At 42.3% G+C, this 1,057,612-nt stretch overlaps 3 protein-coding genes, 5 long non-coding RNA genes and 1 pseudogene across 17 annotated transcripts; 4 read left to right on the top strand and 5 right to left on the bottom strand.

The window, feature by feature from the left end:
• Positions 1 to 30,245: 30,245 nt before the first annotated feature.
• On the bottom strand, positions 30,246 to 35,987 carry LOC309377456. 2 transcript variants are annotated; one of them, XR_014171590.1, is made up of 2 exons: positions 35,908 to 35,987; positions 30,246 to 30,383 (listed from the first exon to the last, which is right to left on the bottom strand). It is a non-coding gene; the product is annotated as an uncharacterized lncRNA (long non-coding RNA). The 2 variants fall into 2 exon arrangements; XR_014171591.1 differs by lacking the exon at positions 35,908 to 35,987 and adding an exon at positions 31,464 to 32,932.
• Positions 35,988 to 37,599: 1,612 nt separating this feature from the next.
• Positions 37,600 to 39,454, bottom strand: LOC309377457. The gene is made up of 3 exons (XR_014171592.1): positions 39,393 to 39,454; positions 38,536 to 38,653; positions 37,600 to 37,977 (listed from the first exon to the last, which is right to left on the bottom strand). It is a non-coding gene; the product is annotated as an uncharacterized lncRNA (long non-coding RNA).
• A 153-nt stretch (positions 39,455 to 39,607) lies between these two features.
• LOC309377413 (uncharacterized protein) lies at positions 39,608 to 52,366 on the top strand. 7 transcript variants are annotated; one of them, XR_014171531.1, is made up of 7 exons: positions 39,608 to 39,665; positions 42,181 to 42,237; positions 43,955 to 44,140; positions 45,924 to 46,425; positions 47,378 to 47,642; positions 47,968 to 48,152; positions 48,400 to 48,707. XR_014171531.1 is itself a non-coding variant. In XM_081924659.1 (6 exons), the coding sequence occupies exons 4-6, from the start codon at positions 46,253 to 46,255 to the stop codon at positions 48,626 to 48,628; spliced, it is 462 nt and encodes a 153-aa protein (XP_081780785.1). In that variant the 5' UTR covers positions 39,608 to 39,665; positions 42,181 to 42,237; positions 43,955 to 44,140; positions 45,924 to 46,252; the 3' UTR covers positions 48,629 to 48,707. The 7 variants fall into 7 exon arrangements, 2 of the variants coding, with proteins under 2 accessions (XP_081780785.1, XP_081780786.1); XM_081924659.1 differs by lacking the exon at positions 47,968 to 48,152 and having other exon boundaries at positions 47,378 to 47,437; XR_014171532.1 differs by having other exon boundaries at positions 39,609 to 39,665; positions 47,968 to 48,707.
• A 377-nt stretch (positions 52,367 to 52,743) lies between these two features.
• LOC309377433 lies at positions 52,744 to 58,756 on the top strand. Its single transcript, XR_014171566.1, has 3 exons — positions 52,744 to 53,457; positions 53,721 to 53,850; positions 55,599 to 58,756. It is a non-coding gene; the product is annotated as an uncharacterized lncRNA (long non-coding RNA).
• An 82,775-nt stretch (positions 58,757 to 141,531) lies between these two features.
• Positions 141,532 to 265,449, bottom strand: TUSC3 (tumor suppressor candidate 3). Its single transcript, XM_081924600.1, has 10 exons — positions 265,261 to 265,449; positions 227,350 to 227,519; positions 211,164 to 211,281; positions 208,344 to 208,484; positions 206,698 to 206,838; positions 200,623 to 200,712; positions 172,188 to 172,251; positions 156,274 to 156,348; positions 154,221 to 154,311; positions 141,532 to 142,009 (listed from the first exon to the last, which is right to left on the bottom strand). The coding sequence occupies exons 1-10, from the start codon at positions 265,375 to 265,377 to the stop codon at positions 141,994 to 141,996; spliced, it is 1,023 nt and encodes a 340-aa protein (XP_081780726.1). The 5' UTR covers positions 265,378 to 265,449; the 3' UTR covers positions 141,532 to 141,993.
• Positions 265,450 to 265,524: 75 nt separating this feature from the next.
• On the top strand, positions 265,525 to 302,992 carry LOC309377421. The gene is made up of 3 exons (XR_014171552.1): positions 265,525 to 265,596; positions 267,783 to 267,852; positions 302,665 to 302,992. It is a non-coding gene; the product is annotated as an uncharacterized lncRNA (long non-coding RNA).
• On the bottom strand, positions 302,756 to 310,881 carry LOC309377430. The gene is made up of 3 exons (XR_014171563.1): positions 309,845 to 310,881; positions 308,534 to 308,609; positions 302,756 to 302,874 (listed from the first exon to the last, which is right to left on the bottom strand). It is a non-coding gene; the product is annotated as an uncharacterized lncRNA (long non-coding RNA).
• Positions 310,882 to 426,536: 115,655 nt separating this feature from the next.
• On the top strand, positions 426,537 to 986,335 carry SGCZ (sarcoglycan zeta). 2 transcript variants are annotated; one of them, XM_081924602.1, is made up of 8 exons: positions 426,537 to 427,726; positions 770,969 to 771,163; positions 856,831 to 856,932; positions 912,298 to 912,385; positions 936,910 to 937,032; positions 970,653 to 970,725; positions 981,824 to 981,947; positions 984,580 to 986,335. In XM_081924602.1, exons 1-8 carry the CDS (start codon positions 427,688 to 427,690, stop codon positions 984,778 to 984,780), a joined length of 945 nt encoding a protein of 314 aa, XP_081780728.1. In that variant the 5' UTR covers positions 426,537 to 427,687; the 3' UTR covers positions 984,781 to 986,335. The 2 variants fall into 2 exon arrangements, with proteins under 2 accessions (XP_081780728.1, XP_081780729.1); XM_081924603.1 differs by lacking the exon at positions 856,831 to 856,932.
• LOC309377277 (small ribosomal subunit protein eS25 pseudogene) lies at positions 543,612 to 544,076 on the bottom strand (annotated as a pseudogene). The gene has a single exon. The product of its transcript is annotated as a small ribosomal subunit protein eS25 pseudogene (transcript).
• Positions 986,336 to 1,057,612: the final 71,277 nt, after the last annotated feature.

Below are 1,057,612 nucleotides of genomic sequence, written 5' to 3'. Positions count from 1 at the left end.
TCTCCAGCTTATTAGGAAGAGCAGAGTCTAAAGCCCATTTTGATGGATTATACAAATGGATGGTAATGGTAAATCATTCTTTTAGTATCCTTTTAGCATCTGCTGAATAGTGGGATAAAAGTGAACGTAGGTCTCCCTTTTTTTTTTTACTGTCTCGGGCAGAAGTGGAATAGCAATAAAATAAAGAGGGGAAATGGCACATGGGGCCAGTAAAATGGTAATAAAGATGCTTCTGATCTTGTTAGTCATACTGCAATGCTGGCAGGTTGCTCAAACCAGGCAAAGTGTGCATTCAAACTTAAAACAGTAGCAAAAAGAGGAAAAAATGCAGTACATCTACAACTCAATGTGTCTCGTGCATTTGCTTCTCCAATTTCCTTAGTCCCTATGACATAAGTGAAAATAGAATTTCTCTCTGTGAACTCCCTGGACCATACATAGAACAACCTTTGGACAGAGATACGAAATCAGGACCAGGAGGACTCCACTCCTGCAATAGTCATAATGATACAAACGCTTTGGAACTGATCTTTTTCATGTGTACCCTACAAAATCTATATTCAATCTTGATATAATTTGATCACAAGATACTATAATCACAGTACCAAATTTAGTATAACCATAGTTTTCAGGACCCATGCTATTCTGGTATCTTGGGACCTGTAGATCAATAACTTCGGTAGGGCACAACATTGCCTACACTTGATGTAGTACATAATATGGTACATAATATATACATATTATTATTAAAAGGTAAAGGGACCCCTGACCATTAGGTCCAGTCGTGACTGACTCTGGGGTTGCGGCACTCATCTTGCTTTATTGGCCAAGGGAGCCGGCATACAGCTTCCGGGTCATGTGGCCAGCATGACTAAGCTGCTTCGGGCAAACCAGAGCAGCACACGGAAACGCCATTTACCTTCCCGCCGGAGCGGTACCTATTTATCTACTTGCACTTTGACGTGCTTTCGAACTGCTAGGTTGGCAGGAGCAGGGACCGAGCAACGGGAGCTCACCCCGTCACGGGGATTCGAACCGCCGACCTTCTGATCAGCAAGTCCAAGGCTCTGTGGTTTAACCCCCAGCGCCACCTGCGTCCCACATATTATTTACATTTAATTCCCACCTTTGCTCGAAGGAGCTCAAGGTGCCATACATGGTTCTCCCCATCTCCAACTTTACCCTCACAACATTCCTGTGAGGTAGGGCTACAATGAGAGGCAGTGATTGGCTCAAGGTCCCCTGGTGGGTTTCATGGCTGAGTGGCGTTCCTAATCTTCCTGGTCACAGTCCAACATACCGACCACTAGTCCAACACACTAATCTCTATAGCACAATAAGATGTCATCATGAGCTCAGTCGTCTTCTTTTTTACCCAGCCAACTTAAATACCAAATGGGAGCATCAAAAATGTTTTCAGTAGACTTGATTCCCACCCCCACCAGTGTATCTAAGTGAGCAACCATTGCACTCTGTTATATCGCACTCTTTAAGATTGATGAAATTGCCCTCTGAACAAGTCACATAGAGCACACAGGACAATGCTTTCCTGGGAGGGAGTTTTCTCACTCATCAAATTTTAGTTGTTTTAATTAGATTTTACCTTTTAGTTTTCTATTTAATGTTAACCACCCACGGCCCTTGGATGAAATTATGTATCTCTATGTTTTTTGGCAAAAGCATAAAAAAACCTGACTAGCCTAAAATGAGAGATGCTTGATGTGTCATAAGAAATTATAGAAATACTAGGTGTGAAAAATCTGTCCCCACTCCTGCTGCTATTTTCACCTTTCAACACTGGCATTGCTTCATCAGGACACTTATCTACAAAGCGTATAAACATTTGTTCCACTGGAGCTCCAAATCACTCTTGAACATACCTTGCGTATTATTAATTAACTGCCCATCAGGTTCTATATTCAGAAGCAGAAAGAGCAGTTATGTAATGCAGACCTGAATCATTGTTTGTGCATTACACACAAAATTAATTTTGTTATGCCACAGTGAGCTCATCCTACGCACAACTACTTTTATAGATCAGATGATGGTATCCACAAGCCTGCGGTCAATTTGGGATGCTAAAGGGCAAAGTACACATGATGCCACAGTGTGGCATCAGCAATAGCAAATATGGGTTTGTTTTTTTTGAAAAGATAAGTAGCAGGTGCATGGGGCCCAATCCAGACTGGGATCCTGATGTATATGCGTGTGTAATTAGCTCTTTGTGGACAGACACCTTTCCCTTTGGATTACCAAAATGTGTTAAATTCTTCATACCCACATTGCAGTGGGGAAGAGTGCCGTCGTTCATTTGGCTTCCCAACACTGAGGTCGCTACTGGTAACCAAGATGGGGAAGGAGCAAGATAGCAGAGAGGTCGTTGCGGTGCAGGTGCAGAATTAGGCGTGTCAGATTGGCTCTGCCACTGTGTCCACACCATGCAAACCTCCTTGCTTCCTTGCTTCTCCTCCTCTCTCTCTCGGTTACTTGCAGCCACCTCCATGTTGGGAAGCCAGTTGAGCAACACAACCTTGCTCTGCCCCACTGACCATTACTGCCATTTTGAGTCAACCCTGATATTATCTTAAGCCTTATGTTTTGCCCAGTTCTTCTTCTTACATTCCCAAGCTATTAGAACACCAAAATATGTTCTCCGCGTTGCAACTGTTAACAGTCTCAAGGAAGCCATGCAACAAAAAATTACATTGCGTAAGTCATGATCCACAGCAGTTTCTTTAGTAAAACTACTGCAGCAGGTATAAATCAATGTCCAACTTCCCTTACATTTTGTGATCACTTCTTCTTACAACAGGGGAATGTGGCATCTAGATTTCATTAACGTCATCTCTCTTTCCTTCCATAAACAATGGGGCTCCTTTAAAAGCTTTTCAGGGTTCCTTGATGAGGAAACCAACAATGGTAGACAAACATCCCATAAAATCAGCTCATCCTGTGAGATAACCAGTCAGTCCACCCCAGCAACGAAAAGGAAGGGTGCTGACTCAAGAAGATGGGAACGATTATGTATGGGGGAATGGAGACACTCATAGAGAATAGCTGATAGGTGCTCAGGAGGAATGGTGAGGAGCTACAGCTACTACCCCAACTGCTACATTAGGGGGGCACCTCTCTCAACCCAGTGGTTGACCTGCCCATCTAGTGGGTGAGTAGGTAGCACACCTCTCATTTGAGTTATATGCATGCAAGTATGTTGTCAATGAGTGTGTGTTGTGTATACATTGTGAAGGTCTGTGCTTTTTATGATCTGTGTCTGAATACTACCCACTCTCCATGTTTTTCACTAGCCAGAGATGCAATAAAACACTCTTATTGTGACTTGGAAACTAATTTGGGGCATTGTCAAGCACTTGTCAGGAGATAATATTTGGTTGGTGGGATGACCATTGGACCATGAGTTGTGCAGGTCTGGTATAGTTAAGGATGGCCACAGGATTTCCTGGATCTGGTACCCTGTATGTGGACTGCCCCATTTATCCTCCCTCCCAAAGCAATCTATTGGCAAGAACTGCTGCTTATGTGCATATATTAGCTTAGCTGAGCCTATCTTACAAGGCTGTTGCAAGACTGAAAACAGGGAGATAATGTACACACCTTTGAGCTTCTGCAGGGAAAAGCAAGATCAAATATGTGGCGTCATCCACAGATGAAAAATAGACATGTGCAAAGCCAGAAAAAAACAAAACCCTGCCCTGGCTTGATAGTCCTGATATTTACAGCAAAACACCCACACCAGCCCTGATAAATAACAAGCAAAACATACTCTTCATTGTGCACAGTTTCACAACTTTAGTGTCCAAAGTTAGTACGACTTTAGGGTCACCAACAGCCAGATATATAGACACACATGTCACCTTTTTCAGGTTCATCAGCTGTTCTTGATACACAAAGGATAAGCAATGAGGATAAAATTAGAGTCATCAAGTGGTAAATGAATCAGGAACACTTTGTGATTGATGGGTAGCCTGACTTGTTTTGCTTACATTTTTCTTCCTAACATTCCTGCATGAGAGTCCATCCCCTCCTGTAAGAGATTGCACTCCTGCATAAAAAACAGTACAAGAAGAAAAGCCCCTAGGGCAATCTGACAGAGGCTGTTAACTTGGGAAAAAGCAAAGCTGTCCTCCCTGCTTCTCATTTTGTTTCAGCCCATGTCACTTTATCTGTTCCTACCGTTATCTAGGCTTTTTAATGCAATTGCTTTCCTATCTTGTTGAATTATGAAAATTCACTTACCGGCAGGATCTCATATTGGAGCCTTTTATCAAAGTTGTATTAGCCACGTTTAATGTATTGACATCAGATTACAACAGAGTAAATTATTTGTTGATTAAAGACTAACAATGAGACTCCTCCAGAATGATAAAACATTTCGGCGTCTTTGATCAAAGAACTGTCCCGGTTTTGGATGCAGAGATCTTGAAGTGTTTTTGTGTGTGACAATAGCATATACAAGAAGTGCTCCTGCCACTGCTGTGAAAAGTTTTTTGGAGGGGGCAAGAGGCAGTCTTAAGATGTATGGAATTCCTCAGAGAAATGTCCACTTATCAAAATTCACTCTTCTCAGAATTTCTTGTATGTTCCTCCCAAAGCTTTCAACTCACCTTGAAATGTTGCTTCAGGCAAAATTTGGCGGCACGTCTTCCTCTTGGTATGGCAAATATTGAACACCGTGGGGAGACTTTCTTTACCAGCTCCAGGCTCCCAGTTGGACACGCAATGCTGACATGAAAGAAGAGATAGCAAGAAAAGGACAACAATTGCAGATTGGTCTATTGGAAAAAGAAAAATTCAAAACCAGCTGCAACATAATACTTTTATTAGGGCCAAATTTAAAAATAAAATAAATGAATGGTTCACAAAGCCATGAGCCGGTTCATCTCTTGCTTGTGGGCATCCCATAGGCATTGGTTTGGCTATTGTGAGAACATGTTCCTGGACTAGAGAGTCCTTTGGTCTGATCTACAGCAGGGCTCTTCTTGTGTTCATTTTCAAATTCACCAACTTTCCTTAAGACTGGAGGTTAAGATCTCAGGTTCCATCAAAGCCTATGGAGGCAAAGAAGCAGCAGGTACCCAGCTGTTGAAAATATAAAAGCCAGAAGTGTTTCAGATCTGTAGATCTCCTTTTCTATATTACAGGTAGGGATGGATGTACATAATCTCCCTGAGAAATGGTACCAATCTAACCAAAATTCTTTCCCGCCTCCTCATACGTCAGAAACTCTGCAGCTGCTACCAAAATCTGGCCACTGTAGGAAGCACCTCATGGATGGGGTAAGAGCAGAGTATTTGAGGGGGCCAAGAGAAGACTCAAATTAATGCATTGTATAACTCCTCTAAAATGAATTGTGCAAACTGGCCAAAGATATCATTTTCTTATTCAAGTTGTTTCTGTTTACCTTCTGTGTGGCTGTCTTGTTGCTTGATGCCTGATTCTACCTTGTGCTTATTTTCTTTTTGGATCTGTACAAGGTACAGTGTAACCTGCTTCTCAGTCTTGGTCCTACAAACACCACCTAAACTAGGCCAACCCTAAACATTGCTTAATCTAGGAGTTAGTAGCCAATATGACACGCTTTGGGTGTTGTTGAACTACAACACCCGTAGTCTAGGGAAGCTCTGCAGGTATAAATCGATGGCCAGTGCCTCCTCACGTCCCAGCTGCAGTTTCCAGACCAACATCAAGGACAGCCCCAAGTAGAATGCATTATGGTAGTCCAACCTCAAGGTTACTAATGCATGAGCTGCAGTGGCCATAGTATCTATCTCTGTCCAGGAATAGCTGCCGCCAAGGCACCAGCAAAAGATGGTAAAAGCTGTTGGAAATTCAAGCCCTTCTCGGGAGAAGCTGGCAGCAGTCCCAGGCACCCGGCTTGATTCCCTGTTGACCTCCCTGGCTGCATTCCCCAGCAGACGCAGGCAAGGTCTTGATCGGCGATTCTTCTCAAACGTGAGAAGAACACACCCCTCTTTCCTGCCTCCCCCAGGCAGGGGAAAGAGATAGACAGAAACGTATTTACATGCTTTTATTTCTGTCTTTGCAGCGTTACAAAAAACATGACTGCTCTCTCCATACTCCAGCAGTGTTGAGACGAAAACTTCCTGTACATCCTGTACAGCTCATATTACATTCTGAGGTAATTCCGGTGCTGCGCACTGTGAAATGACTGCCCCTCTGTTCCCACAGCAGTCCCAACATTCCCATCATGTTTACACTTCAAGCTAGGACTTTGCAGCTGCATTGCTTCATTATCGTAACTCCTAGTCACTGCTGGCCCCTGAGTTTCCAGTGATACAGGTGAAGCCAGAAGTATCACCAAGTTGTGTACCTGCTCCTTTGGGAGGTGTGCAATCCCATCCAGATCAGGCATATTGCTCATTTCCTGGACCTTAGAACCACATCCCCACAGGGCTTCTGTCTTCTCAAGGTTCAGCTTCAGTTTATTAGCCCTTTAGTTTAGTAGCCCAGGCAGTCATTCTAAAGATGCACAAGCACACCTGACTAAGATATAACAGCATATCGGTGGCACAACACTCCAGTTCCCCTAAAAACCAATCCCAGAAGCTTCATATCATAGAAACAGACAACCTAATAATAATAGAAATCTATGGGAGCAATAGCAATAGAACAAAGCCTGGTAATATACTTTTCCGTTTTTAAAAACCCAAAGGCTGTGACCAGTGATGTTGGCTAATTCACAAGTGGATTGGGACTACATTGGTGGGTGTTTGTTTCGTTAATTGTTTCATCGTGAAAGTTAATGGAAGATGATTGCATTTCTCGATTTTATCAAGGTTTCCTACCTTGACAAGCAGGGAAAGATGCACACAGCACTGAATAACAATTAGCTTTGTATTTAAACTCTGTGCTGTGGCTCTGCTAGTTTTAGGATTTCCATGACAGCTGCGAAACATAAAAATGCAGCTGCACAAAGTGAGGAATTAGTCAAATGTACATGGACGAATATGTTTGATATAAGGACTTATAGAAAGGGTGCTTAGTTTAGTTTTACTGGAAAGTGTTTCAGTGCATGTAAGCAGGCTTTAATAGCAGGGGTGTTTTGACACACAGGCACACACCCTCTCTCCACTTGTGCAGCGATAGCAGGTTCTATGTTTCAAAAATAGGATAAGAACTAATGATTTGTTGCACATATTTGTAAGTGGCAATAAATGTATAAAATTATATGAATTATTATACTTGGAAATTGATTCCACTCTCCACTCTTTATTACCTTCCTATTTTTACATATCAAAGATGAATGGAAAGGGTGCCTTTTCATCTGAAAAGCAAGAATGAACAAGAAATTGGGTGGAAAAAAAGAATCTGAGTTAAATATTCAGGCTGCATATACACTAACCCAGGGGTCAGCAAACTATTTCAGCAGGGGGCTGATCCATTGTCCCTCAGGCATTGTGGGGGGCAGGACTATTTTGGAAGGGGGAAAAATGAATGAATTCCTATGCCCCACAAATAACCCAAAGGTACATTTTAAATAAAAGGACACATTCTACTCATGTAAACACGTTGATTCCCGGACCGTCCGGAGGCTGGATTTAGAAGGCGATTGGGCCAGATCCAGCCCCCGGGCCTTAGTTTGCCTACCCATGCACTAACCTATTAGTTCCACAAAAATACAGTTTTTATCAGTCCAGAATTGTTCATGCTCACCTTCAGTTAATGCCCTATTAATTGTTGGACACACTGTTGGGATACTGAAATCTGCCAGATTTGTGGCATATCTGTGCACTTTTACTCTTTATCACAAACATTCAGTTATATTTATTTATTTTTTTTGCTATTGCTGCATTGTTGTGGAGTTATTTAAACTTACATTACTCTGATATTTTGTGATAAACAATTTCCTGTTAAACTCGATCTCACAAGAAGATATGTATGCCTAAAAACAGCACTAGCACTAGCTGAAAGCTATACCTGCAAGTTCCAGTGCACTGCTACCTAGAGTAAAATATAGATGTTCAAGATAAAATTCTGATTCATTTGAGAGCCACTTCCTCATAGTGAATCCTACACACTTCAGCAATGGATGCAAATCGGAACCATTTGGGTTCCTTCCTTTGGTAAAGTTTGGCACACCAAGGAGGCATGGCAAAAGTGTTTGACAAAACCATCAAGCCCTGTGGTATCTCTTCACAGATACTTATCAGTAGTAGGGGACGATCAGGTGGTGCTCACCTGACCTGACCTCCCAGCAGTTCAGTTGCTCCTGCTACCTGAGAAGGAAGGGAGGCAGAGCAAAGTGATGGGGAGGTCAGCCCGATGCAAATGAGCCAGTCCGAGGTTGCTGCTGGTACATTTGCACTGTACTGATCTTGCACTGCCTCACTTTCTCCTTCCTGGTAAGCATCACTGACTCAGCCGTTGAGAGGTCAGGCAATTCCCACTGTTGCACACCACGACATCCACTACAGAGTAGCATGGGATCAGATGTCAGGAAAGCAGTTGCCATGTGATTCTGGTGCTGTAGCCATCAGGGCTGTGTTCCTGCCACCAAAGACTACAAACCCCATGATGTGCTGTGTCCACAAATAAACACACATGTACTTAAGTGTCAAGAGTCTACTTTTTTCTTACTAAGCAGTGCATTGGGGCAATGTCAAGGCAAACACACTGAGCCGAATTTCAAATAAACATTGAGATTTTCTGTAGCAATCTACTACTTGGGGCTCAAAAGATTTAGATGGAAATTGAATTCTACCTGCTGGTTTTGTACATCTGAAACACAGGTGCAGAATGAGAAGCCACGTTCATGAACGTAACTTTCACGCCACTGCAAGAAGCAGGTAATGATGGTTGCATTTTTAAATTTCAATTTAAGATCATTTGCATGCTGCTTAATTGTAAAAACCTCTAAGTGGTTGTATAAAATATACATTTTATAGAACATTATTTGCTTTCAATTGACCTCATATAATGCAAAATGTTTTCTTCTTTGAATACAAGCTTTTTCTATCATGATTTTCCAGATTTCTAACATTGATTTCAACTATCTTATGTGCCAAAACATGTGATACTTCCTATATAGATTACATTCAGATAATTTAATTAAATCCAGTACCACACATCTCTTTCCATTACACAAACAAAAGAAATATCATTTTTTGAAAAAACAAAACAAAAGCAAAAGGAAGTAATATAAAGAGGCAAACTCCTGTGTTTTTCTTTTATTACTGGAAGTAATACTACAATATAAGGCATGGGCTACATGTCAAGGCTGGCTCGCTGTTGTGAAGCAACATATTTATTTTCTAATGCTTATGTTTCTCATTAGAAAGACTGATGTACCAAAATTGAGACCCTGCAGCACACTGTCATTTGTATAAACCTGAAATGCAATTACACAAAATAATCCCTTCCCCCCCAAACCCCCATTTTCTTTGGATAAGTCTAAGAAGAAAGCATTAACAGGAAAATCAATCATAAAGAAAATTAGCAATAAGAAATGTTAAAATAGACTTTTCTATTGTTCTTCCAAAGAAGAGGGAGAGCAATTTCAATAAGCACCAGGGAGAGTAATACCTATTCACTGCAAATGACCACCTTGGTTCAAAGATACAAATCCAAGAGATTTTAGAAGACAAACTAAGAAGATAGATGCAGTGGAGGAAACATATGAAAGTTAGGAGGAAAGCATGTTTGAACACCTCTTGGTGTGTGTATGGTACATTTCAAGCGCCCAGTGCTTTATGTACATTACAGAACTGATGCTGTGATGCTTGTGGTATCAATCCCTGTATGCAGTGTATTTTGCAATCATTTAATCAGGATAGCTCAGCTGGTAGAGCATCTGTTGTGGGTTTGAGCCCCATGTTGGGTGAAAGATTCCTGCATTGAGGACCAAGACTAGATGGTTACTTCCAGCCCTACAGTTCTAGGATTCTTTGATTCTAAGTTCTAACTGAATTGCCAGACTATACTTGCACATTCCATTAACATTAAATACCATCCTTTCCACTTTTCCTCTTATATCTTTGTGTGTGTGTGCTCACACACATGTGTTTATGGCACAACTGACAACTGACCTTGTGCTATAATAACATGTGCTGGTCTTTAAGATTCCAGAGGACTCTTTTATTATATAACAGATTATATTGTACAACTTATAATATATAACATAAGCAAAATTTAAGGGGGCACCTTATTGCACCTGCATTGCAATAAGTAAATATTAAGGTAAGGTTGACATTTTCCAGGAATAGTCTCCCTGCCTTGTGGAAGCCTCTATTGCAGGGGTATGGAATTTGTGGCCCATCATCTCTGACCAGTGACCATTCTGGCTGGAGCTCATGTAATTCAGGAACTTCTGAATGCTCTCCTACATGGGGTGAAGAGGCTGTCCAGCTAGATCCTTTCATTACTATGGAAAGATACAGAATACAGAAACAAAAGTACAGAATACTTTTGAATTTTCTCCATCTAATCAAAGCACCATTAAAAAACAAAACAAAACAAAACAAAACAAACAAACCCCCACATAGTAACAGATTCAAGGGCACATTCTGGCAATGTTTTTCACTAGAAAAGGCTTTATGTTTCTCCGTAACACACAATGGCTTTAATTTACTTTGAGCACATTGTATGCAGCGTTAAAATCTTAATTCGTTTTCCAAGTAAATGAAGTTGAAAATGCAGGTGTACAATCCTGTTCAGTTTAATTAATTGTTATCCTAAACCAAGGCAAATTGAGGTCAGAGGAAATCTTTCTGGTCGTATCTGTACAAACCCAGTTAAATGTTTCTTCTGGAAAATAGGTTTTCTGAGACACACGAGGAATAGAAAATGTGTGTGCGTTTGGATTGGGTTAGGTTGGGGGGAGAAAATGAAGGCAACATGTATCCCAGGTTGGTCATCTTAATTCTTCTATCTGCTCTGTCCTTGCTTGCACCCCTACACAGGCCGTGTTCCGACGATGCACTGAGCCAAGTCATATGAATTAGCAATATGAATTAGTAAAGTGATATTTCTGCAAGGGATTCTGAAAAACTCTAGAAAAGGGAGGCATTTGTTATTTGTGATTTTTTTTAAGCAAAAATGTAATTGTTTTGCACATCTGTTTATAATATCATGAGAGAAAATAAGTTCACACGATACACATAGATGAATACAGGTCCTTGTATGTGTGCGTTTATGTGAAAATGAGAGTGGGCTGCTGGCATGGTACCTAACATAAGTGAATTTCTCCATTTTTATCCTGTTGAAACCAGTGGAACGAAAATGTCCAACATCTCAGCAATAATTCATCCTGGTTCAGCTGTGGATTGGAGCCCAATCCTACAACAGAGTTGCTATTAGGCTGCTTGGATGGATAGCATATGGTTCATGTAAGGACCCCAAGCCTCCTTTGAACTGGCCATTGATCATACCCTTCTTCTCAACCTTGATGAGGACCAAGAGCTTGTGTGGACAATCCATTAGCTACAGGGATCTCTATTTAAGATCAGAGCATCCCATGATAAATGGGCTCTCCCAGAGAAAAATGACCTGTCGCCAGTGGTCTGCATATCAGATGTTCTCTTTATAAGGAGAAACAACAAAAGAAAGAAATAGCAAAGGGTGCAGACTTTTTCTGTTGGAAAATGTTGCCTTGCGCAATAAAAACAAAAACATTTCCATCAAAAGGTTTCCCATATATGTATAAAGTTTCCTTCGAAAATTTATAGTACTTCAAAACAGCACAGCCGACTGCAGGAAAATGCATGTTTATTTCCCAGAGGCTGCATTTAGCCCCTCAATTCCAACTAAAGAGAAATTTGAATGGAATTTGGAAATCCTCCTCAGGGGGAATGTCTAAGAAATCTTGAGGAAGCCAACAGTTTGTTAATGGTATTGAAAACGCATGTGTTTGTGTGTACCACACATTTCTAGGTCACCCTTGGACTTTGCCCAAAGCTGAATTCAAAGCAAATGTTGATATGCCTTCTCAAGCAAAACATTCAAAGAACATCATGGGGCAGTTAAAGAGTTTTGATACGACAACCAAGATTTCTCTGGGCTCATTTATACACTGCAACATAGAGCCAAAATCTAGATATAGTGCTGGATAGGCAAAGTTTGGGCTGCTGGTTCAACATTCATGGTAATCATATGTGCAAGAGTTTCAAAGGCATTGAAATATGAAAACACACTAAACTTATCTGTGGGCTATTTCAAGTTGGAAGATATTGTGGCCTCTCTGTTTCTCTAGTAATGTTTAAGCACTTTTACTTGCTCCATGACATCATCATACAATGTCATTGATTACCACATTCAATGCCATCTTTCCATTTTATTCCCCCCCCATTTATATCCCACTTTTTTTTCAGTCATGGGAGCCTACGTGGCATAGATGTGGTTCCCATATGGTCACCATCCAGTCACTTGGCTTCAGCAACATGGTGGCTTTAGACCTTATTCTGGGGCCTCTTTCTTTCCTGATCTCTTTAACTGTTGAATCACCAAGATTTATGTGGTAATGGCAATGGTGATTTTCGGTGGTGTGTAAGTCATAATGTGTATAAAGCATTACTCAAATAAAGCGTAATACAGTATGTACTTCTGCCTTCAGGGTCAAATGTAGCATTCTAATGAATGATTAAGACTGCTGCAGGCACTTTTGGGCTATGTTTATACAAGCCTCAAGCTTCACTCCCCGCTTCCTTCTCCTATTCCAGGACAGCCACCAGGAGAAGACGAGGAGTGTTAAGCTCAAACCCATATTGTAGTTATTTTAAACTTCAAACCACAGTTAACCATTGTGGCTGGTTTCATCAACCGTAGTTAGCACTAACCACAGTTCCCACTTTGGACATAAGGAGAAACCATGATTAATTGAAAATGAAAGTGAAAGCTCTCAATTCCCCCTCACAGTCACACTGATGAAGGAAGGGAAGGGGGAATACAGTCATACCTTGGTTTTCAAACAGCTTAGTTCTTGAACGTTTTGGCTCCTGAATGCTGCAAACCTGGAAGTGACTGTTCAAGGTTTGTAAACTATTTTTGGAAGCCAAATGTCCAACACGGCTTCTGCGGCCTTCGATTGGCTTCAGGAGCTTCTTTCAGCCATTCAGAAGCCGCGCTTTGGTTTTGGAAGTCGAATGGACTTCCCGAACAGATTCTGTTCGACTTCCAAAGTACGACTGTATATGATTTCAAAGCTTATGAATACCATGCTCTATCATAATTTAGCATAACATTTAATACAGCCTTGTATTTAAATCCCAATAGATTCAGTAATTATTTACATTTTCTCAGTGAACTACAAAACTCATTAGGAAGGTGTCAAATATTTTGCATCCGTTGCTGGGCTGGATTCTCCTACACAGGATCTTGATATAGCTTTCCGATTAATAATTATTGTTTCACAGTTCATGGTGTTGATAATTTCAATATAAATAATGTAATTGCATTTCTGTTCCTAGACAGGTGTAATTAACGGCCTCTGTATGCTGCCTCCATACTTCTGGTGATTTAGGATGTTTGTACAGTCATGCTACAACATGGAAAGGGTGGGGAGGAGTAAGGGACTAGCCATCTGTCATTTAATTTATTTCTCACCATTATGCATATGAGGCGAGCATTGATTTTGCATTAATGTTACCCAGATAAAATATTTCTTTGCATAATTTGTCTTTTCTCTCCTGGTTTCTTACTTCTCATCATTTTTACAGCCTTATGTTTAGAAGATAAAATGAATGCCTTCTGTGGCGTAATATTCAGACATGAAGGCTGGTTCTGTGGAATGATTTGAAACAAGCTAATGTAGCAACTATTCAGTGTTGCCCCCTGAAGATAAAGAGAGACCTGTTTATTTTGAAATGCAACAAAAAAAAAAGTCGAGATTTACCTGCCTTGGATCAGTAATGCCATATGTGATGATGTCCATAAAATGCTATCTGGGTCCTTAAGTGCTCTTGGAAGGCTACATCATTATATTGAGACCATATGCTTATGAAGACTTACAGGCAGGTAGAGGAAAGCTGGTTGGAGGAGGGGAGTGACCAATGATGGGTGAGTTTTTGGCTCCCTAAAAGAGGCAGCAGCAAGACTATTTCTGAAGAAATGTACTCTAGACCTTGAAGACTTAATAATTTTAAACAGGTAGCAAATGTCCCCTTCCTTGGCAAGGTTCTCAAGTGGATGGTTTCTGATCAAATCCAGGCACACATGGGCGAAACATTTTCTGGAATAATTTCTATCAGGTTTCAGGCCTGGCTTTGGCACAGAAATTGTCTTGGTCGCCCTATATGATGACCTGGGTCCGGGAAAGGATGGGGGGGAGTGTAACCTTGCTGATTCTCCTTGAACTCTTAGCAGTTTTTCCCCTTGGCAGCTGTTGATGCATCAGCCATGATATGTTTCTTATGTGACCATCTGAGCTGCACGCGGAGGAAACCACTTTGCAGTGGTTTTCACTCCTTGTTGTAAGGCTGGATCCATAAGGTGGTGCTTAGGGGATACTTTTCACACCATTGAATTCTCCATTGTGGAGTTTTACAGGGGTCAGTCTTGCCCCCCATACTATTCAATACCTACATGAAACCACTGAGTTTTGGGGTGCTTTGTCATCAGTCTACTGATAACACCCAACTCTATTTCCATCTTCTGCAGGTAAGGCAGTGGATGGGCTGAATGAATGCCTGGTCACAGTATGGGATGAAAGCCAATAAACTGGCTGAGGACCAATAAACTGAAGCTCAATTCAAACAAAGCTGAGCTGTTGCTTGTTGGTAATCCCTCTGACCAAAGGAATTATCGTCAGCCTGTTCTAGATCAGGTCATACTCCCCTCTGAAGGAACAGGTCTGAAGCTTGGGTCTTCTCCTGGATCAATTACTGTCACTTGAGCCACAGATGGCTTCTGTGGTCTGCAGTGTATTCTACCAGCTTTGACTGGTGCCCAAGAGATGCCCCCTGTATAGGCAGGGATAATTTGTCTTCAGTGATTTATTCTCAGTAGTGCTGCCTTTGAAGATGATTCAAAAACTTCAGATGGTCCACTGCGTGATCCACTGGCCAGACAACTGATGGGATTTGGTAGTTTGATTGCAGAGCACCAGTCCTGGTATCAGCTGCCTATATGCTTCTGAGCCCATTCAAAGTGCTGGTTTTAACCTATAAATCTTTATACAGTATGGTCAAGACCCGAATACCTGACGTGAACTTACAAAAACCTTAAGGTCCTTATTTGAGACTCTTCTTCAGGTGCCTCCTCCTCATGACCATCTTCCTTTTCCTCAAGGCATTTGATGGACTAAGGTGAGCAGGGCGTTACATGCTTGGAGGTTTTACTATAATCTAGCATTATATGAATTTTGATAAATAAATTCACATGCTGTTGATGGTTTCAAGCTGCTGGTGATGCTTTTGAGTTATGTTTTGAAAATGGTGCTGTTTTTATGTTATGATGTTTTAATTATTGATGGTCGCTATGCTGCTGCTGCAATTATTATTATTATTATTATTAATAATAATAAGAAGAAGAAGTTGAGCTGCTGCTTAAGGACAATCTTATGTACTTCTGCACTTTCAGCACTGCAGAATTTCCTCATTACATGTTGTATGGTTTTAGTTTGCATTATACTAAGCACTTTTGCTTTTTATCTGCAGTTCTTTCTGTCCTATTTCTGATGCATCTCCTTGCTCCCTAACTTCTGCCAGATGGAAAGGGAATCTCACTTTGCATTTAACAATAATTCTATCATAGGATACGTGCATTTGCATGCAAAAAATCCTGACAGATTACTGTGTAAACTGCCTTAAACTGAGTCAAACTGTTGGTCCATCTAGCTAGGGCTGCTGTTCTACAACATCACCTATCGTGGAGGGGAGGGGAGTGCTGGCAGCAGCAGCTGTGTCTCCTGAGTTCATCTTTCTCTGTTACCAGGATTCAGTGGCTGAATGTGCTTTCCAGTGATAGCATACCCTCCAACATTTCTCCGATGAAAATAGGGACGTCCCATTCCATAATGATATTACTATTTATACCCCACATATCTTACTGGGTTGCTCCAGCCACTCTGGACAGCTTCCAACATATATAATAACATAAACATTAAAACAAATTCCCTTTCCACGATTGCTTTCAGATGGGTTGGATAACTCCATACCCTCCAACATTTCTCCACTGAAAAGAGGGACATTCTAAGGAAAAGAGGGAAATTCTGGGATCAAATCAGGAACCAGGATGGCTTCTCTAAATCCGGGATGTCCCTGGAAAATAGGAAAACCTGGAGGGTCTGTGATAGGCTGCAGGTAGAGAAGTTAGAGAATTCAGATGAAAGCAGAAATGGGAAAGGAAACTGCTAATGTTTGCTTTTCCCCCTATGTCCAGAATGGAAATCAGTCCAGCAAATATGACCGGCATTTGCTGTAGTTGCTTTCAGTCTGCAGACAATACACAACTGGTTGTTCCTATTCTCCCCATTTACACTGTGTTCCCTTTGCACTGAAATGAACAAGGTGGAATAACTTAATGATGACATAATTAAGTGCATTACATAATTTCACCACAGCTTACAGTGAGATGAATGCTGAAAATTTCGGTGGAAGGCGAACTGCAGTGGAAAGGAAAGAATGTTGTATGGGACAAAACCGGGTAGAATGGAAAGCGATGCTGTCATTATACTTCCCAGGAAACTTATACAACTGATTTTTCATCTACCACTCTGAAAACATGCCCGGTCTTTCCAAACAAACAAAACGAGGCAACTTTATTTTCACAACTGGTTAATAAATTACATTCACTTTGTTATCCATTTTGCTAATTATGCATGCTAATTATACTGCTGCTCCAGGATATGCATGTCTGTAGCATTTCAGTGCTTCAAAACCTTTATTCACTGGGAAAAATTACGGAAAGTTGATTTAAAATTCACCACATGTACAACTTTGAAAGAGAATTATATGAAAATGATGTACCGATGGTATTTAACTCCTGTCAAATTGGCAAAAAGGTATAGAACAAGTGCAAATAAGTGCTGGAAGCGTAAAGAGAAAGAAGGTACGTTTTACCACATGTGGTGGAATTGTAATTAAAAGTTATTGGGAAATAATATATAATGAAGTGATGAAGATGTTTAAAATAACCTTTCTTAAAAAACCAGAAGCTTTTCTGTGGGGTATAATAGGACAGGAACTACCAAGAGAGCGGAAGAATTTGTTTATGTATGCTACAACGGCAGCTCGGATTCTACTAACCCAAAAATGGAAGGACAACAAGATACCAACGAAAGAAGAATGGCCTCAAGCTTATGGAATATGCAGAAATGGCAAAACTGAAAGAATCAGAGACAATGATAATGAAGAATTTAAAAAAGACTGGGACCCTTTTATGCTGTATTTGCAGAAATACTGTAAAGATATGGACTCATTAGCAGGGTTTGATTAAACACAAGTAAGAAAATAAGATCAAAGGTTAAGTAAGGACAACATGGAATGAAATTGACTGTAAGATGTAATCATGAAGGAAAATTTGGTATAAATCTGATAAGAAAATAAGAGTATTAAGGTGTAAGATTATAAAATTAAGATAACAATTAAGCAGAAGTAGTAAATATTTAAAGAACCAGAAGGGAAGTTGAGGGAAGTCACAGGGAGGGTTTCTTTTTCTTTTTCTTTTATATGACAAATGTTATATTGTGTTGTTTGATTGAATATAAAACTGTAAAAATCCAATAAAATCTTTTTGTGAAACAACAACAACAACAAACCTTTATGCACTTATCTGGCAAACCAATCGTATGTTCCATGGTGTGCTGTGATAATGTTCTCCTTTTTAAAATAAAATGAAATGAAATGAAGCTATAAGGTGTTGCTCAGCCCTAGATCACCAAATTTCAGTGCAGCTCAGGTAAATAAGTTTGCCCTTGGCTTCTCCTTAAAGCAAAGGCAATCCACTGAAGTACCTTGTTTTTATTCCTTGCACCTTCCAAAATGTCTCTTCTCAGTTGCTCTCAAAGAAGATAAGCTGCAAGCTGCAAGATACGATGGAGGCGCTGAGCGCATTGGCTCCCAGCCTTGGTTTCTTTTATCTAGCCACGTTTCTTATGATGATGCGGTTTGTATCATAGCTAAGGCTAAATGCCCCAGCGTGCTAGGAACTGAGAGGGAGATGGAAACACACAAGGGAGCCATGTGTGGTTAACATTATAATGGGAGCAGAGATGAGGGAGAATAACAAGCTCTGGAATCTAAAGTGGTTAAGGAGCAGCTGTTTAGAACAGAGGCAGGAAGTCATTTTTGGTCCATCTTCCAGGGTCTGTGTGCCAGCAATGGGTGGGACTTGATGTGAAAGTCAGCTTTGTGTGGTAGGTTACGTTCTCTAACCCTGCAAAAGTCAAAGGTTTTTATATACCCACACCACACATCTCTGTTAGGATATTTCCTTTTTCTCCACCCCCTCTTCAGCCAAGCGCCAGGCATGATCATAGTCCCAGGACACATTCTAGACAGGCAAAGGCCCTCAGACTAGTAATATATAATAACAGTGAACTCGGGGTGAGTGGCAATAGTATAGGACCCAAAATGGGGCTACAGGAAGCAAGAAAGAGCTATCAGTATAAACAGGGGAGCTAGTAGGCTTTAGAAGCCACTTACACCTTTGAATAAAACATCTTTAGTTCCTGTAACACAGTTTTGATTTTTTTAAAAACACACACAAACGAAATAAAACACCAGAACTTTTTTAAAAAAAATCCCTTGCAGTTCAGGATTAAAAATAGGGTTGGATGGAACAGCACATTGCAATTTTTCTATTTTTAACAAAGCTGCTTCAACCACTATGTTTTCTTTCAAGGACTATTTAACGCTGCACTTTTCAAATAAATGAGCTACTGGAAGAATGATCCACCCACTCTTTATAAAATATGTGTTTCTTTATAGATACTCAACGGCAGTTCATTATAATGGTGCCCCCCCCCCCCGTGAGTGGCAAAGGAAGCACTGATCTTTTTCCTGGCAACACTCGTTTTGCATTTCCCCAGAAAGGAACTCAGAGAAGAGTTTTCTGGGGGAAACAAAATGGCAGCTGCTCTGATTCTCTTCCCTCTAAAAGAATTCCATCCTCTAAAAAAAAACCCCAAAATGGTAGTAGCACCATCTGTCTCCTGACTTCTAGTTGGTTGTGTTGCTGTAGCTTACTGAGAAGGAGAGAGGAAGAGGCGTGATGGTGGTGAGGGCAGAGTGGTGTAGATGCGCTGGTAGAGTCAAGTCAGCATGCTTGCCAACATGTTTGCATTGCACTGACCTCTTTGTCTCCTTGCCCCCTTCTGCGCTCTCATAAGCAGCAGTGCTGTGAGTGACCGGATGTCCACTGAGTGGTGGTGCCCCACCACATTAATAATAATAATAATAATTTTATTATTTATACCCACCCATCTGGCTGGGTTTCCCCAACCACTCTGGGCAGCTCACAGCAAATATAAAAATTGTAAAACATCAGACATTAAAAAATTCTCAATACAGAGCTGCCTTCAGATGTCTTCTAAAAATCAGAGAGTCATTTATTTCCTTGACATCTGATGGGAGGGCGTTCCACAGTGAACCCCTTCTATTACTAAGAAGACCCTCTGCCTGGTTCCCTGTAACCTCACTTCTCGCAGGGAGGAAACCATCAGAAGGCCCTCGGTACTGGACCTCAGTGTCTTGGCTGAACGACATTGAACGACTGAACGACAGCTACCCCATTCAGGACCAGGGAGTCCTCCACACCCGCCTGCCTCCTGTCCCCGCAAAACAGTACTTCTGTCTTGTCAGGATTCAACCTCTATCCATTAGCCATTGTTCAATTCTGCCATTTGGTTTCAGAAATATTTGAGGGAGGCAGTGAAATTCTTTGAAGGGGGAAGAGGACCAGAGTGGCTGCCATTTTATTTTTCTAGAAAACCCTGTTCTGAGATCTGATACTGCAAAAGGGCCAATTTCAGCACTGCTGATGGTTTTGAGATCCTCTGAAATTATCCCTCAGATTACATGGGGAACTGCGACTCAATTACTGCATGGATTCACTTACAGCTAATAGAAAATATGATGCAAGGGCCAAGGGATAGTTAACTATCCAGTGAAATAACCACAGAAGAGGAAACTTCCCCCCACTTCTAATAAATCCTGCAAGTCTCCATTAGTTATATTGAAATATATTCATCCTGAACAGCATGTAACTTTGTGTCAGAAGCAATATTTTAAGAAGATGAAATGGAAGCATTTGGGGTAAGAAGCCAGCATTTGAATTGCACTGCGTATTACAAAGCTGTCCTGCAGAAGAGCTATGAATGGGTTATGCTATGGAAATTGCCACTTTTTTAGCCTCTGAAGGAAATTTCTGTGGTTCCTAGGATGAAGTTGGACTCTGAAGTATGAACATTTCACATGCAATTTTTGAGAGCTTGGTGCTAGCTTTTTCGTTTTGTTTTGTTTTAATGTATGGAAGTAGGAACCTTCTACCCCAATCCAGGCTTTAGGCCTACAAATTGGGGCTTCCATGGCAAATCACATCTCATGCCCAGCTTCTGCTTTTAAGAGACACACTGCTTCTGAACATGGAAATACCATTTAGCTATCATGATTAAACTCTTATCAATAGGGTTCCCTGTATTTAAGGGATGCGATACTCAGCCACAGAGGCTGACTATTTGTGCTGACTTAGCCTTTTAGGGCTAATCAAAAGCATCTGATTTCCCAGAATCAGTCTCTGGCACCTCCAGGTATGGTTGGCTAAGATTCCCAGTCTGAAACCCTGGAGAGCTGCTCTTAGTCAGTGCAGACACTACTGACTGAGATGGATCCATGGTCTAACTTTATAGAAGACAGCTTCCTCTGTTCCTAAGCAATTTTCATAGCCAAGTCATAAGCATTTAATAAGATAACAGTACAATATTCTCTCTAGCCCAGTACCTCCGAAAAGCACACATGTGAGCTTGCAAAAGGAGAGGCTGTCCTCCCCATTCTTTTCCTTATCACAGTAGCTCTGTGCACGTACAATGTTCAAACTGAGCAAATGCATCTCAAAATGAGTATTTTCAGAAGAAAATGGAAACATATTTCCGATGATTGAGTTACTTTCACACAAGTCAAGGTGTGGTCCCTGCAGCTTTTTCATCTCATTTACCGCCAAAGTCCAATTCATAAACCAATTGTGATTACAATAAGCTTAACGTTGCTGAGAGTGGGTTTTTTTATAGATTGTGCAGGCTCAGCAGACATCAGATTTCATGAAATCCCCCACCTAGTATGCTGCCGTGGAAATTGTGATAGTCATCTGAGTTGAAAGCATCCCCTTTTCAAAAAGTTGATCTGTCTCGTAGCCATTTGTACTATTCAATTACATCATTTAAGGATTACACTTTGAATTCAATTGAATAACTGCTGGAGCTAAGAAGGTAAATTTCAGATGCTGCTCCTTTTTAATACACCTAGGCTTGTTTCAGTCCAAGCAGTGACCATCTTCATAATAGTCCACTGCAGTTTCGAGATTCCTCAATAAAGGTCCAACAGAAACCAAGATATTCAATGAACAGCGTGGTTTTTCCCAGTCTTGAAATAATTGCTTATAGCTGCTCAGAAAACGTCCTTCATAGACAGTATGTCCACTACAGTCGGGAACTGGGCAGTGGAGGAATGGTGGAGATCGCCTCCCCAGCTTGACCCTTCCAGGGAGGAGGAAGAGTAAGACAATTTAGATTTACCACAGGGATTTGAGGAAGGTCACAGCTCAGAGACAGATGAGGGGAAAAGTTGGGAAATAATGGGAGAGGAGGAGAAGGAAGCACCAGGGAGGGTGACAGCTGATGAACACAGTGTCTTTAGAAAGCATTCCAGACCCCTCCTCTCCCAGAACCCAGCGAGCCTTGAAAGTAGGAGAGCAAAGAACTCAAAGACAGAGGGCACGTAGCAGCACCCATAGGAGAGAGACTGAGAATGACGAACGAGGAAGTGGGAGAGACAAGGTGTGTGGAGATTCACTTGGGACAACGCCATTATCCAAGAAGTTGGGTTCTATAGCCTCTCTCTGTAAATACTGAATTAAAAAATGATGGTAAGAAACATTCCCTTGTCTTTGTACGTTCTTGGGCAACCAGCCGGGAGTTGCTGCCAGCAGCCTGACAACTACCTTATTTGATGTATGGCTGAAAAGAAGTTGCTTCATCAGAACCAGCACACTATTAGGCAACGTCTGGCAACAAAATCTAATAGGACATAAAAAGAGCCCTGCTGGGTAAGATGAAGGGCCTGTCTATGCCAGCCTCCTGTGTCCCACAATGGCCAACCAGATACCTCTGAGAAGCCCACAAAAAGAACATGAGGACAATAATCATCCCCTGGCTTGTTACCTCTGATCCTAGAGGTGGTAGCCATTGATAACTTTATCCTCTGTGGCTTTGTCTAATCCCCTTTGAAGCTGTCCAAGATGGTGGTTATCACCACATCCTGTAGTGAACTGTCATAGGCCCATTACCAAGTTCAGATTGTGCACAACCCACTGCTTCTTGCTAGGGGTACTTCTGAAATTCTGCTCAGCTGAACTTCTTCCTAGATGAATTGTCTGTTTTGTTTCCAAAATGGAACTGATGTATTAGCAATTCTCCATCACTCTGTTTGGTTCCCCCCCCCCCATTCCTGAATTTGTGTGTGTGTGTGTGTGTGTGTATCTCCCCACCTCCTGATGCACATGCACTCTGATAACACACACACACACACACACACACACACAACTTGATGGGACTGGCTGTACAACTGCATCGAGATTTTTGTCCACAATGTTTTATCAATGAGCACATCCATATTGAGAGGAAATAAATATGCAAATGAACTGAAAGTTACAGCAAACTATGTGGGCTCCAGTTCCAGAATTGTGTTGAGAAAGCCTCCCAATTAAATTTGAATTCAGAAGGTGTGGGACGTAAAACATCTCCCTGGATCAATAAAGCAGTGTTGGGGAACTTGAGGCCCAGAGGCCACATGCAACCCATGGCTTAATTTTATGTGGTCCTCAGGCAATGGCACAAAGAAAGAAGAGTCAAGTGAACTATACAATTTTGTAAACTATGCCAATTTTGGGTTCTGGCCTTGCCCACGACTGGCATGCAGTCCCTGACAGATTACCCTTGAGGGCAGTTGGCTGTCTACAGACAAAAGTTTCCCCATTCCTGTGAAACAGAAAAGGGTAGCAGAACACTGGTCTAGAATGACCTAAGGTGGAATTTAGGGGAGCGAAGTAGGCAAAGGGCTCTTGTGTGTGGCTAGCCACTGTCAGAACAGGATGCTGGACTACTGGGCTTTTGGCCTGATTCAGCAATAACCTTCTTAGGTTCTGATGTATTCCTCCTAAACCAGAGGTTTAGGGTTATCTATGAAAAGGAAGTGCCACACTGTCAGAGATTTTTCTTCGTAATGGTCATCTTTGTAGAATGTGTCATGACACCTTGAGGAAAAATGGAACATCAAACTGTGGTCAAAGTGAGTGTGGGAACTGGGTTTAAGTTGTTTACTGGTCACAACTGAAAAAAAGAAAGAAATGAAAGCTAAGTAGCTGAAGACACAAAGAACCCCCAAACAGCTGGCGAGGATGCTGCGGCAAGCAATTTGGAACACAGGCAGATGGGAGTGGAATTATTTTACATAAAGGATTAATGCAGTGTTACGACTTTCCTCATCAACCACATTCTGTTTAGCGTTTTGTAAAGATCAAAGGATTAGAATATTCCACTGCAGAAATACAATATGGTTGCATCACATGTCACTATTTACATATTTATCTATTTCAAAGGACAAGCCAAGCCTACAACCTTTTGCTACTACAATTTGAGAAATTAAATTACTTCCTTGACCACATAGACAGTTCACTAGTATGAATATGAATTGGATGACATTACATTAGTATGCTGATGACCTTGATCCTGTAAAAATGCCAGGCCACAATATCCTATTCACAGTTGGTCAAGGCACCGTGTAAGAGCTGATGTTCTTTTCAGCATATAGCAAAATTAAAGACCTCGTCCTGGAGAGATAATCGTGCACTTGGCAACTTTCTTCACAGGGGAGATAGGTGAAATGTTTATTCAAGGAGTACGCATGGTATTTGGACAAATCCCAAATCTGAAGATGAAATGAGGTTGCCGGTGGTAGTGGGGCCCTTGCCAAAGGTGAAGAAGGATCTGCAGAAGTCAAGGCAGAGACTCCTGAATACTTCATGATGCCTCAGTGTTGATGAAATTGAAACATAGATCTGTAGCATAAGGAAAACACCAGGATCATTAGGGGGGATGACTGACAGGTCCAGCTAGTAAGCAGAGAATATGATTTTACATGGGCTTCTGAATGCCAGTGCTTTGAGGGAGAGAGCAGCGACAGCGAATCATTTCCTCCTTTCCCCCCAGAATTCAACACACTGCTGCCCCTTGCCCAGGAGGCTTTTGAGGGGTGGGTTATTGAGCTGTGGACCACTTCTCTCTCCTAAATCATCTTGAAAGGTACGTAGCACAAAAGCCATGCAATTTAGCAGGTTTCCAACCTAGGGGTGCTCCTCCCATGTCTGCACCCATGTCAGTTGCCCACAAAACACATGGGGAGAATAAGTTATTCCTGTTTCACTCACTCAAAAACTGCAACAACAACTACCCTGCAAGAAAACTAATGCAGACATCCTTCTGAAATCTGGCAGGAATCAGAGGCATTGCTGCTTACAAATTTCATCCATTCTGCTTTCACTAAAGTTATGTATGATTCCTTTAAAATATCATTCAGATGGAATCCACTGGCTCCAGAGGATAGAACGCAAACCGTTGGGTTCAAATTACAAGAAAGGAGATTCTGACTAAACAGTAGAAAGAACTTTCTGATGCTGGTGGAACAGGCTAATTTGGAAGATGGTGGACTCTCCTTCATTTGAGGTTTTTAAACAGAAGTTGGTTGGCCATCTGTCAGGGATTCTTCAGCTGTAATTCCTGCATGGCAAGAGGTTGACCCTTGGAGTTCCTGTTGACCATCTGTGCCAACCGAGTTTGCACAGTGACTGGGGCAATGGAATAAAAGGTTGCCCGCAATATCATTGCTTATCTTTATTTTTAAATAGTAATCAAATAGCTGCAAAACACCCCTTCTCACCACCATTCCTCACCAATACTCAACAGCATTGCTTAATAGTATTCCTATAATAGTACACACTACACCACTTGATCAACTTAAATACATTTTTCAAAATAATCAATTACCCTATCACATTGCTGCATTCGGTGCAGCAGGTAAACTCCCCCTGCTAATTAGTTAAATTGTTAAGATACCACAGGTGTGCTGACTTGTCAAGAGCTCACAGATGTGCTGCCATGCAAGTTAGTACCATTGGCCACATTAATATCAAGAAAACCCAACAGTTCCATCCAATTCTACAATTCTATGATTCCATGAACTAGAACATACCGTTCTTGTTTTGAATTCTGGTACCAGCTCCAGTTTTTTAGGCTTGGGAACAATGGTGTTCCTTATATGATGCATGTGGGGGGAAAGCTGCGCATGTAAGTTGCATCCATTTTCCCTCTGTGCTTAGATATTAAGTAACGTATAATGGTATAAATTTTAATTAAATGTCAAAGATGGTGGGGACTCTGCAATGCTATTTTCCTGCTTTTCAAAATGTCCTCTTTTATGATCCCCATTTTATTTTTACTACGTAGTTTTTATCAGCGTAATAAAAATAACTGCCGTCTCAAACATTCAGAGCAGAACTGTGCATGAACTCGAAGGAAGAAGACCCACCAATCCAATAACCCTTCTGGGAGTTTATCTGAAACAAATACTAAGTCAGGGTTGAGCACACGACAGGCTTCTCTTAGATCTGAGTTCCTTGCTTTTTTACGAGGACCCTAAGCTCTACCAGCCAGAGCCAGGAATGCAAGACATACAGTTAAAATTGAAGAACAGTGTGCTTTTGAGCACCATATGAGCTTAGGAACTTGTTTTCAGTCTCGGAACCGAGCTAAACTCACAGTCCTTTCACCCAGAAGTCCACTCCAGGTTACTTTTCTTCATTTCAGCAGCTTATTTCAGATGGGGAAATTAGTTCCAAATTTCGAGAGCAATCTTCTAATACCTACTTGGGATAATAGAGCCATGCCTTTAAGAACAAGACAAGGAATATGCAGCCTTCAGAAACAGCCCCCTTCAGAAACCTTCTCTTACTCAGCTCTACTGAACTACCTGAGCCTTTATCACTTGAGACAAGAAATTAGCTTGCTTGAAAATAAAAATACAAACCAGCATTTTTAGTATACTTTTCTCCAAATGTACCCATTTCTATATTCAATTCTGATATACACATTTGTGCAAGGATTTAATTTTTTTTGTCTATTGCCTATTTGTTTGTTTGTAAGTCACTTTGGTTTGCCCTGGGCAAGATAAAGCACCTGACATAATTCATAAATAAAATAATAATATAATAATAATGTCTTTTTCATAGATGCATTTATATTTACTTTCTTCAGCTGAAGATTTGCACCACAAGCTTCAGGGAAGTGAGAATGTTGAAGAACAGCTAAGGTTCCCCCCTTCTCATGTTTCCAATTTTCAGTTCACTCCATTTCGGCAAACATTTTTAAAAGTCTGCATGAAAAGTCTGCATGAAAAGTTGTATGCATTTCCTGCACATTTCTTCAAATGTACACATTTTTTTTAAACATATTTCTGCCTAGTACACTTTTGCAAATAATTTCCCCCAATAGAGTATATTGTCACTAATATGCACAATTTATATTCACTTTTTACTAAAATAAGCATTTTTGTACACATTATATGGTTGGAGAGTTGTGCCACAAAATGTGAATTTTGAAACTGCTTCTAACTTTCCCCCCCCCCAATAAAAGTTTATGGTATGGAGTGTTAGCTCTTGGGCAGCTGATATAGGAGATCAGTCTCATTTGTCCAGATCTGATAGATGACTTGCCACAGAATTTAGTGAATTCACTTTATCCATCTAACCAATCTAGAGAGTTGAATCCAGAGGTCCAATTTTAATACAAAAAGCTTAATGTTTAATTTTGAAGTCAAAACTGACACCAAAACCTGGAACTTGAAAGTTTCATGAGTCCCAAAATAATGAAAACTTGTGCTTCAGCTCTGGAGTTGACCCAGGTGATAATTAAAGTGTCGCATGCTAGATCCAAACCTACCTTTTAAAAAATTCATTCCATTGTTCCACCTTGTGAATGAAAGCTACACTTTCACTGTTGCAAAAAAAAAGAACAAATAAGGATTTTGAAAGCAATCTAAGGACAAAAGTCTCTGTGTCACTAACAAACAGTGCCAAATGGGTTAGACTTAATGCTGACATTGATTGATCCAACAATGTCTCGTTTCATATAAGCTTCAATAGCTAACTATTAATGCTTTCAGATCTTCTTTTTTCCAAAAGTTAAAAAAAAAATCTTCACACATTAGCACCCATTTGATCAACAATACAAAAGCCTACAGTATCTGCAGAGTCTGATTAATAGGTATGTGTCATCCTTCTAGCTGCATCTTCAATTACTTTGTAGAGCTGGTATACAAAGAAATAGATGCTGGAAATCAGGTGAATGCTTTTACCATTTTATTGAGTCGTGAAAAGAATGAAAAAGCGAGCAATTGGAAATTCATAGGTGTTTTTGTTATGTTAAATAATGGCTCACAGAAGGTATATACACTGTCTCCTCCTCATCATAATCATATTCCCTAGTAAATAGGGCAGCAGAACAACCCAGAACTCTACTGCAGCTAACAGCTGTCAATATTGCACAAACTGTCACAACAGTTACTAATTGGCTCCCTTGTTAGCAATGTCGGCCCACAAGTAAACGGGCACCAAGGCTACACAGTTCTCTCTCTGCTAGAGGTCGTCCCTCAGGAATGTGACTGAACCTACAAAGAGGAACAACTCTCCTCCCTATACCAAAGTTGCAAGCTGTCCCCTGAATAAACAAAAGATGGGTATTTTTGTAGCCATCCAACTCCTTTTAGAACTAATTGCATTCACTAAGAAGACTAAGTGTCAGTGTATAATTTGACAATGTATGTGAAGTACTTGAAATGTGGAAGCCAGGGTTCAGTGGGAGAGAGTCAACCAGATCCCACACTTTTGAGAGCCTTTAGTGCTACAGTGCTCTGGGCTATTTAAACATGTTCAGCACCCAAGGGCAAAAAAAGCCAAATTCTGAAAGGGCACACAGTCTTTGGTGCCCAGTACTGAATGACAGGCACTAACAGGTTCAATTCACAAATTATTTCTACTCGCTATAGTTGTTGCTAAGTATTTCCATGACATTTTTCAGTGTACAAAACACCTGACATATTTAATAAAACTCTTCCAACTTCTTCAAAACACCACACAACTTCCTATCCTTGCCTCCTAACACGATCCCACTATTGTGGCATGTGAGGTATCATCCAACATTGTTATTATGGTAGGCTTGGAACTCCCTCAGCTGCTGTTTTGAGCCTACATTTGTCTGTGAATATTTTCTGGCCTTGATCCAAGAACCTTTGTTGCCTTTTCAAAATTGGCCCCTAGCCCCAAAGGCAGCAACAGAGGACCTCTTCTCCTGATATCAAATATCCCCCCTAGCACCAACTCCTCTTCCTAGTATGGGAGTAGTAAAGGTAAAAGGACCCCTGACCATTAGGTCCACTCACGGCCGACTCTTGGGCTGTGGCGCTCATCTTGCTTTATTGGCCGAGGAAGCCGGTGTACAGCTTCCGGGTCATGTGGCCAGCATGAGTAAGCCACTTCTGGTGAACCAGAGCAGTGTACGGAAACACCGTTTACCTTCCCGCCAGAGTGGTAACTATTTATCTACTTGCATTTTGATGTGCTTTCAAACTGCTAGGTTGGCAGGAGCAGGGACCGAGCAACAGGAGCTCACCCCGTCGCGGGGATTCGAACCACCAACCTTCTGATCGGCAAGTCCTAGGCTCTGTGGTTTAACCCACAGTGCCACCCATGTAGTAGTAGTAGTAGTAGTAGTAGGCAAATAGCAATATTAAGAATTCAGTTTCCAAATTCTTGAGGCCAAATTTGCAATGAGTATAGATGGACATCTGAAGAATGACACTGCCAATCACATTGGTAAAGATTCAATGCTATTTCAGAGGGAGGATCTCCAGGAAAGGAAGACAAAGAATTTCAAATCAACTGCCCCTTTCTCCGACACTATACTGCCAGCCATTTATGATGTTTGAGAAATAAAACTAGCCTGTGCCATAAAAGGAGGTAATTATTATAATCAAAGTATAATGTTTAAATCCAACCCATGGGAGGATCTTCCTCGCAATGATGCTTTTGCTTTGTCAGCTCACAAATCACTGAAAGGCTGATAGAAATTATGCAGAACTCTTTGAGGTTCCAGAATGTTGTTTTAATGAGCTGTGATACATATCTCAAAACGTATGCGGTAGATTGTCAAGTGGGACCTTCTAGGGCTGTTACTTTGTGATAAAACAGATCTGCATCCTCCACATGTTGCCAAGCTATCGCTCCCATTGTCCCTTGCTGTTGGCCATGCTGGCTGGGACTAGTTGGAGTTTAGAGTCCATGGATTCCCCATACCTATGATAAGAGATTTCTAGCCGCTGCCAACCTGGTGCCCTCTGGATGTTTCAGGCTACAACTCCTGGCAGCTCCAGCCAGTATAATGATGAAGTCCCTGGACCCCACATTCTAGCCACAACAGTTCTCTATGCATTTCAATGGCCTTTGCTCTCCATCTTTTGCAGCCTTTGTGGTGGAAGGCAAGAGATGAAGTCCACAGAAGTCCCACCTTCTTCAGATCAAATCAGACAAGTAAGACTGCAAAGCAGAGAAGGTAAAGCCTAGGCATGTAGCTCAGGAGTGCCAACCTGCGACCATGGGTGCCTGGGGCCATGGGTGCCATACAGCCTGCATGGCCCTGGCACCAAAATTTGTGGGTGCTCAGACATCCAGATTCCCAGGGAGTTGGCACCTATGATGTAGCTTGTGAGGCTTCTGGAATCTTCCTCAGCTCCACCCACCCTACAAGTTACAAACCTTTGTAGCTCATCATTCTAAGATTTCTCTAAGTTGGTGGTCTCCGCAATTTCTACCTGGTTGAGGCAGCACAAACTCCCCATTCCCGGCCTGACTTTTTATAACAATTCTGAATTTGCTAAATTGCAAATGGATGTGGCCTAGGGTAGCCATATTACAGAGGATAGTTATCTATATGAAGAGCTGTCAGACGTCAATGCTCTGTTTGAAGGAAGTCTTTATTTGAAGGGTTGTCCAGTCCAAGTCAGGTTGAAGGATGAAGAACCATAAGAAGGGAGATCAGGAACCTTGAAGTTGCCCATTAACAGCTCCTGCCTGGATAGTATACTAAGAAGGCACTGGGAAAGGGGGAGGAATTCAGTTCAGTTCACATTTAAAGACAAACCTATCAAACTCAGACTTTTTGAATCAATATGTGAACTAAAACACAGTCATTGTTGGAAATCCACACTTCTATGAATTTTGCAATGTAATTATTCAGCCCAATAATGTGTACATAAATGCATATACTAGGGTAGTACGTGCATAAAAATGCATATATTTGTGAAAATAACATACAAAAATGCATTGCATTAGGAAAAAATGCATTTAAGTAAAAATGCATTTATCAGGAGAATTTTGCAATGAAATGCTGCTGAAATTTCATTATTAGGAAAATGATTTACAAACTGTTGCAGATATGTGGGGAGCTGAATTTAAGATTGGAAAAATGAGGTATTTGGAGAACTGAAATTGATAGATATGTCCATTCCCCTCAGAAACAGAGGTCACCTGGGCAAAGTCTTTCCCACAATGGTGAGATGTATTTGTACCTAAACTATGGTAAATATTTCTATATGTCCATCTACTCATATATATTAGTGCATGATGCAAAAGTTATCAAAATCTGCATCCTCTGTTGTTCACTTTTTGGAGTGATGCATTTCTGCATTGCAGGGGGGTGGACTGCATGACCCTCAAAATTCTTCCCGCTCTACAATCACATGATTCTACTATTTCCTCTTTTCTGATTATGTGCAAGTCCCCAGTGTAATTTTGCCTGCTTTGACATATTTAACAGATCTTGTAAGGGATGAAGGACAAGGGTTTTTCTTCTTCTCCACATTGCAAAAAAATAAATACAAAAATAAAAGACCCACTATGGTGGAGTAGGTTGGAATGTATGTAGGTGGAGAGACAAGTTGAGATTGTACGAAAGACGCAAGATCTATAAACAAAAGTTCTTACTCCAGCCTCCTGTTGTGCAAGGTTCCTTAGTGAATAGAAGAGCTTGAGTCTCATGACAGATATTTTCCCTCCATACAGGAAATCATTCAGTGTGAAATTGTTATGGAGTTCTTGTTACCAACGGTACAGGTATTTATTTTTTTTAAACAAAGATGATCAATCTGAGTAAACAAAGGACTGCTTAAAATTACCTTTGTGCTCAAGCAAGAATAAAGATATTGCAGGAACAATTGGGTGGGTAGGGAAAGGTTAGCTATTTGTTGTACTCGTAAGAAGAATGATGGAAGCATTTGCATTGTCTCTCACTCTCCTATTGAACTAGGGACACAAATGAAGGTTGCTGGTAGATAATCACTTTAAGTGCAGTACATTTGAGTACAGTACATGATATAAATTGCCTAGCCACATTTTATACCCCTTCTGCTTTATGTCTTTCCATTATTCAAAGGAGCTCATAGAAGTGTAAAGTAGGTATCTCTGACAAAAGCATCCTTTGAATTTGAGTTGCCCACGAAATGTCGTTTGAAGGCTGATATGGAAAGCAGATTTTATTTGGGCAAAGTAATCAGGCAAAACATCTGTAGGATTTGAAAGGAAGCCAAAATAATTATATCATGCACGGGAATTCTGCTCATCCCAAAGTTGTTGTCAGATTTCGCCAAAAGCAAAATGGAAAGTCTGGAGGCCTCTCCTCAGCTCAAACATCTGAGGAATTTGGAGGGAAAGTAAATGAGTTTTGATGAGACTAGCCAAAGGCAGTGGTCACCATCAGTCAGGACCAGTAGCTGGAGGCCACCATATTGTTTAACATCATACACATGTGTTAAAATGTGAAAGAGGTTTCAGACAGCACAACTGTCTCAATTGGAAGAGGAGAAGTAACATAAGTCTCCACAGGACATAAAGCTTCCTTCCTCGGGGCCTATGAGACAGAAGCAGCAATATAGGGAGAAGATGAAGAGCTGCCAAGAGGAGATATCACACCACAGGGGCAGAGAGAGGCCCTGGCCCCTCTGACAATGAGGAGGGGAACAAAAAAGTTGTTGTTGTAGTATGCCCTTCCCTCATGGTCTGAGCTGACTGTGGTGATTGAGGACCCACAAGGACCTGGAGCTGGCATTGAGACTAGCAAAATTTCTTAAGGGTGTGTGTGTCACATAACCCTACTTAAACCTAAAAACAGTAAGAATGAATTGTATTTTTCTAAAGGCAGGAGTAGGTAGTGTTAGAATTCCTACTCCGTGATTGCAGTCATGGGATTGTTGTCTTTCACATGGCGGTGTATGTTTTGACTCCACAAAGTGGGAAGTGACAGAGACAGGATGTTTGTGTTACTGTGTTCCGTGAAGTGGGACTATTGTCCTTTTTTCTTTCTCTTTGCTGTCTGATGCTAGAGAGAGAGGGAGCCATGTTGCAGTGCTCCATGTGTGTTTATATGTAAATAAAGTAGATTAGCCAAAATGCTGAGTTGCTGAGGTCTATTACGCAAGCTGTGCAAGCTGCGGATCCCTAAGTGTGCCGATGTCTGTTGGCATCGGTTGCTGTGATATTTGGGCTGAAGAAAGCTTTTGAAGCTCCCAAACGATCAACCAGGAGGTAGGGAACATGCCAGTCGGGCATGTGTCTCTGCCAGGGTCCTACTCGAGTGTAGGACAAGCTCCTGACAGGTATGGTTTGAGAAACCAACCTCCTTGCAGTGGCAACATAACATGACCCAAGCTGGGCATGGCATCTACAAAGGTTTGCTGATTTTACTGTATAAAACCTAAATCTTGGTGTAATTCTTGGGTCCTTCTAGGGTCCCTAGCAGACTTGAGATGGCTCCTGTATGCTTCTGGTGTGGCCCTATGAATAATGCTCCCCCCAAATACTGTGTCACTGCAGTGGGAGAAACTCCCCCTGTAGAGTTTTTCTGAAGCTCATAAGAGGCAGAGTTTTCTTGCCCCTTCGGGAATGTGGTTACTACTTAAGGGGGTCCAGCCACTGCATGTTCCAAAGCCAGCCTGCTTTTTTATTATCCTCGCAGACGTTCTCATTTCTCACATTCAAGGGACAGAAATTCTCCTGAAAAGTAACCGCACATTTAGAAGCATAGCTTTTGATTGGTTAGTAAATCTTTCAGTTTGCTCAAAGGTACTGGCAACCTTCCTCATAGCCCCTTCTCCTCCCGGATCTGTGTTCTGCGCTAACAAAGCTCTGGCAAAGCCCAAGGCTTTGCTAATTGCCAGTAACACATATTTGACAAGAGCTATTTAGACTCCATATAAGTGGGATATTGGTCTGGGACTGCAGCCAAAGTAATCTTAGTAATAAAATACTATATTTCCTAGCAAAAAAGAGAGAGTGTAAGAAAGGGGAACAGGTGTAGTTCAGTTTCACAGACATCCACAGGATAAAACTGCACCTATCCTGAGGTAAGATTTTTTCAGAAGCAGACCAACAGACCAGTTTTTTTTAAAATATATATATATACAGTCCTTCAGGCCTCCTCCTTTCTTTAGAATGGCTGGCAAACAAAACCATTAGCTGAATAAAACAAAACCTTAATATATTATTCTTCCTCTGACTATACCCCTTCAGAAATGATCTCTCAAGATTCTCTATCCTATTTTTTGGAGAAAGAAACTGAGGGGACCACTCCACTGAATTTATTCAGGGGCCAGAGAATCCAACAGTTTGGTGTTTTTTTGCAGGTGAGGCTCACCATTAGCAGTGATAAAACAACTTCTTTGCTTTATTTGTCCCTCCAGAATGCTACAGATGTATCATAATTCCAGGGCATTATGAGGTAACAAATGATGGAGAATATAAGAAGTTTTTAAAAGAATACTCTCCAGCATCAAACATTCCCTGCCTACCAAAACCTAGCACGTTAGGTGGAAGGCCGAATTAACCTCATCTCACAAATATGCTAACTTTTCATGGGCAAGGATTTTTTCAACATGGAGAAGCCTATAAACATTCAACCCCCCACTTCCATTCAGTCAGTGGAAGGATGTACCTATCATGACATATCCAAACATAATATTGGGCTCTGAGATATCTAAAATAAGTCACTTGATGGTCAACTTAATTTCCACTGGCCTGATTCTTATTATACTTAGATTCCTTTAGGGAACTATGGGTGGAATTCAAAGTAACTCTAAGGAGATAGCTGCTTGCCTGATAGCCTGACCTCCCCCCTTCTGCCATACATGGTTCTGGGGTTCTCCTGGCCCCCTAGAGCTGATTTTGGGGTGAGGTGGGAAGTGAGAAAGCCTCTTTGTGCCAGTGGGATTCATTAGGCAGGCTCCCATTAGCACAGCTTCATTGAATCTGGCCACTGGTGATTATATTCAGTTATGTTCCTTTTTTTGCACTGTGTTGGAATAGCACTTGAGGGACATTGTTTATATAAAAAATAAATATTCATAACCTTGGCATTTGCTATTCCTTCTATAAAGAGATCAATCTAGAGTTAACACAACAGTGCTGATTTTCTAAAATAGGATTGTTCTTAACAAATGGTTCATTTGTTCATATTCATGATTGGGAATAATTGAAATTCATGCTTTTACATGAAATTTTTTCACTGCTTTTAACAGCTGGAAAGCTTAGAGAAATTAATCAGGAAAGTTTTAAAATAAACTCTTTCCCCAATGTTTCATGAATCATCTATTCCTTTAAAAACTTACAAATTTAATTACATTCATTTTAACTCCAGTAGTTATCTGACATTATATGTGCTGAATAAGATAATCCTTGCCTTTAAAATAACTCAATATGATCCTTATTACAAACTAGCTTTCCCTCCACAATTATGGCTAAATCTATCAAAATGAATTGTATTGACAGGACTGCTAAAATGTGCTTAATTTGCTTTGTTCCCTCATCCAACATTAGTACAAAAATTATGTTCCGTTCTTGTCTTTCCCTGTTTTGGACCATCTTTACTGGAAGCTTTCCTCACAATTCTGAAGTCATCAGGTTGCCAGATTTCATATTTTTATAGTGCAGCTTTTGGCCAAAAGTAAACTTTTTAGTGGCATAAAAATAGGTCCAGATTTTGTGATGGCATCATATCTCTATTTTGGGTTATGTTTGCTTAGATACTAAAATTCATTTATATACCCCTATTTCAAGAAGACCAGAGTGGCATACAATGAAACGGCAACAATAAAATTTAACAGACAATATAAACCACAACACAACAGCAATATTATCTAGGATAGTGGTCCTCAAACTTCTTTTCCCCATGGACCACTTGGAAATTGCTGAAGGGCCTGGTGGACCTGGACCAATTCACATTGTTTTCTGCCTATTGTAGCAACTATAATGTGCTGTACTAGATGTTAGATATTTTTAATTGTAATTTTATTGCTTCTTTTATTTCTTAGATCATATTTTATTGCCATTGCCATTTGAATTCCATGGAATTCAAATTGTAAGTGTTCTTCACAGTCATGCCACAGACCACCTAAATGGTTTGTATATCACAGTTTGGGAACCTCTGACCTAGGAGGACTCAAAAGCTAAAAAGAAAATGTTTAACTGCCCTTCTGAATATGGGCAGCAAAAGAGCCATACAAATCTCCAGGCAGGAGGGGTTCCAGAGCTGAGGGGTGCTGCAGAAAAGTCTCTACTGAACATTGTTACCTTATGTGTAGCTGAAGTTACTACAAGGAGGGCCTTTGTGGAATATCTTGATTTTCAGGCAGGGTTATCATGAAAGGAAGCCAAATGGTTCTTCAGCTAATCTGGTCCCAAGTCATTTAGGGATTTTTTGGTCAACCCCAGCACTTTAAATTTCACTTGGAAATGAATAGGCAGCCAATATACTTGATACAAAAGGGGAGGGGTAACATGAGTCCTAACTCACCATAGCAAGATCAAAAGGTTCCAGAAAGGGAAACAATTGGTACATCCTTAATTGTGCAAAGGTGCTTCTAACTTCAGCTGAGGCCTAAAGCTCCAGGTTTAAGGATGGGTCCAAGATAGACCCGAAGCTATGTTTTCAGAAGAAATGTACCCACTTCCAACACAGGTTGAACATCCAAACTGAAACCCTTCCTACTGACCAGAAGAACTAGCCTTGCTTCAGTTTGTTAGCCTTCATCTAGCCTATTACTGATATCAAGGCCTGGTTTAGAACATCTACAGCCTTCTGTGATTGTTAGAAAGAGAAAGATAGAGCTGAGTTTAGTACCCCAAGAATATTGACTTCTCCCAGCAGTTTATGTAGATGTAAAACAATCATAGGGGACAGAAGAGAATCTTGAGGAACCCCACAAACCAAAGGACAAAAGTCCTCCAGCTTAACCTTCTAGAAATGTCTCTAAGGAAGGGTTTGAAAGAATGACCAGAGCAGTGGTCCAGAGTGATATCATGGCCAAACCTCTGGAACTTCTCTACTTCTGGAAACTCCAGAGTTCCCTAGCAAACTGATACATCCCTCTCATGTATGGAGGATGGTGTTTTGGCAATAAAATAAACAGTACTTAGATTCCGTTAGCATATGCAAAGGGAACCCATAACAAACTGTTGCAGTGTGGAGTGCTACTGTTCAAGAAATGGAGGAAATATTGTTGGTAATTTAAGTCATAAGAACATAAGACCCCCTTTGATTAGACCAAATGTATTTCTAGTCAATATCCTGTTTCCCCACTGCAACCAGCCAGTTTGTTACCAATGGGAAGCCCACAAGCCATAGCTTTCAACTTTCCCCTTTTCTTGCAAGGAATCCTATTTGGAATAAGGGAATTTCCCTTAAAAGGGGGAAAACGTTGACAGCTATGTCACAAGCATTGAATCTGGAATTAGACATGCAGAAAGTCAATGTGGTCATTTATTTATTTTTAAAAAGGCGGTTCAGTAGGTCAGCTTTCAAATGACTAAAACAACAATATCACCTTAAAAAAAACTTTACTGGAAATCTTGCTTGAAAGACAGAAATATTCTGTAGCCCTCTAGGAATTAATGCTCGTGATACATAAGTACACATAAAGTGAAATGGAATCGCTGAGATTTATTTATTTTTAATCAATATTATTCATATTACTCTTTGGGCAAAAAACTAAACTAAACTAAAACTGATTTATTATTATTATTATTATTATTATTATTATTATTATTATTATTAAAAACTGTTTCAAAAGCAGATACTTTTCCTATTAACCCCATGCCCCCCACAAATGCTCTACAGGATGGGGGGGGAGTCTCTCCGGAATTGAAAGCTTTTGCCCATTACAGCCCTGAATGAACTTCTATGGTTGAAGGCAGAAGCTCTGACAATAGTATTTTTAGAGTGGAAACTTTGACAGGCCCTTTCTATTAAAAGTGCCAGCACACTTTCATAGAATGCTTGTGCTTTCCCCAGCTTATGACATTAATGCACTATTGTCAAGCTCTTCAGATGTGAAGTCAAGTAGACAGGCTCTTGTCAGATGAGACTCTTCACTTGAGAGATCATCCAAGGACAAGGCATCCCGGTCCCTACCTGCCCAGATAAGATTTTTAATTTGAAAACCATACAGTGATTCCTTACACAGAGTGATCTAAAGGTCATTCAGAAGCCAAGCACTTGATTCTTTCTCTCTCTCTTATTCCTGATGCAACTTTGGAATGGTCAATAGACTGATCATGTTGAAAACAGGGTTATGCAAGCAGACAAGGAAATACGATGTCCATGTGTCAAGGGTCTTTCTTCACAAGTGCCAGCTGCAAAATCTGCAATGTAGCTAACAAATCATAGTAATTCTATCTATCATCTATCTATCTATCTATCTATCTATCTATCTATCTATCTATCTATCTATCATCTATCTATCTATCTATCATCATCATCATCTATCTATCATCTATCATCTATCCTGTTTTAAACACTGCTTTGGGATTTATGGGCCATGGAGATCTATAAAGAGCCTTCTTTATATTGAGTTGTTTATATTAATAACAGAACAAAAATATGAAACTAGCTTTCCACATTTTGCCTCGATTTCAACATTGAATCTGTTATTGTATTCAGAAGCACTGCTACAATGTGGTATATAGCAAGACAGCTGTCCCAGGAGACAGATTATGAGAGCCGTTAAGGATGATGGAATGGGAGGCAGACAGGCAAGATTTAGGCAGCCATGCTGAGCAGGTTTACTGGGAGCCAGTCACATTGAACCAAATGGAATGTATTTCCGAGTAAACCCTGCTTAGTAAACTACTGGGAAATTCTCCAGCATGAACCTCGGAGCTGTGCAGCTCATTTGAACAAGGTTTATATATTCAAATTACCTGGTAGATTATGTCTCATGTTTGCAAGTGGAAGAAGGGTACTCCATTTTGCTTTCATGCCTCAGACACTGAGAAGTCTCTGGGCAACCTTGAATCGTGATTATAACATTTCTGGAGACTAGAGCATGGAGAAAACAAGATTTGCTTCAGGTGAGATCTATACTGTGCCTGGCTGACAGGGTAGCAGGAAGGGGAAGCTTGTATTTCCCCCCGCATTTCAATTCCCATTACTAATCAAGTCCAGTATATCAGAAAGTAAGAGTCAAAACTTGTCTGCTTTGAAACAGGCTGTGAATCAGTCACAGATACATTTTTAAAGGCATTTAAACTAAGCTAAATCCGGAGTACTGGTGATTAATTTGTTCTTTGAAAGTTCTTGCCCTGAAACCTTTAACAGCTGCCATTTAAAACATCATTGTGTCCAAAACATGCTTCATTATGCCTACAACTTATAATCAAGCTGACCTGGTGTACAAGCAATTAGTCAGTCAAAACCCTGGTTCATTTTCTGAATGCACACAGCTCTTCCTTTGCGGAGAAGTGTTCAGTTTGGATGAACAAATGTTTTGCCAAGGGCTGCCTAGAATTCAGAAATGACCTTAATTGAATATGCTGTAGGTGTGCCCAAATTCACAGTATTATTAATGGAATGATCCCATCTGGTTCTCTTAGTCCTGTGACCTCAGCTTTAATCCATATTTCACTGAAGTTGCATATGCCAAAAAATTTGGCACATTTTCTCTGTGACCTGGCACTGATAAATCACAGGTCTTATATTGTCTCTGTTTCAGTTCTTGGGGAGATTTGGGAGAATCCATTATGAAAATGTTTTTCATATGCACACTTCTTTGTCTTACACCGCAATCCCCTAAATGATAACTGGGAGAGTAAATCAGCTGCCAGCAAGGGAAGATTTGCCTTCATCACAGTCTGAGCCAATTTCAATTGCTTCTGTAAAGTCTCTCTGAACTACAATGAATCCAGCCAATCAGCTTTCCCTCTGCCTTCCTTCTCTGTGAGGTCACAATGAAACTCGACCAACAATGCTGCCAGGCAGCTAATATAACCACACTTGTTGGCTAAATATTCTCATTCCTCACTGAGCACTTGAAGTATCTGGATAGCATAAGGTAATTGTTTCAGGTTTTACATATACATGTGTTTGGATTTTAGTGGGGTTAAGAAGACATTTTTGTCCAGATATTGCAGGTGCCTTTACACTGCCTTTTATATAGTATTATTTCAGACTTGATAATGCTAATAATTTAAGCTGCAATTTTATAGCCACTTATCTGGGAAAAGATCCCATTGAAAGTTTAACTGTTAATCAGTTATTTGGACAAAGCCAGAAAAGATATAATTCAATTCAACATCATGTAAATATAAAGGCATATCAGTATCTTGGGGGGGAAAGTAGCATGTTTCAGCCAAAAGAAAAACCCTGAAAAGTAGGTGGTTGGTTTGCCATGTGAATGTAAAATCTGAATTTTTCAAAATCATCACCACATTAGAATTGTCTGCCTTCTACATGATCAACGATAAGATGTTCTCCTTGTTAGTGTGAGAGAAGCTGAAAAATGAAACATTGCAGCCATTAAAAATACTCACAGCTGTAAAGACATAAGAAGAGCCAGCTGGATCAGACCAATGACCCATCTAGGCCAACAAACATCCTGTTTTCCCAGTGGACAACTGTGGGAAGCCTGGAAGCAGGACCTGAACTCAACAGCACTCCACCCATCTGTGATTCCCAATAGCTGCCATTCAGGGGCATTCCGCCTCTGACAGTGGCAGCTTGGCTCCCAAGTGCTGTGAATCTAGTTGGAAACATGGTGCTTTGTGACACGCTTATTTATTCCAAAATATTTATTTGCTGCCTTTGAAAGTAAACTCTTCCAAGGTGGTTAACAATAAGACACAGAAACACAATAAAGAACACGCATAAAAATAAAATACTAGTAAAACAGGGAGGCCACTCGAAATCACTAAAATAGAATCAACGCCAACAAAAATGGAGGCCAACATTTGCTATAAAAAAAAGCTTCAGGACAAAGTCCAACACTAAACACACCAAGCAAAGTCCACAAAACAAAGTGAGTCTTTACACCCAGACACATTCTCTCTCTCTCTCTCTCTCTCTCTCTCTCTCTGGTCTGAGCCTCCCTGCAAAACAAATTTCATTCAGAAGGCATTTGATTTCACGGCAATGTCACGCTGTCTGAAGAGCAAATTTTGAGTCATAGATTCGAAGCAAGAAACCATAGTCTTATATACACATCCTAAGGCTGAATGTTCCCTCCACTTGCCTATCCCTCTATTTTCTACCTTTTTTGTAATTCTTTTTTAAACTCAAGGTGTCTCTGACCCAAAATCTAGGGATATCCATACATTGTAAATATCTAATATATTGCTTTGTCAAGAAAGTTAGTGGTGTACAAAGTGATTTGTTTAGAATACTTATATCCTGCATTACACCTCCCAGTGGCTGTAATTCAGTTGGGAGCTGCCCAGAGTCGCTGGGGAGACCCAGCCAGATGGGCGGGGTATAAATAAATTATTATTATTATTATTTCAAAGTAGCTTACAAAAGATACAAGGTGGTTTCAGTGCAAGCTGAAAGAAAAGAATATGGTACAATTCATTTCATCTCATTCCTGGAACAACACCTCTGTTTTTCCTAATGATCGAAAGGGTGTGTCCGTTCATCCTTTTATATGGCACAAAAGTGCAAATGTTCCTGTAGACCAGCCTTTCTTAACCTGTGGGTCCCCAAATGTTGTTGAACTACAACTACCATCACCCCTAGCTAGCAAGGCCAGAGAGCTCAGGGATGATGGGAGTTGTAGTCCAACAACATCTGGGGATCCACAGGTTGAGAACCGCTGCTGCAGACACATTATATGCAAATACAAATTCAAGACATGCACCCTATTTGCACATGGAAGCAGCTTGTGCATACCTGTGTCCCCTGCTTTCTCCATCAGAAACTGCATCCACAGGAATGCACGGCAATGAGCATTCGCAAAAGAGGCATTCAATGGAGGCCACATTAAACTTGGCAACATAAGAAGCTGCCATTCACTGGTTCAGGGCATTGGTCCATCCAGTTCAGTATTGACTGGCAGTGACTTTTTAAAGTTGTATACAAGTGTTTCTCCCAATCCTACCTGAATATCATGGGGATTTTATTTATTTATGTTTTGGCTGATTAATATTCAGCAGCATTTAAAAATGTGTCTGTGGGAAGGGGTGGGTGGGTTGTTTTGCTGTTCTGTTTTAATTACTTACCGTACTTGTTTCTAATCCTGTATTTTGTTCTGTGAACTGCCCAGAGATCTTATAGTGAAGGGCTGTATATAAATCAAATAAATAAATAATAATAAACATATCTTGTTAAAAGTTTCACAGCGAATTGATGTGAAGAGAAAAGGAAAGGGAAAGAAGGAAAGAAAAAATACATAGAAACAATAGAAAGCAGACGAAAACAACATCTAAATGACAATAAAATGTGATTAAGGGTACAAAACTATGTAGTATATATGTAAGCAGATGAGCTTATTATTTCCCTCAAGTATAGATCTATCCATTGATCAAAGGGGGCCATATTTTTAACTTTCCAATGTATTAATATTGATCTTTTTGCAGATGGAAGGGCGCGGAGAAGCCATTTACATTGACCGATTGTTATGTCCCACATATTAGGTATATAATTTAAGATGATGTTATGAAATGTTTAATTCTTTCCCCACAATAGTATTTATACATTCCAGTATTACCCTTCCCCCCAAAACATAGCAAAAACATAATGTCTCAAAGAAGCATTTTCCTTATTAAATCTCCAACAACATAGACTATTTTTATACAATCGCGATGAAGTCCAGTGCAGGAGTTTCTCCCAGTCCTTACCTGGCGATTATGGGGATTTAACCTCAAACCTTTTTGCATGCAGAGCAGATGTACTGCTGCTGAAAAAGGGGATGCGGGTGGCGCTGTGGTCTAAACCACTGAGCCTCTCAGGCTTGCTGATCGGAAGGTTGGTAGTTTGAATCCCTGCGATGGGGTGAGCTCTGTCCCAGCTCCTGCCAACCTAGCAGCTCAAAAGCAAACCAGCGCAAATAGATAAATAGGTACCGCTCCGGTGGGAGGGAAACAGTCTTTCCATGCGCTGCTCTGGTTCGCCAGAAGCAGCTTAGTCATGCTGGCCACATGACCCGGAAAATTATCTGTGGACAAACACCAGCTCCCCAAGCCTGAAAGCAAGATGAGTGCTGCAACCCCATAGCCTTTGACTGGACTTAACTGCCCAGGGATCCTTTACCTTTACCTTACTGCTACTGAACTATGGCATTTTCCAAAAGGAAGTGTACAATACTGTATAGATAGAGATGTGTATCTTCCCCAGCCACTGACTCTGGCTATGTGCACATGGTTATGTGTGACAGATTGCTTGAACATATGAGTCAGACTAATAAATGATCCTTTAATGTGCAATTCACATTAAGGCTGATAGTACAGCCAGTAAGAGAACATCAAACGCATAATTGCAATCAAATGACACAATCCAGAGCTTTAAAATAAATAAATAAATAAATAAACAAATAAATAAACAAATAAACAAACAAATAATTTTTAAAAAATAATTTTATAAGTTGTGTTTCTTTGTTTCTCAATTTGATCTGTTTACATAGTTTTGTATGCATTGTGGTCTTTTATGCATTGTGACTTGCAGTTATTTTTATTGATCATAGTTTAGAAATTATTTATTGTAATTGGTAAGAGTGAATTTCTGTTTAATTATTTTTGCCAATGTTTCAAGAGTTAATTTTGTTGTGTTCTTTTCTAATAGATTATTGAATATTTTATTTGATAATAGTGTCTCATTATAAAATTATATTTTAATAGGACTTTCTATATTGGATCAGATTATTATAAAGCATGCTTTGAGTATAGTTTGCTGCTGTAAGCCACTTTGTGTATAGTAATAGACAAAGGCAGCATACAAATTAAAAGAGAAATGTAAAAAATGAAATGAAAGAGAGAGAGACAAAGGTAAGCACTTTTAAACACCATCAGTTTAAATAGTTGAAAAAACAACAACCATGTTCTTAAATTGAACATGTCTTAATATTACTTAACACAAGCTGGATCATCTCTGAGGTCCTTTGCTATGGAAAAACATAGCCAAGACTGCTAGGCAAATTTGGACATTAGCAAAAGGTGTACACAGGTTGTAGCACATCACAAATCAAACTGTCAGGGTATGAATGCAAGAGCAGACGTTATAAATTAAAAACTAAATTTGCACTTCAGAAGCCATCAAGAGAGGTCAGGACAAAAGAGGCTGGACCAATAAACCAAAATGCTTGTTGTACATGAAGGACAAAATGCAACATAAAAAATATGTTTTGTTGTTCTACAGAAGCAAATTAACTTTTAATTGAGATAACTAGACAAACGAGCCGAGTTGCTTATCATCAGACGTCGCACACTTGGTCATTGAGAATCTTGGCAAACAACAAGAAGAGCCTGAGTTAAAAACAAACCATGGCTAGGTCTTGCTTTATTGCGCTGGTGGCAAATTAAAGGAATCTGCCAGTCCAGTGTGGTGAGTCAGTGTGTCAAATTGCTTAACTGGATTAGGGGTGGGGAAACTCTGGTCTGCCAGGGGTTCCACTTTGCCCACCTCCCATGTCATTTTCCCCAAACTACATCCCCAACTGCCCATCAACTGGACAATTGGGAGGAGCAACATGCACAACCCTTACCTTTGTGGATTTGGTGGCATTCCAGTTGCACAGAAGTAAGGTGTCTCTACAGTGTGAGATCCAGTGTGGTGTAGTAGTTAAGAGTGGTAGACTCGTAATCTGGTGAACTGGGTTCGCTTCCTTGCTCCTCCACATGCAGCTGCTGGGTGACCTTGGGCTAGTCACACTTCTTAGAAGTGTCTCAGCTCCACCCACCTCACAGAGTGTTTGTTGTGGGGGAGGCAGGGAAAGGAGAATGTTAGCTGCTTTGAAACTCCTTCGGGTAGTGATAAAGTGGGATATCAAATCCAAACTCCTCCTCCCCTCCTCCTCCTCCTCCTCCTCCTCCTTCTTCTTCACCACACTCAGAGCCCTTCAAATTTCTATTGGGACAAGCAAGAGGCAGCATCAAAGTTCAGGAACACAACCCCAGCCTTGAGTAAGATGAGGACCACAGCCAGTTAGAGGCACGGCCTGGGGAGAAAGGATGTGGCCTGGCAAGGGGAGATTCCTGAGGGCCAAATGAAGAAGTGTGGAGGCCAGCATTTGCCCATCCAGACCTGAGGTTCCCAACCCCTGGTTTAAACCATAAACATCTTCTTTCAGGGTGTCGGGGCAATTATTCAAAGCTCACGTCCCATGTTTTGCACATCAATTGTGTGTCAAGGCCCTGAACCCTCTCCATTTGTTGAATAATAACACATGGACACAGTATTTTAGGTTAATGGGTAAATAAAGGCCACAACATTATTGGTTACAGAATGTGAGTGATTTTGGCTTAGGCACTGGAATTGAATCACCTTTATCTGACTCCTGCCCACCATGCAGGTAGTCCAGTAAGGGTCAACCGCCAGTAGGGGAGCCCTGTTGATGTACATCAACTAAGAGCTACCCCAGGGTCCCCAGTGGGGTTGTGGCATGGCCCTAGCCCCTACCAGGACTTCGGACAAGATCCACACCCCCAGATCCCTTTAACGGAATACCCTTAAAGCGGAGAGACAGGTGATGGCCGCAACCTCCCCTCCCAAGAACCAGGTTTTACTAATGCCTAACCACCAAACTTTATAAAAGTTGTGACGATTGCTACGAGGTAGGTGAAAACCAAATGGCTGGTGCCAATTTGCCAAGTGGGAAAATTCCTATCATGCCCCCTCAACGGGCGACCAGCTGAGGTCCATAGCAAGGCCAGGATGTTGAACGTATGAAAAAAGGGCGGGAGATCTGCGGAAGCAGGGACAGGAAGAGAGATCCCCTGGCTGCGTGTCTGTTTAAATACACTAAGCCATGCCCCCAGATTGGTTGCTGGGGGCCATGACATGGCCAGGACTCCTCTCATGACGCAGGGGCTTAGCCACGCCACGGCTGTGTGCAGGGAGACCACGTGGCTTGCCCACAACACCGTCCCACAAGGAAGTGGCGCGGCCTTGTCTTAGGATTTGTAAAGCACAGGTCTTTAAATATGGTCCATATTTCAGTGTGCACAAGATGGTATGATTACCACCAGTGTCATTGGTGAGAGCGGATAAGCAACTAGGATTGGGTTGGCTGGTTGAAATCTTACTTTTTCTGGCATATACTTACTAGGTGATGTTAGGTCAGCCCCATTCATGCATTACATGCTAATGCAGAGAGGCTCCTCTTCAGATGTCTAAACTCAATGTGCAGAAGTCAATGGCAGGACTTGCCCAGACACACAATGTTGGATGAAGCTGGTAGTGCAGTCCCAGCCATCATGTTGAAGAGGAGCTAACTCTAAGCCTCATCTTTCCTTCTGCAGCACAGGACTAAGAAGACCAATATTTGCAGCCAGGACACCTGGGGGCGTTGGGGAAGAGAACTCACAATCATTGCTCATAATTTCTTCTTTGCTGCTTCTTTCTGCTAAGAGCAGAGATGAAGGAGACTATTGTGAACCACCTTTTAAAAGAACTCAGCTCCAAAGTCCCAGGCTCAGTTGTGAGCCATGGACCATCATGGAAAAGGGACATCAAAACTACGCAACAAATACAGACCTTCCTTACAGGTTTACTGTGATAGTGTATGTGAATACTGCATGTATAGGATACAAATCTGCAGTTGCAAGAGTCACGAGTGAAAATCAGAAAATGACCGGCTCAGATCTCAAACTCTTAACTACTACACCGCAGTAAGTATCAACAGTTAATACACAATCTGTATGCTCGGTTGTGAAATAGCTTGCAAATGTCGAACAGATTTTACAGATGCAATTTGAGTTCTTACACTGTTTTAGCACAAGCTGCCTATACACACCCACACCCACCCACCCCTCCACGTGTGCAAGCCAATTTCTGCACACAGGACCAAGTTCTGTGGATCATGGCCATGACCTTCAAATCACTTACTCTTATTTGCAATATGAAATGTGTTATAATGAAAAATGCAAATTACATTCCTGTTTACAAGACAATATTAACCTTTCTAACAAAAATCTTTTAATTTATGATAATTGTACACTCTTATTTCTGAATTTATTCCAGGAGAAAGTGTCTAATTAATATGCTGCAGTTCAATATTTGACTTCTGTCACCTCTCTGGAACATGTAATTAGAAAGTCTCAAACTATCTAATTATAGTCACTGCATTGATCAGTGTTGTGTAATCCACATCTTTATTTGTAATGAAAATAACTCTTTAGAAAGGAAAAGAAAGGGGGGGAAAAGTTATCCCCCCACAAAAAAGGAAAATAACATTCTAAGAGAAAGTTGCTATGAAGCTCTGGCTTCATGCATTGCCTTCCCATTCAGTAAATACAAGACAAAATGTATGTATTTATAGAGAATTAGGAAACAGCAGTCACAAACCAAAGATAAACTGTAATACCTGAGTGATGGCCTTTTCTCTAGAACCTGAGAGGCCAGTAGTGCTACTAATTTCAAATTTCCCAGCGACAAGAGGTCATGTGAGCTGAGCGTTGCTTTGACAAATATGAACAGGAACTGTTCTCCTTATTTTTTATTCTCAATTACAAAAATATATCCTCTTGTATATGAATAAAACAGGATGGATAAAAAGGTCAAAAGTAAGTAACAATGGAAAAAGTCAAATTATAATTAATTAGTTAATTTCCCTTTTCACAGTTCCAATCAGTCTGCAAGCAAGGTCACTGAGGTGATGCTGTCTCCAACGGAGGCTACAAGGTATTACCACCAAATATATAATCTCTCAAAACATATCCTTGGAAATGGAACCCTTAAAAAAGAAGTTTCATTGGTCACTGGATACAAAATGGTTCCCTCTGGCTTTCTTTGAAGACTTATGTTCTCTGATAAATGATGAAATACAAGGTGGGCAAACATCACAAATGGGCTCTGCTGAAGAATTGCAAAGAAAAGGGGAAAGGACGTAGGCATTGCTGCTCTCTGCAGAGTCCTCTGTGGCCAGCAATGAAACCAGTCAAGCAAATACAATTGGCTTGCATTGCTGCCTACAAACAATATGCAATTAATGACTCTCTCTTTTTACATTGTTTTAACATTTCCTTTACATTGAAATGTATCTAAATTAGGTAAGCTATGTAAATAGTTGAGCAAGTTACTTTAAATAGCACACAGTGAGACAAATAACATAATAATTGGAGTTTGGAAACCGAAATGCAGTGGAATGGAAACAGTCCTGATTATGCCAAATACAAGCCAGAATGAAAATCACTGCCTTCGTATATCCCTAGGCCATGACAGAACCTTCAACACTGCTGAGCTGCTGCTTTTCCACAGTCAACTGTAAATGGAATTAAAATGGAGGTTCCAGAAAGGCATCTAAAATAGCACTATTCTGTTCGGCAACACATAGAATCATAGATTTGTTGGAAGAGTCCACCAGGCTTATCTAGTTCAACCCCCTACCAAGATCCAAGTAAGTCCTAATTCCTTCCTAATACTAAGAAAAAGCTGCTTTCTTACCTGCTCAGCTTGGCTGGAATGATGTTGAATTGCTCCTTTATTGCCCCTTATATAGCCAGGTTTGGTCTCCCGTCTTCAGTTTTTAAAAAACAACACTATTTTGTTATAACACAAAGAAAAGATAAAAGAAATATTGGAAAGAAATTAATAATTTAACATCCCAGCCATAAAAGACTTGATAGTGTTTGGACTTCCTACAGGTCTTTAAAAAGAAATCCACAGGAGAATATAACAGAAAACACCAGACTGGAATTCTCTGATGATGACATTGCAGGAACAGCCTGTAAAAAGTGGAGGAAATGGATAGCAATTCCAGAACAGTGTGGAAGCAGGAAATACCTTGGATATTTTGGGGGAGAAATAAAATGGTGGCTGCCATCTCTGTTTCCAAAGGTGGTGAAGAACAAAATGAAAAGAAAAGAAACGTAACAAGAACAAATGAATAACAAAATGAATGTGATTTCAATGAACAAATGACAAAATAAAAGCAGTCCTTAATAACAAAAAATTAGCGAATGCAGAAAGAACAAAAATCTTACACAGCTTAGAATGCCTGAGAGTTGCAGAATTGCTGTGGCAAGAGTAAGATTTGGGTGCACAAACTAGATTTGACTTGGCTCCTTATAGTTTTCAATGTGGCTTAGTGGCAAAGTAGTCTGTTTACACTGCAAGAGACAAAATAATAATAAACAAATGGTTGAACAGCATCATCACCCAATGACCCTTCTTAGCTCCCCATGGTCAATATGGTTCATCTGGACTCTGGCAGGTGAACAAAGAGAAACCAGGGAGAGGGATTTATCCTTGAATGGCACAAGGGCAAACAAATGTCCCTTGCTTTTCCTCTGCAGTGATAAGAGGAAGCAGGGTAGACTTCTACTCTGCAGCTATTAATACAGTGCAATCATGGCCAACTGAGCCTTTCAACACAGTGTTATTTCCTGATCAAACCCGACAGTGTAATGCAAGCAGAGAACCTGAGTACACTGGCTTCAGGGAGAATCTCTCATCCTACATTGCAGAATCAATCAGCTTCATGGCGCAGGAGCTTATTCAAATGGAACTCTCTTAAACTACACCGAGAACTATTGTTATGCACGCCCCACTTCCCAGAGCATAGACAAGTTCCAGGAGCAGCAGCTTCTTGGGCTTCATCCCCTTGAGAAGGAGAAATCCATGGAGACTCTCAGTGCAATCCTATACCAGTATACAGTGGTACCTCAGGTTAAGAACTTAATTTGTTCTGGAGGTCTGTTCTTTTTTTAAAAAAAATATTTATTGGGGTCTTTAATAAAAGAAATACAAAAATGATAAACAGCATTGCTTTGTTTTAACAAAATTTCATAACTTCTTTAGACTTCCTCACGTCTCCCGCTCCCACTTACATCGTTGATAAATTTTTTCAAGCAAATTATCATCTTATTTACAATTTTATAACCACTCATTTAAATATAATATAACAGTTCTCCAACAAATTTTGTTTCTCTTAATCTCACATATCAAATTCCGATCCAGTTTAGTGATGGCCAATTATTTGTAACCAAGCATCCTTTTTAACATTCCACTAAATCACAATGTTTCTGTAGATAAATCTTAAATTTCTTCCAATCTTCTTCAACCCTTTCTTCTCCCAGGTCTCGAATTCTGCCAGTCATCTCCGCCAGTTGCATATAGTCCATCAGTTGCATCTGCCATTCTTCCAGTGTGGGTAGATCTTGAGTTTTCCAGTTCTTAGCGACAAGTATCCTTGCTGCTGTTGTTGCATACATAAAGAATGTTCTGTCCTTTAACACCTTCTGGCCGACAATACCCAGAAGGATTCATCTGAGGTACTACAGAGCCTGAGCTGTCTAAGCTGAGAAGGTAGCATATGCTGAAATTTGACGTTAAAGTTGGCTGCACACACACCACACTTTCAAAGCACATTCTCTACCCCTGCCAGAAATCCTTGGTACTATAGTTGATTATGGGTGCTGGGAATTGCTTCTTCATGAGGGGTAAATGATAGTTCCCAATATTATTTTGGAGAAAAATGTGCTCTAAATGTATGGTGTGTTAGGTGTTACTTAAACAATCATCTGGATTTTTGTATAAAAAGTTAATGGAAGGAATTCAGCAGTGAATGTTGAATGTTCCAATAGTGTAAGAATTTCAGCTTGCCGAATAAAAAGATCTTCTCTTTTCTCCCCTCATGCTCTGTAGTGGAGGGTCCCCTGACCCACCCTGAGCTATTTCTGGCGATGTGGGGAGGGAGGGATAACCCCATTGCACAAGCAGAAGTCCTTGCACATTTCTTCTGCTTATGAGAACTGATCAGTGAATCATGCCTGGTATAACTTTTTAGGTCATATATTGCCAACTGGAACCATGTAAAATGGAGTTTTAAATTTCTGGATTCAAAGCTTTGTACAGTGGTACCTCGGCTTGAGAACTTAATTCATTCTGGAGGTCTGTTCTTAACCTGAAACCGTTCTTAACCCGAAGCACCACTTTAGTTAATGGGGCCTCCTGCTGCCGCCAGAGCATGATTTCTGTTCTCATCTTGAAGCAAAGTAATTAACCTGAGGTACTATTTCTGGGTTAGCAGATTCTGTAACCTGAAGCATCTGTAACCTGAAGCATCTGAAACCCGAGGTACCACTGTACTCTGAAGTTAGGCCCAATGAGTTGAATGGGGTTTGCTCCCGGTAAGTGGCTAGAAGACTGCAATTCTAAGCTGCTTAATATTTGAGTTTCATTGCAAATTTTCAGGTTGGGCACGGGTGATGGCAGGCAGTCTAGCGATTCAACCAACAGCAAATGCACTGCCCCATATCTTTTCCCCAGAGGGGAAATCCAGATGCTTAAAGCTGCCTTAGGTGGCAGAGGAATGGGTTTGCCATCTGCTCCCTCTTTCCCCCAAGTTCTGATGGATTGCACATTTCTGGAAATTGCATGCTATTTCTGAGCCATTGGCTCCCGTAAAGACACATTTCCCTCACTGCTGAGGCATTAGCCAACAATTTCCCTAACATAGTAGTAGTAGTAGTAGTAGTAGTAGTAGTAGTAGTAGTACAGTGGTACCTCGGGTTAAGTACTTAATTTTTTCCGGAGGTCCGTACTTAAACTGAAACTGTTCTTAACCTGAAGCACCACTTTAGCTAATGGGGCCTCCTGCTGCTGCTGCGCCGCCAGAGCATGATTTCTGTTTCATCCTGAAGCAAAGTTCTTAACCTGAAGCACTATTTCTGGGTTAGCGGAGTCTGTAACCTGAAGCGTATGTAACCTGAAGCGTATGTAACCTGAAGCATATGTAACCAGAGGTACCACTGTAAGTATTTTATTTCTACCCCAACACATATAAAAACATAATAAAACATCAAACATTAAAAACGTCCCAATACAGGGCTGCCTTCAGTTGTCTTCTAAAAGGTGTGTAGTTCTTTATCTCCTTGGCATCTGATGGGAAGGTGTTGTACAAGGAGGATGCCACTGTCGAGAAGTCCTGCTGCCTGGTTCCCTGTAACTTCACTCCTTGTAGTGAGGGAACTGCCAGAAGGCCCTTGGAGCTGGATCTCAGCATCCAAGCTGAACAATTGGGGTGGAGATGCTCCGTCTAGTATACAGGGCCGAGGCCATTTAGGGCTTTAAGGGTGAGCACCAACACTTTGAATTGTGCTCGGAAACGTACTGGGAGCTAGTGTAGATCCTTTAGGACCAGAGCTATATGGTTTCGGCAGCCAGTCCCTGTTACCAGTCTAGCTGCTGCCTTCTGGATTAGTTGTATTTTCTGAGTCATCCGAAGGCATGGCCAGAGCTGGCTGGCTGCTTCAAATAATAACAGTATTAACTGCCCTGAAATCCCTGTCTATATCTTTAGGTTTATGTATGTAGCCATGTAGATTGGACCAAGTTAAGAGTTCTGTGTGCTGGTGACAAGCTGCATATTTGCCAGAATGCGGAAACCAGAAAAAAAAACATATCTTGAGGTATGTTACAGGTAAGGAGGGAGGGAGGGTGAGAGAGTAAGAGCAAGAGCAAGGAGAAAATAGACATTTGGAGTTCAAAACAGGATCTCATCTTTGATCTAAGAAGATAAGATGAGGCTTGCTGGATCAGACCAAAGGCTTATGTAGTCAAGCAAGCTGTTTCTCACACAGGTCAACCAGATGTCAGATCTAAGAAGCCATTCATGTATGTAGCCATTCATTTGTCTGTTAGCCACAATGGTGCAACACCTGTGCTTCCTACAGTAAACATGTAATATGGGAAGAGCAGGACCGTCTTAAGCATATGTGGCGCCGGGGTGCAAAGATCCGCCCGGCACCCCCCCAGGTTGCCCAGAGTTGTTTACCTTTTTTAAGGGGGGGGGCCCAGTTGTTGACCTTTTTCCTGGCTTGCCGCCTGAGCAGCAACAGAGGAGCCTGAGGCGGTGGTGGCAGCAGAGCAAGACTGGGGCTGGGTGCCTGGAGGTGGGTGGGAAAGCAGAACCCAGCACAACAAGAGTCGAGCCCGAGGCTCGTGTGAGCAGTGTGCACTGAGTGGGCCTCTTGACGGCCCGCCAATCCCAAGTGCACAGAAGGGCAGAGCCGGCTGGCTGCCTCAGCGCCTCACTCACCTGTAGCAGAAGAGCTGCGGTGCTCCATGGGCTCTGCTCTGCTTGGCAGCAGCTGTTGGCTCTTCCCAATCCCTGAACTCCAAATCTCGGCCCTGGACTCTTGGCCTGGCGCCCCTGGGAGCCTGGCACCCCGCACCACTAGCACCTATGGGTAAGACAGCCCCGAGGAAGAGTTGATATCATTTCCACTAGGGAATTAGAGCCACCCATGGGCAAGAAGGATATGTCTGTACAGTGGTACCTCGGGTTAAGAACTTAATTCGTTCTGGAGGTCTGTTCTTAACTTGAAACTGTTCTTAACCTGAAGCACCTCTTTAGCTAATGGGGCCTCCCACTGCCACTGCACGATTTATGTTCTCATCCTGAAGCAAAGTTCTTAACTCGAGGTACTATTTCTGGGTTAGCAGAGTCTGTAACCTGAAGCGTCTGTAACCTGAAGCATCTGTAACCCGAGGTACCACTGTATATCTGAGACAAGTTGTTCTGTTTCTCTCCCCTCCCTCTCCCTGCCACCCCATCTTCTCTATTTTTCTGTCACCCCTTCTCTTTTTTTCTCTTTCTCTGAGTCACACAGGATGAGTCCGGGAGCTGCAGATTTCCATCCACTATCCTACACAGCAACACACACACTTCTTCTTCTTTGGTGATCACTCATAGCCAAGTAAGATTGTCTTCCATGAACAAGGTCTTAACAGTGAGTTCGTAAGTAACTATGGAGGCCAATTCTGGATCCACACATCCTTCCACAGTGGGGACATAGGTGTCTTTAAATCTCTTTTATTGACCACCAGCATTATGCTTTCCTCTTTTAAGTTCGGAATACAGTAGTTGCTTTGGAAGATGATAATCAGGCATCTGAACAACAGGACAAAGTTGATATTGAAGAATCATTGCTTTGACACTGGTGATCTTTGTTTCTTCCAGTGCACTGGCATTAGTTCGCCTGTCTTCCCAAGTGATGTGTAAATTTTTTCGGAGACACCGTTGATGGAATCTTTTGAGAAATTGAAGATGGCATTTGTAAGTGGTCCGTGTTTCAGAAGCATACAGTAAGGTTGGTAGTACAATAGCTTTGTAAACAAGCATTTTGGTTTCCCTGTGAATGTCCTGGTCCTCAAACACTCTGCACTTCAATCGGGAGAAAGCTGCACCTGCAGAGCTCAGGCGATGCTGCATTTCAACATCAATGTCAGCCCTTATGGAAAGATAAATGCCCAGGTAGGAGAAGTGATCGGCACTTTCCAACATCGCACTATTGAGTTGGATTTGTGGTGCTGCAGGGTGGTTTTTTTGTGCTTGTTGGTGCAACACTTTGGTTTGATTTCCAACCAGCAGCACACACTACGGAGATCCTAACAACAACCTGTTTATATCTGTCCATTGTGCATTTCCGCTTGTGTGTGTATCCTGTTGGAAACACGGGCGCAGTTGCATAAAACACATAATTGCTGCGTGCAACTTGAAGTGGGTTTCAGAAGACAGAAAATCCAGCTTGGTTGCTAATGTAGAGAGACAGTTGGCTATATACCTAGGAGTTAAATAAGCCATTGGTATTTGAAAAGCCTTGAGTGTATAATTCATTTCAGAATGAATTCCAGCATATATGGCAGGAAGCCTGTTCGGAGACTGTTCACAGTATGTCTGTCCTTAAGCAGCATTATCAGTCTTTCATTTTTATGAGCTATACAAATTTACAGAGTTCAAACTTCTATCTTTTACGAGCGGAATAGAGTAGGAGATGAGCCATGCTGCACGACACCTTCCTAAGCAGGAAGATTATGATGGATGAGCAGAACACAATACCTCCTAGTAAAACAGTGAAATGGCAAAATGGCTCTCAAGAGTCCTTTTCTAGGATTCCAAAGAAACTATTTCATGAAACCTGGAGGGTGGGGAGGAGGTGGAAAGGAAAGACGAATGAAAAATTCAGACGATGGGGGCAAATTCAAACCAGCAGTAGTGTAGTAGATGAATTGCTGCGAGGTGACTCTCTCCTTCAATTCTGAGATGGAGTAATGGTCTTGAGGAAGTACTTTGCTGTAGGGAAGCGACTAATATCTATGTTTTTGATTGCCATAACCCACATGGCATGTTTGCAAGACTGGATATATGTCCGGAATAAAACGCCAAGTTTCCAAGCAGTTATAAAGGACACGCGTGGACATTGGTGGGAGTGTACAGGAGATGGTGCAACTAAATCGATGGCACAGAATTGGGAAGGCTCGATGTTATGAGCAATAAATAGGTGTGTCAGCACTTTGATGAGGAACAAGGAAAAGCCACAGGGAGGGAGAGCAATCGTAACAGCCTGGCTCCCAGTGAAATAGCAAGCCAGCGAATTATTTGAATTGGAAACAATGAACACATGTGCTGCACTGTCAGCTAGTGTGAAAAACTAGCCACAGTTTTGGAACCAGTGTGGTATAGTGGTTAGACTGTCAGGCTAAGATATGGGAGACCAGGGTTCAAATCCCTACTTAGGCACAAAGCTCACTGGATAGCTTTGAGCCACTCGTTGCCTCTGTCAGAAATCCTTGTCTGAAACCCTGAAAAAACAAGGTTGGCTACTGCAGACAATACTGAGAAAGGATGGGCCAGTGGTCTGACTGGATAAGGTAACTTCCTATGTTCCTATTAGATTAGCCTCGAAAACTATTTTAAAATAGTTGTAAAAAGCAAAAAAGATTAAGACCTCTAGCCTCATCCAGTTTGGGAGTAATTTACAATCTTTCAAAAGGCAGAGCATGGTGAAATATGAAAAGCACGCAATTAAAGCTTACATAAAACATTTATATTTTACAGTGACACACCATCAGATCAGAAAACCCATGTGCCGGGAGGGGGAAGGGAAATGTAAAGGATTAAGATGAAAACTGCACAAGAGGGTTCATACAGAAGATCACAGAAAATGGTTGCATTGTAGATGTGAGCAAAAAGATGAAATGTTACCTTCATTGCAGGGGGTTGGACTAGATGGCCCCGGGGATCATTTCCGATTCTAAAATTCTATGATTCTATGAATTACTTTAGACTTATATTTTGCCTTAACTTTTTTTGCTATGATTAGGTAATGGAAAAGATTTGCATTGCTATGTCTTGGGATTGCAGCTATAATAGATCCATCAGAAATGATGAAGTGCCTGGAGTCACAGTGGAGAATTTGAATGGGAAAGCTGGTCTGATTCCATAGTTCTTTGTCCAAAAGATACTAAAGGGCTCTAAAGGGAAGATTAGACAAATTCAAGGATGACGAGTCTCTCAGAGGCTATGCGGAGCATCTGTGTTCAAAGACAGTTCACCAGAGCTGGGGGAAACAATCAGGGAGGTTCTGCTCCTTTCATGTCATCAGCTTCTCTGGGGCATCAGGCTATATATACAGTGTTAGAAACAGAGTTCAGGACCACAGAAGACCCGGTGAAGCAGAGCAGGTCTGACGTTATAGTGCACATTTCTTCAAAACATTTTAACACCACACATTGTAATTGGCGGAACATCACAACAGGGATTGTGGGGAATCTGCCACTCCATAATGTGGTTGTACCCCAACTCCTATTAACCTTAGCCAGCATGGCCAATGGACAAGTATAATGAGTCCAAGAACACCAGATGGCATGCAAATTTCCCATCTCTGTCTTACAGCAACCTCCAAATTCTGTAAGCAGCCATTCCATCTGGTGAGATGGTATGGTCCACCCAATCAGCTTGACTGGGATCACTGCCATTTGGTGCCTCCTCCCCTCAAACTGTCTTCCCCAATGGTCATTCCACTTGGTCATTCCACACTGCTGAATAATTAGTGCCTGAATATTAATAGTTCCCTCCTTCCTGGTCCCCTTTCCCCCTTTTGTATTGTACAAATTGAGTTGCGACTGTGCAGGCAGGGGCTGTTTTCTTTGTAAATCTTTGTACAGTGCCTAGACAACTTTAGGTGCTTTCTAACCAATGACAATAATTTGCAGGCGAAGATCACTAGAATGTCTGTATTGTGCACTTCAATTACCCAGCTTGCAAGTTATATGCTGATGTAATACACTTGATTCTTGTCTTTTCCTCCAGTCTCTTTCTGCCTGTATCGTAGCTCCAGTCACATTAGTCATTCCCATACTGCACAGAACTGACACATGCTTTCTGTCTTGTGTGCATTTTTGTGAAAATAACCAGGATGTTTCCTGTGTGTTCAGTAAGTGCTCTAAGTTCCTTTAAGGGAAGAACAAGGTATTTGTGTAAACAAAACTGCAGCTGGCTAATTGGAATATACTCTTCTCTTTCTCTCTTAATAAAATAAATCTGTTTCTCCCTGGACAAGAAAAATTAGGGGTGTGTTTATCAGATGCTGATCTACATATGCAAATGTGCTGTACACATAACGCTGCAATTTCTTTAGAATCTTTAATTTCAGGTTGGGAGAAGTCAAACATTTCTCATGTTTATGGGTGCTAGGTGGAAGCCCCTAATCTTTACGAACAAAGGCTCACTTCAGTGGACTTTTTCTTTTAAAAAATATTTCAAATCTTCATGAAAAATATACAAATCGGGGCCCAGTCAGGCATTGATTAGGCTGAGGGGAGACTTCCTTTGCTTTGATTCAGCATCTTGCACCTACAATCCCTTCTCTGGGTTCCTAATATACCAGCTGAGCTCATATCCTGTTTTCATACTTCTTGCTCCAAGCCGAGAAAATGTGGTGCTCTTATTCTCTGCTTATGTACTTTGAGCATTATGCAGCTGGGTGCTTCTCTGGGAATACTGCATGCTTTAGATTTACTGGTCTCATCTATTGCTCATGTTGCATATTTACAAAATCAAAGCATCCTGCAGAGCTTCATAAGAAGAGGCCAGAATTTCCCAGAGTTCCTTAATAACATTTTCTTTTCATTATGGCTGGGAAGGTGATGCTATTAAACTTTCCAAAGTGGCACAGGATTTAGAGTTTCAGAATTCCCATAAGTGTTCTGCCTTTAGAGTTATAAAAAGCTACTTGTGAGGCCATGAAGTATTTGAGGTCTTATAAAATTTCATAGGCCACCTAGGAGTTGCTTGAAAAGAAATTTTCAAAACATTTACCTAAAATGAAAAAGCTTTGACTAGGTTACTTCTGCCCTTGCGACAAAAATATCCGTGGCTGATATACAGCTCTTGCCACAACCCAGTTAAGCTGATGTAGTAAAAACTGGTCCCAAGTAGCAAGTCTGTACATAGGCAAATGTTTCCTATCCTGAGCCAGTACTGTTGAAAGGAATGGAATGTCCAAAAATCTGGTAAGATTGAACTGACTTGGCTTCAAAAGATTCTCCTGTGATTCAGAAAAGCACCATTGGATCTTGATGCCTACCCCTACTTCCATAGAATAGGGAAAAAGAGCTGTTGTCCAAGTCCCTCATGTGGAGGTTGTCTTGCTCAAGTCCTGCTGAAAGGGATGGGAACTCCCATTCATTTCAACAGCACAGCAGTGCCTGGAGTGGGTGAGCTCTGGGAATGAAGACATCACCCCCATGGACAAATAGGAGGGACACCCAACATCTTTACCAATAAGGATGCAGTTGTGGTGGGTGGTGGATGCATGGGCACATCTTGGTCAGCAGGCATACACCTGCATAGCTGTGGACCAATCAGTACTGTCCAATGCAAGTGGTTGATGACCTGCAGCACACAGGGCACTGCTGGAAAGTCGACATGTATCTGGAGGATGCTTCTAGCAACACCTATGCATCTATCATCTTGTGATACCCACTGGTAAAGGCATTAATGCCCAGTCCACCTTGGTCACTTTATGCGGCAATGATGACATCTCACTTCCCAATGCACTGTATCCCTAGCTACCACGGCATTTCAATAGTCCTCCAAAGCAATAAGGTAAAAGGTAAAGGGACTCCTGGACAGTTAAGTCCAGTCAAAGGCGACTATGGGGTTGCGGCACTCATTTCACTTTCAAGCCGAGGGAGCTGGCATTTGTCCACAGACAGCTTCCCAGGTCATGTGGCCAGCATGACTAAACTGCTTCTGGAGCAATGGAACACCATGGTGGAAACCAGAGCACACAGAAAACTGTTTACCTTCCCGCCGCAGTTTACCTTCTACTTACACTGGCGTGCTTTCAAACTGCTAGGTTGGCAGGAGCTGGGACCGAGCAACGGGAGCTCACCCCGTCACAGGGATTCGAACCGCCAATCTTCTGATCAGCAAGCCCAAGAGGCGCAGTGGTTTAGACCACAGCGCCACCTGTGTATGGAACTGTATGGAATGGAATATTCAGTTTCACCATTTTCTACAGGGGCACCTTGCTCTCTCCGTTCAGAGAAAGATGCCTCGTGTACTTCATGCTAAAAATTATCCTTGTGAAAAAAGGGACAGAATTAAAGAACAGATTAAAAAATGATGATACAGAGAACTAAAGACTAGAGCCGTAGTAAAGCATAACCTTTGCATGTAGAATGTCCCAGGTTTAATCCCTGAAATCTCCAAGTGGGGATGGGCATGTTTGAAACCCAGTTTGTATAGACCATGGATTCTCAAACTGTGGTCCTTGAGCTTCCTTTAGAACCTCTGTTGTGTGTCTGCAAATAAGCCATTGCACGCCACCCCAGTAACCCCAAGATTCCAGAGGTTCCATGTGTTTTCCCAGGGTTTGGCTTCCTTGGAATGGGGGACGGCAGAGACTGTGGTGTCTTTACGATACATGGTTTACTTACACATATATACAACCTGAGCCTATAATGGAGGGGTTCATGGCGTTAACACCCCAGAAGGTCTTTCTCCTTCCATAGTAACAGCCTTGGATTCAGGCAGAAATCAAGCATGGCTTTCAATCTCTGGCTTCTGCCTCCTTTTTTCTTCTAGCCTAGCTTACCCACACTCAGCTCTAGCCTGTGTCTTTCTCACTACCAGTCAGGTGAGGGAGAGTCATTTGCCCTCTGGCACAGAGCAACTTTCATACTAATGACCATGCTTAGGCCCATTACCAAGATGCTGGCCTGGCTACTTCGACAATTGAATCCTGCAAATTCACAACAATACAATTAGAACTCATATAGAATCTAGCACAGCACATTACAGTGGTTCCACTGGTGGAGCCAGAGATGAGACTAACAGTTTTTGGGCAGGGCATGGGGAAAACACAGTAGGAGGCCTGGCTCTGGGACCCAGCATTGAGGATGGTGCTGCTTCCATTGGTAGAGCTCACTGCAAAAACTTCCTGTTCACCTAAAATGTTCAGCTTTGAGAAAAAGGCTGAGGGTGGGGTGTGGGGAGAGAAAGGAATTGGCCTTTGCTTCTTTGGCAACCAAACTAAAAAAATAAAACCCTGCAACCCAAACAAAGTGATTGGCAAGCTTACAAGCTAGCAACAGCTGAACTTTGCTGATAAGATTTTCTCTTGATTTCTTATAATTGTTTCCATCAAGCCAATCTCCTGATTAACTCATTCTCTTTCTATACTTGATGCATCACTAAGATTAGCATCCCTAATTTGCTCCTTACCAGAACAGATTTCAGTTGGAGAACTATAACCTGTCCTTCACGATTCTGAATGTTGCGTAAAACATTATGAATAAAGTTTGGATGAGGAATGATGGAGCAGGTGTGCTAGTCATCTTTTTATTCCTCTCACTGAAGAGGCATCATCCTGAGACGGAAAGAGGTAAATAACGCAAGAGTTCTTTGGGAAACCAAAATGTCAACCATCATTAATAATCCATACTTTAAAAAGTGCATCTGGTTTGCAGCACATTGTATACGGTGTTATTAATCCTCTTTCTCACGCACTGTAGCCATTGTACAATAGGATAGCAATGTTTACTTGAGGGAATCTTTGTTTGGAATCTTAGGCGCATCTCCTATTGTTCTGGGAACATCATGAGCTGGAAAGGGTGGATAAAGGCTCCACTATGCATCTTTCTCAGTAAATAAAATATGCAGGATGTTCATACCGTTTAAAAGGAGATGGAGCATATCTCTGTACTTAATTGCACTGGCTGTATTAAAATATTTTTTCCTATGGCTCATTAGTAAAGCAATGTCTTAATATTAAGTAGAGAACAAAGTGCTTATTGGCTTTATATAATGGGAGAGACTATGTAGATCACATTGAAATTGCCGGATTACACCTGATAACTTTTAAAGCCTAGCTGTCGCCTGTACACTTGAGAGAATATAGGAGGATAGGAAGGCATACTGGCCTTAGATGCAGTCACATACAAGACACCATTAGATGCAACTGATGCTGTAAGGTAAAGGTAAAGGGACCCCTGACTGTTAGGTCCAGTCATGGCCAACTCTGGGGTTGCGGCGCTCATCTCGCTTTATTGGTTGAGGGAGCCAGTGTACAGCTTCCAGGTCATGTGGCCAGCATGACTAAGCCGCTTCTGGCGAACCAGAGCAGCGCACGGAAATGCCATTTACCTTCCCGCCTGTATCTACTTATACTTCATGCTTTCGAACTGCTAGCTTGGCAGAAGCTGGGACCGAGCAACGGGAGCTCACCCTGTCGCGGGGATTCGAACCGCCGACCTTCTGAGTAGCAAGTCCTAGGCTCTGTGGTTTAACCCACAGCGCCACCCACGTCCCTTAACTGATGCTGTAGCCCACCCCAAATCCTGGGAAAGATCCAGGTAGAATGAGGCCCATGGGGTGGGCTCCAGCAATCATTCAAAAGTCTGAAAAGGTTTTCTGTGCCACACACACAGGGAGTATTCTGATTGATCCACAAGACTGCTGTTTCAGAATCCCTTACCATGCAGTGAAGCCCCTCCACACATACTATTGTGTGCATGTAAGTTCTCATCAAACCTTTAAACAGGCATGTGTAGGTTGGTAGTAGAATCTGCCCATCATGATTCCATTCATTCTTCCTGAAGTGAATGCCTGAAAAGTTCTAATAGCTTCGATTTTAAAGTTAGGAATGAGATACGCTAGGACTTTCTCCCAGGAGGAAATGATATGTATAACAGCAATTACCTGCTGCGACTTGGTAATCCTGTTCCCACAGCTGGCGGAAATTAACACTCTACTCTGGCCTAGAGCATGGAGAAATTGCGCTCTGCTATCACCTTCCCCTGTCCTACCCCAAGATAACTTACTGGGTTTTGGGGAGAAGGAAAGGGCAAGTTAGTTGGGTTCCACTTTGTGAACATTTGACTTTAATATTGTCCAAACATCTTCCAAGTATTGGAATCGAAGATTCGCAAAAGCCCAAAGGCTTGGTCACAAAGGCTTGACAGGTGTTCAGACATCACCAAAGTGGCACCCCTCTTCCTTACATAATGCTGGTGACATGAGTCACTGTAGTGTGGCTCTTTCCTGAGTTGTAAAGGCAATGCAAGCAAAGCTCCTTACCTCTCTTGCCCTGATGTAGCCACTGTGATCCACGTGACGGTCATCTCCAGACTGGATTATTGTAACTCGCTCTACGTGGGGCTGCCCTTAAGACTGACCCAGAAACTCCAGCGGGTGCAGAATACCGCAGCGAGACTCCTTACGGGGTCCTTGCAGTGAGATCACATTCACCCGGTGCTATACCAGCTGCACTGGTTCCCAGTGGAGTATAGGATCAGGTTTAAGGTGCTGGTTTTAACCTTCAAAGCCCTATACGGCCTAGGACCCTCATACCTACAGGACCGGCTCTCCTGGTATGTCTCACAGAGGAACTTACAGTCTTCAAACAAAAACATCTTGAAGGTCCCAGGCCACAGAGAGGTTAGGCTGGCCTCTGTCACAAGAGACTAGGGCGCTGCGGGACTTGACATCTTTTCGCAGGGCCTGCAAGACAGAGCTGTTCCACCAGGCCTTTGGCCAGGGCACAGCTTGACTCCCTCCTCTGGCAATCCTCACAGAACTTCTAGCCCAATGGTTGCCATTAATTTGATTGGAATTAATTTTATGATGAAATGATTTTAGAATGTTTTATCATTTTATTGTTAGCCGCTCTGAGCCCGGCTTTGGCTGGGGAGGGCGGGATATAAATAAAATTTTGCACTGTGTTTGCTTCTTATAACAGCAATGTTTCTTTTTCTGGAAGAATGATGGTGTAATGAAGAGGTATCTGAATGTGGGCATCCTCCACAAGACCAGAGGTCTTAACTGTGCCTCACGGGGCTCCTGCCTATTCCTTTAAGTGCTCTCCCTGCATATGGTGTTCCCTCTCCAAATTGCCTTTTAAGAACTCTGAAATATCACGTACAGTGGTGTTCATCTGTTAAAATGCATTTTGAACGAAAGTCTTTCAAATGAATGGAAATGCCTGGAGTGTTTTGCCCCTTAATAAGACAAGTGATGTCTGTAGAGACTGAATGCCCAGGATTTCCATTCTCTTTTATGCAAGAGCTTCTGTAGCACTCAGCACAGTGGTATGAGTATTTAGAGAATTTACCTTAGTTAGCTCCTGGGAAACAACAAATTTTCTCTGCAAAGCATCTATATTTCATTTTTGTTAAAGTATTAATAAGCTAAAATGCTAGCGACACTAGGTTTTATTGAAGCATTCAGAAACTCTCCAGGAGATTAATATACATCCTGAAAGTTCATGCTGGCTGCAAGTTTAGGATGTAAGCATTTTAAATAAAACTTGTTTAGGTGCTGATGTGAAGTTTATGGTTTAATGGCTTTGAAACGCATATCTTGCTGTTAACACATCCATTTAGGGTTTTCCAAGAGGACCTGGAATGCAATCAGTACATCTTCCACAATACACATTGTCATTCATTACAGAAGTTTTCTGGTCTCTCTGTGCTGTCCCTCTTTTTGAAAGGGAAAGGGAATTCACTAAAAACAATATTTTTACCCTGAAAGCATTCTCATTGGGCTGGGCTGGGATTTTTTCAAAAGCTGTGCACTTGAGAACCTACCCAAATGCAGCTATAGCTAACAACATAGGAAGTCTGATCTGGTGCATGGCAGCCATTTGTTTATCTAGCTCAGTATTGCTCACTCCTTGGGCAGCTCCTCAAGCATTGGCCATGTTAGCTGGGGCTGATGGGAGACTCACAACATCTGCAGGGCACCACAATGGATACCTCTGGTCTTCCCTGACCAGTAGCATTATTCGTGTCAGATAGAGATCTTTCACCTGCTATCTGAGCCTTCTAACTAGAGATAGTGTGGATGTAACCCAAGACTTCCTGCATGCAGTGTGAATGCTATATCACTGAGCTATGGTTCCACACATTATGCAGGACTTCTTAATCCTGAAATCAAGCCCTATATTGACGGTTGGCATGTGGTGAGCCCAGGTATACGATGCCTAACAGCAGCTCTCATGCAAGTTCCTCAGATGTACACAAGACCACTGCTTTACTTAAGACTCTCTGCTTCACTGCAGAGACTTCTTTTTCTGTATTGCTTGCCATGGCATGGAGATAATCTCCCAAGCCATGCATGAACCCACCAAACACAATGGCTCACCCTGTGACAAGGCCGTGCAGAGTTAAACTATGGTGCACACTCCACCAGAAGGCAGTGATGACCACCAGCTTGGATGGCTTTAAAAGAGGATTGAACAAATTCATGGAGCAGAAGGCTTTCAGTGTCTACAGGCCTTGATAGCCAGGTTCTACCTCCATGGTCAGAGGCAGTAATACTTCTGAATACCAGTTAATAGGAACCTAATGAGGAGAGATTGTTGTGGTGCTCAAGTCCTGCTTGATGGTTAATAACAATAATAATAATAATAATAATAATAATAATAATAATAATACATTATTTATACCCCGCCCATCTGGCTGGGTTTCTCCAGCCACTCTGGGCGGCTTCCAACAGAATATTAAAATACAATAACCTATTAAACATTAAAAGCTTCCCTAAGCAGGGCTGCCTTCAGATGTCTTCTAAAAGTCTGATAGTTGTTTTTCTCTTTGACATCTGGTGGGAGGGCGTTCCACAGGGTGGGTGCCACTGCCAAGAAGTACCTCTGCCTGGTTCCCTGTAACTTGGCTTCTCGCAGTGAGGGACCCGCCAGAAGGCCCTCGGCGCTGGACCTCAGCACTGGACCTCACAGACATCTGTTTGGCCACTGTGAGAGCAGGATGGTGGACTAGATGGATCACGGGCCTGATCCAGCAGGCTCTTCTCATGTTCTTATGAGCAATTAGCACCCACATTAAGTAACCATTGGCGAGAAGCATTTGTGCTGCCACAGTGGGGGCTGTGCATGCAAGCGGCTGGAGTTCATACTGTGGTGGGAGTGCAGAGAAACACTGCCACGACCACACAAATTTTAGTGGCCAGAGAGACAGACTCCACATGGAGATGTTTACACTGGTGGTTCCATGTGGGAGCTGTCAGATCACGGACCCAGTAGCAACTGCTCTCGCACACAGGCTGCTCACCATGTACCCAGGTGTTTTTCACTGCTGACACTTTCCCCCCTACGTCTGCCATGGCATGGAGATAATTTCTCAATCTGTGCAAAAAGCACTGGACACAAGGCTTTGGCCTGGGACAAACTACAGTTAAATGAGCCTCTAAGTAATTGGAATAGAAAGTAGATTACATTTGCGTGTGTCCACACCATGAAGCCCATGGAAAGGATGGGTCAACACTGCAACAATTCCAGTGCAGCCCCATTCCCCCAAAACACCTACCCCTACACATCTCCAAATGCAGCTTTACAAAATCAAGGAAGATCCCAGGCAGGCAATAAATTCCATGTCTTAATAACAGCTCCAGATGACTCAGGTATTTGTGCAGAAAAACACAACATTCATTGACCCCCTGGGAGCCACCGTGTATGGCTGGTGGGTTGTGTTTGCTAGATGGATCACAAGTTGTGCAGGGCTGACTTATGCCCTGATTTAAGAGAACTGAACTTTTAAATCAAAGCCACGTTCTCTTAAGTATTGCTTCCATGCCAACCGTATTGAAATAAACAGTAGATGCTCTGTGCTTGATGAATTGGTTGCATTCTTTAGAAATATATCTTCTTAAAGTGAACATCAGTCCAGAACTTTTGAGGTTCTTGACGGCTGCACACATGAATTTGAATATTTAGAGAAAACCAAGAGTCAGGCTTGATTTGAGACTGTAATGTCCTCCGCACTTACTTCAGCTGCAGAACAGAAACAAAAGTTTCGTATCAAGCAAAAGAAAATGAAACTTGAAAGGCCTATTTATCACATCAGACATATCAACCAATTTATAGCCCATTTTCTCATTAGATTTTCTTTTATTTCATCTGCTATTTTGTAGATTTTCATGTGATTATATATGCATACATATACACACACAAAATATGTCTGGCAGATCTCATGCACAATCTATTTCTGCGCAGGAATAATAGATTGGAACATTATGTTGTTTAGCATAGTTAATATAACTCGGCTTGGTCTGTTTCCATTAATCTTTTTAGGTCTGTGGCCCTTTCTTAGACATTTGCCTAATATATCAAGGTTATGTGCATTTTAAGCCTTGTTTCCAATATGCTTACATCTTTACTTAACCTTCTGCCTGTGATTAATGAGATAGACTGTTCCTGCCTAAATGTAATGGATGGTCATGTTAGAACAATACACAACTCAGCACTGACATCTCAGTTTAGAGGATGATAAAAAAAGAAAGAAAGTGAGAGAGATGCATTCATGATGGTACATGTCCTTCTCTTTCAGGTGATTCTTTCTGAAACTCACCTGCAGCCATTACTACCTCACAGTATTGACACTTCTGTGCTGAAATCATTTTTGAGCTCAAGAGGCAGACATTTCTCTCCAAAAGAGAACTTATAGTAACTCTCAATCCCAACCATGCCAGAATCCATTGATGAAATGGATTTGTTGTGCATGCAAATCTTTATTGAGCAAGTGGTTGGATGGTTCATGTATTAGATAGAGTATGATCAGATAGCTCAGTTGGTAGAGCGTGAAACTCTTAATCTCAAGGTTGTGAGTTCAAGCCCCACATTGGGTGAAAGATTCCTGCACTGCAGGGTGTTGGACTCGATGATCCTTGTGGTCCCTTCCGACTCTACAATTCTATGAGTCTATGTACAGGAAAACATACATCCCTTCAAACAAATATCTGTGATTAGCACATTTTTATGAAAGCCAAAAAATGTAGTGAGACAGGGGAAATCACCCATCTCCCCCAAGAGAGAGAGAGGAAAGGGAGTCACTGGAAAAGTGGTCTTAAATTGCTTGGGACCAGGTTAATTGTAGGACCAACTTCACCCATATCATCCTGCCCTTATGGTAACGACTGATTCAGTGAACCTTTTGAAATGTGCCTTGTCCTTTGTTGCAAGTGATTTAGGCAAGCACTGATGACCTTCCTCTTCAATGCTACTTTAAATTGATAATGCAATTATCTGGTGTTACAGATCAGCTTCTTAAAAGCAATGCAGCATATGTTTATATCTTGTCTTACTCTTGCTTGTATGTTGTTTTGTGATGGCATCATCCAACCAAGTGGCTTCCTCAAGATATTATATCCGCAGAAAGCAGGACAATATATGAACACCATGGAACAATAAGCACTCTCAACCCAGCGCCATTGATAGAAATGAAAGGTGTGTGAAAAGGGACCATAACATTTATTGATCCTTCTGAATCAAGGCTGTGACATATTAAATTTTCTGTGTCAGTGGACGCCAGAGGTATAAAGAAGAAGGTGGAGAATCACATTGGGCACTGACCCCAGTTCACAGTGCTAAATGCCACATTTCTACTGAATGAAAACATTATCTGGGAATTGCTTATTACTTTGGCCATCTTATGCATTGCTGCCCCAAAGCAAGCCTCAAAAATACATATGCATGCAGGCAGGTAAATTTGTACGAGTCAAATATCACCTATATTAGTTTGGGCACTGAAGAAAGCTGCAGCTATTACTGAGCATAACCATTTCAGTGCCCCTGACTGCCAAGATGACAGATCTCGAGAACAAAGAGTCCATTTAATCAATCATTTGTTTCAAAATGCTTTAACCACTCTAGCAAACCTGACACAGCTCCTATTTTGTTTGACAGACCAATGCCCAATTGGCTGTATAAACACAATGACATCCTACAGCCAGCCAGGTTAATCTCAGTGTTTATTGCTATTCCCCACCCCCCACCCCCTGCCCACAGAGATCCAGATGATGAACTATGAAGTAATAACAATTGGAGATTCATAAGCTATTTGCTCAAGGGTATTCTGACCTATCATTCAATGAGGGCTAGCATTTTGTACAGGAAAACCTATGTTTCGCTTTGGAGAGAAAGGGAACAAAACCCCAAATCCCTTTTGTCACATCTCTACAAATGCCTTCACATTGTCACTGCTGATTCCATGCATTTTTCTTCAAAGTACATAAAAGGCACCCTTGCTACATGATTGCTGTGGCTTTCTTTTATTCTGGCATGTTTTCTTCATAGGTCATTGAATTGAAGCCTTAGTTCATGGATAGGCAAACTAAGGCCTGGGGGCCAGATGCGGCCCAATCGCCTTCTAAATCCGGCCTGCGGACGATCCGGGAATCAGCGTGTTTTTACATAAGTAGAATGTGTGCTTTTATCTAAAATGCATCTCTGGGTTATTTGTGGGGCATAAGAATTCATTCACCCCCCCCAAATATAGCCCAGCCCCCCACAAGGTCTGAGGGACAGTGGACCAGCTCCCTGCTGAAAAAGTTTGCTGACCCCTGGCTTAATTCTCCACATTTTTTCTTTTTAAATCTTCTGATGTGACTGCTTTTTAAGAACTCCATAACTTACATGTAAGTGAGAAAAGGTGTTTGCAGGGGACAGTCTGCTTGCCACACAAATGCACAAGTGTTACTTGGGCTCACTCAGAATGCTGCATGGGGGCCATCATTTTCTGAACAAATGCTCCAGCCACTCTTAATATAAATATTTGGGTTTTTTTTGTTTTTTGTTTAAAGAGAACTCAGTGCTGGAGTTGCTCTGAATTATATTCAGAGCAAAATATGTGGCAAAGTGGGAGGAGGTCTCTACTGAGGCAAAGTCACTGATGGATTTTCAAGTGAGGCGAAAAGAGTTTCACTAAGACTGGCAAGGCTTCTCCAGAGGGTTCGTACATTCTTACATTGTCACTGAATTCTGCCTAAAGCAAAATTCAAGGCAGATCCAGAGGTTGTTGCTTGGGGAAAATGTCTGAGGAATTTCAAGAGAAGTGGAAGGAATTTCAATAATAATAATAATCGGAATTCTCAGAGAAATTGTATACTCTGCCTATACACAGAATGCAGAATATTGGTCATTCATCTGAAGAAATGAATTAATGATGTTGCCGAATTGCAGAAGAGGGGAATTCTCCTTAGCCTGACCCATGCCACAAATCCCTTTGAACCCTGGCTTTACCTTAAAATAAGTTTGACCCATAGCAATATCCCTTGTCCCATTCTGGCGCCCCCAAACATATCTTTCAGAAGTTGCGACAATGAGCAAGTACTCAACAGTGGGGGAAGTCTGCTCCTCAGGCTCCCATTAGGCCAGGAAGCCTTACAAACAGCAATCTCCCAGCACACAGATACCTGGGAACTGTACTTTACTAGAAATGGAGGTCCATAGTAAACACTTGGAGACTCTGACATAATATTCCCAGGACTCTTTGCACAGGGACTTTCATGTTGCCTAGGTAAATGAGAGAGAAGAACTGGTTTCCCTTATCAACACCTCTTTCTGCCCCTCTCCTGCCAAGCCTTATATAAAATGTGATGGACTGCCTCCACCTATTTCTCAATTGGCAGACCCAGCCCATAATCAATGGCACCTATCCACAATGGCTATGTCCTAACCCCACAGTTGGAAGCAGTGTACCTCTGAACGCCATTTGCTGGGAAGAATCTTTTTCTTTGGCGATCACTCATAGCTAAGAGTGTCTTCCATAAACACAGTTTTAAAAGTGACTCTGTAATAATAATAATAATAATAATAATAATAATAATAATAATAATTTATTATTTGTACCCTGCCCATCTGGCTGGGTTTCCCCAGCCACTCTGGGCAGCTTCCACAGAGACCAAAAATACACTAAAAAGTCACACATTAAAAACTTCCCTGAACAGGGCTGCCATAAGATGTCTTCTGAATGTCAGGTAGTTGTTTATCACTTTGACATCTGATGGGAGGGCGTTCTACAGGGCGGGCGCCACTACCGAGAAGGCCCTCTGCCTGGTTCCCTGGCTGGACCTCAGCGTCCGGGCAGAACAATGGGGTTAGAGACACTCCTTCAGGTATACTGGGCTGAGGCCGTTTAGGTGACTGTGGAGGCCAATTCTGCATCCACATGTCCTTCCACAGTGGGGACATAGGTTGATCATGTTGAGGGTTTGCCAAGTGTGCCTTCCTCTTAGAGTGTTTCTCCCTTTCGTCCTGAGCCCAAGTGCCTTCAAAACCCATGACACATTTGGTAAAGGTTGTTCTCCAATTGACGCGCTCGCAGGCCAGTGTTTCCCAGTAATAATAATAATAATAATAATAATAATAATAATAATAATTTATTATTTATACCCCGCCCATCTGGCTGGGCCTCCCCAGCCACTCTGGGCGGCTTCCATAAAAACCAAAAATACAGTAAAATATCACACGTAAAATATCACACAGTTGTCAGTGTTTATACTACTTTTTAAAAAAGATTCGCCTTGAGAGAGTCTTTGTTTTTTTAAATAAATATTTATTAAGGTTTTTTTTAAAGTACAAATGCATAGATAATAAACAACTTTACTTATATAACATATTTCCGTCACATCTTTAGACTCCCTCACGTCTCCCGCTCCCACTTACATCGTTGTGAAGTTTTTTCAAGCAAATTATCATCTTGTTTACAATCTTATATCCGCTCATTTAAATACAATCTATTCAGTTCTCCAAAAAATATGTACTTTCCTTAATCTCACTTATCGTCAGGTTCAAATCTAATTTAGTGGTGGACAGTTATTTACGATCTAGCATCCTTCTTAACATTCAACCAGATTACAATGTTTTTGTAAGTAAATCTTAAATTTCTTCCAGTCTTCTTCCACCCTCTCTTCTCCCAGGTCTCGGATTCTGCCAGTCATCTCGGCTAGTTGCATATAGTCCATCAGCTGCAACTGCCACTCTTCCAGTGTGGGTAGATCTTGGGTTTTCCAGTTCTTAGCGATGAGTATCCTTGCTGCCGTTGTTGCATACATAAAAAAAGATTCGCCTTGAGAGAGTCTTTGAACCTCCTTTGTTGACCACCAGCATTATGCTTTCCATTTTTAAGTTTGGCCAGTCCAACGAAGTTGATGACAGCCATTGTTATCTGCGATTGTTGCTGTCATATTATCATGGAGGATCTGAATAATATTCACAAATTCATCTGGGCAACCAATTTTCATAATGACAGTCCACAGGGCATCCCATAATCAATGGCACCTATCCATGATGGCTAACCCCACAGCTGGAAGCAGTGTGGAATGCCTCTGAATGGCATTTGCTGGGAATCACAGGTGGGAAGAGTATTGTGGACTAGATAGACCTTTGGCCTGATCCAACAGGGCTCATCATATGTTCTTAAAGATAATCACTGTGTTGAAAAGGTTAAATCTTATTCAGCTCATTCATGTACTTTTCAAGAGGGAAAAGAGTGACAATTCCTCAGCATTTTATGGTCAATGGGGGGGGGGGAGGGAGAACGAACCTTTGTGAACATCGGGGGCATTATGTTGGTAATACAAAAAGTGAGTAAAACCTTGTCCTAAAATATTTTTTGCTCATTCCAGAAGACAAAATATTTCACCGGAGGTTTCCCAAAATTTCCATTTTTGTTTTCAAACTGAGGGGAAGCTCCACTAAACAGAGTGAGTAAACATGCATATGGTTGCTTTATAAAATTAATAAATATCACAAATAGTATATTTCCATAGGAACTTTTATAAATAAAGTAATGAATGTGCTCTCGGAGAAATAAACGCAAAGACTAAGGATAGCCAGGAGACAAAAAATAAAGGACCCATTTCAGAAAATATGGATTACGCCTGCTCCCTCCCTAATATACTCTAGACTATTTTGAGTTATCTCTTCAACTTGAAGCCCTGTAAAGAAACAATTTTGCAAAGAAAACCCTGTAAAGAAAGTATTAGAATTATCAGTATGTATTGCCGTTGAGCTGCTTTAAGCCTGTTATGTTCAGAACTTACCTTTTGCATCTGTTTCGTTTGATTTATTTTTAATTTTATTTTTCAAAAAGTTTAATAAAGAAAATGATGTTAAAAAGAAGAAAAGAGCTAATGTCATACAGGTGTGCTGTTGTGCTCCTTTTCACGACGCAGAACCATTTTACATATAGTACTTGGCCGGGAAGATACTTTCAAAATTTCACAGGCACTGAGAATCTCTATGAGTTGATTATTGGAAGTGTGGGTATATAAAGTCTTAAAAATGAGCAAACGCTGTTATCTTCCATAGAAAACCTTGCACCGCCCTTTTTTCCTGCTGCACAAAGCAATTACTCCTGTTGTCAGCAAAAGAAAAAATTATGACCACAGGAAATCATACAGGTGTTGATTCCTTCTGGAATGAGAAATCATGAGCTGCATGGCAATGAAGACCACACCTTTTAGGAAGCTCTCTGCAGCTGCTTAACTTTTCCATCGCACCCTTATGCTATTGTGCAGAGATTGGGTGAGGATGAAACCCAATTGCACATTCCAATGTAGCATAAAATCACCCATCCTCTGCCTTTTTTTGTGTATATTGAGAGCTTTACATAAGTTTCATATCATTGAGTATTTTGCATAGCTGCGTATCGCAGTGCATGTTTGGCAAGAAACATTTGTATTTGATATAAAAACACAGCATTGTATTTAAATGCAAATATATTTTGGAGATGAATCTGGGAATATACAATTGTACGGCATTTAAAAGGATACACATATAAATGCTGTATTTTAAACACAGAGCAAATCTTTAGGTTACAATGTTACACTTTTCTTCTGTTTCTGGAATAGTATTAATAGCAATTGGATGAGAGAATAACATGTTAGCAGAGCCGACCCAACTTGTATTCCAAGCCACTTTCGGAACTGTCAGGCTTTCAGTGGTGCATAACCTCCCTGGGGTAAGGCAGTTCTGCAGTGGAATGCAAGGACTATTCAAAGTCCAGGAGGAAAAAATGTGCAAAGTTAAACACCAATGTCAGCAAGGCTAAAACTTGTACAGGTTCCCTTTAAATGTGTTGGAAAATGTATGGAAGGACCCTGACCATTCTGAAGGAAAAGATCTCCATCTTTTGAAGTCACAGAGGTAGATTTTCTGGATGATGCTAAGCTCATTTCCATAATGTATTGTGGGGGCAAAACCAACTAACTACCATTAAACCATGAAATTGATCGTTTTCAATGTCCTTCAATACACATAGGATCATAGAACTGTAGAGTTGGAAAAGACCATAAGAGTCATCTAGTCCAATTCCCTTCCCATCAAGATACTGGTGACATCACATGATTATATATTATTTTCCCATTTCCATTTATTTACCCAGGCATTCTTGTTAACACTGGCTATGCCAACCACTGTTTACTGCAGAAAATGTTGACATTTATGGCATTTTTGAGCTGTCTTGCATTTATAGATGTTATACGTTTTATCCGTGTTGCATTTTTGGCACTGCTTAGAGATGATCAAATATGAAGCACTTCTATAAATACCCTAAACAGATGAACATGGCCTGGGCACTCATTAGCGGGAGACCTTCAGTAAGTGCCTTTAATTAGACTCCAATAATTTTAAGATTGCCACTGATCAAGCAGCAAGGAGCAGCTGCAGTCAGCAGCCAGTCAGGTCAATGTGTTTTCCCACAGTACCACATTTGGGGTAATATTTGGACTGTCAAGATGTAGGAAGAGAGGTGAAGATGTGGGGAAGAGAGGTGAAGAGGTGGGGGAAGAGAGTGAGTCCCAATGGCATCAAGAGGAGAAGGAAATTTATGTGAAAGAAAGACAAAGTGTAAACTAGGTGCTGCCTCATCCACTTTTACTAGAATCCCTGCTACTGCTCCAGCCTACCATCGCCCCAAAGATGAAGTAGTTTTCACTCCTGCTTCCCCCACCAACATCAACCCCCCTAAAAAACACCTTCCAAATGCGAAATTATGGAACAGCTCCAGGAAGTGCCTTTCAAAATAGCTTTCTGCCAAGTGTAAGTAAATGAATAAGGAAGTGATATTCCCTCTGGTCTTGTGCCCAAGTGACAGTTATCTGTGTTAAAACCTTCACATGACAGATGCATGGAGAATCTGTGCTTTCCGGTACTATTTTCCTTTCCTCCATACTATTCATTTACTTTCTTGTTTAGTCCTTTAGTCATGTCCCACTCTTTGTGACCCCATGGACCAGAGCACGCCAGGCACTCCTGTCTTTCACTGCCTCCCGCAGTTTGGTCAAACTCATCCTGGTAGCTTCGAGAACACTGTCCAACCATCTCGTCCTCTGTCGTCCCCTTCTCCTTGTGCCCTCAATCTTTCCCAACATCAGGGTCTTTTCCAGGGAAGTCTTCTCTTCTTCTGAGGTGGCCAAAGTATTGGAGCCTCAGCTTCAGGATCTGTCCTTCCAGTGAGCACTCAGGGCTGATTTCTTTAAGAATGGATAGGTTTGATCTCCTAGCAGTCCATGGGACTCTCAAGAGTTTCCTCCAGCACCATAATCCAAAAGCATCAATTCTTCAGCGATCAGCCTTCTTTATGGTCCAGCTCTCACTTCCATACATCACTACTAGGAAAACCATAGCTTTAACTATACGGACCTTTGTCGGCAAGCTGATGTCTCTGCTTTTTAAGATGCTGTCTAGGTTTGTCATCGCTTTTTCCCCAAGAAGCAGGGATCTTTTAATTTCATGACTGCTGTCACCATCTGCTTATAAAATTATAAAACTTATAAAACTGTTAGCCCACTCTTCCTCCTAAAGGAGCCCGAGGTGGCCAGCAACCTATGTGATAATACTATTAAAAATAAAATTAAAACACATTAAAAAAATATTTTTGAAAGCTTTGAAAACTCTTTAAGGCAATAGGAACATATAATATACCACAGCCAGGTACTTCTCTCCCATTCAGACCCCTTCTGCTCTGCTCAATGCCAGCCGGCCCAGAGCCTGCTTTCTGCACCCTCCTTGGATTGTCCTCTCCCTCGTATAATACAGTATGACCTGAAGTAAGATGCATATGGATGAGAATGACTAAGTGCTCGTGCAGCTTTCTGACATACAGAACTCATAACCCTGATCACACCATAAAAAGTCACCTTGGGTTACGCAAAAGGGAAAAGCGGTTAAATGCCAGAAACTATTAAGTCAAAACTTTGTTATATTCAAGTTGCTGCGTTGAGGGAATGGTTTTAACAATATTCTTCCATTCCTGTTTACAGCTTCTTTATAAGCCCAACCCACTGGATATTTTATAAGCTGTAATCGTCTCTCACATTATCAGTTTGATTCTGGTACGTCTTCAATATTCTCACTGAAGATAACATTCTGATTGTCACGGGTTCTTATCACCATGCATTCAGGTTTTATCATAAACTTCGTAAAATGCAAAAGCAAGGTTTGCAAAACTCTTTAATCTACCACACTTAAAAACAAAAAACAAAAGCCTATATCCCTACTAATAATGGTGCCTAAGGACTTTAAACAGGACGTCACATCAGACAGATGTTACATTTACATACCCTGAAGACCTCAAAACATGTTGTTTTAACAAAAGAGGATTTCAGTCACTAGCAGATAAAAATATTGTGAGATGCCAACTTTCAATACACCTAGATTCATTTCTAGGTATTAGGCAGTACTAGTAGAGTGACTTATTGGGGAATGAAAAGATGCTTAACTAATTATCAAATTATGATCCAATTTGACCTATTATATTTGCCAGGCCTTTCCCCATACACAAATTACATATCAGTCTCATGGGACACTTTATGGCAGACCTCAGTTTTATCATATTTTAATCTGAAGGCTTCAAGAGAAGACTGCAAAGTGAAGTTTCCAAACAAGAATTTATTGGCAAATTCCTTTCTACTCAATTTGAACTCAGTTGAGATTAAGGAAATTTTCCCAATACAGAAAGTTTCTCTCTCTTTAATATGTTAATAATAATTATATTGCTAAATTAACACAAAAAGGGAGATATTAACACCACTGACCGCTATTTTGAATGAGTCACTCTTGTTTATAACTTGTATTTTATCAGGCTCTGTATAGAGATGTGACAGACCTATTGCTACCCTTTGGCAAGCTGAAGAACACGCATAGACAAGATTTCATATGTTGCCTGCTCTCAATAAAAAGAAGCATCTAGATCAGAGTATATCTTGACCTTCCAAGCTTCTGTCACTAGACTTTGTCCCATGCTCAACTTATGAGCTTCCTACTTCACTAAGTCCCTGATAAAGCATAATTTTATCCTTCACATCTGTTGGGTTACCTTCTGAGCGGGATAGCTTGGTAGTGAAACAAGGTTTAAACCAGTGTCTGATCTAAAAGGAAGGTTCGTAAAGGAAATCCTATGTCTAAGTCAAAGAAAAATATCTATGGGGTGTGCTGGAAGACACACTATGCTCCTTGCCTGGCTTCAGAGCTCCACAAATCATAATGCTGAGGCATAAAGAATTCCAAGACACCAAGACAATGCTATTACTGAGTCTTCATTACCAGACTATTAGCCCATTAAGGCAATCAACACCTCATTCTTGAATAATCAACATAATGATGAGTCTCTACCCTGAAACATAATGAGGTGCAGAGCTGCCCTGCAGCGACCAATATAATAAAGTAGGAAATGACTTTGACAACAACCCTTTTCCTCCTCACATCAGAGTTTTCCAAATATTTTGGGCTCTCCCTTTCAGATGTTCTCGACCTTCCAAGAGTTCCCCCAGAACATCTCCAAGAAAGTGACATCAAACACCTATGAACTAATGGAGGCTCCTATAATCAGGGGCATGTATCCTGTTTGCGTTTCTAACACCCTGGGTATTCAATGGATATTTAAGATTACATTTTCTCATCTGTTTTCCTTTTGTCCCCATTCTCTTTTTTGGCACAAGAGCCCACTGGGCTGCTGGATACATTGACCAGAAGAATGGAGCAGTTCCTTCCTCCAGTTACTGCTTGGACAGTTCCCATTTGAGATCCCAAAAGGGAGAGAAGGCTGAAGGCGGGAGAAAATTCTCCAGTTCACCACTTGCCATCCAGAAGCAGGGGATCACTCACGAGCATTTGTGGCTTAAAGATGTCTTGCAAACTCTACCAAACATGAAGGATTCTTTCCCATTGTTTGGGGAACTTGAGACTTCCCTGCTGTCAGAGTTACATAGAGGAATCTTTTTGAAAAGTATCATATCTTACATGCATATAGAGAGCAAGAGGAAGCTGCTTCATAATCTCTAGAGGACCTGATCTCAGCAGTGTAGTACAGTGGTACCTTGGGTTACATACGCTTCAGGTTACATATGCTTCAGGTTACAGACTCTGCTAACCCAGAAATAGTACCTCAGGTTAAGAACTTTGCTTCAGGATGAGAACAGAATTCGTGCAGCGGCGGTGCAGCTGCAGCAGGAGGCCCCATTAGCTAAAGTGGTGCTTCAGGTTAAGAACAGTTTCAGGTTAAGTATGGACCTCCGGAACGAATTAAGTTCTTAACCTAAGCTACCACTGTAGATGGTTGTGTTTTTAGGTTGCGTGAACCTAAGCATTCATATTAGGGAGCCCATTATATTCATTTACTTATGACAAAACATGCTTGGGATCAGGATACATATTCAGTGAATTCATTAACGAAGTCATTAGTTATATGCTTACCAGGTTGAGTTAAATTTGATGGTACACAGTCCTAGTCTCCCTTCTTGGAAGGATCATCAGGACTATCTGCAGACTATCCATTCTTAAATTGAATAATTACAATCTGTTACTCACCCATTGCCCCGTCTTCATCTGTTCAGTGGGTGGGGGAAATTGGGGGAGTACCAAAGGTTTCGGAGTGTGACTATGTGATTCCATTCAAACGATGCAGATATTCATCTCATCCTTTTAGGAAGACCTGTGTTGCCTTGTGAATTTGCTTTGTGAGGAATCAGATATTTTTGGTTACCTATGAGTCTCCAATATCTTTCAATATCTAGAGGAGTATTCACTCATCCATCACACACACCTACCAAATGTGGGCAATGCTGCAATCTTGCTTCCTCTCCACACATGCATTGAATACATGTGGGTAGTCAGAGACATCTGAACGGCCCTTAGGAGGAATACACATTCATACTAAAGTTGTCAGGATACTAAAGCTTCTGAGATACATGGCTATGCCCCCCCCTGAAAAAAAAAATCTGGCAGTGCTACATATGTGAACAATTAACTTTTCTACGGAATATAGGAATCAGGCCTTTAGTGTTGTGGAACCAACCCTTTGAAATTCCTGCATGTTAAATAGTAGAAGGAGCTATCTCCATTGTCTTTTGTGCCCAGTGCTGGATTTATGTATAAGCTAAACAAGCTATAGCTGTGGGCCCCCCTCTCTTGGACCCCCCCCAAAAAAAATTAAAGGGGAAAAAACCTGGATGTACATTTCCAATTGTATTTCAGTTCAACAGTAACTCTGATAAAATACGTATTTTGTTATGTGCATATGGCTTTAGATACCTATTAGGTCCACAAATTACCATAGAGAATATATTCAACACAAAAAACAGAGAATTTGTTGTTGACAAAGGACAGCTGGATATATAAAGGGCCCCATTACCTTCAGTTGCTTAGGGCCTCATCAAACCTAAATCCGGCCCTGTTTGTGCCTCTACTGAAGAACATCTTCTTCCAACAAGCGTTTTGAGACTTTATCCAGTCTGCTTCTGGAATTGTTTTAAATATATTTAAATATATTGTTTTATCACTTGTTGCATGCCATCCTGGGCTTCTTTGGGAGGAAAGGTGGGATATGAATTTAAATAATAATAATGGTGATGATGCTGAATATGTTGAAGTGCTTTTTTAAAAGCTGAACATTGAAAGGCTAAATATTTCTCTTGCCTACTGTCTGTTAGTGACCTTTTTGGCACAGTTGTTTGTCTTCAATGCACAGAAGAGTGAAGATGCTGAGAACAATATAGTGGCCAGAGAGGAAACAGATGGAAAGGGTATACTGAAAATTTAGCTATTTGCATATATTTCCACAGTAATGCTCCACCTGGCTATAGCTCCTCAGAGTACAGCAGGCAACTTAGTTGTACTTTTGTAGAAAAGCTTTCCTAAGTTGAGAAACATTTGGAGAGAATTCTACAATGTGGCTTTCATGTAAATACATTTAATCTCCAAAGCGCAAGTTAGCGTCTTTACCTTCGAAGTAAATCCAGGGAGTATTGTAAATAACGAGAATGATCATACTTCAGCTCAAGGAGATTAATCATACCACAGTGTCAGAAAAAGGACCATATATTTAATGAACAAGCAAAGATTTATGACTTCTTACTCTTAAGAATTTATGCTAAGCTAAACGCTTGCAACTAAGGACATAGGAGAATGTGAAGTGGAAGCTAGACTAGGCCAGTCACCAGCCTGGGTCTAAACTAAGTGGCCTAAGAACATAACAGAAAAAGCCAGCAAAGTCAATGCCCAAAGTTGATGGTGGGAATAATTTTCCGGATTTTCTCTCCCTAGTATTTCTAACTAGGGCCAATAATAGTTAAGCCACTTTAGTTGTTTGGACCAACTGAGTGTAAACTTCCAGAGGACTTTGTAATTAACTTTGGGGAAATAATTCATGATTTTTTAAAAAAAAGGCCAGAAAAACAAAACTTTAACATGGACTGGCCTGCTTCTAAAATGTTTTGCAGCTGTGCCAGTACATTTGAATCACAACATCTATGGGCTAATACCTTTCTTGGGACCAACCCAAAAGTTACAAAGTAGTCAACAAGCTTTGTAAAACTAGACAAAAAAGCCAGAGAGGACTGGAGGGATTAGACCCCAATGTGGGCCAATTTCAGAAATGTAGTGAATGAAATGTCAGAATTAATTTAGAATCGTTGTTTCTCTGATTCACGAGATTGCAAGCATGGGATGGGATCATGGTGCATATTTGAGAGAGGTTTATGTTACAAGCTAGTACTGAGTCTCAAAAAATCATGCTTAGGCTCATGGTGTCGGGGAGCACATCCCTATTTTCATCAGAGAAATGTTGAAGGGTATGGATTTGGCCCCTCCATCCATATATTATTCTGCTTTAAAAACTGGACTGTACACTCTCTCCTTTGTAGATGATTGGGGCAGAGGTGGGCTCCGAAAAACAGCGCCGGCACATGTAATTTGAGTTTTCAGGCTTTCACCCCCTGTTGGCTAGATGATGCCACATAAAGACCAGGGAGGTCTCAAAATGCTGTTTTAACAAAACATTCCTCTGCCTGGTTTGTCGGGTCCCCCAATCTGCAGTCTTATTTCATCCACAGCCTGCTACCATCTCCAGGTCTTGCCCCCGTGACCCCTTTTCTTCACTGGAGCCAATCAAACTGTTTTTACCCAAGTTGCAGATGGTAGCTGCTGACATTTCAAACATGGCACACTGATTACCTACTCAATGCCCTATCTAGAGTTATATCTGATGCCAGCAATGGGGGAACCTAGTTAGAGAGGGTCAAGGCTACATTTCTGAAGTATGGGACTCTTCAGCTCACCTCATGCTGGCAATCTATAAGGCTGTGGCTGATGGATTTCCAATATTATACAAAGTACATCTCTAAGTCTATTTGGCTCGTGTCACATTCTGCGTGCGTCTTGTCATCTGTATGAGCAATTTCTCACAGTGCTGTTGCTCCCCATCTAGCAAAGCCACCTCGGAAAGTAGTTAGTTTTCCAAGAATATCTCAGCTACATGGTGTTGCACACTGGGTACTGTATGTACAGTAGCAGTGGGAGACCATTATCCTGTGACAAATTCTCACCTAGACGCATCATGTCTTGAATATAGGATCACCATGGGGCCCAGAAACACACACAGAAAATATGCTCTTTGTCAGGGATTTCTCCTCCATTGATTTGATTCATTAAGCTGTTTACATTTTTTTTTTTGCTGAGCTCTTGGCAATTGTACCGCAGAAGCAAATGGAACACAGGATTCATCTGAGGTACTGCAGAGCCTGAGCTGTCTAAGCTGAGAAGGTAGCATCTGCTGGAATTTGACGTTAAAGTTGGCTGCACACACACCACACTTTCAAAGCACATTCTCTACCCCTGCCAGGAATCCTTGGTACTATAGTTGATTATGGGTGCTGGGAATTGCTTCTTCATGAGAGGTAAATGATAGTTCCCAATATTATTTTGGAGAAAAATGTGCTCTAAATGTATGGTGTGTTAGGTGTTACTTAAACAATCATCTGGATTTTTGTATAAAAAGTTAATGGAAGGAATTCAGCAGTGAATGTTGAATGTTCCAATAGTGTAAGAATTTCAGCTTGCCGAATAAAAAGATCTTCTCTCTTCTCCCCTCATGCTCTGTAGTGGAGGGTCCCCTGACCCACCCTGAGTAATTTCTGGCGATGTGGGGAGGGAGGGATAACCCCATTGCACAAGCAGAAGTCCTTGCACATTTCTTCTGCTTATGAGAACTGATCAGTGAATCATGCCTGGTATAACTTTTTAGGTCATATATTGCCAACGGGAACCATGTAAAATGGAGTTTTAAATTCCTGGATTCAAAGCTTTGTACAGTGGTACCTCGGCTTAAGAACTTAATTCATTCTGGAGGTCCCTTCTTAACCTGAAACTGTTCTTAACCTGAAGCACCACTTTAGCTAATGGAGCCTCCTCCTGCTGCTGTGCCGCTGGAGCACGATTTCTGTTCTCATCCTGAAGCAAAGTTCTTAACCCGAGGTACTATCTCTGGGTTAGCAGAGTCTGTAACCTGAAGCGTCTGTAACCCGAGGTACCACTGTAATGTGTATTTCAAGGCACTTTTATTGGCCCAATTAGCACAAGATCTTCCGTTCCTGTCTGAGATTTTTAAAACAGGAAGTTCTTTAACTCTGTCACCACATGTTGTCTTCTCTCCTCACCCCCCCCCCGCCACCTCATATTGCTTTGAAGGAAGAATAAAGTATCACCTTATTTGTTTCACTAATTTTGAGGACCAGTCCAAAATGGTTGTTTTTGTACTTGCTATCAGTCATGTCCGTCTCAATCGGGATTGCTTGGAACGTTTTGTTCTAGGCACTTGCTTGCGATTTCTCAGAGGAGAACTGTGTCCTGTCATGTTATCCATTACAAGCTTCTGCACAGATTCTTCTTTATCAGATTGTTCTCTTTAAACATTAACATTAGTCTTGTTCTGCATATCATACTCACTCTATCAAGTTCTGTGTTAAAATTTTGCAGCATTTGCATAAACGATGCTGCCTGGAAAAACAACTCTTTAGCAGATTACATTGGAGCAGTTATTTTCACATTGGTTAAAAGCACCCACAATAAACACATACACAGCATGCCTAGGGGGAAATAATATTTCATAATTTTATTAGAAACTAAACTTCTTTTTCATTCCTGATTAATCAGAATCTTGAAAAACTTGCTTTAATGACTTTTAATGATTGAGATTGTTAACAAACTAAATTGTACATTTCTGTAAGCACACAAGCCTGTTTTAAGGTGGAATTATATTATACAGTTACTCATTTAATGCAGCCACTGTTGATTTCTTAAATTCTGTTTTCCCTATGATTGGAACACCCTCCCATCAGATGTCAAGTAGATGAGTAACTATACAACTTTTAGAAGACATCTGGAGGCAGCCCTGTATAGGGAAGTTTTTAATGTTTGATGTTTTATTATGCTTTTATATTTGTTGGAAGCTGCCCAGAGTGGCTAGGGCAACCCAGTCAGAAGGGTGGGGTACAAATAATAAAATTATTATTATTATTATTATTATTATTATTATTATTATTATTATTATTATTATTGAACTGCAAGGAATGCAGTATAATATATTGTCATTCCACTAGCCTATTCATATCTTCTATGTCCAATTTGACTGGATTTTAAATATTTGGAATTTCGCAATGTATTTCCTTGTTAAACTTCTTTGGATTTTGGCTAAACATGCTTAGTTCATTCAACCTGTCCAACTCTTTAGACTTTGGATTTTTAAATGTAATTATTCATCACATTTATTTCCCACCTTTTTCTGCAGGAACCTTAAGATGGCATACATTCTTATCCACATCTTCATTTAATCCCCACAACAAGACTGTGGGGTAGGAATCTGAACCCTGTTTTACCAGGTCCTAGTCCAGCACTCTAACACAGGCTTTCTGCATTGCATATGAAAGGTCCTAGCTGTCAAACACTACAACATCTCATAGATCTTATGCTACCAGATACTTACTGCCATTCCATGTCAGCTATCAAAACCATTCAAATATCTGCTGTCAGATACTGAAACCAAATATCATAGGCTACAGACTTACAGATATTTCACTGACTACAAGTAAAGGTACCCCAGCCCATATGGGCCAGTCGTCTCCGACTCTAGGGTTGTGCGCCCATCTCACTTAAGAGGCCGGGGGCCAGCGCTGTCCGGAGACACTTCCGGGTCACGTGGCCAGCGTGATGAAGCTGCTCTGGTGAGCCGGCACCAACGCAGCACACGGAAATGCCATTTACCTTCCCGCTAGAAAGTGGTCCCTATTTATCTATTTGCACTTAAAAGTGCTTTCGAACTGCTAGGTGGGCAGGAGCTGGGACCGAACGACGGGAGCTCACCCCGCCGGGGGGATTTGAACCGCCGACCACGCGATCGGCAAGCCAGGGTATAAATAGAATAAATGTTAAATACAGGCACAAAATACTTTGTGAGTACTTTGCGAATATTCGATTATTCACAAGAGTACCTGAAGAATATTCAACATCAAAACTCGCTGCGGAGAGTTATGGTGGTAGCTAGCCTGTTTTATTTAAACAGCCTGTTTTGACCGAAGGATACAATAGAAATGTGGAAATTCCATTTGCAATAAATGCATTCCCACTGATAAGAAGTGGAACAGAAATAGCACAGATGCATAATTTATAATCAGACTAGCTCATATATAAATAAAGCATAATAAAATAATAATGCTCAGATTCATAAACCAGAAACTCGCTGAACCTCAATAAAAGTACAACAACAAAAAGAAGTACAAAATTCATTAGCCATACTGAATGCAAGGAGTTCTGGCTGGGAACTAAAAATGCTTCACGACACATGCTTTATTAGACTTCATTAAGAATCCACACATGAATTCATGCATAATTTGAGTTCAGTAATCAGCAGTTGGTACTAATCACCTTTTGCACCATTAGACACAACGTCTTGGTTAAATATTACCACGTATGTGCTTAAAGATAGAAGAACCCAATAAGGGGCAAATCCCACCTGAGGAATATTCATTTGAACTTTATATTAAAAGGTTAATGCCGTTTTCCTTGTGCTTAATTAAAGGCAATGTTCCAAAAGTCAACAACTTAATTAGTTGAATGGGCTAAATAAACTTCTATCTTATATTTTTATCTTCATAGCAGCAATCCCGCAGTTCAGCTTCAAGGAGTGCAATTTCAGAGCGCGAGATCTTGAATCAATCACAATAATTAGTTAACAAATCTAAGGTAAATATTGTGTTTTGAAATCAGGGTATACTCAGAACATAAAAGGACAGTGTTTTCTGAAGAACCCCACCCTCTCCGGTCAGAACAAGCTGCTGACAAACAGGGTTGGGTAAAAACCAATTTTAAAAAGCATAACAATAAATAGAATTGGGTTTTTTAAATAAAAAAACCAATTTTTTATTTTACTCAGATATTTTAAATGTAAGTATGAAAGCCCTACCTGCAGTATACATTTAAAGTAGTATTATACAACTTTAAAAAGTCATTGCTTCCCCCCAAGGAATCCTGGGAATTGTAGTTTGTTAAAACTGCTGAGACTTCTTAGGAGACATTGTCTCTTTCAGTCAGCGACATTGTTTGTCCCCTCCCCTACTTTATCTTTGTGAGGATGGGGATGAGCCAACATAGATTGAAACAGAAAGGAGCAATATGGGAAAGAAGAGAAGGATCAAGTCAAAGGTTTCTATATTCACATGCTTCACAAACTGTCTTGGATGATGACTGTAGGAAAGACTCTATATGAGAGTAGTTACAATACAGTCCCTTTACAGTGGTACCTTGGGTTACATACGCTTCAGGTTACATGCACTTCAGGTTACAGACTCCGCTAACCCAGAAAAAGTATCTCAGGTTAAGAACTTTGCTTCAGGATGAGAACAGAAATCGTGCTCCGGCGGCACGGCGGCAGCGGGAGGCCCCGTTAGCTAAAGTGGTGCTTCAGGTTAAGAACAGTTTCAGGTTAAGAACGGACCTCCGGAACAAATTAAATACTTAACCTGAGGTACCACTGTATTGGTAAAGAATGAAAGCATACAAAATGTATACAGTATGAAAAAGAGACGCAAAGCCTGGTTGTCAGACTAAAACAATGTAAACAACCTTATGTTTTGTTGCTAATTAACATGATGTGGTTGTTAGGTTGATGCCATAGCTGAGGAAAAATATGAGATAGAACCAGCTCCCTTCCCTTATGTCTCCTCGAACTCAGAGAGAAATGAAACGGGCAGAACAGAGGGTGCTTGTGTGCAGAGCCTGAGACTATGGGGGAAAGACCCTGGAGAGGAGAAGTCCCAGTTTGCACTGGGAAAGCAGCAACCTTCAGTCCTTGCAACTTCTTCATGGGGGCAAGACCTCCTAGAAAGAGTTGTTGAGACCACTAGGCAGGAGCTGTGGTTTGTTTCCTTGGATAAAGATTTAACTGCACTGGTCTCAGTACGTTTCCGAGCACAATTCAAAGTGTTGGTGCTGACCTTTAAAGCCCTAAATGGCCTCGGTCCTGTATACCTGAAGGAGCGTCTCCACCTCCATCGTGCTACCCGGACACTGAGGTCCAGCGCTGAGGGCTTTCTGGCGGTTACCTCACTGCGAGAAGCCAAGTTACAGGGAACCAGGCAGAGGGCCTTCTCGGTAGTGGCGCCCTCCCTGTGGAACACCCTCCCATCAGATGACAAAGAGAACAACAACTACAAAACTTTTAGAAGACATCTGAAGGCAGTCCTCTTTAGGGAAGCTTTTAATGTTTGATGTATTACTGTATTTTAATATTTGGTTGGAAGCTGCCCAGTATAAATAATAAATTATTATTATTATTATTATTATTATTATTATTATTATTATTATTATTATTTTGTTTTTGCTGCTGACCTACGCCTGACTCCAACCATTCACAAGCACTGTGTTCGTGCAACCTTCTGTTTAAGCATTGCACTGGTAAAGATAAAGGTAAAGGTAAAGGTACCCCTGACCGTTAGGTCCAGTCGTGACCGATTCTGGGGTTGTGGTGCTCATCTCACTTTACTGGCCGAGGGAGCCGGCGTACAGCTTCCAGCATGACTAAGCCACTTCTGGCGAACCAGAGCAGTGCACAGAAACGCCGTTTACCTTCCCACCAGAGCAGTACCTATTTATCTAATTGCACTTTGACGTGCTTTCAAACTGCTAGGTTGGCAGGAGCAGGGACCGAGCAACGGGAGCTCACCCCATCATGGGGATTCGAACCGCCGACCTTCTGATCAGCAAGCCCTTGGCTCTGTGGTTTAACCCACAGTGCCACGAGGCAATAAAGAATTCCTGGTGGGCAAATACCCCATCCCTCCTCTGTGCTCCACAAAGAAACCAGGTGGGCTGCCAAAGGAGGCAAGCTCTTTTCTTTCTGCTCAGTGTGAAAACGAAGGAGGGACTGGACACTTTGTTCATCTTCTGCCAGCCTTCAGGAGGCTAGTGTTGGTGTTTGGTGCTTGGTTTGTTTGTTGGTGGGCTAGTAACTTTTGTGGACTTATTTACAAAGCTGTGTTGATGCAGCTCAATGCAAACATCAGACCTATGATTAGCTATTTGGTTTAGATCTCCTCCGTGGGTTTTGAATGATGTTAATACGCTTATTTCAATGTCAGTGTTATGATGGTTTTCAATGCAAATATATTTAAGACTTGGAAGGGGCTGGCTCATGAGCAGTCAAGAATAATTGCGCTGCTTTCACAAAGATCAACAGTTTTGTCGGCACGGAAAAGTGCTACGGTCCATGGCTGAAAAACATACTGCATTTTTAAAGAGCCTTCTAAACCTTCTCCTTCAAATGAAAGTAACAGCAACAGAAAAGTATAATCTGGAGAATAAATAGAGGAAGAAGAGACACACCAGGAAACACAAAACAAATGGCGAGGTTACCTTGCATTCTCTTGCCTTGGGGTGTTCAACTAGCAATGGAGCGTTTTTGATGCTGCAGGCTTTGGAACAATTCCAAGGTAAATTTTTCAAACATGCATGCAGTATGTTCATCTCTTGCACTTGCTCGTTATTCCATACAGTGTTCAGTGACCTAATTACCTCTTCGGCTCCAAAAACAAGTATTTCAGGTAGAAACTGCTGTTAGAGGTACTTTTTGGAGATGGATAAACTTTGTTTTATTTGCATTGGAAAATTGCAAACATATTTCAGATGCCTAGGCTAGAACTCTGCTCCTGTTTTATGCAGTGCATTTTTAAAGCGTAATAATTTGGCCTTCACAGATTATTCTTATTTCCTGCGAACAGGTTTGGACTTGAAAGATCCTGCTGCAAGATTTAATCATATAAATATGGATGGACTGAATTTCAGGAAAACGTTTATTATATTTACTTTAAAAAGAACCAGAACCAGTGCTACTGCTTTTTGTTTTTACCAAATGAGCACAGATGGAAATCCATAGAAGAGAATATAAACAGAATATTCTAATACATGGGTCAGGAAACTAAGGCCCAGGGGCCGGAACCAGCCCAATCACCTTCTAAATCCAGCCCGTGGACAGTCTGGGAATCAGCATGTTTTTACATGAGTAGAATGTATCCTTTTATTTAAAATGCATCTCTGGGTTATTTGTGGGGCATAGGAATTCTTTCATCCCCCCCCCAAAAAAATATAGTCCAGCCTCCCACAAGGTGTGAGGGACAGTGGACCAGCCCCCTGCTGAAAAGGTTTGCTGACCCTGTTCTAATATGTGAGCCTGAAAGGTAGCCGATCTAATACATTTCAGACCGTTCTGTGATTTACAAATCTAAACTGAATGGCAAACATTCATATTTAAAATTACACATATTGGTTTCAACAGTCTCAGTCCCTGACAGACCCCCTCAGGAAAAAGAGAGAGAAGGGATGAATGTGGAGACCAGAGGAAGGACATAGATGGTGCACATGCATAAACAGTCACCTGCTTAGCACCACTCCTTTCAGCATTCACCGCTTCTAGCCTGGGCATGCTCATTCCTTAGTAACAGCTTTTTCTGGGAGGACTCCTTTTCATTTTACCTTTGTGGTGTGGGACCACTGTGGCACAGGCTCCTCCAGTTCCACTCAAGTAATCTATGTAGCCCCAGGCCACATATGATGAGTCCTCACTGCAGGTCTTCCCCAGGCCAGTATTAAAGGTAAAGGTAAAGGTACCCCTGCCCGTACGGGCCAGTCTTGACAGACTCTGGGGTTGTGCGCCCATCTCACTTAAGAGGCCAGGGGCCAGCGCTGTCCGGAGACACTTCCAGGTCACATGGCTAGTGTGACATCGCTGCTCTGGCGAGCCAGAGCTGCACACGGAAACGCCGTTTACCTTCCCGCTGGTAAGCGGTCCCTATTTAGCTACTTGCACCCGGAGGTGCTTTCGAACTGCTAGGTTGGCAGGCGCTGGGACCAAGCAGCGGGAGCGCACCCCGCAGCAGGGATTCGAACCACCGACCTTTCGATCAGACCAGTATTGCCCCACTTTAAATACTTGGTCATGAATGTATGTTTCTTGGAATCTAGGATAACCAAACAAAAGAACACAGTAAGAAGCATACAGACAGAATAAGTGAAACACTAGCTTTCAGCAGATTGACTAATCTATATTTTGTCCCGAATGCTAGTTAATATATTCTGTGAAGCTGCTGTGTGTGGTCATTAGGATATTTAGGGCTCAACGCCATCAGTATGCTGATGACACCATCTATTTCTGTCCTCTGAATTGGGAGAGGCTGGGAACCAATGCTGTGGTGGGCTGGATGAGGGCCAACGATCTTGAGATGTAATGTAATTCTGGTAAGACAGAGGCATTGTGGGTAAGTGGTTCACAGCTCTGCAAGCTGAGGAGGTTATAAATTCTGGGCAGGGCTGCACTTTCTCTGGGGGTATGTAGCCCGAGGCCCCTAGAACCACCACACTGGAGGTCCATGTATCCTCTGTGGTGAAGAGAGCCTATTGTCAACTTAGGTTAGTACATCAGCTATGCCCTCAGCTGGGCAGGGATAGCTAGGCTCCTGTGAGTCATGTGTTGTCAACCTCCATGTTGGACTACTGTAACATGCCCTAGGTGGAGCTTCTCTTGAAAATGGTCCAGAAGCAGCAGCTGGTGCAGAACGCTGTGGCCAAGTAGTTGAGTGGAACATCTGGATGTACACATAATTGTTGATTGAAGGATAAATTATTGGCAGCCATTTAAGATCTGGGTCCAAGCAAGGTTTAGCATGAGGAAGGGGAGGAGCCACAGGACAGCAGCTCTTTTGCTCAGTAGTAAGTCTAGACTCCCTGGAAAAGACCCTGATGTTGGGAAAGATGGAGGGCACGAGGAGAAGGGGACGACAGAGGACGAGATGGTTGGACAGTGTTCTCGAAGCTACCAGCATGAGTTTGACCAAACTGCGAGAGGCAGTGGAAGACAGGAGTGCCTGACGTGCTCTGGTCCATGGGGTCACGAAGAGTCGGACATGACTAAACAACAACAAAGTCTAGATGTGTGGCTGTATAATTAATGCGAGTAAGGGCTCTGAGAAAGAAGATGAAGAATTTGTTCTGTGTTATGTCGCACTGCAAGGAACCTGCAAGATTGCTTTCTCTTCTCTCTTTGCCTTTCAGGATATAGTTTGTGAACCCAGAGGGTGTGCTCAAAAGGAAAGTTTTGGTAACTCCCAAGAGGTTTCTTGATTCTATGCAAGTCACATTTAGCTATCAGCTAGTTAATTAAAAATTTGAATTAGTTAATAAGAGAAAATAGGCAAAGCTCAATGAGATGAGGATATGCAAATCACTCAAAAGTTTCTGATTTAAATACCGCAAGACCTGGCTTTGTCTCTTCCCAGTGTTTTCAGAAATGCCCTGCAAAGGTAGTTGAGCCTTGACCCCCTTTTGCTTCAGAAAAAAAGTGAGGCATTAAAGTGTCAGGAATATACTCTAATAAGAAGCAGGATTTGGATGGCCTTGGCTCATTATAACTTTCCTTTGATTTACTATACTTGGCCTTTTCACTGATGGTTCAGGAAACGTGCAGGACCCGTTTTGTCTGGTCATCTTCCAAGATACTGAGTAGGTCATTTATGAAATGTTTGAAGGAATCACTTTGTACTTCATATCAGAATTGAATGTGGCTGTCATTCCCCAAAACTTCCAAGGTTACAATTTAAGCACTGAGGCAACAGGTAAAGGTAAAGGACCCCTGGACACTTAAGTCAAATCAAAGGCAACTCTTCTTCTTTGGCAATCACTCATAGCTGACTAAGATTGTCTTCCATGAACACAGTCTTAATAGTGTGTCCATAGGTGACTGTGGAGGCCAATTGTAGATCCACACATCCTTCGACAGGGGGGGACATAGGTCTCCAGGCAGGAGTTGATCACGGTGAGGGTTTGCTGAATGTACCTTCCTCTTAGCATGTTTCTCCCTTTCGTCCTGAGTTTGAGTGTCTTCAAAGCCCATGATACCTTTGATAAAGCCCAATTGGAGGCTTGCAAGCCAGTGTTTCCCAGTTGTCAGTGTTTATACTACATTTTTAAAGATTTGCCTTGAGACAGTCTTTAAACCTCTTTTGTTGACCACAGCATTACGCTTTCCATTTTTAAGTTTAAGCTTTGGAAGACAATCATCGGGCATCTGCACAACATGACCAGTCTAGCTAAGTTGATGTTGAAGAATCATTGCTTCGACATTGGTGATATTTGCTTCTTCCAGTACACTGGCATTAGTTCACCTGTCTTTCCAATTCAGGAGTGGGGAACTGGATCCCACCAAGATCCAGGGATCTCCCTCACAACCCAGTGGCCAAATTTGACCACTGGGCAGGGCCGTTTACCTGTCGGTCACCTGTCACAGTGTCAGAGGAACATGCCAGTCAGTAATCACACGGTCAAAGATGGAGTTAAATTATTAGCAAAAACACAACCTCCACACACTTGGCTGAGTATCAGGCCCAATGAGCAGAGCAGCTCATTCTCGGTGGGCTTCCTCCAAGAAAATCAGTTGCCAAAGCTGAAAGTCCCTGCCTTCTTACCAGGGCTTTTTCTAAGCAATCGGGGGCTTTGCCTGTGTGCCGTCAACCTCTCCTCCCCCCTTTCTCATGTCTCTTCTGGTTCTGGGAGACAAGGTGTGAGGGAAGGAGCTTGCCACATCGGGAGGGGGGAGACCCTCTGGCTTCTTCACCAGCCTGACTCATCTCTGCCCCTTGGCCTCCCTCCTCTCCTGCTTCTGCCTTTGCTTCTAATTTTGGACTTCTCTCTGTCACAGACTCCCCCAGCTCACTAAGCCCTGTTGCCCCCTTCAGCTTCTGACACTTTCTCCTCCCAGTCTTCTCCCTCTGACTACTCATCATCATCCCTTCAGCAATCCCTGGGCTCTGAGCCTTCTTCCCCATCTGACCCCCCCCCCCAATTCCTCTGTATACAACCATTCCATGACACACCGTTATTTCAGGTGACCCATTTTTGCCCATGAACTTTAAAATCAAACCTTGCGGGCAAAGGTGCAGTATTTCTTAGTCACTGATGGTAAGGTGATCTGCAGCCCTTACAAAGCCCAGTGCACAGCACTTTGCAGATACCACTAGTTGTCAGTGCCTGCAACCACCCCACCTTGGCTCAGGTGTATTTACCTGCCTTACCACTAGGACTATCAAAGACTTCTGATGTGAGCAGTAGCAGAAATTGCCGATATTCACTTGATCCCGACTTTAGCTTTTCTTGATCCCGACTGTCTGTCCTAGTTACCAAGTGTCTCCACACCCACTCCCATTTGTCCTTTGGCCAAAATAAATACATCAGTATCCATGGTTCTCCACGCTGGATTCTTCCTCAGTGCTACATCTCCTTTTTAAAAAAGGCACTAGACAAAAGGGGAAATTACTCTTGACATTAACATTTCTTTGGAATGAAGTTCCTACTTTCATCAGACGTACGCATAAATCATTTTGGCAAATGGCAGCATTTTTATTATATATTGTAGCACGCACATAAAATGCTCGCAGCTGGGATCTATATTTCCTTACCTGTAAATATTGCAGCCAAAAGATAGATAGAGAGAAAGAGAACGAGGAAGTGGAATAAGCTCTTCTGTCCTGCGCCTCTAGGGGAGAGTTTAACATTTTTACTTTCCCTGCTTAAAGAAATTGCAATATGACTGCCAAAGCTGGCAGAAAATGGGATACAGCATATTAGCAAGAAATATAAGAAGTTATATGACTATGATGGTAGAATAGTGCTTCTAATATAGATTGCACAGATGCCTAAGAATGCTTCATTCCTGGGGTTAAAAACGTCCCCTATCGTGGAAGGTTTTTTCCATATGCACCATGGGCAGAATTCAGCAAAAGCAGCTGTGATCAAAGCCCTATTTAGACATTTTGTCCATGGGATTAGCAAATGGTGCAAGAAAGTGGGGCCAAACCCACAGACCTACACTGCCATGACAGTCCACATGCCTTTTTTTTGGGGGGGGGGACCTTTAGAGGGGATCTTACTCTATGCATGTAGGCTTTCCCCCAGCAGGGATGAAAGGCCAACAGGCACAGCCCTGCTCTCCCACTCCATAGGATCATTTTAGAAAATGCCCAGATAGGGCTTAACATGCAATGAATGGGGTTTGTAGCCCAAGAATACAGACCCTCCAAGTGTCCCTATTTTCCAGGGACAGTCCCAGATTTACAGAAGCCATCCTGGTTTCTGATTTGATCCCAGAGTATCCCCCTTTTCCTTAGGACGTCCCTATTTTCATCAGAGAAATGTTGTGGGGGGTATGGAGTTATGTGACCCCCAAATCAAGGAGGTAAATAACTATGCAACCTTTAGAAGACACCTTAAGGCAGCCCTGTATAGGGAAGATGTTTTATTATGTTTTTATATATGTTGAAAGCCACCGAGTGTGGCTGGAGCACCCGATCAGATGGGTGGAGTATAAATAATAAAATTATTGTGATTATTTGTATTGTGGTATTAATAGGACGCCCCTATTTTCATTGGGGTAAAAGATTCCTGCATTGCAGAGGGTTGGACTAAATGTCACTTGTGGTCACTTCCAATCCTATGATTCTCTGATTCAAGCTCCCGATTGCTCATTTGCAGTTGTGTCTTCACCTGTCCCACACCTGATGTCATATGGGGCAGGTGGCCATATCTTTGGGGAAATAGCCTCATGGGCCAAATTCGGACCTGGGCCAGGCCTGGTTTAGCCTATGAGCTGGAGATTCCTCATGCTACCTTAGGGGGAAGTGTGGGGCACAACATGTGATAAACGTATGCACTCTCATAAACTTCCAGATGTTGTATGCCAAGTAGATGAATCTATAGCTTTTGCTGGCATTTTAAGGATGATTGCACACACAAACAACACACCACTTTGGCAGAGAATATAGCACATATGTTTTCATTTAGAGAGAGAGAGAGAGAGAGAGAGAGAGAGACCCGCCAATGTGAAATGATGAGTAATACCCCAGCCCACCCAGCTCCTTTGCTTCACTCCTTTGATGTTTGACATGATTCTTCTGTATGTAAATGTTTTTAATCTTCTAATGCATAAATTATTTCACCGTGAGATTGTTCCCAGTCTCTGACACACGATGCTGTGTCATCTTTTATTGTTGGTGCGGAGGGGGAAGGGAGTGACATTGACTGTAACCTTTCTGAGTATAATCCCTCAAGTCTTTTGTAGATGATAATGGAGCCATCTTGGGGGTTAATGGTAGCTCCCCCCCCCACCCTCCAGCAGCACAATTTGCTCAGATGCAGGGAACACTTAATATCAAGAAAAGGTGGTCTCTGATGACACATGTTCAGGGATATTACAGTGATGGGAAGCGGAATCCGTGTCATGTCACTAAACGTATAATCAAGCCCTCAAGAAACCAGAGTTTGTTCTAATGTGTGTTAATGTTGGTTTTTCCTTCCGGCATTAGCTCTATTTGATGATCTGTGCAGCCTTATTACTTGTCCACTGTGGAACATTCGCAGTTTTACCGTCTGTCTTGGAAAAACTGCTCAAGGGTGTATCTTGTAAACATTTATACAGTCAACATGCGCTGCCTAGACTGTTAACTAGTCAATGTCCAGGAAAAGCTTAATGCCACCATTAAGAGAGTCTGTTGCATTGCTCCTAAATGTTTGTAGGCTACGTGCGATGATTCCTCAGGAGAACTTCAATACGTCTGCTTATTATGCGGTGTGCATTTTACAAAGAACAACAACACCGCTAGAAGTACTATTTTAAAAACATTTCTCACCACAGTTTCATGCTTAATTTATCCAAAAGAAGCTCCCCTCTGTCGCAATTCCAATGAACTCTCTCCCCCTCCTTGCAGTGAGGATATCTTGATAATCAGGAGTTGCAGCTTGGCCCCACAAACATGGGTTGCTGAGGATATAGATATGGAGGTATAGTCATAGACCGAGCAATTGCAGGCCTGTGAAAAGCTTTTGTAGGTTGTGTCGGTGGGGATCAGATACACAGGGTGGAGTTACTCTTGCAGGGCTTTGCTTTCAATGAAATCCTCACTTGGGCCACAATCTGATCTCCCTTAACCTAGGAGTAAGCCTTGCTGTAATAAATGGGATTTACTTCTGAGCAGATGTGTGCAGGGTTGCATGCTTGGATACATGTTTGGGTGTACATTCCAGTGATAGCATTGCAGACAGACAAGATTAGCTTCCATATAACATCCAATTCACGCTGCAGTCTTCTGGTATAAAGAATTTGCCATGCAACCTGCATACTTAACTTGGGAATAAGTCCCATTGAACTCAACCCTTGCTTGTCCCCCATTGCGGATCCAGTCTAATGCCTTCCCCGCCTTCAATTATTACTTGAGATGAATGATAAGATAATCAACAACCACAACCCCAAACTCAAAACCTTGCTGTGGGGAAGAGAGAAAAACACCTCTGCATTACAGACCCCATTGACTGAGGTGGATAACAAACCTTTCCAGCCCCATCAACTGCCAGCAAGCCTCTGTCCATAACAAACAAGCCACCTTCCCTAGGTGAAGTCATGGAATCATAAAATTTTAGACCCTAAGGGAATCTCAGCAAAAGCATCCAAGACAGATGGCCATCCAATTGTCTGCTTAAACACTTTCAAGGAAGGTGAGTCCACCACTTTCCAAGGGACCATTGCCGCTCTTAGCAATGGCAACATCAAAGCCATGGCTGCGACCGTCATTTACATGGCAGGGGCAGACCAGAGGAAGGTTTTCCTTCTGGTCTGCTCCCTGGCTCTACCCCAGAAACTCCACCAGTGCTGCCACTTGGCTTCCAGATGAGAACCTTGACTGAAGCAACACATACTCCTGTAGCGATTGGTCTGCTCCCCTCTGCACACAACACAAATTGTGGGTAAGGCAGGCCTTACCTCTGACTAGACATTCCCAGATTTGCAATGCCAGAGGTATGCTTTTTCTAACTCCTATCCTCACCCTCTGCATCTTTTAACCTGGAAGCAAGTGGGAAGGCGGGAAATCATGGCACCACAGCATTTGCATAACAATAATTTCTATCCAACTGTATTTCTCTCTCTCACACACACACGTCAGAGGGAAGCTGATATAATATCACCTATGCTAAATAGCTGTGCTGCTTGCATATTGATAGGAACAATTAACATAATTCAGCTTTTAAACCCCGCTTTTTATAAGTTACGACTTTATTCTCTCACATTCTGAACATTATCCAGCGGTAATGGCCGAGGTTATCTTTTAAGATCCTCATGTCATGCCTTTCGATTTTAGCTCTTTAGCATTACCAATCATATGCAGTGCGTTGATCTTCCCAGGAAAAATTCAATTTGCACCAAGGCTCTCCAGGTAGTAAACCAAGCCATTAGTATGCCTAATGCTTGGCCAGTGTAAAATAAATATAAATTCCCAATATGACTGATACTTTAATAGCAATTATTTTGGATGTATGTTATTATATTGACTGTGTTTGGCGGTAGGAAGGGGAAATTGGGCAGGAAAAAAGCACGATGGATTCTGAGACGGTGAGAAGTGCATGAAGGCTCTGGGCAGGCGAGATATGTTAGAAGTGGATAGCTTAAATATTGCCCCATGAATCTGACAATGGGAAATGAAACTAGGCAAAACACATCAGGCTGTGATGAGTTTGCAAGGAAAGCAGGAACACTGAAAAATATTGTGTTGTCAGTATTGAAGGAAACGGGGCACCAAACCCAGGAAGGAATGACATACAGACATTGGACTGGTTTGTACCTAGTGCTAAACTATGGCTTATCAAACACAGCTCAGCATTATGTGTTATCCGAGCCCACAAACTTAACTATGGTTTATGAACTATGGCTACAGGTTGACCAAGTTTTGTAGCTGGTTTACAAACCTTAGTTAACACTAACCATAACCAAGCATAATGTCCAAACCTGGAGCTCCTCTCCAACTACGGTTGAAGAGCTGTCACAGCCCCACAGCTACAGAGCCTTGGAGGAAGAACAGCTCTTACTTGCTTGTATCTCCTTTAACGTAAGAAAGGGGGATGTAATAAAGCATGGTTTAAATGACCACCTTAACTACATTTATTAACTATGGCTAACATTAACCACGACTTTGGTAATATTCCAGGTTATGAAAAGTATTTTTTCTTTTCCTTTGTCTTTTTTCTTTATATCTTTTATTTTCCCTTTTCTTTCTTTTTCTTTTTATTAGTTTTCATTTTGGAAAATATGTACATAAGTGTGTTTACAGTGTTATGTATTGTTCTTTGTTTTTCTTTGTTTAATTTCTATTTTTTGAAAAAATTAATAAAAAATTAAAAGCAAAACAAAAAACCATTAACCATGACTTAGTGCTATCATCATCATCATCATCATCATTTATTATTTATACTCTGCCCATCTGGCTGGGTTTCCCCAGCCACTCTGGGCAGCTCCCAACATAATTAATTATAATAATGATGTTGATGATGATGATGATAATAATAATAATAATAATAATAATAATAATAGTAAAGCGATAAAACATCAGACATTAACAGCTTCCCTAAACAGGGCTGCCTTCAGATGTCTTCTAAAAGTCAGATTATTTCCTTAATATCTGACGGGAGGGCGTTCCATAGGGCGGGCGCCACCACTGCCTGGTTCCCTGTAACCTTACTTCTTGCAGTGAGGGAACCGCCAGAAGGCCCTCGGCGCTGGACCTCAGTGTCCAGGCTGAATGATGGGGGTGGAGATGCCCCTTCAGGTATACTGGGCCGAGGCCATTTAGGGCTTTAAAGGTCAGCACCAACACTTTGAATTGTGCTTGGAAATGTACTGGGAGCCAATGTAGGTCTTTCAGGACCGATGTTATATGCTAAGTGCAAAACAGGCCATAGTCTCATGCCACTGCTCAGTTTTGCTGCAGTTTGAAAAGAATAAAGCCTCTCCTGCAGGCCCGAACTGGGTTACAGCTGAAGCATTATCAAGTTAACTAGTGAATAACTTGGTTAGGAAATTGGATATTGGTATAGGCAGCCTCAGATATGCAGATGACACAACCTTGATGGCAGAAAGTGAGGAGGAATTAAAGAACCTTTTATTGAGGGTGAAAGAGGAGAGTGCAAAATATGGTCTGAAGCTCAACATCATGGCCACTGGTCCCATCACCTCCTGGCAAATAGAAGGGGAAGAAATGGAGGCAGTGAGAGATTTTACTTTCTTGGGCTCCATGATCACTGCAGATGGTGACAGCAGCCACGAAATTAAAAGACGCCTGCTCTTTGGGAGAAAGGCGATGGCAAACCTAGACAGCATCTTTAAAAGTAGAGACATCACCTTGCCAACAAAGGTCCGTATAGTAAAAGCTATGGTTTTCCCTGTAGTGATGTATGGAAGTGAGAGCTGGACCATAAAGAAGGCTGATCGCCGAAGAATTGATGCTTTTGAATTCTGGTGCTGGAGGAGACTCTTGAGAGTCCCATGGACTGCAAGAAGATCAAACGTATCCATTCTTAAGGAAATCAGCCCTGAGTGTTCACTGGAAGGACAGATTGTGAAGCTGAGGCTCTAATACTTTGGCCACCTCAGAAGAAGAGAAAACTCCCTGGAAAAGACCCTGATGTTGGGAAAGATGGAGGGCACAAGGAGAAGGGGACGACAGAGGACGAGATGGTTGGACAGTGTTCTCGAAGCTACCTGCATGAGTTTGATCAAACTGCAGGAGGCAGTGGAAGACAGAAGTGCCTGGCGTGCTCTGGTCCATGGGGTCATGAAGAGTTGGACACGACTAAATAACTAAACAACAACAAAATAGGCAGGCTTCAGATATTTCCCCCCACTGTTGAATCCAGGCAGCTTATCGACCCTGCTGTGGATGTTTGTCATGTACTGAGGCAAATGGCATTGGTTAGGGTTGGTTGTGTGGACTGCAATGTGTAGGAAGGAATGATAGATGCCACCTAAGCTATGCTGTGAATACACCTGGAAGCTGCTTAAGATAGCTTGAGAAAGCATCAGTGAAGTGGCAGTCTCTCTCTCCCCCCCTCCCCTCTGTGTGTGTGTTTTGCCTAATGTACCAGAGTTACAAGTCAGAAAGCGGAAGTCAATTCACTTGAAAGGGTGGGGATTGCACAGGGTATATAATCTTCTTGCTCATTAATTTTTCTATTTCATGTCTGTTGCCCCTTCTGATGCCGTTTGTGATCAACTGTATTTTTACATTTTCTCTCACACTGCCTGATAAGCTGAAATGAATTGCTCTCACCCGAACTAATGTCGTGCAAATGCATGAATCTGATGTAAAAATAAAATAAAATGTTCTCTCCTCTTGTGTCTTGCAGGGGCTGGGGATGAATTATTTTGATTTGAATCGAAGTTGAGGATTCAAGGAGAAAGAGGAGCACATTCTTGGACTTTTGCAAGTCAGAGTCACTGCCTGTTCCTGCCTCACTTTGCCTACCAAAGCACCTGAAAGCTGAAAGGAAGGTGAAAGGATTTGGGGAACCTGTTATCCTCCACCTGAGAGAGAGGCCACATTTGCCCCTTTGCCCTAAGAACTGTAGGGGGGGCAGGAAGCACTGCTTCCTCTTTATTTAAACATCAGTTTGTATGTGGGGTGTTTTCGGTAGCATCAATAGCAATCACTTCATTGTGTTATTGTGTTTGATTTTTATTTGCAACGTTTTCTTTTTAATGGCCCAGAGAAATATATGTTTTCCTGTGATTTATGGAGCCTTAAATGTTGATTCTCATTGCATTTGCATCTGATTCTCATTTGTAGTGTTTGATATTTTGTAATGTTCTGGTTAGAGGTTCCTTTGGTAACATGAAGCAGCATAGAATCGATTCAAATATCCATAAAAATAGCTCAAATATGGGTTTTTTGTGGGGGGGGGAAAGCTCAACAACTTTGCCGAAAAACACTGAACAACTTTTCTGTCTGGATTTTCACTGTTTGAAATATGACAGCCCTATCATAGGTGGGAAATTGAACTTTGGTTGCTCCATCCACGTCCAATATTTTCACCCCTATACCATATTGGCTTATGCTGGTGTTTCACCAGGCCAATTCCCCAACACAAATGCTTTTCATGTAGAATTGTGTGTCGCAATTCTAGCCACATATGAAGGAACTCTGATACAGCTGCCTCCATTTTGCATTTCAGGTGTTCCTTGCCATAAACCCAAAGCAAAAGGTTCTGCTCATGCCTTCAGACATGAAAGCATCTTACACATTGTTAACAGAAATTGCATGCAAAGAAAAGAACAGCATGGGCAGCCTTTGTAACTGTCTTTGTTACCACATTCTGCCTTCATTGCCAAATATTATTGGAGAATCTGGAAACTCATCAGATGAGTAAGAAAGAAGTGACAGCCTGGCTAAGTATCTTTGACAGAATTATTCTAGGGAAAGAAGAAAAAAGAGGTAGCTTTGAAAAATGTCTTGCATTCTTCAAAGCTCACACTCTTCACTTCACCCCCCTGTCATCTTATTACCCATGAGGTATGTTTCATATAAAAGACTTCCTTTTTCATGTCTTTGTACCCTTCAGAATTATCTGAGGAACAAGCCCAAGAGCAACTGTCAGGATTAGCATTATTGAGGATTGAACATGATATCTCTTTCAAGTTGGGGTGGGGGGAGCCCTGGTAGGATTGATGATTTTAATTTGTTTGAAACTGACCACCAAATAGCTCTTCTCTTTCACTAAGGTTAAAGCTTCTTTTGAAAACGATGGCTCCTCTGACATTTCCGTACGGCCTCACTTCCGCACACTGGAAAATCGCAGAGGGTTTTGAGCTTTGTAACGATCAGTAACTGGACTGAACCTACTGTCGGAAGTGATGGCAGGCTGGCTTCAATGCAAATGATTGGAAATGGAACTTACATTCTTACTTACATTGACATTCCTACACAGCACTTCTCGTGTTTTATCATTCATTGATAGAGCAGTATTAATACACAAGGAAGATTATTATTATTCTTGTGAAACTCTGTTTCATCACCAGTTTTCCTCTGGAGTTGGGTAGGTGGATGAGGGACTCTGAACCTTTCCCTGGCTCCTCAAGAATCTGATGCAGGGAGGAATTCAAAGCCACACCTTTCTGATCTTTTCTGCTTGGTGGATGGAATATCCCTGCCCCTTACCTTGTGAACTGGAATATCCCTGCCCCTTACCTTGTGAACTCCCCTGACCCAACTTGGTGGGGAGAGTAGAGGGGAGGAAAGGCCCACTGTGGTAGAATAAGTCCTTGTGCAAACTCTTTATTGCTAACTCTTCATAGTCAAAGATAACACTTTTAGTCCTTCTACAGCTCTGAATACCTATGCACACCAATCTAACATCTAGGCAGCTATTCCCAGATCAACGCTCTCTGGAGCAGTTGCAGCAACAGGGGACCACTCCTCCTTCTCTAGTTTATGTACCTTTCCCCAACAGGCTGTGTGCATGTAGCCAGATGAATTAAACACCAGGCAGCGCAATTCCATCTCAGACAAACAAATGGCTGACCTCTGACTACAGGTTATAGTATGGTTCAGGAAAACATGCACCATTTTACAAACAAAAGCAAGCAAACAGAAAACCCATCAAAGAGGTAGCCTCTAGCAATTAAACACAAATCTTCATGGGAAGATTTTTTTTAAAGCAGAGATGTCTAGCTCAGAGCTTCCAGATTTTAGAGGAGAAAGCTTACAGATGCATCTGTATTCCTACTGTCTATAAGTAACTTGAGGGCTTTGGGTTTTTTTCCTTATCCGCTTGAGGAATTCTGTTTGAAATTTCCATCAGTCCAGAATCTCTTCGCCTTACCTCCTGGCCCACTTTAAAGTTTTTCTGAGGATGCTTGCGTTCCTTTAGTCTCAATCTGCAAAATCAAGAGCAATGTATCATCGTTGACATTTTGCCTTACTTAATACAGTGGTGCCTTGGGCTAAGAACTTAATTCATTCTGGAGGTCCGTTCTTAACCTGAAACTGTTCTTAACCTGAGGTACCACTTTAGCTAATGGGGCCTCCTGCTGCTGCCGCACCTCTGCCACGCGATTTCTGTTCTCATCCTGAAGCAAAGTTCTTAACCCGAGGTACTATTTCTTGGCTAGCAGAGTCTATAACCTGAAGCGTCTGTAACCTGAAGCATCTGTAGCCCAAGGTACCACTGTATATGATGTATCAGAAGTAAAACTTGGCCTATATTTGGGTTATTTGGCTGGTTATTTCTAAAAAGAGCTGAAAACCCACCCAAATCTCATTCCTGTGCCTTTGTTATTTCCACATTCCAACAACACATTGTATATTTATATCCAAGCTGAGCACTATCTGCAAGGCTAATATTCCATACTGGAGGGAGAAAGGTTGTTTTCTGCTGCTCCAGAGAAGCAGACACGGAGCAATGGATCCAAACTACAAGAAAGAAGATTCCACCTAAACATTAGGAAGAACTTCCTGACAGTAAGAGCTGTTCGACAGTGGAATTTGCTGCCAAGGAGTGTGGTGGAGTCTCCTTCTTTGGAGGTCTTTAAGCAGAGGCTTGACAACCATATGTCAGGAGTGCTCTGATGGTGTTTCCTGCTTGGCAGGGGGTTGGACTCGATGGCCCTTGTGGTCTCTTCCAACTCTATGATTCTAAGTGCGAAATCAACTGACTTATTTTAACAAAGTCCTGCTAACTAAGGTTGCCTGTTGGCTGGTTTTACCATTTTAGTCTAACCATTACTAGGGAGCACAAAGAAATTCTGAGAAGCTAATCCAGATTCTGCCATGTTATATATATGTGTGTGTGTGTGTGTGTGTGTGAGAGAGAGAGAGAGAGAGAGAGAGAGAGAGCTGTCAGATTCTGCCACATCTCATCAAGTTTAGTCCCAACTCTAATACAACTCACTCAGTTTAGCCTTGCCCTTGCCCTCTAATCTGCCAAATTCAGCCCTGTTTGGGCACCAAGTCCTGACCAGCCAAATTCCTCCAGGATTTCAACCCTGACTTGCCAGGTTTCAGCCTGAACTCCACCCATGATTTGCCATTTTCTGCCCTTGCTCAATTCACTTACTCCTTAACATTTTCCACCTTAGGACATTATATACAGGATTTTTTGGTTCTCCTTTACTGTAAGGACAAAAAGAGCAGAAAAAGAAAAGATGACTCTATTCAGAATGTATTAGATTTGGCAAACATAACAGAGAATCTCAGCACTGTCATACAACTCTCATTGTATGAGAGTTTCAATAAGTAGAACTTCTGTCCTTTGAAAAGCTGATTTAAACAAATATCAGTCAGGAAGAATAGTAAAAGAAATGGACACATGCAACATGATTCTGAGCATCAGTACTCTAAAGTATATGGCTTAGACTTGCCATGATTGAATTTAAATGTTATTAGAAGAAGCAAAAACTCATGCTTAAACGTTCCTTCTTGGCTAACCAAGGAAGGATTTAGCACTTAATGCTCTAAAATATCTCTATAACACAGTTGTTGATCCTGCAAGTGGTGTGATTTCTCTATTTTTACCACCCTTGTTGAATCAGAGTGAAGATCTTCAGGCCTCCTTCACCAATATTCCACTTTCTCCATTGTTTTACTTTGATACAAGCCACCTTTCTCTCCTAGTAATTTCTTGAGCAAATGCTATTGGGGGAAAGATTCTGTTCACCTTGAATCTGACATTTTGATTTTCCATCAGTTGGTGTTACTGCTCCCACAATCCCTACCACCCTTTCCTGTGATCCCGAGGCACGTCTGGCCTGCACATAGAAAAGTTCAAGTTCACACGGAGAGATTATTTATTTTTAGCTCACGTACCGTTTCTCCTTTTTGTGTTCTCAATTAAGCTTAAGTTTATTGGCAGGATCAATACAAATACAAAGTATATCAAGCAGGTCATTCTTTTCTTTGACATGTGTATATATGGCATTTGGCTTAAATAGAAACGAAACCTTGGCAATGGACAGCATTACCATTTTAATTAAAATAGCTTCTCAGTTAAGGAGGAGGAGTCAGTTTAGAACCTCTTTGGAGCCACAGGAACTCTGGCTGAGATGATGTAAGCAAAGAAATGAAGCACATATTTCAAGAGCATATTCTCTCATTTTTTGGCTCCCTGCCTCCCCAGCAGGAAGCAGGGAAAACAAGCTGAAGCTTTTTGCAACATAATGCATAATTAGAATTCTCTGCTACAAGATGGGATGGTGAGTCATTTTTAAAGCATTACACAATTCCATGGAGGAAAAGTCTTGCGGGGCCAAACAAGACTTAAGCTTTGTATTGTGGTATGGCTGATTTTTGAGAAACAGGTAGCAGGGCCCCTGGTTTGATTCTGGATTTCAGCTCCCAAAAATGTATCTAGGGATCCAATTGATGGTAGTGCATTCTATGCCCATCCCTGGGCCATTGCAGCAATGCTAACCGGGTCCTTTAGTCAGGGTTCAGATTTGTTCAGTGGCAGTCCAGTGAACCAGGGATACCCACCGATTCCTCATTGAAGGCAAATGAAGCCTTCCCGTTGTCCTTACTCTGAAAGGGAAGTGTTGCCCAAACATTGTTAATTTACTTTGTAGATTAATCTGCTGTAGGGATTACTGAGATAATATAGGGTGAAGTGGTTATGCAGTTAGGAAAACCAGAAGGTTAATAATAATAATAATAATAATAATAATAATAATAATAATAATAATAATTTATACTCCGCCTGGGTTGTATCTGGGTTTCCCCAGCCACTCTGGGCAGCTTCCAACAAAATATTAAAATACAACAGTCCGTCAAACGTTAAAAGCTTCCCTAATGCTTCTGGTGGTGGTAAGGATGATTCAAAAGATGTAGAAGAAGTAATATCTAACCATCCCCTCAGTCACCAGGTCTAAATAAGCACATGGGAGCAAGCTAAGTCACATTTCTAGATTTGTAAAGCATCCGGACTATTCCTGATGTAAATATGTTAGTAGCAATAGTAGCAGAAGTAGAGAGATAAATCTAAGATAATAGATAAGGCAACAAAACATAAGTAAAGGTTACTGAGACAAACTTGTACATCTCTTTGACCTTCCACATAGACTATGTGCATTTGTATTCCTTACCTGACAGGAGGGGGAGGGAAGTTATTCTAATTTGAAATCTTAGTGAAGGAAAAACACATTGCTCTGAAACTCAAAAGAAGACTCTCCCAGGAGAAGGACTATATATTGTGAAGAGTTTAGCCACAGGGCAAATGTTTCCTATTTTCAGTTTTCATGGCTCAACCTTCTCCCAGGATGTTTCCTAATGTACTCATTTATAATCCAAATGATCTTTCCTACTGGATGGTTTTACCTAAGCTGTGCTTCTCATACCTGTGAGGTCAGAGAAGCCAATCGTCTCAGAGCAAAGCGCTCCAAGAATTTTGAATGACTATTAGTTGGCTCAGTGCAGCATGACAAAAGGAAAGGAAAGGAAAAGGAAACCCAGAAAAGGATATTTTGCAACAACTTTTTGAATGTGTGGTCTTCCCATTAAACATAGCAGACCTCCTTTCCCCTGCACCCCAGGCAATCAAAATGATGGGATTTCTATATCATTTGACCGAATGTTTTTTGTCAATGTTATTTGACTATTAATTCAAGGGCAAAAAAAAATCTCAGCATGGCTCATGTTCGAAGGAAGAGAGTGGAGATGCAGGGAATTACAAAATGTCAACATTGCCTTGTCCTCAACTTCAGAGAACCAGACACTTATTCAAACATGTGTTGACTTTGTTCTCTCAACACCTTATTCCACATCCTTGTCCTGCTTCTCTCTGTCATTTCTCTGACTGATCTAACGGGAGACTATAAGCTCTTCCAAGTAGGTATCTGTCTCTTCTGTGGTTGTGCGAAGCACCATGCATATTGATGGCCCTCTAAAAATGATAAATTGTCACAGATTTGTGAGATGAGAGAGCAGAGCATTTTATTGCTTCCATGAAAACTCAGCACAGCCCAAGTACATAGAGGGCTTTCTGCAGATACCTGTTTAAGAGGTCTCAAATGGCAACAAAATCCTGCAAATTGTGTTTGGCTGGGCGCCATTCCCCTAGTGTGTACAACCAATCTACTTAGCATAAGTTTCTATTTCTCCATGAACTGAATTTTCACTTCATCTAATCCTGACATTTAACATCTCACTTTGTCGCGTGCACATCATGTTTTTAAACTCCACATTTACACTTAACTCTTCTGTTTAGAGTTCTGCAATGAAACCACAGGAATCCTTCATACACACATTCACATGTGCCATGGTGCACCTGTAGCAGAAAAACCTGGATGCCCTCATCTGCCCCACCTGCAATAAAACATATCTCTCCCATATTGGTCTCTACAGCCACAGCAGGTGCTGTAACTCTCCAATAGTTTGGCTTTACCCCCGAAGGCACACACTTCCATTGTCTCCCAAGACAGACAGATGCCAGCAACTACTCATACATGCAAAGAGTGAGAATTGCTTCCCAGTGGGGTAATTCCACATCCCCAGGGGATATGCATGAATATATTCCAACCTTGGGAGCTGGGCTGGCCATGCGATCCTTGACAGCTGATCAATACTCTCACTTTCACCAGGGTATCTTTTAGGCAAGAAAGACTCACACCATCAAGGAGAGCACAGTACAGTGGTACCTCGGGTTACAGACACTTCAGATTACAGATGCTTCAGGTTACAGACTCCGCTAACCCAGAAATAGTACCTCGGGTTAAGAACTTTGCTTCAGGATGAGAACAGAAGTCGTGCTCCGGTGGCATGGCGGCAGCGAAAGGCCTCATTAGCTAAAGTGGTACCTCAGGTTAAGAACAGTTTCATTTTAAGAACGGACCTTCAGAATGAATTAATTTCTTAACCTGAGGTACCACTGTATTCGTATGTGCTCTCCTATGGCATAGGGTCACAGATTGCAACAGGGGAGAACTTAGCTAATTCACACTTTTCAAAGCAGTACAGGAGCCAAAACACAGCCACCCATTGAAATCCACACCTCTTTGAATAATGCAATGCAATTCTCCAGCCGTAATGTGTACTCAAATGCATATACTGGGGTAAAGTGTGCATATAAATGCATATATTATACTGAAAACAACATACAAAAATGCATTGCATTGAAGGAAATTGTTTTGCAAAAAGAAAAAAAATTGCACAAAAATGCTGGTGAATATTCATGAGGACTTTAAAATCCACCCCCCACCCCCGCCCTGCAAACTGATATGGAAATGTAGAGAACTGAATTTCAGTTTGGAAAAATGTGAAACTGAGAGAAGCCAACATTGACAGAATCACCCATTCCCAGTCACAGTGCAGGGAAATAATGCCTTAAGCTTTCAGATATGTGTCTGTAAAGAAAGTCATAAATAAGCAAGAATAATGATATGTTATTGATGGGATTTTCAGTAACTGGATACCAAGGGACTCGCTTCTGTGTTGGGGCCAAGTAGAATTACTGCCTGTTCAAAATTTATACGGGCTGTTCATATTTCAGGAGTGCTCTCTGTAACAAGTGGAAAACTTATCGAGAATGAAGTTTGTCCATATTTTCTGGGAACAGGGTTCTCAAAGAAACATCAGTTGGCACCACTCTTGGAGGGCAGTCTTCAGGGTTTCAAAAGCAGTGGCAAGTATGCTTTTAAAAGGACCAACTTTGATAAGGCTCATCCTCCGGCAAAGTTGTGAGGTAAATTTATACAGCCTTTGCTGAGTTCCCACAAAGACTGCAACATCTTTGGGGAAGGGAATGCTTACTATTTGATGAGGTGGCCATCTTTTTCCTTTTCCTTTTCTAACATGAAATCCATAAACCAAACTTGCTGCACTTAGTGCCTAACGGCTAGTTTTGCTTTGTTTTGTTTTGAAAAAACCTCTCTGGGCCTCAGCGAAGTCAAGTTTCTATCAGTATCCCCAACAATTTTGGCTCAACTTTCAGTTTTTCAGGTGTGATGAAGTAATAAGAAACTCTATAATTCCACGGGAAAATATACCGGTACATGTTATTATATTTTATTTATCTTTGGAGGTATCTTGCCTGCAAGATTAACTATGTCTCACCCCTGTCAATCTACCTGAAATTATGGGCTGTCCATCCTCTGAATCAAGTAGTTAGGTGCTAAAGCATGCCATCAACTCCAGACTAAGGGATTTGGCCATCCCTGGCAATGCTTATTCATCTAGTTGTATCCCACATATCTTCCAATGAGCCCAGGGTAACATTTATGGGAATTATCCCATTTTATAACTCTGTATTAAAAGAGGTTGGGAGAGAGAGTGCTTCCAGGTGGCCTTTTTATTGAGCATTTATCCCAATTTGCTTGCAGAGGGATCAGACGACATGAGCTGTTTTGTGATCGTTCACTCTGATTTGCTTGCAGGGAGGTTAGATCAAATTGCCTCAAAGGAAGTGTTAGTCTACATTTTCCAGTGCATTTCCATATCACTTCCCATATTGCAGACAGTCTAATCTTTTTCGGGAAGGAGGTTTGTCACACAAAATCTCCCAAACAACTGCGCAACCTGAATTTTCCAGTATATGACTGAATCCCACCCGAAAACACTGAAGGCCTGGAGGTGCCCAGAGAGTGATATTCCTTCTTCCTTGTTATCTTTGGTCATTCTTAGGTCATGGGTGTTTGTGCTGAGTTGTCAACTCTACCCACTTTTAGTTTCCAAGACAAATGACAGCTCCATTGTTTATATATGCTCACTTAACCAAAGACGGAAAAGGTAAGTCAAGAGTCCTAATTAACAAGGGGCTCTCTTCCCCTACGCACTTCATCCTTTAATTAACCCCTTAATCATGTCAACAAATCAGATATTACAGTGAACTAATGGGAAATTAACTGGTGGTGGAACGGATCCAAAGGCACATTCGCTGGTCCTGCCCGTGCTTCAGCCAGCACCATTAATCATGGTTGTGCTTTCTCTAAGCCGAGGACCGTATCTTTTATGTGATTCTCATTCTCACAGAATCAAGCCCTTTGATCCCCTTTAATACACTGGGATCCACATGAAACATTATGGGATATTTGCTTTATGGTCTGTGAAGTGACTTCTGGTTCTGAAAATAAAAGATTCTCGAGAGACGAGTGCCCTCGAAAATGAAGGGGGGGAAATGGTCCTCTCTCAGCCTTGTCTATCAAAATGATGCAGCTCCATGTAGCTTTGGGCAATAAAAACCAGTTTGTAAAACCCTGTGAAATTTATTAATGTGGTGTCATGCAATTGTATTAAGAGATTGTATCACAGCACCACATGGCGTGAATTTCATTTCTGTACAAAATGTGATTATTTAATGTAATAAGATTTTTGGAAAAAAGAGAGAGTTAATATTACAGAAATCAGGAAGGAGGCCACAAAGTATACTTATCTCTACAAGAAAGTGTTGTGAGTACACTTTGTTTATTAGCCCTTGCTTATATTTTACCCTTAGAACTGTCGCAGTCGAATAAAACAAAATAAAATAAGCAATAATTTTCATAATTTAGACATATAATCCATCCACTAAAGCATATGTAAATACAGTTGGGCAGAACAACATTCAATTTCTCCAAGGAAAATGAAAAACAGCCCTCCTGTAGCAATTCTAATTTACATAAAAACTCATTTTAGCCCATTTCCATTATGGCAAATGTAACTAAATCTGAGAACTACTCTGCCATTTATTTGAGGGTGAAAACATGGCATCCTTCATTCAGATGTCAACATTCATTTTTCTTTATTTGGAAGCTGACTGTACTTAGGGTGTAAATAAAAGGTAGAACTACAGTTCTGTGTGCTAATCCACACGTTAGCTACTGTTGACCAGAATGGAAACAGCTTTGCCCAATGGCCAGTTCCTAAACCTGTGTGATCTACCAACCAAACATGCCCCTTAACTATACTGTGTGAGTGACCAGTATAGGGGACAAAACCTCCAGTTTTTACAGTCCTAAGCTGGCAGCAGAAGCAGATTCATGAATTCATACACACTAACCATGTATGACATGCTTGGGACGTGTGTTTTATACAGTTAGTTTCTATTGTTCTTCTGTCGTAATCCATTTTAGGTTGTGAATCTATGCTGCAATACAGGGTAGGCTTCTGCATCAACTCTAGCTGTATCCCAGATTCTGAACCAAACTGGACTGCTCCAGCAGAGGTAGTTTTAGGGTAGTGCAACTGGTTTGGCTGCACTGGGTGCCATGTTGCAGGAAGCACCACAGCAATGCTGTCGAACGCAGCATGAGAGGCGGGGAGCACCAAATGTTGGTATTGCATAGTGCACCGCTGAAATTTGACAGCCCAAAGTCTACCACTGGATCCAGCTTAATATTAGATTTGTCTGAAGCAGACTGAGGCAGCCCCAGATCGCCTCAGCTTGAATCAGGTCCACCTGGAGTGATCTGGGCCTCTCAAAAGGGGGTACAGTCAGGTAGAGAGGGAGGGGAAGAAGGAGGTGACTGAGACAGAGGCTCTTGCCTGCATTCTCTCCTCCTGCCTCACTGCCTGACTGCATGCTTAATTTGGGTTTTTGATGTGGGTGATTCCTACGTGTAAAGAGAACCAGGCCTGCTGCATGCTGTCTACAGAACGATTCCTACCTGTGGTGTTTTTGTTTTGTTGAATGGAGGGCAACTTCCCCATCCACACTGTCACACTGAAAATGCAACTAGGAATTGTGCAAGGGCTCCGGTTCAGTTCAGGGTCATGAATCAAGATACCAAATCTGCCTACTGAATGGAGGTACCTTGCATAGCCTTAGTACATAGCAAAGGGTTGTGTTTTTTATGGTGCTAGGTCTTTGTTACACAAATTTGCATGTAACATCGGTGGGATGGGACACACGACATTTCAGACTCCCTGTTGGGCCCTTGGGACTCTCCCCACACCACACCTTCTGTTTCCAGGTCACACCTCTCACTGGCTTTGCTTTAAACACCCCTTGAACTTTTTTTGCCTATCTGTGCTGCACTCTTGATTTCTGACCATTACTTCTGCTTGACTGGTGTCAGAAGTGAGTCCACAGTAAATCGCACTGCGTCACAAGAGACCAGGGCCCGGCGGGACTTGACATCTTTCCGCAGGGCCTGCAAGACAGAGCTGTTCCACCTGGCCTTTGGTTTGGACTCAGTCTGACCCTTCAGTGGCGTAGCGTGGGGGGTGCAGGGGGGGCCGGCCGCACCGGGCACAACATCTGGGGGTTAGGGACACCTCTCACTGGCTTTGTTTAAACACTCCTTGAACTTTTTTTTGCCTATCGGTGCTGAACTCTTGATTTCTGACCATTACTTCTGCTTGACTGGTGTCAGAAGTGAGTCCACAGTAAATCAGTCTGACCCTTCAGTGGCGTAGCGTGGGGGGTGCAGGGGGCCCCGGCCGCACCATCTGGGGGTTAGGGTTAGGTTAGGGTTAGGGGGCGCAAATCCACGGGTTAGGGGGCGCAAATCCACGGGTTAGGGGGCGCAAATAACTTGCCTTGCCCCGGGTGCTGACAACCCACGCTACGCCACTGTGACCCTTATGTTCCCTTCCCCTTATGGTTTTGATCTATGGGCTATTATTAAAATGAGGCTGCATTTTAAATTGTATTTTTAATCTGTATTTTAAATTGTTTTTTTTTCTTCTATTTTGTTTTTATTGTAATTTTACTGGTGTTAGCTGCCCTGAGCCCAGCTCTGGCCGGGGACGGTGGGGTATAAATAAAAAAATTATTATATTATTATTATTATTATTATTATTATTATTATTATTATTATTATTATTACTGGAGTTAACTCTTCATTAGCAAAAACACAATCTGCAAAGACCTGGCAGAGGGTCAGGCCTAATGAGCGCAGCAACTCAGTCCTCGTCGGTCCTGACCCCACGAAGCAGTTGCTGAGACTGAAGGTCCCTACCTCCCCACAGCTGCCTCAGTCCCCTCCTCTCCAGGGTTTTCCCCATGGAATCAGAAACTGCACCTGTATGCCCAACTTTGCTCCTCCTGCTTCATGCCTCTTCTGTTTCTGGGAGACCAGGGGGGACGGGACCTTGTTACAGCAGGAGGGGGAGGCACCTGGGTCTCCTCACCAGTCTGACTGATCTCTGCCTCTTGGCCTCCCTCCTCCCACTCTCTTACTTCAGATTCTGCCTCTGATTCTGGACTTCTCTCTGCCACAGTCTCCCCCACCTCACTAAGCCCTGACACCTCTTCAGCTTCTCACACCTCCTCTTCCCAGTCTTCTCCCTCTGACTACTCATCATTGTCCCACCACCCACTCCCTGGGCTCTGAGCCTTCTTCCCTTGGTGGTTTCCTAGCTGGTTCCTCCCACCATTTCCCTGTGCCCAACCAGTCCATGATACCTGGATGGAGGCTAGAGAGGGGTGTATGTGTCAGAACCTGCTTACTGCACAAAGGTAACTCATTTCTCTGCACGTGTTTGCCTCTGGTCCCTCCCACCATTGGCATGTGGGCCCCCAGGGTGAAATAAAGATTCCCCACGCCTGACGTAACATGTACAGTGGTACCTCAGGTTACATACGCTTCAGGTTACAGACTTCGCTAACCCAGAAATAGTGCCTCGGGTTAAGAACTTTGCTTCAGGATGAGAACAGAAATCGTGCTCTGGCGCTGCAGCGGCAGCAGGAGGCCCCATTAGCTAAAGTGGTGCTTCAGGTTAAGAACAGTTTCAGGTTAAGAACGGACCTCCAGAACAAATTAAGTTCTTAACCCGAGGTACCACTGTATACATAACATGTGACGTTCTGAATGTTGGGTTCAAACCTTGGTTCAAGCCTTCGTTCAGCCATAAAATTCCCCGAATGACTTTAGAGGGCTGTTATGGGGACAAAAAGGGACGCGGGTGGCGCTGTGGGTAAAACCTCAGCGCCTAGGACTTGCCGATCGTCAGGTCAGCGGTTCGAATCCCCGCGGCGGGGTGCGCTCCCGTTGCTCAGTCCCAGCGCCTGCCAACCTAGCAGTTCGAAAGCACCCCCGGGTGCAAGTAGATAAATAGGGACCGCTTACCAGCAGGAAGGTAAACGGCGTTCCGTGTGCTGCGCTGGCTCGCCAGATGCAGCTTGTCACGCTGGCCCCGTGACCCGGAAGTGTCTTCGGACAGCGCTGGCTCCCGGCCTCTTAAGTCAGATGAGCGCACAACCCTAGAGTCTGTCAAGACTGACCCGTAAGGGCAGGGGTACCTTTACCTATGGGGACAAAGCAAGAAGGGAGCGAGAGAAGCATGTGTGTTTCTTGGAGCTCCTTGGAGGGAGATTAGAATGTAATAAACAAAATAAGATTAAATTGATTTTACAGTAGTTTTGAGCAACTGGTTATCAACACAGAAATGCCTTTTAATTAAGCCTGCTCCTCCAAGCATTCACATTTGTAAAAAAGAAAGAAAGAAAAAGAATCTAACGGTCTGTACTTGGAAACAGAAAGGAAGTTTCACGACAATATAACTCTACCTCCAAGCAACCCGAAAAGAAGGACAGTACTCCAGAGTCACTTATAAGTAAGACAGGGGTATTGTACCCTGAAGAACAAGGTGAGTTATGAAAAAGGACCAAGCCATTCTACACCTATAGGACTTTCCCGTACACAAAGTACAAAATACTTTTTGGAAAATAATCAGCCGCAGAAAATATTACTCATCTTAATTTTGTTTTATTACTCAAAATAAAGTTATAAATTAGCTGAGTGCCATTGAAGAGCAAGAGAAACCGCCTGCCCATAAATTCAGAAAACATTTATTACTGCTCATTAGTATGCCACATTTGCTTGTTCCTGCAGTTAAGGAGCTCTGTTTTAGAGTATAAACAAAAACCTGACATTGAAAAGACTTGAGGGTTTTGACATCAGTTAGGGACATGAGCATTTCGAACACCCCTCCAAAAAAAACCCCTGACCTTCTTACCTTTAAGAAAGGAAGATGAGCCAGACTGCTGGACTTATCTAGCCAAGCATTCTGTTTTCCACAGTGGTCAATCAGATCTCAATGGGAATTCTCCAAGCAGGGCATTAAGGCGGTAAGTCCTCTCTCCCACTGTAGTTCCCCAGTAACTGCATATTTGAAGGCTTGCTAACTCTCTTGCTGGAGATAGCGGACCATGACTAGTAGCTGTCCATAGACTTATCCACAATGTATTTGTCCAATCCCAGCCAAGCTGGTGTCATTGCCACATCTTTTGGCAGCAAATTGCACAGTTTAACCATGTGTAGCCTGAAGAGGATGTATGGAAGTGAGAGCTGGACCATCAAGAAGGCTGATCGCTGAAGAATTGATGCTTTTGAACTATGGTACTGGAGGAGACTCTTGAGAGTCCCATGGACTGCAAGAAGATCAAACCTATCCAATCTTAAGGAAATCAGCCCTGAGTGCTCACTGGAAGGACAGGTCCTTCCAATACTTTGGCCACCTCATGAGACTCCAATACTTTGGCCACCTCATGAGAAGAGAAGACTCCCTGGAAAAGACCCTGATGTTGGGAAAGATTGAGGGCACAAGGAGAAGGGGCGACAGAGGACGAGATGGCTGGAGGAATGGCAGACGCAGTTGATGGACTATATGGAACTGGCTGAAATGACTGGCAGAATCCGAGACTTGGGAGAGGAAACAATGGAAGAGGACTGGAAAAAATTTAAGGACTATTTGCAAAAACATTATAAGCTGTATGAATGTTAAGAAAAATGCACGATTAGGAAACTTTAGCTTCAGCAACTTGATTATGTGAACTGAAAATTAAGGTATAAGAAAGAAGAGGCGGAATCATGAAATAATTTTATTATGTTTATTTTAAATATACAAGAATTGGGATACAAAAACGTGAACCTAGAAACATGATAAATTGAAAGTTACAGTAAGTTATGAAACAAGGTAACAAATTGCTGACGTTTTTATTATAAAGAACGCAGGGTTTGGAGGATGTGGGGAAGTCTAGTTGGATTGTTAAAAAACATTATGGAAAGTTGGACTTTTTATATAATTCTTTCTTTCTTCTTTTTCTTTTTTCTTTAATCTATATATCTCTGACTGTAAGAAAAGAAACTCAATAAAATATTATATAAAAAAAAAGACAGAGGATGAGATGGCTGGACAATGTTCTCAAAGCTATCAGCATGAGTTTGACCAAACTGCGGGAGGCAGTGGAAGACAGGAGTGCCTGGCGTGCTCTGGTCCATGGGGTCACGAAGAGTTGGACACGACTAAACGACTAAATAAAGCCTGAAGAAATGCTTCCTGTACCTCTCACCATTCAGCTTCATTAGATGGCCCCAGTTTCCAATGTTATGATGAGAAAGGGAGAGAAACGTATAACTAGCCATTTTCCCACCCCATGCATAATGCAACACACTTCTTTTATATCCACCCTTATTCACCTTTTCTTTTCTAAACCATAAAGTCCCAAATATTGTAAACTTTCCTTGTAGGGGTCATTTTGGTTGACCTTTCCACCTACCTTTTCCAGCTCTGTTCTTTTTAAGATGTGAAAACCATAATTTACATAATATTCCAAATATGTCCACCTCATAGACTGCCATCCTGGGCATTTTATTTTTATTTCTGGCTAACATCTTCATCTTTGACCACATTGGTAGGCGATGTAGCAACCATGCCTCTCCAGATAATATGTAAACAGGCAGCACCTATTTTCATACAGAGAATGGCAAATTCAGAGTGTTGGGTACTTGTAGAAGATCACATATAAGTGCAAGTTCAGAGAAGATGAAGTACAACAGAAGACAAGAAGCAAAAGGGTGGATAGAAGTGACACAAATCTTTGAGGCTCTGTAACATATTGAGGGAGAAATGTGTGTCCTAAAACAGACCTACACAGTAAATAAATGGGAGATGGACCATAGAAACATATAGTAGCCCATCTATCTTGATACTGCCTACCCTACGTCAAAGCAGCTTGGACCAACCTAACCTGGAAGCTGTTATGGGGTCAGGCAGTATGATATGACCCAATGCTGGTTTCCCTCTAGTTGGAATCAGGAATCCCTTCCAAACATTATTTGAGTCCAGGCTCATGTTCTGACTCCCATCTCCTTGAATCTCGAGTTTATTCGAAATCTATACTCTCAAGAAGAAGAGGAGTGATAGTTTTTACCCTTAAGCTTCTGTTAATTGCCTTCAATAATTTTTCAGCTTGCACTTGTCCTGTTTAGTCAGCTGATGGCTGAGAATACAAATTGGAATCTGGAGTCAACCAGAAGTTGTGAATCCTTTTCAAAAGGCGGTCTTTGAAGGATAGTTGCTGTGCAGATAGGATGTATGGAAGGATGAGGCCACCGCTGGATTTTGTTGCTATCTCTGAGAAGAGAAATGTGAAAGAGAAGCAGAACGCCACCCTTAGTAAAATAAAATGAATGTCCCTATGGGAGCATTTCACAGCAGTCCCAGAATAACCTTGTCATGCAGTTTTAGAGACGTTCTCCAGCCTCTCATGAAAAACATCAGCTAAGTATGTAAATGCAGGATCCGTGATCTAATACACAATTTAAGCCCAGACGAGCTCTGCCTACACACACACAGAGCCATCTTTGAATAGCTCCAGCAGATTGTACTTCCCAGATACCACTAGGAGGCAGATGGCTCTCTTATAACATTAATCCTCAAACAGGCAGGACAGTTTTTGAAAATGCTTAACTGCGCCCGGGATAATCTCTTATTTCATAACACGCAGCCTGTGTGGCTTGCATATTCCTGCTGTCAACCCCTTACTGCTGCTCCTTCCACTTAAGCTGAAAGCTGGAGGAGCCGATAGTCTGAACTATGAGATTTACATTGGATTTGCCACACAGTTGTTTTCTATTCAGCAACTGGGCGATTGCTGCATTTGAGGTGATAGCGGGCGATTTGGAGCTAATCAAATGATAGCTTTAAAGGGGGAGAAACAACTCAGTTTTATGATTGCCTATTTGCAAACACAACAACAACTACCACCTAACCCATCCCCCTAAAATAAAAAAGATCAAATATGATGCAAAACATCTAATGGTCCAGAAATGACATCAGATATAAAGCCTTCTGCATATCTTTTCATTCCACAGAGGTAAGTGGAAATGAAGGCAGGGGCTGCATGTTAGATGTGGCAAGAATAGTTGTGGGCCACATTTCAAGAGAAAAAAATAACTGGCCTGATTCAAATGCTTCTCAGCTCCCATGTGATGGCTCATGAGCAGGGCTTCTGGCCTTGCTAGAACTGTGGGGGGTGGACTGAGAGGAATGTCAAACCAACAGGTATTTAGGGAATGGAAAATATATAAAGAATACTTGAAAATGTACTGTACGAACAATAAGATACTTGCAGAAATAGAGTGATACTGATAACCAATAAATTATTCAAAATGTAATTGTGGATTATATACCTATATACAAAATAAAATAATATGAATCTGTACAAGGAATACGGATAACACAAGTAGTATGAGAATTATTGTAAGTTGCATATTTTAATTTGTTATGTAAGTGTAATATATTGTATTTGTTTATGTTTGTTTTTCTAATTTTTCTTACTTTATTGTTTTTATTCATTTGTATCATTTTTTGTACTATATGTTATGTATATTTGTCTATGTGAAAATTAATAGAGATTTTCTTTAAAAAAAATGGGGGGATGAGTGTCAATGTGTCTACCCTCCCCACTGCAAAGTTCAATGTTCGTCTGTGTTTTTGTATAATCATGGAAAGGGGCTCCTGTGAAAATGCAAACTCAGGAGCGGCCAGCAGGGAGGGGCACCATCACAGACCCAGCCTCCCAGGAGTGGTGTCATGGTGGGGTGGTATGGGAAAGGGCATGTTAGTGGCATGGCTTGTGAGCCCTGGTGAAAGCATCAGAATGGGTCTGCTGGTGCACCAAAGCTGCCCCAATTTGATCACCACCCTAGCCTGCGCCCTCATTATCCCTGTACGTGGCAGAAATGCCACTGGCAGTGTCGGGCTCGGGGAATTCTATCCCTCCCCGGGTGGCAGCAAGAAGCAGAGAAAAACAGAGAAGAGTTCTTACTAATGAGTCTATTCAGTCATCACAGCAAGAGACAAAGGGAATGCTGTCAGTCTCCCATTAATGGCATTGCTCCAACTGAGATCCTTCCCCTTCCCTTCCAAGAAACACCACTTCCCTTTACGGTGGCCGCCAGGGGCTAATTGTCTCTGAGTCCTTTGCTCTTTCACTCTCAACGAATGCCAGGTTCTGGGAGAAGGGGGGTCAGAAATGCTCTCCAGTGATAAAGTGTCAGCTGGCTGCTCTGGCTCTGGCTCCTCCTTATCTTCTCCCAACACCTCCCAACTCTTCTGTTCGCCTGTCTCTGAGCTGTGACCTTCCTCAAACCACTGCTGTAATTCAATACTGCCTTCCTCTTCTCTGGAAGCTTCAGGGAGAGAGAGGGGGGGATCTCCACCATTCCTCCTCAATGTCAGCCCCTTCAGTCCAGTCCCTGACAGGTAGGAGGCCAAGACCATGACAACTTTCCTTTCTTGTGATGTTCTTCAATGAAATGATGTGTACAAATAATAATAATAATGCATATACCAGGGGAAAGTGTAGATGAATGCATGCCTCCCGAATGCATTCTGCTGGGAAAACTGCTTGCAAAAATATGTCGGTCAGACAAAATTGCATATAAAAAATGTGAGCTCGGGGGCAAATATGCACCCAAATGCTGGTGAATTTTCATGAGGGTTTAAAAATAAATAAATCACAAGCTGGAGAGCTAAACTTAACATTGGAAAAATGAGAAAAGGGGAACAACTAAAATAGACCGGTTCACCCACCCCTAAGCAGGATTTAGAAGCATGCAGGAGCAAGCAGAAGGGAGCAGGCACTGTTGACAGAAGACAGAGGTCTACTCTACCTCAGGCTGGTAAACATTAACATGGCAGCAAGCAACAAAGTGAGGCACGGGAAGAATTGCAGAACTTGGACAGCTCTCAGGCAGTAATCTTGTTCCTATAACTGCTGAAGCAGAACTGAGCCTTTTAGTGGTTCCGGCCCTAGAAAACACCACAAGCTCTGCCATTTTGGGATGGAGTGAGTTTCTTTAAAGGCCACATTCTGGTTCAAAGTTTCTCACTCTTCCACAGCATCACCTAGCCTTCTGGCCGACCTGACAGAGTCTCAGGTAAGAAAGGCTGAGGGAGCATGGGGTCTTAGTGAGTTGCCAAGGTGAGTCCCTTGCATGGTGCAGGGGTTCACTGAGATACTAGCATGTTGTTGTTGTTGTTGTTTAGTCGTTTAGTCATGTCCGACTCTTCGTGACCCCATGGACCAGAGCACGCCAGGCCCTTCTGTCTTCCACTGCCTCCCGCAGTTTGGTCAGGCTCATGTTTGTGAGATACTAGCATATGGATGTTAGGATATTTCCGTTCCACCTTAAAAGGGAGCAGGCTTTGTGAGTCACAGAGTCTGCGTATTTCCTGTTCACAGGATGTTTCTGTTGTGTCTATGTTTTCGTTTCTCTCTCTGTGCCTGAGCAGACCAAAGCAGGCAGTCATGTTTTTTCTTTGTTCTGACCAACGCTGAATAAACTTCTAAATAATGCTCTCCTGCGTGCATCTTTCGCTGTGCATTATCTGCTGATAGAGCGTGCATCAGCTCTGGAATGTCACAAGCTATTTTCTGGAGTTCGTGTCGCTAATTGCTGATACTGCGTTTCTACGGGAGGTCAATGGACGTCCAGAGACGGCTTGGGAGCCATGATGGACTTTGTCTCCCTGGCAGTATCCCAACAATGGGTCCCTATAACACAGTCTGCTTTTTCTGTTTGGGAGTCTATTATTGGCTCCTTTTCCGATGGGAGTCTGGCTTTCTCGGTGCTCCTCTAGCCCCTGATACTGCATCCTGCTGCCTCACATCTGAGTCCTGATTCTGGTCTATGGATGCAATGAGTACAAGCTGGGGGTGGTGACAATGTAAAGTTAAAGAAGTTTCTGGGGGTGCTCAAAGGTACATTGTTCCAGCACCTTCTTTTCTAGAAGAAGAGCACTGATAGGAGTCGCCAAACCTGAAAAGTCCCCCAGTTTCTCCTATCTGAATACACTATGAGACACCTTCGTGTTTTATATTCACGCAAGTGAAACATGGTCTAACTTCCTACCATGATTCTGCCATTAACAGGCACAAAGGAAACAAGGGTTTGAATGGTACTTGCTACTCTCGGCATCAATTCTCCACACTTCCGTTTAATCAGACTGGCTGTAGTGAGGCACACATTTTCTATTAGAAATTTATTTGTTTTCCCCCCCAAATTAAAATATATCAAACATAAATCATAAAAACAAGATTCCAAGGAATCTCCTGGACTTCCATCCTCCCATTTGTGGGTCCTATTATTAATCCTCTCCTCCTGCATCTTTTATGATAATCCAAACCATTTACCTCTTCCATTATGTCCAGAATTCAACCTTAAACTAAGTGCTACTCCAATCCAACTAACGATTTTAACTGTTTACAATGGTCTTTACGGTAAGTTATGAATTTTCCCCATTCTTTGTTAAAACTTTGTTCTTCCTGATTTCTGATTCTTCTGGTCATTTTAGGCATTTCAGCATAGTCCATTAACTTCATCTGACATTCTTCTCTGCAACACACATTTTCTTTATGAGCATCCATGATATCATGTCAGCTACAGGCCACTGTAACATCGACAAAATGGCAGGCATCATCCCATTCATGTGGATTAAATAGCAGTGTGGGCAAATGTGGCCAAAGGCCACAAGAAGAAAGAAAGAACAATTAAAATGGTGACGAGAAGAACATCCTCAAAACAATGCCTTGGTATTTCACAACACATGCCAAAAATGACAGACGGTGGGACAGGCTTTCCAAATCAGATGAAGAAAAGGAAAGAAAATGAGCAGAGACATTTCAGTTCAGCCCTGAATTGTATCTCATCCAAAAACTCTCATTAGCATTTTTGAGATTAATCAAAACAGGGGATTATGTTCAAAACCAAATGCTTTTTGGGCCCTGGAAGCAAAGAGCAGAAATCATCTTAAGAACCAAGTAGACGTTTGTACGGAGTGGCAAAAGTGAGAGAGACAGCAACATATCATATGAGTTGGACTGAAGAGGTACAAACATCTTGGGCCAATCTGGCTTGGTTTACCCCAGTCATCCATTATACTCTTATGATATCCTGTAACTGGTGCTTTATCCCTCCCCACTACACAAATAAAATCAAATGTCGTTTCTATAAAGCTACACAACTCTGAAACAGTAAGGTCAGGGCAGGTTAAGGGGGACACTCAGAAGATTTAGTATGTGAAAAACAAGCTGTGCCAGCCAGATATATGGCAGATTAATGTCTTTGATAAATCACTGTCCTTGATACAATGGGGCTGACATAGCAGGTGTAGTCAGAGAAGCCCAAAGGAAACATGGAGTTGAAGATGAATGATATCAAGCAATACCTTTAATGGAAAACAACTTGAACAGAAATGCCCAAAGCAGCCATGATTTCTTTTCACCACCATGTTGATTTTTTTTATTATAAGGAGGTTGTATTGCTTGTGACAATTCTTAAAACTGATAAATAGACTACTGAATGTGCTGTGACAACTCTCTGAAAACTAAGTACTTTCTGATAAGATTCATAAGAGAGGATTGCAGCAGGATTACATTCATCTGCATTGTTTTTCATCCCATAGAGTTTTGTTTTTTAAAAAACCTTTCCAGTTTCAAGGACCCCTTTCTCTAAAGCCATTTCTGTTGAGGAACCCTTCACTGCCTGCCATCGAACCCTAGCTACATGCTGAAGAGGATTCTGGGAAGTTTTCTAAGGGCCACACAATTTTCATAGTGTGCTGGCTAGGAATCATCACTGCTCTGTGTGGACGCAAAGAGACTGTAGCACAGGGCTGAGGAACTTGTGGTCTTCCAGTTGCTGTGGCTGTGCCACTGCCATAAGCCCCAAACAGCAGGCTCAGTGATCAGGGATGATGGTCCAGAAACATCTAGAGGGCCACAAGTTCTATGCTGTCAGGCTTCGGGGAATTCTATCTGAATTCGTGGCAGCACGAAGCAGAGAAAACATCACAGGAGAGACAACAGAATACAGTCTGTCTCCTGTTAATGGTGTTGCTCCAACTGAACTCCTCCCCCTCCCGTCCTATCAACAGCACTTCCCTTTACAGTGGCTGCCACGGGCTAATTGTCTTTGAGTCCTTTGCTCTTGCACTCACAATGAATGCTGGGTTCTGGGAGAAGGGGGGGGGGTCAGAAATATTCTCCAGTGATAAAGTGTCAGCTGGCTGCTCTGGCTCTGGCTCCTCCTTATCTTCTCCCCACAACTCTGTCTCTGAGCTATGACTTTCCTCAAACCACTGCTGTAATTCAATACTGCCTTCCACTTCTCTGGAAGCTTCAAGGAGGGGTGTGTGTGATCACCATTCCTCTTCAATCTCAGCCCCTTCAGTCCAGTCCCTGATAGTGTGCATGTGTTTTGGTTCCAACACACACACTCCTAGGAGTTTCTTGACCTGAAGTAGGGTATCTGAAGACTCTAGAAAAAAACTCAACCCTGATGTTTCCCCACAGCTACACATTTTAACGGCCAATCTGCAGTGTTGGGAAAATGTATTTTATGGATGCTTGCCATGGGCAGTTGGTGGTTCCACTTCCAGGAACTAGTTCTTTTTTGTTGCTTTGGGGAGAACAGTTTTAGTGAGGCCCTCAGTGATCATTGCAGCAAGTGAGTGCAAGACTCTCTAGCCTCTGTCGCTTGCTTTAGAAATGAGAAGCAAATAAATGTCTCAAAATCCCAGTTGGAGGGAAGTGCTATGGGGATTGTGTTTCCTCATTCTGTTTCTTGCTCAAGCTGGCAAGAATATTCTGGAATATTCTGAGTGGGTTGGCTTAGAGTGATAGAGGTTCTCTAGTCTTTATCTCTCCAATCTCAACTGGGTTAGATGTGGCAAAGTGTTTAGGAGGCAGCAAAGTGCTTTCCATCCATTAGTGCTGAATCTACTTTTGGAAAGCTGGTGGCGCTGTGATTTAAACCACAGAGCCTAGGACTTGCCAATCTGAAGGAAGGTGGTTCGAATCCCTGCGACGGGGTGAGCTCTCGTTGTTCGGTCCCTGCTCCTGCCAACCTAGCAGTTCGAAAGCACATCAAAGTTCAAGTAGATAGATAGGTACCACTCCGGCGGGAAGGAAAACGGTGTTTCCGTGTGCTGCTCTGGTTCGCCAGAAGCGGCTTAGTCATGCTGGCCACATGACTCGGAAGCTGTCTGCGGACAAACGCTGGCTCCCTCGGCCTATAGAGCGAGATGAGCGCACAACCCCAGAGTCGGTCACGACTGGACCTAAAGGTCAGGGGTCCCTTTACCTTTTTTATAGGTCAATAATAATGAGAATTTTTTTATTTTTTAGCAGAATCCATAAAAAGAAAAGTAAAAATCCTTTCTCTTCAATATGAAGGAAATGGAAATTACAATCAATCAATCAATATCTGAGCAGATAAGCTCGATACCGAGATCTTCAGAAAATCCCCTCCCTAACAGTGAGTCTCTCTCCAAGAGAAGTGTTCAAACTTGTGCCCTTCACTAACTCCCTACAGTATGAAGTGGCACTATCTAGAACACTTTTGCACCTCTTTGCAAATAAGGACGCATCTAATTGCCACGTGGAGAAAAACAGAATGAAGTCCATGAAACGTGTGATACAGCTGTTTGAGAAGTAGAAACATACTTTTCATACGGGTGAATATAGGGGAGGCCATTGGGTGCATCAGTTAGCTGGAAACCCATGATACTCCTAGATTTCTGGGCACTGTGGAAGCACAGGTTGCATTACAGGTAGGTATAATTCATCAAGTACTGTATTTTTCTGTATATAAGATGAGCTTTTTTGACCCAAAAATGAGGTTCAAAATTTAGGGTCAATTGGCCGCTTGATTGTTGTTGGGTTTTTTTTGGGGGGGGGGGATGCCGAAAATCGTTCACCCACCAGAATGCAGCACACAACTGCTTGTGTTGCTTACAGTCGCCATTTACAAACTTGGGCTCGCGCTCCGTTCTGGTGGGTGAGCAGTTTTCTGCATCCCTCCCAAATAATCCTCCCTATTTTCTAAATTTTGAGGCCCCCAAAATAGGTGTCGTCTTATACATGGGGGCGTCTTATAGATGGAAAAGTACGGTATTACCCGTAAGAACATAATAAGAGCCTGATTGATCAGACCAATGACCCATCTAGTCCAGAAACCTGTTCTCACAGTGGCCAGCTAGATACCTGTGGAAATCTGTCAAGAAGGACCCAAGCACAAGAACACTCTCACCTTCTGCAGGTTCTACCAACTTGTTTTCAGAAGCACAGCTCCAACCACAGAGACAGAACCTAACCATTTTGGCTAGTAGCCAGATAGCCTTCTTCTGGACCCGACTTACGCGTCTAATACATTTAACGATAACACAGAACCCTCAGTTCATCCCAGGTACCATATTTCATTCATCCACAAATGCAATGTATTATTAATGGAGATTGAAACATGCATATGCCTTCAAATCATACCCTGTTGGTTAAGTTAAGAAAGCCTGCAACTTGCTATTTTCATTGTTTTCCAGAAGGTGTTTTACATATATTTCTCTGCTCATTTCAATGATTTTCCACATATAATTTACTTAGAAATTAACACTGGTAAGAAGCATGAACTCTGTATATGCCACTGTGTTTTGTTATAAAGGACTGTGCAAAGCCCTGCTTTAATGCTTAAAAAAATTGTTTAAAGTAGTCAACCTTTCAACAATTTTTTGATCAATTTCTTCTCTGGGATGGTCCATAGGTTATTTCCTGGCAAGGCCACGATGTTCAAGTTCTCAGTCTTATTTATTTTCTAAAATGTTTAAGAGTGCAATCTATTTAAAGAACTGCAACTTCTTAAAACGGATAAACAATTAAATATGCAGATGATTTCTTAAAAGATAAAATGCTAGTTAATACTTTGCAAAAGAACAGCAACAACATTAAAGCACTTGCAACTAAAAATATCTTTCCCTTCAGTGGGAAACTAGGGATATGAGGAGAATACTAGGGATGGAGAAAAAATGAAAATCAGTTTGCATGTAAAGTCAAATCTACCAAATTTTGACTTCCTCAAACAATATGCAAACTGAAACACAATCCTTCAATTCTCTGAATTTCACACTCTACTTCTCCAGCCAAGTAATGTGTACAAAAATGAATATACTAGGATAAAGGATGTATAAAAATGCATACGTTAGTGAAAATAATATTGAAATGCATTGTGTTAGAGGGATTTGCTTGCAAAAATGTAGCTGTTAGGCAAAACTGCATACAATAATTTGTGTATTGGGAGAATTTTGCACTAAAACACTGATGAATCCCCCCCTATTTCCCCCCAAAACTGATGTGGGAATGTGGAGAATAAATAAAGTGAGATGAGTGCAGCAACCCCAGAGTCGGTCATGACTGAACCTAATGGTCAGGGCTCCCTTTACCTTTACTCTACACTACCCTTTGGGAATTACCCATAATGCACATCTTAGAGGATGCTTTGTGTTAGTGGAATCTGATTGGGTAGCTCAGGAAATCAGAGATAGTGGCAAGAGAGAATCACGTTGCTTCTAATGCCTCATGATGCTCCATCCAAAGTCTGAAATTTGGAAGTGAGGTCCCTTTTCTTGGTCTCTCTGTCCAGCCATGGTAGTCACCATAAAAAACACTCTTACCTTGACCTGCCTTTAGATATTTCGGAATGCAAGATTTCCATCACAGCACGAGTGTTCCCAAGTTTCTTAAATATCTTGCGTGAGATCCAAGAGCCAGCTGGGGTTACCAAGTACTTCCATGCTACAAGTCTGGCCTCGAACTCTCCCAAACATTTACAAGTTTAAAAATTGTGATGTAAACTTAGCTGGCTAATAAACCGCACCGTGAAATGTCTAGATTTATAACCTCCAAAGAACAAGTGAACAATAAATTAGAATACCAGCTCCATGATTGTGGTAACTAATGCCAAACTGGGGAGCAACTTCACCCTAATGGAAATGTAAACAGAAGATTTAATTGGTCCAAGGGGACTGCCAGTGTCATTAAAGATGCAGTAGAGAATGTGTGCAACAAACAACCTCCTGACGCTGATGAGCGCAATAAGACTGAGATCATTGTAGAACGGCAAGTTCGGGTGAAGTCGGTAATCACTCCATTCACATTACTGTCACCGCTACCCTGGGCATCCTTTGGTATGTGCCAGAGTCCATAGATGTCCCTATGTAGTTTTAATTAGAATTATTTCCCTCTTCTTCGTCTTCTTCTTCTGAGCCTCTGCAATTCCAAACACACTAAGTGGAAGAAGGCAACCAACATAAAAATTTAATTAATTTCCCAATGCCTAGCATTCTATTTTTTTAAAAAAATCATGACATTTGAAACAACATAACCTGATTTGCAGTCACCCCAATCCTCTAAGTCCCACTGTCTGTAACATTTTTCACAGACCCATTATATTCTCTCCTTCCCTTGTTTTATGCTCATCCTTTGATTTATTTGCAGCATTTATATTCTTTTTCTTCAAGGAGCCCAAGTTGGCACACATGGTTCTCCGCCTCCTCATTTAATCTCCACAACATGCCTGGGAAGCAGGCTAGGCTGAGAGGCAGTGATTGGCCCAATGTCACCCAGTGAGCTTCACAGCTGAGTGGGGATTTGAACCTTGGTCTCCCAGATCCTAGTCCAACACTCTAACCACTACACCACACTGGCATGTCAGTGGGCAGCTTTCTCATTCTAGACATTAATCTTTGTGCAGTACTGCGTGTCCTCAGTCGCTCAGTATGACTGCTGCTAATGCTGCTGTATTATTTCTCTGTCCTCACGTGTTGATGCTCATGTGCTGTTAGCATAGCTGATGTCTCTCCATAACAGTAATAAATTCAAGAGATCTCTTCATTCATTTGAAAAATATGAAGGAACTTCAAAAAGAAAGAAAGAAAAAGTAATCAAATTCTAAATCAGTTGTGACCATGTTTTATTTGTTTTACTGGACCTGTGGTCTGTGAAAACATGAGAACTAGGTACAAACAGGAAAGATAATAAATGAGCAAGATTGGCAATTGGCACTCAAAGCAAATTAATTCTTAGACAGGCGAGACGTTGGGATGATTTGTTCAATAATCTTTCATGGAGATTAGAAAATGCATCTTTATTACTTTATAGTTTTTGTAAATTCACAGGGTTGTGTTGAACGTAGCACTAGGTAGTGCTTTGCACGAATGGAACAACTTTCACTTGTGGAATGGGACTCCCCTTCCCGCCTCCCGGTCATTGTCCAAGCATCCCCTAAACCTGTTCTGGGACTCTCCCAACTCCAGAGAAGATTTGGGGACGGTGCATAGAGGCGGAACTCTTTTGGGTATAGCCATGGGGGGGAAGGTTCAAGTTCATGGAAGCTGCTACTTGACATGAACCGTGCTTGCATTATGTGAACCGACATGCATGTGTTGATATTTCACTTTTGGGTGGGACAGCAGATGCTAAGCAAGGGGAGGAATGGGGTTTTTATATTGTAAATTGCCCTGTGATTCTTGGACGAAGGGCGATAAAGAAGTTAAACAAGCAAACAAACAATATTTCAATCTCCCAGGACACTCAGTAACTGCCCTGAGAAGTCTCCATACTTGATCAAAGGAACTTCAGGTATGAAACCCCTGAAATACAAGTCATCAAAGGTTTGGTTCTATTGCTTGTGAATTGTTTTATGAATTTACTCTGTATGTGCACTTTCTACTTTTCATTTCATGAATATATACCTTATGCAATAATATTTTTTTCCATGTTTGAGATGCTACAAGACTCCATGTTGTTTTTGTTGCAACAGAATAGTATGGCTACCTGCCCTTTTAGAATTCCCCTCCCCCCCCATCCGTTAGGCATTTTCAGAAACAGGAGACAAGAAATATTTTATAGGGAAGCTGCTTTCAATGTGGTCCTGAGCTAGCGCTCACTAGACCAAGTTTAACACAGCGGAGAATCAATACGCCACTTAAATGCAAGCGAGCAGCCAGAGTTTCCATGGCTAAGCAGCTGGTGGGCTGCTGTCGTGATTGCATGGCCAGGTGACATCCAGCCTCTAAGTAGCTTGACCGAAGAAGTATCTATCCAGTATAAGTGCTATCCCATATAAGTGCCACAATTGCAGGCCGCTTAATAATCAGTTTGGTGTGGCGAACGGAGCATTGGAGTTGAGGCAAAGAGATCTGGGTTCAAATCTAGTTTTGTGTGCCATATTTTAATGACAGCGAGACTTCCAACAAAATATTGCAGCATGGAATGCTTGTTTTTTTAAGTCTGCAAGCCAACCACATCCTCATCTATGGTGCGCCATAGATATCCCCTTCCTCCTTGGTTTTCCAGGACTCCACCACATAGCAGATATCCAATATTCTGTGGCCACTGTTGACGCTCAGTTCTCTCATTGGGCTGGACTATTTTTTTATTTATTTGTGGGAGGTTGTCTCATTATGGATGGGAATAGGGTATTTGTTTTCTTCTGGATGGAGTTAAACTGCTCTTGAGAGGTATGCAACCTGCGGATAATTGGCTGCCAGATTTTGGTTTAAAGTTTTCAAGCCCCACATAACTTAGAGACCACTTCCTTCCCTACTGACCATCTTAGGTGTTAAGCTTGGCAGAATAGTTCCATGGTAGTTCCATGACCCTCAGAAGTTTGGGCAGTCACAAATGCATAAAGAAGAAACTGCCATCCTAACCATGTACAGTGGTACTTCACTTTACAAACTTAATCTGTTCTGGAAGTCCGTTCTTAAACTGAAACTGTTCTTAAACCAAGGCACGCTTCCCCTAATGAGGCCTCCCGCTGCCAGTGTCCTTCCACCATTCAGATTCTTAGACCAAGGTAAAGTTCACAAACCGGGACACTACTTCCGGTTTTGCGGAGTTCGTAAACCAAAATAGTTTGTAAACAGGGCTGTTCTTAAACTGAAGTACCACTGTATATTCAAAAGTTAGACTTACTTCATTCTATGGGACTTACTCCCTAGTAACTGTGACTTAGGATTGCAGTCTAATGCTAAATATAGCCAGTGCTGTTTTTCTAGAAACAGAGGTGCTGGAATTCACCATGAATGCCTCCCTTGCTCTCTTATAATGTCAATGGCACCTACCTGAGATGTGCCAGAACTGAGTTCTGGCTGAAAAGAAGCAGCCCTATATACCAGATCAAAAAAGTGATACCTTGGCCATCTGTACATGGGGAAAGAGCTGGGATCAGAGCTGGAAAAGGGATGGGGCATCTGCTTTCCATGGTGCCAGGTTCAAACTCTGGCATCTCCAGATACGGCTGGGAAAATTCCCTTCTTCAAACCCTGAAGAGCCACTGACAGCCTGACTCTTCATAAGGGAAGTTCCTATGTAACATGGTGACTGAACGGCAGCAGTACCAGCTCAAAAGCTCTCTTTGTTAGCCAAGACAAGGAGAGGGGCAGTGAATGGGAATGTTCAATAGCACAGGAGGCTGATGGAAGTGGATGTGTGCCTCATTACAACGATAATATGTTTGAATCGGACCCCAAAGACATAAACACAAATTCCTTATGATACATAATTTGTAAAAAAAGGTAGTGGTATATTTTCAGATTTGAAACTGAGTTGGAGAGAACAAAGCAAAGTGATATCCTATAGGCATTTGGTAGAATGAAAAACAACCTTCTGGCTATATCAAGGGCTTTGCAACCACCTCTGTGCTGGAGGTGTAGGGCGAAGCAGCGCCCAGCCTGAGCTTCAGTTGCCAGAGGCATTCTGCCTGCAGAGGACACATCCTATAGCATACCTTCTCTAATTTTCATCAGTAATACAAAATGTAAGCTACTTTTTGACACGTTAAAGAGAAAGCTATTAAAGTCGCAGCAATCAATTTTCGCTGAAGACCACACTCTCTCCCAGTGTCACTTAAATGCTAATGGGGTTCTTGCAAATTTGATATTTAGGACATGGTTGACAATGTAATTTTTTTCTTCCTGCTTCGAAATGTATCAGGTTCAATAGAGCAAGAGATTAGCACCATTGGGCTGACTGATAGCTCAATGGGGAAAAGGCGATGCAAAGGGAAGGGGGGAGAGAAGACTGGAGTTCAAATCCCACCTTGGGGAGATAAGAATGTGGCAATCCACAAGATGAATTTTACATTTTGGGAGGTTCTGCTGGCAACAATAAATTCAGATGGGGAAAAAAAGGAAGAGGTAATTAAAGTAGGATCTAGACCTCTCACACCACAGAATGCTACTCTTATCACATAACCACAGACACAAAAGACCAATGGCAATGGACCTCTAGGGTCTACCAGGAGTCATGTTCCATTCCTCCTCCAGCATGAGAGGACTCCCAACGACATATGGCCAGTACTGAAGGGGCCTCATATTGAACTGAAACTCAGTGGATTAGCACAAGTGTAGAGCAGAAAAGATCTCGGATTTGATCTTTGCCCATAATTGCTCAAAGAAAAGGGCCAGAGGGTGACAGCCACTGTGACTGGTACAAAGGGATGTCAAAAAATTCTGATGAAAATGGAAATTGCTGCTGTTCACATACAGGTCTGTGATCAGGAATGGAAATCAGTCACGCCAGTGTGGTGTGGTGGTTAAGAACGGTAGACTCGTAATCTTGTGAACCGGGTTCGCTTCCCCGCTACTCCACATGCAGCAGCTGGGTGACCTTGGACTAGTCACACTTCTTTGAAGTCTCTCAGCCTCACTCAACTCACAGAGTGTTTGCTGTGGGGGAGGAAGGGAAAGGAGAATGTTAGTCACTTTGAGACTCCTTTGGGTAGTGATAAAGCGGGTTATCTAATTCAAACTCTTCTCCTTCTCCTTCTCCTTCTCCTTCTCCTCCTCCTCCTCCTCCTCCTCCTCTTCCTCTTCTTCTTCTTCTTCTTCTCCTTCTTCACACAAATGCCATCAGTATTTGTCCACATCATGAATGTTGTTTTTAACTCTCTCTCTCTTTCTCTGAGATTACTGACATTTTAATATTGTTTTAGTGTACTTTTATGTTGCAATGAAAGACAACATATGAAACTTGCATAAACAGCAGGCGGCCAAACAAATCATTTGTTGCAAATGAAGCTGCAGCAGAATGGAAGCAGCGCTGCTTGTCATGAATCCAGCTTGGAACAAAAATCGCTGCCTTTTGCATGCCTGTTGGTATGTATGTCAGAGATAGCTTTCACCTCCCATAACCATTGGATACAATTGTTGGTTTTACTATCATTAGAATAAAAATATTTATCTAATTGTTTTAGTAAACATTTTCATATACTACCCTCCAGTGGCATTTCTAGGACAATTTTCAAAAGGAAAAAATACCCAAATAAAATATATAACAGTATGTAAGAAAAAGGAAAATACATCAACAAGAATGCTAAGGGAGTAAAGTTCACTTTTTAAAAAAAACAACACATTACCTTAAAACATATTTCACAGATCACTCTAAAGAGGAAGACTTTCACAAATGTTTTCAAAAACAATTTTCTTAAATAAAACCCTTTTCACTGAAAATTTGAGAAAAAAAGTTTTCTATAAAAATGGAGAAAACTCTACTCAGCTTTAAAGCCTCCCCCCCTTTTCACACATTTTTTGAAATGTGTATGTTACGTACGTAAGTTTCATTATCTATCTGTTATTAAATATAATGGACCAGGAATCCCAATGTGTAGCAATGCTAAAGAAACGCTCTCTGCATTTCTGTAAGGTATGTTTCCCTTATGACTAACTCTTACCAACTACAGCTAAAGATTAGTGACAACTTTTCTATTCCTGCTTCAACAAAAATAAAATTAAAAGAAGTTAGCACAAAACATTTGAGACGTTGAGACGCAAAAATGGATTTGCACATTTTGGCAGTAGGGTTTTCCAAGTTCTTATTTTGTACATCAGTTGCGATCCTCCCATCCTTTCCCATTTAAAGGCACAGGTATATGGCTTAATTGTGCAAACTTTCTACTTAATTGTGCATCGTTTCCATTTTGGAAATGAGTAAGGAGCTCCTATAGTTGGTAACCAGCACACTACTGCAAAGCACTATTGAGCTTGCTACAGTTCATCTGGTTCCCCATGTTGTTGTCTGCTTGCAGAAACTAAGCTGTTTTCCAGCAATGCAGGCTATTTCACATTCTGTGCAATGGGAGGAATGACATGACATCCTGCATAGCAGAATAGTGGGTCGTCCCCCCTGGTTCCATGGTAACTGTTAGGAAACCTGTTACTACATTTGGGACTCTTAGCTATAGCTGTGAGCATGCAATTCTCACACTCAAAAATGAAAATCACTGATACTCATTGCATCTCTCCTTCCAGTTCTTTCACATTAGAGAGTAGGAGAGAAGGGCTACTAGGGTAGATGATATTGTGGGTGGCATGTTTCATTAACACATTAAGCACAGCTCACTTCGCTGCTAAGTAGAGACAGTTTTTTAAAAACAAAAATGAAAAAACAACAACTCAGTGTTGATCTTATCGGCAAAGTTCTTTTTCTAATTCTCGTCTCCTAGATCTCAATGGGAAGGGTATTCTTTGTTTTTTTTTTACTGGTTCCACTAAACATGAAAACAATTCTTACACATTAATTCATGTCCCTATTTCTATCTTTTCAAGTATGTATGATACAATCACCTTTTTTATTACTACTTTTACTCCTTACCTGTTTTAAGTCTTATGTGTTCAGTTTATCTGTATGCTTTATCTTATGCTGGTCTGTGACTGAAATAAAGTTTGAAATTGATACTTGCACATTATTTGATGCAAAATATTTCACACAATATGCACTCCTGGTTTCCTACCTGGAAACATTGTTCCTATACAACAATGCTTATTATTATATATGAATACTTATCTGTTAATATTTACAAAATTAGGCTGGAGAAATACAGTACCACATGGGGCTTTTAATACACATCACATGTATTTTTGCATATAACTGTATATATAATTAGTCAGGCTTTATTTTTTAAGGCAATGCAAAAGCACCTTGGACCTAAGTAAGTGGACAAATGAAGAGGCAGTCGGATGCAGGAAAATCTTGAACAAGTCAGAACCACCAAATACTGCATATAAATCCATTTAAATCTCACTAGCTACTCTACCCTTCCCTGCATTAGAAAGAAAATCAGACCAATAACTAATATATTTTAGAGTTTCAAAAGTAAGCATCAATTGCTTTATCAATGAGGACAATTGGGTGCTGCATTGTTACTGACCACTGAGTATGAGAATGAGAAACTATGCAAATTCTCTGCACTGTGATACATAATTTACTCTACACTATGTACATGGAATTTGCATACTGTGTTAAGACTGCATTATTTTGTGATAAAAAGGCACTAGATGGAGTCAGCTTTGTGCTGAAAACCCAGCTGGGCAACTCTGTTTTCATAGAAAGATTAACCAATACCAGATCCTTTAAAATGTTAGTTCCTCCATCCTCATTTTCTGTTTTCAAGGCAGACATGGAATCATGGGCTTAAAAAATTAATCAAAACATCTCCTAGCTAGGTGGGTTTCCATTTTTGTTTTAGAGAAGCTTGGGATTCCTCAGAGACTTTGAACTCCTCTAACATCCCCCTAAAGGGATGTGGGTGTTGCTGTGGGTTAAACCACAGAGCCTAGGGCTTGCCGATCAGAAGGTCGGTGGTTTGAATCCCCACGACGGGGTGAGCTCCCGTTGCTCGGTCCCTACTCCTGCCAACCTAGCAGTTCAAAAGCACGTCAAAGTGCAAGTAGATAAATAGCCTTCCGGCGGGAAGGTAAATGGCGTTTCCTTGCGCTGCTCTGGTTTGCCAGAAGCGGCTTAGTCATGCTGGCCACATGACCCGGAAGCTGTACGCTGGCTCCCTCGGCCAATAAAGCGAGATGAGCGCCGCAACCCCAGAGTCGGCCATGACTGGACCTAATGGTCAGGGGTCCCTTTACCTTCTTAACACCCCCCTAAATTAGTTGCCTGTTGCTTTTTTGTTTGGCACTCATTCGATACTGCAAACAAAGGCTGGGTTAACTGTGGCATGGATGTCACGAGTGATAAAGGCAGCAGAACTGGGTGGCATGCCTGGATAGGAGCAAAACAGCCACTAAGTTATTTGATGAAAAATATTGTTGCCACTTGCTCTGCTGCTCAGTATACGGGACCCTAGGTCATGCATGGAGGTGGGCAGATCTTGGATAATTTATTGCATGGGTTTGCATGAGTTAAAACGATGCTGAATGAAAAATGTGTGACAAGAGTTCTCATGTTGTCTGAGACTCATCACATCACGCAGTTAGGAAATCAAATGGAATCTAATACCTCACTTCAACCTCATGTCTGTTTTCTCAATACACTCAGTGCAAGGTGATGGGCAAGGACTTATGTTCACTATGCAAAAATGAAGAGTGCCTTTCATGGTAAACCACAGCCCTCAATTCATATCACAAAATCAGTTGGAGGCTGTTCCATCAGGGCAGAAGGGATACTTCCTCACCAACCTCACTCTGCCCTCAGCCAGCCCCCACCTGCCTGCCTTCCTACTTGCATCCAGTCTAGTGCTGCCTTTGTAGAACTCAGAAGGGAAGAGGGTGGGGGCAAAACTAGAATTCGTGGGCTCTGCCTCTCATTGGCTCTGGTTCCATCTACTCTCAGCTTTGTGGCTTCCTGGCATATTAATCCCAATGGGCAACAACCCCACAGCCCAGAGAAACAAAATCTGGACATTACAGGGCTAATTTTATATTTTCTTATTGTTACCCAGTCCTTCTTCTCTGACTCTGTGCTACTCCCCAACTACAGTGGAACCTTGGTTCCCGAACAAAATCTGTTCCAGAAGACTATTCAGCTTCCAAAATGTTTGAAAACCGAGGTGCGGCTTCCCATTGGTTGCAAGAGCTTCTTGCACTCAGCAGAAGTCGTGTCACATATTTGGGTTCTGAAAAATGTTTGAAAGCAGAAGCATTTACTTCTGGGTTTTTGGCGTTCGGGAACCAAAACATACAAGAACGGAGGCATTTGGGAACCGAGGTTCCACTGTATGTGAAAATCACCACCACCCATTTCCTTCCCATGTCTTTTCCCACCATTCACTTACAGAAGCTGCTGTCCTGGAATACAATTTTGCCAATGCAGGTATGTGTATGTTTATCGATTCATATGCCTATGTAGTTCTAAGATCCAATCCTGGAACTCCAAGGGCTTTCCAAGTAGTAAGTAGAACAGTTCTCTTAGATAAGAGGAATTTGGGAGGTCTGTCCTGGAGAAGCTATGATGATTTTCTATGCTTGCCTTCCTGGTGGAAAGGGAACTGCGGTTCAGTTTAATGAATACTGACAATGCAATTAAGTTTCTTATATGCCTTGCATATCCCAGGGAACCTGACAGGGAAACAAAAGGTAGTCCTCAATCATGTTTCCTATATCTGTGCAGAATAAAGCAAATGTAAATTGAGGCACTGAGGAACCACGGGATAAGCATTTCAATGCAGGGTCTTCAAAGGCATTTATCTTTTAGTCTTCAAGTACCTATCACTGCTTCCCCGCTCCTTGTTTTTAAGAACACAGTGCATAAATTAGTGGAAGTTATTAATATTACCACTGAGTAATCTCCCCTGCATTGTGGAAAATGTATTAAGGAGTAAAGAAGGGGGATCTTTAATATTACACCTGATGGATAAATGGTAAGAAATGACTCAAGGAAACACTCAACAATATCAAAAGATCCCTAGGTATGTTACAAAATAGATCGTGTATACCAGGCTTGTACAACTGGAGACCCATCAAATTGAACATAGCCTTCCAATCAATTTTGGGGGCCCACTAGGGTATGTTGATCTCTTGTTGCTTCTCCCAGCCCACTATCCTGGGAATACAAACAGTGAAGGGTTGTCAGGCGCCTGCCCGGTCACAAAACAAGATGCATGGGCCAGGCTTGATGCACCATAAGCTACCCAAGCCTAACACAAATTATTATTTCCTGTCAAAATGCAGACAGGGTATCAGCTACTCAAACTCCTTCCAAAAATCCCGATAGCTGGGCCAGAGGTGAAGCCAAGTTTCACAGTAATTTGGAAGTAGGGGAAAAAATCCAATCATGATAGATTTTTTGCTTTGGAAGTTTGAACCTGGCATGCATTGAACAAATATATAATAAATCAGCAAAACTTTAAAATGTGCCTCCCAGAAGCAGTGGAGATATATTTATTTCCTCATCAGTTCCCAGGTTATTTGGGCATAACCAACCCTTCTCTCGCACTTCTTTGTAAGGTGGGAGGGGGAGGACTAGTTGGTTTGCATTTCTTGGTACAGAAAGTATTGGCTCAAAGTGCAGAGATCTTTCCTATTCTAATTGATTCAAGAGAGTTCTGGAAGCTTCTCTGTGTGACACAAGCTAGGGCAAGCTGGAAGTTTCTAGCTGACAATTAAGGCTTATATTTCGCCTAGAAACAGGCAGAAGGTTCCCAAAGTTTGGGTTATTCCTTCAGAGAAGCTGAACTGCTGGTTTAAACTGGTTCTGTTATCTCTTTCTGCCAAGATCATGGTGACTATAATAGTGCCAGAACGGGCCTGGGTTTCACTTTCTGTCTCTTTTTCCTTCTGGTGTGGTGTTCTGTACATAATATGTTTAGTGTTAAGGTTTTAGTCTGATTTAAGTCTGCTGCAACTGGATTTCTTATGGACTGTGCCAATCCTGAAGATATTTCTGACCGATATGCTCATTTGCCTTCAGTAGTAGTAAACACTGCTGGATGGAATTAATTGCCTCTGGTCTATTTTTGGGGGGAATCCTGAAACGTGTTTATGTTTTACTCTGCTAAACTATACATTGGGATCTGCTCTGGATCAATATGAGCAGAAATCATGACAGGACTAGAAGAATAGAGGAAGCTGCCTTCTACCAACCCAGACCATTTGTCCATTGGCCTCAGCATGGTCTACCCTGATTGGCCACAGCTCCCCAAGCTTCAGAGTGGGGTCTCTCTCTGTCCTACCTGGAGATGCTGGGGATTAAACCTGGGACCTTCTGAATGCAAAGCAGATGCTCTACCATTAAGCTATGTCCCTTTCCCTTGAGGGGGGGTAGAAGGCAGTAATACACACCAAGTTTCATCAACACTGGGGGAGCACTCTGCATGCTGTTGGTGCTAGGCTATGCCAATAGGGCCCTTCCATTATCTACTTCTTCCTCCTTTTTTCCAAATGTAATTTCCCCCCCTTGAGGAAGTGTAGAGGATACGCAGCAGTGATAAACTGCAGAATCAATGTAAACCCCTATTTGGTGTGGGTCTGTGGGTGGATGCTATATCTGACTCAAACTGGGATCCCTCTCTTCAAGGAGGAGAGAACTTGAGTTTTCAAGTCGTCCTTTTTTTGAATAAAGGTAAAAGGACCCCTGACCATTAGGTCCAGTCGTGACCGACTCTGGGGTTGTGGCGCTCATCTCGCTTTATTGGCCGAGGGAGCCGACGTACAGCTTCCGGGTCATGTGGCCAGCATGACTAAGTCGCTTCTGGAAAACCAGAGCAGCGCACAGAAACGCCGTTTACCTTCCCGCCAGAGTGGTACCTATTTATCTACTTGCACTTTGACATACTTTTGAACTGCTAGGTGGGCAGGAGCTGGGACTGAACAACGGGAGCTCACCCCGTCATGGGGATCGGAACTGCCGTCCTTCTGATCAGCAAGCCCTAGGCTCTGTGGTTTAACCCACAGCGCCACCAGCATCCCTCCTTTTTTGAATACTCCAGGCCTTATCATAATACAACAAAAGCACAGAGTCCTGTACCTTTGATTTAGTAACAAACACATGCAACTAGTTTTGCTCAGCAGAGTGTTCCATAATTATATTACACTATTACCATAATAACATGAAACCGGAGGAACTTTTACCAACAAAAACGGATAACCAGGACAAAAAAATATATGCCATACCTACATATAGAAAAAATCAGAAGGGCTGGTTAACATCTCCCCCCCCCCCCCAGCAAAGCCTGTTTCTGAAAGGAGACAGGGAGAGCAATAAACAAGACTGCAGGCACGAGCTTCTGTGAAATCAACTGCAATGCGTAAATTACTAGTTAATCCCAACAGTCTATATCGGGAAGGCAGAATGCTTTACATTTGAAAAGACTAGGTGTTAGCTGTCATTTTTGTACTAATAAGTCAGGATTATTCATTATAGTGGAACATATTTGACAAGAGACACTTTGTTAAAGAGTGTAGAAGGTTGGTGTCAGATCTAAAAACCGATTCAAACATTGTATTTTCCCCAAGCTTGCCTCCTTCCCTTTACACTTCCTTACGAGAGAGAACAAGCAAATCACTGTCCAGCTGTTTCCTTTCCTGCTAACTCCAGCAGTGGCTTCCCTTCCTTCTCCAAACTGTTTGGGCATGAGAAGCTGCTGCTCTTCTGAGGGGTAACAAGTGAGGGAGAAGGACAAGCATGGCCACCAACTTGGATGGCTTTAAAAGAGAATTAGGCATATTCACAAAGGATAAGCCTATCTAGCCCCAATAGCTATGTTCTAGTTCCATTGTCATCGTTCAGCAGTACAAGTTCCTTGGTATCTCCAGCCAGGAATGCTAGAAACTTTAGAGAGCCATTGCTAGTCAGTGTAGACCACACTGAGCTGGATGGACAATAGCCTGATTTGTATAAGGCACCTTCCTATGTTTCTATACAGTTTCTATATAGTTGTGGGGATCACAAGGGTGGATGGTGCCGTTGCACTCAGATCCTGCTTGCAGGCCTCTCATAGGCTACTTGGCCATTGTGAAAAGAAGATGATGGACTTGATAGGCCTTTGGCTTGATCCAGGGCTTTTCCTATGCTATATTCTTATGTTCTAAGCATGGACAACACGTGAACCAGCCCTTAAGGGAGAACAGGAGGGTTTTCTAAGGATTCATCCTGAAGATGTGGGGGGCAGGAAGTGTGGGTGGATGGGCAGGGAATACATTTCCCCAAACCTGATGAAGCGGGGTCTTGCCTGTGAAAGCTTATACCACAGAAAATCTGCCAGTCTTTAAGGCTCCATAAGGCTAAATAACATGGCTCTTTTCAATTCTGTTATGATTCTCAAAGTCTTTGGGAACAGGGTCGTTGGAAAACAAAATGTGTGAATACAATGTGAGGCCCAAAAGTGTATTTAAGTTCAAGATAGTTCTCTGCCCGATGTCTTTTAACCTTGGTCTGGGAATAAACCAATCCATGAGAAGAAATGTCACACTAACAAGACAAATATACTTATGAAATTCAAATCCCTGCAGGAGGCAACTTGTGGAACAAGGGTCATAGATATCACAATGTTATCACAATGTCAAAACAGGATGGTATGGAACTCCAGTGCTCAATAATAATAAAAAAGAACTACCTTGGAAATTGTTGGAAATGCCAGAAACATAGATATCTATCATATCTGAAGGTAATGCACCACTGCAAAGAAATATTGGTGGACCACTAGCTACAAAATGTTATGGGACACTCTACTCCCCTCCCCTTTTGAACTATATAAATGGGTTGTTGTTTTTGCCAACCTTTTAAGAAATTAACAGGGGAAATCAGCCTTCACGAACCTTGTTTCTTCCATGTTTTAGACTACAACTCCCATCAGCCCCAACCAGCTTGTGCTGGCCGGGGTTGATGGGAGCTGTAGTTCAAATACGACCGCCAGAATTCTATATGAAAAGCGTAAGAGATTACGAGCCATTGATTAGACAGAGAGTGGGATTTTGCCTCATTGGAAAAATTAACACACCACATAAGGAGGGGGAGGAAAAGACAAAGGCTGGGAAAAAGTTATGGCTAACTGGATGTTTTATTGATTTCTGTAAAAAGTCTGTCTCAACAAAACAAATACAGCTATGCTTCTCACTATGCTGATTTTAAAAATACAGATACATTGAGCAAATCAGTTAAATAAGTGTAATGTATTTGAAATGTACTTTATGATCATTATTACTATTTCTTCTTTATATTATTTATGGTGTATTTGACACACCCTCTCTCTAAATTCACATTATTTTGTTGGGGGGGGCACCTTTTCTGTAGCACTTTTTGCTTTGTTAGGTCCTTGTTTTGTTAAAGGGGGAAAATGAATAAAATCCTGGTACTTAAGAAGGCTATCTACTTTCGTTTGACCTTCATTTTTTGCAGTTGTCCCCTTGCTGAAATTGGCATAGCACAAACAGTAGCTTCTAGGCCAAATAGTGCACAGCTCTCATTGCAGATGGAAGCAAAGACTGCACAATCCACTCCTACATTCTTTATGAATACTAGCGGCTTCTGTCAACAAAAATCAGTGGCCTTTCCAGCTGGTGGCTTCCCTTATTCTTCCATAGTAGCCTTTTCAATTGACTCTTTGGGGGCTTTGTACTGCAGGCTACAGATAACTCAGAACCCTGAATATAAAAGACTGTCGGGATACAAAACAACACTGGATGCAAGAAGTCTCTAAGGAGCGAGTGTCATTATACACATTCTCCTTCCTATCAAATTCTGGAAGGCATTCCTGAAATGAGGTACCTACTGATATCCAAGGTGTGCACAAAACATTTGGAGCCTCTTTCACAGCAAAGTTGGTCGATTTATTTCCACCAGACTGCCCTTTCAAGGGTCAAAACCCACTTCCTCTCTCTTCAACATCTCTGTTATGGAAGATGGACTTGGAAAATTGTTTTCTTACCTCAAAGTCAGTTGCTGCTGTCATCCAGAGGTCAGGATTCACATGGAACCCGGTCTAGCATTCTCCCTGCTTGTTAAGGGAGGGGAACTTGTGGCCCACCAGATGCTACTTGCTTTCTGGGCCCTTCCAGACACTGTCCCATTCTACCCCAACACTAATTTTGAGCACCTAGGACAGGCCACACCATGTGTTTCAGTGTAGACTACATCTCAGGCATCATATGGGATTTGAAGCAAAAAAGTGGGGTTGCCATTTCTAAGATTGTGGTTTTTATTACTTGATACATATCTGCACCCCAATCAATTAGGGGAACCTTTATTGTTCAAAAGTTTTAAAACCTGATAAATTTAATGAATTAAACTATCTATCCACCTTGATTGAATAATCTAACCCGTTGTTCAGTTAAACACTGCAGCCCTTCACTTTAGCAACAAGCTCTTTGGATAGTCTTCATAAAGTCATACATTTTAGCTTCCCCCAACCCTCTTCATCTTCAGTATGAGGCCGTGGTGAAATAGACAGCACTTCACTTAAGTTACTGCCAATCTTGCCCAGTGAGATGATCCAAGCAACTTCATCGACTTCTATCCTAGCAGATACCACTTTGTACTTTTTCACTGTCACCACTCAGAGTTATATGTAACTCCATGTATACAGTCTTGGCTTTACCAAATCTCCCAGTAAAGCATGGTAAAGAACAAATAATCTCATTTCAGCTTTTTGGTAGGTGGTTCTAAGCAAGACACTCAATACAGAAAGTATTCACAGAGACAGAAATAGTGGAAATAACCCTCAAGGTTACTACAGATAGATGGATATGGATAGATTTGGTGGGGGAGAAGACAACCACCCTCCTCCATAAAAGAGAGTCTTCTGATCTTCTCATGTGTCACACCTTGACCATGCAGGATGTGATGCCACCACAGACTCAGAAACAACCCTCCCATCATAATTAAAGTTGACAGAGGAGCTGGTTTCATTATGAAGAATACAGGAGGCCACGGCAGCATTTACTTGCCACATGAAGACCTGTATCCTCAGCACTGACTGGGGAATATATGAAGGAATTGTGTAACCCAAAGGAGTTTCCTGCAGATGTACAGGAGCAAATTTGCACTGACACATCCCAGGATCCATGAGCAAGGAGTTGCTGGTATGGGTCTTCCGTCTCCTGAAGAAACAGCAACCAGTAATGCTCCAAAATGGTTGGGTATCTGTTGATCTTCTATTTTTATGATTCTTAATGCTCAGAAATGAAACTTTCCCTCTTTTTGCAACTTCCCAAAAATGCAGCCCTCTTCGGTCTTGAAGAATACCAGCTGAAATCAGTATCGTTTTGACACGGAATGCATGCTAACAAATCACTCTGCAGTCTTCAGCACTTATTCAGCTTTCATTTTCTTTATTATGCAAACCTGGGTTGGTACTAATAAATCTTACATTGCTTTCTGCCACAAGAGTACAGTTTCATACTCTAAAATGGGTTGCCTTTTTTTTCATCAGAAGTCAATACAGCTGCAATTCAACAACATCAAAAAGACTTTTCCAACTAAAGTTAACTTTATTTAAATTGGGGACCACCAAGCATATCCCACTCATTTCAGTTTATCACATCTTCCACTTAGATATTCAATGTTTGCTATGCATTATAAATCAGATGAAGCATTTTGGTAATAAGGTACAAAAACAAAATTGTCTTCTGCACACAAATGCTGCAATTTTATCACAGGAAGCAGATGAACGAAGCAAAGACTCTTGAAGAAATGTAATGTTGGTAAGCAGATACTATCAGAAGCTGCTTATCTTCGTAGCAAACGTTAGCCTTATGTGAATCCCACTTGAATTCATTTAATTAAGAAGCTGTAAAGAACAAAAAATAATAATGATTAAATTCAAGGGGGGAGGGGAGTGCACATGTAGCTTGGCTTCTTGCTCTTGGAAAGGAGATTTACCACCCTTTTTAGGGGTGTGTATGCTTGTGTGTTATACATAATCACACACAAGTCCAAAAAAGAGCCCTGCTTGATGAGACCACAGTCATATCTGGTCTAGCATTCTCTTCACAGAGTGGTCAACCAGATTCCTATGGAAGCTCGCAAACAAGATACAATTGCAACAGTACCCTCTCATGCTCCTGTTCCTTAGCACCTCAATCCCCAGAGCCCAACACTGGAGGTAATATATAATAGTTGACTGGTAGCTTATCCTCCATGAATATGTCTAATCCCCCTTTAAAGCAGCTATCACGGAGGGAGCAAATTCCACAGGGTTATCCTATGGTAGCTTTTGCTAGCAAAAACATTTCTTATATAGGATGAGACACCCGATTTTCACCACTCCGCTGTATCCATTGCAGCCTTCTGTGCCCTATCCCATCCTTTCAGGAGGTGGTCCAATCCCTCAGAGCTCTTGGGAGGCACAGGGTAGCTGCATGGGGTTGGGAATTAGTGAAAATCAGGTGCGCTTCCACTGGCAGAAAGTCACAACTGGATACAACCCATTGTTTAACCATGCTTTCTGTGAATTGTTTCCTTTTGTCTATTCTGAATCTCCCACCATTCATATCCATCCATTCACAGATTGATTCCTTTATTGAGGGTAAAATATTGTTAGGTCTTGACAGTGTTGCACCCAGATCCACTCTGAGAGCATCTATAAATGTTATCGACATTTGTGCAGATTTCCTTCCACATAGACTTGACTGTAGATCTTAAAACTGTCTCTCTCTCCCCCCCCTTCAAAAAGTAAAGTGAAGCAGTTCCATTTAAGCTCCTTCTCTGTCCTTGAAATCTCCTGCTGAGACATGCATATGGGGAAAAAGAGGTCCCCTGAGAGCAGTGTAATATTAATGCCAGGAAAGGCCAGACAAGTTTCATAATTTCACCCTGAAGAGATCAGAAAGTGGCTCTGGAAAGCTGGCTATTCATCCCCAGTGAGATACACTTACAAGACCATGCCATGCAATTTGCATATCTGTAAACTTGTAAAAAGAAATGGCAGCCCCAAGGCATGTGGGAGGGATGAATAAAAGATAAAAATTTCCAAGCAATTTCTTTCCCTTTATACGATCATGTGATTGTGCATAGGGAAAATTAGCTGCAGGCTCTGTTTAACTGAAGTTAACAGGTGGGCATTGTGCAGCACTTTAAACAGACTTCAGTAAAACAGAACCTCCAGCTAATCTATCAAATGCTTTAACTAAATGGAATGCTGATGTGATCGGGCAGTTAAATTTAATGGCTGTGTTTTCCATTAACCAAAAAAGGAGTGATTTAATGAGCACAAGTACTAATGGGCATGGACTGCTACCTCCAAGGTGTGTGTGTGTGTGTGTGTGTGTGTGTAAATAAATGGCAGTAATGGATACCTGCAGGAAGAGCAATGACACATGCATAACAATTGTAGTATTGGGAATTCAAAAATGGAAGTCACAAAAACTAATCCACCGGCTCCATTCCACAACCAAAGAAGATTTCCCAGCTTCCCCTCAAATCCAGAGTAAAATAGAGGGAGAGACATTAAGAAGCATCAGTGAAGCAGTGGTGCTGCAGTCAGATTTCCAAGTTAACTGCTTATAAATATGCTTGCCAAAATGTCAGGATTGGCTGCAGCTTCCAGGGTGGCAAATCTAGATTGGCTGGCATGCAATGTATGCAAAGGGTCTAGCTCTTAATCCTAGTGTGATCCAATGCGTACACATGGGTTTTGCATCTCAAGAGCGTGTGCCATTTGCTTTGGGTTTGTTGTGTGACGTGATATTTTCCGAGTAATCATTTAATAGTTCATGTTTGAGCTATGGTGTCATTATATAAACATTACAAATCTGAAGTGAGTTTCTGGTTATGAATTTTTCACATTTCTAATGCAGCACAATATATTTGCTCCTCTTTTCTATTAATCTGTGGCTGACCTGACACTTTTCCTCCACCTTTGGGCCCAGCACTCAGCTGCATGCAGGGAGATGCAGATTGGTTTTCATGGCTTCAACAATGAGTCTCCCACACCTTTCCATTGAGAAGAATCTGACCACAACCGTCGACTTTGGTCCAACAATGATTACATATTTCTACAGATTATTTATGGGCAGTCTATCTATTCCTCTGCCTTCCCAAGCAGCCTAACCTCCTTGCGCATGCACCTGGTATCAAGTTCACACATCACAATCTCTGATCAGTCCAGTAGCAATAATCATGTCATTCTCCTCCCCTCCCCCAAATATAATTCTGCGTCTATAAACAGCAAAGGTCTGTCAACGTATACCACAATCTATTTGTGGTATTCTCAAATATTCTAACAAGAGTGATGCAGTCAAAGGATACATGAAATGAACAAATCTTAAATATCTGATTAGTCAGTTTCAAAGTACTGTGCCCCATTTTTGGCACACTAGAAGCACATAACTGAGAATGCAATTTCAGAAAAGCTGGATTTTTCCCCCTCAGGAAAATTAAGTCCAACATCCGTTTTAGCTTGCACTAATTGATTATATGGACTGAAGATCTGATTACATAGGGCAGTGGAAAATCCATGTTCTTACTCAATCATACAGAAAGCGGAGAGGAGGGGTACGATTTGAAGGGCAAAGGTCTTTGCTTTCTGTTGCTGACCTCTTCATGTGATTTGATGCCTTCCTCTACCACCACAATGGTGAAGAACTTTCTTTTTCTTTATAAGGAAACTATTATTTTGAGCATTCTATTACTGTGATGACCCGAGGACGATGAAGATAAGCTTCTGGCTTCTTCCTTGTAGAAGAACTGCTAGTAGTTTATTCAGGGCCCTCCTAGCTGAAGTACTGCAGTACTGCTATCTCCCCAACCATAAACGCAAAACAGCCTTTGGCCTCCCAGGCAGTTCCTCCAGTGAGGCAACACCAACCACAGCTTACAGCTGACACTAGTTCCCTCAAGAGACCATATTCTTGGTCTGAGCAACAAGAGTGACTGATTTTGCTAACTTCAGCCAAGAAGCCCTCCCACCCCAGGGTCACCGTTTTATTCTTTCAGCTATTCAAAGTTTTAAAGCCACAGGTGGTTTTTTTTTGGGGGGGGGATCAGTTTACATATGGATTGCTGCCTTCAATCCTCAACTGGGAAGGGTTCAATCTATCTTTTTAAAGGAAGGTTTTGTACATATGATTCTGTGTGGGGAATGCAACTTTATATCATGAAGTGGGCATATGAATGTAAAGCGTGAATAAATGCCCTGAAATAATGTCTGCACTTGCATTTTTCCCTCTGCCCTTCTAGTTATAGCACTTATTGGCCTCAGCCTGGGAATGCTGGACATGAAAAAGGAGATACTTATGCTGGGCTTCTCCACTGAGGTTTTGGGTATTATAACATAAAGGAGATTCAACTTTCTGTTATCCAGAGGCTAACAGGCCTATATTTATACCATCTGAGAACTGCAGCCATGCTTTCCACTATTCTTAAATAATATTCCAAATTATAGAATTGCTAGAGCTCCATAGTTGCAGACATTAGCTATTTACAAAACTAAGAGAGCACAATGTATTGCTTTTTTTTGTTTTGTTTGCTAACTACTTAAGTAAGAAAGATTCAGGGGTGTATTGTTATTTGAGAAACAGAATATGTGAACCACATCCTTTTATATTGTAATTGGTACAAGGAGTCTAGAGAGAACTTGATTCTTTATTAAGTATTCTACCCAGAAGACCACTGAAATTCTAGGATCTTACTGTTTTAAGTGATTCCACTTATGTTACTGAACAGGTAGCGATTCCCCCCTCCTTAATCTCAATACAAATTAGGAAACAGATGGTAAAATACATTTCCTGTTGACACTTCTGGAGCTAACTTAGTAGGAGACTGCTTTTAGCCAGCAGGGCTCCCTTAGAACTGTCCAAGGTACTGTATTTGTCTGCTCTCAGATTTGATAGGCCACCATCTAATTCTCCTGTAGCCTCAAGCTCTCAGGCAGGTACAAAATCTTGTGTAAGCAACCATATCTAGTATGACTGAAGCTCTTCAAATATAGAGATTCCTGAGAATATTTGAGGGTTGGATTTGCATCTCAGAATTCTCACTGCATCATTATTTTTAGTTGCAGAGTCCCATTTGAAAATATTGTTCCGAATATGCAGATGTCAGGGGAGAGCTGGGGCACATGCTCTCAGGGGATGGTTGGTCCTGCTCCCTTCTCAATGTGTGACTAAAATTGGGAACAATGAACCTGCGGTCCTACAAATGTTGTTGGACTGTCAACTCCCATCAGCTCCAGCCAATATGACCAATGGTCAGGGAAGATGAGAATTCAAATCCAAACAACTCCCAGAAAGCCATAGGTTGATCTATCCTTGATCTAAATGCATGGAAGCAGTGTCTGATAGGTAGAGGAAGTAAAATGTATTTACACAATTGCCCAATCAGGATTGCCTCAGTTCTGTATTTTGCCCAACTCTGATAGAGCTTTAGATGTGAGGGAGTGTTATCAACTGAGGACATTTGTGGGAACACAAAATATGTCTGGGGAAAGAGGCAGCATAACAGAGGGACAACACCCAAGCAACAGAGACCAAAACAAATGAATAAGGTCAGAGTGAAATGATGAACAGGAAGCTCAGTGCCTTTCAAGACTTGCTCTTGCTCAGAGTGGCCTTACATTTTGAAAATTACTGTTCAAAACTATGACTATATAATTCAGATTACAGAAGCCCTGATGAGCATTTAAGCCTCTCTCTCTTTTTTTGATAGGTGAAATTTTTTTATTGAAGAGAACACATGGGGCATATCTATATAATGTATTATAATACATTTTACTTACATGTTATCGTTATTTTGGTATTCGTTTTGCACTACTGAGTTTGTGAAGTTATCTTACATAGCACTTAAAAAGAAAAAAAGTAAGAAAGCCAGCCTCATTTGCAGACTCAACTTTCTCACACTGCCATTTCTAGCCCATTTTTCTTTAGATGATCAAAAGCAAGAGTAACCATCATAGACATAGTAAAGGATCCTCCTACAATTTTTATGTATACGGCCATGTATAAAAAGCAGGGGCTGGGGATGATAGACAACCTCCCCCCCAATCTTTCACTCTTGATTTATTTTTATTTGATTTCATGTTCAAAGCATATCACTTCATGGAGATATGCGGCTTAAGACAAGTGGCTTTTTGTTCCCTTTATTGATGCAGGACCAACCATCACCTGCTTCAGGAAAGATTAATATGGCTGTTTGGTGTTATGCAACACATAATGTGTTTAAATATCTGTGGTCTTAGGGTGGACTTTGTTTTGGGGTCTACATCTTTCAGAATGCAGCCTTCAATTTCTCTTTACAATCAATTATTTTAAACACATGCAAATAGAAAGATTCAGTTTTCCTTAGTATGTTTCCATCGGAATGAGGGCTAGGCATCATCTGGTGCATGTCTTTTATGGAGTTCTTGTCACCTCATTTCCACAGTTAGACATTGCGATTTAGGACTGACCCCATCCTGGCTAATAATATAGAAGGTCAACTCTTGTTGGAGCTGAGTAACTAAACAGCACATTGTGACACTCTGAGCCCACATTTAGAACCATTCCACCACTCATCTGTAGCTGATGCATGTTAATGCTATTCTTACTAGTTGGCAGGATGAGGCAGATGTGCAAACCAGCAGTGGCTGAGCTTTCTCTTGACTGCAGGCAACATGGTCATCATATGGAGCTTCATCTGTCAAGCATGCTTCACTGTGCATTTTTTAATCCTTAAAATGTTAACTGCTGTGGGTCTCAACACAGCTTGGAGTCCATTTCCCCATTCATATGCAACAAGTCCAAAAAAACCCATGTATGTAGAGAAGCATCCTTGTAACCTACTTTATCTTAATACCAAGGCCAACCTGGCAGCCTCAAGCCATTTGAGACAACAAAGTGCTGCCTCCTTATGCCAGTGGTGCCCTAAGCTCCCCAAAGGGACAATGCTTAGGTGGGGATGAACCTTAACAGGGTGTCTAACTTTAGTAGAACAGTGTAGCAGCAGATCTATTTTTTACATTGAATTTATATACCGCCCTACACCCAGAGTTCTCAGGGCAGTTCACAGAACAAGTTCCAACCACTTCACACTGGAAGGGATTCCTTGGTGATTGCCCTACAGCTGTAAACTCCTCATCCCTTGGGTTCTCAGGTCACCTTCTCTCTTCCTTTGAAAGATGCAGGAATACAATTTGGGTTCAGAAGAAGTAGGTGGTAAATAATTTTAAAAATCCTGTCTAGTAGTCCAGTTTTGTAGTCAGGCTTGGAATGGGAGGAATTAGTTGACATATCTGTGTCCCTACAGATGCTGTTGGACTCCAACTCCAATAATCCCTAAGCACTGGACATGCTGGCTGGGACTGATAAAAAATAAAAATAATATTTTATTTATTTATACCCCGCCCTTCCCGGTTCAGGGCTCAGGGCGGCTAACAACAAATTTAAAACACTTAATTGATGCTACAAAAAAGAGAAGAATAAAATATGGTATAAAACGCAAATAACAATAAAATCAAAAATCAATTTAGGGGGGAAATCCATCCAATAAACATTAGACGATCACCAGGGCTGGTTGGCTAAATTAGTCCCACTTGGGCCAGCGAGGAGACCAAGGGAGAACCAGTTGTGGGATCTGAGAGCAGTCAATCTTCACAAAAAGGGGAGGGGGAGGAAGGAAGGGGAACTGAGGGGAACTGGAGTGCAACAATAGCTGGAGGGCCACAGGTCCCCCACCCTAAATGATATGGAAGCCTGGCGATGTGGTTGGTGAACAAAGGTCAGCCTACTCCAAGGCAACAGCTGTAGTAGAGTAAGAAAATATGGAATAAAAGAATAATAACAGTAAATAATAGATGCAACTTAAGTTATGCTTGAGCAGCTAATGACATCAAAAGATGGTTAAAACCCCCAAGATACTTTTTAACACAGGGTGTTTCAGTTCTGTCTGTTGTGTTTGGTGCACAAGACATTTATTTTTCATTAAAAGTAATGCAAGTTACATGCATGCCCGGAGGAGATTTAACCTAAAGGAAACAGGCAGAGGGGCAAGACTGTAGCACAGCCACTCATGATTACTGCAGGAGACAAAATTGATTTCATGAAGAGCCTAATGAATCCAGCAATGCTTTGCTCAGGGACTATAATACCCCCAGAGAGTTGGGCAAAAACTCCCCAAGCAGAAGGGTGTGATATTAGATGACTTTGACACAGCACTGAAGCAGGTAACTAGGCCAGAAAAGTTATAAAATATTGACTCAGGAGCTAGTAAATTTAGCTGTAAAGGCTGTTGTGTTGCTAGCCACCAGAGATTCTCCAGACAGCACACCTGAAGACTAACTGTTGAATATGCCATTCAAATTACTTGTAAAACAATGAGTAGGATAATATCTCTTTTTTTAAAAAAAAAGTATATGAATTAAGTTCAAAATGAGCCTCAAAATATTAGTGGGGATTTCTCTCCCCCTTCCTCTCAATGGACCCAACAGATTAGGAAAGAAGGAAAGGTAAGAAAACAGGTAAAGAACAATTCTGAAACTGCCTCTTTGTTTTAAGTTCAGTGCCTCCTGACACAGTAAGAAGTCTAAAAAAAATGCAACAAATTTTCAGGGGCACAGGTCAAAAGTCAGTTGTTAACTGAGCAAAGGAATGATCAAAGATGTGAGTTCAGGATATCTCCCATGAGCCAGAAAGTTGTGAAAAAAAGGTGTTTTAAAACTTTGTTCCTCCATTAGAAGATCAGTGATGGCAGAAAGACTTGCTTTGAAAGGAGGGCCATAGCTCGGTGTTCCTGGGTCCAATGCAAAGTGCTGTTTTTGACCTTTAAAGCCTCATATGGTTCAGGAGCCCTGTACTGAAAACTTTCTCAGCTTGGTGGATTGGATCCTGAACACACAGCCCACCTCTAGGGGGCTGCTTGCCAATCATCTTATATCCCCATGATGTCAGGTGGCCGGCCCACTTCGTCTTTGCAGCGTGGTGCGTGTATCAGCTACGCTGTGACGGAAGATTCCAGCCAATCAAATCAGTGCTTAGAGTCAGCACCAGTCAGAAGCTCTGGATCCCAAAGGATGGAACTCACTGCCAATCAGCATGAACTCCAACCCTGCTTTCAACAGGGATTGACGCCACTTAGGAGATCTGACTGGGAGCTTCTGAGCAGAACCAGTAGCAATGCTTGCATTTGGCACCAAATATAAAAGCCATTGAATACAAACCCTGCTTGCCAAGGAACAACTGAGAATACATTGCAAAGCTCCTGATTGTACCTTTGCAGCCACATCTTTACCTGCCTCACACCTTAAGGTAAAGGTAAAGGGACCCCCTGACCATTAGGTCCAGTCGTGGCCAACTCTGGGGTTGTGGCACTCATCTCGCTTTATTGGCCGAGGGAGCAGGCATACAGCTTCCGGGTCATGTGGCCAGCATGACGAAGCCGCTTCTGGCGAACCAGAGCAGTGCACAGAAACACCGTTTACCTTCCCACCGGAGCGGTACCTATTTATCTATTTGCACTTTGACGTGCTTTTAAACTGCTAGGTTGGCAGGAGCAGGGACCGAGCAATGGGAGCTCACCCCGTCACGGGGATTTGAACCACTGACCTTCTGATCGGCAAGTCCTAGGCTCTGTGGTTTAACCCACAGCGCCACCCGCGTCCTGCCTCACACCTTACATGGGCCAAATTAAGACCCCTACAGGAGCTTCTCCACTGCTCACCGCTTTCCCATATGAATCTGCTTGGATTCTGAGAGTATGATCTGACACCCTGCTCGTTGTACCACTTCTTACAGAGAATTGAATGCTTCTCCTAAGTAGGCTCACCTGCTGCCAACTTTGTCACTCTTTCAGCATTTTTGTTTTCCCAGGCATTTGGGTAGCAGTAATGTCTTCTCTTCTCATGAGAAGACTCCCTGGAAAAGACCCTGATGCTGGGAAAGATGGAGGGCACAAGGAGAAGGGGACAACAGAGGACGAGATGGTTGGACAGTGTTCTCAAAGCTACCAGCATGAGTTTGACCAAATTGTGGACAGGCAGTGGAAGACAGGAGTGCCTGGCATGCTCTGGTCCATGGGGTCACGAAGAGCCGGACATGACTAAACAACAACAACAACAATGACTGGTTGTTTGCCTCTCTTTGGTGGTCATCTTGAGTGGGGAGGCTTTGATGGGAATAAACCTTTTCATGCAATTATTATATTCTGAATATGTTTTTAACGTGGTTTCAGCTTCTGGTTTGGCCGGAAAAAGTATCTGAATGCACGGTTCAACCCCTCTCAGACTCAAACATACCACAGTCAAGTAGTCCAATGTATCAGAACCATTTCTCAGAGTCCTCTCCAAAGAACATATCAAGATGTTGCAGAAATTATGTTTCCACCCTGCCGAGTTTTTCCAATACTTTTAGTACAAAACTCTGACACACATGGAAAGCTCTTTTGAAAACGCAGATAAGTAATATTTCATGCTGCTTATTGATTTTTTAAAAAATAAAAAGAGATACAAGCTGAAAATATTCATTCAAGGAAGAGCTAGTAAGAGACAGGAAGGAGATATAAATATTTTGCATTGTCTTTTATGTAGTTCCCTCATCTTTCTAGATCCAAGACTTGAAATGCATTTGTACCATATTACCAGGGCTCAGCAGCTCATGGATTCCATAGTTTTAAGGAAACAGAGGTGGTTAATGTTTGATTAAGAGAGTGATGACAAGAGCTGTGTTTGATGCCCTGTTTCTTCCCATACTTGTTTTTCCACCCGTGGTGTGTGGTCCTCTTCTTTCCCCTGGAACCTTGTTGTAGCATCCCTTTCCAAATACTATTCAAATACTTAAGCAGATTGAAAACAGAAGTGTTTTTCTGTCACCACCTCTGACTGCCTAGTAGTACGAGGGCCTGAAACCTTCTCTGGCCCACAGCTGTGAGTCAGGCTTTGTTAGGGATGGACAGATCAGTCTATTTCCAATCTTTCACATGTGCTCACGGATAAATTCATTCAGTCTTGTTTCAACACTCAGTCTGTGATTATCATCTTTAATCTGCATGAGAAATCACATTTTCCCCCAAACAAGAATCTATTATGCAGTGAACACTAGGAAAATATGCTCTCCTCAGAACAACCTTTTCCTTGACGGAAGATCTTTGGATCCCATGGACATGTGTTGCTGCTTTGATCGACTGAGAGTCAAATCACCATGTGATGGAAGAAATCTATCATATCTTCTAAAATGCTATAAAAACAATCATGGGATTTGACATCAGTGGCTCTGAAGAGAAAGTTGTGGCTAACTCTTTTGCCCAGTACCCCTTTTCACTACACCATTTCTCCCCAAGCTGCTATTTGCCCCAAAGGAGAAAAGTAGCACTACAGAGACCCTACATGGCTAATAGAAGCTTCAAGGTGCAATTTAGATCAGGAAAATTGTGAAGATTAAACACTAGCTTACCCACAAACTACTGCTCTGATCAAATTCAGAGCCCCCTGTACTTGCTTTAAGATAGTAAATCATCTTAAGCCTACACAACAGTTCGCTTTGTCCTGAAAAGGCCCTAAATCAATATGAATGGGATGATAATTTTCAGAATGTTGGCCCTAACACAGCAGCATTGGTCTGCAACTTAAATTCATCAGAATGCCACATGCATACTTAAAGTCCTCTGAACTTACAGTGTGGCGACTGTCTACAGTTTTCATACTGCATTTATATTTTGCCACCAACATCACTTGTAGCAGGCACAGAATCTTAATGGAATTTGGTGGTATTTGCAAACTTTTAAACAGCCAACCTGTTATTTCAGTTGTGCTATGCTCCATACCTCAGGTGGCATTAAACTAAGGAGCAATAGGATTTCTTTATGTTGTATTATAATTTTCTCTCATTTTTGTACTATAATTTTCTGATTTGCTAAGGAATACCTGACAGCTCCGTTTTCTTTGATACTGGTCATGTTTGCTGCTGTGGAAAACTTGGGTGAGAGCACATTTCTGCAGGAACTTGCAGGAGAACATTTCTGTAATAGTGCAATGCTGCTTTCTATTATTCAGAAGCTACAGCTAATTTCCTCTATGAATGGAGACAGCATTCTAAGCAAACAGCTGGTTTCCAGATACGGGAAAGGATGTTGCAAAGTTACACTTTTCAGCTAAGTATGGTGCATTATTTTTACCCAGCGTGTACAGTTCTGAATTCATCAACTGATCACTGTTCACATACTTTAAGGACCACAGGGCCAGAACACACCTGGAAAACCTATGGCTTCATGTGCAGAGCCTAGGATAATTGAGGCATCAGTAATTTGCAAACTCCAAAACATAGTCCATACCTCCCAGAATAATATTTAGATTGAACTGTAGCAATACCACCAGATTTTACACTTCTCTGAATACTGCAATGCAGTTCTCAGCTTATCAAAATGCTTTAAAAAATGTGGAGTTTGCAGAAAATATATATATTTAAAATAAATCCTATGTCCTTGCAACATTGTAAGCCAGGGCTTGGTACCTGAATACAACGTTTACCTGGAAATACCCTTTTCAGTTGCATCTTCAAGCAGGAAGACTTCTTCATGTGGTATGACTAACAAGATGAAACTGCTTTCTTCACAGTTTAGCCTCATACAAGCTGGCATCAGCTACTACACAAGCTCCCTCTTTGCAGATTAAGCACTTCCTTGTTTCATACACCAGAGTGCATGTCACATTGCAAGAAGGCCACTTTTTATTTACTGTTTACCTTTGTACAGGGACTTGCAATATTTTCCTGCAAAACCAAAATGCAGTAAGTGTGTGTTTTGAAGTTGCTGGAAACCACAGGAGGGGAAAGTGCCCTTGTGTTCGAATCCTGCTCGCTGGTTTCCCACAGGCAGTCGTTCAGCCCCTATGAGAACAGGATTTTGGACTAGATGGGTCATTGGCCTCATCCAGAAGGCTCTTCTTATGTTCTTATGCAGTGATAATCCAAATAAACACTAGAGATGCCAGTACAATTTACCTGTTCATGGATTCATTAATGTCCAAGTAGAAAGCTGGGAGCAGGCTGATGGCTGAAAAAAGGTGATCTGCATGGATAGGGTTTTTTTGTGCGACTTACCTGTATGGGTAACCATGGTACTTGGAGCGGAATATCGACAACAGGAAACTGAAGAAGAAAACGACGAGACCCAATCCCACCAGGCATATAACTGGGGGGAAATAAAAAAGCTGATATATTCAGTATTAGGTACAATCACTTATATATTGAAATATACAAGGTTAGTTAGGATGTCTCTAGGCAGTAATTTGTTCCTCACCCATCTAACTGGATTGCCTTGCCTCAGGCACTCTGGGCAGCTGGGAAGTGGGGGGTGTGTACATGTTGGAAAGAGGGGTTGTCTTTTTTTTTTAATTCTTTTTTTTACAAAAAAAAAACCAGAATTCCAAGAGATTATTTTTTCTCGTTATCACAAATGACAAGAAAATTGTTGTTTAAAAAGAAAAAGGGAACTAAAGGTGGCAACCTACAAAACGTCTCAGGGTACCCAGAGAAAGCAATAAACTTGAATTATGTATTTCAGGGAACATCATTTCAGGTATGTACGTCAGACCCTTTGGCAGGCGAAAAAATACTACATCTTAATTATCTATTGCCACAGGTTGGCAAATTCACAGCATCCACATGCCATGTAATTTTTCTTGAAAGGAGCTGGCTGACTCAGCCAATTCAGATGCACTTGAGAGCCAAACTAGAAGAATGTCATTCACTGAATCAGCAGCTGCATGAATGGGATGTTAGAAGTCAACTGCAGGCATGGAGGGCTGATCCAGACTGGAAGGGAGGTAACAGGCTTTAACTGGGGAGTGGGGGCTTCTGGACCTAATTCTGGCCCCACCCACATGTCCTACACATGACATCGTACATCTACAAGCAGGACATGGGCACAATGAAATGCAACAGAATTTTTTCTTCATAACATGCTCTCTTCCACCTAGATCAGTTCACTTTGTACGGTATTGAAAATGTGGGATACAGTCTCAGTGCTCTAGGCATCACTTTTTGCATACAGAACCTTCACTAGGGTTTTGTACCATCCATTGGTTAGATATATATTTTACATGAGTACTGATGACTGTAAGACACTTGCTTAAATGTGCATGCATACATAGGGACTGGTTTTTGTTTTTTTGAAGGGTAGGGAGGAGTGGAGATTATTCACAAACTGGGGAGGATTAGCTGGTAGCGAGAGCAACATTTTCTTACCTTTGTTTCGGAACTAGTACAAGTAGTGACAGCAGCACTGCTGCTCCTGGTGGCCACCTTCTGACAACCACAATTTCTTCTCCAGAATTCCCCCTTGGAACAATGTTGTGTCATGAGGTAGCCTTATTCCAGAACATTATTCCAATGGGAATAATTGGGATGGGTGTGTGGCAGCCCCTATTGCCCTTTCCCCCCACAATGCATCTTGGAATTTTGCTCAGTCATGGCATAACTGGAAGGGACACTGTGTGTGTGTGTGTGTGTGTGTGTGTGTGCGCGCGTGTGTGTGTGTGAAACTCTGCTCCCGCTACACGACAATCCCTCTTCCCAGCTGCCCAGAGTGCCTGAGGCAAGGCAATCCAGTCAGATGGGTGAGGAACAAATAATAATAACAAAAATTCCCAATTTGCCTCTTCCCATTTATTGCAAGCTGAACATTCCCAACAGAAGAATGTTCACTGCAGCCCTAAACAGGAACTCAGAAGAAAGCGATCTGGAAAACATGCTATTTTTTTTTTAATTACCCAATCTTTCCTATTTAGTAACATCATCACTTTTACACACACAAACAGGGCTAGTATCCAAAGAACTGCACAGATAGTTCAAGGGGCACAACAAAGTTTTATACTTCTATTTTTCATGCTATATAGCAAGCTGATGTTGAAAAGACATATCTCAAGCAGCTATTTGGATACCTGCCTGTGTCATTAAATAATATCGGGGGGGGGGGGGGAAAGCCTATTCACAAAAGCACACCAATATGTTCACAAATGAATAAACGCATTTGCAAGTGCTCGTGAAATATGTATGAGAATCTGTGAGCTTCCACGTGGAATGCGGTAATCAAGCGTGAATCAGAATCTCTGAACAGCAACCATAAATCGGCCAACCACATTAAACATCTTACTTCTCCTTTTCCCAACATCTCCTTTGGAGGTAGCAGCTTCATTCAAAAGAACCATTCCCATGGTGATAGCAGCATCTATATCGTTGTTGTCAAGGAAACAATAGAAATGCGGAAGTCTTACAAAGCTAAGCAGTGCATCTTTAAACTTGGGTTATCAATTTTATGATTTAAAGAGGGTTAATTACATTCAGTGTATGGGTTGTAAAAGTTCACAGAGCTGTTCAGAGAGGAAAATGCATTAACTAGTGATTATTTCTATGTATCTTCCACATTTTCAGAGTTATTTTCCTCTTACCTACTTTTAGATTTCTGTAACTGGTTGGACTAGACTAGCAAAAGCATTAAATGAATCCAAGTACCCTAATGGTGCTTTGTTAAATTAGGTGAGTATCGTAAAGCCTGCAAACCTATGAGATGTCTGGAAACCCATGTAACAATTCTGGTAGTACAAAATGAATGTCGCCAGGAGACAGATACAGGGTGCATAAAAATAATTACATTAATTCTCTGATTAACTGATGCATACTAAAGCCATTTAGATAGCACACAGTATGCTGTTTCCCAACCAATGTTTGCAAGATGGATAGTATCTGTCTAATGTGCCACAAGAACAGAGTAAAATCACTGCAGCGGCAAGTGTTTTCACTCACTAGCCATTTTTAGACTCTTAATTGCTAGCTTTTACAAATGCAAACAAGCACATAATGATAAAATAATTTTAACTAATTTGCCAGAATCCTAAGCCATTCACATAATTGTTTGAAAACGTATCCGTGAACAGCAACTGTTACTACTGTAATTAACATCTGTTCTAAGCAGTCGACATACAATTGATGTATCATGGGAGCTGTATCCATTTCTAGCTCCCCACCCCCCAAAAAAGGTCTACCATTTTAGAATTTAGCCTCTTTTCTTTCTCTGTTTAATAGCCTTGTTAGTATCTGTAGTAACTAAACAAATATATCCACTGGGCACCACGCTCACTGTAAACACCTTATATTAACTAAAGTGCACTTTTTGACTTTAGGAGTTTTGTATTGCAGCTTTTTATGAGTCTGTAGCTGTTAAGAACACAACATCCACGAATAATGACACCGGAGAAAGCATGTCTAAATTAGTTTAGTGAACTTAAGACTGCCAAGAGCTGGGGGGGGGGGGGAATGGCATGGAAAGGTGAAGCGAGTTATGCTCTCACTTCGGAATATCTCTTGCCACTTTTCTGTGTGGGAGTTGTAGACCAGCCCAAGTTGTTTCATTCCCTGGGGAGCTAGTGGAGTGAAAGGTGGAATGATAGGCAGCCGAAATATATGCAGGTTGCCCAAAGAAGCGCCATAAATTTTCAAAGGGAGAGAGTCGTGCATGTGCTTAACTCTCTTTGATTAAAACAAGCAGGGTTTTAAAGTGTTCAAAGACTGGTTGGATCATGCACTAAGTTCAACATAAGTCATCTCTACCATGCTAACCCCAAAACATTGACCAGCTTGGGGCTTCTGCCATGGGCAAACATAAAACAGAGGAGTTCTTGTAGCACTGAAGATTATCAAAACTTTAAAAAATACCTGAATTCTGCTGTTCATAACAAAGCAAATGCTGTCAATGCTAATTCCTCTGTGTGTATCTTTGGCTCTAATCACAGTGCTGTCCACATTCTGTCCCCGTCTCCCCACCAAACATGAAGTGATTTTGGCATATCATCTTTACTTATCTTCCCAGTTTGTATCAGGAAACTGACAGGGTTACTTGTTCTCTATATTTATTTTATTTAGTCTCCTTGACAGGTCTACAGGGAATAGTAAAAAAGATTATATATATATATATATATATATATATATATATATATATATATATATATATATGCAGGTTTTGGTGTCCTCGGGTGTCTTCCCGTGTAAAAGTTGGGGTGTCTAGGCGACGTTTCGACGAGGTCTCACTCGTCATCTTCAGGCTGGTGCTTTCGGCTTCTTGTTACTGGAACAGAGCAGGATCTCAGTGTTTGAGTTCCTATAAATACTGTTGAGGGGGTGTGGTGTATAGCCTCCAATGTTCTGGGCAGAGAGGAAGTTCCCAGGCTAGTGTGCCTTTTCTTCTTTTGTTCCTTAATTACTTGAGGGATATCTTGAGTGATTTCTTGAGTGATATCCTGAGTACCACTTAGGTGGGTCATTAGGTGTGGATTAGTTGCTAAAGTCTTTGTGTCTTGACCTCTTGAACTTTGTGAAGAGTTTTTCTGAGAAGATGGCTGTACTGCACTTAGTCGTGCTCTGGCTTGGCTCTTTAACATGGAACATCACCACAAGAGAATAATCATGGAAGCCATCGAGATAGAGAAACACCCTCACAACATGAACAAGCGTGACGACACATCCCGCTTGCCAGACATCTGGAAATTAGCCCTCCCCACAAAAACTGACACCAGATCCAAAGGCACACAGAACGCCATCACCAATCAACCACACCAGACCCAAACCCAGACCCTCTCCACAGATAAATTACAGACACCATCCAGTAGCCAAACCATGGTGGCACCTCCGGATGCTGCACCCCCCTGCAATCCCTACACAGATCTGGCTGACACAGGCCACAAAACCACAGCTCGCCCCTATACACGAAGCCAAGCCAGAGCACAACTAAGTGCAGTACAGCCATCTTCTCAGAAAAACTCTTCACAAAGTTCAAGAGGTCAAGACACAAAGACTTTAGCAACTAATCCACACCTAATGACCCACCTAAGTGGTACTCAGGATATCACTCAAGAAATCACTCAAGATATCCCTCAAGTAATTAAGGAACAAAAGAAGAAAAGGCACACTAGCCTGGGAACTTCCTCTCTGCCCAGAACATTGGAGGCTATACACCACACCCCCTCAACAGTATTTATAGGAACTCAAACACTGAGATCCTGCTCTGTTCCAGTAACAAGAAGCCGAAAGCACCAGCCTGAAGATGACGAGTGAGACCTCGTCGAAACGTCGCCTAGACACCCCAACTTTTACACGGGAAGACACCCGAGGACACCAAAACCTGCATTCCTGTACCCGTGAAAATCTACGAAAGCAAATATATATATATATATATATATATATAAAATACAAGCAGGCAACATCCTCTTAAGTATTTGGAAAGGCACACAGGAACCTCCAGGTTTCATGAATGTAGATTGGTCTGTCTCCCTACACTTACAGTGCAATCCTACATTTGTCTACTCAGAAATTAATTGCATTAAGATCGATGGGATTTATTCCCAGGTTAAATGTGTGTACACACACAGTCACACACACACACTCACACTTATTAGAGCTATGAACTGGCTCCATCAAAATCCTAGCTTCTGAGTCGAATCAGGGTGACTTGTAGAGTCACAATCAGCCAGAGTGAGTTGAGACAGGCCTAGATTGCATCAGGTACACCCAGGGCAATCTGCAGTTATTGAAAGGGGAGGATAGTCAAACACCAAGAAGAGGGAGGAAGAAAGAGACACACGCAAGGAAGTATGCATGCTTCTCCCTCTTCTTCCCTCCTGACTGCATGTTTAATCAGGGTTTTAAATCCCAATTATAAACTGTGCAAGGCCCCTGATTTGGTTTGGGGTGGGTCACATCTGGAGTGGGTTGGCTCCGAATTGTCCCTGTATTGGATTGGGCAGGGGTATGCACAGACTGCAGCCTTAGCTGATTGTGTGCATTCAAAATGAATAAATGTACATGATTTTGCTATGAGAAAAAAATGCAACAATTCTAATGAAAAACAATCATCATTCTAGATGATAGACATGTGCTGTGGCAGCATGCATCATCGTCAGGCAACATACTTCCTTCTCTCCCACATGAGAAGCAATGCCATCTGCGATGTTTGTAAGAAGTTGCACTACTTTATTTTTAATTTTTTAAAGAAAACCTGCCACTTTAATAATTGGGATCATTTTTGTCAGTTCAAAACATTTTGAAATCAATCAATCAACTAACCATTGCAGGCTTTTATTTGTTTTTTAAAGAGGGATGGAGAACTACCCCCAACACCCACCCAATAATCTGTTGCGGCACTAAATCAATCACGAAAAAACAGGACTCTTAGGAAGGAATTTTGGAAGTACTTGGAACTTCCTGACTACTGACATTAGGCAGGTGCAGTGATTGGAAAGCTGATTTTGAAAAGGAACTAGTTCTAGTTCATCCTGTTCAAAAAGGAATTTACTAGTCCCAGTTTATGCTTTTATAAACCAAACTATTTCAGTTAAAGTTCATCCAAATGTAGCTTGGATTGAAACCTCATCCTCAGCAATTTCCCCCCAGCATTCAGAATGTTACAAGTGGCTGCGCAGGGACTAAAAAGAAATAAGATGCCATACATGAGTAATACAGGCAGGCAGGAAGTCAGAAGGTAAAGCTTTCCCCACAACTGTATTTCCATACTAGAAAAAGCTAGCCCTGCTTAATATATGCCAGCCACTCAGCAATTAAAGACACAAGGCACCAGTGGCGTAGCGTGGGGGGTGCAGGGGGGGCCGGCCGCACCGGGCGCAACATCTGGGGGTTAGGGTTAGGGGGCGCAAATCCACGGGTTAGGGGGTGCAAATTACTTGCCTTGCCCCGGGTGCTGACAACCCACGCTACGCCACTGCAAGGCACCAATGCCTTTGTTCCTGTACTTCTCACTGCAAGCTGTTCCTGTTGGAAGGGAACAAATTTCTACAGCAGGGAAGATACAGGAAATGTCTCACATTCCTTCCTTCTGATTGTTTAGCAACAGTGACTAAGAACCTTTGCATCTGCCAAATTTGGCTTAAAGTGTTACCCAACATTTTGCTTGCTTGCTTTGTAGATGCTCAATTGACATTTTAAAAAATGAAAGCAAAGAGTTTGGGGAAGTGGTGGGGACATCTGAAAACCTGTAAGAAGCTGCACTGATGCACTGAAGATTTCTAATGCATCCATTAAACTTTAGTCCTCATGCAGGCAACAGAAGACAAGTTTTAGGCCATTAATAAAACACTCGCAGAACCAATGTTTTGTTTGAAGCTGTAAATACCAGGGGAGGAAGTTTCAGAAGGATTTTGCTCCTAATAATAATAATAATAATAATAATAATAATAATAATAATTCATTATTTGTACCCCGCCCATCTGGCTGGGTTTCCCCAGCCACTCTGGGCGGCTTCCACAAAGACCAAAAATACACTAATATGTCACACATTAAAAACTTCCCTGAACAGGGCTGCCTTCAGATGTCTTCTGAATGTCAGGTAGTTGTTTATCTCTTTGACATCTGATGGGAGGGCGTTCCACAGGGCGGGCGCGACTACTGAGAAGGCCCTCTGCCTGGTTCCCTGTAGCTTTGCTTCTCGCAATGAGGGAACCGCCAGAAGGCCCTCGGCACTGGACCTCAGCGTCCGGGCAGAAGGATGGGGGTGGAGACGCTCCTTCAGGTATACTGGGCTGAGGCTTCCAGAAATGGGCAGTGCAATGGGAGGGCCAGTTCTTAAAAGATAGCTGCTTTCTTTCTGAAACCTCAATTTGGGTTGGAAGGTAGGCTATGATCCAGAGGTACTTACTTAAATCAGACAGATGGTGAGATTTACTTAGGCCTATTGATTTCAACGGGCCTACCTCGAGTATGACTGACTCACATTGGCTATCAGCCACTGTTTCATTTGAAATCCAAAACTTAAGGAAATGACCTTCAGCGATGCAAGGGGCATTGGCACTTCTGGCCATGTAGTTAAAAAGGCAGGAAAATAAAACTGGCAGAGTTGCTCATTCATTGTATGTAAACGGGCAGACACTTGGCCTCCTTGTCCTTCAGGCAACTCAGCTGGAAAATTGAAAAAGTAAAATCTCACTGAAAAACCAGATGCTACATCTGAGCCGAGATATCCCGAGCAAATAAATTACGAACGTATAAATAAATAAAAGGCCATTGGCTCACTAAGAGTTGGCCACTTCAAGTACCCATTTTAATTTGTAGAAGATGAGCTTTAGGCTAAAGCTAAAGCTCCACGATGGGTTCGAATCTAACCCAGGTCATTATTTATTGAATCCATTTATTCATAGGGTAATAATTACCAACATTTATCAAACCCTGGCACCATGGAAGAGGTCAGCGGCTGGAAGCGTGGCCAACGAGGCGGAGAACGCTGCCAGCTTCCCTACACTCAGAGACTCCTGATAGTTGCATAATCCCCCCCTTCAGCAGTGGCTGGCATTGGCTCAAGAGATAGCAGCATCCTTTGGGAGGAGTGTGCCGTGGCGGCAATGCAGCATGTCAAGAGTTAGGCGCCAGTAGCAACTTCCAGGCTAAGCCTCTTCAAGCTCCTGCCATTTTCTGATGTCGAAAAGCAAGCTAAGAGCAGCGGCTGAAGGAACCTGTCAATTAGGTCTCCACAGGGCAGCTGCCAGTTTGCTCAGTCTATTCTCTCACCATGATTGGCACCATCCAGTACCTGCCAAGAAAGGCAAAAAAGGCACTCTGACCAGCTGGCAGTAGAGAGCATATTTACAGCCCGAACTATAAAACAACTGGTTTTATATATGCTGCTGGAGACTCCTTAACATGATATGCTTTAAGCATGGTGGAGATGGGAGATACATCATTCCCTAGCAACATGCAAACCGAATGTTCCCTTCTGCAGAAGATAGGAAGTGGTTCACATCCCAACTGATGCTCTGCTAGAATTCGGGGGTTGGGGGTAGCAATGTCCTTGAATGCCAGAAATTGCAACAGAGCTATTCTGCCTAGTAATTCAACAGAATTACAACACCATTGTGAAACAGCCACCGAGAAATGATCTGATATAATTGAGGCCTCTTCTGCACCCTCTTATACAGAAAAAAATTATTCCTAGTGCACTCAGACAAACAGTTGCGGGTCATCAATTAACAGGTGTATTGTGTCATAAGCCAGACAAATCAGATCTGAATACCTACTGGAGAACTTTCTGCAACTTTTGACTACCACACTTTTTAATTCCCTTAATGCTGCAGCTTAAAATATTGCAGGACTAGTCATTAGAATTTGTTCCTGTGCAATGTTTGCTTAGCTTTAGAGCTCTTCTTTCAAATTCTGAATCTCTGATAGTCTAGTACGCTTAGGCTTGACTCAAGTGCTCAATCTGTCTCAACCTGCCGCTCCTGTCTAGGCACTCAGTTCACAGATCTGCAAATTGTTAGGAGGTTTGCTGCAGAGCACTGAAAACTCAAAGGCTGCGCATGGCAGTAGCTTACATATGAACTACACAGTGCACAGAACTGTCATATTTTTCAGTTTAAGAGAAGTCAGCACAGTGTGTGTGTGTGTGTGCGCGGCACGTATGTGTGTGTGTGTGTGTGTAGGGCATCAGATTTAGAAAAAAATATATTTAACACATACTGTATTTTTCACTCTATAAGACGCACCAGACCACAAGATGCACCTAGTTTTTAGAGGAGGAAAACAAGAAAAAAAATATTCTGAATCTCAGAAGCCAGAACAGCAAGAGGGATCGCTGCGCAGTGAAAGCAGCAATCCCTCTTGCTGTTCTGGCTTCTGGGATAGCTGCGCAGCCTGCATTCGCTCCATAAGATGAACACACCCATTTCCCCTTACTTTTTAGGAGAGAAAAAGTGAGTCTTCTAGAGTAAAAAATACGGTATATTGTTGACTTCTTCAACAGCTTTGACACTGATCACATTTGAACTACACGTTCCCAGGGACATTGTAGAGAACCATCTACCATTGTATATGACATAACTTACTTTTTAGGTGCTTGAACTACTATGGCCCTTAGATCACTTAGGACAGGGCCGAGAAAACTGTGGCTCTCCAGAGGTAGTTGGACCAGATGCACTATCAACTTGTAGAACAATCAGATATTCCGTCATTTTCTACACCATTTAGAAAAGTGTAATTATTGAAAACAAGGGCCTTTGTCACTTGTCTTTAGCACTAATCAGGAGACATAATTCCAATTGAAATATTAAGCAGTAAATTTAAGGATGTTGTTGTTTTTCTAAAGGAACCACCCTCAAGATAAGCTCTTATGAAGCTTGACTGTTTCTGATGATCTCTGAAGTTGAGAACTTATATTCTATCTAAAGCCATCAGACCCGTGAAGGTAAAGATTTTAAAATCCATTTCAGCCCGGTCCAGCTACAACAAGCAGAGGATGGAACTACAGCTGACTGGATGATAGACCACTGATTTTCAGATCTTTCCCTTTCGGTGAGATAACACCTGGGCTACTTAGAAAGGTGCCAATCAAACTGGTTGGAGAAAATAGGTTTTGAAAAGCTTGAAAATGAGAACCCAAAATAAAAGTTGAGACACGGATTACAATTACACTTTTAAAAAAATCCCCAACTATGTGAAGTAGAGGAGAGAAAACATTGATTTGTTCTCTGAAGAAAGAAATATTTTGTAGTCAACACTTCAGAGAAGTGGAAACGGAAGTATATGGTCACCCAAGGAGAAAGTATATTCCCCCAGTATCTTTTCCTTTATTTATTTATTCTGCTGCTTATTTGGTTTGGCTATTCTTATGGGGTTGCTTTTTTCCTCCAGTTATATGCTTTATTCTTCCATTCCTGCCACACCCAAAAATGACTGCCCACTTTCCCTGTCTCTTATATACGGAAGGTCACCTCAAAACATTTGAACAGCTATACTCCTCTCTTTTCCTTCAAGTCCCTTTCAGAACTAAGCTTTGTGAAGCCTTAGGCTCCTTTTCAGTTGGAGAAGGCCCATGGCTCAGTGATACAGCTCACGCTTTGGGTGAAAAATTTCCCAGGTTTAATCCTTGGGAATCTCTAGGTAGAGTTGGGAAAGACTCCGATTAGAGAATGTGGAGATCTTCTGCCAGTCTCAGTGTTTTCCAAACTTGGGTCCCCAGCTGGTTTTGGACTACAAAACCCATCGTCCCTGACCATTGGTCCTGCTAGCTAGGGATGATGGGAGCTGTAGTCCAAAAACAGCTGGAAACCCAAGTTTGAGAAACACTGGTTTAGATAATACTGACTTGCTATAAGGCAGCTTATGATGTTGCCTTATGTTAGCCAAACATGCCAATATGTTTGCTGGCTGATATTCCATTCATCAGTCATACCTTCTTCCTTTTATCCATTACCTCTCCCATTGGAAGCTTCTCAAGGGCAGGGAACTATTTTTTTTTAAAAAAGTTTATATTAGCTAAGTGCTATCAACGCTACCAATTTTTATACCCAGACTCTCTTGAAGTTCAGCCTATGCAGCAGGACACTTCTGTGTTAAAACTGACCTTAAAATACCTCATTAGTAAACTAAATAGCTTAGTTACCAACATTTTATCTGCATTAACAGTATTTTAGAAAGGAATTATTGGGGAGTGGGGAGGAGGAACCCTGCAGGTTATTGTAAATCCCCACAGTAACGACCTTCAGGTTTATCACTTGCTATACAAGCAAATACATTGCTTAAATGGAAAAGTCTTTTGATAAAGAAAATATTTATTACTTGAGCCGAATTAAGTGGAATGTTATTGCAACAGCAAGTATGAAAACAGCACAGATTACAGTTGCTAATCTTCAGCGTTCTGGTGCGAGAAAGCCTAAGCAAGCATTGTGAACAGCTTAGGATAAAAAAATGTGTGGAGAATAGATGCAGGTTTTTGGCAGTAGGAAGAAATGTTATCTAACTTCTAGGGTGTGTGTGTGTGTGGGGAGGAGACACGAAGCATGTGTTGTGGGGAATGAGAGGAGAGGATTAAAAAACAACATTCCCTTCCTTCATTTACTAAGACATTCAAATAATGAGAAGGCTGAAATATCAAGGACAAGTAGGGGAGGAAATTATGTTCCGAATGTGAACTCCAAATGTATGTTTGTTTTAAAACGAACTTTCCCCAGTTATTGTAGTTAGGACCAAGTATTAAAGTTTGAATCAAGAACAGGAGAATGACAGTTGCAGGTTTTGCTAGATGGTACTGTTACCAGGCGGAAGGGACGCGGGTGGCGCTGTGGTCTAAACCACTGAGCCTAGGGCTTGCCGATCAGAAGGTCGCCGGTTCGAATCCCTGTGTTGGGGTGAGCTCCCGTTCCTCGGTCCCTGCTCCTGCCAACCTCGCAGTTTGAAAGCACGTCAAAGTGCAAGTAGATAAATAGGCACCACTCTGGTGGGAAGATAAACGGCATTTCTGTGCGCTGCTCTGGTTCACCAGAAGCGGCTTAGTCATGCTGGCCACATGACCCGGAAGCTGTACGCCGGCTCCCTTGGCCAATAAAGCAAGATGAGCGCCGCAACCCCAGAGTCGGCCACGACTGGACCTAATGGTCAGGGGTCCCTTTACCTTTTACTGTTACCAGGCACATTTTGCAACTGGCGCAGGTTTAATTGTGACCACGTGGAGATCTCTGGCAACTGACATCTCCATTTGGCTGGCCTCTCCAACTTCCTTAACCAGATAAGCAGAAGAGCTTATTCATTGCACTTATATCCCACCTTTTCCTCCCAGGGGTACATAGTTCATCCCTCCCCTCAGTTAATCCCCACAACATCCCTGTGAGGTAGGTTAAGAGACTGTGACTGGCCCAAGGTCAGTGAGTTTCACCACTGAGTGGGGATTTAAATCCTGATCCCCCAGGTCCTAGGCCGACACTCTAACCACTACACTGCCCAGCATCCTAGAGTATTTCTGCTATGGGGCAGCTATAAAAATTAAGTAAGTAGATAAAAAGAGGGAAAGCAAAATGTCACTTAGAGAAGGATCAGAAATGTTATCCTTGAAGCTTGAATTTGTTTTATTCTGGATTGTTTTATTTGATGTTTTAATGTGTTTGTAAACTGCTTTGAGATGTTTTCTTTAAAATATAAAGCGGTATAGAAATGATGAGGATGATGATAATAATGAAGAAAAAAGGTGCCTAGACATTTGCAACCTAGGTTTAAGGTGCTATTTGGGAATTAAATTGTGTATCTGAGTTTCTAAAACTGATTACAGGTTATTTTTCGGCGGGGGGGGGGGCACATATTGAAACACTCAAAAAAACTAAAAAAATGTGTTTTGTTGTGCTTCTTGGTTGTTTTTAGTGAAATCTTTTCTCGGTGTACTAGTTTTCTATTTATAAAAAAACATTCTCTCTTCCAAGCGGGAGTATTTCAACATGAGATTTCTCTACCTATAGTCTGAAGAACTTTTCTTCTATGGAATAAGTGGGTCATACCAACTAGCAGTTGTCAATGGATTAGTTTAGTCAATTTGGTTCTTCAGTTTTTCTGTTTTTAAAGTATGGGGAGTTCAGAAAGATTTCCATTTTGTCTCAAGAAGCTCTGGAATAAGGATGTGAGTAATATCAAGATATGAATGGGCAATCTAAACAAGAGCTCAAAAGGCAAAAAATATTTGCGATTTGCAGTTTAAGAAGTCTTTTTGCTTTAGTATTCAGCTTTTAAATGGCAGAAGCATAACAAGTCTCTTTATCCCATTCCTGACATGAAGAATGTATGTTTACTGTTGAAATGTGAAGTAATTATCCTAAGAAGCTTCTGTTTGAGAATCTGTGTTCTATGGTCTAATTATTCTCAGAGTTGAAGAATAATTAATGTAATGCATGATGTGTGTCTATGATTGTTTTCAGATCAATGCCTGAAGTAAAGAGTCATATTTGAAATGCACTGTTTAGAAATACAATTGAATGCATTCTGATAGAAAAAAAAAAGTTCTTTCGTCCTTACTTTCGTGAATATCAACATGCCTCCCCCTCTTTCTTTCCTACAATGTCTGTCAGCAAACCACCAATGCATCTTTATCCAGGTACTTAATGATGGAAAGATGATGAAATATGTTGATTGCACAAACTAAGGTCTTTGATGAGCTTCTAAGAACATTGGTACTGGAACAAATATGTAACAGTCGTTTCAATACAGTCATTCTGTTTTATTTCATATAGTTCAGTCCATCGCAAACACATCTCAGCTCCTGGGATGATTTATTGATGGCTTTCTAAAAAAAACCAAGCACCACCCCTCCAAAAGCAAGCTACTCAGGGCAGCCAAAATATTGATATAAGTCTGCCTAAAACCACAAACTATTATTTGTGAAAATTACATACAGCACCTTCAGGCAATGATCATCCAACTGAGAGGGTGACAAATATGTTTACAGTACATAAAGCTTCATTCTCAATTGCACCTGATAACAAGCTACTGTTGCTCTTAGAAAGGAAAACAGGGCTTTGCCAGTTTAAGATAAATGAGAACAGATGCTGAGGAAAAATGGCACTACACTGTGGTTATAATGACAGATTAGAAGCGATCCAAATCTAAAAACAATTCTCAAACTGCGTTCAGCATTAATGTTTCTTCCCCTGAAAATATCTGTCCTTGGATGCACTGTATGTAAAAGAAACCAAGGGGTGGAAACCCATCTATTCCTTTCCTGGGAACAGAATCCACATTTTGGCAAGTTTGCCTTTCAAAATGTTGCTGTGCAATAGGAAGCTGACTTATTGAGCCTTGTTATCCCTTAAGCAAGCTTTAGACAGGCCTAAATGAATACACTTTGACAGAATTACCCTGGATTTACTTTGACGTAAATGAAACAGGCATGATGCTCAATATTGTACAGAAACCTGCTAGATGGAAAAGGCAGGAGAAGCGGGAGGGCAATCCCCGTAAGCTTATGGCACCATGCCTGGATAGCACCGTACAAGTAAGCTTGCACTACCTGAGAAGCACTGTGCAAAAACACATTGCAGAGAAAACTAAAGCTGAAATGCTTCTGCTCACATTTGTTGGCTCAACAGTACACACCTGCCTTTGGCTACCACCCCAAAATCCCTCCTAGCATTAGCCATTTATGGACAGAGTTTTGCTTAAACACTTTCTATCAACTTTTGGAACAAATGAGGGCCCTCAAAGTGGTTTACTGTATTTTTCACGACGTAAGACGCACCTGGCCATAAGACGCACCTAGTTTTTAGAGGGGGAATGCAAGGGGGGAGGGAATTATTTAAAGGGAGTCCTGAGCAGAGCCTGTATGCATCCCAGGCTCTGCTCAGCACTCCCTTTCATGAGCCGCGTGGAGCGGCTCTTGGGGGCTTTTCCACGAGGAGGGAAAAGGGACTGATGGGCCGCGTCAGTCCCTTCTCCCTCCTTGGGGAAAAGCCCTCAAGAGCAGCACACATGCTAGGCGCAGCTCTTTAAAGAGCGCACGGCTCTTGCGGGCTTTTCTACGAGGTGGGAGAAAGGCAGCCCGTCAGTGACTGTCCTTCTCCCTCCTCGGGGAAGAGCGTGCGGAGCGTGTGTGCGGTCTTGGGGCTTTTCTCGCCCGCCTCCCTCTTGCATTCACTCCATAAGACGCACACACATTTGCCCTTACTTTTTAGGAGGGAAAAAGTGCATCTTATGGAGCGAAAAATGCAGTACATTAAAAAAAAAACAGAAAAAAGAAAGCAAAGTGAAACAAATCACAAACAAATACCAAAAGTTAAAATTAAAAATTTATAATATCACAAGCTGATTAGAAAAGCTGAAAAGGAACAAAGTAAGGACCCCAACTACCTTCAGTTATAGGCAGGGCCAGTCTGGTACGAGAGGGGTGACTCCTCCCACTGGAGACAAGGCAAAAGGCATATTAAAATTCAACAATACATTTTTCATAAAACACTGAGAAATTCAACAGCATTATTGGGGAAAGTGCTATTTTGTTACTTTCTTCTTTACTGCAAACATTTTTGAATAGACAAACAGAAACAACAGCACAGCTAATAATTATTGCTGGTACATAAAGGATAATGGAAACAAACTCTTCCAAGCGTAACTGTTAAAAATCCATATGTAAGACTTCACACTGCTTGCATAACCTCTTTGCATCACAAATTTCAGTTGACAGTACTGAGCCATGAAATAAAATCTTCAAAAACTCTTGTGGGATGTGCTAGTTTAAATCCTCTATTCAAACTAGAAAGCCGTGAGAAGGATGTGCCAGGCCAGTAAAGAAAGGTTCCTTGGCAACTTGGCTTTGAATGTTACTGTAAGCCTGATGACATTTATTGAAAGTCAGGGTTCACTGAACCCCTTGGGACTCTCCTCTATAGAAAATTTGTTTAAGGGTCCTTTGATGACCACCCTCTATCCACCCAAAGAGACAGAAGCATTTGAATTAGAAACACTGGTAAAAGTTGGAAGCTAATTGAAAATCAATGTTGGGAACCTGCAATCATCAAGGAAGCCTTGCGACTACCACTTCCTGAGCAGGAACTATTCCCTCGCCCTAATATTTCCCACTTACGGTAATGTATGAAGTTGGAACTGCTAGTTGTGAAGTATTACCACCTGTCTGCCCGATCCATGGGGTGAAAACAACAGCGCACAAGGGAGTTTCATAAAACAACAGTTGTCTTTAACACATCCATAGTTCCACAGAACCATGGACTCCCCATACATTTTTGTGAGTCAGAGAATATTCCATGCGCAGTCCCCAATACAGCAGGGAATACCGCAAGTAGTTCTCAGAGAGAATCCAGTATGAGGACCAGAATCCACTGGAACCCCCCCCCCCCCATCTTCCATACCATCCTCAAATTGTGCAGCATTTCTGATGTATACTACTAATGGTGAAAATGGGGAAATTTTGACAGCAAAACATTAGGAACTCTCAGATTTTCCTAGTGGTACTAGGAACGTTGTGGTAGATATAGGTTAATATGGGAGCTTGGGCAGAACACACCATCAGTTATAATTACTCTGTAATACAAGTAAGATAATTCCTTCTAAAATCTCCTGCAACTGTAATATGATGACCCAGGACCTCCATACACACTGCCCAGGCTTTTGCCCTGAGGAGGTCATTTTGGTGCTGCTAACACAGCTGCTTGACTTCACCCCCAGAGACACACTCCACTGTGTCTCGAGACTGATGGATGTCAACACCATAGTGACTTCTCTGCATCAAAAAGCATTGCCCCATGTTTTTTGCTGCTGGGGAGCATAACCATACAGCCAACTTTATTACCTGACTGATGAACCTATTAAAAGAGAAGGATTCGTTCAAATGGGTCTAGGCCCTTAGAGTTGGTGTTGTGCTTCTGCGCATCCATCCCATTTTATATAGACTTTGTTTTCTAATTGGGTATATACAAGGAATGACAATTTTAGGCCCATCCAATTGACACATGATCGCTGATGTGCGGGTCCTTTTGGACCTGGAAGAAGGCAGAATGGGGGTGAAATGGGGGTGGAACAGGGGAGGGCCAGAGCATGCTTATGCATGCTCTACCGACATGTGTGGGGGACAGGAACAGAATCCCTGCACAAAATGATCACTGCTTGTAGATTATATATACCCCATCCTTGTAGATTATATATACCCCATTATTAATTATTATTACCCACCCATTCATTTGTGTGGAGAAGGTGTAAGAGATGTACAATGGCATGTGTGTATTGGGTGGGGGAAATATGCTTCCAATGAGACTTGCTTCCACATTTCAATTAGGAATACAGTCTTTTGTTGTGATAAAGGAAGACCTATTCACTCTCCAGATGTTACTAGACACCAAATTGTTGGGGATGATGAGAGTTGCAACCCAACACTATCTGGAGGGCAACTGGTTCCCTATCCTTGCAATAACGGCAAGTTTAGCAAAAGATTAAAATGATGATCTTGTCACTTGATGATCACTGCTGACATCCTGAGCTGAGCCATAGTTTAACACAACATGCTGTTACGAAGGGAAAACAATACGCAACACAGCACTAGGTAACCAGTTAGCAGTATACAACAAAAACACCCACCTTTCTCTACACATAGAACCCCCCAAACTATTGGGCATCATCTTAATCACATAGCAAATAGGCAGGGAACGCAATACCTGTTCAAAACCTCAGTGATATTCACTGTCAGTGCAATTTCATGTAATAGCAGACTCTGCTTAGCTTGCCTTGTTCCATCCATCAACATTTGAAGGATACTCAGGAGCAGTATAATATGAGACTCTGCAACGAATTGTGCTTGGCTGCTTCCATGAATGTAACTCTGAGAAATGGAGGGAAAGGGAGAGTAAGTATTAGATTAGCACATACAAAGGATTTTTAAAAGGATACAATTAGTAAAGATATGTGTTAACAGAATTAAAAGCAAATAAAAACCAGCCTGGCAAAAGCAGGGTACAAAGTAATACAGAGAGATGACAGAGGTGCATAAACACGGCTGCAGAGCTGCACCTTTCTAAATTCTTGCTTAAAACCAAAGAACTATTATGGGAGATAACTAAAAGGGGTAGGCTACTGCCATCACCATTATCTCCCATACTGTCATCACACCGTTGGTGGCCTTCCCAAAGGCATTTGACTGGCTATTGTTCACAACCGAGTCTTGGACTAGATGTGCCTTTGGCCTATTCCTAGAAGGCTATTCTTAAAGCAGCGTTTGTCTGCCAATTTCCTGAGCTTTAATCAGAATTGTAGCATTGACACAGATCAAAACCCACATATTGAACAGCAGGTACTGGGAATTATCCAGCAAACTGAATTTTTAGCCTGGCCCTTGTGTGCTACCCTCCCTGGGAGATTCCATACTTGGTTCCATTAAAAAAAGCCACAAAACCATTAAAAATACACAAAAGTATCAGAATGATGTTTCAAAATGTTGCCAGATAAGACACTATGTAAGGGTCGAGGAGGGACTAGGCCGAGGAACAAGACCAATTACTAAATGGCAGTCTGAAGATGTGAGTGCACATATGTTGAAATACTTGTCATTCAGTAAGGTGGGAGGGGGCACTTGATTTCATTCATCCAAAAGGACAAAGGGATCCACTCATGTCAAGGGCAAGTCTATGTACAGTGGTAACTCCATTTACGAACTTAATTAGTTCTGGAGGTCCGTTCTTAACCTGAGGTGCGCTTTCGCTAATGGCCTCCCACTACCGCCAAGCCACTGGCACGCACCCCGGGGCAAAGTTCACTACCTAGAACACCTACTTCCGGGTTAGCGGAGCTCGTAACCCAAAGTGTTTGTAAGGAGGACAGTACATAACCTGAGGTTCCACCATACTGAGGGATCAGTGGTCTTCTTATGCTAAAACTTCAAATCTCTTCCAACACTTTTTCATTTCCCAGGGACAGTGACCTGCTGGTTTCCTGGACCACTAACTGACCATTTACCAGAAAGTTAATTTTTACACTTTTCATAGATGATGTACATTCAAAGCATGCAGATTACATTAATTGTGAGGTACACGTTTATTACATATGAAATAAAATCTACTGCTGCTTTGACAGCTGCCTATGCAAATATTCTAGACCTTTTGTCTTTAAGGAAGAAAGAAGGGGGGGATGAGAGAGGAGCCTTTGGGTGACATGATGCTACGCTGAATGAAAAAGTATGGATGAGGGTGCATGTAGCTCAGGCCCTCCTAAACTGGAAGCAGCTCCCCAGGATTTCAGTCAGGGGTATCTCCCAGTCCTGAAATACTGGGAATTGAACCTGGAACTGTGTAATGCAAAACAGATGCTCTAACAGTGAGTTACAATAGGCTCACAGCATGCGACAGCGAACAGCTGGCAGAAAACTAAAGTAAAGTAGGAGCACTGATAAGAGGATGTGGGGCTGGGAAACCAGCTGGCGAATAATTATTTGTAAGGATAATTTAGGAACCCAGGAGTCACTTCCAGTACAAAATTATATTGTACAGAACCAAAACTTGTAATTTATACCTCAGTTTTGGCAGGCTCCTCTAAGCACCACCACCTCCACACTAAACTTCCTGTGTATGAAGTCCCTCTATAAGCGGAATCCCCACCCAATAAATAAAAGCCTATTACAATGCTATCAAATTTCAGGATACCTGAAGGAAAGTCAACCTAAGGGATGAAAGTTAATGAAGCCTAAATTAAATCAAGCGCCCTACAGAAAGATAATTAGGGCATCTACATAGCCATTAACATATAGCACCAAAGTATACAGCACCTAAGGTACCTGTTAGGAGTTGAAAACTATGTATCTCAAAATGTAAATGACCAACTCCCTAAGATGAAAAAGCACACAGATTACTGCTTTTATTAATGTGAACATAGATAAGTATTCCCCCCCCCCAAAGTATATATGGAACTGGATTTGAAGAATGAAGCGGGAATACTTTTGATGATCTGTACCCCTGTTCTTTATAGAGATGGGCCAGCTTCCAAAATCTCTATTAGTATGAATTGGGGCTGGAAAAACGAGTAACATAGGATTTCCCTTCCTGAGCACTTTGACTTACACACTTAGAAAAGGATGTTCAGAGGTTGGTAGATTCAAGTTTGGTTCGGACTTGCTTTTCTCTCCCCCTCGCTTTATTTGCAAACCTCTTGAATTAGAATCTGAGCCAAGTTTGGATAAACTCTTATGCTATCCCTAGTACTGCATTTGCTATACATTTGGGGCAGTTTCAAGCAATGATGAGCTGGGAGTAGTTAGTGCAACTGTTCCTGGGCTTGCAGCCAGGGTGAAGTGCATCCAGAAGCAGTGGTGATTTCAAAATGTATTGCAAGAGAGTGCGTACGTATGCTCTAAAATTTATCCTTAGGAGCCCTTCTTGTATAATGGACGCATGTTGAAGATAGCACAATCACATTGTCTCTCGGGAGCAACAGGCACAGGTCACACAGCCAAAAATTGTGCCACCATGTGTGAGCAGCATTTGCCAACATAGTCAGAGCAGCTTGCATATTATTTTAGAGGCTGGGTCCAGAAGGCTTCTCTGTCTGAAGGACCCACAGTCCCATATATATTGCATCCTACATGGAACTGAATTACGTTCACAATGAAACCTGAGGGAGTCTGAGGAATGTTCTAAGCTAAGCCTTATTTGACAAATTAAAAACTAACAAAGAAATGTGCATGCACACGAAAGCTCATACCAAGAACTAACTTAGTTGGTCTTTAAGGTGCTACTGGAAGGAATTTTTTTTGTTTTGACTATGGCAGACCAACACGGCTACCTATCTGTAACTGAAACAAATCACTGGGGTCTGAGTGCATCTACCTAAGAGTTATTATTATTATTAAAGAACCCAAATATGAAACTGCCAATCTTCTAGCAATATATGTAACGGGTCCCTAAGGTCAGCTTCTCTACCCGACTGGAAAGTGGCCAACGTATCAATATTTTTTTGAAAAAAGAGATCTGGGAGAATCTGGGAAATCACAGGCTGGTTAGCTTAATGTTTGTTCTAGGAAAACTGGTGGAAAGCAGTGCAAAATATAGAATTACCAATCGTAGAAAAGAGCAACTCCTGTCTCACTATCCTTTCAGAGTTCTCTGATATGTCAACAAGCCTACAGGTAGATGTGTCATTGTGTATGTAACACTTTCAAAATATAATAATAATAATAATAATAATAATAATAATAATAATAATAACAACAACAACAACAACAACAACAACAATGACAAAGCACCTCATCCGTGTCCCCTGAGTAAAGTTTAGCAACTCATGGGAATAAGGTAAATCCTCTTATGGATTAGTAACTGGTTAAGAAACAGGAAACTGAGTGTAAAACAGGGACATTTCTCCCAATGGAAGGATGTAAAAAGTGGCGGGACACCCCCCCCCCCCAGCCAAGGACTTGTGTTTTTCACTTGCTCATTAGTGATGTAGAGTTATGGGTGAGCACTGACATAGCCTTGTTTGCTGATAATACCAAATTGTTTAAGGCAGATAAAACAAGAAGGAATTGTGAGGAGCTCCAAAAGGATCTATCCCAAATGGGTGAATGGGCAGTAAGATGGAAGCAAATGTAAAATAATACATACTGTGGCAAATGTCACATAAATTTCAAAGACATTATAATTTCACACATTTGCTGATGGGGTCTGAACTGGCAGTAATTGACCAGGAACAAGAGCTTAGGGTCATAGCGGATAGCTTTATGAAGATGCTGAACTAGTGCGTGTCAGCTGTAAAAAAAGTGAATGGCATGAAAGGGACTGAAAACAAAACTATCAATACCACTAAAGCTATTATAGAAATCTATGATGGGGTGATACTTGGAATACTGTGTTTAGTTCTGGCCCTTGTATCTAAAAAAAGAATACCGCAGAGCTGGGAAAAGTTCAAAAAGGATAACAAAAATGATCAAGGGCTTTGAGAAGCTCCCCTATGAGGAAAGGGGCAACACTTGGGGGTTTGTTGCTTAGAAAAAAAGGCAAGCAGGGGAGAACATGATAGAGGTTTTTGTATGGTGGGGGGAAAGTCAATAGGGGTAATTTATTTCTGCCTCTCCTAATTCTAGAAGTCAGGGTCATCCAATTAAGCTGGTTGGAAAACACAGGTGGGGAAAGTGCTGTTGCACTCAAGTTACTGCACAGGAGCTTTCCATATGCATCTAGTTGGCCAATGTGAGCAAAGGATGCTGGACAAGATGCTGCAGAGCTCTTATGTTCAAGGCGGCCGGATGAATTAGCATACGGACTTGCCATCACATCAGTTCAACTTCAGGTACAGCTACAAGAGAGTCTTCACTCAAGGACTTTTAACAGATCCACTTTCCAAATCCATTTCTGTGATCAAAGTAACTGCAACAGCAAGTCACAATGGCCAAAGGGCCCGGCAGACTTCAGCAAAGAATTAACTTGATACTAAAGGTCACTTGCTTCAAAAGATCTTTTCTTACAACACTGCAAGGATTTTGTCTCCTAAATCTTGATACGACAGTGGTGCCATTTAGAGTGAATTGCCAACTTTCTTTCTAGTAACAGTCACTTGTCTTCAGAAGGCTTTACTCTTATCCACTGTAAAGAATTTTAGGTTTTTCATGCAGTCACAAGTGCTAGCTGACTAATTCATTTTCCTTGCCAGAAAAATGCTAATAAGATCCATTTCAGTATATAAAAATCAACTGTGTGTTACTATCAGTAATAGGATATGAGATATAAATATATAATAATAAAGCTAACAGGATAGAAATGTAATGATGATCCCTGAAGTTTTTTTTTTAATTAAACTAATGGCACCTGTTTTTTCTATCCAACACATATATTCTGGTATTTTTTTAAATGAGTCCTTAGGTGTTCGGCTTTGCAGGGATTACAACATACGTTTCTAATTTATCTGTAAAGAAACATGTAAGCCATGGTGCACCTGTAACAGCAAAACTGGATGCCTTCATCTGCCCCAATTGCAATAAAACATGTCTCTCCTGTATTGATCTCTACAGCCATAGCAGTCGCTGTAACTCTCCAACGGCTTGACTTTACCCTTGGTAGCACACTCTTCCAATGTCTCTCGAGACAGATGGCTGCCAACAGATAAGTCAGTACGCATAGCTGTCAACCGTCCCTTATTTGGCGGGAAACTCCCTTATCCCAGCGCTGCTGACCTGGATTGATGATATCCTGTAAATTTCCTGGGTTTCAAAGGAAGCAGCTCCTCTCCCTCCCTCCCTGCTGGCCAGGGAGGAGGGAGGCTCCAACTGTGTTGCTTGGCTGCGTTGCTCACCCAATAAGGAGTCTAAGAACGACGGAGGGGTGGAGCTTGTATGCCTGTGCAGATCAAATCGGCTGCGTTGCCTGGGGACTTGCCTTTGCTCAGTGCTTCCCAGTGGAGAGGTGACAGTGGTTTTCCTTGCCGCATCCCCTTCGCTGGGTTGCTGCGATGTGGGAACCACCACTTGAGGCTTCGTTTGGCTGCTGGTTGGGCTTTCTGCCTTTGGCTTGGGAGTTGGTTGACTAAAATCCCTTATTTTGGCTGCTGATCCCTTATTTTCAAGGCTGCTGGTCCCTTATTTTTAAATCTGTAAATTGACAGCTATGGTCAGAAATACCTCTTCCTACACATATTAGCAGAGAGAAGGCAGCAATGCCAGTGGTGTGGATAGAGAAAGGGGCATTGTGGTTAGAGAGCAATAAGCAGAGGCAGAGAGAGATTGCCAGGCCTTCAGCAGTTGCCCAGTTGTGCCACCAGCTTGCCAGCTATGAAGTACCAGCCTTGTTTCTATCTGCATCTGTTTCTTGGTAACTTTAAAGTGGGGTAGAATAAGAGCTTCATACTTTGCTGCAAAGTGTTCTTAAAAATTTACTATCCTAATCAATACTTGATTTCCCATGTCCTGTAGTAGCAGAGTGGCTAGTATGGACTGGTCTCCTACACAAAATAATGCTTGGCAGATTAGCGCTTCATGCCAGATGAACCCAGTCTTGTGAATGGATTTGCAATTTAACTCTAAGACATTATTTTGGTCCCACTGAAGGCAGTAAGAGTGGAATGTTCTACCCAAAGTATCAAAATGAATAATATCAAACACATGTGTATTTCTTGAGAACCAAATTATTTATCTGCTCTCCTAGACTTATTTAGCATTACTGAACCAGAGATGGTATATACTTTGCACACTCTCTCTAGAGTAATCAACGATAGCCATAATGGATTATATTTTTTTTTTTGAAATTTCTCTAAATGCTGCATATGTTTGTGATCTCCAGAGTGATATCTGTCACGGTTCAGTAAGACACTTACATTAAATGTAGATTGCACTCATTCCTTTCTCCCTGTTAAACTGTGTAAATAAAATAGAAAACGGTAATTGGAAACAAGACCTGTGTGAGTTACATTTTAGTCCTCAAGGCAATTCAATTAGCTCCTGCAATAGCCCCCATTAAAATTTAAACATGATTGCATATTTTAGATGCCACAACGGTCTGCAGTGCTGTTACCTGAATAAAGCAGCATGGGTTTTGTGCCTCAATGAGTTGGTACAGGTGATGGGGAAAAAATAATCTAGAGATGTTTGCGTGGGGGCATTAATTAAACTCCATTTAAATTAATAAGCTGGCATCAGAGGAGAGCATTTCTGTCAAGTTCCAAAAAAAGTTTACTTTGCTTTTTAAAGAGACAGGAACGCACTGTTGTCCCAGCTGTCCAAACGGTCATTTCTGACACACCGAAATGAAAAGGCTGCTAAGAGCGCAGACATTGGAACATCTAGATGCAAATTTGATTATATTGCTGCAGCCTTAGGCTCACTATCTAGTTCTTGACAATTAAAAAAGCCTTGCAGCTGGCTAGACCTACTCCGGCAGACTTTCAGCTTGCTTAGGCTTGGGGGGGGGGGGGCATTCCAGCTCAGTGTGACTGCTCCCACATGCCATGAGTGGGCTGAAGGAGAAGAAGGACTGGCAAATACCTTAACCAATGCTAAGCATCGGTCCCCTTCAGTGGAACAAGAGGATCAGCTGTTTCTTCAAAGCAGTAAAACTGAAGACGTGGCAATTATGCAGCACTTCTAAGCTTTAAAAGTTACAAGCGTCATCATACAAGTTAATACTTGCGCTTCATACAAGTTGATACTACCTCCATTCTGCTGAAGACAGGATGCCTCTGAATGCTAGCTGCTGGTTCTGTTATGGCTGGGTCCTTCTTGCCGGGTTTACCGTTGGTAAAAGGTAAAGGTAAAGGACCCCTGGATGGTTAGTGCCAGTGTGAGAGCCAGTGTGGTGTAGTGGTTAAGAGTGGTAGCTACGTAATCTGGGGAACCACGTTTGTGTCTCCGCTCCTCCACGTGCAGCTGCTGGGTGACTTTGGGCCAGTCACACTTCTCTGAAGTCTCTCAGCCCCACTCACCTCACAGAGTGTTTGTTGTGGGGGAGGAAGAGAAAGGAGAATGTTAGCCACTTTGAGACTCCTTCGGGTAGTGATAAAGCGGGATATCAAATCCAAACTCTTCTTCTTCTTCTTTTTAAGTCCAGTCAAAGGCAACTATGGGGTTGCAGTGCTCATCTCGCTTTCAGGCCAAGGGAGCCGGCGTTTGTCCACAGCTTTCCAGATCATGTGGCCAGCAGGACTAAACCACTTCTGGTGCAACAGAACACCGTGACGGAAACCAGAGCACACGGAAACGCCATTTACCTTCCCGCCACAGTGGCACCTATTTATCTACTCACACTGGCATGCTTTCGAACTGCTAGGTTGGCAGGTGCTGGGACAGAGCAATGGGAGCTCACCCTGTCGTGGGGATTCGAATCACTGACCTTAGGATCAACAAGCCCAAGAGGCCCAGTGGTTTAGACCACAGACATGTTGGTCTCCATAAGGTCCCCATGTGAATTCATGCTCTGGGGTCAGAGGTTTGAGTGGGACTTCCCACCTCTCCTGCTAGTCACTGGGCTACAGGAAGTGACTGGCAGGATGAGCCACTCAACACAGACAGCCTAGTGCAGGCTTCCTCAAACTCGGCCCTCTAGATGTTTTTGGCCTACAACTCCCATGATCCCTAGGTAGCAGGACCAGTGATCAGGGAAGATGGGAATTGTAGTCTCAAAAACATCTGGAGGGCCGAGTTTGAGGAAGCCTGGCCTTGTGGCTTCTCAGTGACATGGCGTCAGATGCATGCAGCAGAGTGTGTATATTGAGGGTGGGGAAGGCAGCTCGAGCCCAGGATCCAAATGCAGCCTCCAAGCTTTGTATATGACTTGTGGGACTCTCCCCATGCAACACGACCCACCAGTTCTTCTTCCTAGAGTGTTTTGCCTGGCTGAATTGTGCCCCTGAATTTTGATGATGTATACTGCTTGCTTGGATGGAGCCCAGAGCAAAGTGTGTGTAGAAAAGTAAGAGAGAGAGAGAGAGAGAGAGAGAGAGAGAGAGAGAAATGTATACTTCTTGCTCTACAAACATTTACATCAGGCCTCACAGCTGGCATGTGGCAACTGAAATGGTGTCTGCAAGGGAATCTGGCTGTAAGGTTGAGATATTTCCCTGCCCTCCTTCAATTAAGATGTATAGGTAAATCTCTGCTTAGGCAACTTTTGCCTAGAATTAGATTGCTGATAGCAAGGGAACTAGAAGGGCCTTCCCTGCAATAGCTTGAAGGCTTTGGAACAAGCTACTAGAGAAAGCGTATCAGTGTGGCTAACTAGTGAGGTTAAGGAAGCGTTGCAAGACCATTTGTGTTTGAGAGCAGTTTTGCCAACTTGCTAATTTCCCCCTGGCTCCTTTAATGGCATTTGGATTTCGTGGCTGCAAGTTATGTGGCAAGCTGCTTATTGTTGGAAACCACTTCAAGCCAGAGGAGAAGCTGGATTTATACACACACACACGCGCGCGCGGTGCTCACAGAACTTTGGGGTAGTACAAATATTGTTAATAAATGAAAAAAACAAAACAAAATGTTTTCAAAATAAAAGGAAATTTCTGGATAACATTTTTACAATGGCTCATAACAGCTATATCTAAGCATGCAGGCTATATACATCATATACATCTCTGCCCAGTTTTTGCCTCTGATGAACCAATGCCTATTGGAAGTTTATTCCAGCAATTTCTAGGTTATTTTTTCAGGATCACAGGGATGCGTCTAACTAAGTCATTGCACAAGCGGAATGATTTCTGCTCATGCAACAAAGCTTTCCTTCCTTCTCTTTTCCTGTGCACCTCCTCACATGTCCAACTTGCTCCAGAGATTCTCCCCCCCCCCAAAAAAAAAATCTGGAGCAATTTGGGGGTGGTGTGGGGAACACACAATTGAGGGGGGTGGTTGCCATTGCATGAGTGGTAGTTGTTTTGATCATGCAATGACTTAGTTGGATGAAACCACCAATCCTCCTAAATCTATGAGATTTTTAAAAAAATGCTACACCTTGTTTGCAAAATTAAAACAGATAAGACATTTAACTCATTAAATCAAAAACAGACAAGGAGCAAATTGTCATTTATATGCCCCCCTCCCCCACCTCTGTAACTGCAGTACGTACTAGAGGACAGGAAGTTATTTTTACAAATCTTTCCACTGGCCTGTAAAAACCCATGCCATAATGAAATTCATTGTTAACATGCTACAAAATTGTCTTCCGCCCCTAAAAAATCAGCAGTGGCTAATTCCTCGCAAAACCTAGTGCCAAACGCAGGAGGGAACCACAGTTGCTGTTAGCCTCATGTAATTATGTGAGGAGGGCATTGGCAGACCTGGCTCATTTATTCCCTCCCACCAGTTGAGGCCGCTTTCCTGCGGGAGTCTTTTTCAATGTTTTCACTGTCATCTACCAGCACAAAGTCAATCACACCCAAAGCTGCAATACTAATGGATGCACTTTGAATACCGATTTTACGACCCTGAGGCGTACCATCTCATTTGCCAGACTAGAGAGAGGGAAAGGCAAATGAAACCATCACAATAGACTCACAGGCTATCTCAGTGGCCGCTAGAGAGCACAGTGTTTACATCGTTCCTTTGAAGGAAATGCCTGTTTTCACTTTCTGCAGACCTAACAATAGCATTTCATTACGTTAGTGGGAGATTTGTTTTGTCTTCATAAAGACCTCTAATCGCCAAATGACAAAAGCTGCATCTGATACAATTTTGGCACAATTTCTTATTAAATCATCTTTGATGTTTAACAAATATCCAGTTCAAAGAAGCTGTTTCTTATTGATCCTTTCCCCAGTTTGGGCAGCTAATGATTGTTTGTTCGGATACTTTAATTTTAGCATGATGTAATAATGTAGTTATATAAAATTTCCAACATCCCTCGAAAAATAAGAAGAAAGGCAGACATTGGCAGAGGTTTAACATTTAAGAACACAGCAGCCACCTGCTTCCCTGGCACACTCTATGTAACACATATTTAAGTTATATCTCCCTATATACCTTGAAATGTAAGGTTGTCATCACATAGCCATTGGAGGATTTGTAGTGCCACATCACAATTCCAGGTTTGCATGAACTCTGAGCTCGGCCTCAGAATTTGTAGTGCAATGTGTGAAGGAGGAAGATGTAGGAGCTTATTATGAAGGTGGTCTGCGTGCAAAAGGGGTTGCCCAGAATCAGGAGGTGAAGGTAAAAACAGGTATGCAAAGTGGGGCTGCAGAACAGACAAGAGAAGTGTTCAGAAATGAGGTTGGAAAGGTGAAATACTAGCTTAGTAGTAGCATAGGATGGGGAAGATGTGGGGAATTAATGTGTGGGGAACAGCAGGGAGTTGTTGAGCAGAGTAAGGAGGGGCACAGCTTCCATCTTCACATTTTTAACCCAATGTTGGGATTTAAATACATGTGTTTTTGTGTAATGGGCAGGATTGCAAAACAAACTGTTATCTAAAAAAAGATATCTAATTAGTAGATCTACAGCCTATTCTAAACCTTCTAACTGCAGCTTCGATGTGCATCAGTCGACAGCAATAAAACCATCTAGCATTGCACAATGACCTGAAAAATAATAAGGGACATAATATTGCTTACAAAGGTGACCTGTAGCTCAAGAGGTCAATATAAATGTCAAAACAATAAATTTATTGAAAAATTGTCCCTGCTCATTAATTTTTGAAACAAAACAAAAAAACCCAGGATAATACTCAACAATGTCTCCTAAACCCCCATGTAGTAACTGAAAGGTACGTTTGACTAAGGCTGCAAAGAGTAGTCAATATCCCTTCAGTGTCCTTCTGGTCAACCATTTCTATAAGTCCTTTTTATAAAAAGGGCTGGCATCTCTATTGCCCCTAAATATTAAAGTCCCATCATTTTCCAAAGTTCGAATCATTAATGGGGAAGTTTTAATGTCCTAAGTTATTTTGTTTTTCCTCTCAGAATTACTGAAACTTGCACAACATTTATTTAGCAACTCCTAAGGGATCTGAATTATTTCTGTAGCACTATGGTTTATTTGAATTTAATTACTGAAGTTCTATGTATATTGAGTTGCACCTATCCCCTATTTTCTTTTGTGATGCTTTTGATCCAGAATTTTCCCTTGTGACGTTTCATATATCACATTCTGCTTCACACTGCTCGGCTTCAAACTAAACCGCTGGAAAAGCTGCCAGCCAGCCCCCTGGCTAAATGGGATTATTCTTGTTACTCTCTTGGCAAGGCTCGCTTGGCATGAAGACAGATGTTGATATGAGTTTCTCAGAGCTTCTAAATTCAGAGCAGACCACAGAGGTGTGCTCACAAACTCAGACTATTGGGTTTGAAAGAAAACACCTAGATTACTGGAATGCTTCCTCATCCAATTGTTAGATACCCAGTCCTCATTCACAAAGAGTGTTATGGTAACCGTTGATATATTTGGAATAGCTAAAAATAACAATGATCTGTGAAATTATGGAAACTAATCGGTTAGAAGTTATTCGTGGCATGGGATGATGGGATTTGTAGTCCAGAAAGACTGGGAATCAATTTTTCTCATGGATGATTGGACCTGTAGTCCAACGCTGTCTGGAAGGCCACAGGTTTCCCATCCCTGCTTTAAAAACATGAATGGTTTGGGACCATTCACTGGAATATCACTTGGACCCATACAAACCAGCCCAGACCTTGTGATCAGCAACTGAACCCCTGCTCTCTGATCTGCTGTCAAGGTCCATCAGACTGTAGAGAAGCAGAGACAGCGACTTTTCAGTGGTAGCCCCACATTACTAGCATTCACTTCCTAAAAAGGCATGTATTGTTGGGTCTGTGTCTCGCTTCAAGCAGAATTTTTCTGCTTTGTTCTGCATTTTGATGTGTTGTATGTTCTGGTCATTTGTCTTTTGGATTTTTAAAAATCTGGCAAGGTGAGTTTAGGGTGGTGGCGGCTGGGTTCCCCCCACTCCTAAGAAGCAGGGTATACCCTTATTAATTAATTAAATAGCACACAAATGCAATGCACTGAGTCTTGTGAGGCTGTTCACTGTGGTTTTAAAGGCACATTCTTAAAGCCCCTGTGTTTGGGGAGGGGGCAGTTTGTTGGGAGATGTGTTATGAGGTGCTTTCAGAAAGGGGTCATGTGACACACTGACCCCTCAGAGCTCACAACAAGGCACTCAAAATTAAGCCTGTACCCTTAGTTACAGGCCAGCATGTTCATATTTATTAGCTTTTGATGTCTTTTCCCCGTTAACCTTTCCTTTTTTGCACTCAATTTAAGACTGTTAGTTCCCTTCAAACGTATCCATTCGCCAGCTCCTGCTTATCTTTCATCTCTGAGTACTTTATATTCTCCTTCTTGCTTTTTGCATTCTTCCAAGTTCTTTGTTGTTTGCTAGAGCTGACATCTCTCCAGCTATTTTGTATCCTGAGCTTTTTCTCTGATTGCTTCTTATTTATAGAACTCTTTACCAGCTGACATTAGTTTAATTGAATCTCTCTCCCCCTCTCTTTTTAAAACAATTCCTCAAGTCTCATATTTCATCTACTCCGTATACAATTATTTTTTTAGCATTCTCCTCCAGTTTTCAGTATATTATTTATATGTTATGTCCATGTGTGGCGGCAGTTTCCATCAATAAGATGGTGGAGGGCCTTTGTGTGTGCATTTGTGCAACACCTAGTTAAAGAAAATAATCTCACAAATTGTACTAACGCTATCAAGAATCAATTTAAAATTGTATTTAAAAGCTATTAATAAAAAGAGAAAACTTCCGCTCCTTTCACACATCTCTCCAGCCCACAAGACTTCGGATTTCCTCCTAGTTAGTCTATTTATCTAGACAGTTTCTGTTGACAGCACTTATATATAAATAAAGCTAATTACATTCTCAACTCTTGCTTATTCGGAGCCTGTGGGATAAAGTAGAATATAAATATACATAGCATAAATAGAGGCAGCAGGATTTATCCTGCTCTACCAGTTATATTCCTCTTTACTTTATGGCTCTCTCTCTGTTTTAAGCTCACTAAGGCACCTCTTTTGGATTTCCCCTCCAATAAACTATGATTCAGCTGAAGGCACTTATGCCATTCTGCCCAAAGCTTTAGTTTTTGGGTTATGACACCCTTGAGCAATGTTGGCTACTCTGTGAAAGGACCTCACAAATTAAAGATACAGCTTTGGGCAGGGGAGGTGACTAGGTGGCCCAGGGAGTTTATTTAATATTCTGTAACATTCTAACAAGTCTTCCCCAATAATAATGCAGGACATGAAGTCCTGCCTGTGTGTCTGCCGATCAGATCCATTAATCTGGCAGGCATATGAGAAAGGGCCTTTTTGTGGTGGCCCCACAGCCATGGAAGCCTGCAATGAATTAAGCTTGGCTCCTTCAACTAAGGCTTTCAGGCTGGCATTGTTTAGGCCTATGGTGCTGAAATCCTGTCTCTTAAAAGTTCTCAGAAATCTGCTATGTCAAAGTAGCATCTATGGATCTTCTTGAGAGGGCATTCCCTTGAAAGGCAGCCTACAAATATTTTTCATAAATAAATAGTGAACATAGCGTATCCAGGAGAAATTGTCATCTTCTACTTTGAAGGAGTTCTGGCGTCTTCTAGCACCTAATGAAACCCTTCCATTTCAGCTGCAGACAGTAACACTTCATCTCTGCCTCAAATCTCGGCAGTTTCTCAGCCATTTCCATTAAAATATCCTCCCCACTCTCAGTCCGAAAACAGGCTTGTGTCACAGATTATTTCCATCCAAACTATTTGGGGCCAATTATGGGTATCTGAAAATAGACAATGAACACGCTCTAAGTGTGAGTGGAGTGCTACTGCTGTGACTATAAATATATATACATATTTATTAGAGTTAATGGAACTACTAGTGTGAATAAGGTTTATGAGGGTAAAAGCTTTATAGGATGAGACATTTTATTGTGCCAATTATTTTAGGCACATAACTACATAAACACTTAACATATTAAAATTTAAATCATAAAGGATGTGACCGATTTTCTAGCAGTACAAGTGAGTTTTACTATTCTGTTCAAATTTATGTTCAACTCATTATACGGTCATTTTGTTGCAATAAGCCCCTATTTTGATGATTTAAAACTCCATAACATCTAAATATTGATACGTAGGGTTTATTATCATGTAGCACAGCTATGCAGAATAGCTAAATTAATATTTCCCGAGAGACAGCATACACAAGTGCAGCTATATTCAACCAGGAATGGGGTTTATATTGTCATCCTGTTCATGTGTGCGTATGATGCATACAAACCTTTCAGCTTCCAAGGGGTAAATGCCTTCTCAAATTCTCCTCATTTTCCCTTTAAGAGTCTCCTACGTCACACCCGCTCTCCCCCAGCACTGCCAATGAATCTCCCACCATCTTGCAATGATAACAATTTGCAGATTAGAGGCCAGCTAGAATGCTATCAGGGATGCAGGTGGTGCTGCGGTCTAAACCAAAGAGTCTAGGGCTTGCCAATCAGAAGGTCGGTAGTTCAAATCCCCACAACGGGGTGAGCTCCCGTTGCTCACTCCCTGCTCCTGCCAACCTAGCAGTTTGAAAGCACGTCAAAGTGCTAGTAGATAAACAGGAACCATTCCGGTGGGAAGGTAAATGGCGTTTCCATGTGCTGCTCTGGTTCGCCAGAAGCGGCTTAGTCATGCTGGCCACATGACCCAGAAGCTGTACGCCGGCTCCCTTGGCCAGTAAAGCGAAATGAGAGCAGCAACCCCAGAGTCGTCCGCGACTGGACCTAATGGTCAGGGGTATCTTTACCTTTTTTTAGAATGCTATCAATCCCTGCAGGCATGATTCATCAGCATGCCTCTTAAAGATGAGAGTGTCAGCATCATCTTTATCCACTCTGGAAATCATATGGAACAACTGGAATAATTCCCCTGTCATCCCTTAAGACAACCAGGAGATTAATCTACAGTTCATATCAAACCCCTAGGTCCTGATAACACTGCAGTATAATATCATCTCCGTAATACTTTAATTCCCCACGATTCTCAGCTTTCAAGATGTAGCAGAAATTCATAGCAGCTATCAGGGCTTGCAACTATGCTATGGGTGTTGCTGGCTGACCCCCCCCCCCTTTTCCATTGCCTCTAGTTAAGGTGAAGGTTGGTACAGCAAAAAAAGAAAAAAAGAAAGAGTATACAGCACCACTCGCATGGTTTCCCATGCTGAGAAATATCATATCTGTTTGTTCATTCTGAAAATATATAGTTCCCAAACTCAAAATGTAGCAAGGCTGCCAAGGAGAAACCAACTGTTAGAAATTTCAGGGAGTGAAATGCAAAGCTAACTTCTTAAATATTGCAGGTGTCAGACCATTCCGATATGCTTCTATTATTATGGTTATTATTGTTGTTTGCTGTTGTTGTTATTATTTGTGCATCACACTTTATCCATAGATCTCAACATAAAATTGCAATATAAAAGACACAAAAGACAATTAAAAATTAGAACAAAAACAAACCAATAATCTTCCCTCTCACAACACATTCCCCTTACTTTTCTCTTTCTGGAAACAGGTCCTGGCCTTGGTCATTTCATTTATTTAAGCATTTAACAGAAGCCCCTCACACTGTATTCCCTTTAAGGCTTTTAATTTGAAGTTGAAGTTGGGGCTACATTTTTATCCCACAAAGCACATGGCAATCTGAAGTATGAAAAAGATTTTCATTCTGCTCCTTTCTGCATTAATCATGCTTAGGCCAAGGTTAGCAACAGTACAGGAGTTGGTGTAATAAAACTGGAAAAAAGTGTGTATCCATCAAGCTTCTGCCTTAAAGTGAATTAAAATTACTGAATGCTCTTAGATTTAGCCACACAGAGAATACTTTGAGGCCTTTAAAAAATATATATCTACTAGCTGAACCAAGGACACAAGCACAAACCATCATTTCATTCAATGTGCTCTTTGCATATACCCTTACAGGTTTCTGAGAAACGATAAGGTCTGAATAATTTATCAATAAAAGTATCAAAATTGACTGTATGAATGCAGAATGCTACATTGATTGCATCAACCTCTTCATACTATATAGTAGGGACAAATGGATACTGACTTGGTACTGTTTTAACTGCCACAGCTCCAACTAGAAGATCCTGAAAACTGTGATATTGTAGCCATAAAGGAAGGAGCTAGCAATCACCCCGATTCTCAATGCAAAGGGAATGATGATAGCAAGGGTGGGAAACCTTCAGCCCAGGAGCCAAATACAACCCCTCTTCTTGTTGTTGTTGTTGTTTAGTTGTTTAGTCTTGCCCGACTCTTCGTGACCCCATGGACCAGAGCACGCCAGGCACTCCTGTCTTCCACTGCCTCCTGCAGTTTGGTCAAACTCATGCTGGTAGCTTCGAGAACACTGTCCAACCATCTCGTCCTCTGCCGTCCCCTTCTCCTTGTACCCTACCTCTTTCCTATCATCCAGGTCTTTTCCAGGGAGTCCTTTCTTCTCACAAGGTGGCCAAAGTATTGGAGCCTCAGCTTCAGGATCTGTCCTTCCAGTGAGCACTCAGGGCTGATTTCCTTAAGAATGGATAGGTTTGATCTTCTTGCAGTCCATGGGACTCTCAAGAGTCTCCTCCAGCACCATAATTCAAAAGCATCAATTCTTCAGCGATCAGCCTTCTTGATGGTCCAGCTCTCACTTCCACACATCACCACTAGGAAAACCATAGCTTTAACTATACGGACCTTTGTTGGCAAGGTGATGTCTCTGCTTTTTAAGATGCCGTCTAGGTTTGTCACTGCTTTCCTCCCAAGAAGCAGGCGTCTTTTAATTTCGTGACTGCTATCACCATCTGCAGTGATCACGGAGTCCAAGAAAGTAAAATCTCTCACTGCCTCCATTTCTTCCCCTTCTATTTGCCAGTAGGTGATGGGACCAGTGGCCATGATCTTCCCTTCATGGATCACTGCCCCTTCATGGATCACTGCCTTGCCATGGCAAAGGGGCTGGAATAACTCAGAGAAGCTATAAGCTATGCCGTGCAGGGCACCCAAGATGGACAGGTCACAGTGGAAAGTTTTGACTAAACGTTATCCACCTGGAGCAGGAACCAGCAAGCCACTCCAGTATCCCTGCCAAGAAAACTCCATGGACAAAGACAACAGGCAGCCCCTCTAGGTCTCTCTATTTGGGCCCTTGGAACTTTCCCAGGCCACACCCCTCCTCCTTAGGCCACACCCCTCACTTCCCCAGCTTTGCACCCTCCTTCAGGATCTCTTTCCCTGACTTGTTTGTGCCACTGAGCTCTAACAATGCCTCTTGCTTATCTGGATGGAGGATATGAGATGGGTGTGTGAAGGTGTGTAGCAACTAGCTTACTGTAAAAAGGTAAAAGTTACAGTTGTTGTTCCGCCCACTTTTGCCTCTGGAACCACTCACCACTAGCATATGACTTGCCAAGAAGAGAAAGTGCCCCTCAGGCTGAAAACACCCTGAGTCTATAGCCCAATTCTATCCTAACAGTTTCTTTTTGGGCCTGGTTTAAGTTTGCACATTGATTTCTTGATTCCTCTATATTTAATGACACTTTTTTCTGCCCAAAGCAGAAGGAGTGGAGCAGAAGAAGGGAGGAGAAGAAGTTTGCATCTTGGCCTGCTTTTCCACCATTGTCACCAGGTTTGGCGGTCCTGGCAGCAGCCATCCGAGCCTTTGCAATACCCCAAAGAACAATACAATAAGTTCACCACAGCCAATCACAAACAAACAACCACACCCTAGGCCAACCCCAACCTCTCTTACCACCAAAGGAACACAAGCGAATAGTAAAGAGAAGCTGCACAAGCGACGCTGACACAAACCCCCACACATACATTAAGTAAAATAGAAACATCGCCACCTGACCCCACCCCTACGCACCATGGACCCCTCCGCCTCTTTCCCTCTTTTCTTCCTAATGTAACACTACAGTGGTACCTTTGGTTATGTACTTAATTCGTTCCGGAGGTCCATTCTTAACCTGAAACTGAGACACCACTTTAGTTAATGGGGCTTCCCACCACGTGATTTCTGTTCTCATCCTGAAGCAAGGTTCTTAACCCAAGGTACTATTTCTGGGTTAGCGGAGACTGTAACCTGAAGCGTCTGTAACCCCAGATCAAAACAAAAAAAATTCCTTCCAGTAGCACCTTAAAGACCAACTAAGTTAGTTCTTGGTATGAGCTTTCGTGTGCATGCACACTTCTTCAGATATGAAGAATCTGAAGTATCTGAAGAAGTGTGTATGCACACGAAAGCTCATACCAAGAACTAACTTAGTTGGTCTTTAAGGTGCTACTGGAAGGATTTTGTTTTGTTTTGACTATGGCAGACCAACACGGCTATCTATCTGTAACTGTAACCCCAGATACCACTGTACTGTAATGTCTCAACAAATGAAACTGATCTGTAGAGAATGTAACTTGGAAAAAAAAGACATTGTATATACTTTTGTAAACCAACAAATCTTTAATAAAAATATGTTAAAAAATAAACTGCCCCTAAAGAGACATAAAAACACACACACAATACAATACACCCTCCCTTTTCACTGCCTGCAAATGAGGTACCAAAACCATGGTATTTAGGGTCAGCTCTACATAAGATAATGTGGGAAGGTATTAAAATTCTATCAGTGATGGGCCATTCACACATTTAATAATTTTGTGTATTTTGTACTCACTCAGTAACTGTTCTTTGAGTGACATGCAGTCAATCAACTGACTAACCATTATACAAAAACATTTCAGGAATAAAACAGAGATAAAACGATCAGATTTTAAACCCATGCAACTTATCACTTGATGCTGAAATTTATGAGAGATCAACATACATAAGTGGACTAGCTCTTTGAGTGAGGCAAATGTTTATGCAGCATGCATGTTCAAATAAGGCTTAAAATACCCAAACAATGAAAGTTAACTCCCCAAACCTTGCAATTCTATTTGAGTTGCACCTCATCTAAAAGCAATGTCCTGACTTTATATCACAAGTCCAATATTATCACTCAACTAATATTTGAACCACATTAAGTCCATTTCAGTTTATGCAATGAGAAATTGGTTACACTAAAAAAACACTGATAATGCTGTTATCTTTTCTATTCCAGCAAATATAACCTCAAAAGGAAGCCTCCTCTATTCACAGTTCAAAATCTTCATGAGTACATGCATTATGATTCTGACATTTCTATGAATGATAAGAGACTGAAAGTCGCTGAGAAAGTTTGAAGGTTATTCTTTTAATTGTCTTGTGTAAAACTAGTACTTTTAATACTGTGTGATGTACCCTATCAGACATGAATGTTCTGGGGGAGAAATTCACTTCGTTTTGATGGAATTAAAATGCAACCTCTATTCATTTGAATCTACTCTCATCTCTTTTGCCAGACCTTACCCAGTGATAACAAAAGCATCAAGAATAACCAAACCTGCATTTTCAAAATGAACAGAGGAAACATTCCAACGAAGAAATATATCTTTTTCAAAAGTTGACTTAAATGGCATTTTTATAAAGAGAATATGTAAGGACTAAGCAACCCAATTTGATTCCATGTTTCATTATGCCTCTAAAAAGATTCATGCTCTTTAAAGAAATGCTGTATAGTTTTTGATCAAAGTAGCCTCAAAGTAGCCTCAACTTATACTTCATCTAGGCATCATCAATACTGGCCACAGATTCTATGCAATTCTGGGGTTACCACCAGTCTCTTGACAGTTTTAACCATAACAGAAGTCTCAGACTTTTAGAAATGTGACAGAAATAGCCAACATTATTTTCATCCAAAGCATTGAGATAATTAGGATGATTCGTCCATTTCAGGCCTGAACCCCACAAAGCAACATATTCCAAGGTTCAATTCACTCATGGGAAATGGCCAATCGTTTTTTTCTTCATGTAATCTCTCTCCTGTGTGGATTTGCATAGAGAAAACTCTTTGCAAATGGGCTTGGATATGAAAACTACCTACAACAGTTTCCATGACCACGGCAGCTGCAGAATGTGCTGCTACGATGGCGGAAATGGCCTCCGGCTCTCAGTGTACAATCCAGTTCACAGAAAAAATGAAATATGTATATAAGAGTGTGCAAGTGTGTGTGTGAGAAAACAAGTATGTGAATGCTGGAAAGAAAAATCTCTCACACTCAGACATTGTCTGTTAAAACGCTGGTGCAGAACACTAAGGTTTTAATGCACTCAAGAGAGCATTTCCTTTCCCCCCAGCGATACTATGTATACACCAAGTGCAAAAAACAAGAATCTTGGTGACCATGGAACAATTATGTTGAAGGCATGTAAGAACTGATTATCTCCTTTAAAGCCTTTTTTGAGATTTTTTTTCTATTACACTTGCACTAAAGTAGATAGCTAGACAAATGCCATGGGGCACACTATAGGATTAAGCAAAAGAAATCCATGCAGAAATGCTGACTATGACCTTGCAAAGTCAACATTTTCTTTTCCTCTTAATGACTTAAACCATACTTAATTTTTATAACAATTCTGAAAAGACACATATTAAGTTAACGTTAATATATTGTGAACTGCTCACATGACTTTCAGAATGCAGCAGATTTCAAAACCTGCCTAAATGAGAGCCACCCAGAATGGATGCTGAGAAAACGGGAAACTGCTTGATCACCATTTAGTCTGAAAATCTGTACATTTATAGTTGTAAGATTCTATTCTTTCAGATCACACAGAATCCCAAGTTAGATGACAAAGTTAAAAAAACAAAGCAATAGTAAAAAACAATTAGACTATCAAAACAGTAGGATTAAAGGCCTCCCAAACCATACCATATATCTGTGTAACCGTGGCACAACAGTATGCCCATTGCTCATGAAAAGGAGGTAGGCATCAGATGGAAAATGGCCTCTTTCAAAAGAACTTTCCAAAATTGCATCATCAGAGACTGAGAGGCACATTGGTTCTGATGAACACAATGTTGGCAACCCCTTGTTTATGACATGATGTGACGCCAAGAGGATATATCATGCTAGCTTGTGGGAACAATACAGTCATACCTCTTGTTACGTTTGCTTCAGGTTAAATCTGTTCAGGTTGCATCCCACAGCAACCCGGAAGTACCGGAAAGGGTTACTTCCGGGTTTCACCACTTGCACATGTGCAGACGTTCAAAATGACATCACATGCATGCACAGAAGCAGCAAATCACGACCCGCGCATGCACATGGTGCGTTCTGCTCATGTTGCGAAAGGGGCTCTGGAACGGATCCTGTTCGCAACCAGAGGTACCACTGTATCCTCTACCAGTTAACTGAACACAAGCCACCACTTCATTGACTTCAAAGTAGCTCAACATCAGAGAGATATTTCATTCTGAAAACCACATTTTATTACTTTGGAGAATGTTGAAGCCCACCAGATATGCCTCAGCAAGAAATTAACGTTCTCTCATTTAGAAGAGACGACATCAGCTGCAGAATTTATAGGGTACATAAACTTTCACATTAACAAAATTAAATTGGAATGTTAATATTTCATTAAAGGAAATAAAGAGCAAATGCCACCTTTTATGCAGTAGTGAAAGAACAGAAAGAATACAAAAGAAAACTTCTTTAGTGACCTATATCCTTTGTATTGCAAAAATACAATGTTATAGAAATAGGAAATTATATAGAGACTTGATTCTAGAGTGCCCCCGACACAATGGCCAACTCAATCCACTCAACTATACTTTGCTTCCAACATAAATCAGTTTTTCCTATACGTCAGTACACATATATCTACTTTATGCATTCCTGAAGGACTGGACTAGCCCAGTTAAGATTCCAATTCTTTCCCTGTAAACAGGATATAACAATATAACCATGATTTTTCCATTCTCGTGCTCACAGCTAGCATGCTTTGAACCTTCTCAGTCAAGGAATCCATACAACAAGAATTTAGTGATAGTTGGGAGGGAGTGGTGGTAGTGCAGCTTAGGGAGCAGATATATATCAGTGGTAGAGATGAAAACAAGGTCAAGCTTGATAAATTGGATGTTGCGCTTACAAACTAGCAATTTTTATGGAATGCAAGTGTTGCAACTGCTAGCTTTTCTGGCAAAATAAAGCCCAAAATGTTCCATATATTGTAGCATTGTTTTAACAAGCTGAAAGTCAAGGTGCAAGCTAATTTAGCAAGGCTCACTTGTAATGCATGAATTTATAATGGAACAAGTGCATAACAGACAATCTTGGCAAGAGAAGTCTCATTAACTATAATGGTGCAACTAATTTAACCATTTTCACCTTATACTAGCTTCCCAGTTTATCAGATGAATGAGAACAGCATTACTGTATTTTACAGAATCCAATACCAGAAGCGACATTTCTAGTAGGAGCATAAACAAGCACCAAATAAATAATAGATGGATAAACATGCTTCTTTTTCTTTGATACAAGAATTTACAAAGACGTGGTCTCTACTTTTCTTTTCCTAGAGCAATTCTCAAGCAACAATATCTTTGAAATACAGGCCACTCCAGAGTATAAGGGAAAGCAAACTCTGTGTCAGATCTGCCCTGCCACCACCCCTGATATTCTGCACACACAGCACAAAAGACTTCAAGAACTTTGACTTTAAACAGAGACACAAAATTATATTTCATAAATGTTAAATAATTTCAGCTAGGGAAATAGGGCAGAAATAAAAAGATCTACTGTGCATTTTGAAGTTTTCCAAATGAATGGACAGTTTTATGTACTTTTAATTATTTATTTATTTTGTAAATGGAAAAGTCACCGTCATTTATTTTGTCCCCTTAGAACAGGCATACTCAGACTTTGTTCCAGCGAGATGTTATTTCATTAAACTTTATGACCTTCAACCACACATCATTATGGCTTTCTTATTGCCCTTGACAGAGAATGGAAGAAGTTTTCCCTCCAACATTCAAAGCATTCTACTAACAGAGCTGGATTGTCAACCATTTGTTATAGTTGATAATGTCCAGAATGTCCTCATTAGTTAACTGGATATTTAATGCAAGTGAAGAATTGTTTCCTTGCACTTTATCTAGCCTATTATTTTTTTTATCTGGAGCTACACACTTTCTCTGAATGGGCTGTATCCAACTAAGTTAGAGTAGACCTACTGAAATTAATGAACTTAAGGCACACATGTCCATTAATTTCAATGGGTTTACTATCAGTAGGCCTAACATTGGATACATAATTTTATGCAACCGTGCCTTTATTTCTGGGGATGCTGTGAATCCTACAGAAATATAATAAACTTAGGCAGTAATTAAAACTGAAGCACGGTATCGCACATATGCCAGCTTTCCCCACATTCAGAGCATTGCAAATATTTGAATTTTGGCACTTATTGTTCTTCCATTGTTAACAAATTGAATTTGAAATGTTATTACCCCTGTAAAGGCTCAACATTGCCGTATTTGGATGACTCTCCGTGGTTTCATAAACAATGATTTACGAAGTCACGGGCAAGCACTGAGGCTCCTCCTTCGCTCTCCCATTCTTGCTTTGTGCACCAACGTTCATGAAAATATTCTGGCTTGCATCAATCAGTAGAATGTTCCGGTGAATCAGCAGGCACACAGGACTTAAGTTCTTTTTTTCTGTACGTACTTGATAAATTCTGGACATTTTAAAATGGAATGTTTTCTAATTCCAGACTTTATGGCTATTTTCTCGAGTGCCCTGGCAAATTTAACCTAGTTGCCACAGGTAAAAGCACCCCAAAGGCAGAATTGTGACTGCTCCTTACCACCACGGCCTTCATCTCCATTGCCCTCCAGAACACATGCACACAAAGAACAGAACGGAGGGGATAGTTTCTAAGCCCAAACGCCAAAATGATGGCATACTTACTGTTTTATGCTCTAGCTGAATTACTAAGCATTTCAAACTCAGTGATGCTGAACTGCAATTTCTGTGCTACAAATGTTGGCGCTTGTAAGGAGAATACAGGAGGGCAATAGCGTGTGCTAGACTTTATGGTGCTTGAAAATAAAATCTGTTATTTAAAATTATTCTGAGAAGTTTGATTTTTTTCCCCCAGTTATAGCAACCTGAGAAAATCACGTTGTTTACAATATCCAAAAAGCCCCACCTTAACCCCAGCGGAAGGTAAAGAAATCCCTTAAAATGTCAAAAAATAAAATAAAGAAATGGCTTTAGAACTGCTACGAGTTTCACTTCACCCCTACCTAGCTTGCAGGGCCATTTGCCGCTTCTGCTGCAACAGATGAGCATGGCTGCCTGTCTGGGAGATGCTATGAGAGGGATAGCTCTTATACACTGGGCTGCTTCTGGACAGTGATGACAATTAGCATATGAACATGAACTGTGCCAGCCACCCTTCTATGTCTCCCAGAAGGAACAGCTCCTAAGCAAAAGACTATAACTATTAGAGGACTGACAACATATCATAAGATGTTGAGAAAAAGGCAGAAAGTAATGAAAATAGGTCTCCTTATATTCCTCCACCGGGACAGAGAATCCAAACCGAATCTATAAAAACTTACATTTTATTAAACATACACACACACAAACCCTAATTTAATTGTTAGCATCAGTTGTCTGCTCTCTTCCATTTCTCACCTTTCTGTCACTCCATATAAAAGGCATCATAAATTAAATACTGAAATGGAGTAATGAAAAATTCTGAGCTGTTCTAAACACAGTGTTTTAGTGACACAGTTATTTATTACTTCCTTAGTCAAAGTTCTGCATAACAAAGCTGCCAGACCAAATGTGTCATTTTATGCCATCCATCAGCAACTATCCTCCCGTCACCAAGTAGATCAGTCATCAAATTCAGTCCGTCACTTTTTTTTCTTACTCTAATTAAGATATGAGGTATCAAAGAAAATTAAGAATGGATTTCCTCTTGCAAGACTAAGCAAATTATTCTTCATTAAACTGTAGTGAGAATGCATGAAACTGGTGGGAAGTTCAGCTCGCAGGAAGGGGGAGGGACAGATCCATTTTTGAAAACTACCAACTCAATGACTTGTGGAATTTCCCCCCCTAAAAAATATAATACTTTTATTCTGCTTTCTTCAAAGAACAATTCAAGAATGCAGCCCATCTTAGACCTTCTATGTTTGGTGGGAAACAAGGTGAAATGGAGGTCTTTATGTCAAAGCCCTGACATTTGTTTTCTTGTGACAGTTTCTCTTACTATCTTTCATATCAGTCTTACTTCTTTTCTTCCGCTTCTGTATCCTAGCAGGAAGTTCAAAGAGGATTACACTCTAAAAACCATGTATATACACCCAACACAAAAAACAAACTCCCAAGAGCCATCTGAGATTCAAATCACCCTTTGAAGTCAAAAGCATGATTATCATTATGCAGTCGGAACGCACCTCCTGGGACTTGATTCATTACAAATGATGAAGAATTTACAACAGCTGAACCAAGGGATCATCCACTAAGTTATGCAAATCTATTTACAATGTTTCCCAGTATCTTTTAGACCCACCATCCTAGCGACACTTCACTTCACTTTAACCAGACCCTACTCCTTCTTCATCACAGCTTTATTGTCTCCTGCTCAGTTTGATTCAGGAGATACTTTTAGAGAGGTTCCAAAATGCAGGACAATGCAAAGGAAGAGGCCTGCAAACCAATTAATTTTGTATGTCTTCCTTTAAATTACTATGTTTCATGAAACAAAGCTAGCTGTCACCACTGAGGGAGACAGTTATAACAAAAATGTATATTCAGCTTTCTGTGTTTTCCAGTTATTGCACACTATATGATGAAACAGGTGATCTTCTGAAAAGGGGCTGAACATTTGTGGTTCGAGGACCTGATCCCCACTTAGTGGAATGAAGACACACGGACACGTAATATAAGGTTAATGGGCAAGAAAAGCCCACAACTTTATTGATTACAGCAAGTGAAAAGGTATTGGCTTAGGCATTGGATCACATCAGTTGACTCCACCCACTCGGAGAGGGGTGAGTCTAAAAGGGGGGTTTATTCACCAGTAGGTGGAGCCTGTTGATGCTAATCCAACTATAAGCTCTCCCCTGATGTCACCGAGGGTTGTGCCATGGCCCCCCGCCACACAGGCATCGGACAGAATACATGACCGCCGGATTCCTTTAACGGAATACCCAAAATTGAAGGCGTGGGCGATGGCCAAACCTAGCCCTTCCACACATCACAAACACATTATTCCAATGCCTAACCTACCCACCAATACCACAAAAGTTGTGACGGTTGTTACGAGGTAGGCGAAAAAACCACAAAGCCTAATGCCAAATAGAAAAATTCCTACCAGGCCCCCTGGACAACCAGGGCGACCAACCTAAGGTCCATAGCAAGGCCAAGAGAAAAACTGAAACCCTGAGCTCTAAGGGAGTGGAGGGTGGGTGACTCGCCAACAACCCCTCCCCTCATTTGCAGGAGGAGAGGCTTTCTAAAAGAAGTAAGACTAGCACAGACTATGTGAAGCATAAACAACAAGCTACTTCCATCTTCCATAACCACATATGCTAATGTTTACAACATGCTTAAGGTCTTGATATTGGAATGCAAAGTCTCAAAGAACTTGAGACCAGGCTACCTCTGAGAAGGCCTTACCTTATCTATACTTTCCAGGTCACCAAGCCTTGGGAGAGTCACTCTTAGAAGGGCGTTTGCTCCTGGGGTTAGTCTCATGTCCACTAAAACCAAGGCTTTTAGTGTGGCAGCACCTGCCATCTGGAATGCGCTTCCAATGCACACCAGCTAGGCAGCTAAAGCATTGTTTAAAAGGCTGCTGCTTAAAACTTATCTATTCACCATGGCTTTCCCTGAGAGGTGATGCAGCTATGTTTACTATTAGATTCTGATGGATTGTTGAATGTTGCTATGTTGAATGTAAGTTGTTTATTTTAAAGTTATTGTGACTCTTATATGGGATCAGATTGTTACTATTAATGTTTGATGTTTTATTATGTTTTTATGTCTTGGAAGCCGCCCAGAGTGGCTTAGGCAACCCAGCCAGATGTGTGGGGTATAAATGAATTATTATTATTATTATTATTATTATTATTATTATTATTATTATTATTATTTTGATGAAGGAAGCTGATCAACTGAATTGTAATATATTTTGTACTTTTAAATGAATGCATTTTTTGTTATTTTATACTGTTGCCATATTTTTTTCTTAATAGATCTTTTTGCAAATAAATAAATTGCAAACAAATAACCCATGTAAGTAACATTAGCTACACCTAGGCGGCATTTCTAAACATATTTACCATGTCAAAAGCCTCTCCAGACACTCTATGCATAAATAAGTATAGGACTGAACTGCTGGAAAAACTTCATGACATGAGCTGATTAGAAGGAAGCTGGTAGTCCAATTTTCTATCCAAAATCGTGACATTGTAGAAGGTGCTCACCCTTAGATAAAGCCTCCTGTCATCTCTTTGTATAACACGTGTGCACACACATACTAAAAAAGTTTAAAACCTCACTAAAGATTTATAGGGAGAGTGGAAAGCCATAATTAGTATGCAGTCTGTCCATCTGCTGGTATGGCTAGAAGACAATGGGTAGAAGCAATTTTACATGAACTTTGGTTACAGATGAAGCATGCGCTTATGTTCACTGCACATTCCTAAAAAACAGTTTCATTAAGTTCATGTGCTATCAAAAGCATGTGCTAGACACAAGTCTTTTGAAAAAACTGACCGAAGGTAAATAATCGTCACTTATTTTCATACCCTATCCCCCTGCAACTTGAATTTATAGGCCACTGTGATGACATATTTCTTTTTATACATTGGTAGAATAAGAGAACTTACCACTTGCCCATTCTGAGGATTTTTATGAGCATAAGGGGGCCCACGAATGTGATTCCACATCTGGCCAGAAGTCATAGCGAAAACGACACACTGCAAAAAGGAAAAAAAAAGATGCTATTAATAGAACAAACAAAAGAAAGGGGGAGCTCTTAAGTTTGCATGCCCAGGAAATATATCCCAATAATCAAGCAGTGCATATTTTCAAAACAGATTACTAAAGTTAGGATATTACTTAAGGTAGGCAAAGGCAGGAAGCAAAGAGAAAATATAAAGCGATATAGGAATAAAATGAATAATAATAATAAAATGGGCCTTCAAAGATTAGTTCCTCAGGGGGGGAAATGAGGTAATGCTTTAAGTTTATAGAATTGCTTACTTGTGGAATGAAGAATTCAGCCTATCTCTAACGAATTCACATGTGGGTAGAGGGGGAGGAAAACTAACTCTAGTATTTGAGGAGGGGTGCTGTCAGCTAGAGTCGTTGTGTCATCCTTAGATGATCTAATTGGAGAGTCAGATCCGAAAAGAACCAACACTTCACAGGCCAATTTGATAGATGGGCTTGGCCATCAACGTGTCAATCACCTTCCATCATATAGTGTCAAGTGATAAAGATTTGGCTGCAAAACCAGGCAGGGGGACAGAAAAGGACACCAAGTTCAAAAAAATGCAGCATTTGGACTGCAAAGGAACAAGCAGTGGCACACTGGTTCCCATTCTTCCTTTGCAGGCACAGCTAAATTAGGCGCTTTGGGCAGTGTTGGAAATTTAAACTTGCAGGTAGCTTCCCAGACTCAGGGGCTGCTGACAGTGAGTCTGCAGCTGTAGGGTTAGAAGGGAACTATACAATGACCATCCTGCCAACCTAGTAGTTCGAAAGCACGTCAAAGTGCAAGTAGATAAATAGATACCGCTCCGGCGGGAAGGTAAACAGCATTTCCGTGCGCTGCTCTGGTTCACCAGAAGCGGCTTATTCCTGCTGGCCACATGACCCGGAAGCTGTATGGCGGCTCCCTCGGCCAATAAAGCAAGATGAGCACCGCAACCCCAGAGTCGGTCACGACTGGACCTAATAGTCAGGGGTCCCTTTACCTTTACTATACAATGACCAACGCTTTGCAGGGCAACTGCCTCAAACCTACAGCTAGTCCCAAATTTTTCTGTTTCTCTCCATATCACAGCTTTACTACTGCTATCTTGATGGAAGCAGTTTAACTTGAAAATTAATGAACATACAAGGATGAAAGAAGGGGAGGGGAGTCCCTGCTTGACAGACGTCCATGCTCTCAGATTTCGGGGGGAAAACCCCAGCTCTCACTGGGGAACTTCCTTTTATCTTCCTTATAATTATCTATGTGGGGGCAAGCGCACCAACTGCTCAAGCGATAGGTACGAAAACGGAGTGGACTTGGCTTCTCAACTATCTTAATGCCCAGTTAATGATTGTGTTGTTCTCCCTAAGGCTTAGCAAGCCTAAAATACAAAAAATATGCTAATCCCAGGTCCAGCAGGGAGCCACATGCAGCTTAGAGCCTTTTGAGGCTGCCGGCAGCTTCCAAGCTGCGCTGACTATTGATTGACATGAATCAAGTTAGGAATGGTTTTGACAACCGCACACCTACTGTCTGCCTGCCTGAACTAGTTCACAGACTGGATCGGGCCTTCTTCTCTCCACCTGAATTATCTATTAATAAGGAACAAGCTGGCACATCATTAAAGCAGGAGCTAATGGACAACATTAATGGGTTATTTGCGTTATGTACAACCTGGAGGGAAAGCAAGCTCACACCTTTGGACGAGTCCTTGAGATCCGTTCATGGATGATTGGGGAGCAGGGTATGTGGAAAGTAAGAGAAATCCGTGCATACAGAGGGAGCTGCTCTTTATCTCATTTTCCCCAGGGCTCTCTTTGCTTACCCACTACTGCTCAATTTATTGTTATCTCTTTCATATTACCTCTAAAGTATTCAACTCCACCTCCCCATTCATGTCATTATTTAAGCTGTCTCAGATGACAGTATGGGATCTACAGGCTCACAACTCCATATTATAAAGACATAATAAAAGGATAGGGTAAAAGGATAGCATCTTGTACTTCGCTTCACAAATTAATAATCCGCCTCCTTCCTGTTTTGGAATATATAATCACTCTCCATTTTAGCAGAGTTTTAGTTGCTACGCCAAGATAGAATTGAACACTGGATTTTCTTTGTTGTTCCTTTTTTTATTAAACTCTTGAATTTCCTGAACCCCCTAGGACTGAGGCTCAATGAAGTACTGCTGTCCAATTGGTTATTTTCTACTAACATCTCTGCATATGCTTAAAATCATTACATGGCTTTTCGTTCCAAGCATAATAATTCTACCCCATGATTCCTCCAAGGAATCAAAAACTATGTATAACATTACCCATTTTATTCTAACAGGACATAGGTACAATACATAAGATGACAGGAACACCTCTTCCTGCACATTTCTGTACCAGGCAAGGGACAAAAGGGTCAGGTTAACACATCTGTAGACATCTTCAAAGCCTTGCAGTGGAGAGCAATCTTACTCAGTCCAGCACCATGTTCTACATCTAAAAAGAGATGCTGCCTTCTCCATTCAAAAAATCCAGGGGGAAAAGGTCCTCCCAGAAACCTCTGTAAGGAAATTCCCAGAAAGTAGTAAAACAGCAAAAGAAGGTGAGAGGAAGCAAGTGATAACCAGATAAATTGTACTTGGGAGTAAACCTACTGAAATAATCTCCATTAATCTCAGTTTGGTCTATGCTGAGTATGACTAATGCTGATATCACCAAGAAAGAGTACACTGGCAGTACAAGAAGATCCTCATCACATTAGGAGTCTTGTAGCTCAATGGCAGAGCACATAGAAAGTGTCATAGTCAATCCCCAGAAAGTCCTGGTACTGCTGGGTTCAGAAGTGATGAGCTAGATTGACCCAATGGCGCTAGATGGACTCTGTTCCTAAAAGACCATGAAACCAGTATTGTGCTCCCAAGGGGGTTGTGGAATTGTTTTCCTAACTCCACTCTCTACCAAACCACGTGGCAAACTGGTTTTGAGATTTATTTATTTTTCAGGTGATTCCAAAGCAGTTTGGAAAATGTTCAGCTGGCCTTCTGTGCCAAGGACAAAAAGTAACAAATCCCGCTGGGCTACTGCCATATCCCTGCAGGGAGATTCGTAGTTATTTACATCCTGCAAGTCAGACAAGTTTGCAGCCAAATATATAGGTCAAACTATATATTATGGTGGCATGACCTGAATATCAGAATGTGAGTCATGTAGATTAATGCCACAGATGAGTAGACAGGGGACCTTTCCCTCACCTTCTCTTCCCTCACACCCCAGAAAATCTGTTTTTATCAGCATTTTTCCCCCTCCTCCTGGGCACCAGAAAACAAACTGGGAGGAAGCAGTTTCTCTCAGGAGCAAGCAGAGAAATTTCAGCATTCCTTCCCGCAGAAAGTGCAATTTTATTTCCCCTCTCCACTTTAAAAGAATTCAGCAACAATTTCAGGTGACACAGGTACTGCCCACTGTCTGGTCTAACTCCCACGTCAGATTCATAATTATTTTATTTTAGCTTTATGGACTAGGGATAAAGGGATAAAACAAAGGAAGGCTCTCACAAGTATTTTCTGCAGGACACAAGGCATGTTAGCAGGCCGTAACCTGAAAAATGGTGTGGGTGGCATTTGATGGAGAAGGCAGAGAAACGAATGAAGCAGGTGGCATTTAAGAATGTAAGGGGGAAAAGAATTCAGAAATGTTTCTAAAGCGAAAATATCTACCTTAATATTCCTATGGCTAAATGCAGCTGTTCCTTCCAAAGAGAGATATGATTTTGCATGAATAAAAGATCTTTAAAAGCTACCAACAAATCATCACCACCACCTCTTATCTTTGGAGATACCACTATGGAAGAGTTCAAGATTGGAAATCTGCTTCAATAGACAATTTGTCAAACAATTTAACTGCATTTTCTCTCATATATATATGGGGTGGGGAATATGAGGGGAAAGATAACTAAGCAGCTCCTTTCCATCTTCCCAGCTCTGCGGGGAATTCAAAAGGAGTACCTGTGGGTAGGAAAGCTACAAACTTAGCAGGACTTCAGGAGCTATTGTGCAGTGTGATTATAGCTACATCTTATAGTGGAAAGAGTCCTGTGGCAACTTAAGTATTAACAAATGTGTTCTGGCATGAGCTTTTGCAAGCAAGAGCCAACCTCATGAGATGTAGAAGGTGGACAAAAAAATGTTGAATTTATTTCTAAGATTTTATAATACAGTGCCTTTCAAACCAATGTTTGTCAAGGCAGCTTACAATATATTTTAATGATGCATGCTTACATATATGCATGTATACACAAGCCCCCAAACTGAACAAACGTGGGGCAAGTTATATGGTAAAATGAGAGTAAAAAGCAAATGTATATATGGCGTCCCTGTGTTCAATGCATGTGTTAACGACTATCAAGGACCAAAGCCTACCATTACTATTACCAGTGGGGACAGCTTAGCATACTGGTTCATGACAAAATAAATAAATAATTAAACAACTGTCCAGTAGCGCCTTAGGTAAAGGGACCCCTGACCATTAGGTCCAGTCGTGGCCGACTCTGGGGTTGCAGCGCTCATCTCACTTTATTGGCCAAGGCAGCCGGCGAACAGCTTCCGGGTCATGTGGCCAGCATGACTAAGCTGCTTCTGGCGAACCAGAGCAGTGCACGGAAATGCCGTTTACCTTCCCACCGGAGTGGTACCTATTTATCTACTTGCACTTTGACGTGCTTTTGAACTGCTAGGTTGGCAGGAGCAGGGACTGAGCAACGGGAGCTCACCCCGTCGTGGGGATTCAAACTGCCGACCTTCTGATCGGCAAGTCCTAGGTTCTGTGGTTTAACCCACAGTGCCACCCGTGTCCCTTTAGTAGCACCTTAGAGACCAACTAAATTTGTTTTGGGTATAAGCTTTCGTGTGCATGCACACTTCTTCAGACACTGCATGCACACAAAACAAACTTATTTGGTCTCTAAGGTGCTATTGGACAATTTTCTAATTTATTCGGACTGTGTCAGACCAACACGGCTACCTACCTGAATCTGGTTCATGTCGGTTCAGCAACTGAACCATGCACTGTTGGCAGCATTGTTACTTACATGTGAAGAAAGTAACAATAAAAGGAAGAGCTGAATGTGGAGGTGGGAGTATAAGTAATACTCTCGGACTTGGGAGTTCTCCCAGATCCATTATTCTGTCAGGTTCATAAACTTCAATGGCAGGTGGTGGTGGTGACAGCTTTGTTTTAAAATAGGATTGCCTTGTTCTCATGGGTGCAGAGATTTTTTTAAACAACAAAGCAACAGCACAAGTAAAAGACTGAAAACAACTATGCAACACAGATTCATTATAACGGATGCTGAACAATAAATGAAGGTATTTCAACAGTGGATTCAAGTACTGAGATTTCAGATGAGGGGGCTGTACTCCCAGCCACTAAAGCTAAGCTCTTATCTAGCAAAAATTTCATAGAAAAGAAATTTGATACAAGAACCTAACATTAGCTGCAGCCATGTGGCTCATATTTTCCCATGCCAATGTTTAAGGAGCCCAGCTCTATCTTACGTTTCAGTCACTAAAACTAATGTTATATATCTGATAAAACAGTGATTATCAGCATCTTAAATTTCATAAGCATACCCACCCTACCACCCCCCAGTTCTGAGCAACTGTTAACTTGTGAGTTGTAACCTTTATGCCTTTGAACTTTGGGTGGGGGGATGTCAATTTAACCAACTTCTGCCAACACTGGAACCAATTACAATTAGCCAGGGTATCGGCAACCTCTTAATTGCATGCTAGCACTGTTTACTGCCCTTGAGGTTTGGCCCAGCTGTTCCTGTTATGATTTCACAATCAATGCTGTCTCTCGCTAATCTATTTATTAATGCAGTGCTCTCTCATTAACAGTGCGAATGGGACTTGAAATCTTGTTATATAAACAATCAAATTAATTGAGCTTCGAAAAGGTTTTGTTTTTTTTAAAATGAAAAGTTGGCTTACCAGTGCTGCCATTGCCCAACCAGTCTTGTTGTAGATGAACTCCAAGTTGTTTCGCCGCAAGTAGAGTAAGCCACCGACTAGCGACACCAGGAGAGCCAATGCAATGGTACCTGAATAGTTTGGGGGCCTGAACACTCTGATCTGTAAAACAATAAAAAGCATGTCATGTGTTTTCTGCTTTCTGCTGTACAGTGGTACTTCAGGTTACATATTCTTCAGGTTACATACGCTTCAGGTTACAGACTCCACTAACCCAGAAATATTGCTTCAGGTTAAGAACTTTGCTTCAGGATGAGAACAGAAATTGTGCTCCGGCGGTGCGGCAGCAGCAGGAGGCCCCATTAGCTAAAGTGGTGCTTCAGGTTAAGAACAGTTTCAGGTTAAGTACAGACCTCTGGAACGAATTAAGTACTTAACCTGAGGTACCACTGTATAAGTAGACATACACCTAGGCATGCAGAATTTACATACTAAACAGAGCCAGCCATTTACAATTAAACTTGTATGCATCTAGTCAAGTAAAATGCTACAAGTGCAGATTAAAACTGCTTTCCCCCCATTTTTCGATGTGTGGGTGATACCATGCTTGCTGGAGGCAGGGCTTTTTTCAGGAGGAACTCAGTTCCAGCACCTCTCAGGTGGGCACCATTGCCATTATCAGAGAACAAGGGGGGTGTTCATGGTGAGTTCCAGCACCACTTTTTCTAGAAAAATAGCACTGGGCTGGATCCAACGGGAACTGTATTCCAAATCACCCGGAGGACACCAGATTGGCTACCCCTCCTCAAAGCCTTCAGTGGCAACTACAAAACCACATTCAGATGGCAGCAAGTTTATGCTAGTCACAGCAACAGCACACAGAAGTGGAAGAGCCTGGCAAAGGGGCCTGAAGCTCTAAACTCAGGAGATAACTTGAAAGAATTTCCACTGCAAGGTTCTCCTGCACTAGACCTGATGAAATGAAAAGGAACTTATAGTCGTCAATTCATTTTAGCGATGTTTGCACAAGAGAATGTGCTGGTGAGCTGTGCCCCATTTGAGCAGTGAACCTAAAAACATCCCCCAGTTTCTTGAAAAGTCCCCTTTGCATCAACCCTAAGAAGCGGTCAAGATTTTAATTCTTCATTAATTCTAAAGAGACTTCTAGTTTTTCCTTTAGATAAATACTTTTCCTACAGTGTTCTTGCCCACTATGCCTGCATGCAGTTAAATAAAGTTGTTCAGTATATTTACCAATTGTACATCTACAGCATTATTTTTTTAAAAAAATCAACAACTACTCAGTGTTAGACTTGGGAGTTATTACTAGCAATAAGAAATATTTCAAGTACGTGCTCACATTAATCAATTAATTGGTACAATATCATTCCTCATGTTCTGCTAGGAGACAGCCAGATTAATATTTTAGCTACCAAAGCAAGATTGAAATACATCGTTAATTTTTTTCCCTCTGGAGTTACCAAAGAGTGATAGAGTAGCACAGCTGGCACTTTTATTATTTTAATACATTTTGTAGAGGACTCTTATGGGGGAGGGATATCATTTGAAGGTAGTGGGGAAGAGGGAACCCCAATTCCTAAGGTCTGTTTGTCACAGAACATGAAGATAAGTGTGGATGAGTCTCTTAACTTTGTCAAGTGACTTACATGAACATCAGTTCTGTCAGCTATCCACTTAGCTAACTGCTCTGCTGCGAATCCAATTCTCTGCAGGTCAAATGTGTCAGCTCTCCTGGGCTTCCCTTTCGGAGGGAAATGCATGAACGTTGGAGCAGAGTTCATATTGAGCTATGAGAGACAACAAAGATGCCACCAAATATTAAAAAAGCATATCTGTCCTTTGTCAGCCTTTTGGGAAACTGTTAAAAGTATGGAAGTATATTGTATATTATGCTTAACAATGTGCCATTAAATCAAGCCACTGGGCTTCTATCAAGACCCCATCTACTGTATGGGAACAATAAGGTCAGTACAGTACAGGTCAGCTGCACACATGTAATTTATGTATTTAAAGCCATTTACAGATCACCTTCTATTGTAAAAACAAGGCAATTTGCAAAACAGAAATTATACAATACAATATTCAATGGATGTACAAAAGTTCAGTACAGCGAGTACTAAGGATCAGGGTAGTAGGAATCCCCATGTGAACAGTTAAGCTTTTAAACAGTCAGTTGAGTACCTCTCATTGCTTCTCATGGGTGGGGTGGGGTTGGAACTCAAAAGATGAAATATAAAAGCTAAGTATCATCACCAGCCTAGATCTTATGATCAGCTAACTTGTAGAAGTTGACATAAGGAAATGTTTCCTGACCCTTCATTTTCTCTGCAGCCACTGTATCTCTTAAAAATATCTTGTGTCCAGGGGTACTCCCAGAACAATGTGGGATGAAACATGGGGAAGGGCACTAAGAGAAGTGGGGAATTGCATTAAGTCAGGTTTGGATCCTAAGCTAAGGAAATTCTCATAAGAAAAGTTCCTGTTGCTTCATCTTTCTCCAAATAGCCCTTGTGCCTCATCCCACATTCTTCAAGAGAGCTTCCAAGCCTCCTTGGTCATCATAGGTAACTGCAGAGGGAAGGATGGAACAGGAAACTTTCCTTCCAATTTCCTTAAAGCTATGTCAGGAGCCAAGCCGTTATTTTCCGCAGATTGTTTGACCAATCTGCGAGAGGCAGTGGAAGACACTGGTCTGGTCCATTGGGTCATGAAGAGTCGGACACGACTAAACGACTAAACAACATGTCAGGATCCGAGCCGTTATTTTCCACTAACGAAAGGCAATATTGTATTTATTTATACCCTCTCTCTCTCTCAGAACTCAGGGATGTGGACATATAAGGTTACCCTGAAATCTGAGTGAAGAAACCTGTGAAAGCAACGAGGATGGAACAAGATTGCCTCTAATGACATACACAAGCCCAGCCATTTTCATTACCAGGGCTGTATGCTCACTACACAACTAAATTATGTTACATAAATACATTATTTAAATGTTGCAAATTCAAATTATGTACAATAATCAAGCTGGATGTTAAATAATTGGATTTATTCCAAGTACAACATATTCTCTTCCTCCACGGAATATTTGTTGACAACCCAATATGTCATGAAACTGCAAAATATGAGGCACTAGGAAATGTGGTTGGTTGTGGGTTGTTGTTTTTTGGTCAAATGTAATATTTCAGAAGACAGCACATAGCTTTGCTGAACTGCAGCTCGCTTTGTGAACTAGCAAAAGTGAGGTCTTTTTAAAGAAGTAATCAATTTGAATGATATGCATTTTATGTGAACTCAATTACTCAGGTCCATGGGGTGCGTGAGAGAGGATGGAAGAGGAGAAAGAGAGCAATCAGCAATAAGGTAAAAAGGTATCAGCAATAGGGAAGGACAAAAGCTACATATTGTGTTAGGGTGGCCATCGAAAACAGCCTCTCTGTGCCACACTCTTCTTCCCCTTTTCCCCATAACATATATATTCAATTACATCTGATGTGATGCCATCACGGTATGCGTTTTCCGTCCAACAGCAGCTGATGCTGAAGAATGGGAGAACATAGGTAATGGCATCAAATCTCTGACAACTGATATACATTATGGAGAGAAGGGGGAGAAAATGACCTGGCAAGTTGGCCACAGACGGCCATAACCTACATTTTAGTATAAAACTATTAGTGTCAATGTTTCAGGATAACTGGAAGCAGTAGCAGTCTTGTTTTATAAAAATAAACTGAACTCTTAAAAAAACTTTTAACTTGTTTACTTGTATAGCCTGAGGAGAAGTGGTAGGCTTCTGTGCTTGTGTGTGTATGTATATATAGCACAGTAAAGTAAGAAAGCAGTTTATTTCACTTGCTTTTCAGAATACTAGTGATTTTTGTCTGTTGAACTAAAAAAAAAAAAAATCCCCACCCAACCTCTGCATATTTATTTGACAGTAGCCCCACAAAACTCACTGAGGGTTACTTTTGGGCATACTTACCTAGGTTGGGAATTCAAATCTGAGGTAGGCATAGTGAAAATTGGTCTTTCTTCCAGATCGGTTAATTGAAAACACTTCTGGATTTGCCCACTCCCCCCAAAAGATTAGCCCTGAGTGGAACCGCTCCTCAACAGGGGTGGGAAGGTTTGTTCATCCCTGATCTAAGCCACAGTTTCATGATCATCTGGACTACAAAAAATGAACAATGTGTACATTTTTGTGGGCAGCAGAAGCAAACTGCTGCGGATCTCTCAGAACAGCAACATTCTTCATTTTTTCGTGGCAGCTAAAGGAGTATGGTGGAATTTTCTCATCAATAACCTCAGTAACAACAGCAGTCTCTCCATCATCTGTGCTTGGGCTTACCCCCTCTAAAAAAAAGGTGAAACATGTCTGAAACATACAATTAGGGCAACCAAGAGTATGAATATATTAGAATGATGAACACAAGAGCAGCTTAGCATTCAGGAATGCACCTTCTCACCTGCTGAAAAACATCAGCGCCCTCATCATAATCTACTATAGTGAAGAAAAGTTTGTTCGAAAATGCTGAAGAGTAGCGCCATGAGTTAGCCAGCACTTGATATTCCTCATTAGCTTGCCTGGAAGAGTAAAGACAGAGAAAAACACATTCAACTACCTAATAAGTGCACCATTAATAACTGCAGTAACATCGTCCTACTTACAGCATTAGATGAACCTCACATAAAACTGTAATGTGCATTCTTTTCCACAAAATTACACTATCTTTTCTTTTTAAAAACTCGCAGCTAAACCTGAGAAAATGGAGAAAACTTTACAGTATTTACAACACTCAGAACACTTTCAAGGGCTTTGAAAAGGTCATTCTCAGTAATCATCATCATTCCCACATTGCAGATGAGACCCAAGGCTGAAAGACAGTGACCTTGAGCAAATCACCTCCTTTCTGTTGCTGCACCAGTGTGCAATGTGGGGGACAGTAAACTGTTGAGTCGATGGAAGAGATGAGATTTTAACTGCTCCTAACCACTATAGCAGGGCTCACACAAACCCCTCCATAACTTGAAAAATGTGTGGAAGGGGCTGCTACCACCTTCAAAACTTCCAAAATCCAAAATAAAGAGCCTGTGGTGGTGTAGTGGTTAGTGTTGGATAGGACCTAAAGCCCTGCTTGGTCATCAAACTCACTGGGTGACCTTATAAGTTACCACAAGAAAACTGGACTGCTCAAGGAACAGGAACTATGCTGAACACCTAGGTAAACTGGATTGCAAAATTGCTTTTTACTATTCCCAAATTGTCCCCAGGAGACCAAGGTAGTGTCAGCTACCTATCACTAGCCTAGGATTGTCCCATTTTTGTTTTTGTTTTAATCTGTCTATTGCAAGTCTGCTTACATTACCTGGTAGGTGGCGTTGTGGTCAGGCATCAGGCCCTGCAGTGATCTGGCCGGGGCCGGAAATCAGCACCTCCTTGGCACTGTTGCTGCATTGCCAGCAGTGGGCCCCACCTAGGAGTGGCCCTCACTGCCCAATCAGTGCTGGCAGGGGCAAGGAGCATGGCTGCAGGAAATTTAAACTATGGCACAGCCGGAGACCGTCCTCTCTTGCCAGTAGTGGAATACATGCCTGAACAACTGACACAGGACTTTCATTTTTGCATTTGATGCCTTCTGCTTTGTTTTCACAAACAGAATGGCTGTGTCTTGGTATTGCATTTCACACCCAACCAAGAAGACCACGCCAGTTGAATTTTCTTGTTAACCTTGTACGTAAGGTTACCAGATTTTTTTCAATGAATCCAGGAACACTTTTCAACTTCAATGGATTTTGTATGGGGGCTGATTTGTAAATCTGAGGACTGTCCCCGGGAAACGAGGATGTCTGGTAACCTTACTTGTATGCCCCAAGGAAAAGTCATTTGAAGCACTTGCAGTTATCCACATGGTACCCAGTGAAGTAGTTTCACTAGCGCAAGGATTTCTGCATTCACAGTGGAACTTCCCCTCCCTCTCCTCTCTCCTTGCCTTCTCTGGATCTGCTCTGGAAGGTTGGGGAAAACTCCAGAACAGATTTTTGGGAAGGGATGCAAGGGAAGTTCTGTTGTGTAGCCAAAAGTCACTGCACCAGCACATCTATTTTGAAGGATACTGCCCTCGGGCTTTTGGAAGTAGCTTATTCACAGGCTTCCAGGTCCTAGGCAAGTTTATTTGGAATTATATCCCCCAGTGTTTGGTGAGACTTACCTACCAGGCAAGAATGCAAAAGGACTACAGCCAGGCACCAACTCTATACACCAGTCTTTGACAACTTGGGTGCCTTCCACACAGGTTGGAGCTGATACAAGTTTTATCACAAAACGTATGGAAGGCATCAGGCTAGCAAAAGCTGGTGCATTCGCTGACCTGGAAGGAAGCCATACTGAACACTGCGGGATTTACTTCTAAATAATCTTGCACAGGATCAAGCTGAATGTCACTGTATCCGTTTGGGCAAAATATTAAACAGAATATTTGGCCTTCAGGGGAAGAAAAGGGATAAGTGCTTCTTTGAAGTTACTTCAAGTTGGGAATACTAAATATTTCTCTCTCCCCTTTGGTTTGTTCTTCCTTTCCTAATCCTATAAATCCAGAACAGCTGTTTTTATAGCAGTACTTTTAAGGGTATAATCAGTGCTTTTCTTTCAGGAAAAAAATATGGTGCTGACACTCACCATGAAGTTGTTACAGTAAGGGCTACACTTATAACCAGTGCTTTTGTTCTAGAACAAAGGTGCCAGTACTGCATAACCCTGGAGTATCCCCAGAAAAAAGCACTGGTATAATATCATAGGGTAAAGCAAAAACCCATCCATTGGACAAAAAGACTTACTGGATTTATTTTCAAGTTGGGGGTAAATTCTTTGACTCCAAGTTGATGTCATTTGATCTTAACTATTGAAGGATAATAGTTAAATAGTTTCAGATCCAGATCACTGAAAGACTCCCAAGAAACAAATATGTCCATCATGATATCTAAGAAACCACAACTTTTCATATTCTCCTGCTCAATTTTCAAGCAGTGAGATGGAACCTCTCCATATCTGGGTGAACCATAGTTCAAAAGACCCAGCGTCAAAAGACCCAGATGAGGCAGTACAGTGGTACCTCGGGTTACATACACTTCAGGATACATACGCTTCAGGTTACACACACTGCTAACCCAGAAATATTACCTCGGGTTAAGAACTTTGCTTCAGGATGAGAACAGAAATCGTGCAGCGGCGGTGCAGCGGCAGCAGGAGGCCCCATTAGCTAAAGTGGTGCTTCAGGTTAAGAACAGTTTCAGGTTAAGAACGGACCTCCAGAACGAATTAAGTTCTCAACCCGAGGTACCACTGTATTTGCAATGCATGTGGGGCTATAGCCGTTTGCAAAATTTATGTAAAACATGGTCATTCTGTAATCCATGGCCAAACCAACACTATCAGAATTATTCAAGATCTCTCCAATCTCAATTTTCTTAGAACACTTGGCAGAAGTGAAATTTGTAGGAAAGCATAATGAAGACCCTCTAGTCCAAGCACTGACAATGCATCCACATCCATCTCTTATGCCTTTGATCACTGGAACCAAGTTTTTTTAAAAAAGAAAGTTATGTCTGTATGTTCACTGGAGTAGCAAACAGAGCCAGAGTTCCCTGGTTGAAACTTGACCCAAGACACTGCAAAACATGGATGCTAAGTGTCATTTCCTCAAATGAACTTGCTGTCAACTTAGTCAGTGGACCCACACATTTGACTCCCCTTTCATATGCTCTGCAGTCTTCCCTCCTATTCATGAGTACTGCCATCTAGCACTGCAAACTCTGAGACCAAGAACTGTCCTGCCTTTAATGTGATCCAAGTTGAAGCTTTGGGCAAAATGCCAAAGAGTTAAACTTGCCTCCCACATCTCCAACAAATTCACACTATGAGTAGCCTTGTTCTTCGCCCAGATGCCCATCAGACTGGCATCTTGTAGTCATTACCATTCTCACCAGATCTAAGAAATAAACTGAATTCTGGAGTCCACCCTCTTAGAGATAATCATAGCCCCACAGTCAAAAGTATCTAAAAAGGTAGTAATACCCATTGTAATGGTCTGATATGTTTTGCCCAAAACATCAGATAAATTGTTAAAACTACAAGTCCCTGTACCATGGGCTATGTGTATCAGCAGAGCTGACCTTATAATCAGCAATTTGCTGGCAATATTTTAAACACACGATCTAGACTGACTGATACCAACCCATTCTGTGTATCCAACAGAGCTTGTAGATGCTGTGCTGGCTGAAGATAACCTTTTCTTCTTTTCATTTTATTATGAAACCACATGCTGAGAGACATTCCTTGATTGCATTGGCACCTCTGACACACTTGTCAATTGTAGCGCAACCTCAAGAGAAGATTGTCCAAAAATGGGTACACATGGTGGAGAGCACACATTGGAGCCCCATGGAGGGCACTCTTTGGCCCCATGGAGCCTTGGATGTGGGGTTCCTCGGAGTTCAATTTTATTACTCATGTTGTTTAACATCTACATGAAACCACTGAGCGGGGTTATCTGGAGTACGTTGTCAGCAATATGCTGATGAAACCCAGCTGGACTTCTCCTGTACATCTGCAGGTGAGGCACTGGATGTGCTGGACTGTTGTCTTGCCTTGGTAATGGACTGGATGAGGGCCAGTAAACTGGAACTCAATCCAGACAAGACAAGAAGCACTGGGAATGGGCAGTTCCCTAGACCAGATAGATGGGAGGTTGCCTAATACTGATGGGGTTACACTCCCACTGAAGGAGTGAGGAAATAGCTTGATGGTACTTCTGGATCCATTGTTGTCGCTTGAGGCTTAGGTGGCTCAGAGTGTCTTCCATCAGCCAAAGCTGTACCCCTATCTAGATAGGGATAGCCTAACTTCTGTTGTCTACGCTCTGGTAACCCGTAGATAAGATTGCTGAAATGCGTTATACGTGGAGCTGCCTCTGAAGATGGTTTGGAAACCTCAGCTGGAGCAGAATTCAGAAGACAGGTTGCTCACCAGGGTAAGAGGGTTTGAGCGTATAATGCCAATCCTGGCCCAACTGCATTGACTGCCAATAATTTTCCAGGCCCAATTCAAAGTGCTGGTTTGGACCTATAAAGCCTTAAGTGATTCAGGACCACAATACCTCCAGGACCACCACTCCCCATATGATCCTGCGATCATCACGTGAGGCCCTTCTTGGTGTGCCACCTCCACAAGAGGTCTGCAGGGTGGCAACACAATAACAGGCCTTTTCTGCAATGGCTCCCATTTGTGTAATGCTCTCCCCAGGGAGGCTCACCTGGCACCATCATTATACACCTTTAGGCGACAGGCAAAAATGTTCCTCTTTAACCAGGCCTTTGGCTAATTAAGCAATTTATGGCCTTTTAAACTGGAAGGGGGATTGTTTTTGTTTGTTACTATGTTATGTGCTTTTATGTTGTAAACTGCCTTATGATCCTCAGATGAATGGCAGTATAGGAAATTTAATCATCACCATCATCATAGGTACAAGACTGAGGACAAATGACAGGAGGGATATCACACGTCTGTCCCAGGCAAAGGCAGGGAATGGACTACGGGAGGGGGGAGGCATGATAAATGGACAAAGAAAAAAGCTGTTTTTCCTGTCTTTGGGTGTGAGGGAGTGATATAACACACCATGTTCTGTGTCTGCCACCTCTGAAAACAGCTGTTTTTATAGCATTACTTTTAAGGATATAAGAGTTGTTGTTGTTGTTTAAAAAGAACACTTCTGTTAGATATGACTTTTATTGGTTGGTAATTTTTGTGGATTGATTTTCAAGACTAAGGTAAATTATTCTCAGTATCAGCAACCAATTATACCTGCCAGAAAAAGAAAGAAAGAAAAGAAAATTCCCCCTGATCCTAATCTGCCCAATAAGTTCTCACAAATTAAATTTGGTCTCCAACCCTATCTTTCTAATAATCTCCCCAGGTTCGTGATTATCTCTGAAAAAAGCAAAAAACAAATTCTTTGGCTGTTGCATCACTCGATGACTGAGCCACCATCACAAATCTAATCACCTAACACCATCTGAAGCACAATACTAGCCTAGCTTGCAATGCACCAACTGATTAGGAAAGTGTGTATGGCAGGGGGATTAATTACTAAAAATATTGATGGGTTTATGTGCTGAATATTCTCCTGCTACAGTTTATTTGGTTTAGAAAGACCCACTATCTGTCTGCTTTAGTGCAACTGTGTATTCGGGCCCAGAACTGGCCTTCAAGTACAATAAATGTAACCATCACTAACAGTCAGGGTTGCCTCCAGACAGTCAGTATGAGATGGGAGATGGGATCAAGCACTTGCAGGAAATTTAGGTCTGTGCAACTAAAGTGGATTAAAAAGCTTTATTGCCTAGCACAAAAAAACCCACTTCTTGTTTTTTATTGACTTTTTGAGGTTAGGAAAGCAACAGGGAAATGTATTTAAATGTGTAGGTTGACTTACTGCTTAATGGGAAGATGTATAAACAAAATACAATAAAATCAGGATGGATGCTCATCATCATATAATCTCTCAACAGACAAACCAGAACAAATGTTCAAGAAAGAGCGAACATAGTCTAACCTCCTTGGGTAAGCTTTGCAGAAGCAAATCATGATAGATGTTGAATCATCAGGTCACCTGGAAGAGCTCTAGATAAAAGTGTAAAAAACACCATAACTAAATAGAATTCTGAATGCCATTTTGGTAGAAAAGTGCATTTTCCCATCAGAACACAGTACTAATCATCCGGTGAAAAGAAAACCAATATTTCTAAACTGTGATCACAAGAAAACACAGCCTCCGACACGGGGCACTCATTTGGACTAGAAGCAAACTGAAATGTTTGCTTTTGCTGTCAACTGGAGAGCCGGGAATTATTCCCTTCTTTCAAAATCCCATTTAGGGGGCAAGGTTTGAAATCCAGGCAGCTCACTGCTACACTGAATCTGTCATTTCCTAATGAACTGGTGCTGCATCTTCATTCACAGCCTGTAGAGGGCAGTCAAGCAACATCAAATGAATCCTGCCTAGGTTTAAGTAATAACTGTAGGGCATGTCTGTGTTAAACCAACTATAATAGAAACTCTGAAGTTTTAATAGATGAATAAAATGATCACATCACATCACTCCAACTTGATCATTTTCTTTAACTTGTTTAGCTACACTTACACTTGGGTAATATATCCTAGCCAGTCTTTCAGGTTGCTTTATTAATTAACTCTCTGCCTAATTTAAAGTTACTGCTAATTAATTTATATTTACTATCTTTTGCAAAAGGCTTCAAACTTTTCTGGAATTTCAAGCTCATTATCTTACCATTTCTGCAAGGGATAGTGGGTCAGATACAGTTCACTCAAAGAAGGAGGGAAATAAATTGCCAAAGACAGCTTTTATGCAGTAAAAATAACAACGAACATGTAAGTCAGCCAGAAAAGCAACAATGTTGGGGGGGGGGGACAAGATTGGTATGCTAAACTGAAATCTAGCATGTAACTCAGAAATAATATCTAGATACCAGAAGAGGGAAATAGCTATGTTCATTTCTCTTAAAAGAATGACTCCCTTGCTCTCCATATTAGATTTACATTTCTCCTTCACTGTACAGTCATAACTTGGCTCAGGCTCCTGAACGATCAAAAACCGGAAGTGATTGTTCCAGTTTTCAAATGTTCTTTCGGAAGCTGAATGTCTGAGGGGGCTTCCGCGGCTTCTGATTGGCTCCAGGAGCTGCCTGCAGCCAATCAGAAGCTGCACTTTGGAAGTCGACCGTTTCGGAAGTCGAAGTGGAGCGGATTCCAAGGTACGACTGTATACCCAATTTTATATGAAATTCATAGAGATTTTTGTATGATGTCCTCTTTAGGGGCTGAGGGACATGGAGATAAACAGTAGGAAAATATTTCACATTTTGGGGAAACTGAAATGTAACGGCCTGCAAGAAAAATGCTGAAGAACTGGCTGTTCCTGTTCAGGGTTCTAGCCAGCCATGTCCCCTCCCTGAATACACCATTCCACTGCCCCCTCTCCTAGCAGAAGTCAGTCAGCATTTTGTGCTCCCTGAGTATGCTCAGCTATGACCCTCACCTGGGCAATTTATCATCTCTCAGCCTTAACTTGATTGGGAGAATAAAATGGACTAAGCCTACACACACTGCCCTGAACTCCTTGGAGGAAGAAGGCACTGAATATATTTCTGCCCTAAGCTGCTCACAAAGAATAGACACAAATATTTGTCTTTTGTTTATGGGATTCACAATTTGCTAATCAAGAAGGGACAGTAATTCAGACCTCTAAGTAACCTCTTCTCCTAATTGCATGTAGGTAGAACTGGTCCTCAGGCAATGGTAGCATTCCTCCTGCCCATCCCTTTTTAAGATCACAAACAGTCATATTAGAAACATGTGTGCAAATGGGCTAGTGAATCTTTTGCAAGGACCAATAATTCCAGTTCGGTTATTTGCAAAACTGGAATAACTAAACTGGGTCTAAACATTTTTAAAGCTGCAATATTGCGTTATAAAGCAACACACTCCCCAGAGGGGGTGTTATTTCCCTTGGGTGGGCTCGCAAAAGACCCTGAAGGACATTAGTGACGACAAGCACATCAGATTGCTAGGGACAGCCTCTTGGCTGCCCTACAAAAAAATGGGGGGGGGGGAGTGGTGAATTCAATGCTTGCATTATACGATTATCATCAGTTATAAGTCCTCCTGAGGAAAGATTTGATCAGAAAGCAGAGTACAAACCTTTTCAAAAATAAGTAAGCTACAGCTACAGGTTTAGTCCAGCATTTGTTTCCTGAACTCGAAAGAAAACCGAAAAGGATTTTGAAGAGAAACAACCGTTTTATCATTTAAAGTCAAAATGCCAACTGGGTTTTTCACCAGCCCCTCACTGCCACCTTGAGAGAGAGAACACAGTAGGTTATAAGACCCTCTAGACTCAGCCAAGACCTACTTCTGTCCTTCATACCACTGATTTCCTATTTGCTTAATTCCCAATTTTCTTTCCATAGATGCATTAATGCATATATGTATGTATATACGGAAAGAAAATTTGGGATTAAGCAAACAGAAATATACATACATTTTGTTTTGATGTGTTTCGTTGTATTTCTGTGCTGCTTTCCATTCAAATGAATCCCCAATCAGCTTGCAAACAATAAATAACAACGTAATACAACATTACAGGTCCAGAATTAGTCATATTGCATAATTAACCAATCAGTAAAACAATTACAATCCGTAAAACACTATTAACCAACCAGCAGCTAAGAAGAAGAGGAAGCCAAACATAGATAATGTAAGCGAGCAGTACTGCAAGAAAGGCCCACAGCTACATCACCTCAGTCAACAGCTGGCACCCCTAGTTGGTGTTGGTGTGTATGTGTTTTTCAAAACCCAAGTTTAGATAGCAAAGGCAAACATTTCAGTGGGAAGGAATTAAAAGTACACGTGCGTGAGAGTATAAGTGTGAAGAGCAAAATAGTTGGCAAAGGCCAAGTCATCCCTCATTTTGGAATGGTGATTAAGAACATACAGTCGGCTGACAGCAGGCCCAGCAGGCACCGAGCGAGACAAGCTGTTTTTCATCTTGCGCTGGGCACCGGCTTTGCAAGGAGGCTCTTGCGTAAAATGGAGCCCGTCCAGTTCTCAGCACTGACTCCAGCTCCTCACACTTGCACAGCATGGTAAAGTGCTAATTTCATGAAGGTGAAAATGAAAACGTCATATAATTGGAGAAGAGCTTGTGTGTGTGTGGAGAACTGGGATCAAAATAACAAGGGGGAAGTATAAACAAAAGTGGCCTTTCTTGATACAGAAGACACACAGAGATTAAGATAGGGTCAACTGCCATGTCCCCTACTTCCTTTTCAAGTGTAAAATCTGAACCAGTGACACATGACCTCTTCCCACCATTACCCTGGATCTGAAGAGCAGACATTTCAGTGCTGGCAAGAGTCAGGATGCTCTGGTTCAGAAAATAAAGAGGAAATGCCAGCTTGCCATATGCTTCTTAATAGGTGATGCCACTACCTTCTCCTCCTGTTCTTACTTCTCCTTCATTTCACAATATTCCCAACCAGCCCAAAGGTGAAAGGGAAGACCCTATCTGAACAATCAAAGGGAGGAGACGGGAACATTCCTGACCATTTCATATACAGTCAGAAAAACGTTTAAAATAGTTACAATGATAAAATCAAGCAAGTAATAATGTTCCAATCAGAACAAAAGATTGATAAATAAATACATTCTGTCAGTGGATGTGATGAAAACTCCTTTACTTGCTCTGTTAAGGATGTTGAACAGGCTTAAGTTGGCAGATGATGGACCTGACCAAAAAAAAGGTACCTTTCTCCAACTTTTTATAAGATCTGAATATCTGGGCCCAACACAGCTGTATGTGCATGCAGTGATGGGATTCTGCACACATAAAACAGTGCCTAACCTCAATTCAGGCAGGCCTCGAAGACGTGCTGACCAAAGCAGGTTATCAGTAATGTAGTAAGAAGGAGAGCAGGAAGGGCTGAATCAAGTCCCCTGTTCTTTCACTCATATTCTCCCCAGACAGGGGATCAGCATCCGTTACATGAGCACCAACACATAAGCAAACATTAATACGCATTTGGCCCCAAGTCAGAACTCCCCAATCTAGTGCCCTCCAGATGTCTTTGAACTACATCTCCCATCACCCATCACCATCAGCTATGTTGATTGGGGTTGATGGAAGTTGCAGTCCTATAACATCTTGAGAGCACCAGGTTGGGGAACGTTACATTACTACTGTTGTTGTTGTTTTTTAGTCGTTTAGTTGTGTCCGACTCTTCGTGACCCCATGGACCAGAGCATGCCAGGCACTCCTGTCTTCCACTGCCTCCCGCAGTTTGGTCAAACTCATGCTGGTAGCTTCGAGAATACTATCCAACCATCTCATCCTCTGTCGTCCCCTTCTCCTTGGGCCCCCCATCTTTCCCAACATCAGGGTCTTTTCCAGGGAGTCTTCTCTTTTCATGAGCTGGCCAAAGTATTGGAGTCTCAGCTTCAGGATCTGTCCTTCCAGTGAGCACTCAGGGCTGATTTCCTTAAGAATGGATAGGTTTGATCTTCTTGCAGTCCATGGGACTCTCAAGAGTCTCCTCCAGCACCGTAATTCAAAAGCATCAATTCTTCAGCAATCAGCCTTCTTGATGGTCCAGCTCTCACTTCCATACATCACTACTGGGAAAACCATAGCTTTAACCTTTTTAATGTTAGATTTTTAAAATTTGGAATAATTTATCCCAGCAAAAATGGGAGGGTGGCATCATCAGGTTGAAATCCCAAGCACTCCTACACCTCAGAGTAAGTCAAACAGAACACAGTGAGACTTACTTCAAAGTACACAGGCATAGGATTGCATTTTAAGTGTATTTTCCCCCTCCCTGGCAATATCGAAACACTGGATCAAAACACTACAAGCAGCACTAGAAAAATCCAAGGAGGCTCGCCTCTCAAACTCACTTTCAGTCTAGTAGCTTCCCATCATGCTTCCATAGTCTTCATGACACATTTAATTATAGGATTCTTCCCACAATCACACTGGCTGTTCCTTGCAAATTCTGCTTCCTGCAAACCCCAAACAAAAGGTCCACACTGGGAAGCTTTAGGCATAAGATTTACAATCAAAGGGAATGTGATCCTGCTTCTGGTGCTGAAGCACATGGTTACAGGATTTGACAGTAGTGGAATCAGTGGACATAATGCAGTCATTCAGATGATGGAAAGAAATTTGATTGCTTGCGGTCTGGCAGCGCTCCAACAGAAGAAATGGTACAAAGACGAAGAACTGGAATTTAACAAGGCAATGTTTTTTAACGGCAGGAGTGGCACACTAATTTGTATCCTCTTTCCACTCTTGCCATTTATTTTCACAATGTTCGGCCAATATTTTATTTCTTTTAGGTGAAGGATGCAGTGCACCCAACTAAGTATTCTAAGAAATAATATTACCACAATCTTCCTCAAAGCTTCTAAATTTACTTCCAGTGCTATCAAGAGTGAAACACTGACCTTTATCATTGGCCACAGAATCAAAGAATTGTATAGTTGGAAGGGATCCTGAGGATCATCGTGTCCAACCCCCTGCAATGCAGGGATATGCAGCTGTTCCATACAAGGATTGAACCTGCAACCTTGGTGTTATCAGTTATTAGCTCTAACCAACCACTTAAGCTCTTGCTTGATACACTGAGCCTTATATGTATAGGTGCTGCAATGCTCCTGGTGAGCAACAGGCAAGCCCACGCTTCCTTGCAGGACTGTGGCAGGAACAGTTCCATGCATCAAACGGGAATGCAATCTAACCTGTTCCAAAATATGTGAATGAATGGAAAACCACTGCATGCATGTTTCACGTACATTGGAATAAAGGTCAAGTTTGCACGCAACATGTTAATTACTTTTCAAGTGATACGTCTAGTCATGGATTATACCTAGGGGAACTAGAATGAGCTCACTACTGGCAACTGTGTTTTTATTTTCTTTTATGCTAATGAGAAAATTGAAAAGGTTTTTGCAAGTAACATGCAGGAAGAAGGAAGGCTGTTTCAGGCTAATGAGAAGAATATGAGAACTTCCAGACTTTGAGCCTAAAAAAGTTTTTTTTAATGCATTTATTTATTTTATTGCATTTATATCCCACCTTTTTCTCCAAGAAACTCAATGTGGCGCACCCGGTTCTCCCCCTCCTCATTTCATCCCTACAACAACTGAGAGGCAGTGACTGGCTGAGAGTCATGGCTGAGTGGAGATTTGAATACTTGGTCTAGTCAGACACCCTAAAAACTCAACATCATCCTGATTCTGAAAGAAGCCGTATCACTTGCTGTCATTGGAACCATTTGAAAATTAAACATTCTCCCACTCTTGTCCATCTCAGATGAAGGGTAGGCAAATCATCAGATTTTGCAATGAGCCTGTGCCGCTGCTTCCCACTCCATCAGTTCAGACCTAGGGGAGGAGAGCTAGGGCTTGTCTCTGTGGCTGAGTTGGGCTTCGGGGCATTTGGAAAGCCTGCCAAGATCAGTGTGTTCTCATAAGCAAGACTTAACAATCTCCTTACAGTGATGCATAGGAGGAATTTGGCAAAATATCAGCTCCAAGAGGTCTAAGGAAGCAGCTGAATTGCCACACAAAAGGGTCAGAGAATGAAGATCTTGTTCAGATCCTATAAAGTGCGGAAGACACAACATATAAAAGAGTGACTAAAAACTAGACTCACTTTATTTGACATGTTTTTGAGAGGTACCTCGTTTTTTAATGATCAAACTTCCACACAGTTGTACAGGAAGCAACTAAATTCACTGAGCAAATCTGATAATTTCACTTAGTTTCCTTACATTACAGAAAAAGTAATGGAGCTAATCATTAGCTTCGAGATGATCAACTGAGATTTAATGATAAGGGACAGACTTAACAAATGCTCTGAGTTCCTCCATTAATGCAGACTTCTAAATCATGGTAAGCAGAATCATGACCCAAGGATCAACTTCCTGACTTCTTGACAAGTGATGAGAAAAACATTGCTCAAACGGTATCCTGTAGCATTTCGTAGTCAGCCATGAATGGATGTATACTAACAAATCTCCACAAAAAACAAATGCACTAAAACAGTGCTTCGTACCTGGAGTATGTGCAGCAAATTAGCTGGGCCAATTTAATTTGCATAATTTATTCTCCTTGTGCTAATCCCAAGAAGGGACATGGATCAATGAGAAGCATTGAAGCCTTGGTCCTCCAACCATTCAGCTGTCACTCCAGCTCTGTTCATGCATTCAAAAGAATGTGTGGGAGGGGCATGAACTCTGTAGGAGGAGTGGAGGCGCAAGAATCAGGCCCAATCTCAGTCTTCTGACCTCCATCCATGTTGATCTGGACAGTTTGAAGGAGACTCCTAACCTTGAGCTATCAGGGTAGCTGATCACAATCTAAGCATGCTCAACTGAATGTGCTCACAACCCCCCTTCAGACATTCCAGTTTCAAAATGAGAAGAGACATGGAGCACGCCTGATGTGTGCAGGAACATTGAGGGTGGGGGGGAGCATGAACACCTGTTCCCCTCACACACTTCTCCCCCTTTTTTGGAACACATGGCAAAGATTTTGACTTCTGAAGATTCCCACATGCACTACCCACATGCAAGATTTGTCTTCCCAGCCATACTGCCTCAAAACTCTCAGAAGGAAAAAAAATGAAAATGAGAATCTCAATACACTGTACTCAATACCCAATGGTGTGACCACATGCCTCAGTTTCCTAAAAAGAGCTGCACATCACATCCTTTCCACTAAAACAATAGCACATTGCTACATATTTCAGCCCCAAATATATCCTGTGTCTTGTTGGCAGAGGTATTCTGGGCAACCTTGGAAGGAAAACTTTTAAAAATATTTCCATATGTTGAAGGGAATTATGAACTTTTCACAACTTAATGCATCCTCAGTATCTGAAATACCTAAAAGCCCAAGGATGAACTACACAGAAAAACAACAACCGCCCACTGATATTTCCTATGCATTGATCAAATATGACTGTTTCAGAGCAGTTCCATGCAGAAAGTTAATATTGCATGCTTATTAAAAAAAATGTTTTGCTAAAAAAGTACAGATTCCAAAAGGAAAAATTCACATGAGAAATTCTATATTAATATGTGGTGTACAATTACTTTGAAAACAACTTCTTGTCTAAGAGAGCTATACAAAAGAGTAGCTTCAGTCAGTGATGCAGTCAGCAGTATCTAACTAAGCATTTCCACTAGTGAAGGTACTATGGGGCATACAGTGAACTCTCATACAACTCCTAAATTTTCTATGGAGGGTTGGAGGGAAACCCAGAACTCAGGGGATGCAGCACAGGGAGAGGAAGTTCTGTTGCACTGTCTAAAGTGCTTGCACTAGCAGAACTGTTTAGTCGAATACTGCCCATTAGGTTGTTCATAGCAAAAACTCCAAAATGCACTGAACACAGCACTCTGTATTCATCTTCTCTATTATACGTACAGCTCCTGCCTTTTAATTACTTGGTGATTGGAGTAACTTCCGTTTTATGTTATTATTTTCAGGTGCAGCGACATCAGCTTCATTTAATTCATATTGTACCCTACAGCAAAGCTAAATCTCAATTTCACATTTGTTTTAAACGTTTTGAACTAGAAGCAATGAGTTAATTGTTTCTTATTTTAGATGTCCAGCTGCATTCTGCAGAAATGACTAAGCCTGCGGTCCTAATATTTACTTGGAAATGAATTTCACTGAAATTAATGGGACGTGTTCAGGGTCTTTGCCATGCCATACAGCAGGATGAACCTTAAGCCCTTTTCTCCCCCACCGCAGTAAATGGTATCCTCTTATTAAATGACAATATTTGTACAGCATTAAATCCTAGTAACAAAAGATTTATGCACAGACCAACATAAGGGAATGTGTTACTGGCTATTTTGCATAATAATCAGAACCGCAACCATTTAAAGCTGTTCCGATTGTTCCTGAACTTCAGCCCACTGAGGATAATACAGTTTCTCAGCAACAATAAGTCACATTCCAACTGCAAAGCCAATTCCATCATGCCAACCTGTCATTCTAAAAAAGAGCTGCAGTGGCCTGTTGAGAATTCACATGCTGGAAAAAAAGGAGCTGATTGTGAAACCAAACAGTAACAAGGAGTCCTGGAAAGGAAATGTGTAACTTCATGGAAAAGCCACAGATGATTGACAGTTTGACAAATGTTGTAACAACTGTGATTCCTTAGTGGATGTCTTAAGAGCTATTTCCGATGTTGCATGCATACTTGTACATTGGGCATACCTGTGGCACCCCCAAAAACATATGTGTTCTTGAAAAAAAGTTGAACTTTTGTATGTGCCATGGGGAATCTGGGTTCCGTATTGATGTGTAGACAAAATATATGCAGTTAAAAAGAACAACAACGTGTTATAGGGGAAACAGCAAGTATACAAGGCATACAGGTATGCTCTCGCTCAGCTATTTGCAACGTGAAAAGCAGTGCTTTATGTGCCCACGTATTTAGATTGCTTAATTGACAGGTTATTGCATGGATCTGTATCTCCCCTACAAAACAAGATAATCCAATCTACACTCCTGCAGATTAAAATTTGCAACTTTTAAGGAGCATCTCGTTAAATAGACTTGAGCAACGTTTTCCACAGCAATTACCGAGTAGAAACAATAGAAGGAAGGCTGCAGAATGTTACAAAAAGCCCTGAAATTGTATTAAGTTGTGGCAAAGATCTCTGAAGAAACCAGTCAGTCAACTTGTGAAATAATGAATGCCATTTTTAAGTGTTTAAGAGTGTGTGTGTGTGTGTGTGTGCGCACACACAAACATGTAACCCAAAGAACCTGAAATTAAAGAGCACCCAACTGTTGCAATTTGTAAATGGAGCATAAAATGTCCTTTAAATATAGAAACTAATGAATTACCATTCCACTTGTATCTCACAGATAAACACAAACATGTGAGTTGACTACATAATTGATAAAGAACTGATAAATGTGAAAACATTGACTGAAGGCAGATGATCAAAAGAGAAGAAGACCAAAAAGTTCTGCTTCCAAGGGTATAAACGTACCTGCAAACAGAACATTGCCTCTGCGGCTGGAGAGCTGTAAACATTACAATCACCGAATAGTTGCGAGGCGGGGCCTTCACAAATCTTCTGAATTTGTCTCCATTCATGCGGATGACTGAGCGCCTTGAACTCCATTCCATAAGTTGTTCCACCTTTTCAGCTAAAAGGTTCTGAAATCAAGAACAAGCAGAATGGTTGGTGCTGCATTTTAAAACACAGCACGTCCCAGGAGGTAGCCCCAGTTCAGATAGTCTCTGTTTAATGGACTATCAAGTTAATAGAAACTTTCTCGTCTTATAGATCTTACTGGCAAGCTGCTGGACTATCGTTGTGGGAATGCCAGGGTTGGAAAAGGATATTATAGCAATATAGGCCTACAAAGCTTTTCTGAGCAAGTAATCTTTTCAGGCACACAGAGGCTCCCATTCACAAAAATGTGTATTAAAAGGCTACCAAATATGCATAAAAATAAAAATAATATCTTAAGGGTTCCTTTATGTACTACAGAAATGGTACATATACAGTGGTACCTCAGGTTACATACGCTTCAGGTTACACACTCCACTAACCCAGAAATAGTGCTTCAGGTTAAGAACTTTGCTTCAGGATAAGAACAGAAATTAGGCTCCGGCGGTGTGGCGGCAGCAGGAGGCCCCATTTGCTAAAGTGGTGCTTCAGGTTAAGAACAGTTTCAGGTTAAGAATGGACCTCTGGAACGAATTAAGTACTTAACCCGAGGTACCACTGTACACTGTTAGAAACTCAGATATATAAGCTAGGCACCAAATGGTTCCTTAAACCAGGGTTACAATCGCCAAAATGGAATGTCTAGTTGCCATTTTCAGGTTAGATGGCTCAAAAGTCATATTTTTCAATACAACCTTTTGGTTCCTAAAACTGTGCAGATTAAATACCGCAGATAGCATTTTACAGGATGTGTTGTTAGTGTGTGAAAACAGGCAAGACCCAAGGATCCCCAGCCATGCACCTCCAGATGTTGGAAATAACAGGTGCCATCCTAGCACTCGGGCATCTTCACTTGGTCACAAGTGGCTGACAGCCACATACAAAATGTGCCTGGCAAATTTTGAATGCTGTGCGCACAGTGCCAATTTTGTAACATGCAAATACAGGAAAAATCAGGGCCATGAGGCCCCACTACACAACCAGGGGCAGACTCTGCCCTCTTTCAGTCAAGCATCGCATCACTTTCCCAACAAACATTTAATGGTTACTGGCACAACTTGAATGCAGTAAATAAATCTCTCATTAAATACACAAGGACAAAACTAGATATAAGGCAGCTGGGGCTCTGGCAGTAGGGCCAAGGCATCTTATTCCCTGCAAGCAGCAGGAATCGCTGGCCTAATTTTAACAGCTCTGCAGTGCCACTTCTGCAGGGTGGACAGCAATGTGGCAGGAGAAATCAAGTGACTGAAAGAACCAATAGGGTCCCATGGGGACTGTAAAGCCAACAACGCTGGCCTAGCTCCACAATATGCATAACTTGTCCCTTGGGAGCAGACTGAGCTGCTTCACCATCTGCCCAACTACTACCCACTACTTTGCGTGCTCAGCCTCTGGAACCCTTCACAGGCTTCCAGGCCAGCAATGCGGACGAGAGACAAGCTTCAGAACTGGAACTGTGGACCAAGACCACAAATCATGATTGGCAACTGTCAAATTAAAAAAGGGAAATGTCACAACAGATATGCAATAATGACCTTGTGATCATAATGTAGCAATTCACAGAAGAAAATTCCACAAATTTCAGGACTAAGGACATTATCCCTTCAGCTGTCCAGTAATAATTGAAACTGCTGAGTAGAAGCATTATGTTAGATCCTTACCATTACTTATCAAAACTAGACTCTGAAATGATAGGCTATTGCTTACCACCAGACTCTAAGAAGTGCTCCCCCTCTCTATGGCTTCAGATAGCCCCGAACCCAAGTCTCGCAGCACTGGTATAGGCTTCTTGTGGGTGAATGGGGAGTGGGCAGGAAAAGGGTCAAATGTATTTTTTCCTTACCAAACTGCTGCAGGACTTTCCCTCCTGCACTGGAGGGCTACTGACCCTAAACTTGATGGGCTGAGAGAATGCAGTTCTGGAGAAGAAAAGGCATCCCCCAACTCAAATTCTCTGCTTCCAGGATACTTACTACAAGTTTTTAGGGGCTTAAGCAGGTTAATTCCTTTTCCATTTTCCTGTCGGTGTGTTTTCAACTCACATATTAACACTGCGCCTCACAGTTCCCAACCATAGATTTGATTGTAACACATACACAGTTTGCATGACTTTTGATTTCACTGAACTCTTTCTCTCTATATGCTTAACTGCCATAAACAATCTGAAAGCTCACAGGTCCCTTCCATTCAGTTCTGTTTTTTGTTTTTTTAAATTAAATGTTAGAGTTATTTTCTTTTAATTCACAAATATATGCCCTTCTGCATACCTACAATGTCCCCCGAATACAGTGGTACCTCAGGTTACATACACTTCAGGTTACAGACTCCACTAACCCAGAAACAGGTTAAGAACTTTGCTTCAGGATGAGAACAGAAATCGTGCAGCGGCAGCAGGAGGCCCCATTAGCTAAAGTGGTGCTTCAGGTTAAGAACAGTTTCAGGTTAAGAACGGACCTCCGGAACGAATTAAGTACTTCACCCGAGGTACCACTGTATGTAGAATCCACTACCCTAATTTTGGAGGAACAAGTTTCACTTCCAAACTGATCCGCACTCAGCCATCTGAGTACACTCTTATAGGGAATTATTCTAATTTCAGTAACAGCCACGTAATAGCACCACCATTTTTTCTTAAAACTTAGATTCACAATTAAGTTTTAGTAAGAGGCTGAGAGGAAGAGATTTTCTGAAGGCAGAAGATGAGTTTGATAGTAACACACAAGGCACATTACCCAATCTTTCTCCCATCCAGAGCGATGAACAATTGACCTCTGCCATTCACAGGTGACAAATTGAGGGTAGATATTTCAGGAGCGGGTGGCTTGCAATTGCATCAGGGAGTCCTTATGGTTTTTTCCTTGCACTTTTCCTTCTCCCCCTCCCCACTATTTTAAAGCACCTATTACAAGCACTACCTCCATTCTTCCTTCCTAGACTGACCATGGGAAGGAAGAACAGCTGGCGGTGAGCAGAGGTCTGTTGTTGCTACCAAAACCACCAGCAGTTTCAAAAGGGTCTGGTTTTTTAAAAAACTTAAAAGCCCCTTCTCCTAATCATTTCATCACTCTCCTTTTGTTTCACTTCAGTAATTCAACTGAAATGCCCCCCTCCCAGACCACAACCAAGCCTCCAAAATGAAATGAGATCGGTATTGCCCTCTATTAAGCAGACAAAGCTCCTATCTGCCAGTGGATTATACTTGTGAACCAAGGAAAAGAACACTGTCCGATTACATAGTGACTGCACACACTATGCCTCTCTCTGCTGTAAGGTTGGGAGACAATACACAGATGACAATAAAACTGCCCGTTTCTGGAAGCTTTCTGCTTTTGAATACAAAGTACTCCAGGCTAGAGAGAGAGCACTCTCAGCAAATGAGCCTATTCTATGAGGAAGAGGGAAGCACCCAGGACAAATTCAGTTAGGCCAGCCATGTCAGTTAGGCAACTGTCTTAGTTTGGCGGCAGGGCTGGGAGCCTAGTGCAGACGACTCTCCATTGCCTGCTTTTTTTGCCTAACCAATTCCAAGCTCCAAATCCAAGAAACTCAACAAGACCAACAAGGATGCAGGTAGAATACCAGCAGGGGGTGGGAACTCTGTATTGTGCACAATATCCCACGAATGACTCTCTGCCCCCTGGACAGAGGTTGTGGCTGCGTGCTCAGTACAATAAGCTCCTGACCCTCAAGGAACAACTCTGTCCCCTCAAGGCAGCTGAGAAAGTTAGAGGGATTGGTAAATGAAGCGTTGATAAATGGGACAGTGGTAACTTATTCCTAGGGTGCCAGTTCCTCTGCTTGGGGAAGGAGAGTATAACTCTGAGGAACAGGAAAATGGTCTTCAGGAAAACTTGGGTCTTCAGTTGTTTTTGGACTACAACTCCCATCATCCCTAGCTAGCAGGACCAGTGGTTAGGGATGATGGGAATTGTAGTCCAAAAAACAACTTGAGACCCAAGAGAAACCCTGCTGTAGAAGGAACCCATTTCTTGGGAGGCAAACAACTATTCCCTCACATCAAGGATACTTCTCCAAGGAGTGGGGATCTCCTAGAAGTGGGTGACTTGTTCATTAGAGATATAGTTAGGTTTGTGATGGGTATGCTGAATGCATGGCAATTTGCCTGCATTGTACAAAGGCTGCAAATGTCAGGTTGTACCCACATGGTTTGTTGGACAGTGGTCCAACACAGTCACACTGGACTTCAAAAGAGAAAATGTCTAAAAAATGATGGATCTGGTGAAAAGGAAAATTGAAAGGCAAAGCAAAGAGGGTCAAATCTCCCAAGAACAGTTGGGGGTTATTCAAAATCACAATAATAGAAGCTCAACTAGAATCTATACTGCAGATCAGAAAAAGTATGAGCGGTGCCAATATGATGTCAATGTGGTTAATGAGCAGTCAAGAAACTATTAGAGGTTACACGGCTTCCTTCAGAAAATGGAAGTCTTGTCCAAATGAGCGGAGCAAAACGGAACACAAATTCTGGCAAAAGAAATGCAAGCTGGCAATAAGGATGCTAAAAAAAAATTTGAGGAGCACATTGCTAAACAAACAAACAAACAAAACCACCCACAAAGACCAACAAAAGAATATGTAAAGACATTAGTAGCAGGAGACCAGCTAGGGAGGCAATAGAACCTTGGGATGGCAAGAGAGTCAAATTTGTGCCAAAGGAGGAAAAGGAGATTGTAGAGAAGCTGCATCAATTCTTTGCATCTATCTTTACAGAAGATACAAGTCAAATCCCTGTGCCTGTACTAACTTTTCCAGGAAGGGAGTCAGAGGCCAACAGTAGCGACGAGTTGATGTTCTAAGCCAGGGGTAGGCAACCTAAGGCCCGTGGGCCGGATGCGGCCCAATCGCCTTCTCAAGCCGGCCCATGGACAGTCTGGCAATCAGTGTGTTTTTACATGAGTAGAATGTGTCCTTTTATTTAAAATGCATCTCTGGGTTATTTGTGGGGCATAGGAATTCGTTCATTTTTTCCCCAAAATATAGTCTGGCCCACCACATGGTCTGAGGGATGGTGGACCAGCCCACGGCTGAAAAAGGTTGCTGATCAAAGCCTAACAAAAATGTTAAGTAGTCACTATGATCGACTTAGGAAGGACTGGAAAGGGATCCAGGGAGAAACTATGAAATTACACTGGCTAGTTTAATGCCTTTTCTGAGAAAACTGGTGGAAAGTATTTGTTAAAGATAGAATTACAAAGCATATAATAGAATAGGCAGGGTATGTGTTTGCTTTTATACATTTTAAGCTGTTCTAAACGTACTTGAATTTTTTTAGATGGCTTTTCATAGTTTCTGCATATTTTAAGTATGTTTTGAATTGATTTTAAATTATACTGTTATAACGTTTTGAGGGTTGCTTGGGGAGGAAGGTCAGGAAACAAATTTAATAAAGAAATAATGCAGATGGTATCTCCTGTGTCATTTTTCAAACAAAAGCTGATCCAGAGATGCAGCCTTCAAACCATACCCTTGGTTTGACTCGGAGACTCGGGATTTAAGTCAAAGAAGAAAAACACCCCCCAAAACCATTGTTTAAAGGACTTTATGGGTCTGGGGCACCAATTTCCTTGCCTCAGTAAATGTGGTCCTATGTTAATACACTGCAAAACTTGAGGTTTAGACTGAAGAGGATTAACAGAGCCAGGAGTACTCCTGGTGACTTAATAGTCCCTTGTCAGTGAGGCTGGGTACATCCTTTGTTCGGGACACAACAGGCAAATAGGTACATAACCCAAGATGATAGGAGATAGTTGGAAAAGATGACTCACCCTTGCTCCCCACTGTAGCCAGGGAGAACAAACAAACTAGCTGAGTAGTAACCAATAGAAGCATTTTTCAGGAGAAAAACAGAAAATGAAGCAGAGGGCTAGGCTCTGAAAAAGTATCAGTGCGGGGTGGGGTGCTTTTCTCTGGAGATCTGAAACAGGGCCGTTGCTTTAGCTGTCTGCTGGAGTGTAACACTATGTCTCCACATACTCTCAACCAGTGCTATTTTTCTAGAATAATAGGTGCCAGAACTCCCCATGAACGCCTCCTTTGTTCTCTTATAATGGCAATGGCACCCACCTAGGAGGTGCCAGAACTGTGTTCCCATGAGTTTCTGCTCTCAACTTTTACATTTATAGATCAACTCAAATATTACACAAAAGGCTGTAAGATGCAAGTAAAATCTTCCAAAGGAATCCGAACCAAGACTAAGCGCTGTTACCCTGGTGTTATCAAGATGCTTTGCTTTACTGCCATTTCAAGTGTACCCAAGTGCCTTGACCACCAGTGAAGCCTAGTGAAGCAGGAGAACACAAGCTTGCTCCATCTTCCATGTGATTTTAGATATTTGAAGATGGCTATAATATCCACTGGTGGAGGAACGGAGTGTGGAGGGAGTGGACCACCCCCGGCACCACTATTCTGGTAGGGTGCCATCGCAGTGGGGCCCCCGGACACGTGTCACGCACCCGCGTATGCACCAGGTGTCATGCCCCACAGGCGGCGCGCCACGCCCCCAGAACGCACGCCACGCCCCAGGAGGGCACCAGCCACGCCCCTGCCTGCTCTCCACCTCCAGTAGTGGAGCATGCAGCTTCACTACTGATCATCTCTCCTCTCAGTCTCCTCTTTACCAGACTAAACGTATCCAGTTCTCACAACTGTTCTAAGGCTTGATTTCCAGACCCTTGATCATCTTGGTCACCTCCTCTGCACATGTTCCAGCTTGTTAATATCCTTCTTAAATTGTGGTGCCTAGAACTGGACAAAGTGCTTGAGGTGGGGTCTGATCAAGGCAGAATAGAGCTGTAGTATTATTTCTCTTGATGAGGGCACTGAGCTTCTGCTGATGCAGCCTAGAATAGAATTAGCTTTTTTCTCCTGCTGCATTCTACTGCTGAAGCTCCTATGAAGCCAAGCCAAGTGTCCCTCGTTTCATATTTGTGCTGCTGGTTCTTCCTGCCTGACACCTGGCCCTACTGAAATTCATTTTGTTAGTATGGACCCAGTTCTCTAATCAGTTAAAGTCACCATGAATCCTGATTCTATCTTCTCCAGCATTAGTCACCTCTCCCAGTCCAGTGTCATCCGCAAATCTGATAAACAACCTCTCAATGTATTTATCCAAGTTGTTCATCAAAAATAGTTACACGAGGATGTGAGAATGGTTCTAAAAAAAATATGCAGGCAAAATACACACTGGTTTTTTGTTTAACTTAAGGATAGACCTGGAAAATCTAGCAGCAGGATCCACAGCAGATAAATGAATATGCAAAAACCACATGCTTTCCTATGGTAAATGCAATCTGTAACAATGGCAGCCGGGAACAACTGATTCTCATTGTGTCACACTGAAGATGATATTAACAGATAGCACCTCACTGTCTTTGCGATTTAACACCTGTAACAATTTGAAAAGTACTTTTTCTTTTGACCATGCCTGTGATGTTTCGGCCTTATTGTAGATCTGCAGCAACCCCCCTTCCAAAAAATAAAAAAATCAATTACCAACACAAGGTGAAAAGGTACATTAAGAATTGTCATCAAAATATTAATTTGTCTAAAGCATCTGAACATATGGTTTAGAAGATCAATAAAACTATGGAATCCAAGCATTTAAGTATACCATAAAATATGTCGTCAAAGTAGGCTCGTCAGCCAGATGGCTACCTACCAGGTCTGTATTTTAAAAATGCCATCTGAAGAGTGACTACATCAGTATTTGCATACAGAACATTCTAGATTAATGGCTGGCTACCAATTGCTGCAAAAATAGTAGCAGGTTTTGGGCTCCATGCCTTTGCAGGAATACCTATCTACAAGTTACATCCCTGCAATATTAGGACAATATTAACAGCTTGCGACATTGTGCCAGTTAGTGCAACCCATCTTAGAATTTCTTTTCTGGCTCTGCAAAGTTAATTAGTATCAGCTGGTCATTTCAAATGCTTATGATGGAAGCAGGCAAGAGCTGAAGTTGATATGACAGAACCATGGTGCATACACTTTGCTTTTGTCATATGACCCTAGTTTAACTGGCTTTATATGTTGTTCAACATGTGAAGTTGTCTTTGGCTCAACTGCCATTGTTTCAACTAGTCCAGTAGTGCCCATTCTGAAGGATGGAAGTTCTCCAAGAGCATTCCCAGGCTTGCTACCTGCGACCCTTTTTAACTAGATCTGCTGAGCACTGAACATGAGATCTTCTACATTCCCTTGCTCAAATCACAGACTCTTTTAACACCAAATGCTCCAATTAAAGCTTCTTGATTTTTGAAATATTATTGTTCCTCAGGCAAGGCATTTTAAGTGTTTTGTACTAAAAAAGCACTCTTTGCACTCTTATTAATGACTAACATTAATAACATGCAAGTGTTCTTGTTTAGGGTACCAGCTAGCTATTCATTTTTCTCCTCCTACTTCCCATTACATTTTACTTTTCCAATTGCTACCGTTCATTCTGTGGCAACTGAGTATGCACAGTATTCATTGTGCTATTGTTTTGGGCTGGAGTGGTATATTCAGTTTTCAAATTATTATTATTTTTTTAAAAAAAGATTTTTAGTTTTAGTTTTTAGTTTTGTCTCTCATTTTAGCTACAATCCTAGCTGCAACTGACTTTATTAAAAAGAAATGATTTCAGTTGTAACACCATTTACAGAACTACCCTACAGACCGTCCACCACAAGAAATGAGGACAGCATGTTTTAAGGACTTTACATCAGTGGTTTTTATCAACTGCTCTAAAAAAAAAAAAAGACTCAAATTGCTTCAGTAAGTAACTAACCACAATCTACTCCAGCAAGGTCAAAATGTTCTCCTTGTTTTATTGGCCACCACCCTTCGCAACCTGCTCCATGAACAAGTTGAACTCATTAATCCAAGATTTTTGCTGCATGACCCATTAACAATTTTACTATGGAAGTGTATTAGCCAATACCGAGAAAGAAAGTAAATTGAGAGTACATGCTGTTCAGTCCAGGATAACATTAATGTAGCAAGGGCAAGGTGTTGTACTCAGTGCCCAAAGAAGAGAAAGGGCAAGATGATGCAACAATTTAGCTGCAGAAACAGTGAGCAAAGTGTACAACAGATTGCTGGCTTTGGTAACAGTCTGGGAGGGAAGCTCTCTTTGAATACTGGATACCAGAGACCACAACCACAGAAATCAGTCATCACTTTCATGCACTGCTTGTGAGCTTTCAGAGACATTTAGTCCAACACTCTGAAGGAAAGAGAATGCTGGACTGGGTGGACTTTTGCTCTGATCCGGCATTACTCTTCTTATGTTCTTATAAAAAGAGAGAGTCAAACACCACTAAGAAGCAACCTATTTTTAAGGAAACTAGGTATATGGGTCGCCAATTCAAACAGAAGTGCTCTGTTATGTGAGATCCTTGAACTGTTGCAAAGAGATGAGGCAAGCAGAGGTCTCCCTGCTTCAAGTCTTCAGGCACACACACATAGACCTCCATTATCTGCCACCCCACACACTTCTCCGAAACAAAAGTATAGGGTTTTATTGTCCTTAGGGGTGGAATGGGGTAGCAGCCAAGAAGAGGCTTTCCACCCCTTGGATTCATGCTCAAATGTCTGAAGAGTCTTCTCAAGGCTTTCGACCTCAATAATCAAGGGTACAAATGTAGGGGCACATAGCTGTCTGTCCTTCTCTAAAAGAAACTTTAAATCCACTACTTTCTGATTAGGTAGTTTCAAACCTGCAGGTGTACTTTTTTATTTTAAAGAAACCTGAATTTAGCCATTAATGATATTTATCTATCCATTCATTAGTGGAAATAAAATTTCCCAAGCAATTTCCCTTCATCACTTGTTGTAATGAAAAAAAAGAGGGTACAATCTTCATGTGTATGATCATGTTACACTTCTTGGAAAAGCTGGAAAATAACCACTTCACATCTAAAGGACATACACAAGTGAAAGATGAACTAAATAGTTACATTCACTATTTTCAAGTGATCCACGTTCAGATGCCATGTCTTCTGAATGTATTTTTTGTTGGGGGGGGGAGAACTAAGCAAGTAAGTTGTGTAACAAGAAAAATTCTATTTGGTCATTGACACTGAAAAGAAAGGTCTTGGAAGCCCATGTACCAGTTCATAAAACAAAGGGAGACAAAGTAATTTCAGAGATAGATAGAAATCATATGACTCTGAAAGGTAAATATTTGCAAAACTTAAAAAAGATACTGGAATCTTTACTGAATTGTCTAGTATTAAAGTCTCCTGTGATGTTACGCAAAGGGATCCAGGTGCAAACCTGTTCTATGTACAGAAGCAGTGTCTCTGGTTTGTAAATCACTTATGAGACGTGCATACAAAATTATAGCATAAGAAATGGACACAGTTAACCGAATCAGAGCATAAAGATATTACGATTTCCCATAACTACTGCTAATGTAAAATGCATTAGAGCACTTAACTGCCGGAGTTCCAAACCATTGGCTCAGTGTGACATTAACACAGTTTGACAAGAGATATTGTCTTCAGCATGAATCAATTCTCTTTCATTATATGCATACATGTAAACAGATTGCTATAAGGCTTACCAATATCTTGTATGTAAGCCATTGCATACGCTATACTAAAACTGACCCTGAAACGTGGTACCAACATACTACCTAGAAGTGGACGAGGAGGATACCAGAGGGGCCATAACTGCCAAGTAATGTACCAAGCGATGTAGTTCCTTCTTCTATTCCAGTCAGTTAATGCAGCTGCCATTGAGTGTCAGACCACTGGTCCATCCTATCCCAGTTATTGTATGCTTTGTTAGTTCTTCTTCATGGTCTCATTCATTTATTAAGTACACTTACAGTCTGCTCATCCTTCATACCTCTGAGAGCATACAGATTACATGAGCTTTCTCAAACAGTCTACCATCCTGAGACCCACAGTTGTTTATGTGCCCCCAGATCATACTTGGTGTACTCAGAGATAGCACACTCATTTTAGTGTCCCTGAACTGGAACATGGGAGTCTCTTCTTTCTATACCAGATCTCTGCAAACCAAGAAGCAAGGGGGGAAAGACTAGGGGAAACTCAATGACCTGCAAGGGGTGAGGGGAATCTGGTGCACCAGAATACGATGCTTAGGTTACAAATATATGGATGTTGGTTATTAGCCTCTAAGTTGAAATCCCAAGTGCTAGCCTGGTGCTTATCCAACATGCAATTCACAATCTGAATGTCAGCTTTTAAAACCTGATTTATTATTATTAAACTCATTTTTCCTTAGTTTGTACATGTCTGTCTTTATGGCATCAACCTGATGTCTCTTAACTGTTGCTTCAGTGTATTATTAAAAATGTGCAATTTTCCATACTCCATTTCCCATCTAGGCTCTATAAATAATTCTGGATCTCCATACTCCTCTCCTCCTTTTACTAATTACCTCTAATAAGTATCATTTGTGACTATCACTTCAGCAATGCCATACAGACAACACAGAAAACTGACAGTAAATTTAAAAAGTAATCCTCTGATTCTACCTGAACTGAAATTCCAGAATGCTTTCCATTGTACTGGAAACTGGGGGAAAGAACAGCAACCAGAAAGTCAGTACGAACCAAACACACCAAAATGGTTGTTGGTAATGGCCATCACAAAGCTTACAAATGTAACATGTAAGGGGCAGCTCACTAGTGCCAAGTAATACGATGAATGGAATAGCAGGAAGAAAAAAATATTGTGAGTCTTTGAATTAGGAAAATTACTGGTCTTTACTGGTTGTGTAAACAGTCCAAAGCAAACCAAGCATTTGAGGCACAGATTATGGTATTTAGATGGTTCATTGGTTTCATTTAATTTTATTGTACTGGTGGTTTGTTTCAAAATGTACCATGATATCTCAGTTTTTGAACGTAATCCGTTCCAGAAGACCATTCAAGTTCTGAAACGTTCGAAAACCAAAAACTCAACAGCCAACAGGTAGGCCTCAGGAACTTGCACTCAGCGGAAGCCCCATGGCATGTTTGACTTCCAAGGCGTATATTCGAAAACCGAACCATTTACTTCTGGGTTTATGGTGTTTGTAAACTCAAATATTTCTCAACGGAGATGTTCGAAAACTGGGGTACAGTACCACTGTATTTGTAATTTTAATTATTTTCATATACTGTCCTGAAAGCCATTCTAAATAAAGGGCAATTTTTAAATTTCAAAAATATTTTCTACAAGATATAGAAAATTATTATATAATGGCCACCAACCTGGATGGTTGCAAAAGGAATTTAGACAAAGTCATGGAGGATGATGCTATCAGTGGCTATGAGTCATGAAGGCTTGTGGTACTATGTACCAGAGACAGTGTGCCTTTGAATACCAGTTTCTGGGAATCACAAGAGGCGTGAGAACTGGTGAGCTCATGACCTTCTTCACTTCCCAGAGGTGTCTGGCTAGCCACTGTAAGAACTACAAGGGCCTTTGGTCTGATCTAGCACAACTTTTATTATTTTCTTAAAATAAGAAAATTCTCCTCCTAGAAGTACAGTGGAACCTCTATTCACAACTACAATCCATTCTGGAGGCCCGTCCTTATGGAGAAACAGGTCGCTGATAGAAGCAGCGTTGTGCGCAGGTGCATTCAGCGGCAGCCTGTTTCTGCACAGGTGCATTTGGCAGCAGCCCGCTTCTGCGCATGTGCGGACAGCGGCAGGTGCTTCTGTGCATGTGCAAATGTCTGCAGATGCTTCTGCGCATGCGCAAATAATGGCAAACCCGTGTTTACTTCCGGGTTTGCCACGGTCGCGACTTGGAACGGGCCTAAGTAGAGCGGGACGTAAGTAGAGGTTCTACTGTACAGTGGTATCTCTGGTTACAAATGGGATCCGTTCTGAAGGCTCGACCATATCCCAAAATCTTCATAACTGGAGGTACCCTTCTGAGCATGCGTGTGCAGTGAAACCCATAAGTATACACTTCCGGGTTTGCTGTGTTCGCAACCTGAAAGTTATGTTACCCAAAGGTAATGTAACCCAAGGGTCCATTGTATAAAGATAGCCAAAAGTGCTCCCCTAACTTTCTTGTCCACTAACAAAATATCAAGGGAGTGAACAGCTTTAACAGCTTGACCAGTTCCACTGCCAAGCCATGAGACCCTTCTTTAAAAAAATCAAAAATCATTTTATCCATGAGATATGCTCCATGCTCCTAAGTAAAAACAAGACAGATAAATAGTACTTTCCCAGTAAGGTCCAAGTTTGTCAATGTTTTCTTATGAACGTGATGAGAGGGGTCCCAGATCTTCTCACACACAGAGTGAGTGAGTTGTGGGCAATGGATATTCCCTGCAGTTATACAGGACTCGTTCAATGATGGGTCTCCAATTGTAAGCAAGGAAGGCTGGGCTGGCTGTTTTGGTAATGAGAAGCCAATGTGCCAACAATACTGAGGACTGATGTACACACCAAGCAAGACCTTCCTAAATGCAGCAAATAAGGTTAATGCCCTTGAGCTTCTAAAAATTACATGCGGGCACCAGAAGTTGATAGTACAGTATTCTGAAAAATTCTGAAAGGAGCTGTCCTCAAATGCACCACGTTTAACAACACATTTCAGTTTGCTCAATCCCAATTAAATGCACCACCAGGTACACTCATGCACAGTGGACTAAGCAGGTATCCTGGACTAGCCCCAAGGATAAATCAAGTGGCAGTTTAAGTGAACATCTGAGGGCCTTTTGGGGGGTACCATGCACAGTGGGGGAAATGCTAAGGCTAAGGCTAAGGCTAAGGCAGGAAGATAACAGAATGATGATAGCTCAGGCTATGGAGCATGAGACTCTGAATCTCTGGGTCATTTTTTCAAGTCCCACGTTGGGCAAAAAAATCCTGCATTGCAGGGAATTGGACCAGATGACCTGCGTGGTCCCCTCCAACTTTACAATTCTATGATTCTATGCTTCTAATCCTGCCAGGCTGTTTTCCGTTTGACTTGTTTTGCAGTGACCTCTACTTGGTTGGATAGTGTTTTCGAGGTTACCAGCATGAGTCTGACCAAACTGCGGGAGGCAGTGGAGGACAGAGGTGCCTGGCGTTCTCTGGTCCATGGGGTCACGAAGAGTCGGACACGACTGAACGACTAAACAACAACAACAACAACAACAACTACTACTTCCAAACTCAAGGTAAAAGGTTAGGCAGCTCAAGACAGTGGCTAGTGGGATCCAAAAGCTTTAAATGAAGCCCTGAGTCTATTAAACTAACAGAGATGAGAAAGCATTAGAGAACATCCTAACTTTTCTCTGCATTTGGAAGAATTGCTGACAAGTGTTTTGGTTTTCGCATATATATTTTCCATAATACCACAGAGACTGTGTTGCAACAATTACAAAGAATGATTCAGCTCTCATTCCAACCATTTTTTTTAAGCCAAGCTTTAGGGCAAGAATGATGCATTTTAAAAATCGCATCTGCCCTCTACATTTTTATTAGTATAATTTCTTTGTAAATTAAGTAGTAAGTTTTAGTTTTCAACAGCTTGTTACCACTGAAAAGGAAGATGCTCTGATATGGTTATGTTTATTGTATAATACATTAGACTTTAAAGAAACAACTGCCAATGTTAGCTTTCAGACACTGGATCTACCATTGCCACTAATCAGCAGGACAGATTTAGCATTATTTTTATGTTGTGGAAAGGGGAAAGGGAAAGGACTACAATCTGTGTGGAAATAAAAATAGATTCCCTAGAAAACTGTTCTACGTGGAGCATATGGACTGCAGATGCACCTATAGCAAACCCCATCTTTTAACCACTCAATCTGGCTTTCATAAAAGTTGAGGGTCTCCATTTTAAACGAATACGGTTTTTGCTTGTGGACGCTGATCTTCACTGGTGAACCATTTATTCATTCACCATTGCCACTAATCAGCAGGACAGATTTAGCATTATTTTTATGTTGTGGAAAGGGGAAAGGGAAAGGACTACAATCTGTGTGGAAATAAAAATAGATTCCCTAGAAAACTGTTCTACGTGGAGCATATGGACTGCAGATGCACCTATAGCAAACCCCATCTTTTAACCACTCAATCTGGCTTTCATAAAAGTTGAGGGTCTCCATTTTAAACGAATACGGTTTTTGCTTGTGGACGCTGATCTTCACTGGTGAACCATTTATTCATTCAAAAAACCCCTATTTTTAGAAAGAATTACACTCAAAATAAACACAATTCTATGTATTGAATTATCTGTCTTGCGCAAGGCAAACACCCACAATAGAATTTTACACTGACGTGGCATTTTCTCCCTGCATGGCTTTTTGATAACAAAATGCAATACATTTTAAATGCAGGGCCCCAACCAAGGAGGAGCTGAACAATTTGCTCTCCAGACATTTTTTATTTTTTTTATGAGTGTTCAACTTTTAAGAGACAGATTGGATTTTAAAACAGGCTCCGCAGTTTGAACCACCATACAAGTCTGTCTCCCCTATCCTACATAGGCTTCTCTGCACATTGGACAATTTGAGAACAAACTAAACTGGCTGTTAATGCAACGGTACGATTCACTGTACAGAAATAAACATAAAATACACTTAAGAACATTAAAAAGGTGGAAGAGAAGAACATTACAGCGAGAACAACATGTTATGAAAAGGGATAGTTGCCACGTACTTGGCAAATTGACTCTGATGTATCTGGGCAAAGAGAAAAGGAAAGAGAAACAGATACAATGAGCCGGGAGAAGTGGAGATGGAATATACCTGTTACATGAATATTTTACAAGTCAGTGCACAAATCTAATTCATTTGAACCGGGGTTTGGTTAATTTACTTTGTTCGGCCTTCCTGCGCTTTTTTTAAAGCTAGGATCTCTGTGGCCTTCCAATGCATTTTTAATTCGCTGACGCCCAAGAGGAGTATTCAGGCTCTCTTGATGGAGAAATATTAAGGGAGAAATAATATGTTTTAAGGAGATCATGAGTATTCACTCTTCCTTTAAAAAGTGTTTGCTGCATGTTGTTTAAGTAATCTTATTTTATTTATCATCTTTAAATGTGGGGGTTTTTTGTATGTTATGTTTGCTACAATATTGCTATGTTATTACAACATTGTTACTATGTCATTGTTTTGCTGTATTATGAAATTGTTTTTGCAGTGTTTGTTTGAAATGTCTTCCTGTTTTCTTTGCTGAAAGCTGCTTTGAGCAGTATTATTTTTTGTGGGAATGTGGCATATAAATAAAATGAATGAATGAAATGGAATTGGAGAGATGGGCACTTCTAAACAGCCTAAAACAAGAATATATTAAGAATCACCTCCACCAATACGAGTCTGGCCAGACCTTGAGAAACTGTACTCAAACCTTGCTCTGCGTTTTCCTACAACAGCAGATGGGCACTAGCACAACAGATGGGCATGAGGAACAGAGCTTTCTCTGTGATAGGGTCAAGGCAACAGAAGGCCCTGCTAAAGAAGCCCACTAGGCTCATCACTGCTCACTTTTCGAGGAGCCGTTAAGACATAGCTTTCCCTTCCCAATGGGTGATTTCCTGGTACTGCTTTTTAAATTGTTTCTCCATGATGACTGCATTCCCCCCGCCTTTTACTGCAGTCTCGATGATTATGGGTTTTGTTTGGCTTCTTAAAAACAACAACATTGCTGCATTGTTGCAGCCTTAGGTAGTTAAACTATAGAATTTGCTACCAAAGAATGTGGAGATGGTCCCCAACTTACATGGTTCTAAAAGGGCATCAGCCAAATACGTGGAAAAGAAGGCTATCACTAGCTACAAATTGGGAAACAACAGCAGGAAAGGAATAGTACTGTCATGTCTTGGCTTGTGCATTTCTGGTTGGCCCCTATGCTGGAGTAGATGGGCATGGTCTGATAAATAAGGGCTTTTCTTATGTACTTTGTATAGAAAGGGTAAATCCTTTCCAATTACAAGTAAATCCTACCTACAGCCCAAATTGGTACAGTTCAAGAAAATCATTTGCCTTGAACACATGAAGTGTGTCGGTTGCCATGCTACAAATTTATCCTGACCACCACAAAAATAAACCCATGCATGCCAAAGCCCTCATATGAGCTCCATATATTCGAGAAAGTTGATATTTCTACTTTAAATAGGCACTTCGGCATTGTCAAACTGCTTCCACCCATGTTAAACAGTTCCTTCAACCACACAACTAGATAGATAGATAGAAGGTAAATGGGGATTTACTGGGTCACAGGAGATCTGCAAGGGGTTCATGAGCCACCATTTTGCACCTGCCGACATTGGTGGGCAGGAGGAGGAAAAAAGATATAGACCCTGCATGCCTAACTCTGCCCAACTTCTACCTAATACCTGAGAGGTCTAAATACACATTTTCAAAAGCAGGTTTGAAAAAATAGGATCCAACACTCTAGGTTGCTTTTTCTACCTGTCCTTGTTCCTGTCATATATATTTATAGCTAGAAGTGCAGATATATACTATATCCTCATGTTATATTTCCTCATTAGGAAGCAGGATCATCAAGCCATCAAGGCGACCACTCCAGGTTTTAAAAGCTATCACAGGCCTCAGGCATAATGTTGATGTAGCAGAAGGAATCAGGCAAGGTAACACAGGGATCGGAGAAGCTACACATTTGCATTTAGCTGCTCATCCCAGGAGAAGAAGCAAATGTTATATGGGACAATAAAATAAATAAGTCTATTTTACTATCAGACTCAAGGAACAAGGAACAAAGAAACTACAAAAGTATTTTAATAAATGAAGTCTATGGAACTATTTGTTAAAATGGTGGGTTGGTCTACATTCCTATTACACCTTAGAACTTACATTTCAGTTGTAAACCATCCTTTTGTCAGCACACTGCAATTTCAGAATTTACATATAAGTTACAAAATACAACAACACACTACAGAATGAGGTTTAGCACCACATAGTTTAAGAAAAACCATGTTTCTCAAGATAATATTGCATAGAAAAGGGGCCCTTTAATTTTGGGGGGAAGCGGGGAGGAACGTGTTCATGTAGCAACAGTACAGAACTTTAATTGCTTTAAAAAACAAATTGCTGTTTCAGCTAACAAACTTATAATTTACTCTCCAATAGCAAAGTAAGCATGAGTTCTGCATGAAAGCACACTGCATTAACTGTTCATTTTAAGCAAACAATTTCCCCTCCTCTGTGTAGGTTTGATTTGACAGAAAGGCAAAACCTAAATATAAGCCGAGAACCTGCCATCTTAAAAAAGCACAAGCTCATAGGTTTTTCGTTTTCCAATGCAGTCTCCAGAATCCTAAGGGATCCATTCAATAACCAGCAGCTTTCATGCAGTGCATCTAAAAGTTCAAAAGTGCTTCATACACCTACTCTGAAAAATCCTATCCACAGTGATGTAAGGTAGGTTGGAATCATTATCTTTGTGTTGGTAACAAGAGAGATTTGAAATAGAGGTCTCTTCACAATGGCCCAGATTGCACATAACCTTTAAACCACAGTTTAGCTCTACACTAATGAGGTTGAATGAACCTGAGCAAAGCATCAGACGTGGTGCTTCCCTTTCTTCTTCTCCATGGGTGGGAGGAAGACTTTACCAAAGCTTAGTTTCACATTTAAGAAATTTCAGGTTAGCATTATGTTGAAACAAGGGAATCTTTCTTTTCTTTTTGAAACTGACTAGATCTTATTTTAAACCAGCACCCCTAATTCAAATGTGACACTAAGCATAGAATCATTAAAATAAATTGAACCTATGGCCCAGTCTTCGTCTTGGCCATCCAGGAGGAAAGGAAAAAGTACACAAGCCCAATACTTTGCCCTGGTTCTTTCAGGTTCATCCACACAATGTTAAAGCACTGGAAATGCCCTTCGGACGGCAGAGTCTTTGCTCAAAACTTTTTCCGTTTTCATTCTCCCCACCCCGTAGCTCTAATTAGATTTTTCCCAAGCACACTCATTCAGATTATATACAATCATATTTTGGGCTGTTTACTAATTAAATTTGTAGCTATTCAATCATGTGCCTTTTACTGGATTAATTGAATTTTTTTAAAAAAAAACACTGAGTATCGCTATAACCTCAACGGTAGTGCCTTTGAGATTAAGTGAAATATAAATGCAATGCAATGAACAAAAGCTACCACTCATTAGAAGGAAATGCCATGTTTAATATTCACTTCTTTTGATCCCTGCTACAGCAACATGCTAAAACAAAAGTAACCTCAAATACAGTCTCGCCAATTCTGCCCTCACTAATAAAATTGTCCCCCCGATTAATCATCTAAATCTTTAGATGATTAATCTACCAATTAAAGATCCAGTCCTAATTGCATCCTAAATTTCTTTACAAACAGTCTAGGCTATCTTCGTCACATTACTTCTTCTTTCTTCCAATTAGTGTTTAGAAGTTGCTGGGCAGCATCCAAATTATTAGTCCAGGTCATAAAGCTTTAAGTAATATTTAGAAGCAGCTCTTGGGGAATATTAAAGATCTACAAGCATTATGAACAGGCAGTTTGACTATTCTTTGTTATGCCACCATCAAAAACCCTTTCGTTAACAGAAACACACACACAGCAACCAATATAGAAACTATATTGACAGAAACCAAGACTCAGTGCCAATGCCGGAAGATACCCTGACATTACCCCGTTTTGGACATTAAACAAAGATGGACATCACCATCATGTTCTGGGAATATATTAATGGATATTTGGAAACACAGTGCATTTTTACAGCCAATCATAAGGAATCAATGCATTTCAATGATCATTCTTTTTAGTAAGTTTTTGGCAACAATTTTAGACTAGATGGATCATTCTTCCAATGAAGCAGGGTAATTTTAATGTTCCTATCCAAGTGTACTGTAAGTTTTTTTTTTTCCTAAAAGAAGTTTGTTCTCATTAGTTACAATGGTATCTAAAATATCTAAAAGGAAACTTTGTTTAGTGCACATGCACCACATATTCTGAGCTCTTCTGTCAAATTTTATTCACAGACCTACTGAAATTAATGAATATGACTAATTCAATGGGTCTGAGGAAAACTTAGTTGAATACTACCCCATTTTTCCAACACCACTGGATGCTTTTCAGGGAAATTTCAAACGTTAGTTCAGGAGTTCTGTAAGGGCAATTGCCAAGAGCAAAATATCATCACATGTGTGCCCTTTGGAATTATGGTCCAGTTTTACAATTTAGAGTTGCTTGGAACCAGATTAGTCCATGGAAAAAAAGATCAGCAACCCAGCAAAGCAACTCATCTAAAGGAAAGGGATGGAAGGTGATGTTTACCACTTCCCCCTATAGCAAGGATGAGGAACCTGTGGCCCTCCACAATCCCTGGCCATTGGCTGAGGATGATAGGAGTCAGAGTCTAATGACATATGGAGTGGCATAGGCTTCTACAGCCTCCTCCCATTCAACCACCCAAAGCAGATTTTCAAGGGTGCATGGGGAATCAGGTTAATTGCCTCATCCCCTTCTGTGCGCTTTCCACAAGTGCAACTCCACTCATGAGTTTTCTGGATCCACAATGCACATTTGCCCCATCACCCCTTCTCATATTTAATTTCAGTTTCACATTGCTGTCCCATACAAATCTTTGTACATTTGCCTTACATACAAGGTTTGGGTCCCACCCACCACCCTCTTAAAATCTGTCTTTACCCATACAATTAATGATGATGTGGAATACAGAGGCGGAGAGCTGGGTAGATCTCTGGGGGATTGGGAAAGGTATCTCAAGCTCATCTTCCTCCCATAAACAATTAGCCAGAATGCTGTAGTGAAAGAGTGGAAATGCCAAAATAAATAAAATCAGCATACCTTATTTTTTAAAATATATATATATATATATCAGAAGAAATCAACCATGAGGAAATTATCACCTTTTAAAGAAGGAATAAACTTTGGAACATAATACAATGAAGCATTCATCAGGCTGCACCAGCAACTCAGTCTATTTATAGAGACTGAATACATGAGCTGATAGAAACATCCCATTACCATCTGTTTCCAGAATAGCTGAGCCCTTTTATTGCTACATGCTAATAAGCCCAATAAAGCCACTTCTAGGTCAAAAAAATTGTTATTTCAAGAAATGGGTTCAAATCCATGTAGCTTTCCAATTCCATATTTAATTGCAACCTTACTCTGCTAATGAAAACATCTGCAATGGTCACATCTGTCAGCTATGTCAATGCATAAAGGTATTTGTCACTGCAGTCGTGCAGCAATTGGTATATGTAGGATAGATGCTGTCAGCAGGTTAGGGCCAGATATAGATCAGGAGAAGAGGTTTCTTACATAAACCCAGCTCTTTCTTTCCATTCTACCATCTTGCCATTGCTGTGAGCTTTATCAGCATTCTGATGGCTTCAGAAATAGTCGTGCTAGTGCACATGTGCTCTCTCCATCCCCCCATATTTAGGAAATCTGATGGACTCATCAGAGAAAGGACACATTACTCCAGGAACTCTACTGCTATTTTGCAAATGGCACCCTGCCACCATGTTGCTCATCCTTCCCTTTTGCTGGTTGCTGGTAAATTCACCATCTCCACAGTGGGTTGTATTCAATAATGTCTTTGCCTCTGTGGAAAGGGCTTTTCCTTGAGCAAAGTGGAGCCCCCACCATTCCCATGTGCAAACAGTCATGGATTATTTTTTCTACAGAGCCCACACTGATCTTGACATCTGCAGCTAGTTGGCGAACAGTTATGTGGTGATTCTCAAAATGGCAGCCTCCACTTGCTGAATGGTGTCTTTATCAATGGAGGACTGTGGTGACCCAGGAATGGGAGCCATTTCACCAAAGTCCAACCACACTTGAACTGACCATGCCAGTGCTTGACTACATCATATGAAGGGCCATCCTTCCCATAAGTCCCTTTCATCTCATTGAACGTCTCCCATGGTGTGCGCCCTTTCAAGAACCTGATGACCGCTCTGCATTCAACTGGTCCCATTATCAGACATTACTCCACGTTAGCACCCGTAACAGAGAAATAGTTAGGAGTTCAGAGCTACAAATTACTAAGTTACCTATGGAGAGATGTATCATTATACATGTGCAATTTCATCCTCCTACGATAACTGAAAGTGGGTCGGGGGAAATCTTTAATGAATGCCCCTTGTAACACTCTTAAATGAGGTTAAAAAAATGCCTGCCTGCCTAACTAACTAACTAACTAACTAACTAACTAACTAACTAAAAAGTGCATGGAAACATAACTAACTTAATAACTAACTAAGAAGGGAATGGAAGGCCACCATAGGTAGAGATAAGAATAAATGAAAAGAAGATGTTCTGTGCAGAAGTGCTTTTGTTTAAACAATTGGCTCAGCCCAATATATCCTGTTGTATGAATGATTCAATGAGTCTGGAGCCTGAGCTGTGATTTTCATACACCTTTATAAGCAGCAGGCAAAACAGTGTTTTGGCTACCCATTGTTAATATTTGTTCTCATGGGCCTCTAGCATAGGTGGGAGAGGAAGAGAGGAAGGTACACTGCAATTACATTAAACAGCATGTGGTCACATTTTTCTCTCAGACACTTAATTTAAGTCTCCTCTCCTCCCCTAAAATAATCCTAGCCAACTCTTGGAAATGAAAATTGGATGGCTCGTTGAAATGAATTTTGAATAATACACTACAATAGAGGGGAGGAAGCCTCGGGGTGCCAAACCTAGCATATTATAACGTTCCACAAGATGAACGTACTAACAAAACCTGTTAAAGCTTAAACAATTTATTCAGAATACTCTCTGCCACTCAAAGCTGAACAATGCTACACAGTTGTGGAGGGTCGATCTGTGAATACTTCAGGCCACAAACGAAAGCATCCATGAGACATGCACATATAAAGAGTTAGGCAATATTAAGGTTCTGATTGGCCAACAACTCCAATGGCTTGGCAATCACAAAGGGGGGGGTGTCATTGCTCAATGTCAAACCCAGATATTTGATGCAAACATGGGGGAAAGTCTCACATAACTTTCACCAGAAGAACCACTTCTACGATTTTGTGGTGGCAGGGAAGTAGAGAGCCAAAGGAACTCATATCTTTCCAGATAGCTGGAAAAGATGAGCAGTGAAGCAAGTCAAACCAACTGGATGCTCATAAGTAAATATGGACTATTAAAATATCGGTAATTCCAGTCATTTGGCCGTATAGTTAGAGAAACTGATAAGCTGCCCGGCCCCAGGTTTTTATAGCAAGCAATGATGTAGCAAGTGCCGCTGCAAACTTTAAGAGAGATTGGAAAGGCTGTAGCTCAGGGGTATAGGCATTGCTATCTGTGGGAGTCTAGAACTACAAAAAGACTTACGAGGCGAAAAAGAAAACGGCAGAATGAAAAACAGAATATCTGAGTTGCATGCAAAAGGCATTTTGTTTTGCAGGGAACAGGAAAGAGATGCGTATATAGGACAATGAAGAAGAGGGCAATGACCAAGCCCCAAAGGGAAAGGGCAGAGCAAGGTAAAGAGCCAATAAAACTACTGGGACCCAAGGAAGTCTGTGACTTCCCAGAGATATTTAATTGTCCAATGAGCTGCTCAAACAAACAGGAAGTCCTCAGTTCAAGTTTGTCCGCAGCTGAAAACTTGAATGCAACTAGCATTCAGAGAAAGAGAGAAAAACCAGCTTCTACCCCACTCCATTTTGTGTGCCTGCTATGGAAGGCACAAAGGCTATGTCAGCTTTTGAAATAATATTCTGGGGCTTGAAGCTGGCGAATCGTGGATAAATCCAAACATCAAAATTTCATTTATTCTTGCGGTGGAACTGCCATGGCCCCTAAGCCAAGCTGAAAATTGATATTTCCTTGGGTAACTACATACTTGTAGGATAGATAGATTTTCTTTTGTATTCTGCTATAACCCTGTATAACAAAATCCGCAGTATCTGGTTGCTGTGTTAGCAAAGGTCAGAAATGTCTCATTTAGAAATGGCTGCCAATGCAAATACAATCTTATTTTGATTCATAGGTCTGAGGACCAAACTCTAGCACCATGGGGTGAGATCTAGCTAAAATTAAGCCCTAGGCATTAATAACATTTGGGATTATTCTAAAATCCTCTTTCTTCACAAAAATTGTAATGAATCTGGGAGAAAGCTGACAAGAGCATCTGCTTCGCATCCTTTAGGCTGCGCATCCTTTATGCAGCAATGGTGGGGAACCTGTGGCCCTGCAGAAGCTGGTGGACTAGAACTCCCATAATCCCTGACCACTGACCATGCAGGCTGGGGCCAATGTGTGTTGAAGTCCAGCAACATCTGGATGGCTGCTGGTTCCCCACCACTGCTGTCCTTCTAATACATCTCTTAGGGATTATGGTTTAGATCCATTGTTCCCAGCATGGGGCACACGCCCCACAGAGGGGCAATTTGATTTTTAAGGGGGGCAATTCTAGAATGAGTTAGACCAAATTAATGGCCTTTTAGGGTTCCTCCACATGAACAGGAGTTTACTTTTTGAATAATAAGAGTTATATGTCACGGGTTGGGGCGGGTGTCAGGATTTTAGAGATGCTTAGGTGGGGCATGGCCAAAAAATGGTTGGGAACCACTGGCTTAGATATTTTAGATAAAACTTGGCAAAGATCACAGAAAAAACTGACAGTAGTTTAAAAATGCTAAATAGTGGTTTTTAAAAATTCTGTGTGCATGCACACACAAACACCATTTATAGATGGATGCAATGCACAGGTGCATGCTGAAGCCAAAAGCCTCAAACTATGAGAAGATGGGTACTAAAAGCAGTATATGGTTACAAGGGGCATCTCAGCAACAGGTCAGAACAGTGTAAATTGATGAAATGTCATTATTCCTTTAAATAAATCAATACATTGTGTAATATGTCATGTGTTGTTGCTCATCTGAGGTTGCATTCACCTAATTTTAAGACCTGCTAAGGAACAGATGGTTGTTGTTATTATGTCCTGAGGTCTGTATCTCAGGGTATAAATATTATCTGTATGTTTTAATGGTGTATCAATGCATATTCTGCACAACATGCAAAGAATAAATACTTCTATTGCCTTTTTGGTTGAAATGACCAGGATTGTCACAACAACAAATAAACTTGATACTTGTCCTATTATGTGAAACCACTGAAATCAAAGAGGATGTGTTTTCTTTTCCCCATGACTGTACTTGGGAGTCTCAAGACTATACCCTAATAACTTTCTGTCTACTCCAGTCCAGTTTGAAATATTAGCCGAACTTCCTGTCACTTTGGCTTTCTTCTTCTACCTTTATTTTTTTAAGAACTCAGGAGGTTCAGTTGGAAAGTGCAAGCCCGCAAGTATAGGGCAATTAAGGGCTTTGTATTTTACTGATGCGACTCATTTTGACTTTGGCTCCTCCATTAGAGAGTCACCTCAGTCAGCATGGCAGAATTACCCATTTATTACCTCTTTCACTGCCTGTAAAAAGAGTTGACACATAGCAGAACACTAATAGTATGAGGTAGTAAGACTTTATCCACTTCAAATGCCACCTTGAGGGCCATTTTAAGTGTGGCAGGCTCAAAAGGTAAAAAGCACAGCCTTCTTGCATCATCATACCCCCCCCCCCCCCATATATAAAATTTTGGTTCAAGTTTTATCTCAACTGTACAGATGGCTAAGTGGTATTGTTTCATTATCCACATCAATCAAAGGCAGGGAAGGGATTCCTACCTGAGATACATGGGACATTACGTGAGGAGTCATTTGATTAATCGTAGTTAAAGATCTAGTACAGTGGTACCTCAGGTTAAATACTTAATTCATTCTGGAGGTCCGTACTTAACCTGAAACTGTTCTTAACCTGAAGCACCACTTTAGCTAATGGGGCCTCCTGCTGCTGCTGCACGGCCGGAGCACGATTTCTGTTCTCATCCTGAAGCAAAGTTCTTAACCTGAAGCACTATTTCTGGGTTAGCGGAGTCTGTAACCTGAAGCGTATGTAACCTGAAGCATATGTAACCCGATGTACCACTGTATAGGTATTAAGCGGGCTTCAAAAATAAAGATGGTGTATTGGAGGAGGGAAGGGGAAAATAAATGTTCTGAAGGGAGCTGTTTAAGAACAATGTATAAGCTTTTGGTAATGTATGAGCTATAGATTAATTTTTTGGCTGTGATAGATGATGATGATAGATAGATAGATAGATAGATAGATAGATAGATAGATAGATGATAGAAAGATATCTCCCCAACAGGTATACCAGAGTTTTAATAATAAGATGGAAGCCAAATCACATCTCCAAAACTTACTTTAAAAAGAGAGTGAATTTCAACACTGATTACATGTTGAGGCAGTTCCTGGGAAGATAATTTGCAGCAGCATCTCTTAAACTGGAAAGAGCAGAGGCAGACTCAGTTCTCACATGCTAGTTTGGAGAGAGTGCCCTTTGCTCCTGGATAGTTCCTTGCTCAAAGAATCATATGCAACTGTGAACCATTTTCATTCCTTGTACAAGCATCTAAGGCGCCTTCCCGGTCAACGTCTTAACTAAAAATATACCTTGTTAATTTGCTGAACCAACTGAAATCCATGAATAATTCACTTTCTCCCAGAACCACAATTCCTTCCTTTCCCTGGCACCTTGTGCTTCAGTCACTTGTCTTAGACATTAAAAGCATTTTTTTCAGCCTCTTAGCCACTAGACTGCCATAGCTCTAAGTTGCTTTAAACTATTTTCAGTGTTGTATTTCAATGTTGCAACCCACCCTCGGACCTTAGGGTGAAGGGTGGATAATTAATAATTACTAAATAAAATAATAATAACCACAGTAGTGCTTTCCATCTTAATGCCCTCACACTCACACAAAAAGCTCCCCCTTTCCTGACACTCTGCTGTGGATCCACTAATTTTTTCAAAGTTTTTTTTTAATAAGATTAAAGTGCAATACCCACACATTTTCTCCTGATTTTATTACCAAGTCTGATGCATCAAACCAATTTTATAATAGGTTTTACGAGCAACACACACACACCATTTTGCTATGACAGAATTGTCCAATTCACTTTACTCATCACAATCCAAAACCAGAGCAAACAGTCTCTATTTTCCACGTGGCTGCCCAGGCAGTGCTGCATAAGTACTTGCAGAACAGTTTGATAGGAAAGATCAATTAAGCTGCTGATCTGTCTTATAGAAGTTACGCTGCCAAACTAGAGACATCTGGGATGGGGACAAAGTTTCAGGCAATCTAATTACAGAAGTACTTTGGGGCTGCTATAAGCACCATATTTTATTTATTGTAAATGACGACAACAACAACAACAAGCTGCATCACCAACCACTGAAAAACATTTGCCATTGCCACTCTGGTCTCCTCTGGGCTAAAATGTGACAAGATATCATATGAAACAATTGTGTTCTACCAAGTCCCCATGCAAAAACCCCTGTCACACAATCACACCATGTTTGATTGGCATAGGAGCAATATACTTCAATCCCGTCGACTGGATTACCAAAGAATAGCCAAATCACTGAAACACTTCACAGGAAGTTGTATGCATGTTTAGAAATCCATGTGTAATAATTCCTTCCCATAGGTATACAAGTTTGATAGATCTGGCTGACAACAAAGAACACGATGGGTGGTTGCTATCTGGCCACAAGTTTTCACAAAAGATCTGTGTGGGCTTCCATGTGGGAAACCCAACTTCAAATTTTCACTTCACCTAGGGAGTTCAAATGTGCAAACACAATTTCTCAGCCTTACCTACTTCATGGAGTTATCTTGTTTCAAAGATAGCTACTCCTTGAGCTGCTTGGAGAAAGGGGAATATGCACAAAAGGACTGTTCATTTGAAGCCCTCCATGCACGTATCCAACGCAAGGAGGAGGCAGAATACTGTGCTCCCTCACTCCACCCAACATTCATGCATTCAGTGTGGCATTTAGAACAGGGGCCTATGCAGATTTACATGATACCTATTATCACTATTTCATTCCCTGACAATTACAAAAACCACAATTTATGAAGCACTTTGAACATTCAAAGTACTTCCCATATATTGCCCTAGGGTCCCTACAACAGCCCTGTAAGGAAGGTCAGACTGATGGTAGAGTGAGCAACTGCGGTTGCCTGAAGCTACCTAATGAATCTGCGGATGAGATTTTACCTGGGGATAGCTTGGCTGACAGGTCACACATCTACTATACTAAACCTGCTAGAACCTATTCCCCTTCATTAAAACGTTCATATTCCATCAACCATCTGCCGTGTCACCTCACTAAGCTCTTCCCTGTTCTTAAATCTATTTCCCCAGTGATCCATCAGCAAAATTGCCACCTCACTTTCTTCTCAGAGCTATCAGGAATACTTGCCAATGGTAGAAGAGGTGTTGCAGATGCTGCTGTTTGCCTCAAGAGGCATGAACAGAAGTGGAAGTGATGCATCAGCAGAGGCAGAAAAGCAAAAAAGGCAGAAAGGCTTCATTATGCCTGGACTTTAAAAACAAAACAATGCAGTGTTTGGCCTTATAACAGACTGATAAATGATAGACATGTTCAAAAAGAGGTGATCATGGAAGTCCAATAGGTGCCCAAAATGTCCCATGTAGGGTTGTCCAAAAAGTTTGCCCATCCAAGGATGGCATAATTCAACTAAAAAGGAACGTTTTCTAAGGGGCAAAGCCTCCCACCTTCCAAGTAGGAAGCTATGCTCAAAAGGCCAGCTATATTTCAACTGTCAGCCATTATGAAGAGTGGGTGGAGGACAGGGAATCACTGCAGCTTACGCATTGTTTTAAGGGGAGAAATCTAAACCTTGAAGAATTCAGGACTGACTTTAATCAAACGTGGTTCCTTTTCCAGAATTAGAACTAACAGATGTAAAAGTAACTCCATAGCCTTGCACATCCTATTTTACAGTTTCCAATTCCATTAGAACCTTAGCTTCATGACTGATTATCTTCAAGATTTATTTTTATATCTATATAAGGAAAAGAAGCACACACCAACATGGAGTTAAGCACGCTTACAGCCTGTAGATTTTCATCCATCTTAAACATGCTCTGCATTGGATTGCAGCCAAACAACATTTTCAGAGGCAGCTATAAAAAAGTTACATTTAGATCTAGCATGAGAACAAAAGATATGAAACTGATGTTGGAACAATGATAAGGTAATATATAATGACTTTATTCAAGTCTAAGGTATGGGAAATGTTCAATGTCTAAAAATTAATTGCTTCATAAAAGTCATTAGTAAAATGGTGGTGATCAATGCAATATGAGGCAAGTTTGGCAGTTCCAAACTTGTAATTAATGTTATTCTGGTGGTTTTGTTGTTGTTGTTTAGTCGTTTAGTTGTGTCCGACTCTTCATGACCCCATGGACCAGAGCAAGCCAGGCATTCCTATCTTCCACTGCCTCCCGCAGTTTGGCCAGACATTCTGGTGGTTACACTTAAGAAAAGTCTGGTGATATGTATGTTTTATTGATTTTTAACACAGAAGGGGTAAATTAAAAACCACAAAAATACTTAGTAACTCTAACCAAAGATCAAGTTATGAATTCACCTGATTGGATGTGCGGCTCTAATCAAAGTGAAAATTCTTACTGCACCTCAGATTGCAAATGTTTTTAAACTTGCCTACTAAATATAAGTTAAATATGTTACATCAGATCACACTGTAGATGCTAAATAAGCATCAGAAAATTTTCCACCTCAATACTTCCTACAAACCCCCTTATCAATTATTTGAATCGACATTATCATTTCAGAAGTTTTACTCTAGTATCAGGCAGAGTAATTATGTCAGAGCTCAAAGCTCAGAGCATGTGGTAATGCTCGACAGGACATTTTCCTTGGGAACAATCATATGGGCAATCCAAACCAGTCAGGGATCACATGGAGAATACTGGAATGAGAGACAGCAAGAACTGGATACATGATGAAGTCAAAAAACTAATTAAGATCAATGTTTGCTGACACTGCCCTAACTCTCAACAGGTGAATACAGTGGTACCTCGGAAGTCGAACAGAATCCGTTTTGGAAGTCTGTTCAAGTTCCAAAATGTTCAGAAACCAAGGTGCGGCTTCTGATTGGCTACAGGAAACTTCTGCAGTCAATTGGAAGCCATTTCAGACGTTCGATTACCAAAGAATGTTCACTAACTGGAACACTCACTTCCGGGTTTGTGGAATTCGGGAGCCAAAATGTTCAACTTGCAAGGCGTTCAGGATCCAAGGTACAACTATACTTTCATCTCCTCTCAGGGCAACTTCCTATAAAATTCCTGTAACAAATTCCTGTAACATGGACAATACCTTTTTCCACAGATAAATGTTTCCATCAAAATGTATCTACCTTTCAGTTGAGCCCTAAATATCTTCAGAAGAAATAAAACAACACACATATAAAAGGGAGGGCAAATTTTAAAAGTTTTTAAATGCAGGAAACAAGAAGGTAAATTAAAGAAATCCACAATATATTGGCAAATTTATTTAGTCGTCTGAAGAAGTGCAAGCAGCAGCTTAAGTGTATTGCGGAAAAATGATAACTCCCGCTCATCATCACTCTTACATGTACAGTTCAACTAAAGCTTGGTTTTTTTAAAGTTCCATTATATGAACACACTTTCTGTTCACCCATCTCTATAGTAGGGTCAATAGTATGTTTTAAATATTATATGGATTACTTCAGTCCTATCATTCTCTGCTCCTTCCCAATCCACCCCCTAGTTTAAAATATTTACTTTGCAGGATTTTTTCAAAAGTTTTTCTACACCAGGAAACAGACACTCCTAACCTTAGTTCATAAATATATTCTGAAGTATTTCAAAATGGTATGTGTAAGAAATCAGATAACCTGTAGAAAGGGCAATATGGTGTGTAGAGAGGCAAATTTCCTCCAGAGAACATTTGTCTCTGTGTTGCTTTTGTTTATTATGGTTTGTATTTTTATGTTTTTATATTGCCAACCACCTTGTGATCCTCGGATGAAGGGTGGTATAGAATTTTTTTAACAACAACAACAACAGAAATAGTTCCACATCTAAAATTAGGGATTCCTCTACCAGAAGAGAACAGACATCACTTATTTTGTTTTCCAGGGCTACTTTCACCAAGAATCTCTGCAAGCATCTTCTGAACTTTGTCCAAAAATGCAAAAGAGGACACCTTAACCTTTCTGCTCTTACTTTACATTCATTTGCTCTCCATTAGTACCACCCTGGCCAAGAGTCAAATCTAGCACAATTAAGACAAAATTGATCTAAAGGCTGATCCTGATATATTTCTGCACATGCTGCATTTTCAGCCTGATTCTCTTTTCTAAAGGGAAGGAAGATCTGGAGGTAGCATCACAGGCCTTTTGCATTTTTCAAAGGAGTGTTTTGTCTCCAGAGTTTATACTTTCCACATGCAGACGGCCTAAAGCATGGCTAGGAAAGCAGATGAGGCAATTCATTGCACTGAATCAACTGCATTGCAGAAAATAAAGGTCTAGACCAGCCTTCATCCACCTGGTGCCCTCCAGATGTTTTGGACTACATCGCCTCCTCTCATCCCCAGCCCCTGGCTATGTTAGCTGGACCTGATGGGATATACAGTCCAAATACAGCAGTAGAGTTGAGAGAGAAAGGGCCTTAGAGGAGAAATTTGTGCTTCTATTTGGCAATGTTAAAGGTTGCATTTCTTGATAGCTAGAGCACATTTTTTTCTGGATTAAAATTGGAGGCATTCTCTCCTCAGTGCTCAAAAAACATATTACTTTCTCAGTCAGTTTCAAGAATAAAGGCCAGACATCCTTTTGCACCATACCCACCCTGTTTACCCAGTGCTTTCTAGGCAATGAAGAGTCTTCAGAGATTCTCTTCAGCTGTTGATTGAAAAGGTTGCCATCAGGAAACCTCAGCGCTTCCTTACTTCCTCTCCCTAATGTAACTAGGCCACCCTTCTTCAACAGCCCTAGAGTAATGGTTGCATAAAATATAACTGCTTAATTTTTCAAAACATGCTTTGGCTCTAATATGCCCCAACATGTTGTTTGAGCATCACTGATTTAAAGCACACTTTGTGCAATAGATCAAATGATTTACAGGAACACAATTTGTGTTTTTGAAGAAAATGTGTGAGATCCATGCCTGAAGGCATCCAGACTCCACAAATGTAGCCTCATGCAAAATGCATTAAAACTTCATTTCTTGAACATACCCTTTCTTGCAATGTACACATTGTCTCTTTGGCCAAAACCACTGTACCCACCTCGGAGTTGTCCTAGCTATTTCAACCAAACTACAACATGAATTAACAGGTTACCTTTCCAACCAGTCAGATATCACCACTACTTATTAAAACAGATGAATTAAAATAGAAATACAAGTTTCTAACATCCATGTCATCGATACATCTGTTCCACAAGGAACACTCATGAGAAAGTTCGTGAAACTGATGATTACAAACTTTTCCATGCTAATGTTATAAAGGTAGCCTCCTCAGTTATCATTTTCATCTTTCAAGCAATGCATTTTAATTCAAAGAAGAGAAAGTGAAAGTAGCGCACCATTCCTTGTGAGAAAAAGAATCAAAACATATAGGGTTCATAAAGGACAAGTGTGGTAACATTCTTTGTGAAAACATGCAAACTGTGTTATTGCAATTTGCAAACAAATTCTGTTCTCAATACTAAGACAGGTGAGATCAACACATTAAAAATAGAATCTGGCATATCAGACCGCCAAGGCCAGATGCAATTCGCCCCATGATCTCTAAGGAACTGAATAAAGAATTGGCTCAGCCACCAGAAAAACCAGGAAGGGTTCCAAAGCTTTTGAAGGCCAATTAAGTATCCATAGCTAATGAGTGAAGGGGGAGAGGATGATAGATTTTCAAGTACACGTCTAGGTCCAGTAAAATAGAAAGTTTTGATACAGTCTCTCTTTCCCCACCCACCCCATCCATGTAAGGAGGGAAGAAGTTCACATTAAACTTAAAAATGCTGGGGTGAGCTTTAGGAACAACAAAAATGACTTGATGACTAGCCACCTGGATTGCTGAAGAAAGCACAAAGCAGCATCTCCACCTCCAACGAGAAGCACTCTGTTTACAACCTGACATTTGCCTTCCCTTACACCCTCTGTCCCCAACTTTGTTCCTTCTAACTCAATCAGCTCAACTTATCTACATTTTGGTGGTACAGCAGCAAGATTTGGCTGCTGTCTCATTTTCCTTAGTCCATCAAACAATACACTAAAATAATACTGAGACTATTTTTACCCCCTCCAGCACATTCATAGCACACATCCTCCTTTTCCTGCAAGACTAAAGATCTAAAGATGGTTCATGTGTCCCCCCCCCCAATATATATATTTCTCTTACATCGTTTCTGTGCCTACACTGATTTTCTTTTAAAACATGAGCAACATGACTTACAATAGAACTATGTGACTAGATTCAAGGCAATGTATGCCATTCAAAATTTATTATTCTTGCTAATTCTTCTTCCCTCTTTTCCTCTGCTTCTTCTATTCTCTATCTTTTCTGTCGCGCTTTTGTTCATGCTCCCTTTCTTTCCCATGCAATCCTCATCCCAGCATATCTATCTCTTTCTGTTAGTTTCTTCCTTTCCCACAAAGCTCTTCCCCATGTCAACATCTTCTTATTTAGCCTCTCCACAAGTTTTACACAGCCATTTAAAAACACAATCTTGCACTCCCATTTCTCTCACTCAATTCTAGTCCTTTACCCTTTGCTTTTCGCCTTTTTAACCTTTTGGAAGTTAGAAGCAGGTCTTAATCGGAGTTGGGGCTTCCTAGTTAAACTATGGATATTACCTCCGCATGGTGTACTGATGGCCCACCACATGGACAGCTTTAAAAGAGGAATGGAAAAATTCATGGGGGATAAGCCTATCAATCATTACTAGCTACAATGCAGGAAGTATGCCTCTGAAGAGCAGTTGCTGGGAATCACACATGGGGAGAGTACTGTTGCAGTCAAGTCCTGCTTGTGGGTTTCCCATAGGAAGATGCCCTTTGGCCTGACCCAGCCAAGCTCTTCTTTATGTTCCTAAGAGCACAGCTCCAGAACCTCTTTCTATGGAAAGGCCTTGGAGCAGAAGAAAGAATAAGTGAAGGTATAGGCAGACTGCAATTACTAAGTAGAGAGAAAAGGCAACATGAAAAGGCAAGAGGGAAAAGCCACATGAAGCAGGAGGAAGGGCTCTGCTTTCCAAGTAATCGTCTTGAACCATGGCTCTCTGAATTAAGTGCAGACTAAAAGGCAGCCTGATAAGGGTTAGGGAGAAGCAGAAGCCATAATAAAACCAAACAAGGGCAGGATCCCTTTTTCCACTGATGCAGTCAGGTCTCCATTTCTACTTTTCCTCCAATCTAATTCTAACAGCAATAAGTCCCACCAAGCTCAATGGGGCTATTCCCAGGTTAAGCAGGTAAAGGCTTACAGACCACACTTTGGTAAAAGTAAATGGCACCCCACTAGGTTTATAGCAAAGATTCACATTAAAATAATTCAACACTTTACTATTCAGGCCATTTTTACTCAGAAATACAGTGGTGCCTCGCAAGACGAAATTAATTTGTTCCGCAAGTTTTTTCTTCTTGCGAGTTTTTCGTCTTGCGAAGCACGGTTTCCCATAGGAATGCATTGAAAATCAATCAATGCGTTCCTATGGAGACCGTCCGGGGACAGAGGGGAAGCGCCACGCGCCTTCCCCTCTGTCCCCGGACCTGTTTAAAGCAAGGGGCGGCGGGGAGAAGATTGCTTCTCCCCGTTGCCGCCCCTTGCTTCAAAAGAGATCCGGGGACAGCAGGGAAGACGCGCTGCGCTTCCCCGCTATCCCCGGAGCTTGCGGGGCAAGCTTCGTTTTGCGAAGCAAGCCCATAGGGAAATGCGTCTTGCGAAGCGGCTAAGAAAACGAAAAACTCCTTCGTCTAGCGAGTTTTTCGTCTTCCGAGGCGTTCGTCTTGCGGGGTACCACTGTATCACCAATTTCAGGAGACTCACTTTCTACTGGTTAACTCTTAACTACTGAAGTCATGAAATACAGCACTTGGCTCATAAGAAAAACCCTGGATGAATCAGAAAGATACACACATTCTGTAATACATAAAGCAATGGAAAAATAATTTTAAAACTTCCTAAAGATCCTGATCCTAAATATGTCAGCGTTCCTTTATTTGCAGCAGTAGCCTGATTGGGAACAGACAGCTGCTGAAGCAATGGTGAGGACTTGCAGGCTGTTGCAAAATTGTTTACAAGTTCATTTAGTATAAAAGCTAGCCACACATACTTTTTATTATTAGTACAAGCTGCAGATAAGCATCAGGGTTGCATATTGTCACATTTTTATTGTATAAGTGCTAAGATCAGCAGCTACAGTGTTTCTCATTATCTCAAACAAATTACAATAGTTTGTCTGGGTGTAAATCATGTGCCCAGCATATTGTGATCACAAAGGATAGGGTAGAAGACATTTACTGACTACGAGGCTCACAAAGTAGAACACTTAGATGAACTCTACTTTAAATTCTCTTTATTTATAAACTTCATCTCACAATAGTCATATATTATGAATAATCCCATAGTGTTGTTGTATACTAGCTATTCATATACTGATTAGAAGTTGTCCACTCACAAAAGGCATTACTCACTGAATACATGCTACAAAGCCAGAAAGTTAAATGTTTTCAGAATAATTAATCCAGGTTCATAGATATAAAGTATTTCCCCACCCCTTCTATGCATGTTAAATGATAAAGCAAGGAGTCTAATCCCAATCAGTAGCCAATGGTGGCTAAGAGACTTGAAGTATAAGCGTGGAAGGATTCAGAACTACTGTCTATTATGCAGTTGTCTGAAGACCTTATCGCCATGGCTACATTCAAAGACATAAGCATCAATCTTGTCTGGATACCTATTTGAAAATCTGAAGGCCTTATACTTACTTATATGTATAATTTAAGACCCATGTACTGATGGTCATGGTATTCATAGTTGATTCTGATTTGATTTAGTATTATTATCTGTGTTATTACTATCATTTGTATATTATATTTTTATCTTTATTTTTTCTTCTCTTTAATTCACTTTTACCTTTTTTCTTGGTAAACATGCAAATAAAATAATAATAACATAATCAAGTAAGATAGAGAGACAGTTAATTCAAGCCAAGTGCAGCAGTGTTATTTTATCTCTGCAACACAGGAGGTTGCCCCGTTTTTCAGGGGATAATACCGGATGTCTGGCATTAAATGGAGAAGGGGAAAAATAGCATGTATGGCAAAAAGACTAGGGAAGGGTCCATATTACAGAAATCTCCAGCAGCAGCATTGGATGTACTACTAATTTATGAAAACTTATGAGGCAGAATTATTGCTATTTCAATATATAACATTCTGCACTATGCAGCAGTTAGGAGAGGGTATATATATGGGACAAATGTAAGGACAATGACAACTAATAGGAAATTGTACAAGTGATTAAGGTGGACTTAAATATCACAGGTGGTATCAAAACAAAGTGAGGCGAAGAACAAGGGAGAAAGGAAGGAAAACAACAACAAAGCAGTAATTAATTCCTAAGAGGATGCTCCTGCCATGTGAAAAATCACACAGTGTGATCGGGAATTCCTTTCCGCTTATTTCCAAATAGGTGCTTGTATTTATGTCAGAAGAGTCTTTCATCACATGCTCAGAGGCACTTTCTTTTTTCTCCACTGTAACACCACATGTTCCATCGATAAAACAAGCTGTGGGATATGAGATGTAGAACTGATTTTGCTTACACGATCTAACAACATTTTTGAGGGGTGGGGTTTTTTTGTAAATAATTCAAAAACATATTAAACAAAAGAAAACAGGTTCTGGGTTTAAGCACTAGTTATGTCTTATCTTATACAGCTTTTGCATTGGTGGTTTTTGCATTGGTGGTTCAGTGGTACAATTCTCACCTGCCACACAGCTTTTTATCAGCAGTCCTGAGCAAGGCAAACACTCAACCTTCTCCACATTCCTATTATTAGTATCAGTGCTTTTTTTCGGGGCGGGGGGACGCAGGGGAACACATACCCCTAAACATTTTGTGAATCTTTGTACTTTTCTCCATTTGCTGTGTTTATTCCCCCCCCCCAATTTGAACTAAAAAATGGTGATTTTCTTGAGTCAAAATGAGAGGACCCCTAAACATTTTTATTTTTTTAGTAAAAAGCACTGATTATTATTATATACCGCCCTTCATCCAAAGATCACAGGGCAGCTTACAACACACTAAAACACACACACACAAACCCCACATAGCATAATAACGAACATTCCTAGGCAGAAACTTAAAGATCCATCTTTCCCCCATGTCCAACCTATGTTTGCCCCTCAGAGGGATGGATGACTGGGAGGCGGGGGGGGGGGGGAGGGAGGCAGCGAGAAGGAGGGTGGGGGGAAATGATTGCTATAAACGAAACCTAATAATGAAATCTTAAATGTGGGCATTCATAGTGTATAAATAAAATTGTAAACAGAAAAATTGCAAATAGAAATTATTTGTATAAATAAAATTGTAAACAGAAAACAATAAACAAGGAAAAATAGAGAAGGATATTAAATATATATATACCAACAAACAGGAGCTGCAGGGGGGAAGGTGGAGGATATATTAAACTCATAAACAAAGGGGGCTGGCGGGGTGTGTGTGTTGAACCCTAGGTATCTCACCCCCCCCCCTTGACACACACAGGGAGGCAGGAGGGTCGCGCGGGTGGGGCGCGTGGAAACGGGAGAGAAGCGAACGGCTCTACCTCCTTCTTCTTCTGGCCTCCCCCGAACTGGACACAAAGGAGGAAGAGGAGGAGGAGGGCGGGAAGGAGGCTGCTCCCCACAGGCAGGTGCGGCGCGAGGCGCCGTGACGGGGCCATGGCTTCCAACGGGCGCCGGCGCGTCAGTCTCCGCCACAAGCACCTGGGAAACGCCGTTATCCACGCCGTTCTCCTCCGCGCTGATTGGGCCCCGAGGAGCACCAATCCAGAAGCGAGCCTGCTACTGGGCAAAGCCTTCTGGGAAATGTAGTCCGTTCCGTGGCGGTGGTTCTCAAAGGGTGCGGAGAGCCGCGCAGGTGCGGCAGGAGAGGATGGCAGGTGTGGCGGGATCCGCTCAAAGAAGCGTTTAAACATTTCTGTGTACTATACTATACTATATTATACTATACATGCGTATGTATATATGTGTGCATGTGTGTGTTTCTCTCTGTGTATGTATATATATATATATATATATATATATATATATATATATGTGTGTGTGTGTGTGTGTGTTTCTATTATACACACAGACACACACACACACACATATATACATTCATACCTGATGTTACGTTTGCTTCATGTTACGTTTTTTCAGGTTGCGTCCCACGCCAACCCGGAAGTACCGGAAAGGGTTACTTCCGGGTTTCGCTGCTCGCGCATGCGCAGACACGCAAAACGACGTCACGTGCATGCGCAGAAGTGGCAAGTCGCAACCCGCGTGTGTGCAGACATGCCACTGTGGGTTGCGTTCTTTTCATGTTGCGAACGAGCCTCTGGAACGGATCTCGTTCACAACCAGAGGTACCATTCTGTATACACATACTCACATAAATATTCGCAGAATGTGGAATATGCATCTTTTCAAAATCAAGCGCTGCTAGGAGTTGTTGCTTTTTGTTTCCCACTGTATTTCTTATTGATAAAAAAAAAATAGTGCGGCATGAGCATATTACTATTATTATTATTAAATATGTTTTCGTTATTAGTTTTATTATTTATACCCGGCCCACCTTGCTGGGTTTCCCCAGCCACTCTGGGCGGCTTCCAGCACATATAAAAGCTTAATAAAACGTCAAACATTAAAAACTTCCTGATACAGGGATGCCTTCAGATGTCTTCTAAAAGTTGTGTAGTTCTTTACTACCTTGACATCTGATGGGAAAATGTGGTTCAGAGGGAAGACGTTTGAGAACCACTGTTCTGAGTCCCCTGCCCCCCTCCCGCTTCCTCTTTCGTAGGGTTTCCTTATTATTTTATGTATACTATTCCTGAACATAAAGCGATCACCACTGTGAAACCTGGTTCTTTGCTTGCTTGCTTTAACGTAAGTCCCACTTTATTCAATGGGACTTAACACCTGCAAGCAAGGGTGCAACCTGGATAGCAGCCTTAATTAATAAGTTTGTTGTTTTGACCTAAGCCCCCTTTCCCTACATAGGAAAGCAAATGTACACAGTGATATGAAGCTGAGAAAATATCGGTAGCTTGCCTTTAATGTGGGGTAGAGAGAAGTGTGTGTGTTTTAGCATTCTGTGCAACTTAAAACACACTATTTGATACGTGTCCACTCAGAAGTAAGTCAAGTTGAGTTCAGAGGTCCTTAAAGGTACGTAAAGTCAAAGGGACCCCTGACCATTCGGTCCAGTCATGGACGACTCTGGGGTTGTGGTCCTCATCTCGCTTTATTGGTCGAGGGAGCCGGCATACAGCTTCCGCGTCATGTGGCCAGCATGACTAAGCTGCTTCTGGCGAACCAGAGCAGCGCACGGAAACGCCGTTTACCTTCCTGCCGGAGCGGTACCTATTTATCTAATTGCACTTTGACGTGCGTTCAAACTGCTAGGTTGGCAGGAGCAGGGACTGAGTAATGGGAGCTCACCCTGTTGCAGGGCTTCGATCAGCAAGCCCTAAGCTCTGTGGTTTAACCCACAGTGCCACCCACATCCACAGTGCCACCCACAATGGATATTGGGCTGCTGCATATATAGTATATGACCACCTTTATCTAGGCCCCATACATTACAATTAGTATCATAGAATCATATAATTGTAGGGTTAGAAGGAACCATGATGGACATCTAGTCCAACCCCCTAAAATGCAGGAATCTGTCCCCAATGTGGGTCTCAAACCCATGACCTTGAGATTAAGAGTCTCATGCTCTACCGACTGAGATAAAAATAATGACAATGCCATCAACAGTATCAGAGGTGATTGCAGATTTCTATGCCTTTAATAGCTGGCCAGCAGACAGAAATATAGCAAATTTAGATTCCCGCCCCCCTTCCAGAAATAAAGCTTTGTAGGCTAATTTTCTGCCTATGAAATAGTTTTTGAGTGAGTGCACAAAAATCTTGCCATAAGAAGGTTCACAGCCAATTCTCATAACCAAATTAAAGAAGGATCCTGGAATTTATTGCTGGTTTGTTTGTTTAAATTAAATAAGGTTAAAGCTTGCCATGATTAAGATAAATGAGCAATGGATGTGCTGTTAAAATATTATTCTCTTTACTCGAAACAGAAACTAGCAGTAATAAATGTGATGGTTGGGATATCCTATGCAGCACAATCCAGTGCATGTCTATTCAGAGGTAAGTGCTATTGAATTCAATGGAACATTCTCTTAGATAAGTGTGCACAGTGGAACCTCAGGTTACGTACCATTCTCCTTATGAACGCTTCAGGTAACGAGCGCCACTAACCCGGATGTAGATGCTCCTGGTAGTGAACTTTGCCCCGGGATGCGAGCAGAAGTCGCACGCCAGCGGCACAGCATCAGCAGGAGGCCCCATTAGCGAAAGCGCGCCTCAGGTTAAGAACAGTTTTAGGTTAAGAACGGACCTCCAGAACAAATTATGTTCGTAACCAGAGGTCCCACTGTCTAGGATTTCAGGCTTTGACTCTTACCCAACAAAAATTTCACAAGCTTCAGTATGTAATTATTTAGGAAATGCAACATATTTTTTTTGTTTTGTTATTGTCAAGACTATGTTCTTGCTAGGGCAGTCTGATATATAAAGAGAGAACTGGCACATTACACCAGGGACCCTTCTTTTTCGGTCTGCCTTCTCCTCACAATAACCAGCCAAATGTCTCTAGAAAGCAGGGCATGAAGACAACATACTTTCCTCCACCTGCTCCCAGAAGCTGTTATTCTGTGTATCCCCCACCCTCACCCCACCCCAAATACTAAAATGATATTGTTATTGTTGTTATTTTACACCCAGCCACCCTGGGCAGCTTCCAGCAAAATATAAAAGCATAATAAAATGTCAAACATTATTCCATGTTCTGTGGAATACTGTCTCCATGCTTGAACGTTTTACTAACCTACCATGGCTAATAGTTACAGGTAGACCTAACCTGCACTAATTCATCTAAACCCCTTTTAAAGCCATCACTACATCTTGTGACAATAAATTACATAATGGCTGGTTTCCTTTTGTCACAGAATTGTTCTATGATTTTGCCTCTCCTGAATCTACTGCTTATCAGTTTAAATGAATTACCCGGAATTACTAATATTGTCTACTTTTCTGCATCATACAATACAGTATATAGTTTTTCAAATGCCTACCGTGAGCCCCAGTCATTTTCCCCTTTACCTCAGACCATGCCCCCTTTGCCCCTGACTGCATCCATTTTGCCTGAGAAGGGTGGACAGGTGCAAATCTGACTCATGAGCTGTAAATGGTTCTTTCTGTGCCCTAATCTAAAAAGCTCAAAACTCTTGACTCTTTGTTCTGAGGGAAACTGCCCCCTCCCCAATTCTTTGATTAATTTGGTTGACCTTTTCTGCATCTTTCGCACCTCTGTAGAACTTTTTCTGAGATAGGGCCCTGTTTCGACATAAGAGCTCCAGTCGTAATAGATTGTTGTGAGATAAGCTGTCTGGTTACTCTGAATAGGTCTACTATTATGGTTTTACTTGGGGTTGTGACAGCAGTACTTAAAAAATGAGTGTCAAATCCCTGCAAAATAAACATATAATAATAATACCCTGCCTTCCTACAATACCTGAAATTGAAACAACAAAGCTACAGATAAAATAAACTGTAAAATAACAAAATGGCAAACATAAAAAATATGTAATGTTTAACTAGAAGCACACTGGAATAAAGCATCTGGGTTGGACCAAGCATGTTGCTCTGAGTAGGGTGTTCCATAATCTGGATATTGTAACTGAAAAGCCCCTCTCTCTTGACTTCGCTTGCCACTTCTCATGCAAAATTGGGTCCCACAAAGTTCTCAAATCATTTCTCAAAGTGGAGACAGTGCTCAACATGCCCTGGTGCCATACCTTGACTTTCAAGGTCAAAACCAACAGCAAGTTGTTACTAGTGAACCGGGTAAAGGATTGAAGTAATGTATTCAGATCTTTAGGCTTCAGCCAACCCCCTGGCATCCACATTCTGAAACAAGTGAATTGTCTGAATTGTCTTCATAGGCAGCTCAGCATAGAATGAATTACAGTAACCCAACCTAGAGGTGACTAGGGCATGAATGACTGAGGTCGAGTCAAAATAACTTTAATGATCCTTTAATGGTTTTTATGTTCTCTTCAATAGGAAATCTAGCTGCAGGGTGATGGGACTGATACCATTGCTCAGTGCAAGGAAACAGGAGTTTTACGATTTGATTAAAGAAGCTGAGAGTTTAACAGGGAGGGGTAAAGTCTGGTAGAAGATGTACTCTCTCTAGATCCAATTCAGACTTATTGAAGGAGTTCTCGTTTGATTCAGCTATGCTGTACTTACGTATTTATAATTAAAGTTGAGATTACAGTATGACTGGTAATCTAGACATACACAAGGACTTATAAAAAACAAAATTCTCATTGTCAAACTGTTAAGCCATGAAAAACAACCAGAAGGAACTAAAGTAATACTTCCCCCACTTTTATATGTCTTTAGTGCAAGTGGAATATGGGGTTATTTTATTTTATTTGTTAATATCAACTGAGTTTTTATGGCAATGCAAATTGCTTACAGGCAAAGCTTTCCTTCATTTATCCACTCACATTCACAACATTTCAGGCCCTGTGGGTAGTATCCCCAGCTTCATATAAATTGGCCAAGCTGTGCATCAGTGCTTTAACTATATGTAGCCATGATGTTTAAAACTAGACAATCGACTGAACCAATCTGACAGCTGTGCTAGAAAATTCTTCTCAAAAGGAACAATTCGCTTGCACTATAATCAGCCAAAGTAGTGCAATGTTGCAGGGATCCAAGCAATGACCGAAAACTGAGTGGAAACTTAAAAATATAACCGTGTAGAATATTTTATTTGTATGGTTTTTTCCTGATTTGCCATAGCTAAGTAAGAGCATGGCCCATCTGGCCCAGCGCTAATAGCTATTCAGATGTCAGAAGTAGGGGGAAATGCAGATAGCATTAATTTATAATCCACAACTCATAGAGTTCCAGGAATTGCAAGATTTCTCCTTAATTCTAGCCACTCTCAAGATAAGTCATTTGTCTTCTAGGTTGCCTCAGAGCATCAGAGGACAGCTGGAACTCCTGGAAGTGGCCAGGTAATTCCCAGGTGTTCTATTTGAATGGCCTCTCAACCAGCCAGGATGGTTTCATGGTCTTGCCTATGCCCTATCTTCATGGCAATCTGTAAATATTTTGCAAACAGATGTGTCACTCTAAGACAAATCTATGAGTAGCATTTCATATTCTGAATGCTAGTTTCTGTAAGTGGTTTCTACAGTTACGTTTCTGAGCATAATTAAGTGTTGATGCTGACTTTTAAAGCCCTAAACGGCCTCGGCCCAGTATACTTGAAGGAACGTTTACATCCCCATCGTTCAGCCCAGACACTGAGGTCCAGTTTTGAGGGCCTTCTAGTGCTTCCCTTACTGTGAGAAGTGAGGTTGCAGGGAACCAGGCAGAGGGCCTTCTCAGTAGTGGCGCCTGGCCTGTGAAACGCCCTCCCATCAGATGTCAAGGAAATAAACAACTACCTGACTTTTAGAAAACATCTGAAGGCAGCCCTGTTCAGGACAGTTTTTAATATTAGATGTTTTATCATGTTTTTAATACTCTATTGGGAGCTGCCCAGAGTGGCTGGGGAAACCCAGCCAGATGCCTATCAAAATCAGAATCCATATCTTGCTTTACAGTCAAAAGAAAGAAAAGTCAGGAGTTCCGATCATGGATCCCTCACACCCTGACCCTCCCATCTCATACAAGGCAATCCTTGTGTCCTCAGCCGTTTGTGTAATATTATATAGAGACGGTTGCTGTGAACTGCTTTTATAAGTCGCTGTAAAATTACTTACCACAAATAAACTCCTAATTCATATCACTGCTGTAGCAACTTCAGGGCGTTTTGCAGATGGTTCTTTTAGCTGCTTCAGCCTCTAAAATTCCCTGCTAAACCTGGAGCCTGGATAGAAAGCCACTTGGAAATCCCATATATACTGTGCAAGCTGTTCTCCTATGGAATTGGCCCAAACATAAGCTGTACCCGAATATAAGCCGCACCTTTAAAATTGGAGGGGGGGAAAGAAAAAGAAAAAAACAAATATAAGCCACTCCCTTCATCACTCCTGGTTGCATTCTGAGCCAGGGCTGCATTGCTGGTGACCTTTCTTCTCTCCCTTCCCAGCCTTGGGGGAGAGGACGAGAGACTATGCGCAGGGCGGGCTCTGCTTTGCCTCGCTCCTGGCACTGTTTGCCCCGCGCTCCTGGCTGCATACCATAGAGTTGCGAATATAAGCCGCACTTTAACTTTTCACGATCGGAATTTGGGGAGAAAAGTGTGTCTTATTTTTGGGCCAATGCGGTATTTTAAATGGTTGGAAAATATTGGCTTTCATTTCTTTTCTTTTCTTTTCTTTTTAAAAAAGGCTTTAACACGACTAATTATTTCAGAACAAGTCTGGTAATGGTTAAAACTCATGATGAATGTGTGTGTCTGTGTGCACATTCCCTAACTCCAGAATTAGATTATCCTGTGAACCGCCCTGAGACCTGCGGGCATAGGGTGGTATACAAATTTAATAATACAGTGGTACCTTGGGTTACATACGCTTCAGGTTACATACGCTTCAGGTTATATACACTTCAGGTTACAGACTCCACTAACCTAGAAATAGTACCTCAGGTTAAGAACTTTGCTTCAGGATGAGAACAGAAATCGCGTGGCGGCGGTGCGGCAGCAGCGGGAGGCCCCATTAGCTAAAGTGGTGCTTCAGGTTAAGAACAGTTTCAGGTTAAGAAGGGACCTCCAGAACGAATTAAGTACGTAACCAGAGGTACCACTGCAAATAGATAAGTAGACACAGTATGCCCCCTGGGTGGACAGCAGCAAGAGAGGGGTATTGCTAGCATGTGCTGCTTGCAAACTTTCTATAGGCCACTGTGGGCAAGAGATTGCTAGACATGATAGATCTTTCATCTGATTCAGCCAGGCTCTTCTCACATGCTTGAGACAACCAGCACCAGAGGCATGCAGTCAGTGGACTAGGGGGACTAAGCTAGTCGCCTAAATGCTTCTAGTAAATTAGAGTACTAAAGCCTAGCGCCTTCTCAAAGCCTGGGACGGTTCTACCCAGCTTAGGGAGGGAGGCACGATGCTCTGACAGGGCCAAGAGCCCTTCTGCCATCTTCCCAAAGCCTGCCCAGATTTGGAAAGGAGGCAGCAGGCTTCCAGCATCTTGTCAGAGACCTGGTACCTCCTTCCCAAAGCCCAGGAAGCTTTTGCCCGGCTTAGGGAGGCAGGTGCAATACTCACACGCATGACATCAGGACGTCATGATTTTCCCTGCACCACCACTGCCAGCAATTGCACTCACAAGCTGGCACCTCTGGCCCCAACTGTTCCTCTACAAAAAAATTCAACACACACCACTGAGCCCCACACAGGATAAGTTCTGGAAGCCTCCTAATTATTCAGGTACCACTGAATAACCTAACAACCAAGCCAAAGAACCACATCTGGAAGTTGGCAAGAAAGCAAAGTAAAGTTGCAGGTGACATAATTTTTCATTCTGCGTGATCGATGATGTCGTGTGTGCTGGAATGACAAAGAAGTGAAATGGAGACCAAGCTGGAAGAAAAATTACATCTGGGTTCCTACCTAAGCACCAATTTTTGTGATGGGAATATTAATCATGACACATCATATCCAAATGAACAGTGCTTAACAAAGTACCTGAGAGCAAAATCAAGATTCCACCCCACCCTTATTTTCCACCAATCCTGAAGGCTCATCTTCTTTGACAGCAAACTGTCCTCAAAGCACTGAGCCAAGAAGAATATGTTTGGCAGCTATCAGAAACAAACAGCTTATGTTGGATTCCTAGTCAATAGAACAGAAGATGAACCCTTTTTCCAGGTAGAAATCTCTCAGGTTTATGGTTTCTCAATGCTTTGGGGCGGTGCGAAGGTAATACTGTGGTGAGGCACCTGAGGGTTTCTGTTGACCTATTTGCTTCTATTCAGGAACAATAGCAACACCTGGCATCCTCGGTCAACTGAGGAGGATCTGAACCTCGCAGGGACCTCCCAAGCATATGTGAGGACTGAGGATTAGGCCTACTCACCTACCCATAACCGCAGCTTGATTTATTTTTTTAAAAAAGAAAACCATTTTAAATTTCCAGGAGGGGGAAGAATCATAGATACCACCTTGAGCTCCATGGAGGAAAGGTGGGATATAAATATAATGATAGATAGAAAGACAGACAGACAGACAGTAAGAGATAGATGATGATAGATGATAGATAGATATAGATAGATAGATGATAGATAGATAGATAGATAGATAGATAGATAGATAGATAGATAGATAGATGATAGATAGATGATAGATGATAGATAGATAGATAGATAGATAGATAGATGATAGATAGATAGATAGATAGATAGATGATAGATAGATGATAGATAGATAGATAGATAGATAGATAGATAGATAGATAGATGATAGATAGATGATAGATAGATAGATAGATAGATAGATGATAGATAGATAGATAGATGATAGATAGATGATAGATAGATGATAGATAGATAGATAGATAGATGATAGATAGATAGATAGATAGAAGATAGATAGATAGATAGATGATAGATAGATGATAGATAGATGATAGACAGACAGATAACAACTCAATAGAATTAAAAATTGGAATAAATGAGTGGAGCCCCAGATGCACTTCTTGCCTGGGGCACTGCTTGGTCTGTGGCCATCCTTGGTCTCTGCTGCACTAGAATAGGCAGTTTAGAGACTGCAGCCATCAAATTAACTTGTACACAAATGGCCTCCATGTAATTTAAGTTTTATTGGCAGGCTCCCGGAACTAATCAAATGAAAATATACACTTATGTGCGTAAGGAAGAGATTCTGCTCCGGATTAGGGAAAGCAAATCAACTGCCATAGTAGTACAAATAGCAAAACTAACAGAAGATTAACTTTTCAGAAGTGCTTGCCAGCTTATCATTATGAACAGAAAAAGCTGAAAAGAGCTGGAATAATACCTAGAATAATGGCTCGGGGTGGGGGAGGGATCCTCAGGATAAAAGGGCTGACTTTTTGCCCCAGTACCAAAAATAACTAGGAAAGAACCCAAAAAGCAATTAATATAGATGGCATTCTCACAAAGCTATTATTAACAGGAGAATCTTTATGGGTCCTGTTGCACTAAAAAAAATTGTTCTGCCTGAACTTTAGAAGAGTTCAAAAAAATCTGATACGTTTACCTTGACGATCATTTCAAAGGGGGCTAGCTGACGCTGCATATCTCTGTTAATTAATTTAACAATTGCAAATAATTGATACAACTTTCGGGCCCTGCACATACATCCCTGACAAAAATGTAGCATTTTCAAGTACCCATAGTGGCAGATGGAAAGAGAATGGAGGAGGCATAGTGCATAATTTCTAGACATACCTCTAGTAGAATCAATGAGTTTCTGGAGCTGAACTCCCGGGTTCTGGGAAGAAACATGGGCGTTATGATCTCTGCTTCAAACTAGATCCTCTAGAAATCTCATTGCTGAATTCATCCATTGCGTTTTCAGTCTGGAACATCATTGTTGCAGGTCTGACTGGGGACAACGTGCCACGTGGTTCCATGCCTGCCTCCTTCCATTCTGAAAACATGTCAGATATAAAACTCATGGTTGCAACAAACTGGTCATTTTATTTACTGTGTTGCATTTTCAGGCCAGCTCGCCTTGAACATTATAAAAAGCTCACCTTCCCCCTAGAGCTTTGATTTTTCCTGACCTCCTCTACCACTGAACAAATTGGGTCCTAATTCCTTGCAACTCTGTGGTGACTAGTGAAACCAGCTAGAAAGAGGAGCAATGCCCAGAAAAGGCTATTGGGCAATGCTTTTAATGAGAGAAAGACATTCCTAAAGAAGAAGTCTCTCCTGTGTGTGTGTGTGCTCGCAAAGGAAGAAACAACAGGTCTCAGATGGGGATGGTGGAATAATTGTTATCCTTATTACTACAAACTATTAATTCATTGGAATTCAATGTTGGCACTTGTGAAATTATTCCAGGGCAATTAATTCATTAATGTGTGTGTGGAAGTAATAATCATTATGGATCATTATAACAGAGCAATTATTAGTGCATTTGAAGTCATTGTTGGTGCTTGTAAGAAGCATTCTAGGGCAATGAAATTATCTTTTTAAAAATGTTTTTCAATAATTAATCATATGCATTGGCAAGAATTTCTGTTTGGCTTCAGCCCTCTCAGCTTTGGTGCGTGACAGCCCAACCTGCAAAGTGGGAGGGTTTGCAACAGAAAATGGGGTGCTTGGACCAGAAAAGTTTCACTACCCCTTGCCATACAGGGTGAAGTTTCCAGTGTATGTTCTCTGGTGCTTGGCCTGTGACTAATTGCCTGTGGCCTATGCACCCCTATTCCATGCATTCAAAAATATTGCTGTGCAGAGTGTTGCTAAGAACTTCTATCATTTGTACTCACCACTCCAAGCCTTGCTCAGATTTTGAAACTGAGTACTGTGTGGTCCAGTTTAGATGCCACACTTCTGGATCTCCAAACCATAGTTCAGGAACATGATGCTTCCTCATTCTCCCTTCCATTTCAGCCAAACTCTGGTAAATACTGACTTCAGACCACATTGGCTAACCATGGTTTGAAGCTTAGCAATGGCCATAGTTGCCAGATTTGAATGTCACTGTAAACTACGATTGGAGCAATCTGGAAATGGAGGAGAAAATCCATTTTTGAGAGACAATGAGATGGTCAGAGAACAAGAAGGATTAAGGCTGCAGGTTATAATCAACAGTCCTATTCAGAATAGATCCATTGAAATTAATGTAGATGACTAACTTATGTTCCTTTATTACAGTGATTATACTCTTGAGCAGAACTTAGCTGGATACAACACAGAGCATGTGAGCCCATGGTGCAGCTTCAATAGTTTGGCAAAACCGCTCAGATGTATGTGGCATTTCAGTGATATTGATACTTGAGAAATGGGCTATCGGACATGTTTCCTACCCTAGACTGGAGAGAGTTTAGCAGTATGGTCCTGCATGGGACCCAGGCATTACTTAAGGCATTTCCTGCTCAGGCTAGCAATCCCTTTTCTTTTCTTTTCTTTTCTTTTCTTTTCTTTTCTTTTCTTTTCTTCCCTTCTTCCTTCTGCCTCATTATTCTTGAATTACGTCCGCTTTTGAAATTGTTTGGAAGGCTAGATTAATTGCCTTCCCTTCATTCATTTATGCTGACATAACATCAGTGGCACTGTCTGTGCATTTCTCCACTTCTGAATAGAGCACTGCCAGCGCATTCAAGCATGAAGGCAACTTCATCATTGCTCCCGAATCAGCCGGAAGGTTTTGTTTGTAAGAGTTGGGTTAACATACAGAGAGGGCAGGAAGATCTTCTCCTTCCTTTACATATCATTAGGGATACTGGAAGCTGCCTTGTACCAAATCAGACCATTGGTTCATCGGGCTCAGCATTGTCTACATTGGAAAAGCAGCATTTCAGACAGTGGTTTACGCCAACTGGTAATATTTGTCTAGAGTTTCAGAAAGGAATCTTTCCCAGCCCTGTACCTGATGATGTAAGGGATTGAGCACAGGAGCTTTTGCATGCACACCATGTGCTCTGCTACTGAGCTACAGACCTTCCCCAAGTTGTCCCAGTGATCACATGTGGAGCGATAGGACTATTTATAGGCTATGGAAATAGTCCTGTCTGACCAGAGCAAACAGCACTGCCCTGATGATGCGCTGGAAAAACAAACAAGCACTTTAGGGCATTTTCAATGTGACTTCATTCCATAGGCATCCCTGATAATAAAAAAGAAAAATGCTCTCGTTTCAACCTTACAGCTACCTGATGCAAGATTTGAGGTGACAGCCATAAAACCTAAATATGTCCTCATCAAACTAAGACAGGTGGCAATGCAGCTGCTTCAAAAGCCCATCCAAACATATGTATCTTTTCTTTCGGCAGTATTAGTATGCTGCGCCTAACTGTTACTAGGCAAAGTGATGTTAACAGCACCACAGATCACTTATTAATGTGGCACATCTGTCCTCTTTGTGTATAGAGACAAACAGCATTTCCATCAAGCAAGAAACTTGTGTACCATAAATCCTGATGAACCAAATGGCACGGGGATTTTTCCTCCTTCCTTTTGCAGGGAGGGCAGGAAAGGGAGGGTTGGTTTTAAATCCAGACAAAGTGACAGTCGGTTATCTCCTCTCATTATTTCACTGCCTAACAACAGATACAAGATCATTTTCTAGTGGTGCTCTTGGTACAGGTTGGAGCCATTCAGAATGAACTACAATATGTGAATTCAAGGTTTCTTTTTCCTTCCAATTCTGATATCACGTTTTGATGGAAAGCTTAACCATGGGCTGGATTGTCCAGTTAAAAACTATTATATACAACCCGTATTCTTATGTGGGGAATGTTCCATATCCATATCCACTTATAGATTCTCAACTTACAAACGTTGAACCATTTGGTCCAAGGCAAATGTTGCATTTCAATATTCTGAAGTCTGCTCCACTCTGCATTGATTGTGGCCAGTTCTATTGATGATTTGCACTGTTTTATCCAATCCACTGGTGTTCAAAACACAACATAATGTAGGTTGTACCAGTGTATCACAATCCCATCAGAACAGGACCCTGGAGAGACTTCCTTCAAGGAAGAGGTGTGGGACCCTCAGAGAAACCCAGCACATCTGGGGACCAGGAAGAACTTACTGTAGTCCTGAGATAGCCCCAAATACCTAGTCTCATTGACATGTTGCCAGATTCCTCTAACAGCCACTTCAACCACATCCTTCCTCAACCCCTGATTCTCCTCCGTTGTCCCATATTTCAAGATCAAACGGGACAGCAAACCCAATGGGAGAATTGGAGCCTGAGTGTTCATTTGATGTCCAGGGGTCTATCACCAGGGTTTTCTTGGGGAGGAAGGATCTACTCAGGAGGAGGGAGGCTTCAGAGAGAATTCAGTTGTGAACTAAGACCTAGATTATCATATTGCTTTTATAGAAACAACAGGTCCTTTGCTCAGCTGCCACACTAGGTGGTGGTCATGGGCACAGGGGCACTACTGCCACTTTGGGGGCATAAGAGAATGTCATGTGCTCGGTTCAAGGACTGGCAGGCTAGGCAAGCAGTATAGTTGTGCAACCCACCCTAAAAAACAAAACGCCCGACAGATCTGGGGTTCTATAGTAGACAACAGCATGGAATTGGCCCTCACTAGAAGAATTGTGGCCTTTGTGTCTTCATTTGATATGCCCGCAGATGCCTCTAAGACTGGTCATAGACTAAATGGCACCCAGGTCAGGAACCTCCTTGGTATTCTCTCCATTTCTTCAACTTTTGAATGCTTTATTATTTATTCCATTTGTAGACCATTTAATGGGTTAGATTTATCACAGTCTCAAATATGATAAATTTGCACACGTGGGTCTGGTCACAGTCTCCCTCCCTCTCTCCCACCCACACCACTACAATTTATTGAATGGTGTTCTTTTAAACATGTGAGAAAATTTACAAGAAGAAATAATATTAACACAGTCCTGGCTGTGCTTTACATGTAAGGTTGTATGGTTTGTGTTAATCACATTGATTGTTACTTTGACAGCTGAATAGATAGACCATGACGAGGAATCCCACCCCCCTTCCCCGCAAGGCCATCATCCCCAAGCCTGGCGCTCTGATCAGCTGAACAGCAGTGCCTGAAAACTGACTTTGGTCCAGACACATCTTTACCTGTCCCCAAACCAACAATATCTCCCAAATACTGGCACCAAAGAAAAAGAATGGAGACCTAAAAACTTGGAGCAAAACTCTTATGAAATGGTGAAAACATCTTATCCAAGACAAGATAGCTCAGTTGGTTAGAACATAGTGCTGATAATGCCAAGGTTGCAGGTTCAATCTCCATAAGGCACAGCAGCATATTCCTGCATTCAGGGGGTTGGACTAGATGATGCTAAGGGTTCCTTATAACTCTATGATTCTATGATTCTATGTCTGACTTAGGCTACAATCCTATCCACACATTGATTTCAATGGAGCTTCCACTGTCAGATTTAATTGAAGTTGTTCAAAGGTACCGATGAAAAAAAATTCTTTAAAGGTTACCACACAGAGATAAGGAGCTAAATCTCCATACAACACAACTTGATAGGGGGGAAATCCACAATAATCTAGTTCCTTTCTTTTTATTCTCCTCTTTTGAGAAAGGTTATTCCAAACATCAAGCACCACTGAGCTTTGTAGGCTCATCCTGCTGACTTATCCCTGTTAGAACAACCTAATTAGACGAAAGCTTATTTTGGAATTGTTTGCAATCAACTAGGGAAGGAGAATAAAAGCAGCCATATTATCTGAAATTTCAAGGTGTATGTTTCCCTATTAATGCTAATTACATTTATAAAATGGAAGCTGTTTCCCTTTCCTGGTCTTGCTATACACAAATGTGAATGCGCCAGTTGCAATGCAAGGGCACACACAAACAGAAGCAAATAAACTAAAACAATTGGTTGTAAACATAATTTGTTGCATTCATCCAAGGGTGGAGAACCTGTGGCTCTCTAGGCATTGCTGGTCTGCATTTTCCACCCTCCCTGACTATTGACCATGCTGGCTGGGGTTGATGAGAGTTGGCATCCAACAACATTTGGGAAGACCATAGGTCTGCCACCACTGCCTTAACCAATACTGGGAATACTGGAGTATTGAGGTGCAGTAATACTTTAGGGATAGTTGACACACAGCACATGGTGGCATATTGCCTAGCACATCAATTAGGTAAAGGTAAAGGGACCCCTGACCATTAGGTCCAGTCATGGCCGACTCTGGGGTTGCGGCGCTCATCTTGCTTTATTGGCTGAGGGAGCCGGTGTACAGCTTTCGGGTCATATGGCTAGCATGACTAAGACGCTTCTGGCAAACCAGAGCAGCGCATGGAAACGCCGTTTACCTTCCCGCTGGAGTGGTGCCTATTTAACTACTTGCACTTTGACGTGCTTTCAAACTGCTAGGTTGGCAGGAGCAGGGACCAAACAATGGAAGCTCACCCTGAACCGCCGACCTTCTGATAGGCAAGTCCTAGGCTCTGTGGTTTAGCACACCAATTACTGGGGATAAATTGCAGGTGATGAAGAAAGATCTGTATTTACTACAAAATCTAAAAAGTGGTAAGAGCTATGCATGCAACCACTTTGCAGACCCCACCAGAAGTGCCCAGTTGCCCCTAAGATTCAGGGGGCCTGGCTTGCATCACCCGTGCGGCATGTCATTGGGGGAGGCCGAGCCCTCCGGAGGAGCCGGCCACTGAACCTGCAATGCATGATGCACGCTAGGCCCCTCAAAATTGAGGGGGCCCAGCCCCCTTCCAACAAACATGTCTTCAGCCCCCTTTATACCACCTTGCCTGAACCAGCAGCTTAACTGAATAGTTCACTTACATGACCAACCTTAAATGTGCAAATGGACTCTTGTCAGATGTAGGATAAGGCTGTTACCAATTATCCTAAGTAGCGGAGGGTATAAACCAAATATACACAGAGTGACTAACATCTAGTTGAACTGTGTTAGAGAGCAGGTTTGATTCTGGGTGCCACAGAACAAGGCATGTTGGCAATTTCAGGACTATGGATAGCTCCACATGAGGATCTTGCTCCAAGCAAGGTTGAGGCCAAACTGATCCCTTTTAAGCCTCTGTCTCTAAACTACCTCTCCCAGGCTCTTCCCTCTTGTGACCCTGTAAAGGACCAACCCTCTGACCTAAAGATGAACACTTCTCCTCCTTTCCATTTTGGGCAGCGACAGAGGTGGGGATGTCATTCAGCCGGACTTTCCAAAATGAGACAGCTCCTGCTGCTTTGCAGCTATAGGCTACTCTCTCTGTGGCATTAGAAGAAACTTCCCTAGTGGCTAATTGTTCTACAAACATTTTGCCAACAACTTGGCAACTTGAGTCTAACAAAGAAGTAATAAGGCTCTGTATAATTAAATAAATGTTCACAGAGTTGCTTTCATTTATGGTTACTATGGAAGGAACACATAATTGGCTCATGGGGAACAAAAAGAGCATATTTCTTGCAAAGATCGCTGAAAAGGAATTGTCTCCGTTTCTTGTCTAAGCCATATCCCTGTACCTTTTTTTCATTAGAGTGAACTCCAATTTGCATTAGCCTTTCCCATGAAAACCCCTTTTGTTTTCTAGAAAGAGCCTTTGTTATAAAGGCAAGAAGAACATAAAGACAACTTAATTCCAGAATCCTGTGATGTATGTTGATACAATTTCTACTGCGCGAACAAAGGGAATGGTTTTTTTAAAATTACAATCTCCCTAATAGGACACCTCCAATTATATGGTGAAGAACCCAACTGAGTGGTAGAGGAGCTACTTTGCATGCAGAAGGTCTCAGGTTGAATTTCTGGTTACTCCAGGTAAGGCTAGTAAAAATTTCCTTCTGAAATGCTGGAGAACTGCTACCAGTGTAAACAAAACTGAGATAGATCAGGCCCAAGGGCCATGTTAATTTCTGGGTAACCTGTCAGTGGTGGACTGGGGCAGGTGAAAGAAAAGGTGGGCAGAGCAACAGATGAAAATGCACAGTAACTACTTTGCACAGTAGGCTAGGTGTGCACTCACACACCCCATGAAGGCAAGCAACAGGAATTACAGAGTTCAAGGAACTATTCCAGCCAGGCAAAAGACTTGGGGTGTGAATCATGGCCATTGAGCAGGGTAGCCTGGCAAGCTGAGGGCCTGATGGAGAAACCTAGCAGCCACATTTGGTCCTAGATTCTTCATCCTTGGTCTAGATATGATGTGATTCAGTATAAGGCAACTTGTTATATTCTTAATTACCTGCAATGGCTTCAAGGTATATGGTTGTTGTTGTTATCTGTCAGGCTTGAGGAATCCTCTCCCTCCCCCCGATGGCACCAAGAGGCAGGGAGGAAACAAGAAAGTTATTACGTATGATTTATTCAGTTATCACAGTAAAATACAAAGAATGCCGGTCATTCCTCCATAATGGAGTTGCTCGCACTGAATTGCTCCTTCTTCCCTCTCTAGCAACAACACCTGCTTCTATAGCTGGGGTCAGCAAACTTTTTCAGCAGGGAGGCAGTCCACTGTCCCTCAGACCTTGTGGGGGGCCGGACTATATTTTGAAAAAAAAAAAATGAACAAATTCCTATGCTCCACAAATAACCCAGAGATGCATTTTAAATAAAAGGACACATTCTACTCATGTAAAAACACACTGATTCACAGGCCGTCCACGGGCTGGATTTAGAAGGCGATTGGGCCGGATCCGGCCCCCGAGCCTTAGTTTGCCTACCCATGTTCTATAGCATCTGTCTGTGGACAATTGTCTCTGCTTTTTGTTCTAACAACCTTAACAAACGCCGCGTTTTGAGAGAAGAGGGGTCAGGTATTCTGCGCAATGACTTGTTAGCTAGCTGCTCTATCTCCCCTCCTCCTAACACAGCATAACTCGGCTGTTCGCCTGTCTCTGAGCTGCTATCTTCCTCAAAGCCCTGCTGTAATTTGAGATTGCCTTCCTCCTCACTGTAAGCTACAGGAAAAGGGCAGGGAGACCTCCACCATTCCTTCTCTTCTTCGGCACGCATTATTATTATGCTGCCCATCTGGCTGGGTTACCCCAGCCACTCTAGTCAGCTTCCAGCATATATAAAAACATAATAAAACATTACACCTTAAAAACTTCCCGATACAGGGCAGCCTTCAGGTATCTTCTAAAGGTTGTAGTGTTACTAATCTCCTTGACATCTGATAAAAGGGTGTTCCATGCCATGGGGTGGGTGCCACTATCGAGAAGGCCCTCTGCTGGTTCCCTGTAACCTCCCTTCTTGCAGTGAGGGAATCGCCAGAAGGTCCTTGGAGCTGAACCTCAGTGTCTGAACGAGGGGGGTGGGGTGGAGATGCTCCTTCAGGTATACAGGTCAAAGTTCACCACAGCCTTCAATTCAGATGTCATCATTAGGTGCACAGTGATAAAACAACAACCTCTAAGTAGTTATTTATCTGAAAGATGGTGCTTCAACTCTGACAAAGTTGATGCTGAGCACATACGGCATTGGTTCTCTTTCAGGTATCGGATTGCTAGGCATTCATTCTGCATTTATTCTCAGTAGGATTTATTACTTGACTCTGTAGTCTTTAAATTATCCCGTTGAACACTTGCATAAATAAAGACAGCACTGCAAATGTATCATTTCTTTTGGTGAAATCTACTGCATAAATTATCCCGAATGGCTATGTCATATATAAACTTAAAATGAATAATTTAATTGCAGATCTGTCGTGATGAGGATTGATATACCTTCCTACCTACAAAGAGGCTAAATTAAAAGCTGTAGTACCATAATGTTCAGTTGCATATGCTACTGGTGGCTTGCTGGGTTATATCTATACCTATCAAAAGCTAAAGCAGGGTTGGGGAACCAGTGAGCCATCCAGATGGTGAACTCCAACTTCCATCAGTCCCATATAGAACGGCCAAAGGCCAAGGATGATGGACACTGTAGTCCAGCAACATCTAGAGGGCTGCAGGTCCCCCATCCCTGATCTAGAGGAGTAATGTATTCATCACAAATCAGATGTATATTTAGCAGAACATCTAGTATTTTCAATAGCCTCATACCATTTTGAATTGACTGAATGATTTGCAGTAGATCAGCAATTGGCTCCCAGTTGCTTAGCACTAGCAATAAACTCCTCTTTTTTCCTTCTAAATTATGCTTCTAGATTTAGAATCCTAGATATGTAGTCGCTCAGGTGTCGGTTTGTATTGTGTGTTGGGCCATTCAAGCTGATGGGAGTGCAGTAGGTAATTTGCTCCACCCCTTCAATTATTTTTGCATCTGGTTCCACTCACTATTTTGTAACTCTTCAGTCAGTAGCCCTTAGGGTTTTAGTAAAACAACAAAGTAGGCCACACAAACCTGATGTCTGCCCATAACTTTATAAGGTAGGGCATGGTATCTAGCTTCATCTTTTAAAAAATCCAACAAAGGAAAAGCAATGACTAGAGCAATAAAATGTAAACATTCAAGTAGTCTCATATATTTTGAATGCAACCTGGCACATGGATATATCTCAATAGCTAACATTTTGAGAGATAGGCTTGTCTGACAGCATTCTTGTCCATGTCTTTTTGATGGGCAGATGGAAGCATAGTTTGTTTACTGTATTAAAATTAAAACAGCTGCTTTATTGTTTTCTTAATAGCATGTAACTCTGAGATCAATAAAATTGAGGAAGGGCAGGCTAAACATCAAATCAACCAGCAACATGATTTAGCCCCGAATAAAGTGGTTATTTTTTTCCTTTCTGTTTTAAGGAGAGGAAGGTAATATTCATTAATATTCTAGGTCTTGCCTAGCCAGTCTTGTGGCATTCATATTAGGCTGCTTAGATCTTGACACGTCTACTGTCATTTCTTGGTTAATCTCAACTTCTTTTTGTAGCCCAGGGTTAAACTTCCATATTCGTGCAAAATAGATTATGAAGGTGATGGAGCTGTAAATTGTTTCCTCAGACTTTGCAGTTTCTGAGCTGAAAAACATAAAATAAAATTGAATGTATCCTGATACAAGCATGGTATGTAACAACTCCACATTGTATAGATGATGCACAGAGAAGCAAAAGAAGATGAGTTTACACAAGATGAAAGCAAAGCTGGCAAATGAAATAAGGGGAAAGGACTTTGAAATAATTTTTAAAAGACAGACAATGTATGACAAAGAAGTGTAATGGTGGAATAGTGGGGATGGAAGCAAAGAAGGAATTACCAATAACAGATAAAACAACAAGAAGAAGTCTGTTTGTTATGTTTAGAAAGGGCTAGCCTGGCACTTTTATTCCTCACCATTCCACACTAGTCTTGGAAGGCAGAAAAAGGTGGTCTATTTCTTTCCCGTTCCTGGACAATTTTAAGTAGAGCTTACCGTAGATTTTCCTTTACTGAACTTATTTATTAAAAGGATTTATTAATCCTTTCAAGTCATTTTTGATATTCAGGGCAGCATGAAATATCATTCATTTGTGGCTACAAATAATGGCTGATATGAGACCAGAAAGCTGAATAGTATGAACTAGTCATACAAAGCAATTTTTTAATCATAAATGTTTGCAGGTGTTGTAACTCAGTTTTATATGTTTGCATGGAGTATCCAAACTGATATATTGTTTGTCTCTATTATATATCGTGTGTACATTCAGAGATCACTGAAAAAGACCCTTGGTTGAAATGCATTTGGTTAATTGTATTTTATTTGAAACCCTCCCCCCCCCATGAATATTTATTGGTTACATCACAACTGAGTTGGCATCCACCTATCTTGGGAGACAATGGAGGACTGCACCTTTGGGGGAGAGGGCAAGCTGTTGGAAGGTTTCAGCACCTGCTATGGCTGTAGAGACTGAGGCAGGAGAGACATGTTTTGTTGCAGCTAGGGCAGATGTGCTGCTGCAGATACACCGTGGTGTTTCTCCTCTGGTCACTGTTATGGATATATGACTTGACTGCCTGTCTCCAGGCACTGTGGTCATCTGTAAGGGATTCTCACATGTCAGGGTTGCTGTTGCCAGACTTCATGTCATGTTTGCAGAGATCAATGTAAAATAGAGTTGGTCCGCCAGTTGGCCTGGTACACCATGTCACATTTAATTTATTTGTATTTATGATATAAGATTGGTGTCTATAACTGGTTTATACTAGTTTGTGGTTTTTTGATGTTCAGATCTCAATTTGCGTGCTGGTTTTCTACCTGTTGAATTGGGACACAATTTCCTCTTTGTTGGGTTTGATGTGAAACCAGCTCCAAAACATCTCTTCTCTTCCTCAGTGAAGCAAAATGCACGAGGAGGTGTCAGTAGGATTTTTCCTGATTTTTCCTGTGTGGGAGCAATGTGATAGAGTTGGAGTCGGGAAACTCCTTTTGTCGGGGAGACATTAGGAGATGTGAGGCAGTCACACATCTTTTCGTAGCCTGTAGTTCTGCTTGCTGGTGTAAGTGTAAGTAATAATCTATGTGCAACGTTTCTCCTGCAACCAGCTTTCAAAAGGCACTTTAAAGTGTTTCTGAAAGTTCAGTGGGGGAAGCTGCAGACCAGGGATTGTTGCCTAATTGTTTAAAAGGGTTTCTGGCTTTCAAAATCTTGCAATCACTTCAGCTTCTGGGTGTTCAGAGCAAAAGTAGAATAATAAGATCCTCATTCTCCCAAGTCTATACGTAATCACAAATCACACAGGGTGTTCTGAGAACAATAGAGTGTGGCTGAAGACTGTAATGGGCTGGATGAGGGCCAACAAAATGAAACTTAATTCAGACAAGATGGATGTAACCTCCATATTAGATTACCATAATGTGCTCAACTTGGGGCTGCCATTAAAATCAGGGGCCCAAGATGGCATACATGGTTCTTCCTCCTCTCATGTTATCCTCACAACAACCCTGGGATGTAGTTTCGGCTGAAAGGCCACCCAGTGAGCTTCATGACTGAGTACAGATTGGAATCCTTATTTCCCTGGTTCTAGTGAAAATAATATAACACTACATTATATTGTGGCTTGCCAACAAATGTTAAAGCTATGGTTTTCCCATGGAAGTGAGAGCTGGACCATAAAGAAGGCTGATCACCGAAGAATTGATGCTTTTGAATTATGGTGTTGGAGGAGACTCTTGAGAGTCTCATGGACTGCAAGAAGATCAAACCTCTCCATTCTTAAGGAAATCAGCCCTGAGTGCTCACTGGAAGGACAGATCGTGAAGCCGTGGCTCCAATACTTTGGTCACCTCATGAGGATATAAGACTCCCTGGAAAAGACCCTGATGTTGGGAAAGATGGAGGGCACAAGGAGAAGGGGATGACAGAGGATGAGATTGTTGGACGGTGTTCTTGAAGCTACCAGCATGAGTTTGACCAAACTGCGGGAGGCAGTGGAAGACAGGAGTGCCTGGCGTGCTCTGGTCCATGAGGTCACGAAGAGTCGGACGTGACTAAACAACTAAACAACAACAACAACAACACATTATATTGTGGGGAAATAACAGAATCGTAAAATCGTAAAATGTATACAGGTCTATTAGGCAAGATTGCACACAAGAAAATATATATAATACGTTAGTCAGTTACTGAGTGAGGCTTGTACCCCCACAGCTTGTGAAAGGGACAGAAATCATGAAGATGTAAAAATCAGTTCCTCGGTCATCTCAAGGGGTAGTCAAGCAGACTCTCTGGCCCTGTTTTCTTTGTCTGGAACGTGACCTCCAGTTAATCTTCAATCAAGTCCTCTGCCTCTGGCCTATTTAATCCTTGTCTGTCTGTTGTGGAACCTTATTACTAACACTCTTTTTTTTTAAAAAAAAGAGAGGTTATTTTATTTTGACAAAGTAATAATCATACATAAATAAAAATAACAATGTGCACTCCACCACCAAGACCATTCCATTTTAACTATCCAACCTCCCAAAATTTCATTTTTTTTTATAAATATTTTATTGGGTTTTTGATAAACAAATTTCCACTTTCAAATACATACTTCCATAAATCCAATGGACTTCCCCCATCTCCCGAGCACTGCATTCCCTGTATAACCAAAACCTCAGCAATTTGTTGACTTGTTTTATACATAACAATATATCTTCCATTTTATCGTGTTATCTGTTGTAAACATTTCGATACAATTGCGTTAATTTTTAATTTCCACACAATAAAAATATTTCGTTACCTCACTTCTGTCTTATAGTGTCTTATTTATCAATTCAGAAATTTGCCGATACTGAAGGTATACCTTCCTAGAAAGGAGCATTTTTTAACATTCATACAACTTATAATGCTTTTTCAAATGGTCCTTAAAATTTTTCCAAACTTCCTCCGTTTCTTCTTCTCCCGAGTCTCGAATTCTGCCAGTCATTTCAGCCAACTCCATATAGTCCATCAGCTGCGTCTGCCATTCTTCTAATGTGGGTAGATTTTGTGTCTTCCAGTGCTTTGCCAACAGAATCCTCGCTGCTGTAGTAGCGTACATAAAGAAAGTTCTATCTTTCTTGACCATCCTCTGGTCTACCATGCCCAGAAGGAAGGCCTCCGGTTTCTTAGGTAAGGTGAATCTCAGCACCTTTTTTAGTTCATTATGTATCATTTCCCAGAAGGCCTTCACTTTCGGGCAGGTCCACCAGAGGTGTAAAAATGTCCCTTCCTCTTCCTTACATTTCCAACATTTATTATCGGACAGGTGATATATCTTTGCAAGCTTGACTGGGGTCATGTACCACCGGTATATCATTTTCATAATGTTTTCCTTCAAGGCAGTACATGCCGTGAATTTCATTCCGGTGTTCCATAACCTTTCCCAGTCTTCAAACATAATGTTATGCCCCAAGTCCTGTGCCCACTTTATCATAGAGGATTTGACAATCTCATCCTGTGTGTTCCATTTAAGCAGCAAGTTATACATTCTCGAAATTAGCTTGGATTTTGGCTCAAGCAACTCTGTTTCTAGTTTCGATTTTTCCTCCTGAAAACCCACTTTTTTGTCTGCTTTAAAAACTTCCTGGATTTGAGCATAATGCAACCAATCTCGCACCTTGTTTTTTAACTTTTCCATACTCTGTAACCTCCATTTATCTCCAATTTTTTCAATTATTTCCCAATATTTAGGCCAGTGGGCCTCCATATTGAGTCTTTTACGTGCTTTGGCCTCCATCGGTGAGAGCCACCTCGGAGTTTTACTCTCCAATAAGTCTTTGTATTTTGACCAGACCATGAAAATTGCCCTTCTGACAATATGGTTTTTGAACAATTTATGAACTTTAACCTTGTCATACCACAAATATGCATGCCACCCAAAAGCATTATCAAATCCCTCCAGGTCAAGGACGTCGGTGTTCTCCAATAGGATCCAATCCTTCAACCAGCAGAGGGCTGCAGCTTCATAATATAACCTCAAGTCCGGCAGGGCAAACCCCCCTCTTTCTTTCGCATCTGTTAGTATTTTAAACTTTATTCGGGGCTTTTTGCCCTGCCAGACAAATTTAGATAAATCCCTCTGCCATTTTCCAAAACATTCCACCTTATCCACGATCTGGAGGGACTGAAACAAAAATAGCATTTTCGGCAATACATTCATCTTTATAGCAGCTATTCTGCCCAACAAGGAAAGTTTTAATCTTGACCATGTTTCCAGATCTCTTTTTATCTCTGACCAACATTTCTCATAGTTGTCCTTAAATAAATTCAAATTTTTGGAGGTCAAGTGCACCCCTAGGTACTTTACTTTTTTAACCACATTTAGTTCTGTTTCTTTTCTGAACTCCTCTATTTCAGTAGTTGTCAAATTTTTTGCTAAAACTTTAGTTTTTTGTTTATTCAGCTTGAATCCCGCCACCCGACCAAAATCAGAAATTAATTCTAACGCTCTTTTAGTACTAGAGGCTGGCTCCTGTAATGTTAATACCAAGTCGTCTGCGAAAGCTTTCAGCTTATATTGTTTCTCTCCGACCACAATTCCCTGTGTCAACCGGTCATTTCTAATCATGTTCAGTAGCACCTCCAGGACTGAAATAAACAACAGAGGAGATAGAGGGCACCCCTGTCGTGTCCCTTTTTCAATTTTAAACTCCTCTGTCACCACGTTGTTTACTATCAATTTGGCCTTTTGTTCTGAATAAATTGCTTCTATTCCATTTTCAAACCCCCGCCCTACTCCCATCCTTTCCAAATTTTTCTTCATAAACAGCCAAGAAATGTTGTCAAAGGCCTTCTCCGCATCAATAAAAATCAACACCGCTCTTGTGTTTGAATTAATCTGTAAAAACTCCAAAATGTCAATGATGTTTCTTGTGTTGTCAAATAAATGCCTTCCAGGGAGAAAGCCTGCTTGGTCCTTATGAATCACTTCATTTAAGACTTTCTTAAACCTACTTGCCAAAATGTCTGCAAAAATTTTATAATCCACATTTAGGAGTGAGATAGGACGGTAGTTTTTAAGTTGAGTTTTTTCAGATTCTAGTTTTGGGATCAACGTGATGAAGGCTTCTTTCCACGTTTCCGGTGCCTTCCTCCCCTCCATAATCTGGTTGCAAACATCCAGCAATGGTTGTGTCAATGAGTCCTTCAGTACCTTATAATATTTGGAAGTAAGCCCATCAGGTCCCGGAGATTTGCCCAGTTGGAGGTTCTGAATGGCGCATTCAATTTCTTGGGTTGTAATATTACAGTTCAGGGTTACTCTCATTTCCTGGGGTATTTTTTGTAATCCATTAGTTATAACAAATTGGTCCACCTCTGAGCTTTTTTGTGGCCTTTGAGAATAGAGTTCTTTGAAATATCTCTGGAAGGACCTTCTAATTTCATCGGGTTTCTGAACCATTCTCCCTTCAATCTCTAGATTTGTAACTGTGTTAAGTTTTTGTCTCTTTTTCAGCTGCCAGGCTAACAATTTTCCACATTTGTTTGCAGATTCAAAGGATCTTTGTTTCATTTGTTTAATTTTCCATTCCACCTCTTGATTTATCAGTTTCGAATATTGTGCCTGGAAAAACTTCACTTCTCTCAATACTTCCTTTGATTTAGGCCTGGATCTCAGTTTTCTCTCTCCTTCTCTTATTTTCTCCAAGATCTTCTCCTTCTTTTCATTCCAGAGTCTTTTTTTAATCGTGTTCTGTTGTATTAGAAACCCTCTTATCACTGCTTTGCTTGCGTCCCAGATTATTCTTTTTTCCACATTTGTCTTTAAGTTTATTTCAAAATAGTCCTTTAAAACTTTTTGGGCCTTCTTAACAATCTCCTGATCTCTTAACAAGGCGTCATTCATTCTCCATCTGAACGATCCGGTTGTATTTAGTCTCAATTCCATTCTCAAGGCGTTGTGGTCGGAGCAGGTTTTTGGGCAGATTTCCACTTTTCTGGTCTTAGGTGCCAGCCCTCTAGTTATCCATATTTGGTCGATTCGCGTCCATGTCATATGGGCCTCAGAAAAGAAAGTTCCTTCTTTCCCTAGAGGATTCTTGATCCTCCATATGTCGATCAAATCCAAATTGTCAGTCATTTCAAAAAAGGTTTTTGGAAGTCTGCCATCTTTCGTTATATTAGCACTTTGTGACTTATCCATATTCACTGAGGCGACACCGTTCATATCTCCCAACATGATAATGTTGTTATAGTCCAAATAGTCCAGCATAATCTCATGCAGCTTCTTAAAAAATTCCGATTTTCCATCATTTGGGGCGTAGATTCCTAGAATTAAAAACTTTTCTCCTTGTGTCTGGATTTCAATTGCCAAGATTCTGCCCTGTTCATCTTTAAATACAAATTTTGGGGACAAGTTCTCCTTTGCATAAATCACCACTCCTCTTTTCTTAACTTTATCCGATGAAATAAATTCTTGGCCTAACCTTTTATTAATTAGCACTTTTCTATGGAGTCTTGTCACATGTGTTTCTTGCAGGCAAATAATGTCCAATTGTTCTTTTTTCAAAATATGAAATACTTTTCTGCGTTTTTCTGGAGAATTCCCGCCATTTATATTCCAGCTAAGAAGCTGTAGAGACATCCCGGTCTACTTCTTGGGTATCACAGTTGGGTATCTAATTTGTCTTCCTTTTCCGGAAGCTGTGGTGCCGGGCCGCCTCCAGATGGTATGGATCCTGGTGGTAATCCCGGTGGTGGAGGCCAAGAATCTACGGCTCTCTTTTGGAGGTCCTCCTCGTTGTCGTGTAGGAACTTCTGGTGGTCTTCTGGTGTTTTAATTCTTACCTTCTTTCCTTTATAGGTGAATGACAGACCTTGAGGAAATTCCCACCTATAAGGGATTGCGTTGTATCTTAACAATTTGGCCAAGTCTGTGTATGTGGCTCTAAGGTCCAGCAAATATTTAGGAATGTCTCTATAAATTTCTGCCCTTTTACCTTCGACTTCCAGGGATTTTTTAAAGTGTTGGCCTAATATCTTGTCTCTTTCCTCTCTTGTTCTCAAACAAACCAAACAGTCTCTGGACTTATCTTTTTTAACCGATCTTCCCAGTCTGAAGGCCGTCACAATCTTGAAATCTTTATCTTCTTCAACCCCCCAGAATTTAGAAAACAGCTCCGTCAAGAATTTCTCTAGGTTGCCCTGTTCCAACTCTGGGACAGCCCTCAGCCTAAGATTACATTCCTTACTTTTCAGTTCCACCATTGACAGGTAGGCTTGCTGTTCTCCTACCTGTCTTTTCAGAGGTCTTACTTCCCCTTTGATCTCTTCCACCTTCTTGCACGCTTGCTCAGCTTTTTGATTGGCTTCCGCAGCTAATTTGTAGTTCTCCGCCGTAGCTCCTTGCAGTTTCTCAATAGCCTGAGTGTGCTGCGAAACCTGATCTGTTAACTTGCTGATAGTAGATGTAGCTCTATCAATTTTAGATGACTGATCGTCCACCTTCTTATTCAAAAGTGCCAATTGTTCCAAAATTTGTTTCAAGACTGGATCAGTTCCTCCAGCTGCCATTTCTTCTGTAGCAGGCGTTTCAACTTCCTCCTCCTGCGCCGTCAACACAGTTGGCACCGAGGATCTACGATGATGAATCAAGGTTGTTTGGACAAGCTGTCCAGCTCTCTTGTCTTTTTTTCTTTTCTTTAGCTTCCTCAGCTAAAGCTTCCTTAGCTTTAGCTGCTCTTGTTTTCGCTGGGCCACTCATTCCCCAGCTGCTGTTCAAGGTCAAATAGTCTTTCAATCCATGAGAAAGGCAAGTCCAGAGTATAAACAATTAAACCACAAAAAATCCCAATAAGATACAGTTCCCAGGCCACTATGCCTCCGCAAATCCACTAGGGGGGGGTTTCAAAGGGAAGAAAGTTTCTTTTCCACCATCAAAGCTCCTACTTCAACTGAAATCCCCAAGTTCAGAAAGGAGGATTTCAGAAAGTTCTGTTTCAAATTAGTGCCACAAGGTAACGGAGAGGTTTCGATGACAGTATTAAAGCGATAGTGTATCCATCAATGCAACAGTTTATGTTAAGAGAAAAGTTTCAGCAGCCTGACAGTACTCATTTGCAACACTGGCAGTCCAATAACTCGGTTATCCCCTTCAATTCCACATCTCTTCACAATAGGAGGAAGATTCTCTAGCACACTGAACCAAAACATTTATTTCTTCACTCTTTTTCGATTTCTAGAAACACACAGTCTATTAATGCCCCTTCTTACTTCTTTCAAGATCTCTTTTTAACGCTTCAGCCCGCATCGGGTTCTTTGCTTTGCTCCGATTAGCAGGACCGGAAGGCGGACTTCCTGTTACTCGCCTCCCGTTTTCAGCCGAAATAGACAAATTTAAGCTAATCCTTAATCAGTTCTTTGGTACCCCTTACTCACGGGTAGATTGCAGCCAATCTCGATGTTTTTCAAGAAGAAAGGTCGGCGCTCATCAGCAACAGCAGCGCGGCTTCACTTCCGCGAAAAGAGCGATGAACTCACAGCGCCGCTCCCCCGTTCACGATCCGGAGCCTCTTACGAGGTCCCTTCCTCGCTTCTGGGGGGGCTTCTGGCACCCGCCGAGTCCCACGGCCACAGGCTCGCTCTGCCTGCGGTTTATCTGGATGGGTCTCCGCTTCGCCGTAGCGGAGGACCCTTTTTCGCGGAGCCCCTCTTCACTGAGTAAAGAGGACCGCCATTGCCGTTTTGCGCCGCCTCCGGAAGTCCAACCTCCCAAAATTTCAACACCTCTTGTGATGGTTTGGACCCTTTCCATTTTAACAGTACAAATTCTACAAACACCCTCCATATCACCTCAAAACAATTTCTCCTGCATATTCCCCATCTTACCTTAATGGCACATGTTAGTTAATTAATAGCTATATCCCACACCTCTTTATACCATTCTTCCATTTTATATTCTGCTTGCCCCTTCCACTTCCTAGCTAGAATGACTTGTGCAGCTGTCAATAAATTTGTGAGCAAGTCCTTCATAGCCTGTGTGTAAATTGATAATAATGCTACCTCTGGACTTTTGGTCAGCTTTAACTCAGTGATTTCTGTTATCTCCTTAAACACCCTTTGCCAGAGAATTTGTACATATTTACACCTCCATCACATGTGAACATAATTCTCGGTTTCCTGGCATCTTCTCCAACATAACAAAGAATATTCCTTGTTTATTTGATTTAATCTGACTGGTGTAAATGCCATCTCCAAATTAATTTATAAATTTTTTCTTTTATTCTTATAGACAACATAGACAACAACACTCTTTTTGAGCACCTCATTGACTCAGGCCTTGTGGATGCTTGTTCAATTGCACCAGAGTTTGCCCAAGGCCCAAGACTACCTGTTTGTTTAGCTCTTCCTCAGACACCTGCTGTAGGCTCCTTCACCATGCAAGGTGTAGAGGAAGCTTACCTGGGGTAGGGCCTTTTATACAGTGCTACAGAAATTCTGAAATTCCCTCCTGTAGGAGGTTCATTCCATCCTTTTATTGTGGACCTTCTGGTGACAGGTCAAGATCATGCTGTTTATTTCTGGGGTCATTTGGAGCCCACCCCCCAAGACAGAATTTTCTTTCATTTAGTTGCTGGGCTGTCCCTTTCTTCCCTCAGCTGTTATTAGCTCAGCTACTTTTTGATATAGTTTGATGCTTTAAATTTTTTAAAATGTATTGTTAGCTGCCTTGAAGGACCTTGGGCACAAAAGACGGGTGAAAAGTATTTTTAAAATAGATATATCTCGCCCAAAGATTTAACAAAAATAAAGAAATACTTGCTAATGAGCAGTGGCAAATCCTCATATTATAAGAAAATTAAATAAAGTGACACATTAAATTAGTTGTGTTTAATTAACGCAGCATAAAATGTTGCCCTTTTAATCACCAGCAACAGCATCATGTTGATTGGACCTGTAAACGATGGCTCTCAATTCAGTCTAAATGTATCATTTTTTAAAAAATTGCTTTTAAAAAAATGCAATCACATTCCATGGGCTCATCCCTTAGATGAAGATACTGACAAATGCAGTAAAGCCACTTCATTTAGAGAGAGGATTAATAACTTCAAAGTTGGAAGCAGAATGGAAGTGAAAGGTGAAACTCAATACAGTTGAAGGCTAATGGAAATGTTTCAATACTTTTAAGTACTAAGTTACTTAATACTTCATGTCTGGGTTTGTTTGGTTTTTTTTTTATTTTTTAAAAATGTATCTTAAACCCTAATTTATGCAGTCCCAGAATGGTAGTCCCTTTAGTCTGGTAGCTGCAACAAATGGAAAGCCATGAGGTGTCTTAGATTAATAGATTTCTTGCAGGTTTAAGCTTTTTAGGGTCAGAAGCAACTTTGTTAGATGTGAAAGCAGGCATAATAGTGATCAGGAAAAGCACCAGTGTTTACAGAATAAGAAGCTACTGCTCTGATCCTAGCTGCTTTGGGATATTTTCCTCATTCATAGACTGAACACACAGATGTGAGGGGGAAATAAAAAGTAGAGTTATGCATAAATAGTCTCCCAAAATTCTCCATCCTAATTGTGGGCAGAAAAAATGCATTAGGGGCAGGGCCGGATTTAGATGAAGAGAGACCCTACTTGTGAAGCCCCTCCCAATCCCCCACCCTCACAACTAGAAGAAAATGAAAGTGTGTTATAAACAAAATTGAGTGAAGCCAAGGATGATGATGGGTATTTAAAATTCTGCAATTCACAATTTCACCTCTAAAGGACGTAAGATAATATTGTTAAATACCATGGTGATTTTTAAAAAATCTGTAATTCACAATTTCTCCTTCAAAGGACGTAAGATGTTATTGTTAAATACCATGGTGATTTTTAAAAATGCATAAAATTAACACTGAAAAACTTTTGCAATATCTGAACTTTGTAAACCCTGGGCAGGCCAGGTCTTCCTGTTATATACTTGCTGGGATTGACAAGGTATTGACAAGGCATCTGACCCTCACCTGAATTTCATAGCTCTGCTGACGAGTCCTTTAGTCTGCAGCCACAGTGTGGAAATAAAAGGATGACATTGCCCTCCATATACCAGGCACTCTACTATTAAAATTAGGCCCCAGTGTTTTTGTTACACTCCCCTTCTCAATTAAGTAATCAACTTTAATCTAGAATTTAAATTCTCAAAACTTTCTTATTTGTTAATCCGAGCAAGTAAACTACTGCTCTCACTTCATTACAAACAGTGTTTCTACCTGTAACACACTTGAGCAAACCTGCTCCTTTTCCTTTCACAGATATTTTGTTGCCATTTGCAACTGTAGCTGCCTCTGATTAGTTATCATTTAACTCTTGGGGGAAATAATTAGCATCACACATCATGTGCATGGAAGTTGCCAAACCAATTAACCAACCAGAAGGATTACTGTTAATAGCACCAGTTTTCCTAGAACTTTATATTGCTGGATAGTTTTGATGAAGTGCAAAAGCATTTTTAGTTTGCTTTCTGTTGCCACCATGGAACTTTTCTTTATTAGTCCCACTTTGTTTTGTACGATTCCTTGCAAATGAAGGAAAACAACTTTTCTGCTTGCATATGTTGATAATATAATTTGGGTTACTGAGGACAAATAAGATTGTACAAAAACAAGATTGGGTACAGGCTTGGCCAGGACATAAGTGGCCTGTCTGTGACAAAGGTGACCTGTGTGCTTGCTTGCTTAACAGCTGTTGGGAACTTCAGGGTCCCTGTTCTCCCTTCTTATGGTCTTTGTACTGGACCTGGAAACTCCAATAGACAGCATTCCATGTCAAGAAGGAGGGCAAGAGGGCACCCTATCAAATGACAGGGCAGGAGCTACACGGAGCAGGGCGTTTTCACTGGTGGTGCCCATTGTATGCCTTGCTCTTCCCAGACCTGCTATATTTTGGCATATATTTTGGAGCTTTAAAATTTAGGAAGACTAACGCTGATGTATGAACAGGTTTTATTTGCTGCTATTCTGGGCTTCTGGTGCACCAGGTTTACACCAATGTAATAGAGTTGGCCAGGATGCCAGAAGGGATACAATTTACGAGCTTTCTCCATTATCTGTACAGCAGGGGGTGTTCAGTCAACAGTGCAAAGGCTGAGCTGAAGCATTCCCTGCTGGTTACCTGCTTTCAACAATAGGGGTTGCTGTTTGGTAGTACCCAATTGGTTAGCTATCAGATTCTAGAGCTCCCTATTGGTAGCTTTTAGGTAATTCACAAAATACAGAGTCCATTCATAAAACACAGTGTTCATTCATAAAGCAGTAACATAAATCTCCATTGTTACATATTGGGTGTATATTTCAGTGGTTGAACGTACAGGTTTATGGCCATGCTGTAGTGTAGTGCTAATGCAACTGTGAATAAAAGGTGGCTGGGCTCATTGTCTCAGGGTTTGTTTTTTTGGGGGGGAGGTGATAAAACTGATTTCCAGTAAGTGCTCTCCCTTTATTTCCACAACAAGTCCTTGAGTCTGTACTCTGAATAGTGACACCAGGGACCTAGAGTGTGCAGGGCTTGTCAGTCTAATCCCCTGCACAGTCTCATCAGGGCTGACCTTAAGACAATTGGAGCAATTTGCCCAAATTGGGCTCCGCGTGCCGCTCCTAAGGGGCCCCCTGCACCAGGGCAATGTAGATGGATTTTATTTATATCTATAAGATTTTGAAGACTTTGGCTGTGAACTGAGGCCCTACCCAAAAATAAATAAATAAACAAACAAACTTGCACCCCACTGCTTCAAATTGGGCCCCACTGGCTAGCCCTGAGTCTAATAGTTGCTGGGTCTGAGTTGCCCTGCGCTTGCATGAAGTCTTGGGTTTACAATTTTGGGAGAGGGGAGACTGCGGCACTGGGGAGAGGACAGGCTGGTGAGGCCCCCTAGATTTAGAGGCCTGGGTTGCCCTGCCCTCGCATGAAGTCTTAGGTTTGCAATTTTGGAAGAGGGGAGTCTGCCCGCTGGGGAGCGGGAGGGCTGACAAGGCCCCCTAGATTTAGAGGCCCTAGGCTTCAGCCTACTTAGCCTATACATAAAACCCGCACTGATTAGGGGAGAGAACTATTTCAGTCAATTTATCTAGGGAAAGAGAAATTCTCCACCAATTAATTCCAGGGGGATTGAGTTCACCATTAACAATTGTAAACCAGCACAGTGTCCTAATTGCTGCATCCCACCTTGTCTTTGCTGCATCTCTCTGGAGTGCAAGCCTGGGCAGTGTGTAGAGAGGGCCTGGACTCCCCAGCAGTGGTGTAGCATGGGTTGCCAGGGCTGTGGGGAGGGTGTGGATTGGAGGGAAGGAAATGGACAGAGTATGCATACACATTCAGGTGCCTAATGGCATCCGCATCACCCAGGAGATCACAGCTGCAGAGATCAGAAGAGTTGTTCCATTGTCTGGAGAGGTCACTTTCTGGTTCACATGGGGAAGCCATTTTCAATGGAGCTAAGTGACGGAAGTATGCAGCAGTATTGAGGCAACACAGGGTGTTTAAATTTTGTGCCCCTAACAATTTTGCACTCAGGGCAACTGCCTCTGTGCCTCCCTGCCTCTCATGCTACACCACTGCTGCCCAGACGTTATGACCTCACTCTTGGCCTTGTTGATGTGGACCTACGGAAAGCAAAGCAATACATTTGGCACCAGCTTGGCTTCAGGATTTGCTGAAAGGAAGCGTACAAGATGCTATTTATGGGCCAGTGTGGTGTAGTGGTTAAGAGCGGTAGTCTCGTAATCTGGGGAACCAGGTTCGCGTCTCCGCTCCTCCACATGCAGCTGCTGGGTGACCTTGGGCCAGTGACACTTCTTTGAAGTCTCTCAGCCCCACTCACCTCACAGAGTGTTTGTTGTGGGGGAGGAAGGGAAAGGAGAATGTTAGCCGCTTTGAGACTCCTGAAGGGGAGTGAAAGGCGGGATATCAAATCCAAACTCTTCTTCTACTCTTCTTCTATCCAACCACCTATGGGATTCTACATGGTATTTGCGTAATGTTTACTTCTTAGCCCTTCTTCTCCTGAAGATGTCCTGCAAGGAAGTGAGTAATGGTTAGCGTCTAATTTTTATCAGAGGGAATCTTTCATTTAGAGCCCTCGGAAGGTTTGATCTGAAGTTTCTTGCCATACAAGGTCTTCAGGAAGGCTTAAGGTGTTACTTTAATTGGATGTGTGGGGAAAGGGTTGATAATAACTCTTGTATTTATATTCTTAGGTAAGCTGGTTCTTTGTTCATACTAATGCATTTTGCAGATTTTCCTTTGATGAATTAGAGCACTTACTTTCATTTTCCAGAATTGGATGTAGAAGTAATATCTAGATATTATTTTGCAGCAGGACAGGAGCCTTATGATAAGGAGTCCAATGCGAGACACGGTAGTTCTCAAGAACATTATCAAGAGTATGGCAAGGAGCCATATTGTTAGTTTGTAGCACTCATCTTAGATGGCATGTAACTGCGTATAGGGAATACTGCAGACCTTGGAACTACAATAAACCCCATAGGCTTGCACTTTTTATGAACTTGAGATCCATCACTATGTCCTTTACTATCAGCTCAAGATGCCATTTCTCCTCAAGCACTACAGGAACACAGCTTTGCCACACTGCAGAAATGTCTCGGCCTTGGCAAATGTGTCTCTATTTATATTGTTCTCCCTCCAATGCCCAATATACAATTTTTTTAATGCAATCATTCCATTAAGTTCAGCTACATTCCATTCTTATAGGCGGGTCCTTTGAGGGGTGTTATTGGTGAATGTGCATGCACAGAAACTTTACAAAATTTTATTTTGCCAAGAAGAAGCAGATTTTATTGGTCCATGTCTACGCAACCCAGGAACACTTGATTATTATTATTTTTTAAAAAATAGACCGTCTAGCAAACCTACAGGTATATTTCACAAAGATATATCCAAAACACAAGAAAAAGATAGCAGAACCATAGAATCTTATAGTTGGAAAGGACCCCAAGGGTCATGTAGTCCAACCCCCTGCAATGCAGGAATCACAGCTAAAGCATCCATGACAGATGACCATCCAAAGCTGCTTAAAAACCTCCAAGGAAGGAGAGTCCACCACCTCTCGTGGAAGTCTTTTCCACTGCCGAACAGCTCTTACTGTCAGAAAGTTTTTCCAAATGTTTAGTCGGAATCTCCTTTCTTGCAACCTGATATTCTCAGAGGACTACATACGGCGAATTGGATGCACAGATTACCCTTTGAGCTCAAAGCTGTTACCAATGGTCTGGGTGGGTTTTTGCAAGTAGAGGATCAGAGTGAGAAGGGATAATAAATGCATTCCTTTAAAAATGTATTTATCGTCTTTTTAACCCAACCTTCCTCCAAAGACCTGAGAGTGGGCTACATAACCACACAAACACTCTATTTTATAACACTCCTGCAAGGTGCATTAAGGTTAGATCAGGCATAGGCAAACCCCGGCCCTCCAGATGTTTGGGACTACAATTCCCATCATCCCTGACCACTGGTCCTCTTAGCTAGGGATGATGGGACTTGTAGTCCCAAACATCTGGAGGGCTGGAGTTTGCCTATGGGTTTGCCTGGGTTAGAGATAGCGTCATCCACTGAGAGCTTCATTGCTGAATCGGGATTTGAATTGTGGACAGTAGTCCTATTCAGATTAGATCCATTGAAGTTAATGGTCACAACTACCATATTCATTTCAATGGGTCTTCTGTGAATATGACTTAACTTAATACAGTTCTGAGTCTGCCTGCCTTTCACCATTGGCCTCTGGGAGCCAGATGTCCATTGGATGCGTATCTGGTGCATTATAACATATCATGAAGATGAGTGCGTTATAATAAGTACAGCATAAGCCAAAATCTAGAATTAAATTAACCTGAGATGGATAATGTATTAGATTTGCTTAACATGCAGCTGAACAAACAGGGATCTCACTGTGGCCTTTTAAAAAAGGAATTTGTTAGTATGACTCTGATAAGAACACAGTGTGGTATTTAGTGTTCCAAATATATTTTGATTGTGTGACTTTTTGTTAAATTTATGAGAGGCATTTATCACACAGAGAGCACTCAGCAATGTACAATCCAGAGATACTCAACCATCTCTCTTTAGCTTGAGTAAAGTTGCCTAGATAGAACACTTCTAGAATCACCTCTGGCCTTTCCCTCCCCTTTTTCTCCCTTCTTGCCTTGTTACACAAAAATAGGGGTATATATATATTTTTTTTAAATTAATTTTTATTAAAGTTTCCACAACATTTTCAACACAAACAAATACAAAACAATTAAACGTAAAACAGATATACTTCTAAATCTTAGTTTCATGTGCCTTACTTTCTCGACTTCCTCATACCTCCCCTTGCTGCATTCTCCTGTCAATAAATTTTAAGCAGATCCCCAGCTTGTTTCAACTTAATCTTAATAACTCTCATTTTCATTCTCTTATCTATTACCGCAGTTAACCCCTATCTTCCCATTCAGCACCAACCTATCTTTCACCAATTTTTGCATATTTCTTTAAATAGTCCTTAAATTTTTCCCAGTCCTCTTCCGCGGTTTCTCTTCCCTGGTCTCGAATTCTACTCGTCATCTCCGCCAGGCTCATATAGTCAATCACCTTCATCTGCCATTCTTCCACGGTGGGTAACTCCTGTGTCTTCCAGTATTTTGCGATGAGTATTCTTGCTGCTGCTGTGGCGTACATAAAAAAAGTTCTATCTTTCTTTAACACCAATAGAACAGATCTTCCACAGCACGAGAGATCAAAAAACAAACAGTGCTGTAAAATCATTCAACAATTCTTGGCAAGAATTCCTAAAGGTAGGCGTAAAATACTAGCAGAGTACTATGAGGCAGAGGTCATCGTAAGGGAGTCACAGCCAATTTCAAACCCTGTCTGTTTCCAAAAAAAAACAACACACCATTGATACACACTCAAACGTATTGTTATGTTACAGATCTGGAGGTTCAGTATTGTGGAATACCTGGGAAGAAAATGGTGAAAGTTGTGAGGTTGAGATGCTCTGAACAAAAGGTTGGCACTACCTGAAGATCCAACAGAGTTCCAAAGAACATAAAACATCTGTCAGAGATGAACAGCGGGAACAATATCTGAGCAGAGCCACGAGGGGGAAGGCAAACTCCTTTTTCAGGTGCTTTTTTTAGTTCTGTGAAAAACAAGGACCAAAAGCCATGTGAATCAAAGCTTCATAAGCAAACCCCGAAGAGATGGCATGGCTCAATATTAGCTAGGAAGTTAGGAATGAGAATTTTGTATCTCCCTACCATATTTCAAAAGTATAGCTGCTATTATTATTATTATTATTATTATTATTATTATTATTATTATTAATTATTATTCAGTTATTATTAAATGCATGTCCATGGTGCTTCATGAAGAACAAAAGGGAAGTGTATGTAAACCTCTTAGAGGTTTTTAGTGATTAAGCGGTATATAAATCAATTAAATAAAATCTAAAGTTCAATATGGGGAGACTGTGGGGCGAGAGGAGTTCAGTTATACATGCCTTGGCTTAGTCACAGTAGGGCATGTTAATTTATCCACCTTTTTCCTCTTCACCCAAAATGCAGTGATGGAGAGCAATAAATATTTTGAAGAAACATTCTCTACAGCCTCATTTTATTCTCACGGCAGAGTCTCAGGAGGTCAGGGTTGACAGACTCTAGCAATGGTACCCAAGCACTTACTCTGTGGGTTGCCATGGAAACATCCCAGAGGAAGGAGTAACCTGTAGTCTGTGATGCTCTGGCACCAGTGCTGGAGATGGTGGGAGTGTGATGGGGCATTGCAGCTATAAGCTCAGCAGGGGCCAAGTGGCCTAAGTGACCTGTCCTGTCACAGAAACCTGTCACTCAGGCATAGAGCAAGCTCTCCAGCTACCCATGATTACCTGCTTATAGGCTCATCTCAAGACCACCAACCCTAGCCAGAAAGTTCTTCCAAGCCATAGGTTTTTAATAAATAGGAAGTCTAATGTAACAAGCATGTGCACCATTTTTGGAGGGAACATTGCATGTAGCTATTTTGGCAAACTGACCCACTTTCCATCCTCTTGTATCAATGCTAACTGTGATCCTAAGGCTGGGGGTGGGGAGTTATCTGCCACACATAGAGGGTTGGACCTGGGAATACAGCACAATCTAAACCATGTTTATTCAGAAGTAAGCCTTATAGAATTCAGTGGGGCTTACTCCCAGGTAAGTGGGGCTAGGAGTGCATCCTTAGGCTTCATTCAGACCATGCTTTATTCCATGTGCACATTTCCTTACCTGATATTTTCCACATTTTACATATCTCTCACATGACATAAAAGCCACTTGTGGAAAAACAAGCAAAATCTAGGGAAAGTTTTGGTGCTGGTTTTTGTAATTTGCCTCCAGATTTATTTATTTTTGGTAAGCATTTTAACCCCCCCAAAAAACATGTTCATCATTGCACGAGGCTCAGGGAAAGCTCGCGGTGTAGCCATAATACTCAGTAGAGACCTGAACTTCACTGCCACAACAGTCCTCAGGGACAAAAAAGGCAGATTCATTTTCGCTAAAGGGACACTAGATGGTAAAATCAAACTGACAATTGGCTCCATATATGCCCCAAACGCGAAACAATTAGAATTCTTCCAGAAGACACTAAACAAATTCCTCTCCTTCTCTGAAGGGGAAGCAATCCTAGGAGGGGACCTCAATCTAAATATGAAAGGTATATCCCTGAAAGATATCCACCCTACAACCCCATGGGCAACCTTCCTCCGAAGGAAACCCCCAACAACTAGGAACTCTTACAAGTTACTAAAAATGCTAAAAAACAGGGGTCTCTACGACATTTGGGGTGAGCAAAACCCGGGAGACATCAGCCATACATTCCAATCGGGACGTCATGATACAGTGTCCAGACTGGACAGCATTCTACTCACACAGGGTCTGATCCCCTCAGTGGAATCAACAAACATCGGTAACATTAAAATCACAGATCACGCCCCAGTAGAAGTCATCGTTAAAATAGGAGAAGGAACACAAACCACCCCATCATGGTCCTTCAGTCCCATCCTAACTACAAACAAATAAATTAGAGAGAGTCTCACAAAAACCCTCCAAAACTACTTCAAGGAAAACGATGTAGACAATATAACAACCCCCCTCCTATGGGACACAATGAAAGCGGTCACCAGAGGAGCTTGCATAAAAGAGAAAACATTCCTTAAAAAACAAACCTCCTCAAAAATTAGCAAAATAGAACAAGACATCACAGCCCTCTCAACACGCTACAAACAAACAGGATCTAAAAAACTCCTCAAACTTATAGAACAAAAAAGGATAGAACTAGACTCCCTAGAAATTAACAAAACAATGATCAACATTCTATATTCTAAACAACGTTTCTATGAATATGGAGGGAAAAACTCCAGATTACTAGCAAATAGATGTAGGAAAAAAGCACTCAAAACAAGAATACACTGCATCACCAAAAAAGACGGCAACATAACATTCTCCCCTGAAGAAATAACCTCAAAATTTGCAGAATTCTACTCCAACCTATACACCTCCCATAACCCACCAGAGAAGGAAATCAGAACATTTCTAGCAGGACTGACCATGCCTACCCTAACTGATGAGGAACAGGAATTCATGGACAGCCCTATCACCCCAGAGGAAATAGATGTGGTCCTCAAAAACCTGAAACCACACAAAGCCCCAGGCCCAGACGGCTTCACAGCAGAATTCTATAGGAAATTCAAAGAACCCTTGATGCCCTACATGACCCGCCTATTCAACGACATCATAAAAGGGGCCCCCATCCCCAAAACCTGGACCCACTCCAAAATAGTCTCCATCCCAAAACCACTAAAAGACAGCCTCAAAGTAGAATCATACCGGCCAATCTCATTAATAAACCAAGACTACAAGATATTCACATCAATCTTGGCCAACCGCCTAAAAATCTTCCTACACAAGTTAATAGCCCCAGACCAGACTGGCTTTGTCCCTGGCCACAATATAACAGACCCCATCAGGAAACTACTGAACCTGATCGAACACAGCAAGGCAACTAAACTCCCATTGACAATTATGTCCCTAGACATCCTCAAAGCCTTTGACTGCTTAGAGTGGAAATACATATTAGCAGTACTAACTAACATGAAATTTGGCCCCAACTTCCTACAAATCCTCCAACAAATATACTCCCAAGCCTCAGCAAAATGCAGAATTAACAATATGGATTCTAATACTATAGCTATCCAAAGAGGCATGAAACAAGGATGCCCACTGTCTCCCTTCTTATTTACCCTGGCTCTGGAACCCTTAGCAATCCGCATCCGAGCAGCCACAGACATCAAGGGAGTGGAAATAAAAGGCAGAACCTACAAATTAGGGCTCTTTGCAGATGACCTAATGGTGACAACACCAGACCCCATAAGCACAGCAACCTCTCTAATCAGAGAACTCAACAAATTTGCAATGGTGTCGGGCCTACAGGTAAATTTTACAAAGTCAGAAGCTATGTGCTTCAACACCCCTCCTCACACCCAAAAAGAACTCACAAAGGTCACCAAAATAAAACTCTGCCACACCAAGTTCAGATACCTAGGGGTACAAATAACCAGAAACCTCAATAAATTGTACCTCCACATCTACAAGCCCCTGTGGCGACAAATTAACAAAGACCTAAAGAGATGGACTAACACGAATTTCACTCTCTCAGACAAAATAGCCATGATCAAAATGATCACACTCCCAAAACTAACCTACCTATTCCAAACCCTCCCAATCTGGATCCCCTCAACCCAACTCCGCAGTTGGCAGAGAAAACTACACTCTTTCATCTTCTCACATAAAAAACCAAGAATAAGCCCCAAATACCTGCACCTCCCCACCTCAGAAGGAGGATGGGGAATCCCCAACATAGAAGCATATTACATTGCCAACCAAATACGTCATATAATCCCATACATACTAGAAGATGAGACAAAACAATGGGTACACCTAGAGAGGGACACAATTGAAAATACCTGCACCACAACATACCCACTCCTCCCAAACAAACTAAAGAAAATTCCCACAACACTTAACAGGTACACACAGACCATGCTCAAAGCATGGAAAACACAAATAGGCAAACTATCCCCAACCCCATCCCCACTAATCCCCCTGGCGTACCACCCATTATTCCATCATGCAGCACAAAACCTCCAGATAAAAACCTGGCGAACCAAAGGCTTATATCGCCTAATAGACTTTTATAAAAATAACAAACCCTTGTCAACACAAGAAATACAAGACAAACTAGAAGACACCCAAATGCCCTGGTTAACACAACACCAACTACATGCCCTCTTAAACAACCCAACAGTAAAATCAGCAGCAACTAGGCCCCTGACAACCTTTGAAAACCTCCTCCTAACAACAAAGGGAAATGGTAAAGGGACGGTATCCGCAATATACAAAATACTACTCCAAAATCCCGCAAATCCCCTAGACGCAATCAAAAAACAATGGGAGAATGACATAGGCTATGAGATAACCCCACTCAATGAACCAGAATGTGGTCTAAACCCCCCTTTAAATCCATATCAACGAAAAGAAAAGAACTCACACTGAAACTCACCTACAGGTGGTACCTAACACCAAGGAAACTAGCGCTAATACACCCAGGAACCTCACCAAAATGCTGGAGAGGGTGCACCTCCACAGGCACATACCTTCACATGTGGTGGGAGTGTCCCAAAATCCAACTATTCTGGACAACAGCCATACAAGAAATATGTAAAATAACTAAGCAAGTATTAGACTTCACCCCAGAATTGGCCCTACTAAACATCTTCCAAGACAACAATGCCCATTTACACCACAAAGAACTCATAACCCACCTACTTTCAGCAGCCAGAAACACCATAACCAGACACTGGAGAGACCTGTCAGGAGTAAGCATGGACCAATGGTACCAAATAGTATGGGAAACAGCCCTACTAGAAAAATTAACTAATAAACTGAAACTGACACGGGGACAAACAGAAGAAGACCCGGTATGGCTCCCCTTTATCACATACACAGCCCAACAGGACAATGACAATAATCCACCAACAGCATACAAATCAATATGGCTAACCTGATCCAAAACACCCACCCACCCCACTCACACACAAAAACAAAGATCACCACAGCCAATCACAAACAAACAATCACATCCTAGGCCAACCCCAACCTCTCTCACCACCAAAGGAACACAAGTGAACAACACAAGCACGCTGACACCAAACTACATACATTAAGCATAATAGAAACACCGCTACCCGACCCCACCCCCATCCATCTCCCCTCCCTCCACCCCCTTTTTTTCTTTCTTTCTTTCTTTTTTTCCTTTCTTTTTTTTCCCTTTTCTTCTCCCCCTAATGCCTCAACAATTGAAATGGATTTGTAAAAATGTTACATGGAGGAAAAAAAATACGAGGCATTACACTTACACTGTAAAACAAGAAAACCCTTAATAAAATAAATAAATAAATAAATAAATAAATAAATATCACTATGAGACCTCAAAAAAAAAAATCATTGCACTGTAATGATGATATATTGGACACTGTTTCGGCATACAATTCTTTCCTGCCTTTGGAAATTGATCAGAAAGCCACGTTTCCATAACACAACAGGTAACATAGTAGAAAGGGAATGTTTTATTCAAGTGCTAGCATTATAATTAGGAAAACTAATGCACAAATCCCCACATCTCAAAGCACCCTTAGCCATGTTTAGAAGAGAGCAGTTGAAATCAACATGACTTAAGTTAGTCTGAAAGCATGTGACCATCACCTTGATAAAGCTAAGCAGATCTGGAACTGGTCAGTTGCTTGGCTGCCTGAGAAATACATGAATGGCACCTTCAGTTCTGTGATGGAAGAGAGGCAGAATGTAAACATAAGACAATAAATGAAATGGGTTCCATGAGCTAAAATCACACCTTTGGGTTAATCATGACCTCTCAGTGGATCATAGTGTAGCACATGATGGCTTTTAATCACTGTAACCGAATTACACTTGTAGCATTGATTATGTCCTCCCTATGTGGCATAGGGTCCATTTGAGAAATTTGTTAGTACACAATTGTTTTTAAAGGAGTCAGTGTGTGCTCTCTCTGTGTGTACGTACAATATATATGTATGTATGTATGTATGTGTGTACATGTGTATAAACTGTACATGCATATCTGTGTGTAAATGTAGGTCACTAACTCTGAAGTATCTCTTGCTGTAGCAGTTTATAACCTCCCACTGCTTTGGTCTGGCGTATGTCTCCAGTAATAGGTAGTCTTTGACTGCGGCAAGCTTTTGTGTCCTTTCAGTGTGCTCCTCCTTTGAAGTCAAAGAGTTCATTTTGTTTGAAGCATTTGACTCTGGGCACTGTGCAACTCAATTTCACAGTTTAGTTATTACACGTTCCTGCCAATCATATTAAGATTGCATATTACAGAGTTACGGTTTCAAAAGGTTAGGCACATGCTCTTTAATACTTTGTGCAATTCTGCTGTCACACTTCCTCCTTTGATTCCCCCGCCCTACATCTAAGCGAAAGGAACAGCTTGCCTCCTTGTCTTGAGAAGGCTTCCTTCACATAAGCAGGAAAAAGAAACCACAAGGAGAGCCTGGGTGTTGAAACACTCGACATTAACTACTGTAGATGTGATTATGCACAAACCCATCAGTTCAGTATTATATGTCAGATGAGTGAAAGAAACCAACATCATTTGTATAAACTACAAATTATCAGGGCTGCCGTCTTGGAAGGATTCTAGAAAGTTTAAAGAGAACGTTGTAGCATGTAATTGTAAGTTAAGAGCACTGAGAGGTCTGCCCAGGAAAAGTCTCCAAGTTCAGATAGAGAGGTCTGGGCACAAGTGTGATCAAAACGGAATAGCAACCAATCATGGGTTCCTATGCCTATCTGTTTGGTACTTAAATTTTCAGAGAGGTTTGTCACACTCAGGGATTCATCCCTGGGGTGAAACAAATTTGGAAAAGGGCTGCTTCATTACACAGTTGAATATGCTAGCATGGGAGCCACAGGCTAGGATCTGTTATAGCAGCCCATAGCAATATTATGGAGGGACTGAGGGAATATTATTACCAGGAGAATTCTGTTCCAGGGTTTCCTGGTCTTCGCAGCTGTCAATTTCCTCTTCTTTTAGTTCAGAGACACAAGCAAGATGTTTGGGAACCATGGATAATCAGTGTGTGTTGGTGGTGGTGGGGAGAGATATCTTGCCCACCATCTCTACTCCACAGCGGGTGGCGCTGTGGTCTAAACCACTGAGCCTCTTGGGCTTGCCGATCGGAAGGTCGGCGGTTTGAATCTTTGTGATGGTGGTGAGCTCCCGTTGCTCTGTCCCAGCTTCTGCCAACCTAGCAGTTTGAAAGCACGCCAGTGCGAGTAGATAAATAGGTACCGCTGTGGCGGGAAGGTAAATGGCGTTTCCGTGTGCTCTGGCTTCCATCATGGTGTTCTGTTACACCAGCAGTGGTTTAGTCCTGCTGGCTACATGACCTGGAAAGCTGCCTATGGACAAACACCAGCTCACTCGGCCTGAGTGTCACACCCCATAGTCACGTTTGACTGGACATAAGTGCCATGGGGTCCTTTACCTTTTTTTACCTTACTCCCAGCTTACCTGCATTGATTCAAAAGACTGAAAAAAATCACACTGTGTACACACTGTATGTGTACAAACTCTTTTGCGATCTTTGGGTTGACTCACGGAGGCCAGGAGTATAGAAAATGGATACCATCCTGTTCATCACTGATTTTATGTGATTCCTGAATGTCTTACTGGGGCTTCAGTCAAGTGCAGATTCATTCCATCTTTAAAAACAAGGAAGACACATTAATTGGCTTTCTTTCGACTTGGTAAATGGGTAGAGCTCTTCCCCAATGCAAAGTTTTGTATCAGCTTTCTGTTCTTGAAATGCAAAATACATTCATAGAAACAATGCAATATATAATTATCCAGTCATTTAGCTGAGAATTTCTATTATTACACTTTGGTGCCCAAATACAATGGACCCTTCATTTCTGGCATGGGGATTGCATAAAGCCAATGACGTTAAGTTCAAAACACATCCATACATCCCTTTTGGATTCTAAAGTACTCAGCATGCTTCTGACAAGGTAATCCTTAAAAAGATGTTCTTGTCTTTTCTGTAACTGAGTTAGGAACAGCATGACTTACCTCAAGGTACACTTTGATGAGAGTAGCCTGCACCATGCAGTGTCACTCCCCATGGACTTTGCAAGGTGTCCTCATATGATAGTACTAAGAGTGTTTTGAAGTTTGGTCGTTAACACTTTAGTGGTTTCATTCTCATAAGGCCTCTTGGCTCAAAACAGAATGTTTTGGTCAAAGTCACAAACTCCTCTTTCGGCTACAGTCCTACAAGAAGAGTTTGTCGTGGACTGCAACCCTATACATGCTTGTTTGGGAGCAATTTCCATTGAAGTCAATGGTGCTTCCTTCCAAATGGACACCTATAGGATTGCTCTGTTGGTGACCTTAACTTTGTTGCATTGTGGCTTTCCTTGCCTGCACTAATCTCCTCTGATCCCATTACAGTATAATGATGGAGTGAGTTAGTTTCAGACAGCCATTGTGCTTTGGATATCGTATCTCAGATACTTACCTCTCTTTTCACATGGCTCAAAATATGGAATGCTAGAATATGAGAGAATCACTCACTCCCTGTTTAATGAGTTTTGCTCCCTCATCTTGTCCAACAGTGTCAAAGAAGTGAAAAAGTTTGCATGATTCAAACAAAAAGCCCCAATGGCATCCTTAACTGGACCCCAAAATCTGCCATATGAAATGGTTTGACTCAGGCCCCACATAATGTTCCAATCATGCCTAAAGAGAAAATGATTATATACGATAGAGCAGGGAAAATGTGTTGTCGTCGCCCCCGCCATCAAATGTACATTTACATTTCTCAAAGCTGTTTTCTTGCAACCTTCACTTGGCTAAAATTCTTTGGTTCTGCCTCTAAAATATTTATCATTGTAGAATCCCCTTCAGCCAGCACACTCAGCTCCTGATTGTTCGGGGCAATTGTGTGCCAAATCCCAGAGGGAATAGATGCCTGGAACAAAGGACACAATGCAATAAATAACCTTCTTCTATGAGGACAAGGTATTTATGTAGAAGGTGGTGGAAGACTAAAAGCACCCATATTTGCAAAGTTAATTTGTTCTATCAAAACAACAGAGGGTTTTGTCTTTATGTTCTAAGAATTCATGTACCTTTTTCAAGACCAAAAAAAATAATCACACCTAAAAAACAATATTGTGGTTACTGCCTTCAAATGAAGGTCCTATTAAGTCATTCACCTGAATGCATGCAGGCTAAAAGTGTGGAGGGAGAAGGTTGAAAGGGAGAATCTCAGGCCAAATTCACACCATGCATTTAAAGTGCCATGGTGCCACTTCAAATTATCATGCTCACCACCCAAATAATTATGGGAGCTGCAGTTTATTAAGGGTCCTGAGAGTTATTAGGAGGCCTCTAGTCCCCTCCCAGAGCTACAGTTCTCTGAGTTCCCCATGAAGAGGGATTGGTGGTTAAATGCTCTGGGAACGGGAAAAGTGTATTTCTAGGTAAAGGTAAAGGTACCCCTGCCCGTACGGGCCAGTTGTGTCCGACTCTGGGGTTGCGTGCTCATCTCGCTCTAGAGGCCGTGAGCCGGCGCCATCTAAAGACACTTCCAGGTCACGTGGCCAGCATGATGAAGCTGCAGCTGGCGAGCCAGCACCAGCGCAGCACACGGAAACTTTCCCACCAGAGCGGTACCTATTTATCTACTTGCACTTAAGAGTGCTTTCAAACTGCTAGGTGGGCAGGAGCTGGGACCGAACGACAGGAGCTCACCCCACTGCGGGTATTTGAACTGCCAACCATACGATCGGCAAATCCTGGGCACTGAGGTTTTACCCACAGCACCACCTGCGTCCCTGTATTTCTAGGTAGGATATGCTAATGACAGGAGAAATGAGGGAGCAAGTGAGGGTTAAGATTCTTGTTTTGTGGGGTGCTTGCTTCCCTCCTGCACTGCCTCTGGGGGCATGCAAGGGGAAGAGAGAAGGGAAGTTTCATTGCATGTACAGAAGTCGTTCCATTTGCACAGTGACTTAGCTAGATACAGCCCCTGAAAAAGGACTTCACAATCTCATTGTAGACTTCACAGTCTCATATATAGCCATGCCACCAGGAGTTCTCAGCAAAGTAGAATAAAATAAAACCTTAAAATAGCAAGACTAGGGTATGATTTAGTCAGCAGAATTTATAAAATGTTCCAGGCATCTTAGATATGTATTTTAATACCTAGTGAGCCTCCTGATAAGCGAGCGATCAGATTGTTATTGGGACGACATAATGAAAGTCCAGAAGCTGGTGATGATCTCATGACCTCAACCGACGCGGGTTAGGAAATGTTTATGAAAGGCTTAATCGGCAGACCAATCCATTTCTAGGCATTATTAATCCAGGAAGGGTTTGTTTTTTTGGAGGGGTGCGGGGTTGGTTGGTTGGTTTGGTTCCCCCCACCCCCGCAATATGGTCTGGAGGGTAGACATCCGGAAGCCCTTTGCAGGAGGGCGGCAGAGAGAGGCACTCGTTTTAAATAATAATATAAAAATGTGAAATAGAGCATGATGGCTCAGAATCCCTGATGTGCATATACAGCAATATTATTATGGGTGATGAGCAAACAGTGGGAGGCTTACTGAAAAGTAACAGAGGCACAAATGAATGAAAAGAAATGTCAGCAACAGCAGTAGCTCTGGTTTCAGCTGAGTGAGTGGAAGATAATACCGCAGTTGCTTTCTCAGCTTGCTTTCTGCTGCTTTAATGACAACTGATCCTTTCAATTCTCTGTCCATATGGGAATTTTAGCTCAAGTATAACACCCAAGTCTTTGCCGGACTGTTCACCAATGTAAGCAGAACATTTATTTCTTTTTAATTCCCATACCAATTTATTGGGAATAGGATCCGGGGACAAAATAAAACTCGCTCGCTTGACACTAATGGGCTTTCTGGCTTCTGGTTCCTGGAAGCTCTGCAATGACAGATGACAATATGGCTGTGGTGTTTTAGTGCTCGTTCGTAACAAGGAAAAAAGGGCCTTGGAAGAAGGAAGGGACGCAGACAGAAAGCCCAGCCATCAGCTTTGTTTGCAATCCAGTTCAGACAACGGGATTGTTCCCGTTGAAGAATCTGCTTCCTTTGGCAACCTGAGAAGTACAACCAGCATCTTCCATCCCAATTGTACTGCCAAGCACTTAGGTGTACGGGCTGCTGATAAGCACCTGGGGCAGACAGGATGGCAGCTGGAAGCAGGAGACAGGTAGCTTGTTGGACTCTCTCAGAGACAAATTGCCCATCTTGCGGAAGAGCAGCAGCTCTCAGAGCTTTTGTAACAGGCATTTTCATGGGATTGGCTCTCTATAGGGCCAGGAGGATTATGGGTTGTGTCAATAGTCTCATGGCTTTCCAGCCAGCAGTCCTACCAGTGGAGGAAGCAGGGAAAAATCACTAATCCAAGCCCTGCAGCACCTGAGTTGGAAACCAATTCTATCAAAGTAAATCCTGGTAATTTCAGTTCGGCTTTGCTTGGGAGTCACAGCAAAGAAATCCAAGAGTGAAAAGCCCGTTGGTTGGATTCAGAGCAGTGACATTTGGAACGCCACATCCAAGAGCTGACAGTACTCCATACTGTTGAGTACAGTCACAAAAAAGCAATGACTTCATCTATTTATGACAATATATTCCAGTAGTAGTGTAGATGGGTACCAGGTTATATTTTCCAAAGCTAGAGAAACGAGGGCAGTCTTAATCCCAAATGTAAGCAAACACCTGATGCAAAGAAATAAAGCCTTCTGGAGGTTTATATTCATTCTATCTGTGAGTCCAGCTTTAGGGGTCACAATGAATTTTGAAAGGTACACAGTGTGGGATAAATAAAGACCCTTAGGCTTCATTTACTAACCCCATGTCTGCCTGTCCATACAGATCCTGCAGTTCCCTTGCAGATCTCGCCCAACGCTAAGGGCCACAAACCGCCAAGACAGGAGACTCAATGAGAGTATCTGTTCCCATTGCAAATAACATAAAATAATAGAACGAGTGAAGATTTTTTTCAGTTGACTGGGCATCTGGATCCTGAAGTCTTTGGTGCAGTTCTACAGGAGATTTTATATTCACTGTAATGTTATTTTCATTTGTTGATTTTCCAAATGGTTTTACTTTCACCTCTGGAGGTAGTAAGCCTCTGAATGTGACTTGCTAGGACTAGCAGATGGGGCAGAGCTGTTTGTGCTCAGCTCTAGCTTGCAGACTTCCCTCGGGCATCTATCTGGTTGGCCACTGTGTGAAAAGGATGCTGGACTAGATGGGCCCTTGGCTTGCTCCAGCCGGGCTGTTCATATGCTCTTACATTTTACTAGTATTTCCCACCCCACCCCATGTTTCTGCAATCTCATCCTGAGATCACCATTGTACTGAGCTTCTATAAGCAAAAGCAATAATAATTTACCAGGGCAACTTCTTTCCTGAGTTACTGTTTCCCTGCATGACTTTCACAGGCGTATCTGGCAATGCAGTTAGGCATCTGCTGACATTTTTTGTTTGCAGGTACATCAAAGAGAAAATAACCTGTTCTGTTCTGTCCAATTGTCTAATTCAGGCATAGCTCCGCTGCTGGCTCCCTAATGCAGAAAAAGTGGAAGCAGTACAAATAATTTTGTCTTTGGAAAAACCTGGGCATGGTGATGAATGCAGAAAGGGAACAAATATTGAATGGAAAAGGTGCTATTTTACATTTGCATTCTTTTTCAGAAGCGATTCGGGAAACTCTTCAAATAGCCTCTTTCTGGTTCTGATGGGCTAACAAGTAGACTGTTAGAAAACAAATTGCTTATGCTGTCGGCAGCCTGGAATGAGAGTGTCAGAATGATGGCTGTGTCAAAACTGCTTTCCACGTTGGGGTTGACTTTGCCAGTCCAGAAGCCCTCGTAAAAAGATGTGGATATGTACATCCTATAAATGAATAGCAGACTCGTTCTCCTGTGTGGGTTTCTGTGTAGTCAAAATGGCACCATCCATTGTACAAGAAGGAGACACCAGCAGACTTAAGGGAAACCCCAAGCTAGCTACCTATTTGTATCTGGAAACACAAGTGGGAAAGAAAACAGCAAAACAGCTCAATTAGACTGAGCATGTTTAGTGGACATGGAACGCTGACTATCTGTTGGAGAATAAAAGTAGAAAATTGGGGCAGTGGAGGGAAAATGTAATGGAGTGTCCTAGAAATGATCATGACTGGCATCGAGAGGAACACATTCCACTTGCCCCTGTTTTGAAAATGTCAGTTTGTCCAAAGGCTCATCTATGACATTTTGCCTCCTGAGGGTGGAGTTCAATATTGTGCTAAGCAGGTTGCTCCATCAGTAGGTAAAAGGTAAAGGTAAAGGACCCCTGGATGGTTAAGTCCAGTCAAAGGCAACTATGGGGTTGCGGCGCTCATCTCTCAGGCCGAGGGAGCCGGCGTTTGTCCACAGACAGTTTTCTTGGACATGTGGCCAGCAGGACTAAACCACTTATGGCGCAACGGAACACCGTGATGGAAGCCACAGTGCACGGAAATGTCGGTTACCTTCCTGCCACAGTGGTACCTCGTTATCTACTCTCACTGGTGTGCTTTCAAACTGCTAGGTTGGCAGGAGCTGGGACAGAGCAACGGGAGCTCACCCCATTGTGGGGATTCGAACTGCCAATCTTCTGATCGGCAAGCCTAAGAGGCTCTGTGGTTTAGACCACAGCACCACCTGTGTCCCTGCCGTCAGTACAAGCATTGCTCAACTCTCTGCATCCTGTTCCAGGTGTTCTCCTGATTCTCCTCAAACACCACAGGACAATTTTAGTGCAGGGAGGAGCAAGGGAAAGCCCCAATAGATTTGAGACTTCAGTTAGTGGGACTACTTAGTTCATGGGTAGGCAAACTAAGGCCCAGGGGCTGGATCCGGCCCAATCGCCTTCTAAATCTGGCCCATGGATGGTTGGGGAATCAGCATGTTTTTACATGAGTAGAATGTGTCCTTTTATTAAAAATGCATCTCTGGGTTATTTGTGGGGCATAGGAATTTGTTCATTTTTTTCTTCAAAATATAGTCCGGCCCCCCACAAGGTCTGAGGGACAGTGGACCAGCCCCCTGCTGAAAAATTTTGCTGACCCCTGGCTTAGTTGAATCCAGGCAGGTGTCTGCCCCACTCCCCACTGCAATGTGTAGAAGTCTGCCAACTAGCAACTGACTATTGCTTCAACACTCATGATGAGACAGCATTTTACACTGCATCTGAGGGTAGCAGGCTAGCATATAGGCACAAGGTAGGCCGTGTGGCACATACAGCTCAGTTTTCCAACACCTCCCCACCCTGCCCCAGCACCTGCTACCTCAGGCAGTTGCCTCACTCTACCATGCTGTTCTGAGACCCACCCACTGAACCATCACATGTCATTATGTCATGTCTCCAGGTAAGACACACTGATAAAGGACGTTGGGCAGGGCTTGCAAAAGACACCATGAATAGCCCTTCATGCAAAGACTACATGTTCCTTCTTGTGACTAAGTGCTCTGAAAAGGTAGCAAGACTAGGAATAAGACTCTGGGAGACAAATTTGTTTATATAAAAGGAACAACTGAATGCCCGTGCTGTTTCGCAAATACAGTATAGCACTTTCAATATGCAGCAATGATTTGTTTTACAATGCTTGGATAGTGTGTTTGGATAGGGGAATCAATGCACTATTAGGCAAATGCAGGGATATATTTATTAACTTAAGTAAATTGCTAGCCCTCCTCTCCATCTGAAGATGCTTGAGGCATCTTGTACTCAACACATACACATGTCTAACAAAATTTTGGATCTGATTGCAGAAATCACATATCCAGTTTTTCCTGATTGTGATTCTGTACATTCTATGCCAGGAAGGTAGAAATATCTATGGAAATAAATCAACAGGTCCTCTCCCAATTCATAGTATTTATCGGCAAAGCAGTCAAGGAACTAGCAGCAGCAGCTATGAAGTTATTATATTTTTAACCCACTAACATTAATTAGGGCTGCCATATACATCTGGATTTTCCCTGACATTACCAGGATTTCAAAGGTGGAATCAACGTGGGGAGGGGGGATTTCCAAAATGTGGTGCTTTGTCCTGGATTTTAGGCAAGTCAATTGAAAAATCATGGTTGTTTGACATTTTTTGTTAGGGGGGAAAAATACATCAAAATTTTTGAGGTCTTCCCAGGAACTTGCAAGGTGTCCTGGTTTTTACTTTTTGAAATATGGCAACCCTAAACATCATTACTGATTTCAAGGTAGGGTACAATGCCACCAAAACAATCCGATTAAAACACTGTAGCTAAACACAAACAAAAAACAAACAAGTCAAACGCCATAATTAAAACACATCTTTATACATAATTAACACATAATTAAAACACAGTGTGGACTTTATATTGCTTGCAAAAACAAAAAGAAAACTGGCAAGTGAATACTGAATATCCTACAAATTCCAAGGTGAACAAGTAAGGTTTTATTTGGCACCGACACCAAATTGTAGAGCTAGTCAGTGCCAAATGTACCTTGTGGCGGAAAGGCACCACACAAATGGGGGGCAGGTGGGTCACCAGTAAGGAGACCTTTCCCCCATGTCACTGCATAATGCACATCTCTCAGCAGCAGGACTCTGAGAGGAGCCTCCTCTGTTCATCTTAAGGCATATGATTTCTACGTGGCAAGCACTGAAACATGTAGCAAGGCGGTATGACGAGATGTGGTACGAAGCCAGGACTGCTCCATGTGTCATGATTCCAGCTATGTAGCAATGCTAAAGGAAGCAGAATCAGATAATTGTTGCTAGCCGTTCAATAATGTCTAGTGATGCAAAGGCCCTGGACCTTGGAAACTTCTCTCAAAGTGCAAACAGCAGTTTCATAAAGGTGATTTGTGTTGGGATGGTGGCTGACAAGAAAAAATAAACTATCAAATGAAATGACCCCTTTGTTTTCATGGAGCTATGGGCATGTATAAAGATAGAAACAAACAAAAAAAAACCCCTCTTGTTAAACCTGAACCTTATCTGCTCTGATTCCCCCCCAAGTCCAGCGAGTGACCAGAAACTCCACATAATACGTGAAAAGCGATAGGGAAGTTTTGCAAGAGCTTCTGGTACCTAATTCAACAAGCCTCCTACAATTAAATTCCTGCGTGTGATCGCAGAAGCTAAATGGGCAGCTGCTATTTTTGGGTGGCAGAAGTATGTTTAACATAGCATTTAGTTTGGCCCTAAGGGGGAAGTAAGTTATATGTGATTCCAGCAGGCAAGACTTACACTCCAAGCACTCAGATCCTAGCATCTTAATGAAATTGAATTCCAGATGGCCACTATGCAATAACACATCTTCAAAATGGATTAATTGGTGTTGCTCCACTGAGTTTCTATATTTCTTGAAGAGCTGACCTTCTGTGTCAGTTTTTCTCTGTAATGAGCCTTGTCTAAATTAATGTTATCTAAGAGCCACCACGCTGACGAAGGGAGCTTGCCAAACCCTACATGCTTTTCTCTGTGTTATGTACTCAAAATACATCTCAGTTCCACAAGATTTATCTGAATAGTCTGAGAACAGCTCAGCACATCTGTATCAGAAATTCAGATAATCATGAGCCCCATTTCTACAAGTCTCCAGCTGCAATATTAGCTACATGGAGCTCAAAGAATTGATTCAGATAACTGCATGGGGGGCGGGGGGAATGAATCACATTTTTATGGAATATGAAAGTAGGAAATATTAGTATAATCTAAAACAATCCATGCAAACACAGTAAGCTGGCTTCCTTAGAGGGAACAAGCACACACGGTTGCCAAGATAGAAAGAACCATCAAAATGTGTCCTGACATGCGATTCATCATTAAAAAGTCTCCTATTGCACATCTATTTTTGTACTCTCTTTATGACAAGGTTCCAGCAGAATGGTTGGGATTATGATCAGACTAAGTCCCTCCCCCAAGGGGTTTTCATTGAAAGAAAAAGAAAAAGTCATGGAAGCCAGCAAAATATGGGATACCCTGTAGCACTACAAAGGCAAACCCAGTATTAAGAATTCACAAATTGATGCTTTTTTTAAAAAAATGCTGTATAATCCACCAACAGCATACAAATCAATATGGCTAGCCTGATCCAAAACACCCACCCACCCCACTCACACACGAAAACAAAGATCACCACAGCCAATCACAAACAAACAACCACACCCTCGGCCAACCCCAACCTCTCTCACCACCAAAGGAACTCAAGTGAACAGCACAAGCAACGCTGACACCAAACCCTACATACATTAAGCATAATAGAAACCTCGCCACCCGACCCCACCCCCATCCATCTTCCCCCCTCCACCCCCCTTTTCTCTCTCCCCCTAATGTCTCAACAAATGAAATGGATATGTAAAAATGTTACATGGAAAAAAAACGAGAGACATTACACTTACTTCTGTAAAACAAGAAAATCTTTAATAAAATAAAATAAAATAAATTGCTGTTGTTTTAGAAATTGTTGCAGAGTTGGAAGAGGTCTAGAAAGGCCGTTCCACTTCTGAGTGGGGCGGTGTTGCGAGCTGGCCACGTGCCCTCTGCACCCAGCGGGGGCTGGGCTAAGCTCCCTCACCATCAGGGAGTCCCCGGCCGTGCCCCGGTCCCTGGCCAGCCAATCCGGTTAGCCGGGGGCGTGGCTTCCCCTTTAAAGCAGCCGCACGGCTGGGTGATCTCCCTTGTTGTTCAGTGCCTAAGCCAATACCGCTCACATTCTGTAACCAATAAAGTTGTGGCCTAAATTTTGCCCATTAACCTAATATATGGTGTCCACGTGTTATTATTCAACATAAGGGGGAGGCCTCGGGGTCTTTCCCCCCATATTTTTATTACTTTTCCAAATTTATGACAAATATAGCACACACAAAATAGAAAGCACATTAAAAAAATAACAAACAAACATATAAAACATCTTACTATTAAAAATCTATTTTGATTTACATTGTTAAGTGACTGCCTCGAATCTTCCCTAAGTGAGTTTCATTAAATCTCATTGTAGCAATTTTCCAATATCCACTTTCTAATAAAATTAACTTATTCAAATTACTATCTTCCTTCCTTTTCATGGTTTCTCAATCCGTAATATTATACATTTCAACATATTTTAATCCTAGGCCAGTTTGGTACTTGCAAGAATTTCAACTTATGTTATAGCCTCTCGGCCTTTTGGCTAAGATCAAGTGTAGTGGCCTCAGGGTCTTGACATGCAAATGGGAATCAAAATGATCAAGGGGGTGGAGCAATTCACCTATGAGTGGCATAGCGTCTGTTGCTGGCACCCAGGGATATGCATGCATGCCAGGCAGGGGGGTTGCTAGCCCAGCCCTCACTGCCGGAGCGACTCCACCCTCACTGGAGCAAAGCAGGGCCACACTGAGCCACTTACCCATACAGGGGGAGCCTGGCCGGCCTATGTGGCCCTTGGCAGGCAGAGAACAGCATCAACTGTTCAGCCCAGACACTGAAATCCAGTGCCGAGGGCCTTCTGGCAGTTCCCTCATTGCGAGAAGTGAGGTTACAGGGAACCAGACAGAGGGCCTTCTCAGTAGTGGCGCCTGCCCTGTGGAACACCCTCCCTTCAGATGTGAAGGAAATAAGCAGCTATCTTATCTTTAAGAGACATCTGAAGGCAGCCCTGTTTAGGGAAGTTTTTAATATTTAATGCTGTATTGTTTTTAACACTTGATTGGAAGCCGCCCAGAGTGGCTAGGGAAACTCAGCCAGATGGGCGGGGTATAAATAATAAATTGTTGTTGTTGTTGTCAAGCCAGGCTTGAGCTGAGGGCCTGGTTTGCGCTCCTCCAAAATTGTGTGCCCAAGGCCACGGCCCTCCTAACACCACCTGCCCCATGCTATGCCCCTAGGCAAAGTTGCAGCATTTTGGGACTTTTTCATTTAGATTAACAGTGAGTGCGACGTGACATGGCATGTAAAAAGTAGGCAGGAAAACTTCTTTTCCTTCTCTCGTAATGTCTTGTGGACCTCTATTAAAGCTGGAGAATGTACTTCTTCATGCAGTGCATATGTCAACTATGGAACTCGTTCCCATAGAGAAGAAGAGTTTGGATTGGATATCCCGCCTTTCACTCCCTTTAAGGAGTCTCAAAGCGGCTAACATTCTCTTTTCCCTTCCTCCCCCACAACAAACACTCTGTGAGGTGAGTGGGGCTGAGAGACTTCATAGAAGTGTGACTAGCCCAAGGTCACCCAGCAGCTGCATGTGGAGGACCGGAGACGCGAACCCAGTTCCCCAGATTATGAGACTACCACTCTTAACCACTACACCACACTGGCTCTCATTGCATAGGAGGCAATGCATAGGAGGCAATGATGGCTGAAAGAAGGTTCTTTTTATCGTATGTGGTGGCCTTGTAGTAAGGTTAAGGCATACTGGGAAATGATATACAATGAAATGAAAAGATGTTTAAAATAGCGTTTGTAAAAATAACCCAGAAGCCGTTCTCTTGGGAATTATACGGATAGAACTACCTAAACTGTATAAAAATTTATCCATGTATGCAACAATAGCAGCAAGAATGTGCCCAAAAATGGAAAGAAGTCGTCGTCCCAGCAAAGGAAGAATGGATACAAAAACTTACGAAATGGCGAAACTTACCGGACGAATAAGAAATCAAAATATCAAAATTTTATAAAAGGATGGAAATGGTTTATTGACCGTTTACAGACAAATTGTACACAGACAGAAACACTGGCAGGATTATTGGAATAACCTGCAACTACAGTACAGTATATATTTAAAGAACATAAATAAATGAGTAAGTTACCCGGTAAGTTAATTAGGATATGCAGAAGATATTAAAAATAAATTTAAGGAACCTCAGAAAGAGAGGGAAGGAAGTCAAGTTTTAAAATGTCAAAATGACTGTAAAATCAATGAAATGTATATATCTGAAAAGTGTGTGTGTATGTATGTAAGTATATATATATATATATGGCAATGATGGCCACCAAATTCAATGGCTTTAAAAGAAGGTTGAGAAATTCACAGAAGACAAGGCTATCATTGGCTGTCAGACACAATGGCTGTGTTCAAACTTGCATTCATAATTCTTGGAGAAAATAATATTTATTGATATTGCAGGGTAGTAACATGTCCTTTATATATATATAAAAGATTTGCTTTGTTAATAAATATAAGGATGCTTTCCTTGGGGTCTTCTGGTATTTTCTCTTGAAGCTGAAAAGTTACTAAGAGTTCCAAATAGCAGCATATTTCAGCATTATCATCATCATTTATATATAAAATATTTTTTTATTTATGTATATATTTACTGCATATATACAGCCATCCATAAATAAATATTCCTTGGGTGGCACACAAACAATATATATAACCCACAAAAAATAATAATACAAATCAATTTATGTCACCTTTCCATAGATGCTCAGTGAAGTTTATATCAAACCGACAAAAGCATTAGAATACAAAAAAATAAAATAAAAAATAACAAACCATTAGCCTACAATATCTCCATAGTTAAAACAAAAAATCATAATAAGGAAACACATAAATATTAAAATATTACACAAGGACAATCCATCAAAACATACAGTTCATAATTACTGGAGCATAACAACCAAGTTTAAAACTAGGACAGCAGACATATTCGGAATTTATGGTCTGGCATTATCTTTTACAAATGGAGTATACAGGTAGTTCTGACACGTTTCCTGTTATGCAGTTTGTCTGGGCTTAGCCCTGAACTTGCATCTCCCTGCAGTCACCCTTATTGAATTGAAAGTTCTTCTTGGCTATGGTTATGTGGAGCTATTTGGTGTTAATTTGGGAAAACATTGCACATGATCAGAGGCAAACAGCTGTTTATTATTACTTCACCTGCTCCATGGTTCATGGTGGGAAGGAACCTCTGGCTCTTTGGGTGTTTTCCCACATTGCTCTATGAGAGAGAGAGAGAGAGAGACAGACAGACAGTATGTGTCTTAGGGCATGTGTGTGTGTGTTTCCCGAACATAGGTATCCATCCGTTTTTTGAACTACAATTCCCAACATCCCTGACCACTGGTCTTGCTAGCTAGGGATGATGGGAACTGTAGTCCAAAAACAACTGGAGACCCAAGTTTGGGAAAACACACACACACACACACACACACAAATTCAGGGGCTGCAGCCCCTGCATGCTCTCTGCAACAACCCCACCTACCCCCTTGCTCTTCACCCACACCTGAACACACCCCTCCTTATTTCCCCACAGCTCACCTCGCCCTCCTCTCACGGCTCGCCTGAAGCCCCACCCCTTTTAACCCAAGCCCCACCCCCATTTTAAAGGAGAGGAAGACACTCCACTGTGCGAAGGGCCTCCTGCCTCCATTAAACCTTGCTGTGGGTGCATTTAACTGTGGGGGGAAAGTACTCCACAGCACCTATCTCCATTAAAGTGTTTGCCTGTGGCAGCCTTCCATTCCTCCTGCTGCAGTTGGTGTGGCCACCAGTTGGCCGCTATGTGAACTGCAGAGCGTGACAACACACTATATTTTTATGTATATAGGAGGATAAAACCCAATAAAAGTATTAAGCAATGCACAATATCAATACAGTAATAAATCTAGTAAGAATTTTTAAAAACTCACACTAAAGCCTGGATCAAATAACAACAATACTACTAAATACCATTAATTTCCAGGGAGAATAGAAACATTTTACTTGTACCCCAAATGCTAATAAAGTTGGTGCCAATTATGCCTCCCCAAGGAGACATTCCAAAAACTGTGAAGGGGACTATGATAAAAGAAGCCCATTCTATGGTTGTCATCCCTCCATGATTCCCTTTTTTGGAGGTGGGAGACGGAGAAGAGTCTCAGATGAGAAATTCAGTGTCCAGGCAAGTTCATATGGGAAGAGATGGCCCTTTATATATTGGCTTTCTGAGCTTTAATAGGGCTTAAAGATCAAAACTAGCCATTAAAACTGAACCTAGAAACTGACAGCTAGTGCAGTTGGGCCAGAAGTGGCCTCAGATGTTCCCATCTTCTTGTTTTTATTAACATCCTCTCCATCTAAGCTGTCCACCTTGTCCAAATGTAACATGCCAAGAGTATTGCCAAAAAGATTCCCATACAGTATTTGTGGCTCTAACAACGACAACGAGCTTTCTAAGATGTCTTGCAGCTTTCATGAAATCAACATTCTCTTCACTGGAACCACTACAGGTCCTTTTGCTGGGTGTAAAAAGGAGCGGCCACAATGGAAGCTCAAGAATGTTTGCTCAGCATATAACCACAAAACCCAGTGTGCATGCATGGGAAGAACAATATAGTGCTGATGCAGTAGAAAGTCCACAGAGCCTGCGAATGAGCACACTCCAGATTAAAGCATGCATACACAAAATACTGCAGTTCAAATCAGCCACGGACAGCGTAATGCACTACTGATTTTATCCCAAATTCGCAACATGGTAGATGCTTGACTTTTGAGCAGCACGCTGCTTTGTGAATTTAAATCAGATATATCTGCAGAGCATGTAATGGGATGTTATAATTGTTGCTCTTTTAGGGATCGAGAAGAACAAATCACAGCAGGGGCTGGAATTTCTACATAAACATATAAATAGAGTAGGAATTTTAGGGCTGAAAATACAATTCCACACCTTTATGCAGAATAGGGATGGACAAATTTGTCAGTTTTGGTTTCTCATCTTTTTTTATTTTTCCAACCTTAAGTCCAGTTTGCCTTCTTTCTTTCATCATCATCATCATCATCATCACAACAATTTTTTACAGCCCTTCACACTAAGGACCCAGATTGCAATAATTAAAATACAGTATTCATATTAAAACACAATATTGCATAATATCAAAAGCAGTTTTAAACAACTGTGTAATTCGTTTTTTCACAGAAAGTCTGCTGCATGATATACTCACCTTTTCACACTTACGTCTCCTAATATTTTAATGCATTTTTTTGTTAAGTATGTACATATCGCTAAGCCATTTCCCTTAGCATAATACATCTTTGTATGTTCACTCATGCACACATTTTGGTGTGTGCACTTTTTTCAGTCTGCATTTCTACTTTGGTTGGAGAACTGCATTGCAAAATTTGGAAAAAGTGCAAATTTCACATTAGTTTGAGAAATGCCATTAGGCGGGCTCACACTAAAATGTGAACTGAACAAATTCCTCCCCATCCCTAAATGCCAGAATAAGTCCAGGAGGACTCTTCACAGTTGTCTCTTTTGCACCAAGCAATATTAAAAAACAAACCAAAAACAGTTTCCCAGCTATCTTAGAAACATGGGAATCCCTTATTATGGAGAATGGCAGTGTGGCCTGATGCCTCTAGAGGGCATCATAGGCTGATACTCCCTGATGAGCACTAAGCACATGTAAACAATGCAAGCCCTTCTTTACCAACAGCAGACAGTCAAAGCTCTCTTAATTGCCCTGGGCTGCATCTTATTCCACAGACCGCTAGCAACCATTGCTTGCCGGCTCCAGATTTCTGAACTCCCCAAGATTGATGATTTTGCCTACATGGAGGACCCAGGATACACTGGGAAAACTCTCTCAGGCCACAACAGAAATGACTTGTCTGAAAGCGCACACATATATTTTAAAAATGGCTCAAGCTCACTGAGTCTCTGGCGGTCCCGAGGGGAGCACAAGTCCTCTGAATCCCTCCTCTGCGTACCGAAACAGCAAGCTTCCATCAAACTTGTAAAAACCCTGTCACTTTGTTTGGGGTTGAGTTGGTTCTGGCACTTAACAAATCCCTTTGTCTTTCCTTTCTCCCTGTAGTTTCATTAACGGCGACTGCCGCTGTTTTCGCATACATAAATGTATGGCTTGCTCCAACAGTCCGGAGCTAAGCTGATGGAACGCAGAGAGATAATAATGCCTCGGTTGTGGGCAATCGCTGGGGCTGCCATAAATGGGGTGCATGCCAAAGGGGTAGAAGTGTTCATGTTGCCAGCAATCAAAATGAAAGGTCCCTTCATGATAGTCACAGCCACGTACCTCTAAGATTACGCAACCAAGCTTCTAGTACAATCATCTTGTAATGATACAGTCATAATAATATTTAAGGATTCATTGCAATCATCAATGCAGATCTCCATGCCTGGCCTTTCAGCTAGATTCTGGGCACCTGCATGGGGAAATGATTTGGAGTGCTCCAATATCTTCCTTCAGAGTGACTTAAGCTGTGTTTTCCTTGGTGTGCCTTTGTCTGCATCCAAACTTGCATGCTAGTCTCTGGAAATTGAAGCACCTTGTGTTTTCAATGTTCCTAAATGCTTAGCTTTGGAGCACATGGAATGACTCCTTCCCGGTGGTCTGCCTGCACCCCTTCTCCAGAGTGACCACGGGGCCAGTCCTCAGGTGCTGACTCACCTGCTTTCACCATAATTTGCTCCAATCAGCACAAAGGATGGGAAAACATCTTCTGAGTGGCTAAAAAGCTCCCCTCTCGTTCTGATTGGCCAGCTCTAGGACTTGGCTGCTGAAACAGCAATTGGTCTTCAAACCTCCACGACTCTGGACCACTGCACCTTTAGTTTTAACACCTTGAAGATCAGGTGGCTATGAGTTTCATATTTATAAGGGGACCAAGCCTTCCAAAAGTGGTTTTACATTTGGATGCTTACATTCCTTTCATTTGCATCAGGTTATATGTGTCTCCTATCAAGAGGGCATTGCTCATTACCTGCCTACTCATGTTCTCCCTTAAAGAAGGAAATTGACATTTCCTCGACGTATTACAAGTTTGCAGAGGACTACGTATAATCTGCAGGGATTTAAAGATAACTCACTGTCTACATCAGGAAAAGCTGAACTCTGGCACCTGATTAAGGCCTCTGGCCTTGAGCACCTGTCTTTGACTGGTTGGACCCCAGAGGAATGGTAGGAGGAACCAGCTGGAGAACCACCGAGGGAAGAAGGCTCAGAGCACGGGGAGTGGTGGTGGGACAATGGTGAGTGGTCACAGGAAGAAGGGAGAGAAGACAGGGAGGAGGAGGTGTCAGAAGTTGAAGAGGTAACAGGGCTTAGTGAGCTGGGAGAGTCTGTGCCAGAAAGATGTCCAGAATCAGAGGCAGAAGCTGAAGCAGGGAAGGAAGGAGGCCAAGAGACAGAAATGAATCATGATGCTGAAGAATCACAGTTGTCCTCCCCTCCTGCTGCAACAAACTTCCCTTCCCCCTTGTCTGCCAGAACCAGAAGAGGCATGAAAAGAAGAAGAGTTTGGATTTGATATCCTGCTTTATCACTACCTGAAGGAGTCTCAAAGCAGCCAACATTCTCCTTTCCCTTCCTCCCCCACAACAAACACTCTGTGAGGTGAGTGGGGCTGAGAGACTTCAGAGAAGTGTGACTAGCCCAAGGTTACCCAGCCGCTGCATGTGGAGGAGCGGAGACGCGAACCTGGTTCCCCAGATTACGAATTTACCGCTCTTAACCACCATACCACAGTGGAGGAGAGATTGGCAACATGCAGGTGCAGTCTCCAATTGCTTGTGGGGACAACGTCCCTGGAGAAGAGGCAGCTGTGAAGAGGCAGGGACCTTCAGTCTCCGCAACTCCTTCACGGATGCAAGACCTACCAGAGATGAGTTGCTGTGCTCATTAGGCCCGAAACTCCTGTGTCAATCATGTTTTTGCTAATAAAGAGATAACTCCAACTTGCATGGTGTGATTTACTGCTGACTCTCTCCTGGCAGAACACCTGGCACATGGCTTCCCAGAAGGAAATGTAGTGCTCAGCTAAAAATGACTCCCATGTTAGTTTGTAACACCATGTTTACGCTGGCCATAGGGTGTATCTGTGCAGAACAGTGAGCAATTGAAATCCTACTGTTTTCTAAAATCTAAACAGATTCTTCACCCTGTTCTCAAATTTGGCTTGAGGAGTGGGACCATGACTTTTAAGAAGAGGAAGAAGAAAACAAATGCTTTCAAGATTTCATTTATATATTGTATTTATATCCCACCTTTTCTCTAATGAACTCAAGGTGGCGCACCTGGTTCACCCCCTCCTCATTTAATACCCACAACAACCCTGTGAAATAGGTTAGGCTGAGAGGCAGTGAATGGCCCAACTGAGCTTCATGGTTGTGTGAGGATTTGAATCTTGGTCTCCCATGTCCTAGTCCAGTGCTCTAACCACTGCACCACACTAGCTGGAAAGAGGTTGGATGCCATATTCTGCACAATAGGTTTCGTGCCACCTAAGTCCCAAATATGCAGAATACCTATAACTGGATGTATCTGCATTTGGCACAGGTTATCTGGCAGACACAATAGAGATGGCAGATCATGATCCCGTCTACTGGGAGAAGATGACTGATGGTGCTGCTCTGTGAAAAATGTGTAAATTACACCCTTGTGATGTTTGGATAATATTGCCCAATTTCATGTACAAATACAAAATTCTGTAACTACTAACTATGTATCATAAGAAAAGTATCTTCACAGTGAATGCTTTTTAAGTGGTAAACTAGAGGATTTACTAAGTGATTATGATGTCATTTTCCTATGGTCCAAGCACTGTTGCCTTGAAATATTTTTGTTCTGTGAACTGCCCTGAGATTGTGTGATGAAGGACAGTAAAATAATAAAATAAAATGCTCATTATACAGCAGTAATAAATATTGATAGATAAAATTGGGGAAAATAATATATGGAGATAAATTAGAATCTGTAGTGGAAAGTAAATTAATAAAATTAAACATGGAAGGTGGGGAGGGGAGTGAACATTTAATGAGTGTTTTACATTTAGACTATTGTTAGTGTTTTAAGTGTAAAAATGAAAATGAGAAATAAAATTTAATAAGAATAAAAAATATTCTGTTCCTTATATATGTATGTAGGTGTGGGTGGGTGGTTTTTCCAGCACATGAACACAAAACACACAATCAATAAAACTACAGTAATATATAGCAGGCAGGCGGCATATAAAAGAAGCATAACACCATTTTCATCAGGATAAGCCATTTATAACAGCATCCTTATTTCTGGCCAGGTACATTTCAGCAAGAGCAAAACCACCATAAGGACACTTCCAGACAAGATGTTCAATTTCAAAAAATAACACCAGAGCAGAGTCAGGCCAGGTCAGAGTCATGGAAGAAACACAAATCAAAGAAATGAAAAGTTAGACTCCAGAGTTTCTGTGTTTTATTTGGCCAAGATCTGGAAGAAATGGAACAAATGAAAGAAGGTAATGATATTGGCTTTTGACACCTGCTGGAGTTCTGATTTGTTTGGTCACTCATCAGGAGGACGGACAGCTGGAGCAATCTGGAACTTCAACTAATTCCCTGGGATAGCTCCATGGCGTCAGGAAGAGCAGTTAGCCTTCAAAAAGGTGGATGAAGCATTTGGACAAGTAGCAAAGAGAGCATAAGCACCATAGAACATTTGACCCCAGGCTGAGTAAGGCTAATATTCCTTTCATTGCTGCACCTTAACAGGACAGGTCTTGGGGCAAGGTGCACTTTTGGGAGCACTGGATTGGCTGCATCAGTGCGGACTCCTGACCTCACTAAACCCTGATGCCATGCAGGTGTGCTGCAGTGACCTCAGGAGGATGGCTCCACCACTGTGCCCCTATCACATGGGCCACTGCTGGTGAGGAGCACAAAAGCATCGAGATGTTCCTGCTGCTCATCTCCCATCTAAAGTTCCCCCTTTTCTCCCATGGCAATGAATTCAATCCCCACCACAGCCACAAAGAAACTCTCTAATGCAGCCCCTTCACATTTTGTTCAAGCATTTCCCAAGCCCATATTTGTCTTGGAAACTAAAAGCCTTCATGCTTTAAGGATTAGTTTTAATCTCTATCCCAGGGAATGCAAGATCAGTTGAAACAGGAGCGCATGAAAGAGTCTAGCTATGAGGAATGCATTTTGGGAACGGGGTTAAACGACTGATCGGAAAAGAGCATGTTTCTAACCATTAGTTAGATCAGTATGAACAGTAGTTGGACTGAGTGAGGATGGTTGTATTCATGATCACATAGGATCATGATCAAGGGAAGTAACAGTCCCACTCTATTCTGCCTTGGTCAGAGCACACCTGGAGTACTGTGTCCAGTTCTGGACACCACAATTTAAGAAAGACATTGACAAGCTGGAAGGTGTGCAGAGGAGGGCAACCAAGATGATTAAAGGAACTAAGCCTTATTTACAGTCGTACCTTGGATCCTGAACGCCTTGCGAGTCGAACATTTTGGCTCCCGAACACCGCAAACCTGGAAGTGACTTCCCAGTTTGCAAATGTTCTTTGGAACCTGAATGTCTGACACAGCTTCCATGGCTTCTGATTGGCTGCAGAAGCTTCCTGCAGCCAATTGGAAGCCGCACCTTGGTTTCTGAACATTTTGGAAGTCGAACGGACTTCCAGAACGGATTCCATTTGACTTCTGAGGTACCATTGTATAGGAACAAGAGCAGTAGGTCCCCCTCACCAGAGCCAAAGGGGCCCTGTTCCCACAAACATGGCAGGCTCTGAGTCATAAGGAGCAGTGGGAAAGACACTCTAAGAGGCTGAGAAATGCAAGGGCCCACTGTCCATTTCCCTAGCTGACCAGGTGGGGCTCGCTAGCACTGGGAGGAGAGGTTTGATTCCTCAGTTGAAGTAGGCTTGCAACAGGTGAGGGTCATATGCCTCGTCAAGCCCAGATGCTGCAATCAGCAGTCAAAAGGGAAGCTGAGCTGAGGAGTTGTGTCTGTTCAACTGCCCGTGTTGATGGGCCTCGGCCTAGATACCCCTGGACCTTTATGGGACTGTGCTTCAGATTTGACTCTGGACTGTATTCTGACTGCTGGACCTCAGGCTTCGCATTTGGATTGTGTTTCCTGACTGTTGGACTTTACTTGTGTGGCTTGACCCCCAGACAGTGCACTTGGCATACTGGCTTGCCGCCAGGAAGGCCAGGGCTTCAGGACACTAGGAAATACTCAGAAGGCTTTCCCAAGTGAGGATGATGTGAACTAGTTGTGTGGCATAAGAAACCTCTGTTTTAGAAGTGAGAAACAGAGAGAGAGAGGAAGGTGAGTTGCTAGGATCTGTAAGTTAAAAGCATTTTGTGCTGCTGCCTACCACTGCCCAGAGATCTGGAGTGGGGCCCCTGGCTTTGACTATCTGTTGGAACTGTACCACCACATAAGAACATAAGAATAGCCTGCTGGATCAGGCCAATGGCCCATTTGTCCAGCATCCTGTTCCCAGATGCCTGTGGGAAACCAGGGAGCAGAACAAGGACACTCTGCCCTCCTATGATTTCCATCAACCACCTATGTTCAACCTGTATATTTGCAAATAAAATTGGATAAGTAAAACAATGGCACAAGTCACCTTCTCCTAAAATGAAATGAAACTTGTGTACAGTGCAGCACTGCTGGAACTTTTCAACCCACGTGGAAAAATGAGGTGAGTGTAACCATGTTTTCCATTACAATATGTTAGTTTTTGAATAACAGAATTCACAGGTCTTTGGGTGAGTCAAACAAGCGATTTACTGGTTCATCCCCCACAGGGATGAACCTCCACATCTGTGTGAATCCAAGGTGGAGTGGTCCTCAGTTTAAATAATGTTTCTGACTTGACAACCACACAGTGATAATTACAACACTAGACCTTTCTTGAGATAAGTAGCAGGCTGCACATTGGCGGTGGACCTTGACTGTAGTAAACTGTATACGAGAAGCCTTTAATTTCCTTGGGAAAAAAATAGTAATTTATTTCATGGTGTTTTCTTTTTTGCTGAACAAGTACCTGCATTTCCTCAATGGTAAAATAAACCAGCTGGGGTTTTAATGTCAGGAATAACTCAGCACTTCAAAATACTGGGAGCTTTGCAGTTTAAACACGGAGGTCAAATAACCGTGTCTCTTGTAAATGATATTGCAGGAGCATAATGGGTCCTTTAGTCTTGAGGAAGAAAATGTAATGTTAGTATTTTGAACGGAAAATGTTTTTATGTTAAGAAACTCAAGCCAGCTTTGTTGATTAATCAATTTAACAAAATGTATACACCGCTGGGTTGTAAAGAATAACTTCTAAGCAGTTTACAGAAATGACACATTACCCATAGAATGAGGGATGGAGTGGGATTTTTCCCTGCTCACCACATCACACGCTTTGACTCCAGAGAGCATTTTTTTCTGGTGTCACCCTGTGCATATTTGGGTTGTATCCATTGTTGCACTAAATTAGTCAGTTAATTTGTCACACTAAGTCAGTTAGTGGCATTTTTGTTTCTCTGGTGAAACGTTTTGTGGCAGTGAAACACTGTTGTGCAAGAGAATCCTCCCTCAAGTAACTGTGATTGGAGATTCTTGGGAAATAATTCTCTCTGAGTATAAGATAGACCTGTCAGTCACAAAAAATCTCTCCCTTCCCAACATGACATTTTGGAGAGAAATGTTTTAGTTTTTGCAGTCATGTTATCTGTAGTAGGTTTCCCCCACCCCCCCTAAAAGTCTGAATCTCTGAAGTACCTTAAATCACTTTGGATGCCTGTGGTTTGGTTCAGACCCCTTTGGAGGAACCGTGATTCCATTTGGACAATGCACAAATCTTTCCAAAGCAGACCGCTTTGGGTCAGGATTTATCAGACTCTAACGCACAACCCTACACACAAGTGATTTTGTATAAACTCCTTGCCTGAGGAGAAGATTGCCTTCGAGCTCTGTCTCATGTGGAGTTGAGCCCCAGCAGGGTAGAATTACATTAGATAAAACTTTGAATGATATGCCCTTCTCCACACACAAAAATTGTCCAAGACACTTCACAATATACAAAGTAAGATAAAAACTAGAGGGAGGGGGGTACTATTAGCTGAAGTGGTACCTCAGGTTAAGAATGGTTTCAGGTTAAGAACGGACCTCCAGAACGAAATAAGTTCTTAACCAGAGGTACCACAGTATTGGCAGCATTCAGATGTCAGGGCAAACCACAGTTGTTTGCCGTGTGTGAGCTGCTCGCACCCACTTTGGTCCTCTTCACTAGCACTAGGGAGAAATAAATCTGGCTGCTATTTCTTCTTTGGCGATCACTCATAGCCGAGTAAGATTGTCTTCCATAAACATAGTTTTAAAAGTTAGTACGTAAGTGACTGTGGAGGCCAATTCTGGATCCACATGTCCTTCCACAGTGGGGATATAGGTTTCCGGGAAGGAGTTGATCATGGTGAGGGTTTGCCAAGTGTGTCTTCCTCTTAGTGTGTTTCTCCCTTTTGTCCTGAGTTCGAGCATCTTCAAAATCCATGACACCTTTGGTAAAGGCTGTTCTCCAATTGGAGCGCTCGCAGGCCAGTGTTTCCCAGTGTCTATACTACATTTTAAAAGATTTGCCTTGAGAGAAACTTTAAACCTCTTTTGTTGACCACCAGCATTACGCTTTCCATTGTTAAGTTTGGAATAGAGTAGTTGCTTTGGAAGACGATAATCAGGCATTCAAACAACATGACCAGTCCAACAAAGTTGATGTTGAAGAATGATTGCTTTGACACAGGTGGTCTTTGCTTCTTCCAAAAATCTGGCTTAACATTATGTCTAAACCATGTGTTGTTGGTTGTTTCTCTCAAACCATGATGAGTAGGCCAAGAACAAGGATTGGGGTTTGTTTCTCTTGCTGCTAGTGGGGAGTAGCAATGCAGGCATACTCAGTTTGTGCATGGTAAACTATAATCTTCTCAGGGACGCGGGTGGCGCTGTGGGTAAAACCTCAGCGCCTAGGACTTGCCGATTGCATGGTCAGCGGTTCGAATCCCCGCGGCGGGGTGCGCTCCCATCGTTCGGTCCCAGCGCCTGCCAACCTAGCAGTTCGAAAGCATCCCCGGGTGCAAGTAGATAAATAGGGACCGCTTACCAGCGGGAAGGTAAACGGCGTTCCGTGTGCTGTGCTGGCTCACCAGATGCAGCTTGTCACGCTGGCCACGTGACCCGGAAGTGTCTGCGGACAGCGCTGGCTCTTGGCCTATAAAGTGAGATGAGCGCACAACCCTAGAGTCTGTCAAGACTGGCCCGTACGGGCAGGGGTACCTTTACCTTTAAACTATAATCTTATTATGATGTCTGAACATGTCCATTAACTCTCAGCTCACCAGCAGTACAGTTTGTATTTTTCTTACCAAAGATGTTTACCTGCAACTTACCAGGACAATCACCCCGCAATGGAAATTGCCTCCTACACAAAGGGGCATTTACTTGTCTTGGCAGGAGGATGGGATCCATTTTTCAGCTTTCAATTAGGGTGTGTGGCGTTTGCGCTAAAGAGGTGAAATGCATAAATCATGCTCCAATCGCACGAAAATAACTTGCAGCCCGAACCCAGAGTTATCTGTGCGATCCCCCAGGATGGACGATTTTTGTAGGCATGGTTTTGAGTTCATTACACAACAGAAAAGATGAGCTTTTGCTGTTTGGAAGAAATACATCTTCCTTACCCTGGTTTCTACAGAACACGCAGGCAAATGATTCCCATTTGACAAAGAAATAGAAAGAGCAATAACCTGGAAGTCAAGAAGGGAATAAAAATAATGATAGGAGGGAAATTGCATTTCAGTAATCTTGTTGCATGTTTATAAATTCAGTGGAAGCACATGGCAGGTAGGCAGTTTAGCTTTACTGTGAATTCAATAAGCTCCTTTTCTTAAGACCTGAGGATTTGAAAGGAAAGAGCATATGCAGTAATAATAGTAATAAAGATGCCTCAATCAACATTTTCATTGACTACAATCGCTGCTCATCTTGGTGGGACCTCTTAATGTTCAAGCTTCTCCCACAGTGGGAACAACTCCATTGCATCGTCCATTGTGCTTCCCTTTCCTGCCCTCCTTATCAGCCATGTTACCTAAATGGGATTCTTTGCTCAGTGGCAGAAAAGCTCTGTGCACCAATAGGATTCAGAACTGTGCAGAGTGGTCCCTGTGTGATTATAGTGCAGTGGTCTTCAGCTTGTTCAAGCCAGGAGCCAACCTACAACTTCAGCCTGATTCACAGACCCACTTTAAAAAAATAACAATTAAAAAATCATAAATAAATAGCCTGTTTATTTGGCTGAGAGAACAAGCAAGTAGCAATAGGAGGACTTATTTATGATTGGGAGGTAGATACTACCCTTTGCCTCCTCAGCTCTCTTTTTCTGCACCTGGAGAAAAGCGTCTTGTTGGAGGAGCCAGGAAGTTCAGCCATCTAGCATTGTTCCTCAAGAACCTTGCCACAGCTGAAGCTGGTTTCTGGAGTGCAGGTGTGGGATAAATTGATTTGGAGGCTGCCATTGGTGGGACAGCTTCTGAGGTCATCCCTTTAGGTTGCAGAAAGGTGAGTCACACCAGTGACACTTCAGGGTGTGACAAGGGAGAGGGCTCGTCCCATGAGGGATTGGTTGAAGGTGGGCTTGCTTTTAGGGGAAAGACTGGAGCAGCTAGAAGGGAGAGGAATGAAAGTGAACCTGAATTTCAGGTGAGGGGTGGAATGGTGCAGAGATGTTTCTGTGCCTCTTAATGGGTCTGGGGAACCCACTGGGGAAACTCCCTTGCAAAGCTGTGTTAGTTGACGCGAGTTCTCAATTTTTTCTTGACAGTTTGCAATATTTTCAGCACATGCTTACTTTAAAAGATGGTTTTCGCCACTTGTAATTTTTTGTAATTGAAAAGAAAAACAATAGCTTATTAAAGGAACAGAGTTTATTTTTTTTTTCATATGTAGGGGCTAGGGAAAACATTTACTGCCCAGAAAAAAATCTGCTTCCTCTGAATAAGGTGTATTCTGGCTCTCAGTGTTTGGGTATTGGCAGTACACATTACCTTACACCACAGACACAGATATTACCCGAGGTCTAACTTCTACTGCACTATGCATTGGAAATCTTATTAGGGGCATAAAATGGACCCTGAAAACCATGAGGGTGGTTTCCCTCTTCAAGACTGGATGGAGGTTAAATGATGGCACAGCCCATGTGGGGGCCTTAACCCTCCAGCTGTAGGCCAATAGCCATGTAAGTCCAGAGGCATGAAGCATTATCATGCCGCTGGTTGATATTCTTAGCTTTACTAATTTCATTTATGAATTGCTTCCTATGAAACATCTTGAAGCCAACAGCTCAGGAGGGCAAACCATATGAGTCACGTGTTTGCCCATGTGGCTCATCGGAAGTGGAAACAAGTCTGCATGTATTGCTGCACTGTAGTTACTACGAGGATCTACGCCTGACCTTTATTGCCCCAGTTCTACAAAAGCTTAAAAATGAACCAGAACTCCAACGTATGAGAGCCTTGGTAGAAGATAAGGTTCCTGAAATTACGATCAATGTTGCCAAATTCTGTGTAGCCGCTATTGGGCGTAGGAAACAAGAGCTTTCCAATGTCAATATGCAGGCGAAGGAAAATACTTAATTTTATTTATGCTGTCTAATTCTAAACTGCTGTTATGGCCTAATCTGTATTGAAATTGTCCTTTGTTTTTTCCGGTGTTATGCTTCGCTGACTAGCTGTACGAGTTAATCTGGTCTGTGACCGTTTAATAAATTTGATTTGATTTGATTGCAATACCTCTTTCCATACGAACCTATCCAGACCCTGAGATCATCTTCTGAATACCTTCATGTGAAAGGGGACTTTTCTGCAGTGGCTCCGCATTTGTGGAATGCTCTTGCCAGTGAGGATTGGCTGGTGCCTTCATTAAACACCTTTAGGAGCCAGGCAAACGTGTCCCTCTTTAAACAGGCCTTTGGCTGATTAATATCCAATGTGTTTTAAAATGTGTTGTTGTTGTTGTTTATGGGGAGGCACTACTGGATTGCTTTCATTTTTATTTTGATATGTATTTTGTGTTTTTATATTGCGATTTTATCTTGTGAACTGCCCCGAGACCTGCAGATATAGGGTGGCGTATAAATTCAATTAATTAATGACTTCACAGTACAATAACAGTATATGTAAAACAATCGCACATGTAAAAATGGTTAAAACAATTTTGACATTCAGAGTGGCGCAAGAACTCTGGGGGAAAGAAGTAATTGCCAGTTTCTGTAGAAACTGACTATACCAGCAACTAGGTCAGCTCTTTTGGTGTTGGGGAGGGGTGTACCCTAGAGAAATGTGTCCAGTCAAGTAATCCACTATCTATCACTGTTCCCCCAATCAAAATGATTTATTTGCAGTCTATAATGTTATGCCATTGAAGGTATCCCGGCCCACTTCGCACTCTCTTGCTTTCGTGTTCTCTCTCTCTCTCTCTCTCTCTCTCTCTCTCTCTCTCTCTCTCTATTCTGCATTTTCTCAAGGTAGCGTTCTCTTGAGCGAAATGCTAATGTAGCCTTTTGTTCAATCCCTCAACTGATCCATATGTGCCGGGATGGGAGATGTGAGGATATATTTTTGAAACCGTAACATTTCATACATAATAACTGACAGAGGTGCCCCTGTACTAGGGATGTAAATGTCACCTGAAATAGGTAAAGCTGCCTGTAGCTAATCCCAACTGGGTAGGTTACTACACGAATTCATATTCTGCCTGCTAACTTGCTTGGGGAGGAACCGAAGGTGGTAGACACCGGCAGCCTAAATACATTTTGGATTAATTAACGCTTGCCTCACACTGGGTTGCTTGTATATTTAAATGGCTTTAATAGAGTTTAGATGGAAGGGAAATATTAGCTTTCCTTAATGGGTGGAATGCAGCCTTCTCATTGTCAACATAAATTAGGTAGCGTATTTCAGGGTTTCAGAACACTTCGCAAATATTATCTAGCATTCGTGTACGGTAGACCAATGTTATTATCTGAGGCGACTAAGGAACTAGCGCTGAGATATTGGGTACATTCAGACATGGGGAATGCTGTGTTACTTTTCCTGCTTGCAATGCAAGCACTTTTGTCCCTCTTTTTAATGTTCCTTTTGCACTGGAGTACCTGTTTTGTTATGGAATGGTGGCTTTGAATGACATACTGGCAGGTTGTTCTCAATTTCATTCGCAACAGTGGGTGTGGTGCGACACGACAACAAATATCAATGGAAAATGTTGCAACTGCCCCACCCTTTCGAGACATGCATGTTTCTGCTCCCCCGTGATTCATTCCCCCATGAAAACAGCAGGAAAGTATTCTATGGTGGTAAGGTAAAGGTAAAGGTACCCCTGCCCGTACGGGCCAGTCTTGACAGACTCTGGGGTTGTGCGCCCATCTCACTTAAGAGGCCAGGGGCCAGCGCTGTCCGGAGACACTTCCGGGTCACATGGCCAGTGTGACATCGCTGCTCTGGCGAGCCAGAGCTGCACACGGAAACGCCGTTTACCTTCCCGCTGGTAAGCGGTCCCTATTTATCTACTTGCACTCGGAGGTGCTTTCGAACTGCTAGGTTGGCAGGCGCTGGGACCGAGCAGCGGGAGCGCACCCCGCAGCAGGGATTCGAACCGCCGACCTTTCGATCAGCAAGTCCTAGGCGCTGAGGCTTTAACCCACAGCGCCACCTGTGTCCTTTTTCTATGGTGGTATACTACCACAAATTTCATCACTTTACTCCTGTAGTTTTCTGGGTTAACGATCCCCCACCCTTTGGAACCAAATAACACAGATAAGATCTCAATTTGCACTCTGTTCTAAAAGTGGCTTTTTGTGTGTGTCATGTGACAGCTCAAATATAATGCAAAAATAAACAGGGAAATGTTGGGAAAATGGAATAAACTGTCGCATGAATGCAGCCTTTGCTTTAAACAAGGGCTTGACTACATGCTATGTCAATTACGTAATTAACGATTAGATATCAGTGAAAATCACCTCCTGCATGGCAGTTAGCATTCAGAAAAATCCATCAGTGGTAGGAACAAACTCAGTTCTTCCCCACCTCACTCCAATGCACCAATGAAACAAAACTTCGCATTTCTAGATTCAGGTAGGTAGCCATGTTGGTCTGCCGTAGTCAAAATAAATAATAAAAATCTTGAAAAAGATTATTCCAAAATTTTTTTTAAATTGTCCAGTAGCACCTTAGAGACCAACTAAGTTTGTTCTGGGTATAAGCTTTCATGTGCACATTGTTTATGGACCATGTGGTTGCAATTCTATGTACTCTTACAGTGATAAAGTGGTGCTTATTTCTGAAAGAATATACAGTCGTAACTTGGAAGTCAAATGGAATCCATTCCGGAACTCCGTTCGACTTCCAAAACGTTCGAAAACCAAATCACGGCTTCTGCAGGAAGCTCTTGCAGCAAATCAGAAGCCACAGAAGCCCCGTTGGACATTCAGCTTCCAAAAGAACGTTCACAAACCAGAACGATCATTTCCAGGTTTGCAGTGTTCGGGAGCCAAAACGTCCGAGTTCCAGGGCATTCATGATCCAAGGTACGACTGTTGATAGATTCATGGACAACTACTGAACTCATGGCTCTTGGTGCAATTTGAACCAAGATCTGCCCAGCTCATGCTCTTAGCTGTCAGATAGACATGACAATGAGAAAGCTGTCATTGTATGTCAGTTTTTAACAGCAGTCATGTCAAAGTGGAAGTGTGGAATACGATCAGGGCTGCAGCAGTGTGTGTGTGTGCTTGTGTGTTTCTGCATGGGGGTAAGGTTTAAGTCCTTCTCCACATGCCGTATTCTCACTGAAAATCTCTCCCCCCAGATACAATTTGCCCTTGTTAGGTGTTTGGCCTACCAGGATAAGCCAATAGCAGCTCAAATGACTGCGTAGTGCAGTTTCTGGAGACTCGCAAGTTAGGCATTTTCCAGGGCCCTAAGCCCAGGAGAGGGACACTGCCCTAACCATTTCAACTTTGCATAGAGTATTCAAGATCAGGACAACCTAAAGAGAATCCTCAGTTTGCATGTCCTGTCTTGTCCGGGTTAGAGGACCCCACTGAGTCCAGAACTGTTGGTATGCAGAGAAGAGTTCCCACTCCCTCAATTTGACCATCCTGATTAGATTCAGACTCCCCTGCTATCGGTCTTCAAAAAGCATGGATCTCCTGTTACATTTACTTTGGTCCTTTGTCACCTCACTGCACCAGCTCTGCAGTTTCTGTAGCACTCAGACGGCTTGCTCCAATCTCTGAACTAAACAAGAAGCAGGTAATTAAGACCATCATGTTCTCCAGTATGAAAGGCTTGCTCTTTAATCATTCCCATTTATGTTGTGATGGTTACAGCAGTTACATCTCTTCTCATCGCGTTCATGTACCCATCCCAAGTGGGTTGTCAGGGAGTTGCTTTAGGGAAAGTAAGTGAGAGGAGTGACAGCCTGATCCCATGCATATCAACTTTAAAGTAAGTCCCACTGAGGTTGAAGCTCATCTCAAATAAATGTGCGCAGGAGTCTAAAGGAATAGACAGGCAATTACAGGTGGAGGTGGAACTTCAGGGCAGTGAACTACTGTGGTTTGTTGGCTATAAGGGAAGTGAGAACGAACAGGAATGAACTGGAGGTGATATCAGTGAAGGGCTAACAATGTGAGCATACATCAGTCAAGAAAAATGGACAGACAGAGTGGCTTGCCATTGTCTTGAGGCAGCATGCCTCTGAACAGCACCAGACTAAGAGATTTTGCACTTCACCTTGCCTCATAGGTGGGCCGGCCCTGCTTCTGAATACCAGAGGGCTGGGAATTGCAAGTAGCAAGAGTGCTGATGCACTCAGGTCATGCTTATAGACTTCCCATTTGGTTCTCTACTGTGAGTCCAGAATGCTGGATTAGATGAACCTTTGGCATAGTCTTCTTCCACAGACAAATAATGGTGAAGATGTAGAATTGGGGAACTGAGCCAGTGACTTCCTAGAAGGAGATGTCTAACCATATAAATCCTCTCTTCATGTTTTGGCTAGGGTCTAAATAGTAACGTGCCGCAGAATAGCTATTATCTTCACTCTCAGACTGGCTAGGATGGCAGTGGTCTTGCTTGAGGACTCAGAGCTGTCTGTGTTGTTCCAGCTCTCCTGTGAAGCTGGCAGTCTGAGGACCAGACCATTGCCTTCCACCCAGCCTCCAGCTGGCATGATACAACTGCCCTTGCCAACATCAGTTTTGGGTTTGGGGCCAGGTACTGGCAGCATGTGTGTTGCAACCTCATGCCAATGGAGGAACTCTTGCACCTGATCCTGGCTCCGAGGCTAGAGAATTGGTTTATAGGATGAAGATGTAAGAATGAAATGCTCTCATGTGAGATCAGAAAGACAAGAAGAGCCATTAAAATGAAGAAGGTACCTCAGGATGCCTCCCTTCCCATCCCTTTTTCTATTCTACAGATGAATGTGATACAGTTTGTACTAATCCCATTTCAAGTTATTAAGATAAGACCTGGGGGTGGGGGAGAGATTGATTGGCATTTTGAGAATAAATCTCTATCTGGAAGGGGAATCTGACACAATTTGAATACATAGACATGGGCAGTGTTTTAAAATATGACACTAATACATGGGCTTGGCCTTCCTCGGGATGTTCTAAACTTCTAAAATAAAATGCAGTAATCTTCATGAGGCAATGGTAAATTGTATCCTTTGCTCATTTTTATTGGCTGCTACATGCTTGCATTGAGATAGCAAACTTGTATGTTTAAGGGAGAAACGACTAGAGGTGCTTCGAAACAAGAAGAGTTTCACTGTACAGTTCAGTTGTGAAATCAGACTATAAATGTACTATTCTGTATCATAATAATAGTTCACAGCTAAAAACAATTTGAAGTTCTCACATAACAAAGTCATTTTCTTAATTAGTAGTTTAATGTATTAGAGTTCTCAGTTGCTGCCCCCAAAACGCTGTGAGATCTTTGTCCCCCATGGATGAAGAACCTGAAACTCCCGTACAGATGGAAGGATTTGCCAATTTTAGGTCTCTTAGTTTCTCATTTTTACAATCTTAAATGCAATTTTCCATAGTTCTGCAGAAATTTATGTGGTGTTGTTTTTTAAGCCTCATGAAAATTATTCCAATTTGGCCTAATAAACACATTTTTTGCAAGCAGTTTCTCCTATTTTAGTGTACTGGTGGAAACTGCCTGGTGCTGCATGGCAATTTTTAGAAACCAAATATATTTGTGATTTTTTAAATGGATGGGATAGTTTGAGAGTTTGGATCTGTCACGCCGACAAACAGGTGAAGTCTCACCAAAGTCACATTTTGGTCTGCCATCTTATGTCTGGTGTGGAGAAAGTGGATAAGAAGGGAGCATTCCCCCTTTCATATAATACTAGAACTCAGCAACTTTCACCAATCTGGTGTTCTCCAGACATTGTTGGACTTCAATCCCCATCAGCTCCAATCAGCATGGTCATTGGTCAAGGATGATGGAAGTCCAACAACATCTGAAGGACATCAAGTTGGGGGAAGCTGCTTTAGGACAAGACTAGGGAACCTGTGACCACCCAGATGTTGTTGGACCACCACCCCCGATCATTGGGGATGCTGGCCAGCACTGATGAAGGTTGTAGTCCAAAACATCTGCAGAGCTCCCAGTTGGGAAAGCTCACTGCACTAAAATCTAGGTGCCTAGAAAGATTGGTTAGAAATGTTGGGCCTTCTGGCGTTTCCCTCACTGCGAGATGTGAAGCTACAGGGAACCAGGCAGAGGACCTTCTCAGTAGTGGCACCCACCCTGTGGAATGCCTTCCCATCAGATGTCAAACAGATAACAACTATTTGACTTTTAGAAGACATCTGAAGGCAGTCCCGTTCAGGGAAGCTTTTAATTGTTGATGTTTCACTGTGTTTTTAATATTTTGTTGAGAACCTCACAGATGGGCAGCATATAATAAATAAAATAAAATAATTTATTTATTTATTTTATTATTCCTTGCTCACAGAAAACAAATGTTTCTGCCTTCCATTCTAGGGCCTTCATGGCTCATAGCATTCTCTCTACTTCCCAATTTTTTAGCATCAAGAATAACTGGAAAATGCCAGAGTGATATTCTTTTATTATAAAAGCTACAGAAAACGCTCCTGGCAATAGTTGCACGATAGGGCGTTGTCAAATGAAACAGATCCAACTTTCATGGTGTCACTACTTTGGGGAGAAATATGCTAAATTTTAGAAGTGAAATACCCTTTGACTGAAATGATTTTTCATACCATGCCTGAAGCTCTTTGCTTTCCAGAAGCTGTGACTGGTGCATCCGTTTTAAGGTAACAGCATATGGCACACAAATAGCCTCCCTCCAATGTCTTGTCATGCTGGATTGTACTACAGTAGGCAGAAATAATCCTCTTTTCAGGAGAGTTCAGTTCTATAACTACAGAAGTTAAATTATTTAGTCGAGGCCATGCCAAATGTCAAAACCTTTTGAAGCTGGAAAGTAAAGCGATTGCTTCTAATTAAATTACTGTTTATGAATTATTCCCTAAAGTCTCACCACTTTGAATACATACATTGGAGCTCTTAGCCTGTTTTGTATGTAGCAAATTGAGTGCAACAGCATCGGGAGGTTAGTACCAGCTATCGCCCACCGACAGTTTTCAAGCCATGTATGGTGATCTTCCATAGAACCCCTCTCAGACAACAAGATATAAGGTTAATTGGTTCCACCCAGAAGGGCCAAGTACACTGTAAATGGGTTGGGCTCCCTCTACCTCAACCAATCAATGCCTGGAATGAACACCACTTAGAAAACTTGAGATCCAAAATACATATGGTGTTTGTGTGAATACGTTTACAAGCGCTAAGTTTGCAAAAGTAGTGAACAATGGTCCTGCCGTGGTGATAGACTTTGCTTGTTTTTTCTAATTGCCAACCATTTCTGAAATCTCATACACGTCAATGGACGAATGAAATTGACCAAATTGCCTTATGCTCCAACACGTTGCAGCAAAAACCAGTCCACACATCTTCCAGGCTGTCAGTCATACGACCTGTACAAGAGTCACATTTTTGGGTGTCGTGATCTCATGTGTTTTGAGAGCAGGGAGCCCAAAAAAGGGATGTGCCAATTTAAACAGGACAGCTGAGGGATATGGAATGTTTCACAGACATCCTCTAGTCTTATTAATGTCACTTGTAAAAGAGCAATAGCAAACCAACGGCAAACATGTTATCCTTATTTATCTCCACTCACGCACAAGAGGGAGATGTTAACAGGATTGGCTGAAACCCGAGGTACAAAAAACAGAAAGAAAAGGGTTTAGAACAAAGCTAAAGGGGGGTGGATGAAGCCAAAGAAATAATACATTGGGGATTGGTCTGATTCGGTGACCACAGAATGCTGGCTAAATGTTGAGGCAGTGGGGAGCAGGGAGAATGGAATGGAGTATCCTTAAGAAAGTGTGGCTGCCTGGAATCCTGAACAGGAGCACTCCCCACTGCAAGACTTTGCTGCTGGTTCCACCTGTGGCTGCATATTGTTCCGTTGCGCAACCATAAAAATCTGTAGCTGACCTATGGGCTTTGGATGTTAACCTGGATTTACACAGCTCTGAATGAGCACTGAATGTAGCCTTCCATAAGGAACAAGTGACCCATACTAGCTTTACCCTTGTTAAAGAGAGCACTGTGCCAATCACCTGGCTGGGCTAGTCAGACTCTGGGAAACTTCTCCACAAGGCTGCTCTTTCAGCAGTCTCTCTCCCTCCATTCCTGGCTCGGTGTTATTCATCCACAGCCAGCAGAGACTGATTAAAGCGGACAAGCAAACCAGGCATGGAAATGGCTCTGGCTATAGGGCCAGGACCACTCCATGACAATATTCAGTATCTAATTTGTCTTCCCTTTCTTACGTAGTCCATTTTTCGAATGGATTGGTTTCCCAAACGGTGGATCTAGAACACACTCCAAGTGCTTGCGCTTCAATTGACATGTGGAAATGTTGCCATGTGGTGTTTTATGAGTCTGGTGTGCCACTGAACCTCGGTCATCACCTCACCTAGGCATTTAGTGTTGTTGTCATTGTCGTTGTTGTTTCATTTATACTCCACCATTCTTCCAAAGACGTCAAGGTGGTATGAATGGTTCTCCACCTCTCTGTTTTATCTCACAACAACCCTATGAGGTAGGTTAGCTGAGAGACAGTGACTAACTCAAAGTCGTTCAGTGTGTTCTGTGGCTGAGTGAGGATTTGAGCCCTGCTCTCCTACCCAGGTCGTCGTCTAACATGCTAACCACTGCACCACACTGCCTCTCCATGAATCTGTGCTCATGCTATGGAAAGTGTATTGCAGGCCTAGACTGAACAGCAAATCAGTATTTGGACTGGTGTATTGTTGAGTTTTTCTTACACAACATGCAGTGCAGCAAAACTGGGGGAGGAAAAAAACAAATTTTCTTTCGAATGATCTACATCAGTGGCGTAGCGTGGGTTGTCAGCACCCGGGGCAAGGCAAGTAATTTGCACCCCCTAACCCGTGGATTTGCGCCCCCTAACCCTAACCCCCAAATGTTGCGCCCGGTGCGGCCGGCCCCCCCTGCACCCCCACGCTACGCCACTGATCTACATTACCTATAAATATGTAATTATGCTAAACTGCTTAAAGACATGGCTCCTCTTTTCCCTACAATATGGTAAGATCAGTGATTCAGGCTGATCCCAAATTAGGCCCAACCAATCAGGGTTCACTCTAAGCTCCCCCCCCCCACCCAGTTGCACAAGCAGCCAGCACAATGCCTGCCCCTGAACATTTTGTAACCAAAACAACCTGAAAGAAGAAGGACAAAATCAGAATTAACAGAGAAAGAGACAGAAAAAGGAAGGAGGAGGAGGAGGAGGAGAAAGAAGGAAAAATTGGATATTTGGGCAAATAATAAAAAAAGTCAGAGAAGGAGCAAGAAAAATAGAGATGCCTTGAAAAGAATGGGGGAGTAAGGAGAATGCTCCCAATTATTTGGGGGAAGATATTATCTCCTTTCCTTAAGCTATAATTTGGTACTGAGACTCCTTTTCCACACAAAGCATAACTACAAAGCTGAATTCACAGCCTTTACTATGGCAGAATAAATTTGAACATGCTCAGCATACTGTGAGAGAACACACCATGGCACCACTGTGCAATATTCTCTTTGCTTTGTACTGGCAGGTAATGATTGTATAGCTACATATACTGTTTAAGCAGAGTTCAATATGAGTCAATAAATGCCTTTGGCCAGTCCAGTAATTAGTCCCATAATATGCACTTAATATCAATATTTAAAAGGAACCAGTATTCACCTTCATTTTCTCATCTCTCTTTAAAGAAACCACCTAGCTCCTTATTAAATACCATTTGCCCAGCTGCACAAAAACTTATTTCACTTGGCATATTTTCTGTGCACAAAATGTATCCAGCTGCACATGAGAATAAATCCTACAGCCAGTCATGATTAAGTCATGGTAGACTTTGATTTCTAGTTTTGCTTTCACTTCTCTTTGTTGGGCCAACACTGTAAACAACACAGATGACTGTTTTCCCTAAAGGAGAACATGGCGTTCTTGGGTTTATTGGTCTCTCAAACTACGTATAATTGTCAGCTAATAGAGGAGCAGAGCTCTTCTTCTTCTTTGATATCTCTCTGTCTGAATACAGACATGCAAATGAGGGTATATAGGACTAGCAACCTGCTAGATACCTGCACACACAATAATCTCCTTTAAAATGTAATCTGAAATTATTAAAATAGTATTATGCATTCTTGGCACTGTTCCATTTTTTGATAGGGTTCCCATATTTCAAAAAGTGAAAATCCAGACCCAAAAGTTGTTGAGCTTCCGACATCGGTTGTCATATGTCGGTTGTCATATTTAAGTGATTTCCTCCTGGACACTGTTTCCGACAGCCAAAACCCTGCAATGTCTGGACATATGACAACCCTAATTTATGAACTAAGCTAAAATACTATGTGTAGCTTGGTTCCCATTATTTTGGACTCAACGCTGTCCATGGAGGTGCAGGTCAAGTCTGTGTCCAGGGCAGCTGTGTACCAGATCCATCTGGTATGCAGGCTGAGACCCTATATGCCCGTAAATCGAATCATGCAGGTGGGTTCTGAATACTATGATACCTATTTAATCCACACCCTCTCCTTTTTATTTGTCATGAAGACATATTTGGAGTTTTGCCTTACTTTGACAATCAACAAGTGTTAGTTTTTTAAATAGGAAATAAATCTCCTTTCCCGTTCCATTCAGCAGAATTTGCAGGCCTGTATGTTGGTTTTAAAACAACCACGCACGTTAGCACTTCTTATATCCTTGCCGTATCATCTTGCTATCCGGTTGGGGTTTGTTTGTTTTCTCCCCTTCTTCCAAAAGGCCTTAGAGCTAACTTGTAAACTCATTTGCATGTAGTTAACTGAACCTGACACCTGGTGCCACAGTCCTCTGGGGCTCCCACATCTGTGCACACCTCTTCACATTCCACGAGCCAGAATTCACCAAAGGCCCTTCAGCCTGGTGTAATAAGAGAGCTACAAAAATTTAATAGGCAATAGGAAGGAATATGCATACAATCTCACTCACCTGAAAAATGTACACTGTGCACTTTAGTACATGCAACATTTTGATTTCATTAACAATCATCAATTGTTTCATTTGATCAATCAAATGTCAAATAATCATCATTTTTATAGTATGAAAAGGTCAGAAAAAAGGCAAACAAAATGATCAAGGCGCTCCAGCAATTTTTCCATGAGAAAAGGTTCCAATGTTGTGGGGTGATGGTGGGGGGCATTTATTGCCTAGAAAAATGACTAGTAAGGGTGAGACATGATAGTAATGTTAAAATTATGCCTGAAGGACAGGAGAAAGTGGAAGTTTTTCACCCTCTCTTTGCTGGTTATTCCTGTTTAAGTGTAGAACCTGACATGTGTCCCTTTTGAAATTCATTTTGTTCGTTTGGGACCAGTTCTCCAGTCTGTTAAGGTCAAATTGAATCCTGATTCTGTATTCTACAGCATTAGCTACCCCTCCCAGTTTGGTATCATCTGCAAATTGGATGAACATCCTCTTAGTTCTTTAATCCAAGTAATTTATAGACATTGAAGACCACCGGCCCAGGAAAGAACCCTGTTGAACCTCACTTGTCACTTTCTTCCAGGATGAGGAGGAACCATTAGTGAGCATCTCACTGTGTTCAGTCAACCAACCAGTTGCAAACCCATCTAACAGCAAACTCATCCCATCCACATTTTACCAGCTCCTTCACAATAATATCGGGGGGGGGGGGATTTTGCCCAAAACCTTACTGAAGTCAAGATACACTATGTCCACAGCATTCCCCTGATCCACCAAGCTTGTTACTCTATCAAAGAAAGAAATGGGGTTCATTTGGCATGGCTTGTTTTTGAGAAACCCATGCTGAAATTTGTTTCTGCAGCTGAATCTCCTTTGTGGGATTGGGGCAGTAATCTGCCTTTTTATACCAGAAAGACGGACACTGAAGTTGGCTCCTATTTTTTAAACAGAGAGCAGATGACTAAAATTCCCAAAATCCCCTAAGAGAATTCTAGGCCAACAGAAACATTACAAACCTAGGAAGTAGTCTTATACTGAATCAGGCTGCTTCGAAACTGAGTGGGGAAGCTTCTGGGAAGGCTTTTTATTGAATATTCATGCAGATGTGCCCACAGGAAATGTATGTGGAAGTTATACAATCCATCTATTTATCAAAACATGTCATCCTGATACGTTTTCATGGATGTTATATGATACTTATCAGGTTGGGTTTTTTTCCAAGTAGAAAAGTGAAAGATAACAACCACATTTTGTGCAAATAAACAGCATCTCTGGAAATTCCCTCATGGTTGCTCTCCATGATTTCAGAGTTGCCTGGAGAATGAGTTACATATTTCAACTTCCAGGGAGTGTGCATGTCTTCCATAATCTCTTGCTTCACTTCTTCATATAGGGGTTAGAGGCTATGTTTTCCGAGGTTTTCAGTGTTTCCGTAATTATATTTCTGTAAAAGGAATCTGTAACTGCTATTAGTATCCCCTTACAACTTTTTTCTCTATTACTATAGGTAATGAAAGTTTACCCATGTTGTATGGAAAATAAAGATATCCTCTCTAATGCTCACACATAAACGAATCCTTAACAAATCACAAAATGGCTCCTAGAATTCTTTGGGTAAAGCCATGGCTGTTTATAGTGGCATTACAGTGCTTTAAATGTATGGTGTGAATGTGGCTGAAATGTAGTGGTTGACAGGCAGAGGGGGTGAGGCAGCATTGCTCACCAGGCTTTCCAATCTAGAGGTTGCTGCTAGTACCTGAGAGGGGCACAGCAATGGGAGGTCATTGTGAGGCAAGCAAATGGCAGAGCCCATCTGGTGGTCCCGCCACAGTGCCCGAACCACACTGACCTCCCTGCTGCTACCTCGCTCTTCGCCTTATTGGTTGCTGGCAAAAACCTTTACATTGGGAAGACTGGTAAGCGGCCATTATGCATTTCATTGTGCATTCAAAGTGGAGAAAACATGTATATATAAATCAGCCCATGTTATTCTGCCCACATTTTATATAGGGCAGTCACGAGTTTAGCATAAAATACCTGCTTAATGAAAAACAACAACTTCTCTTCCTGTAACATTTTCACAATTAGGTGTCTTTGCTCGTTCTTAACGAGGAATTCTTCCATTTTATACTATAGATTGTCACAGGGAGAATGGAAAGGGCCTTTGAGGTTTCCACCTCTAGTAGCAGCTAATATCTTAAGCTGAAATCCTCAAACCTGGTGATGGAGTTGCCAGAGATTACTGGTGCACTCAAAATATATAGAGATGGAAAGGCACTGTCATTTCTCCCATCTGTTACAACAGGTGGCCCTATTAACAGAGAAGACTTGCAAAAGGCTGACAATTTATTTGATGTTCATACAGGTGACTACAGTCAACAGGTGACAACACTAAACATTCCAAGTGTGAACTGTATTTAAATAACACAAAATTGTCACTATAGGCCACTGGTTGAGGCCCATTATTGTGTTGTCTCATCCCACCATCTGGGAGCTAACTTTACCCAATATTTTTACTCAGCAAATGGACCCACCGACCTTGGGCTAAAAGTGTCGGCATGCAGAGGGCTGGGAGGCCAGCTGGCTAGACCCGGCTGGGCTGTCTCCTTCCAGCCGTCCTGCTGCGAAAACCAGCACTTCTGCTTCAACGCAAATCAGCGACCCGGGCTTCAAAGCCAGGGCACACTATCAGCAGATTGAACTGCGCACACAGAATAGGCCTGAGGCTTGTGGAAGCATACTACAACTACAGATTTATTAAGCATAAATCAGGATAAAGAAACATGTCGTCTCTCTCTCATGTCGTCTCAGAGAGAACAGCTAAAAAGCAAAAGATATACACAACGGAAGTTCCCAGAAAACTGTGCTGGAATGTAAACAGACATGTGACACGTAACAATCCCATGTCTGTTCCTTAAGGTGGAATAGAAATATCAACAAAAACTTCATTGAATCATCTGGTCCAAACCACTGCAATGCAGAAAGCCCCACCCTCATGATCTGATATGAACAAGAGCAATAAATGGCTTCCCATATCCTGGGGCGTCTCTCTCTCTCTCTCTCTCTCTCTCTCTCTCTCTCTCTCTCTCTCTCTCCACACCAAGGAAAAACAACTCATGCAGATCCCACCCTAGGAGCAGCTCAGGGCAGCCTCAGCCCAGACACGCCAAGCTAAGGCAACCTACTTTGGAGTTCGGGAAGCTCCATCACAGACCAGCACAGGGTTCCTGAGGAAGATGCTCTGGACACCAAGCTGTGTGGCCGGGCTTCCAAGCTCTTGCACTTGCCTGACTGCCTCCTTGCGTCTCTGCACTGTCAGACAGGGTTGTGGAGTCCAGAGAAAGGAGGGTTGTAGGGTGGGAGGCTGGCCAAGACTCTGCCTCTGCTTGAGAGCCCTGCATTTCCCTATACCTCTTGACATGTCCTTATGAGGGGGTTGCTTTGGATTTTGTCCAAATACAAATCCCAGTCTTTTTTCTGGTAAATGGGGTTGACTATCCTCCCTCACATGGGCTTTGTGAGAGAATGGGACCAGTTTTGTTGATCTCCAGCGATCAACAAGTATTTCACTTCTTGATTCCAGGGTGTGAATGTGATAGGCTTACTAGTTACACTTTAACTTCTTGATGGGGATTTATTTTAATTTCCAGTAAAATAGGAACAGGGCAAGACATGGGAAGTGGGGAAGAACAGTGATCTGAAGCAAATACCGTGAGATCCTGTGTTGTCGTTGGTGATTAGGCTTGCAGGAACGTATCAGTGGTTTCTTCAGAATGACAAGATGAATTGCATGTGCTCATACACTTCCCACATTTAAGTGAATGTATGCAGGATAATAATAATAATAATAATAATAATAATAATAATAATAATATAATAATAATAATAATAATAATAATAATAATAATAATAATAATAAGTCTAACAGGATTTGTTGGCTGCTCAGTGCAGTGCCTATATTAGCAAATGCTCACCCCCTAGCCATCCTGATGATGGTAAATACATCTAAAGGCCAACTGTGACCAACACTCATCTTGATAACAGGGTTTCATCATAACATCTTGGTAATTTCCACTTTTTGCACAGTTTATGTAAAGCATCATGGAGGAATGGCATGATCTTAGCAGGAAATGAAGGCATTGCTGCACAGAACAGCCTGTCTCAGGCAAGCTTGATATCCTTTGAAGCTTTTTCCCCATTAAGACACAAATTTCCCATTTTTCAAGTTATATAGACACTGGTAATAATAGATCTTTTTCGAGATCAGCAAAAGCATCAGAGGAATCTCCACTTTCAGATAGCACAGTAAATGCCCTGTAACTGTTCCGTTGCAAGCATATAACATTTCCACAATTTATATCAGAGTTAGTAGTCTTCTGTGTGTACCACAGAGACACAGTAAACAAGGAAGGAAAAATGCTTAGGCTTTATCAGGCATTTGATTCAAGATCCTGGAAGTCACGTTTGTGCTTTCAACCAAAACTTTGTGTCTCAGTTTGGTAACCTGTTCTGAATATGCATTTTGATTTATCAAGGACTACCCAGTCTGAAAAAAACACATTCATGAGTTTTGTTGGGAAAACTTATCCATCTCTCTTTATATACTTCTTTCTGCATGTAAACCACCCACATCCATTAAATTCAATACATTTTTGTCATCGAGAAATGGAACAAATGAATACAGTATCTGAATGGATGTGGATCCGTAGATTAGAATGAATGTTTGGAGTTGTCAAATCAGGTAGAGAATGTTACTGTAAGATAACATTAAGAGGTGGGCAGTAGCTCAGGAACAGAGTATTTGCTTTGCATGCAAACTCAGGCTTCTCCAGAGGGCTGGGGATGTGCCCTACCTGAAACCCTGGAGAGGAATTGTCCATCAGTGCAGAAAATACTAAACTGGTTCAGTCAAAGACAGCTTTCTATATTCCTATGATCAATCATCTGCAATTTAGTAAATACTGTAACTAAATTTAATTAATCAATAAAAATGAATAATGATGATATTCAAAATATTGATATAGGAGCCTTTTTTCAACGATGTATACTATAATTACTGGACATGGGTGGTGCTGTGGGTTAAACTATAGAGCCTAGGACTTGCCGATCAGAAGGTCGGCGGTTCGAATCCCCGTGATGGAGTGAGCTCCCGTTGTTCGGTCCCAGCTTTTGCCAACCTAACAATTCCAAAGCACGTAAAAGTGCAAGTTGATAAATAGGTACCGCTCCGGCGGGAAGGTAAACGGCATTTCCGTGTGCTGCTCTGGTTCGCCAGAAGCGGCTTAGTCATGATGGCCACATGACCTGGAAGCTGTACGCCGGCTCCCTCGGCCAATAAAGCGAGATGAGCGCCACAACCCCAGAGTCGGTCACAACTGGACCTAATGGTCAGGGGTCCCTTTACCTTTACTTTATACGAGAATTAGATATAGAAAACCAACCATAGTCGAGTGGAAAGGTCTTCCTCAATATTTTTCTTTTTGCTTCTTTTTTAAAAAGTAAGTTTTGTACATACATGTATTAAGTAACTAAGCTTATGCTCCATCTATATATGCAATCAGTGAGAACAATAATTCAATTAATTCATATATCTTAAATCAGAAGGGACTGATATTATACTGTGAATTCAACTCTATATGGAAAAACCTGACGGTGTCACTCAACTTCATTTCCTTTATTCAGATTAATTGTAGATTGGTACACATTAAAATATCAAACAGTGACACCATATACAATAAAGCACACAAAAATATAATGTAAACGTAATTAAAGTGCCACCATAATAATTATGAAAGCTATTTTAAATTAGCCTGAATTACGTAACAGTTAACTTCTAATCCATAAAAATAAATAACGTATGTGAATTCTCATCTTCTGTTCTTGTTGTTTTACAAAAGACGTAGAATATTGCAGTCAAGACTGGTGCAGAATCCACTGCCATATTGAATCACATTACAGATGAATGACTCAGGACCCAAGTACCTTGAGTATCTTGATGTGCTAGGTTTTGCTATTGGATCAATGGGCTTGCATTAAAGATGATGAAAAGTTCCCCAGGATATTGGTCCTTCAAATGTCACCATTACCATTCATTTTCAGTTTGACACTTGTCTATAAACAGCAACAGAATTTTGCTGAAAGTGAAACGCTAGGCAGACACGGGAAATCCCATTCAGCCAGAATACCCATGGAAATTCTCAGAGTGGAAATTTCAATAAAATTTGGATAATTTGGTATGGGGGTTTGTACATCCAGTTCCAAACACATTGTTTAAGCAAATATTTCAGGAGATACTAGAAGAGTGAAAGTTTTAAGATCTTGCAAGAAATGAAATTATTCGGTATAGATTTATTACTTGGAAGCAAACAAAACACAGAACAAGGAAAGGTCACAACAATAGCTTTCTACTTTCTCAGACTCAAGACTTTTAGCCTTAATCTAAAATAAGGAATCCACTTTTATTTATTACCCTATCCACATGTTTTCTTCTTTCTCTTGCTTCCTTTACCATTTATATATGGTTGGGAAATGCTCTCACCGTGTTCAAATGTGCTTCTCATTCAGATTCTTAGATTCCTGAACTCTTATTGTTATATATATACAAGATTCCAGAACGATTCAGCACACAAAAAAATCAATAATAAAAAACCCTGCATCTAACACCTAAGTTTGTATTATATAACGTTCACGAATCCTCACTGGTGTTGCAGAAACCAGTCTACTATCTCCATTTTATCCCCATCCTGAGATTCATGCGAAATTGTCACTTCACATTACCTGTTCCGCTCTATATTTAGAGGACTGTATCATTGGTTGGCTTTGGTGATAGGTTTGGGAATTCCGGGCTTAGACCACTAGGGCTGCTTTCAGTCTAGGGGGTTGGAAAGATAGGGTGGTCTTTTCCACCTGGGCTCAATCAGAAGGTTGAACTGTCATTCTCAACCTAGCAGCCCCTTGTGGAGTTTGCAGCCAAATCACAAATGCATGTTTTGCTAGACAAGCACAGAGAATTCTTGAACTTCCTAGAGAGGATCCCCTGTGTGTGGTCACTTCCTTTGCCTCCTCTGGGTGGGAACTCTAACAAAGGTGGCAATCCTTTATATTTCCTTCTGCCTGTGAGGACACACTGTCTTTCCACCATGCCTCCAAGCTGACCAGACATGCATGGCTAAAGCTCCTTTTTTCTACCATGTTAGCTAAGACTACCAACTTTTATTTTACTGTAACTTAGAAGTATTTTTCTTCACACTACTTTGCAGTATTTGCTGCCTGCACTGAAATGTAAGTAAACCATTTTTTCGTTTATCTTACTAAAACGTGTGGTTCATTCTCTACAATGGGAGTGAAGAGGTGGAAGGTCAACAGAGCACAAATGAAATGTATAAAAAGTGCAATTGCTTAATTCTTAATCTTTCATAAACTGCTAAACTTATAAGTGTTCTTACTCTGCTGAAAAAGGCTTCACAGCCAGATTACTTTTGTATTTCTCCGCCACACGTGAGATAGAAAGTTTAGATCTAAATGTACAGATTTAATCCTCAATCCATCTCCCACACCCCCAAGGCCACAATAATATATAAGCTATTTCTTTGTAACCTTTGCCATGTTCTTCCATTGAAGAACTCAGAGCACTTATATATTGTTCCATCAGTCTCCATCTGCTTAGCATTGGCAGTGGAGTGGTATCTTGTGCCTCCTGGTTTCTAAGCATTAGCAATTCCTTCTACACTGAAGTTGCTCAAAAGCTCTCTCCTGATGGCTACCTGCTGAGAAATGCAGCCCTGCTTGTGGGAGAAAAGAGAAGGAAGCCCTGTATGGTTTAGTGAAGAAAACTGGAGGCAGAGTCCAGCAGCAGCAGCGACAACAACAAATATCTTTCTCAAAGCAAATAGGTAGAAGTAAGGCAGGCATGGTTTTAAAAAGCACGGTGTTCTGTGAGCGAATTCCAAGTAGAAAAACAAGGCAGCAGGCACCCACCTACACATCCAGTGAGCACAAGGGGTGGCAGGAGGAGATTACGGCTCTCCACCAGATTTGAGATTAAGAACACCTGTTTCACAAAGGAAAAGACTATGCCAGAAGACTCTTGGAGCTATTTGCACTGTGAGGTGTTAAAAAATGAGCCAGTGATTCATTACGCTGATGCATGGTTTCAACTTTTTATTTTATTTTATTTTTACACCGGGGTGGGGAACTCGTGGCCCTCCAGGGGACAATGGACTCTAGCTCCAATTGGCCCTAGCTGGCGTGTGCACCCATTGTGCAAGGTGCAGTGGCGTAGCGTGGGGGGTGCAGGGGGGGCCGGCTGCACCGGGCACAACATCGGGGGGGGGGGTGCGCTCGCACTCACAGCTCTCTGCCCCCTGCTAAAATCCACAGGTTAGGGGGCGCAAATTACTTGCCTTGCCCCAGGTGCTGACAACCCACGCTACGCCACTGGCAAGGTGATAGGAGGAGGAGCCTGTCAACATCTAGAGGGCCACTGGTTCCCCATTCCTGCTTTACAGTACAGTGGTACCTCGGGTTAAGAACTTAATTCATTCTGGAGGTCCCTTCTTATCCTGAAACCGTTCTTAACCTGAGGTACCACTTTGGCTAATGGGGCCTCCCGCTGCCGCCGCGCTGCCAGAGCACAATTTCTGTTCTCATCCTGAAGCAAAGTTATTAATCCGAGGTACTGGCCTCTGGCCAGGGCACAGCCTGACCCCCTCCTTTGGCAATCCTCACAGAACTCTAGCCCAATGGTAGCCATTAATTTGATTTGAAATGATTTTAGAATGTTGTATTATTCCACTGTTGTTAGCCGCTCTGAGCCCAGCTTTGGCTGGGGAGGGCGGGATATAAATAAAATTTATTATTATTATTATTTCTGGGTTAGTGGAATCTATAATCTGAAGCATCTGTAACCTGAAGCCTCTGTAGCCCGAGGTACCACTGTACCAATAGGCCCCACTTGAAGTTGGAATGTCCCTTCTCTGCCTCTTTCCAAGCGGATCCATGTTTGGGTTTGAGCCATGCTAGTGCATATCAACTATATACACTATAACTTTATTTTATTAAGTTTCAGCATTTTAAACATATGCAGTCAAGACACAATTTCATCTTTTCTCTTATTTCTGTCGACTCCCCACCCCTTTCCCCATTGAATTGTTGTCTCTCCCCTTCTGCTGCACCCTATCTTCCATCTATCAAATAATAACCACAATATTATAATCTAATTACTCCTGTTGCTCATAGCTCAAATCCTGCTTGCGATATCATCACACTATAATATTTCTTTAAATAGTTCAAGAAAGGCATCCATTCTTCCATTGATTTCTGTGAAATCAATGAAAGCTATAGGGGTTTGTAAACGTATGAAACTGCCTTGTGTGAGGCAGATGTGAGGCCTAGCTAGCCCTGAATGGTCCACCCTGATGGATATTCTCTCAGTCACTGGTTTCTGCAGAGGTATTTTCTAGCTATGCTTCCTGAAATAACTACCTTGGATTCAACGGATCACACCTGAGCTCATCCATGGAGCTATGGGCCATTTTTGGGGTTAAATTAATTTATCTGGATTGTGCCTTTAACACACACACACACACACACACACACACACAAAATATGTGATCTTGTCATAATGCAATTCCCCCTAAACACACACCTGCTTTGCATGCAGAAGGTCATAAGTTCAATTCCTGGCATCTCCAGGTAGGGCTGATTGAGGACTTCATCTGGAATCCTGGAAAGCCTCTGCCAGTCGTTTGAGACAAAACTCAGCTAGATGGAAGAACACTGTGACTCAGTATAAATCTGAACATTTTAAAATGGAAATTGGAATAGCTTATTACCATTCATCATTGACAGGAAACTTGTTCAAGGTTTGAAGGATTCTGTAGCTTCCTTCATGCTCTCTCTCTCTCTCTCTCTCTCTCTCTCTCTCTCTCTCTCTCTCTCTCTCTCTCTCTCTCTTTTTAAGCAATGGCACTCAGCATGATACTGAGGGAAAGGCCATCAACCAAATGTCAGAAAAGTAAACACTATTTTGATATATATATTTTTATAGTATCATATAAAATTATGTAACTTTAAGCAGGTTAATAATGCATCTCATGCTCCAGGGCATATTACTTTATTGGATATGTGGCAATCCTGGGCTTTTTCCCTTTTGTTTCCCGAGGACAAATTACATAAATTAAATTAAAACAGAGCACATAGATTTAAAGCCAATTAAAGTATTATGAATCAGATGCCAAGTTCTCCAAGGCTGGGAATTCAATTTGAGTATTCATTAGATGAAACCAACACTCCAACTTGGTTTGTGATCCCCCGCCTTTTTAGATTCTCTAACTTGTTTCACCCACCCACACCTCCCACCCTTCCTCCAACAGTACAAATTCAATTTTTAAATCAGCAGCGCATCCATGTACTTAAGCATCAGAATCATTCCTAAATGTGAGGCTGGTCACAAAGAAAGCAGCGTGGTGGAAGATTGTACACAGAGATACCCAATGGGGCATTGACACAGAGTGAGGGAAGTCACCTTTTTGATCTCACTCCATTAAAAAAAAACCAGCGCTGTGTCAAAATGTGCCCTTCAATTTCTCAAAAGTTTTCTTCACTTGCAAAAGTGAATTCCCTTCTTCTTCTTCTTCTTCTTCTTCCTCTTCTTCTTCTTCAGGGCCTTTTAGAATTTCTTGACATTTCCAATGGGACCTCGAGGGTTATCTTGGGGGAATCTCAGTGAAAGCATCCCTAGCAGTTGGCTACCCAAGCTCTGCTTAAAAACCTTCAAGGAAAGAGAATCCACAACCTCCCAAGGGAATCCATCCCGCTGTTGAACAGCACTTACTGTCAGAATGTTCTTCCTGAGGTTTAGTTGGAATCTCATTTCTTGTAGCTTGAAACCATTGGTTTGAGTGCTACCCTCCAGAGCAGGAGAAAAGAAGCTAGTTCCCTCTTGCATGTGACAGCCCTTGAGATATTGGAAGATGACTGTAATATCTCCTCTCAGTCTCCTCTTTTCCAGGCTAAACATGCCCAGTTCCTTCAACCGTTCCTCATAAGGCTTGATTTCCAGTCCCTTTTCATCTCGGTTGCCCTTCTCTGCCTGCGTTCCAGCTTGTGAACATCCTTGTTTCTCTCCTTCAAACATTTCTCCAGTGCTGTGCCCCAACTGCCCACATTTCCTGGTCTCAGAAACCCCTACAACAGGCATAGGCAAACTCGGCCCTCCAGATGTTCTGGGACTACAACTCCCATCATCCCTAGCTAACAGGACCAGTGGTCAGGGATGATGGGAGTTGTAGTCCCAAAACATTTGGAGGGCTGAGTTTGCCCATGCCTGCCCTACAACATCTTTCCTTAAGTTTGAAGTGTGGAAAGCCAAGTGGTGGTGACTTTCAAGCACCCAAAATCAGTGCACTCACTGTCTTTGTTTTTAAGGGAAGTCTTTCTTTTACCTTAACAACAACAAAACTTTCTGCACTGTGATAGGCAGCATCCCTGCCTTCTGCACTGATAGGAAAGCTCAGCTGAATTTGTCATGAGGTTTTAAGGAAATTCTGGCCCCCAGGAAGACTGCAGTGTGCAGAACACTGGAAAGATGGTTTGTATCAAAAAGCATCAGCTCAGAAGAAAGCTAATCCACTCTCCTCAAAACCCTGCCCCCATCCCAAGAATGCCACTGGATTTTAATTGATGGATAATGATTGGGGTGGGGGTGGGGGGTGGGAGAAGTCAGAGAAATGTCCAGCTCATCACTTACTACTACTAATAATAAAAATGCCCACAGCAATCTGAATTGATCCCAAATATGTGTACACATATATGTGCAATTATGCAAACACAGTATCTGGACAGTACAGTAAATGGTCCAAGTAGCCTGTGAGTTGGCTAAAGTCAATTTGATATTGACAACTGCTGGTAGGTGATGGACTCGTGCATTGTTGAAAAAGAGGATATGCGTCATCGGAAAAGAACCCTGATCAGCATGAAACATACTGTACTATTTTATAACTTTAGCTACAAATTTAGAAATAATTACTATAATTTAAATAGAAATACAATACCTCTCACTGTAGCAGGGGGAAACTGTAATCAGATTATCTGTTTGCCTGCTGCTCTACCAGCGCTAAGCAGGAAGAAGGTGGAAAGAGCTGTTAATGGGCAACCCCAAGCCCAGCTCTCCCTTGTGATGCTTCTCTGTCTTTAAATCACACTCAGACCAGACAGCCCTTCAAAGAGAGGACTGTTCTCCAATGGACTCTATGAAAAGGCCACCTTGGGTGCTGGTAACATGTAAGCTTACACAGTAAAGGTAAAGGGACCCCTGACCATTAGGTCCAGTCGCGGATGACTCTGGGGTTGCGGGACTCATCTCGCTTTATTGGCCGAGGGAGCCGGCGTACAGCTTCCGGGTCATGTGGCCAGCATGACAAAGCCTCTTCTGGCGAACCAGAGCAGCGCACGGAATCGCCGTTTACCTTCCCGCTGGAGCGGTACCTATTTATCTACTTGTACTTTGATGTGCTTTAGAACTGCTAGGTTGGCAGGAGCAGGGACCGAGCAACGGGAGCTCACCCCATCGTGGGGATTCGAACCGCCGACCTTCTGATCGGCAAGCCCTAGGCTCAGTGGTTTAGACCACAGCGTCACCTGCATCCCAAAGCTTACACAGTAAGGAAATGCTATTTGTAACTCCATGTTGGGGGGGGCACAGTTCAGACTGGCCTCAAAGGCATCACTGCTCCTATTTCTCTTAAAAGTAGATCAGGGTTGGGGAGGCTCAGACCTGGCAGCCAAATATGGCCCTCCAAGCCTTTCTGTCTGGTCCGTGGGACTTTCCACAGACCACACCTCTTTCCCAGGCCATGCTCCTCACTGGTTCTGCTCCATGCTCTCATCCTGTGTTCTTATGCCTGGTTTGAAAGTGTCCTTGAACTGCAATAATGTCTCTTGCTTGTCTGGAGGGACAGGTGCTAGTGTAGGAAGCTCAGGCTTTTATGAGCTGGAGTCTATGGGCTGGAGTCACATCTGTTGCCCCCCCACAGCACTGGTATGTAGCCCCCGGAAAGATGCCCATGAGCGAATGCAGGCTTTCAGCTGAAAAAGGACTCCACCTCTCTGAGGCAGATGGGGACCATGATGGAAGGGCTGAGAATTAAAATGATTGTTTATAGCACCCCAAACTGGGATCAATGGAATAGAATACGATTCCTTTCCCAAGAAGTAGAAGCATCCATCCTCTATGACTGCATCAGATATGTATATTCATGATTTTGTCTAAATTTTGTTCCAGTTTTTCTTCTTTGCTCACTTTTTCATGGGTTCATTTTGAATGAGGGTTAGAAAAATATATATACTAGGGATTTGTCATCAAAAAGTCCTTCTTTCAGGGCCATTGAGGAATGGCACCTGTTTATAATGGCTGTTTATTATAGTTCTCCAGACTTGTAAGAAGCAAACAGTGTAATCGTGTGTGTGTCTACTCAGAAGTAAGCTCTGTTGAGTTTGGGCATTGGAATGTAGCCTAAATCAGGCTGTTGCTTGGTTAAAAGCAAACTAGGCATTCAACAGAAACACGGCAACATACTTTAAACGCTGTTATATTGATTTCAGAACAACATAAATGAATAAGTCATTTTCTTTAAAACCTCAAATTCCTCTGGATTTTGGGGCCATGCATATTTCATGCTATATTTAAGGTGCAACCCTATGTGCACTTCCTTGGGAGAATGTTTCATTAAACTTAATTAAAGACATTTATAGAATTGTGCTATAAACACATAGTTGTCATCATAAGTAGTACCTATTCATTTACTATGACAACTTACTCATTCCTGCAGTCATGGCATTGGCCATCGACCCAGCCCAACACATATCTTTGGCTCCTGGGTGGGAAGGAGAGAGACACAATGTTGTGATGTCATAATATGGATAATTTGTCCTAGACCAGGAGTAGCCAACCAGGTGTCCTCTAGATGTTGTTGACCAGTCAGACATGATGGGAGTTGTAGTCTAGCAATATCTGGATGACACCATGTTTACTCTCCCTGTCCTAGTCATTTATTTATGGAAGAGCAGAGAGAACTAAATGGGCAACCACTGATTTTAGCTTCAAATTAAAAGCAAAACGTAGTTTCAGACTCATATTCTCTGCTACTGCCCATGTATGTGTTAGGTTTTTTGTTAAAACCCATATGATGAAGAGGGGGGGAAAAGGAGGACTCCTGTCTCTACCTGAACACAAAGGAAAGGAGAATACTTTTGTTTATAAGCCACTGGAAAGACAGATGTGGTAAGTCATCCTTTCCCTTTTGCTGGAGCGCTACAAGTGAAATGGAGAGAAACATTGCTAAGATATATTTCGAAAGTGATACTTATTTTAAAATGAGTTACAGTTCATTCACTGGAAAACTCAACAGTTAACATATTTCCCCTGTTTGGCGATATTATTATCAAACTGGCAACATGCCCTGGCAGAAACTATTTCCAAAAGTTCTTGAGCTGAAGAATGCATAATATGAAAAATGCCCTTTTTTGCAAATACTGACAAAATGCTAAGTATCGGAATGCATTAAGCATGAAGTTAGCTTTCTCTCCCTTATTGCAGTATAGGAGAAATTCACCCTGGGAACACTTCTGTAGAATTTTTAACAGGTTCAATCATTATAAAAGATGATCTCGTAGCTGGAAAAACATACGTCTCTATTGCTGCAGAACAGATGCCATTGAGGTTAATTTTGTTTGCTTGACATGGGGCATAAGTGTAGTAGAATGTAAACTACGCATGTATTATCTGAAAGCTCAACTCTACTGAATACTGAAAAAGCATTGTTTGGGAATGTCAATTATAATCATAACTATTTTCATTAGGCATGAGAAGTAGTTAGAATAGTGTTTGTGCTTCTACTTATAATTTCATTAAGCAAGTTTTGATTTAGCTATGTTGATTCATATCTCCATCTAAAAGGTTGGAGATATCTCCAGCACCCCTTATGATTCCCCCCCTCTCTCTATATATATGTGTGTGAAAAACTGTGGCCCACATAGTGGTATTTGGGGGTAAATCTCCATCTTCCCTTCTCTGGTCCCTAGAGAAGGAGAAGCTAGGTGTCAAAAGAGAAGTCAGCAGAAGACAACCCAAGGAGCCAGCACTCACCTGGTAGCCTTGAGTTATCTCCTACATAGACATCAGAGATGTAGCCCAGCAGTGATGGGCAGCCTGTGACCAGTCAGATATTTCTGGATTCCAAGTCCCATCAGCCCCAGCTGGCAAAGTCAATGATTGGGGGTAATAGGCATTGTAGGCCAACAATATCTTAGTCGGCTGCAAATTTCAATTAAAAATAGAAGAATCAGGAATGCTGCATCATTGAAAGAGCAGCTGGAGGGCACAACTGCAGTGTAATGACTTCAAATGGCACATAGTAAATTAACTTGCCCATTTAATCAAGAAGCACAAGCGTTCTAGAGTGTACAGGCCAATTGATACTATAAAAGTATAAAGCAGCATCAGTTACATCAACCTGACGAAAGAGATTCAAATCTGAGTGGTTAGATCTACAGCTGCAAGATACATAGTGTTATAAACTGCAGAAAATGGAACATAGAATAATAGAGCTAGAAGGGTCATCTAGGCCAACTCCCTGCAATGGAGGTCTCTCAGATAAAGCAACCATGACAGATGGTCCTCTGCTTAAAAACCTCCAAGGCAGCAGAGTCCACAACCTTCCAAGGGAATCCGTTCCACTGTCAAAGAGCTCTTACCATCAGAAAGTTCTTCCTGATATTTAGTCAGAAATTCATTTTTTGTAACTTGAAGTCATTGACTCAGGTCCTACCCTCTACAGCAGGAGAAAACCAGCTTGCTGCATCCTCCATGTGACAGCCCATTCAATATTTGAAGATGACATATCTCCTCTCACTCTCCTCTTTTCCAGGTTAAACACATCTAACTCCCTCAACCAGTGCTTTTTTCTTAAAAAACATGTTTAGGGGTACTCTCATTTTGACTCAGGAAAACCACCATTTTATAGTTCAAATCAAGAAAAATAAATACAGTGAATGGACAAAAATACTATGATTCACAAAATGTTTAGGGGTATGTGTACCACTGTGCCCCCCCAAAAAAAGCACTGCCCTCAACCTTTTCTCATAAGGCTTGGTTTCCAGACCCATGATCATCTTGGTTGTCCTCCTCTACACACATTCCAGCTTGTCAATTATCCTTAAATTGTGGTACCCAGAAGTGGACACAGTACTCCAGGTGTGGTCTGACCAAGGCAGAATAGTACTATTGCTTCCTTTGATGTGGACACTACTGTGGACACAGCCTAGAATAGCATTTTGTAGGGCAGTCTGTGGAGGTGTGAATAAAACTGGCCCATCCACAATTACACAAATGGTCACTAACGATATGATTTAAAGCAGCATCTACTTTGCAGCCTCAAAACATTGCATGGTTCAACTCCAAAGAGAGAGCACAAATTATTATATTTTTGTATTTCCCCCCTAGGTTTTTGATGGCATAAAGATGCATGATTTGTTTATTTGTGAAATTTATATGCAGCCTTTCCAGCCAATGGTGCTTAAGGTAGTTGACAGCAATAACAAAAATATGATAAAATACCATAAAACAAGAAATGAAGAACAAAGGGGGGGGCACAGAAAAAGGAGGCAGGTGAAACATAACTTTCATTCCTGTTGCTGCTTGCTAGTCTCTACACAGCGTCTATCAAAGCTTTAAACCACAGATAGAGAATGGCAGCAAGGCTGAATGCCATACAGTCAACAAACTTTGGTGTGAAAATCAGATCTTGTGAGCTTTCTCATTTCTGTAATCTGCTAATACAAGTGGCACAATGGACAGGGGAGCTGCAGATTAACCCACTCCTGCTAACTCAAATGCAACATCTTGGGAGCTATTTCCAGTCCAAACATAAGAGCTACTGCCAAGTTACTCAATATTTCCCAGCAGTGGAATAAAACTGATCTAAAGGCACAAAGTGCACTTGGAACAATGACCCTGTATACAATGTACCTTGGAAATACAGGATGCATCAGGAGCGCTGGGCATAGCCTCAAACTCTGCTTTGATTTCCATGCTATGGCATATGAGATGTCCTGCTGCCAGGTAATTAGGGACACACAGACTTGTTGACATCCCAGGGTATACCGAACCTTCCTTGCCAATGTATTGTTCCTTTACTAGCAATGCACACGAACACCACACTGATGCAGTTAAGATTAATGACCTCCTGATTAAAACCAGAGAGCGCATTTGCAATCCAATGGTCTATATCGACGAAGCATGCGGAGAACATTTTGTACATGAGTTCAACAGTTCATGGAGCTGTGCCATTTCTGGAATAGAAACTGCCAGTTATTCACCTCATGAGCACTTGCACAGTGTTTCAGAATAGCTTAATCATATAAAGCACTGCTTCTGGAGTCTTTAAAATAAATGCTTTTTAAAATGTGGCTTGGAGACTGCATGCTGGCAACCAACCTTGACAGCACTTGAATACCAAATGCAATGCAATATGCTCTCAGCTCAACAACTGCGAGCAGGAAGCTACAGATAAAGGTTAGTGGGCATCTTGTCCCTTTCTCACATACAGAAATGAGCATTCGTTCCACCATTGTTTTGGAAAGGAAAATCATCAACAGCAACCCAGAAAAATGCAGACTTTTCACTATTGGTGGTATTCAGGTTAGCCAAGTCAGACCATGACTCAATCTATCTCGGAACTGAACAATCAGATTGGTGGTGGTACCCCAGAGTTTTAGACAGAAGTCTTCCTGGGTCTACCTGGTGTTGGCTATTTGCAGTATAGTAACGCTGCAGAGAGCTTGCTGGGGAGACCATGCATTAAAAAGGGACTCAAAAATAACTTAAACAAGGTTTTAATAACAAAAACGAAAACTCCATTTACACTAGATACATCAACAACAAACCAGACACAACCACCAACCCATCCCCCAGGGTAATGAGAGAGTTAGGTGCTGCTCCTTATATACTATACCCAATTGCTGACACAGCTTAATCAATACAACTCAGCAGCACCTGCTATGTTTCACAGCTGTAAAGCTGGGTCTCGTTATTTTGCTCTGGCCCTTGCTCTGGCCCCTTAAAGACATACACATCGGGTGGAACAATGATGAACCTTTACATTTAAAGAAACCATTCAACACCTGGAAGTGCTGGACAGTGGTGGATGAAGCCACTTGGGTGCCTGGGGAGGCATGCCCAGGGACAGGGAGAGCCGCCCATAGGGGTGGGGTAAAGCCACCCACAGGGGTGGGGCCTCTGGAGTCTGCCTGCCTCCTCCCACTCAGCTGCCCCACAGCTGGGGGGGAAGGCAGCGGGCAGACTGTTTGGGCAGTGAGGAGCCTGCGTGCACCCAAGCTGCCGCGTCTCTCCCAGGAGAGATGCGTGGCTTGGGCATGCTGCAGGCCCCGTGGTGAGTGCCGCCCAGCATTTTGTCACCCCCCTCAGTGGTGATACCCAGGGTAGCCTGCACCCACCGCACCTCCCTTCCTCTGCCCCTGGTGCTGGAGAGTGGACATGGGACCTTTGGCATCTGTATGCTCTGTTAGAATTCCTGATCTATGATTGTAGTCATGGGATTTTTGTCTATCACATGACGGTGTATGTTTTGACTCCACAGAGTGGGAAGTGACGGAGGCAGGAAGTTTGTGTTACTGTGTTCCGTGAAGTGGGACTATTGTCCTTTGTTCTTTTTCTCTTTGCTGATGCTAGAGAGAGAGGGAGCTATGTTGCAGTGCTCCGTGTGTGTTTATATGTAAATAAAGTAGATTAGCCAAAATGCTGAGTTGCTGAGGTCTGTCACGCAAGGTGCGCAAACTTTGCGGATCTCTAAGTGTGCTGGTGTCGGTTGGCATCGGTCACTGTGTTGTTCGGGCTGAAGAAAGCTTTTGAAGCTCCCAAACGATTGACCAGGAGGGAGAGAACATGCCAGTTGGGCATGTGTCTCTGCCAGGGTCCTACTCGTGTGTAGGCTGAACTCCTGACATGCTCTACCATGGCAGTGTGGCCCACTCCAGAAACTGGGGCTGGAGGTGCCTCTGTCTCCTTTGGAATGCTGAGGTAAAGCTGCCAAAATGCTCAGGCTTTACTGAAAGCTTCAACTGGAAAGAACGGAAAGAGAGCTGAAGGGGTCAGTAGTTCAATTCCAATTCCTCCCTTAATGTCATCATCCCCATTCACTTAGCAGCATGCACAAAACGCCCTCGTATTCCCAAGAATTTCACAGTTCTATTCACGAAGTTATTAAATGGACTTATTAATGGTGGAGATTAATTAGCAGGAAACCTATTCTATTATGTCTTTCACTATAACTCAACATGAGGCCGCTAAAAGACCGCCTGTAGCTCTGTAGCATTTCACTGATGACGGTCCACAGATTTAAAGGATAATTTATTAGCCCAAGAATAAATAACTTGTAAACACAGTGGAGATACTGCAGTAATCAACTGCTTCGAGTTTTGCGCCACGTTCAAGAATAGAATTGATTCATTTATGGGAGAGTGTATGAGATGCTGTAAGGCTTCCTATCAAGTCTTAGTATTTGGTACAAATTAATATGCACTATTACGCCAGAAGCTGTGGGCAGGGGATTCTGTCATCATTTGAAAATGCTCAAAGCCAAGGTTTTGTAAGTAAAAGGATGGTCAGCGTTGTGGTCAGTTTGGAAAGCATGCAGCACAGAGATTTGAGTGATATTGCAACATGCTTTGTGCTCTCCCCCTGTTTTTGCAGGGGCTGGAGGCTTGTGGCACCAAAGCCACAAACAACAATTTAGTGAGAGGACGGTCAGACGGAAGGAGATTCCCCTTCCCTTTTGTTTTCTCAAGAGCAGTGCCCTCGTTGCAGACTAATAATTTATCTAAAAGACACTTAAATTGAGTAATGCCTCTTTAATAATTGACAGCCATACTCATTTTCTATCTTCTGGACTTCCAAAGCACTTAATAGATAATCTTAGCTTCAAGACAGGAACAGTTCAGCCTCAAAGAATATTATCATACACTTCCCAAATGGTGTCAGGGCTGGTGGCCTGGAGGAAGGGAAGTGACACAGATAGATGAGCTAGGCAGATGGCAAGCTGGCAAATGGACAGGCTGAGACAAGCTGAGAGGCAGTGTGATGGCAGCTTGGTCTTTACACCACAGACAAATTGCACAGGCGGGGCTTTATAGGGCCAGCTGCGTCCCCATTGGTTCCTCAGGTCACCTGGTCCCTGCTACATTGGTCAGCTCATCATGTCCCTCTTTTTGCAACTGTTGTGTAGTGAGCAAAGCATATAATTTGACCTGTCAGCAACCCAGATGTACAGGGTCAGATTAAGACAGTTAGAGGCCCTAAGCCAGTCATCCCCAACCTTCAGCCCTCCAGATGTTTTGGACTACAGTTCCCATCATCCCTGACCACTGGTCCTGTTAGCTAGGGATCATGGGAGTTGTAGGCCAAAACATCTGGAGGGCCGCAGGTTGGGGATGCCTGCCGTAAGCACTGAAAAGATTATGGTGTCCTCATGTGTAAATCAAAATAAATACAATACTAAAATAAAATAAAATTGTAAGGGAGCCTAACAAAGTTCTCATCTTTCCCGTGATCGGTGCTTTTTCTTTTCCTTTTTTTGAAATATCAAATGTCAAATCCCATTTTTAAAATCTATTTTTTTATGCCCCTGCTTTGCTTGTGCTTTAAGCACATGCTTAATCTGTCTATTGGGTAATCCACCACTGTATAACCCCTGATAGACTACAAATAGTTAAGCATGGATTTATCGTTCTGGGCCATTTTCATATCTGCTCAAAGAACGGTCCATTTCACTTCATTTTTAGTGCATTAATTGGGAAAAACCGCACACAGAAATTTGCCAAAAAAAACCCCACCTTGCTATTATTAATTTCATTTCTACATTGCTTTATATTTTTAAGAAAAAAACCTCAAAGTAATTTACAACTTACATTAAAAAATCAAACAAAGCATTACAGGAGAAAATCAAATATAAAGTATACATTTAAAGCAACATAATTAACAGGAAACAAAAATATTACATTGAACATTTCAAAATATAACATTATTAAAAGAGGGCAAATATAGAATGCATGCTTAAAATTGAATAATTAACAAGAGGATAAAATATTATATTAACCAGAGAACATATCGCCATCATCTCAACATACCAAGTTAAGAAGTATAACAATTCTATCTGCCTGCCTGCCTGTCTCATTGTCAGGTTTATGGCAGGCAGTAGCTGTGGAAATTTGGGTTCAGTGACCTGGGTCTGCACTAAGAGACCATGTAGTGGAGAGACTCCAAGACAATGCCAAGGGGACAGTTAGCGTTGAATTCAGGGCATCACTGAGACTCTGCCTCATGAATTCTTTCCTTCTATATACCTGATGTCAATTTTATTTGGGTTCATCACATAGAAAGCATATTTCTGTATGCTTTTCAATGCATTTCCTCATAAAACCCACAGCTTTGAAATTATATATATATATATATATATATATATATATATATATATATATATATCAGAGCCTGATAAACTAGGTCAGGTTGGTTTAAAATGTATACTAAATCATTTTCTCCTGCCAATGGTGAATGACTTGTCAAGGACCCCTCCATTTCTTAAATGTAATTCACGAATTATGTCTGCAATCCTACACACACTGAGCTGGAAGTAATTCCCAATAATGTCCATGGAATATCTTACCCAGTAGATACACTCAGAGTTGTGCTATCTGCCTGTCATACATGTGGGTACCTCAAGTAAAACATGAATAACAAGTGGAACATTTCCTTTCTACTTTTGTTTAAAGAAGGGACATTTTCAAGTTTTGTAAAAAACAACAACACAAAAAACTTATTTGTACAGAAATGAGGAACTTACTTGTTCCTCAAATTTACACCTCCGCCAGGGGAGCTGACTTGGACCCCAGGTTATCCATGCCCAATGTGTGTGACATCATTATGTCACATTGCGATGTGATGTCATGGTGTCATGCGTGCACCCCGACCTCGGTTCCAAGACCTCAGCAAGCATCTCCCAAGGTCTTGCGAAGCCTCAGAGATGCTTTCTGAGGTCTCACTAGACCTTGGAACCTGACTTCCGGTGCCACTGGATATCAGGTTCCAAGGTCTCGCAAGGCCTCAGACAGCATCTCTGATGCCTTGCAAGACCTCAAAAGATGCATCAAGGGCCCTGCAATGTGGGTGCATCCACCCCAAAAAATTTGTGGGTGCTCAGGCACCAGAAGCCCCCTACAGTCTTTGATGTCCAATCAGCACTCTCAAGGTGGCTTACAAAAAATCAAATCCTCACAAAGATTATACAGGAAAGGAAGGAAAACAATCTATAAAACTCAATAAAAACTCACAAGAGCTTAAAAACAATTAAAAACCTTTATAAAGTTTAGCAGGGTTGAAGTTTACAACCTACATTAAGCATTGTAACTGTTGAGAGAGTTATGATTGCCACAAGTTTTTGCAGCATGCCAGAAATTATGAGCAACAGCTGGGGAAAGACACATAGATACTGAACATCCTAAATCACTCCCATGTAGGCGATGGGGCACTTCCCAAATTACTTGCTGCTGTTCACATGCTTTATCTGCTTCTCTGGGTCAGTTTTTTCTTGATAACCGCCATGGAGCATTTTCTTCTTCTTCTTTTTTATCCCAACACAACATCTTTGCCAGGATGAGATAAAAGTCACCCCATCTGTAAGATTCAGCTGGTTCTCCCACCCCCTTTGCCCAGGTGTTTTTTGTGTACAAAAAGAAAAGTATAACTGGTAGTGGCTGAAATTTGGGGGTCTTGTTTACTATTATACAAATGCCAATAAATAAGGAATACTACATTGTAGATCTGCCTCTGTGCAAATTCTGCAAGAAAATTGCACCCCAGTAATCACTGGGGGGGCAACTGCTCTAACTTGCTCCCTCTTACTGTAGATGTCTTGTTTTTTTAAAAGGAATTTTCATGGGAGGGGGACAACATAAAATGACACTTTAAAAATCACATGAAATGACATTTTTTATTCTCAATTAATGAAACACACATTTATTTAAATACAAAAATGTCATGAAATGTGTCAGAAAATCTTCAGGACCTCCTGATTCCTTTTATCATTGCCCAACCACTGAGGTCTTCATGATAGCCATTGTTCGTGGCTCGGACACTTGGCTCACGCACAGCAGGAGCTGTGCTTTCAGTATTGTGGGCTCAAGCTTGTGGCATTCCCTTCCAGCTAAGATTAGACAAGCCCCCTTCTGGACTTCTAGAGGAGTCTCCAACTTTTTCATCCTCATTAGTGGCCACCTATTGAGAAGAATCAGTCAATCTCCCTAACAAAGGAAAGGTATTTGGCAAGTTTGCCAAGTCTCTTAAGGCAGTTTCCAGTTCTGCTAACCTTCTCCTCTACAACTTGTTTGGGAACTCTAGCAGTAGTCCTCTAGTCCAGACTCCAGTCTTATGACTAGAAAATTCCTGAGTTGGAAAGGACCTAAAAGGCCACCCAAGACACCCTTTCCCCCAAGCTTGCAAAGTTAAGTTAAAACAAAAACAAAAACTGGGACCTGACCAGTAGTACTTTTTATTTGTATCACGTTTAAGACTATAACCCTATACACTCTTACCCGGCAGTAATTCCAATATTACTCAAGGGGCCTTACACCTGAGTAGGATTGCACTGCATCTCAGTAATCCCTCCAACAGACCTATAAAGTAGGCCAGTCTGGAGTTGGGTGGGCCTGAGCTTGAGAAACCATGGCTTGCTCAAGGCAGTCTACTGAGTTCAATGGCTGAGGCGCAGTTTGACACTGAGAAGGCCTGGACCTATCGCAGTCTCTTAGCCACTCTTATTTCACTGGGTCTCAAGGCATTACACTCTTCAGTGAAATATAATCAAAGCAAAGCCATTTTCATTAGGCTGTTCTCATGAAAGGCCAGAGGCTGGGCTATTCCAAATTAGCTCTTTACTTATTGTCGTCAGGAGACAGGTCGTGCCATGTTTTTCTGGCATTAAGGAAGTGTAGCTGAAGTCCCCGTTAGTGTTCCATGCCGTGGTGACTTGGCTGCTTTATCTTGAGATGGAGTGCTATTATTTTAAAAACCCTGGAAGAAAAGAGAGAGGCTGTTTCCAGCTTCTCTCTCTTGCTCATAAACTAGTGAGGAACTGTATCACCATGATAAGCTTCATATTTATTTTTGTGTATTTTGACACTTACATACCACTTAGCACCATAATCTCTAAGTACGGTGCGGTAAGATTAAACAGATAAAAAAACACACAGTTAAAACAAACCAGAAAACTTACTTAAAATGCCTGCTTAAACCAAAAGGTCTGCACCAAGCACCAGATGCTCAACAGGGAGGGGGTTCTGTAGGCATTTTAGGCTGCCTCCCTAGAGATCTCATGTGGGAGCCATGGGTGTTGATAATTTGTTGGAACACTGAAGCTACATCTCCATCTATCCTCAACTTGCTTCTTCTTCTTTGGTGATCACTCATAGTAAGATTGTCTTCCATGAACATAGTCTTAACAGTGAGTCCGTAAGTGACGGTGGAGGCCAATTCTGGATCCACACGTCCTTCCACTGCGGGGACATAGGTTTCTGGGCAGGAGTTGATCATGGTGGGGATTTGCCAAGCGTGCCTTCCTCTTAGCACGTTTCTCCCTTTTGTCCTTCAAAGCCAATGACACCTTTGGTAAAGGCTGTTCTCCAACTGCAGTGCTCGCAGGCCAGTGTTTCCCAGTTGTCGGTGTTTATGCTACATTTTTTTTTAGATTTGCCTTGAGAGAGTCTTTGAACCTCTTTTGTTGACCACCAGTATTACGCTTTCCATTGTTAAGTTCGGAATAGAGTAGTTGCTTTGGAAGACGATCATCAGGCATCTGCACAACATCCGCTCAACTTGTATATTTACAAATAAACCTATGTATTACAAATCCCCAAGAATCTTACCTGGGTAAGCACTGTATCTCTGGAACTTCTCACCACTCAGGGACAGGTGACAGTATATATTAAATCACTTGTGTGGAGCATGTTGAAATGTGTGCATATTTTAGGTAGGTGGGACATGAATAAGATTGACATCTGAGGCTGACACTGTCCATCCTTAATCCATCTTTCATGCTTCTTGCATCATGCCTACTTATAGAATCCAAGCATTTTCTTCAGTAAGAGTAGTTTGTAAAATCAATGATGAATGGATGGTCTTTTAATGCCCTAAGAATCAAGTCAATCCTCTTCCTTCCCAGCATTGCTACTTTCCCAATCATTTCACGTTCTCCATCACATTATCAGGTCTTATCCAATCGTAGTCATTTCTTGGAGTTCCCTTGCTGTTGTTTTTAAAAAGGTAAAGGTAAAGGGACCCCTGACCATTAGGTCCAGTCGTGGCCGACTCTGGGGTTGCGGCGCTCATCTTGCTTTATTGGCCGAGGGAGCCAGCGTACAGCTTCCGGGTCATGTGGCCAGCATGACTAAGCCGCTTCTGGCAAACCAGAGCAGTGCATGGAAATGCCGTTTACCTTCCCGCCGGAGTGGTACCTATTTATCTACTTGCACTTTGACGTGCTTTCGAACTGCTAGGTTGGCAGGAGCTGTTGTTTTTAACATCTGGTAATATCTTCTAGAAACATGAATCTCTATGACAGGTTATTGTGCTTCTATTTATAAAGCACATGAAGTTGTTGTAGAAGGGTTTACTTTTATGTGCCGCAAGAGGAGGCGAAATGGTGTGGACTTAACATTAGAAGAATCTGCCCCACAGAGATGAAAGGAATAATTTTAGAAAAAATTTAGTTCTCAATGATGCACCAAGAAGTAAAAGGGGGGGGGGAGTGTGATGCAAATGAGACTGGATACAAATAGATGAGCAATGATTATGCCATCTACAGTGCAGGAACAGAAATATAAGCTCTGAATCACCACCATTCTGTCAATGCCTCAAAGGTTTAAAAATGGTATGTGCAAACTATGAAGTAATGCTGACTAATGAAGAGTATATTTACAGTAATCATGAGCAGCTCCAAGAGGGCTGCATTAAAATAGGGGTAAGTTTTAACAAATACCTGTAGTTATTTCTATTTTGTCTCTCTTTGGTCAGGAGATCAAATGCAGCTGAAATGAGATTGTGTTAAGGAGAGGAGAAGAAAATAAATCTGAGTGATTCTAGCAGGCCAAATGTGTAGGGTCACAAGCATATCTTCTAACAATTCATCAACCAGGAACCTAGACCACACCCCCAAATTCTGTAGAAACTCCTTTGTCCACATGGAAGCTCTGTCAGCACTTTGAATCCTGCTCCACAAATGTGAATTTGTGATATAGATCTGAGTTGTGCCCATTCCTGCAGCAAACTTCCACTTGCTTTATGGAATTGCCCCTTCCAACTTGCTGCACACCCTCAAAATCTGCTCTGTCTCTCTTAAGCCCTAGATTTGGCCCTAATTGGTTGATTTTAAATTTGCACCGCTCCTTCTTCCATGTACTCAGGCAGCTAAAGTGGAGAGTTGGTGGGATGGAGAAGCAGCCAGATTGCTTAAAATCTATCCCTGTCAAATCCCTGGTTCTGAATTCAGCATATTTAAAGATAAAAATAAAATTTTGAGAAACCCCCTTTACATCTTAGTGTAATGAAAGACAATATCACCACCACCACCACCACCACCTCTATTCTTATTATTTTATTGCATTTGTATCCAACCTTTCTTCCATCATGAAACCCAAGATGGCATACATGTGATTCCCAGGCTGTCTCCTATCCAAGCACTCACTGGACCCAAACCTGCTTGCCTTCAGCAAAGTGCTGGCCTGCTGTGACTTCAGCCCATAAATACCTTCCTTCTCTCTCCTTCTCCCTCTGCTGTGCACCCAATACATGGAAGGCCTTTCTAAAAAGGATGGGCCAGAAAGCCTGGATGGAGGCATCTGCCAATACATTGTTGGAGACGGCATCTGTCAACCATGTTTCATGGGCACCTGTTGCAAAAAATAAAATAAAATAAAAATAGAAGCACCAAGCAGTTGGATTGGGAAAGTTGCCTCTGCTCCAGGGATTGAACTTTTCAAAGTGTACAAAGAGGGATTTGTTGCTTTAGGGAAGTTTTTAATGTTTGATGTTTTATCACTTTATCATCATCATTATCATCATCACCATTAATAATATTAATGTTCTGTGGGGAGCCGCCCAGAGTGGCTGGGGAAACCCAGCCAGAGCAGGGTATAATTATTATTATTATTATTATTATTATTATTATTATTATTATTAGCCTGCATTATTCAGGTCTAGAAAGGACCTTACTCGCACCAGACCTGTAACTAATGGAACTGTGAGTGGGTGACAGGAGCAAGGCCTAGGATGGGGGGAAAGATAAATTTTATTCAGTTTGCGTTCACATGGAAAGTTAGACAATTCACACTTTGTTTTGAAATTTCGTTTGAAAAATCACACATTCCTGAATTTTGTCATGCAGTTCTGCAGCCAAGGAATATCCTGCAAACCTGCATATACTAGGGCACACTTTTATTATACTATATTTTATATTAGGGAAATTATAGACAAAGTACATTATATATGGGGGAACTGCTTTGAAAATAACATGTGCCTTAGGCAAAATTGCATTAGAAATTGTGTATATTGGGAGAAATTCACGCTAAAATGCTGGTGCAGACCGACGTGGAAATGTGGAGAACTTCAGACTGGAAAAATGAGAAGCTGAAATTTGTTCAACTCTTGTGGGGCCAGACGTTTTGCCACGTGAGGCAGAGCAAACAATGGCACCCCTATGTCAAAGTGAAGGCGCACTGCAAAAATACAGAAGGACAATCAAGTTGTTTCGACACCTGCATCAGAATCTCTCTGGCAGCAAAAATATCAGATAACAACAATTTGCTGCCCTTGCTTTATTCAACCTAATGGTAGAGCTGGCCATATGAGGCAGGCTGAGATAAGCGTTGGGGTAGTTGAGAGACAATTCTCTGCCGCACCTTGCTTTTCAATCTTTCCCCAGTCATATTCGTCGCCTTGTACAAAAGACTGTAACAAGTGGTGCATATGACAGGAAGCCCCGCTTTGATTTTGTTTAGAATATTCTTTATTTTGTTTGGCTAAGCTTGCCTCCTCTACTGACATTTATCCATTATCATCACTGCATGTATCAGAGGATTTTTATTCAATGGATGTAGCCAAAGTCCCCTGTTTTGACATCAAAACTTGACAAAGCAAGTTCCTTTTGCACTCAGCTGAATTGTCATTCCGCCACCCTAGTGGTTGATGGGCAGCAGGATTAAAAACATCTGCTCAGTTGAACCATATGTCCTATCTGAGGCGAAACTGTCCGTGTCTTCGTAGTTATGTGATTCCCAAATCCTAATGCAAAACAGATAAACCTATCCTGTTCATCATGGGGTCAAGCTGTGTACTAATGTTGGGATAGTGGACCTCCAAACCTTTTCTGTACCATCTGTGCTATGCAACTCTTTGGTATACAGTACACCTGGGCTTTCGTATTAGTGGCAAGCAAAAGGAGTGGAGATTGCCTGCTCTTGGTCTAACCTTACATGTGAGGTGTCAAGCCTTGCTTGTATGTTTGTTAAAATATAAATGGAAGATTCTTTTTAAAAAGAAATATATTTTATTGAATCTCCACAAATTACACATGAAGTTCCAATACATTATGAATTTTTCTATCGACTTCCCATCCCATTTTTTGTGATGTTCTTCTTTTCGACCCCTATGCTGACCCTATCTTTTCTCTTTTATATCATATCCCTAATTCAGTAATCTCTATTTCTCTCTGTTGCTCAAATCCTCCTCGCAATTTCTTTGCATTATAATATTTCTTTAAGTAATCCGAAAAGGGCTTCCATTCTTCAATAAAACAATCATAACTAAGTTCTCTTAGCTGTTAACTTTGCTGATTCAACATAGTCCATCACTTTACTTAGCCATTCTTCTTTAGCAGGAACTTCTTCATCTTTTCATTTCTGAGCAAAAAGAATCCTAGCTGTCGTAGTTACATACCTAAACCACTTAATCATCTCTTTGGAATTTCTGTCCCTATAATCCCTAGCAGAAAAACTTCAGGATTTTGAGGGGGGATTTGTACATTTTAGGGTACAGTGGTACCTCGGGTTAAGTACTTAATTCGTTCCAGAGGTCCGTTCTTAACCTGAAACTGTTCTTAACCTGAAGCCCCACTTTAGCTAATGGGGCCTCCCGCTGCGCTGCCGGAGCACAATTTCTATTCTCATCCTGAAGCAAAGTTCTTAACCCGAGATACTATTTCTGGGTTAGGGGAGTCTGTAACCTGAAGCGTATGTAACCTGAAGCATATGTAACCCGAGGTACCACTGTATTTTGGAGGATTCATTTCAATCAAACCATCTTCTACAGCCAGAAGGCTTTAGTCCCCTCTTCTGAGGTCCACAGGCCAGTGGTAGATAGGGCCAGAAGTGGGCAGAGAAACAAATGCAATTTTCACCTTTGCACAGTAGGCTAGTTTCTACACACAGACATGCCCCCCTCCCTCCCTCTCTATCCTACATCCAGGCAAACAGGCATTCAAGGACAGACTCCTGCCATGCAAAAATGCTTGAAGCAGGTCTAGTTAGGGACATAGCCTGGAGAGAGACCCATGGGCCAGCTAGAGAGTTCTGGAGGCTTGCATTTTGCTTCTGAGGTTCCCAACCCCTGAAAAGCCCATATGGTTTCTCTGCTATCTAGATCTAAACAGGTTGTTTCAATCTTATATAAGTCTGTCCTTGTCTTGGCTTATATGTCTACCTGAACTGGAACTGGCATAGCTCGGAGGAGCTGTGAGCATCTCTCCATCCTCCGGATAATTTAGTGTGAACCGAGTCCGACTTGTGAATGCACAGGGGACTCATTCCCATAATTGTTTATTGTAAAAGGATATCACAGAGGAGGAGGCATCATGCAGCTGGGCTTCTGTGCAATCAGATATTAACCCAAGAAACCCCCTTCTGCTTTACTGTCTGACTCTAGCACGACATTGCTAGAGTGTCACAAAGAGATCGACCGTTGGGAACAGAGAGATACAGAGCCCAGGGGGAAAAAGAATGTCATGATGAACTTTGGAAAAAACGACAACATATTGTTGATGCGGCATCCCCTAAGGAACACTACATCTTTATTGGGAGAGGTCAAACTCATCAGTTCTCCCACAGAATGCTGGCCACTGATGACTTGTGATCAAAAACCCCCAAAAGACAGCACTTTCTAGCTCTGATATAAGATAATGAGTACAAACTTTTATTGCTACATTTGTCTTATTTAGTTCAACTGTTATGTGGTCAGGTCAGACTGACATCTCATGTATCTGTGACCATTCTTGTTCTGTTCCTACTTCACTTCTATCCATTTATTGTATATTTAGCTCTCTTTGCCCCCACTTTGCTCTGTATTTTATGCTCTCCTCCTAGCTTTGGTCTGCATCTTTAGCAAGGATTTGGGATTCATCTAAATTTGATTTTGTCTCAATCAACTCTGTTTCTAGATAAAACAATTGCGGTTTGCAGTATCTCTTTAGCAATGAATTTCTTTTATTAAGCCTCTTCTGCAGATTCAGACTGGGACGCGGGTGGTGCTGTGGGTTAAACCACAGAGCCTAGGACTTGCTGATCAGAAGGTCAGCGGTTCGAATCCCCACAACGGGGTGAGTTCCCGTTGCTCTGTCCCTGCTCCTGCCAACCTAGCAGTTCAAAAGCACGTCAAAGTGCAAGTAGATAAATAGGTACCGCTCTGGCGGGAAGGTAAAAGGCATTTTCGTGTGCTGCTCTGGTTCACCAGAAACGGCTTAGTCATGCTGGCCACATGACCTGGAAGCTGTACGCCAGCTCCCTTGGCCAATAAAGCGAGATGAGCGCCGCAACCCCAGTCAGTCACGACTGGTCCTAATGGTCAGGGGTCCCTTTACACATTCAGAATTTTTGCTACAGTTCTACTTTTTTAAAAAAACCTGTCTCAACCCACTTCATCTTCTTCCCTGTCATCCCTCAATTGATCTTGCACCTCCTCAAAACAAAAATAATGCCCCAGACATCAATATTGGTAGGATTTACAAAATGGCATCCTATATTGATTTGGTCCAAACCAGCAAGACAACTTCTAGCAAATGTCACAGCTAAGGGTGTTGGAGTATTCTGGTTCTATCCTCATTGGGGAGATAGCCTACCCCCTTTTGACCCCACAGACCTATGTGTGGATTGGAATGTAGATATGAGGATTAGTTTGCATAATCTAGGAACCAATATACACATAAGCTCTGCAATCTTCTTCTTCTTCTTCTTCTTCTTCTTCTTCTTCTTCTTCTTCTTCTTCTTCTTCTTCTTCTTTTGAAGTTTTTGCCATCACTATGGTCCTGATGCCAGATATTCACAATAGTTCCAGTGGGAAATCTTCTTCCCATTTTGAATAACAAGTGTGCATCCACCCAAATTTAGATCAATAATGTGGTGGGGGCAAAGATCGTTGTATTCCCACACTATTATTGTAATCCAGATCTTCCAAAAATAAATTACCAGTGTAGGGTTGAGTTCACGTCTAGTTTGGCCCTTGGTGTCTGATAAATTAATGGGGTAAGCTCTCTGAATTTTTGCCTGGCATCTTCTTGTACCTATGTAATTGGTATGTCTTCTACACGGACTCTTCCTCTTCCCTCCCCATGCTTCCTCTAACACAGTATTTACTGCGGGGAAAATCTGCAGTTTCCCTGGAAACAAAATTACATGCCATTCAAGACACAAAAGTTAAAATAGATTCTTGTTCTGCCTGGAACCTGATGCAAGAAGTTCACAATCAGAAAAAAAACCTAAATAAAAATATTGCAATGGAAGCAAAATACCTATGATATAAACCTTCAAAAGATATCTCAAAACAAAGATGGCTATTCCTGACTGTTAAACAACATTTGGTAAAGTTTTAATATGTAAACAACAACTTCTGCTTGAAAGATCTGCCCAGTCTGTGAGCTACCAAGTTGAATTGTTGCCATGAGCCGTGTAATTGACTTTTCTATATTTTTGCAATCCTTAGGGTTACCTTATTTCAAAAAGTAAAATTCCTGACACTCACAAAATTGTTGAGCTTTCTGGGGATACACCCCCCCAAAAAAAGTGATTTTAAGCTTTCAGAGCTGTTTCCTCTGCTTCTTTAGTTGCGTTGCCATACATACAGGTTTTCCCTGACATTTTGCTCTTTTGACAATTTTTTCCCCTGACACTGTTTTTACACCCCAAAACCAGGACATGTCAGGAATTTTCCTGATGTGTGGCAAGCCTAGTAATCCCAGACAAACAGCAAAAAAAGAGAGGAGGGTTGCCAATTTCCAGGTGAGCCACCGTACATGGCTGCTTAGTAGAAGTCGGCAAAATTTTAAGTATTGATGGGCTACTTTTTCCTGTGCTCAAAGTGGCATGTGGTACAAATATAAAAGAGAATGTGCAACATAACCTGCATGAAGCAGCTATAAGGGCTGGGGAGGTTGATCTGTCTCTGACTTTATCTCTCCACCTATGGCAATTGATAAAAAGGGACAAGGGTGGCGCTGTGGGTTAAACCACAGAGCCTAGGACTTGCTGGTCAGAAGGTCAGTGGTTCGAATCCCCATGACGGGGTGAGCTCCCATTGCTAGGTCCCTGCTCCTGCCAACCTAGCAGTTCAAAAGCATGTCAAAGTGCAAGTAGATCAATAGGTACCGCTCCAGCGGGAAAGTAAACGGCGTTTCCGTGCGCTGCTCTGGTTCGCCAGAAGCAGCTTAGTCATGCTGGCCACATGACCCAGAAGCTGTATGCTGGCTCCCTCAGCCAATAAAGTGAGATGAGCACCGTAACCCCAGAGTTGGCCACGACTGGACCTAATGGTCAAGGGTCCCTTTACCTTTACTTTATGGCAATTGATAAGTACCTGGAGATGGTCAAGAGAGTGGCTGTACTCTTTTATTTATTTCTTATTTGGTGGGGGGAGAGGACATGGTAGATAGAATCAAGGTTCTGCAAGAGAGGGTCAGTGTGCCCATGTCCCAGTTTAGTGATTCTGCTGTAGTTATAGGGCTGCTGGTTTCTTATTTTTCCAATTATTAACAATAACATTTTACTGATTTTGTTAAGAAAAAGAAATAAAACAAAGAATCAAAAAACACAAATCCTAAAATGTCACATTCTGGAAGGACAAAAGTAAAAAGCACAGCTCTAAAGGAATAATGGAGTATTGACTCATCCAAAGATTCCTTTTACAAATAACAAATATTTGTAAAGATGAAAGTATTATCCACCTGTGAGTTCCATCATTACTGAGAATAAAGGTTCTATAAAGTCTTAGATGAGCCAGACATTTGCATGTACTGGTGATGCTGAGCAACTGTGTGCCAGAATATTTATATAAGAAATAGAATCATTCCATATAGCCCCCGCTCCACCCCTGCAAAAAAAGGCCATTTAAGCTCTGCCCTTTAGATACTTTTAGTTTATGAGTTATCTTTCCAAGGTGGGCAATTTGCCAAATCCAGCAATCCAAATTATTAAGATTGAAGGTCTTCCAAGATTTGGCAGTGGAGCCCCGGGCTGCTGTTAAGAGTTGAGAAATAGAATCTGAGAATCATAGAACTGTAGAGTTGGAAAGGACTAGGAAGGTCCTCTAGTCCAGTGTTTCCCAACCTTGGGCCTCCAGATGTTTTTGGCCCACAACTCCCATCATCCCTAGCTAGCAAGACCAGTGGTCAGGGATGATGGGAATTGTAGTTCAAAAACAGCTGGAGGCCCAAGCTTGGGAAACACTGCTGTAGTCTACCTCCCTGCAATGCAGGAATCTCAGCTAGAGCATCCATGACAGATGGCCATCCGACGTCTGCTTAAAAACCTCCCAGGAAAGAAAGTCCACCTTCTGTGGGAGTCTGTTCCACTGTCAAACAGCATCTCCTTTCTTGTAACTTGAAGCAACTGGTTCAGGTCCTAGTCTCCAGAGCAGGAGAAAACAAGCTTGATCCACCCAAGTGACAGCCCTTGAGATATCTGAAGATGGCTATCAAATCTCCCCTCAGTCTCCTTGATGATCTCCGTCACCTCCTCTGCATATGTTCCAGCTTGTCAATTATCCTTCAGTTGTGGTACCCAGAACAGGTCGCAGTACTCCAGGTGTGACTGGACCAAGGCAGGATAAATTCAACCCAGCCTGTGTGTCTGACTCAGCCATCAGGTCACAAATACAGCACACAACCTTCCCTCCCCATCTGCAACTGTCCAAAAATTGGAGGTGTCCCTGCACTATAAATTAGCTGAAAAAAGCTTCATACGGGAGTCAATAGGAGCCTCCCCTTCCCAAGTATGATTGTGGGGTGGGGTGTCACTGTACACAAAAAGGGGAATATTACAGTGAAATAGGTGTACCTTCTTGGGTCGGCCTTATGTTGGGATTGGTGGAGCTTCTCCTGCTAAGATTTATATTCAAGGGCAGAATTACTAAGGAGAAGCTCTCTTTTAATGTTTGGCCAAGCACTGCAGAACTTCTATACAGTGGTACCTCTGGTTAAGAACTTAATTCGTTCCAGAGGTTTCTTCTTAACCTGAAACTGTTCTTAACCTGAGGTACCACTTTAGCTAATGGGGCCTCCTGCTGCCGCCGTGCGATTTCTGTTCTCATCCTGAAGCAAAGTTCTTAACCTGAGGTATTATTTCTGGGTTAGCAGAGTCTGTAACCCGAAGCGTCTATAACCTAAAGCCGAGGTACCACTGTACTTGTAGCTGTTGCAGTTAAACTGATGCAGTTAAACGTTCTTGTGCCTAATGTTTTGAAAAGGCCTGGATTCAGCAGTCAGACGGCAGAAAACAAATGAACAGCAATAGCTTTTGGTTTGAAAGATCAGCCCTATGGGTGTCTGCTTCTTTATTCCCCCCACCCCTTGAAAATGCCACTGGGATTCAAGTTGACTTCCTTGGACTCTGATCTAGACATGTATAACAACATCAATCAACCAAACTCCCGGGAAGGACCTTTAGGGTGCAGGCTTTGTGAGGGGTGACACAGCAGGAAAACAGCAGGCCCAGCTTATTCAGAATGTTGCAACACAGCTGTGCTTTGTTATTTTTAAGAATGCCACAAATATCTGTGGTTTCCTAGTCTCAGTGCAAAAATGGCACCTGGATATTCACTATTGCAGGTAAGCAGTGGTGCAGAGGTTAATTTTGAACCCAGGTGCTCCCTCGCAGCCGCCACTGCTGCCGCCGCAGTTGCTCAGGCCAAGCGCCGGCTCATCATCTTCCCCAAGATTGGCAGCTGCACTGGTGGGGGAAATAGGGACATTCTGGGATCAAATCAGAAGCCAGGATGGCTTTCATAATTATGGGACTGCCCCTGGAAAATAGGGACACTTGGGGGGTATGCCATAGCCATGTTGCTTAGGACAGTCCAGAAATGCAAGCAGCTGTATCAATCAATTATATAATAATTTTGCATAGCAGAAACCCCAATATATCAGGCTCAGATGGCAGTCCCAGAATACTGATCGTCTGTCACAGTGGTTAGCATATTGGAATGTGCATGGAATGAAATTCCACAGGCGGTTGTTTATTTATTTGTTTATTTTATTTTATGCACTTGGTTAGTTGCGTTATCATGCCGAGGGCAAGCCAAAGTGACTTAAAACCAACCAAAGAGAGAGACCAAAAAACCCACACATAGATATCTTTAAACCAAGAGGAAATTGAAATATTTTAAAAACATGCTGCCTACTTCTAAAAGGCCACAGAGGACAAAGGTCTGGTTATTGAGGAAAGGTTTTGCCTGTCACCTAAAGATATATAACAATGGCGCTAGGAGAACCTCCCTGGGGAGAGCATTCCACAAATGAGGAGCTACTACAGAAAAGGCTCATTCTTGTGTTGCCACACTCCAGACCTCTCGTGTAGGGAAACACACAAAGAAGGGCCTCAGATAATGATCAGTGCATACGGGAGAGGTGGTCCTTGAAGTATTGTGGTCCTGGGCAATTTAAGGCTTTAGAGGTCAAAACTTTGAATTGGGCCCAGAAACTAATTGGCAGACAAGTGTAGTCAGGCCAAGAATATTGTCATTGCTACCTGGGCGTGAGCTCCACTGAATTTGGTTGTCCTAATTCTTCTGACAGCATAGTTTTGTAAATCATACTGAGTTTTCACAAATCTTTAGTCAGCTGAAATACAACCTTCATCCTTGAATCAGAAATGCAGACCACCTTGCAAAAGAACTGCTTGCGTGAAGCAGGAACCTTATGCAAGGAAAGACACGTTCTGCCTCCTCTTCATTATTTCCCTCATTCTCTGACTTCTTTTATGTGAAACTTGAAAGTCTCACAATCATTTCATTCACTTGCTGTTACTGGTGCATTAAGATGATGTCTGCTTCCATGCCACCCACTCATCTGGGGCTGCCTCCTGCAGTCACCGCAACACCAGATATTATAGCTTTCTGCTGGCAGTAGGCAGAAATATTTATCCTGTACATTTTCTATCAGCACCGTAGGCCGTAGAACTGAGGCTGTCTAATTAATCGTAAAAGTTTGGTGCTTCCAAAATCAAACATCGTATCAACAGCAAGGTTTCACAAAGTGTATCCAGTCAGGATCTAACACAGGCACAGGCAAACTCGACCCTCCAGATTTTTTGGGACTACAACTCCCATCACCCCTGACGACTAGTCCTGTTAGATAGGGATGATGGGAATTGTAGTCCCAAAACATTTGGAGGGCTGAGTTTGCCTATACCTGATCTAACAAATCCTGTAAACTTTTAAAAGTATCTTTCAGATCACATAGCGTTGGGTCAATATTGGTACATGTCCACCAATCCCTGGGAATGTCATATCCATCCATCCATCCATCCATTCATCTGTCCATCCATCCAATCTAACTAAAATGGGTGGGTCACTGTTGTGCAACTCTCATTCATTTCGGTGGGATTTGAGAAGAGAATGAAGTGGCTTCCAGGAGAACATGCTTCACCATTGTGTCTCGACAGATGGCCCATTGAATTAAATAGCATGCCAAGGTCCAGGGCCCCACAGCCCCCTTAGATAATAAATGCACCAACACAAATATTTAGGTTAACGGGATAAAATAGGCCACAAATTTATTGGTTCCAGATGTGAGCGGTTTGGCTTAGGCATTGGGTGAAACCAGAATATATCCTGACTCCTGCCCATCTGTAGGGAGTCTCCTAAGGGTAAGCCCTATGATATACATCAAATCAGGGCATCCCAAGGGTCTCTGATGGGGTCGTGGCATGGCCCTAGCCCACGCCCAGGCTTCGGACAGAATCCACACCCCTGGAGCCCTTTAATGGGATACCCTTAAGGAGAAGGGGCATGCGGAGGCTACAACCTCCCCTCCCATAAACAAGGCTTACCCAATGCCTAACCTCACAAAGTTGCAACAATTGCTACAAGGTAGGCAAAAACCAAATGGCTGGTGCCAATTTGCCAAGTGGGAAAATTCCTACCCAGCCCCATCAATATGGCGACTGACATATGTCCATAGCAAGGTCAAGAGCTTAAAAAAGAGGGCGAGTTGCCTGGGAAATCCAGTGAGGAAGCAAAAAGGAGGGCACACCCTCCACCAGCCATGCTGCAGTTTAATCGGCCATTGGCCACACCCCCAGCTCTCTCGATTGGTTAGCTGGGGGCATGATGTGGCCGGGAATCCAAGTGAAGTGGGCAGCATCCCCCTCCCTCTCGCAGGGTCACTGTGAGGCCCGCCCAGAAAAGTAAAGGTAAAGGAACCCCTGACCATTAGGTCCAGTCGTGGACGACTCTGGGGTTGCGGTGCTCATCTCGCTTTATTGGCCGAGGGAGCCGGCATACAGCTTCCGGGTCATTTGGCCAGCATGACTAAGCCGCTTCTGGCGAACCAGAGCAGCGCACGGAAATGGCAATTACCTTCCCGCTGGAGCGGTACTTATTTATTTACTTGCACTTTGACTTGCTTTCGAATTGCTAGGCCCAGATACCCCACCGCAATGCCGCCCACCGGGAGAAGGTGAGCGGTCTTGTATGCAATAAAGGTCATACTAGATGTTGCAAATAAAAGGCAAAGTACTGAAGCCCATGCTTCTGTTGTGATGCCAATGTGGGAGACGGAAGAGCTTTTGCGTAGGAGAAAAGTACATAATCCTTTCCCTGCCCTATGGTTCTCTGCTGCAAAAGCCCCAGAATATTAGGAATCAACACATTTGCTGAGATACTCTTTAGTTCGGCCCTAAGAGAGCCTCTGTTGCTTTGGCTTTGGGCCAAAGGAAATAAATGCATCTGAATTTTTGCTCAGAAATAAAGGTTCAGAGTGAGGGTCATATTTTGCAAAACCTGGGAGAAATGTGAATTCTACACAGTTGTATAGATTTTGCAATAAAAATGTTAAATGTATGCTTATTTAGAAACACAATCAACTTATCAGGAATCAGGACCCAGTACGCTATACTAGAATTATTGATTTTTCTAACAAAAAAAAAGTTTATACATTGTTGCAAAGCAACAAAAAGCCATAAAGGAAGCAGAGTATGCCAGGTGTAATATCATAAAAATAAAAAGTTTGCTTAGCAGAGATGCTTAGAATTACATTAGTAAAATAGCTTTTAAAGTAGATACTACGTACTTTGTAAAAATGATTTTTTGAAGTTTGACCTAGTTTTTTTGGAATCCAAATCACACCTTAAAAGAACCAGCAGCAAGAGTTTAGTTAGAAGCAGATTTGTTCCTCTGCCAGTCCTAGGAATCAAATCTGGCCTAAGTGTGGAATGAAGAAAAGAGTGCTTCTGAGCATGTGCAAAATTTCTTTCTGTCTCACTTCTGAGACCATCTTGGCTGTGATGCATGCATGTGACACAGCAGCAGTCAGCATCTAAGAGGAGGAACTGCTGTATCTGGAATTGGGTTTTGCTGCAATGCAAGACACTCTGGATGCATTTGCAAATTGCACCCTCTCTCACACTTGCCACGGTGCTTCCATTTTAAAATGCTCTACAGTCTGTGAAACTGCACTGCGAAATGGTGCAATGCTACACTTAACTGAAGTGCATCAGAGCCATGCAAATCTTCCCAAGTGTCCATATTTTCAGCACCGGAGAGGAAAATAATAAGGAGATGTACCTGGAGCAGCTATTTATACTCCACATTCAGAGCCCTATTCCACTGTCGACAAACAACACTGAAAGCCACCAGCAGTGCGTGCAATTTTGCCTCTAGCGTCCAGGCCAGATAGAAAACCTGTAATTGCTCTTGAACATGCCACCCCTGTTGAAATGGCAGAGGACCTATACTGAAGAACAAAGATGTTTCTGGGCTGGTTTTCTTTCATGTTTGGGTGTACATCGTGGGAAGGAGGGGACGGTGGTGCTCACTGCTGCCACCAAGTAAATGTCTTTCATTGAAACAGCACTTCATCCTCTGTCCTTTTATTTATTTAATTGGTCATAAGAAATATTGATACACTGTGGTATCATAAAAAGAGAGATATCAAAGCAGTTTACAGCAATAGTGCATAACACATAGAAGTTAAAAACAGAATCAAGGAAGCCATGTGGAAAGGTGTACTTTTATTGACCTGAATGGGCCTGACAGAATAGAAGAGGTTTCAGCAGGCATTTAAAAGTTGACACAAAAGGTGTCTGCTGAATCTCTATTGGCAGAGTATTCCACAGCAGTGGGCCGATCACATGAAAGGCTCAGCTTCTTCTTGGAGAATGACCAATGGGGCGCCTGCAGATCTCAGTGATGGACTTTTGTCCATGTCTTGTGTCAGCTAGAACCATATCAAAACATGAATCCGTTATAAGTTTTAAACATAAGACAGTCACTGAACATAATGACATAATGAAATGCTGGTCACATGTAGTACAAAAGGCACAGTTTTACATATGCAAAGGAGCTTTACACACCTAGAGATGCCATGGAAATGTCACCCAAGGCAAAATTCAAAGTGAAATTCCAGGTTTCCTCAGGCAAAACACCTGAGGAGTTTTAAGGGCAGCCGAAAGGAGTTTTGATAAGGCTAATGAAATTTCTCAAGGAGGGATCTGCATAACCACAGACTGCCACCAGAATCTGCCTAAAGCAAAACTAAAGTGATTTCAGAGGTTCCTCATTGCACAAAACCATCTAAAATATCCAAGGTATTTAGTGTAAAGTTATGGAGGGATGCTAGCTGCCATTGTTTCCCGTAACTGTTGATTTATACATCAACTTCTTTGGGGGAATCCATGCCTCTTTAAGTGGTATCATAGTGCTTTGAATTTAGGGTGTGAATATTGCCTGCATAAAGAGATTGCACATGAGCATATTCAAAAGCAGGGATAGAGAACTGTGGCCCTCAAAATGTTGTTGGAGTACATCATCCATAAATTCTCAACTGTCCTGATTTAAGGGGGATATCCTGGAATTACAGACACCATCCCAGCTTCCGGTGGGATCCCAGAATGTCCTGTTTTGGCTCCCGTGAGAGTATAGCCCCCAAAGATGCTCGATTTTTGTGGCTGTGCTCTCACGTGAGTCACATGACTCATGCAGTGCTGCGGCCCTGAAAGACACGTTTGGGGGGCCATGCTCTCTTGTGAATGACATGACTTGCACAGGACCACAGACGTGCGTTGCAGTTGCCCTCTGTGGCATGTTGGAGGGTATGCATAATTCCTCTTGTCCATGCTGGCTGGGCTGAAAGGCTACAAGTACTGTACCCTCATCCCAATTATCAGAATTCCCCTAATGAAGACAGACCCTGTAACACACATGTGAGCAGCTAACACTGTTTTTAAAGGGTGAAAGCTGTCACTTAACACTCTTATAAAGCCATGACAACAATCCACACTTGATTAATCCATTAGACTTCAGAAGTAAGGTACTTTAGTTTGACATATAACTACCCTTTTGCTGAAGGGGCTGGAATTGTGTTTGCCCCGAAGATGCCCAGATAGATGAAAATGTGCCATCAATACCTTTATGGAGAAATAAAAATAACAGCAGCGTAATTATGAAAGAAAATGAAATGGAATCTTGTTTCCTTCTGCAGCTGATTGTTTCCACCTAAGCAATTGTGAACATTCAGGCTCCAAATTAATTCCCATCTGGAGGTAACCTTATTTGCAATATGTTTCTTTTTTTAAAAAAGCAATCTGGAATCACTCAGCATTCTCAAGTATTATTTTACAGCAGTGCTAAACTATAACCTTCTTAAAAGAGAAGCACGAGAGGAAGTTTTTAAAATATATATAAAAAAGGGAAATATAGTTTTGCAATATGCATATGTAATGCAAGTTGTTTAATGGCCAATACGGGTCAATTAGAATGCCTAGCATTAAAAAGTAATGTGAATATAGTACACATATAAGGATCCTGGGTAAAACAATGAAAGTCAATGGGATACTGACATCTCTGCATATAAAACCTACAGGGAATTCAGAGCAGTTTATGGTGAAGGTGATGTTGTTCTATAGCATGAAACTGCATAAAACAAAAATCTAGGCAGCAAATTACACCACAGAATCAGTAAAGGAGGTCAGGAAAAGTGTGTGGCATTGGGTATTTTATTATTTTATTGAACAACAATAAACAGACAATACACACAAACGAGATAAACAGTAGCAACAAAATAATACAAGGAGCTTTGGATAGTAAAGAAAAAAGTATCAGGAGTGAATAAAATAGATACAATTATAAAAGGGGTAAAAATAAAAAGCACAACGCACATTGCACAATGAAAGAGATAGGAAAAAAGTATTGCCTGTTCATAGACACTGCAAAATAAAACCATATTTCAAAGGAATTTGTCACCTGTGATGTCATATATTTAATAAATAACCCCCAAATAGAAGTGAAATCAGGATTTGCATTATCCCTAGCCATTTAAATATTACATGTCAATTTCTCTGAAACAGCAATAAACTTAACTTTTTTGAACCAGTTATCTAGGGTATAGCATGAAGTGTCTTTCCAGTCCTGAGTGATTACTAATTGAGGGCTACCAGAAGATATACAATTAACTGTTTACATTTCAGATATGCATTAACTTTATCAAGAACAGACAAAACAAATTTTTACATTTAAGAGTAATGATTTCAGATGGTTCATCTAAGCCAGGCATGGCCAAACTTGGCACTCCAGCTGTTTTGGGACTACAACTCCCATCATCCCTAGCTAACAGGACCAGTGGTCAGGGATGATGGGAATTGTAATCCCAAAACAGCTGGAGGGCCAAGTTTGGCCATGCCTGATCTAAGCCAAGCCAAAACAGCAGGGGGAACAAATCTCTCAGGGTCACCAGAAACATGAAGGAAGCTTCAGTGGTGGCTCATGGTGGAGATGGAGACAATGGTGTCCTCCTAGTGGCAGCAGTGCTGTGCTCATCAGGACAGAGAGGGAGTGCAATGGCAACACTGAGGTTGGGGAAACTCCTCTTTGCCCTACCCTTGTCCCATCCTGAGAAGCGCAGTACTTCCAGGAAGATGTGACTTCATTTCCCTGCCTCATGAGGCACTTCTGGGAAACTTCTCCCAACTTCAGATGTGATCCTGGCTGTCATCAAAATCCACTAAATCTTTCTAAATCACTTTGATACATATTTCCACCACTCAGGCTCCTGTAGTTCTGGTGGGTTCAGGTATGCCAATATATTGCACTTTGGGTTTGAGTCAAACATGCATGTTCACAGCTCGATGGCGGCAACATCAGGCCATCTAACAATGCAGACAGGACTTTCATAGCACCCACCCACCGTAACCTCCAACACAATACTTTTTCAGCTCAAACACATCAGCCCTCAGATGTGAGTCATCAAGTGGCAAGAAATCCCATGATTTGTGTGGACCACTCCACTCTCTCCCTAAGTGATAAATAAATTCCCTATACAATGGCTATGTCTTCAGCTCCAATCAGTCTGGAAGTCCTTCCAGGTGACCCCTGTCCCATCCCTCACAATGTCAGCAGCTGCTAAGGAAAGACACACTTCACTTCACCATCCCAAGTATTGTCCTGAGATTCTCTTGTTATTACAAAGCAACACCATAAGGAGATTTGCCAGCCAAAGTTAATTTCTTTCCACCCATCTTTGTAGTCTCAAGTAGCTTCCTTAGAAAATTGGGTTATGCATGAGACCGTTTCCAATTGCTCAATCGGAGATGCTTATTTAAAAGGAGTCTGCATTGCTAAGGTGGCTTATTGCCAAATACTACAGTTCCAGTAGACCAGCTGAGCTGCCTCCCGAGTGGCTCAGCTGGTCGTATTTGTACTTCTGTACATAGCGTGGCTGTTGACTAGAGCTTTAAACCATTAACAGTACACATTTTAAATCTTATTTCAAACCTCTTCCCTGGGTAGCAGTGTGTATCCAATCTCTCTTTTTTTTAATTGTACAACATGTCCTCAGAACTCCTCAGCAAATATTTTCCCTGTCAAGTACTTTGGGAGGATATAACCTGAATCACGGCGTCAAGACGGTATTTGTATTTAATTAGCAAAATATCAGATAAAGAGGCAAAGTTTCTTGTTAAAAGCATGCAGTTGCTTTCAGGTTCTTTGGAATTCTGTGGAAACGTTGTTCAGTGTGATCCCCATTGTTATCCCGTTAATGCTCTGGCGCCTTTGAAAATTAGCGTACCAGAGATCTCTCCCCATCCCTCCAAATCAAATTACCAAATGCAAGTTGGCACTTATATCGCTGAGGGATATGTATGGAGAACAAGGTGTGGCACTTTCTGAAAGACCAAGTCCTTACCTACAGACCATAGGAGGTGTTAAGATCCGTTGGGGGCGATCTTTGCTGCTCTGATTTTCTCCCGCTTGGATTACTGCAATGCGCTCTATGCGGGGCTACCTTTGAAGGTGACCTGGAAACTACAACTAATCCTGAATGCAGCAGCCATATTATACCGGTCCTTAAAGACCTACATTGGCTCCCAGTATATTTCTGAGCACAATTCAAAGTGTTGGTGCTGACCTTGAAAGCCCTAAAAAGCCCAGTATACCTGAAGGAGCGTCTCCACTCCCATCATTCTGCCCAGACGCTGAGGTCCAGCTCCAAGGGCCTTCTGGTGGTTCCCTCACTGTGAGAAGGTTGCAGGGAACCAGGCAGAGGGCCTTCTCGGTAGTGGCACCTGCCCTGTGGAATGCCCTCCCATCTATCTGACTTTTAGAAGAAATCTGAAGGCAGCCCTGTTTAGGTTTTTAATGTTTGAAGTTTTATTCTGTTTTTAGTGTTCTGTTAGAAGCCACCCAGAGTAGTAGTAGTAGTAATAATAATAATAATAATAATAATAATAATAATAATAGAGACTTGGAGAGAGCATTCTCTGTGGCAGCCCCTAGCTGTGGAACCCTCTCCCCATAGAAGTGCACATGGTACTTTGATTGTACAGCTTTTGTCATTTACTGAAGGCAGCCTCTTCACTCCTCAGCCCGTCTTTTGACACCTGACTTACTATTATTAATAATATTGCTATTATTATTTCCATTTATAGATAAACTGTTATATGAATATCTCAAACTGGTTTATATATGTATAATTTTTAAAAAACCATGTCCAATGATGTACATAAAAGCAAATACATATACAATATAAATATACATAAACACAATATCAGTGCAAGACATGCACAAAGGTTTCTGCAAAAGGACTGACCTGATTTCCTCCCCCTGAACCTCCAGCCCCCACTGAATTTGGTTCTGGCAGGCCTAGAGGATCTCCAGAACAGTGGGGTGGGTTTTTTTGGGAAATCATTCCCTCTGGTAAACTGCAGTGCCTGTATTGACAGGATGTTCATCACAATGCAACGTTGAATTCCACTCATTGTATGTCAAGTCAAAGAGCATTATGAGGCAGTGTCATGTAAAATTTCAATCAACACAACACACATTATTCATAATACTACTCACTCAGTATCACTCGCCATCTATTCCACACAACCACTGCAGCCTTTCCCTACCTCATACATTTTATTTGTCAGTCAACTACTCACTACATTTCATCAAAGACGGAGATGGTGAATCTGTGGCCCTCCAAATATTGCTGGAATATAACCCCATCATGGGCTGTGGCTGATGGAAGTCCAACAAAATCAAGAAGGCCACAGGTCCCCTATCCATTGCCTGAGGGCCAATATTAAGGCAGGCCCCTACAAGCAATTAAGCAATATTGAGGGAAACCAAAAGCATTTTGATAAGGCCAATGGGATTTCTCAAGATTGTACTGGGACTCTCTGTTCTAGCTGTGGGATTCAGTTTGGAAAGTAACTAAAGGCATGGGTTATGTTTGAATTTCTTTAAAATATTTCTTATCTGCCCTTCATGGAAAAGATTCCAAACTCGTGTACAAAGGTGTGAATAAAACTGTTCACACAATATAGAAATGCAATAAGAACAGCAAATGAACTTAATATACAGTAGGGGGGGGAGAACCTATGACCCTCCAGCCATTGTTGAACTCCATCTCCCATCAGCAGCAGCCAACATGGCAAATGGTAATGGATGATGGACACTGTAGTCCAACAACATTTGAAGAACTGCAGGTTCCTCCACCCTGATACACAGGAATAATAGAGGCAGTTTAAAAAACCATAAAACAAAAGAGCAAAATTCCAGATGGTATTTATTCACCTGAAGCAGAAACTATTTTAATCTCCGCACCAGATTTGCTGCTTTAAGGAAGGGCATTCCAGAGTTGGGGCACCACCACAGAAAAGTCTCGTTCCTAGGTATATCTCTGCAAAAGAGAGTACTTGGAGCAGAACCTCTACATAAGTTCTTAAAACATGGGCAGGCTGGTGTGAGAGGGACTCTGGCTCTGCCAATCAAAATTCTGGAAGCTGAGTTCCGCACTACTGAAACTTCTGGGCAGCCCCACACATAGCACCCTACAGGCAGCCAACCAGTGGGTTACCCAAACATGGAACATGCTAGCATAATTCTATCCAGCAGTTGCCACTGCTGTCAAACTAGCTGAAGCTAGTAAGACCAAGGGCTTAAATGACAACGCTTTGATCAATGATTACCCACAGACTGATCAACTGCATTTTCAGGAAAAGTGCAACCCCATCCATAACAAAGTTGATAATCACAGTTCCAGACCCACGATAATAACCAGCCACAGAGTTTCTGCCTTGTTGGGTTTCAGCTTCAATTTATGGGTGGCCCTCATTTGAACCACTATGGAGTGCAGGGATCAATTCAGCACCTGCACAGATTATACGTACAGAAGAAGAAGAGTTTGGATTTGATATCCGGCTTTATCACTACCCGAAGAAGTCTCAAAGCGGCTAACATTCTCCTTTCCCTTCCTCCCCCACAACAAACACTCTGTGAGGTGAGTGTGGCTGAGAGACTTCAAAGAAGTGTGACTTGCCCAAGGTCACCCAGCAGCTGCATGTGGAGGAGCACGGAATCGAACCCGGTTCACCAGATTACGAGTCCACTGCTTTTAACCACTACACCACAGAGTGCCCCCCATTAAGGATTCTGAATGGATGGAATTGCTTCAGAATATATACAAAGGATCACTCCCTTTTCAAATATCTCTCCACAACAGTGAACACAGTTTCTGGCTTGTTTGTTTTTGGTTTTTTAATTGCTGTGTATATCCTACAGCTGGTGGATACACACCCCTTCCTGCTACGATAGTTTAGTACACAGATACTTCTTCTGACAACACTTTAAACATGTTCCTTTTACAATTAAGCTACATTTATTTGACATCTGGGTGGAGGTGGTGCAGTAGTTCAGACAAGATGCATGAAGATGGTCATCCAACACTCTTGCATCTTATCTCTGAGAAGGCATGTCTCAAATATTTCAGCCTACGGTACTGCTCATACTATTTCATTTAGCTCAATCTGCTATAATTTTCTCAGAAGCATGATTTGGGGAGAGCAAACGTGCTCGTATTTACATAAACACCCCACTCCAGTTTTCCCGCTGGGCTTCTAAATGAAGCCTGAAAGCCAATCAAACTGCCAACGTTTCACCACAGCCAGACATGTTCTTCGGGAAGAACCTGAACTCCTATACAGCTGCAGGTCCTCGGGGCCTAAATGAAACATTGGTGACAAACATCAACAGGTCAGTTGAGAGAAAACATGAAAGCCATATCCTGCTTTGGCGCAGTACAGGTTGTTCATTGTTGAAGTGCTGTGCATAAGTAGAATGGAGGAATATGTTAGTGAAGACAATAACTCATAGTGGGGAGCAGGGTTTGTGTTTTTAGGCAATTTGGGGAAAACATTGTGATACCACAGGTTGGCAGCAATGGGCACAAAATGTGAATTTGGGGCAGTCTGAATATGAACTCCTTATTTGAAATGGCTCTTCCCAATGTGAGGAGGATCCAGAACCTTTTAGATTAGGTTTGGAGGGTTATCCTGCTGTTTTTGAGCCACTCTTGTTCCTTGCAAATTACTACTGATGCTCCTCCTAATTCTTATTTGTCTGGCATGCCACCTTCACCGATCCATCCAGCAGACCCACTTGGGCTGCTCTCCTCCAAATTCTGGCAATAGAACAGTTGCATGAAGTTTCATTTTGAAACAAAGTTCAAAGTACAGGCAATGAAGAAGGAAGAATAAGAATGCAGTGAGATAACTAATTGAGAGGAAATTAAACTCACTGATAGGGATGGGAGAACAGTTTGATTCAATCCCCATTTAAAGTAAACCTCCCAAACTCACACTTTCCAGAACAATATGCAAAGTGAAATAAAGGCAGCCTTTGAAATGAGAACTTCCCTGAATTTTGCAGTGCATCTCTTCCGCCAACTAAAGTGTACAAAAATGCATAGCCTTGGGTAAAGTCTGCATAAAAATGCTTATATTGGTGAAAATATAATGCAAAATGCATTGTATTAGGAGAAATTGTACACACTTTTAAATAGTATAAAATTGCACACACTTCTGAATATAAAATTCACTCATCCAGTCCACTAAGTTCAGGAGGAAACAAACATGGGAAGCATGCAGTCAGATAAGGTGTTGTTAGACTAAAATGCAGCATCCTTAATCTTGGGCTATGATGTCTGTGGCTGATGGGAGCTGTAGTTCAGTAACATCTGGAAGGCTCCAGATTCCATATCTCTGATTTACAGGAAGAAGATCTCATTGACTTTTCATATTCCTATTAGGAGATGAGGTTAGCACCACAGCAATTGTAATTCTAGCAACATCCTTGCTTGTCCTAAATTTCAGCTAATTTGGTTTCATTATTATGTAGGAATGTGCCATTACTGCCTTCTGTCTCCCTAAAATAAAGAAATAATAGACAGATGTCTACTGCAAGTAATTATTCATTTCTTTTTTAAAAAAATTGCTTGCATGTTACCACTGAGAGAGCCATCTAAAAAGACAGCAGGTTTTCAAGAAATTTAATAGGATGAGGATTGCATCACAGGTCAAAGTGTTGTACAGAAGTACTATATCCAAAACATTTGTAAAAAAACAACAACAACAAAACCACACAAAAAATCCAGAAGCTTTTCTATTGAGAATTATGGGATCAGAATTACCTAGACAATATAGAAATTTATTTATGTATGCAACTACTGCAGCAAGACTGACATTCGCCCCAAAATGGAAAGAAGCCCTGACAAAAGAAGAATGGCTACAGAAATTAATGGACTATGCAGAAATGGTGAAACTTACCAGAAGAATAAGAAATCAAGACAACAATCTTTTTATTAAGGAATGGAAATCATTTATGGAATATTTACAAACAAATGATGGCATTAGCAGGATTATTGTAAAAACTTGCAGTTTCTAAAGCATATATGAAATAGATGAGGAAAAGAATAGAATTAAATGGGATATGCAGAAGAAGAAAAAAAGGGTAAATTCATGGAACCCCTGGAAGAGAGGTTTGATATGTGATATTTGTTTTTTTTGTTTTGTTCTTGAAATGTTTATTTATTATAAATGAAAATTATAAACACACACACACACGAAGTGCTATATCCAAAGCAGTCTGATAAAATTAAACCAATAAAAACACTTTCAAAATATAAGTTCATACTTATATGTTTCTTTACATTAAATGAATATTCTATAAACTATACCACATCCTTTTGGATTTTTGCACATCAAACTTACACATCAATCCTCTATGCATGTTTAATTAGAAGTAAGTAACACTAAGTCTTCTTGCTGCTTAGTCGGAATCTCCTTTCTTGTAGCTTAAAGCCATTGGTTTGGGTCTTAGCTTCTGGAGCAGGACAGAACAAGCTTGCTCCATCTTCCATGTGACAGCCCTTTAGATATTTGAAGATGGCTATCACATCTCTCGGCCGGACACGGATGGCGCTGTGGTCTAAACCACTGAGCCTCTTGGGCTTGCCGATCAGAAGGTCAGCGGTTCGAATCCCCGCGATGGGGTGACGCCTGTTGCTCTGTCCCAGCTCCTGCCAACCTAGCAGTTTGAAAGCACAACAGTTCAAGTAGATAAATAGGTACTGCTCTAGTGGAAAGGTAAACAGTGTTTCCATGCGCTGCTCTGGTTCGCCAGAAGTGGCTTAGTCATGCTGGCCACATGACCCGGAAGCTGTACGCCGGCTCCCTTGGCCAGTAAAGCGAGATGAGCGCCGCAACCCCAGAGTCGTCCGTGACTGGACGTAACAGTCAGGGGTCCCTTTACCTTTACCTTTATCACATCTCTCACCCTCCTATTTTCCAAGTTAAACATACGCAACTCTCTCAACCTTTCCTTACAAGGCTTTGTTTCCAGACCCTTGGTCATCTTGGTTGCTCTTTTCTGCACTCATTCTGGCTTGTCAATATCCTTCTTTTTGGCTCTGTTCTCCAATCTGTTAAGGCTATCCTGCTTCTGTCTTCTTCAGCATTAGCGAGAGCCAGTGTGGTGTAGTGGTTAAGAGCGGTAGTCTCGTAATCTGGGGAACCGCGTTCGCGTATCCGCTCCTCCACCTGCAGCTGCTGGGTGACCTTGGGCCAGTCACACTTCTTTGAAGTCTCTCAGCCCCACTCACCTCACAGAGTGTTTGTTGTGGGGGAGGAAGGGAAAGGAGAATGTTAGCCGCTTTGAGACTCCTTCAGGTAGTGATAAAACGGGATATCAAATCCAAACTCCTCCTCCTCTTCCCAGTTTGGTATCATCTGCAGATTTGATGACCATCCCACCAATTCCTTCTTCCAAGTAATTTATACAGACATTGAACAACAATGAGCCCAAAACAGAATCATGTGGCACCACACTTCTCGCTTTTTTCCAGGATGACAAGGAACCATTAGCGAACACTCTTTTGGTTCAGTCGGTCTACCAGCTACAAATCTCTCTAACTGTTACCTCATGCAGGCCACATTTTGCCAGCTTCTTGACAAGAATATCATGGGTGGGGGGTGTTGTCAAAAGATTTACTGAAATCCAGATATACTATGTCCACAGAATTCTCCACCAAGCTTGTAACTCTTTCAAAAAGAAAAAAATAAGAATATACCCCATTCTCAAATTCTCTTATTATGTTAAATCTGTAATGCAGATGAAATGCAATCTTTTCGTTTTAAAAACGCAAAAGTTTGAAAGAGAATAACTGCACTCTCATTGTAAGGCTCATTTTGCTGCAGTTTCTTACTTTTAATTAAAAGGGGGAAATGTCATGTGCTTTTTGATTATTTAAACATTTAATGCACATAGTGCAACAGAGAAATTAGCCTAATCTTAATTTTGTTACTTTAAGGATACATTTCCTTTGATGGTATCTCCTTTGAATGCTCGTACGTGAGACATGAGCTTGTGTAATAGGTAGATGCAGACACATCATGTTTAATTTTAAGACTATAACTGAAGTCTTTGACAGAATAAAAGCTTTCCCCTTAGAGATCAAAGTATTGAGCGTGATTCTGCACATGTCAAGGCTGCAGTCCCACCAGGAAATCTTCTGGGCTGTCATCTTGATTGGAGCATGGAAGTTATCTGAGTAGGCAGCCATAAACTCTATCTCCAAGATTTAGAAGATTATACTGGTGCCTATGTTTACCTCTAGGAAACAAAACATCAAATGGAAGTATAAACCCATGTGTGAATGATGGAATAGCGGTCTAAACCACTGAACCTCTTGGGTTTGCTGATCAGAAGGTTAGCGGTTCGAATCCCCACGACGGGGTGAGCTCCCGTTGCTGTGTCCCAGCTCCTGCTAACTTAGCAGTTCAAAAGCACACTGGTGAGAGTAGGTAAATAGGTACCACTGAGTTGGGAAGGTAAACAGTGTTTCTGTGTGCTTTGCCACCTGTCACGGTGTTCTGTTGTGCCAGAAGCAGTTTAGCCATGTTGGCCACATGACCCAGAAAGCTGTCTGTGGACAAACGACGCCAGCTCCCTCGGCCTGAAGCAAGATGAACATCACAACCCCATAGTCGCCTTTGACTGGACTTAACCGTCAAGGGGTCCCTTTACCCTTACTTCATGCCAAGTAGTCTGAGCAGGGAAGATCTCTACACATATCTGTGAATATAACAGTTTGATCCTGACTAGGGATTGTAGCTCAGTGATAAGAGTATCTCCCTCACATGCTAGAGGTCCTGAATTCAAGAGGTCCTCCTAACCCAGACACACAGGTCGGGTTAGGAGAGACCCTTGCCCTGGAGAGCCACTGCCATTCCAGTACTGCACCAGATGGACCAATGATGTGGCTCAGTATACAACAGTTTCCTGTAACACCATTGCAACATCATAAGAACTGGCAAGCAACTATAAGAATATGTAATACTTTTGAAAAGCACAATTGTTGGTTATAAAATATATTGATTAGTACCTAAAATAACGATGGCCTTGATTGCATGTGGTTTACCAGTCTACTGGAGGTGGGAAACACACCATGATTCCTGCCTTAGTATTTACAGTGGTACCTTGGGTTAATTTGTTCCGGAGGTCTGTTCTTAACCTGAAACTGTTCTTAACCTGAAGCACCACTTTAGCTAATGGGGCCTCCTGCTGCCACCACGCCGCCGGAACACGATTTCTGTTCTCATCCTGAAGCAAAGTTCTTAACCCAAGGTACTATTTCTGAGTTAGTGGAGTCTGTAACCTGAAGTGTATGTAACCTGACTTGTATGGAACCCGAGGTACCACTGTATATCAACCAGGCATCACAGGCTGGATCTACACTGATCTGAAAAACGCTATTTAAAAACGCAATAAAAATATAGTTCTCAAGGCAATTTCCATTAGTGATGGATCGCCTCTCTACAGTGTCCTCTGGTGTCACATTTTTATAACGCATTTTTAACGTTATAATTGACCAATGTTGCTGAGTCCACAGTTTGTTTTGCATAAAATAAGCATGCTAGGGAAGCCAAGAGCCAAGTTTGGATATGTATAATGGCTTGTTTGCAGCAAAACAAACCATGATCCATGTTTTAAATGTAATGCTAAGTCAGGGACTGGGTTTTGTTTCTCCCATGAGAAGGAAGGAACAAAGCAGGTGAGATTGGCACATTCATGGTGAGCTATTAACTGTAGTTTACCATGATGTGCAAATTGGGCTAATGTTAATCTGTTTCACACGCCTGACCCAGTGAAGAATAATAAATTAATGATATTCAGAAGAACTGTGAATCATTCGTTAGATACTGGAATCAGCCTGAAGGGTACCAATTAGTTTCTAAAAGATTCTCTTCTACATTGTAACCCATTCTTCTTTGTTTCTGAATAGTGATGTCTTGGAAGTGAAATATTGCAATTTCAGAAGTCTTAACTAGACCGTAGGCATTTAGTTGACTAATTTATTGATTAAACATGCAGATGAATGGGGGAAAAAATAGTTCTGAAGCAAAAGGCAAACTTTATTTGCTTTCAAATGATGCACGCCTATGTTATAGCGAGCATCATTTTAGAAGAGACATTCCCTCTCCTCCTATGCAGTTTGTGTCTACCGCAACATTAGGGAAACAGCTTTTTCGTCTACCAACTGGTTTGCAGTTGATAATCTGACCAATTAACTGGAAAATGTTGCAGTCCTAAAATAAATACTACTCTTTTCTTTCATTTACCAAATAAATAAATAAATAAACAAATAAAGCGGCTATTTTTCAGCTGGTAGCCAAATGGTCTTTGTACCCAATAAAGGTTTGTTTTTTATTTATTTAAATAGTGACGTCAATATGCATAGTGCTTTACAGAGGAACAGAAGACAGTTCTCTGTTCCGAGGGGCTTGCAGTTTAACATTTGGCACTGCAAAAGACGGCAGTAGATGTAGGGTAAAAGAGGAAAGAATACATTGTTATTCCAGCTACACATACTGATGATTAGTTACATTAGGAAATCTGTGGCTCTTCAGAGGCTGTTGGACCTCAGTGCCCATCACCCATGGCCACTGACAATGCTGGGGCTGATGGGAATTGGAGTCCAAAAATATCTGGTGGGCCACGACTTCCTTTTAGTGGAGCAAAGGAACTAGTTTACCACTGTGCATGATTGAAATCAGGGTAATAATAATAATAATAATAATAATAATAATAATAATAATAAAATTTATACCCCGCCCATCTGGCTGGGCTTCCCCAGCCACTCTGGGCAGCTTCCAACAAAATATTAAAATACAGTAATGCATCAAACATTAAAAGCTTCCCGAAACAGGGCTGCCTTCAGATGTCTTCTAAAAGTTTGGTAGTTATTTTTCTCTTTGACATCTGGTGGGAGGGCGTTCCGCAGGGTGGGTGCCACTACCGAGAAGGCCCTCTGTCTGGTTCCCTGTAACTTGGCTTCTTGCAGTGAGGGAACCGTCAGAAGGCCCTTGGCACTGGACCTCAGTGTCCGGGCAGAACGATGGGGGTGGAGACGCTCCTTCAGATATACTGGACTGAGGCCGTTTAGGGCTTCAAAGGTCAGCACCAATACTTTGAATTGTGCTTGGAAACATACTGGGAGCCAATGTAGGTCTTTCAAGACTGGTGTTATATGGTCTTGGCGGCCGCATAGCTTATTCTGGGCCGTAGCTTAATAAGTAGTTAGGCAGCCACTGACATGAAGGCACAGATGCTTAGCAATAAGAAAAGGAGTACATTTGTTTCTACTCAAGTGCTGTTGTCTTAATCTGTTGCAATGCAGGTTAGAATTAGGTCAGTGAAGCTGTACAAGGGATATGCACTGAATCTGTCATGTAGCTTCATCAAAAACTACAGCTGGGTTGGTAAGTGCAACTTTTGAAGTGCTTGAGGCGAAGCTTTTGTTGACTATAAATAAAAAAAGAGATATTTGGAAAGGAAGACCTGAACGAAATGAAACTCTCACCCAAGTTTTAAAGTCTAGGACTAGTAGATTAGACTAACCCAGGCAATGCAATCGAGGCATGTGGAAGACAGGGTTTCCATTTTATTTATAAATCAGTATCTCTTCATAAGGAAGGGACGAGGGTGGTGCTGTGGGTTAAACCACAGAACCTAGGACTTGCCGATCAGAAGGTTGGCTGTTCGAATCCCTGCGATGGGGTGAGCTCCCATTGCTCCTGCCAATCTAGCGGTTCGAAAGCACGTCAAAGTGCAAGTAGATAAATAGGTACCACTCCGGCAGAAAGGTAAAAGGCATTTCCGTGCACTGCTCTGGTTCGCCAGAAGTGGCTTAAGTCATGCTGGCTACATGACCCAGAAGCTGTACACTGGCTCCCTTGGCCAGTAAAGCGAGATGAGTGCTGCAACCCCAGAGTTGGTCATGACTGGAGCTAATGGTCAGGGGTCCCTTTACCTTTATCTCTTCATAATGTTAATACACAACCAGCATTTAAACCCTACAAAGGGAGCAGTGATAATTCTCTTGGAGAAACAATTGGAGAACATGGCAAACATCCATTGTGGGTATATATTTTCAGGGAGAATACAGGTTCCTGCTCCCCTTAGCCTTAACAATTCCAAATAGTCTTAGAGAAGAGAAAACTGAACATACCTGGTACCTTCATAATAATGTTCCATTTCAGAAGCTTGGACTGAGCCGGTATTACAGGGGTGCAGAATGGAGCACATGGGCTGTCAGATTTCTAGGAAGGTTCAGCATCACCGCCCGTCCCCCCAATACACTCAACCCACTTCTCACTCTTTAGAGAAGTTTCATCAGTGCATACTCAGGTTTGATTTCCTTTGAAAGGAAATCACTGAGTATGCATTGGCCTTTGGTAATAGTTGTGTTTATGTATAAATGTACAGGTTGAACATAGGTGGAAGCACACCCACAGACACCCAAAGTCAATTGCCTTTACATTGTAACGCTTCCCACTGTGCTGTGACCCACAAAACATATCCACCCTACTTTAATTGCAACTGGATGTTGACAAGAGAGTCCACAGTTCAGAAGGAAGATGGTTGAACACAATGGCACAAGTCTGGCTCTCCTCAATAAGCCAGATAATGATTCTGGGCCTCTCTCAGCTCAGATTCATTTTTGAATGAAAAAGAGAGTACCCCCCCCCCCAATCCTGGCTGACCCAGGCCCACTGCTTTTCCCATCATGGCTGAGGGCTGATTCACATGACCATTTCTAAGGCAGATACTCACCGCTTCTCATTTTCTGCATGCTCGTGTGGTCTTGTGAATGCATGCCCATATGGGCAACTGGATTTTCTTACTAGCTACATAGTCTGAGGCTCTAAATGAATGTGTCTGCAAGTAATGTATAAAGGACAATCGCATGTCCACTTTGGGGTACAAGAGCAACAGTTATTTTGTAGAAGACTATGCATCCTTCTATTTTGCATTACATCCCAAGATTGGCACTTAATGTTTTATCGCTCCAAAATGGAGAAGCTCTTTAAAGCCCTCATAGGTGCATTGAAAGAGATTTCAGCTTAAAATGGCCATTATTTCAGATACTGACTACTAGTAACCTTAATAATCTTAGGGCTTGACTAAGCAGTTCAGGAATTAGTGCAGAATTGAACAAAAAGCTGATGCACACAGATTCACCTGCTTAATTAGTCAAGCTCTTTACATTTTTCCTAAAGAAAACCTGAAAGTTTCATGTTGCTGGGGGATCTGTTTAATCTCCCCACCCTACCCCACAAATCCTGACTTTAAAGCATATTAAAACAGTGAATATTCAAACTGAAATTCACACACACACACACACACACACACCAAGTTTTAAAATGGAGAACTGTGAGACATGGGCATAAAATAGGATTCTCCTGAAAGCTGCAGAAGCTGTCACTAAACCCTAGCTGTAGGATTCACAAAGCAGATTATTCCTATGGTCGTGGAAGCAATTTACCCAAAGATCCGTCTCTGCAGGATTTGCTGGGATGGGGACTGATAAAAGATGTCAGATCTTGGTGGGCTGGTTTAAGTCTGTAAATCAGGCCAGGCCCTCACCAGCACCAGTCCTTTTCTTCTCCTGACATCCTCTCCCATGTTGGGAACTGTCCAGAGGAAGCTCAGTGTGAATTAGGTTAGGAACACAGCAAACCCCCCAACTCTTCTTGTGATTATGGTGTCACCTTTGGCAGCTTCCATAATATGAAAATGGCTGTCTGCTGCATCTATTCATGAAAGTTCTTTCTTCCAAGGTCTATTAGGTGTGACTAGGGAGACCTGTAACAAAACAGTGTGGTGTGGAGTGCTCCTGTTGAGACAGCTGGCCAGCCAGGTCTTTCTTCAATGGCGAAACTTTGGGGGTGTCAGGCTTTGGGGAATCAGCTTCCTCCCCCTGTGGCAGTAGATAAGAGATGAAATGAATGGATTGCCTTAGCAGTTAGAATCCTTAATAATCACAGCGCGAGAACAAAGAATACATCGCTTAGAAATGGCGGTGCTCTCACATAAGGGACACTCCCTCCCCTCCGTCCCTATTAATCTACATCACTCCTACGTCTTGTAATCTGATCTCATATCCTCTGTGCTTTCTGTTCTGACACTTTCTGAGCTCTACGAGACTTTGGCGAAGAGGGGTGAATGTTGTCCAGACACTGTGAATCTGTTAACCCTCTCTCTTCCAGTGTTTCTTCTGCTAGCTGTTCCCCATCCAGTATTTCCCAGCTTCTGCCTTCTGAACTATGCCCCTCTGCAAACCACTGTTCCAAATCTATGCTGTCCTCCTGCTCCTGGGAAAATTCAGGATCAGGATCAGGGGGAGAGGTGGCTCGCACCATTCTTCCTCAGTGCAGCCCCCCTTAGTATGGTCCCTGATGGGGGAGGGGGCTTTGGGGTCCTCTTTTTTCCAATTTAAATTGCAGGTATAGGACCCTGGCACAGTAGGATTTAACCCTTTGATCTTGCTGTAGTCCTGCTTTTCCAATTGCCAAGAAGAGCCTAGCTGGTTCAATTGCATGTCTCTTTCTCTCTGTCTCTCATGAAAATTGCTAGCAATGTGGGGAAGACTGAAATTGGGACCACAGCAGAGGGAAAGGGCTAAAACTCCTCTCCTTCTCTTCACATGGCTCCACCCTTGCTGATTTCTGCCTTACTGCTTATCAGGCAAGAGTCTCTTCTTTGCCCCCAGCCGCTATTTAAGGTTAATTTGATCTGCTCGAAAGCAAAGCTCAGACACCCAGCAGCCCCATGCTATTCCTTCCTTAGTTGTGCATTATATCAGGGAGTATATAAATAAATATAAAGAACACTTAAGAGCTTCCAGGGTGAACTGGAATCTGTAGTCTCACCTTGCCTTCTTTCCCTGTGATTGGGTGGTCTGATCACACGAAATTCAACTTTGTATGAGTTGTTCTTAATAATAATAATAATCCTGTTCTGAAGAATTCTTGCCCATCCTGAGCTCTTCAGATGGTTTGGACCAAATGTGCATTTCACATTTTTCAAGAGCTGCCAAATCGCATCTAAAGGTCTGTCTTCTCCACGTCAGTGTGTGTGGCAGCCGTTTAACAATCCGCAGGAGCTGAGGGAATGAATAAAGCAGAAACAAATGCTTACTCTTTTCAACATATTATCCTTATTTTACAGACTTCAAAGAGGATTTTATTGTGGGAAGCAAATCACCTTGCATTAGCTTAATGTAAATTATTTCATTAATCTCTGAATACTTTTAAGCAGGACAAATGCTGGGTGCACGGTTTCAGAGCCTCATTTCCTACTGCTTTGAAAAGAAAGCTCAGTGAGGGATGGGCTAGTCCTTAAATAATGAGATCAGTAAATTATCTGTCAAAACAAATGCTTTTAAACCTATTTAAAGTAATTACAAAACTTGCTGCCCTAAAAGTGTGCATGTGAGTGTTTTTTCTTTCGATCTTTTTTTTTTTTAGAAAAAAAAGAAACTCTCCTCACTTCAAGAAATTTGGGGTTGTTCACATTTTAACGTGAAGCTACTGAATTCATTCTTTCCAAAACAATGAACAAATAAAAATGCAACCATCCATAAAAATTCCCACTTCTCTGAATTTTGCAATGCAGTTCTCTAATCATGCATGTATTCTGGAAATGCGTGCATAAAAAATGGATGTATCCATGAAAATAAATACAAAAATTGCCTTACAATAGGAAAATTGCTTGCAAATTTTTTAAAAAAATTCATTTTTATTAATTTTTCCACTTTAACAATCCAATCAAATCACATTAAATATTCCAAATTATACATATACATATCAAATAATCTGAATATTTTGCCAAATTATAATTTTTTAATAGGACTTCCTATGTTTCGAGTTTGGAGGGTTCTGATCATCTCATACTTTTACTGCTTTTCATAGTCACTTCCGATGGTTCCTCTAATTCTTTCTGTTGTTAACCTTCTGCAAAAAAAATTTTTTTAGGCATACAATAATGTATTCATTGGAAGCAAGTGCACTAAAATGCTGAGCAATTATCATGTTGACTAGCTTTAAAGGGAAAAATTAGAAACTCAGAGAAACTGAAATTGGCATATTCATCCAGCCTACCAGAAGTACATATGGAAACCTGTGTCCACTATTATCTCTCCCCCTGCCTAATGTGGTAAAACAAGTGGTTGATCAGTCCTATCAACCATCTGCTTTGCTCTGCAACAGATGGTCTAGTAGTGTAAGACATCAGTCCTAAGCGCATTTAGTAGGGACTCAGTGGGATGTTACATGAGCGGAACTAGGGAAGCTGATGGCTCCAATCTGACCTTAGCCACGAGCTCACTAGATGGCCTTAGGCAAATCACTCTTACCTTCCTTGAACCCAACCTCCAAGCTCCCATTTAGACTGGGAAGCCAACATGATGGACTTCAACTCCCATCTGCCCCAGCCAACAGTGCTGGTGGCCAGGGGTTACAGCTGTTTGCTGTCCAACAACATCTGGAGGTGACCACGTTGGCGATCCTTGCACCAGACCAAAACCTGAAACCTATCTGCCACGTGGAAGCTAGTACAGAAGCAAAGACTCTAACTGTGGCTTCCTAGAAAAAATAGGTACATGATAATTATTATTATTCTGAGACCTGCAACTTCTGTTCCAGTTCAGAAAGCCCCTGCACAGTGTGTTGCATCTGCAGCCATTTCTGTTTTCCAGCATGCATATTTTATTTCAGTCATTTCTTGGCTTCGGAATAAATGCAAACAATAATGAGTTGTTACCGCATTCAGCAGATACACGAGTAGCTTCAAGAAAAGGATGTGTTTGATTTAGATTGTTTTGTTTTGTTTTACTTCCACTTATTTTACAAAGGAAAAAGAATATGAGCATTCAGTTAATTCTGCTTTTTTCAGCCCCCTGGAGAGGTTGCTGTGTGATAAATTATTCAGATGAGCTATAAATTATTTGGGAAATATCTGTGTTAGGAACTGGACCATAGTTGTGGCAAATTAAGAGAATCCTCCTCCCAACACACTCTCAAAATTACCATTTCACTAAACAGTTGCACTTATATTTACATGTAAATAGGCATTTTTTAAATTTTAAAACACTGGTATCTAATTTTCAGAGGAAACTCCAGATGTCTAACAAAGCCAAACATCATCATCATCACCATATTATTATTATTATTATTATTATTATTATTATTATTATTACTACTACTACTATTATTGTCATTGCTTATGTTATCATTGTATTATTAATTTATACGCAGCTTAATGCTAAAATAAGCTTCCAAGTAGTTTACAAATATAAAAGCCCAATTGCACAAGCATGAAAATATAGATATCCATAATAATAAATATATAGTTGCAGAACCCTCTGCAGCACCCACAAGGCTCTACACCCAGTGCAACATAACCAGTCATGCTCCCCTAAATCCATCTCTTCAGGGAGTAAGCCTTCTCGGTGAACAGTTAACTCACCAGGCTGAGAGGACCCGAAGGTTAAAATAATAATGTCAGGGTTTCAGGGAGAGAAGAGCAGATGAGGGAGGAGACAGAGAGCGAGGGGGAAGAATCCCAGAGAGACGAGGAAGAGGATGACAATGACCAAAGGCTGTCCATGAGTCTGTCCAGTGAGTCAGAGGATTCCCAAAAGGGAGCCCCCCTGGTCAGACCAAGGGGAGCCCAAGGGGGAAGCAGTCAGGGGCAGGGGAGCGAAGGGAGAGCCCCCAGTGGGAGTTGGAGATTGGGGCCGGTTTCTCCGCCAGAACGGAGTGAAGGGGGTGGAGTTACCAGTGTGTCAGAGGGAGCAGAGCAGGAAGCAGACAGGGGAAGGAGATCGGGGCAAGACGTTCTGCCGGAAGGGGCGGAGAGTAGCACCGGGAGCAGTGTAGCGGTCGAGAGGAAGGTCAGAAGCAACGTACGCGCGCCAAGTTCAAATGTGGAGGCGCGCGGAAGTGAGGAGAGTCCTGGGGAGGAGCCCGGCCCCAAAGCACGAAGGAGGGGGGAACAGGCGTCAGAGGATTCAGCCTCTGGGGAGTCCCGGCGGGAGAGAACCCAGGGGGGCAGAAAGACCCTGCAGAAGAGGAAGGAGAGGAAGAGGTGGTCCAGCACAAACCTCTTAAACTGGTGCAGGGGCGGGACTGATTCAGAGGGGACTTCAGCGGTCTGATGTCACAGACGTAGAGCCACGGAGATGGAATGTAAAAGGAGCAATGTTCTTCAATAAAGACTTTTGTAAATAAACTGGATTGGACTTGGGTCTCTTGTGAGCTGGGACCACGGGTGGCTCTGACAGTAAGTCCCCTCTCAAAGAACGCAAAATTTTTTTTTGCAAAGCTCACCAACGGTAGCAGCCATGAGTGCGGAGGAACAGCTGCAAGCGCTGAGGAATCAGGTTACCGAACTCACAGCTGCAGTCCTTGCATCTCAAAAGAAGAATGACGAACTGGAGAAGCGCTGCCAGGACCTGCAAACAAGGTGGGAGCATGCAAGCAGGGCAGGGTTCCCGGGATCCAGATCGGAGGGAGTTGGACTTGGACGGCGGGGGGGGGCATCCTAGTCACCCACTTTGATGGAAACCTGAAGCACTACCCTAGTTTCAGGGCAGACGTCTTGTATGCACTGCATTTACTTCGCAATGATTTTAAAGATGAAGAAGAGAAGGTGGGATTTATAGTGTCGCATTTGCATGGGGAGGCTAGAGCTTGGCTGCGCAATTTGTGGCGCGAAGATGGCCCTGCCCGCCGCAATTCTGATGAATTTATTAAAGCGATGGATGCCTGTTTCCAGTCATCTGTGGACCTGGATATTGCGCGTAAAGAGATGCATGGACTGCGGCAAGGCAAAGCCACAGTACGTCAGTATCATTCCAGATTCTTCGCATTATTAACTGTGTTAGGCTGGGAAAAGGACAGCAAACCAGTGAGAGATCTGTTCTGGGAAGGTCTTAGCGGCCCCATCAAGGATGAGCTTGCCAGGGGAGACAGACCCCAGACCCTAGAAGGCGTGGTGCAAAGGGCTCTTGCGATAGGAGTAAGACACGAGGGACGCCCTTGGCACGATGGGGAAGGACCCCAGGCGCGTGCACCAGCAAGGACACCCCCTTTTATCCCCAGGGACTTCGGCCAGGCGCACCCCTCGCCCTTGGGGAGGCAGGGAGAAGAGCCGATGGAAATTGGTGGTGCTAGGGCTCAGACACCAGCCAGAGCCCCGGTTTCCGGTGCAGTAAAGGCGAAGCCTCCTAGAGGGACCAGGAAATGTTACATCTGTGACAGTGCACAGCATATGGCGAAAGAGTGCCCCCAGAGGCTCCAGAAACACACTGCAGCTCTAGCAACAGTGGCAGCAGAAGTGATGCAAGGAGAGCAACCTCAGGGAAACGACAGTGCCTGGCTGGAAGCGGAGCTGCTGGGGCTCAGCCAGGCGGATCTGTAGAGCAGTCCCCAGCGCCTTTGCAACGCACAGACCCTTTACCACCCAAGCCAGCAGTGCAGCTCACTGCAACGCTTCAGTTGCCGAATGGAACCACCCTGGAAGTTCCCATCACGATCAATTCAGGGAGCAATGCGGATTTTGTGGGGATGCAATTTGTCAAGCAGCATCGCATAGCGCTTCTGCCCGCAACAACGCCTCTGAACGTAGTTACGGTGGATGGCAGGAAATTGCTAGGAGGGTAAGTTGTGCAACAGACGCCTCCCATGGTGATGCAGATTGGAAATCATCGAGAAGTCATTAGCTTCAATGTCACCCACCTGTCAGACACGCCCATAGTATTAGGCATGAGTTGGCTGGAGAGGCACAGTCCCGCTGTAGCGTGGTACCAGCGGCAGATCACCTTCTGCTCATCGTATTGTGCTCAACATTGCATCCAGTCCAACCAGGAGGAGGGGGCTGAGCAGCAGCTGCAACTTGGCATGGTGCAGGCAGTGCCTCGCAAGTACGAAGGATTCTTGGAGGTTTTCTGCGAGAAAGAAGCTGACAAGTTGCCGCCCCACAGGCCTTACGACTGTGCGATCGACCTGGTGCCGGGGGCGCAGCTGCCGACTGCAAAGCTGTATTCCATGTCTGAGGACGAGATGCAAGAGCTCAGAGAGTTCATAGAGCATAATTTGAAGCGCGGTTTCATCCGGGAATCCAAAGCAGTGGGGGGCAGTCCTGTTTTCTTTGTGAAGAAGAAGGACACGCCCCAAAAAAGACTCATTGTGGACTACCGGTTCATAAACAGAATGACTAAGCCCAAGGCCTTTCCCATGCCCAAGATTGACGACCTCCTAGCGACCGTTAGGAAGGGGAAGATCTTCACCAAGTTGGATTTGCGTGGAGCGTACAACCTCATCCGCATCCGGAAGGGCGATGAGTGGAAGACTGCCATGTTCACGCCTCTGGGCACGTATGAATACAGAGTTATGCCGTTTGGTCTCCAAAATGGCTCCCACGTTTTCCAAGCCTTTATGCATCACGTGCTGGCGGGACTCCTCTACAAGAAGTGTGTGTGTTTTCTCGACGACATCCTGATCTTCTCGGAATCGCCGGAAGCTCACGAGAAAGACGTAAAGGAGGTCCTGCAGAGACTGCGGGAGCATAGGCTCTACGCCAAGTTGGAGAAGTGCCAGTTTGATGTGACGGAGGTGGATTTCCTCGGCTACAAGCTGTCCGACGAGGGGCTGGCCATGGACAGCGTCAAGGTCCGAGCGGTGTTGGACTGGAAGAGCCCACGCAATCGGAAGGAAGTCCAGAGATTCATCGGGTTTGCCAATTTCTACCGCAAATTCATCAAAGGTTTTGCAAAGGAGACGGCAGCAATCATGGACACCCTCAGTTCCAAGAAGAAGAAGTTCGCTTGGACGGAACAGGCGGAGCGCTCTTTTCGGAAGCTTAAAAGCCTCTTCGCCTCCGAGGAGCAGCTGCTGCACGTGAATCCCGGCAGGCCCATGCGAGTAGAAACCGACGCGTCCGACAGAGCGGTTGGAGCCGTCCTCCTGCAAGAAGATCCGCAAGGGAATTGGAGACCTGGTGCCTTTTACTCCCGAAAGCTCAGCAAGACGGAGCAGAACTACACCATATGGGACAGGGAACTGTTGGCCATTCACGCAGCTTTCAAAGCGTGGCGACACTTCCTCATAGGAGCCAAGCACACAGTGCAGGTCCGCACGGATCACAAGAACTTAGAGTATTGGCGAACAGCGAAGCTGCAGAGCCAAAGACACATGCGCTGGGCAGAATTCTTCGCGGATTTCGACTTCAGAATAGAATACATCCCGGGGGATTCCAATGTTATAGCCGATGCGCTCTCCAGGAAACCACAATATCTTGAGGAGACGGCACCAATAGCAGCTAAGCACATTTTTGCACCGCAGGCGTGGGCGTGCGCTGCCATCGCAGTCGCCCTGGACGCGGTGCGACGCGCGTTGCAAGTGGATCAGTTTGCACAATCCAAGATGGAGGAGCTGCGCAGGGGTTCACAGAGAGACGATGACTTCCAGTTACGAGACGGGCTCTTGACTCGCAAAGGTGCCCTCTACGTACCAAGCGACGAGCTCCGCGCAAAGGTTCTGCAGCAGTTGCACGACACCCCAGTGCGGGCCACTTCGGCAAGGAGAAGACAATAGAATTAGTGGCCAGGGACTTTTGGTGGCCCCAGATGCGGGGAGAGGTGGCGGATTACGTCGCCAGGTGTGACACCTGTCAGAGGTCCAAACCAGTACACCAGAAGCCAGCGGGATTGCTGGAACCGCTGGAGACGCCGCAGCAACCGTGGGAGAGGGTAGCCCTGGACTTTGTTACTGATCTGCCCAGCTCCAGGGGCAAGACGGCGGTACTGGTGGTTGTGGACCTGTTCACCAAGATGGCGCACTTCATTCCTTGTGCCAAGGTGGCGACGGCAGAACAGACCGCCAAACTCTTCGTCGACCACGTGTTCAGAGTGCATGGGCTGCCGCAGTCCATCCTGTCCGACAGGGGGCGCCAATTTGTTTCCAATTTTTGGCAGAAGCTTCTAGGTATCCTGCACGTCAAGATCAACCTAGCGTCGGCGAGACATCCACAGACCAACGGCCAAGCAGAGAGGGTCAACGCGATCATGCAGCAGTACCTGAGATGTTACGCCAATCAGCGACCCGCAGCGTGGGTGGGCTACCTGCCGATGGCTGAGTTTGCCTACAACAACACGAAGCACGCATCGACGGGGGTGACGCCGTTCTTCGCGAACAATGGCCGTCATCCCAGAACCTTTCCGAGGCTCGTAGCAACGGGAGAGGGGGTGCCGCAAGAGGCCGACCAGTTCGCAGCAGAGTTGCAAGAGGTGCACGAGGAGCTGCGGAGACATTTGGAGCTAGCCAAACAAGCCTATAAGGTGCAGGCGGACAAACACAGAAGGGCGGGAGAAGACATCCAGGTGGGGGACTGGGTATGGTTAGCGGCCCAAGCGATGCCAGCCAAATCGTTAGCCAAGAAGAAGCTAGGACACAGGCAGCTAGGGCCATACCAAGTTGAGGCTAGGATCAATCCTGTAGCGTTTCGCCTGGCCCTCCCAGAAGGATCCAGAGTGCACCCGGTCTTTCATAGGTCGGTGCTCACTCCCTACAAGGCCCCGCACAGGTTTCAGGAGTCAGAAACAGTACCAGATCCACGCAAAGAGTCACCCAAGAGGGGGGGGGGTCGCCTAGGGCCGAACCACTCAACGAGGTCACAGAGATCCTGGACTCAAGATGGGGGGCAGAGGGAGTTGAATACTTTCTCGCCAGAGAGGGCACCCCAGCCAGTGCCAATAGTTGGGTGCCGGGCTACGCGTTAGACGAACCCCTTTTGAAAGACGAGTTCCATGCACTTTTCCCACATAGACCCATGCCAGCTGAGTACTTTGATGACTGGCTCTTTACGCCCACATTGTCAGATAGCACGTTCCGGGGCTTCTCTTCCACCGAGGAAGGAACGGCAGAATCGAGCCCGCCCAGAGGATCGTGTTCGGGGGTGGACACACTACCCTCGGATTGGTGGGAGGAGCAACCAGAGGAGGACTGGCGTAAGAGGTGGATGAAGTGGCCTTGGCAGGCAGCACCAGACGAAGTAGCAATGGAAGAGGAAACTAAGAACGCTTTGGGTGAAGAACCCGAGTTCGAACACACATACACAGAACTGCCAGCAGAGAACATTGAAGTAGACGACCTGTATCCCAAATCTACCCCCGAAGAGCTGCAGCTCCCACAACCTGCACCCGACAGGCGGGAGGGGGGAAGGGGGGGGCTTCGAGGGGGGGGATGGATGTCAGGGTTTCAGGGAGAGAAGAGCAGATGAGGGAGGAGACAGAGAGCGAGGGGGAAGAATCCCAGAGAGACGAGGAAGAGGATGACAATGACCAAAGGTCGTCCATGAGTCTGTCCAGTGAGTCAGAGGATTCCCAAAAGGGAGCCCCCCTGGTCAGACCAAGGGGAGCCCAAGGGGGAAGCAGTCAGGAGCAGGGGAGCGAAGGGAGAGCCCCCAGTGGGAGTTGGAGATTGGGGCCGGTTTCTCCGCCGGAACGGAGTGAAGGGGGTGGAGTTACCAGTGTGTCAGAGGGAGCAGAGCAGGAAGCAGACAGGGGAAGGAGATCGGGGCAAGACGTTCTGCCGGAAGGGGCGGAGAGTAGCACCGGGAGCAGTGTAGCGGTCGAGAGGAAGGTCAGAAGCAACGTACGCGCGCCAAGTTCAAATGTGGAGGCGCGCGGAAGTGAGGAGAGCCCTGGGGAGGAGCCCGGCCCCAAAGCACGAAGGAGGGGGGAACAGGCGTCAGAGGATTCAGCCTCTGGGGAGTCCCGGCGGGAGAGAACCCAGGGGGGCAGAAAGACCCTGCGGAAGAGGAAGGAGAGGAAGAGGTGGTCCAGCACAAACCTCTTAAACTGGTGCAGGGGCGGGACTGATTCAGAGGGGACTTCAGCGGTCTGATGTCACAGACGTAGAGCCACGGAGATGGAATGTAAAAGGAGCAATGTTCTTCAATAAAGACTTTTGTAAATAAACTGGATTGGACTTGGGTCTCTTGTGAGCTGGGACCACGGGTGGCTCTGACAAATAATAATAATAATAATAATAATAATAATAATAATAATAATAATAATAATAATAATTTATTTATACCCCACCCATCTGGCTGAGTTTCCCCAGCCACTCTGGGCAGCTCCCAATCGAGTATTAAAAACAATACAGCATTAAATATTAAAAACTTCCCTAAACAGGGCTGCCTTCAGATGTCTTTTAAAGATAGGATAGCTGCTTATTTCCTTCACATCTGAAGGGAGGGCGTTCCACAGGGCAGGCGCCACCACTGGAAAGGCCCTCTGTCTGGTTCCCTGTAACTTCACTTCTTGCAATGAGGGAACTGCCAGAAAGCCCTCGGCGCTGGATTTCAGTGTCCGGGCTGAACGATGGGGGTGGAGACATTCCTTCAGTTATACAGGACAGAGGCCATTTAGGTTTCATTGAATCATAGAATTGTAGTTCCTGGCTAAACAAAACAAAACATTGAGGAGGCCCACAGTGCCTCGGCCCTTTGGAGTTGAGGCTTATCCTCAGCATCCTTAACAAACCATACAGTGGTACCTCAGGTTACATACGCTTCAGGTTACATACGCTTCAGGTTACAGACTCCGCTAACCCAGAAATAGTGCTTCAGGTTAAGAATTTTGCTTCAGGATAAGAACAGAAACCATGCTCCGGCGGCGTGGCAGCAGCAGGAGGCCCCTTTAGCTAAAGTGGTGCTTCAGGTTAAGAACAGTTTCAGGTTAAGTACAGATCTCCGGAACAAATTAATTACTTAACCCGAGGTACCACTGTACTTACCATGTCTCTTGAAAGTAGTATGATACTATGTTAAACGCTGTGAATGTGGCCAGAAAAGGGAGGGGAGAGAGGGATATCAGGAGACAGGTCCGAAGCTGGAGAAATCTGGAGCTTTTCCTTCCATACCTCCCCAGTATTGCCTTTTGGTTGCTTTTTCAAACAACAAAAACAAAATAGAAATAAGGAGCTCTCAAAGAAACTTCTTAGCAAAATGTATGAAAACAATCCGTCATGGCCCAGTTTCAGGTATTCCTAGACTGATTGCCCTACAGATGAAGAAAAGTGCCTGTAGCTCAGAGCTGACAGCTGGAGCCAAGGGCCTGCCAGTTCCCATGCTTCCTCCATCAGCACGTAACCTCTACTAGGGGAGAGTGACAATGACAATTTCTAGCTCAATCCACTTACTGAACAAGCTTTCTAGAAGAATGCCTCATAAAAAAGGGAATGCAAATCTGATATTCCCAAGGATCACTTTAAATGGGTCTGATACACACACAACACACCTAAGTTTAAACTGCAATTCGCTGATGTTTGAGGAATTTGGTCTTTGTAAATTCAAATATAAACTGATCCAATTTGTTTGCAGTGGGAGGTTGATAATATCTGGAGGGCTGGCAATATCTGGGGGGCTACAGGTACCCCTTACCTGCCCTGGGAGGATCGAAAAGGATTGGTTCCAATCTTTGTGATACTCAGAGTAAACCAATGGAACCTAAGCAGGTTATTATTAATAAAGGTCCTACCGGTGTCAACCTGTCAAATCTAAATCTAACCCAAATGACACAGTTATATATATAGTGAGCTCAGTAACACACTTCCTTAAGTAGCAAGCGGCTCTTACATTGCCTCATCTGCATTATATATTTTAAGCAGTATCGTAACACTTTAAATGGTCATGGCTTCCCCCAAAGAATCATGGGAAGTGCAATTGGTTGAGAGTGCTGAGGGTTCTTAGGAGAACAATTCCTCAGGGAACTCTGGGAATTGTACCTCCATGAGGGAAATTCTTTGGGGAAAGCTATGACTGTTTATAGTGGTGTAAACCTAATAGTAGTAGTAGTAGCAATAGTTTATTTACACCCAACAGAATATTAAAAACATGACAAAACATCAAACATTAAAAACTTCCCTAAACAGGGCTTCCTTCAGATGTCTTCTAAAAGTCAGATAGTTGTTTATTTCCTTGACATCTGATGGGAGTGCGTTCCACGGGGCAGGTGCCACTACCAAGAAGGCCCTCTGCCTGGTTCCCTGTAACCTCACTTCTCACAGTGAGGGAACTGCCAGAAGGCCCTTGGAGCTGGACCTCAGTGTATAGTGCAAAAGAGGTCTAAATAAAGAAACTGTAGGTGGGCAAATCCTTTCAGAACTGTAGACTGACTGGGGTACACCCAGGCACTGATAGCGAGTGTGATCATAGTGGTATAGAAAGTACAAAAGAGTGTTCCTATTTTCATTTATGTTGATAAGGGTATCTTTGTCAAGCACTCATTTTGATCCTAAGAGTGAAGTTTGTCTCCAGTATTAATTGAGTAAAAAGTGGCCACCTGTTTTTGGATGTTATCGGGGGGGGGGGGGAGGCAAGGAAGGGGAAATTAAATGACCTAAACAATTTATTCATGATGTTTGCAGCTACACCCTTCAATATAAGCAGTAATCCAGCCATTTCAAACCTGACACACAAATATTGAGAGGTGGAACAGAGAGTTAAAACAACCTATCCTGTAAAGGTCAGAACAGAAGCACTCTATGTAATATTAGGTCTTCTATCATAAATTTAAATCTTGGAGAAAAACATTCTTATTAGAAGTTACTGGGCACCACACAGACCTCGTAAGAAAGAAGCATGAGAAATGACTCCTTACCATTGGCTTTGTAGATGTACCTCCATCGTTCTGCCCGGACACTGAGGTCCAGTGTCGAGGGCCTTCTGGTGGGTCACTCATTGCGAGAAGCCAAGTTACAGGGAACCAGGCAGAGGGCCTTCTCAGTAGTGGCACCTGCCCTGTGGAATGCCCTCCCACCAGATGTCAAAGAGAACAACAACTACCAAACTTTTAGAAGACATCTGAAGGCAGCCCTGCTTAGGGAAGCTTTTAATGTTTAATAGGTTATTGTATTTTAGTGTTTTGTTGGAAGCCGCCCAGAGTGGCTGGGGAAACGCAGCCAGATGGGCGGGGTATAAATAATAAATTATTATTATTATTATTATTATTATTATTATTATGCTGATGATGTTGGTGATGTGTGTATGTACTGAAGTTATCCAAAGTTTGGAAACATTGCCTAAGTGTGTGAGTGAAAAAGGAGTGCTCAGGAAGAGTTCAAGTCCATTGACAGCTGTGAAAAATCCTGTTACTTCAAGTAACCTAACGTTTCAAATCAGTGCTCAGAGCTCATTTTATAAAGAATCACAGTATGCAGCGTATCTGAAAATATGAAGTTATGGACTGGTATTTCATTAATGCATCGGCAAAGTCTCTGCCCGAATCAACATGCATTTGGCATGCTTTTTTAAATTTTTTTTTAGGATTCAAAGATTAAGAGGAAGCTACTCAGTCGAGTCCCTAGCGGGCATCTGCTCACTTCACACAGCCACCATCATCTTAAAGCATAATTTGCTTTCATTGTCAGTCACGACTTAAGAGAGCTGCTACTTTTCAAATCTAATCCTGAAAAACCCTTGCTGAAATGCCATTAACGTGGCAAACATGTATGTTCCTCATGTCTTCGGATAAGGCAAGGAGGCCTTCTGAAATGCAAATGATCTATTTAGAGTCTTATCTTTCATGCTGAGTGTCAAAGAAAGTTGTCGAGGCTGCCAAACTCCAAACCCTGACTCCTCAAACTAGGCTGCTAAACATAAAATATCAGGGCAACAAAGGCTTTAAAGAGCATGGATGGTTTAGAGGAGCTGGGGGGGGGTCAACCCAGAATTTCACAATGCTAGAGGTCTCCAGGCAGGATTCGAGTGGTTTGTAAGAACTCATTCCTCAATTGCTGACATAATAGCAGCTGTAGATTAGCTGATCTCAGGGTTTATTTGGGATTGAAGGAAGTATGGCAGAAACATAGGAAGATTCTGTAGAATTCTCAGAGCACACTAGTCCATTGATCTCCAGGGTTTCGGATCGGACACCCCCAGTTGTACCTGGAGATGCCAGGGATTGAATCTCAGAAGTTTCGCATTCAAAGCAGGTCCTCTTCCAGGTCCTCTTCCCTTCCTCAAATATATATACAGTGGTACCTCTGCTTACATACTCAATTTGTTCTGGAGGTCCGTTCTTAACCTGAAACTGTTCTTAACCTGAAGCATCACTTTAGCTAATGGGGCCTCCCACTGCTGCTGCGCGATTTCTCTTCTCATCCTGAAGCAAAGTTCTTAACCCGAGGTGCTGCTTCTGGGTTAGCAGAGTCTGTAACCTGAAATGTATGTAGCCTGAAGCGTGTGTAACCTTAGGTACCACTGTATTTATATAGTTGGTTTTGTTCTGTAATCGGAGGTCTGCTTCTTACACCTACATGTTTGTAACTTCTTTAGACTTTAGACTGTCCAGCTACCCAAATCCTCAGTGGACCAGATGTTCCACTTGCAAGATAAGTTAGGCTGAGGAACATCCTTCTGAAACAGGCAACATTGTGTCCTCCAGATATTGTGGGCTACAGCTCCCACCATTCCAAGCTGTCATGGTCAATGGTCCCAGACTCTAGAAGTCACTCCTTGGGGAGGCAAGACTGGCTCCCTCCTTGTTGTCCTTCTGCTGGCAGGTGAAGACCTCCTTGTTCCAATAGGCTTTGGGGAAACTGACTGCTTATAATGAAAAGGCTGGTGTTGTGCTGTTTTTGTTGCAATTATTTGGATGTTTTAAACAAATTGTCTATATATAGTGTCAATTCTATTACTGTTTAATTGCTTTTTAATTATTGTTTTCCCCTGTTTTTACCAATTCTGGTTTTATGTGGAATCCGCCTTGTGTCCTATCAGGGGGAAGGGTGGGGTATAAATAAATACAACAACAACAACTTCTGCTTCACAACACCTGGACAGCACCACATTTGCTACCCCTGCCATAGTCCATCTTATTTCTCACAAATTAAGTGACACCTGCACTGGCTTAATGAATGCAGCAGACAGACACAACAACATTGCTTTCTTTGTTCCCCTAGCACCCTGCTGGTGATATGCAATCTATTAATAATTTTAGTAGGTGTCTGCATACTCAGTACAGTTATGAAACTTTGCAATTGTCATTCTGTGGAATTCAACTGCGTATAATACAAATGAGATTCTAGGGTTACATCTATGCTCTGACGGTGCAACTGTGAGAAGGCAACACTGACGAACAGGAATAAACGAAATCTTTAAGGACATTCTAGGACCTTGAAAAAGCATGCTGGAGTGCGGCATATGCTTCATGGTCCTCCTTCGTTTGTCCCAGTCAGACTCTGCAACATTGATAGGTGAGCTCCCCTTGGCTCAGTTCAGAACTGGGCTCAGCAGACTGAGCTCTTTTCCAACAAACAATCAGGAAATGTTTTTCTCCCAATGCCAATTCAGAATTTGGGCTCCATAGACTTACCAATGATGCCGTCAGGAACATGACAAGATCTTACTGATGAGTGGGGTGGGTGTGCTAAACCCTTTCCTAGCTGGCCACCCCATCAACTTTTCCCTCTGTGACAGAATAGGTGTAGGTGCAACCAGGTTTGTTGCTGTTATTGGGGAATTCAATTCATTTTGTATTTAAAGGAGAGCCTCCCTAATACACACTTCCCAAAACAACACACAAATCGAAACTCAGCCATCCTTCAAAACCCGTGCTTCTCTGAATTTTTCAGTACAGTTCTCCAGCCAGGTGATGTGTACAAAAATGCATATACTGGGGTAAAGTGTCATATAAATGCATGTGTCAGTGCAAATGAGACCAAAATGCATTATATCAGGGGAAACTGCTTTGCAAAAATGTGTATATGAAACAAAATTGCATAGGAAAGTGCGCATTTTTGGATAAATGAATCAATGATCTTTTTGTGAGCACTTTAGACAAAACCACAAACTGATGCAGAAATGTGGAGACCCAAACTTAAGATTTTTAAAATGAGAAACAAAAATTGACAAATTCACCTATCCCTAGGTATAACTTTCTTTTTCCTCTGGGGGGGGGGGAAAGCTGCCTGGAGGAAGGTGATTTTGCTTGGGAAAACAGCTGGCAGGGAAAGGATGTGTGTGCATACAAGCACCCCACCCCCAATCCAGTTGAATTCAGTGTGTTTCAAGGCTCCTTTACATGAAAAAGGTTGCTGGGAGAAAGTGACATGCACCTGCATGTCATATTTGGTTTGGCCAGTAACCACTGCCAATGGGAAGAAGGTTCAAATAATCATGAGATATGGATAAACGTTGTTCCCCCAAAATGAATATATTGGAGTGTCATTACATGTACATTTTGAATTCTGTTCCAATGAGCAGAGAAACCAAGGTTACAGACAGAAGGCTGTTGCAGATCAGGATGCTCATTAGTAGCTGGGAATGAGTGTCCATATCGCCTCTGGATTTGTCCTGCTTCATAGAGCCTGTGTGGTTCCCCTTAAAATTAATGCCCACATCTATCAAGAACGTATGTAGGTCACCTTCAGTCTAGTAGTTTTCAAACTCTGTGCTTTCAGAGAACCCATTCTTCACTGATGTGTCTGCCAAGAAAACCAGGAACATCTGCCATGGTACTCCTGCAAAGGATTCAAAGGATGGGAGAACATTCTCAGATGCATACATTTAGTTCATTCAAGGTGGTGGCCATGCCACCTTGACATCCTTTAGCCCATGTAAAAAAAGAAAACATGTACCCTATTACAGCCAACATTTTCTTGTGGCTTCCTATTACAGTGGCAGAAGAGTACCGGCCTAGCAATCAGTCTTCAAAAGATGAAGGTCCACCATTACTGATGTTCTCAGTGACAAACCCCTGATAAGCTCCATAAACAACAGCGGTGAATCACTCCAGCATTCCCTGGAATACAGTTTAAAAAACATTGCTTCATCTTAAATTCTCCTGAAACCCTAAACACAGTAACTTGGAGGTAAGTCCTGCTGAATTAAATTTACTTTGGACAAACAGGTTAGATTGGGTTGTTCATATTAAATACCACATGCATGGATCACGAAGATACAAAAATAAGTGATTTTTTTTTAACGAGGGGTCCTTTTTCTAAAAGTCAGCTCATTTGTTTTCTCTGTATTCTCTCCTTTTTTAATGTTCTCTTAATTGCTGGTATTCATTAGTTATTCCCTCATCCCATACTTAAAAGAAAGAAAATAAAAAACTTACCAAAGTAGTGGGGGGAAAAACAACGCTTTTGCAATAAATCTTCTCTGTTTTTGTGACTTTGTGAGCTGCAGACACTCAGCACTCTTGCTGAATCCAGCACTTTGCATATTTGTTTCTGGAGCAGGACCCCCAAGAAATCTTACCAGCATCCTTTGGAACGTCCATCGCGGCTTCTGCGGCTTCCAATTGGCTGCAGGAGCTTCCTGCAGCCAATCGGGAGCTGTGCCTTGGTTCCCGAATGTTTTGGAAGTCGAATGGACTTCCAGAACAGATTCCGTTCGACTTCCGAGGTTGAACTGTATTTCTGTAGGAAGAAGCTGGAAGGCTGGTGCTTTTCCCCACTTCTTTTTGCAAGAGGTAGAGGAATTACTCTGGAGCCAGCTTCTACCCAGATCCTTTGGGAAATGCGCATGCATTTTCTTTCTTTCTTTCTCTGGGAGTTTGGGGTAGGGGAGAGAAGTGACCAGAGAAGGTGGAGCCCATGGCACTTGCTCAAAAACCCAAACATACCAAGGGGCTTAAAGATGGGGGAGGAGGCTGCTCTAGCTTTGCCCCACACAAATGGGTGGTGTAGGGCTGCAAAGAAATGAGAGTGCTCCCTTCACACGTGTACAGGTGTAGGCAGGATCCCCGGGTTGCAGTCTGGCAACTGAAGCCAAGACATGTGCTCCAGAGGAAATTAAGCGAGCCTAGCTGTACATTTCCCATGAGCTCCCCGAACAATCTGTGGCATTCATACTGAGTCCACGTCCTGGTAATTCCGCCACCCCTCCCCTCTCCGAACAATCTAGTTCACTCTGGCGCTATGTGTTTGAATGGAAATTAGCAAAAGCTGAAAGTGTCTGCGTGAACATTTGCCTGCCTGGAGGTATTTAAAGAAATCCTCAGTGTGGGCAAGAATCGAAGAGGCACGCAGTAGCTGTATTGCAGCTCTCTTTTTATAAAAGTTACAGCAGACTGTCTCACAGAGATTAAGCAAAATGGCTCCGTTCCAGGCTCCGTTTCTTAGAACAAAAGTATCTCCCTCCAGCACTAAGACTTGATTATGCCCTCAGATATCTGTAGCACCGAACAGAGAAATAATTTATGCATGTGAAGGGCTAGCAGCAGCTTCCATGACGAACTGTTGTTCCTCTGAGATCCTTCTTCTGCTAAAAGGCAAAGCATTTGCCAGATCCTCGCAGTGATTTTTTGCTTCTCAAAGGTTTCTCCAAACTGAGGAAGAAGCCTGACCGAAAGTTAAGTCCTTAAAATAATAATAATGTGCAAATGCAAACTGCTTATTTCTGAGAAAGCACTCTTTGTACTTAGAAGCTTTTTGCCATCTAGTCTGCCACTGTGGCACTAGATTTAGCTTTGGTTTAATGCTACGTTCCGCAACCAGATGCCCTGGACTAAAAGGTCCTGGAAGCTTTGGACTAAAATGTCCATCATCCTTGACTAGGGTTGATGCTGAGAGTGATGGGAATTGTTGCTCAGAACACTCATAAGGCATCAACAATCCAGAATGTGGCAGCTAGATTGGTGACTGGGTGTGGCCATCGAGACCATATAACACTGGTCCTGAAAGACCTACATTGGCTCCCAGTACGTTTCTGAGCACAATTCAAAGTGTTGGTGCTGACCTAAACAGCCTCGGCCCAATATACCTGAAGGAGTTTCTCCACCCCATTGTCCAACCCAGACACTGAGGGCCTTCTGGCTGTTCCTTCCCTGCAAGAAGTGAGGTTACAGGGAACCAGGCAGAGGGCCTTCTCGGTAGTGGCGCCTGCCCTGTGGAATGCCCTCCCATCAGATGTCAAGGAAATCAACAACTATCTGACTTGTAGAAGACACCTGAAGGCCACCCAGTTTAGGCAAGTTTTTATGTTTGATGTTTTATCGTATTTATAATATTCTGTTGGAAGCCACCGAGAGTAGCTGTGGAAACCTAGCCATATGGGTGGGGTATAAATAAAAAAATATGATTACTATTATTATCAGGCTGACCTATCCAGGCTCTTCTTATCCAATTCTTACACCAGTTGTTGTTGTTGTTGTTTGTTAATTTAAAGTTTATTGGTATAAACACATACAGAATAAATAAAAAAAGATGGGTATGGCAAATAAAAATAAATGTAAAAGTAGAAAAATAAGACACAGCTACAGAGAGGGTGTAAAACACCAGGAAACTACTTAATATGCAATGCTACATCCAGTTGTCAAATATGAGAAGAAAAGGGTGGGTCAATTCAGTTCTTGATGAAACCTCTCCTTTAATATGAAGGAAACAAGGATGCGTGGAAATTCTTGCCATTGAAATTGCTCATCAGTTTCAAAGTCTGCAGTGCGAAGACTCATGGTGAGTTTTCAAGGTCTGCTTGACAGCCTATATTGTGGGGACCATACACAATTCACTTGGAAGGCAGTTCATAGCCAGAGGGTCTTCACCAAGAAGCAGCAGTCACTTGTGCCTGCTAACCTAATTGATCTTATCAGCAGGCTTACAGGCAGAGTCTCTGAAGCTGATCTTAATGCAGGTTGTCCCCCATTCGTCCACATTCACTGGTAGTAGAGTTACAGATTGTGGTCTTTATCAGCCCTACCAAGATATACCAGGGTTGGAACATGATGTATATATTCTACTACTGATCTACAGCTTCTCCCATCAAATAGAAACATATCCCTTCCCCCAACCCAAAATGCATGATCAGGATGGAATCCTGGACTTCTCACACCCTAAACAAATACCATGCAGATAGACTGAAAAGAGAATGGAACTCAAGCGAGGAGACTCCCTACTTGGGAATCAATAGAGCAACCAACCATTTTGGGCAGGAAAGCTCCAAGCTTCCATTGCATTGGGGAATTCAGCCCTTTTTCCAGCTCTGGCAAGGAAATGTGTTTAATTAACTTTAAAGGAACTTTATTCTCAAGCCAGTGCCATGTTTATTGCATGCTCCAAGAGATCAACATTCAGTGGCAAGCAGTGTTAGAAACAGGTGTGAAAGTGAGGAGCTAAATGGCAAAGGGCTGTGGGTGCAACAATGGAATGTCTAAGTGCATTTTTTTTATAACAAGAATACAAAGCTGAAAATGAATGAGCTGCGGCTAAAATGTTATGTGCATTTTTCACATGGGCTAATCCTTCCCCTGCCCATCCCCGTAATATTCTTAAGAGTGTCTCTTTTCCAGTCTGGAATTGGGGAGGCAGAAAAAAGTCCTCCTTTCCTTCCACTCTGCTGTTTTAAACTGAAATAGTAGGTGCAGTACTGAGCCCAGAGCTCAGAAACTGCTCCTGATAATGAAATTCCCGGTTGCAAAATGCGCCTGGAACAATGGGAGTTTCGAACACTGGTGGCAAGGTAATTCTCCCAAGTCAATTCCAAGCTAAGGAAATTCGGAAATAAAAGTTAGATTTGGTGGCTTGTAGGAACGTTGAACATTTGTAAACTACACAGACCATCTCTGGCCATTCCTGACGCTGCCTGGGGCTGATGAGAGATGCAGAACAGCAACACTTGGAAGCCCATGGGTGCTTCATTCTTGTTCTAGGGGTTGAGGGAAAAGACTTGGGGACAGGGTGCTGATAGACAGCACTTGTATTAATGTGGCAAAAACTGCCTAAGGATTCTATGAAAATAACTTATGCTTAGATGCAAATATGTTTAGGTTATATAAGTTTAGATGCAGAATGGATGCTTGGGTGAAGAGTCGTAGACAACAGGACAGTGGAACAGGATCTGTGGCGCAGATGAATTTATAACAAACACTGGGAAAGTGTATTTTTCTGTTAAAAATATATATGCTGGTGGAAGACTCTTAGGAAGTTGTTTGATCTGCATGGAGAGGGGAAGAAACTCTGCACATCAGTGGGAAGTTTAGCCGACTTAGATTAGAAGGGGACATTTTTATAAATCAAGAGGCACTCCGAATTATCTCTATGTATTACCACAAACCTTTGAATTGATCAGGTGGGGGGGAGGCGGGGGTTGATGCTGACAGCTACAACAGGAACGACATAAAAACACCTTTCAAAAATATCCCTAATATTTGTTGGGGCAGCGCGCCGCGGGGAGTGCAATAAGGCAGGAAATCAAGGGTGGGGTGAATGTGATATGTAGGGAAACTCCGAAGATTGCAGCCGGAGCTTCACTCAGCCATAGCACCGCCGGCCCCCCAATCTCCAACCAGAGGCGCCTGCCTTTCCGTGCGTGCCCACGACTGCTCGCTCCGAAGCAGCAGCGGTGCCAAGACCAAGCGTGCGCTAGGACCCGGCGCCCGCAGCCTGGGCCGGGAGAGGAAATGTTGCTTTTTGACAGAGGAGAGAAATCCCCTCAGTGCTGGCTGTGAGAAGAGAGAAGTGAAGTCAGTCACCTGGCGGTGAAGGACAGTAAAACAGGAGAGAGGGGGGCGAGAGAGAGAAAGAGAGAGAAATCTCCCCCCTCCCCTACTCTTCTCTTCCTCTCCCTGCGAGAGATCCTTCTCTCTCTTTCCCACCCCCCTTCCCCAATCAACCCGGTTTTAACTCTGTTTAGCCTAACCTTCAGGAGAGAGAGAGGGGGAGGGAGGGAGAGCGTCTCCATATCTCCCCCGCAGACTTTCTCTTCTCCTTCTCCCCTTCCTCCCTTCCTCCCTCCCTCCCTCCCTCCTCCAGCTCCCTTCCCGCCAGAGCCTCCGCACAACAATTGGGGCGTCTATATGCAGGACTAAGCGTTGAAAGCTCGAGAAGGGACGGCGGCGGATGCCCGGCGCTCGCTCGCTCTCCCGGGCGCCCGCGGGGAGCTGGCCGGGGTAAGCATGCCGGGCAGCCCCGCGCTGCGCCGCTGCTCTTGCCCGGCGCTCGCTGCCTTCTCCGGCTGGGCGAAGGAGGCGCAGCACCAGGAGACGCTCGCTCGCCGTTTTGCTGCATTGGTGCCGTCCGGGGGAAAGGCAGGCGCCGCTGTTCGCCTCGGCTGCCAGCGAGGCGCCGCTGCCGGCTGCTGAGGCGGCGGCCGGGGAGGAAAGCTTTGGCGGAGAGGATTCTCCTCGGCGTCCCACCCCGACGGGAAACCCATCTTCTTCTCCCCGCCCCCCTCGATTCCTTCGCCTCGGCACAGGACAAGATCCGGGGGCTCCCAAGATCACCTGTCGCTTCCTCCCCCCACCCCGATCCGCTAAGGGAGGTGTGTGTGGTTTCTCCCACCCCACCCCAAAAGGAAAGATTGAGAGGAAGGGCCGGGGCATCTGATTCCCCTCTCCACATTTATTTGTTGCTTTTGGGAAGCCTGGGAGGCGGCGCGCTTGGCGGAGGATGCCATTGACTCGAGCCGCCCGGATTGCCAGGGCAAAGCTGACTTCGCGTTGGAAACGGAGCGCCGAGAACCGATGACTGGCTGGCTCGCTCTCGCTCCGAAGAGAGAGGAAGAAATTGGCACAACTTCTCTGGTGTTTTCCTCTTCCTCCGCCACCTCTTTTTCTTCTTCTCCTCCTCCTCCTCCCTCCACCTCGCCTCTTTCCCCACCTCCGTGGCGTTCACTTTCGGTCTATGGAAAGAGCACCCGATCTGGACATTGAAGAGCTCAAGGTACGTGGGATCGTCTCTCCCCCCCTCCCCCCGTGTTGAGAGAGATGGGAGAGCGTGTGTGAGCGATTGTGAAAAGGGGGAGAAAGAGGAAATGCCTCTCTTGGTGGTGGTGTCTTTTGCTCAGGCTCAGCCCGAAGGAGTTGGAGGCGCTTTCTGTTGCCGGTGCGCGGAGATGCCGGGTGTGGGGGTATGGGAAGAGAGAAAGGTGGGCATGGAGGAGCGCAGCCCCGTCCGCCGGCCCTTACAGGAGGAGAAGAAGAAGGAAAGAAGAAGGGGGGGAGAGGAGGAGGCTCTGGTAGTGGGGAGAGGGGGAGGGGGAAGGAGGAGGAGAAGGAGGAGGAGGACGGGCGCTGGAGATTAGATGGCAAAAGCCCGGCTGCGCTTCTCCTCTTCCCTCCCCCTCTCCCTCCCTCTGCTGCGCCTTCCTAATCATGATCCTAATGATAAAGCACTGCTTCCTCGCGTCAGTTGCATCAGCACTTCGGACAGCGGCGCGCCGGGTCTGTTAATCATCGGCCGCCGGAGGAAGAGCTGAAAGCTGGCTTCCCCTTTCACGCCGCCGCTGTTCCTTCCTCAGCAAAACTTCCCTCTCAAAGCTCCCTCCCTCCCGATTTCTAGCCTGTTGTGAGAATGATCGGGCGATCTTCCACCTTGTCTTGCACTGCTCTTGATCTATGGGGTTCCCTGCCCTCTGCGGGTCCCCTCACTCTAGTCTAAAGTCCTTTCCTTCCGCTTCACACACACTCCAGAAGCCCAAGGCTCAACATTTCAGGACTACAAGCCACGCAAGGCAACTATCCGGGATTTCCCAAGGATGCGGACGCAGCCACGTACTTTGCTGGGGGGAGGGGAGCTGAGAAAACTTTGCATTGGAATCGCGGAGCGGAGGGTTTTTAAACAAGGAAACTTCCCCATCCGATTTTGCCTTCTTTTAGGCTCCCTCCTTCTTAAGGAGCATGCTTGGTTGCTGGGAGCATGCGCCATGAAGCTGCCCACCCCGTCTTGCTGGTTTAGAAACTGTTCCCTGCAAAAGGGGAGGGGGCTTCCTAGGAAGCAAATCAGGCGCTGAAATCGGGGAGAAGGCAGAGTAAGGAGACAAGGGGGAATGGGGCGCGTGGGGAGAGGTACTGAAGGGAAAATGAAAAATTGGGGGGGGGACTAAGGTGCAGTAATGCAAATATAAGGGTAGCAGAGGATCAAAAGAGGATGAGAAGAAGGTCGTTAGAAAAAGAAAAAAATAATTTATGTATTTTTTTAATTAAAAAAAATCACTGCACTGTGAATCAGATAATTTGTGTGAAAGAGGAATAGTAGGGAGGAATATGTTGTCCCACAGCCCTTTCCTTATAAAACCTTTCAGAAAGAATTATCATGTCCTTACATGTGGCAGGCATGCTATTTATTTATTCATTCCGAGGAGTTGCTTCATTTCCTCAAATATTGAAATGCGTGGTGTGGGAACTTTGAAACTGGGGTGCTAGTGGTGGACATTTCGTGCCCCAGAACTGTGATTTATTGCTTCCTGTTGTTGAGGATGCATTTTCCCACATAAACTTTTACAGCTTGATGCTTCTATGCGCAGTCGCCTCAGAAGGAACCCCCCCCAAGAGTTCCCTGGGAGTTACCTCCAAGAAAGCATCCATGAAAAAATGGCAACCCCCCCCCCCACTTCAGCTGCTGAATTTCAAGAGCTTAAAGAATATGGCATTTTAATGCCAGCTCTGTTGAGATGATCATTTGTGGTGATCATTATTATATGAACACAATTTCAAGAGCCAAGACCAGACTGTTTTGAGCTCGGTTTCTAGCCTGGTGCAATGCCATCCCTCAATGAACTGAGATCCCCTCGCAGTTTGCCGCCTTTCCCTCTTCCCAGGGAGCTGTGGTACGTAACGTAGGCTTGTGAACAAAGTTTTCTTTGAGGACGGCATAAGGGCACTTCCCCGCGGGGAAATGGCTCCCCGCTTTCAAAGTTCTGTGGAAATCCTAAACTGGGCTACGTCTCACACGTCCCTCCATCACTTGGGGACTGGCAGATACTTCTCCGCTGCATGTGGTCTTTCTGCAGACCACGGTTTGAGGGAGAGGGAGATGTGTTCCCATTAATCTTCCCTCGAGCAGCTCTGCAATTAAGGCCACTCTTGCAGGGGCTGGGAGACAGTGGGCGACCTTGAGGAGAGCAGCCAGGATGAAAGGGGACTCCCAATGCCCCCTTTCCCTGTTCTTTGCTTTGGGTACCGTAGAGAAAGCAGCAGGGCTTCTCAAGGGGAACTTTATCCTCTCACAGAAGACAGAGGAGCGATAGAAACCCACATGTCGTTGGCTTAGAATGGAGCACATCTGCATGTTCAGGACATGTCGCCTTGGTGCTGATCTGTGAGATCCGATATGCTCATGCAGGTGCAGCTGATTCATGTGGTGCACATGCACCTAGGTTTCAGACCTGGCTGGACTCCTGCCTGTCTAAATGCTGGACATGTATGACTATAGGCCCTATGCTATCTACCTACCTATCTAGGTAGGTAGCACTTTTCTGTCAGATGGTCCTCAAGGCTGCTCCAAGAGCACTGTTTCCTATGCATGCTTCCTCTCATGTGCCACAGTGTCTCCTGTGCCTTCTGTTGGCTGCTTTTAGGAGCCTGTTAAAACTCAGCGTTTTTGGATAGACAGCTAATACTTTTTGATAATTGGTCTGCTGCATTCTATTAATCACCAGTAGGGGGTGGTGTGTATGCAAGATACCATTTTATTGAACAAGGCTAAAAAGAATCTGGTGATGAGTTTGGGTGTGTGTGTGTGTGTTTGTACACACAGTATATCCTGTATTATCAGCTATTTTTTAAGCATTTGCTCCAGGGTGGATTAAACGTGTAATAAATAAATATAAGGGGCAGCCAACACTTTCCTTCTCTTAGCTACTAAGCTTTGTTGGCACCTCTGCTAGTGATGCAACACCAACTTAAAGTTGCTGGTATTATTAGAATGAGATTCCCCCTTCCTTCTTCACATGAGGTTGAACGCATTGTGTGTTTGGGGTGTCAAGGGCTTGTGAGCATGATGCACTTGGGCTTCAGCTGTGAGAATCAGGAAAGCACAGCAAAAAAGAAGAAGCTCAGAGGCTGCTTTAAGTTGCAAAGAAGCAAATGGACTGTAGTCACTGATCTCTCCCCTACACTGATCACATTTGCAGGGCAAATCGAGGTGTGTCTACTCAGACGTAAGTCCTACTAAGTTTGATGGGACTTACTTCCAGGTATGCAGGCATAAGATTGAAACCTAAGGTTCTAAGCTCCTTTTCGGGCAGGGGCTGCTTCTGTTAATTTGTAGATCATGGTGTGTGTGTGTGACTAAAACTAATGCTAAGAATGCTTAAATAATATTAACAACAGCAGCAGAAGTAGGTGGTCATGCCAAGGTCTCAAAGATGAACACTTGATTTACTGATTAGCTCAGGTGAGGACAGACCCGATTGGTTTTGCGTAGTCTACATTTTTCACCCTAGAACCCGCCTGTGCTCTGCTTCTGTGTTTTACAATTACAGAACTGCTTTGGCTGAGTCAAACCAAAGCTGACTTATCTCAGCAATCTTTGCAAGCAGCCCAGAAACCAGAAATTTGCTGTGGCTCCACCACTGGACCATGCCATTTCCTGATGTACCTGCAACACTAAGCTTATTTACCTGGGAGTAAGCCCCGCTGAATTCAGTGAGACTTAATTCTGAGCTGACATGGTAGGATTGTGGCCTTAATGCTCAAATACCTATATTTTGTTGACTATCTATCTATCATCTATCTATCTATCTATCATCTATCTATCTATCTATCATCTATCTATCTATCTATCTATCTATCTATCTATCTATCTATCTATCTATCTATCTATCTATCTATCTATCTATCTATCTATCATCTATCTATATCTATCTATCTATCTATCTATCATCTATCTATCTATCTATCTATCTATCTATCTATCTATCTATCTATCTATCTATCTATCTATCTAGGTATCTATCTATCTATCTATCATCTATATCTGATATCCAGAAGTATTGCTGGCTCTAAACCTGAAGATTCTGTTAGCTCTCATTTTTGTCACCAGGGCATAACTTTGGGGCAAATGCCAGAAAGACCTCCAAATGCAACAGGGCTGGCTTACCACATTTTGAAGCAAGGAGAGCAATAAACAATATGATTAAAAGGATCTGAAATTATGTAACTGCACCACTGTTAGCCACCATGTCTAATAGACATATTCTCCATGATAGTGCCTAATCTCCTTAGAAAGCCTTCACCTCATCCAGTGGCCCATCTCACAAATTAATTCTATCCTATGTGAAGGACCTTCTGTTGTCTGTCCTGATTCTCCTGGCAACCCGCATCTCTGGGTGATCCCTAGACCAAGTTCTAATGTTACAGAAGAGGAAGATGGGGGAGGAAGCCCATTTGACCCACTTTTTCCAGAACATGCATAATTTTGTAAACTGGTATCACAACCCTCTTTGTTGTCATGTTTTCTGAACCAAAAAGTCTCCAAACCTCAGCACTTACTCTTGAGGAAAACGGCCCCAACCTCTAATTTTCTATTTGTTTGCCCTTTGCAGTGCCATAGGGTGCTCTGTGATACCTTTCTTGAGATGAGCTGGTAAGATCTGTTCGGACTATTCTAAATGCAGCCACAGCCGTTTTCTATGAAGGCATTTTGAAACAGGTTCTCTTGGTTTCCTCTTCTTACTCTCTTGCAAAGATTTTGCTTCCTGCCTCTCCAGTTGCCATACACTGAGTTGACATTTTTATTATGTTACCAGCCATGTCTCCGATATCTCTTTCCTGATTAGACCTAGTTGGCTCTGATCCCATCATTGTATTTGTGAAGTTAAGATTATTGGGCAAGCAGGGGAGGAATGCACATAATTTTGCAGTCATACTACTGAGCTTAATTTGCCATATTAGTACTATTCCTATCCCCCACCGTTCCCCTCAGTTTGGAGAGATCCCTCCCTGGATAATGTGAGGCTCTTTGCAAAGTTGGCCATTTCCTTCTGACTTCAGCTCATTTATGGAAACCTTTTATGGAGCTTATGTCTTCTCACAAAGGCCTGCCTGAAACCTGATTAAAACAGTGTCTCCCCCAAACATCTATCTGAAATGCAGCAGACTCGGCCTAGCAGTGTATCTTTAAAAAAAGGTTTCTAAAATCTTATTTGTGTGGGGGACCACTATTTTATTATGAGAAATTGCTTCTGGCTTTAGAAAGAATACTTGGATCAAAACAGCAACGAACTCGCTAGCAGCACAAATACTTCTCCATCTGAAATCTATCTCTCTTGTTTACAAAAGCACAGTACGGCCAGGCTTTGGAAAGATCAGCTAGTGATTCCTGATGTGGTCTGGTTGCCTTACCAAATGAAATTGAGGCAGGGCAAAAAAAAAAATGCTGCTTAAAATTTCATTTTAAAGAAGCAACGAGATGCTGCAAATTTTATACATCTTACTCCCACAAATACAGAAAGCAGGGAAACGAAACAGACAAAAAGGATGGGCCAGCATTCTTAGGGGGAATACCACAGTTTACAAAAGTGTATGTATCTATAATATATACCAAAAATAAACACAAGGAAATGGCAGACAAAACCAAAACCAGAACCATGCAGTAAGGACTGAATATATGCAAAATATTGAGTCAGCTGGAAAGGAGAAACTGAAAACGGGTCTGAATGGATAGAATGCCCTCTTTGAAAAGAATAGCTGGCTAAAATCCCGAACAGGAGTCCTCTTGTTAGGGGAGAGGATGCTCTGCAACCACAGTAGAAAAAAGCAAAGAACTATTTGCCTCTTGGGGAGATCTTTCAGGTAGCACTTTCATTCTTCATTCCCCACAATCAATGACCTCGTGCTAGGATCTGAGTGCACTGTGCTCCATACCTGAAGCCTTTAATGCAAAGTAATACCTGCCTTACTAAAATCTTGATCATCCATGAAGAGGCCAGATTGATCTGGGACTTGTGTCGTACGCTAGCCCCCTAGAATAGAGAAGTTGGTTATCCCTGGTTATCTATGGCCTGGAGCAAAATCCCACTCCTCTTGCAACCGTTCGTTGATCCCAGGTTATTGGAGACACTGTAACAGGACCTGCCATCTAATTTTCTGGGTAGTTTGGCAATAAGCTTTTCATTTGCTAAGAGCATTATGGATTTTTATTTGTAAGCATAAAGCTTATGTTAAGCCCCTTTTCTGAGTCCATTTAAAAGTTAGAGTTTCATTAAGCACTTAGGTACAGAGGAACCGTAATAAAGCTCACTGCCGAGTGTCTCTTTGAATGTGTGTTGTGATATTTTCAAAGGTGCTGAGCACATTGGAAAGGTCACTTGATACAAAACTGAAAACTAGCAAGGGGAGGCGCTTCACCTTGCTAGTCTCTGCACGAATTTGCGATGAAACAGATCAGAACAAAAATGAGAGAGACGGAAAGCAAGTTTTCATCCAGAGATCTGTGGGCTGGTGTGCTTTTGCTTTGATCTCCCAGCTTCCATCTCCAATGCATATATGAACTTTCATACTTTTAATTCACAAATCCGTGGTGTTTTGTTTCAAAGGAGCACCGTCATAAAAATTAACTAGGGCTGTATTGCGCTTACCTGGAAGAAAGCCCCAGTGAACACAGTGGGACTTCCTCCTGAGTAAGCATGCATAACACTGGGGTGCATGTTGAATGTGTCTCCTCCAAATCCTTTGCAATGCAGCCCTTTGCATTAGCAAAACCACTTTGCAATTTTTAAATGCGTGTCCCTAAATGCACAGGCATTTCCTCTGTGAACAGCTAAGCATGTGCATGTTTTGCATACATGCCCAGGAGCACATCCTTAAACTCTTGGCTAATTAAACTAAATTATTACCTACTACTTTCTGGTTCATAATCACTAGCATAAGTTAAAATTCGCATATCTCCCCTAAGCATGCTCTCAAAAAGCGTCAAAGTGTGTGTAAGAGTGCAGACTCATGTGAATTTTATGAGGCTTACTTTTGGGTAGACATGATTAGGGTTGCAGTGTAACTCCCCTGCTGAAATCAGCACAATTTAAATGGACTTAACTTTTGACTGGATCGTACCTAGTGATTGTGAAGTGCAACAGAGTAGCCATACCAAGTCAGGGAGATCCAAAATGGTTCCCTGCAGATGTTGCTGAAATCCAGCTCCCTTCATTTCAGTCAGCATGGCCACGGATGATGGGAGTTGTAGTTCAATGCCACCTGGAGAGCACTCCATTGGCTAACCTTGCTCAAATGGAGAACAAATCCAAGTGATCTTGCATATGTGCCCATGGAAATATACTTACACAAATGTTCACTGTATAGTTTGAAATATTTAGCTGACAATCGGATGAGCTGCTTTTTGAAGGCTTGTACGCCTATGTGCTTTGGCTCACTGGACAGGCATGAACTGATTTTGAACCACTCCTTAAATAAGGACATAAAGGCAGCAAGTTTGGGATCTGGAGGCAATGGAAGAGAAGCTTTCACATGTGAAGCATGTGCACTGAATTGCCTTGCCCCACACTGATCCTGCTTCTATTGCTATAAATCTCTCGTTTGCATTTTCCACTCTTTATGGCGCAACTCTTGCAGCATCTTTTATTTCCATTCCTCTCCCATTTGCAATCATTGAAATATGTCTATCGGTCTCAGATGGCAGGTGATTGTGCTTTATAGGGTGTGTAAAACATCATCTTGACATTTTTTTCTGGATGAATAGACTATGCAAACCTATAAAAAAAGACTCTTTCAGGTGATATTATTAACTTGAGGTAATTAACAACACCAGTGAAAAGCAGCATTTCTACCTGAAAGTGACAATTCTAAGAAGGAACAGCAAGTTGTGACAGATCGATCCTATGCACATTTACTTAAAGGCCAATCCCTTTGAGTTCAAGGAAATGAAATGTAGGATTACAAATATGCTAGTTTTAGCTTTTGGTGGTACGTTTGGTCTTGCAATCATGTTAATGGTTCACTGCTGGTGAAGCTATTGGTGAAAGCACTCCTACGAAATGATGTGATCTCAATGTATGGGCAGCCACACGTGGAGGCAAGGGATTCTTCCAGTACCCCATCCTCTAGCCATGATGAGCTTTAAAGGTCCCTGTGAATTGGGCCTGGAAACAGATCAGGAGGCGGTGCAGCTGATGAAGTGCTACCATGACATCTTCATTGCTCCAGGTCCCAGTTAGCTGTCCAGCAGCTGCATGGTTAACTAACAGCAGTTTCTGAATGCTCTTCAGAGGCAGCCCCATATATATGGGTTATAGCAGTTTAGCACAGAGGCTAACAGAGCATGGCACATTGGAATTAATATGGAGATAGATGCCTGCCTTTTGAAAACACAGACATGCTCCAGGATGGTGGGGATTGCCGTATAACAACATCTGGAGGGGCAAAGGTCCCTCAATCCTGATACAGGGGCTCCTTTAGCACCCAGAACCCAGAACTAATTGTCTCTTCCATTGGACCTATCTCTGACTACCCTTGCTGTCTGCTAGGGCTTACTTCCATGTGGATGTACACTCCCTGCTGATCAGTTTTTGTCCTTCTTATCTCACTCTTACAGTTGTACCTTGGTTGTCGAATGCCTTGTGATTCGAACATTTTGGCTCCCGAACGCTGCAAACCCATAAGGGAGTATTCCGGTTTGCGAACGTTCTTTGGAAGCTGAATTTTCGATGGGGCTTCCGCGGCTTCTGGTTGGCTGCAGGAAGCTCCTACAGCCAATCAGAGGCCATGCCTTGGTTTTTGAATGTTTTTGGAAGTCAGATGGACTTCCGGAACTGATTCCATTTGAGAACCAAGGTACAACTGTGTATACTAAAAAGTATCTAGGTCACGTAGCAGCCTGTTCAGGGCACTATGAAGACAAACTGGTAAATCAAGCCTGTCACTGTAGGCAGGGAGTTTGCGTCAGGGCAACATGGAGCAACAAGAAGTAAGGCAGTTCACTCGAAAAACCAGAAGAGGCTGCTGTAAGGTGATCAAGGGGTGTGGACGAGGAAGAGAAGGGGGAGGGGGGTCTTTATTCCTGCTGCTGCATTGATGTATCAATAGGTGCTGGGGGGTTGTAACATACTTGAGAACCGCTTGGTCCAGTTTCCATTTCCAGATAAATATGGTTACATTATTCAGACCAGTCGATTCCAAAACTAGCCGCAGATGGAGAGCTTTAAACAATGCTGTCCTCCAGCACATGGTAGATTGATGATGTTTCAGAATTGCAGCATATGGCATAAGGAATGTGAAATGAGGGAGCCCTCAAGAGGTTGATTCAGCAGTTCTGTGGTCCTAAACCAAGCCATCTTGGAAGCCAGTTTCACAGTTTCCCCACCGAAACCGAGCCAAGTTAAGTCAGACTTTGTGCAGTGTGGGAGGATTTTTGATGGGCAAAGCTAAGTAGGTGGCTTTATTTCTGTTACACGTTAGTCATTCCATAATGCAAAATACTACTCTGTAGCAACTGACATATTTTTAGTGCAGTGCATGCTATATATTCATCGCTGAGGCTGGAGACAGGAGAGCAACCTCTGGTTAGAATTATCTGACGTTCCTGATAAACAAACGTCTCTTCTTTCTTTTGTCCTCCCTTCCCTCATTTGCCACCCCAAATCCCATCATTTTCACAAAGCCTGTCATCATCAACATTAGATAAAAGACAATTAACCTTTGCAATTCACCTTCAGAATATCCAGTCTTCAAGCTCTACCTAATTAAAGGTCAAGCAGGAACAAAGTAACACTTGGCAAATTTCTCTTCTTGTTTAGGACAGGATGAGGCGGTGCCATCATTCTGAAAAGGGCCAGTTCACATTCATCACACACGTTTTAGTCAAAAGATCAGTGGGGAGAGTTAGATTACCTTTCCCTTGGAAATATCATGAGCTCACACAAAGCATGCCTAAGGAAGGCCTATTTTCCAGGTGACAATTTTATAAACATGGACACACAGTCATGCAAGAGCAGGGGCCTCTTTCAGAGTGATACATGAATATGCAGGTTCATTTCTGGCAACAGGTGCTGGATCAGAACCAGAAATGCTTTCAGCCAGGGACCAATCTGTTTCTAGTCCATGTCACTTCTACACGTGTCCATTCATAGATCTGATTGCTACAGTTTCCAGATTAATCTGCCTGAAAATGTCTGTTATATTTCGGAATGCTTTCCGTCACTAAATATACATTTTGTGGCAAATTTTATCTTCAGGTATTAATGTGATAGGGAGTAAGACATGGATGTACAGAAGACAGCCACATAATATTTTCCTACGGGTAAACAGATGTAGGCATGGGAAATGCATCATTTAAGTGAGTACTGAGTGGGTAACAAGGCTGGACCATCTTAGCTAAGTGTAGAACAGGGTTGCCTCCAAATAAAAACAGGTGAAGCGAATTGCAGTGGGTGACCTCAGTAAATAAATCTTCTCTTCCTTCTTTCATTATTAAGAGTTTGCAGTTACTCTGCCTGAACACTTCAGTCTTGTATTAATATAGAGGTTTGCTAAGCTCACTACATTTCAAGCTGAAAATATATCAACACTTGGTTAAAATGAAAATCCTTCTAACTTGTACTTATTCGTGGCTTTTTATATACACGATATCTGTCCTCTCAAGAACTTATCACATTGTGCAAAAAGTATTGATCGTTACATTGATTTCCCCAACCAGTACTAAACACACACACACACCAAACGCAAAGCCTTCTCCAGATTATCCTAAAGGTTGAATTAGAAGGATTGTGCCAAGCATCCACAATGCTCTTGACACTGAAAACCTTTAATGAGATCCCAGGGGTGCCAGGAACAATGGGATTTACTTTAATTCCATGACAATTCTAGATAGAATCATTAGGGGTGCCATGGGACTCAAAAAGTCCCATGCTTCCCTTTTGGTGGGGAACATCGTTTTTTTTTTAATTCTCTGCTTCCTAGAGGACAGCGAGTTGGTTTTCTCTGTCTCCAATCCTCCAGAAGCTAGATGGAGCTATTTTAGCCATTCTCCACTTTGGGCTTGTCTTGTCATTCTTGAAGTGTTTGGACAGCAAACATCATGCATTCTGTTCCATCTGTAGATCTGCACTGTAATGTGTGAATAGATACGTTGGCAGTGGCTGCAGTGATCAGCAGGGGTGCTCTGATATCACAGGAGGTGGAACACACAAAATGTTTTCAGAATGCTGTTGGATGAATGGCTTTGAGCTAGACCCTTTAAGTCAGGGTTGGGGGCCCTGTGAACCTTCAAATGTTGCTGTACTACACCTCTCATCATCCCTGACCATTGGCCATACTGGGTGGGCCTGGTGGAATTTGGAGTCCAGCAACATTTGTAAACTGACATGTTCTCTATCACAATCTAAACCATGGTGCTACATCAGGCTTCCTCAACCTCAGACCTCCAGATGTTTTTGGCCCACAACTCCCATTATCCCTAGCTAGCAGGACCAGTGGTCAGGGATGGTGGGAATTGTAGTCTCAAAACATCTGGAGTACCAGGGTTGAGGAAGCCTGTGCTACATGGTATGTCAACTGAGTAAGACAGATGTGCCCATGTACAGCATATAGTCTGGTCTGTACATCCCTGCCTGCCTCTCCAGGGTTGTACTGATAACTTTTTCCTGAATCATAAAGCCAAAGCCAAACATATGGCAGGCTGTGTATCCATTGTAATGCACATTAGAGTGGTACACTCATATACTTTGAATTGGACCCAGGGCACACCTGCTAAAAAGGAAGGCCACCATTGCTGTCAACCTTGAATCCACCTTAGGGATAATTTAATGGCAACTCCATTTACTATAAAATATTCTGCATGAGGTCCCATCGTCTGATATTCCATATGCATCTCAGGAGCTCCATCATATATTTTAGTACGCCCATGATTTTTTATTTTTTTGCATGCAGTAGAGTTTTGATGTTGATTGCATTTCAGAAATATTTGTGCAAAAGTTCTCCGGTGTACAAAATTATTATGAGACATTTTTAGTATGAATCAATCAAGACGGTAAATGCGAAATTGATTTTAAGCACGCAGAGCTTGATATGAGGGATTTAGTATTCACAGCACCGTTTCAAAGTGATGCTATATAGTTTACTTCACAGAGATCTACGCGCACATTACTCCCTTCCATTTGTAGGTAAAACAGCCCAGATTTATAGCGTTTGTTGCATTCCAGAAAGATAGCAGGCCCATATGCAGATGATCCTTGCTTTGCCACACAAATACATTTCCCTTCCATGAACCTCACATCCCACCACACAAATTAACTCTAATTGGATATGGCGTCACTTTCACTCATCTTAAAGACTGTAAAGCATGGATTTTATGAATTGCCGGCATACATTCAGCAATAAAAACTAAAGATGCCGGAAATCAATAGGAGCTTCTGTGTTGATCATTGGCAATGAGAAAAGGCAAAAGTCAATTTAATATTTCAGGCAACAAGCTGCCTCATCTATAATGGTCTGAAAGCAAAAGAGGACTTATACTGAAGGTGTCTTCACAAGAACCCATACACTTCCATGCTATGAGCCTTTTGGTGGAATCTCTACTTACTGCACAAGCCTTACCATGTCTACTAAGAATTGAGTCCTGCTCAATGGGGCTTAGTCCCAAGTAAGTGAGTTGAGGGTTGCCCACCTTAGTCGAGAATATTCTACATGAGATATAATCATCTGATATAGAAACGTTATCATTATGTGGAAGCGTTTATGGTTTTTGGAGGTTCCATGCTAGCATACAGAGCAGCCTTTCTCAACCTGTGGGTCCCCAGATGTTGTTGAACTACAACTCCCATCACCCCTAGCTAGCAAGGCCAGAGCTCAGGGATGATGGGAGTTGTAGTCCAACAACATCTGGGGACCCACAGGTTGAGAAGCGCTGATATAGACAGTGGAGACAAACCCTTGTCCATTTCTGTAGCTGGCTTCAACAGCAAACTTGCATGACCTTTGATGTCCATTTTACACACAGCTGTCCTGCATGGTCCATAGTGTCCCTTTGCAAACTGCTTCTCAGCTGTACAGCTTCTTTCAGGAAGGAGAGTCAGGTGGCAAGTTCCTAGCTCCTAGGGCTGCCATCCTGGGCATTACCAGGATTCAATGGTGGAATTGACGTCTGGTGTGTGTGTGTGTGTGTGATTTCCGAAAGGCAGCACTTTCTCCTGGATCAAGTCAATTGAAAATTTGTGTTTCAACAACTCAACAACTTTGGGGTTTGTCTGGAAAAAACTCAACCACTTTCAGGTGTCCTGGTTTTTACTTTTTGAAATATGGCAACCCTGCTAGGTCTAGGTCTTTTCACAGGATTTTCCTGTTCTGTGCCTGTCTCTGCTTCCTTTCCAGTGCCCTTCCCAACTGCCACATTGCTCTGCGACAGGGTTTCCCAAACTTGGGTTTCCAACTTTGGACTACAATTCCCATCATCCCACTAGCTAGGGATGATGGGAGTTGTAGTCCAAAAACAGCTGGAGACCCAAGTTTGGGAAACCTTACTCTTGGCCATCCAACCTGATGTGTTGCAATCTGTGGTTGTCCGTGTCCAACTCATCCAATGCCTAAGTACTTCCAGATATGCCAGACTTTGCTGAGGACTTGCCCAAAATCTGGTGCACAGCCCTACTAAAGGCAATGGTGGCTGGCTTCATTGGGGACTGGTGTGGTGCAAAGTAGGAGGCCAGCAGTAGGTGGAGCTTCATTCTCCTCCCTTCTAAGTTCTAGAACAAGCATAGGCAAACTTGGCTCTCCATATGTTTTGGGACTACAGTTCCCATCATCCCTGACCACTGGTCCTGTTAGCTAGGGATCATGGGAGTTGTAGTCCCAAAACATCTGGAGGGCTTAGTTTGCCTATGCCTGTTCTAGAAAGGTAAAGTAGGAAGAAGTTGAAAGCCAGTGTCGCCCTGTGGACTAGCTGTAAATAAGGAAGTAGGGACTGGATGATGTTGGTGGGGCAGTAGTCCACTCACCCTGATGGACCACCCTCCACCAACTAAAGACATGCCTTCGTTGACTTGGTAATCCTTCCACTATCAGCGAATTCTACAGGTTTTATTGACAATCTATGAGATTTCACAATGGCTTCACCCACACCCTCCTAATTCTGCCCTTGCTCCATCCCTGAATCACCACCTTCCTCAGAAGTTAGTGTCTCTGAGCATGAGGCAAACGCTTAAACAATGTAATGTGTGGAATGCCCCTTTGCGTCCTCCCTCTCCGAGTTGTGAAAATTGCTCAGGCAACAACTGTACAAGCCTCTTAATGTTCTCTTCCTTCCTTTCCTCCTCAGCAAATGCATGATCTATTTGCCCAGCTCGGGCCTGCCTAGTTAAGCTCCCTATTTCATTCCGTATTAATTTAGATGAGGCGGATAATATTTGCTGTTCATGTAAATATGTCATCTACTCAGTCTACCGAGACCACTTGCACTATTGCTTAATAAAATTATGGGGATATGAGTGGTGTCGCCGCGTCCCATGATAAAATTTCCATCATAGTGCTGACAGTCATAAAACAAAAGCTTCTCCCTGCCAAAGTGCCGCCTGTCCTATTGAACTTGGGACTTTTTCTAGGCCTTGATCAATGAACAGTATCTACCAGGCAGTAAAACTGCAGCATAATGATAAACAGAGCAAGAAGACAGAGTTTGGGCGGATTGAAGCTGAGCACCTGGCATGTCAGGGATTATAGATTATATTGGCCAAAATTTATTTTACGCGGGTGCATGGTGCACTCAAGTTGAGCTCCTTTGTGATACACAACCCAGCAAGCTCCATTTTCAGAGGAGAGAAGTAAATTGTAAGGATTTGAGGACTGGCTGGGTGGGGCAGGCAGGAAGGCACAGACAGAACAGAAATAAACAATTCTAAGCTACACAGACACATAGGAGCCATTTGTCAAGCTTCTTAAACAAGCTGGGCCTAAGTGAAATAATGCTGTAATACCAGACCCTCCAAGTGTCCTCATTTTCCAGGGACAATCTTGGATTTACAGAAGCCATCCCAGTTTCTGATTTGATCCTGGAATGTCCACCTTTTCCTTAGGATGTCCCTATTTTCATCAGAGAAATGTTGGAGGGTATGGAGTTATGTGACCTGAGTCAAGGAGATAAGTAACTATACAACCTTTAGATTACATCTGAAGGCATAGGGAAGATTTTGATGTTTAATGTTTTATATATGTTGGAAGGCACCCGGAGTGGCTGAAGCAACCCAATCAAGATGGGTGGGGTGTAAATAATAAAAGTATTATTATTACTATTAGTATCATTGAGTAGGGCATCCCTATTCTCATCAAAGAAATGTTGGAGGGTGTGTAATAATAATTTGCAGGAAAAGGAAAACATGGTTTGACTTGGTGTTAATATGGTGCATTAAGTACAGAATGGAAGTATTTGAGTATCCTGTCACAGCAGTTGGAAACTCCAGGGCTGCAAATCATCAGTATCGCATAGTACCTTTGAGCATGGACAGCAATGGTGGCAGGTGCCCTTTGGAGGTAGGGTAGAAGACAGAGATGCCATTGAAACGCAGAGTTTTAGAATATTTTATCATTTTACTGTTGTTAGCTGCTCTGAGCCCTGCTTCGGCTGGGGAGTGCAGCATATAAATAAATTTTATTATTATTATTATTATTATTATTATTATTATTATTATTATTATTATTATTATTATTTTGACCCCGTCCTCTCCCCTGCTGAGTTTTACAAGGGCAATGCTAAGATGCTGACAGAATGTGCTACCCCCTGGGCTACATATAAGTAAGATGGCAGGCAGCTGGAGGCTGGCTGAGGGCAGGCTGATGTTGGTGAGGCAGTGCCCCACACACCCTAATGGCCCAGACTCTGCTGATGAGTGGGGCCATAGGCTTATGGCCCTCCAGATGTTCTTCAGCTCCCACTAATCTCTAAGCATTGGCCATGTTGGCTGGGTTACCTCAGCGTCAGGTGTCAGAGGATCCAACCCCCACGGTAGGTTGCCAGGAACGGATAAGACAAGGAAAGTTCTTACCAACTGCTTTTTGTTCAATGTTCACACAGAGAGGCTTAGAAATGTAACTTCTTGGGAAAATGGTGTTGCTCCGAGGAAATCTACAACCCCTTTCTCTCCCACTTCCTCATTTGTCAACCCCCCCCTTTATGGTTTCAGCTTAGGGCCATCTGTCTCTGAGCCCTTTGCTCTCCTACTTTTAAGGCTTGCTGGGTTCTGGGAGATGGTATTTTGGAATGCTTTCTAGTGATAACGTGTCAGCTAGCTGCTCCAGCTCTGACTCCTTCTCTTCTCCCACTATTTCCCAACTTTCCCCTTCATCTTCCTCTTAGCTATGACCTCCCTCAAACCCCTCTTGCAATTTGGAACTGTGTTCTTCTTCTCTGGAAGGGTCAGGCTGAAGAGGCAGTCTCCATCATTCCCCCTCTGCCCAGTCCCTGGCACTCAGCAAAGATTATGCCAATCTGACTGGTTTCTAGGCAACACCTCCCTTTTTGCTGTAAACAGCATTAACCCTTGGGTCACTTGTTGAATGGTCTCTGCTGTCACACTTCCTATAAAAGAACAGGAGCTTCCTTATAGCCACCTAATGTGATCATAGCAAAGGTAAGAATTGAATACGGGCTTTCCTGATTCAGAGCTCAGTTGCGTTAAGTCACCAGGCTACAGTTGCTCTCAGTCAGGAATTGCCACGCTTCCAGATTAATTGTTTTAATATGTAATCCCCCCCCCCGCCACCCAAATGAAAATATAAAAATTGATTAGCTTTTGAGGTTTGATCTGACTGGTGATAAAATTGATCCATGATGGTTTTTAAATCAGGCAGTCAAAGCACTCAGAAGCTGGGAGGTTTATATGCTCTAGTTGGTTCAAACATCCGTTTATAGAGCTACCTGCAGCATCAGTCAAAAGCTGTGGCTCAAGGCAGGAAGCACATCCCACAATCCTAATTATAGGCAACCTGTACAGCTCTGAACAGCTGGGCGGCTCCTCACCTGCCTGTGCATAATATAACATGACAGTTGTGGACTCCACATGTCTCCATTCCTAATGGCCAGATCACCAACACATGTACATCATGCTGTTGATTTTTGTACACTTGTTCACTCTACCTGTGATGACTGGCAGCTGAACGTGTCCTCAGATGCCTGTAAAAAGTACTGGGCAGATTATGAAAATTATGCCTATGTTATTAGATCTCCGGCTGTCTCCTCACACATGTAAAGATGCTATCACTTGATGCTGCAGGGACCGTGTGAGTCAGTTCCAATTCTAAACTTTCATTGTGGCATTTGAACACTGATGGTTCATGCACACATGAAAGCATCATTCAAGGCACCAAATGATGAATATACGTGTGCAGACCAGTCCACAGGTGAATAGTCAAAAGCCTAATCCAGAGATTTGTTATGGGATGGGCACTGTGTCCATTGCATATACACTTAGGGATGCAGGGGACGCTGTAGTCTAAACTACTGAGCCTCTTGGGCTTGCCAATCAGAAGGTCACCGGTTTGAATCCCAGTGATGGGGTGAACTCCTGTTGCCCTATCCCAGTTTCTGCCAACCTAGCAATTCGAAAGCATGCCAGTGCAAGTAGATAAAAAGGTACCACTGTGGCAGGAAGGTAAACGGCATTTCTGTGTGCTCTGGTTTCTGTTATGGTGTTCCATTGCACCAGAATCAGTTTAGTCATGCTGGCCACATGACCTGGAAAGCTGTCTGTGGCCAAACGCCGGCTCCCTCGGCCTGAAAGTGAGATGCGTGCCACAGCCACATAGTTACCTTTGACTGGACTTAACCACCCGGGGGTCCTTTACATTCACCTTTTCCTGCATATACACTTGGAGGTAAATATCATCTCTAGCAGTAGCACTAAGTTCCCTACACATGTCTTTGAATGTGAGGATCCTCTGCTTCTATGGAAATGAGTGGGACAGCATGAATACCCAAGAGCTCCATGTACACATCTTGGCACATGTGGGATCTGGACTGAGCTACAAAGCTAAATTGAAGCACAACTTGGAAAGAAGACATGTCCTCCTCTGTCCACCTACTGAGCTGCATAAATACTCTAGAGGCTTCTGATGGAAGCCTCTGTCTTGGAACACACTGTTCCAAGACACAGGCTGCAAAATATGACAGATGCAGAAAGATCCAGCAGTTTCAGAGGGTTGTTTTGTCAGGCTTCCTTTCAGCCTTGAGGGGAGAAGTTAAAGTTCTGCTGGAGAAAGCAGGGCAGGTTTCACACAGTATCGCCCTTGCCTAAATTTGCCCTGTCTTCAAATCTGACAGGTGAACCTGGCCCTTCTCCATATGTTGCCCCCAGAAGTCACAATTATTTGTTTTTCCTTAGAGTTAGCCAGAATCTGTCCACTGATGGGGAAATGAACAGAAAAAGGACCCCAGCCTTAAACCGTAAAAAAAGCAAGAAAACGGAGTTCAACTATTTAAACAATCAATTTTATTCTGCACACAGCAATTACTTCTGCTGTCAGAAGGGATAAAGTTTACTACTGCAGGAAACTGTAAAAAGTCAAATGTGTTCTTGTAAAATCCAGTGTGAGCTGCTAAGTCAATGGGAGCATACCTTTGGAAGGCTGCTTTCAGATGTTACATTTATCAAGAGACAATGTGGACATAAATCAAGCTGTGGTATTCTCCTGATGTCATTTCTGAAACAAAAACAGTGGAAGTTATTCTCTTTGGTGGCTCCCACCAAAGCATCCTGCACAGAAGACCATTAATGGGGTGGTGGTAGTGGTGGTGGTCAGTATCATTGTAAACCAAGTGGCCTGGGCTGAGTTACAATGAAGCATTAGAATGCAGTAGGGCCAAAACTGACAGATAGTTTCGAATGGGCCACCAGAAATGACTCCCATTTTGGAGCTGGAGGTCCCATGGATTCTGGTACCCGAAGCCTTGCTGCTCATCTTATGTTGCTTTATACTGAATTGCAGTTTTTATATTATCTTATTGTGCTTGAGTAGTTGAATTCATAGAAAAGTGACCCACAAGTCTGAATGACTGAACAAATGCATACATCCATGTAAACAGGACTTTTTTTCCAGCCGGAACTCACCAGAACTCAGTTCCAGCACCTCTCAGGTGGATGCCATTGCCATTATAAGAGAACAAGGGAGGAGTTCATGGTGAGTTCTTGAGCGATCATCAATGGGAGTTGTAGTCCAACAACATCTGGGTACCCCAGGTTGAGAGAGGCTGGAATAAGGTGCTGTTTTCTTTTCTTTGTGTAGGTGTGGGATATTATCATAAAGTCCGTATGGAAACATTTGTTTTGTTCTTGCAGGGATATGGTTTCCCAATTCCATTTAAAGGGCTTTTTATGTTCTTGAAGATTGTGACATCACATTTGTGCATGGAGAAAGAGAGAGAGAGAGATGAGAGAGAGAGTGCTTGCCCCTTTTTTAAGCAAAGAAAAAGAAAATATACATCTTCTTAAAAAAGAAAGCAGAGATAAAAATGGCAATGCATCCCTTATGTGCAATCTGTATCAGAAGAAGTTTAAAGCACAGTTTGCTTTTATTGATGCCTTCATCTGAAAAACAAACAGAAGAAACCCTAAAGTTGTAAATTCCAGAGACTGGGGATAAGAATGAGATGCTGATACGATGTACCACAGATAAATCAGGTGGCACTAACAGAATTTCAATAGCTAAGGTTAATAATATCGCCATCAGTAGTTTTCGAAAAAGCTTTGACTGCCTTAGAAGGAACTTAATTTTAAATCTCAAGAGAAGTCAATCAGTATACATCTAAAATATGCGTCAGGATGTGAATTGCATACATTAGAGTCATGTTTCTCTACCTACCTAAAGTGATCTCATTTCCTATGTAGTTACTTTGCCAACGGAGACTTCCAGCAACTTGAGTGAGAGAAAATAAAGGTCAAGGAACAGTTCAGAAGAGAGTACTTCTCTTATCTCCTCATATCTGCCAAATGTCTTACTTTCCTGGTCAGCTCAGAGGCTGATCAACAGGAAGCAGAAGATGCATCCAGCAGGTTCTTATTGATCTGATATCAGTTCTGGAACTTAGATTAGTTCCATGAGCTTTACCAAAGGCATCCTTCACTTCCTGCAGACCAGCTCTGTACCAGGAACAGTGTCAGCCCAATACATTTTGATGGTGCTCAAAGGACACCTCCATGCTACAGCTTTAAATCAGGGTAGGGATTCTGTAGCCTTCAGCTGGTGTTAAACTGCAACTCCCATCTTTGGGCTAGTTGGGGTTTGTGGGAGTTGGAGTCCAACAATTTCAGGAGCTGGTTCCTCATGTCTCTGTTTAAGTCTTATTACCCCATTCAGATACCAACCCCCACATTCACCTATCCCACCTCCATGGTGCTCTGTAAAAGAAGGAGGCCACCACACTTTATTACATAGCAGGGCCAGCTCTGATCAAGAAGAGACAATTCTAACTTGTGGAGGAAGGAGCATGGTGCAGATCACGCTGATATTGCTCAGAGTTTGAGACTACACCCAAGTCATGTTTCCTCTTGGGAGCACTGGTGCTAATGCACATATACCTCCCCGAAGTGAGATAATTTTCACGAGAGAACCCCACTATTGAAGCTATACAACTAGAGCACATTGGATTTGTACACTGGCAGCCGAATGGTCTGTGCTCCTCCTCCCAGATCTTAGTTGAAATCCAATGGATCACTAGGCACTAAGTGCAGCATGTGTCCATCATGTGTCACAATCATGGAAATCACTTGTCTGGAAAACGTTGCTGAATCAGAGCTTTAGTAACATGACGTCTCCCCACCCCCAATCCAGAAAAAACTACCCTGAAGCTGTTTATAAATATGAAATGGTGACTGAACATAAAAATGCATTGTCACTATGGTCAGCAGCCATTGGTCTAAAACTCATAGTCTTCTGTCACATCATGCGTGCATCAGAAAAACAATGTGTTCCAGAGACTTATTTCAGGAACAGCTGTTGTTGGAGTATTCCCACCAACCCCAGCAAGGATGAGCATTGCTCAGGGAAGATGGAAGCCATAGTCCTTCAACATCTGTAGGGCACCATGTGTCAGCTATATTTGGATTATTTATTGTATCACTTTTGATCTTGTCAAGGGAGCATAGGATGGCATGTGGTTATTATTAGCTCTTCTTATCTACTTTTTTCATGTATGAATTCCTTCCCATGAGGCATCCCAAATCAAATTTACAATTTAACAAAACACTTAAATATATAAAAACAGAAACCAATAGTACATATGAGAACATTCTTTTTTAAAAGAACTACATACAGGCACACATAGACACAATGTAAAACAACAGCATATACATCAAATCAATTCAAATACCAGATGTTTCCTTATGACAACTCTATGAGGTATGTAAGTGAGATACAATGACTTGCAGAAGTCCAGTTAATGAGAAGGCTGAAGGATGGGCCAATTGGTGCGGAAGAAGGACAGAACTTTCTTTATGTACGCTACAGCAGCAGCAAGAATACTCATCGCAAAGTATTGGAAGACACAAGATTTACCCACCAAGGAAGAATGGCAGATGAAGGTGATGGATTACATGGAATTGGCAGAAATGACTGGCAGAATCCGAGACCAGGGAGAAGAATCGGTAGAAGAAGATTGGAAGAAGTTTAAAGACTATCTACAGACACATTGCAAAATTAAGGAATGTTAGAAGGATGCTGGAATGAAGTTATGTGGTTTTAGCAGTAATGTTATTAAGGAGTATGTAAAAATGGGCTGTCAACAGGTGAGAATGTAAAATAATAACATATTAAGATAAATGATTAAGATAAAAACAAAGATGGAAAGGATTTGCTGAATTAACTAACGGAACTAGAATACAAAAAAGGAAGGTGTGAGGAGGTCAAGGAAATAAGTAAATGAAAGATAAGCTATGGAAAAATTGATTTGTTTTTAACTTTTTTATTTTCCAGTTTTTTGTAATTTTTTGTTTTATTATTTATGTTTGTAATCTTTTGAAATGTTAATAAATATTATTATTAAAAAAATATGAGAAGGCTGAAGGATGATTTGAACTCAACTCCGGCTTTCCTCGCCTCAGTAACACACTGGTGAATCAAGTCAAAGCTTCATGAAGCTGTGGCAAGTTTTTGCAAAGGTCACATTGGGAGAAATCAAGGCGGTGTTTGTCTACTTCGGAAACAAAATCTGGGGCTTTGGAGTTCTTGTCTTTCGCTGAGATACAAAATGGGAGGGGAAGCCAAAGATTTTAACTTATCCTGCAATTAAAACAATTATGCATTCTTTTCATTATTCACTGCAATGTTGATTATTTGGGTAAACGTCCTCACATCAGGAGGATTCTGGGGGATGGCATAATTGAACCAGAGCAATAAACAACAACAAATAGTTAATCCATCATGTCAGGTGTGCTGCTTAAAAAGACTAACCCGAACTTGAAGCTGGGAAGAGTCTTCTTGCTTCCTGATTAAAATGTGATTATAAATTACAGTGTGAATGCTGTAATTTCAACAAGGGTTTTTACTCTCAGAACCTGACCTTGAGCTAAAAAGAAAAACAACCATTTGTTGTTGTTGTTGTTTGGCCCGTTTTGATACTTTCATTCAGAATATCCATGGGAGAAAAGGATTGTGATGTGTGGGCAGAAAAAATCTGTGGCATGGAGTTGCCTCTCTACATAACAGCGGTTTTCAGATTTTCTACCTTGTCTGAAAAAGGCCCCCTGTGCGCCTGTCACATAGAACCTCTGATTGTAGGCTTGGTTGAAAGTGGGTTCACTCTTTATGTAAGGCTCAAAGGTTCAGTCCAGCGCTCCATCCACCACATTAGAAGTGGGGACCTCAGGTGACTGGAGACTGACTGTGTACCAGGCCTGACGTATTCAGCCATGGAAACGCTGCTTTCTCGATAAATGGATTGATCTGCCAGCTAATTTTCATGCACTCTTTGTGCTTCCTTTGGCTGTGGACGTGTAATTCACCAGGTGGTTTAAAGTGTGATCAGCTGCTGTAAATGGAATTCTTTTTCCAGGAATAGGTCAGTTTCTTTCCTCTCTTCGGTTGCAGATATTATATACCAAGCTTCATGACTAGGGATGGAGGAAGAATTTGGTCCACTTTTCTGACTGAGCTGATCTGAAAAGCCTAAATTTTCTTGAAGGATAAATGAGAGTGGGGACTTACCTTTCTCCAACAGCAGTGACTTTTCTCAGTGTTGCCATTTCCTAAATGCCACCATTTTATTTTCCCAGAATGCTCCTAATGTGTTATTCTGTAGCATCCCATGGGGGAAAATGGAGGTTTATATCACTTATTCCTCCCCAAAATGCTACAGAAGATGCAATGTCAGGTTTGGGTACCACTGCACTGCGTTCCTCAAGAGCAGCTTTTTATTTCCTTCCTGGAATTAATGTGTGGCACCCAGCGGTACTGAGTGCAGAAAGAAAATGATGGGGGTTAAACATGCTCCTTACCCCTAGTGACCCAACTATTAATTATCAAGCCTGCGTCTCTCTACTTAGCCCCATCTTGGGTTCTGTCTCTTGGTCATGCTGAGCGTGACAAGTTGTTGGGAGTGCTACAGAATGTTGGGAACTGGCAGATAGATACTTGGAATTACTATTTAAAAGTGACCACTGTGGCACTACCCTTCTGATGTTTATACAAATGCATATACTTCTAGTTCACTGGCTGCATTTTAGACTTTAATTGGCCTGGCCCAGAGACTGAAAAGCTTTTAGTTGATTGCACACATTAGATTAGACTCTTGGACCTGACAGTTGACTTGGGCGGTTATTACTATTTCCAGCACTGCAGTATAATTTGTGAGTTTCCTCCATCTGGGGCATCACACACAAAAAAAGCTGTGTTGCAGATTTTCATTCTTCATATCTGTGACAGTTGCACTTGTAGGGCTTCTGTGTGAAACAGAATACAAAAGGGTATGCTGCAACTAGGACCTTGCTTGCGTTCTCAAAAGCTGCTACATTAGAACCCATGAAGACCCCCTCTGGGTCAGGTTCTAGTCTAGCATCCTGTTCCAGCAGTGACCAACCAAGTGCCTATCAGAAGTTCACAAGCAGGACTCAATGGTGGCTGGTGCTTCTTGGGACAGAAGGCCAGCAATGATAGGCAGAGCCAACTAATTCTAGTTTTGTCCCCATTCTCCTCCCTGGTGAGTTCTACGCCAGGGCCCAATTCAAAGTGCTGGTTTTGACCTGTAAAGCCTTAAAGGGCTCAGGAGCACAATACTTCAAGGACTGCCTCTCTCCATGTGAACCTACCCAGACCCTTCAATCATCTTCTGAGGCCCTTCTTCATGTGTCTCCTCCACAAGAGGTCCAGAGGCTGCCAACAGGAGAACAGGTCTTTTTTCCAGTGGTTTCCGTTTAGGGAATGCTCTCCCTAGGGATGTTTGGCTGGTGCCTTCATTATACACCTTCAGGTGCCAGGTGAAAATGTTCCTCTTTAACCAGGCCTTTGGCTGATGGACTTCTAGTGACCTTGTGGGAGGGTGGATTATTGGGTTGTCTTTGTTTTTATTTTGTGTTTTCTACATTGTGATTTTATGTTGTGAACCGCCTTGAGATCTATGGCTATAGAGTGGTATACAAATACAGTGGTACCTCGCAAGACGAATGCCTCGTAAGACAAAAAACTCGCAAGACGAGTTTTTCGTTTTTTGAGTTGCTTCGCAAGACGAATTTCCCTATGGGCTTGCTTCGCAAGACGAAAACGTCTTGCGAGTTTGTTTCCTTTTTCTTAAAACCGTTAATACCCAGGGAATCCGTGCTTCACAAGACGAAAAAAACTAGCAGAATGAATTAATTTCGTCTTGTGAGGTACAACTGTAATAATAATAATAATAATAATAATAATAATAATAATAATAATACAGTGCTCCATTTGCCGTAATGGACCAGCCTCCCCTGACAGGACTTGAATGCAACAGTGCTCTCCCCATTGGTTATTTCCAGCATCTAGAATTGTGAGTTACCCAGGGGAGTTCCAGCATTGCTCTTGTGGGTTAGCCATTGATAGCCTCTTTCCCTGTAATTCAGGTTTGTGGAATTTGCTGCCAAGGAGAGTGGTGGAGTCTCCTTCTTTGGAGGTCTTTAAGCAGAGGCTTGACAGCCATATGTCAGGAGTGCTCTGATGGTGTTTCCTGCTTGGCAGGGAGTTGGACACGATGGCCCTTGTGGTCTCTTCCAACTCTATGATTCTATGATTCTATGACTACATCTTGTGGGAGATGACGAAGGCTTCATACTAGAAAAGCTACTAAACTGTAGAGGAGTTGGTCAACAATAGGGATCTGGTTCACAATGTAGCTGTTTAGGTGTCATTGGGTATACAGTGAGGGGGGGGAAGTATTTGATCCCCTGCTAAATTTGCCCGTTTGCCCTCTGACAAAGAAATGACCAGTCCATAATATGAATGGTAGGTTTATTGTAGCTGTGAGAGAGACAGAATAACAACAGGAAAACCCCCCAGAAACCCAGAAGACAAAAGTCAGAGATTGATGTGCATTATAATGAGTGAAATAAGTATCTGATCCCTTTGCAAAAGATGACTTAGTACTTGGTGGCAAAACCCTTGCTGGCAATTACAGAGGTCAGACGTTTCTTGTAAGTGGCCACCAAGTTTGCACACATCTCAGGAGGTATTTTGTCCCACTTCTCTTTACTTTTCTGGGTTTATGGGGTTTTCCCTGTTGTTATTCTGTCTCTCACAGATACAATAAACCTACCATTAAAATTATGGACTGGTCAGAGGGCAAATGGGCAAATTTAGCAGGTGCTCAAATACTCCCCCCCTCACTGTATTTCTGAAGCATGGTGTGTGTGGGGGGGGGGGTCAAAGGGAAGACAAAACATTGGCTTTGTAATACATGCACAGATTTGAGAAATTGTACAGCTCCTCACTCAGGTCACCAGTCAGGTCACCTGCCCGCGGCTTTGCTTTATGGGAAGCTGATGTTTCCCTCGCATCACACCAGCTTGGGTGATGAAGTTGTTCTGGGGTCTTTTGGCCCTGAACAGTAGGCAGGAAATTTTCTATCTGCCTGTGCAGATTATGCCTGCCTGCACTTGTTATACGAGATCGACACAAACTGCTTCTTGCTATATTTTAAGAGATATATTTTACCAATTCCTGCTTTGTCAAGTCTTCATTCTGGGTGTAGGGGAGTCTCTGGTTATATACTAACCAAAGGTTAGACAGCCTTGGGATACAGCATAATATAGGACAAATAAAACCGAAGAATGAAACTGGAATGGATGAGATGCTGACATTTGGACATCTCCTGGAAAGAAATCCTGGAGTACATTTGGTAAGTCAGCATTCAGAGGCAAATAAATATTGCAGCCCACTCACAGATATAGATAGAGAATAGCTCAAGGTCAAAAAACACTGTCGGTGGTTTTAACTGCATTTGTAAATTGTGGGAGAAAACATGAATCTAGTATGCCGCATAATGGATTTTAATTCTTGCACTCAGTCTTTGCATTATAACTTCTTCCTTGATTGCTCATCATTCATCAGATATATTCTAAATGTGTGGATGCTCTGGACTAATCTATTAATCCAGATGCTGATAGTTTAGCCATAGCCTTTGGCAATGGCTTGGAAGCTTTGTTTGGTGCAGAATGAGGAAGCCAGAGTTTTATCTGGAAGAAAGCCACTGGTTCCCTGTTGGCTTCTGGGGCCCCATTCAAATCGCTGGTGCTTTTAAGCTCTAAATGACTTAAGATCCAAGTACGTGAGATAATGGCTTCACCCATACAGTACCAATCTGTCTGCATGTTAAGATGCACATCTGCTGGTCATCTTTTCTCTCTTTCAGAGATGAGGTATGTTTTAATGAAAGGGGATTTTTTTTGGCCATGACACTCTGATTGCAAAATCTCCCCCATCCAGCTCCATTATTGTACTATCCTGTAAAGGCTCCTGCCAACTAGCAGTTCGAAAGCACGTCAAAGTGGCAGGAAGGTAAACTGCATTTCCGTGTGCTGCTCTGGTTCGCCAGAAGCGGCTTAGTCATCCTGGCCACATAACCCGGAAGCTGTATGCCGGCTCCCTCGGCCAATAAAGCAAGATGAGCGCCGCAACCCCAAAGTTGGCCACGACTGGACCTAATGGTCAGGGGTCCCTTTACCTTAGTACTGTAAAGACTTTTTCAACATTCAAGCAGGTGTTTTAGACATCCTGACGGGCATTGTGTTTCTAATGGGCAAGTTTTATGCTTATGTTGTACTTCGTAAATGGCTTCAAAATCTCTAAATATCTAGAGTATCAAGTACACAATGCATTTTAGAATCGAAAAGAGGCATTGCAGAAGCTACTTTTGCAGCCCCACTTGTACTAAAGTCACATAAAGCCACGGGTAAGACTGCGAGGCCCAGGTGTCTAAGGACTGGCTCCTGGGCTGGATATAGCTCAGTTGGATATAGATTGGTAAAGAAAAAGCCTTTTATATGCGCTGTATATGCAATATAACACTGTGACACCAGATGGCACTGGAGAGTCCCGTCTTTCCCTACTGGATTTCCCTGTATGAGTTTACAACATGTTTAACTGAATCGCTTTTTTGAGGTGTCTAGATCCAGTCCAAGAGACTCTTTATCTCATGATTGTGGGTTTGAGCCCCATGTTGGCATTGCAGGGGGCTGTACTAGATGACCCCCATGGTCCCTTCCAACTCTACAATTCTATGATTCTATGACATCATAAAATGCCATGTTCTGTGCCTATTTACAGTGCTGTCACCACAAGAAAAAAAAATAGCACATTTGATGCATGTTTTAATGGCAAAATAATCATTTCAGTGTAGTTCTAGAATTGGCAGTTCTACCCAAGAGATGTGTGTGTGTGTTGAAGAGTGATTTCTTTTAAAAGCATATAATTGAGATGTAGAACCATGAGTTCAAACAGCATTTCCCCCCCTTACATAAACCAGCCTCGAATCTTTCCTCTTTAGACCTTTCAAGCCGCTGCGGCATCTGTGACTTGAATTAGCAGAACAGCTGTTGACCTTTTCAACACACAGTGCACAGAAGGACCCATCACAATTCCTAGTAGGTCACACAGAGCCTGTTTCTTAGAGAGCAGCGGCTGCATTCAAACTGCAGCTTGCTGGTTATGCCATTTGTGATGTTATATTTGGTATAAAGGCCTGGATCCAGCATCGCTCCCTATTTCAGACCTCTTGCCTGTTGTTGTTATCATCAGGAGTTAGGATACAACTCTACTCCTGGTTATTTTTATTTATTTTTATTTTTATTATATTTATATGTCGACTTTCTTCCATCATGGAGCCCAAAATGGCTCCCAGGCCATTATCCCATCCAGGAACTGACCAGATCCAGACCTGCTTAGCTTCAGCAAGGTGGTGGCTTCATGTGCCTTAAGATGATATAGGACATAGATGTGAATAGAAAACTGGGCTTCCTTCATGGTGATGTGCTTGCTCCTGGTGTACTGTGAATTTCTTCCCTCAGGAGGCCCATCCAAACCTGGGTTTCCCAGTTTTTCAGAAAGTGCTATAAACGGCATTTCATGAATGTATTTAATTAGAGGTCTGGTGCTAAATTTGAGATAGCTGCCTTTGTGATTTTTCTTTTTTGTCAACAATGTGATGGTATTTTTGTATTCTGGCAATTGTGAAATGCCACGATTTTGTAGAAGAAAGAAATATCATTACAATTATTAATGCACTGCCGCCATCCATGCAGCGTGAAACAGTGTTTCCACTTACGCTAAGCATGTCTTCTTCACTGAGATGCATACAAAAATGTTGCTGAAAATGGAAACTCGGGGGATAAATGTAGCCTAGTATATACTATGTTGGACCTGGAAGACTGGAGGTTAAATCACCACTTGGCAATGAACTAACTAGTTGGTTTTGGTTAGGTCAGTATCTTTCAGCCCCATGTCTCTATCTAAACGGAAAGACAGTGACGTTATTTCACATATCTCTTTTGAAGAGGAGTGTGATGGGGACGAAAAATAAGGAAGCTATGGCTGAATTCTAATTTTGATACTGGGTTATTTCTAAACATGGTACAAAAAATTAGAACATTAGTGCTGGACATGTGGATATCAATAAGTGGAGTACCTTCTCCAACTCAGGACTGTGGAGGTCAACCTAGCGAGATGGAACATAGCGTTGTAGCAAAAGCTAGAAACCTATGTTGGGTAGAAATCTATAGGACTGGGCTGATTTTTATCTCTTTTACATATTTCTTGATTTTGTGTCCCCCCCAATTCTTCCAGCCCCCTTCCAAATATTATGTGAAGTACCACTCCTCCAAACCTCTCTGCCCATCAATAAAGCGGTGCAACTCCCATTGCAGTTTTGATTTTTGTTTTTATATCATTGCGATGTTGTTGAAAGCAAGCAATGGCTATGTCCCCTACTCCTTCCAGTTCTCATAACTTGGCCCATTGCTTCCTGTCATCCACTAGACTGAATGAATGATACATCTTCATTCATTATTGACGGAGCCAAAATGGATCAGAAGATACCGTATTTTTCCGTGTATAACACGCCCCCATATATTTTTGGAGACTCAAATTTAAGAAAATGGGGGGAGATGGCCCGAAGCTGGTGAGCCTTTTTTTTTGGGGGGGGGGGGTGAAATGCAGAAAATCACTAACCCAACTAACAAAAGCGGACACCACATCCAACATGCGTCTGCCCGCTCACCAACAGCAGACGGCAATCGCACGCCCAATTCCTGAAGTGTCAGCCAATCCAAAGCACCCCTTGCCGCGGCAACCAATCACCCCCCCATTACCACAGCAGCAGCCAATCCAAAGCAGCACTTGGTACAGCCACCAATCACCCACAAAAATCACTGCTGACAAGCTCCTGCTCACAGCTGCAACCAATCACATGTCCCCACCACGCACTATCCGTGTATAGGACAACCCCTGTTGTTTTACCTTATTTTAGAGTGAAAAAAGCTCAACTTATACATGGAAAAGTACAGTTATTTTCTGGAAAATTGTTGGATAACTTTTTTTTTCTATTCCGAAACCTGAACACTTAACAAATCCCCTATTTTTATTTGTTTGTTTTATTGGCACCTTGGTGGAGGGGAGTTTTATTGGGGAGCTTTGGGGATACCATGTTCTCATGCCCCCTAGAAGATACAGTAGTACCTCAGGTTAAGAACTTAATTCGTTCTGGAGGTCAGTTCTTAACCTGAAACTGTTCTTAACCTGAGGTACCACTTTAGCTAATGGGGCCTCCCGCTGCTGCCACACTGCCACCACGCGATTTCTGTTCTGAAGCAAGTTCTTAACCCGAGGTACTATTTCTGGGTTAGCGGAGTCTGTAACCTGAAGCGTCTGTAACCTGAAGCATCTATAACCTGAGGTACCACTGTACTGCTTTGTTGATTAGGCAAGGACAGGGACCACCAGCATTTATTCATGACCCAGTAAACCTAGAGAATTCATACTGCTACATTTTCACTGGAAGGGTGTGTGCTGTGTCATGCCCTAGAGCTCTGAAGTTTGAACACATTGAGTTGAGCCAGCTTACTAGGCTAGGTCTTCTGCTCAGCTATGAGGTTTCCAGTTCAAGCTCCAGAGCCCCCAACCCCTTTGTAAAACATCTACAGTACGTCAAGTGCTCCTAACCTTTTGCCTGTGGCGGTTAACGTCTTTCTCTTGGAGTTATTTTCTGTAACGGTTGCAACAGAAAGGAGGGCCTGCCTCTTGTCACTTGTGAGTCATAGCACATATATTTAAAACTTTGCCTGGCTTGGAAACAACTTGTTAAAATTCTAGTACATCCCCGCTAACTCCAAGGGCTCCTTCCTATACACGGCACGTAGCAGAGGTTCACATCAAAAGAGACAAATTTGATTTGAAGCTGAGCTCCAATTGTGTTGGCAATGCTTGGATGTATGATTATTCTAAAAGGATAATAATGTGGCTGAACTGTTGGTGGCGAAACCGAGGAAGTTGGGTCATATATTGGAAAGGTACAAAAGGAAATGGAATTTGGGGGATGAGGCTGGTTAATTACAAGGGAGATAAAAGAAAATTAATTAAAAGAAACAACCCATGAGCTGTTTGAAAACATTGCTATCTATAGGGGCAATTGGCACTAATTGGTTATTTTATTTTCAAACAACAACAACACCTAAGACTTAGTTGATTTATTCAAAGGATGCCATCCTGCAGTTCATTACAATATTTCATTGAACTTGCAGGCCTTCAATACTTGAAATATAATGGACTTTATTCTTAAGGCATTGTAGTGGAAAAGTAATCAGGGCTCCCCCTTAAATGTCTGAAGAATATCTACAACATGTGGTTTATCAGTGTGACTTTGAAATTGCAGACAAATGAACATTGTGCAATCAACTGCATTAGAGCCTCGGGGAGTAATCCACTAAATGTTGCCCCCCCCATGCAAGCACCATTAAAATGAATGGGCATGGCGTGAGGTGGTTGTTGACAGATACACTACATGTGGTCTTATTTTTTCTCTTTGAGAAAGGAACGGAAGCTGTGAAGGAAGCACTCTTTCAAACTACACAGAATAAAATGATGGGTGCTGGGTAAAGATTAAAAATGTTCCCTATAATTCCTTGGTTTCAATTGACTGGAATATTCCCTCAAAGATTCCAGGCCCATTAGAAGTGTTGGAATTAGGTAAGATAGTTGCTTGGGGCGATGGGCAAGACCTTGCAAGAGTGTTGCACAAGAGAGCAGCATCCACCGAGATCTTGTGTGAAAAAACAGGGTGTCCTGGGGTTTTTCCAGGGCATTTGGGAGATATGGGTTTCCTAGAAGCGTGTTCATTTCATGCAGCACCAACAACAAACTTTCTGCAGTCTCTCTCTCTCTCTCTCTCTCTCTCTCTCTCTCTCTCTCTCTCTCTCTCTCTCTCTCTCTCTCTCTCTTTGTGTGAGATGCACCTCAAACCAGTGGCGTAGCGTGGGTTGTCAGCACCCGGGGCAAGGCAAGTAATTTGCACCCCCTAACCCGTGGATTTGCGCCCCCTAACCCTAACCCCCAGATGTTGCGCCCGGTGCGGCCAGCCCACCCGCACCCCCCACGCTATGCCACTGCCTCAAACAAGTCCTCAAACACTCCAAGGCACCCCGGTTCATCCTGTCATATAAAACCTCTGTGCACCCCTACTTCAGACTATACTCTGTGAAGATACACAGAGCAATGAGTTCTCCTTATCTCTGGTTCCCCCTCCCCCCAAGCTGCTGAAATTGAACACTGGGAAAGGGCTTGATCCCCTAATAGGAGTTTTGCAAGAAAAGGGACTGTGGGATGGAACCTACTGAGTCTATAATAATTAGAGTTCCTATTTACTCATTAATATACTGGAGAGAATTAGGCAGTTTGAACACAATAGGCTTCCACAAAAGATATAGACTATGTAATTGGAATTTGCTGCTTAAATGTGGGATAAGGAGCGGGGGGAATCGGCACTGCAGGAGGAGAGATAAAATGCAGCTTCTCTAGGTTTTGAAAGAGCAAAAATGAGCGCTGCCTCATATTCTCCCCAGTATCAAATGAATGTTTTTGTTTGCTCCACATATCAGCATTGGTGGGGGAATGAAATCACATGATACACTTTCTAAACAAATAGCATTACATGTGTGCATCTTAATGTCTTTTATAAAATTATAATTGTTAGACAAATCCTTTCGTCACAGGAGAGGTCACACGAGGTGAATTCTATTATTTGAAAAAGAAAGTGACACAATATGTTGGTGTTATGCATTAAGCCCAAATGCCCTGGAATCAGACAGGGTGAATACTGAGGGAATATTGATGGTTTTCCACATTGAAGAATTCTTCATAACATGGAAAGGGCCCAGATCTACATACATTGCAAGGGCTGATTTTAAGGATCTGAGAAGCCCCAAACAATCAACATAGAGTGGTGATATTTTATCACCTTAATGAAAGAGGGGAATCTTTTGGCCCATGTATTTAAAATAATGCAATAGTAGACCTAAATCAATCTTGTAGCACCATGAACTCCAATTCCAGTTCCATCAGGAAAATGTATAGGGCACCAAGTCTTCTGCCTCAGTTCCCCATATAGCATTTGCTCATGGGATGGTTGAGAAAAGGGATGCTAAAAGTGATTGTGTATTAAATGTGGCATTGTAATTTATTTGTTTGTGGCTAGGATTCTTTGCTGTATTTTTGCCATAATGCAACAATGCCAAGGAGATCTGTGAATGGAGCAATCCCCTCCACCTCCTACAACTCAGCTCCTTCATTGGTGCAGGCAGGAAAGGTGCTGTCAGATAAAATATAAAGCAGGTGGGAAGGGGAGACTATATATAGGGAACCTGTGACCTTTTGCTTGAGAGAAAGCTTTTGCTAATGCTGCATTGCCTTTGCCATACAGAGGCAACTAACCAATTCAGCAAGTCAGTGGCTAGGAGACTCATTCTCTTCCTTGCCCTTTTCCCCTATTGCCATGTCTGCAATTCTGGTTGAGTAATGCTTTGGTAGATCAGCATGCCCATCCTATAAGGGGCATCTCAGTAGCTTTAACTCGTATAAGTAATGGAAGCATTTGTCCTGAAAGGACACCTTCCAGATCCAGTGAAACGATGGTTGGAATAGCTTTCAAATGTGGAGAGCAGTTTGAAAGGAAATGGCCTGATCAGCTTGCGAAAGTTATTGTAAATTGAGCCGCGCGAAGTGATATTGTCCTGCAGCTTGTTTCACATGGCAGCAGAAGAGGCTGATCTCTGAATGGTCCTTTGAAGCCAATAGTTGCTTATGCTTGTTGCTTCAGTCCAGGAATGGAGCACTTCTGAGCATTTCCTCTTTGAAGATACAAATAGGGATGTGATGTCTCCACTAAAACCAAGAGGGATCACCTTGAGATTTTGGGGGCTCCCTCCTATAGCCACCCCGCCTCATCAAATTGTTGGTTTGGAACAAATCAGTGAAGCTACAATATCACAGGTGTCATCCTCACAAAGCGTGTTCTCCCTAACAGAGAGCACGTGTTGCGGTTGGGGGAACAAGCCACCCTGCATTGACTAGGCAAATTTGGTAAGGAACCCAAGCCTGTAAGTGGTTAAATTGGGTTGCTGGGGAGTTTTGATTGTTGCCAATTTGGAGGAGGGGTCAGAGTCTTTAAATACAGGGGCCAGACGTTGGACGTCCTCTTGGCCGTTTTGCACCGGATCACCCGCCCTCCCTCCCTTTTATAGGGTGGTTTTTCTTGATCGCTTGACCTTGCTATGCCTGTCATGGGGTCGTCTGCCTTGGAGCGGGGGCCTGGTAGGAATTTTGCCATTTGGCTGATTGGCTGGTGCCATTTGGTTTTTGCCTACTGCGTAGCAAATCGTCACAACTTGTAAGGTTGGCGGTTAGGCATTGGTTAAATTGGTGCTTGGAGGGGTAAGTGCCTATCCCTCCAAATGATGCGGAAAGGGAATTCTGTTAAAGGAATCCAGGGGCTTGCCATTCTTTTCGTCCTTGTCCCCGGAGTCGGACTTGTGCCGTGCAAGCCCCACAGGAACATGAGGGTGAGAAGTGAGGGACTGTTGCCCAGCTTCATTTTCTCACCCAATACTTGTTTCCCACGCTGGCTTCCGTTGGTGTCCGGAAGGCCAGCTCTGTCCTTGAGGGCATGGACAGATAGTCATAACCAATGCCTAAGCAACCACTCACATTTTTTGTATTTTGAATAAAGTTGTGGCCAAAACTATGCCAAAAACCTTAAACAAAAATTAATGTGTGAAGTGTGAATTTTTTGGGGGTGGCATTGTGAGACTCAACACGCAAAGAGGCTTACAGGCTCTGTTCCAGGAATGGGGGAACCATGGCCTCACAAATGGTGTTGGACTCCTCTTGGACCGCAGGACATGCAGGTGTTGACATTTTCCATTCCACCTTAAGGAACAGGCATGAGATTGTTGCGTGTCACATGTCTGTTTACATTCCAGCACAGCTTGCTGGGAACTTCAATTTGTGTATAGCTTTTTCTTTTGCTGTTCTCTCCGAGACGACATGAGAGAGAGACAACATGTTTCTTTGTTCTAATTTATGTTTAATAAATCTGTAGCTGTAGCATGACTTATGCCTCACGCCTACTTCTGTGTGCATACCACACTCTGCTAATTGTGTGCCCTGGCTTTTGAAGTTTGGGTCACTGATTTACGTTGCAGCACAGGCCGATGGAAGGAGATGTCCGAGCTGGGCTTGGCAGCTGGCCTCCTGGCCCCTCTGCATGTCGACAACAGGGTGGGGCTGATGGGAGTTGGAGTCCAAGAACATCTGGAGCACCATAGACTTTCCACTCCTGCTCTAATCCCTAAACAATATGCACAATGTTATTGACCGATTTATCTACTGTCCAGAGAGTGTTCTTAGGGGAGAGGTCTTCTGTGCATGAAAGATGCAATCATAGTCCTTTGTTCAAAACCTTTCGATAGATGGGATTACAAAGCAATTAACAGTATTTCCATGCATAGCTGTCAACTTTTCCCTTTTCTTGCAAGGAATCCTATTCGGAATAAGGGAATTTCCCTTAAAAAAAGGGAAACGTTGACAGCTATGTTTCCATGTTATACGTTCTGCTTGATTATATTTTCAAATAAGCCATTTGGCTGGGAGTTCTGTCTTTCTCCATTGTGATTTCCACTTTGAGGTTTACAACGTGTTTCCCTGAAATGCTTATTTGGTGCATCTAGATCCAGCCACTGATTCATGGGATGAAAAGCTCACAATCTAGACTCACAGGGTGTGTTCAGTGGTAAAGCATTTGATCTGCATGGAGAAGGTCCCAGCTTTCAATCCCTGGCAACTTCAGGGTGGGCTAAAAGAGACCCCCATCCAAACTCCTGGAGGGCCACTGCCATTCAGTGCAGACAATACTGAGGTAGATGGACCAATGGTCTGACTCAGTATAGGGCAGTTTCCTATGTTCCTTGCAGGTGAAGCAAGTAAAAATATTGCTCTCTTGAGCAGGCAAAGCCAGAAGACCAGGTTCCTGGTGCTTCTACCACACTTAGCCAGTCTAGAGACTGCACAGAACCTAACAAGCACAGGGGCCAGTGCTGTACACTCCTGCATCTTCTAGCACTCCAAAGCAACGCTGACACCTGAATGCAGCATTTCTCTTGGGTAGGTCTCTGCCTGCGATCATAGGTTTCACTTTACATGCTGATGCCCAAGGCAATGTTCCAGATACAGCTAAATCTGGAAACGGAAAGCATTGTATAGTGGCCCAGGAGAAGGGATGCACTCGGTTCTGTTCAAAAGAAAATCAGCTGTCAAATGCCTGCTAAGCTGTAGTTGCAGTCTCTGATCTAAAAGTATTAAATTCATAAGCGCAGCGCTGGAGAGAGTTGGGAAATAGGGCAAGAATGGAATTCTAATTGCACAATCAATAAAGAGGACCATGTAAGACTGACATGCCAAATTTGAATGGCACCATCCTAAGGAACAAACTTCTATTCTTTTGGACAACAGGTAGAGGAGAAGGCTTCTGATTAAAAAACAGTGTGCTGAAAAATAATAGGTCATCTCCATTAATCACCTGGCCAGCTGAAACTCCTGAATCTGAAAGGAGCTCTTAATCATATTACAAAATATGCAGAGCAAAGTTAAAATCCTGGACTGCAGCAGGGCTCTAAGATGTTGCGCAGAACAAAGAACTGCAACAAGCTTCTTAGTCCTGAAAGTGGAACAGCTTTCCAACTAAAGCTGATGAGCTTCAAAACTGCTCTTGTTTCTTCTGAGCTGTCTATACAGCTGCAACATTTTTCTTGAAATTTTTTTTCAGGGGGTGAGTGCTGCTCTCTGCTTAATCCAGCAGTCTTTGGCACTAAGGTGGCTGTGTTCTAAGCACATACAAACTGGAAGTTTCATGGGAGATTGAAATCATAGTATCATGGTTTAAAATATGCATATCTACTTGACTGAGAAATGTGTGAAGCACGTCTGCCAAACAACATAGTGCTTTAAGTTTTAGAAATATTCTGCTGCAATGGTAGCTCTTTGGGATATTCCCACATGCCAGTCATCACGCGATGCTTCAGTATTCAAGTGCCCACACTGCATGTCTGGTCTGGACTACGAAAGGAAGTCAGCAAGCCTCCCTGCTGGTAGTAATGCTTCTGTTGTGAATGGTGGAGTATATGTAGAAATTCTACTTGTGAAATGAATCTCATGTGCTGCCTGCAGTTCAGATCCACCCATCCACATGTGTTTGTGGACAGTGGTGTAGCATGGGTTGCCAGCACCCAGGGCCACTTGGAGGGAGGGAAACAGGTGGAGCATGCATGCCCATTCACTCAGAAGATTGCAGAGATAAGAAAAGAAGAGTCATTCTGTTGTCTGGAGAGGTCACTTCCTGGTTCTCATGGAGAAGCTATTTTCAATGGAGCCCAGAGAGAGAAGCATGCAGCTGTATTGAGGCAGCATCGGGTGGTGACATTTTGTGCTTCCTAAGAATTTTGCACCTGGGGCAACCACCCCTGTGGGCCCCCATGCTATGCCACTGTTGGTGGAGGATGTTGATAGTGCATGTTTCAGTTGTCTCCTACTTGATCTGAGTGACTGGGAGAATTCAGAATCTGCTCATTCTTCTTCTCAAAGTTAAAATGAGGAGTCAACGTTATCAAAAGGCCTTTTAGACTGAGATCAGATTAGTTGTCTAACCCAGTTAAGTGGTAGACTGGATTTCTTTCTCAATAAGCTGGCAGAGGACCTAAAGTACTACAATTCCCATCATCCTTGACCACTGGCCACACTCTCTGGAGCAGTCCAGCAACATCTAGAGGGCCACTGGCCCTAAAAGAAACACTGCCCACCAGCTGATAGGAGCAGCCTTCCTTCCTAACCAACCTCTCACAGATCAGACTATTGGCAACTATTAAGTGATGACCATTAACTTGATACCATCAAAACATCTAAGGTCACATAAAGCTGATTGCAAATTAGCCCTGCTAAAAGCAAAATAAATAATCATTCCCGGGTGCAAAAACGACCAAAAAACGCAATTTTTCAATTGACTTGCCTAAGATCCAAAGCACCACCATTAGGAAATTTCCCTCCGATGTCAATTCTGCCTTTTAAATCCCGGTAATATCTGGGAAAATCTGGATTTATGGCAGCCCTAATTTAGCACCCTTTTTATTCAATACCCCCAGAATAAGGCACCCAGCAAGTTTCTCACTTCCACTCACACCAAGCCCTTTCATAATGCTGAAAACAGCAACCTTCTCCACCCATTCGCTCGCTGATACAGATCACTGGAGACACTGACATTTCTTTAGGGAAAACACACTAATAATCTATCAGGTAAGACTCTGGCTATGTAACTATGGTTGCAATCCTACGCACATTTCTCTGGGAATAAGCTCTTTTTTTAAAAAAAAAAAAAGAGGAGCATGCTTCTGAATAAATATGCATAGGATTGCCCTGCATTCATGTTGTCTAATTTAGGGAGTTTTAGAGAAAATTCTTGTTCTTAAGTATAACATGGTTGAAAAACCTCAGGATGGTTTAATGGTGACTGAGTCTCTCCCACATTTATTTATTAAAACATATACCTCCCAGCTTTTTGTTCAGTGACATTACCGAGGCAGATTTATAACATTTAAAATCCACAATGATGCTATAAATCACAATGATGATGCTTCAGCCCTCCTTCTCTGCTGTGACAGGAGGAGGAGGAACCAGCACCAAAGGGTTGGTGTTGAACTTTAAAGCCCTAAATGGCCTCAGCCCAGTATACCTGAAGGAGTGTCTCCACCCCCATAGTTCAACCCAGACACTGAGATCCAGCTGTGAGGGCCTTTTGGCAGTTCCCTCACTGTGAGAAGTGAGGTTACAGGGAACCAGGCAGAGGACCTTCTCAGTAGTGGCACCCACCCTGTGGAACGCCCTCCCATCAGATATCAAGGAAATAAACAACTATCTGACTTTTAGAAGGCATCTGAAGGCAACCCTGTTTAGGGAAGTTTTTAAAGTTTGATGTTTTATCATGTTTTTAATATTCTGTTGGGAGCTGCCCAGAGTGGCTGGGGAAACCCAGCCAGATAGGCTGGGTATAATAATAAATTATTATTATTATTATTAACCATGTCATGGTCGGCTCCGCCCTTCACCTCCGTGCTTTATGAACCTTGGGGAGGGGTCTTGGCCACAAACCCAAAAATATAGGGGGCTCAGCTCCCTGGAGCAGGGGCCTCTGCTATAAGATTGTTAGTCCATGGAGAAGATCATACTGAATCTCCTCTATTAAGGCGAGTAAGGCACTGGCACACTAACCTGACTCAGCCTTGAAACAGCCTCCCACCCTGCCACCACTTATGTTCTTTGTTACAACCAGTGCAGGGTGGCCATTGGCTGTCAGCTTCTTCCTCCTTAGTCCCTGTAGGGAGAAGGATGGGGACAAGGTAGAATTAGCTGACTCTGTCAATCATACTGGCGCCACCTACTGTTGGTCTTCCTGACCAATCCCCTACAGTCCCAATAGGTAACAGGCCCCAGTGGTAGGATCTTTGTCGCTCTCTCAGTATGCACAGTTTCAAGCATTGCAGGTATTTTACAAGAACACATCACGACAATAATAACGGGAGGGTCTTTCACTCATGCATCTGACAAAATAGATTCCAGCCTGCAAAAGCCCATGCTGTAATAACTGAGGTTGCTAAAATCCTATGACTTTGACTGGCCTGGGATTCAGCTACAACGAAGACCATAGCACTTCCAAAATAAAATATCCAGGTTTGGGCATTTCACTAGGATGTTGGTAGTGGTAGCCTATTTCAAAGCACAACATACACCTTTGATTGGTTTTCTTCATATAAATCAGAGGGTTTTTCTTGCTTGTTGAAGGGACTGCTATAAGCACATCCCTGAAAAATATAGCATTTGTTGATAAATGTATTTATTAATAAGTGAGGGTGCCAAACGAGAAAGGATGCTGCTGGCATGGAGGAACTATTGAACTTGTGGTTAACTTATTTGTTTAATAAAGCAGGAAGCAACTGGGTTGTATAACATGACAATTTAGCGGCAATAAAGAAAACCACATGAACAAAGTAGGTCTTAAAAAAGAAGACTGTGATGAGACTTTCTAAAGAGGGTTGAAGTTCTTGGGTTCAGCAAATTGCAATACGCCTTTTCCTGACTTCCTTCTTCTTCAGAAAACCAAATCCTAGCAATTACTGCATTGACCATTATTCCTGTCTGTCAGCATGATCAGAAAAGGAATGTATCTTTATATTGGCTAGAAATATCCAGAAATCTTTCTTTTTTAAAAAACCAGCAGTTGGCAAATGTACTTTTGGAAAACCTTGGAGGGGTAGTAAAAGAGCTTGCCCTAAGATTGCAGCCCTTTGCACATTTACCTGCCACGGTGTGCCAGGCGACTTACTTCTGTGTAAGCACGGTTAAGTTGCTGCCCATGTGAAAAATGGAGCTCAGCAGAAACACAGTGAGAGAGTGCATTCCACAAGGCCGAGCTGAAAAATTAATTGAAATTGGCTTAGATGTCAGTGCTCCTGTGCGATCTCAAAGCTGGCAGAAGGAGCCCAAAACAAACAGTAACGATAAAGAGCAGGTTATTGAGTTGCGGTAAGATGGGCCAAAGGAGAAGCATTGCTGGGTGCCACAGCAATTAATTTGATGTCTGGTCTTATTCAGCTTCTTCATTAATGATCAGCAAATGAGCCGTTAACGACATTCAGATGATGCTACCTTGCAAAGTGTGGCAACGGCGCACTTGACCCAACAAACAGTGCTTCAATTCTAGAGACATGAGTAACACAGTAGCCAGATGCAACTTTGGCGAAGAGGGTGAGGAGTTCCTTTGCACGATGCAGATCAGTTGTGTTGGTATCTTATCTGCTATGCCTTTAAATCTGAGCAATGAGATGCAGTGGCATAGCGTGGGTTGCCTGTACCCGGGGCCACGTGGAGAGGTGGGGTATGGAAGAGAAACAGACAGAGTATACATGTGCATTCAACTGCCTAAGGTGTCTGCATCACCCAGGAGATCACAGCCACAGAGATAAGAAAAGAATTGTTCTGTTGTCTGGAGAGGTCAGTTCCTGGTTCGCACGGAGAAGCTGTTTTCAACAGAGGCCAGCGACGCAAGCACAAAGCTGTATTGAGGCGGCACCGGGCATTGAAATATTGAGCCCCTAACAAATTTTGTGCCTGAGGCAATACCCCTGTGCCCCCCCCCACAATACACCACTGATGAGACATAAGAGTAAGGGCTGATCTCTGCATTTAAATATAACTACTTGGACAGCGGGTAGCGCTGTGGGTTAAACCACAGAGCCTAGGGCTTGCCGATCAGAAGGTCGGCGGTTCGAATCCCCGTGACGGGGTGAGCTCCCGTTGCTCGGCCCCAGCTCCTACCCACCTAGCAGTTCAAAAGCACAAAGTGCAAGTAGATAAATAGGTACCACTGTGGCGGGAAGGTAAACGGCGTTTCTGTGCTCTGCTCTGGTTCGCCAGAAGTGGCTGAGTCATGCTGGCCACATGACCTAGAAGCTGTATGCCAGCTCCCTCGGCCAATGAAGCAAGATGAGCGTCGCAACCCCAGAGTCGTCTGTGATTGGACCTAATGGTCAGGGGTCCCTTTACCTTTACCTTACGTGGACAGCACCATGTGAGCCAGTGTAGGTAACCTCTGCATTTGGGCTCAAATCCACACTCATACAAGCCGTAGGATGACAATCTTTAAGATGCCACAGACCTAGTACTGAGACTCAGACATCACACATTCTGTGCTATTGGGATGTCTTGTCAGAGAAAAGAGCTTTTGACGTGCTCCTGCTGCACTTGAGTGCCAACATTCAGCTCGGTAAGAGGGGTTCAACAGGGGTCAGGTGACAGAAGAGGCCAATAGGCTTCCTTCTTGTCCCATAAAGCTGCTGATGCTGCTCTATCTGAGCTCTTTGATTGGTCTGCTCCCAGGGTCCCTTCTACAGAGGACACCAGCCCTGCCACCATCTGCATTTCTTCCAGCCTAATCCACCACACAGGGTTCTGTGAGTGACCTATGTGCCACCTTGGAGAAGAAACACAGCTTAGAAATGTGTTGTGTCTTTTTTTCCAAAGCAACAAAACTCGTTTGAGTAGAAAAATGCTTCACAAAGCCTGCCATGGAAGAAAGCAATGTAAACAAGATTAAAGACCAAAACAAGATAAACACTAGAGGTACAAAATATATCTATTAGAGCAGTCTTGTTTTTCTTCATTATGTCTGAATGCTCTTAACCAGTGTCACACTCCAATGGGAATTCTAACTGGCTTAGATTTATTTGAGCAATGGAGGGCTGGTGACTTTTATATGAAGAATGCTTCAGTTATTGTTTTCTACCTGTCATTTTATCTAGATTGAAGAAAAGATCTCAAGCAAACCGAATGCATTGTATCATTCTATTCTTGCTGGCATGCTTTGGTAAAGTGGGCAAGTGTTAAATCCATTATCATCCTTTCAGTCAGCCACTCTGCTTGGAATAGATTTAATACAACACCAATCGCACTAATGCTCAGTATACTGTACATTTGCCACTGTCTACCATTCTGTTTCCAATTACTGCTTGGTCCTCTCTCTCTCTCTCTCTCTCTCTCTCTCTCTCTCTCTCTCTCTCTCTCTCTGTGTGTGTGTGTGTGTGAGAGAGAGAGAGAGATTATAAACAGCACTATATAGTATATATAGCACCAGGGTACAACACTTACAAAAGCAATAATATACATGCTTACTTTCAAGTAAGCTACAATCCTATACTAGGGAGTGAGTCCCACTCAACTAAATGAGGCTTACTTCTGAGTAGACGAGAATAGGACTGTACCCTACCATTCCATCATGTATGTGTAGGGCCGGATTTAGGTTTGATGAGGCCCTAAGCTACTGAAGGTCATGAGGCCCTTTATATGTGCAGCTGTCCTTTGTCAACAACAAATTGTCGCTGTTTTTGTGTGTGTTGAATATATGCTATATGGTACAGTGGTACCTTGGGTTAAGAACTTAATTCGTTCTGGAGGTCCATTCTTAACCTGAAACTATTCTTAACCTGAGGTACCACTTTAGCTAATGGGGCCTCCCGCTGCTGCCGCCATGCGATTTCTGTTCTCATCCTGAAGTAAAGTTCTTAACCTGAGGTACTACTTCTGGGTTAGCAGAGTCTGTAACCTGAAGCATCTGTAACCCAAGGTACCACTCTAATTTATGGAACTAATAGGTATCTAAAGCCATTTACATATGTGGAATCTATATATAGAAATGAGCAAACCAGTGATATTTTAGGAAGCAGGATAGCAGGCGGGACCCATTACTTACATCATAGGAGCCTACACTGTTGCTGTATGTATGTTTTATTTTATTTCTTTTTTATCTTATATTTTGGAAATGTACAACCAGTATTTTTTCCCTTTAATTTTTTTTGGGGGGGCCAAGAGAGTGGGGCCCTAAGCTATAGATTGTTCAGCTTATGCGTAAATCTGGCACTGTATGTGTTGTGTGCAAGATGTGTGACCACAGCTATTTTAACAGGGGCTGTCCACCTCTTGCAGCCATCTATGATGGTGCCTGCTGCAACATATGCATGCATAATTTTATGTAAAATGAGGGTCCCTCCCTCCCCGCAGCACAATTACTTAAATGGAGATTTATGTAGATGTAATTGATTAATCGAGGGACGCGGGTGGCGCTGTGGGTAAAAGCCTCAGCGCCTAGGGCTTGCCGATCGAAAGGTTGGCGGTTTGAATCCCCGCGGCGGGGTGCGCTCCCGTCGTTCGGTCCCAGCGCCTGCCAACCTAGCAGTTCGAAAGCACCCCCGGGTGCAAGTAGATAAATAGGGACCGCTTACTAGCAGGAAGGTAAACGGCGTTTCCGTGTGCAGCTCTGACTCGCCAGAGCAGCGATGTCACGCTGGCCACGTGACCCGGAAGTGTCTCCGGACAGCGCTGGCCCCTGGCCTCTTAAGTGAGATGGGCGCACAACCCCAGAGTCTGTCAAGACTGGCCCGTACAGGCAGGGGTACCTTTACCTTTAATTGATTAATCAAAACCATATGATTAATCCTACATGTGCCTCAGAACACCCCGGCGCAGATTGGAGGTGCCAGGTCAGGACCACAGAAAGGATGATAAATCCCACTGTGATCAATAAGATTAACTTGCAAACTTACTGCATTAATTCCATAACAGGGTTTAATTCCATATGTCAGTTGTAGGTCTAAGATCCTGGCCAGACTTTTCATTCTATTTTCAAAGCAATAGGTACCTGCCTTGATTTGAAAAAAAAAATACATCCTCTTCTTTCTTTCACTTAAGTCTCAGGTTGTGGTCTTGCATACCTGGGATGGGTAACCTGAGGCTTAATCTCAAGTGATTCTAATTTTAAGTAGCCTACAGAGAAGGAGAGAGAGAGATGAACAAACCCCACCCATTTGGGGTACTAGCTCCACCCACTCCCAGCTCTGCCTCTGGCTGCCATCTGCCCCACTGACTTTTCCCATGGGTCAACAATAGGGTTGCCATATTCCAAAAAGTGAAAATCTGGACACAAAAGTTGTTGAGCATTTATTTTTTGGCAAGGTTGTTGAGCTTTATAATTTTCAAAAAAAAAATTTTTGAGATATTTTTAAGGAAAATTGCCAAAATATAGATTTCTGACATGGGTTGTCATACATCTGGATTTTCCAGACACTGTTTCCTCATGTTGTATTCTGGCTATGTCTGGGAAATTCTGGTTGTATGTCAACCCTAGTCAACAACCTTCTGTAGAGACTCAGTGGGGCTTAATTCTCAGTAGACGTTAGTAGGCTTGCCCAGTTAACCTGCTAGTGTATCTTAAAACCAGTCTTCTTTTAAAAGTCCATAAGTGGGGACGCGGGTGGCACTGTGGTCTAAACCACAGAGCCTAGGGCTTGCTGATCAGAAGGTCGGCGGTTCGAATCTCTGCAATGGGGTGAGCTCCCGTTGTTTGGTCCCTGCTCCTGCCCACCTAGCAGTTTGAAAGCATGCCAAGTGTAAGTAGATAAATAGGTACCGCTCTGGCAGGAAGGTAAACGGCGTTTCCATGCGTTGCACTGGTTTGCCAGAAGCAGCTTAGTCCTGCTGGCCACATGACCCAGAAACTGTCTGCAGACAAACACCGGCTCCCTCAGCCTATAGACCAAGAGGAGCGCGCAACCCCAGAGTTGTCCGTGACTGGACCTAATGGTCAGAGGTACCTTTACCTTTAAGTGAGGCTCATTTCCCAGTCCTGTGGAAAACTCTGTCAGAGGTAATTCAACAGGTTCCTTTTAAATGACTGCTGAAAACTCTTCCATTTTGGCAGGCCTGTGCTGGCAGTTAAGAATCCATCCCTCCACACTGGCTAACTGAGACGTGCTTTTAATTTTTTATGGTTCTAATTGTAGGGTTTTATGTTTTATTGCTTTAATCCGCTTTGATACCTTTTTTACGACATAGTGGTAGATAATTATTTGCACAAATAAATAAATTAAAGAAACGAGTCTTTGGGCCTATGCACACTTTCCCGAAAATAAGCCCCATGGGCCACGGGAGAATTTACTCCAAGGTCAGATCCCATTTGCAATCTCTCAAAACATTTCCCCTAATGCAATTTCTGGCCCCTGTTCAGCTCTGTCTGTGGGAAATACAACTGTTATCCCCAGATGTCCATCCTCCTTTTTTTAAAAAAAAATATCTAACCAATGAAATGGTCCTGATGGGCATTACTGAGTAGATAGAGATGCACACCCAGATGTGCTTTTGTGACTGCACAAGAAAAAGGCTTCTTTCATGCTTGGACCTCCTGAGCTAGAACCGGGCATTTGTCTTCAGAAATTCACCTGCTTCAGTTCTGTTTTCCCTTTGTAGGTTGGCTGCATTTACTATTTTATAAGCCAAAGCAGCCGAAAGTGTGCTTCCCTAATTTAGGAAGACAAAAAGGGGCTACACCCTTAAGCATAAGAACCATACTCAAAAGTCAGCTTCAAGATTGATGTGTTATGTAGCATCAGCGAAACTGGAGATTAAGGAAAGCAGCTGTAACGCCTAACTAAGTGAACAGGGCATTAATTGCCCATCGGCTTTAGTCTGTTTAGTCTGCCATTGTAAACATTGGATTCTGCAAGCCTTCTCTGTTTCCCCTCTGGATAGAAGGCAATTTAACTCCTGACATCTGCAGCCCTCCCCCCCCCCCAAACAAGATATCCCTGTATGTGAATACTTTCGCCCTGCCTATGCTGCAGTAGCGTCAAATACCCAGAGGAGGGCGCTTGTGGCACTCCAGTCAGCCTGTTCCAAGTGAAGCACTTAATACTATATACTCATTTCTGAGGGGGGACGGGACACATTTTCAAGCACCTTATCTGAGTCAAAGCACTATTAAACAATAATGGGCAATGCCTGGTTATCAGTACCGAGATTAGCTTGCAGGTTTCTGCAATTAATTGGCATATTTATCACACAAGCTGCTTTCTAAACACAGAAAGCAACATCTTTCTGGAGCTTCAGCTGTTGGCTGAGCTTGTCTGTGGCTCGGACCACGGAGGCTGTAGGCACCTTCTGTGTACTCATCATCCCACAAGCAAAGGAAATATCCACTGCAAAACTAGATGGAATGCGAAATGAGTAGAAAGAGAATCATTTGGACAAACAGTTTCCTGATTCTGTGTTTACATTTTAAAAGCTAGCTAGGTGATCTGTGAAATGTCTATGAGAGACATTCGGCTGGGGGGAGCATTATTCTCATATTTCACACAGAACTGACACTATATAAGAACATTTACCTGAAATGATATTGGGGTGTGTGTGTGGAGGGGAAGCAGAAAGATTCCGTGGTTTGAGGTGTTTATTACAATTGATGGCATAGGAAGGGAGGGGTAAATCACAAAAAAACCCAAGGATGGCAATTTGGAAGATACTGGAGATGCAAAAACAAGAGAACGTATGCCACAAACAAAAGAGGGGGTTCCATGCATCCATGAAGAGGGGGGATACACGAGGCACAATCATCTCTGGTTATGTCCACACCAAGTGTGCTGGCTTGCTCCTGCAATTGAGGGGGCCGGCGCCATGTGACATGTGGACGCTGTGCATGCTGACATCATCCATGCGGGACGCACATGCTGCACGGCGTGCTGACATCATGTGCACAGTCGCCACAGAATATTAGGGGGCTGGCCCCCCTCCCTGAACATTTTTGGCTGCCCTCAGCACCCCCTGCCAAAGGGTCCCCTGTACCACACCAGGTATTTTAATTCAAAGTGTTGGCGCTGACCTTTAAAGCCCTAAATGGCCTCGGTCCAGTATACCTGAAGGAGCGTCTCCACCCCCATCATTCAGCCCAGACACTGAGGTCCAGCGCCAAGGGCTTTCTGAAGAAGAAGAAGAAGAAGAGTTTGGATTTGATATCCCGCCTTTCACTCCCTTTAAGGAGTCTCAAAGCGGCTAACATTCTCCTTTCCCTTCCTCCCCCACAACAAACACTCTGTGAGGTGAGTGGGGCTGAGAGACTTCACAGAAGTGTGACTGGCCCAAGGTCACCCAGCAGCTGCATGTGGAGGAGCGGAGACGCGAACCCGGTTCTCCAGATTAGAGACTACCGCTCTTAACCACTACACCACACTGGCTCTCTGGCGGTTCCTTCACTGCGAGAAGTGAGGTTACAGGCAACCAGGCAGAGGGCCTTTTTGGTAGTGGTGCCTGCCCTGTGGAATGCCCTCCCAACAGATGTCAAGGAACTAAGCAGCTATCTTATTTTTAAAAGACATCTGAAGGCAGCCCTGGTTAGGGAAGTTTTTAATATTTAATGCTATATCGTTGTTAACACTCAGCTGGGAGCCACCCAGAGTGGCTGGGGAAATTTATTTTATTATCATTATTATCAACATTATCATTATCATTGCCCACAACTGTCCCATTTTAAGTGGGACATACTGGATCGCAGAAGCCAATCGATCCAAACTTCAGTTTGGATCCTGGGATTTTTCCCATTTTCTTTCGCCCAGCCCTCTGGCATGAGTCCAGAGCACCGGACCAAACTAACTCTCACTGGACTTTCTATCCCAGCACTCTGGCACGAACCTGCTGACAATCACCAGAGCACCAGGCGGCGTGCCCCTCCTGACACCCCAATTTTGGGGATGGAAATGTTGGCAGGTATGGAATATGGAACCCTCACTCTCTGTCCCATAGAAAGGGACTGAAAATTGGCATGGTGAGAGACATGACAGGGGGCTTCACCTACTGTAGCATGGAAAGTTATGAAGTTTAAAGTTGGACAATGAGTGGGAAGTATTAAAAGCTCTCAGTCTGGAAGTGACCTCTCTCTCTCCTAGATAGGTGGTGGGGCAGCTCAGGGTTGCTTATCTGCCAATTTAGGATTGCTCATGGTTCATGAGGGGGTGTGGCCTGAGTGGGCATGGTGGCAGGATTGCCAGATTGGCTCTCTTGCTGCATCAACACCTCACCGAGCCCCCTGCCCCCTGCCCCTTCACTCTCTCTCTTAGGTACCAGCAACGACACACAGCACTTGGTAAAGGTATAGGGACCCCTGACCATCAGGTCCAGTCGTGGCCGACTCTGGGGTTGCAGCGCTCATCTCACTTTATTGGCCGAGGGAGCCAGCACACAGCTTCCGGATCATTTGGCCAGCATGACTAAGCTGCTTCTGGTGAACCAGAGAAGCACATGGAAACTCCGTTTACCTTCCCACAGGAGCGGTACCTATTTATCTACTTGCACTTTGACATGCTTTCGAACTGCTAGGTTGGCAGGAGCAGGGACCGAGCAACGGGAGCTCACCACGTTGCAGGGATTCGAACCGCCAACCTTCAGATCGGCAAGTCCTAGGCTCTGTGGTTTAACCCACAGCGCCACCTGCGCTGGAGAGGCAGGTAAAAAGCATACCCTGCCAACAGCTACTGCTCCCAGATGCAAATGCAATGCAGCGTTGACGAGTGAACTCTCCACTCTTCAAACGTCACAATGTTCACCACACTGACAATCTCTGCAGCAAAATCAATTTCCAGGAACACCATGACTTGTTTCTGTTTACATTAATTAATTACCACATTTGGGTTTTGTTTTGTTCTTACTGGAAAGGCCTGTGAACATTTTTTTTTGGGGGGGGGGAGATGGTTTGCTTGTTTCTTCAGCTGTGCTACATTAATCTCACTACATTGCGTAAGTGGCAGAACGTCACACACACTGGCTCAGATAACAGAGGGTTTGCCCAATGGGAATCTGTTGTATTTAAGGTGCCCCTTTGCTAATCCATAATGTATGGGGCCTCTGCGCCACCAGTAACAGATCACACACATGGAACGGAAATGTGAAATTTTATAATCGATTTCTTTAAAATATTCACATATATATATCTCATTTTAATATACTAAGAACAGATAAGAAACTAGAGCTTGCAATCACACAGTCCGGTCTTCTCTCGCTTTCCTATTCATTTATACGGTTTTCCACCGATGCTCCGACGAGTTTCTATTAAACAGAACTAGATGAGCTACAAGGTGATATCAAACTTGCCTTGCCTAATTCATGAAAAAGTGCAAAATGGCGTTGTCCTCAAAAGGACTGCAGAAATAACCCCCAGCTTTTGTTCCACCACCACCACTTTCTGCTTCCAAGACTGATGGGTCTGTCATTCTGAGTTGATGTGGGGAAGAAAAATGAGACGTTTCAACGAACCACTTTTCTCTTTATATTCCTCGGAGGTGATAGGTCTCTTTGAATGCTACAACCCATAATGCTTGCGGAGGTCACAAGTCACTCTGAAAGAATGGAAAATAACATGTAACTCTAGCACTTTCATACTCCGTGTACTCTCCTGTAATAAAGTGTCCGGTGGTAACTCGCCCTTCTCACTCTTGAGTGCAGCAATGGGCACTTTTGTCATTCGGTTTCTCTCTGCTTCTCGTTTATGGTTTGCTTCTGCACATACCTGCATCAGATCACTTCTCTCCCCCCCCCCCACCTTTCTAGAAAAGTCCTCGTGAAAATTCTTCAGCATTGTGGTGTAAATTTCTCCCGTTAAACACATTCTCCTATGCAATTTTGCCCAATATATACACATTTTTGCAAGCAATGTCCCCATATGTGCTTTTTGTTGGTGTGTGTGTGTGACGTTAACATATGAGAGTGCTGGAGGTGAAATAGTTAAACAGGTTACCCAATCAGAACCCAGGGGGGTGGAGTCAGAGGGACTATAAAATCAGCTCTGGGAGGGGTGAAGGGAGCAGTTCATTGGGAGTTGGGTGTTTGGTTGGAGTGGGAGTGAATTGGGATAGAGTCTGTAGGGAGGTTGAGTTAGTGTAGCGAAATAAGCTGAGTCAGGAACAGTTAGGGGCTAGGAAGACAAGTAAATATCTGAGAGGTGGTTTAGTGAGTGAGAGCAGGTAGCGGAAGTTATAGGTCTGGATAGGCAACCCATGAATGTAATTGACTGATATTGTTTATGAAACCACACGCTTGTTAAACTGCAATAAAGAAACAGAAGTTTATGTTCCAATTTAACCCTGACTGACTGGACTCATTATTGCACCAGCTATTGCCTGGGTGGTGGCAGCGAGAAATAAGGTGGTGGCACAGGGAACAATAGACGGTGAAACGTCTGGGGACCCTGTGTGATCGCCACAGGGGGTTATGTGACTTTCATGAATATATGCATGTTTATGCGCACTTTCCCATAATATCTGCATTTTTGTGCATGCCACTCGGCTGGAGAAGTGCATTGCAACACTTGGAGAGGTGTGATTATTAAAGGATGGCTCTGCAACTGCAAGGCACCATGTGACCCATCCCTGGTTTAAAGGTTCCTAGACTTGTACGGGGTGGGATCAAGACTGAATGTGCACCTGCCTTTGGACAGTGCCACTGTGCTGTATCTGTAGCAAAGGTCATTGTTTCCTGGGATAAGATACTATTATGCTAACCGAGGGAAGCTGAGTTTGATCACCTTGTAAAGGGGTGGGGAATGTTGTAAGAAGAACTGGTAATGAACTTCCTAGGCTGTTGGAGTGGCTGTAACCCTAAGGATAAAGGTAAAGGGATCCCTGGCCATTAGGTCCAGTTGTGGCTGACTCTGGGGTTGCGGTGCTCATCTCACTTTACTGGCTGAGGGAGCCGGCATACCGCTTCCGGGTCATGTGGCCAGCATGACTAATATGCTTCTGGCAAAGCAGAGCAGTGCACAGAAACACCATTTACCTTCCCGCCAGAGCAGTACCTATTTATCTACTTGCACTTTGACGTGCTTTTGAACTGCTAGGTTGGCAGGAGCAGGGCCCAAGCAACGAAAGCTCACCCCGTCGCGGAGATTCGAACTGCCAACCTTCTGATCGGCAAGTCCTAGGCTCAGCGCCACCCGCATCCCAACCTTAGATACTTTGAAATCAATGGGCATTGCCTCTCTCTTCCTCATCCCTCTCATTCCTCATCCCTTTGTGATCCGCATGCATAAAAGAGGATGGGCCACAGTCAACAAAATTTACATCTGAGGATCAAGCTTTTGGCCTTTGTTTCCCCTGATAGAGAAAACCTCTGAACTGCTTATATCATCAGTAACCGCAGAACCAAGCCTTTGAGAAGTGTCAGCTCCACATCACAGACGGAATTTGATTTCCATTTAGCCTGGTGGTTGTCTGGAAGGTGTTCTATAACTCAACAATGCAAAAAGACTTCTCTGTGATCTTTTAACATCAAAGTCCCTCCCTCCCCACTCATAGAAGGATATTAGTTAATCTCCCGTCATTAAAAATAGCAAAACAAAAAGCGCCAGCAGCTCTCTCTTTTTTCCGCTGAAAGTACAAAACTACCAAAGCATCATTTATTCTTCACAAGATGTTCTCCTAGACACACACTAATGGCAGCTACATGACTGTCTTTGTGGCACAAGCATGTGTCTGGCCCTCGGTGATGTGGATAATGAACAGAGCTGGTGCAGATTAGCGAATTCCATCACTCTTGCTGTTTTTCAGTTGGTTGGAAGTATATCTTTGCCTAGCAAATTGCTTTTCAGCCCGGGAAGCCATGTGGATCATAAAGGGAGATACCCAAATTAATTGCCATGACAACATATTTACTGATTTGCTAGATAAGGCTCATTTGCCTTTCGTTAGCAAAGGCTGATGAGCAGAGAAGAAAATGGTAGGAAAAGACTTGCCAAAAAAATATAAAGATTGTTAATTTCATATATTCACTGGCAGTGACACCATCATTACAAGATGGATTCTTCACCTCCTCCAAGGTGTAGATGACATGTTGAGTGAGCTGACCTTGTAGAGCAGGGATGGGGAACCTGTGGACAACCAGATGTTGCTGAACTGCAGCTGCCATCAGCCCTGTTTATTGGCCATGTTGGCTGGGGCTTATGAGAGCTGGAATCCAACAAACATATCGTTCACATAGAAACACAGGAAGCTGCCATATACTGAGTCAGATCATTGATTGGTCCAGCTCAGTACTGTTAACTCTTCTTCTTCCATAGAAGGAGGGGGGAGGGAGGGAGGGATGGATGGATGGAGGGAAGGAAGGAAGGAAGGGGACTACCAGCTGACATTAACAATAAGAATATTCCATCAATCCTAATTTAAACATACAGATTAACATAAGTAAAGTTAAAGCTTACCAGGAAATGATATATATTCAAATGAAAAGGTTGTTTAGAATAACCTTTGTAAAACCAAAACCAGAAGCTTTTATTTTGGGAATTATAGAAGCAGAACTACCTAAAATGTATATAAACTGATTCATGTATGCTACTACAGCGGCAAGAATGTTACTTGCCCCAAAATGGAAAGAAGCAGATGTCCCAGCAAAGGAAGAATGGATACAGAAACTTACATAATATGCAGAAATTGCAAAAGTTACCGGAAGAATAAGAAATCAAGATAACTTTTTAATTTTTTTTTGGCAAAAGAATGAAAATGGTTTATTGAATATTTACAGATAAATTATAAACAGGTAAAAACACTGGCAGGATTAATGTAACAATCTGCAGTTTTATAAGAGTATATATTTAAAGAAGATGAATAAATGAGTCAATTAAGTTAATTTGGATATGCAGAAGATATTAAAAATAAATTCAAGGAACTGCAAAAAGTGGGAGAAGGGAGTCAAGTTTTGAAATGTCAAAATGATTGTAAAATTTGTGAAATGTATAAAATTAGTGAAATGTATAAACTTGAAAAGTATAAATAAATAAATATGAAATTAAATAACAAACAAACAAACAAACAAACAAACAGATTAACATATGCTATGCAGTCCATAAGTATCTAAAGAAGATTGATGATTATAAGCCAGGCATTCAAACATGAAAAAGCCAGTAAAATCTTCAGGTCACTGAATAATAGATGGTGGGTGTTTGGCCTTCCCGGTATTCTCTACACTGACTGATAGTGACTCCCCAGGATTTTTGACAGGCTTCCTTCCTAGCCCTACCTGGAAATGCCAGGGATGGAGTGCAGGTGCTTTGCCCCTGGGCTATGTCTCCTCTGATTTGCACACAGGCCCTCAAAATACCATGGGTGGTGGATTGTACAGCCAGGATTCCATATCATCTGTCATTTCTACTGAACAATTTGAAAGTATATGGTTTTATTTGTGTGCAGAAGGGAAGGGGTATGTTTGCTCATCCACCACACAAGGATAGTGTTGGTTCCAGTGACCAGTGACTGACTGAACAGAATATGCCATCTGTTTTGAGAAGCCAGCTGGCATTCACAAAGGTACAATGGGGAACCCTGTTGGATAAGGCAAAAAGTCCATCTAGTTCAGCATTCTGATTTCTACAGTGGTCCATTAGATGCTTTCAGGAGGACCATCAGGATAGCATGAAAACCCCATGAAATGAGCATGTGGTCCTCTCCTACCATAACTATCCATTAGCCATACATACTGCCTCTTAACATGGATATCTCATTTAGTTATCATAGCTGATAACCACTGATATATATCCTTTTCCTCCATGTGTTTTCCTTAATCCCCTTTAAGAGCCATTTAAACTAGTAGACATCAAGTTTTATAATGTATCTGATTTGCTAGGAAGGAAACACTCTTCAGCACCACCAGCCAGTCCTCAGCAATAACATCTCAGGCTGAAATCTCGGATGCATAAACCCAGATAGTTTAATCTTTAAAATATTCAAAAGTGGATATCTGAAAGAACCCCACAGCGTGCAAAGTGCAACCCACTTAGGAATAATTGATTAACTTCTGCAGGCTTCCAACGAAGGATGGCGCTTTGAGATTACAGCCACGGTATCAGCCACCAGCTTGCCATAAAATGAGCACAGATACATTGCATTTGACTATGAAAAACTGGAACATTTTCGTACTTTCCCCCCATTGAAATTGTTTTCTCTGAGCAAGAGGAATGCACATTAAATTCAGGAGCATCCTCCCGTCTAAATCAATGGAAGGAAAGTTTGCACGTGCATATGTGATGAAACTGTATTGTGCAAAGAACCCTTGCTCCCCTTTTCTTATCACCAGACTCCTCCCTTGTGAGATCCATGGGTATATAATAGGGTTGCCATACATCCAGAATTTCCTGGACAAATCCAGAATACTGCAGTCAGAACCAGTGTCCTGGCAGAAATGGCTAAGAATGTCTGGGAAAATCTGGACAAATGGCAACCCATGTCGGCAGTTTCCCTTTAAAATAGCTCACAAATTTGCCAAAAAAACCCTCAACAACTTTTCTGTTTGGATTTTCACTGTTTGAAATACGGCAACTCTGGATATAACCCAGTTATGTGCACCCTGTCATCTGAGTTCTTGTCTTTATATATAGAGGTTCAGTATCCTCTCTATAATGGTGATGTGAACAGGAAGGTTGTCATTGGACGCATGTGTGCAAAGTTTTATTTATTTTCTCCTTGCCACTGAATTCAGGGAGAATTCCTTGCACAAGTTCCATGATCAGTTGATGGGGGCATGGGCAGAGACTGAGTGGGTGTAGCATTTGCAGTAAAAATCCTATTCTCTTGTGCCACCTGCCTCTCATGTGTATCTGTACCCCAGCAACATTTTCTACTGGGATAGCCAAGAAGATGCACATTGCTCTGGTGCAAGTGGGTCTTCCCTTCTGCCAGTATTTCTTCAGTACAGGATTGTGCTCAACATAAGCAAAGCAGTTGCTTCCTGTGAAAATAAAATTACCGTAATGGTAAATCTTGGTCAATCTGGTGCTCATTCCCTTATAGTCGCTTTTAACTGTTTGTCCTTGTTTCTATCTTTTTAAGTACATGTGATATAATCACCTTTTAATTACAGTGGTATCTCGGTTTACAAACTTAATCCATTCCGGAAGTCCATTCTTAAACCGAAGCCGTTCTTAAACTGAGGTGCACTTTCCCTAATGAGGCCTCCCGCCCTTCCTCCATTTGGATTCCATTCTTAGACCGAGGTAAAGTTCACAAACCGGGACACTACTTCTTGTTTTGCGGAGTTCGTAAACCGAATCGTTCGTAAACAGGGCTGTTCTTAAACCAAGGTGCCACTGTACTAGTTTTTATCCCTTACCTGTTTTAAGTCTTGTTTGTTCAGTTTATCCATATGTTTTATCTTATGCTGGTCTGTGACTGAAATCAAGTTTGATACTGATAATGTTTTGAACAACAACTCCCATCAGCCAGCATAGTCAGAGATCAGGGATAATGGGAGCTATATCCAACAATTTCTGTAGGGCATCATATGGGAAAAGCAGATTCAGATTATTCATACAGCTGAATACCACTATGGGGATTTGCTGCTAGGTTCATTTCATCAAACTGTTTAATAACCTAGACACAGCACACCTTGGATGCCATCCACTTTCGTTCATGCTGGAAACTGTAGCAGAGACCTGAACCTTCAAACGGAGGGCTCATGTTTTGCATGCTGAAGACTCCAGACTCAATCCCTGGCATCTCCAGTTAAAGGATAGCTAGGGCTGGGGACGACGACTGCTGTTTGACTCAACTGAATAATTAGATTGTTTTAGGAGGGATGTTTGCAATGGATTCTAATGCCTCCAAAACAGTGAGATGGAGTGAAAACAAAATACAGGGGGACACCCTTCCTGCTGCTTTGCTGTCTCCTGCCAAATGCCTAGCAAGTGGGAGTTCTAAAGCTAAACTATTATTAAAATTTGGTGTGCAGTTCTGGAAGAGTGACTAAATATTGATTTTGGCCAGTGCAATTGAAAATAAATCTGCAAATTTAAAAATATCCAGCCACTGGAACTCAATGTGTCAAGAAAGTTTTCCCTCTTATTGTCCTGTGTCAAGGCTAACATGGTCTGGAAGGGATAGCCTGCTTTATTTCAGCAAGCCCGTGGTTAGTTCTAGCCAAGTTACCTGAGGACATCTCCAAAAGGAAACCAAGGGGACAATTCTGTTTGCAGCTCTCTGGGTGTAAATCTCATTGGATATAATAGTACTGCACCGAAAATGTGATGAGCAGAAATGGACACAACAAAATAATCAAAGAGAGAGCAGCTAACTTGTATGAAAGGAGAAGTGACTGGCTCATTGAGAAAGAGTATTATTATTATTATTATTATTATTATTATTATATTTATGAAATTTGTATACCACCCTTCATCCGAAGATCCCAAGGATGCATAAATATGCAAAATAGAAATACAAAATACATAGCAAAAACAGGAACAAAAGCAAAACAAAGCAATGACACGCCATGCCCCACCCAGGATGTTATCCAACAATGTACCGGTAATTCCATTAGTGCAAAATCTTTGGGCTCTGCAATGCCCTGTGTACCCCACTAACACCCCATTAATCTCTGCTGGTTGTTGGAGGATGCTTGTTGCGCGTCGAGGTCCCCAATACATCCCAAAGGAAAACACAATTGACACTTAATTTTTGTTTAATTTTTTTTGCATAATTTTGGCCACAGCTTTATTAAAATACAGCAATGTGAGTGGTTGCTTAGGCATTGGTAGCACTAACCGCCCCCGCACGGGGACAGCTCTGACATTCGCACCCCCCGTGAAGTCAGAAAGGGTAAGTCACCTGGGGAGAGAGACGGGACTGGGAACCATGCCTCACCTCTCCCCAGCATGCTCCCGGGGGCTTGCGTGGCCCTAGCCCCTTGCCAGGGGGTTTCGGACAAAAGCATGGGGGAGCCCCTGGGTTCCTTTAACGGTAAAACCCTTCAGCAGCAGCAGCAGCAGCATTTTGGAGGGGCAGGCACAGCCGAATCCAGACCCCTCCACCACCACCAGCATTTTGGAGGGGCAGGCACAGCCGAATCCAGACCCCTCCACCACCACCAGCATTTTGGAGGGGCAGGCACAGCCGAATCCATACCCCTCCACCAACCAATTCCAGACCAATGCCTAACTGCAAACCTTACAAGTTGTGACGATTTGGTACGCGGTAGGCGAAAACCAAGTGGCACACACTAATCAGCCAAATGGCAAAATTCCTACCTGGCCCCTGCCCCAAAGCAGACGACCCCATGACAGGCAATAGCAAGGTCAAGCAAACAGCCTAACATTAGGGAAGGGAGGGTGGGTGATCCGAAGCGCGCAGCGAAAGAGGACGTCCGTTGCTGCGTGCCTTGTATTTAACAAATAGGGCTGTCAATCACTAAATGGCAACATCTAATTTTCCCCAGTAGCAGCCTACGAGTTGGCCAAACCATCTGCCCAGAAACAGCAAGGTGTCTTGGAATCCCCAACCGCAACACATACTCTCCGTGACGGAGAACACGCTTTGAAAAACAAAAGGCCAAACAAAATTAAAGTGCCCATCACAAAAGCCGCTGAACCCATTTGCTTGTGATTTTGTAAGCTTGGCGACACAAGACCTTCATATACAATGCCCAGGATTGGGCTCAGAGAGGTCACAGAATCATAGAATCTTAGAGTTGGAAGGCACCCAAGGATCATAGAATCATAGAGTTGGAAGAGACCACAAGGGCCATCGAGTCCAACCTCTTGCCAAGCAGGAAACACCATCAGAGCACTCCTGACATATGGTTGTCAAGCCTCTGCTTAAAGACCTCCAAAGAAGGAGACTCCATCACACTCCTTGGCAGCAAATTCCACTGTCAAACAGCTCTTACTGTCAGGAAGTTCTTTCTAATGTTTAGGTGGAATCTTCTTTCTTGTAGTTTGGATCCATTGCTCCGTGTCCGCTTCTCTGGAGCAGCAGAAAACAACCTTTCTCCTCCTCTATGTGACATCCTTTTATATATTTGAACATGGCTATCATATCACCCCTTAACCTCCTCTTCTCCAGGCTAAACATGCCCAGCTCCTCTGGACACGTTCCTCATAAGGCATTGTTTCCAGGCCTTTGACCATTTTGGTTGCCCTCCTCTGGACACGTTCCAGTTTGTCAGTGTCCTTCTTGAACTGTGGTGCCCAGAACTGGACACAGTACTCCAGGTGAGGTCTGATCATCTAGTCCAACCCCTTGCAATGCAGGAATCTCAGCTCAAGCATCCATGACAGATAGCCATCCAACCTCTGCTTAAAAACCTCCAAGGAAGGAGAGTCCACCACCTCTGGTGGGAGCCTGTTCCACTGCCGAACAGCTCTTAGTGTCAGAAAGTTTTTCCAAAAGTTTAGTTGGAATCTCCTTTCTTGTAACTTGACACCATTGCCTGAAGTCCTACCCTCAAGGACAGGAGAAAACAAGCGTGCTCCCTCTTCCATTTGACAGCCCTTAGGATACTATATCTCCTCTTTTCCAGACTAAACATACCCAGCTCCTTCAAGCACTCCTCATAAGGCTGAGTTTCCAGACCCTTGATCATCTTGGTTGCCTTCCTCTGCACACATTCCAGCTTGTCAACATCCTTCTTAAACTGTGGTGTCCAGAACTGGAAACGGTATTCTAGGTGTGGTCTGACCATGTTGGAGCTGCTAACACAGCAAAACCAACACAGGAGGCAGCAGTTACAAGCTACTGGTCTCTGTAGCCACAGTAGGTGCTGTGATTTTACCGCAGTTTGACTTCACCCCCAGAAGCACACTCCATTGTCTCATGAGACAGACAGCTTCCAACAACAGCAATTACTGGACTCATGAGTCCTGGGGAGCTCACAGCAGCTGGTGCTGGCTAGGAAACCCTGTAACCTTTTAAATTTTGGGATGGAATTAAATGGAGTTTTCAAGCAAGGTCACCTCCTATGAGGGCATGAATCTAGAAGGATAGCTGCAACAATTTTCCTATAAGGGCAGCTGCTCTTTGTTTTTTTAGGGTGAGTGAAAAGGAATCTCTTAATCTCCCCTCATGTCTTGTGGGCGATTGGTCTGAAAATTGCAGTCCTGGGAAGAAGCTTGCTAAATTGCAGACAAATAGATCAGGAGCTTTTGTGCTAGATGCCATTAAATGTTAAAAGAATGAAAAGGGATTTGCTTTCTGGGTAAAACCAGTCCCTCACATTACAAGCATGACCTGTTAGTCACACAATGGATCTCTTTCTTTCTGTCCTTTATCCACTCGGGGTTTTGATTTCCGTCTCCCCCACCCTCGCAGTAAGGTGGTGTGTTAATCTTAGAGTCATTACTTTTGCTTTTTAGTGTATGCTTGTCCACAGCATTTTTTAAAATATCTGATCACTGAGAAGCCATGAAGCATTTTGGGGGTTCCTGTTTCAACTCATGCCACCTTGTACAAATCCAGTGCATACCCCTAACATATTCTGGAGTCCCCAGCTGCTACCAAATTCACAGGAAGTAAAGAATTAACAAACATGCAGAGTCGTTGTGATGTACTGTTACTCATTAAAAAACACAAATGACATATTTTTATGTGTATAATACACCCCCATGTATAAGACGACTCCTATTTTTTTTGAACCAAAAATTAAGAAATCAATATTTTAAACAGAGTGTGCCCCACCAAGCATGTTGAGTTTTTTTGAGGGAGATTGCCAAAGATCTTTTTGTGGGAGATTGGCGGTTCCGGCAGCTTCTTTGCAGCAGCCACGGGAAGATAATTAGCATTTTAAAAAATACAAAAAAAGCCCATGCAATGAACATCCGCATTTAAGTCGACCCCCAATTATACATGGAAAAATACTGCATTTTTCTAACAGGATATGCAAGAAATTATCACACGAGGCTGACAGATTGCTTACTGATAGAATCTAGTAATGTACTAGATTGCATAATCAGAATACTTTGTTATTCCTCCCTGCATTTCAAAATCAACAAACTTTTAAAAGCCCAGCAAATCCATTTGGAATCTATCAAGTGACCGTTGGGCTACTAAGTCTTTGAAAATGCAAAGCTTTAAATTAGACACAAGCAAGACCGAGAACTCATCACAAGGTTTTATGTAGCCTTCGTTTCTGCATATAAATGTCCTCTGTGATGTACGAATTTCCTTTCATGGGCATTTTCTTTAATGTAATAATCACAGATATAACAGTGGGAGCTTCAGTAATCGGAGCTCCCACTATTTTCCTTGCCTTGGTAATCTTTTGTCGGGAGTGCTAAGTAGGAAGAAAGAATAGATTTGCTATGTGGGTACATTAAAGTTAGTAAAAAAAAGCAGAATTTTGGAACAGGGACAAAGGAATAAGCAACAGAGGAAGGTGGGGTAGAGATGAAAGGTCTCTGGCAAGGGCATAATGTGATGTACTAACAGCCTTGCACTTGACATTGCTCGGGAATCCTAGGAAACCAAAAAATCAGCGCAGTTCTGAAATTTCAGACTACCATCTTGATGTCAGGAGTTCGGCCTACACTCAAGAAGGACCCTGGCAGAGATGCATGCCCGACTGGCATGTTCCCTCCCTCCTGGTCAATCGTTCAGGAGCTTCCTAAGCTTTCTTCAGCCCGAACATCACAGCGACCGATGCCAACCAACACCGGCACACTTAGAGATCCGCAGAGTTTGCGCAGTTGCGTAGCAGACCTCAGCAACTCAGCATTTTGGCTAAACTACTTTATTTACATATAAACACACACAGAGCACTGCAACATGGCTCCCTCTCTCTTTAACATCATACAGCAAAGAGAAAAAGACAAAGGACAACAGTCCCACTTCACGGAACACAGTAACACAAATATCCTGCCTCCCGTCACTTCCCACTTTGTGGAGTCAAAATATACACCGTCATGTGATAGACAAAAATCCCATGACTGCAATCACGGAGCAGGAATTCTAACACTTGATTGAAAATGGCACCCAACTGTATTCAAATCTTATCCTTGTTCTTAGGAACCATTGTGCAAAATTGGATTGTGTCTCAAGAGGTGTCCAAATGTCGAGTGAACAGCTTTTCAAAATTCTGGCGAAAGGCCTGTACTGCCAACTTTGCAGCTAGATCCCACCCCCTCACCCCCGAATTCACCACATACAAAGGACTTTGATGGGAATAATATAGCAAGTGGCAACATTTTCACAGAAATAATGTTATTCAGATTGGGCAGCAATTTGTCTTCTGGAGAAATAACTCCAAACAGGAGGATTGTGATTTATTCTACAAATCCCATCCATTCATTTGCAACTCACAAGCTGAGTTGGCTTGCCTTCCTTAGAAACTGGGATTTTGGGGTCAGAATCTGAAAAAAACCATACCATAATGTGCATTCTCTCAAAGTTAGTTGTGTTAATTTATCATTCCCATGTAGTTCAATGGTACTTGTGAATTTAGTTGATGATGAGGATACATAGAAAGTTTGTATTCTGTATTTTCCAGAAACTGTTTATTGATTGGAACAGAGAGTGGGTTGTGGAATCTGTGGGAATCTTGTGGCTTACTACATCATTCCTGTCTGGAACAATGTGACTGGCAAATTTGGTTGGTTAAGCAGGCTACAAAACTGGTATTCCAAGCATTTCCAAAAATACATCTTATTGTCCAGAATGCCATTTCTGTGGGTTATTTTTATTTATCTGTTTATTTATTTCATAAGATTTATACAGCACTTGCTTGTAAACAAAACAACAATCTCAAAGCGGTTTACAGAGAGAATAAAACAAAATAAATATCAGCAAAAATAGTAAAAACAATTATTTTCAAAATTCAAAAGATAAAGTCAGCAGTAAACTAAAAGCGGATTCAAACATACATCAACATTCTATGCAGTGCTGCTTTTTGAGCAAAGGAGGTGCCAAAACTCATCATGAACACCTCCCTTATTCTCTTATAATGACTGGAACACCAACTTTTCAGCCTGCATAACCAAGCAAAGTTGCCAGCCACATTGTGCCAAGCCAGGAATGATGAAGTAAGCCCTTGGGGCCGGAACTGAGTTCCAGTGAGTTGCAGCTGAAAAAAAGCTCTGATTCTATGTGTCATTACTGCAGAAATCCCCTCTAGTTCTGTTTCAGTTCGGTTGAAACATATTCAACGTGGTTTATTTACCAGAATAGGGACATGGGTGGCGCTGTGGATTAAACCACAGAGCCTAGGACTTGCCGATCAGCAGGTCAGCGGTTTGAATCCCCACGACGGAGTGAGCTCCCGTTGCTCGGTCCCTGCTCCTGCCCACCTAGCAGTTCGAAAGCACACCAGTGTAAATAGATAAATAGGTACCGCTCCAGCGGGAAGGTAAACGGCGTTTCTGTGCACTGCTCTGGTTCGCCAGAAGCGGCTTTGTCATGCTGGCCACATGACCCGGAAGCTGTATGCCGGCTCCCTCGGCCAATAAAGCAAGATGAGCACCACAACCCCAGAGTCAGCCACGACTGGACCTAATGGTCAGGGGTCCCTTTACCTTTACTATTTACCAGAATAGGTTCTTGAACGTGAATTCTGTATAAGTTTATTTGACTTGCTACATAACTTCTATCTGGTCTCATGCAACTTGTGAATTTGGTTGGTATGGATAGCTAGAAATGTGTCATTGTGGCAACTTTTCTGAAATACCATTTCTTGTCTGAAACAGATACAGGAACATTAGTTTTGTTGGAGCTTGGTAGCTCCTGCTTCACCCCCAGCTGGTTCTTTGTGAGTGGGGAATTAGGTTTTTTTTGGCTTCCTCATAAATTGGCATTTTGGCCTGTTTTCCTGGAACATGGTTTGTTGCTCAAAATGGATAGCAGAATGCAGTTTCCATGGAAGATTTGTGGTTTATTCCCATCTATTCCTGTGTGATGAATGAACTGGGTCACCTTTTCAAGCTCTGAAGTTGGCATTCTGGAAACCCTTTCTTGTCTAGAATGGATTCTGTGAAGTTTTGGTGGTATGTTGCGTCACTCCCATGTGACCTGGGGTGCTGGGTGGCGTTGTTACCTGGAAACATCGTTTTTCTTCATCTAAAAAGCAGGTGTTATAACTGCACAAATTCTCCATCAGACACCCCACACTAAAAATAAGACAAAAAAACACAAAGTGTGTTTTTGCTCTTGCTTACACCCTGTGTCAGTGGTGGTTTCTCATTGGAGTCAGTAGCTCTTATCTATTATACAGTGATGATTTATTTACGAATCTGCCTTCGCTCAGCAACTGACAGGCACATAAGAAGGAAGCGATGAAGTATTCCCTGCTCGAAGATGAAGGTGCAGAAAAGGAGATTCCACCAAAAAGAAAGTGTTTCAATATAGTTTGGGCGGTTTCTTCTAAGTATGCAAACTGAGCACGTTGTTCACCCATGCTCATTTGAATCAGTTTACCAAGCCTAATGCTTGTGAGTTGTGAATCAAGAAGGGTTTCCCCTCCCCATTCACCGAGAGACAAAAATGGCTTCCTTTGACTTTATGCAAGTCTGTTGGTGAATGAGGAGCTGAATGAGAAAATGCATTTCTGGCCAAGGTTTCAGAGCATAATTTATTTCAGTGTAATTTTCCAACAGGGTGCTTCCCAGTCAAAGAGCAGTGAAATGAGAAAAATGCAGGCTGCTTATTGTAATGCAGAAATCTTTATGCAGAGGAGAAGAGGCTGGAGACTTTCACAGCAGGACTGCTCAAGTCAGGGCTCAGAGCTTCCTTTCCCCACCATCTTCTTCTTCTTGTTCTTCTTTTATTATTAAAGCACATTTATTCAAAAGTTACAATACAGCTGTGTCCACTGCCATCATAAGGTAAAAAGGTAAAGGACTCCTGGACGGTTAAGTCCAGTCAAAGGCAACTATAGTGTGTGGCGTTCATCTCACTTTTCAGGCCGAGGGAGCTGGCGTTTGTCCACAGACAGCTTTCCAGGTCATGTGGCCAGCATGACAAACTGCTTCTGGCACAATGGGGCACTGTGACAGAAGCAAGAGTGCACAGAAACACTGCTTACCTTCCTACTACAGTGGTAACTATTTATCTACTTGCACTGGTATGCTTTCGAACGGCTAGGTTGGCAGGAGCTGGGACAGAGCAACAGGAGCTCACCCCATTGTGCGGATTCGAACCGCCAACCTTCAGATCGGCAAGCCCAAGAGGTTCAGTAGTTTAGACTACCGTGCCACCCGCATCATAGTATCAAAAAATGATCACTCCAATCCTAAATCCCTCACCATTGTCATGTTGGCTCACCCAATACCTTAAAAAGGAACCCAACTACAGATCTGATTTTCAGTTAATATATCCCTTCTACAGACACCTTTGTGATGTTGATGGCATCAAAATATCCTGCCCTTCTTCAACAAAAGAGAAAAAAGGAGACCAAATCATGTCATATGCATCTTTTTGGGAGATACATTAGTCGCTGATAGTATGTGAGGCATTCTGATAGAGCAATGCTCCAGATGTTATTAAGCCATGCCTCCATTAGATGTTTCCTTCCATTGTTGGGCAATAACTAGCCTAGCCACTGAGAACAGGAAGAAAATTAATTCTTTAGATTTAAGGGTAGAATTTGGGGTCAGATCTAGTGATAGTAAGGCAGATGCCAAATTAGGAGAGAGAGATTGTTTAGTGATTTTGGAGGTCAGATAAAAGACTTTCCCCCCAAAGGCATGGACCACAGTACACTCCCACCAAACCTGAAAATAGGAACCTCATTCTTCACAGCCTTTCCAGCCTAATGGTGAGCTTGAAGAATTTGTTTTTGCAAGGCGTGTGGGGGTCCAATGCCACCGAAATATAATCTTAAGGGAAATTTCCTGGAGGCGAGCCGAAATTGTTTTCAGAGACGGATTTCACCATATGGATTCCCATGCTTTTTTACTTATCAGACTCCCAATGTCAGTTTCCCATCTCATTCAAATATCTTCTGTGTTGCCCCCAAAACTGTCTAATCTTCAAAGCTAGAGGTATAGCAACAGGTAAGAAAAACAACCGCAAGACAGAACTTTCTTGAAGGATAGTCTCTCACGTATAGAAATAAAGCCCCAAAGGTTTATTCTTTTAAATGATCGTATGTACTTTAGACATTGCCTACATCAGACATTTACACTTGTGTAGCTTCACCCAGTTTAGTAGGATATCAGTCTATCTCAGCTGTAAGTAGTTACTGCCGTTCAAACTTTCTAGTGCTTTACTCCACATCCTTTCATCTCCTATGAAATCCTAGATCATTGCAGAAAATGTTAAGGCATTCTCTGGAGCACACATCCAGGTTTTTTTATATTAACGTGGCATTCTCCCTTCCTGTGGTTTCCAGCAAGTAGGAATCATAGCAGCCTCATTTGCCTTCACCCTGTCGAGCCCAATCAGGATTAAGCATCTCCGAATTGTTCATGTCACGATACAGCCGTATGCCCGAAATGAACTTGATGGAAGGTTGAGCAGTGTTGTTATATCCATTAGCTTCCATTATTCATGACACCTTGCAGGATATTACAGAAGGAAAATAGAGTTAAGAGTGCAGTGTGTGTTTGTATAATGTATACACGTACTGATGGATAGGTATGATCAAAACATCTGTACCAAACTGAACCATTTCCCCTCTCAACGGATCCAAATTCTAGCCCTATCATTGTCAGAGTGAGGTAGCTGCCTTAGGCAGCAGGTGCTTGAGGGAAGGAGGTGACAGTAAGTTGTGTGTGCTGTGCTACCTGACCTGCAGTACAGTGGTACTCAGGTACAGTGAAGGACATTGTCCTCTCACCAGGGTCAAAGTAAAATTCATCTGCCAGTCCAATCATCTTCTGAGAGAAGGGTCACAGCTCAGTGGTAATACAGTATCTGTTTTGCACTCAGGCGGTGCCAGGTTCAACTTCCAGCTGGAAATGTATTTTACCTGAAGCTCAACGCAAGCCACTGCGAGTCATTGTAGACAAGGCTGAGCTGAATAAGTAGAGGGTGTGTTTGTATGTATATGGAATGGAGGCGGCCATCTTGTCATTTGTCTCAGGCAGTTAAAAGCCTTGGTCCAGCCCTGCTCCTTGTTTGAGTAGAGCCTTGATCCTCAGTGAAGGCTACTTGGTTCTGTGTGCCACCATGGCTGGGAAATTAATATCTCAGAATCAGCCTAGATATACCCAGAGTGGACTTTACATTCCTGCCCAGTTGGCAAGTTGTCATTATAAACTTTATCGACATGGATTTGTCCATAGCATAAACATTCATGGATGCTACCAGAGCTTGGAGTGGAGCCTGTTCTATTTGGGAAAAGGGGGCAAAGCCCTACCAGTCTCAGTCTGTTCTCAGCCAGTCTCCACTTGCCTGCAGAAATCAGCAGGGAGGAAGATGGGGACAAAAACCAGTCAGTTCTGCCGGCCATTCGCTCTGGTACCACCTACGGTTGGGGTCCCTGCCTTTTATCCTACCAGTTCCAGGGGGCACCAACCATCACTGTCTGCCTACTTAGGAGAAAGAGGAGAAGGAGGGGGGCAGGAAGAAGAGTCACTTTGATTACTCTGTTTCTCAGGTGATGAGAAAATCTCTTTCCTACCTTCTGATCCAATATGAATACCTAATTCTGCAGAGACGAGAACATTTTGGGAACTGCCTGTCAACTGGCACAGGTCCAAATTCAGGCTTTAGAATGTAATAGGCAACTTTATGAATAGCACTGATTGTTCAGGCTGCGTATTTAGGGAGATAGTGGTCAATTCGCACTTTAGCTGTTTATTTACATCTTCCACCAAAATACGACGTGTAAAAAAGCACCAACACACTGCGAAATTACATCAAAGGAAATTAAAGAACTAAGCCTTAAAAGAAGGCATATAATTAAAAGAAATCCACAAACAGAGCTACCAGCTAAGGAAGGAAAAGAAAAATGAGAGAAGTGGGAAAATATTGGCACACACACAAATGGAAATGGTTGGGTGCAGTAATGTGGTCCAACAATGCAGCATCACTCTTGAGGCATTGCAGAAGGGGAAATGGATGGTGGCTGTTGGGGGTTAGGGTTAGTGGGGACAAAGGGATACCTAGAAAGATAGTGGAGGGGAAAATGTATTTGTTTGTTTGTTTCAAGCATTTGTAATAATAACTAAATAATAATAATAATATTTTGTTATTTATACCCCGCCCTTCCCGGTTCAAAAACCAGGCTCAGGGTGGCTAGCAACAAATTTAAAACCCTTAATTATAAATGCAGCATAAAATACAGTATAAAAACATGAATAACAATAAAATTCAAAAATAAAAAATCAGTTTAGTGGAAATAAGCATTAGATAATCCCCAGGGCTAGCTGGCTGAATTGGTCCTACTTGGGCCAGTGAGGAGGCCAGGGGAGAATTAGCTGTGGGGTCTCAGAATGGGTGATCTTCATAAAAGGGGAGGGGGAGGGAAGAGAAGGGAAATAAAAGATCAGGCTGAATTCAAATTAAAGCCCAGGTGGAATAGCGAAATTATACCCTGCTCTTCGGCCAAAAAGGCTCCCAGAATGACCTACACACAATCAAAACAAGACACTCCCTAACCGCAATCTAGGAAAGGCCTCTGTGAGCACATCTGGCAACCACTGGAGCAGGTGATGCTCTCATTTGTAGACAATAGCAGTCAGTAGGCTGGTGCAGGCAGGGTCAGGTTGCTCACATGCTTCCCCAAGCGCTGAGCATCCCTGTCAGTTCCTGAGAGGGGGAGGTATAAGGTGCTGGAAGTTCAGCGCAGTGTGTGCACGATGGCAGGAACATTGGATTGGCTCCGCTGCCACAGATGCACTGCAATGAGCTTCCTGTGCTTTACCCCTCCACTTCTCCCTCTCAGTAACTGGGATCGGAACTCAGCATTGGGAAGGCATGTGAGCAACCCGTCCCTGGCCTGTGCTGCCCCCGCTAACCACTGTGGTATTTAGCAGTGTCTAAGATAAGGCTGTGCCTCTTTAATTTCAAGAGTACTTACTTCCAAATCAACCCTCGATGCGTTTATGCGGAAATATGTACCAGTGGAATGTATTTCTAAGCTGAGCATCCTTTGAAAGCATATTTCAAGGTGGCTTTTGAATTTACCGACAAAAGTTTCCATTTCATTTCGGTTGCGAGCTCCTTGATTGCCATTCTGTGTGAAGACACTCAGAGTTATGCCTAGACCCCAAACCGTTTTTTTGCTAATACTTTTGAGGCTGATGGCTGCTTTGAGGAGGAAAACAAAAGCTTGATTGAATTGTCCATCAAAGGGAGCCCTTGGCTTGCTGGATTTTTCTTCAGGAGAGAATAGCAATTTTGGCTAAGTGCAGGAAGAGAGACTATTCTCCATTTGCAAAGTGTCTCCTGGCACTTGTGACTTTCTTACTGCTTTCAATTGCCAGTACCATGGGGTCAGTGTCATGCAATACAATTGTTTGGGTAAGAATTGTGGGCCGTAGCCAAGTAAGTACTTTATATGGAGGGGGAAATTGAATATGCAGACCAGAACATCGTGAATATTGTCAGCAGTGGCACTTAGGCTTCCAAGGTTTTCACCAGATTTTGCAACTTTGGTCCATATGTTTGAAGACTCTGAGTCCCCTCCTAGCTCACTGGGGCTTGAATGAATGATAGAATGGATACAATTACAATTATTGCATAAATATATGTTAGAATCCAGGGCATTCGGAGTTACCTGTAAGCAGGTACTGGCTACATCCTCAAATAATCTTGTGGCATTTTGGTTGCTGCTAATTTTGGTTGCTGCACTTCTTCGTGACAGGAATATATGGTACTTATTGGACAATAAATATTTTGTTTGCATCCGTATTTCTTGAGAGACAATGGGGTGAACTCAAACCACTGAGTTAAGAGCACCAAAGTTACCTCCCTAGGGCGCAAGCCTTGGCAGTGTGCATGGAGGTCTTGGGCCTCCCAGACAACAAGACCTGCCCCTCTCTCAGTCTCACTTATGCGGTCCAAAGGAAAGCAGAGCAGTATGTTTGGCACCAGCTTGGCTGCAGGAGTTGCTGGAAGGAGGTGCACAAGGCACCATCCAACCCTCTTAGGTACTGCACTCTGGATCTGTAGAAGAAGAGGAAGAGGAAGAGGAAGAGGAAGAGGAAGAGGAAGAGGAAGAAGAGTTTGGATTTGATATCCTGCTTTATCACTACCCAAAGGAGTCTCAAAGCGGCTAACATTCTTCTTTCCCTTTCTCCCCCACAACAAACACTCTGTGAGGTGAGTGGGGCTGAGAGACTTCAGAGAAGTGTGACTGGCCCAAGGTCACCCAGCAGCTGCATGTGGAGGAGTGGAGACGTGAACCCGGTTCACCAGATTACAAGTCTACTGCTCTGAACCACTACACCACACTGGCTCTCTAGAGTTATAAGGTTAACTCTTTAGCCTTTCTTTAATGATCTATACCATCTCTATTCAAAGCAGCTTCTGTCCATATAATAAGGTTGCCATATATCAAGAAGTAAAAATCCGAAAACACAAAGTTGAAAGTTGTTGAGCTTCTTTTTTTGGGGGGGGGGGGAAATTGCCCAAATGAAGTTGTTATGGGGGAAAGTTTCAAAGACCTGGACATTTTGACGATTTCCCAAAATTCCCCCCATCACTGGAATCCCAGATATGTCCAGGAAAATACAGACATATGGCAATCCTACAATATAAGATACCCGAATATAAGATACCCAAAATGCAATTATTCAGCAATTATTCTGACTTTGTACCTGAACTGGGAATTTGCTTAACCTGATCATATTGGAGCATGGCTTCTAGGAGGGATTTTCTTTTCTTTTCTTTTACCTTACTTGGACTTTTAGCCTATATTTATTTTAATATTTCCTTTTTAAAAATAAGATTTATAATCCCAACAGCTATGGAGAAAAAAACCTGGGGGTAAATGGACAGCTTCTTTTCATCGTAAGGATAGAGCCGCTTCATCCATCACCATCTCTAGTTCCTCCTCCTCCCCTTCCCTCAGTCTCTGTCATTATTGCAAGTCCAGCTCACCTTGTCCAGCTTGACAAAAAAAAAGGTACACAAGACAAAGCATGTAGATTAAGCATTGTTATGCATCCTTGCCTTCTTTTGCATGCTTCATTCCAGCCTCGGCATTTGAAGATGCCAAATTGAGAGTTCATCATGCAAAGTACAAGATTACATCCCTGCTTGCCCTCGTGCATAGTCAGTTTAACAAGCATTTTTGTCCAAGTGGACAGCCCAAAACACATCAGTGATTATAATACCGATTACATGATGGCGATGGTGCTTGCGCTGGGCTGCATTGCCAGTGGTCACAACAGTGAATTGTTAGCACTTGGATTCAGAAGGGACTTCCCCACTATCCACATCTACCCATAGAAGCTGTTAATTGGGGCTGTGAGCTTTAAACAGTTGAATCAATAGATCAATCAGCTAGAGATTCATCAGTTGGTTATTTGAATTCGAGTCAATTTAAATCTCTTTGGGTGCATGTTAAGGGCACAAGTGTCCTGTTTCAGTTTTCGTGTGCTATTGTAACGAAGACTGAAAAAGAAAACATGAAACACAGTCTTTTCTTGCAACGGAAGTTAAATAATGAGCATGGTAAATACCTATCTATGCTTCAATAATTCAAAAGGCATATCTATTGAGGTTTGTGTGATAGGCAGATATATTTAAACATAATTGGTTTAAACTAAGTTGGTTTAGCCAATTAAAAAAAATATTGATCAGTTAGTGACCCATTAATAATAAGTTGTAGAAAAGAAGTATTTTTTTATATATTTCTAACGGACCACAGTAGAACCAGAAATTTTCTTTTCCATGGAAGCCTTTAGACTCTATTATGAGTGGTGTTCATTTGGCTTCTTGATTTTTGAGGTCTTTGCAGGGAAAGTAACTGGCCTAAACCAAGGAAAATGGATTATTAACCATAAGTATATTGGTCTGCTCATAGGGAACTAGGCTTTCCCCCAGGTAAGATGATTCACTGATTGCCTGTAATTTGAATTTGGATTAGATTTATGGAGCTTCATATTTCTTTATACCAAGCAATTACCAATTTCATGGTTAAGTTTGTATATTTCATGGCACTTTGCCCCCAAAGTAAACGTGTCATGCTTAGGAATTGCATCTTAAAAGTGGGGAAATGGGCTGACATTAGGTAGATTTCATGGAAATTTTAAACACTGTGAAGGGAACCCCAACTCCATTTGAAATCTGTTTTGTTCCGTTGCCAACAAGAGTCCAGGCTACAGCTCTGAACCTCTGGGTTCTTTTGCACCCTTTATTAAAGCAATACTGCAAAATTCTTGGCATGGAGTCTAATGCTAAAAGCATGCGTTTGTCATACATGACAGCCAGCAATTTCTGAGTCGTTCCTAAATGACATTTTGCACACTTAGACTTAAAGCTTTATTCTGTCATTTAGCATTTATTCCTATTCTACACACATTATTGCAGAATAGCTCTGAGCATCCCATTCAAGGTAGTTTCAAGGGTTTATGCCTTCTGCGGAGAGCAGTTACAATGCATGTTATTACTGGCAATCTTTTTTTAATTACACTATTAGATCTTTTGGTGGGAGCCTCAAACACTTTTAAGATGAGACATGATTGTGGGTTATTTTAGAGGTATATTCAAGAGAGTAAAAGCTTTCTTCAGTCATGAAAGACAACAAAATTCCTCTTGTTTTCCTTGGAATGACATTTGCTGAACATTAACAGCTGACCCCAACCTTTGTCCCCACTCCAATTATACCACCCTTAACTGCCCCCCAAATTCGTATTTTCTAGCGCACACACAGCTCCACCCTTACTATCCAATATTGCGTTTATTTTTTCATTTATATCCCATGTTTCTTTCATTATGGGACTCAACACAGCACTTTTCGTGGGTATCTTGTTTCACCTCAGATCCAACGAAGAACCTCCCTTCCAGTACTTCGTATGTTTTCTCAGTTACAATAATGAAGCGCTCAAGAAGTTGCTCTATTTGTTGTTGTATTACAGAAATGGATGGAATTTGTAGGTCTAGTTGCTTGTTTAGAAAGAAAAGTGCCTGCCAGATTTCAGATAAACAGATGCAAGGGTTACTGGGTGGAGCCTTTAACATTTGTAGATTTTAAAAGGAGAGTACCCCTAGCAGTGTGTTTCTTAGCAGAGCAGGGTGGTCTCTGCAATTATGGTAGTCCATTCTGAGTAGACGAAGCCTCCCACATTGGAGACAGGTAAATGCAGAGCTGCTTTTGTTTGGCAAAGGGAGCTATAAATGTTTGCTATTATTATTAATAATAATAATATTGGCTGAGGCCAATTCCAATAAACATTTCATCCTTTGTGGACATGTCCAATGGTACGTTCCCTGCAATGTTTCAGAAGCATAGGTTCAGGTGTTTGGAAGCTATGATGAAGGAAAAAGAGTTTGAGGTGTGTTTCATTTTCAGCTAATAGTTGGCACCACCACCATCCGGAGAACTGCATATTCCAAATTTCTGTTGTAGGTCCTGAGAATGGGGAATGAAAACAACTGGTCCTCAACTGCTAAGCCATTTAAAAGTAAGAATAATAGGAGAAAGTTATAAAGATGAGTTTGGAGAAGCTTCCTGAAGGGAGGGGAGAGCAGAACAAAGCTCACATGAAAGAGAATCCCACATGTTAGGAGCAGCAAGTAACAAAGGAAAAATACAAGGAAAAGCAGCTGAAATATTCGTCCCTTTTCACATCACAAACTGGATATGAAACTGAGGGGGCTTTCAAAATACCCGTATTTTTCACTCTATAAGACGCACCAGACCACAAGACGCACCTAGTTTTGGGAGGAGGATAACAAGAAAAAAAATATTCTGAATCTCAGAAGCCAGAACAGCAAGAGGGATCGCTGCGCAGTGAAAGAAGCAATCCCTCTTGCTGTTCTGGCTTCTGTGATAGCTGCGCAGCCTGCACTCGCTCCATAAGACACACACACATTTCCCCTTACTTTTTAGGAGGGGAAAAGTGAGTCTTATAGAGCAAAAAATACAGTATTTTTGACATGGTCCCTGTGGTGGGGCAGAGTCTGCTGTTGGAAAGGCGGAGGGAGAAGTTGTTAAAATCCCACTGAATATTGTCCAGCCCCCATGGCACATGCAGAGTAGTTCTTTGGATCCTGGACACAGAAGCCAAACAGTTTGTAATACCTACAGGAGACCACCCCCACCCCAGGTACATTCCATATCTAATGCCTATGGGAGCATTGGAGGTAATATAGAGATCACTGTGCGGGCTGGGCTTTCCATTTATACTCTGCAATTTCTATGCTCAAATAAAGTTGTAGCCTAGTTAAGCCCAGCATGTAGCAACCAGACTTCCTTCCAGCGATTTGTAGGTAGTCTTATCAAATAAGCCTTAATGCTCCTCTGGGATTGAAGAGAACGGCAGGCAGAGATTTGCTTGCACTGCCCAACATATACGTAGTTAGTTTTGGCCTTTGCTCATAATTCGGATCATTTGCCACCTTGGTACAAAATCAGGGATGGGGGGTTGGGGGGAGAGGAGAGGGCCTTTTCTTCCTTTTTAAGTAAAAATAGGCAAAATCACTTCCTGCACAATTTGCAGAAAATAACCTTTCATGCCCTTTTCATTGCCTGCAAACCAGGAGTTTCCCAGAGTGACAGCAACCAAGAGTGAAAGAGAATAGGAAATGAAAGGCTTATGGGTATCTATACAGGCAGCCCTGTTTTGATCTGCGCCTAACTCTCTTTATATTCCAGCATTGTTAAATTTCCCTTTTGTATAAGTCAGCCATTTGTTTGCATGGCCGTGCAGAATGCTGCTCTACTGCCTGATCCTGCACCTTGTAGCAAGGATTGTGTGTTGCAGCCAGGGTGGAGGAAAGACAGGACTGGTACCCATCCACTCACCCACTCCCATTCTGTGCTATTGTGCAGATCTAAAAAGTTCCTTAAGAGCAGCATAGAAATTTGTTGCCTGCCTGAGTCTGGGCCCTGTGGGCAAGTTTTTCACTTCTGCTGTACCATATGCCTGATTTTTGGGGGTGGGCAGGCATGCACGTGATATGAGTGTGCCATTAATTGGGTTATTTGGTCACATTGGAAGCAGGAAGGTGTGAGGAAATTGATTAGATAGGGGTGAGATTTGGGGCGGATCTACAGCAACATTAAGGAAGGGTTAAGGAATAGTTTTCATAATGTAGATGGACACATGACGTTCTTCTTTTAACATTCATAATGCATTATTCAATTGTGACAGCTGAGGACCCTGCAGAGCAACCAGCAACCAGCAGTAGGAAGATAGCCATTTTGATGGGGTGAGGGGACAGAGGTAACAAATTATTTTACAAGTATGCCATATGATGTTTTAGAACAGGCATAGACAAACTCAACCCTCCAGATGTCTTGGGACTACAATTCCCATCATCCCTGACCACTGGTCCTGTTAGCTAGGGAGCATGGGAGTTGTAGTCCCAAAACATCTGGAGGGTCGAGTTTGCCTGTGCCTGTTTTAGAACGATATATCTAATATCATTCTAATGATATTCTAATGATATTAGAATGATATCTAATATCACTCTAATGATATTAAACAGGTCAGTGTAGATTCAGCCTAGGTGAGCATACTTAGGCAACTTTGAGAGTGACGGGTACTTGCCAGGACTTGCCACTCAGAGCTGTGGGACTCATGGGTGGGATAAAAAGTGTATTTGGGGCTAACCTGTCTCACCTGTGAAGTGAAGGACATGAGTCAGGAGTTGATCATGCAGGTGAGCTGTGCATAAGCAAGCTGCAAGCTAGCTCTGCAGAGGCTCTTTTTATTAGCACAAAAGCAAAACCAGTCAGATACATTTTGGACTGCGCCCTTTACACATCTTCCAATCACGCGATTGTGGGGTGGTACAAAGATATTTTGGCACCTGTTTCCACTGCGCCACTTTCCCCCTGAACAATGTTTAAACGAAGGAGACAAAGGTCACAGACAGGGCACGGTAGACCACTGAGAAAGCCAAAGGTTAGCTAGAGGGCATGGCATTCAGACAGCGGTGGCTTATCTGTGGGCGGAAGTGTGCTTCACACCTGACTGGAGCTGTGAGCAGCGGTGGACCTTGGGGGTCTCACATTTCAGCGGCACCAACATTTAGCACCCACCCTGCCTCTCGCCTTCCATTCTACACCAACAGATGTGACAACCCCTGCAGAGCCACTGAGGATCTGCACCCAGTGCAACTGAACCAGTCGTACTCCCCCAAATCTCCCTCTATTGTGAGGCCCTAGGAAAGGATGCATCAGCAATACCCATCTACTCACCTTCATGGGTGTGGCTTGCGAGGATAAGAAATGGCAACTCATGCCACTAGAAGCAGCACACCGGGTAGGGCCACTAAATTGGCTTCCCACTGCTGCTTAGTGGGACAGGTGAAGTGGCAAGGAGATTGGTACTGTGCAAATGCAGTGGCGGAGACAATCCTGTGCTCCTGCTGCTGACCTGCTCACTGCCTCACCTCTCCCACTGCTGGTAAAGAACAGTGGTCCACCTGCCAAGAAGCTAGCATAGTGACTCTACCCTACCTTGTGAGCCACTCCTACACACCACTCTCCCTGGGTAGGGGCTGACTCATCTGATGGCAGGTACTTCTAAGTTATTAGTTTCCTGCACTGCCATTGTGTTAGAATTCCTGCTCCATGATTGCAGTCATGAGATTTTTTTCTTTCACATGACGGTATATGTTTTGACTCCACAGAGTGGGATGTGACAGAGACAGGATGTTTCTGTTACTGTGTTCCGTGAAGTGGGACTATTGTCCTTTGTTCTCTCTCTCTTTGCTGTCTGATGCTAGAGAGAGAGGGAACCATGTTGCAGTGCTCCGTGTGTGTTTATATGTAAATAAAGTTGATTAGCCAAAATGCTGAGTTGCTGAGGTCTGTCACACATGATGCATAAATTCTGCAATCCCTAAGTGTGCCGGTGTCGGTTGGCATTGGTCACTGTGATGTTTGGGCAGGAGAAAGCTTTTGAAGCTCCTGAACACACTTCCAGGAGGGAGGGAACATGCCAGTCGGGCATGTGTCTCTGCCAGGGTCCTACTTGAGTGTAGGCTGAACTCATGACACATTGTCCCTCTGCAGATCCTGATGTGGTTTAAATAAAATGGCCATCTTGACTCAACTCATTTTCCCCTGTGCCACAGGTATCACTTTAGGCCCAGTTCGGGTTGCAAATCTTCCCACTGGAAAAACAGTTACAGAATTAGGATGATAGTGTTGGCTTTCAAATGGAGTTGGTGTTACCAAGTCCAGAATTGTTCTGCCTCCAGAGCAGATATAAATGTAAGCAATCAACGAATGAATGAATGAATGAATGAATGAATGTTGGCACTCCAGGCTACATCCTAGGTTGATTTTCCACAGCTGGATCAGCTCTGCCTCTTCCAGTTTGGAGAAAATCAGAAACAAAACAATGGGTGCCTTCTGTCATCCATTGTGCTAATGGGATTCAGTAAAAAGCAACAGCAATTAGATGCAAATTCAACCACACCTTTTAAGTTTTCTTCTTAGAAGTTTTCTCTTTACATTTGAAATTGCTAGCAGTGGATTATGGCTCCCATTGCGAAGTAAGTAACTCTTCTGCAATGCAGAATATTACTCAGTAACATTTGTTTGCCATAAACATCAAACCGTTCCGTGCCGCCATAAATCATAGCAGGGGTGGGAGGAACCTGTTTATTTCTTTTTAGAAAAGCGAGAATGTGTGTTTATGGGAAAGATAACTGGAAGCTAGAGAGCGATGGCTGTGTTTGGACTGATTTCAGAGTATACGATGCATAAACTTAAAGACTGTTGGTGCCCATTGGTAAGTAAAAAATGATAGTCCTATTACAGTGTAATCTTTTTTCCAAACGTTTCCAAGATAGAGATGGTTTGAAAGGACAAACGCTCGACAACTTCAAGCGAGATGTGAAAAGGCATGAAACAAAACCATCCGTGAAATCTTACACTCTTTTAAGGATGGCGTGTGCGCTGGGTATTTTTTATTTTATTTTAAGTAAGGATAAAGAGAAACAGTTGTCAGAAAAGCTGATCAAAATATTCTTTTAAGGACAGGAAAGAAAACGTGCAATTCTTTCAATATTCTTTCCATACTCAAATGCGTGTGTGTGTGTGTGTGTGTGTGTGTGTAATAACACTTAAGTTTCAGTAAAAGTTTTTGGGAAAGTGTTTTCAGTAAGGCTGACAGGGGGGGGGGGATAGATTTACAGAGTACTGTCCAGTGTTAGTCATATTCAGACTTGAGCATCTGAAATCCAAGACTTAAATCCACTGATTTCAATGGGTTATGACTACAGTTGCATATCGCCCACATGCCATAGTCAGATTGCAAGAGAATGAATTTCCTGGGGGCCCGGTTTTGGCTAACCTCATTCCAAGTAGCAAGATTTCCTGGTCCTACGCACAGATATGTATGCAGTGGCACTGCTATTTCAGATTAGTCTCCTTAAGGAAGCCTGTCATCAGTTTTTGGCACAGTGCAAGAGCATTTCATGAATGGGCACAGAAAGTGATTCACTCAAAAATTTATTAAGTTAGCAGATAATTTCAGCTCATGAAGCTCGTTTTAGGCCACGGGCCTTCGCTGGAAAAAAGTGTGTGTGCATTTGAAGGAAACGTCAGCTGTGAATAAATAGGGGAGTCTGGTTAATTTGCACTTTGAATGCATCTGTTTCTGCAGCCACTTACAGCTTGCTCTTGTGCCATGTTGATTTTGGGAGCTTCCCCCTTGCTGGACTTAATTTTAGGTAGACCAATAAAACTTGTTTATTGATACAGGAGCCAGAGTTCGTCTGCCATTATTTTATCTCTCTGCTGCAGTTGATACCTCACACTGTTTGATTTTGTATTACTGTTGTGTGTGCTCTATGTATTTCCCTTGCCTCGAATATCTTGGGCAGAAAGGTAGCATGCCTCTGAATGGCAGTTGCTTGGAATTGAAGTGGTGAGGGCAATGCTGTGCTCATGTCCTGTCTGTGGGCTTCTCATGGGCATCTAGCTGAACACTGAGATAACCAGATGCTGGGCTAGAGATGGGCCAGTTGGTCTGCTCCTCTTCTGTGATAAGTGACTTTTATAAATAAATATTTGGGGGCTTTCAGCTTAGCTGGCTTGTTGTGGACCAGACAGAATAAAGTGGACCAGACAGTTTCATTTTAGTACACTCTGCTTAGGAAAGTACAGAAATTTCAGTAGGCTTACTGAAATAATTTTGGCGTCAGATGTTTGGCCATCATGCTTCCAACAATTGCAGATGATGTGAATTTTGCTACTTTTTGGCTTGCTAGGGCTTTGGGTCTTTATTCCCAGCTTTATTCCGGCAGAAACCTGAAGAGCTGCACCTCTTTCCATCACTTCTTGTTGCGTGTTGAGTTCCACAGTGCCGCCCCCCAAATAATTACACACTTCACACATCAATTTTTGTTTAAGGTTTTTGGCATAATTTTGGCCACAACTTTATTCAAAATACAAAAAATTGTGAGTGGTTGCTTAGGCATTGGTTATGACTATCTGTCCTGGCCCTCAAGGACAGAGCTGGTCCTTCCGGACTCCACCGGAAGCCAGCGTGGGAAACAAGTATTGGTTGAGAAGTGAGGCCGGGAAACAGACCCTCACTTCTCACCCTCATGTTCCGGTGGGGCTTGCACGGCCCAGGTCCGGCTCCACGGACAAGGACGAAAAGAATGGCAAGCCCCTGGATTCCTTTAACGGAATTCCCTTTCCGCATCATTTGGAGGGATAGGCACTTACCCCTCCAAGCACCAATTAACCAATGCCTAACCGCCAACCTTACAAGTTGTGACGATTTGCTACGCAGTAGGCAAAAACCAAATGGCACCGGCCAATCAGCCAGATGGCAAAATTCCTACCAGGCCCCCGCTCCAAGGCGAACGACCCCATGACAGGCATAGCAAGGTCAAGCGATCAAACTTAGATAAAACCCCCCTATTAAAGGGAGGGAGGGCGGGTGATCCGATGCAAAACGGCCAAGAAGGACGTCCCCACGTCCGGCCCATCTATTTATAGCTTCTGACTCCTCCTCCGAATTGGTAACAATCAAAATTCCCCAGCAACCCAATTAACCCTTAAGGCTAGGGTTGCTGATCAATTTGCCTAGTCATGGGAGGGCGGCCTGTTCCCCAACCGCAACACGTGCTCTCTGCTAAGGAGAACATGCTTTGTGGGAAAATGTGTAATCTACGAACTTCTTTCGGTATATGGCGAGCTGGGAGTAGTAATGAAGGAGAAATTCAGTGTGGCATGCATTTAAAAATGAACCTACTGAATTTGCAAAACTCTCAAAACAGTCCATGGACCAAAAATTCCACATTGGAGTTTTGTGCCTTGGTTCTCCAGCCAAAGTTGTATACACAAAGTTGTGCCTCTCTGTGCCTTAAAAAAATGAATGGGAGGATCCAGGAACACTAACCTGAAATAATGTGCTTGATAACAAATGGGAAAGCACTGTTCAAGTCTATGTTGCATACCTGAGGTGTTTTGGTTTTTTTTGCAGGTAAGTACTCTAAATTTGCAATGTAGCTTTTCAATGATGTGAGAATACACATGAAAATAACTGGGACACATTTGCATGACAGTATTTTATTTATTTCATAAAATTTATGCACCACTTGCTTGTAAAAAAGAAAGAAAAAGAAAACAGTAAAAACAGCAGTTTTCAGAAAATTAAAATCAGCAACAAAGTGGAAACAGATTAAAACACACACTAGCATTCTAGATATCTGGATAGGCTGGTCCAATAGTCAAGGAAGGCCATTTATTTAAGCATCTCTTCTTTCGTAATGGAAAGTTTGCCCTTTAAACATCTGGAATGTGAATCCTTTGCACTTTTCTGACATATAGGCTCTCCCTGGATGTGTCATATGCTCAGTGGTGGTGATTCCTTGACAGAGTAGATTTACAAAGTGCTCAGGTGCTCTGTGCTGTAGGTCAGATTTGTTGTGTGTCTTCAAAACTGCAATCCCATCTATTACACGCAGAAGGCAGCTGAATTTCATCATCTCCAACAGCTGCAACAGCTAGGGTCAGAGCAGCGTGATTTGCTTCGTCTAAACGATCTGTGGATATTTTCCCTTCCCTCCCTAGCCAAAGCAGATGAGAAGGTCGTACAGAGTGGTCTAGGATATTTGGGCAAATCAGTAATGGTGACATCCCCTCCCCCTACAATCTAGGCATATTTTAAGCTGTTCAGTAGGTTAATATAAGGTTCATTTCCATGTTAGTGTGAACCTAATTTATTGCTCATTTGCTACCTCCGAGTCCCTGGGATGTTTTTCCTCCTCATTAGCTCCACATAACACAATTAAGCTTTGACCAACTTGGGAAAGGAATAAATGACTTGGCGAATGTTCGGTATGTGCTACATACCCTCCAATATTCTGCAGGAGAACTTAGGGACCTTCTCTCGTGTTCTTGCAATGCCCCTATTCTCACATTAAGGACCATGGCTGTCTGCGTTATTCATTAAAAGCCTGTCCTTAAATGGCTTCTGAAACAGGATGTGTTAGTAAATTGACAGCAGCAAAGCCTCTTTTTTTTGAGGAGGGAAGGGGAATAAAAACTTTGTGTGTGTTTTGCTTCTCTTACAAATATAAGCAAGGCGTAGTTTTAACAGAGAAATTTGGATTGGATCCAGACTAGGAATGTCAGAGAATTTTCACTCCCAAATTTTCATTTCAATTTTTTAAAAAAATGCAGAATATGCAAAATTACAGAAATTACAGCTGGGTACATATTCACTCATTGTCAAGACCAGGTTTACTTCCTGCAAATGTAAGGGCTTATGCATACCTTTTGCTGTGCTCTTTCCAGGCAGAGTTCCACACTTTAAGGCTCTGTGTTCCCCACCCCTGACCTCTCCCCACAAAAACCCGCTTTTTAAAGCTGAATCGGAGCAAACGTCAAAAAAGGGTGCTTGGGCACAGAGCTCTAAAGAGTGGAGAAAAAGAAAGTGTGGTTAAGCCTTAACTGGCATTTGTTGACACTGGATTCCAGAGCTGTGGATATTAGGTGCCGTATTTTTCGCTCCATAAAATGCACCTGACCATAAGACGCACCTAGTTTTTAGAGGAGGAAAGGGGGAAAGCCCCGTTTTGGGGGGGATCAGCTCACAGTTGTGCAGCTTCTTTTGCAAAGGGGGAAAGCCCCGTTTTTTTGAGGACCAGCTCAAAGTTGTTGAGCTTACTTTGCAAAGGGAAAAAACCCTGTTTTTATGGGGGTCAACTCACAGTTCTGTAGCTTCTTTAGGAAAGGGAGCTGTATCTACAGTTTCCAGACAGATAATCTTTTTGTGTGTGTGTGTGTGTGTGTGTGTGAAGTCTTAATTCTATTTTTTTATATATATATAATTTTTTATTAAGGTTTTTTCATACAAATACATATTTAACAAACAAAATAAATTTTATAACATCTTTTCGTTCTACTTTGGACTCCCTCACGCCTCCTGCTTCCACTTGCATCATTAAAAAGAGAATTTTTCCAAGCAAATTATCATTTTGTTTAAAATCTTAAATCCAATAATTTAGGTTAAACTCTAATATAAAATATAATTTGATGCTAGACAGTTGTTTCTACTCTGGCATCTTTGTTAACTTTCAACCAAATTACAGTACTTTTGTAGATAAATCTTGAATTTCTTCCAGTCTTCTTCAACCCTCTCCTCTCCCAGGTCGCGGATTCTGCCAGTCATCTCGGCTAGTTGCATATAGTCCATCAACTGCATCTGCCATTCTTCCAGTGTGGGTAGATCTTGAGTTTTCCAATTCTTAGCAATAAGTATCCTTGCCGCCATTGTATCATACATAAAAAATGTTCTGTCCTTCTTTAACACATTCTGGCCGACAATGCCCAGAAGGAAGGCCTCTGGTTTCTTAGTAAAGGTATACTTAAACAACTTTTTTGGCTCATTATATATCATTTCCCAGAAGGCCTTCACTCTAGGACAGGTCCACCAGAGGTGAAAGAATGTTCCTTCATTTTCCTTACATTTCTAACATTTATTATCAGACGAATGGTATATTTTAGCCAATTTCACTGGGGTCATGTACCATCTATATATCATTTTCATTACATTTTCCTTCAGAGCATTACATGCAGTGAAGCTCAGCCCAGTGGTCCACAACCTCTCCCAGTCCTCAAACATTATGTTATGCCCAATATCCTGAGCCCACTTTATCATAGCTGATTTAACCATTTCGTCTTGTGTGTTCCATTTCAGCAGCAAGTTGTACATTTTTGAAAGTACCTTGGTCTTAGGTTCTAACAATTCTGTTTCCAATTTCGATTTCTCCACCTGGAATCCTAACTTTTTATCATTCTTAAACACTTCTTTAATCTGAGCATAGTGTAACCAGTCTCGCACTTTATCTTTCATTTTCTCTAAACTCTGCAATTTCCAATTGTCCCCGTCTCTTTCTAAAATTTCCCAATATTTTGGCCAATTGGCCTCCATATTAGGTCTTTTTCGGGCCTTAGCCTCCAAGGGTGACAACCACCTCGGTGTTTTGTTCTCCAATAAGTCTTTGTATTTTGTCCAGACATTAAATATTGCTTTTCTGACAATATGGTTCTTAAAGGCCTTATTAATCTTAACCTTATCATACCATAAGTATGCATGCCATCCAAATGCATTGTTAAAACCTTCCAAATCCAGCACATCCGTGTCCTCAAGAAGTAGCCAATCTTTTAGCCAGCAAAAAGCTGCGGCTTCATAATACAACTTTAGGTCTGGCAGGGCAAAGCCCCCTCTTTCTTTCACGTCCGTTAATATCTTAAACTTAATTCTGGGCTTTTTGCCCTGCCAGACAAATTTAGAAATATCTTTCTGCCACTTCCGGAAGCACTCCGTTTTGTCTACAATCTGCAAAGTCTGAAACAAAAACAACATTTTTGGCAATACATTCATCTTGATGGCAGCTATTCGGCCTAACAATGAAAGTTTTAGTTTTGACCAACTATCCAAGTCTCTCTTAATTTCAGACCAACATTTTTCATAGTTATCTTTAAACAGAGTCAGATTTTTTGCTGTTATATTTACCCCTAGGTACTTCACTTTCTTCACCACAGTTAACTCTGTCTCTCTCTGAATCCGTTCCGACTCAATATCTGTCAAGTTTTTCCCCAACACCTTAGTTTTTTGTTTATTTAGTTTAAATCCCGCCACCCGACCAAAGTCTTGAATCATTTGTAGTACTCTTTTCGTACTAGATTCTGGCTCCTGTAATGTCAAAACTAAGTCATCTGCAAACGCTTTAAGTTTATATTGTTTCGCTCCGACCTGTATCCCTTCCACCAACCGGTCCCCTCTAATCATGTTCAGGAGCACTTCCAGGACCGAAATAAATAATAACGGGGAGATCGGGCAGCCTTGTCGTGTTCCTTTTTCGATTTTAAACTCTTCTGTAACCACATTGTTAACTATCAATTTAGCCTTTTGTTCTGAATATATTGCATCAATCCCATTCTCAAACCCCCGGCCCACTCCCATTTCTTTTAAATTTCCCTTCATGAACTTCCAGGATATGTTGTCAAAGGCCTTCTCCGCATCTATAAAAATTAAAACTGCTTTAGTGTTTATGTCAGTTTGTAAAAGTTCCAATATATCTATAATGTTCCTTGTATTAGCAGACATATGTCTACCTGGGAGAAAGCCTGCCTGGTCTTTGTGAATTACTTTGTTTAAAACCCTCTTGAATCTACTTGCCAAAACATCTGCAAATATTTTGTAATCCACATTTAAAAGGGAGATGGGACGGTAGTTCTTAAGTTGTGTCTTTTCAGTTTCCGATTTTGGTATCAATGTGGTAAAAGCTTCCTTCCACGATTCTGGCACCTTCTTCCCCTCCATAATTTCATTGCTGACCTCCATCAGTGGTTGTATCAGATAATCTTTCAGTGTCTTATAGTACTTTGCGGTCAGCCCGTCTGGTCCTGGCGATTTGCCCTGTTTCATGTTCTGGATGGCCTGCTCAATCTCTTGTCGTGTTATTTTGCCATTCAAGATTGTTCTGTTTTCTTCTGACAACTTTGCTAGTCCATTTGTCTCCAAAAATTGTTTAATCTCAGTTTCGTCTTGTGGCCCTTGAGTGTATAATTTTTTGAAATATCTCTGGAAACACTTTCTAATCTCTCCGGGGTTCTGGATACATCTTCCTTCAATCTCTAAATTTGTCACTGTATTTAACTTTTGTCTCCTCTTCAACTGCCAGGCTAGCAGTTTTCCACATTTATTAGCCGATTCAAAAGTTTTTTGTTTCATTAATTTAATTTTCCATTCTATTTCCTGGTTTATCAGTTTGGAATATTGTGCTTGGTAAAGTTTAATTTCTCTCAGAATCGGCTGAGACTTCGGGTTGGATCTTAGCTTCTTCTCTAACTCCTTAATTTTTTCCAGAATTTTATCTTTCCTTTCATTTTGTTTCCTTTTCTTTACAGTATTCTGTTGTATCAGGAACCCCCTCATCACGGCCTTGCTTGCGTCCCAAATAGTTCTTTTTTCCACTATAGTGTTCATGTTGATCTCAAAGTAGTCCTTTAAAGCTTTTTGGGCCTTCTTAGTAATCTCCTGATCTCTAAACAGGCCATCATTCATCTTCCATCTGAAGGAACCGGTTGGGATCAATGTCATGTCCATTCTCAGTGCGTTATGGTCGGAGCATGTCTTTGGGCAGATTTCCACTTTTCTAATCTTAGGTGCCAGACCTCTAGTTATCCATATTTGGTCGATTCTTGTCCAAGTCAGTTGGGCTTCAGAGAAAAATGTTCCTTCCCTTCCCAAGGGGTTTCTCACTCTCCAAATATCAATCCAATCCATATTGTCTGTCATTTCAAAAAAGGTCTTCGGTAGTCTCCCATCTTTGGTAATATTTTGGTTCTGTGACTTATCCATGTTGGTTGATACAACTCCGTTCATATCTCCCATCATAATGATGTTGTTGTAGTCCAGATAATCCACCAGACAGATAATCTAATCAGCCATGTCGCTGGGGAAACAAACGGCCCCCTTCTCCAGAACATTCAACAATGGAGGCCTGGGCAAGGGGGCGGAGCCAGAAAGGGAGCCAGCGATCGACCACACATTCACTCCATAAGATGCACAGACATTTCTCCTTACTGTTTAGGAGGAAAAAAGTGTGTCTTACGGAGCGAAAAATACGGTAATTAATGCCATTGCCGATCATGTTTGCTTTGCATTGGCATTTGATGGACTGTGGCTCCAAATGCACTATAGGTTTAAAGCAGTATCATACCATGTTAAAGAGTCTCGGCTTCCCCCAAAGAACCCTGGGAAGTGTAGTTTGCCAAAGGTGTTGAGAGTTGTTCAGAAGCCCCTATTCGCCACACAGAGCTACAGTTCCTGGAGTTTCCTAGGAAGAGGGATTGATTGTTACACTACTCTGAGAACTGTGAGGAGAATAGGGACTTTTGTAACAACTTGCAGCACCCTTAATAAACTACACTTTATTTGGGGGGAAGCCATGGCTTTTTAACAACTCTGTGTTCATAGTTGTTAAAATAGGCAGTTACAGCATATTCATTTATTTTCCATACGGTTAAGCAAGTTGTTAAGATTAAGCTCCTTTGCACGTTTCCTCTTTGCACTGTAAGTTCTCAGTATAATGGGATATAAAAATAATGGGGGCAATCCAGCCAGTACTATGTCTTTGGTTTCAGTTGGAGAGTTAAGCATGCACTTAAATCTCCCTTCCTAGTTGCAATAAACAGAAGTGATATAAAAATGTTCAATTTTTAATTTTATCTTTTGCCCTTTCTGGAAGGTGAAGGACATTAAAATAGAGGTTTTTAATTGAAAATGTTGCAGGCTTTATTGAAATTTTAGTACTGGTTTTCCCTAATAGTTTTTTGAGTAGCTATGTAAGTAATTGTATGATGGGGAAATTCTAGGTAATTTCATACAATCATGTTTTTGTTGTTGTTTTGAAGGGAGTAACTTAGCCATGCATGAAAAGATGTAGATGTTTCTGATGGGAATCCTAAAGAACTGTATGGCAATATATTCTCCAGTGAATGATAATGTCAAGAGAAAATGGCCAGGGTTCTGTGGGTTAAGGCAAGGAGCTTCTCTAGGCCTAGAATGAAACAGAGTTGTGAAGCAACAGACTCTCAAGACCCGTTTATAGACATATACAGAGAATTGTAGAATTGCAGAACAGGAAAGGACCACAAAGATAATCTAATCCAACCCCCTGGAATGCAGGAATCTTTTTGCCTAATGTGGGTCTCAAACCCACAGCCCTGATATGAAGAGTCTCATGCTCTAACAGTTGAGTCATTCTGTGCACATGTACTTAAAAGGTAAAGGGACCCCTGACCATTAGGTCCAGTCGTGGCCGACTCTGGGGTTGCGGCGCTCATCTCGCTTTATTGGCCAAGGGAGCCGGCGTACAGCTTCTGGGTCATGTGGCCAGCATGACTAAGCCGCTTCTGGTGAACCAGAGCAGCGCACGGAAACGTCGTTTACCTTCCCGCCGGAGGGGTACCTACTTATCTACTTGCACTTTGACGTGATTTCAAACTGCTAGGTTGGCAGGAGCAGGGACCAAGCAACGGGAGCTCACCCCGTCGCGGGGATTCGAACCGCCGACCTTCTGATCGGCAAGTCCTAGGCTCTGTGGTTTAACCCACAGTGCCACCCACATCCCTTGCACATGTACTTACACATTTGCTAAAAACCAGAGCCTGTGTCTCTTGCTTGGTCAATAGAACAGACTCATCTTCTGTGGTACTCAAGCTCCATCCTATTCCACTGCCTTGAAGGCCAAAGGAGCCAACTCCTAGTGACTGTGGGGGCTTTGGCCCCCACAATAAAATATTTGATGGCCATTTCAATTCAAGTGGTGTGTGTGAACTGCATTTGACTCATGGTAGCATATCCTAAGGGCCTGGCCTTCTGTGATCCATAGCCTCCATGGAAAGTGGTGCTAAGATTCTGTGAGGAACTACTCCTTAACCACATCGGATCTGATAAAATTTCAGCTCCGTATCACATCCCAGATTCAGCAATGCTCTAAATCCGTGTCCTGAGCAAGGCTGAATGCCCTGTCTGCTTTCTTTAAAAAATTGTAGCAACTGCAAAAAGGACTTGCTCTTTCCTCCCCTTAGCTTCTGAGCCATGCCTTCTTGCTCTTCTGGATGTGTCTAAAATGGCTGAGGCAGGGGGACAATTTCCATTACAGTATATACATCCCCGGTTGCCTAACTGGTGCACGAATGACTGGTTAGAAAGCTTCAGCTCTTGCTCCTCTCTCTTTCTTCTTGAGGCAAACTAATTGGACAGCAGACGCGATTCGAATGTACCCTCATCAGTATGCGAGCTGCGGTGTTTGCAGACAAGCACTGGATGGAATGGATTTGAACATCAAAACAACAGAATGCAATATGTGATTGAAAACAGACGCTGACAGCAAAGGGCTGCCAGCATGGGGTTCTTGATAAAGTCCATTTGGTCTCTCCGCAGACAACTCAGAGCCTTCTCTTTTCCCCACCCCTTTTAATCTTTAACTCTCGACACAGGAGCCCTCCCCATCCCAAGCTTCCACTTTCCCTGAAATAAGAGGGATTTCTGGCAGCACTTTTAATGATAAAAAGAAGAAAAGCTTTTGTTTTCATTCTGCCCTCGAACATATCAAAGGGTTCCATTTTATACACTGGGCTGCAATCTTCTGCTCTTGGTCGTTGATAAAAATTACATAACTTCATATATTTTTTGGGTAATGATTGAAGAGTGCACAATCTAGCAACAAAGCTGCACCATTCAGTTTGAGTGCAGGCAACAGGAGAGCAATGCAGCCCCACCTACATCATCCCACCAGTCATTCATAAAACCCACAGAACTCATAGAGTTGGAAGGGACCCTGAGGATCATCTAGTCCAGCCCCCTTCAGTTGCATCACAGGGGATTGAATTAGATTATCTTTGTGGTCCTTTCCTGCTCTACGATTCTATGATTCTCTGTATATGCATATAAACGGGTCTTGAGAGCCTGTGGCTTCACACCTCTGTTTCAGGAATATGCAGCTGTCCCTTACCTGCAACCTTGGGGTTATCAGCACCACACTCTAAGCAACCGAGCTATGCTGCCTATAACCATAGCTGTCAACCTTCCCTTTTTTTGCGGGAAATTCCCTTATTCCAGCGCCGTTTCCCGTTGCTATCCTGGATTGTTAGATATCCCGTAGACTGTCCCCGGGACAGGTGAGGCTGCTGATCCCTTATTTTCGAGGCTGCTGATCCCTTATTTTCAAATCTGAAAGTTGACAGCTATGCCTATAACCCAAGAGATGCCATTGTGGACAGAAGCAAAATATGTCAGAGATGAGAGCAATTTGCTTGTTGTGCAAATGAGGGTGCGTTATATAGCACACAGCGCTTGCATGCCGAACCAGCGCGGAATCTGCCGATACATATTTCATGTAGTTTTAACTGGCCCAAATAGGCTCATTTCCACAGCTTAGGTTTGGCCGACAAATGCTAATAGAGCCATTTCCATGGTAGTAAAAAGTGCAGTCAACTTAAAATGGCCTATGCAACATTATCTTTACCATTTGAATGTGCAATATCGCTTTTGCTTTCTAGCCAGGACAAAATCTGTTTTGTGATTCCCTTCCAACTAAGTTGAAAAGCAAAAGAACAAGCTGTCAATAATTAATCTAGCAATACAGTAATGTGGAAAGAGGAAGCAGATGAAGATGTTGCGAGATTCATTACTGGCTGAGAATCGCATGTCACAAACCCATCCAAACTCTCCATAGTAACTGCTATGTCGGAATCATTCGCTCTGGGTTGGAGAGGGGGAAGGAGATGCCCTAGATTTTTTTTTGAGGCATGCTTTCACAATTAAATAAGAGAGAATATCTTTTCCAAGAAAGCCACTGCATCAGAGACTTGCAGAAAAATCTAAGTTCTCATTCTTATTAATTTAGCTCCAATTCATCACTTTAACCCAAATATGCTATTTGCATTATTGCCAACAATAATCATACCTATGGTGTGGTTATGCCCCAAGCCGAAAGGAGGATGGTGTCTTGCTACGTTCCTAAGTGTGTGCTCCAGATAATTCACACTCTAATTAGGTAATACAATGACACTATCAGATGTAGGGAAAGCACTATTTTAAATTAAGGCTCTTCAAGAAATGTGTGTCTTGAGGACCCTTTAATTGGGGAAAGATGGAGTGGAAGTACAGAAAAGGACAGAGTACAGGCTAGAGTCTAGAGCTAGGCACAATTTATGTACTAAATTCGTTCCGGAGGTCCGTTCTTAACCTGAAACTGTTCTTAACCTGAAGCACCAATTTAGCTAATGGGGCCTCCTGCTGCCGCCACGCCGCCGGAGCATGATTTCTGTTCTCATCCTGAAGCAAAGTTCTTAACCCGAGGTACTATTTCTGGGTTAGCGGAGTCTGTAACCTGAAGTGTATGTAACCTGAAGCATATGTAACCTGAGGTACCACTGTACAAGGATGTGGGACCTAGTTCAGAATCAAAGAAAGGCCCAGATCCAGCAAGCTCAGCAGAAGTTTGGCTAGGTTTCTTCTGGCATCTTGCATACCTAATGCAAAGATTCAGCCACCACCTAAGATGCTGATTTATATTAGATTCACCTTTAAGTTAAGAGACAGCTCAAAATGTTTAAGTTTATTGTACTGTTTTGGTTAGGTTTTTTGCACATTTTAGCTGCTCTGCCATTTTAGAATCTTATTCTAAAATGTTGCTTCCATATACAGATTTTCTCAGTCTAGTAGTAGTCTGGGGCCATTGCCAGTGATGGCAAATGCCTGCTAGTTTCTGTCCAGTATAGGCACATGTCCCTATTAAGTATGACGTGGAGTATTTGAAGCAAAAACACTCCCCCCCCCCCTCATTCTGTTATTCCAGCAGATTTCTTGGCATCATTGAAAACAGAGCTGGTTCTCCTTCAATGCTACAAGTGTACTCAGTAAAGAGGTGCAGATTAAGAGCAGTCACAAGCAATGCAAGGTGATAATCATATTTAACTGTTTTATTGATATCATTAAAGGTTTGGACTCATCAATGCATCGTCCAGATATAATGGCTTTTGGAGCTGCAGCCTAGAAATAGATCTTGTGGTAATCTATCTATCCAGCCAGGCCCCTGAAGCATTGCTAGATTGAGAAAATCAATATATGGAAGCAACATTGTAGCTGCTCTGGCTTTTTAGAATATGATCCTTTGCCAAGAAACCGAACCCTCATTTGAAGGTAATTGTAAATGTCATTCTTGAGTAGCTCGGAAATCATTGTTTTAGACAGGATCCATCAATTCTGAAAAATAGCATGTAGCACAATGTTCCATTACACACACCCATCCTGATCTGATTCCAGCTTGCGCTGGTACTGCATGATGTATGTGTACGGTGGCTTGGCAGTGCCGATTTTAATCCTGTACTGAAATCTGTTCATACCAGTTAAGAATCTGGCCCAAGGGCATTGTCAAATATGGCTACAATCACAGTAGCAGGTTACAGCATTTATCAAGAATCATTACAATGTGTTACACCAGGCCACAGAAAATGATAAGTGACAATGATCAAATAGTCAGATGCCTTATTGATCAGCGGGGCGAATCCTATCTGGGAGGAGGAAATAATCTTACTAGCTATGATACCCATCTACCAATATCTTGCCTCCTATAGTAGGGTTGACATACCTCTGGGAAAACCTGGACATGTCCTCTTTTGGGGGACAACATGCCCATCCTGGCAGATTTTCACATTTTAAAAGAAATGTCTGGGTTTTTCGGGCTCGGGCTCAGGCTGGCAGCAGCTTAGGCTGTCCTCTTTTTTGCTCTTCAAGATATGGCAACCCTAGACTCTGCGATACATCTGACGCATTGTAAAGACTTCTGACCTCTTTATTTTGGGGAGAAGCAATGGACCCATCTACAACCTAAAGCATTGGGGGTAGATTGCACAAACCTCTCTGTGCTTATCTCTAATCTGGTGAGCATTTCCTTGAAGTTCTTGCAACAGTTTGAGGAATTTTTGCTAGTGCTTGAAAGGAAGAAGACTAGCCAAAAGAACTCCCCCACAGCATTGAACCTGCTTAAATCTTCCTGAAAAGGTAATAAATAAATAACTTACTTACTTTAGGACACATCATGGGAATCCTCATGGACTCTAAAGGTGCCTTGGTGTTCTCAACAATGGCTAACCCTTCTAATATTCATACTGCTTCACAGACGTAATCAGGCTATTTATTGATCCTCAGGGTCCTTTCCAACTCTACCATTCTATGATTCTAACTTCCTTTATTCCCACTCAAGCCCATTGTAGCGTACATGAAAAATCCCTCCAGGTAGGATCAATCAAACTAGGAATGTATGAATCTGTTCATTTTGGTCTTTCTTGAGTCATATGTTCAACTCTCCACATTTTCAAATGAGTTTGCGATTATTTTTTAAGTCCTCATCCGAATTCACCAGCATGTTAGTGTGAAATTTCTCAAGTTAGTGTGAAATTTCTCAAGTTAGTGTGAAATTTCTCTGCATTTTCACATAAAACACACATTTGCATATGCTATTCTTACAAATAAATGAGTTTTCATGCACATTTACCCCAGCATGTGTGTTTTTGTACACATTACTTGTCTGGAGATCTGCATTGCAAAATTCAGAGAAATGCAGATTTTAAAGGTCGCTTCACTTATTGTTTCAGAAAGTGTAAAATACGTAGGTTTGCCTTTCAATGTTACTGAATTGAATTTATCCTTCACCCCCAGATCAAGCTACATTAGGGGATTCAAGTCTCCTTCCAATAATGGATACAGTGCTTACCCATGCAACCCCTTGTCCCTCTAGGGCTCAAATAGAGGGGGAACACTGTTACCATTGAAAAATATAAAATTATTAATTATGATTTGACTATTTTATAATATATTATGCCAATCATATGTTGTCAAAAGATGCCTGTTGAAGTTTGAGGGTTTATCTCATGGTTGATGTTGGTTTTGTGTGTGTGTATACACACACACACACACACACACACAATAAGGTTCTTGGACCTCTAATCAATTTGCTACCAAAACAGCCCCACTGACTCAAAAATGCCCTTGTAGCATATTCAGTTTGAGGAAATGACTGTCAAAGATCATTACCACTTCAAAAAGTCGTTTCCTAGAGTAAGTGGTTTAATTGTTGCAAGCTTAAACCGAAACATCCAAAAATGCTTCAGGCTCAAATGTAAATAATCAAAGAGGTCGAAAATTACAGAGGTTTTAGATGAAGACAGCTAAGATGATTTAAGGTCTAAGAGAGCAAATCCTACTAAGAAAGATGGAAAGTACAGAGCCCGACATATTAAGAAGACAGAAGTTGAACTGTAAGCCTAGAGAAGAAGTAATTCTTCCATTTTGCCACTGGGGACAGGACAAAAATCAATAGGCTTAACCTACCGCAAAGAAAATAATAGGAGCAATGATTGTGATTATAGAAGTAACCGGACAGTAGAAAAAGTTGCCAAGTATATTCTGGAGTTCCTATTGACTGAACAGGTTGAATACACATTTCTCAGGGACATTATTCATTTTTTGCCGGCTTGCAAAAGTGAGATGCATTCTTTGATTATTTTGAGGGAAGTGCTACAAATCTTCATATCTATGATTCCAGGATCTATGTAAGAATATGGATACATGGACCCTAAGGAAGTAAAACGTGTTTTGATGGCCACAGCAATGCTTAACACCCCACAAATTCTGACATGAATAAATGTATTAGCAGGTTTGTTCCCTTTCTTCCTTAGTGATGTTGTATGCTGAATAGAGAAGTTGGCTTTCACTAAGTCTGGGTGAAATGCCTTTGTACCTTATTACCTCAAAACTCCAAGCTATACCATCAGAAAAGGCATCACAAGCCAATGATCTCTGAAGCCTGAACCGCGGTAAATTGGAGCAGGACTTTCAGTGTGTCTGCCCCTGTTTTGTGGAATAGCATTCCTGTCAATGTGTCTACTATCTGCATTTTCTGGAAACTACTGAATTTTTTTTATCCATCAGGCTTTCTCATCTTTCCCAGCTGAATGAATGGGTCTTTGCCGTAAGTGTCTATTGTTTTAAATGTATCTGCTTTTTGTGGTTTTTATAATAATAATAATAATAATTGTTGTTACTTAGTCGTTTTGTCGTGTCCGACTCTTTGTGACCCCATGGACCAGAGCACGCCAGGCACTCCTGTCTTCCACTGCCTCCCTCAGTTTGGCCAAATTCATGCTGGTAGATTCGAGAACACTGTCCAACCATCTTGTCCTCTGTCGTCCCCTTCTCCTTATGCCCAACATCAGGGTCTTTTCCAGGGAGTCTTTGATTTTCCAAGTGTAGTGTTTCAACAATACCAAGAAAATATCCACATTTAGAGATTTCTCTGAATCTCCAGACTTCCCACCACCTCCTCCTCCTCCTCCATGGGTCTTATTGCCAACATTTCCCACTCCATATTATTTCATAGTCCATATTTTATATCTGTCCATATTATCCATAGTGATGGTTACATTACAAGTGTTATTAAAATTCTGCTAATATTTTCATCTGCTTATAGTGGTCGCCTAGATAAATTATAAATTTTCCCCATTCTTTCTTAAAGTTTTTGTCTTCTTGGTTCCTGAGGTTTCCGGTCAGTTTTGGTATTTTGCCATAGTCTGGATTGGATTGATCTTTATTACGGCCATTGGCCCGTCACACGACGGTTTCCCATAGCACCGTAATGTACTTGAACCTCCAAATTTAAAACCGCCAAAACTTACAAAAAAACAGACAAGAACCAAAGCAAAACAAAAACAAAAGACCAACATCATACATTACAACAAATTTGCCATAGTCTGTCAGCTTGGTTTGCCATTCCTCTCTGGTCACGGCCTTGTCTTCGTTCCGTCTCTTGGCTAGTAGCATCTGTGCAACTGTTGTCACATACCGTACATAAAAAGTCTTTTCTGTTCCTTTGCAATATCAGTACCTACAATTCCTAATAAAAAAGCTTCTGGTTTTTTTAAAAATAAATGTTATTTTAAACATTCCCCCTCCAGTTCATTATATATCATTTCCAAGAATGCTTTTATTACTTTACATGGCCATAGTTTTTAACTGGTTTTTTTCTGTGCATCTCCTTGACATAATGGTGCAGAAGGCAACTAATAAGTTTATCGCCATCATCATATCCTCAAAAACAATAGCAATGACTATTGAAGGAGTGTCTCCACCCCCATCGTTCTGCTCAGGCACTGAAGTCCAGCTTCGAGGGCCTTCTGGCGGTTCCCTTACTGCGAGAAGTGAGGTTACAGGGAACCAGGCAGAGGGCCTTCTTGGTAGTGGCACCCACCCTGTGGAACGCCCTCCCATCAGATGTCAAGAGAATGAGCAACTATCCGACTTTTACAAGACATCTGAAGGCAGCCCGGCAGCCCTGTTAAGGGAAGTTTTTAATGTTTGAAGTTTTATTCTGTTTTTAATGTTCTGTTGAAAGCCACTCAGAGTGGCTGGGGTAGAAATAATAATAATAATAATAATAATAATAATAATAATAATAATAATAATAATATAGCAACAGTAAAAAACCATTTGGTATAACTCTTCTGGGGCAGTTGGACTAGTCACAGTGGAGATGGGCAATTTCATGAAGTAATGTTCTTCCAAAGGAAAACATTCCCCGCTCATGGAAAGTTGGCGTGCCAGAAAAATGTTTTGAATAGCATAGGTCTGTAGCTTGGCCTTGTACGCCTGGATCCAACATTGTCTCAGAAAGCTCAGGTAGCTCAGGAGTACCTATTTCCAACTGTGGATGGTTCACCAGCTATGACACCTGCTCACAGAGGACATTACAGCAACCTGTTTCAGATATGTAACCAAAACATGTGCAACAGAAAGGACAACAAAAATAATGATCAAATTTCTTTTGTGGTAAAGGACTCCTTTGCCGGACTCTAATCAGTCATGGAGTTCTACCTGCAGCACAAAAGTTTGAAGAGAATTAAGAGTTTGTTGCTTGACCAATGTGTTTGTGGGGAATTGAAGAAAGCAGTTGGACCAAAAAAACCACAACCTAAGTAGATGACCTGGAGTTCTGCATATTGTATGTACTTAAGCTGTGTACTTGCATGAATAGGAGAGAGAGAGAGAGAGAGAGAAAGAGAAAGAGATTCCAAGCACTCATATTTGGAAAGGCCCCAAGAGGCATAACAATTGGTGAGAGCATCCCTGCAGATATGTAGGGAACCAGCTCCTAACTTCTCTGTGTATTGATCATGTCTTGGGTCTGAAAAGTCAATCCTGCTGTTATAATATCTCAGCACAAAACCCATTGTTAATAGATCAGCATGCATTTTCGGTATGTTTAGTGTGCTCACTGAACATTTGCCCAGCAAAGCTAGAATCTCTTCCCATCCTTTGGGCGGTCAATAAAGCACCAGCTGACGATTGTATTCCTCCTGAAGTTTATATCGATATTATTGACTGGTGGTCAGTCATCCTCGCGAGACTGTTTACTTCTATTAATGAGTCAGGGTTGGTTGCTCCAGCTCCTGCTCTGGAATAATAATTCCTATATTAGAGAACGGCCACAATTATCAACCAATCTATATTTCAGATATGGGAAGTAAATTCTGTGCCAACTATCCCCTAGACAAATTGGATACACGAGCTATTAACCAGTGGAGTCTTTGGTGAAGAACAAGCAGGAATTAGAGCGGGCCTCTCAACAGTGGATAATTATTTTTTCCTAAAACATTCAGTTCACCAATATTTCGTGCCCCTTCCAGCCAACTGGGGCTATTTGTGGCTTTTGTCAGCGTAAAAGCAGCCTCAGATTGAATTTGTGTGAAGTCCTTCTGGGAGAAACTAAGAAGGCTGAACAAAGACCGTAAATGGTTGCTATTACTGGGAACACAATGAGAAAAGTTTGAATTAGTCCCCAGTGTCATTTATCTGAAGCTATCTCAATCCCAAATGTACTTTGGCAAGGTTGCCTGCTAGTACATGTTGTTTTTAAGTTTTCTCACTCAAAGCTTTCTGCAGCAAGCAAGTCCTCATCCTTAAGTATATCTCAAGCCACAACCCATGAATTTTACCCTAGGTAGCTGTAACCTCCAACCTTTTCAGACCCAAAGCCCAGTTTTAATTCCAATCTGCATCACTGGACCTACTTTTTTTTCTAAAAAAGAAAAGTTTTTGTTCTTTTACTTTTCTCTAGAGCAAGGTTGGGAAAACTGTGACCCTCCAGATATTCAATTCGAACTCCCAGCAAGCAAGGACAATGGCCGGGGCTGATGGGAGATTGAGTATATTAGCACCTGCATGACTGCTGTTTCCCCTTCCATGTTCTAGGATGGCAGCTGAAATGAATAACACTCTTCTGCCTTCAGTGTTTAGATAATATTAGGGGATGCAGGTAGACCACTGAGCCTCTTGGGCTTGCCGATCATAAGGTATGAGCTCCCATTGCTTTGTCTCAGCTCCTGCCAATCTAGCAGTTCAAAAGTATACCAGCACAAGTAGATAAATAGGTACCACTGCAGCGGGAAGGTAAATGGCATTTCCATGCACTCTGGCCATTGTCACAGTGTTCTGTGCACCAGAAGCAGTTTTACCATGCTGACCACATGACCCAGAAAAGGCTGTCTGCAGACACATGTTGGCTCCCTTGGCCTGAAAGTGGAGATGAGTGCTGCACCCATAGTTGAATTCGACTGGACTTAACCATCCAGGAGTCCTTTACCTTTACCTTAGATAATTTTGGAGTCTTGCCTTGAATGGCTATATACAAGAAGGACTTCAGGTATGTGCAGTTTAGTATGAAAAAGCTGAACATTGTGAAATCCCTTCTTTCATATACCAATTCACAGTAAGAATGCCTTTTCTACATTTTCTCTTTCATATCTGTTTTAGTCCTACCTTTTTCTGTGTTGCTTTTCTTTAAAAATGAAACAAAATGGAGGTGGTGCTACTGCTTACTGATGCTCAGATTGCTGTGTGGCCCTACATCCCACAAGTTAAAAGATGAATACCGTAGACCAGGTATGGGGAATATGAGGTCCTCCAGATTCCCACTGAATGGTTCCCCAGCCATTGATGGAATGAATATCCACGATTTTCTATTCTTAAAAAAGGCATATTTGCTATTGTGGGTAAGTGATCTATAGAGGCTGCTGGTTTGCAAATATACTTTTAGATCTGTGGAAAAAGCAGCAGTTTGATTGTACAACTATGATATAGCTCTGGCTTCATTTAAACTATGCTCTGCACTGTTGAATGGAAAATGTGATGAGATTTAAACCAATAATGCATGCAATATGCCTGCAAGGGTTTAGTTTCATGCACACTTTCCTGGAAGTAAGACCCACTGAGCATTTAGAAGCTTACATCTGTGTAAAACTGAATAGGAGTGCACTGTTGGATCCATACAATTATCTGTGCTTTTGAATGGGGAACATGGCACACAAATGTGGGCATTTGGTTGAATTCAGAACCATGTTCTGTCTGTGCAAGCGTTGCAGCTTGCCAGATGGAATGATTTCTAATCTCTTTCCCCATGTGCACTGTTTAGCATGGGGTGTCTCCTGAAACCCCCTCAGAGGCAATTTCATGGGGCTTGAAGGAAGGAGAGATGCAAAATTGCCCTGTTGTGAATGTGGAAATCCTTTAAAATCATCTGGCAGGGATGGTTAGATGAATCAACCATTATGTGCAATACTGATTCAGATCTGCTCTGCGAAAACATATGCCCCTCACAGAGATACAATTTCCAGAATGGTTTAACAATCTTTCCCTCTTCTCAGGGGACTCTTAAGAACTGTAGGGGAATCAAATGGTTGGCATCTGTCTGTCTCAGGAGACAATGTGCCTTCAGTGGTGAATTCATAGATGGAGAGTTACAACGCCTGCTGTGGCTGTGTGGGAAAAACTGCACAGTGGTACCTCGGGTTAAGAAATTAATTCATTCTGGACGTCTGTTCTTAACCTGAAACTGTTCTTAACCTGAGGTACCACTTTAGCTAATGGGGCCTTCCGCTGCTACCGCGTGATTTCTGTTCTCATCCTGAAGCAAAATTCTTATTTCTGGGTTAGCAGAGTCTGTAACCTGAAGCCCCTGTAACCTGAAGCATCTGTTACCTGAGGTACCACTGTACATGTTTTATTGCAGCTAGCTAGGGCAAATGACGCAGGGACGCAGGTGGCGCTGTGGGTAAAAGCCTCAGCGCCTAGGGCTTGCCGATCGAAAGGTCGGTGGTTTGAATCCCTGCTGCGGGGTGCGCTCCCGTCGTTCGGTCCCAGCGCCTGCCAACCTAGCAGTTCGAAAGCACCCCCGGGTGCAAGTAGATAAATAGGGACCGCTTACCAGCGGGAAGGTAAACGGCGTTTCCGTGTGCGGCTCTGGCTCGCCAGGGCAGCGATGTCATGCTGGCCACGTGACCCGGAAGTGTCTCCGGACAGCGCTGGCCCCCGGCCTCTTGAGTGAGATGGGCGCACAACCCTAGAGTCTGGCAAGACTGGCCCGTACGGGCAGGGGTACCTTTACCTTTACCTAGGGCAAATGAAGGCATCCAGTTGTGAATATGCATGGGGAATACGTGAGGGGAATGTGGCTCTCCTAACAACCGTCAACAACCCTCAATAAACTACAGTTCCCATGATACTTTGGGGGAAGCTCCAACTGTTAGAGTTGAATAAGAGGGCTTTAAATGTGTGGTAGAGGATATCTGAGAAAATTCTGCAGAGAATTTCTGTGGCGGTGGGATAAAACTAAATCTCAGCAATTTTTCTCAGAGAAATATCATCTGAGACATTTTGGCACAGCTCCACTTATTACAGGCATTATATTAGACACACCGAGGAAGTAAGGCTCATTTTCCCCTCACCCAAATGGACACGTTGATATTGACCCATCTCGGCAGCAAGGGGCAGTGGTGGGAAATAATCAAGTTCATAATTTTCATCTCTGCTGCAGGTCCTCCTTCTGGATAACCCATTTTGGGGTCGTCCCCCCCTGCAGTTATGCAAAGAACTAACTTTGATGGTAAAACATATTGAAATAATGCCTGGTTTTATTACAGCTTCTGTTCAAAGAAGCAGCAAATTACACAGCACTCATATAGCACCCATTAAAATTCATGTTATGACTCATCAATCACAGAAAGTCTTAATAGATAAAAATAACAAAAATTGAAACTGAGAAGAATGAAAGAAAATTAGTTCTAGCCACTGAGGCTTTCCTTCTAATATATCCTTTTTTATGTTGCCTGTAGAAAAAAAAAATGTTTATCTCTTTTTTGCCTCCCCTCCCTCTAAAACCCAGTGTGGGTTTTCAAGGACAATTTCTTTCTTAACATTATCTGTGCTAAGGCAAACATTTCCTCTGTTGCTAAGCAACAACTATTTGTTTCTTTAATGAGAGACCACTTTAGCAGTGTTCCTTGCCATTGCTGCTGTTGTTAAAAAGCCTCCGTTAATATATAATTTATTTGAATTTAGAGTAGACCCAGGCTTCTGTCAAGCATTGCAAACCTATCGTTTTAACCTCCAAACATTTGGAACAATGAAATCTATTTCAGAAACGGGCAATGAATTGGGGACTTTTGAAAGCGGTTGTCATGATGAACTTTTCAGATTGCTGCATTTGGAGCCATGAGGAGGAAGCTGAACAGGGAGTCTGCTTTATTGCGAAGAATTTGTGATCAGCTCCTTCAGTGTTACTTTGTTTGTTTGTTCTTTATTTAAAAAAACCTATATTAGAAATTACATTCATGGTGGCTAACAAAACAGAAAGCAGCACGCTTTGGATCTGTTGGAGGTGTGTGTGTGCTTTGCTCCCCAATCAGGATTATAGCAGACTTGCCAAAAAATGTTTTGGTGAGAGGAATGGAAATGAAACCTTGTAAAGTTGACCTGAAAAGTGAAATAGCCCAGGTGGGGCTTGATGGCTTGAGAAGCAGGTGTGTGGTGCCTCAGCTGGAGTAGGCTCAGGTGAGGGTCAGGTGCCTTGTAAAGCCTTCTAAAAACTCGTAAAGCCCAGAGTATATAGCAGGAAGACCATCCCAGTCAGGCCTTCACTGGAAAATGTTGATCACTTCATTGGACCGGTCATGTTGTGCAGATGCCTGATTAACGTCTTCCAAAGCAACTACTCTATTCCCAACTTAAAAATAGAAAGTGTAATGCTGGTGGTCTACAAAAGAGGTTTAAAGACTCTCTGAAGGCAAATTTTTAAAAATGAGTATAAACACCTAAAGTTGGGAAATACTAGCCTGAGAGCGCTCCAATTGGAGAACACTCTTTACCAATGGTGTCATGGGCTTTGAAGACACTCGAACTCATGATGCAAGGGAAAAACATGCTATGATGAAGGCACGCCTGGCAAATCCACACCATGATCAACTCCCACCCAGAAACCAATGTACCCACTGTGGAAGGACGTGTGGATCCACAATTGGCTTCCACAGTCATTTACGGACTCATTGTTAAAACTGTGTTTATGGAAGACAATCTTACTTGGCTACGAATTATTGCCAAAGAAGAAGGAGGAATATACATGGTGGACAACATAATATAGTATAATATAAACAGGGTTGATGCTACACAAAAGAAATAGCATACTAATTTTCACTTGCTTGCGTGCTCTCTCTCTCTCTCTCTCTCTCTCTCTCCATATACAAACACACACTTGTTTCCATATTTCAGTTATCTTCAAATAGGCTATGTAGTATGAAATAGCTTGGGCAATGTGATGCAAAATGTATGTCTCCTGTCAATATAGTGCTACAACCATAAATGCTGGGTCTTCTAAAGTTGTGCTGTTACATCTGTTAGCTTATCATATCCATTTCACTTATCCAGTGAGTCAATAGACATACCACTGATTCTTAGACTGTGGTTCAAGCACCACCAATTATCTCCATTGTGCTTTCAAGTGGTCCATCAGACCATGACCAAAACAATGGGATGAATGCTGAAGGTTTCTTTCTTCAGAACAAACTGATGAGACTCTTTCAACACTCCAGTACAGCTGAATTGAATGCTTTGTATTTGCATGGTGAGATGCCAATGAGATTATTTGTTGACAAGACATAACTGTTTGGAGCTGATTATCACATTACAGCTACTATGGTTCAGTGACACAGTGTATGTATATGTCTGGCAATATCAGTTGCTACCTCCCATTCCTTTCCTTCCTTCACATTCAGTTTTTGCTTAGACTTTTAAAAACAAACAAAACCACTTTAAAACCATTCTAGGGGCACTCCCCACACTGCTGAGCCAATTTTGCAGTGGGAAGAGAAAGGGGGGAAATCCCTTTGTGCAAGCAGAGGTTTTTTCTTGGGGCTTCTGCTGACAGGGATACTTAGATAACTCCCACCTCTTGAATTTAACTTTGAAACTTCCTGTCAAATAATCACAGATTAAAATATGGTGGCCCTCAAAGAAAAAGCGAAAGAGAATAATGGTCTCAAGCAAACAAAATTTAAGAATAATTGAATATTCCAATGATTATATATGTCCAGATGGAAGTAATTTAGCAGTGGTGATGCTTAATTAGCAATTGAATAGAATGTTGATCTCTTCCTGTGTCATTCAGCTTCCAGGCATGCAAAATAGTAAAGCGCACCAGTTTGTTCATTGATCTGCTTTGTAATTGTCTCAGCATGTTTAATGCTATGAGGCTTGACCCTCTTTAACTTCGTCTGGAATGTGACCTGTGTTTTCAAGCCACTTTTTGCAACAGGTGACATTTTTTTGAAAGAAAGCTCTCATTTCCACCCACTTGTTTGGAACTACACTAGCTAATCATGCCTGATATTGAACATCAAGGATATCCATTCCATCTCCTACTATCTTCCTTAAATATGTCACCATTAAATCCAGTCAAGAAAGGAAGTAAATGTAGTGAGTCAAGATATTTGGGTGTCATAATTGTCACATCCATTTGGTCATGCCTGTGTAATTTTTGTAACCATCTTGATAGTAAAAACTGCATTGGGAAGGAAGACTTCAGTCTTAAGGATCTGCTGTTATCCTTTGTTCTGCACCATATTTGGGGGGAAGTAACTCGCTTTCCTTTGCCTTTTCTCTGAACACAGGCTAGTGCACATGAAACGCTGGTTTGGTGCCAGTGCTGTACAAAGTGAGAGAACTACTATGGAATTCTTTATTTGTTCTAGCTATAGGCCATTACGAACAAACAAGGAACGAAAAAGCAGACACACAGGGAGACATCAGGAATAGAAGTTAAAAATAGGTAGCAAATGTACAATACAAACTCCAGTCCAGCAGAATAAATGGGAAATGCCAGTGTGTTGTTGCATTCCTTCCAATGCTTCCCATTAAGCTTCTCTGGTGCCCAATCTCCTCTCCAATGCTTTCTGAATAGAGTTTAAAGAGCAATGCGGAGTTCCATGCAGGCAGCTTCTGAAAAGGAAACTGTAGGGGGGGGTAGGGAAATCAAGGGCACATCTGAGTAACTGCTTTGTGATGCACTCAGAACCTAATTTTCCCCCCTATAGTCCTTGTTTAGGTTTCTCTCCTGGTTGACTCAAATCATCCCAAATTCACTCCCGAGTACAATGTTGTATTAAAAGCATGACATAGCCAGACGTCTGATGAAGCACTTCCCCAGCTGTTCCATTTTATGGCCAGCTAGGTTTTCGGCACCTGTTGAGGCTCATTATTTTTATTTTCTAGTCAACTCATCATGCGCTGAAAATTGATCAGGCCACAAACAGAGCAATCAGCAGTAACACAATCTGAATTTGCCACATGCTCAAGGTCAATTTGGGGTTAGGTAAACTGGCTCTACATCTGCCCTATATATCGTACCACATTGCAAATGAAGCTGTAGACTCTCCTCCAAATGCACTGGGCAGGCAGAATTGAGGGAAGAGGGTTAAGGCCAAGTTCTCACTGAGACTCAAGGGAGGATTATTAAGTTTTAGCTCTCACAGGGAGGTTTAGGCCATAACATTTCACATTGCAAGTGTAAACTCATATGACCGAACAGGTTTTGTACATAATAGTTCACCGCACAAAAACTACCAGCAGGTGAGGGAGAAGACTGGACATGGATTCATATTCTTGATGCTAAGTTTTGTATTTTCAGGGGGTTTTTATTCAGCCATGCAAGCACCCACACCTGCAATCTGGGCTGGAGGAGCCCAGACACAGGTTTATCAGCCCAGTGAAAGCCAAACTATTAAGTGAAAACTCTCTCTCTCTGTGTGTGTGTGTGTGTGTGTATGTATGTGTGTGTGTGTGTGTGTGTGTGTGTGTGTGTTAGTTTCAGGATTCTCTAGCCACTTTTTAATAAATGCAAAGCAGCTGTAAGTGGTTTCCAGATTGAATATAGGACTCGTAGGGAGTGTGTGTGTCAGGGGAACACATGATTGCTTAACCCTTCCCTTGCTGCTTCCTCAGAGCTACCCCCACTCCTGCCTGTAGGAAAGGACTAATGGAAGCAAACAACTTGCAGGGAAAATGTTTAAAAGCCTCTCTTCCATGCCGGCCCTTTGATTGTATTTAAAGTGAACTGATTGGGAAAGATATATAGAAATATTACAAATAATATTATTAGGTAGTTTGCATGTGATAACTGTACCCAGATCCCCTTGAAACTAATGGAATCTTGACTTGTTCCACACAACCATGCTCATGATTTTGCAAAGGCACCTGATGAATGTAGGAGTTGACACTTAAAAAATAAATAAATTACTGTAAGCATTGTATCTGTGGGGGTTTGATCTCGATGGCTCATTCATAAATATAAGCCATTGTTTGAACATGTATCTTGTCAGTCCACCCTAAGTTGCAAGTAACATTTGGTGGACTGTGCCCTGCTATGTTTATACAAAAATAACAGCACTCTTCAAGCTAAGGAGAGATAGATAATTCCCGCAGAATTTATTATAGACAAGCACAACAGGACCTCAGCCTTACCAGCAGGACCCCCAGTCAACACAGTTGTAAATAAGAAAGTGATCTGTATTTTCATTTTTGTATGCCTAATCTAAATGGACACTAATTTATATGTGCATAACATTATTGTGGGCGATTCCCCCCCCCTTCACTACTGAGTAAGTTTTCATTCTGATGAAGAGATTTTGAAATCTACAGCAGACAGTAATTAACTTTATTGTGTAACCTTCTTCCATAAGTAGCATTTCTTATTGCCTACTATAACATTTATTTGATGGAAAAGCTAACAGCTGTGACCTAATTGCTCTTAGACTCATTGGCTTTCCAAGAACATGTATATTCTCTTTGTAACAAAAGTTGCATCTTATGGAGAAAAACAGGCACATGGGAAAAGCGCAAAGCTGCATCCAGCTCACCTCAGCGGTCCTCTGCTGTTAACTTATGGGGAAGAACCGTGGTCCAGTGGCAGAGCATAGGGTTTGCATGCTGAAGGTCCCAGGTTCAGTTCCCAGCAGCTCTAGGTACAGCTGGAAAAGCTCCAGTCCAGCACCCTGGAGAGCTCCTTCCAGTCAGCACAGACAATTCTGAGCTAGACTGATCAATGGTCCCATTGGATCATGGGCTAGGGCAGTCATGCACAAACTGTGTGCTGGAGCACAGTAGTGGGATATGAAAGAGCCACTTGTGTGCCACAAGCAATTAACAAATTCAATCCTGAAAGGATACTGTGAATTTTCAGGGTGTGCGTCTCTCCTTCCCCCCACAATCAGAATCCTATGAGGGCCAATGATTTTGCTGTGATTAAATTATCCAGTCACATGTGAGGGACAGACTCATCAGCAGATCCTTCAGGCAAGGTCAACTGTTACATCTCTGAAACTTAAGCATGGCTTGAAATGGAGGCCTATTAGTAGGGCGACACATATCCCTGATTAACTAATGTTAATTTTATTGTGCTGCATATTTCACTTTCAGTCAAATATGTGAGACACACATATGGTCTAAACGGCCTTTGCCAAGTATACCTGAAGGAGCGTCTCCACCCACATTGTTCAGCCTGAACACTGAGGTCCAGCTCCAAGAGCCTTCTGGCAGTTCCCTCACTGTGAGAAGTAAAGTTACAGGGAACCGGGCAGAGGGTCTTCTTGGTAGCCATGCCCACCCTGTGGAATGCCCTCCCATCAGATGTCAAAGAAATATACAACTATGACTTTAGAGGATTTCTGAAGGCAGCCCAGTATAGGGAAGTTTTTAATGTTTGATGTTTTAGTGTTTTTCATATTTTGCTGGGAGCCGGCCAGAGTGCCTAGGGCAACCCATTCAGACGGGCAGCACAGTAGTAGTAGTAGTAGTAGTAGTAGTAGTAGTAATTATGCTCTGAACTAGAATAATTCTTTGGTCAAATAAAATTATTTTGTTTCTCTCCATTCCTACTATTTTGACTGGTTTTGGCATATCAATCCTTGTATTTAACAGGCTCTTTCCTAGAAAAATATTGATACCTAACAATTCAGCAAATCAAAAAAGATAATGCAACACTGCTGCTTGACACTGTCCCTTATTAATAACATCTAATTGACTTTCATTTGAAGCTTTTCAGCTGGATTACATGATCTTTGTGCAAATGTCTGCTCCATAAAAATACGACCTGCATGCTAATCTTTCTCTTCCCATTAGAAGTAATAAACATGTTTGCTGAAATGGGCTGCCGATTTTTATAATACCCCTGGAAGCGTTTCTCGTCTATTTTTAAAGCCTGTTAATAGTAGGTTTGCTGAAATGGTAACTGGTAGGCTTTCATTTTCATTTGGAGATTGGGGGCGACGCCCTGGCATAAGTGATAACAGATGTAAAGGATTTGGCAAATATTAGGAGCGTGAACACTCTGACCACTTTCTAAATCTGTGTTTCTTGATACAGCGTGCAACTGAATGCCTTTATTACACCAGTGAAAACATGTGCAGTGCAAACACATACTTGCTTTTCTTGGAATGCAGTTTGAAAACAAATACAGAATGCCATGCTTCCCTATTTAATTTGAGATGAATCCAGGGAGACACTGGGGCAGTTCATCCTTGACTTGACACAGAGTGAACTTGGGCTTGAAGAGTGTTTGTGCCAAGACCGCATGATTGATGTCATACATCATGGAATGCAAACATAAGGAACACTTTACCCAGTATCTGAGTTATTTCCAGGACAACTTGAAAAGAAAGTGAGAATAATTATCACAATGAGAAGCATTAGTAGGAATGAGTGAAGAAGCACTGTATATCCACTAATGCAGAGAAAGGTCCTTGTATAGGTAAACGATGCTATTATGTCCTCTCCTCTTCTGTTTCTTCTTCTGCATGGAACAGTAACAGTCATACAGAGAATTCTCTGTGCAGAGAATTCATAGAATCATAGGGTTAGAGGGACCCTGAGAGTCATCGTCCAACACCCTGCAATTCAAGAATATATAGTTGTCCCATATGGGGATCAAACCTGCAACCTTGGCATTATCAGCACCACGCTCTAATCAACTGAGCTATTTGACCACCATCTTTCCTAGGAAGTAGGTCCCACTAAGTGTGTTTGGGACTGCAGGCTCACCTCCAGGTAAACAGTCTCAGGGTTGCTCTGTAAGTGGATAATAAGAGAAGGAACAAAAGCAACAGCACATAATATGGAAATAAGCAGATAAATGGCATTGACAGGGAAAACATAGAAAGCAAGGTGAAAGAGATTAAGAATGACAAACTAGTTTGTGATAAATGGATTCCTACTTGAAAAGCTCCATCCATAGATGCTTTAATTAAAGAGTCACTAATTCTCCACCAATGCCAGGTGCAGGCATCTAATTGCATCTGTCAGAATAAAAGTAAATGAGATTCTTCTGAGAGTCCTTTTCCAGCAGAAAAAAAGAGCAATTCCATCTGCCTCAATTGCATCTGCATATTCTCAGAAGCTCCTGACGTATCATAAACCTCATGATGTAGATGGTGTTGCTCCCAAAATGCATTCTCCCCCTCTCCCGCAAAACAATATATGAATCTGGTGTTTAGCAGAAAGGCACTAAATGGATTTGTGTAAAAATTACCTTAGACTCTCAATGATGCAATGGATTGCCATAACAGAATGTTAAATTCCATCAAGGCAAGAGTAAATCAATTTCAAAAAGGGAGGGAAATTGCAACAGTAATTCTCTTTATAGAAGCCCATTTTTTTTAGCCCTCTTCAGGCATAAAGAAGGAAAGAAAATACAGAGGGGCTGCTGACCTGTGCACATAGCCCCACTCCCATCATTGGCCTCTCATCTCAGTCGTGTGCCTTTTCTACTCTGGATGCTCCTCCCACAATTGAGAATTCTAGATGATCTAGAACGTTTGAATGTAAACAAATCACTAACAGCCGCAACGAAACATGGCAGTGGGGAGTCATCCTCCATTCCATTGCCCTTCTCGTTTTCACACACATTCAGGGCTGGAGTCAGATGCAGGTCAGCACAAAAGAAGCAGTGTAGTTAAGACTTTATTCAAGGTCTTGCCCCTATGGAGCAGTTACTAGGACTGATGGCCCCTGCCTTGCACCCTTTCTAAGGCTCCTCATCTCCCAGAGGTTTCTCAAGCAGTCTCAAACTGAGTCTGTGTACCTATGGCCTCCTCTTTTCTGTCATCCTCATTATTCTGTGCACTCTTGGAGCTCAGGAGGGGAGGGAGCTTGTTGCAGCAGGGGAGGGAGAGTCCTCAAATTCTTCTGCAGTCTCTTGAACCCCCTCCTCTGTTTCAGCCTTGGAGTTTCAACTGCTCCCTGTCACAGGCTCTTCCTGCTCACTAAACCCTGTTGCCCCTCCAGCATCCAGCCCTCCTAACTAATCTTCTCCATCTGACCTCTCCTCAATGTCCCACCATCAATCCCTTGGCTCTGAGCCTTCTTTCTCTGAGATATCCCTTGGGGTTTCCCCATCAGCTGCCTCCCACCACTCCCCTTCATCCAGCCAGTCCCTGACACACACACATGTGAAGTTGCAGTCTCTGCCCATTGACCATGCAAGGTTCCCACTGAACCCTTTGTAGACTTCCTTCCTCACTTAGGTTCCCCTCCACAAAACATGCTTGTCCTTCTGCAAATGTTGGTGTTATCCCAAACATGCCAGGAGCTCCTTTTGTGCTTGGGTGGTGTTTTCATGGCTAGTGTTTTCATGCAGAATGCCGCGGCGAGGCTCCTTACGGGGTCCTTGCCACGGGATCACATTCATCCAGTGCTTTACCAACTGCACTGGCTTCCAGTGGAGTACAAGGTCAGGTTTAAGGTGCTGGTTTTGACCTTTAAAGCCCTATACGGCCTAGAACCCTCGTACCTACGGGACCGCCTCTCCTGGTGTGCCCCACAGAGGAACTTAAGGTCCACAATGACAACATTTTGGAGGTCCCAAGTCACAAGGTGCTTAGATTGGTCTCAACTAGGGCCAGGGCCTTTTCAGTACTGGCCCCGACTTGGTGGAACACTCTGTCACAAGAGACTAGGGCCCTGCGGGACTTGATATCTTTCCGCAGGGCCTGCAAGACAGAGCTGTTCTGCCTGGCCTTTGGTTTGGACTCAGTCTGACCCTTATGTCTTCCCTCCCCTAATGGTTTTGATTTATGGGCTACTTTTAAAATGAGGCTGCTTTTTAAATTGCATTTTAACCTGTATTTTAAATTGGGTTTTTTGTTTGATTGTTTTCCCCACCTTATTATGTTTCCAATGTAATTTTACTGGTGTTAGCCACCCTGAGCCCGGCTTTGGCCAGGGAGGGCAGGGTATAAATAATAATAATAATAATAATAATAATAATAATAATAATAATAATAATAACAACAACAACATAAGCAGCACTCACAGCCTGAGCACTAGAAATAGGAGAAATGGCAACAACTATACCAATCTGAACTGTTTCCCACACCCAGGGTTGTATCTAACTAAGAAGTGTGCATGCACACGAAAGCTCATACAAAGAACAAACTCAGTTTGTCTCTAAGGTGCTGCTGGAAGGAAATTTTTAATTATTATTTTGTTTAAGCTATTAAGTTAGTCATCATAGCCAATACTTTCAGTGGGTCTACTCTGAGTGAGACTAACATTGGCCACAATGCTATCTAATAGGGAAAGTATTTTTATTGTTGTTTATACAACAAAAAAGGATCCACATACGCAGTCGGGAGTTTTGTCGTCGAGCAAACATAAAGTGAATGAAGCCACTTTTTAAAACCGTGGCTTGTACGAACATCCATCAAAACCACTCTGGCGAAAACAGCCCAGAAAGCCTTGACACAGCACCCCATGCCTGCTTGCTCCTTTCTGCTGTGGTGTAAGTATACCTGTGGCATGCTGATTGCAATGATTTGCATTTAAATGGCACAGAGACTCTGGAGCTGAGATTGCCCTCCCTGCGGGCTATCTCTTGCATAGTTAAGCAAAAGTCCACTAGAGCCAAGGATTCCTTCCCATCGCCAGCACTTGAAACAATTAATAACGATAATGATTAAACTCTTCCACTGAAAACTAAATTGTTTCTTAATTAACACGAATGGGCTATTAAAGCATTGATTTAACAGATAAAGTAACTTAAAGCATCGAGATTGCCATGCTTATGAAATACTAATTAATATTAGATGAGTTAATTGATGCTGTAGCCGTGTTGTCAAAATGTCAACTCAAAGTCAGGCGAGTTTTAAGACTGTGGTTTTGTATTTTCATTGCATAACATCACGCCATCATAATCTTTGCCCTAATCCAAAGTTCTCCATGTGTCCTGGGAGCTCCAGGCAAGTAGGGGACTTTCTCATTCACTTCACCTTGGTGCCAATGTCTGAAGAATAAAAATATACAGTGGTACCTTGGGTTACATACGCTTCAGGTTACAGACTCCGCTAACCCAGAAACAGTACCTCGGGTTAAGAACTTTGCTTCAGGATAAGAACAGAAATCGTGCTTCGGCGTTGCGGCAGCAGCAGGAGGTCCCATTAGCTAAACTGGTGCTTCAGGTTAAGAACAGTTTCAGGTTAAGAATGGACCTCCGGGATGAATTAAGTACTTAACCCGAGGTACCACTGTATAGATACATATGCAGAGAGAGAGGGAAAGAGAGAGAGAGAGAGACACACAGAGAGAGAGACCAAGAGCATTATGGAGATGTGGTTTGCAATGGCTGGTGACAGATGCCAATAAATATCTCAATCTATGTGGTTGTAGATCATCATAACCATCATTTGGTGCTCTGTCTCCAATGCTCTGCATACATAGTTCTGCTGGTAACTGCACAACTCATGTTTCCTCTCCTCCCCCAAATTTGGTCCAGAACATCCCAAAACCATCCAGAACTGATTTTAAGGTTGCACCAGGAGGGGGACCTTAGGGGACAAGAGGGAAGCAGGAACCTCCACTGATCACACAGACGTCCATTGCAACAGCTGAATTTTGCCACTGCATATGGCCCACAGCTTTCATTATGAAGCGAAACGGGAATCTGTGGCCCATTAACAAGCTGGAATTTCTCTTCACAGAGTGGAGGAACAGGCATATACTCATTCCCTATTACCATACCTTAAACCTAACGTGCAAATGAAGTGCTCCACTTGGACGTTAGTATGTACACACTCCCAGTTTGTGCAATATTCTTTTACTGCTTTTGAGAAAAGGGGGGGAAGAATAATGTGAATTGGGCCTTGCCACATATGGGCCTCTATTGTGCCACATTCTTAGCATGGTGGAATTGGAGAGTCTGATCTTTCAAGTGAAGTGGATCTCCAATCTAGTAGGTTCATGGAACTGTGGGACAATGAGAAATCAGGGGAATGTTGCTTTGAATTTTATTGAAGGGTGAATGCATTCTCAACTGTGAAAGATCCCCAGTCCTTCACAGTTAGAAAAAGGATCACTCTTGTGTACGTACTGCACTCCTTGTTGCAAGGTTTAGTACTTGTGGGTCTTGTCATCAGGGCCATCTTTACCCTGGGGCGCAAGGGGTGCAGGGCACCCTGGCACCAAACTCTGGGGGCCGGCTGCCGCTGAAGCCACCTAACCATATTGTATGTGTCAGCGGAGTCAGCGGCACCTTTGACATGACTGACCTCATGCCGCCTGCCTGCCTTCTCCCATTCATGGCAGGCGTTGTGAGGTGCAGGTGCCAGGGGTGGCTGCTGGCTTGATTTTGGGGGAGCCTCTGATTTGGCCACTGGGAGGAGGGGGAGGTGCCACCGCCCTTATTTCCCACCTTCTTGGAAGGAAAAGCGGCGGTGGCGAGGGCGCCAGAGGGCGAGGTGCCGAGGGGCGGCCACCTGCCTGGACGTGCGCTGACGCTTGGCTTGCGTGCCTCCCTGCCTAAGAGCAGCACTATATATGAACAAACGAGGCCTATAATCAACCACATTGTATAATTTTTTTTATCAGGCAATAAATTCCTTTGTTTCGCTCACCCAAGGAATTCTGTAAAGGAGCAAAGCAGGAATTTTAATTTTAAGAGCTGTGCTTTTTATATTTGAGACAGGAGAAGACAGGACTCCTGCGATGTAACTTTGCCAGAGAAAGTTTTCTTAACAGAACATATTTATGCTGTGGTTGATGATAAGCATTTGGGACAACTGACTGTTTATACAGTGCAATGCCCAGTGGTCAAAACTGTTACGTTAACTTGCTTTCACTGGACTTTCGCCCCTGTCTGCTTAATGTGCATACCTAATATATTCTATGTCTTCCTGCTTGCACATATGTTCTGTTCATGCATTTCTTTTGTAGAGCTGGAAAATGTATTCAATTGCTTTATTCTTTGGGGCATTTCTTTCTTTATTTGCTTTTAAGAAATGCAGTAGGGGGAAAGAGCCTTGTTGTGTTTCAAGCTGCTAATGTGTGCACAGCCAAATAGTTCTCCCAAATGATAAAAACCAAATCCTGGACACTAATCCAGGCAGCATCACTGTAAAACATGAAAAAGAAAAGAAGGAATCCACATTTTCTTGTTTGTTTACATACGGGTGACCTTGCCAGGATGTACAAGTAAACCCCTTGATCTCTGGAGGGAAGGAATTGGACAGCTATGGAGGAGACTAATTCACAAGATCACTGAATATGATAGGAATTGGTTTCTTCCCATGTGATAAACTGCAGCTCTTATCAGATTGTTTTGTTGCTTGAAGCCATTATCACAGATCAGTTATCATGCAATGCTCTATCTTATCATATCCACCCATCATCTAACAAGGGAGAGGTAGGCTTGAATGTGATAAGAAAGAACAATCCACTTTAGTAGTAGATTTCTGATAATGACTTCACAGTTAAAAGGGAAAAAAAAGATATAGCCATAGCTTGTTTTTGCAGCATAATCCAACATGGAGCACAGATGTATAATTAATCTAGAAGCATTTGTCTACAATTATCATGTAATAAAAAGTTATAATTCCATAAATAATCATCTAAGGGTGTATGCGGGTGTGAAATATAGCTACCTATATAGCACAGCAAAGGACTAAAGTAATGGGGCTCATTCAGATAGCTCAATTGAGACCCCTGAATCTCAGGGTTTGTGGGTTTGAGCCCCACATTGTGTGACTACATTCCTGGACTAGATGAAACTTGTGGCCCCTTCCAACTCTGCAATTCTATGATTCTGTGATTCTTTACCCTAGACAGCTAGGAAAACATGGTTATTCTTGTTAAGGAAAGAAAAAAGTATAACTGGGAAAAACTAATGCAGGCAGAAAAGCTTTACTATAAATGTTATTTTCTAATCAAGATCAGTGCTTGCTCGTAGCAGTCAAAATAAAATACAATCTATATTTGCTTCAGAAGGATTTGTAGAATTAAGATCAGGTGATATCATTAGAAAACATTTCAAAGCAATCATAGTGTACTCTGCTCAAAAGATGCAGCTTCCAGGTCTTCCTTGGCTAGACAAGAAAGCTCTAATGTATTAGTTGCCAAACTGTGTTACCAAATTTTCAGAGAACTGTTCTGAAAGAAAGAAATTCATTCATTCATTAAAAGCGCCTATGAACTCAAAGTCCCTACCCACAGGGAAGGTTTCTTGCTACATCTGTACATGGGGTTCTGCTAAGGTTTACCAGATTTTTTCCAATGAATCTGGGGACACTTTTCAACTTCAATTGATTTTGTTAGGAGACTGATTTGTAAATCTGGGGACTGTCCCCGGGAAACGGGGATGTCTGGTAACCTTAGGTTCTGCGCTTTCCTGCTATCAACCAACCTCTGCTGAGGATAGTTGCATACGACAAGTCTGCTGCAAGGTTAGATTGAGTGTGATAGGATGATTCAATCCGTCTTCATGCAGAATGCAGCTAAATGAAACACCATCAGTGGAGAATACTCATTGAATCTCTGTATGAGTCGTTGCTCTGGGCTTACCTCCTTCAAAGGGTTGGTATTCTTACATGCACACGAAGTCGGCCTGTTTGGCTATAAACATGAAGCTCACCTCCAATTTGCATTGAGCAAAGTGTTTCTCAGAAAAACTGTTGGGTGGGAAAAACTGCTCCAGTACAGTGGTACCTCAGGTTACATATGCTTCAGGTTATACATGCTTCAGGTTGCAGACTCCACTAACCCAGAAATAGTGCTTCAGGTTAAGAACTTTGCTTCAGGATGAGAACAGAAATCGTGCTTCGGCGGTGCGGCAGCAGCAGGAGGCCCCATTAGCTAAAGTGGTGCTTCAGGTTAAGAACAGTTTCAGGTTAAGCACGGACCTCCGGAACGAATTAAGTACTTAATCTGAGGTACCACTGTATATCTGACTATAGTGAAGTGGGGAGAGAGGGAGCCATATACCCATATTTAGCTTTAACTATCATATCCTTGAAAGTTCACTTGGTGCGATTCTAATAAAGGAGCCTTCCATGTTGCTGCTTTGACATTTAGGTGCTAAACCAGAAGAGGAGGAAGTCCTGCTTGCAAAAGTCTGTGCTTTTGTTCACTACTGACATTGACCTCATTATTCCCCCACTTTAAGAAAGAGAGATCATCAGAGAGCACAATTCAAAACCCCAGATGCGTTTGCTAACTCCCCTCCCACAAGATCTTCAAAACTTGAATGGTGGAACAACTTTAAAGGGATCACAGTCATGCCAACCTGGATGAAGGCTGGAAGACAAAGACCTACCAGCTATCTCTCTCTCTTGTCATGATTCTACAGCTGAGTCAGAAAATAAATGAAAATAAATGCAGCATTATAAACAGAATTATTATGATTCACATTGCTGTGGCTGTAAATTGCAGGTAACCTGATTGCTGTAATTTAGCAAGGGATCTCGGTGTGCATAAGAAGACTTCTGAATGCCGATCTAATGTGAATGTACACTTGGAAGCGCATTAGAATCAGGGCTCTACCCTGGGCTACATTGAGTTAGAAGAGTGGCATTTCAAATTGATGTGGATGGAACTATGTATCGCCTTCTAAAGAAACTAGTTGTTGTGCAAGACCTCTTCTGCATAGTCTGGATTTAGGGACTGCTTTAAAGTAAGGTATATGCACTAGGTTTTCCTGGTGAGATTTTGAGAAACATTTACTGCCTCTGAGAATAGGGAATTTAAACACCTCAAATATGTGCTCTCTAACAAACAAAAGCCATTCCCCGCTATTTGTGGGTGTGAATACTGATTATGGGATTAAAGTGTCCAAATATTTAGAAGTGTTAAACCTTTCTAAATATAGTTGTGCTTTCACATTAGCTAGGTACAGTGCGTTACCCTCTGTACTGATGCAAGAAAGATTTTATGCTTTCCTCTGGTTGTAGACTTTATGTTATTGCGGGACCACAGAGAGGCAGACTCTGTGACACATGTCTTAACTATACTGTCCATTTTACGCAGAGATTGTGTTGACATTTATGGTAGATTTAAGGAAATTTTTGGATGACCCAAATGGATGTAAATCCTGGCTATCACAAAGAGGTTTTTGTACACACACATGAAAGTGAATGCAATGAGGTTAGAGAAATCTTGACTTGGAACACCAAGGCCATTAAACTCCCTGGGGTGACCTTGGGTCAGTCATTGCCCAATCTAAAAAGTAGAAGAGCTGATTCTGAAGTTTTCATTTGTTTATAAATATCAAGATGACAGGCTTCTCTGAATAAATTCATGAATATGCCATATAAAGAGCAAATATTCCACTACTGGATTGTGGTTTGTTTGACTTGCAGATGTCAATGTAATATTCTGGGGAAGCCATTCTTCTGTGACATGTTTACCAAACTAGATGATGCTGAACCTCTGCACACATTTTCATACACGATTATTTTTTTAATGTTTCTGAGAAAACCTACCATGAATGCAATTACTTGCAGTGTTCTTTGAATTTTAGGAAAAGTTGACATTTGTTAACCGTGGAAGTTAACATTTACAAGAATACAGAACCTCATTGCCATTCCTGTTCAGCCATGTTAACTTCTGGGTTGGATCCAGAGTAAGGAAGCAATCCAAGCCCAAGATCCCCCAGGTTAGGATCCAACAGATCTCTGGCTCTGCTGACTGATTCGCAGCTCAGCTAGGGCTATGCTGTCATAACACCTTCATCCTAGCTCAGCCAGGCCATAAAGCTGACCTGAGACTGGCAGATCTTATACCGGCATAAGCTCTGAAAAACTGGCATTCTGGGGAGGTGGCAGGGAAGTGTTGAGAGCAGGACCAGGGGGAGGACTTATGCTGGATCCTAAGTCTGTTCAGCTCAGTCACATGACCTGGCAACTTATGCTGGCGAAAAGGGTGGTCTAAGTTTTTTTTTCTCCCCCAGGAGTTCAAATTATTTTATTTTTGTGATTTACAGAGTCTAAAAACCTCCCAAGAACCTTTTATGCGTCCTCCCCAGCAGCTGGTGCATCACCCCCCTTGCTGTTTTAGGTGTAGATGACCTGGGCTCTGTGCTTGGACACCAGTTTGATTAGGCCTTTGCTGAGAAACTCCTGGAGCACGGCTCTAGCCAAGGAGCCTCAAATCTTCAGCCTTTCAGAGACCACAGCAGGTGTGATGAGTTTGTAGTTTGGCACCTCCTTGCACTGTTTGTCGTAAGTAGCTTTGTCAAACAGAACAAGGTTGGTCAACTTGTCTCTTACTTTCCCTTTTGGGCCACTTCTTCTTCTTGGCTTTTCTGCTGGACTTGTTGACGGTGTCCTTGTCCTTCTTGGCCAACTTGCCCGTGTCCCCCTTCTTATCGTCCTTTGGCGGCATGGTGCAGTTGGAGCGGCTACCATCGCTGCTTCTCAAGGGTGGTCTAAGGTGAACTGGTTTGGATCTGGTGTATTCTACACCAGCTTAATTTAAGTCATTCTAAATTACACTGCCTTTCCATACTTAGGATTGCTCATTTAGCCATACCTAGAGTAAACCCGGACGCGGTTGGTGCTGTGGTCTCAACCACTGAGCCTCTTGGGCTTGCTGATCAGAAGGTCAGTGGTTCAAATCCCCATGACGGGTGAGCTCCTGTTGCTTGGTCCCAGCTCCAGCCAACCTAGCAGTTCGAAAGCATGCCCCAAAGTGCAAGTAGATAAATAGGTACAGCTGTGGTGGGATGGTAAACGGCGTTTCCGTGCACTGCTCTGGTCTTGGTGTTCTGTTGCACCAGAAGCGGCTTAGTCATGCTGGCCACATGACCCGGAAAAACTGTCTGTGGACAAACGTTGGCTCCCTCGGCCAGTAAAGTGAGATGAGCGCCGCAACCCCAGAATCGTCTGCAACTGGACTTAATAGTCAGGGGTCCTTTACCTTTACCTTTTTAGAGTAAAACCATTATAATACAGTCTGGATCCGCCCTTTTAGGACAAAGCAAGTGAAAGTCGAAAGCTGTTGTTGCATATAATTGCCCAATGATTGAGCAATGCAATAAGAATATGAGGGGATATTTGGAATTTGAATGCCCCCTCCCCACTCCTGTGCCGTCTACATTATACCTCCAGCTGTCCCATTTCTTAATCTTCCACCTTGGTCTCTGCTATGCTGATGTGATGGGGAAATATTTATTTTGCTGCACAGTGAGTGCTAATCAAAGTAGTCATTCAGCCTTTTCTCTCTTTAATCAAGGGCTACTTTTCCCATCAGTCTAACACTGATGCAATTGATAATGGGGAAGGTAAAATCAGTTAACATGTAGAGAGCCCTATAGGAAATGCGCTGAAATCGGATTACTCCGGCAAATTACTCTCTAGGCATTTGTACAATTGTGGATTTATTAAAGCACTGATATGGGCAGCATTTCAAAGCCCTGCTGCAGCATCTCTGTTGCATTCATGATTGCCATGAGATGAAACAGACGCAGCAATTGTGTTGCACAAACTGCCTATCAGCTCCCTATCAGCTTGTGTGTAAAAGGGGGATTAGAAGCTCATACCGCATACTAATGTTATGAACATGGACTCCGTGTCATAATTCATGAATCATAATAACTAGGGGACTCTAAGGCACAGGGAGATCCTGATCATTTATATACAGTATGGTGGGATTTTATTTCCTTTCAGATTTACGGGTATCTCTCCCATTACCATCTATATGGTTGCTATGATTTTAGACTGGGTGTAATGACTTGATATCTTTAGGGTTTGTATTCCCTGCCTTAAGTTGGACATATTGCTGACTTTTTGGTATTGTTTACTTGTCTCTGTGGTTCCATAATGATTTGAAATCTGAAATAGTAACAACAATAACTAATAATCATTCTTACCCCTTTCATCTGCATCCTGTGTTGGTTTTTTAAGGTGCCTTTCTGGTATTAGTTCAGCTGCATGCATATGCTCAATAAGATTAAAAAAGCTATTTTGCTTTTGGCTACTTAACATTTGGCCGCTTTTCCAACTCGCAATAAAGACAGTGGGTTTGAATGGTTTTACAAAGCACCAAGAACGCACGATCGCAGCAAAATACTGACAACAAAATTTCACCTGCCCAATAAAAAGTGAATGAATGTGGGGAAATCATAATTGCAAGACAGGCTTTGCTAGGGGGTTTGCCCCTCCCCAAAATAGGGGCTGCAACCATGAAGGCCCTGCCCTGGGTCCGAGTCAATCATGCTGTGTTTAAATGGCAAGCACAGCCAGGCTTCCTCAACAGATTCCATAGAAAAGATAGCTTTATATGGGAATACTATAGTATAGTCTTTCCTAGCCAAGCCTCTCAGGCGTTTGGATTACAAGTCCACTTAACATCAGCAAAGGCAGCCATGCTTTCTGAGGCTGCTAAGAGTTGTAGCCCAAAACATCTGGAAGGTAAAGGCTGCTATAGCACAGTTTTTCTACTTATTTAAGTCCCTGGTGCTACATGGTTGAGGCTTCAGTTCTACACACTCTTAACTGGGAGCAAGTGTCATTGAATTCAGGGTGACTTACTTCTGAGTAGGCACACATCGGAGTGGGCTACTTATTTGGTTCCAATTCAGCCTAACGTTCGGCCCTAGCTTGTTTTCCTTCAGTACTTGTAGCCAAAAACCCCCCACATAGAAAGCCCAAAGAATGCCTTGGTGCCCTGCAAAAGGAATCCAGAGAGGGATGCATAATTACATTATCATATTTATAGAGATCAAAGAAAAGCTGTTCCAATAGCACAATCACTAGAGTCATTGTAACGAGAGAGCCAAAGAGGAATGTAATGGAATCCTTTAAGAGGAGACATAGGCATTATTATCATTTATTGTAATGAAGTGCATGTCACCATGGGTTGTCTTGGTTTTTTATTAAAAAAACCCTTCATTATTATTGTCAGTTTCCTGGGAATAAATAAATGATTGTTCACAATTCACTAGATACAAGGTTTTATGGCGTTTAGCTCTCTGTAAACAATGAATGAAGAAGCAGGGAAACTGCTTTTAAAATAAAGACCTCTGTGGCCCATTCACGAGCTTTAGCAATAGGTGCTAATTCAGATGTGTTCAAAGAACTTTTCCTCTTCATAGAATATTGGAAATTGGTTTTGCATTCCACTTGCTGCCAACATGAATCGCAAAATCGCTCAGGGGAAAATATTGCACATTTCCCTCGACACACACTGCGCATGCATGCTGTAATATATGAAAACAGCAGCAAGGACGCTTCAGGAATGTCTGTTTGGAAACCTTCTCCTTCAATGCATTTGAACCAGGGCATTTGCGGTGCCCTTCCCATGTGTCGCTTTTAGAGATTGGTGCCATTCATCAGAAAAATGGCAACAGACTGCCTAATTATAAACTTCCTTTGCTAATGATTAATAAGCAACAAGGTAGTTTGTTAGAACGTTAAAAAGTTGCTCTATGTCTCCTGAAGATGAAGAAAGACAAATGTCAGTGCTGTACCTAGGACTGAAATAATGTGCAAACGGAAGGCAAAAACTGTTACACAAACGTATGATGGTCCCAATTGGGAGGGGGTAGTACACCCCCAATGCTTTTTGGATTGCATCCTCTCATGCCTAGGGATAGATGTATTTGTCATTTTCAGTTCCTCACAGTTTTTCATTTTTCCAATCTTCCATTCATTATGCCTCATGTTTGCAGTAGTTTGCATTTAAAAAAAACAAACCCCCTGATAAATATTCATTCATCATGTGCATTTCTCCTCATGCACATGATGTATACAATTTTCCTTAAGCTAGTGATGGCAAACCTAGACAGCATCTTAAAAAGCAGAGGCATCACCTCGCCGACAAAGGTCCGTCTAGTTAAAACTATGGTTTTCCCAGTAGTGTTGTATGGAAGTGAGAACTGGACCATAAAGAAGGCTGGTCACTGAAGAATTGATGCTTTTTGATTATGGTGCTGGAGGAGACTCTGGAGAGTCCCATGGACTGCAAGAAGATCAAACCTATCCATTCTTAAGGAAATCAGCCCTGAGTGCTCACTGGAAGGACAGATCCTGAAGCTGAGGCTCCAATACTTTAACCCCTCATGAGAAGAGAAGACTCCCTAGAAAAGACCCTGATGTTGGGAAAGATTGAGGGCACAAGGAGAAGGGGACGACAGAGGACGAGATGGTTGGACAGTGTTCTTGAAGCTACTAACAAACTGCGGGAGGCAGTGGAAGACAGGAGTGCCTGGCATACTCTGGTCCATGGTGTCAGGAAGAGTTGGACACGATTAAATGACTAAACAAACAAACAAACAAACAACAACAACAGCACTCACAATGGCACCCACTGGACTTGCCCCTGACACTTTGGAACAATAGTTTCCTATAAGAAAGCTACATTTGGAGTGAGAAGGGGCTAATATTGGTTGGGAGCGGGTATTGCTGTTTCAGGTTATTTTGAAAAAATCAACAGAACATTTTTATTTTTATACTTTTTTAAAAGAGAGTTGAGAGGGGAGAACTCTGGGAGGGGAAGAGGAGACTCCTGGCAACTCTCAGTTTGCAAACTTACAGCTCCCAGGATTCTTTGAGGAAAGCCACGCCTGTTGAAACCGGCATCAGTGGAGCACTTTGGGCTCCCAATTTTCAGTGGCATTGTGTACAATGCTAACCCCCGCCTCTTGTGCTCCATCCTACATCATTGTTGCTGTTTCCCCCATAGTGCTGGTCCCAAGTGCAGCCAAACTGGTTGTGTTACCCTAAAACTGTCTCTGCTGGCATCATGGTCCTTTAAACATATGGTGTGTGTGTGACCTAAGACACATTTCGACTTTTATTGTAACTGAAATCTGTACTTCTTTTTTGAAAGTCTAGAAAATATTTATAAGAGCCTCACCTCGTGAAAAGCATCTTCCTCATAGCAGTTGTGTAGAAATAGGTCACTGTAATTTGAAGAAGAGAATCCCTGAGGCGCTGTCAAGGGAAAAAATCAAGTTGGGCTGGGCAATACCTCTCCTTGTTTAATTAGCATTATGAGGAGCAAGCCCTTTATGGGGTTTTGCAAAGCTATCAAAGAAGGAAATTACCTAATTGTAGCATGAAGCATTCTTCATAAAAAAAAGAGAGCTAAATATACAGGTAATGGCCCTAGTCTGATTTATTGTCAGGGAATTGACATCTAAAGCGCCGCAGGTGCAAAGGCTCCCTGAGGTTGAGAGAGCAGTAGCAGCGGAAGAGGGAACCAGTAGAGGGCGAGCAAGAACTCCAAGGGAAAGTGAGTCGGAGGGATGGCTCAGAGACGCTTCAAGCGAAACCAGTGGGGAGGTCTCAGGACCTCCTATAGGGACACCCACACCTCGACGGAAACTGTCACGCCGAGAGGCCAGACGACGTGTTTCCGTTAAGGTGTGGGTGTCCCTATAGGAGGTCCTGAGACCTCCCCACTGGTTTCGCTTGAAGCGTCTCTGAGCCATCCCTCCGACTCACTTTCCCTTGGAGTTCTTGCTCGCCCTCTACTGGTTCCCTCTTCCGCTGCTACTGCTCTCTCAACCTCAGGGAGCCTTTGCACCTGCGGCGCTTTAGATGTCAATTCCCTGACATCCAGCAATCCGAAAGTCACCGAAAGCCAGCTTGTGCAGAGAGAAGCATCATGAGCAACCCAGCCGGAACCGGGGGTGCAGGAGCAGCTGGAGGGGGTCCAAGCCTGGAAGAAAGGTACAGAGCGTTGGAGATCCAGTTGGCGCTGCAAACGGCGAGGCTTGAGGAGAGGAGGGCTCAGGATGCAGAAAAGGGAAAGGAGAAAACCACCCCGCTCGCCAGAAAGGTACCAGGATTGGTGCAGAAATTCGGGGGGGATCCCAGGAACTATCATGCCTTTAGAACAGAGATGCAATACGCTCTAAACTTGCAGTTTGATGACTTCCCCGACGAGGAATCGCGAGTGGCGTATGTGATTGGCCATCTCGAATCCGGGGCGAAAGATTGGGTTAGACCCCTGATGGCAGCGAATAATGAGATCTTAAAGGACACGAGGAAGTTTTTTCGTGCCATGGACCTGATGTTTTCCAGCGATATTGAGCAGGGGGTGGTGCGAAGGCAGTTAATGGCTTGCCAGCAAGGAAGCAGATCTGTCCGTGAGTACTGGACTGAATTTACTATGCTGATTCATAAATTGGGGTGGGACCTATCGGCGGAGCCCATCCAAATGCTTTTCGAAGAGGGGCTTTCTTCAACCGTCAAAGATGAGCTTTCCCGGGGGCCCAGGGCGGAGTCTATGGACCAATTAACCAAATCTGCGCTGGCCATAGGAGCGCGCCAGGAGGCGAGGGCTTTGGAAAGGCGGGAAGGGAAAGGAGACCGTTGGAGGGAGTTCCGCATTCCAGACATTCCAGAGCCATCTTTCCCGCCGGCAGAGCCGATGGAAGTTGGAACAGCGCGGGCGCGCGCAGTTTCAAATCCCAGTGAAGGGCGGAAGAAGGAGGGAAAGAGCGCCAAGAGATGTTATCTCTGCCAACAGCCAGGGCACTTTGCCAGAGTCTGCCCACAAAGAAAGGAATGGCAAGGGATGGCAGGAGCTGTTGGGGGAAAGGAAGAGGAAAGCAAGGAGCAAGTAAAAGCCAACGCCTGGCTGCCACCGTCGGGGCACAGCAGCCAGGCCAAAGAGCAATGAAAGTGCCCATGCCAGAACCTCCCAGACCTGCTTTAGTGATAGAGGTGTTACTAGAACTGCCAAACGGACACCCACTAAAGGTCAAGGCGCTTTTGGATTCAGGCAGCTCCTGTAATTTCATGAGTAAGGAGTTTGCAGCTGAGCACCAGATACAGACCATCCCTTTAAGTAACCCCTTGCAGGTGACTACGATTGACGGCAGAGAGCTGTTGGGGGGAGAAGTTAGCCAACAGACTGTCCCGATGATAATGAGAGTGGCAAGGCACACCGAACAGATAGCGTTTAATGTGGTCATCCTGGGAGGAGCGCCCATCATTTTGGGGATGAGCTGGCTGGCGCTACACGATCCGCTAGTGGGCTGGCATCAGAGGGTGGTCTCCTTTGGGTCAGCGCATTGCCTAGAACACTGCAAGGAGGGGAAGGTCTCGGGAGGAGACAGAGTCACCCTAGCGGGGATGGAAGTGATGGGCAAAGGGAAGGTGCCCCCGCAATACGCAGATCTGAGCAACGTATTCAGCGAAAGGGAAGCAGACAAACTGCCACCGCATAGACCCTTTGACTGTCAAATCAACCTACTCCCAGGGGCCCAACTCCCAGTAGGCAAGCTGTACGCCATGTCAGACAGGGAGATGCAGGAGCTGAGGGAGTTCATTGACAAAAACTTGAAGCGAGGTTTCATCAGAGAGTCCCGAGCGGTGGGGGGCAGCCCAGTGTTTTTTGTGGACAAAAAGAACACAGACAAACCGAGACTGGTGTGTGACTTTAGGGCCCTCAATGCAGTGTCGGAGCCCCTGGCTTTCCCTATGCCCCGAATTGACGACATTTTGACCAGAGTAAGGAAGGGAAAGATTTTTACAAAACTGGACCTGCGGGGGGCGTACAATCTGATACGCATAAGGAAGGGAGATGAATGGAAGACCACCATGTTTACCCCTTTGGGAGCCTTTGAATACCTCGTTATGCCCTTCGGTCTACAAGGGGGCTCCGCCTGTTTTCAAGCTTTTATAAACCACGTTCTGGGACCTTTGCTCTACAAGAACTGTGTGGCCTTTTTAGACGACGTGTTGGTGTATTCGGAAGATGAGGAACAGCATGTGAGGGACGTTCGAGAAGTGTTGGGCAGGCTGCAAGCCAACCAGCTGTGGGTGAAACTGGAGAAGTGCCAGTTTCATACCAAGGAGGTGGAATTCCTGGGGTACCGCTTGTCAGACAAGGGATTGGCCATGGATCCAGGCAAGGTTCAAGCGGTACTGGAATGGAAGACACCGAAGACCAAGAAGGACGTGCAAAGATTCTTGGGGTTTGGGAACTTTTATCGGAAGTTCATCAAGAACTTTGCCCACTTGACGGCGCCCATCACCGACTGCCTCAGCAGCAAGAAGAAATTTGTTTGGACGGTGGAGGCGGATCGAGCCTTTGAAGAACTGAAAAGGGCTTTCGCCTCGGAAGAACAACTTCTGCATGTGGATTTACAAAAACCCATGAGAGTGGAAACAGATGCATCCGACCGGGCTATAGGGGCGGTCCTTCTTCAACCGGGGAGGAGTGCGTCGGAGTGGAGACCGTGTGCATTCTTCTCGCGGAAACTGAATAAGTCCGAGAGGAATTACACGGTGTATGACAGGGAACTACTTGCCATTCACGAAGCATTCCGGAGGTGGAGACATTTATTAATTGGGGCACAACACAAGGTGCAAGTGTGCACCGACCACAAAAATTTAGAGTATTGGAGAACAGCTCGAGTGCTCAACCAACGACAAGTGAGATGGGCACAGGAATTCTCCAAATTTAACTTTGAGATTTGTTATGTGCCAGGCCCAGAAAACGTCAGGGCGGATGCGCTCTCACACAAACCAGAATATTGGGAAGGGGAGGAGGTGATCGAAGAGAGACATGTCATCCCGGAGGACCGCTGGGTGTGTGGGGCGGCGCTGGTGGGGCAACGGGAACTGGTGGAGGAAACGGAAAATGATGAATATGCCCAGGATAAGCTCAGAGGTCTCAGGGGGGAGGGCGAGAGCCCCGGAGGTTTTGAGGAAAGAAATGGGGCATTGTATTACAAAGGGGCACTGTATATACCCGAAGGTGAATTGAGGGGGAGAGTACTCAAGCAGTTGCATGATAGCCCCACGGCGGGACATTTTGGGCAACACAAAACCATGTGGTTGGTTACCAGGGAATTTTGGTGGCCTAAGGTGAGGGAAGATGTAAGGGAGTATGTAAGAGGGTGTGACCAATGTCAGCGAGCCAAAGGGGAAAGAAGGGCGCCGGCAGGGTTATTAGAACCTTTACCCACACCAGAACGGCCTTGGGAAGCGATATCAATAGATTTTATGACGGATCTGCCAAGGTCCAAGGGGAAAACAGCCATCATGGTAGTAGTAGACCTGTTAACTAAGATGTGCCATTTTGTAGCATGCTCACATGCAGTCACAGCGGAAGAAACGGCGAAGTTGTTTGTGGAACATATCTTTAGGTTGCACGGGGCTCCCTCGAGGGTGATCTCAGATCGAGGCAAACAATTTACTTCCAGGTTCTGGAGGAAGCTCATGAGCTTGCTACACGTGGAAGTTAATTTTTCAACTGCCCGGCACCCTGAAACCAACGGGCAGGCGGAAAGGGCAAATGGCATTCTTCAACAATATCTTAGGTGTTATGTCAATGACAGAGAGAACGATTGGGTCGAAAAGTTGGCGTTGGCAGAATTTGCCTACAATAATGCGGAGAATGTGTCCACAGGGATGAGTCCCTTTTTGGCTAATTACGGGTGTCACCCCAGGGCATTTCCAGGGGAAGGAGGGGAGAGATGGAGCGTTCCAGCGGCTGAACATTTTGTAGAAGAGATGGAAGCCATCCATCAGCAGCTCCAGCTCAACTTAGAAAGGGCCAAGGCACAATATAAGAAGCAGGCAGACAAGAACAGAAGGGAAGGTGAAACCATAAGGGTGGGGGATCAAGTGTGGTTGTCAACCCAAGGGTTGCCGTTCAAAGGGGGTTGTAAGAAACTGAGGCCCAGAAGATTGGGACCCTTTGAGGTGATTCAGCAGGTCAACCCGGTAGCTTTCAAACTCCGATTACCCAACCACATGAAATTGCACCCAGTGTTCCACAGGTCGTTACTGTCACCATACAGGGGGGGACGTGAAGGGGAGCACGTCAGGGGACCAGCCTTGGAAGAGAGGGAACGCCGCAACCATGTAGCGGAAATCCTCGATTCCAGGTGGAAGGGTAATCAGGTGGAGTATTTGGTGGCGTGGGAAGGGGAACCGGAGTCAGAAAACACCTGGGTAAGTGCAGAGGAAGTCAATGACGAGGTTTTAACAGAAACGTTCCACCAAAGGTTCCCGAGGAAACCTCAGCCTATAGCAAGGTTTAGGAGGGAGTATTTCGGCACCACCGATGAGGAAGAGGAAATGGAAGGGTTCGCGGAGTCGGAGTTGGAAGATGGAGTGGACTCTGATGACGAAGAGTACCTAGAGAGTAGGAACAGCAACAAGTGGAAGGAAGTGTTCGCGACGTCGGAAGATGAGGGAGGTTCTTTCAGGGGTTTTACCTCCTCACCGCCAGTAGGAGAGGAGACGGGAGGGGGTGAAGGGGGCCCTGGAGGGGAGGTGGATGTCAGGGAATTGACATCTAAAGCGCCGCAGGTGCAAAGGCTCCCTGAGGTTGAGAGAGCAGTAGCAGCGGAAGAGGGAACCAGTAGAGGGCGAGCAAGAACTCCAAGGGAAAGTGAGTCGGAGGGATGGCTCAGAGACGCTTCAAGCGAAACCAGTGGGGAGGTCTCAGGACCTCCTATAGGGACACCCACACCTCGACGGAAACTGTCACGCCGAGAGGCCAGACGACGTGTTTCCGTTAAGGAGCTTTTATGTTGGAAACGTTTCCGAAAGCAGCCACTTTCGGATTCTACTAGTGATTGACGCAGCCATGCTGGAGGGGCTCCGTCACAGGCAGAGGTTTGAAAACCTGATCAAACTCTGAGGGACTTGCATTTTACGCACAAGCAGCTCATCGTCCCATCACATTTATATTTCAACAAATATCCGTGGTTATGAAGGTTAATGGCCTGTTAACACTTGTGGATGAAGCTCTTCTTTTAAGCTATGCAGAACCTCAGCAGGCAGAAAAAGGAAGAAGGGCAGCGGTGTTCACAGAGGAAATCTTGCTCAAGGTGCAGAAGTTCAGAGGTACTTAGAAACAATATGGCTGCTTGGAGTGGTTTCAGATGGGACCAGAAAGAAGGAGAGGGAGGGAAGAGGACAGGCAATGAACAGGAGGTGTGAGGAATGTTTGCATGTGAAGTCACATAAGAAAATAATGCGAGCCTGCCTATCTCTGTGGCCAGCCACATGCCTGTGGGAAGCCTGTAAGCTGAACATGAGTACTGTAGAATGTGTACATTGTGAGTAGTAAACATTGGTAGTCCTGTCCTCCATGAATTTGTCTAATCCACTTTTTAAGCCATCCAAGATCTCCACAGTGATGAATGCATTTCAGGGTAGATGGTGAAGCACCAATAGCAGGAAGGTGATTTGCCCTTCAACTGTCCTTGTTTCTCCTCAAAATCCCAGGTGGCATTTTGAGTATGGTATATGTAGTGCTTGAAGCACTGTGTGGTTCTGGTGAGAGGAATCAAGGCTTGCAGTAATAATTCAGAGGCCTTGTATCTTGAGACTATGGTGCCAAGTCCTACATGCCATGGAAGTCCTTGCGCTTTGCAGTTACCTAGAACAGAAGCTGACAAGTTCCCTCCATGTACATGACTCCCAATCATTGAATGTATGGAGGTCAAACTGACAGATTGGGTGGGATCAGGGACATTGGGAAGACCTGGCATATGACATCATATTTCCCCCTCTTCATATTATCCCACCATGCAGAGGGCTAATGTCCTCATAGAGCCAGAACAAGGATGGGGATTCAGCTGGACTAAGCCCATTAGATCCAGCCAGCAAGGCAAAAGTTCAGGGATGATGGGAGCTGTGGTCCAACCACATCATGACACTAGAATAATAAAAGCAAGGAGAAATTGAACTTGAACAGAATATTTCGGCTTTCCTTTCATCTCTCATTTTCAAATCAATTCTTCCTTTTCCCAGTCTTGCTTTTTCTCGATTGTGTATGTGTTGCTATGGGGCTGTTTTCACATCAGCCATGGCAGAAGAATGAAGCATTATTGAAATAGGGTTGCCAACCATGCAACGGAAAGGCTTTGAGGGAGATTCATGATTGGTTGGGCTAACCAACCAATCAATTAAAGCTGACATTCCCTCGACAGAACGGTGGTGATAGAGGACAATTGAAACCAATTAGTCACTTCGGCAGCCACCTTGCAAGCTCTCTTCCTCATCATTTCATGTGACACCTGTTCTTGATGTTTTCTATTAGGAAAAGAAACAACAGGATCTTTTAGCTGTTGACTATGGAGAGTTACACACCCACAAACGATGCATAGGCCAACATTTTTTCCAATGCTGTTATATCTTATGCAGCCGGTTGCGATGATACACAAGAGCAGGCGTAGGCAAACTCGGTGCTCCAGATGTTTTGGGACTACACCTCCCATCATCCCTGACCACTGGTCCTGTTAGCTAGGGGTGATGGGAGTTGTAGTCCCAAAATATCTGGAGGACCGAGTTTGCCTACGCCTGCACAAGAGTGTGAATACACTATGGCCACAATTTATGAATTCAATATAAACACATGAAGTTGCTTTATACTGAGGCAGAGCGTTGGTTCACATAGCTCAGTATATTGACTCACCTGGAGATCCTGGGGACTGAATCTGAGACCATCCATTAATGCTCTACCACTGAGTTAAAGCCCCTCACTGAACAAGACATGTGCAACACTGGGACACCAGAGTTTCCTGTTTCTAAATCTAAAACTGTCTGGTGACTATTTACAACCTAGCCTCTGGATTATGGGTGGTCACCCACTATACCTTTCCCAATAGCCAGAACTGTGCAGCTACTGAGAGATGCCATCCTGAATTCTCTAGAATAGCTCTGCCAACCACAGCCCCACACAGACTATGACATAGCATATGTCCATATCCAACGTGTTCTGTTCCCAGAGCATATGCAAAAGCTGTTGCTGCCCACACTCCTTCAGGCCAGCAGAACATTATGTTGGCATTAGGGATGGTCAAGTCAAGTCAAGTACTTATTACGGTCATAGACCAGCATAGACAAAACATATACATAAATAGCATAACAATATGAATCCAGGCGAATAATTATTAAATAAATAGGAGCTAGAACCAAACGTAGATTTAAACATATACATAGAATACTTAATTAAGGATAGATAATGGGTGAATAAAAATTTATAAGGAAGATTAAAAGATCAGTTAACACAGCTATATGGGGTGGGCTTCAGAAGTGCGAATCTAATAATATGGGCCTTCAGTTTAGGACTGAATTGTAGCATAGATCATTCTTCGTCAAATATCTATCATGGCAGCACTATATCTGGTGACTATTAGGGATGGTGGGTTTTTTTTGGGGGGGGGCGTGTTCTAGGGACTTTGAGTCCCTGTGTTTCTACAATCCTGGTCTTTTGTGAGGAACTCTATTTAGCCTAGGCTGTAGACCACTGGTGGCAAGTCACACATACTTATTATCATTGGAGCCACCCCCTAATAAAATACTTTAAGGGGCCAGTCTCTCCCCCCCCCCCAGGTTGATGGGTCTTGCCATTCAAATGGTGTGTGTTCTCCGGGTCTTGTGACTGATTCTGCAAGGCAGTGCTAACTTGGACCCCCCCCCCCCAAGATTTTATTCAAGTTGACACCCCTGCCTATTATTAAAAACAGTGGTACCTCTGGTTGCGAACGGGATCCGTTCCGGGTCACGATTCACCATTTCGCGCATGCGCGTGATGTCATTTTGAGTGTCTGCACATGCGCGAGTGGTGAAACCCGGAAGTAACCCGTTCCATTACTTCCAGGTCGCCCGGGACGTATCCTGAAAGAACGTAACCTGAACTGAATGTAACAAGAGGTGTGACTGTCCATTGATATCCCAGCTTTTCTCCAAAGGAGCTCAAGGTAGCATAGCCAGCTCTCCTCTTTATCCCCACAGCTTAACCTGTGAGGTAGGTTAAGCTGAGAGATAGTGGATCGCCCAAGGTCACCCAAGTGAGCTTCATTTGAGCTTTGGTCTCCCAGGTCATGGTCCATCAGTCTAGCCACTACAAGAATATCAGTGATAGGTTTTTAATACTACTACTACTAATAATAATAATAATAATAATTGGGATTTACATCTCACCTTTCCTCGAAGAAGCCTTTACAGCCTTGTGACAAGCTTCATGGCTATGCAGAGATTTGAACTTGGGTGTTTCATGCTCATAGCTGGCACCCTAGCAACTCTTCTGCACTTGCTTCAGTGTGACCCAGCACCATCCATACTTCCTCAGAAGTTCCTCAGAAATTGAGTTCAATAAGTAAGGTGTTCATAGGATTGTAGCCATGCAATCCAATTCTGTGTGTACTTAGTTGGAAGCATGTTCTGTGGGACTTATTCTGAGGTTCATGTGCCTAGAACTGCAAGTCTTTTTCTCAGCAATAGCAGTGTTTTCTCCTCTGGTTATTGATCCTTTTGTCAGTGCATCACAATCAATTTTTCGTATTTGTAGCTGCTGTTTTCCTCTCCCTTTTCCAAGAAAGATCTTTGATAAATGGTATTATTTTGTGATTTGTTTCAATTACCCTCAGCCCGATTCATCTTTCCGTTGTGTGTTTGGCAACTGTTACCCATTCTGCAAGTTCCCTCTTTTATATTCCATCTGATTTCTGAGCAATAGTCAACACTTTGCTCTGTATTTGTTTTCGCTTTTACATGTTATCAGCTTTAGAGTTCTTCTAATGAGGAGCAACAGCATTTAAACAGGGTTCTGCTAGCTGTTTGGGTACATATTTATGAGCCATTGCATAACAAGTGCAAGCAATTCACACTTGTCAATTGTTTGGAGTTCTGCTGATTACTGTTTCTGTAATCATCAGGGTGCTTTATTTCTTTTAATATCCTCCTGCAGAAAGAATAATTATTCATTCACTGATGTCCCTCTCCTTTCAAATTCTGTTTTAAAAATATTCAGAATTGAGATATCCAGGCATCCTGGTAATGAATGATGTAGTAAGGCCTATAAATAAATCATAAATTATCCTCCCAGCTGTACAGAAACATGGGCTATCAAATTATTCCAAAATCTATTTCTTAGGTTTTTTAAGGGTTTTTTTAGATGGCCTAAGTTCAGAGAACCATATGGCATCTTTAACACCATAAATCCATTCAGGTTTGAAGAGTCCTGTTTGTATCATTAGAGCTCCTTTTCATCTTTCCCCCTTCCACTCTCAGAATTGACTCCTGTCTTCCTGACTGCTAAATCTTAGCTAAATTAATTGTGATGCGTTGTTATGATTAAACTGGCTTGTCTGACTATGAATGCAGATTGGCTTGCCAACTCTTGAACCAAAACTTTTTGGGTATCTCAATAGGCCCTGTTCACTCTGGAGACAGAGCCAAGAGCAGATCCAATGGTGGGGCTGGAAAATGCCGGAAGTTCTTGGTGGGTTCAGAGTGGAGCTCAGTGAGTCAGGGGCAACTTCAGGAACACCCCCCCATATTTCAAATTACTTTCAGCTGAGGTGTTTTCTGTTTAGTATGTGGGATGGTCTTGGACCATCGAAGGTCTTTATTTTAACAACATATATTAGTAATAGTTTGATCCATTTTGAAGATTGGTTGGATTTGTTTAGATGTTGGCAAAAACCAGCATAGCCCCAATTATGCCAATCAAATAATCTCACTTTCAATGACTAACTGCATGAATGGGACTTCCTCGAATTACCGCTCTCGTAATCATGGCTCACTGTGTTTAAGCCTTATTAGATGCATGCCATAATTTCAGTTAAAATTTACTGCGCCTCAATAATATAAAATTGTGCAAAATGTTTTGTTTTACAACACACATAAAATTGCATTACGTAGGTGATAAAATGGATGGCAGTCTACTTCGTTGTAATATTCCCAAGCATGAATTTGTTTAATCTCTTAAATGAACATTCATAGCACCTTGTGCCTTTTTATAACGGAAAATTGCTCAAAACATAAGAACAGGAGATGATCCTGCTGGATCAGGCTGGATCAGGCCCATCTAGTCCAGCATCCCAATCTCACAGTGGCCAACCAAATGCCCATAAGAAACATGCAACCAGGACCCAAGTGCAACAGTACTTTGCCTGCAATTCCCAGCAATTGACATTCAGAGGCATAACACCTCTGACAATGGAGGTAGAACATAGCTATTACAGTGGTACCTCGGCTTAAGTACTTAATTCGTTCCGGAGGTCCATTCTTAACCTGAAACTGTTCTTAACCTGAAGCACTACTTTAGCTAATGGGGCCTCCTGCTGCCACTGCGCCACTGAAGCACGATTCCTGTTCTCATCTTGAAGCAAAGTTCTTAACCCGAGGTAATATTTCTGGGTTAGCGGAGTCTGTAACCTGAAGTGTATGTAACCTGAAGCATATGTAACCCGAGGTACCACTGTACATTTAGAAGCCATTGCTGGCCTTACCCTCCATGAATTTGTCCAGTCCTCTTTTAAAGCCATAGAAGTCAGTGGCCATTCCTGCCCCCTATGCAAGCAAGTTCCATTATTCAAATACCGTATTTTTCAGCCTATAAGACGCCCCCATGTATAAGACAACCCCTATTTTGGGAGACTCAGATTGAAGAAAATGGGGGGAGGGGTATCTGTGTATAAGATGCCCCCTAATTTTTGACATTATTTTTTAGGGGGAAAACCTAGTCTTATACACGGAAAAATACGGTATATGTTGTGTGAAGAAGTCCTTTCTTTAGTCTGCCCTGAACATTCCAGCATTCAGCTTCATGGGATGACCACGAATTCCAGTGTTATGAGAGAAGGAGAAAAACGTTTTGCTTATCACTTTCTCTATGCCACGCACAATTTTATAGAAGCAAATGCCTAGTCAATCTCCTTTTTTCTTCCTTCAGCAGGACCGAGAGTTCTTTTCTGGCCTTAAGATGCCTCTTACTCATCTTTCCTCTGAATTTCAATAAAGAAATAAGTTTTTTGAGGGAACAGGACAGGGGACAGAAGATTCTTAGAGGAAACAACAAATTATTTTCCTGAGTTGGGAATAAGATATAAGGATATCTAGTAATTTCATCCCTGACAAAGAAGCCAGATTCTGTTTTATCAAGTTTAGTTAACGCTGAATTGACGTGTGATAGTAAAAACACCAAGCCTGCATTTCAGAATGTCATCCCTGTACAGTAGTTGCCTTCATTGTAAAAGGTAAAAAGGTAAAGGACCCCTGGATGGTTAAGTCCAGTCAAAGGTGACTAATAGGTTGTGGCGCTCATCTCACTTTCAGGCCAAGGGAGCCGGCGTTTGTCCACAGACAGCTTTCCGGGTCATGTGGCCAGCATGACTTCTGGCTCAACAGAACACCATGACGGAAACCAGAGCGCACAGAAATGCCATTTCCCTTTGATACCTATTTATCTACTTGCACCAGCGTGCTTTTGAACTGCTAGGTTGGCAGAAGCTGGGACAGAGCAATGGGAGCTCACCCCATTGTGGGGATTCGATCCACCGACCTTCTGATCAGCAAGCTCAAGAGGCTCAGTGGTTTAGACCACAGCACCATCCGCCTCCCTACCTTCATTGTACCTGATGGTCATCTGCTTCATCTCATGTCATTACCTTGTGCAAAATCCCTTCATGAGGAATGATATCTCCACATACTCTTGATTCTGAATGTAAGGACTCAGGCCGCAACTCAGAAGTCCATTACCATGCCACCCACAGTTACTTCTTTTATTTTGTTTTATACAATTCAGGGGCCCATTTCTTAAACACACAACACATGCATCTCCCTATCCTTAGGTGTGAACTTCTAGGGGCTGAGGCAGTTTTGCCCCCCCCCCATGCATTTTTGAGGTGGTGGGCCCCCTCAATTTTCAGAGGGAATTCGGCTCCCCTGGGCTCCTCGGGACATCACACAACATCATGTTGGGCCTCCTCAATCATCTGAAGAAGCTGACACCTCTGGTTCTATCATTGAATTTAGGAACTGGAGAGTGTGGTCTCCTAGATTTGGGGCTGTAGATGCCTTTGGTAGGCCTGGCTTTGCTATTCTGGAAGCTTCACTGGTTGTAATGGCAAAAGGGAGAGGATAAGCCCAGCATCCTTTAACAGCAAGCTGTAGTTGCCGCGAGTCCATTTGCCAAAGTGACAGGAGCAGAATCGCAGCACTGAATTAAAAATGGAGAATTAAAGATCTTTTAAGTCCTAAGGAGTCTGTCCTCAGCAGTTGCTTAATGTAGCTTAAATAGCATAATGGAATACTATTCATCTTTTCTGGTAATAAAAGCAAAATGTGTGTGTGTATGTTTGGCTTGGTAATGTTTATTGCAGAGTTTGTATGTTTCACATTCGCTTAAATATTAATGTCAGCATCTGTTGCATTCTATGCTACGACAGTTATCCTAGGCAAGCAAGCAAGGTTAAATGCTTTTTCTTCCTGTCATCCCCAAGCATGTCTCATTTCTATGCTTGCTTCCCTGAAGAATTGACAGTGGACAAAATGGCTTTAAACTGGAGCAGAGAAGAGGAGGAGGAGGGAAAAATCTGAAGAAAGGACAGATGCCGTAGAAATTGATGAGTGTTACTTGGGCCAAAGAGCGTATTCAACAGAAACAAAACAGGATTGTTGAGAGCCTGTTTTTTAATTGTTTATTTTCTTAGGTGTACAACAGGTAGCACAGGGCTGTAGGGAGATTCAAGGAACCCATGCATATTTTCCTCAAAGCACTTCATACAAAGCCCAACTGGGGTTACTTCCATGTACAGTAAGTGTGCACAATCTTGTATAAGGTTCTCCTGTGTTTTTTTTTTTAAATTTAAAAAAATCGCAGTCTAAGACAAGCAGGTGTATTACATTTATTATTATATTACATTTATCTATGTCCCATCTTTTCCTCAGGGACTCAAAGTGGCTTACAAATAAAATAGACAGCTAAAAACATAGCAGTGTCAGAAATAATTAAAAAAACAATTAAATTATTATTATTATTATTATTATTATTATTATTAACCACTCTTTATCAAAAGATCTCAGGGTGGTGTGCAACATTAAAAGCATTTAGTATTGCATACTACTAGTAGTACTAGTACTACTACTAATTTTATTATTTGTACCCCACCCATCTAACTGGGTTGCCTCAGCCATGTAGATCATTACAATAAAAGCATCACAGCACCAGCTCTTTCCTTAAGAACACTAAGGTCCAAAAACTTGTTTAAATAAGAATGTCTTCACCTGCTGGCAGAAGGGAGGAGCCAGGAGGGCTCCCTCTCACGTCCTGAGCCTTTAAGGGTGGTGGGACTGAGAGAAGGGCTTCCGCTGAAGTTCTCAGAGCTTGGCCAGGTTTGTCTGGGGGGGAAATGCCAATTATGGTTCTTTCAGTTGCATATTTTTTTGAATTTTAAATTCAGTTCTTCACATTTCTCCATTAAAAAAATTGCTCATGAAAATTCATCAGCATCTCCACACAAATTTCTCTTGAGAAACACATTTTTCTACACAGCTGTGACAAATATCCATGTTTTTGCAAATCACTTTCTTCTCATATATAAAGCATTTGTGTTATGTGATTAACACGAAGAAATTTGTTTAATGCACATTTTACCCTGGGGTGTGCAATTTTATAAAAGGAGAATGGATAGCTATGTGGAAAGGACATTCAACAAAGAAAACATTTCACTTTGGGTAGTGCAACACAGAAGGGAGGAAAGGAGTATAAGCCCTCAGTTGTTCTTATGATTTTTTTTTTCTGGCTTCCCAGTTGAGTTAGCCAGCAAAAAGGAACCCGGCTTTATTTGTCATGGCAGGATAACTCCACATGTGGAGAAATTTGGAATAGTTTGTTTAAATCTTAGGGTTATTGTTTCACAGGATGTGTACCATTTTAAAAGCCAGGGTGCATATCCTGCCCTAGTTTTTACAGCTGTGTAGCAGGTGCTGATAAGTCACTGCAATTAGCTGTGTCAGCAATTGTGAATGATATATCATGTACAGTATGTACTGTACTATGCCACCCTGGTGGATGGATGTTGTTGTTTGAGAGAGAGAGAGCCACAGGGCATGCACATATCCTATGAACTTGTTGTTGTTTGTTCGTTTAGTCATGTCCGACTCTTCGTGACCCTATGGACCAGAGCACGCCAGGCACTCCTGTCTTCCATTGCCTCCTGCAGTTTGGTCAAACTCATGCTGGTAGATTCGAGAACACTGTCCAACCATCTCATCATCTCCTTCTCCTTGTGCCCTCAATCTTTCCCAACATCAGGGTCTTTTCCAGGGAGTCTTCTCTTCTCATGAGGTGGCCAAAGTACTGGAGCCTCAGCTTCAGGATCTGTCCTTCCAGTGAGCACTCAGGGCTAATTTCCTTAAGAATGGATGCGTTTGATCTTCTTGCAGTCCATGGGACTCTCAAGAGTCTCCTTCAGCACCACAATTCAAAAGCATCAATTCTTCGGCGATCAGCCTTCTTTATGGTCCAGCTCTCACTTCCATACATCACTACTGGGAAAACCATAGCTTTAACTATACGGACCTTTGTTGGCAAGGTGATGTCTCTGGATGGGTGATAATTATAGACACTATGTAAAATGTACGGTATGTTTGAGAAGTTGTTATTAAACCTTGCAAATATATCTTTGCATCTCTTTCCATCTGTGTGGTCCACTCTGCACGCACTCTGCAACATGTTTCGATGCCCAATAGAAATATCCTTAATAATTGGCTACAAATGGCTTTTGGTAATTCAGCTGGTTTTTCTTTTACACCTGGACCTTGACCTCTTATTTTGTGCCCTTCCGGCCCTTAGTTCTTTGACTTCTCAATTTTATTTGTTTTTTCCACTGCCTGTGGCTTTTACCCTTTGATTCCCACCTTTCTACAATTTCTCAATGTAGGCAGACAGACAGACAGACACTCTTCTCCCTGGCTTGGTTACATCCCGCCCCCCTTTGGAATTTCTCTGTTTTACTTCCTTTCAAAACTTTGCAGAGTTATTGTGGTTGTTAATGGTTTTTCTTTGGAGGCAGTCTGCAAGTGGCCAGAGGCATGGTCTGCTGTGGAAGTATAATATGTAAACTTCTCAGATACTGCTTTAGCTTTAGCACTGTATTATGGATCTGATCTCTGTGTGTATGCTGAGAATTTGACCTCCAGCAAACAAATGTGGAAATCAGTAATAAAACATACTGTTCTTTTTGCTAGTTCTAGAACCTCTGTAGGACGCTTAGCTTTTTCTTTCTTTCTTTCTAGTATATGCAATCAAATACAGTCCATATGTCCTCGGGGAAATGTGTGATCTCTGGCATTTGTAGTTGTTGATGTTTCTGCTGCTAGAAGCAGACGAGGAGGTCCCAGTTTTGATCAGGGAATTAATGGGGCGGGGCGGGGAAATAGGGGCTTACACACACCCCATGCCTCCTATCCATATCCTTCTCCTGCAGCTACTCTTAGCTAAAGAAGTGAAAACATAACAGAAATACCGGTGCTTCTCAGCATCTCTCCCACTGCTGGTGTGCATGCATACAAGACAGAAATGCAAGTTTAAATGTGTTTGTGCCAGGTTTTCAAACTAATGCGAACAAACATGCAGGAAGATGGATTTGTATGCTCATGTCAACCTTTGTGTAGATTTTGTGCCACTTGCAAACCATTTGGTCTGATGTGCATTTTGAGCCATCTATTCAGGACCTTTTCCAGAGAGTTGTACATTTTTGGGATTTGATTTTTTTAATATACATATATACAAGGATGCGGGTGGCGCTGTAGTGTAAACCACAGAGCCTACGGCTTGCCAATCGGCAGTTTGAATCCCCGCAACAGGGTGAGTTCCTGTTGCTCGGTCCCTGCTCCTGCCCACCTAGCAGTTTGGAAGCACGTCAAAGTGCAAGTAGATAAATAGGTACCCCTGTGGTGGGAAGGTAAACGGCATTTCCGTGCGCTGCTCTGGTTCACCAGAAGCAGCTTAGTCATGCTGGCCACATGACCCAGAAGCTGTCTGTGGACAAACACCGGCTCCCTAGGCATATAGAGCGAGATGAGCGCTGCAACCCCAGAGTCGTCCATGACTGGACCTAATGGTCAGGGGTACCTTTACCTTTACATACATATATAAAAATAACTTCATTCCTCTATGAAAGTGTATGTGAAAGGAGAGAGAGAAAAAGCCTCATCATTTTCACTGTTATCCTTCTCTGATTTTCTGCACTGTTCCCCACTCTGTGCTATATTACTGAATTAACTATGAGGCTAACAATTATTTTTTTTTTAAAAAAAATCAGTTTCTTTACAGGAACAGAACATGGATCTTTTGCTAGCTCTCTCTGATACGACTCACAACTCCTACACTGACACAGAACTCTGAACCTCTGAACTCTAACACATTCCAGTTAGTAGGCCATTAATTATCACTCCCTTGAGAAAGCTTGACCAATCAAGGAGCAGTCTCCATGTCTCTGTTATCACCAGGCAGACTTACTCCTTCAGATGACCTTCTGGCTGTCTGCCAAACCTTAATTGACTCTGTGTGAGTAGCTGCACGTACACAGTTTCCCAACAGGTAGTGCATGTGTGAGGAACTTATTTTCATTGAGAAGTATTCAGTCTGGCAATCTCCCCATCTACTACCCAAAGTGGTATATTCCAGGAAGAGTTTTACGACGCCACACAATGTTTCCTGTGAAAAAGGCCTCAGAAATGAAGTTCCTCTGCACCTGCAAAGAGTTCTGAACCTAGGTTGGGAATGAGGTCCAGACTGGAGTTCAGCAAAACATCTGTTTGTCCCATCATTTGTAGGCACGGGGCCAAGAGATTGTTCTCCTGCCCCACAGCTTTCTCTGGAAAAACCCACTGTTTACTGCTGAATCAGAACAAAACATCAATTCGTGGAAAACCCGATTGACATTTCATCAGTAAATGGGACCAACGGAAGTGTGCATGAGCCCTCAGCATCAATGTGCTTTTTGGTCTAACAAGGCATAGACTTGATTTGGTTTAATAGGATTACTGTTCTACTCACATAATTACACTGTGGTGAGAAGCCATCGGATAATTGGGGCAAAGTTAATTTTCTGTTTCAAAAATGTAGGTAATGATTGCACATTTTGACTGACTCTTTTCTGTGCAGTGCAGTTACGCTGTTTTGTAGACTTTTTATTCTCCACAGTATAAATTAATTATGCGCAGATTGATCTGCAGCTGTCATTAGAACAATCTTGTGTGTAACATGCTTTGCCTGATTACCATAAAAATTTACGCTGATGCTAATCAAACTTGCCCCAATAGGAATTTATAGGTGTAAATTGAGTTTTGCTTATGGATCGTCTACTATAGAGAAATTAAAGCTTGTTGCTGTTTCCAGTTCAATATATTGGTCTATTTTAAAGCTCTCGGTTTTAGATCTGCTTGTGAAATCATTATTCTGTGCTGGGTGACATTGTCAATCTAGTGTTAGTGTTAAATCACAGTCCATTTTTATGCTTCAGAGATTTTTTTATTTTTAAAAAAACCTGTTTGTGAAGTTAAAAGTTGTGGCTAATGTACGTCCTGCAAATACCATGAGCAAGTGGAACGATTGTAATTTATGCGGCCACAAGGAAGCGTAGCTTACCTAAAGAAGTAGCCTCTTTTTAATTCCTTCAGTGTTCCCTAGTGGAGTTTGCTTATCTGTAGCTCAGCCAGTCCCCAAAAGAGTAGAGCGGACCAAAATTCTATTTGGATTAAAGCTGTAAAAACAGAGATTATGGGGATTGAAACACGGTTTTTTATTTTATTTTTAAGGCTTGGTTCGGCGTTCCACTGACAACTTGGCTCGTGAAAAATGTCTGAGGATACAAGTCCGCTGTTGAATATAAAAGAGCAGTTTAGTAATCTTTAAGTAAACAACCCAAAGCTTACTGTAACTCTGTGGAATTAAGTTGAATGAGCTCAGGGTCCTACAGTTCGACTTCTGAAGTGACACATGTACAGTGGCATAGCGTGGGGGGTGCAGGGGGGGCCGGACGCACCGGACGCAACATCTGGGGGGTAGGGTTAGGGGGCAAAAATCCACGGGTTAGGGGGCGCAAATCCACGGGTTAGGGGGTGCAAATTACTTGCCTTGCCCCGGGTGCTGACAACCCATGCTACGCCACTGCACATGTATGATGCATGTTGTACATCTTTAATAACAAAATATGTTGTGTAGTTGCGGTACCTTTTTATTTTGTCTTTTTCTCTGGCCTTGCTTCTGTGTCTTTCAAAGCAGCCTGAGACAGAGAAATTTAGCTGGTGAAGCTTTTCCATTTGCCTGGATATCTGAATGGGTAAATCTTTACCCAGTGTCTGAGCCAGGCTATTTTGAGCCCTAAGCAAGGCTAACTACTTGCACCCTCCCCACCGAAAAAATTGCTAACTTCAATTTTCAAAAACGGATGTCTTATAGAAAATGAAAAGCACAAAACTTATAAACTGCTAAATAAGTAATACAACAATCTTGGATTATCTTTCGCAAACACAAAAGGAAATGTTTTAGCACACAAATCATTTCCAATAATCCTGTGAATTGCAGTGTTGAAGTTCAGGTCTCCTGAAAGTTTCACTTTCAAGCACAAAATCTCACTTTGCATGCTTTTTCCTTTGAAAATGATGTCACCAGTTCCTTCACATCAAGTGCTGTTGCTTGGGCCTGTTCAACTGGTATACAGGTGACTTCCTATTTACATGGGATTTATGTTCCTGGGATGGTGTGTAAAGCCAAAATTGTGAATAGTCAAAACACACTGGGTGCAATGGCGGGTGGGCTTGCCAAAGTCTTTTTTCCACCCCTTTATTTTTTATTTTTTTATTTTTTGCCAAGAGCATGAAGCTGAATGCATGCAAGTCAAATGTGCATTGAGTTGTGGTTTACTTGTAGCTGCCAAGTCAACTAGTCTCTCTCTCTTTTAACATGGTTGAGCTTTTATGAGTTTGAGCTTTGAGAAACTGTGTTCACTACTTGCTGTTGGCAATGGAAGTGTGAGATGGATCCTTAAGAGAAGCAAAAATATTAGGCACATTATCCAACAGTTTCAGTTGTATGAAGAGAAATACTCCTTTTGGGGGCATAAACTTTGGAAGTCTTTGAGCTTTTGCTGTAAGTTCGTAGCACAGATGTCAGCACCAATTTAGTTGTTTCCGTTGTGCATCAATTATTTTTCCAAATTTTTACAGGCCTTAAGTACAGCTTCAGTAGAATACTGTATATATCATGCAGGAAGCCAAATAGGGAATTATATTTTTATAGTTGTTAGAATCTCTCTTCAGCAGATTGCACCTGTAAGACAGCTTAGCAGAAGCCTACTTTGAATTTCAGCTTTGGATTTTGTAATGCCTATTCTTGGGCCTTGTAAAAAACTACCATTTCTTTCTCCTTTTTCTAACTTACTCTGTCTCAAAGTTTGGTAGCATTTCTAGCTCCTTTGCAATCTCTGTAGCCTCTATCAAAACTTGTTGAAAGCCCTCATCACCTCTGTAGCTCACAAGGCAATTCTTGGTCACTTGCAATTGGCTTGTAGCTGAATTTAAATCAGGTTCCTTACTTTGTTATAGCTTGTTTATAAGATTGACTTCAAAAAGGATGTTGTACCATGTAACAAGGAATACCACAAACTTGAACTTATAAATTGCATCAGCAAGAGCCTTAGCTTCAATTCGGGAAGTATTTCCAGATAAACCTTTTAGGCTTGTTTCATCAAAGGTTTCTATTAAAGCATCATACAAACTGCCAGTGGTTTCAAAGCATCAATCTGGTTCTCCCATCTTGTTTTGCTCAATGGCTTAGCAGTTATGTCTAAGACTGATGCATGGCTAGTTAGAATTTGTCAATGCAGAGAAATAGTGATAGGTCTGTTGAACCAGGTTGTCTACCAAGTTTAAAGAGTGTTCATTGCAGGGCACAAAGAAGGCGATGAGTTTATGTCGAGGACTCTCTCTTGTATGCCATTTTCTTTGCCTTTCAACTTCCACTATCATAACCTTGATCACACAGATTCTCAGTGGGTAATCCCATTTGCTCAAGGACACAAGAATAATTTCTGCCATAAAGGCATTCATAGCAGTGACCAAAGAAGGAATGAACGCTGGGAGGGGCACAGAGAGAAGAAATGCCATGGTGCATCTGTAGCAGCACAACCAGACACCTTCATCTAATCCATCTGCAACAAAACATGTCTCGTCTGTATCTGTCTCTACAGCCACAGTAGGAGCTGTAACTTTCCAGTGATTTGACTTCACTCCTAAAGGTGCACTCTTCCACTGTCTCCCAAGATAGACGGATGCCAACAAATCTCCTTTAATGGAACACATCCCAATAAATGTTCTGTTATGATAACTTTAAGCTTATGCATACTGTCAGAGCTGCCTCCAGGTCCCAGCTCACAGAGGACCAACGCTACCCGGTAGTAATGTACAAAAGTCTTTATTGAGGTTCAGTTTCCATTTACAAGCCGCAGCGTGCAGCCCTACGTCTAGACGCTAGATCGGCGAAGCCCTGTCTGAGTCTCCACCCCCTGTACACCAGTTTAAGACCCTAGCCTTACTCCACCTCTTCCGTCTCTCCTTTCTCCTCTGGGTCCTTCTGCCCCCCGGTGTCTCCTCCTTCCTGGACTCTTCTGACGCTGACCCCCCTGACTCCTGTCCCTCCTTTCGGCGGGCTTTAGGACCTGGCTCCCTATCCGGGCTACCTGCTGTGCCGCTTGCCTGTACATTTGAACTTGGCGCGCGCGCCCAGCTTCCAACCTTCCTCTCGACCGTTTCCTCGCTCTCCGATGGAGGCGTGGCCAATCCTGACTCATCTCCTCCCGCTGGCGGTGAGCAGCCTGATCCCGATACCAGGGACTCCTCCCCCCTACTGCTCTTTGGTGGGGAAGCTGGTCCCGATTTCCAGCTGCTGCTCTCTGAGTCCCCTCTGGCCCCTTCTTCCTGGGGTGTCCCCCTTGCTCTGACCCTGGGAGCCCCTTTCTGTGAGTCTTCCGATTCGCTGGAAAGACTCAGAGACCTCGGACCACTGTCATCGCTTACGTTTCCTTCGGATTCCTCCCTCTCGCTCTCCGTTTCCTCCCTTTCCTGTGCCTCTGCTCCTGAGCCCCTGACACATACGTATATACTTTTATTTGTATTTCTATACAAATCATTGTCATTTGTTCAATAACATCTGGTTGTCCAAAGTGTAATGCTCTGGACAGAATGAAGCTCTTGTGTTCCCCATTCATTATAATGGGGAATCTAAAGTTAATTATAATTTAGGCCAGATGAAATTTTCAGGCACAGGAGAACCTTCAGAGAGAATTAAATGTGCCAAATGACATACAAATAGGTCAACAGACTTTTTGTGAGGGAAATAAAAGGGATTCCATTTTCTCTGCAATCCCTTATGAAAGTGGGGATCAGGGGTTTGTTTCTTGCTCTTTCTTAACTTAAAATAAATGAGTTGGCTAAACAGTTTTTGCTTTTTCTTTTTTTAAAAACCCCCAGCAACTTCTTACCAACTTCCTAGATGCTCAGTTGTGTCCTCAGATACCTTTTAAAATGTGTTTTAAAATCTACAGAGTTCTATACTCGTTTTTTAAAAGCAGAACAATGTATTTTTTGAATACGTTTTTTTTTAAATTTCTCTAAAGAGGTCAGAAGGGCCTTTTAAGAATTTTCTGTATTTGTATATTTGAGTGCACTAGGGAGTGCAGCAAATATTTGCTAATGAACATTTTCATTGTTCAGAAATGTTTCCTGAAATTCCATGCCCAACTTACCTGTTTTTTGGCCAGAATTCAGAGCCAGTTCACGATCCAAGTGGTAGCTAGTCCAGTGACTTTCTTTTTCATTTGGCTGTCCAAAAACCATATATAGTACCTTCCCCCACCCACAAGACAAGACAGGGAAAATTCTAGTCATATTGTGTATTCCTTATAAGAACTTCCCTCCGCTGCTAAGGCTACTTTAAATGCAAGAGTTCTTCCTGTATCATCTTCATACAGAGAATGACAAATAGGCATTTGTAGTTTGTTTTATGTCAAATATTATAATCCAAAATATGATGCTTAAATGGGGACCAAAAGTTCACAGAGACCCATTTCCCCCCACCAGATTTAATTTTAAGGAATCTATTTAAAATATGGCTTTTTGCACTACAGAATTGCTTCCTGCTCTCTCCCCCCTCCCCCACCCCATTTTAAAGGACGAGACTCTGAAGAGAAAGGCATGGGGCTAGAATTGCGAATGCAAAACTGTATCCTATAAGGAAACAGATATTCAATGCTTTTGTGTAATCTTTTGCCGAAAAGCACTTTAAGTGCATGCATTATCTTCTCATGTAATAGATTTTCTCAGGGGCTTTCAAGTACAGCCAACATTCTCACTGGAGAGGTGAGTGGGAAAAAGTTGCACTGCCTGTAGATTACCATTGCAGGATAATTTGTACCGTGTCGGTTCTTTGTTGGCTTGAATTACACTCCACCCGAAAATAATCTTTTGGACCAAATATAGCATCACGACCACCACCACTACCTCCACCACTATTACTACAACAAAGGAATAAATATCCGTGGAGTTCTTTCCCTGTTTTTAGCAGCTGTTAACTGGCAGTTACATTTTTCGTACAGCCTTCTCTGAGATTGTGCTGGGAGAGTTTAGAAACGTTTCTGAAGCCCGTTAGGATTTCTGCCTTGATACAGAGTGGAATTTGATTATTTGGGACAGGTATGAAACTATAGCAGGCATTAAATGAAATAAATATGAGAAGAACATTTCCTTAGTTGGTTTCCATTTCAACTCCTTCTTGCTTTTGGTCTGATCATCCTTTCCCTTAAACTGTGCACTGGGGAAAGCAGCTGGAAGCACAGGACCACACACATTACTAGGGCTTTCCTGTAGATTCCAGACAAGGCCAGACCAGGGCTATGGGCGTCTGTATCCAAAAATAGTCCTAGAAGGTGCATTTTCCAGCCTGGGGTGCCCTGAGGTCACTTGCTGGAGGTGAATGTTGATGTGACAATACATGAGGCATGGTCAATTGCAAGTGCCAGTGTTGTACCTTGCGGAATACTACAATCATAGAATTGTAGGGTTGGAAAGGGAACATGAGGGTCATCTAGACCCTGCAATGCAGGAATCTTTTGCCCAATGTGGGGCTTGAACTCATGACTCTGAAATTAAGATTCTCATGCTCTACCAAGTACTCCATTCTTTTCCTAAAGAGGACTCTGAAATTTAAGCACATGTAGTTCATAGCACAGAAGATCAAACCTATCCATTCTTACGGAAATCAGCCCTGAGTGCTTCCTGGAAGGACAGATCCTGAAGCTGAGGCTCCAATACTTTGGTCACCTCATGAGAAGAGATGACTCCCTGGAAAAGACCCTGATGTTGGGAAAGATTGAGGGCACTAGGAGAAGGGGACAACAGAGAACGAGATGGTTGGACAGTGTTCTTGAAGCTATCAACATGAGTTTGACCAAGCTGTGGGAGGCAATGGAAGACAGGAGTGCCTGGTGTGCTCCGGTCCATGGGGTCACGAAGAATCAGACACAACTAAAGGACTAAACAACAACAAGTTCATAGGACATGTGCATGGTCTGTGGCTCTCTCTCTCAATGTGAGTAGAAGACATCCCGTAAGGTGGGATTCTAGTCATGTGGGGCATGAATGATTGCAAGTTAAAAACAAAGCAAAAACAACCCTACAGATCTTCCCAGGGAAGATTGGGGTCTTAGTGAATTTATATGAGTTGACCCAATGTGCATGGGGTCATTTTGAACCAGTGCCAGATTAAACCCTGTGGAGGCACCCCTAGAAATCTTGGGGTCTCTCTTGTGTGCACACTAGTGGGATAACATTGAATTAAGAAAGCTTGATTGTAATTTTCTTTCAAGATCAAATCAATATTATTTTGATCTGTTCTCTCGTGGCCCCTAAAAGGTGTAGGGTCCTAGGCCGGTGCCTACTCTGCCTGTTGGTTAATCTTGCACTGTTTTGAACTGGGCAGTTCAGCAAGATTTTGCCCAGCCTTTTGTAGTACAGCCATGCCTTGGTTGTCAAATGCCTTGTGACTCGAACATTTTGGCTCCTGAACACCGCAAACCTGGAAGTGAGTGTTCCGGTGTGTGAACGTTCTTTGGAACCCAAATGTCTGACGCTGCTTCTGTGGCTTCCGATTGAGTGCAGGAAGCTCCTGCAGCCAATTGGAAGGTGCGCCTTGGTTGTCAAACATTTTTGGAAGTCAAACAGACTTCCGGAATGGATTTCTGTTTGAGAACCAAGGTACGAATGTACTATCAAATGATACAGATGTAATAGCGCTGCTGCTAAGGTATATGACAGTACTTAAATCTAGAAGTCCAAGGGTCAGGTTTGGAAGGGGAGTAGAAGGATGCTTTCCCCCTTTCTATCATCTTCTGATCAAGCTGTGAACTGTGTAGCATTCTGGGAGACACTTGTATTTTAACAGTTAGTGATACTTTGAGCAAGATTGGTACCAAAAATGCAGCGCTGATCGCATATCTGCCTGGGTAAATGTGGGGATTTACGGAAGATCTTGGGACTACATTAAACCACTGGAAATCATTAATGAAAGCATTTTGTTCTTTGGCTGGTAAAAGGGCTCTCTTTTCCTTTCATTTCCCCATCCTGGCCTTGCATTGTTTTTCCTTTCCTGCTCAAAATGAGAAGAGAGCTATTGTTTTGCTTTCTAGGTGGTAAACAAATGCTCCAGTCTCAAATCAATCTGCACCACGTAAAGTGGCCAGTTGGGATTTCCCAGCATGTGGCTTTAATGGAAATGGCACCAGTGCATGAGATGTGAAGTAGGGCAGCACAAAATGCGTTGCTGCACGGTGCTGGGATCTGCTCCTTCCTGCAACTTGTGGCAGTTAAGTGGTTTGATGGTGAGTAATAGGGAACATTTGATAGCCCAAATGGCATAATTTATAAGGAAAGGGTACCATTTCAGTGATGCAGGCTCCATCCAAGACAATGCGTATTGAGAGTACAGTTCTGGGAAGTGTCTTTCTGCATTCTCTTAATACATGATAAATATTTCTCTCTGTGTTAATATTATTCACAGAGTAGTCTTGGCTCAGTTGATATAGTTTCCATTCAGAAAGTCTAACATTATCAACAAAGGAATGCAGCAATCTACAGGAGGGCAGCAGACTATTTGAAAACAAATGCCTGGAGCCATGGTCCCTGTCCTATAATGCATGTTTTCATATTGATGGAGGAATGAAGCGCCACCAAGCAGTACAAAGTTCAGATTCAGTCCATTCATTTAAAGGAGGCTTGGATAAAGCAACTGTTGGAACTCGTAGCATGTTGCCTGGGAGAAGTGACGAAGAAATCTGGCTGAAAACATAGTGACTGCAGTCATTTTGTTGAATCCTTATATGCTTCCAAGTTCAGCTTGATTTCTGTTCCCAGGTGATAGGGATGCATCGGGATTCTTGTGAATTCTGCTGGGAACTAACCTGATCAGAACCTCCCATACATATATGGAGGTTGGAATGTACTTATCCTTCAGATTTCACTACCATCTGAAATTTGAAATTCAGTTCTTGGCTCAAAGAAATAAAATATAATGGATATTTAAGGGTAATATACATGCTTTAGGATAAAATATGTGTTCAAATATATGATTAAGTACAACTGTTCATGTGGATTAACCAAAATATGAAAATATGCAGATTAATGCAGAAATGGTAGTAGGATGGAGTATACTAATGAATGACATAAGCTCTTAATCTCAGGGTCATGGGCTTGAACCCCAAGTTGGGCAAAGATTCCTTCATTGCAAGGGGTTGGACTAGGTGACCCTCAGTGTCCCTTCCAATTCAGACCACAGAGGACTGGAAAGGAATGGATAACATCTTCAAAAAGCATAGTCAATATCACTAAATAAGGACTGGGTTGCAACAACTTTTAACCACCTGTTCCTTCATGCTTCAGAAGGTTCAGAAAAATGGTTAGAGTGTCTCTGTGTATATTGTAGCAGTTAGAGGGGAAAACACAGACATAAGTCTAGCACTGTTTCTACTCGTTATAGAGAAAAACATGACTCAAATAACAGGGAACTTGGATGGTTATACTAGGTTTATTTTTATCTGCCCATTGCTTGGGGACTTGGAAAATGTGCATCCAGCCTTTCGGTTCTCAAGGTTCCTCTCTTTTTCAGCCAACATTGTGTAAATCTGCCAGACTCTGAAGAGCCATTTGAAAGTGGAAAATATTGAGGAAAATTAACAGTGCATTTGAAGTATCCACAATTTGAGACTTGGCACTAATGTCTGAGTGTGGGTGTCTTTATACTTACAGCTTATTAGTGTTGTTTTGTTTTAGAACAATACAAACACAAGCGCACCTACATGATGGAGGCTACAGTCCTGCATACACAAACCTAGGAGTAAGTTACATTGAATCCACCTAGGCTTACTCTTGAGTAGAAATGCATATTGTTACACACGGTGCTTTTTTCAGTCGGAACTTGCTGGAACTCAGTTCTGGCACCTCTCAGGTGGGCGCCATTGCCGTTATAAGAAAACAAGGGAAGCATTCATGGTGAGTTCCAGCACCTATTTCTATAGAAAGATAGCTCTGGTTACACCCACCCCAATTTTCACAGCCGTCATGCCATGTATGATCTAGTTGAGATTCCTAATGACCCCCGGGATCACTTCTAATTCTACAATTCTATGATTCCAGAGGCTCAGGCGCTCACCCGTGTTTCTTTATCTCTCTGTATTCCTTTGCACTGCGTTGTGTTTATTTCTTTTGGAAATGAGGCACGCCGTAGACTGTGGTGTCCTTCGGATGTATAGTTTATTTGTAAATACATACAACCTGAACCTACCTACAATGGAGGGGCTCACAGCATTCCACTGCAAGCAGGGTCTTGCTTCCTCCATAAGCTCACCCTTGGATTCAAAAATAAATACGCCATGGTTCTCTGACCTACTGCAGCTGGGAGTATTTTGCATACTGGCCCTTTCTCTCTCCCCAGCTCACATCACAGCAAAACTCTAAAACTTCAAAGGCACTTGTCTTTCTAACTAATCTGAGTTGAGAAAGGGTGCCCTCCCATTTGCCCTCTGGCACATAGCCACTCCCTTTGTTCCAGTGAACGACCCTTCTTTAGTGGCCATCACCAGGCTGGCTCCTGGCTTGTATTTGTAACATGCTAAATTCAGTGCGTTCCACCCAGGAATTTGAAGAAGAAGAAGAAGAAGAAGAAGAAGAAGAAGAAGAAGAAGAAGAAGAAGAAGAAGAAGAAGAAGAAGAGGAGGAGTTTGGATTTGATATCCCACTTTATCACTACCCGAAGGAGTCTCAAAGCGGCTAACATTCTCCTTTCCCTTCCTCCCCCACAACAAACACTCAGTGAGGTGAGTGAGGCTGAGAGACTTCCAAGAAGTGTGACTGGCCCAAGGTCACCCAGCAGCTGCATGTTGAGGAGCTGAGACGCGAACCCGGTTCACCAGATTACGAGTCCACAGCTCTTAACCACTACACCACACTGGCTCTCCTGAAGGTGTGTTCAGGCACCTCACAAACCTATGATTGCACTGCAAATGACCTGACAGAAGGAAAATGGAGAGGATGGAGAGTGGTGGTAAATAATAATAATAATAATAATAATAATAATAATAATAATAATAATAATAATAATCCATTGGGGTATGGAATTTGGACTTGGAGTGCAGAATGTTGCCCATATAGTCCAAGGAACTGGTTCAGGAATCCGGAACCGTTTTTCAACCTGAGAGCCACATTCATTTTTGGGCAAATTTCCAGGGGCCACATGACTATGGTTGGTAGGACCAGAGAAAAAAATGGACAAAGCAATGAATGTGAATTCTACCTTTGCTCAAGTGGGTGGTTTCACAACACATTCACACATCCCTCTCTGGCCTCCATTAAGGCAAGGCATCATTGGAGTTCAAAGACACATTCCAGCCAGGCCAGAGCACTCAAGGTGGGTGTAAAAGTGGGGCCATTGAAGGGTGTGATCTGAGGAGAGTCCTGAGCACATGATGAAGGTATCTGGAGGGATGCATTTGTCCTCTGGGCTTGAGAAGTGCAGATCTCCTGAATTGGAGATACCTCCAATGTGTATTTTAGGGACGCAGGTGGTGCTGTGGTCTAAACCACAGAGCCTAGGGCTTGCCGATCAGAAGGTCGGTGGTTCGAATCCCCGTGACTGGGTGAGCTCCCATTGTTCAGTCCCTGCTCCTGCCCACCTAGCAGTTCGAAAGCATGTTAAGTGCAAGTAGATAAATAGGTACCACTCCGGTGGGAAGGTAAACAGTGTTTCTGTGCGCTGCTCTGGTTTGCCAGAAGCAGCTTAGTCATGCTGGCCACATGACCCGGAAGCTGTCTGCGGACAAACGCCGGCTCCCTCGGCCTATAGAGTGAGATGAGTGCTGCAACCCCAGAGTTGTCAGCGGCTGGACCTAATGGTCAGGGGTACCTTTACCTTTTACCAATGTGTATTTATTTAAATTATTGGTATCCCAGCATGTAACAAAATATAACAATAAAAGCTGTCACAATAAAATGACAGTGAAACTTATTATTTCAGGATTGGGCAAAGTGTGATGATATATATATATCTATATATATATCTATATATATATCTATATATATATCTATATATATATATATCTATATATCTATATATATATATATATATATATATATATATATATATATATATATATATCCGGCACCATCCTTTTCTACTTTTCAGCCGTGCTTTCATTCCAAACTTGCAAGCAGGAAAAATGAAAGCAGCTGCACGTGTTTTGAATTTTTGCTTGGGTGCCCACTGCTTTGGAACCGGCAGTCATAAAAAATATTCATAAAGTTTGTTCAATTCATCTGTTTGGATGTCTCGCATGTCAAGGCTGCTTCTTTATTGTGATATTGATGCTTGGCCGAGCCTCACAGCTTCTCGGTGTTGTGCTGAATTTCAAACGAGCCTCACTTGTTACAACGTTGACAGGGAAACCTTGACCACGTCGCTTGCGGTCTTAAAAGAATAATAAAGAGTAGACACTTATTTTATGGGCCCGCACAGCAGGCATGTGTGGATATAGTATCAATAAGCATCTCTTTATATGTTAAGGTTGCTTGATATTAACTCCATCAGCGAGTGCAGATATTATCCTGTGAGAGTAAGTCTTCCTGGAAGGGCAGGAAAGGACATATTTATTCTGTGCTCTTTTTATTTTCTCATTGGGATTCCTTTCTTTCTGATGTTGTTTTCAATGGCAATTTGTGTCTTAAAGGCCTTTCTGGATGGCAGGGGGAATCCACATGTATTTCTTTAGAATTTTACTAGCATCAGTAACACAACTATACTCTGTCCTAAGGATGGAGAGATGAATCTGTCAGTTTTGGTTTCTCTTACCTTCTCATTTCCCTGCCATAAATTAAGTCCACCATTTCCCCTAATGTAGGCCTATTGTTCACACACTTCCTGCTCATGTACATTTGTACATCACAAAATTTTGAAAAGGGGCGAATCTCAAAGGATGGCTGCATTTCAGTTTGTGTCTTCCAAACTTGATTTTTCCTCCATCCCTACTCTGTCTCGCCAACAGTGCATTGTGGGTAGATTTCCTGTTCACCAATTTTTGGGTTGGGGCTATAGAAGATGTCAGTATGGCATGGAAGTAATATAATACCTTCAAGGAACAAATTTTGTTCCTGTACTGATAAGTGAGATAAGATAAGCGAGGATCCCAAACACCTTCTATTTAGCTTAAATTAAGGCTAAGGAGTCAGTGACCCTCCAGATATTGCAGGAACCCCAGCGATCAGGGATGATGAGAGTTGCAACAACGGGAGAACCACAGATCCCCCACTCCAACTATACTACAGCATCAGCTACTCCCAGCAGGACACCTCCCCACCTTGAATTATTATTCCTATTTTTTAAAGAGAGAGAGTCCTGAAAATCCTTTCCCCAAAGGCCAGTGAGTGATCTTCAAAGCTGAATAATTTGAACCCGTGTTCAGACCTGGTCTTCTGCCCACTTCACCTGACCAACTTTCACATCCACTGTGATTGCATTAGTTGCTGTGCAAGAAAGCAGAGCCGGGAGGGGGTTTTAATCAAATGCTTTTGAGTTTGCCGGCACTTAGTGGGTGAGAGCAAGTGGACGTTCAGAGGTGGATAACATAGCACAGAATCATAGGACCAGAGAGTTGAAAGGTGCCCTGAGGATAATCTAGTCCAGCCATTTCCCAACCTTGGGGCTCCAGCTGTTTTCAGACTACAATTCCCTTCATCCCTGACCACTGGGCTTGCTAGCTAGGGATGATGGGAGTTGTAGTCCAGAAACAGCAGAAGACCCAATGTTGAGAAACAGTGATGTAGTCCAATCCACTTCAGTAGTGCAGGAATGTGCAGCTATCCCATATGGGGACTGAACCTGCAAACTTGGCGTCATCATCACCATGAATCAAGGCATATCTCGGGGATTGGGTTGAAGAGAGCAAAGTGATTTGAAAAAAACCACACACAACAGTTTTCAATTCAGAATAAGCTTTGTATCCATCTCAACTGTTTGCTCCTTTTGTTTTTAGCGCAACGGTGATCATTCAAAAGTGATTGCCTTAGAAAAAAAGAGAAGAAAGCCACGATCCTTGCTGTGGTCTTTGTTTTTGCAAGTACTTTGAGCTGCTGACTTGCATAATGAAAACGAGCTTTTGTTGCTTTTCACGTTTTCTTATCCCTGCTGAGACATCGCATTTATAAATAAAAAGTGGGGGGGGGGGAGGGAGGGAGGGAAAGAGACGCTGTTCCTTCCCATGTACTAATGGACTCATTTACCAAGTTGCTCTAAGTAAGATGCTGATAGCATCAGAGCTGCGTGGTTGTCTTAAATGATGCCCTTGGAGACAATGGGATTGTACAGCTGAAGCTGAGGGCCCAATTTGGCCTGTCATCCCTTTGTTACTGGGCTTGATGGCCTTTGTTCTCAAATCCCAGGTCGAATTTCCAGGGTTGGCAATTGGCTCCTAATGGAAGGGTAGGATTCACAGAGACGCAATGAACATGAGGGGTCCATGAAGTCCTCTCAAGTTTTCCTTTGCAATCGACAATGTTTACTTGCTCTGTAGAGAAATCAAACATAATGGCTTGTGGTTTTTAAAAAGTGCATGCAAAGAAGGCAGAAAAAGAACCTTAAATTGAGTTTACTTAAGGCTTGTTTGCTGGGACGCGGGTGGCGCTGTGGGTAAAACCTCAGTGCCTAGGACTTGCCGATCATATGGTCGGCGGTTCAAATCCCCGCGGCGGGTAGAGCTCCTGTCTTTCAGTCCCAGCTCCTGCCCACCTAGCAGTTCGAAAGCACACTTAAGTGCAAGTAGATAAATAGGTACTGCTTTATAGCGGGAAGGTAAACGGCGTTTCCGTGTGCTGCGTTGGTGCTGGCTTGCCAGATGCAGCTTCGTCACGCTGGCCACGTGACCCGGAAGTGTCTCCGGACAGTGCTGGCCCCCGGACTCTTAAGTGAGATGGGCGCACAACCCTAGAATCGGACACGACTGGCCCGTACAGGCAGTGGTACTTTTACCTTTTAAGGCTTGTTACTTAGACATTTTGTTTAATGGTTCAACAAGTGGGGAACAATTGAAGGAAAGTGGTGGTACAGGTTCCTTGAATTTTGCTTGAAAAATCGGGCTGTGGATCCAGTCAAGCTTGAGCATATTAAAACCCTGTAAGTTTCAACGGGAGGAACGGGATCTCATGCTAGACCCCTCCTATTACGTATATCAGTGGGACTTTAAAGTGATTAACTGTGGTTAGATTCCTTCTCTGCATATCATACAGGGTTGGCAGCTGCAGACCTTGGGGACAATATGGCCCTCCAGTCTTCTCTAACTGGGTTTCTTGACTCTCTCCAGGCCATAGTCCTCACTTGCTCTGCTTTGTACCTCATTAACTGCTTTTTTTCTGGTCAGAACTGGTGCTTGAGGGGTGATAATGTCTCTTACTTGTCAGGGGGGAAAAGGTGTGGTGTGTGTGTAGAAACCACTAACTTTTGTGTGGCTGGAATGTAGCCTGCAGAACAAAGCTAAGCATCACATCTGTTGCTTTCATCTACTTTTCCTCTGGCTCTGTCCACCCCTGGAAGGTAGCACAGGAATAAATTTTCCACTGAGCTGAAAGGGTTCCCTTTTCTTACATGACCTTGACCCAGTAGTCTTATATTGGTACCCTCAGATGGGTTACTCTGTTGGCTTCTTACAAGCAAGTGGTTGTATGAAGATGAGCCCCTTCAGTGCTTCAGAGGAGAGAACCAGCATCCTTCAAGGGACCTTTTGAAAAAGCAAATAAATCCAAACTTTTTAAAGTGAAAGGGCACTGATGCTGTAGCCCCTCTTTTTTTGTGTGGAGAGGGAGGCTTGGGATTTATGCAAAAGTAGTGGAAATGAAGAGTCTAGAGCACCCAACGCCTAAACAATTTAGAAGAAAGGTGGGGAGTCAAGCAAGGACATCTACTGCTTATTTCAGGGATGTGATAGGCACTACCCAATGGGCACCTGCGAAGCTCGCTCTGTCCCTGCAGCATTTGCAAATAGGATTGCTGTGCTGCCAGGGGTGAACTTTCATTTCCCCAGCATCTCAAAATTAGCACTTTGAGTGCCTGGAAAATGAGATTTCCCCACTGCCAATGAGCTAGCTAGGGGAGTGTGTGTGGTGAAAGGGGACTAGCTGAGAGCTGCTACTGAAATACTGCTTAAAAAGATATTCGGTTTTGTAAAATATTAATAAATGGTGTGTGATTTTGTGTGTGTGTGAAACTTCCTAGAAATGTTGATAAAACTGGTGAAATTTCCTGAGGGGAATTTTAGGTTTCCATCATATTTTTTTGCCCAAATTTCAGGTCTTTCTGATGGCAAATAGCCCACCATCTGTAAAATCTTGTCATGCAAAAGAGATTGACTTCTGAAACTAATATGATCCAAAACTGTCCCCTGTGTAGGAGGCTGAGATGCTTAGAAGTTTTATTAAGCCTCTCATCTGTCATCACTCATGAGGTTTTTTTTGGGGGGTGTGTGCAAAAGAGCCCGAGAAACATCTGGATCCCACAGGGAAGACACCTGCATGCATTTTCTTACAGTACAATCCTATATCTGTGTGCTCAAAAGTTAATTGTGTTGTGTTCAATAGAGTATACTTCCAGATTAGTATATTTGGATGGGTATGAGCAGTAGGAGCAGAGGTGCTTGGCCAGCCAGCGAATAAGTTGGCAGGAGGCTGGCCGGCAGTTCCTCAGCAGGTGCCATCAAAACACCTTGAAATGGGACATTCTGAGGGTTGGGAAGGGGCAGGGCACAGCTGGCCTGGAATCCTGAGACATTCCCACGGCTATCACCAGCCAGTATTGGCCCTGATCCATGCTTCAGTGTTTCACCAGCCTGAACCTGGCACAAGTCTTGCCATTCTCATCTTCCACCATGACTACCAATAGGTGGGAGAGAGACTCAACAGCAGTGAGTTTCAATTGAAGCCTCAATGTGTTTTTACCTCAGATGTGCAGGATTGTAGGCAACAATGAATCTGGTTCAGCGAGAGCAAGATGGCAGCCTAGTGTGAGCACAGCCTGAATATTTTGACTGTTTCCCAGACACTTTGGATAGATGGGTTTGTACTTCATTACGCTGGCTGGTTACTCCGTGCTTTGCAGGCCCAGAACTCCTGCCTCAGTATCCCTTTCTGGCTATATATCAGGCTTCAGAGGCTTCAGACTGGTCAGGCAGAAGATGAGGGTCCCATTTCTGGTCATAAGTTAGCTGTTTGTGTGTTTTAAATCTCTGTGTATTGAACCAAAAAGTTTGCTCCTGAAGTTTGGAGTCAGTTACAGCTTGGCAGCAAGATGATACGGTACATTTCCCATACAGCTCAATTCTCCGATTCTTACCTAGGGACACATTTCAGAAATCCTTCTTAGTCTCTAAGACTGTGTTGTTGATTTTTTCCCCTTTTTTAACCAACCCTCCAACTTCCTGGCATAAATCAATCTGATGGGAATGTTATCGCAAAGAAGCAGATCATAAGGTAACATGGGCTGATGTTTCTGTGGCACTAAAACCTTCCTATCAAGCACAAACCCCTTAATCTTGGTTGCAAGATTTTCTAAAAAGATATTAACACTTGAGGTTGCCCGTCTTGCAATGCTGATGTATTGGAAATTGCCCCAGGTGGGAATTTGCCAATTTCACAGAGAAATGTTTCTCTTTTCATGGTGGAATGAGTTTTTGTGATTCCCTCCCCCAACTAAAAAAAATGAAAAATGCTTTCCTATGTTTGCACACCAGTTAAAATGAGCTATATGTGCGTGTGTGTTTTTCCCTGGCAGCTGAAATATCTTACAGAGCTTTAATAAAAAGAACAAATGCGAGTGTTGGGAATGGGGGAGAGATCAAATTCTGTCATTTGTTCTTAAAGAAATGACACTTAATATTCTTGACATACATTAGCTTGTCTGCAATTTTGACTTATATTAATAGGGCCTGCTCCTGGAATGCTATCTCAGCATTTCCTGCTCGGAGTGACATATGAAGCCAAACTATTTCTGACTAAATGAATGCAGTCAGACAAACTTCTCTGTTCCTCCATTGGTGGTATAAATAATCGTAGCTGACATGTCATTCAAAAATGGTTTAAGGAAATGTCAGCTACGATTGGGTAATAAGCTACAACGAACAACAAAGAGAACGGAAATGATAATCAGAACTGACTCCTGGGTCATGATAAATGTCAGAGATGTCAAAGGAAGTACTAGAGAGGTTTCTTTCTTGCTGCCTGTTGCAACCTGCAGCTTGTCAGATCCATCTGTACATATGTGAAATGCAAGGACTAGAATTACATAGAATGAGATGAGAGTGTTGGCATTTATCTACTCACAGCAATGCAACAGATCTCCAGCTGCTTTTGTTCAGATTGCAAACTTTCAAGTGCTCTGCTGTGCCTGGTTAGGGAAAGAGCTATTTGAGTGTGAGTTCCATTTGCGTGTTCAGACCCAGAGACTTCCCCCCTAAATCAATTCACACATGACTCAAATTTTACTTTGGTTTTTGACAGAATTTAGGCCACAACTTTATTGATTGCAGAAGGTGAGTGGTTGCATAGGTTCTGGTTCAACTAGCTCCCTGCATTCTTGCAGGCAGCGCTGACCCAGGGCACCAGCATAAGTCAGCCAAGGGTGAACACCTGGGAAGGTGTAAAGCCAGGTACAGGCTCTGTTCACCACCCAGATGCCACCCCCCCCCCCGGACTCAGGTATGGGCACAGCCCCCTCTCAGGGGTTGACCAAACCAGTTGAGTCCCTGGATTCCTTTAACACCATTCCTTCACATAGGAATGGCGAGACCGTTCTCCCATCCCTATCACATGAACCAGTGCCTATCCACAACCTTACAAGTTGTGACAATTTGCTACGCGGCAGGCGAAACCCAAATGGCAACAACCAATCAGCCAAGTGGGGAAATTCTGCACGGTCAGGGAAAAAGCAATCCTGTCCAGGGTTTTAAAGACTGTAGAGAGAATAATTGGGTGCACTCTTCCCACCTTGGATCAAATCTATGCTTCCAGGTGCCATAAGAAAGCTGCAGAGATAGCGCAGGATAGTGCGCACCCCGGAAATGATCTCTTTCAGCTTCTGCCTTCTGGAAGAAGGTACAGGGTTATAAAGACTAGGACTAGCCACCTGAGAAACAGTTTCTACCCAAATGTGATTTTGGTTTTAAACACAGTGTAAGGAGTCTCTATGGGAGTATATTGTATTTAAAAATGGGGTATCAGAGTTTTTAGGGGGCTAACCAGGTTAGGATAGCTGGGATACCAGGCTTGTTAGGTTTTGAATGTTTTATGTATATTTTATGTAGATTTTTCTATTTCATTCTTCTGTAAGGGACAACGGCATTAAACATTATTGTATCATATCGCAGAGTGGCGCCCTCCCTGTGGAACGCCCTCCCACCAGATGTCAAAGAGAACAACTACCAGACTTTTAGAAGACATCTGAAGGCAGCCCTGTTTAGGGAAGCTTTTAATGTTTGATGTATTATTATTATTATTATTATTATTATTATTATTATTATTATTATTTGGTGTGTGGAAATTAATGTCTCATTTCTCTTTGTAAGCAGCATTGAGCATGGTTTTAACCATGGAAAGGTGGCATGGATGGTATTGCTAGACTATAGCTCCTATTATCCCTGATCATTGGCCTTTGCTGAGTGGGACTGATGCAATTTAATGATATCTGGAAAGCCACAGGTTCCCCACCCCTGTCTTATAGATTCAATTAGATAAGAACTTCAGAAAGAAAAGTTAACTACCTGTCTCCTCCCAGGGGAAGAGAGAGAGCTATTGCACCCCAATTTTCTTGAGAACTTCCACAATCTCATTCACTTTCTCTTTGAGTATGCAGCTTCATCACCAAGGTGCATGTATACAGCCAGGGAAAGCTTTATGGCTATTGAAGGCACATTCTTGATTTAAGGTGCCCGGATAGTTCTCTTTTTCTAAATGAGCTAATTCTTAAAAGCTTCTTTCAATACAATAAAAGGTCTTTCGGTGTTTCTGAAACATCAGCACATTCCAGAGACTGATCTGGGACGGTCTCAGTGTAGTCATATAATTGCTCCATCAAATCACTTGACAAAGGTAATCCTACAGACGTTAGACGACTGGCCCTTTAGGCTTGTTCCATTTATGCTGAACTTGGTAGTTTTAAGTGCCTACTCATCCATTCCACTTTTCTCAGTGTTGCAATAAAAAAAAAGGACTTCAGCCTACAACTGAACACAGCAGACAATTGAATGGGACTATAGGTCAGATTAAGTCAAAACTGTCAGTACTCCAGAGAGGAAAGAAAGACTTGGAGGGCTGCAGGAGTGCCCCCGAATACAACATATCCATGGCAAAGTCTTCCATCTCTGCTGTATTATTTGCTAGCTTATATGTGTTTGGCTCCATCATGTAGTAGTTATTCCCCTCCCCAGTGTTGCATTGCTGAAGTGCAATGGATCAACTGCTTGAGTGGAATCATATGGTAAGCACTTACAGGTGATCAATGAATGCATGAAGAAGAGTAAGTTCACTCTCAGTAGCCATATGGTTGATCTCAATGTAACTACAGTGGTACCTCAGGTTAAGTACTTAATTCATTCCGGAGGTCCATACTTAACCTGAAACTGTTCTTAACCTGAAGCACCACTTTAGCTAATGGGGCCTCCTGCTGCCGCCACGCTGCCAGAGCACAATTTCTGTTCTCATCCTGAAGCAAAGTTCTTAACCTGAAGCACTATTTCTGGGCTAGCGGAGTCTGTAACCTGAAGCATATGTAACCTGAAGCGTATGTAACCCGAGGTACCACTATATATTTTTTCTTTTCATTTTGTTGCTTAAAGAATGCAGGTATTATTTAAGAATATCACGGTCCAGAATATGTATGAGTAGCATATATTTTTGGTTTGGTCATCAGCTGTGGTGGGGATTAAGTAACTCAAAATATCTCCTCTGGGTGAATATTAAAGTGTACTGGTTTTTCTAGTAAACAAAGATCGGGAACCATAATGCTTTGTGGCAATAGTGACAATGATTGGATCTGTAACATAGTGCCTAACTAAGGAAGATCTGGCCTGAAAACTTTTTTCCACATCTTTAGACAGAGTATTCTGTTCTCATGTTTTTATATTTTCTGGAAAATGCGCACAGAATCTGAAACTTATGTAGAAACCTATCAACCATGCCTCATTTGTAAATATTTTTTCCCCATCTGTCTTGGATGATTTTGTTGAGATTCCTTCATTGCAGGGCATTGGACTAGATGACCCTTGAGGTCCATTCGAACTCAATAGTTCTATGATTCTAGGTCTACAATCTCCACATCTGCTTGGGTAATAGTGTCTAGCTGGGTTACATCACACTGCAGGTTTGTCCACAAACCAAGAATCACAGTTTATTTTCAGTGCTGTTATCTTGACATAATACAAATCACCCTAAATTTCTTGCTAATTATCTGGATCATTTGAGGTCACTGCATTTTACTGTAGAATTCTACATGCCACAAATATGTGCTCAAGGTGGTGAAAATTCATCAGCATCTCCTCCCAGAACATCTTTGCCATTGGGAATAAGGAAATGGACTGGAAAATCTGCCTAGAACTCTTTTAAGAAATAGAATCATAGACTCATGTGATTGAGTAGGTTGCCCACATACTTGTACTAAAGACTTGAAAGCCAAGGTTAAGGAATACGGTTATAAGTAATTCAGTATAACTTGATCACTTTTAAAAGAGGATTATTGTGGAGACTAAGGCTATTGGTGGCTACTTGACAAGATGCCTATACTCTGTCTCTATGGCCAGAAACAGTAATGCGTCTAAATACCAGTTGCTGGAAATCTCGGAGGGGGGGGGGGAGTGCTATTGTGCTTGGGTTCTGCTTATGAATTTTCCCACACACATCTGTGGGAACAAGATGGTGGACTGGAGAGGTCACTGGCCTGATCCAGCTGGTTCTTCTTGAGTTCTTATAAGGATCTGTAACAAAAACCAAGTTAATCCAGGCAGATAGAAACTGCACAAAGAGAGAAGGGGAAAGCCTACATCTCCAGTATCCTGGGCAAAACCAACCTACTTTGGCCCTTGCACTGTTAAGCAAGTGATGAGAGCAAATGATTTCTGGTTTCTCATCTAGGGAAGCAGTGGACCAACCTTGTGGACATACACCAGGCTCCAAAAGCACCAGAAGAAGCAACTTCCCAAGCCCATCAGAAATGGAAGGTGCTCACCAATGTTATCCAGACCAATGTGCATTCTTGCCCAACGCTAAATGGAAATTAGGGTTGAATCAGCCACATCATAAACCCAAAGACACCAAAAGTCAATTGAAAAAGGGGCAGGATGGAATAAGTGAAAAAATGGTGCTCAGTTGCCAGTTGAGCCCTAGGAGAATAACTGACTTTGCTGTTCACAGCAGACAAAGAAGAAGCGCCTTGGGACAACATCAGCCATTATAGGCTGGTGCCAGCCTTTTTCTGATTGGTCTGTTAGGGCTGAAAACTCCTTTTCTCTTGTCTCCCTCCAGAAAAAGCCTCTCTAGACTTCCTGCGAATTCCTGCTTGCACAGAGTAGGCCAAATTCATCCCCAGAAGAGAGAGATGGGGTAACCGCATAATCCAATTATAGTTTATTCTACTCCCAAGGCTAAGGATATGCAGTTTACTTCATGATTCAAAGGTTAAACTGTCTTTCCCATCCCGGTTCACTCAGATTGTTCCCACTGTGGTGGGCTGTCATCTTTCGTCATCTTCCAAGAAGCTCTCCTGATACCGAGTCAGTGTAGTTAAGACTAAACACAGGGGAGCAAAGATAGCGGTTGTTGCAGGAAAAAACACAATATTTTATTTATGATGGAAGAAATGCATTCTCCCTCTGTTGCGTTTTAGCTTCAGTGACTGGTGAAGAAGAATGAGGAGGGGGGCGAACCCGGAGCAAGATACTCAAATCCTCACTTCTGATACACTTTAAAAGCTTGTTTATAATTCATCAGGGAATTTTAAGGCACGAGTGCCCTGGTAAGATCAATAAGCACTCCCGGAGGGAATGTAAAATGGACAGAAGCCTTAAAGCGAGAGACCCAGATTGCTTCTGACACCATGCAACCATGTTGACTATGACCTGATGCAAAGATTCTTGGTGGAAAAAAACCTGGAAAAATCACAGCCCATTTATTTATAAAACTTTTGGGAAAGGAGGGTCAAAATGCTCTTCTATCCCCATATGCTTATGGTGGCAGTAGTAGCAGTTGTACACAGAGAGAAATCAGACTTTTTCTTTGAGGCTATATTATTGACAGTCAATTATCTTTTCAAACCCGGGAATTAAATTTCCAAAGTTGAATGCATCGACTTAAAAAGCATTCACTTCAAAAGACAACTGAAAGAAGTGATGAGAGGAAAATTGATTTCGTTAAAAGGTGGCCAACGTTTTATTAAACAAACTCCCGCAGTGTTTCCCTTTGAAATCACAATGCATGGTGCTCTTACAGAAACACAACTCGGATGTGAGCGATGGCGCACATTTCGTACCTATCCTATGTTTATGCATGGATTTTGTTAGTTGCTGTGCAGAGCTTCAAAGCGACTGGCCCATTCTGCTAAATCCCCCTTGTTAACTTCACCTTAGCTGGATCGTAAACATTGACTTTCTCCCTCTTTCTCTCATATATACCTCCAATAAAAGTGGGAAAAGAGAATGAGAGAGGGGAAAATCTATAACCACAGAGCTGTCAATTCTTACACCGCAAGGATAAATCACTGGAACACGTGCAGCTGTAACTTTTTACCATTGAGATTGGCATCCTTGTGGCAATGTTTGTTTGTGCACATAGCTATATATTGAAACAGAATTTTCTATGTTGGTAGGGGATTCTCACATTTTAAATTTCCCCACTCCATAAGTGCAGCCTTTGATGTGATTTGGGGACAAAGGAACTCACTGTGTGATGGATACAACTGGGACTGTGCTTTTGTTTCATTATATGCCCTGAGGACAAGGGGAATGCATAGTGCAAGCAAATGCAATGGAAGTAACATCTAGGCCAGCTTTCACCTTATAACAATGATACTAAAGTCTAGTGGAAAAGTCTCCTACATAGTGTTAGCACTGCTAGGGATGTAATAAGGCATAGTTTTCTGTTTCCACCCATTCCATTCCATTCATCATATGCCACACTGCTTCCGTTCCACTGCAGTTCGTATTCCACCCAGAATTACATTATTTGTCTGGCTGGCTGTTGTGATGAATTTAGAAAATTTTTGTAATTGATTGTGTAAATTACATTATCATTAAGGTACAGTGGTACCTCTGGTTGTGAACTTAATTCGTTCTGGAGGCCTGTTCTTAACCTGAAACCGTTCTTATCCTGAGATACCACTTTAGCTAATGGGGCCTCCCACTGCCACCGCGGCAGGATTTCTGTTCTCATCCTGGGGCAAAGTTCTTAACCTGAGGTACTACTTCCGGGTTAGCAGAGTCTGTAACCCGAAGTGTTTGTAACCCAAGGTGTTTGTAACCCGAGGTACTACTGTATTCCATTCCATTCATTTCAATGCAAAGGAAATGCAATGCATATTGTGGGCAGGGAGCAATAAATAATGTTTCATTTGCGGAATCAAGGCAACAACAACACATACTGATAGCATTCACTGGATTGATTTCCATTCTGGGATGAATAAGCGAACATAGACAGTTTATGCTCCCAATTTCATTGCAATTCTCCTCCCTAAGCAACCCGCAGCTATTATAATGTGTGAGAGATGCTTACCACATGGGTCAGCTGTGGTTAAGTAGAAAGTTGCCAAACCAGTGACCTCCATACATGGCTTTGGCATGTAGCAGTGTCCAGACATTCCAAGCTATTGGGGCACTCCATGTGTTGAATGGAGATTGATATTACAGCTGCCATGTGGATACATGTATCTCAAGACTCCCACATGATGTCCATGACAAGAGAACTGGCTTTAAGTAGGAGACTCCCTTAAGGGTGAACCACCCCCCGCCTCTTGAAATCTAAACTGTTCTGATACAGTGGTACCTGGGGTTACAGACGCTTCAGGTTAAAGACACTTCAGGTTACAGACTCGGCTAACCCAGAAATAGTACCTCGGGATAAGAACTTTGCTTCAGGATGAGAACAGAAATTGTGCTCCAGCGGTGTGGTGGCAGCAGGAGGCCTCATTAGCTAAAGTGGTGCTTCAGGTTAAGAACAGTTTCAGGTTAAGAACAGGCCTCCAGAACGAATTAAGTTCTTAACCGGAGGTACCACTGCCTTTGCTTTTGTTCAGGTCAACTTCACTCTTACTGACATTTCCTAAGCAGTGCTATTGGCAATTAAGGCTGTCGAAGAGCTGAGCTTTCTAAATCAACGGAAAATACTTTGCCAACAGATCTGGGGTTTGTATAAGCTAATTAGCTCTGTGCAATACAGCTGAGGTTCTAGGCATGAAGAGAGAAAATGCCTGATTTTTGACAAAGGGTACCTGTTACATTTAGTTTATTTATTTCATAAAATTTATATACTTCTTGATTTAAAAAACAAAACAAAAAACCACACACCCTCAATGTCTGTTGCCACGCCCCTCATTTAATCAGCTTGTTAATTTTTATCTTCAAAATAAGCATTCCAGAGTGACGTCAAACCTTGCATTCACAATAATTTTCTATGTGCTTGTCATTATAACAGACCAGTGGGTCCTGTGCTTTACTGGCCATTGGAATCAGGAATAAAAAGCAATTTAACTTTCGAGACCCATGCTCTTATCACTTACCCTTCCTGGTTTCAGAAATGTATTTTGAATGTTACGGCAAAACCATTTGACATATTTTTCAGTGCTCAATAAATGGCTCCGCCACGCAACAGATGCCACTGTGCGTCACCAGGTAATCTTTCATAGCTATTGTCTCATGGAGTTTAATGGGGCAGGGTTAAAGCATTGCTCTCCCTTTAAGCCATTATGATATAAAAGTGTTGAACACTCAGCTAGATCACATGCATTGTATGTGTATGAGAACCTGCAATGACACCACAGCTGCTATCTTTGAATTCATATTTAAGATTTGTGTTTAACTTTAATTATGACAACCCAAACTGAATAGGATTTTTTTAAAAAACAACAACAAATAAACACACGTTCAGTTATCTGTTTGGTTTCCCTCAGACACATGGGAAATTAGGGTGTGTTTCCGAGCACAATTCAAAGTGTTGATGCTGACCTTTAAAGCTCTAAACGGCTTCAGCCCAGTATACCTGAAGGACCATCTCCACCCACATCGTTCTGCCTGGACACTGAGGGCCAGTGCTGAGGGCCTTCTGGCGGTTCCCTCACTGCAAGAGGTTACAGGAGCCAGGCAGAGGGCCTTCTCGGTAGTGGTGCCCGGCCTGTGGAACGCCCTCCCATCAGATGTCAAGGAATAAACAACTATCTGAATTTTAGAAGGCATCTTAAGACAGCCCTGTTTAGGAAAGCTTTTAATGTTTAATAGATTGTTGTATTTTAATATTCTGTTTGAAGCTGCCCAGAGTGGCTGGGGAAACCAAGCCAGATTGGGGGGGGGGTATGAATGAATGAATGAATGAATGAATGAATAAATGTGATCTTGCCTTGTGTGCTTGGAAATTCCAACTGTTCCTCATGTAGTTAGGAACAGTTTTGTCTTCCCCATTTTCAAAAATGGTGGGTTTGATTTGTTTCTGCAAGGGAATGTAGCAGTGGTGGGGAGCCTCAGGCCTTGAGGGCAAATGTGACCCTCAAGAGCTCTCTGCCAGGCCTTTCAGACCTTCACCAGGCTCCCCAGCCACACCCCCACTCATCCTGCTTTGCACCCTTTTTGCACCCACCTGGCTGTCCTTGAACCCCTGTTCCATGCTTCTTGCTTGCCTACATGAAGCATAGAGAGGGGGTGCAATATGTATGAACTAGTCTACTGTATATAGGTAAAATTGACATACAGTGCTCCACCCATTCTTGCCACTGGCCTCACATGGTATGTGGACTCAGCAGTAGAGAATATGCCCGTGCTGCCCAGGGCGGGCGCATTCCTGAGGTGGGCAAAGCACACTCCCCAGGGGGGAGTGCAAAGCAGGTGAGCAAGTGTGGTGTAGTGGTTAAGAGCTGTAGACTCGTAATCTGGGGAACTGGGTTCGTGTCTCCGCTCCTCCACATGCAGCTGCTGGGTGACCTTGGGCCGGTCACACTTCTCTGAAGTCTCTCAGCCCCACTCACCTCACAGAGTGTTTGTTGTGGGGGAGGAAGGGAAAGCCGCTTTGAGACTCCTTAAAGGGAGTGAAAGGCGGGATATCAAATCCAAACTCTTCTTCTTCCTGAGGGGGGTGGGGGGCAGAGGGTACCCTCCCAGGATAGCCACTCAGGTGCAAGGAATGCCCTGTGCACCCTGCAGCCAGGGGCAGAGTGAGCTGCCCATGGGGGCGCAGTGAGCCACTGATGGCGGACATTCGGCATGCCAAATGTCACCCCCCTCCGTGAAGACACTTGGGGCGATCCGCCCCCACCGCACCCCCTTCCTATGCCCCTGTGTGGACTCTGGACAATTTCGCAGAATGTAATGTGGTCCTTGAGATAAAGAAAAGCTTTTTCATGCCTGGTCTATAGGAAAAAATAGGCATAAATTATTTCCCCGCTTCGTCATCTGTATAGTATTATGCAATGGTGATTCACCCGCCTGTACAAATCATGAACATATTGCTGCCATATCATTCCAAACTGCCTTCTGCAGCCTCACCTTCTCTCTCACTTTGTCCTTCTGTCATGTGTGAAGTGTATTTCCCCCACCCCAACAAATACTGAAACACTGTTGTGATTTCATAAAGTACTAATGATCTGACATCCAAGGAGAAAGCAAAATCTGTGCTTTTGGGCCTATTAAGGAATGACAGAAAACAGCAAACCTTGTTCCTTAAGGAACAAAATATATTTGAACATTTCATTGGTACTTGTTACAAAAACAGTGCAGGCAAAATCTACAGTTCAATTTGCTGAAGTACTAAAAATTGGAGGTAATATTTAGGTTAGCCGCATGTTGGCTGTACTGCAATAAACCAAACCATTGAAGGTTTGGATCAGAGTCATTTCTGCTGTAACATAATGAAGGCTTCATTGATCTCAGTGGCAGTTGCTTGAGTTTTTATAGAATTTTCTTGTGTTCAGATTCAATACAGCAGTGTTTCTCAAACTTCTGAAATTTGTGAGACTCTCTTCTTTCTGGATTAACTTGGAAGAACTCATATGTTTATTTTGACACTGCAGTCCAATGCATCTTATCTCAAAAGGAAGCCCCGCTATGTTTTATGGCACTTACTTATGACAAACAAGAAAAGTTGAATCCCAAAGCACTGAATAAAATGTTTTGGTAAGATTCACTCCAATGAATATTTCCTCAAACGAGGTGGTGTCAGTACAGACCTTGTCTGCCTACATAAGGCTTCAGATAACCCCAGCTCTTGGCTGAGGGCTTATCCTCACATACCTTTTGCCCTGGTCTTTTCAGGCACAGGTCTAGGCCTTAAAGCTCTATGTCTGAACACTCTTTTTTTTTTGTCTCCCCTGCGAAAACCCGCTCTTTAAAGCTGAAGCGCAACAAACAGCAATTCAGGTTTTCTACGGATTGCCCCTTTTTCCAATTCAGCTTTTGTAGGGAAAGCTCCAGATCAAAAAAAGAAAGGAAAAGAAAGAGCGCTCGGACATGGAGTTTTCAAATGTGGACTGTGCCTGAAAACAACGGAGAAAGTCTGGATAAGCCTTGAGACAACAGCTTTCAAAGTTCAGACAGCAAGTCCCAATGGGAGTTGTCCAGGGTCCTGAATCCGTTTAGAGAAACTTAACTTGACTTTTTGCCTGGACTTGCCTTGATGTGCTTGACCTATTTACTGCTTGCACTTCCCCTGTGAGTCTCAAGCCCAAGCGGAACAGGAGAGCCTCAGCAAATGTTAACTTGAAAGTTCTCATACAAACTTACCAGGCTGAGTAATGGTTCTGGGTTATGTGTGTGAAAAGTTTAAGCACACAGTCCCCCCCCCCCTCCTTCTACTATCATCCATTCATGGTCCTGGTAACAGCAGGAATTGTGTTCCCCAGTGCTTCGGGACATCATTTTATATTACCCACCCAGCCCAGAAGTCACCTGAGTGAAGGCAATCCTTCCTGCTATCACTCTGATTTGGCTTCATGATTATTGTTTGATAGACTTTTGTGACATAACTCTTTAACTACCAAGTGTCCCACAGCAGCTTATGTTTTTTTTAAAAAAGGTAAGACAATGTTTTACAGTAGACAGCTTTTAAAGAGCCAGAAAAATGAGGAAACTCCACCTCTGTCATGGTAAGCCCCTGCTGAAATGGTATAAATTGCTTCATGCCACCTCACATTCTTTGTTCTTTAAGCTCTTCACCCATTCTCAAATTCAGGCAAAACTTAAAATGGAGCTGAAGAAGTCCAGGTCTATATTGGGTAACTTTGCAACATTTGGTGTAGCAGATCCAGTGACCTGAGCACCAAATTTCTAATGGCATGCTCCCTATCAGATACAGTTAATGCCTACCTTGGCTATATAATTTGCTCTAATTTTCCCAGCAGCAGTTGCAAAAAGTGCTATACGCCAGGTCACATACTTATCTGTGTCTGCGAGGAGATATAAAATCATGTCAAGGGGGTTCTGGCCAGGGGACCCTGTCATTATAGGTACTAAAAAGCTTTTTCTTGCATCATTATATAAAGGACAGTGCAAGATATAATGCATAAGGTCCTCTACTTCAGAACATCCCCTAATGCAAACATGTTCGTTTTTTGGTATGCCTCTGTGTCTCCCATCTCTATAAGCAGAGCTTATTGTATTTAGTCGTAGCTCTGTAAAAGCTTTTCAAAGTTGTGCAAAAGTCAGTTCATTAAAATAAGATATGTGTTCATTGGCCTCTCTAAGTTTAAAATACAATGGGGCGCATGTAGATGTGCACATATAGTTTATATCGTTTTTAGTTGCCACTGCCCTTATGGTTCGTTTAAAGATATTTTTCTGGGAATATAAGGGAAGTTCTTTAATCTCAGTTGCTGAGAGGTCATATTTGCCCATCAGTTGGGCAGCATGATGTACCCAGTTTTTAAGGGGTAATCCATTTGAGAGCTCAATCAGGCATTTTTTTGGTAGCCTAGTGTTGTCCATCTGCTGAACTCTAAACCAGTAACAGAGAATTCTTTTATCTATTTGGCTCTCTATGCTCAACATGCGAGTTTCCAACCTGACCATGGCAGATTGCACATCTTTGGGTAAACCTAAAAGAACTCTTAAAAAATAATTCTGTGGCCCTACCAGATACATGTTTTCACTGACTGAAAGTCAACTGCAAGTTTATACATTCCAGTAAGAGATCATAGATCTGTACGTGCGACAAGTAACAGTGATGGTAGCAATAGACGTTGTTGAAGTTGGTGTCAGATGTATAAAAATTGTTCACCTACTCACCTGTCAGTGTCAGATGTGTTAAGTAAAAAAGAGAAAGTACCTGTCCATCAGCAAGTCCATTTTTCTTTCCTAAGGCTCTCAAAAGTGTCACAAATATCCTCCTCTGGATAGGTAGTCTAGTAAAAGTGCTTGTGGGTTAAAAAGTCTTTTAAAAGCTGGGCTTTAGTACTAACGGATTCACAAAGTTGTGTGGATTCAGAGACCAGTAGCTTACTGCACAATTCTAAACATGCTTACCCTTAAGTAAGTCCCATTGAATTCAATGGGACTTGTCCCAGGTAAATGGGGGGAGGATTGCAGCCTTAACTTTCAGCTCACTTTGCTATTTGAATGAAAAACACCATCCATGGCTCGCTTCCAAAGATCACATCTTTTCAGTTTGCCACGACAAAACTGATGGGAATCAGGAGTCTATAAGGGCACAGAGTCTGTTTACTGTTTACTGTTTTGCTTTCTCCCTCTGATTAAGGCTGAGAACACGAGACTTGCAAGTATTTTAGAGGGTTATCTCAGGATAACCCAAGGAGATCTTGTGTGTCCAGAGCAGTAGGAAGTTGCCTAGCTAAAGAGCCGATTCAGACACCTATTAAGTGGATTTGAGGTGGTGGCTATGGAATTTGAGGCATGTAGGACACTTTTTAACGAGCAAGAGAACAGGATTTTGAACAGCAGCAAGAGAATCCTGTGGGATCTTGTGGAAGAGGATTGACCTCTAACCGAAGACCACAACACTGACTTGCTTAACAGCTTAAAGGATTATCAGAGAGTGAGAATGCCAGAAGCTTCAAGATTTATTATGACTTTACAGAGAGGCTTATCTAGAGGAATCGATCAGATTAAACTGAGTATGTGTTGAAGAACACTTTCTTCAGGGGCTATACGATGTTAACGCTTTGCCCTTTGCAAGGGGCTCCCAGAGGACAGTCTTCCTTAAAAAAAGAAAAGAAAGATGATTAAAGCTTCTAAATGCTTAATGCAGAGGTTTTCAACCTTTCTGAGTCCACGGCTCCCTTGACCAGCTACAGTACCTTCTTTCCGTGGCTTTCAGGAGCCCAGTTACATCACCCCTTTCCTGCAAAGCTAGCAGCCTCTCACCCCTTTTTGAACACTCTCCCTTTTGGAGTGTTCCTTCAGCCTCCTCTCCTCTCCCTTCTCCTTGGGAGTCCTCTGGGCAGCCGCTGCTGCTGGCCCTGGTCCCTAAGCTGTGCCCCCCCTCCAAAGAGAACTGTCTCCTCACACTGCCCCACAGGGCAGAGGATGACACCAGGCTTAGTGGCCTAATGGAGACTGGCCACTCTTGGGGGGAAACCCCATTGAGGAAGATAACAATGGTTACCTAGACCTTGTCACTGGTTGTGAAGTGGCCCCCATAACAGTTCAAGTTTCAAGGTCCCCCAAAATGTAGGTCCGCCATGCCTGTAGCTTTTGAGTTGTAGTAGAATATGTGAAGTAACTAGGGCTATATAGCCAAAAGTTTGCCTATTTATATGAGGACGGGGAGGGATGAAAATAGATTTGCTGAGGGAGGTGGGGACTTGATAAATAAATCCTTGATATTTATATTCCCTTTGTTCTCCCAGTCTTACTGCCATTGTTTTTTCTTCTTCTCCGCTGCTTCACTGCCGTTTTTTTAAGAGTTTATTTTTGTCTTCTTAGAGTTATCTCAGCCACTCAAGGATGAAACATGACAAATGTGATGCCCCCCGTGCTATGCAACTGATAGCTATGGCTACACAGAGGGCACACAAAACCAATTGAGAGTGGGGACAATTTTTCCTGTTCAGTAACATGGAAATCTCAGCCAATTGGATAACCAGTTGTCCTCATTCTGTATCAGTGAATGTTCTGTCCTTCCTTTTGATGCAATTACTGAAAGGTTACTGAAAGGCAGGTGTTTTTCAGTTCTTCCAAAAATGTTTGCAATGCCCCCTCCCTGTGCAGGTACACACACGCAATGTTTGGTTCAGTCCTAGGAGATACAAACTACAATGGCCATGCTGAAATTTTTAACTTTTTAATGGATACACTTAATCTGCTGGTACAAATGCAGTTTTTGGAGTCCGATGATTAAATCTGAATTTATGTCTGCTAAAACTCCACACTTTCAAAAGAACTTAGTCAACTGTATGACAAATTTCCTTCACAGAAATGGCAATTAAAAATGATCTACAAGGATGTGCTAGCAGAAAAGGCTAGAGATCAATTAGGATACACACACTGTTCAGCATAGTTGCTACCGGACAATTGGCTAGCAGGTCTGAGTAAATCATTATGCCCAATTAAACAATAAAACCTGACAGTAGGGTGGACTCTAATAAGTGAGGCTTCGGTTTTGGGGCATAGAGAATGTGCCCTTAGAGATTATTTTATTGGGAAATTTTGCTTTATTGCTGAATTGCTACTTTGATTGGAGGTTCTGATTTTTCAAGTTATTCCACACATTGATCTCCTTTCTAAAGCCTTAACCAATAAGATCAGTTTGACTTCCATTATCTTTATTGTACAGTGATTTCTATTGCAATTTGACAGTACTTATGTCAAAGCTACAGCTCGAAATAGCACAGGCTCCATAAGGCCAGGTCCTTTGCTTTCTTTGCAGCACAGTCTCTTTTTGATCCCAGCTGTGCAAGAAGCCTCTGATAGCTAAGTTGGTAGAGCATGAGACTCTTAATCTCAGTGTTGTGCGTTTGAATCCCATGTTGGGCAAAATATTCCTTTGTGGTAGGGGGTTGGACTAGATGACCCTTGTGGTCCCTTCCAACTCTACAATTATATTATTCTATAAAAGCTGCATTTAAATCTGTTCAGTGCGTTTCAATGAATGATGATGATGATGCTCCTCTAAATTAAGAGTTGTTTAATCTATAATAAAATCAGCAACATTTGGCAACAAGACGAATTTCATTTTGGGTTAATTGGTGAGAACTGGGGAATTAGCTACTGAAATAAATACTCACAAAAAATGAAAGAGCAGCCCAAGTGGGCTAATGCCATTAAGATTTTCCACCTGTAGGAGAGTGGCTGGGCCACAGGCTTGCAGGTGGTGCGATGGTTGTCTGCCAGCCTATCTTTTTGCTTCTTGCAACTTCATTTGTGTGATGTTGGATGCATGCACTCAAAGAACCATGCCCTTTTCCCCTGCCCTGCAAAAAAAATTGTTAGTAAAGTAAAGCTTGAGCCAGCCCTCTGCAGTGGCTGTACAGACTTATCTATTGCACAATTTCTTATTAAATTAAACAGAAGGCTGTGCTACCATGCTCAAAGAGGTAACAAATATAACCTCAGATATTCAAGGGCTAATGGAAGCTCTTACAATACAGAGGAATGTACATGAGGAGTTACAACTGCTTTCATCAGGTCCCTTTTGAATTTCTGCATGACTTTTGTAGCACTTGGCAGAATCTGTCTGAAACCTTTCAACACCAGGGGAAATATATATCAGTGAAGAATTCCTGAGGCTGAGGCCCCTGTAAAAAGGTAAAGGTAAAGGTACCCCTGCCCGTACGGGCCAGTCTTGCCAGACTCTGGGGTTGTGCGCCCATCTCACTTAAGAGGCCAGGGGCCAGCGCTGTCCGGAGACACTTCCGGGTCACGTGGCCAGCGTGACATCGCTGCTCTGGCGAGCCAGAGCCGCACACGGAAACGCCGTTTACCTTCCCGCTGGTAAGCGGTCCCTATTTATCTACTTGCACCCGGAGGTGCTTTCGAACTGCTAGGTTGGCAGGCGCTGGGACCGAGCAGCGGGAGCGCACCCCGCCGCAGGGATTCGAACCGCCGACCTTTCGATCGGCAAGTCCTAGGCACTGAAGCTTTAACCCACAGCGCCACCTGCGTCCCTGAGGCCCCTGTAGACACCTGCAATAACCCTGGCCATGTATTCCTCCCCAACATTTTTGATAACTTCTTAAAGTTGGCTTCCATTTGTTTAGGCTGATTTTTTTTTTAATGCTCTGTGGCTAGTAGCTAGTACCTTGAGAGTGAAAGGCCATAAGTTCACTTTCCAATCAGGGTTTATTTTAAGCTATCTCAGAGCTCATCCTGGCATGCCAAGTTCTGTCTTGGTGCAAGAAAAACATGCCCCGATCATTCTCGTTTCTTTGTTCATTTCCAACCACAGCAATTTCTGAGCTTTCAGCGGAGTTGGGTCATTGTCTAGTTTGATCAAGCCTGAAATCTGAGAAATCTCTTGATCCCATAGGGCTACCTGTGTGACACAGATGAAATCTGTCCCTTCCCAAGTATTTCCTTTTATTTATTTTAGTTACAATGTGAGGCATTGGCCACACTTTAGTGCCTTTCCATTTTTCTGCTGTAGTCCTAAATCTGTTATTCTTAGACACATACTGGGGGACATCAGTGTGCCATTAATCCATACCTTGAAAATTCAGCGAGACTGAGTGGGGGGATCCTGTCGTTTGGGTAGCCCAGGACCTCCATATGCACTGCCCAAGCTTGTACCCCAGGAAGGTAACTTCAGTACTGCTAATGCAGATTGACCTCACCCCTTGAAGCATACACCATTGTTTCTCAAGAAAGACAGATGCCAACAACATCACTCAAACTACCCATCACTCAATACCAAAAGAACAAGGAAGTTCAGAAATCTGCACTGATGGTACCTCTTTATGCCATTATATGGACAGGGATTCCATCCTTTGGAGAAGTTCAAGGATGCACTGAAGTTTTCACTATGAGATTCCTTTCATTTGGCTGACAGTATGGGGAAATCCTATGGAACATAAGAAGTTGCTTTATACTGAGTCAGACCACTGGCCCATCTAGCTGTCTACTCCAGGGGTGGGGAACCATTAGCCCTCTGGATGCTGTTGGGTTCCAACTTCAATCAGCCCCAACCAGTGTGGCCAATAGTCAAAAATGATGGGAGTTGTGTTTCTACCAACATCTGGAGATCCACAGGTTCACCACCACTAGTCTGCAATGTCCAGCTCTTTGATATTTCAGGCAGAGTTGCCTCCCAGCTTTACAAGGAGATGGTGGATATTGAACCTGGGATCTTCTGCATGCAAACCCTAGAAGTATTACCGCTGGCAAGAATCTGCTATGCTGTCTCTGAGCTCTGAAGAACTGGAGATGGTAGGGTCAACTATCCTGCAACTGATAGGAGAAAACTTGTTCATTATACTGGCAATTGAATGAGATACGTAAGTGAGTTTCTTCTCCCATTTGAATTCAGAAAAAAGCTTTTGGAACAGTGCTTCCTAAATAGATTATACCTGAATTATGCTACTGTGCCTTCCAACGTGCAGGAAGTTCTCATTCTTTTTGTGCCTTCTTTTTTGAGGTTTACCTAATGTTTGAAAATTGGTATATTATATATTTTATTGCCGTAAGCTGCTTTGAGACCTAGGTGGTAAAAAGTGGGATATTTTCCCGCAATATTAAAAACTAATTAAACAGCAGTAGCAGCAAACTTTACAATAGCAGACTTGGATGGTGAGGGCAGACAGGGTTGCAGCCAAAATCAACAAGAACAGGAACAGCTCAGTGATGATGAAAGATCATGGTCAGTGGCCATAAAATGCTGAGTGTTTGGAGATGGGACTGGATTCCTTTGTGGATTAGGGAATGGGTAGAATGGAGCTGCATGCTGGATGAAATACCGAACAGGAGCAGTCTAGATGACAATGTTTCATTTCAGGTTGCAACCGAATATCAATCGCTAAATTTACTATTATCATTTGTTTGGTTTTTTAAAAAGCACCTACAGCAGCAATGCATGGGGAAGTCCTCTCAAAATGAATGGTTTGACAGAGGTGTGCGTATGTTCCCACGTTTATTCATGTTCAAAACACTTTGTGATGTATGCTGATATATGAAGGTAATGAATTCTTTGGTGACTGGAATATTCCATACCTTGTGTTCCACCTCGTCCACCAATGAACCAGCACCTAAGTATCTGGACCCAGGAGAACGCTCAAGTCACCTGCTCCTCAGATCAGAAGGTGATTGTGGCTTTGGTTTGATATTAAACAGCCACAGCACTGCCTGGTCAGAAAGAGCAAGTGTACTAGCCTTTTGCCACGTTGAGACCTTGGTTCTCATGGAGCATAGCTTACAACCTAATGGTTTTGGTGGTCACCTTCCCGTGTGAGAATCAAAAAAGCAAAACCAAATGTAAGGAATGATTAATGGTCATGAGGATCCTGGAGTCAATTGCTCGAGTTGTTGGCAGGTAAGCATTGGCTTGACTTGCAGTTTTCAAACCACATCACAAAATGAAAGTAACCCCAACGTAACACATTGCTTTGTTTTTTTAAGTCAGTGTGCTTATCTGCCGCGAATAAACCTCGATTGACTTTAATGTCTCCCTAGCTGTTTGCATCAACTAATAGTTAAGCAGAAAGTATTACAATAAGTAACGTAGCCTTGTTGGATATGGGGGGGGGGGTCTTGTCTTTTTTTTATTATCTGTAGCAGAACTATGGGCAAATTACACCATGCATGCACAGAACAGCAAATATTTCTGCATCCTGCTGATTTTGCTTTTCCTCATGCTGTCTTAGCTTATCAATATTGCCAGAATACAATATCTAATGCACAATGCATTAGAGTGAGGTGTGATGCCATCTCACTCCTTTTCTGTGAACAATTGAGGCTGTCCTCATTTGAAGCAAAATGAAATCATCAGACTTCCTTGCCACACAAGCCGTATTGAGCATTGCTGACACAAATCCCAATGCAAGCTTATACAGAGTCACCTGCCCGTGATGGGCAGAGGTTGCCTACGTCACAGATGACCAAGCAGGAAAGCCAGCAGAGTCAGGGCTGATGGGAACTATAATCTAGCAGCATCTGGAGGGTCACAGCTTTCTCATCCATGCTGCACAGGTTGGTAAAGTCATTAAATTCCAAGTAGATGCCCACTTGCTTTGCTCCCAGTGCTAAAGACTAGAAATAATAGTACCTGATTTCCCCCCACCCCACTGAGAAAGGTTTTGGCTGAAACTCATTCAGTTTGTTTCAATCCCTAATGCCTAGAGCAGGGGTCAGCAAACTTTTTCAGCAGGGGGCCAGTCCACTGTCCCCCAGACCTTGTGGGGGGAGGCGGACTATATTTTGAAACAAATAATAATGAACGAATTCCTATGCCCCACAAATAACCCAGAAATGCATTTTAAATAAAAGGACATATTCTACCCATGTAAAAACACGCTGATTCCCTGACCGTCCATGGGCCAGATTTAGAAAGCGATTGGGCCGGATCCAGCCCCCGGGTCTTAGTTTGCCTACCCATGGCCTAGAGGCATTATTATGTAGGTGTTGCTTTTTTACCTCTGTGATATCGGATACCATATATGAATCAATTTTAGTATTGGATTGTGTTTGTTTGTTGTCCAATAGCTTTATGAATGACCTTGGGACACACACTGCCTTGATTAGTAGAGATTTATATCACTGATGAGGAATAATAAGCCTGACCATTCTCATTGTTGAGGGCACACTGCTGAACACTAAGGCTGTAATCTTACACACATTTCCCCAGGCTTAAGCTACATTGAACTCAATAGGGCTTACTTCTGATATGCATAGGATTAGGCTATGACTGAATAAATATTCAGCCAGCACTCTTTCTTGGTATAGTGCCAAATAAAACAAAGTACTTAACCACTAGCCCTAATCAAGGTTTTGCTATAGCTGACCTTTCAAACCAGCAACAAAGTGGAGCAAATCAGGCAATATTATTTTTCAGGCTTTGATTTTCAAAAATAATATAGTGGCTGCACTTGATTGGCACATTCAAAGCACTGTTGCAAAGTGCTTGCTTTCATTCCTAAGAACCATGTGCCCAGTTCCATGACTCCAAGGAAGCTTTGGATTTAATTTGTGTCCCCCTCAAAAAACAAAACAAAAAAAAACCCATGTGCAAAATTGCCTTTGCAAGTCAAGAGCGTTTCAAAAAGCTCAAGACTCTGCCATTCAAAAAGAAGGGTCATGTCAGGGAACTGCCATCGGAGCCAGAGGCGGAGGGAAGGCTCCAGAGGGATGCCGGAGAGGGTCCCAGCAGGGAGAGAGGCAGCCCATCTGCTGGGGTAGGAAATCAGTGTAACACTAGTGGTGAAGGGGGGCAGATGGGGGAATCGGAGAGGAGGCTCCAGGACTCTTCGCCGGAGACCAGCGGGGAGAGCACAGGTACTCCGCTGCCCACACCCTCCCTGTGCAGAAGACTTCCACGCAGGGAAAGTAGGAGGAGACTTGGCGTCAAAGAACTTCTTTGCTGGAAGAAGTTCAAGAAAGCGTGTTCTCCTTCAGGGAGAGCACGTGTTGCGGTGGGGTCTACTGAGCCACCCCTTTGTTGCTGGGTAAGTTCTCCAAGATGGCCAGGGGGCATTGATTGGATTGCCGAGTTGCTGGGGCAAAAGTTATGTTGCAATTTTGGTGGGAGGGGTAAAAGGTTTAAATACTCTGCACGCAGCCTTGTACTTTCTCTTTTGCTGCGTGCAACGGATCACCCGCCCACCCGCCCTAGAATAAGGGGTTTGTTGCGTTGACCTTGCTATGCCTGTCATGGGGTCGTCTGCCTTTGAGCAGGGGCCTGGTAGGAATTTTTCCACCTGGCAAATTGGCTGGGTGGTTTTTGCCTACTGCGTAGCAAATCGTCACAACTTGTAAGGTTGTGGTTAGGCATTGGTTATAAATCTGGTGGAGGAGGGGTTAGGATAGGCTGGTTCTGTCCCCAGTTCTGTCCCCAGGCGGGGGGACAGATAGTCTTAACCAATGCCTAAACAACCACTCACAGTTTGTATTTTAATAAAGTTGTCGCCAAAATCATGCCAAAAATCTTAAACAAAAATTACGTGTCCGTTGTGAGTTATTTTGGGGGGTGGATTGGGGACCTCAACACGCAAACGCCCACTGACGGATTCTGCCAGCGACTGAGACAGCCACGGGTGAGAGGCTGTCCAGAGAGAAAGGGTCCAACCAGGCAACCTAGCCAGGAGTGGCGGCAACTTACGCACAAGCAACCCCTAGAACCATTACAGATCAGAAATGCCATTTGCTTATATTCAGATCCTTTAAACATCTGCAAAGTACTTCTTTGGATCCCTGCTTATAAGAGTGACTGAGACTTGCCATATTTACATCTATCATTTATACTATCTCTGCAAATGTTGTAGCTGTGCATTGCTTTGTTACGGGAATTTCATGGAGGGGGTCTTAATGCAGCCTGTTTTATAAGAATTGTATTGATTTGAGGTTGGATGTCTGGTAAATGCCAGCTTGTGGAAACCTGGAAATAAATGTTTATCAATGTTTAGTGACTTTTGCAAATTCTGTTATAAATAATGTTCCTCTGTATGGTTTCCTTAATCTCTTCCTGTGGTTGTTAGCCAAAATCTCATTCCGCCCCTGTGCAGAGCTAGCATCTACAGCAAGATCAATAAACATTGTGACTAAAATGGCGTCATGCCTTTTGATTCTCTCTGTGTCATAGCTGTGTTAATAACAGCAATCTGTGGACACAGTTTAGGACACTTTCCCTAACTTGGTGCCCTGCAGATATTTTGAACCCCCATGAACCCCAAACAATGGCCAATGGTCAGAGAAAATGAGATTGTAGTCTAAAAGATCTGGAGGGCACCATTTTGGAGAAGCTGCTCTTGAGGTTTGAATGAAATCACCAGTGCTTTGATGTACAAAAGTTTAGATCATGTGAAGTCCCTCCAAGTAGTCACTAAATGATTTCTGGAGCAGCAATAAAACCGCTAACACATTTGCAAAGCTAAGCAGGGTCCGGTATGGTTCCAAGCTGGGTGGGAGACGGTGTGTTGACATTCCTGCATTGCAGGTGGTTGGACTAGATGGTATCTTCCAACTCCCCAGTTCTATGTTTCTTTGACATCATTTCCTACCCTCAAATCTTCAGTAAGCAAACTATGCAATTTTCCAGTACTTTGGTGTTCAGCTCAGGGATGCTATTTAAGATTCCAGTGCCTGTAATATAACAGCCATGTTATATTAAGAACCTTTGCTGTGGTTATTTTTGTACCTCTGAATAACCCTCCCTTGTGGTGCCTCACAATTGTAAATAACTTTATTAGGACCACACAAAATGATGAAAAGAGTGCAGGGTTTGCGTTCTCCAGATCAATTCAACAGGCAAGATGTTACTCAAAGCAGAAATTGAGAGGAATTGGAGAAACATCCTCAGGTGTTTTACTTAAAAAGAAAATTAAGCTGGACACTTTGATGGTTGCATTTAGACTCAGTCTGAAGATGGAGATCGCATATAGTGTATTTGCAGGTATCAGATTACACCTGATATTCTGACAAGAAGCAGCAATAGCTGATCCCCATTTTTTTTTTTTTTCGAGAAAAACAAAGCCTGGCTGTTACCCAGATCTGTCTTGTGCCTTAAGCAAAACACACAAGTTTCTGGTTATGCAGAAATCATATCTGTGTCACCCCACCCCATAGGTATAGGTATTCCTCAAGAATATTTTTGTGTGTACCAAAGAATCCCTAACTCCTTCATAAGAGGGTATCTATAGAAATCCATTAATCATTATGCTTTTGCCTGAAATCTTGATGGTATGGTGTTTTTCAACCAACACATTTTATAATACAAAGCCCTGCACCCAAACTGTGGCTGGCCCAGTAGCTTTCAGGGTGAATTCCATCATGCTATTCCCCATAGAGTTCCCCGCATGAAGCCCCATTATCCAGGCTCATTTCAGTGAGGGTAAATTTCCAGCCTTAATGAACTTTTCTTCATTTTCGATTGTTCTGCTGCCAAACACGATGCCTCACGCTGAGAAACAGCAAGGAAATGTGTCCCTTTTAAATTAAAAATGGGAATGTGGAAGAGAGAACAGATTGGGGAAACAGAGCCAGAATAAATGACAAGTACCAAAACGGAGAACACACCTTCCATTCATAAGTGAGCGATCAAGGGGGGATAATATTTGTTGTTTCTCCCTGAACACTCTCAGGGCTGATTCACACACACATGTGCACTGCTTGAGGATCCTCAGACAACTCGCGACAGGGGAGGCAAGCTTGTCACAGCAAGAGGGGGGGGAGAGAGAGACCTGTGATTCTTCACCAGCAGGACTCATCTCTGCCTCTTGGTCTCCCTCCTCCCCTGATTCTGATTCTGGACTCTCTCTGCTCACTAACTCTGTTACCCCTTCAGCTTCTGACACCTCTCCCCCCCCCCAGTTTTCTCCCTCTTCTCCCTCAGACCACTCATCGTTATCACACTCCCTGGGCTCTGCTGCCAGTGTGGTATAGTGGTTAAGAGTGGTGGACTTGTAATCTGGTGAACCGGGTTCGCGTCTCCGCTTCTCCACATGCAGCTGCTGGGTGACCTTGGGCTAGTCACACTTCTCTGAAGTCTCTCAGCCCCACTCACCTCACAGAGTGTTTGTTGTGGGGGAGGAAGGGAAAGGAGAATGTTAGCCGCTTTGAGACTCCTTCGGGTAGTAATAAAGTGGGATATCAAATCCAAACTCTTCTCTCCTTCTTCTTTTGGGTTTTCCCCTTTCCTCTGTGTCCAACCAGTCCATGTATGCAGTGGGCTTCATGTCCAAGTAGGGATTTGAACCCTGGTCTCCCAGGCCCTAGTTCAACAATCTAAGTACCACATCACACTGGTGTAATGATATTATTATTATTATTATTATTATTATTATTATTATTATTATTATTATTATCATCATCATTATCATCACCCATCTGGGCGGCTTCCAACAGAATATTAAAAACACAGTAAAACATCAAACATTAAAAACTTCCCTAAACAGGGTTGCCTTTAGATGTCTTCTAAAAGTCAGGTAGTTGTTGATTACCTTGACATCTGATTGGAAGGAGTTCCATAGGGCAGGTGCCACTACTGAGAAGGTCCTCTGCCTGGTTGCCTGTAACCTCACTTCTCACAGTGAAGGAACCGTCAGAAGACCCTGGACCTTGGGGTCTGGGCTGAATGATGGGGGTGGAGCCGCTTCTTCAGGTATACTGGGCCGAGGCCTTTTAAGGGCTTTAAAGGACAGCACCAACACTTTGAATTGTTCTCGGAAACGTACTACCTGATTTCTCATCTACACATGGAGGTCATCATTTAATGGTTCCCAACCCCATGTTTGCATTTGACATGGAAATCAGGAGCCAGAAAGGGGGGCAGGATGGATTTGCAGGAAGAGTTCTTATACCTTTTTCCTGGCCACTGTGTTTCCTTGATTGCTTTCCCCAGTTGACCAGGAAATCCAGAATCTGATGGGGAAGTGATTTGAGCAAAGAGCTTGCAGAGTAAAAGAAGCAGCCAGAGAAGGATTGAGGGAAAAGCTATTCAGGGGAAGAGATCAACAGCTTCCTCCTTGCTAATTATCCTTGTTTTTGTACATCATTGTCAAACATTGGACTGGGAGGGTTCCATTTTTGCACCTAGTGCCTAGTTCCTGCCTCAGGCTCCATCTGCCCTACACATTTACAGTAATGACACACTGTCCACTTGTCATGGTAGTTAGGTTAATGAGGGGAGCCTGCCGTTTTCATAACACAGGTATTTAATATCTGACACTGTCAACACAGTTTCCGTGGCTATTCCAGTGAATCTTGACAATCTTCAGCTTGTGACATTTGTAGCGGTGTCCCAAATATCAGGAGCTTTTGTGCGGAAATGAGAAAAAGGCATGTATATCTTGAAAGGTTTGTAGGTGATTGTATAGCAAAACACTTTTGGCAGGAGTTCTTTCCTTAACAGCTCTTGCATCTTCCGATTTGTAAGGTGCCATGTTACCTTCAGACTTCAATAAGCAAGCCTGATAATTGTAGCTTATATTTAAGTGACTGTGATTGACTCCAAACTCTAATGATAAAAGAGGCGGCTAAGTTTGATCATTAAATCCCTGTAAGAGAAGCTTTAAATCACAAGAGATGTGTGAATATGCAGAAACAGTTTATTATCCCCTTTCCCCCTCTAGTCACTCATTTATATTGTAATGTAGCTGGGTTTTATTTCCTCTTTCTATTTCTTTAAGGCATCATGCACACAGAATATTTAGGATGGAGGAAGGGACTCAGTCATTCCACCTTTTGCACCCAAGTGACCTGATCCGACGCCCCCAAACTTGCAGATCAATAATGCATTTTTGATGCTCAAAGTTGTGCACAAAAAAACGCACATTGCACTGGTGAAATCACCAAAAAGCACTGAGAGTTGCATATTTTATGCACAATGTGCATATTTTACATTTCAGAAGTGTGCACAAAATGTGTACAATGGGATGGAATAGGATGCAATGACATGCAATGGGATACAGTGGGAAGGAACAGTGGCTGAAACAAGCTGGAATTATCTGCTCATCGCTTCCCTAGGGATAGGCAAAACGCCTAGGGTATAAGGAAATCATTCAGTTGTCATATAGCATGTACTCTATCTTTAAGGTCCACTGGAGCTAACCTAGGGCACCTCAGCTAACAACAAGTCTGGGAAGAGAAGGGTTCAAGTAGGCAAGGGAAGTGAGTGAGCTATAGCTGCACTAGATGGAGCAACCTTCTGCCCCACCAATGTATAAGCAACACATTGTTGTGGCTTCTTTGCTTTAAATGGTCGTCTTGCAGCTTAGAGCAAATGCTTAACAACAGGTAGTTTCAAAATATGTCATTCCAGACTACCGGCTGCATATTTCAGGCTGAAGCCACAAGCATGTCATCTGGGACATGATGTCTCACGCAGCCCAGATGGTGCATTTGGGCTTCTTTCCAAAATGGTCTCAGAATGCCTGTGTGGCTGTTTCCTCAGGAGGCTGTCGAGCGGAAGTGCTGCTCTGCTGAACAAAATCTGCCTCTTCTGTCCAGCAAGTGGCCCACAACAATTCCCAGTCCGGATTCCTCTCCTCTCAAATTTAGCTCCTTATCACTGCATTTTTTCCTTAGATTTCTTATTGGCAGAGTCCTAAACAACTTCACAAACAAAGGTTGCTGAAGGTATATTGAATATCAAAGGTATACAATAAAATACTGAAAAAGTAAACAGTACACAGTAGAACAAAAGGTGTCTGTCTTTAAACCTCACAAACCTGCTCTAATGTTCATAGTACCAACATATCATCTTCATAAACCCACACCAGGTAGGCTCTACAAATGACGCATCTGTGACTTTTGACTTTCCGCTGTAGGGTACATACAGGGAAAGGGTTGCAGCTGAGTAGTAGAGCATTTCAGGTTCAGTTCCTAGCATTTCCAGGTATAGCTGGAAGAAACCTCTGACTGCAGAGCTGTTGCTAGACCATGTAGACAATACTGAAGTCTGCAGACCAAATGGTCTGTTTCAGTATAAGCTTCCTGTTTCCTATTCCAGCATCCAGTTTTCCACAATGTTCAGCCCCACACACCACCCAAGAAGGATGTAAACACAATAGTCGTCCCTCACCATTTGCCCACTGCCACCTAGTATTCATAGGTACACCGCTGAAAAACACAGGCATTACACTTGGGCTCCATGATCACTGCAGATGGTGACAGCAGCCACGAAATTAAGAGATGCCTGCTTCTTGGGAGAAAAGCAATGACAAACCTAGACAGCATCTTAAAAAGCAGAGGCATCACCTTGCCAACAAAGGTCTGTATAGTTAAAGCCATGGTTTTCCCAGTAGTGATGTATGGAAGTGAAAGCTGGACCACAAAGAAGGCTGATCATTGAAGAATTGATTCTTTAGAATTATGGTGCTGGAGGAGACTCTTGAGAGTCCCATGGACTGCAAGAAGATCAAACCTATCCATTCTGAAGGAAATCAGCCCTGAGTGCTCACTGGAAGAACAGATCCTGAAGCTGAGGCTTTGGCCACCTCATGAGAAGAGAATACTCCCTGGAAAAGACCCTGATGTTGGGAAAGATGGAGAACACAAGGAGAAGGGGACGACAGAGGATGAGATGGTTGGACAGTGTTCTCGAAGCTACCAGCATGAGTTTGACCAGACTGCAGGAGGCAATGGAAGACAGAAGTGCCTGGCGTGCTCTGGTCCATGGGGTTACGAAGAGTCGAACATGACTAAACGACTAAACAACAACAACACTTAGCTAACATTAATCCCCTTTCAAAGGTAGCTAAGACTGAAACAAATGTTACAATATATGTATCTTTCCTGTCTTCTCCTAATCCTTCCCCTCCAGCAGTTTTCCATGCAGAATAGCAGCAGGGGTGGGGTTGGTGAGGATAAAATGGCTAGAGTAAAACAGGTTAAGCAGTGTCCTTGCTGCTCTTTGCACACATTCATATCAACCTTTTGTTAAGAAAAAAATAAATGGAAGGAAAGTTTGGTTACACACAACCACATGTAGACCTAAGCCAGGGGGCACCGCCATGTCTTAAGACAGCAAATTCAATTTGTTATTTATGCTTTTGTGGGAACACATATTAGGCTCCTCTGACACGTTTCTTGCCATTGTTTACATCATTTGATGTAACAGAATGGTGAAGACCCTCTTTCTTGGTTGGCAAAAACAAGGAACTTCTTCGCTTTCTGGTGAAGAATCTAATCCAGTGTAAAACAACTAGAAATCTTTGTGTCCCTCCCAAGATTCATTTCCACTTCCCTTTCATTGCTTGAGGTAGCATAGCTTCACTTATACACGCAGGGTTCGCTGAAGAGCAGCCATCACAAACTGTTTGAGTCTGCCGTTCCAAATCAAGGCGAATTGGGGATAGAGTTGGAGTCCTCCACTGTTTTTGGACCTACACACACATAGACAAATGAGAGGATCTGTTATGGGCAACATGCACACACCACAGCTATGTGTGCACAAGTGTCAACTACATGGATGCACAGACCCTGACTCCCTGCCACACTACAAGCAATGAGGATTGCAGAAGGGCTCTTTTCAAATCTAATGTACTTTTTTCGGGGGGGAGGGGTAGTAATTCAAGAGAGTACAGCTGGAGGTTGAAAGACTTACAAGCCAGGGCCCTGCAGCATCTGATTTCTTTCCGCAGGGCCTACAGAGTTGTTCCACATGGCCTTTGGCTTGGAATCAACTTGATCCTCTTCCCCTCTTTTCTTTCTCCTTTTCCTTCTGTGATGGAACTCCTATTTGGGGACTTCCCTGGCTTTTTTCTGGCCCACGTAGGACCAGTCTGATAGTTGGCCTTGGTGAAGATTTGATGTTTTAACCCCCAAAATGTTTTTGATTTGAGTTTCTACTGAAATGAGGCTGCATTTTAATGTTGTACTGTATTTTAATCTAGTTTTTAAGTTGTATTTAATCAATTGTTTTTATACTTGGTGTTAGCCACCCTGAGCTCAGTCTTGGCTGGGGAGGGTGGGGTATAAATAATAATAATAATAATAATAATAATAATAATAATAATAATAATAATTACAACTGTAGCTCCCTGACAATAATTAGGCATAAGAAAAGCCTATCACAGCCATCAGAAAGCTTATTTCAAGCCTAATTGCAGTGATGTGGAGTGTTTTCAGGGATCAAAACTGCAGAGGGAAGGAGTAACCTCAGCTCCCCCCCCCAAAAAAAAAATTACAGTGGTACCTCGGGTTAAGTACTTAACTCATTCTGGAGGTCCGTTCTTAACCTAAAACTGTTCTTAACCTGAAGCACCACTTTAGCTAATGGGGCCTCCTGTTGCCGCCGCGCCACTGGAGCATTATTTCTGTTCTCATCCTGAAGTAAAGTTCTTAACCCGAGGTACTATTTCTGGGTTAGTGGAGTCTGTAACCTGAAGCGTATGTAACGCGTGGTACCACTGTACCTCTGCTCCTTTGTAACCAGGCTTCAAATAAGTCTTCTATTGTACCCAAAAGAACCCTGAGTGTAGTGGTGGGGACATTTATGTCACAGCCAGGGAGCACATGAGCATGTTAACTCATGCTAACTCTTGCCTTTGACAAGTTGGATAACACCTGATGCAGGTAGCCTGCACTACTACATGTGACTGAGAACCCTGGGAAAAATGAAGGATTTAAAGGGAGCCTAAAAGAGTAGAAAAGGCTCTCAGTGCAGAAGTGATTCCTTTAGCTCATGAAGCCAGTGTGCCCATTCTAACCTTCCCACCCCAAGCTTTTGATTAAATGGAGAAGCAGAATGGTCGGATACGGCTATGTTGATTCTGTCTTCTGAGAATAATCTAGAGGATGCCCTGCATTTGCTTCAATGCAGCACTTTGTAATGTTAATTTATCATCCCGCTTGTAGCATGGGAAATGTCAGTGAATACAGATGAATCTTATTTACAGTGAAGAACTGAACCATGAAAACATTTTCCCCAATAGCAACATTCAAAGAGTGTGCTGGAAAGTTCCTCTGGGACTGCAGTGATTTCCCTCCTCCATTACCCTAAACCTGTCACAATCCATGCACCAGGTCAACTTTTTGGACACGACAGCTATATAAACACTGCCACTGCCTTATACCAGAAACCAGCTCAAATTTAAACACGGCTACACAATTGCATTTATTCTGAGTTCACCACACCATCCAGTGCCTATAGCCAAACCTTATGCCTGCATTTATTCTGGCCCCTTGAACAGGGACAAATACCCACAGAATTTATAGCAGTGGAAAATATTATTTCAATGTGAATTTTGCCCAATTAGTACATTTTTACACACACACACAAAATCCATGACAGAATGAATTTTTGTATTTTTTTTTGCTACCAATATATGCATTTGGGTCCTAGCTGATACATTATGTACACATTGCTTGGGTGGGGAGTTTTTGCATTGCTGGTGCCACCCAGTCAGATGGGCATGTAAATAATAATAATAGTAATAGTAATAATAATTTGGCAAGGTGCAAATTTTGAAGGATAATTGTGTTGTTTCAGGAAGTGCAGATTTGGTATGTTCATCTTTAAATGTGAATTAGCAAATGTGAACATCCTTCAAGGTCCCATCAGACTCTAGAGTTGTGGTTTATTCTGTATCCATTCCATTATATTTCCTTTTGCAGTTCAGATTTTAATAGAGGGCAAGATTTCCCCCTGCAACAATATGTAGATTATTGCAGGGCAGTAACTTATGGCAAGTATAGCACCTTGAAACAGTCAGTCACGCTAAGTAATCAAACGCATAATAGAGTCGCTTTCAGCGAACGCTTATAGAATGAGTCAGTCTGTGATCAATTCTCTCGCAGTAGAAATCTTATGGGACAAGAAATCTTTCAAGTTTGCAAACCATGTGAATGTATTTAGAACGTGGAAGAAATTCTGCAGACTTGCTGTGGAACTGGAATGGCATATCAAAAGTCAGATGGTAGGAAATAATCTTCTTTCCTCTTCCTCTTTGTCTGTATGGTGATGCAAACAGCTTGACTTAGCAAGTTTTCATCTCTGTATTGGATGCACTAAGCCTGAACAATGTTAAAATGGTGAGGATCGCTTACACTGTTTTTGGACACAGTACAGAAACCTAGTCCTTTGCATAAGTAAAGTGGAAGAATCTGCATGCAAAAGCCTGTTTGTACTTGATTGGGTCCTCCCTGTGCATGGGGGAGTTTCGATGTCTGGTATTTCTGCTAGCTCTGTGCCATGCTTAGTCTAAATTCCAAATACTGAGGCAGGTATATTTGGACTGAAATGTTGCCCTTCCAAAGTGTGTCTGCTTTCCAACTACTCCAAAGTAAATACGTCCCACCACTCGGAGCTATCTGGAGTTATTCAGAGTTGACATTTTTAACCCTATTACCTAAGCTAGACGGCCTGTCTCCAAAATGCTATAAATACGTAAAACAAAACCATACAAGGGAAATGCCTGGGTGGAGAGAGGGAGAAAGTAAGGGAGCCAAAGTTTGTTCATTGAGAAGACTATCTTCCAATAAAGGGCTAGAACCACCCTCAAAACTCTCCAGTCAAAGTGCTTGGAAGAGGGGGTGTTGATTCTATCAGACTTCCCCCCAATGCCTTTTTTCTCACTCTTTGTCTAGTTCTCAGAGCATCACAAAGAGTTGGGTGGCTTTTTAAAAAAGAATATTTTTAATACAAGTGTTTCCAAATCTGCTGGTGGAAAATGCCACCTTGTAAAAGCCATGCTTCCTTGAAGAGGATTGGATGCATGAGATCCAGGCTGCCTCAAGCTCTCACCTCACAGCCACTTCTCACCACTTCTCACCTCATGGCCAAGTGTCTGTTAAGAGGGCTGAGGAGAAAGAGACTAATGGTGGAGGATTACTTTGCCCACTTTGACCATATCTGCCCTTTGCTGGGCTGTAAACTTGGGGGTGAACTAGAATAATTTGTTGTTTGCGTCTTGAGCCCCCAACCCAAAATTTCACAGCACTATGCTCAAACTTCATGCTGCAAAATGTCTTGAATAGTAGTGGCTCTGTATAGATAAAAAGTGATGATCAATTAATAAGCAGCTGTGCTGGTTTTAAATGCTACCTGCAATATGTTATGGTGTTGTTTTAATTTGTTTTTATATCATTCTCTTATTGTGAGCTGCCCTGAAGGTGGCTTATAAATTTAAAATGCTAAATAACAAAACAAGAAGTGGGCATAAAGCTATAAAATGGCTGTTGCAACTTTTTTTTGCAGATCATGTTGTGCAGCACCCAGCACCCCCTTCCTCTCCTCATGCACCCCTGCACTTTCCTCAGATCTGTTCTTGAGGATTAGGGAACCCTAATAATTAATAATAATAATAATAATAATAATAATAATAATAATAATAATAATAATAATTTTTATTTATACCCCGCCCTCCCCAGCCAAGGCCGGGCTCAGGGCGGCTAACAAGCAATAATAAAAACAAGTTGAATGAATACAACTTAAAAACAAGATTAAAATACAACAATTAAAATATTGAAACATTAAAATATTAAAATGCAGCCTCATCACAGGAGGAGAAAGGAAAAAGAAAGAGGGGGAGGGAATCAAATTGGCTCCAAGCCAAAGGCCAGGCGGAACAACTCTGTCTTACAGGCCCTGCGGAAAGAAATCAGATCCTGCAGGGCCCTGGTCTCATGAGGCAGAGTGTTCCACCTGGCCGGAGCCAGAGTTAAAAAGGCCCTGGCTCTGGTTGAGGCTAATCTAACTTCCTTAGGGCCTGGGACCGATAGGGTGTTGCTATTTATGGACCTTGAGGTCTATAAATAGAACAGGGGGACAGAAAAAGGGAGAGGAGAGGGAGAGAGCTTGGGTCCCTGTGTGATGAAACTCTGAAGTTTCATTGCGCTAATAGAACAACTGTCAGTAGCAAAACAAGATAGAAGGCAATGGAAAATGTAGCACATAATATCCATAACTTGAATTTGGCTCTGAAGCTTGGTTTCTGGTACACCTACCCTCACATTGATTTTTCTTGAGAATGTAAGAGAGCATTTCCGCCCTTCCCCATCTTCCTTGAATTGGTTAAATAACCCAATCAGCATTACAAAACAAAGCAGAATGGCTTCATTTTTAAAATTAAATGATTATTTCAAAACTTTTTTTTGCAAATTGTGGGCAAAGCTCATTAGTATGCCATTATATTTATAGAGCTGTTACTTGCTGCATTAGTATAATGTCAGAAATAATTATACATGCAAACACATATACACTTTTATACAACCTCCCTTGCCTTGCAGTCAGCATCTGGTATCAGTAACGGTATCGGTAATTAATGTGAGCAGGTGAATTTATAGATATGAAAAGTATTTCCATAACTATATCCTACATGTTCTAGCTAAACATAAACTTTTATTTCTGGGTCATGAGCATATTAGTTTCCTAACACAATAATATGCTTTTCTGATTTATTTATGCTTCTAAGGCACTCATGGGTCCTAAGTAGTATTTATCTGCAGAATGAGTAACATTCAGGCTCTGTGGTTCTTTTTCCTTGGCATTTAGCTCCTAACAAAATTCCTCAGGACTTGTTTTTTGAGACTTGGCTCTGATTTGGAGAAGTGTACTGTCTTTAATATATCTGTGACCTACTCATATTGCAGTGAGATTGGGCAGACCCGGTTATTGCAGCCTAGCTAAGCTGCCTATCCTCCTATTGCCTCACTAAGATGTGGAAAAAATATTGTGTAAGTTTTATTGATGATATAATGCTAGCGTCTTCCGTTTTCTAACATACCTTTCACACTGAGGTACTTGTTGCCTACTGTGTCTTTTTGACTGATATGCTGGCATGTCTCACTCAATTTCATTCACACCAGTGAAAGAGAAACTGCATATCCATATGATCTGCTGATTATGTGTGAGTTATAGATTCCCTGAGAATTAGAGGACCCGTATTTGCCATCTGTGGGACCTTCCTCAGAGGGAGGTGTGAAGGGGGACATTTGTGGAGTGGCTCCACATTTGCTAAATGAATTCCCCAAGGAGGCACACCTGGCACCATCACTATCGATATTTTTCCCCACCCAGGTTTTGGCCCTTAATTTGGAAGGTGCTTAGCTATCTGGCCTCATTTTGTGCTTTTTTCCCTGGGGGTGAGCAGCGCACGGAAACACCATTTACCTTCCCGCTGGAGCGGTAGCTATTTATCTACTTGCACTTTGGGGCGTGCTTTCAAACTGCTAGGTTGGCAGGAGCTGGGACAGAGCAACAGGAGCTCTCCCCATCGCGGGGATTCGAACCGCCGACCTTCTGATCGGCAAGCCCAAGAGGCCCAGTGGTTTAGACCACAGCTCCACCCTGGCCTCATCTTTTGCTTTTTTTCCTGGAAGTGAGTTGAGTTAGATCTCTTCTTTTATACCTATTCTTGAGGAGCCTTTTAGGTTGTTTTTTACTCTTATTTTTATACTTGTTTTTAAATTTTCTTTCATCAGTCGCTTTGAGTCACTTTTGTAAAAAAAAGGGAAATGATAATAATAATCCCAATTGCTTTTCAAAAGAGATCCTGAAAGTTTGCAAGATCTGTAAATCTTCCATTTTTCTGGAACAGATTGTGCAATGGGGTAAAAAGAAAGTTAAGTTTCATGGCATTAACATGTTGACTGAACTACCTACTGACTTGTAAGTACGAACGAGTAAATACTTCTATCTTTTCCCTGCCTCCCCTCTGATGTCTCTGGTTATTTGCTTCATTTTTTAGAATCAACCAGTGTTTTCAGTGTAAATATGATTCATTTATGATTCATCTGGCGGCTCATTTGGAATGTTTTATGCATTTTATACTATTATGTTTAGAAGATTGCACTCGTCGTTTTGTGGGGTTGATCCAGGGCATTTTATCGCTGCCTGGCTAGGATTATATACTATTATCACGTTAACATGACACAACCTTTAAGAAGATGTCCCAGGGCAGCATTTAATCTTCTGTTGACTGGGAGTTGCATTTCATTATGCAGTGGCTCACAATAGCACTAATATATCATTTTTTTATTTTTTGCAGAATCTCTCTCTCTCTCTCTCTCTCCTTACCTGATCTGGGAACTCTGTTCTCTGTATTTGAATACCACTGATGAAGCATTTGTGTTTGAAGCCTGGTGATGTGTACAATATGTTATTGTTCTAGCTTCACATCGTCTACAACACAAATGAATGTCAGTTTTATAAACACTTTAATGCCACAAATTCTCTGAAAAAGTTTTCTTAGGAACAATAAACTTGTTTGGAATTTCTGGCAGTTTATCTCAGGGCACTACAGCTCCCATGGGACAATGGCACAGAAACGAAACATCTTAAGTGAATTTGATTGGAACATTGTTTGGATCGAGAGTAAGGGTTGTATCTAATGTAGCATCGTGTTAAAGTAACCTAGTATTATACTTAGTCTTTTGGCAAATGTTTTGTGACAGGGGAATGTTGTTGCACAAGAAAATGCACAAGCAGGTTGCTGGGAACATTGGTGCATGATAGAGTGCGCAATCTGTTGCATTTATAAAAAATATATAGTAGGTTATAAATAGCAGTATATGTATTTGGATAATAATACTATACGGGCATATGTGGTATTGTAGTTGTCAGCATATATAATGATATAATATACATTTATTTCATTTCCCCCATTGTATTTATTTTTTTCATTTTTCACTTCTCTTTTATTAGGTTCAATTGAAATATTCTCAGTAAAAGATGAATATAAAAAAGCTTTGAGGGAATTAGAGTGGCAAATAACTTACACGCATACACACATTAATTTAGCTGTTAAGAGAGCAGAACCCCATAAAGCTTAAAAATGGTGGAGGAGGGGTCACATTCCTTGACCTTAATTATCCCAAATAGCAGTGGAAGCTGATCTGCTAGGGCACTGCCCCACCAGCCTTGGTCTTCCCTTAGTTTCTTACAACCCCAAACTTTCTTACAACCAGTTGGCAGGTGACTCTGCCTCTCATTGACTCTGACACCACTCACTGCTGGTCTCTTTGCCTTCAAATCTACCAGTTCCAACCGCCACCACCTGGGAATGTGGAAGAAGTAAGTGGTGGTGGACACTGGAAACTTCTTGGAGTGGGTAGAGAGATCATGCCCCTCAATGGGTCATGTTTAGTTTGTGAGCCACCACTTACAAAGCACTACTGTGGTGGCTTTCCTTACTCCATATCAGTGGTGTCCAAATTTTTTTCAAAGAGGGCCAGATTTGATGAAGTGAAGGGCCATGAGGGCCGACCAAAGTTGTTGACCTTTTTTTCTTTTTTTAGATATAAACTGCCACAGGGGCCAGATTAAACCGACCGATGGGCTGGATTAGGCCCCCAAAATGGACTTTGGACATGCCTGCCATATATCATGTACCTCACCAGAACCCTGTATTAATACAGTGATAAGGCATCCCTGCATGAACTAGGCATTTAGATCTAATTCACGAAGGACTCCAGAGTACTTTATTTTAGTGGGGTGGCATACACATGCCATAAATAGAGAGAATAATCTCTTGGTGAAATAGCTGCTTGTGAGAAACCTAAGAGGAACAATATTGGGCTGCTGAGATTGAAATTATACTTTTTTAAAAAAACAAACCAATGTTGTACTCACAATAAATAAAATACAATGCCTTGAGATTTATGTCATTTCTTAAGGAGAAGAATGGCAAAGGATGATTTCATGTAGCAATAAAAAGGGATAAGTGCCCCCATTTTCAAGCTTGCACATATACTACTGTCTTGGAATAGGAAATGTGCCAGCAGGCTTTAGAATCCAGAACAATTTATCAACAGCAGAACACTGGTGATGTATTACACTCGGGAAAGCAGAACGTTTAGATGGCTTTTGCTTTGCAGATGTAATTTAGATAAATTAAACTGAGTCAGAGTTCCTTTGTTTTGGCCTTCAGACGAAAGAATTTGGTCTGAAACCAGGCATTGAATCGGGCCAGACTATATGGGAAGTCTCTAATTGCAGCTCACAGTGATGGGAGGAAAATGTGGTGGTGTTGTTGTTGTTTAAAAAAACCTTCTGGGCCTTTTAATGTATCTAACGCTTTAAATTCCTTTAAAAACATTGATATTAAAAAAAAAACTTCTCTGAATTTTGCAGTGCCGTTCTCCAATCAAAAATGCCCACAAGTATCTTTCTGTCTGTGGAAATAAACACATTATATTAAGGGAAGTAACCTGCAAACTGTTGAGGTTAGGCAGAATGCATACACATTTTTCATGTAGACTTTTAATTTTTTGTAAATCACGAACTGACATGGAAATAGTGAGGACTGAACTTAGTGTACAAGTGTGATGTGTCATTGTGCATCAGGGATGAGGAATCTCAAGCCTGCGGGGGTCAAATGCCATCCTTTGGGTCCTTCTATCTGGTCCGCAGAACTCTTCCCAGAACTCCCCACTGGTCTTATTTTTGCTTGGATGGAATGTTCTCTTGAACTTTCATAATGTCTTTTGCTTATCTGGATGGAGGACTTTTGTGCACAGAAATTGGTCCACCGGGGTGGACTTTGTAATCTATGGTACTATGGTGTTCTGAGTGAGGCCAAAATTTGGCAACCCCAAATGGATCTTCTCAATTACAGATCTCCTCAATTTAGTGCAACCTCTGCTCAGTGCCATGTGTGGCAGAACCACTAGCACTGCCCTAAATCTGACACTGAGTCTACTGTACGAAGGTAAAGTTTGCATTTGTTGTTATGCCCACTTTTGCCTTCAGCCTTGCCCTTGGAAAGTTGCCCAGAAGGGAATGTGCCCCTCTGGCTGAAGAAAGATTCCAACCCTGTTGTATATAAAAACTGGAAAAATGAGAATGAGCCACTCTACGTGGGCTGCCCTTGAGACTGACCGAGAAACTGCAGCGGGTGCAGAATGCCACGGCGAGACTACTTACTGGACCTTTGCCATGGCATCACATTCACCCGGTGCTATACCAGCTGCACTGGCTCCCAGTGCAGTACAGGATCAGGTTGAAGGTGCTGGTTTTAACCTTTAAAGCCCTTTGTGGCCTAGGACCCTTGTACCTACAGGACCACCTCTCCTGGTATGTCCCACGGAGGACCTTACGGTCTTCAAATAAAAACATCTTGGAGATCCCGGGCCACAGGGATGTTAGGCTGGCCTCAACTAGAGCCAGGGCTTTTTCGGCCATGGCCCCAATCTGGTGGAACGTTCTGTCACAAGAGACTAGGGCCCTGCGGGACTTGGCATCTTTCCTCAGGGCCTGCAAGACAGAGCTGTTCCACGAGGCACAGCCTGACCCCCTCTCTCCTTCTGTAATCCTCATAGAATTCTAACCCAATGGTTGGCATTAATTTGATTCTGAATTGATTTTAGAATGTATTTTAATTAATTGACTGTGATTTTATGTAAATTGTGCTATTTTTACTGTTGTTAGCCTCTCTGAGCCCAGTGTTGGCCAGGGAGGGTGGGGTATAAATAAAAACTTATTATTATTATTATTATTATTATTATTATTATTATTATTATTAAGTTGACATGTCTGCCCATCTCTCCTCTCAGGCATATAGGATTGCACATGGTGATGCACAGGAGAGGATGACAGCAGATAAGGTAGAATAGCAAAGAGGGAGACATACTGTCTTCCAACATGGGCCAGCATGAGAATTCCTTCTGCTCTTGCACATGACACTCCACGGCCCCCATGGCATTGCCTCTTTAACTAGGATGATCTAGGAATTTTCTGAGCCCAAATCCCACAGTAAATTTAACCCTATCACACCTCCTGGACTAGTGGGAAGGGAGGAACTGAATGTAGTTCTCCTTCAGAATCTGTGCTGCAATGAATTTGAAAAGTGGTCCAAGGGTTGCCTTTGGAAAAGAAATTTTTTGAACAGCCGGTTCAGTAAGCGCGAGTGCACAGGGAATGATAGGACATGATAACATCCCATTCCTCCCAGTGACAAAGGGGGGAGTTTTCCCCATAGCTACTTCTAGAAGAAGAAAAGCACATGGATCTGCCACATAGCACCTCATTATGCCCAAATCTTATATAAAAAAATGTACTGAACCCCTTCACAATCTAGTTCCTATGGGTCCTATGAGCAGAGTGTGTTCTGTCAAATTTGAGTCCCACAAGATCTAAAGTGGGTCAGGAAGTTTTTATATAATCTGAAATGCAAGTTTCAGGCCTAAGATGCTGTGTGGGAGTCCCATATGATCTCCTTCTTCTAAAAGTAGCTATGCTTTCCTCCCCAGCTATGGATTAGTTGGGACGTGGGTGGCGCTGTGGGTTAAACCACAGAGCCTAGGACTTGCCGATCAGAAGGTCGGTGGTTCAAATCCCCGTGACGGGGTGAGCTCCCATTACTCAGTCCCTGCTCCTGCCAACCTAGAAGTTCGAAAGCACTTCAAAGTGCAAGTAGATAAATATGTACCGCTCCGGCGGGAAGGTAAACGGCATTTCCATACACTGCTCTGGTTTGCCAGAAGCGGCTTAGTCATGCTGGCCATATGACCTGAAACTGTACGCAGGCTCCCTTGGCCAATAAAGTGAGATGAGCGTCCCAGAGTCGGCCACGACTGGACCTAATGGTCAGGGGTCCCTTTGCCCCTCCCATATCCAAGACTCTCCTGATGATCTCTGCTGATTCTCCAGAGAGAAGGAGGCGTGTTCTGCTTCTCTACTTATTCTACTCCAGCATCAGTCAGTCAGTCAGTCAGTCAGTCAGTCAGTCAGTGTGTTGGAGAGAGAGAGAGAGAGAGACTGAGTGTTACAGATCGTGTGTAGAGATAAGGTTGCTGCTAAGAGCAGCTGCAGACACTCAGTGCAGTGTAGCATTCATTTATGCTTAGACCTATTTAGCTCTGTATATAGTTGTATTATAGTTGTAGATAGAATAAAGAAGATATTCTACAGAGCTGCTCTCCGAGTCGTTTATATACTCTGCTAGACTCTGCTGTACTCTGCTGTGTGACGACTGTCTACTTGTGGAAGTGAATCCGGTGCTCACAACTCTAAGATGTGAGTCCACAGCACTTTGACCTGTTCCTGTCCAGAAGGTGGTCTCTGGAAGTGCTACCCAGCTCGCCTAGCCCATTCGGGGCTGAAGTGCATGAGTCTAGTTGGTGGTACTGGCTCAAGGGCGATGCTGACATAAAGTGAGATGAGCGTCCCAGAGTCGGCCACGACTGGACCTAATGGTCAGGGGTCCCTTTGCCTTTACCTTTATGGATTAGTTAATTTAAGTGATTGCCAATAACCTCTACAGAACTTTGAGAAGACCATGTCTGTACCTGACTGCAAGCAACCTCATCCATATGTGCTTGGAATTCCTACTCAAGACAGCAGCCCTAGTGCATGGCTCTTCCTCTTCCTCACAAAGCAATGCCACCATGGGGATGAAGATCTTTGCAGCAAAATCCTCACTTAGTTACGTATCACAAGCTTTTGCAAGACTGTGCATTGACACATAGTCAGTTTCCATGTCTCTGCCAGCAAGCACCGTTGATATGGATTGCAAATAGAAAACGACATAGTCCTTGGTGGATCCTCTTTCAAATTATCCCTTTCTTAGTCAGTTATCCGTATTCAGTGTTTAGATATAGACTTGCAGCTACCCAGAAGTAAATGCGGCATCCTGCTTATCTCTTGCAGCAACCATCAAGGGGAAACACAATTTGTTCCTGAGCCTTTCATTTAGCATTCATGTATAAGGACCCAATCAAACTGAAGTGATTACCGCCCCCTCCACAAGTAACTATTGTGTCAAATGGGACTTTGCAGTTCAAATAGCTAAATATCAGAGGGGAATTTCAAACCAAGGCATGACAATGAAGAAGACAACTTCTGGAAATGTGTAACATCAGAAAAAGATAATTCCTCATTATGCACATGAGAAATATAAATACGTATGTGCAGCTGAGGAAAAGTTAAGTAAACACAATCATGAGATTTTTCTGATCTCTTGACCTGAACATCTTGTTTTAAATGTTATTTTGTTGTGCTACTTTAATGGGATTTGTTGCATATTTTAATTGTAGGTGCTTATTTTAATATTTTTCTGTCATTGTTTTATTGTGGATTTTAATTATGTGTGTGTGTGGATAGACAGACAGACAGACAGACAGACAGATAGATAGATAGATAGGTTTTACACTTGTAAACTGCTTAGAAACCACTTTGGCAATTAAGTGGTATATAAAATAATAAATTCATAATTTAATGATGATGATGATTTTTCATGGAGCACTCAGTGGGGAACCTTTTTCAAACTGAGGGCCACACTCTGTTCCTGCCAATCTTCTGAGAGCCACCTGCAGTGGTGGGTGAGACTAAGGATATGTTCCAACAGGGGCAGTCCATCCCGCTTCACCACCTGAGGCAAAATGTGAAGGTGCCCTTCTTCTGAACCCTCTCTTTTGGAGCCAGTGTGGTGTGGTTAAGAGCAGTAGACTCATAATCTGGTGAACTGGGTTTGCTTCCCCGCTCCTCCACATGCAGCTGCTGGGTGACCTTGGGCCAGTCACACTTCTCTGAAGTCTCTCAGCCTCACTCACCTCACAAAGTATTTGTTGTGGGGGAGGAAGGGAAAGGAGAATGTTAGCCGCTTTGAGACTCCTTCGGGTAGTGATAAAGCAGGATATCAAATCCAAACTCCTCCTCTTCTTCTTGTCTTACCACGGTTGTGAACTGTGGCTGCAACTTCCATGTTCCAGCAAGACCTTGGGATAAGTCTGTGAGATCTTTCCGGAACCTGGAAACCACAGCCGCTTCTCTGGCAGCAGTGGTGATGGCAGGGTGAGGAGAAGCAGTGGCGATGAGATCGTGTGAGAGTTCTCTGAGACCTCATGAGATCTAATGATATCTCACTGGAAGCAGCTATTTCTTCTTCTTTCTTCTCTGGCAGAGGCAGGAGGGGAACCTGTGGGGGTGCCACCCCTTGGGATGCCACCACCCTTGACAGCTGTCTTAGTCTGCCTCATGGATAGGCTGATTGTGTATTCCAGCCAGACAAAAACATGTTTGGCATGCAAAGCAGGGCCAGAGAGGGGTGTGGCTGAGAAGAAGGGGTGTGGCTTGGGGAGAATTCCAGGGGCCAGGTAGAGAGATCTGAAGGGCTGCCTTTGGCCCCTAGGCCTGAGATTTTTGATGTGATTCAGACAGATCACACTGACATGCAGTGTCCACAGCAGTATCCTAAGAAGTCTCTCTCAGCAGCCATTCTCCTCACACACCGAGCAAGAAGCAGAAAGCAGTTAAAAACGACAGTTACTTGAATAACAGTCACAACAGAATGGAATGCCTTTCTCATATGACTCACGGTCCTCCAATCTCATGAGAGCTATCACCAAAGGAAAAAACCCTGTACAGAAAATACACAGTAATTTAATATAATTCCAATTTCATGAAATTAAACTATTATCCTTAACAATTCCCCACCACTGTCTTAAAGGGAAGGACAAGATGGCAGCCATGTGCAGAACTCAACTGGACCAGCAGTTGAATCTTACTTTAAAACTGGTGAGGGAACAGTGTCCTCCATTGGACCTCAAGATGGCAGATATCTTAAAGGGTCAGTACCAATGCTTGTGTATGAGTGCAGTCAGACACAATACCACTAGAAAGTAATAGGACCATAGAGAGTCTGGCGTCAGGGCTAGACCATGAGCAGTGGTCTGCAGAGAGCCAGAACTGAGAATCAGGAGACAAGTCAGGAGTCAGGGCTAGCAAGCAAGACCAGAAGCATAAGATATTCTAGAGCTCAAGTAGACCTTCCTTGAGCAAGGCTCAGCTGGATAAAGAAGCTCATTATACCACTACCTGCCTAGAAAGTTGCTTGGTAAACAGAGTCAGTCCAGAAGGCTCTTCACAGGGGAGGTTGCCACCTGCAATTCAGTGATTCACCACATGGGGCAGCTACACACAGATTCTAGCAGCTCCTGACTGTTGACCTGTTTCTTGGCTTCTGGGCAAGGACAGGTGACAGCCATGCCATAAACTGAGATCTGCCTGAAGATAAAAATTGGCCACACATCTCACAGCTCTGATGGTTACAGATGTAGCCTAGAGCGGTTATAGCTGTAGTAATCACTGCTCCCTCTCAGAGATGTCATTCATTATTGGGAATGACAAACAGGTTAGGAGAGAGAGAGAGGTCTCGAAAATTCTCATTCATTAATTTTAAAAAACAAATATAAAAAGAGTCAATAGACATTTCAGTGCACTGCATTAAAAAAAGAAGTTATCTGCTTATTCTCATCATATACAACAATGTGATATTTGCGAACCATAGCTCCAGTGTATTTTCCTACTGCTTCTGTTGTCACAGTTTGACAGGTTGTGATGATAAATGTTCAAAACAATAGATGGTTTTCCATTTCTGCTTTGACAGCAGCATTATTCTTGGTGGTTAGGCTTGCAAAATGAATGTGATTGGCTAAAGCAGGTGAAGGACCTTAAAGGTTGGGATGGGCAGGCAGTGTATATTGCAGAGACCCCTGGTTGGGAACCTCTGGCATGGACTGCAGGCCTCCCTGCCTGGCCATCAGAACAGTCCTTAGACCACACTGCTCTCTGGCTCTTCTTCATAGCCTCTCTCAGTGTTTCCGCCTGGCTAAAATGTGTCACTTGACTCTGATGATACCTCTTGTTTGTCAATATGGAGGACAGAGAGCTGCATGTGTAGAAACTATGGAGGCTATAGAGGGGGTGTTTGTAATGTGAACTAATTCAAAGGTACATTGCTCCACACACTTTTGCTTATTGTTCCAACCAGCATAGGGATGTGGCCCCCAGAATCTTGCCCAGAAGGGAATGTGGCCCTTGAGAAACCAGCGTGGTATAGTGTTTAAGAGCGGTGGACTTGTAATCTAGTGAACCGGGTTCGCGTCCCCGCTCCTCCACATGCAGCTGCTGGGTGACCTTGGGCTAGTCACACTTCTCTGAAGTCTCTCAGCCTCACTCACCTCACAGAGTGTTTGTTGTGGGGGAGGAAGGGAAAGTTAGCCACTTTGAGACTCCTTAAGGGGAGTGAAAGGAGGGATATCAAGTCCAAACTCCTCCTCCTCCTCCTCCTCCTCCTCCTCCTCCTCCTCTTCTTCTTCTTCTTCTTCTTCTTCTTCTTCTTGAGTTCAGAAAGGTTTCCCACTCCTGCGCTGAGGCGTGCTGTACATCTAGTTGCGTTCTGTAAAACCGGGCATATTGTAAACACAGGTATCCTCTACCGTGCCAGTGAGGAAACCACTCAGTGTCAAAAACAGTGGACAGGTTTTGCTCTCAGTACAATGCTGTTCTCATAATCAGTACCTTGCTTTTCCTACTGAAGTGAACAGCACAAAGTTGCTCCTGTGGGAGAAATTATGGAGGTACATTTCATTGGAGAACCGCAGGATGGGGGCTAACCCTGCTACCTGCCTCTGGTGACCCTGGTCAAACAAACTTGCTTCCAGTTGCACAGCCCAATTCTCTCTACTGCATAGTTTGTTCCCAGCGATCCTGTTTCATGTTCATGCTAGAGTGTGATCAAATGTTGGGGAGCTATAATTACATAATAAATGAGAAAACTAATAAGGATATCTCTTTTTAGAATGGCTTTAATCAACCATATTGTTGACACATTTCGTGACTGGAGAGGCGCTTTTCTCACTCTTTATTGGCCACATGCTGTTTAAACACTCATTTCAACGACATATCTTATAATAACTGGAGGTATAGTACCTAACGCTCCCGCTTAGTTTAAAATTCCACTTTAGATGAAAAGCTCAAAAGGTCAACAAAATCTTGGCTTCCCAAGAACGTCTCTGAACGAAACACTGTATATCTTACAGATTTCAAATGTATGATCCATTGGTACACCCATTATAGCCTGGAGAGGCTATGAAAATAAAACATCTTCACATTTCTGATCTCTGGAGTAATCAGTTCCAACAGATTAAGACTGTTTGTTTTAAAGTTTGTGAGTGTGTGTGCCTTAACATCCCGAGTCCTGGTTGAAAAATGTATCTGGCTGGGTTATTTGTCTTTGGTTTCCATGCTGTCTGCAGTACCATTTTCTCATGGATAGCTGTTTGTTCTTTTGGGATGTGTATTGATTTGCATAGGGCTTCAGCATCAGGCTCCTAAAATAATTCTAGCAGCAGGGTTGAAATAATGGCAAGGAAGATAGATAGCATATGAGCAAGAGATTTGATTAAAAATTAGATGGATGATCATGTTTCTGAAAAGTATTATACTTTAGGGGGGCTGTTTTAATTGGGCTTGTATACTTCGTTATGGCATGCTCTCCGTTACATTACATTACAACCCAGATTTCCTTCAAAACAGCTGCTGCCATACAAATGGACTAGTCACTTTAATATAGTATCAGAGTCTTGGAGACAGGTCATACATTACGGTAACAGTCTGAGCACTGTTTCTGTTGCTGCAATTGTAGCCTGCAGGCAGAGTCCTGTGATTTTTAATTAGGGTTCTTTAGTCCACCATGAGTCCTGTTTGAGCATTCAAAAGTGCATTCAGTGAGCATGCCACTGGAGGAGGAATCATGCTCCACCCCATAACCTGCGTGGATTCACCAAAGCCAGTGCATGAGGCTGTGCTCTGGTAATCAATAAATGTTCAAAGGGTAAAGGCAATGTCTGTGCATGGGATGTATTTTGGAATATCAGAACTGGGTTATAGGAAGAGGCACTTTGATTGTTTGCCCAGGTAATAACACGAAGCCTATTCAGATTCTGTGGCTAGGTGGGAGATATGGATATGTCAGCACCTCCGTTTTCCCATGGAGAAAAGAGCCAAGTCTTTGCAAGCATTGCCGATGAAGCACAGAGCGTCAAGATTTTTGCAAGTTGTGATGCGAACACTTGTGAAAAGTTCAATGGCAAACCTGCCTTTTCCTTTGATCTAAAACTCCAAAATGTACTGTGGACAGGGCCAGGGAAGAGCCACACTGAAAGCACAACTCCTGACAAATGCAGAACGGGCATGGCATGGCACATGAAGGAGTGCAAGTTCTGTAGATCAAAGTGATCAAGTCAGCATACATGGGGTTAGTAAACTGGTCCCAAGCCATTAAGGGCTTGGTTGCACCTTGAACTGAACTCATGGGTGAACCAGAAGCCAGTGCAGATATTTGAGCCCAGCTGCAATATGCTAACAGACTTTCACTTCTGTAAGCAATCATGCTGCAGCATTCTGGACCCAGGGAAGCCCCAAGTAGAGTGCATTGCAGTAGTCCATTCTTGAAGCTACCAATGTCTGAACCACTGAGATCAAACTGCCCCAGTCCAGGAACAGTTGTAGGGTTTGTGTGCTGAGTTCTCTCCTGCATTAAGCAAGAGGACCTAAAAATACTCATTTTTCCAAGGACTGAATCACTGCATGCTTCAATGGTGGGATTTTCTTTTCATTACAGTAACAAGTATTACCAGTGAATTTATAAGACGATACAGCCAGGGGCATCTTGCCCATAGAAGCAAGTGGTGTGGGGAGCCAGGGTGCCAAGTTCTGGAGGGCGTCAGGGAAGAGGCGGAGGCTGGACGCTGGGAGTGGCCACCAAGACCACATAACACTGGTCTTGAAAGACCTACATTGGCTCCCAGTACGTTTCTGAGCACAATTCAAAGGGTTGGTGCTGACCTTTAAAGCCCTAAACAGCCTCGGTCCAGTATACCTGAAGGAGCGTCTCCACCTCCATCGTTCTGCCCAGACACTGAGGTCTAGCGCCGAGGGCCTTCTGGCAGTTCCCTCACTGCGAGAAGCCAAGTTACAGGGAACCGGGCAGAGGGCCTTCTTGGTAGTGGCACCCACCCTGTGGAACGCCCTCCCATCAGATGTCAAAGAAAAGAACAACTACCAGACTTTGAGAAGACATCTGAAGGCAGCTCTCTTTAGGGAAGCTTTTAATGTTTAACAGACTACTGTATTTTAATACTTTCTTGGAAGCCGCCCGGAGTGGCTGGGGAAACCCAGCCAGATGGGCGAGATATAAATAATAAATTATAATAATAATAATAATAATATTATTATTATATCAGCTCGCTGCCCTCGCCCGCCTCCGCCATGCCATGCTGAAGCAGCGCCACGCCAGGAGCCTGCGCCTGCCGTGGCCACTATGGCACAGGCTCCAGGGAAGAGGCTGAGACTGGGCGCAGCACCTCCCAGCATCAGCTTGTGCCCTTGCCCGCCTCGCTGAAGCAGCACCACGCCTGGAGCCTCTGCCTCTTCCCCACTGGAGGAGCTGCCCTCCAGCCTCTGCCTGCCTCCTCCAGCCCCACAAAGCTGCCGGCTGCACCGTAAAAAGGTCAGCATCTCTGGGAAACGGGGGAGGGGGGGCACCGGAAGGATCTTTGCTCCACGGTGCCAGATATACTTAAGACGGCCCTGGGTACAACCCTTGGGAATCTTGGCATCCTAGCATGTCATGGGAGAGACTGCGACTCACTGCCCATGCTTTGCAAGCTAAGTTCCTTTGGTAAGGAGATGTTCTAACACGGCAGTCTAGGAGTGGTACAATGTAGAGGTGCCATCTGTGGTGACTGCATTAACAATGGGTCTTTATTGAATGCTGTATCATGAGAGTGCTTCAGCAGAAATCCTCCATTTCTATTCAGTATTTGAAGTGTGGTAAATCTCTCTTTTTATTGTGCCGTAAAAGATGACATGATATTTAGTTACTCTAAATGCATATTGTGACCTGAGATGCAATTCACATAACCTACTTACCTTGAAGTACTGGAGTCAATAGAACTGCTCTGGGACAACTCTGGGGGTAAGTGAGCTGTAAATTTCACCCTAAATACCTGTTCTCGCTTTCCCCCACCTCCTCTTTCTCTCTCTATCCTTGACATTTAACTTTCTAGCTGTACTGAAGTAATGGATTCCATTTTACAGGGTATATTTTTTATGGGTAAAAGAACTGGGCTAAAATTCCCTTAACTAAAAATATGAATGTAGATTGCAACTCAGCCAGAATACATTAAACACTTTCTCATGCAACAGATGAGATAAAATTAATAAACTATATGTTCATGTATGTTTTATGAAATAGGCCTGTAGTCAGAACAAAAACAATTAATGTCTTGTAAATCTGTCACAAAGTTTATTAGTTTCTTTATGAGTTTTATTCATTGTTTTTAATGCTGGAGGTGAATTATAGACCATCGTTTTCTTCTTTTCTCAGACTCCCTGTAAATTCTCATTCCACTGGTACGTATCATAGTAGTTCTCAGACAGCCAAGAGCAGATAAAAGAGTTTTGGGAGGCATTCCAAACTCATTTGGTGTTCTACGTAGGCGATCTTTGGCTTTTAATCAGCGCCCTGTGATCAGCATTGTCAAACTCATATATGAAGAGTTTAAAAATTCGGAGAGCTACAATGGGGTATCAAGTGGTGATCAGCAATCATCAGGCTCTCATTTATGTCCTGCTTGCGTGCCAAAAACGGGTTCAAAGCAATTTACAAGTATTAAATCAGTTATAGAACACAGACATACATAAATAAAACAGTTCCATTAAAACATCTGTAATGTAAATTTACTTACAGAATACTTAAAAGAGTTAAAAGAGCAATTAAACCAAATAGATCAGGAAGTTCATATTCAGGGGAATACTTGCCTAACAGCCCTATCTTCAAATATGTCCGAAGCATTTGCAAGGTGTATTTAAATTCTGAAATGTAGCCATAAAGGTCATCAAGTAATAGAAGTCTTTAAAAAACACACACACAGCCAGCCAGTAAATATGAATGGTTGTGTAGAAAAAACTGACATAAGGAGATATCAAATTCTGTCCAAAATTGGCAGTATGGATTTGCCTTTCTAAAATGGCTTACTTAGTGAATATTAACAATGTGGCATTGAAAAGTCTACCAGGGCAGGCTCTGTGATGAAGCAGAGCAAAAAAGTTGGCAGGCTCAGGCAGCAGATTTGGAACACCGTTAAAGGGGATTAACTTGTCAGTCCCAACCATGAGGCAGCCATCAATTCATTCGGCAGATTTTGGATACCATTAAAGGGATTCAGATTGCCATGGTTAGGAAAGCATTTGGATTTTCTACCTCAGTAATACTAATTTACAGGACCAGCACTAGTGTCTGTGTGTGCCTGTGTCTGTGTGTGTGTGTGTGTGTGTGTGGTACCTGTATATACAGTGGTACCTCGGGTTAAGTACTTAATTCGTTCCGGAGGTCCGAATTAAAACTGAAACTGTTCTTAACCTGAAGCACCACTTTAGCTAATGGGGCCTCCTGCTGCTGCCGCGCCGCTGGAACACAATTTCTGTTCTCATCCTGAAGCAAAGTTCTTAACCTGAAGCACTATTTCTGGGTTAGCGGAGTCTGTAACCTGAAGCGTCTGTAACCTGAAGCGTATGTAACCTGAGGTACCACTGTACACTTTAAGTTCGGCTCTCAAAAGTGTCTAGATCAACCTTTCTCAACCTGTGGGTCCCCAGATGTTGTTGAACTACAACTCCAATCATCCCTAGCTAGCAAGGCCAGAGCTCATGGATGATGGGAATTGTAGTCCAACAACATCTGGAGACCCACAGATTGAGAACCACTGGTCTAGATGAACATTTAAAGCAGGAGTGCTTTAAACTACAACTCCCACCATCCCTGGCCATTCTCCATGCTTGCTTCGGCTGGTGGTAATTGTAGTTCAGCCACACCTGGAGGACCAAAGATTTCTCACCTCTGCTTTAAAGAATTCTACCACTTCTCTCCATTGTGCAGTTCATTTATAGTGTGCCAGTGATGCTGCTTTTTACATAAGATGAATGACATCACCATATTGTTTGTGTTAGTAAAGGCAGGAATTTACATTGCCTTCAGCCTTGATGCATCTTGCTCAAGAGGAGTAGCCTTAATATCCATCACATGTTTTTGTTGTTTAGTCATTTAGTCGTGTCCAACTCTTCATGACCCCATGGACCAGAGCACGGCAGGCACTTCTGTCTTCCACTGCCTCCCGCAGTTTGGTCAAACTCATGCTGGTAGCTTTGACAACACTGTCCAACCATCTCGTCCTCTGTCGTCCCCTTCTCCTTGTGCCCTCCATCTTTCCCAACATCAGGGTCTTTTCCAGGGAGTCTTCTCTTCTCATGAGGTGGACATCCATCGCATAGGGGTCTTCAGTTATGGGAGCAGCATGGTCACCATTCTCTGATACTGCTCCTTGTGGCTCTAGGAATGTGGGAATCGACATCCAGCACAGTTGGTCTTAATCAGGCATAGGCAAACTCCAGATGTTTGGGGACTACAACTCCCATCATCTCTGACCACTGGTCCTGTTAGCTAGGGATGATGGGAGTTGTAGTCCCAAAACATCTGGAGGGCCGAATTTGCCTGTGCCTGGTCTTAATTTCGACAGAGGAAACTTCTCAAGAAATTAGGGGATCAGTTTAGAAAGGCAAGAGGTTCAGATCTATTAGAGGGAATTAAAAAAAAAAGTGTGTTGGAGAAATGCCAATGGGACTAATGAGCAGCATTGAGGAAACCATTAAAAGCCTGCCTTTCTAAAAGTTTCCCAAATAAATGCAACGAAAAGGAACGCACGTCCTCCGAAATGAAAGTAAGCTGACAATAAGTCGAGCAAGAGTAAAAAAAGTGTAGTAAAATTGCCTTCTTTTTATTTTTTGGATGACATCAAATGATTAAAGATGGTTAATTAGCATTCTCCACAACCAAGTGGATAGAGAAGGATGTCTCGCAATAGGGCTGGGCTGAACAGCATCCCATCCCATGTGCTCATTTGTGCCCCTGGAGAAGAATGTACCGTATTTGCCTGAATATAAGCCTCACCTTTTCCCCTAATTCCAACCATGGAAAGTTAAAGTGCGGATTATATTCATGACCTTACGGTATGCAGCCAGGAACATGGGGCAAACAGCGCCAGGAGCTCAGCAAAGTGGCGCCCACCCTGTCCTCTCCCCCAAGGCCGGGAAGGGAGAGAGCGAGGGAGTGGAAAGGCCGCCGAAAACACAGCACAGTCCCCCCCCCACTAAGTATGCAGCCAGGAGTAGCAAGGAATGGAGCGGCTCATATACTGGTAACTTTTTCTCCCCTTCCTCCAATTTTAAAGGTGCAGCTTATATTTGGGCGCGGCTTATATTCAAGCTAATATGGTATGTGTTTAGGTTTTCAGGCACTTTCCCAAGAGAAGGTACATTTTCTTTATTTTCGGAGTTGGGGACTTGGTATTTGGAAATGATATGGTGGAGGGCTTTCTCGATCCCTTGCTCTTCTTTTTAAAACAACGACTAAATCTTTGCCTCTGCTTCAAGTGGTGGTAAAGCTGCAACCAGCAGCACGTTAGTGTCTTGTCCCATATGGTGGCCTGTTGCCAATGGAGCATCATAGGAGACAGAACGTCAACCGGCTGCTGATTGAAACTTGAAGAAGCAAAGACTTTATTATGTGTGTGTATTTTAATGAAGAGAAGACTCTGCAACCCTCCACACATAAAATTCATCCTTCCCATGAAAACAATGCTGCTGCTGTTCAGCTGCTGTTTGCCCCACCTCCTTATCCTCCTAAATTTCAAAAGGAAAAGAAAAAGGAGAGATCTGGGCTGCATAGTTTGTCTCAGCGCTAACTTCACATTGTGTGAACGGACAACAAAAGTGTAAAATCATTCACATTGGAACCCTAGCTTCACATATGCACTAATGTAGGTGGTGAGGTCATGATAACAAAACTGTTATCTCAGTGGATGATTGTTGAGATAAAGGCAAATTCCACAATAGGGAATTCTTAGTAAAGAGACTGAAAATTAAAATTCACTTTTGTAAATTATGCCTTTGCATAATCTATAATACAGCCTCATTTGGAGCTCAGGTTCCTTTCTGATTTCTCCATCTCAAAGATAGCACAAAGTTAAGGAGAGCACGTGGGACGCCGGTGGCGCTGTGGGTTAAACCACAGAGCCTAGGACTTGCTGATCAGAAGGTCAGTGGTTCGAATCCCCGTGACGGGGTGAGCTCCCGTTGCTCGGTCCCACCTGCCCACCTAGCAGTTGAAAGCATGAAGTGCAAGTAGATAAATAGGTATCGCTCTGGCGGGAAGGTAAACAGTGTTTCCATGCGCTGCTCTGGTTCACCAGAAGTGGCTTAGTCATGCTGGCCACATGACCCGGAAGCTGTATGCTGGCTCCCTCGACCAATAAAGCGAGATGAGCGCTGCAACCCCAGAGTTGGCCACGACTGGACCTAACAGTCAGGGGTTCCTTTACCTTTACTAAGGATAGCACAGAAAAGGGCAACCAAAATATCCAAGGGGTAGGAACACTTTTCCTAAGAGGGAAGACTAATAGATACATGGATTTTTGATAGCAGAGGGACAGCAGCAGCAGCAGCAGCAGCAACAACAACATAATTTTATTATTTGTACCGCACCCATCTGACTGGGTTGCTCCAGCCACTCTGGGTGGCTTCCAACATATATAAAACATAATAAAACATTTCACATCTGGGACAGGGGACATGATAGAAGTTTATAAAGTTAGATATGGTATAGGATAAAGTGGTTAGAAATAAATTATTTTTCTTCTTTACCCCATTGGTAGTAAACACTGTTTTGTCTGCATTCAGTTGCTTCTCTCCCAGGAATAAGAGTCTCTTCCTGCAAGCTGGCTTAAGTAAAGGAACAAGTTTGTGAAAAGGGTACCACAGATGGTTTAGTACAAGAGGTGATCATGCCTTTCTCTGTACTTTGTTGTTTCAGTTTGCATATATTAAGTGTACAGATTTCAGTGGTGGCATTTGCCTCCCAGTTGTTGTTGATACACATAAAACGAATTCTTTGCTTATGTTTGGTGATGATATTAATCTTCCACTCTAGCAATTTTCAGTATGTCATGCTCCACATCTCAATCCGTCTCTTAAAACCAGGTTGCAGGTGGCTTTTTGGAACGATACAAATATTACCAGCTGTTCTGGATTCTTCAGCTCTCATAAGTAATATGGCATATGTTTTGTATCCTTGTAGCTTGTTTTGATGATGAAATGTTGGGAGGTTGAATGGATAATTAATGTTATGGAATGCTTCACCTTAAAAAAACAACAATGTTATTGCCTCTTCAGCAGTGGTTTAGTGGAGCAATAATGCAGAGAGATACAGCTCTAGGGTGTTCTTCAGAATAATAATGAAATCTGCTGGACCACCCAGTAATTGAAAGACCCTACTTGTTCAGGTGGGACACAGGTGGCGCTGTGGGTTAAAGCCTCAGCGCCTAGGACTTGCTGATCGAAAGGTCGGCGGTTCGAATCCCTGCTGCGGGGTGCGCTCCCGCTGCTCGGTCCCAGCGCCTGCCAACCTAGCAGTTCGAAAGCACCTTCGGGTGCAAGTAGATAAATAGGGACCGCTTACCAGCGGGAAGGTAAACGGCGTTTCCGTGTGCAGCTCTGGCTCGCCAGAGCAGCGATGTCACGCTGGCCATGTGACCCGGAAGTGTCTCCGGACAGCGCTGGCCCCTGGCCTCTTAAGTGAGATGGGCGCACAACCCCAGAGTCTGTCAAGACTGGCCCGTACGGGCAGGGGTACCTTTACCTTTACCTTTACTTGTTCAGGTAATGGTGTTAACGAAGCTCTGAAATTTGTTTGTCAACGTAGAGGATGTCAAAGAATGATGAATATTGTCAAGTAACAGAATGGACCCATCTTCCATTTTCTTTGGTGGGGGTCACACGAACAATTTAAATGCCAACACTTATTTGCAAGATGGTTAGCATTTCTAATTTAAAAGCTAAAGGGTGTGTTTTACAAGCCAAGCCTATGCAGTCAGATGTAGGTACCACTGAGCTAAATGGAGGAGTTCAATTCTTGAAAACTTCATAGGATTGCTGTCATGCTAATTCTAATAAGCTGAGTATTATGCTATGCATTGGTGTTCCTCTGTGTGAAAGAGAGTGGTGGAAGGAGAATGGATGAACACAATTGCCTTTAGTCTCTCCTTGGGGACATAGCTATGGCGTCTGTCGCAATGCACTTGTGCGCTTCCGATTTTTGTACTGCACCATTACTATTCAGACTTGCCTTAGCATGCAAATTATGCTGGTTGCCTCACTCACATAGCCCTGCACAATTCCAGCCCCTGTTTTGTTTCACTATTCCATCCTTTACCACAGTCCCTTGTGCCACCATAAACATCTCTGTGTGGGGCTACCTTTGAAGGTGACCCGAAACTACAATTAATCCAGAATGCGGCAGCTAGACTGGTGACTGGGAGTGGCCGCCGTGACCACATAAGACTGGTCGTGAAAGGCCTACATTGGCTCCCAGTGCATTTCCAAGCACAATTCCAAGTGTTGGTGTTGATCTTTAAAGCCCTAAACGGCCTCTGCCCAGTATACCTGAAGCAGCGTCTCCACCCCCATCATTCAGCCCGGACACTTAGATCCAGCTCCGAGGGCCTTCTGGCAGTTTCCTCACTGTTAGAAGTGAGGTTACAGGGAACCAGGCAGAGGGCCTTCTCAGTAGTGGTGCCCACCCTGTGGAACGTACCCCCCCATCAGATGTCAAGGAAACGAACAACTACCTGACTTTTAGAAAACATCTGAAGGCAGCCCTGTTTAGGGAAGTTTTTAATGTCTGATGTTTTGTCATGTTTTTAATATTCTGTTGGGAGCTGCCCAGAGTGGCTGGGAAGGCCCGGCCAAATGGGTGGGGTGTAAGTAATAAACTATCCTCATCAACATCATCATCATCTATACTGGTGTAAGAGATGAGATCTCAGATCTTTGTGGGTGCTGCTCTGAAAGCTCTTATACAAGTCACACATAACATCCTCCAAAGCACCAATAAGACCATATTTTGTAGATCTCACTGTTTGTCTGATCTTCTTCCCCCCCACTACCAAATCCTGCTTAACAAGCCAGCTATTTGTCTTGAGGAGGAATTAAATGGTCAGTCTTGTTGCCACTGCAGTAGGAGCTAGCAAGCAAATACTAGAGACTTGTCAGCTAATTCCTGTGGCATTTCTGTCTACCTTGCTACCACGCTGGGCTCCTTCATTAAAGATATGATGACTTTTTAACTAGGATTAAAGATATCCCATGACCTTTAAATGCATTCATTCCTTTGCGCAATTAAAGTGCAGAGCTGAAATATTCCACAGTGTTAAAATGTGAAGCACCCGTGCTTTGCTGTGGGCCATGCTGCATCGGGAATGCATGTGCCCTGCATGATGCGCCCATTTCTGTATCCATGGCATCCCGGTAATGTGCTGTTATAGCCCATTATGTGTCATTACAGTCCTCAAGATCCTCATGTAGGCATAAGTGTTGTGCAATGTAACAGAGATGAAAATGGCTTGAGTGGAAAGATGTTATGTGTTTGTTGATGCTTTTACTAGCCCTAGAAAAGTTGGCCATGAAAGAAAACAGATGCCCTTAGGAGCATAGGAAACTGCCCTGCACAGAGTCATACTATTGGTGCATCTAGCTTGGCACTGGCTACAATGACTGGAAGCACTTATCCAGGGTTTAGACAGGAGTCTCTCCCACCCATACTTTGAGGTACCAGGGATTGAAATCTGGATATTCTGTGTGCAGTTTACCACTAAGCCAGTGTTTAACAAACCTGGATCTCCAGCTGTTTTTGGACTGCAATTCCCATCATCCCTGACCTGGTCATGCTAGCTACAGATGATGGGAGCTGAGGAAACTGTGGGCCTTCATATGCAGTTGAGCTACAGTTATCATACCCCCAGTGAGACCAGTTGTCAAAGATGATGGGTGCCATAGTCCAACAAAATATGGCAGGGTTGAGGGGAACAGATTCCTCTACTGGTGCTCTATAACATCCCATGGTTTGGGAGCATGGGGGGGCAGGGATGGAGGTCACGACCCACACAAAATGCGTAGGATATTTGGAGAAACTTCCGCAGCATGGCTTTCTTACTGCTGAAGAGGGATGGTGAGGAGAAAAAGAAAAATCTCCATCCTTGTCTGTGGGGAAGCACGGAAAGCAGCTATGAATGAAGGAGCCTCATGTGGAAGATGCCTTCACAATGTGAGGGATAACTTATTAAAGCCAAAGAGAAAATCCTCCTGACTGTGCAGCAGGGGCAGCCACTTAATCATTTATATTTCTCCCCGGGAGTGAAGAACAAGTGAACTGTCCATCTTTGCGCGTTTTAAATCATATTGATGTAGCAGATTGCAAAAGGTTTCCCAGATGCATCAGAGTAAACATTGTTTGGTGCTGTCAGTTTGCTTTGTGCTCTTTCTTTACGGGTTACAGAGTGGCTGGATTGCAGCTGAGAAGGATGGACTGCAGAAGGCCTGGTTTGTGTTAGCCGATCTCACCTCCCTTCTTTTGTTTTCTTGTGTAAAGAATCTAACTGCAAAGCTTCCTGGGTAGGCAATGTGTGCTTGGTGTGTCCTTACCAGAGGGCCCCCGAGAAAGGGGAATAATGGGATCAGAATTATGGGATGGGTAAGGGAAAACCTCTTTTGAAAATGGAGACTGGCAATTAGCTAATGACTTGTTCATATGTTACAAAGACAGGTACAAGTGTTTGTGTGAAAGAGTGTAGACATGTTGATTTGCACAGCTCAACTTATGTGTACACAGATACACAGACTGTACATTCAGTGAATGTTACATGTGAATAATGGTACGAGTGTACAAGTCAATCATTTGTATACATGGGTATATCAGGGTGGGCGGTGCTGTGGTGTAAACCACTGGGCCTCTTGAGCTTGTTGAACAGAAGGTCGGTGGTTTGAATCCCCATAATGGGGTGAGCTCCTGTTGCTCTGTCCTGGCTCCTGCCAACCTAGCAGTTTGAAAGCATGCCAGTGCAAGTAGATAAATAGTTACCACTGTGGTGGGAAGGTAAACGGCATTTCCATGCGCTCTGATTTCCGTTACAGTGTTCTGTTGCTCCCGAAGCGGTTTAGTCAGCTGGCCACATGATCCGGAAAGCTGTGGACAAACGCCGATTCCCTTGGACTGAAAGATAGATGAGTGCCACAACCCCATAGTCGCCTTTGACTGGACTTAAACCTCCAGAGGTCTTTTACCTTTTTACCTTACACAGAATCATAGAATTGTAGAGTCGGAAGGGTTATCTAGTCCCACCCCCCGCAATGCCAGAATCTTTTGCCCAATGTGGGGCTCCAACCCAAGACCAACAGAGATATCCCAGCAGATTGAACACTCATTGAACGTAATGTGTGAACGCCCCTTACAAAATGCAGTTGGGCCTGACTCTGGGATATTCTGGTCTTTCCTGAAGCTATGTGAAGAATTCTGAACCCGCACTTATGTAAGAGGACAGGGCTTGGAATCAGCTCTGGTCTCTGCTCTTCGACCTAGGAACCTCAGCTCATTATAAGGAAAGCTTGAGGACTGCCTATCTCTTTCATCTGTGGGGCCATCCCACAATTTTTCTTCTCAGGCAGCAAAATATCTTGGGTCAACCCTCCCAGTTGCAAACTGGCTAACAGTTGCTAGAGTCTTCCTCCTTCTCTGGTGTTCTTGCTGCCGTTTTTCCTCCTTTGCCATCTTCCTCTGTCCTATAAGTCCTCCTCCTCCTCTCCCTTCTCCTCCTCAGCATTCTTTGCTTCTTCCAAAGTGAAAAAGGCCCCTTTTGCTTGCCTCACGCCTCTGTATCCCTGCCTCCCCACTCCTGCAGTCCATCTGGGCTCACTTCCAGAGCTAGCACAGGCAGGGAGCCAAACTGCATCAGTGTCTCCTTGCGGTATCACTGCTCTAACATAACAGTCTTGTTTTCGGAGTCATCCATGTCTGCATGTACATGACAGCATTAAAAACGACAGGGCTTTGCCCCAAGGATCTTCCATTCCAGTATCTGATATTTTATTTATTTACTGGATTTATATCCTGGTTTTCATTGAAGTAGCTTAAAATAGCATGCATGGTTCTTCCCCCACCTCTCCCATTTTTTCCTCACAACCACCTAAAAAGTAGTGACTGGCCCAATGTCACCTAGCTAGTTGCAGCCAACACTAGTCCCGCTCAGAGTAAACCCATTGACATTAATGGACATGACTCAGTTCATTAGTATATTTGAACCCAAGGCCCCATCTACACCACACATTCAAATAAATATCATACGCTGTAATTTGTTAAGAGTGTTGAAAGTTGTTAGGAGACACCTATTCTCCTCACAGAGCTACCATTCCCAGAGTTCCCTAGGAAGAGGGATTGGTTGTTAAACAGCTCTGGGAATTGTAGCTCTGCAAGTGGACTAGGGGGCCTCCGAACAACTTTCAGTACCTTTAAGAAACTACAATTCCTAGAATTCTTTGATGGGAGCCATGACTGTTTAAAGTGGTATGATACTACTTTAACTGTAAAGTGCAGACGGGGCTGGATTCTCTCCAGCTTTAGTCCAATGACTACACTATACGGCTCTCAGGTTCTTGACAGAGAACAGAGGAAATGGAGAGGTGAAAGAGGTGATAGTAAAGGTGAAAATGAGCAGATGTAGTTATATTTTCAGTGCCAAGGAAAATGTGGGCTTTGAAGTGGGATTTGAAGGAAGAGAGCATGAGCCTTTCATGCTAAGAGTTTACAATCTCGTGCTGATCAGCTTGCAGCCCGGAGTCCATAGACTTCCAACCAGGGACACGCCAGGCAAAGAAGATCAGGGGGTGGCTCCTACGGTATGAGGCTGACTTTTATTTATCGAGATTAAGGTTTGCCTAATCCAAAAGACTTCAGAGTAGGTAGTAGCTATGCAATATGCCAGATGGGCAAACCGTAAATCCCTAGCAGGCTTAATGCCAAGCAGAAGCTGTCTGAAAGGTGACTGTGGATTGTGCGCTAGATCTTCTCTGCATCTCCATACGCTGTTCTTCCTCTGGGTCAGCTGGTAGTTACAAGAGGGGACAGTCAGGTAGGGGGCAGTCAGGCTGGGCAAGCAACACCCACACACATTAGGAAAAATGGGATAGAAAGAGATATGGAGGGCCACATGTCCACACCTCCATCCTAAGAAAATAGTAAGTAAAGGTAAAGGGACCCCTGACTGTTAGGTCCAGTTGTGGCCGACTCTGGGGTTGTGGCGCTCATCTCGCTTTATAGGCCAAGAGAGCCGGCGTAGAGCTTCCGGGTCATGTGGCCAGCATGACTAAGCCCCTTCTGGCAAACCAGAGCAGTGCACGGAAACACCGTTTACCTTCCTGCTGGAGTGGTACCTATTTATCTACTTGCACTTCGATGTGCTTTCGAACTGCTAGGTTGGCAGGAGCAGGGACCGAGCAACAGGAGCTCACCCTGTCACAGGGATTCGAACCGCTGACCTTCTGATCAGCAAGTCCTAGGTTCTGTGGTTTAACCCACAGCGCCACCCACATCCCTTAAGAAAACAGTACTATGTTGTAATCAGAGGGGAATGCAAAGTAAGAATTCTGATGAATATCGAATAACCCTAAAGTAATACCCTATAGGCATTTTTCCACCAACAGTAGCATGATGGGAAAATGAAGGAAGCCAATGAACACTCGGTTTAATGGGCCTGGAGCAAATCATTCCTTCACATCTGTGTTGTTGTTGTTTTCTAGGCTACGATCTACACACTGACTTTAATATACAGCTTAACTTTCCAGGAAGCCCTAGTGGCATTTGAGTTCTAATGTAATGGCCTTTTTGGCACCGACCTCCAGTTTAATATCTTAAATCAAAGGGGAACATATTTCACAATGCCAGCCAGCTGCCTGAGCTGCCGATCGGTCCCAACACTGGGTGTGAACTCAGCTGCTGCAGGGACTTGACATACACACCCCTTGGCTTGAAATTGGAAGTGCAGTGGCACTTACCACTTGACTAGATCATTTAAGTATTTCATGTCCTGTGGTAGGTGGGAAATCTTGAAAAATGCAGGATATTACTGAACTACTGCAGAGGATTCCTAGTCTCTAAGTATGTGGGGTCAGGGACAGAGCAAGAGTAGCAATAACTCAAGCTTTTTGAAGTGAGAGGAAAAATTAGCACGACAGCATCAAAGAGCATGAAGCATCAAATATCATTGTGCTGCTCGCCAAGGTTAATTTTTTAAAAATATAATAGACTTCTTAGTCTGAATGCTGAGCATGCAGCCTCAGCATCAGTATCTAATTTTCAACTTTGGTTAGACAAGTTCTCTCCTAAGCAGTTTCTCCATTCATCTTCCTGCTTTTCCACCCAAAAGGAAGCCTAAAGTCACTGACAATAAGTACGACACAAGAAATGAAAGCTTGGTCACTGCTCAGTTATTATATTGTATATGTGCACATTGGGGGGAATCAAAATCACAATCCATACAAAATGATAACTGATATTTAAACTTGAATAAAGCAGTTCAATACCATTCCAAACCCATAATGGCAAATCAGCAGATCAATATAGCACACTTCTTCTATAGGTAAAATAAATAAATCAGGCATTTCCTTAAAGAAATGTCTTCCGAGAAATTTCAGCTCAACTCCAGGCAAAATATATCATGCCTAGATATCAAGAGCAAACCCACACTTTTTTTTTTTTTTTTTTTACATTCTATTGCCAAGCTGCTTTTTATCTTTCACAAACCTGACACATTAACCTGGGGTGCGTATGGGATATTAAAATTTACAGGTAAATTCAGCAACAAGAAGAACATTCATGAGGAATGGATGCCATGTTCCCCACTCAAATATGTTGCATATGGAATTGTGGTTTTCTCCCCTACAAATCTGGAAATAATTTGCTTGCTTAAGGCAATTGGTCTGAAGTCCCCTATCTGGGGTATGTCCAATATCCCTTAATGGAGCTTACTTCTGAGTAGACAGATATAGAGGTCTACTGTTATTCACAACAGCAAAAAGACAGGGTTTTTAAAATGTAGGTGGGGAAAATTGCAGACCCTCATTCCATCCCTGTAAATTTGATTTATCGTCACTTGAGGCAGCTAGCTATGAATCCAAATTTCTGTAGCGATGGCTGTGTACACCTGAGTAGGAGACTGGACACACAGAGTGGGTGTGAATGAAAGCTGCCTACAGTGTTCTTTGTCTTTATTTCACCCCCTTTATTTCTTTATGCGATGGATTTAATTAGGTATTCTCTACCAGCCTCCCTATGTTCCGCACAGCACAGTAGCCTTCATAATATCAGTGAACTCACAGTGTGTGGCTGTAATTGACATGTTAATGAAGCTGTGCCTGGGGAGGGTGTTACACTAGTTCCTACCACCTTACAAGAGGAAAGCTAATGAAGAAATGTGTCCTGAAGTTCTTTTGGCAACGACAAGGAGAAAGAAGAAAAGCTAGGATTGGGTTTTAGCGTTTAGGTGTCTGCAGGTAGGTGTTGCAGAGTGGAAAAAAATAGGCAGTAGTTAGGCCAATAGCATAGTCCTCATATGTTTCTCCTAATATTTCTGTATGCATTTTTGCCTAATATACACATTTTGCAGTAATTTCCCTCACGTTTTGGTTAGAGAGCTGCATTCCATCATCTGGAGAGTTGTGAATTTTGAAAGATGGTTGAATTTCAATTCTTGTGTGGTTTCACTAGGTGCAAATTGGGTAGTTTCACATTGCAGTGATGACTCATTTGAATTTCTGCTCCATCCCTGCCCTGTACTACTTGACAAGCTGCCACCATATCTTGTATAAACATGGAAGCAGCTTGTAAGACAATGCAAGGCAGAACAGTTAGTCAAATAAAAAGGGAAGACCCTTTGATGGTTTTAACAATGGAAAGGCAAAATACAAATAAATATATATATGCCTGTATGTTTGTATGTTTTCCCACCTAGGACTGGGAATACCAGTCCCACAAGCTTCAGCAGGAAACAGACACCTTTGTGTTCTCTATTAATGCAAGGAATAGTGACTAAAACCACCTATTTTGTGATTAAATATCAAATAAATCAATGAGCCTTAATCCTTGTAGAAAACCCACCTCACTTTGCTCTTCCTCTTAACATACTTGGGCACAATCCACAGAGATACAGTGGTACCTCGGGTTAAGAACTTAATTCGTTCTGGGGACTTCCGGGTCGGCGCCATCGCCGAATGGCGGGCTCCCTCCGAGCTCCGGAGGGAGCCTGCTCGGCAGGGGCTGGGTCCTACCGCACCGGCGATGCGGGGACCCTTAAAAACCACGGCCACGGAGGCCGTGGACATGGAGACTCGGCTGGCACCGTCAGCGCCCTCTCGATTCGTGAAGGAGCCTTTTTAAAGGCTACGGATCGGGTGCCGGGGAGGAGCGTGGTGCTTTGAGTCCTCTGCTATCCCTGCCGAGCGCAGCCGCATGCCATCCGGCGGAGAGCGCTGACTTCTTCTATTGAAAATTTGGACCCAAAAGAAGAACCCGTGAGTAATTGGAATATGGACTAAAAAGAGGGATAAATTTTTAGAATTTGGAGCGAACGGGGGAGGTGGAAAAAAGGAAGTCAGCCCCCCCCAAATTGTAGAAGAGCCAAAACAAAGGACTGGATAACTAAGATCGAGAGGAACCTTATCTTGCCGAACCAGCAACTTCGCGAGGGAAATTTATAAGATTGAGCTGGAGGAGAAAAGTGGAATTCGTATTAAAAAGCAACCCCCCCGGAATCCCTGGAGCGATTCGTGAAAATGCCTGGAGAAGAATAACGGAGGTCTTGACAGCTGTCAAAGAGCTGTCAAAACGGAAGAATGAAATTGAGACTTTGTTATGAGGACTTTGCCGGTTACATTTGTTATAAATTGGAGATAAATTGTTTCAAATAAGGATTTATAAGTTATTTGGACTGGCGGATGTGATCTGGAAGGGAACTTTGTTATTGTAATCCACCTAGAGGAGCTGAGGGACATTGCATGTGTTTTCGACGGGAAACTTGAACAGTTGGATAGAACTTTTAATCTCCTGGGAAACTGCAGAAATGGAACATTATTTTGTCTACAGAGGCCTACACGTTACTGGAAACAATGGATTAATCTGTTGAAAAATGAAAGGAACATGATGTAATGTTTTGCTTCTGAATAACAAGCCTCTGTAGAGACACTAGAAGCCTTTGGAAAAAGAACATTTCTGTGAGGGAACAGGGAAGTAAAAAGGAGGAGAGTGATTGACAAGAACAAGGAAACAACAAGAACTGGACAGAACTGGAGTGGGAACATTTGGGATATCCAGATTTGACAAGCTTATGGATATAAAATTGGAGTTTATACTCCTGGATATAAAAATCTGGATAGAAGAAATGGGCCGCCTTTGATAGACTCCTTCTATGATTGGACATCTGTAATTTTAAAAAAAAGACCGGTAAAGAACCAGAGGGATGTGGGTTTAGTGAAATGTGGGTTCATCAGGAAGACATTAGAAGTGGAGGGATAGGAGGAACGCAACAGGGAAAGAGGGGAGGGAAATTTGGAATCCAAAGGTTGTAAAATTATTGTTTGTTTTTATTCTATTTTCACCTGTACTATATTTGAAAGGGGGGAACTCGTGGAAGGGAATAGGTCGACCTTAGGGGATGGAAATTTGGATAAATTGAGTTATTGATGATGAGTGTATTTTGGGAATAAGAATTTGTTGAATATTATTGCTTTTTTGGAAGATTTGGAACACAAGAGGGGGTGGGGAGGGGAAGTCCTGGATATTGGAAAAAGTTTATGAATTGGATTTTATTTGTTTTAATTTGGAAAACCTTAATAAAAATTATTTAAAAAAAAGAAAGAACTTAATTCGTTCTGGAGGTCCGTTCTTAACTTGAAACTGTTCTTAACATGAGGTGCCACTTTCGCTAATGGGGCCTCCCGCTGCCGCCACACAATTTCTGTTCTCACCCTGAAGCAAAGTTCTTAACCTGAGGTACTATTTCTGGATTAGCGGAATCTGTAACCTGAAGCGTCTGTAACCTGAAGCATCTGTAACCCGAGGTACCACTGTAAATTGACTCCATTAAGCATCAGTGTACTCGCTTCATGCTGGATTGTGGCCACTGTTTTTCATCTGACAATGTTTCCTCCCATGGAATGAAGTTTGGGAACCTTGCCGGAATAAAACCTCTAAAAAGTACAGTGGTACCTTGGGTTAAGAACTTAATTAGTTCCGGAGGTCCGTTCTTAACCTGAAACTGTTCTTAACCTGAGGTACCACTTTAGCTAATGGGGCTTCCCGTCGTCGCCACGCGATTTCTGTTCTCATCCTGAAGCAAAGTTCTTAACCCGAGGTAATATTTCTGGGTTAGCAGAGTCTGTAACCTGAAGCATCTGTAACCTGAAGCGTTTGGAACCTGAGGTACCACTGTACAGCAGTTGGATTTCTGTAAGTGTAGCCTGATGGAGTAAAATCGATTACAGTGGTACCTCGGGTTAAGTACTTAATTCGTTCCGGAGGTCCGGACTTAACCTGAAACTGTTCTTAAGATGAAGCACCACTTTAGCTAATCCTGCTGCTGCCGCGCCACCAGAGCCCAATTTCTGTTCTCATCCTGAAGCAAAGTTCTTAACCTGAGGCACTATTTCTGGGTTAGCGGAATCTGTAACCTGAAGCGTATGTAACCCGAGCTGCCACTGTAGTAGCACCAGTAGAAGACAAGAGTGGTGGGGAGCTGCCATCCACTTCACCTCCTGATAGGTGAATCACTGCTGTCTGCCACGTTGACCTCCCTGCCACTTAACTGCTCTTCCCGTTCCTTCCCATTCTTGGGAGGGAAGTGCCACTGCCCCATCAGGCCATCCGCTACTGAGTGGTACACTTAAGCATCTGTTATATATATGGATTCTGCTGGTTTCAACATGGCATTGTCAAATGCTTTGGAGAAGCTTCATTTCCTACCAGCTTGATTAGTCTCTCATGCTTTCCAGCCAAACAAAATCACATAATTGCGCATTCTAATTTGGTGGTTACTTGAATTCACACTGATTATGTGATTAGATGTAATGACAATAATTACTCCCTGAAAGTGGACAACGGTCATTTGAAGAGAGAGAAAAAATTACAATAATTTTAACAAGATAATACCTCACGCACAAGGACAGGCAAACTTTGTTTGCTCTGTTGTGAATTTATTCTGATATCATGGACAACAGCTTGAAAAGTTCACGCTCCGTTTCCAAGAGATTCCATATGCAAAGAAGGCAAGTGGAACTTAAAACAGTCGAGAAACATCTGCAAGAAGATTAGCCAGATGTCTCAGTGTCCCCTGCAGAAGAATTCAAAGAATTTTCCCTCCAGAAGGAAACAGAGCGAGAGATGCCATTATATCCCCTAAGGACTGAACATTTTACTTAAAATTTATTGGGAAAGATTTCGGTTATTGTGAATGGTACCTGCAGATGAAACGGGAAATTCCTAAAATCATTGTTGAAGAAATTCGTCACTTGCAATCCTATACATATCTACTCAGAGCAATCATTGTGTTCAATGGGCTTACTAAGAGGAAGGTGTTTGTAGGAGCACAGGCATATTAATGTACAGTGCTACCTCAGGTTACATACACTTCAGGTTACATACGCTTCAGGTTAAAGACTTCGCTAACCCAGAAATAATGCTTCAGGTTAAGAACTTTGCTTCAGGATGAGAACAGAAATTGGGCTTCGGCGGCACAGCAGCACCAGGAGGCCCCATTAGCTAAAGTGGTGCTTCAGGTTAAGAACAGTTTCAGGTTAAGTACGGACCTCCGGAATGAATTAAGTACTTAACCTGAGGTACCACTGTAATCCTATGCATGACTAATCCTGCCAACCTAGCAGTTCGAAAGCATGTCAAAGTGCAAGTAGATAAATAGGTACCGCTCCGGCAGGAAGGTAAACGTTGTTTCTGTGCGCTGCTCTGGTTTGCCAGAAGCGGCTTAGTCATGCTGGCCACATGACCCGGAAGCTGTATGCCGGCTCCCTCGGCCAATAAAGCGAGATGTGCGCCGCAACCCCAGAGTCGGCCACAACTGGACCTAACAGTCAGGGGTCCCTCTACCTTTACTTTATGCATGACTAAACAGATATAAACTCCAGGGGGGTTCAACGGGACTTACACCTGGATAAGAGCCTATAGGATTGCCATCTTACAAAAATTTTTGGCTTCTAGGTGTATGGACGGTTGAGAATGGTACTAAAAATACTTGGGTGCTTCCTTTGTTCTTTACCTGCCATATACCCTGTTGGAAGTTCTAGTTCATTTCCTTAATTTATTTAGAAGTCTAAAAGCAGCATGCGTTCATTCTACAGTGGTACTTCGGGTTAAGTACTTAATTCGTTCTGGAGGTCTGTACTTAACCTGAAACTGTTCTTAACCTGAAGCACCACTTTAGCTAATGGGGCCTCCTGCTGCCGCCACGCTGCCGGAGCCCGATTTCTGTTCTCATCCTGTTCTGTTCTTAACCTGAAGCACTATCTGGGTTAGCGGAGTCTGTAACCTGAAGCATATGTAACCTGAAGCGTATGCAACCCGAGGTACCACTGTATTTTGATTTGATCCAGATGTTCAGGAAATTTAACATCTGTAGATTTGGTTTCTGTTCCATTTGCCATTCTAGAGAAGTGAACCATCCATGTTTGAAAAATGTGGTATGCCTATGAATACCAAAAGCTGGGGGGTCAGAGGCTTTATGCCTGCGTGCTCTCTAACATTTCATGGGTGAAAACAAGAACACTACTGCAACCATGTATTTCCCCCCCTGAATTCATACCCAAGTTCCTCCTATTGTTGCTAAGGTGAATGGTCTTCTCCACCCACTGCCCACTGTATTTCCTTTCTTTGTCTGGGAATGAGGGGGTATTTTGTTCACATTTTAATGAGTAACTACTCAATTGGCACAACTCAAACCAATATGCGAACTGTAAGTACACATTGTGAATTTTGCAATACATTTCTAAATCCAAATAATACAGACAATGCATGGGTGTGTGTGTATGCATAAGAATCTATATAACATACAAAAATGTGTTCTGTTTAGAAAATTTGCTTGCAAAAATTGTGTACATTAGTCAAAACTGCGCACAAATGTGTGTATTAGGAGAAATTTGCACTAAAATGCTGATGAATTTTCATGAGAATTTTTTCAAAAAGAATTACAAACTGCTGTAGAAATGGAGGGAACTTAATTTAAGGAATGGGGAAACGAGAAATCAAACCTGACAGATTCATTTCTCCTTGAGCTGTTTGCCCTCAGAACACATTCAGGGGAAAAATTATCCTGATCAAAAATTATTGGTGTCAGAGGAAGTGCATTTTTTATGTATGTACACTAGGACTACATGTTGTCCTTGGGATTGTCAGACCGACCAGGGTACAATGGATCTTGCCACCATCAAGTTGTGCATTTTGGGTTCATTTGGGTGCACTGGCAAGCATTAGTCAATTTCTAGTCTGCCTTTCATCATGATTCCAGGGCAGTAAACAACAAAACAGTACTACAATAAAACCAATTGAACACAACTGAGAAAAGCAGTTTGAAATGTAAAATTAGCAAAAGATATAAACCCCGTTGCCTTCGATGGAACTGACTCCTAGCTAAGTGCTTTTAGGATTGCAACCTAAAACTTGGTAGGGCTGCTAAGAGGGCCGATAAAAGTCCTTCTTTGCCAAAGGGCATTATAACTTTCACTTTATAATTTGGGACCCAAAGGTTAGATACACTGATAGGTCCAAAGTCACTCGTTCGGGTGGGAAGTGGCTCTCAAATACTTCACATTAATTTATGAATTGCAATTTTGCAGAATGAAGAAAGTTTCCATTAATGGAATGGACGGGCTCTTCTGCTGTCTTCGAGTAGTCTCCAAAAGTGAAGTTAATCATTGTGACATATTCCTTTTGGCCATTTTATTTTCATTTCTCCCCCAAACCTCTGCTTGATTTACAGTTTGCCGCCACTTATAATGCACACCAGTGCTTCTCTTAACAGTCTAGTGGCCTCATTCAAGAGGAGTTGACAGACTTCCAAGGCCTGTCATGATCTGGTAACTCTCCTCTGATTCATAAGGGATTAATTGCCCCTTAGTGCTGGTGAGCTGTAATGCTGTCACCAAGGCTGTAGATCTGTCACTTTGATGCATAAGATAATCAAGTCTCATAATAGACTCTCCATGCATGCGAATAACTTGGGGGGGGAAATCTAAGCAGGAAATGACAAAAACATGTGGTAAACATGTATACTGGCAAATGTCACTGATCACACTTTTCACTTCTTTCTTTTTGGGGGGTGAAAAAGGTACAAATTGATATATTAGTATTCTAAACTATAGTGGTACCTTGGGATACATACGCTTCAGGTTACATACACTTCAGGTTACAAACTCCGCTATATTACCTCGGGTTAAGAACTTTGCTTCAGGATGAGAACAGAAATCATGCAGCAGCGGTGCAGCGGCAGCAGGAGGCCCCATTAGCTAAAATGGTGCTTCAGGTTAAGAACAGTTTCAGGTTAAGAACAGACCTCCAGAACGAATTAAGTTCAGGGTTGGGGAACCACAGGCTTTGGGAACAAAAAATGGCCTCTGCATCTGTCCTGAGGGACTCTCCTTAGGTCATTTCTCCTCCTTAGGCCACACCCCAGCCCACAGCCTCGCCTATTACAAGCTCTCATTGAGTGCTTTTGCCTGGCTGGAATGTGTCCTTGAACTGTGGCAATTCTTCTTGCTTGCTTGAGAATAGGGAAATATAAGGTAAAACAGTAAAGGACCCCTGGACGGTTAAGTCCAGTAAAAGTTGCAGTGCTCATCTTGCTTTCAGGCTGACGGAGCCGGCATTTGTCCACAGACAGCTTTCCGGGTCATGTGGCCAGCATGACTAAACTGCTTCTAGTGCAATGGGACACTGTGAAGGAAGCTAGAGTGAACTGAAACACTGTTTACCTCCCCGCCACAGCCGTACCTATTTATCTACTCACACTGGTGTGCTTTCGAACTGCTAGGTAGGGAGGAGCTGGGACAGAGCAACAGGAGCTCGCTCCATCCTGGGGATTCAACCCAGTGACCTTCCGATCGGAAAGCCCAAGAGGCTCAGTGGTTTTGAGCACAGCATCACCACCCGCGTCCCTACAGGGAAATGTATGTGTGGGTATGAGTATGGAAATCCCTGAATTTTGCAAAGCTCGGATCAGGCCTCCTGTAAAATGGTAAAAGTTGCATTCATTGCTCTTCCTATGTATGTCTCTGGTCATGATGGTGATGATGATGATACAGTGGTACCTCAGGTTAAGTACTTAATTCTCTCCAGGGATCCATTCTTAACCTGAAACTGTTCTTAACCTGAAGCACCACTTTAGCTAATGGGGCCTCCTGCTGCCGCCCAATTTCTGTTCTTATCCTGAAGCAAAGTTCTTAACCTGAAGCACTATTTCTGGGTTAGCAGTGTGTGTAACCTGAAGCATATGTAACCTGAAGCGTATGTAACCCGAGGTAGCACTGTATATTACTTGTCCCGTGCACATCTGACTGGGTTGCCCCAGGCACTCTGGGTTCCTTCCAAGAAAATATAAAAGAATACACGATACATTAACAGCTTCCTGATACAGGGATGCCTTCAAATGTCTTTGGAAAGTCGTATAATTTTTTAATGCAAACAGAACTCTTACCCTGATGGATAATGATGATGATGGTGGTGATGGTGATTTACTGCCTCAGCTCACGCTGTTCTCCCAACCCGTCAACCCCTTCCCCTTCCAGGGATAAGCACTTGAGGAGGTCTCAGAACAGGTCTGAGATGCTGAATCTGGCCTGGGAAGAGTCCTGAGGACCCAATAGAGAATCCACATTCAGTCTCAGGGCCTGAGGTTCCCCACCCCTCCATAAAAGGATACGATTAATGGAAGTGACTAAAGAATCAAATTTAGCTAGTAATTGAAGAGAGTGTGTTTGAATTAACTATTTGAAAAAAGAGTGTTTAAATGTTTCATTTGACAAGTTTAAGCTGTTAAATGTTTTAACAATAGCATCGGCTTTAGAGGCAGGGATGTTTTATTTAAAATAAAAGTTCTGGCTGCTTAACCACGTGGTCTGTGTAAGATGAGATAGCTGTGGCAAAATTAGACCCATAATAAATCCTCTCTGGTGTCACAGAAACATCAAAGATACAATGCTGGTTAAAATGTCGTGATACATCATGCCAGGATTTTGCAGTCATTACCTGGCATTGCAGGTAAATATGCCATTACAAGTGTTTAGAATTAATGCCAGCACTCCAGAATAAACCCTTATTCCTTATGTAAAACTGTAAATATGCTGCTGGGATGTGACACTTTAGCTCAAATGTTTATATCTTTATCTTCATTTGCTTTTAAGTACCACTCAGGTGAAGGAGATGCATAAGCTGAGGTTGGGGGTGGGGTCTCTTTGTTGTGGCAACTGCCTCCTACTACCTAGGAGTAGTTGAGAGATGTGGGGCTGAGGGACATGCCTTCCCCTAACTTGCAAGTGCCCTTTTGACAATAAAGAGTTAATTCCTCACTCTGGACATACCGTGCCTGATAGCACAGTGACACTTGTGGTCATCAAGTAATGCCAAATCAGGGATTGGCTAATCCAGTTCAGTGCTGGTTGTTGTCTTATTTCCCCAGTGTAGGTTGCACAGAAGTCTTCAAAAGGCAAGAGATGGATACAGTTTTCTGCATGTTGTGAAGGAACGTTATATTACGATTTACTTCAACTGTTATGCTCTTTGTTATATACTGTGGTCCTCCTATTCTGCATTTTGCCAACCGTCTTCTCCCAAAATGGACCATACACTGTGACCTTATTTTCTGTCTTTTCAAGATTTCTTCACAGTTGCTATGGGATTTTATGTAGCGTTTTAGATGCCTTTTTCCATGTGCAGATTTAATTGCCTTTTGTTAATGGCTTCTTTCTTCTAAACCTGTGGTACCTTTCCCTCTTTGTGCTTGAATGCTGCCTACGAACATTGTGTCCTATTAACAATAAGGCAGACCGAGCAGCCTAATTCTTTGCTATTTCAGTTTTGCTGGCACTCAAAATGAAGGTCTGTTCCTTCTCATTTTCTGCAGATGTTTTGAAAGAATACACGAACACTCTGCGTTTGCATTCTGCACATTTGTTATACATTTTAATAGAATCATACATTTACAGAACTGCAGAGTTGGAAGGTACCCCAACCCCCTGGAATACAGGAATCACAGCTAAAGCATCCATGACAGATGGCCATTCAACCTCTGCCTTAAAACCTCCAAGGAAGGAGAGTCCACTTTCTCCTGAGGAAGTCCATTCTTACTGACATAAAATCCTTTCTGATGTTTAGTTGGAATTTCCATTCTTGTACTTTTTGGTACTTGCTTATTACATAAAATTTGCATTTTTGATACATTTCCCCATCAAATATGTCCTTTGGACTCATTTCTTACATAACAAAGCTTTTTGTGTGGTGGAAGTGCACCACAAAATCCACATAATCTGACTGGGATTTCGTTCTAATCTGCAAATACATTCTGCAGTGCTGATTTGAGTTGGTCCACTATGCCTGGCATGCTCTGGTCCATGGGGTCACGAAGAATTGGACACGACTAAACAACAACTATGAAAAGCATGCTGAACAAACTCCTCTTCCAACTCTAGTTGATGGTACTGCTTGGATATAGGGGACATCTATGACCCTTAGCAGTCTTTGATGTACTGTGGCCACATTTCAATAATTGCATTTCAACTATATTGGTTCTTATTTCTTCACCCTGAGCATTGCCATAAGAACAACCCTTCGAGTATATAAATATATAGCTAAACCTTCCATGTTCCTTTTCATCCTCCATCTGAGCACAAGTGGATCAAGGAGGAAAGGGGAGTTAGATATATTTGGACTCATTCCAAGCTATAACCCTTGTGGAAATGGACTGGTTTATGTCATTGATTCCTGAGCATTGCTCAGGAGGATTGGAGATGATTGGAGGGTTGGAGCTTCTGGTCTTATACTGACTGGAAGAAACTGAATGAATGGATATACTTGCAGAGTTCACTCTGCACCTCCCTTGCCTTTAAAGGTAAAGGTACCCCTGACCATTAGGTCCAGTCGCGGATGACTCTGGGGTTGCAGCACTCATTTCACTTTATAGGCCGAGGGAGCCAGTGTTTGTTCGCAGACAGCTTCTGGGTCATGTGGCCAGCATGACTGAGCCGCTTCTGGCGAAACCAGAGCAGTGCACGGAAATACCATTTACCTTCCCACTGGAGCGGTACATATTTATCTACTTGCACTTCAAACTGCTAGGTGGGCAGGAGCTGGGACTGAGCAATGGGAGCTCACTCCGTTGTGGGGATTTGAACCACCGACCTTCCAATTGGTAAGCCCTAGGCTCTATGGTTTAACCCACAGCACCACCAGCGTCCCTATCCCTTGCCTTTAGAATGCCACAAATACACGGTAAATGCAAGAAGACAACCTTTCTACCTAATCACCTATGAACTGAGGGACCTCCTTCCTCACAAACCACTTGTTCTGCTACTGAGTGATGGCTTGTTCCTTATGGCCAGAATGCACAGGAGCAAACCCTTCTGTTGTCAACAAAAGAGATGCATTTGGGAGAACTCAGCACCTGATTTGTGAAGGAAAGTTTATCACCATCTGATCTCAAGTACACTGCCGGAAGCAGGAAGGGAGGAAAGCTTTAGCTATGGTTTCATCTTAACTTTGTGCTCCTGATTTAAAGGGAAATAAAAGCTATAACAACAATAATAAATCTAAAACATTTCCATTAGGTGTAAGGCACAAGCAAGAATGGTCTACAAAAGCCCTGATTCTTTCCTTTCTCCCTGCCTAAATTCCCATTGAGAAACAACTCGCATCCTATAACAATAGCAGCTTTCATATTTAGAAAAGGAATGCAATTTTAATTTAGCCTATAATGATACTTTAATAGGCACGCCTGTTATTAGCCGTGTCAGCCTGATTGCTTTCCTGACTGCAGTTTTCAATTAAGCATAATGTGTCCTATTCATGTGCAGAGGAGAAGAGAGGAAAGGGGTGTGGACTATTTTTGTTGGCAAATCATAGACTTGAATAGGCACTTAGAGAAAATACATCTTGTAAATCTCTTCTGGGTTTCAATGAGACTGATTTTTCTAGAGTTAGTGAAATGCATCTAACTTGATTAGAGGTGCTCTCCCTGATACGTCCTCTACAACAGTGGTCTTAATTCCACTTCATGTCTTCTAACTTCCATCATGGGACCACCAGGGAGGGCAAGAGGGATGAAGGCCAACAGACTTCTAATATTTGCATCATACATTTTGTGATCCCCACAAAATGTATGATGCAAATGTGATCTTTGTGCAAAAGATTCAGAAGAATTGGCAATTGACCACTTCATACAGATTTGTCTGAGCCAATGATCTCTCCAATGTGACCCAAATCGAAGAGGTGACTTCTGAAGCACTAGAGATTCAGATGTTTGAAAAACATTGCACTGCATCTGAAATAATTTTAAAAATCTCTTATGCTTTTTGCCATATAAGAAAAATGCCAGGGTGGAGAGGGACAACCTGTTTGTGATGGACGGATCTAGCCTCTAATCAGAAAATAATATTTTGCCAGGCCTCTCCAATCACAGTGCATTTTCTTTTCAAATTAGTTCTGCTTGTGGTGTTTGCTTGGGAAATACTGTTTGTCTTGTCTCTGTGCCGAATGCTCCTCATGGTCTCACCCCCTTCATGTCCATAGCCTGGAGAGTGGTGATGCATAGGACCTTCTCAGTGGTAGTGTCTGGTTTTGGACCTCTCACCTGTTAGAGATCTGTGGGTCTCCCTACACTGCTTTCCATTAGGTGATCACTTAGCTATATGTTTGTCTGGGCTTTCGACCACATAGCTAAAGAAGAGTCCAGTTGTCTACTGTTTTGAGTCTTATTGTTTAGTGCTAGGGTTTTTATTGTTGGTTTTCCCCCCAGCTGATTTTATTTGTGTGGTTGTTATTGTTCCTTCAGTAGGAACAGCAGGATATAACAATAAATCATCATCACCACACAGGGGATTTTTGCCCAGTTTATACATGACTACAGCAAAGCAGGAAGGAGGCAGGCAAAAGTATTCTCATTCCATGCGGATAAGATAATATGTCACCATCTCCTCTTATCTATTTCACCGGGAATTCTAAGTTAAAAGAGGAAGAAGCAAGGTCTAAAAGACTCCAATTTAATCACAGGAGTGCATGCTTTTCTATACAGAAATGGTAAAAGAAAAATATTTTTGTCTAGCTCAAAATGTATCCTATACCAAATTAAATTCCTAAGGCCATAAGTGTGCAGTGGCATTATATTAGTGAAATTAAACCATTTGCAATTTTGCGGAAAGTAATAGGCATTTAACTTTTCAATATGAACAGCTGATGAGCATTACACCTCTGCAGATGTAGCAGATGGATCCTCTATTAGTTCGACTGCAGATGTCATATTATATCTGCATACCTCCTAGTAGGCTGCTATGTTTAAATTTAGATCCTTGCTTCATAGTCTCGGAAATATTCATATGGAGACAGCCCAGGATACTGAGGCAGTATTGACAACTTTAGGACAGTATTGATGAGTCAATATGGAAACACCTAGTAGTATTGTTGACAACTGCAACACCCAATGTAGATATAATCCAAGGAACCCCTTCGAAAAAACTATTCTTCTATGGGTAGGGGGAAGACTGTTTTCAATAACCGTAATTATGTTTCCACAGTCCAGACAACTTTTTAAATACATGTAACCTTAGCAGGCAGGAACAGCGCCAGACAATTGTTGATCATGACTTCATGCCGATAATGAAAACATAACGCTTCCACCATTTTAATAGAAGTTGATTAAAGTAAATTTTCACTTGAAAAGCCTATGTCTATATTTCTAAGGCCCAGATGAACCCAGTGCTCCGCTTTCTTTTCCATTGTGTTACAGTGCATGTTAGATCCTTCAGCGGCCATTATGGACTTCTGCAGGAGGTGTTAATCTCACTCATACAACACTCAGCAGTCCCTGTGGAGTCATTCCAAGTGCATGAATGTTTATTGAACTGCCCAAAAGTACTTTGAAGCACTCTATATTATTACTCCTTTAAGGGCCAACAAGCTGGGGGAGGAGGTACTGCTTTGATTCATTCTTACTGTGGTCAACCGCTGTGTGAAGGGAAGAAGAAAAGGTTGGTGAGGAGAATGCGCTGGGCAGTTGCCCAGGTATTTCCGATGGTTATTCTGCTCCTGTTCCTTTTATTTCCCAGGAGGCAAATTCCATCTCTGACAGATCACAAGTCAGAGAAATAGCCTTAGGTTAATGAGGTGATGCGGTTCATCCAGCAAAACCGTCTTGCAGCTTGGCTTGCTTTTATGTGACTCTTTCCATAGCCATCTTGTTGGCCATTATTTCCAAGTTAATATTTTACAGTACCAGATAGAGATGGACAAGCACTTTCTTTTTTTTATTCTCTTATTGAATGTTCCACCACTGCACAATTTTCTTTTAGATACTCTGAGCATGGGGAATGTATGGACCACTTGATGTGCTTTTTGTGAAATCACTATGATAAGAACCCAACCATTATCCGAATTTATAGAAATGGCGAAAATAACCGCAGCAATAAGATATCAAACAAATCAGAAATTAAGGTCACGGTGGATATGGTTTGAAGAGTATATGAGCAAACACTGGTCTAAAGATAATAACTTGATATGTTTAGATTAAGTCTGTAAAGCTGATCTAGGAAAAAAACCCCTAATAGTTTAACAAGAAAAGTAAGGTTGAGATATATAAAATGCAATGTAAAAAAGAAATTTCATGAATAAAAGATGACGAGCACTAGTGGAGGGAAGTCACAAGGCTGTAGTACCTATTTTATTGTATTTTTTCTTTTTCCCTTTTTTTGTTTGTCTTTCTGTTTGCAAGTGTATGTGTAATACTGCTTTGTATGTTAAAGAAAGAAAGAAAGAAAGAAAGAAAGAAAGAAAGAAAGAAAGAAAGAAAGAAAGAAAGAAAGAACCCAACCATTGGCAAGATGCAGCTGATTGTGTGAATGGGCGCCACTGAAAAGTCTTTTTGTGTGTGTGTGTGTTGGGGGTGATGTAGAGTGATGTTCAAATTTGCAATGGCACATTATTGAACTACAGCATGCTAAGAGATGAACACATAGATGTGAATTGTTTCATTTGGTAACTCATTCAGAATATAGGGAAAATGTTTTTTGATCACTGGCGACAGCAAAATAGTATTGAATCATATACAATATGAGGTAGACAAAGGTTGTATTTACAGGTAGCAAGCCTGTAGTGTTTAGCGCAATGCCTGAGACATCAAAGGCTTTTGTACACCTGGGAGAAAAGGGTGCCAGTAAGAATGGGCTGGGACTGTGCATTGGACAACGTATGATTCTAACTTCAGGGAATATACTTAGCGTTAGGGCTAGAGGATTGTGTTTAACTTTTTGTTTTTTGCTTCTTTGGGGATATGCTGGTTTTCTGTAACTTTTCCTTGCAGTACAATTTTTCTTTTCTTAATATGTATCATAGTAAATGTTCTGTTTCAAAATCCTGTTGTAGTTTACTCTCTGTTAGCCATGAGCTCCCTTTCCTCAGATGGTAATAATAGTAATAATAGTAATAATAGTAATAGTAATAGTAGTAGTAATAATAATAATAATAATAATACTTAAACCCTCCCCACCTGGCTGGGCCTCCCCAGTCACTCTGGGCTGTTCCCAACAGAATATTAAAAACACGATAAAACATCAAACATTAAAAACTTCCCTGAACAGGGCTGCCTTCAGATGTCTTATAAAAGTCAGATAGCTGCTTATTTCCTTGACATCTAATGGGAGGGCATTCCACAGGGCAGGTGCCACTACCAAGAAGGCCCTCTGCCTGGTTCCCTGAAACCGCACTTCTCACAGTGAGGGAACCACCAGAAGGCCCTTGGAACTGGACCTCAGTGTTCAGGCTGAACGATGTGGGTGGAGATGCTACTTCAGGTATACTGGGTCGAGGCTGTTTAGGACTTTGAATGTGCTCAGAAACGTACTGGGAGCCAATGAAGGGACCCAGGGTGGCTGGAGAGGGCAGGTGGCCATCACATATGTGATCCATCCTATCCCATTTCCACATTGATTAACTTACTTTGTATCCATCAGCAAGGAAATGGCATGTAAATTACAGAATGTATCCCCCCCCAAAAAAAATTTAGTTCTCGATGTTTTTCGATATGACATTTAAGACAAAACCTTCCACAGAATCCAAAGAAGTGTGAAATCCAGCAGACAGCTGATTTCCAAGCCAAACATTAGTCTAGATCAAGTCAGTTAGCATTGGAATTCACATAGATCGAATGCAACAGACACCTGTACACTCCGCTATGCATAATAATAATAATAATAATAATAATAATAATAATAATAATAATTTATTATTTATACCCCCCTCATCTGGCTGGGTTTACCCAGCCACTTTGGGCGGCTTCCAACAGAACACTAAAATACAATAACCTATTAAACATTAAAATCTTCCCTAAACAGGGCAGCCTTCAGATGTCTTCTAAAAGTCTGGTAGTTATTTTTCTCTTTGACATCTGGTGGGAGGGCGTTCCACAGGGCGGGTGCCACTACCGAGAAAGCCCTCTGCCTGGTTCCCTGTAACTTGGCTTCTCGCAGTGAGGGAACAGCTAGAAGGCCCTCGGCGCTGGACCTCAGTGTCTGGGCAGAACAATGGAGGTGGAGACGCGCCTTCAGGTATACTGGACGGAGGCTGTTTAGGGTTTTAAAGGTCAGGACCAATACTTGGAATTGTGCTCGGAAACATACTTGGTACAAGTCCAGTAAAACTTTCCAGGACAACTGTGCATATATCCTGTGCACATTATTAACTCCAATGTGGCACATGTGATCACATGATTAATGATGTTACAGGAGAAGGCAATTATCGAGAGGGGAATGTGTTGTTGATGTACGCTCCAAGCCTCTGACCAGCTTTCAAAGAGCTGCCATGATCACAAAAGCAAACAAACAAAGGCTCCTTTTTGTTTCCCTTGCAAATGAAGTGGAGGTCAATACTAGCAATTACGTCGGCTTGAACTCCTGTACCAGCCTCATCCTGCCCTTCACAATTGACATTTTTGAAGTCCAGCTTCTCCTGAACTGTCAGCCATTTCAATTATAGCAGGTTGTAAGACCTTACATTTACGACACCCAGATTACCCAACAAAATGCTTGCAAATGGCTTGAGCAGGCTCTGTAAAGCATTAGCATCCTCACCTTTGACATTCCAAAACATGGGCTCTTTGCATTGATGTTACCACTACAACATTATGTTTACGCTCTTTTCCGCTTCATTGGCAACCAGCAATTCATCATTGGACCAAACCAGGCTTGAATAAGCCACACTCTTGGACCTGAAAACAATGTCCCTTGTTCCTATGTCTGGGCTGATTTGTTGATGGTGTACAAGGACTCTGCATTCTCTTTGCATCTTGTGCTCAACCAAGCTAAACACAGCTTGCTAGTCATGTATAATGGAACCAAGTGTTCAATAAACAACTTGGTTTTGCTGCCTATCAGGTATGCAAAAAAATGGCCTTACAGGCTCACTTGTGCATAACTACAGTGGTGCCTTGGTTCTCAAAATTAATCCATTCTGGAAGTCTGTTCCAAAACCAAAGCATTCCAAAACCAAGGCGTGCTTTCCCATAGAAAGTAATGCAAAACGGATTAATCCGTTCCAGACTTTTAAAAACAACCTCTAAAACAGCAATTTAACATGAAATTTACTATCTAATGAGACCACTGATCCATAAAATCAAAGCAATAATCGATGTACTGTCCTATAAAATAAATAAAACAGTATTGTAGATGATAAAAATTAAAATTATTATTTTTTCTCACCTGCACTGATGATAGTCTTTGTTTGGATGGGGGGCTTTTAACCATTTCCGCAGTCACACTATCAATCAATCAATCAATCAGTAGCTGAACTGGGATCCAGAGTCACAAAAACAAATTAACCGAGAAAGCTTCAAAACAAAAAACACAAAATAAATAGCAAAAACAAAAGGACCAAATATAAGCTCCAAATATCGCCTCATAACACTGCAATCGGATACCGAAGGCTTGAAGTAAAATGTGGGGGACACAAATTAGCAGTGCAACAGGGAACACAGGGGGACTCAAAACTGAGAACGTTTGGCTTCCAAAAAAAGTTCGAAAACCGGAACATCTCCCCTCCCCAGAGCCCGAAGTTCAGAAGACTCCAAGGGCTCCAAAATGGCATGCAGGAGCTCTCACTATTGGATAGGAAGATGTATTTATTGCAATGGGCCTCCCACTTAAATGCATTTCACTTAGGCCTTTATTGCTAAGAACTTGGCAGGCCCAAATTGCATGGCTGGGGGACTGCGTTGAGTGGGGTGTTCATCAGCTCCGTGTGGGGGCTGGATAATGGGAGAATTGTGGTGATTCAGGCAGTTCCCCCTACCCCACAATCCAGAATTAAAGGGCAATGTCATTAAACCCATCTGACACAAATCAGGGTTTCCACAAAGCCATGTGTTGATCCGTTGTTTCTTTTCTTTCTGTGACTTACAGATCTGAGTTTTCCTTTAGCTCTGTGTTTCTCCCTAGGCTTTGCAAGAAGTGAAGCTGTCTGAAATGTTGCTGACAGAGCATTGAGGAGCTCTGGGTTTTGTGGTGGTGGTTAAAGTGCAGCATCCAATGATTTTGTTTTTTTTTAAAAAAAAACAGTGGAGAATTTTATTTTAAGAAGTTTGTTGTTGTTGTTTAGTCGTTTAGTCGTGTTGTGTCCAACTCTTCGTGACCCCATGGACCAGAGCACGCCAGGCACTCCTGTCTTCCACTGCCTCCCACAGTTTGGTCAAACTCATGCTGGTAGCTTCGAGAACACTGTCCAACCATCTCGTCCTCTGTCACCCCCTTCTCCTTGTGCCCTCCATCTTTCCCAACATCAGGGTCTTTTCCAGGGAGTCTTGTCTTCTCATGAGGTGGCTAAAATATTGGAGCCTCAGCTTCAGGATCTGTCCTTCCAGTGAGCACTCAGGGCTGATTTCCTGAAGAATGGAGAGGTTTGATCTTCTTGCAGTCCATGGGACTCTCAAGAGTTTTAAGAAGTTAAATACTTCTATTAAGTTTTCTTGAAATCCTACGTCACTCTGCTTTGACAGTGACAACCATCTTCCCCTTCGGGAAACAACCCAAAGCTCTTCAAAACTGAAGGCAACTTTGTGGACAGTCTCACACTATAAGGCTTCCCAGAGACCCCTTAAGACCCACCAGAGGAAACCAACAAGACTGAAATGGAAAGCTTGGTGTGAAGCTGCAGAGTTGTTGTTTTTTTAATGTGCAAACAACAATACACCTCGCTCAGCCACCACATAAGCTGCTTATCCATGCTCATTAACTGCAGTGGTTCTACTCTGAGTAAAACTGAGTACTAATCTGGTTTCTTGTCATCACCTCAAGCAGTCAGGTGCGAGGATATTGGTAAGAATATTGCATTTGGACAATAAAACGTTGGCCTAGCTTTATCGTGCTGCAGAACTGTTATTGTTTTGCTCTTCCTTGTTAGCTTTAAGCTCACAAATGAACATCTAATGCACCGAAGGAAGTGGAATAATTACACAAGAGAATCGGGCTGTTGCAAAGGTGAAAGCAATAAATCCTGGTATTATACTTTTAATTTGTGCAATGTATTAAACCTGAAACTGCTCTTTCACTTGGTGAGTTAAAAGCTGTGCTGCAACAGCACATCCAAAGCTGCTTTTTTGGTCTGAAACATGAATGTGAACTAATGCTCACTAATGGTGCCCTCAGTGCACTTTGAGCTGTCAGATTCATTTCCAGAGCCGTCCCTTCTGCTATGTGAATGGCTTTTTGATGTGATGTTGTTGGGAAGTGGGAGCTTCAAGGAAATGCATCAAGGAAATGCAAGAGGCCAGGACAGCAGAAATATGTATTTTCACACATAAACAAGCATGTGCACACATACATGCAGGCACGGACAGAGATATATGCATGTGCAGTGTTAGAAACTGGGATAACAAAAGCTAGGAACCTCATTGCTCCTGGGACTTTGATTGTAGGTGCAAAAACAGAATGTATAGTCACCACTTTTTAAAATTTATATAGGGATTTCTTTTTTAAAAAAGACACTACAGGTTTTCCTTTTTGAAAACAAGATTTTGGCACAAATTTAATCCAGGCAGGCTTAATAACATGAAAATACTAATAGTTTAGCAGGGATTTTTAATACAACTATGTGAGTGTCATAGTTACCTGGCAAGAGCAATGGGGGTGGGAATCCCATAATGAAAGCTCTGTCATTTTCAACAGTAAACAGTCTATCCACCAATTTCCCTACAGGAATATTTGTGGAAGAGAGCCTGCTAGGGGAGAAGCAAAAGATTCCTTGCAAACAGTGATGAGGTGGGGTGGGGAAAATGATATAACAGGAAGCACAAAGCACTGATGCTTCCTGGTGCTTTTGCAGGTCCTCTTTGAAGGCAGTCTGATATCCCCAGCCACATTATGAAGGGACAAAGAAGGAAGTATTAGCACACAGGCATTGCTGTCTATGACTTCTTCAAAGTGTCCAATACAGCAAACAACTGGTTTTTTTTTAAGGAAGTAGGTGCAGGTAACAGTGGCGTAGCATGGGTTGTCAGCACCCAGGGCAAGGCAAGTAATTTGCACCCCCTAACCCGTGGATTTGCACCCCCTAACCCGTGGATTTGTGCCCCCTAACCCTACCCCCCAGATGTTGCGCCCGGTGTGGCCGGCCCCCCTGACCCCCCACGCTATGCCACTGGCAGGTAAGAGCCTTGAGAAAACATTTTGAAGGCACAGCTAGGGGTTCAAGCCAGGTCATTTAAGAAAGGTGGGTGATTTAAACATTATCTTTTTATTTAAAATGAACAAATCCAGTAAAACCTGTTTTTAAAATCAAGTGTGATGATTTAGCATTCTAAGATCATCAGCTAATAATATTTTATACAAATTGGTATAAATTAGGGAGAAAGGGATGCAAGTACCAATAGACATCATCACGCTGAACATTTGGAAATGCCCTAGCTTACAATGAACACAGGAATTCTGAAACTCATGATCAGTAATAATATTTCCCTCCATTGAAAAACATAAGCTCTCTTTCTCCTAACAACATCCTATGTAATATATGCAGCTCTTAGCACAGAAATAAACATAAAAGGGAGCCTTCTATTATTAGCTTGTGTAGTAATTTGGTTATACTAAGTGCATTGTAAAAAATATTATCTTTACTTCTAGTCATTTCAACAACAAAAAACACTCAAAGCAAAGAGCACTGATTTCTAGTAACAATTACACATCTCTGAATTATTCCAAAAGCAGAAACTCCAAGCCTAAGGAAATACACACAAACTTTGGGCAGGAATATTTTTAAAAAGGTAAACATATGTACTGTTTGTGTATACATTTGTGTGCTATTACTTAATCTAAAATAGAGGGACACAAAGTTAATAGCAAATTTTATAAAGAAACTAACTTGTAGTAATTTTCCTCTGTCCCTGAACTCACACACTTATCAACATGGTTCACCCTGAAAAGAAATAACTGACATAGTTTGGTCTTGCATTTAAATAATGGCAATGAAAGTTACCATTCTTTCCAGGCATTCATTAGACCTCATACCGCTTTGAAAATAATTAAATGAAGGTATTGTCTGACAGATCCTATTAACCAACATGGTCAGTGCACATGCTTCATCCAATAAATTGCTCCTAAAGTTCCCTCAACACGGACAATATTGGTATGCTCAGCAAATTGAAATCTACAGAGCAGGCCTGTGTTTTTTTTGCATGGCACAGTTATTACAGGTAACAGGAATGAGTCTTCTCCCTGCGCAGAAAGCACAAAATGGTTATGTAGATTTGCGCTGCTGTCTGACTAAAGATCAAGAGTGGAGAGAAACTTCTCAGAAGCTTCTGGGAGTTGTAAAAAAGGGCTGCCTGCGAATCACCTGGCCGGCGCAGCCGGGGAGAGGACAGGCAAAGGAAGGGGGGAGAGAGAGAGAGAAAGAGAGAGCGCGCGGTACGGAGTCTGAGCTGAGCCCGGAGCAGGGGGAATCCTCACGAAACACAAAGCGGCAGCGAGAGAGGCGAGGCTTTGCTTCCCTGCCCGGCCATGCAGAGGCCAGAGAAAGAGAAGATGGATAGGGAGGGAGGGAGCTTCGCCTGACGGAGGGAGGGAGAAGAGGCGGAGGCAAAGGCGGAGGCGGCAGCAGGAGCGTTCCTGCTACTGCCTTGTGGGGCGAGAGGGGGAAAGGAGGGATCTTTGGAGCCGGTGCCAAAATGCGGGCAGATGCTTCCTTTACACACACACCCCATCCCGATCCGATTCTCCTGCGCCTTCCTTCACACACGCATGCACACCGATTTCAAGCCGTTCTCCCTGCGCCTGTCTTCACACCCCACCCCAAACACCTGATTCGCCCAGCAGGATGGCAGAAGAAGGAAAAGACGCGTCTTTTGCTGCTGCTCTGCTGGGCGAATCAGGTGTTTTGCGGAGTAGAGGCACTTCTCTTGCTGCCGCTGTGCCCTGCAGACCAGCGGACTGCCGCCCGGCAGGCGCAACGGAGATTTTCAGACGTCTCCATTCAGTCGCAAAAGGCGGGTTTACCAGTGGCAAAATGCGACTGGAACAATGGGAGTATCCAACGCTGTGCACGAGCACGTTTTGTTGTTGTTGTTGTTTAGTCGTTTAGTCGTGTCCGACTCTTCGTGACCCCATGGACCAGAGCACGCCAGGCACTCCTGTCTTCCACTGCCTCCCGCAGTTTGGCCAGACTCATATTTGTAGCTTCGAGAACACTGTCCAACCATCTTGTCCTCTGTCGTCCCCTTCTCCTTGTGCCCTCCATCTTTCCCAACATCAGGGTCTTTTCCAGGGAGTCTTCTCTTCTCATGAGGTGGCCAAAGTATTGGAGCCTCAACTTCACGATCTGTCCTTCCAGTGAGCACTCAGGGCTGATTTCCTTAAGAATGGATACGTTTGATCTTCTTGCAGTCCATGGGACTCTCAAGAGTCTCCTCCAGCACCATAATTCAAAAGCATCAATTCTTCGGCGATCAGCCTTCTTGATGGTCCAGCTCTCACTTCCATACATCACTACTGGGAAAACCATAGCTTTAACTATACGGACCTTTGTTGGCAAGGTGATGTCTCTGCTTTTTAAGATGCTGTCTAGGTTTGCCATCACCTTTCTCCCAAAGAGCAGGCGACTTTCAGTTTCGTGACTGCTGTCACCATCTGCAGTGATCATGGAGCCCAAGAAAGTAAAATCTCTCACTGCCTCCATTTCTTCCCCTTCTATTTGCCAGGAGATGATGGGACCAGTGGCCATGATCTTCGTTTTTTTGATGGTGAGTTTCAGACCATATTTTGCGCTCTCCTCTTTCACTCTCATTAAAAGGTTCTTTAATTCCTCCTCACTTTCTGCCATCAAGGTTGTGTCATCTGCATATCTGAGGTTGTTGATATTTCTTCTGGCGATCTTAATTCCGGCTTGGGATTCATCCAGTCCAGCCTTTCGCATGATGAATTCTGCATATAAGTTAAATAACCAGGGAGACAATATACAGCCTTGCCGTACTCCTTTCCCAATTTTGAACCAATCAGTTGTTCCATATCCAGTTCTAACTGTAGCTTCCTGTCCCACATAGAGATTTCTCAGGAGATAAATGAGGTGATCAGGCACTCCCATTTCTTTAAGAACTTGCCATAGTTTGCCGTGGTCGACACAGTCAAAGGCTTTTGCATAGTCAATGAAGCAGAAGTAGATGTCTTTCTGGAACTCTCTAGCTTTCTCCATAATCCAGGACATGTTTGCAATTTGGTCTCTGGTTCCTCTGCCCCTTCGAAATCCAGCTTGCACTTCTGGGAGTTCTCGGTCCACATACTGCTTGAGCCTTCCTTGTAGAATTTGAAGCATAATCTTGCTAGCATGTGAAATGAGTGCAATTGTGCGGTAGTTGGAGCATTCTTTGGCACTGCCCTTCTTTGGGATTGGGATGTAGACTGATCTTCTCCAATCCTCTGGCCACTTCTGAGTTTTCCAAATTTGCTGGCATATTGAGTGTAGCACCTTGACAGCATCATTGTTTACAATTTTAAATAGTTCAGCTGGAATGTAATCACTTCCACTGGCCTTGTTATTAGCAGTGCTTTCTAAGGGCCATTTGACTTCACTCTCCAGGATGTCTGGCTCAAGGTCAGGAACCACACTACCTGGGGTGTACGAGACATCCATTTCTTTCTGGTATAATTCCTTTGTGTATTCTTGCCACCTCTTCTTGATGTCTTCTGCTTCTGTTAGGTCCTTACCACTTTTGTCTTTTATTATGGTAATCTTTGTACGAAATGTTCCTTTCATATCTCCAATTTTCTTGAACAGATCTCTGGTTTTTCCCATTCTATTGCTTTCCTCTATTTCTTTGCATTGCTCGTTTAAGAAGGCCTTCTTGTCTCTCCTTGCTATTTTTTGGAAATCTGCATTCAATTTCCTGTATCTTTCACTATCTCCCTCGCATTTTGCTTGCCTTCTCTCCCCCACTATTTGTAAGGCCTCGTTGGACAGCCACTATGCTTTCTTGCATTTCCTTTTCATTGGGATGGTTTTAGTTGCTGCCTCCTGTATAATGTTACGAGCCTCCATCCATAGTTCTTCAGGCACTCTGTCCACCAAATCTAAATCCTTAAACCTGTTCCTCACTTCCACTGTGAATTCATAAGGGATTTGACTTAGATTGTATCTTACCGGCCCAGTGGTTTTTCCTACTTTCTTCAGTTTAAGCTTGAATTTTGCTATAAGAAGCTGATGATCTGAGCCACAGTCAGCTCCAGGTCTTGTTTTTGCTGACTGTATAGAGCTTCTCCATCTTTGGCTGCAGAGAATATAATCAATCTGATTTCGATGCTGCCCATCTGGTGATGTCCATGTGTAGAGTCGTCTCTTGTGTTGTTGGAAAATAGTGTTTGTGATGACCAGCTTGTTCTCTTGACAGAACTCTATTAGCCTTTACCCTGCTTCGTTTTGAATTCCAAGGCCAAACTTGCCAGTTGTTCCTTTTATCTCTTGACTCCCTACTTTAGCATTCCAATCCCCTATAATGAGAAGAACATCCTTCTTTGGTGTCAATTCTATAAGGTGTTGTAAGTCTTCATAGAATTGGTCAATTTCAGTTTCTTCAGCATCAGTGGTTGGTGCATAAACTTGGATTACTGTGATGTTAAAAGGTCTGCCTTGGATTCGTATCAAGATCATTTTATCATTTTTGAGATTGCATCCTAGTACAGCTTTCGCCACTCTTTTGTTGACTATGAGGGCCACTCCATTTCTTTTACGGGATTCTTGCCCACAGTAGTAGATATGATTGTCATCCAAACTGAATTCACCCATTCCCGTCCATTTTAGTTCACTGATGCCCAGGATGTCAATATTTATTCTTGCCATCTCATTTTTGACCATATCCAACTTACCAAGGTTCATGGTTCTTACATTCCAGGTTCCTATGCAATATTTTTCTTTACAGCATTGGACTTTCCTTTCGCTTCCTGGCATATCTGCAACTGAGCGTCCTTTCGGCTTTGGCCCAGCCGCTTCATCAGCTTTGAATCTACTTGTTCTTGTCCTCCGATCTTCCTCAGTAGCATGTTGGACGCCTTCCGACCTGAGGGGCCCATCTTCCAGCATCATAACTTTTATATGCCTGCTGCCTTTGTCCATGGAGTTTTCTTGGCAGGGACACTGGAGTGGCTTGCCGGTTCCCCCTCCAGGTGGACCACGTTTGGTCAAAACTCTCCACTATGACCTGTCCATCTTGGGTGGCCCTGCACGGCATAGCTCATAGCTTCTCTGAGTTATTCAAGCCCCTTCGCCATGGCAAAGCAGTGATCCATGAAGGGGATGAGCACGTTTACCCACATCTAAAGGGCACATAAGGGCTTTTTCATGTGCTCTTCTTCTGTTGATTCTGTGGAGTTTGTGGAGCGCAAGTTGAACCAGAAAACCCCCAGGCCTCACCAGATCCGAATTCCCTCATCCCAGCAGCTCTTGGATTTAGGTTGCACTTTCATGCATTAAATAACTTTTTTTTTTAAAAAAAAAAAAGGCTGCTCTTCCATGATATACAAAATTAGTTTCCCAAAGTGGTCACCTCACTGTACATTTACCCTGTGCTAGAGGATAATATTTTAAAATTAGTTCTGTACCTGCTAAATATGTTAAATATTAAGCAGTTAACAAATGATTTTAAATAAACATACTACTTCCTCTTTCCTGGTTAATCTGTTTTCTGTGTGTGAATGGAAGTTTCATGTGAACCCAAATAGTTGATAACAGCAATTTAGTGACCTCTGAATGGAATTCTACAGGGTTTTTCATTCCTTATCATTCTTACTTAGGAACCATGTGTGTATGTGTGTGTGTTCCTGAAAGCCCTCTTTCTTCTACATCTGTATTTTTTATTTTTAGATGAGAGGGGGAAAGGTATGATCGTTTCAATTTGTCACCTATGTGTGGGGCCTTTCCCCCTCTCAAATACTCTTTTAAAAGATTGTGATTATTAAGCGTAAAGTGCACTGGTTTGACTGTCTTCTGAAGCATTTAGATGCTTTTATTTTTTCATTCTGTGTATATATCTTTTGTCAAATGGCACGTTATTTTTTGAGCAGGTTGAACTTTCATTATTATTACTGCTGCTTCCATTATGTCAAAGCATATTTGTGGAGGTATATTTGGTCAGCTTCACTGAAATCTAACTTTAAGCTCCCTAGCAGTGGTGGAGATTAGAATGCAAACTGCTTTCAGAAAATGAAAATGTTACTTAGAACAATACATACCTCTACTTAGAGAAAACATTTATTTATTGAATAAACACTTATTTATTCAAAAAATGCGAAGTGCGGATGTTTTGATCCTTCTTTGGATACTGGGGGACGATTCAGCATCTGGACTGGGTGGCCTTGGTCGAGCAATGATCCGCAGTTCAGGTACAGACTTTTTGTTTGATGTTGCTTCAGCCTCACATGATCTTAAGCATTCCCTTCTGTATTCAGTGCCACTGATTGCCCGAAATCAGTATCACTTTAGTGCTACTTAAAGCTACATATAGAACTGTAGTTACCACCTGTACATACTTAAAAAGCCCCCACACAATTTCTGTGCTAGATAGGGTTTGATATGGAGTACAGTGTTCAAGCAGTTGCAAATTAGGCATTGTTTTGGTACTACAAAGGATCTCTGTTTGAAGACTGCAAAAAAAAAATAAGCCAAAGTAGAGGCACTGAATGCTAGCAGTAGGGATTGAAGGGCCCATCACTTTGAGCTCTCTCAGCATCTAGTTTTTCTAATTTTAAATTTATTTCTGCACATTTCTGTAGCAATTTAAAAGAAATCCTCATAAAAATTCTTCAGCAGATGACTGCAAATTTCTCCCAATAAGCACATTTGTATGCAGCTTTAACTAATGTACACATTTTTTTTGCAAGCTGGTTCTACATAAATATCGCATTTTTGTATGTTCTTTTCACTAATATATTCTTTTCTTTTGTACGCTATCCCCTAATATATGCATTTTTGGTAAGAGAAGTGCATTGCAAAATTCAGATAAGTGCAAATTTTTAAAGGTAGCTGTTCGTATATTGTTTGTGCAGATTAAAATTATAAAATCAGAACTCAGTTAATATGCCTGCTGGATATTTCCCCCCCAAAAGTCCTTCAGTGTGTGCCAGAGGTTCAACAGGAAGCATGACATTCTTATCTCAGCTGGTAGAGAGTTCCATAAAATTGGAACCACAATACTGGACAGCTCCTGGTGGGTATAAGTCATACTTGTGAGTCACAAGAGACAACTAACAGTGGCTCCCAACCCCAAGTTATCAGTGATTCATTGGGGATATAGCAAATCAGGTAGTCTTTGAGGTATACTGGTCTCAGATTGTTAAAGGCTTTGTAATTGAATGCAAGAACCTTGAACCTTGCCCAGTAACATATGGGCAGCCAGTGCACAGAAATCAAATGCACACTTTTGAGCACTGGTATTATGTGCTGGAAATGTTTTCCTTATACCTCTTGTTACATTTAGTTCAAGTTACGTCTTTTCAGGTTGTGTCCCACGGCGACCTGGAAGTACCAGAAAGGGTTACTTCCAGGTTTCGCCACTCGTGCATGCGCAGACATGCAAAATGACATCATGCACATGCGCAGAAGTGGCAAAATGCGATCTGCACATGTGCAGATGTGCAGGTGTGGGTTGCGTTCCTTTCAGGTTGCGAACAGGGCTCCAGAACAGATCCTGTTCGCAACCAGAGGTACCACTGTAAAAAGAAACTCTGCATCTTTGGCTAGAACAGAGGTGGTGAACTTCCCCACCTCTGGCCAAGAGTCCTATTCATAGACCAAAAGCCAAAGATCATAGACCAAAGCCAACAATTGATGGAGTCATTCTCTTTTTGTCCACCACCCTTTCCCTCTTTCTATTTCCCCCTTCTTTCTCTCCCCTTCCAATCAGGCTCCTGGGGAAGAGACAGATTGCTCTTGCCAGATCTTTGAATGGATCCCTGGCTTACAGAAATCTTTTGTAATTAGGCCTTGTGCTACAGGTTGTCTGCCCCAATGTAGAATCTGCACTAGGGTGTGGTTATTGTAAAGTGTTAAGAAAAAGAAGAAAATGCAATTCACAAATAAAATACTTCAGCCTGCTTATTCATCATAACTTATGGGGAGTGGGAAATAACAACATAAAGGGCATGCAAATTATTTCTAATGAATATCAGCTTGTCGTTAAATTATTTTCCCTTTGAAGTGCTGGTATTAGCGGAAAAGTCAAGTTGCTGAGTTTCAAAACCACGTAGGATGTTGTAAATAATGCAAAAGAGAGAGAGAACTCCATGGCTCTGTCTGTCTTCTTCTTCTTCTTCTCTTTAAACTATCTAATGGCAAGCTCAGCTTTGTTTTTAATATATCTGACGTTTAGGAAATAAAGTATCTGGAATGGCGTATCTGTGTATTATTAGAGAAGAGTGCACAAAGTATATTGGATCCATCATAGCAATGTTTCATCTAATGACAGAACTGTGTCAGCTAAAGCAGTGTTATCTGAAAGTGCACTCTGATATTCAAGTGAAGGGGCTTGGGGATTTTTTAAATTAGTCATTTTTATTGTTTCCTAAATTATTGTGTTTGCTTTATTAAACAATATCACAGCTTGTTATCATGGTTAGTTGGTTCCCCTTACCTAGTAAAAGTCATTCTTTGGTTAATCAATTGGCTAGTATGGTAGAAATGGCTCTTTACATTGCTCATCGGCATGTATTTCTTGATCAAGAGCTAGGATATCATAGTGGCTGAGAGCCAGCTTGAGGTCCAGTGCTGGAGCTTGAGTTCCCAGCTCCCATAACCATACATCATAACCACTGCTGAATGGGCTACCGTTACTGAGAACCAGTCATGCTTGTGTTGGATCTTAGTTTAGTTTTTATTGCACAAGGTATGAGTTTAGGTCGACAGTACAATGAAGCTTCAAAGCTCTGTATTGATTTCCTAAGATTGCAGGGTATTGTGTTTTTAATGTGTGAAAATACAGGATTGAGTCACTCCCTCGTTTTTAAACCGTAATTTATTTTCACTTATTGCTGTGAAAGCTTTATTCTCTTACTTTAATATTATCTAAAGAGGCACTTGTTCCCTCTGGATTTATCCTGTAATAAGCTGTTTCTTCGAATGCTTGAAGAGTTGAGAAGCCCTAAAAGCTTTGCTTAAAATGAATTGGAATAACCATGTTATCATGTTTGGTTGCTTTTGTATTTTTCTTCTCAAAAAACACTTTAGTTTGTATGTACAAGCTTCACTCCTCCCTCTTCAAGGGAGAAAAAAGATTGACATTAACAAGCAAGAATTATCAAAAGAAACATAGCTAAAGTCAGCAATTTCCCCCCTTTCGATTCCTGGGAAATGACCACCACACTTTTGGAGAAGCACATTATAAGGGAAGACCCTGAGTGAGGGGCAAGCTGTCATCCAGGGAATATAGGTCGTAATTACTGATCTTTTTATTTAGGAGCCCTGAGTAAGTTTCTGAGGAACCTCACAGTTCTCCAGAACACCAGGTGGAACACAGTTGCTTTAGCCATTTTTTAAATTACTGCTTAAAATATATTTACTTCTGCTATGTTTGGGCTTTAGAGCTCAGGTGTTAACTTAGTTCCAGAATGCCTAGCTGCTTTGGATGAACAGCCTAATCCTAATCCTAAAGAGATATGTGATGCGGCAACAAAAATGGAGGAAATGTTGCCGCGCCTGGGACTTAGCTTAAAGAAAAGCAGGTGAGAGTGATATTAGAGGAGTTTATAAAACTATGTACGACATGGAGAAAGTGGGCAGATAAAAAAAAATCTCCCTCATAACGCTAGAATCCATGGACATTCAACGAAACTGAATGTTGGAATATTCAAGACAAATTAAATAAACTACTTCACACAGTTAAATGATGACCACCATCTTGGATAGCTTTGAAAGAGATTTGGGAAATAAATGAAGGATAAGGCTATCAATGCCTACTAGCCATGATAGCTGTGCGCTGCCTCCATAGTCAGAGATAGTAATGCATGTGAATACCAGGTGCTGGAAACCACAGGAGCAGAGCGTGCTTGAGAGGTCTCCTTGAGAGTTTCCCATATGTATCTGGTTGGCCACTGTGATAACAGGATGCTGGACCATTGGCCTGATCAGGTATGTTCTTATGTAGTTTCCAGGGCTTTTTTATGGAGAGCTCACAGGAACTCAGTTCCAGCACCTCTCAGGTGAGCACCATTGCCATTCTAAGAGAATGAGGCAGGAGTTCATGGTGAGTTCCAGCACCTCTTTTTCTAGAAAAATAGCAATGGACCAACCTGTAGTATGCCAAAATCTGTCCTCACATTTCACAGAAGGCTTCTTCTTTGGCGATCACTCGTAGCCAAGTAAGATTGTCTTCCATAAACGCTGTTTTAAAAGTGACTCCGTAAGTGACTGTGGAGGTCAATTCTGAATCCACATGTCCTTTCACAGTGGGGACATAGGTTGATCATGGTGAGGGTTTGCCAAGCGTGCCTTCCTCTTAGCGCATTTCTCCCTTGCGTCCTGAGTTTGACTGTCTTCAAAACCCACGACACCTTTGGTAAAGTTTGTTCTCCAATTGGAGCACCCCCAGCCAGTATTTCCCAGTTGTCGGTGTTTATACTACCGGTACTTTTTTTTAAGATTTGCATTGAGAGAGTCTTTAAGCCTCTTTTGTTGACCACCAGCATTATGCTTACCATTTTTAAGTACCCTGTCTGCAGCAAGACATCAGCAGACATCTAAAAACAAGTCCGCCCAGATCTTGTATCCATTTTACAACGTAAAATTTACACCAGAGGGAACTTATTTCTTTTATTTTGTTTTGAACTACTGCTTATAATGTTAATGCTGAAATCCTTCATTCCTTTTTTTTTTTTAAATGGAAATTAGCAAACCGAGTGCAATCACGTAAAACTGATGAGGGTTTTGATGGAATGTTTATAATCAAGAGCTGTGAAAAAGCTGTTGAAACTTTATATTTCATAGATTAAAAAAAAAATCATGAAAATGTTTCTCCTGTAGCAAATGCAAGGGAGAAAATGATGGTGAGTTTAAAGCATACTGCTAGATAATGAGCATAGTGCAATTCTGAACTGTGGAATTGGAAGGGATCTAAGAGGTCACTTGGTCCAAACTCAGCCCACCTCCTCAATGCAGGATTTGCAGTGCCTGATGCAATTACAGTTTCCCGGATAGATGACAAATAATGATGCTTATAGCACAAAAAGAAGAAAGTATCACTTCAGAATTCTAAGGAGGGCATATGGGGGAGCAACAGTTTTAAAGCAGATATAGAATCACATTATTTAAAAGAGTATTTAAAAAAATTCTTTTATTGAGAATTATGATCAGTTATATGTGTTGGAAGATCCCCAGAGTGACTGGGGTAACCCAGCCAGATGGGTGGGATCTTCTTCTTCTTCAGCAGCAGCATATTTATCAATAAACAACTAAAACTCCAGACTGGAGAGAAGGCCTAACACAACTAATTCTCTCCCACTGTGTATCTAATGTAAAAGGTAAAGGTCCAGTTGTGGCTCTCATCTTGCTTTATTGGCCAAGGAGCCGACGTACAGCTTCTGGGTCATGTGGCCAGCATGACTAAGCCACTTCTGGCGAATCAGAGCAGCACACGGAAATGCTGTTTACCTTCCTGCTGGAGCGGTACCTATTTATCTACTTGCACTTTGACGTGCTTTCAAACTGCTATGTTGGCAGGAGCAGGGACCAAGCAACGGGAGCTCACCCCAACGCGGGGATTCGAATCGCCGACCTTCTGATCGGCAAGCCCTAGACTCTGTGGTTTAGACCACAGTGCCACCCGCATCCCTATGTGTGTCTAATGTAGAGGAAGACAATTATCATTGTCAAAGGACAAGGTGGTGCCTCCCATCACCCATTCTGTCTTCTAGCACTGGCTGGTTAAACAGACACCTGGCTTCAACATTGGCAATAGAATATCATCCTCCATCAAGGCAGCTTTAAGGGGACAAGGCAGGCTGCACAGCACATCCATCTCTGACTGTGTGAAGAATACCCAAGAGGGCCACCACAGCCTTCTCCCAGACTCCCGGCATCTCCTGCCTGAGGCGACTGCCTCCCTCTGCCTAATAATAGAGGTGACCCTGCTCTTAGCTGATCAGTGCTAAAAGTTAAGCTGTGGATATTTTCAGCCTGAACCCTAGATGTGGCGGTGCTGGGCTTACAGAGGCACTGTTAGGGTCACTTTCTCTGAAGTGTAAAATATACCTAAGAAGTTTAATCAAACATGAACACACCCACCCTTGATTGTCAATTTATTTATTTCCCCAGTAATCATGTTCTTTAAAGGCCCTAAGCAAGACGTGTAAGTGAATGAACTAGAAATCGTTCAGAGTTCTACCTCCAAAACAAACAATTCATGTTCAGTTATGGGAACTACTTCCAGTTGTAGTTCGGAGATTTTGGGACTAATTCAGTGTACCTCATTAAGCTGAGCTCGTTCATTCCAAACACTAGTTGGGCAGATCACCTACGAAGCCCTCCCATTTCTCTAGTTCTCTAAGAACTTTTCACTTACAAAGCCACCACTGGTTCTGGGCATCTGCTGCTGTAGCTGGTGACTGTCTAGCTGGAATCACATAAAGGGGCAATGGAGGTGCTGGCTGACCCAAGAGGAGTTGTCCCAACCAAGAAAATGCATCCAGACACCACATTCTGGATTAGGAATCAGAAGCATAAATTGGATGTAGATTCAAATGCCCGTCCTGTGTATGAACCACTTCTGTCTGCACTGCTTTGGTCTCAAACAGAAGGGAATCCATGTCCCTTTTGAAAGCAAGGCAGTGTTGGTGGTGTCCTCTACTCTGGATCAATATGGGGATTAAACACACATGAAGGTGATGGATGGTTGGCAAAGGACCCTGTATGAGAGGCAGGGAAAGGAATGGTCCCCAGGGTGGGATGCTGGGAAAAGAAAGGGAAGTTCCCAGGTGAGACCTGGGAGGGTCCACCCCTTTCTGTATGAGACAAGGGGTAAGATCTACCTTTGAGACACTACTTTGAATTTCCTTTCCTTTTCCTTTATTTCTCCCCCCCCCCCATTGAGATAAGTTTGTTTTTTATTGTACAAAAAAGCTTTAATAATACAGTGGTACCTTGGTTTACAACCATAATCCGTTCCGGAGGTCCGTTTGTAAACCAAAGCAGGTTGTAACCCAAGGCACGCTTTCACCAATGGGGCCTCCAAAAAAAATAATGTTCATAATCCAAAACAACTGGGATGTAATCCAAAAAAAGGTTGCAAACCAGGACATGCACTTCTGGGTTTGACGTGTTTGTAATCCAAAACGTATGCAAGCCAAGACGTATGCAAACCAAGGTACCACTGTGATAATACGTTATCAGAAAGAAAAGAAAGCAATGAATTGTAGATCTGACATGCTCATGCAGTTTCTGATCCAGCATGCACTGTGCATCTTGAACGCTGCTTCAATACACAGATTGCCTTGGTTGTACTGGGCCAATGAAGCATTATGGGAGGGGCAGCAGAGAGTGAGATGTGCGTGAAAGAAAAACATGTCTCTCTTTCTGAAAGTTTTATCTTTGGTGTGCACACTTTTCAGTTTGCAATTAAACAGGTCTGTTTAATTCTTACATAGCAATCATTCGGGACCAGTTAGAATGCAAGGTGTCTTGCATGAATGTAATTGACATGCATGATTTTGTTGGTGCAAATAGCAGCCCCAAGGGGAGCCTAAAGCAGCATTGGTGCTGCAAGCGCTGGGGAGGGGAAGCTTAACCCTGTACTTCCTGCTGTTGTTGTTGTTTAGCTGTTTAGTTGTTTAGTCGTGTCTGACTCTTCGTGACCCCATGGACCAGAGCACACCAGGCACTCCTGTCTTCCACTGCCTCCCGCAGTCTGGTCAAACTCATGCTGGTAGCTTCAAGAACACTGTCCAGCCATCTCGTCCTCTGTCGTCCCCTTCTCCTTGTGCCCTCCATCTTTCCCAACATCAGGGTCTTTTCCATGGAGTCTTCTCTTCTCATGAGGTGGCCAAAGTCTTGAAGCCTCAGTTTCAGCATCTCTCCTTCCAGTGAGCACTCAGGGCTGATTTCCTTAAGAATGGATAGGCCTGATCTTCTTGCAGTCCATGGGACTCTCAAGAGTCTCCTCCAGCACCATAATTCAAAAGCATCAATTCTTCGGCGATCAGCCTTCTTTATGGTCCAGCTCTCACTTCCATGCATCACTACTGGGGAAACTATAGTTTTAATTATATGGACCTTAGTTGGCAAGGACCTGCTGTGGTCCCTGCCAAAATAGCCCTCCCACCTAAGCTGCTGTTTGCTCTGGAAGGGAAGCCTCGATTGCTCGAGCCCCCCTATGGTTGCTATTTTCAAAACAAATGTGCACATTAATTGCATTCACATAATTAATGCTGTGCTTAGCTTGGCCCTTGGTGTGTTTAGACCTAGTGAGCTGGTCAAAATATTCTGAGCTATTTGATCTGAAATGCGGGAGGGGCAGTGGTGGAGGGAGCTGCCCCCCCCATGCCCTTTCTAAATGGCACCCCTAATGAAAAGTTAAAAAATATCTATAATCCATTCCGAGAAGCTAAGAGTGATCTCGAAAGCCTGGCAATGGAAAAGAACTTTTGACACCAAGCAAATTACTGAAATGCGACAGAATGATAGAGGTGAATTGGAAGCGAATTATATTCAAACAGATTGTAATTCACCTCTCCCCACATGACATTGCTTTCAGTGGCGTGTGTGCTTAGATACTTGAATGCAAGTCAGCACACAAGGGGTCATAGTGGAAGGTCAACTCTCAACCACTGAGAACTTGAATAGGTGGCCTTTGTGAATTACAAATACAAGAGAGGGGAAAGAGGATGTGAGCATAGATGGTGTAGTAAGGAAGCAGACTGAATGGTACTCTTCAATACATTTTTGTAGTGAATGACCATAAAAGCAATGAAAAGAAAAGCTCCCCCTCCCCCAGAAAAGACGAGTGTTGCAGGAGATTATTGTGTCTTCTGAAGAACGGATGAACAGCAAGGAATGATCAAAAAGGGTAAGGTAAATCAACGATGTTAAGCAGAGTTGCTGCCAAGTTCCATCTGAAATGCGATTTATTATTATTTCAGTGTGCATGGTACTTTATACAGTACAGGAGGACAGGTCACTGTCCTGAGGAGCTTACAGTCTAAGGGTCAAATGACATAGCATGTTAATGACATGAATGGCCCTTGCACTTGTGTTTTTCTTTGCTTAACTTTACTTCCTAAAGTTGGCCTCTTCCCTTTTTGTGCTTTAGGATGTTGTGCTGTATTTTTGTATCTTGCTAGGTGGTTTGTCATGTATGCTTTAACTGGGATTTCTGCATGGCAGGAGGTTGAACTAGATAACCCTCAAACTCTTCAGTTCTACAATTCTGTGATTCCGTGGTTTGAGTGATAGACTCGGACCTGTGAGAACACAGTTCAAATCCCCACTTGGCCAGTCAATGCCTCTCTGCCCAGCCTACCTCACAAGCAGTGCTCCTTTTTTCTTAAAAAAATGTTTAGGGATACAGTACTCTCATTTTGACTCGAGAAAACCAACATTTTATAGTTCAAATCGGGGGAAATAAATACAGTAAATGGACAAATGGACAAGGATTCATGAAATGTTTAGGGGTATGTGTACCCCTGCATCACCTCAGGAAAAAAGCACTGCTCACAAGGTTGCTGTGGAGAGTAGATGCTTGAGAGAAAGAGCCATGTAGACCAACTTGTGCTCCTTGGAGAAAAAGGTGGGATATAAATAAATAGCTTAACTATCTGCTGTGTGTGAAGATGGTCCTTTGTCTGTCATCTATCTCCCACCATTCAGTTTCATTGGATGACACCTGGTTCTAATATTATGGGAGATAAATTTCTCTGGATCCAACTTTCTCTACACCCTGCCTGGTTTTATATACCTCTATATACTTACTCACCTTTTTGGTCATCTAAAAAGCCCTAAGTGTCACCACCTCTCTTCTTAGCAGAATTGCTCCACCCTGTTCATTGTTCTTGCTTGTGTGGAGAGAGGCTCTTCCTTTATATTCCTAGGAGTTTATCTCAGTGAAGACCTTACTTGGAAAATAAATACAACCCAGGTGGTTAAGAAAGCCCAACAGAGACTCCACCTCCTCAGAGTCTTGCGGAAGAACAATGTCAATCAACATTTGATGATCTCCTTCTACCAGTCAACAATAGAAAGTGTCCTTTCATACTGCATCACGGTGTGGTACGCTGGTTTGACATCAGCTGATAGAAGTGCCTACAGAGGGTGGTGAATACAGCACAATATATTATGGGCTGTCCCATGAATCTGCTGGATGAAATAGCAAAAGAACGTTGCCTCAGGAGAGTGAGGAAAATTTTCAGGGATGATTCACACCCTGGCCGGCACTTTCCTGATCTCCTGCCCTCAGGCAGAAGATATAGAAGCATGATTAGTCACACCAACAGGGTAAAGAACAGCTTCTATCCATGGGCTGTTAGGCTGCTGAATGAAAAGAGAACAACAGGGCAACTGACTTTCGGGTTTGGTGGGTGTGTGCCAGTAAACGAGGAGAATTAAGACTAAGAGAGCTGAGTGGGGGGGGTGCTTGTGTAATCTCATTGTATACAAGTTGTACAAGTGACAATAAAGTATTTCAATTTCAATTGGAAGGAAAAAGTTTTGTGGTAGGGAAGCAGAGCTGAGTTCCATCAGTATGTCTTCTAAATCTTTTTTGTATTGGATTTTAATTATTCTGAGCACTGTAGGTTTGTTTGTTTTTTGCAAGTCTCCCCTAAACAGCTAGATAAATTACCTTCAGCTGTTTGAAGATGTATCGCTGCAGAGACGTGACAAAATAAAATGTGCTAAATAATATGTTAAAAGCGCCAAGTTGCTATGCTGGTGAGGCAATCCCTCATTAACAGCTTTGTAATATTAATAATGATAGCACAAGAGGAGAATTTATAAAAAGAAGCTTACCTTTTTTCAGAGCAGCTCGGTGTATCCTGGGAAGCACAGCCTGCTGAGTTTGACTTTGGTAGAAGAAAAATATATCTGAACCATTGTATGAAAAGGGAGCTATAAAGCGAGCCTATAATTAGTGTGTAATAGAGATAAACCGGCAGGAAGTATGTAAGAAAAATGTGTGGTTTATAGAAATTAATTCTGAAAGTGTTGACAACTTTGTTAGAGAGTGGAAGGTGAAAGTAGCATGGAAGAGAAATATTTTGTGTGTACTTCCCTGTTTGCAAAATTGGTCATGCAAGAAATGGAAATGAAACCCACACAGGGTTGCATCCAGTGCTCAGAGTAGACTAACTGAAATTAATAGGCATGACTAAGTCAAGTCCACTGATTTCAATAGATCTACTGTGAGTAGATAGTAGGAACATGGGTGGCGCTGTGGATTAAACCACAGAGCCTAGGACTTGCCAATCAGAAGGTCGGTGGTTCGAATCCCCACGACGGGGTGAGCTCCCGTTGCTCGGTCCCTGCTCCTGCCAACCTAGCAGTTCCAAAACACAAAGTGCAAGTAGATAAATAGGTACCACTCCGGCAGGAAGGTAAACGACGTTTCCGTGCGCTTGCTCTGGTTCGCCAGAAGCGGCTTAGTCATGCTGGCCATATGACCCAGAAGCTGTACGCCGGCTCCCTCGGCCAATAAAGCGAGATGAGCGCCGCAACCCCAGAGTTGGTCACAACTGGACCTAATGGTCAGGGGTCCCTTTACCTTTTTACTGTGAATATGATTTAGAGCATCTCCAGACTGGAATAGGGGATCTTTGGCCCTCCAGATGTTGGACTGCAATTCCCATCAGCCTTAACTGCATGTAGATGGTGCATGCAACATTTGGAGGGTCAAAGGTTCTCCTCCCCTGCATTAATGTAAGGAACAACACACAAATGACCACAGAACCCACTGCTGCCACCCCCCCCCACACACTTATAATAGCAATATTTAGGCTAGAAGAACCAGAAACTGTCTCCAGGGATAGTAATACTCAAAGCCAGGGGTGCCAACTTAAATAAAATACTGGGGGGACAGGTAACCCCATCCCCACATAAGCGATCACAAGTCATGGTGCACACACCTCATTTGAATGGCAATCCCCATCAATTTTGGGGAGGCAGCCCCCTCAAATATTTTATTGGGAGACCAAAGGGATCTCAGCCCCTAGGAGTTATTGGATGTGACTAATATACAGTTATTGAGCTGAATAATTTCTATGGGTCTACTAGATAAGGATACATCCTTTCACTTTTACTGGATCAGAAATGGATTACTGCCTAACATACGTTGTCTATCATTCTAGTATTTATTTATTTTTAAGATTACTATTCTTGCTCAGATTGATTTGTTTTATAACTTCCTAGCTTCACCCAAAGAAACCACATAACTTTCTCAAAGATTATACATCTCATAGTTTAATATTCTTTCAGTTGAGGTATTTTCCTTCTTTTCCAATCCTTAAAAAGAACAAACAGTCTGTATTATATATTTAAAAGAGGTTTTCTTCCTTTACTGCTTGGTCCCCTATCTTTTAAATATTAATATTTGATGGGGTTAAGAGGAACAGCATATTGCAAAATATCATTGATATTTATATATAAAAATATTGCCAAGATCTCTTGGCTTTAGAACACATCCAGTAAACGGCAGGTTAAGTCGGTGTTGAAATTGGTATGTTTGCCTAATTTTGACTCTCTGTGGAATATATTTTCATTGTGGTGAAATGATGATTCTTTCATGACTTTAGAAGTTGATTATACAAAACTTGTACCATGTTGGATTTCTGAGCAGTGGGAGTAGGTTCTCAAGGTTGATTTCTAATGAAAAATTGCAAAGTGGGATGCTTCTATCCAAGGCAGATGGAATTACCAGGTAGAAAACATCTAGCACAAGGACAGCCATTGTCATTTTATTTAATCCTGAGGTGTAATTCTACAGTCCTTGCATTTTGAATTCACTCTCAAGTATACTTCTATTGAAATCCTGCCCACATATTGGCAGGCGACAATATATTCTCTTCTGTTTCGTTCTGTAGTTCTGTTTAGAGGAACTGTTTGGCCATCCCTTCCAAAAGTAAAGAAGAATGGACTAAAAATCCTATACATGCCAGTAAACCATGATTTGCACCTGCATTTCACAGATAATTTTCTCAGCTCTAATTGCTGCATCTTATATTACAAGATACATGTTAATGGGCTGAGACAGCTTTTGCAAAAGAACGTGGAGATCTGCCTTGTACAAAATGATACCATTTGTCCATCTAACATAGAATTGTAGAGTTCCAAGCCCCTGAAGGCAGGAATATGCAGTTGTCCTATATGGGGATCAAACCTGCAACCTTGGCATTATCGGCACCATGCTCCGTGGCTGTGAAGGGTCAGCAGCAGGGGTATTTCACCTGCTAGAAGTAGCCAACACGATGTCCTAAATATGTTGCTGGAATAGTTCTGAAATAGCAAGCTGTTTCTTAGCATTTGCTTCATCAGAATTCTTTGTTGAATTTCCTGACTATGCCGAAATCTACTGGCATTCGGTTGGCTGGGGCGAAAAAGAGGGCATTTTATTTTTTGTGGAATGAGCCCCACCCATATGGAGACCACTGACCATGGGGTGCTTTTGCAGACCACTTTCTGTCTTTTCCTTGGTATTTCCTGGCTTGTGGACATTGGGTTGTACTCAATACTGCATGGATGGTGTTCTACTCACACAGTGGAACTTGCCCTTCCTTTCCTCTTTCTCTTTGGCTGGAATGCACCCTAGCTTCCCCAAAGTGGTGGATTCAATGCTAATGCAGCTTTAAAAAAATAGATTTTCTGTAAAGCTTTTGTGGCAAAGAAGATAAATACGCAGGGTAATAAGTGGCGTAATGATCTTAGGCTCTTCAGCTTCATCCTATGCAGCATCTCAGAAGGCTAATGTAATTTTAGAGGAAAGAATACTAAGATGTATCATTTATCTTTCTCACCCATTCCTCAGCTATCACCTGCAATGTAGGACATTAACATTTGAATGGAAACTTTTGTCAATCATGAAGCAAGATAAAGCCTGATCCGTTTTCAAACAGTGGAAGGGAAAGGAAGGAAACACTAGTATCCCAGCTCACAATTACATTATAGGTTTTCATACATATTAAAATAGGCAGAGACGGCGCACTGAAAACTGGATTTATTACAGCTTCTTCCCAAATATTGATTTTTCTGTGTGTGCATTACCTAGGAGGAAGATTTGCATTGTGGGTGTTTTGTTTTGTTTTTGCTATTCCTTCATGAAGACCTTTGAGTGAAACAATGGGATGTATATGAAAGTAGTGCTATATTATAAATAATAACTGGGTTCAATGATGTGTGCAGTGAGGTCTTCTTCTTTCTCTACCTCTTTATCTCATAGGGTTGTATCAAATCTTTCAGAAGCAAGACAGCTAATGTGGTTCCCCTCCTGTCCTCCTTTTCTTGTCCCTGTGCTAGTTTAAGTTTGTTGGTTCATTTTTCTAGGAGGGTGGCTTCCCATTCATTTTGGTACCAGTGGTCTATGTTCACTCCTGATAGGTCCTTCGCGTGTCTAGTTATGGTATTTCTAGCTGCTGATTCAAGTCTTAATTTCCTTTAAGATCTAACACTGTGTTAGATCCCCTAAGATGTCCAGCCCACAGAAGCCCTGCTCAAGGACTTCCCCTTGTGCTATGGGGCTTTCCCCACTGTCCTCCCCTCATGCCCTCTGAAATAGGTGAGGGGAATAGTTCCATATGGCAAGCTGCCATATGGAACCATATTAAATCCCACTAAATTGCATTCAGAGTAGATACATTGGACTTAACAAACCTAAGTTAGTCAATGGGTCTACTCTGTGTAGGGCTAGCATTGAATACTATCCACAGCACTTGTAAACTACCCTGAAATCAACTGATATAGGGGCTTGTGTGTGTGTGTGTGTGTGTGTGTGTACATCTCTCTCTCTCTCTCTCTCTCTCTCTGTCTGTCTGTCTGTCTGTCTCTCTCTCTCTCTCTCTTTCTTTCTTTCTCTCTCTCTCTCTCTCTCTCTCTCTCTCTCTCTCTCTCACACACACACACACAGAGAGAGAATCCTCACAAAGCCTGACCAGTTTCTATTGATAAAGATTTTTAAAATATGCTGAAAATATCTGCTAACAGTTTTGTGTACGTTAAAATATTTCTTCTGTATCCATTGATTCTCATTATCAATGTAAGTACTGTACCCATTTTCAGATAGCTGACTTGGAAATGCAACTTATTCTTTTCTACAGTAACAGCCTTTGAAATTGCATCCCTCACATTCTACGTGTTACTGTTTCTTCCAAGGAGACAAAAATGCACTTAATTCTCGGTGTTTTGAAAACTCACACCTTAAAGTGTCAACAGCCTGATGTATCTTTTAGCGAAGCGAGAAGCTTCTAATAATATAGTGTTTATCTAGTAGGCTGTTCCTCAGTAACTCTAATCAATACTGGTGTTCTCATTATTTTACGTCTTATCGTGGTGCTGGAAAATTAATGTGAAGTAATCATGGAATTGCTCTGAATTCATTGAAATGGATTATACCAGTTTGGATGTATGGTTCCTTATACACAGGCAGCCAATTAAAGGTTTTACTCAGTGATTGAATGCATGCTTTATAGAATGCCTTCCCTTCAACCTCCAGCAACTCCTGTAAGATGCCTGTCAATGTAGACAACACATGAGATGATGGGCCAAAGCTGATGGACCAAAGGCAGCTTCCTGTGTCCTTATGCATACCATTCTGAGATGATTTTATTCTTGTCTGAGGATTATGAGGATTAGAAAGAAGATTCCACCTAAACATTAGGAAGAACTTCCTGACAGTAAGAGCTGTTTGACAGTGGAATTTGCTGCCAAGGAGTGTGGTGGAGTCTCCTTCTTTGGAGGTCTTTAAGCAGAGGCTTGACAACCATATGTCAGGAGTGCTCTGATGGTGTTTCCTGCTTGGCAGGGGGTTGGACTCGATGGCCCTTCTGGTTTCTTCCAACTCTATGATTCTATGATTCTATGTTGCTGGGGATCGAGATGACTATATAATTAGAGATGGGCAGTCTAAAGCCTTTGGGCTGCGTGTGGCTGTCTTGCCAAATGCATGGTGGTTCTTTGGAAATGAGATTCAGAGGCAATACAAACACAAGTGAGTGAGAAGATTAAAGATTTTATTCTAAACAGCAAGCATTATGTACATTACCAAGCAGGCACTTCGATCTTCCACTTGGAAGCCCTCAAGAAGTGGCAAAGTGACTCCCCAGATAGCCTCAGGTTGCACAGCCCTGTGGCCGTCAGTTTGTGCACAAGCTTCTCAGAACTTGGCCCTAAATATCTGATTTATAGTTAGTTAACCTTTTAGCCTGCTTGGCTTGCCTGACTGGTTATGTGCTACTAGCTACATGCAGATTCATAAGCCAACTCTCCCAATGCCTCACTTTCTTCAAACAATGTCCAGCATCAAAACAAGGTACCCAGCAATATCACTTCCTTCCCTTTCAACAGATTAGGGCATTAAAGGCTGTTCTTCAGCCATCAAAGAGCTTAGAGGGGGGAAGCAAACAGGAGCAAGAATGATAACCACGTTAGAGCACTATCTCCTCGAAATACAGTTATCTTCCAGATAGATTGCCCAGACAATGGCCCTCAGCTTCCAGTCTCGTTTCTAATTTCAGGCAAGTGGTGGGAGCCCAGAAGGGAGAAAAGAAGGTTGAGGACAGGAATTGGGGGCCGGAGATAAAATGAATGCAGTGATGGAAGAAGAAGAGATGAAATCTCCTGCAAGTGGTTAGTTCACATATCTGGCAAGAGCAATCTGTCCTTCCATGAAGGGCAGGGAGGAAGAGGGAGGCGAGGTGGGGAAAGAAGCAGGTGTTGGATGAGAGAAGGGGTGGCAAAAAAGGAAGAGGCATCCCACCCACTTTTAGATCCAGCCCCACCCACTATTGTCTTCAGCCCACCCACTATTGGCATGTGGCTCTGGACAGTTCCTCCCAGCTCTTATATATGTAGGGGAATGGTGCAATTCAAGGGACTTCCCTTATGTTGGAAGAAATGTTGAATCTGCTTCTGGCATGTTCACTTCCCATGCAAGCAGAGAGTGTGCCTCAGATTCATGGGCAATGCCACAGCTCATGTCAAAGTTCTAGGACACAGACTTTGAATACTGTTCTGCAGAAAACAAAAACATCCTCGATGTGCTCCTAATGCTACCTCTCTTTTTCATGGGGGGAACTACCTGAGCTAGCTGACCATGTAAAAAACAGAATGTGTAGCCACCATGCTTCTGCAAGTTATGAATACGGACTCCTAAAAATCTCTCATTCCTTTTTCTTTAACCATGTCCTTCTCAATGCACTCAACTATTGAATGGCGTTTTGGACATTCTTCTTGAACAATGGCCATACCCAAAGAGAAATTCTTTTGTTTGGACTGGCTTTACTTAAATTGTGCCACATATACTGCTTGAGGGTTGATGCACACGGTATACCTCACCACTGCATCTTCCGGTTCCTTTAATAAAGGACTTTTCAAGGGAAATCCTACTGACAATTATTTTTTTCCTGTTACAATGTAGATAGAGGTGACTTCCTGTAGCATCTGTGCTCCTTAAAAAAAACCCCAAACCCCTCAATTGACTCCTGGTAGACATTATCTTTCTTTTAAAAAAGTTCTTTCAACTTGTGAGTTATTTGCTGAGTTTTGAGGTAAGAGTTCCTACTTATTTCCTCCTTAAGAGATCTGAACCCCAAGGTGAGGCTGGCAGACACTGAAAAAACATATGTCAGGATCAGCAAGGATAAATTGAGAGATACAGAGACACAGAGAGGGAGGAAGTCTCTTATTGGGTATGAACTGCCTAATCAAAAAAATGTTGTCTCTGGTTCACACATTGGATGAGGTGACAGCCTTGTACGTCTATTGCAGTCTCCATTGTTGTCATAGTGGGTAGGTCTGGTTTCCAAAGTTTGGAACCAAGAAGCTGAACAGTTGCATAAATATTTGACCACATAGTTCAGGCCTGGGTCACATGAAGAGAGCTATGAGTGTTTTTGTTTTAGTATCGCTTGCTAAATGAAGACAAACTCTTGTCTCTTAGCACCTACTGTACTGTTCTATAGAGTTCTGCGTGAATATGAAATAGGAGCTAGGAGAGAATGTAGAAAAGATGCATAAATAAGCCTAAGTGACATGTCCCCACTAACTTTCCACTGGGGCAGTGTTCTCCAGCCATGTTTTATGTGTATTTCTCAAGCAAACAAGTTTGATAACAAAATCAGGATTGCTGCTGGATTTGCTCTGGAGCTCAGGGATGTAAATCATGGAACCTGCTTTGAAAGCCCATGAAAAATGGATAGTTCTTCTTGCTTTCACCACCCATTGGAACAGAATGTGGCAGAAAAAGTTCTGCTTTCTTGTAGATTTTATTTGCAGTAGAATTTTATTTGCCTGGGAACAGTAATGACTCTTTAGTGCTGACATTCCAGTGTACTAAAAGCAAAGGCACATGAATCTGTGTGGTTTTTTTTTAATTGAACCCAGCACACACGGAGATTTCATTAGTTCTAATTATAGTAAGTTTATTTAGATTCCCATGAAAATAGCTTAATAGGTTAGAAACTATTGTGCATAGTTGATTACTTTTTTCCTTTCCTTTCGTTAGTCAAAATGAGCAACTTGAGAGCTGCACAATGGCACATCAACAAAATACATTTGTCATTTCGACATGCTGCTGCTTAAATGTAGATAGCTGTGGACTCTGAACTCCTGGTCTAGCTGCTAATTAGTTCTTAGTACTTGTAAAGTCAGAGCACATCCTACAGTCTCAGAAGTGGCGTTTTTTTCCTCCCAGGAGGAAAATTGCACCACTCCTTGTTCAAGGCAAGTTAAATGTAATGAAGCAAAGCTGAAGGAGATGTTCGCTGCTGACAATTATCCAGCTTGAATTGTTACTGAAATCAGTTTTACATTCAAGGGACATAAGTGTAGGTTCAAAACTTTAAGGTGGGCTTAATCTATTTTTGCATGTTTCAGCAGCAGGAAAACATATAGCTGAGTGCACTTCCTTCAACTAGTGATGATTTAGAACAGCACTTGTTGATGCCTTCTCCTCCTTCCATGGTTTTCCCATGAGTTCCAATGGAAAAGAGCAATTGCTTTGAATTGTAACATCTGCCCCAAGTAAATTCTGGAGGAGCAGGACACTAAACAAAAAGTACACTTCTCTGATATTGGTATAAATAAGCAAAGTAGTTTTCCCCCACAGAGGATTATTTCTTAAAATTTAAATATTTTATATTGCTTTATTAAATAAATGATTTCATTTAGTTTTTTCTAGTATAACAACACACACTAAAATCATAAACCCCTTCCCATCATGAGAACAAGGTACAGATATCAGCCAAATACATGTCATATATATGTTATAGAGGCATGCCCTATTTCCACAAAATATTTTGTTTGTTGTCCTTTCAGTACGTTTAATGGTCAGCTTTTCCATGATAGCCAGAGTACAAACCTTTGGTCCCAAGCAGACAACTGCAAATTATCCAAATTCTTCCAGTTTGGAGCAATCAAAAGACTGTGTTCAATTATTTGTGGAGAACGTCTTTCTGTTCATTCCCCCCCCCCAATGGTTAATAAAGCCACTTGCTAAAAAATGAACTGACTGTTTTTTGAGGAAACTTATTTCCTGAAGGATTGCAGTTCAAAATGTATTAACCAAAGTACAAGTCGACCACATATGGTACATTATCCGCAAACATCCACAGTCCCTCCATCACAGTGGCGACCCTTGAGCATTGACCCAGTTACATTTTTGTGAATTCAATTGCCACCTATGTACGATTTTAAATGTGTTTTCCCTAAGTTGGGCAGATACAGAGTGAAGTGGCGCTTTTTTTTTTTTTGCCACGTATTGCACCAATCTGCTTGACCATAAAAAAAAGAAAATCCCCAAAGTGGTTTGCAATTTGCTTAATTGAATGGTTCCATTTCTGTATAAGACCAGTGAATCAAATGTCATTAGAACAGTTGAATTAGCAGTATTTACATTTTAGCAAGTCAACTTCAAATAGGAGAATTTTATTAATGATTATCTGAAAAAAATAACCCAGCGCTTGCCTTTCTTACTGGAAAGATCATGAAGACACTAACTGATTTAAGTTTCTTTGAAGTCCCCCAAGCCAGTGGTCTAAGCAGCATATGGTTGGACACAGCTGGATTGCAACTGACATAGTTTCTAAATGAGAGGAAGGACCAAGGACAAGGGAAATTGACTGGTGAACAGATGCTATCGCTGCTGTTCACACTGACTAGCAGAATTGAGTTCCTGCCTAGACTGACCCTAAATCATCTAATGAATGAAGTCAAAGAAAGGTCAGGACACACTATTCCAATTACTTCCCCCCACTCTCTGTGGTGATTTGTGTAAGTGAGGTAGTAAACATTTGAACAGAATCACCAGAGTTGTAGTTTATAGTTCTTCTATATAATGACGAGACTTTATTTTCAGCAAAGCTTCCTCTTGTCTTGCTCTGTGCCTATTTACTATATACCTGCCTTTAAATATTCTTTAACATGGTTTCGTTCAGGTGGGACCTTCAAAGATTGATCAAAATTATCCTCCTCCTTTCATGGGTTCATTTACGCCTGCAGGAGAGGGGTTCAGTTTTTTGCTATTATTATTTTTTGAGTGGAGAAATAATTTTCCATGAATTTTTCAAGGTGGAGGGAAGTTTGCGTGTGCTTATGTTGATGAACTATATAGGATGGCCAAGGATTCCTTCCCCACAATACTTCTTAATTTTTATTTTTTTTAAAGCCTTGCAGCTACTCATAGCACCATAACCTGAGGCTGTGTTTCCTGAGAGCTGATCCAGAATGTCTAAGGGAATAATAAAATGTCAAAACATCACATGGCTCTCAGAGGCATTCTTTGGTAGAAGGACTGTGGGTCAGGGTGGCAACACCTGCCTTACATGAAAAAAAATATATCCTGGAATCCATCCCTGGTTTCTCTCAGGTAGGAAATGAGGAAAAACACACAAAAAAACAAATAAAAACCTGCCTGGAACCCTTGAGAGCCTCAGCCAGTCATTGTGGGCAACACTGAGGTAGATGGACCAGTGCTCCAACTTAATAGGTGACAGCTTCCTATGCTTTTAAAAAATATATTAAGATTTTATTGTGTTGCAAAAGTGCAACATCTCTGATTTCAGTTCATAGAGTCCTTTCTACAGATCAGTTATATTCAATGCGAGACACTGACAGTATAAGGTTGGGGGAGAAAGACCGAGGGAGAGAGAAAGGGTGTAGTAAACTTTTGCTCTTTCACATAGTGTACGTGCAAGGTTTTTGCGTCAGTGTCACATGGGTAGGTTCTCTTTCTGTTCATTTATTAGTTTTCTTTGGCGATGAGAGAGATTGGGGGTCCCAGGGCATGGTTGGTTGCCTTCAGCTGACTGGAGTGAGTTTCGTTTGCGTGTGTGAGGGAGAGGGGCTGTCAGGTCAAGTTAGCCATATCAGTTCATATGCTGACGGTGGGTTCTTGTCTTTGTCTTGTTGGGCTGCATATGTAATAAAGGGGAGTCATACACCAGTGAAGATGTACTCTTTTGTTTGTCCCCATGCTAGTTTCAATTTGTTACAGGTAGGTAGCTGTGTTGGTCTGCCGTAGTCGAAACAAAATAAAAAAAAATCCTTACAGTAGCACCTTAGAGACCAACTAAGTTTAGTTGGTCTCTAAGGTGCTACTGGAAGGAAATTTTTTAGTTTGTTTCAATTTGTTAGTTAGCTTCTCCAGTAGGGTTGTTTCCCATATGCTTTGGTACCAGTGGTCCATGTTCACTCCTGACAGGTCCCTCCGGTGTCTAGTTATGATGTTTCTGGCTGCTGAGAGCAGATGGGTTATGAGTTCTTTGTAGTGTGAATCTGCGACAGCTTCCTATGTTAAGCAACTAACAGGACACTGTTTCAGCAAAGAGGCAGCTCCACCCTCAACCCAGCTGGGAAAGCAGAGGTGCTTTGAAAGTCAGCTAACTCTGCAAAGATGCTACAAGGATTTTTCTGGCACAAGAAGCTCTTTTCACTTAAAAATGTGTATAACAACAACAACAACAACAACAGAATATTAAAAACACGATAAAACATCAAACATTAAAAACTTCCCTAAACAGGGCTGCCTTCAGATGTCTTCTAAAAGGCAGGTAGTTGTTTATTTCCTTGACATCTGACGGGAGGGCATTCCACAGGGTGGGCGCCACTACCAAGAAGGCCCTCTGCCTGGTTGCCTGTAACCTCACTTCTCGCAGTGAGGGAACCGCCAGAAGGCCCTCGGTCCTGGACCTCAGTGTCCCGGCTGAACAATGGGGGTGGAGACATTCCTTTAGGTATACTGGGCCAAGGCCGTTTAGGGCATTAAAGGTCAGCACCAACACTTGTGCTTGGAAACATACACTGGCCTTGTGCCAGTGTCTCCATAGGTAGGGCCCATACCAGCTGAAATCCCCATTGAAGGATGATAACACCTTCCCATGGGCATTTCAGAAAACGTGTTGGCAAGGAGGCACCAGAAAGCAGCATGATGGGTTTATTTTTAAAGGAATATCACCCCTTGGTCACCTTGCATCCTTCTTATTAAGGTAACCTCTCCTTTCAAAAAACAAAGGGGGGGGATTCTCCCATCCTCATGCCAATTTGAGAGGGAACATATTTTTTCCTGCTGCCACCCTGGGAATGGTTGAAAAACATCTTGCTTGAAAATATCAGTCTACCACCATGTAAGCTATAATGAATCAGACATAGTTGGGCATAGGCACTCCTAGCCACTTAAACCCCCAATGACAGTGCTGGATCCAGGAGCACCACAAACCACAGACCTGCTTCTTCCAATGGAGCAGGCTGTCTTCTCACCTCCTAGACTTGAGAAGTCAGAACACATAACATAACCATTGCCTATGGCTATGCATAACCATTTCCAGCGTATTATTTCCATGTATGACTCACATAAAAAAGTGTGTTCCCAATGACTCCTGTGTAAATTTAAGCATTTATGGGATAAGAGGACAGAATGAACATATTATTATGGATTAACAACTGTTTTAGCAACTGAAAAAAAGAGGACAGGAAGAAATTAGCAAGGGGAGAAGTTGGGTCCTCCCAGTATCTGTATTGGTATTGCTGCTGTCCAGTTACTTCATAAATGAACTCAAATTAGGGGTGAACAGGGAAGGCCAGTCCTGCACATGCCATCAAATTATTTATGGTGGTGTAAAACCTGCGGAGCAGTGAAAAGCTTCAAATTGACCTCTCTGACCTGACTGGTAGGGTATCCAAACAGAAATGCAGCATAAATAGCTGCAAAGCGATGCACACCCTAACTTCACACATATATTGATGTCTGAAAAAAATGGAAAATTCTGGTTTATATACCAGTAAAGTGAATAAAACATGCTATGAGAGTGAACTCTAAGAAAGAAGATACACTGCCAAGGCTGGAGTCAGACGCAGGTCAGAACAAAGAGACAGCCAGTTGTCAGTGAAGGTAACTATTCAGTGAAATGGCATACAACTCAGCAACACTTCCCAGCAGGTCTTGCCCCTATAGAGCAGTTGCCAGGAATTAAGGCCTCCACCTTCCACCCTTTTAAAGGCTCCTCCTCTCTTCAATGTTTCCCAAGCAGTCTCAAACTACACCTGCACACCTCTGGTCTCTGCATTGCCCTCCTCATTATCTTGTGCGTTCTTGGAGATGGGGGAGCTTGTTGCAGCCTGAGAGAGAGACTCCCAGGATGCTCCAACAATCTCTTGACCCCTAACCTTCCTCTGCTTCAGCCTTGGCATCTGAACTGCTCCCTGTCACAGGTTCCTCCTGTTCACTAAACCCTGTTGCCCCGTCAGTATCCAGCCCCCCCTCCCAATTGTCTCTCTCTGACCTCTCCTCAATGTCCCTCCACCAATCCCCTGGCTCTGAGCCTGCCTTCTCTGGGATCTCCCACCACTCCTTGTCATCTAACCAGTCCCTGACACACAGCCACTGTCCCATACATTGCAATTACAAAATGTAATTTCATTGCCACTCTAACGGTGATGACTATAAATACATTGAGTGTAGTACAGTAATTACAGCAGTCAGCCTCCTTTTTTAGATCTAGGAACTTTTCTACTGTCTCTAGTCCCCATCAGCCAGTCAAGATTATCTTTCTTTAAGTATGAACACCTCTTCTGCTGCCTTAATAATATGCAATTCCCTGATGTGTTCCATCATTGAGCACTTAATTATCTGTTAATTAAATCACACAGTTTAGAGATTTGTTAGATTAAACAGGAATCCCAATTTCAGAGAAGAAGAAGAAAAGGTGCTTGCATAACTCACAAACTGGGTCAAAGAAGATCCAGTATTAAACCAATCCCAATGTGAGAATGGAAGGTGCTAGGCATATGAAGATACACAATAGTATGCTATACTAACCCTGATAACAATGAGTGGCCCAATGGCACATCAAGACAGCAACAAAATAATATTTTGTGAGCATGCCTCTCCTTCTGAGAGCATTGCAAGTGAGGAAGGAACTAATTAGCAGTACAGAATCATGCAGAATTCATCTGATTGAAAGGCACCACAGGAGACAGGAGTTCCATTTTCACTGGAATTTTGATAGTAAGTACAGTTTTATTTTTTCTTCTTTCAGTGCATCAGGACTGAGTGTTATTAAAACTGCATTCTGGAGTTCCATTATGGTGCACCTGCTTTCCTCAGAAGAACCCAACTTGCCCTTAACTGTCAGCCTTAAGAGATATATGGGGGAAGAGCTATGCATTTTGTTGACAAGGAGAGGCCTAGTGGTGTGGGCTGCGTCACATGCCCCAGCCTGAGATGGGTTGTCCATTGAGAGCCATGGGACATGTCAAGGCCAAAGAGTAAGTTGGAACTAAATAAGACATCAGGATGTAGGGGCAAAGAGCAAGTAAGAAGTCAGGACTGAAGGACAAGCAGAGTGGTAGGAACACACCATAACTCAGGAAAGCCTTGTTTCTCAGTCAAGGCTCAACTGAAACAGGAAGCCCTCTTAGACTCCATATTGTCCACTATGATCCAGTGACCATCCTCGATAGGCGGAGTCAGTCCATGGCCAGAAGATACTTCACTGAGAATCTTTTCAGTGGCATGGGGCAGCTACTAACAAATCCCACCAGGTCTTGACAGCAGGGCTTTCAAGTCCCATGAGGACTGCATACTCCAGTATCTTCTGGAGCACCCAGAAATTTATCCATAGAAAGGTTGGTGCAGAAAGGGTCCTTTGAAGAGAGAGAAAATCTGAAAACCACTGGCGAATTTCTGTAAAACGATTCCATTTATTGCGAGCTTTTAAAGAAAGTAGGCTGTTCATAATTGATCTTTGTGGGCCTGTAGGGTACACTTCAAGGCATTGTAATAAACTTTCCTTCTCTCGTTTTGGTGGACCCTATCTCCCAGTTAATTTAACATCCCAATTTGTTTCCACCTGGAGTCCAATATGAAGTAAAGTTAGCAGTTAATGGCGCATCAGCACCCACAAAGCTGTGTCTGGATGACTTTTGAATAACTGTAGAAAATAGATACTGGCTTGGGGTTCAGGAATAGCTATATCCACAGGCAAATGGCCAAATCTGCTTTAACAAGCAATCCAGATTGTTACAGAACAATCCTATGCATGTATACTCTGAATCATAGGACCCAACCTCTAGGGGCCAACCCCTCTCCAAAGTTGATGGGCATTGCCATTCAAATGGTGTGCATGTGCCGTGTCTTGTGATCAGTTATGTGGAGCAGGGCTTACCTTCCCCCACCAACATTTTATTCAGATTGGTACCCCTGCTCACAAGTAAGTCCTGCTGAATTTAGTCTGGCTTGTTTCCAAGTGAATGTGCATGGACTGCACTCTTAGTGTTAAAACTGTTTCTTTAATTTTGTATTTTTAGATAGCCATGCCATGTGAATATATTTCTATCTCTTTCCTGCTCCCACTCTGATCATTCTTTGTATCAGTTTCGCCTCTTCATGTCACTGGTTTCCGGGATGCAAAAGTAGAGATGCTTGCAGAATTTTGTCTTTGGAAATTCCAGAACTTGAGTTAACCTGATTGACACCTCTCAGATGAATATGGTGGTTATTGGAACATAGTGACTCATTTGTTTTTCAGACTTGCTGGCTATCCTGATGCAGTTCTTGACTCAAATATATCAAGATACATCGAAAGGGGGGGGGATGTTGAGAGAAAAATGCATTAAGAAATGTGTATTTAAATACATAAAGGTAAGGGGACCCCTGACCGTTAGGTCCAGTCACGGATGACTCTGGGGTTGCGGCGCTCATCTCGCTTTACTTGCCGAGGGAGCTGGCGTACAGCTTCCGGGTCATGTGGCTAGCATGACTAAGCCACTTCTGGCAAACCAGAGCAGCGCACAGAAATGCCGTTTACCTTCCCGCTGGAGTGGTACCTATTTATCTACTTGCACTTTGTTGTGCTTTCAAGCTGCTAGGTTGGCAGGAGCTGGGACCGAGCAATGGGAACTCACCCCATTGCGGGGATTCGAACCGCCAACCTTCTGAATGTAATTTTTTGTGCAGATTTTTTTTATTATAAAAAATGCAGATTAATGTAGAAATAGAACAGAACAGACTCACAATAGCTCAACCAGAAGCGTAGGAGACTCTTAGTCTCAGGCTTATGGGTTTGAGCCCCACATTGACAAAAGATTCCTGCATTGCAAGGGGTTGGACTAGATGACACTCATGGTCCCTTCCAACTATATGATTCTAAGATATCTGAAACTGACACAGATTGTTTCCATATGACCTGTACATGAGCATTCATTTTGATTTGCTTTCACAATGTTTGCAGTGAGGCTGGATGACGTCCACCATTTATTGACCATTCATTCCAATTTGTTCATGGGGAGGTTAGACTATTGTCTCAAGCAAGACTTATCCCACATCTTTCAGTGCATTTTCTCGCAACTTTCTTTACTGCAAAACTGCAATTTAGGTTGAAAACGAGTGTCAAATCGGTGTTAATTGTACAACCTGAATCTGATGGCATGTGATTGAACCCCACCCAATAATAGCGACACCCCCTTACGAAGCCGATATATTATCAATAAATGCTCTTGATTTTTTCCCCTCTTAAAAAAAAATTATTAGATTTTTAACAATAAGAACAACAAACATCATATTTCCAAAATACTCTGGTTTCTAAAGTACCTTTGCTTCTACCAATAGAAGCGACTTTTCAAGCTTCCGAGTTTCTAATGGATTCCCCCCCCCCCCGCCTTTTTACTGTCCTCCTCATGAGCAATTAAAGTAATTATACCATACCTGCCTTCCTACTCATTTCATCAGCTCTCATTCTGGCATGCCTCCCAAGCCCTATCATTAAATCTTTAAAAACCTCTGCAAGGTTCTATTTCCACAAAATGTAGCTATTCTGATCTGAAGTGCATATAAGTTACAGAACTGAAAGCTTCTAAAACTTCTGAATACATGATCAAAATGTTTAATTCGAGGCTATTCACCGACAAAATGCTAAATCACAATTATACCTTTTCATAGACCCATGACTGTTCATTATCCCCACTCGCTGCCATACCAATCATTAATAGATCAAATTTCAAGTTACCTCTAAAATGCAGGGTGAGTTGCTTATTGTGGTAACATTTATTATTGACTTGTAGTTTATTTTTTAATTGTAGGTTTTGTCTTGCAACTTTTTGTTAACTACTCTTGTCACTGAAAACCACAATCCATCTGATTTTAACTTGTAATTGCGGCTGTATTTAACAGAGCAGATTTGGGCAGAAAAACAAAGCAGTGTCTTCAACGAAGTCATCCTGTTTGCTCAAGGACTTGTGCAACAGAACTTTCCTTCCCTCTCCTGTGCCCATATGTCCCCCACCCCGACCCCACCAAATTTGTTCTAGAGTGTTGGGGGGAAATCAAGATGAAACTGGGGGGCCACACAGGGGGAGGAGAGAAAGAGAAAGTCCTATCGCACTAGCAGAAATCTTTTTTGTGAATGGAATGATTTTGTTGGCAACAACCCGAAATCCTCATGACACAATTGATAAATAAGAGTTTGTTTTGACTGAGTGCATGCAATTTGCCTTTTTGCGAAATTTGCTACTCTTATTATTTGTGAGGAATAATATAAAATATCCCTGGAGGAGAAATTCAACTCAGCATGCATTTAAAGCCAAATCAACCAAGTTTTCACTATCTGAAACAATATGCGAATGAAAACACAGCTGTGCTTTGAAATTCATATTTATTTGAATTTGCAATGCAGTTCTCCAACCCAACTCCCCACCCCCCCACCCCTGGAAATGCATATTACAGGGGAAAGTATGCCTTAAACATAAGCTATCAATACAAAAATGTATTGTTTCAGATTGCTTGCAAAAATGTACACACTAGACAAACTTTTATATAAAAATTATTTAGTTGGGGAAAAATCTCACTAAAATGCTGATAAGTTTCCATGAGGATTTTTTTAAAATTGTAAATGGCTGCAAAATGGGGAGAGCTGAATTTAAGATTCAAATAATCAGAAACTGAGGGAACTGAAATGGACAGATCCATCAGTCCCTACCTGGAAATGGATAACGACACACAGTTAAGCATTTGTATAACTGCCCAGGAATGCCCTATTACTGACACATAATGCACCATTCATCTGCAATGCCATAAAACAGTATAAGGAATCAGATTCCCAGATCAAACTTGAGTTTGATTTCCTAAAGCTAGGATTGTTTTAACTCACACGTATGCTACGCATTTGGACTATACTTCTATACATGCTTATGATGAGTTAAGTCCCACTGACATCACTAAAGCTTACTTTTGAGTAGACATGCATACAATTGCACTCCATATTTGGTTGGGCAGTGATTCAGTTGTCACGACTTCTCTCAAAGAATGATGAGAATTCTTTGGGTCCTCCCTGGTCTGTTTGCAGCACTTCAGTATCTGGGGTATCTTGGCTGAGAGCCATACCACACCACAGTCTTGAAATTGATTTATTTTAATAGTAAAGGGAATATATGGATTTGACATAGCACAAGCTTCCTCCCATGATTTCTGACTGATATTGAGTTTTTCACGCTCCTCTGAAACTTCTTGGCTCATACTCCAAGCTTCAGTCTTTTCAAGTATGATTGGGAAGAAATGCCTTCAATATCTGAGGTTGTTGTTGCTGTTATATTAAATTTAAGTATTGCCCTTCATCCAAAGATCTCAAGGCTACAGAGTAGTTTACACATTTGGTCATAATTTTAGGAACTGTAAAGACGTAGTTTAAATAATATAAATGAACTGAATTGAGAGCTGGTTTATAAGTTGCAGAAAAATGGACAAATACAAAGAATAATAAACATCCATTTCTGAATTCCCCTTTTCTATCACAGTGTGTGATATGGACAGATCCAGCGGTGGGATTCTGGACATACCCATCTATGTTTGAATGTGCAGATGCTCAATTTTTCCATCCACTTCCATCCACTCATGAAAGCATCACAAGTGTGTGCATATTCCCCATAACTGTACATATGGGGGACATGTACAGTCCAGCCATTTCTGAAGGATAATTAGTTTGGCAAGTACTGGAGCTGGACCAGTATTGCTATCCTATCTGCCGTTATGAATGTGTTTTCCCTTGATCGTTCACTATCAATAAAATAAAAAAAGATTTAAAATCCATCATTATAGTTTTGAAGTCCAGCTTTTTCAGCCCCGTCAAATTAAATAACAAAATAAGCCACTCGATGTCTATTGCAGGCTGACTAGGATTAATTATATATTATGGACCTGGTTGGTGTCATTCATTTTGGGATTTCAAAACTAGTGATGCAGTACAACTGTCTACCAGAGACATGTAGTCAATAGACGTAAGATAGATAGTGCTCATAAAAGCCTATTGATTATGGAATACGTTGTTGTTTTCACATGGGCAGATAACTAAATTCTCTGTTTTATACCTGACACTCTTGTATGTATAAGCTGTAAAACCATTCCCATTTTAAGGACAAGGGTGCTATTGTATTCTGTATAACGGTGAGGGGAAGGCTCAGCAGTATAATGTTTTTCTGATAAAAGCTACTCGATGTGTCTTGCATAGACATCTATAAAGGGATTGATGGCTGGTGGAAGCATACAACAGAATTTACTCCTCAGATTTTGACATCCAACTGTAGTCAAGTAATATCAGGGTGTTTTGAAATTAATTTGATATGCTTTGAAGGCATATATATATATATATATATATATATGCTTTCGTAGATTTTCACGGGTACAGGAATGCAGGTTTTGGTGTCCTCGGGTGTCTTCCCGTGTAAAAGTTGGGGTGTCTAGGCGACGTTTCGACGAGGTCTCACTCGTCATCTTCATTGAAGATGACGAGTGAGACCTCGTCGAAACGTCGCCTAGACACCCCAACTTTTACACGGGAAGACACCCGAGGACACCAAAACCTGCATATATATATATATATATATGCTATTCATATTAATCTCACTTGAGGGATGCCTGCCATTTTACTTTTGAAAAGAAAAGATTTTAGTGCACGGTTAAGAGAAGCACCTGGATTGAAGACGCCATCAAAATATAATGTTAAACTGTATTATACTGACTTTGACTTCTGAGGAGAAGAAGTCTACACAACTTGTAAATCAGCAAGCAAGGAAACACGGTCCACCAGGCATACGTTGTGACTTCATGTGGGCTCCATAAACCTATAGTTTTGCTTCCTGTTGGCTAAAGAAAATGCTTTTGGGTGAGATCTCTGAAGTATGTGAGGCTGAGGAATTCAAAGTTGTAGGAGCAGCCAATGCAATGTCCTCCAGATGTTGTTGAACTATAGCTAACACCTATTTATCCCTGACCAGTGGTCATGCTGGTCTCCAGACAACATCCAGAAAGCACCACATTATCTATCCATGGAATAGAGTATGGGGACTGGACATGACACATCCTAATTAAAGTATGCAATCCCAGAAGCTAGAGACATTTATCCGGTTACTTAATCAGATGGTTCAAAATACAGTGAACTATAACGTGTTGTCTAGTGAACACAGAGAACTAGAAAGTATTGTCCATAGCTGTAACCTTTAGAAGACATCTGAAGGCAGCCCTGTTTAGGGAAGCCTTTAACATTTGATGAATCATTGCATTTTAATATTCTGCTGGAAGCCTCCCAGAATGGGATAAAATAATAATAATAATAGCAGCTGTCATTAAAACAAACAAACAAACAAACTCTCTCACCTCATTAAAAAAACCCCAAAACATCTTAGAGTAATCTTTCTTTATGTGAAAGAGCTGTGTTGGGTGAATGTTGTGATATGGCTCCAGGAACTGTGCAGCTTTCCGCACTCCAAAAAAGATATATGAATGGGTTTGCAATGCTCTTTATACACAAATGGAATGTCCAAGATTAGCTCTGCAACTTTCAAACAATGAGCTTGCATGTATACCTTCTGTTTTTCTCCTTTAATGAAGCAGTTGTCTGTTTGCTTTACCTTTGCAGCAGGTTTGATCTGCTATAGCTTTGCATTCAATGCATCCCAGCAAAAGAGAATGAAAGGAGCCATCTTCCCTTTCCGAAGATCTCACACTGCCAAACAATTTTCAAGTGGGAAAACCAGTGGTGCTTTTCTTCCTGCCCTTTGCAACCTTGTTCCCTATTTCCCATTGGAAACCCAGGTTAATTCTGCAGATGAGGATTCTATTTTAACTATGCTTCTGTTGTATTAAGTGGGTTGAATCTGCAAGAAACTGACAGTGATTACATAGTCTAATGTAACAAATGAGAGCAGGTGCTGTTGTAAATAGTCCCTGATTAACAATTTCATTTAAATGTTATAACAGATTTCTGTAGGGCAAATTACTCCCACTGGCAAAGAGGTGTAGCTACTTTTTTGTAATATAATTTAGTAAACCTATAATTTAATTATGCCAGCAATAACAAAGAACCTCGGTGTGCCAAAAACTTCCAAATGCATTGGCCCCCACCACGGAAAGGAGTGCAACAAAAATGAATGATTTGTTATTCACAATGTTTCTGAAGGATCTCAAAAGGGAATAGTGTCTTTTGATGCTCTGTTCTGTGTATATTGAACTGCACCAGAGATGAAAGACTGAAAATGGGATAGTGACTGTAATTCACTATTTTAGTTGATACAGATGATATTTTTCTTATTCTAGTGGTAGATAATTTCTGTCAGACTATTTGGACTGCAATGTTTAGGACCGGGGTGGGGAACCTGTGATCTTCCAGATATTGCTAGACTACAAATCCCATCATCCCTAACTGCACATGCTAGCTAAGGCAAATAGGAGTTGGAGCCCAATAACATCTCAACAGGTTTCCCCCTCCTGGCTTTGGACTTGCAACTGAATTTCATTCCTCTAATAACCTTACCTGTTCTTGAAAATCAGAAGGGTGTTTTTTCTACATAAACATGTCAAGGGTCAAATTAGACGTGTGATTCTAAATACACGTACTTGAAAATAGCTACACTGACATCAATGGAACTTCCTAAATTCACTTATTTGAAGGCAGTGATGGGTGAGCTCCCTGCAGCTTGCAATTAGTTCTGGTTTCCTTTTCCTTTTTAATAATATTTTACTGGTTTAATAAAATGAAAACATGAATCCAAAGAAGGCTAGAAAAATGCATTACATACATTATAAATAACTGAACCTTGTTATCAGTAAAGGTCCCTCTTCATAGCACTAACCATACAAAAATTGCACAGAAATCTCATCCTTCCCAAGCCATCTGTGTTGACTTAAGAAAGGCTGTAGTGAATAATTGTTGTTTATATAAGAAATAAGCATAAACCATTTATCAATATTCTGTTCAGTTGTGTTTGTTCACCAGATGCATGCACTTGTTCAGACAATTTGTCCCAAAAGGCTGTTAATTTCTGAGATTTCTCAGTGAATTATTGGAAAGCCCACACAAGGGTGAGAATGCTCTCCGTCTACCCAGTGATTCCCCACTTTCCTAAAATTCACTCTGTCAAGGGTGATGTAAGCAGGAATAGGGATGATCGGACTAATGGATTTCCACTTCATTTTAGTTCCACATTCATAAATTCATTCATTCATTCATTCATTTGTTCATTCATTCTTTACTTGCCATTTCCACATTAACCTGCATTTCTTTTAAAAAAAGACAACCTGTTGTATTTAAAAATGTATTTTTCTATATCTACGTATAGTGCTAGATTTACTTATAAGCTAAACAAGCTATAGCTTAGGGCCCCACTCTCTTGCCCCCCCATATACTTCTTCTTAATTGCATTTCACTATTAATATAATTCTTCTTAATTACATTTCAGTTCAACAATTACTTTGATAAAATACATATTTTGTTATGTGCAAATGGCTTTAGGTACCTATTAGGTCCATAAATTACCATATAGCATATATTCAACACAAACAACAGCGACAATTTGTTGTTGACAAAGGACAGCTGGACATATAAAGGGCCCCATTACCTTCAGTAGCTTAGGGCCTCACGAAACCTAAATCCAGCCCTGACTATGTATATTTTCTCTCAATGTCTACATTTCTTTATGTATTCTTTAATTCTAAAACATGCATTTATACACACATTTAGGTTCATTTTTTGACACACCCCCCAAAAAAGCACCACAAATTTTGTAGAAGCATGAAATCCAAAGTATAACTGCATTCCAATCCACACACCAGCTTGGGAAGTATGACTGAGGTCTGTTCCTAGCAGAATTAAGAAAGAACGCATTCTTAAGCATCCCTCGTCAAAGCGGGCTTTTGTGGATTGCTTCAGCAGATCATCCAGTCTTTTGAGCATGTTCTTTTTGAGCATGTTCAGAAATTCAATTGCTTCCAGGGAGCCTAGGAAATGGATGTTCCCAGTGCCTCTCTGCTTAATGAATTGAACTGAGGGGCAAAAGGGAGAGAACATGAAAACTTCATTTTGCATGCTGGAGATATATGCAATAGACTCTTCTAAATAAAAACAGAATTATCTAGGGACAACCAGGCATCCACAGTTAACGCAGCTCCAGAGGCCTTCCACAACAGGCTTCTCTGTAGTTGGACCCACTTTTCCTTCTAATGTTTTCCAGACTGGGAAAGTTTGATTTGAAATCCCCTAGTTCCCAATTTTGGTTCCAATCTCAGTTGGGGAATCCAGGATGTAACTTTGAAGTATTTTGGTTTTACTGTATCGGGCTTCAAAGCAACCTGGATCTTCTGGGCTGTCAAAGATGGAACAAAGGTTTCTGCTTCCTTTAAGGGTCGTTCTAAAGGCATTACTGTGGTTACACAGAAGCAGACTAAATACAGATTTTTAAAAGAAAAACAATGGCTCGCCAATGTATTGATGCTCATGATTCTTCCTAAAATGATTGAAATTTGAAGTGAATTCCAGTGGAAACTTGTTTCAGAAATAACAAGTTGCAGAAATAACAAGAGATGCTGAGGGAAGTTTTGTGTAGTAGTTAACAAAAAATACATATGATATATTCTCAAGGAGTGGATAATGGTCTAGAGAGCAAAGAGAAGCTGAATCTTAGTGAAGTTGTGGAGATTCTAATGCTGGGTTTTATATCAAAAGCTGGAACACAGAGGAAAGAGGCAACAATTGTAGCTGAAAGAGATCTAGCAGGGCAGCCTCTTTGTTTATAGCAGAGGAGGAATTTATTGATGGATTCAGAGGGGGCAAAGAGTTGGAAACAAGAGGAAGACTTTGCAGATTCATCAAAGTAACACACTGGAATGGCAGGCAGCTCTGGAGTGAGCCTGCCTTTGATCTTGGGAAGACAAAAGCAGCCATCTCAGAAGTCTGCATGAAGAGGTTTTTTGCGGGCTCTTCTCAATTTGAGGATAAGAGCCCTGTGCTGTATTTGAAGCTGGAGAGAGGACTACAAAGCCCACACAGATTTGCCTTCCTCCTTCCTGTTCTGCTACAATGCGCCACATCCCCTAGGTCTCATGTGCTGTTGTAAAAGGCCACTCGCCACCAACACCCAGGCAAGATGAGCTTATGCCCAGGTATCCTAAATCTGGGCAGAAGAAATCCAGATTTATGGTAACTTAAATGGAAAGGGATGAACAGACCTAAATCCACTCCTTTCTGCCTACCAAGGTGGCATTCAGACAAACTTTATTACGTTTCCCTGGTGTTTCTTTACCTGGTAATTTCTGTGTTTAATGTGATCTTTCACATGGTATAAAAACACTTCTGGAAATCTAGTGGAAGTTTGGCATTCGTTTCCATGTTGAGACAAGAATTGGAGCCCAAAATATCTAGAGGTAGCATGGTTGGGGAAACCTAGCTTAGAAGCCTGGCTTGGAAGTTGGAACCTATCTATTTCTTTAAAAACTCAATAAATATTTATAATGACAGTAAATCAAATATCCATCAGTAATATATCACCATAAATAATTATTCCTCACATTCAAAATACCATCAGCATCTGCAGCGTAGAGGTTTTTTTTAATACAGCTTGCAAAGCTTTTTTATCAGCTTGTCCAATCGTTTAGGATAAGAGTCAATATTCATTTTCTGAAGGAGAGAAAAAAGCAGCAGCAAGAATTTTTATGGTACTTCTAAAGTGCTTAAAAGAGTCTTGAGCCTTTACCTTGATCTTAATTCGTCTTGAATATAGCTGACTAAATAGGGTTGTCAGAGAGTACACTTCCGGGCAGTGGTTCACCTATGGCACTCAGTTCTTTAATCTCTAAATAGTGTAGAGCAGTTCCTCTAGCAACACGAACCCAGAAGTATCAGCCTGTCAAGGAGACAGGCACTGATGTGTTTGGATCAGACATTGAGGACCTTTATTTATACCTCCAGCAGTGCTGCTTGGTTTTGTAGCATTTAGTAGCCCTCTCCAGGCATTGTACTTCACCACAAGAATAGCACTGTGTGAGGAGGGAAAGCAGGGATGAGCATGCAAAGCTCCTCTGTTACTGTCCCCATCATCCTCCATGAGTTGGAGAGTGAACGTCTGAAGCAAAGAGCTCTTTTATACTTGTGGAGGCTCCCCATATAATTGGGAATCTTGATCTTGCAGGGTTCTATATTGCACTGTGCAAGGTTGCTAACATGGACTACATGTTGTTGGACTACAGCTCCCATTGCCAGCAACCATTGGCCATGCTGGCTGGGGCTGATGGGAACTGAAGTCCAACAATATCTGGAGATCACCATGTTGGTAACCTTTGGTGTAGTGTAAGATTATTTCCAGTGAATCTGGGGACACTTTAATTAATTAATTAATTAATTACTACACGTTCGGGACCTTGATGCTGCAGCGATGGTGGTGGCAGAGGGGTGGCCGCCACCTTGACCTCAACCGCCACGTTTCCCCTTCCTCCGAGGCTTCTATCTCCTTTCTCCATGAGCCTGGTCAGCCCTTGAGTTGTTGGTTCTTTGGTGGTGGTGGGGAAGTGGTGCACAGTAGGTCAGGCATGGAAGGCGGAGAAGGAGGGCCGAGATCGGAGGTGAGGCTTGGGCAGCACAATGCCTCCCTTCCCATTGGAGCAGCCGCAATCCCATTCCTACTTGCATGCAAGCAGGAGGGGGCGGGGATCCCTCAGCTGGGAAGAGAGGCTCCCTGTTGCCTAACAGAGATCCCTGCCCCCTCCTGCTTACACACAAGCTCTGATAGGCAGCGCCTTCACAGCTTAGTTGCTGGGGTCAGGGAAGGTGGAGGCAGCCTGGAAGCTGCATCTTAGAGCCCCTGCACAACCATCATATGGGGACTTCTGAGCAGCTCCTGAAGCCAGCCAGAGCCAACTGCTCCGGGCTGCTGAGACTGCCGCTGCTGTGTTTCCCGGGGATATTAGATGAAATCCGGGGACGATCCAGGGGTGGAATTCATCCAGGGACTTATTTGCAAATCCAGGGACTGTCCCCGGGAAACGGGGACATCTGGTAACCCTAGTATAGTGTGTCTCGACAAGTAAAGAAGCCTCTCTCTGTTTCAGTTCACCCTCTGTGGTGAAAATGGGGAAGGCTCATGCTTGGCCCTGTTTTTTTACCACAAAATGCTACTCATGTGCAGGGCTAGTGTAGAAACTTCTAGATGGCACTAATATATGGGGGCATGATACACCACCTTATTCAAAAGCAATCTGGTACAGTGGTACCTCAGGTTAAGAACTTAATTCATTCTGGAGGTCTGTTATTAACCTGAAACTGTTCTTAACCTGAAGCACCACTTTAGCTAATAGGGCCTGCCGCTGCGCCACCACTGCACAATTTCTGTTCTTATCCTGAAGCAAAGTTCTTAACCCTAGGTAATATTTCTGGGTTAGCGGAGTCTGTAACCTGAAGCATATGTAACCTGAAGCATATGTAACCTGAGGTACCACTGTACAGAGATTTCATACTGATGCTGGTACTTCTATGGTAATGGCACTCCTTATGGTATTTTGAAAGTGCTTAACAGAGTCTTGAGCCTTTACCTTGATCTTAATTCCTCTTGAACAAAGCTGACTAAATAAGGACAAATCTTTCAGAGAGTACACTTTCAGGCAGCAGTTTCACCTATGGCGCTCAGTTTTTACATCTTTAAATAGTGTACAGCAGTTCCTCCAGCAACATGAACCCAGAAGTCTCAACCTGTCAAGGTTAGAAACACTGATTTGTTTGGATCAGACATTGAGGACCTTTATTTATACCCCCAGCAGTGCTTCTTAGTTTTGTAGTACTTAGTAGCCTGCTTTGGGCATTGTACTTCACCACAAGAGTAGCACCAGTGGAGGGAAAGCAGGGATAAGCATGCTAAATTCCTAACGTCTTCCATTTGTGCAGTTGAAACTGAATGTAGGTCTAGGCCCAGTCTCAGGGAAGATGATTAGGTTATTAACTCCTAGCTGAAAATTAAATGTCAGAAGACAGCCTTTTAAAAAGCATATATGATGGAGCATCAGCACAGTCAAGGGTCATCTTGCTATTCTACCTTGGAGGAACCGATTTGACTTCTCTTTGACCTGTTTTAGGGATCTCTCTATAGACGGTTCAGAATCTGAATTTAAGCTTAAGGTCCAATATTAAGAAAACTAGAAACGGCAGCTGAAGATTCTGTAAAACCATGTTGTGCCAGACTGTAACATTTGCATGGTTGTGAATCTGATTTAACAATATTAGACAACTTTCCTCTAAGGAGAATATTCATACTGCCGGAGCTTTACACTGCTATTTTAGAGAAAGTTCCTCAATCTTAACCTTAAGTGCATTTGTGAGATTGGGAACTTGAGTCACTATTTATTTTTCTCCTCAGAGGAAATTTACTCCAGACTCTTGATTCCATTTTTTATGAGGAAAACCCAACGATGAGCTCTTCAGAAGCTAATGTTTTAATTAAGTCCTGAATGGAGCTAAAATATTTGCAAAGTGGAAGCTTTTCTATGCATTTGATGTTCGTATGGATTCCCATCCCCTGAAGCATCATACTATAGGTCACCAAGGTAATGGATACTAACCAACCCAAGCCTATTCTAATGGTCAGGGATTATGGGAGTTATAATTTAACAAAACCCAGAGGGCAGGAGGTTGGGAGAGGCTGGTGTAGATGGAGTGTGCGAGATTACTCTGTGGTTGTAGAAAGCTCGTGTGTGTGTGTGTAAAGAGTCTGGCATAAGGCACATGGAGTCACAATATCAACATGGTTAAAGATGTGGAAAGGGTAAGGTAAAGGTAAAGGTACCCCTGCCCATACAGACCAGTCTTGACAGACTCTAGGGTTGTGCGCTCATCTCACTCTATAGGCCGGGAGCCAGCGCTGTCCACAGACACTTCCAGGTCACGTGGCCAGCGTGACGAAGCTGCTCCGGTGAACTGGCACCAGAGCAGCACATGGAACGCTGTTTACCTTCCCGCTATAAAGCGGTACCTATTTATCTACTTGCACTTAATTGTGCTTTCGAACTGCTAGGTGGGCAGGAGCTGGGACCGAAAGACGGGAGCTCACCCCACCGCGGGGATTCGAACCGCCGACCATGCGATCGGCAAGTCCTAGGTGCTGAGGTTTTACCCACAGTGCCACCCACGTCCCATGTGGAAAGGGAGCTTAGCCTAAATGGTGGTTGTGAAAACATACTTTGCCTGTTATCAGACCGAGAAGGAGACAGGAAGTGCAGGTGGCTCAGACTTGCCCTTATTGGTTCTTCTTTGTAATTTCTGCCTTATGTTTGTACATATTTTATGGGCTAATAGCCATAAATAAATATAAGTAAGTAAGTTTCTGCCACAGAATGGACATGGTTCATTTCCAACAGTACAAATTGCCCGAGTTTCACAGGCTACTTCCACATCTTGAATTTCCATTCAGCATCTTGGACATTGCGAAGAAGCACGGAAAACAGAAAACACAAGCCACTGGTGCTTGCTGTTCTCCAGCATTCAGTCATGTCCTTAGCCACTCTGTTTCCTGTGGATCCAAGCCATTGTGTGGAAAACGTTGCCATTGGCATTGCATAATGGTGCCATCTAATGTCCTTTCTGAATGAGAATCGCATTACATATGTATTTCCAACCTTTATACACACTGGTGAAAAAATGACGCCAAATCTGGATTTTATAGCCAGGAGCAATACAAGATAAGGGAAAGTGCAAGGAGAACAATGGAAGAACCTGGCAAGCATGCTGTTTTTCCACAGTGTAGACATTAGTGGCCTCGCTGTATGGCACCCATTCCCTGGTTGGTAGTCCAAAACACAGGCTGAACAATGAGATATCCTGGCATAGAGAGACGTTCTCTGAACTGCATTAAATGAGGGATTTGGAGGACATTTGGTCTGCATAAATCATAGATTCATCTGCTAGAATCCTCCTTTATTTGGGAGGATGCTTGATTTCTGTAACACATTTAGCATCCCCTTGCCTCTATTTAATTACCTTGATAAAATGAGAGACTGTGTAGATTTAGACATGCTTCTTGAAAACACTCCAACAACATGTTTATTTTTTTTCTCCCTCTCTCTCCCCCCATCTATATATGTGGCAATTTATAACAAAGAAGTATGACCCATCTGCACCCTATTGGGTTTACAAACCACAGAACCTCTTGGGCCTGCTGATCAGAAGGTCGGTGGCTCGAATCCCTGCGATGGGGTGAGCGCCCATTGCTCTGTCCCAGCTCCTACCAACCTAGCAGTTTGAAAGCATGGCAGTGGAAGTAGATAAATAGGCACCACTGTAGCGGGAAGGTAAATGGTGTTTCCATGCGCTCTGGTTTCCATCATGGTGTCGCATTATGCCAGAATGGTTTAGTCATGCTCACCACATGACCCAGAAGGCTGTCTGTGGACAAATGCCTGCTCCCTCAGCCTGGAGCGAATGAGCGCCACAACCCCATAGTCGCCTTTGACTGGACTTAACTGTCCAGGGGTCCTTTGCCTTTACCTTTTACAATCTAAAACAGATCCAGGGAAACAACTGAGAAAGCGGGAGAAATGGATGCAGAGGAGGGGATGGTTGAGTTTGGTATTGTGCTAGATTATGCTGAAAGAGTTGATTTACAGTTAAGTTTGCTGTTGGCTGGAATTATGTGACGAAATGTTTTGTTGCTGAATGCATATAAGTAGTTTCATCCCTGTATACTACTCCTGTTTGTTTGTTTATTTGTTTGTTTGTTTAAAAAAGCTCAAATTGTGATGGCTCATTCAGAAAATTGCCAGTTGGAGGTTCTGTATAGATCGTGGTATGCTGAGATTGTGTTCTCTCCATGCAGATGTGGAATCACTGTTGTCATTATAATTTATTTTTATTTATACTGAGCCTGCTGCTAAAGTAGGTGCTGTACAAAAGTCTTGCCAGCAGGACTATAAAAAGATGTGATCTATGTTCTAAGACTTATGTGCACAAGTCTGCATATGCCTAAATCCACACATATATTTCCACTCAAAAATGGACTGCAGAGAAGGAACACGCACACATGTGTACAGATGTATGCTCACATGTCTCAATTCATGTACTACATAGAGGGGGTGACCTACAATTCCAGTGTCTTCTCACAAGAACAGAATTTCCAGTAAGGGAATGTTTGCACTACCTCAATGATCCCTTAACTCCCATGCAGAGCTTTCATGTGTTTCTCTAAAGTAATCCATACTACTGAAGAGGATGTGCAGAGATGTGAGAATATGTCTTAAATTTGCATATGACAGATTAGCAATTCATGCCAAAGATTTGTAGCAGCATCGCGTGTGTTATTTTAGCCTAATTAAATTGACTGGCCCATGCTGTCAAGAGTAAGCCACTGACCTCCCAGAACCAGAGTTCAGAGAGGAAGAATGATCTCCTCCTCCCAGCTCTATTATTCCCAGACTTCAAATGTTGTTAGAGAGGATTACAACAGTGCATTTGTTAACTGCCCATTAAAATATAACAATTATTTTATTTGAAGGGAGAATGATAAACTTGGTAGTGATTACTTGGGGAAATAAAGCCTTCAAGGCACAAACCACTCTCAGATATTTGTGCAGGCTGTGTGTGTGTGTGTGTGTGTGTGTCTGTTTAAATCCAGCTTGCATTGTGTTTATATGGCTTTCCATTTGAAAATATAGGCCTGTTCTTAATCTGCTGTTTGTCCTAAAGGTGATCTATAATCACATGTGCAAGTAGTGCATTTACCCAAAATTATCCATTGGGACAGTCTAGCTACTACTTGTATTCATGGTATGCTTCCCTCCTGTGAAGAAATATCTAGTCATAGATAGATAGATAGATAAATGCTATTCAACAGTGAAACTTTGAAATTCATAGATCAATACCACAAGTATGTCCTCAGTCAGTCAAGGACCATAAAGACCCTATAGGTTAGTGCCTTCCCTTCATTGTGCTTAGCCAAACTTCAAACTGCAAATCACTTGAAAAGACACCTGGACAGACTGAGACCTAAAGACACACATGCATGTTCCTCCGTTGATGTCTGCAAATAGTGACTTGAATGTGTTGATCAGCAAACAAACACCATGGATATTTCCTCACTGTTCACACCTATGAGTGTGCTCCTATGAGTGTGAGTCTCCCTGAGTTCAATGGAGCTTACTCCCAGGTAACAGGACACAGGACTCCAACCTGAGCTCAAGAAACACACTGATCAGGAAGCAAGTGATATACCTTCTTATGTAGATTCCAAGCCCAGCCCTGAAAAATCCATTGTTAAAAGGAGGAAATGGCTCTTAATCATAGTAGAATGTAGGGAAATAGTATGTTCCTCCCGCTCATGGTCTGTCTGGTATATGCTGTTTTTATTATGTTTTTAGATATGCTGTAAGTCACCCAGAATGGCTGGGGAAACCCAGCCAGATGGGAGGGGTATAAACCTAATAATAATAATAATAATAATAATAATAATAATAATAATAATACCGGTCTTGAAAGACCTACATTGGCTCCCAGTACATTTCCGAGCACAATTCAAAGTGCTGGTGATGACCTTTAAAGTCCTAAATGGCCTCGGCCCAGTATACCTGAAGGAGCATCTCCACCCGCATCGTTCTGCCCGGACGCTGAGGTCCAGCGCCGAGGGCCTTCTGGCGGTTCCCTCATTTAGAGAAGCAAAGCTACAGGGAACCAGGCAGAGAGCCTTCTTGGTAGTGGTGCCCGCCCTGTGGAACGCCCTCCCATCAGATGTCAAAGCGATAAACAACTACCTGACATTCAGAAGACATTTTAAGGCAGCCCTGTTCAGAGAAGTTTTTAATGTGTGGTATTTTAGTGTATTTTTGGTTTCTATGGAAGCCGCCCAGAGTGGCTGGGGAAACCCAGCCAGATGGGCGGGGTACAAATAAATAATAAGAATAAGAATAAGAATAAGAATATCATAGTGGTCATAGTATAGCAGGGGTGGGAAGTTTTTTCAATCTGAGGACCAGATCAAAAAGTGGGCCCACCTACCCTGAGCCATTTTTGGCACATGGGTGGGGCTTAGCATGTTCTCCTTCACGGAGAGCATGTGTTGCAGTGGGGGCTGACAAGACACTCCAAAGTTGTGTGGCGGGCTAATTGGTCATTGGCCACTGTTGTGATTGGGTTTCCCTTGTTGTTGGGAAGAAGTTAATGTTGCCATTTGTTGATTGACAGCCAGAAATGCTAAAACTCCTTGCACAAGGCTAGGGCTTCCTCTTTTCGCCCGTGCATTGGATTGCCCGTCCCCCTCCCCCTAGAATTAGGGTTGTTCGCTTTGACCTTGTTAAGCCTGTCATGGGGTTGTCTGCTCTTGGGGCAGGGGCCTAGTAGGAATTTTGTCCATCTGGCTGATTGGCTGGTGCTATTTGGTTTTTGCCTACTGCGTAGCAAATTGTCACAACTTGTAAGGTTGCGGTTAGGCATTGGTTTATGGTTTGGTTGGTTGAGGGGCATGGATTGGCTGTGCCTGCCCCTCTAATGCTGCTGCTGCAAGGGTATTCCATTAAAGGAATACAGGGGCTCACCATTGCTTTTGTCCGAACCCAGTCAAGGGGCTAGGGCCATGCAAAAGCCCCCGGTTGCATTTGGGGAGGGCTGAGGGCAGGTTCCCTGTTCCATCGCTATCCCCAAAATGTATTCCCCTTTTCTGACTTTCGCAGGCTTGCGAAATGTCAGTCTGTCCCCACTGGGGGCAGATAGTCGCAACCAATGCCTAAGCAGCCACTCACATTTTTTGTATTTTAATAAAGTTGTGGCCAAAATTATGCCAAAAACCCTAAACAAAAATTATGTGTGATGTGTGAGTTATTTGGTGTGGCTTGGGGACCTCGACACGCATTCTACCTGTCAGTTGTCTGACTTCATTATGATTCCAGGTGACAACATCAGAAGGGCTCACTGTCCATGCCAGTCAGCTGATCAGCACTGGCACTGAACCCCACTTGCACACTTTAAGCTCCCGACTGTTCCTTGGCAGCCACATCTGTCCTGCCTTCCACCTGCTGCCACATATTTTAGGCCCAGGAGCCAAAGGCCATTCACAGCTATAGTATGGTCGCCGTTTAGTCATCTTAGTCATGCCTGACTCTCTGTGACCCCATCAACCTGAGCATGCCTTGGAAATTCCTTCTCAAAGCTTCTCCTTTTTAATGTCCATGGAGTTTTCATGACAAAAATAATGGAGTGGGTTGCCAGTTCCTTCTCCAGGTGGATCACATTTAGTCTAAACTCTCAGCTATCTGTCTTGGGTGGCCCTGCTTCTTGGGGTTATTCAAGCCCCTTTGCCATGACAAGACAGCGATCCATGAAGGGGTATAGTATGGTAAACCCAGGCAAGTTCTCTCCATTGAGAAATCTTCAACAGACCTCTGTGCTTCTGTGCCAAATACAAGTAATGATACGAAAGCATAACTGATTGCGGATGGGCTTTTCCTTTTTACTGAGATGATGATTTCCTTATATAAGGGAAAATAGCATTTGTGTAAAAGGAATGATGCATTAGCCCCAAACAGCAGAGTATTCTGTTAGTGACAGAAAGGCACTAAAGGATGGGACAAGGCAGAAAGTGACAGAAGGAATCATATATCAGAGTGGATGAAAATCAAATAACAAGACCATTAAAATGTTAGAAGTAGAGCTGTGCACAAGGTGTTCCCTCGAATTTCGCCACCCTGCATAGGAGCAGAGAAATTGTTTGTGCAGGAGGGAGGGGCATGATTTAAAAGCTTTGTTCCGAACAGTAATAATTTCATTGGGGTATAAAATAAAAACTTGCTTAGAGGAGAAAGAAAAGAAAGAATAAATACCATATAAGTGTAATACCATGATCCTACAATTTACAATCCCATCATAGCTGTCAACGTTTCCCTTTTTTAAAGGGAAATTCCCTTATTCCAAATAGGATTCCTCGCAAGAAAAGGGAAAAGTTGACAGCTATGAATCCCATAGGGCCATAACAGTAGGGCCATAACAGACCTGAATTTTTTTAAAAAAATCTTTGATTCTTATTTTTAAGACAAATTTTATCCCCCCCCCAAAAAAAAAAACACCCAGATCCTATTGATCCCTTCGTGAAGGTTCAGATTTCCCCCTCCCATACCTTGGTTGGGACTAACATGTGTGAACTCTTGCTCTTTTGCTCCCCATTGTAAGCAAAATTATTTTATGCAATAACTTAACATACATAACAAGCAGAATCTTAGAAGGCACCTCCCACAAAGACAAAGGGCAGAATCTTATGCAGATTACCTGGGACTGGAGTAACCTCATTGAACTCAGTGGAATTTGCTTCTGAGTGGGCGGGAAGAGTCTCACCTGATCAAACTTCTACTGAAATCACAAAATGGGTGGGTGGGAGAGAGCTGGCGACTAAGGAGCAAAAGAGGAGACTCGGGAGTTATGGGGACAATGTGACATAAGCCAGAATCCATTTTACTGGATGGTGGGGAGAAGAGGACAGACCCAGACTTAAGTAATCTCCCAGAATGCAGATTGATGTTGGAGGGAAGCAACTAGTGGCGGGGGAAGGAATTAATTAAAAGCTCCCCAGCAGAAGAGAGTTTTGCCCCTACAGAAAAGCCAACCTGAGTGTGCTGGAATATCCATGATTGCTCTTTGCTTTCCAACCTTTTTGTTTTTAAGCAAGCCCTATCAATGGATGAAGGAGGCACTCACCACTGGTGGGCAGGCAAGCAGTAATGGACTTGGTAGATGAGGTTTCTTCTGGCTACCCCAAAATGGGGTGAAGGGCCAGGTGGCAGGAGGTTGAGCATGTCACAGTGTGGGACAAAGGAGACACCTGCTAGAGCTGGCGTGCACAGAATTATGTCTGGGAACATTCCACCAGAAAATGGCAGCTGAAAACTTCTTTCAACATTGGCTGAAAATAGTGGACTTTTCTATCCTGCAATATTACCGGCTCCACGTTGCAGAGGATGACTGTGATGGCAGAAGAATAAATTGTTCACCTCTCTCAAATGACAGGGGTCTGTGGCACATTAGAGGCTGTGCAGTATTTTTCCACATATGGCAATTTTTAAGACCCGGGCTCTCCTTTGATGTAAAGGAAGTTTGTATCGGATGAACCCATGAGCGACTTGAGCCTAAAGTTCTCAGCTTTTGGTGAAACATAGATGGTAAACTAATTTTTGCAGGACTGAGGCCTCCCCACTTATGACTGGATCAACAACATTTTGAAAATGTCATCTTTTTTAAAAAAAATGAAGGGAGCCATTTTTGTGCCCTTGTATTCATCAACATAATTGTCCCTTCTTATCACTATGCTCATCAGTACTGATTAGGCAACTTCTAAAGCAGTTCTCCTATAAATCACAGAAACCTTGATCTCTGTAGCTAAAATAAAATTAACTGTAGGTTAAAGTCACATTTAACTTGAGACTAGTTGAAAATGATAATTAGATCTTATTCATTTCTGCTGGTCTCCACCCCGCCCAGCATAACTTGTATGTATGTATATATGTGTATATGTGTCTTTAATACACTTATGTCTTAAGATAACTATGTCCATTGGGGATAGAACTCTACATTCATATTACACGGAGGCAAAATTACATTGGTTTTACTGTATTCAAAAAAGTTAAGGAAGAATTGATGTGATTTTGTAATCTTGCACAGTAATTTTAATTGTTGAAAAAGAAGCTGCATGAAACTGATTTGAACAAATATAAATCTTCATTAATTTCACATGTCAATGCACCAATTATATTTAGGTATGCAATTAAACCTCTAATTATGCTTACAATGCAACCACATATTAAAATAGATATCTCTAGGCCCAGTCATTTGCTAGCATTCCCTGTTCTTTATGCAGGTGTACACCCCCACTCCACAGGTCGTTTACAAATTTGTTTGTGTCTTTGTTACGCTACATACCCCAAAGTGAATCCTAATATTGTTTGCCTATTCTGTGCTTTTACATTAAATGCTGACCTGCAGACCATAAATGAACTTGATTGCATGATCACAAAAATGTTATTCACCAGAGATATTTGCAGATCTGCTATCTGTGGTCCCTTTCCCCTTCAAAATGTATGCTGCCATATTGCATCCACTAACCATTTTCTATCAATGATCAGAATTTCTAGACAAATTAGTATTTCTCATTTCTGTTCTGAGACATTTGCCTCCTTTTTCCCTAGCACATTGTGGGAGATGTCTTATCTTCTTATAGTGTATGAGAAATTGGGTGATGCAAGAGGGATGGGGTGTGATTTCTTGAACTAGGCGCATGAGCACATTCAGCTCTGAAGATGGAACTGAGTTTGGTGGGCTGGTATTTGTTGTGGCAAAACAGAATCCAAATAAAGGGATGAGAATGTTGAAGCAATGAAAACAGGTGCTGCAGAATTATTATTTGTGATATCCACTTTTGCTTCTGAAGGTTGCTGGGGAAAGGATAATTTTGATGACTTCTCCTCCCTGCACTACCACCCATACCATGAAGCATCTCCAAGCTTTTGGAGTAGAACTTGGGGGTGCAATATGGCTGAGGACATCAGAACCCTATTATTGCCCTCCCTCTAAATAGGAAATAATAATAATAATATATTTATACCGCGCCCATCTGGCTGAGTTTCCCCAGCCACTCTGGACAGCTCCCAATCAAGTGTTAAAAACAGTACAGCGTTAAATATTAAAAACTTCTCTGAACAGGGCTGCCTTCAGATGTCTTTTAAAGATAGGATAGCTGCTTATTTCCTTCACATCTGAAGGGAGGGTGTTCCACAGGGTGGGCGCCACTACCGAGAAGGCCCTCTGTCTGGTTCCCTGTAACCTCACTTCTCACAATCAGGGAACCGCCAGAAGGCCCTCGGCACTGGATCTCAGTGTCCGGGCTGAACAATGGGGGTGGAGACGCTCCTTCAGGTATCCAGGACTGAGGCTGTTTAGGGCTTTAAAGGTCAGCACCAACACTTTGAATTGTGCTCGGAAACGTACTAGGAGCCAATGCAGATCTCTCAGAACCAGTGTTATGTGGTCCTGGCGGCCACTCCCAGTCACCAGTCTAGCTGCCACATTCTGGATTAATTGCAGTTTCCGGGTCACCTTCAAAGGTAGCTCCACATAGAGCGCGTTGTAGTAGTCCAAGCAGGAGATAACTAGAGCATGCACCACTCTGGTGAGACAGTCCGCGGGCAGGTAGGGTCTTAGCCTGTGTACCAGGTGGAGCTGGTAGATAGCTACCAGATAGCTTGGTAGATAGCTGGAAAGAGGAAGTGCATTCCTGCCTCATTGCCTCATGTTAATCTTTTTTTTTGGGGGGGGGCTGCATGGCAGTGGTGCATGTGGCCAAAGGGAAAAGTGCATGGAGCAATGCATGTGGCTCTTACCTTTATACTGTCATCTACATTCCAACCTGCACAGCTGTGAGAGGTTTCTACACACACAAACATCCTCCATTCAGGCAAGCAAGATACGTTATCACAGCTCAAGGATACATTGCAGCCTGCCTTGAGGAGGGTGCAGAGAGAAGCCTGACCTAGTGAAAGTCTCAAGGGCCATACAGAGAGGCACGGCGAACCTCATTGTTATTGCCATCCTCGTGTCACATGTGGCAAGTATTGAACTGAATAGGTGAGAGCATGAGGACTTGGAGGTGACTGAAGATCATCCCATTATCTGAAGGCTCTCTGTGCCACACAGCCAATCAATGTGTTCCTTTCTGTTTCTTACTTTAATGAACTAGTCTTCAATTCATTAATTTTCTTCCTGGTGGGTTTGTTAAATGGGGTGGTGTCATACCCTGTCCCCAGGAACTACAATGGCTCTGTCACAACTGGTAAGTTGTCGCTACTAATAGCGTGCACGCACACACAGTCTTTCAGAAAATATGCAGCTTTTCACATCAAAAGCACTATTTTCAGCACTATTGCAAACTAGAGTAGGAGGATTCAATATAATGTGAAAGTCCCATGCCTTGCTTGATGATTTACAATTGAGTGTGTGCACTGACACAGTAAATAAGCAGGTTTTTTATAATTAATTTTATAATGAATGATTTTAGAGTGTTGTTTGTGCTGTACTTTTGTACTGTTTTATTGTTGTTAGCCGCCCTGAGCCCGGCTTCAGCTGGGGAGGGCGGGGTATAAATAAATAATAATAATAATAATAATAATAATTATTATTATTATTATTATTTTCTGTTTAAGATGTCATCAAGTGGTAGGAAAGTGTCAGACCGAGAATGACTCATTCACACATGGAAGTCACCATTTGATGCCACAGTTACCAAGGGATAAAAATGCATGTGCGAACTAACCCTCTGCATTAAGATACATCTTATTCTAAGTTTGGGTAAGTGGGGGTGTCTTAGCCAAGTAGTGCAATAGTCCAGGACAGGCATCCCCAAACTCGGCCATCTAGATGTTTTGGGACTACAATTCCCATCATCCCTGACCACTGGTCCTGTTAGCTAGGGATGATGGGAGTTGTAGTCCCAAAACATCTGGAGGGCTGAGTTTGAGGGTGCCTGCTCCAGGATCTGATGCAGGCTTTCAGGACCTTGGATAGCTCACTCTGGCAGCTGGTTACAAATCAAGCTCTCTGCACAGAGAGCAACAAGCAATGTGCTTAGCTGTGTTGCTTCACCAATAGTCCTGAGCCAACTTCAGGCTTAACAGATGGCTCTCAGCTTCTACCACTTTAGAGAAAAATCTGCTTGGACCTAAAAAGATCATGCTCTATAATGACCCCACCGATCTGGTTGGGTTGGAAAGCATTCTACTGCCTAGTATCATGGGCTAGGAGTCGGCGTCACCTGCTGAACAGCAGCCTGAAGGAGTAGAAGGCAAAGTGAGTCCACCTGCTGCTCATCAGCCTTCTTGCTCCTGATGAGAACCATCTGGCTTCAGCTTTCTTAAGCAGGGATTCCAGCCTCAGTCAGTTGCTGGAAACAACATTTGTTGTTCCTGGCCAAACCCTGCTGCTTCTTGCTTCTCATGCCCTTGGACCCTCAGCTTTCTTGACCCTCGGATTGTGAGCTGAGATATTCCTGACCTTAGGACTGGACTGAACCTTGTATAACGGCCTCTGACTCCAGGCAAGTACCCCCCTGAGACTCGGCTGGCTGGCTGGATTCTTCCTCCATTGAGCTCTGCTGTGGTTGGCAGCACAGAGCTACAACACCTATGGGCATGGCATGTTTGGGGAAGGAACTCTCCTGAGCTTCAGGTGGCTTGGGGGAAAGGGTTAGAGGCAGGGCATGGTTACCTGTTCAGAAAGAGAAAATGGAGGCATAGCTCTATCCCAGAGCTCCACTTTCATAGGACTTTCTAACAGCAGAGTTGTTTTGGACTGATAGGTCTTCCCCATAGGTAGGTTTGTCAGGATTAGAAGCACACAGCATTCTTTTATTTGGTTCCAGGTAGAGTCTGGAGTGTCACGTGCAATTAATTAATACATGCAATTAATTTAATACTTATTTGCTATAGGTTGAATCCAACATTAGTCCTACTCATAGACCAATTGAAATGAGTGGACACAACTAACTTGGGTCCATTACTTTCAGCGGGTCTGGTCTTGGTATAACTTAGTTGGATACATCCCTTCATTTCTATACGGCATTTCTCCCAAACAAGTTAAGCTGGTTTGTTGTAATGGCTTTTAATCTAAGAGACGTGAGGCAAAGATGATCAGGGAGGAAATAGGAAAGGAAGCAATTTAACATTCCAAATATTGTGTGAATGGCATTCTGCATGATTACCAGGAAGCAGTTGATACCAACTTATCCAAAGGAGAGAACCTCACTGTGTCAATGTGTATGTATATGCATATAGTTGTACCTCGGTCTAAGAACAGTCCTGTTAATGAACGATTTGGGTAACGCACGCTGCAAAACCGGCTAGTGAACTTTGCCCCGGAAAACGAATGAAAGCCAACCGGTGGAAGGACACCGGTGGCAGGAAGCCTCATTGGGGAAAGTGTGCCTTGGTTTAAGAACGTTTTTAGTGTAAGACTGGACTTCCAGAACGAATTAAGTTCATAAACGAAGGTACCACTGTATACAGTATGTGTGTGTGTGCGTGTGTGTGTGTGTGTGTATGTATACACACACACACACACACACACACACACACACACACACATATAGTGTTTTATTGGACTGTATTGGGTTTAAATGATTATATTTCAAAATTAGAGGAAGCTGATGTATGCCACAAGTAGTAGTACAACTTTATTTTGTCAAAAATAATTATATTTATATTCTTTTTTATCCGTTATGATCTGTCTTGTCTTCCTAAATTTACTCAGTCCTCCAAGCAATTTATTTAGGAATATGCTAATTATAATTGTACCACACACACAAAACAGGCTCATTTTTAGTCTCCCCAAATATAGGCAAGCCACTGTAAAACACTGGCTGCCAACTGACGGTGAAGCTTTTCTATCAAAAAATCCTTGGCGGGGAAAACTATTTTTCTGCCTTAATTAGGTCACCTACAATGGTGGGAATATCTCTTCTGCGTAAGTAACATGATGGACACTATGCAAATAATTGTTTTGTTTTTGTTTTGTGGTAGTTGGAATTCTGAGGTAAGCAAAAAAAAGACATGAAATAATCATGTGATGCTTTGTGGTGGTGAAAACAGAAATAAAATTAGTAATTTATGAACTTATTACTTGGGCCATATTTACACCATACATTTAAATCACTCGTGACACCACTGGGAGAACAAGGGTCTCTTAACAACTCAGCACCTCTAACAAACTACAGATCCCAGAATTATTTAAAGGATACTATGACTACTTAAAGTGGTATACCACTTTAAATGTATGGTGTGAATATGACCTTCGGTGTCTGGCTCACTTTGCCTCTGTATTTAAGAATTTTTGTATCAGTGGCTAACTTTTGCCAATCTGAAGGCAGAATTGATGGTGTTTGAGGGGAATTTTAAAAACCCATACATTTGCTCTGTCTTTTTAGGAGTGCAAAAAATAGAAGGTATTGAAAGGACCATCTCAAATTGGTTGGGTGGTTGGGATTAAAATAAAAATAGAACAGAATGGGGTAGAATCAGTTGGCCTTGTTTCATAATTAATTAATTGAATTACGGCATCCAGTGTGTAATAAATTCAGAATCAACGGAGTCGAACAGTATTCTTAATATAGCAGCCATCTTGATAAAAAAATCAACTCTATTTATTTTTCATTGCATTTCTCCCTGAAAGTGACACAGTAGTTGTCTTGCATCAGAAGATTTAAAAAGGGTTTGCAATAGTAATTAAAATGAAATATGCATGACAGATGTACACATTGAGGCGTTTTAACAAGTATGTGTTGAATAATGGTTCTTGTATTATTCAAAGGGCTTGCAAAGTACATATCCATTGTGTTGGTGTGTGCAGAACTTCAATTTTTAAATGAGATTTGCATATTCTAGTTTGTTTACAATAAATTGGAGAAGGGATAATTGGTAATTTTCCTAACTTCTCTTTTGATTCAAGTACACATGTTGCAGCTTGCCATAATGATCCTTTTTGTATTTTGCTGTGGTTTCCCCCCATCTTCTAAATAACTCACTAACTGTACATGTAAAAGATCAAAAGATAAAAGCCATTTCTAAAGCCCATTTGAGGAGGAGGAGCCGCCTGAGGGCAATAATAGGACCCATTATCAGAACTTCCACACTTAGTGAATTGCTAAGTGACATCTGATTTCTCCCTCACTTCAAAACCTGGCTTGAATTGGTATTAACCAAGAACTGGAGTTGTAGAAACACAAGTTCAATTCAGCAACACCCATGCTCAGGAGTAACCACATTTTTCTATTTAACTCCAATCTCATTGGGGTGGATTTGTTGTTTAGCTGCTACTGAATACCAGACCACTGGCATTATGCAGGCTGGACCCTCGTTTGAGCTCATTCAGTTTGCATAGTGAAAAAAAAGGAAGAGTGAACCTTTACCATAGCTGCCTTTTCCCTCAGTGCAGTTCATGAGGGCAAAAAACCATTCTCATTTATCAAAGCCTGTGGCTGAAGTATATAACTTTTTACCCTGCCATGGCTACTTTTAATATTTTATTATGCCTTACGTGTGTGTTTTTTAATCTATTTTATTGTGGGCTGCCCTTGAGCTTTGCAAAGAGGCACCAAAGCGAAATAAACAGATGCCATTAATGATTGTAATATTAGTTTTATAATGAAAATGCAGATTACCATTTAAAGGATATATTTGACTTAATTCATGAGCTACTTCCACGGGGGTAGCCGTGCTAGTCTGAGAAAACAACATTAGCTGCAGCAAAAGCAATGAAGCATATTGTGTCACCGCATAGATGAACAAGTTTATTATGGCTTGTGTCTGCTGTATCCGATTCAGGGCCGGATTTAGGTGTGATGAGGCACTAAGCTACTGAAGGTAATGGGGCCCTTTATATGTCCAGCTGTCCTTTGTCAACAGCAAATTGTTCCTGTTGTTTGTGTTGGATATATGATATATGGTAATTTATGGACCTAATAGGTATCTAAAGCCATTTACACTGTTGCTTATGTAGGTTTTATTTTATTTGTTGTTTTTTCTTATATTTTGGAAATGTACGTCCAGTTTTTTTCCTTTACATTTTCGGGGCCCCACCAAGAGAGTGGGGCTCTAAGCTATAGCTAGTTTAGCTTATCCGTAAATCTGGCACTGATCTGATGCCACTCCCAGAAACAGCTCTACCATTCGGCAGTGTGAGGCAGCCAACACGAAGGCAACATTCTAAGAACTGTTGGGCAGGTGTGGAGGCACTTCTGTTGCTAAGGATGCTTAATCACTGTTGCTAAGCAGGCGGAAGGAAGGAATGTGAGGCGTTTCCTGTCACTTTTCCCCGCTGAAGAGATTTGCTCTCTTCCAAGCTTACCTAAAGAAGTTCAAGAACAAAGCAAATTATGCATTTTGCTTTTAACAGGTGTGTGACTTGCACAAATACAACAGGGTGAGCCTTTTCTAGTATGGGAATGCCATTATGGGTGGGGATGGAGGAGAAATTCAATTCAGTATACACGTAAAGCCAAATCAATCAAATTTGCACTTTCTGAAACAATGTGAACCAAAACACAGCTAGCCTTCAAAATTTGCACATATCATAATTTTGCAGGGTACTTTTCCAAGAAAACAAGATTTGCAGAAGTACATATATTAGGGGGAAGTGTGCACAAAATGAAGATACAGGTTACAAACACTTCAGGTTACAAACACTTTGGGCTACAGACTCCACTAACCCAGAAGTAGTACCTTGGGTTAAGAATTTTACCTCAGGATGAGTACAGAAATCGTGTGCTGGCGGCACAGTGGCAGCAGGAGGCCCCGTTAGTGAAAGCACGCCTCAGGTTAAGAACGGTTTCAAGTTAAGAACGGACCTTCAGAACAAATTAAGTTCATAACCAGAGGTACCACTGTATTAGAAAAGATAACTTACAAAATTAGGGGGAAACTGCTTGCAAAAATGTGTATTTTAGTCAAAGCTGCATATAAAACTGGGGAGAAATTTACACTAAAGTGGTGATGAATTTTCATGATAATTTTTTTTTAATGCTAATTGCTGCAGAAATAACTTAATTTAAGATTGGAAAAGATGAGAACGGAAATTGGCAGATCCATCCATCCCTAATCGTGTGGAAAGCTTCACCTGGTGACATTCTGTCTGTCAGACATCTTACTTGTGTGTAGCCTTTGATTTTCTTGTGCTTTAGCACAGCAGCTTGTAACTGGATTTTATTTTTTTGCCAAGGATGAACTTTTTATGAACTAAAATGTTCATTTGGGTTGACTTGAGCTGAAGTAGTTTGCCTTATAAGAGGAGGTAGTTGAAATGAAAATCGTCCCACTTTTGACAGAATGAATTGGGACTTGTTCACTTTTAAAACTGGACCTTCCGCACAGTGTGTTGGACTGAGCTGTTTATACCATTCCAGCTGCCCCACACTAACCTACTGCCCTCAGATGCGCTGCCTCATTCACAGCGTTTAAGTAAAGTTCAGCTGCTTGTCTGCTTGGCTTTTTAACATGGAATGGAGAGTGGCACCATCTTATCCTTTGCCTCAGGCAGCAAAACGAATAATGTTTGAAATGACCTTTAGCAAGGAGAATAAAAGGGCTAAAGAGCCATATAGGAATTAGCTTCCTTTTGCTACCAGGCATGTTTGAGGTCTCTGCAAATATCATACATTTAGAAGACAGGGGCTTCTGAAAAGGCAACAAGCCTCTTGGGGCCCAGCTAGATATTCACATGTAGCTTCTTTCTTGCCTTTTCTTTCTGAATTGCAAGCACACAGGTGGGCAAGCCATATAGGGACGGAGATGGCTGGCTTATCTCTTCCTCAGCATGACTGCGCCCCACTCCCATAGATAGAAGCCTTAAGGAAAAAATGGCTTGAGCTTCACATATCTGAAGGAACATTTCTCCCTAGATGTGCTTGCCCTTGTATTAAGGTCAGTAGTGGAAGCATTTCTGATTGTCGTATCTTCAGGAAAAGTATGTGGAGCAGTGGCATAAGAAAGGGTCCACTAAGTGGTGACACCCCCATCTCCCCTCTGAAGAATGTCTGAGACTGATGTTGCTTATGTTTGGGCCCAGGCTTTTGGTGCGGATTGGGTCGTCATGTCACGTGTTATGGATTTTATTTCCTGCCTTTTTGCTAAGTTTTAAAGAAAATCTTTTTGTGAATGATTTTATTCTGGGACCATTTGCTGAAAGATGGGCTTATAAATTCCATAGAAAACCATTAGCACCAAAGCTCCTAGATGGGGAGGGGTTGTTCACCTGGATTCTCCAACTTCCCAACCCCTAAGTATTGCCCTAGGCAGACCCTTGATTGTGTGGACCCAGCCCACCAATAGATTGTCACTTGTGCCACAACAGTCCTTCCCAACCTGGTTCCCTCCAGATGCTTTGGACTACAACTCCCATCATCCAAAGCAATCATGGCTGGGAAATGCTAGTGTAACAGAAATACATTTTAACACTAAGCTAGAAGAAATCCAGGTTTTTCTGGCAGCCTAATTTAGCAACTACAATGCAATCTTTCTCTCTCCAGCCCACCTCCACCTGCTCCTACCGCAAAATCCTATGGATCATTAGGTGTAGCTAAGCCTATTGATTTTGGCAGGTGCAAACATTTCTAACTCAGTCTTTTAGCCTCACAATTCATGATACAAGGGAGTGGATATGTGGAAGTCTCCTCCTTGATCCTCTCTCTATCCTCCCCCCAAAAGACTAGCATCTTAATGGAAACATCTCCATATTTTCTCTATTCTGACTGATTCCTCCTGCGAGTCAACACTATCGGCTCAAGCCAATGGAATTCCTTGGTAAGCGTTTATTGCAGAGCTTGGCATTTTCACAGGTCATGTCGTTTAGCACCAGAAAGGTACCGTATGTCCTCACATAACCGCACTTGTATTAAAGTTAATAAGGATAATGCACGAAAGCTGTGAGGGACGGAAACCTTCTTGCTGTAACGAGGTTCTGATTTATTTTACATTTGCAAGACGGATCAGAGCCAAGCATGCCATCTGTTGCCAAAGAGGAGACGTTATTGCTGTTGCCACACTAGCTAGATCGTGAAAGCTAGTTGCATATTGGAGGGTGTTGGCCCTGGACTGACTATTTACTGTGACTGGAAATGGCACTGACTGCCCTTTCTAGCTCGCCGAAGACTTTTGTTATCCTTCCTCTACAGCTGCAGCCAATAGTGATATGGCTTTAAAAACTGGCATGCTGAAAGCCTCTTTCTTTAAAACAGCACTGGGCAACATACCAAGAGCATTGTTCTTTGATGCGCTCTTGGATATGTTCGGTAGCAGAGAACAGAATGGTGGTTCCAAGAAGGACTCATTGAAATTTGGTGGAAAATTGCCTTGGTAGGCTTTCCCTCCCATCAGCACAGGAAGTATCCCTTACTGTGACTGCCTGGTAGTGGTGAGCTCAATTTGTTTCACCAAGAAAACAGGATTTAGTACATAGACTAAAGGACAGGTGAATCTGTCTTTACTTTGTTGAGATTGAAAGCCTTTTGTCAAGGTTGGCAAACGTAAATCCCAGCCTCTGTTGGTTTGTGAAAGTAAAGACAGAGCAATCAAGGCTGTGCTCGCATTGACTTGGCTTTCCCAGATCAATTAGGGAAAGAGACTTGGAAGGCATATGTTGTAAAACAGACCAAACATACTTTAGTGATATCCGAGATGCTGTTGGCAGGGCTTACTTATCCAGCAGGCAGACGGTGCTCAGCTTCCATCTTCCATACATTGGCAGATCAGTGAGAATGGGGAGATGATAAATTCACTGTTGCTGTGGCTGCATGTGAAGACAGAACTAGTTACATGGTTGACCAGCAAAATAGATAGCACTTAAGAATTTGGAGTGATGCTAGAAGTTGATTCAAAACACGATGACTTCGTTTGCTGTCCTAAACCCCGGCGTACTCTGAGTTAAATTTCGATGTCATGAAGTGGCAGGACATCAGGTTTTTTTTATTAAGCTGTGAGTGCCGCAGGTAAAGTAGTTTAAACAATGACATTGCACACACATACATGCAGAAAAGGTAGACATGAACAGTCTTGGGCAAACATAACATCTTTATGAAAAATACAGTAAGGGAGGGGCACCTGTAGAAACATCTTGGAGAGAGATCTGAGCATTCCCAGTGGATACAAAATGCTGTCTGACAGATGAGTGGTGGAAAGGAAGGGAAAGGCTAGAACCCTGAACCACAGCTCCCCACGCTGCAACATTTTACTGCAGTTCTCACTTTGTTCAGTGCTATCACTATTTACCTTTTGACACATGCAAAAACAGAATGGTGGAGCCAAAATTATTGGGGTTTTGATCATTTTGAAAAGACGTTTCTGTGTTGTGATCAGTTGTCTTTCACCCACATATGTGGTAAGTGTGTCAGGAGTTGTGGCAGTCAGTCAATCTTAAAATCTTATTGAGGTTCCCTTTTCCTGTGCCACCCTCTGAGCTGCTTGTTAGAGGAGGGGGCAATAAGCAGCTCAAGCTGTGCCCCTGATAAAATCAGGGTTCTGAGCTCCAGTGGTAATCAGGTGATACTGGTGAACCAATCCCATGTTGCTTATTAAAGTAGTGGCCATAGGACATATGCATTCATACTGCTGACGATAGCAAAACCTGTTGTGTTTTCTAGTTTACAATTACATATTCTGAGTGATGGAGATTTGTGACCCAAGTGAAATAAAACATGGGATTTATAGTGTGCAGTATTTCTAGCCCTTTTTTCAGGATGTGAATCACTTCCTATAAAACAACATCAGGATAATTAACAGGGAATATGGATAACTCCATAATGGTTGTTGGAGCTCTTTTATGTGTGCAATATAGACTTTTCAAGAGTTAATCAGCATGTGCTTAAAATGCTTATGGGGCAATCCTGTGCCATTTTGAAGTGCAGTCAATCAATGACTATTACAATGTCTTGCCATTCTCGTCAGTGATTTCTAAGAAGCACTGTGCAACTCCAGTCAGTACACAGAATTATGGTTGCACATCTGAGCATACAGACCAAATTTAGCTAAATATCTCAATGAAATGCACAGTTCTGTCAGCTGCTTCTCATGGGATATTTTCTACTCAGGGGAACAGATTGTGACTTTTAAGAACCATAATTAAATGTAACAAAATTGAAAGTACATTATTTTTCATGGTTCATATCAAGAGTGCTTAATCCTTGGTCCTCCTGATATTGCTAACCTGCAACTCCTCTCACCATTGGCCATTGAGCATGTGGCTTAGAGTGATGGGGTTTGTAGTACAGTAACAGAGGGTCACAGGTTAGTCATTCCTAGTTTACAGTATAGTACAAACCATACTGGAATGATATCTGAGGTCTTTAATAACCCAGAGTATTAAGGTTCAGGCAATACTGGGGTTTTTTGCATGGATGCATGTATTTACAGAACCTAACTTCAACTCAAACTCTTACCTTTCATAATGAACACAGACTGTATGCATTTGAAAGTCTGGCCTCTGGGCCTTAATGCTGGCATGTGAACTGTATTTTCTCAATGTCAGTCATGAAGTCCAGAAAGATCGTTGTCTGGGAATATTGAAGAGGAAATAACAAAATCCTGCAGCAGTGTAGCACTTTTATAGATTTTATTTTTAAGAAGAAGAAGAAGAGTTTGGATTTGATATCCCGCCTTTCACTCCCTTTAAGGAGTCTCAAAGCGGCTAACATTCTCCTTTCCCTTCCTCCCCCACAACAAACACTCTGTGAGGTGAGTGGGGCTGAGAGACTTCAGAGAGAAGTGTGACTAGCCCAAGGTCACCCAGCAGCTGCATGTGGAGGAGCGGAGGCGCGAACCCGGTTCCCCAGATAACGTGACTACCGCTCTTAACCACTACACCACACTGGCTCTTTTATTATCCGTTTGTATGTGTGTATTGATCTATGCATTTTCCATTCAATATTGTATGTTTCTTTTATAGCTAACTCTTTTCAAGATCATATGACTATTAAATGACTTAATCCATGTCGTTCACCTGCATGCTCTAAAAGCAGTTTGAAGTGGGGAGTGGAGTGGAGGGCTATTGGATCACATAGATATATATTACATCTTGTATCTTTCTGTTGCATTACTGCTGTAGTGGCATTTTTAAAAGGAGGCACGCCCTTTGAAACTTATTTTATATACAGTGGTACCTCAGGTTACAAACACTTCGGGTTACAGACTCCGCTAACCCGGAAGTACAGTGGTACCTCTGGTTAAGAACTTAATTCTTTCTGGAGGTCCGTTCTTAACCTGAAACTGTTCTTAACCTGAGGTACCACTGTACTACTTCCTTGGGTTAAGAACTTTGTAACCCGAGATATCACTGTAGTACCTCAGGTTAAGAACTTTACCTCAGGATCAGAACAGAAATTGAGCGGTGGCAGCACAGTGGCAGCGGGAGGCCCTATTAGCTAAAGTGGTACCTCAGGTTAAGAACGGTCCTCTGGAACGAATTAAGTTCATAACCAGAGGTATCACTGTACAGTATTGGACAATGCCAAAATGACACAGTGAATGTGTGCCTTCTTTTGAGAGAGAAGCATGCACTCCATCTCAAATATTGTGGAAGAAGCTCAAAATGGGAAGCAGACAACCCACCACTTAGTGCTTGCTACTTGGTGTGTGATACCAGCTAGGTGTCTGATGTCAAGAACCTCACATTACAAGTGTTCTGATTTTTTTATCCATAATTGTTGTTTGTATCTTTCCAACTAAAATCAATGCAGTGAAGGTAGCTCTGTATTGGTGGTCAAATTCTTTAGTCTCCTGGGTTTAGCATCTTGCCACAGATTTATGATGGTAGATAATTGTGTTATGGCTGTGTTGACCAAAGTATGAACTAAATGATAAATGATTTCTTCGTGATCTTTGTTGACATGTAATGCACAATTATTATTCAAGTTTGTGACATTAGCATGAACTCATTCCACTCTTTATGAGAAACAGATGGAACAAGCAGTCGCCATAGGTATTGCCATGAGCATCACAAACTTTTACTGGATTTTTATTACAATGGACAAGCAGTCGATTATTATAACTACAGGGATACTGCTGTAGACAGAAGTATTCCAACATAAATTGTGCGTCAGCACTGATAAATTGCACCATGTATACATAAAATTCTAATGCATGTGCTTATTTAGAGAGGTATTCTGACATGATGGAGAGAGGAAAATTATTCTGATTTACAAAGAAATGTGCAGCAGCTAAAAGTTGAAAATGAGATTGAGGGGCCTTCATTCCTTTCACCCGAATATAATGTGAATTACAATGAGTTATTAAAATATGCTAGTGCTACTTCTAGGAACAAACATATAATTTGACTAAAGTTAGCATGCTTGCAGCTTTGTCTTGATAGCAGTTTACATTTGGAGTTACCTCTTCAACAATTAAGCTGTTATTTGCTGTACAGAAAATGTTGCTTGAAGAATGCTTTCAGAGCAGGAGGGAGAAAGTACTGTAGTGCACTTGCTATCTTTTTGCAGTATATGACACATTTAGGCTACAATACAAAGTGTACTTAGGATGGAATGACACTGTTGAAATCAGTGACCAGAATCAGGATGGTTGGGAATTTAGAACTGTTCCCTAAGCCTCGTACCTCTTTGAAGAGCTGTATTCCTCTTTCTGTCTTTATCCTGATGTGACCCCATCTCAATCCACCTATGGTAGCCAGGTGATTGTTCCATTTATCCGGTCGTATCTCCTTCAAGAAAAGTGACAGTCTGACTTTGTTCTGTTTTAGGTATATGCAGTATATGTTAATAGGTATATATTTTAGGTAATATCCTATATGCATTGGAAAATGAGTGCTTTATTTAAATGGGCATGATCCAAGTCTGGGAGGCTGCAGTTACATCAGGGCAGGTCTAGCCTACAGATAACTTCTACAGAGGCCAAACTATATGTGACCTAGAATGTCAAGACATATAAAAAATAGACTTTTCTCAGAGGAGTCTATGTCAGTCCATAATCACTTGCCACCAAGTTTTGGCTAATCACTTAGTTGTCAACAGGTTTTGCCCAAAAGAAATTGGGAATTCTATTGACTTTTTACAGCTGTATTTTCAAAGATCAATAAACATTTTTTAAAAAATAAATAAATAAATGATAATTCTGAGCAATTTGATGAAAAGCTAGCAAAAGTTCTTGGGTTACCAATGTTACCAATCAACTGTTATATGGATATATAAAAATTAAAACTCTTATCAGCTGAAACTTTCTTTGGACAACAGTATAATAGCTTTGTTGAGTTAAACTAAAATCACAATGTAGAGAGCTAGCATTTGAATTTCACAGAAAATTTCCTCAGGATGAAAGTTACAGTTGAGAGAATGGAGAAAGATGCTGGTGATGAAAGGACAGTGTGTGACACTGTCAAGATGATGGTTTGGGAAGCTCTGTGCAGATTAATATAATTAGTGCCCAGAACAAATCATTGTAGCTTGCACCAAGTAAATAGAGATTTTTGCATTCAGAATAGAGCATGGGTGGGCAAACTAAGGTCAGTGGGCTGGATCAGGCCTAATTGCCTTCTGGATCTGGCCCACGGACGGTCTGGGAATCACTGTGTGGATCGCTAGCATGCACGGTCTTTCCCTCTCCCTGACATGGCTGTGCTGCCACCTCCCTCCTCCTGGCTTTTCCCCGCCCTGCCTAGAGGAGGAAGGGGGCTGGGCTTTGTTGGTGCCAGCAGCAGCAGCAGCAGCAGCAGCACTCAAGTGGCCGCCATTTTAAGCATCCCCTCTCCAGAGCCCTTTCATGCACTGCTCATCGTCCCTCTGCCGCTGCCACTGCCACCAGCCACTTGCCACTTGCCACTTGCAAGACACAGGTAAGCAGCCACTGGGGCTCGTGGTGCTCTTGCATCACCCCCCCCCCAAATAGTCTGCCCCCCCAAGGTCTGAGGGACAGTGGAGCAGCCCCCTGCTGAAAAAGTTTGCTGACCCCTGGAATAGAGCTTCATAAAACTCATGCTAGAACAGAATTTGACAGTGACAAATGACTCTGTCTCATGCATGCCCTTCATAACTTCCTCATATTCTGGCTTGCATCCTGCTGTTTAGTATAAGCCACAGTTTGCCATTCCATCCAAATAGCCAATGTATGTCAGTGTAACAGCAATCTATGGTTTGTACTAGACAGGAAGACAGTGGATTTCTGCATGGGAGAAGAAGGAGGAAGTAGCATGTGCATCTGAGGCTTGCTGCAGTAATACAAAACCATAGTTTGGAATTATATGTGAACCAGCTCTAGATCCATCTTATCTTAGTGTGGCTACTTTGAGAAGCACTCCCCAAGGCACAGTGATTCATTACATCTGTGGGTACTTGTTAATTAGTCTCATTAATTTATAAACTCTAAATTTTCTTTTTAATTATGTACACTGAGAAAAGTGGATAACTCAAGAAGGTAAAGGAAATGAGCAGTGAATGAAGACTTGCTAGCTTTTAATTATGCAAATAAAGACCGCTGTGGATTAATTATTTAGAAATCGGTATGCTTAGAATTGAAAATCTATTTCTGTCATTTGTGTACACGCCTTCCTTACTTGGAACAAAAGAAATGACCTTTTCCCATATATTTTGCTTTGCTATATATTATCAGACTTTGGCAAATTCCAGATACACTTCTGGGATTTCCTCCTCCTTGGGATTTCACTTCAGTGGCTTTAAATTGGTGACTTTATTGCCAAAATCATTTTGTCGTTGTGCTCTCACTTCCCCAGCATCCTAGTGTTTCTGTTTCTTAGTTGTGTTGTGCTGAAGCTTGTGCTTCAGTTCCTCAAAAATATCTTCCTCTGAAAAAAGGGCTTCAATTTTCTGCCTTATTCTCAGGGCCTTGAGAATTTCTTTAGAATTCTGGTCAGTGAAGGATTTTGAGTTTGCCTTATCATTGTAAGGTAGCCCAGATTGATGTGCATGAATTTTTCTTTCTAGCAAATAGTTGTCCAGTGCTTTGCAGATTTGCATGTTCTTTGTAATTCCTAATCTAAAGAACCCCCATGGGAGGAATTACGGTACCTCAATATAACCTCCCCGGCCTTTATAGTCACCCAGGGAAGCTGCAGAGTGTTGAACACTGAATGACCCTCACAAGCGCCCCATGATGCCCTGCACTCACGAGAAGTTATCTAAAGTGTTGGCACAACACTAGTTTTAATAGTCACACTAGCCATTCCCCCATGGTAGCAGCCAAATAACACCAGATTTAGCAAATGTGTTCATCAATGGTGCAGAATTCTGACCGTAAAGCACAGCTTACTCTTCTGGGATTGGGGAAAATGGGTGAGGTGTTGGAGATGGTTCATACAATGGGATCTTGCCAGGGAAAGGTAGCTTGCCCCAAGCTGATTTTCCATCTCTCCCGTTGTGTTCCAAAACCCTTATAAAGCATCTTATTTACTTCACTAGGCTATGCAATGGCCCAAAGCACATCAAATTTAATTTGAATCTTCATTCTCCTTACATTATCACTTCTCCAGTTCTTCTTCCATTCCAATATGGCTATATGTATACAAATAGAAAATTTCGTTGTTGTTGTTTTTAAAAAGAACAGTAGCTAACAGCTTTTCTACTGAAGTTGAAAATGAAGATAGGAAAATAGAGAGTTCTGAATTCTTCATACAGTATGTGTATATATGTGTGTGTGTGTGTGTGTGTGTGTGTGTGTGTGTGTGTGTATTTGTGTTGATCAACCCTATTCCAGCCCCCAAACACTGCCATGTTACAGCTCCTAATACAGCACATGCATTTTTAAATGGTTAAAGGACACACATGCAGGTTATATATACCCTCAGATCTGCTTTCCTAATGCTACTTTCATCTTTTCCCCCCTGGGGGAAATACTGTTCTGTTTAAAACATGTCGGGACAGTTTGTCACAACTTAGCATAAGCACTTTGGTATCCATTGGTTTTAATTCCTGCATTTTCCTCTTCCAGTCTAATACTTTTACACCTATTTCAGAATTGTGAGGGGGAAATTGAGTGTTCCTTTCATTCATCGCCATTCAGATTTATTTTTAAGCTGCCTTTTATTTCTGTATTATTCAGTCCTTTAAGAAGCCTAGCAGGAATCCAGCGCCTTATATGAAAGAAACTGCATGAAGGAACAGCATGCATAAGTTTGTGATGGCACGGCAGTTGGCTTGTGACCATCACTCGCTTACTCCCCAGGCTGGTGATCAAGGAAGGATATTCCTCTGTTATCTCTCTTGGGGCCAAAGCTCAGCACTGTTAGCAATGGACAAAAATAAACTCTTCAGTATTGTTTGCTGTCTTGATAAATCTTTCCTACTTTAGAATGTTTACATCTGTTCCAATGTCCTTTCTCTCCCATCTGCTACTCGCATATAATTTATCTTTATAGAGCTTTCCCCTTTTAATTGTTCCACTCTTCCAATCTGCTGTATTTACTTCTACATTTAACTACATTTACAACCCCTTCTGTTGATGTTATAATTCCTGAATCAAGTTTTCCTTCTCAAATATCAAATGTATTCGATTCAGGCCCCATTCATGCTTAGCTGCTCCCTGGCCATTGAATAATAATAATAATAATAATTAATAATAATAATTTATTATTTGTACCCCGCCCATCTGGCTGGGTTTCCCCAGCCACTCTGGGCGGCTTCCATAGAAACCAAAAATACACTAAAATATCACAGATTAAAAACTTCCCTGAACAGGGCTGCCTTAAGATGTCTTCTGAATGTCAGGTAGTTATTTATCGAATTTATTGAAGGCATGGTCTCCACAGGTTGAACTTAAGATCAATTCAAAATGGCCGGTGGCAAGGTTGCCACTCTGGTCATGGACAATGGCTATGGAATGTGCGAAGTGAGATTTGTGGAAGATGAAAATTACCAGGCGGTCTTCTCCACCATTATGAGATGGCTCAGACACCAGAGGGTCATGGTGGGGTTGAGCCAGAAGGACAATTACATGGGGGACAAGGCACAGAACAAGAGGGGTTTCCTCACCCTAAAGTACCCCATTGAACATGGCATCATCACCAAGTGAGATGACAGGGAGAAGATCATCCCACCTTCTACGAGTTGTGGGCGGCTACCAAGGAATACCCAGTCTTGCTAACCGAAGCCCTCCTGAACCTGAAAGCCAACTGGGAGAAGATGATGCAGATCATGTTTGAGACCTTCAGCGTGCTGGCCATGTAAGTGGTCATCCAGGCTGTGCTGTTGCTGTACACCTCTGGCTGCACCACCACTCATCTAGGTGTCCCACATAGATAGATAGATAGATAGATAGATAGATAGATATAGATAGATAGATAGATAGATAGATTCTTTATTGTCATTACACAAGTGCAACATTGCACAAGTGCAACGAAATTGGATGCCATCCCTTAAAAACAACAAAAGCAAAACAACAACAACAACCAAACAAACCACATTCCAGCCACACCCACACCCACACCCATCAAACTCCCAGGTCACACTATCGAGTTACAGCATTCAAAAAGGCCACAGCTCTTGGATAGAAACTATTTTTCAGTCTATTTGTCCTTGACTTGATGTTTCTATATCTCCTGCCAGAAGGCAGTAGTGCAAACAGACTGTATCCCGGGTGAGATGAATCCTGCAGGATGTTGTTTGCTTTCCTAAGACAACGGGAACCGTACAGTTCTTCCAAAGATGGGAGAGGATGACCAATAATCCTTTGGGCTGTGGTTATGACCTTCTGGAGCACCTTCCTCTCCCTAGCTGTACAACTGGAGAACCAAGCACAAATACAGTATGTGAGAATGCTCTCTATGGAGCCTCGGTAGAAGGACACCAGCAGTCTCTCACTCAGATTGTTCTTCTTTAAAAGTCTGAGGAAATAAATTCTCTGCTGGGCCTTCTTCACCAGAGCAGTGGTATTTGCGCTCCAAGTCATGCCCTGATCGATAGTCACTCCCAAAAACCTGAATTCCACCACCCTCTCCACCCGTTCCCCGTTGATATACAAGGGCTGAATGTCCGCCTTTTTTTTCCTGTAATCCACCACCAATTCCTTGGTCTTAGCCGTATTAAGAGCCAGATTGTTCTCTCCACACCAAACACAGAGCCGCTCCACCTCGTCCCGATAGGCGGACTCATCCCCTCCTGAAATGAGCCCCACCACCGTAGTGTCATCAGCAAACTTGATGATTTTGTTGCTGGAATAGATGGCTGTACAGTCATACGTATAGAGAGTATAGAGCAGGGGACTCAACACACAACCCTGTGGTGAGCCGGTGTTAAGGCTAAGGGCTGTGGACATATGTGACCCTACTCTAACCCTCTGAGAACGTTCTGACAAAAAATCCAAAACCCAGAGACAGGTGGAGTTGGAGAGTCCAATCGCCTCTAGCTTGGACACCAGTCTATGGGGGAGGATAGTGTTAAAAGCAGAGCTAAAATCCACAAACAGCAGCCTCACATGGTGCTCATCTATAAAAGGTACTCTCTGCCATATGCCATCCTGTGCCTTGACCTGGCCATTTGCGTCCTGACTGGCCATATCATGAATATCCTGACCAAGTGGGCTATTGCTTCACTACCACAACTGAGAGGGTAGGACATCAAAGGGCCCTGGACTTCAAGCAGATCACGGCCATGGCCTCCTTGTCGTCCTCTCTGGAGAAAAGCTATGAGCTGCCTGACAGGCAGGTAATCACCATTGGCAGTAAGTGCTTCCGGTGCCCCAAGGCCCTTTTCCAGCACTCCTCCCTGGACATGGAGTTATGTGGCATTGACTGGGTGTGAGTCAGGGACTCCACAATATTTCTCCACATTCTAGAAGTTTTGCATCTGCAAGCAGGAACACAATGAGTTTGGCCCATTCATCATTCATCACAAATGCTTCTAACAATCCAAGCAGCCAACCTCTTCTGTTGGAGTCAATTTCTCTTGGTGCACTGTTTTTATCTGTTAAATTCTGTCCTTTTGCAAAATCTTTAGTATTGCCCTGATTCTTGAATTATCTCTTCCTATGTGCAACCCTTGTCTACTACAACATTGTCAAGGCTTGTTAGCATCTGCGCTCTCAATCATTAATCAGATTTGTCTTCTTTCTGACTCCTAACTGCTTCCATATTCCAAGTTTAGTGTCGGAATAGTCAAGTTCAGTACTTTATTACTATCAATTTTCACTGTCAAACAAGAAAACTAATAAAAGTAATGCAAATGAATTAAATAATAATAATAATTCATAGCCCTTCAAAGACTTCATATTTGCAGGAAAATGTTACCCACTGCGATTCCTGGGGCAAAATTGGGTTTATACTATATTCTCACCAATTTCTGTCTAGGTTCACAAGTAGGAATGATTCCGCGTACATCTCTTACATGGAGCTCAGAAAAAGAAATTAGGGATGTTTTCATTACATACTGAACTTCCCTTGAAAACCTTGTAGATATCTGGGAGGACTCAGAAGTCATCTAGTCCTTTCTGCCTCAAACTGGTATCAAGCCCTTAACTGGCAAACTCTCCCAAGCATCATTTATGACCCATTCCTCTGTCATAGGAAGTTGCCTTATACCATGCCATGTCAAACCATTGAGCCATCTTGCTTAGTGTTGTCTACACGGACTGGCAGTTTCTACCTGGCGACACCAGGGATTTTCCTCTTCAGTGGTCCTGGGATGACAACATCTGTAGAGAGCTCCCTTCTCAAAGTAAGGACAACCATGTTGAATGCTGGTTTAAAAAACAACAGTAGGCTCTCTTTTTGTCAGCAAGTTTTAAAATATCATAAATAGCAGGAGCTGAAACCGTCAGAAACCCCTTTGGTTCTGCGTGGGTGATATTTGCATGAAATCAAAGGCATCCATTCAGAGTCTCATGGTGCCTTGGGAAGGAGGGAGTTCTCTTGCTGGCCAGGTTCATTGACGTGCTAAAGTACATTACACCTCTTCAATATTTCATTCCCTTCTTGTCATGCCAAACTACATAAATTGTGGTTTTGTTTTTCCTTTTGTCTACAAGGTCTTGACGCCAACCCTGAATTATGCATGTCCAGGTTGCCGCCCATCTTGCTGCGAGTCCAGGAGGACGTTGCTTGCTTCTTTGCAGGCCTTTTTCCACCTGATATTGTTTAGGGGATTTTGTTGATGCAAAGGAGCCTGTTGCTGTTTATAAATGGTTTTGTTAAAAGCAGTTTGCAATTTAAAACATTAACATGTGTGTTCTAAAATTTAATATTTGAGGGTTTTGTTGGGTTTAAATTGTTTTGTTGTGTTTCAATTAAGGGATGCAGGATGTGTCTGGGAAGATAGGAGCTGGCAATATCAGAGGTACTACAGTCAGTTCTAGGAAAGGGGACACATGGTGTGCGAGTGAAGCAGCCCTGACTGACCTTTGGCTTGGGCTGCTGACATAGTCACCCCTGAATCTCCTCCTCTCATCCATCCCTACTGGTGACTTATACAGGGATGGCTGAGAGTGTTGCTGTATATGGAATGCAAAATAAAACAGTCCATGCATACTTCAACTTTACTTTTTAAGATAACTTCCTGGTTCCTTGGGGTTGTGAAACAGAGCAGGGCTAAATACAAATGACAAATGTCTCTGGGGCGGGGCTATATTTGCGATTCTGAAGAGCAAATTCAAGAGAAGATTTGCAAATAAGTTGGCTAGATCTGCCACTTTCTCCCTTTCCAGCAAGGTTTGTTTGCAACAACCTGCTTATTCTTGGAAGTAGCTATTACTCAGAGTTATTTTAAGAGATTAGCTGGCACAGTGCAGTTGCTTCTGTTGCCATGGCCTGTTTCTGTGACCATCGAAAGACTGAAAATAACAATGACATGTCAAAGAGCGAGATACGGACTCAGTAAACTGCATCTGACAAAGTGGGCTTTACTCCAGAAAAGCTGATGCCCCCATGATACAAAATCCTGGGCCATTCTCCTAATTTATTTTAAAGCAAGCAGAGCACCAGAAGGAAGAGGTTCCCCTTCCAGTCCACACCTAAGCCCAGCTCCCTAGAATCATCTGGCATCACTGATTGGCTCCCAAGGAAATGTCTCAACTGCAGTATGACCTGCACTGGAATTTGGTCCTGAGACCCCAAACTGTGCAACTCATCTTCCAAGTCAACAGTTCCTTCTTAGATATTGTCCAAGGGATTAAGATTGAAGAACAGTGGTCTGTTACATAGGGCTCTGTTGTGCTTGAGGTCATAGTAAAAACCCTCAAGAAAACAATAAGCAGAAGATCAAGATACTAAAGAAATAGTTCTTTTAAATCAGTGCAGAAAATTCAGAGTGAGGGTACAAAGGGTCCTTTGCCTTTAAGCAGTGCTTTTTTCTATTAAAAAAAGTTTAGGGGTACTCTCATTTTGACTCAATAAAATCAGCATTTTATAGTTCAAATTGTGGGAAATAAATACAGTAACTGGACAAAAGTACAAAGATTCATAAAATGTTTAGGGGTATGCGTACTCCTGCATCCCCCCAGAGAAAATCACTGCCTTTAAGACTCCCCCCCCCCAACTGTTACAGAGCTCAGAATCACATGAAAAAGATACCAAATGAATAATTATTACCCAGCCAATGAAGAACATCATTGTAATGATATGTGGCACACAGTCAATGAAGGCTGCAAATGTTTGTAAGTAGTGGGAAATGTTTTCAGTCCTGGCCTTGGTTCATTTTGCATTCATGAATTCCTGATCTATTTACAGTTAAGCTTGAACTGTAAGCCTTTTATGAAAGAAGGGGAAGGGTGAGTGAAGCAAAAGCTTTAGTTTTGAAAGCTCATTAAGCAGCCCCAGGACTCAAAACAACAGCAAGGCCATTAGGAGAGGATTTAAAATTACCTTTACCCAGTAAACTATTCAAAGATGTACACCACACAAGCTTTTGCTTTTGTAGCACCTTAAAAACAACAGGCTTTTTGCTCCTCCTTATTTTGAAATTACTTGCATCTGGGGGTGGAGTGGGAATGCCTTATTTTCGTCTAGTTCTGTGTATAGACCTGCATCCTACTGCAAAAGAGCAATTGTTCATTTATGTGGTGGGAGGCAATTTGCGAAGTCGCAGTGTTTGAGGTGTTGGAACAATTCTTGTTGTTCCCTGTTGATTACCGTATTTTTTGCTCTATAAGACTCACTTTTTCCCTCCTAAAAAGTAAGGGGAAATGTGTGTGCGTCTTATGGAGCGAATGCAGGCTGCGCAGCTATCCCAGAAGCCAGAACAGCAAGAGGGATTGCTGCTTTCACTGCACAGTGATCCCTCTTGCTGTTCCGGCTTCTGAGATTCAGATTTTTTTTCTTCTTGTTTTCCTCCTCCAAAAATTAGGTGCGTCTTATAGAGTGAAAAATATGGTACTTGAAATCTGTTTAAGATGTGTGAGTGTGGAATCCTATGCCCTAAAATGATATACATCAGAGATAGTTGGCACCAGGAGTCACTCCACCCAGTAAAAACCCATTAGATGCATGCATTTGCACTCACATGTAACTCAGATTAATTGGACTGTAATCCACAAAATATATATTATAATCTATGTTGCTCTTTAAAATGCCACCAGGTTCTTTGCTGTTTCATTCAGAGGTGTCAACCGTAGGGTGGCAATAACTAAGTGATCCATTCATGCTTGAGTTGTGTGGAAGGATGGGTCTGTGCTGGTAGAATGAATAGGGTTTTTTTATTTAAATTGCCCAGCCGTAGTGCTTGGAAGAAAGGCTGACAACAGGCTGTAAAGCTCAGAAGCTCCAGACTGAGAAAAGAGCATGCAGAGGTATTTTAACAATTCATCCATGTCACAAGAGCACCCAAGGCCCATTCTGTTGTGAGTTGTAGATGAATGCTATTGTGCACATGGCGTTCCTCTTTTAAAAGTATTTTTTGAGAGGCTGAAAAATGACACCGACAGAAACAGCCACCTACAGAGTCTCAGGGAAGGGGATTTTAGTTGTACGCATATAGCAAATTGCTAGGATGAGATCCCAGGAACTGCCTTGAAAGAGCCATGTATTTTTGCTTGCCTCTTGCGCATGCTAATTGTGGAACAGGTATGACAGCTGCAGATGTACAATGGATTTGCCATTCTGCAAGATTGATGCATGGTTCACAGACCTGTCTATCGAGTGAAATGATGGAAGCAGGGGGATACGATCCTCTCTTTTAACTACCTCTATTCAGAAACCATTGTAAAACCTTCTGGTGTTGGGAGGAGTCCTTCAGCAACTTGTTCTATCATTTATGCATCATTGAAAGTCATTACAAGCGGTAGTATTTTCAAGGAATATTAATGATCCAGTCACTAGCTTACCATTTCTGCTAACCTGGTCAACCCAAATTCACCAGATCTCCCATTTCTTGTAGTATTCAGATTGTGGGGGCAAAGCTAGGGGGCCTTTAATGAAATCAACAAGAGCCATACAAATACAAAAATGGGATACAAAAATGGGTGGCATGCAGATGCCTTAAATAAGTAAAATTAAATATTGGGTTAATAACACTATGGTGCGCACTTCCATTGAAGAAGGTGGGAAGACGGCCATCCTCTTTTCTCGGATAGAGATCAAAGCTTAGTTATTTATCTGGATTGGACCACTTCAGGCTGTATATAGGGGCTCAGGTGGCTCAAGACCTGCACACCCCAAAATCTGCATGTTGGGGAGAATGGTTCCAGTTTAATTTTGTTTCCTATTTTTCTGTGGAAGATATGTTTGTATGAAAGAGCATTCTTAATAATGAAGCTGAACTACTGCGCTATGAGCGGGACGTGGGTGGCGCTGTGAGTAAAACCTCAGCGCCTAGGACTTGTCGATCGCATGGTCGGTGCTTCGAATCCCCGCGGCGGGGTGAGCTCCCGTCGTTCGGTCCCAGCGCCTGCCAACCTAGCAGTTCGAAAGCACCTTCGGGTGCAAGTAGATAAATAGGGACCGCTCCGGTGGGAAGGTCAACGGCGTTCCATGTGCCGCGCTGGCTCACCAGATGCAGCTTGTCACACTGGCCACGTGACCCAGAAGTGTTTGCGTGGACAGGCGGAGTCCCCAGATCCTGTGCGGTCCCCCCCCCCCGTAATGTGGAATAACGACTCAAGACAACGTCCTATGGGATTAAATTGGCCACAACTTTGTTAAATTTCAAATGTGGGTGGACCTTGGCTCAGGCATTGGGCGTTCTCCCTCCCCAGTCCCCAGCCGGGGACCTAGGGAGCATCAGGGTTATCCAGTGTGTGTGGGGGGGGGATGGGCCGGCTCTGGAGAACATATGTTCAAGCAGACATGGCCGTCCCCGTAATGCCGCCGCCGCAGGGGAGAGCAATGACGACCTTCCGGCGTACGGTCAAAGCCTCCCTTCAGAAACCCCTTTAACGGGGAACCCTGGTATCGCCACCGCAAAGAGGAAGATGGACAAAAGGATTCCGCCCAAGGCCTGATACCGCCAAAGTTGTGACGTTTTGCTACGGGAAAGGCGAAACCTGCCAATGCAGGGAAATTCCTTTCCGGCCCTTTAACAGCGACCTTAACGTAGCAGCGCCCGCATACCTGTGAAGAAAAATTAACCTGCAAAACCTGTGAGGAAAATTAACCTGCAACACAAGACATTGACTGAGGGTGGGTAGGGTGGGAGAAGCTCTGGAGCCAAGTGAGAATTCCCAGGTAAGATCCTCCCTCCTTTGTGTGGGCAAGTAATCCCACCCCTACCTGGCCTGGTCTCCTTGGCAACTCTTCCCCCAGGTGGGATTGGACAACTGACTGAGGTAGGTGGAGACCTCCAGGTATCCCACCTGAGGGAAGGCAAAGCCTAGCCTATGCTGTTGGAGCCGCTCCAGGTCTAGGGGCTGCACGCATCCACGCAAAGGGCGCCCCCCGTTTTAAGCAGGGAGCGGTCATTGCGGACAGCGCTGGCTCCCGGCCTATAGAGTGAGATGATTGCACAACCCTAGAGTCTGGCATGACTGGCCCGTACAGGCAGGGGTACCTTTACCTTTACCTTACTGCGCTATGAAGTGGTTCAGCCCAGACACAGGTTTGTTGTTAGGCAATAGTCCTGTTTTCCCTTTGGTAACTTGTTAGTCCTCATTTTTCTATTGGATATTTTAAATGCCCATTGAAACAGGGTTTGAAAAGACATCCATTTTACAGGCGCACGAATCAGAAAACCAGGGTTGGCTGTGGCTGCCTGTCAAGTGTATATTCATTGGCAAAACCAGGTTTGCTTCTATGTAATGAGCTGTGGGTGCTGGCTCTGCCATTAGGCAGAGTGAGACAGCTGCTTCAGACAGAATATGCTGAGGTGGGCTGGAGTGCAGGCAGAGGACAGAGCTGTGTGAGTGAGTCTGCTTACTTACACATGTACTCGGCTACTGTCCTGTTATCATGGTTGATGTAAAATTCAGTTGCTGGTCTGGTTGGAAAAGGGATGGGGAAAGTTCCCATTCTTCCCTTCATTTTAGGCAGCAAGATGTCTTGCAAGAGTCCTGTCCTCTATCTTTCACTTGTAACGAAGGTCTAATTAGCACACAGTGATCTCCTAGGGATGTGAGTCAAGAAATGTAACTGTGTTCAGTTTCATAACATTTTTGGTGCAACATACTTGAATTGGAATCCTGAAACTCCTCTCTTCATAAAAAGGAGGCACCCAAGTCATTATTCCAGAGTACATTTTAGCATTGGAAGATGAATAAATATTTGCCTCCCCACCCCCCTTCTGCCTGTACTTTCTCAGTAGCTGTTCAGAAATACTGTGAAATAATGCAGTGTGTCTGTCTGAGCAAGTTGAGAGTACTTTTCGTTGAGCTTCTATGCTGGCAAACCATCAACACCTTTCCTCAGGGATGAGATGGCAAGACTAGCTCTTCCTCTCTACTTACATCAAAAATCACACACCCCAAAACACACACACACACGAATTTTGAATCACTGGAAGTCTGCTTCTGAGTTTAAGTGTGTGGCTCCTCAGTCCCTTTTCATCTCCCTCATAATCTCCTTGTGAGGCGCCTCCCCTTCCCCCTGGGCTTTGCTCCTTTGGAGATTTCCAGATCACAAAGTAACAGGTGAGTTCCCTTTGGATGCTTTCGGCAGCCAGCAGTCTCTCCTTGGATGAATAGCAGAGGAGGTGGATGAAACATGCTCCATACGGCTCATTAATAGGTGGGCTACAAATATTCTGCACCAGCTTAAGCTTTGGGATAATATTTTATCTGGTTTAATGTTTATGATGTGATTCCAGCTCATGACAGGCGGTTCACCTCAGAATATTTTTTCCATGGCTCAAACAGAGGAAAAGGCTGTTTAGAGAAGTGCATAAACCTCTGTAGTTGTCTCACTGTGCTGTGTGCTCTTAATGAACGATTTTGCTAATAATTCCAGTTAGAGGACCCACATATACCAGAGGAGGCTGGTCCATTAGAGCAAATGGCATCCCGCCTCACCAATTTCAGTCTGCACTCAGCTAAGCCCATCCGCTTACTCACAACCAGTCCAGGGGTGGCACTACCTGTTGGCGGCTTCCTCCTTAGTCTTTGTGGTGCCCTCATAGAGCTCAAACAGGGAGCAGGATGGAGGCAAAACTGGAATTAGTCAGGTCTACCTATCATTGGTTCTGGTTCTGCCTACCATTGGCTTTAGCTCCACCTAATGTTGGTCTCAGAAGTGAGAGCTGGACCATCAAGAAGGCTGATCACCAAAGAATTGATGCTTTTGAATTATGGTGCTGGAGGAGACTCTTGAGAGTCCCATGGACTTCAAGAAGATCAAACCTCTCCATTCTGAAGGAAATCAGCCCTGAATGCTCACTGGAAGGACAGATCGTGAAGCTGAGGCTCCAATACTTTGGCCACCTCATGAGAAGACTCCCTGGAAAAGACCCTGATGCTGGGAAGGATTGAGGGCACAAGGAGAAGGGAATGACAGAGGACAAGATGGTTGGACAGTGTTGTCAAAGCTACCAGCATGAGTTTGACCAAACTGCGGGAGGCAGTGGAAGACAGGAGTGCCTGGCGTACTCTGGTCCATGGGGTCATGAAGAGTCGGACACGACTAAACGACTAAACAACAACAACCTATCATTGGTTCCGGGTCTGCCCACCACTGTCTTTAGCTCCATCTAGTGTTGGTCTCCTTTCCTTCTGCCCTATGAGTCACAATGGACACCAGCTGCCCCTGACACACGCATATTCCTCTTTTCCCCCATAAGGGGCATGCTCACTGGAATACTGTTTCCTTGACCCATAATTTGTGTGTTGCACAAATTTACAAGCTTCTGAGTGAAATGCCAAAAAATACACATGTTGAAGTAACAGCAAAGTCATCCCCCCATTTTTTAAAAAAATGTTTTTTGAAGAAAATATATCCAATTAATTGCTTACACATAGATTGATACATTCTATAGTTATAAGAATCTGCCCCTGCTGGTTACTTTCTGCTTTTGTCTTAAAGACTGTAGCCATTTCAATTAGAGAGATTTCCTTGAATTGTTGAATGTAGGCCCCTTCTTCTTCTTCTTCTTCTTCTTCTTCTTCTTCTTCTTCTTCTTCTTCTTCTTCTTCTTCTTCTTCTTCTTCTAAGACATAACACTGTTAGGAGTAGACATTTCTAATTTGGATCAAATCAGTAGCTGAAGTAGCGCTTTCTGAGCTTGAGTTTCTCTTCCTTACCTCCTGATATTCCATTATGTAACAGACAAAGTTAAAGCTGACGTTTAACTGACAGCTTCTATGAAGCACAGACAATGTTCCTTGGACCAATTTCCTATTAAATTGCTGGCTTCCTAAATTCTCTGGGTTTTTCCTTCTTCTTCACCTAATGCCCGCCTTTAAGTACGGTGATGGTTTTATAATGACGGGTTCTATCAGATTTTCATTTCTACATTAGCATCTGGAATTAAAAGCCATTGGCAATCATTCATGTTGAGATATATCTTGGCACAGGCTATTCTGCTCAACTACTATTTTGTAAAAATATGATTTTAATCAAATTTGACTGTGTGTGTGTGTGCATGCGCTTCTACTCTAGCAACACAGATGATGCTATTCAAGTTAAAGGCTACTATAGCTAATCAGACTGAAAATGGAAATTCTTTCATGCTGTTAGATCTTCGAGGGTACAACATTAATGTAGCATTAACTTACAATCTTGTGTAAGTTGTTTTAAATGTTGTGGAGAGAGGGGGTGAACTTCCCAGGCTACTGTTCTGGGGTGGCAATCTTCTGTTGCTACTGCTGATACTTAGCTTCCCCCTAAAGCATCTCTGTTTGAAAATGAGTCGCTTAACTGGGTGAAATCAGAGGGAGTGAAATTTAAAATGGCAAATTAATGATCTACAACTTTAGTTTGGTCTACAATTTGAAACATTTAAATATCAAATTAGAGATCTCCAAGAATCCTGACAAAAGCAGGTATTGCTTCAGCCCAAGTGAATATGATTGGTATTCATTCGCTGGGTTAATTGCTGCTAAGTTTCTAAACGACAAGTAATTAATGATATTTTATTTACATTGCTTTTATGTTTACTTTACATTGAAATGAATGGATGTAAGTTATAGAACATATATTAAATAGATGACAGGGAGATGAATAATGTAGTATCTGACAAACTGAACTTCAGTGGAATGGAAACAGTGCTGATTGTGATAAGTAAAGGTCAGAACAGAAATTGTTTTTCTTACACACCTAATATAAATCAAAGTAAACATAGTAATGTATACACTGACCTTAGCTCAGCAAATCACTAGAGGATCCACATCCACAGTTGAAATCCACAGCTGTAGCCATTCCTCTTGCTAAAGAGATTGGCAACATTTCAAGCTTAAAAAGCAGCTTGCTTATCATTAGTTTTCTAACAGTTAAAAGCGATAACTGGTTACTAACAAAATAAAAAAATTCCTTCCAGTAGCACCTTAAAGACCAACTAAGTTAGTTCTTGGTATGAGCTTTCGTGTGCATGCACACTTCTTCAGATACACACTGGTTACTAAAACTTTATTGGTGCCTGCCTTCATCTTCATCTGTGCTTTCCCCCATCCTTTTTTTAAAGGATTTGTATTATTCTGAATTAGAATGGATTAGGACCTCGTTGCATTTGCCTCAAGTAATGGGTGAACTCTCCAGCTATTCAAATAATTAGATTAGCTTTTCCCAATCTTTATTAGAAAAAACCTTTCACCAAGAGGCCTCTGAGAATGCTCAGATTGTTGGTGTACCTGGGGGAGCTCCTTGCTAGATCTCTCCCATCAAAAACTAGCCTTGAGCAGAGTGTGAGGAGCCAGCAGAGAGGAGAACTGTAGGGTAATTGTGGAGGTCCAATAGGCCCCATTCTTAAGGTCTGAATCCCAAACCTGCTAGGATGCAAGGCAATTGTAGTTTCCAGTACTCCCAATTCAATGAATTGTTCCAGGAGGAATTGGAGCCCTCCACTTCTACTCATCCCAGTGATGCTAAAAAAAGCTTGAGCATGCTCAGGAATGTTCAGACGGATGACATCTACAGGCCCCTGTGATTCCACTAGCTTTCCTTCTCCGTGGATAGTTCTTCTGTTTTCCTCAGAAGGTTAACTTGGCTGGGGGCAGGGGGACAAAGAAGCAAGATTGACTGATGGTGAGCCAGTTATGGCCCTAGCTTGCATTTTTTTTGTGCAGCTGCGAGCTCAGCTCATGAAAGCAAACCTTTGGGTTGGCCATTATGACTCCCCCTCCCTTCCAAAGTTCAGCATTCTTACTGCTCACCATAACTAAGCCATTTTTTTTTGACATGATCTTTCACGAAACGTCGTTTGAAAAGCATTAGCCATGTCTACCCCCTTGAATGAACTTTTGGGGGGCAGTTACAGATAGGTAGCCGTGTTGGTCTGCCATAGTCAAAACAAAAAAAAAATCCTTCCATCTGCATTATTCAGTATCTGAAGAAGTGTGCATGCACACGAAAGCTCATACCAAGAACTAACTTAGTTGGTCTTTAAGGTGCTACTGGAAGGAATTTTTTTTGTTTTGATTTGGGGGGACAGTAAGATACAGTAAACTAAAGTCCACAATCCAGTTTGCGAGCCTTCTAGATGCTCAGAGATCCCTTTTAGACTACACATTTTATTTTTTAAAGAGAAACTGTGGAAAGTTTCTGGTCAAAGGCAAAGTGTCTGTAGCTTCATAAGACACTAATGGGAGATGGTGACAGAGAAACTAACAGGAAACACCACAACCAACAGTCAGCTCAGTCTGTCTATTGCAATAATCGGAGTGTAGCTGAGCAACTGCCATAGCAAAGCACATGTTTTGAATACAGAACGACTCAGGTTCAGTTACAGGGCTGGGGAAGACTGCTGCTTCAGACCCTGGAGAGCCCCTGTCAGTTAGAGTACACAATATTAGGCTAGGAGTGGATCGATGTCCTGCCTCAATATAAGACCGTATGTCTTGTCAGACAAAGAACAGAAGGGAAATGTGTCATGCTGACACTCTTGTATTAACTTATCCATTGCAAAAAATTAGCAGCCTCACACCGCGTCATGGGGACTCTACAACATTAGTAGTCATAGAGGGTTTTATCTATCCACCACATTTTCCCACAGATACCTTTGGGATCAAAGTGCTGTACAGAAAATAAATGGTCGAAATACAATAGTGCAACAAACCATAATCATAAATATAATGCTACTGCAATACAGTGCTAACAAGTTCGACAAGGGTTCATTTAAATTATATCAGGAATTTAAGAGAGCATAAAGTTTAAGAATAGGTCACTTAACCTTAGGTTGCCGTCTGTCCCCCCCCCCCAAAAAAATGATGGTGTAAGTGTCCCCACAGACAATGAAGGCTCTCCTAAGCCTGGAGAGTAGAGCAAGGCATGTGGAAACATCAATTCCCAGATAGTAAACAAAGAATGCCTCTTTCTTCCTAAATTATAATAACCTCAAGTTCCCTTAGTTGAAGCCCTCAACTTCACTGAGTATGCTGTGAAGAAATATAAGAGCAAGATCCATACTCCACATGTTTCTACTCCACTCGTACACACACCTTTCTCTTTGCAAGTTTTTTATTTCCCTCAGCTGCTCTGTAAGTAAAAGTGAAGCTGGGGGGGCCAGGGTTGGATGAAGGATAGAGTTGGGGTTACTGGAAAAACTTGATGCTGGGCTTATCTGCACAGGTTTTTTCTAACTCCATCTTGCTCCTTAATCTCAGTTAAGTTCTTCCCTAACTCCAGCCTGGTTCTGCTAAATGTACGAGCAATTCACACATATTATACAAATTATTTATACCAGAGATGGGGGAGCTTGGGGGCTTCAAAATGTTCTTGGACTCCCAACTCTCATCACTCTTGGCCAGTGTGGATGTTGGTCAGGGATGATGGGCGCTGCAGTTCAAGAACAACTCAGAAGCCAATGGTTCTCCATACCTGATTCTTGAGTTATTATGAAAGTTCACATAATAAATATATAAATATTTATAATATATAAATATAAATGTGTGTTTGTGTGCTGGAATGTAAAGAGACATGTAACATCCACATATCTGCAGCAAAGGGTGGAATGGAATTCCCAACAGATTATACACATAGTATTCATGTGTAAAGAAATAAGCAAATACACCAATGCATATAATGTCATAATTTACCGGTATGTATATTTTACTATACTTATAAAATTATACAGCAGAAATATAGTATGGTACATTATATGCATACAAGGCATACACATAGTACAGTGGTACCTCTGGTTACATACTTAATTCGTTCCGGAGGTCCGTTCTTAACCTGAAACTGTTCTTAACCTGAAGCACCACTTTAGTTAATGGGGCCTCCCACTGCCGCTGCCCCGCCACCGCACAATTTCTGTTCTCATCCTGAAGCAAAGTTCTTAACCCAGGGTACTATTTCTGGGTTAGCAGAGTCTGTAACCTGAAGCATATGTAACCTGAAGTGTATGTAACCTGAGGTACCACTGTATAGGGAAAATTAGCATCTAATTAGTTGGGCCTTTTGTAAAGCAAACAAAGAAAGACCAGTGCCTCAATGCAACAGGCGGCTCAATGCAAACAGGTTCTGTCTGTCCAGAACTGCCAAAATGTGTGTCTCGTTCCATTTAAGGCAGATTCCTCCTCCGTCCCTAGTAAAGGAACCATGTGTTGGAACTTGCAGCTAAATCCTATAACACAAGGGGTTCACCTGAATATGCGAACAGGCGCTTGATAACTTCCACTGCAATGTTCAAAAGTTTCAGTGTCCCTTACTGCTGCTTCTACCTCCTCAGAAGAACTCTTTTATTTCCTGTAACTCCGGCCTCCAATTTTCTATTCTTTGAAGCTTTTTATACTTGGCTCTGTGAATAGACTTGAGATAAAAGACAAAACACTCAGCCTTTTCGACTTAGCTAGTGCCAGTTATGAGTGGTGCCGACTGCCTGAAGAGAACTGTCATTCAAGCAAGCTCGGGACATGCCCAATTTAGATGAGGAATCCTGCCAGACAATTTTAACCTGTCCTTTGGGGGGGGGGGGAACCATTAGTGTACTGTTTGAAAGGTTGTTGCTTGCCAGCAGGGTCTATAGCCCAACAGACCAGGGAGATCATGATTTCTTGTGTCTGATGACAGCGATAAATCTATGTCCCCTGAACTTATATTTTGATGTGTCGTTGAGAACAGGCTGGCCGTTCTGCCTCCAAGTAGTAAAACCAGTTGTAAGGGTGCTTGGGGATTTCATGTGGTTCACATTTTTAGGTGGACTGGTCTGATTTGCACTTCCTGGAGTTAAGGGAGAAATCCTAACTCCCCACTCCCCATATGTATGCAGTCTAGCAGACTTTACAGTTTACCACCTCCACAGTTCTTCTCCACATGGGTGCAGAAGGCAGGCAGGTAGATTGGTGGTACATTGATTGGACTCAGATCATACCCTATGACATCACATGATGACAGCGAGGCCCACTTAGAAGCCTGTGGATCCCAGGCTGTGTCCCTGTTTCTGAGCTGGCTGTAGGATCCTACAGGTTCAGGATACCACCGCCCATTGAAAACACACACCCCAAAGAGCCTGCTGGCACCAGGCTGACAGTGCCATTGCTGTACCAGCTTAGATGATGAAAAGGTGCAAACATTACTAGTATTGCTCAGCAGAAGGGTGGGATTCTTAGAATTATATCACTGGAAGAAACGTCAAAGGAGACCTCAAACTCCATGCTAAGGCAAGAGATCAACTCCTAAAGCATCTATGACTGGTATTTGGAAAGAGACAGATCCTCTAAGCATTTCCACTCCCCGATAAACAGGGAGTGTGATGCTTACTGTGGCATGATTCCTTTCCATTGAAGAGCAGCCTTGGAATCGCAATGTGCTCTGTAGCGCCGATTAGATTTTGAAGGAAGGGTGTATTGCTCAGTGGCTGAGAGCATACATTTTGTTTGTAAGATTGTCCTTCAGTCCTTGGAATCTAGTTAAAAGGATATCTGGTTAAAAGGAGAGCCAGCATGGTGTAGTGGTTAAGAGCAGTGGACTTGTAATCTGGGGTACCGGGTTCGCGTCCCCGCTCCTCTACATGCAGCTGCTGGGTGACCTTGGGCTAGTTACACTTCTCTGAAGTCTCTCAGCCTCACTCACCTCACAGAGTGTTTGTTGTGGGGGAGGAAGGGAAAGGAGAATGTTAGCCGCTTTGAGACTCCTTCGGGTAGTGATAAAGCGGGATATCAAATCCAAACTCTTCTTCTTCTTCTGGTAAGAGTGTTGAAAAATAATAAAATAAAATAATTATACGCCACACATCTGACTGGATTTTCCCCGCCACTCTGTCTCTGTCTGAGACCATTTCCATTTATTAATCGTACTATAACCCAAGTTCTCTGGATGATAACCCAGCTTAAACACAATTTAAAACACAAATTCAGTAAAACAATTAAAGAATCCTAAAAAATCAAAATAGCCACATCAGGGGAGATTTAAGTCTTTTAATGTCAGCAGAGAGCCACAAAGTTATGTTATCTTCATGTTCTTTGCAACTTTGAAAACTTATTTTTGGAAATACAGAAAATACTTACGAAATATGATTTCTTAGAAAAGGACTATGGAGTAAAAATACTTGGCAGCACTTGCCATAAGCCAAATATACCTGACTTTGATTTTGCTTCCACTGTGTAACAAGCCAGCTAGAAATCTTCTTTTGATGCTGCAGGATCAATATTATTTGACAGCTTTGTCACTTGTAACAAACCTCGGAAATACAGTTTCATTGGAAGCAATTGCCACTGCATCTTGTTGGTTCATGGACCCCAAACTGAGAATCAGAGCAGGGATAGAGATTGTTGTAGCAGTTGCAATGACAGTAGCCGAAGGCAGCACCACAAGACCTTTTTAAAGCAGCAGTCCCATATGCACGAGTTCAGTAGTGCTTCCTTCTGAGCAAATGTGTAGGCCAGTGGCACTGTCGGTTCCATTTCATCCAGTCAAAATGGTTTGAATTTATACCTGCAGAAGAAAATTGCTATTTGTATTACTGAAAATAAATAAGCATATATATACTCTAAACCTCCTGCAATGGAGGCTGGTTGATTAAGACAAATGGGGCAGTGCTCCACCAAACTCCGTTTGCCCTTAGCCAGCCTCTGTGTGCTGACCTTCTTACTTACATCCCGTCTCTCTTTTTGTAATAATTTTTAATTTGTAATAATTTTTGTAATATTATACCATAATCATGTTTTATATCTATCCATATTATCCATTGTATTTGTTACATTACAAGTGAGATTAAAAACCTGCCATTTTTTCCATCTGCTTACAGTGGTCTCCTAGATAAATTATAATTTCCCCCCATTATTTCTTGAAGTTTTTGTCCTCTTGGTTCCTGAGCTTTTTGGTCAGCTTTGCCATTTTGCCGAGTCCAACAATTTAGTTTGCCATTCCTCTCTGGCAGGGACTCCTTTTTTTTTCCATCTCTGGGCTAGTAGCATCCGTGCAGCTGTTGCCACATACATAAAAAGTATTTTCTGCTCCTCTGAAATGTCTGTGTCCTATGATTCCTAATAGAAAAGCTTCTGGATTTTTAACACAGTCACTCAATGAAATTTTGTTGGCAGTGCAACTTAGTGCCCAAATTAGTGCCCAACTGTAGGGAAACAGAGACGAAAACCTGTTGCTTGATCTCAGGAGCCACGAGCAGAGTAAAAGAACTGTGAGATCCGTGCGAGCAGGAAGCAAACAGAAAGAGTCCCAGTCCCGCGGCCGCTTAAATGCTGCAAACCATGCCCCCCAACCAGCCAGATTGGCCAAGGACTCCCTGTGACACAGGGGGCCTAGTCACACCCCCTCCTAAGCGTGGGAATGCGAAGTTTGCTTGCAACCCCTCCCCTCTGGGAAGAGGAGCGACCTTGCTTGATCTCAGTAGCCATTGTGCTGGTTACAATATATTAAACCTCATAGTCAAACAACAGATTTCCAAAAATATATAATAGATACATGTAATAGACCTATATTGTGCATATAATTTGGGATATAATTAGTCAAACTTCTTTTTTAAAAAATAAACAACAACAAGCAGTTTGGACATAAGAGGCGCCAGGCAAAAACGTTCCTTTTCAACCAGAGTGTTGCCTGACTTAATCTACATCTTTGGGGTTGGTTTTTTTTTATTGGGTTGTTAGTTTTGTTTTAATTTTATGTATTTGATATTTTATGTGAACCACCCTGAGACCTTTGGGGGTATAGGGCAGTATGGAAATTAAATGAATAAGAAGAAGGCATTCAATATAAGTTTGAGCAACTCAAACCCCCCCCCCCAATGTAAGAAATCTCTTTAAAATGAATACCTCCTTCACTGTACATGTCTGGTGGTACATTTGCCATATACTTGAATGCAAGCATGTCCTTTTCAAGTATTCATGTCTCCAAGCAATTAGCATCCCATGGAGCAGGAAGCAGGAATGAGCATGCTTGCTCCTTGTTCATCTCCACTGTAGTCCACAAACTGGAGGGTGGCCATCAGTGTGGGCTTTTCCCACTCAGAAAGGTTCCCTGTACATTTTAGAAAACTGATTTCCCCAGATGCTAAACCATAAGGGGAGCCTACCTGAGTAGAAGAGGCTCCTCATTGCAGCTGAACATCCCCCAACTAGCTGAGGATGATGGGGATGGCATTGGATAGGGCAGAGTGAGTGTGCTAATTCTCACTTCCTCCTCCATGTGATGGCTAAATGAACCCATGAAAAGGGCTGCAACACATTACAATTTCCTCCAGGCAAGGCCTATCTTTTAATTTTACCTATAATGATTTGAACACATTGCAGCTGGTATGTAAATAATCATACTCTCCAAGCCTACTGATGCTAATCACACTCTGCTTAGAAAGGCACAAAGGTTAAATTCACGGTGATCGTTCACTGGGTTTTGAATAACTGTGGCGCGCCTCTAGTAATTCATGCTACCCATGATCTTCAATAAACAAAAGTTATTAAATCAGTTTCACCGACACACGAGAAAATCCATTAGCCCGAAAATCCATAGAAAGCACGCAAGGCATGCCAATGTGATCCCCAGAAAATGCTTTTAAATATGCAGATATGAACTAGGCTGTGGCAGACCTCATACATTATTTAAGATTACAAGCAGAGGCGTCGATATTTAATGTTTGAATGTGCAGAAAATTGGGCATCTTGGAATAAATATGCTGAGCGAATATTTTAATCAACATATCTTTGTAACCACAACTGGCAATCGGAAGCATGATGAGGGATTGTTCCTAACTCAGTTAAAGTTCGTTAATGGGGAAATCATTTCAGCCAAATGTGTTGATTCATTTCTCTCAACAGGCAATCTGTTGAGGTTTAGGTGCCACTGTCGTTCACCCAAGAAACTAATGTAGTACATTAAATTGAAGTGTGTTGTGGTTGTTGGCTATGCTGCAAATTTACCAATCAAACTCTTCTTCCTATTTAGAGGATAAAAATTTCACAATAAAGCAAAACATATGGTATATTTGCTTCATACTCCAGATTATCATGAACATTTGTTAGGGGAAGTAAGTGTCACAGAGATGTTGTTAGCCACATACCCATTTGCTTTTGTTATGGTAGCAGTGGCTGTGTGAAGAGCGGATGAACAACATAGCTTAACTAGTCAAAAGACCTAATGAAATTGTAGTGCTTCTCATCACACATCGCATACGATGGAACAATCTGTTTGGATGATGGGGGGGGGGGAAGCTTTACAGGGACATTATTTGCAACCATCCCTGTCAAACACAAATATATTACCAATCACATGTTGTACAGTAGTAGCTGCTGTTGTTGTTTTAGAAAAAAAAACTTGAAGAAACTTTTAAAACCCATTAAAAGTGATGATGATGATGATGATAAATTTATACCCCACCCATCTGGCTGGGTTTCCCCAGCCACTCTGGGTGGCTTCCAACCAAATATTAAAAACAATACAGCATCAAACATTGAAAACTTCCCTAAACAGGGCTGCCTTCAGTTGTCTTTTAAAAATAAAAGAGTTGCTTATTGCCTTGACATCCGCTGGGAGGGCGTTCCAGAGGGCGGGTGCCACTACCGAGAAGGCCCTCTGCCTGGTTCCCTATAACCTCACTTCTCACAATGAGGGAACCCCGGTGCCGGGGCCTCATAAAAATATGAAGCCTCATATTGGAACTTCTGATTGATTAAATATTGGGCCTGGGGAAAGAAGTTTGGGGAAAATGCTATCTTGCAGGATGGAAAAGAAAGGCTGGATATTAACTACAGCAAGAATTACTCTGGAGTGTGTATATTAAATACTTTGAATTATTGGTAATTATGTAATTGATAGAAAGGTGGAAGTACCTCTTATGTTGTGTTGTTTTATTTTCTCTATTAGAAGTCCTTTATTTTGGATTGAGAAGGGCCCACATAGGAAGGGGATAGTTGGAGGGAGATGATCCCTGCAGGAAAGGCAGGGTAGAAAGGTTCTTTCAGAGTAGGAGACTGGGAGAAGAAGTAGGCTCCCAGATGGGAGATGCGAGGGTCTACCTTTATGGAGAGATGATATGATATAAATGTGATAAAGGGCCCTTATAGACACTTCCTCCCTCCTTTATCTCTTTTTGTCTCTTTCTCTCTTTTCTTTTGTCTCCTTTTTTCATTTCTTGGTTTCTTATAATTTTTGTTTTTTAGATTAGTTTGATTTTTATTGTATTTTATGTTGAAAACTTTCAATACCAATCCTTATTTTTTAAAAAGCTAAAGAAATATTTTTAATAAGTGATTTGGTCAGCCCTCAATGTAAAATCCATGAGATGTTGTTTAGTCATTTAGTCGTGTCTGACTCTTTGTGACCCCATGGACCAGAGCATTCCAGGCACTCCTGTCTTCCACTGCCTCCCACAGTGTGGTCAAACTCATGCTGGTAGCTTCGAGAACACTGTCCAACCATCTCGTCCTCTGTCGTCCCCTTCTCCTTGTGCCCTCCATCTTTCCCAGCATCAGGGTCTTTTCCAGGGAGTCTTCTCTTCTCATGGGGTGGCCAAGTATTGGAGCCTCAGCTTCAGGATCTGTTCATGTCTAATCTTTTAGTGAGCCTCCGCTCAGCAGGCTCTAACAACCCCTAAACATCTCTTGCTTGATAAGGCTTCATCCTGTGCTTACCAATATGCCTGAGGTGAGCACAGATATCCCCCTCCCTTCTCCCAGATTCGGACCTTTTAGAAATGCCAGGATTACATTTTGAAATCAGCACACTGTCTCCAGCCTACTGGTGCTATTGAATAATGGGTATCAGGCAGACAAGAAAGTTCAGAAAGCAGATGATGGGGCCGTAATGGAAAGGCAATAAATTATGCTTTCCGTAATACTTGAAAGAGAAATAAAATGACCCTCCTGAGCAGGTGCTGGTCACATACAGCCTATGAGCTGAATGTAAACTGCCCAAATTTGTACCATGGTTTGCAGTCTTCCAAGTTATAAATGTAGATGGGATGCAAAGTGAGGTGAGGCTGAAATGGACTAGGTGCCACCCCCAGGCTTTAGATTTTACCCACTGTATTAGAAAAGGAAACCAGTGATGTCCCTTAAAAAGGAAAGATGCATTAGGTTTATAGTGTCATATCACTCTAGAACATACAGAATACAAATACAAAATATTTTTAGAAATCTAAAGGGTCCAAGCGGCAAGAGAATTCCATTCTCTTCCTAGCACTGTTTTGAAATTCAGTAGTGAAGGACAGAATAAAAGAGTTATCCAGGCACTTGAGGATTTTATACATTACATGGGTACCTTGGGTTACATGCACTTCAGGTTACATACACTTCAGGTTACAGACTCTGCTAACCCAGAAATATTACCTCGGGTTAAAAACTTTGCTTCAGGATGAGAAAAGAAATCGTGCAGCGGCAGCGCAGCAGCAGCAGGAGGAGGCTCCACTGACTAAAGTGGTGCTTCAGGTAAAGAACAGTTGCAGGTTAAGATCAGACCTCCAGAACGAATTAAGTGCTTAACCCGAGGTACCACTGTACTGGGAAGTTTCAAGGCTTACGGAATGGGGAGGTTCATAAAGATTGTTGTGCAGTTTGGTATCTGGGAAAGAAGTTCCCATCTCGAAAGTATGGCCAAAAAATGTTAAATGCAGAAACACTAGCGTTGCTGTTAAGTCAAGCAGCATGTTTTTAAATACCTCTATATGCATAATGATAGAAAACAACACTAGAGAGGAAAATGGGAAATTGAAGCTGCATGTCTCATAAAATGGAGGGTAGGGATGCAGATTTTGAATAATTTCTTTTTGGAGACCTGATGGGGTAACAGAAACATGCCTAAGTGCTTTCTCGGTGGGTTTATAATAGTATCTGAATTGCTTGATAGAATTACAGCCTCAAGATTCTCAGTGGTGCCTTGGTCCATATTTGTTTTCTGTTGCTATTAGTTTAGCTCCCTGCATTTTTTTTTTTAATAAAGTAGCAAATTTTGAGTCTGCAAGGCAGGCCACTGAACAAATATGGGTGCATTCTTTTGTTGGTTATTTATTTTAACTTTTGCATCCGCTTTTCCGAAACCAAAAGTTATACAATAAGCACAACTAATATAAAACAGTGTTTTTTGTTGTTTTAAAAAAATGTCTTTATGAGTTACTGCAATGCACTCTATGTGGGACTTCCCTTGAGGCTGAATTAGTGCAGAAAGCTTCAGCACAACTGCTGACAGGAGTGAAATTCGATGAGCATCCTATACCTGCGCTTAAAGATCTGTACTAGCTGCCAAGTTTGTTTCTGGACTAAGTTCAAGGTTTTATTATGGGTACATAATGCCCTTAACAGCATGGAATCAGTTTACTTTAGGGACCCCTTTCCATATATTCAAGCATTTTGGTATGCAGAACTTAAAACGTTTACAGGTGCTATATCATGTTGATTGGAGACAATCTTTTAGCGTGGCCACACTTATGGTTTTGAAACCCCCGTCTTATTGGCATTAGGCAGGTGCCTTCTCTGTATTGATTAAGCACTTGCTGAAAACTTAGAACCATAGAATTTTAGAGCTGGAAGGGACCCTGACAATTATCTAGTCCAGCCCCCTGCAAAGCAGGAATATGCAGCTGTCGCAAACCTGCAACCTTTGTGTTATCAGCACAACACTCTAACCATCTGAGCTACGGTACGTCCTCTCCTCTCCGCCCCCAACCAAGGCTACTTAGACACACACACACACACACACACACAATTGGTGATTTCTGTATCTTATTGATAATGTCTAGTATACCTGCCTTTTACCAGTGTTGCTAATTTTACCCGTGTTTCATTGATAATGTTGTTATATGCACCACTTGCAGAAGCACCACTTTTCTGCCTACATAAATTAATGCACCTCTCTCCCCCCTCTCCTTCTTAACCTTTTGCGCTGGAAGGCATCCATATCCTCCTCCCAAATCTCTGAAAATATGGAAACTGTTCATCATAGGATTATTCTTCCTGAGTGCATGCCGCGAATGTGATTGCATGACATGCATTATAATTAAATATGTTAAATACAGAGCACCAGCAAATGTTCTCACTAAGCGGTAATGCTAATAGCAGTATCTAACTTACAATCGTTCCCCCCATTTAACTCCCTTTCCCTTTCAGTGGGAAAATGGCATTGGAAAACAATATTTAAGATAGAGGCATTTATTGTCCTTTTATAGACAATTGTTCCAATAACTGTTTAGTAGTTCTGGGATCATAGGGTGAAAATTGTATACCTCAGCGGCTGTCCTGCTTGTGGCTGTAATGAAGTCTCGGTAGTAATCTAATTGTATTGACTTAGCAGGAAAGTGGAATTCTCATTGACAGTGTACAGGCAAGCAAATTGCAGTATCAGAAGACACATGCTGACATAAACCCCATAGACACCGATGTCAAGGGAAAGTGTTCTTCCCCACCCCCCTCCTAGAGAGGAGAGGGTATGAAACAATTAGGTTCCTCTGAATTCAGTAATTTTTTAAACAAACAATTTGACTTTATTCTATAGATTTTTTTTCTCTCTAGACAGACGTTTTGGCCCAAGCTTTTGATGGTCGCTTCCATGGTCATGTGGCATTCAGTCACATCCTGGAAAATTCAGGTTGCACAATTAAAGCTGGTTTGGAGCTCTTGCCAACTCACTTCCTGAAAAGATTGGACGTTTTGTGACAAGAAAAGCAACGGGGAAATCTATTGTAAAGTGTGGGAGATGTCAGAAAGAATAAGGCAATAAGTCAGAACGAAAGCTCAATAGACAGCCAACCAAATCAGTTTGTCTAACCTTAGTGCAAACAAATGGCAATGCTCAATAAACAGATAATCTGAAAATAAATAGACTTTCTAGTCTTTTTCATGTAGACTTTCCAATCATTCCTAATGTTCAGAGAACACTACCCACGTTTCCACAATGACCTGTCTACTGAAGAACCAAATATGCATTGGTGAGGCTTCTGTAACGTATTCTAGGTAAACAAATCCATTCACATAAGGGCAGGAATCAAGACCTTAATGTGTCACTACTAATCCATGTGAACATTGAGTGTGCCTAGGACACATCCAGGACTTCAAGGGAAGATTTGTTTTAAGGAAGCTAGGTCATTATTGAAGAAGCCCTCAAAATCTTTCTTGGATTCCCTGGAACATGGTTTGAAAAGAAGGAAGGATTTGAGTATTGATGCCTACAGAGAAACTCCCATGGTGTCTTTTGTCCAGTTCCGCATAATCTATCAGTTTTAGTCTCCATTGGACAAATTTACTGGAAAAATCAGATATATTAAAGACCAAAAGTTCATTGAGGACTGGGGAAAATTGGTGGATTATCTGAAATATATATGTGGTATAAACACAACGTTAGTGGGATTTCAAGAGGCACTGTAAAAAATCAAATAAGTATTGTTTATTAAAAATAATGGGATTAAGGAGAAATAATGGCAATATAAAAAAGGGAATGCGTATTAAAGATACAAAAATGGATGACTTTCAGAGACGCTGAAGGAAGTTCAAAACAGACACAATTTGTTGTATTCGGGGTAAAATGTATAACTGGATGAAAATTAATAAAAATTTATTGGGGGGAAAAAGAGAGAAACTCCCATGGTGAACTCTTAAGTGTAAAGCTATGCCTTAGCAGAGCAATGAGGTCATAAATGGTAAGGGAAGGCTACCTTCATCTTGAACAGAAAGCTTCTGGGCAGCCATTGTCTTTGAGTCGTGAGCAGTCTCACTGAGAAGGGCAACATATGCCAATCCAATCTAGCAGTAAATGCCTGTGTGGCCTTGGTGTGAAAAGCAAATAACTCTGTCTGAGTGGCATGAAAGTAGGTAGGCTGGATGAGCATGACCACTGTATGCATAAAGGGTGGGAGGAATTGACTGTGGCTCCTGAATTGAGTGAAATCTCCTGTCTTTAGGTTTTGAACATGGGTTTGCAGAAGAATGGGTGGTGAGAAACCTACTATGCTTATTAAGAAACATCTCCCTAATGGCTCCACCATTGTTTGGAGTGCCATATTTCTCTGAAAGAACTAAATTCTTAATTTGTACATGCAAGTCAATTAAGGTGGATTACATGGACTGGTGGGTTACATAATTCTCAGTGGTGGGAGGACTTTTGGTTCCAGGAGCAACTTCATGTAGCCTGTAGATATGGAGTGGCATGGTGTACAGAGAGAGAGAGAACTTAGACAACGGTGCAAATCCCAGCCACTTTGGGCTCTTTCTCTGGCCACTCTTCCCTGCAGTCCCTGATAGACTGCAGTCTTTCCTGTAGCCCTTCACAGCATTTCATATACATCCCATTCTGGTGGCTCTTGGTGTGCAGGCAACATTGTCAGGAAATAACTGTATGAACAAATATATTTGATTCATGTGACAAAAAGATGGAGTATCCTGCCTATGTCTTGTTGAGGGAAGGGTTGTTAAGTGTCGGTGCTATTGCAGTAAAATACTTCCTCCAGGTAGATACAAGATAAAACACCGAAGGCTGTGGTTACCACGGAGAGGGCTCCATCTACTGATCTTGGGTTGCTTCATAGTGCTACTGAGGTGAGGAAGGGATAATGGCTTCCTTCTTTCCTCACATTGCCATTGGGAGGGAAAGGGTTTGGAGGGTGATGGGCCTTGGAGGCTCATGAGGGTTGTGTAAGTGTGTGAGGGAATGGTTGGGAGATTCAAGAGGGAACATTCCATGATGGATCAGAACCCCTCAAGATAATGTTATTTTGAGGTCATGATGAGGATAATTTGGTTTTTAGTTGGGTTTGGGAGAGACCAAAGCTAGACTTGGGATAGACTTTTGGGGCAAAAGCTTTGGTATGTCCAACAAAAAATCCAACCAGGTAATTTAGTGCTCATTACATGCACAATTCTCTCTCTCTCTCTCTCTCTCTCTCTCTCTCTCTCTCTCTCTCTCTCTCTCTCTCTCTCTCACACACACACACACACACACACACACAGAGTTATATTTGTATGCTGCCTTTCCATAGTTCAAACCATGCTCAAGGTAGCTTATGACATGAAAAAGATGCATAATTGCAATGTAAGAAAAGTAGTAATAAAAAATAAACATCAAGAATACACCGCCAAATGGAACAATTTCTACATAAATCACAAGATCTAAAATGAAGATACAAAAAATATCAATAACATCAACAGCCTGTCCCAACAAGACCCCCTAAACAATACCCCAGCACCTAAATATCCAATAGATACCCTGCGAAGGAAAAGTGATATAGGTTATGAACACAGAATTATATTTACTCTTTTTAAAAAGTTGTAGAGCTTAGCTGAAATAAGGCCTAGTTGTAGGAGATAAGTCGGAATAAATCAGTTTGAGCAGCGTTATCTGTTTCTTTAAAATAAAAAAAAATAAAAATGACAAGACTAGGTATATTTAAGCCGCTTGCCTTTGAAAAGAGCTTCCATGGTAAATCTATTTGTCTGACTCGTGGAGTCTTTCTTTTACAAATCAATCCATAGCGGGAAGAATAACTGGCCATTATATATAGTTAAATTGTAAAAGTCCAATTTTTATCTATCACGCCTGAAATACGGAGCCATTTTTTAATACATAATGTATGTATTTATGAGTTTGCAGCCGGAGAAATGATGACTCCGGTGCTGTTATGCGCCATCAGCTACACTGTGTGATACATATTACCCTACATATGGTAGGATGCCAGCCAGCCAAACAGCACGAAGGAAATGTGAAATAATGCTTCATCTGTAAGTTTAATTAACGCCCCATGCTGCACAAACCAGACGCAGGGTGAGTGACTTGCTGGCATGTTGAAGAGAGAAGAGAGGTGGCCACAGCATGGACTGCATAGCTAGAGGGCATGTTACTGTCAGGGGGAGTAAAGGAAGCCAGCTGGTTCTGGTAAATTACCTGTCTAAGGTTTTGAAAGAGTTCTCCCTAGCTTCTGTGGCTGGTTAGCAGCAGATTGTAGATTCCCCCCACCTTCCCCTTTCTCTTTTCTTATTCACTCTAAATGCTGATGCGCGCACTTTTAGCTTAGAGTGTCTATTTTAAAAGGCTTCTCCCCAAGCTATTGTGACGAGTTTCACAGCTCACATGGCTCAGAGTCTCCACACAAGCACAAAATAATAATCTGATCTATATACGGATGGGGGCCAAGTCACGTGTCCTCATACCAACATCATATTTTTGTTGAGAATAAATTATCCGGGAAAGGAAGATACAAGGGAATGTTTATTGGCTTATCTCTGCCTGGGTATCGATGAGCACTTGCCACCATGTGCTTGGATAACCAGGTATCTGTATCATCCTGCCAAGTGGTCAGGAGAACTTTCCCCTGCTTTTGTCAGGCATCAGGTGCTGACAACTGGTAGTTGAGACAGATGGGTAGAAGCAGCACGTGGAGTCAAGTCTTTATGGAAATATAAATCATACGAAGCCATAGAATGTCAAACTGCCTCGATCCAGTGTACCTGAAGGAGTGTCTCCACCCCCATTGTTCTACCCAGACACTGAGGTCCAGCGCTGAGAGCCTTCTGGTGGTTCCCTCGCTGCGAGAAGCCAAGTTACAGGGAACCAGGCAGAGGGCCTTCTCGGTAGTGGCGCCCGCCCTGTGGAACGCCCTCCCACAAGATGTCAAAGCAATCAACAACTACCAGACTTTTAGAAGACATCTGAAGGCAGCCCTGTTTAGGGAAGCTTTTAATGTTTAATAGGTTATTGCATTTTAGTGTTGGAAGCTGCCCAGAGTGGCTGGGGAAACCCAGCCAGATGGGTGGGGTATAAATTATTATTATTATTAATTATTTATTATTATTATTATTATTATTATTATTATTATTATTATTATTATTATTATTTAAGACCACAGAATGCCATGTGGTTTCTTGAAAGGCAGCTGCATCAGTACTTAGCACTGTCAAACCACCAACCAAATCTGAGCGCATGTCAAATAAAATGAAAGTTGTGCTCAAGCTCCATTTCAGATTTTCAGGTTCCAAGTTGTTCTTCAGCTCCCTCAAATTTGAAATCTGGATTTTGAAATTACAAATGATATGTACTAGTGGTAGACCCTTCAAAGGACTTTATAAGCTCTTAGTGCAATTAAGAGAAACCCCCGTGATCCCCTCTTAGGCATGCTCATAACTATTGTTTGCAGCCTCTTCTTCCAGGCCATAAGCTCTCTTCTGTATTTCACAAGCGTGACCTGCTGGTGGTTATACCTGTTAGTTAGTAAAAGCAAAAACTTTTGCTTAAGAAGCAAGTTAACTGGCAGGGAAGGGATGGCTAGTGACTGGACCCAAACCTAAAAGGGATTGGGCCCAACTTACAAAGGGGCGAGCCTTTTTGAAGGAGTGGGGAGGAACTTCACAGTTCTGAACTCTCCCCAACAGGAAATTCACCCCATAGCAAAAATTCAGCTGGTCCAACTTGTGTTTGAGAAGTCACTTACAGCACTGCAGAAATTATTATAGCACCAGAGGGAAATGATGGAGTGGCAGTGGATGTGTGGCAGCCAAGGATAGAGAAACCTATTAATTTTGGTACCTCAAGTTTCTCATTTCTCCAATCTTAAATCTAATTCTCCACAGTTGCGTGTCAAGGTCCCCAAGCCACCCCAAATAAACTCACACTTCACACATCAATTTTGTTAAAGGTTTTTGGCATGATTTTGGCCACAACTTTATTTAAATACACACGTGAGTGGTTGCTTAGGCATTGGTTACGACTATCTGTCCCTGCCCCAGGGACAGAACTGACTTCCAGATTCCAGCAGAAGCCAGTCAGGGAAAACAATATTGGGGAGAAATGAAGCTGGGCATCAGACCCTCACTTCTCACCTGCATGCTCCCGAGGGCTTGCATGGCCCAAGCCCGATGCCAGGGACTTGGACGAAAGGATGGCAAGTCCCTGGATTCCTTTAACGGAATTCCCTTGCAGCACCACCATTGGAGGGGCAGGCACTTACCCCTCCACCAACCAATTTTAACCAATGCCTAACCGCCAACCTTACAAGTTGTGACAATTTGCTATGCAGTAGGCAAAAACCAAATGTCACCAGCCCATCAGCCAAATGGACAAAATTCCTACCAGGCCCCTGCCCCAACAGCAGGTGACCCCATGACAGGCATAGCAAGTTCAAGCAAAGAACCCCCCCCCCCAATTCAGGGAGGGTGGGCGGGTGATCCGGTGCAGCCCAAGAGGACACCCAAAGCTGTGTGTCCAGTATTTAAAACCTTTGACCCCTCCTCCAAATTGGTAACTTCAAAATCTCCCCAGAGACTCGAATTACCCAATCACTGCCTCTAGCCATCCAAACGTATCTGCCCAGCAACAGTGGGGTGGCCTGCTGGCCCGCACCACAACACGTGCTCTCTCTCAGGGAGAACACGCTTTCTGCAACCATCTCTCTCTCTCTCTCTCTCTCTCTCTCTCTCTCTTTCTCTCATGAAAATCTGTCATTGTTAAATTGAAAATTTCCAGTTTGTGTGCAGTAGCATAATATTAATATTATTGCAAAGCAATTTCCCCTGAAGTAATGCAGTATTCACTCTGCCCTTCCTTATATTCTCTTGAGAAAGGGCTTTGTGTGTCGGCCTCATCGCAGCTTGCATTTTCCTGATTGTTTTATGACAATCTCTCAAAGGTAGAAGCTGGTCCATTGGGATGAATGAGGCACTGACTGCCCCACCACTCTCAAAGCTTTCCTCAAGCCAGACCCTACCTGCAGGTATATACCGTAACTCGCAGCCAGTCAGGTGGTGGCTCCCCTGGACATTGGCTCCGCCTACTTTTGGTCCCTCTACTTCTGCCTTACCAGCTTCAGTGGCTCCAAGCATCATTGCTAAAAGAAAATTCCATTCCCACCATGGCTCCTTTCTCTGCCCCAATTGCCTTTTAACCGATACAGTAATTGAATACATCTTGCTTGTTGCAGAAAGAATAACGTTTCCTGTTTGGGTGGACTTGTTTGGAAATACGGCAAATGTTTGATACATAAACAGCATGTGTTAGCACTTTGGAGAGAGAGAGCATATGCTTATTGGTTTGTTCCTTAAATTTGAGACATCGTTTCTTACATTGAAAGGTCGAAAACATTAATTGTATCGTGTCTTGTTAATGAGGAAAATGGCTCTAAAACAACAGAAGTCTTTCATTTCATTTTTGCCGGTCATTAATATTGAACCATTTTTGTACGAGGAAAAAATGCAGGTGTGCATACTGAACAGATCATAAATTTTTGTTAGAATAAAAGGATGTGGAAATGAAGGGATACCATAAAAGTTAATCCAGAAATCATTAAAGCAATTTTTGCTAAATACCAGAAGATTAGCAATCTAGTGAATACATGTGCCCTGACATTCTCAGTTATTAACTTTCTAAATTACCATATATTGAGACTAGCTTGAAATGAAGACTAGAATTGTTTTAATTGAGAACAGTGAACTATTTTCCCCATGAGATTTAATCTGCGTCATTTGCTTTCCCCCTCCTGAGTCTGGAGGAGAGTGAAAGGACCAGTAGCTGAGTCCATCCTTTCTTTGCTTCTGGTCCCAGTTGCTTCAACTATTAACCTTTATTCAGAGCCAGCTCTGAGCAATGTAAATGTTAGAGAGCCCAGCTAAGGCCTTGCATCCCAGGCTAATTGAGGAATGAAAGGCTCTGGCCCCGTTCTGGAAGAAATGCAGCTTGGACATCTGAGATGGGGCCAGGATACATCCCCACAACCATTTTATTCACAGGATGCCCCTTTATGCAAGAAATGGCATTGCGATCAGTTGCAGGAACTGGAGGTGGTAGTTGGCAAAGATGGAAGCTAAAGTCCAGTGAGTTGCGTCCCTCCCAGCTGTTAATATGTCTGAAAGAAAAAAATAGCAATATCAGACCCTCCAAGTGTCCCTATTTTCCAGGGACAGTCCTGGATTTACAGAAGCCGTCCTGGTTTCTTCTGTCTTGATCCTGTAATGTCCTGCTATTCCTTAGGACATCCCTGTTGTTAAGTTGCAGGTGAACATATCAGATGACACAGCAATTCTTCAGACAGCTCTTGTTTATTCACAGCCCAGGACAGAACTGAACTGAAGGGTTCAGCCAGCCTGCTTATATAGAGCACCACAACAATGCAACAGTAACAACTTTCTATAACTATCCAGTCACTGAACGTCACTTTCAATTCCTTATTTGCATATATGGACCTGAGTGAAAACTATCTACAGTATCCCCCTGCTGACCCAGGGTGAGAACTTCAGTACATAACACCTGTTTTCATCCGAGGAATATTGGAGGCTATGGAGTTATGAGACCCCTGACCCAAGGAGATAAGTAACTATACAGCCTTTAGAAGACACCTGTAGGCAGCCCAGTATAGGAAAGGTTTTTTTTTAAAAAAAGGTTTAATGTTTTATTATGTTTTTATATGTTGGAAGCTGCCCAGAGTGGCTGGGGCAACCGAGTCAAATGGGTGAGGCACATGAAATTTATTACGGTCAGAGACCAGCTTGAGAAACACAAATGGAACTACAATCCCAATAGCAAAACAAACATTTAAAACAATATACAGCAATGGATTTTAAGTTTAAAAGTGTGATAGGCATGTAAACACTTAAAAGCTTTAAAATAGACTACCTTAGAGAGATGACCCAAAGTAGCCTGTGGATCCTATGGGTGGTGTATTATTATTATTATTATTATTATTATTATTATTATTATTATTATAGGACATCCCTATTTTCATAAGAGAAATCTTGCAGGGTATGCAATATATGTTAATGACAGAAGTCTAGCAATGGAGGGGAAAAGGGGATGAGCTGCTTGTTTGGGGGAGCATTTGCCTCATCTCTGGTACCACCCATGTTTTGGTTTTTCTTTCATCTTTCCTGCTTGCTTCTGCTTTAACAAGCTATGACTGACATTGTTAAGAAAAAGATCCTGTTTAAGCTTATAGCTGTGTCTTCTGTGAGGTGAGGCAAAGAACCAGCTCTGCAACAGACAGAGGAGCGAATGGTCTGACACAGCGTGAGGCAGTGTCCTAGGTTTCTGTAGCTGGGGGAACACTGTGTTGCATTCAGGTCCCATTACTGAGCTTATCAGCAGCACATCAGGTTGGCCACAGTGAGCATAGAATGTTAGTTTAAAGGGGATTTGGTCTGATCTGGCCCGGCTCTTATTATGCTCTTGGGAAAAGGGAGTGTTGGTGGTATTGTAATCCTTCACATGGGAGCAATGCAGGAGGGAGAAGAGGAGTGCATTGAGGTGAACTTGATTATCTACACAAACTAGGGTTTTTTGCAGTGTTTGAACACCAGCCAAATGTATAGCAAGTACTTGAGTATTTAATTCATCCGGATTCATACATACTTCTTCCCTTGTTTTTCACTTCTTCATGCAAAATGATGTTTTGGAAACCATTTATTTTGCACTCGAAGGCAACGCAGAAGTTTTCATTAACATTATATATGGTAAAACGAAGTCTGAGCTGAAGTAGGCACTGAGATTCCTATTGAGTTTAATGGATCCAAGATTTCATTTATTCATCTTACTTTGTCTTTTTAATTTAGCTTCCCTCCTTTCAGCTTTGTAATATGGCTCTGATATATACATACGACACACACACACACATTTGTATTGTATAATTACAACTAATGATGGGAGGGAGAAAGATACTCCTAGTGGGAACAGGGAAGCGGTACAACACTGTAAAATGCTTGCCAAATGGGTGGAAATTAATGTAAATCAAATATGATGCCCTTGCAGCAAAATCCTATGCATATCTAATCAGAATCAAATCCCATTCTGTTCTATTGACTTACTCCTGAGTAACTGTGTCTAGGATTGCAGCCATAATGCACTATTGCAGGCATCCCCAAACTTGGCCCTCCAGCTGTTTTGGGACTACAATTCCCATCATCCCTGACCACTGGTCCTGTTACCTAGGGATCATGGGAGTTGTAGTCCCAAAACAGCTGGAGGGCTGAGTTTGGGGATGCCTGCACTATTGCATTGTTTCACCCTTGGCCAACCCTCTAGGTTGTGGGTGTGGTCAAAATGAGTAGCTGTGGATGCCATCCTCTTTTGTGTGGTTTCTTCTTTAATTCTCATTATGCGTGTTAATTCTCTGAAACTTTATGCCTGTATTGTATGGCTAAAGCGGGGGAGGGGAGTAAACATTGATGGTTAAAGGGGGGGAAAACCAGGTGTGTTATTTTCCTACTGTATTTGATTTGATTGTGAAAACTTGAAAATTTATTAATCACACCATCCAACAAGAGGGAGAACTCCTTTGGGAGTTCATTAGTTGAAACCTGGGACAATTGTTCTAGACATAGTCCTATTTAAATGGTATATTTGATTGAATATTCAGATAAATACTTAATGATATTTTTATTTTTTATTTTTATTTTAATAGATGACACGTGAACAGTATATACTGGCAACACAGCAAAACAATCTGCCCAGAACAGAAAACACTCAGCTTTATCCAGTAGGAATTTATGGTTGGCGAAAGAGGTGTCTATACTTCTTTGTCCTCTTGCTATTGGTTACCATGATTGTTAACTTAGCAATGACGATATGGATACTGAAAGTAATGAATTTCACAGTGGTAAGTAATACTAAGATTTGTTTTTTATTTGTGTGTATATACATGGCGGTCCTTTGGTGTCAGTTTTCAGGGACCTCTGTTTATTAGTTGGATGGTAAATTACTTTTTTTAGCAGGTGCACCATTTCAGTTTTCAGTGGGGAGGACAAAGCGATATGGGGGGAGGCTGGGAGGTGGAAACCCACAGCATAGTTTAACGATTAGCTCTTCAAGATGGAGTCCAACAAAACTTGTTTTAAGAGCATTCAGTTGTGCCTACATTCTTACAACATTATTCTAATCCAGGAGTGGAGAATTTAATGGCTCCAACTCCCATCTTGCCCCAGTATGCCTGTCCAATGGCTAGGGATGATGGGAATTGTAGTCCAACAACATCTGGAAGCTGAGAGGTTCCTCAGGCCTATGCATAGACCCTTCCATGTCCTCTTCACATCACTTAGGTCTCCAGTCTGGTGAGGTGTTGGTGTTTTTTACCTTCCATGCCTACAATGATTTGCGGCAGCTTTTCATTCTCCTCTGATCCTCAGTTACAGTGGAATGATTCCATCATCATTTTGCATAGGCAAGTAGTCCCTGGGTGTGCAGAACCATAAAGCTGGCCAGAAACATGACTGTTCCTGAGGAATAATCATGAGGTCCTGAAACAGAGGGTGGGTGATTAATTCTTGGCCCCCTCCCCACTGTTCTAATTCAGTTCCCCTGCTATTCAGAAATTATGTCTACTATGGAATGAATAGCACATTGATACCAAATCATAAAGCACTGCAGATTTATTGTGTAATTTTAAAAGGGAGATGTACTGTCTTCCCCTTGGTTTTTGTTTGATAGAGTATTATTTTGCCTTAGAGAGGTGTGTTCTTTTTATATGTTTTTATCATACAAATCTATGGAATATACACTTTGACAATCCCTTGGTTTTATTATTCATACGTATATCAGGGTATATTATGGGCACAATAATTTTTATTTTGAAACGCAGTGTCTTCCTCATCTCTATAGATCTACATTGTCTTGTTTATGTATTAAAATTAGGGGTGTAATGACTGTGCTAAGATGATTCAGTGATCTTGCTCAGTTAAGAATTATGCCTATGTATTGGGGGGTGGGGGGAAACCAAGAGTACAGAAACAACCAGATTCAGAGCCTGCTAAAAATACAGCGAAAGCAATTGTGTCCTTTGTCATGATGCATTTAAATGTTTCTTGCCTGCATTTTAAACATTTTCTTAATCTGGCCATTTCTGTATTTTGATGCACAGTATTGGTTGTATCAAATGGAATGTATTGCAATGATAGTTATCAAAGCAATGAGGACTCTGTAAACTGATCACAGTGACATACTGTCTCCCTTTCAAAAGTGGGGTTGAAGAATCCTTTACATTTCCACAACAGTATAAAGGTACATCTTTATTCAGTGAAGCTAGTGGGCAATAGGCTGGAGACAAATATAATGTCTGACTTCATGCCTGTATAATTTACATTTTTCTTTTGTGGGGAAGGTCTTTAGCTTCAGTTTTAAAATGCTTAGGAGACCACAGAAGAGAGGTCTGTAAATATCTCTTTACAGCTGGATATGGAGAGGAGTGCTCAAATATGACAGCTAAAAAGAAAATGGCAGCTGCCAGGCGATCAGAGCTGTGAGAACATTCCAGTGAGCTCCCCTTCACCCAAAATCCTATGTCCTCAGCCTCAGTCTCTGAAGGTATCTTTACAAACCTCTATAGGCACAAACACTATAAAGCAGACACTTATATCAAAAACCCAAACAGGTGACTTCAAATATTTCATTAGTATCATCATAAGAACAATAAAATTCTTCTTAAACTGATGGTTCTCATTGAATCTATTGTGTCTTCTGACAATGGCCAATCAGATTCCTCCAGAAAGATGACAAGAAGAGAAGGATGCCAATTCTTTCTTTTCACCAGAATGATCCCTTGCAACATACATTCTTGGCAAGTGAAAATGGTGACTGCCTGTCAATCAAACTACAAGTTCATTCTAGTGATGATAAGTTTCTGGGCGGCTCCCAACAAAATATAACAAAACCACAATAAAACATCAACCATTAACAATTTCTGTGAACAGGGCCACCTTCAGGTGTCTTCAGATCACCCCACAACCACCTCTGATGTGAGAAAGGCGCTTGTAAACTGCAGATCTTAAAAGAGTATGTTTCTCATTTGAATTGCATACTATGGAGGCTAATTTGGGTGGGGTGATGGTACTCGGCTTTGCATTCTAACAATTTGAATATGGAAAGCACTGTAGACAGGGCTATTTAGGAATGGCGCTTCAAAACACAGCTCCAGGTGCAAAAGTCTTGCTGGAAAGTTTGCTTCCTATAGCATATTTTAGAATCATGTTTCATATTTAGCGTACAAGGTGATGAGTTGACTTCCTTCCGTGCCTGCAGACTAGAGGATTGAGGTCTTTGCTTCACTCGTTTAAGTTGTATGCATGTGGCTGCAGTAATTATACAAATGGAGGCTTAACGATTTCCAAAGATAACATTTGAAGTCTAATGCACTTTATACCGAAATCCAGTCTTTCATGACTGTACTGGCTATGGAATTTCAAGAAATCACTTAGCTAATGTGGATTTTAACTGCCCCTTCAGTTCTAAATCCAATTAGATTGTACACAGTTGACAAGTGAAAATTAATCTTTAATCCTCCTTTGTTACTCTGTGAGAATGAACCAGCATCTTTCCTTCCCTATTCAGAAAGGAGCTGTAGAAAGCACTGAAGGAAAATAAATTAAGAGTGATATTAAAAAGCAAGAAAAGAAAAGTGTAAATTGTTCGGGGAACCTTATTGATCTGCCACAATTAGATCTCACTTTCATTATTGCTCTTTGCTATCCCTCAAGTGTGGATTCATACTTGTTAACATTTTATGTTTGAACAAGCTGAACGTGTTGTTTTCAGATGATTCTGTTCTCAGAAAGGATTGACAGGATGGTTTGGGGTTTTTTTTTTATTATACAGGAGCTATCAGATTGTCCTTTCCAGACTTTATACTTTATGTGAGATGATTAACTTCATATAGAGGAATACATAATAGTTTTACAAGGCAGTGAGAGATTCCAGGGGTACCAGATGCCTACCTAGGTTCTGTGTTTCCTTTTAGGAAATGAGGCACAGTGGAGGCTGTGGTGTCTTTATTTACACATATATACAACTTGAGCCTACGATGAGCAGGCACATTTCATACTCCAAGAGGCTTCTTCCATAGCCCCAGCATCCTTGGATTTAAGCAGACCCACAACCATTGCTCTCAAACATTGCTCTCCGACCCCTTTCTCTCCAGCCCACAGCTTACTGCTGTTTACCTCTTAACTCTCTCTGCACCCTAGGTTTTCAACCAGTGTGTCGTGGTACCTGGGGTGACTTGAACGATGTTCAGGGGTACCGCAAGCAGCTCTGCCCCCCTTCCTTCCTTCTCAAAAGTTTTTTTAAAAAAAGAATTCTGAAGGGCTACCTTTTCGTTAAGAAGTATTAACCAAATGATATATCTGAACTTGTCCAAATAGAGGAGAGGACATGAGGCTGTGATGATGTGAGGGACTGAGAATTATAAATGCATATAGGTCAGCAATAATCTTTATACACACACACGCGCACACACACACACACACACAGAGTGCTTTTCGGGGGGGGGGGGACACAGGGCTACACATACCCCTAAACATTTTGTGAATCTTTGTACTTTTGTCTATTTACTGTATTTATTTTCCCCAACTCGAATTATAAAATGGTGATTTTCTTGAGTCAAAATGAGAGTACCCCTAAACATTTTTAAATAAAAAAGCACCATATATATATATATATATATATATATATATATATATATATATATATATATTTGCTTTCGTAGATTTTCACGGGTACAGGAATGCAGGTTTTGGTGTCCTCGGGTGTCTTCCCGTGTAAAAGTTGGGGTGTCTAGGCGACGTTTCGACGAGGTCTTACTCGTCATCTTCAGGCTGGTGCTTTCGGCTTCTTGTTACTGGAACAGAGCAGGATCTCAGTGTTTGAGTTCCTATAAATACTGTTGAGGGGGTGTGGTGTATAGCCTCCAATGTTCTGGGCAGAGAGGAAGTTCCCAGGCTAGTGTGCCTTTTCTTCTCTCTTTTCTTTGTATCTCTCTTCACACAAGTGCCCATTAATGAAGCCTTGACAGCCATTCAAAACAAATACAATCCCCCCGAATACATCTTAGACCTGACCAACCACTGCCTAACCAACACGTACTTCATCCACAATGGACAAAGATACAAACAGATAGAAGGAGCACCTATGGGATCACCCCTCTCACCGGTCATCGCAAACCTGTACATGGAACACTTTGAAACCAATGCTTTAGACAAGTCAGAACACAAACCCAAACTTTGGCTCAGATATGTTGACGACACCTTTGTAATTTGGCCACACGGGAAGGAAAAACTGGATAGCTTCCTCACACATCTCAACAGCCTACACCCCAAAATACAATTCACTATGGAAATAGAAGCCAACAACCAACTTCCCTTCCTTGACGTCCTAATCTACAAAAAACCTGATGGCTCCCTAGGACACACTATCTACCGGAAAAAAACACACACCAACCGCTACTTACATGCACAATCACACCACCACCCTGCACAAATAAACTCCGTAGCCAAGACTCTCATCTCCAGAACCAAACGCCTGGCTGACAAAGACCACTTGACAACTGAGTTACAGAATCTCTCAAATGTGTTAATTGCCAATGGATACCAGCAAAACAGGGTTACGAAGCTAATCCAAAAAGAAACACCCCCCAAAAACCAAGACACAGAAGAAAACAATGGCATGGCCCTCCTTCCTTATATCAAGGGCACTACAGATAAAATTAGCAAAATCCTCCATAAACACAATATCAAAACAGCCTTTTGCACCAACCAAAAAATAGCCAATGTCCTCAGAAACCCCAAGGATAAAATCCAGTTGGAAAACCAAGGGGTCTATGAAATACCCTGCAAAGTCTGCCCAGCCACGTACATTGGACAAACAAACAGACGAATAAATGCACGTATCGCAGAACACAAGAATGCCGTCAAAAAAGAAGAAAAAACTTCCTCTCTTTTCCAACACATGAAAGAAACAGGACACGAAATTAATTTTGCAGATTCCAAATTGCTCTTTAACATGGAACATCACCACAAGAGAATAATCATGGAAGCCATCGAGATAGAGAAACACCCTCACAACATGAACAAGCGTGACGACACATCCCGCTTGCCAGACATCTGGAAATTAGCCCTCCCCACAAAAACTGACACCAGATCCAGAGGCACACAGAACGCCATCACCAATCAACCACACCAGACCCAAACCCAGACCCTCTCCACAGATAAATTACAGACACCATCCAGTAGCCAAACCATGGTGGCACCTCCGGATGCTGCACCCCCCTGCAATCCCTACACAGATCTGGCTGACACAGGCCACAAAACCACAGCTCGCCCCTATACACGAAGCCAAGCCAGAGCACAACTAAGTGCAGTACAGCCATCTTCTCAGAAAAACTCTTCACAAAGTTCAAGAGGTCAAGACACAAAGACTTTAGCAACTAATCCACACCTAATGACCCACCTAAGTGGTACTCAGGATATCACTCAAGAAATCACTCAAGATATCCCTCAAGTAATTAAGGAACAAAAGAAGAAAAGGCACACTAGCCTGGGAACTTCCTCTCTGCCCAGAACATTGGAGGCTATACACCACACCCCCTCAACAGTATTTATAGGAACTCAAACACTGAGATCCTGCTCTGTTCCAGTAACAAGAAGCCGAAAGCACCAGCCTGAAGATGACGAGTGAGACCTCGTCGAAACGTCGCCTAGACACCCCAACTTTTACACGGGAAGACACCCGAGGACACCAAAACCTACAATATATATATATATATATATATTTGCTTTCGTAGATTTTCACGGGTACAGGAATGCAGGTTTTGGTGTCCTCGGGTGTCTTCCCGTGTAGAAGTTGGGGTGTCTAGGCGACGTTTCGACGAGGTCTCACTCGTCATCTTCATAGGAACTCAAACACTGAGATCCTGCTCTGTTCCAGTAACAAGAAGCCGAAAGCACCAGCCTGAAGATGACGAGTGAGACCTCGTCGAAACGTCGCCTAGACACCCCAACTTCTACACGGGAAGACACCCGAGGACACCAAAACCTGCATATATATATATATATATAAAAAATCACTTTTAAATAATGAACTCTTTGAAGTCCAGTTTTACCACCTAAATGTCAGCATTTTCCTAAACATTGAGCTTCCATAAACTTTCAAAAGAAAATGCTTGACTTCTGGTTCAGTTCCCTACCTGCGACCCTCAAGTATAACTGCTTTGAAGCTAAAATAATAATAATTAATTACTTGTTCCACTTGTCGCGTTAACAAGAGATACTTGTTCTTTCCTCCTAAGTCTATTAGAGGTTTTTCTTTAGTCTTCTGGAGATAGTAAGTGGAATACAGATGAACAGATACCTGGCAGATATGGATTAGGAAACACTGAGCTTAAGAGGAATCCACAGGTCAAAAAGGAAAAAGGCAAAAAAGCAGAGGTAGCTCTAGTTTAACACACGGGTGAATATAATACTTATTTGCATCCTTTCTTTTAATATTTCTACAATAGGCAACAACCCAACCGTGAAATAAAGATTACTGGGTAGGCTATTGAGGCAGCAAGAATTTAATTTTAACCAAATGAAACTATCCATTAAGCACTAATTTAGAGACTTGTGGGATCACAGTGTCAATATGTTTTTCTTGAATATCCATGAACGATGGTGGTGATCTGGGCAGGGTCTTTTTGATGAAAGTGATCTACCTTTGCCAGAAACCATTTGTGTAAAAAAGGACCAACTCGCTCCCCCTTTCCATTGTGGCTAGGTTCTTCCATACCCAAAATTGCCGGTGAGGTAGACCAATCCCCTATTTTCCCCAAATCTGTGGGTAATTCTAAATGTATTGGTGTGTATCCAGCTAAGCCATACTTAAGAGTAGACCCATTAAAACCATGAATTGAAAACTTAGGCATAACTTACTTAAATCATTTTATTTCAGTGAGTATGCTTTAAATTTGCCTTTGGCATAGACTTTACTACCCATTCCATTTCAGAGCTCATAGTCTTATTGCCAGACTTCTCCCCCCCCCAAAAAAAAATGGGGATTAGGTACAAATAAAATTGTGGCTCCTCTTAATGGTACAACACAGTAGGGGTATAATTTATAAAGGGTCAGTGGACATGGTGGGATTGAGGACACACTAATCTGTTCTGGACCTTCAGTTTTTGATATATGACATTCACTTAATGGTTTCCCTCTTCAGTGTACATGTTAATGGCAGTATGCTGTTGTATTATATTTTAATAGAATTACCTGAATTTTCCTTTCAAAATGCTAATGGAATCACATCATTGCATTGTGTCTGCTGTGCCTCAATTGTTGTTATTTGCAGCCCATGTCCATCAAATCCTCACAGATGAATCAAGTACAATGTGTTTCTGTGGCTCTCCCAGAGCCTGCAAGACTCAGAAATGCACCATCTAGATGAAAAGAGAAAGCGTCAGATCTTATTCCATTTGGTGTTATCCTTCACTGCAAAGGAAATGTAAACTTATTGTCATTGGACAAGCGCTAGAAAAAGGAGAATACCTTCCACCACATTCCAGGCTGGAAAGCTCTAAATAACAATGCTTGTGATTTGGAAGTTTGCCAGCATGCCAACCCTGAACTTTACTTTCCCTTTGCATCAAAGTCTCCTTATTTGACTTTTTGAATAAACAATGACCATTAAATGGGGGGCGCCCTTTGCGTGGTCACGCGCAGCCCCCTGGACCCTATGCGGCACCATTAGCACAGGCTTGGCTTCGCCTTCCCCAGGTGGGATACCTAGAGGTCTCCGCCTACCTCAGCCAGTTGCCCAATCCCGCCTGGGGAGGCGTTGCCAAGGTGATCAGGCCAGGTAGGGGGAGGGACCACCCTGCCCACACAATAGGGGGAGGATCATACCTGGGGATCATCAGTTGGCTCTCAATATGCTTGGCATATGTTGCCACTTTTATTGTAGCTAGTATTGGTCTCAATACTGCAGCCAGTGTTGATCAAGGGTATTAAAAATTACTGGGCACGAAGCAATCTCTTTAAAAATATTAATTGGCATTTAGTACTTTGCATTGCTTCAGAGACACTCTGTGTGTGTGTGTGTGTGTGTGTGTGTGTGTGTGTGTGTGTGTATTCAAAGCATTTTTCTAACTGGTTATTAGCTTCGATCTAAGTCAGGCATGGCCAAACTTGGCCCTCCAGATGTTTTGGGACTACAATTCCCATCATCCCTGACCACTGGTTCTGTTAGCTAGGAATGATGGGAGTTGTATCCCCCAAACATCTGGAGGGCCAAGTTTGGCCATGCCTGCTCTAAGTAAACAGAGGCTTGGCAGCTGTTTTGGTTTTCCTGATTGGGATTTGTAGACTTTCATAGTGAGCATGCATTTTGGACTCATGATCATCTCTTTGGATAGAGTGGTGCCAATTAATATGCATACTAGATACTTCCCCTTGGGTTTACTTGCCATCCAGCCAAGAGTCCAATGACTGGGCGACCTCTCTGAAAATGTAAATCTGCTTACTCTTTACTCCTCCCCCTGCTACTATAGGTGCCCATGGCTCTTCCTGCTCCAGCACTTCAGCAAACATGTTAAAAAAACCAGTCAAGTATTTTGGCTGAAGAATCACAGCCACTGGAAGGCACAACCAGTTCGCACTTAGATTTTCATTACACGACAGTAATGAATCATGTTTCAAAACATGGGATACAGCCATGCAATGAACTTTACGTAGAACATTTGTTCAGGTGTGGATGCCAGGAAGGAACAGAGATACTAAAAGCAGAGATTCCCGTATTCTGTGTGTTTTTCTCTCTTTTCTGAAGTTGACATTGTTACAGATAGGAGTTTGTAGGTTCTGTAGAAGCCTTGCTGGGATGGATTTTAAAAATTCAATCTTCACACATACAAAGCCTGTTCTAATTGACTATGACTAAACAGCTGGGTGAGCAAGGGTTTCCCTTGTGCAGATGTCTGCACTGGATTTGCAGGCACCAAGAGGCAGTGCTGCTCACTGCATGCCGTGTCGGAGGCCAGGCTAGGCAGGTTTGACTTTGGAATGAGCACTGTTACTATTACAGTTATTATAATTCATGTGGGCTGTTGCTTTTGCATCCCTGAGGGCAGCAACCTGGCAAAGCTGTGGGGGGACTGGGTGATGAGGGTGTTGCATACGTCCCAAATGTGTAGACACCATGGAGAACGAGAGGCAGACGGACAGAGGGAGAGAGGGAGAGGCTCAACTCACTGCACATTGCCTTGGAAACACAACTCATCTGTGCTTCTGATTTCAGCTCCTCTCTGCAAACGCACCCTTAGGCTCACGCTGACAAAATCGGACTGTGTTTATTTTGTTATCAAATGCCTTGGTGTTCGTATTGTCTTAGCAGGTGTTTCCACTTGATTAAGAATATTTATTTTTGTAAAGTGGCAGGTATTGCAACTATTACATTGTTATCTTTGCTGCATTGCCCGGGTTTCATTTGCCTTAATTTAATATTCAGCTCAGGAAGGGATGGTTATTCAGCACGGTAAATTACTGAGGAAACAAGCGACATGCTAGTATTTGTTAGGAAGTTTAACTGCAGGGACCCAGTTGAGGCTGCATGTGGTGCCATGGATGTCCTTCAGTTGAAGCAATATTTAACCAGGATATAAGCCTATAACGTGCAAAAGGAAAACACATTAACAAATCGGAACTCACAGTGAACACACACAGAACAACTGAAATTGGGTGGAAGTCATTTGTGTGACTCCCTTTCCTGTTTTATATGTTTACCACAATTGTATAAGTGTGTACCGCCTACTAATGTTGCTGAAGTTTATAATTACCTGGGTCAGTATATATCATAATGGTATTATACAAATCTGTGGCGTGGCTGCATCTGGAATTCTGTGTACATTTTTGGTCACCTCACCTCAAAAAGGATATTGTAGAATTGGAAAAGGTTCAGAAAAAGGCAACCAAAATTAGCAAGGGGGTGGACTCCCCTATGAGGAAAAGTTGCAGCATTTGGGACTTTTTAAAGGTGAATTTAAAGGGGAACATGATAGAAGTTTGTGAAATTATGCATTGTTTATTTTATTTATTTTGCTTCCTTGCTGGGCAAGTGAAGACAAACTCCATTTCTCAGGGATCAGTATGATAGCATTTCCGTGATACCATCAATGTGCACGTATCAGCACTCCAAGTGAGGAAACTGGTGGTGAGCTTTTCAGAATTCTCACTGAGGGCTTGTCAATATGAACTAGTCCTGAATCCAGCTAAGGAAAGCTCACCGTTCAGTAATATCTCTTATACTTCTTTGGGTGTGAAGTGACTCTAGGTCACAGATGGGCAACCTGTTTGCCCAGGAGCCACATGTGGTCTTTGACTGAAGTCAGAAAGGAATTATTCTCACTTGCTTTCCAGAACAATAGCTGTGGTTTGTTGAACTGGGAGGTGGAAGCTCTGAATACTTATTTGAGAGTACAGTGGTACCTCGGGTTACATACGCTTCAGGTTACAGACTCCGCTAACCCAGAAATAGTGCTTCGGGTTAAGAACTTTGCTTCAGGATGAGAACAGAAATTGCACGGTGGCGGTGCGGCAGCAGCAGGAGGCCCCATTAGCTAAAGTGGTGCTTCAGGTTAAGAACAGTTTCAGGTTAAGAACAGACCTCCAAAACAAATTAAGTACTTAACCCGAGGTACCACAGTAATCAAACAGTCATGCTTACTTTTGACTAGAGCTACATAGGGTAGGAAATTCTAATCTGAGGTAGCCATGGTGAAGATTGAAAAAGAGTGGTCTTTATTCTGAATTAGTTAATCCAGAACAGTTTTGTCTCTGTCTCTACCCACCACCAGCTTTTGGCCCCTGACAGGTTTACCTCAAGGGAATGTGGTTCCTGACAAGAAAATGGTTGCCCACTCCTGGTCTAGTCATTATGGCTTTCTGAGTATACACATGGGGTGGAAAGGGGTTTTAAAGACCTTAAGGGAAGGAAAATGTGGGGACATTATATAAATTTGGCTAGCTTTGTGTTTAGAAGGAAGATACATTCTCTGATGTCTGTGATTGCCACAGGGCCTTGTATTATTATAATGTTACTAGGGGCTCCTGCTCCTGCTCACTCCACTCATCACCCCCCCCATCCATCAAGCCCTCTACCTGGCCATCCCATACTTCCTTTTACACCTGACCAAATCCACGCCAGCGATATTCACCAGGGCCACCTGCCCCCCCCCCCCCACTGCTTGCCTGTCTACCGTTCTGTTGTTGCCACTGCTGCAGCTATTGGCAGCCACCTGAACTGCAGCAGCATGGCAACAGATGTACAATTATATTATATAGTAAGATAAGCCTGTTTAGCAGGGGATGCTAGGTAACAGGTTCTGGAAGAGAAGAGAGAGACTGCTTTAAGGTTTAGTAGTTTGGGCTTTGACTTGGATCAGGCTGGTCAGGATATTACCAAAATGCATAGAAGAAGATATATGGCCTAATGACAGAATTCTCTGAATAGCTCCTCCCTCTTGCATTGAAGGAGGAACTTTTATCAGGAACTTTGAAGAGTGAGGTAGTAGTCCCTTTTTTTCTTAAATGGAGAGTGACTATAAAGTTATATCATGCACTTACACTAAACTACAATACAATACAATACAATACACACTAACCAGTGAATAAGTTCCAGTGAAAACAATGAGATTTACTTCCAAGAAAGCAAGAACAGGATTGTATTATTGGGCGGGGGGACTTTCTAAATAAGGGTTCTGCAGGGTTTTTTTTTGGGGGGGGGGGAGATGTCTATACATTCATCGTTGCAGAGCAGAAAGAATCTGCCCGATAAAATTCTGCCTCTTTTCCTCACATCTTCATGTATTTATTAATCCTTTGAGTAGCAAGAACAATTAACCTCTAACTTCAGCTCTTTTTGTCTTGTTTTTCCTCTAGTCATTGTGCTGACACATGTTATTACATCCAGACCTCTGTTGTTTGCTGGAAAGAGGAGCTCTTGAAACACTATCCTTTCCCCAAGGGCATCTGTCACCTTGTCATTCCGAGGTCTGTTCTACTAACTCATGTGCATTTGAAATTTTAGCTTTTGATTCCGTGCCATTTAGTGAAGCTCCATTTTGCATTCCGGTTCATACGGTTATCGGGGGATGGAGGAGATAGGCAGCAGGCGGGTTTTATATATGCACAAGTTCTCCATGAATTAAGTAATTGTGAGGTGACAGGGTGCCTGGTTTGGTGTTTCTTTGCAATCAGTTTCAATTAATGTTACTAACTGGTGTTTTCTGTCTTAAGTGGCAAACCTTAAATGGTAAGCTTAGGCAGTCTGATCTCAGACAGATCAAGTAGGAAAGGATGGGTGTGATTTCTAGCCACCTGCTCCACCTGTGTGCATCAGTGATTATCCCCACACCAGAGTCCTGATCTAATACAAGGGGAAGGGACATAGATCTTTTATCTGCATCACTGAACACATTATGGGAGGTGAGCATTTTGGCTTTCTGCGGGCTAAACAACATTTTAGGCTATTCACTATACAGTGGTATCTCGGGTTACAAATTTAATTCGTTCCGGAGGTCCGTTCTTAACCCGAAACAATTCTTAACTAGAGGCATGCTTTTGCTAATGGGACCTCCTGCTGCTGTCGCACTGCTGGCACGCGATTTCCATTCTCATCCTGGGGCAAAGTTCTCAACCCAAGGTACTTCTTCCAGGTTAACAGAGTTTGTAACCTGTAGTGTTAAGTTGTGGGCGAACATATCAGACAACACAGCGATTCTTCCAAAGCAGCTCTTTACTGTAAGCTGGAACAGAACTAACTGAGGAGCTCAGTCAGCCTGCTTATATAGAGCTCCAGAACAATGTAACTGTTGCCATTTTCTAAAACTATCCAATCACTGAACGTCACTTTTCAATCCTTCAATTGCATAACTATCTACAGTATCCCCCTGCTGGCCCAGGGTGAGAACTTCAGTACATAACATGTAGTGTTTGTAACCCGAAGCGTTTGTAACCCAAGGTACCACTGTATATTAAAAAGCATGCTTAAACTAGCTGCTCTTATTTTGATGGGAGAGAGACTACAGGGGGCCCTGAACCAGAATGTTCTCCTGAGCTAGGCCCCATCTGCAGTGTATATTTAAAACAGCACCGTGACACTTTAAACAGTTGTGGTTTAACTGGGAACTGTAGTTTGTTAAGGATGTTGAGAGTTGTTAGGATACCTCTGTTCCTTTCCCGGAGCTGCAATCCTCAGAGTGGTTTAACAGCCAGCCCCTCTTTCCAGGGAACTGTAGCTGTGCAAAGGAAACAGGGTTTTTCTAACAACTCTCAGATCAAACTTAACAAACTACACGTCCCAGGTTTCTCTGGAGGAAGCCATAGCTGTTTACAATGGTATGATATTGCTTTAGTAGAGTGGAAATAAGGCCCTACTGCGGCCTATGTGCTGGTTTCCTGCCAAAATCCCCCTGACTCTTGGCACATGTAGCATATTCTGTGTTAAGTTGTGGGTGAACATATTAGACAACACAGCAATTTTTCAAACAGCTCTTGTTTATTCCCAGGCCAGAACAGAACTGAACTGAAGGGTTCAGCCAGCCTGCTTATATAGAGCTCCACTACAACACAACAGCAACCATTTTCTGTAACTAGCCAATCACTGAACATCACTTTCGATCCCTTATTTGCATATGTGGACCTGAACTATCTACAGTATCCCCCTGCTGGCCCAGAGTGAGAACTTCAGTACATAATATTCTGGGACAGATAAGCAGCAGCTAGGGGCAGTGCTGGATCTACAAATTTTGCTAGGGAGGCAAAAGTCTGCACCGCTGCTGCCTCTCCCCACTTCTGAATAAACTTTGACGTGTGACTGTTCAGTACGACCCCTCAGACTAAACAAAAATCAGGCGGAGAAGTGGAAGCATCAATTAATTTTAATAGCAGAGGGATTCCATAGGCTGGGTGAGTTAGCTCCCAGAACCTCTTCATCTGCCTCCTTCACAGCATCAGCATCACTGGCAGCAGGTTTTAATCTCTTGTGATCAGCGGGCGGTTAAACCCACCTCAGGTCAAACAGGCATAAGTAGAAGCACAAGTCATTTAACCATATATTGATGCCCAGTGTTGTCACCAGGGCATAAGAGCAGATCAGCTCAGGCACCCGAATCACAGAGCATGTTCTCCTTCATGGAGAGCACGTGTTGCGGTGGGGGCTGACAAGACACCTCACAGTTGCTGGGCAAAAGAGTTTGGCCATCTTTAAGCAGGGGCGGGCTGTTACTGGGGAGATTTATATGTTGCCATTTATTGATTGACAGCCCTGTTTGTTAAATACGCTGCACGCAGTGCCGAGCTTCCTGTTTCACTGCGTGCTTCGGATCACCTGCCCTCCCTCCCTAATGTTAGGCTGTTTGCTTGACCTTGCTATTGCCTGTCATGGGGTCGTCTGCTTTGGGGCAGGGGCCTGGTAGGAATTTTGTGCATTTGTCCATTTGGCCGATTGGCAGGTGCCATTTGGTTTTTGCCTACTGTGTAGCAAATCGTCACAACTTGTAAGGTTGCAGTTAGGCATTGGTTTGGGAATTGGTTGGTGGAGGGGTATGGATTTGGCTGTGCCTGCCCCTCCAAAATGCTGCTGCTGCTGCTGCTGCAAGGGTTTTCTGTTAAAGGAACCCAGGGGCTCGCTGTGCTTTTGTCCGAACCCCATGGCAAGGGGCTAGGGCCACGCAAGCCCCTGGGAGCATTCTGGGGAGAGGTGAGGCATGGTTCCCAGCCCCGTCTCTCTCCCCAGGTGACTTACCCTTGCTGACTTCACGGGGGGTGCGAATGTCAGAGCTGTCCCCATGCGGGGTCAGTTAGTCGCTACCAATGCCTAAGCAACCACTCACATTGCTGTATTTTTAATAAAGTTGTGGCCAAAATTATGCCAAAAACCTTAAACAAAAATCAAGTGTCATTGTGTTCTTATTTGGGGTGTCTTGGGGACCTCAATGTGCAACAGGGCCAGCATTTCACATTTTTACGTAAATGAACATCTGTAGCTCTGTGATTTTCAACTTCTATTTATTTCATGGAAAGTGGCAAGGAGTTAGTGTGAGTCTGGAATTCAGCAATTCAAGGGGCGAGAGTCTTCTGTATCTACAGTGCCTTATGGTTGTAAAACTACGTGCTCTGGCATTGCCTTGTAGTCTCAAAAAGAGTATTACTTTGGTGACTAGTTTGGTCCGTAGAGAAATATGCTGTAATTAAATTGTCTTTTGAGGTGTTTTGGACTCCCTCTTAAACTTGTGTGAACTAGCATTTATTGATTTCTTAAATTTTAAAAAAGAATTAACTATTGCCACTGACACAACATTTGCTTTTCAAGGAAATAAAACTGCACCAGATAAAGATTTTGTTGGTAGAATGTGAAAGCATTTCTAAGGGAAATAATGAGAGATTTCAGATTCATGGTGTGTATGAGTGATAATTACTTCAGGTGCCTACAGTTCAGTTTAGAAGCGAGTCCGTTAAATAAATCAGCTGTACAAAAGGAACATGCCCTGAAAATGATTTTATTGGAATGGGTTTGTAAAAGGGAAAGCATTTAAGGACATTTCCTCACTCATTGCTTCGTTTCATAAAATGAAAGTGAGCATGAATTACAGAATGTTTCATGAAAAGCTAATCTCAGCAGATATAGCCCACCACATTATTAGTATGTCTAGGAACGGGATTGCAAAGAGGAGTAAATGGGATGGCAAAAGGCAATTTAAGCAATCAAGGCCTATAAATATTTCACAATAGTGTGCCCTACTTATCTGAGCATTTTGGCTGGGGTAGTATTTCAAAAGGTTGATAATAAGCCTATAAAATACAGCTGGTTATTAACAAAAATGAAAAGACTTCCTCAAATATTAATTGCTACATCATGGAGTGCATTCCATTAGCAACGCAGAGTGAACCTTTTTGTAAATTCTGTATTGATGGCTTGATAATTGCATTGGGAAACAGATTTTATTTATCAATCTGTTGTGAATTCCTCTGAAAACAATTAGAATAGTGTTCTCATGTGCTATGATCCTATCTTAAGTAAGGGAGTGTCTGGCTTTGTGGGAACTTTTGTTCTGTGCTGTTGTGGTTAGAGGGGCGTCAGTAAAATAAACCAGCTGTACGAAGAGATATATGCACAGTGAACAAATTAGTATCGAAAAGGACTTATAAAGGAACTGAACAATTTATTGCTTTTCATAGGAAACCTGCTGTCTCTCTTTACCTTACGAGGGCAATGATGATCTTGGCAGGATGACAGTAAAACAAAGAGACAAGGAAGACAAGCGCTAGCAAAGCTGATCAGGGTCTGTGGTAAAAGTTTCAGAAGCAAAGAATCAGACAGAAATGGGTTAGATGTCACTTAAGGGAAGCCCATCCACCCCTCCCTATATACAAATATGTGAGCTTATTCCCCATGGAACCATTTCATGTCATTCCGCCATGGTGTCACGTTGTGCCAGAAGCGGTTTAGTCATGCTGGTCACATGACCCGGAAAGCTGTCTGTGGACAAACACCGGCTCCCTTGGCCTGAAATCAAGATGAGCGCCACAACCCCAGGCGCCTTTGACTGGATTTAACCGTCCAGTGGTCCTTTACCTTATAACTTGGCAGGGCAAAGCTAATCTTCAGATGCTAGATATGACCATAGGAAAAATAACCCATGGTGTTCAAACTCACCAAGGCACCTCCTTTGTTAATGGCAATGGTGCCCACCTGAGAGGTGCCAGAACTGAGTTCCAGTGAGTTTTGGCGGGGGAAAAGGCCCTGAAAATAACTGTTTAATTGGCTAGCTATTGTAGGTCATGATGTTTGCTGAATCGTGTCCTCCTCTTTCATTTTGCAGTCCCTGTCATTGTTTTTACCCAAATACTGTAGCTTGATGATGTTAGCATCTGTATTCTTGAGAAGAAAAGAGTTTTAATTCCTGAAAAATATTTAAGCTCAGTGCCAAAAGGGCACCATAACTGTGTTTCAGTTTTAATTATGCACCTCAAGCCATAGTAGCTAGAGTGTAAATCATACCATACGCTTATTATTATTAAATTAATTTTATTATTTATACTCTGCCCATCTGGCTGGGTTTCCCCAGCCACTCTGGATGGCTCCCACAGAATAATAATAATAATAATAATAATAATAATAATAATAATAATAATAATAATAAAGCTATAAAACATCAAACACTAAAAACTTCCCTAAACAGAGCTGCCTTCAGATGTCTTCTTAAAGTCAGATAGTTGTTTATTTCCTTGACATCTGATGAGAGGGTGTTCCACAGGGAGGGCGCCTCTACCGAGAAGGCCCTCAGCCTGCAACATTTTGTTGTAGACCCTCCTTATGATCCCTTTATTTTTGTTTCAAGAAAAAGAAGTACATCAGTTGCCTCCTGAAACTTGTCAGAGCTAATCAGAATGCAATCTCAAGCTGAGGGTAGGACTAGATTCCAGTTGATGGAACTCTTCAAAATATCAGAATAATCTAGCATGTGTACTATTGCCAAGCTAGCAAACAAATGCACCAAAGGACTTAGTGATAAGTTCTGAAAAGCAGAACTGACAGATTTCAGGAACACCAAAGCCATAGGAGCTATTGCATAATAGCTTACCTGCTTTGAAGTTTTGTTCAATAGGTTTTTAAAAATAAACTTCTTTTGGTCTATTTCTTTGTAAGTATGGGGGGCTGTATTTAAATCTGATGTTTCTACTAACCAATTACTTGCTGAGAAACAACTTCAAATGGGTCTAAGTTGGAAAGGCTGAACAAGACTCTGGAAGACAAATGGGTTGTTGGTTTGGTGTTTGTTTACCATGGAGTTAAAGAAGGACTATTATGTTGCACCAGAATGTACTGGTTAGAAGGAAGACATTGGTACAAGAGAGGCACAAAATTGGGAGTTTGGGGCAGCAGAGGGGATAAATACAAACTGCTTCTATTGACTTTTTGACTCGGCTGACAAAAGTGACAGTAATCAAGTGCAAAAACAATAAAATGTTCAAAACGGTTACCATTACCGGCAAAATGGAAACAATTCCCTGTCACAGAAAGTGATGGAAAATATATTCTGGAAGGGCCTTGTTGCTGAAGAAATCAATCACTGTCCATAGTACAGGTATTGGGCTGATGTGTTGCTTGCACAAAGTGTGCTAGAGTTGACAAGAGCTTTCCATAAGACTTACAATCATTCTGGAGTGTACCACTTGTTTGACAATTTCCCCCATAGCAGTTTTAACAGCTATGAAAACAAAAAGGATGTTCTAACGTCTCTTTCCATTAGTGTAGCTAACTTACCCCTTTATACTTTAAGGACACTCTTTGTGGGTCAAGGTGAGAACATGATGATGATGAATTATTTTTTTAAGTGTGTGCTTTTTAATAAGTTTAAAGTAGTCCACAGAACTTAAGATTATAAAAAAACACAGTTATTAGTTTTCATATAACGACGGTGGAAAGAAACTTAAAAAGAAACTTTATATATATTATAGGGTATTAAATGTTTTTGTTATTAACTTTGCTTTAAAAGTCTTTGACCTCTACAGGTATTTCTATATAGTCTGATTAATGTGTGTTTAATGGGGAATGTGCATAAACACAAAGAACTGTAAATTGCCTAAAAGTTAGGAGCATGTGATCCTAAGTGGGTCTGGTGGAGGAGTCAAGTAAGTACTTATATATTAGCCAAGAGAACCATGATCCAAATTCCCTATGGATTTTACACTAGCAACATCAACTGTATCTCAGTCATTAACCTCAGCACGCCAGTCAGCAAAACCAATAAGAACAGACAGAGGTACTAAATTTGAATTCAGGGAACTACCACTACCCCTTTAAGACTCTCCACTCCTTAGGAAGGGGGCGGAGCCTGAGAAATATCTCCCATCATGGAATCAAGGACTGATTTCTCTTGTTAGCACTGAAAGCAAACCATGACCACAGCTCTAGAATTCTTAGCATATCTGTTCCACCCAACTCAGGGCTGGATAGCATCCGTTGCTAAAACTGGAAAATTGGCATATGGCAATAAATTAGTAAAAGAAGAAAAACATACTAATAGATAGATCTAAAACTGGTTCATTAAAAGAAAAAACCCAACCATATTTGATTCAGATGCAGTCATTTAAGATGTTCTGCTCTTCCTCTAATTGTTTTTAAAATGATGTTCAACCCTATAAAGCATGAAAAAATCTTGGCTGAAGTTTGAATTTTAAGGCATTGACTCAAGGACTCTATAATTTGAAGTCTGCCCATTAGACTAAATATGGCTTAGAATTTGATCCAAGACTAATGGAGGGTGCATCATTTTCCCCATTACCTTACCCCATTATCGGGAAAATCTTTTTCTTTCTTTTTAAGCACACACACACACACACACACACACACACACAGAGAGAGAGAGAGAGACACCTTAAGAGTGGCCAATTTCTCTCCATCATAGACAAATAGTCCCATCCCTATTCAGACCTGATTTTAGCTAGGGGTGGGTGGGTTGTAAATATGATAAATCTCTTAGTATGTTCAGACAATAACATAATTATTTTGCAAAATTTAGTGGCACTTATACATACTTCATTGCCATTGCAAGGAATTGAGTATCCATTACACTAAGAACAACAATGTAATATTTGGTCAGATTCTCAACAGGAACTCCTTAAATATTGGTCACAGACTGTAATACATAAACAAGTAGATAAGGGCCCAAGGCACCTGTTCTCAAACTGATGAGAGGCTTCACATGTAGTAGAAGTACCTGGAATGGACCTCATCTCAAAATGCAGAATATAGAACTATATGCCTGTAGAACTCTAGGAATGAGAAGCACAGCAGCTCAGATTCTTTGGCATTGGCATCTATGCATGTCAGGCTTCAGGAACTTATATGGATGCATGGCTATTCTAGAGGAAGGGGTCATAGTGAATAGCAAGAGAAAGAGATCATAGAATTGTAGAGTTATGTTATAATATTTTGCACCAATTTTGCATATAATTAGCTGGTCTTTTGTAAAAATTCAATGTGTGCTTCAGTTAATTGATGCAAGAGATGGCCCAATGCAGCAGAAGCTCCATCAGCTTAGAACTACCCCATTAAATCAGTGTATAAATCAGTTTTAAACTTATCCATCCTTGTAGCAGACGAATCTTGTCTGATTCCTGTACAGCTTGTCCCCGCCCCCTTCCCTTTCAAATTTCATCATGCACTCCTATGATCTTGGGTCAAGTATGGAATTAACAGAAATCATGCTGCATCACCCTGTTTTGAGCTGAATCTCCTTTCAAGGAACTGACAGGTTTCACATGCAAAATTGTATTGTGTTACAACAGACCGTCAGGACACGGGTGGCGCTGTGGGTTAAACCACAGAGCCTAGGACTTGCCAATCAGAAGGTCAGCGGTTCGAATCCCCATGATGGGGTGAACGACTGTTGCTCGGTCCCTGCTCCTGCCAACCTAGCAGTTCGAAAGCACGTCAAAGTGCAAGTAGATAAATAGGTACCGTTCTGGCGGGAAGGTAAACGGCGTTTCCGTGTGCTGCTCTGGTTCACCAGAAGTGGCTTATTCATGCTGGCCACATGACCCGGGAGCTATACGCCAGCTCCCTCGGCCAATAAAGCGAGATAAGTGCCGCAACCCCAGAGTCGGTCATGACTGGACCTAATGGTCAGGGTTCCCTTTACCTTTACTACAACAAACCGTCAACTGAATTAATCTCTGAGCTGCTTATTTTTTGTTTCTTGTTATCTAAGGCTTCCTATTGATCAGTGAAATTTGGAAAAGTGTGAAATCTGGCATAGGAATTTTGTATAGACTGAATTCCTCAAGAACCCCTCCATCCCGTTTAACAATACTGCCTTAGTCACACTTCATGGATGGGAAACTGAAGGATATAATGACTATTTTCCTCTTATGATTGAAGTATAATTTTAAATATTTAAATGTGCTATGTATGACTTGAATACTCAAAAGCCATTCATTAGCTCATCCTTTATTACCCTGTCCAATTAATGAGTGCCTATAAATTTTATATTAATATAGAACTCCTTTTGGACTCAAACAGTTATGATTGTTCATGATGTGACGGTGACAGAAAATAAATACAATTGCTGGATGCATAAACAGTGCAGGAAATATTTATTACTTGCAATAAAACTGTCTCCAGTCAGCATAATGATACATTGAAAAGCGGTGTTGAGAGAGAAGAATCGTAAGGAATGAGTAGGTTAAACCGAGTTCATTGCAGTCTGTAACAAAGAAAGGTCTGAAATTAATAAACTAGTATTCATACTAGGGCCTGCTGGGGAAATGTCTAGATCTCAGATAACATAGCAAATGGATTACTCCACAACAGCCCAGGCTAAAGGATCAATCCTAAATATGGGTAACCAGGATTATTTATGTCAGCTGAAGTTACACCAGAACACGGCAAACGTACCACGTTTAGCTTAATGTCACTTGGATTAGCCTTTTGCCACCCACCTGGAATTGAGTAAACAGCTATTATCAAGCTGTTTGTTGTTGCCCATGCAGCTTGATTGTCTGCATGCTTGTTGTTATTGTTTAGTCGTTTAGTCATGTCCGACTCTTTGTGACCCCATGGACCAGAGCACGCCAGGCACTCCTGTCTTCCACTGCCTCCCGCAGTTTGGTCAAACTCATGCTGGTAGCTTTGAGAACATTGTCCAACCATCTTGTCCTCTGTCATTCCCTTCTCCTTGTGCCCTCCATCTTTCCCAACATCAGGGTCTTTTCCAGGGAGTCTTCTCTTCTCATGAGGTGGCCCCTTCATGGATCACTGCCTTGCCATGGCGAAGGGGCTTGAATAACTCAGAGAAGCTATGAACTATGCCGAGCAGGGCACCCAAGATTTGCAGGTCATAGTGGAGAATTTTGACCAAATGTGATCCACCTGGAGCAGGAACCGGGAAGCCACTCCAGTATCCCTGCCAAGAAAACTCCATGGACAAAGACAACAGTCTGATGCTTACTCACAAGTAAATCATAGGATCAACTTAGTATGGTAAAGACTTTTAAGAAGTCACTGTTGTTGTTTGTGGATGTTATTAAGCAGAAGGAAAAGAAGAAGGTATAATGACACTTCTAAAACTCAGCATCAACTTTGTCACCTTTCAGAGCTTTAAAATACACCACAGACTTAAAACATTTGCAAAAGGACAAAACAGAGGTTAGTGATCTGAAGGATTCAGGAGGGTCTGAGAAAGGTGCAGTCATTTATCATGGAAGGGAAGGGAAGTTAGAATGGCTTATAATTGAGAAAATGACAAATGTTAGACATAGTTTAAAGTAATTAAGCCCTTTTCACATACAGGCAAATAGTTACCCAGTGGAGCTAAAAGGAAGTAAATTTTGAACAAATGTCAAGAGAACCTGTCTCTTACAGCAGCTAATCAGCACATAAAAGTCCTTGCTGGAGAACGCTGTGTACACAAAATGTGGTCTGAATCCTTTTTGAATAGCACCTAATTGTATTGTCTTTTATCTCAATTGTGGCTTTGTAAGCAAAGCAATAACAGTAGCCTGATATATACTCAGAGAAAGTTCAGGGAGAACAGTACTGCTAAATTTAAGCAAATTTAATCAGTGAAAATGAGGGTTTAAGTTTCTTCCACTGAAATTGTTTGGAATCGAACACACTTAATTTCAGCTGAATTGTGCCCCATTCTCTTATGGATCATCTAGACCAGTGGTTCCCAATTGGTGGTCTGCGGACTCTAGGGGGTCCATGTAACCCACCCAGGGAGTCAGTGGCACAATTCACATATCAAAAACTACCATAGTGCTATCTAAATTTTGAAAGGTAGGGGGTTCATGGCTTAGCTAATTGGGAACCATTGGTATAGATGGTTGCCTAGTTTTCCTCTAAATATTTCCATGTATGGATGTTTCATTCCCTTCCCCCAAACTGGATGACATCTCAGAGAAGGATGACCTTGTTGCCCGCACTTGCTCCTGCAGCAGACGTAGTCAACATGGTGCCCAGAGGCAGAGCTAGCTGCTCTGGCACCTGGAGTGGTGGGTGGTGGTGCTAACATCCCAGGGGGGCTCTGCCCGCAGCAAGCATCCCTGGGATGACACCCAGGGTGGGCCGCACCCACTGCACCCCCTTCCTAATCCAGTGATGGTGCCCTCCAGATGTGATTGACCTCCAGAGCCCATCGCCCCCCGCCAGCATAGCTAGCAATAAGAGATTGTGGGTGTTGTTATTCAGCAGCATCAGGAGGGCCCCTTCGTATATAGGATTCAAGGAGAGTCAACTATCAAGTGCCTTCTCCCAAGACTGTTACCTGGGTGGGAAGGTGCCCTGCAAACTGTAGACTCAGGGGAAGCAATGAACCCTGATTGGTTCAGATCTCCTGGACCTGATTTGTGGGATGCGTATATATAACAACACAGTCTCCACAGAGAAAAGAACATAACATTAAGTTTATGGCACCATTTTACCTGGTCTTAAACATTGTCATTCCATACAGGTTCTCCACAGACAGGTTTGTGAGGCTGGTGGGAGACGTTTGCTTTCTTTTTCCCTTATGTATGAAAAGAAGGGAGTCCAGGTTTCATCAAAGGTATTTTGCTTTATAACCCCAAGTTAATCATTCTGAACTAGCTATATCCCAAATATTATTGAACCTGGGATTGCCAGTGATACCGCTAGACATGTGGCGGTAAAAAAAAGAATTAAATCTTTATGCTGCGTAGTAGGATTGGAATCTGGGTTTAGTGAAAGCAGAGCTAAGTCTGGGTTCGGCGAGAGAGGTTGTTTAACAATTTTGGAGAAAATATTGCAGACCAAAATAAGAAACAGTTTTGCATTCCCACCAGGCACGAAAACACTTCCTCGGACCCTTAAGCACAGTAAATGAACAGAATCCAAGACCAAAGGGTATGGTGCCCATCTGACAACACAGGTCCTCATGTCCCTGAGTCCTATTTTGGAGGAGAAACACCAGATCCAACCAGTGGTGTAGCGTGGGGGTGCAGGGGGGCCCGGCCGCACCGGGCGCAACATCTGGGGATTACGGTTAGGGGGCGCAAATCCACGGGTTAGGGGGCACAGATTACTTGTCTTGCCCCGAGTGCTGACAACCCACGCTACGCCACTGGATCCAACACATGTTCAGGCTCAGGCCTCTGCTGATATTGCAGGGAGAGGTGGGGCTTCAGAAAGGGGTGGAGCCTCAGGAGCAGCTACAGTTGATTTTGCATAGTTGATGATACTACGCCTCACCTTTCACAGCTCATTGATCCCATAGCCCAGGAATAGCCATGTTCCTTCCAGATGTTGTTGGGATCCAGCGTGGCTGGTGACCAGAGATTATGGAGCTTATACTGGAGCAACACTGGCTATCCCTGATTTACCTCAACAACTTCCCTGCTGTCTATAAATCTTTGGTCTCTGACCTACTGAACACCTCCAGTCAAACATGCCTTTGAGCCACAGTGGGAAAGTGGGGTTCTGAGCACATGAAGTGAAAGAGAAGCTTTCTCACATTTTTTTCCCTTTCATGTGGAGAGTGTCAATAGTGAAGGGGCCCCAAACTCCCACATAGATTTCTGTAATGGAACACATTTGTCAAATTTGACAACTGCACTCTGTTACAACCCTCTTTCTTAAAATATAAGAAGTTTGAGGCAAGTATGATTCATCACCATTTTCCTGTCTTCTGGGAAAGAAGACTTAACTCTCAACTAATCCTTTCTTTATGTAATTGTCTGCTGTGGAAGCTTCTGCACATTTGTAATGAAATGACTGCATGTTGCAGAGACACTGGGCATACTCTAGGGCAACTCTTAGGTCAAGCAAAGAACTGCTTGGGCACTACTGTATGGTCTACCTGAAATCCAGGGTGATCTCATTTCGAACAGCGCAGGAACACAAATTGGAGACTGTGGTCTTACAGCTCTGATAAATGCAGATGAGAAGGATTGGGGCAAGAGTGAAGAACTCTGTTGGGGTCATTTTACAGTTCTGCATAGTGTCCTTTGTAAGGCATGCTTTGATAGTCTCCCTGATACGGTATTCTCACTTCTGAATTACAGCAGGGCCCCTTTCTTGCTGCTGTTAGAAGGATTCTGTTTGATGAAATGAAGACAGATGCTCCATTGCTCCAGCCAGGAAAGGCCAGCTGAAATATTGGAAGTTGGAGCACCTTTGCTTAAGAGGAAAAGCGTTCAGGGCTTTTCAGTTTGTGGAGGCTGGAGATATATGGAAAGGGTAGAGCATGATAGAATAATTATAAATGGTGTGGACAGAGTGGGCAGATTTCTCCTCCCGTTCCCATAAAGAGTAGCATTTAGGATGTCAGCCGGTGAAATTGACTATAACTGTTCATAGGAGAATTGAAACGATCCATTTTATACATAACAGAGTTTGCTACCGCAAAACATGATGGTCATCCTAATAGTTCTGCTGGATCAGAACAAAGGCCCATCTAGTCCAGCTCTCTGTCTAAAGTAGACAAATCCACAAAGGCTAGGTATGCCTATTAAGCCATGCTAGCTTGTATTAAGCCATGCTAGCTTAATACAACTTCTGTGTTCAAGATCAGTTTACCTCTGAGTACAAAATGCTTTGGACAAGCCGGAGATTGGCAGTCACCTTCAGGTCCTGTTCTTGAACTTCTGGAGCAGGCATAGGAAACCATTAGTCCTCCAAGTGTCATTCCATCTTCCTTGTTGGCCGTGCTCACCCTCATCTAGAGGCACACAGAATCATAGAGTTGGAAGGGATCCTGAGGATCATCTAGTCCGCAGGCCTGTAAGACAAAGTTGTTCCGCCTGGCTTTTGTCTTGGAATCAACTTGATCCCCTCCCCCTCTTTTCTTTTTCCTTTCTCCTTCTGTGATGGAACTCCTATTTAGGGACTTCCCTGGCTTTTTCTGGCCCATGTAGGGCCAGTCTGGATAGTTGGCCTTGGTGAAGACTTGACGTTTTCATCCCCCCAAAAGTTTTTGATTTGAGTTCTTACTAAAATGAGGCTGCATTTTAATGTTGTATTTTAATCTTGTTTTTAAGTTGTATTTCAATCAATTGTTTTTATACCTGGTGTTAGCCTGGCTGGGGAGGATGGGGTATAAATAATTTATTTTTATTATTTTTATTTTTATTATTAGTCCAGCCCACTGCAATGCAGCAGGAATATGCAGCTGTCCCTTAAAGTGATTGAACCTGGAACCTTGGTGTTGTCAGCACCATGCACTAACCAACATGACTAACTACAGTTGGAAATGAAATGGCAGAGATGATGAACCATGGGCCAGTCTCTGTTATTAAAGGACAGGATATTCTAAATAATTAATAAATGTTCCTATAAACAGATTAACATGTTTCCCCATAATTATATTATGTTTAAATTTAAAACAGGTGAATGCTTATTTTTCCAAACCCTAGTATTTTCTGGTAGTATTCCCACCCGTTCTAGGAATGACAAAATCATACACACTTATTCTTTGTAGAATAAATACACTCTTGATGTGACACTGTCACTAATAATGCATAGACACGGGTGACGCTGTAGGTTAAACCACTGTGCCACTTGGGCTTGCCAATCAAAAGGTCGGCGGTTCGAATCCCCATGACAGCGTGAGCTCCCGTTGTTCGGTCCCAGCTCCTGCTAACCTTGCAGTTTGAAAGCATGCCAAAGTGCAAGTAGATAAATAGGTACCGCTCCAGTGGGAAGGTAAACGGTGTTTCCATGCGCTGCTCTGGTTTCGCCAGAGGTGGCTTAGTCATGCTGGCCACATGACCCGGAAAAACTGTCTGTGGAAGCAGACAGATGCCAGCTCCCTCGGCCTTTAAAGCAAGATGAGCGCCGCAACCCCAGAGTCGTTCACAACTGGACTTAATTGTCAGGGGTCCCTTTACCTTTACTAGAAAATCCAAAGATTGAGGTGGAGTAAGCTATTCCTACCTTTTTCATAATTGTTTGGGGTTTGGCACTTCAAATACAGTGTGTCCTACTTAATAGGCTCTGTCAGCCTATTTTATTCATTTTATTATTCATGCATAGTGAACAATTGAAAAAAATAAATATTTCTGGTCTAGCCTTGAGGAAACTATTCATCAAAATCCAAAAGCTGGCAGGTTTTTGCTGTACCTATGTACTGCAGTCTTCTATTTTTTTTTAAGTGATATTTTATTAGAATTTTCAGAATAAGACAATAACTGGAAAAAACACAAGAAAAAATACAAAGACACAAAAATACAAAAGTACAAAAATACAGACAATTAACATAATAAAAAGAATAAAAGAAGAAAAAGAAAAAGAAAAACAAAAAAATCCCTCTCTTTTTTTAATCTCTCTTCTTTGATTAACTTATTTTCCCGACTTCCTCACACCTCCCTTTTTTGTATTCCATTTAAAAACTTGGTTCAGCAAATTCATCCTATTGGTCTATCCTTAATTATTTTTCATCACATTTTTAACTTGTACTGCAGCCTTCTAGTCCATCTGGAACTGCCATATTTAAAACCAGGTATTTAGAAAAGGAGAAGCTCATGCACTCCACTCTGTCTGCAGAATGTACAGACTTTTTTATACAGACGTTTGAAGTAATACAGAGAAACAACTTATCATTTTAGCCATTGCAATGCCACTGTGTTTCTAATTACACTAATTAAGAAGTACAGCTATATTCTTAATGGCTGAACATTGTAAGTTTACTGGTAGGATTTTCAATCAAAACACGTGGTGAACAGAGAATCCTAACATAAAAAAAGAAATTATTCAGAACAGGTATGAGAGCAACACATTTCAGATTCTATCCCATCAGGCCATAGTGGTTTTATTTATAGTGCTTTGAAAATCATCACTAAAAGCTGAAACTTAATTTTGCAGATGTCACTGATAGCATGTATTTGCAAGCTACACAATAAAATATGAATTCTCAAACATGGAAACGTAAACTGAAATGTGATAGGAACTTGGTCTTTCTTTGGAACCAATTATTTATTTATTTAAATGTGCATGGTTGCCTATCAGTAACATTCTTTACATACTTATCTTCAGTATTTTAAATACAACATTGCTTCCTCTGCTTGTCAGGAATGTTGCGGCTTGTTTGACAAAATCATCACACAAGACCAGCCTTCCGTTGTTTTTTTATGTCAGAGAACTGATCCAATTAAGCCCCTGAATAATTGGGCATTTTGTACTTTGTTACAAATTTCTCTTAAGAACAGGAGTTCGGGAATCAAGCAGGGCATTTGGAAATGAACAGAAGCAATGAGGATGTCCCAACAGTTGCCCAGTCCTGCACACCAAGCCTGTAAAGCGCTCAGTCATGATATTCACTGCCTTTGTGGGAAAGTGGGCATTGCAGATGTGCACTCCTCTAGCAGGGCTGGGTCTGCTCCCATTTGTGCAGATGCTGTCTGTTTCTAGGCAACATACAGCACCCTCTTGTTCAGGGGGCCTGATCAGTTGCTGCCGCCTCCTGACTTGCCTGCCCACTCAGCTGCCCACGGCCCTCCGCAGCCTCCACTGAGTGTCTCTCTTTTACCTGAGGGGTAAAGGAGCCATCATCCTTGTTCCCCATTCCAAAGTGTCTGAAGTCAAGGCAGGATGGGGGAAATCCTCCTCTTCTGACCCCTGTTCCCACTAATCAGGCCCAGTGCCAGATTTACGTATAAGCTAAACAAGATATAGCTTAGGGCCCCACTCTCTTGGAGGGCCCCAAAAAAATTAAAGGAGAAAAAAACACCTGGATGTACATTTCCAAAATACAGTGGTACCTCAAGTTACAAACACCTCAGGTTACAAACGCTTCAGGTTACAAACTCCGCTAATCTGGAAGAGTTACCTTGAGTTGAGAACTTTGCCCCAGGATGAGAACGGAAATCGTGTGCCGGCAGTACAGCGGCAGCAAGAGGAAAGCACCTCTCTAGTTAAGAACAGTTTCAGGTTAAGAATGGACCTCCAGAACGAGTTAAGTTCATAACTAGAGGTACCACTGTATAAGATAAAAAACAAATACAGTGGTATCTCAGGTTACATACGCTTCAGGTTACATACGCTTCAGGTTACAGACTCCGCTAACCCAGAAATAGTACCTCAGGTTAAGAACTTTGCTTCAGGGTGAGAACAGAAATCGTGCTCCGGCGGCGCGGCGGCAGTGGGAGGCTCCATTAGTTAAAGTGGTGCTTCAGGTTAAGAACGGTTTCAGGTTAAGAATGGAGCTCCGGAACTAATTAAGTACTTAACCCGAGGTACCACTGTAGAATAAAACCTACATGCAGCAACAGTGTTTTGTGTTGTGTAGGCTCCTATGATGTAAGTAAGGGGCCCCGCCTGCTAGCCTGCTCCCTAAAATATCACTGGTTTGTTCATTTCTATATATAGGGTGCCTATATTCTGCATGTGCAAATGGCTTTAGATATCTCTTTGGTCTATAAAATACCGTATAGCAACAATTTGTTGTTGACAAAGGACAGCTGGACATATCAAGGGCCCCATTACCTTCAGTAGCTTAGGGTCTCATCACACCTAAATCTGGCCCTGATCAGGCCCCTCGCATCTGTTTCCCCTCCTCCTCCATTGGGGCCTGCCAAGACAATCCCATCCTGACAATGCTCTTTTCCTTGATTGTTTTTCCTTGATTTCAGTTCCTTCCTCACCTGAAAAGATCATTTCCATTCACAGAGGGAACACTTTAGATCTAAACTGCTGAATTTCGTCAGTTTTTAGATGAAAGCATCTTGATAAAATAATGTTCTTTTAAAAAAAGTAAGAAGCCACCTCAACACTGCATTAATTTATTGGTTTGCTATATAGAAGTAAGCAAACAAAGATGTTTTGCTGGAAATTACCTGAAGTTTATAAAAGCTTCACATTTTTTATTATGTGGGATTTATTTGCATTTACATTGTAGCTTTTACAAGTTTTCACCTAAAGCAACAATTTACTGCAACTTGCTTTTCTCATTGTGGAAAATGAATGGTAAATAATTCATATTCAGATAAAGAAATAAATTGAAGCAAATAAAAATGTAAAGAAGTAGTTGTAAAAATTATTTTAAATATAGTTAGGTCACTGAACTCACAGTACATGGTCTATTTTTTATTTTTTTTTAAATCCATTTTCTGAGATAATTTAACAGACCAAGAACTGCTTCCCAAACAATAGAACTCAAATTTTTCTCTTTTTTTCTTTTTTGTTCTAAACAGAAGCTTGTAGCTTCTGTTAAGAAGATTAACTCTGAGGGAGAGTGTGACAAAGTGGATTTTATAAAAGCAGGCCAACAAAGTATTTGCATTTGAAACATAATTATCACATTCTTCAGTAGCAACACTGTGTTAAATGTGCTTTAAAAAAAAAAAGTGCCAGCAGCGAATCACTGAATTCTCAGTCGCCAATGCCTTATATATAAAGCTCCTTGGAATTTAAACCAAAGCTGTGTGTATCTATGTATTTTTTTACTTGTTTTCTACATGCTGTTCATTCTGTCATTTTCTGTTCATTTTTCCTATTGAGAAGCATCAAGCTGTTATTTATTGCACTCTATTTTCATAACTCTATTGGGAAGTCTTTTAAACCTAGAGTCAGAGAGAAATGCCCCAAAGCAGTTGCTAGTATTGAGGTTTTTCCCTCAAAAAAATAAAATAAACTTGTCCTTCCTAAGTCTAAATTACTAGAGAAACTGATAGCCATTGCTGGTATGCAAAGGTGTATTGCGCAAATAGGTATGAATGCATAACGGCAGTCTGCAGTGGGGGCAGGGAAAGGGAAGAGGCCAGGAAAATCTTCCTCCATGACCACAATAACATATGAGGCTTACACATACTGAATCAGACCACTGGTCCATCTAGCAGTACATGGCTCTCAGGGGTTTCACAAAGCAGCCTCTCCTAACCTGGAGATGCCAGGGATTGAACCTTTGACCTTCTGTAAGCAAAGCAGATGTTTTACCACTGAGCTATGGCTCTTCCCCAAAGTTCTACTACCTCTTCTCAGGCTCCAATCCATAACACCGTAATGGGTATTATTTTCCAGTAGCTTTAACATAAACAAACCAGAGTTCTTCTGTGTCTTACGGTTGGGCAGCCTCACTTCTTGCAAAACTCATGGAACTTAATACACATAGACATATGTAGAAACTATGGCATAGAAGCAAAGTTACATGAAGCTTTGGGAGTGGCCCTGGTTTGACCTGGGGTGTTGCTGATGTGTGTGAGGAGGAAGGAGTACAGTGGCACCTTGGTTGTCAAACGACTTGGATCCCAAACAAATCAGCTCCCGAATGCTGAAAACCCGGAGCTTTTGGAAGCCAAACGTCCAACGCGGCTTCTGTGGCTTCCGATTGAGTGCAAGAAGGTCCTGAAGCTAATCAGAAGCCACACCTTGGTTTTTGAACAGTTCCAGGAGTCAAACGGACTCCTGGAATGGATTAAGTTTGGCAACCAAGGTACCACTGTACCCCGAGTCATCCTAATTCACCTTATTCTTCTGGTCTTACACAGAGCTAAAGCACACCAAAATAGTATTTTCCTATGTTTGATTCTCTGTCACTCTTGTTAAGTGAACATCATTTTTGACTCTTCTTTCTTTTTAGTTAATGAATATGTATGGCATTAATATTGAAGTTTCCTTTTCTCTTTTTCCGGATGCTAGATCAGCTACGCTATATATAGCCTGCAACATATTATTTAAGTAAAAATAAAGTTGCCACTATGACTATTTTCTAGTACAACTATTTTACTCTCATTTCATTGCGCAATATAAAATTTCCAAGGTGCCTTATCTAATGAAGAGAAGATATGACGCTCAGTGGTAAACTGCATACTGTTCCTGTAAAAGGTTCTGGGGTCAATTTTTGACATCTCCATCTCTAAACCCCAGAGAGCCATAGTCAGTATTGACACCACTGAGCTAGATGAACTTGTTAGCATAAGGCAGTTCCTTAATGAATAAAAACAACAGAAAATCACACATTACATAAAATAGTAAAATCTGACAAAACAATATAGTTTTTAAGACGTTAACTGCATGGCAGCAGGGCCTTTCCTATAGCATTTTATTAGCCTGGCTGCCAAAATATGCCGAAAGAGAAGAACGCTGCTTCTTCTACTTTCAACTTCCAATTTGAAAATTTTGGCAGCTATTCTGGCTTCTGTTATGCTTTCTACAAATCCATTTATGGGTTCTGCTTGGGAGAATTAGCTTTCAGTATACATTCACAATGTTCTTTGATTTTGAAGCTCTCTCTTTTTTCCTGTTGGTGCTGCGTCTGTATTCTTGCAAGTATTTTTACTCTGTGCCAAATCATGTTTTGTCTTGCAAAATATTAACCATTTTATGTGTGAACAGCCAGACACTATTCAGACTTAAAGCTACAGCCTTATAGTATGTGACTGCAGCTAAAAACTTGTATGGGGGGGGGGATGAAATGGGCAAGCATTTGAGGACCTTCCTTAAAAGTAAAGAACTGATATCAATAAATGAATGGGAATGCTGAAATATGAACTGGTAGTCAGACCATTTTTTTGGGGGGGGGACTTATCTCAGAAAATTGGTAACTGAAAAATAAAATTCACAGCTTCTACACATTTCTACTTTTTGAAAGAAATAAGGTTGCATTTAGTCATCTGTGAATGTTCTACGGTTTCATTAAGAAGCACTGAAAGATTCAGCCATCACTCACTCTGAGTTATCTAGATATTTGCCATCTCTTGCTAAAAGAAAAGGCATCTCTAGCCGTGGGTAGTAAGACTTGAAGGAATATCAACAAGCCATTTGCCACATGCTTCGCTGGTAACTTACCAACTCTGTATTCATTGACAGTCACCTTATTTGACTTTCAGATTTGCTAAACTGGGCTGAATAATCAGCTACCATAGTGCAAAATTCTACATTATGGGATATAGCAAATAATGGTGCTGTGGGACTGGTGCAGATGATTATGACTGGGGGAGGAGTGGGCTGGAAGAGTCAGAAGGCCAAGTCAACTTTCAATGGTATCTTAAGATTGTTGCAGCACTTGAAGTGCTTTGCCAAGATCTGCCCTCCAGTTCCCCAAATTGCTTGAGAAATTCTCTTTCCCCTACAAAAAGAGAAGCGTCTTTTTTCTGTCTCGTTCTCAGGGCACTTTAGAACTTATTATAATTTCAGTAGGTGTGGGAGCTTTGAGTTTACTGTATTATTGTGAAGTGGCCAGGTGTGTTTACATTTTTACTTTCCATTACCGTATTTTTTGCTCTATAAGACTCACTTTTTCCCTCCTAAAAAGTAAGGGGAAATGTGTGTGCGTCTTATGGAGCAAATGCAGGCTGCGCAGCTATCCCAGAAGCCAGAACAGCAAGAGAGATCACTGCTTTCACTGTGCAGTGATCCCTCTTGCTGTTCTGGCTTCTGGGATTCAGAATAATTTTTTGTTTGTTTGCTTCTTTTCCTCCTCCAAAAACTAGGTGCGCCTTATGGTCTGATGCGTCTTATAGAGTGAAAAATGTGTAATTTTTTTTCTCCAGCACTCTGCAAAATCCTTGGTTGCCCACAGATCCTGATCTGGAAAAAGGTGCATGGGAGATGTTACGTTATGTCTTTCCCTCGGCTTTGGAGTTCTTGTTGAAAATATACTGAAAAGGATATACCAAGAGCTCTGGCCAAAAGTTTCACTATAAGGAGTCGCACATCTGATTCACACTTCGGATACTTCTTTTTGGCCCTATTTGATTCTTGATTCTTTATTCTGATTTTATATAATATGGACTCTTTTTGACTGCCATTAAGACTTGTATAAAACAATTGTTATGTACTGGTATATTATGTACCTTTATACTATATCACTGCCTATTTGAAACTACATTATTTCTGCACTTAAACGTTGTATTTAAATTTACTATCATCTTAAAACTGTCGCACTTACACGTTGTGTTTAAATTTACTATCAGTTTAAAACTGTTATTCTTAGCAGAATATACACGTTTTTCTTTTCAACTCTCGAGTAGGAATTATCTCTATATTGAAACTTTTGGCCAGAGCTCTTGGTATATCCTTTCCCTCGGCTTTGAGTGATCCATGGGTACCTGCATAAGCTGCAGAATGCAGACTATGGGTGAGATGATTTATAGAAGGAAAGAAAGGACTATCTCAAAATACCCTGGCCATATCAGAAGTAAAGTAAGAGCATCAAAGCCTCTGGTTCTGAACCACGAGAATTTCACCAAAATTCTCGCTCTCAATTGATAAATTGATAAATTCCAAACCTATTTATTTTTCCCATTAATTGATGGAGGATGTTTGAAAAAATGCAGAAGGTATTTCCAACACAACACTTCCTTCATTGCTCCTAGCTAAGCCCAGGAGTAAATATTTGGGGAATTGCACCACAACCCAAAACAAATGTACATAAACATATCACCTTGAATTCAGTGTGATTTACTCCCAATTAAATGTTCATAGCATTGCATTGTTTAAAAGAGCCCTACCTGCCAGGAAGCCATGTCTTAAGTCCAGAATAAAAGAAAGTTCAGCTTCTGTTTTGCAGAAGCATATTTGCTTCTCATTTTCTGAATTGTACCTGCTTGAACAAATCTTACCTTTTAGTGAATTAAGCCAGTCACAGTAAAATGTTTTCCTTCTTTAAAGTTGGAAATCATCAAATCATTTGTTGTAAAGAAAGAAGGGGAAAAGGTCATAAAAGGGGAAATGAAATATTCAGGACTTTAACTGTATTGCCATTAGCCTTTCTTTGAACTGAAAAATGAAAAGTTCTGTCTCACTCCAGGTTCCCTTCATGTACAAGCTTTGTCATTTAAGCTGTGCTTTCAATTTAAAATACAGTCCAGGCATGTTTATGGAATAAAAGGGGGGTGTATGAATTTTGCAGTGACATGAAATGTGGCGTGTCAATATGGGACGCAATGTTGGATTGGTTCCTGAAATATATTTTAGATATCTGTGGTCATTGACAACAACATCTTTCCATAAGTACAAAGAATTGATATCAATGGGTCGGCAGGTTCAATGGTGATGGAACTGAAGACAATTCATGGAGTAAGGTTAAAATAAATAAATAACCGAAGGCTCAAATGTTACAGTCCCGTGAATCTGCATGTGAGTTCCGAGAGGAGAGCTGAAATGGTCTCAAGTGAATTAAATGGAGTGGATGCAGTTTCTAGTTGAAAGCTTGCCACATCAATCACTGGTTTCATTCTCCAACTGATGTCTCAAAACATGACTGTCCTGGGGGCAGGGCATGACTGAGGTAGTCTGAAATGAGGTTTTCTCTCTGTTTCATTATGGGGATACGTTGGGACCACCAGACTACTCAAGTTCTTGTATGGATTTTATAGGCAGAATAGGATATGCTTCACAATTTATCTCCTCCATTACTCATGTACGTGAACAGAATGTTTAAACTTAAAACAATTAGATAGCAGAGTTTGAAACACCATCCCTTGCATCATTAAAGTGGAAACTTTGGGACTAAGCTGTGCAGCTTTGTTGCAATTTATCCAGACCACGGTGATTGACTGGATTCCCCCCCCCCCTTAATTAAAAGAATCATACGACAGATTGTAGATTAAGCATAAAAAATGTGTTTACTTACATAAAGTATTGCACTTGATTCCAGCAGTAACGGTAGCAAAAAAAAGGCTGGCAACGTTTATTTCTAGATTATAAAATACATATTTGAGTTCAAAATGAAGTCTCTGCTGAAGCAGAGATCAAAACAGAAGTCCATCTGCCTGAGAAGCATGGTGGAAAAGAGACTTGAGTTCTGAGGCAGGGGGGAGTATAAAGGGTTAAATCTTTTTGTCTTTTTCCTGCCAGGGAACTCAAGAGAAGTGACATCACACAGTGCCCTCTCTAGTAATCAGGAACTCTGTGAATCTTAACCCCTTCATATCCTTGTTTAGCAAAACATGCGAAGTTATTTTGACTTCAAATTCACACACTAGTTGGGAAGGTCACTCTGGAACATAGACTAACAGATTCAGTTTGAAAAGGTTTTTTTCTTTCTTTCTCAAACTGTGATTTAAATATTTCAAAGGGACTTTGTAGACATCTAAATAATTAGCACATGAAGTGATAATGGCTGCCTTAAAATGAGTTGAAACAGACTGTCTCTAAAAATTGTCTTGGTGGTGGCACCTCCTCAGCAGACTCTTCCTTAATCTAAGTGATTTCAGCATTCAGAATATATTTTCCGGCAAATCAAACACCCTCTCCTTTATTTAAATCAATCCATTATTCTTCGTTTGTACATCTTGTACCATTCTTTAGGGGGAACAGTGTGGCTTGTAATCCTAAATCAAAATTCTAGTGAATTAAATTCTAGTTTATAGGTACTTCAGAGCGCTGAGTGGTTGCAAGTCCCAGAACAATAAGTTACTATTTAACAAAAAAGACTTGTGAATTTGAATCCCTTTAAATTAGTTCCATAATGCTCAAAACACCGGATAATTGTACATTTGTATAGGAAATTGCATAGTTTTGTTTCAGCACATTGCCTTGAACAAGAATCTGGATCTTTGTTAATTTCAGTCTCATGACAAAAAAGATGTTGCAGTGATTCTAGCAAGAGAAAGCCCGTGTGTTTAGGTTTTGGTGCAAATCAGTGTATTGTATCTGCATCCAATTGCAGTTGCTAATAAATCCGTAGCTACTTTTTCTTGTAAGCCTAATTTATTATTTTAGGCACCAGGGTCACATTTTGCTAAACCATTTTTTTCATACTTACAATCTTTGCCTCCAATATTTTGCATATAAGGCACAGACGACATTTTCATCCTTGCTTGGACTACTGTGTGCAAGTATGTCTAGGGTATTCATTATTTTATTTTATTTTTCTTCTGACATCAAGACTAGGGAAGTAAGAACTTTGCGGAAATGAAATGGTTTATGCAGAGGAAAAGAAAAAAGAAGGGAGTCACTGTCGAATTCCTTCCATTTTCTGTGTCACAGCAGTAGCTGGTTCAAATATACCATGCACTTTTCACTCCTTGTTAGTAATTTGGAAAAAACATAGGTATCCTATAAGGTAGATCTGAAGGGGAAAAACACTGAAACATTTACTGAGCGGATTTGCTACAGAAACAGTAGATGAACTCCTGAAGTATAAGTGTTTATAAAGCAATTTCAAGCCATTCTTTAGCAATTATGTCAAGGCTCTCATACTATGCATTCATTGGATAAAATCTGGCCTTTTATCTTACATTGCCTCCCAAGAGAGATGGATGTCAGCAACAACAATAATAATCTTCTTTTAGCTCATTATATAAGTCCGAAGGCCTAAGTAGACGCAATGTTGGAGGATAACATTTGGATCTCCCTTTATATGCTTCAGAGTCCCTCAGTTTCCATTCAGGCCATTGTGCAAAGTAGAAGTGTCTAATCCTTTTTCTCTGTGGTCTGGCATCGATCCAGATATCCCTCCCCGGTTGCTATGTAGGAAGATTTTTGCACCCTCTGCTTATGAGCTGCTTTTGCTGTCAGGCCCCGCCCTTCTGTGCCATTAAAACCGAATAAATGAATCTCCCACTGTTGCATCCCACTGTTGCTTCAAGTGTGACCTTCAACGTTCACATTCAGAGTACTTCTGCTGAAACATTCATTGCTCAGAAACAAAACAGAGCAAAACCAGTCTTCTGCAGGCAATTAAGAAAACAGCTTTCCGTATTTGTTAGCTGATGGGTTTCTGGTTTTAAATTTTTATGTGTTTTTATTATACGTTGATATTACTTTGAACTGCTCTGCTATTTTCCATGACATATTTTTTAAAAAATAAGTAAATAAAAAGAACCAAGAAAACCAAGACAGGTAATTTTTTTCTCAGGGCAAAGTTTTAGTGGGCATTTTGACCATTTATTGCACAGTCCTAAATAATGTAAGGATTGTGGGTTTTTTTAAACAAGTTGTTCCAATAGGCCTGCTCAAATGCACTTCAGAAATGGTGACTTGCCCAATGTTACACAGGGTTGAATCAGCACAGCTGCTCCTTGTTCAGGACTCTCTCAAGAAGAAACTTTTGCCAACCCTTACTTTTGGGGGTCAGAGTAAGAACCTCAATTCCAGCTGAGATTCCTTGCTGGCACAGCAAGACATACTCAGGGTGAACTGGCTGGAACAATGCCTTTGCCTCATCAAACCTCCCTCTGGTGTAGGCATCCCCAAACTTGGCTCTCCAGATATTTTGAGACTACAGTTCCCATCGTCCCTGACCACTGGTCTTGTTAGCTAGGGGTGATGGGAGTTGTAGTCCCAAAACATCTGGTGGGCCCCGCTTGGGGATGCCTACTCTACTACACCAGATTGGAAGTCTGGATTCCTCTCTTAAGCAGTAGTGTACAGACTTCTTGGATTACCAAGCCCACCTGTTATTCTCTAATACCCATTACACCTTGTCAACAGATAGATGTATTGTAGTTAAGGGATTTTTGGCTTTGTTTATAGCTGTTGTGGGGTAGAGGGTTAAATTCTATCAACAGTGGGACTTAACTGATTAAGGACGATGTAGATAATTGTTTACTCAAAGACTACAAAAAGTATAAAGATGTCAGAGATTCATGGATGTGATGAAAAGCTCATTCTTAAATATGTCAGAACCTCTTCTATCATTAAACATATGTGGGTTTTAAATTTATTAATCTTATTATATTAGCATCTACAAACGAATCTCATTTGTGGGCCTGGAAACTAGCATCTTAGTATGTAAAACGCTCCACTTGTGAGATTTTATATATATATATATATATATATATATATATATATATATATATATATATATATCCATTTTAGATTCTACAGTACTCAATCAGCATAATTTAGGATAAAGATCCTGTTAGAAATGTAAATGAAGCAGTAAAATAATCTCTGTAAGAAGATTCTTTCAATCTGTTGAATATCTCAGTGGTAAAACATATGTAACTAAGGAAAACCAAGGCCCAGGGACATACATCAGTTTCCTTTTTGCCACAGTAGATATATTGGGGTTTGGGGATTTGAATTCTAAATTTGTGAACTTATTCAGGGTTCTCTTTCTAGTTATTATCGGTAACAGAAAAGCCAACCTGCCTTTTCCTTCAGAAATCCTGATCTCTGCCAAAACACTGCCACCACCTATAATCCCCAAGCGCAGTGCCATTTTTCTAGAAAAAGAGGTGCCAGAACCACTATGAACGCCTCCCTCTTTCTAGTAGAATGGCAATGGCACCCACCTGAGAGGTACCAGAACTGAGTTACCGTGAGTTCCCCCTGAAACAAGCCCTGCTCAAGTTGGCCATCTTTGCACACAGTTGCCTGATCCTACATAGAATGTCTGAGAGGAAAAGAAATAATTTCAATGGATATTACTATTTATGCAAAATGTAAGAACCTCTTTCCCCCATACACACACATCACCACAAAAAATAGGGTATTTTGCATATAATGTTGTGTCTTTAAATGTTGTGTCTGTTAATTAAGCACTAGTCAAGAGCGATCTGCTTCTATCTTCCACTCCATGTCTGAAGTTTTAAGCCTGGTAGGGCATAGTTATCTTCCAGTGAATCAATCAGTGAAGCAGTGATGATTATGAAACTTTGTTGGAAAAAACCATTATATCCTTGCCACAGAAAAGAAATGCTACAGAAAAGATGTTCACAACAGGTACTTTGAGATAGAGGACCTCAACATGTATATATTATGTGTCATTATTCTGACTGTTTTCACCTTGAGTTACATACTTTACATACTGTAGGCTTCAGAATAGGCTTTTGTCATAGAGGGCATGTTCTCTGCCTGCATTTTGCCGGTGCCACTTGTTTTCAAGTCCTTGTTCTTGCATCTTGCAAGATCAGGAAGATCTTTGTGCCCAGCAAAAGCAGAATGTTTTTTACATTGTTTGCTCTGATGCCTTACCATAATAAAGAGTCTGGTACAAATCACAAAGGCGCCTAGTAAGATGTTTGCCTCATCTTGACTTCTGTTCTTACCGACTTTTGGAAACAGTTTCCCTAGATTTCAGATAAGACACATAGCTAAGCTGAGATGTTAAGAAATACTTCTAAGGTTGAAGTCAGGCATAGGCAAACTCAGCCCTCCAGATGTTTTCGGACTACAACTCCCATCATCCCTGACCACTGGTCCTCTTGGCTAGGGATGATGGGAGTTGTAGTCCCAAAACATCTGGAGAGCCGAGGAGGGAGCTGCAGCCCAAGATAGGAAACAGGTAGTCAGGGAACACCTAGCTACTTTAAATGAATTCAAATCTCCAGGGCCTGATGAGCTATATCCAAGGGTACTAAAGGAACTTGCAGATGTAATTTCAGACCCTTTGTCTATTATCTTTGAGAATTCTTGGAGAACAGATGAGGTCCCTACAGACTGGAGGTGGACGAATGTTGTCCCCATCTTCAAAAAGGGGGGAAAGGAAGACTCAGGTAACTACCAACCAGTGAAAATGACATCAATATCAGGGATGGTCCTAAAACAGATAATTCAACAGTTGGTCTGTGAGCATCTACAAAAGGATGTTGTGATTGCTAAGACCCCACATGGGTTTCTCAGAAATAAATCATGCCAGACCAATCGGATTTCTTTTTTTGATGGAATTACAAACTTGGTGGATGAGGGAAATGTGGACATAGTATATCTTGATTTCCATAAGGCTTTTGACAAAGTACCCCATCATATTCTTGTGAGGAAGCTGGCAAAATGTGGGTTGAACGAGGTGACTGTTATGTGGATTTGTAGCTGGTTACTCATTAATGGTTCCTCATTATCCTGGGAAAAAGTGACAAGTGGGGTGCTGCAGGGTTCTGTCCTGGGCCTGTTGTTGTTCAACATCTTTATAAATGACTTGGATGAAGGAATTGAGGAGATGCTTATCATATTTCCAATAGGGACAAATTTAAGGTTCTGCACTTAGGCAGGAAGAGCCAGATGCACAAATATAGGATGGAGGACATCTGGTCCACAAGTTTAAGATGAGTCAACAGTGTGATGCAGCAGCAAAAAAAAAACCCAAAAACTAACACTATTCTAGGCTGCATCAACAGAAGTATAGTGTCCAGATCAAGGGAAGTAATAGTACCACTCTATTCTGCCTTAGTCAGACTACACCTGGAATACCGTTTCCACCACAGTTTAAGAAGGATGTTGACAAGCTGGAATGTATGCAGAGGAGGGCAACCAAGATGATCAAGGGTCTGGAAACCAAACCTTATGAGGAACAGTTGAATGAGCCGGGTATGTTTAGCCTGGAAAAGAGGAGACTAAGAGGAGATATTACAGCCATCTTCAAATATCTTAAGGGCTGTCCACATGGAAGAGGGACCATGCTTGTTTTCTCCTGTTCTGGAGGGTAATACTCAAACCAATGGCTTCAAGTTACAAGAAAGGACTAAGCATTTGAAAAAACTTTCTGACAGTAGGAGCTGTTCGACAGTGGAGCAGACTCCCACGAGAGGTTGTGGACTCTCTTTCTTTGGAGGTTTTTAAGCAGAGGATGGATGGCCATCTGCCATGGATGCTTTAGCTGAGATTCCTGCATTACCAGGCGTTGGACTAGATGATCCTTGGTATCCCTCCCAACTCTATGATTCATACACTAAACTATTGTTCACATTCTTGACTAAGCATTTAAGGAAGCACAGTGTAAGTCTTTGCACATTACAGTTCCATGTTTCTGAGATCCCCGCAGCCTCAAGGCTAAAAACAGGATTTGGGAGGAACTTGGAAATTAAATATTAGGCATTTTCCCAGAGTTCCCCAGTAAGAGGCATTAGTTGTTAAACCACTCTAAGAATTCTACCTCTGTGAGGGGAATAGGGGTCTCTTAGCAACTCTCAGAGCCTTTCACAAATCACACTTCCTAGGAAGTTATGACTGTTTCGAAATGGAATGATACTGCTTTAAAAGTACAGTGGTACCTCGGGTTACATACGCTTCAGGTTACATACACTTCAGGTTACAGACTCCGTTAACAGCAGGAGGCCCCATTAGCTAAAGTGGTGCTTCAGGTTAAGAATAGGTTCAGGTTAAGTACAGACCTCCGGAACAAATTAAGTACTTAACCCGAGGTACCAGTGTATCGGGCCCTAAAATTGCAATTAATGCTTTCTACCACAAACTGAGTCATATTTCTAAACGGGAGGGGGGGGCATTTTGTTAAGCAACTTAACATTTCAGAAATCATTGAGATTTCAGCAAATACATAACTAATCTACTAGCATATCCCAGTATGGAGGCAGAATAAAGAATTTGCTTCCCAAACTCAATTCAAACAGATCTTTTTCAATTAACTTGCACAGCCAGCTAATATTATTGGCTTGCACAAATTGTAAAATGGTCACATGGATTTCATATAAATTGAAAGTGAGACTTCGCCCACTAAAACTAAATATAAATATAAACAAATACAAAGCATGTACCCACAATGCACTGAGTGATTCAAGAAAAAAATGGGTTGTTTCAAGCACCAGAAATATCACTTGAAATATAATACAATATTGCCCAAACTTTTGCTCTGTATATTTACATAATGCACTCCATTTCTTATACATGGGGTGATCTCTTTTGTGAGCCTATGTGTAATTTTACATTATGAACAGGTGCAAATGGAAGCCTAAAGCAAATTGCAGTTTCTTAGGTTTGTAGATTTACTGAACTTCATTTTCCATCTAAAAGGCTAGGTCTTCAATGTGTTATTTTTTGGTGGGGGGCAAGTCCCGTATCACATTTCAATTAACGCATAAGACAAATTATTTTGTTTCTAATCAAGTGCTTTGTTGCAGTGCAAGCTTGCATTATTCTGCATTCTATGAGGAAACCGGAAAGGAGTTCGCATTAATATTGGATTTCACAGTAATTTTTTTCCCTGAGGCTCTAATTGATTCCAGTGGGTTGAGCTGAGTTAAGAAATTCTTCCGTCAGCATTTATTTTCCCATTTATTTTTCCGTTCTACGTGGCCCTTACACAAAGCACTAGAGAGTCACTTAAATTACTACAAACTAATGTTCCTTGCTTTTATAAATTGACACTGCAATGCTATTAAGTGTTCCACTGTCCTCTGAAAACCAGAGTAAAATTAAATAAAAATTAGGGGGGGGGGAGAAGCCCTTGGAGAGCTGTAGTCAATGATGGCTGCTAATTTAAAATGCTTACCTAAACCACAGAAGCATGGATGTACGGTAGCTGCTAAGTGGTAAAGACAGCATTATTTAAAATGCTGTTCTTCATAATAAATGACCCACTTTCAGATTGATGGCAGCTTTCAATATACATGGGACAGTATGGTTTCCCAAATGTCTTCCTGTTTAGCAGGTGAGACCTTCCAGCCCATTGCCTGAAGTAAATTCCACCATAACTAGAGCAGCATACTTGTTGGCACCAAACTTTATGACATGTCATTGGTGGTTTTGATCATCCCATGTCACTTCTGTTTTCATTTCAATCACCTGCATTTTAAATAGAGGGGGAAAGTGGATTTGGCAACTAGACAGAGCAAAGAGCTTCATTAGAACAAGACTGACTTGGGGAAAACCGTTGAGTTTCTGGAGGTATGGGCATGTGGTTCTGTGTGGTGCTTTTTCATTTGAGAAAGTGGATGGGCTGCCATGAATCTATGCAGTTATTGACTCACAGTGCAATCCTAACCATGCCTTCTCAGAAGTCCTATTGAATTCACTGGGGCTTACTCTCAAGTAAATGAGGCTAGGATTGCCAGTGTAAGGGTTTGCTTCAGTTTCCATACCTTTTTGTTATTGTTGGGTTTATGGGAGCAACCACAGAGTAATTAGAGTCCCTATTAGTTTGCATTCTCCACTTCTTGTAACCAGGAGGAAGGTCCAGGGCTAGCCTTTTACAAGATAAGGAGCAAGCACTAGAGACATATTTTTGCAGTGTATGTTTACATAAATATGTTGAACACCAAGGACAATTTGTTCTGCTTCGTGGTGACTTATTTTCAGTCAGCTGCAAAAATTCAAATTTCCTTCAGTGGCAACATTCAAGCATGCACATGAAAGCTCATACCAATACATAGTTGTCAACTTTTCCCTTTTCTTGCAAGGAACCCTATTCGGAATAAGGGAATTTCCCTTTAAAAAAAGGGAACAGTTGACAGCTACCATATTTTTCGTCCTATAGGACGCAGCGTCCCATAAGGCGCACCTAGTTTTTTTTGGGGGGGGGAAATAAAGGGGGGGGATTATTTTTCCCCCAGGCGCGGGGCTGGGGAGGCCTGAGCTTCCCCCGACCCCAGCCCCCAAACAGGCAGCTCTCTGCAAGCCGTGGGAGGCCAGCGCTGGCTCCCGCTGCTTGCGGAGAGGTCCGCGAAGCCTGGAGAGCGAGAGGGGTCGGTGCGCACTGACCCCTCTCGCTCTCCAGGCTTCAGTGAAAGCCTGCATTCACCCCATAGGACGCACACACATTTCCCCTTCATTTTTGGAGGGGAAAAAGTGCGTCCTATAGGGCAAAAAATACGGTATGTACCAATAACAAACTTAGTTGGTCTCTGAGGTGCTACTGGAAGGAATTTTTTTTATTTTTTGTTTCACTATTCAAGCAGTTTCTCTCCAGACACAATTTAAGCAGATGGGATTTATCCAGTAGACAGAAGGCAGTAACAATGGTACACCAGCAAAGGTATCTGGTCCACCTCACCTGTTTTAAGGAAGCATTGCCTTGCCATCAGTGCATAACTTGGTTGTCATAACTGGAACCCTGCTACAAGACAGACACTGCCATTATAGCCATTTCTCCTCCTCAGCTCAGCAGCTCCTTGTTTATGTTCTGTAATTACCCAACAAGAAAGAATTTGCTTGCTCTTTGCAAATCGGCAAATACATTTCCTCATCCAGCAAAACCTGAGCCTACATTGATGTTATAGACCAGAGCTGGTGTACCTTTGACCTGGCAGATGTTGTTGAACTTAAGCCAGGATGGCCAGTGGAAAGCAATGATGAGAGTCATAATCTAACAACATATGGAGTGTCATAGATTCCTCATTCCTTTAGAGACATTGAAGAGTTTGGATTTGATATCCCGCTTTATCAGTACCCTAAGGAGTCTCAAAGCGGCTAACATTCTCCTTTCCCTTCCTCCCCCACAACAAACACTCTGTGAGGTGAGTGGGGCTAAGAGACTTCAGAGAAGTGTGACTGGCCCAAGGACACCCAGCAGCTGCATGTGGAGGAGCGGGGAATCGAACCCGGTTCACCAGATTATGAGTCCACCGCTCTTAACCACTACACCACACTGGCTCTCATTGGTTTTTTACTGCAACCACTAGTAACTTTTGATGTAGCCACTGGTGTTCAAAAGTGGAAGTGAGGAGGACCATAAGGAAGAATGGAGTTGGGCCAAAGTACAAGAGCCAGAAAGATCAGAAAAAAACTTTTTATGGGGACACACTTGCCCCCGCCTTGAGTTTTCTCTGGGACCCTGTGCTGTCAAGTGGAGAGACAGATCATTATTTATTTATTTATCACCTTCCACATATGTCTCAAGGCACTGTGCAGAATACAATAAAAACAAATAAAACGATGCCGGTTTGAAACAATACAGAGAATTGCAGCAGATTAAAAAAAGCAAAAACGCAACACCAGTTAGTCACCCATGGCAGAGACCTATTCATCTAGCTGGGAAGGTTTGTCAGAGCAAAAAGTCTTCAATTGTTTCTGGAAAGCACAGATAGCGGGCACCTGTTGTATTTTGGTAGGAGTGCTGTTTCACCAAATAGGCTCAGCCACATTCAAAGCCTGGCTCCAAGTTACTGTGGAGAGGACTTCTGAGATTTTTGGAACTTGAAGGAGATGCTTTTTCGTAGACCACAGTGACCTACTGAATGTTTAAGAGATAATGCAGTCTTCCCAAGCAATCGGGTCCTGAGATGTATAGGGCCTTATATGTGAACTTGGCTTGGTAGCAGATTGGCAGCTAGTGCAAATCTCACAAACAGTGTGTTATATGTTGGTGGTAGTTTGTCCCAAGCAACCTCCTGATATTTTCCCAGTATGTGTGTGTGGTGTATGTGGTTTTCACTTCTCTTTTTTTGGAAGCAGAGATTCACAGTCTATCCCACAGTCACAGGTTTTCTCCCATAAGTCTGTCTTATTTCTACATAAATCTGTGCTTTAAAAACAAACAAACAAAAAACTCCATAATAATCCTTTCTCTCAAAACATGCCATTCTAAATGTATTTTGATACATTTCTTGAGCCGAGAGCAGTACTGGAAGGCTAGGAAAGAATACTGTGGAATAACTATAATTTTCAATTTTTGCATTAATCTAGAAGGCATAGATCAGGTCATTTCATATTTAAACTGCAAAGATTGAATTCTATTTGGAGATGGCAATACCTGAAAAGCGATATATAAATGCTTGAATAAATAAATAAAATGTATTCATATATTTCTGAATCCCTGTGTAGTAGAGATGCAATAGATATGTATATTCTGTTCCAGTTAAGGTGTGTATAAGAAGAACCAAGAATTATCCATAGTAAAAAAAAAAAAAATGTAAAGGACCTCTGGGTGATTAAGTCCAGTCAAAGGTGACTATGGGGCTGTGGCGCTCATCTCGCTTTCAGGCCAAGGGAGCCGGCGTTTGTCCACAGACAGCTTTCCGGCTCATGTGGCCAGCATGACTAAACAGCTTCTGGTGCAATGGAATACCGTGACGGAAACCAGAGTGCACAGAAACACCATTTACCTTCCCACTGCAGCAGTACCTATTTATCTACTTGCACTGGCATGCTTTCGAAATGCTAGGTTGGTAGGAGCTGGGACAGACCAACAGAAGCTGACTCCGTCGCAGGGATTTGAACCGCTGACCTTCTGATCAGCAAGACAAAGAGGCTCAGTGGTTTAGACCACAGCGCCACCTGCGTCCCTCTATTTTCCATAGCACTTCAACAACAACAACAAAATACTGGTCCAAACAAGGGAGCAAATTAGTATTTTAGACTGTTCACTGAAAAGAGCACAGGAAGGTGATGCAATGAAATTACCAAGTGGTAAAAGCACTTGGTATTGTAGTTCAGAGTGCACTTAACCTCAGACCTTCCAATAAAGATCTTGATATAGGATAATAGTGCATATATATATATATATATATATATATATATATATATATGAAAACCAATTTGCATTAAAAGCCAGTAAGAACTTGAATTTGGCCTTCATGCTTGGAGCAAAATGAAGTTGTTTTCTTTCTCGTTGTAATCCGCTTTGCTGTCTCTCTGCTGCCTGTGTTGTCAGCATTTATAAAGCAAATAGACTAAATACCCTAAGACTAACTTTCCCTAGAGTAATGTTGCTGGGATTAAGCTTTACAATTTCTAGCCTTTGGGAAATCAAAGTCTTGAATTTTTCAGTGCAAGTGATTCATGGATTGCTTCGTCTGCTCGAATCTTTCCCAAGTAAGAATTTCTTACAGACATGAGATCAGTTTTAAGGGATTTAAACTACATAACGGGGGCAGATGAGAACTGTTTCCCCCCTTTTCCTTTTCCATCTTTTTTTTGTTTAACAAACCCCCTCATCAAACCCCTGCAGTTGGTGATTGCCAATTACCTGCAACTGCAGGAACACTAGTAAAGCATCCCTTTAATTAGGGAGGTATTAAAAATGCCCTTGGGAACTAACCAAGCATAAATGTAGCTGAGAAGTTTTGTTTTTCCTGACAGGCTTCAGGATTAGTAGCCAAATCAGTGAAAGCTCCTAGCAGAAAATACCCCGAATCAACCTCCCTAGAACATGCTGCTGTTTAAATTAGGCAGTCATTTCACCTTCAGAAATAATTCTCCATCATTACAGGGGAGATGTGTGTGTGTGTGTGTGTGTGTGCACTCAGGCAGACAGAGGGAGTTGTTCCTGCAGTTCTTCATAGTACTGGAATATCCCTGGAGACAGCATGTAAGTCCCTTCACTGTGCATAACAGCCTCAGCGAGAAAGCTACTGAGATCTTGGGGCCCGTAGTCTTTTCTAGAAGAGACGACGATATATTGTTGCTTATGTAGGTAGCCAAAAGTGCAGCCTCTATGCACAAGAGGAGGGCAGTACCATCAGGTCTGGTGGAAACATCACAGTTTGCAGAAGAAGAAGAAGAAACTTTAAGGGGAAAACTACAGGGTGTAGATAACAGCCCGATGAGGACAGAGTATGCTCAATGGTCATAGAATACTGGCTAGCTAAAAGCCCAACAGGAACTTAACAGTAAATGGAATGGAGCAGTTATAATCCGAAGCAGCAATACTATGCACTTCTACACCTTCTGGCAGATCTGTTTATGTCTACGCTCAATGCTCATTTAAAAATGCTGGAGTTGCCTCTCCCCACAACATATCATAATATGTTTATAAACATACGTATAATTAACCAGAATTCGCTAGTGCGGCATAGAGTGATGGCAACCTTCTTAGCTGGCTTTTAAAAAGGTTAAACAAACTGGTTAGAGGGTGCTTGTATAATGGTTACCCACTTTTGTGGGCTCTTGAGGCTCACAGCAGAAGTGCCTTGTGTTACAAGTTCAAATTGTAAGTCTGAGACAAGCAGTGAATGTGCAGTACCATGGACAGCTCCACACATCCCTGCTAAGGCAGCAAGCGGAGATGTTGTCTCTGTTGGAAGCTAGAGCCAACTGACCAGGCCTGGAGGAGCTGGCTGGCTAACGGCTCTTATTTTGTAGCCTTTGGTTTCTGAGAGACTAGGGAAGCAGGCACTGTAGGGCAGTATTCCCCAACCTTGGGTCTCCAGCTGTTTTCGGACTGCAATTCCCATCATCCCTGACCACTGGTCTTGTTAGCAAGGGATGATGGGAGTTGTAGTCCAAAAACAGCTGGAGACCCAAGGTTGGGGAACACTGCTGTAGGGGATGTGCCCTTTGAACCAGAGGGTGTAGATAGGATGGTGTACCCAATAAGATATAGCTTGGTCTCCCCACCCCAGCCAAGGAACTACCCCAACCCTTGACCTCAGCTACACGTTGAAGGTTCTTGGATGGTGAGTCATTCCCTCCCTGTTTTCATGGTACAAGTTGTGTGTTCTCCACAGTCAAAAGCAGGAGGCATTTGGGTTGGTTTTGGAGGCAGGGTATCATATTTTTCTTTTAGAATTTTACGGGTGTCAGCTAACTTACTGTCTCACTAGCCACTGGTAATACACTCCTGAGTTTTCCTGGTGTGATTCCTCATGGAAGTGATGCTATGTAATGTGGCGCTCTGTTTAAGGGGAAGTGGCTGAGACAGGGAAGTGACATGAAGTGGGAAGCCTTGGGAGAGTCTTGCCAGCATCAATCAATTATTTTCAAAGAGAGGACTTGCCGATCAGAAGGTTGGCGGTTTGAATCCCTGCAATGGGGTGAGCTCCCATTGCTTGGTCCCTGCTCCTGCCAACCTAGCAGTTCGAAAGCACGTCAAAGTGCAAGTAGATAAATAGGTACCGCTCCGGCAGGAAGGTAAACGGCGTTTCTGTGTGCTGCTCTGGTTTGCCAGAAGTGGCTTAGTCATGCTGGCCACATGACTCAGAAGCTGTACACTGGCTCCCTTGGCCAATAAAGCGAGATGAGCGCTGCAACCCCAGAGTCGGCCACGACTGGACCTAATGGTCAGGGGTCCCTTTACCTTTTACTAGTGTAAAAATAAATGCGTATGTACATAAATAAACCAAATCTCAGCTATCTCATCTTACGAGCTGCTCTGAAAGTCATATAAATGTCACCAATCAGTTCAGAAGTTTCTGAGGCACACCTCTGAGCTCCATATGGATATCGAGAAAGAGATGGGCCAAGCATGATTCAATGGAACCTGCATGTTCAGAGGCAGTCTACCTCTGAATACCAGTAACTTTTAAAGAGTGAATGGAGAGTTATGCTCAGTTAGAACAAGGGTCTGTGTACTCCTCCATCTGGTTTCCTACAGTGCCCAGCCAAAGACCTCTGGGAAGCCCACAGGCATGACATTAAGATATTACCCTTCTCACGTTGCCCATAGTTTTCCAAAAGGTAACACCAATTCATAATTCATAATAAAAATTCACAATAAAAACCGAGTAATCCCCAAAATGAAAATAACTGTGAAAACAAGATAAAACAAAAACAGCAGCAATTTAAAACAGCACCAAGGTCAAAATTATATCCCATTAAAAGCCTAGGGGCACAGCAATATCTGCTGCCCATGATGTAACCAATTCCCACGGTGGTATTGCCACGGAAGTAAGACCTGTTTGTTTCAATAGGAACTACAGCCATCTAAGTACTGTATACCTCAGATTGACTTAAAAGAAATAGATATATTTTGCATATTTGGCTTGCAGTTATATAAATATTGAGCAAACGTTATGGATATATATTTACTTACTTCTGATAAAATCTTGGTTTCTTAACTGCTACTTTAGAATCTTATCTTTTGCATTTTTATTAAAAATTAACATTTTCCTTAAAGGGAACTTTAGAAGGCAAATTAAGGCACTAATGCTCATTTCTGTGGGCAAGTTAGGATGACAACGCGCAGCAAACTTTTGGAAGTAATTGGATTCTAGCTATAATATTTTCTATTTGGTGTTTTGTGGTTGCTTTTTAAAATTAAAAAAAAACATGCACAGGGCATTAGAGGAATATTAATATCTTTTTAATTGGCCAACTTGCCATTCCACTTTTAACCTTAATGAAATTCACAGTCATTAATGAGGATACGTTTCATCTCTGTGTAATATAAAACTGAAAATACCAGGTCAACTTCTTAACACCCCAACATGCTTGTTTGCAGGAAGTTGCCTCAGTGATATGTCAAGGTTTAGATTAGTACTCAGAGTGGTACAATTACTAGCTGCACAACCTGAATGGGAAACTGAGTAGCTACTGATGCCTATACCATACGGCATGATTTCTGTAATGTCCATTCCTTCTCTAGTAGTGAAGCAAACTTCTCTGGAGCAAGAAGCAAGTTGTTGATGTCTTCTTGAATCCCAGTCATAGGGCATCAAACACCATCTATGCTGCTGATCATACAGAATGCCTGTGTGTATATAGATGTACACATGTAGGTGTCTTTTTTCATAAATATTTATTTTCAATAAATATTTATTGGAAATTTCAACACAATGGTTTTATCAAAAATACATCATCCACATTATTATTATTTTCCCCCTCCATTTCCCCCCTCTCCCCTAAACAAAAAACCCAACCTCCCACCCCCAGACTTCCCTCAGCTCCTTTCTCTGGTTTCTTTTACTGTATTTTTGGTTTTTATGGAAGCCGCCCAGAGTGGCTGGGGAGGCCCAGCCAGATGGGCGGGGTATAAATAATAAATTATTATTATTATTATTATTATTATTATTCTCAACACATATTTCTATCTGCATGTTATAAAATTGTAAAGATCCTCAAGTTGCCTATCTATATATTACAATAAAAGGTTTGTGAATGTTTAGTCAAAACCTGCCGTAGAATCCAGTTCATTTTGTTGCTTCTTCAAATATTTCCTAAAAGGTTCCCATTCGTCTTTCAAGTCACAGTTATCCTTATCACATAGTTTGTGTGTCAGTTTTGCTAATTCCACATCAGTTTTTCTTGTCACAGTTCTTTCGTCGGGATTTCCTCATTCTTCCATCCTTGTGCTATTAAGACTCTTGCTGCCGTTGTTGCATACATAAAAATATTTTTTAATTTTTTTGGCAGGTCTTTTCCCACTATCCCTAATAACAAAGCTTCAGGCTTTTTCATAAATGTTAAATGGAACATTTTCTTTAGCTCATTATATATCATTTCCCAGAATATTTTGATTTTACTGCAATCCCACCACATATGTTAAAAAGTCAGACCTCGTTTGAACACCTATGCTGGTGGGGACAGCTGTGGAGCAAGCCGATTGGACACCTGGGGCAGTGTGCATGCCCTGGGCCCAGGGGTGGGGCCAGCTGCCCGTGGGGCGCGGCAAACCAGGGCAGAGTGCTCCACGGGGCCTCTGAGGATTCTGCCTGCCCCCTCCCACTCCGCCGCCCTACAGCTGAGAGAGACGAGGTGGGCGGACCGTTTGGGGCAGCGCGGAGCCTGCGGGTGCCCAAGCCACCGTGTGACTCCCAGGAGAGACACATGGCTCAGGTGCTCTGCAGGCCCTGTGGTGAGTGCCGCCCAACATTTTGTCACCCCCCCCCTTAGTGGTAACACCCAGGGGAGCCTGCCCCCACTGCATGCCCCTTCCTCCACCCCTAGGTGGGGAGTAGAATGGGACCAGCGTAGTACAGTAACATAGGAACCAACTCCTAGGGGCCAAGGGGCTTCGGCGCCCCCATAAAATATTTGAGGGGGGCCTCCCTCTGGCTGTTAATGGTGTGAAGGCTGCCATGAAACAGATTTGCCCAGGACACTTCCTACCAGGCTTCCAGCAGAGTGAACATGCACAGAATCACCCTGAGTCTGATTGGCCAGCAACATGAGAGTGTTCTAGGCAGATTACTTTATTGCCCGTAATTCAGCGAATCAGTTGTTATAGGCAGAGATAGTCCTTAATGGCTGTGGATCCCCACAGCAGCACATCGGCTTGCGTCCTCTCCCCAGATGAAGGAGTTCAGAAAGTTGCTCACATAATGCAGTGCACATGTCAATGCTTTCACTATCTTACCTTGCAGCTGTATATATATATAAAAATCCAGCTTCACAGAGACAGTCTTTTGAAAACAAATGACCAATACCCCCAACAGTTGATGGGCACTGCCATTCAAATGATGTACATGTACCAGGTCATGTGATCAATTATACACGGTGAAGTTTACCTGCCCCATATTTTATTCAAGTAGGCACTCCTGTACAGAGGTAGGGTCCTTATGAACTCATATTTCATATTTGAGGACCTTGATTCCAATTATGGCTGTCCTGCACCCAGGTGTGCCAACTCTAGGGGGGCGAAGGCACCTCAGCCCCCTCAATATGTGCTTCAAGGGGGCTGGGCTTCCCCCAAAATGAGGCAACCCTGTGTGTTGCGCATGTGTGACATCACACGCGCAATGTACAACGTGTGTAACTTGTGCCATTCGAGTCTGGCTCCCTCAGTCTTGGGGGCAACCTGCCGCCTCTGTATGTACCTGCCCTCTCATAGTCAGCTTTGCCCCCCCAAAAAAACCTGATCCACTTCTATTGGCTGTTGTTGTGTTTCCCTTTTGAAATGTTTTGTTTAGCAGGTCTTTGAACTGTATTGAACTGAATGTCTTGCTCTCATGTGAGAGAAATGAATCTGATATGTGCTTCCGGATTGGTTGTGTAAACCCACACAACCCTGTTTATGAAGACCATTGTCTGCTGAGGAGATGAATCAGCGGTGCCAAAATGGGGTACCAAACAGTCCCCCAACAAGTATGGATTTTTCAGAATGATAAATTCCAAAGAAGAGAAGAACACACTCTGATGGCCAAATAGTTGAATTCAATCTTAAACAAACAAATATACAGTGAAACCCATGGCATCTCTGTAGTAAGAGCACCATACCGTTTCAGAGTGATCCTATGTATGTTTCTACTAAGTTCTGTTAAAGGTAAAGGTAAAGGTACCCCTGCCCGTACGGGCCAGTCTTGACAGACTCTGGGGTTGTGCGCCCATCTCACTTAAGAGGCCAGGGGCCAGCGCTGTCCGGAGACACTTCCGGGTCACATGGCCAGCGTGACATCGCTGCTCTGGCGAGCCAGAGCCGCACACGGAAACGCCGTTTACCTTCCCGCTGGTAAGCGGTCCCTATTTATCTACTTGCACCCGGAGGTGCTTTCGAACTGCTAGGTTGGCAGGCGCTGGGACCGAGCAGCGGGAGCGCACCCCACGGCAGGGATTCGAACCGCCGACCTTTCGATCGGCAAGTCCTAGGCGCTGAGGCTTTAACCCACAGCGCCACCTGCGTCCCCTCTAAGTTCTGTTAACTTCCCTCCAATTCAGTGTGTATTGGACTGCTGCCTCAAGTTTTGCATCCAGTGTCTGCTTATTATGCTTAACGTTACTCTTCATCAGACTAGCCTGATTAAAGATGATGTCTTAAACAGGAATATTAGCATCATTCAATATTTCCTAGAACTCATTTGTTTCAGCCTGCAGAATAAACTAAAAAAACCTGCCAATCTTCATCTTCCATGGCATCAGAGTTTAAATATGTCGCAATAAAACAGATTTATTACTCCTTTTAAACTTCAGAAATACAAATGACTGTTTCGTTATTAAAGTTATTGAAGAGAAATATACTTTTCATTTTCCAAAACAACGATAAAAGTGCAATTATGAGGGTACACGCTAATACATCTTACTGATTGAAAGCATATTAAATATTTACCTGAAGCAGCTGCAAATTCCTCTTCCTTTATTAAGCTAGATCTCTGTTGACAGCAGTAGTTTTTAACATTTCTATTCTAAGCTCCCCCTGCCATTCCATATTCCCACTGATGAAACTCAAGTCTAGAATCCTCTTGTACCCTTTTGGCCACACAAATGAAATGTTTGGCCACAACTCTCTAGGCAAGGAGCCAGTCCATGGCTAGGTGGTTCGAGGGTGAAAAGGACAATCAGCTATTTGATGTATCTGTTGGAGATAAGCAGTGTCCAGTGCACAGCGGAATGATGAAAAGTATGAGCCAACATGCTCTATACTACTTTATTTACAGTTCAAAGCTGGTAAGTTACAGAAAAACATTTTCCCTCTGCCGGAGCAGAGAAAGCGTCATCTCTCCTCTAAGGCACGGAGAGAATCACAAACTGAAACTGCAAAGAACAGTGAAAAACAGGAAACCAGTGTACGTCATATCCAGTCTCCCGTTCCCGTGAGAAAACCTCCAACAGTACAGACTCTGTGGAATGTAAACAACCTGTCTCGTGACAAGCACTTCGCTGCACAGAGAAGAAAGCAGAAACCAACATCCTCCCCCTTTCTGTGAACATCACTGGGCAGCGTGTTCGTACAATATCAGTACAAACCCAACTTCTGCACATAGGTACAGTGTTGATCCCTTGATACAATCTTGGACAATACATCAGCAGGAATTTCATTACCTGGCATATAGGACACCGTTACGAGTCCCTTCTGAATACGTTCCCTAGCATGTTGCAACTTCAATTGCAAGTGCTTCGTGCTTTGCTTACAACCTTCAGAATTTAGCAAAGCCAAACATGCTTTGTTGTCCTGGTAAACCTGGATTGGACATTTGACAGGAATTTTCATGTCTTTGCACAATTGTAACAACCATTCACAATCTTTAAGTGAATAAGACAGTGCATTCAGTTCAGCTTCACAAGTACTTAAGCTAACTGTTGTTTGCTTCTTGCACGACCAATCAAATAGACCCTGATTGTACTTATAGCAAACTCCAGACGTACTTTTCCTGTCTGTAGTGTCACTTCCAAAACTTGCATCTGCAAATATCTCAAGACCACCAGACTTCTGATTGTTAAATCTCAGTCTGTAATGCATAGTGCCTTTCAAATACCGCGCTATGCGTTTCAGAGCTTTCCAATCCTTAACAGTAGGATTGTTGACTTGTCTGCTTAGCAAATTACAGCTAACAGCAATGTCTGGTCTTGAACATCTGGCAATGAAGTTTAGCTTGCCTAGCACACTTCTGTACAGTGTAGTGTCAGAAAATGCTTCTTCAGTGTCATCTACCTGATAACCTGTTGTCATCGGAGTGTCTACAGGGTTAGCATCCATCAGGTTTAGCTTGCTTAACACATCAGCAATTTTCCGTGACTGGTGTACTAGAATGTTACCATCTTGATCTCTCTCTATTTCCAGAGATAGGTAGTTGTTTACCTCACCAAGATCTTTCATGTCAAAGTGCTCTTTCAGTTGAGCTAGGGCGTTATTGTACATTGTGACATCTTTCCAAAAGAATAAAAGATCATCAACATAAAACAAACAATACAGTTTCTCTTGCCCCTCCTCTTTGACAAATACACATGGATCAGCTTTCCCTTGCTTAAAACCTAGAGAAAACAATACTTCAGTGAGTTTTGTGTGCCAACACCGTGCACTTTGTTTGAGACCATAAATTGACTTTTTCAGAGCACAAACAAATCCCTGTTTTACCTGTACGCCATCAGGTGGAAGCATATAAAGTGATTCATTTAGAGATCCGTACAGAAAAGCTGTATTCACATCATGGTGACTAATGTGTAGATTTTCCTCTGCAGCTAGCTTGAGCATAAGCCTAATGCTCTCATACCTCACTGTAGGTGAGTAGGTCTCGTGATAGTCTTCACCTGGTACCTGTGCAAATCCTCTGGCTACCAATCTGGCTTTGTGTCTGACTATCTTGCCATTTTGATCAGTCTTCGCTTTGAAGACCCATTTGCTTCCAAGCAATTTCATTCCTGGAACTATTGGAACTAGGTCCCATGTTTTGTTCCTTTCCAAGGAATCAAGCTCAGCCTTCATGGCATTTAACCATGGCTCAGCTTCCTTTGAATCCAAATCCTGGATTTCTTGGAAACTTGAAGGTTCAAAAACCTTCTTGGAGCTTTTAACAGCTGTTACTGCTATCTTAGCAAATTCATCAGCAAATCTCTTTGGAGGTCTGCCTTTTGTGGCTCTCTGTGACCTGCGAATTAGCCTTAAGTCTTCAACACTCTCCTCTTCCTTCTTAGGAGAAAAGTGACCTATTGTGAACAATGGTTCCTCCAATTCTTGATCAGAGCTTTCAGAGGGTCGCATAGAGGCTTTCGCACTCTTGAAATCCTCTGAATCATCTGATTCAGTTTCAGACTCAGAATCAGAACCTTCATCAGTGGGTGTGGGTTGTTGCGGTTGCTTTTGCTGTTGACTATCCTCAGTCTCATCACTGTCATCAGGATAACATTGGAAAATTCCCACATTCTCCCCCCACTTGGCATTGTACTCAACACTTCTTGTGAGCTTAATTTCCTTAGAGTCAGTCATCATTATTCTGTAAGACCCTTTCTGATAACCTAGAAAGATACCATGCAATCCACGCTTGTCTAACTTGGAGTGTTGTGGTGAGTGAACCCACATGTCCGAACCAAAAATTTTCATGTGTTTGATGTATGGCTTCTTGCCAAACATCTTCTCATAGGGGGTACAACCAATCGCTGAAGATAACCTGCGATTATAACTGTAAGTGAAACATGAGAGAGCTTCGGCCCAATAACTCTCTGGAAGATTTGCATCATGCAGCAAGGTTTTTAACCCTTGAAGCAATGTTTGATTTGCTCGTTCCGCAAGCCCATTCTGCCATGGCGAGCGAGGACTAGACAAATCGTGTTGAATTCCTTTCTCAGCCAGAAAAGCTTCAAACTGCTGAGAAGTGAACTCTCCCCCCCGGTCGGTGAAAAGAATCTGTATCTTCTTACCATGCACATTTCCCAACCAAGCACAGAATTCCTTGAACCTAGGAAAAGCCTCTGATTTCTGCTTGAGATTGTACACAAAAATATACCTGGAAAATGCATCAATGAGAACCATGAAGTACCTATTCCCACCCAAAGAGGGCGCTAGTGGTCCAACCAAATCAGCATGAACAACCTGGTATGGTTCTGTAGCTTGCCTACTAGACACCTTACCTTTCGCAGCCATTTTCACCTTGTTTGCTGCGCATGCCTTGCACTTCATGTGGTACCTGCAGGGTTTAATAGTCATACCTTCAACCAAGGCAGGCATTTTAGATACTGCCTCAAAATGCAAATGTCCAAATTTTCTGTGAAAAGCATGAATACAATCTGCATGCAAACTTTTGTTAGAACCTGCAATGCAACAAGTGTCATCCTGCACAACATCATCATAATACAAAAGAAACAAACGATCAACAAATTCAGCGTACAATTGATAATCATTTCTCTTGGTGATGATGCACTTATTGTTCGTAAAGGAAACGTCTATTTTCCGCTCCATCAGCTGTCCAACGCTAAGCAGATTATGTTTCGCGTCCGGCACATAAAGAACATCCTGTATCGATAAGTCCAAACTGTGAAGAACAACAGTTCTGTAGCCTTTACTGGGGATCGTGTGGCCATCTGCCTGGTGAATCGCACCTTCCTGCGGTGTAAAAGACACGAACAGTCGCTTATCGTTGCACATGTGATGCGTTGCAGCTGAATCAACAACGAAGAAAGATCTAGACGTCTTCTGGACCTCTGCAACCTCTGCAACCTCTGTAACCTTTGGAGCGTAGCGTGAGACCATTGCCTTGTGCTGCGTTGTCCTGGACACCGGACCTTTGCCTTTGCCTCGGCCTTTTCCACGCGATGAGCTTTCGCTGCGCTGCTCTGTCTTGGCCCTGGGATATTTGCATTCCCTCTTCATATGGCCTAGACGTCCACACGAGTAGCATTTCACTGCCTTCAAAGCTTTGGCGCCATCTGGTGGTTCCACTGCACTATGGGATGACGTCTGTGAAGTCTCCCCATTTCCCATGCAGCTATCACCCCGCCGATCCGCTCCATTCTGAATCATGGCAGTATTACAGGCTACTGTGAGTTGAGCATTTGGCTGATCAGTGGTATGAAATTCCCCACTTGCCTCATCCAGCCTTCTGCAGCTAGCCATCATGACTCTGGCATTTGCCTCCTGCATCATCTATGCTGCTTTAAATCAAGCTGCTGTATACATGCTGCTTCTGTGTACAGCTGCTTCAATCCAAAGGCAATCTCAAAACAGCCTCTGCCTTTGAGCCTGCGCCTTTCTGTATGCTACGTTGCTTATCTGCAGCTGTTTCAAACTGCATTCCAAAAGCAAGTTCAAAAGCGAAAGTCCCCAAGTGCTTTCTCTATGTCCTAATTCCTGCTGCGTCACATTTGCAGCTGCTTTGAAACAACAGCACTTTACTTTCGTTTTCCCCCAGCATAGCGTCCCTTTGAGCCATTTGCCTGTGCCGCGGCAAAACCGGCTATAAAAGTTCAAAGTCCAGCCATAAAGCCATTAATTAGAAGCTGGCAGGCTGCCCGGAGCAGTAGCACATACCTTCATCAATCATTTTGACGCGCAGAGCAGATACCGTGCGTTCCGTCTCTCTGCTGCTTTCCGATGCTTTGCCGGCACTTCGTCTCTGTGCTCCTTTGTTCCTTTGCCAGGAGCCCGACTTCTGAAGCCCAATCTCAAAACACTGCATTTTTCTGGGCCCGGAACCAAATGTTGGAGATAAGCAGTGTCCAGTGCACAGCGGAATGATGAAAAGTATGAGCCAACATGCTCTATACTACTTTATTTACAGTTCAAAGCTGGTAAGTTACAGAAAAACATTTTCCCTCTGCCGGAGCAGAGAAAGCGTCATCTCTCCTCTAAGGCACGGAGAGAATCACAAACTGAAACTGCAAAGAACAGTGAAAAACAGGAAACCAGTGTACGTCATATCCAGTCTCCCGTTCCCGTGAGAAAACCTCCAACAGTACAGACTCTGTGGAATGTAAACAACCTGTCTCGTGACAAGCACTTCGCTGCACAGAGAAGAAAGCAGAAACCAACAGTATCAAGGATCATTTACCACATGCATCCCATGTATACCCAGTGTGTCATTGTGATCTGTGGGAGACTTTGCCCTTCAAGTTCCAAAGATCTTCAGAGTAACTCTGAGAAGGGTTTTGCCCTGCGAAATGGCATTCCTGTTGAGATATGATGGGCACCACCCTTCTGTACTATTTGGAGAAAAATGCAAGCCTTTTTGTTGTTGTTGTTGTTCTGACATAATAATAATTTATTATCTACATCCTGCCCATCTGGGATATTATGATTATTTATTTAATTTATATACCACCCTATACCCAGAGGTCTCAGGGTAATACATTATAGTTTATTACCTGCCCTTTACTCTAAGGTCCCAGGGCTGGGCAAAACAATTTAAATACAACATTAAGAACATTCCCACCCCCCAAAGCTCGCAATTGCAAAAAGTACAATCACAGAAATAATATCTAATAAAAATAACAAGAGCATCTAATAAAAAACAACAACAAAAGTACACCCAATTGCTTATATTTAGAGTCCCAGTCTTTCTGTGTTAGAAATCTTCAAGGCCATTTTCTAAAGACTGATTGGTTTTCCCGTGTCATGGTATGCATCTAGTAAGGCACCTTCTCGTACGGTTTTAAAGTCCAACTGTTGCCTGAAAGTGGGAAGCCTGATCTAGAGTAATTAGGAAGAATCCTGGCCTGCAGGCTCATAATCGAAGGAAGACACACAGCCATGTGTACTTGAAGATTTGAGTTGTGGATATATTTAGGTATAGCTACGTATTTTCAGTTCAGTTTTATAATCATAAGTTAGCAGGGGAGGGATTTCCTATATTTTGATACTCGCACTGGGTGAAGTGCCAGCTTGCCCTACTGAACGAAAAGGTCTCGGTCATGGGTGCCTAATTGTTATTGTTATTTTAAAATTTCACTGTTGTTTTCTGTGGTTTTTATTCACTTTGTAAGCTGTTTTAAATCCCATTTTGCAATCACCTTGTGACATATATGGAAGGTGATTCCTAAATAAATTGATGATGATGGGGATATCCTGGGTGGTTTGTATCACACGCGTCCCTAAGAGTTTGCTATACTACAGAACGTTGGCTGTCAAATATGCCTCATTCCACTTAATTGCACCCCTACAAGGTCATCCATCCACAAAAAAGGTTGGGTGTGTGTTCTGATATATATTAATGTACAAAAAACACATTCCTCTCAGAAGTTATGCCTCATACAAAACTAATGTCTAAGGCGGCAGGCCTTGCTCTTTCCCCAATACTCTTGATGGTCTTTACTGGGTGTAAATGAATTTATTTTCATAATGGCACTGCTCAGGTAACATTTCCTTGTCTGTCACACGCCTTAGGCTTTATGTGGATGAGCATGTACATTGTGTGCCTTGTGTGTTTGGCTGAATGTTGCCTGACTTGCTGAACTAGCATCCTGGGAAGGTCTCCATCCCATGAATATACTACTAATATCGTGGGGGGCATCTTAAAATGAAGCCAAGCACTATGCAACAAGTGCCCGTAATAGTTAAAAATTACTAGGTCAGCCAGGAAGTGCACCTGTAGCCAAATAAAAATCAGAACCATTTGCTGTGTTCTGTGAAAACTTCCTTGAGGGATTGATTAGGAAAGCGCTTGCAACAACCCTGCAGCACAGCCAGCAGAGGTGATGATTTTCTAATAAGTAGAGTGGCTCAGGGGCAGCCTTTATGACACCAATTACTGTGGTGTTCGGTGACTCATTGGTGCACTGTAGCTTGTTAAGTGTGTCAGCTCATGTGTTACTTAGCTTCCAGGAGGCTGGAGAGAACCAGATCCTTGCATTGGCTAAGTCATGCTAGATTGGTAACATATTCACTCAAGTCAATATTTTTCAAACTTTGTATATTCTGCGGACACTCTCTTTCTTAACACAGGCCCAAAAGTACAAGTGATGGTGAGAAATGTGACTTTCTTTTAGTGCCTGACCTGTCCATATATAAAATTTGAATGGTGGGGCAGAGCTTGTTTTAACAGAAAATGGAACATGCAAAATGAAGGTTGCGCGTTGAGGTCCCCAAGCCACCCCAAATAAGTCACACCTCACACAGAAATTTTTGTTTAAGGTTTTTTTGGCATAATTTTGGGGATAGCGACTGAGCAGGGAACCTGCCCTCAGCCCTCCCCAAAAGCAACCAGGGGCTCTTGCGTGGCCCTAGCCCCTTGACAGGTTTTCGGCAAAAGCAATGGTGAGCCCCTGTATGGAATCCCTTGCAGCAGCAGCATTAGAGAGGCAGGCACAGCCAATCCATGCCCCTCAACCAACCAACCTTGTAAGGTTGCCTAACTGCAACCTTACAAGCTGTGATGATTTGCTACACAGTAGGCAAAAACCAAATGGCACCAGCCAATCAGCCAAATGGACAAAATTCCTACTGGGCCCCTGCCCCAAAAGCAGACGACCCCATGACAGGCATAGCAAGGTCAATGTGAACAACCCTGAATATAGGGGGGTGGGGGACGGGCAATCCAATGCACAGAGCGAAAAAAGGAAGCTCTATGCTTCGTGCAGGGAGTTTTAAGGTTTCAAGCTTTCAATCACAAAATGGCAACATTAACTTCTTCCCAATAACAAGGGAAGCCCAATCACAACAGTAGCCAATGATCAATTAGCCCACCCCACAATTTTGGAGTGTTGTCGGCCCCCACTACAATCCATGCTCTCTGTGAAAGAGAACACGCTTTCTGTATCTCTTTCCCCATCCCACCATATTACCTCCCCTCAGTCCAAGGTTCTAAGCACTTCCTTCTCTTTCTGGCTCAATTTTCATAATGGGGTTGGGAAGTGTTAGAAAACCAGGAAGAACCAAATCTGAGGTGGTAAGGCATGAAATGAGGGAAGGTTCAGAATCCATATCAGGTATTTATTTTACTGTTGAAATAAGACTCCTCCACCTCTTTATGTGTGACTGGAAAGATGCATGAATTGCTGCCCTTTGCCTTATTTACTGAGAAAGAGTTGTGGCTTCTGGGGTATGGCAGGCAATACTGTGACATATTTTGGAAATTGATTCCTGTGAATTCCAGTGCATACTGACCTAATCCACACCTCCCAGGGCAATGTACAGATTGGAGTGTAATTAAACTTCAGATTTCACATTTCTCCAAAATTAGTCTTGCAGTTCTTGGCAAGTTTACGTTGGATCATGTTTGTTAATGAGTACATTGAAATAAAACATGTACATACATAATGTGTAATAAGATAAGTATTTATGTAAAAAGAATTGTGCATTTTTTTAAGAAAATGCAGATAATACAAAAAACATGACAGAACATAGATATGAATGTGCAAATTGATACATGAAAGGTATATACTGATTGATCTTTCCCTAGTTGTAAGGCACAATATGCTTACAGGATCAAATGTAATTGATTATAGTATGCACATTTTTCTTAGATGTCACACTGAATTTTATCTTTAAAAAGTCCTCATGGAAATTGTTATTTAAATACTGTACCTACTTTATGACAAATTGTGTATTTTTAATGATTCCAACCATTTTTTCTTTCTCCTTTTCCATGGCAGTTGTTACCTTTTCCTTTATGTACTGAATTATTGAATACATAATAAGCAAATTAAGAGATAGGCATTAGTGCTCTACATCTTGAATTCTACTCAGCGGCAAGAGGGCGAATTGATGATGTTGTATATTTTCTTCTTGGAGTTGACAGAACACTGGAGTTTTTTACCGCGACACACATTCCATGAATGAGTACCTGTAGATGCTTAAAGGTATTGGAAACAAATTGGAATCTGTAAGTCTCACCTGTTAGATGAGACCCAGTTCTTAGTGCAGTTGATTTATACAACAGCAAGGATGCAGTATATGATTTTAGGAGATGAAAATATAACCATAAATTTGAACTCAATTTTGCAAGCTACTCAGGGTTTATTGCAGTAGAGATTCAGGAGCATGATTTGATATGCATGTATAGGCAGGACATTTATTTGCTTGTTTGCTAGTTTGCATTACTCTGCAACCTTGAACTATAGTAAACAGGCCATCTGGAAATCCTAACTTATATATGGAGCCGTACGTTGCTGCCATACACTAGAAGGGCCCTGCGCTCCCAATTGCATGCCCAAGGTTTTCCATGGACCTTTCCTAGTGTGCTGTATCTGACCAAATTAGGTTGCCAACCCTTGAAAGATGAAATGGTTTTAGTAACTTCAATTAATTTAATAACACTCCAGCTAGGTCAAAATCACAAAGCGTGAACTTAAAATGCACAACTTACAGGTATTCTGTAACCATGGACAATCAGAATCCATGATTTGCAGATGCAAGAAAATTTGGATGAGTGGAACAACTGAGTCTCAACTAGTTAGGTCAGTGTGGCTCTTCTTTGCTATATTCTCCAACTGGCATGCCTTTCGGTTTTCCTTCACTGCTACCTGCAGTCAAAAGGGATGTAGAGACTCTGAGACAACCAAGGCAAGGATGAGCAGTAGAGTACAACTGAGCATGGTGTGGTACAACTGGCCACTTGAATCTCATGGCATCTCAGGAATTCTCTTACCTCATACCTTATTGATTGATTAATTGATTGATTGATTGTATTCTATGCTGCTGTATCCATTCAGAAGAATCCCAAAGCAGGTTACAAACAACAAGTAGCATTAACACAAAACACAAGCACAGCATAAATCATATAATATGATTATGGGTGTATGGGGTGCAGTGCTGGATTTACGTATAAGCAAAACAAGCTTTAGCTTAAGGCCTCACTCTCTTGGGGGGGGGGCACAAAAATAAATGAAAGAAAACTGGATGTATATTTCCAAAATATAAGATAAAATAAAATAAAACCTACATACAGCAACAGTGTGTTGTGTTGTGTAGGCTCTTATGATGTAAGTAATGGGCCCTACACATAGCTGTCAACGTTTCCCTTTTTTTAAGGGATATTCCTTTATTTGAAATAGGATTCCTCGCAAGAAAAGGGAAATGTTTACAGCTATGGCCCCACATATAGCTTATATTCAACACAAAAAAACAGTGACAATTTGTTGTTGACAAAAGAAAACAGCTGGACATATAAAGGGCCCCATTACCTTCAGTAGCTTAGGGCCTCATCAAACCTAAATCTGACCCTGATGGGGTGTTAGGGAAGGGGTGGTACCTCTGGTGGGGGACATGCCATGCTCCTCCTGAGGTAGTTTATCCACCTTTATTCCCCACCCTGCATTCAGCTTTTACCTGTGAGTCCCATAAGCTTTTAGCATATGACAGTGGTCACACCCTGGGAAATGGATTCAACTGGCTGAGGGTAGCCAATGGGTCTCAAACCCTTGGTGAGTTAGGGACTTTCCCTGCATGCGAAGACAGGCTCCTGCGGATTGAGTGAATTAGACCCATAGTGAGTCCAACCATCAAGAAGGTGGTTACTTCAAGTGCTGTAGAGGGAAATCATGGAGCTCGTCAACCTGGGAAAGTTAACTGTATTAACTTTGTAGTTCAAGTATCAATTTAACAAATACCTGATTAAAAACTAGAAAAAGGCCTAAATCCTGTGTCCCCTATGAAACTCCCTCCCCTCTAGTTCCGGTCTGTAATGAGTTCTCAGCATGGATTAATGATGGGTGGTTGTAGTGGGTGGCACTGTCGAGTAAACCACTGAGCCTTGGTCTTGCCGATTGAAAGGTCGGTGGTTCAAATCCCCACGACGGGGTGAGCTCCCAATGTTCAGTCCTAGCTCCTGCCAACCTAGCAGTTCGAAAGCACGTCAAGTGCAAGTAGATAAATAGGTACCGCTGTGGCGGGAAGGTAAACAGTATTTCCATGTGCTGCTCTGGTTCACCAGGAGCAGCTTAGTCATGCTGGCTACATGACCTGGAAAAAATGTCTGTGGACAAACGTCGACTCACTCAGCCAATAAAGCGAGATGAGCGCTGCAACCCCAGAGTTGTTTGTAATTGGACTTAACTGTCAGGGGTCCTTTACCTTTACCTTTTAGTTGTAGCTAGCTGCTGCCACCATGTCACTTGTTGTTTAATAAATTATCACTTTTAGAGTTCCTGTGTATGTTTTGCTTGAGAGCCAGCGTGGTGTAGTGGTTAAGAGCAGTGGACTCGTAATCTGGTGAACCGGGTTCGCTTCCCCGCTCCTCCACATGCAGCTGCTGGGTGACCTTGGGCTAGTCACACTTCTCTGAAGTCTCTCAGTCTCACTCACCTCACAGAGTGTTTGTTGTGGGGGAGGAAGGGAAAGGAGAATGTTAGTTGCTTTGAGATTCCTTAAGGGGAGTGAAAGGCGGGGTATCAAGTCCAAACTCCTCTTCTTCTTGTTGTTGTTATGTAGTGCTGGCCTGCTGGGTTGGGTCCCCCTTTTGTTGCAACTTGCTCTCAGATCAATACAATGAAAGACAGATTTGATAATATTTTAAAATATTATGCATTTGATTAAGACATCCATTGGAAGCAATATAAATGCATGGAATAAAAGTATGCATATTTACCTGCTGAGAGGATCATTTTTCACCACTGCCTCTAGCACCATAAGTCTAGTGCAAGTCAGATTTGATAACTTCCCATGGAGCTTTTCACTTTCTTATCGCCATGAACGTTGCACACAGAGGTAGTTGGGTGCTATCCAATGGCATAGATGGAACTGTGCATACATTTGCTGGGACAGTCGACAAAGACTGTTAACATGTGCTGAGTTCAGTGTGTGTTGATGCCTCACATGTGACTGTTCTAGACTTCAGGCATTACAAGCCAGTCCAACCGGTGGCTGCTACAGTCGAGGCAGATGTGAGAATCAGTCATGAATCACTCAATCAAAACATTACAATGTAACAAGGGGAAATCACAGGAACAACAGTCTCAAGTTTCATCTTTCCCCACTTCTAATATTAAGTCTAAAATAAAGCTCAGCAAATAGAGAAGAGCCCTCTCCATTTTGCAGACACATCTGTAGGGCTGGCACTGTAAGTGCTACTTAACTGTCCAAGATGGAGGCTTACTGAAAGCAGTAGCCAAAATGCCTCTTTTTTCCTTGTGTTTTGAAGTTTACTTTCTCTCTCCTCTGCTTACAAGTGCCGGAAGTACTCCTATGCAACATCAGTTTCCGCCAACCACTTAGGGAACAATGCTACATTGTGATGCACCATCATGCCAGGACCTGGTTGGAAAAAAGCGATGTCATTTCCACTAGGCTTCACTCCCACTCCCAAGAGTCCATGTTATTCTCTCCTGAAGGTGGCTTGTGGTTTTGCCTTTGCTTTTTACCCATCCCTACATCAAAGTGCAAGTAGATAAATAGGTACCGCTCTGGTGGGAAGGTAAACAGCGTTTCCGTGCGCTGCTCTGGTTCACCGGAAGCGGCTTAGTCATGCTGGCCACATGACCCAGAAGCTGTATGCCTGTTCCCTCAGCCAATAAAGCGAGATGAGCGCTGCAACCCCAGAGTCGGTCACACCTGGACCTAATGGTCAGGGGTCCCTTTACCTTTACCCAAAACAAATTTGGAGAAAGGGACTAACAACAACAACAAGATTTGGATCATCACTAGTCCAAATTGTCTCACAGATCTTACCCACAGTGAGTGAGTTCCAGAAATCTAGGGACCCCAGGAAAGTTGGAGGCCAACTCTGGACGCTAAAGCGGAAGCGAGGAAAAGAGAAGGGGAAATTCGTTGCACCTTTACCCTCCACGCATCTTTGTTCCATTTGAAGCTGCTCTCTAAGTAGATTACTTCAACAAAACCAAACAAGGTGGTGTCCATACCCCTTTCTGATAAGCTTTATTTGATTTGAAGGCTGTAAGCTGCAGAAACGAGCTGGCTTTGAAGACTCGTGACACTTTACATTTTGAAATGTATAAATCAAAAGCAGCTTTGTATCCATTTTTTAACATATCAAATGCTGAGTTGGCTTTGCCCCATAAATAATTAATACCACAAAGCATTTAAGAACCCAGATGATGAATGGCACTTGGCAGTAATAATGCATTGCTTTTTTTGGGAGCCAAGCATACTTTTACTCAACGAGAGGAGAAGAAGCCTCAGCCCCCTCCTCACTTGATTGACTGATGAGGAATCGAACCACAAGCTACCATCACACAGATGCCTTGGCTTCAGGGTTTTTTCCCCCCAGCCAGAACTTGCTGAAACTTACTTCCGGCACCTCTCAGGTGGGTGCCATTGTCATAATAAGAGAACAATTCGCGGTGAATTCCGGCACCTATTTTTCTAGAAAAACAGCACAGCTTGGCTCTTTCTTGAACTGAGCATTTTGCTGAGGTCAGAGCAGATCACTGCAATGGGAGCCAAGCCCCTTCCCATCCCCAGCCAGGTAGGTTGCAGTATTCCTGGTATCAGGAGAGCAGCTCCACCTCCATCACACTGGCCATTACTGTTGCGAACCACAGGACACCTGCTTGCCCCTAGGCTTTCCCCCATTCTCTTTGTCACCACATGGCTGCACTCTTTTATAGACCCCCTTCCATTCCAGGCAATACTTGTAAGCTCAGAGAGCTATTTCCTCAACAGCATCAAGCTGTGATGCTGCAGCTAGCCAGCCCCTTAAGAAACACTTCTCTCAGCTGAGCAAAAGGGAAAGTTCTGCTCTGCCAAAGCACTGCATCCTCCCGCAGCCATCTACAAATGGAGATTTTCTTCCAACATTAAAGAGCCAACTGTTTTAATTCAGGGGAAAGGGCAGAGGGAAATGACAGTGGCAATAAAGAGCTGAGTGAGAAGTTTGATTTAAAATATAGGTGTATTTTCATATGTTTTCAAACATCCGGTTTTGTTAGGAGCAAACAGAAATCCTGTCTTACATGTTTCAGGAAGGACATTTTTAGAGGACCGAATGTGAGGCCATTATCAGGACTTCGGTGGTGCTGTGGTCTAAACCAGAGCCTAGGGCTTGCCGATCAGAAGGTCAGAGGTTCGAATCCCTGCGACAGGGTGAGCTCCCATTGTTCATGCCCAGCCTCCTGCCCACCTAGCAGTTCAAAAGTACATCAAGTGCAAGTAGATAAATAGGTACCACTCTGGAGGGAAGGTAAACGGCGTTTCCATGCGCTGCTCTGGTTTGCCAGAAGTGGCTTAGTCATGCTAGCCACATGACCCGGAAGCTGTCTGCAAACAAACGCTGGCTCCCTCGGCCTATAGAGCAAGATGAGCACCCAACCCCAGAGTCATCTGCGACTGGACCTAACGGTTGGGGTACCTTTACCTTTACCTTTATGTGAGACCATTAGCTCTCTTTTCCCTCTTGGAACTGCTTTTTTTCTCTCCAGCAATACAGGGAACCAATAGCCTTGGTGTTGGACTTGGAACAAGGAGACCTGTGTTTGAACAGAGATTTCACAATGGTATTCGATAGTGAACAGCCTCAACTTACTTACATTATTCTAATAAGAATAAATCAGGAGAAATAAGTTTCAGATATGGTACCCTGAGCTACTGAGACAGAAAGCGAGGAATAAGTTTGCCCTGAAATCTTCTGTCACTCAGTACGAATGCAGCATCATTGATACAAGTTTAGCAATAACTGAACCTGTTGATTAAGGTTACAACAACTCCCAAAGCACTTCTTATTTGAGTGTACTTCTTGAGTGATGCATCATTAGTGCATCTTCCCAAAGTGTATTGCAGGGTTGAATTTTTGAGAAAGAGGATGCTTGAGAACTCTTATTTTCCAAGTATGTATTTTATTTAACTGTCTGGATTTTTATTGCAAAACTATTGAATGCTAACATTAAAGTGTCATCTGCATTGTCTACCATCTACAAAAACTCTTTCCTCAGTTGATTTGTCAATCTTTATAGCAGAGGACTTTTATTTCTTTATCTGTTTTGAAAGATTTTTTTATCCTGTTTTTTTCTGCCCCCAAGGCAAAGGCAAAGTTGATTCTCATTTCAAACACACAAGCACACAAACAATTTAACCCAATGAAAACAGAACATAAAAATCACAACACAAATGTATATAACCAGTGAAACCCTCATAGGAAAACAAGAGAAAATGAATCTGACTGATTTATTTTCCTTTGTGGAAAGCAAGCCCTGTTAATTAAATGTAAAGGCTTGAAAGTAAATAATGTTGTTGCCTCCCAAATCAAACTACCAGCTAGTAAGTTTGTCCAAGAGCTATGACCTCTATAACCAAAACAGGCAAGAATTGGGCTATTATTCCCTTATTTTTGTTTGCGATATAACCATGTAAAACATTTTCTTCCTCTGCAGGGAAGGAGGGAGAAGGGTTTAATGTGTGAGCCTCCTAATTTCACTTTAGCTCATGAGAATTTGGCTGATGAAGAGATGGACTATTCCACTCTCATCTGCAGGTGTAGGGATTATTCTGTCAGGGAGGCTGAAAGGACTAGGTAGTGCGGGAGGGACAGTTAATCCCTTTACGAATTCCGAGCATCTTTATTCTGATGGAATATGATAATAATGCTGGAATTACTATGGTGCATAATAGATCTATTGCCTGGTATATGCTGCATGTTTAAATTAATCTTATCTGCACTAACTTGGAACGTAAATGAGTACTCCAATTAAAATTAATATCAAACTTAAAATACGAAGGGTATGGTCTACCCAGATAACCCAGACCTTACTTTTTAAATAAAAGACATATTTTAAAAAGAAAAAGAAACACCACACTGATACATATCCCTTCCTCCTGAATCAAGGTGGAGATTGGGACACCTTACAAGGAACTTGCAAAAGTAGGGAGTCAGCAACCTGGATTTCTCCTAGACTTGATTTTCAATTAAAAGATGCACTAAGTGACCCTAATGGAAGATGTATCTTCCTCAAAGGACTGTTAGATAACTCCTGGCTGACATTATGCTCTGTTTATGTACCTAATACCTAACAAGAATAATTTCTAGATGAAGCTTTTACATTACTGCACTCATTTAAACAAGGCGAAGTGGTGATAAGTGGTAACTTTAATCTTGTACTTAATGATTATTTTGATAGAAGCAGAACATCTCACCTGTTGCAAAACCCACGCAAACCACCCACTTTTAAAGCATCCCTGTACAACCTATTACATTAACACAATTACTTTTATGCTTGGTGCTTAGCCAATTCAGAACTAATAAACCATACACATATGTCAGCAGGGTACAAAAATTATGCCAGTTTGTATTATTATTCACAACTCAGAAGTTGGTCGTCTTAATATCTTGGGCCATGCCCCTGTTATCGCCTAAACCTTTCTATTGGATATTTTTAAAGACATGATTTAAAATGTTCTGAATTATTTGGGGGAAAACATTTTATCAATATGATGTTGCTATATTCCTTCCTGACCCTGAAACCTCATTATCTGCCACTATGCATCAACTTGTTATATCTGGCAAGATATCTGGGTTTACCATTAACTTCAGCAAATGTGGGTTGATTCACCCCTCTAAAATTACAACTGCATTGACACAAAACAACTGGCCTAAAACACTGTAATACCTCCTTTAAATAACAGAGTGAATATACCTTAGAATCTATCTAAACTAGAAAAATTGAACCTTAATCCGCTGATAAAAGATTTAACAACTAAACTAAAAAATTGGTCAAAACTAACATACTCATAGTTAGTCAGAGTTTCTAAAACAAAAATGATGCTATTATCATACCTTCTTTACTTATTCAGAGTCTTACCAATAAGCATACCCATATACCCATATCTCAAGTTAATAATTACCAAAAAGCTACTAAATTTTATTCATGCCAACAAGAGACCGTGGCTATCTCATAAAACCTAAGAAACAATGAGGCAGAGTGATACCAAACCTAAAATGGTATAAAGACTCTGCTCATGTACAGAATATCATTTTGATTTTACTTCTAAACTAAACACAAGCCCCTTGTAGCACCAGAAATCATTTTTATATTGGGATATACCATGTGGCTGGTTAGAGATACACCTGATTTTACATTTTCTAAATAAGCCAAATGTAAGGACTCAAGCACTACACAGTTTAAATAGTGTTAGGCAACTACTCAACTCAACTAACTCACTGGGGAAAGGAATAATCTCCCAACTATCTATAATTCTCACACAATTAGCTATCCTTGCTCTCATTTTATTAAGACTTAAAATGGGGGAAAGCTTTTGGAGAAGAACAACTCTGGGGAATAATTTGGAATAATCTACCATTTGCATCCATCTCAATTAGAACATGAGAAGATGCTTTAAACATAGCACATCACTGGTACATGTGCCCAACCAGATTATGCAGAATTAATCCTAACACATCCAACCTTTGCTGGCAGGAATGCAATTTTTCTGGCTCTCAAGTACACGTGGTGATTTCCTCCCAAACTCAAAAAGGTTATGAAACAATTAATCAGACCCCAAATTAGCCCCACTATCTTATTTTAATTCTTGGTGTAAGAACATAACCAATAAAGACCTCATCCTCCATTTATTAACTGCAGCTAGATCAGTGATTGCAAAAATAATGGAAAACTTTAAATGCAAATCTTTTTGAAGCCTGGATTTCACAAGTATGGAACATTTTGCTTCTGGACAAATTAACCATTTCACAAAATGAATATTGATCTGGAAAGGGAAAGACTCAAATCTTCTACATGACGTGTTATCCTTTTATTTATTTAGTTAAGACAATCAAACATGGTTTTCACCCTTCATTGACTCATGGATAGATGCTTTCATTTGATTGCCTTTCTTGGAATGTCTAAAACTACAACCATCAGCTGGTGTTTTTCTTTCTTTTCTGTATAACTACTAAGATCTGTTTTCCTTGTATGAGCAGGTTTTGTTATTTGAAATTTAAAATCAATTTCATAAAGTGCTTGCAACAAGTTCGCCCAAACAGGCAAAAATGGGAGGTGTGTTTTGGAGCATGAACTCATACACAAAGGAGACACAATTTAGCCTCATCCGTAATGTTTTCCACAACCCCTGCAGGTTGGCAGGTCCCAGTACATGCTTCCATGACATGCTCCTTACAGTATTTTTTGGGCTAAGCTCTTAAACTCTCAATTACCACTTTTTAACCAGATATCTTCTTTTTTCTGAAAAGTATTTTACGTTTCCTAATACTTTTTTCTGAAAAGTATTTTACGCTTCCTTCACGGAGAGCACGTGTTGCGGTGGGGGCCCGCCAGGACACTCCAAAGTTGTGGGGCGGGCTAATTGATCGTTGGCCACTGATGCGATTGGGCTTCCCTTGTTGTTGGGAAGAAGTTAATGTTGCCATTTGTTGATTGACAGCCAGAAATGCTAAAACTCCTTGCATGAGGCTAGGGCTTCCTCTTTTTGCCCGTGCATCGGATTGCCCGCCCCCCCCCCCCATATTTAGCGTTGTTCGCGTTGACCTTGCTATGCCTGTCATGGGGTCGTCTGCTCTTGGGGCAGGAGCCCGGTAGGAATTTTGTCCATCTGGCTGATTGGCTGGAGCCATTTGGTTTTTACCTACTGTGTAGCAAATCATCACAACTTGTAAAGTTGCAGTTAGGCATTGGTTTATGGTTTGGTTGGTTGAGGGGCATGGATTGGCTGTGCCTGCCCCTCTAATGCTGCTGCTGCAAGGGATTCTGTTAAAGGAATCAGGGGCTAACTATTGCTTGTCCACCCTGTCAAGGGGGCTCGGGCCACTGCAAGAGCTTCTGGCTGCATTTGGGGAGGGCTGAGGGCAGGTTCCCTGCTCCGTCGCTACCCCCAAGTGTATTCCCCTTTTCTGACTTTCGCAGGCATGCAGAATGTCAGTCTGTCCCCCACGGTGGAGGCAGATAGTTGCAACCAATGCCTAAGCAACAACTCACATGTTGTATTTTAATAAAGTTGTGGCCAAAATTATGCCAAAAACCTTAAACAAAAAATTTCGTGTGATGTGTGAGTTATTGGGGGGCTCCTGGGGACCTCGACACACCATTGTGAATTATGTCACATGGTGACACACACACACACTACAAATTATATGTAGCTTGTTTCTTTGTTGGCAGTTGGATTAGCCCACCCTATGACATGATCATAATGCTCTTTAATAATCTCACTACATGCCCACTGTCTGTTGTGTTTTTCTCCAACAGCTGCTATCTTACTTTTTGGAGTATATGCACTGCTAACGCACCATCAGCCAGTTCTTCACTCTCCAGGACTTTGCTTAAGCCATTTGCTAAAAAGCACATAATCAAACAGACCTTTAATGCAGTAATCCATCAGGCAAAGCCTGCAGATGAAGAAATGGCTAGAGAAAGAGAGGAGTCTTGCATGTCATATAATCATCACCATAGGGTGACTCTCAGAATGTAAAATGGCATAAAGCTGGAAGTACAAATAACGCTATTTAAGTCTGCAACCCTTAAACCACTCACTCCATAGTAGATGACTGCAAGATTTCAGCCCATATACTTTCACCTTTGTTTCAGGTTTTTTTTTAAAAAAAGAGCCTTCAATAAAATATACATACCAAGCCTAACAACTTGTATTTTGCCGGAAACAGCTAATTCAGCAAACATGACTCTTCCTCACACTTTAAATAGTCGTTTGTAGAAGAGAAAGCAGCAGTCTGAGGCGAGCCAGGAGTTGAGGGATGAAGCCACAAGTCAGGGTCAAACAGCTACCCAACTGCTCAGGCAAGCTATGATATTTTCTATCATGTTGTCTTAAAAGAAATGGGCAGATTTTCATTAGATAGGATACCTGCAGGTAATATGTAAGCTAGATGCACATAGAACTGGGAGGAGATATGCTGCTACTAAATCATTGTTGTGTGGAGGAAGGGTGGAATTCAAGGAAACCCAACGACAAACTTTCATTAATGCTCTCCCCTCACACATTGTGAATTCAATGTAAAGGGGTTTGATCACATTAGTAAAAGGGAGAAGAGAGAGAAATAAGGGGGTAACAGAAAAAGAAAATGGGGTGGTCATGATCATCAGGGCCGCAAAGCACCAAACTCAGCACTCTACAAACACCAACAATCAGGGCTTGCAAAGCACCACATAGGGTGCTATGTATAGGGGTTTGCTAGCACCTGAAAACCTGTTTTTGGCACAGCTGTGTCTTTATCTGTCCCACAGGGCTGTTTTTCAGTGGAAACTCAGTTCCGTCACACCTCAGGTAGGTGAGAACAAGGGAGGTGTTCGTGGTGAGTTCTGGCACCTCTTTTTCTAGAAAAATAGCACTAACTAACATCGTATGTGAAGCCAGGTGTAAGGGAGGTGGGGAGAACATGGCCAAAATGACCTTGTGGGCCAAATGAGGTTTTAGTGTGCCTCATTAGGTGCACAGGCCAGAAGTTCCCCACGACTGGCCTAGATACACACACACACACACACGTGTGTGTTTTGCAATGGGTTGGAAGAAAGTTGTTTTGAGACTTTGTCAGAATGCATAACAAAAGTCATACCAAAAGACAACTTTGAAGGATGCTTCCAAAATGAGGGAGACAACACTGCAATTGGCAACATGTTATCCATAAGGTTGATGTTGCAAATCAATAGGGCAAAGGGCTCCAAAAGGTTCTGTTTAAGTGAGGTGAAAAACAACAAAATGGGGGATGTAAGAAACTCTCTTCTTAAGATAAGCTGATGAGATCAAAGGGCTACCCAGAACTAAAACCATAGTGGAAAGTTCACTGACAATGTCAACTTTCAGTGCTTTGTGGCAGTGAAATACAAACTCTGTATTACAAACTGTTAAGGAAGTGACCGGGGGGGGGGGGTGTGAGCATGGTTATGTTTCTGATTTCTTTCCTAGTGTAACAGGGAAATTCCTTCTTCATTCTAAAATGTTCCTAATCATATGTTCTTCTCTGTCAAATTCTGAGAAAAGAAACTTTACTTTTAAAGCAATGGAAATTGCCTTTCCCCATAACTGAAATTTGCAAGTCAGTATCTCATCATTCTTGAGTCTTCTACATGCCAGAACCTCAGCACTGCCCAAGCCTAACCAAGTTGACTTATATGTAACAACATTGATTTTCATTATTCTTGCTTCCATTAAGTATGTTGAGGGCTACACCCGCAAACAGCTAAAAGTCTCCTAGAATAATTTATAGGAGGAATTTAAAACAGCAAACAGCATGTATCTCTGGTATACAAATGCCTTAAGGCTGTTTTTTCAACAGTTGTCCCCCAAGCCCTTCACTTTTCATGTCCTATAATAATAAATAAGGTTCGTTCAAAGCACTCTGTGTGTGTACCCAGCAATAAAAATATAGATTATATTCAAGCCATAAAAGCTAGGAATAAAGGCTTTGAGTTCTTCCATTCCAATAAAGTTTTTGCTTCTGTTTCACTGCTGATAGAATGTCGTAAATTTTGTCATATTCATGACACAATTATAGCAAAACATCTGTTTGTGGTTATGAACCGACAAAGTATACATACTTTTTGCTGATCAATAAAATGCGCAATAAATGTCAGGAAAGTTGACATCATAAATTAAACCCAATGATAAGATATTTGGATTCAAGGACGGTTAGGACAAACTGTGATGCTTACAGCAGTGAAAAGGACAGAGACTAAAAATTGATTTGGGAGAACTTATCTATAAACCCTCCTAAAATCCTTCTTCATTGACACTCTTCTAACTTTTCCTTATCTGTTCGAAGCATGGTGGGAATTGGTAAGGTAGAAAGACATGTCTAGCTTTGATTTATACAAGGTTATATTTGGAGAGATTTTCATTTCATTTTGTAGGGAGCTCTGCTGTGATAAGAATTTTTCATACAATTAACACAATGAACAACCAAACATACATAATGTAACACCTCATTTAGCATGGCCAAGGGAAGACTTGTGAAGATGAATGATGTTACTTATATATTTTTTTACATCAGAATAAGAAGTTACATGAAACCAAGCCTCACTATTCAGAACAGCCGAGCTTGCTTTTCAATTAATATCAAACAAGTTTGTCCTCTCCTGTTGCTTGTATACTGGCAGAAAGAGAGAGGATCAATGTTGCCTCCATCTCTCTTCCCATCCCAAGGGGCATAAAGTGATAAATGCATCCAGTATGGTTGCATCAGTTCCTCTTGAGTTCTGAAAACTATGAAGCCTCTAGGCAAAAGATTCCTGCATTGCAGAACTAGATCCGGCATAGGCAAACTCCGGACCTCCAGATGTTTGAGACTACAATTCCCATCATCCCTAGCTAACAGGACCAGTGGTCAGGGATGATGGGAATTGTAGTCCCAAACATCTGGAGGGCCGGAGTTTGCCTATGCCTGGACTAGATGAGTCTTTGTGGTCCATTTAAATTCTATAATTCTATGGGCCTAAGTATATTCCCAGTGTTGGCTCCATTGGGTGATCTCCAATTCTATACTCAGAGCAGACCCATTGAAATCCATGGGCTCATTCTGGATATGATTTCACCCATCAAGAATCCTCAATTTATGCTCTGTTTATTCTTCTTTCAGTAAGTGAGCCTACTGTATAGATCTCAAGTTTTGTTTCTTTTGGGATGAAATGCAAATGTTATAGTGTAGTTGATCCAACGCCATTTCCTTGATTTAATAAATCACCTACACTTTTGTGAAAAAGCATTAGCGTCATCAACTTTCAAGACAAACATTAGTAACAAATGCTTAATCTTAATAATGTCACAATGGAAAGTGATTATTTTAACTGATTACTTCTGAGTTGGGAGAGAATGTTATATCAAACTTGACAAATGCAAATTTTTACTTCTCGAGAAGAGTTTAATCAGTTTAATGTGTCATTAAATTAACTGGCATTCCTCAATACCCCAGTGCAGCCACTGAAAGTCAGTCTGCTCATTCACCCAAAGCCCTGATATATTCAAAGTTAAGCTAAGATTGTTTTGGTAAAGGGAGTTGTATGAAGGTTTTATCATATTCTGTAATGTAAGGTAAACTTGCATTGTCATTGATCCTTCAAAGTCAAAGTAAGCACTTGAATGGTAAGCACTTACTTAAATTCCATTGGACTCAGTAGGAATTAGGGCAGAATTAACATTGCATGTGTATGTATGCACAAAAATAAAATATGCAGAGGCTGATAAGCACATTCATCTGAACACAATTAGAAGTCCCCTTTGGGTCTACCTGCTCAGTGGCAGAAGGTTGGGGTGGTCACATGGTTTCATGATACTGAAGGTGGGGCCAGCACATGAGCCCATACACTTCCACACATGTTGCTTGAACACCCAAATAGGGCTATTGTTAGGCACTTAAGTGTATTTAACTGTGGCTGGGTAATACCCATAATAAATAATACTCTCCTAGCAATTATCAACACTGGAGAAAGTGGAGGGTCTTACTTGTTTGTATTTAGTAGACTGAGATAAAATGTATGTTTTATTATACTTGTTTCTCACTCTTTGGAAGACCCAGAATGCCTTATTTTTAACTTGCAAACCATTTGTCATCCAGTAATTCACTAGATGGTGATGTATGTATTTTTGTAGCTTAGACCTAAACACCTTTGCTTGGAAGTAGGTACTGTTTTAATTCCATGGAATCAGTTTCCAAGGAAGAGTGCCTTGACATCTAACTTTAGGAATATTTTGTGTACTGTGCATCTCCAGACTGACACTTCAAAAAGAAGGAGAAAATCTGGGTCTAGTTTTGAAGATGCACGATTCAGGCACATCACTGTCCTTATCCCCCAATGCAATGGTAGTCTGGGATATCAAAGAAGAGAGTTGAATTGTCTGAAATGCAAGGCTAAGGCCATAAATTAAGACCTACCATTGTAATATATTTCTGCACATTTATGGAGTATTCGCCCATCATCATCCCCTCCCCATCACTGCACTACATAAACCTAGGTGCATTCATGCATTCTGAAAGGGCCATCTGCCCTTCAAAGATTCAGAACGACAATCTGAGGTATTATTTCAATGGGGAAGAGAGGACAAACTCAAAACATTGTTCAGAGGCCTCTTTTTAACTTACCCTCAACATGGCAGAAGATAGATATCAATAATCTATGAGCCTGTACATAAGTCTCTCATGTGCATCAATGCCATGTACTCACTTAGAATATTGTTTCTAGGATGATGTGATCTAAGGGCAGAAGGTATGATTAGATCCTTTTTAATATCTTGTATTTTATGATGTTCCTAAATACACACAGGTACAATTTCCTGAGAAGTACAGTGTGGTGTTTTACTTCTGCCAATGTTCTTCCCTGTCTATCTCCACTAACCCTGATATGTGTAGGTTCAACATCACACAAGTACAAGTACATTTTGAAAACTGGCAATCTGGAACTATTAAAATCTCCTAGGCCAAAGCTGGTTTCTAGTCTTCAAGGTCCTGTTAGTTAAAACTCCAGGGGTCTCATAATGTTAATCCCCCCTCCCGCTTTTTGGCTCATGCTTGTTTTTATCTATCTTTTTACTTTATGAATTCTCAAGTTATAATGAGAACTTTAAGCCTTGGCTTTGGCACCTTACCAATTATGGGCGGTGTGTGAAAGATAATTTCATTTCCAAAGGTATTGTGATTACACAAAAACACAAAAGCAATAATTCATGTTACCCAGCATCAAATAATTTTGCAGTATTGATTTTTGGGGGGAGGAGGGGGAAGCTAGCATTCTGGTATCAAGGTCTGTCAGACACCAAACAAGCAATTGTGCAATTCTTTGCCAGTCTGCCTGATCCTGAGGCAGTTCCTGAGATGCCCAGGATTTCACAAGAAATGGGGGCGGGGGAGAGAAAAAGAACAGTGTTGACAAGGAATAGGCACTTCCAGTATTCTTCAACTCCATAATTGTATTTTCACACTGCAGACACCATCCTACAGTAACCGCTTCCCACTTATGGAGCATGTGTACACAAACACAGTATCATTTATTTTACATTATTTGTAGGCCACCAAATATTCCAGTGTGGAAGGTGGCTATTTAATACAACTGGAAAGCACTGAAAAACATTGTAAGAGAAACAGTGGGTGTATATATATACACAAACGCATACGCGCTTTGGGAACAGCATCGAGTCTATGGGGAAATAGCTGCCTATCTCTAGTGTACAAGATTTGTGCCTATTAACCATGTGTAAGCTATTTGTTCTTCAGCCATTCGTATCAGGCCCACAGTTTAACATTGGAATCCTTATTCTTCGCATTTGCCTGTTGAAACTTTTGGTTTCCTAAGAAACAAATAGATGCTTTTTCCCAAGTTGTTGTTACAGTATTTGCATTTTCTTGGAGCGTGTCAGGCCAGTAGTTTTGTTTTACTGTAATAATAGTGCATTTATTCCCTGATTCCTGTTATCTTCCAAGTGGCAGCTCAGCTCTACGTTTTATAACATTTCATCCCCGTTAACACCTCTGTGTTGTTTTCATCTTAAAATTGTTTTCAGAAATACTATTTTTCTAGTTTTCTTCAACAACCATGACAACATTGTGGAGTGTGCAGAGCATATGATTTGGGGTTCAGTAGCCTTAAGTGGGGCTATCCTGAGGCTCAAACCAGACATTACAAAGAATCAGGTGTGGGGAACGGGGACATATTCATCCTGAGGGCCATATTCCCTGATTGGTCAACTTCCAAGGGCTTCATGATGTCATTGGTGGACTGTGCCATAGGCAAGAGTGCATGGAGCCACTAATGCAGCTCTTTCCACTCCATCCTCCATCTTGGCAAAAAAATAAAAGAGGTATTATCATAGTCTGAAGACATGTTCCAACCCAGAAAACACAGAGGGATGTAGTGTGTGGCTTGCGTAGAGTTCCCATCAAGGTTCATCTGCCCCTAGATTGTCTATCAGCTCTGTCTAATGATGTGTATAAAATACTACTTCATTCAGTTAGGGTTACTGGATAAAGAAAATTGACGTTTTAAAGGATAAAAAAGTGACATTTTTAAGGCATTCCACATACCTTTGTTGCTTGAAGGGATTTTCAATGTGCTGACTAAAAAGAATTAAACTTGTCCTCCTCCTGTCTGCCCCACGCCAAAATAATCTTCTGCTTCTTTAAAAATATCCTATGTTCATTTCACATTTGCAGTTTTATATATTACATCCATCTGATGGGTCCTTAAAGTGCTTATCAATTCCCTTTCCCCCCAGACCCAATAGCTTAAATGTTCCCTGGTGTTAGCATGAGTAGCATGATTGAATTCCATGAACCTCATTATTTTTCAATTTGTTGCATTCTCATGCCATAATTGATCTCTTTCTCACAAGAGAGGAAATAGCTTTCTTAAGGATCTTGGTGTATCCCTATAGATTGAATAAATCTAAATCCTGCTGGATTTAATACATTTACTAAATCCCTAACAGAGTATCTTTCCTTTCTAACCATTTATAATTATGAAAGTCTTGGACCTGATGCTATTCTGACTTGAACAGTCATCAAATGGAGAACAATTCAATTAGCAGTGTCCTTTTAACACCTTTTTAGAATAAAGCCTTCTGTGGGCAAACCTACAGTCTTTCCCAGTGTCTGTGCTCCTGTCCTCAGCCTTTCTTTCGTTAAACTGTCTTGTTCTCCCAGGAGCACCGGCACACTTACAGATCTGCAGAGTTTGTGCATCATGCGCGTGACAGACCTCAGCAACTCAGCATTTTGGCTAATCTACTTTATTTACATATAAACACACACGGAGCACTGCAACATGGCTCCCTCTCTCTCTAGCATCAGACAGCAAAGAGGAAAAAAACAAAGGACAATAGTCCCACTTCACGGAACACAGTAACACAAACATCCTGTCTTCATCACTTCCCACTCTGTGGAGTCAAAACACACACTGTCATGTGACAGACAAAAATCCCATGACTGCAATCATAGATCAGAAATTCTAACAGTCTGGTGGCAGTAGGTTAAGGAACTAGTTACTTGGGATCAAAGACCCATGAAGTGTTTTTAACATGGGTAGGTGCTTAAGGTGATTGTTACACTGTATACACAATATTACACAAAAAATGAAATTCACAAGGGATCCCAACTGTACCGAAAGGACACAGTTTATGAATAACATCTGCACTATATATTTAAAGCACCCACATTCAAATGGGTCCCCAAGATTCTGTCATGGGTTAGGACTCAGTGTGATGGCCTGGGAATCTGATTCAGAGGCTGAACCTGAGGAATCCCAGCCTGCACAGGAGTCCCCGCCTCCAGGGCCAGCTGAGCCGGGGCAGGGGCTTGAACCTGAAGGGCCCTCACCTGTGCCAGATCCTCAGGAGCAGACACCGGCTGAATCCGCTCTGGCTCCGGAGGTGATCAAGGACCCATTGCCTGCAGGTGCTCCTCTCCCAGCCCTGTCAGGGGAAGGTGAGGTTGCCTCTGGGTCCAGTAACCCTCCAGCCTCTCCTGAGCTGCAGAGGCTCAGGGCAGAGAGGCAGAGGGAACTAAGTTCTCACAGGAGAAGTGCTCACCTCCAGGCCAGGAGAGGCGAGTCACCTGTGGACCGGGACCACCCTATGCCTCACGGCAGATAAAAGCCAGTCAGCCCAGTCCCAGGTTTGGGGAGCAACATTGTTGGTTACCTGTTCCTGCCGGCACCCTGTCCTGCTTTTTGCCAGAGTTCCTGACCATGCCCAACTCCCTGCCTTGGACCCCACTTCAGCCTCGGACCAGACATGGACCACGCTGCACAGTACCAGCATACTCGGTTTCACCTGCTGAGCAGCAGCCTGAAGGAGCAGAAGGCAAAGTGACTCCACCTGCTGCTGATCAGCATTCTTGCTCCTGATGAGAACCAGCTGGCTCCAGCTTTCTTAAGCAGGGATTCCAGCCTCAGTCAGTTGCTGGAAACAACCCTGGTTGTTCCTAACCAGACCTTGCTGATTCTTGCTTCTTATGACATTAGACCCTTGGCTTTCTTGACCCCTGGATTATCTGACTATGTGAACTGAGATGCTCCTGACCTTAGGACTGGACTGGACCTTGTATATGGAGGCAGGTACCCCCCTGAGACTTGGCTGGTTGGCTGGCTTCTCCCTCCACTGACCTCTACCCTGGCAGCCAGATTCTGAGGGAAGTCATGGGTTGCCACATGGAAGGGAGAACAAGCTAGTTTTCTCCTGCTCAGGAGAAAGTTACAAGAAAAGAGATTCCAACTTAAACATCAGGAAGAACTTTCTGACACCAAGAGCTGTTTGTCAATGGTACGGTCTCCCTCAGGAGGTGGTGGGCTCTCTTTCCTTGGAGGTTTTTAAGTAGAGGTTGGTACGGTCTTCTGTCATGGATACATTAGTCTTTCTCTCTCCTAACATTGTGGCCCTGTTTAGCTTGTCTTGGCTCCCTCCACATCTAAGCTCTCAGGGCATGGAATGCAAGGTGCTGTAGTCAGTTTGTGGGTTCTATAGTTGCACTTCTTTTGTCATTAGCCTTGGCTTCATCAGCAGCCTAATCACTTCAGGCTTAAGATTTACCTGTAGCCATAGAGAGTTGACAACCCAGTTAGCGTCTCCAACCCCCTTGTTCTACCTGGACACTGAGGTCCAGCGCTGAGGGCCTTCTGGCAGTTCCCTCACTGCGAGAAGCCAAGTTACAGGGAACCAGGCAGAGGGCCTTCTCAGTAGTGGCACCTGCCCTGTGGAACACCCTTCCACCAGATGTCAAAGTGAACAACAACTACCAGACTTTTAGAAGACATCTGAAGGTAGCCTTGTTTAGGGAAGCTTTTAATGTTTGATGCATTACTGTATTTTAATATTTTGTTGGAAGCTGCCCAGAGTGGCTGGGGATAAATAATAGTTTTTTCTTCTAATAAAAATAAGAGGAGGAGGAGGAGGCGGCAAGGCAGGTATTCCATGCTCCCTACCCATGCTGGAAGATAAGCATGACCTCTGGTAGAAAATCATATATGTATGGACCATTATTATTTCAATGTGACTAGCTACTGTTCTACTTGTATTAAATGTACCTAAAGTTCTGCTGTTCACAAACACAGGAAAATGTTATTTTCAAAAGGGAGAGAGTTTCATTTTTCTTCTCATGTTTAAATTGAGCTCCAATTCATTCATCCTATTAAATTTTAAATATTTTGTATTTGAAGCTCTGCGCTAATATTTTATTCTAGAAAACATTTCATTATTTCAGTTGGTGTGATGTGCTTTGGAGAAATTGTCCTCATAATGTAACTCTTCAGTCTCAGTAGGCGGGTGTTAGTGGAGAATGGAGGATGAATCATTGTTGAGAAGCTGTATATTTTAAAGTTGAAATCAATGTACTTACCAGTGATTTTCAACAGTAAGCAGTTTTGATGTTGAGAATTTCCCACATATTATTTGTGTGGTCAGGATATTTATATGTTACACTTGCCTGAATATTGCCATCCAACAGTATTTAATATCAGGCATGCAATGGTGTTCAGCACTTAACAGTATAGATGGCTGACATGCAGTAGTAAATTGCAATGTTGTTTCAAACTTCCTACCTTCTGGGAACATTTACCATACAAAATCTACCAAGGAACCTCTACATGTTTGACAAAGAATCTCAGGGCATTGCATAGGAATCTGGAGAACATGTTGTAGGGCAGGGATGTGAAACCTGTGACCCTCTAGATGTTGGTCTCCCAGTTCCCATGAGTGGATCTCCATCGTTCAAATTACATGGCGGTGTGTTGCATCTCACTATCATCCATTGTGAACTGAGAGTGCATGCCCAATATCTTCCTGGAAAGCAGTTTCGAAACTTCTGTTGTGTCACATTTAACAATATTTTGTGCCAGTTACGGAATAATATTTAACAGTAAGAGAACATTTGATGAACAGTTGGACATGTAATGATTGACATCTGCCAGCATTTCATACAGGACAAAGTCGGGGTGTCTTAAAGCAACACCCCTTATGTGTTGTAACCCTCTGCCTGGCAAAAGCAAGACATTCGCCATTTTTAAAAAATGCATATTTCCTCTGCCTTGTAATCTTGCCTTGTATAGGCATGTTGAGGGAGCCACACTGTATAAAATACCATTGTCCTCCCATAGGCTCTTATTTATCTAGCATGTTTATCTAGCATGCCCCAAGGAGCTCAAGACAACATGCATGGAATCATGCTGTTATATCCCCAAAAGAACTCTGCAACTTCACAGTTTATACACTGAATTTTCCCACAGTGAAAACACAAATAGTGAAAAAGATTTCCATGTTCTTGTTGTTGTTTTTATAAAAAAATGACCCCTCAGAATATGTACTAGGAATTCTCCAGTATATGTCCATAAACATGGGTCTGTCTGCATTTACTATGCTTGGTGTGCTCCAAAGTAATTGTGGCAAATCCATTTTCTGAGTGAAGTGGCCAGGAACCTCATTATTTGATTGGGAATCTAAGAGAATCCTTTGATATTTGTATAGACTCCCACAAGAGATGGTGGACTCTTCATCCTTGGAGATTTTAAAGCAGAGGTTGGATGGCCACCTGTCAACATATGATTTAGTCGAAATTCCTGTACAGTGGTACCTCTGGTTACGAACTTAATTTGTCCGGACATCCATTCTTAACCTGAGGTACCACTTTAGCTAATGGGGCCTTCCGCTGCTGCCACGCCACCGGCGAACGATTTCTGTTCTCATTCTGAGGTAAAGTTCTTAACCCGAGGTACTACTACTGGGTTAGCAGAGTCTGTAACCCGAAGTGTTTGTAACCCGAGGTACCACTGTACTCCAGGGTGTTTTGACTATATGACCCTCGGGGTCTCTTCCAACTCTACAATTCTATGATTTTATGTAAAACGTTAAATTTGAAATCTCATAGTATGCTATGAGTATGGAGTATGGAGTAGCATGCTATGCCTGTTGATCACAAGCTTTTCACATACCTGCAAGTTCAAATCTTCATGCTACAGATGGCTTCCCTCCTGGTAGCTCTACATTTCCATATAAACATGGGCCCTATCCATGTTACTCTTATAAAGGAGGACAACCAACCTAGAGTTTTATGAACGAGGTAGCTCAGACTATAGAAAGGTACATGTCAAAGAAATATGTGTTGAAGTTTTTAAAGTATGTTGCCAGTAGGCAATGTGCCTATCAAAAACCATGACAGATGTGCATTCATGTCATGAATCATCTCATAATCAGACAGGCATACTCACTTCCCCCTGCACTTACATTGCTTTTAGCATTAACCTTCTAAACCTGAGGTTTGATGGGAGTAAGTAATGCATTGTATATAGTGATTAGATGCCCAACTCAACGGCATATACACACATTTGTATATTATTGCTTCTAGGATGGAATGGGGAATCTGAGAGTCACCAAAAAAGGAATTCGACTTGAAGGTATATCTGAATTTCTACTTCCATTGTATGTGAAAGAAATCCATTCTCGAAAGGTAGGTTGCTTTGTTTAAATAAATAACAAGTTTAAGGCTTTTCTCTTTTTTTTTTGCTTTTGTTATTTTCGCTGAAAGTATTGGATTTCTAAGATACCTTTAAATTGACATTTAGGTGAGGATTCCAAATGTATTTCCTTCTGAGCCTTCAGTGTAGAGGCACATAGGGAACTTAAAGGCTAATCTACCTCAATGATAAATTTTCACTTGACTATACCTTGCAACATTTCTAAGATGAATATTGGTTGTGCTTGCTTATTCTGTGTGAAAACGTAGTTCCTCAGAGTGACATAGACAGTTATGACATAGGTAGCTGATGTGTGAAATGGCCCAATGCATTTTGGAAACCTGAACTTCAAATTGTGTTTTTCTGCTGCCATCACTGTAAAAAGAACTTGGGGATTTTACAAATTTCATACAGATTCTACTCTTGAATGCAACCAGAGGTTCAGAGACACATCACCAGTCAATACAAACTGCTAGGAAACTACAATGTGAGGGGAGCTATTGCCTTCATGTCCCATCAGGACTCCTCTAAGTTAAATGACTATGTATTTACTCAATAAAATAAAATAAAACATAAAGCTAATACTATAGCAGTGAACTACCGGTACATATATATTGGGAATGTATCATTCAACATTCAGCTTTTAAGAATTATCTAGTAGTCATCATGAGCAGATTGGTGCATTTGGAGCATATGCTTGGCCTTTTCCCAAAGAATTTATTTCCAATTAAGTATTCATGCTTGCATCCTTAGGCCATAATTTAGCGTAGATGTAAACATGCTTAAGCCTATTGAAACCAACAGGCCTAAGTACGCACTGGTGTGTGTCCACTAGTGAACAGCTTTATAATAAAACAGAGGCTGGGAATGTTCTAATATGAGAAGTATCTCATCCAAAAGTACATTAGCTAAAGCAGCCCATCACATTATTGTTTAGTATGTAATTGTTTTACTGCTTAAAGTAGGCCATTACAGAAAAACAAGAGACATTATAAATTCTGCAGAGCAAGCCAGCTATTACAATTCTGTCAGGTGGCAACGGAGTTCTTAAAGATATATTTTTAGAAGATCTTGTGTTTTGCTTTCTTCGGTTCAGGAGTTCTTTCTAGCATGCCAATGCTAACCAGTAATCAAGGAGTGAAGCAAAAATGTTTTGAGTCAATGAAGTGTAGGGAAATTTAATATACATTGCTGCTCCAAAGTTGTCAGGAATGAAGAGCTATTTAAAAACTTGTCAGTCCCAAGAAAGGCTACAACAAGCACTGATTTAAACGCCCGCTGAAGTTGTGTACATTTTATAAATTGCTGTCCTAGGCACCAGCCAGGGAAGGCACACGTCTGAAAGTTACTTTTTAATTGACAAAAGTACACAGAAATTCCCACTGTCCTGTCGCCCCCACTTCTAGGCCCCAAGCAGCTGTTCCCAGGTGTTCATCCTGCAGAGCGCTTGCAGCAACAATGGGACCACACAAACCCAGGTTGTCTTCTCCTACATGGAAACTATCACTGCTCTTCTTTCTTCAAGCCCCTCCTTGTTCCAGTAGACACTGGGGCAGGGGGTGGTGTGGATTCAACCAGCCTGTCCCTCACCTGAACATCCTCTTCCCCTGACACATCCTGCACACCATCTCCCAGCTCTGGCCATTCCTCTTCCGCCGAACATCACAGCCTGTGCCAAATTCCATAAATCACTGCCCTGCTCTCAAAAATCAATCCCCAGGCTTCCCACCTCTGTCACATACCCATCAGAGCCCTGCCAGACCCTGATATCTGCCCCCATCTAATGATATGCTGGGAAGTCTGTCACTTCCTCATTCAGGGCCATGTTTCTTAACATGTGACTTGCACAGGGACAGTGTATTAGAATTATGTCTCCAGTGTAATAAGCAGTCCACTGGTGGCCCCATCCACTCTGAATCAATCCTGATTCAGATTGCACTGCCATGCCCCATTGGGTGGGGTGGAATATTGAGAACTTATATAGGTCGGATTTTTTGTAAGCCACTTGGGGAATTGGTTTCAAAGATGGGATAGAAATACCATAGGAAATAGATAAAATGGAAATTTCATGGCTTAGAGACTGGGGTGAAGGAGGGCCTCCATCTTCTTGTTTCATTCCTTTCCACTCTATCTCTTAACAACACAAATCTTCACTACTACTACTACTACTACTACTACTACTACTACTACTAATACCCCCTTCTGAAAGCATTTCTCTGACTCTCTTTCCTTCCCTCTCCCGTTCCCTGCTCATGTTTGGATGGTAGCTCAATCTGTTTCAGGTCTGTGCCAATTTCACATAATCATGGATTCGTATTAATAAATCCATCCCATCTGGTTTACATATTAATCAACAATTTTGGAAAATTATACAAAACTCTTATTAAATGCAAATGTTTGTAATAAATACCAAATTTAGATACATATTCTAGCACAAAATAATATGAATTTAGGTTGTTTTTTTTGTTTCAGTTCATGCATATCTAAGTGAGTGTGTGTATGCATAAGCAAAAAAAAAAAGCATTGCAAAATTTGAAGAAGTCCAAAGTCCCAAGAGTAATAACTTTCAGATTTGTGCCATTTTGTCTAGGAAGTACAGATCAGATAAATCAGCATCAGAATGTAAGGTAAAGGTAAAGGTAAAGGTACCCCTGCCCGTACAGGCCAGTCTTGACAGACTCTGGGGTTGTGCGCCCATCTCACTTAAGAGGCCAGGGGCCAGCGCTGTCCGGAGACACTTCCGGGTCACGTGGCCAGCGTGACATCGCTGCTCTGGCGAGCCAGAGCCGCACACGGAAACGCCGTTTACCTTCCCGCTGGTAAGCGGTCCCTATTTATCTACTTGCACCCGGAGGTGCTTTCGAACTGCTAGGTTGGCAGGCGCTGGGACCGAGCAGCGGGAGCGCACCCCGCCGCAGGGATTCGAACCGCCGACCTTTCGATCGGCAAGTCCTAGGCGCTGAGGCTTTAACCCACAGCGCCACCTGCGTCTGTACATCAGAATGTACAGAAACTGAATTCCTTAAAGGCCTCTACTCTCATGTTGTCTTACTTTCCTCTGCACACGCTGGCACTGACTGTCCAAATATTTAAGAAGCTTTTCCCCTCCCCTCAATCTTTCTAGCTCTCTCTCTGTCCTTCCCCCTCCTCACCAGTGTAGAGCTTCACTATTCTCTGTAGCAATTCACGATAGCCAAGGAGAAAGTAAGAGGGACACAGAGTGGCAAATTCATTCTTCTTTGTGGTCTCTGTGTATTCTTATCTATGAGTTCTGTGCTAGTATAAAGCACCCCTGGGAACATTCTAGAGATCTAGCTGGCAACTGGTGCCCACAGGCTCACTAAGGAATGTAAATATCTCCATGTTTAGTTGGGCATTGACCTGAAATCGCCTGTGATGTGATAATTTGGGAGAAGAGCGTGAACCGAATTTGACATTTCCTGAAATTTACTCAGCAGACTTTTGTAATCGGAGGGCATCGTTGTGGCAAAGAGCAACAGGTATCACAATAGCCATCTTCATAGCCTCAATTTTGAGGGCAGACAGAAATAGTTGCCCAGCATCATTCTTTAACTCCTAAGGTGTCTGTTTCTACATCCCCTATTGCTCCTTGCCCCAGGACCTGTGTTAATTTCTAAACCTTCCTCAAAGAAGGCAATGTATGAGTGGCCAAGGAGTGACATAGAGTTAGACAACCTCCTGCTGCCGCGGTTGTTTCTGTTGCTCATTATGCTTTGGCACCTATGCAAACAATTCCACCTACAGTGATTTCCATATCCAAAAATACAGCTTCCTGTCATGGTGGAGGTTTCTCCAGAAGTGACAATGCCTGAACCTATACTGGACAGGCTGCAGTTCCTCCCCAAGTCCACAGTGTGGCATCGGACATCTTTGTGGTTGTGTGTCATTCACAGAAAGGAAGGATTTGAGGATGCTGCCACTTTCTCATCATAGCAGGTTCTCCCTACTTCATTTTGGTTTGCACTATCAACAAAGCATCTTATGCCAACTAAGTTCGGCACATACTGTCACTCCTCTAAGATGCTAAGACTAGGGTCACTGAGATCATAAATATGATTTGAGTGAAGGTAAAGAGACCCCTGACCATTAGGTCCAGTCGTGACTGACTCTGGGGTTGCGGCGCTCATCTCGCTTTATTGGCCGAGGGAGCCGCCGTACAGCTTCCGGGTCATGTGGCCAGCATGACTAAGCCGCTTCTGGCAAACCAGAGCAGCGCACGGAAACGCCGTTTACCTTCCCGCCAGAGCGGTACCTATTTATCTACTTGCACTTTGATGTGCTTTCGAGCTGCTAGGTTGGCAGGAGCAGGGACCGAGCAACGGGAGCTCACCCCATCGCGGGGATTTGAACCACCAACCTTCTGATCGGCAAATCCTAGGCTCTGTGGTTTAACCCACAGCGCCACCCACGTCCCTGATGATTTGAGTAGCAGACACTAATTAAACGGTTTGTGCTATTCCCCAAGCTGATAATTCCACTCTCATGTTTGTGCTGGCTCAGGGATGAAGACTAGGAAAAGCCTACTCTTAAGCATCAGCTTCTTGATTTCCTCACAGAAACCTACCGTTAATAAATCTGTTACCATCCTAATAGGCTATTAGCAACTATCCCCCTCTCCTATGATGTTCATTCCGACTGTACCAATGTCAACCTTCAGCAACTTTTTCTGCCAGTCCAAATCCATCCCTTTTCATTTGCTTTTCAACTTTATTTTTCCTGAGGACATCCCAATCAAGCGGGTTGGTGAACCAAATGTGGGAATGCACAGAGACAAAAGAAATATGTTCACTGCGTGTAACGTGTGCTCTTCAAGTGGTCATCTGTATAATCTCCCAGCCTTCCCCTGTTTCTAGTGTCCCTCTAGATTTTGTTTAGGGATGTGGCTATAAAGGAACTCAGCAGAGAAGGGCTTGTCCCAACTTTTGAAGAATAAGCAACTGGTCAGATACCTCAACTTGAGGGGAGGAGGCACAAATACCAGCTTCCTGGTCTGAGATCTAGAATGTTCCAGTTGGTCTGCACAGGCACAGAACCATACACGGGACAATTTCCGTATTCTGCTTGGCATTTGAATAACACAATTGTTGTTATTGTGGCTATTTTAGCTGGAATCGTTGGTGATTAACCTTGTGTCATGTGTGGAAATGGTATCATTATACATTAGTTATTACTAGCTGATGATCTCCTTTAGTGTTTTACTATTGATTCTAAATGTATTTACCGTATGTGACACTGCATCTATTTGAAAGTTTGGGTTTTACTTTATTTCAAGGCACTAATAATAATAATAATAATAATAATAATAATAATAACAACAACAACAACAACAACAACAACAATAATAATAAATTATACCCCGCCCTCCCCAGCCAAGACCAGGCTCAGGAAAGCTAACAACCAATAATAAAACAAGTTAATTGAAATACAACTTAAAAAACAAGATTACAATACAACATTAAATCATTAAAAAGCAATTGGAAAAAATGACTGAATGGCAATCTCTTTCCATTCAAAATTCTAAAGTGTCTGATGGAACATCTGTGTATGACCGCAACTGCACCTTACAGTCAAAGCCCTCTTCTCACTTTAACATTCATGGTGTCCCCAAAGAATACTGGGAAGTGTAATTTATTGATTGATAAGATTTGTTAGGAGACGACTTCCCTCACAGTATGACTGACAATTCTCCGAGCGGCTTAACTGTGAATCCCTCTTTCCAGGGAACTCTGGAAATTTGTGAGGACAATAGGAGTCTCCCAAAAACTCTCAGCACCCGTAACAAATCCCAGAATGCTTTGGAGGAAGCCATATCTAAAAGTTCTGTAGGAATGCTTTAAATGTATAGTGCATATGGGACCTATCAATCAATCAAATCTTTATTACTGTCATAGGTCAGCATAAGTAGGGCGGGGTACAATAATTTAAAATCTGTAAAATGTTTTGGAAAGCTACAATTATTAAAACAGAAGGTATATATATATATATATATATGCAGGTTTTGGTGTCCTCGGGTGTCTTCCCGTGTAAAAGTTGGGGTGTCTAGGCGACGTTTCGACGAGGTCTCACTCGTCATCTTCAGGCTGGTGCTTTCGGCTTCTTGTTACTGGAACAGAGCAGGATCTCAGTGTTTGAGTTCCTATAAATACTGTTGAGGGGGTGTGGTGTATAGCCTCCAATGTTCTGGGCAGAGAGGAAGTTCCCAGGCTAGTGTGCCTTTTCTTCTTTTGTTCCTTAATTACTTGAGGGATATCTTGAGTGATTTCTTGAGTGATATCCTGAGTACCACTTAGGTGGGTCATTAGGTGTGGATTAGTTGCTAATGACCCACCTAAGTGGTACTCAGGATATCACTCAAGAAATCACTCAAGATATCCCTCAAGTAATTAAGGAACAAAAGAAGAAAAGGCACACTAGCCTGGGAACTTCCTCTCTGCCCAGAACATTGGAGGCTATACACCACACCCCCTCAACAGTATTTATAGGAACTCAAACACTGAGATCCTGCTCTGTTCCAGTAACAAGAAGCCGAAAGCACCAGCCTGAAGATGACGAGTGAGACCTCGTCGAAACGTCGCCTAGACACCCCAACTTTTACACGGGAAGACACCCGAGGACACCAAAACCTGCATTCCTGTACCCGTGAAAATCTACGAAAGCAAATATATATATATATATATATATATATATATATATATGCTTTCGTATATATATATATGACTATAATAATATAAAAGAACATTAAATGGATGTGGAAGAGCATAAAAGGCTGTGACTATCAATTTACAAAGCACTCTGATATGGGTGTTCATTAAAACTAATTTGTGGCGCAGGTCATCAGCCGATGAATTTTGACCACTGCTATGCAGAACCATGTTTTATATCATCGACTTTCTATTTTGTTCTGTGTGTCTCGTAATGTTCTTGTGTTGCTATGGCCGATGGCTGACGCAAATAAAGTTTCATTCATTCATTCAACCTGGCAACATTGTATGTTGTAGCAGGGTTGGTAGATATGGGACCTAATATATGTGTAGGAGACAGACAGGGGAAAGATGCTTAAAATAAATTTGTTAAACTTTTAAATCATAATCATTAAGAAGCCAATTGCATCTTAGGGGCTGGAATTGTTATATGCCCTCATACACACCAGTACATGCTGATGTGCTGGCATGATTGGACGCAGGTGGCGCTGTGGGTTAAAGCCTCAGCGCCTAGGACTTACCGATCGCATGGTCGGCGGTTCGAATCCCCGCGGCGGGGTGAGCTCCCGTCGTTTGGTCCCAGCGCCTGCCAACCTAGCAGTTCGAAAGCACCCTCGGGTGCAAGTAGATAAATAGGGACCGCTTACCAGCGGGAAGGTAAACGGCGTTCCGTGTGCTGCGCTGGCTCGCCAGAGGCAGCTTGTCACACTGGCCACGTGACCCGGAAGTGTCTGTGGACAGCGCTGACTCCCGGCCTCTAGAGTGAGATGAGCGCACAACCCTAGAGTCTGGCAAGACTGGCCTGTACGGGCAGGGGTGCCTTTACCTTTACCTTACAAATTAATGTTTCCTATTAGTTCTGACCATGAAAAAAAGAAACTATTAGGACATAGATGATTAAAATGGGGGGGGGGAGACTATCTAATCATAATTTTTAAGTAAATCGTCAGTAATGAGGTTGCTTCAGTGTAGAGAAAATGCAAATACCTAACCTCTGATGTAGTACTTTGCACAATCAAAAGTTTATGGTTGCATAAATGACCTCTATATAATTTATTTCATATTATAGTTACATAAATGAACCTCTGTGTAATTAGATTTCTTTTTTTATAAAAAGAAAAAATACATTTTAATGTGAAATGCAACCCCATGAGTGTAAATCAAAGTGGAAATTAAATTACGGCTAAGGAAAGTGTGCCACTATCATAAGGCATAAAACCTTTTAAATAATTTGACTGCAACTTTACATATTATTTGAGGGCACAGAGCTGAAATACTGAAAGGAGTTGTGTCCTGTAGGTCAAAAGGTGTACAGAGTGGTGAAGAGGCTGAATTTTAGAACCACACAACTACTAGGAAATTTCCCCAGGCTAGCATGTGTATACTCTAATTTACAATTTGGAAGCTGAAAATGCATGTTCCATGTAATCTCCTACTAAGCAGCATAGCTACAGTATGTTAGCCAGAGCCTCTGGGTGTTTAATCATGGTCTGGTGTTGAAGCAAGCTCCTACATGTACTCAGGGCTCAATTCTTCCAGGAGAGATTGGAATGAGAGTCTCTCCAGCTTCTACTGCATTTGGTCAACAGGGGAAAAAAATAGTAATTCTGGGCTCACTATGACTGGCATAAATATTAGGAGTGAGATCTTCTTTGCTTGCCTGCTCAACTCAGTCTTCTGCCAGTCTTCTGTCAGTACTGAGGCTTCAGGTTCTATTTATTTAACAGGATTTATTAAATTTCTCTATTGCCTTCCACCCGAGGATCACAGAGAGGTTTACAGTTAGGAGTTCAAGATGGCATACTTGGTTCTCTCCCTCCTTATTTAATGCCCACAAACAACCCTGTGAGTTAGTTTAGGCTGAGAGGTTGTGGTTGGCCCAAGGTCACCGGGCAAGTTTTATGTTTGGGGGTGGGGATTTGAACCCTGGTCTCTTGGGAACAGGCCTGTCTGGGACTTTTCAGGTCAACTGACAACCCTGACCTTTAAAGGTTGCCAGGGGAAAGGATATTAAACACAGTTACTCCCTAATGTCCTGCTCCCCCCCCCAAGGCTCTTCTGTGCCTTCAACATTAGAGATCCATCTGCTGTGCACCTCAGAGATATTTCTCCCTCTCCTTCACGCTTCTCAAACTATTTATACTCATTGCCTGTGTTTTTTTCTGCTATCTCCATTCATATCTTAACTTCTAGCCTCTTGGTCTACATGAACTGTAAACTCTTAAAGTCTGTGGCCTGGTGGGTGAGAATCTAGCCTAGCCACAGAATGCTTCTATATTGGCAGAGATTGGCCGGAAGTGTTGCTTAGCAACAGCAGAATAAGCAAGTCCATTGACAAACCTTGGTTAGAAAAATGCATTTTTAATAAAATAAAATAAAATAAAATAAAATAAACATGTAATACGTCTCATGGGCAGAAGCACCTTCCAGATATTATCCTCAACCTAGATCAGCAATGTGTTCTCCAGAACACAGAATACAAAGAGTTAAATATTTCTGGAAAAACCGCCCCAGCAAAATTAATGTAAGACAAATGTACAATGCCTGTTGGAGATTTAACTAATTTAAAATGAAACATTTTTAAAACACCTTCTACCCCACATTCATCATGGACCACACTCAAATCTTTCTCTGCCAGCTTTCAAATCAATCTGTTCAGCCATTTTCAAAGTATAAGCTGTAGAACCATTACATTGACGGAATGTGATTTACTTGACTCACTTTCAACAATAGGGTCACAATTATCGCATATAAGAAAAAAGTAAGACTGTTGTCACACAACAGTTTGCTTTGCTGTCGACAGGTCTTAGGGGTTTTCAGATAATGAAGATGTTAAGAATTGACTCAAGGACCTTCTGCATCAAAGCATGTGATCCAACACCAAGCTACATTCCTTTCTCTCCCCATTCCCATGAGCCCTGGAAGAAAAAAAAAGTTCTGCCCTGAGTTCAGCCAAACCCAGACTTGAATAAAGGTGATTGTGGTGCAACAGGAGAGAGAAGTGATTTATGTTTATATCCAATGCTTCATTATAAATAGGTGCCAGTATAGGTAAAAATAACATACAGTGGTACCTTGGTTTACAAACTTAATCCGTTCCGGAAGTCTGTTCTTAAACCAAAGCGTTTTTAAACCAAGGCATGTTTTACCATAGCAGTGGGGGACTCAATTTACAAATGGAACACACTCAACAGGAAGCAAAACATGTTCTTATTCCAAGGCAAAGTTCACAAACCAAAACACCTACTTCTGGGATTGCAGCATAATTAATCCAAGTTCATAAACTAAACTGTTCTTAAACCAAGGTACCAGGGTATATATATATATTTCTTTGGTCAACTAAAATCTGTGAAGGGAGCAAATATATATATACATATATATGCTTTCGTAGATTTTCACGGGTACAGGAATGCAGGTTTTGTATATATATATATATATACACGCTGTTTTGCAACTGTGGTCATACATTTTCTATGTCATCTTTTGCACTCCTTTGAAGTCACAGCAAGCTAAAAAAAGAAAGAAAGAATATGCTCACATATAACCGTATTTTTGCCTTCTTAATTTTTTATTCCCAGAAAAGTGTTTTTCAGGTTGCATTTTTATGAGTCTAAAGCTAGAGTTCCTGCCGACCTAGCAGTTCAAAAGCACATCAAAGTGCAAGTAGATAAATAGGTATCACTCTGGCGGGAAGGTAAACGGTGTTTCCATGCGCTGCTCTGGTTCGCCAGAAGCGGCTTAGTCATGCTGGCCACATGACCCAGAAGCTGTACGCCAGCTCCCTCGGCCAGTAAAGCGAGATGAGCGCCGCAACCCCAGAGTCGGCCATGACTGGACCTAATGGTCAGGGTGCCTTTACTTTTACCTCATTGGTTATCATGGGATGAACGGGCCTTGGTAAACTGCAGGAATAAATTTCTCTGAAGGCCACGGATCGCATAATTTTCTCTCTATAATCTGAAAACAAATATATGGATTATAAAGTACAAAAGTGTCAGGGTAATAATGTAGTTCCTCACCCTCTTGGGCTTAGTCTACAATGGCTTCATAACCTTTTTTTTTTTTTAAGACATTTGGGGCCTACTGTCATTCTTGCTGCTATTATTTTTACCTATTTCCTCTCCCCTCCAGTTTCTTTAACTGATTCCATACACCTGGGACTTTGTGAAATACAGTACATTCTAGTAAACCCAAAGCTTTCCTAGCACAACACATGACCTAGTAGAAAGAAAATTTATTGTGAGCCTTTTCTAGAGGAGCTTCCTATTATTAGAAGCCTGTGAATTTGGAGGCGCTTCAGTCTGTGTTAAGCTTGTGTTTGTCTCCTTGCATGCTGTGAATTAGAATGATGTTATTCTGAAAGTCCCATTTATATCACCAAAGGGCTCGCAGTGCTGTATATTGCGTGTCCCTATCTGCTAAGGCAGTGGAATAAAAACATTAGCCCAAGAAGCCAAAGCAAAACTCCATTTAATTAATGTGGCACAAAGCATAATAATAATAATAAGACTCTCCTCCCTGGAAGAGAGGGGAGTGGTTGTGGGCGGGAGCCCGAGCTCCGCCCCTAGCATGGGGCGTTAGTCCCCTGCCTCCCCCACTCACCTGGCTGGCGCCAACGCCCATCGGCAGGCACCCAACCAGGTGCCTCCGAGGGGGCGTTTACAGCAGCCTATATGCTGCGCGCCAGCCCCTCCTTGGCCTCACTCTCCGTCGTCCCGTCGCGCTTCTACAGAGACCAAAAATACACTAAAATGTCACACATTAAAAACTTCCCTGAACAGGGCTGCCTTAAGATGTCTTCTGAATGTCAGGTAGTTGTTTATTGTTTTGACATCAGATGGGAGGGTGTTCCACAGGGCGGGCACCGCTACCGAGAAGGCCCTCTGCCTGGTTCCCTGTAGCTTTGCTTCTCGCAATGAGGGAACCGCCAGAAGGCACTCGGCGCTGGACCTCAGCGTCCGGGCAGAACAATGGGGGTGGAATTGTTCCTTCAGGTATACTGGGCCGAGGCCGTTTAGGGCATTTTAGCATGTTCTCCTTCATGGAGAGCACATGTTGAGGTGGGGACTAGCAAGACGCCCCACTGTTGCTGGGTGGGAAAGGGTTTGGCCACCATTAGCAGAGGGCTGGCTGTTGCTGGGGAGACTTATATGTTGCCATTTTTTGATTGACAGCCCGAGTCTTTAAATGCCCTGCACGCAGCGTTGAGCTTCCTCTTTTCGCTGCATGCATTGGATCACCCGCCTTCCCTATTTTAGGCTGTTTGCTTGACCTTGCTATGCCTGTCATGGGGTCGTCTGCTATTGGGGCAGGGGCCCGGTAGGAATTTTGTCCATTTGGCTGATTGGCAGGTGCCATTTGGTTTTTGCCTACTGCGTAGCAAATCGTCACAACTTGTAAGGTTACGGTTAGGCATTGGTTTGGGAATTGGTTGATGGAGGGGTATGGATTTGGCTGTGCCTGCCCCTCCAAAAGTGCTGCTGCTTCAAGGGTTTTCTGTTAAAGGAACCCAGGGGCTCGCTGTGCTTTTGTCCGAACCCTCTGGCAAGGGGCTAGGGCCACGCAAGAGCCCCTGGGAGCATTCTGGGGAGCGGTGAGGCATGGTTCCCAGTCCCGTCTCTCTCCCCAGGTGACTTACCCTTTCTGACTTCACGGGCGGGGGGTGAATGTCAGAGCTGTCTGCATGTGGGGTGTCAGTTAGTCGCTACCAATGCCTAAGCAACCACTCACATTGCTGTATTTTTAATAAAGTTGTGGCCAAAATTATGCCAAAAAAACTTAAACAAAAATAATGTGTCACTTGTGTCTTGGAGACCTCAACACGCAAATGATTGTGACTTTCATTTTCCAACATTGTTTCTAAAAATGAACCTGAGAAATCCTGTTTTGAAACCACCTAGTTAAAACACACACAGGTCATGAAGCAAACTGGGGGAAGGTGTTTCACATAGTACTTTCTTGGCACCCCTCTGGGCACTACATAAGCTGTTTTGTGTTTTGGCACAGAGGGTGGGGGCTTAGGCAATAACCCTCCATGTGTAAATGTCAGCATTCAGCATTTTCTACAACTGGGATATTCATTGTGGCATATATACTATTTGACACAATATGGCTTAGACACTGTTTTGCTATAAGCACCTGAATTCTCCCTATTTGAAACCCTGCAAAGCTCAGTGGCCTGTTTAAAGCCAGTCTGCTCAAGTAAAACTAGCCAATCTAAAGGGGAAAAAGAAAGATGCTGTGAAATTCTGGCATCCTGTTGTGTCTCCTATATGAATTAGCATATGCACAACTCTTGCTAATTTTAGTAGTGACTGAGTTTGACTAGCAAAAGTAATGTATCAGAAAATTATTCTCTGGCACATCCAAATACAAAAATCCCAAAGCAGTGCTAAAAATAAGGCTGCGTGGTCTTTATTGCTTATCTGCTTATCTTTTTTTATCTTTTTTTGCATTCATCTGTTTACTTTGTTCCTTTGATTATACAATAGTACAATGATTGATGAAACCGATTCCCCACCCCCACCCAAAGATTTATTGCTTGCGTACGGAAAATATATCACTTAAATTACATATAACTGAAAAATGGAATCTTTCCAATCTGGCTTATCAACAGCAATTTGTATTGTAATAGTATAATGAGAGGAGTTGCTTTGTTCACTGATTGTAAAGAAGATGTTTGGAAGGTGTCCAGAATATGCTTCTAATGCTCAGGAAATCCATCTTAATTAGCTTTATCTCATCATTCAGGGTGCTTCCACTATACTGACAAAGTATTTGCTTTGTGTAAACTGTATTTCCAAGGGCAGGCAGATATTATACATGCCACCCCAATCTCTGAGCAGTTTGAGAGTCAAGGGGTTCCATGAGCTTTCAAGCAGAAATCCAGCATATCTCTCTCTCTCTCTCTCTCTCTCTCTCTCTCTCTCTCTCTCTCTCTCTCTCCCTCTCCCTCTCCCTCTCCCTCTCCCTCTCCCTCTCCCTCTCCCTCTCCCTCTCCCTCTCCCTCTCCCTCTCCCTCCCTCCCTCCCTCCCTCTCCTTGCTGCTTTCCTTCTAGCTCACATCCACTGCAAACTCAACTCTAGACTCTGGCTTTGTCCTTCTAATGATCTGAGAGTTGAAGGAAGGGCCCCACCCATTTGCCATCTCACACAGAGCCTCACTTTCCTTTGCTTCCCTTAATGGCCCATCACCCAGGCGATCACCTCATCAGGAAGCTAGCCTGGCTTATATTTTAACACCTGTTGGATCCAGGCATTAGAGGGGTCTGGCATCCAGTTTAAGACACACCAAACTCATAACTACACACGCACGCGCGCACACACACACACACACACACACACCCCGATCCTAGTGTTTTTTGTTGATACCTAGGGTTACATCTGTAGGGTTGTTTGATTGAATGTGTTGTTTGATTTTATGTTCATGTGCCCATTTTTAATGTGCATTTTGTTGTTGCCAAGGGGACAATGCTTCTTTTAAGAATTAGAGCACAATGAACACACAAATGGGATGAAGGCTAAAGATTTTATTAAATAGCAAGAGAAAGTTTCAAAGCATTGGCATTATCTTACTCCCTTATGGTCTATAGTTGATGAGAGTCCTGCCAACAGCAGCTGTGATCCCTGAAGATGGAGCTGGAGCTGTGGTCTGCGCACGCCACTTTCTGCGGTCCAGCCTGTGCAGAGGTTCTCATGAACAGATGTGTTATTGGTTCTTATTCCCATCAAAGTGACTCTTGCAGCTACATAAGCCACAGCTGGTGTTCGCTTGACATATCAGTTTCCCATCAGAATGAAAGACTAGCTAGTACTTGGCAGGTAGTCAGCACAGATAGCTTCCAAGGAGCCCTCCTTACTCCAAATGCCATTCTCACACAGTGACATCTCAACAAAACTAGATGTGAGAACTAACTAGGGAATAAACAGAATTAGCCTCTTAAATACCAAGGCCCAAGGTATTTCTATCATTGAGAGGAGCAATTGCTGAGCCCCACACCTCTCTCAATGAGAGCCAGTGTGGTGTAGTGGTTAAGAGCGATAGACTCCTAATCTGGGGAACCAGGTTTGCATCTCCGCTCCTCCACATGCAGCTGCTGGGTGACCTTGGGCCAGTCACACTTCTCTGAAGTCTCTCAGCCCCACTCACCTCACAGAGTGTTAGTTGTGGGGGAGAAAGGGAAAGAAGAATGTTAGCCGCTTTGAGACTCCTTGAGGTAGTGATAAAGCAGGATATCAAATCCAAACTCTTCTTCTTCTCCTCCTTAATATAACAAAAGTCTTCCATAAGACGGCAATACAATATTCTGGGAGACAGATTCTGCTCTTGAGCAGGTCTAGCAAGTGGCAGCAAGAGAAAGAATCATAGAATCATAGAGTTGGAAGAGACCACAAGGGCCATCGAGTCCAACCCCCTGCCAAGCAGGAAACACCACCAGAGCACTCCTGACATATGGTTGTCAAGCCTTTGCTTAAAGACCTCCAAAGAAGGAGACTCCACCACACTCCTTGGCAGCAAATTCCACTGTCAAACAGCTCTTACTAACTAAAAGTCTTACTAAAAGACTTTTTCATTGGCAGTGCCAACTGTGGAATTTGTTGCTTGGGGGTATTTATCTGGCATCCTTGTCCTCAAAAGCAATTTTAAATTCTCTTAAGTCTTTTAAATGAAATGGATGTTTTAGATCTGAGGAAATGTGGAGGCTCTGCTGCCGCAACAGACTTCCTTGCATACAAAGGAATTTCCTCTTCCCCCTTTGTTTCCCCCCAGCAGCAGCACCCTTCTCACCCTCAAAATCAGCTTTGCAGGACTGGGTTGTTGTTGTTTTTCTGGGATGGGGGGGGGGCAGAAGGAGAGGAAATGGAAGCTCTGTTATCAATTCACATTGTGAATTTCTGCGCTGGTGAAGGGTGATGTACAAATGCTGCCAATAAATAAATGTAATATTGTTGGGTGTACTTCAAATGGTCGGAGTCCTCAGCTTGAGAGGCAAACTAGCAATGCACTTCCTGCTAAATTCTCACTCTTATCAGCAGCACTCATATGCTCAGGCAGTACCTGAGATCATTGGTCTTGAACAATTTAGCAGACTCTCTGCGTTCTCATCCTGTACTTACATCTTTTATGCACAGAAAGTGAGGCATAATAATATCATGTGCACTTCAGGCAATCTTGTGAGATAGTTGGATAATTCGTGTGTAGTGTAAAATCAATGATAGAGTGACTTTGGATAGGTCTTTTGTGGATAACAAGAGTGGAGGAAATGAGGCCTCTTATTTTTCTAGTACATCTCAAACAGACCAACACCACCTTCCATCCATGTTAGAGTCTATAACAAAAGAACTTTTATTTAGCTTTCCTGCTCTTCTTTTTTTAAAAAAATAGGGTGGAGTGAACTTATTGATTCCTCTGGTGGCCTCAGAGAATGCATTCCCTTCACCTATAAAGTTCAAAGACCATTATATCCATTTGAGTGTTCTGAGGGCTTCCTGTGCTGGAAAAATCTAGACCTAAAACAAATCTTCACCACAAAAGTTAGAAAGATCAATACATGAGCCAATGACGCATAGCCAATTCATTTATTACATGTCCTGGTAAATATTTAAAATTCAAATATTTTGAATATCAGTTTAGAATGTTTGCCTTATTACTTTGATATTTGAGTTGCCTCGGCAGGATTAGATCTCCCCAACATCTTAAGGCCTGAAAAGAACACCCTGTCCTGCTGAAGGAAGAAAACAAAAAAGGAGATTGACTAGGCATGCATCTCTATAAAATAATGCATTGAGAGAGAGAGAGAAGTTTTTCTCCTCTCATAACACTAGAACTCATGGAGATCCAATGAAGCTGAATGTTGAAAGACTCAGGACAGATTAACAAAATGATTGCTTCACACAGTGCATAAATTACAGAACTTGTTCCCACAAAAAGTAGCAATAGCTACTAAGTAAGTCCCCCCCCCCTTTGAATTGTATGGTTTTATTTAGTTTTAGGAGGTATCACTGAGTAGTTCCATACACACACATCTTTTCTAAATTACTGTTCCTCAACATAATTCCTAATAAGCGGATCAAATCATATCACCTAATGATGCCTTGATGTGCTTTTCTGGTTCTGTGATTAAATTGGACCTTTGTCCATAAAATCCATATCAGTCAACCATTTTTTTTTTCTGGTTAGCCTTCAGGATTTTATTAATGCTGTAAAAAACAAAGTCATCTATCCCGTATTATTCTATCTCTCAACTTGATAGGGCACCACTGTAATGAGTTGGTTCATTGTCAATGAACACTATATAATGTTGTCTTAATCACAGACTCTGCCAGTGGGGACCACTCATTCATACTTTTACTGGAGCCTGTATCATATCTGCCATGAAATTAAGTTGGCTGAGCTCCACAGATCTTGATGATTCATGGTGTTGCCCTTGATTTTCTGTACTTCACTGCAGCTTTTCTGAGGTCATCCATTTGCAAAACTATACCTTTTGAGCACATCATTTTGTGTGTGTGTCACCGTGTCACTCATTTTATGAGTTCAGAGTCATTGGTCCTTTGAACAGATGTCTGAGTATTTTACTGGAAATGGTGGGATATTATTACCCAAGAAGTTCATTTGAACTGAAAAACCTCCAGGGTAATTATCAGGGATCTGCTATCATTTTCTATAGTGGATGGAAGAACAGAATAACTAAGGTAGAAGCAAGGGGTTGTGAAAACCCCTTTTCCAAGTTGTGAAGTGATATAAAACCATTTCTTAATGTTTATTTAAGCCATTATGCTAACGGTTCTATATTTCATAAAAATGTAAAAGTGCATTCTATTGCAATAACTTTAATTGATTGAAGTGTATGATTGCTTGTGTTGTGTGTGTGGTGCCCGCTACAGTTTCTCCTGTTTGCAAATGTGCCCATCGTCCAAAAATATTAGCAACCCCTAACCTAACAGGACAGGTTCAGAATGCAACCAAGATTTGACATGCCACGTTGGGAATATGTAGGGCATATTTTCTTTTCAGGTTACATACGCTTCAGCTTACATACACTTCAGGTTACAGACTCTGCTAACCCAGAAATAGTACCTCGGGTTAAGAACTTTGCTTCAGGATGAGAACAGAAATCATGCTCCGGTGGTGCGGCGGCAGTGGGAGGCCCCATTAGCTAAAGTGGTGCTTCAGGTTCAGAACAGTTTCAGGCTAAGAACGGACCTCCAGAACAAATTAAGTACTTAACCCAAAGTACCACTATAATGCCAAAATCCTGAAGAAAACAGCATTATTGTATACTGTGTATTTTATAAAAGGATATTTCACCAGCACTTTAAATATATACATAAGGAAAGAAAGGGAAGAAAGGGTGACATAGGAATTAAAGATTGCTAAACTTGCAATCTTTTTAAAAAAACAGCAGCCATTTTGGGGATCATTTGCATAATATGTTTGTTTTCTATTATTATTAGCCACCTTTTTCTCTGACAGGGACTCAAGGGGGCTTACAGATAAAATAAGAACAGCTAAAAAAAATAGAAAACATGTTCTTATAACGTTCAATACAATCACAGAAATCCCTGCTATTGACTCTATATTACTTTTGCCCATTCAAAAAATGATATATCACTAGACGAAAGCATTACATAGTTTCAGGAACATTTAACATCTTGGTGGTTGAATTAGGGGATGTGTTCATGTCCAGTGTTCCATTTCATTGCTGTCCCATGGCTTGGATCAACTGCACATTCCATTCTCCCCTACATTCTGCTTTAACTTTCTATATTTCCTTTCAGAACTGATGCACCCTTCATTTATAGCAGTTTTCAGTTCACATCTTTCTTCCCTGCTGGTCACGAATTGACACTAGTGCATGTAAGCATCTGAAGACAGTTCAGTTCAGAAATAAAAAATGGAAGAATGGTGGCTTGCTAGTGCATTGGTGCTGCTCCACATTTGGAATCCCCAAATACCTGCAATAAATTTATATTGGGAGAATTTCATAAGCATCCCTACTTTTAAATTGCAAAGGCAGGGGAAAGAGTGCCATCTCTGCTTTTGATGTATAGCTGGAACAAATAATTTTTCTAGATGTGGAACAAACATTAAATCAATACCACTGAGATTGGTTGTATCTATTTTCTTGATGCTGCTCCTGGTGCCAAATGAGTTAAATCTCTGCTTAAGCATCAAGGATATACCATTTAGTTGTACAGATTTCTGCAGAGTCCAGTTAAGTACCAAACGTTAAAGGGGGGAAGAAAGGAGTTCCTAGTACTTGTGTCATCACCTTAAAAAACAAAACAAAAAGAGGCATGGACATTCTGGACTGTTAATTAGCTAACCTGATGAACTGAGACAGCTAAAAATGACACTCACTTAATCAACATTTCTCTATTGAGCTGGCATCCCTGGAAGCTATGGCTTTACTGAGCAGTTAAGCATTTTCCAAAAGAAATAAATCTGCTTTGAAAACTATACTTTTAAAAAGTAATGAAAAGTAAAGAGTGATTTGAGACCATGTCCTATTTGTTTCCAGCCTTTCCATCCAATTTCTCTGTCTCCCTGATTTTATAGTCAGCAACAGAGTATGTTTAGGCCTCACTGGGCTGCTTTTGAGTGGGTTTCTACACTTAACCCTTCCTTCCTTCCTTCACTCCCTCCCTCTTTTCTTTCTTTCGTTCTTTCTTTCTTGGGGTTCCCTCAGAGCCCACCCTCCCATTAGGCTGGGTGAGGCAGCCACCTCAGGCAACATCCCCCCAAGGCGCATCACCCCATTTCCAACACCCAGCTTTCCTCCTGGTCTCCCCAGTCCTTAGGGGCAGAGAAGGACTGGTGGCAAAGCTCTGCTGAATACTTCCCCTCCTGCCTATTCAGCGAGAAGGGAAACATTCCAAAATGCCTCTGGCCACCCCTGGGTTCCCTCAAGCCTCCTCATTTTTCCTGCAATGCTATTTTAGCTACATAAGGCTTGCCACATAGATAATTGAGTTGGGTGTTATGGTCTCTCCTTTAATTTACATTTGGTGCTATTGCCCTGCTTCCTAAATTATGGACACTAATATGCCATTAAAAAAAAAAACTGTTAAGGCTGTGTACACACTATACCTTTGAATTATCTGTTCTTACAAGGCCTGTCCAGCACAGTGGTACACAGTTTACACTGTGAACTTCATGACCCAGGATTTAGCCCATATCTCCTGGGCCCTAGTCCAATTAATATATCTCCACCTTATTCCACATTTGGGGAAAGAAGACAGCAGTTAATAAGCTGAGGGAAGGGAATAATATTTTCCAGTAGGCCTGGAAATTTATGTGGTCGCAATCCTGTACATATTAGGGCGCAAACCCTAATGTATGGTGTCTTTGGCACCAATCCACAACTGAAATTGTGGCAAGGTGTTAAGTGTCCATGGTATTTTGTAGGGGGAGAAGGGCAAGGAGAAAACACCCCTGTGACCTCATTGGCCATGCCCACATGAATCCTTAGCAGCCAGATCTAATGGACACCAGCCGACACTACCCAGTAGTATTAATAATAAATAATAATAAATTTTATTTATACCCCGCCCTCCTCAGCCAAGTCCAGGCTCAGGGCGGCTAACAACCAATAATAAAAACAAATTGATTGTAATGCAACTTAAAAAACAAGATTAAAATACAACATTAAAACATTAAAATACAGCCTCATCACAGGAGAAGAAAGGAAAAAAGAAAGAGGGGGAGGGAATCAAATTGATTCCAAGCCAAAGGCCAGGTGGAACAACTCTGTCTTACAGGTCCTGCGGAAAGAAATCAGATCCTGCAGGGCCCTGGTCTCATGAGACAGGGCATTCCTCCAGGCCAGAGCCAATGTTGAAAAGGCCCTGACTCTGGTTGAAGCCAATCTAACTTCCTTAGGGCCCGGGACCTCTAAGGTGTTGCTATTTATGGACCTTAAGGTCCTCCGTGGGGCATACCGGGAAAGGCGGTCCCGTAGGTACGAGGGTCCTAGGCCGTGAAGTTGAGGGTTGGGTTGAAGCTGAGAGATGACGACAACCTTGCAGTGTTGCCCATTGCTTTTATCTCCACATTGCAGGTAGACTTGAGAGAGTGGTATACAATGGTTTTGCAGTGAAGTATAGAATTGTAGAGTTAGAAGGGACCACGAGGATTATGATGTCCAACCCCCTTCAATTAAGGAATACTTCACCCAACTTGGGGCTCAAGCCTGAGATTAAGAGTCTCATACTCTGGAGACTAAATAGTATTATCTGTAGGAGGAAGGGAGGGGTTTGCTAAGAATGAGTAGCTTGCAGCAGCCTTGGAATGCAGTCTATTGCTCAATATTGTAAGTCTAAAGTCAGTCTAAAACTGGTCCGGATTGCCAGTCAATAATTCTCTATTCATTGTCCCACCCCCAAAATCTCCTTCCAGGCAAATCAAGCGTATCAATTTTCTGCAGAAGCTTCATGTTCCCTTGACGTACATGCAGATTGGTTGCACTTTCAAATGTTAAAAAACAAAAGCAGAGGATAATAGATGCACATGAGGGAAGAGCAGGGTCTTCCTGTTCTTAATGGACAGGATTCCCAACAACAACAACAACAACAACAACAACCCGTCTTAGCCACAGGTTTAGGTAACTCATACACGCCAGGGATACTTGTTTTATATATATGTGTAGCTTAAGGCAATTTGAGTCTTTAAAGTCTGCATTCATGTTGGCGAGTCAATTCATGCTAGATGTTTGAGCAATTTTAAGTACAGTGGTACCTTGGGTTACAGACGCTTCAGGTTACGGACTCCGCTAACCCAGAAATAGTACCTCTGGTTAAAAATTTTGCTTCAGGACGAGAACAGAAATTGTGCGACAGTGGCAGCAGGAGGCCCCATTAGCTAAAGTGGTACCTCAGGTTAAGAACAGTTTCGGGTTAAGAACAGACCTCCAGAACGAATTAACCAGAGGTACCACTGTATTCAGAGCTGCTGTTGCTATCCGCAATATTTGCTCATTTCAGCTGCAGTGGCGTGAGTTGGGTGTTCCTGAAAAGCAAGCTCTGGGATTGTAAGCCATTTTGTACATATAATTAACTACTTAATACTTAAGTCTTAGCATTTTGCTTGCTGGCAGGCAGCATTAAAGAAATAAAAATACACAGAGGAGGAAAAACCTTGTTTTCTTTATTGGATGCCATGCCAATCAAACTCCCCTCAGAACAACTCTGGCATTGCAGCTCATATCTGAATGGCAGAAACAACGCTTATCTGCTTGTTTTAGATACAGAATTAAGGAGAAAATGGCAATAATCAAAAGTATATTGGGAAAAGATGCTGAATTGACCTGGTACTGGATAAATGCAGATGTCTGGAGGGACCCTTGATAACCTGCATCATCTTGCCTGATAGTAAGGAGACTTTTACCACGCATCACTCATTAATGTGTTGCAAAATACATGGCAGACCATTTGGTATAATGGCTTCCTTTATCCACCCATGTGATCCAGTTACTCCTTGGTGAGCAAATTCCATCAGGGGTAGCTTGGTTGTCTTTATGGACTGCTTGTTAAAAATACTCAGGTGAATCCATGGTTTAATCCCTAGAAAAGATCAACTAGAGTGCAATTTGTTGTTTAGTCATTTAGTCGTGTCCGACTCTTCAAGACCCCATGGACCAGAGCACGCCAGGCACTCCTGTCTTCCACTGCCTCCTGCAGTTTGGTCAAACTCATGTTGGCAGCTTCGAGAACAGTGTCCAATCATCTCGTCCTTTGTCGTCTCCTTGTGCCCTCAAACTTTCCCCTTCACCTTGTTGTGGTGAAGGGGCTTGAATAACTCAGAGAAGCTATGAGCTATGCCATGCAGGGCCACCCAAGATGGACAGGTCATAGTGGAGAGTTTTGACCAAACATGATCCACCTGGAGCTGGAACCGGCAAGCCACTCCAGTATCCCTGGCAAGAAAATTCCATGGACAAAGACACAAGAGTACAATTAGCAAGTCATAAAATGGGGGGCAGGAGAGAGAGGAGTGAATAAACTGTTTGGATATGTGCATCTAATGTACAAATGAATGCATCTCAAAGGAATTTGTGGGCAAGTCGTCTAGGGCAAATTTGGAGGCCACATATGTTTAAAGACATGGTCTGCTACATGGTGGAAGTAAAACATGTTGGCTGATGCCCTTTCCCCTCTTTGTGGGCCCTGTTACTCAACTCCTATGGACAGGCCACTTTTAATATTTAGGTTTAGGTGGGGTGTTATTGTGCTAATATATTTTCTGTCATCTGCTTTATTTGATATTATGGAACTATACTAATATGAATTAATGCTTCTCTCAAAGTGCCTATTAAAATGCACAGCTGATACTGTTTCTCATTTGAAGATAAAGGTATAGGTGTTACGAATGTTCGTTTCTGGGGCTTCCTGTTAATTAGCGTGAAAATATACATGCCTCCAGAGTCTTTGAGAATCTAGCGGAAATTAGTTGATGAGTTCATGTGGAGCAAAAGTAGACCTAGAATGAAAGCCTCTACAATCAAGAGACTCATAAATAAGAATGGGGATGGGGGGGGGAGACACCACACACACACACACACACACACACACGGGGATAAAATGTAGGTCTTTATTATTCACTTCAGATAAGGCCTAGTTCTCCTCTCTGTCTTTTTAGAATATGCTTTACTGAGATTAAAAAGAAGTAACAAACAAGGTTAACCAAAAGGAAGAAAGAATGTAGTGAAATTTGTTACATCATATCACACAATACAGTGGTACCTCGGGTTACAGATGCTTCAGGTTACAGACTCCACTAACCCAGAAATAGTACCTCGGGTTAAGAACTTTGCTTCAGGATGAGAACAGAAACTTCCCATCACCCCATCATACAACTACCACTTAATCTATCTAGCGTACTATGTATTTTCATTTTCTTTTATTAATTTTCATCAATATTATATTCTCTTATGATTTTCACACCACAGAAATCATTCAGACCCTGCCACTGACGTCATGTTATTACAGTAATCCTTAAGGTATTTTTCACACATGTCCCATTTCCTAATAAATGTTTGATCAGTATGACCTCTCAGTTTTTCTGTAATTTTTGCCAGTTTGGCATATTCCAGCAATTTACCTTGCCACTCCAGCTTTGTCGGGGTTCTCTCTCCTTTCCAATTTGTGGCGATTAATATTCTTGCGGCTACCATAGCATACAATAATATTTCTCTCACACTTTTAGGCCTAGTTCTTCTCATAGAGGTGGCGGACCAGTCTTTGGGCTTCACCATTTCAGACAGTAGACAGCTGCTCATGTAAACAGTGGCGTAGCGTGGGGGTGCAGGGGGGGCCGGCCGCACCGGGCGCAACATCTGGGGGGCGCACTCGCACTCACAGGTCTCTGTCCCTACTAAAATCCATGGGTTAGGGGGCGCAAATTACTTGCCTTGCCCCGGGTGCTGACAACCCACGCTATGCCACTGCATGTAAATAAGAATTCCTCCATATAAAAATGAAAATAAATCTGTATGTAGAAAGCTAGATGTCAGTAGGCTACATCCAACTATGGAAAAGTCAGAGGGGGAAAGTCCAAAGGACACATAGAGACGCCTGGAGGCTTTCCCACCTTTGCCGTACAGAAACATTCAGCCATGTGAACTAGGCATAAGACTCAAGACTTGGGTTCAATTGGCCAAATGATAAATTCTGGAAACTCCTGGAAGAAAATGGAAGTGATGGAGGGTTGGTAACAGCAAGCATATACTTCAGATGGGACAGATCTTTGTCCCATTCCTAAGCTTACCAGATGAGTGTCAAAGTAGGATATCTGTAATTATCCAGTGTCCTAGCATTATGCAAGGGCTGCAAAGTGGTAGTGATTTTGTAACAAATGTATCTTGTGGATAAGTTTGCAAACAAAATGAAATGGGTTCCTAGTTTAAGATGTATGTTTTAAATGGAAGTCTGCTTCTCACTGTGAAAAGGGGGATTTAATTAGCCCTATGTGACCTCTTTTGTTATAATATTATGGGGCAGCATATTGAATACCCTGCTCACTATTACTCCCTCAGATGAAATTGAATCCTAATCTAATTAACTTTTTTATTTTTTTATTTGGTCAAAGGGCACTTATAATAAGAAACAGCTTTTACTTTTCACAGAAAGCCGCTGCACTGCTCCTCATATAAATAAATGGACAATGAAAGATATAAGATTAGAAAGTTGCCCTGCTGGTCCACATTGCACTCTGTTACTAATCACCTGGAGGTAAAAGATTTGATTAGTTCTTTAAGATCATGTCCATGACAAAATTTCACTAATAAAATTATTATCATACTTATGGACTGGGATGGGAGTCAGTCGGCTCAGGGAATATGCCTACAGACCCCCCAAATGTCCCTATTTTCCAGTGACATTCCTGGATTTACAGAAGCAATCCTGGTTTCTGATTTGATGCTGGAATGTCCCACTTTTCCTGAGGACACCCCTATTTTCAGTGGAGAAATGTTGGAGGGTATGGCATTATCCAACCTCCAAACCATTTAAAGGCAGCCCTGTATGGGGAAGTTTATTAATGTTTCATGTTCTATTATGTTTTATATGTGCTGGAAGCCACTCAGAGTGGCTGGACAACCCAGCCAAATGGGTGGAGTATAAATGGTAAAATGATGATGGTGGTGGTGGTGATGGAGGAATAGGGTGTCCCTATTTTCATTGGCGAAATGTTGGAGGGTATGTGGGATCAAGACCATCCAAACTGTGCCATAAACCAAAAATGGGAACAAATAAACAGCACTCAGAGTGAATTTGAGCCATAGACTATAAAACAAACCCATAAATACAGTATGGTGCATGTATGTGTTTAGATTGAAGAATAATGAGTGATGAACTAAAATTGATGTGGCACTGAAAAAGGCATCTAAAATGGGGAGTGAGATAGGTTTCAGGGAGACAGAGCTTTCCAAAGTTGTTCAGGACAATACTTACCATTGGCAGATGGGTGACATGGAGGTTTCTTCTTCTGTCTAATGCCCCCCCCCCCAGGTCTCTCCTTGGATGACCCCTGGAATCAAAGCAATGCCAAATTGTAGCATCACTTGAAGGAAGATTGCTGGGAGGAAAGTGGTGGCTCCCAGTTGGACTTGATGTAGCATTGATCCAGAGGCATTATGGGAAAGAAGAGTGGGAGCTTCCGTAAGGAGCTCCACCACTGCCTTTCCTTGGCTACTTCTATACAGTGGAACCTTGACTGTCGCACACTTAGAAAGTTGAACGGTTCGGGTTTTGAACGCCGACAACCTGGAAGTGGAAGGGACGCTGGTGGCGCTGTGGGTAAAACCTCAATAGGACAATAGGATCCAGAAGCAGCAGTCTGATAGGTCTGCCAGAGCCACCCAATCCAGCTCCAGGTGGAAGTGAATCCGCAACCTGATTGGCCTACAGGAGAATCCCGGAATTAGCCAATCACATGGGGCCCATTGTGTAAATAATGTATATAAAGCAGACACTTTGGGGGAACTGGCATTCCTCAAAACTATGAGCTGAATAAAGAGCATGAAACCCACACTCGACTCAGAGTATATTTCAGCCCAGCTCCTGCCTTCTGAGGCAGCCACCTCACTCCTCCTAATGGTAGGTTTAGCCATGCCATCTACATTGAAGCTATAACTGGTGATGGTTGGTACCCATTGAGATTGATGGGTCAGAAAGCATAGAAACCAACAGTAGGTGGGGGCCAGAGCCAATGACTGGCAGATCCAACATATTCTAGTTTTGTCACTATCCTCCTCCTCATTGAGTTCTGCACAGGGCACACTGGCACTAAGGAGGAGGCAGCAGCTGACAGCCATACTGACCCCTGGACTGGTTGGGACAGTGGGGGATTCCTGAGGGCAGATTGGGGTTGGTGTGGCAGTCCCTGTTTGCCATAACGGACCCCCCTCCACCTTAATGCATCATTTATGTCTATCCTCGAATCCGACACAGCCAGCATGCTTGCAAATAAAGGGAGTTTCATGAACAAATAGGAACTTAACCAAACTGTGCATGCAAGTACTTTATAAGCCATTTGTCTGTAACGTTCTGCTGTGTGGCGCAGAGTCCTTTATCATACTTCTGCACCTGGTTAGAATTCTGAGGAAGAAGGGAAATGATAACATTTCTCCTTCACCCCTTGGCAGCATGATGCAGTGGTGCAAGCTGCCTCAAGGCTGCAAAATCCCATCCAGTAGTCAAGGCAGCAGTTCACCGGTCAGATCATTGGTGATCTTGCCCATCAGCTTCTCCAAGCCCTTTAGAAAAACAGAAATATTCTGAATGCATTTATTTATGTTATGAACACACATTTTTTCGGCTCTTACGTAGTGGTTTTATACAAGGGTTATTGATTTTTAACTGTAATAAATATGTTGTAGAAACTCTCCACCTGAAAGGCAATTAAGATGATGCTATCTGAATGTTCAATGCAAACAGCTTTATTGATTCTTAGAATTTTTTTTTAATCCACTTCACATTCTTGTCCAAAGTGCCAAGGGGCAGATGCCTGCTTCCTCTTACCTTGTCAGAGGGCCAAACTGTGTGTGAGAGTATTTTGCGTTTTTCTGTATAGTGGTACCTCGGTTTTCGAATGTCTCTGTTGACGAACATTTCGGTTTTCAAACACCATAAACCAAGAAGTAAATGCTTCTGTTTTCAAACACGCTTCAGAATTTGAACATGCCATGTGGCTTCCGCTGAGTGCAAGATCCTGAGGCCTAGTTGCCGGCTGTTGAGTTTTCAATTTTCGAATGTTTCACAACTCAGACTTCTGGAACGGATTACGTTTGAAAACAGAGGTACCACTGTATTGCAGTTTCTTCCCAATACAAATAGCAGGTGGGGGTTTATACAGGACCACCAAAGGGTGAGAATCCCAACAATTATCAGCCCCAATCCCACAGCACCCAACAGCAGCAGACGTTGCTTGCATTTAAAAATAATTAAAAAAACTTACATGTTCAATGCAAAGACCCATTTAATGTCACCTCCAAATTGGCCTTAAAGTTGATACCAAAATATATAAAACACCTCAGACTGTCAATATTTTGATTCGTCACCAAAAAATAATGAGACAGCTACTTCAGAGAGCATTTTCAAGTCAACCCTGGCTGATGTTTCGATACCTTTAAAGATCATGGGGAAGAGGTTTTGTTGTTGTTTTCTTGACAGATAATGTGCTTGTCCTTTCAGGGCCTTTTTGTTTGTGTTTGAAGAGACTTTGAGAAGCACCCTAGAGTTTTGATCATTACTCATTTGCCTAGACACTTCATAGCAGTGTCAGTTTTCTTTGATGGCCAAGAAGCAAGGGATAGCAACTAGGAATGTTGTATGCGAGTTATGGCTGCAGAAAATGTTCAGCTAAAGCATATCGACTAACACATTTCTCAGAAATCCCACCAGTTTGGTTAATATATCTCCTAGGAGTAACCTTGCTTGCCTCCTAACAATAAATAGTAACGCGATTTTTGAATTTTAGAAGTTTGTTCATTTATAATAAATGTAATTATTTCAAAAATATAAGGTTCCGTAGAAAAAAAAGGACAGCTTGCTCTGTCTTTTCTTTTCATTGCTTGGTCAGCTTCATACATTAAGGTGGCAATGTTATTGTCACTGAGAAGTCTTACATGTTCAGGGGAATAATCTGACCATGCATGCTGCAACATATGTAACCGACTTCCCATTGGTGATAAGATGGCACTTGAACACTGTGGCTGAACTGAAAGGTTAACTGAAAACTATGAGCAATCCAGTCTTGGGAAACAGATTACCGTATTTTTCGCTCTATAAGACACACCAGACCACAAGACGCACCTAGTTTTTGGAGGAGGAAAACAAGAAAAAAAATATTCTGAATCTCAGAAGCCAGAACAGCAAGAGGGGTCGCTGCACAGTGAAAGCAGCAATCCCTCTTGCTGTTCTGGCTTCTGGGATAGCTGCATTCACTCCATAAGATGCACACACATTTCCCCTTACCTTTTAGGAGGGAAAAAGTGAGTCTTACAGAGCAAAAAAATGGTACATATGCTGCAGCAATCATGTGAGTGGGGAGCATTTTTTTTTACTGACAACTATTATGCCATCACTTGGTGGCTGAACATCTGGTTTATGTGGAGAGGTCCCGAGTTCAACTCCTGACATCACCAGGTCAGGCTAGGAGAAAACCCTGCTTGACACCTCAGAGTTGCTTCCAGTCTAATCCAGACCCAGGACCCATTTTAGACTCTCGGCCAGGAACACGGGAGCTACCTCCACATTTTCGCTTTTCTTTTGGCATACTATTTTTTTCATTAGTTCAGGTATTGGCTGTGAAACTTTTGAACCCTCTTAATAGTTGTATCCTCTCTTTGGCTTCCATCCCACCCCTTTCAGTTAAGCCTGTGGTTGATGCTGAGCAAGAGGGCAATTCGTTTTTCACTTTTCACTTTTGTACGTTTGAAAATATGGTCGTGAATTTTCCTCGGTTTTATCTTTCTGTAAACTGTTTTGAAGTTTTTAACAATCAAGCCGCAGAGAAATTTTATGAAATAAATACATAATCACAACCATTTATGCTTGTGTTTTGTTACCCAAAAAAGCTTTTGGACCACTTTCTATAACTTTTCACTGCCTTCTTTCTTTCTGCTGCCTTTTTCCTCCATCACCAGTCTTGCCTTTGTTCTTTCACCTTCCACCTTTGCTTTCTCCCCACACTTTCTCAGTTCTTTCTCGGTTGCCACAGCTCTTCTTTCACAAGTCTGCCTGTTTCCTCTTTCTCTCTGCTCTTGTCATCTTCTGCTTTCTCTTTACCTTCTCAAACTTCTATGCTTTCTTCCTTCTACTCCATTTCACCTTCTTGATATTTCCTTCCTCTCTCATTTCCCTTTCCCTTTTGCTCACTTTCTTCCACCTTGTGTCACCTTTTGTGCCATCTTTAAATTCACCTTTCAGTTGCCCTTGCTCCTTGCTAATGTCAACTTGCCTGAAATAAAAAGGAACAGGATTTCTGGGGAAGGTTCATCACCCCCAGAACCTAATATAGACGGCACTTGTTCTTCACTGCCCCTGTTGGATGACGGCTTCTCCCACACTGAAATAATGTCCAGTTGTAGTTCCAAAACAAAATGTGTTTTTTCTTTTACTTTGCAAAGTCTTGCCATTTCCTATTTCTTTCTTTTTTTTAACAAGCAATTAAATAAAACTAATTTTCATTCCAAATCAACCCATATTAAAGTTGAGTACTTATTTGAGAGTAAGTCCCATTAAAATAAATGGACCTTTCTTCTGAGTAGAGATGCATAGGATTTGCATATTAATTTAATTAACTTTAACTAAGCATCTCCTTCCCTGGGGACCCAAGTCTCCTCTTCCTTTCCTGCATTCCACCCTGTTTTGTCCCTCTGTCACAACTACTCATCTATCTGCTCTCGCCTTGTATCAACATGCTTGAAATCAAATGTACAGAAAATAAATCTGAAAAAGTTTCAGTACTCTCAGAACCTTATCTGGACAGTAGATGTTTGCTGCTGTCCTAAACTATTCCCATTTAAACAAAATGACTTTACTTCTGAGTAAATTGCAAGAATGAGCAACCCTAACCATGTCTACACAGAAGGAAGTCCTGCTGAATTCAATGGGGCTTACTCCCAGGAATGTGGCATTAGGATTGCAATTTTACTTCTGAATAAACCAACTGAAAAGTTGCAATAATCCTATTATACTTGCTCTCAGGTAAACTCATATCAATCCAGATCAGGCTGTAAAGCTGCCATAGTCCTACCAGGACACATTTTAGCCGCTCTGTGAGCCTCATGGAAGGAATTTAGCGGTGGGGCCATTTTTGTGAACTGGTTAGGGGAGGGATATGAGGCAAAGAGGTCTGTTGTAAAATGGTGGGTTATGAGAATGCACTGCAAAGAAGCACTGAAAGTATCTCCTGTGGAAGTCACTTTGATAAGAGTAATAGTTTCATTAGTGATTCTAAGCCATCGGGCAACTACTTGAGGTTCTGTACATTTACCAGAATGGGGTGGAAACTTTGAGGTGACTGTTTGGGCTGGCCAATATTGCAAGGATCATTCATATAGGGAAACCAAAGCCATTCCAAGCCATAGTTGACGCCAGTGTGACATTTGTCTGGCTGAGCCAATTGCTGTCCACCAGCCACATATTATGGCTTGCTGACAACACTTTCCCCCTCGTCTTTGCAATCCCAGGCAGGCAGGAGTTTTATCAAGCCCCCATGCGCCATCATACATGGCTGGAAGACTCTCTTTAGCTTGGTGAGTCCACTGTAACATGGCAGCACATTTTCCTCTGGACAGTAAGGACAGGAAAACATCAGACTTGAGCTTTTCACCTTTATGTCCTTGAAGCAAAAATACTGTGCTTCCCATTTTAGATTCTTGCTTATGGGATCTAAGGTGATAACTAGCTATTTGCTTTTGAAAACCTTGTTACCCAATCACTTAAAGATGGTTTGATGGTATACCATTATTTTATGTGAGGGGTTCTTAGTTTAGTTAATTGTTCAGACCTTAGGTCTGGGTAAGGCATATGTGTACTCCTCCCTAGGACCAGAGGCCATTGTCCAGTCAGGATCCTGCCTTCAGTCCAAGAGGGAGGGCACTACCCACTACCCAATCACTTGTTGGACTGTCTGCATCTGGAGAGCACAGAAAGGAAACTCAACAGTGAGTATTCATTTTCCTTTTCAGAGCCAGATTGCACCAACCATTTAGCTTGCAGTGGAGTACAGAACCATATTGCTACCATTAACATGGATATATATACATATATAGTTCTCAGGATCCTAAGCACCATGTATGGCCTTTTCAGTCACCCCATCCTTGTGCTGTACCCCATGCCCCACTCCCAAGTTGTCCCTAACCATCAAGGGACCACTTACCTCAGCATTTCATTGGGTGTAAAGGGCTACAACAATGAGGGAAATTCAGCAACCCCTCCATACTTTGCCTCTGTACATAGGTCTCATTTGATCCTGGCCAGTATATATTTATATTAAGTAACTGGGCAAAAATCCCCTCGTGGTAGATTTAAAGTGGTTGTGGGAAGAGATAAACAACTACCTGACATTTAGAAGACATCTGAAGGCAGCCCTGTTCAGGGAAGTTTTTAATGTGTGACATTTGAATGTATTTTTCATCTTTGTTGGAAGCTGCCCAGAGTGGCTGGGAAAACCCAGCCAGATGGGCAGGGTACAAATAATAAATTACTATTACTATTAGGAGAGTAGGTTTAGAGCAGGGTTTCCCAAACTTGGTCTCCAGCTGTTTTTGGACTACAACTCCCATCATCCCCAGCTAAGCAAGACCAGTGGTCAGGGATGATGGGAATTGTAGTCCAAAAGCAGCTGGAGACCCAAGTATGGGAAATCCTGGATTAGAGGATAAATGTAAATAAATAGATAACAAGGGTCAAGAAGGACTATAGCCTTCTTTTCACAAGTTGCCTTCTAATTGAGACACGTCTTACATTACACTTCTGTGGGCCAGTTCTAACAGGACTCTATCTCACACACACACATTTGCTTTTAAGATGCAAGCATGGAAGAGAGCAAGTGTAGTAACATCAGAACAGTAAGGTACAGGTTTAACACATACACTTTTGTAGAGAAGCCTCACATGGTCTACAACAGGGATAGCCTACACCAGCTATGCCGTCTGGGGCTGATGAGAGTCTTAGTCCAGCGGCATCTTGAACTGATCTTCAGTTTTGAGAGCAGTGATTCATAAAGGGTGGCCTTTAACATCAACACAATAAGCACCACTAAGAATCGAAATGGTACCCAAGGTGAACTGCTAACCTATAAATTGCAGGGGTTGGATGAGATGACCCTCTGGGTACCTTCCAACTCTACAGTTCTATGACTCCATGAGATTAGAATTGAAGCCAGCCCTATCATTTACGCAGAATGAGGCTGCCAACTTCAGACAGCAGATTTTGAGGTACAATGGAAGGTTAGCAAATGGTCAGTTATTTAGTTTTCACATTTAAAAGACACCCACAATTGCAGGAACCATTTGGATTTTCTGCCTCAGGCACCCAAATGTCTAGGGCAATTTCTGGCTTAGAGCCATCTCAGTTCAATTCCTGCATGTTGTCCGTTCCATTTATGAATGCCTGATGAGCATATATGACTGATGAATGCTGCAGAGGAATTATAGGCGCTGTCAAATATTAAAAATAGTTCCTTGCGGCTGGTTTGTTGTTAAAAACCAATGAAATGCTTTTTAAAACCTTTTTTAAATGAAAGCTAATGCTTATTATAGTTTGCGTGATTTAAGTAGAAATCAGAATTGGCTGACAGCATTAAAAACGGGTGTTTGAAAAATGTCAAGCCAATTGACTTAAGAAAGCTTGCACACCTACTACATAAATAATATTTGTACCCCATTTAGCATAACTTCATACTGGATTTCTTATTCAAAGAGGTTATTTTCTTATGTTATAAATGTCATACAGTTGAAAGATGCTTTTCATTTTGCCTTTCATCCAACCGACATTTATCGAAATTCTACTGGATATTTTTTATCTGCTAAACTCTCCCTGCCCAAACCCTTTGCCACAGTAAATATATTGGATATTTGAAGGAAATGACCTATTTATAATTAGTTGGAATGATGTAATCATGTAAGCCAGCTTGTTTAATCATGTGTGAATTCCTAATTATAAATCCCAGGAGGCCATATGTGGCCAAACACAATTACCAAATTATTAAAATACGATGAAGGTGCAAAGATAGATTTCACCACTCTTCCTTTGAACTATGGTCATGCTTTGACAGTGATTTTACAAAGATGGTAACATTTTAAGGATGGTCATATTAAAAATATCAGAACAGTTTAAGACATTGGTGCTAACTTATCTGGCTTCTTTTAAAAATTATTATTTTCTTATTTTAAGAAGAAACCAGATTGTTGAGGGGCTTCTGGGAGCACCAGGAATTGCTTGAGTGGGGACTGAATATGACTTAACTGCTATGGGTTAACCCAAGCATAGGCAAACTCCAGCCCTCCAGATGTTTGGGACTACAATTCCCACCATTGCTAACCACTGGTCCTGTTAGCTAGGGATGGTGGGAATTGTAGTCGCAAACATCTGGAGGGCCGGAGTTTGCCTATGCCTGAGTTAACTACTCATGTCCCAAACTGTTTCATTTTTTAAAAAAAGAGTCTTCAAATTTTACCATCTTCATAAACTTACTGGAAATTGCTGGGGGGCGGAGCAGGCTTGTGGGTATCATCATCATAATCATCATTACTGAATTAACCAGCAGGTGGTGATGTGAGCTCTATCAACATGCTGGTGAGAGCAGAAAGGGGGGGCAGTGCAGTGGCGTAGCGTGGGTTGTCAGCACCCGGGGCAAGGCAAGTAATTTGCGGCCCCTAACCCGTGGATTTGCGCCCCCTAACCCGTGGATTTGCGCCCCCTAACCCTAACCCCCAGATGTTGCGCCCGGTGCGGCCGGCCCCCCCTGCACCCCCCACGCTACGCCACTGGGGCAGTGTCACCTCTTTTACCTTTGAAAATGGACCCCTTCTCCCTCTTGACACAGTACAGTTCTGAAGAATTTGGATTTGATATCCCGCTTTATCACTAAACAAAGGAGTCTCAAAGCGGCTAACATTCTCCTTTCCCTTCCTCCCCCACAACAAACACTCTGTGAGGTGAGTAGGGCTGAGAGACTTCAGAGAAGTGTGACTAGCCCAAGGTTACCCAGCAGCTGCATGCGGAAGAGCAGAGACGCGAACCCGGTTCCCCAGATTACGAGACTACCGCTCTTAACCACTACACCACACCAGCTCTCACCAGTGAGAGGTTTCAGTGAGGTTCAGGAAACAGAAAGAAGCATGCCTTCCTCTATCCTCACCAAAAGAAACCCTTTTTTAAAAGCTGAAAACCATGAGAATGGGACTTTTATACAGTGGCTCCCATTCGTGGAATGTTCTCCCTAGGGAGACTTGCCTGGCACCTTCATTACGTATCTTTAGGCACCAAACAGCAACGTTTCTCTATAACCAAGATTCTGGTTGGTTGAAATTCTATGACCTTTTAAATGCGTTTGGGGGGGGGGTCTTTGGTTTGTTGTTTTTTTTGTTTGTTTTATCATGCATTTTGTGATCCTACTTTCTATTTTTATGTTGTGAACTGCCCTGTGATCTTCAGATGAAGGACAGTATACAAAATAAATGAATGATTGAATGAATGAATGAATGAATGAATGAATGAATGAATGAATGGAAAAAACCAGTCCTGGTTTAAGAAATATGATAAATGAACAAAAACTACTGAAAAATGCCATACATTGAAAGTAGACGTATGTTTGGGGCCTAGTTGGGAGCTAGGCTAGGGTTCCAAAATGTACTTAATGGATGCCAAAATCTGCTATTCCTTTTCAAAAATGTATTCTCCTTTGGGCAGCAAGCTTCCAATCCCATATCACAATCTGTTTTGAAAAGTGTACTTACTTTCAAAAGCTCTTTGCTATGCAGCTGATGGGTGGTACTTATCTGAGAAAACCAGGACCCCCCAGAATACATGAAGCTAGTTGTGGATAATAATATATGGACTAGTAATTTTTGTATGTGACACTTCACGTGTCATACGTTTTCCCATTTTGACCTGCTTTCCACATTAAACTGCAGGTTGTTGGGTTTTTTAAAAAGCATTTACATATGAAAATCAGACATGCTTTCACTAGAAATAGGCATTTCTCGAATGGATTTCCTCTCAAAATAGGCGTTTTGATGCATTTTTTTATTTTAAAAAATCTGTATTGCAAAATTCTGAAAAGTATAATGAATTTGTTCCCATCCACACATCAGTCCAGGAGAAGCAGATCAGATCAATTGATTTTGGAATTCGCAGAGATCAATTTCTTCAAATCCCCCTAGTTGTTCACTTATTTGGATCCCAAACACACCACATGATTCTGATCCATATTTCCTTATGTATGCATCCACTGAACATTGAAATACTATTTTCTTACGCTAATAACTATGGCAGGAGATTGTCTGAAGAATGTATTGTAATAGCAAATTTGAAATTGATACTAAGAGTAGTTCAATAAGATTTCTTTTCATACATCTTTTTCCTAATGAAAGGTAGAAATGGGATATAGAAAAGAGGCATAGCTGGTTTAATTTTCCTTAATAATGCCAGTATTGATGGTTAAATTTACAGGTTTTGTATCCAAAGTTTTGTGTTGTCAAAAACAGGGGTAAAAAAAAAACAAAACAAAGAGCACAACCCTTGGCAGCTGGCACTTGGATAAAAGCAAGCTTTACTTTATGCAGGAATGCTTGCAAATGATTTATTGGCCAAGGTAATTTTCTACTAGATTATAGCAATTAGAATAAATATGAACTGTCAGTATGCCAGCTGATTTTGTGTTGACCTTTCAAAAGCCAAGTGCACATAGGCATATAGGACAATTGGCACAAAGGCAGCTCAAAGGCGTCTGTGATATGATACTTGTCATCTTACCTCCTTCCGAGACAATGAATTAGACTAATTATTAACTGTTTTGGCAAGTCGCAGCTTTCTGGAATCATATTGTTTTAGAAGTCTGCTCACTTTTTTCGGTGAGCGGTGTTGCAGCCAGACACCCGAAGTTGATGCCCCCCCCTTGTGCCATCCAGGCCACGTCAATGGCACTGGGCAGGGCCCCACTGGCCAATCAGTGCTGGTAGGGGGCGTGACTGTGGGAAATTTAACTCTGGCATGGCTGGGGTTAGAACTGCCATCAGAATCAACTGCTACGTATGCTACACATCAAGGTAGCAATGTTATGATGACAGAAGAATTTCTCATCACAATAAAATGGAGAATATAGTGAGCTGAACAAATTATATTGAGGTTGGCAAGTGGGGATTGAGCCAGTGCATTACAGCTCGGGGTGGAGGATAAACTTGATTCAATATGCATTTAAAAGTGAAGCTACCTCATTTGCAGCTTTCCAAAATCATATAGGAACTGAAACAGAGTCACCTTTCAATCTTCGCACTTCACATTTTGCAGAGCATTTCTTCATCTAAGTATTGCATGCAAACAATTAAGAATGCATTATATTGAGGTAAAATCATGTTCCAAAAAGGTGGAAAAATTCACACAAAAATGCTGATGAATTTTCATGAAGATTTTTTTTTCTGAACCAAAATTGCAAACTGATGTAGAAATGTGAATTGAATTTAGGAGTGGGGGGAAAGGAGAAAGTGTGAGAAAGTGAAACTGGTGATTCACTCATCCCTAACTGCAACCTATTTCTGTACAACAAGGAAATAGAGTCGTACCTTGGAAATTGAACGGAATCTGTTCCGGAAGTCTGTTCGACTTACAAAACGTTCAAAAACCAAATCACAGCTTCTGATTGGCTGCAGGAAGCCCCGCTGGACATTCGGGTTCCAAAAGAACGTTTGCAAACTGGAACAACCACTTCCAGGTTTGCAGCGTTCAGGAGTCAAAACGTCTGAATTCCAGGGTGTTTGACAACCAAGGTACAACTGTAACTGTAAGGAGATCAGCTACACCAGCTAGGAAACCTTTTTATAATAATATGCGGGCTGGCCCACTCATGAGGCAAGGTGAGACAACTCGGGCAGCAGTATTCACAAGGGCAGCAGATCTGGTCTCCAAGGCATGTATCACCTGCTGACACCACTGCCTTTAAAAATTAAAAAATTAAAAAATGGAAGGGCTTTCAAATAGTGCAGTGATGTTTCTGCTCTTTGTAATTTAATAGATCAGTTTTTAAATTACTTTCATTCTATTATAGTTTTGCATAATTGCCTTATGCAAATTAACGCAACACCGACAGAATATAGAAGGCTACAAACATATAAAAGATTGTAGTTTAAAAGTAATTAAAATATGATCTTTCATATGTTTTTAGCCTTCTGTATTTTATCAGTGTTGCTTCAATTTGCATAAGCCACAACAATAATAGTGTGGAGGTCAAAATTGCCTTTAAAATAATGGCAGTCTTTTTAAAATTCTCTTTCCAGACCTTTTTTATTTTATGTGATATTATTGAGGAAACACTGAAGGGCCAAAAGGTAAATATGGGGCTGTAGATGGGTTGAGACAAAGTGGTACATCACCACCCACTGCTAAGCACTGCCAGACTTCAAATTCACCCTCCGAGGCAGCTGGATTATTGGCGATTATCTCAACTGTTTTCAAATCATGCACTCAAAAGAGTAAACCTCTTTTGGAGACCTGCTGGCTGCCAGAATTTTCTGTGCAGCTTTGGCAGCAGCTGCTTACAACAGATAGACAAAGAAAAGCCACAGGCAAATGTCACTGGAATGAAATCCATTGTTAGATAAAACCAACACTTTAAAATATACTTTTTAATAATAATTAGAGGTTTGAAAGTCTAGTCTCTGTTTGAATTGCTCAGCAGCAAATGAGGGACTTGACCTTCAAAGCATCACTGGGTATGATGTACCACAGCAGCTAAAAGTGCATCAAATGAGGAGAGATGGAGGATTCTTCTCCCCACTCTCCGGCCTGAATCCTAAAGGTATCGCCTCAAGTAGAGCAAGAAGTCTTGACACCATTGGGGTGGGAGGCCAAACTTGTCCCCTGTCTACTGGGCAGGTGAGATAATTGCCCCATGCATTAGCTAACTGGGGATAACTTTTACTACCAAGTTCTGTGTGTTCTTGCTCAGTTGGCTTAGCTAGTTATTTGTTGATTTGAGGAAGTACTGTGGCTTGTGATTGGTGAGAAACTGAGAGATGGGTGCTCCTCAGCAACACCATTGGTGTAGAAGGACTGGTTCCTCACAGGTTCCTGGGAAACACAGACTGCATTCCAGCAAAGGAATAGCAACTGGACCATGTTAGTGATGATTAATGAAGATGGGGGGAAAGGCAGCAGAGCAGGTTGTGGGGAAAGAGGCAGTTCCGTGCGACAGGATCTTGGAGGAGGAGATCAACTCAGGCCTTGTTGCTTTAGAGGCCACCACAACGGAAATAGAAGTCTTAAATTTTAAAATAAATTCAGCATGATCCAGTCAAAGCTAAGCAGATTTTGGGATGCAAACATGCTTAATATTGCCTGAATTCTCCTTGTGGTGTTTATTGTTCTTTATCTTTGAGCTTTAGGAGCTGATTGCCTTTGTATGTCCATTTAAGAGTGTTCCTTCATCATATCAAAGGGAGTTTAGAAAACAATTGGTGTGATTAGCATACTTATTTGATTATAGAGATGATTGTTTCAGTGGAAGCGGGGGTTTTTCCGGTGGAAGCTACTGTTCTGCTTCTTAAAAAGAGCAAGGAGGGAAGACAGAACTCCCCCTATGAACAGCAGATCTGATCATCTTTTGTGCTGTTGGGCTTACTGCAACATTTCTGACAATTCACACCCCATCTGCAGCCAGTAGCCAACTCCACACCATCCTGATTCCCACCCCAATCAGATGGAGGGCCGACTGGCTGTGCTGCAAATGGCTGGACACAATACAGTGGATGTTTCGCATAACAGCAGCATCTCCACACAGGGCCAGCCTCACGAGCAACAGGGTTCTGTTTAATTCCTGCTAGGGGTGAAATTCCCTCACTGTTCTGTTGACAGCCCTCAAAGCAGGAAGAAGTGGGGGGACTTTTGGGTATCAGTTCAGAGAGTTACTTTCTGCCCAAAGGCTTGCTAGTGAATTATTTCTTTCCTTTCTTTCATTATCCCATATCACAAACAACGACTGCAACATCCTCAGGTTTAAAAAAGAAGGTTTGCATTTTGAGGGGAAGAAGGAACTCATAGAAAACCACAAATCCAACGTTCAGTCCCCTTTGGACATTTTTGTGACATTCTCTGGATGTTAGTGAATGTCTTTTCTGTGTTGTAAGAGAACAGTCTGCAACTGGATGGGAATCTGTCTCGAAATGGGGGGTTGGGGGTTGGGGGGGAGTCTTTTATGCATTCTTTTTTGAATTTTGTTTACATTTGCTCAGGTTAGTATATGTAATAAAGCATTTTCATAGATCCATGGTGGTGAATTAAAATCGTTGTTAATAAACTGAGTTTGGTTTGTTTTTTAAGGGTCGGGGGGAGTGTGAGTATTGAGACCTCCTTTTGGCAGGATTAATAGGGACAGTAACAGAAGCATAATTGTGGTTGTTGCTACTGGCAACTACCTTTATGTCCTGTATGAAGAGTCTGTACAAAGATATTTGAGGACCATTTTCTTTCAGTAAATGCAGACCCATGCCAAGAACATCATACTTAGTGATCTTAACATAGGCACTGCATCAAAGATATTGAAATTACTATTCATGTATAATAATGGAGACTTTAAAAAAAAAACAGTTCTGAAGCTGCAAGTTATCATGAGAAAAGATCCATTCAAATGTCTGTCTGTTTGCAGATTAGGGAAAAAATGGGAGGCAATGTGTATTAAGACAACAGTATTACAGACTTGATTCCTCTCCCTTCTGTCATACACACAGAACTTCAATTCCTTTGTTTTCTGTAGCCTTACGATAGGATATTACACTAAGTATGTCAGCATAAGTGGCCTTAAATTAAGGCTTAAAGTGGGGGGGGGGGAATCCATGGAGGATGGTTCTAGCAATGGCTTTTAGTGATAACTAAGGGACATGGGTGGCGCTGTGGGTTAAGCCACAGAGCCTAGGGCTTGCCAATCAGAAGGTTGGCAGTTTGAATCCCCGTGAAGGGGTGAGGTCCCATTGCTCGGTCCCTGCTCCTGCCAACCTAGCACTTCGAAAGCACGTCAAAGTGCAAGTAGATAAATAGGTAGGTAAGGTAAACAGCGTTTCCGTGCACTGCTCTGGTTCACCAGAAGCAGCTTAGTCATGCTGGCCACATGACCCGGAAGCTGTATGCCGGCTCCCTCGGCCAGTAAAGCGAGATGAGCACCGCAACCCCAGAGTCAGTCATGACTGGACCTAATGGTCAGGGGTCCCTTTACCTTTACCTTTAAGGAAGAAGCTGTCATTATGTATAAGCAATTTGTCTTTGAGTTCCAGGTGTTCAGAATAAGCATAGGAATAATGTCTGTATTAATCTTGCTTTGTTTCTGAGCTTCTTCATGCCACTTGGCTACTCACTACATAGCAAGGTAAGATGGTTGCATCATGGCAATTCTTATTTCTGTAGGCTGCCACAAAACATGAAATGAATCAGAGGTGTTTACTATCTAGGGAAGTGGTTCTCAACCTGTGGGTCCCCAGATGTTGTTGGACTACAACTCCCATCACCCCTGAGCTCTGGCCTTGCTAGCTAGGGGTGATGGGAGTTGTAGTTCAACAATATCTGGGGACCCACAGGTTGAGAAAGGCTGATCTAGGGCAAAAGGCTGCCAACCCACTCCAAATTTGGACACTAGGCTGAAAACTGATCTGATGCTGCTTCAGAACAAAATGTGGCTGTCTATCCAGATGGAAGGCAGATGTAGTCAGGGACAATTTGTAACTATAGGAACTCATCTTGTACTTCACTTAACAAGTCTTTAGAAAGTTCCTAAGTTATATTCCAGCAGTGACTGAAACCAAATGAGAAGGCCTGTCCTATCCTAAACTCACTTATTTGGATGTGGTCCCGGCTTAAAATGATCAAATGTTCATCACCAAATTAATCTGTGAAGAAACCAGTGTTGTTGTTTTTCAGCCAGCACTTACCAGAACTCAGTTCTGGCACCTTTCAGGTGGGCACTATTGCCATTATAAGAGAACAAGGAAACCATTCATGGTGAGTTCTGGCACCTCTTTTTTGAGAAAAACAGCACAGGGGGAAACCATTTGTTTCAGCAGAAGCAAGGTGGTATAACTGAGCTAACATTTAGCTAAAAGTTCTAAATGCAATTTGTGGGCCCAGGCACAATGAACCTGTGAATGCCGGGGGCAACCCAGGGACAGAGTACCGTATTTTTTGCTCCATAACACACACTTTTTTCCTCCTAAAAAGTAAGGGGAAATGTCTGTGCATCTTATGAAGCGAATGCTGCGTGGAGGAGGAATGGACGGGAGCCATGGCTCCCATCCTTCCCTCCTCTGTGGCTCACTTCAAAGCAGCAAAGCAGGACAGGAGCTCCTTACATGGGTGTAAAGCAAGCACAGCAGGAGCTGTGTAATCCCTCCACCTTTCTTTGCAGAAGTGTGAAATTTGAAGGGTGGCTGTGGTTTGGTCCTTGTGTTGTGTACAAAGGTGTGACTTAGGTAGGTTTGACTTTAAATGGGAATTGAATCAGATTTCTCCCACATTCCTCCCTCATATGAAAGCCCCCAGAGCTCTCTGCAATGAACAGAAAGGAAGAAAGTCCCACTTCTTTTGGCTTTATTCAAATAATTGTGTAGGGCCAAACCATACAGTCCTTAGATCTAAGGGACTCAATGTGGGAAGCTCATATATTTCCATTGCCTGCCCCCTTACTAGGGGATAAAGTCTCTCTTCATTTGTTAATGACAGTGATGATGGTTCTTAATGCCACTGTTGACTGCTGTTCATTTTACATGGTTGAAATATTATTCTGATATACCGGCAGTTTATTAAATAGTTTAGCGCAACATTTGATTCAGAATATTTATTTTCTTGTCTTCCTCCTTTAAAAACTAGGTGCATCTTATGGTCAGGTGTGTCTTATAGAGTGAAAAATATGATAATAAAGAAACAATAAAGGCAGTTCTTGGGATTAAATTGGCCACAACTTTATTGAGTGCAGTTGTAATATGGTCTTGGCTTAGGTGCATATTTTGTATTAACCAGTCCAATTTGTTGGCTGATTATTCCATCATGGCTGATCCTGGATTAAGGACCACCCCATGACACACATCAAATGGAGGAGTCCCTCCAGGTTGTCATTTTGTAGAGGGTCTGAGGCCTGTCAGCCCACATCTGGATATACTGACAGAGGCTGTTAGGATATTCCATTCCACTTTAAGTACAGGCATGACTGTTGTATGTCACATGCCTATTTACACTCCAGCACAGCTTTCTGGAACTTCCATTTGTGTATAGCTATTGCTTATGCTGCTTGCTTGGACACAGAGGAGAGAAGACATGTTTTCATCTTATCCTGATGTATGCTGAATAAACTGCTTGTAAATATGCTCATCACAGCCTCTCCCTGCCACTTCTGTTGTGCAGCGTTATTTACTCTGCTGAGTGTGCGTGCTCAGCTTCTGAAGGCTTCGAAAGCTAGAGTCGCAGTTTCATGCTGATCCAAGGACTGGAAATTGCCCGGCACACTGGCCGGTGGGCTGGGGCCACCTGGGGACCTGTCAAATGCCCTTGATTCCTTGGCTGCATCCCAACAGAGGCATCCCCACCAGACCCCTTTACTAGGGGGTCTATTTCAAAAAGTGAAAATTTGGACGCAATGCAATTCAGTGCCTTATCTGCCAACCCATTACTATGAGGCAGGCAAAAGCCCCAGACAGGTCCAATTAGTCTGCAAACAAATTCTTCCCTGGCCCCAACTATGGTGACCAAATAATTCCACAGCAAGGCCAAAACACGCACTGCCCACTCACCCTCGGGTGTAGTGTCATAAAGGGAGGGAGGGTGGGAAATCCAATGCCGACCTCCACTGCTGGGTGCCAGCAGAGTCAGAATTTACGAGCAATTGGAGGACCTGACTGAAGCCAGGTTAGAGCTGGTCTAGAACCAGGGTGCCACCACTCCCTGCCTGCCAGCTCAAATTTAAAATCGGCAGGGAGAGTCCTGACCATCACCACCCCCAGCAGCCAATGGAGGAGCTGATTTCATCTGTTGGCTGTGCAGGAAGCCAATGGATGCTCCCAAACCTTTGGAGGCTGGGCTGGGCTGCAGTGGTCATTTCCAGTTAATGCCGGTAAGCAGTCCTTTTCTATGAAAATGGAGAATTGGAAGAAACAAGGGGGTGTGGTATGGAAAGTAACCTCCCCCCATTTCTGAAAATATTTTTTCTTCTGCTTTTTTTGGAGGGGAGCCCAAATGCCCCACCATCCAGTCTGTAAATGGGCTTGTGGGCATATTCGGTTCAGGCCTGCTTTGAGTTACAAATGTGAAAGTAGAGATCTCATACTAAATATTTTACATGGATGTAGAGGAGGGGACAGATCAGCTCATGAGGGATGCAGGAAATCATTTGTAAAGTGGTGTATTTGGGGTGACGTTTGAAACCCACTGACATGTCCTTGGTGAACATCTTACATTTGTGTAAAGCACAAATAGGAAAACCTATTTTCCAACCAATATTTATTTTGAGAAAGTGACATTTTGACTTTGCTCTGATGTTTGTTGCTGGCGGTGGTTAGACCCGCACATAGCATGTGAGACTTGGATCATTCTTGAGGTCTTGGATATAAACACAGCAGAATCCTTCAAGGTTTTCTTGAATCAGGAAAAGCAGGATATTGCCAGTTGTATCTTGTAGAATAAATTATTTCCATATTAAATTATGTCTCTGCAAGTTTGAGCGGCTCATAGATTTAATTTAAGAATAATAATTTTCCAGAGCCTAGAATCTGTAGATTGTGCTTTTTATTTCCATAGCCTCACAGCTTTTACCTGTTAAATTATTTGGATCCTGAAGTACTTTCAAGAGGAAATAAAAGCCCAGATAATTTCGCCTGCTGCAATCCACTCCTTAAATCTTTTTAAAGCTGTTAAGTGGGTGATTCACCTGAGAGGAGAACATACCATGCTAAAGTGATTGGCTGCCCTAGGCATGCAGAAAGGGAATACAAATGAAATCTTCATGTGGTTGTCATGACTTGTTCCACTTAAAGGGGTTTCACAAGCTTTGTGCTGCTGCTTCCATACTTCATAAATGTAGGCAATTTGAAATGAAAGTCTATACACTGCACTGTCTGCAGCATTTTAATCATAAATTGTTATAGCTGTAGAGAGTGTGGACAGCAGTTTTTCAAGGATGTAGCTTTTGTTATCTCCCAACACCCTGAAATATATGTGAGACTGTAGAACTTGTGGTTGTGCTATCAGCCCAAATATTAACCAGTTGTTCTAGTATAGCAGTAATCCAGATTAATCTGCTTTATTCCTATGCTGGCTGGCAAAACATAAAAAAAAACCTACCCTCCCAACAGAGATTCAATCCTTATTGGCCCCCCCTGCATCTGTTGTTTGCATTCTAAAGAAACATTTACATAATGGGTGTTGACACATCTAGTTTGCCCCCCTATCCCTTTGAATTTGAGCAAAATAACTAATTGAAATCCATCCAGATAAATCCAGCGATGCTCCAGACATTTGGGACCCCCTCTCTGGGTCTAGACATTTTTCTGGAGATTTCAGATCCGGGACTCTGGTAGTGAAAACAATACCCCTTTCTCTTTGTTTCCAGAACAGCAGTTTGCCAGAACAGCAGTTGAGTCTTCTCTCCGCTGGGTTTCAGTAATATCTCTGTGCATGGCTAGAGGGTGGTGGGTATGGTTGCTGCTACCAATTGAGCAGTGGTCAGGCATTACACACATCCAATCAGTTCTGATCTGGTAATATAAAACTTCTTGACTGTGTCCAGTCTGAGCAAGTAATTACTTGGGAAGGGATATGGCTCAGTAGTACAGCACATACTTCGCTTGTGAAGGTCCTGGGTTCACTGGGAGAGACCCGCTCCCCATCTGAAATTATGGAGGACTTCTTTCAGACAGTGTAGACCAGGAGTGGGGAGCTTATGGCCCTCCAGATGTTGCTGAACTAGAACCCCCCATCAGCACCAAGTAGCATAGCAAGCAGTCAGGGATTATGGGAATTGTGGCCCAGAGACATATTGTTCCCCACCCTTGGTATGGACAATACTGAACTACATGGACCAGTATAAGGCAACTTACATTCCTAGGTACAGCTTTCAGATAGCATATTACTGCCGACTGGCTTAATTTGCTAGCTGCTCAGCTGCTCAGCTCAATACCTGCCTGTTGGTATCTAAAGGTAAAGGTAAAGGGACCCCTGACCATTAGGTCCAGTCGTGGCCGACTCTGGGGTTGCGGCTCTCATCTTGCTTTATTGGCCGAGGGAGCCAGTGTACAGCTTCCGGGTCATGTGGCCAGCATGACTAAGCTGCTTCTGGTGAACCAGAGCAGCGCACGGAAACACTGTTTACCTTCCCGCCAGAGTGGTACCTATTTATCTACTTGCACTTTGACGTGCTTTCGAACTGCTAGGTTGGCAGGAGCAGGGACCGAGCAATGCGAGCTCACCCCGTCATGGGGATTCGAACCACTGACCTTCTGATCGGCAAGTGCTAGGCTCTGTGGTTTAACCAACAGCACCACCTGCATCCCGGTTGGTATCTACTTGCCTGCAAACTACAGTCTCTGTTGGGCCATGCCAATTCCTTGCTGATCCAAACAGATTAGCGGGAGGTGCCAACACAAATGGCAAAGTTGAAATAATAACCGTAGTGCCAAACTCTCAACCTAGTTGTTATGCCTGTTATCTGGAAGTTCCTTTCACACTTCTTATCGTTGCAGAAACCCCCAGAAGGAGATTAAAGTCTATTCTTTTTCTGCTCCATTTGTACATTCTAATAGTTTGTAAAAAAAATCAAAACCCTATCTTAATTAACTTCTGTTTACTGATTACATTGGCTAACCTGCAATGAAAGTAAACTCTGGTTTCATCTATTAATTTGGCTCATTTGGAGTTCAATTGCTAAGTACATAGTTTAGGAAACCTGATGGAAGAGGTGAACATATAATTTTGGGGAAAAACACAAAGAAACCGATCATAGCAAAGGTGAGCAACTTAAGTGATACAGGCCAACAGTGGTAGAGAGGGAGAGTGGGACCCCCGAATGAGTGGTGGTTTGAGTTGTGTTGATTACTTGCATGTGTAGATGCTGTTTTCACATGTCCAGTGTGTGAAAAGCACATTTTCATCCAAGCTATAACATGCTTTCTTTCTCGCCTGAATCTTGCTCAGCAACGTAATTGTAGGAAAGCCTTTCCTAGCTCCAAGATTCCAGATAATGTTTATAAATCAGTCCTTTCATTAAATGCCAGTGTAAAAATGCTTTGCCTATATAAAAATAACCAGCACTTGCTATTTTAAAAATGGTCTGGAGATTACAATGCTCTCAGTTGACAATTTATTGGATAGTAAATTAAACAGGAGAAAGTTAGACCTTGATATTGAATCTCGATGTGAAATAGGGTTTCAGTAGATTATTTTCTTTAGCTATCTGGATGACATGATAAGGGAACAGAACAAGCCCACAACAAATCCAGAGCTATCTGATATTTATTCAAGTTTATCTCCACTATCTAGCATTTAACCTGCTTTGTAGATCTTCCAAACACAACTGATTTGATTAATAGATATGATTTTTCTAACCTTATAAAAACTTATTGAGAAGACAAGAAAAAGAAAGCTGTGAAACTGAAAATCCATTAATACTGGATGATAAATTAAGCAAGTATTTCAAAAGAAATAAGAAAAATACATTTTGAACTAGATAAATTGTCTAGGACTGTAATCCTATACACATTAGCCTGGACGTAAGTAAAAGTTGAGTAAACATTTATAGGGTTACTATATAAATAAGTATACATAATACCCAGAGACTGAAGACCTAAAAGGAATTCGCTTCACTTAGGGTGGCATGTTGGACATGCTCACAGTAAACTCCTGAAATTCATTGTTGTCAGGAACTTAAATATATTGATTTTAATGAGTTTACACTGGGTATGACATGGTTGGACATCACCCTTAATATCCAAGTAATCTAAAAACTGAGTACTTACCATAGTGCTCAAAATCTAACTCATAATGACTTCATTGAAATAAAACTGTCATGGAAGTAGCGTGACTAATTTTGAATTCCACTCATCAAGTGACTTTAAAGAGCCTAGAGGATATAAGGAAGTCAATGATAGGAGCCTGCAGGACCATCCCAAAATAAATATTAGGCTACATAATATACCATACTAATTAATTTCTGCTTTCACAAAGATGAAACGGAGACTTCTTAAAGAACAGATGTCACAGTCCAGCACAAGGTAAAGAACGCTTAAGCCCATTGGGACCAAAGGTCTTAAGTACACCTAATTCTCTGCTGCATTGTGGAAAGGCACCTCACATTCTTAGCCGGGGGTGGGAAGGGGAGAGACACCCTTTTCTTTTTCATTAGATTAATGAGCATATAATGTATTCAAATAAGCTCTGTTTATTTTAATGTGCTTCTAAATTCCAGTTAGAAACAATGGATTCATTCAGGCAACGTCAAGTTGAAATCAAAGATAATCCGTACCCCTGCAGTTTAATGACAAAATGCATTAATACCAATCAAATGACGGAGAGATAGAAACTGGAAATATGACTCTCACGTGTTGTTCTTTGGCAGTGGGAGGGTGTCCCCCCCCCCCAGCTAAGTGCTATAAACAACAAAGTGGTTCTTTGAGGGTGTATTTTGATACCTCAGCCATTAAGTCATTTATTACCGCATATTCTTTTGCCAGACCAGCAATTGCTGGGGCTAAAGAACTTCAAAAAGTCCATAAGGGGCATGGAAAAAAATAATAATCACTACTTAGGAAAAATATCCCTAGCAGCTGCTTTGGTTGCCATCACGTCCCTGGGCAATGTTCATATTCTCAGCCCAAATGATTGCTTTGGGCACGGACGCTCCCAAACAGTCATGGCTCTGCAGCTGGAAAGATGGACAAGCCAAAAAGCCCCTTCCATCTGCCAAGCTGCAGGAGGGCAAGCTGCTTGACAAACTATTAAATAAATCTACTGCAGAGGGGAGGAAGAGGAGAACATACAATGCACTTGACATCCTAGGAAGGAGCTCACCATGACTTCACACGTTCCTATTTGCAAGTTAATGAACTGGTGGAAACAGCCTAGAAGCCTTTCCTCTGGGAAGAAGGCTCCATGTTGGAGAGTCAAGAGTAACATCTAGTCATTATCTAACATTTTGTTGAACTTAACTTACTACGTTTACTCAGAAGAGTAATAGAAGAGATAGGATGCTTACTTCCAGTAAGCATGCTTGAAGAAAGGTGGAATGGTCAATTTCAGCTTTTCATTTTTACAAAATTAAATTCAGTTCTCCACGTTTCCAAGTCAGTCTTTAAAAAAAAAAAGTCCTCATGAAAATTCATCAGCATTTTAGCTCAATTTCTCCTAAAATGCACATTTTTCTCTAAAATACACATTTTTGCAAAGCAGTGTCCCCTAATTTAATGTATTCTTGAATAATCATGAATTTGTATGCAGACTTTGTCCTAGAATGTACACTTTTGAAACACTTTACTTGGCTGGAGAATTTCATTGCAAAATTCAGAGAAGTGCAAAATTCAAAGAACAACTGTTTTGGGCCACACATTAGTTTGAAAAGTGCAAATTAGGGAGGTTCACCTTTAGCTGTGAACTGAATCAAATTTCTACCCCATCCCTAAGTATACCAACCCAAGCATATATATGCATGCACAGATACAAACCCCATTAGTTTCAACAGGACTTAACAGGTAATCACATATAGGATTGTAACCTAAATTATTTATTCACACACACACACACACACACACGTACACACTATTTTACAATTTTGAATACTCATTTAAACATTAAAATATCAATGACTTCCCTTCCTCTCTTTCCATTGTTAATTTTGCATACCATAAATCCCTGCATATTTTACATAAACTAAACCATTCAATATTCCATTATTACATCCATCAAAACTTATTTACACTGTTGAATTTATGTTAATGCTGCCAGTGTTTTCAAGTGTATACAATTACTCCCATATATTCAATAAACATTTTCCAATCTTCTCTAAACGTATGTTCTTGTTCTCTTATTCTATTATTATTCTATAATAATAATAATACCCCAAAAAAATACCCCACCCAAGTTGCTGGGCCTCCCCAGCCACTCTGGGCAGCTTTAAACAGGATATTAAAAACATGATAAAACATCAAACATTAAAAACTTCCCTAAACAGGGCTGCTTTCTGCTGTCTTCTAAAAGTCGGATAGTTGTTTATTTCCTTGACACCTGATGGGAGGGCATTCCACAGGGCAGGCACCACTACCGAGAAGGCCCTGTGCCTGGTTCCCTGTAACCTCACTTCTCGCAGTTAGGGAACCACCAGAAGGCCCTCGGAGCTGGACCTCAAGACTCTGGTGTGTTTTTTTTTAATGATTTTTAATGATTTTTTCAGTCATTATGAATTATACCCTTTTACAGGTCCATAATTATTTCTTCATTAGTCCTCAGTAGCATGACAGAATGAAAATCAGGAGCAATGCTTTGCTCTTTTTTCAGTTTAGAAAAATGGAAAGTGTCCATAGAAAAGGCCAGATGGCATTAAATTGTTTTAAATCACCAACCAAATATGTCCTTCACTTGGACTAAGCTATTTTCCAAAAGCAGTTAAAAGTCATGGGGTTGGAAGGACTGCTTCAGAATCCAACCCTCTGCAACAAGATGTTTTAGACATAACACGTGCAACAATTCAGCCCTCGTGCCTAAATTGCAGTGTGTGAGACACGCTTTAAATGCCTTCAACTGTTGAGCTATAGAAGATTCCTTTTTTATGTGACAAGTTAAACAAATTATATGGAAGAAAATTTTGGTGTGGTGTTTTTACCACCATGGAGGAAGAGATTTTAATTGTTTCAGCAGGTATAGATATGGAGTAGGTGAGAGAAGACCCCCAAAAACAATCTCAATTGCCTAATAAAGAATGAGGACTATTAGGAAAGCTATGGCACCAAGCAAAAGTAGCAAATGGACAGGGAAAAATCAACTTTTTATGTTATCATGGAGACGGTTTATTAACTTTGCAGAAATCAACACACACATAGCAAGGTAGTTAAATAAGTTTGAAGCTTCTCATCTCTCCTGATATTACAAAAATAAACCAAATTAAGTAGTTAGATTTGAATTTTAATGACTATTTTTATGTGAAGTTTTTCCTATTATTTCCTGTAGAAGTTGTAAAAGATTGGTTTGACTTGATGATCTGTATTTCTTTTTTCCTGTAAAAGAATTGCCATTGTACCTGATTTTAGAAGAGAAATAAAACAATTTAGGTTTTTTTTAAAAAGTATCACCAAATTAAAAAGAAACTGTGAGGTAGCCTGATTAGCAGGAGAATATCTGAACTTAACTGATAACATTTAAAATTTATCCAGGCATTTGTATATAGCTAACAGATGTTAGCGAGGACAGGTGGTCTTCTGTGCTCTTTATAATACACCAGATTTGTATCCATTCTGAGGATTAATGCTAAAATAGCAAACCACTGATGAGACTGCAGTAAATAACAAAGTTGATAGATTACATTGCAGGCTTAAAAACAGCCACTAATTTCCTTACCTGTACTTCGTTAAAAAACTGTTTCCATGCACTCATTTCTGAAAGCTTTTATGAAGTTGATATTTTATTTCCTCTAAAAGATTATTATAAGTATGTGTGTGTGTCCATGGCCTAGAAAATATTTTTATTTGCTAAGCTGTCATAGCAACTGCATACTGTTCTGTGCCTCATTCAGTGGGAAAGCAGTTGGGGAGAGATTACTAATGCTGGCATCCTTCTGTCTTGAGAGACAATGGCCATCAGGAGTGCTATCCAGGAGGTACAGTCAAAATGCTGGAGAGTTATAGCGCCTGCTGTGGCAGTAGAGACCAATACAGGAGAGATATGTTTTATTGCCGCTGGGGCAGGTGAAGGTGCCTGGTTTTGCTGTTACAGGTACACCATGGTGTTTCTTCTCTCTGTGCTCCTCCCAGCGGTTTAGATTACTAAATGCTCATTAGCAAGAATGTTTATTCATTTGAGTCCTGGGCTGAACATTCTCCAATGAGATCTTTCAACCACATTTGGGAGGTGGGAAATTACTTCATTATGTTTGCATTTGGCTGCCTTGTGGAGGGTAGCAAAATAGCACTATTGCTCTGTCTAGCAATGTGGAGTCACACAAAGTAGGTTCTTGGGGACACGATTGCAGCCACCAGTGCCATCCTCTCTTCTGAAACATACACCACCAGTTATCAGTTGATGACCATTGAAAGGCGGTGTTGCTTGCGCCTCCCACCACTGCTAAGCCCCTTCCCTGTGTCTTTTAGACTTAACTCATTTCCTGCCTGGTCCCAAAATATTCCCCTCCTCATTTTTGCTAGCTGTCAGCAGGGTGCTTAAAATGTTTGTGTGTATTGGGAGGTGAGAGATTTAACAAGCCTAATTGATTTACCAAGAGCTCCATATCAATCAGCTCCATGCTGATTCAAGGGTAGTCATAAGCCTGAACAGAACTTCTCCATATCGATAAGTTCTGATCAGGCTTATGACCTCACTCTCATCAGCATGCAGTCCTTTCCCCCAAGTTCTCCTCCACCTCCCCCGAGTTTCTGTGGTAGCTGTTTTTGACTCTAGAAACAGATAGGGCCATTTAACAAGCATCACAGTTGCTTCTCTGGTTGAAGCAGAGAGAAAGTGCATGGCTGCCTCTTCCTATGACTTGAGCAATCTCAAAGCTGTGACAAAAAGCGAGGTCCTACACATGGTTCTGCTATTTTTTAATCACAGAATTGTAGAGTTGAAAGGGACCGTGCGGGTCTTCCTAGTTCAACCCCCTGCAATGCAGGAATCTCAAATAAGCATCCATGACAGATGGCCATCCGACCTCTGCTTAAAAACCTCTGATGTGCATCTGTGTATATCATGGGATTTTTGACTGCATGGACTTTATGTGTGGTCCAGTTCACATAGACACACCAAGCTGAATGAATCATTCCTGCACTGGTGTTATCTGGTGTTGTTACAATTGCAACGTAAAATATCTCAGAGGTGTTATGGGTCCAGTCGTGTATACTGTGGTACCTCGGGTTACATATGCTTCAGGTTACGCTTCAGGTTACACACTCCGCTAACCCAGAAATAGTGCTTCAGGTTAAGAACTTTGCTTCAGGATAAGAACAGAAATCGTGCTCCGGCGGTGCGGCAGCAGCGGGAGGCCCCATTAGCTAAAGTGGTGCTTCAGGTTAAGAACAGTTTCAGGTTAAGTACGGACCTCCGGAACGAATTAAGTACTTAACCTGAGGTACCACTGTATCTTACATATCCACCAAGAGAGAGCCAGGGAATGGATGCATTCAAGCTTAAATGACAAACAATAACAAAAGCCAGTATACTGTACTTTTGCTGTGATTACTTATTACCTCATAATAGTGATGTCAGTGCTATCAGCTCAGCTCAGTCACCTCTCCTCCTTTTCATGAAGTAGAGAGATGTGTGTCTTTACTACACATTCCCAATATGGAGACTTGTTTCATTGCATTGAGTGATTCCACTATGTGGAACCAGTGACTCAGTAATATTTTTAATCTATTCTAAAACTACCTTATCATTTAAATAGATGGATTAAAGCTTTTTAAAGCAGCTGTTCATGATAGCCTTGTATTTTGACATTTCCAGAGATTCGGAGTATAGACAACTTTGTTGTCCACCTGTCATCTTTCTCTAACTTATACCGTGTCCGTCAATTCAGTCAGAGAAACTTGCCTCCTGCACTCTAAACAGGCTTTCTACTGAACGTGATAGGCCTGTTCTCATTTTCCCACCATCTTTGAGTGGTTGCCCTTTGGCTGCTGTCAAAAGATGAACAGTCGTCTCCAAAGCATCCGAAGCAGCTATGTATTTTAGATCTCCAAATACAACCAGAGGCTGGATTGAATGCTGTATCATAACCAGTCGCTTCCCTAACATTTCTCATAACTAATTTCTATTACGGTCTAGTGCTAGGACAGTTCCAGAAATCATTAAAGCAAATCAGCTACAATTTTGTCCATCTCCAGTTTATCCCATGTCCCAATCAAAGACACAATCAGTAATGGGTTTTCCTGAGATTTGTACAGTGCGTTAACCATGTAGCCATCATCAGACCCAAGCATTGTTTGCACAGCAATGCATGCTTGCTGAGAAATAGCCAGGCATGTTCTGAATCTAGAGATGCCAACTTCATCCAGTGCCCGTAATTATCTCTTAAACACCAAGTTGATCTGCAGCAATTAAACAGGTAATAATGTATAGCTCCATGTCATTAAAAAAATTGCCTGCTCTTTTCAATAAACCAAACCTATCTTAAAGGCACAGGGGCAAACCAGGCTAATTTATTTCTGGCTGGTTGGCAGCTCTTTCTGTTAGGTAGGGGTAGAGAAAACAGTTTAACCTGTCCTCCCTAAATGTGATCTTTCCCACAAAATAAGGTATATGGTTTCTAAATTGAACACCTTTGCAATTTGAACATAAAAAAAGAAATAAAGGATAAAAGAAAAAGTGTAGACATCTCTACAATTTATTTATTATGTTTAAAATGATATGCTGCATTTCTAAAAAAACAAAATGAAATGAAATGTAACTACTTTGATCACAAAAGCAAAATGAGATCTACTACCAATATAAGTTAGAACTAACCCAAAACTGCTTGTATTAGAATTTTTGAATGATTTTGAGAGGAGGTGGGGCAGAGAAGGTGATAATTACCTTTTTTCGTATTTTCTAGGGGCAGAGTAAACATTTGGAGGAAAATATTCACAGGCACTCACGTGGCCTCCATTCAGCTTGCTACCGCTTGTCTTTTTTCTTGCCCAGATGCCTCTGAGCAGTATTTCAGCCACTGCAAAAGCAGCTGTGTAAAGTGGAAGCAGATTCCAACTCAAACCTAGTAGCAGCATAAGAAAGAATGCAGGAAGCCCAAGCCTCTCTGAAAGCCTGGCAAAAAGGCCACCATGTTCGCCATTCACCTGGCTGTGTCATAATTTCTTATGCTTCCAGTTGGGTCAACTGGAGGTAGCCTCCCCAAACGATCTTTATTCAGCCCACGTTCTGCTGTTTTGAATAGTGTACCCTCCCATGCAACCAGAATGCCAGGTTTTCAGACATCAGCAGCCAATGCCACACCCCTTTTCATACTAAGGATCCCTTAATGACCATTCTCTTAGCAGTAGCATTGCCTTTAGTGTCAGAAATATACCAGAAAATAGTGGCTTTGGTTGCTGATACACACCCAAATTGCAGCTTTTCAAGTGGGCATATAAACGCAATGGCACCAAATGCTTGGCACCAAACAATGAGTCACTTTGTAGGCCTGTGTCTCTGATTCTGAATGCAGTTATGTAAGGGAGCCATTTCAGAATTTTAAAAACCTTGGAATAGCTCAGAAATCAAATTCTGCGTCTTCAATTTCATGTGATTCTAGCTCAGGGGCAGCCAACCTGGCAACCTTCAGAAGTTGTTGGACTACAGTTCCCATAATCCCTAAGCATTAGCCATCTTGGCGACAGCTAATGAGTGTTGCAGTCAGGCAAGTATGAGGCAAGTTGAGGCAAGAACCTCAGGTGGCAGGATCCACAAGGACATCCGATCCCAATGCAGATCTTTATTCCCCTCCTTGTTCCCGATGTAGATCTTCACTCACCCCTTCTTCCCTGGTTTGGAGGGGAGGCACCATTTTGTGGCCTGCCTCAGGTGCTAAAATGTCTTGGGCCGGACCTGGTTGTAGTCCAACAGAATTTGAATGGTACTCCATGGTTATAGCTGATATCAGCAAGACTGTGCTATTTTGACTAGACCTCACCAGCATACTTGTATGTCAGTCGTTATAGCTTGACTCTGCTATATTTTTCCCTCTCATTTCCTTATCTTATACATGTTTCCCAGGATAGCCCTCTGGTCTTACAGTCTGACAGGAATGTAACAGTGAATGCAAGAAACCACATGGGACAGTTAACGGGACAGCTGACTGTAGGTAAGTCTTATTCTCTAATGAAGCTTTTGTGTATCATGTTAAGATTGCAGACACCATTTCTTTTAAATATAGTGTGTAGCAGGAAGGATGCAGGAAAGGATTAACCAAGTTCAGTGCACTCTAAATGTCCTTAGCTGCAATTTTAGCAGAATTTAGCTCTGCAATGGTAATTCGATAAAAAAAGATAATCTATCCCAACAAATAATTGATCGGATAAAATGAGGATTAACCCTATTAGAAAATCTTATTGCACTTCAACCTTTTCACAGGCAGATTAATCTAGAATTCTTCTAGCCTTTTAGTAAAGCGAGTTATAATTTTCATGCAACAGCAATGGTACTAAATGTGTGGGAATTATTTGCTAATATCAGAGGATTTTCTTTTATGATTATGAACACAAAACTCACGGCCTCTTCAAGAAAGAGGGAAAACATTCTGAACACAGTCTCAGTAAGATACTGGGGAGGATAGGGAGCCTTTGGACTGTATTTCCACATATAGTGGGAATGTTGTTCAGAAAAATAAGCATTTACTTTTAGACATCATGTGTTGTATTGCAGAGTGTGCATGTAAATATATGTGGGTGTGTAATAACAGGATTTCCAAATCAGAAAGCTTGTTTCCCTCTCCAATTTTATTAATTATAGCCAAAATAATTAGCACAGTGCTGGAGATGAGAGCCACAGTGTCACTGTAACAGTGGTTCTGCCACTTTTGGGATATATTAGTGGCGGAGGAAATAACTTTGCTCTTTGAACGACAAATCATCAAGTGATCAGATATCAGGTGATGCATGTGCCTATTTTCAATCTGCCTCATTATCCTCTGTTGGTTTGGAGTGCTCTTTGTTCTTCTTCATTTATGGTTATGTTTTATAATGCTGAGTTAGTATGGAACTTTAACAGGTCTTCCCCCTCCCCCAAAAAAGAGATACAGATTTTTTTTTTTAGTAAGAAGAATCTTTCAATTCTGCAGAAAAACACATAGAAAACCTTTACTGCATATTTAAATAATGACGTCCCTTGTGAGCATATGCCATGCAGTATGTTAGGTTTTTATTAATGTTCAGGGAGAATTTCTATGGTTCAGAATGATTTTTATCATAAATCATCCTCTGATGTCAGGGTACTGTTCTTCTTTACAATTCTGTCATTCCCAGTTGTCCCAATTCAGTTGCTATCATTGCAGTGGCTTTATTGTAATGCCATTTCAAATATTTTTAGTGGTCACTTTACATATTAAAAGGATTGCAATATTTAGTTGATTAATCTGTTAGATTAATCAACTAAAATCTCCTAAGAGGCAATACATTTCTGTGTGTTTCAAATAATGTCAACTATTTTAATACAAGTACTTGTAAAAAAACCTTTGTATTCATCACCTTAAAAGCAAAGACAGTGCCCTTTCCCCCTGTTCTTCAGAATTATTATTTTGTTCATATGGAAACACCTGCAGATTTAATGGATGAGTTAACTGATTGAAACTTAGATCAACTAGCATTTCTAAAGCAACAAATTTAATTGATACCACAAGATCCGTCACTAGACTGATGGTTTTTGACTGGTGAGTTTTGAAAATTACAACAAATAATCATGTTCTATAAGCGATCTGCTAAATCCAAAAACCTTAGCCAGTTAATGAGCAGAGAAGGCACTGCCCACTTTTGAAAGGCAACGCAAGTAAACATCTTAGTTTCTCTGATCATCTCTGTTAGCTTTTGACTCCTGCTGCCAGACATAAGAGGTCCAGGGGAGGGTGTTTATAAACCTCTTTTCCTTCATGGCCACTCAAGAAAATGACTTAAGGCCCTACCTTGAAAAACTGCCAGTATACTATAGGACTGTAGCAAGACCTTAACCCTACTCTCTTGATTACCCTTTTCTTTTCCAATGAGGGCTTTTTTTTTAATTGGGGGGGTCTCACTGTTCATTATCTTGTTTTCTGCAAAAGCCTTTTTGAGTACATATAATGTACATATAATATTCATTTAAGATTAAGGGGGAAAGGGCTTCTCGGATAGGAGGTCTGGAGCCTGCTACCTCTCTCTTTTTTAGAAATGAATTGCTGAGCTTTCCCCCCCTCCATCTGATGAAGGGATTGTTGTTTCGTTCATATAGTTATTCTACCTGAGGCATGGCAGTGTAATATGCAAAGACACAGCATCTGTGATGATTGCCCTAAACGGTTGTGTCAAAGGCAGCCAGGCATGGTGGCAGATACAAATGGATGCAAATTAAGCCAGCACCTTTCCTAGCCATTTTGCACTTGCTGCTTCTGGTAAATACATTATTTAAACATTTAGCTCTAGCGGTATTTAAAGTTAGGTTTCTTCTGACACGCCATTGAATGCAATATAGGGAAGCAATCTGAAACTCAGATTGAAGGAATGGCAATTTGTTGAGTTTCACCCTGTAAGTGTGACTAAATAGGTGCGAGAGCACCGTCCAGTCGGCTTGACAATACAGTGTTTGCACTTAATCCTCTAAATAGTTCAGATGCTTTAAAGCAACACATGTTCTCTTGTTAGTCATTACTGCAAACACCTGTGAACTATTTAATTAGCCATCGCAGTTGGTGCAGATTGTCGGAGGAGTCTACTGATTAAAATGTATCATAGTTACGTTCCATTTCACTTCTCTTGCTTTCTAATCCTGGTGAAATCTCTGCAGGGTCAGTTTACTTTTCAATAGTATCAAGCCCTCAAAGTTATCTCAGTCATAAGTGCAATCTGGCTGTGGGGAGCTATGTAGGCATCTGTAAAGGTAAAGGTAAAGGGACCCCTGAACATTAGGTCCAGTCGTGGCCGACTCTGGGGTTGCGGCGCTCATCTCGCTTTATTGGCCGAGGGAGCCAGCGTAAAGCTTCCGGGTGGCCAGCATGACTAAGTCGCTTCTGGCGAACCAGAGCAGCGCACGGAAACACTGTTTACCATCCCGCTGGAGCGGTACCTATTTATCTACTTGCCCTTTGATGTGCTTTTGAACTGCTAGGTTGGCAGGAGCGGGGACTGAGCAATGGGAGCTCACCCCATTGCAGGGATTCAAACAGCCGACCTTCTGATCGGCAAGTCCTAGGCTCTGTGGTTTAACCCACAGCGCCACCCGCATCCCTTATGCAAGCATCTGTAAACACCCTTTAAAACTCGGTACAATCGGATTGCAGTTACAAAGGCTCATGGGATTTCTTGCTGGTTTTACAGCAATTTTGCAGTTTTCCTGCTCTTTGGGGGGCTGGACAGTTGTTGTTTTGTGCTTTTCACACTATTTTTCAGTTTAAATCAATTTATTTAATTTCCCTCCAGCGCCACACATATACACAGTTGTGCACGAGTTGAACGAAGCTATGTGAGGAGATCCCTGCACATAGTAACACCTGCCATTTCCACAGCACGTTGGGAATGTTCAGAGCACTTTGTATAGTGCATGTACTAAGTCACAAGAGGCCTGCACCAAAACAGTGCAGTGAGACATACTCTTGTTCAGTATGCGAGCCAGCCAGTCATGTATTATGTATGGATGCCCCTTTCCATTCTCTCTCCCCCCCTATTTTCTGTTGTCCTGCCCCACCTCCCACCAGTCAACTTACTGTGCCCACTGAACACTTTCAGTCCTCACTGGGCTGGGTTTTTGGGGAAGGAGGTGTATTCTTAATATATTTTTGTTCCCCCGTGACTCCCACATGGATGATGCTGTTTGCGATACATAAGGATCCACATTCAGAGAATGACTCCACTAATAGCATAGCAGATCTTTTCTATATCTGGTGCTTTATATAATCTGTGGCTCTGTAGCTATCGTCAATGAATATAGATGAACTATTCTTTTCTTCTGTATAACATTTCGCCGCTAAATAAAGATAACAAAAATTGGAAGGAAAAAAATCCATAAGGACATTTTTGCAAAAATCCCTAGCTGATTTCAAAAGTCCTTTCTGGTCCAGCCTTCTTTCTCCAGTAGTAGCTAGATGCATCTAGGAAGCTCACAAGCAGAGCTATTATTATTATTATTATTATTATTATTATTATTATTATTATTAAACTGTTCGCTTCTAGGAACTGATTTACTGAAGTAAATCTGAATATGGGAGATTCCATTTTGCTATCCATGCAAAAAGCCATTGATACACTGCAACCCTAGACTCACCTCCCTGGGAGTAACTCCCATTGAACTCAGTAGAACTTCTAAGTGGACATGTGTGAGATTGTGCTATCATCCTTCTTGAGTTTGCCTCATTCTCTTGGAAAGCCATCTAAGGTTGTGGCCCTTACTACATCTATCAGGAGTTAATTCTGTTTCTTATAAGATCATTGTATGAAATAAGTGCAATCGTATGAATGATGGACAGTAGATTTCAGCCAATCATAAGGAAAGCAACTTGATGGTAAGAGCAGTTTGACAGTGTGTGTAGAGAGAGGCTGTGTAAATGTTGATACAAGACTGGGGTCAGATAGGCATTGGTGCTGGTTGACTGTCATCATAAAAACATAGTAAGAGCCCTGCTGGATCAGAGCAATGGTCTAGTAATTAGTTCAGTGGCCAACCTGATGCTTATGGGGACCCCACAAGTAAGCCATGAGCTCAACAGCACTTTACCCAGCAATTGGTATTCAGAGAGAGATCTGATAGTAGTACACAGCCATCATTATCGGTAGCCGCACCAGACCAAGTTGTAGTTCACAGTTCTGTATTCTGCAGCTTAAGATAAGGTACCCAAGAGGTTGGCGATTGGAAGTAAGCTTTTAGAATTTAGAAACCAATGTTTTGTCAAACGTGGATGTGGTAGATGGGTGTAGTATCAACAGAAGCAACAGAACCTGGAGAAGATTGGGCTGAAAGACCAAGGGGGGGAAAGTGTAGATACATGGAGGCTAAGTTGTAAGTGGGCGCACTTACTCCCGATGGCTACTGTTTACACGGCACAGAACAGAAATTAAAGCTAGTGCCTTCACTTAAAACTTTCATGCTTTTTGGTGCATGTGTGACTTAACTCTTCTCTTAAGTTAAATATTTTTTTAATCTTAGAATTATATTTTAATTCTTAAATGTAGACCACTGTGAGCACTGGAAAATGTGGAATCAAATTAGTTTCAATAGATCAAAACAGAAAAGCAGAAAAAGAATTTAAAATGTATGGGACTAAATATTTGATTACTATTCTCATACCCTGTTCTTCCTTCACTCATTTCAGGGTAGGGTGATGTGTTGTTTTGAGGAACAGGCTGTCTGTTATGTAAATGGCACAATGTGAATCGATGGCTTTGGGTATTTTTCGTCTTCTCAATAACAGCAAAGCTCTGCCTGCTATTACTGTCTAGTACGAGTTGTCCTGATGTTATCACCGTGAAAATGCAGGTGTAGCTTCTCTCTGCACTTGTTCCTTTGGCTGGGCTATATTGAATCCCGGGTGGGGTGTGTGTATGTGGAGGGAGGAACACCCAGGTGCATAATGTGGAAAAGGATATGTGATGTTTGCGTGGATGTTAGCAATAAACGCATTGAGAAGTATGTTAAGAAGCCTTCATTTTGTGTAATGAAAGCCTGGCTTTAGTTTATAGGTCTGTTATAAAAGTCACAATAATGCAGAGATTAGTTCCAGTGACTGAGCGGAATGGGCACAGAAGACTGGCTTAGCATAACAATGCCGGCAAGGCATTGATCATTTGGTGGCGGCGGCATTGTGCTCAGAATGAAGTGTGTGGGGGAATCCTAATGCTGTGCATGCTTTTCCTATTACCTTATTCAGTTGGCCCACCGAAATTAAAAGACCTATCTCACAGCAGACTATGACATTCAGTAAGAGGTGCTTAAAGTGATGTTCAGAACATCCTGTTTCTGGACACTCCAGAAGACATACATCTACAGGTGAGATCTATCAGAAAGAAGGGAGTGGTAAAGAAAACCTAAAGCTTTCCTATATATTGTGATCACTCTGGCATGTATCCTGCACCAATTACATTGAAATTTCATAGCCTCGTCCGAGCCACATTAGCATTGTTTTACAGCACTGCTGCTCCTTGCTTCACTAACTCATATATATTGTTTAACATAGCTGATACTTTTATAGGGAAACCTGCACTTCGTGCATTAGGAGAAGGGAGTTGCAGATCAATTAGGATTTAGGAAAACCACCTCGAAAGCATGGGGAGGGGGGTTCAATCCTGGTTGAGTTTGAGAACAATATTGGACAATTAAAAAATTGGCACCTGCTTTATTATTGGAGTCCCCTTAAGCACGGATAGTCAGCCACTGCCAGAAAAAGGTTTAATGAGGATAAGTACTTATTTTTCTAACTTCTGAGACCCCCTCCAAACGAGAACACAAATATTATTCAGGTAGCATTGAATCTGTTTGGGGTGATTTAATACACCTCTTCCAAAGACCTTCCATTTAAATGGCTTGTTTCATATATATTAACTGCTAATGCTTAGCTACTAGGACAGATGCTATGTGACTGTCATGACATTCAGAAAGCTGCTGCCGGGCGTTAAGTACAGTTAAATTATTTCCAGCATCTGGCTCTATAACAAGTCTCCGACAGGATATTAAATTTTTATTTTTGCTCTCTCTCCACCCCTTCTGACATTCAGACATCTCATTAATTTTGGCAAAACTATATATCCTGCGTGCAAACTGGAGAAAGCCGTTAAAGAGGGCAAGTACATTTAGTGCCACATTATAACTTAACATTATATCTGGAGAACATGTTGTCATTCCCACATGCCTCTGACTTAACCTTTAAACTGTCATTGGCAAACAGCTCTGTGGGATGTTATGATGGTAGCAAATGGATATGGATCGCTTTAAAAGGATTGCATTTATTCAGTCTGTCCGTGCATCTTTCTAGTTAGGGGATGGGAGGAATTTGCGACCATCCGGAATTAGCTGTACTAAAACTGCCATCATCCTTGAGCAATGTTCGTGCTCGCTGGAGATCATGGGAGTTGTGTTGGAGTCCAACACCATCGGGAGCACACCATATTGGCTACCCTTCACTATCTAGCTTTCCTTCCACAAAAGTACAGTGCTTCCATATTTGTTTCTCTGTGTGGTGAACCAGCTCCACACCATTTATTTTTTTTTTAAAAAAATAGCATCCACTTCCTCAAAAGAAATTATCCAAGGCCACAAGTTTCTTATTCTGGAGACATTGATCCCACAGCTTGTTTTGTTTCCCCTACTTTAGCCTAAAATCTTCTACTTCTTTTTCTTTTTCTTTTTACTGCAGTCAACATGTATCTAAATGCAAAGTCAGTTGTACAGCTCAGTTCATCCACCAGTTACTGTGGATGAGCTTGGTGCAAAACTCAGTCTCCACTTTGCAGTGAAAAACAATGTGAATTGTGTTGTATTTTAAGCAGCTACAAATATAAAGCAACTGGTGATGTTGAGATATGATGGTTTCTATTTCTATAACTCAGAATAGTTGTGCTGCATCGCTATGTTTCTTTAAAAAAGTAGCTCTGAGAGATTCAGTTCTGCCCTCGGTCTTTATATAAAGCATGGGTAGGCAAACTAAGGCCCGGGGACCGGATCAGGCCCAATCACCTTCTCAATCCGGCCTGCGGACAGTCCAGGAATCAGTGTGTTTTTACATTAATAGAATGTGTCCTTTTATTTAAAATACATCTCTGGGTTATTTGTGGGGAATAGGAATTCGTTCTTCTCCTTTTTTCAAAATGTAGTCTGGCCCCCCACAAGGGCTGAGGGACAGTGGACCAGCCCCCTGCTGAAAAAGTTTGCTGACCCCTGATATAAAGGCACAACCTCACTCTCAGTGTTGTCTTTGTTTCAAGATCATGTGAAATGGCAGTTATACAGCCAGTCTGCCACCTGCTGATCTTCCTGTTGATACCTTATATATAAATCAAGATAGTTTGTGTACAATTGACCTTTTACATGCAATAACGTGGATTACATTTTACCTACCTTTAAAACAAAACTTTACCACAGAAATAGAATTGGGCAGCGGTGGGTAGAGGGAGGGGATGATTTATCGACAGATTGTCCTTACGATTTATGTCCTACAATTCACCCAGAAGTTACAGGGCAGGTTACAGCAACACACAACAGGGAAAAATATAATGGGGTAGCTCAGTTGGTAGAGCATGACCCCACGTTGTTCAAAAGATCCCTGCATTGCAGGGGGTTGGCCTAGATGACCTTTGTGTTGCTTTCCAGCTCTATAATTCTATGATTCTAAGTTTAATGTACTGTGGCCTAGATAAGAGTGGTCAGATACTATATATGCAACAGCCCAATGTCTGTTTGTCTCAGACTAAGTACCACTGAACTCAACAGGGCTTACTTCTGAGTAGACATGTGTCAATTTGTTTTATTTAAACAATGGATATGCTGCTCAACTAAAACCATCTCTAAACAGTGTAGAACAAATACAGCACCAAAGAGATAAGAATTGGTTAATACGCTAAAATCAGCATTCAGTGAAAAGCCTGCTGGAAAAAAATAGTCTTCATCAGACACCAAAAGTTCAATGGGGAAAGGATCTATCAGACCTCAGCTGGAAGGAAGCTGGACCCACAATAAATTTTAAAAGGCAAAGGACCCCATGACGGTTAAGTCCAGTCAAAGGTGACTATGGGGTTGCAGCGCTCATCTCGCTTTCAGGCCAAGGAAGTCGGTGTTTGTCCACAGACAGCTTTCTGGGTCATGTGGCCAGCATGACTAAATTGCCTCTGGTGCAACGGGACACAGTGGCAGAAGCCAGAGCACATGGAAATGCCGTTTACCTTCCCACCACAGCGGTACCTATTTATCTGCTTGCACTGGTATGCTTTCAAACTGCTAGGTTGGCAGGAGCTGGGACGGAGCAATGGGAGCTCACCCCGTCGCAGGGATTCAAACCGCCGACCTTCTGATCGGCAAGCCCAAGAGGCTCAGTGGTTTAGACCACAGCGCCAACCGCATCCAAGACCCACAATACTGAACACACAGCTCCTGTGTGTCATGCATCCAAGCCACGAGGAAGCACCAACAGTGACTCCTCCCAAAAAATTGGCACTGGCCATTCGGTTTTTGCCAATCTCATAGCAATCATCACAACTTTGTGTGGCTAAGCATTGAATAAACCTTAGTCTTGGCTGGAGCAGAGGTTGTAGCCTCTGGCTCCCCACTCCCCAGTTAAGGGTGTCCCATTAAAGAGATCCACAAGGAGTGGCTTCTGTCCAATGGCCAGGTGGGGGCTAGGGCCATATCACTCCTCCAACTGGGACCCATCTGGGAGGGACCCCTATTTGTCCCACCCAGTCCCCCTCCCCTAATATGTGGTTTACCCTTAGATGCACTCCCAGCAGTCAGGCTGGAGTGGAACAATTGGCTTCACCCAATGCCTATGCCAAACCACTCACATCTGTAACCAATAAAGTTGTAGCCTATTTGAACCTCCCAAACTGTATGCTGCTATCTTACCTGTTTCTTCATCACCTATGGAACTGCAGGGTCATGGGGCTTTGACACACAACCAGCTGTGAAATGAATGATACTGACTGCTCGCTGCATTTTACTAGCTTCTTCTAGCTGGTTCTTTGGTTGCTGAATTTTAAGTTTATCAGCTTTTGTTTCCAAAAAAACATGTGTGTACACACACACATCCATTGAAAGCTTTCTGAAGCTTGATGTTGATTGCAAGACTGGAGCAGTCAAGTGATGGAATCAGAACAGAAAAGGTTAAGGAATGCTTAATGTAAGCATATTTCAAAACCTCAAGCCTTGTAGTGAAATTCACCTTACAGCGTTAGAGCAGCTAGCAGGAAAGGGATTGGCACCACTATTAGCAATTATTTTTGAGAACTCAGGGATGACAGGTAAGGTCTCTGAGGGCTGCAGCAGGTCAAACTCCATGCCTATTTTTAATAAGAAAGAAAGGGGCGAAAAACAAGGATCCAGGGATTACATTCAAGTAAGTTTAATTTAACACCTGGCAAATTTTGAGAGTAACTAATAGAGCAGTCAATCAGTAAGCAATGCACCTAGAGGAAAACAAGATGAACAACAGTAAGACAATGTGACTGGGCTCTGTTGAAGAATGACTGCTGTAATGAATTCTGAAAAGATTTCCTGTGTTTCCAATCAAGTATTTGGGTATGGGTGAGACTCTGGCTTTGTATAATACCGCGAAGATTTTAAATTAAAGATTATTTTGTGCTCGTACCTTTAAGGAAGTAGCTGCATCCAAGGGCACATTGATCTGGCCCACAGAAGCAAATCATTACACAGAGATCGGCCGCATTTGCTCTGTTCTTTCTAAGTTTTGCAGCCAATCTAATTTTCATTCCCAATTGCTCAAGATCAAGGTAGTCCATGGGAGATAATCAGAGAGTGGGTGGAAAGAGTGAGGAAAAAGGGAAGGATAGGCAGAGAGCAGGGAAAAGTGAAGGGGTGCATATGATTGATGATGATGGTAGCTGACTAATCATATTAAATAAAGAGGTTATCATATTCACAAAATTCTAAAGTAATAATAATTTGATATCGTGAAAATCCACAGAAACGCACTTTCCAGCAAACGTGGGGGCAGTTTGGTGCCCAGCCAGGTTGTAATAAATGTCTCCACCATTCCTTCTTATGTTAGGAAGCTGGCAGGGTGGTTTGGGAGTACAGGATCTCTGGACCAAACCAGCAACACTTCGAATTGTGCCCAAATGGCAACCATTGCCAGGATAGTTGTAACATGGTTCCATGAGTGTGTACCAGTTGGCATCCTTCTTATTGCATTATGGACCATCTGCAAGTTTCCAAAGGCGCCTCAAAAGAAGCCACATGTAGAGGGTATTGCATTGCTTCCATTTCAATGTACCATATTTTTCCGTCTATAAGACGGGGGGGGGGGGACTGAAAGTTCAGAAAATGGGGGGAGATGGCAAAAAGTTGTTGAGTTTTTTTGGGGGTGGGGGTTGCCCAGAGTTCTTGAGCTTTGGGGGGGATTGCTGAGGGTTGTTGAGCTTTTTTTAGGGTTTTTTTGGGGGGATTGCTGAGGGTTGTTGAGCTTTTTTTAGGGTTTTGCGTCACAAAATCCATCTCCTGTCTGTCTCCTTGCTGGCAGAAGCTGCCAATCACTCGCACAATTGCCACAGCGTCGGCCAATCAACACCACCCATTGATGCAGCAACCAATAACACACACTATAGCCACTGACAGCCGCTGCAGAAACCAATCAAACGTCCACCCTATGCACTACCCATGTATGAGACGACCCCCACTTTTAGCATGATTTTTAATGAGGACAACCTCGTCTTATACATGGAAAAGTACGGTAACTAAGGCATATGTTAATTTATTCAGATCTGATGTTCTGGGCCTAGCTAATAACCGCGCCCCTCTCTCCTACAATTATAGAAGCTTATACCTATGTGTCTATATCTATGTATTTATCATCTATCTATCTATCTCTATCTATCTATCATCTATCTATCTATCTATCTATCTATCTATCTATCTATCTATCATCTATCTATATCTATCTATCTATCATCTATCACCATCCACCTCTCCAAACTTATATAAATCTAAGTGTATGGACCTTTGTTGCTGATCTTATAATTCTTCTTTCCTCATCACTTTCTTTCCTTTCTAAAAGCATGCAAATAAACTTTTTATCTCCCCAAACATGGTGAATAAAACATCAGTTACGAACCTAGCATAACTAGATTATTTTACTGAGTGTGTTCTTAATCTATTAATCTGAAGCAATTTCACTGAAGCAAGCTTTGCTTCTGTGGTACTGTTGCTGAGCCAGCAGCAGAATGATACTAACATCTATTGAAGCCTATGAGAAAAATCTAATTCCACTGAATGAGAGTCAGATCAAGATCAAGAGTGTGTACAGGAAATGCAGCACATATGCTGTGTATTTGGAATTTAATAAGGTGTCTGCAGTGTACATTTAAAGCAATATCATGCCACTTTAAATAGTTGTGGCTACCATAATTTCCAATGTGGTATAGCAATCAATCCATCTTCCCAGGTAATTCTGGGAATCGTATTTCTCTGAGGGGAATAAGGGTCTCCCAACATCTCTCAGCACCCTTAACAAACTACAGTTCCCAGGATTTTGGGCGGAGGGGCGCATGACATAGATACTGCTTTATATGTGTATATATAAAGAGAGAGAGCAAATGGGGCCAAAGTACAAGTGGAATCCAGTTGAGTCATTCAGAAATCTTGTTTGAATTGCCCATTCCGTAGTCATGCCCCTGTTATTATAAGTGCCATGTTCCAAATTCATTTTAGTATGTATCTACATAATAAATGCTAGAAAGGAGAACCAGACATTCCAGGACAGATTGGGTTGCATCAATCATAAGGTCATTTTAACGGTTTGCAGATGGGGATATGAATCCGAGATACATTTTCCTCTGTTTCCTGTTTATTCTTTGTTAAAAGTGATGGTTCAGTACAGATAATAAATAGTCTCCTCACCCCCATCTCGAGTTGAAACTGGTAGGGCAGAGGCATTATATACCTATTTATCCCACTAGTTTTCAGTTTTCATGTTTTGGGGTGCCTTGCGAACTCTGTTCTAGTGAGCATTTGCCACCACTTAGTGCTACTGACTAAACTTGAGTCAGTGGAGTGTTGCAGCAACAAAAAAGGCTAAGGCAATTCTGTGTATTGTCAACAGATGTATAGTATCCAGATTATGAGATCAATGGTACCATTCTTTCTGCTTTCGACAGACGTCACCTACAATAATGTGACCTGTTCTGAGCACCACAGACCATGTTGGAGGGCAAAGGATGTTCATGGGCCTACAGAGTGTTCTGTGAGGAAGGTTGAAGGAGTTGTGTAGCCTGAGGGGAAGACTATGGAAAGTGCTATGAAAGAGAGCCTTCTTAATAGGTGTTGTTCCAGAGGGTAGAACCTGAATTCAGTAGGTTCAAATGAAAACAAAAGGGATTCAGACTAAACACTAGGAAGACATCCCTGCCAATGTGAGCTGTTTGCCAGTGGTACACATTGCCAAGAAAAAATGGTAGAATATCCTTTGTTAAGGTTTTTAAGCAGTTTTTAAGCTATCAAGGATCCTGCAGTAGATGGGTTTCCTGCATTGGCAGTGGGTGGACTAGATATCTTTTGAGGTTCTTGTTTTCACCTGTAAGTGATGTGCCCATTGATGAATCAGGTATGAATCAGGCCTTAAGGTATGACGTTAACATATGAGAGAGTGCTGGAGGTGAAATAGTTAAACAGGTTGCCCAGTCAGGACCCAGGGGGGTGGAGTCAGTGGGACTATAAAACCAGCTCTGGGAGGGGCAAAAGGGGGAGTTCGTTGGGAGTTGGGTGGTTGGTTGGAGTGGGAGTGAATTGGGCTAGAGCTGTGGGTAGGTTCAGTTAGTGTAACAAAATAGGCTGAGTCAGGAACAGTTAGGGGCTAGGCAGACAAGTAAATATCGGAGAGGTGGTTTAGTGAGTGAGAGCAGGTAGCGAAAGTTATAGGTCTGGATAGGCACTCGATTAATGTAATTGACTGATACTGTTTATGAAACTACACGCTTGTTAAACTGCAATAAATAAACAAAAGTTTATGTTTCAATTTAACCCTGACTGGACTCAGTATTGTCCCAGGTAGGGCAGTGAGAAATAAAGTGGTGACACAGGTATCAATAGACAGTGAAACGTCCAGGGACCCTGTGCGATCGCCACAGAAGGTTTTATACAGTTTTGTACATATTTTGCATTCTTGTTGCAGATAGGATTTTGGTGTTTTTTTACATACACAGTCATAGTTTTGATGGGAATTTTTTGGATGGGGCTAGTTTGGGGCCTGGTACCCACAAGGCCATGATTTATAAATAGCTGAATAGTGTGACATAAATCTTAGAACTTCAGCTGAGAATAAAGTGTAGCTATTCTAAGAAGCAGTCATTGTTTCCCCTTGTGATCAAAAGCTAATTCCAAATACATCTGAATCCTCTAGTGCCTATACATTTATATTCAATCATAGGGGCTTAACATGATTTTGATTCAATATTCTAGGGTGCCCCCAATTTACATCTTAAACTGAAGGCCCTTAGCAGTAGCTTACGTAGATGTTTCTAATGTGCCAGTGAAATTACTTAAAATTCCACACACTTATATTTAGTAAACGTAGAGTGTCTCATGTATTTCAAAAAATGGCAAAGCCCACTGGTGGCCAATCATACTTGAAGCTTCATCAATATTAACCCCAAATCCTGCATCTTTGAAGATATATTTGACATTATAATTTTAAAGATTGAGCTTAGGTTCTGCCAAGGATTACCTCATTATTAAAACATGCTATCTCTGTGATTCCTTCTGTCACTGAGAATCAATACATTTCAAATGACTTTTTTTTTCTAATATCATTGGAATTATTCCTTATTTCATACACAATTAAGCAAACAAACAAAAAGCAATCCAAAAGATTATTTAATTAGTGTGTAATTTGCTTTGGCATATGCAAATCTCATTTGTTTTGGCATTATCAAATCTCAGTAATTTACTTACAGCTCCCTCCTTTGGTGAGGAAAGCTCATCCACTTGAACAGCTTTCTATGCTGGAGCTGCAAATAAATATAGAATTGTAGTAAGTATCCCAGTGGTGGGTGGGTAAGGCTTGCACCTACCCAGTAATATAAATCCAAAGAGGGAGCACATTCTTTACATTTTCTGAAAACCAGCAAATCCAGATTGACGCTCCTCTTAGCTGCAAGTCCCCCTTCTGTCCCCAAGAGTCAGGTTCTCTCAACTTGAAATTGTTGAAGGCAAAGTTAGTTTCTCACAGGGAATACAGATGGTGGCCCAGTTAGGTAATTCTAGATTCTGGACTGAATAATGGTTCTTTAGATGGTGGCATGTATTTTTTCACTTCAAAATGTGCAATGCCAACCCCTTTCCATTTGGCTATCTGGTTCATCCTGCTGGTTCACCCCTGACTTCCAGCCCCAAAGTCTTGCCCTCATAACACCACTGGATGCAGAAGAAAATTACTTTCTTGCCCACACCAATGAGCAAGCCTGACCAGGGAATATCACATGACCCACTCTTAAAAGGATGGATTTCATGCCATTCCTTCCATTGCAGAATGGAATGATGGTACACAGGATAAAATATTTCCTGGCATTGCCTGCTTCAGATTCCAGTCTGGAGATACATTCAAAGAGGAGGAAGAAGAAGAAGAAGAAGAAGAAGAAGAAGAAGAAGAAGAAGAAGAAGAAGAAGAAGAAGAAGAAGAAGAAGAAGAAGTAGTAGTTTGGATTTGATATCCCGCTTTATCACTACCCGAAGGAGTCTCAAAGCGGCTAACATTCTCCTTTCCCTTCCTCCCCCACAACAAACACTATGTGAGGTGAGTGAGGCTGAGTGACTTCAAGAAGTGTGACTAGCCCAAGGTCACCCAGCAGCTGCATGTGGAGGAGCGGGGACGCAAACCCGGTTCACCAGATTACAAGACTACCGCTCTTAACCACTACACCACACTGGCTCCGTACTGCGGGCTCATAGTAAACTCCCATATTTTTTTTAACCATGTGAGTTGATGGCACTTAAAGAACTATTTTCTGATGTCCTGAGTTGAGAACTGTAGGATGTTTCCACTCAACCTAGTACATGTTGCTTCTAAATCTGTACGGCAGCTCTTCGTCTTTCTAAGTTGCTCAATGTCTCTTTAGATGGCTTCAATTATTAGCGCTCCTTTCTTTTTATAGTCAAATATGTCAGTCTGGATAGGCAAGATCTCTTGTGATTCATCCCATGAATCACCAGTTTCCCATGCCTTAATGTCAGGGTCAATTTAAGTGTGACAGCGGTAGCTGGGTGAAGGTCAGCAAAAAACCCAAACTTACACATGTGGGTGCCCCATGCGATGGGTCTCATACTTAAAATAGTGCCAGAATTAAATGGTTCCGATGACGTGCTGGTCCTATGAGGGTTGCATGACTTCTTGTATCAAGGTTATTAATACTGTGCATATGGAAGTAATTTGGATGAATAAAAAACGGACTCTTCTTTGAAATAAAAATTCTCCAGTTCAAAATGATGATTCAGAAGCTTTACTTACAGAATTCAAACTCCAATCAACTTAAAACAAAGAAAGTTACATTCGGTTAGATACATAATTTCTAATACTGATTCCAATATAGGTATTATGCATACCCTAAGCTAAAAATCAAAGCTGTCTCTCCTCCATGCCAGCCTCCATTAGCTTGAAGGTGTTTTCCTGGAGAGAGATTAGCCTGTTCATTCTGTTCAGCAGCTTGAGAACAAAGAACCCCAACATCCAAAAAAGGATGGCTACAGATTAGCATATGCAGAGACTTGTAATAGTATATCTTTTTGTGGCTGAGCCACAAAGATACAGTCCTACTTAATCATTAATTTGTTAGTCTCTCTCTTCAGCTCCATTGGAAATTTCCATGCCATGCTTCACAGCATACATACAGACAAAATGCAGAGTTGTTTTCCATCTCAATGTACATTAAACAATACTTAACAGTTGGTGCGCCATCTTTCAGTCACTCACACCAATCCAACCAATTCTACAGTGCTTTCTGGATAAATGGATGTTTTCCCACATGACATTTGTAATCAGTGGCATTCCACCCCCTCAAAGTCAGCTGTTTTCAAATATTTCCAGACAAACTTCCTTAAAACACAACATATGGCTTGGTGGCTTCATCAATTACAGATTAACCGGCTTTTCTGGCTCATATAGCAGTTCGAAAACACGTCAAAGTGCAAGTAGATAAATAGGTACCACTCCAGCGAGAAGGTAAACGGCATTTGCGTGCGCTGCTCTGGTTCACATGACCACTGCTGGCCACAGGACCTGGAAGCTGTACACCAGCTCCCTCGGCCAATAAAGCGAGATGAGTGCCGCAACCCCGGAGTCGGTCACGACTGGACCTAATGGCCAGGGGTCCCTTTACCTTTTTATAGCTGCATGAATTTATTTCCAACATTCTCGACACATTCCTTGCAAATGTGCTGGTGAGCCATAGGCAGTTGCAGCTGATGATGTACACAGTGTACACTCTTAGAACTGGTCTATATGTTAACTTTACCATAAAAGACTTTCCTTGGTCCACCACTTGGTACCCACCAGTGATATGGATTGGAAGACAGGTATCTCACAGTTATCACCCAACCCATGAGTCTATTCCTATACATCAGACCACTGGTCCAACTAAGTTAGTTCCATCTACATTGACTGGCATTGTATATTCCAGCCTGACCTGAAGATGTGAGGAATAAACCTGGGATCTTTTGCATTCAAAGCATGTGCTCTGTCACTGATCTATGGCTGTTGCCTGATTCTTTCAGATAAGCTTTTCAACTCTCTTCTGGTAAAGTCCCCTTTTCAGCCTCACTTCCTTTAAAAATAATAATAACCATGAGACTAAGTCAGTATTGTGTTCCTATTATTGCTACTGTCTGAGCCTGATTTGCTCCGATAATCTGTTTTTTACCACTGTTGAAAGGATGTCCACAGTGCCTTAAACACATCTAGTAGTAGAGCCCAGGTTTTGAATATATAAGGTCTTAGTTTAGCACCTCTAACTGAAAGACAGCAGACAGCAAACCTGGGAAATATTGCTGTTTGAGACATTGGAGAGGGATTTTCAACCATGTTTCATATCTGTTATATCACTATGGTTGATATTGTAGTGGGATCATTAATAATGTTTGAATGTGCCATGCTCTGACTGCACTGATCCTCACATTTCACCTTTTGTGTGTCTGTGCAACATTGCTTTAAAAAGCTATATCCATGTTTGAGAACTGGTTTGGAAAGATCTATGCGTCCTGTACAGAAACCGGCAAGTGGTTGGCTGTGGGATAAGTAACAAGTTGTTCTGACTGGCAATCCAGATAAGAAGAACTTTGTAAAACTAGGTGGAACCATGTTGACTCTCCTAATCCCTGTGAGGTTATTTCCTGAAATACCTTATACAGCCATCATCAGTGATGGCGCTGCAGTGCCACAGAAAGAAGGCCAACAGCTTCTCCGTTCTGGCAAGGTGACTCAGTGAGGTGCTGAGCCAGGATCCTACTACCAGAACCCCTGGTTCAAGACCCCGGGCACTTTACAGGCTCCATTTTATGTTCATACATGATTTCAATTCGTATGAGGCAAGTGGGAGTGCACCATGTAGCTTCACATCACCTTTTCTATGCAAGCTATCGCCAGCTGTTTTTGGACTACAATTCCCATCATCCCTGACCCCTGGTCTTGTTAACTAGGGAGGTTGGAAGTTGTAGTCCAAAAACAGCTAGAGACTCAAGTTCGGGAGACTCTACTCTAGAAGCTGGCTCTCAAACTTCTGTGGTGGGGAGATTCCAGTACTTGAGTGGATTGTGCATAGGAATTGTGAAGGGTAGAACTCACTCTCCTTCCCCTACTTCTTTAGAATCGCATGAGTAAACAGAATTCTCAGATATAACTGCATAGTATCTGTTTGCTGTTGGTGTTAAGAGATGATAACTATAGAAATTGTGAAGTGAGAGATCTGGCTTCAAATGAATATCCACAATACCATATATATATATATTCTATTGAAGTTCTATCAAAGGACACTAAGAGATTCACGGTATTCATGTAAGTGAGAATGTGTTGCTTTTCATCTTCTCATTAGCTCCTTGGAGATATCAATAAGAGATAATACTGGCACTGAACAACACCATCAACAACAACAACAGAGTGGAATCTATAGAACATAAACTGATTCAATATGCAGATAATAGCCTATCATCAGTCATGGATTTCCACTTCAGAATCGAGAAGGTTGTGGGCTTAACATAGAGAGCAGCATATTATATTGGGCTATAAAATAAATTATTCTAAATTCCCTTATCCATTACTTTGCTTTCAGCCATGGTTTGCAGTCAGCAAATCTAAATGGGGGAAGAGCTAAGGAATCAATTCAAAAGAAAGCTCAGTAGCATTGTAAAACACTTGCGAAACAATTACTGTGAGGATTAGTGGTTATGTTGAGAGGTGGAGAACTGTCAGTCTTTGGCTTGATAGAGAAAATGAATGTTCTGCTGGAACTAGCTTCTAAGCATAAGATATCATGAAAAGGTTTAGGCTTAATATTACAAAACTAGAGTTTAGGGAAATGTCCTAAGCTTGCTCCAGTTTGTGGATATGAAAGGAAACTTATACTGGTGATCAGCCTACGAGACTTTTATTTGAAGAATTGGCAGTGTTGCTTAATTGCCCCCAATTCAAGGGATCCTGATGGGCAAGATGTCTTGAACCAACCTGCTGGTCTTTACATTCCAAAGGGGACAGCACAGAATAACACAGTTGGTTAGAGCATGGTGCTGATGATGCCAGTGTTGCAGGTTCAATCCCCATATGAGACAGCTGCATATTCAGGTTATGCAGATTATGTACTAGATTATTCTCGTTATGATTCTGTGATTCTCTGCTGTCCCTTAGAAAAAGTGATGGGTATGCTCCCCCCAGCTCATCTCACAATTAGCTCAGTTTTCCAGGTTTTCTCAGAGAACTCTTGGGGGGGGGTTATTTGCCCCCCCCCATAATTAAGTTCCAAATAGTCATGTAACCACCAATCTTCCCTTCTAGTCCTGCCTTCCCAACAATTAAGCTTGTGAAGATATGGTAGCAGCAATAAGGGTGATGCAGAGAATTTACAGCATGGGTAAGAAAACTAAGGCCCGGGGGCCAGATCCAGCCCAGTCGCCTTCTAAATCTGGCCCTCAGACAGTCCGGGAATCAGCGTGTTTTTACATGAGTAGAATGTGCCCTTTTATTTTAAAGGTGTCTCTGGGTTATTTGTGGGGTCTGCCTGGTGTAGAATGTGTGCTTTTATTTAAAATGCATCTCTGAGTCATTTGTGGAACATAGAAATTCATTCATTTTTTTCCTTTAAAATATTATCCAGCCCCCCACGAGGTCTGAGGGACAGTGGACTGGCCCCCTGCTGAAAAAGTTTGCAGGCCCCTGGTTTACAGCATTGGTGGAAGGCTCATTTTTAAGACCTGGGTGGTGCTTGCTTGGCCAGGAATTTCTACAGCTTCCAGGGAGCTGGGGAAATGGAGTTTCCAGTGGCTCTGTGCTCAAAATGGGCTCTCGTTCCCAGGATCCGTGACAGTGGTAGATTTTTCTCCTTAAGCACTCGCTTGTCAAAATTCCTTCTCCTCCCCACTCATTCCCCTGGTTATAATCTGAGGGAAAGGGGGAAGAAAGAGTGTTGGCAGAAGGAAAGACTGGTGCTGGGACAAGTGGGGATGGGACCTTTATGCTCCAGGTATTTTGTAGGAGTTCTTGGCATGGCTCAAAGTGAGATTGAGGGTGACACACTCTGCATCCACTCCAGAGTTCAGTATTGGTATATAAAGCTGTGAAAAGAAATTGCACCTTGTGTGCTGTGAGCCTGTCTCTCTTATTTTTCCTTATGCACCTCCTAAGTTTAACTCTTGCTGTTTCTTTTAATTCTGGTTTATTTCTTGCATTTTAGTACCTAACTGCTCATTTCTTCTGTTTCTTCTGCTAGTTTGCTCAAATGTTCAAAGGAATTCAGACTTAAACCAGACATTGCATATTGCTTGAGACTGTTCACAATAATTTTTTTCTCCTCGGGCATGTCAACAGGTTTCTTTATTTACTGGCCTTCCTTTTTCCACCCTTCAGACCTTCTAATATTGATCATTGCCTCTCCTTTGTTGCAGGCACACATACACCCCATTTTCTCATTATTTCTCATTAAGAATATTTTAAAGCACCAAGCTGTTCAGAAAATATTTTCAGTTAGCATTTTGTCTCAGCAAAAAATGATTCAGCCTTTAAACCACTGCGCTTGCTCCCATTTCTTGCTTTTTTAGTCTTTATTAAATTAGGTGCTTGAAATAGTCGATGGATGCACCAAACAAGATTAGTATCTGTAATTTACCCAGATCTTTCCCTAGAACTTTCAGTTATCCACATCAGAGGTTATTAGGACCCTGAGAATGTTAAAGGACTTTGAAATTTGTAATATGAATTGTTCTACATGGTGCAAACACCAAAGCATATTTGTGGGTGGGTTCCAGTAGCATACGTTTTCATTGACTTGACTATGTTCTCATTGATCCAGAATGAAATATGTTATTGTCTTATACCCCACCCATCTGGCTGGGTTTCCCCAGCCACTCTGGGCGGCCCCCAACAGGATATAATAATAAAAAAGCAATAAAACATCAAACATGAAAAACTTCCCTAAACAGGGCTGCCTTCAGATGTCTTCTAAAAGTTGGATAGTTGTTTATTTCCTTGACATCTGATGGGACAGCGTTCCACAGGGTGGGCACCACTACTGAAAAGGCCCTCTGCCTGGTTCCCTGTAACCTCACTTCTCGCAGTGAGGAAACCACCAGAAGGCCCTTGGAGTTGGACTTCAGTATCCTGGATGAACGATGGGGGTGGAGATGCTCCTTCAGGTATACTGGGCAGAGGCCATTTAGGGCTTTAAAGGTCAGCACCAACACTTTGAATTGTGCTCAGAAATGTACTGGGAGCCCATGTAGGTATTTCAGAACCGGTGTTATATGGTCTCGGCAGCCACTCCCAGTCACCAGTCTAGTTGCCACATTCTGGATTAGTTGTAGTTTCTGGGTCACCTTCAATGGTAGCCCCATGTAGTGTGTATTGCAGCAGTTCAAGCAGGAGATAACCAGAGCAAACGTTCATCATAACTTATCTGCACCCAGGAAAGCTTTCATGCATTACTTATACAAAAAACAGCATACGTCCATTTGGCCAGAACCTCTCATTGGTCCACCTGCCAACGAAGGCATGTGTGGCAAGCCTCCAAGTCTTACAGATAGCTTCCCTCTCTAGGTCAGTAACCAAGCACACCAAGCCCACAGATAAGTGTGAGCAAGCCATCAGAGCAAGCCAATTAGCATATATCAAAGCAAGTGAATAAACATATATGAGCTCATTCTTTCAGCAACTACCAATTAATCCTGGGGTTATCTTGATGATCAAGATAACCCTTTTACAGGCCTCCCAGAACATTGCCACCTTTTGGTTTTATACAGTTTAGTAGTGTGATTGCAGTAGACTTTAATTGTTAGTAACATATAAATACTATAGAATTTAAATAATACAGTTCTTGTTAAGTTTTGTGTTAACAGACAAATCTTTATTATGGTGTGAATGTTTTACAGAAAGCTTATGAATTTATTGTGGTACAAAATAAAAAGTGTTGTTTTTTTTTTAATGGTGCTTTTGAGAATTAACCCCAAATATGGACAATTTGAAAAAGACCTGGGTTATATCCAGAATTCTCAGATACATAAATGGGCATGATATTTACTTAGGACTTGGATGTCTTTATCGTGATTTTAATATTCTGTTGGGAGCCATCCAGAGTGGCTGGGGAGACTCAGCCAGATGGCTGGGGTATAAATAAATTTTTATTGTTATTATTGTTATTATTGAGATCAAATAGTGAATTTGGATAGCAAGGACTTTTAGATGACCAAAGAAAAATAGCTAGTTTGTTTATTCTCAGTAGGTTGTATTCAGACTTAATCATGCTTAGAGTAGACCCACTGAAAGCAGACACTTCAATTTGTGACTATTTAAGCATGATGGGAACGCCAGCAAAATAGACCTAAAAGTACACTCATCCAGCTGGGAGTAGAGCAATGGGTCAGCCACTCTGCCACCTGAAATTTTGCCAGCTCACACCAGATGTCATGGAAGGCGGAGGCTGTGTCAACTACAGGCTAGTGCATCTTAGGTTTGGGCACATTAACCTGACTCTCCTTTGCCCTTGCAACATCCTATTTCAAACCCCTGTGCTGGCTACCATCAGTGAAAACATCCCTCGTGGTAGAGCTTGACTCACAACCAGAGGCGGAGGAAGCCACTCAGGTGCCTGGGGCTGGGCGAGCCACCTATAGGGGAGGGGCAAGGGCAGGGCAAGCCGCCCATAAGGGCGGGGCATACCACAGGGCCTCCAGAGTCTGCCTGCCTCCTCCCACTCAGCCGCCCTACAGCTGGGGGAGAGGCAGCAGGCGGACTGTTTGGGCAACACGGAGCCTACGTGCACCCAAGCCACCTCATCTCTCCCAGGAGAGACGTGTGGCTCAGACACACTGCAGGCCCTGCGGTCAGTGCTGCCCGGCATTTTGTCATCCCCCTTCCTCCGCCCCTGCTTACAACCAGCTGCAGTGGCAGCCTTCAAGGCAGCAGAGCCTCCCACATGGGCAGATAAACACCTTCACAAAACTTGCATGTATGTTTGTGGTCTGATTGTATCAGTATGTTTCCAAGCACAATTCAAAGCATTGGTGCTGACCTTTAAAGCCCTAAACGGCCTCGGCCCAGTATACCTGAAGGAGTATCTCCACCCCCATCGTTCAGCCCAGACACTGAGGTCCAGCTCCGAGGGCCTTCTGGCAGCTCCCTCCCTGTGGGAAGTGAGGTTACAGGGAACCAGGCAGAGGGCCTTCTCAGTGGTGGCTCCTGCCCTATGGAATGCCCTCCCATCAGATGTCAAGGAAATAAACAACTATCTGACTTTTAGAAGACATCTGAAGGCAGCCCTGTTTAGGGAAGTGTTTAATGACTAACGTTTTAATGTATTTAAACTCTTTTATTGGAAGCAGCCCAGAGTGGCTGGGGAAACCCAGCCAGATGGGCAGGGTATAAATAATAAATTATGATTATCCTGACCCCTTCAGCAGCAAGACTCAAGGGGTGTCAGCCATCTTCACACAGGGAGGTCCACACTAAAGAAATTCCATACAATGAATTGTGGCAAATGTGGATTCTCAAGCAAATTTGATGGAGGGCTGCAGCCATTCCTTGCTCTCTTATTAAAATGCCTCTGATACATAAGCATATATCAAAACATGCATTCTTTTTCATTGAGAGTCAGGCTGAGTAGTCTCAATTAGTCTTTAGCTTCATGTGACGCTCTAAACTGAAGTCCAGAGCGACTGCAAATGCAATTCATATGCATAGAAGTAGGCCTTCCCAATCCTTAAAAATCCTTCTAATGTAAAGGCCATGTCTGAAACTTGTCCCACATCAAATATTTTTTTTAAGGGAATCCCACCTATGTGTGTTCATGTCACACACAACAAAAATTGTTTGTTATTAGGGCAACTAAGTCAACAAGAATAAAGGGCGCTCAAACAATAGTTAACTACCTAGTCTTGCCTAGTTCCAAAGTAATCAGGAGAAGTGTGTCTGGGGTGTGTGTGTGATTTTTTTTTGCAGATTTCCCTTTTAACGGGCTTCGGGGATACATCAGTTAGGCATTTAATTTGCATATATGCTTCCAAAAATACCCGCAGGGTGTGATTAAAAGAATTGTGCCATTCACTGAGACATTAATTGGGGATCAAAATACCCACCTTACATCCCAGCCCATTCTGACAGTTCTGGAACCCCCCTGCCAAGAAAACTAGGTGGCCATCCCCAGCTACCTTTTGGAAATGCTGAAAGTTGCAGTGTTGGGAGTGAAATGCTTGAGCTGATTGTGTAAGTGGTGGCCTCTGCCTCAAAGCATGGTTTTCTCTCCTTAGGTGCTGACGCTGTAGAAGCCCAGTGTAAGAGATTTGAAGTGAGCTCCAGTGAAGATGGAAGGATGCTCTTCTCTGCTGACGAAGAAGAGATCGTTATTGGAGCAGACAGACTGAAAGTCACAGGTAGGGAAGAACAGCGGCCTCCTTTTTTTATTTATTTAAAAGTGCTAATGGTATTGATGGTGGTACGTCCATAAGGTTTTCATAAGCGTACCACAGTTTATTTTAAATGAGGAAGAAGACTCGCTCTCCATCACTTATGCACATTTTTCTAATGCATGTTCATGCACTCGACCAACAGATATACCACATGTTGTTCTGAATTAAGGGTGTGGAAATAGGCCCTGCAACCAAATATGGCGGTGTGGAATGCTCCTGTTCATCATTCCAGAAATCCTAGTCCATTCCGCTCCCTACCCCAGCTTTTTGTTCTCCCCTCCCCGGCTGCTCAACGGTCAGCATTCTGTGTGCACTGAGCATGCTCAGTCTTTATTGGACTGGGCTTTTTGGGGGGGAGAGCTCTCTAAGGGTTTTCGCTAAATCTTTTTTGCCCTTGTATAAATTTTGTGGTTCCCCAAAACTACTACTACTACTACTACTACTACTACTACTACTACTAATAATAATAATAATAAAATTGTACCCCTCCCATCTGGCTGGGTTGCCCCAGCCACTCTGGGCAGCTTCCAACAAATATAAAACCACAATAAAACATCAAATATTAAAAACTTCCCTATATAGGGATACCTCCCTCTCATGTGTGGATATTTTGGGCGACCCAAGGACCAGCACTCAAGAAACATCCTTATCTTAGGCAAAGGAAAGGAAAGCCTAAGGTAGATAGGAAGGGGGTTGTGACCAGTCAAAGGGCTGAAGGATGAGTAAACTGGAAGTGGGTCGACTTGGTGGATACTGCATAAAGGAAAAAGGGAGGAGCAAAGAAAGGAGTCGGGAATGTTTGAGGAGGAAGAATCTCGGTGAAACCAAGAAACAGGAGTGAGAGGCACTGCTTCGTGCTAGGGAGTGGCATGGTGGGCACCAAAGTACCAAAATGGTGGCCAGCTGGGCCCCAAAACAGAGCCAGGGACAGAGTGGACATAGGCTGCTGCAACCTCATCCTGACTGGGAAGCCAGGAGAAAGAGAGAGCAGCAAGGTGAGTGGCAACAGATACAGTCCTGAGTAGCAACATACTGTGGTACCTCGGGTTACATATGCTTCAGGTTACATATGCTTCAGGTTACAGACTCCGCTAACCCAGATATAGTACCTCAAGTTAAGAACTTTGCTTCAGGATGAGAACAGAAATCGTGCTCCGGTGGCGCGGCAGCAGCAAAAGGCCCCATTAGCTAAAGTGGTGCTTCAGTTTAAGAACAGTTTCAGGTTAAGAACGGACCTCCGGAACAAATTCAGTACTTAACCCGAGGTACCACTGTACTTCCATGGAAGGTCCAACTCAGGGCCTTGAAAGTGAGGCTGGCAAAGGGTGGGAGGGGCATTCGCCTGGTCTAACCTCACCTTGAGTTTGTTTTTATGTCTGCTTTAAAAAAAAAAATAAACATGCAAGTTGCTGAGTCGCATCTACCTTTCTGGCTCTGTTCTTTGCGAAACTAAGGTGTAAGATCCGGATCGCTGTGATGCTGAGTTCTCCCCTCCCCTTTTGTTGTCTGCTGTCCAGACACAGCAATAAAGTAGATGGATATTCTCCTGCTGTAGAATTCGACTCTCTACCCGCAGTTCTGTTTCACATGCCATCATTAATACGGCATTAATTTATTGCGCTTTTGCCATTTTGAGAGGTTTACTTAGGTAACGCCACCCCCACCCCCAATAGTCATAAAAGCTGCCATTACCCAGCGTGTTAATAGTCGCCTGTACTCAAAATGTCAGCTCTAATTTCTCTGTGACTTAAGGGTACGTACTTAAAAGTACTCTATAAAGAGTGCTTCAAGACAGTTCACCTTGAACTGGGGAAGTCGAAACCTATTTCTTACTAGAGGACTACTCCATGGATCAGAATACCGAGGAAAGGCTTTCCCTCAGTGGGTCAGTTATTCTCCAGTGAAAGACTGCATTTCACTAAAATTTCCAAAGACTATTTTGACTGCATTGGTGGTTACATTTAATATTGCCTTAGTTTATACTTTGTTCCCATGTTCTATTGCAATGTAACAGAAGCAAGAAGTTGCTGATTCAATCCAACGTTACAAGCTGACTCTTGTTACTGCAAATTGTATAATTATATCGGTGCAGATAGCAATGTTTAGCACACTTTAAAATGTTCCGCATTATTATTTGACTTGGAAAGGGTGAATCATACAACTAAAATCATGAGATTGATTGTCCAAGGTTTATTTGACACATTATGCAGAATGAGAGGCTGACCCACCGCTTTACATTTTGTGTATCATTTTTTGAATGCTTCCCTATGTAAAAAAAAAAGGAACAAAAAATAAACCCCTAGTGTGGTAAACTATAAAATGGGGGAAAGAGCTATGCTATTTCTCTTTTGTTGTTCTAGTTTTCTACATGTCAGGAACCCTCTCTCTCTCTCTCTTTTAACTTTGAAAACAATTAAAAAATATGATACCCCATCTGCAATTTGAAATGCTGCAAACCAATTTCTACAATTTGAGTCAAGAGTAATGCATAGAACAACTCTATAATGTGAAGTGATCTCCACATCCCCAAGTGTTAGGAAGTTTCAGGGACAATCATTACCAAATCAGTTTCCTTATGATGAGAGATTACCAGATTTTTTGTGTGGAGTCTCTGTTTGCAAACATACAAGTTGAGCAAGGGAGAGCTTCCTGGCATCCAGACCAAAAGTTCTAGTATTGAAAGTATTACAAATATTCAAAAGTAAGAGCAGGTCCCCAAGCCTGCAGACTGCCAGCCAGCAACAAAAATCTTTCATATGGTTGATTTCAGCTGCATCCTTTTTTTTTCTTCCTATCCTCCCTACGTGCATATTCTCCTATTTGTATATTTACAGAGGCTTTCATTGGAACATAAATCTGTACACACAGTTCCCAGGCTAGCACAAAAACGTTTTTTTAATATATATATATTTTGCAGTTTATAACAATACACCAACAAATAATTCCCATATACCCCACCCCAGTAAACATTCTGTGTGTATGCAATGTAAATAATAAACACTAAGTTTGTAAGGAGTTTAGAAGTTTTGAGCAAAAACACCTCTTTTTGGAGAGCCAACTAGATATATACCCCCTCCCAAAAACCATGCACAGGAGTTTGCGCATTTCGTTGCCAATAATTTCCGCCACCCCAGAAATAAAATAGAATCAGATAACAGGAAAATCTGGTCTACTTGTCTGCACCAGTGGAACTACTATATACATATTGGAAATCAAACTTGGTTGATCATCACAGCATCCTTACTTTTTTACTATTCCTGATTTATCAAAGATAATGACCAGTGTGGCTGGTTTTTGAAAATAAAATATTTCTCCTATATCAGTTGTTCAAGGGAACAGTGAACATTTTTTGTATTTCTAAAAATACTCCACCCCCCACAAAAAGGCCATTGATGCTGATATTTTATAACTTTCTCTTTTAGCATAAGTCTTTAAAATCTAGCATTTGTCTTAGCAGACTAATTGGCAGTTGTCTTGTGACCAGTGAACTACTGCTAATTTTGTCTGTTTGCTAGACTTCAAAAGCCAAAGGAGAATAAATATCTGGTTCTTTTATCTAAAGCAAATATTGAGAGGCAGTCATTTTCAAGATGTTTGCCTTAGCAAGGAAGGAAACGAAACTTGAAAAATACAAGAATAAAGCTAAATATAAAAACTGAAAGAATCCTGCTGGCAGATAAAAATCTCAGATCGCTAAATGTTCTGATCTCGGTCTTAAGCAAATAATTGACACAAGCTTTCAAAACAGATGTTTAAAGTTTCCTCAAATGAATATAAAACAGCTAAGTTGCAACTGTTATGAAAAATAATAGCCTGTGTGGAGAAAGGTAAAATTACATATGTGAATGTTGTTCGGCAAATATAAACTTTTCAGCCCGTAAGTAGTTAATTGTATGGAGTGACTGGCAGTTTATTTCTAGCGGGGGCCTGGGAGACATTATGTATGATTTCTTTAGTTTGCCAAGGAATAGCTATGCTGATACAGTTTCTAGGGATTTTGGAGAAGTGATCATATGGCTTGTGGGATTTTCCATTGTGTCAGTTGGCATTAGAAACCAGTTACACTGAGGCCTGTGTTTTTATCCATACTTATAACAAATTATCTCATATCAGTCAATGTTGATATGTCAGGGCAAGCTTTTCAGCTTCCCATATAAAACGACCCCTTCCCTCCATGCATTGTTCTAGGGATTCTCCTGACCCCTCCCCAACCATTTTTTCGGGGAGGCACATGGGGAAAGACTCCTTGTACAAAGGGAAATTCTTGTGCAGGCCTCCACTGACATGACTCATTAGTTGAATTCAGTCCTCTTTGCTTAAAGGTAAAGGTAAGGGACCCCCTGACCGTTAGGTCCAGTTGTGGCCGACTCTGGGGTTGTGGAGCTCATCTCACTTTATTGGCCAAGGGAGCCGGCGTACAGCTTCCAGGTCATGTGGCCAGCATTCTGGTGAACCAGAGCAGCACAAAGAAACATTGTTTACTTTCCCACTGGAGCGGTACCTATTTATCTACTTGCACTTTGATGTGCTTTCGAACTGCTAGGTTGGCAGGAGCAGGGACCGAGCAACAGGAGCTCACCCCGTTGCGGGGATTCGAACCGCCAACCTTCTTTTTGGCAAGTCCTAGGCTCTTTGCTTACTGTCACGCAAAGTCTCTTTTTGGATTGTGGGTTATTGTTTTAAAACCTTTCTCCACAAAGACTAGGAGAAATAGTTCAGACTTGCTTCACTATTTTTAAGGTAAAGGTAAAGGTACCCCTGCCCGTACGGGCCAGTCTTGCCAGACTCTGGGGTTGTGCGCCCATCTCACTCAAGAGGCCAGGGGCCAGCGCTGTCTGGAGACACTTCCGGGTCACGTGGCCAGCGTGACATCGCTGCTCTGGCGAGCCAGAGCTGCACACGGAAACGCCGTTTACCTTCCCGCTAGAAAGCGGTCCCTATTTATCTACTTGCACCCAGAGGTGCTTTCGAACTGCTAGGTTGGCAGGCGCTGGGACCGAGCAGCGGGAGCGCACCCCGCCGCAGGAATTCAAACCGCCGACCTTTCGATCGGCAAGTCCTAGGCGCTGAGGCTTTAACCCACAGCGCCACCTGTGTCCCTTTCACTATTTTTAAAATTGCACAAATGAATACTTAAACATATGAAATGTACTTGTATTGAGTCAGCTTTCTTGGCCTCAAGCAGAGAGATTTTCCTGCTTTGTTGACTGCTAGAAATCAAACCCAGAATCCTCCATGTGGACAGTATGGGATAGGAGAGAGACCATATCTGCAAACTTCTACCCAAGTATTTTATCCAATGAAATGCAGTCGTGTCGTAGTACTTGTCCCCTGCTTCATAATATACCATAGAATCATAGAATCATAGAGTTGGAAGAGACCACAAGGGCCATCGAGTCCAACCCCCTGCCAAGCAGGAAACATTTAACAAAACATTTAACACAGATATTTCTGTGATAATAAAGGCACCATCTAGTAGTAAGGGCGTCACAATTATGGAACCCATATGTTCAGCATTGCACATAAAATATAATTACTTTAGAGGGAATTCAACACCACACTGTCGCAACATTCTGTTAATGCAAACATTTCTGCTTATCCAACAGAATCACCTCCCCCTGCACACTGTTCTGGGGTTTCCCCTTGAGCTAATTTGGGGGACTCAGGGCGCAAATAGGGGGGGGAATCACAATTGTACTAACAGGTTACCACTAGCAGGACCAGTTGGTTTATTTCGGCCATACATTTTCATTGCATCTAAAGTAGAAATTGAACATGGAGGTTTCACTTTTCATTAAAGGTAAAAAAAGGGGGGGGACAATATTTCTGTTGTTGTCTTACCACATCTTGACTCACATTTCACAGGGTCCTGCCCACAAGCCATCAGTTAGCCATGCCTGGTCTAAACTAAGTACCTAACGTCTTCTTTTACTGTGTCAAGCACTTCAAGGTAAAGTACTTATTGAATGTGTATCTGAAGGTGGGAAAAGCCTTTGAAAATCTCTTTGTGACACTTGGCACTCCAGTGCCCTGCCATATTTCATCAGTTATATCATGTCACAGGACGTAATATAAGCCGACTGATGCAAACCGTGGGGACTTGCACATGTTTGCTGAAAAATTTAAAAGCAACACAATTTGGGGGTCAGAACTCAAAGGCAACTACAAGGAGAAAGTTATCTCTGTGTTCCTAGCTTGGGGAATATAATGCCTTTTGGCAGTGTTCTAGTTGTACCTCGCAACCATCATTCATTCCTTCGTCACCTCGAGGCTAGATGACATGCGGCTGCCCTTGATGACTACTAGAAAGCTGCCGATGTTGCAGAATACATCAGTACACTGCCTGAAAAGGGGAGATCACACCAGTACTCCAAGCCTACTTTCCGTCCCCTACAGCATCACAGTTGCTCTGGTTACTTGTACCCCCTTAAGGTGTTTGGCCCTGGGTTCCTTAAAAGACTGTGATGGGTCAAAGGTCCAAAAGAAATTCTGAAGTTGATCCAGAGATAGGGATGCAAGTCATCTGGTTCACATTTTGACATGAACCTGCCTAATTCGCAGTTCCCGTATTGTTTTGCAGGTATCTTTCAGAATTTGCACTTCTGCGAATTTTGCAATTAAGCTCTCCATAACGCAAGCCCAAAATGGGAAAAAGGGTGGGGGGAGTCCACAGTGGGAAAGTGTGCACAAAAGTACTTGTATTAATGAACATAATATAGAAATAACATACAAAAATGTATATCAAGGGGAATTGCTTGCAAGCATTCCCGATTTAGGCAATGTTGCATATGAAAAGGTGAGGGGAAATGTATACAGAAATGAGCACAATTTTTTATGTGAACTTTTAAAAATATAAAATCACAAACTGATATGCAAATGGGGTGATCTGGACTATAAGTGAGAGAAATTGATGTGTCCATCCCATCCCTGTTTCTCTCTCTCTCTCTCTCTCTCTCTCTCACACACACACACACACACACACACACACACACACAAACTCACATACACAGACATTTGACATTCTTTTATCAAGTTGCATTGAACTAGACTTCCTGCACATGTCTCTGTCATATAAGGCTTGATCACAGCTGTGAGGCCTTTGATAATTTTTGTTTTGTAGACGGGAAGCAGCACTACTCCATCACAAAAAAGGAATAGTGATGAACTGTTCAAACTATGTATACAGAGAATATATAAAGAGTTATGGTAGAGGTGTTGGAATGAGTGCTAGCAGCAGTCTTTGTACTGGCTTCAGTCAGTCCATTTACTACACATATATATACACATATAAAATGTTTGTTGTGGTTTAGTCGTTTAGTCATGTCCAACTCTTAGTGATCCCATGGACCAGAGCACGCCAGGCACTCCTGTCTTCCACTGCCTCCCGCAGTTTGGTCAAACTCATGCTGGTAGCTTCGAGAACACTATCCAACCATCTTGTCCTCTGTCGTCCCCTTCTCCTTGTGCCTCCATCTTTCCCAACATAAGGGTCTTTTCCAGGGAGTCATCTCTTCTCATGAGGTGACCAAAGTATTGGAGCCTCAGCTTCAGGATCTGTCCTTCCAGTGAGCACTCAGGGCTGATTTCCTTCAGAATGGGTAGGTTTGATCTTCTTGCAGTCCATGGGACTCTCAAGAGTCTCCTCCAGCACCATAATTCAAAAGCATCAATTCTTTGGCCATCAGCCTTCTTTATGGTCCAGCTCTCACTTCCATACATCACTACTGGGAAAAGCATAGCTTTTACTATACGGACCTTTGTTGGCAAGGTGATGTCTCTTCTTTTTAAGATGCTGTCTAGGTTTGTCATCGCTTTTATCCCAAGAAGCAGGCGTCTTTTAATTTTGTGACTGCTATATACACATATTAAACAGAAAACTTTGCATTTCTACTCCTTAACCTTTAAAGCATATATCATTTCCCATATGCCCTTTAAATTTTGTAGCACAGATTTATAGAAATTTAGATATTCTGAAAGATATGTATTTCTCTGCATCAGACAGCAAGAAATAGGTCTTTACCAAGGGATGGCCTTCACTTTTGAGCTCTTAACAGTGGGTGAATATATAATTGTTTCTAAGTTCATTATAGAAAGGGAGCACATGAGTTGCATCCTCTATTGATACTGAGTTGCAGCCACAGACTCTGTCTTATGCCAGCCCATCCAATCTGCTAGTGGGAGAACATTTAATTTTGCCTGTGTAAAGGCCACCCTCATTTTTGAGATTTGGCAAGTCTACCAGATATCTTGGAAATGAGAAATACAATGGAATAAAGGAGGCATACAATTTATTAGACTGACAGTTCTCTATCTGGCTTCCACTAATGGAACCTGGCCCTAGATCCCATGGTCCGCTTTAAAAAGTATTTTCTTCTGATGTTCAACCTTTTAATTTAATTATCGCTAAACAAAAAGAGATGAGTCTAAAAGGCAAGTATTATTGATTGTCACTGGGAATAACCTTTATCAGCTGGAGTTGCCAGACAATCAGAAAACAAACAACAGCTTATTTTTTTTATCTTGGGCCAGTTGCCGGTTGTGTAACAGCCAGTGGCAACTTCCCTCCCAATGGAAATAGCAGCTTCTGAGCAAGAATATGTATTTTCATTGATATCATGGTATACTGCAAAGGATTAAAGAGCATAGCCTTCTGCCCTCACCACATTTTTTTATCCTATCTGGGCATCCCAGGTGTCTGCTATTTAAACTTTAAAAAACAAAACAAAATGGAATGCCAAGCTATATGTTTAACATAGAATGCAGTTTGTCCCTGAGGCATGGTGTGACTAAATGGGTTCATGCATTCAGGACTAACAAAACATAAATACAGAACAGGCTTGACCAATAAATGTTTCATTGGAATTGTTCATTATCTAACAAAGAAAACATGCACATGAAAAAATTGTGTGCGTGTTGTAGCTGAGTAGGCATTTGAACTGTGGCTCTTCTGTAGCCAAGAAAAGTAACTGTGTGATCTTGACAAACACATACACATACACATACAGGGGACCCATTTCAGTCACAAATGTTGCACAAATGCTAAAGTTTAAAGCTTGAGTGTCTTAACTGTACAAGCTTCACGATGACTGTTAAAGATTGCAAGAGTTTTCCTTCTGACCTTAATGGTATTAGCATTGTTCTTTCCCAGATATAATTTAGAAAATTGTTCTGTCTCTAAAGCTTCTCTATGCTTGTCTTTGAATTAGGTTATTATGATTTTTTTCCCCTGTGCTCAAAGGCAAAAGGGTTTTTAGATTCAAGAACTTGTGTCCTTTAAACATTTTTAAAGCTCTGCATCTTCAATTTTTATTTTAAAACTTAACTCATAAAAGAAAGGAGGGGTGCTTCAAAGAATGGTCTCCAGGGAAGGGAAGAGTAAACTTAAACTTTTTTTGTTTATCCAGAGTTTCCCTGAGCAACTGAGCAATTCTCAACCTAATCTTTTTAAAAACCCACACAAGAGCATTGCATATGGGGAACCATATGCTCAATAGGCAGAGGATATCTATTTTTATGATGTGTGGTATACGTTTGTGGTATGCACACACTGGAAACCTAAAGGTTGGATTACTCAAGGGCATATGTGAGAATGCCCTTGAGAATGCACTTAGCTTCAGCTGGTACAGAATGATGTGACTAAGCTCCTGTCAGGGGTAGCCTACCATGAGCACATAACATCAGTTTTAAAAGGACTGCAATGGCCACCAATATGCTGCCAATGTTTCCGTGCGTTTCCGTGCACTCTGGCATTAATCACAGTGTCCCATTGTGCCAGAAGCATTTTCATCACGCTGACCACATGACCAGTTGTCTGTGGACAAACGCCAGCTCCCTTGGCCTGAAGCGAGATGAGCACTGCATCCCATAGTCACCTTTGACTGGGCTTAACCGTCCAGGGGTCCTTTACCTTTACCTTTTACATATGCTACCAAGAATGAGTCAAAGTTTTCGTATTGGTACTCAGAGCCCTAAACAGCTAAGTTCACTTGAGAGAATTGCTGCTGCCCTATAGACCAGCTTGCATATGGTTCTTCTGGTGATGCCATGTCACAGAGGTTTGAATGGTGGCGGCACAAACGATAATCTTTTCAATGGAGAAAGTTCCAAAGCTCATACATCTTCAGCTTTGGGACTTTCTCCCCTTCGAGATACAAACGTTGCCGAGCTTTTGGAACCAGATAAAGGGCTGTTTCTTCACCCTTTGCTGGAGTGCAAAGCCAGATTGGAGTCCCCCTTGCTTGCCATTTATCTGCCTTAGTTATCCTTTCTTTTTAATGCTGGTTTTGTTTTAAGCTGATTTTAGTTTCAGTTTCAGGGAAAATATTCTTAGGGGTCACTTAAAACAAAATATGCAAGTACAGTAAAACACAAAACACTATAAAAGCAATGGCAAGAATAACTGTTTCACCTTGAAAAGGTTTTGTAGGAATAAAGGAGACAACAGGAGGTTGGATGCAGGTGAGCTGTGCAGAAGCACGCTGGCAAACATGTTCCAAGCAAGCTGTCGGCTAGCTCTGCCGAGGCTCCTTTTATTAGCAGAAGTCAGCAATTGGAAACAGTAGTGAAACCACCCTGAACTTAACGTATTTCCATCTAAGCACTTTTCCAGCATTAGCAAATACACATTCAGCAGGTGTTTCCTTAAAATGTTCCCACCGATACTTGATTACATCTGCGTTGCCGGCCATGCTCCAGCCAAGCAATATGTCTAACAAACATATTGTGAGAGGACAAAAGGTCAGGGGGGAAACCCTGTTTTCTAGCCAAGAAGTCAAAAGGTCAGGGAAAGCAGGTGTAACGCTCATTGACATACTGTTGCATGTCTGGTGCGAGGTTTGCCTTCACAAAGCGGAGCGTTACCTATACAGGTTTAAACATTGGAATAGGGCTGTCGGCATAAAAAAAAAGTCTGCTACAGGTGCCTGGAAATTAGCAGCAAGAATGCTAAATACCTGAAGCCAGGAGAGGCCCTGTAAAGTGGGAGGCAGCTAGCTGTGCTCCTTCAGATCATCTCAGGCCTCAGAGAGGCGGTAACATATCCTGGACCCAAGTTGTTCAGGGCTTTGTATATTAAAGACAGAATAATTTATGTCTTGGTTTTGTCTGTATATTATACAGCAACCTGTTTTGGAATGGTCACAAAAAGCTTGGGATAGATATAAAGGTAAAGGGAAAGGGACCCCTGATCATTAGGCCCAGTCGTGGCCGACTCTGGGGTTGCGGCGCTCATCTCACTTTATTGGCTGAGGGAGCCAGCGTACAGCTTCTGGGTCATGTGGCCAGCATGACTAAGCTGCACACAGAAACGCTGTTTACCTTCCCGCCAGAGCGGTACCTATTTATCTGCTTGCACTGGTATGCTTTCGAACTGCTAAGTTGGCAGGAGCTGGGACCGAGCAACGAGAGCTCACCCTGCCTTGGGGATTCGAACCGCCGACCTTCTGATCGGCAAGTCCTAGGCTCTGTGGTTTAGACCATAGCACCACCCACATCCCTTGGGATAGATATGGTCTACATAAATAAATAAAAAATGTCAAGGATGGGGACTTCCGGAGGCGGCGCGAACGGCAATGGCTGCCAGCTCCTGAACGGGAGAGGGTAGCTCCGTTGAAACGGGTCGCCCGCTACGGCGAAGCGGGGACCCATCCAGAAAAACCACAGGCAGCAGAAGCCTGTGGTCCTGAGACCCGGCGGGCGCCAAAAGCAGCCCCTAAAACGATGAAGGGACCCCGTAAGGGGCTCCGGACCGCGGAGGGGGTAGCGGCGCTGTGGGTCGTTGCGCGATCAACGGAGCGAAGCCGCGTCGCTGTTGCCGGTGAGCGCTGACCTTTCTTCTTGAAACTGCTAACTTTGGAAAGCAACAACCCGTGAGTAATTTGGACACTATACTTCTAAAGCCTCTAAAAATTGTGAATTTGGCTGAAAGCGGAGTGACGAAAAACAGGAAGTCCGTCTTCCGCTGACACTGAACTTGAAAGTAAAGAGCAGGAGGAGTGGAGACAAAGAGTAATTTTTTGCATTGACTGATCTGGCATCTATTTAAACTGTTGTTTCTGGCTGATTTAAAGACTTTAAGTGGCTGTTTTTTGGACCTTCATTGAGACAAGGGTACCTGTCTTCTGTTGATCTATTGGATTACAAATAAGAGTAAGAAACCCAGGTACTGGAGCTGCCTGAGTAACTGAGCAGTCAGCCTGCAAGCTTTGGATACTTTGAATCTGAACTTTGGAACATACTGAGTTTGAATTTGTTACTTTGAAACACTTGTGGTCTAAGCACTTTTGGAAACAATGTTTGGCTTTAAGTTTTAACTCTGCTAAAACTTATCTTTGTGAAGATCTTTGGAGATCAATTCAGACTTACTAACTTCAATTGGATTGGACTTCCTCCCCAAAGACATTCTAAGCTCCACCTAGAGGATTTTTGGATTTACAGCAGTGACTTTGTTTTACTTTCTCTTTCCCGGCCTCCTGTTTGAGTGTTACCATCTGGGCTCTTACTTTCTCATGGGAACAATTCAGTTTGACCTTGGCTTTTAGATAACTTTGGAATGAGTGGAACAAGAAAAAGGGGAAGAACCAGACAAACAACGTTAACTTTACCGACAGTCTCACAGCGTAGATCATCTGTGCCTGCCTTGCCTACTACTTTGCCTCCTGAGGCAGAAGCGGCCTCCCTGCTACAATCAGGGGAGGGAGAAACTGAGGAATTACAACTGGAAGATATGGCCTCAGGAGCAAGTGGCACTATTTTGGAGAAAATTTTTGAAAAATTGGAGGCTCTGGACAGAAAGGCTGACCAGCAATCAGCTAAAATTGACTTAAACACAGAAAGTTTAAATAGACTAACTGGACAAGTTGCACAGAATGTTCAATCTATTGGAGAATTGAAGGAGGCTGTAGGTGAAAATCGGAAACTGGCGGAAGACACTAGCCAAAGATTGGGACAGCTTGAAAAAGAAGTAAGACCACTCAGCAAACAAGTAGGAGAACACCAGATCTATTTTTCCATGACAGAACTTCGGAACAGGGAGGCCAATTTAAGGATACGCTCAATTCCAGAAGTGGAAGAAGGTAACTTAACTGAGTTCCTTACCAAGGAATTTTCCAAGTTTTGGAACTTAGAAGAAAAAGACTTTAAAATACTATCTGCTTTTAGGCTTGGAAGACTTATAAAGAAGGAGAAGCCCAGAGACTGTTTGATAATATTGAGATCAAAGGAGGAAAGGGACAAGATTCTAGGCCTGCACTACGGAAAGTCACTGGATATTTTGGACAAAAGAATTGAAATTTATAAGGATATTCCTAAACAGCTGTTGGATCTTCGAGCAGACTACTCGGAATTAGTAAAACTGCTAAGGAGCAACTCAATCATCTTCAGGTGGGAGTTTCCCCAAGGGTTGTCGTTTACTTTCAGAGGGAGGAAGATTAAAATTAGAACGCCGGAGGATAGAGACAAGTTTTTGGTGGCACACGGAGAAGATCTTCATAAGGGACTTGGATTACCCCCAGGGCCTGAACCTCCGGGGGTTCCTGCACCCTCGGACCCCCAAAAATCTGACAATAAGGTACCCCCACAGCAAGAATAACCAGATATATTCAGGATGTCTCTGCAACTTTTGAGCTGGAACATAAATGGCTGTAACATTCCAGGAAAAAGGAGAAAAATCTTTCACATTTTAAAAAAGGAACATTTGGACATTATTTGCTTACAGGAAACACATGTGACCAGGCTCCACAGAAAAGTGTTAATAAATAAAAGACTTGGTCAGGAATTTATATCTTCGGATACAGTTAAAAAGAGAGGTGTGGTAATTTATGCAAAAGAGAGCCTTTCACCTAAATTTCTGTTTAAAGATGAGCATGGAAGAATTTTGGCGATAGAAATACAACATCAAGGGGAAAAAATACTGATATTAGGAATTTATGCTCCAAATGAAGGAAAATCGGAATTCTATAAGAAGTTGCATGAGACCATGCTGGACTATCTGGACTACAACAACATCATTATGATGGGAGATATGAATGGAGTTGTATCAACCAATATGGATAAGTCACAGAGCCAAAAAATTTCTAAAGATGGGAGACTACCAAAGACCTTCTTTGAAATGACAGACAATATGGACTGGATTGACATTTGGAGAGTGAGAAACCCCTTGGGAAGGGAAGGAACATTTTTCTCTGAAGCCCAACTGACTTGGACAAGAATCGACCAGATATGGATAACTAGAGGTCTGGCACCTAAGATCAGAAAGGTGGAAATCTGCCCAAAGACATGCTCCGACCATAACGCACTGAGAATGGACATGACATTGATTCCAACCGGTTCCTTCAGATGGAAGATGAATGATGGCCTGTTTAGAGATCAGGAGATCACTAAGAAGGCCCAAAAAGCCCTAAAGGATTATTTTGAGATCAATATGAACACCACAGTGGAAAAAAGAACTATCTGGGACGCAAGTAAGGCCGTGATGAGGGGGTTCCTGATACAACAGAACACAGTAAAGAAAAGGAAACAAAACGAAAGGAAAGATAAAATTTTGGAAAAAATCAAGGAGTTGGAGAAGAAGTTAAGACTTAATCCGAAGTCCCAGCCGATTCTGAGAGAAATCAAACTTTACCAAGCACAGTATTGTAAACTGATAAATCAGGAAATAGAATGGAAAATCAAACTAATGAAACAAAAAACTTTTGAGTCGGCTAATAAATGTGGAAAACTGCTAGCTTGGCAGTTGAAGAGGAGACAAAAGTTAAACACAGTGACAAACTTAGAGATTGAAGGAAGATGTATCCAGAACCCCGGAGAGATTAGAAAGTGTTTCCAGAGATATTTCAAAAAATTATACACTCAAGGGCCACAAGATGAAGCAGCGATTAAACAATTTCTAAAGACAAATGGACTGGCAAAGTTGTCAGAAGAAAATAGATCAATTCTGAATGGCAAAATAACACGACAAGAGATTGAGCAGGCCATCCAAAATATGAAACAGGGCAAATCACCAGGACCAGATGGGCTGACCTCCAAGTATTATAAGACATTGAAAGACTATTTGATACAACCACTGATGGAGGTCAGCAATGAAATTTTAGAGGGGAAGAAGGCGCCAGAATCGTGGAAAGAAGCTTTCATCACATTGATACCAAAATCGGAAACTGAAAAGACACAGCTTAAGAACTACCGTCCCATCTCCCTTTTAAATGTGGATTACAAAATATTCGCAGACGTTTTGGCAAGTAGATTCAAGAGGGTTTTAAACAAAGTAATCCATAAAGACCAGGCAGGCTTTCTCCCAGGTAGACACATGTCTGCCAATACAAGGAACATTATAGATATATTGGAGCTTTTACAAACAGACATAAATACTAAAGCTGTTTTAATTTTTATAGACGCGGAGAAGGCCTTTGATAACATATCCTGGAAGTTTATGAAAGGGAATCTAAAAGAAATGGGAGTGGGCCGGGGGTTTGAGAATGGGATTGATGCAATATATTCAGAACAAAAGGCTAAACTGATAGTTAACAATGTGGTTACAGAAGAGTTTAAAATTGAAAAAGGAACACGACAAGGCTGTCCGATTTCCCCGTTACTATTTATCTCGGTCCTGGAGGTGCTCTTGAACACGATTAGAGGGGACAGGTTGGTGGAAGGGATACAGGTCGGAGCGAAACAATACAAACTTAAAGCGTCTGCAGATGACTTAGTTCTGACATTACAGGAGCCAGAATCTAGTACGAAAAGAGTACTACAACTAATCCAGGATTTTGGTCGGGTGGCGGGATTTAAACTAAATAAGCAAAAAACCAAGGTGTTGGGAAAAAACTTGACAGATATTGAGTCGGAACGGTTTCAGAGAGAGACAGAGTTAACTGTGGTTAAGAAAGTTAAATACCTAGGGGTAAACATAACAGCAAAGAATTTGAGTCTGTTTAAAGATAATTATGAAAAATGTTGGTCTGAAATTAAGAGAGACTTGGATAGCTGGTCAAAACTGAAACTTTCATTGTTAGGTCGAATAGCTGCTATTAAGATGAATGTATTGCCAAAAATGTTATTTTTGTTTCAGACATTGCAGATTGTAGATAAAACGGAGTGCTTCCGGAAGTGGCAGAAAGATATCTCCAAATTTGTCTGGCAGGGCAAAAAGCCCAGAATTAAGTTTAAGATATTAACGGACGCAAAAGAAAGAGGGGGCTTTGCCCTGCCAGACTTAAAGTTGTACTATGAAGCCGCAGCTTTCTGCTGGCTAAAAGACTGGCTACTTCTGGAGGACACGGATGTGCTGGATTTGGAAGGTTTTAACAATGCATTTGGATGGCATGCATATTTATGGTATGACAAGGTTAAGATCAACAAGGTCTTTAAGAACCATATTGTCAGAAAAGCAATATTTAATGTCTGGACAAGATACAAAGACTTATTAGAAAACAAAACACCGAGGTGGCTGTCACCTTTGGAGGCCAAGGCCCGAAAAAGACCCAATATGGAGGCCAATTGGCCAAAATATTGGGAAATACTAGAAAGGGATGGAGACAATTGGAAACTGCAGAGTTTAGAGAAAATGAAAGATAAAGTGCGAGACTGGTTACACTATGCTCAGATTAAGGAAGTGTTTAAGATTGATAAAAAGTTAGGATTCCAGGTGGAGAAATCGAAACTGGAGACAGAACTGCTAGAACCTAAGACCAAGGTACTTTCAAAAATGTATAACTTGCTGCTGAAATGGAACACACAAGACGAATTGGTTAAATCGGCTATGATAAAGTGGGCCCAGGATATTGGGCACAACATTATGTTTGAGGACTGGGAAAGGTTATGGACTACCGGGCTGAACTTCACAGCATGTAATGCTCTGAAGGAAAATGTAATGAAAATGATATATAGATGGTACATGACCCCAGTGAAATTGGCTAAAATACACCATTCGTCTGATAACAAATGTTGGAAATGTAAGGAAAATGAAGGAACATTCTTTCACCTCTGGTGGACCTGCCCTAAAGTGAAGGCCTTTTGGGAAATGATATATAATGAGTTAAAAAAGGTATTTAAGTATACCTTCACCAAGAAACCAGAGGCCTTCCTTCTGGGCATGGTCGGCCAGAACGTGTTAAAGAAGGATAGAACATTTTTTATGTACGCTACAACGGCGGCAAGGATACTTATTGCTAAGAGCTGGAAAACCCAAGATCTACCAACACTGGAAGAATGGCAGATGCAGCTGATGGACTATATGCAACTGGCCGAGATGACTGGCAGAATCCGCGACCTGGGAGAGGAGAGGGTTGAAGAAGACTGGAAGAAATTTAAGATTTATTTACAAAAGTATTGTAATTTGGTTGAATCCTAACAAGGAAGCCAGAGCAGAAATAACTGTCTACCATTAAAATTATAATTTTTTATTTGAGTTTAACCTAAACATTGCACTTAAGAGTATAAACAAGATGATAATTTGCTTGGAAAAATTCGTTTTTAATGATGAGAGTGGAAGCGGGAGACGTGAGGGAGTCCGCAATAGAATGAAAAGATGTTATGAAACCTATTTTGTTTGTTAAATATGTATCTGTAAAAAATCTTAATAAAAATTTTTATAAAAAAAAAAAAAAATGTCAAGGATGGGCAGTTTGTGGCTCCTTAGATTTTGTTGGACTCCAGCTCCCATCAGCCCAATCAACACAGTCAGTGGTTAGGCATGATGGCAATTGTATTCCAGCAACATCTAAAGTGCCACAGGTTCCAATGTAAAGCATTGAAGGAGCTCAGCAAAGTATACGTACTCTTTGCCCAAGAATGTTGAACTATTATCCTTCCTTGAAATGAAGATAGAGAGTTGAGTCATTTGCAGTTGGCACTGCTACCATCTGGCTTGCGCTCTTCAATGCTTTATGCCTGTGTGTCGACAGCACATGTTAGCAGCAGCTATTAGAACCAAAACACCATTTCCCCAGGGACATTTGGTTTCAGCAAATAACATAGAATTAGATGGCGGAACTTTCAGATACTAGCAATCATGTAAACTAAACTAATATTCTCATCCGATTTCCAAATTTGAAAGGGGCTATTTATTTCTGCTCTCTTGACTCTGGCCACCATCCAAGAGAACCCCTGAACTAAACTGAGGCCACATGCCAAGCAGAATTGCATAATGATCTCAAGCAAATAGCACCCGGGATAACAATATTCACAAGCAGAGTTCAGATGTGATACACTGATTCTTGTCTGACTCCAGAACTATCAGTGGCCTCATAAGCAAGTGCAAGGAATAAACTTTCATTTCTCTGTGTCTTTTGAGTTAGCTTTTCACTGCCTATGTAATTCAAACCCATATGTATTAATACACCATTGACCTTGAAAGCTATATTTACAGTAGGTTTTTTTTTACTTTTAGAAGCATAAAGTCCCCACAAGATTTGGGAGAGGTCTGTAACTCCATATACCCATTAGTGATGAAAATCCTCAATACAGTGGTGCCTCGCAAGACGAAATTAATCCATTCCGCAAGTCTCTTCGTCTTGCGGTTTTTTCGTCTTGCGAAGCACGGCTATTAGCGGCTTAGCGGCTTAGTGGCTATTAACGGCTTAGCGGCTTTAAGAAAAAGGAAACAAACTCGCAAGAACTCGCAAGACGTTTCGTCTTGCGAAGCAAGCCCATAGGGAAATTCGTCTTGCGGAACGACTCAAAAAATGGAAAACTCTTTCGTCTTGCGCGTTTTTCGTCTTGTGAGGCATTCGTCTTGTGAGGTACCACTGTATGTTGCTGTAAAATTAATAGGGCTATACAAAGCCAGTTAACGAATATCTCTGGATGAGTTTCAAAGTTCTTCATGGAGGAAAGGGTGTCACATGCGTGCCAAAGGAAAAAGAGAGGGAAACCACCAGAAATAGATGACAAATGACTCTTTGGTAAGAACTGAGGTCCAAGCTGCATGTCCTTGCATCACCTGGACTCCCACTTTGTGGGGGACTCCCTTGTAGAAATGAGCAGAGCCCCAGTGTGGCCTTGCACAGCTAGGAACTCACAAGCACCCATTTGGAGGGCAGGTCATTTTCATATCTTCTGAGACTGAATCAAAATTCTTAGGTTAACCCAATACCAAAAAATCTCAACTACAATTGCAGTTTTGCATATATTTATTTCTCCAATAATATGCAGGCATGCAAAGCAGATACAGTGGGACCTCGGGTTACATACGCTTCAGGTTATATACGCTTCAGGTTACACACTCCGCTAACCCAGAAATAGTACCTTGGGTTAAGAACTTTGCTTCAGGATGAGAACAGAAATTGTGCTCCGGTGGCGCGGCAGCAGCGGGAGGCCCCATTAGCTAAAGTGGTGCTTCAGGTTAAGAACAGTTTCAGGTTAAGAACAGACCTCCGGAACGAATTAAGTACTTAACCCGAGGTACCACTGTAATCTCATTTATCAGGAAGATTAAGGAGAGTTTTAATGCAAATCTTCAGATAAATCACTAGTTACACGCTGCTAGAATTGCACATATCTTGAATGAATTTGCAGAAATAAAAGACATTCCACTTGAGTTTCATGTGAAACAGACAAGAAAGAAAAATGTGTTAAGAGTTGATGAATGTATTGAAACAAATTTAATATTCTTCTGACTTGGGTCTAGCCATGCTTCTTTTGATGTGGAGAAAAATATTATGAATTCAATAGAATCTAGCACAGCCACACAGTAGAAAGAAATAATGAGACACTCCATTATTGTATTATAATAGCCACACGATTTTAACATGTATAGGAGAACATAAACATACTAGATTTGCTTTTAAGACTGGATAAATGTGCAGGTAATTGGAAGCAATATACAGAGCACCACAATAACAGTTAAAATGGGATGTTAAAGTAGAAATATTGTTTGGGGCCATAAAAAGGAAATATGACAGAATAAGAAGGAAATGAGGGATATGTGTGAATTACAAATTAGGTTAGAAGAATATAAATAAACCATTTAGAAAAAGCTCAGTGATGTAGAGAAAGTAAATGATGATACAATGCATGTTTGTATGAGAGTATACGGTATATATTTGCCTTCGGTGGCTGACTGGCCATTTGATTGTCAATAGGCGAAGTCTTTCTCACACTTTTCCTGCTCTCTAGACAGGTCATAATTCAAGCTTGATATGTTACAATCAGTGGAAGAAAGGTGGGAAGAAAAAACAATAATATACACCTGGCTGACTCACTGAATTAAGCAGCATTTGCAATCACAGCATTGCTGAATATGGATGGGTATGGTCAAAATTCTTAGGACAGTTGGATAATCAGTACATGTGTAGCAAACAGGTGGAGTTCTAAAATCTCAAGTAAATCTAGCAGTCAATATGCAAGCTGTATATGAGGACAAGTAGCCACCAAATTTGCCTGTGTCAGAATTTCTGGGCAGACAATAAGGTTTCGCTTGAGTAGATATCTTGAGTTATTTCAAGGAATGTTTGCAGTTTTGTAAATGCTTGCAAACATTAGGGTTTAGAAGCACAATCAATGTTGGTATCTTCAATCTTGCTTCCATTCTAAGGTCCAATTGGCTCAGAGAAGCCAGTACCATATCCACTATTTGTGTATTTCATTCACCCAGCTTCTAAACGACGTAATTTACCATCCCTTAGTTATTCAACATTTGATACCTTTCGGCTGAATGTGCAGACTGATAATGTGTTTTGGTATGAAAGTTCTACCTATGGTGAACCACCTGTGATTGCTCATTCACACATACAAGCTTTCACACTTTGTGTCTGCACTCCTGAACTTCGCATGTTCATGGGACCTTTGTAAACAGATCCTTCCTTCCTTCCTTCCTTCCTTCCTTCCTTCCTTCCTTCCTTCCTTCCTTCCTTCCTTCCTTCCTCTCTCTCTCTCTCTCTCTCTCTCTCTCTCTCTCTCTCTCTCTCTCTGTAACTTGTACCCATGTTTGTTCCATATACAGTGGCGTAGCGTGGGTTGTCAGCACCCGGGGCAAGGCAAGTAATTTGTGCCCCCTAACCCGTGGATTTGCGCCCCCTAACCCTAACCCCCAGATGTTGCGCCCGGTGCGGCCGGCCCCCCCTGCACCCCCACGCTACGCCACTGTCCATATATAACAAAATGCATAAACAAATGAAGATTTGGAGCCCTGAATGCAAAAGGCACAATCTCACCACTCTATGTGCCCAGAATTCCTGAATTTTGACAATGTGAACAGGGCTAAAATTCCAGTTTCACAGAGGTAGTGGAACTGGTCTATTCAGTCTTATTCCTGATTCTTTTTCATAACACACATAAGAACTTATAACATCAGAAGTAGTCCTCAGATACTTCTGGCACTATGGCTAAGAAACAGAAGAAGCAAACCCTAGTTTGCTTTACTTTGTCTCAGGAATTTTTGTGACCTAAGGTTATTGATATGTAAATCCATGCCAATTATCACTTGAAGACTCACAGATCCATCAAGAAGACATTTCCAGATCTATACCAGCAACTTCCCTTCTTCTCCTAGATATAGGTCTAGTAAAGAATTTTAAAGTTACATAATTACACCTCACCCTTGTATCATGCAACCTGAATATTATTTAGGCAACTGCTATTCACTCAGAATGCTTTCACCCACCGACAGCCTAGCCCAAAGGGAGTAAAGTGTAGAAATCATACACCCAAATGTGGCTCAGTATATTGGTTATTTATTTATTTTGCAGCACTGTGAAGTTGAATTTCTCCCTTGATAGAGGACAATGATGGGTTCCTGTTTTTCAGGCTGACATCAGTAAATTCAGTACCTAGGTATTCGAGCATAATAATGGTCTTCTTTTGCTTTGTTTTAAAGCACATAATATATATGTTTTTATTTTTCATGTCTGGATTGTAAATGAGGGCTATAAAGGTGTGGGCATGACTTGTCAGGAGCCTTGGCTCTCACCGCAGAATATATGGCCACTTAAGGATTAGTTTCTGGGAAAAGAGCTAACTCTTGGATTGAATTAAGTAAAAAAGAGAGAAAAAGAACGGCTAGGAGCACATTTCGAAGAGAATATGTTTCTTGATATAATGTGGTACTAACTCAAAGGTTACATCCAGTGTTTGGGGGATGGATCGAAGAAGCTGGGAATGCCAGGCTATTGCATAATAATGTAGTGTCATTCAAAGAGGCATTGATTGGGTTGTAAGAAGACATTGTTGTGCATTCCATATATTGCGTGTATTCGTCACACGCAGCACTGCTTCCATTCGACTGCAGGTCATCTTCTGCCAAAACTTACGTTCTTCTTCTCACTGTCCGCTGTGCTAAAATCAAGCAACTTCACATAATTTATGTAATTAATTATATAAAACACATTGGCATTATGCCATTCCAACTTATTCACTTCAACGTGAAGGAAATGCAATGCGGATGCGGCGGTGTAGACAAAAACTTAATCAACAGCATATGTTTGTGGACTAAAATTAACAACAGCATATTGTTGTGTTCACTGGATTGATTTCCATTCCAGACAGGGGACAAATAAGTGAACACCAGCAATTTCTACTCCCATTTCCATTGTCATCAGAATTCTCTGACATCCCTATTATCAATCAATCAATTAAATGTATATACCACCCTTCGTCCAAAGATCACAGGACAGTTTATAGCATAAAAATATAAAATACAAAACATGACAAAGACAAAGAAAAAGATAAGCCAATAATCCCACCTCCCACAAACACATTGAAAAGACCATAGATTGCTGAGGGCAAATGGACGTGTTGAGAGGAGAATGGAAGAGAGGGAAAACAAACAGTAAGCCCTCCTGTATCAGGATCATGCCTTCTAAATTTCACTCCTAATTTCAAGCTACTTTGAGTTGGATGTTTCCAGTTGACAACTTCTGGCTCAGCTTTAGCAACTGCTCACATCTCACCCAGCAGTCTATTTTATCAATGGCTCCTCTCTCTCTCTCTCTCTCTCTCTCTCTCTCTCTCTCTCACACACACACACACACACACACACACACCAAAGTTCAGCTGCAACTCTTCCCTCATTTGGGACTCAGCAGGTTTGCTTCAATTAGGAATTCTCAGGATTGACATATGCTGCTTTCAGTAAATTTAAACCGAAGAGGCATCCTCTATTTGTCTTTAAGGGGCATCTACTAATTTGGAAATACTATTTGCTGCTATATTAAGGAATTGATGAATGGAAAATATCAAATTGCTCAATTACTCTAGAAAGCAGCAAAGGCACTCTCTCTATATATATATTCTAAATAAAAGGTTGAGAAATAATGACATCGTAAAAGAGCATTGTAAAGATAATTGGGTAGTGAGCAATTTTGAAATAGGCACACATTTGAGATAAGCTTGGAAGACTTTTAGAAACAAGATTCATAAATCATAGAATTGTATAGTTGGAAGAGGCTCTGTGGTTCATTTAGTCCAACCCCCGCAATGCAAGAATCTCAACTGGATCATTCATAACAGATAGCCATCCAACCTCTGCTTAAAAACCTCTAAGGAAGGAAAGTCCACAACCGCCTGGGAGAGTCTATTCCACTGTCAACAGCTCTTACTGTCAGAAAGTTCTTCCTGATGTTTAGTCAGAATCTCCTTTCTTGTAACTTGAAGCCATTGGTTCAGGTCCTAGCTTCCAGATCAGGAGAAAACAAACCTGCTCCATAATCCATGTAACAGCCCTTTAGATATTTAAAGATGGCTATCATATCTCCTCTCAGTCTCCTCTTTACCAGGCTAAACATACCCAGCTCATAAGGCTTGGTTTGCAAAACTTTGATCATTTTGGTTGCTCTTCTCTGCACGCGTTCCAGCTTTTCGATATCCTTAAATTGTGGGGCCCGGAACTAGACACAGTACTCCAGGTGTGGTCTGACCAAGGCGGAATAGAGCGGTACTATTACTTCCCTTGATGTGGACACTATACTTTTGTTAATGCAGCCTAAAGTAGCATTAGCCTTTTTTGCATCAGCATCACAATTATTATTTATGTTGACTCATGTTAAGTTTGTGATCTACTAAGACCCCTAGATCCTTTTTGCACATTGTACTGGCAAGCCAGATGTCCCCCATCTTCTATTTGTGCAGCTGGTTCTTCCTGCCTAAGTGTAGTACATTTGTTCCTATTGAAATTTATTTTGTTAGTTTTGGTTCAGTTCTCCAATCTGTTAAGGTCATATTGTATCCCAATTCTGTCTTCAGAGGCACCGGCTACTCCTCCCAGTTTGATGTCATTTGCAAATAGGATGAGCAGCTCCTCAATACCTGCAACCAAGTCCTATGTAAAGATGTTGGAAAACAACGGGTCCTGCTCAGAAACTATGGCACCCCACTTGTCACTTTTTCCCAGGATGTTGAAGAACTGTGAGTGAGCACTCTTTGGGTTCGGTCAGTCAACCAGCTACAGTTACCTGGTTCACCCACATTTTGCCAGCTTCCTCACAAGAATACCATGGGGGAATTTGTCAAAAGCCTTACTGAAATCAAGCTATGCTGTGTCCACAGCATTTCCCTGATCCACCAAATGGAATCCATCTGGCATGACTTGCTTTTGAGAAGCCCATGCTGGCTCTTCTAAGTGCTCACAGACCATTTAAATATCTGTTCTATGGTCTTTTCTGGTATCAGTGTAAAGCTGACTGGTCGGTAGTTACCTGGCTCTTCTCCCCCCCCCCCTTTTTTTTTTTGAAGATGGGGACAACATTTGCAGCATCTGCAAGCTCCTTTAATACCCTTGAGTGCAGCTCCTCAGGTCCTGGAGATGTGAATTCCTTTAAAGTAGCCAAGTTACCACCTTTTTTCTTATCTTGGGACCCAGCTCCCTCCTTGCATCATTTATTCTTGTTGTCACCAAGTTGGACACTGCTTTCCTTTTGGGTGAAGACAGATGCAAAGTAGGTATTGAGTAGTTCACCTTCCCTTTGTAACCCAGTAGCATATCCTAGTCTTCTCTGAGGCCCATTCTCACAAACCATGGCTTAACACAATAGATGAATGTGTGTTGGTGTGATGTGGCATTTTTCATACAATCTCATCGCTCTATGGTGGGGAGAACACCAAATGGGAAGGAAGACTCTTAGACCCTGTCCAAATCACACAGAACTCTGCCTCCTTTATCTACTGACAGTAAGCTTGTCTTACCAGATATTGCAACAGGTATGTAGCTTGATCCACCTGCCAAACAGTACAATTGTGGACCCAATAATAGTGTATTATAGGTGATAAGGATGTTTGGGGAAAGAGCTTTGATTTTAGTTGGTGGGAATTTTAAATGTGGAACCATAATTTGATCCAATATGATTTGGTGAAGGGTGTTTCACTTTCACTTGATGCCAAAGGTCAGCACTAATTTTTCAGAAGTTAGCAGTGATATCCAAACTACAGAAAAAGCATGAAGATTGTTGCTTTTTAACAGTCATTTGCTGATGGTTAGCAGTCACTGACACCGATTTCAAGGGAGCCAGAATTTATTCCATTGTTTTTATTTTAACTTAGCTTGGTTTCTCTTTGGGTGTTATATAATATTTTAAGCCTACTGCAGCTCATTAGAAGTATTAAACAGAGGGCATCAAAAGGCACAGGGGATAATCAGGACATGGTGACAACAGAGAAGGGAGATTAAATAAAACAGCAAAGGATATGACTAATTGAGTGCCTGTATGAACAGACTAGGATCAAGGGAAAATACAGCTGTGAGTTTGGCTGGCTCCATCTCTGTAAATCTGGGATCTGACAGAGGCATGTTAATGCTTCTTAATGACCAGGGATGGTCCCTTCAATGGGCAATTCTCTCCTGCAGTGCTAGAGAGGTCTCAGACCTGTGCTTTGAAGACCTGTGCTTTGTATAGGGTCCCAGACCTGTGCTTTGCAGGATGCATATGTGAAATAGTAGCTAGCAGCTTTGAATGGGCAATGATAGAACAGAGAGATCTGAGTGTTTCTAGGTGGAATTAGCTGGAGTGGGGAGTACAGCTTTGTATATCCACATAAATAGTTATCTGGGAATCTGTCTGCCTTCTGCAGGAGTGCCTGTTTGCCTCCACCTTTGTTTTTTTTTATAAATAATTTTTTATTGATTTTAACAACGTAAAGAATAACAACATAACCAAGAAAAGAAGAAGAAAAAACATACAAACAAACATACACGACTTCCCCAAACCTTCCCTTCACTGCACCCTTATTTTTAAAATAGCTTTTAGCAATCCTTCTTTCAATTTTAATAAGACAACTTTCTTTAAATTTTCTTAAGTTTAAACTTTAACAGCTATAATTCTCTAATTTCATAACCCTTGACATCTTAACATTCCGAAATTTTACAAAAGTTCTTAAGATAAACTTTAAATTTTTTCCAGTCCTCTTCCACCGTCTCTCTCCTCTGGTCACGGATTCTGTCGGTCATCTCTGCTAGTCCCATAAATTCAATCACCTTGGTCTGCCATTCTTCCAGAGTAGGTAGTTCTTGAGTCTTCCAATACTTTGCTAGAAGAATTCTTGATGCCGTGGTTGCATACATAAAAAAGGTTCTGTCTTTCTTTGGAATCGTTTGGTCGACCATGCCCAGAAGAAAGGCCTCCTGCTTCTTTACAAATGTCCACTTAAGGACTTTCTTAATTTCATTATAGATCATTTCCCAGTAGGCCTTAATTCTTGGGCAGGTCCACCAAAGATGATAGAAAGTTCCTTCACATTCATTACATTTCCAGCACTTGTTATTGGGCAAATGATATATCTTTGCAAGCTTGGCTGGGGTCATGTACCACCTATAGATCATTTTCATTATATTCTCTTTTAAGGCACTACATGCCGTAAATTTAATACCTGTGGTCCATAACCATTCCCAGTCCGCAAACATAATATCATGACCGATATCTTGTGCCCACTTAATCATTGCTGACTTTACTGTTTCATCTTGGGTGTTCCATTTCAGCAGCAAATTATACATTCTAGACAGGTTCTTAGTATTGGGTTCCAATAGCTCTGTTTCTAACTTTGACCTCTCCTTCTGAAATCCTAGTTTCCTGTCTTGCTTAAACGTCTCATTGATCTGATGATAATGTAACCAATCTCGAACTTTAGGTTTTAATTTCTCGAAACTCTGTAATTTGGGCTTTTCACCGTCATATTCTATAATTTCACAATATTTTGGCCAATCTGAATCCATATTAAGTTTTTTTACCGCCTTGGCTTCCATGGGTGACAACCACCTGGGGGTTTTATTTTCCAACAAGTCTTTATAACGGTTCCATACATTATATAGTGCTTTTCTGACAATATGGTTTTTAAAACCTCTATGAACCTTTACCTTGTCATACCACAAATATGCATGCCAGCCGAAGTTGTTATCATATCCCTCTAAATCTAAGACATCTGTATTCTCAAGAAGTAGCCATTGTTTCAGCCAGCAAAAAGCTGCTGCCTCATAATAAAGTCTTACGTCCGGCAGGGCAAAGCCCCCTCTATCCTTTGAGTCAGTCAGAATCTTAAATTTTATTCTGGGTTTTTTGCCCTGCCAGACAAAATTAGATATATCTTTCTGCCACTTCTTGAAACAGTCCATCTTGTCCAAAATTTGCAATGTCTGGAACAAAAACAACAATCTCGGCAGTACGTTCATCTGCCTCCACCTTTGCTCTGCTTGTGCATTTGTTAAATAAAGCAAATAGTCCAAATACACCATTAAGTCTCCAGTGCTCTCTCAACCAAAGGAAACAAATGCTGCAATTATTCTCCTGGAACTTGGCCACAGAGTGAGAGCTGTGCTGGTCTGTTGCAGCAACAAAGTGTATTGTGGCACCTTAAAGCATAACATTTCTTCTATGGCATATGCCCAACAACTGATGTTAGCACACCATGCATCTGTTTTGTGGGCTCTAGTCCATGAAAGCTTACACCATAATATAATTTATTTGTCTTTAAGGTGCCCCAAAAATCTTTGAGGTATATTGGCACAGATTAATTATTCTGCTAGAGAAACAAACACATACTGTGCATGGCTGCGGCCATACTATCATGAACACTGTGCATGTGGTGCCCTATTTCAGCTATTTGAAATTTTCCCAACTTTCCTTCCTCCTGGTATGTCCAATTGTAGCATGAATGACATCCCATCTAAGGGAACTTCCCTTTTTCCCCAATAGCTGTTGAATGACTTCACTAAGAGGCAGCAGCTCTCCAATATCTGGATTACACAGCCTTCACATAGTTAAGAACATGTAGGTTTTATTCTTTGTAATGTGTGTCAAATGCTTTACATCAAGTGTGGTGAACCTTTGACCCTCCAGGTGTTGCTGAACTAATACTCCCATCATCCCTGGCCATTGGCCATGCTTGCTAGGGCTGATGGGAGTTGTAGTTCAGCAATGTCTGGAGGGTCAAATGTTGCCCACTCCTGCCCTGCGTGGATGAACTTCAGAGCTTGTCATGAGATACTTGGTGCCATTTCAGTTTTGTTAGTGTGACACCGTTTCTCAACATCTCACGCTTTGTTTAAAACTAGGGGCCCGGTTGCATTAAATGAACAGGACTTAATTTCGTGTACGTGTGTTTGGAATTGAATCTGAGCCCTCCCTGTATTTGAAAGCTTAGTGAGATGGGAGAGTCTGTGGCAGGACAAGATTCAGAAGCTGAAGCTGGCAACTGGGAGGGAAGCCAAGAGGCAGAGATGAGTCAAGCTCATGAACAGTCACAGGTGTCTCCCCCTCTTGCTGAGGCAAGCTCCTCTCTACCCCCTGTCTCCCAGAACCAGGAGATAGGGGGCATGCAGGCACAGTCTGGTTGCTTGGGAAAAGCCCTGGAGAGGAGGAGACCTAGATAGCTGTGGGGAGACGGGGAGCTTTAGCCATGGCAACTGATCTCATGGAGCCTGGCACTCAGCCAAGTCTGTAGAGATATTTTTGCTAAGAAAGAGTAAACTCCAACTTTGGACTGTGCAATTCAGGCATAGGCAAACTCCGGCCCTCCAGATGTTCGGGACTACAACTCCCATCATCCCTAGCTAACAGGACCAGTGGTCAGGAATGATGGGAATTGAAGTCCCAAACATCTGGAGGGCCGGAGTTTGCCTATGCCTGGTGTAATTTACTGACCGGCATGCTCTGTGACACTGGGTACCCCTTGCCTCCATACATGGAAAATCTACTACTGTTTGATCTCCTCCCTTTAGTCTTGAATATGCAGAGCAAATCTCTAACCCAGGAACCCTGTTGAAAAGTACAAAGTGGGAATTTTATTACTGATCAATGATTTTTCTTAAAGTATCAGCTGCTTTCAACTTTCACTGTTTACTGCAATGTCCTGTAGTGAAAAACAGTTGCTGCAGTGCTACAATGTGTGTCTGAGGCTATTGTAGTGAATGGCTCATTGACTGCCATATACATATGCCCACATGCCCCCTCCTCCTATTGGTATGGTTGTGTCAGATACCCAGGCCTTGTTGTCAATTGCTTTGCAGTACACCTCTTTCCCCATACTGCTAAATTAAGAACGGTACTTTGCCTCTCTGCTGCTCTAAAGAAGGGCATATAAGTGCCCAAGTCCCTCTCTTATTGCCTGCAGAATTTCCCACTTGAACCACAGTGAAGGGCATTTCTCAATAAATCATTTCTCTTTTGCTTTGTGGTAATGACAGGTGGTTTTTGCTTTCTACACCTGTTATTCACCTCCGTGGTACAGAGAAAAGGTAGGATGCTTTGGAGACTAAATGGCCAGCAAGTCATTATATAGGTAATAATCAGGAACACTAACGGCAAGATCAAAATAGAACCTTCTGAATAACCTTTTTAAAAAGTGCATATTATGGCTTTAATTTATTCCATCTTTACGAGTGACGCACTGTGCTTTTTAGCAATCTATAGTACTATTATTTTCTGTTCACGCATGGAAGGTAGCCATAAAGCACTCCACATGGTGGCTGTTATCAAGTAGCAAACCATTCATGCAAAGCAGTATACTGCGCAGCATCTACTGAAGATCACCTGGGAAATCTCCCAGTAGATCCTGATCTATCTTCTGCTCACTCCTGTATAGGGCTTCAAAGTACCTTTGTAAGCCACCCAGATAAAGGTAAAGGGACCCCTGACCACTAGGTCCAGTCGTGGCCAACTCTGGGGCTGCGGCGCTCATCTCGCTTTATTGGCCGAGGGAGCCGGCGTACAGCTTCCGGGTCATGTGGCCAGCATGACTAAGCCGCTTCTGGCGAACCAAAGCAGCGCACGGAAATGCCATTTACCTTCCCGCTGGAGCGGTACCTATTTATCTACTTGCACTTTGACGTGCTTTCAAACTGCTAGGTGGGCAGGAGCAGGGACCGAGCAACGGGAGCTCACCCTGTCACGGGGATTCGAATCGCTGACCTTCTGATTAGCAAGTCCTATGCTCTGTGGTTTAAGCCACAGCACCACCCACATCCCAAGCCACCCAGAGTGGCTGGGGAAACCCAGCCAGATGGGCGGGGTATAAAAAATTAAATTATTATTATTATTTCCCACCCACCTCATTTTTGTTTGTGACTGGGATGCCTTAGACCAATGTCAGTGAGCTGCTCAACCATCATAGAAGAGGTGGGCAATGTGAAGCTAGAAAACCTAATGTGTCCATAGGCAGGCAGAAAGGAGACAAGAAATTAAAGCAAGGGGGGGAGAAGGAGGCTGTGGGTAGAGGCAAGGGATTCAAATGAATGAGTGAATGGATGAATTGGGCAGGTGGCAATGGCAGTGAAGCTGGGGTAGATGGAGCAAGGAGGGAGTTAACTTGTGGGACTCATTGCCACAAGATGTGATAGTCACTAGCCTATATAGATTTCATGGAGAAGAATGCTGCAAATGGTTACTATTATTACTTCTGATGGCTGTGTCCTGTTACTGGGAATTTGTTGGGGAGCAACAGCAAAGCAGTTATTGTCCTCATGCCCTACTGGAAGGCTTCCAAAAGGTGTCCAGTTGGCTGCTGTGGATAGCAAAAGATGGACTAGATAAATTTTGGTCTCATCCAGTATGACTCTTCTTAGATTTTTATGACCTGGGAAAGAGTTGCTAAGGCGACTTATGCTGGGATTGGTATAATTGTTTGTGTATACACATTCCCATAATCTAAATGGCAGTGTCAAGCCTCTAGTTTCAATCTGTCATAATTTAAGTACAGTGGAACCTTGGTTTTTTAACATAATGTGTTCCAGAAGACTGTTCGACTTCCGAAATGTTCGAAAATCGAGGAGCAATGGATGGTCAGCACGCAGTGGAAGATGCTCGACTTTTGAGGCACGTTCGAAAACGGAAGCAATTACTTTTTAAATTTTCGGTGTTCGGCTTCTGAGACACTCGAAAACCGAGGTTCCACTGTATATTATTAATTCAAACGCTATACTAGTCCAGGAACTGATGTTGGCTGCACATATTCCAATGTTGCCAAGTAACACTTCAAGCTAAATGCTTCCGTTTTATGATACAGCTGTGAAATGTTGCACATTGTTTCTCATTCTAACACAATGACTTGCAAATCTTTTACCAGTAGCATTTAACTGATATCCTGAACCCACCTGTAAATCCTACATCACCACAACGATGGGCGCCTGTTGACAAAGACAGGCACAACTGAGGTTCCTTATATCTGTGATTTGAGAAGTCAGGGTCCAAGTATCTACAGGAATAGCATCCCTCTCATGTGCTTACCCAGCTGTAGAAGCACCGAGGCTTTTGAAACCATGGCAACTTTGGTCAGCGACACCAACAATGTACCAAAGCAACACCTTGTTGTTTGGTCCCTTTGTTGAAATGAACAGTACATGCAACATTGAGTTTGCTTTCATTTTATTGTGACCCTAGATGTATGATTGAATTAAAGGGAGGTGGCGGCGGTTTTGCATCTAGAGGACTCCCAATAAAACGGCACAATTTAGTCTTTATTTGGTGTTGTGCTGAATGTGCTGCCATTTTCTTTTTGAGAGCAAGACAATGCATGGAGAAAACCCTTGTTTTGCTGTTTATATAACAAGTACCCACTCATTGTGCTCATTCTGTGGATACAAGGGTAACATGATCTATTGCCAAACTTTCAGCTCTGTAATTTGTAATATATGCTTCCAGTGGTATTAATGAAACCATCTTCATTGTCATTTTCCAAAGGCCGAATATCAGTAACTGGTAAATCGAGCAGAAATAAGTAGTTTACACCAGCCAGTCTCTGAGAGTACTAAATTTTCAGTTTCCATAGTTTCAGGGGAGTACAATTTGCGAATGCATGACTAGCTGTGGCTTGTACTGAATTAGGATGGGTATGATGTATGCTGAGCTCTGTGTCAGAGAAATATTTCTGAGAATCTTGCCATTTATAAAATGGCCATGTATCTTGTGGGTTTCTTGCCTTATTTAAATGATACCTCCTAGAAGATTTTCCACGCTCGGTCTGCTGTAATCTCTAATTTCTTTATGGATGATCCCTCCATGTCCATGATTATGCTGTTTAAGAGAGCACATTGCTGCCCAATATTGAAAGCTGAGAGTTTGAACTAATAAATAGCTGTTGTCACTCCCCTTCTATGACTTGTGATCTAGTTTTGTAAAAAAATACACCCAAAAAGCTTTGTTTTCAAATGTTGACCAGTTTTTAGCTAATTATTATTTATTTAAGGCATGTGTATATCGCTTAATGATTAGTATTTCTAAGCCATGTACCAAAATAAATAAATAAATAAACTGTATAGAGAATAAAACAATAAAAATAATCATGAAACCAGACACAGATCTGAATGCTACCTTAAGATGAAAAGATGGGAGCTAGAATCCAGTCACCTCTGGAGGGAACCACTTTGGTCATATAGAATAAAATAATTTATGGGAAAAATAATCTTGTATAATTCATTATATCCTGAAGCATTGCATAAGATACTGGAGATCTAGACTAGAGGTGGCTGTCTAAGATCTGGAATATTATACTCATATGCAAGAAAGGGGAAACATAAATCGGTCATTAGTGGAATTTTTTGTATGGAAGCTCTCCTGGACAGAAGAAGCACTCCTCTTTACACAAGTGCTGGTCCATTTCCTTTTCTGGACAAGGCAGGTGCATAAGCACCCTCCTTTAAGCATGGAGCTTCTCCCACTGTAGATATGAATGAGGCAGCAGCAGCACCCCAGCCTGAAGATCAGGACCTTTGCTTCCAGTGCCACCAATCAAATCTTTTTCATATATCACATTTTCTTTAAAACATGAAACCCTTCTAGAGCAGTGCTCCTCAGCTATGGGCCCTGAGATATTGTTGCACTACCCATCATACCTAGCCATCTTAACCAATGGTCAGCGAAGATGGTAAGAGTCCAGCAGGGCTTTAATTTTTCAGCCGCAGCTCACCAAAACTCACTTCTGGCACCTCCCAGTTGGATGAATAATGAAGGTGTTGAAGGTGAATTCGGGCACCTCTTTTTCTAGGGGGGAAAAATAGCACTGGAAGCATTCTTCTAGAGCCAGTCTAATTTGAAGAAAACCTCACCAACAGTAACGTGCTGAAACATTAAACAAATCAGATCAATGAAATGCTTTTGTTTGAGGAATGTAATACATTTAAACTGTGATCTTCACATAGAATATAACCATCCTGTATCCTATTTATGTATTTATTTTAGGCACAGAAGGGGCTGTATTTGAGCACTCTGTGGAGACTCCCCATATCAGAGCAGATCCTTCCCAAGACCTCAAGTAGGTGTTTCGAAAGCATTGATTTCAGTTTTATTTGGCAAGTTATCAATAGACCAGCTATGCTTTAAAGTAAGTTATATTGTTGATTAATGTGACTATAGCATTTGTGTACTCCTCACCCATAAACAAAACTTTCAAGTAATTCGCCTACAAATGAAGAATCCAAATTAATCTTAGACCTTTTCACAAAAGCATTTTCCTTTTGACATGTATCTGTGCCTTGTATCAAAGTTGTCTGAAGCGGTGCTGGGTCAGGATTCATTCATTGTTAAATGGGGTTTGTAGAGCACTCCTGTCCCTCTGAAAACTGAGTTTTTGTTCTTATTATGAGCTTTCAGGATGTGCAAGCCACAAATGTCAGGGAAGGGTTGGCATGCTGTGGTTTGCCCTTGAAAACTATGTTTGCCTTTTGCTCATTTTCTCTCTCTCTTGAGCCATATTTGTCCTTCACTTTCCTATGAATCTATCCTTCCAAGGTTATTCAAAGGCTGCAATCCAAACAAAAAAAAACCCCACTCACTCCTGATGTCAGTGAAACAATACTGCATTTGCCGGCCAGTCACTCTTGTGGTTTTTGTCTTTTCCCCAAATATCAGAGAGATTTTTTTTATAAAAAAGATTGAATCCTAAAACTTCCAGGGAGTCTGTAAGTCAAACTAAGATTTATTTATTTATTTAATGAAAATGACTTCCCCGTTGAAGCCTTAGATATGTTTAGATGTGGCTGTGCTGCTGAGCCCTGATCAATATTTTTCTGAAAAGGCAAAGAGATTAAATGTAAGCCTAAAACAAACAGTTGTGTTTCAGTATAAGGTTCTTTCTTCTTCTGTTTTTGGGGATCATTTCCATCTCAGCACGTGTCACAGAGGTTGTGGTAAGGTTGATGTCCCCTTCTCTTTCCAAAGCAGATTTGGAAGCAGATTCAAGAAATGGACTCAAGCACTTCAACAAGGGAGTTCAGTCATCAATCTGGAACCATTGTAAAATGTGCATTTTAACTTGGGCAGAAATCAGATGAGATCCCTTGTTGAACACGTTGCCCTAAAGCAGGCTTCCTCAACCTCTGCCCTCCAGATGTTTTTGGCCTACAACCCCCATGATCCCAAGCTAGCAGGACCAGTGGTCAGGGATGATGGGAAGTGTAGTCTCAAAACATCTGGAGGGCCGAGGTTGAGGAAGCCTGCCCTGAAGGATAACTCTAGCTGTGATGGGGCAACATCTCCTGACTCCGATGGAGCACCATTTCCTGTTTCCTGTCCAGAAATCAAGAGGGTTTTTGTGAGGAAACCCTAGAAAAGATATAAGGAGAGAGGCACCTAAAACAACCAGTAGCAGACTGGTTGTGGTAACAGGAGGAAGGCAGATATTTTGCCACTCCTCAGTACCATCAACCATGAAATCTTATTAGACCAACTTTGCTGGTTGTGGAGTAAAGGACACAGTGTTATGGTGGTCCTGCTCTACCTAAGGCTAAGTTTCAGAGGGTTGCACTGAGGAACTTTTGCTTGACTCCATGGCAGTTCAGCTGTGGATTCCACAGGGGTCAGTCTTAGACCTCTAGTCAACATCTGTGTGAAGCCACTACGTGAGGTCATCTGGAAGTATGGAATCAGCCATCACCAGCATACTGATGGCACCCAGATCTACTCCACTTTCTCAGAGGAGGACAGGCAGCAGAGGCGGCTTTGGGGGAGCTTGACCAGTTTGGTTGCACTCCCTGCAGGAGACACCTCAACTATGAAGTAGAATGGAAGGTCAGAGGCAGGGGGTACAGAACTTTGGCATTGCACAAGGTGCCGCTGAAATTTGAGACAGCAAGGTCCATCACTGTAGGCAGAACCTGTGCCAGTGTCTGGTCATCATAAACTAAGGCTGTTTTTGAATATATTTTTTAAAAAATAATATAATATTTTTATTCTTTTATTATTATAAGTTGCACCCAGAATTCATGAATGGCAAAATGGGGTAGGCTGTTTCACCAAATAGGGGAGGACTGAAATTCTCCAACAGTTCAGGAGGAGAAAGAAAGAAAGAAAGAAAGAAAGAAAGAAAGAAAGAAAGAAAGAAAGAAATCTTTTTGGATCAGTTTCAGTTGAGCCCTATTTATTTTGAATGCCTTTTTGCACCTCACTTTTGAGCCTCTCCATCATGAGGTTATCTTGAAATGTTTTTTTAAACAAACAAATCTGTTTGTCTTATTTTACTTGCATAATGTTATATCTAGTACATTTAATAATATAAAATTTAATTTTTTTGAGAGGTTAACGGTACAGTCCTGTATGTGTTCCATAGAGTTCACTGGTGTTTACTCCTAGATAAGTAGGTTCAGACTTCCATGTGTAAAACTTTGTTTAAACAGGTATGTTATTTTTATTATCCACATAAATAACTTTATTCTTATTCTTAAGCATTTTTCAGATTTAGGAAATTAATTCAGCTGCCTCGATAAATGACAGCAGTATCAATGACCAAATCTAATCTGAAAAATAAAAATCATATGCTAAACATTTATGAACATGCTTCTCATACTCTGAACATCCCCCCATAGTTTGGGATGTTTACATTTTGTTCCTTCTAAATCATCTTTAAATTCTCTTGCTAGACAACCATTCAGCTCAGACAAGATAAAATCTACCCAAGTTAATCTTTTGCTAGCAAGATTTTGCTGCCTGTAGCCATTTTTGAGAGTTTATAAACCCTGTTACATGATCCCTGGCCCAAGAAAGCTTAGCTGAACCTGAGACTCATTAGCAGGAACAAGCAGGATAGGAGGATTATATCTTACAAACAGTAAAATGAATTACATCTGTATAACTGAATTACACCTGTATAATTTATTTGTCAGACTCCAGTTACCACGTTTTGTCAGAAGGAGCCCAGCTAAACTAAGGAGAGTATAAACCCCAAAATATTTATTTTAAATATGACAGCAACACAGTTTGTCCAGGTAGTCATTAAGAAACAAACAGCTTCTATACACAATAAAAGACCACAGTGGTTATCTGCAGAAATCTATGCCCTCAATCAACTTCTTAATAAGGGGGGCAAATTGCTTTGTTGTTGTCCTGCACCTCTGGGGAGAACTCGAAAATCAAATTTAATAGCTTCCTTCCCCCTTTTATCATCAAGGCTACAGTAAGATTGACTATAAACTAATCCTGAAAGCCAAGACTGGGCATAATGAGATGGAAAATTGATCAAGCGACAAGGAGCCGACAAGGATAGTAGGATCCCCTTTTAATTCTGATCTGTATTGAAGACCCACAAATCCTGCACAATAGTTTTGTGTTTTCTACAAAGCTGCAACCGCATGGCATCAGCAGGAGCAGTTCTCGAAAAAGACAGAGGGACTAAGAGAAAAGCACTAACATAGCAGGACATCCTTTCATTAAAAGCATGAGCCACAAAGAGGCCAAACGCGATTTCCCCCCGCTGCCCTTAAACAGATACAGAACTTTAAAAGATTTGATTTGAAGCTATGAAGGCACATGTTAATGTGATCTACTTTCAGGGCAGGAGGAAGCCTCACAAAGCAGCCATCAACATAAATTATATAGGGTAGATCTTGGTGCATTTGTGCTTTTGTATGTTAATGTGAATAAGGGAGCTTCTAAATGGCAACATACTCAGCAACAGCAGCACCGAGAACAGTGCACCAAACAGGAAGTGTCTGTCAGGGCTGATGGTTTAGAGGCAGGTAAGTGGCTGGCCTAAGATCAGCTAAAACCAAAGAGCAGGGGCAGGGAACCTTTTTCAGCCTGAGCACCATAGGCTTAGCAGTAGGTGAGGCCAGAGGCAAAAGTAAGTGGACCAACTAATTTTGATTTCACCGCCTTGTGACCATGACATGCTGTAACCAGGCAAACACAGTCAAGAGGGATGCAACTCAGAGCCAATGGAGCATGGGGCTGGGAAGGAGGGTTGATCCTGAAAGAGGAATGAGGACTGGAAGGCTGTATTCACATCCTTGAGATTCCATAGAGGCAGGCCATAATTAGAAACTTTGCAGAGCTTTGGTGGCCCTTGGAGTCACCTTACTCCTGTGGAAATGATAACTGAAATCCCTGTCCTCAGGAAGCAACTCAACCAAACTCTCATGGTTGCAAGAGAATAAGGCATCTGTGTCCTACAGCTAATATCCCCATTAGAGAGGCATGTTATTTGTTGTTTAGTCGTATTCGACTCTTCATGAGCCCATGGACCAGAGCACGCCAGGCACGCCTGTCTTCCACTGCCTCCCGCAGTTTGGTCAAATTTATGCTGGTAGCTTCGAGAACACTATCCAACCATCTCATCCTCTGTCGTCCCCTTCTCCTTGTGTCCTAAGTCTTTCCCAGCATCAGGGTCTTTTCCAGGGAGTCTTCTCTTCTCATGAGGTGGCCAAAATATTGGAGCCTCGGCTTCAGGATCTGTCCTTCCAGTGAGCACTCAGGGCTGATTTCCTTCAGAATGGATAGGTTTGTTCTTCTTGCAGTCCATGGGACTCTCAAGAGTCTCCTCCAGCACCATAATTCAAAAGCATCAATTCTTCGGCGATCAGCCTTCTTTATGGTCCAGCTCTCACTTCCATACATCACTACTGGGAAAAACATAGCTTTAACTACACGGACCTTTGTTGGCAAGGTGATGTCTCTGAGGCATAGACATGTGCAAACCTTTAAGTCCATTAATTTTTAAAGGACTTTTAAAATTAAAACCTTTAATTTTTGAATGCAATTTCCTTCATTAAAAAGGAATGCAGTTTACTTTGTTATTTCATATGTTTTAAAAGTTTGCTTCATTTATTAATCAAGAGATCTGTGGAAAACTGAGCAGTGTGAGATTAGGCGAGATGTCTGCCCACATCCCCCTCCCCTCCAAATGCCAAATTATCTGGACAACTTGTTCCTGACTCTGGGCCAGAGGTACTGCACCATTTGTTTCCAACCCTGCAGACCTCACCTGTCCAGTCCAGGGTTGAGAGAAGTCCTTCCAGATCACAGCCAGTGGCTAAGCTGCATGCTCTGCTACCGGGGCGGAGAGCAGTTGGGGGCATGGCTGGCACCCCCAGGGGCGTGACATGCATCCCAGAGGTGTGGCATGCTGCCCGCAGGGGTATGGTGCACATCCTGGGGGCGTGGCGCGCTGCCTGTGGGGGCATGGCACCCAGTGCGCAGGGGGCAACGCAATGGCACCCTACCGGAATAGTGGTGCCGGCGGTGGTCCACTCCCTCTGCACTCACGTTCTTCCACCAGTGATCACAGCTTTAGTTGTGTCATCCAAACAAACCTTGGTAGGGATCATTTCTCCCCCTATAGCTCTGAGGGTCCAAAGCAGTAAGCTGCTGTTACCCTAATCTCTGTTTGCTGTTAAATCCATCCCCATACTACTGTCATTTACAACCATCTGTTTACACTGACACCAGTCAGGCCAATCTAGGATCAGCACAGTATCATGTAGGCAAAAAACCCCCACACTTTCCCCAAGGCAATAAGGTTTACAGATTATTTTTTATTAGTATTAAAAAAACCAAAAACCTCCTGGGTCTCCTATCTATTCAACCTCCATTCAGTGAAGCCTTCTCTCATGCCCATGGCATGCAGATGTTGCTAGTCCCTGCATCCCTATCTCAGCCCTGTCACCCACGCATGTACCCCATGTGCAGAGTAACAGGGGGATCATGCACTGATGCAGAAGAGAGGAAAAACATGTAATTACTGGAGGCTATAGCAAAGCACACACGCCCAGTGCTATGCTCAAAATTCTGAAATAAAAAATCAGCACAGTGGATAATTCCCAGTACATCCATTCCACTTTTGGAACAACAAGAGGTCACTCAGAACACCAACATACATAGATAATGGAGAATGATGTGGCAGTATCCCTGTTCTGGGTTGCATTGTTCCCAGGAGAGCATCTTATTCAACCACCTCCAATGTAGGTTCTCTGTGCATGAAGGACTTGTTGCAGGTCACCGTGGTCTTCTTCCTCTCCTCCCCTGGTTCCTCCTCAAACAATGGATTCCGCTTCTATTCATATATAACACATCTGTTCTATGTGTCACAAGTTTTCAAACAGCTCTTCTTTTAATTCTGCTACCTTTCTCCTCTGATCTCTCCCCACCCCAGTGTTATCACTACAAAACCTCTCTTTAACTTACAATACACAACAACGACATTTTGAAAGGCTCTTGAGATGTCATTTTATCTTTAGATTTCACTCCCGCCTTGGCAACAAACTACATTGCAACTCCAGACACTATTGCTTAATGCGCACACACTTCACCTATCTTTCTAGACTTGTTAACATCAAAGTAGTCAATTATTTTCTATGATTCCTGGTAGAATAAGGAAAACTAGCTATGCCAAAAATAATGGAATGTTCCGTTCAATTAGAGTCTAGCTAGGAGATGTCTAGGACTTAATGAGAGCTTTAGGATTGATAATAAGGTAACTGACATGCTCTGCATGAAATAATATGAAGTTAAGTCATAAATTTGATACTGCCGTATTTCTGAATTGGAGCTGGGGCTGTAATGATCTTTCCTGGTTTAAGAGCCAAACAGTTGAAAAGATGCATGGGGGAGGCAGTGCAATTTGGAGGGGAGAGGCAGCAGTTGGGGAATGTTTGCTTTACCCTGATTCCTCCCCATTGATTCTCCCCTGCATGCCTTGACCATAGCTGCTTTTCCACTAGCTGCATCTGAGAAATCCATATCTAAGAAACCCAGTTTCATGGAGGGGAGGGGACCAGATGTTGCAGGAGAAATGCAAGAAATGATGGAAAGTGAAACACCTTTCCCCATTCATTAGATACCCAAAGCTTGAAAATGAATGACTTACTCATGCCCTGGTCTTTCCCTTTGAGTGTTCATTTTTTATGCTACCTTTTTTCTTTTTGCAATAATGAACCCAAACCAGGGCCAATCTACATCCTATGTAGCTGCCACTGAGACTCCTTTTCCCATGTTTTGGGACATTTATGTTTTACCCAGAGATATGAAAGTATTCACCGCCACCTCCATCTCTTTATAGTGCCAGAGGTAGAGCAACCTCCCCCCCCCCCTTTGTTAAGGAATCTTACTGACCCCACTGACCCCTTTGCTGGCTTGTGAGTTGTGGAGAGTTGCTGATCCCACCACCTGAAACCTCAGAACTCTTTGAACTGGGCAGATTTCCCTAACTCACCTGCATGCAAGCTTGCAGAATCTTTGAACCCCACCATACTGAAACGAGACGATACGATACAACTTTATTGTCATTATCCCATACAGAACAGCGAAATTGAAAAAATCTACATCAGACATTCAAAAACCAACAAGCCTGCTATCCCAGCTATCCCAGCCTGGTTAGCCCCTAAAAACTCTGATACCCCATAATTAAATACAATATACTCCCGTAGAATTACCCTAAACTGCATTTAAAACCAAAACATAGAATCCTGGTATAGTTGCCTTGTAGGAAGATTAGTTCAGGCAAAGCAAGATTGTCCAGCAAAGTAAAACTCCACTTCTTAAATTTCCAAACCCTTATCACACCATGCTAGTGATCTATCTCCTTTTAATTCAGTTCTAAGGCTATAAGAGCAAAAAAAAACCCCTGAAAGTACCTCCATTCTCTTTCCGAATAATTATGGCCAAGCCTTCTTTACTTGCTTTTGAAAGCTGAGTAACCATCTTAGATCAATTGTCTTCTGTCTCTTGAGAGTCCTGGCTTGAGTTGAACTCACTCAGTTCCAAGTACCATTTTAGTTTTCCTCATCAGCTGGGCTTTTTTTTCAGCTGGAACTCGCTGGAACTGAGTTCCGGCTCTCAGGTGAGCATCATTGCCATTATAAGAGCACAAGGGAGACGTTCATGGTGAGTTCTGCACCTCTTTTTCTAGAAATTTAGCATGGGTTGTTGGTGACATTTTCCTTGATCTTAGGGTGGTTTGACTTGTGCTTCTGTGCATGCATGCACGCGCGCACACACACACACGCCCACACCTCTCTCAAGTAGGCCTGGGAAGGCAAGCGGAATATGATTAGAAAACCTCAGAGAGGTTTCTTTGAAGGTGCAGCTGCAACTCTTTTCTCCTGATCCACAGCCAATGAAAGTTCCTAGTGGTAAACATTTATACTGGTTCATTGTGTTGACACAATAGGCGATAAGAAACCTTAGTCTCTTACAGCAAGTTTAGGATTGTGGTATATATTCCAGGCATGTCCCCATCAAATTTAAGTGCTTTCCAATCCCTACGATTTCAGGGGTGAGGTTAAGCACCTTTTAACGTCTCTTTGTCTGCAACCAAAGGATCTTAAATGTCCTTAACTTTGGGTAGATGGTGCCCATTATTTTTAAACATGCTTTTAACTTAGTGGTGGTGTCTGAAATGAAATCTTTTTACAGAGAAGCTATTTTGCCTCCACGGCAAGTAGTATTTTTTTAAAAAAAGTCAAACCACACTTATTTTAAATTTCCTGTATAGTAGAGCAGCATGTAGAAATTTTAGCCCATTTTATCAAATAGTTGCATACCTTCCTGTTGCCTAAGGGAGGGCTGGGAATAAAACACTGCATTGGTAGCAGTGAAGTAAGTATCGTTATGACAAGGAATTTATTCTCTGAAAGGAAAGCAGGTTCTCAGACTGTTCAAAAGAGAACTTTCCTGGAATTTAAACCATGCCCTTTTCTTTAGAGCAAGGATATCTTAAAGAGAATGCTGTAGTAGCTCCATGGAAAATGCTGCACTTTCAGAAAGCATATAACAAATATTTCTGAAGTTCCACTGATTTTAATGAGAGGGGTTACATGTGAAACCAATGGATTTGAAAGTACTTCACTTTTGGCTTGAGATTATTAGTTTTTCAATATCAAGACCTGGAAACCAGTTTTGGGGACTCGTAGTGGTTGTTTGGACACAGGTGGCGCTGTGGGTTAAAGCCTCAGCGCCTAGGACTTGCCGATCGAAAGGTCGGCGGTTCGAATCCCTGCGGCGGGGTGCGCTCCCGCTGCTCGGTCCCAGCGCCTGCCAACCTAGCAGTTCGAAAGCACCTCCGGGTGCAAGTAGATAAATAGGGACCGCTTACTAGCGGGAAGGTAAACGGCGTTTCCGTGTGCGGCTCTGGCTCGCCAGAGCAGCGATGTCACGCTGGCCACGTGACCCGGAAGTGTCTCCGGACAGCGCTGGTCCCTGGCCTCTTAAGTGAGATGGGCGCACAACCCCCGAGTCTGTCAAGACTGGCCCGTACGGGCAGGGGTACCTTTACCTTTACCTTTACCTAATGGTTGTTTCAGAACAAAATATGAGCAGTGAAATTCTTGTTCGTCTCAAAATTTTAGAAAGCTCTCACCAGAGTGGAGTGGCCTAACTGATGCATACTTTGCTGTCCTTTTGGTTTCAGGAAAAAAAATTCCATTTTCCTAGGCCTTTTAAACACAATTTAACTCACACTATTTGCTTTTATCTGGCTTTTAAGGTCTCACTGCCGTTGTAGTTCTTGCATTCTCTTATTGTCCACCATTTGTTTTATTTATTTGTTATGTTCACCGGTAGTCTGAGAACTGGGAGATGGTACTTTCTTCTTCTATAAACCACCCTGGGATTTCTTACTAAAGGGCAGCATAGAAATATCTAAAACAAAATTAATAAAATAAAACCTGGGCCGGGGGGAGAGTCCCCACCGGTAGATAATAAGGCAGCAAAATTTGTTCTGGGAGCAAGACACTAAATTTGGATTGTTATTTTTCTGACTGTGCTGATTATGCATAAAAATGAAGTTAAGAAGGTCATATTGCTGAATTTGAAGGGGGGAAAATGGCCATAGGTTTTATCGAAGTGCAAAGGCCTTGCAGAAACAGGTAGTCACTTGAAATTTGCTTACGCATAGATGTAGATATAAACATTTTCATGTGAGATGAACATATGAGAAGCTTCTTATGTGTCAACTTCATAAGGTGAGAGAGCTTTTCATATGCACCTCACAACATAGATTCAACCAAGCCTGCTTGCAGCCTTCCCACAGTTGTGCACTGTGAAAACAGCATGCTGAACTAGATAGGCCTTTGACTTGATCCAGCAGGGCTGGGGGATTTTTGTTCTAATGCTCATGTTCTTAAGCTAAGGGGAAAGTTCATAAAGAGCAGACAAAACATCAAAGTAGTTACAAATTCTGAGCTTGACGTCTGCAGGTGAGTCCTGCTGTTGGTTAACAAACCCACACGCATCACACAATCCCTTGCAGAAGGTGTGCAAGTCTAGCTTTGTAAACTAACTGGATAGAAGACAATTTCAGAGACATACGTAAGCCTCTCTGAACTCCTCAGAAAAAATAAATAGTAATAAACTGTAAATTCTGAGCTTTCAGTCATGGTGGAAGAATTGTAATGATCATGCAAATAAAGCAAGATGCGAATCCATACAAAATCTTGATTAACAGGCCACCACGGGCTGTAGGAAGGTAAAGCCATATTGTCAGACTTCAGGCTGTACATATTGTTTGTTGATGATTTTCATTTGCCTTCTTTTGCAGGATCACATATTTAAGACCCTCCTAGCATGATAGCCACCAGTCATGGCGACAGTGAAACAATCATATGATAGGCTGCAGGCATAAATCATTAGCACTTCTGGGGTAGGGTGGTAGAATTAACTTTGCAAAGATGCAGTACAAATATTTGAATGTAGATTTGTCGTGTGCTATCACTCCTCGCCTCCTTGGCACAAGCAGAAAGCGACCCACCACATGGTAGTCATAAAACCAGACTCTTACGTGAGACAATAACCCCTTTTCAGCGTAATATCTTGTTATCTATAACACAAACATGCACTAAGATGTGTATGCATGTATGTGTATTTATGTGCATATAGAAATATGTGGTTCCAGAAGTAAATTCCATGTGTTCCAAAAACAGCTCCAAACTGAGATCTAAAGGAATATGAATATTGTAAGAACTGACACTTTTCATCTTGAAAATGAATTTTTCCAAAAAGCAGGGGAGTCAGTGCAAGTTTTATTTCTACATTGTCTTAGGGAAAAGATTTTACCTATGCTGTTGGGTGATATGTGCAAAGCATAATCATTTAAGACTTTCCCCCCTTTCCCCCTCTCTCTTCTTTTTTCAAAAACACACTTTCAGGCTCGAATCGCCAACTAGATCTTTGATAATGGAAGCTCCCAAGGGAATACAAGTCAGTGCAGCTGCAGGGGACTTAAAAGCCACCTGTAGAAAAGAACTACACTTGCAGTCCACAGAAGGGGAGGTAAGTCTGATAAGGAGCAGCACGACACAAAACATACACATGGGGAACACAACTCAAATGGTGCTCTGTTAGCCAGATCATCCCTACCACATACTTGTGTCAGCATGAAAAGATTACATTGGGAATCGTAGCATTTAACAGTGCAGCTCAAGGTTGTCAATACAATTTATGGCAAATGTGGCTCAAACACAGAGAAAAGCTTCAGATATTACAAGCAAGCTTTCCTAGTTGACTCTGGAAGAGACCGTGCAGGTGGCTGACATCCCTTCCTTTTACCATCAGAAGATACCCAAAGTTAAATAGTCATGGTTTAGTTACTGGATTTCCTTTTCAGAACTGAATTGCTTTCATTTTCAAATTGCAAACCACCTTGTGGGCCATTATGGTGGAGAGGTGGTCTAGAAATGCATTAAATGATTAAGTCAGGAAAGAGATGTGATTTAAAAGGGCATATACACAGCTCAATGACACAGTACATGAGATTCGTACCTCCATTCCCAATGTGTACAGATCATATCCATATCTTACATTTAAAGCACTCTGCTACCACGTTGACAGTTGTGGCTTTTCCCAAGGGGCTGAGTCAGATGGACAGGGTCCAGGTAACTCTGTGATGTCCTAAGACCTATCAGCATCCTTAACAAACTACAGAACCCAGAATTCTTTAGGTGAAGCGGTGGCTGTTAAAATGGTACAAGAGTGATTTAAGAGTGGTTGTGAGCAGCTCACCTCAGAAATTCCATGCTGGGCAAGGCATTCCTACTGAGGAGTTCCTTCCCAATCACAACCCAACCCTACCAATCCATGTTGCTTCTTCTGTTGCTTCTGTCTTGTGTGGCATGTCTCAGAGCTATTCCCACGTGTCACACGGCATGATGACCATGCCATGTTTGTGACTTTTCAAGGGGAGGCAATTTTGTTGTCTGCAAAGGAGGCACTGTTGTGAAAGCAGGAGGCAGACTACAGGCAGTAAATGCCTGATGGTCCACATTCAGCTTTGCAGGTCACAAGTCGTGCACAGCTGTCATAATAAATGACTGAAAATTGCACAAACATCATGCTTCCTTTCCTATGTGGCACTGATGACTAGGGGATCTTTCAATGAACAGCAAATTCTAAGTATTTCAGTGTGCTGTGAAATATATAGTTCCTTTTCATTTTCACGGCTCTTTTCACACTTCATTATTTTGATACACTAACGTACAAATATAATTGCTACATTAGTGATGAAAAATGCATAGCTTACCTGCTCCATCCACTTAGCGGTACTGATAAACAGGCCACAGTTAAATCAAGATCACCCAAAGGAAGAAGTGTTAAAATGTGTATGTTTTCAAGGTGCTTTGAAAACTTTGATGACTTGCATGCTATTATATCCCAGCTTTCAGTTTTATATCCATATTTAACTATCAGTCCAAACCACACATGGCATGAAAATAACGATGGTTTGAATTGCTCCAAGAAGTACTTTATAGGTAGCCATTACACTGCCATGGAGCCCCATTGCTTTCCATAGGCTTGAGCTTGAGTCACACTAATGTGTCCCTCGGCAGCTGCTATAATGCAGGAAATACTTAAAACCTCAGCCTTGTATCAGTATTTAAGCTCAAGAGCTTTTAAAATACTGCCGTCATGCTTTTACACCATTGTTGCCACTCTGAAGATCGTAAAAGGCATCAGTAAAAAAAGCTAACAGCAGTTGTAACAGTAAAACCCAGTCTGTTGGTTCTGAGGGCTGTCAGTCTACAGCCCTCCATTGGAGTTTCTGCCAGTGAGCAGCCAGCCATTTCAGGATGCTTGCCTGGCCAATGGGAGCTCCATATGCCAATTGGACATGAGCTTTTTGCTTATATCTGTGGTAACCCTAGAGGTAAGTTATAAAAAGAAGTGAATTCCTGCCATACTCCATAGCAAACCGCATCCAATTTATCCTCCCTCGAAATGGGTGATCCCCCCAATGCTGTCCTCAATTAATACTAATAATACTTATTATTATACCCTGCCCATCTGGCTGGGTTTCCTGAGCCACTCTGGGCAGCTTCCAATAATTACCTTGGAATTGGTAACAGCTTTCTCCAAAAAGACATTGGTTTGATTTTCAAAGCTTCACTCTCCCCAAATGACACCTCCCAAAGTCTCCCCTTTTCCTTCCCTGTCAGGTGGCAGTCATAGGAGTAGCAACGCTGGCACAAGAGGAAAGAAGCTGCTCCCTTTCCTTTGTCTCCCTCCACAACACGAGTCAGCTGTTGTGCAACTATTGCACTAGGTTTCCTTTGTTGCACAACCTTTAAACAACTCCTGTGCTAGCGGACAGAGAATGTTCAGCCAGGCCCCATGTATTTATCATTCCCTGTATGCCTGATATCTGTAGGTGAGTGTGGTTGCTTTTGCAGGCAAAATGGCGCCATCCACACACGATAGGGAGGCATCTATAATATACACCAGGCATGTCCAGCTCCCAAGAGACCCGTTAGATTGATTGGCCAAAGTTGTTGAGCTTTTTTGGGGGGGGGGGGGGAATCGATCTGGATCACACAATCGACCTAGGTAGATCACGATCGACTGGTTGGACATGCCTGATATACACTATGAAAAGAGCTTTACATTCTTTTCTCTTCTCTTTTCCTCCTAGATATTTTTAAACGCGGACTCAATCCGATTAGGAAATCTACCAGTGGGAACTTTTTCCTCTTCCTCCTCCCCGCCGAGCTCATCAGCAGCTCGACAGACTATCTATGAGCTCTGCGTTTGTCCCAATGGTAAACTTTACCTTTCCCCGGCAGGAGCAGGCTCCACGTGTCAGTCCAGTAGCAACATCTGCTTGTGGAGCTGAAAAGACTCCCGACCCCTCCTCACACCAGAATAGCCTTTTTGTTACTGTCCCTCTGCTTCACAGTTCTGCCCGGTTTCCTTCGTCCCATCATGAAGCTCCGAAACAGCCCACAGAGCATCTTCTTCCGGTGTAAGCAGGAAGACAATGTGGCCTTTTTGTCTGGCTCGTGGACGTAAACGACTGGAAGAAAGAAGGGGGAACAAAAACGGTTGTCTTCATCAGGAAACCTGGATCTTGGTATCACCTTTTGTTTAAAAGGGAGAATAACACAGGTGCCTTTGCTATATATGAAGTGAAGCACATTGTTTTAGATTTTTGCAGGAACTGTAAATGAGAATCTGCACATATATATAAATATATATATATATATATAAAATACATAAATATATATAGATAGATATAGATATAATGCTATACAAATTTTTCCCAGAATCAAAAGGCGAGATGAATTGGTATAATAAATTATTCTACTGTCTGAAAGCACAATTTTCATATGCCCATCACTTTTGGATGTAAACTTTTATCCCTGATTTTTAAAACTTTTGGAGCATTGTGTGATGCTTGCTTTGCTAAACAATTAAAATTCAATTCACATTTTAAGCAGCAAGAGACAGAATCCCTACCCAATCTCCAATCCGTTGTTACTGTTTATCTCCTACATCTGGGGTTTTGTAGGAAAAATTCTTTGGACGCACTTAGCAATATAACCTATTCATGTTGAAAACAAGACCCAATTTTAGTTTTGGTTCAGCACTTCAGTGATTACCTAGTGATTATATACAAAGCAATTTCTTTAAACAGTAGCATTCTGGGGTCAACAAATGGTCCGAGCGGGGGGAGAATATACCACTGAAGAAATTCCCATGATGATGTGATGGATAAAATGGATGACCAAATAGATATTTTTCTAAAGTTATAGAAGTTTATAATGGAAAAAAGAGCCATGCCTTGAACTGGAGCCCCACAGGTGTACATTGAGTTCTCACATGTGTGGGTTTCCTCATCCATTACAATGGAGAAAGCAAATGCATGCACGCACATGAAAATGCCCACAGACCTGCTTCGTCCATTGAAATGAACTGTAGGAAAGCACTATACAACCCCCAAACAGTGGTAGGTTTGGAGCATAATAGCTGCAGCTAAACAAAGCCATCTGAATTTAGTGCATTAGAATTACCATCACGGTGAAAAAGTGCAGTGACGTTTTCTCTTGTTAGCAGATCTTCCCGTGCAATTTCAAAATATAATGACTAGGATTCTGAAATAAATTAAGAAAGTTTGTGGGGGAAAATGTTTGGCCCTTGGTCACCCTGGCAGCCATATGCACCCCTAAAAGGGATCTCCAGATGATAGAGAAACCCTCCTGAACCATGTGGGAATGGGGCACTGGGGTACTACTTGTTGGACCAATTCGGGGCAATTTGTCATCCGCCCCCACCCCAGCAGCTCCAGTTCCATATTTTGAGTGAAGGTGCATGTGGCTTCAAGGATGGAGGAGGGGACAGACAACCTTTTTTCTGTGAACTTGCTTAGCTTTTTTTCCAGGATAATTATTATCATTATTAAAGGACGCGGGTGGCACAGAGCCTAGGACTTGCCGATCAGAAGGTTGGTGGTTCAAATCCACGCAATGGGGTGAGCTCCTGTTGCTCGGTCCCGGCTCCTGCCAACCTAGCAGTTCAAAAGTACGTCAAAGTGCAAGTAGATAAATAGGTACCACTCCAGCGGGAAGGTAAACGGCATTTCCGTGCACTGCTCTGGTTCGCCAGAAGCAGCTTAAGTCATGCTGGCCACATGACCTGGAAGCTGTACGCCGGCTCCCTCGGCCAATAAAGCGAAATGAGAGCAGCAACCCCAGAGTCAGTCACGACTGGACCTAATGGTCAGGGGTCCCTTTATTATCATTATTATTATTAAATTTGTATACTGCCCTTCACCCGAAGATCACAGGGTGGTTCACAAAATAAAAACACAAAATGAACACTCACCCCTTCCATTGGGCGGGCGATTGTTGCAGATCCTCACGCTTGGTCGCCATCCCAGGGCAGTAAAACAGAACTCACATGATCAGGCAGCCATTGAGGGAATTCCCCTTGGCCACATAGGTAGCTGGCTCAAGTTCCCATCAGCTGCTGCAGTTCAAAATTAGCCAATGAGTGGCCTCCTCAGGGGTGGGGCATGTCTTGCTGGCTGAAAAGACATGGGCTGCCTGGGCAGTTGGCAAGGCATAAAAGCCAGAAGTGCTTTCCTACAACATAAAAATAAAAAAGGAGAACACAAAATACATAATAAAAACAAACCAATCTCTCTCCTTCCCACAAACATGTTTAAAATGACATAGAATCTCTATACTTAAGCTTTTGGCTGATTAAGAAAACATTTTCACTTGGCATCTAAAGATATATGTAAGAAAGGTGTTGGGGAAACCTCCCTGGGTAGAGCATTTCACAAACGTTGAGCCCCCGCAGAAATGTATCTTGCAGCTTGCAGAATTCAGGCAAGACTCACTAAATCAGTATCTTTCCTCTTGAAGCAGCCCGTGTTTCAAACAGTTGACTGATTGCCAAGGCTGGCTTCCTTGTTACTTTAGTGTGCTTGCTGTCAGCTCTCAGGTTTCTCCCTCACTCCTCCAGCAATGTGTGCAACTTCCCAAACTTCACGGTTGTGCACATTACTGGAATTACAATGGGAGAAACCACTAAGAAGTTATTTTCTGTTATTGAAATTGTTTTGTTTGAGCATTTAAAAATAAAATAAAAGGCAATAAATAAATTTTGGTGGCAGCTAAGCTACTTGGAGGAACATGTAAATCAGGTCTCTGACTGGATAGCAGCACAATTCTGCCACAGTAGGGATCTATGGTTTCCTATTACATGAACAAGCTATGGGAAGCCTGAAAATCCCATGCTCCCCCACTCCTAAAGGAGAACAGAAGCAACTACCTCTAGTTTTAAATCAATCAGCATTCTCTGTGACTTCTGAACTGGGAGAACCATGGTTTGTTTAAACTATCGTTTCAGAACAAGCCAGGGTTTGAAACCATCATCTGATCCTGGCTTGTTCTTCTTAACCATAGCTTCAACAAATCACAGTTCAAATGCCATGGGAAACTGTGGTTTGCTTCAAACTGAAAGCAAATTTTTTCAATCTTCTCACAGGCAAGTCAGAGCAGAAAGCAGTGCACCAACTTGAGGCTCATTATGCTTTGTTCCCACAGCAGAAACTGTTGTTTCCTCTTACATCTGAGCTGGGTTGAATATTTTGTCAAAATATCAACTGGGACCCATATAAATTCAAATATATTTTAAAGTAATATTTGTTATATCAGCTAATAAGTAATATTTGTTATATCAACATGATGCTCTCCAGATGATGTTGGGCTATATTTCCCATCATTCCTCTCCATTACCCATGTTAGATGGTGCAGGTTTTCCAGAGCCTAACAACAGCTAGAGGGAAACAGGCTGGCTAATAAATTTCCAGACGAACCAAATAAATAAATAAATAAATAAATATCCTATGAAGTCATAGGAGACAATGAACAGTAAGATGGTGTAGTCATTTAGTTAGCAGAACAAGAGGGCAATGTGTGAAACTAGAAGCATTCAGTTCATGGTTGAATTTCAGTATGAACTTTCAGAGACTGTTTGGTTCCCTGGAAGTAAAGACTCTCCCCTATATTATGTGTAGCCATAGATTTATAACCATATAAAATGAAAGAGAGGACAGAGGATTTGAAGGCTTTATAACTGAGCTCTAAAATGATCTCCAACTAGATGAATTTCCCTTTTGACATTTATGTGTTTGTTTGTTAGTTGAAATGCCACACTGTTAATTTTAAGCTGGAAAATGGGCACCTCATGATAATGCGTGAGTGTGAAAAAACTATTGTCCCAGGCAATTGGAGCAAGTGTGGTCATAACCAGAACTGAGCCTCCTTTCTCTGTTCTGCTTTCAGAGCAACCGCACCTCCCTACATGAACCAGATGTTTAGGAAAACATCTGGCTTGGCAACTGGACCAAGAAACCAGTTCTAGGGCTTACCCAAAGGTTTCTGGGTTGTACAGCCAGCCCACCATCACTCCCTAGTTAACTCCTGCCCCCTTTGAAAGTCTCTCCCTGTTGAATCAGGCAGTGCAGATGGGTGTCAGGTAAAACCAGATGAGTCCAAATAACAAGGGAGAATTGAAAGGATCGTGTTGAAACTGGGGAAAAGCTTGCCCCAAAACAAACAAACAAACCCTTCAGAATAAGACATGCCCATCACAGCAGTGTTACCGATTCACCAAATTCAAAGAATAACAGGCAGCTAAAGATTTCACTAAATCTGGTAGGGAAGCAGCCTCCCAACTGCCTGGGCATTATTCATAGCCTCCTTGTCGTTGGATACACCCATCTCAATGTCTGTGTTCCCACAACCAGTCAAACATCTAAGGAGGTAAAGTTAGCTGCATAATTAGACACAATATGTTCCCACCTCTCCATGAGGTTACAACAGCCAGGTATAGTAATATTTTAACAAGGAATGGGGAACCTGTATGCCTCCAGATGTCGAACCCAAATTCTCATCAGCTGCAGCCAGCAGGGTCAGAAATGATGGCAGTTGAAGTCCATCAATATCTGCAAGGCCAAAAGTTCCTTACCCCTGTTTTAAATGCTCACTACATGGATTCCTCCATCTAGCATAGCATCACCATAATGGAATAACATAACAATAGCATCCTATTGGTAAAGGATAATAAAATATTCCACCCTTACCTTCGTGGAGTGTGAGTGAAATGCAATAGAAATTACAGGAAGAAGTGGGAGTAGCAGGGCTGTTAGAAATTCTCTTGATCTTTCTGACCAGCTAGCTGGTCACTTGAGACATGTAGTATTTTAACTTTTGATGCAGCTTGGTCGAACAAACACTTTTTTAAAATTCTGCCTTCATTGCATTTTGATGTGGCTTGGCTGGATGACTGAATTTATGTTCTGCAAATGAAGAATGGATAAAACTAGTTATCAAGTTCAAACACTGCAGGAGTTGGAAGCAAACTTCAGGTTTCAAGTTGAATCAGGATTGGGGAAGGATGACAGTTAGGTTCAACAGTCTGCTCTTTAAAATATTAAATATTAGACTGCCTTAAAAAGAAAAGCAGTGTAATTTGCAAACATTTTATATTGGTTCCCCCTTTTTACAGCCCACAATAACCAGATGTATCAGTGGTCTGAAATACAGGAGAGACTGTCATACTCCATCCTTTCTAAATGGCGTCCCCATGCATTTTGTTTAGAAATGGCAAGAGGTTGCAATGAATTCTTCTTTTACTGCTTCCAAGGTCTGCTTCTGTTAGTGTTGAATAATTGTGGGCACAGCACTCAAGAGAAACCCTTTGACATAACATGAGATAGATGCCCATTTAGGAGCTCAGAGCTTGGATCACAAGAGTAGGTGGTAGTATTTATGTTTTAATGTTTTTGACATAGGGAGAGATTCCTGAATCTTTTGATAAACAGCATCACAGCTGACAACGTCACTTGGGTGCCCACACCTGGAACTGCATGCTTGCTTAAAATTTGGCAACACTTTATTCATGGGTTTCTCTTCCAATTGCCTGGATATCCATCCTATTCACGGAAAGCCCATGATCCAGTAGTGTAGAGCCACAATTGGGAACTTTACACTGAAACTAAGGAAAATATTGGATAAAACATCACCTGCCAGGCCTAGTTGCATTCTGACCAGGGCAAAGAACCTGAACATGTGAAAATTTCAGAGTTACTGATGGGGAGGATAAGGTACGAGCTCCTCATTTAATAGGTAATTCATGTGCCAGAGGATTGCAAAAGCCCATCACAAATGACAGCAAGTCCAGAATTCATCAGTTTATAAAGCTGTTACATGCAATAATCTGTAGGAAGCTCCTTCAGGTCAATGATCCATCTATCCCAGAGCTGTCTATAACCAAGCTGCAGGAGTGGTTGGCTTACTGAGGTGGTGTTGCAGAGCTCCTCACCTGGATGAGGCAGAGCAAGATAGTATCAAGCTCTGGGGCTGTGTTGATATACTGGTGGAGCCAATCCTGGTCTCCTGCCACAGTGTCCCCACAAAGCCCTGGACTCACCTTTGCCCCACACCTGCACCACCCAGGTGAGCAGCATTGATGCCCATGTTGGGAGGGTGACTCCATGGCACTGCCATGCCTCACTAGCTGCTTCCGCCTAACTGGCAAGGAATTTTTAAGGACTCAAGCATAGTCCTTCTGCAACCCTGCTACATGAGAGCTGTAGTTGGCAGGAATTAAACATGGGACTTTCCATATTCCATGGATGTCCTGTACCCCTGAGCTAGGTCCATGTTCTTAAAGAGCATCCCTGAAGTATGGCAGCCTGCCATTCAGTAGCCACTTACCAGTAGTCCAAGGAGAAGGCAAGATCAGGCCTCCAGCAGAGTTGAATGGGGAGCCACGTGAATTGCTAAACCAGGTACAACCTTCCTTCTCCAATATGATTCTTCTTGGATCATGCCAAATACCAATAACATAATAATGTTCTTCCTTCTACCTGGAAAGTTTTTTCAAGAGGAGGAAATGTAAGTTTAAAAGATTGGTGCTATGACTCCCTCCCTCAAATCAGGCCACTTTTTCAAATATTGCCCTCTCAGTTTGTATCCCAAGGAAAATGGTACCTCACTTTTCCAGATTTTCTGGTCTCCTCAGAATTATCCCTACTGCATCATATACAATGGAGTCTAGTATATAACTAGACAATTCTCCACTCTTTGTATGACTATATATTACGTAGCAAATACCGCAAAAATGGGGGGATCCCTGCTACAAGGTTAGTGGATACTGTCTCTTGTTTATTTATTTGTTTTTAAATAAAAGTATACAATGACCTCTTTGAACACTGTTACTTGTATGTTGGGTTGGTTCTGTTCTTTTATTAAACGGCAGTTCATGTATTGGTTTAATATTAAAGACCAAAGACTGATACTTCTGTTATATCTAACACAACACTGCACTTCAGCTCCTCTCTGTTGGAATGAAGAGAACGATGCATTGTACTTGCTACACAAGACAGTAACATGCTTTAGATCTGTGAAGTATTCTGTGCTTTCAATATTTGCCTTTTTCATTCATTTCGAAGGGAAAGTGAGTTTGGGTTGTTGAATTATTCTCTTCTTCATGCATAAGATCTATATTTCACTAATCAGAAAAGGGAATGCATACTGAAAATGTGCCAAAAAGTGTGTGTGTGTGGAGGGGTATTTTGTTGGGCTTTTCTTCTTCCTCAGTTGAATTTTCAGAGTAAGGTCTGGATTCTAAACTTCTGTCCCATGCATGGAATGAGCTTCTGCTCCTGGAAGGAAAGTTGCTTTCATGGATGAACCCTCCATGAGTGAAATGCTAATACTGAAAAAAATGAATGAATTACTGTCCACAAACAGAAGCTCTTTCAGTTTCGAGAGGGAAAACTAAGGCTGCAGTCCCTACCCACTTACCTGGGAGTAACTCCCAATGAATTTAATAGGACTTATTGAATAAACGTAGTTCGGATAGCCATCAGCATAGCTACCCGCTCAGGTGCCCGGTACAGCGTGTGCATCCTGCAGCTGGGGGTGGCGGAGCCTCTCCACAGCCTCCCCCTCAGCTGTAGGGCGGCTGAGGAAGAGGCGGTGGGCATACGCAAGCTCCACGCTGCCATTTCAGGCAGCGCTGAGCCTGTAGGCACTCAAGTCCCCAAGTCACTCCCAGGAGAGACGTGTGGCTTGGGTACGCTGCAGGCCCCGTGGTAAGTGTTGGCCCCTGTGGTGTGGCGCCCAGCACCAGCCATGTTTTGTTGCGTTTGTTGTGAGCCCAATTTATTTTATTTAACTCATACTTTTGTCATTTTGTCACACCCCCCCCCAGTGATGACACTCGGGGCTGCCCATACCCACCGCACCCCCCTTCCTCCACCACTGTGGATAGCACTGTTAGACCCTAAGCCTGTATTTATTTATTTCTCCACTGATCTGAGTGGATTATACAAGTAGAGGGTGAAAGAAAATGACCAACAAACAGCTGTAATGACAAGTGATTGGTTTCTTTGGGAGTTCCTTTATCATTCATGTCAATCAAATAAATCAAACATATAGACAACCCTGGTTTGTAAGTGCCAGTTCATTCACTCAGACATAATTGCAAAATACTCTCTCAAGTTCAAATGTCCAATGGTTTTGTTGTGTTTTTCAGGGTGTACTAACTTTTTCTTTCCCTTTTTCTCCTTTTGCTACTTTCAAGTCAATGTTGTTCTTCTGTAAATAAATATATAAAAAGACGGAACTATTTTCTTACACACTCTATGCAATATGTTTGTAAAATTGCAATATTACCAAATTACAAAAGCTGTGCTTTTGTACTCTCTCTTGCTTTATGTGAAACAAGACTTTTTTCTATTTAAATGAATTGATTGTCTTATAAACTGTAGATAACCTATTAATTCACAAGCAGTATATGAATATCTTGGATTTTGTTGTTGCAGTAGTAGTTTATTTTAAACTAAATTACAGCAAGGTTTTGGAAACGGGGACCTGTTCTTATCAAAAAAGAGGAACTTTCAACTCATTTGATACTATTTTTTTGTATTTTCTCCATTCACTTCATATTTGGGATTAGATCTTCCAGATGGTGCTGAAAAGAAAAAGATAAGCATCTAAATTCTACCCATGACAATTAACTGTCTGCCAGGGCTGGTGCTCTGAGCAGGCAAGAAGGCAGAGACAGTCTGAGAGTGCTTTGGTGCTCACTTCAGGACACAATTTGCTTAGATTAAGGACAGCCTGGCCACAGCATGAGGCTTTAAAAGACAAGATGGAACTCTGCTAGGTTCTTGTGTCGCCTAGCAGCCCTTTAACTAATAGGTGCAGAACTGGCCAAATACAATGAGGTTAGCAGGTCCACAACTACATCTTACAAAATGCTGCTGTAAAGGCACAGAAGCCTTCTTCCACCTTCCTTGGGGCTATGTTCTTGACATGGAAAAAGGCAGTATATAAATGATGATGGCACTCAAAGTAGGGGCAGTAGGAGGAGTGCACAAGCTCAACCCCTCGTTGCCATTCCAACCACCTTTTAGGATTTGGAGGGAAAACACATGAAGCTGGGAGCTTCTGTTCCTTGTGGAGGCTCCCCCCATGTTTTAGAATCGTAGAAAACCACAGGGAAGCTCCACAAGTATATGAATATATATATATATATCGCTCTATAAGACACACCAGACCACAAGACGCACCTAGTTTTTGGAGGAGGAAAACAAGGGGGAAAAAATATTCTGAATCTCAGAAGCCAAAACAGCAAGAGGATCGCTGCGCAGCCTGCATTCACTCCATAAGACGCACACACATTTCCCCTTACTTTTTAGGAGGGAAAAAGTGAGTCTTATAGAGCAAAAAATACGGTATATATAGGCTCCCCACTTTATAAGTTTGCTGTCTAATTCATGGAGGGAAATCAGTGCCCCCACATACCCCCAATACAGAAAACATGAACAGGGTTAGGGGCCAAGTTTCCTGGGTTTCATGGCCTGCCCCTCTGGTTCAAAACCCTACCATCTTAACCCTGTCAAATTACTTTGACTGGGATCTAAGCAACCACACCAATAATCAGCTGCCCTCCAGGAAGTTTTCTGCTTCTGTTTCCTAAACAGCAGACTTCCTCACTCACACATCACACATAACTAACCATGAAGCAACTTTTGCAGTCAATTTGTGACACTGCATGGTGGTGGCCTTTGGATCCTGGTCTAAGTAATTTATCACACTTTCTTCTAGAATCAGCTGCTCATTTTACAGCTTACCTGTTGTATGCATGCATATCAAGCCAACTAATGGAAGTTGATCCTAGTGATTTATTTAATCGGCATCTAAACCAACAACTACGCTCAATATGGAGCAAGTATTACGAAACAAATGACTGATGCACTGGTGCAAAGCCTGTGGGGGAAACTTAGAAATCTAAATGTACTTCACATAGATATTTCAGCTGGGTATGAACCAACAGAATGGCTTCTTTTCCAGTGCCTACAATTTTTAGTGATACAGCAAACCACCTGCACACAATAGCAGCCTCTTACAGGCTCAGTATCACATGGTAAGAAAATGTATTGGGGTCTCTCCTAAAACCTATTCATTACATTATCTCCAGTTTCCAAAACCTTGCATGGATTTAACATGTTAGATTTTTGAGGGAGGGGGAAAGATTAGTTTTTCAGTCTAGTACATTATATACTTTTTAGAAGGTTAAAAATTATATATCTAAACAACAGAAATTTACTAGTGGCCATATATTTCTGATAACTGAAAGGGAAAAATACATTGGAATCACGATGCCTCATTTTGCAGGACAGTATAATTTCATTCTTCCTAGAAAAGCCTCTATACAAGCCAATATAAACTAAATTTGATACTGTACAGTCCGTCTAACAAGTTTTACTTGGGTTAGACTCTTGTGATAAAGTATTTACATTCCAACGCAAAATTTCTAAATGGTGTATTATTCCCTTTTAGGAAAACAAAAGAATTGTTTATTACTAGAATTGATGAAAAAGTATATCAATGTATTATCATGTTGTGAAGTATGAAGAGCTATGTTATATCAGTTTTTAAATATATGTAAATAAAAATCTTTAATATATACGGCTGTTAAATGTGAACCTTCCTGTGAACTTTGGTGCTCGTGTCTGATAATCCTTTGAGAGCAGCATCTAAATATGACATCAGGTGGTGAAGAAATTGTGCCAGAGACTTTTCAAGTCACATGAAAGGAAGACATAGTTTTCCTTTCCAAGCTGCTGCACTTTCTAACATTTTGAATAATCTGTTTGTGGCAAGGATGGGGGACAGGCCTAGGGGCTGAATGTAGACTTGGCCCTCTGGATTTCATGGATCACCCTCAGGCCACCATGCTCTCCCTAAGCCACACCTCTCAATGGCCCTGTTATGCAGCCTCCTTGGGTGCTCTTTCCTGGTTGGAATGTGTCCTTGAACTCTCATAAGACCCTTTGCTTGCCTGAATCTCTTTGGTGGGTGTTGAAACCTCTTACTTTAGTGTAAATGGATGTAGCCTACTGAACAAAGGTAAGACTCACGGTTTTTCCACTCACTTTTTTAGCCTCTGGCCCCACCACCACTGGGAAGCTGACCCTTGAATGTTGCCCATGAGATGTTTCACCTGTAATGAAACATCTCTCTGCAGGTTCAGAAGCATTTGGAGGAAAGAAGGCAGCAGCCACAGCAGTGACTCAGTCCGATGCTTCTCAAAGTCATAGGCCCTGAAAAGAAAAAGGGAAGCCGAGTTATGCCAGGTGTGTTAACGCTGCCTCCCAGCACCAACACCTTGCCCTGTCTCCCACCGTTACCATTCTGGTGAGCCCAATTGTCAAGCTTACTGGGCAATGGAGGCAGCTGGGGCAGCAGTCGTGCACCCAGAATATCAGGGAGCTGGAGGAAGGCCACAGCAGGCTGTCCCTGCATCTATCTACTGCCATCACCTGCGAAGCCTGCCCAGGAGGTTCTGAGCTGGGCACTTTGAGGGAGCAGAGGGTACTTTGCCCAGGGTACTCCAAACCCAATGCATTAACCACCTCTTTTGTGCCTCTGGTTTGAAGATGACAGGGACTGGATAAGCAGAAACAGCCAAGTTAAGGGTCTGTTTATGAGATTATTTTATTTCTTTAAAATTATATTCTGCCTTTGCCATGCAATAACCCAAGGAAGCTAAACAACCAGTCATTAAAACAACACACAAAAATCAATAGATCAATGCAAAGCACAGAAAATTAAAAAAAAACAAGTCAGGGGAGGGACTCCAAAGCAACACAGCAACAGCCAGAGATGCCTATAAAAATCCGTAGAAGTTTATCAGCACACAAAGCAGAGGGAAACTTATTGTTGGGCAATTTATGTGGTGGGTTTTCATCAGGTTCTTATTGTTGATGAAGAACTCATTTGGCACCCAAGGCTGTGCAGAAACTCTGCATGCAGTGGCCAACACTGGTAATGCCGAGGATTAGAGCTGCCACGGAAGTTTGCCTAGAGCAGAAATGGGGAATCAGGGGCCAAACGTAGCCATTCTATGTGGCCCTCAGGGCTCTCCCCAGGCCACACCCCTCATCAGCCCTGCACAAGCACTTCTGTCAAATGTCCTTAAGTTGTAATAATGCCTCTTGGGTGCCTGGAAGGGGGGTGTTGGTGTTGTGTGGTTGGAAAGTAGACTACTGTTCAAAGGTCTCAGCCACTGTTTCTGGCTCCACCCACCACCAACATGTGGACCCGGGAAGACTTCCCACAAGGGAATGTGGCATTCTGGCTGAAAAACTCTCCCCCCCCCCCCACTACCACCTGAATAAAATGTTCAGGTGAATCTGTGGGTTTCTTCCTGGGCCAAGAATTCAAGGATTCTCGAGGAAAGCAAAAATGAATAACAGATTATCCCTTGTGGCAGCAGGTGTAGGTGACAGCCTGCATATGAAAAGCAAAAACGATGGCCCATACTCAAGCTATTGTTGTTTAGTCGTTTAGTCGTGTCCGACTCTTCGTGACCCCATGGACCAGAGCACGCCAGGCACTCCTGTCTTCCACTGCCTCCCACAGTTTGGTCAAACTCATGCTGGTAGCTTCGAGAACACTATCCAACCATCTCATCCACTGTCGTCCGCTTCTCCTTGTGCCCTCCATCTTTCCCAACATCAGGGTCTTTTCCAGGGAGTCTTCTCTTCTCATGAGGTGGCCAAAGTATTGGAGTCTCAGCTTCAGGATCTGTCCTTCCAGTGAACACTCAGGGCTGATTTCCTTCAGAATGGATAGGTTTGATCTTCTTGCAGTCCATAGGACTCTCAAGAGTCTCCTCCAGCACCATAATTCAAAAGTATCAATTCTTTGGTGATCAGCCTTCTTTATGGTCCAGCTCTCACTCAAGCGATAGCTCTAAGCAAATGAAAAAATGGGACTATCTAATAGTGGCAGATAACCAGTGGAACTGAGTGGGGCATAATTGAAATAAAGTGTTCATGGTAAGCTTATTGACAGTTGGACATCTGGCTCAAAATATCTGGAACGAGTTTGGATACAATGTTCGGTGGGAGCTGGAAGTTGGGTCTCTTACCTGCAGGTTCTGCTGGTGGGTTTTCCCACGATCATCTGCAGGTATGATGAGCTAGGCAAGATGAGCCTTGGCAGATGCAGCAGGGATCTTCCTAAATTCTTAAAAGTAGGTAGGAAGGAAGGAATTAGTACCAGTTTAGGAAACAACTTATTTTCTGATGCTTTCTTTTTATCCCAAAAGGTTAAGCCCCTTATTAAGTTGTTATTCCACCAACATTTCCCTGACTTGATCCCTGCTTGCCCTCCCTTTGACCTCCCAAGCTCTTTCCAATTGAGGGTCTCCAAAATACGCTCTGACAGATGTTAAATGTCACATCAGATGTACAAATATGCTGTTATCGTCCCCGTCTGTCAGTTGTATTTTGACATCGCAGCCAGGCTTTCAGAAGTTCCTACCGTCAGCTAGCTGCTGATTTAGTTGTAACAGCACGTTGCATCTTTACATTTTAAAAAGATGAGATTTCTTTTTATTGCTTTGTACTGAGAGTTCAGTTAGATACCGATCTGTACAAACCTCAGCATCTGTCAGTGCCTCACCTGACAAGTAAAGGAGTCAACAAGCACAATGTTGGCATTAGAACTGGAGACATTAGGAATCTGATTGACCCTGGATCAAGGACAGATTGGTGTATAATCAAAAGGAGAGGCCTTAAGTTGTGTGTTTGACAAAGACTGGGACCTTCCAGACCTCCTCAGTGCCCGCAGTGAGAACGCCCACCTTCAAGAGATAAAAGAAAGATTCCTAAAGAACCATAAACCAAACTTTTCCTCTAGTTACACAAGCAAGCAGGTGATCCACAAACATTATAGATATGTAGGTGTGTGAGAAATTCCACTTTAAATAAGTCACACACTCCACTGAATCTCATCTTTCATGGCACCCTGCAGTCATATAAGATTCTGGCTTGCAAGGCTGAAGTTCCTTCATATGAATTCCAATTATTTACATGACCTTCAGACAGGGATTGGGAAGAATATGCCAGGTCCAAAATAATGATAAGGTGGAAGGTTTTAGGTATGCCTGCCTCTTTGTGGTTAGCAGATCCTTGCTTTGTGGAGAGAAGACTAATGAGGAAGCCTAATCATAGAAGTGCCTCACTAAGCTGAGCTGTAGATATAAATTAAGAAGGGAGAAAAAAACTGAACTCATAATTAGTGCGGGATTGGCTGATTGTACTCAGAATGCTCAGAGGTGTCTTCTTTATAATGGTCCATTCCCTGATAACCTGGTGGTTGCCAGGGATTTGACTGGGACATGTGTGTGAAGAACAGGCTGTTACCTTTACATTCAGCTAGATAAGGGGTCAGATGTTTAAAGTTTTAAGTTTGTTTTAACGTAGAACTTAACAATGTTACAAAACTAGTGGATCCCAGATACCAGGCTCAACCTGTGGATACTCAATCAACAATCCTACTGTTTTCGAGGGCAACACATTTTCTGAATCCAAAGCCCCCTCATTGCAAAATTCATTGCATGGCATTAAAGCCTCCTTATTGCAAAAATCTTGCTAATTGCTTTCTCACTTTCCCACCAATGAGCAATTGCTATTTGCTCTACAGGTAACTTGTGAAGATGAATAAATATATACTGTATACAGCGCACACATGATTTGTTATTTGAAAAGTTGCTTCTGTGAATTCCCATACATTACAAATTAATATCGTCTCCCTAGGCAAGAAGCTCAAGAAGGTCCATGGGAAATGTTGAGCATTCCCCCTGGGAAGCTCCTGGGAAACAGTGATTGAAGGTTGCCTGAGAATATGGAGCCCTCTGTGTAGGAAAATCTCTCATGTGGACTCTCAACAGGGAGTAATCAGCAGGAACAGCAGCCTATAGCAATGATGTGGACTGAGAAGAACTCCAGTCCTTTATACTCTCGCCAAAGCCCTAGCAGCATCTATGGCTTATTCCTAATTTAAAAACACACTTCTGGCTGTACACAGAGAATCATTCTTAACTATCCTAGATTCTTCCAAACATGCCTGAAGGCATTTCAGTGTGTAAGGCCCCAGGGTAATTAAACATTCTTCAGAAACACTTGAAGGGCTCTCATTGATGCAAGCGTGACTTTCTTCAACGCAAACTTGTATCTAATCCGACAGAAAAAGTTCTATATAGGGATTAACCCTGGGCATGCTCTTCAGCGCAAGGGCTCGGCTGAATATGTCGGTCCAAATCCAGACTTAGATGTGTGTGGCTGCTATATTGCACATTGCTAGCAGCAGCATCGACATCTACATTTGGTGAGGTTTGGGGGTTTGCATCCTGAACAACAGTGCACATGGGAGCACTGGCCAAATGCACATTACAACAGAGATTCATACACATTTGAACAATGGGTCAAAGAAAAGCATGGGCAGAAAACTGCAGTGTAGTGTCTTCACTGATGTATTCAGGCGATGACAAAAATGTGGGTAAAAATACATTTTCCTCACCAATCCATTCCATCTCAACCTTTGATTTTTGGGAAAGCCCTCATGGAAACTTTGGCTGTGTACACATCACATGTTTAAAGCACATATCCAACCCAAAAAGAATACTGTGAACTATAGTTTACCCCTTATAGAGCATCTGTTCCTAGCATTCTTAACAAACTGGAGTTCCCAGCATTCTTTGGGAGAGATGCTTTGAATGTGTTTTAAATATATGGTGTGTACCCATCACTAGGGCCATTAGACCACTTTGTTTTAGAAAGTGTACTTCATAGTTGTTACATGGAATATTTATAACTCTGCCCAAATTGTCATCATCATCAGTTCTAACATACCAACATTTGGAAAAACTTTCAACTTAGGCTTTATACAGAGCTCCCTCTTCTCTCTACACAGCCAGAACATGTGTCAGCAGCTCACCAGGCAGCCTCACTCTTAAATATTTGTTGATATTGAGGTTGTTTTAGGAAAATTATATTCTGCCTTGGGAACCTATCTACATTTGCATGGTTCTTCTGAAGAGAATTTTACAATGAATAAAAGTTAATGTGGGTGGGTGGGGGAAAGAAATAGTTTTTTTCTATGCCCCTTAGTATACTTAAGAGGTCAGAGCCCTAGTTTTAACCAAAAGTAGCCAGGCTTCAGAGACACTTGCTAAAGGAGCTCTCTTCATCATTACACTGCATACTCTCTTTGCCAGCAAGATAGATTTCAGAGTAAACTGGCCTGGAGTAAAGATAAGGAACACCTTAGAAATGAGGGGGAAATAGGGGCTCCATGACAGGAATTTCCTCTGTGTTAATAGCAAAGATGGAGCAAAATTCAATTGGGTTGCATTCAATGTGGACCTATCTAATTCCAAACCAAAACAGGAACCAAAATACAGCTTACCTTTGAAATCTACACTTCCCTGAATTTTGTGGTTTATTTTTCCACTCCCCCCCCCATACCCCAAAAAGGTATCTTTTAGAAAGTGTATATTAGGTAAAATTTTACACAAACATGCATATATTGGTTGCAAAATGCATTATATTGGGGTGGGATGCTTGTGAAAATATGCACATTAAGCAAAACTGCATAGAAACAAGAGAAGAGAATTGTGCACCTGCTTTCATGTGGACTTCTTTTTAATTGCACACCAATACTGCAATGGTGGGAACTAAACTTAAGTCTGGAAAAATGAAGACTGAAGAGGTACTAGCACTGACAAAATTGTCTGTCCCCAGTTAACTGATGAGGGAGTTCAAGTAGAATAAAAAAGGGACAACATCTTTCTTGTTTTACTGCAGATGCCTTCTCTGTCAGACTCCTTTACAGGCCTCCTTCTCCTTTGTTCTGATTCCACCCCGCATGACATCTCTGGTTTGTGGAGGAGCACTGCTGTGAGGCACCCCATAGGGAGCTGCTTAAAAAACTAATGGAACCTGGAAGGGAACCTTTGTACCAGACAGCCCCCTTTTGCAACACAACTTATGGCTGGCAACAAGCTGCAGGAAAACAAACCTTACTGAAGCAGGCACAGTGGTATGTTGGCTGGCTCCCTTTGGATTAACACAGAACTTACTGGGCACAGAAGACTTTTATCTCTTGCTCACACACCTCTTTGCTGACTGTTTTGTCAAACTGTTGACAAAAATAGGTTCGAATAAGACCAGAAGCTCCAATTAAGTCCTATAATACATCCAAAACAAGGAAGTTGGAGGCAAACAAACTGCCTCTTTTGTTCTTTAAAGTCTTCTTTCTGTACTATTCCTCCAGGGTAAACTGATTGCCCTTCAAACTGGTGAATATTTTTTCCCCCATGTCCAGACCAAGAATATAATAAGTTCATGTATCACTAGTGCATCCATTACAGTTTGAAATTATTTTCCATTCATGCCCACAAAACTTCAGACTGTCTAACTACCCAGATTGTATGTTAATGATATCTGTGTCAACCGTAAGCAAACTTTTCAAAAAGCTAAAGCAAAAATAGAATAACTAGCTAGTTTTGGGGAGTATTTTTCTCTGAGATCAATGCAGCAAGCATAAGACTTCCATACCTATCTATTTTTTCCCTGCCCATTTACTGTGTTATTTCCAAATGTTGCACTGAACAAGGAAGGACCAAGCGGAAACAATGATTTACAACCAAGCATCAACCATCTCATGGCTTCAGGTACTTTGGTCTATTGAGTAAGCAGAGGGAGGCACGGCAAGGCCCTCTGCTGTGGAGAAGCGCGGCTCCACCACTGCGGGGAGGTACAACGGGACCCTCTGTCGCTGCAGGGAGGCATGACAAAGCCCTCTGCTATTGCAAAGCATGGCACACCCTCCACCACCACAGGGAGACATGGCCAGACCCTCTGCTGCTGCAGAGAAGCATGGAGCACCCTCTGCCACTGCAGGAAGGCCCAGCAAGAGAGACCCTCTGCCGCAACAGATTATTTATTTATTTATTTCCCACCCATCTGGCTCGGTTTCCCCAGCCACTCTGGGCAGCTTCCAACAGAATATTAAAATACAATAATCTATTAAATCTATTAAATCTATTAAAAATCTATTAAAAGCTTCCCTTCAGATGTCTTCTAAACATCTGGTAGTTGTTTTTCACTTTGACATCTGGTGGGAGGGCGTTCCACAGGGCAGTTGCCACTACCGAGAAGGCCCTCTGCCTGGTTCCCTGTAACTTGGCCTCTCACAGTGAGGGAACCGCCAGAAGGCCCTCGGCACTGGACCTCAGTGTTCAGGCAGAATGGTGGAGGTGGAGACGCTCTTTCAGGTATACTGGACCAAGGCCATTTAGGGCTTTAAAGGTCAGCACCAACACTTTGAATTGTGCTCAGAAACGTACTGGGGGCCAGTGTAGGTCTTTCAAGACCAGTGTTATGTAGTCTCGGTGGCTGCTCCCATTCACCAGTCTAGCTGCTGCATTCTGGATTAGTTGTAGTTTCCGAGTCACCTTCAAAGGTGACACATAGAGCGCATTGCAGTAGTCCAAGCGAGAGATAACTAGAGCATGCACCACTCTGGCGAGACAGTCTGCGGGCATCATGACACTGTGATATTCAGCTGGTGATATATCATGATGTTGAAAACCACATATCGCCCAGCCCTACAGGCAACTAGCAGCAGCCCTGAACAAGTGCTGGTTTGACAATAGCCATGTTCACTGCCCACAGAGGTGCTAAAAACTATGGCAAGTTGTCTTCCTAGCTGGTTTGGGGGTTGCCCTGTGTTCTGGTGCATATCAAACAAATGAGCCCCTTGTTTTCTTAGATTCAAGCAGATGGCTAGGGCAGCCAAATGCAAGTGTGTGCAATGGTAGAGGCCTGGCTGGAAAATTTGAACCCTGATGCCACTACATGAAAGACAGATTGAAGAAAAGAACATATGAATTGGCCCTGCCCCATTGCTTGACCAATCGTGCCTAGGAGAAGCTAGATAGAATCATAGATCTATTTTTTAAAAACAATGTGTAGAGTCGCATCCGCTGGCCAGCTTCCATTTTGACTTGAAATGTTCATTTTGGGCTTCTCAAGAAGCAGTGGGGAGGAGAGCCGCGGCCCGCAATGGTGCCCAACCAAGAGGTGCTGGAACTGTGTTTTGGCTCTGGCATTTAGCAGGAATTTCAAAACAGTCTTAGTTACCCAAGAATGTTTTAACTGTTTTTGAACTGCTAAAAACACACACACACACACAAACTTCAGTATTGGTGTGTTTGCCACCCTGGGTTCCTTCAGGAGGAAAGGTGGGGTGTAAATGGAAATAAATAATAATGATGATGCATTTTCCCCCCAGTCACTGTCTTGCTGTGCTATAAAAAGCTTCATGCTTAATCTTCTGCATGCTAGACTGCTGTTAAAGGCAAAACAGCAGGTTGACAGCTCCTAGGTTGGCTGTTACCACTTGGCAGAAGATTGCTGCCTGCGTCTCCTGAGCCAGTTTCACCATGAGCTACAGTCCAGAAGTGTGTGTCTTTTTGGAAGCATCCGTTGGCCATTTCTGCTTCTTAATTGATCCCTAGTCTGTGGGTTCTAATGAATAGTGGATGGTAACTTAAAACCCTCCTGTGTGGAGGCAAAATCCTGTCAGCTGCCACAGCTCCTTTGAAAGTTAAGATGCAAAGAAGTTAAGGGAAAGGTTTCTAAAGGAAAGGGCAAAAGAGAATGCCAGGCTGCAGTTTGTACTGAACATTCGTGCACAATGATTTATTTTTTTATTAAAAAAATACTAATTAGTGGTGGGCAAGAAGCACTCTGTGTTCTGAAGAGGGGAAGAGATATAATTTGAAATGAAGGGAAATTCCAGACTTCAAAAAAGGGATATAAATGTCACTAAGCTTTTTCTCAGAGTTATGATTTGGCTAGTAATATGGACAGTTAATTGCCCAACAATATCCATTATAACTCTCTGTGTGGAACTCTGATAGTTTGGGTTTATAAACAGCCCACGGCCAGTGGAAAAGAAAGTAGGGAAAGTAATAAGACAAATGGTTGTTAGAAGAAGATGTTTCTGAGGGAAATTGGGGAAATTTGAGATGGTGGCATTCATAATAATTATTATTTATATACCACTATTGCGTGATTGTACTCAAGAGTGACTTATAGCACATGGATAAAAACTGTACAATACAATACAATGAAAGAATGTTACATATATAATACATCCAACACTAAGAAAAAGTGACAAAGCTAAAAGAAATGCTGAACAAAGCAAAATCTGCAGGCTCTTGCTCAGGTAAGACATAAGGAGTTTCAAGAGAAACTTCAAAAGGGTACAGATAAATTATCATCATCATCACATGTGAAACTGGCATGGACTAGAAATAGACAGATCTGGATATCCACTGCTTAAATTAGTTGAACCTAAGAGTCATTGGAACAAACAGAGCAAGGCTGGATCTACACTGACCTTTTAAACATTATTAGAATGATATTAGATATATCGTTCTAAAATGTCGCATACTGGTAAAATAAAAACATTCCCTACCTGTTTCCTCCGTAATAACACAGTTTCCTCTGCAGCGTCCTCTAGTGTCATATTTTAATAACGCATTATTAACGTTACAAGCAAAACGTAGTATGTCCATTACATCATGAAAATCATTCCTTGATCCTTCCTTAACTTTGTAGACGTTGAGTGTAGATACGCCCCAAGTTAAGTCCTTTCCCCACCCGCCATAGTGAGAGTTAGTAATTAAGTAGGGATGTTAGTAATTAAGTAGGTATTTCCAGTCCATGGATTCCATTCTAATCCATTTTCAGTTTAATCTACAATTTTTAAGTGCTCACAACATATGTATTTAATAGATGCATATTTTCTCTGAAAATAAATATCCTGCACTACATACTTTAATCCATGGTTTGATACCTTCAAGCAGCTGCAAACTATGTCAAACAACATTCGAGAAGTGTGAAATCTACTGGATAGCTATGTTCTATCCTTGGGTGTGGATCAGGGTGTTTTGTATGGAAATCTGCAAACATCACAGCCCTCCAGCACCCCTAGTCATGAGTAATTTTATTTGTATTGGAGCCCTAAAAGGGGGGGGACCTAAAATAATTCTGGCGTGTTGTATTTGTTCCCTTTCAAATCACAATGCTGCTTTTGCAAAATGCATTTTGCTTTATTAAAAATTGGGGGCAGTTGGGTAGGTTGCAAGGGGGTCCCCCCTCACTTTCAGTGCAAATATTGCAGAAAGCAAATGTAACATTTAATTAGTAATATGCCAAAGCATTAGGGGGGGAAAGAGGTACTTGTCTGTCTTCTGGCAGAGACTGAGATCATAAGGTGACCTAAATTCACAAACTAAGAACTGCAAACTCTAAAAATACTCCACCACTGAAAATATATATATAAAGAAAACTTGGAGAAAAGATTTCTGTACCAAGAAGAAGGAGCGAGTTCTGTAAATAGAAGTTGGTTTTGTGAGGAAATGAGGCTGTCCAAATCATAGGATTTGTATAGCTGCTTATTCCAGAGGAAAAAGCTACCAGAGAAAGACTTTGTCAGGGAATGAAGGTGATAAGAGATGACAGGGAGATGAAAATTCTGTGAGAGACAAACCGAAAAAAGAACATATATTAAAACGTGTGCTGAAGGGAAAAATAGCAAAGCCAGTTGTGACAGAAGTGTCTCTGTGGGCTGAAGAACTTTATGTTGCATTAGATGACCAGAGATGCATTGACAAAGGAGTCAGAGCCTCTGTCTATAATATTTGAGAATTCTTTGAGAACGGGTTCCTGTGGGCTGGAGGTGGGAAAATGTTGTCCCCATCTTCAGTAAGGGGGGGGGGAGGGGAACCAAGTAACTACTGTCTGGTGAGCTTGCATCAATACCAGGAAAAGTCTGAGAACAGATAATTAAACAGTGGATATGTGCACACTTAGAAAAGGATGCTGTGATCACTAAAACCGAGATAGGTTTCTCAAAAACAAGTCATGCCAGAGGAATCTCATTTCTTTCTTTTTTTATAGAGTTATAAGTCTGGCAGATCAGGGGAATGCAGTGGATGCAGTGTGACTTGGTTTCAGTATGGCTTTTGAGAAAGTCCCCTATGATATTATTGTGCAGAAGCTGGTAAGATGTGGGCTGGAGGAGGTAACTGTTAGGTGCATTTGTAGCTGGTTGACTGACTGGACCTAAAGAGTGCTCAGAAAGGGTTCCTTGCGTGTCGAGGTCCCCAGGGCCCCCCCAATAACTCACAGATCACACAGAATTTTTTGTTTAAGGTTTTTGGCATAATTTTGGCCACAACTTTATTAAAATACAAAAATGTGAGTGGTTGCTTAGGCATTGGTTGCGACTATCTGCCCCCACTATGGGGGACAGACTGACATTCCGCACGATGTGAAAGTCAGAAAAGGGGAATACACTTGGGGGTAGCGACGGAGCAGGTAACCTGCCCTCAGCCCTCCCCAAATGCAACCAGGAGCTCATTGCTATGGCCCAAGCCCCCTTGACAGAGTGGACAAGCAAGTTAGCCCCCGATTCCTTTAACGGAATTCCTTGCAGCAGCAGCCTTAGAGGGGCAGGCACAGCCAATCCATGCCCCTCAACCAACCAAACCATAAACCAATGCCTAACCGCTACCTTACAAGTTGTGACGATTTGCTACGCAGTAGGCAAAAACAAAATGGCCCCAGCCAATCAGCCAGATGGACAAAGTTCCTACCGGGCCCCTGCCCCAAGAGCAGACGACCGCATGACAGGCATAGCAAGGTCAAAGTGAACAACCCTAATTCTAGGGAGGGGGGGACGGGCAATCCAATGCACGGGGCAAAAAGAGGAAGCCCTAGCCTCATGCAAGGAGTTTTAGCATTTCTGGCTGTCAATCAACAAATGGCAACATTAACTTCTTCCCAACAACAAGGGAAGCCCCAATCGCATCAGTGGCCAATGATCAATTTGCCCGCCCCCAACTTTGGAGTGTCCTGGCGGCCCCCACCGCAACACGTGCTCTCCATGAAGGAGAACACGCTTTGTCATCCTGGAAAAAGAGGGGTGCCACAGGGTTCTGTCCTATGCACGTTGTGGTTCAGCATCTTTATAAACAACTTGGATGAAGGTATTGAGGCGATGTTCATCCAATCTGCAGATGACTCCAAAATGCCACTACAGTGGTACCTCTGGTTAAGAACTTAATTCGTTCTGGAGGTCCATTCTTAACCTGAAACTGTTCTTAACCTGAGGTAACACTTTAGCTAATGGGGCCTCCCACGATTTCTGTTCTCATCCTGAAGCAAAGTTCTTAACCTGAAGCACTATTTCTGGGTTAGCAGAGTCTATAACCTGAAGCGTATGTAACCCAAGGTACCACTGTACTAAAAAAGCTACAGGCCCTCAAATATAGTGGCGGTTGGGGGGGGGGGACAAAGAGCTTGGAAAAAAGCTGGATTTACAGTTGTTGGTGATGTCACTGAGTACAAGCTTGCCAAAGAAAATATCCTTTAGAAGCCTGAAATGAGAGGTGATCTGTCACAACTCCAGTGATATGAAAATGGTATAGTATTTTTATTCTATAGTAGAGCATTTCTGTGTTACTGAAGGTGTGCTCTTTCTTAACAAAACACTTATTCAAGGATGTGTGTGTGTATGTATTTTTTAACACACTATCTTATCAGCTACTTCCTTCCTTCAAAGTCAAACACCAGAAAATTTTGCAATCTCTCTTTTCCTGCACCAAGCCAACACCACAAGAGATTAATACTGTTTGTGGAAACTGGGGTGTTAGAATTAGAGTGAACCCTAATGGACCTCCAAAGGGATGAAAAGATTCCAAAATTTCTACTGAAGTTTCTGAAGCAGTCAAAACTAGGATCTTGGCTGATGTTTGTGTGCAGAGAGGCATGGTTCAAGCTCAGAGGGCGGGGGTAGCTTTGCATGCAAAAGGTCACAGGTTCTTGGGAGTCCCTTCCAACTCTACATTTCTGTGATTCAATCCTTGGCATCTCTCAGTGGGGTTGAAACCCTGTAGAGTCCCTGCTGATCAATGCAGACAATGCTAAGCTGGATGGACCAATGGTCTCAATCACTATGAGGCAGCTTCCTATGCTCCTAAGCTGCATTGATGCTTTCTCTTCTTATTCCACACACAAACATTGCTCAAGGAAAACAAATTCACCTCACAGAGCTGCTGGGAAATGAACCACCAGTGTGAACCGGAAGTGACATGGTTCTTGTTTGTGGAATATGCCACTAGCACTGCCACATATCAGCAGGACCAGCCCTCCCATTAGGCAGAATGAAGCAGCTGCTTCAGGAAGCAGATTTGGTGTGTCCTCCCCCCAACTAATTCCCTCTCCCACAAACACACATAATTATGGAATCCATATTTTTGCTCATTTCCCTTCAAATTCACATGTTAACCCAATGCCTATAGTTAAAAGGGACTGGGTTATAGTTCATGATGTGTTCTCATCTTATTACATAACTACGGTATGTTTCTATCCTAATTGTTCTCTTTAATTTGTAGTCTACAGTATTTTGAAATGGTGGCAATCCATTTTTTTTTATATAATATTTTATTAGGTTTTTTTCCATACAAATGCATATTTAACAAACAGAGTAAGTTTCATAAAAAATGGTGGCAATCCAAAGGCTGTTGGGCTAAAACTCCCATGATTCCTGACCACTGGTCATGCAGGTGGAGCCAATAATCTATACAATTCCACAGGGCCTCCATCTCTGATTCAGACGCTGAGTGTGCTGCTGATGTTACGAATCCTTTAGAGCAGCTTCATGGCAAATTTGAGTGTCCCTTATGCACTCAGAGAAGAACTAGTCTTAATAAATTTGGTTTCTCTCTCCCTCACTCTCTCTCCCTCCCTCCCTCCTTCATACATACTCCCTTTGTAATTGCTAAATACTTCTTTATCGAGATCTGGTGGCGGGATTTATTTTCATGAATTTGGGTCCTAAGCCTGAAGGAGCTATCTAAATTACTTTAGCCCAGGCTAATGCTTTTAAAATGAACTTGAAACTCGGCTCCACTGTGGCTTCTTTTGTTGTTGATTTGAGTGGCATAATGAATTCTAGGATGTAATGATGATTTGATTTGAGTTGGTGGGTTGATACTCAGATATCCTATAATTAGGTAAGAAAAAGACTGAAATGGGATTGTCTCACTTGTGTGGCGTCAATCAAGCAGGCAATCTGCCGGATATATGCATACACAATCCGTTATTAAAGGATCGTAATGACTTCCTCCCTCCTCCACCCATTTCACTTTTCTGGATAAGTCAAGTGCTCCGTCTTCCGCGATACAGAGTGTGTGTGACCTCACCAGTTCCTCTTTTCCTGCATTGCTTTTTGGAGACCTTAATTTCCCTCGATAAGAATCAGTTTCGTCAAGTGACAGCAGAAGCAATTAAAACATTTTCAGTCCATTGCTACCGTCTCCCTAAATATCTAGCAAGTTGAAGGACGGCGGCGACAACACTTCGTTTTTATATGAATAATGGGAAATTAGGATCACTTTATTTGCCCCAGCGGACAAAGCATGATATCGATACCAGATGACCGAGTTGTGCGGAATGATCTAAATTTACAGCCCACTATTGGCTGCTGCTGTCCTACCGAAAACAGATGAAAGAATAAATAGTATAAAATTAGTGTGGGGTGAACTGGCCATACTGAGCCACTGCACGGCAAATCAAATCAAAACCCAGTATGTCAAATGAAATGTTGATATTTTAAAAAAGCACACACAGAGAAATTACAATTTGAGCGCAAAAATATTCTATTTGCCTGGATTCACTCAAAGTGGGACTAGCTATTTAGCTATAAGTCGAACCAGAAAGTTTTTATTTGGGGATGGGCAACCTTTGTCCCAATTTTTAAAACCTATCTACAAATACAGTGGATGCTCGGGTTGTGAACGTGATCCATGCAGGAGGCACGTTCGCAATCCGCAGCATTCGCAACCCACAGCGCTGCATCTGTGTACGTGTGGGTTGCGATTCAGTGCTTATGCACAAAGCATGATTTAGCACTTCTGCGCATGCGTGACCGCCAAAACCCGGAAGTAACCCGTTCTGGTACTTCCAGGATTTGGTGCGTCCGTAACACGAAAAAACACAACCTGAAGTGTCTGTAACCCAGGGTATGACTGTAATCCATTCAGGCAAGACTGATCTATCCATCCATCACTGGGCAGGAAAAAAAGCAGGACAGAGGTGGGAAGGGGATAACTAGGTGTCAGAAAGAGAGAAAAGGGAGAGGAGAGAGATGGGGTGACCTGTACACAGCTAGCTGTGGCCCCACCCACAGTCAACACCAGTGGTGTGTGGTCAGTGGACCAGGGGGACTAGGCTAGTCCCCTAAATGTTCCCATGGTGCCTCCTTCCCAAAGCCTGGGAAGCTTCTGCCTGGCTCAGGGAGGGGGCACGATGATCATGAGTACATTGTCAGGCTATTGCAATGTCATTTCCCCTTCACCCTTGCAAACTGGTGCCTCTGGCCCTAACTGTTCCCCTGTGGAAAAAAATTTGCCGCATGCCAGTGGTCAACATACAGAAGCCTCGGAAACAGACTTCGTATTGCGCCATAATCGAAGGGTCATACACACGTGAACATCATCCATTCTTGCTGCTGGCACCATGTAATGAACGAGCCATCACACTCATTTCCCCAGTTTTTTGTTCTTCAAGGATAGGTCAAAGACATGAGCGGTTCGTATGAAGGTATGGCACACACAGGGCCGGATTTAGGTTTGATGAGGTCCTAAGCTACTGAAGGTAATGGGGCCCTTCATATGCCCAGCTGTCCTTTGTCAACAACAAATTGTCACTGTTTTTTGTGTTGAATATATGCTATATGGTAATTTATGGACCTAATAGGTATCTAAAGCCATTTGCACGTGTTGCCATGCAACCAGTCCATGCAGAATGTAGGTACCCTATATATAGAAATGAGCAAACCAGTGATATTTTAGGGAGCAGACTAGCAGGCGGGACCCATTACTTACATCATAGGAGCCTACACAACTCAAAACACTGTTGCTGTATGTAGGTATATTTTATTTGTTTTTTATCTTATATTTGGAAATGTACATCCAGTTTATTTCCTTTAATTTGGGGGGGGGGGGAGGGCAAGAGACATAGCTGTCAACTTTTCCCTTTTCTTGTGAGGAATCCTATTCGGAATAAGGGAATTTCCCTTTTAAAAAGGAAAACGTTGACAACTATGCCAAGAGAGTGAGGCCCTAAGTTATAGCTTGTTTAGCTTATATGTAAATCCAGCACTGGGCACACATGCTCTTACAGTGATGTCTAGAATTATGCTGTAGGTTTTGTGGAAATTTATATGCCATATGGTGGCTGAAAGAGTCCTTGAAAAAGAGTAGATTGCTGGAGTTGAGAGAATCTTTAAAATTGTACTTTCTGCATTAACTGATTCACTCTCACTTTGATTTTTAAATAGCTTCTCCTGGCCTGACGGGTTCTGAATACGAGCCCTAGACTGAAGAAGTTACAGGAAAATATGCTGACGAATTCCGTATTATAACAGAATGAGAATCCCTGTCCTTTTTTCTTCTCTGTTACAGAAGCTGCTAAACATTATGCTTTGGGATCAATAAGGCGGAATGGAAATTTGTTACAGTTACTGCCTACAAAACCAATTTTTCATCATAAAGTACATTATAGTTAACCTGAAAATACTGTGATTTGTTTTTGTTTTTTTGTTCCTCTCAGCAGAGCACATATGACTTTCAGTCTGTAAAATGCAATGGCAATCAAATTGATCATAGCTGCAAAGTTGCGACCCAGTCAGAAGCATTGCAGCTATTGAAAAAACACAACTTGTGCATCCTGAAAACTAGAAAACATTTATTTTTTTTAAATCATATTTTCCTTTCAAGGAATATATTTTCTTGCTCCCAATATTACCTTTTTTTCTACTTTCCATTATACTTTTCTTAACTGGCCAGCAGCTCTCTTCTATAAGCTTGGGGAATGAGTGGAAATCCATTTCTTGTTCATTCACCACCTATATGACAAGCTAACTCTCTGTATAGAACCTCTATACAGAAATCACCTATTTCAGAGACTTGCATTTTTGCTGGTTCTTGTTCTGCATTTTAGTTCAGGCTGCTTAGTTTTAGAAAGGAGATTTGTGATCAATATATTATTATGTAATACAGATGGGCCATGGGTTCCTTCTCTGGTTTCCACTTGAAACTATGCTTGCTGCATGCAGTATGATATTATATTACAGTGGACGCTAGGGTTGCGAACATGTTCCGTGCAGGAGGCACGTTCGCAACCCGCAGCACCGCGTCTGCACACACGCGGGTTGCGATTCAGCCAGTGTGGTGTAGTGGTTAAGAGCAGTGGACTTGTAATCTGGGGAACCGGGTTCGCGTCTCCGCTCCTCCACATGCAGCTGCTGGGTGACCTTGGGCCAGTCACACTTCTCTGAAGTCTCTCAGCCTCACTCACCTCACAGAGTGTTTGTTGTGGGGGAGGAAGAGAAAGGAGAATGTTAACCGCTTTGAGACTCCTTCAGGTAGTGATAAAGCGGGATATCAAATCCAAACTACTACTACTACTACTACTACTACTATTCTTCTTCTTCTTCTTCTTCTTCTTCTTCTTCTTCTTCTTCTTCTTCTTCTTCTTCTTCTTCTTCTTCACAAAGCATGATTTAGCGCTTCTGCACATGCGCTGAAACCTGGAAGTAACCCATTCCGGTACTTCTGGGTTCGGCGCGGTGCGCAACCCGAAAACATGCAACCTGAAGCGTCTGTAACACGAGGTATGACTGTATATTAGGGATGGGGAACCTGTTGTCTCCAAATGTTGTTAGACTACAGCTCCCACCACCCTTGACCATTGGGCATGCTGTCTGGAGTTAACAAGAGGTGTAGTTCAATAACTTCTGGGGGAAGCCTACAGGTTTCCCAACTCTGCACTGTATAATACCATAATATTCTGAGATCCAAAGCAATCTTGTTGTAACATGAACTTGTAGGCATTTTTGAAAGATTGATGGAGCCTTTCTTCTCTGCAAAAATAATGTTAAATTCTGTTGTCCACTAAAAGCCTGTTTAATACCACCTACACCTAGAATTTAACCAGGTGGCATGTGAAAGCCCTGTAACTTGCTCATTTCAAACAAAGAGCATTCCAAAGCTGCAATACTATAACAAATTATGCAAAATCAAATACTATAGCTTTGAGGTAAATAGCACAGGTCAATACACCCAGAGTGTAACAACAACAAAAAAGCCTCAGAATGCCATGTTCTTCTCCATGCCTTAAGGTAATGTACCTCAGAAATTATATCACATGTATGAGGCCTCTCTCCTTACTTTTCAATTAAGAGATCTCTACTTGTCAAATGATCCAAGACATGGGCATTTTGTATTCAGATCATTCTCATATTTGTTGTTATAGTTAATTTATTTTTGCATCATTTAAGCAAAGCCCCGGAAGCAGTGAATGATAAAATAGCAAAGTATAATGATACACACACACACACCCTCTCATGAGGGGAAAAAAAGATAAAACAAAGTAGGACAATACCTTTATTAGGCCAAACAAAATATCACAAAATACTATGCAAGATTTTGAAATGCAAAAGCTTGTACACTGTTTTGTGATATTTTGGTTGGCCTAATAAAAGACATAAAAATATGGATTTCCTCATATTATATAAAATAAGAACACCAGCAGAGCAGAGCAAGATACCAAAGGGAGCCAGATACAAATTTCTAACTGGCAAACAAGTACAAATAACTCCAAGTGGAAGCCTCGCCTGAATAAAATGTTCATTACAAGTCTTTTGGGGGGAAAAGGGAAGAGTCTATGTCGGGGTCCCATGGGATTGAAAATAAGAAGAAATCCTATGCCAGTTATATTTCAGATGATGGTGGTGGAATGTGGAACAGGACTCCCCTGGGAAACCTGAAAGGGCAGGCAGGAACATGTGGCAGCAGAAAGTCCTTTAAGTATCCAGGCCCAAACTGTTTAGGGGTTTGGAGTAGAGAGTCTTTGATTTGAGCCCAGGTTGAGGCAGAATGAATAACAATAGAAGCACATGCTATAATACAAGCCTGTCCAACCGGTCGATCGTAATCTGTCGGTCAATCGCGGGCTGTCCCATTGATCGCCTCCCCCCCCCCCCACACACACAAAAGTGGGAGTAGATCGCAGTCTCTTGGAAGTTGGACATCCCTGCTTTAATAGGTCCCCACGAGCAGTTTGCTCCATCAGCTTCAGTTTCCAAGCACTTTTCACAGATAGCAGCACACAAGGTGTCTTGCAGTCATCTAAAGAGGATGTGACCAAGGCATGTGTGATGTTGACCAAACCCTTCGTCTTCGACCAATGGTCAAAGAACACTAGCTGAAGACCAGCAGAGATGTTCTTAACCACAGGACCTAACCATCCAGGATCAAAGCTGGGTCCAAAAGCATTCCCAGATTACTAACTGGTTGTTCAGAGAGAACCCCACCCCACCCCAAACAGGCTGTATCACTGACCCAGGATTAGCTTTCCTGCCGATCAACAGAATTTTCACCTTGTCATTAAATCTGTTTGTTAGCTCACAAAATGAGACACTGAATGAAACTGCAATCCCAGCAGCCGTGATAAATGAAGTTGTGATACTGATCAGAAAATCTCATAGGAGACAAATGGAGCAAATCTAGGACTGTAGCCTAAGAGAGTAATACTTATTAGAAAACATATTAAGTGTGTGTGCTTTTTTTACAGCTTGTTTCACCTTTCCTTAAAATCAATTTTAATGGTACCTGGTTCAGAAGCCCCTAGATTTATTCGTCTCCAATTTGGCAAGTTTCCTGTCCACAGGCATTTCTCACTTGTCTGCAATTTTCAGAACAATTTGCCTTGATAGAGAGAGAGAAAGAGAGAGAGAATTATATTTTCACCCACACAAAAACTAGAAGGTTGCACTTGCAGGAAAACCACTGCAGATAACTTGAAATTTAACAGTATCCATGCCCTGAGAAGGGATGCACTTGTCTACAATTTCATCCACTTCTGCTCCAAAATAACGATAATAGTAATAAATAGACATTTGATTTAAAAAATAAATCAAAAGTGCTCAGAACAAATGCCTCTGGACCTATTTGCCTGTAAGCTGGCAAACTTTATCTGCCCTGAAGAGACTACTGTGCCCACAAATTTAATCCACTTCTGTCAAAAGAAAAAAAAAGTCCTAGTCAAGTTTGTTTGTTTTGGTTTTTTAGTTATGAGGAGGGGGTACAGCAGATCAGATGGATCCCAAGTCGAATTGGCCTATTAAGTTCTTTTGATGGAGGTGGGCTGTTTCCCAGAGTCCTGAATAATGGTCTGAACAAAATATTATGGACAGTGTACACCCCTAATACTTAATGTTAGCTTTGATATGATCTATCTAGCAAAAAATGCAACACTTTTGGGCCCAGCTGATTTCAACAGGAGACATATGCAATGCAGTAAGTTATATTATTCTATGAGGGCTTACTTCCAGGAAAGTGTGCATAGGATTACAGCCTTAATCATTCAGAACCCTTAAATCAGTCGGATTTAATAAAGGTGTTTCATTTTGTTATATCACATGCATTTTTTTAAAGATGCCTTGAGATGCCTGAGGTAAAACTATAAATGAGTAAAATACAGTAAAGCCGAGATAAAGGAAAATCTTTCTCATCTCTCTCTATATGCATTTCAAATTCAAAAAGTGTATATTGGGTGCATATGTACTATGCATAATACCATGTGAAGCTTGTATCACTTATGAAATAATGCTATGGGAAAGCAGTTTTCATTTTTTTACATATATGGTGTGAAAAGGGAGAAATAGACACACAACAAATTTCTTTCCTTGAGATAGTTCAGTCTGTACGATGTACAGTAGTCCAACGCTGGGGTTGCTAAGCAAACAACATGAAAATTTTAATTTATTTCCAGTTATTTAATAATCCAAAACTATTCCAGAGAAGACTACAATATTTCCAGTGCAAATTTGTTCAGAGACATAAAATATCTATGCTCCATTGCCTGCTGTTGATTCCATACAGCAAATAGACAGAAAAAGCTAGCAATGGTTTCCTTTGAGCTTTATAAGGAAGCCATGCAGAAAACAAAAAGAAAAGAAGGTTTTTTTTATACCTGTTGAAGATGTGGTTGCCTGCCTTATACAGATTTTTTTTAATGTTCATTGTTTGTTAGTTTTTAAAGAAACACCATATTCCACTTTTCATCACACTTCGCTCTTAAAATGATTTCAGCCTCATTGATATAAACTGTGTGTCTGGTGAGGCTTTCAGGGGAAGCTTTTCAGATGGCATCTTGATTGCAATCTTAGATTTTTTTTTTTCTCAGCTGAAATGATCTCAACCATCTTGTTGGTCTGTGGGTAGTAGGTTCATTATCAGAGTGTTTATAAGGCAAAGTACCTTCCTTCACAAATAGTCAAAGGGAAAAAAGGCCAGGCAGTAATGAAAAGAAATTTGCCCTATCAACATTTTGATAAAAAAAATTCCTTCCAGTAGCACCTTAAAGACCAACTAAGTTAGTTCTTGGTATGAGCTTTCGTGTGCATGCACACTTCTTCAGATACTGTTTTGACTATGGCAGACCAACACGGCTACCTATCTGTAACTGGAACATTTTGATACATTATGTTGTGTGCATGAAAGGCTACCATGTGAAGTGATTTATATGCTGTTGGCTTTGACCACTGCCATCTTTACCGTTAAGCAGGGTAAGGACACACTTCTTATTTAAAAGATATGAGGATCATACCTTTGTCCCAAATTGGGCCTAGGTTTTTTCTGCTTTTTAAGTGGTAAACCTGAAGGGAAAGATGTACACATAGAACCTAGTACAGAGCCTTTGACTCTTACATTGTTGGTTGATGAACACCTTGCGACTCAAACGTTTTGGCTACCAAACCCGAACATCTTGCACAGCTTCCGATTGGCTGCAGGAGCTTCCTGTAGCCAATTGGAAGCCATGCCTTGGTTTCTGAATGTTTTGGAAGTCGAACGGATTTCCAGAACGGATTCCGTTCAACTTCCGAGGTACCACTGTATATATATTTTTAACGGAGATGGGTGCACTCTGTGCGAGTCCATATTTGCATACCCAAGATAAGAGTTTTATTTGTATTTAAAATGCTTAATATTCAAAAATAAGGTGTACAAAAATAATAAAAAACAATACAGTGATTTAATAAAAACAGCAGAACAGCATTATAAAAGCAGGAGGATAAAAACAGGAATTTATAAAGGTAGGGCAAGCCTGGGCAAAGATATGTCACCTCCATGAAAGATTTGCCACCTCACTGAGAACGAGGCCTTGGATATGGAAATACATATCAGAGCCCCAAACAAAAGGGATTGCTGTGTCCTGCCTGGAAGTGACTGTACATATCCAGCTATCCTGCTGTTTGGCTTTCAGCCTTTTCTTAAGCTCCACCAAGAAAAAGGTACAGGGGTGTTTGGGGTCAGGTTTACAGAGGATGAAACCAGAAGGTTTTTAGTTGACAGTTGAGTCCTGTAAGAATTAAGCCCATCCTTTTAATAACACAGCTGAGGTAAATAATCAGGTTGTGTGCTGAATGCTTCTCCACTTCTTAGGGTGGGCGAAACAAGAGTGCAATATTCTGAAGAGAAAATGGAAGGGGGGAAAAACCTGCCACAAAAAATATATCTGCTACAACAGAGGCTTCTAACATCAAAATCTTGGCACTACGTGCTAACAAGCAGAAAAATGAAGACAGGGCCCAAAGGTCACCTTCAAACTGCTTTCTACTCTTCAAGGAATAGTCCTGTGGGAGCCCCCCGGACCTCAAAAGACAACTAATTCTTGACAGTTCAAGCCAGTGTCAGGTTAAAGAGAAATAAAAATATGAAAACTGGTGGAAAAAAATTATCTAGAGCTCTGCAGGCATAAGAAAAGCAACACATTTGTAGAAACTACAGAGAAGTTGGAAGTAGGCTTTCAGGTTCGATATCCTGTGGCGTGTTGCCTCAAGTAGGCTATATTGTTACCTACAGACATGTGACAATATCACAGTGAGACAATAGGACTGTCAGGGTTGCAGTTCCAAACAAGGGGTTGATCCTTCCCATGGAGAAGAATCCAAGCCAATTCACACTGTTAGGTTTGTTGTACAGAGATTGCAGTTGTCACATGAAAGTTTCATGCTCATGGAAGAGCAATTGCAAGCCAGGAATTGAAGAAAAGAGCTTTTCCTACTCAAACTGGCAACACCCTGTCAACAGGAACAAGCCCTCCTGAACTGCCCTACTAGTAGATCTTACACACATATATCATTTGCTTGCCTTGCCATCAGCCCAATTTATTACATTTATATCATTTGATAGGTTCTTCCTCAGATTTGCTGCAGCGTGGCATTTTATTTTAAGAGCCTCAGACAGGAGCAACTGGATAGCAGTTTGGCCAAGACACTTAGCATGTTGAATATAAAGTTGTGCTCTATAAACAACAGTTAATCCTGTCTCCATATTTTGTTTTAGTCAAAGGGCCAAACTAGACACGATGTTCAATGCATCTGCATAATTTATGTGTGTTTTTAAACATGGGTGCAGGGCAGGTTAGGGATGATAATTATCAAAATGATAGCAGGTGGGCAAGGAGGGGGTTTAACCCAGTCCTCTGTTGTAGTTTAGACCAACATTTAACTTCCAAAGATGCTACTCAAAAAGTAGCAAAATCAGTTTAAAATACATATTTTAGGAGAGAATTATGTTCAGAAATGCTTTTTCTAAAGAAGAAATGCATTTACAGTGCAATCCTATGAATATTTGCTTAGACCAGTGATGGCCAAACTTGGCCCTCCAGCTGTTTTGGGACTACAACTCCCATCATTCCTAGCTAACAAGACCAGTGGTCAGGGATGATGGGAATTGTAGTCCCCAAAACAGCTGGAAGGTCAGGTTTGGCCATCACTGGCTTAGACGTTAGTCCCACTGAGTTCAGCTGGACTTACTCCCATGTCAATGCATATAGGATCTCCACCTTAATGTACATATTTAAAATATTTAATTGGAAATGTTTATGCATCAAACCACAGATTAAAAACAGAAATGGGACCAGACTGGACTAATTCCTCCATCCATGCAAAATTGAGTGTTCTGTCCACCTCTCAATTCTATGCATGTGCTTCAGCGATTCAGTTCTGATCCCCTAAAGACTCCATGCTGCACATAGGCTCAAAATATTCATGTGTAGAACTGAATGTGACACATTTCAGCACAGATCTAGAGGACAAGTTCTTTGGTTCTGGGGGAACTGAAGTAGAAATACATTTCATGAGGGAATCAAAGCCACACTAGGTTCTCTTTTTTTATTACCTTTTTCAGAATTTTTTATAAAACCCCTAGGCTGCTCTTAAGATTGTTGTGTGGCAGTATTAAGCTATGGCCTTGACTTGCGTATTCTATATGGATGTTTATATGGCTTGCTTCCAGCAGAATCTGAAAGAACGATTATGAACATACGCCTTCTAGGCTTCCAGGCAGAACATATAAATCTCGGTTAGACAAATGTAAATACACTTCCATGCATTTTAGAAAGAGTTACTTTAAATATATTTTTTGCCACACTAAGTGATAAAAAATCTTTCAGATTTTAAATGGGCCATTATAAGTCTTTTATCCTCTGAGAATAGAATTTAATCAGATTTTAGTAAGATAGTGGTGACAGACAAGGTTATTTATTTAGTGGCAGCAAATCCTTTCATCTTTGGAGTGTACCATGCTCCTCAATATTAAAGAATATAACAGATTTGAACTTTTTATTTATGTATTTAAAATATTGACAGCCCCATTCTTCATTACCATAAACAACTATTTGACTTTTAAAAGACATATACAGGCAACATAAATGCCTAATGTTTTACAATTTTTTTATGTGCTGTAAGTCACCCAGAGTGACTGGGAGAAGCCAGCCAGCAAGATGGACAGGGTATAAATAATAAAATTATTATTATTATTATTATTATTATTATTATTACTACTACTACTACTACTACCAAAAAGGCATCCCACAACATTACTTCTTTGAAGCATAAACATAATAAACCCTAAAAGTAAACAGCAGTAAAAACCACAAAATTCATCAGAACAAATTAGCACTAACACAACTCATCCAAAGGCTGCCTGAACTGGTGGGTCTTTAACCACTACTGAAAACATGTAATCATTGATACCTGTTTTCATTGAGAGGGGAGGTAATTCCATTATTGGGGCATTTGAAATTAGAATGCCCTCTTTCCCATAGTAACATACCGAATTTCAGAAGAGAACATCTCCAGCAGATCCTAAAGTATGGGCAGGTCTGTATGGGATGTGCTGTATCTACTGTAGGTCCCAAGATGTTTTGGGATTTGTATAAGGTAAAGGTAAAGGGACCCCTGACCATTAGGACCAGTCGTGGCTGACTCTGGGGTTGTGGCGCTCATCTTGCTTTATTGGCCAAGGGAGCCGGCATACAGCTTCCGGGTCATGTGGCCAGCATGACTAAGCCGCTTCTGGCAAACCAGAGCAGCACACGGAAACACCGTTTACCTTCCCGCCGGAGCGGTACTTATTTATCTACTTGCACTTTGACGTGCTTTCAAACTGCTAGGTTGGCAGGAGCAGGGACTGAGCAACGGGAGCTCACCCCGTCCCGGGGATTTGAACTGCCGACCTTCTGATCAGCAAGTCCTAGGCTCTGTGGTTTAACCCACAGTGCCACCCGCGTCCCTATTTGTATATAAATTTGTAAATCTGGCATAGTAGCAAATAGGCAACCTGTCCCGTTCTTTCAACACAGGTCTAATATGATTCCAGCAGCTGTCCCACCAAACACAAATACCACAAAGGCCTCCAAGGCAGCCTAAAATAGAATACATTGTGGTAGTCCAATCTTGACTACACAGACACTTCCTGTCCAAGAACGGCCATCGTTGGCATACCAACCAAAAAGGGCAGTTAGGTGCTCCTCCAACAACAGTTGGAGGTCCTGGATCCAGGAGCTCACAAACTATGCACTCATTTCTGTAGAGGGAGTGCAACCCCTTCTGGAATGAGCAACCTACCCAGTTCTGAGATCTGGGAAATACCCAACCACAGAACCTCTCATTTAACAGAACTTATCCTCAGTTCATTGGCCCTCACCAAGCCCACAGCTGTGTCCAGGCACCAATCAAGAACCTACATGGCCTCTTCTGACTCAGATGTCCAGGGGGGAAATGTGGGGGGGAGCCTCTCTGGCCTTCTGGACTGTCAGCAGGGACATCCTTGCCCAGGTCACATCCTCCTTGAGTGTGTTTGCCTGGCTGGAATGGGTGCTTGAACTGTGAATGCGTCTTGCTTGTCTGGGAGAAGAATGGGATGTGTGTGTGTGTAGGAACCTGACTTCTGCATAGCTCGGATGTCACTTCCATTGCTCTGCCTACTTTTGCATCCAGGCCCACCCCACACCAGTATGTGGCCCCCAGAAGGGAATGTGGCCCTCAGATTCAAAAAGATTCCCTGCCTCTGCTTTAAATGGTAGTATAATATAATAACCTCATGTGAACCTACATCTTTAAAAAGAATGTACAGATGCTAAGTGTGCTGTAGCAAAGCAAAGGTAAATAATATGTTTAAGAAGGAATCCTGAAGTTTCTTTCATGAGACTCTTCACCTGTTATCACCTGTTGCCTTAAGCTGCATTATTCCTGATTTACAATATTCTGATGAAGGGGAGAATTGGGCCTTCTATTTCCCTCAGAAGTGGCTGGGGGGGTTGCAGCTCCGTGATTACTCTTGAAGACGAAACAAAATATAATCAACAGAAACCATCTCAGCTGGGTGTTTTTCATAGCTAACAAACTCCTGCCACTGTTCAAATAAGCTTTTTAATTAACACACTTTATTGAGGTCACCGAAAGCATCTAACTCTCTTGCTCTTCGGTGACATTGGGCCCTCGTTTCAAATCTTTCATTGGCCTTGGGATCGCATGTTTGTGAATTCTCTTTCTAGCGCTATACTGTGCCGTTCCTGATGCCTATCTATATTTTCTCATTTAGCGAGGTAGCAGATATCCCTGCTAAACTGTGTTTTTGTAAGGTGAAATGAACAAACAAATCTTAAATAGGTTTAAGATGAATTCATTGCTCTTTGGTTTCCGATTTGCTCAAATTGTTTGAGCTATATAGATCTTGAATCTCTGACACACATACTAAATTAATTCTCTGATCGGAACAAAATTAGTCGGGCAGGGGCTTAATGTCCTTAATTATCTGCTGTTCTCTCTAAATATCATGCCCTTTGCAGAGGGTTAGCAAAGTGTCCTCCAAAAGGTAAAAATGACAGAGCATGGAAATCTCTTTCACCTGTGCATAATCTTAACTGTGCCTTTATAGAGTTCCTTCGGGGATGAATCTATGTAGTATTTTTAATCTCCCCCAAGTCTTGCACCCTGACCCAAGCGTGTCAATTTTTAAAGGGCTCCTGTGGTTTTCAAACTGCATGTTAGGCAAAAGTTAAGCAGGTGCCGTTCTGCAAAAATTTAGCTATTTGCTTACAGCAAAAGTAGCCAGTGTGGTGCCCTCCAGAGGTTGCTGGACTACACATCCCACAATCTCTGACCATTGGTCATGCTGGCAGGGAATGATGGGAGCTGGAGTCCAAGAACATATGGAGGGCATCACACTGGCTACTTTTGTTGTAAGTAAATAGCTAAATCTATAGCAACAAAGAGATAGCTGCTAGGAGTCTGCTGGCACAACTCAATTCTTTTGGTGGAAGCAAGGCTGGAAGAATCAAAGTCAAGTCCCTCCATTAGCCAACAAGTAAAGTTGCTGCCTGGCAATATGAGGAGGTGAAATCACCCAACTTGCTCAGAGAGAGAGAGAAAGGCCACTCTTTACTCATACAGTGGTACCTCAGGTTAAGTACTTAATTTGTTCCAAAGGTCCGTTCTTAACCTGAAACTGTTCTTAACCTGAAGCACCACTTTAGCTAATGGGGCCCCCTGCTGCTGCCACGCCACCAGAGCACGATTTCTGTTCTCATCCTGAAGCGTATTTAACCCGAGGTACCACTATACTGTTCAAACCAGTGGTGTAGGAAGGGGGTACAGTGGGTGCGGTCTACCCCGGGTGTCATCACTGAGAGGGGTGACAAAATGGCAAAAATGTGACTTTAATAATAATAATTGGGCTCACGAAACTTTTCAGTTCAGTTTACAAATGCAACAAAACACAGCAGGCACTGGGCACCACACCACGGGGGCCGGCACTTACCTGCAGTGTGCCCAAGCTATGCATCTCTCCTAGGAGTGGCTTGGGCACCTGCAGGCTCCACGCTGCCTGAAACGGCAGCATGGAGCTTGCGTCTGCCCACCACCTCTCCTTCAGCCGCCCTAAAGCTGAGGGTGAGGCAGTGGAGAGGCTTTGCGCAGTGCGCCCTGCCCTGGCTCACCCCACGCCCATGGGCGGCTCACTCTGCCCCTAGGTAATAGTAATAGTAATTTATTATTTGTACCCTGCCCATCTGGCTAGAATTCCCCAGCCACTCTGGGCAGCTTCCAACAAAGATTAAAAATACATTAAAATGCCACACATTAAAAACTTCCCTGAACAGGGCTACCTTCAGATGTCTTCTAAATGTCAGGTAGTTGTTTATCTCTTTGACATCTGATGGGAGGGCATTCCACAGGGCGGGAGCCACTACTGAGAAGGCCCTCTGCCTGGTTCCCTGTAGCTTAGCTTCTAGCAGTGAGGGAACCTCCAGAAGGCCCTTGGCCCCAGAATGATGGGGGTGGAGATGCTCCTTCAGGTATACTGGGCTGAGGCCATTTAAAGGTCAACACCAGCACTTTGAATTGTGCTCGGAAACATACTGGGAGCCAATGTACGGCACCAAGCAGCTAGCTGTGCCGTTGGTCCAAACACAGGAGAAGGGTCCAGGGAGCCTTATCATTAGCTCCAAAAAGAGGCAAAAGAGTGTGATATCTTCCTCAGCTCCACCAGGCAGCAGCAGAGGAAGCCATCGGGCACCCATAGGGGCAGGGTGCACTGCGAGGCCTCTGGAGTCTGCCTGCCTCCTCCCACTCAGCTGCCCTACAGCTGTGGGGAGGCAGCGGGTGGACTGTTTGGGTAGTATGGAGCCTGTGAATGCCCAAGCCACCATGTCTCACCCTGGAGAGACACGTGGCTCAGGCGCACTACAGGCCCCTTGGTGAGTGCCACCCGGCATTTTGTCACCCCCCTCAGTAGTGACACCCAGGGTGGCCTGTCCCTACTACACACCCCTTCCTCCAGCCATGCAACCAGGTCTTTACTGGGTAGATGTGAACTGCCTCCAGACCACAGAGAAGTCAACATGGTATCCTCCAGATAACACTGGACTCCAGCTTCCATCAGCCCCAGCCAGGATGACCAGCAATCAGAGATGGTGGAAGCTGTAGGAGAAACATGTTTTGGGCACCTTGTCATGAAGGAGTAAGAAAAGCTGCTGGATTTCCTCCTTATACACAACTATGAAATGTACAGGAAGTCTGCCCTTTCCTGCATCTTGTCACCCAGCCAAGTCAACTGGACTAGGTATGATAGTTTAAGAGTTCAGAAGGAGAATAAATGATCTCCTCATACTGTGGTTGGATTTAGTAACAATGTGGGAAGCTGTGAAGCAGTTAATGGAACCATGTAAATACTCCCAATTAGTCTTTTTCTCACTAATGCCCTGATGAAATGATAAGGTCACTCAGAATTGTCTCAAAGCTATTATTTCACATTGCATTCTCAGAAACCATTAGACATCATAACCCTTGAGGTCAGATTGTTAGAGGTTTCCTTTGAATCCCCAAAAGGCTAAAAACTTTAATTATTGTTAATGGAAGTTTTACTTTATTCAGAGACCCATCAATCTGCTAGAGATTGTGTTACTGTAGTTCAATAAAAGAACCTCTTGCCATTCAGACACTGACTTCAGGTATGCCACTTTTCTGAGCTGAAAAGCTTTTGTTTTAGTTCACGTTGCATAGATGTTCTTTTCCAACCCTGTAAAGCGCAGTTGTCAGGGAACTGACATCGGAGCCAGAAGTGGAGGCAGGGCTCCCAAGCGATGCCAGAGAAGGGCCAAGCAGGGAGAGAGGGAACTCATCGGCTGGGGAAGGAAATCAGCGTAACACCAGGGATAAAGGGGGGCAGATGGGGGAATCAGAGAGGGGGCTCCAGGACTCTTCGCTGGAGACCAGCGGGGAGAGCACAGGTCCTCTGCTACCCATACCCACCCTGCGCAGAAGACTTCCGCGCAGGGAAAGTAGGCGTAGACTTGGCGTCAAAGAACTTCTTTGCTGGAAGAAGTTCAAGAAACGCCCACTGACGGATTCTGCTAGCGACTGAACAGCTACGAAGTGAAGGGCTGTCCAGCCAGGAAAGGTTTAACCAGGCTACCTAGCCAGGAGTGGCGGCAACTTACGCACGAGCAACCCCATATAACCATTACAGCAGTTGAATGCAATTTAGCGCTTGGTAGAAATTATGTCAGTTAAACAGAGCTGAGCTCTGAAGGTTTCCAAGCAGTCTGGTAATTTTAGAGTCTGAATTTGATGGTCTTATGGGAGCCTCACTCTTATGATGATGATGTTTATTCTGTATGTGGAATGTGGAAGGGCAACCCTTCACTGTTTTCCTGCCCCACCCCCATGCTACTCATTCTGGCAAGACTGTGGTTTACTAAGACCCCTAGATCCTTTTCACATGTACTAGTGGAAAACCAGATGTCCCCCATCTTCTATTTATGCCACTGGTTATTCCTGCCTAAGTGTAAAACCTTACATTTATCTCTCTTGAAATTCATTTAAAAAAAAAAAAGTTTTGGCCCAGTTTTCCAATCTGTTAAGGCAATGTTTCCCAACTTGTTTCTGACTGTGGCCCCCTTCTGACCTTGTTTCCTTCTTGTGCTCCCCCCCCCCACAGCTGCAACCCAAATAAGAAAAAAAATCAATACAAATCAATACAAATCTGAGGCTCTGCACCCCCTAACAAAGCCTGCCCCCTAACAAAAAGCCTGGCTAGGCCCATTGCACACCCGCCCATCATGCTGGTAGAAAGGTAGCTATTTAAAGATTTGGTTCGCAAATAGAGTATGTTTTATTTATAATTTTTATAATTTATACAAAATACAATTACATGAAATGATAGGAACATGATGAAATATTGTTGAAGTAGAAAAACATAGAATCATAGAGCTGGAAGAGACCCCAAGGGCCATCTTTCTAGTGCAGCCCCTTGCAATGTAGGAGACTCAGCTAAAAAACATCCTTGACAAATGACTATCCAACCTCTGCTTAGAAACCTCCAAGGAAGGAGAATCCAGAACTTCCCAAGAGAGATCCATCTTCCATGTATTATAAAAAGTAAACAACACTTACTTGACCCCAGTTATTTGACACAGAGGGGGAAACCTACAGAGATAGTCCAAAAGGTGCACAGGGAGTTCTGTATATATGGGAGAATTTTAAAAGGCAAGTAGTCCTCACTGGCCTGGTGCAAAAAGATCTTGTCATCCGGAGGAGCCCTGGCTGCCTAGATAAAACACTATAGCCCCACATATCCTTACCTGGGAGTAAGGCCCACTGAACTCAATGTGGCTTTCTTCTGAGTAGACACTTGGTTATTTACTAGATGCAGGTCAGCAGCACCAGATGACCCCACTCGGCTAAGCGCTGGGGTGGAATTCACCCCATGCCTTGCAGTGCCGGGCCAACACTGCCGACAGACCCTGTGCCCCTTGGCAACATCTGAAGGCCCTGATCCCCTAGACCTGATCACCCTTCACCTTGCCACCTGGCCCAGCAATCGCAGCGGCAGCAAGCAACTCCATCTTGCCCAGCCCTACCCATTGCCATTCCTCCACTGCTCTTACCTGACCTGGGGGTTCTAGATCACAGGCTCTACTGGTCAAAATGGTACCCTCAGTGATTGCCCTCTCCCGCTGGAAACAAGCCAGGGCTGCTAGAAGAAAACACATGTGGCAAAAAGCAGCGTTAGGCCCTTACCCATTTGTGTTTGGCCAAGCGCATGAGTAGGCAAACTAAGGCCCAGGGGCCAGATCCGGCCCAATCGCCTTCTCAATCCGGCCTGCAGACGATCTGGGAATCAGCGTGTTTTTACATGAGTAGAATGTGCCCTTTTATTTAAAATGCATCTCTGGGTTATTTGTGGGGCATAGGAATTCGTTCATTATTTTTTCCAAAATATAGTCCGACCCACCACAAGGTCTGATGGACAATGGACCTGCCCCCTGCTGAAAAAGTTTGCTGACCACTGGCCAAGTGGATAGACAGCCAATCAGGATTTTTATTTTTAAAATGATTTTTTTTCTTCACTTCTCACTTCCCCCTGTGGCCCCCTAACCGCATGCCATGGTCCCCCATTTACACAGTTTTCACCTGTAGCCCCCTAGGAATATCCTGGTGCCCCTAGGGGGCCATATGGCCCCCGGTTGCAAAACATTGTGTTAAGGTCATCTTCTGCGGCATTAGCTAACCTTCCCAGTTTGGTGTAGCATTTGTTTACCCCCAGTCCACAGGAACCTCATCTGTTCTCAAGGATTATAGACAGAGGCTCTGAGATTACACCTGCAAGCTCCTTTAATACCCCTGGGTGCAATTCCTCAGGCCCTGGAGATGTGAACTCATTTAACGTATTACGTGGACCTGGTCAGATGTTGCTGAACAAAAAGTTCCATCATCTACAGGAGCTGGCTGGGGGCGATGAGAGTTTTAGTTCAGCAACATCTGGAGGGCCAAAAATTCCCCACACCTGCTATAAACCTTGTGTGGTGCTTGTGAGTGGTTGTTATTGAGAGAGATGTCAGAGGAGGCATGCATTGTAACCAAGTACATCTATGTATCTATTCTTTCCAAATAGATTACCACTGTCACTTCACAGCTTCTAAATACAAATAATGTAGGTTTCAGCTTTGATATGGCTGTGCTAGCTTGATTTGGTCATAGCTAGATGTGCATTTAGTAGGTTGTCAATAGAAGGTACACAATGGAAGGATTAAATGTCAGGCTCATGAGCGATAAAAGAAAGGTTTCTATATATCGCCGGTCAGGAACTAGAATAAGGTGTCAGACAGACTTGAAAGCCTCTCACAAGGTAAAGAATTTAGCAATCCATGTTCAGTGTAACAAGGAAAGAAAAAGGTTTCATGCTGCTTACAATTATGTTCCACAGAGAGTCAGTACCGGACAACACAGGTACAAAACACAGAAAAGGGCTGATGCTTTTCAGCAACTGAAGCGCTATCCTAGATGAAAGGTTGTAAGGAAAGCAAAAGTTGGGAGGGGTGGGCAATAAAGCGCAAAGCTGTGCTGCAATAAACACAAAGCAAAACTCTATTATATAAACCCAGGGCTGCTTAAATTGTAGAAGCACCATAGAAACTCGGCACTGCACAAGCTTAAATGGTGACTGGACAATACCTTTTAAAACTGATTTGCAGAATCCTGTCTGTTACTGTTCCCTGAAGGAAATGCAGGCAGTGTTTACACAAAGTGCTGCTGACCATCCCAGGCAAGGGTGCAAGAAGATGATTTCAGACAAGTGGTTGTTTCTTGTTTTGTTTTTTTAAAAGGATGAATAATACTTACTTTGTAAAACAAAACAAAAACTGGCATAACAAAGCAAGCATTGCTTTTGTAGTTTCCCCTAACTCAAAAGAAACCCAGTCTGCAAATTCCTCTTTAAAGTAATCCACCACAGGTCTACTGAGCTCCACCATTTTCTGAAAATATAAGGAATATAACTCTGTGACGTAGGTCCTCTAACCGGCTGCATTTGTTCTTGCTGTTGTAGCACCTGCGACTCCTTAAATTAGCCACAGCTGGCCTAGTTAAGGCCTTAATAGCTGCCAAATGTCAGAAAGTTGCTGACACACTAAGCTCTTTTCTAGTTCTCCCTTCTGATAAAGCCAGCAAAAGAGAAAAAATGCTATTCTTTATCCCCTATCAAAGACAATAGGTTGTACCACAGAGACCAGTAAATGAAAGGTGGAGGGAATATCCTTACGCAGATAGATGCTCATCTTTTAGCTGGTGTGTTGTTTCTCAGCAGAAGGCTCATTAACCCCTTTGTGGCAAATGTGAAAAGGAGAAATGGCTTCTCATTTGTGCTGTATTATTGTGTCAGGGGACGCAGATGGCGCTGTGGGTTAAAGCCTCAGCGCCTAGGACTTGCCGATCAAAAGGTCGGCAGTTCAAATCCCTGCGGCGGGGTGCGCTCCTGCTGCTCGGTCCCAGCGCCTGCCAACCTAACAGTTCGAAAGCACCTCCGGGTGCAAGTAGATAAATAGGGACCGCTTACCAGCGGGAAGGTAAACGGCGTTTCCATGTGCGGCTCTGGCTCGCCAGATGCAGCTTTGTCACGCTGGCCACGTGACCCGGAAGTGTCTCTGGACAGCGCTGGCCCCTGGCCTCTTAAGTGAGATGGGCACACAACCCCAGAGTCTGTCAAGACTGGCCGTACGGGCAGGGGTACCTTTACCTTTACCTTATTGTGTCAGCATCAATGTACTAAGCGCTGCGCAGTTTCTGGCCAGTCTCCTCATGAAAAGTGTGGCAGGAAAAAGAGGGTCATACAGGCATTTCCTGGACTTGTGCTTGGGACCTGGTTACTTGTAAGATCACATGTCCCCTTATAGACCTGTAAGATCACCTGGATAATCTGGGGGGGGGGAATTACTCACGGGCAGTCACCCAAAAATTGGCGTTTCGTGCTATGGTCCTTGGACTGTGAATGCTCTTTCTTTCGCCATATATGAAGCATCATCTGTTAGTTCATGGATAGGCAAATTAAGGCCTGGGGGCCAGATCCGGCCCAATCACCTTCTCAATCCGGCCTGCAGACGGTCCGGGAATCAGCGTGTTTTTACATGAGTAGAATGTGTCCTTTTATTTAAAATGCATCTCTGGGTTATTTGTGGGGCCTGCCTGGTATTTTTACATGAGTAGAATGTGAGCTTTTATTTAAAACAAATCTCTGGGTTATTCGTGGGGCATAGGAATTTGTTCATATATATTTTTGTCAAAATATAGTCCAGCCCACCACATGGTCTGAGAGAGAATGGACCGGCCAACAGCTGAAAAAGGTTGCTGACCCCTGTGTTAGTTGCTTCAGACAACTTATGAATAACTAAGCACACAGAAGAACAAGCCCTGCTGAAGCAAAGGCAGCATGGCTTCTGCAAGACAAAGTCCTGCCTCACATACCTATTAGAACCCTTTGAGAGTGTCAACAACCATATACGTAGATAGCACTGATCTGGTTCCTAAAATGGCAAAATGCAATTCAATGTAAACAAGTGTAAAGTGATGCCTGCTGGGGGGGAGGAATACACGGGGTCTGAGGTAACAGAGCAGGAGTGAGACCTTGGAATCATAAGAGATACCTCAATTAAAATGTGGACCCAGTGTGGAAGAGCAAGGCTCAGGTCTCTTTGCTCCTATTTTCCTACTCTGTGCAGACAAGACAAGCGTTTAAAGGATTAATTAGCAGTAACTAATCCTGAATACATGCTCTAAAGTGTGAAGTGTTTCTGTGACTTGTCTTATTGATTGCCAGAAGGAGAGTAAGAATGAATCTGGGATTGGTATTTATTAACCTGGAATAAGACTGATTATGTGCAAGGTACTTAACAGCACATTGATGTGAGATGCCCATTAATCTGATTAAGGGGAAAGCAGATAGTTTTCACAGCAAATATCTACAGCTTCAGCCCCATGTACTGACATGGGGCCTGTTCACACTTCCCCACTTCCTGAACTCTTGGAAATTCTAGGGAGACTGTGTTGAGAAATAAGACCAAGAGCACATATTGATATAGGAATGTATTAGATAATATGTAAAGAAATATACAATAATAAGAGTACATTCATTTGTAAAAAAGGAATATACAACGGGAAAGACAGGAAGTCTAGTGTGTTGGTATGTATATGATTTTTGGAAAAACTTGTTTTGGGTTTTTCTTCTTTGTTCTTTTTTTTGTTTCATTTTCTTTTTAGGTACGTATATAAAATTTGTATATACCGTATTTTCTGCTCTATAAGACTCACTTTTTCCCTCCTAAAGAGTAAGGAGAAATGCGTGTGTCCGTCTTATGGAGCGAATGCAGGCTGCGCAGCTATCCCATAAGCCAGAACAGCAAGAGGGATTGCTGCTTTCAGTGTGCAGCAATCCCTCTTGCTGTGCTGGCTTCTGAGATTCAGAATATTTTTTTTCTTGTTTTCCTCTTAGAAAACTAGGTGCGTCTTGTGGTCTGGTGCGTCTTATAGAGTGAAAAATATGGTAATTTTTGTATACATGTTGGAAATTATATTATAGTAAGTCCTGTAATGTAATATGACAATGTTTACCGATGTAATATAAGAATGTAAATTAATAAATAAAATGGAGGGGGGGGGAGGAAATTCTAGTGAATGGGTGGAGAATACTCTTCTGAGCCACTCCCTTCATCAGTCCTGGTTTGCACCCTCCTTGAATATTTTTGTCTGGTTGGAACATGTCCTTGAACTCTGCTTCTTGTGTGCTTAGATGGAAGATAAAAAATGGGTATGAAGAACCATACAAAAGTTTAAAGAAATGTATTTGTTGCTCTGCCTGCTTTTGGTTCCCCTGTGGCATTTGGGCCTCAGAAGGTTGCCTAGAATGGAAAGTTAATTATTATTCTGAAAGTGGTCCTTGGGGGTAGAAAGTTCCCCCACTTTTTCCAGAGTCAGTTTCTCTATGAGCTGATGCTACTGACGATTCTTGCGTTGCCTTCTCAATACCTGCTTATTTGCAGAGATATAAATTAGGCAAAGGGTGAACCACCCTGATATCATTTGATGAAGGGCGGTAAACAAATCTAATTAATAATAAAATTATAATAATGAAGGACAACAGGAATGTCCACCAAAACAAAGCAGCATGCATTACCAAGCACACAAATAAAGTTCTGCTTCTTCCAGTTAGTACTAGTAATAATAATAATAATAATAATAATAATAATAATAATAATAATAAATTAAACCCCACCCATCTGGCTGTGTTTCCCCAGCCACTCTGGGCGGCTCCCAACAGAATATTAAACAGAAAAAAACTTCAAACATTAAAAACCTCCCTAAACAGGGCTGCCTTCAGATGTCTTCTAAAGGTCAGGTTAGCTACAAATCTTGGATTTCTGTCTCCTTTGCTTGAGCGTGTTCTCATTAAAAGAGAGCACTTGTTGCGGTTGAGGCCAGCCAAGCCACCCCCTCTGTTGCCAGGCAGGTTAGGATAGATGGCCTCTAGCAGGGATTGGTTGTTGGTGTTGCTGGGGTAAAATTGATGTTGACCTTGCTATGCCTGTCATGGGGTCGTCTGCCGTTGGAGCAGGGGCCTGGTAGGAATTTTGTCCATTTGACTGCTGGCTGGTGCCATTTGGTTTTTGCCTACTGCGTAGCAAATTGTCACAACTTGTAAGGTTGCGGTTAGGCATTGGTTAAATAATTTGTTGGAGGAGGGGTAAGGATTGGCTGGACCTGCCCCTCCAATGGTGCTGTTGCAAGGGAATTCCGTTAAAGGAATTCAGGGGCTTGCCATGTTTTCGTCCAAACCCCTGGAATCGGGTTTGGGCCGCATAAGCCCCTGGGAGCATGTGGGGAAAAGGTGAGGGCCTGCGGCGCAGCTCCACTTTCTACCCAATATTTTTTCCCCTCACTGACTTTCGCTGGAATCCGGAAGTCAGTTCTGTCCCCAGGCGGGGGGACAGATAGTCATAACCAATGCCTAAGCAGCCATTCATATCTATGTATATTAATAAAGTTGTGGCCAAAATTATGCCAAAAACCTTAGACAAAAATTCTATGTGATGTGTGTGTTATTTGGGGGGTGTCTTGGGGACCTCGACACACAACTACATGCCCTACTTCCAAGTGACTAGGGAGAAGCCAGAGTCAGTAGCCATCACCCTTCAATGCTCATTAATGGAGCACGCAGCTACTATGCCCCCACGATTAGTTAAAAATAAGGCTAGAGGAAAACTCACCTACCTATTTGATAGTCATGATACTATTGACTGATCTATATATTCATTCATTCACTTTAACACTAATGCCCTTCATTATTATTTTTTTAGAGTCAATTTTTTCGTTGAGTTTCTTTTTTAAAGTAAATTTTCAAGTTCTCTCTGAATATATATTAGTTAAATTAAAATAAGTTTCAGAAGACTGGAAAGATCAAATATACGACAACATTTGTGCCAAATGATTTGAATTCATCAGGAAGCAGAATTGGAAGTCACAAATTCAATCTGCAGTGTTTGAAGTCTTATCACAAAGTGGCAATCTTATCTAATGCTCTGTTTTGAAAAGATAATTTTTACAGAGTGAACTGCAGCAATGTATCCCCAAAAGTAAGACACTCTTTGTTCAACCCCAATCAAAATCAGCATGACAGTTCAAAACAATTTGAATTAAACTAATTCAGTTGGACATTCTAAGTAGGACAAAAGCTTTTGCATCCTCAAAAATTAATAAACTTTTAGTGAGTTTGATGGACCATTCATTTATTCCATGTACAAATCACAATACTTATTTAAAGTATGCCTTGCATCATCACTTAGTGACCTTACTGTACGAGTGGGGAACCTGTGGACCTCCTGTGATGTTGCTTTCATAATCCTTGACCACTGGCCATGGTCCCTGGAGCTGATGGGATCTGGAATCTGACAACAACTGGAAGGCCATAGGTTCTTCTCCCTTGTTTTGGTAAGGAACTCATGCAGGATATTTATATTTTAGATTCTTTTTAATTGAGTTATCCCCCAATGAATTGTTCCATGCCTATCAATTTAACTGTTTCCTAGATTCCTTTCTGGGGTTTTTTCTACCTTACTAGAGTGTTTTGCAACCCCAGATTCCAGTACCTCCAAGCAGGAAGCAAAAAAATGGAGGTTTCTGAGACTACCGGGGAGCAACTATGAATTAAACTGTGTGACTGAGTTTGGCCTGATGCATCACAAGTTGTGGAGGCCTGATCTAGTGGAAGCTGTACTGTGGGTTGTCTGTCTCAGTGGTGTGGAACTTGTGACACTATAGATGCCATTGGACTCCAAGTCCCATCAGCTCCAGCCAGCACAGACAATAGAGAAGGATGTTGGGAGTTCTAAAATAGCAACATCTGAACTGCCACAAGTTCTTAACCCCCTGGCTAACTGAATTTAATCCAAATGAATAACTTTTAAAAAGCATTATGTCAGCCAGAGGGAGGGAGTGTTCATTCCCATTAATGTGAGATATATATTCTCACAAAAATGCATCATTATGTTAATCTTAATTTTAAGAATTGTTTCCTGTCTGACATCTGGGGGGTTACAGAGGATGGTCTCTTCTTACCCTATCAGAGAAGTGTGCTCTATAATGCAGATAGTCTAAGAAAGTAATCAGACGACTGACATTCATTGTGAATTTCAGGCATCTTAATACTTGCCTAGACTGCAAGTACCTTAATGCTAAAAGGGGCTCAATTTCCAAAACATTGCAAATAGCCAGAAGGCATTTGAGGACCTGGTGCATAGAATATTTTACTCATTTATTTTAGATTAGCAGATGAAAACTTTATCTACAGTATAGTAATGACCATATTGCTGAGAAACCTGCACAACGTCTGATGGCTATAATGAGAATAATAATAATGGTGATCGTTTTATTAAGAAGATTTTTAGAGTGATGTAACTTTAAAAAAAAAACTGTTGGGTTGATTTGCTTCTTTAGAAGCATAGAAATGTATTTTGGTGAGGATGGGAAATTTTCATAGTAATGTAATTCAGTTTAAATGGTGAGGCACTGCTACATTTTATAGAACCCAGACACATTTTATGGCTCTTACAGAGTATACTAATGTCTGGCTGACCATCCAATAGGTAATAAAATCCTCCTTTAATGTAATGTATCCCATATAAAAAGAGAGATAAAAAAGAAATACCAAAAATGTTTTTCTACTGAGGTTGCCACCTTTTGTTTTGGAGGGGTTTTTTTTGGGGGGGGGGGTTACAAATGACTACAAGGAGTAAAAATATAAAAAATAGAGCCTGGACATTAAAACACTGGCTTGGTCAGCATGTAACTGTCAAATCAGTGGAATATAGTTATTACCCCAGCCCTGTTTCAGACCAGAAATGTGCACTCTGTAAACCTACAGGGATTGGAAAGGACTATGAGGGCAAATAGGCAGTTCTGGTCTGTTGACCAGGCAAGGGTATCTATATGGCCAGTCTCAAGGTTTCACAATGTATTTACCAATTGGAAAGAAAATACTGCTTACTGGAAATGTTTAAAAATGAGAGAGAACATTATGTTAAAGGAAGATGGGACTTGAAGGGGAAAGTGTGCTATGAAAGAGGTGGAAGGATGTTCGAGGCATTGTAGAGCCAAGGTGGGGGACCTGTGGCCCTCCAGGTGTTGCTAGAATACAACTCCTGTGATGCACTATTTAATTGGGATCCGCCATTATGGGATAGACCGAGTTGCAGAGATAAATAGTCATGGGGGAGGCGAGCTCTTAATTTATTATATCTGTACTTCAAGTCCGATTTGGCAAACCTCCTCTGAGAAAATTAATGAGCAAACGCCTAGATTTTATTTCATCGGAATTGAGAGAAGATGGCGTCTGCCACTAGAGAAGGACTTTTGGATTGATTTGGCATAAACACCAGCATGTGAGGACATACTGCAAATAATAGACTTGCCAGATGCAAAAAAAAAAAGGAGAGTCATACAAATTTCACACAGAAGCATATTATTGCTTATTTCAACTCGCCTGTGGAAACAACTCAGAGGCCATGAAAGAAGGAAGGATAACAGAAAGGGTTAAAGAAGGAACTATTGGAAACTCAAGGCAGTAGAAACATAAGATGATTGGACGCCACTGCACTTGAAGCATGGGAAGCCCCAACAAAAATTTATAATTTGGCAAAATATTTGGACTATGTGATATGCATTTGTATAATTTGGAATACTTAATGTGATCTGATTGGATTGTTAAAATGGAAAACTTAATAAAAATTATTATTAAAAAAAAATAGAATGCAACTCCCATCCTTCTTGCCAACTGTCTATCTTAGCTGGGACTTCTGGGAGTTGAAGCCCAACCACATCTTAGAGGGACACAGGTTCCCCATCCCTGTTGCAAAGACTGTCTTGGGAGAATGAGACAAAGGATGGAGACCCTCAATGTGCTGAAAGAAAAATATTGTTGAATATTGTTGTGAAACTACCAGCACAGTTAGAAAATGACAGTGCAACAAAGAATAATCCCATTACTTTTCAAAAGCATGCTACAAACTAAACCATTCCAAATAACTTTATTGTACTAGCCATTGGCCATGACAAATCTGAATAAAAAATAAATACAAGCAAAAGGGGTGTTGCGCCACAAACAATTGTCTCTATTTAGATCTCTGCTTCTCCCTTACAGTTCGCTGCTATATTGCTCAGAGTCTTCTTTCTGAACTTTCTGAACTTTTTTGGCTGCCAAAGCAAAAAGGGCAACTTTATGAATCACTGAAGTGTTGACATCCAGGATCTACTCTGCCAGGGAGAGACATCTTTCCTGTAAGGATGGTAAGGTGAGAAATCGCCTCCTAGGTCCAATGTATAGTGGGCAAGATAGTAAATAATGAAAGATGTCTTCCACATGTGGTTGCCCACATATACAAAGTCCGTCTTCGTGTGGTACCCTGTTATATCATCCCTCTAGGGCGACAGAGGGCATAGCTTGAAAACACAGCTCAGTTTGATTTCTGCTGCTATTTGTTGGTAAATCTCCACCGGGATGGACTAGTTGTTTTCAGGGGATTTGTGTAGATGCATCAGATATTCAGAGGCTAGGGTCTTTTGGATGTTGTCACTTAGTCTCAATGGCCATTTTAGTCTTTTTGCACCCATGAGCTCTCTGGAAGCAATTGTTAGCTCTGGTGGTGGTGTGGTGGGGGGACATTCTAACAGGGGGTAGATTGTAACTAAAAATGGGAAATGGTCTCTTTCTGCTATCTTCAGCACCTCAAAAAAATTCGCCGAGTGGAAAAGAGAAGGCGACACTATGATGTAGTCGGTCACAAACTAAACACTTAAAAATGTTTTGTGTACACCTCCCTGAAGATTCTCCACAGTTCCATTTTTTGTTTATTTCTTCAGACACAGCTTTTGGGAAATACTTTGAGTAACTTGAAAACGCTAGCTTAAAATATGTGTGCATTCTATGCATGTGAGTGTTGCTCACAATCAGCTATCAATTGTTTAGATGAAACTGGATGGTTAATCCAAACTTTTGTGTGATTCTTTCACACTGTGAATGTTCATCTTCTATTGCCATACACCACTTTGTGAAATGGACTCTTAACGGGCCTAATGTTGGCAGACTTTATAAAAGTTACATAGATAGCTAAGATAATTATACCCCAATTCCCAATATAAGGGTCCATTTCAACTGTGGCGTGCTCACCTGGCTTATCTATTATTGGGCCTTTTTTTTACACCACGGCCTAATTAGTCTTCGGTTCTTTAAAACAGTAGACTGGGCAATAATCGCATTGCCTTTGAGGTTAAAGAGTTGAACAATAGGTAGTCATTTAATGGATTATAGATTAGTCCTTGCGAGTTTATGTCTCTAAAGGTCTTCTATTGGCTGAAAGTGAAGGTTATTGCAAGTTCACTAACAGAATAATTTATTCAGGGCAGTCAAATGGGAGAGACACCATTGACTGCCCACCTTGTACCATACCCAGACTTGAACATACACTATTCCTGATTTGGCTACTAAGTTCTTGGAATTCGTTGTCTAACAATCTGCATTCAGTACATATTGATATGCTGGGGAAGGCCTGTATACCAACAGCATAATGGAATCAGAAAATCATGGCTTCAGCCCTGTCAGTAACTGAATCACATCTACAATTTATGGAAGATCATTATGTTAACAGTGTTATCCTACTAATAGATTTAAATGTGTGTGCATGTTTTATGGCAGGCAGTTATAGTCCCTTTTTGTTGTTGTTTGATTTCAAGGCACCTATATTTAAGTGCAATTGTCTGGGGTCCGATAGCAAAATAGCAATCCCAGTTATCAGTGAATTAGATGACTTTAGTACAGATGTGTTGCCCTGATGTCAGTCTTTAATCTCCCTGTTTTTCCTTCTAGGCACTTTCTTTCTCAAATCATTAACTTTCACAGTATGCTCGAAGCTTTTGGCATCTGCTTGTTTCTCAAAGTAAAACAGATTTTATCCACCATAATCTACAGCTCTCAAGTACCCTGAAATTGGAAGCTATTTTTGTTATCCTGGAAATAATAACAAACATTAGATTATTTGCACCAGAAAATTCAGTTCAGGGAAACTGCTGTTTAGAAACAGCTCTTTGATCATCATTATTTCTCATAAACTGTGTGACAGAATATCACCCTTTCAGTATAAATAAACTGACAATAAGAGCCAGAAAATTAGGGGTGGGTTTTCTTATTTAAAAAATGGTGTTAAACCATGAATTTTAAGGAAAGGTATGGAGAAATACATTTTTATATAAGCCCTTACCCAATGAACACTATTTCCATTGAAACTGGCATTCCTGCTACTCACAATTTATGCAACGCTTTCAGGACAGGATCCACCCAAACATAAGTACTTCTAATTGATTTCAATGAAGAAATTTAGGCACATACAGTGGTACCTTGGTAGTCAAACGGCTTTGGTCCTGAACAAATTGGCTCCTGAATGCTGCAAACCCAGAAGTGAGTGTTCCGGTTTGTGAACATTTTTTGGAAGCCGAACGTCCGACACGGCTTCTGCGGCTTCTGAACGAGTGCATTAAGCACCTGCAGCCAATTGGAAGCCACACCTTGGTTTTCAAACCATTTTGGGAGTTGAACGGACTCCCGGAACAGATTAAATTCGATAACCAAGGTACCACTGTGCTTAACTATTTCACAGAAATCAACTGAGCTTAGAAGTGCATCCCTTTGCCTGTATCATCGCCTTAATTTTCAGTTTTGCAATCACAACTGTTTTGCCCTCATTACAGCCTTGCAAGGTAGATTGCTATTGTTCCCAATTTGCAGTTGAACCATGGTTGCAAAGAAGCTGTGATTTGTCCAAGGGCACAGAATCAAGATTCCACAGCAGAACTGATCCTTTAACCTAAATCTCCCAGCTCCAAGGACTTTCCCCCACTTCCATCCATTCGGATTGCTGCATTCAGATTGCACTTTATTCAATCTTCACCATGTTTGCTTCCCTGTTCCTTTTTGCATTTCGAATTATCTTGTGCACAATGTAAAAGCCATTTCTGGGTATCTGGTGGAAATCCAGCACTCATTTCTGTGTTGTTTCCAGGGGGTGGAAACCCTGTTAACTCAGAAAATCATGTCCCACTGAAGTAAACACTTCAGTGATTCCTAAAGTCACCCTTTTTGCTTTGGTGGCCAAAAACATCAGAAATAAGACTCTGAACAATATAGCAGCGAAGTGTAAGGGAGACTCAGAGATCTAACTAGAGACCATTATTTGTGCCGCAACACCCCCTTTGCTTGTATTACCCTGGGAGTAATTCTCATTGAACTCAGTGGGGCTCACTATGTGATAAACCTTCATAGGATTGCACTGAGCCTCATATGCATTGTTGAATCAATTCCTAGTACACCTTTCTGTGGAAAGCTGCAGTGACTTTTTTTATAAAATAGTTTTATTAAAACTTTTCAACATAGAAACGAGAGAAGAAATAAGAAAGAAAATGCAGAAAAAGCAAACAAGCAAAGAGATAAGAATAACAACAGAATAAAGAGAGAGAGAGAGATAAATAAATAAAAGTGACTTCCAACTATCCACCTTTCAGTTGTGCTTGCAAGAGTTCCTCATAATAGTCCAATTTTCAATCAAGAGTTACTCCTCCCCCTGCTAGCTGATGTTTTCCCAATGATCAATCCAGGCATCACAGGTTCATTTCTTTTCCTTTCCATCCAAGAAGTCCAAAAGGGTTTCTCCAGTTATTATCCATAAAAACCAGCCACAATATTCCTCAGTCCAATCTCATAACTTTACTTCCAGATTTAAGACAATTTTATCCAGTCCTTATTATTTGTTCCTCACCAATTTCTTCACTGTGTTTATAATAAGACAATATCCATAATCGATTACAAATTATTTAGGCATTAAATTGCACCAAGAAAGGCATATCCATCTCTGCTAATGCCATTTCCTGTGGTCTTCCGCCCTTGTCAATTAGTATTGCAGGAGGCTTGATCACTTTTTTCTTCTGAAACCATTACAAACTGTACACAGAGTCCTTTGACCACCTCTCCTTGAAAGACGTGATTGAAGTAATGCCCAAAGTGATTGTGTGGTTTACCAGATAATTCCCTATGCACAGGCCCTTAACCCATGGCTAAGGGCCTTCCCAGATGTCCAGAGGGTCCCATCCCTCCAGCTGAAATGAGTCTTGAAAGGTCAGGCTTCAGGGAATCCTGTCCCTCCCATGCAGGCAGCCAAGAAGCAGATAAACAAGGAGGAGATCTTACCAAGCAGCTTATTCAATATTCACAGAGAGAGAAGAAGGTCTCCCTTAGATAATGGAGTTGCTCCAAGTAAAGTCCCAGCCCCTCCGTCTCTCCTATTCTACATCATCCCTGCCCTGGCTGATCTGTGCTTTCTGCCTCTGAGCCTTCTGTTCTACTACTCTCAATGCACGCTTGGTCCTGGGGGGGGGCGGGTCAGGAATGCTTTCTACAGACACTGAGTCTGTCAGCTGTCTCTCCCCTGGTGCTTCTTCTTCCTGCTGTTCCTCTCCCAATCTTTCCTAGCTTCTCCCCTCTGCAGCCTCTGAACTATGACCTTCTGCAAACCACTGTTCTAAATCTATATTGTCCTCCTCTTCTTGGGAAGGTGCAGGAAGAGGGGGCTGTGGCCCCCACCCATCCTCCTCAGTCCAGTCCCTGACATGAAAGAAGTATTCTAGCAGGAAGAATAGGTTGTGGTATGGTGTGAGGGGGGCGCGCAGTCTACAACACTTTCTGCCCTCCGTGAACAGCCTCTGGACTTGTTTTCAATTACGCATTGCCTATTTTGAACACACCTTGCATATCACAGCAGAGAGAGAAAATATTGATGAGGCGAGTCTTAATATCCTTTTTTTCTTATTTCTTTTCCCCATACGAACAGAAACAATGTCAGTGGCATATCTGCTGGGCTTGGCAAGGACTTCTCTCCTACAGAGAATTTGGCAAAATTCACCTGCGATGCCTTTTGTTTAGCGTGGGTTCATATCAAATCTTTCAGTGCAATTGTTTGGATAGTCTGTTCTTGCTCGGGTAATACAAATTGTTTGTGAAGCTTGCCCATACTCATACATTTTCCTATCAGACCTGCAATTGCTTCTGATCTCTTGGGAACTCTGCCAGCCAGGCATTTTGTCTTTATTTTATTAACCACTCGTTCATTCAGCCTATGGGCTTACTCAACCATAGATGAAATACAGACAAAGGCATACAATTATGCCGTTTGTTTCCCTATCAAAAAGGAGGCACTTCTGTGATTAATAAATAGCTCATTCTTCTCAACGGTCCGCAAACGTAGTATGTTATCAAGATGAAGCATTATGATTTCACTAAGCTCCAGGTTTCAATAGGCTCCAGATTTTTTTGGCTCCTGGATTTGAGACCAGCTATGGGTCCCTTTCTCTCCTCCCCCCTTCCTCACCAAAACACACACAAACACACACGTGTGTAGTTGCTGCTGAACTAGACTGGTAGGGCTCCCTAGTCTGTGCCCATGTGGGTACAACAGGGAACTAGGTATGAGAAAGTGTCCCACAGAAAGGTGGTTGTCCCATGAACATCCACACAAAGGGCCACACAATGATCAAGTGAGCAAGACTTAGGAGTTTCAGGTTGTATAAGAAGCAGACAGAACCTCTTTGGAAGGCAGAAGGAACACACACACACACACACACACACACACAGATAAATCCATGTAGGGACTAGGACAAGTCTGTGCCTCTTTGGAGACCCACAATCAACAATTCCTTATTGATTAGCAGCTACCAAGAACATCACTCCATGTGCCCCTTTGAGTTAGCCTATACAGTGGTACCTCGGGTTACAGACGCTCAGGTTACAGACGCTTCAGGTTACAGAAATTGTGCTCTGGCAGCGCAGCGGCAGCAGGAGGCCCCATTAGCTAAAGTGGTACCTCAGGTTAAGAACAGTTTCAGGTTAAGAACGGACCTCCAGAACGAATTAAGTTCTTAACTCGAGGTACCACTGTACATGATTATATTAAGAGGATGTTTTTCTGAAAGTATCAGGGGTTTCAGTGGGGCTAAAGTAAAAAGAACATCTCTCACCCCTTTGATATGTTGGCCTTGGGTTCCATATAGAATTTATTTTGTTAGCAATCGGAAGCATTATTACCCCAGTCTTTAGCCAAAATGTCTCCCAGAGCAGCTTACAGTAGTAAAACATTCCCTGCCATCAGACTTGCAGTCTAAAAGTTATGACACACAAGGAAATGAGAAAGAGAGAAGAAGAAGCAAAAGCTCAAGAATCATTTCTTGAAGTTCCATTTCTTACCATGGCCAGTAGGGATGGAAACACCTTCATTTTGTTTGTTTTCTGGTTTTTATCTACTTTTAAAGGAAAATTCATGAAATAGTATTGGATTTCCCCCCTCCCATAAGCTGCCGAGAGACTTTTATTATATTAAGTGATCACACACACACGATTGTTCAGGCACTGATTTCACTGATTGTTCACTGAAATGGCTGCCACTAGGTGACACTTGAGGGAGAGTCAAAAGCAGCTGGTCCCTCAGGCAGAGCCTGCTTTGCATCTCTCCCACTGTTCTGCAGCCTATAGAGTGAAGGGCAAAGGAGATTTACTTGTCCCAACTACTGACAATATAGAAAACATATTGTCATTAGTGAGCATAAATCTTATTTGTGTGGGGAAATCTATGAATGCCTCCCCTCCTCCCATCCCACCTAGTTTGTTTTTCCTCTTACATAGCCTGCCTTTTTGTATTTGACAAATGAGGACTGTGTGACCCTGAAAGCTGCTGTATTCAAATTGCATTCTTGAAAATGAAAAATTAACTCCACAGCTAATGCATCTGTTTTTCAAGGATCAATATGTCTACAAGACACTTTAGCATTCGATTTTAAACTCAAGAGCTTCCATAAATATTCTCCACTGATCCCCATAATAGGATTTTGCTCTCCATTAAAAACACCTGCAGGATCTTTGCAATTTCTTCTTATGCATTCCCATGTTGAAATATTTTGCAGTCTCTTGCAGAGGTGAAACACTGTCTCTGCTTAAATAGCCCATTATTCTGATCTGCCAATACGTCAATTCATCATTGGAATAAACATACACGCTGTAGGAGACATCTCAATACTTGATGATCGTAAGTCTAGCTTGGAGGAGGAAAAATCACCGGTGGCCTGGCTTCTCTAGTGAAGTATGAAGCCTTTCATGTATTCTGTTTCCTCTCATGCTGAGCCCAATGAGTTTATTAGGTAGTAAAAGCTTACTAGAGCTGAGACTTTCTACTATCTACACCTAAGATGGCACCTGCCTCTTCCATGCAGCAGAAGTCTACCAGACTTCTCCCAGACTGACAGTTGACTCTTACAGCTGGAACACCTTCCAACATTCCTCAAATGAAAATTGGGACATTTCTCACTCCCCACAACTGACCCCCCCCATTTTTGTGTCCCTCCCAGCATGTCCTATCAGAAGGTGGTGAGGGCCACCACCACTAAACCAACAGGCCACAGCACATCCTGAGAAGACCCTTAATCCTGAAGCCTCTCTTCCTACTTGCCTGCTCTCCAGCAGCCACTATGAGCTGCCCAAGGGAGGAGGCCAGTGGCAGTGGCCATGGAGAGGCAGCAGGATGCTCCATCACTGCCACCAGCGCTCAGGAGAAACACCAGCTCATCCTCCTCAATGGTAGCAGCACTGTCGGGGAAAATAAGGACATTCCGGGGTCAAATCAGAAGCCAGGATGGCTTTCGTGATTCTGGGACTGCCCCTGGAAAACCGGGAAAACTTGGAGGGTATGAGCTGGCTAGCCTAATGGCTGCATGACTCACTGCATGGCTCAAGCTATCGGTCATGCCTGGCTGTGGCTGATAGGAGTTGTAGTCCAACAATATCCAGATTGCAGCACATCGGCTACCCCATCCAATTGGGAAGAAGAGTAGCTGCCCAGCTTCAGCTTGTGGAATTTTCCTGCTGATGTATGAGAGGAACCATGGCAAAACAGTGTCCCCAGCATACCCTACATTTAAAGCACATGATTCTTCCAAAGAATCCTTGGAAGTGAAGTTTACCCTTACAGAGCTACAGTTCCTAGCATCCTTAACAAACTACAGTTCCCAGGATTCTTTGAGGGGAAGTCAAGTGCTTTAAATGTATGGTGAGCACACAGCCTCTCTCAAGGAAGGTTTTTATCCATCGAGGTGTGGGCCATTCACTTTAGCCACCATAACTTCAGTGACTCATAGCATAGATGTGAGATGGGGATATGGGGAATTAGCATACATGCTTACCTTCGGAGACATGTTCACTGAGGCTTTCCACTGCTCTCCAGAAACAATTAGGTCGATTCCTTTTTGTTGTTTTCATAGGTGAAAAGCTCCCAGAGAAAGCAATAGGGGCACCTTCCATCTCTTGAAACTGATTCTGTTTCTGTGGCATCATTAAGAACTGAAATGAGAACATAAATAAATCCAAAATGTGAAGTAAGCTTTAATGATGTCTGGATCTTTGGCCAGCTTTGGATTGGCAAAATCACTTTTTATAGACTTTCCCCCGCTATTTCCCTGAGTGTTAAAATTATTTATTGTAACTTGGGGAGGCGTGTGGCTGTAATGGCTACAGCAATCTGCCAGAGCTTTCTTCACTATCAAACATGGGCCTTCGGGGGACTGATGTTTGCTAATAGGTTTAATGAGTTTTATAAGAAGTTTTTGCTTAAAAGGGGGGGGGGGTGCATTCTTTGCTTTGAATTTCAGAATAATAACCATAGAAAGAGAAGCACATCCATGTGGAAATGTAGCTTTTTAACATAAGGATTTAAACCTTATGATCACTGCAAGTTCCATGTTTTCTAATCTTGGTATCTCTGTCTAACCTCTGAGATGCATTCATTGGTTTATTACTCTAAGTACCTAGGATGCTGCTTTTCAGGTTGAAGCCTTCTCAGGACATCTTATAAAAGATAATTTTAACAATTACAAATCGTAAAATGTGAATATGTAGAATCCTTCAAAATACCCAATGTTCCCCGTTTTTTTTAGTTTATTACTCAGTCTAGGGCAAGCATTACTGATACTGATTTCTCTAGGTGTCTCTCATTTGGCAGCTTCAGGTTACAGACTCCGCTAACCCAGAAATAGTACCTCAGCTTAAGAACTTTGCTTCAGGATGAGAACAGAAATTGTGCTCTGGCGGCACAACAGCAGCAGAAGGCCCCATTAGCTTAAGTGGTACCTCAGGTTAAGAACAGTTTCAGGTTAAGAATGGACCTCCAGAATGAATTAAGTTCTTAACCAGAGGTACCACTGTACACAGTATTAAAAACAAACTGACTTTTGTGATTTTAGTCTCTAGTCAATCTTTTCAGTGATCTGCATAGCAGCAAAGTTTTTACTACCTTATGCAATAATTAAAATGGCTGACATGTGTGTGTGTTAGGTATGCATTTATTCCAGGTGATAGTTAAATATCTTGTACAATAACAGGGTTTCAATACTTTGGTGCCTCCTCATTGGTATTCAACATCTGCTTTTTGGTTAACCAACAGTGTAGTGATAGGGGAGGGGTTAGCAACTTTCCCCCTCCTCCATAGCAATATTTTTCTGTAATGTTATTTATACGCAAGTTAATGAAATTTCCCCAAGAAACTTTTAGCCATTCAGATTTATGACTGAAATTATTGCAAGATTAATATCCTGCAGCAACAATGACACAGACAAACAGGTAAGAAATTAAATTACTTATTAGGAAAGCACTTTATAATATGGATGCCATAAAATATATGCTTAAGGATTTACTGGGATTGTCATGCTAGTACCTTAACACTTATCACTAAGTTGTTGTCTGGATTGGACTGAAATGTGGTTTGAGATGGGAGGGGTAAATATATCTGAAAATACACTATTCCAATATTTTGCATTTAAGTGCAGATGGATGTGGAAATGGGCCAGAATGGCCCTATGAATTAACTTATCCATCCCTACCTGTAAAAGGACCCTTGACAGTTAAGATCAGTCAAATTCAACTATGGAGTGCAGTACTCATCTCTGCCTTCAGGCCGAGGGACTGCTTTTCCCTACCTGTAGGTGGAAACTAACAGAGCAAGGAGTAGGCTGTGTTCTGATTGTGGTTTGTTTCTGCTTTTACCTAGATGTTTTTTGTTTTGTTTTTTACATGTAAAGGGTAAAGGGACCCCTGACCATCAGGTCCAGTCGTGACCAACTCCGGGGTTGCGGCACTCATCTTGCTTTATTGGCTGAGGGAGCCAGCGTACAGCTTGACCAAGCCGCCTCTGGCGAACCAGAGCAGTGCACGGAAATGCTGTTTACCTTCCCGCAGGAGCAGTACCTATTTATCTACTTGCACTTTGATGTGCTTTCGAACAGCTAGGTAGGCAGGAGCAGGGACCGAGCAACAGGAGCTCACCCCGCCGCGGGGATTCGAACCGCCAACCTTCTGATCGGCAAGTCCTAGGCTCTGTTCTGGTTCGCCAGAAGAGGCTTAGTCATGCTGGCCACATGACCCGGAAGCTGTACACTGGCTCCCTCAGCCAATAATGCGAGATGAGCGCCGCAACCCCAGAGCCAGTCACGACTGTACCTAATGGTCAGGGGTCCCTTGACCTTTACTTTACCCTACCTCTTGGAATGAACTTTCCTTGGAAAGAAATTGTTTCCCTCCCACAAGTCCAGGAGGGGAGAAACTTCCACATAATTTTGCAAGGGACAAATCCATCCCTTTCACTGCTGAGAGGGGCCAAAGAAATTCTAAACAACAATGGAAAAGTTTAAGGGTCCAAGGAAAGAAACTTATTGGACTGTTAATGAGTAGCATGATTAGACAAATCAATATTTCATTGCCAGTTTCTGACTTCATTACCCAGCCTTATTTCCGTCAGGAGTTGTCGCACACTTTGATGCCTTTTGCACTTATGGTCTTATTTGTATTTGCCAATTCGGGAAGAAATTGAAATGGCTGGTCTATATGTGTGTAATTGCCAACTGCTGAAATGAGTTTGCTCTCAGATGAAATCAATTGTAGCAAAATGTATATGTACTCAAAAGAGGGGAAACGAATGAAAGGGGATACAGCTATGCCTTATTAACATATATAAGCTTCACATTGGTGCAAAAATATTCATTCCTTGTAGAACACATAGTGAAATAAAGCTATTTTCTCTCAATTATATTGAGCATACTTCTACAGGAATACCTTTATGGTGAATGCTTCCAAGAAAAAAATAACCCCTATTAGGCTGAAATTATATTTTGGTCATTCTTTTCTGCTCAGTGTTAAGGAAGAAAAGAATGGAAGAAGTCCTAATATGTCCAGCATCTTTTTTCACGCAACAGCCAAATAGTTTCTTATTGGAAGCCCACAAAAGCTCTTCCTGTTCTTGTTCCCCAGCAACTGATATTCAGAGGCATACTGCACCCAACAGGAGGTCTTCACAGCCTTGTGTTCCATGAATTTGTCTGTAGACAAGGCCTACAGGCAACAGGTATACTTGAGTGGGGACCACCATGTGAACACCACCATGTGAACTAAATCTGTCATTATTTCTGCATGAACATTGTCAACATCTGTACAACTGCTTTTCAAAAACGTCTCAGGAACACTATACCACAGTTTCTCTAGATACTATCTAACAAGTTCTCTTGCAGCTCCTTTCACTGGGAATTGCATCTATGGCAAGGGACTCCTCTACTAGCCTTTAAGTTGGGGGTGGCCCTCCCAGTATTGCTGGGCTAAAAATTTCTGACCAATGGCCAGGCTGTCAGGGGATAATGGGGGCTAGAGTTTAACAGCACCTGGAGGGTCAAAGGTTCCCCGTCTTTGTCTTAAGCCAACACAAGTTGTATACTTGTTTTGCAAATGGCCATAATGATTCATAGATGCAGTGCTATTTTTCTATATTAAAAAAAGAGGTGTCGGAACTCACCATGAACTCCTCCCTTGTTCTCCTAGAATGGCAATGGCCCCCACCTGAGAGGTGCCGGAACTGAGTTCCAGCTGGAAAAAAAGCCCTGCATAGATGTAAAGGGATTTTTGCACTGTTTGAAGATGACAAATAAGAATTTTATAAAGTCAACTTTATAGAATCCTAATAAATGCCTAGCTTGATTAAGCACAGGTCTAGTCAACTGAGCATTTAAAGTGCCATGATCAAGTATGTTTGATAGCAATGCTTAAAAAATGTGAACCACTGGCTTGCAAGTAGTCCCCATTAATATCAGTATATGTATAAACATTATTATGCAAGGGCTTTAGAACTTCATCCACTGAATCTTAACTTAATAGGGAGAGTTGAATAACAGGCTATATATTTCTTACAGTCATGTTTCAAAGTTGATAGCCTGAAGGAATTAAATCCATGCATAAACACAGACAATTAAACCTATTTATAACCTGGGTCCTTATTTCAGTAAGATCAGCTTGAGATTCTAAAACTATAGAGTGTGTATACACAGAATTATAGGAACATAGTTCCACCTTATATTGTGTCACACCATTGGTCCATCTAAATAAGAACAGTCCACAATGACATAGAGTAGCTGTCCAGGATTTCAGATTGGGGTCCCAGCCCTATCTGGAGAGACTGAACTTGGACTCTTCTGCATGCAGATCAGATGATCTTCCAGTGAGCTCCAGCTAATTATCACTGGACAACAGTTGCAAACTATATTTTGTTCTTTAGAGAAGACATCTCTTGGTATCAAGATCCCCTGCCTTGTCTGTAAACGATCCCACAGTCAGTCCGTAGCATCACTATTTAAGACTTCTCAAGTAAATGATATCTGGGAAGGTTCCCTTTTTTGAGAGCTATTTCACTCAGAGAATACTGTTGGAGGAGATGGCCACTGATCTGACTCTGTATAATGCAGGCATCCCCAACCTTTGGCCCTCCAGATGTTTTGGACTACAGTTCCCATCATTCCTGACCACTTGTCCTGTTAGCTAGGGATCATGGGAATTGTAGGCCAAAACATCTGGAGGGCTGCAGGTTGGGGGTGCCTGGTATAATGTAAGGATAGGGAGCTCATTTCGCTGCAGATGTTGTTTGACCCAAACTCCCATCATCCACAGCCAAACTGGCTCAGAGATTATGGGAGTTGTAGTCCAAGGCCATGGGGAGGAGCACAGGTTCCCCACAACTGGTATATGATGAAACCGCAAGCTCCTATATTCATATGATCTGCCAGATAGTCTCCTCCTTTTTTGTTCTTTGCAGATGCCAAATTATATCAAATTCTAGAAACCTCTAGCAGTGAATTCTATGACTACCAACCTCAGCATGATCATATCAAGGTAATTGACCCCCCCCCAATGTGACCATTAACGAAATCACATATAATGCTGCATTAATGTACCCATACCAGCTAATGCAGCAATTGTTTGGCTTCCAGCATTTTTATTAACAATGAGTCGGTCTAAAAGAGGAATCTGAATCATTTAATAGATATAGTTCCCCAGAGTACTATGAGTGAGCAAGAACAAGACTCCATCTTTGTGAATTAAGAAGGGTAATCTGGAAGGAGGCTTGTCTCAACTTCTCAGAACTCAAATTATTTTCTGGTTGAAGGCGTGTTTCTTTTAGCCATTGCTTATTTTATCAACCAGCAGGAGTAGAAAAAGAAAAAGTATCTTGGATAGATTCTGACTTTAATATATTAAAAAAATTATAGTGGCGTAGTGTGGGGGGTGCAGGGGGGCCAGCTGCACAGGGCGCAACATCTGGGGGTTAGGGGGCACAAATCCACGGGTTAGGGGGCACAAATCCATGGGTTAGGGGGCACAAATTACTTGCCTTGCCCCGGGTGCTGACAACCCATGCTACGCCACTGAATTTTTTTTTCATTCCTTTAATATGCACTTTCACCCAAAGGAATCTGGAGATTGGGTAAAAGGCTAAGAATTGTATTTGCAAGATCTCTACCTCCCCCCAGTACTTCAGTTCTCAGGATTCCTTGGGGAGAGAAATTGATTTTTAAACCCACATACCTAAGAGAAGAGATGTGGGGAATTGATTCAGGTTGTATTTAAAAGTGAGTCAACTTCATTGACACTTCCCCAAATCAAGTGGACTGAAATGCTTTGAATTTTGCAGTGCTGTTCTCCAACCAAGTCAAGTGTACAAGGTTCCATACACTCAGACAAAGTGTGTATGAGAATGTATATATGCATGGGAAAAGCTTACAAAGATGCATTTTATTAAGGAAAACTGCACACCAAAATGCGTATAATTAGGAGAAAATTGCCCTAATATGCTGGCAACCCAACCAAATGGGCAGAGGTACCTCAGGTTAAGAACTTAATTCATTCCGGAGGTCTGTACTTAACCTGAAACTGTTCTTAACCTGAAGCACCACGTCAGCTAATGGGGCCTCCTGCTGCTGCCACACCGGAGCCCGATTTCTGAAGCAAAGTTCTTAACCTGAAGCACTATATCTGAGTTAGTGGAGTCTGTAACCTGAAGCGTATGTAACCTGAGGTACCACTGTAAATATAATCATCAGCATTAGGAACTTTTTTTAAAAATCACAAACTAAAGTGGAATTGTAGGAGCAAAGGTTGAGGGTGGGGAAAAGAGAAACAGAAAGAAACTTAAATTGACAGATCTGCTCATCTCTATCTGGGAGTAAGACTCACTCGAGTCAATATAACCTACTTCTGAGCAGACGTGTACAGAATTCCCTTGTTAAGCCAGCTCCATAGATATGCCCAAAGAAATAGATGTATACTTGGCACTAGTCATTAAGCTGACTATTCTCCTAAGAATTTTACATATCGTCTTGTATCTTATACACAGTTCCCCCTTGCAGTGCTTCATTACACATAGTTGCAGAGGTACAAAACGTTCGTGCAAATTAGATGCAGAGTTTTCCATCTGTGCAAGTATGAAACGTATTGCAAATGTCATGAGAAAACTTGTTCTCATTATTTTTTAACCCCGTTCTTGGAAAGAGTGGTTGAAATGGATGAGTCAACTTCTATGTGTAACCTTCCTGTCAAGGTGGAAAATAAAATAATAATAATAATAATTTTATTTATACCCTGCCCTCCCCAGCCAGAGACTGGCTCAGGGCGGCTAACACCAGTAAAATTACAATAAAAACATAATTGGGGGGGGGGAGAGAAAAGAAAAGAAAAACCAATTTAAAATATGGGTTAAAATACAATTTAAAATGCAGCCTCATTTCAATAGTACCCCATGGATCAAAACCATAAGGGGAGGGAAACATAAGGGTCAGACTGAGTCCAAACCAAAGGCCAGGTGGAACAGCTCTGTCTTGCGGCCCCTGCGGAAAGATGTCAAGTCCCGCAGGGCCCTAGTCTCTTGTGACAGAGTGTTCCAACAAGTTGGGGCCAGTACTGAAAAGGCCCTGGCCCTAGTTGAGACCAATCTAACCATCTTGCAACTTGGGACCTCCAAAGTATTGTCATTTATGGACCTTAAGGTCCTCTGCGGGGCATACCAGGAGAGGCGCTCCCAGAGGTACGTGGGTCCTAGGGTCCTAAAATGTGTTTCACTCAGTCAAACCACTAGTCCTTTTGTGTCCAATCCATTCAAAAGATTTACCATCCTAGATTTTAACATGGATGTTTATCTTTTATGGTACTGCACAGGAGCAAGATGACAGTAGATGAAATGACTAGAGATGCATTCCAGTTCTTTCACTGAATTAAACCGTCTGTGGATGAAATTTGTACACAGATGGTGTTGTTCTTCATTGTATCAAATCTAATCATATTTTTATTTTACCTTTAAATGGAGGACTGACTTCTCATTTCAAACATGAAAGTGGCCAATTTTGGGTTGAGTTGCTGGCCATAGCTCAGAGGTAGAGCATCTGTCTTGCAACCAGAAGGTCCCTGGTTCAGTTCCTTACATCTCCAGGTAAGGATGGAAGAGATTCCTGCCTGAAATCCCCCCCAAAGCCTCTGCTGGTCAGTGTAGACAATACTGGGCTAGATGGACTAATGGTCTGACCCATTATAAGGCATATTCCACTCACTTCTTTGACCAGGGGCCTAAACGAGGGATGAGGGAAAGAATCTCTGCACCATGATTTGTTGAATTTGCTGCATATATGACTCAGTGAGATAACAATACCAATCCAACCAGAGATTGAATTTCCCATGCTCAGAAATGCATTTAATCTCTATTCATCCTGATTGTGATAGGATGAGGATGGGTAGGTAAGTAGCCATTTCTTGTTTAGCAAGCAGTAGAATGTATTTTTTAAAATGTATTTTTAATCTCTTGTTGGAAGCCGCCCAGAGTGGCTGAGTAGACCCAGCCAGATGGGTGGGGTATAAGTAATAAATTATTGTGTGGACAGGCAGAGTCCTCCAAACCCTGGGTGGCCCCCGTGTGGAATAACGACTCAAGACAACGTGCTAATTGGCCACAACTTTATTATGCTTCAGATGTGGGTAGACCTTGGTTCAGGCATTGGGTGTTTATCCCTCCCAGTCCCCCGCCGGGGATCTGGGGAACATCAGGGTAATCCAGAGTGTGGGGGAATGGGCTGGCTCTGCAGAACATATGTTCAAGCAGAGAGAGAGTCCGCCCCTGTTACGCTGCTGTCACAGGGGAGAGCAATGACAACCTCTATGCATACGGCCAAAGCCTCCCCTCAAAACAACCCCTTTAACGGGGAACCCCGGTATCGCCACTGCAAAGAGAAGGGGGGCACTGCTACACCCCCACCCCCATTTAGGGAAGATAGACTAAAGGATTCCACCCAAGCCCTGAAACCACCAAAGTTGGGACATTTTGCTACAGCAAAGGCAAACCTGCCAATGCAGGAGAATTCCTTTCCGGGCCTTCAACAGCAACCTTGATGTAGCAACACCCGTGTACCTGTGGAGAAAAGGCTAACCTGCAAAAGAAGCCCTAACTGAGGGTGGGAGAAGCTCTGGAGCCAACCGATGATTCCCAGGTAAGATCGTCCCCCTATTGTGTGGGCAGGGTGGTCCCTCCCCCCTACCTGGCCTGATCACCTTGGCAACGCCTCCCCAGGCGGGACTGGGCAACCAGCTGAGGTAGGAGGAGACCTACAGGTATCCCACCTGAGGAAGGAGAAGCCAAGCCTGTGTTAATGGTACTGCATAGAGTCCCAGGGGCTGCATGCGACCATGCAAAGGGTGCCCGCCCTTAATGTGGGGAGCGGTCATTATTATCAATAATAATAATACAAAGTTGAAGATCTCACACAACTGCCACAAAGCAGCTGCATTTTAAGCAAGGAATGCCTAGGTAAAGGTAAAGGAACCCCTGACCATTAGGTCCAGTCGTGGCCGACTCTGGGGTTCTCATCTCACTTTATTGGCCGAGGAAACCGGTGTACAGCTTCCAGGTCATGTGGCCAGCATGACTAAGCACAGAGAGAGCTGCAGTGATTCCAGCTATTGTAGTATCTGGGGGGAAAACGCTTTTGTGATTGCATAAAATTCTGCCATCTATATCTTTGCATTGTGTAACTCGCAGCCCGAAGGCTGCATTCCCTTCAGTCAACATTCCTCATGCTGGTGGTGGGCAGAGCCACAGGCAAAACAGGGCACAGCAAACTAGGTTAGTTACTTCACATTCACACACCATTCTCTATCCTCCAGCCAGGCAAACAAGAAGCCTTCAAATATATTTTCCAGCTAGGTAGACATACTCAAGGAGGGTGCAAAGCAGGACTGGTGTGGGGTGTGGCTCAGGAGAGTGTATGGTCTGAGGAATCATAGAACTGTAGAGTTGCAAGGGACCCTGAGGATCATCTATTCCAACCCCTGTAATGCAGGAACGGCAGCTGTACTTATGAGGATCGAACCTGAAAACTTGGTGTCATCAGCACCATGCTCTAACCAACTGAGCTACCATGCTTGGGCCTGACAAAGAGGCCTGGAGAGCAGCATTTGGTTCCTGAGCCAGAAGTTCCCCTGTCCTCATCCAATAATATATAAATATACAGTCCTAAATTCCTAATAAATTTCATACAGTTTTTTTAAAAGAAAGGAAGAAAGAAAGGAAGGAAGGAAGAAAGAAAGAAAGAAAGAAAGAAAGAAAGAAAGAAAGAAAGAAAGAAAGAAAGAAAGAAAGAAAGAAAGAAAGAAAGAAAGAAAGAAAGAAAATTATGCATTGACATTATGTCTATTGACCCACATTTTTACTTGGTAAATACTGCAACTTTTCTTTCAGCCTTTTATCCCATATGACTCTTGGGATAAACTCAGCTGGTAGAGCATGAGACTCTTAATCTCAGGGTTGTGGGTTCGAGTGCTACGTTGGGCAAAATATCCCTGCAATGCAAGAGGCTGAACTGGATGACCCTCATAATCCCTTTCAAGTGTAGAGTTCTGTGATTCTGGAGACTCATACCATTATGCCAAAGAAAGAAATAATCCTTGCCAATGTATTTTGTTTCAGCTCAAGGAATGTCATGATAAACAATTTTGCCATTTCTCCCCCGTTTAGAATGCATCATTGGCAAACTGTCAGCCCACATTATTTCCCCATTTCCTGCAGCTGGTGAACAAACAGGTGTGCCATCCCAAGAGGCCCTGAACAACTTTGTACCCTCAGGAATGTTCTCTCCTCCTCTTCTGAAGCAACTCCAATTGAGGGGAGCTTGTCACCAGCCTCTCTCAGGAGAGGAGATATCCCACAAGCTTAAGAATCCAGCTTTGACCAGGATACTTGGATTTGGGGAAGCTTGTTCCTCTTTACCTTATCATACAAAAGAACTCTGTTAAATAGGAAGATGATTTTTTTCCCCTCCAAGTATTCACACTGTAGTAAAGCATACATTAAATATCTAGCGTGTAATGCTGGTGCTCAACAAAATAGGTTCAAAGACTATCTCAAGGCAAATCTAAAAAAAAAAAAAAAGTAGTATAAACACTAACAATTGGGAAACACTGGCCTGTGAGAGCTCCAACTGGAGAACAGGCTTTACCAAAGGTGTCATGGGCTTTGAAGACACTCAAACTCAGGACGCAATGGAGAAATGTGCTAAGTGGAAGGCACGCTTGGCAAATCCACACCGTGATCAACTCCTGCCCGGAAGCCTATGTCCCCACTGTGGAAGGAGGTGTGGATCCAGAATTGGCCTCCACAGTCACTTACGGACTCATTGTTAAAACCGTGTTTATGGAAGACAATCTTACTCAGCTACGAGTGATCGCAGAAGAAGAAGAAGAAGAAGAATATAGGAGCTAACTGTGTTTCAGCATTATTTGCCTTCCAGGCTTTTCTCAGAAACAGAACTACAAAGATCAGATAAAGGGTCTGTGTGTTTGATCCAAGAAGGAAGATCTTGGATCTTCCTAGAGAGCACCACCACTGTGCTCTCTAGTCCAGTCATAACAGAGCTGTTTGTGCATTCATCTGTGTGCAAACACGGGGGCAAAGCAAAGGTGGCTATAGGACCACATTTGCTAACTTAGGTCCAAACCTGTGAACAGACTAGAGTGGCAACGTACACATTGCTAAAAAGGAGGGCGTGGATCACCAAAAAGAGGACACAGATCTGCATAAAATTTGCATATGCTATTTAGGCATTATTCAACAATGTACAGGCTTGTTCAGATACAGAATAATAACCCAAGTGAGACTAGCTCAGGTTAACTCCCTGCACCCTTTGCGTACTTCCATCTTAAGTCGTTCAAGGCTCAGAGTTTCATCTTCTGCAACAGTAATTTGCCATCTTGGTATTCTCTGTTGCTTCTTGCCTCAAATGGCTCTTCTTCCTCCTCCTCTTCTTCAGTGTAAAAAGAGACCCTGCTACCATCCCCTACTAGCTATAGCATTCTTACTCCTCAGTTTTAAAGCCTTGTAACTTGCAAGAATTTCCACAGGATATCCAGCATTCTCAAATACTTTCCCCAAAAAAGACAGCCCCCAAAGGCAAATTTATAATGCCCAAGCTATTATGTTTGTGAAGGATAGGTTCTCTTTCATCCCTGCACCTCAAATATGCTGGAAATTTCAAAGATTTGACTGCAGTCTTTCATAATTGTCCAGATATGTTGAGTCTACTTTGTAACCCAATCCGCTCACATTTTATTCAGAATATACCTGTTACCTCTTACGTTCAAATCAAGACAATGTTTATATATTGCCTTCATTTTTCACCTGAGATGACAAGTACTTCTGCTTTATACATCACATTTTCTGTGACTATAGGCTTTAAATTAAAGTATTAAAACATTTGAAATTGTTTTATGAGTGCAGCACTGTATAATTTAAATTAGCAGCGGGAATATGTAAAGAAAAGAATCTGGACCAATTTTGACTTTTGGTTGTTTCTTCTTCCTTTCTTTATAATATTTTACTTGCTGACAGGATCCAAGGTCAGGCCAAATGAGAGACAGTCTTAGAGCAGATAAGAGCTGACAGGAAATGTAGGCAAAGTAAATAATATGCAACTGGTGATAATGGAAATGTCACTGAACTGGAAATTACTGTATGTGTGAAGGATGTTCTTCCCCTCCCTCCCCTCCAG

Source organism: Podarcis melisellensis (genome assembly GCF_964234715.1).
Source record: "Podarcis melisellensis genome assembly, chromosome: 9".
NCBI lineage: Eukaryota > Metazoa > Chordata > Lepidosauria > Squamata > Lacertidae > Podarcis > Podarcis melisellensis.
The sequence above is the reverse complement of the archived record's forward strand: the minus strand, read 5'-3'. Positions and strand labels throughout refer to the sequence as shown.

Coding starts and splice junctions, on each gene's coding strand:
- LOC309377413 (XM_081924659.1), top strand. CDS start 46,253: ATGGAAAAGGGACATCAAAACTACGCAACAAATACAGACCTTCCTTAC. Junction 46,426..47,377: donor CTCTTAACTACTACACCGCA/GTAAGTATCAAC, acceptor CCCTTTTCACAG/TTCCAATCAGTCTGCAAGCA. Junction 47,438..48,399: donor TCTCCAACGGAGGCTACAAG/GTATTACCACCA, acceptor GACTTCCTACAG/GTCTTTAAAAAGAAATCCAC.
- TUSC3 (XM_081924600.1), bottom strand. CDS start 265,377: ATGGCCCCGTCACGGCGCCTCGCGCCGCACCTGCCTGTGGGGAGCAGC. Junction 227,520..265,260: donor GAGGCCAGAAGAAGAAGGAG/GTAGAGCCGTTC, acceptor TCTTGATTTCAG/AACCTTTTAGCTGAAAAGGT. Junction 211,282..227,349: donor AGGCAATGTTCTGTTTGCAG/GTACGTTTATAC, acceptor TTACTCTTCCAG/GCAAGCTAATGAGGAATATC.
- SGCZ (XM_081924602.1), top strand. CDS start 427,688: ATGGAAAGAGCACCCGATCTGGACATTGAAGAGCTCAAG. Junction 937,033..970,652: donor AGACAGACTGAAAGTCACAG/GTAGGGAAGAAC, acceptor TATTTATTTTAG/GCACAGAAGGGGCTGTATTT. Junction 981,948..984,579: donor TGCAGTCCACAGAAGGGGAG/GTAAGTCTGATA, acceptor TTTTCCTCCTAG/ATATTTTTAAACGCGGACTC.